The sequence below is a fragment of the Balaenoptera borealis genome (genome assembly GCF_965194805.1).
Source record: "Balaenoptera borealis genome assembly, chromosome: 20".
In the NCBI taxonomy this organism is placed as follows: Eukaryota; Metazoa; Chordata; class Mammalia; order Artiodactyla; family Balaenopteridae; genus Balaenoptera; species Balaenoptera borealis.
In genome coordinates, this window is record NC_138879.1 from 37,679,153 (window position 1) to 38,832,585 (window position 1,153,433).

The 1,153,433-nt window shown below is 40.1% G+C and overlaps 8 protein-coding genes, 2 long non-coding RNA genes and 1 pseudogene across 35 annotated transcripts in view; 5 read left to right on the forward strand and 6 right to left on the reverse strand.

The window, feature by feature from the left end:
• Positions 1-130,532: 130,532 nt before the first annotated feature.
• On the reverse strand, positions 130,533-155,713 carry TBX4 (T-box transcription factor 4). Its single transcript, XM_082371450.1, has 8 exons — positions 155,430-155,713; positions 154,559-154,653; positions 146,279-146,398; positions 144,888-145,035; positions 134,779-134,931; positions 133,741-133,829; positions 133,373-133,608; positions 130,533-131,446 (listed from the first exon to the last, which is right to left on the reverse strand). Exons 1-8 carry the CDS (start codon positions 155,622-155,624, stop codon positions 130,809-130,811), a joined length of 1,674 nt encoding a protein of 557 aa, XP_082227576.1. The 5' UTR covers positions 155,625-155,713; the 3' UTR covers positions 130,533-130,808.
• An 11,493-nt stretch (positions 155,714-167,206) lies between these two features.
• Positions 167,207-178,042, forward strand: LOC309618404 (high mobility group protein B1 pseudogene; annotated as a pseudogene). The gene has a single exon. The product of its transcript is annotated as a high mobility group protein B1 pseudogene (transcript).
• An 18,250-nt stretch (positions 178,043-196,292) lies between these two features.
• TBX2 (T-box transcription factor 2) lies at positions 196,293-205,830 on the reverse strand. Its single transcript, XM_082372881.1, has 7 exons — positions 205,090-205,830; positions 203,703-203,970; positions 202,554-202,700; positions 201,275-201,351; positions 201,002-201,165; positions 199,914-200,548; positions 196,293-197,697 (listed from the first exon to the last, which is right to left on the reverse strand). The coding sequence occupies exons 1-7, from the start codon at positions 205,482-205,484 to the stop codon at positions 197,245-197,247; spliced, it is 2,139 nt and encodes a 712-aa protein (XP_082229007.1). The 5' UTR covers positions 205,485-205,830; the 3' UTR covers positions 196,293-197,244.
• Positions 205,831-206,065: 235 nt separating this feature from the next.
• LOC309618402 (uncharacterized protein) lies at positions 206,066-258,695 on the forward strand. Of its 8 annotated transcripts, XM_082372102.1 has the most exons (6): positions 206,066-206,410; positions 239,940-240,195; positions 241,464-241,533; positions 245,436-245,542; positions 246,740-246,899; positions 256,797-258,695. In XM_082372102.1, exons 3-6 carry the CDS (start codon positions 241,507-241,509, stop codon positions 257,076-257,078), a joined length of 576 nt encoding a protein of 191 aa, XP_082228228.1. In that variant the 5' UTR covers positions 206,066-206,410; positions 239,940-240,195; positions 241,464-241,506; the 3' UTR covers positions 257,079-258,695. The 8 variants fall into 8 exon arrangements, 3 of the variants coding, with proteins under 3 accessions (XP_082228228.1, XP_082228227.1, XP_082228229.1); XM_082372101.1 differs by lacking the exon at positions 239,940-240,195; XM_082372103.1 differs by lacking the exons at positions 206,066-206,410; positions 239,940-240,195 and having other exon boundaries at positions 240,202-241,533; positions 245,335-245,542; positions 246,756-246,899.
• On the reverse strand, positions 212,886-782,226 carry BCAS3 (BCAS3 microtubule associated cell migration factor). 16 transcript variants are annotated; one of them, XM_082372012.1, is made up of 26 exons: positions 782,063-782,223; positions 780,245-780,332; positions 775,738-775,792; positions 769,973-770,048; positions 761,815-761,921; positions 735,449-735,530; positions 701,986-702,058; positions 659,977-660,084; positions 657,513-657,589; positions 642,364-642,440; positions 636,775-636,858; positions 625,875-626,045; positions 613,339-613,432; positions 592,367-592,500; positions 575,764-576,028; positions 549,199-549,349; positions 539,238-539,282; positions 531,373-531,497; positions 529,219-529,384; positions 527,164-527,264; positions 502,724-502,824; positions 499,781-499,977; positions 494,294-494,391; positions 341,640-341,696; positions 236,241-236,408; positions 212,886-213,688 (listed from the first exon to the last, which is right to left on the reverse strand). In XM_082372012.1, the coding sequence occupies exons 2-26, from the start codon at positions 780,313-780,315 to the stop codon at positions 213,540-213,542; spliced, it is 2,832 nt and encodes a 943-aa protein (XP_082228138.1). In that variant the 5' UTR covers positions 780,316-780,332; positions 782,063-782,223; the 3' UTR covers positions 212,886-213,539. The 16 variants fall into 16 exon arrangements, 15 of the variants coding, with proteins under 15 accessions (XP_082228138.1, XP_082228145.1, XP_082228146.1 ...); XM_082372019.1 differs by having other exon boundaries at positions 782,047-782,223; XM_082372023.1 differs by lacking the exon at positions 212,886-213,688 and adding an exon at positions 227,203-235,036 and having other exon boundaries at positions 782,063-782,226.
• A 10,232-nt stretch (positions 782,227-792,458) lies between these two features.
• On the reverse strand, positions 792,459-844,651 carry PPM1D (protein phosphatase, Mg2+/Mn2+ dependent 1D). The gene is made up of 6 exons (XM_082372035.1): positions 843,923-844,651; positions 829,138-829,366; positions 818,645-818,769; positions 804,567-804,757; positions 798,530-798,772; positions 792,459-793,943 (listed from the first exon to the last, which is right to left on the reverse strand). The coding sequence occupies exons 1-6, from the start codon at positions 844,392-844,394 to the stop codon at positions 793,386-793,388; spliced, it is 1,818 nt and encodes a 605-aa protein (XP_082228161.1). The 5' UTR covers positions 844,395-844,651; the 3' UTR covers positions 792,459-793,385.
• On the forward strand, positions 813,201-817,033 carry LOC309618429. The gene is made up of 2 exons (XR_014238469.1): positions 813,201-815,949; positions 815,983-817,033. It is a non-coding gene; the product is annotated as an uncharacterized lncRNA (long non-coding RNA).
• A 57,621-nt stretch (positions 844,652-902,272) lies between the features above and the next one.
• Positions 902,273-974,497, forward strand: APPBP2 (amyloid beta precursor protein binding protein 2). Of its 2 annotated transcripts, XM_082372036.1 has the most exons (13): positions 902,274-902,682; positions 930,342-930,430; positions 934,337-934,488; positions 939,246-939,369; positions 954,302-954,470; positions 958,237-958,326; positions 959,871-959,938; positions 960,019-960,124; positions 960,827-960,951; positions 963,946-964,031; positions 965,693-965,883; positions 967,164-967,329; positions 969,505-974,497. In XM_082372036.1, the coding sequence occupies exons 1-13, from the start codon at positions 902,545-902,547 to the stop codon at positions 969,756-969,758; spliced, it is 1,758 nt and encodes a 585-aa protein (XP_082228162.1). In that variant the 5' UTR covers positions 902,274-902,544; the 3' UTR covers positions 969,759-974,497. The 2 variants fall into 2 exon arrangements, with proteins under 2 accessions (XP_082228163.1, XP_082228162.1); XM_082372037.1 differs by lacking the exons at positions 960,019-960,124; positions 960,827-960,951 and having other exon boundaries at positions 902,273-902,682.
• A 1,493-nt stretch (positions 974,498-975,990) lies between these two features.
• CHCT1 (CHD1 helical C-terminal domain containing 1) lies at positions 975,991-991,097 on the reverse strand. The gene is made up of 6 exons (XM_082374556.1): positions 990,546-991,097; positions 989,292-989,393; positions 988,849-989,024; positions 988,315-988,414; positions 984,535-984,763; positions 975,991-981,391 (listed from the first exon to the last, which is right to left on the reverse strand). Exons 1-6 carry the CDS (start codon positions 990,594-990,596, stop codon positions 981,117-981,119), a joined length of 933 nt encoding a protein of 310 aa, XP_082230682.1. The 5' UTR covers positions 990,597-991,097; the 3' UTR covers positions 975,991-981,116.
• A 12,423-nt stretch (positions 991,098-1,003,520) lies between these two features.
• Positions 1,003,521-1,007,857, reverse strand: LOC309618430. The gene is made up of 2 exons (XR_014238470.1): positions 1,006,890-1,007,857; positions 1,003,521-1,006,576 (listed from the first exon to the last, which is right to left on the reverse strand). It is a non-coding gene; the product is annotated as an uncharacterized lncRNA (long non-coding RNA).
• An 11,684-nt stretch (positions 1,007,858-1,019,541) lies between these two features.
• USP32 (ubiquitin specific peptidase 32) overlaps positions 1,019,542-1,153,433 on the forward strand; it is a 196,500-nt gene continuing 62,608 nt past the window's right edge. For both annotated transcript variants that reach the window (XM_082371956.1, XM_082371957.1), the window contains exons 1-11: positions 1,019,542-1,019,765; positions 1,084,631-1,084,758; positions 1,114,318-1,114,423; positions 1,118,818-1,118,936; positions 1,125,101-1,125,260; positions 1,142,061-1,142,192; positions 1,143,831-1,143,938; positions 1,145,792-1,145,907; positions 1,146,285-1,146,347; positions 1,147,859-1,147,942; positions 1,153,389-1,153,433. The exon at positions 1,153,389-1,153,433 is cut by the window's right edge and continues 17 nt beyond it. In XM_082371956.1, the coding sequence (XP_082228082.1) occupies positions 1,019,708-1,019,765; positions 1,084,631-1,084,758; positions 1,114,318-1,114,423; positions 1,118,818-1,118,936; positions 1,125,101-1,125,260; positions 1,142,061-1,142,192; positions 1,143,831-1,143,938; positions 1,145,792-1,145,907; positions 1,146,285-1,146,347; positions 1,147,859-1,147,942; positions 1,153,389-1,153,433 (1,119 nt within the window). In that variant the 5' untranslated portion in view covers positions 1,019,542-1,019,707. The remainder of the gene's footprint in view (positions 1,019,766-1,084,630; positions 1,084,759-1,114,317; positions 1,114,424-1,118,817; positions 1,118,937-1,125,100; positions 1,125,261-1,142,060; positions 1,142,193-1,143,830; positions 1,143,939-1,145,791; positions 1,145,908-1,146,284; positions 1,146,348-1,147,858; positions 1,147,943-1,153,388) is intronic.

The following is a 1,153,433-nucleotide window of genomic DNA, read 5'->3' on the forward strand; positions in this document are numbered from 1 at the left end:
AAATCAATCAATGTGATACACCATATTAACAAATTGAAGGAGAAAAACCATATGATCATCTCAATAGATGCAGAGAAAGCTTTCGACAAAATTCAACACCCATTTATGATAAAAGCCCTGCAGAAAGTAGGCATAGAGGGAACTTTCCTCAACATAATAAAGGCCATATATGACAAACCCACAGCCAACATTGTCCTCAATGGTGAAAAACTGAAACCATTTCCACTAAGATCAGGAACAAGACAAGGTTGCCCACTCTCACCACTATTATTCAACATAGTTTTGGAAGTGTTAGCCACAGCAATCAGAGAAGACAAAGAAATAAAAGGAATCCAAATCGGAAAAGAAGAAGTAAAGCTGTCACTGTTTGCAGATGACATGATACTATACATAGAGAATCCTAAAGATGCTACCAGAAAACTCCTAGAGCTAATCAATGAATTTGGTAAAGTAGCAGGATACAAAATTAATGCACAGAAATCTCTTGCATTTCTATACACTAATGACGAAAAATCTGAAAGTGAAATTAAGAAAACACTCCCGTTTACCATTGCAACAAAAAGAATAAAATATCTAGGAATAAACCTACCTAAGGAGACAAAAGACCTGTATGCAGAAAATTATAAGACACTGATGAAAGAAATTAAAGATGATACAAATAGATGGAAAGATATACCATGTTCCTGGATTGGAAGAATCAACATTGTGAAAATGACTCTACTACCCAAAGCAATCTACAGATTCAATGCAATCCCTATCAAACTACCACTGGCATTTTTCACAGAACTAGAACAAAAAATTTCACAATTTGTATGGAAACACAAAAGACCCCGAATAGCCAAAGCAATCTTGAGAACGAAAAATGGAGCTGGGGGAATCAGGCTCCCTGACTTCAGACTATATTACAAAGCTTCAGTAATTAAGACAGTTTGGTACTGGCACAAAAACAGAAATATAGATCAATGGAACAGGATAGAAAGCCCAGAGATAAACCCACACACATATGGTCACCTTATCTTTGATAAAGGAGGCAAGCATATACAGTGGAGAAAAGACAGTCTCTTCAATAAGTGGTGCTGGGAAAATTGGACAGGTACATGTAAAAGTATGAAATTAGAACACTCCCTGACACCATGCACAAAAATAAACTCAAAATGGATTAAAGACCTAAGTGTAAGGCCAGACACTATCAAACTCTTAGAGGAAAACATAGGCAGAACGCTCTATGACATACATCACAGCAAGATTCTTTTTGACCTAGCTCCCAGAGAAATGGAAATAAGAACACAAATAAACAAATGGGACCTAATGAAACTTAAAAGCTTTTGCACAGCAAAGGAAACCATAAACAAGACCAAACGACAACCATCAGAATGGGAGAAAATATTTGCAAATGAAGCAACTGACAAAGGATTAATCTCCAAGATTTACAAGCAGCTCATGCAGCTCAATAACAAAAAAACGAACAACCCAATCCAAAACTGGGCAGAAGACCTAAATAGACATTTCTCCAAAGAAGATATACAGATGGCCTACAGACACATGAAAGAATGCTCAGCATCATTAATCATTAGAGAAATGCAAATCAAAACTACAATGAGATATCATCTCACACCGGTCAGAATGGCCATCATCAAAAAATCTAGAAACAATAAATGCTGGAGAGGGTGTGGAGGAAAGGGAACACTCTTGCACTGTTGGTGGGAATGTAAATTGATACAGCCACTATGGAGAACAGTATGGAGGTTCCTTAAAGAACTACAAATAGAACTACCATACGACCCAGCAATCCCACTACTGGGCATATACCCTGAGAAAACCATAGGTCAAAAAGAGTCATGTACCAAAATGTTCATTGCAGCTCTATTTACAATAGCCAGGACATGGAAGCAACCTAAATGTCCATCGACAGATGAATGGATAAAGAAGATGTGGCACATATATACAATGGAATATTACTCATCCATAAAAAGAAATGAAATGGAGGTATTTGTAATGAGGTGGATGGAGTTAGAGTCTGTCATACAGAGTGAAGTAAGTCAGAAACAGAAAAACAAATACAGTATGCTAACACATATATACGGAATCTAAGGAAAAAAAAAAAAAGGCCATGAAGAACCTAGTGGCAAGACGGGAATAAAGACACAGACCTACTAGAGAATGGACTTGAGGATATGGGGAGGGGGTGGGGTGAGATGTGACAGGGTAAGAGAGTGTCATGGACATATATACACTACCAAATGTAAAATAGATAGCTAGTGGGCAGCAGCCGCATAGCACAGGGAGATCAGCTCGGTGCTTTGTGACCACCTAGAGGGGTGGGATGGGGAGGGTGGGAGGGAGGGAAATGCAAGAGGGAAGAGAAATGGGAATATATTGTATATGTATAACTGATTCACTTTGTTATAAAGCAGAAGCTAACACACCATTGTAAGGCAATTATACTTCAATAAAGATGTTTAAAAAAAAAAAAATGTTTGGCAGAATTCACCTGTGAAGCCATCTGGTCCTAGACTTTTGTTTGTTGGGAGTTGTTTTTTGTTGTTTATTATTGATTCCATTTCATTACTGGTAATTGGTCGGTTTATACTTTCTATTTTTTCCTGATTTAGTCTTGGGAGTTTGTACATTTCTAGGAATTTATCCATTTCTTCTAGGTTGTCCATTTTATTGGTGTATAATTGTTTGTAGTAATCTCTTATGATCCTTTGTGTTTCTGTGGTGTCAGTTATAACTTCTTTTTCATTTCTGATTTTATTTATCTGAGCTCTCTCTCTTTTTTTCCTGATGAGTCTGGCTAAAGGTGTATCAATTTTGTTTATCTTTTCAAAGAAACAGCTCTTAGTTTCATTGATTTTTTTTGTTTGTTTCTATTTCATTAATTTCTGCTCTGATCTTTATTATTTCTTTCTTTCTACTAATGTTGAGTTTTGTTTGTACTTCTTTTTCTAGTCCCTTTAAATATAAGCTTGGGTTGTTTATTTGAGAATTTTCTTGTTTCCTGCATTAGACTTGTATCACTACAAACTTCCCTCTTAGAACTGCTTTTGCTGTGTTCCATAGATTTTGTATCATTTTGTCTCCATTTTCATTTGTCTCCAGGTATTTTTTTATTTCTTCTTTGATTTCTTCAATGACCCATTCAAAGTTTATTAGCATATTGTTTAGCCTCCATGTGTGTGTTTTTTGCAGGGTATTTTTGTTGTTGTTTTTGTTTTTCCTTTCATAATTTTCATATTTCTAGTTTGTTTTTTTCTTTTTCACTTAGAGAAGTCCCTTTAACATTTCTTGTAAAGCCAGGTTTATGGTGCTGAACTCTTTTAGCTTTTGTTTGTCTGTAAAACTCTCTCCTTCAAATCTGAATGATACCTTTCCTGGGTCAAGTCATCTTGGTTGTAGGTTTCTTCCTTTCATCACTTTGATTATGTCATGTCGCTCCCTTCTGGCCTGCAAAATTTCTTATGAAAAGTCGGCTGACAGTTGTATGGGTTTTCCCCCTGTATATAACTATAATAGTTGCTTTTTTCTTGCTGCTTTTAAGATTTTCTCTTGAATTTTTGTCATTTTAATCACAATGTGTCTTGGTGTGGATGGATCTGTTTGCATTTTTATTATTTGGGACTCTGTGTGCTTCCTGGAAATGGATGTCTGGTTTTTTCCCCAAGTTAGGGAAGTTTTCAATTATTAGCTCTTCAAATAAGATCTCTGCCCTTTTCTCTCTCTCTCCTCCTTCTGGGTCCCCTATAATGTGAATGTTAGTATGCTGGATGTTGTAGAAATCTCTTAAACTATCCTTATTTTTTTTAAATTCTTTTTCTTTCTGTTCAACTTTGGTGATTTCCAATAGTCTGTCTTCCAGATTGCTGATGCATTCCTCTGTATCATCAAATCTACTGTTGATTGCTTCTTGTGCATTTTTTATTTCAGTTATTGTGTTTCTCAGCTCTGTTGGGTTCTTCTGTATATTTTCTAGCTCTTTGTTAAACTTCTCACTATGTTCTTCCATTATTCTCCCAAGTTTCTTGAGCATCTTTATGATCATTACTGTGAACTCTATTGGGTAGACTGCTTATCTCCACTTCACTTAGTTCTTGTTCTGGAGTTTTACCTTATTCCTGCATTTGCAATATATTCTTCTGTCTCCTCATTTTGCCTAATTCTCCATTTATTTCTATGTATTAAGTTGGTTGGCTATGTTTTCCAATCTTGGAGAAGTAGCCTCATGTAGGAGACATCCAGTGGGGCCCAGCAGCACCCTCCCCTCTGGGTATCAGAGCTATGTGCTCTAGAGGTGTCCTCTATGTGGGCTGCATGTGCCCTTCTATTGTGGTGGGGCCATTTACTGTTGGCATGCTGTTAGCCAGGGCTGGCCCCTGACCCAGGTGGCTGTTAGTTCCTACCTCATGCAGAGGCTGCTAGCTCATTGGTGTGTGTGGCTGGGTTCTCGTGTGGCTTGCTGCTTGGCCTTGGGGGTCCCAGGACTGGAGTCAACCAACTGGTAGGTGGCTAAAACCCTGGAACTAATAGCCTAAAGGGAGGAGTCCAAAATGGTGTTGCCAACACTAGTGTCCTCATGATAGAACAAGCTCCCCAAAATGGCTGCTTCCACCATCTATATTGCCAGGGGGAGTCCCAGCTGCCTCGTATCTCTCTGGGAGGCTCTTCCAGATCAGCAAGTGGGTCTAACCCAGGCTCCTTTCAAATTACTGCCTCTGCACTGAGTATCGCAATATATGAGACTTTGTGTGAGCCCTTTAAGAGTGGATTCTCTGTTTCCTGCAGCCCTCCAGCTCTCCCATACTCAAGACCTGTTGGCCTTCAAAGCCAGACATTCTGGGGTCTTGTCTTCCTAGTCCAAGACCCCTGGATGGGGGAGCCAAATTAGACCCCTTGCTCATTGAGGAGAACTTCTGCAGTTGTGATTATCCTCCCATTTGTGAGTTACCTACCCAGGGATGTGGGTCTTGACTGTACCCTGTCTCCTCCCCTCCTACCCATCTTGTTGGTTCCTTCTTTATTTGTTGAAAATCTTTTCTTCTTGTCTTTGATAGTTGCTCTGTAAATAGTTGTAATTTTGGTAGGAGGTGAGCTCATGATCTTTCTATTCTTCCATCTTGGCCACACGCCACCCCCTCTCACTCACGATTAGGATTATTTTTGAAAACTTTCAGCTAACCTCATACTTAATGATGAGAAACTCAAAGCTTTCCCACTAAGATCAGGTACAAAGCAAGGTTGTCCTCTCTCATCACTCCTCTTCAACATTGTTCATTGAAATACTTAGTTATAAATCTAACAAAATATGTACAAGATCTATATGAGGAAAATTATAAAACTCTGATGAATGAAATCAGAGAACAATTAAATAATTAGAGAGATATTCCATGTTTATGGTTAGGAAGACTCAATATTGTCAAGATGTAAGTTCTTCCCAACTTGATCTATAGATTCAATACAATCTTAATCAAGTCCCAGCAAGATATTTTGTAGATATCAATAAACTGATTCTAAAGTTTATATGAAGAGACCAAAGACCCAAATAGCCAACACAACATTGAGGAACAATATGTAGGACTGAGACTACCCAACTTCAAGACTTACTAAGCTACAGTAATCAAGACAGTGTGGTACTGGCAAAATAACAGACACATAGATCAATGGAACAGAATAAAGAGCCCAGAAACAGACCTCCATAAATATAGTCAACTGATATTTGACAAAGGAGCAAAAGGAGTATAATGGAGCAAAGATAGTCTCATCAACAAATGATGCTGGAACAACTGAACATTCACACACAAAATCATCATCATGATCACCATGATCATCATCATCATCTAGATACAGACCTTACATCCTTCACAAAAGTTAACTCAAAATGGATCACAGACCTAAATGTAAAATACAAAAGTATAAAACTTCTAGAAGATAACATAAGAGAAAACCTAGATTACCTGGGGTATATTGATGATGTTTTGTATACAACACCATGAAAGAAATAATTGATAAGCTGAGCTTCATTAAAATAAAAACTTATGTTTTGTGAAAGACAATATCAAGAGAATGAGAAGACAGTTCATAGCCTCAGAGAAAATATTTGCAAAAGATGCATCTGATAAAGGACCATTATCCAAAATATACAAGGAACTCTTAAAAACTCAACAAGAAAACAACCCAATTTTAAAATGGGCCAAAGACCTTAGCCGACACCTCACCAAGGAAGATATACAGATGGCAAGTAAGCATATGAAAAGATACTCAACATCCCATATCAACAGGGAAATGAATATTTAAACAATGAGATACCACCACACACCTATTAAACTGGCCTAAATCAGGAATACCGACAACACCAAATGCTGACAAGGATGTGGAGCAACAGGAATTTATTCATTGCTGGTGGAATGAAAATTGTAAAGCCACTTTAGAAGACAGTTTGGCAGTTTTTTACAAAACTAAATATACTCTTACCATGCAATCCAGCAACTGTCCTGCTTGGTATTTACTTAAAGGAGTTGAAATTTTAGTCCACACAAATTCTGCACCAGGATGCTTATAGCAGTTTTATTCATAATTGCCGAAACTTGGAAGCAACCAAGATATAACAAAGAAAGATACATTCAGTAGGTGAATGGATGAATAAACTGTGATACATTCAGTCAATGGAATGTTATAATGGAATATTATTCAGCACCAGAGAGAAATGAGCTATTAAGCTTTGGAAGGACACGGAGGAAACTTAAATGCATATTACTAATTATAAGAAGCCAATCTGGAAAGCCTACATACTGTATGATTCTAACTTTATGACATTCTAGAAAAGGCAAAACTATGGAGACAGTAAAATGATCAGTGTGGTTGCAAGAGTTGGGATGAGGCAGATAAATAGGCAGAGCACAGAGGATTTTTAGGGCAATGAAAATACTCTTTTGATGTTATAATGAAGAATACATGTCATTATGTAATTGTCTAAATCCAAAGAATATGTAACACCAAGAGTGAACCCCAAGGTAAACTATGGATTTTGAGGGATTATGATGTGCCATTGTAGCTTCATCTATGGTAACAAATGTACCACCGTGGTGAGTGTTGTTGGTAATGGGGGAGGCTATGTATGTGTGGAGGTTGGCAGTATAATGAAAATCTCTGTACCTTCCTCTCAATTTTGCTGTGAACCTAAAACTGCTATTTAAAAAAATAGTCTTTAATAATATTAGTAATAACTTCAACCAGGAATAAACTTAATTATGGTGAAAGATTAAGCACTTTTCTCTAAGAGGAACAAAATAAGGATATCTGCTTTCACCACTTCTGTTCAACATTGTACTGGAGGGCCCAGCAGTGCAATGAGGAGAAAAAAAAGTAAAGCATACAGATTGTAAAGGAATACGTAAAACTGTTTTTATCCACAGACATCATGATCACCTGTGTAGAAAATCATAAAGAGTATATAAAAAAAAAAAAGCTACTGGAACTAATCAGTGTGCTTAATGAGGTCTTACAATACAAAATCATTACAAAAGTAAATTATATTTTTATATAGTAGTATTCCTTTTAGTATTTGTCTCCCAGTGATGAATTTTTTCAGTGTTCAGTTGTCTGAAAATTCTCTTCTTTCACATTTATTTTTGAGAGACATTGTTACTGGGTGTAGAATTCTAGGTTGTAGTTATTTTCTAGAACCATTTTGGAAATAGCAGTCTATTGTCTTCTGACTTCCATTGTTTTCATTGGAATGTCATCTGTCCTTTCTTTCCTCTGGCTACTTCTAAAATTTTTTTTTTGTCTTCGGTTTTCAACACTCTTACTGTGATATTCCTAGTACACTTTTCTTTGTATTTATTGCTCCTGGGGTATTAGCACTTCTTGAAAGTGTGGCTTGACAACTTTTGTGAGTTTTGGAAAATTCCCAGGAATTATCTCTTCAAATATTTCTTCTGTCCCATTCTGCCTTTCCTCTCCTTCTAGGACTTCAAAAAAGTCTCAGAATTTTTGTACCCAGCTTATTCCATGTTTACTGGAAAAAATTGACTAGAAGTGCCCTCATCTCTCTATGTTAATATTTTTTAGACTATCATGCTATAATTTTGTTGCATATTATAACAAAAATAATTCCTTACTTAAGATGGGTACCAAAGCTTTTGAATAACTTTCAAAAGAGTAAGTATAATCTTTCTTTATTTGATTTATATCTTCTTGTCAATTAAATGAACGTTTCAGCTTTAAAAAAAGAAGCATCAATCTCAAATACTGTTTTGGTAGTTTGTATTTTATAAGCATTAACTTCTATTCACCCACACTTATGGAAAAAGTCTGTATCCTTCATTTATTACTACCAGCCAGGGATATATGATTGTGGATGCATATTTCTGTTTTAACTTTTGTTTGAGCAGCTTCCAAAACATCATCCTATAGGTTTTTAGAATCTGTGCCAAGTTTAGCTCAGATTAAGTTTCTTTGTTAGAATTGCTTTCTAAAGCATCTGGATCAGAAATCATATACCTCTGCTGCATAGCAAAGAAACATTTGGAAATCATCACAGACATCATAATAGAGGATGATGGTACTGTATGTTTTTTCTCAGTGTAGGTAAAGGCTACAACAAAAAAATTTATTAAGAATTTAGAAAATGTTGGGTTGATATGGTTAAAACATCTTAAGCAGCTGATAGCTTGCTTTGAAAATAATAATATTGTTCCTAAAGCTATCATGGAGTATTTCTGAGTAAAAGTAGTTATTTCTGCTTTTGCCTACTTTTAGTGCTACACACACACACAAACACGCACACGCATTAAGAAGGTATGAAAGATTAAAATTTGTAGTTTAATCATAATTTTATCTCTATTTCTTGCTCAAATTTGAATCAGAGACCTAAATTATTCTCATACCATTTCAACAGATAGCATCCATTTGAGAAAAGAGGTTTTCTTGGGATGGTTTAGATTTCATTAGATGACAATAATCCATGTGCTCTCCTAAAGAGAAAGACCCATCTTCTTTATTTAAAACAAACAAACAAAAAGAGAAAAACAGAAAAACAAAACAAAACAAAATCTTCAAGGGAAGCCTTCCATTTCTAATATAGTATATTGTGTCATTTTCATAAATGGGCTAGAACTTTAAGAATAGTCTCAGAACTTTTTTACCTATGAAGCAAACTTAAATCTGTGGTTTTTAGGCTCTCCAATAGTTTCCAAAATGATTAATGGGTTTTGGAGAGATCATTTGATTATCCCATATATAGCCATAAGAAGGTACGTTTAGGTTGTGGTCTGGAAATCCAAATGATTTAGTGGATAAGCTCCTGACTGTGGAACCAGAAGAAAAGATTTCTTTTTCTGGCTGGAGTGTGACCTTCGTCATGCTTCCTTCTGTGCTTTTCTTAAATTTAGAAATAATTTCGCTTCTATATTTACTTCCAAAGGATAGTGCAAGCCTATGAAGTTATCAAGGTACATCACGACCTAAATGTACCTTCTCGTGGCTATATCTGGTATAATCAAATGACATCTCCATATCTTATCAATCATAAAATCATACTAATTATGATTAGTATGACCATTTTGGTGCCAATTAAAATGCCTGTAGTTCTAATGTTTGTCAATCAGAGCCTTCATATTGGTAGAGCTATTTTTTCAAAATCCCTGATACATGTTTTTTTTTCCTCATCTTATTAGTCAAGGAGGATATTAGAGGAAAGGTGGACAGATTCTTCAGAGAGTAAGGAAATACACTTTTGCTTCTTTATAGCTTACCTTATCTCCACCTAAAAGACATAACTAAAATGTGATGCCTGAAATATATGTAGCAATGAAGTTTTTATTGATTGATATAAATATGGATGGCTTTGTTCAGCTGAATACTGCTGGTAGGAGTTAGTGGCGTATGTAATACATTATCTTATTACACTCATTTTATGGAAGCTGATCCTGATGGGACAGTGGAAGGAGAGCTTACTCTGGCTTTCTGGAAAAGCAATTAATCCTACTGCTTATGTATCAACCATGTCTTGGATCGCATTGGTGTGTTGGCACCCTTTCTCCTTTTATTAAAACAAAAATGCAGCTGCTGACCAGAAGGGCAGCTCTACAAGTGGGGCTTTCATTGTGTTAGTAAGAGATTCATATCCAGGGTTGACATCATTTCAGTTATGGCCTTTTCATTATTAAAGTTTGGAATTTCAAGTTTGTTTATTAAAGATTTAAAGCTATAGATTAAATTACCAAATTGAAATCCACTTATTTTCCTATACTATGATAAGTGGATAGGTGTGCTGGAAAATGTATTTTTCAGATTTTACCAGCAGACGAGTTATTTTAATTGTGAAATGCATTGTATCATAAAGATACTGACATTTTTTTCCTGAATCTTTAGCATTTCTTCTTTATGAGTAACTCTCCACATCCCTCAGTTTCTAGTGAGTAAATTTAGCAAATAAATTTAGCTCTAAGAAGAGCTACTGACTATTAAATGCTGGCAAAAATAGTAGCCAGGACTTCTACTTAGCCCTTGTGGCAAATTTACTGTGTACATGATCTGTTTCTCATCAGTCTCTAAAATTGATAATTCTTTAAAACGTGTGGCATTTGCCAATGTTTACAAAGATTTTTAACTCAGTATAGTCTTGTATATAAGGACTCTTAATTTGTAATCCTATCTTTTTCATGGCAGTGCATTTTTTTTGCAAAACAAAAATTAGAATGCTTTTTATCTAAGGTTTAATGTAAATTCTATTTTAAATAGCAGAATTAACACTGTATAGTTAACAAAGACAGTTTCACAAAGATATTAATGAAACAGAAAGTTCCAACTGCAATATGTTTTATATTTTTAAATTCCTAATGTTTTGGGTTTTTGGCATTTTAGCTCTTGCTTTTCCATTAAATCAAAGGCTATTGGGCTTCAATTTTTACCTGTATAAAAAATAATTGTAATAAAGACCATTGAATATATATATACAGTGGCTTTTATTCTCATGCCCCATGCATTCTGCATATGTACTAGTAGATGATAGTTGCTTTCTTAAAAATTGTTGCTGTTATTTATTTGTTCTGTTATTTAAGATGAAAATAACATTCAGAAAAAGCAACTGGAGTAATGGCTGTGATATCACTCTGACATATTTTCTTTAAAGACTATTTAAATTGTTTGGTTACATATTGAAGGGAGCAGGGTGGAAATAAATCCAAAAGTTTATAATTCTTTTTTTTAATATAAATTTATTTATTTATTTATTTACTGGCTGCGTTGGGTCTCTGTTGCTGCACGTGGGCTTTCTCTAGTTGCGGCGAGCGGGGGCTACTCTTCGTTGCGGTGTGCAGGCTTCTCATTGTAGTGGCTTCTCTTGCTGCAGAGCACAGGCTCTAGGCGTGTGGACTTCAGTAGTTGTGGCATGCTGACTCAGTAGTTGTGATGTGCAGGCTCAGTAGTTGTGGTGCACGGGCTTAGTTGCTTCTCAGCCTGTGGGATCTTCCTGCACCAGGGCTCGAACACATGTCCCCTGCATTGGCAGGTGGATTCTTAACCGCTGTGCAACCAGGGAAATCCTTACAATTCTTGAGATAACATTGTTTGTTGCTGGGTTCCAACACCAGTTCTCTGACACCAGATTGGTGGCCTGCAATTCAATTCAATCCTGATACCAATTACCCAGAGTTAGAGTCAAACTTTACAGGTTTAGGGCAACATCCTTTACAAGACTACCCCCACTTCAGACACCAGTCACAAGTTTTGTGTTTTCACCAAAACACCCAACTTCTGCCTGGTCTATTACAAATTCAGGCAGGGCTTCCCACAGCCTCCTCAGTTTCAGTAATTCAATAGAATGACTCACAGAACTCAAGAAAGTGCTGTTCTTATGACTGTCATTTTATTATAAAGGGTACAAATGAACAGTCAGATGAAGAGATACATAGAGCAAACTCTGGAAGTGCCTGGAGTGCAGGGCTTTTGTCCCTGTGGAGTCAGGGTGTGCCACCAGTAAATCTGTATGTTCACCAACCAGGAAGCTCCCCTGGGCCTGGATGTCCAGACAGTTTAATTACATAAGCAAAATTGCTCAAATCGGAGGATACTGGTTGAATGTTCAAGCCTATCTCCTTTCCCTGAAGGTTGGCTGGCCCAAAGTCTCAACCTTCTTCTTTTTGGTGATTAACCCTATCCTGAAGCTTTCTTGGGCCTTGTCTTGAGTAACCTCCTTAGCATAACAAAGACACTCCTATCACTCAGGAAATATCCAGGGTTTTTGAAACTCTGTGCCAAGAACCAGGGACAAAGTTCAGATATAGGTTTTAATTATACTACAGTTACATATTATAATGGCCATAATTATAAATAGTTGTCATTGGGATAAAACACAAAGAGATATTTAAAAAGATAATTCTGATGGAATTTCACATGCAGAGGTAATCAGTAAATTAATGGCCGTCACACTAGGTAAGTCTCTTATGGGAGATGCAAGTTTTTAATTTCTATTTCTACATTTAAAGTAGATTTAAAGATCCATTGTAACTGGTTACTTATTTGATGCAGAATCATGAAAATAATGTTCTGATTACAATCTTACATTTAAAAGACAACTTAAACTTCATAAAGTAAACGCCAAACATCATTCAGGGTACTTGAAATATGCAGTTTCTACCCACTGAAAACTTTTTATTTATCATTAGGCAACTTGTGTTTATGATATCCATGTCATTGCAATTTGCTAACATAAAGATCAGTTTATTTCTTCAGCCACACGTTGTTAGTGCCAGAAACTCAGATCTGAAAACTGATTTTCCATAAGCCTATGCTCAAAATGCTTATCCATAGTATAATTCAAGTTATTAAACTACAATTTTCTGTAAAATAATTTGATGTTCAGATGATAACATGATATAATAATATTGCATTGTACGTATCACATTACCAAATCTTATTTTCCTTTTGTTACCCAAAAAACTGGGTTCGCCTCTTGGAAGGTGTTGTTAAGCCAAAAGATGCAACCAAGCCAAAGGGCAGGAGAAGGAAGGATTTATTACTTGCAGCAAGCAAGGGGAATGTCGGGGATCTGTCCCAAAGCAGTGTCTCCCTTAACAGCAAAACTGGGGTAGTTTCAAGCTAAGGGTACATGCATATTCATGAAGGGGCTTGAGCAGAGGAAAATTCAGCATAGAATTGGGGCAAAGGTCGACAGAATCCAAGCTTTAGTTGATTGAAGTCAAGAGGGTCAACATCATCATTTCATCCTCCACCTGGGAGGGGGCCTTAGTTTCTGCAGAACTCAAAGACATGTATCAGATTGTTATGTGCATCCCTTGAGGAGGAACCAGGACTCTGTTTTATTGCTGAACTGTTGTTTCTTGACCACTTTTCCTTTGTTCCTGATTTCCCTCACTTCCCTTAGGATCATGAATTACTGAGACCTGTTCAAGGACAAGCACTGTGACCAGGCTTAGACCACAAAATGGCTTAGGCCAAAAATGGCTTCTCTTATGTCAAGAAAGCCATGCCTGTTCTCTTCCTCCAGGGACCCCCTATGCTATCTGCTTACACTTTTGTTAATATCATTTCCAATTGACATAATAGATTTACTTATGAATAATGAATGAATGAATGTGTTCAGATCTTACACACATAGATACTGAACAACCATGCTGTTTTTATTTTAGAAGGGTAGGAGTTGAGTTGAGGTTTCCTACTAAATTCCGGGTCTGTGTATAAATTGCTATACTAAATGTACCTTCTTTCTCCTAAAACAATCATAAGTTACAGAAAGATAGGAGGATTTATAATCTAGGAATGGCTGAGCATTAAAGTTGAGATAAGACTGCTAACACCATCATGAGAAGAAATCAAGAATGATTTTTTTTTTAAATCCTCTTTTATCAGTAACAACCATTTCTTTCTTCCAATGGAATTGACAAATGTAGTAAAACACACGGTTTTCAATAAATTAATAAAATTAAATGTTTTAAGTAGTGAATTATCTGAGTGAAATTATTGCTGTATTATGGGATAATGTAGACCAACCATTAGAAGAGAGGATCAGTGATTTTAGTGGGAAAAATCAATTTCAGATAACCTAAAAAAAGTCTTTATTTAGTTTTTTAGACTTCTTGTAAGGCAATAAGATAGGAACAAAGTATACTTACTATTTATATATAAAATTCTAATCAATTATATATTATAATATATTTTATAGTATATAATTTTTGTTATTATTTTTTAAATATTTTATTATTTTAAAAATATTTTTTAAAAATATTTATTTATTTATTTATTCATTCATTCATTCATTCATTCATTCATTTGCCTGTGGTGGGTCTTAGTTGCAGCATGCAGAATCTTTAGTTGCAGCATGCGGGATCTAGTTCCCTGGCCAGGGATCAAACCCAGGCCCCCTGCATTAGGAACATGGAGTCTTAACCACTGGACCACCCAATAGTATAAAATTTTGGAGAAATGTTATATACTTTGTATTGTGTGTGTGTGTCTGTGTGTGTCTGTGTGTGTCTGTGTGTGTATCCTACCTAGGGAGTGATTGAATTAAAGTGTATAAGACAACTAGAGAAGTAAGTTATATGATATTGGTGTGGAATGAGTTAGCCTCTCCAATGAGGTAGAATTTGTAAGTTTTAAACAAAAAGCGTGCAAATTCCTTCCTGAAATTTTATACAAACATTCCTGAAATCAGATCTTCTTTGTTTTCACTAGGAAATTATAACTTCTTTCCTAAAACTATGGTTACCGCAATTCCTTTTACAGAGAAGCAGGTCTATTTTAATGCTAAAACATCACTATTTTTTGTTTTTCTAGAATGTAGCTGTTAAAGATTTAAAGCCTTGTTTTTGTAACCCTTCCTGTTCCTGCTTCAAGAACCAGATAAAGTTAAGTTGATGTTTTCATTCAATCCCTGATATTAGGCTGCAAGTTCTCCTTTCTCTTTTGCCCCTCCCCTTTATATAATAGATGAAGAAAAAAATATCAATAGAAAGTACATACAAAAACACTTAAATTATCAATGGAGATAAATTTTCAAGAAGTAATTCCTCACGTTATTCCAAAACTATTAAAATTATTTCAGAAAACATCAATTTTTAATATGAAAACTTTAAACTAAAATTAACATCCATTTGGTGAATGTTATTAACTAGAATTGTATAGATCAAGATTGTTTTACAATAGAGAAGTCATTTGTGGTCAGTGGGACATAAAATGTGGTTTTAGATGCCAAAGTGTAATGAAATTAAATTTATGTCACTCTTTTTGCTTGCTTTTCTGTGGACTAATCATGAATCTACTATGTCACTCGAGTTTGTTTAGCAGCTGGTGTTGATGAAAAGATATTGGTCTTCATATATAGTAAGGGTGGTTATAGTAAACCTAGTACAATATGCTGAAAATTTTTATGAGTCAACTCATAATGTACACGTGAACTTGTCAAAAAAGAAATCAATACCTTAGTGAAGGATAAAGTTGGGAGGGATGACTAACATCAGAGTTTTTCGATTATTCTACCATTTGTTTTTAAATTTTTTGAAAGTAGCTATTTTAAAATTATATGTGGATTACATTTGCATATTTTCAGATGGCTATGTTGTCTTATTAGATTAGTAAACAAATCAAAGATACCTTACTAGAGAACTTTTCCCAATCTGATATCTTCCAGGTGTTAAGAAAAATTAGGTATGATGATATTAATTTGTTGTTAACTAATGTCATACAACATTGCTAAATGACAGTCCATCTGTCAAATTAACGTCATGACATCCTACTTGTTATTTTAATATGTTATAAGGATGAAATGTGTTTTTTAGATATGTTTTACATTTGCACTAATGGAAAGTACAATATATTATGTACCTCTGCCCTGAGGAGGGTTCTTAACAAATATAATTGAAGGTAATAAATCTTACCCCCTTTCCCTCTGTGTTGCTCCTACCCCAATATACCTTCTACATTATTCTATTATTCTATTTCCTATACATAGCAAGCTTGCTAGATAGTAACAAAGGCTCAGCACTATTGTGTGTATTTTAGAATAAAACCCATAATACTTGCCAAAAATTTGCCTTGCCCTGAAATGTGACTTCAATAAAAGCTCTCTATGATCACTTTTATAATGATTTGATCCCAGCTTCTAAGATTGAAATGTGCTCTTGAATGATGTTGCTATTGAACATAAGACAAGTTTTTCAGATAATTAGGAACATCTACAAACTAATAAATCTCTCCTACAGTTTTGATTGTATACCTGGTAGGTGTTTTTGCTTAAGAGAGTGTGTATGAGGGTGCATGATTTATAATGTGCTTGAGTTTTTTGTTTGTTTGTTTAAATTGTCATAGGCAGCAGTGATAAAATTTGGTGCAAAGAAGTGATGCAATTCATATTTGGTATATAACATCATTATCTTTAATCATGCCTTAATCTTGCCAACATTACATAATGTGAATTTTTAAAATTTGAAGATAGCTCATTTTAAGACACATTATTCTAACAACTGGTGTTCTTCATAATGCTTTGTTTTCATGTGTAAATATATAGCACATATGATTACTTTTAAAAATGATTACAGAGTTTCATAGCTTTTGTGTAACAATATCCAGAGCATTTTCAGTGTATATTTAATTGTCACATTTAATGTGACAATATATTGTGAAAAGTGATTTTTTAAACTATTTAAATGGGATACTTTTCAACAAGAAATAATGATGTGAATGAAAACTAATCCAATATATATGAATGTAGCCCAGGCTTGCAATATTGGTTTATCCATTAATTTTCTTAGCCCAGGTGTTTGTTTAGTGGGAAGTCATCTCACAAAGTGATGGTAGATATATTTTACTCAGAACTGGTTATACAAGTCCAACATCTTGTACTTTTCATGCTCAAAACTGTTTGGTTAGGAACAATTGCCTATAAACGTTTAAAAGTCACAATTCAAGAAAATTGCTCATGATCTTTCAATAGAAGAAACACTTTCTAAAAGCTTTCAGTGAACAAAATGAGAACATTTAAAAACCTAGGTAGGAGTCAATTTTATTCATAATTTCATTATAAAATTATTATTGAATAACATTAGAACAGAAATTTTTCTAAAATGGAAACACTTTACTGATTCTTCACACTTAAAAATAATACATTTTTGTTGTAAAAATCAAGCAATACAAAAATCTCAAAACTGGAAATTTTACCTATAATCTCATCTATCAGAGAAAACTATTGTTAAAACTCTGCAGTATATCCATCCAGGATTTTTTTTTAACAAAATACTTTTAAAATATACTTATGCATACTACTTTGCAAGCTGCTTTTTTCACTTAATATATCATAGGTATCTTTCCATGTCAATACAGATAGCAATGATAATTTTTAATGATGACATAGTATTCTGGAGATAGTTAACTCCCTATAGGTAAACCACAATTTATTTAATGAATCTCTCTATTGACGGACATTTAGGTTGTGTCCAATTTTGTGCTATTATAAACAGTGTTGCATTTGTTTAATGATTTCTTTGGAATAAATTTCTAAAAATTGAAATTACTGGATTAAGTGTTTAGATATTTTAAAGTTTTATATATCTTGTCAAATTGCTCTCTGAGGGTTATGCTCAGTTATGCTCAGTTATGCTGATCGATATACAAATTTACAGTGCCATCAACAGTGTTTGAGAGTACTCCACACCCTCCCCTACCCTGAGTACAGTCCATATTTCTAATATTTGCCCATTAGATGTGATGGAGTAGCACATCTTACACAATTATTGATAATTTTAGATTTCTTTATTTGTGCAGTACCAGGAAATGCATGCCTTTTCCCTAACTTTCTAAGTATTCATCTTTTTCTTATTGATTGGTAAGAGGCTTGTAATGACAATACTAACCCTCTGTATATCATATGTTGAAGTTTATCCTTTAACTTGATTGATGTTACGTGTCAATTTGTGGTCCATTATGCAGCCAATTTTGTTAGTCTTTTTATTGATAGTTTCTAGCTTTACTGCATGCTAAGAAAGGTCTTCCTCATCCAGATTATAAAAATAATATATTTTATTTTCTTCTAGTGCTTCAATAGTTTTGTTCCATTTATGTCCTTTCTATTCATTTTTAATTGACATATAATTAACATACAATAAATTGCACATATTTAAAGTGTACAATTTGACATGTTTTGATATACTTGTAACCCATGAAACCATCAACACAAGCGAGATAATGAACATATCCGCCACCTCAAAAAGTTGTTCCATGCCTCTTTGTAGTCCCTTCGTCCCTCCTCTGATCAGCTTTCTGTCACTGTAGATTAGTTTTCATTTTCTAGAATTTTATATGAATGGAATCATAGAGTATGTATTCTTTTTTGTCTAGCTTCTTTAACTTAGCATAATTATTTTTAGATTCATCTATGTTTTTGCATATAACAATAGCTCATTCTGTTTTATTGCTGAGTGGTGTTCCATTATATGAATATACTAAACTTTATTTATTCACATGTCAATAGATGTTTGGGTTATTTCCAGTTTTTGCTATTACCAATAAAGCTGCTATGACCACTCGTGAACAAGTCTTTGTATGGACATATGCTTTCATTTCTCTTGGGTAAACATGTAAGAATGGAATGGTTGAATATTATGCTAGGTGCATATTTAACTTTTTGAGAAACTGCCAAACTTTCCCAAAGTCATTGTACCATTTTACATTCCTACCAACAAAGCATAAAAGTTTCAGTTCTTCCATGTTTTTGCCAACACTTGGTATGATTGGTTTTTAAAATTTTAGCCATTCTAGTAGGTGTGTGGTAGTATTGTGATTTTGTTTTGTATTTCTCTAATAATTAATGATATTGAGTATCTTTTCATGTGTTTTCATGCTGTCTATATATTTTATTTGGTGAAGCGTCAGGTCAAATCTTGTGCCCATTTAAGAAAATTGGGTTGTTTTCTTATTGTTAAGTTTTGAGAGTTCTCTCTGTATGACCTGGATTCGAGTCCTTTATCAGATATATGCTTTGCAAATATTTTGTTTCAGTCTGTGCCTTGTCTTTCATTCTCATAACAGTGTTTTTCTAAAAAACAGAAGCTTTAGATTTTGATGAAGTCAAATTTGTCAATTTTTCTTTTTTGGATCATACTTTGGTATCATAACTAAGAAATCTTTGCCTAACCCCAGGTTGCAGAGATTTTTCTCCTACATTTTCTAGAAGTTTTGGGTCTATGACGCACTTTAGGGTAATGTTTGTATATGGTGCAAGATATGGGTCCAAGTTTATTTTTTTATATCCAATTGTTCCAGCAACATTTGTTGAAATGAATATCTTCTCTTCACTGGATTACCTTTGCAGCTTTGTCAAAAATAAGTTGTCTGTATATTTGTGGGTCTATTTCTGAACTCTCTATTTTGTTCCATCTATTTATTTATCTCTCTTCAAAATACCACACTGTCTTGATTACTGTAGCTTTATAAATCTTGAAATCAGGTAGTGTTAATCCTCCAACTTTATTCTTCTTTATTGAAGTTGAATTTACCATTCTAGATCCTTTGCATTTCCATATGAATTTTAGAATCAGCTTGGCAATTTATACAGATAAGTTCACAGGAATTTTAAGATTGCAGTTGGAAGAATTGACATCTTAAAAATATTGCATCATCCGTGCATGAACAGGTATATCTCTCCATTATTTGGGTCTTGTTTAATTTCTCTCAGCAGTGTTTTATAGTTTTCATGTATAGGTCTTGCACATCTTTTGTCACATTTATTCTTAGATATTTCATATTTTATGCTATTGTTTTTTTATTTAAATTTCTGAGTGTATGTTGTCAGTATGTAAAAAAGACATCACTGATTTTTTTACACTTACCGTGTGTCCTGCAACCTTGCTAAACTCACTTATTAGTTCTAGTAGAGCTTTGTATGCTGCAATGGATATTCTCCATAAATGATCATGTCATCTGTGAATAAAGACTTCCTCTCAAACAAGAAGCTTTTAAATTCTTCTACTTGTTTATTACACTGGATAAAACCTCCAGTACAGTATTGAATAGGCATGGTGAGAGGAGACAAATTTGTCTTGTTATTGATTCTAGGGAGAAAGCATTCAGTCATTAACCATTAAGTATGATGTTAGATATAGATTTTTTTTGTAAATACTTTTTAACAACTTGAAGAAGTTTCCTTTATTCCCATTTGCTGAGTGTTTTTATCAGGAATGAATGTTGGATTTTGTCAAATGCTTTTTCTGTATCTATGAGATGATCATGTAGTTCTTTTTTTCATGTGTTGATAAAATGATTTACATTGATTTATTTTTGAACGTTAAACCTACCTTTCATTCCTGGGAGAAACCCAACTTTACTGTCATGTATATCCTTTTCATATGTTGATGGATTTGATTTGCTAAAATTTTATGTATAATTTTTTTACATCTATGTTTGTTAGGACTATTAGTCTGTAGTTTTTTCTTGTAATATTTTTGATGGCTCCAGTATCAAGGTGATGCTAGCCTCATAGAATGAGTTGACAAATTTTACCTACTCTTCACTTCTCTGGAAGTTTGTGTAGAATTGATGTTATTTCTTCCTTAAATGTTAGGTAGCATTCACAGTGGAGTTTTCTTTGTGGGATTGTTTTTAACAGTTTCAGTTTCTAGATATAGGGCTATTCAGGTTATCTATTTATTCTTTACTGAGTTTTAGTAGATTGAGTCAAGGGATTTTTTCCACTTAATTTAAGATATCAGATTTATGAGCATAAAATTGTTCATAGTTTTCCTTTATTATCTTTTCAATATCTGTAGGATCTATAACAATGTACTTTTATTCCAATATTAGTAATTTGTGTCTTCTCTCTTTTTTTTTCCTGATTAGTCTGGTTAGAGGTTTATCAATTATATTGATTTTCATAGAGTGCCAGCTTTTGGTTTTATTGATTTTCTCTATTGCTTCCTTTTCTTTTATTGATTTCTACTCTGTTCTTTATTATTACCTGCTTTTGCTTACTTTGGGTTTAATCTGCTCTTCCTTTTCTATACTTAAGGTATAAGTTGAGGTAAATTATTTGAGACCTTTCTTCTTTTCTAGTATAGGCTATTAGTATTAAAAATTTCTCTCTAGGGACTTCCCTGGTGGCGCAGTGGTTAAGAATCCACCTACCAGTTAGATTCTGTCATACAGAGTGAAGTAAGTCAGAAAGAGAAAAACAAATACAGTATGCTAACACATATATACGGAATCTAAGGAAAAAAAAAAAAAAAAAAAGGCCATGAAGAACCTAGTGGCAAGATGGGAATAAAGACACAGACCTACTAGAGAATGGACTTGAGGATATGGGGAGGGGGTGGGGTGAGATGAGACAGGGTAAGAGAGTGTCATGGACATATATACACTACCAAATGTAAAATAGATAGCTAGTGGGAAGCAGCCGCATAGCACAGGGAGATCAGCTCGGTGCTTTGTGACCACCTAGAGGGGTGGGATGGGGAGGGTGGGAGGGAGGGAGATGCAAGAGGGAAGAGAAATGGGAACATATTGTATATGTATAACTGATTCACTTTGTTATAAAGCAGAAGCTAACACACTATTGTAAGGCAATTATACCTCAATAAAGATGTTTAAAAAAAAAAAAAAAAAAAAAGAATCCACCTACCAGTGCAGGGGACACGAGTTCGAGCCCTGGTCCAGGGAGATCTCACATGCCACAGAGCAACTAAGCCCATGCACCACAACTACTGAGCCTGTGCTCTAGAAGCCTGCACACCACAACAAAGCATAACCCCCACTCACCACAACTAGAGAAAGCCTGCCTGGCAGCAACGAAGACCCAACATAGCCAAAAATAAATAAATAAATTTGATTAATTAATTAATTCATAAAAATAAAAATTTCTCTCTAGTCAAAATACATTCTAATTTCCCTTGTGATTTTTTTCTTTGACCCATGGGTTATTTAGAAGTATATTGTTTAGTTTCCAAATACCTGGGGTTTGTAAAGATGTCTTTCTGTTATTGATATCTAATTAAATTGCATTGTGATCACAAACCATACTTTGTATTATTTACATCATTTTAAATTTATTGAGACTTGTGTTATGGCCCAGAATGTGATCTATCTTGGTAAATGTTCTATGAGCACTTGATATGCATGTGCATCCTGCTGTTGTTGGTTGGAATGTCCAAGGTTGATAATGTATTCAAGTCTTGTGTACCTATACTGGTTTTCTGTCAACTTGTTCTATCAATTATTGAGAGGGGTTTTAAAATCTCCTATATAATTGTAGGTTTGTCTATCTTCCTGTCAGTTTTATCAGTTATTACTTCATGTATTTTGGAGCTCTGTTGATAAATTGGAAACATTTAGGATTGTCATCTTGATGAACTGAAATTATTTTTTAAAGGTTATAGTCCATTTATATTTATTATAAAATATTGGTTATTTTTTAAGATTCCACATATAAGTTATATCATACAGTATTTGTCTTTCTCTGTCTGACATTTCATTTAGCATAATACCCTCTAAGTCCATCCATGTTGTTGCAAATAGCAAAATTTCATTCTTTTCTATGACTGAGTAGTATTCCATTGTATGTATGTGTGTATATATATATATGTATATATATATACCACATCTTCTTTATCCATTCATCTGTTGATGGACACTTAAGTTGCTTCCATATCTTGGCAATTGTAAATAACTCTGCTATGAACATCAGGGTGCATGTATATTTTCAAATTAGTATTTTCGTTTTTTGTTTTTTTTGGATATATACACAGGAATGGAATTTCTGGGTCCTACAGTAGTTCTATTTTTAGTTTTCCAAGAAACCTCCATACTGTTTTCCACAGTGGCTGCACCAATTTACATTCCCACCAACAGTGTATCAGGGTTCCCTTTTCTCCACATCCTCTCCAACGTTTGTTGTGTTCTTTTTGATGATACTCATTTTGACAGGTGTGAGGTGATGTCTCATTGTGGTTTTGATTTGCGTTTCCCTGATGATTAGTGATGTTGACCATCTTTCCATGGGCCTGTTGGCCATCTGCATGTCCTATTTGGGAAAATGTCTATTCAGGTCTTCTGCCCATTTTTTTTTTTTTTTTTTTTTTTAAAGAGTTCTGTTTTTTATTGGGTTTTTAAAAAATTTTATTTATTTATTTTTGGCTGTGTTGGGTCTTTGTTTCTGTGCAAGGGCTTTCTCTAGTTGCGGCAAGCAGGGGCCACTTTTCATCGCGGTGCATGGGCCTCTCACTATCGTGGCCTCTCTTGTTGGGAGCACAGGCTCCAGACGCACAGGCTCAGTAGTTGTGGCTCACGGGCCTAGTTGCTCTGCGGCATGTGGGATCTTCCCAGACCAGGGCTTGAACCTGTGTCCCCTGCATTGGCAGGCAGATTCTCAACCACCGTGCCACCAGGGAAACCCTCTGCCCATTTTTTAATCTTTTTTTTTTTTTTGATGTTCAGTTGTATGAGCTGTTTATATATTTTGGATATTAACCCCTATTGGTCATATCATTTGCGAATATTTTCTCCCATTCAGTAGGTTGTCTTTTCATTTTATGAATGGTTTCTTTTGCTGTCCACAAGCTTTTAAGTTTAATTAGGTCCTATTTGTTTATTTTTGCTTTTATTTCCTTTACTTTAGGAGACAGATCAAAAAAATACTGCTACGATTAATGTCAAAAAGTGTGCTGCCTATGTTTTCCTCTAGGCGTTTTATGGTTTCTGGTCTTATATTTATGTCTTTAATCCAGATTGAGTTTATGTGTATATATATATGTGTGTGTGTGTGTGCGTGTGTGTGTGTATGTAATTTATTATTCTAAAAATAAAATGTTCGAATTTCATTGTTTTACATGTAGCTGTCCAGTTTTCCCAGCACTACTTATTGAAGAGACTATCTTCTCCATTGCATATTCTGGCATCCTTTGTCATAGATTAATTGACCATAGTGCGTGGGTTTGTTTCTGGAAATGAACTGAAATTATTTGGGTCTTGAAAGTAAGATGTCAGATAAGCAAGAGAAATCATGAGCTCATTGCAATTAGCTTTATTCAAACACACTTGTTTTTCGCTCTACAAAATTCCAAAAAGGATTTGAAACAGATACATTTATTTAGTACCTACTATGTTCTAAATACTAAAGCAGTGTTTTTTCAAAAAAATTAATTTTTACCACAATCTTACAGCAAAAATATATTGTACACGGAGACCCAATACACATATTCACTTATACATATTTTATATGTGTGTGCATATAAAAAGTTTTCATACACAAAAATTTAACTTACTACATGTGTTGCATTCTTATATTTTCTCTTCTATGTTATTTAAAAAATAGTATTAGTCATAACCCACTAAATTGATTAATGGCCATGTAATAGATTACAACTTGCAGGTTGAAAAGATTATACAAGGATAATAAAAATATGAATAATGCAAGGTTCATGTCCTAAAGGAGCTTCATTTGTAATGGCAGAGGCAGACACATAAATAGATAAAGTTAAATGCAACACAATAAACTGTGATAGGACACAGGGCACTGTGAGATATTAGAATTGGTGAGGTGAAGAAAAGAGCCAAAGGGAGCAGCAAGAGAAAGAAAGAGAACTGAAAGTTAGAAGTAGAGAGTATTTGGGAAATGAAGTTAGAGATAGATAGGAACCAAGGCATTTGGAGCTTTGTAGGAGGAATTTGGTCTTTATCCTGCAGGTGATGGGAAGCTCTCAAAGTACTGTAAGTGCAGAGTTAAATGTGGTAAGTTTGGTACTTTAGAGAGAGCACTCTGGCCGCAGTGTGGAAGATAGTTTAGGGAGGGACAAGCCTAGGGACAAGAGGCCTATTTAGGAAGTTATTGCAAAGACTCAGGTAAATAATGATGGTGGCCTGAACTAAACCAGTAGCAGTGATAAAAGAGGCATATTTTGGAGATTAATTGAAGGAATTAATGATTTAGTAATTGATTTAGGTTGGAAATAATGGTGAAAGTAAGAGAAGAGAATGTGATGTGATATCTCTCATCCATTCATTTAACCATTGGGTCTAAAGATAATTCTTAAAGATCTTCTGTAGGTCAGGCACCCTACTGGGTGCTGGAGATCCAGTGGTGAGCAAAACAGATGTGGTTCCTACCCTCATGAAGCTTACAGGCATTGGGGGGAGCAGACATTATGCAAATAATTGCATAAATAAATACATAAAAATTGTGGTAAATACCATGAAAGAAAGGAACAAAGTTCTCTGAAAGAGGAGAGCAAGAACTAGTTTAGATTAGGAGATAAGGAAAGACCAGCCAGGCACATAGTTGATAGGGAAAAGTAGTCTAGGTGGAGGGAGCACCATGTTTGAAGTCCCTGAGAAAATAAAGAGCTTAGTGTATTCAAAGCCAGAGTTGCTGTAGCTCAGTGAGCAATGCTATAAGACAAGATTGGCAAAGTCATCAGGGACCAGATTATGAAAGGTCATGTAAGCTCTCTTAAGGATTTTAAATTTTATCCTAAGAAAAATGGGAAACAGTTGAAGAGTGTTAGACTGAGGACTAGCATGATCACATTGGAGTTTTGTTTTTGTTTTTTCTTTTCTCTAGTAGCTTTTCTTTTTTATTATTATTTATTTATTTATTTATTTTATTATTTATTTTTGGTTGCATCATGTCTTAGTTGCAGCACGTGTGATCTTCATTGTGGCATGCAGGATCTTTCGTTGCTGCACATGGGCTTCTCTTTAGTCGTGGCGTGCGGGTTTTTTCTTCTTTAGTTGTGGTGCACAGGCTCCAGGGAGCATGGGCTCTGTAGTTTGTGGCACACAGGCTCTCTAGTTGTGGCACATGGGCTTAGTTGCCTTGCAGCATGTGGGATCTTAGTTCCCTGACCAGGGATCGAACCTGCATTGGAAGGCGGATTCTTTACCACTGGACCACCAGGGAAGTCCCCAGATTGGAGTTTTAAAAGATCTCTGTGGGGAGAATTCCCTGGTTGTCCAGTGGTTAGGGCTCCAGCACTTTCACTGCCAAGGGCACGGGTTCAATCCCTGGTCGGGGAACTAAGGTCCTGCAAGCCTCATGGTGTGGCCAAAAAAAAAAGAGATCACTGTGGTTGCAATATGAAGAAAGGATTAGATCTGAGGATGACCATAGTGGAAGCATGAAAGCTCTTGCAGTGGTCTGGGTAAGAAAAAAAAGATTGCGGGTTAGATTAGGGGTGATGTCAGAATAGCTGTATAGAAATGAATCTAGATCTATCTTGGAAATAGAATTACTAAGACTGAATGATGAACAAAACATATGGGAAAAGGGATACTGAATTAATTAGGGTTTTTTTTAAGGCAACCTTTTTCTTTATTTCATTTTCAACACAATTTTAGCTCAGACAGCAATTCAGAGAGGGTTTCCCAGTAACTGATCTAAGTGGTCTTTTTTTTTTTTTTGAAATATAGTTGATTTACAACATTGTGTTCATTTCTACTGTACAGCAAAGTGATTCAGTTTTATATATATATACACACATATGTGTATATATATATTCTTTTTAATATTCTTTTCCATTATGGTTTATCACAGGATATTGAATATAGTTCCCTATACAGTAGGGGACTGTATAGGGGACTATACAGTTGTTGTTTATCCAGTCTATATATAATAGTTTGCACCTGCTAATCCCAAACTCGCAATCCATCCCTCCAACATCCCCTTCCCCCTTGGCAACCACAGTCTTTTCTCTGTCTGTTTCGTATATAAGTTCATTTGTGTCATATTTTAGATTCCAAATATAAGTGATATCACATTGTATGTCTTTCTCTGACTTACTTTGCTTAGTGTGATAATCTCTAGATCCATCATGTTGCTGCAAATAGCATTATTTCATTCTTTTTTATGGCCGAGTAGTATTCTATTGCCTATATGTACCATATCTTCTTTATCCATTCACATATTGATGGACATTTAGGTTGTTTCCGTGTCTTGGCTATTGTAAATAGTGCTGTTATGAATATTGGGGTGCATGTATCTTTTCGAATTATAGTTTTCTCCGGATATATGCCCAAGAGTGGGATTGCTGGATCATATGGCTAGTTAGAGTTCTTGGCTGCAAGATATAAACACCAACTCTGATTAACTTAAAACAAAAAGGGAATTTTAAAAATAAGGATTATGGTCAACCCACAAAATTGATTGAAAGATTAGAAATGATGGAGCAAGGTCAGCAGGAACCAATTGAGAGTCTTATCAGGCTACCACCACCAGAATGAACGAAGTCTAACTGATTTTTCCATCTTTTTATCACTCCACCTGTGACTCAGAATCCCAGAAAAGGCACTCCAACTAGCTGAGCATGAGCTATATGCCTGGCTTTTGATATACCAAGACAATAAGAGTGGAAGAAAGCTTTGATTGAATCTGGGAACCCCTTCAGCTTTCATAGAGGGAGGGCAAGTTACCTTAACTTACAGTCCTCAAAATTGCACAAAATTTAGTGAAGGATATCCCCACCCCACCCCCACCCACAAAACTAAGGTGCTGTTAGAAAGGGAAATTGAATTTGGGTTAGCCAAAGAAATATCAGATGCACACCACAGAGAGGGAGGCGGCAAGGATGACTCCTTTTCTCAGACTTAAAAAACATAAATGTCTGGCTAATCCTGTTAAAGAGAAAAACCACGGGCCCAAAATGATGTCACTTGTGCTAAAACCTGTGATATCAAACCTAGATCTTTAATACCTAAACTAATTGCAATTTTCACCTTCCCCAGAAATGTAATCTTAATCAGGTTGAAATTTTCTGGTCAGCATCAATCAGGTTAATCTGTCATGTGGGCCTTCTCCATCACCCCCCAGAGGAAGAAGAGGCAATCTGCATGATAAAACGCTTGCCAGTTCTCTTCTCCCCTAAAGAAGATTCATAGCCCCAAATAATCCTTTCTTTTCTTTTGCTAATTACTTCCTTGCCCCACCCTCCTTTCTACAAAAGCTTTCCATTTTGTTTCATTTCTCTGAGTGCCCTTCTAGTTGCTAGATGGGATGCTGCTTGACTCATGAATTGTTGAATAAAGGCAATTAGATTTACAAATTTACTCAGCTTAATTTTGTTTTTTGACAACCCTCTTCAAGTATTAAGAGGGTCTAAATGATAGAACCATAAAAGGCCTCTTCACCCAAGAACATGAACTCTTTGCAGACTCTAGCCTAAAAAAAAAAATAATAATATATATATATATATATATATAATAAATAATGAGGGGTACCCTTCTGCAAATGGAAAAATAAGCAAATTTGGGAATAAACTGCAGTCCCCAGGGCATATTAATGATTGGAGGCCAAGTACTTCTAACCATTTGGCTCCTTATAGTCCTCTTTAGCCCTCTTAAAGACTAGAAAACATTTTATCTAGTTCTCCTATTATCAAAACAATTAACTTCAGCTTCCTAGTGACCCTTAAGTCTACACGGTTTTCCTATTCTCTTCTCTGTCCCGCCAAACTAAATATTAAATATCTTTCTGTTGCAGAAAGAGGGACCTCTTCCAGGGACCGAGAGCGGGCTCTTGTCTAACACTGAGAAATGAATTGTCCGAGGAGACACACGTGCTGACAAAGCAAGAGACTTTATTGGGCAGGAGCACCCAGGTGGAGAGCAGGAGGGTAAGGGAACCCAGGAGGACCGCTCTGTCACGTGGCTCGCAGTCTCGGGTTTTATGGTGATGGGATTAGTTTCTGGGTTGTCTCTGGCCAATCATTCTGACTCAGGGTCCTTCCTGGTGGCGTGCTCAGCCAACATGGATTCCAGTGAGGATTCTGGGAGGACATATGGACTGGCGTCTCCTGTCTCCTTTTGACCTTTCCTGAATTCTTCCGGTTGGTGGTGGCTTATTAGTTCCGTGTTCCTTACCAGGACCTGCTGTTGTTAAGATAACTCATGCAAATGTTTACTGTGGTGCCTGGCCAGGGTGGACGGTTTCAGTCAGTGTTTCCCCTAACATTTCCTCCTGTACAATGTCCTCCCTTTCTCCCTTCCTTTTCTTCCTTCACTGATTCAAGTAAGCAATGCTGTGGAATTTGAGGTTTGCACAATTCAATGTTTCTTAGGAGTACTCTATTGAGAGGGATAACTTTTAGATTTGGGGACCTGCTATCTGCAACCAAACAACCTCTAGAGATGTATGCATCTGATATTCCACTTGGTGAGTATGGTGGGGGAACAGTATTGGTACTGTGGTCAAAAGCCCAGTTATTAGGAGTTCTAGAGAATAGATTCCATATGGAAATTCCTGGAGTCTTTAGAAAATTAGAAGTGGTCTCTAAGTCATGATTATATATTTGATCCTCTTTGAAGAAATAACACTACTATCTGGACACGGCTATGAGAGGTATTGTCATGAAGATGAAACTGGGTAAATGGGAATTACTCTAATAAACTAAGATCCTTTAACAAACATATTGTGGGCAGAACTAATGATGAAAGACTTATCCTTTGTAGTTATGAGACTATAGTCTTTTTATCTCTTATCCCACAATCACCTATTGATGCAACACTTGAAAGCCATTTCGGATGCTTTCTTAAGATTGCAGCTTTTCTTTCCTATCTATAAATGGGGTCTGAACCATGCTTCAGCTTGCCCTATTCGCTTACCTAAATCTATCCTTGTCCCTAATCTTGTCTCAATCTGTCTGTTGCTTTAGTGAGTTCCAGTCTAAATTAATCCCATTGTTAATCCCGTTGTTTGTGCCTTCTGCTGTTGTTGTTTTGCAATCACCTTTTTCCAGGTCCTGCCATTTGACCATGCCACTTGCTTAATATTACTGCACCTCCAACTTGTCTTCATAAAGAAACTAATGTGGTATCTATTAGTATTTGCAGGCAGGTCTAACAGAGACGCCTACACTGGTTGATAACTTCCTACTCTTTTTGAAGGTCATCATTACAGTTAAATCAATGAACACTTCTTTAAGGATGTAATGCCTGAAAAGTAATATGCTAGTATAAAAGTTAATAAACAGAAACCTCAATTAAAATAGAATCAGGCTTTGTAAATCAACTATACTTCAATTATACGCACACACACACACACACACACATAGTGACCTCAACAACAACAAAATTGGAGTTGGGAGGCCAGAGGGGGAGCTCTCATGCCCTACAACAATAGCAGAGCCCAACAGGAAGAAGAAAGACGTCTTCTTCTTGCCTGGCAAGAGTACAACCAATGAGAGACTGTCACAACACAGCCAACGAAAAGCCACTATACTTCAAACTCTCAAATCCTCCAATGGACTCTTTACTATAGGCCTCCCAACTTCCCTTTGCACTCTTTAAAAGAATTCTCCTCTCCTTGCTGTGTGGGGGTCTTACATGTGGCTTGCCAAAGTTGCAGACCCTGAATTGTAATACTATGTTGATCCTGAATAAATCTATTTTTTTTCTGGAGAAATAGCTGGAAGTCTACTTGTTTTAGGTCAAGACTAGGCACTGGGGAGGAGAGGATTCAAAGAAAATTCATGGTTCTTGCCCTCAAATAACTTACTGTCTAGTGAGGGAGAGGGAAAAATAAACAATTAAGTTCAATAGAAATAGAAATAGGAAAACAAGCCCAAGAAACTCATGGTTGTACAGGGAGGAGTCGCCAGATGAGGATAAGGAAGACTTCGCAAAGGAGTTGGAATAAAACTATATTAAAAGTTTATATAGCTTTTCCGGGCGGCGGGGACGGAGGTGGGCCTGGCGGGTCTGCGGGACCTCGGGGCCGGAGCCTGGGTCCCCGCCCGACTCACCGCCCGCCGCCGGCCGAGCCCCGCACCCTGCGCCTCCGTCCTGGGTCGCGGTGGCCGGAGGTGCGCCCAGGTCCGCAGGACAGGCGGGCCCAGAGGTCGCTTGTGTTTGGGGGGTGGTGCAGCGAGGTTCTGGCGCCTCCGCGGAGCATGGCGGGTCCGGGGCTGCGGGCGCCCCAGCTTGCTATGTTCTCCACACTCTCCCGGCTCTGAAGCCTCGAGAACACGGCTAGGCAGCAGTAGTTTAATGGGGAGTTTGCCTGCTGGGAACTAGGGGCCTGCTGGGGTCTCAGTTCTTGGCTGGCCCCGGAACATGAGGTTGCCAAGTGTGTGACGGCAGCAGGTAGGAGTGACCCGCTGGTGCGGTGATGAGCAGGGAAGGAAGGACACTGGCTGTTGGCCTGTGAACCTCGGCAAGAATGACCAGCCAACACAATCCAGACCAAGGTCCGTGGGCCCAGCTCGGTCCTGGGCGGCTGGTCAGTGGAAGAGACCTGCAGGTGTGGCTCTTGTCACTCTAGGACTGACTTCGGGACAGATCCTGCTGATGCGCCCAGGGCACCGCCCTCAGTCCTCCAGGAGAGCGCGCCGGAGTGGAGCCAGGGGGGTGTGCCCGACTCAGCACGGCGGCCACGCACGTCCAGTGTACCGGCAAGGGCAGTGGGGAGCTGGGGAAGTCATGGCCTTGGGAATGTCCTCTGATGAAAAAGAACCTGCAGGCTTATAAAATAACTTGTGTGTGGAACGTTGGTGTGTTGAAAGCAGTTCTGTGTGCTTTTCCCCCTTGGTGTGGCTCAGCAATGCTGAGGCAGCAGGCGGGATACAGAAGTGTGAGCAGAGACCGTCTGGAATCCCCAGACTCCAGGGAAACTAAAGGTGACAGCCAGCCTAGTGAAGAGGACAGGAGTTGGGGGCGATGGCGGCAGCCCAGCAGGCGCCCCTCGTCTCAGGGCCCTAATCCTGGCTCCAGCCGGCTGGGCAGGGGAGCTGCAAGGTCTTCTGGGCGAGCAGAGCCCACAGTCCTGAGCTGTGCTTCGCTGTGTTTGGGTCATCTTCCCCCATCCAAGGGGAGAAATCTAGATGAGGTTTAAGAATCAGTGCTTTAAGAATGTGGATCTCATAGCTGAAACCTCAGAACACGTGTTTTCAGCACAAGGTGTTAAAGTGAACGGAAGGATTCAACGCCTTTTCAAGGAGGTGTCTCCATGTGGGCAGAACTAGAGAATAAATGGGTCTTGAATTAAAAAAAAAAAAGTGTATATAGTACTATGTATTGTTCTAAGTGCTTTACATGTATTTTTACTCATGTAAAATATCATTTTTAAAGATATAAGTAGGATTTTAATATATAACTGCAGAGGGAAGAGCATAAGTCAAAGCCCAAAAGCCTGATTCATAAGTTCTTTCTTAGCTGTAAAAAAGGAAGGTTGGACTAATATTATCTCATTCTCAAACTGACTATTAAATGATCTAGATTAGACTGATTGGAGAAGTAGACTATGTGGCTGAAGAGAAGTACCCAGAAATAAGATCTTTTACTAGGTTTATTCCCTGTGCTACAAAAAGCTAGATTATGGAGCTACTTTACCTACTATAATGTCAACCTATACTTATTTTTCTTTTTATAAATCTCAGTAAGTAGTAAAAAAATTTTTTTCCCATTCAAAGAAGATAAGTATTTTGAGGGTGTGTTGCTACAGACAATTTAAAACAAGGAGAAGTACAAGAGAAAAGAAGGGCTACCTTCCCAAGCTGTGAACACAGGAAGAAACCTTTACCTATTGGGGGGTGACAACAAAAGCAGGAGCTTAGTATTTCATCACAGAATGCAAGAGTGTAATCTCCATTTATATGTGTAGAGAAGACAAGACGTTTAAACAATTTGCCTGTTGCTATATAAGGAACTGCTATTGAACAATGGATTAAATCTAGTTCAGCTAGTATATGTAATCAGGTGCAGTTAAAATAACCTTTCAGGTAGCTAAATAAGCAGGAGGTAGAATATATAGCTCTGTTAATTTTGGTCAATGTCAAACTACGGTATTCTGCCTGTAACCAAGCAGGCTGTCATCTTAAGACCAGGGCCAGCCCCTCTATTTACAGTGCTGTGGGTCCCAAAGGTATACAAGTTAAAGCTGACCACTTATGGAGATGTCTTTGAGACTATGTCTATGAAATGAATAATAGGGTTAAAATTTTTAAAATTAAATCCAGAGAGGTTTCCCAGAAGTTATGTATAAACCTTCATTAGGTACAATTTCCATTTTGAATTCTGATGAATGGGAGCCAATAGTTGGTGAAGCCAGCACCACCTACTTCAGTATACTCAATACTTAAATGCTCAGTATTTTTGGCTGAGTATAAAGCAGCATCTTTCAAGCCAAGTGAGAATAATGAATGAGAAAGTTTTCATAGGTAAAAACACCAATTTTAATAAGAAGCTAGAATCCCATGATGCTTTGACACTTATCCCCAATTTTTAAGTGCACAGGAAGAAAATGTATTTATCTTTGATGGCTTTGGAGAAGAATCCTTTGAGAATCCAAATAAAATAAATAAATAAATATATATATATATATATTTTTTTATAAATGGAAATGCTTATTTCACCTTGAGGATTATGTGTGGATTTTTCTTTTTTTAAGTATTTGTTTTTATTTATTTATTTATGGCTGTGTTGGGTCTTCGTTTCTGTGCGAGGGCTTTCTCTAGTTGTGGCAAGCGGGGGCCACTCTTCATCGCGGTGCGCGGGCCTCTCACTATTGCGGCCTCTCTTGTTGTGGAGCACAGGCTCCAGACGCGCAGCCTCAGTAATTGTGGCTCACGGGTCCAGCCGCTCCGCGGCACGTGGGATCTTCCCAGACAGGGCTCAAACCCGTGTCCCCTGCATTGGCAGGCAGATTCTCAACCACTGTGCCACCAGGGAAGCCCAATAAATATATATTTTTATTTTTATTTTTAAATCTTCAGACTTAAGCAGTGAGTATATATATATACATGTATATATTTATATATACATAAGTATATATAGAACAAACATACAATTATTTATCTTTGTTTTTATTTTTTATGTATTTATTTTGTTGGCCGCACCACCCAGCACGTAGGATCCTAGTTCCCCGACCAGGGATCGAACCCGCACCCCCCGCATTGGAAGCATGGAGTTTTAACTACTGGACCGCCAGGGAAGTCCCCTCTTTGTTTTTATTTTTAAATCTTCAGACTTAAGCAATTTGCCAAGGAGAGACCATATTAATGCAAACTTACAGTAGCTAAAAAGCCACTAGATAAATTGGAAGGGACAGAAGCTTTATGTGGCATCTTTCCATGTTGCTTTGTTGTGGCTCACTCTGGGAAAGTGATGTCATTGGAAGGGTGATGAAATGAGAAAAATTGTCTTCTGGTGAGGTTCTGAATTTCACTGTAATCATTCTCAGGGATACAGGGAAGCGTCACATCAGCAGTCCCTTTACAGACCCAGCAAGTTACCAGGACAGAAACTTTGACATTTTCTCAGACAGAGATCCAGAAGGCAACAAGCAAGAGATAAAGAAAAAGGTGCAATTTCTTTGGATGCCAGTGGACTCTGTCCAGCCCTTATTTATATTCTTCCTCACTGGTTACATTAAAGGGAAAAACTTGATACTATTGGAAAACAAAATCTTCAAGACCTTCATAAATTCAGACTTTATAAACTGAGGAGGAGATTTCAGAGAAATGACAGGAGTTTTAATAAAGGAAATCAGAATTCCAAACGAGGAATTTGAAAATCGAGCAAATTCTCAGTGTTGATGAAATGTATGGATATGGAAATTTAAGGAACAAAAGGAACTGATTTCCCATGGAGAGTCTGAGAGCCTCCTGGAAGCATTTTTTCCCTGGCCTCCATGTTGAATACAATTCCTTTTTCTTTTTTTTCTGTTCTTGAAATTCCTGGCACAGTGTCTCATTTGGCAGTTGAGACTAATTTAAATTCTCTTGCTCATTGAAATTAGAAAATTTTGTCTCATTTTGAAGCACAAAATTTATGTTTGTCCAGAATTATTATATTCCCACTATGAACCAATTTACTGTCATTAGGTTTAAATCAAAGTATATCTGTGAGTCATGTAATTTTAAATCAAATAGAAATTCCATGACGAAAATTTAATTTCTCAAAAGATGATGCTGTCAATCAGTTCTCAGCTCCTAGAATACAAGAAATAGAAAATTCACTAAATCTGGCTATGGCTCAGTGGAAAATGCTTGGGGATTTAGATTCATTTTGTTTTCCTTTCTTTTGCATTTGCCTAGGTCAAATTGGGCAATATGTTGTAGGAAGAAAAAGAGAAAACAAGGAGTCAAAGAAACCTGGGTTCTCATTCAGAGTGCCACTTATTAGCCAAGTGACATTGGACAAATTATTTAACCTTACTGAGACTCAGCTTTAAAATCCATATAATGGGGATAATAACACCTATTCTGCATTCCTCATAGGCTAGTTAGTTGTGAGAATCAAAAGAAATAATGTGATTAAAAGTTCTGTGTAAAGAGTTAAGAAGTGTCCAAATATACTATGCATTGCCACATACAAAGGGGTATATAACTATTAAGTAATTACTGCCAGAATTATAAAACGTAAATCTGATTGTGCTATTTTCCCTCTAATTAAGTGCCAGTGGTTCCCTGTTGACTGTAAGATAAGTTCAGAATACTTTGTCATGGCATAAAAAAACCTTCAGCAAATTTTATAGCTTTATCTTTCACCTCTTTCACCATCCCCCACACAGACATTCATCAGCTACACCAGCCTTCTCAGTGTTCTGCAAGCAACCACACTCTTTCACATTGCCAGTTCTTTGCTCATGCCATTCCCTCTGCTTGCCAGGACTATTCTCTACTTGTCAAGACTCAGATGGAAGATCGTAGAGAGCAATGGTTAAGAGTGGTTGGACTAAATCAGATGTGTGTTCAAATTCCTGCTCCGTTTCTTGTTAGCTAATGCGGCACTGGCAAGTTAATTTACTTCTCTTTACCTCAGTTTCTTTATCTGCAAAATGGGAAGTATAATATCTACCTCATAGGATTGTTGTGAAAATTATATGAAATGATATAATTAAAGAGCATATTATAATGTCTGACACATTGTAAATGGTCAATGAATGGTAGCTAATTATTTTTATTACTATTTTTAAATGTTTCCTTTTCTGCAAAACCATTCCTGACACTGTCAGGCAGCGTTGTTCCTTTAGCTTCATAGCACTTTTATATATATACTCTGCTAGCACTATGGGAACATATCATACATAGCATTTGAAATGACACTCTTGTTCTTTTATTGCTTGATTGACTACTTGATGGTCTTTTCATTGTGAATTATAATACCTTCAGAAAGGTGTTTAACCATAAATGTATACTATAACAGGTAATTATAAAGTAAAACTCATGTAGCCACCTGGGCTGGACCATTTTATTTTCAGATTGTTAATCTGGGAACTGTATTTCCCAGAATCCCCTTCCCTGAATGGCTCTGGTATAGAGTTGGTCAAAAGAGCATCTTGTGTGAGATTTGGGAGATGGAGGTGAAGCAGCATCCATTACTCTCTGAAAGCCTTTGGTTCTAACCTGTCCTTGCTCTTCTCTGTTCTGCATGCAGCTCTTCTTCCCAACAGTGGTCCCAGGTTGATTACCAGATGTTTCGCTGCAGACCCCCAGAGGCAATAGCTTCTCATAGACTTCTCCACTAGTTATTTCTTTGCAGTCACATTTCAGCAGCTGGATGAGCTGGGCTTCATAGATAGATCGGTTGGTAACGCTTCCATCCTCCAACTCCCTCTTAAAGAACTTCACTTCCCCAGCTCCTCTTACAATTACCTATGGTCCCATTTCTGTAATAAATTCCTCTCTCTAACCCAAAGTGGTTCTGCTTCCCTGATTAAACTATGACTAAATACACCATTATCCAGGTCAAGAAACAGAATATCACTGGCACCCCGGAAGTCCCCCATATGTCCCTTCCTGATCACACTTGTTTCCTTTCTCCCAGAAGTAACCATGACCCGACCTTTACGGAAATCACTCACTTGCTTTTCCTCATATTTTATCATATATATGTGTATGCGCTCTTAAAACATATAGTTTAATCTGTTTTTGAACTTTATAGAAATGTAATTTTACTATATGTACTTTTGGTGCCATGCCTCTTGCACTCAACATTAAGTTTTTAAGATTTGTTCACAGTACTGTGTGTAGCCCTAGTTTTCACAATATGCCAAAATTTATACATTCTGTTCTTTAAAACAGCGGTCCCCAACCTTTTTGGCACCAGGGACCGGTTTCGTGGAAGACAATTTTTCCACGGACGGTACGGGGGCTGGGGAGGGGGTGGCGGAAGTGGGGAGGGGGTGGTTCAGGCGGTAATGCCAGCGATGGGGAGCGGCAGATAAAGCTTTGCTCACTCACCTGCTGCTCACCTCCTGCTGTGTGGCCTGGTTCCTAACAGGCCGCGGGCTGGGGATCCCTGCTTTAAAAGTTATTTGTTTATATGTCCCTATTCCATTTGATTAATAGGAACTATGTCTTATCTATTTTTGCATCCTCCTTCCATTCCAACTCTATTCAACCCAACATATAACACAGTGCTTATCTATCTCAACTGGGACCTCAACACTGAGTCACAATCCTACTGTGTTTCTTTAGGGATCATTTCCTCCCTCCTATGCAACAACTATTTCAAATATTTTACATGGTCCATAAACCTTTTTTTTTTTTTTTTTTCTGGTCCATAAACCTTTTTTTTTTTTTTTTTTTTTGGTCCATAAACCTTTAACTGTCTTGCCTTCCCCTTACTTTCAGCAGATGGTTCCTCTAACTTTGCAGAAAAAAATAGATGTTATCAGATATGAACTCCTTTGACTTTGTGCCTCGAAACCTAAAACCTACTTGCACCTATATCCATCTTTTCCTCCTTCTCTCTTATTACAAGGAAAAAGATGCCTTTCCTAATATTCAAGATTAATTATTCTATGTGTTCATTGGATTCCATTCCTGCCTAATTCTCAGAGCCTTTGTTGATCATCTTATACATTTTCTTTATATTTAGCTACTCCTTCTAGTATTTAAACTTGCTGAAGTCTCTTTTATCTTAAGAATAATATGTATTTATCTATCCACCAACTATAGTTATGTTTCAGTTACTGCACTCTTCTCCCTCACAAATTTCTCAAAAGAGTAGTCTAATTCAATTTTTCCGTTCCTTCAACTCCTATTTCCTCTTTAGCCCGCTGCAATCTAACTTCCTCTTGATCATCTCCTGGCTCTAAAATAGAAACTCCCATAACTAACTTCCATTCAACCAACATAATACAAATTAACTGGTACTCTCCATTACCTTTATAAAACATACCAACTGATGCCTACAGCACACTGAACGCATATGGGTAATATGCTGCTGCTTAGTATACTTATGGATTTTTGTTCTCACTAGATAGTGGTAGGCTTACCAAGAATCAGTTGTGTTTATTCGATCTGTTTATGCTAGGTAATTATGGAAGTTGATTATTATGTAAACCATTACTTATTGTTATATGAAATATAAATAGGAAAAAGAAAATGGTTATTTCTATGAAAATTGAATTGAATGTTTTGGAAAAATTCATAAAAGGAAAATGGCTTTAAAATTTTTCATTGGATTGAGGTGGGCAAAAAAAGATTGGGGAAAATCATATCTAGGGTTCTGCACTCAGATTGCTTTGCAATCACTTTTTTCCAATTTTTTGTTTACTGTGGTGAACTACACATAACATAAAATATACCATCTTAACCATTTTTAAGTGTACAGTTTAGTGGTATTAAATACATTCATGTCGTGCTAGCATCACTACCACCCATCTTCAGAACTCTTTTCATCTTGTAAAATTGAGACTCTATACCCATTAAACACTAACTCTCCAGTCCCTCCTCTCTTGCAGTCCCTAGTAACCACCGCTCTGCATTCTAACTATGAATTTGACTCTTCTAGGTATCTCATGTAAGTGGAATGATAGAGCACTTTTCTTTTTGTGACTGGCTTATTTCTCTTAACATAATGTCCTCAAGGCTCGTCCATGTTGTAGCATGTCAGAATTGTATTCCTTTTTAAGCCTGAATAATATTCCATTGTATGTATATAACACATTTACGTAGTGTTTTTATCATGAAAGGGTGCTGAATTTTATCAAATGCTTTTTCTGCATCAATTGAGATGACCCTGTGGATTTTTTCCTTCATTCAGTTAATGTGGTGTATTACACTGATAGATTTTCATATATTGAAACATCCTTGCATTCCAGGAATAAATCCCACTTGGTCAGTGTATAATCCTTTTAATATGCTGCTGAATTTGGCTTGCTAGTATCTTGTTGAGAATTTTTGCATTGATAAGTGTCGTTGGACCATAGTTTCTTTTCTTGTAGTGTCTTTGTCTGACTTTGCTATCAAAGAATAAGTTAGGGTGTTTTCTTTCTTCAATTTTTCAAGAAAAGTTTGAGAAGGATTGATGTTACTTCTTATTTAAATATTTGATAGAATTCACTAGTGAAGACATCAGGTTCATTGATTTTCTTCGTCAGACTTTTTATTACTGATTCCATATCTTTACTAGTTATAGGTCTATTCAGATTTTCTATTTCTTCATGATTTTGTGTTTCTAGGTTTTGTGTTTCTAGGAATTTGTCCATTTCGTCTAGGTTATCCAATTTGTTGGTGTACAATTGTTCATAGTACTCTCTTATAATCCTTTTTATTTCTGTAGAATCAGTAGTAACATCCCCGCTTTCATTTCTGATTTCAGTAATTTAGTCTTCTCCCTGTTTTTCTTAGTCCATCCAGCTAAAGATTTGTCAATTTTGTTCAACTTTTCAAAGAACCAACTTGTTTTATTGATTTTCTCTATTGTTTTCCTATTCTTATTTTGTTTATCTCTGCTTTCATCTTCATTATTTTCTTCCTTCTGCTAGATTCGTTTGTTTGGATTTCATTTGTTCTTCTTTTTCTAGTTCCAAGTTGTAAAGTTAGGTTGTTGATTTGAGCTTTTTCTTTTTTTTCCTTTTAGCCCTTTAAATATATCAGCCAACTGCCTTCCAGCTTCCAAAGTATCTAATGAGAAATCTGCTGATAATCCCATTGAAAAGCTCTTGTATGTGACAAGTTGCTTCCCTCTTTTGCTTTCAAGATTCTCTCTTAGTGTTTATCTATCAAAAGTTCAATTATAATGTGTCTTGGTGTGGTTCTCTTTGAATCCATCTCTTTGGAGTTCCTTGAGCTTCTTGGATATATATTTTTATGTCTTTTATCAAATTGGGGAAGTTTTCAGCCATCATTTCTTCAAATATTCTCTCTACACCTTTCTATCTCTCTCCTCTTGCAGGGAACCCCACAATGGGTGTGTTGGTCCACTTGATTGTGTCCCACAGGTCCCTTATACTCTGTTCACTTTTCTTCAATCTTTTTTCTTTCTGTTCCTCAAACTCAATCATTTACATTGTTCTATCTTCAAGTTTACTGATTCTTTTGCTGGCTCAAATCTGCCTTTGAATCATTCTAATGAATTTTTAATTTCATTCATTGTGCTTTTCAGTTCCAAAATCTCTTTTTGGTTTCTTTTTAGGTTTTCAATCTCTTAATTGATATATCTATTTTATTGATACATTGTTTTCTTGACTTTCTCCACATCTTCCTTTAGTTCTTTGAGCATCTTTAAGGGAATTGTTTTTTGTTTGTTTGTTTTTGTTTTGTTTTTTGTTTTTTTGGCTGCACTGCACAGCATGTGGGATCTTAGTTCCCTGACCAGGGATCGAACCCAGCCCCCTGCAGTGGAAGCATTGAGTCTTAACCACTGGGCCTCCAGGGAAGTTCCTTAAAGTCTTTGCCTAGTAGATCCACTATCAGGTCTTCTTCAAGGACAGTTTCTGTTGTTTTATTTTTTCTATTGAATGGGTCATACTTTCATGTTTCTTTGTATCTTGTGGGTTTTTATTCAATACTGGACATTGAATAATGTGGTAACTCTGGAAATCAGATTCTCCTCCTTCCCAAGAATTGGCTGAGTTTTGTTTTTGTTTATTATTATTATCATCATCATTATTATTATTATTAATGTCTCTGTACCAAGGATTAGTCTGAGGTGTTTAAGTTCTTCTCAGGTCTTTTCTGAGCCTGTGCCTTTCCCTGGCCATACACAATGACCTTATGTTTTCCCTCATATATGCAGTTGCTTTTGAATGTCCTAGTTTTTAATGTCTGGCTACCAAAAGGGAAAGAAAAGTGAAGGGGAGATAGAAAGGTTCCAGTCTTTTAAATCCCCTGGAAGTCACTTCAGCTAAAGGGATGGAGGTTGCAACAATTGGGGGAGGTGCAAAAACAATGGCCACAGATCCCTGATATTTTGTGGACAGAGTTCTGTTTGCTACCTTGGCTCTTGCAAGCTGCATTGCAAGCTGCTCCTGGAATACATGCACAGCTGCCTGCCAGGGGGCTGAGAGGTCGGGGAATGGGTAAATGCTACTGTGCTAAGAGCTGAAATTGATCAAGATTAACCACAATTTACCGTCCAAACCTTCCCTTGGAAGTTGCAAGTCTCCTGTAGACTCTAGAGTTCCAAAATAGTTACATCAAACAGATTCTGTCAGTGTAATTTTGTCTAGATGGGAGAGAGATTCCTTGTGCTTCCTCCTTCACCATCTTCTCAGAATCCTCTCCATGAGTATCTTTAATTTCTTGATTTACTTTAAATAATTCCCCAAAACAGAGAATCATAGACAATGCATTTATGGATATTATTTATGCAAGAAAACTGAGACTGATTTCAATACACATATACCAATAACAGATCATAAAGAAAGGTTTAGGCCCTATATCAAAAATTGGCAAATAAATGTACAGTTATATGTTTTAGATTAAAATAACATGTGAAAGAATGTAATTTTGTTTATGATTATCCAATTTAATCACTTTTTCAATGAATTATTGACCAATTCCCAGGTCCCACTCACAAAACATTAATTAAAAGTGTTTCTACTATACTCTGGATAATCTATAACTTATATTCTGTAAATCCAGTAGATACTTTTCAGTGCCAACCTTACTTGACCTCTTGGCAATATTTGACACTATTGACATCTGTATTTTTTAATGCTCTCTTTCTTTGGTCTCCATGCTACCACATTCTCCTGGTCTTCTTTCTCTCTGGCTTACTCCTCAGTTTCCTTTGTGGGCATCTCCTCTTCTGCCCAGCTCTTGAACATTGGTATATCTCAGGTGTTTTTCCTAGCTTGGTGTTCTTTTCAGTCTGTACACTTACCTTAAATGATCTGATTCATTCCTGTTGCTGATGACTCACAAATCTGTAATTCCAAGTCCAATCTTCATTCTGAGGCACACACTTATATATCCACTGCCTACTTAACATCTTCACTTGGATAACCCTCTGGTACCTTAAACATAGCATATTCAAAAATGAACTAACCACTTCTCCCCCACTGAATGATTAGAGCTCCTTCTTCAGTGTCCCCAGCACAGTGAGTGGCACCATCACACCCTTATTTTCAAACCAACAACCTAATAATTGTTCTTAACTCTTCTCTGTCCTTATCTGTGACATCCAATGAATCTTCAAGTCCTGTTGTGTTTTTTTTACCTTCTGAGTATTTCTCAAACCCATGTACTTCTCTCCATCTCTACTACCATCATTCTCTCCTAATTTTTGTAATAATAACCTGCTAAATGTTCCCCCTACCTCCAGTCTCTCTTCTTACCAATTTATTCTGCAACTAAAATTGCATAGTCAAGCTTCAGTGTGTGTACAACTGAATTAGTAAAATGACTTATTAAGCTTTGCATGGTCTGGCCTCTGCCAGTCTACTCTTGCTATTCCACCAAACACTCTAGCTGTACTGAATTTTTTTCAGTTCCTAGAACACCATCCTTCCTTGCCCTCAAGCATTCACATGCTTGCCGTCAAGCATTCCCCCTACCTGGATCACTCCTACTCATCTTTCAAATCTGAGCTTTAAAGTCATTTCCTCAGGAGAGTTAACCCTATCCCTAGACAGATCTCCCTGAAACATGTTCCCATTACACCTCTCTTTACTGTAATTACTTATTTAATATTTGTCTTCCTGACTAGAGGAAGTTTCTATAAGAGTAGTGGCCATGTTTGTCCTACTCACTGATGGATCCATAACCCAATGCCTATCACATAGTAGGTACTCAATAAATACTTGATGAGTGAATGAATGAATAGTTAGCACTCAATAAATGTTTGTTGAATGAAACAGTTAAAAAAAATACACTACAACTTTCTATTTGGAGCAGAATTGTCCTCAGCGAGCTCACTGACATGGAAGATGTTATTCAAGTATTTGTAATTCTGGAATTGTTTTTGGAATTACCTTCAGAAATGCAATATGTTCTCTTAAATACCCTAGACAGTGGTAAATATTTACCCTTTGAGGTTGGATTTTATCTTGGAAGTAGCAAAATCACTCAGAGCCAAGATGGGTAATTAATCTGGGTAATACTATCAGAGGTGAAAAATTATGTATGACTGTAAATTAATGAGTCTGACTTTTTTGTATGGCCCATAAACTGGGTCTTAAGGCAATTCCAGAAGAGAAGTTTCAAAAATGTTTTGAGCAATGGCAAGATTGTTAGAATGTTTGTATAGCTTCCCAAGGGAACTACTTTGCAGGGGGCACTGCTCATTTAGATGTATACAGTCAGGAATGTTTTGTTTTGTTTAATAATTCTTGTTTCCTTTAGATACAATTTCTACCAATGTATGAGCTTTACTCAAAGCTTCAGAAAGAGCATGATATAGTAGTACACAGAGCCCGAAAATGTTAAGTAAATGTTACTTATCATCACCATTATTGAGAACATTTAATAATGAGCAAAGCACTTACAAATTAATCATCACTATAATTTGGCCCATATCACCACCACAGAAAAGCTACTTTAGCCCACATACTTAACTACCTCCCCCAGCAAAAATGTTATGAAATATAGAGTAATCCTTTGCCAAATAAGATAGCTCTCAAGGGTACCAACCACTGTGAGATTTGGTTGGCTCAGTTTATTGAAGTTAATGAGTGAGACCAACTGCCACAGATGGTGCCTTCAGATTCTGGTCAGACATCTCAAAAATATGTATTATTGGTCACAAGGGAAATCATGGGCAAGACCAGAACTACAGAAATAAATCTATCTTCCCTATTAAAAGCAAAAATAATAGATCTCATTTAGATCCCCCACTATGTGCTAGAAATTATGCTAAATTAAGCACTTAATATACAAGTATTATTTTTTCATTTCAGAAACCAAAGCCAAGAGAGGTTAATTAATTTGTCCATTATCATACATCCAGCAGTTGGAAGAGTTAGACTGGGAACTCGTGATCTACATAATTCCAAAGCCCCAGTTCTTTCCACTTTACTCAAAGTACCTAATCAATTAAGGCCACATCATATGCAAAGACAGTACATTTTAAATCCCACCTCTATCACTCTAATTCTTTTTGTGGCCCATCTTCTCACCAGTGTCTCAGTCTTCTGGTGCCTCTACTTTCTTCAAAATGAGCGTCAAGAGTTTTCTATAAAGTATATTTTTCTCAACTTTTTACTGTAAAATTGAGTGTTTTCTGACTGCATTCTCAGTAACCGTCTTTGAAGAATTGTGCCTAACTTCTAACTTCATTGCCCCAAAAGTTGTTACTAAGGCTCAGATCCTGCTTCTATGACCTGCCCTATGGAAACTAACTTTCCATGATCTCTGCTTCCTATAGAATGGTAATGCACCAATCCTTCTTTATAGGGGATTTTTCTTGCCACCTGATATTGAGTCTTCTATGGGAAATGGGGGTGGTGGTTGATGGGACATTTCCAGTTACTAAATCTGATGTCTATACCTTGTCCAAGCAAAGACTCCAACTTGGATGTTTACCTTGCTACAGACTGTCAGTTTCCCACAGAATACATTGACAGTCATAACATTTTTGTCATATCTCCATCTCGATTGTGCCATTATGTAGATGGAACCAAATTCATTTACCACTTTTTTTTTTTAACATCTTTATTGGAGTATAATTGCTTTACAATGGTGTGTTAGTTTCTGCTTTATAACAAAGTGAATCAGCTATACATATACATATATCCCCATATCTCCTCCCTCTTGCATCTCCTTCCCACCATCTCTATCCCACCCCTCTAGGTGGTCACAAAGCACCGAGCTGATCTCCCTTTTAACTAGATACCCTTGGAGAAAAGTATTTGTCTTGGATAGGTAGCTTGACACATTATCTCTGTCTTCTAGCTTAAAACTAGCAAAAAGACTATGATGCAAGAGCCTTTAGTGCCCACTGACAAGGAAACACCCAACCAAAGGAAATTAGAAAAGAATAGTAAAGCTTTGTGTCATAAAAATCAGCAGTACATTCAAATATATACCAAACTATAATTTTTTTTTTAACCTATTTACAAGCTAGCATACTTTAACCCCACCTTTTTGTGTTTCTCCTCTTGTCTCTATTCCTGACTGATTTCATGGCATTTATTTTAAGGTCAGTAGAGTCTGTTTCCAGCACCTCATAAATTTTAACTTTTCATCTGTCCTTCATCATGATTTAATTATTTATTATAAGCATCTCTTAAGTCACACCTGTTCATAGAGCTCTTTTCTAGCCCTTAAAATGATATTGAACCTTCTGAATCATGCTCTATATTCTCAAAAAGTTTCTTGGATTGTAATAGGGAGATTACACATATAAAAAAAAAACTTACCTAAGACAAATATTTTTAAGGACTTTTTTAAGGAACAGTCAAAAAGAGAATATGCAATGAAGAAAATTAATAAGGGTCTTAAAATTGCTGTTTTAGCAGTTCTCTCCATCCATATATTTATCCTACTCTTGCTCAGAGCAGCCTACAGTATTACTAGTCTGCTAATATTAATTTTCCAAGGGTTCTGGAAAGCAATTTAGTAGCAGGAATTTTTCTCACCAAATATACTAGGGAACTAAATCATAGTAGGACTTGTACAAGGTCTCCTGACAATCATAGAAATAATATTTAGACGTCCTGACTTCTAGTTAATTATTTACTAAAAATAAGATGATTTCTAAGGAGGTTTAACTACATGTTCCTTTGTTATCTGTTAGTATACAGCATTATTACATGTTAGAATACTAATATATATGTTAGTATATGTTATCTGTTAGTACACCTATTTCTTCCTTCTGCAAAGCTTTAAGTGTGAAAAATAAATTCTAGCATATGATAATTAGTGATAAAAGAGTCAAGGGTTACTAAGAAGAAAACCAAAGAAGAGAAACATGCACAAAATGTTGAAGAAAACTAGTAATGATTTTCATAATTATTTTACTCTAAATCAGTGCCTTGCAAACTTTTAAAACCATGATTCACATTAACAGCTACATTTTATCTTAAGACGCAAAGTAGTTACCCTCATTATGTGTAATGCACCTTTGATGCTATTTCTATTTCATTTTTTAAAATTCTGATCAGGACCTAATAAATGGGTGAAAATTCATAGTTTGCAAATCACTGCTTTAAATTGTCCATATCTACCAAGGGGGAGAAGAAGAAGGAAGAGGAGGAAAAAAAAGGAATAAGTTAATGATGACATAGGTCAGTCGAAGTCAAGTTTAGTAAGAGATATTTAATATGATCATTTTTTCCCTCACTGACAACTATGTACATTTTCTTCCAAAGAAACCTAGTGTACTTGAATTCATATTTTACTATGACACTCATCTGGGAATGTAGAACACTGTGTTTACCAGCTATGAATCATACAAGAAACATTTTTTTCTGAATTTTATACCCAATTTTTAAAACAAAAGACATGATACAAATGGTATGCTAACTCCATTTTAAAAAAACTTTTCCAAAGAAGGAAGTTATGTTCCATATTTTTAAGATGCCGAAGAGTCTTTACTTAGGTTTCTTGTTCTTATTTCTAGTGATAGCCCAAAACCAAAGATGTATTTGCTTTTTTAAAAAATCAACTAGTGTGAGTTTTGAATATCAGATTTCTGCTTTCACAAATAAATCATTTGTGTCAAATTCATCTGTTCTTCTTCATATGGCATATCACAAGTGGATTGCAGCTGGCTGCTTTACAAACTGGAATTTGGATTCTATTAACAGCTCTGGTGAAAGTTTCCTCTCTAGTGTCTGGGCTTCTTCATTGCTACACACACTGAACATGGCTTTAGCGCAATTACTTAAAGCTCCTTCAATTAGAAATTGCAAGATAGTTGTCATCAAACTTATGTAACATGGATCAACCAAGCATCTGGGAGAATTCGTATGTGCAACAGATCAAAAATCTACAATGCATTCTCATCTTGGAGCATATACATTGATTTTATAGCTAATGGAAAAATCAGAAGTGTCTCTGTTTTCCTGGTTTAAAAAATACACATACAACAAACCAAATCTCAAAGTAAAATGCGTGTTTTTTAAAAATTGCAGTTAGGAAGTACATAAAATAGCTTTATTTTCATCAGAGTGAAATTTTAGCATTACTTTTAAGACATGAAATATATAAATCACAAGAAATTGATAATTTTTGAATAAGTAACATTATTACTAAGCATTATGAATTTTGCCATCTGGAGAACCCATTTAAAAATTCGTTCTACTTCTAAGCAATATTGTGTCGTATAGTACAACAGACAGTATAAAAGGCCTGGGATTTGGGCTTAGCTCATCCATTAACTGATAATGTAAATTTGGGTGATTTGCTTCACCTTTCTAGGCCTTGGTTTCCTAATTTAAAAAATGAAGATATTAAACCATATTAAATTTCAGATATTTCTAAATTCCATAATATCTTGGGAATAGTGAGGTGTGAGATAATTTAGTCTACAAGTGTTAACAAACAGAAATTATCCACTTTTTTCTTTCTGCATTAATTAGTGGGTACCCCTCATTATGTAGGTAGGAAGTAAAGCAGTACCTTTGCTTGAATGTAAGAGGATTTAATAAACCTTTTTAAAAAAATCTCTGACCCCACTTAGGAACTAAAAGAAAAGAGGTTTCTGAGAGTTTGTTCTGGTTATCTAGGCAAAGCTTGTGATCACTACAGTAAAAGAATAAATCCTGCCGAAAACACATTAGCAAAGACTGAAGTGAATAATAAGATAAAACAGCGTGCTCATCCACCCATGTCAGTGAGAAAAGGCAATGTGTTTTTATACAATTGAATTGAACAAAAATTATACTAACATATGAATCCTAGGGCTACCAGAGAGAGAGAATGGTGACCATCTGGAGCTAAGAAGTTTCTTCTTCATGGAATCACAGTGATGACATCATTCACAAGTGGCAGAACATAGTAAAGTATTTATCTTTCATTCCACAAGGTGGTGTGTTTTATGTATAAAATATTTGAGATAGTGTTTTTATTCTGAATCTAATGATGTGCTTTTTAAATGGTTTTCTTATTTTTGCCTTGTTAGTACATCACTTAATATCCTGCCTCTGGATCTAACAAATTGCCTGATGCCAATGTAGATACATGTACTTGTTCCCAAATTGATAACATATGCCAAGATTTTCTGTATTGCCCTCAATAAACACACTTCTGGGGGTTTTCTTGACCCTGATCTCAATGAGAACTTCAAATGTGTTCCCTCTCTGCAAGATCACTTTCCGTGTGCTTTTCCCCCTGTGGTTATGGCTTTAAAAATTAAATATACTTTAGAGAAATAATATGATCCTTTACTTAGAAATATTATTTGCATGTAGTATAGGACTGAATGAGATTTGTGAAATAATATTAGAAGTTATTTAAAACAAAAGTTGAAGAATTGTTGGCAATAAAGTTCACCAACTTTAACCTAAGAATCTACTTGGAGCCTTCCAAACACCTAGGATTCTGCCTTTCTTCTCTTCCATAATGACTTCGTCAACCAAACCCCCTCCCAAATACTCTCAAAAGAGTCTAAGATTAGTTTCAAGGAGTCTGGGTTAAAGGTGTTTGATTTCTGGTTCTTTATGTTTGCCTCCTAGATCTTTGTTTCAGATACATCTGTAAACTGAACATCAGTGGGTAAGGTAAGGTACAGACTTATTCATAAACTGTAGTGTATATTTAGAGTACATTTGCCATTCATTCATTCATTCATTCTCTCACTCATTTTTCAAATATTTATTAAATGCCTTCATTGTTCCAGGCATTGTGCGTTAAGACTGAGGGTACACAAATGTAAAATAGATAGCTAGTGGGAAGCAGCCGCATAGCACAGGGAGATCAGCTTGGTGCTTTGTGTCCACCTAGAGGGGTGGGATAGGGAGGGTGGGAGGGAGATGCAAGAAGGAGGAGATATGAGGATATATGTATATGTATAGCTGATTCAGTTTGTTATAGAGCAGAAACTAACACACCATTGTAAAGCAATTATACTCTAATAAAGATATTAAAAAAAAAAAAGACTGAGGGTACAAAACAGAATGAACTCTCTCTTAAGAGTAATATTATAGTAATGATAGCATTAAACTTAATATTCAGCAAGGTAAATGAGAAAATTATTTTAATAAAATCTTAAAGATTTTCTCTATTTTTTCCTTATGGATTTGAAATCATTTTTTCATTTATTTTCTGCTTTCCTGTCTTCAATGTAGTTTAAGCTAAGAATTATTTATGGTTTAAACACCACAACTTGCCAGGAAAAAAAAAATGACCAGTAAATGCATATGAGTTTTTAGTAACTCCTAATTGTTATTCCACTCTAATGTTTGCTTTAAAATAATTTTAGAATCTCATGGTATACTTGGGTCCTAAGATACTAGAAAAATGGAGGGAAATGTTCTCTGCCAGCAGGTCTATGGGGATTGGAACTTGAATATTATTTATTTAGAGAGGATTACAATAGGTATGAGCTCAGAGATCAGGAGATGGTACACACTACAAAAGCAAATATAATTACTAATAGGATACATAATAGAAGGTTTAGCTGTGTATAAAACAGAAATGAATAGTCACTTTCCACCCTGGGAGGGGCTGGTTGTCTTCTTAAACAGTGTCCTGGTTCAAAAAGTAAAACAAAGCTGGTGATCAAATGCTTTCCTAACTAAAGATTAGCTAGGTGTTTACCTCTGACAGTCGTCCTACTCAGGGCATAAAAAATGGCGTGTTAAAATGAAAAAACATTCTGTACACTGAGAGAAAATGATGCTGTTTAATGGTAAGATAATTCTTATTCAAACCAAAAATGTCCTTTTTCTTTCACTCAAATTGAATCATCAGAATGTTCGGTATTATGCTTAAGCCAATAAAACGAAGAAAGACTAAAATATTCAGAAGTTAAACATGTCCATACTTACACAGTTTTGTGTTAGAAATGGTTGGTTAATTATCTTATTAAGTTGCTATCCACTACAATATTTAGTGCTTTATATTTCTGAAGTGCTGCACAAATACTAACAAACTGATTCCGTAACACTCTGTAAAGTTTGTTAGTGTTGTCCCTGAGATTTCTAAAGCAAAGAGAAAAGAGATCATTTCAATGAGTGTACTTTGGGTTGAGGGGACTACAGCACGTTCAAGACACCCTTAAAATTAACCCTGTTTTGGAAGTAAGATATGCCCTTCTGGAACATTTAGGGAATCTTCAAGATTGGACGTGATTATGTACCAAAATAGACAATAAATGCTATAGATCAGAGTAGAGAAAACCAGATCTATAGTTTATCTTAGAGCAAAGAGCATTTTGCTTCTTAGAAACAGGAGGAATTAATATACCATGATTTTGTCTTCCACCCTAACTACTTCAGTAGTTACTTTGAGACCAGGGAAGGTAATTGCCCTCCTTCAGCTAACTCTGCACACATATGGAACATACTAGCCTTGTACTCAAAGTCAGTTACTTTAGCATCTAAGATGGGTGCAGCACTGCTTGTCAAATTTTTCCAAAGCAAGAGACAGTAAAAACTAGCCTTTCCCCAGAAGCAGATCTTCAAAATTAGAAGCGTGATCGGAAACTTGGAGGAAAAAAAAAGAGTTGAGGCAACACTGTGCCGTTTTCTACATGAGCTCCCCCCACCCCCGGCCTTTTTAAAAAATAAATTAACTCATCATGAGATTTTCAAATGCATTCTTTTAACATATGGTAAGAGTGTAAACATACTGGATTTATTTCAGGGGAAAAAGTAACCTGATTGATTCAAACAGTACCTCAGAATTTATTCAGTAATGTCAAAAGTCACAACTTCTTTTTATCACTTTGGATTCACAAAATTGCATCAGGGGAAGATATATGCTTGAGTGTGATTGCTCCCAGACATGCATTTTTTCCTCCATCAAGGATCTGAAATAATACCAAAAAGCCAACTTGTATTTGTGTGGATTTTAGCGGCACTCATCCAGAATGATTTCCCACTGAATGTTATGCCAAACCTGTAAAACAATAAGGATATATTCTGACAACAGTAATTTTCTCTCTGGCATCCAAAATTCAGATCCTTCTGTTGATAGAACTGTTCTCCGAATAAAACTATCCTGTATTGCCTCTGCTAGGTGAGGGGAGGAGTGCTGAGCAGACAAGTATGGGAATGAACATGTGAAAAATTAAAAGAACGTGAGAGATCTAATAGCAGAGATAATGGTATTCTTACACTTAGAAATGAGCAATGTGAAATTCAAAGCACAGTTTAGTTGAATGTAGAGAAAGTATACATTGGAAAGATGTCAAGTACTGCCAAGGATTAAGTCTTCATTCCTTTTCACTAGGACGAGTCCCTCCGGTGCACACGTGTCGCCACACTAATAGGCAGCAGGAGACACTGTTGCACTGTTTTCTTCCCAACATGAGAGGCCTGAGGATGAAATCAGAGATCATCTGCTTGTGAATGTGGGGAAAAGAACCCATTTTTACTGCAAGGATTTAATGTGATGTTGATGGTAAGTGACATGATCACTGAAAACAGATGCCATCTGGAGTCTCGTTGATTGATGTGCAAACCTCTGACAGCAGAAACCCATGTTGCCATTTTGCCTTCATGCTTGTCTTATTGAGATCTAGTCAGGAAAGGATCCTCTTCATTTCAAATGTTGGGACATGAATCACGCTGACAGAAAAATAAAAGGTCCTTCTATCTGGCCTTATTATTCCAAAGTGTAAGCAACAGAGGGAATTTTTCTAAAGGTGAGACTCAGAAATTTTGAAATGCCCTTTAACAAATTCTCCTCTTAAATGAAGAACATTTTCACTAGAACCTGTTTTCTTGTTTAAAACAATGTTTTATTGTCCTTTCAGACAGTTGCTATAACTTTTAAAGTGTTCGCTCTTTTTCCAGTTCTATATGTGACAACTTTGATTAACTTGCGAAATGAGGAATTATGGCCCCTCATGCTTTTGTGTGAGTTTGGATGCTGCCATAGTACAAAGAGAAAACATGACTTCACCATGTGCAGTAAAAGAGGGACTGACTTGAATTAGGAAACCTCTCAGGAAGCAGCCAGAGAGCCTCTCCACCTGAACTAAGTTTGGGAGACGTGCAGTTTGGTTTTAATTGGTGCGGTCTGACCAAGCAAATCACAAGAATGAAGTATTTATAAGATCTAGAGTGAATGGTATTTATTCTTTAGAATCTCAAAGAACGATATATTATGATAGATACTAATCGTACGTGATTCTGTAAAGAAAAGCACTTGGCAATAACATGAGAAAAGATGGCATTGGATAATATGATGTAGTGAGTGGAAAGGCATTTGAACCCAATGCCTATAAATACTTCATTCCAAAGGTAGATTCTAATTATATTTTCTGAATTGTTTTTTGATTGGTTGGCTCATTTTATGTTTGTTTTAATAATAACATCTATTAAAGATTTTCTACTATAAAAGCAATACATATTTCTCATTTAAAAATTGGATAATTATAAGCAAAACCACCCATATTTTTACTACCCAAAGGCAACCAATATACTTTTCTATGCAGAAGTTTTTATATTTTTGAATATACACCACATATAATATTTCGTATTCTGCTTTTAAAACTTACTATATCACATAATATTTTTTGTATTAAATTCTAAAATTTCTTTTATTAGCTACCATGATAATCATCAAATGAAAGTACTAGCATGTTCTTAATCTTTCCATCATGGATGTTTACCACTTCTTCTCATGATAACGAACAATTCTCTGCAAAGCTGTGTCTCTGGATCTTGGTTTATATTTATTTAACTGGTTTCCAGATATAGAATTATTAGTTTAAACTATAAAAAAATTTTAAAGGCTTTTGAGAGACACTGTGAAATTGTTTTCCAGAATGGTTGTTTCAATTTACACTCTCTCTAGCAGAGTGTGATATTATTCATTTTCATGGTTCATTCAAATGACTGATTTTTTAAACTCTCTTGGGATTCTGTGAGGCACAGTGGAATTTGGAAAGAGATGTGATTGAAGTTTGGCCCTTTCCTTAACCCCCTTAATCTCTCCATGTACAATTTTCTTCATCATGAGATGAATTACAAAATATTTCACAAAATTATTGTATGAAAAGACAGTAAAAATAAATGGAAAATAACTCATAATTTAAAAATATCCCTTAAGCACCTGCTGTGCATGAGATTATTCTACAGACAAGTATTTTTTTTTTACAAGTATTTTTTTTAACAGGGAACACCTAACAAATTTTTATTTTCTCCAGATGATAGTAGTTTAGGGAAGGAGTGGATGAAAATTTTTGGTTAGAGAATCAGGAGACCCACTTTCTATTTTACTCGTGCACTAACTTATTGTGTGACCTTTTGCACAAATTACTTAACCTCTTTGGGTCTTTATTTCTTCATCAAGGAGGGCAGTGGATTTAACCAGATTATCTCTAAAGTGCTTTCTGACTCTAAGATTCTTTGATGCTATCAAAACCATTTTTCCAGAAAAGAATGACCTTTCTAACTACTCCTCCTTCAGAAATCCAAATGGAGAGTGTCTGCAATATTTATTTCCAAAACCTTTCACTGAGTTCAAATCTATATGCCTATACTGGCGTAACTTTCATGTTCCTATCCAAATTTACTTTAAAGAAATATCATGATGAGAGCATAACCTTTGTGTGATCCTTTTGTCAGTTAAACAAAAACAGAAGAAAGTTACAACCAAGAATCCTTTAAAAAATGTAAGTATACTGCAGAATGTGCCAAATTATTTCCTAAGTTTTGTAGCATAATGGTCACTGGTTTCGGTGGGAATTTCATACAGATCTCTCAGATTAGAATTTGGGAGTCATGACTACAGCACAGTAGATATCCTATCTCAAAAGATAGTAACACCTTATCTGGGCTGCAGTGAACATTTATCTTGTTTATTTCACTTTTGTAAACACTCTTAAATATGATGCTGACAAAGAAAAAATCATATATATTTTTCCTAGCAGGATTTTCTTACAGAACACTTAGCTAGATTATTTTAAAAATAACAGCTTTATTGAGATATAATTCACATATCATAAAATTCACCCTTTAAAGTGTATAATTCAGTAGTTTTTAGTATGTTCACTGAGTTGTAAAACCATCACCATCGATGTGTTTTTAAAACAAAATGAAAGTGTGTAGACAGTACACCAACTGCTTACTTCTGTTTATTGGATTTGGTATTACGTGCAGATTTTTTTTTTTCACTCAAGACATGGTTCAGTTGTAAGAATTTAAACTCTTCAGAGTTAATGAAATAATTGCTGTGTTGTGGGCACATTTTCAATTTAATTCAAAAATCCACCATCTACCAAATCCTACTTTGAAATCTTTTGTTTACATAATATAGAAAAATTGAAAGTGTGTGTGTCTGATGGTTTTGCAATACGATGAAAGGTGAATAAGAGGCTGAGGAGGATTCATGTGTTTCTCAATTTATTTAAAATATTTAGAGTCATTTAAAAATTTTGCCTTCCTCTGTTGACTTAGAATTCTAATGGATGATTAAATATCAAGGCCAGAGATGGTGGGGACGGGGAGGGGAGGAACATCTGAAGGTGATAGAGGGATAAAATTGTCTTTTCAAGCCATGAAAAAAACCCAGAACAACAAAACCCTTCTTATATTTTGAGAAAGCATAGGTATGATTCAAAGTGATAAATAATAATAACTGAGACATTTATATTTTTATCCTAAACATTTCATAAGATCAATTATGAAAGAGTTAACTAGATTTTTCTTTTACGTAAGCCTTTGCAATAAGCTTGCTAGTAATCTTTTCTTAACTATTTTGTAAACAAGCTGAATAACTTACTACTGCATCGAATGCCTTTTAGTAACTTGTACTACTGATGCTATAAAAAACACAATACTACCTTTGGAAATGTAGATAAAACCTTTTCTCATTAACACTCCAGTATAAACTTTCCAATGTAGCATCTCATTTTTCTTTTCCAGCCCATCTCTTCAGAAATGAATGGGTTGTCATAAATTATTCTCTCACTGTTAAATTCTCTCACGCATGGAAAATTTGAAGTAAATCTCTCACTAGAGAGGTGAAAAAGAAGAGGCCTAACATTCTTTCTAGGACCTCAGGACAGACTGTGATGATAAGAGCCTCTTCTCTAAATGTTTATGCAAATTACTTGAAATGACCTTGAATAAGTCATTTAACATTCACATGCCTTATTTTCCTCATCCACCAAACAAGAGTGAAGAGTGGTCTAGTTAGGTGGTTGCTTATGATGATCAAAAATATAACGTCAACTAACTGTATATATTTTGTCCCTCAGAAAGACATTAAAAACTAATATTTTCAATATGACTATAAATTTTCTATGATACCTTTATCTGTATTTGGGGAACTAGTTGAACACAATCTAAAATACACTGAAACATTGTAAGGGTATAAATAAATTAACTCATATTATGGTATTGTAGAGACATTATAAACATTGATTTTTGTTCTTGAGTTTTTAGGTGAGCATTGAGATATATAAGAAGCAAAGTTAGCTTGAAGAAAATAAGATGACTCATAATGAGACATAAGAAATATTCAGAAAAAGTGTGGGACAGTTAGCAGAGATCAAATACCTAGCTGAGAAAAAAACAAACTTGGATACAATAGACACTGGAAATATTGGGCATGATTTTCATTTTTGTAAAATTGGTTGGTTATTTCTGGGAATGTTCTGTATTTTATAAATAGGATTGATATCTTAGTTGGATGCTACTTACTGAGGCAGCATTGTTCTCTAGAAAAAAGACTGATGCCCTCTGCTGTCATCTTATTTCCTCTGCTTGCTGTCAAAATAGGAGGGAAAGGGCAAAACCCAAGAAAAGCGGTCAGGGAGCAGTACTGGAAAATTCTGTTAGTAGCACCCCATGGGCTGAATCATCTGCCTATGTCTGACTGTTTTATAACTTCACTCTGAAGTGAGCTCACATCATCATTAGAGTAACAAACATAATTGTCTTTAAAAGATTTTTTTAGTAATACCATCTGATAGAAATATATGCTGTGGAAATTCAGGAAAACTCATATGAGGTGGAAATATCTTTTGTATGAGATTTCTCTTGAAGTGAAACTAAAATGGATTCCTTTGGTAATCAGAAGAAACCTCAGCCAAAAATTCTTTGGGAACTAATGAGTTTTGGAACTTACTCCACGAAGCGACCAAAAATATTTAAAGTGTATGCTGACCGGACAGGCCTAGAATTGTTATTTTTTATTATTTTATCAAGGCCCAGGGAAAATTCTGGCTGTAGATGGCAGCATCACACTAACACATCCATTCGAAAGCCTCCTAGGGCGAATTTGCGAGAAAGATGCTAAAAGCTCTGGTGCCTGGAGGACTACAGTTCATTCACTAGAAACCAGCCACAATTTTTCTTTGTCAAGGATGAAAACTTTCCTTGACTCTGCAAGCATCCACCTCTGAATTCACTACATTTAGATTTATCCTCAAGGCTGTGAGCGTGTTCCTTTAGTTGTGGGGTTTGGCAGACACAAAGGATATGTATTTTATTAGAGCTTCTGAAAATACCAGTTGTAGGGCCTTTGAAAACCCAGATTTGTCAGCATTTCACATTAATGGGTCTTTAATTTGTTTGTTTTTCTTCCTGATTTATAGACAGCACCCCATTATAGAGGTAATATATCTTCATTTAAATAACTTTCAAGTTATTTATGACTGGCAATGACTTTGAGGCTGGGGTGTTTTACTTTGTTTTATTTTTGTTAACAGGTTCATTCCGGTGCTAGTGATAATAGTATAGCCTAAAATAAAGGCAGTTTTACAGAGGTCTCTGGATGATTGGAATAATCTAGTTAATTGCATTAAAGACCCAAATTTTTCGTGAAAAGTCCTTTTTCATTTCCAACTATATTCGAACTTGTTTTTAACAAAAGCAAATAATAAGTAATCAACAAATGATGAAAACTCACTATGTGGCACATACTAAGTATGGCTCTTTTATATCTTATTTTCATTTAATCCTTGTTACAAACCTATGGTTATTCTTATTTTGTGCATAAGGAAGCAAGGGCAAAGAGATCAGTGACTTGCCCAAGATTTCACATCTAATCGTGGTGGAGCCAAGCTGCAATACAGGTTTTTTATTCTCAGATCAGTTTCTTCAGAGCCATTATAGCTGCTTCTCTGAGGAGATTGGTAAGACATGAGAGATTTAAAACAGGAAAATGGGTATAATTTGTAAGCACTTGGAATGGGTAGGTGGGTGATTTTTAAAATTTGCTTCTTCATTCAATAGATATTTATTAAACGTCTGGTATGTTCCAGGCCCAGGATAAGAACTGAGGAAACACTGGCAGAGTCTAACATACATAGTTCTTGCCTTTTTGTAGTCTTTTTTTGTAGGGAGAAACTAACACACACATAGATTATAACATAACACCGTGTAGTCTATCATTGCATTTAGTACGTTGTAATATGTGGTAATGTGGTAACACAGAGAAGGCAAATCTTACCTGGGATAGAGGAGAAGAGAGCCTTCTTGAAGGAAATATTTCAGTTGTGTCTTATAGGCTGGACTAGCCAATTGGAAGGGATAGAGGAAGGGCATTCCAAACAAAGGAGCAGCATAAACCAAACACAGCATGGTATGCACATTAAATAACATAATCTAGCTCTAATACTAAAGTGCAAAATTTAGAAAATAATTTTACTGAGTTCAAAGGGAAGAATCAGGATCACTATTTTCTTGTCAACCCTTACTATAACCTAAAACCTATTATAATAATGCTAAATCTCAAGGACACTTACATTACAACCTTAACCATCAAAAATATAGTTAAGTACCTGGGAAGGGAAAGAAAATAAGAACACTGACAGTTCTTGAATAGCATTCATGCTGTCTCAACACTTCACATTAACTCTGTGATATTAATATTAAGGTACCTGTTTTATGATAAGACTTAAAAACATTAAGGCACTTGCCCTTGGCAAGCTAGGAAAAGGTAGAGCCAGAGTTGGTGGTTCAGTGACTCTAAAGCCCATGCTCTTCCTATGCTTTTGTAGTAAAGGAAAAATATCTTTTCCCCCCTACCCTTCCAAGGTCTTGACTGGGATCCCTGTAACAAAAGACAGATTAACAAGAGAAAAGCATACAAATTTATTTAATATGAGTTTTATGTGACACAGGAAGCTTTGTAAGGAAATGAAGACCCTAAGAATGATTTTTTGCAAGTGTAATGAAGAGTGGAAAGTCGTGGGAGAATGTGATAGGACAAAAAGAGTATAAGGCAAATGTAGTAAACTGGGGGAGACTTAGTAGGGCCTATTCGGTCAGAGTCCTCTCAGTGTCCCTCTGTCTTCAGAGATAAGGATGCTCCTTTCCTCCAGGTATTGGAGGGGAGAACCTCTCACGTGAGGGTCTTATGACCTGCTTCAGGGAGAGGTCAGAATGTTCTTCCTGTACTTGCTGCATCTCAAATTCCTTTCGCTTAAGATATTCAGTATGCCAACAGGTAGCAGGTCCTGAACCCCATCACTTTCTGTCCTCATAGGAGCCAAAAGTTTAGCATTGCTAAGTCTAAACACTATGACTTCCTACGCACTTCACCCGTAAGAAAGTTCCTTGAACTCTGACTCTGGTGGTTTACTTTCATAAATCACAAATCCAGTCCCATTGCCTACTGCTCAACATCTCAGACACAGATTAAAAATTAACTTCCTCTCTCTGCCTCAGTCTTACCATCAGCACCACACTGCATACAACTTAAGTCATTTTCCTAAAACAGAACTAGTCACATCAATTATCCAAACAAAAACCTTTACTGCCTTCCAGTTTTCTTCATCATAAAGTTCAAACCCCTTAGCATAGTATTCAAGGCTATTCACTTAGACCTGGGTTTGTCTAGCTGTCTTTTTCTCTCCTTCCCTCCCTCTCTCCCCTTCTCCCTCTCCTTTTCCCTCTCTTTCTCTTTCTCCCTCTCCTTCTCCCTCTGTCTCTCCCACTTCTTCTGTCTTTCCCTCTCCATTTTTCTCTTCTTCTTCCTCTGTCTCCCCCCCCATCTCTGTGTCTCTATCTCATCCCCTTCCCTTTTACCATGACTCTTGTCACACCGGAGTATTTATTGTTCCCTGAACATAGTATGTTCTCTTCCCCTAAAGTGTACTTTTCTATCTGATATGATCTGACAAAATCCAATTCATCTTTCAAGGCATATTTAAATGTCAGCAACCCTGTGACATCTTCCCCTGTTTCCCTGGTTAAATTAATAGTTCTTCTTCATACTACCACAATACTATTGTCACCTTTATTAGTGCACTTAGTGTTTTGTTTTACAATTAGCTGTGTACATATATGCCTGTTAAATTGTGAGTGTGTTCATGCTCACCTTAGGGTATGAAAGTCATTAGCAGTACCTCAAAAACTAAACTGCTGGACACTCAGAATGTTTATTGAATGAATAAGGCTCAGTTATCTGAATTCACAGAGGCATTAAATATAATGAATTAGGGTAGGAGTCAAGATGGTGGAGTAGGAAGACACGGAGTTCTCTTCCCCTCACAAGTAGGGCACCTGCCAGACACTGGTGGGGGACCTCAGACACCTAAAGTGATGGGAGGAATCCCCAAGCGACCGGTGAGGAATCCCCAAGGATGTGGGGGCCAAGGAGGAGGGGAGGAAAAGAGGAGGCTGGATAGGACCGGCACCCCTGAGGGGCAGCCGGGGGAGGGGAGGGGTTCCCACACTCAGAGGGGCCCACCCATGGAGCGGGGATTAACAGGGATGGGGAGAGGCTTTTGGGGTATCAGGGGATCAGAGGGGGGGAATGAGGCTAGGGTCTCCCCCACCTGCTTGAGCCCCAGCGAGCCTGTTGGGGTCCCAGGCCTAAACCTCAGCCCTCCAAGGCCCTCTTTTTCCAGGCTGAGCCTAGGCCCCTCCCCCCACCTAAGCCCTGGCCCCCAACCAAGGCCTTTTCTGGCTTTTTTTTTTTTTTTGCTCTTGTGGCTCTGTTTAGCCTTGTTGTTGTTGTTTCATTTATACTTTTATTTTTTCTAACATTTTTTTTATTTTTCTAATTTTATTTTATTTTTTTATTCTTTGTTATTGTTTGGCTCTTTTTTTTTTTCCTGCCACACAATGCCACTTGTGGGATCTTGATTCCCACTCTGGGGTCAGGCCTGAGCTCCTGTGGTGGGAGCACCCAGTCCAAACCTCTGGATTAACAGAGAACCTCAGACCCCAGGGAATATTAAGCGGTGTGAGGTCCCCCAGAGGTCCTCATCTCGGCACCAAGACCCAGCTCTACCCAACTGCCTGCAAACTCCAGTACTGGACGCCTCAGGCCAAACAACCAGGAAGACAGGAACACAGCTCCACCCATCCAAAAAAAAAAAAAAATGAGAAGACAAAAAAATATGTTACAGTTAAAGGAGCAAGGTAAAAACCTACAAAACCAAATAAATGAAGAGGAAATAGTCAACCTATCTGAAAAAGAATTCAGAGTAATGATAGTAAAGGTGATCCAAAATCTCAGAAATAGAATGGAGGCAGAGATCGAAAAAATACAAGAAATGTTTAACAAAGACCTAGAAGAACTAAAGAACAAAGAGTGATGACAACACAGTAACTGAAATGAAAAATACACTAGAAAGAATCAATAGCAGGATAACTGAAGCAGAAGAACAAATAAGTGAGCTGGAAGAAGAATGGTGGAAATAACTGCTGAGGAGCATAATAAAGAAAAAAGAATGAAAAGAATTGAGGACAGTCTCAGAGACCTCTGGGAGAACATTAAACTCACCAACATATGAATTATAGGAGTCCCAGAAGAAAAAGAGAAAGAGAAAGGGTCTGAGAAAATATTTGAAGAGACGATAGTCGAAAAATTCCCTAACATGGGAAAGGAAATAGCCACCCAAGTTCAGGAAGCTCAGAGAGTCCCATAAAGGATAAACCCAAGGAGAAACACACCAAGACACATATTAATCAAACTAACAAAAGTTAAATTCGAAGAAAACATATTAAAAGCAGCAAGGGAAAAGCAACAGATAACATACAAGGGAATCCCCATAAGGTTATCAGCTGATTTTTTAGCAGAAACTCTGCAAGCCAGAAGGGAGTGGCAGGACATATTTAAAGTGATGAAAGGGAAAAGCCTACAACCAGTATTACTCTACCAAACGAGGATCTCATTCAGATTTGACGGAAGAATCAAAATCTTTACAGACAACCAAAATCTAAGAGAATTAATCTCCACCAAACCAGCTTTACAACAAATGCTAAAGGAACTTCTCTAGGAAGGAAACACAAGAGAAGAAAAAGACCCACAAAAACAAACCCAAAACAATTAAGAAAATGGTAATAGGAACATACATATCGATAATTACCTTGAATGTAAATGGATTAAATGCTCCAACCAAAAGACACAGACTGGTTGAATGGATACAAAAACAAGACCCATATATATGCTGTCTACAAGAGACCCACTTCAGACCTAGGGACACATACAGACTGAAAGTGAGGGGATGGAAAAAGATATACCATGCAAATGGAAATCAAAAGAAAGCTGGAGTAGCAATACTCATATCAGATAAAATAGACTTTAAAATAAAGACTGTTACAAGAGATAAGGAAGGACACTACATAATGATCAAGGGAACAATCCATGAGGAAGATATAGCAATTATAAATATTTATGCACCCAACATTGGAGCACCTCAATATATAAAGCAAATGCTAACAGCCATAAAAAGGGAAATAGTAACACAATAATAGTGGGGGACTTTAACACCCTACTTACACCAACGGACAGATCATCCAGACAGAAAATACATAAAGAAACGCAAGCGCTAAATGACACAATAGACCAGATAGATTTAATTGATATTTATAAGACATTCCCCCGAAAGCGGCAGAATACACTTTCCTCTCAAGTGCACACAGAACATTCTCCAGAACAGATCACATCTTGGGTCACAAATCAAGCCTCAGAAAATTTAAGAAAATTGAAATCATATCAGGCATCTTTTCTGACCACAATGCTATGAGATCAGAAATCAATCACAGGAAAAAACTGTAAAATACACAAACATATGGAGGCTAAATAGTGTACTGCTAAATAACAAAGAGATCACTGAAAATGAAAGAGGAAATAAAAAAATACCTAGAAACAAATGACAATGAAAACATGACAACCCTAAACCTATGGGATGCAGCAAAAGCAGTTCTAAGAGGGAAGTTTAGAGCAATTCAATCTCACCTCAGGAAACAAGAAAAATCTCAAGTAAACAATGTAACCTTACACGTAAAGCAACTAGAGAAAGAAGAACAAAAAAAACCCCAAAGTTAATAGAAGGAAGGAAATTATAAAGATCAAAGCAGAAATAAATGAAATAGAAACAAAGAAAACAATAGCAAAGATCAATAAAACTAAAAGTTGGTTCTTTGAGAAGCTAAACCAAATTGATAAACCTTTTGCCAGATGCATCAAGAAAAAAAGGGAGAAGACTCAAATCAATAGAATTAGAAATGAAAAAGGAGAAATTACAACTGACACTGCAGACGTACAAAGGATCATAAGAGACTACTACAAGCAACTATATGCCAATAAAATGGACAACCGGAAGAAATGGACAAATTCTTGGAAAGGTACAACTTTCCAAGACTGAACCAGGAAGAATTAGAAAATACAAACAGACCAATCACAAGTAATGAAATTGAAACTAATTTAAAATCTTCCAGCAAATAAAAGTCCAGGACCAGATGGCTTCACAGGTGAATTCTATCAAACATTTAGAGAAGACCTAACACCTATCCTTCTCAAACTCTTCCAAAAAATTGCAGAGGGAGGAACACTCCCAAACTCAGTCTACGAGCCACCATCACTCTGATACCGAAATCAGACAAAGATATCACAAAAAAAGAAAATTACAGACCAATACCACTGATGAACATAGATGCAAAAATCTTCAACAAAATTCTAGCAGACAGAATCCAACAACACATTAAAAGGATCATACACCATGATCAAGTAGGATTTATCCCAGGGATACAAGGATTCTTCAATATATGCAAATCAATCAATGTGTTACACCATATTAACAAACTGAAGGATAAAAACCATATGATCAACTCAACAGAGGCAGAAAAAGCTTTTGACAAAGGTCAATACCCATTTATGATAAAAACTCTCCAGAAAGTGGGCACAGAGGGAACCTACCTCAACATAATAAAGGCCATATATGACAAACCCACAGAAAACTTCATTCTCAATGGTGAAAAACTGAAAGCATTTCCTCTAAGATAGGAACAAGACAAGGATTTCCACTCTTGCCACTATTATTCAACATAGTTTTGGAAGTCCTAGTCACGGCAATCAGAGAAGAAAAAGAAATAAAAGGAATCCAAACTGGAAAAGAAGAAGTAAAACTGTCACTGTTTGCAGATGACATGATACTATACATAGAGAATCCTAAAGATGCCACCAGAAAACTACTAGAGCTAATCAATGAATTTGGTAAAGTTGCAGGATACAAAATTTATGCACAGAAATCTCTTGCATTCCTATACACTAACAACAAAAGGTCAGAAAGAGAAATTAAGGATACAATCCCGTTTACCATCTCAACAAAAATTATAAAACACCTAGGAATAAACCTACCTAAGGAAGCAGAAGACCTGTACTCAGAAAACTATAAAACACTGATGAAAGAAATCAATACAAACAGATGGAGAGAAATATGATACAAACAAATGGAGAGATATACCATGTTCTTGGATTGCAAGAATCAATATTGTGAAAATGACTATACTACCCAAAGCAATCTACAGATTCAATGCAATCTTTATCAAGTTACCAATGGCATTTTTCACAGAATTAGAACAAAAATGTTTACAATTTGTATGGAAACACAAAAGACCCCAAATAGCCAAAGTAATCTTTTTTTTAAAAATTAATCAGGTTATTGAGAATTATGCTTTCTCAAGCCTGTTCATTTTTTATTTTATTTTATTTATTATTTATTTATTTTTGGCTGTGTTGGGTCTTCATTTCTGTGCGAGGGCTTTCTCTAGTTGCGGCAAGTGGGGGCCACTCTTCATCACAGTGCGTGGGCCTCTCACTATCGCGGCCTCTCTTGTTGCGGAGCACAGGCTCCAGACGCGCAGGCTCAGTAATTGTGGCTCACGGGCCTAGTTGCTCCGCGGCATGTGGGATCCTCCCAGACCAGGGCTCGAACCCATGTCCCCTGCATTGGCAGGCAGATTGTCAACCACTGCACCACCAGGGAAGCCCCAAAGTAATCTTGAAAAGGAAAAAGGGAGCTGAAGGAATCAGGCTCCCCGACTGCAGACTATACTACAAAGCTACAGTAATCAAGACAGTATGGGGACTTCCCTGGTGGCACAGTGGTTAAGAATTTGCCTGCCAATGCAGGGGACACGGGTTCAATCCCTGGTCCAGGAAGATCCCACATGCTGTGGAGAAATAAAGCCCATGAGCCACAACTACTGAGCCCACATGCTGCAATTACTGAAGCCCGTGCACCTAGAGGTCATGCTCCACAACAAGAGAAGCCACTGCAGCGAGAAGCCTGTGCATTGCAAGGAAGATAGCCCCTGCTTACCGCAACTAGAGAAAGCCCGCGCACAGCAACGAAGACACAACGCAGCCAAAAAAAAAAACAAAACAAAAAGACAGTATGGTATTGGCTCAAAAACAGAAATATAGATCAAAGGTACAGGATACAAAGCCCAGAGATAAACCCATGCACCTATGGTCACCTAATCTATGACAAAGGAAGCAGGAATATACAAGGGAGAAAAGACAATCTCTTCAATAAGTGGTGCTGGGAAAACTGGATAGCTACATGTAAAAGAATGAAATTAGAACACTCCCTAACACCATACACAAAAATATACTCAGAATTGATTAAAGACTTAAATGTAAGATGGGGCACTCTAAAACTCTTAGAGGAAAACATAGGAAAAACAGTCTTTGACATAAGTCAGAGCAAGATCTTTTTTGACCCACCTCCTAGAGTAATGAAAATAAAAACAAACATAAACAAATGGGACCTAATGAAACTTAAAAGCTTTTGCACAGCAAAGGAAACCATAAACAAGATGAAAAGACAGCCCTCAGAATGGGAGAAAATATTTGCGAAAGAAGCAACTGACAAAGGACTAATCTCCAAAATATACAAACAGCTCATGCAACTCAATATCAAAAAACAAACACCCCAATCCAAAAATGGGCAGAAGACCTAAATAGACATTTCTCCAAAGAAGACATACAGATGGCCAAGAGGCACATGAAAAGATGCTCAACATCACTAATCATTAGAGAAATGCAAATCAAAACTACAGTGAGGTATCACCTCACACAGGTCAGAATGGCCATCATCAAAAATCTACAAACAATAAATGCTGGCGAGGGTGTGGAGAAAAGGGAACCCTCTTGCACTGTTGGTGGGAATGTAAATTGATACAGCCACTATGGAGAACAGTATGGACAATCATTAAAAAACTAAAAATAGAACTACCATATGACCCAGCAATCCCACTACTGGGCATATACCCTGAGAAAACCATAATTCGAAAAGACACACATACCACAATGTCCACTGCAGCACTGTTTACAATAGCCAGGACATGGAAACAACCTAAGTGTCCATTGACAGATGAATGGTTAAAGAAGATGTGGTACATATATACAATAGAATATTACTCAGCCATAAAAAGGGACGAAATTGGGTCATTTGTAGAGATGTGGGTGAACCTAGAGTCTGTCATACAGAGTGAAGTAAGTCAGAAGAGAAAGACAAATATTGTATATTAACGCACATATGTGGAATCTAGATAAATGGTACAGGTGAACCTATTTGCAGGGCAGGAGTAGAGATGCAAATGTAGGGAATGGACATGTGGACATGAGGGTGGGGAAGGGGAGGGTGGGACAAACTGGGAGATTAGGATTGACATTTATACACTATCATGTGTAAAACAGATAGCTAGTGGGAACCTGCTGTGTAACAGCTCAGCTCGGTGCTCTGTGATGACCTAGATGGGTGGGATGTGGTGGGGGGTGTGGGAGGGAGGTCCAAGAGGGAGGGGATATGTGTATACATACAGCTGATTCTCTTCATTGTATAGCAGAAACTAACACAACATTGTAAAGCAACTATACTGCAGTTAAAAAATAATAAAATAAAATAAAACCAGGCCACTTTCTCACTACCTTAAAAAATATATATATAATGAATTAGGAAGGGAAAAATGAGATTACAAGTTATGATAGGCATCCTGATTTTAGCAAAAATGACAGCTCTCAGCAGGGGGAAGATAGAAAACCACATAAAACATAAATAACTAAAAATACCAGTCTGGGACCATTTCCTGTGGAGCCAAACATCCAAGTTATTTCAGTGTACCTTGAGTGGCACTATTACTACATAATGCAATATAATTGTTACTAAGAGTAATGATCCTGTATCATTATGAAAGGATTTACAATTTGTTCTGTGTAGTGTGTTTAAGAAAGCATGGTAGAATAAAGATAGACATATAGATATTAGTTCTAATGGAATAGAACTAAGAGTCCAGAAATAAACCCATGTGTCCATGGTCAACTTATTTTTGACAAGAGTGCCAAGACTATTCAATGAGGAAAGAATAATCTTTTCAACAAATGGTGCTGGGACAACTGGAAAAGAATGAAGTTGCGCTCCTACCTTACACCATATATAGAAATTAACCAAAAGTGGATCAAAGACCTAAATGTAAGCACTAGAACAGCATAATTTTAGAAGAAAACTTAGGTGTCATTCTTTATGACCTTGAATTTGGGAATGGATTCTTAGATATGACACGAAAAGTACGGGTAACAAAAGAGAGAATAGATAAATTGGGCTTCATCAAAGTTTAAAACTTTGTATATCAAAGGACACTGTCAAGAAAATGAAAAGACAACCTAATGCATGGGAGACATTATTTGCATATCATGTATCTGATAAGCGTCTAGTATCTAGAATATTAAAAGAACTCTTACAGGACTTCCCTGGATGCACAGTGCTTAAGAATCCGCCTGCCAATGCAGGCGACACAGGTTCGACCCCAGGCCGGGGAAGATCCCACATGCAGTGGAGCAACTAAGCCCGTGTGCCACAACTACTGAGCCTGTGCTCTAGAGCCCGCGAGTCACAACTACTGAGCCCGCGAGCCACAACTACTGAAGCCCGTGCGCCTAGGGCCCGTGCCCCACAACAAGAGAAGCCACCACAATGAGAAGCCCGTGCACCGCAACGAAGAGTAGCCCCCGCTCGCTGCAACTAGAGAAAGCCCGTGCACAGCAGTGAAGACCCAACGCGGACAAAATAAATAAATAAATAAGTAAAATAAAATAAAAATAAAAGGTATTAAAAAAAAGAACTCTTACAACTCAACAGCAAAGGACACACAGTTCAATTTCAAAATGGGTAAAGGACTTGAATAGACAATGGTCAATAAGTACATGAAAAGATGCTCAACATCATTTGTCATTAGGACAATTCAAAGCAAAACCACAATGAAATACCACTTTACATTCATTAGGATAGCTATAATTTTTAAAAAAAGGAAAAAGAAAATAATAAGTGTTGGTAAGGATGTACAGAAATTGGAACACTGTGCTTTGTCTGTGTGAATATAAATGGATGCAGCTGCACCATTTTATATTAAAGCAGTTTGGTGGTTCCTCAGAAAGGTATAGAATTACCATATGATCCACAAATTTTAGTCCTAGAATAAAGAATTGAAAACATGTGTTCATAAACAAATCTTCAAAGCAACAAAACGTAAACAAATCTTCAAAGCAACACTACTCATAATAACTAAAATGTGAAAATAATTCAAATATCCATCAACTAATGAATGGATTCAACAAATGTTAACATTTTGCTGTGTTGGCTTTAGTTTTGTTTCTCAAGAAATAAAATATTACAGGCGAAGTCCCTTTTGTATCCCTCCTTGATCCCATTTCCCTCCCTCTTGCCCCCAGAGACAGCCACTGTCCTGAACTTGGTATGTGTGACTCAATCCCATTTATTTTTTAATATTTTTTTACATGTTGAATCCATAAACAATATATAGTATTGTTTGACGTGATTTTTAAACTTTATATGAAAAGTATCACACCTATCCAGCTGCATTTTGCTTTTATCACTCAACTTTTTAAATATATTATAAAATTTATGTAATTTTTAGACATTATAACACTGTCACAAATGTCTCCTAACTTGGTCTCCCTCCCTTTAGTGTTCCACTATCTCCAGTGCAACCCTGTTTAACTATTTCATCAGTTGAAAATTCTAATGAATCAAGGTAATATATGACATAAAAAACAATTCTGTAGTCCAAAAATAGTCTTACTATGTTATACATACTTTTCTGTTATAACTAAAATTACAGAATTTAAGCTATAAGACATAAACCATTCAAAGAAAATCATAGTTAACAGGTTCAACAAGTACCCAAGAATCTTTGTTTAATTATATTTCAACTTCTGGAGAACATTGGCCATATATGTAATCCAAGTATTTATAAAAAAATTAACACTATTGAGAAATGTAAGTATATTCAAAGTATTCAAATAATTTGGCAATAAAACCATGCAGATAACCATACAAAGTCAAAAGTATGGGCTAGATCATAACTATATTTAATATCAAACAAACACACATGGTTCTGTGTGTTTGTATCTTTAAATCAGAACTTGCAAAGGTGTATTCTCAGACCAATACTTCAGCTTCAACCATATTTGTTTTGAGAAGCTAATTTTATCAAGCGGTGAACTTTGGTGTTTGTTGGTTTTATACATCCTTCAGGTACCCCTACACCCCACTGGAGTCTGGCTATTTTTCATTACTGAGTATGTGACAAAGGCAACCTCTCTTTTGACTCAGGAAATACATTTATTCTGACCTGGAGTGTGATGTAAGGCCCTGATCTTCTCCTCCCTCTCCCATCTCATATTGTGCTCTTATTGTCAGCTACAAGAACTCAAAGATGGACCAGAGGTTTGGCTCCAATTAATATCCTCCAGTACCTGAGCATTAGGTTGGCAATTCATTTATGCATCTTTCTGGCTATGCATGATCTGCCTCAATAACAGTATTTTCCTGGGTGGTATTTTTTGTTGTTGATCATTATGCTTAAATATGGGTTCTTATTTTTCCCTGTGAATCATTATATCAACATAGGTGTGGTTAGGTAAACACAAAGGAGATAAATGAGCTAAATCTGAACCTGTAGAAACACTTTATTTTCAGTGCTTATAGTAATGACTTGCACAATTGTAATATTTCTTTCTGGCTTCTTTTCATGGGGTGGGGGAGGGCGGTATTGAGTGTGCAAGCAAAAAAAAAAAAAAAAGAAGAAGAAGATAGGTGGAGGTTGGTGGGGAATGCTTCCCACCAAGAGCTCAAGACATCTAAGGTAAAAATTGGCTTTTGAGTAACAAATATGCACGTGAAACACTTAAAAGAAAACAAAGATACCTAATAGTTCTCAGGTAGAATTAGTCACCATAACTTAGTAATACCTCCCAAAGTGTGCTTCTTTGAACTTTCAGTTGAAATGAAACCCCTGTCAATTAGCATGCAGCTTCTTGTCCTGGATATCAACACGTTTTAAAACCGGGTAGAGAAGTCAACTTCAGTGTTAATCTAGGAACACCCTAGATTAACCTTGAAACTTCTTTTAGCTTTAAAACATACAACCTCCCAACTCTACAGAAAAATAGGTGTTCGTTGAGGAACTTTTCAGCTTGTTTGTGTTTCATCTTCATTGTTGGTTTTCATAGAGATAATAGTTCCTAATAATAATTGTTTCCAGTGAAAGGAAGTTCAAGGCAAGTTGAAAATACTTTTGAATGAGCTCAAACAATTTACAATTTCTATAGAATGCAGCACTCTCCTACTCATAGGTAATATTGTTTGATCATTGTTAACATGTTAGGTACAAGATCAATGATTTCTGCTTGATAATGCCTTTCACTTTAAAGTGTATTTAGTGTTTACTTATTATCTGGTTTTAATGTGGTAGAGTCATAATACATAAAAGAGTATTTTCTCTAGGGACATCTTTTGGGTTACACCCATTAACACAAAAGTTGTAATGTTTTCCAAAATGCCTTCATTTAATTACCAGTTATGCTGAACTTTTCACAAGTTGCATCAATGATGAATCACTTAAACTAAAATCCACGAATGTGTACAATAGAACAAAAGAGAGGCGCAAAAGAAGTTTCATCCTCTAGACAAAAGTAGAGTTTTTCAAAAGGTACAAAGAAATAACCTTTTGTCAACTTCCCATCCTATAGAAGAGCTGTAAAAGACTGAAGAGTCTAGTACCATGTAAACATTAATAGAAAACTAATATTTCAGCAGGTGTGCATGTTCCTTTTCAAACTGAATACAGTTATCCTTTGATCATATCTCTGAAAAGGTTTTCTTTCCCAGATATGTTGCAGCAACTTTTCTTAAAGGTATAGCTTTCCTTTCTGGAAATTTCTTGATATCATTATTAGTTTTTGTTAAAAATAAACTCAATGAAAGTAATTTGGAAAGAAATTTTTGGCCATTCTGCTTTTAGAATTTCTCCTTTTTAGATATATTTACTAACTTCTGCTATTAGTCATGTCATTAACTGATATTAAGTTTTAATATAGTCAGAATTATACTTTTCTTCATAAGGTCACATTATATTAATATAATAATTAAGCACACTAATCAAGTATTTATAGTATTCCTATTACATATTTAGGACTGGACTATGTACTGTGTTAGATAAATATAAGAAATGGTTACTGCTTTCAAGGAGCTTACAATCTGAGGGAATGACATTAACATATATTAATATAGTATGTGCAGGATTAAAAATATACATGACACCAAAATAATAGCCAGCCAAACTGTCAACAATTAGAAAAGTCGTTTAAAAAAAAACTATAAAAATTTCTTTAAACTATAAAATATGTTAACATGTTTTGAAGGAACCACCACTGCAAAATGCTTTCACCAAGTTTTGTCAAGGCCCTATAGACATAGCCTAAGGACAAAGCTCTCCATCTCTGCTACAAATACTTTAATTCAAACCTGCATCATATCTTGCCTACAAGCTAGACTTCCTGCCTCTCTATAATCTTATCTTCTCTTAAATCTGTCATCCATATTGCACCCAGAACAATCTGCCTACAACTGCTTGCTTAAAACTTCAACAGTTTCTCATTGCCAACTGAATAAAGCCCAAGTTCTTTAATGTGCATGTAAGACCTCTGGCCCCTCATTGCCCAATCCTTTCTTCTGCATCACTCCATCTAGACTTTTATGTTCTAGTTATACTGGATTTTCTTTACTGTTGCATATACACACATACTATTTCATACCTTTGGTGCCTTTTTTTCTTATGTTCTCTCTACCTGGATTGCCCTTCCCATGAATCTTTGCTTGTCTAATTCTTACTCATCTTTTAAGACTGCAATTCAGGCCTCATTTTCTCCTGAGGTCCTAGGTTGAACTTAAAAGTCCCTTTCTCTGTGATCCCATAATGATCTCTGAAAATCTCTATCAGCATATAATGTATGTTGAAAGCATTCATATACATATAGAGAGAGGATATGTCTTCTCTTTTATGTCTTCAGTGCCTAATACTGAACTTAATGCATACATTTGTATGTTTTCTGGAGTAAACATGTAATAGTTTAGTAGGTATTTTCTTTCTTGTATATCGCTTTACTATTTTTTAGCTAATTGCCTAGGGCAAATCACTTGCCTCTTTGAAACAGTTTTTTCATCTTTAAAATGAAGATAATAATCGCTAATATTTATTAAACACCAGCTATGTTACAGGTATTCTTCTAAGTACTTTGCATGTGTGCCCATCAATGCTGTGAGGTAGATACTATTATCATCCCTATTTGACAGATAAGCAAACTGAAGCATAAGAAAAGAAATTTAACCATTTTGCATAGTTAGTAAGTGGGGAAGCTGGCCTTCCAGCCTAAGCAGTCAGATTCCAGAATTCAGACTTTTAGCAGTGCACTATGCTGCAACACAGGAGCAAGGTTATCAGAAGGACCGAGTGAGATGCCAGTAAGGACACTTGGTAAAGCACATAGTACTATGCAAATAATAATAACTATTGTTTTTGAAGCACTAGTATATGTTGTGCATAGTGCAAAGAAACTTACACATAGTATTAATTAATTTAATCCCAGGTACTGCTGTAATCTCCTCTAAAGATAGACAATCAAGGCAAAGAAAGACTGTACAGCAGTAGGTGATGCAGCGTGCATTCAAGCACAGCAATCCGAGTCTACGGCCGACCCTGCTTAACAGCGATGCTGTGCTGCCTCTCAAATATTAGTTATTTTAAATTAGTTGCTGTGTGCTCCCTACAGGGGAATTTTGTCACATAAATCTTGCCATTTATATTGCATGTATCTGAAATTATATATGCTTTAATCAAAGTGGGTTTATTCCATTTGGAACCAAAAGGAAGTGTTACAAAGCAGAATATACCTGTCATGCAAGTGAGGACTTTCAGGATTGGCACCTTTAAATAACTTGCTCACCTTCTTAAAAGGCATGTATTTAAAGATAGAATAACATTATATACTAAATGTACTTATGCATATGTTTTAATCAGTAGAGGAAATCAACAAAAAATTCAATCGTGATTTAGAAATCAAAGTCTCCAGTTCATTATTATCTAATTCGTTACTTCTTAAATAAGAAATACCAGCCTTATATCCTCTTCTGAAGAATTATAGCATATGAAATACCCAGACACATTTTTAAAAAATCCTAAATTGGGATCCCCTACTTAGTGGAAATAGAGAGATATGAGTTCCAAACACCCTGACGTCAGTGGGGTTAGGTGACAAAATAGTGATTTCATTTTATTGCTGGTTTTTAACATTTAATTTCCTTTTATAAGAGTAGTTTGACCTTTGTGGAACATGGGAAATGTAAAAGGACTGAAAGAAAGCCCCAGGGTTCTCTCCAGAACCAGCTTCTCCAAAGGATCCCTCAAGCAGGCCACCTGCTTTAGTATTACTCAGATGGATAGGCTTATATCTTCTAACAGCAAAAATGCGAACTGAATGTCCTACATGAGAGACCTGCCGGTTAATGTTGTCCCTAGCAGCTGTATACTTGGTATAATACGGCATGTTTACCTAAAGGCTTGCTACGTGCTTAACATGTGAAGTTCCTTCTCATGGCTGTTTGTTTCTGTTGGACTGTATGTGTTAAAAATAATATAAGGTCAAATTCCATAGGAAAGCATGGTTCTGATTGAATTTGCAGTCCCAAACTCTGGACCTAAGCCAGTAGGATCTGGGAATGTGTCAGGGAGAGTATGCCTTACATGGCAGCGCTCAAAATTGACTACTTAGGTTGATTAACTAGTGGTGAAGATAGGTTTGGGAAGATATTTCAACCAGACTAATTAGCAAGCAGTCAGATGTGACAGAAAAGTGAGTAAAATATACGCCACCTCTCTGGAAGGGAACTAAAAAAATTGCACTGGGAAAAGATGGAAATAAGTAAGATATGTGCTGGAGCCATGGTGAGAAAGGTTAGCTCCATTGCCTGCCTCATGCTGTTTAAAAATAGAAGTGAGAGCTCCTAAACGTGATTTGAGTTAGACTAAGAGTCCAAGCCCTAAGTATATGTATTTAGCTATATAATTTTTGGTGTAATTTATTATAGGCAATGTTGCCTTTAAGTCCATCTTAGAGTTTGAATTAAATGACGTCCCTCCAAACTGCATAAGTCTAAATTTAAGCTCGGAAAGGATCAGTTTCTTATCTTTTTAATTTCCTTTGTAAAATACCCAGCAAAACACATGTACTCATGCTGACACTTTTTGGAGTTAACAATACTTTTATATGAAACCATCTGCCCAAGAAAACCACCCTTTAAAAAATGGATTATGATTGTGAAAATGATGACTTCTCTCACATGGCGCAAACAACTAAAACTTTAACCATTGCTTGGTCACCCTCACACTCAATTTTTGTCTCTTGGATTTTGATTCTCCCTTATATTTCCACTCTGGGACACTTTCAGTTGTCTGCCTGGAATGCCTTTCTCACCTTTTTAGCTTAATAAAATCCTGTTCATCTTTTGAGTAATATTAAATATTATCTCTTACAGAAACTTTTCTCTGTTTCCCACCCTCCATTCTTCCCCCACAGAATTATTTCCCCTACTCTGTGGTTCTGTAGGATCTAGTACTGCTTCTATTACAGCACTTGTCATATTATATTACAGGTAGTATATATTCGTCATTCTCCCAAATTAATTGTAAGCTGCTTGAAGGCAGGAACTGCCTTCTTTATGGTGGAACACATACTCTCCATGTTCAAGAAATTAACAGAAAGTCTTTCACATGGTTGACAATATATTTTGAAACCAAAGGATCTTCAAAGTGGAAATTCTGATGAGGGGGGAGCATCTTTCCAAACATTCTCCTGCTTTGTAATTGAACTAGGCTTCCTATTTGTCCACATTCTCCACAATGTAGAGATGAGCTGTCCTTCTTATACCAGCAAATCTGTTTATCAATTGTTCTCACTATGAGATTGGACATGTTACTTTGAATCCGTTTATTTATTCAGAAAGTATGTTTTGACTACCTACTATGGCATATGCTGAAATTTTCACCAACGTTAACGCCTCGATTTTCTAAAATGCTGATAAATAATAATATCCACTACCACCATTGTTTGTACAGCATTTTGCAGCTTCCAAAACGCTCTCATTTCATTAAAATTTCCAAAATGGATGGAGTGGATATTATTATTATCTCAACTTTTAAGGCCTTTCTTAGATAGCTGGCTAACTTCATTGAAGAATGCTTTTGTTTAATCTAATTATAAAATTGAAGATCTGTAAGGGACCTTAAAGGGTTCTTCCCCTTCCTCTTACAGATAAGTAAAATGATATCTGGACAGATGAATTGGCTTCTCTGTCACATATTCTTAATAAATGGCAGAGTCTAAACTGCAATAAAATCTGTCTTCTGAGTCCTAGTTCTGGCCACTACCCCTACCGCCTTTAAGACAAAAAAGTTTGAATGCATCGCCCTCATTTTTGAGAAATTCTCTTTATTCATTTTTGGGAAGTGCCATTTCTGACACAGTTTTGTAAATCTCAGTGTTCACGTCATAGTCTTCTTCCTGGATTTGTATTCTTCTTTTCTTTTCTTTGTCTGCTTTCACTCTCTGAAGTGTAACTCACACGCACACCTGCACCAGGTATTGTTACAATAACTTTTTCTATGCAATTTTCTTTCTCTAGTGGGTTTTATCTAACCATCATGTTTTTCAGATCTCCTAGTTTCTTGGCCTTTAGTTCCTATTTCAATATTCAGATAGCTAGTTGGGTCATTTTATAACACTTACCCAAAGGTCTACTGACAGACCTGGGTGATGTGATATGTGGGCACCATTGTCTGGTACTCCTTCTTTGCTGAGAATTCAGAGGGTTTTAAACTGGGATGAATTATTAGAGATACTTGGTCTAATTCTGTTGTTTTCCAGATTAGGAGAATGAGCTCTGGTGAAAAAAAAACTTGCCTAAAGTTATATAGCCTGGACCCAAATCTAGGATTCTAACAATGGTCCTTCTACTATTTACATTGCTTGTGGAATGAAAATAAGATCTTTGAACAAGGACAAGGGCATTAGTTGAGTACAGAGAAGGGAAAGCAAAAAGTTTGTGCTGACAAGGCTCCCAAACTTGATAATCTACAACTGTTAAAAAATTTTAAAAATTGACCTTAATTTGCAACTAAACCTGGAGAAGTCTTCTGAAGAGCCTGACACATCTTATCTTCCTATTCCAATTAATCAAATTATTAGAAATGTAATCATTTTTTTCCTAAGGAAAATGATCTTCATGTGACAATTTTCTGGCACTTTATGTCATTTTACCTCTAAAAACAAGCCCTATTATTCTCTTCATGGCACATTATAGGGAAACACTGATAGTGTCTCAGCTGAAACTAGTTGAACTTAAACATAGTACATGAACCCTTTATAATTTATTAACAAGATTTGAGCATAGAGGCTGATTTTTGTAAAATTTAGTTCTGTGAGACAGAGTATTTTGCATTGATTTGGGATACCGACATTCAGACTGACACTTTCCAGACTTGAGTGTGTTCACATTTTTCATAGCTTAATTGTAAATCATCTTTCATTTAGAAGATTTAAAGACAGGCTAAAGGCCTAAATCTTTTCAGTCATGCTCCTAACTGAGAAAAGCCTCTAGATGAGCCTTATTATGTTTTTTTCTAATGGATTAGAACAAATGGTTTGATAATGTTCAAATAGAACAAATACCATCGCAAGAAAAACAACTCTTTCCTTCAAGAGTTAAATGTAAAATTAGGTGTCATTACAGGGCATTTGGAAGATGTTTGAAAGCCGTCTAGCCCAAGCAGGCCAAACCGCTCCACTGTAATGGGCAGCAAATCAAAACCAGAGTGGGAGGCTTGTTTTCCCCTATTTGTTTTGCTTCATTCTGCTTGATTATCTTGGCAAAGTTAAGCTGAAATGGCAATGCTCTGAAGTTCTGTAAAGTTAAGCTTTTAATTAGGTAAAAGACTCGTTTGCAGCTCTTGTTGAGTGCTCATTTTGTGCTTGGAATGCTTTATTCCATACTTTGGTATGTTTTGAAAAGAGTTCTGGTACTCTGTGCCGATTCTCTCCAGTAGCCGTGAAAACCCTCCACGGATCTTTTCCGAGTTTTATCTGCTTGGAGGTTGCTCTGTAGGTGCCTGGTGCATTTGAACATCTCTGGGATTTTCTGCACATTTGCACTGTTAAAAGAAAACTGATTTCTGCTTAAAGTTAACTCTTTAAAGATCTTCTATTTTAAATCATTTTTAAATTTTAAAACGTTTTAATTAACCCTGCCTGTAAATGGTAGATTTTTCTCAGAAGATTTTCTACTTTAAGCTTTCACTAATACTCTCTTAAAGGTTTAGCTGATATGCACATGTTTTTATACCCGTGGTTTTAACTAATAAATGGAACATAGGAGAAAAACAGTTATCAAATGATGGTACAAGACTGTGGCTCTGTGTGTGTGTGTGTGTGTGTGTGTGTGTGTGTGTGTGTGAGTTAAGAAGAAAATATGGTCTTTACATTGATATTTTTCATCTGGGTAAAAATATCTTTAAATAATACTCTCATGTACTAGGACTTTAAAACGTTCAAGTCTCCTGTATGAAGAATTCATTTAAGCAATGTAAGGTTCAAGAGGAAAATCTTGATCAGAATCAAATAAGTGTGTGTGTAGAAACATAAGTCACTTTTAGAGTTTTTTAAAGGAAATCTCAAAATCGGCTTCGTTCTGAAATAGGAAATATACTGTTTCTGAATTAGTAACCACAGTTAGAGGTTATTCTATTTTTGATTAGAATCTGGTCTGCTTTTTTCCTGGAATTTTACACTTATCTACATCATAGAAAAAGCAGCCACCATTATTAAAATAAATCCTAAAGTATGTGTGTCAATATTCAAACGTTAAGATTGTCTACAGAAAAGAAATTGCTACCAACAGACAATCTTATCACACTTACTCTTGGGAAACAGGTGTCTGAACTGATTTGGGAGCTTTGGTTTTATTTTTGTCAGTGTTTAATTTCCTGCCATGCAGATGCACTTCGTGTTAAGGGATTTATGTGATTTAGTGGCAAAATGACAAACAAGGTTGTCTGGTGCTCATCTTCTCTCTTTAGTCGACTAATCACCTTTGGATTCTGGGCTCTGTCAATGAGTCCCTTATGCAAGTAAGCCACATTTATCAATCTAGACATTTGATCTGTACGTGACCATATTGTTAGAGGCGAAGTCCAAGATAAAAGTTACAGTTTGGATTTAGGAAGACATTTTATAATCCTGGGTTGGAAATGGTTTTCTTGGTTAGTGTAAGTGTCTTTCCTCCTGGTTATGTTGACAGCAGTCTCCTGCACATGTACTTCAGCTTAAGTGGGAGTCACAACACTGTTGCCAAGATTTAAAGCCTCAAGAGAGGTAAAGTAGTCAAGATCATATCTTCTCATAGCAATTCAGAATCATTTTCTTAGAAGCGAAATGTTCACAGTGAAGGCTTGAGGCCTATACAAAAATCAGTCTGACACCAACACTATAGTTTGCATATCTCTCACTTGCCCTTGACTTGACACACAATTTGAGGGATTGAAGGTGATTAACAGCTCTCCCCCTCTCTCTCTCCAAGGTGATGATTACCTCCCTGCAGGTACTATCATCCTAGCGTATTAGTGGTAGTAATGACCTGGATTTATGTAACACTGTCTTAAGGAAGACTGCAAAGTATTTTATGCTTATTGTATCCTCCCTTTGAGGTATAAACCAGAATTGTTATTTAGAGCGTTCTGACGGGGAAACTGAAACACTGTATTTAGAGGACTTGTCTCAGGTCCCACTGACAGGCAGTGGCCTAAGCAAGGTTTAGATTTTTGATCTCCTGATTGCTAACCCTCTATTCCTCCAACAAGATTGCTGGTCCCTCTTCATTTTTCAAAGTGAATAGGAGCCATCAGCTTTCACGTTTCACCCCAAGCACTGAAAACAACAGAAATATATCTATGCACTACCTTGAATCTGTATTGTAGCACACCATTCTCTGCATATGGCTTGACATACCTTGTAACAAAGAAGTCCGTGACAGAATGACCTGACTTTGAGCAGTCAAAGGTGAGGCATGGCGCTGCTGAACTTTCTTTGTATAGGCTGCTCAAATACACATGTTGCATGTTGTGAATGTGATTGGATGACGCTAGAGGTGGTGGGAGCCTCTTTTATGTCTGGGGCTTCAGTTTCTCTTGGTTTGAACTTTCATTGGATTCTTTCCCTCATCAGCCCCTGTACCAAACCACATATTCACACGTGACTGTAGGAGCTGACTAAACTGTTTTGCAATTCTATCGAATTCCTTATACAAAATTTGGATTATGCCTTTGGTACTTGTATGTACAACCAAACCCTCTAAAACCCAGTTCCTTTGGTCAGCATCAGCCTTTGTTTAACTGCCTTTCTAGCGATAAAAACACAATCTGATGAAGAGAAGAATTTGGTTTGATTCACATTTGGCTTGAAAATATGTTGTTGATAAAGGACCCCACCTAGGCATAGTTTTAAACACAGATAACTCTAACTTATTTTTAATTTTTATTTTATATTGGAGTATCATTGACTTACAATGTTGTATTAGTTTCAGGTGTACAGCAAAGGAAATCAGTTATACATGTATCTATTCTTTTAAAAATTCTTTTCCCATTTAGGTTATTACAGAATATTGAGCAGAGTTCCCTGTGCTATACAGTAGGCCCTTGTTGGTTATCTATTTTAAATATAGCAGTGTGTACATGTCAATCCCAAATTCCCAATCTATCCCTCCCCCAACCCTTTCCCCCCATAACCATAAATTTGTTCTCTAAGTCTGTGAGTCTATTTCTGTTTTTTTTTTTTTAATATTTATTTATTTATTTGGCTACACCTAGTTCTTAGCTGGACACGCAGGATTTTTTTTTAGTTGCGGCATGCAGTCTCTTAGTTGCGACATGCAGGATCTAGTTCCCTGACCAGGGATCGAACCCAGGCCCCCTGCATTGGGAGTGCGGAGTCTTAACCGCTGGACCACCAAGGGAACTCCCCTGTTTTGTAAATAAGTTCCTTTGTATAAATTTTTTTTAGATTCCACATATGAGCAATATCATATATTTGTCTTTCTCTGTCTGATTTACTTCACTTAGTATGATAATCTCCAGGTCCATCCATGTTGCTGCAAATGGCATTATTTCATTCTTTTTAATGGCTAAGTAATATTCCAGATAGCTCTTATTTTGAAGTGATTATTTAATGTGTTCTTTGTAAAGGAAGGGAAGGGAAGAGAAGGGAGACTTAGATACATTGAGCACTGATTTTGTGCCAGTCTCTGTCATGTATGTTTTCATAAATGCTGTCTTATTCAAACCTCCTAAAACCTGCAAGATAAACATTATTTTCTCCCATTTTAACAGAGGAGAAAATTTAGAGTCAGAGAGGTTAAGTGACTTGGACAAGTTACTTAGTAATGAACTAATAAATAGCAGAGCGCAAATTCAAGCCCTAGTGTGTCTGATAGTTATTAGCTAAACTATACCGGAGAGGCCCTTGGTTAGTTTAAATGCTATAGATGAATAGCATGGAAATAATGGAACTAAGGTGCTCTTAAAAAGAAAGGCCACTATATAGAGAGCTGTACCTATGCAGATATTAAATATAAACACAAAAGAAATCTTTCCCAATCCTATAGGTTGTGGCAGCTGAGAAATCTTCTCACAAAACACAGCTTTTAAAAATAACTGTACTGTTTTAAAATCTTCTGAGGTAACTATGAGAAATCAGGGAAAATGAGTGTCAGAGGCTCAATGGCTTGGAAGAATCAAACATTTTTTGGATTCAGACTTTGTGGGGGAATAAATTGTAAGAGAATCTGGTGTTTTCAGTCACTATTTCAGCATCTGGGTAGAGTAAAGGAAAAATTATCTGAAAAAGGGACTATTTCTATTGACCATTTTGCATTTCTAAGCACTAACCATTTTAGATGGAGCACTTTTCTCAAGAGGCAGGAATGGATGTAAGAAAAAAAAAAACACCCTCTCCCCTTTCTAAAGGGATCTAAGCATAGACTGGGAGACATAAGATAATAGATTACTTCCAACTCTTCACATAAATGGATTTAAGTTGTGTAAACATTAAATTTGCTTGTAATTTTGCCTCGATAAAAGCCTCAGAAAAGATGTAAGCCTCAAAAAAAGAAAAAAAAAAAGAAAAAAATAGCAATCAGACCCAATACAGACTTGCCCAGAAGATAGCAGTAGGACAGGCACCTGGAGATGAAGAAGTAGTTCCAGGAATTGGGAGGAGACTGAGATTCTGCCTTATAAACATATCTGCAGAGACTCCAGTGACACAACTATCCGTGTGCCTCTGAAAATTATTTCCAAACTTTGGCAGGCTGTAGATTGCACATGCTTGGTTGATGTTTTTCCGAATGTTTAATCCTAGAGTTGAAGCCATTCATATTCTCAACAGTAGAGGTCCTCAGTGCCACAGTTCTTCAACTAAGATGCTGAAAAATTCTCCCACCCTTGAATTATTTGGCATTTATAGGTGCTTGTGGAATTTGTCATTTTGTGGATACTAGTGTCTATTTTTTTATGTCATTAATAAGTGAAAAAATTTCAGCTCGCATTGTCTGATCTTGGCTTAAATTTTCACAATCTTTTGTAATAGTTGAAATGATGTGTCACAATGAGTTGACTCAATGGTGGGATATTTGAAAAAATACATAAATTTATTATATATATAATATATAAAAATTTATTTATATATAAATATATAAATCATTTTCTTGAAATTTTGGAAAGACAATGAGAAACTATTTAGAGAAAACTTTAAAGTTTCTTGAGATGAAGGACAACAATGATTGGGGTGTGTGCCGGTTTAGGGGTTACCAGTTCTGGTTTTCTAAAAAATGCCAAATTATTTATTGTCCTTTGTGTTAAGAACTATGTATCTACAAGATCCTTGAGGAGGGAGGGGGTAGGTTTTTTGGTTTTTGTTTTTGTCCCAGGGGTTTTTACTTGAATTTACTGCCCATAAACACAATTCACTGAGAACAACCCCACTTATCCTCTCTTTTCACCAAAATCTGACATTATCCTTAATTCCTCCCAATTCCTTACTCTCCATAGCTAAACAATCAGTACATCTTTCAGTTCTATCTCCTGAATATTGCTTGTACCATTTCTTGCTTGCACCTTTAACTTAGCTATTGGAACTGTCTTCAGACTAATCTATTTCCAGTCTCACCTTCTAAACCATTCCCTGCATATTTACAAAACCACCTTTCTGAAATGCCATTTCCCTGCTTAACATTTTCAGTGGTTTGCCATCACTACTCAATAAAGCCCAAATTTTCTTAGCATAGCCTGCAAGTGCTTTTATAACCTTGCCCCTAACTACCTCTCCAGCTTTATTGCTTCCTTCTCCCTCCACCACAGCCTTCAAACCTATGTTCCAACCATGTACTGAATTACTTAGGGTTCTTCAAATGCATCAAATTATTTCAACCTTTCTGTCTTTACATGCTGTTGTTCTAATACTACTATTCTTTCTTCTCTCACTCCTTGTTTGCCTGACAAACACCTAGCTCTTCCTTTAAGATCCTGGCCAAGTATCTTCTGCTTTGAAAAGCCTTTCCTAAACCCCAGGCAGGGTTAGCCCTTACTCTCTTTGTGCCAATACTCTACTGTATATATTCTTCCACTAACACACTCCTCATATTATATTAGTTACTTCTCCTGCAAGACCAGTGGTTCTGGGGAGAAGCGGGGGCATTTGGCAATGTGTGGAGACATTTTTTTTATTGTCACACAGCGGAGAGGGAGTGCTACTGGCATCTAGTGGGGAAGGAGACAGAGACTCAGCTAAACATCCTATAATGCCCAAAACAATCTCCCACAATGAAGAATTACCCAGTCAAAAATGTCAATAATGCCAAGGCTGAGAAACTCTGCCAGACTATAAACTTATGTCTTTTTTCAACTTTGGATCCTCAGGATGTAGAACAATGTCAACCAGAATTATACGCTAAATAAATATGGTTCAATGAGTAAAATATTTCATAGGATTCTCTGAAGGGAATTCATCCAAAGGTGGAAAAATAAGATTCTTTGAGAAAATTGCCAGAGCCCAAATTCAATCACATTCAAAGATGTAATTTGAAATTCATTTAAAAATTCTCTTTATAATGCATAGAGAGGCTAGATTAGAATTGTGATCTGATTATGTGCCTACTTCCTCTCTTAAAAAGTCATGTAAAATGTAAGAAAACATCTGTTAAAGGAAGAAAAATTCATCAGCTTAGATATTTTGAAGAATACCTAAAAGAGAACACAGAGGATAATAGGAAGAAAATAATTAAAGAAATAATAGAAGAAAGTTTCCTAGATCTAAATGAAAACAGAAGCCTTCAGACAGAAAGGGTTTACATCAGAATACCAAGGATGAAGAGAAATCTCAGAATACCAAGGATAAGGAGAGGAAAAACAAATTATCTACAAAGGAATAGATATCAGTTGGGCATTATATGTTTCATTACTATGGCTGGATGCTAAAAGACAATGAAACAATATCTCAATATAAGATGTAAAAGTATTTTAAAGCTAAAATCTTATTCCCACCCAAGTTAACATTTAAATGGGGGTGGGGTGGAGGTGCAAAATTAAACATTTTCAGACATATTAAGACTTGAAAGTTAATCACCCACAAACTTCCTCTTTAGAGAATTACTAAACAGTGTAACTCAACCCCTCCCCCCAAAAAAGGAATTCATAGGAATATGAGATATAAAGAACAAACGATCAGCAAAGAAACAAAACCTAAGTAAGTCTAATGATGCTCATGAATAATAAGAAATAATTAACAACAACCTGGAACTAAAATGCCAGATAATTTCAGTATGGGCAATAGGAGGCGAAAGATGAGAGCAGAGGGAAGTGAATGTATGCTTGCTAAGACTCTTCTGTTGTTGGGGGCAAGAGGTGTATTGATATATAGACTAATCGTTAGGAAAAATGGTAGAAAAATTAAAATGTTTAAATCAATATTTAAAATGTTAGAGTAATCATTAGAAAAATAAAATATATAGATTTCAAGACAATAAAGGGAAAAAGGAGAACTAAATCAATCCAACAAAAGGCAATAAATAAGAAAAAAGAAGAAATCACAGTAAATAAAAAACATAAAATAAGGTAGGAAGATTAAGTCCAAATATACCAGTAATCACAATTAATGTAAATAGGTTAACTTCTCCAATCAAAGGATAAAAATCTAATTGGGCTTCTCAAATCTTGCTGTATGCTGTTTAAAAATATATATATTTATATAATATATATATATACATATATAAAATATAAAATGATAAACGTTTAAAATAAAGAAATGGAAAAATATATCTCATGTAAATGTTAACAGAAAGAAAGCAGATATAGGAATATTAATTTCAGACAAAATATTAGTTTCAGTCTAAAAAAAGTGAAAAGCAACAAAAGAGGCAAAGAGGGACTTTTCATACTGATAGAAAGTACAGTCCACCAAGAACAAATAAAATTTTTGAACTTTCATCAACTAAGAACATAGCTTTGAAATATATAATATTAAGTGAAATTTGATAGAAATGCAAGGAGAAATTGACAAATTCACAGTTAGAGTGGGAGATTCTAACAACCCTTTCTCAGAAATCAGATAATCAAGTACACACACAAAAAGTAGATAGAGAGGATTTAAAGTACACAATCAAACAACTCTGTTTTAATGATACACATAGAATATTATACCCAACAAAGATGGAATACAACTATTTTTAAACATCCATGAAAGATTCTTAGAATTTAGCCATGTATTAAACTACAAAAGAAATTTTAACAGATACTAGGATAGAAAAATCTATGTTCTACAAATCTCTGACAACAATGCAAAAAAATAATGATTTGGAATTAACAATTAAAGGATACCTCCCCGAATCTCTCTGCATGGAAAAAAATTAAATGTCCTAAATGCTATTGTATCAAATCACAGACTATTTAGAAATGGAAACCAATAAAAGCACAACATATCAAAATCTGGTGGATTAGGCAAAGTGATATTTGGAGAAAATTTTCGAGCCTTAACTGCGTTTATTAGGAAATAACAAAGATTTAAAATGAATTAATTAAGCATTCAACTCAGAAAACTAAGGGAAAAAACATAAAATAAACCCTAAAAGGAAGAAATAATTAATCAAGACCAAAGCAGAAATTAATAGGAAGATCAAACTAGAAATCAATAAACCAAAATTTGGAGGTTTTTTTTTTTTAAAGACCAATAAATAATACAAAGCTTTGGCAAATCTGATCCAGAAAAAAGAAAACACAAATTAACTCACTGGAAAAGATTTAAAGTTGTACTTACATACCCCAAATTTGAGAATCTAAATGAAATGAAAGACTTTCTAGAAAAGTATAACTTAGCAAAATCTACTCTACAAGATAAACAATTTAATATATCAAAAATAAAAATATTATAAAAGTGGGAAGAAGTCTTCCTCTAAGAAAGCATCAAGCCCAGTTTTTTATAGATGAATTCTACAAAGCCTTAAGGAATAACTGTTCCTTCTGATGGATAAAATGCTCTAAAACATAGAGAATGAGTTCAGGCTTTCTAACTCAGCCTCCTAGGCTGAACCCAAATCTAGACAAGGGCAGTATACACTTAGATATACACTAATGTCATTTATGAAAGATTTAAAACTTTAAGTAATATATTCAAAAATCAAACCTAATGATTATTAAAAGGTAAATGCATTGTGTCCAATTAATATTTATCTCAGAAATGCAAAAATAATTTAATATTCTATAAATTATCAGATTAACAGAGGAAAAAAAGGTAGTCTCCAAAGTCCCCACCTCAGAAAAGAACATTTACTATAACTGAGCACAATTCCTCATTAAACAAACAAAAACCAATAATTTTTAGTAAATTAGAAATAGAAGTAGACTTCCTTAACTTGATCAAGTTTATCAGAAATATACAGCAAAATGGTTCTGAAGAACCTAGGGGTAGGACAGGAGTAAAGACACAGACGTAGAGAATGGACTTGAGGATGGGGGAGGGGGAAGGGTAAGCTGGGACGAAGTGAGGGAGTGGCATGGACATCTATACACTACCAAATGTAAAATAGATAGCTAGTGGGAAGCAGCTGCATAGCACAGGGAGATCAGCTCGGGGCTTTGTGACCACTTAGAGGGGTGGGATAGGGAGGATGGGAGGGAGACGGAAGAGGGAGGAGATATACAGATAAATGTATATGTATAGCTGATTCACTTTGTTATAAAGCAGAAACTAACACACCATTGTAAAGCAATTATACTCCAATAAAGATGCTAAAAAAAAAAGAAATTAAAACTAAAAAAAAAAAAAAAAGAAATATACAGCAAACATATAAGCATTCCCTTCAAAATCTGGAACCAGGTAGGATGCCCACTACAACTACTGTTTAATGTTATAACTGAAAGCCAATGCAATATGAAAAGGAAAAGAAATGAGAATAATAAATATTGGAAACAGAGACAAAAGTGTCATTGTTTGCAGACCACATGAGAGTCTGCTTAGAAAAATCAACCGCTCTAAAAACTAAGAGAATATAGCAAAGTAGCTAACTAAAGATCAATATAGAAAGATCAATAGATTTCTTATATCCCAGAAATTACATGTAATAGATAAATTCCTAGGAATAAACCTAACAAGAAATGTGTATGACCTATATAAACTGCTAAACTTCAATGAAAGCCATAAGAGAAGAATCAGTGGAGACAAATACCATGTTCTTGTATTGGCAGACCCTGAATTGTAAAGACGTCAGTTCTCCTCACATTGCCTATAAGTTTAATGCAATCCCAATCAAAATCCCAGTATTTTTCATGGAACTTGACAAGCTGATTCTCATTTAGTGAAGAGAAACTGACTGAGACCATAAGAGGATGGTTTGATACAGAACAATGAGGAGGGAATTGCCTTACCAGATATGAAAATATACTGTAAACCTATGATAATTAAAACATTCTAACACTGGTGCAAGAATAGGCAATTAGGTTAATGGAACAAATGCAGAGCTCAGCAACACACACTTATTTATATACAGAAACTTAGTTTATGATAAAAATGGTATTTTAAATGAGTGAGAAAATACTGCTGAGGTAATTAACTGTCAGTTAGAGAAATAAAACAAAATCATATCACAATCTCACACCAAATATAAAACTAAATTCTAAATAAATTAGAAAGCTAAAATAATAAAAATATCAGGAAAAATGTAAATGAATATTCTAAATTTGGTCTGTAGAAGTCCTTCCTAAGCATAATGAAAAATCTAGAAGCCATAAAATAGATTGACAGTAAATGAAAAGTACTGAAACTGAAAACACACAAAGTTTTTAAAAAATGACACAAGTGTAAGCATGTATAAAAACTTTTGAACTCTATACCTACCATATGTAAATTATACCTCAATTTTTGTTAAAAGGTAAGAAAAATGACAGGAAGAAAATAATTGCAGCATATGTAATAAATTCGTTGAATGTAACATTCAAAATATAGAGTAATAAAAAGCAATTAGAGAAATTAGAAAACAAGAGTAAAAATGGCAATTGACAGAAGAAATAAAAATGACCAATTATCATCTGAAAAGATGTTCAAATGCGCTAGTAATCAGGAAAAGGCCAACATAAGCAACAATGAAATGCCACTTTCTGCCCATCTGATTGACCAAAATTTTAAAAAAGATAGGTAATATCCACTGTTGATGAGTGTAAACAGTAGGCACTCGTATGAATCACTGAGAACTAGTGGAGTTTGAAAGGTGTTTTTAAGTTCTCATCAACCATTTCATCAACCTATCTCTGCAGTTTCTTGGTTTTTAACCTAGATAAATCCTTGCACCTATAAATATTGAAATATATATGAGGATGTTTATTGAAGCTTTGTTTATAATAGCAAAAAACAAAAGAGAAATAACATAAATATTCCCAGAGCTAAGTAGACTAGGGCTCTATGGATTCATGGAATATGATCCCAGTTATAAACAAAACCAAATATAAAAATATATAAACACACATATATAAGATATAAATATGTAGAAAAATAGTCAAGAAGGATATACCAAACTGTTAAGAGTAGTTATATCTTAGGGAGGGAGTAGAATTGGAGCTAGGGATGGGAAGAGAGAACTTTCTGATATTTATGCTATCCACTTGCACATTTTAAAAAATTTCCTGAGACTATATTTCTTACATAAATAATTTTAAATTTATGTAAATGTTTGAAATGACACCATTATTATAAAAGTAATTCGTGTTTATTATAGAAAATTTGGAGAAGGAAAATAAAAATTAGCCTGTAATCCAGAAATATCCACTATTAACATTTTGATGTATAGCCTGCCAAATTATTTTATTCATATACATGCATTTTAAAATACAAATGGCATTGTATATTGTGACCATCTTCCCTAATATAAAACTACTTGTGTTCAATATCCTTTTTGAAAGGATATATTTTCCTTCATTTGTTCAATAAGTACTAGGAATACAATCGTGAGTTAAAGTATAATGTATTTAATTAATCTTCTGTTGTACTTTTAGATTTCTCCCAATTTTTTGCAGTGTTGAAATACCTCTTTAACTAAATCATTATTGTGATTTTATTTCCTCAGACTAATGCTTAAATTGCTGGAAGCGTTGCTGCTGGATCAGATGCAATGTGCCTTTTCTAGGCCTTGGATGTGTATTTATACAAGCCTTTTGGTAAATTACTGTTTAATACCCACCAGCAGTGCATAAGAGTAGCAGTTTCCCAGTTCCCTGACCAACACTGGATATTGCAATTTTAAAAAATATGAATTTAATAAGTAAAGTCTGGCATTTGTTTTTATTCATGCTAATCAATTCTTTGATTATGAATAAAGTTTAATACTAAGGATATTAACCCTTTGACAGTATATTGCAAACACACAAACTTTTTAGCCCCCAGCTGTAAACTAAGATTACGTTTGATTGCCTTTAGAAGTCTCAGTAATATTAATTGCTTAAACATGCTATTAAGCAACTATTATGTATTTGTGTGTGTGTGTGTGTGTATGAAATACATCACTCTACATACAAAAAAATAACATTACCATCTTGGCTTGTGATTGACTCATATTCCCTTATAGAAAAATTAATTTATTTTCAATCAGTTAACAATGTTTTAAAAATTAAAATGTTTTCTGGAAAACTACGTTCTTTGGGAACGCTTTCTTCATGAGAGATTAAAATCTGCCTTAGACTTTTACATGGATTAAGTTTTAAATTAGCATAGAAGAATAACAATATGAATCAATTTGATCAAAGAAAAAGTGTCACTAATTATTTAAACAAGACACTTACAACAGGGATTTAAAGGCAAAGCAGCGGATTTCCCTTGCATGTGGATCAAATCAGAAGTATCCCATAATTGACTCTTTACAAGACCCTGCTTCAGTATAATGGACTAGATATTAAAGCTCTAAGTATTTAAAGCTAGTTTCCGTCTTTCTCTAAATGGAGGCCCGCCACTAAGAGCTATTTTACAAGTCTGACACATTAGCTGCATCACGGGGAAATACACTGGCTCTGCTTCTAGGGCGCGGAATTTCAAGTGCTTTCAATAGTTAAATGGTGTGAAATGGGTAACGTTGAACCTGTGAGAAGCAATGAGCGCCTAAAAAATAAATTCCAGATGGGAAGTCTGATGGAAAGGGATATAGATACTGTAATGGTTCTTTCAATGAATTAATTCCAAAAAGAGCTTATACGTTTTGTGTATTTCTTTTTGTATTTTTAGCCAACTTATCTGTGCATGACTTTGCGGGGGAAGAAACTGTAATTTTCCCCTTCTATTATTTAACATTGTTTGGAAACAAAGCAAGTTTTGTAAACTATTACTGTCAGATCAAACACAGGAATAGAATAAGACGAGTCATATAAGGAGTATTTTATAACTTTCTTAGACCAGTAAAGTGAAAGGGTCAAGTCCAGACCACAGCTCTTCCTTACAGGGTAACATTAGACTAAATAACTAACCGCTTCGTATGTTAGGAGTCCCACTACAGAATAGAGGTTTTGGTATCTACCACTGCAGTACATTATTCATCAGAACAGGATGTGTATTAATGTTTTGATCTCATGGCATCTTTAGTAGTTCACATACAGAACAACTCTGAAGAAGAATTATAGTGTAGTGAAAAGAGTTTTAATGTTTGACTAGATGTGGGTTCAAATCCCAAATTTGCCACTTAGTAAATGATCTGGGTCATTTTATTTAATCTCTCAGGGCCTCAGTTTCCTCATTTATAAAATAGTCACATCACTAGGAATGTTGAGGGGATTATACAACGCAATGTCTGAAAAGCACTAAGCAGAGTGGCTAAGTTGTAAGTCCTCAAAAATCATAGCTCTTATTATTCACAGTAAGTGCTTATTGAATTAATTTTCTTGTAATTTTTCTTACCAATAATCAAAATAATTACTAATTGGTATTCAAAAGACGGCCCATTTTGACACTCAGATATTGGCCATTCTTTCTCCTGTACAGTATGCAGAATGTTGGAAAATATATTTGTGCTTCTACCACCCAATATAATGAATAGAATGGAGCCAATGCAACACGCTCAGAATGGGTTTTTGAAGTTCTAGCTTCACAACTTACCAACACAGCTGCAAAAACCAATAGCTCCAAGGTACTGCAGTGTTCCATTAGTGTGAGAGTCACATCGGCCAGTGAAGGGGGGTTCACTCTGCAACCCCTCCTCTCCATTTGGCAGTAACTACTCGTAAGTGAAAGGTGCTGGAGGAGTCAGGATAGGGATCTGGCTCTGACTCTAGTTAAAAGTTTTCCATGTTTTCATTACCAACTCCATTTTTATGGTTTAGATCTTGGCTGTAGTAAACTCCAGACTGAATAGACGCCTCACATATACATCTGAGACCAGCATTCAGTCTTAAATAGCAGCCAAGTTGCTTGCAGATGCATTTTTTGAAATGGGGCATAGAAAGGGTTTTTTTGTTTTTTGTTTTTAATGTCAGGCATCAAGCAGCCTCACAAATCATTTTTACGTGGCTTCCTGGACCTTTGTTTTTAGCAAATCCTTTAACGGGGGATTGACTCATTTGTGTATTTCTTCAAAGGAAGGATTTTGCAGGTAGCTCTTCATGAGGTCTGTCACCTTCTAGGATTTGGGAGAAAGAGAGTTTTAAAAGAGTAGAGATGTTTACTTCTGAGAAGTCATTGTTTGGTACCTGCAGCCATTAGCTCAGGAACTAAAGCACTGGCAATCTTGGGAGTAAAAGTAGGTGTCTACGCCACAGGTCTGAGGTCCCAGGACTGAGCTGGAGACAAAGCAGTGATGTTTCAGAAACTCATTAGCATTTTTCAATATTCCCTTTTCTCCAGCTTTATTGAAATCTCATTAGCGTTGCTAATAAATGAACATGGTTTCATGTTAACCTAAGAGCAGATGGTGGCCTATTCATTTTATAAACATGAATTCTGTTGTATGATGCCTGCTTTGAAAGCAAGATCATTTAAACATTATGAAATTATTTTTCGTCCCTTCATGTTGGGTTTTTGAAATAAAAATATATATGTAATTTACGTGGCTTGTGCCTCTAAGTTAAAACATAAGCAAATCTACTTAGCCAAAAAGCCAAATTTATTGTCATTTTATTAGGCAGGTGGTATACATATTAGATGATTTCCCTCTCGGGTTTTACATGTATTTCATGTGTTTTTCTCCAAAGAACAGGAGTTATTCTGTCAAAAGTGGGGAGGTGAAACCTCAGTTAAGGGGATACTGCAAATTCTACCCTTTCAGCAGAAGTAATTTATAGTTTCATAATATTCCAGAGTTTCTCGTCTTTTACATGACAATTTATGACCAAGGTATTTTCATGTTTCCCTTACTCCTTGCTACAAGCCTGAACAAATAAGCATACAGCGTCTTTTTCCCTGTGCTATTTTCCAGGTATTGTTATTTTTTCTTCCCCTGACCTCATATGACATAAGCTGGATTCTGCATTGCATTATTTTAATCCAGAAAGCACATAATGTGAAACTAAACTAGTGAGAATGTGGTTTTTGCGTTATTTTGTCTAAAACTATTCTTTAAAACAATCCAATTGTTAAAATCCATATCCTGAATACTAAAAAAAAAAGTTCTTGGCTGCCTGGATATATATATTTGGTATACCTAAAGAATGACTTTCTTCAGGCATCTGCCCTAGGGTTTGTTTCTTTTTTTTAAAATTGTTGTTACAGGTACAAAACCGGGGGAGGAAATAATACAACAAATACCTTTCTACTCACTGCCTAACTTAAGGAATGAAACATTAGCAATAAATAGAGGTTCTCTGTGTGCCCCCTCTCCTTAATTGCATCCTCCTTCCAATCCTCTAGATGAGGGAATCTGGAGTTTATCATTTCTAGGCACTTCTGTATATTTTTACTGCATATGTATGTATCCCTAAATGATATTTAGTATTAATATCCATTTTTTAAAACTTTATATACATGTTATCCTACTTGCTTACAAAACTTGCTTTTTTCTTTCAACATTTTGTGTCTGAGATTGGTCCACATTGATATATGTGGCTCTGACTCATTAAGTTTCACTGACGTGAGGTATTACTCTGCATGGTTATACCACAACCTATTTAGACATTTCCTGTCAATGGACATTCAGCCTATTATTGTTTGCTGTTATTAACCTTGCTGCTATGAATATTCTTGTGCATATATTTTATGCACACATGTAAGGATTTTTCTAGAATATATCCCCAAAGTAAATGCCTATTCACTTTTTCTACTTATTGCCAATTTTTTCACCAAAGTGGTTGAACGAAATTCAGCTCCCACCAGCAGGTTCTGCTTCACTATCTCACCGACACTTAATAAGACTTTAATTTTATTAATCTGATGGATGTGAAACAGCTAATTTCCCTGATCACTTAGTGAGGTTTAATATCTATTTGTTTATTGGCCACCCATGTTTTATCTTCCGTGGAATATAAGTTTATGTCTTTTGTCCTTTGCGGGGGGGGCAAGGGGATTATTTGTCTTTTTCATACAGATTTGTAATATATCCTGAGCACTTATCTTTTGTTGGTTCTAAGTATTACAAGTACGTTTTTCTAGTTTGTGTCTTCTCTTTTCACCTTTTCTGTGGTGTGTCCTTTGGTAAGCTGAAGTTTCAATATTTAAAATAGTCAAATATATCAATCTTTTCTTTATAGTTTATGCTTTTTATGTCTTGATTACTATAGCTTTATAATAAATCTTGATTTGGAGTGGGACAATTTTCTCCACCTTGTGGAGATGTCCTTGGACAAAATGAGGTCCTTGGATTTTTAAAGTGTGATTATTCCTGCTTTTCTAATGGTAGGACTTTATTTGAATATCCTTTTCTAGGCTTCTGATCATTTCCACAAACGCACTGATTATATCTTTCCTGCCTCTGCTCCTCCCCTACTCCATCTCCGTCCCAGTCTTTCTTCTGCCCGCTCTGATTTCCAGAAAAATGTAAAAAATAGGGTTATCTCTATGCAGATTGCCAAATAAATGATCAGTTACTCTATAAAGAGCCAAGATTCATACACTTTTAATGCTATTTAAAAATTTTAATGCTAAAAGGAATCAGAGATTATTGATTTAAACCTCTTCATAAATGATATGAAGACGAGAAAATTTTTAACTAAATCAAGTTTCTCTGAGTGATGGAAAACTAACTAATGATCAAATACAAAGAACATGTGCTTTGGATTCAGCTGTTCTACCTCTGACTAGCTTTGTTATTCAGCCTCTCTAAACTTTGTTTCTTCATCTATAGAATTATCTCACAAGGTTTTTGTAAGCATTAAATGTTAAGTATCCTGCACGATACCTGAAACATGGGAGGTACTTAATAATGTTATTCTCTCCCTACCCCCATGCTAACCTTTTCTCCTGGTGCTGAGCACAACGTTATGGGAATACAGTTTCAGGGGATTCAAGAAAACTTCCCAAAGAGGTGATACTCAGCTGAAATTTGAAGAATAAGTAGTAGTTAGAGGGGTAGGGAAGGACCAAGGACACTCCAGGCCCAAGGAACAACATGTGTTTGGGAACAGTTCACAGTCTAGGTTTCTCTATGTAGACCACAGCTATCTTTTGATAATTAATAGAGAAAAGGACTTCCAGAGGCTTCCCTGCAGGTTATGTACTATGGTGATGTGTTGGAAAAAAGGGTTTAACTTTCTTAGTGAGTTTTGGATTTACGTTTCTTGCTAAGCATTTTGATTGATTGTGGGTGTGTCAGCACAAAGGCTGTATAAAGCAGTGTACTTCAACTTGGACGCACCTCTGAGACTTCCCAAGATCCCTTCATGGGGTCCACAAGGGCAAAACTATTTTCTTAACAATACTAAACATCATTTGCCTTTTCCGCTATGTAGATATTTGCACTGATGTTTCAAAACAACGGTAGATAAAACTGCTGACACCAAATTGCAGTAGTAATCATTGTATTCTTCACCACCGCACACACACACACACACACACACAAAAAAGCAACAAATAAAAACAGACAGTTTTGTTTAAGAAATCCTTGATGAAGCAGTAAAAATCATTAATTTTTATTAAATCTCAACTCAAGTACAGGACTTTTTGAATAGTCTGTGTAACAAAAAAATGCATAAAGCTCTTCTGCTGCATACTAAAATGTAATGGCTAGCTCCAGGAAAATTACTGTGCACTTGTTTGAGTTTCAAGTTGAACTAGCTGCTTTTTTCACAGAACCTTATTTTTACTTGAAAAAATGACTGACAGACAAGTTGTGGTTACTCAGATTTGGCAGATATTTTCTTTTCTTTTTTATTTTTAATTTTATTTATTTTTGGCTGTGATGGGTCTTCATCGCTGTGTGTGGGCTTTCTCTAGTTGTGGTGAGCGGGGGCTATCTGCGTTGCAGTGTGCGGGCTTCTCATTACCGTGGCTTCTCTTGTTTTGGAGCATGGGCTCTAGGTGCGTGGGCTTCAGTAGTTGTGGCACACGGGCTCAGTAGTTATGGCTCTCGGGCTCTAGAGAGCAGGCTCAGTAGTTGTGGCGCATGGGCTTAGTTGCTCCACGGCACGTGGGATCTTCCCGGACCAGGGCTCGAACCTGTGTCCCCTGCATTGGCAGGCGGATTCTTAACCACTGCGCCACCAGGGAAGTCCCAGATATTTTCTTAATGATGAAAAAAGGGAGCCAGTCATTTCAACGACTAATATAGTATTTGTTGCCAATGATAAAAGCCCAGCTTCCAAGCAAGAAGAAAATTTTGTAAAATTTTAGATATTTTTAATCACATCAGTAGTGATATTAATGTGTGATTTTTTGATATTATATAATGAAATGTGTCAACCAATATTGACACATTATTGTCAATATCAGTCAATATCACATTATCAGTGAACCAATATTTTCCAAATTACCAACGAATGATGTTAAAAAATGGGTAAATGATCCATTCTAAGTGCATGAGAGACCAATGATTTTAGTGTAACAGAGTACAAAAAGTTCATTGATAAGGTTGCAGATTCCACCTGGCAACTAAACTTTAAGAAATTACCACTTGTCAATTTTTCGTGTCACATCAAAGAAAAATAGCCACAACTATCTCCAAATCCTACTTAAAACACTTTTTCAACTACAGGTCTGTATGAGGCTGTTTTTCTTTGTATACTTCAATCAAAAATTTCACAACAGATTAAATGCAGGAGCAGATATCAGAATCCCCTGTCTTCTATTAAATCAGACATTAAAGAGATTTGCAAAAATATAAAACATTACAACTCTTCCTGCTATCTTTTTGTTTTGAAAAATATAGTTTTTTAAAATAAATCTTACTTATATTAACATATAATGACATTATTTTTTAATGAATTAATAAATAGCTATATATAATTTTTCTCAATTTTAGTTTCCAGTACAGTAAATACTAATAGATATAACTTACATACATAAGAAGTCTTTGGGGTCCTGAATAATTTTTAAGAGTAAAGGGTCCTGAGACCGAAAAGTTTGGTCTGCTCATATAGACAGAGAAGAAACTTTGAGATTTAAAGAAAAAAGTAACCAGTATGTTAGTATGGTTGATGGATTGTGTTGAATTAGGGCAAAACTATGATGTATTACAAGATAGCACAATGTATTAAAAAAAAAAATCACTGGAGTCAAAACTGATTTCTCCTAATGCTACCGTTAAGCAACAGTTACTTCAAGTCAAGTAACTAGAAGTCACTTCCTTTCAGGGTTGCTAGATTTAGCAAATAAAAATACAGGACGCTCTGTTAAATTTGAATTTCAGATAAACAATGAATAATTAGTTAGTATAAGAATGTCCCAAATATTGCATGGGATTCATATTTAACCGAGTGTCCTGCATTTTTTCTGGCAGCCCTACTTCCTTTTCCAGGTCTTAGTTTTCTCGTAAGTAAAATGAAGATGCAGGTGAAACTCCTGTATGTCTACTCTTGTATTGATGCTGGCCTTTGATGGTAAAACAAGAAAATTTAGGAATATATATTGCACTTGTATGCATGTATTAATATGAAGTTGTAAACAGTCCTTTATTGAGAAGGATTATCACTTATTTTGAGGTTATTCTTCTATGATACTAATTCATAGCTTGAGTGCCTACCATCTTCAAACCCACTTCTAATTCTAATTCCATTTTTCCAAATTCTACTACTTTCTGCTCTAAAGTCCAAAATTTCTTCTCCCTCTATATCAGCAGTTATCACAATTTTTGGTCTCAGGGTGTTATAATACCCCTTTTTTCATGATATGACAGGTATTGTTTTTCTAATGTCCTTTTGGGGCAAGTATTATAGTTAATCCTTAAAATTGTTTTTGAAATTTTACTTGTATAAAATCCAAAAGATTGGAAACCACTGGACTAGACGGGATCTAAGTTTTCTCCTAGGTTTTACATCCTATGGACTTTGCTTTGGGAAGTCAGGGGAATACAAGAGGCACGCAGACTTTTCCGCCTATACTCCTAAGCGACTCCAGCATAATTTCTTTTCTAAGCCGCATTTCCTCACTATGTAATATAGAGAGAACAGCTCTCACTCCCTTCTCCTGCACTGTTCCTTACTGGGAGAGTGAATGAAGTCATGTCTGGAAAGTGCTCTGAGCTCTTCAGAGAAGTACCTAGAAAGGGAGGGAGGTGTCATTACCCTGTATTGGGAGCAAGAGTTGAGTTTTTAGGAGAAACTGAAAAGCTGAGAGTATGTTTAAAGTATTGTTTTTGATTTGCACATCTTCAGTTTGATCCCTAACAACATGTTTTCTATGATTCCAGGAATTTTGTGATCTTAGTTCAGTGTTGACATTTTACATCCTCCCTAGGACTCTAAGTACTCTTTAAGGAATGCGTGGTTAATGTAGTAGAAAGAAAAATCCAAAATCACACTGTATCTGAGAGCCAAAAAAGTCCAGCCTTTTTATTGGCTTCCAATACTGGCCTTAAACAAACATGACTCGTTTTTTCTGGAAACACCTGTCAACTTAAAACAAGCAAAAAGGACAAAGCCAGAATCCTCAAGATTCACTGAATAGCTAAAAGTCAGACATCATTTCTAATCTTCCAAAGGTTGTGATTGTTTGTTTATTTTTCCATACCATTTCTTAGACTAACTTTTCCCCCAAATAAAGGCTAAATATGATGCATCATGGGCAGAGAATCCTTGATCCAAAGCCCCAGAGATTACCTGACTTGATTATTCCACATGCTCTGTATTCTCTACCAACATAGACTTCTTTTTAACGAGAATCCAATTTCCAATGGGTTTAACCTAGAAAAACAGCAAAAAGCTAATAAAAGCTCGGAGGCTGGTCCAAGGAAAGCATTGTGGCTGCTACACGTTTGGAGGCCTGGTCCAGTGGAGAGGTTTACAATAGCTGCCAATTCCTCCAGTGAATTTGCTGTTCTCTGGGATGTGGCATGGGATACCTGGTAGACTCCTGGTAAGTTCTTGTCCAGGAATAAATTATACTTGACTGCTTTCCTGTATTGCCAAAACCTGTAATAATTGTGATACTGGAGTTGCTAACAGACTTGATCTTTGAAAAGAAAGAGAGAGTGTGGAGATAACTTCTTCTACAGGTTCTTCCTACTCACTCTTCACCCAGATTAGGATTGTGACAGATTCATCTTTTGTGGCACATCTGAGAACCATATTTCATCAGAAAAACATATTTTAAACACCTGGAGTAATACCTACCACTCTCCTATTCATTCTCTACCATAGTATCCCACACTGGGGTTTTTCAGGAATTTTACTCAAGAGGTATAACTTACAGTTACTCACTATTCAAACTTGAGTTGATTTCTCTGTTATCTGTAGCTAGGTAATCTCAGCAAGCATCAGATGGGTAATGACCTTTCTTCCCCTGCTTCCCACGTCCTCCCAGCCTCCCTGTATTTATAAGATCTCTGAATTTGGTGCTCTAAGTCCTATTGTCGGGTTTAACCTCTTGTATCTACATGTATTGTATAGTACTGAATGGTAGATTTTACATCTGCATATAGTGTAGGGTCTGATCAGGAATTTCTTCTTTCTTTCCTGCCGAGTTTCAAAGTCTACTTGTTTTCCTCGTTCTCAGCGATTGACTAAAGACAAATAGGTCCTACAAATTTGGCTGTCAAAACTATTAAAATGAGAGGGTTTTTTTGTTTTTGTTTTTGTTTTTTGCTGGATTAAGGACCTAGCATGTTTTAATATTTCTCTGAGTTCCAGGTTTCTTTGGCTGCTTCTTCTCCGTATCTTAGAAAAATTGATCGTACACCCTCTAGATGAGAGAAGTTCTACCCAGTAAGTAAAGCAAACAATTATGAAACATCATGATTGTCAAGGAGGAAAGTAGACATCAAATACAAACTAGTAAATATCGTTATGTAAAAAAGTTTCCTTGAGGGTCAGATTGATGTTACCATAAGAGGTCTCATTTCTAGTATATTATACATGTGGGATCCTAATATCAGTTAGTGGCTTGGGAGGGCAAAGGCCAAACAGAGAAGTTTTTGTGGGAGATGAACTCAGCCTGCTGGGTTATGATGGGCCTGAACCACTGAGAAAGTCAAGTGATTCCAAACCAACTCCTAAAACAGCTTCAGAGAATTTGCCTCCCTGCTGCCAGGGTGAGTTTACTAGATCTCTCTGCTGGACTGTAGGAAAAATTGATAACTATTATCATTAAAAAACAAAACTCATTTATTGAGAGCTTAACATGTGCTGTGACTATGCATATGTTACCCCATTCTTAAGACAATTCTGCAAATTAAGATGTTATTGTCCCCATTTTAGAAATAAGGAAACTTGCTTCAGAGAGATTAAAGGATTTATTCAAGTTAATGAGAGAACTGGAATTTAAAGTCAATCCTATAGACTTAGAAGTCCTTTGGTCTAAATTGGTCCTCTTTATACAAATGGGGAAACTGAATTCCAGAGAAAGAAAATGGACTTTCCAAGTCCATATTATTGGTAAGTAGAGAAGCTGGAGTTAGAACCCAGTTGGATTGTATGATTGCATTTATAGGAAGGGTCCAGAAGAGGCAAATCTGTAGAGACAGGAAGCGATTAGTGGTTGCCTAAGGTGGAGTGTGTGAGGTATAAGGGATACAGGGCTTTTTTTGAGGTGATGAAAATGTCCTAGGGTTGATTATGGTAATGGTTGACAGCTCTGTGAATATCCTAAAAATCAGTGAGTTGTACACTTTAAATAGGTGAATTATATGGTGCATGAATTATATCTCAAAAAAAGCTTTTAAAAAATGCATTAGTGGCAGCGAGTATTATAATTAGAGCACCTACTCCTGTTAGTACTAGGCCAAACAAAGAAGGAACAAATAAAAGTTTTCCAAGTGTTTAAAAAGACGAAGCTTAGGGGCTTCCCTGGCAGTTCAGCAGTTAAGACTCTGCACTTCCAATGCAGGGGCGCAGGTTTGATCCCTGGTTGGGGAACTAAGATCCCACATGCTGTGTGGCACAGCCAAAAAAAAAAAAAAAAATAATGAAGCTTAAATCTGAAAAAAAAAAAAAAAGAAAGAAAGAAAAAAGAAAAGTTAAGTGAGGTACAAATCTGAAAGCTCACAAAATCAAGGCTGGCTAAAATCAAATCACCTAACGTAGGTTCTCACCCCATGTGTTGAGATCTTTCTATATATCACAAGGGCTTCCATTGTCAGTTTCAGGTCCTGTGTTTCTTCACACTTCTTTTAAAATTTTTGACGAAGAAGTAAAGGGTTTAGTTGGTGATAACAATGAGAGAAGAGGGAGAATGCCTTCTCGGGGCATGGAGTGGGGGGTTAAAATCCGCAGAGGCGTATTGAGAGCCTGCTCTATGTTTTGTTCTAGGCTTTGAGGAAACACAAAGATGAAAAAAATATGATTTTCTTGCCCATCAGGAGCTTGCAGACTCTCGGAGAGATTCAACAGAGTAAGTGACCAAGCTCTTTGAGCTGGAGAACTGGAGGGAGGAGAGAATATCTACCCTGAAGTTTCCTGGCAAGTTTCATGTTTCACAAGGTTAAAAAATTGAAAAAATACTAACCCGACTGGTTATGTTCATGACACTGTGTGATGGATGATTCTTTTTCACTTGTCTGGTCAGGTCAATCTAAACTTTAGAGTTCAGATCCTCCAACAAATGCAACAATCTGTCTGTCTGCATTATGTGGTTTCTCGTTTCCTCCACCCTTTTTCCTTCATCATCTCGTGTTGAACTCCCCACATCTAAGCGGAGGGCTCAGAGCAGAGTTCTTCCTGACCTTAATGATAGCAATCTCTATCTCCTGTGACAATCATAGTTTACCTGTTGGAGCCCCGAACTGGCCACTTGTTTCACACAAGGTTTCTGTTGCTTTTTTTTTTTTTTTTTTTTAAATAGAGCCGGTAATGTTCTGGATGACTCTGCAGTTAACTCTGGTCTGACCCTGCACCTCAGTGGTTTTATTAGCTGTGTGTTTGGCTCTGGGATCCTCTCTCTAGCTATTGTCGTTATTGAGACTATTTGTGTCTCCAGTGAATCTCTCCTAAATCCCTGGCTGTTATCTGGCCTGGGTATGTGTGTCTAAGAAGTGAGTGCATTCTTGTCTGAAGTATGTCCTGACTGTCTCTGATAGCAGCCATTTCTGACCTAACTTTACTGGGTACTCAGATTGATATGATTAAGATTAACGAGGCTTACTCTCAGTCATGAACCTATTCAAGGATAAACTTGTAAATCCAGTGAGTTCTGAAGATGAGTTGTTACTACTTACCTTTCAACCTTTAGGGGATTTGAGGGATGATTTATAACTACTCCTTCTCCCTCCAACAATATCATTAGAAAAATGTCGTGAAAGATACTGCTCCTGCAGCCCACAGATTATTTTTCATGAAAAATATGCTTTTATTAATAATAATCCATAAATTATATTTATGTGTTTGTAATGAACAGTGGTTCAATGAAGTCATTGCCACAGAGACAGGACAACACATACACCAGCTGAAAAGTATACAGTTCTCATGATTTCTATGACAAAATCCTTCCTGGGTTGGATTTTCTTCAAAATGTCCACTGAGAGGACCATATAAGGTCATCTACTAGAAAGACAGACATGAAAATTACAAAACTGTACTAACATAAAGTTGGGAAAAGTGTAAGGAGCCTGGTTATATGGTAGCTCCTGTGTCACTATGTATGTGGTCATTCCGGAGAGCTAAGTTTTCCAGGTAGTTGGGTGCTTGCCATTTAAGTACACTTTTCCATTAGCTTAACCAATGCAATTTCCCTGGCTTTTTAAACAGTTATAAGTTAATCTTCTTTTAGTGACTCAGAGCCAGGCCTATGGATGTTGAGGCAGCATGACAGTGGAAAAAGCACAGGCTCTGAAGTCTGCAGACCTGCATTTGAATACTGGCTCCTGCTCGTCATAGCTATGTGATCTTGGGCAAATGTCTCGAAGTTTTTGAGCTCCAATTTCTCATTTATAAAATGACAATGGTAGAATGAAACTTAACAGTGATGATTTGAAGATTAAGTGATATAATGCAGTGGTTTTTAAGTATTTCTCATCCTAAAACTCTTTTTACAAATGAAATCTTACGCAGAGCCCCATTGTGAACAAATAAAAGTGGAAATGCTCTGAGTTTTAAAAGTCACTGCATCTGGTACAGAGCCTGACACGTAGTAGATACTATTGATATTTAAAAGATAGCAGTTTAGTATTGTCATCACTTCATGTGAAGCTTTTATTCATATTTGTGCTTTTATTCTCATATCTGGTTTTTTTAAATTGAAGTGTAGTTGATTTACAATGTTTTGTTAGCTTCTGGTGTACAGCAAAATGATTCAGTTATATATATATATACATATATATACATATATATATACACTTTTTCAGATTCTTTTCCACTATAGGTTATTACAAGATATTGAATATAGTTCCCTGTGATATACAGTAGATCTATTTTATATATAGTAGTGTGTATCTGTTAATCCCAAACTCCTAATTTATCCCTTCTCTCCCCTTTCTGCTTCGGTAACCATAAGTTTGTTTTCTAAGTCTGCTGTTTTGTAAGTTCATTTATATCATTTTTTTAGATTCCACATGTAAGTGATATCGTATGACATTTGTCTTTCTCTGTCTGACTTACTTCACTTAGTACAATAGTCTCTAGGTCCATCCATGTTGCTGCAAATGCCATTATTTCATTCTTTTTTATGGCTGAGTAATATTCCATTATACATATATACCACATCTTCTTTATCCATTCATCTGTCAATGGACACAGGTTGCTTCCATATCTAGTCTATTGTAAATAGTGCTGCAATGAACATGGGGGTCTCTTTTCAAATTAGAGTTTTCATCTTTTCCAGATATATGGCCAGGAGTGGGCTTGCTGGATCTTATGGCAATTCTATTTTTAGTTTTTTAAGGAACCTCCATACTGGTCTCCATAGTGGCTGCACCCATCTTATATCTGCTTTTTAATGTGGTCTTACCATCAAGCTGTCATTGGTCTCTTCTCACTGTAATCATTGTACTTGCTCACAGAAACCCTTCTCCCATCTTTTAATTCACCACTTCTTTCTAATCAGTTCTGGACTTAGACGCCAGACAACCATGACTTAGAATTACATGTAAAGTGAGAGCAACCAAGTTCTGCATGAGGGTTTCAGAATCCTAATGTGAGTAAAATATACGATCACCTATTTTGAGCTCATACTTTGTAACACAAGTCTTGGTTATTCAGAGACCTTTTCAGAAAATAGTGTGTACAGTGGAAAGAATCTGAGTCTGGGAGTAAGACCTAAATCTGAATTTTAACTCCTCTACTTGTTAGTTATATGACCTTGGGCAAGTTACTTGATCTCACTGAACCTCAGATTTATCAGCTTTAAAATAGAGAAAATAAAACCTGTATCATAGAATTACAATGATTAAATGAAGATACATATATATATATACACACACACACGATGTAGTGGAGTCCTAGACACATAGTAGGTGATATGCAAAATTTCATTCTCTTTCTTTACTTCACCCTTCATTTTTCCTTTTTTCCTGGTTTTTCATTGTGTTTCTGGATAGATTAAGTTGCTGACTGGCTCAGGTGAGATATAATGGTATAAATTTTGGAATATGTTAGGGAAGGGGTAGCTGTGAGACCAGAGAAGAGTGAAGACCATAAGAAGCTGAGAGATGGAGTGTGGCTATCATTTCTCACCCATAAAAGAAAAAAGGAAGAAAAATGCCAAGATGATAAGGCAATTTTTCAAAGACTATAGCATAAAAAGTCAGTAGCACAAACATTAGTACAATATATTCAGTTACAGGATGCTGCATCCTTAATCAGGCACTATTCTGAACTAACCTCTCTGCTAATTTTTGACATAAAATCTTGACTGGAATCCTGTTGGTTTGAGTAGCAACAATAGTTAAAGGGGGGCGTCCCTGGTGGCGCAGTGGTTAAGAATCCACCTGCCAATGCAAGGGACACGGGTTCGAGCCCTGGCCTGGGAAGATCCCACATGCCGTGGAGCAACTAAGCCCGTGCGCCACAACTACTGAGCCTGAGCTCTAGAGCCCGCAAGCCACAACTACTGAGCCCATGTGCCACAACTACTGAAGCCTGCATGCCTAGAGCCCGTGCTCCACAACAAGAGAAGCCACGACAATGAGAAGCCTGCGCACAGCAACGAAAAGTAGCCCCCGCTCACCGCAACTAAAGAAAGCCCGCACGCAGCAACAAAGACCCAACACAGCCAAAAATTAATTAATTAATTAATTAATTAATTAATTAATTTAAAACAAAAAGAGCCCTTCTCTTAAAAAAAAAAAAAATAGTTAAAGGGTTTTGTCTGTTTGAACTCAAGTCTTCATAAAGACTTTTAAAAGGATCTTTTGAGAATAACTATGTATTACAGAATGAAGTATATTTTATCAAACAGTTAATTTAAACATAAATCTATAAACACAACTATAGTAATAAATAATACATTTCTGACATTAAGCACTGGTGGAATGGCTCTCTCTTGGTCCTATTCAGACCCTCTTCTTCCATTGCCTGGCAGTACACTCTCTGCATATCTTCTGTGTCCCATGCTGTCTTGTAGTCCTCACTTTTTGACCTTGTCCAAATGCTTTTAGCTAATCGCAGAGAATTTTAGGCTTCTCTGTCTGCAATGGCTCAAAGTTTAGTCTTTAATTACAATCCTTTTGAACTGTATTTCCATAGCACTAGCAAAACTGTTTTGCATCTGCTCCTGAGCAGAACCATTTAAAGCTCTTACATATGAAGGTTCGTTTTCTTTCACTGTGCTCCTTGCAGAATGCATGCCACCACTGTCCACTCTTTATCTTGCACAGCTTTGATATCTCTTGCTCTTCCTCGCTTGTTTGCGTTTTCTCTCTCTCTCTGTGTCTCTCTGTTTCTTCTTTTAAGGATGAGACTAGTTTCCAGGTTGAAACAACTTGAAAAGTCTCCACTGTGCAGAAGAAATGATAGTCTGGCTGTAACAAACCAGAGTTTTGTTGTCTAATTATTTCAGGCCCATCTCTACAGGAGCATCAAATATCTAAGCACATTTTACTGAGTTATGCAAAATTTCCTAGTTGTTTCCTTTGTTTTATTGTTGTTTTACCTTACTGTTTTCCAATTAAATTCTAATCATGGAACAAGAGGTTTTATAAAACAACCTCTGAGGAAAAGAAAATTACTAAAACTAAAATTGGAGAAAGTGTAAAAGAAAAAGGAATTAAGTTAGACAACTTGTCTTAATTCCTTTTAAAAACTTTTACGCAGGGCTTCCCTGGTGGTGCAGTGGTTGAGAATCTGCCTGCCAATGCAGGGGACACGGGTTCGAGCCCTGGTCTGGGAAGATCCCACATGCCGCGGAGCAACTGGGCCCGTGAGCCACAATTACTGAGCCTGCACGTCTGGAGCCTGTGCTCCGCAACAAGAGAGGCCACGATAATGAGAGGCACGCGTACCGCGATGAAGAGTGGCCCCCGCTTGCCACAACTAGAGAAAGCCCTCGCACAGAAATGAAGACCCAACACAGCCATAAATAAATAAATTAAAAACAAACAAACAAACAAAAAAACTTATATGCTCATTTGAGCCTTGATTGCACCAATTCCAAGGTACTTTCTGAGATTCTCAGGAATAAAGAAATGATACATGCTTTCTTTAGATAGTGAGCCTTCTAAAAAGTATAAAATCAGTCTTTTAAACTGAGAACCCATAAGGTGATGAGGATTGTACCATCTCCACCAGCCCCTCTTTCTTGTTCCACAAAATTCATGGAATAGTGAAATGAGCACCAAACTTAGAATCAGGACATGGTTCAAGCCCCAGCTTTTCACTTACTAGCTATATGACCTTGGCTCAGTCTGTAAAATGGAGATAACCTACCTTACAGGGATGCTCTGATTAAATTATGAGACCATACACTATAAAGCACCATGCAAATAAGTCATCAGTTTTGAAGTCATCAATTTCCACTCTTCTCTCCCTTGGGTTCATTCACGTGCAGTCCTCCCAGAGCCATTCCTCGTAGGTCCTGATCCCCTCTCTTGATTCAGGAAGAAAGAGCACTGCCCTCACTCAATACTCACCTAGTGAGTGTCAAGCACTTTGCATATATTACTTCATTTAATCTTCAAAACAATCCTGTGAGGTAGGTACTGCAAGTATTTGAATCCAGGCAGCCTGACAGAATCTGCATGCTTAAAGCCATGCTGATTTGAGGTATCTTTCAGGCAGGCATCATTACCTGTCACTCTTGCTGCCATGAAGGAAAAAGCTTCTGATAGACGTTTTCTTTCAGGAGGATGTAAACTCAGCACCAGCCAAAGCCATCGGTGAATCAGGGGGAGCCCTGGATACTTCAGGAATGGTGCCCTTCTGCATCATGGGAAGGATTCACAGGAAGGTGATAGCTGGACCTAGGATGACAGCTTGATGCAGTACCACTCAGGGCCACTTGGGAGATCTGAGGCTAGGAGGCCCTGGTAGAGAGCAGTCCAGGGCGGCACCAGAGAGCTTGGAAACCAGTAAGGCTTCCACAGGCTGGGCTCTGCAGCCAGCCAGGCTTCACATTGAACATCTCCAGATGGGCCTGCATCTGAGCTGCTTTCTTAGCTGGGCCAGAGGGAGGCTTGGGAGATCTGAGAGGAGAACAAGAGGCCCCAAAGAAAGCTGGACAGGAAGTTTCCTAGCACAGCAGAGGCCAGCAGCAGCAGGAGAAGAGCACTACCCCCACCAGCACTCAACGTTCTACGAAGTGCAAAGATTGTGTCAGCGTTTCCATTTTAAACCCTTAATTTCATAGGCTTACAGCTCAAGTCATAAAAATTCACTCTGGGCTGAAGTTTGGCATCCAGTCTCTTAGCTGTTCTTGTGTGCTCAAAAACAGAGACGTTTCCAGTTTCATACATTTTGGGGACTTCTATAAACACCCCCAAAACTTCATTTGATAAAAATGGGTTTCTAAGCTGTCGGCCTATATGCAGCAAAAGCCTGCCTCTGTAAATATGCAGAAAATCTGTTTTGAAACAGTAATATTGTCCCACCAGAAATATGGATTCCCTACACACTGAACTAGGGCAGTGGAAGTAAGTGGAATCTAATGTTGTTGCATATTTAGAGTAAGATGTCACGTGACCTTCACTGCCACTCACCACCAGGGGCTGAAACTGTTCTCTCCCTAAAAGACATTTGAATTTCCAACTGGAGACAGTTTGGTAGAGGGTTGAAGTCAGCAATGGATTCCAGTTTTTACAAGTTATTGGGTCTTGACTAATACATATTTACACCTCAATGAGACTTTCCTTGCAGGTTTAGGTACAGACAGAAAAGATAATATATGTCAACACAGCCTGGTATATAATAGACTGACCTGTATCGGTAGCAACTTATTGGTAACTCAGAGACATGAGTATATGGTAGTCATGAGTGAAAAGTCCTCTAACCTCTTCATTTTAAGATTTCCACCCATTCCGCTCTTCCCCTAATACCTCTCACTGGCCCCTGAAGCTATAAAGACATTCAAAATATTAGGTAAATTGAAAAATAAATTCCCGAGAGAAAGCTCCCAAGAGTGACGTTATAAACCTCAATCTTTGAAAAATCAGACAAGTGACTAGGAGTTAATAATTCTACAGGTATGGCAGGGGTCCCCAAGACTTGTGAGAGCTTGAATCAGATAACTGAGCTCTGTAAGTAATGCTCGGGCACTTCGGCTCCTTGTAACAGTCAGCCTGATTGGAGGGAAGTTAGAAGAGGCTGGTCTTCTCAAGTGCTGGGACTTTGGCAGCTGAGGAAGAGGAGCAGTGACAGTCACTGAGGCAGATGCCTCAACTGGAGGGAGGGCAGGGCAGGAGCAGGGCAGCCACTGTATGGACCACCCATCCCTGGGCAGGACGTTACCCTGCTTCCCAAACACGCTGAGAGACTTGGGGAGTCAATGCTAACCTCAGGGGAGAGAGAGGGAATGTCTGGCTGTGGGACCTGGTCTGGGAGCCAGGAGAGGAATCCCTGGCTCTCAGCCCCAATCCCAAACTGCCAATGTGATTTCTATCTCTGGAAACAAGTTTTCTATCAACAAAGGGATTTTTCAGAAACATCTTCTTCATTAACGGAGGCACTACTGAAATGTCCATGGAACATTTAGGGGTCAGTCAAACCTGAAGTTTAACTTTTACTTTTTAAATGTCAAAAGCAAACTGCAGATCTACCAACAGTTAACAGTTTTACCTACTGCTGTCTAATCCTTTTATCCACTGCAAATTCCATTCAGAAGGGAGTCATCAAGGCAAAGTAAAAGTGTTTGGTGAATACTAACTGATTAGGGAGGGGAAGTTAGTGAGGTTCCTATTAGAACTAATGTGTTTCTAAGCCCTTCATACTCTTTCTTTCTTTATATTTTTAAATTATGCATTCAAAAGAATGCATATAAAGTATATATTAGGCAGAAGAAGAATAAGATAAATGCTGGTATACCCAAAACACAGGCTACGAAAAGAACACCATCCATACCCCCAAATACTCCTGTGTGCTCCTCCCCCATTTCAAACTCTGCTCCCTCTTCCCTGGAGGTTACCCTATCCTGGTTGTCATGTTTATTACTCCTTGACTTTTCTCTAGCATGTAGCTCAGCTATGTGAGTACATATCTCTAAACTACACTGCTCAGTTTTTTCTTTTGAGCTTCATAAAAATGGTGTCATACTGTATTCTTCCTCAATTTACTGCATTCATTCAACATGCTTGCAATATTCACCCATGTTGATCTACATGGCTAAATTCATTTTCACTGCTGTGTAATATTCCATTGTTTGACCATACTAAAATGTATCCAACCATTGTCCTCTTAGATGTTTGGGTTGATTCCAATGTTTTGCTATCACAAACAATTCTGCTTTGAAGCTTACTGTACCTGTCCCTTGGGGAACATGACGAGAGTTTCTCTGGAAATTTATTTCTGCCAGGTCATAGAGTTTGCACATCTTCAACATGCCAAAAAATTCCAAATTATTTTCCAAATGTTTACACACAACCACCTGCACTGTGTATTTGTTCCACTTGCTCCATATCCTTTTAATTCTTGGTTTTAAATTCTTGGTTTTGTTTGACATTTTAAGTATTGGCAATCTAATGTATGTGAAATGTTATCCCTTTGCAATTTTAATTTGCATTTCACTGATTTCCAATGAGGTTAAGCATCTTTTCATATATTTATCAGTCAACTGTATTTGTTCTTTTGTGAGCCAGGTTTTTATGGGATTGTTTGTCTTTTATTAATTGCTAGAAGTTCTTTCTGTGTGCTTTATCTTTGTCACTTGATGTGTTGCAAATATATTTTCACTTATTTATGCTGACATTTGATAGGCAGAAGTTTTAACACAGTTTGTTTTTACTATCTTTGTTCCTTTTTTACATGGTTGCTTCTCACAGGAGGAAAAATAAGCTGGAATTTAGTTCACCCTAGTGAATGGCTCCCCTAGTCCCTCTTGGGTAGTATTGGTTGGGATGGATCTGGAGTTGATTCAGTTTATTTTACACAGTTTTTTTTCCAAAGCAGGAGCATGTCTCTAGAGGCTCTCAGAAAGTACAGGCTTTTGTTGATAACTTTCACCTGTTTTGGGGGAATTCTGCTTAGTGTCAAACAACCATCAGAGTCTCAGAAAGATTCTTCTGTTCCTAAGAGTCAGTAAGAAATTGGAAAAAGGAATCCTTACCCTTACTTAGGGTTCGTGGTGGTGTGGCGATATGGAGCCACCAAACCTGACATCTAAACCCTGTTCCAATCCTTATCCACTGTGTAAGCTCTCAGAGCCTCAGTCTTGTCTGTACATGAAGACAATTACACTTGCCTTCCTCCCCCGTGAGACCCAATGAGATGATACAGATCAAGTGCCTACGTGACACACAGCTCTCAGAAATGTGTGTTCCCTTCACTTTAGGAAGCATAGTCCTTTGACAGCAGTGCACCTGTTCAGCACATCTGTGATCTTTGGCCAAAAACCTTTCCTCCACTAATCTCGCCAAAATTGCACCTCACATTTGGCTTACGTGAAGACGAGAGTAGACAAATAATTGTTGTCTGGGGCTTCTGATATTTTTCTCTTATTTTTTATTTTTATTTATTTAGTTTTAAAAACTTTATTTCTTTCTTTATTTTTGGCTGCGTTGGGTCTTTGTTGCTGCGGGCGGGCTTATCTCTAGCTGCGGCAAGCAGGGGCTACTCTTCGTTGCGGTGTGCGGGCTTCTCATTAAGGTGGCTTCTCTTTGTTGCAGAGCACAGGCTCTAGGTGTGCGGCCTTCAGTAGTTGTGGCACAGGGGCTCAGTAGTTGTGGCGCACGGACTTAGTTGCTCCGCGGCATGTGGGATCTTCCCGGACAAGGGCTCAAACTCATGTCCCCTGCATTGGCAGGCAGATTGTCAACCACTGCGCCACCAGGGAAGTCCCCTTCTCTTATGTTTTTAAATACTCAGAAATATCAGCACCATGTGCTTAACCATTCCAACTCAACTCTGTCACCATGTTCCATATATTTGTCAAATGAAAAGCCAGTTTTATTTTTATAAGCACATAATCTTAGGGAGAACCACTTACAACAAAGTACAATTGGACATCCTGATTTTCATTTTGTCAGTCACAAAGTCCACTCACAAATGCCACATAGACTTTCATTCATATTCTGTCTGTCTGTCTGTCTGTCTCTCTCTCTCTCTGTCTCCAGCTAGGATCAGAATGACTCAGGAGCATTTGCAGTGGTGTTCTGGTTAAAAGCTTCTAATTCCACCTTTACTACTTTTTATCACAGAATTTAAGAAGCTTTCTAAGGCCTTTCTCCTTGGTCAATCTTTTCATCAATTGACCCTGCCCTGGCTAGTACCAGCGCTTGTGATCTTGGTAATGAGATGACCTAGCATATATGCTGCTCAGTCTTTCTTTAGTCAAATTTAATTTTTAGTAAATGTACCAGTTGAGGATCTCAGATACTTTTTGTAAGCCATTCATTCCTTTATTTTATAATCTTTCCTGCTTGATCAGTTGCACTGGTTCATTTATCACTTTCCCATTTTGAATTACTTTAACAAATTCTACATTCATTCATTCTTCATTTAATCAACATGTGTTGGGTGTTACGTTTTACTTTTAAAAATGTGCTCTTAAATTTACTATTGCAGAAATCATTGCTACAGTTTAAAGTAACTCATAGCACATTTATCTGTTGTGGGTATGCACAGTGCTTTTATTACATATACATTCAGATAGTTCTATCTCATTCTACTTTCATTAATATCAAAGCCCTCCCTTGATATGGTGATTTTCAATGTTTCTGTTTTCCTATTCTGTTCTTTGTATATACCACTCTTACAGCGTGTATTTTATACCGCTTTGTATCATAGTTATGATTTTACTTGTGTTATCTCCCCTTCTAGATTGTAAGTGAAACCTAAATGTCTGCCTGGCCCCCTCTTTTTTTTTTTTTTTTTTTTTTTTGCCACACCATGCGGCTTGTGGGATCTTAGTTCCCCGACCAGGGATTGAACCTGGGCTCTCAGCAGTGAAGCGCGGAGTCCTAACCACTGGGCCACCAGGGAATTCTCTGGCTGCCCCCTTTTAAAGATCACTTTCTTCTGATATCCTGAGGAAAGAGGGTTTCGTTTCAAGGGCACAATCTTGAATTTTCCTCTACACACTGCTGCTACCAGCCACGCTGCCTCAAGGGGGGTGATGTAGAGTAGACTTCATTTCTTTTATTGCCCTCACCCTTGGTTTCCTGTGACATCACTTATGCCAGGCTGTTATGGATAGCATATCTTTATGGGGGACACAGATAGGTTAACAACGCAGTACAGCAAACAACTTAGAAGTGAACATCCCTGTCCCAAAGGCCCCAGGCCATCCCCATTACAGAGAATTTTTCCCAGAGAGAAAGGAACTTTCTTTCCTTCGGTTCCTGCTTCTTGTCATCTTCTTAGGCCCTCTTTTCTCCCTAGTCCCTCCTCATCTCTCCAGACATCTCTACCTTGTGGTCCCACCCCATCTCTTTCACAATGATGCTTTACAGAATTTCAGACCTTTTCTCTTTCCTCCACATAGAAATTCAGCTCTCTCTGTGTCTAGCACATCTAGGCTGATCCTTTCTCGGCCAAAAAGTTCCATCAAAGAGTTTTCCTAAACATTAATGTTATGTACCCTGAAAATCAGTTTGGCAACTTCCCTATAGTAGAAGTGGCTGCAATCAGGTGTTATTTTTTTAATAGCGTCATTTCACATCACTACAAACATGAGGACCATATCTTTCACACATCATAGCATCATGCATATGAGAGGCTCTGATCTTGCTGTTTCACTCTTTTGGCCTTATTTAACAAAACCAGCTGCATCTCAACTGTATGCGAAAAGGAGAGGTAAGATAAGAGAGGAGATGACTTTCACTCCAAGTTTTCCAGCTTAGGTGACCAAGTGATTGGTAAATCATCAGCCTTTGCTTAGGACACACAGGAGGAGGAACTTTTTTTGTGGGGAAAAGAGTTCAGTTTTGAGCATGTCAAGCTTCAGGTATCCATACGATCAGATATCAGATAACAATACAGATAAATATTCAGGTATCAGATAATAATGCCCAAACGGCAATAGGAATGCAGATGTTGGTCCTCAAGAGAGAAGTAACTTGTCTCTCTCTTTTTTAAAAATTTATTTATTTTATTTAATTTATTTTTGGCTGCGTTGGGTCTTCGCTGCTGTGCGCGGACTTTCTCTAGTTGCAGCGAGCAGAGGCTACACTTTGTTGCGGTGCGCAGGCTTCTCATCACAGTGGCTTCTCTTGTTGTGGAGCATGGGCTCTAGCTGCGCTCTAGGGCTTCAGTAGTTGGGGCGCACGGGCTTAGTTGCTCCGCAGCGTGTGGGATCTTCCTGGGCCAGGGTTCAAACCCGTGTCCCCTGCATTGGCAGGCAGATTCTTAACCACTGCGCCACCAGGGAAGCCCATTGTCTCTTGACTTGGGAATCACTGGTGTACAGGGCACTGGTTAAGCTATAAGAGAAGTCATGCAGAATGCCAAGAAAAAGAGAAAAACTACATTGAGAGAGACCATGACAGATATAGAACTCAATGGATAAATGTTGCTCCTGGAAAGAATAGAACAAATGGGAACAGATGCAATAATCAAATATATAATAAAAAACATAAGGATAAAACACTAGGAGGATTTCTGTAGAAGTCAGGGTCAGGACAAGAAGGTCTGCTATCCCTACGCTTATTTATCATTGTTGTTAAAGTTAATTCCATCCAACAAAAAAATAGAAAGGAAGGAAGGGGTTGGGGGGGAGAGGTGGGAAGATGATCAATATTTGCAAATGATAAGATTATCTAACTAGAAAATCCAAGAGAACCAAATAATTACTGCTAGAACCAAGAGAGTAATAGTATCTATTTACGAAATAAAAACTGTTTTCCTACTCTTTTTCAGAAACAACCACTTAGAAAATATAATGGAAAAGTAATAAATACCATATACAATGAAAATGAAAATAAGGAAAGAGCTACATTTGGAGATGCAGAAGAAGAAAGTTAAAGGAACTCCTTTCTTATGGTCCCTGTTACAGGTGGAGATTACACTGCACATTTTTGCTGTTGCTGCATGTGTGTTAGCTCTGAGTCCCCAGTTAAACCAGAAGCTTTTGGACCACAGGACCTGTCCTTCCTTCTGTTTCTCATCTGAAATCTACTAGAAAGCTAAACACAGAGGAAAAGGGCTGAAACTACCTTATTCATCCTGTTTTTGTGCATTTTTCTCAGTTTGACGTAAACTTCAAGTAGAGACTTAACAGAAGGAAATAACCACTTTGTGAACGAATGAAAAAATACCACTATATCAAAATCATTCATCTAACTCCTTTCCCCCAACTTGAAAACTAACAGTTCCACACGACAAGATTTAGTGTCCACATTCCTGTTCACTTTCTTTGCTTCAACTAAGTACGTTTTATAAAAAGACCTTTTAAAAATGAATCTGCTGGAATAACCATAAGAGAGCCTTCTCAAACAGACTAGGGTCAAGGGAAAGAGAAAGCAAACTCTTTCAAACCAGAGTCTCCTCTCTCCTGTCACTTCTCTCTTCTCACCTTCTTGCTGGCAGATAGATTACCTGGAGCAACACGGAAGGTAATTAGTACATCTAAATCAGACATAGAAAGACAAATACTGTATGATCTCACTTATACATGGAATCTAAAAAACAACAACCGCCAAAAAAACCAAACTAATAGAAAAAGAGACCACCAGACTTGTGGTTATCAGAGGCATATGTGGGGGGAGGGAGAACTAGATGAAAGTGGTCAAAAGTTACAAATTTCCAGTTATAAGTATGAGGATGTACCGTAGAACATGTTGACTAAAGCTACCACTGCTGCACAGTTGCTAAGACTTCTCATCACAGGGAGGAAAGTTTTTTCCTTTCTTCTTTTTTTCTTTCTTTTCTTTTTAATTGCATCCATATGAGAAGATGAATGTTAGCTGAACCTATTGTGGTAATTACTTCACAATGTATGTAAAGCAAACCATCATGCTGTACACCTTCAACCTACACAGTGATGTGTGTCAATTCTCTCTCAATAAAACTGGGGTGGGGGTGGGATCCAGGTGAATCCAGGGTGATATATGAAGAATCATTTAACTTAAGACTACTCTAAATCACTGGTCTTTAACCTCATGGTTGACTGAGCCTAGATCCCTGCTTCAGTTAAAACAGAGTCACTTGAGAAGTAAAAATGCTTAAGGAAATTCAAACAAATGGGGTATAATAGTATTGTATTGTGGTTATAATCTGCATTTCCCTGATGACTATTGAAGTTGAGCACCTTTTCACAGAAGACTTTTGATGTTGACAATATTGTGACTTAGATAAGCTGAAAATGCTTCAGCTCAAAAACCTCTCGAAAGATGGATAAAACGTAGCAACTTTCTGCTAAGAGAGTGGATCTTAAAAGTTCTCATCAAGGAAAAAAAATGTGTAACTACATGTGTGATGGATGTTAACTAAACTTTATTGTGATGATCATTTTGCAATCATGCACATATCAAATAATTAATTTGTACACCTAAAACTAATACAATGTCAATTATACCTCAATAGAAAAATATATAGCAATTTTCACTTAAATATATAGCTGAGCTTTTAAAAAAGTAAGAAAACCCCTCAAAAATGAAAAATGTAAGAGGAGCTAGAAACAGTCAGTTGTAAATTTAAGCTGATGCTGGGACTACCTGGGGTTAAAGAACCTATCTTGCTAACCCAGGGGCTTGAGTTTTTCTCTTTTTAATTGGTTAAGGATTGTGTTTTTTCTTTTTTTAATAAACTTTTTTAGTAAACTTTTTTGAAGTGTAACATGCATAACAGAAATTTGCACAAATCATAATTGTACAGTTTGGTGCATTGTAACAAGTGAACACACCCATGTAAACTAGTACCCACACCAAGAAACACACTTTTTTCCTGGCACTCCAGAAGCCTCCCTTGTACCCCAGCCAATCACTACCCACCTCTCCAAGGGAAACCTCTATTCTAACTTCTAACAGCATCAAATTAGTTTTGCCTGTCTGGACAATGTATAATGAAAACACATGGTATGTACTCATTTAAGTCTGGCTTTTTTGTTTAACATTATCTTTGTAAGATACATCTACAATTTTGCATTAAGTTGTCATTCCTTCATTCTCATTGCTGTGTAATAGTCCAGTGTATGAATATACCACAATTTGTTTATTCTTCCTATTGCAGATGAGATGGTGTTGTTCTCACGTTTGAGTTTAATGAATAGTGCGACTGTTAAGATTCTGTACAGACCTTTTTGTCAGCACACACATGCATTTCTTTTCTGTATGTACCTAAGAGGGGAATTGCTTAGCCATCTGGTATGTTCCCATGTTCCTACTAAAACATAATTGTAGGATACTGACAAACAGTTTAGTAGATACTGCCAAATATTTTTCCAAAGCAGTTATGCCAATTTATATTCTCACCAGCTGTATATGAAAGTTCCACCAACGCTCTGTATTGTTTTTTTTTCTTTTTTCTTTTTTTTTTTTGACCCCGCCTCGAGGCTTGCAGGATCTCAGTTCCTTGACCAGGGATTGAACTCAGGCCACTGCAGCAAAAGTGCCCAGTCCTAACCACTGGACTGCCAGGGAATTCCCTTGTCGTTTTCATTTTAGCCATTCTGATGGGAGTACAGTAGTATTGCATTATGGTCATAATCTGCATTTTCCTGATCACTATTGAAGTTGAGCACCTTTTCATACATTTCCTGGAAATTTGGATATCCTTTTTTGCAAAGAGCCTGTACAAGTCTTTTGCCCATTTATCTATTGGTATGTCTGCCTTTCTCTTATTGATTTATGGGAGTTCTTTATTCTGGAGTTGAGTCCATAAATATATACAAAAAATATCTTTAATATCTTCTATTCTGTACTTAGATTTTCATTTTCTTAGTGAAGTCTTTTGATAAAGATAAGTTTAGGGACTTCCCTGGCAGTCCAGTGATGAAGACTCTGTGCTTCTGGTGCACGGGGCTCAGGCTCCATCCCTGGTCAGGGAACTAGGATCCCATAACAAAAAAAACTGTTATCGTGGAAACTGACACTTATTAAAATTGACACTTATTACAGCTTTTTTTTTGAAAAAGATAAGTTTACAGTTCAATATAGACCAGTCTATCAGTTTCTTCCATTATGGTTAGTGCTTTTTGTGTTCTTTTTAAGAAATCTTTGCTTAGCTCGAAGTCATGGAGATATTTTTCTATGTTTTCTTTTAAACATTTTATTGTTTCATATTTCATATTTCGATCACAATCCATCTGGAATTTATTTTTCTGTATGGTGTGAGTCAGGGGTCAAATATCATTTTGTTCCACATGGATAACCAATCAACACAGCGCCATCACTTTCCACTGCAATGCCATGTTTTTCATAATTCAGGTATTATATATGTGTGGGTCTGTTTCTGGACTCTCTGCTCTGTTCCACTCGTCTATGAAATCTGTCTTTGCACCAGTATCATACTGCTTTAATTGTTCTAGTTTTATGACAGTTCTCCTTACCTTATAGTATAAGTCCTCCAGTTTTATTCTTCTTCAGTGTAAGGGACTTGAGCTTTTAACTGACATATAAGGATAGGAAAGTAGAGAAGTTGATACTGAGACTCAGGAATAGCTAAAACCCTAAAAACTTCCAGCCAGCACAAGACAAATTTTTCCCTCCTTTGGGTTTCAGGGTCTGAATTTATTCTTCCTGCATAGTCTAAGAACCCAAGCTGAAAAGTCAACATAAAAGGTAATCTTCAAAAGCAAAACCAAAACTGTTCTGAAGGGATCTGACAGGAGGCAAAGACTGGTTTAGGATGAGTTCCTACAAAATTATAAAACAATAGAAGAAAAAAGCTTGTTGTGAAACATCAGTAGACCCAATAAATAGCAGAATTAGCTCCTCCTCCCCAAGAATCTCAGATAACAGAATTATCATCTAGAGATGATTTTAAAGCATGTTTAAGATAATTAAATACATAAAAAGAAGAGAACACAAACAGAAAAAGCAATATTTTTAAAGAAAAGACTAAACTGACTTGGAGAAGAATCAAATAGAATTTCAAGGAATGAAACATATACTCCTTAAAATTGAGAGTATTCATTGATTCCATGAAAGTGGAAAGTCTTAGTTAAATAAATGACAGGTTTTAATCATAGAAGCATTAACATGACCCCTGATTATTGTCCTTTCCAACTGCAGGCATCAAGCAACCTTTCATCTTTGGTTGTGACATGATTAATACCAGAAGACATGAAATAAGCAGGAAATGTTCGGAATGGGCTGGGCATCCCAATTCATCTTCAGGGTATTTGTCTTAAATGTTAAAAGTGGCATTTGTAGTGAAACACCACCAAGAAGGTCATGCTCAAAAATGACCCAGAGAAATAGAAATTCAGAGGAAGATTTCCTGGTGACTAAGTAGTTAGCGTTGGAGGGGGTTTTTAATGCCACATAAGCAAAATAAGTCCCATCTGGCTGATTCAGGCTTGGATTGTGTTGCAGGCAGCTGACATAATTCTCCATATTTAATTTCCCCAAGCTGGACAGTGGAACCAGCCTTTGGAGTCAGATCTGGATTTAAATTCTGGTTTTTGGTCCAGAGTTGGGCATCCAATCCCTGAGGCCTCCTTTCCCCTCCCACTTCCAGAACCCTTAACAAAGCCTGAGTACTGTACACACGATGATGGTGCTTTTGCCTATCTGAGTCCTAAGGACCCTCACAAGGTAGTAGTGATGGCTATTTACAAACCCTTGAGTCTGCCATGGCCCTCGATGTTTTCTATACATCCTTTCATTTCAGTCCTCACAATAACCCTGGGATCGAAACAGAGATAGAGATATAGAAAACAAAAAATCGATAGAGATATAGAAAATTTCCCCCATTTTATTTGCCCAAGATCATATGCTAAATTGGGCCGGAGATGAGATTTGAACCCACGTCTATTCTAGGTTCTTTCCGTAACACTAAGTTGCCTGACTCGTGGCTTATTTCAATACTTTCTACATTCAACTTCCGTCTGAACAATCCATTTTCATAAAATCTTCAGCCCTGGCAAGGAAACAAAAGGGCTGGGCTGATTTCCTCCCAGGCGGCTCTGTGGTCTCCACAGCAGCCATGTTCTGTCGCAGGGCTGACTGCTCGCCTCAGCTGTGTGTCGCTGCCTGCTCTTATGTAAACCCCTCGTCCAGGACAGGCTTTACTGATGCCGCCTTCAAAGGCAAGGCGGCCATCTGAGAGGACGGAAGAAACCAGTAAAAGATGGTATTCTGGGGAACCATCCCAGGTAGAGTTGTGTTTTTATGCACCAGCACGCTTGTGAAGCAAATTTGGTGCGCTCATAACGGCAGTTAACGAAGTTCAGTTAATGAAGTTCATTAAGTTAGTTAATGAAGTTCAGTTCTTTGTGTAAACAAGGGAGAGAGCATGTGTCTGAATGTAATTCCGACTGCATCAAGGTCATTTTAGAGCTGGTGGAGCTCTATTTGTCTTAGGAAATCTCGAAAACTTTTATAGGGAATTCGGAAAATATTTTCTGCCAGCAGGAAAGATAAAATCCCTGCACACAAAGTACAGGCATGGGCCCAGAGACTGAACAGACAGACTGCTGTAAAACCCCCATTTAATAAGGCATTAAAATGCCATCGACCTGGATACATTTAAAAAAAAAAGAGAGAGAGAGAGAGAGAAAGCTATGAAAACAAATACCATTCAAATAATTAGGATCTTATGCCTGAGGCCAGCCTTGATGCCAAGCAGAAACTTCCCTGCAGGAATCGGAGCTAAGCCTGATCCCCAAAAGGACGAACTGGCCAAGACAAAGGCAGCTCTGCACCCAGGTTTTTTCTCAGTCCCCCTCTACCGCCTGCCCCTTGATGCCGCAGGCAGTGCATTTGAAATTGTTTCCCTCGCCGACATCTTGGGTGACTTTGCAGTCCAGTGACTCGTGTGGGGAGTCCGGGCCCTGGAGGACTGCTGGCCTGTCTTCAGGAAGGGTCGACAGCGTATTCCCTAAAGAGGCCGCGAAGCTGGGAGCATGGGCGCTTGTGCCACCTGCTCTGTAAAGGTCAAGGAGGCATTTGAAGGCCACTCTCTTGGATAAATATGCTCCAACTGGGGTAGGGGTTGGAGAGTGAACATTTGTTTGTGAACGTAGCTGTGAGGGGAAAAAAGATATCTTTTCACCAGCTCCTGCAAATACGGAAGCTGCCGCAGAGCTATTTCCTGCCACCCAAGCTTCTGAATAGTTGAAGGCCAGGTGCACAGCTGCATGTTTCATTACCCACCTCCGCCAAGGTAGTTCCCAAGGGCTCAGCCTCAGAAATTTGAAATAAAGGATTTGTCATTATTTCTGGAGTGATTGTTTGTTTATTGGGGAGCACCCAGTGTTGTGTACAGAACTGCCTATTATGAAATGATGCTTAGCAGGTCTAATTGAAGGAGCTTTCCTAAAATTGAATTTTAAATCAGATTATGTCTCTGATACAAGTTGAGGGGACCTTGTATTTACTCTCATATGCATTTGTGTCACTGATCAGTAACTTTCCTTAAAGAATCCTGTAGAGAAATTGTGACTATCTGAATGTTTCTCATATTTCATTTCTTCTTCCTGTTGTACGTTCCTTTTCTTCCAATAGATTGTAATCACCAGCAAAATTTGAAAATGAGAGAGTGGAGAAAGGGAGAGAAAAAGAAAGAGAGAAAGGAAAAAGAATGAAAGAAACAAAGTCTATGCATTCGCTGGGGTTGATTTGAATGGACCAGGTGGTTTCGTTTTGCAATACAAAAGAAAAATTCAGGGCTTAGGGCCTAACACTTTCATTAAATTAAGCTTTGGTGAGTTCTAATAATACAGCGGTTTATTAAAAGTGTGAAAAATGTCATTGCAGAGGCCTTCCCTAAGCAGCAGCCTCACCTCATGACTCATGCTTCCTCCATGGCTGCCTGAGCTGTAAAGTTGTGGGCAGGATATTGAAGGTCCAGTGAACCAGCTTCTTGAGTCTTTCTTGCCGTTTGGCTGGGGTCGCGTCCCGGTTAGCAATCTTGCCATCCAGACGGGTAGCTGGACAGCAAACGTGAGAGAGGGGCTGGCTGCCTAGGGCTGTTGTAAAGGATGAGTCCAAAAGAGTCGCGAAAAGCTCAGAACTTAGTCCCCAGCAGGAGTCGGCTGGAGGAAATGAAAGGATCAACAACACGAGAGGAGCGCTGTTGCCGATTGTTCCCGATCACAGCCACAGGCTTTTCCGCATCAGCCGGCAATTGACCTCGTCAAAAGCTGAGGATGCAGGCAAGGCAAGGATCGTGATAAGGCAGGTAATGATGCTAAATCATCCACGCCTCAGAGCTGATGAGATTGCTCAATACCTCGCCAACCGTTCCCCTTCCTTGGTCTATAAAAAAGCCATGTTTTTTTTTTTTTTAATGAAAATGGAAAAATGAGCATGGATCGGTACACACTAGACCAACAGGAAGCTTAATAATTGCAATCCCATCCATTTCTTACTAAGTATGTCTATGCAGAGCATCTCATTTGGCCCATGAACCGAACCTAGGAGGTTGGCAGCACAGGTATTACCCGTATCTTTTTGTAAATGAGGACCTTGAAGCCAAGAGAGATTGAGAGACTTGTCCAAGGCCTCCAAAAATAGAGTGGCAGAGTTGGGACTTTCTTTTAGGAATAGATTAGTTCCCAGTGTCACTGAGTTTGGCTATGGGTTCTGAATGAAGGGGCAGAAAACGCAACCCGTCCCTTCCTGGAGGCACTGGTAAAGATGGCCGGCTTCTCCTTTGCAGGGACACCCTTTCCTAACTGTTCTTGAATGTCGTCCTGACTGCTGCATGAGCCCCAAACCCCTGGGGTTGTGAGGTGCTCAGAGAGCTGGGAAGACGGAGCAGGATTCTTCCCAGTATCACCCTCCCACCCCACCCCCGGCATTGTATACCTAACTGCGCATAGATCTAGGCTTTGGCATCTGTTAAAGGAGGCTTAACTGTGAGACAGGAGAAGCAATAAAGTCCTGAAAAGCAATAAAAGGAATTTCCTAGAAAAAAAAAGTCTCACATCTTTTAAGCATCAAAAATAAAATCTGTGTAGACTGGCATTCCATGTCGGGGGAGGGGAGCACACTTTTATCTCTATTATCTTATTTAATCTTTTCTATAACCTTGGAAGATAGGTAGCACTTCATTGCTCCTAATTAACACATGGGGAGATGTGGCAAACATCTAATAAGTGGTGGAGCTCCAGGCTCACTCTCTCTCCACTACCTCCTGTGCCTCTCCATCCAAAGCTCTGGTAAACCATCTCTGGAAGGTCACGCAGATCAGAGCCTCATGGCAATTCCTCTATCACCCTGTAGTCGCCATACTTTTTTTTTTTTGGCTGTTTTGTGTCTTTTTTGCTGCGCGTGGGCTTTCTCTAGTTGCGGCGAGCGGGGGCTCCTCCTCGTTGCCGTGCGCAGGCTTCTAATTGTGGTGGCGTCTCTTGTTGTGGAGCACGGGCTCTAGGCGCGCTGGCTTCAGTAGTTGAGGCTCATGGGCCCTAGAGCGCAGGCTCAGTAGTTGTGGTGCACGGACTTAGTTGCTCCGCCACATGTGGGATCTTCCTGGACCAGGGCTCGAACCTGTGTCCCCTGCATTGGCAGGCAGATTCTTAACCACTGCGCCACCAGGGAAGCCCTCCATACCTTTTTGATCTCACCTCCCTTTAACAAAAAGTCTTAAAGCACATACTCCCAATATATTTATATTATTTATTATTTATAAACTTACTTATTAGATATATAGATGTACGACTTACTAACATAGACATTAGATATTTGGAAAAGGATGAGATTAAAGTAAATAGAAAAAGAAGTTCTAGTATTTCCTTCTGTTACCCTACTTTGGAGAGTCCTGCTATAGATTTAGACAGATTGTGGAATATAACTAGGGAATTCACGATTGCAGACGTTATTCACGGAATCATAGACTTTCAGTGCTGCAAAGGATATGAGGAGGCTCAGAAAGAGGGCAAGTCACACAGCCAGCATGTGACAGAACTGGCAGTGGGATTCACATCTCCTCACACCCAGTCCCAAGCCCTCTCCACTGCTCTACGCTGATGTAGATAGAAGCCAAAAGTCCATTTTCTTGGGCTAGAAAATGCACTGGGGTCTCCAGCATGACAGGCCAGAGCCTAAACACAATGCCTAACCCTTCAGCGCTGTATCTGGAGTAAATTCAGGTCCATCGACTGCCCTAAAAAGGCAGCCCCTGGCTTTTCAGTCCGGGCCGCAGAGCGCATGCGCCAAGTCATCAGCGCATGCGCTCTAAGGAGAAAGAAGACTGTGCTATGGTGTATTTGATGCTATTAGAAGCAGCTCACATAGTTTCTACCATTCCTAATGGAACCACGTCATTTTACCCCCAGCCCTTGCTTCAGGTACCCTAGCTAGGAATTCTTGGTGTAAGGAGAATTGACTCCAAATCACGTCTTTTCCAGGTCATCCCAAGGGAGCACATTGTGACCAGGAGTTGAAAAGGCAAGGAAATCACCCCGACTCTGCCACCCAATCCAAGTGGGGCTTCGGGCCATGCCCCAAACACTTTAAACAGTTGTTTTAGAGGTACCTGGATTATTGACTCTGCTAGTTTGGACCAAGCGGACCCAGCCTCATGGAGAGGATGAGGCTTAATGCAATGACAGCCCCCCTCCTTTGATCAGCTGGGAGGCAACAGATAACCCAACTTCATGGCCCAGAGTGGGGGGGTGGCTGTGGTTAGTGGAAGCAATCGTAAACCTAAGTGCCACAAGTTATTCACTGAATTATGTTTAGAGGGGCCTCCCAATTCCTCAGAGCCAAGCCTGAAGAAGTGTCACATTAGAGCACATGGAGGAGCCCATCTAGCACCACAGCTTATGTGCAGGTAAGATGGTGAGTGTCTCATCTGCTGCTGTCCCACAGCTCATACAGGCACCTGCTCAGGAGAGAGGTCAAGGTGGGAGGGGACGCAGGACTAAGGGTGCACCATCATTTCCCAAGCATGCGCCCTTCCCAGAGGCTTACACAGGGAGCCATGTTTGGGGGCTTCTTGCCTTGGTTTGGTTTGGTTCTGTCTTCTTAAGAGAGAGACAAGACCAGTCCTTTCTTGGCATAGGCTGAGTGGTCTCACAGAAGGGGGTGGGGGAGGGGATAGTTTGGAATCCCCAAAGGAGAAAGAGATGTAGGGACATCGAAGGCAGTTGCTGGAAACAGCCCCAATCTAGTACCGCTGGGGCTTATTTGCCCCTAGGAAGCAACTGGATAAGACGACAGAGAGCTGTCAGTGAGAGCATCGTGCTCTGGGTGCAGGCCTATCAGGGCAGGAGGTGCTCAGATAGCTCAGGACCCCGGGAGCTGGTCTGTGACCCTGAAGCTGAGCTGCAGGAGTGCACTGCTTCCTCATCACACCTGTGACAGCAGCCAGAGCAGAGGACTCAGGCCACACCGAGCTGCAAACTGAGTCCCTGGTGGAGGCAGCATTCCTAGCCTGTCTTCTGCTTGGGCAGTTCCCTGACTCATGTGTCTGAACAGCCGTCACCCTGTGATGGACACTTCACAACAGCCCAAAACTCTGCAGCCTCACGCGGCTGGCGCTAGAGGGCGGGCAGCCCAGACCCAAGGCTTTGCTGCTGGGCAGATATGCCGGGCCTGATGGAAGAGAGAAAAGTTGTGCGGATGTAAGCGCTCTTTACGAAGTAGAATCTGCATAATTTAGCAAGCGTTTGGGGTGGGCAGGTGGGGAGTCAGCACTGAAGCCCAGGTTTCTGAGTAGAGCAATGGGACGTTGGCTGGTGGCTCCATTTACCCAAAAGTAGAAGGCAAGGGGAGGTTTGGAGGGTGAGGATGGGTTCAAGTTTGAACAGGGGTAGTTGGAGATCCTGACCTTTCTTAAGTAGAACCGTCCAGGAGACAGACTCAGGAGAGGCAAGTGAAATTAGACTTGAGATGCATTGGCATTTGTCGGTGAAAGAAGCTGTCGGGAACAGACGGCATCACTGAGGGAGAACAGCTAGTGAGAAGAGAAGGCTAATATATAAAATTGATAAACAGTAAGGACTTACTGTATAACACAGGGAACTGTATTCAATATCTTGTAATAAACTATAATGGAAAAGAATCTGAAAAAGAATAGATATAGATATATGTATATATATACAGACAGATAGATAGGTACATATACCTATAACTGAATCATTTTGCTGTACACCTGAAACTAACACATTGTAAATCAACTGTACTTCAATAAAAGATAAATAAATAATTAAGAAGGCTAAAGCCCCAGACCTTGAACAAGAGCAGCATTAAAGGCCTAGGCAGAAGAAGGAGTGTCTAAGAGGGAGACCCCAGAGTCAGGAGGAAAACAAGCAGAGAGAGGGGGCCCAGAAGTCAGTCTCATCCACCTCCCAGAGTTACCTCCACAGCGTTTGGGCACAGTTTCTTTCACTCTTTCTTCTTTTATTTCAGGCACTTCTATAACCTTACCTTATTTTTCTTTTTTCTTTAATTAAATCTTTTCGTTTCAGAAGTAATACATGCTCATTGTAACAAGTCAAACAAAACGGAGATGTATGAGGGAACTTTCAGAAACAGTTCCTCCTAAATCCTCCGTGCCCCTACCGCGCGTGAACGCACGTGCACACACACACAGAGATACACGTCACAGGCTCACACATCACACACCTTCATACAGACTCACACATCATACATATATACTGCACACCCATATGTGCACACACAAACAGAGGTGTGTTTTTTGTTTTATATTTCACACAATTGGGAAACCATACATATTACTCAGAAACTTTTTTTCACATAATATATCACAGAAATATATATTTATATATTTCATTCTCTCATTGATTGCTATTTAATGATCTATAGTTTGGCTATGCCAGTTTTTATTTTCATTTTCCAATATTCTTGAGATCATGCTCTATATTACGATCCTCTTTTTTTCACTTAGTTTTAAATCAATTCCCCATGTCATTAAACATACTTTGTAAACACAGTGTCAATGACTACATCATATTCCAGAATATGAGTATATTATAATTTACTTAACCATAATTTACTTTCTGCCAATTTGGGGCTATTAAAAATAATATCACAATGAACATTATGGAGCATTAAGCTATGTCCACATTTCTGGATATTTTCTTTGGGATATGAACATTTTTAGAGTTTTTGTCCACACTACCAAATTGCTTTCTCCAGAAATAACAATCTGTGCTCCCACCAGCAAGGACTGAAAGAAGCTGCCCACATCTTTTCTTAAATGTTGATTAATTTGTTAGACAAAAGTGATATTTTATCACTTTCCTTTGCATTTTCGATTATTAGTGACGTTAGTCTTGTTCAGGTTAATTATCCATTTGCCATTCTTCTCTTAATAATGATCTGCGCACCCATGGCTCTCGTTTTCCACGTCAGCCCTTCCTCCTTGCTCACCGCCCTGCCCCGGCCCTGAGCCCTCCTGCCCCGGATGTTTACTCCTCGCCCTGGGCTCCGAGAGCACCTTGGCCCTCCTGGTTCTGCATCGCTTCCCATCTGCTCACAAGCCTCTCCTGTCCCCTCCACAGTCCGATAGCTGGTCTCTCTCGCGGCTTCTGTGCCTGTGGGTACCCCTTCTCTACCTTCCCCAAACCCCTGCTCCCGAGAACCAAGCACGAGCCTAGAATTCTCGAGCAGGCTGCCAGGGTTCACCATCGGCCTGGGGTCAGCGCGGACCGCGGACAGACACGGCAGGGTCCTTCCTGCCCTGCGCTGGGTCCAGGTAACTGGGGGGCCCCAGCCGGGCATTACCTGCTGGGACTTTGCATGACCCTGTCTCATCTTTCCCTTTCCCATTTTCCTCCTCTCCCCGTGATTCCAACTCAGGCTTTAATTTTCACAAACGATACAATTTGGCGGTTTGGGGTTTCTGCAGGAGAATTTCTGTGCTCCTCAGAGCACTGGGGCCTGTTTGCTCTTGTTAGAGAAGAGGGACTCCGGACGCTCTGCAGACCCCGTCAGGCTGTGGTAATAAGCAGGGGCTGTTTGAGCGGCAAAGTGTAAACCTGGTCCTTCTTAGTGAGACTTCGCAGAAATCCCACTGGAGATTTTTCTGCCCCTGCCCTGTCTACTTTCCTTCATAATGATAAATGGCTGAAAAGAAAACTATCTAATCTCCAAACTGCTGGCTTTTTTTCGACTCTTTCTTCAAGGAGAGAAGGAAGAACACCGTCACATAAAACAGAGTCCTTCATCGCCTGCTTCTCAGGAGACGGTTCTTTCCCTTTTCATCCGGGCCTGTTTCTGATCTGTGATGGGCTCGCACTGAAAGCTCCAGCAGGGCCCTCTCTAATCAGCTGCGACAGACGCGGCAGTTGCTTGGGTTGCCCATCGAAATTGAATTGATTACCCGGCCCCTTTGCCATTTTGTTCTGCACACAATTGCTTAATAGCTGTCACCTTGGCTTTCAGTCGCAGCGGGCTTCAGGCTGACTGGTTCCCATTACTCAGGATGGCCAGTGCAAGTTCATCACCTTTACAGGATGTCCCTGATTGATTCCGTATGCCTTGGAGACCTGTAATATATTTGCATAGGAGGGAGGAGGGCATCGTTGGGGGACCGAATAGAAATCTCTTGGCCTCGGGAACGGCCAGGTTTTGCTGTGGGGCTCACTGTATCTGAATCATTACCAGGCCTTCTCGTCAGGAGTCTGGCCTCTGCTGACATAGCTGCTAATGAATTTGCAGATTTTTAAAAACTACAAAACAATCCAGCCTGTCCTAACCTTTGCCGTCGCCACCTGCCGCCTGTAGGGTGCGGGCGGCCAACAGGACCCGCGCTTTTCCCGCCTAAGTTCCTGCTGGTTTTTGAAATGACGCTCTCTCTCTCTCTCCCCACCCCCTTCCCCGGGCCGCCAAGCAGGAGAACCCGGGCTTGGAGGGAGACATCTTTCAAGCGAAATCCTTTGCGCTGGGAACTACTTCAATTAGACAGCAGGGGGAATGTTAACATGCCCTCCGGCCTTTTAAGTGGGTTTTAATTTTATGTTGTAAGATAAGACACTGCAGGGCTGGGACTGCTACTCCTCCGGCAGTCTCCATTAGTCGGGAGAGGCAGGCCTCTTGACCCCCTGAGGCCCAGTGGAGGCTGGAAGTTGGTTTGGTTTTTTAACAATTTGTCAGTCTGACCCAGCTTCTCTTTTCATTCTCCCTTTGGTTATTCCAGGCTCTTCTGTCACTGGAGGGGCCGCTGGGTGTCTGAGCTGCGGCTGGGAGCCTAGTCTGGCTTCCCCCAGGGGCCTGGCCCTGGGCTGAGGGCAGAGCCCTGGGGGCGGCCTGCCTATGGCTCACAGTTGAACGTTCATCGTTTCTTATTTCCCTTCCCAGGCAGGGCACAGCAGCAGCAGACACTTTTCATGTGGCAGGTTTCTGGCCCCATGATGTATGACCTGTTGGCGCTACTGAATGGTGCCCTTTGTTCCAGGGTATCCCATGTGCCCCCTTTTTATTGACTTGTTGATTCAGAGGGGCAGGAAAGTTCCACAAATCCCACTGCAGGCCCTGTTCTAGCCAAGTCCAGGTGGGGAAGCCCACGGAACTCATGCTTCCCAGAAAGTTGGTAGGAAGCAGCGGGCTGCCTAAAGACAACATCTCTCTTAAGAAGCGGCTTTCTTTACCTCCAACTCAGGCAACTGTGTGTCTGCAGAGAGCCTGGGAACATACATCTAGCTCCCAGCCCCCTACATGTGGTTGCAGAAGGTATAGAGTATCTCAGAATGCCGTCTTCACCCAGAAAGAAAAGAGCAGTGCAGGTGTGAGTTAGGAAGAACCCCCCCCCCCCCGCTTCCCTGTCTCCTGAGCCAAGTTAAGTTTTTCTCTGTGACCAACAAGCCCAAGGTGGGAGCCGACAGCAAAGGGAAAAAAGGAGCTTGGCCTCCTTCTGCAAGGGGGGAGTCCAGCCAGAGAGCAACCCAGGGCCACAAGGGCAGGACCCTGGCGAGACAGGAGACAAGGTTGACTTCTTACCCAGCAGGAAATCTCATCTTAATCCTGGTGAGGACAAGAATTTAAAGGGCATCCCTTACCCTTGCCTTCTCTTCTCATGGCTCCCTCCTGGAGACGGTGGGTGACAGTGAGCAGCTTTGGAAAAGGAGCCGTGAGGGGAGGGGGCGAGAGGCAAGGGGTTGTGAGGAGGGAGACCCAACATGCCTTCCGACACCAGCTTCTCTTCTCATCTAGGAGGGTGAACCTGGATTGTGTCTCCTTTTATCCCATCCCCATCTTGAGGCCAACTTCAGGGATCTGGCAGAGGAGTAGACAAGCGGAGGTCTCTGCCAGGCCTTGATTCCTCCCCTGGGGGGTGCAGGTGGTTGATGGGCTCACATAGCTGCCTGCTTGCTCCAGGAAGCCCTGGGCTCTGACTCCAACCTGCCCTTCAGTTCCTTCTCTGAGGCAGCTGCACAAATCCCACCAAGAACTCCCCACCTGGGAGCCCATCTCCCCCAGACCACCAGGTTGCATGTCCACTACTAAAAGGTGACAGATTCTTGCGTACTGTCTGCCCTGCCCGTCTGGGGTCTTTGTGGGCCCTGGAATCCAGGCCCATCATCTGGCGAGTAGCATGAGATCAAAGGTACAGTCGCTCCGTTGGTCCTAAATTACTTCACTCTGAGCTCAGAGGCTCCACGGAACAAATGCGCAGAGGCACTAAGGGCTCCACCTGGCCCTTGAGAAAATATATGAGCAAAAGGGAAGCAGAGACCATTGCTGAGCCAAGAAATGACAAGTCAGGAGTAATGAGCATCCACACACTTCACAGTTGTAAAATGGCTTTATGTTCTGATATGTAAAATAAAATGTCCATGCTATATAACAAAACACTTGACGTTCCATATCCCGTTAGCTAATGTGTCTTCTAATAAAGTGTAATCTGTAGTGTGTGTGTGTTTATATATAATTGTTTGTTTTATCTAAACCGTTCTTTGTTTTTAACATCAAATGTGTAATAAAGATTTAAATAGATGTCTTTCCAAACACCCTCTCCAACGTTCGTTTTATTAAGTTTATTCATTTGTAAAAAAGCAAAGCTGAATTTGACATGTGGCCTGCATTTGTGAGATATATATATTTATATATTTTATTTTATTTATTTATTTATATAATATATAAATAGCTATTCGGCATGCAAAGAGTTTAGTGAATTCCCAAATTTGATTACAGAGTTCCCACCAGCCACACGGACGGTCTGGTGACATTCAATGCTAAAGAGCTGAGCTGAGGACGAGATCCACCTCCCTGGAGAAGAATTATCCTTGCTCCTCTGAGCTCACTGGCTGAATTCACTGGAAGAAATGAATGTTTTCTGAATTCTCGTTTTTATTTCTGTTGGGCTTTCTTGCTCCAGAGGCGAGGATTTTCTGGGAGCAGAACGGGCTCTAGAGCTGCTGGGCGGCAGCTCCAGTGCGGTCTCCTGGGGACACTGCCAGGTCAAGTGTGCTTCCTACTGGCCAGTCGTAGGACGCAGATGGGGCCTGAGAGGTGAGTCTTGCGCACCAGAGAGAGTGAGGGGCTGTATACTGGGGACGGAGGGGGAAGGGCTTCGTACGTTATAAGAAAACCTGAATGATGCCAGAGATGCTGCCGGTTGTATTTTCCCTGCTCTTGAAGGAAAAAGCAATGTTTTAATACCCATCAGGTGGCACTTAGCCTATGACTCTCTCTCTAAAAATTGTCCCTCAGACCTCAGAGCTCCGGGGATCGATTTCCGGGCCACTAACTGAGCAGTCAGCGCTCCTCTCCCAGAAGGGCTTTGTGGCTTAGCTGAGCCCACCTCTCAGGTGGTCTCACAGAATCTCCGGAAGCCAAAGGAATGGGCCTCCTGCTCCCAAAACAAGATTCTCAGCTCCCTTGCAAGGCCAGGACTCTTAAGATGTGCAGAGACCCCTCCCCCCCCACCCCCCAGCAAGGAGAACCTTCCCCCGACTTCCCCTGCAGGAGAGACCTCACCACCTGAACTCTCCACTCCCATCCCACCCATGGGCATGTCAAGAGATATCAGATAACAATGGATCCAGGTCCTGCAGCCAAAATCACTTCCGAGATAAGTGTGTTTTTTCCTTTGTCATGGCCTCAGTCGTATGTCAGAAGATAGATGCCCTCCAAAGAAACGCTCACGCGCGCTCGCACCGCACCCTTTATGACGCCTTCCTGTGTTTCTTGGTAGTGCACGCCACCCTCAGAGGTTAATACTGGGTTAGCACGGTCCTGGGGCTGTGGACGGGCCCTGGGAGTCATCCGTCAGTCCAGTTCTCCACAGTCCCCATTCCTGAATGATACTGTAAGGAGGCTTCCCGGGACAAGGAGAAGCTCTGCGAGTAGAGAAACTCATTGGCAGCATTCAGATGCGGCGAGGGCGGCTTCCGCTCGCACGCGGTGCCGGTGCCCGTGCCGGGGAGGCCGCGCTCCCTCGGGAAGGAGGCGCTGGGCCCCCGCTCTCGCTCTCGGACCTGAGACTGTGAGAGCTGATTGTAGACGCTGAAGTGGGCGCTTCCGGGCGGCTGGGAGCTCGGAGCCGAGATGGGGGGCAGCCGGGGCATCATAGTGGTGGCGGTGAAGTGCGTGGGGAAGGACTGGTAAGGCACAGTCTCCACGGTCTGAACGCTGTAGCTCGTGTACGGCGACACTGACGTCCACATGTTACAGCTCAGTGGGGGCGGGGGCAAGTCGTCCACCCCGGACACCCCGGCGATCTCGGTCCCTGAACCTGAGTACATGCAGGCTTCTCGTGGGGTCACCTCACTGCAGTAGGAGGGGCTTAGCATCTGTTGGTCGTAGGGAGGGGGAGACCGGAAATAATGATCCTCCCCCACTGCAGTGGGAGCTTCCAGATAAGATCTTTTGCAGGGTAAGTCCAGGTGGCGGGCACTGTCTGCCAGAAGACAAAGAAACCTCAGGAAGAGCCACTTCCGCCAGCCCAGGGCCCCGAATACCCCCGCTGGACGCTAGGACAGCCCATCCTTGTCATTCAGGGCCCCCACTGCCCCACACTACCACGGCACTCCCAGAACCATTTTAATCAGCTACAGCTTTTCAAAGGTGGCAGCAGCCAAGAAGCGGTCGGATCATGGACCACGCTCAAAGGCCATGGGGCACACTGCATCACTGGACACTGAGTGATGTGTTTAGCCAGGCAGCGTATAGCTTTGATCCTTTGCCACCCTGACTCTGGGGGATGGTAAGAGGCCTTAATGTGCATTGGCACTCAGGCTAGGCCCACCCTGGCCAAGGAAAGTGCAAGCAACTGCCAGCCCAAACCGGGCCCAGAGGCTACATCTGCCTGAATTAGCCAGAAAATTAAAGCCGCGATGCTTCGGCCTCAATCCTCCACTCCCAGGAAGGCCTTAGCAAGACAAAGCTACTCACAGTCACGCTCCTATTGCTTTTAGAGGAGGAAGTAAACCCTACATATGTTCAAAGAAGTCCCATCAGATTGTAATTACACAGATTCCAACATAACAGGGTTTACACAATTAAGAAATGGAGCTGTTAATAAGTAAAAGGTGACTTGCACTTTTAAGGCTAAGCTAATACTCTGTCTCGGGAAAGATGACATTAACTGCTCCAAACCATGGATGTGTGTCTTTCAACATCCTCAAGCATGAGGGCTTGACTCTCTGGACAAGCACGGGCTCCCCTGGGATGCAGGGATGACCCAGGCCTGAGGACTTGGGCGACAGCCCACTCAACGAATTAAGAACACTTGTCCGGTCGCTTGTCTTGGTCTCCCTCCTTCTGTTTTCTCTAGGGATTCTCAACAGGAAAGCGGCCACAGACAATAGGTAAATAAATGTGTTTGGCTGTGTTCCAATAAGACTTTATTTATGGATACCAAACTTTGAATTTCATATAACGTTCATATATCATGAAACAGTCTTGACGTTTTTCAACTATTTAAAATGTAAAAACCATTTTGTATGACTCACAGGCTGAACAAAAACAGACAGCAGGCCAGATTTGGTCCAAAGGCCACAGTTTGCCAGCCCCTGCTCTAGGTCACTAGTTCTACTGGACCTGGTGTGGTGGGTACTCAGGGGCCTGCCTGGCTGGTCCCTAGGAGCTGGGCTGAGAGAACATTCTGGATTGCAAGCAAAAGTCCCCAAACTCATTCCCAAGACAATTCAGTGGCCCTGTGAGGACTTCTGGTGTAATAACACTAATCATTCATATTTTATAGAGGGAAAAATCGAGACCTGGTACCAGAGCACATCTGGTTCTCGGCTCAGGGCTCCTCTTCCTCACAAAGAAGCCAGCACGGACAAGTGTGTTGCCTGTCTTCCTGGTCCCCAATCTGCATCCACAACAGCTCCCTGCCACTTTCAAGAAGCCTCTGCAGATCTGGTGTGATGAGGTGGGGAGCCTGTGCTAGGGACTCCCTGTGTTAGGATGGAGATCGCCTCCCTGAATGGAAACCTCGGGATTGTGATGCTTCCACCTCCTCCCACACCTAGAGACAGAGCCTGGCTGACTTGTGTCCTCTGCCCACCCCGCTCAAAGCAGCACCTGGGGCTCGGGAGGGGTACCGGTGTCTGGGGACACCAAGGCCGCAAGCTGCCTGTGAGGGTTCTGAGGGCTGCGTGAAAAGCAAGAAGCACATCCCTGCACTGAGCCTGGGCACAGTCCCCAACGCGTCAGGCTCCCTCTCCCAGGCCACACAATAACCAGGTGTGTGTGTGTGTGTGTGTGTGCGCGCGCGCGCGCGCGCCCATGTGTGCTCACATGTGCAGTGGGGAGTGTTTGTGGGGAGAGTGTCACCCCCCCCCGACCCTCCAGGGCTTCTAGACCAGGAGAGAGGTACCTCGTCTTTTCAGGCAGTGATAGAAGAGGCTGGAGTCCCTCTGGGCTGGGAAGGTGTTGAGGGGAAGGTCCTGGGGCTCAGCCGCAGCGAACTGCATGTGAGCCCCGTTCTCGTACTGGTAGTGCTGGAGCGCCTGGTGAGCCCCATGCAGGGGGCTGACGTCAGGCTTGGATGACAGCTGGGTGGAGACGAGCCTCTGCCTCATGATGCTTTTGGAGATCACGGGATATTCTTTGCTGGGGGCGAGGGGAGGACAGTCAGCGGGAGGCGGGAAGCGAGTGGCGATACCTTGAGGGTTACGGAGTCCCTGTGCTTGAACCCAGTCCACCCGCCCCACCCGCCCCACCCCCAGGCCGGAGCAGCCCCACCTCTGCAGCCGGGCCACACGCAGGTCACTGTCGTCACTGCCCCGGAACCCCTTGGCAAAAGGGTTGTTCTCAATTTTCAGCTGTGTGATCTGTCAGGACAGGATACACGGTAGAGTCACTGGGGGGAGAGGACTGGGCTGGCCTCTGGCCTTCCTCCCCGACCCCAGGCACATTCAGAACCCCCGCAGTGTCTGGGGAAGTTGCGTCTTGCTGAGGCCTCCTTGGCCTTGCCCTTCACGTCGCGGGCTCCTATCCCTTCCACTTGCGGCAGAGCCCCTGGTTCTGTCTCCCGCTCTCCCGCCCGCTGTGCGACCTCGATTCAGCCCCTCGGCATCCTCTCCGGGGGCCTGTGGCAGCTTGCCGTCCACATCACCCGCCTCCAGTGCAACTGCCACATCAGGTTCTGCGTGACTCTTCTAAATGCAAACCTGACTCTGTCACTCTTCTGCCTAAGATCCTTCCCCCGATCTGGCCAGTCCCACTGTGCAGATGTGAAAGCCTTCTGAGAAGGATGGCGTGGGCGAAGGCAGGGAGGCAGGGGAGAGTGGCCCGGGCGGGGATCGGGAGGCAGTTTGGGATGGTCGGGCTGGGGTGGGAGGTGGGCCAGGACATGCCAGGACCCCTGTGACCGCTGCCTGGGAAGGGCCTCCAGATGGCTCAGTCACCTGCTCCCACACAGCTGGCAGTGCCCCAGGGCTCCTCTCCCTGTTCCATCCCCTTCTCTCTGCAGGTGCAGAATCCCACCTGGGAGAAGAAGACTGTAGAACGAAAGGGCCCAGCACTGAGCCACAGGGCAAGCTCCACGCTCCCGGTCTCTACAGTTGCCAACTCTGTGCATCCCCAGCATAGAGACCACAGTTACTTTGTGCTGGGGGTTCAGGAATCTGGTCTCCTTTCCTGCACATCACCATTTCTCACTGCTCTGCAGGGCTTAGCAGGTTCCTGAGGCGCCTGCCCTGCCTGCCTCAGCCCTGCTGCATCGGGGCTTCACTTCCTACCTCTGTGATGGCACAGACATGCGGGGCGGTGGGGCTGTACCTTGTGATTCTGGTAGGAGGTCACAGAGATGAAGGAAGTTTCTGGGAACACGTGGGTGCAGAAGGCTGTGTTTTTGGAGCCAAAAGCATTGTTCTCGTCAGCCTTCACGATGTGTAGCCGCGGCTGGTACTTGTGCATGGAGTTGAGGATGATCTGGAAGAGAAGGGTCTCTTCTGAGCTCCGGGTCCCCACCCTCTTGTCTTCGGCCTCATTCAGCTGGCCTGGGGCTGGCTTTCCTTGTCCTAAAAACCCGGGCTCCAGGGGCTGAGCCCAGAAAGGTCCAAACCTCCCTTGAAGGTTGAAGAACCAGGCCCCTGGGCCCCACTTGGACTCTCTGCTCCAGCACCAACTCCTGGTCCCAGGACCTCCCGGATATTACAGACCCTTCAGTGTGGAAATGGGGACATAACCATTTAAAAGCCCCAATGAACTCAGCACAGTGTAGTTGGTGGAATTCTGAGTTGTAGGCGAAAAGTCCAGGTGCCACTGACTCACTGTGTGATCTCAGGCAAGTCCCTCGACTTCTCCGAGCCTCAGCTTGCAGCCCGGCAGGCTGACTCTTCCCCAGGCTTCCCCCTGTCCTATCCTGCTCTTCTTCCCCTGCTCACCCCTCCCCACTTATTTGGGACCTGCCTTTCGGAGAGTTGTCAGCGGTGGGCGCTCAGCCCCTCCTCTCACATTTGTCAGCAACAAAAGCAGCTTCACAGCCCAGGGTTTGCAAGATGGGGGAGGGGGGATGCTGAGGAAAATGGTGCACTCCGACCTGTTCCCTCGGGTCACTCCTTCCTTCATTCACAGAGGCCTACTGAGGGGACACTGGGGACACCCAGAGGCACTCTGCCTTCAGACCTGTCCCAGGCAGCTCACAGCCAGGAGGGGAGTGCCATCAGGGACTAGAGTTCAAGGTACCAAGGTAGGAGGAAGCCCAGAGGCCCCAGGCACCCCCAGCCCTTGAGGATGCCTGGGGCAAAAGGCGAAGAGCCCAGGAGACTTGGCCCAGAGCCCTGGGAGAAACACACGGTAGTTGTGGCCCCAAACCCACTCCATTTGGCTGTGCCCCACGGTAGCGCAGCATCATGTGCCATTAAAATGTATTTTTTATCGTTGACATTTACCAGACGCCCTTCCCATTGGAGGTAGGACCAGGCATTTGGGGCATTTTATCAGCACCGCTGCTTTTGTTAACCCTTTGGCTCCTGTCCTGACTGGGTGAGGCTGGTCCCCTCTGAGCTCCTTTCTCTCCGCAGGGAGTGCCCCTCCCTTGGGCTGGCTCTGCTGCCTCTCACCCTTCCAGGTTCCCAAGGACCAGGCCTGGGGCTGAGGCTTAGTGAAAGATTTAACCCCTGAGTGACCAGAGTGCCAAGCAAGGGGCCCGAGCCAGGCTCTTCTGTGGCAAGCCTGGGCTGAAGCCTTTGTCTGGTGAGGTTCTGCTCTCCTCACACCCTGGGGACAGAGGCAGCCCAGGGAGAGGCTCAGCCAAGGGCGCGGGCAGCCCAGGAGCCGGGCTGTAGGCTCTGACTTGCCCTGGGCTCCTCGGTTTGGCTGGGCAGCTCCGTCCAGCAGAAACTAGCTCTTCTGCACGGGCCACTCCTCACTCAGCCCTCAGTGACAAACCTCTGGACCCTCTTGGGGCAAGTACAGAGCTCCCCAAATCCCCAATCCTGCAGCTGGGGACCCACTGCCCAGCTGGGAGCCTGCCAAGCAAACCTCAGCGTGAGACTGAAGGGCACAAGTCCTGCCCGGGGAGGCCTCAACGGACTTCGTGTTCCAGGAGCCTGGGAAGGGGCCCCTCGGGAGAGGGGCTGGGGGTTGGGAAACACCTCCCAGACCCTTTAGGTTACTCTGTCACCCTGCACTGTACCCACGCTGCCGGAGCCCACAAAGGACCCCAGTGCCCAGGAGACCCGGCACCTGCCTACCCGGGAGGTAGCCTAGATGCCAGATTCCTGCCTCTGCACCTTTGCACGGGCAGTTCCCTCTGCTGCCTTGATCTTCCTTTCCCATTCTCCCTCACCTTCTAGGCCTATCATCTCAAGGCCCAACTCTTCCAGGAAGTCTTCCCACACTACTAAGGGCTGCTCTGAACTCCCAATTCTGAAACTTCCTTTCCATGCATCGTCTACTTGGCTATTGTGCTGCTTCCTAGCGGCTTCCCATTTCTTCCTGTCCCTTCAATTAAATTATAACTCCTCAAGAGAAAGGGCCATATCTCTTATTCCTTTTGTACCTCCAGGCTCCTTTACTTCAAAACAGGAACAAGTAAGTGCAAGACCAGGATATGGGCGGAGAAAGACCTGGGCCATGACCACAAACTCTCTGTCCCCTCCTCCCTTGTCTTTCTTTGCTCACTAGAGACAGGATAACCTCTAAGGCACTTTTCAGGTCAAAAGTAGTGATCAAACATGTGCACAGACAATCCTTCCATGATCACTCCCACGCTCCAGCCCCCTGACACGCAGGGCTAACCCTGCATCAGGCCAGCTCCCCTGGCGGGGGGTGGTGGGGCGCCCAAGGGGAGAACACAGACAACGGGCGGACAGAACCCAAAGCAGATGTTGCAGTCACCACGCAGTGAGGCTGTGCCGTCCCTTAAGGACACCTTGGGACAAACAGCAGCACCCACCCTGCTCCTCTGCCACCTGGGCAGTCACAGGCTGTGACAGTCCAGCCAGAGCCCTGGGCATCATCAATCCCCTCCCCCTCACTGTCACCCATCTCCAGGTCCAATCAGTGACCAAGGCCTGTGACTCCACCTGTAAAACAAAGGCTCCTCCATTCCCCCTGCGCAGCCCTGGCTCAGGCCCCGCCGCCTCTCACTGGGCTCTGCAGCAGCCCCCTCCCTGCCTCCATCTACTTCCTCTCCATTTCACCTGCTACACATCAGATCAGGTCACTCCCTTGCTTAGAACCTTCTGGCTCATCCAGGAAGACTACATTGCTTGAGAGCAGGGCCCTTTGTATTTCTTCCTCTTGCCTCCCTTGTCCGCTGGCCCCCGAACTCCTGCCAGTATTTAGGGCTCAGTAAATATCTTAAATTCATGATGCCACCTTTGATGGCTCCCTCTTGCCCCCTGGGATAAAGGCCGAATCCGTAGCCTATCAGACAAGGTCCTGGATGACAAGGGTGGAGAGATTGCCAAACACACCTTCTAGGAGAGGGAACCAGACAGGCTGGCAGGGAAATCTGGGAAGAGAGCAACTGCCAGACTTGCAAGGGCAGGTAGGGGCCACTGGGGAGTCCAATCCCAGCCACAGAGAAGCCAAGAGAGGCCCAGAAGCTTCTATGGATCTCTGCCCACCAGCTGCAAGTCCTGAGCAAGCTCTTCCCCTCCAGTCATCGGGGTCCCCATATGTAAAGTGAGGCCTTCGACTAAGTGGTCCCAAACACCCCTCCCGCCTCTGACAGTCTGGAACTTGGACAGGTGTGTGGAAGAAAGTTCCACCCATTGAACCAATGCAGACACAAAGCACAGCATCGGTCCCGACGGCCTGGGAGAATGGGAAGCCACCTCAGTGACTCGCACCTGGCTTTACTCGGAAGTTCCTCAGGCGCCGCATTAAACTGTTTAGCCAGAATCTCACATCTATGTTTCTTGCAGAGGATGTTGGGTCAAATGGGCCAGCCACGTCAACAAACCCCACTACACGGCTGGTCCCGTCGTCATCACTGTTCTACAGAAATGGGATTCATTATGTTCTGGCTACAAGTCAGAGGCCTGTTCTATTTTCGCAATTGTGATAGCGCCAAACATCCATCTCCTCAAGAGATCGCCATAGCGTGCTTGGCTAACGAGGCCCAGATTCATCTGTGCTGGAATCACAGCACACCAGGGCATGGAGGGACAGACCTTAGAGATCATTCTAGTTCACCTCCTAATTGTACAGACGAGGAACAGGAGGCTAGTAGCGGGAACGTGACTTGCCCAAGGACACACAGCTGGCTGGAGATTGAATCCGGGGAAGATTCCAGATGGCCCTTGAGACAGCACACACTGCTCTCAACAACAAGCTCGGTAATTAAGGATAAGGTTTCAACCAAACACTGCAGGGGATGAGGATTCACCAGGCCCTGTCGCCCATCGTAGAGCACAGCGTACCTGGATGCCAGCCGCACGACAAGTGGGGCTGATGTCCGCTTGTCATATATTAAGACCAAATTTTCTCCTGCATCACATTTTTACTTCCTAAGACGACCTTCTCCATCATCCTTCTTACCCTCTCCAGCCCCGCAAAGAGGTTTAGGAAAGAGACAGAATCTGCAACTTAGAGGAAAAAGAAAAAAACACAACAAAACTAAGACCGGAGAGACCCAAAGATTGGCCCGAAGAATATCCAAACTAGAACTGAGTCGGAAAACCCGTCAGCCGACTCAAGAGGCCTGGGTCAGACAGGCCTGAGGCCTCACGCCCAGGGCAGCTGCCTTCCCACCTTCCCTCCCAGGCACAGCAATGACAGCCAGTGTTGACTGAACGCAGCCTCTGTGCCAGGCCCTGCGCTGAGTATTCTACACACATCGCACAATTGATCTTTACAACATCCCTGTAAAGGAGGTATTATTATTAGCCCCATTTTAACAGGCAAGGAACTGAGGCTCAAGCGGGGGAAGGCATCTGCCCAACGTCAGACAGCGACGGGAAGCGGAGCCAGCACCAGCACTGCTCTCCGAGCCTTAGCTCGTACCTGCACCTGCACCCCTGTGGCTGGGGAGGGTGAGGCCGAGTCTGGAGCCGGATGGGTAGTCTATGTCCCAGAGCGCCCGGCAAGGCGTGGTGCATTGTCAGGGTTCAGCAAACGTGGGAGGAAAAGAGGGAGACCAATAGTTCTGGGTCCCCACTGGCTGGCATATGCTTTGGGGGGACATCGGCACCCAGCGGAGGAAGTGTCTTCTCTGTCTAAATAATCCCCCCGTCAGCAGGTTCACTCACTCACTGCTCACCACCACTCACACTGCCAGGCACCAGGACACAATGGTGATGAAAAACCTCACGGTTTACCATCCAGTGGGGAAGTCACACGGTAATCCAAAAATCAAGCAAAAATCAGTGGTGAGAAAAAGTAGTGGACCAGAGACTGCATTGATAATAGTAACAAACAAGATGACATAGCTTGCAGCAAATGTGTAGGACCTCGGGAAGAAAACTTGAATACACCTTTGAAGGACACAAATCAGACTTCAGCATCCCTATCAATCCTCCCTAAGTCAATTTATAATTTAAAATGATTCTAATAAAAATACAAGCAAGTTTCTTTCTCAACACTACAAGCTGATTCTAAAGCTCATATAAAAAAATAGACAAGACCAGCCAAGAAAACTCTGAAAAAAAAGAGCAATGCAGGGGGACCAAGCCTGCCAGACACTAAAACCTATTATGAAGTCTCAACAGTTAAGGCACTGGCACACGAACAGACACAGATTCAGAAGGGGATTTAGTGTACAGAAATAAGGCATCCTAAACCAGAGAGGGAAGGGGACCAGTCAGTTATTGGTGTTGGGAACCACTGGATAGCTCTCTAGAAAAAAAAAAAGTTGGATTCACGCCTCATGTAGAATGCCAGAATAAATTCCAAAAGGATCAATGGTTTAAGTGTAATAATAATTCCATAAAATACTAGAAGAAAACTCCCTTATAAGTAAAGAGTGGAGAGGGGCTTTCAATTACTCAAAATCCAGAACCCACAGAGAAAAGACCAACACATTCAATCAAAAACTTCTGTGTAGGAATACCACTATAGGCTAAACCAAAAGACAAGTGACAAACGGGAAAAACATATAAGCAATTCAACATCCCAGATTAGGAGCGAAATCTTCCTAATTTATAAAAGCTCCTAGAATGGATAGGTGATTGAAAAAAAAATCTAAGAGAAAAATGAGCAAAGGATAAGGACCGAAGAGGAGATACATATAAAAAAGATGCTTAATCTCACTCATAATAAAGGAAATATAAATTGAAACTAAAACTGACATCTATATTTCACCCATCAAACTGGCAAAGATGCAAACCTTTCTCTCCCACCATGTTCGTGAGCCTACAGCGATGGTGGGAATACACATCACTGGGACTCCAGTCGAGGGCAGAATTACAAATTGCAAATCCAAGCACCCCTTGAACAGGCAATTTCTCAGGAAGAATACTTGCCATAGGTATAAAACGACATATGTACAAGCTTAATCAAAAGAGCAAATATAGGAAAACATCTAATTCCTTCAATAAGGACAGGCTACATAATTAATGGAACGATCACATGATGAAATTCTATACAGCTGTAAAGAAAGGAATGAGGCAGCTCTACATGAATGGAATGATCTCCATGATACACTAAGTTTACAAAGCAAGGTGCAAAGTGTTTATAGTATGTTACCTTTTGTGTGGAAAAGAAGGGATTTGAGACTCTGTATTCCGCCTGCATATGCAAAAAGAAACACTGAGAAGAAATTAGTAACAATGGTTACCTGTGGCCAGAGCTGGAAAAAACTAGGTGGATGGGGAACCAGGGGAGGGAAATGTCTCATTGCAGACGTGTTTTATTTACTCCTTGATTGATTTTTAAACCATGTGAATGTATTTCCTATTCAAAAACAAATTTGACAAATAAGTATAAAATTATAACTGTGGTAAGTACTTGGACAGAAAGGTGCATGGTGCTCCGAGAGCATATAATGGGGACCCTGAACTGTCTCCCTGAAGATGTGGCATTTGAGCTTGGATTCCAAGGCTCAGCAGTAACGAACTAGGCTAAGAGGCCTGTGGCTGGAGAAGGAAGCACACCGAGGGGATGGCGCATGTGCCACTTTGTGGCCTGGGAGCCCACACCCCCAGTCCGGGGCTAATTTTGCCTCTGGAACAGTGAGACCTACTATGCCTGCAATCAAAAGCTAACCTTTTACCTCGGCAATCTGGGAGTGCTGAGACACAAGAGGTGGTGAAGACGGCCATTCCCCTTCACACACACACACACACACACACACACACACACACACACACACACACACACCCCTCACTGCAGCCGTCCCCTCCCTGCCTCCAGATCAGGAGAAAAGTAAGACCCACGTGCCAGCCACCTCCATGTCCCACTGCAGGACGCAGGCCCCACCCCAGTGAGGCCCTCTTCAATTTGCCGAAGCAGCTTCTCTTCCCATCACGTGGTCACCCGGCACAGGACCCTGCTAGGGGTGGGAGGGGCTGGCGAGTAGGAGGGGAGGATGGCAGGCACCCTCTGTAGCCAGCGGAGCCACAGCAGTGGAGCTGAAGTGGAGCAGCCCAGCCCGGCCCCAGCCCCCTGATCCTTTCTGCTCCTGCTGCCCGCCAGTCCTCTGCCCCTAGACTTACACCCAGAACCCAGGGGTCACACCCTGAACCTACCCCTCAAGAACAGAGGGCTTTCCTGGATTCACAGCAAAAACCCACAGGAGTTTTCTAGTCAGAAGCCAATCCTGTCTTTTCAGAACATGTGGCCCTGTGGCCTGAGGGGTTCCTGGACTCTGGACCCTTCTCCTGGGGGAAGTCTGCAAATGGGAGACAGCTGCTAAAGTCTCTGAGATACTGTGAGACCCAAGGGGAAAGTCCACAGTCCATTTGGCTGGAGAAAGTTCCTTGAGGTCTGGAAGCTTTTAGAGAAAATTGCAAGTGTGGAGGTGAGCTGTGCAGAGGGACTTGTCGGGGGCAAGTTCACAGTATGAGATGGCTCTTTCCCAGGCTCCTGCACCAAGAAGCCAGGAAGGGCGACTGGGAGAGCTCACGACTCCAGGTGGCACAGACCAAGGAGCAGAAAGCCAAGGTTCAAATGGGCCACTTTGCCTTGGTATGTCGAGGAAGTTAGCTCATCCTCCACAGCCCTGGCCTGCACGGGCAAAGGCTGCTCCTCTCCAGTGATGCTCCAAATGGCTGAAGATCTGACAGCTCAGGCCCTGGGTACAGAGAGACAGGTGGAGAAGCCAAAGGAGTGCGGGACTAGGCATCAGGAGGCAGGGGCCCACGCTCTGCTCCTTTACTCCCAGCTCCTGAGACAAGCACCTCATCTCCCTGAGCCCTGCCACCCCACAAGGGGTGTCGTAACCAATAGATTGCACACGCTGGGTAAATTCGGGGACGGGGAGAAGGAAGATGCTCTGCACCGAACCCTCCAGGGAGGAAGCTGGGTTAGTACGGGGAATCTCCCTCCTGCCGAGGAGAGGCGAGCCCCAGGCAGGCACGGCGAGTGTAGCCAGGGGCACCCCCAACGACACGAGCCCAACAAGCAGCCCCACTGGCCCAGACTCAAGACTATATGCACCGTTATTGCAAACCTCTTATGGACTCCAGTAGAGCCACCACAGAGGCAAGCCAGGCTGGGAAACCTACTGCTGGGCTATGAAGGCCAGGTCTCCCGATTCCTAAAAATCCCAGCTTTTCAACCACCTGGCTCTCTCCCCTGCCACATTCTGCAGGGGCCCAGGGAGGTGGAAGAGCCCTCAGAGCCATCCCTGCAGCTGGGAACCATGACAGCAAGCTGTGCATCCAAAATTCTCCAGAGCTTCGATTCCCTGGGTACTTCTGGTCACTCGCCCAAAGATCCAGCTTCCGCCAAGCTCTGTGTCCACCCCAGTGGTCTGTCCCCTGGGGTCTGCGTGTGTGTGCAATTGTGGGCAGAGATGTGGCTTCCCACCTCCCACCACTGAGGCCCTTGCTAACCTTTTGAGGTTGATCCCACAGCCTGGCCAAGCAGAGGAGGCCAGGTAGGAGCTGACCGGTAGCAAAGTCTTGGCCAGAATGGGAGGCCCCTCTGGCCCTTGGTTAAAAGACCCTGTGCTCTGAGAGGTGGGGGCTTGGCTGACCCTCCCCGTTGGATGGTGGCTTGTCTCCACCCCCCGGCAGAGGCTGGGGCTACATGAGTACACGTCACCACGCACACCTGCATGTCTCTGTCACACACCCAACGGCATCTGCCTGCCCCGCGCGGGAAAGCCCATGCTGCTCGCAAAACAGAGAAGTCAGGAGTTTATTATGTTAATGAAGCAGCCTCCTAATTGCTGGTTTAGAGATCACCAGTGACCCAGAAGAGAACTGAACAGACTCTGAGAAAATGAGAACTGAGAGCTGCTTGCCAGTTACACACCAATCAATCAGAAATGAAGCATCACTGGCATTTTCCATTAAGGAACTATGATTCACAGAATTCTGATTTGCACACAGCTCCCCAGAAATAGAACTGAGGCATCAAAGAGGCACATGCCTGCACAGCGCCCACCCCTGCTTCCCCCCCACCACCACCATCCACATGGACGGTATGAGTGTCATGGGTGCAGCCCGGGCAACGGCATCGAGGAGCCTCGACTGCGCCCGCTCCACCACACCCCGCCCTGCGTTTCCAGGGTAACCATGGGTAGCCTAGAGGGGCGAGGCCTGCTCCCTGGCAGATGATACCAGGTCCCTAGGCTTCTGTTTGCCACACACTTGAGCTAAAAATTTCCACATAAAAAGCTTTTGTGGGCCTGCCAGGGACAGACGGGGGAAAGAATGAGCTTCAGCAGCCTGGATGGGGCATCAGCAGCAGGATCCCTGGGGCTCCAGAATCTCTCTTGTGACAGCCAGGTCCCGGGCAAGGCCAGGAAGGCGCTGACACAGGAGCCAGAGCGAGGCCTTCCCTTCCAGGGCAGGTGGCTGCCGGGCCAGGCAGACGGTACACGCCAGAGACAGGCTTCAGAACTCATCAGTGACTCTTTCTCAAGGAGGTTCACTTGTCTTAGGCTCCAGCAAGGCCAGATTTGGGGAAACTGAAGCTGAGATTTGGTCCATCACCGTCGTCGTTGTCATAGTTGCCATTTATTTGGAGCCTCTTAGGCACAAAGTGCCTCATGCGTAATCTCTCCTTTAATTCTCACATGGTCATCTCCATGTTCTAGACAAGGAAACTAAGGCTCAAAAAGGCTAAGAAACTTGCCCAAAGTTACCCAGCCAGAAAGTGCTAGGGGAAGGATGTTCTGCTGTGGGACTCAGACCCTGTGCTCCTTCCACAAACCGGCCTGGAGCTGGATCCCGAGAATGGATTCTCCAGATCCCAGATCCCTGGACCGGCCCATCCCCAACACTGCCCCAGGACTCGCCCTCAAGGCCAGGCAGCCCCATGCTTACATGGCCGAAGGGGTCCAGGTGGTTGTTTGTCAGCTTCAGCTTCTGGAAGGAGACCAGCTGCCGCATCCAGTGCGCCCCAGTGGCAGGAGAATCCGGGTGAACGTAGAGCCTTCCCGGCATGGCCGGCTCAGCCTTCCCTGCCACCATCCTGCCAACAGAGCACGGAGAAGCCGGAGCAGTTGATTGCCCTGCCGCGTGGGGGAGCCCAGATTCCCTGTGCCCTCTGAGAGCAAATCCCCAGAGACCTGAGAACCAAATCACCTGCCGATCCTATCAGACTGTCAATTTAGGGCTTTGGGGGTAAGAGGGAGGGACAGAGGAAAGAGTGCTGGGGAGGGAGAGCGTTTCTGAACCTCCTGTATTTCACTGCAGTAAGAAAGAGAAAGTGAAATTACAGAGACATGTGATGATTTACTTGAAGGAATGGGGCTAATCACAAGTATGTTGTGGGGAGATTTAGGCACTTCCATGTATGTGTTATATTTACAATTTTTAAATGTTGTAAGTTTGGAGGTAGCTTCTCAGAGGATGTAGGCAATTTTCAAATTGCTTGCCCCCAAAACAATCATAAGAAACTAACTGGTAGCTGTCCCCTGAGCCAAAAGCTGCTCTGAGTGCTATTCCAGCCCAAAGACAGAACAGAGACAAGCCCTTGGCAGGACCTGACCACCGAATCTGGCCTCCTGGGTCCAGCCTCTGCAGCCCTATTACTCATCCACCGCTGAGCCCACGTCTCGGACTGTGGATTCATTCATCCCTCTCTCTCCCTGGGCGCTGTCCTGGGCTCTGGGGGCAGACAGGGTACTAACGGGATGGCCTCAGGAAAAGCAGCCCAGCGTTTATTCACCCGGTCCCAGCTTGGTTTCACCCTTCAACCTGACTACTCTCTCTGGATGGGGGACACAGCTTAAGAGGGAAGCCTCTGCGGCCAAAGAGCAAGTGAGTGTAGGAACAGAAGAGAGACACCACAGCCCAGGTAACTGGGCCCTAACTATGGAATACCAAAGCCCCTCAAGGAAAGTGGCTTCTATCTTCTGCCCCCCTCCCCGAGCACAGAGCCGCCAGAGCCTAAACCTGCCCAGTGCTGGGGGCTCATCTGTCATCCCAAAGCACAGGCACCCACCCTGTTCGTTCACAGCTGTGGGGAGAGCACAGACCCTTGAAATCCACCAAAAGCCCAAACACTGTGGCTCATTTTCAGCCCCAGCCCCTGCCCCACCAGCAGCAGGTGTGCGAACATTTGATGACCCTGTAGCCTCAGCAGGCCTGGTGCCCAAGGCTGCGGATCTGGCCAATCACTGGGACTAACTGGTAAGTCCCTGGACCAAACATCAGGTGGGGATGGGTGTGAGAGTGGGAAGGCGGGCGACGTGAGGGTCCCGGGTTCTTACCATTTGTTGTCACAGAACTTGTAGCGGTGGTCATCCGCGGGGACGATGTCGATCAGCAGGATGTACTTGGTCTTGGGGTTCATGCCTGTGACTTTTACCTTGTAGCTGGGGAACATCCTCCTGGGGGAAGCCGAGAGATGACGCAGAGGCGTGGACAGAGCACCAGGAGAGGTGGCACAGAGTGGGCGAGGGGACAGAAGGCCTTAAGAGGCACTGCCTCTTTAGCAAGAGATCTCGGCACTGGGCAGAGCTTTGTGACCTTGGGTAAGTTGCTTCCCTCTCTGGTCAGCCTCCCCCCTCTACAAGGAAAGGGCTGCACAAGCTGCTCCCTCTGAGCCCCTGCAGCTGTCAGTCTGTGGCTGTGAGCAGCTAAAGCACAGAGACCCCGGCCAGGATGTGAGAGAGGATCTCAACCCCAACCAGGCTGCCTTAATTTCCCTCCTGTCTGTCATCCATACACAACGAAAGTTCTGGGGTGGCGGGTGGGCATTACAGGGGCCCAGAGCAGAAGACCTGGAAGTCCCTGTCAGCTGCTTCCATGATCAATGAGATGCCTCCTCTAGGTCATGTCTCTATGGAAACCCCCAGGCCTCAAACCAACTCGCAGGAGAGCAGGAGTGCTGCTCGGTCTCTGGATGCCTTCTGTGTGTTTAGCAGAGGTGTTTATCCCTGTGAATGCCTTGCCTGGGCCTGTGCGCACTCACTGGGTATCGCGGAAAGTCAGTCTAGGAGCCTTGAGGAGCAGAGCATGGATTCTAGAACCTCCCTGCCGTGGTCCACAGCCTGGCCCCACCACTGACAAACCATGATGCCTTGGGCAGCTTGCTTGGATCTCTCTATGCCTTGGTTTCCTTATCTCTAAAATGGGACTACCAATCTCATAGGTTGCTGTGTGGATTAAATGAGTCCACTTACAGCTCTTACCACTGACCCCCACTGCACTGCTTCCTCCACAGACCCGTGGTATGACCTACCTCTATGAAAACAGAGTCAGCAAAAAAGCAGAAAGTTTTGCAGTTCCTGCAGCCCATGATGAAACTGTCCAGGACCCTGAGGCTCAGGGAACATTCTAGAGAAGAGCTTCCTCAGACCCCTCAGCACACCAAACATACAACAGCTTGTACCCATACCTGCGGGGTACCCTCCCCTGGTCACCAGGTCCCTGACACCGGACTTCCTCAGAGGGGAACTTCCTCTGTCCTCCTCAGATGCTCCCACCCCCTCCTAGCTGATCTCCCCCAAAGATGTCCCCAAGAGAGAGGCAGAAGCCAAACCTAACTGAAGACACTAAGGCCACGGGGAGCCAAATCCCCTGAGCTGGTAGAAGCCCGAGCTGTCCACTCTGAGAAAGCCATCAGGGGGCCCTCCGGCTCTCATGAAGCTGAGAGACAGCAATGGGAACCCTCAGGAGAAGCTGTCCTAAACACCTCAAACAGATGACTGGAGTCCCCCATTTTGTCGACAGGGAACCAGCTTACCTTGACAGAGCAGGGCTTCCAGAGGGATCCAGGCCCCCACAAGGTGGCAGACCCTACGGCAAGCCCAGGCCAGGACCCTGGGGTGGAGGGTGCCCCAGCGTGTGCACCCTCTCCCGCTGGAGGACAGGCCCATGAGTGCTGCGGTGGGCCAGGGGTGCGGGAGCTGTGTGACCATGTGTGTGCACAGGCACATGTGCGTGCGTACCCGGTGGAGTGCGTGCGTGTGTGCCTGGAGAGAGGAGGGCAGTTCTAGCGGCAAGTCTAGGGACTCATAAACCGTGTGGAAGAATTTGTCTCAGATGTCAATTGAAAGCGTTTTCAAATGTCCACCCCACCCCCTCCCCAGGAATCCAGTGCTGCCTCCTGCTTACCAGCCCCCTGCCCAGCCGGCCCGGGGGCACAGCTGGAGCCTGCACCACCCTCTCCCTGGCCCAGCCTCTCTCCAGGTGGGCCTCAGGCTGAAGGGGAGGGAGGCAGCAGTTCGCTCAGCTCCTGCCTCCCTGGGGGAAGGCCAAGAATCCCGTCCCCTGCAGGCTACCATTTTGTAACTGCTACAGAAACAGCCACAGAGTGGGGCAGCCCTGGCTGGGCTTCGGGCTGGCCTGGTACCAGTGCCCTGCACTCAGCCTGCTTCTCCTATAATCACTCCAGGTGGCGACAGCAGAGGGCAGGCACAGCTTCCCCCGCTCCCCCCAGCCAGCGTCCACAAAGCGGGCCAGGAGAAAACGGCTGGCTCCCACTTCAACGGTCTTCATAACCTAGGCTGAAGGGGGTGGGTATGGGGTCCTGCCCTTGCCCTTCTACGTCCTAGTGTACTTCACCTCAGCAGCTCAGGAGGCCAGGCGGACATGACTAGTGCTTTTGAGAAGGCTGGCAAGGAGCCTGTCCTCGGCCTCCCAAGGCATGGGGCTGGTGTCCTGTGATTTGGCCTCTCCTGGAAGCTGACCGTGGACCAGATTCCTGACGGATACCAGCCTCCAGGAGGTTTTAAGGAAGTTGGGGCAGGGAAGGAAGGTGTCTCCTATCCTCTGCCCTGCCTTTCCCTCTTTGTAGGGGAACTGCCCTCAGAAATCAGGAGGGACGATGAGATCTGTGGTTTGAATGGGGAGTTCAAAAGTCCTCTGTTCCAGGCTGAGCTGGCCTGAGCTGGCCAGGTGAGCACCGCTGCCTTCATGGAAACAGGCGTCTCCGCCTCTGTTAGCGTCCAGTTTGGTGGCTGCTTCTGGGCCGTGGAGAACACACCCAGCGGGGAGCCCAGGCACTATCCTTTCCCCACCTAGCGGCTCCAGGAGGATGAAGGTCCTGCCTGGAGTGCGGGACGGGCTAAGTGTGCAGCTGAAGCGCACACTCTTCCAGCCCCATGGGCCTCCTGCCCAAGCTGAGGGCATCTGCCCTTGGTTCCAGAGGGTCTAAGGTAGGAGCCGAGAGGCCTGGCACGGGAGTGTTCACCAGGAGGGCAGGACTCAGGCCACAGAGGCCAAGCTGAACTGGGACCTGTGACTTCCTCTGGGCTCACCCCGCCCTGTAAAGGTCCTCTCTATTGAAACAGATGAAACCATAGAGTGAGTTGTAAATTGCTTCTGTGATTTAGGACCAAAAGAAAATGTACCTGAAAACCATCATCTATGGGGGGGGGGCGGAAATGAACACCTCAGTGGGACAGGGAGGGAGGGAGGGAAGGAGGGAGGGCCAAGCAGGGAAGTAGTGACTCTGCGCAGCCCGTATCCCACTCAGCCCTGCCACTGGCCAGCGCTGGTGGCCGTGAAGCCCCGGCTCCCTGTCCTCAACACCCGGCAGCCACCCAGACCCCTGCTCGGTGCGCCTTCTGTCCCACCCGCTCCCTGCGCCCCTCCGCACCCCTTCCCCGTGCCCTGCGCGCCTTCTCTCTGCGGCCCTGGCGCCCTCTCCCGGCTCTGGTTCCCCGCCCGCCTCGGACTCCCGGTCCGCAGGCATTTGGGGCGCTCCCGGCCCTCGCGGAAACTGCTCCGCCAGGGAATAAACAAGCCGCCTGCCCCGCCGGCCCCGGGAGGAGATGAAAGCCGGGGGTCTCTCCTCTGATCATGAAACAGGCTCTGAAAGGGTGCGGGCGTGGAGCCTTATCTACTTCATACTCGGAAATGGTTTTAGAATGAACTGCTAAGATAAGCTTCCTTGGACGTTTCTCCGTGTTGGAGGCTTGCGGGGCGCCGGGCAAGGGTTTGGGGCATTTTGATTTTGGCAACAAACCCGTAAAGACGAACTGAGAGAGGGGCCAAGTAAGTTTCAGCTGGGCTCAGAGAGCCGCGGGGCGCCCGGTCCCGGGCCAAACGGGTGGCCAAATTCAAGGTGCTGACCTATTCGCTCCCCACCAATCCATGGGCGTGGGGGGCAGGAAAGAACGAACCGAGGGGACCCACCAGATTCTCTCCAATTAGCAGAGCCCCCCAACCCCAAATCCACCACACCCCCGGCTTCCTCAGGGGGATCCGGAACCCCAGGAGCGGCCATATGTGCCTTCCCTGAAATGTAGGTGCAAAACCAAATCGAAGGGGTGAGAAGTCTGGAGAGGGGGTTCGAGGTGGGGAGAGGCGGTGACTGGGAGGGCAGACAAGAGGGATTCTGGGGGCCAGTAACGTGCTGTTTCTTTATCTGGGTGGTGCTAACACCAGTGTGTTCATTTGGTGAAAGTCTGTGGAGCTGTACAATCAAGATTTGTTCACTTTTCTGCAGAAGTGTTCCACTTCAATAAAATTGATATTAAAAAATTATGTGTATGTATATATCATAAATATGTGTACATAAACACATACAGAGGCCCGTGGAGGCCAGAGTTTGAAAGGAAAGGGATGCAGGAAAAGGGTAGGGGTCCACAGAAAACGCCATCCGTTTTCTATCCCTAGTGTCTTGGGGTCTTAAAGAAGAATTCTGGGTGTGTTGGAAAGAGGCCAGGGCCTAGCAACTAAGGCTAAGTTTGGGGGCGGGAGGTAGGGGTGCCGTCTATACTGAGACCAAAGCTTTTGTGGCCAAATGATTTCTGAGAGCAATGACAGAGCTATGTAATTTATTTCCACTTTACACACACACAGAGTTTTCTACTTCACTCAAAGCATTTTTAAGAAATATTTTCCCTGAGGTGGGGGGCAGGAGAGAGGGTGTGTGGAATGGATGCTGTTTGGGAAGGCCAGTTGCTTCTCTCAGATTTTTTTGAAGACACTTCCTTCTGATAGACTTTTGCTTTCAGAAAATACTTTAGAAAGAGATCAAAGCACTCTCTCCCCAACCCACTTTCCCAGTGTCTTCAACCCTTACTTCTCTTATCACCCACGCCACTGGGCTCTGACGTTCTGTGTACAGAGCAAGGGCAACTGGCTTTGAAGCCCCGGATTAAGCCGGGCCAAATCCTTGCCTCAGAATAACAAACAATACAGGTTCAACAGGAGTTCTCATCAGTAGTTCATTTTTCAAACACAAATTCACTGTCACTAACACAAGCAACATTGAACTCAACAGGCTATGAAGGCTGATAGTGGAGATTTATCTGGTGGCAAAACCATGACCTAGGAGTAGAGCAGTCAGACGGTTAGGAAATTTTCATATTGGGGAGGTTTATATTTAAATTTTGTAGAGCTCACTTTTATCTGTGTTTGGGAGAAAATGCAGTTTCTCACATGTATCAAGCTTGGCAGGGATGTGAGGAAGCAGAGAAGGCTCTGTTCTCTGCAGTTAAGGGCATAAACTCTCTGGGTGCAGGGGCCTGAGAGAGACAGAGACTGGCTAGGGAAGGCTGTGGCCCCATTGTACACCTGACATCGGGGGACCCCAAGCATTCAGAAATTGATGGCTTGAACTGTGGCTGGCATGTTATTCACCAGCTCAAGTTGTCTGAGAATTCAAAATCACTATCCAATGAAGGGGACCCTTTTTTCCTTTGGCCTTCAGCTCTTCAAGGGCTTAAGGCAGAGGCTTGTGACTAAGGACTCATACTGGCTTGAGAACATTCGGGCTCCTTTCCTCCAGCCCCCGCCCCACCCCCACCCCCCCACCATGCCTCCACGGGCCAACCAGAGAGCAATCATGCCCCTAACCAGTCAGGGTCTCTAGGGCAGAGCAACAACTCCACCTTGAGCAGGCCCCCTTAAACAAGCAATGAAGGGAGTTTCTCAAAGTTAGGGGTTTATTCTGGGGGGAAGGGCATCATTGCTTGGCTTGTGTAGACCTGGCAGCTGCCTAACTCTGCTTCTATGGGCAAGAGCCAAATGCCTTCCCTTCTCAGGGGTTGGGTTTATGTTCTCTTGGTTCTCCTCCAGCTCAAGCGGTCTAGGAATCTATGATTCAAGGTTCAGGAGAAATGTCCAGGCCGTCTGCTGAGAAATAGAAGTGTCCCAGGAAGGTGATGGTAAAGACACAAAGAAGAGGAGAGGGAGAGGCGCTGGACAGGACGTTGAAGGGCCACAAGCCCGAGCAAAGCACAGTGCATTCCAAGGCTGAGGTGGGAAGGAGGCAGCGGGGAGGAGGGGGACACGGGGTCAGAGGGGTGAAAGTGGTCTCTGAAGACCGTGGGCAGCTATGCAGGAGGAAGAAGGGTCTGTGAGAACCGTGCAGGCAGGGGATAAGGCTAGTGACTTTCCTAAGGGTTAGACCTGGTGCAAGGATAACTTTCTGCCAGGGAAAGACTGCGATGAATTCCTTATTGGCCAACATCGTCATGGTCATTTAAAAATTATTATCATCATTCCCTGAGGCCTGCCTCTAAGCCTCTAGTGATGTGCCTCTTCTGCCACTAGGATCAGGCACAAATACCTGCCTGAAGCCAGTCACCTCTGGAAATGTGTGCGTGTGCGCGCGTGTGCGCGTATGTGTGTTGGGGAAGGGAGGGAGGAGGACCCATGCAGGTGCAGGAAACCCCACTGAGGAGAATCACAAATGCCTTGTTTAAAATGGCAGAGGCCACGCATGCCCAAAGAACATGCTGGCCCTTCATTTTCAAGAGACAAGGTTATTTCTGCTACCTCAAAATGGAAGTTCTGGATCCTTCTCTTCTTTTCTTCTCTACATCCCAGCAGTAACAAGAAATAAATCCCCTCTTCACACCTATAATCCACTCAACAATTTACCAAGCACTGCTCATAAGGTCCCTGGTTTGAGTCTCACAGTAACTGAAAAAGGAAGGACGGCAGGTAGGTCTAGAGTCACCATCCTGTTTTACCTGACACCTCTGAGCCACAGGAAGTCTGGGGACTAGCCCAAGTGCACACAACTAGGAAGAGGCAGGCCTTGTGACACCTGGTCCCCACCGTCCTCAACGACTGTTCCCCCACCACGTTCCCCAGTGCACCCTCCTTCCCCATCCCCAAAATGCAGCAAACTCAAGTCCTGACATTTCCTTGTTCCTTCCCCCGATAGAGGCCCTGGGTGGCCCTGCCACCTCCCTGACTTAGGCAAGAGGGCAGCCGAGTTCCCAGACCCCCTCCCCCAACAAAACAAAGGAAAATTCGCAAGGCCTGTCAGTAAGCAGACTGGAAGGACCCAGCACCCCTACTCTGCATACAGCAAACTGCCAGCTTTTTGTTTCCTCTGACCCATCATTCCCTAAGCAGTTCAGCAGAGCTTTCTAAAAAGTAGAAGAAAAACGCTGAGTAAATGCCAGACATTTCTCTAATTATGATGAACAGTATTCGCTAGCATTTATTGTGTGCTTACACGTGCCAGGAGCTGTGCTAAGGGCTTTACATGAAACTGTATAAAGAAAAACCTATTATTTTACAGATGGAGATGAGGAAAGGGCATAGACTCTAAAGTACCTGGCCTGAGGGTTGCACAGATGGAAGTAGGTGAGCGGAACGTGTAGCCCCCCACCCCCACCCCCCGCCCAGGTCTGACTCCCCATCCCCGGCCCTTGAAGCTTCACCATCTTATTCCTCAGAAAACCCAACTATGGGTCCACTGTCAGATAAAGGGACATTTTCACACCTAAACTGTACCCTGGGGACCAAAATCCAGTGTGAGTTTGTGGAGGAGGCAGAGTAGGGGGGAGGACGTTTCTGAACCTGAACCTGAACCTTCCAGTTTCTCCATCTGCAGCCATCTCCCTTCACCTGGTAACCGCTCTCCTTGCGATGCCAACCCCACCCGGGGGGCACCACCCCAGCGAATCTCTCCATCATGCCCCGTCTTCCTCCTCTTTCCCTCTCCTCTGGGCTCTCTCCCACAGACACCAGCACATTTTAAAGATGGTTCCGCTTTATAAATCATCCCTCTCTGGCAGCCACCCGAGGCTACTCCCCGAACAACACACACACAGGGCCCAACGGTGCCTTCGCCTTGGCCGAGGAGGGTGCTGGCAACTGGCAGAGCGGCGCCCGTGGGATGAGAGACTTGGGGTTCGAGCTGCCCCGGGAAAAGTAATGGAAATAGGAAAACATGGTCCCATTCCCCTTTCCTCAATCTGTTGAGGGGCATCTCCGGGTCCCCAGTCAATCCTGAGAAACCCAGCAGCTCCCCAAAAGGAGGAGGACAAAGCAGCCCCCCAGGGGCCAAAAGTGCTGGAGCGGGGACCTCCAGCAACGCGACCCTGTTTGCGTTTCATTTGCATATCACCGCCCCTCCCCTCCCTCCAGCCCGTGCCTCTCCCTTGTGGTGTAGCCCCCTGCGGGCTGCCGAGGCCAGTTCCGATGCTGTGGCCGGACTTGGAGCTAAGGCCAGAATGGCGAAGGGGACTCCCGTTGCCCCCTGGGCTGAAGACTGAGAGGACTGCTAAGGGAGCCCGTGGGGCTCCCCACTGCCCCCATCCGTCATCCCCCCCCGAAGTAAAACCAGCGCTGACCTGCCCGCCTTGGTGATGATCATCTCGGTGCCCGCCTCGTGAAACTTCTTCCAGAGCTCCTTCTCATGCAGGCCCACCTTGATGTTCTCGATAGTCTAGGGATGGGAGAGAGGGGACTTGTGTCGCCCTGCCCACGGCTCCATGCGGAGCCATCAGAAAGGGGAGCACAGACCCAAGGGACCATGAAGGACACTGCCAGCCCCAGGCGCCCGCGCCTCGAGATGTCGTTTCAAAAAATTATTCTGTACCATTGGTGAATTTTTAAAAATTTAATCAGTGGCTGAAACCCCCTTCTTCAGAGCTGCACCTACAGACGGGCCCGCAGAGGACACACTAACCGACTGTGCCAGGGTAGATGAGACACTCTTACACAAACATAAACACTCCACGTGGCCCGACATAGCCACAGGCTTGCGGGCAGACACACCAGCACAGGATGGGCACACACACCCTCGGCCAGAGGCGCGCACCCGCAGACACGTCCTGCAGACCCGCACAGGCAGAGGGCGTGCACAGGGTCACGGTGATGTCCCCTCGGCCTCGGAGCTCGGCGGCGGCTCCCGCAAGCACCCGGCCAAGGGCTACTCACCCCGCCTGGTCCCAGGCTTTTGTCCCCGCCCTCTCAGGGTCGTCGGAGCTGGACTGTTTTCCTGGGCTCGCTCCGCCGCGGGCTCCCCTCCCCGGCCTGTCCCAGAGCAGCCTCAAGGGCTCGAGGTGGAGCAAGGACGAAGGGCAGAAGGCGAGCCCTGCCCAGGGGAGCGCGAACAGGCAGACAGTCCTGCCCGCAGTGGGGCGGTTGACCGACACAGGCGGCCCTGCAGACAAACCGACGCCCGACCTCCACCCGACGGCCTGCCCGGCCCCGCCCTACCTGCTCGGCGGCGGCATTGGTGGCGACGTCGGCGCCGGGGCCCGGGGGGCTGCCGAGCGCGGCTCCGCTGAGGCCCGGCGCGGCCAGCGCGGGCTCGGGGGCGTTGGCGGCGTTGGCGGCGCTGGCCTCGCCGAGCACCGAGCCCGGGGCCCGGAAGGCCTCCTCGCTCTCCGACAGGCCCTTATCCTGCAGCATCTCCTGTGGGCACAGCACACGCGAGTCACATGCCCAGGTCCACACGCGCCTGAGACCCGGCAGCCCTGGAGCCGAGCCGCGGGTGGCGGTGGGGGGTGCTTCGGGCACTGCCGGGAGGCCGCCCTGGCGCACGTGGACCCCGCCCCCTCCTGAGCCGGAGGAGGGAGAATAGCGCGGGCAGGACCCTTGCCTCCTCCCTCTGGGTCTGGACCTGGGAGGGTTTGTGTGCGGTTCCAGGTCCGCCTGCCCTGGGTGTGGGGCTGTGTGATGAGTAGGTCTGGGGGAAGGACCGCCCTCTCGGCATTGCCCCAGCTGCACCCCCAGTGCCTCCTCCTGCTGGGCTCCCGTGGACCCTGGAGCCTGAAGCCTGGGTCTTTTTCGTCTGTTCCTAATAACTGGGGTCCAGGCTCACTCTCGGCCCAGGGCAGCCAGGACACCTTCTGGGTAGGGAGGAGAGGAGAGTCAGCCCAGGAGGGCCGGGCCTGGGCTCCCGGGGCTCCACAGCGGCGGAGAGGGCCTTCGGCTGAGCGGCCTCTCAGGCCCCTGCTCCCTCATCTGCCCAAACCCACTCCCTCAGACAGCGGTCAGGTAGAGGCTTCCTGAACCAAAGGTTTTCCTTCCTGCACGTTCCCACTCCCTCAGATACCTGTGTGGCACCCACGCAGGCACCCACATCCTCACACCCCGACACAGCACCCTCTCATAGCCTACAAGTCACCCAAGTAGCCACATTTTCCTAGGGCCACTCTGATTCAGGCCCCGAACTCAGCCAGGGGCCACCCCAGCCTTGCCCTCACATGCACACTGGCTGGCTCACTCACTCACATTTTAGATTTTAGCTCCAAAGGGCTCTGCTTTGAGGCAAAGGACTCAGACCCTTCCCAGCTAAGGACCAGGCCAGTTGAGTCCAGTTCACAGGCACTGCCTAGTCCTGCCCCAGGGCACAGCTACCCTTCCCCAAGCGACTAGGACTATTCACCCACCTGCTCATGTGCCTGCTTCCTTCTGGAAGCTGGTCCTGGGATATCAGGATGAGAGTCCAGCCTGCAAGGACCTGCCTGTCCTGCCTCATCGTGGGTGCAACCCTGCATTATCCCTGCTTCTCCTTTCCACCTCCTAGCTCTTCTCCCTTCATCTGGATCTGGGCAAGTTCTGGGGAGGCTTTCTAAATGTCTGGCTACCTCTCTTGCAGCTGAATGTTCCCTCTTTCTTCCCTTACCTTCTTTCTGTCCTCTCCTGGCTCTCCCTGGGCATTCCAAGGCCCAGGCCCCTCATCCACTGGCCTCCCATCCCAGGCCTAGACATGGGCTCCCAGGGCCTCACAAAGTAAACAAGCCAAGTGCAACCGAGGAGATAAAAAGGGGCCGGGGCCAGTTGGGGCTGGGAAAAGCCCATAAAGATAAGGCTGACAGCCGGGTCGGTCCTCCAGCCACAGGCACTGAGGAGGAAGATTCACCGGGCATGGCCAACGCCAGCAACGGCCTTGGGCCACATGCGGGTTCCGGGGCCGAGCCTGGAAACCCAGGAGACCCCAGGCAAGTGGAGACACTGCGCAACGGGGGATAGTTGCGCGCTCTGGCCCAACGCGCTGGTTCCCACTATATCTGGGGTCAGCCGGGATGGGCACCCGCGATCCGCTGGTCCAGATGCTGCGGCCCGCGGGGCCAGGAGGGGCCGCCTGGCCCGATGCTATCTTGGCCACTAGGTCCTCTGCGGGCACTTGTCACACCCGGAGCTGTGCAGCGGCTCCCCGCGACTTGCGCCGCGCGCCCTCAGTCCTGCCCGGTGCCGAGCACATCCGCGGCCCGCGTCCACTGACGCCAGTCCCGCCGCTCCCACGCGGGACAAGGGCTGCGTTGGGCCCTCATTCCCCAACTCGAGGTTCGCCTCTTCCTTTTCTCTCCGCCACGGAGCCACATCCCGACATCGCGAAGATTCGCCTTCGCTGGAGCTCCCCGCTCGTTTCTTTTCCTTCCCGCCCGGCACGGCCATCCCCGCTGTCCGGTCCCCTCGGACCCCGAGCCCCGGCGCGCTGGGACGCCAGCAGAGCGGGTCCCGCACCAGCCGGGGTGCGCGGCCCGCGCTCGCCCTTCTCCTGGAGCCTTTGGCGGACGCGGCCGGCCGGCTCCGCGCCCTGTGCGCTCGGGTCCGTCACTTTCAGTTGCCTCGTTTTTTTAAGAAGAATAGCGTTTTTCTTTTCATTTCTAGATTACTGGTGATACTTTTCTCGCACTGGGGGAATTGTTAATTTTTTATACTATTTTAATTATCTCTATTATCAGAGTAGTATTCGTCTGGTCAATTCAATAACATTAAGACTATCCTATCACACAAGTTATTAGTACATGTTATTTTTAATACTGTATGGTTAAAGTACTGGTTTGATTTGTTAATTTATCATTATCAAACATGTTGTTATTGCTTTCCTGTCACTGCTCCATCATTCTAGGGCCTCCTGGCACATTAGTAATACTATTACTAATACCTATGCAATTATTAAATATAGTCTTCCAATAGGTCATGTTAATCTATCATTATTTTTATTTTTACTCTGTATCCCTAAAATGTTTCCGTGCTGGCTCCTCGGTCTCTGTTTGTACTTTGTCACAGTTTCAATAATTTATTTACCACAACTTGTAGTATTATTGTTCTCAATATTCACATTCATTTCCTTCACATCCTTATAATACTTCTTGTTATTTTACCATTATTTGTTTTGTTGGGATTGTTCATAATACTCCAGGTATTCTTCATCACATCGTTACAATATCTTGTTACTTTGTCATTATTTGTAATGTTATGGATCTTAATTCGCTAGTTACTTTTCAATGCATCATTACTTCTTGTTACTTTGTCATAATTTGTAATATTGTTGTAGCTCTTAATACTCTGATTATTTTTTCATCACATTGGTACAATACTTCTTATTACTCTACCATTATTTATAATGTTATTGGGACTATTAAACCTTGGTCATAAATTGTCATATTACTCCAGTAATTCTTGTTGCGTCTTTATTTATATTACTATTGCTCTTAAGATTTTGGTTAACATTTATTTTAAAAATTCACTATAGTATCAATAATAAATTATATGATAGTATTCTGTCAATACTACTAATATTAGTATTTCCCTTGTTAGTATTTTCATTGTTCACCTTTTTCCTACAGTTTTATCATTTTTACACTATTACTATTTCTTATTCTATTGATTTTAATACAATAGTTCTTATCACATTGTTCCATCACTTTGTCTATGATTCTCTCAAATTCGTGATTACAATTTTCACTTGGTTTTGAGAGTGACTATTATTTTATTGTTGTTTTAAAGTCCGAGTACCGTATTAGTTATGCCGCTTAGCCCTGCTTTTTGGGTAATTGCTCATATTTTGATAATTCTTGATCATGGATCATTATTTATGTAGTATGCTCCTTGCTTTAATTTTGACGACCCTGTTGCATCAAAGGCACTGAAGTCCAGTGTTCTGATCACGAACGTTTCCACATCGATATTTGCCAAGTACCTGGGCCCTCCTCCTTGGCCTTTCTTATTTTTCAAACACCAATTTCAAGGCCACCGCTCCGCTTGTCTCGTCCTAACCTTGTTCCTTTGGCGCTGGCGCTGTCGTTTCTATGCTCTTGGGCCCTTAGACCCAAATCGTCCGGTTACTAGGAGGAGAGAAGGGCTCGAGCTCCGACCGCTGGGAGTCGGGCCGAGGCGGCAGCCGGATTAGAAACTCTTCTCGCCGCCCTCTTGCCGCCTTGACTGTCCCCGAGGTTCTTACCCAGGTCCTGTTACTCTCCCCCTTTCCAGCGCATCCTCCTCGACCTTGCAGCCTAACCCTGGTTTCGGGGTGGCCCCTCTCCCGCACTCCCGACTCACCCCGACCCACGCCGGGACCCTCACTCACCCTAACTGCGCTGCCGCATGCGTTGGCGCCTGCGGCCCGAGGTCCGCTGCAGGCTCGGGTCCGAGGAGCCCGGGTCAGCCGGGACTCCGACTTGGGGCAGCTGGGTCAGGGTCCCGCTGCCCGCCGCGCCCTCGGGGCCGGACACATCCCGGTTCTGGAGCGGGCCCTTGATCTCCGAGGCTGCACTTTGGGGCCTCAGCTCCCTCCTCCTCCCTCCCTCCCTCCGGGGCCGCCCCCCCTCCCCGCGCTGACGTCGCTGCTGTCAATCAGTCCGCGCCCGCCGCCCCCCGGGGAGGGGGCTCGAGGGTCCCCTGGCTCCGCGGTTCGGGGACCCCGAGCTCGGAGTGGGCTGCCCGCTCCACCAGCGCGCGGTCCGGTGCCCTCTCCGCGGCCCTCGGGCCCCGCCGGCCGGCCCGGGGTGGGAGCCCGCATGGTTTAGATTAGAGGGGGGGGGAAGAGAGGGCGAGCGGCCTGGCCGCGCCGCGCGGCTCCCACCCGAGGCTCGACAACCGGAACGGCCGGCCAGGGGCGGCGGCGCGGACCGCACCCAGGGGCGCCGCACGCCGCACCGGCGGGGCCGGGGCCCACTTCCAGACGGCCGCCCTCCGCCGAGCCGCAGGCCGCGGGGCCCGCCTGCCCGCACGCACCGTGGTCCGAGCCCGCTCCCGGCCGTGCCCGCTTTATTCGTGAGCCCGCTCGGCGGCCGCAGCGCACACGCGCCCCACCGCCCCGCACGGCGGCTCCCGACCTTGCCCGCCTCACATTCTCACACCTCCGCGCGCCGGCCCGCGCTCGCTCCTGCTGTCGGGTTCCGGGCCCTGTCGCGACAAGCCGGGCCGGGCCTCGTCTGGGACCGACCCCGCTGCTCACCGGCCCGCGCTCGTCCGGGCCCAGCGGGCAGCGGGCGCTGGAGTCGGCCGCGGGGGTCACGGGTGAGGGCAGGCCCTGCGTGCGCTCGGGCGGGGAGGAGGCCGGCGGTCCGGCCTGGAGCGGCGGCGGCGGCGGCGGCGGCGGCGGCGGCAGCGGCGGCAGCGGCGGCGGCGGGGAGGTGCGGCGCCGGCCTGAATCCGAGCCCAGGCCCAGGCTCCGAGGTGCCAAGGCTTGGCAGAGCCTCTTGGGGAAACTGCGGACCAGGGCCAGGACTCTGCCAGCAGCTCCCCGAGATCCCGGAGGGCTGAAGAGGAAGCCCAGTGCCTGCTCCAGTCTAGGAAGCCCAGGCGGCTTCGCACTGAGCCAGCCAGCCTCGGTGTCTCAGAAAGTGAGTGCCCCTCAGCCACCTAGACCTCCCGGTCCTGCCTCTGATCCCCTCTGTCTCACTTATCTCTATTTCTCTGTGTCTGACTGTACCTCCCCACAGGCTCCTGCAGCTGCACAGGCACACAGACCCATGTGGACCTCAGCCCATGCCCAAGCCTGACAGCCTGTAACATGCCCAGAACACTGGGGCCAGGATAGGTCTGCCTGCCCGCCCATCTGCAAAGGCCCCAGAGTCCTCTGTCAATAGGATTCCCAGATTAGCCCCTCAGTTCTCAGCGTGGGCTGCATCCCTCCCTCCACTGGTGTCCCAACCTCTCCAATCAGCCTCTGTTCCTTTCCAGATTCTGACCTCAAAATCAGATTGACGGTAACAGGACAGGGAAAATCCTGGATGGCTCTGTCCCTTTTATAATGCTAGGAAATGGAAAGCCAGAATCAGTGCTTTCCCCAGAACCCTGCACACAAAGGGGGAAGCAGAACACCAACTCAGAAAAGCCAGCTGCTGCTGTCAGGAGCCTGTAACCCAGCTCCACAACGGGCCCACTGCTCAAGAATCTTCATCTCCCCCAGCAGTACCAGATCCCACTGCCTCATCTTCCCTTCATGACTTGTCTCATGGAGTCCCAAACCAGGAAGGGGAAGTAAGGTCTAAGAGGGGTGGAGAAGCTGAATCCTCCCCCAATCCTGCCTCCTCCTGGTGTGGAGAAAGGGAAGGCCCTGGTGTTTCAGGAGACGCCTGGCGAGTCATGTTTCCTGTGTTAGGGAGAACATGCCCACTTCTGCGCCCAAGCCCCCTCCCATGCCCTCTCCAACAGCCTGGAGGGAAATCCCTTGCAAGTAAGTAGTGTACAGACCAACCAACTATTGTGTGGAATGGTGAACAGGGAGGGCAGTGAATCACCAGTTACCTTGGGAAAACTAGATTTAGGCCAGACTCTGGAAAGAGTTTGATGACAGCCATTGGAGGAAGTTCATAATAAGACCATCTAAGGTAGCTCTTTAAAAAAACTAGAGTGGAAACCTCCTATGAGTGCAAGGCTTTCTGGAGACTCATGTGAGATAATCCAAATCAAAACTGACTAGTTCATGATGATGTGGAGAAATGTGATATTGAAGAGACAGGCAAGGTTTTGGTGATGAAAAGGAAGGGGTGGGGGGGCTTCCCTGGTGGCGCAGTGGTTGAGAATCCGCCTGCCAACGCAGGGGACACGGGTTCGATCCCTGGTCCAGGAAGATCCCACATGCCGCGGAGCAACTAAGCCTGTGCGCCACAACTACTGAGCCTGTGCTCTAGAGCCTGTGAGCCACAACTACTGAGCCTGCATGCCACAACTACTGAAGCCCGCGCACCTAGAGGCTGCGCTCCACAACGAGAGAAGTCACCGCAATGAGAAGCCCGCACACTGCAACAGAGAGTAGCCCCGCTCGCTGCAACTAGAGAAAGCCCGCGCGCAGCAACGAAGACCCAACACAACCAAAAATAAGTAAATAAAATAAATAAATAAATAAGAAAAGGAAGGGGCAAAGCCAGCAATTGAGCAAGAAAAGAGGGGAGGTTATGTACACAAATTCTCCATTACTAGAATGGAATACATTATTTTGTTGATTCTAAGACACACATTTTTCACATTTTGACATCTCTGAAATTAGGATGCATCTTAACATCAATGGTGTGTCACAGTTTAAGTAGCAGGGTTTTTTTTCTTAGTGGTACATAAAATAATAGAATAGCGTACAATTGATGAAGTATAGTATTTGCTGATAAATGGCCTGTGGCGAAAGGAAAAAGACCAATTTTTTCCCCCAAGACTTATTTGAGGAGTTCAAACTACAAAAACTCTCCTCAACTAGCTAAGTAAATAGTTGACCATAACCAAGCATCTATCACACCAACTTGGGTTGCTTAGGGCAAAGGTCTCAGATTTGGTATCAGACTGGCCTTGGTTTTGAAATCTGGTTCTGAAATCTTAGCAGCTGTATGACCTTGAGCAAGTCCCTTGACACCTACATAAAATGGGGATAATCGCACCAACCTACTAGCTATTTGTGAGATTTGGCTAAGTCAATATATGTAAATGCCTGGCATGTGGTAGGTAGATAATAAAGGTTAGTTCCCAAGTATTTTTAAAATTAATTTTACCCCACTTCTTTCCCAAAAAGGCTTGAGGTGGTTTATAACCAAAATAAGCTAATAAAAATACAAGTAGAAAGACAAAGTAAGGTCAAGGAAAAAGGAGAAAGAATATATGCTATCGCTAAGTGTTGACAAAGTTGCTATAATTGAGAGAGAAATCTGGCTTACTGGCAACAGGGCAAAATGGTAGTTCTCCATTTCAGAAATGTGGAAACACTATTTCCTTGGTGAAGGATGGGGGGAAAAAACTTTACTCTGGCCCTAAATTTTAAAGTAGCTTCTCATGTAAATGTTTATTCTTATATCTTTACAGTGTTTTATCATTTACAAAGTTCATAGCTACTATCTCATTTGATGTGGTATTAACTCCGTTTTATCTCCATTTTATGGATTCATTCACCCAAAGAAATATTTATCAAGTACTTACTATGTGCCAGACACATAAACAAGAGGAAAGGCCAACTAACCATTCTATTAGTTAGCCAACTGACTAGCTAACCAGTTACTAACTGCAAATTCACTAACAAATGACCTACAAATGTACTAATTAATCACCTATATAATCAGTTCCAAAGGGAGCAGGGGCTACAGGATAAGCTAGAGAATCCCAGTCAGTACAATAAGGTGGCTTGTCCAGAGCCTAGGGTGGGTTTGGTTGAAGATGATTACTTGAGTTGGTGCCATACTGTAGTGAAATGCAATTAGAATTTTTTTTTAAATCCTAGGTTTTTGGAGAATTTAATAAATACCAATGTCAAGCCCCAACCCTGACCAACAGAGTCAGAATCTCTGAGAACAGAGCCGAGGTTGAGAACCACTGTTCTGTGCCAATCATGGAAATCCTGTTCCATGCTCTCATAGACTCCCTTCCTTGTAGCTAGGAGTGGTCATGTGACCCAATGTTGGCCAATGAGGCCTAAGCAAAAGACTAGAGAGGAGAAAGGATGTGGGGAATTTTTTTCCCCCTTTCTTGAAAAAGGGGAAGACATAGTCTTCTTTTCCCCTGTGGATGAGATCCTTGGAGTTCTCACTCTCTAGAGAAGACCTTGAGGTAAGAAAGATGAAGGCCAATATGCTAAGGATATCAGAGCAAAAAGAAAGAGTCTGGGTTCCTGATGGCGTCACTGAGCAGGTAAACCTGCTCTTGTAATGTGAGAAAAAATAAACCCTATTTCTTTACATCATTGTTAGTTTGAGTCTCTGTTACTTACAGTCTTACTCCTGAGGCATAAGCGAAGGTCCCAGCTCAGTGCTGAGTGAGTCCTTGGGCATTTCATAATGAAAGATACATATCTTAGTGTCCATATGTGTTCTTACACACGTGCACATACCTTCTCGTTCAAATTCAGGAAACAAAACCCCTCCACACTCCCTTCCCAGCCATGTTATTCTATGTGTGCTATAATCTAAGGCCTGAGATCCTTAGTAAGTCCCCCAAAGAGGAAAGATGGGTGAGGCAGCAGGGAATTTACCTGTCCCCTGTGGCTTTATTGTTACCCAGTAACCCCAAATCTTGGTTCCGGATCCCCCAGCCCACATCCCATTGAGATTATCAAACTCAGGACAGCTGGAGTGGGGGCAGGAGCCTGAGCTCACTCTTGAAATTGGAGGATTGAATAAGGAGAATGGGTAGTGGGTGACAGCTACTGCTGCAGGTGCTGCCCTTCTTACCACAGGTGCAGCTCTGCACACCTGACCTCTCACCCTGGCCTCCCAGGCCTTCTCCCACAAAGAGAATTAGGAAACTTCCAGTTATGAGGAACTGAGGACTGGGCTGGCCTGATCCTGGACCTGGGTGAGGTAAGCTGGTCTGAGCCCCCCCCTCAGGACTGAGGACAGGGGCAGTGATTCACCAATAACACAGGTGGACCCCTACTATAACTCTCACTTGAGGAACTACAGAGATAAGGAATGAATAATCAGATCTGGGTTTTGCACAGTCACAGGTAGCAATATAGACCTTCTGTTCCAGAGTCCTTATCAGTAGGTGGATTCACTGTAGATGATCACACTTTCTTCCCCATTACACTATATGCTCCTGAATTGCCACTTCCTTCCATTTCCTCCAGTAAGACTTCTCTGAAATACCCATTTATTTTACAATCTGTCCGAGGAAGGTATATCTGCTAGGGTTGTGTTAGGTTAAAAACAAAATCCTAAGTCAGAGAAATTATTTAATGTTTCAATCCCCCCTGCCCCTTCTTTCCTCCTCTTTCTCCCTTCCATTCTTCCTAAGCATAGATTATCCAAAACTGGCTTTTAATTTGGGCCTTCAAGGATTTCTCTGAACCAGGGGCTGAAAGAAATTAGAATTCAAAAATGAAAGAATATGTGGGCTATTAGAAAGCCCTTGGAATTTGAAGTTTAAAAACCTGAATTCTGGTCCTCAACAGGCTGTTTATAGAGGGACCTAGAGCAAAATCTGCTTTAAGCCTCTGTTTCCTCATCTGTAAAATGAATTTAATAATAACAGCCACCTTACAGGGTAGAAGAAAGCATGAAGTGATATCACATAGATAAAAGTGCTTCCTGGCTTCCACCCCTCTTGCTGCAGTTGGTCCATTTTCTGCTTCTAAGCAATCAGAGGCATGCCCCCGCTGTTAACTGGTCAGACCTCCATACTAACAGTTTCCATTCCCTCACCCAAAGCTGGGCGGATGGCGCTGTCCAAGGAGCCCTGTGCTCAAGCGCCATGCCAACACTGGCACTGAACAGGGCACAGACCCCAACCTGTGCGTTCCTGGGAGGTAGTGCCCCAGACTGCGGCTCTTCTAGAATTCAACAAGACCTAAAAGGGGAAGGCTGGAAGAAGTCCAGAGGCCCGACCCCCACGTGCCTGCATTTTCTGAAGTTTCTCCCTTGAACACGTTCCTTTATTTATTGGGCCTCATTTAACCTCAGCCATATCATTTATTTGGTAACTGTCACTCAGCCTGCTCTGGCATTAAGCTCATAATCCTATTGATTTCCTCCAAGGTAGTTGGGGGCTTTCTCGACTTCTCCTCGGGCCAGCCGGGGCTGATTCCCAGTTCCGGTCATTACCGAGAAAGAGGCCCCAGACGGGTAAGGGCCTGCCTGGAGGACCACCTGGGGGTTCCTTGTTCCCACCTTGGCCCTTCCCAGGTTGCGAGAGACAGATTGATGAGGCCTTGGTTGCTTAAGCGTGAGGTAAGACGGCTGAGCGCTCACCTACACCACAAGGAGTTCCCTGACTGGCTACTGAGGCCATCTTTCAGCTCAAAAGACCTGCGCTTTACCAATCGCAGTTTCGCTTGGCCAGGAACCCCGCCTCAGTCCGCCATCTTGGATTCCAGAGGGCCCAATCACTGACGGGGGGAAGCAGGGAGGGTGGGGCCGAATCTGCAGCTCGCACCCACGTGGCCGCGGGCTTGTTCCTTCTCGCCACCTGCAGCCCGAGTCCGGCCCCTGTCGAGCTGCAGCTGCAGCTCCCAGACACCACCACTGCCCGTCGCCAGAGGATTAGTGTCCGTCTGTCGTTTGGGACAGCCTCGGTGGGGGTTGTCCCAGACCAGGGCCTCCCCTTCGCCATTCCCCAGGACCACTCTCTCAAGAGTCCAGCTTGGGCAGAAGGGATTGCGTTGGGGGGTCCAACAGCCTGGGGTGCTGTCTCTCCCAGAGCTGAGTGGGGTGACGGGAGTCCCCCTCCCCGCCAGGCCTGAACCACATGTGCTGGGAAGTTCATTTCCCCTTGTTTTGCAGAACGGGCTCAGGGATTGACCCCAGGAGTGACCCCAGTGTCAGGAGGTATTAATGATCTCCATACGGGCAATAAACAGGCAGACCGGCTGGCTTGGTGTGGAGGTGCCCTGGAATGGGGCCGCCTTATTAGCCTCACATTCGCTCGAGGGTAGAGACTTAATTAGCGGGGGCTCCCTCATCTGTCTCCCCTCCCCCAAACATCCTTGAGCTCCATGGGTACATGGTTGGAGACACTGGAGACCTCTGGCTGGTTCCTCTCCTCCTTGTAGGCCTCCTCAAGAGGCAACCTCTTCAGGTGTCAGCTCAGCCATTTGTCCACTTCTAACAGGACTTCCAGCTTGCTCCTGATAAAGTCTCTCTTGTTTTTAAAAGCCTCCAAAGGCCAAATCCATGCATTCTGAGTCACCTCACTTTTTTGTCTACAAGAACCCAAGAACAAGAAGACCTTCCTCTTCTTTAACTTAAATCTCTCCAAGCCCTGTTTTCCCAAAGAGCAAAGGGAATAAATAGGTGGTTACCTGCCTTTGGGGGGGTGGGGGTGGGCAGTCTTTAGCTACTGCCTAGACTATGAAAAACACAATCCGATTTATCACATCTCCCTCCAAATTCATTTCCATCAGGTTGGTTACTTGTTCTAGGTGTGTGACTTAACCTCCCAGTCTCGTGGGAGAGACAGACTTGTAAACAAATGCAGGAATAAAACAGGCCCAGGGCTATAATCTATTTCCATATTGAGTGTGATGAGAGTACAAAAGAGGGAATAACCAATTCATCCTACCTTGTTCCACAGGGTTCCATGAGGAGATGACATCTAAGTCCATCTTTGAAAGATGAGTATGTATGGGATCCTGAGAGATAGAGGATGTGAAAAGGGACTCCCAGGAGAGGGGAAGCACAAGTACAAAGGCACAAAGGGCATGTTTGAGGAGCAGCGGGGCTGCAGTGGTGGAAATGAAACTTTGTAGAAAGGTAAAGTTTGGAAAGGGTCCTGGAAACCCTGTTAATAACTTGATCTAGACAGCCACTGCAGGACATTGAGCTCCACAGAGACAGCACCAGGGCAAGTGAGAGCCAAACAGGTACTAGGTAACTCTGAGCCTCGCTGAGGAAAAATAATTGAACACGGGCAAGGAGAGCCTAAGAAAATGAGAGGCAAAAATGTCGTCATATGCATCCTTTGTGCAAACTTGCTGGGAGGAGCATGAGAAGAAGCACCCAGATGCTTCAGTCAGCTTCTTGGGAGTTTTCTATAGACCGTATCTATAAGGAGAAAGGAAAATTTGAAGACACGGCAAAGGCGGACAAGGCCCATTGTAAAAGAGACGTGAAAACCTGTATCTCTTATAAAGGGGAAACAAAAAAGAAGTTCAAGGATCCCAGTGAACCCAAGAGGCTTCCTTTGGCCTTTTTCTTATTTTGTTCTGAGTTTCACTCAAAAGATCAAAGGAGAACATCTGGGTCTGTCCATTGGTGATGTTGCAAAGAACCTGGGAGAGAGGTGGAATAACACTGCAGCAGATGATAAGCAAGCAGCCTTCTAAAGGAAGGCTGAAGGGAACATATAGAAAGGATATTGCTGTCTACTGAGCTAAAGGAAAGCTGACGTAGCGAGAAAGAGAGTCATCAAGGCTGAAAAAAGCAAGAAAAAGAAGGAAGATGAGGAAGATGAAAAGGGGGAGGAGGACAAAGATGAAGAAGATGATGATGAATAAGTTGGTTCTCTCTAAGTTTTTTTTTCTTGTCTATAAAGCATTTAACCCCCCTGTACACAACTCACTCCTTTTTAAGAAAAAATTGAAATGTAAGGCTGTGTAAGATTTGTTTTTAAACCAGCAGTGTCTTTTTCTGTATAGTTACACTACTGCACGTGTCTCTAGCTAACCCTGTCCTGGTGGTATTTTCAATGGCTGCTAACCTTGCCTGACACAGTGTGGGGATGTAAACTGGCATGGAAATTTAAAGTAGGTTCTTGCTGGTGCACAATACAAATGAGTTATGTATGGGGATAGTAGTTTTTTCATCTTCAGTTGTCTCTGATGCAGCTTATATACGAAGTAATTGTTGTTCTGTTAACCAAATACCACTCTGTAATTGCAAAAAAAAAAGTTGCAGCAATTTTGTTGACAATCTGAATGCTTCTAAGTAAACACAGTTTTTTAAAATTAGTATTGTCCTTTTCCTAGGTCTGAAACTTTTCTTATTGAGAGGAAGCTTGTCTTTTGCCTTTGCCCATTTTGGATCACATGTACTATTACAGTGTTTATCTTTTCAATATAGTTAGCTGATAAAAAAGCTTTTGTCTACAGACCCTGCATATGATGAGGGTAATAAAAGTTGAAATGAGACCAAAAAAACTCCACAGACTACCCCCCAAAACCAAACCAAAACAAAAACAACAGCAAAACACTTTATCTAAGGGCAATGGGAAGCCATAAATGGTTTTTAGCAGGAAACGGTTCTGGACTGATCAGATTTGTGTTTTAGACAATGATTGCTGGTAGGGTGGGAAGATTTGGGAGTGAGGAAGAGTAGCAAAGAGACCAGTTGTGAAGGCAGGGAAATTATTCAAAGGATATTTAGGAGAAGTGGAGTAGGAAAGAGGCTGGAGTTTAGTATGTCTCTGGGCAGGAATATGGTAGACATTTGTGATTTTGCACGTCCTGGGTCCACTTCCCTTTTTCAGGTTCAGAACCCCAATTTAGTTTTAGGGGAAAGAATCATTGCCATTGGTAAAGTTTGGTGGGAAGAGTTTCAGTGAAGGCGCTCTGCCCATCCCCAGCCAAGAGCATATTAGATGCTTTCTTCCTAGAATTCTAATCTTGAGAGTAAGGGCAGAAAGAATGGAGGCAGAGGAGTTGAATCATCCTTTTTGGGTCTCAGCTTCCTTACGCATACAGTTGATTTAAGAGTCGACCAACACTGCGTGGTAAGCAACTTTCCTTTTTTTAAAATTTATTTTATTGAAGTACTGTTATTTTACAATGTTGTGTTAGTTTCCACTGTACAGCAAAGTGATTCAGTTATAAATATATATATTCTTTTCCATTATGGGTTATCACAGGATATTGAATATAGTTCCCTGTGCTATACAGTAGGACCTTGTTGTTTATCCATTCTATACGTAATAGTTTGTATCTGCTCATCCCAAATTCCCAGTCCATCCCTCACCCATACCCCTTCACCCTTGGCCATATGGTAGGTGACATTCTTATTCTACATTCTCCAGTCTTCATGCCCTGAAGGAGCCATTCACCTGCACCCACCACTCAGCTCCCCAGAGCTGCTCCGGCCTCCATCATTTCTGAGCCTGGATTTTGAGCCTTCGCTTCAAGTTGGTGAGTTGCTTCATCCTTCCAATAAATCCGCTCTCTGCTTAAGCCAGCCAGGTGCATTTCAACAGCTTTGACAACAGAACCCTATCTGGTCACGATGACATTAAGTGAGAGAAGAGGCAGTGGGTGTGGGCAGAAATAAGTTTAGTTTTAGTCGTGACAGGACTTTAGTTGGAAATACAGGGGCTGAAGATTTGGAACACATCAGTACATAGTAGGGTTCACACTGTAGCTGATGAGGCCACTAAGGGAGAATTTATTTTAAAAAAAGAAAAGAAGGAGTCCAAGAAGAGAATCTGGAGGGTGTACAAAAGAAGATAGGAAACCAGCAAAGTGACCCAAGAAGAATCAGTTAAAGGGCTGGCCAAGAAGGGGTGCAGTCCTGGCAGAAAAAGAACTTCTTCAGAGCAAGGGAGAGGTCAGTATAGTGTAAAATACCGGCAAGAGTGTCAAGGAGGAGAATGTAAATGATTGGCGAGGAGAGCACTAGGGACGTTAGAAAGAGCAGACTGAGGGCAGGGGAGAGAAGGGTCTACCTCCCTCCCAGACTGTTGGAGGCTCAGATGATCTGGCTGTGGTGAACTGGGAGGGGACCACCAAATAAGAAGCTTGCACTCTGATTTCCTGGGGCTTCTGGAAAGAACAGTAGTGCTTGCCTCCTGTACCATCCTCCCCTCTCACGGGCATTGACAGAAATATGCTGGCAAGTCCCTACACCCCACTGGAGCCCTCATGAACCCAGAGGGGCTGTCCTGGGGAGCTCTGTCTCAGTCACCTAGGAGCCCAGGGCCCAGCTGAGAGGCTGAAGACAACCCTGCCGTGGCCCTGGGTTCCTGCAGTGGACTCTCCTTCACAGCCCACCCTTCCACCCCGCCGTCACTGGCGTCCAAACTCATCCAACTCGTCGTCTGACATTAAAGCCCTCCGAGACCAACTCCAAACCCCCTTCCACCCCCGTCCCGCTTCTCAGAAACCAAAGTTCCCTGAACACAGCTCTCTCAAAATGGCCTACACAGTCCTGTTCCTGCACCTTTGCTCACACGGCACCCCTTCTCTCCTTTGATCTCCTACCTACACGCACACTTCACAGTTTCCGAAGCATCTTCACATACCTGAGCCCACAATAGCCCTGAGGAGTAGGAATGGAGGAAGTGGTATAGTTACGTCCCTTTTACAAATAAGGAAACTGAGGCTGGGGGAAGTAAAGGGACTTTCCCAAGGTCACACAACTAGGAAGTGACCTGTACAGACTTCTGGAGTCCAGTGGCTTCTAGAAGCCAGGCCCTGGAATCGTGAAGGTTAGTGCAATTGTCGCCTCCTTGCCAGCACAGGGCAGTCTGTTGGCTCCATGCAGTTTGGCTAGAGGTATTTGGGGGGCATCATGGGTGCAGTGGTCAAGAGCTGGCCTCTGGGTCCATAAGGCTTCGGTAACTTAGCCTCTCTGGGCCTCGGTTTCCTCATCTATAAAATGAACAAAACCCATTTACATCATCGGGTCATTAACTATTTGGGAAGCATTTAGAACACTACATAGTAAATAGATTTACTTGAAAGAAAATCAGTGAACCCAGTGATTTAGGCAAGATGGCAATTGGTTGAAAAGGACTAGACCCAATCACTCACTGTCCACAGCTTTACAGTAAAATATCCTCCTGGTAGGGAATCTGGCAGTCACAGCAGGCTGCAGAGGAAACAAAAGAGATAACCGCTGTCAACATTTTGCCGTATTCCCTTCTCTTCTTTTTTTCTTAACTTAAAAAAATTTTTTTAAATTTATTAAATTTTACTAAAACAGACCTAGAAAAGTCAGTCATTAACTTTTCAGATGAGAGTCATTCTGATGAACCATTGAGCACCTTTTGTGCATATTTAAGCACTGTTGCCCAGTTTTTATAATTTTTCAGGGCTTTTTTCCTTCCCAATTAATATTTAGTCCATTACTTGTGCTCTTGACTACTTGTAAGAGCAAAGAGGTGGAACAGCAGAAATGTTACTTACTTAAATGATGGCCACTTACCAAAGTGTATGTGTGGTGTGATCCAAGTTTTATAAAAAATTAGACTAGAGAAGTTAAACACTTTTTTCATATGTTTAATTGCCGCTCGGTTATCCTCTTTGGTGAAATTTATTACCTTTTTATCCATTTTCTTCTGTCCATTTTTCTATTTATTTCTCCGCTCTTTTCTTGCTGATTTGTAAGAATTTTCTGTATATTATTTATACCAGTCTGTTGTATTGTGTATACCAGATATCTGTGTTGCAAGTAGCTTCTTTCAACCTGGGGGTTGTTTTTTCACTCTATGAATGGATCTTTCGATGATCACATGTTCTAAATTTTAACATAAATTACTACAGCAGATATTTTTCTCTCAAAAAAAAAAAAATTAGTTATATCTCTGCAGGGATCCATGGCAAGGTGTGACCAGTAGTTGTCTCAGGGAGGGTAGGATTGTGGGTGTTGTGTTTTGTTCTTCTGTGGCTTATGTCTTCCTTTGTCTCGTCTGTAAATTTTTCTGTAATGGATATGTATAGCTGTTTTCATAAGAAAAATAGAAATAAGAACAATAATGATAAACAATAGCTAACCTTAAACCCTTACCATATGCCAGTGTATTAAATGCTTGATATGAATTCCCTTAATGGGTGCAACAACATAATGTAGACACTATTATCCACTTTCTAAAGTAAACTTTTTATTTCAGAATAGATGTATAGAAAAGTTGCAAAGATGTGCGTAGACTCCCCAGATAGCTCACACCCAGTCTCCCCTACTGTTAACATCTTACGTCACGTGAATATCGTGTATTTGTCACAACTAATGAACGAATATTGATCAATAATATTAACTAAATAAAGTCCATCCATACTTTATTCAGATTTCCTTAATTTTTACCTAATGTCCTTTTTCTGCTCCAGAATCCCATCCAGGATATCACATTACATTTAGTCACATCATTAGTCATCATCTCTCCTTAGGCTCCTCTTGGCTGTGATGGTTTCTCCAACTTTCCTTGTTTTTGAAGACCTTGACAGCTTTAAGGAGTGCTGGTCAGGTATTTGTAGACTGTCCCTTGATCAGGGTTTGTCTCATGTGTTTCTCAGAATTGAAGGAATCTCAGGATTCCTTCCTTTGGGGGAGGAAAGCCGCAGCTGTGAAGCGCCCTTCTCATCACATCCTATCAAAGGGACGTGTTATCAAGATGACTTATCACTAATGATATTGACCTCGATCACTTAGCTGAGGTAGTGTTTGCCAGGTTTCGACTAGACTAAACGTTCTCCACTCTCTTTTCACACTGCAGTTGTCGGGAAGAAGTCACTGAGCGCGGCCCTCACTTCAGGAACGGGGAGTTCTGCTCTCCTCCTGGAGGGAGGAGTATTTACGTAAATTATTTGACATTCTTCACAGTAGATTTATCTATTCTCCTCAAATTTATTTATTTTTTCAATTATTTATATTAGTATAACCTCATGGATATTCATTTTGTACTTTGGGTTATAATCTAATACTGTGTTATTTATTTTGTCACATTGTTGCAGTTTTGGCCATTGGGAGCTCTTTCAGCTGGCTCCTGTGTCCCTTTGATATCCCATCATTAACATCCACCTTTCACAGATGAAAAAAATAAAATTGAGAGAAGATGAATTACAGCGTTAAGAGTCACACTGCTGGTGAATGGGGTCTCTTTCTAACTTCTGGGCAGCAAGTATGGCCATTAGACACCATTGTCTCCTCTAAACACACACACACGCGTGCACACACACACACACACACACACACACACATGTTTTAAGAAATTTTGGAGTTTGGATCAATTTTGCCCTACTTGCAAAACTTTTCTAATTTCTCTTAATCCATAATCTTTGCTATGGTTTCCTTTTCATGCCTGTGTGTGTGTGTGTGTGTGTGTGTGTGTGTGTGTGTGTGTGAACATCTAGTTTGTTCCCACAGATCCTTGTGGTTATATATTAATTCTGTTTCAATAAATAAATACTTTATTGTTGGGCATTTCAGTTATTCCAAATTTTTGCTAACATATACAACACAGAGAAGAAATACTTAGCTATAAGAAATTAGAAATTAAAAAGTAGATTTAAAACGCCTTGAAAAGATGGACAGAAATGCTTAAAGACATCTAAAGGTTGCAAAACCACTTCGCAAGCAACTGAAAATTCGAAGACTTTCAAAACACTGGCTTTGGATATGTGTTCATCGTTTCCAAGGCCATCCTGCTGATTGGCCTGTTTTGGGCCAACTACAAGGAGCCCATCTACCAGCCCCTCTTTCCCGGATAACCTCCTACAGCACATGTGTCCTGGGCGCCCTTCCAGACTCCTATACAGCTCCTGCCCCCTCAGTCTGAGAGCTGCAAGGAAGGGCGTCCTCAGAGGAAGGCGCCACTGGCCGCCCAGCACCATGATGCCAGCCACTCCCCCTCCTTCCTCCCAGATGCCCTGTGATCGCGGCCAGGTGGGTGGTTTGCACCCTCATAGGTTACACCCTCCATCCTCTCCGCCCACAGTTACCCTCCCCGCACCTGCCGCCACCTGGGTCACCCCTATATCTGCACACACCCTCCCATAACAACCCTGTGAAGGAGACAAGCACAGGAAACTGTGCCCAGAGGAGGGCCTGAGGAAACCGAGGCACAGAGGTTAAGTGAGCAAGTCAGAAGTAGAGTCAAGCAGAGCTAGAACCCAAGCGTCTCCCTCAAAATCCAGGGCTCCTTCCTACTCCCTTGCTGCAGGGGGTCTCTGCTCTGGAAACTCTTCTGTGATGGGACATACTGACCCGAGACCTTGCCTGTCTCTCCCTGTGCTTGGCGTGGTGTCTGGGCGCCTCTTCAAGGGCAGTTGTCTCCTTGCTTCTGTCAACAGAAGAGGATGCAATGGAGAGCTGAGGGGTCCCCAGCCTCTCCCCTCTGACAACAGCATCAAGGCCAGGACCAAAGTAGGTAGGAGGAAACACAAGTGCCAGGGCTGACACCCTGGGGTGCACCTGGGTGCAGCCCTGGATAACCTAGACCAGGGTTTCTCAGCCTTGGCACTATTGACATATGGGGCCAAATAATTCTTTGTTTCAGGGGCTGCCCTGTGATTGTGGGACGTTCAGCAGCATCCTGGCCTCTACCCACTAGGTGCCTGTCACATCCCTACTCCAGGTTATGAAGACCCAAAATGTCTCCAAACATTGCCAGATGTCCCTTGGGGGGGGGTCAAAAATCACCCCCATTTAGAAACACTGGCCTAAACAGACAACCACTGGGTCTTCAGGACAGTGTGTGCCTTGATTGCATTTTTTCCAGAAGTATAATTTATTCAATATGTAACCAACTGTGACTTGATTTGTATACATTTCAAGAACTTTTTGCATCATTAAATAACAGATTTTTTATCAAGCACGATGTTCTGATTTGGGGGTTTTAAAATATGGTCTCCGTGGCATGTTCTCAAAGAGGGGACAGACCTGAACTCCTGTCCTCGGCCAAAGGTCCGGATCCTGGGGAGGAACCCGGCCAGATTTGGGAGGGGGTGGAGCTGCTGACCCAAGGTCCTGGGTCATCTCTGGCTGTGACACAAACCCTTTCTGAAGGCTGTGTCCGCACCGCCACCACACAGCCTCGTGGTGAGCGGGCTTTGCCCATGAAAGCAGGATGGCTGCCTGCAGAATAGTGAGAGCTCACGGCAATGGTGACCTCATCTCCCTGTGGCCTGAGTGAGCACAGGACGGAATTTACTCCTCCCAACCTCACATCCATCTTCCAACCACCAGCAGCGTGGGTAATGTGTTTCCTAGGTTAGCACTGAGTTCTCAGGCCACAGGAGCAGAAACACTGTCTCATCAAAGGACCAATATGTTTGGCCCACGTTGCAGACCCTTTCAATAAAACCTTTGACCTTCTGAAAGATGGTGGGATTGGGGGAGGGGGGGGTGTCTGTTTTTTGTTTTTCCCAGGATGGACCGAGTCAACTAGAGAGGGTCACTTCTGGCAGATGGGCCGAGGTCTGGGACTGGAGGGAGAGGAGACGCTGGTGAACTTGGACTCATTGGCCAGAGGCAGGGTGGGCAGGTGACCCTCCCTTCCAGTTCAAAGTCATCTCATTTGGCTTTGTACAGTATTCCCACCTATGCCTGAAATGGAGATCCAGTCAAGCACTTTCTCTAAACTTACCTGATCTGAAGATTTACCTGGGGCACTTATTAAAACTAAAGATTCATAGGCCCTTTCATCGATTCTGACTCAGTAGGTCAGGGACTGAGCCCAGATGTTTTTAGTACCTATAACAAACACCTCAGGCAAGTTGGGCAACACAGAGGAGGCAAATTCCTATACTTTGCCCTTGGCGTGTTATTTTCATCTAGCTCCTTTCTCTTTGAGAACTTGGCAAGTTCTGTTACAGCCCTGGGTCTCCTGAGGGTGGAACTTACCTTATCCATCTCCAGGGTCAATCAGATACCCGCAGTGATGGATGTTCAGTACATTTTTGTGGACTAAATAAGTTCTCAAATAGGCCTCTCCCCATGCAAGTCACATGTCCTATTTTTCTTGGAGTAGAGGATGCAGTATTTAGGATCCAAACCTTTATAGAATTTTCTTTTTAATCTACTTTAGTGAGATATAGTTTACATACAATAAAGTGTACTAAAGTATCAGTTGGATGAGTTCTGACAAGTGTGTGCTACATCGGTATAACCACAACCACAAGATACAGAATATTTCCATCAACCCCAAGAGTCCCCTCCTGTCCCTTTGCAGTCAGTCCCCCCTGGGCCCCGGCTCCAGACAACTTCTCTTCTTCCTGTCACTATAGATTAGTTTGCATTCTCTAGAATTACATGTAAACAGAATCGTACAGTATGTATTCTTTTGCATCTGGCTTCTTTCATTCAGCGTAATGATTTGAGATTCATCCATGCTGGTGGGTAAATCAGTCCTTTATATTGCTGAGTCGTATTCCATTATATGGATATGACCCCAGTTTGTTTATTCAGTCACCTGTTGATGGGCATTTAGATTGTTTCCAGATTTGGCTGTTGTAAAGAAAACCTCTATAAACATTCGTGTACAAGTCTTTGCGTGGACATATGTTTTCATTTCTCATGGAATTTTCTAGGACTGGGGTAGAGGTAGCCAGGAGTAGGGACATCAGAAAAAGCCCTCCCTCATCTATTAAGTCAATAAACATGTCTTAGGACGACGATGTGCCAAGCCTGAACTACAGGCTAAGAAAGCCAGGACAAAGAGGGCTCTCATGACCTTTCATTGTGGTCAGCATCGTGGCAGAAATGCCCTCTGCGGAAGGGCCCAGCCCAGCCAAGGAGACCCAAGAGGGCCTCAAAAATCTTCAGACCACATTCCGCTAAGAAGGCTTAATTTCGAATGCAGGTGTGTGAGGGAACATTTTTAATGGCTCAGAGGGAAAGACTCCTTAACTAAATTATCACATTTTTTTCCACTTAAAACACCAAGGTAAATTTCCCTAAATGGAAGTTTCCACTGGGAAGAGAAAGAAATGTGGACAGACCCTTCTGGGAAAAGTGAGCCTGGGTAAGTTTTCTGGACAATCGGAAAGAAAAGTATATTAGTATATCACAAACTGGGTGGCTTAAACAAAAGACATTGATTCTCTCACGGTTCTGCAGACCAGAGTTTGGAATCACGGTGCCTGTGGAGCCGCACTCCCTCTGGAGGTTCTAAGGGAGAATCCTTCCTTCCTCCTTCCAGCTTCTGGTGGCTCCATGAATTCTTTGGCTTGTGGCAACATCTAAACCCTGCCTCAGTTTTCACATGACTTTCTTCCTTGTGTCCTTTTTATTGTAAGGACATGAGTCCAGTAGATTAGTGTCCACCTTAAATCCAGGGTGATATCACCTTGAGATTCTGAACTGATTACATCTGCAGAGATCCTATCCAAGTAAGGTCACATTCACAGGTAGTGGGGGATAAGGATTAGCTATATCTCTCTCAGGGTGGGCGGGGGAGGGGACACAATTCAACCCACTGCAGAAGAAAAACTACCAAGAGTTTAAAAAACTCTGGCCCAGAAACTAAATAAAATAAAAATAATAAAAGTCAATATTATTTAGAGTTTCCTATGTGCTAAGATCTGTCCTAAACACTAGACATAAATTATCCCATTTAAACTCCTTGGCAGTTCTGAGGCAGGCGAGATCACTCGCTGCAATTTGATGAAGGAGGAAACCACAGGTGGTACCAGGTGCTTCATTAACATGTTCATGGTCGCACAGCCTACAGATAAGCGGCCCAGGCCCAGAGCCACTGCATCACTTTACCTGCAGCAGGTGTTGAGGAGAAGTGTGTCGCAGTGCAGACTCTGCCCCTAAAGTTCTTGGAGGTCTTGGACATCTTTCTCCTTTCAGGGCTTGGGGGAGTTGGGTGTAAGGGGTGGGAGCGACTTCTCAGAGCCTAGACCTTGGGAAGCAAGCAGAGGTGATGGGTGAATCTACTGCCGGCTGGCTCTGTCCACGACTTCTTTTAACCCTTGAGCCTGGGGGCCTCCATTGAGGCAGAAGGGCCAGACAGAAACCAACACAGAATCTTGGGAATAGAAGTTGAGGCAACATGTCAATTTTGAAACATGCATCTTAAGAGTAGGGCAGGGCTTCCCTGGTGGTGCAGTGGTTGAGAATCTGCCTGCTGATGCAGGGGACACGGGTTCGAGCCCTGGTCTGGGAAGATCCCACATGCCGCGGAGCAACTAGGCCCGTGAACCACAATTACTGAGCCTGCGCGTCTGGAGACTGTGCTCCGCAACAAGAGAGGCCGCGATAGTGAGAGGCCCGCGCACCGCGATGAAGAGTGGCCCCCGCTTGCCACAACTGGAGAAAGCCTTCACACAGAAACGAAGACCCAACACAGCCATAAATAAATAAATTAAAAAAAAAAACAAAAACCCAGCTTTAAAAAAAAAAAAAAAAAAAAAGTAGGGCAGGAGGCCCAGCATCCAAGAGGCGGCAAGAATGAGGGTGCTCAGGGGGAGGCCGGCTTGCAGCTGGGGGCTGCCTTGGGAGTCCCAGCCACCTGGGGAAGAGGTTTGCCCTGCCCGGGAGCCAGGATGGGCCGGGCACCCACCTTCTTGGCCTGGTATCTGGGAATGGGCTGTGGAAAGTAAAATTCTGACAGCACCGCAAATGACCAGCTAAGAGGCAAAGAGGAAGCAGTGGATAGAGGGGTCCTCTCCCGGTTTAGCCAGTCCTCCTTCCTCCCACTTGAAGGATTTATTTTCTTCTTCCCATTCTTCCTTAATCAATCTACTTTCTTCAGGTAATCAATGATCTACCCATCACCCAGATCAACCTAGGAAAAGCTGAGGCCAGTAACTGACCAACCCCAGCTCCAGTGTGGAGTTGAGCAGTTTAGAAAAGCAGTCAGGGCTTCCCTGGTGGCGCAGTGGTTGAGAATCTGCCTGCTGATGCAGGGGACACGGGTTCAAGCCCTGGTCCGGGAAGATCCCGCAGGCCGCGGAGCAACTAAGCCCGTGCGCCACAATTACTGAGCCTGCGCATCTGGAGCCTGTGCTCCGCAACAAGAGGCCGCAACAGTGAGAGGCCCGCGCACCGCGATGAAGAGTGGCCCCCGCTCGCCCCAACTGGAGAAAGCCCTCGCACAGAAACGGAGACCCAACGCAGCCAAAGGTAAATTAATTAATTAATTAATTTTAAAAAAAAGAAGAAGAATAACTTTAAAAAAAAAAAAAAGAAAAGCAGTCAGCACACATTCATGATTAGGCATATTAATATAAAAGTCAACATCCAGAATCTGAAACTCTTTGGGCATAGCCCAGCCGTCACCCTCCAGGTGATTCTGATGCAAGTTTGAGAACAACTGCCCTGCATCATCCTACCCCCTCAAAGATTCAGGCAGGCCAAAGTCATCTCATTTTCTTTTATAATAGGGTGCCCAGACTGGCAGATGAAGGAAATAGCCTCTCTCTGGAGTTTAGTAAAGCCTTTGAAAACTTTGAGGACAATGTGGGAAAATGTGGAGAAGACCAGTGAGGAAGGAGGCTGGATACAGCACGACAGTGTGTTGTCATTCCAGACGCACAAGTAGGACCAGTGGCAGTTGGACAGTCACACCCAAAGAGTGTTAGTTAACAGGTTAGTTACAAATCTGGCAGGAGGTCTCTACTGAGGAGCCACAGGATTCTGCCCAGTTTGACCTTTTTAATCAACACTGTGGAAGATGGCATAGCATCAGCTCAGTAGGTGGCACAAACTGGGGGAGATGGCAAATACACTGGATAACAGAATGAGGACCAAACATGATTTTGACCAATCAGAAAAAGATATAAATATAAAATCCAGCACAAAGTCGCCATGTATGGTTGCGTAGGCTGTTGACTACCCAAGTGCATCTTCCGAGTTGAGGAACTAAATGGGGGCTGAAATTCAGCCAGCTCTCCAATCAATTCCACCCAAAAGAAGAGGACCCTTTTAAAAATTCACATCGAAGGTATTTTATGAATTTGTAGCAATGCTGGCTTATCATTTTTTCTACTGGGGTAAATATATATATATATATATATAACATAAAATTTGCCATTTTAATCATTTAAAAATGTTAAATTGTGGTACAATATACATAAGAGTTACCATTTTAATTATTTTTAAGTGTACAGTTCAGTGGCATTAAGTATATTCACATTGTTTTGCAACCATCAGCAATATCTATTTCCAAAATATTTTCATCACCTTAAACAGAAACTCTGTACCCATTGAGCAACAACTCCTGATTCGCCCCTCCCACAGGCCCTGGTAACATCTGATCTACTTTGTCTCTTTGAATTTGCCTATTTTAGATATTCCATACAAGTGGAATCATACAATATTTGTCTCTTTGTGTCTAGCTTATTTCACTTAGTGTGATGCCTTCAAGTTTTATCCATGTTGTAGCATGTATTGGAGCTTCATTCCTTTTATGGCTGTATAATATTCTATTGTATGTATATATAGGCATACCTTGGAGATATTTTGGGTTTGGTTTCAGAGCACCACAATAAAGAAAATATCTCAATAAAGCAAGTCACACGAATTTTTTGGTTTCCCAGTGCATAGAAAAGCTATGTTTACACTATAGTGTAGTCTATTAAGTATGCAATAGCATTATATCTGAAAAAACAATGTACATAACTGAATTAAAAAATACTTTAATGCCCAGAAATTCTAGCCATTATCTGAGCCTTCAGTGAGTAATAATCTTTTTGCAAGAGTAACATCAAAAAATCACTGATCACACATCACCATACAAGTATAATAATAATGAAGTTTGGGCTTCCCTGGTGGCACAGTGGTTAAGAATCCGCTTGTCAACGCAGGGGACACAGGTTCGACCCCTGGTCTGGGAAGATCCCACATGCCGCAGAGCAACCAAACCCGGGCGCCACAACTACTGAGCCTGGGCTCTAGAGGCCGTGCACCACAACTACTGAGCCCGTGCGCCTAGATCCCATGCTCTGCAACAAGAGAAGCCACAGCAATGAGAAGCCCACGTGTTGCAACAAAGAGTAGTCCCTGCTCGCCGCAACCGGAGAAAAGCCCATGCACAGCAACAAAGACCCAATGCAGCCAAAAAAAATAATAATAAATTTATTTTTAAAAATAAATAATCAAGTTTGAAATATTGTGAGAATTACCAAAATATAAGACAGAGACAGGAAGTGAGCAAATGCTGTTGGAAAAATGGCACCAATAGACTTGCTTGTTGCAAGGTTTCCACAAACCTTCAGTCTGTAAAAAAATGCAACATCTGCAAAGTGAATAAAGTGAAGCATAATAAAACAAAGTATGCCTATACCATACTTGATCCACTCATCTGTTGATGGACATGTGGGTTGTATCTACCTTTGAACTGTTGTGAATAATGCTGTAATAAACACTGGTGTACAAGTGTTGGTTTGTGTCCCTGTTTTCAGTTCTTAAGGGTATATACATAGGAGTGGAATTGCTTGATCATACAGTAATTCTATGTTTAGATTTTTGAGGCACTGCCAAACTTGTCCACAGTGGCTGCACCATGTTAGATTCCCAACAAGATGGACAAGAGTTCCAATTTCTCCACATCCTTGCCAACACTTGTTTTTTATTTTAATTTAAAAAAAAAATTCTAGCCAGCCTTGCCGGTGTGAAGTGGTATCTAATGGTGATTTTGATTTGCCTTTCCTTAATGACTAGTAATGTTGAATATCTTTTTAATGTGCTTATTGATTATTTGTATATCTTCTTTGGAGAAATGTCTATTCAAGGTCTTTTGACCATTTTTTAATGGGGGTGTTTGTCTCTTTCTTGTTGAGTTGTAGGAGTTCTTTATATATTCTGGATATTAAATCCTCATCAGATAAATGATTTGCAAATATTTTTTCTATTCTGTTTGTTGTCTTTTCACTCTCTTGATAGTGTCTTTTGTTGTACAAAAGTATTTAATCTTGTGAAGTCCAACTTATCTATTTTTTTCTTTTGTCACTTGTGCATTTGGTATCATATTTAAGAGACCATTGCCAAACCTAACATCGTAAAAATTTTCCCTTATGATTTCTTCTACAAGTTTTATAGTTTTAGCTCTTAAACGTAGGTCTTTTTGATCCATTTTTGAGTTTATATATGATATAAAGTAGGAGTCTAACTTCATTCTTTTGCATGTGGATATCCACTTTTCCCAGCACCGTTTTTTGAAAAGATTCTCTTTTCCCCATTGAATGGTCTTGGCACCTTTGTGGAAAGTCAGTTGACCATAAATTTGAGGGTTTATTTCTCGGCTCTCAATTCTGTTCCTTTAGTCTATATATCTATCCTAATGTCAATACCACACTGTTTTGATTACTGTAGATTTGTACTATGTTTTGAAATTGGGAAATGTGAGCCCTCCAACTTTCTTCTTCTTTTTAAGGTTTTTTTTGGCTATTTAGGATTCCTTGATATAGAATTCCTTGATATTCTATATGAATTTTAGGATGGGTTTTTCCAAACACTGTTGACCCACCGTTTTTGATTAAAAAAAAAATCGGTGTCATGTGTCCACAGTGGGGAGGGGATCTGGCATAGAACCAACTTGAGCCAATACTGCTCTGTGGCTGCCAAAGAACAAGTGATGTTGGGCTATATTTAAACCCGTGCAGGAGGAGAGAGGGCCCTGTCTCCTGTGCTCTACCCACTGAGGCCCACATGTTTCTAGAGGGTTCTTGAGACCATAGATGATGTTTCCAGAGACAGGATAATATATATAGTGAATAAACTCAGTTGAGGAAACTTGGGATATGACTGGGTGGAGTTAGAGGAAGGGGGTGCATGGTAACTTTCAAATATTTGGATGGCTCCACCCTCTACCCAAACTTTCTCTCTCCTCTTCCACCTATAAAACAAAAGCTCCCCCTACAGATGAATGAAGACAAACAAATGATCAGGAGCCAGCCAAAGCTGCCCTGTTTCTAACCATTGATGTGGTTTTTAACTACTAGACCAGTTCAAATCTCTAACAAGCTGCCTACCTTGGGAGGGGGTGAGTTCCCTGGGATGAGCAGTGTCCAAACAGAGGCCAGGTGATGGGTTACTGATTCAGTGCGGCAACAGGAGTCAATGACCCCAGAGACTCTTTCAATCATGGAGCAGGGCTTGTAAAAGATCTTGTCTGAGAGTGTGGCCCCCTTCTCCTCCCAGGGCATCCTCTCTGTGACAGCTGCTGCAAAGTGTGCTGGGAATGATGTAGCTGCCAACAGGAATCTACTTCTTCAAGTGATGTTTCAATATCACTTTAAAAGGAGGCAGGGTGATGTTCTGGGAAGAGCAGACAGCCGTAGGTTTGAATCCCAGCTGGGTCTCTAGCTATATAGTCTTGACAAGTTACCTAATCTCTGCAAGCCTCAGTTTCCTAATCTGTACAATGGGAAAATTATACCAACTATAGCTGACCATATGCAATCTGTCGGCCCCCAGCCAGTTCTGGGGACACCAACCCCCACAGCTCTGTCCCATCTTCTTGCTGCAGGGGTGGGCATGTGACCTGGCCTGGCCAATTATGGTTGCCTTCCCCCTGTCCACTGAGTAGATATGGAATCCTCATAGGAGCCAGTCAGAGTCTCCCCAAGTGGTCTGCTCTACACACAGAGAGCAGGCCTCTCTCTTCCTCTGGGATTGAGTGATCTAAAGGCCATCTGGGCCTCAGCTGCCTTGGGCATCTTTCCTGCTCTGTGGGGAGAATGTGCCTGAGAGTAGAGCCAATACAGAGGGGAGTCAGATTAAGAGCTGGAGCTAATGAGAGACAGCCCAGACTAATCTGACTCCCTGGACCCAGCTATGCCTAAAGTCCACTCCTATTTTTATCAATTATGTGAGCAATAAATTCTGGTTTTGGCTTAAGCTAATTTGAGTTGGGCTTCTGTCAGTAGGAACCCAAAGAGTCCTGACCAGTATATCTTTCTTTCTGCAGGGCAGTTGTGTGGATTCAAAGAAATATTGCCAAGTACCTGGCACTTAGGCAGGCATTTTGTGAGAGCCCAGCAAGCCTGGTTTTCTGGTGTAACCATAATGGACAACAGTGGAACAGGGTGTTTGTTCAGGTGTTTGAGACAAGCGAGAATGTGATCGCCGCTGTGCCAATCAGCGTTTCCCTGGGTTGTTCTGAAGGGTGCACTGGGGCAATTTCCTCTCCCCTTGGGCCACGAAGCTGGATTTCTGTAACCACAGCTGCCCACAGCCAAGCTCCCTGTCCCCTGAAGAAGCCCACATGTGGTGGGAGAGAATGACACCAACCCCCAAAGAGAAGAAATAAGAGAGCAGGTCAAGAGTGAGAGAGCTGGGGACACGTGTGCCCAGCCGCCAGAGTTCTGAAGGCGGGCTGCCCCCTCCCCTGCCCTTCCAGGTACCACATGAGCCAACAAACTGCTTTTTTCCTTCAGCCTGAGCTGGATTTCCATCCCTTGCCAATGAAGGATTCCTGACCAACGTGCCCAGAGGCCAGCTGAGGTGAGGCCATAAAAGACCCACTGGGTCAGCTCTGCCGCTGGGACAGTCCGTCCCTGGCTCCCGGCGTGGGAAAGGCCAGCATCCTTTCCTGTCAAGCAGCTCTCACATCTCATGTCCCCCCTGGAGGGGACAGATAGGGCCGATGCAGGACACTGAGGTCACAGTTGAACGCCCTCCCCAGCTGCCACCTTTCAAACCCTTTGACTAAACTGTTGCCTTGTCTGTAAACTGTGTCCTATCCAGTAGGCAGGCCTGTCGTAATGACTGCACAACGTCCCGCCTCGTTTAGGGAGTAGGTTGGGTTCCCCTTTGCCCCTGGTGGGCGACGGTGAGAGCATGAGTGGTCTGGGCTGAGCCCCCGTGACACGTTTGACAGGTGCAGAAACGGGCAGGCGGGGGCCTGGGCAATCCTCGGAGCGCCCTCAGCCCCAGGCCTCACCGTGTTCTGCCCTGTGTGCCCAGCACAGTGCCCTCCACCTCTTCATTCATGTGACCCCAAAGTGGTGAGAACCAGGGACAGCAGATCCCTCTGGGCCTGGCTCGTTCAGGTTTCTGAACAGGTGAGGATTCTCACTCAAATCCCTCCTACTTCAGGGGACAGACGGATGAGCTCTGGGGAGGAGGGGGCACCTGATCCAAGGAGTAGACCTGTGACCTAAAAGGAAAGATCCCAAGCTCCACGTTCTGCTTCCCTGGGCTGGTCCTTCACTTTTTCCCACTTGTGGAACACGCGCTGGGCTCTCTGGACCTCAGTTTTCCTGCCCATCACTGGGGGAGAAGGGAAGTTAGCCCTCAGCCCTGGCAGGGGGCCTGATGGAGGCACAGGAGGAAGTGATGGGGGAGGGGACTTCTGAGCCTCTGAAATGATGCCCTGGGACCCAGACCAGAGTCTGCTCCCCAGGTGCTGATGGAAGCTGCCAGCATGGCACCTGGAAGAGGGAGCACTAACCCTCACCCTCACCCTCACCCTCACCCAGTCTGGCCCCGGGGGAGGGAGTCCTGGGAAGGGTAAGTTTCCACCAGTGAGCTAGGAAAGTGGGGAGGACTTGGAAAACAGGGTGCTGTCCAGAAACATGGGGGACTGGGCAGCCCTGGGCATTTAGGAGGCCAACGTGCAGGGCCGGGGAGGCATCCTGAGGACAAGCCACACCAATGCCACGCACCAGCCTGAGGCTCAGGCTCAGCCAGCAGCAGGGCCCAGCCTCGATGTGAGGAAAGGCAAGTTGTGCGTGCAGCTCAGCTGCTCTCGTGAAGATGCCCTGTGGGAGCAGAGTGGGCGGAAATAGGGACCACCGCGGGAGGCATTGAGGGGAGCACTGTCGGAGGCAGAGATGCGTCAAACATAGTCTACTCCCAGGCCCTCAGGGGAGGAGAGTTCTTGATGGTAACACACATTGTCTCCTTAAACCTCAGGAGAGGTTGGGAGATGGTGGTGGGGAGTGGGGGAGGGGGACAACTTACTCCCATTTCCCAGGTGAGGAAACCAGAGATACGGAGCCATTTGCCTAAGGTGACCCAGCTGAGAGGTAGCAGAGCCAGGCGGAAGTCAGGTCCATCTGCCAGTGCAAGCTCTTCCTACGTGGCCCTGCTGGAAACCCGAGCTGGGGGAAGAATGGAAAACCGCCCCCAGCAGGGCACCCAGCCCCATCGCGGGTTCTGGCTCCACTGATTACATCCGAGGTGGTGATGGAGGAGGAGATGGGGTGTGGTGGGGTGAGGAGGGCATGACCCTCAGAGAGGCTAGACCGGTCCCGGGCCCTGCTCCCACCATTGTGGCCAGACAAGCTGCAGGTTTTGGATTTGGGGCTCCAAGCAGGCCCTCTAAGGAGCCAGTTCCTCTCTCCCCAGGTCTCCCAGCCACCTCCACCCTCTGGGACCTGCCTTCCTCTCGGAGTGGCTTGTCCTAAGCAGAGGCCCCCTCCCGCCTCCCCCAAAACCCAGCCCCTGGGCCTTTGAAATGTTTTCCCATCTTTCAGGTCACCTCTCTACTTTATTTATTTGTTTATTTTTGGCTGTGTTGGGTCTTCGTTTCGTGCGAGGGCTTTCTCTAGTTGCGGCAAGCGGGGGACACTCTTCATCGCGGTGCTGGGGCCACTCTTCATTGCAGTGCGCAGGCCTTTCACTATCGCGGCCCCTCCCGTTGCGGGGCACAGGCTCCAGACGCGCAGGCTCAGTAGTTGTGGCTCACGGGCCCAGTTGCTCCGCGGCATGTGGGATCTTCCCAGACCAGGGCTCGAACCCGTGTCCCCTGCATTAGCAGGCAGATTCTCAACCACTGCACCACCAGGGAAGCCCCAGGTCACCTCTCTATGAAGTCCTCCTCATCTTCTGGCAACGTTCCCATATGTTCATTAAGCATCTGCCCTGCGCCAGAAGCCTGAACCCAGCCAACATGCTGACTGGATGAGCTGGTGTCAGGAGAAAGGGACATACCAGGATTGAGGGAGCTCGGACTGGAGGGAGGAGGAGACAGATAAGTCACGGCGAAGGAAAGGACTTCTGACCTGAGACTTGGAAAATAACGGTGCATTTAGAGAAGCAGGAGAGGAGGGACAGAGGGCCATTCCACGCAGACAGGAAGTGCGGTTTCCCTGTCGTGGAAGATGAACCGCCCAAAGCTCTTTCTTCCTACCTCCCTGTGGACCTGCCATCTTGTCTGTTGGCAACCTGAGAGAGGGGACCAGGCCATGCTTCCTTGGGACCCCTCAGAGCCCTGAGAGCAAGAAGGACAAACGGAGGTCACGTTCATCTCCTCCTCCTGGGTCAGCTGGTCCCACATCCTACGTGAGCATGGGCCACAGGCTTCAGAACACTTGCTGGTTCCCCCAGCTCTGTGTGACCATCAGGGTGGCCCCATTTCCTCTCGCCCTTTGCAGGAGAAATAGACGAGTCTATTTCAGAGATGAGGACACTTGGGGCTCAAGGGGTCAAAGCCACAGAGCTAGAGGTGCAGCTGGGATTTGAACTCAGGTCTCTCTGGCTACACAAGGTCTTTGCTCTTACTTCCCTCAGTGTCATTGCCTGGCAGCGGGACTAGCCAGAAATTAGGATGGAGGCACAGAGAGCAGGCCTGGATCCCCCCAGAGGCAGCAGCCAGCAGGCTGGGAACTCCTGACCTGAAACAGGCCTGCAGCCGTGGGTGCAGCGGCTCCAGGCCCCAGACTCCAAGCCTGGATGACTCCACATCCCCACCTAGTGGTAGCAGGGAGCTACTGCCACACCACCCAGGCAGCTCAATGAGACACAGATCTAGCCAGGCCACCAGTAACCCATCTTCCAGCAACAAACACCCTCTCCCTCGGTCTAGGTTCTTAGGAGAGAGAGGAGGTCCCATCAGCTGGCGCTGGGGTTCATTGCCCTCATGATTTCTCTGTAGCGACCCAGTCGCATGTCGGAGCTCTGTGCTCAGCCGCAGACATTCTATCACACAGGCCCCTCTGGCCACACCTAGCCTAAACATCCAGGTCTAGGCCAGATTCCCCAGGCTCAGGGACTTGGCAGCCTGTCACGCCAAACAGCAGGGTCTCACTGGCCTGCACTGGCCTCCAGGGTAGAAGGGGTCACCCAGCTCTGGTGGGCTCAACCCTGGCTGCTACCCAGACCAGAAGAGAATATGCCCTGTTCCCAGATGGCCCCCAGGCCCCCATCCTCAGGCTCCTCCAAAGGGGCAAGGCCTCCTCAGGAGGGGCAGGAAACCAGAGTTCACTGTGCCAGGCACTGTTCTAAACAGCACCTCAGTTAATCCTCAAACAACCCCATGAGCTCGATACTATTATCTCCATTTTGAAGAAGTGATGGGGGAGGGGTAAACTAATTTGCCCAAGTCACACATTCATTGAATACTAACTATAAAACAATGTGCGTGGGCACCACACTCAGAAGGGAGAAGGCCAAGGGGAAGCTTCCTGGAGAAGGAAGTGATTCCAGGCAGAGGGCAGAGCCATGGGTGTGAGAAGTCCCTGAGGCAAGGTCAGAAAGGTTAACCTAGACCTGGGCAGGTGGACAGCGGAGCGGGAGGTGGGCGGGGCAGGGGGGAGTAGGCAGGACTCATACAAGCCCCACTGCCAGGCTAAGCAGTCTGGACTTGACCCCAAGAACACAGGAAGCCTTGGAGGGCATTAAACAGGGCAGCGACCCCATCTCATCTGTGTTTCAGGAAGGTCCTGCTGGCAGGAAAGATCAGTGGGGAGACACGCTGGGAGGCTCCCTACCGTCCCAGGTGGGGGGGCTTGCCCTGGAGTGGGGGAATGCAGGGGCGTCTGTTGCTCAAGGCAGGGACTCAGTGACAGCAAGTGCCCAGAGGCCAGAGAGCCCCAGAGCCCCTAGGGAACAGAGAATCACCCAGCACGGCTGGAGAGCAGGGTTTGAGGGCTGGGAGGGCCCCTTGTCCATTCGGGCTGCTGTAACAAAATTCCGCAGACTGGGTACCTTCTAAACAACAGACATTTATTTCTCCCAGTCCTGGAGGCAGGAAGTGTGAAATCAGGGTGCCAGCATGGTCCAGTGAGGACCTTCATCCGTGACAGAGATGTCTCACTGTATACTCACATGGTGAAAAGGGGAAGGGGTCTCTTTTATAACAGCACGAATCCCATTCAAGAGGATTCCATCCTTATGATCTAAGCTCCTCCCAAAGATTCCAGCTCCTAATACCATCACCTTGGGAGTTAGGTTTCAACATGAATTTGGGGGGGGACACAAATATTCAGACCACTGCAGCTTTGACCCTTCTCCTGCAGAGGCAAGTCCTCAGGCAAGATATACGCCCTCCTCCCTGGGCCTCAGTGACCCAGGAGAGAGAGGAGGCCCCATTGGCCGGGACTGAGGCCCTTGGCCCTCAGGGGCTCTCTGTGCCGACTCCAAGTGAACATGGAACTTTTGGTCCAGGGCCTGGCAAACATATCCTGGAGGGACCAGGTGTGGGCCCTGCTTCTGGAGGGTACATTTCACTTATTCATTCATTCATTTATTCAGCGAATGCTTTTTGCACCCCTTCCATGTGTTAAGCAGTTTCAGGTCTGGGGACCCAGAAATAAGCAAAGCAGACACCAGCCCTTCCTTGAGGGAGCCAATGATCTCATAGGAAACAGAGACCTTAAACAAATATATCCCTTCCCAGAGGAGATGTGGCAACACAGAGGGGTGGGGTGGGAAAGGGATTGGCCCCAGAAAACTGGGGGCAGAGAGAGAGCCTCAGAGCCTCAGAAAGGCTGGGGAACTGGTTTCTCCATGGAAAACCCTCCCCACCAAGCGTCTCATGTAGGCTTGTCTCTGTGTGTTTGCATGCACGTGTGTCTGTGGGGTAGGTACAGGTATATGTCTGTGTCCATTTGTGAGTCTGAGTGTGTTTCTCTATATGTCTCTGTGTGTTTGTATGTGGTTGTTAAGGAAGTGCCTCTGTGTGTTTGGGGGGGGGGTGTCCATATATGACTACATTTGTGTGTCTGTGTGTGTGTGGGTGGGTGTTAGCATACTATGTATGGGTCTCCACATACATGCATGCATGTGTGTAGGTGTCTTTGTGTGAGTGGCAGGGTGACCTCCTGGGGGATTTGCTAAGATCTGAGGGGTTTCTCAGAACTTGATCTAGCGATACTAAAGTCAGAACTGCTATGGACACACCATGACAGTTGCGGGAGACCAAAGCTGGGAGAGTGGACAGCCCCTCCGAGAAGGAAATAAAACCCAAAGTGGGGCAGGGCTAAATAAGGACCAGTCCCACAAGAGCCCGCCGTGGGAGGCTGGGCTGAATGCCCAATGGCACTTGGAGGTCCTGGGGCTGTAGGAAAGAGGGCTCCAGGAAGGAGCTTAGGCTTAGGGTCGGCCAGACCTTGCCATGGCCCGTGACCTGCTTCTTAGCAGCTCTATAACCTTGGGCAGGCCTAAGCCTTGGTTTTCTCTTCTGTAAAATGGGCATGAGCATACCCACTACCCAGCTGAGAATGCAATGAGAAAAGGCAGGCCCAGCGTTGAGCACATGGTGGGTGTTCCACAGCTCCTCCCCTCGGGCTGAGGAGAAGGTGCGGTGGGGCAGGAGGATACCTTGTTCTCTTGGGGACTGAAATCAACAATAAGGAAATAAGGAGACCAAACATCGCTGAGCTTAGCACTTGCCACGTGACATCCCCCCTGCTATGGTTTACACAGAGAAAGCCCCTGCCCCCACCAGGGGGCCCTGGCAGGCCCTGCTGGGCTGACATGAAGCGGGGAGGCCACCCTTCCCCTGGTGTCCTGGTCTTGGGCTCCGAGTCAGGCTGCTTCTCCCATGGACACGCGGCCTGGCGGGCCACAGAGGGCACCCGGCCCCTTTGCCCTTTCCCAGCCATGAGGCTGACTCTCACCCATCGTCACTTCATCAGCTAACATTTCCAAGGACCAGGCCCGTGGGATTGTGAAAGAGCTCTTCCTTTATTTACTGGATGGCCTGGGGCACTTCACTTCACCTCCCTGAACCTCACTGCCGTCGGCTGTGAAATGGGGATTCGCTGTCAACAGCCTGCCAGTGAGGGTTCAGTGAAAGCCCATACACAGAAGTGCTTTGAATGCCCCCAAAGCCTTCCACCAGCTAAGGAATTAGCCTGCTGGTATCCCAGGTCTGGGGGGGCACCCTTAAACATGGGTGCCTGAATGCCCTCCATCAGTATCCCCTTCTCTCTTTGGGAAGAAGTCACAGTCAGTGGGCAAACTGTGGTGCTGGGTGCCAAACCCACCCTCCACCAAGCTGTGCCTCTCCTGCAGTTTGTGCCAATGTGGAAGGGGGTTGCAGGGCTGGGGGGGGCGGCGACCACATCCCACAAGGAGTGGAGGCAGCTGGAGCCAGCCGGTTCCCTGAGGGTTTCAGGACCTGGAATGTGATTTCCTAATTGTGAATTCATTCTGGCCACCAGTCTTACCCCCAACCCCAGGAATCTCAGCGACAACAGCCTGGGTCTGTGGATAACCCCGCCTATCCTCCAGGCTTAGGTTCCTCAAACATTAAATGGAAGCAGAGTCCCAGCCTCTTATCTGAAGACGTTGAGACTGGGGGTCACTGGGAATTGGAGAGCGAGGTCACCTGGTCACTCACAGACCAATGTGATTTTACTCCAAACCACTTATCTTCAGGAGGAGGATTTGGCCCAGAGAAGAAAGTCACATTGTCCAAGGTCACACAGCAAGACTCACAGCTTGACTTTATACCTGTCTCCCCAGCTTCCGCGGTAGATGGACATGTAGATAACTACTAAATTACCATGGGTTTGATTCTATCCTGTGTTATACATTGAAGGGGAAAGAGCTGGAGGCCTAGGGCAGGAAGGACACCCGGCTGGGGTCACACAACAAGCTGGTGACCGTGTCGCAGCTTTCTAGCTGTGTATCCTTAGTTAATAATAAGGGAGGTAATCTCTGAGAGTGCCAGAGCTCACCTGGGGACGTTAAGCGTCAGCTGGAATCAGCCTTCCAAACCTCGGCCCCGAATCAAACTGGCAATAGGACATTGGGCCTCACACTCCCCTGTCCCCATTCAAACCTGACCCAGAACCTTGGTGGCTTTTAAACCCGAGGGAGAGATTCTCAGGCTGACCCCTGTGCCCTCTCCAGTCCCCACCGCTTCCCACTGGAACAACGCAGACCCGAAGCCTCCCCAGGGCTTCTGGCACCGGGGCCCACGGAGGCAGGACCCTGGGGAAGCAGCTCCGCAAGTCTCGCCCCGGAGTGGCAGTGGGGGACCGGGGGCCCATCCTGCCCCTGAAGACAGGGGTGGGGGAGGAAGGCGCCTCAGTGCACCTCCCAGCGGGAGGCCCACTGGATCCCGCCCATCTCCCGGGAGCCGCCTCAACCTCCTATCCCCCCACCCCGCACCTTCGTGGGGGCCCCGCCGGGCAGAGCAGTTCGTCCGGCGCGCGACGGGTCCAAGCCCACAGCCCCGCTTCTGAGACGTCCGGAAGGCGGCCTCCTGCCCGGAGAGGGATCGCGAGGGCCCTAGCCCGCCCGGCACACAGAAGGCGGCCGGTGGGTGTTTGCAGCTGGGGCTTCGCAGGTCGGGGAACTGGCCCGGCAGGGCGGCCCCGAGGAGAAAGGCAGCCCCCATCCCGAGCCTAGGGCAATCCCATCCTTGTGTCTGCAGCCGCTGTCCAGAGCTTCCTTTGGGCTCCACGGAGCGCCTCGGTCTCTTGGCTGGCTGCCTGTGCCCATCTCTGGGCCTGGATCTACGGTAGTCTGTGGCTCTGCCTCCGCGCCGCTCTTGCTGCGGCTCTCGGTCCTCCCCAGCTCTAGCCCGGGGCGGGCTGTCCGGCTGCCGCCCGGCCCCTGTCCTAAAGCGCCATCTGGTGGGCATATGGGGAGTTGCCACGGTCCCCGGACAGGGCTCGCTCCAGGTCCGTTCCTGGCCGGGAGCTGCGGAAGGTACCAAAAGGAGGGGACTGGAGAAGAGGGGCGGCCGTCGGCTCTGGGAACCTGGTGCTTCGGGAATGAGTGAGAGGTGGGGTGAGCGGGTCCGCGCCTCCAGAGAGTCCAAAAGGAGCTCCAAGGGCAAATCAAAGTCCCCGGCGCGTTCGGACGGAGACAGGAACGTATTCAGTGAGGGTGACCAGGCTGCACTGCCAAGGGCCCTCCTGGGGGAGTGCCCAGAGAGGACCCGGAGCTCAGGCTCCTTAACCTTTGCCCCTTAACCCGGGCGCTCACAGGTCTCCCCTCTGCTGCCCGGGCCCTAGAGCACGGAGCCCTTGGCCCCTCGACGGACCTTGTATGCCGGGCTGGTGCTACGGACTTTGGGGTCCAGGACGGCGAAGGAGACGACAGAGTGGGATTGGATGTGGGGTACTTCCCAAAGCAGAGAGGAAGGCAGGCTCAGAGTTTAAACCTCGGTTTCATCGAGACTCTGTCCCTTGAACCGTCCTATACCCGGGAAACGGGGGTTGGGGGGGGTGGGCGGGGAGGGGCCTGCAGCCGGGGCTTTCACCTGTGGGTGTCATGGGGCGCACCAAGCTGAACACGCCCCTCTGTCTGCAAGGGGTTGCCTGCGTGGACGTTCGCGGTAAGCTGCGGAGGCGGGTCCCAGTTCTGCGCCCTTGGGGAGGACAGGGCGGGGCCACTGATGCTCAAGATTTTCCACGGCAGCATTTTTGGGGGGTGGGTTGGCGGGGGTGGGGGTAGGGGTAGGGGGATGACTCGAGGGCTCGGGAGACTCGGATTGGCAGAAGAGGAAACGAGGTCCCCTAGGTCTCGCACTCCTCGCTGCCCAGCCGCTAGGGGTCTCACGGAGCCCCCGACACCCAGACCCCTAGCCTCCAAACTCCCCTGTGAATCACACTCACAATCCCACGCCGACACGTACAATTCCCTCTCACACCCCGCAGTCCCAACGCACAGGGCCTCGCGGGGACACACCAGCTCAGCAAGCCCTCCACACTCGTCCGCCGGGGATTCTGCCGTCTAGGGCGCCTGGTGCCAGGCCCTGAAGGGTTAAGGAGGCCTTGGGACACCGGAGTGGCGGGACGCGGGGCGCCTGGGCTAATTGGCGACCCCGGGAACAATGAAAGCTGGGAGGCGGGTGGCTTAATTGGGCCAGGGAGCGGCCTGGCCTTTGTCTGGGACTCGACCGCGCGGTTCCCGCAGCCGAACTCAGGCTCGCAGCTGGGACCCAGCGCAGAGGCGCGAGGGAGACTCAGGGAGGGGACTGTGCGGCTGGGGGTCAGGGGGGAAGGGGGGACGACTCGCCAAGCTGCGCTCGGGGCCCGGGGCCTCTCGAGGCCTTGGAGTATCACTCCACCCCACCCGGGGCGCTGCAGCCACCACGCGGTGAGAACGCGGCCTCAAACTGGCCGCTCTGCCCGGCTTTGACAGCGACCTTCCTCCAGTTTCCCATCTGCCCGCGGGCCCGCCCGCGGCTCCGGGTCGGTGCTGCCCCCTGGTGTCAGCAGCTCGCTCCGCAGCCTCTTCCCAATTCTTCCTAGACGGGCTGACTGAGAAACCGGAAGAAACCAACGCGCCCCTCTTCGAATTTTAGAGGCGTTTTTAGCCCGAAGAGACCTCGAATAAACACACTGTCCACAGAGGATTTTATTTGAGCTGAGAAAAGGGACTTTCTGCTCCACCTTGTTCCTGAACTGCCCGCCTCACTGTCCTGCACGCCCGAAGGTCAGAGGCACGGAAGCCGGAGCCCACCCTCCGAGAGTGGGACAGTGTTCTGGCCCTCCCACTGGTTCACTGGCTGAGCCCCTCGCCGAATTCAGCGTGACCTGTGGCCAGCTCCCTCCCTGGAAGAGGCAGACATGATTCTCTTCCTTGCAAATGTGTCGGCCCAAGAAGGTGTCCTGGGAGTTTGGAGGCCAATTCCACCTCCTCCTTCACCCTTCCTCCATCTCACCATCCTTGATGGCCCTGGTGAACAGGAAGCCAGAGCCTCTCGTCCCCCAAAGTACCCAAGTTGAGCAGCCTGCTGGGCCAGGGTGTTATGGATCTCCAAGGCTTAATGAGGAAGGAACTGGGTTTGAAAGAGTGACCGCCCGTCTCCCATCCCTTCCACTGCTAGGATTTGGGGCTGGTGACACCTGTTGGCTGGGTGAAGAAGAGAGAAGATGCCGCCCTCATGGGATAGGGGCAGGAGGCAGCTGTCCTTGCAGACGTGGGCCACGGGGAAGGAGGCCTAATGGAGACTGACACAGTGGAGCTCCCTGAGAGATCACCATCTGAACCCATTACTATACAAGGGGAAAGTGAGGCAGGAAAAGAAAGAGCCTAGTGACCCTCACTCCCCACGCCCCCAAGAGGGATTTAGGTGATTTCCACCGGAGAACTTTCAGGCTAGACTTTGCCACTCTAGTCAACAACCCTGATACGGAGAGAACGTTTCTTTTTGAGGTTCAGGAGACAGAGAGATGGAAAAGGATTCTAGGGTCCGCGGTATATGGGGGACCATGGCCAAACCCCTCCTCCGAAGGGAAAGAGGGAGCAGGGAGCACCCATCTTATCAGCCCCACCTACCCAGAGGCTCTGAAAGGGGGTGCAATTCCACGGTGGTGCCCCAGACTGGGAGCGGGAGGCCCGGCGCGGAGTGGCGGGAGAGGCGGACAGAGGCTGGCGGCCAGCAGAGGGAGCCCGGCCCCCGGCCTGGGACGCGGACGCGCTGGGAGCGCGGGGGCTCGCAGCGGCTCGGCGCCTCCCGGCCCAGCCCGCAGCCCGCGCCGGCGCCGCCCGGCCTTGCAGCTCAGCTCGCCGCCCAAGCCTTGCAGCCGCCCCCGGGGAGCAGCTGCCGCCGAGCCCGGGGCGCCCAACCTTCGGTCCCCGCCTCCAGTCCCACCTGACGCGCTTGCGGCGCCCCTGCCCCGCGCGACCCACAGAGCGCACTGCGCCGTTCACTTCGCATTGTAGCGTTTTATTGTTTTCTCGAGTTTTTGTCGTTTCGTCTCGCTCCAGAGCGAAAAGTGAAAACCTGAGGTGGAGCCCGCGGGCCGGAAGAGCAAAGCCCGGGCGCAGGGGCCGAGGGGCTGGCGGGGTGGGAGCTCCTCCAGGGATCGGGGCCCTCTCCCGCAGCCAAGGACACCCCCCAGCCCTGTACAATATAGATGCTCATGTAAAATGAAAAAAAAAAATTAAATGCTATGAGTTAATCTCTAAATATTATGTACACAGCAATGTACACCTTTGAATAAATTAATACCAATTTGCATATTCTGGGAACCTTAAAGCTTATTTACACAAATTACCATTTATTTCATAAATATCTTTTTTTTTTTTCCCCTGGGGACTCAAGGCTGAAGTGCCACTCCCTCTGCTGACCCAGGGGTGGGAGGGGCGCCTGTCTGGGTGAAGAGGTGGAAGGACTAAAAGAACAGGTTCTCTCAGCTCAAGTCTACACTGACTTGAATCTTCACTGACCCCAGCACCCCTCACCCCAGATTCTCAAGCGGTCCCAGCCCGAGGCTAGGGGTTCTGGGGCTCCCCCGCCTGACCCCGGCACCTTCTGGCTCCCGAAGAGCCAGCCTCTGGCTGGGCCAGGGACGAGGCCTCCCCACAGCGCTGGAGGACCCGGAGAGGGCCCCGCCGATGACACCTTGACACGGGAGCAGGCTTGGACCAAATCCAGTGGCTCCAACGCGACTGCGTTCCTGGCAGCCGGATTCCTTCTGAAGCCCAGGGAAGTGTCCCAGGCCCTGGCTGGCTGATCGGGGCTTCATTCCAGCTGCTGCAGCCCGCTTTTTCTCCTTTATTTAAATAAATACCCATTCTGTGCTGTACATGTCTCAAGCAGCAGGGGCAGGCAGCTCAGGAGGCCTGCGCGGCAGCGGAGCAGCTGAGCGGCCCCCTCACTTGGGCGACTCCCTGCCGGGGGAGAGGGCTCGCTGGCTCTCCAGCCCACTCACCAGTCTCTGGATGCTCTGCAGTTCACTGGCTGCCTCTTTGGCTGAGCCGCTGGGCGACAGGGCCCCGCGGGGCGGGGCCCCCGCTTTGCGGAGAGCCAGCTCGGGCGGCGGGCTGGGCTCCCGGCTGTTGCCGCCTGCAGCCTTGGGGCCCTCGGCCGCCAGCCCAGTAGTGAGGAGGCTAGTGCTAGGTGGGATGGTGACTGGGATCTGGTAGGGGCTGAAGCGCAGGCGGGGCCGGGCACTGCCCAGAAAGGGACTCCGGGACAGGGAGCCTGCGGCAGCGGCGGCAGCAGCCGCGGCACTAGTGGCTGGCAAAGCGGAGGCCGCTGCGGCAGCAGCAGCCATGTAAGTGTAGGGGTAGGGGAAGAGGCCTCCGAAAGTGGGCATTGGGATTCCCTGGAAGAAACAGAACAACACAAGGGTTAGGCATCCTGCCTGAGGTGTTTCTGCAGGTGATCTGGGCTCTGGGGGTGGTGCTACAACTGGAAATCCTTGCCCTACGGTTTTTAGGAATATGAGACCAGAGCTCACATGACTGTAATCCCAAAAAAGCACAGGTAGGCATGAGCCGGTATGCCTATGGCCAAACCCAGTTAGAAGGGGAGCTCGCTTCAGGTTATGATGCACAGACCTGGCGCCATCAAGCTCTGTGCCGGGTATTACAATCCGAGTATGGGAAGGCCATTACAGGCAGCTGAACTAGCATGGGCCTTGAGGGAGGAAACAGGGCTGGCACAGGGCCAGGTGGCCAGCAGGCATCTTTGGCTGTGCTGGGAGGGAGGTTCTGCTCGCTTACAACAGTGTCCTCCCCAGCCTTTCTGTCCGCAGGTGCCCCGCAGGGCTGGGGAAGCACAGGCGAGGGGTGGGGCGGGGGCCGGGGGTCTTTGTAAATTTCTCCCTCTGCCTGCCCACCTGCTCAGGGGTCTCCTGCCTGGACCAGGAGAAGGATACAGATGCCAATCAGTATATAAACTGGCCTGAATACAAAGAACTCCTGGCGGCACCTAAGTGGCAGCTGAGGAAGGAATGTAAAGTCTTTGCCTGTGGAAAGCACAGTAGCTGGGAAACCCTGGACAAACACTGCCTGAGTCCCTGAGGCCCGGCTTTTGGATTATCTGACCTTTGAGATAATGTTCACTCCACACAGTATGTGGGTATGGGGAGGAGGGCAGGAGCTGACTGGGCTGGGCTTCCGGGGAGCCTCAGGCCTGGCTCAGGCAGGGAGAAGGAAGAGAAGTAGCTTAGTCAGGAATGAGAAAATATCCTTCCTGAGAAGGTCAAGCCCTACTGAGCATTCAGACATGGTGTCTCAGAGGAAGGAGGGAGGCTTCAGATCTCCCAGGTTTTGGCTCTTCCTGATGGCCAGAGGTGAGCTATCCTGGCTTGAGAACTTAACCACTAGCAGTACACCAAGTGATGCCTCCTGAGTGCTGAGTACTCTTGCCCTGGCCTTGCACCTGTTGACCAGGCTGTGTCTAGAAGCCCTGACTTCCCTGTGACCTCTCTGATGCCCATGCTTATCACCAGAATTTGTCTGAGGAGGAGGCATCACATACACACCGACTCAAGGGTGCAGATTCAACCTCCAGGCCCTGAACTCCATTTTCTGGAGGCTTCCTTGCCAGCTCAGATCCCCAGATATGTGATGTTAGTGCCTCAAACACTCACTCCACACACCCCTGACGCTGAGCTCTATTTAAAACTCATTTCAGAATCCCCTCCCCCACTTTAAAAATATTTGCTTCTGAACCAAAGGAGCCTTCTCAGATCTGAACTCCTATTTTCCTTCCCTTAAGATAAGATCTCACGGGTTCAATTTGCCAGAAACCTCAGAGGGAGGAAAATGAATGTAGAGATTCCAAATCTTTCCACAGGGAATATTCCACCCAAGCAACCAAAGAGGCCGCTCTCCCCATCAGATCTTCTTATTTTGCTGCTGGCCACAGTTTCATAAACTTTCCCCTGGGAGCTCAGAATTTCAACCTGGGCCTGGGGAACCGAGCCCCTCATCTCTGAGACATGTGGCTGGGAGAGTTGGGAAACCCGGTGTGGGGGAAGGGAGAGCCCAGTCCTTTGTCAGGTCAGAGGACTTCCTGGAGGGTCTGAAAGGGACCAGAGACATCTGGGAGGTGGGTCATTTGGGTCGTCAATTATCCAGAACATATTGCAAATTTTCCTACTCCTTTTGTCCAGCCACCTTAACCTTTCAGGGACTGACAGTGAGCCAGGGATCTTTGTTCCCAAGAAAAATGTCCTGAGGCAGGCCAGGCAAGTGGACTTACAGAAGCCCAGGGCAGCCAGAGCAGAAAGAGTCTAACGGGTGCCACTCTATGCTAGGGTTACAGGGAAGGAAATAGGCCCAGAGAGGGTCAGGGACTTGCCCAAGGTCACACAGGAGTCAGAAGCAGTGCCCTTGCAAACCCTGGACCTACAATCCTAGTCTCCCTGAACCTAGGTGTGTTCCAGAGGGTCCATTGGGTCTCCCCAGGAGGGAGTCCTTGCCGGCTGGAAGCACTGGAGCGCCTATGGCATCCTCAAGCCCTATGCCTGTCTCCTCTGCCCACCTCAGTCCTCCTCCCTCCATCGTGTTGCCACCAGCTCACAGGCCTTACCTGAGATGCCAGCATGTGCTGGGAGAGGTGGAACGGGAAGGGCCCGGCGGTGCTTGCCGCGCTGGCCGCGGGACCCAGCCCGCCTGCGTCCAGCCCGGTGGCTGTCCCTGGCCCGCCTCCTCCTCCACTGCCGCCGCCTGCCACCGAGGCCAGTAGGTGGCCCATGCCCATGGCGGAGAAGGCGCCGGGGCCCATGGCGAACTGTCCCGGGTGCAGAAAGAGCGGCTGGCTGGCCCCTAGGGGCCCGAAGAACTGCTGCCCGTGCAGGTGGCCGGAGAAAGCCAAGCCCGGCAGGTGTCCGGCGCCCAGGGGGGACGCACTGTCTGTCTGCACCACCAGCGGCGCCAGGCCGGGCTCCTTGCTCTCGCCGGCCTCCTTGCGCCCCTCGTCCTTCCGCCGGGCTTCGGCGCGCTCCTTCTCTAGGCTCCGCAGGCCAAACAGGCCGTCCCCGCCGCTCTCGGCCGGCTCCTTGGCCCTCTCGGGGCTGCGCCGCTCCCGGGCGCGCTCGGGTTCGGTCAAGCGAGGGGGGCTGCCGCCGTCCAGGGCCGGGCTGCGGCCTAGCGCCTGCCCCGCGCGCTCCTCGCTCAGCCTCTCGGGCTCTGGGTCACTGTCCGCGGCGCACGACTTCTCCTCGGCTGCGGGGAGAGAGGACGCGCGGGGTTACGGCCCGGGAGAGACAGGCGTGAAGCCTCTCCCGGTGTCTGCGCCGGGCCGGAGAGACGTGCGAAAGCCTGCTCTCGGGCATGCCAAGTCGGAGGAGCTTCTAGATGCTCGTCGGGCTAAGGGCAGTTGTAGGTCACCTCATCCAAGATCTCTTATGTACAGTGGGAGAAGGTGAACCCGGTAGAGAAAACCTTACTGCCATAGAGTCACCCAGCGCCAGGGCCCTAACTCGGAGCCCAGCAGGATCTGCGGGCCACCTGGGACCGCCCTCACGGAGAGTCCTGGGTTAGAGGCTCCCAGGCTCACTGCTGACGCTTCTCCCAAGCCTTAAGTTGGCCGGATGTTGAGCACCGAGCCACCTGGCGCCCGGTGGACACCCTCCCCTTCTCTTCCCGGTCCCCTTCTCTTCCCCGTCAGATCCGCACCTCTAGTCCGGTGCAGGCGCAGGGGACTAGGCGCTGTCCCCGGGGAGGGTGGCGGTTCCCGCGCGGGGGGAGGGTCGCAGGACGAGGCGTCCGACTCGGCACCGTCGCGCTCTGGCTTGCAGTGCTCCTCGTACAAGCGCAACGACGGCAGCGTTAGCTGCTTCCTGGGGATAAGTGGACGGAGCGGGTCAGAGCGCAGCGCAGTCCCCCACCGCCCCCTTCCATGTCCTGTTCCTCCAAGCACCGCCGCAGGGCGGTCCCGTGCACCCTCACCTTTTCTCCCGCCGGCCATTCCCGGTGTCCCGGAAGCCCTTGGCAAACGGGTTGTTGTCGATCTTAAGCTGCGTGATCTGCGGGGACCGAGGGGGCGGCGCCAGGTCAGGATGCGGCTCTTCCAGCCTGGCCTGGGGCACCCGGAGGTCAGCGGCTGCCCGCCCAGACGAGAGCCCGGGGAGTGCACACTTGGTACCCGCCCACCTGGGATAGGACGCTCCAAGCCACAAGGCAAGGTGAGGCCGGCGGGCGGGCCTCGAGGAAAGCGACCTCCAAAAACTTTATTCGAGGCATAATCCCTCAACTTGCACACACAAGCCCAAAGCTGTGCATCCAGAGTCGAAATCCGTCCAAGCGTGCACACAGGCCCACGAGGCCACTCAAGTTAAACTAACCCGGAACCTGAGCAGGGCGCAGACGGCAGAGCACACGCAGGTCAGCAGACACACACAAAGTCAACCACACTCACGGGCTGCACACATGCAAGTACACACAGGCAAAACAAGTGCCCAGGAAACCAAACGAATTCACACGCCTCCACACGAATCTAAGGCACTCCAAATGGTGCACGCATATCCGCGTGGGACAGACACATCGGTTCACAAGGACAGAAAAAACGACCGGCAGGACACTCAGACACTGTCGTTCACCCGAGAGTGGTGCACACGGGCACAGGCCTAGTGGGGTGGTGCTTTGCCTCTCTAGAGAGAGGGTGTAGAAAGGCAGCACGCAGAAAAGGCCCTTTCACTTGAAGGAAAAGTCTCTAAGCACCTCCCAAGGGGTCCCGGGCCTGGACTGACCCAGAGAAGGATGGCGGGGTGGGGGCTGTCACCTGTCCCGCCCTCTGGCTCCCCCAGGAGAGTGAAAACTGGGCCCCCTGTTCCTAGCGTTGGGTTCCTAGCAGCAGGAACGCCTGGGCAGATAGCCTCTGGCGCCCTCTTTTCATTTAAATTCCCATCCCTGAGCCAAGAAATAAACGAATAAAATGTAAAAATGTCAGCACGGCCCGGAGTCTCTGCTAATTGCTAAGTAAATATCCCCACCCCAACGAGCGCCCAGCTGCTCGCGTGCCCGGGAGGGCTCGTGGGTACATGTCGCGGGCTTGCGAGAGAGCCTGGGGGATTTCGGAGGCTGCTGCGCTTACAGACGTGAGGCTTGGTGCTCGGGAGTGGGCCGTGAGGGCGCGGGGGGCTGCGGGCGGGTGTGAGTGGAGGGCTGGAGCCTGCACGTGGGGGAGGGCATCGGTGCAGGGGCTGGGCCCGCCGCCGGTCCCGCGCACCTTGTCGTTCTGGTAGGCAGTGACCGCGATGAAGTCGGTCTCGGGGAACACGTAGGTACGGAAGGTGCTGTAGGGCAGCTTCAGGATGTCGTTGGCTCGCACGATGTGGAAGCGCGGTTGGTACTTGTGCATGGAGTTCAGGATGGTCTGCGGGGAGGGCGCAGGTCAGCCGACAGCCCCCCCCCACAAGCCTGTGACCTGAGCATTTCTGTTCTCTGGGGACCCGACCTCTTTCCATCTCTCTCTGTCTCTCTCAGGGTTTTGCCTTCCCCATTCCACCCCCCACCCTTCCCCGTTTTCTCCTGTCTTCTCCGCTTCTTTTCCCTCCTGTATTACTTTTTCTTTTATTTTTTCTCTCAATTTTCTTCCTCACAGTTTCTCTCTCCATTAAAAAAAAATTTACCCCAGTTGAAAACAGAAAACAAAATAAACCCCCCTACAATGCCACTCTTAACCTCTCTTCCTGGGCTCACTGCTAAGCCCCTAGTAACCCCACGGAGAGAAGATTGGGACCTTCGAGGGCTCATCGACTGCCCTACCTCCGGACAGCAAGTCCCTTTTGCCCCATGAACTCCCCCCTCCCATTCGCTGGGGCCCTGGCTCAGGCAGAAACGGTGAGAACCCCAAACTCCCTCCTCCTGGTCGGGCAATCTGCCTGTGGGAGGAGGGAAAGGAGTCTCAGAAAAGGTATGGAGGGGGCTGTTTTAACTTTTAAATCTCCTCGTTTGGGGAGAGGGATGGGAACCCGGGTCTTGTTCACGGGGAAGGGTGAGGACAAGCTGAGGTCCTGGGCAGGGCTTCCAAGTTCAGAACCTAAAGACCAGCGGCTGCACGACCCAGTTCCGGCCGCACCTGCCTCCCGCTGGACTCTAGGAGGGGCTTTGGAAGGCCTGACGAGAGTTCAGGCTGTGAGCAGCCTGGAGCTTAGCGGCCCCCAACCCCACCATTCTCCAGGCTTGCAGAGTAGAGCCCTCTGGGCCCAGGCCCAGCCGGCACAGGCCACAGGGCAGTGACCTGGGCAGGGGCACCCTGCCGGTTCGGCAAGCGCTCCCCTCTGGGGAATCCCGCGGTCTCCTCTCCTCCCCCCACTGCCTGCAGTGCCCGGTGCTCAGTCTCCGACCCCAATCTGCACATCCGCCCTGCACTCACGAAGCCGTGCTTGTCGGAGATGTTGTTGGTCAGCTTCAGCTTATGGAAGGCCACCGGCTTGGCCATCCACTGCTCTCCTGTGGCCGGGCTGTCCGGGTGGATGTACATCCGTTTGGGCATCTCGGGGTCGGCCTTGCCCGCCACCATCCAGCGCGAGTTATGGAATTTATACCGGCAATCATCAGCGGCCACGATGTCCATCAGCAGGATATATTTGGCCTTCTTGTCCAGGCCGCTGACTCGCACCTTGAAGGGAGGAAACATCCTCCTGCGAGAAAGGGAAAGATGGAGACGTCATGGGACCCGGCTCTCTGTCGGAGGACCCCTCCCCCTCCCCCCCACACACCATTGCCTGGAGCTTCCCCACCTGTGTTCCTCTGTTGTCGCTGCTCTCCCCCTTATTACTGCCTGGGAGACACCACCTGCGGTTGTTATTCCTGGGAGACCCCATTTCTGCCTGTCAAGACCCTCTCCTATTTATAAGGTTTCCCAACGGCCCTATGCTCAGATCTAGTGACCCTCTTTCTCCCTCATCTGAGATGAAAGCCGAGCTTTCATGAAAGAAATCCAGGGCCTTTATAAATACACCCGCTTCTCTTGACTCTCCCTGAAATCCGTTCAGGGGATATATCCACTTGGGACCGAAGCTCTCATAAATAAATTCGGATGTTGTTTGTTTGGGGGAAGGAACTGGGTTACAGCACCGAACAAGGACCCTGACCCTGAAGTTCGGGGGAAGAGGGTGAGCCTGAGGCCTGGATTCTCCGTATCTGAGTCAAAGGCTTGAGTGGTTGGGGACTGTAGTTTTCTTCCGGCCTTAAGGCCTAGGGCGGCGTGAGCGTCTGGAGGTCCTCGCTCCTCGGCGCGGACAAGGCTCCAGGCCGGGTCAGGCTGCAGCCGGGCCGGCTCGGGGCTCGCTGCCGAGAACGCAGCGACCGGCGGGAACCAGTGGGCCAGCCTGGGCCTAGCAGGGTGCGAGTCTCATTCTGGGCTCCAGGGTCGGAGGAGAGTGCGGGAGACGCTGCATCTGCCCGGAGCACCGAGCCAAACTCGGAGGCAGGAGAGCGAGGCCGCGGGGCTGAGGAGTTGCAGCCGAGACCGCTGGAGACCCGCCAGGGCCAAGCCGCGGGGCCTCCTCGGCTTTGGGACTTATACCGATTGGGGCTATTTTGCAGGAGCATATTTTCGTATTCATTTGGGAGATTTCGATGCTTTGGTTTAAAAAAATTCGTTCGCTGCCAAATAAGAAAAGTCAACTTGGTTGTCTAAGCGTGGTGCGGGGGCCCGAGCGAGCAGGGAGCCGAGAGCGGCGGGCTCGGCGCTGATGGGTGCTGTCGGGTGCCCCTCCCGCCCACCCGCGCGCCCTCCGGCCAGCCGGCCGCCCTACCTCCCGGACTTGGTGATGACCATCTCGGTGCCCAGCTTGTGGAACTGGTCCCACAGCTCCTTGGCCTCCAGCGTCACCTTGGGGTCGTCCTCCACCTCGTCCTCAGGCTCCAGGCTCTTAAGCGAGCGCAGATGCGCAGCGGGCGGATGCGGGCCGAGTGCCGAGACGTGCAGCCCCGCCTCGGCCGCCGCCGCTGCCGCCGCCGCCGCCGCCGCCGCCCCCGCCAAGCCGGGGTCGGGCAGAGGCTTGGCCAGCGCGCCGGGCGGCAGTGCGAGCGCCGGGAAGAAGGAGGGCTGCGCCGCCGCCAGGAAGGCGGACATGGGGAAGTCGGCCGGCCGTGGCGCGTGAAACGGGTGGTAAGCCATGGCGCTGGCCGCCAGCGCCGGCTCTCTCATCGGGACATCCGGCCCAGGCGCCCGGGGGCCGGGGCCGGGGGCGCGCGGCTCGGACCCCCGGCCCGGGCGGCGGCGCACGCGGAGGAAGGGCGACCCAGGTGGCAAGCGCGGTGGCAGCTCCTCCCGGTTCCCCGTCCGGCGCACGGCGAGGGACGCGGGGCTCTGGGCGCGGGGGCGGCGGGGGCTCTGCGCGGGGCTGGGCTGGGCTGGGCTGGCCCGCTCCGGCGCCGGGGACCACGCGCGACTGGTTAGATCTTGTCGTGATCTCTGGAAAACTGTGACTATCTCACATGTCCTGCCCTGCTCGGATCCCCTGCGCTAACGAGCCAGGCCCCCCTTGATTGCTGATTTTACGCTTTTTGGACCAATTGTGGGTCTCCGGGGGCGGGGTTTTGACAGCTCAGGCCAAGCTCCGGCCGGGAGGGGGGGCCGGGGAGAAGGTGTCGGAAGCCTCAGCAGTAAGAAAACATGTCAACAGAATAAAATATTAACCAATGACGAGCCAGCGAGCCCCGAGACCCCTCCCCCTGCCCCGGCCCCCACCCCGTCGCCCGCGCCCGCGGCTGCCTGCGCCCGAACAGGAAAGCGCGGCGGGCCGACCCGACCTGCCGAAAGGGCCTGAGGCGGGGGGCGCCCGGGTCCCAGGGCCCTGGGGAAGAACCCCCAGCCGCAGGCCGCCCCAAGTGCAAAGCATTGACACGGCCCAGAGAGGAGAGGGGGCGCCCTCCTTCTCCCGCGCCCGGCGGCCCGGCAGCTCTGGCCCGCGCCCCAGCTTGGCCTCCGACCCCGCTCCCGGCCGTGGCGCCGCCCGGGCCCCTGCACTCCGGAGGGAGGCTGCGGGTGCTGGAAAGAGAGGCCGGTGGGCGGGCGAGTCGGGAGGCGCTGGCTGCCGAGGTCCCGGAGCGGAACCCAGGTGGCGGGAGCTGGTGAGTGGAGCCGTTGCAGAGCACTGGAGGGGACGGCGTGGGCGGGAGCGGGACGCGGCCTTTCACTCGGGAAACGCGGGGACCCCTTAGCCCGCGCCTCCCCTCACAGGAAGACTCAGGAGGAACCAGGAGTTCCGGGAAAGCCCTGGACTCAGCCCAGTATCCGCCTGCGTCCCCGATCTAAGCAGAGCTCTCCCACTGCCGGGAGAGCGGGTCCTCGGGGCTGGGAAGGTGTGAGTGCACCTTCCGCCGAGCACAGGGCGGCAAGGCGCGGGCGGATCCAGCCCCCAGGTTCTTGACCCGCGACCCAACGAATTTTCGCCGCATCCGGTACCAAAGACACAAGTACCCCTCATTCTAAACACCGGCATCCTCTCTCCTCCACTTTCCTAGAATTTGTTTCCAGCTCTCGAAAGCTCACATCTCCCAGGTTCAGTAATGCCGAGTAACGAGTGTGGGGGTCTGAGCGTCTGTGCGCACCTGCGGTTGAGCCTCCACCCCCCCTCCTACCCCCGCCTGCCGCAGTTGTTCTCAGGCAGCACCAGTATTGCCTCCCGCCCTTGGTGTGTGTGTGTGTGTGTGTGTGTGTGTGTGTGTGTGTGTGTTTCGCGCCCACTGTGGTCGTGCCTTCTGTGCGCAGCGGGAGCCGAACTTAAGGCGTGCGCCCAGTGAAGCGGCTACACACCTGCCTTGAATCAGTCTCAGGCCTGACACTGATTCCTGGAGGTCGCGTTCCGAAGGCAAGACGGACCACGCACTAGACACGGGTGACACTTCTGCCCGCACAACCAATGCAAAGGCGGGTGAGTTCTGCCGGAGCGGGTTTGCGCCGGCGTTGTGGGCGCGTACAGCCCACATCCAACAGTGTCCCATCCGCTGCGCACACCAGTCGCAGGGAATCCTGTCGCTGCACACGCAGACCTGCCGTGTAAAATCTGATCACCACGGCAGTGCGGGTTGGGGACCGGCCGGAGCGGTTTGGCCTCCCCGAACTTTTTTTCTACTTTTCTGAGCCGACCCCGGAGATCTCGCTACCCCCCTACCCAGCGCGCAACAGGGCGCCGCCCCCAAAGGGTTTTTCTTCACGACCTCACTCTCTACTGGGTCGCTCCTCTCTTAGTGCCTCCTCTCTGTCCAGAACGAATCTTCGACTCCGCGCTGCGCAGTCTATGCAGCCGGGGCAGGATCCGTTGCAGCTTTGCACAGGCGAAGTCCTGCCGGCTCCGTCTTAGGCGAGATGTTGCCCCTGGGGATGGATGTGTGTGGACAGGTTTGCGCAGTTGGTGAGGTGACCAGATAATAGCCAGGGCAGCGTTCCGGAGCCAGGAATCCGGGCACAGGCCTGGGAATCCGTGCATGCACTCGCAAAGTCGTGTGTGTACACGTACTTTCGAACTTGCAAGAATGGCGTGTAGTATACCTAAGTGTGTGCAATTTGGACATTTTCCTGGAGAAGGTCTGTAGCTGGTCCGGGGTCCAAGGCCCAGGCAGTCTGAAACACGCTGGTCCGGGTTGTTCGCCCAAGAAACCCCGCGGCGACGATGCAGCGGCTGCATTTGGGGACCACAATCCCACCTGGCCACGAGCACTGGGCCACGGACCTGCCCTCCGGCGGCCACAGGCTCTTTCCCGGCCAGGACCCCATCATCTGCCCTGCCGCGTCGTCCCGCAACCAACCCGAGGTCGCTACAGCCGCTCTTAATATTCTGAATTTCCATCCCCCTTTCCCCCTACCCCCAACACCTCCAGCCAAACTCTCCAGCGAGGACTATCCTTGGCTCAACGAAAACCCGCGAAGGGGAGGCCCAGGAGGCCCCGGTGCTGCGCCGTGCGGCGCCCATCTCCCGCTCGGCCCCTCCCCCCACCGGGTCTAACCCCCCCTCCTCTTCCCGGGAACAGGCGCCTCTGGGGGGGGGGTCCCCGGGGCTGAGAGTGCGTGTCTCTTTAAGAGGCCCTGGGGGGCGCCTCGCGAGCCGCCCGGGGCTGGAGGGGGAGGGCACGGGCGGGGGCGGCTGGCGCCAGGCGGCCGAGGCTCCACAGCAAAGCTCCGGCCCCTGTCACTTCGCATCGGCCGGGCCCCGCAGACAGGCGGGGGACGCGCGCTCAGCCGCCCCTCCCTCTCCCAGGCCGTCCAGGGCCCGGGCGTCGGGCGGGCGCGGGCCTCGGGCCTCCGGCCCGTTGCACGCGCTCAATAAGCTCTGTGCTTCCCGCAACCCGGAAATCGGGCGGGGGCGGCCTGGGCCGGGTGTGGCCGTGGTCCCGAGCCTGGCCTGGCTGCTGTCCGTCCTTGGCCCCCTAACCTTTCGCGGGGTCAAGGGGCACTGCTGGGACATTCCCGGGATTGGTCCCCGCCCGGTGTCTTGGTCTGTGTGACTGGGCGTGGATCTGCGTGCTCCTACATGGAGTGATGGCTTGGGGTGTATGGTCCTGTGGCAGAGGGGACGTGCGTCCGGGTAGCGGGGCGCTGGCGTGAGACTGGTACTGAGTGCGCGGTGGCTTATGAGTGTGCCCGGGCTAAGCTCGGGTGACGTGTGTGGCCCTATGCCGGTGACCAGTAGTGGAGGTGCCACTGGGCGCGTCCATCCTCGTCTTGGCCTGTGTGTGTAGGAAGAAGGGGCGGGGAGGATAGACAGAGTTGCTCCCCATCCCCGGCTTCCCGGCCGGACCCGCGCCTCCCGGAGCCTTGGCGCCAGCCAGCCCCGTTTAGTGGCCGGCCCGGCTCCCCCGTGGTCCCGGGTCTGGCTGGGGTGGGGGCCGCGGCCTCGATGACCCCGGCCCGCAGCGGCCCGGCCTGTCCCGTCCACTTAGACAAATTGCGGCTGACAGGCTCGCAGTCTCTCTGGAGTCGCCGCCCGTCCGTCGCCTCCCTCCCGACCCAATTACCCCGCGCAGGGTCGGGCCAAGTGGCTGGGATGGGGCGGGGGGCGCGGGGAGAGCGGGAGGCGCGACCTCTTCCCGGCTGCGTTGTGGCCCAGGCCTTGCGCCGGGACAGGCGGCGGGGCCACTTCTTCCGATTACGTCCCGGGAAGTGCCTAGGCAGCACGGCCTCTGCGGCCCAGTCCCCAGTCTTCCAGGCTGACGCGAAAGCAAGGCCCAGGCTGGCAGCTCTGGCGCGGGACAGCCCTGGCCCTTGAGGGTCGTCGCTCTGCACCTGAGGGCAAGCAAGGTCACAGGGCCCGGCAACCCAAGACTCATCCCCGCCAGACTTCGGACGACTTCCCCAGAGTTTTGGGGATTCCATAACCCTGAGAGCTCCAGACTATTCTATGCTCTGGGGTCGAGGTCCTCGGTTCGCAGCAGTCCGCTTGGGACGCAGGGGTCGGTAAAAGTGAGGTGCACATCTGTGGACCTGCCAGTGCGTGGACGAGCACGGGTGTGAGATCATGGGTGTGGGTGCCTGGGATCGTGGCAGAGTGAACAGGCCACGCTGCTGTGTGGCTTGAGAGAGGGGGCAAAGCACAAAAAGGACCCCCCTAGGACCAGCCCACCTGCGAGAGAGGGGCGGGGCTGGCCTGCGCGCGCTCACCAGGCTCTTGATTAGCTTTCGCCTAGAGCGGGCCATGATTCCCTGGAGCAGCTTCGGGGGTAGTTCTCGACAATCCGGGCTCCAGCGTCGCCTCACCTGCCCTCCCTCTCCCCCCCAAAGAGCTACCTGGCCTCTGGTCAGCCTCTGGGCCTCCAACCAATCTTTTGCTTTTTTGACCTGCAGCTTCCTCTTTGCCTGCTTGGACCTTGTTGCTCTTCTTCGCTGGGTGTGCTCCCCTCCCCCCGACTTTACAGATGAGCCCAGAGGTGCAGTAATTTACCCGAGGCCACACAGCTACCGGTGGCAGAGCTGGGATGGGACCCAAGGACCTTAAAAAACAGCAAGGCCACTCCTTAGAAGCTGGTGATGTCATTGCTGTCCCACTAGCTACACCTGCTCCTGCAGCAATGCAATACTGAGACTCCAGGGCCCCACCCTCAGGCTGGGCTCTGGCTTTGAATACAAGACGGTACAAGATGCTCTTCCCTTTTGCCCCTAGAGTTTCCAGCTCTAGGTCTGCAGGAGGGGGCTGCCTTCTCAGTTTCACGGGGACAAAGGAGCAGCTTCAAAGCTAGCCAGGGGCCAGGGCTGGATGCTCTTAGGAGTAGAGAATGGGGGTGAGTGGGCTCAGAGTCTTGGACTGTGTGCGGGCCCAGGACAGGGAGGTCAGTGCAGAATGCAGTTCCTCTAAGGGAACTGGCCTGGGCATGTGAGGAGCATGGAGCAGACAGGGGTCAGCAGATTAGCTGTGTGACTTCTTAACCTTGGGCAAGGCTTCTTTCAGGCTCAGGCTTCTCATCTGCAAAATGAGAACCGAATAGTGCTCTTTTGGGTGCCTTCTAGTTTAGAGATTCCCTGATCTGTGAAAATCAGAAAACTCAGCAGTGAGAAACCATTTCCAATCTTAGACTGGCAGCTGCCTGCTCTGGCCTCTGCTTGCTTCCAGAGGAGCCGACACTAGTGTTTGACAGAGTGCTGTGCACCTGCATTTACCTTGGGACCACTGGGCCATTTCTCCAATCAATCCCAGACAGTGCCCTCCCTCCCTGAGCTGCCCCCCCAGCTCCCATCAGCCTCCTCGCAAACCATGAAGGTATTTTTTCCTCCATCAAGTTGAGAGAAAGTCCATAGTGATTTGCCTGTTGAGCAGGTAGCGCTGTAAGAATCAGGGAGGTCACATGGCTTCCTCAAGGTCACCTGGTCAGGCCACAATTAGATGCATGTTCCGACGGCCTCCTAGGGTAATGCCATCATGGGGGTCTGCTGGGGCTGCTCGGGGTCAGGTGGAGCTGGCCCTGGGTGTTATCTCTAGAGGACAGGAGGCTGGCTGCTCCCGGGCCAGTGGGCAGTAAAGCCCCCCACCCTGGGGCCCAGTCTCACTTCCAGCTGATTACAGGCTGTGGCAGGGTCTATAACCTCTCCAATTAGCCGGGGGCCAGACCCAAGGCCTCTCTGATAACCCCAGCTCCAGTGGCAGCCGCCATGGGGCCAGCTTATCTGGCCTCTCTTATCCTCCCCCTTCCCCCACATACTCAAAGAGTTGCCCTAGCTGTGAGCAGATGAATAACCAGATTGTCCTGCAAGCTCAGCCGGCAAGTCCAGCCCTACACCCACCACTTTCCCTGACTGAAGGAGGCCACAGCTGTTTTGCACCCCCTGGAGGGAAAGGGCTGAGCCAGGGAGGACTCCTGGCTCTAAGCTGCCAGCCGGTCCCCTGCGTGGTTGGAGAGCGCTCCTGGCTGTCCGTCTTTGCCCCATCCATGTGCCTAGGGTGGGTTCAGAGGGCCTGACCCTTCCTTGAGCTCTGGACCCATCCCCAAGGAGCCAGGCCATGGCCAGTGTGCATGGGCAATCTGGTGGCATGCCCCTCCCTCCCTCCCTGTCCCCTTTTGACTGAAACGCTGCTCTGGCTGGGGTGGGGGGTATGCCAGGCACATCAGTGTCTCCAGCTGGGCTGGAACGGGAAGAGCTGCTGCCGTCCCGCAGCCCCGACTGGGCCCAGGCCTCCTTCCGTTCCCAGCATGCCTCACTCTGGCATGTGATTCCTCACCCCGCAGGTTCCCAGGCAGGAGGGACTGGCTTCAGCCACCCTATGCAGGGCCATCTACTGAGCCTTCAGAGCCGAGTGTGATTCAGGTCCCCCTTGTACTAGCATGCCCAACTGGTCGGGTGGAGGGCACTGAAGATTTAATCTCTCCTCAGGCGCCAGGGTTGGATGGGGTGCGTGCAAAGAGGGCGGGGGCCCTGGAGCTCCCCCGCTCTGGCTGGATGGGAAGGCCTGCTTGTTTGTGAACTCAACTCTTCTGTGGCTGTTACATTAAACTTCACGCCAAACCACACCTGGATCAGTGGGTTTCCTTCAATCCTCCCAGGCCTCTCCGGGGTCTCAGGGAAGGCGGGACTGGGGCTAGCATTCGTCTTCTTCTTGCTCAATACCCCTTTTCACTCCTCCTGCTCCTGTCTCCTTCCTGCCACTCACTTTAGGTCTAGAATTGGGAGGTGGGAGGGGAACCACATCAGGAACTTGTCATCCAAGGTTCCAGCCAGGTTTCCTGGGACACCCACCTTCACCTGACCACCCGTCAACCTTCTGAGTTTGAGGAGAGGTAATGACAGGGAGCCTGTCCCAAAGATGAGGCCAGAGTCTTCATCAGGCTCTCCTTCCCACAGCAGCCCAGAAGCACATGCCAAGGGCCTGACCAGCCCTGACTGCCACAGCCAGGGAGGGTCCGGGCCTGGGGTGCCCCCAGAACTCAACGGCTCTGGTAACAGGCAAGAAGGTCAGAGAATGGATTTAAGTCAGACCCTACCCCAATTCAAGAGTAAAACTTCTCCTTCCTCCCGCCTCCGTCTCCCCCTCAGCTGCACGTGTGGAGCAGGGACACACGGTCAGGCCCACAGGACGCTGCTCAGCGCTTGGAGAGGACCCTGACCCCAGCAACTCAGGGATGGACACCAACTGCAGCGTGATTTATTGAACAAGACGTGCACTTTTTGACAGGGCCTCAGTAACCAGGGTTTCCTTCACTGAACAGTACAGGACCAGGGTAAAAGGGCTTACAGACAAGAAAGACAAATCCTTTCCATGAGCCAAAGGGGAAAGAAAAGAGGAAGGGGGGTTTCTTCTTCCTTCCTCCTTCCCTAATACTCTGGGCCTCAGTTCAACGCCAGAAGGAGGTTGGCCAAGGGAAGCTGGGCAGCGTGTGCCAAAGCCAGGAGTGAGCTGGGGCTGTCGCTCAGGGCCAAAGTGCCCGCCGGACCACCCACCCTCTCCCCACCCAGGCCCCCCAAGGGTTTGGTTAGAAAATACAAAAGCGGGTCCAATGCAGGACATCGTGTGCAAACGGAGGAGGGGACGGAGCTTCTGCAGAGTCTCTCTCAGCCACGGCCCCGCTGATGGGGGGCAGAGGTCATGGTGAGCCGAGGTGCTTTGGAGAAGGGTCTCTTCTCGATCCAGGGAGGGTGGGCGGCTGTTGTCACGAAGCTTGGGGAAGGTGGTTGGTAAAAGACGAGCAGAGTCCGAAGGGCAGGACCAGAGGGGGGACTTCTCTCCTCCCTCCAGCAGGTGAGTGGGCCAGCCAGTCAGAAGCAGGTTGCTGGTACCTACGGGAAGCTGGTAGGGAAGAGGCTGAGGGGCTGACTCTCGTTGGTGGGCAGTGGAGATCGGTAGCCATCGAAGTTTCTCGGGATGCTGCCGCTGGTGGAACCTGAGCTGTTACTCAGAGTCTCGATGCTTCCCTCTCGCTGTAGCTCTGCAAGACAGAAGAGCGGGCCAGGCCCGGTCAGAGTGCAGTCTTGGGGAGGCGGGGGTAGCCCCTGGGCCGGGCTGCCTGCCTTGAGACACCAATCTGGGTCCATTTACATCCTTCTGCGGGGGGAAGGACGGGCCGGGTGGCAGCTCGGGTCACAGGGAGGCTCACCCTGAGGAGGGCGAAGCCCCCTTGGCTGCCGGGCTCCAGTTACTCCCTCATTGTGGGAGCCCCTTTAGCCAGAAGTATGGCCGCCCTGATGATTTGTCTGGACCCCACTGCCATACATGGAGCATGTGCTCAGCCAGCATGCTCCCCCAGCTCCACGCAACTCCACGAGAGGCTCCTGTCCTGGAGCTACAAGTCTGGCAGGAGGGGAGAAGCCAGGACATGGGAAGGACCGACGCTTCCCTACCCGATCTGTCTCCCTCCCCTCCCCCGCCAGGGAGCTTCAACCCTGGCTTAGCCACTCACTTGCTCACTCGTTCTCACCCACACAATCTGCCGGCTGGCCAGGCCCCGGTCCATCTGTGGCACCTCCTGGAAAGTGTCCTGTTTCCCTTCAGGAGGGAATGCCAGGTTTGAGAGGGGCCTACGTGCCTGGAGTGCCTCCTTTCTCCCTTCCTCTGGGCTCCCAAGTGTCCTGGAGGCCCCCCAGAATTTGTATGCTCAGAGTCAACCTGGGAAGCAGGCAAGGAGGCTCCCATCTCCTCCTCTGCCCCTTCCCTGGCATCAACACAGCCACGCTACCATCTTGGATATGGCAACTGGCTCCATCTCATTCAACTCTGGGCAACTTACTCAACTGCCCCACCATCTCTTGATCCAAGACAAGTACTGGGGTAGGTGGGCTGGGAATAGACTTCCTGGTATGCCGAATGCAAGGAAGAGAGAATTACTTCTTGGCTTTTTGAAAGTGGCCAGTTCCTATACCCTTTTCCTCACAGTGGGCTCTGAGATGTGGGCACACACATCCCTGGGCAAACTCTGGGCCCCAAGCCAAGATGTGGTACCTGCAACCTCTCCTTCCCCAAGGTACACCTGCCCGGGACTGAGGGGGTCTTGCCTGTCCACCCCAGGAGCCCAGGACCTCAAAGCAGTCATCTGAAACAGCAAGGTGTGCTCGAATGTTACACTTGTCTGGTCTCTTTTATCTCCAGCCTGCACCTGCTCCCTGGCTCCCTGCCACCATACACACGCAGCACAGCTGGCTTTGGTTAGGGAATGGGTCATGGCCTTTACTCCTGGGCCGGCCATCACCAGTCAGCCAGGAAGTAACCACCGACCCCCCTCTCCCTGCGGGCGACCCCCAAAGCACCGTGGTGACCCAGTAGAGGCAGCCACAGGCGGGCTGGGGGAGTCTGGGCTGCCCTCCTTCAGAGCAGGCTCCTGGTCCTGTGTGAGGCGGGAGGGGCCCTCAGGCTGCACCAGGCACCACTCCGGGGCCCGGGCCCAGGCTGGAAGGGCGTGTGTGCCTGAACACCAGAACCTCTCAGCAGATGGGGGTTGTGGACACAGGCTACAGGCCTGGTGATGGCCCCTGATCTCCAAGAGACACTGGCTGCCCCGTTGGGCCCAACCCCGAGATAAGTCGAGAGTTATGTAGATGTGGATCGCCCTCCAGCCTCACCCTCATCTGGGAGTCCAGGCCATTGTGCCGAGAGAGGGACAGGACAGGAAAGCAAAGAACAGGCCCCGGGATTTCTGTATGGAAGCGTCAGGCTCCAAGAAAGCTCCCTCCGCTCCCTTCTTTCCCCGCAAGCAAGCCGAGGGGTCTGCGGGAGATCTCTGATTTCAGAGGCCCTGACCCTGGTGCAGGCCGTCCCAGCACTAGGGGGCGCTGGCAGCAGAGCCAGGAGGGCAGGAGAGAGGAGCAGTGGCCGCAGCAAGACGAGCAGGGGCTTCCTGAGCCTCTGGACACCAGGTCCAAGGAAGAAAGCCCCACATGAAGGAGCAGAAAAGGCCACCAGCATGGGGAAGGTTGGCTCCTCTCCAGACCTGGAAGACAGGCCCAACGTTCCGGAGGCCCAGCACCGGCACGTCCCCACTAACGAGGAAGCCGAGGAGCCGGGAGCCCAGGACCAAGCGTGGCACCCGCTTTGCCCCTCAGCACAGGCCCGCAGGGACCCCACCCTGCAAGTCTGGGCGGACACCCCTCATCCCATCCTGTGACAGCGCAGGGACGGTTGCCAAAGGGACCTACAAGATGAGTTTGCTGCTCTTGGGGGCCAGGTAGAGCCTGAGCTGCCCTGCTCGTGTTTTCTCTTTACCAGTGAGGCCTGGGATGTGAGGGAAGTGGCCCCATCTCCCAGGGCGACCGAGCTCTGGTGAATTTATATCCCGTACATCTCCCCGGGCCTCTTCCCTCCTCTCCATGCCCACGGCCACTGCCGGGTTAGGCCTGTGCTTCCTGCCTGGATAATTTCCAAAGCTCCCTTCTGGTCTCCCGACCTGCAGACGCCCCTCTCCAAGCCACCGCATCCCAAAGCCGGAGTGTTCTCTCTAAAGCACAAACTTCATCTTTTCCTCTGCTTAAAAATCTTCATCGAGGGGCCTCCCCGGTGGCGCAGTGGTTGAGAATCTGCCTGCCAATGCAGGGGACACGGGTTCGAGCCCTGGTCTGGGAAGATCCCACATGCCGCGGAGCAACTAGGCCCGTGAGCCACAACTACTGAGCCTGCGCGTCTGGAGCCTGTGCTCCGCAACAAGAGAGGCCGCGACAGTGAGAGGCCCACGCACCACGATGAAGAGTGGCCCCCGCTTGCCGCAACTAGAGAAAGCCCTCGCACAGAAACGAAGACCCAACACAGCCAAAAATAAATAAATAAATAAATAAAAGGAGTTCCTTTAAAAAAAAAAAAAAAATCTTCATTGCCTCCTAAGGGTCCTCAGGATAAGGTCTAAACCCCTCAGCTCTATCGAACTGCCTTCCATGACTGACCCGCCCCCACTAAGACCTCACTAACCTCACCTGTTATTGGATTTGAGGAACCAGTAATGAGCTTGGGCAGTCTGGGGGCCTCTCCAGGCTGCCTCAGGCCTCTGGGCCTGTGCTCATCCAACTCCCTCTGTCGGAAAAGCTCTTCCCAGGCTCCCTAGGCCCCTAGGACGCCTACTCGTCTTCGAAGCTAAGCACAAGCACGAGCCTGTGCTGTTGCCCTGGCAGAGCCCGCCAGGCCCCACTGCGCTGTGTACCGGCTCCTGCCCCGGGCCCTCTAGCACACCGTGCCCCGCCTGCTCACACGCGTGTCCCCATCCAGGTGGAGAGTCTCTTGGGGGCCAGTTCTGTGCTTTCTCTCTCTATTCCCTAGTGCCAACCGCAGGGCCTAGAAGACAGCTGGTGCTCAAAAAACATTTCTCGAGTGAATGAGTGAATGATGTGGTAAGGAGATGTGGCGCTTCTTCTGCAGCGTGACTACCAGTACAAGAACCAGGGGCCCGGCTGGGCCTGGGCACTTTCCTACATGCGTCTGTCAAACCCCTTTCTCTTCTTCTCACTGAGACAGGACGATGGGCGTGTGCAGAAGTGGATGTGGATGTGGAAGAGGGGTGCGCACACGGCTGCCCCTCGGCTTGCCCAGCCGCCCAGCCCTCAGAGCAAGCGGCAAACGGAAGCATAAGGCCTTACCTGCCTCCATCCTGAACACATGCTTTGTTACTGTTGGGTTGCTCACGGACGCTGGGCTGTCGGCATTTTTTTTTTTTTTTTCCTTTTTTTTTCCCTTGTGAAAATAAAAGCACTGAGGAATCTTTTGGGAAAAGACCTGGACAGCGATGGAGAAGTACACTGATCTCTGCAAGCGGGAGGAGAGGGTATCGGGAGGTGTGGGGAAGTCATACTGGGAGGAGGGTAAGCTTGCAGCAGAATGCTGCAGTGACATGCATGTGTAGGGGCCTGGGGACCAGTCTTGGGGGTCCCAGAGATGGAAGTGTCGTGACAGAGCCGAGACCCCCTTTGGTGAGGGTGATGGGTTGTGGGGGGGGGAGAGGAGCCACACATGGAGGAGGAGCAGCTGGGGGGAGGGGAGAGAAGGGGCCCCTGGCCCATGCGGTGCCGGATGGCGGCCCGTGCAGGTGGGATGCCAGGAGAGGAAGAGGAGACAGAGAAAGGCTGAGTTTTCGGGGACGCCTCCGGATGTTCTGACTCAGTGGCCCAGCTTCTGGCTGCCGCCCTCCTCTGCCAATCCCAAGACCCCTGGGTCTGAACAGCTCTCCTGCAGCTGAGGTGGACCTGTGGGGAAAGCCCACCAGAAACCTGCCAGGGCTGCAGGAGAGAGAGCTGGGGGCTCTGTGGTGGGGGACTAAGTAAGCAGCCCTGGCAGCCTCCCCACTCAGCGGAAGTATGTGGATTCTGGCCGGTGGGAAAAAGCTAGCTCTAAAGGGGGCTGCTCTCCAGGCCTCAAAGCAAGGTAGGGGATGCGGAGTAGCTCCTAGATAATGGACTGGACTCGGACAGAAAATCTTATTATGACCTCACATTCTCCAGCGCCTTTGTGCGCCTGGGAGGTGGGTGCTGGTCTCCCCATCTTGCAGGCAGCAAAACCAAGGAAGAGCAGGAAGCCACTGGCTCTGGGTACACAACCCCCCCAGAGAGAGAACTGGGGCCGCTGCAGGCCCCAGGACGGCGATGTGACAACTCCAGAAACCGCTAAGGCTGGCTCCAACAGGGGGGCAGTGGAATGAGCAGCAACCAAAAAGGAGGCGCCTCGGCTCTCATGACGTAAGCAAAGGACCGAGAAAGTTCAGCCCTCGTGTTGCCCTCACTCTCTATGGAGGCTGGCAAATTTCAAAGGTGTCAGAAGCGGGCAAAGAGGTGGCTGGCCTCGTTAGGGAGAAGCGACCCTGGTTCCCTGGGCGTGTATGCCAACGGAGACCCAGGGAGCATGTGAGGAGGCAGGAGCTTGGCTGCCCTCTCTCGGGCTGGGCCACGCAGGGTGAGGGCGCCTGTCTTCCGTCCTTCACTCCACCATCACCCCAGCCCCTCATCTCCCGGCAGGATACTGAAGGCCCCTTTGCAAAGGCAGGAACAGCAGACTGGCTCCTGGGAGCTGTGGGTGGGTGCCGATGAGCAGGGCAGGGCTCCACCCGGGGAGACGCAGAGGATGAGGCAGGAAGGGGATCATACACGGCACAGGAGACGGCAAGGGGGCAGGGCATGAGGAAGCCCCCCTCTCTGGTCCTCCCCTCTGGAGCGCTGGTCCCCAAGGCTGCTTCACCCTGGAGGTTCCTCTCCCTGGCACCGTCCTCTCCCCTGGGTACAGACCCTTCACTCCCTTGAGGCCGTCCAATGCCTGCTAAGGCAGGGACTTTTGGGGACAGACCGGGAGCAGGTCTCTCTTCACAGAACAGTCACTGTACTAAGCGCTATGGTCTTGGTTCCCTGATCCCTGGGGAGGGGGTGAAACGCTGAGGACACAGGGTCTATGTGAGCTTTGCGAGGAGCTGGGGGAGCCCAGGAGGGCAGGAGACCCCAGGGGCAAGGTCAGGAGTGAAGTCCTACTTTGGGCTTGACCTTCTCCAGGCCTCCTCCAGGCTGGATGGCAGTGAGGGTGGCTGGCCGATCAGAGACCCCGAGGGAAGCCCCTTCGGCTGCTGGTGGGTGAGGGCACTGTGGAGAGCCCGTCTCAGGACTTGGCTGAGGACGGTCTGTTTCCGGGACCTAATGGGGTCAGTGAGGGCAGTTCTGTGTGTGTGTTTGGGCGGAGGGTCCCTGGGACCCCTGGGGTTCAGTCCCCAGGCTTCCCTGGCGCTTCCCTTGCCACAAAAGGAGTAGCATTTACTGCCGGGCCCCTCTGGTGTGCTCAGAGGCTCCAGCAGGCCCAGCTCTGCACACTCAGCCTCACGATGCAGCTCATTAAAGGGATTAGCAGAGCACTTCTACTGGGCCCTGGCTGCAGCCACACCCCCGTCCCAAGCTGACCACCCAGGCGGCCTGCGGGGAGTAGGATGAGGCCTTGGGGTGGAGCCTTAGGCGGCACCCACCACCCACTTCCAGCAGAGAGGAGGGAGAATGCCCCCCACCCCTACCCCTCAGCCTCAAGGGCCTGAGGAGGGGGAGGGCAGTGTTGGCCCAGGCTGGGGAGGCAGGTGAGGGAAGTGGTTAAGAGCACAGGCTCTGGGCCCTGCTACCTGGGAGATCTGGGGCAAGTTACTCAACCTCTGTGCCTCAGTCTCCTGCGCAGGAGGGTAACAGTGTCTCTTTCGTAGTGCGGTTGTAGAATTAAATTAAACGATGCATGTAGAGCGCATCATAAAGTGCTTAAAGCTTCCCATCGGCAAATGTGAGTTACTCTTATTGCTGCAATTGTATTAGTGCTTGTGATTATCCATAGGACCTCGGGGTCCCTCTCCATCTTCCCTCCCCAGCAGGTGTCTCTGCCATCCAGGCCCCCACCGGTTCGCGCTCCCCCTTCTCCACTGGATCTTGGGAAAGAGTCTTTCTTTTTAATCAAGAAATGGCCTGAAGAGGAAGATGGCAGATATGTGTTTACAGCTTTTCATTTCCCTCCTTGCCTCTTTGAAAATACCCTCTTCCAAGCTGGAAAATAAATTTCCAACCCTGTTGACGTGCATTGATTTTTCCCTCCTGCATCCACCTCCCAGTTCTCCCCCGTCAGCAGGGCCTGTGGTTAAGCCCCTTGTCTGGGTTGGGCTCAGTGGTACCCCAGGGGAGTGGGTGGCCCCAGAGCATGGTACAGTCAGCCAAACTGCCCCATCTTGCCCAGTGCCTGGCTCAGAGGAGGTCTGCATACAGAAATGGCTTCCATCCCCTTCTGCCGTGAGGGTTCTTGGCTGGGGGGTTGAGGTCAGGGGGTGGGGTGGGGGGAAGGAGGTCCTCTGAGCAGGAGATTAGCGATTTTTAGCATCTTCCCTGAAGGGGATATACAGAGAGGAGACGAGGGGACCACAGGACTGCTTCAAGTTCAGCAAGTGGATCTCAACGGGGTCTGCCCCAAGCAATCGACTTTGTCAGCAAGGGGCCTGCCAACAAGGGCCTGGGACCAGCTATGCAAACTGGGGCTTGGAGAGAGAGGCGCTAAGGAGGTGGGGGGCTTGACTGCATCCTGCGGGTTCAGGAGGTTTGTCAGCTTCCTGGTGCTGGAACCCGAAGAGATGATCCAGAGGCCAACTAGGGGGTGGACACGGCTAGGGGCTGCTTGTCTTACACCGGCCCTGGGCCTGGAAACTACTGCTCTCTCTTCCAGAGAACAGGAGTGGCTCAGGGAGGTGGGGGTCTCTTCAGGAAGACAGAGATGGAGTTGCCTGAGATGGCTTCTGGAAACCCTGACAGCTCTGTCACAGACCACACTCTGGGTTGGAGCCAGCCTCAGCCCCAGGGCACTTTTTAGGAGGTTAAAAGGGCAGCAGTTAAAGGAGGCAGCCGGTAGGGAGGCCTCGATTTTCTTCCCACCCTGACACACCGAACTGAGGCTGCACAGCTCCCCTGCACCTTCCCTTCTCCTGTCCCCTCAGCCCTGCCGTATCCCACCCTCAGGCTCCCCCCTTCCCTTCTCCTGTCCCCTCAGCCCTGCCGTATCCCACCCTCAGGCTCCCCCCTCAGGCTCCCCCCTTCCCTTCTCCTGTCCCCTCAGCCCTGCCGTATCCCACCCTCAGGCTCCCCCCTTCCCTTCTCCTGTCCCCTCAGCCCTGCCGTATCCCACCCTCAGGCTCCCCCCTTCCCTTCTCCTGTCCCCTCAGCCCTGCCGTATCCCACCCTCAGGCACCCCCCTCAGGCTCCCACCTTCCCTTCTCCTGTCCCCTCAGCCCTGCCGTATCCCACCCTCAGGCACCCCCCTCAGGCTCCCACCTTCCCTTCTCCTGTCCCCTCAGCCCTGCCGTATCCCACCCTCAGGCTCCCCCCTCAGGCTCCCACCTTCCCTTCTCCTGTCCCCTCAGCCCTGCCGTATCCCACCCTCAGGCTCCCCCCTCAGGCTCCAGAGCCTGCAGAGAGGCCAACAGACCAGGGATCCTCTTCATCCACCAACACCGGGTCTTGGAAGGATGGGGGCTGGGGGGTAGGGCTGAGAAGGTATCACCTTTCTCCTCCAGCAGGGGTTTTTATTCCCCTCCCAAGCACACTTGTGGAAGGAAGGAGGGCAGTTTCTCGAAGCTGAGGGGCTGAGGATGAAAAGGCCCTTCCGAGTTCAGATAATGGGAATCCTGGTCTGGGTGATAGAATGAGGGAGTGGATGAGAAGATAGCTAACAATGGCCTGGGTATCTCCAGGGCTTCACACCTGTGTCTGAGCACAGAGCCCTGGCCCACTGATTCCACCTCCTTCTGGTCATCTCACTGCACACTCGGCCTGGGGTCCCTGAGAGCTTGTGCCAACGGCCCGAGTCCTGCAGCCAGTGGGCAGGTACACGCCTTCCCTCCTGGCAGGAGTCTCTTCCAACCCACAGGGCTCCCACAAACACGCTTTCTTATCTCCTTGCCCAGCTCTTGTTCCTGACCCCGCAGGTACTGAGACCCAGAACGTCACAGGATGAGGCCAAGGCTACATGGCCTGCCTCGCCCCTCACCAACCCCTCCCCCGCTGCCAGCTCCAAACATTAAGGGCAAGTATCTGCCGCTCGCGGCTCAGGTACCTGGAATTGTGTCCCTTGGCCACTGGGGCCACGCACAGCTGCCTAATAACCTCAGGGTTCTGGGGGGAGACCTGAGGCCTCAAGGAGACCTCAGACCCTTCTGGGCATCCACTGGCCCCCCCCGCTGGAAGCTGAAAGTCATGATCAATCCTAGAAAGGATGGTTGAGGAAACCGGCAAGTGGAGAGCCCTCGCTGTGCCTTAGGCTCCACCCAGAAAAACCGGGGAAAAGACACATCACCTTTCTTCCCTCCAACAGGAAAGGTCCTTAGGCCTCTGGAAACCCTATTCATGACAGCAGGCCAGTCTGGCATTAATACCATGAGACAGGGGCATAGAGGTAGGCTAGGTCCCCGAATTCCTGGTGGGTCCAGTGGGGATGACAGGAGAGGAGCATGCTGGAATGTTGGGGAAGGGAGACTCGAAGTAGAAAAAAGAGGGGGAGGGATGGAGGCTGAAGAATGAGGAAGGGCATCCTCCATCCCCACCCCTTCCCCTGGAGCCAGCTGCACGTGCGCGCGCGCGCGTGCGTGCGTGTGTGTGTGTGTGTGTGTGTGTGTGTGTGTGTGCTGGGGGAGGGGAAGGGAGCAGAGCATCTGAGTTCCAGGCAGAGCAGCTCACAACCCAGCCCCGGATCCCTTCCCAGACTTAGGTGGTATTTGCCAGAGGGTAGGCTGGCCTGTCTGGGGGCTGGAGCCTCTCCCCGGGTCCCTCCTACAACAGCCATGATAGGGCACCAACCCCAGCCAGGGAAAGACCAGAAAGGCTGCCACAACCCGCTCTCAGGCAACCCATGTGACCCAAGCCCTCTCAAGTCTTGGCTTAAGGAGAAGAGAGCAGGATCACCCACCCAGGTCACCTCGACCAGTACCCCACGCGCGGGGACCCTCTCGGTGTCACTACATCTGTCTAACTTTAAATCCTGACCCAGGCAGAGTATGTCCTGTCACAGCATATTATACTTGGGGATGGCAAAGGCTGAGCTGACCTGGCTCACGGGTCCCTGGCTTTGAGTTATGTGATAAATCTGGCTGAAACCATGCTTGAGATCAGCCAGATGTAGGAGCAGCCTTGAGCGGAACCTCCCTGTGGATGTGGAGGAGGAGGAGGAGGAGGAGAACTCGCTCTAGCCCCAGTTCTGCCGCAGACGTGCTGAATGACCTGGGCAAGTTGCTTCACTTCTCATCTGCGTCACCATCTGTCAGGCAGGAGGGGAGGGGCTGCTCTGCAGACCTCACGGGGCGTGTGAGGCTCTAAAGAGAAGAGGAGGCGAAGGCGCTGCGAGAAGCAGGATACGCCCGGAGCGCGTGCGAGAGACCACTCTCACTGCAGTGGGGTCCTGGGTAGAAAGCTGGGGTTGCCATCTCTGATGCTTCAGCAGGCCGAGGCCCTTGCAGAAGCGGTCCTCACCCAGGAGGGCCCAAAATGCCCCCTCTAGCTCCAGGCCAGCAGCACAACACGGGGGGCAGAGCTGCGGCAGATGCAATCTGAGGTAGATGCAGGGGGGCAGCGTGGCGGTAGAGGACGCCCAGCCAGGTGCTGGACGGGCCTCCTTTGTGTGCGTCTGCATATGGGGCCCCGCGAACATGCCCACTCAGCGTGGCTCTGGGGAGGACACAGAGCTTGGAAACTGTCCTAGGGAACCAGGTGTCCGGCAGCCAGCCTCGACCTTCCTGCCTCCTGAAGTCCAGCCTTGAAGCTCGGAAGACCCCACCGAGCTCCCGGGCGGGGTCTTCCCGAGCCGCCCTCCGGGGCTGTGAGACAGCGCAGGGGCCCGTGGACCACAGGAGAGATGCTGCTCCTTGAACACGGCTGGCCTGATGGGCTCGAGCCACATCTGGTTCTCATTCAAATGTCCAAATGTAATTAAATTCTCTCCGATGCAGCGGAAGAGTTTGGTAAGATGTGGCTTTCCCCCTTCCATCAAGGTTAAGAAATCACCATCATCTCTCATTCCATGGGCTGACCCAATCTCCTCCCTGCCACTGATCTGTCCCGTTCTGTACAGTTAAGGCCTGTGCTCTGATCTGTTTTCTAGAGCTGATGGGGCTGGGGCCCGTGCCGCGCCCTCTCCCCCACTGTCTCACTTACCCACCTGAGAGGACGGCCAGCTGAGGCCAAAGCAGCAGGCTCGCTTTGACTGAGCAAGTCAGTGCACTGTGGGCTGGGCAGGGGCGGGGAGGTGAGCGGCCCTGGGGACACGGCTGCCGAACCCAGGCTCGCCTCGGGGACACACCAGTGTCCTCCTTCCACTGCCTAGACGCGCGGTGTCTCGTCACACCCTGCTGAGGGATCCCCTCTCTGTAGCTTCTCACGACAGGATGCACTCGAGAGCCTCTGGCCTGGCCCTAGAGCCCTCTATGGGAAGTGGAGCCTCTCACAGTCAGGGCAGGGCGAGGCAGCTTGCCTGCCCCTACGCACGGAGAAGAGGAGGGAGGCACGAAAGAAGCAGAGGAATGGAGAAGGCCAGGGGCGGCCTGGGAGCCGTCTCCAGGAGTCCCTGGGACCGCCACGGCTCACAGGATTGCTGCTCATTTCTGGCCTGGCAGGGCTCCGAACGGGCTAACGGGCAGCACGGTCCAAGGTGCGGGCCTCGGTGAGACGCAGGGTGGCCCACTCAGTAGAAAGGAGGGCGCACTCACCCGAGGCTTCGGTGCCTCTCTCCAGCCTCCCGTTCAGGACTTCCCTGAATTCAAGCAGAACATCCCCTAGACAGGCTGCCTTTTCCAGCTTCCCTTCCCAACTGTGTATCTTCAGTTTATGGCTTATTTTTACTTAGGGATTTATGACTTTCATGGTAATGGGTTCCATTCTACTTCCTCTATGTCTATTTTTCTAATCTTTGTGGTATAGGCTTTACGAGAGTTTCTTAATAAGTCGGGGTAGTATTCTTTTTGAAACAAACTGTCCTGCAAGTTAATGACTTAGAGTGGGTGTGGATGCTCCCCAGAGACAAATGGGGGCTGGGGAGGGGATAACCAGGGTGGGGGTAGGTAAGACTCTTCTAGATTAAATCCAGGTCCCTTTAAGACTCTTGGCCAGCTCCTGGACCACAGTCCCCCAGGCTGCTCACCAACATCCCTATCTGAGATCTAGGACCACTTTTAGGCGCACGTGGCACTTCCACACCAAAGAATGCTCACCCTGGAGATGGGCACAGCACACAGCAATCCCAACATTGCTGACCTGACTCTAAATAGGAAAAATTTCGTATATTTGTTTCCAAATGGTAAACTTTAGTTTAGTAATGGATTTAATTTAATTTCTTGGCGGCATTACTGCCAAGGCCATAGGGCTGGTGCCTGCATATCAGTGAAGGTTTTAAGGAAATGAACTAGTTCTTAGTTCAGCTGTCCTAGGCCAAGCTTAGCTAAGACAGTGGTGATGGGGTCAAGGTCTCTGTTGCCTCTGTTAGGGTCCCAGCCTATGATCTTGACCCCACAGTCACGAGTCTCGATTAATTGCTGCGGTGCCGCCCGTCCAGATGAAAAAGCTGGGCGGATACTGCGTTTGCCTTTGTGCTCTGTCCGCAGACTGGCTGCTGGTGCCGGGGCTCTATTCATTATTCAATTCAGCTCGCTCAGACGAGCCTTTCCATTTGCTCCTCCAGGAGAAACAACAAATCTAGAAATGCAATTCCACTTTGCTGTATTACGATATTGATTTGCCCGTCGAGTGGGAGTGCATTTGTTCTGTCAGCCCCCCTGTGGGCAGGAAGGGGTTAACCAAATGTTTATCACAAGGCTGGCTTCAGAGTTGAAAGTAATGTGATCAGTAATGAATTTTGTGTTACATTAGGTTGTATAAATGGACAGACAAGCGCAGACAACAAGTGGCCAGGAGTCGGGGCTAATCTAATGATGTAAAAATAGAGACAGCACCAATTATACTAGGGGCCAGCTCCAGGCTCCTGCAGGGACTGCAAATGAATAGGTACAAATCAAATTACTCACTAATAGACGCACTACAAGAGGGGCAGTCAATGGTAAATGCATTAGAGCCTAGTGACCTCTCCGCTCTGCACAGCAGAATCCGAAAATTTGACTTCCATCTTAAAAGTGGGGGGCAGGGAGTGAGGTTCTCAAAGAAACTCTTGTTGGGGAAAGCACGGCAGCTACTCCCCATCCCAAACCAGTCCGTTGCCAGAAGGTACCTCCTGTCTGAGCCGACCTCTTGCCCTCACTCCAATGCCTCGTGAAGCCTGAGCACCAGGGCAGGGGCGGGGGGCCTCTTGAGGGACCAAAAGAGCAGTGGATGAAGCCCGGCACGTAGGCAAAGACAGGAAGTTACATACCAACACACTTCACAGCCATGTGCCTCTCAGGGGTGATGGTTTTTACTGCTATGTCAAGGGCTGTGTCCGTATTGAAAATAAAATATTTCTTTAAAGAGGATCACAACATGGACCTTTCAGAGAGCAGCCGGTGCCGAGATCAAAGGGAGCAGATATGAAAATCTGGTTTGACCACTGAGCGCGTTGCAGGGAGTGCTCGTGGTCTGTTCCGAGGCACAGCACATGCAGGGTTTTATCTATTTCTCGCCAGCCTGAGCTGGTCTGTCCTCCCCTCTGTTCCTCCTCCCAGTCCTGCCTACGCCCCTACAAGGGAATGCGAGCAGGGAAGGATGTGGAATTACCACCAGCACTTGCGCAGCCCCTCAGGTTTTCTTCCTCCCTCTCGGGTTCTATGAATGTGGAAACCAGGCCTTAAGTTCCAAGCTGCTTGGCAGTGCTGCTGGGCTGCTCAGAGGAGGCTCACGGAGACGTGCTCAAACGCATGAACCATATGCTTCGATTCAGCTCCCAGTGGCTTGGGGAGGAATAAAGTATGAAACCAAAGGACCCAGGCCCATGTCCGGACGGAAGCGGGGGTTGGGGGGTGGCGGCCCTGGTAGGCTCGGCCCACCTGCTCCTCCCCCCAACCCACCCCTAAGGCCAACACCAGTCACATACATCAAAGTGGAGATGGCAAGCTGGTCCTGGCCAACTGGAGATGATGGGAACCGGCCAGAAAAATGAGCCCCCTGGCCCCAACCTGGCAGGGAGGGCAGGCACAGAAGGGAAAAAATCATCCTGAACAAATGAAGCAACTGGATGTCAATTCTCCCCAAACTCAATTAAGCACACAGAGGGGTGGGACTGCAAGCTATCGGGCTACACTAAATAAAACATATGTGGGGGGAATCGGGGGAGGTCTGGGAAGCCTGGTGCCGGGGGATTCTGCCAGGACATTTTAAAATGCTTTCTGTGGTGGGCCTGCAGGTCCCTGGGGGCAGGGGTGGGGTTCAAAGAGAAGTGGGCAGGAAGCAATCACCAAATGTCAGAGGTTAGACAGCTGACTCTGGGGTGGGTACTCGGAAACGCCTCCCTCTGTAAATTCAATCTGATGGGCATGGCTTGGCTTCCTTCGTACAGGACTCTTTTGCTTCAAGAGCCCAGGCTCTGGATTCCTAAAGGGTCAGAGGGCCATTTCCAACTTTCATTTTCTGTGTGTCTGTTTGTCTTTCCTCTGTCACCAGCCATCCCACCTGGGGGGGGTGGTCGAAATACCTCAGGCCACCTTCTGAGGCAGAAGAGGGGCAGAGGCAGGGGCAGAAGGGAAAGATGGGTATTTAACCATCCATGACTGTGTTCAACTTTGTTCAGATCTCACACCTCGCAGAAAGGTCAATGGTTAAAGGTGAATTCTCTGGCAGAAGAGGAGGAACAGAGAGAAATCCTCCCGTTCGTTAACCATTTACCCATGTTCATGTCTTCAGAGAAGGGCCCTTATCTGGGGGTCCAACGGCCCTTCTCCACCCCTTGTTCAAGCCTGTCCGTTTTCCACAGGAATCCCTGCTTCCATGTGGGGCAACACGTAGAGAGGGGACTCTGAAGATTCACTGATGAGGTCACATGGGCACTTCCTCCTTGTAGACAGGAATCAGTGTGTTTTGGTTAAAGAATTCAAAGAAGACTTTGGGCCACTGAGAAATGTGCAGAGGAGCTTCTCAGCCCTAAACTTCCATTACAGCTCTGCCTTTGCCTGGGGCTTCCAGCAGCCTTAGGAGGAAAAGGAGAGAGGGATGGAGGAGGGAGGGGGGAGGGGAAGGAGGAGGAGGAGGAGGGAGAAACTAACTATCTAGAACTGGCCAGAAACTGACAAGTGTGTCTTTTAAACACAACCCTTCTTTCCATTGCTCTGACTGGCTTTCATTTACCTCTCAGGAGCCACGAAAACCCATCCAGTCATTCAGCAAACATTAACTGGGGCTCAGCTTGGCTCTTGTCCCAGTGCTAGATGCTGGGCAGGGAAAGGCTGGTGGTTAGAGGTAACAAAGAGGAATCGGACTCAGTCCGAGGAACCGGAATTGGGCTAAGACACACAGTATGGCTGAGAGAGGGGCTCAAGAGACCACCAGAGCTGAGCCTTGCCCCGGTGGGATGGAGAAGGGACTCCGCCATTGCTAGTTAGTGGAAACGGCAACATGTACTACCTGCCCAGGGCCAAGTGTCCAGTGAGTAGGCGATGCAGAAATTCAGAGAAAGCTTCAGACAACGTGAGATTGGAGCTTGGTCTAAAAAGGTGACCGGGCAGTGGGTGAGGACAGCAGGCCCCTGAACAGAGCCAGGTCAGCAGTGCATGTGCTGGGGATGATGGGTGAGGGTGTCTGCATGGAATATGAATAAGGGGCGACTGTGGAAGGGAAGTGGGGGAGCAGGCTGGAAAGGAAGGTGAGGAAGGCCTGTAAGAGACTTGAAATATCACAGCAAGGAGCCCAGGCTGTCACGTGTGGGCCCTGGGCTCTTGTGAAGAGGGAAACAGGACAGGCAGAGGAGGCCCTGACAGTAAGGATGCCTTCCTTTTCTGGGTCTCCCTTCTCGGGAATAAAATGTGGGAGTGATTGATAAACCCCTCGGACCAGGTGACAGGATCTTAAGAACTGGAAATTCTTCCTGGACATCTCCTTCTTTTGTTTTTTTATAAATTTATTTATTTTATTTTATTTTTGGCTGCGTTGGGTCTTCGTTGCTGCACATGGGCTTTCTTTAGTTGCGGCGAGCGGGGGCTACTCTTCGTTGCGGTGCGTGGGCTTCTCATTGCGGTGGCTTCTCTTGTTGTGGAGCACGGGCTCTAGGCATGCAGGCTCAGTAGTTGTGGCTCGCGGGCTCAGTAGCTGTGGCTCGCGGGCTCTAGAGTGCAGGCTCAGTAGTTGTGGCTCACGGGCTTAGTTGCTCCGCGGCCTGTGGGATCTTCCTGGACCAGGGATCGAACCCGTGTCCCCTGCATTGGCAGGAGGATTCTTAACCACTGCGCTACCAGGGAAGCCCTGGATATCTCCTTTTAATCCCACATGTTTCAGTTATGATTTCACTTGAAAGCTTTAATTTTTCCTCCTTTGTACATCGCAGAGAGGGACATCTACCTGGCGGTGGTGTGACAACTGTAGGACGCTCACATGGTTAGCATGGAGTCTGAGGCGTAGAAGCCGTTTGGGAGGTGGCGGCCGTGAGGACAAAGGAGAGGAGGAAATGAGGCAACCTAAGCGCTCGGCACAGGGAAGAGCGGCCAGGACATCATGGGAACAGGAGGCCAACATTTCCTGCACCTCCTGTCTTCCCTCTCCCTTGGCCTCAGAGAGGAAGAAAGTGAGCTGAGAGACGGAAAGCTTTATTCCCTGGAGGGCAGGCACCGTGCCCAGGGGCACCTCCAGAGAGCCCGCCTGCCTGCAGCGGCCCTGGAGAGAAGGTGAGGGCCTACTGAGGAGGTGGCTGAGAGGAGCCCCTGAAAGCATTTTGGAAAGGCACTGAAGGCGGCGAGAAAATCCAGGGCCCGACTAGGTAAAGCAGAGGAAAGTACCTAAGGGACTGGCTAAGTTGCTTCGATGATAGTGCTTGCCTGAGAGTAGGGATGTCTAAAAGATAAGAGAATTAATTCACTGCCCCATGCCTGCAATTACTGTCACGTGATCATGTGGCACCCTGAGATGGGAGGGGGCTGACACGGCTCCTACTGGAAATGCAGCCTTAGCACAAAAATGTTCCCAGCCCTCAGCAATGAGGCAAGCAGGAGTTCCAAGGCCCATTGGAAGAGCTAATCCTAGAGGTAGGATAGAGGGTCCAACATACTGGGTTATTTGTTTTGGGGTGCCCATCTGGTCAACTCCAGGAACAATAGCTAACATTTATTGAGATCTTAATTCTCACAGTTCTGAAAATGAAAGATATTAGCACGCACACACAAAAACAGTGCTTTTAGTTCATCTTTTTGCAAAACATAGGTAGTCAATGGACTTTGTTAATGGATATTTGTTAATTTACTTATTGATATTTGTTAATTCACTTATTGAATGGATATTTGTTAATTCACTTATTGAACCCTTCCTGTGACCATTTAAAAGCTGTGTATACTGTTCAAAATGTGCTTTCCATATTAAGGAGGAAAAAAGGTACAGCCCTTTCAAAAAGTAAAAGTAGTTTCTGACAGAAATCTTTGGAAGACCTTTAGCTGAAAATAATCTCACAGCCTTTTCTGCTGAGTAATTACTATACATGCAGGAAAACTCGGGATTTAGCAGAGTAAACTAGAGCACTGCTTTCCAAACTGTAGATCACAATTCATCGATGTATTGTAAAATCAGTTTAGTGAGTCATGACTGCATTAAAAAAAAATGTATACAGCTGATTCACATCATTGTACAGCAGAAACTAACACATCATTGCACAGCAACTGTACCCCAATTAAAAAAAAATGAAATAAAATAGTACTAGAGTGTACTGCCTGTACTATTGTTTTCTGAAAGTTTTATATATTTGAGCAAGGAAGTAAATGTATTTCTGATGGAAGGTAAGAGGTAAAGATTGAGCCCCCAGTGTGACCCCCAAGAGTAGCTGCTTCTGGACTAGGACAGAATCTGTTAAAGAGACTCTAGACAGAAAAGGATGAGCCTCTTTCCTACCCTTAGTGCTGTGATCATAAAGGAGAATGAAACAGCGTTCCCAGGACTGCAGGAAGCCACAGTCACGGGGAAGAGTCAGTCCCCCTTGACCTTGACTGCTGACTTAGTGAGCTCTTAAGAGTCAACAGCAGCAAAGGGAGGCTGCCTGCAACAGAGGTGAGGTGTGTCAATACTTTAAACAGCTGGTCAGGACCTGTGAATTAGGCCTAGGGCTTTTGCTATTGGATGTGGGAGAAAGCCAAAAAAAGAAAGACAAGGTTTAGCTAAATAGTGATTGAAAGAGTTAAAGTGAAAATAAAGTTAATATGTGTCCAGGTGTTTATGAAAATTTTTTTGGTATTAGGTTATACCTTTACTTAGACACAAAACAACTGGAATAAGTAAATGTTTTGCTTATCGAAAAAAATCCTATTTTTCTAGAAAAGGCAATATTGAAAGGCATGTCTGCTAAGCAGGAATTAGTCATGTTATTTTGAGGGGCTGAGAGAGGAGGGGCTGTAGGAGACAGCATTCCCGGCAGAAGGAGAAGTTTGTGCAGAGGCCCGGCAGGCAGAGGGAACACGTGTGCTTAGGGACCCTCCGGGGACTTCAGCTTGGCTGGAGCTCGCCCAGAGCAGTGAGAGAGGAGTCCGCAGACAGGGCAGCGGCTGGTCATGAAGGGCTTTGTATGCGATGAGACGGGGTGAATCCGGGAGAAGGACAGGGCTGGGGGGAGAGAAGTTCAGTTTTTGGATATGTGGAAACATCGACAGGTGACTGGAGACATGGTCTGGAGATCAGGAGAGGAAGCCAACTTGGAGAATCTTTGGAAATCATTGGTTTATGGGTAGTAATTGAGGCCACGGAAGCAGAGGGGATGGCCCTATTCGCACTGAGGGTGAGGAAAGAGGGCTAGGAAAGGGCCTGGAGAAATACACTGAAGGCCAACAGAGAAAGCAAGCCTAGGGAAAGGACGGAGAAGTAGCCGAGGCAGAAGAAAAACCATGAGAGTGTGGCGAAACAGGAACTACAGGGAGATCACTCCAAGATCACAGGGCCTGGCTCACCGGGCCAGCGCTGGGGCGAAATGGACATTCGGTGGTGACTCTGGGGAGATGCGCATTGTGGCCGGGCAGGCTGGGGGTAGGAAGTGCTCCTCCTCTCGACAGGAGGAGAGTGGAGGTTGCTGCAGGGACGTTTAGGGTCTCGGTGCAGGAGGCCAAGGGATTGCTCAAATGGTGACCACCATTTTCTGAGGGTGAGAGACAAGCTGGTGGGGTAAGAGATTTGAGGGGAACGGTTAGTTCGACATAGTGTCCATGAAGAAGGAAAGAGACTGATTTCAAGATGCTGGGTGGACAGAGCACAGGTACCATACTGAATAAAGCGCAGACTAATTCATACCAAGTAAACAGCAATAATATGGAAAAAAATAATAAAATACAAACTCTTAGAGGACCAGAGATCTGGGGAATCTCTAAGAGAATGAAAACAGGCCAGAAGCCACAGCAGTAAAGCAGGGGCTGCAGCAGAGCTGCTAACACCTAGGTTAAATGTAGAATCCATTCACCCAGTGGTTACTGCACATCCCCTATGTGTCAGACACTGTTCTAGGCACTGGGGTCTGCTACAAAAGATGAGTGCAAACTGAGAATCGGAAAAGGGGGCACTGGGAAAATGCAGAAGGACTGCCAGGGCTCACTGGAGAGTAGAGACCGTACGTTTGTAGAGGTACCGATCTGAACAACTTATGATTTTTCTTCAGCAACCTAAGTGTACGAGCAGAGATGGCTTGACCTGGATTTTGTTTTGCTGACTGGGGACAATGGAAAGGTAACAGGGGCAAGAGGTGTGAGGATATTAGAAAGAAAGCAATTCAGTCCGTTATTTTTGAGCTGGACTTACAAATCTAATTTTGATCCAATTAGACTAACTGGTCACAGCCATCCTGGAGGACAGAGCTAACACCCGTCTCACAGGTTAACTACGTTTTAAAACGGGCCTTCTCAAACTTTAATGTGCATAGAGATCTTGTCAAAACGCAGGTGCTGACTCAGTAGGGCTGGGTGGGGCCTGAGATTCTGCATTTTTAATCAGCTCCGGGATATAGACAGCGCTGCCAGTTCACAGACCACTCTGCGAATAGTAAGGTTTTGAAAGGTTTTGCTTTACTTTGGGGGAGAGTTGTTTTGCACTATGGTACAGCTTACCAGTGGGGTGCTGGAGCTGGCTGACAGCTACATTTTCAGGAATTCTGCCAGGTGACTGACATCATGTTGATAGCTTGAAATTAGCCGTAATGGGAGGTTCTGTCCTATGGCAATGCCCAACTGCTATAAATCAGGGCTTTCCTGCTTCCCTTTGGAGAGCTGGTTGTTAAACATTTATCGGCACATCACTAGGTAAACGTGTATAATAGTGAAGCATGGATACAATGGGCTTTGGTGTCAGAGGTCATGGAGCATCCGTCCCGGGTACTACACTAAACAGAGAGCCTGCTGCAGGCATTACAGAAACTGATCATCTCTGGTGCCTCGGAGGAACCAACAAGAGGCACATGCTTGGGTCACCCTATCCCATGAGCACCTAGAGGAGCGGGCTGTGGAAAGCGAGAGCGGGACTGAGAGGCTGCTCTGAGCAAAGGGTGACTTGCTGGAAATTCTCATCCACGTTGCCTGGCTATCTCTGGGCAGCAGGCTGACTCCGGTGTGGGTGTGTCAGGCTGCCCTTTCAAGGCCCTGGGCTGCACGACCAGGCTGATACTTTATCTGGAGTTGCAAAATGTGAAAACTGATTCTCAACAAAGGCAGAGGGGAACAGGTTAACTTCCATGATATCTGCTTAACTTATTGGCCTTTAAAATCGAGGCAGAGTTTAAAAGCAACAACAAAAACATATATATGTGTGCACACATATAGACTGATAGATTTAATCTGGTCAAAGAAAACCGAATGAATCCCATTTGGTGACAGTTTGGGGAGGAAAATGAAATCCCTATGCTCAAAAAGGGCATCTCCTATTTTCTGACCTGTGGGTCATGCAGTTTTAATTTCCTCTCTCTCTTCTTCTTTTTTTTTTTTTTTTTTAATTTCATGAACCTGCTTAAGGCCACAAAGACTCTCCCGAATCCTTCAGCTGTCTGGCAGATGAATGGCTGCCAGCTTCGCTCAGGTTACTAATGGTCTGTGCCAGGCTGAAGTTCCCCAACTCTGCCTGAATGCGCCTTCCAAGACTTCCAATCTGTTGCTGGATGACACGGAGGTGCTCTAAGTGGCTTCTGAGGAAGGCAGCTGGGGAGGAGAGCTGACCCAGAGCTGCTCTGGCCCCTGGAAGGGTGGCTCCTTGGGAGTGTGTCTGGTGCCACGGGCTCTGGTTTGTGTGAGCTGGGGCTGGCCAGGGCCCCAGAGACGTAGGGGAAAGCTGCGCTACAAGCAAGGTTCAGAAAGGGAGAAGCTTTTCTCCCTTCGGCCAGCTTCCAAGCAAAATGGGGTTAGAGCCCCTGTAAATGGCACAGCCACTTCTCATCTCCGGATCCAGGTGGGAGAACAATGGCATGATGACCTGCCATTCACAAGCTGGATGGCTTTACAATGGGGGTGGAGAGGTGGCATGCCCACGTCTGTGCTTGTGGGAGTCGAGGGGGTGGGACGTGGCTTGTTGCAGCTTCCATGGTGCACGTCTTCCTTTCCAGGGAAGAAGGGGGCGTGGAGGGGGCCGGTCCTCAGAGATGGCTGTCTCCTGTGGCCAGATAAAGCACCTCTCCATCTCTAGCCAACTCCCTCTCTTGCATCTATTCTGTTCATTTGCCAATTATCACACGAGAGCTATGGGCAGGCATGAAGCTAGTGCTGTGGAGAAAGAGATGAGGGCAATGTATCTCTATCCTGTTAGTGTAGGAACAGAGGAACTGAATGGGATGGGGAAGAAGAGAGGGAAAAGGTTAACTGCTAAACCCAAATATCTAAAAGACCTGGAGGATCCGCAGGAAATTGGGACTGTGTAATAATGTCAGGCATTTTGAGCCCTGCCAAAAATGCTTTGACTCTCGATCTTGCTGGTCCTGATTCCTGCCCCAGGGTTATAAGTTTCTCCTCCCTGGAATCCCCTCTTCAGGTAGGCACGTGGATCAGGGATGGAGCAGTTCATGGTGAAGAATAACAGGCTTGAGAGGACTCAGGCAAGCAAGAGTGAGAAGGCCTGCAGCCAGGATCTGCTCCATCCCCGAACAAAGTTCCTGTTGACCTCAGATCACTGGCAAGAGGCCTGTGGGGCGGTCTTCCTCAGGGATAAAAGCCGGGCTAGAGCTGGCACTAACAGCACAGATGTCTAGAAGGAAGGGGTACTTTAGAAAAAAGGAGAGGCAGGCTGTACTGTAATTCTGCGAAGATGGAAGGGTTGTGGCCTTTCCTAAGTGCATACGTGTGTGTGTGTGTGTGTGTGTGTGTGTGTGTGTGTGTACACCTGCTTGCCCAGAGCAGGGCTTATCCATCATCTAAGGATGTCTCTGCTCTATGGATGTGAGAAGCTACCCCAGGCCCCAGTTGCTGGACCGTCTCAGAGACAAGAGTGCAGAGGCAAAAGGCAGTGTAAGAAAAAGCTGTCTGGGGGATCACACCAGCCTTGCCTACTTCATCCTTGCTCCCTCCCAGGCTGGCAGGGCCCACTGATACTCTCCAATCTATAAAGCCTGCAGCAGGGCAGAAGAAGGTGTGCTGCCTCAGTGTTCAGTGCTCAAGGGCTGCTGAAACCTTAGGGACACCGAGGCTGTCCCTTCCCCTGGAGAAGGTGTCCTTCTGGGAGCCACCTATACAATACAATTGTGTAACCACAGCATGTTTGCATGCATTAGTCCATGTAGGAGGGGTCGGTTCCCTGGGAACCCCCCTCTACACTGGGTTTCCCAATATCAGAAGCTTCCAAAATGGATGGCAATCAGAGTACTAACTAAAGAAACAGATGGTTAAAACACACACCCTGTCCCACCAGAGAAGCTCCAGACCCACAGGTGCCGTTCACGACCGAGCCAGGCTAGGAGTGTGAGGCCACCTTTACCTGTTCCGGAGCCCACCACGTCCCGGCTCGGTGACTCGGCCATGGCATCGGCCAGCCGCTCCCGCAGGCCCTCCTCTGTGTGCTCCATGGAGGCCATGTGCCGCAGCCCGAAGCCCTCCGGCCAGCTCCCACACACCTCCAGCAGGGTCACGCTCCGGTCGAAGGTACCTGCAGCGCACAGGGGACATCTGACGCTGAGTCACCTTGCAGAGAGCGGGCCGTTCTCTATGTCTGCCCACCGCCAACTCCCCGCCCTGCCCAGGGTCCATCTTAGCCCTTCCACAGGACGGATGAAGGAGGGAACACCACGAAACACGGATGTGCAGGGCAGAACGAGGCAGCTCATGCCACCAGATCAGAGCGTGTAGACCTCCACGGCGTTGGGCTAGTGGATTTTGAACTGTTTTCTTTTTTTGTTATTGTTGCATGGCTGTAGGATCCTTGTTGCCCCGTCAGGGATCGAAACCGGGCCCTCAGCAGTGAAAGCACAGAGTCTTAACCACTGGGCCGCCAGGGAACTCCCCCGAACTGTTTTCGGAGGACCTACAGGGTTCTCTGAAGTCTTCAGGGACTGCTTCTAGATCTAGGTCAAGGGGCTTCCCTGGTGGCGCAGTGGTTGAGAGTCTGCCTGCCAATGCAGGGGACACGGGTTCGAGCCCTGGTCTGGGAAGATCCCACATGCTGCGGAGCAACTAGGCCCGTGAGCCACAACTACTGAGCCTGCACGTTTGGAGCCTGTGCTCTGCAACAAGAGAGGCCGTGACAGTGAGAGGCCCGCACACCGCGATGAAGAGTGGCCCCCACTTGCCGCAACTAGAGAAAGCCCTCGCACAGAAACGAAGACCCAACACAGCCAAAAATAAATAAATAAATAAATAAATAAACCCAAAGTTAAAAAAAAAAGTTGGTGTGTTAAAGTGCTCAGCTACGAATAATTATTAAAAAAAAAAAAAAAAGATCTAGGTCAAGGGTAGGAAACTTCTTTCCCGGGTTCAAGCAAACCCCCCTTCCCACTTTTCTCTGTTTGATGCAATAGGGCTTCACCTAAAGATTCATTTTTAAAAGGGGTTACATAGCTTAAATTTTTTTTTTAAAAAGCATTCTAAGTCATTATATCCTATAACCTATACCCCTCAGAAAGGTTATGTCCCAAGATCCAACGGCAAGTTTGTGGCAGGCTTGGTTCAAGAACTCAGATCTTCCGATGGCTCAGTCTAGAACTCATTCTACTCCACCACATATAGTCCCCCAGCTGCCCCAGGACATGTGCACCACTGGGGCACCATTTGCAGGATGGCAGCACAAGACTTGGGTGACAGCGTCTTCAGCAAAGACCTTTCCTTGATCTGAAGCTGCTTCCCAATTCCAAAAAGTACACGGTGCTCTGCTGAATGCCAAGATTAGATTTTACATGCAAGATCACTTCAAAGGCTAAATTTAAATTATTCTACTTTATTATACAGCAAGTCTTCTGTGAAAGCTTATTTCATCCACTCTCTCGGAAGGAGATTATAGTCATGCTCTGTTGCTTTAAGCACATACCATTTCCCCAGCGATTAGGTAACTGAATCCACTGCATTTATTGGGCTTGGTTCCTGCCAGCACCAGGAAGATGGGGAAAAAATGCAAATGCCAATGTTTCCCAAAGTTAAAAGTACACCACCACACACTCTTTTTATCAGGTCTTGCTTCTCCTCTTTGATCAGCCGTCAGAAACTATCTTCCCTCGGCAGTCAGGACTGGGCAGCGTCAGGGCACACTCTCTGCCAATGACAGGTGGTAATAGAGAGGGTGCGAGCCCCAGCCCCGGCAGGCGGCCCTGCCTCTGATAATGGCCAAAGCACTGAGGTGATAACCGTTCGTAAACACTCCGACAGCCGGTGACTCCATACATCAGCAAAGAGGGCCAGATAATCCTGAGCTCTCCTGACCAGACAAAGGCCCTTGGCCAGCCCGCTGGGATTTCTATGTGTGGCAAGGGTCACTCCTGGCTCCTGAATGTCATCAGCCAAGTTTGGCTTTGATTTATCTCTTGCCTAACTGGAGGGTAGATTCCTGGTGCCGGTGTAATGGGCAGCGTCTATAAATGCGTCTCCCCAAGAAGAGGCCCACCTTGGGAGTCGGTTGCTGGGGATCAGCTTGTCAGGTCGGACTCAGGGATGGGGAGCTGCCCTATACCGCCTTCTCTCTCCATCAGGTAGGTCAGGCGGTGGGTTTGGGGAGCCAGGCGCTGGGCAGTGGGGGAGAGGTGCTCTGAGGTCAGCCCTCTAAGGGCCTGGGCTGTGCTAGTGATGCCCTGGGGCCCACACTCAACCGGCATCAGCCACGACTCAAAGGTGCCCAGTCCCCAAGGACACACAAGGACTGAAGACACACAGTGGACTGTTGATTGCAGTGCCCACTCACTAAGCGATGTGAGGCGAGTCCCTCCACCTCCTTTTTCCATCTCTGAAGTAGTAACTCTTTGCCCCGCCTCAAAGGAGGGAAGAGATTAAGTGAGGTTCCTGCCGGGAGTCTGAGTTTTCCTCTACCGCCCCACTCTTAGTTGACAAGATCAAGAGCTACAGCACCAGTGTTCCTGGTCTGCCTGGGGTCTGCCTGGCAAGTCTATGCTTAGTAATTTCCAGAAGAGGAGAATAACAATAAAACGTGGGCACTCCTCCTCCCTGTGCGCTCAGGGCCGGGGCGGCAACTTTTTTTTTTTTTTTTTTTAATGGACAGAGATGTCCTAGAGCCTGGGAAAGGGAAGAGAATGATCATTCCTTTTCTCACTTCAAAGGAGCAGGGTGCCTGCCTCTAGAAAGGCGTTCAGTCAAGGACTGTACATACTGTGTTTAGAGGTCAGGGCAGGTAAGCTGACAGCAGGGCCAAGAGGAGTATCAGAAGCCAAAGCAGGAAGAAAACGAAACAATCCAGCAAGATGTTATAGCAAGAAGCGTGCAGGTAAGGGGTCCGGTCCATGAGAGAGGGTAAAGGCCAGAGGAGTATGCAATATTTTAAGGGACAAAGTGACAGTATACAGGAGAAAAGGATCATGAGCTAGTGTTATAGTGGAGAATGGAAACAGAAATACAGGCTCTAACACATATTACTTGTATGCATATAGCTCTGGGCAAGCCCTTTACCTTTCTGAGCCTCTGATTCCTCATCCATAAAAATGGAAAAACAATACAATCTTATAGGGGTGTTATGGGGTTTGCATTAGATAAATAGCATATAGTGAGTCCTCTGCACATAAGGGGTATGCTCGTGTATATGTTAATAATAACAAATATGTACAACTTTATACCACTTGAAGTATCATCGTAAATGTTGACTATCACAGTGATCCTGAGAGGCAAGATGGGTACCACTCCAATTTATGGGAGAGGAGCTGGAAGCTCAGAGAGATTCAGTGGCTTGCTCAAAGTCTCTAAGTGACAGATCTGGAACACAAGCTCCTAACTCTTATCTTGGAGCTCATTCTATCAGCTGCATCTGCAGTGGAGAACTGTTACAGGGAGAAATCACCTCTATCTTTCCTAACTTGTTCTGAGAACTCCTGTCACCTTCAACCACGGCCTTTTAAAAATCTTTCCCACACCCAAACAGCCCAGGTTTCTTGGAGTATCCTGGTAACGCCGATGAGTCATCCTGTCTGTTGGATGGCACACAGGAGAAAAGAAAAATTGACAGAAGATCTAATCTGTTCTCTCTTAGCAGGGGTACTGCGAGGAAGCTGTGAGTAGGAGGCTGGGGATACAAAAAGTGCTCAGCAAAGGAGCATTTGATCATTTCGACAGTCCTGAGAGGTCACAGAGAGCACGCCATCAGCGGTCCCGCTTATAGTGCTAGAGAAAGTCCCAGCAGAGACCCAGCAATGCCCCCTTGCTGTCCATCCTTCCTGCCAGTGCAGATGAGGGCAGCAAAGGAGCTCACGGGGTCTCCTCGTCTTGGAGTGAGAAAAGGGCTGCAGGTGTGTGCGTGTGCCAGCAGGGGCTGGGGTTAGAGGCCGAGCCCTTGGAGAGTGAGGTCACCTCTGGGCTCTTAGGCAACTGCACATCTTGTCAGCGTGATCGGCACCGCTATCATTCATCTGGCCAGCCTAGAGACACTCCATCAGATGGGCTGGCCCTTTGAGCCCCATTACGGGGGAAAGGGTCAGTTTCAAGGGGGAGAAGACATTTAGTGCAGGCTGCTTGCAAAGCACAAAGTATACGTACTTAGCAACAAAGATCTTTAGCTGAAGCAATGCTCTGCTGTTTACCAAGCCCTCTCACGTTTATGATTTCGGTTAACTCACACATTCATCAAATATGGATTAGTGTCCACTGTGATATGAGTCAAGCCCCGTGCGGAGGGATGGGAATACAAAGTGAGCAAGAAAAAAAAAAAAAGCTCAAGGTCCACAAAACTCTGGGAAGCAGCAACGATCACCATTTTACAGATCTGCATTTTTCTGAGACTGAGGGAGGTGAGACAACTTAAGGTCACCGGTCCTAAGTGTGACAGTCTTCCCGTGATGCTCCCTGGGGACCCCTTCCTTCAGGGCTGCCTCCCACCCCGCTATTCTCTGAATATATTTTCTAAGATTCAGTTCAGGTCTCACTGGCTCAACGAAACCTTGTTATAATGATAATCTAAGTTATCATGAGCACTCTTCTACAAAGTCTGACTGGACGCAAAATTCTTCACCTCTTGGGGTGAAGCTGGTGAAAGCTATAAACTTACCCCCAAAATGTGTATTGGCAAACATGAAATGATATAAGCAGTTTCAGGGTGTTGAGGGATGCCTCTGAAGCCCATCCTCAGATCCCAGGTTAGTGAGATCGGTCCCCTGGTGTTCTTCCCACACTGCCTTACATGATTCTCATGATCTGCTCTTCAACCTAGTTTAGAAGCTGCTTGAGGGCATGGATTCCTCCACAAGCCATAAGTCTGTAATAAGCACCGGACTTTGTGCATTGTGCTTGCTCCAAACATGTTTATTGACTGATTATGAACATCTGAGAATTTTTTTTTTTTTTTTTTAACATCTGAGAAATTTGACAGTCACTCTGGAGTCAATACCCTTTGGGTGTATTGTCCCAGAGACTAAACATCTAGGGCCAGGATTGGGAGGAGGAGATGGAGGCAAGCAGAAAAAGGAGCTAAAGTTAAATAAGAGGAAGGAGAAAAATTGTAAGTGAGCGGAAAACAGTGTTGCAGTATCATTCTACTACCCCCTGGATGCTTATTTTACAGGTGAGATTCTGGGAATTGGAAGAACCCAAACAATCTGCCTTGGATGACACAGAGAGCCAGGTTCATACAGGTGAGCTTCCCGAATCCTGCCTCCCAGCTTGGCATCCTGCGTTACACTCTCTCCCCAGAGGAGAAATGGGTCAGGTTCTCGGGTTTCACAAACGCATTAAAGGCATGCCATGACAGCTGGTGAGCCAGCAAGCTCCAGGGGGGAGGTGAGTGGCACACGTGCTCTGTCTTTTGTGCACCACTGTCAAGGGGCAGGGAAGCCCAGCGGTGGAGGCAGCATGGGGGAGGTGGGATGTGCCTCTGAGCTGATAGTGTCTCATCACACCCTCGCTATTTAGGAGACTGGGGCTCAGCCTCCGCTTTGCATCCATTAGATTCAGCCCAGGGTTTGGAGGTTGATGAGAGCCTGTTGATCAGGTTTCCAGCCACCAGGGAGGCCAGGTACCAAGAGCAAAACTTGTCATTAACCAATGCTCTTCAAGACATAAGCCTTCCTGGGTGAGAGTGTGTGATGATAATCATGTCCATGATGACTAAGAAATGATCCCAGGCGTGATGAGAGTGGCCATTGGAGAGTGTCCCCACCTGATCTCCAAACTAGGGCACCAAACTGAGCTTGAGACTGGTGCTTTCTCTGTGCTTATATGAGCAGGTTGGTTCATATAAGCACAGGCTGAGGACTTTAGCTTTGTGGTTATTAGATGTGGCCACAGGCATGTTTCACTATCTCAACATGTGCTATGTCATGGCTAACAGACATGGGAGAGGGAGGCTGAGAGCATATGAGGACCCCGTCTGTCCCTCTCAATCCTTTACGTTGGTTCCCAAGATAACCGTAACCCACATCCAAAGACGTAGTACAGAGCAAAGAGGCCTAGACCCCAGCAATCTTTTATGACTCCGACTATCTAATGCTCACCAAACTTGTGACCGTGTACCATGTTTGTCCCATAGTCATCCGTTTGGCTGCGGGGTTTAGATTTGGCGGTTAGGTCATTAAAGGATCTACTATTCCAGTTCAGAAGTAAACTTAGCAATAGAAGGGAAAGGTACCAGCAAAGTACAGAAACACCCTTAGCTAATGGTGGCAAGCCAGGAGATGCTGGCGAGCCAAATGTGGTGATGGCACATCTGTCCTCACAGGCCCTCGGGGCCACTAGCGGGAAGGAATTAGTCACTGTTCATCAGAGGTCCATGAACAGACTGCTGTGTGGGGCATGTCAAAGGTGCCTGAGACAGGGAAGAGGAATTCAACAGTAACTGAGACACTAAGAATTTCTGTGCTATTTAAAATAGTCATTTTGACAACAATTTTAACTGTAACATATGATCACAACTCATACTTTAAAGCTTAGGATATAGATTACAAATCCAGACATCCAGGCTACAATTGGAATTCTCCCATTAACTTTTCTGGTTACTCTAGGTCTTAATTTCCCCACTTACCACATGGAGAATAAATGAGCAGCTCTCATTTAAGGGGTTTGCTAATATTTTCAATGTAATGAACAGTAATACACTAACAGAGTAATGGTGACATGATGTCTGAGGTTCCTAGGGTATCCAAGGGTACCAAATTTCATTTTCTATGAACAAGTTCCATAATCAAGCAGCCACCCTGTAAAGGAGTCTTGGCTGGAAGAAGCAAGCAAGGATTCTCCCGTGGAGACTTTGGTGGAAGCGTGATGCTGCTGACACCTTGATTTTGAACTTCTGGCCCCCAGAAATATGAGAGAATACATTTCTGTTGTTTTAAGTTACCAAGTTTGTAGTAATTTGTTACGGCAGCCCCAGGAAAATGATACACCTATAAAACAGGGAAATGAATGTTTGCCTTCCAGGGCTGTCATGAGCATCTGATCAGGTAGTACATGAAAGGGTGCTTTGTAAAACTGAACGGGGCCACTCCAACATAGGGGACTACCCCAGGGCTCTGTGAGCAGCTCTTCTTAGGGGCAGTGGGATTCTGTGAAAGGCTTAGAAGGTGAGTAGGGACACCTCTAGGCCAGAAGACAAGCAGCTGGAGGAGGATACTGGGTGGGAAACAGTCACATAAGCTCCCAGTCTGGGCAACTCCATCATGAAAGCTGAGTGGTCCTGTGTCATCACATAGCCAGAGCCTTTGATAGGGAGTTACAGCATCTACGTTGGGTATGTATCCCCCTCTTCTCTGAGGATGACTGCAGAGGGCCCAGGAGAGCAGGGGAGGTGGTCTCTTAGCTCTGAGGTCAGGTCCCTCACATGCCCTGATCTGCCCACATCAGAGGGTGGGGATAGGACATTTCTGTTCCCTAAATTCTTTAATGACTAAACAGAATCGTACTCAACACAAGTAAGGATGAAATGAAATAGACTGGTGCTAATGGGAATATTATTGGTATAAACTATCTAAAGGGCAATTTGGCAATATGTATAAAAAGCCTTTTAAAAACATAAAAGGCCACTTCTAGAAACCTAACCCAACCTAACCCTAATCTAAGACGCCAACAACCTTCATGCATAAAGATGCTCACTGCCACTTGAATGCAGCCTTACAATAGGGTATTTGTTAAGTAAATTGTGCTTCATCGTGGCAGTAGAATATTAGGTAGTCTTGAAAAACATTACTTATAACAGGAGAAATTCTATAAGAGATGATGTTAAATTATTTGGGATTAACAGACATACACTATTTTATATAAAATAGATAAACAATAAGGACCTACTGTATAGCACAGGGAACTCTACTCAATATCTTGTAATAACCTACAACGGAAAAGAATCTGAAAAAGAATACATATGTATATATAAAAATATGTAAATTTATATACACCTAAATATATATATATAAAACTGAATCACTTTGCTGTATGCCTGAAACATTGTAAATCAGCTATACTTCAATTTTTTAAAAAAATAAAACAAAATTGTACAGTTAGTATTACTGAACAATGTAAAGAAAGCATAAAAAAAAAACATTTTAAAAGAGTCATGAGAAAATGTTATTAACCATGGTTGCCTCTGGGCAGTTGGGTTATATGGAACTCTTCTGTTACTTTAAACCTTTCTATATGTTTCTTATAACTTCCGTAATCAGCATAAAGCAAACCAACAAATACTAAGAAAAAATTGGAGAGAAAAAAATGCCTATGGCAGAAACACTCATGCTGGGACCTGGATCACAGGTGAGCCTGTGAAAAGCATTGGAAGGGAAGCCCTGACTCTGCTGAGTTGACTCGCTTGCCAAGCCCTGTGCTTGACTCAGCCGGGGCAGGTGAGCCCGTAGCTCCAGGGCCCACATTTGACTTTTCTCCCAGTGGCCGTGGTTGGCTGCATGCGATGTTGACCCACCCCTGTGTACATCTGGCATATTTCTTACTAATTCATATCAGGAATGTGCACCAACTTGTGTGTGAAAAATGGCAGAAACAATTCCACCTCTGTACAAATTTCATACATCAGATCAGAAAGGGCAGGTAGAGCAAGTCTGGAAGGAGTCGATTTTTACATCAAGTCCCTTTACCTGTCACCTTTGTCCCCACCCTGCCCTGCCCCCCACACTCCCACTATCCTTTGGATAAACAGGACACAGCTTCCTAGGGGACACCCTTCCATGACTGTCAAGGAAGGTCTGAGCCCCTCACACATCATTAGGAGGTCACTGAGCAGGGCCCTGCCTTTTGCCTGGGAGCCCAAGAAATCAGTCATCACTGCAGGTCCCAGGGGATTTACCACTGGCTTCACACTCAGACCAGACCTGAAGGTGCCTCAAACAGAAGAGCTTTCTGAGTCAGGTGGACACGGGCATTTCCCAGACAGGATCCCAGAGACCCTTTCCTCCTCTGCTTGAAACGTGGCACAATCAAGATCTCTCCCCCTCTAGGTGAGAAGAGAAGAATCATTTTGCAGCTAGGCTAACGCTTCAGGATGCTTGGCCTGCTTCTGAGGGTGGAGAGGAAGTTTACACACAGCCCTCTGTCATAGGATTCCTATGGTAAGGCTCAGAATACACTGCAAGACAAACAGTATCCTCGGAAACCTAACAACTCCTTGAATGGAAAAACGTCATGGAACTGTATCTCTCAAGACAGGTAAGCACACAAACTAGGTTTTCCAGGACAGTCCCGATTCCACATAATTAGTTCTGTGATCAGATCAGATATCAGGAAAGGCAAGAGAACGGACATTTCTCGAGTGTCTATTTTGCGCCAGGCATAGCCACTTCACGTGCATTACCTCATAGGAATCACCCCAACAAGTCTGATGTTGGTATCAATATTCCCATTTTACAGATCAAGAAACTGAGGCAGAGAGACATAACATTTTTGCTCAAGATGACAGTATCAAGGGTATGGTCAGGATTCTGATTCTAGGTTCATCTGCCTCCAAAGCCTGTACTTTCCCCATGAAAATCCAGGCTGAATTTTGATTTTGAAAATATGGCTGCAGGATCAGGAAGGGGGTTTTCAGCTCAGTCTTCCCAGTCTCGAATTATAAAGTGGTTCTTGCCATTCAGCTGTGGTGGGGTGGGGGCAGCAACCCAACTAAAACCCTGTGTTTGTCTAGAAAGAGATTACAGTGCTCCACAAATAAGCCAAATTTGAGGCTCTCAACTGAGGAGAACTTTGAAGTCTGAAACCTGGGGCTAAGATGTCCTCTGTTTTTATTAATTAAAGAAGATGTTTCAAAACCATCAGATTTATCACGACCGGATTTCAGATGTGAAACCCAGTATACACACAGACGAGCATAGCTTGCCCTTCTGGGTTATTTTTGCTCCTGCCTGAGGATTTGCATTTCTTCAGATGAGACCACTCTGCTTCCTGGGCTGGCTGAGGTGAATGGAGGCCCAACTTTGCAGACCTGGGCCCTGTTGGCCTCAGGAGTTTTCAAAGGCCAGAGAGGGATGTGTGGGCAAAGTGGGTCCTGCTGCCATTTGCTCCTCTAAGCAGTGGCTTTGGGGAAAGGGAGGGACCCACCCTGTGCTGAAGGAGGGTCCTGGATGTGCGTGTGGGCCCCAGAGCTGACTGGTTTGATACCCTGCCCATTTCTGGTTTTATTATTCTGGTAGTCCCCTAACTCTGTGGCCTTGAAAATGGCACCCCCAGCTTGGGCAATAGGCTTTTCCATTTGTAATGTGTGGTCAGCCTTCTACCAATCTCTGCCACCAAAACCCATCAGTACTCACTCCACGGGGTAAACCTGAACCAGATTTTCCGCCGCAGGCATCTTGGGATGAAGATCTGGGCCTGGCCTGCCACTCTGACGTGGGGTCTATTATATAACAGGATCTGTACTTTCCAGGCCCTTCCAAAGAAGTTGCTCGGCAGAGACTTGGCCTCAGGGCCCGCGAGGAGCGAGATGAAAACCAGCACAGTTTGGACAGTGCGGGACCCCCACTGGAGCTGGGGTACCTGGGGATGCTTTCCATCGGGCGTGGAGGTTGAGGTGGGTGGAGGACAGCCCACATTAGGGAAGGTGGGGGGCAGGGAGGTCTGAGCACAGAAATGAAAGCAAGGATGTTCCTCACGTGGGGCTGTGAGTCAACTCCACTGGAGCAGGAAGTCTCTCATGAAGAATAACAGCTCACATAATTTCACAGAATCACTGCATATTTTCACACAGTTATTTCACTTTGATTCTAGGATTACAGCAATTTGTACCGTAGGCAGGACAGACACTGTCGACTCCATTTTACAGATGAGGATACTGAGGGTCAGGGAGGGTCTATGACTTGCCTCAGTCACCTTAGTTTCTTGCCTCACAGGGTAGCTGTGGAACCATCTGTGGAGGTCCTCAGTGAATAGACCAACACACTTCAGAAATATCATCGTGGCTGCCTGCGGTGGGCACAGAAGTGGCATCAAAGCGTGGACTGGTGATCCACCTTGCTGAAAGCTTGGCTAGTGCTTTGCTTGGGTCCCTTGTCCTACAGGGACCTCCTTGACTTCTGGCCTCATTTCCTGGCCTGGCAGCCCACGGGGGAGGGGGTGGGGCTCAGTTTGGTATCACTTGAATTTATCACACAAGGTGTGTTTGGGGCTTGTTCTGCACCTGAAACAGTGGGGTGCCCGGGAACTGTCATTTCCTGCCTTGACATGTCCAAGTATTTGTTTAGCCCTGGCTGGTGACATTGACTAGCAGCCCAGGCATGGAAACAAAGGCGGATGTAGGGAAAAGTTGAGCCGCTGCAGGAACACACACGGGAGAGCACTGAGGCGTAGAAACCTTCACAATGAAAATAATCCCTTACACTCACACTGCCTTACCCTTTACAAGGTGCTTTCACAGGGCTTTCTCCCCTTAATCCTCACAACACCCCTAGGGAGGAAGGCAAGGCAACTATTACTAGTCCCCGTTTCACAGCTGATGAAATAAGTGCAGGGAGTTAAGTGGGGGGCAGAGCGTAGACCGGGGAACCCCATCCTGTGCTCCACACCTGTGCTACTCAAAGTGCGGGCCCCCAACCAGCAGCAGCAGGAAGCCCGTTAGAAATGGAGCCTCTCAGGCCCCACCCGAGAGATGAATGAATCAGGATCTGCGTTGAAGTCGGATCCCCAGGGGATTCGTGTGCGCAATAAAGCTGGAGACTGCTGCTGACACCGCCCGCCCCTCCCCTTGTCCTGTCCCACCAAACATTCTTAGAGTATATCTGCTTCTATCTACTCATTTCAAGACAAGGAAATTGGTCCAGGGAGGGGACGGGTCCTGGCCCCTGACGGCAGCAGGAATAGACAGAACCTTGATCTTGCAAATCAGTCCTGGGTCCCTTACATCCAGCTGACATTCAACTGGTATCTCCTTTGCCTTTCCATCCCCCTCCACACCCCACAGTTCAACCCTCAGACCACCCTCATCTGCCAGTCACTCAGCCTCCCCCCTTGGTTCCAGCCTTGTGCTAAGTGTTGACACAAGTTCTAAGGCCCGGGGTTAACCCTCTATGAAAGCAAACAGAGAAGTTCATACCTCGTGCTAAGTCTAGGAGCCGAGTAGAAGTGTGTGTGTGTGTGTGTGTGTGTGTTTTAGGTGGGGAGGGCCAATGCTTGGGTTATCTCTGCCCTTTCCCCTCCAGCCTTCTTGCCTATAGGAGAAGGCTGGGGAACTCTTGCTTGCCTGTGAAGGAGATTCTGCTTAGGCTTTGTAAAATGCCCACTTCATTAGTTAAGTGTGAAAATGTCCAAAAAACTGTGTTAATCTGCTTATGATTTCCCCTCCACTCACTGGTCACACTCTGTGCCAAGTCTGGCACCTGGGTAAAGTGATTCGTATGCCTTGGCTGGAGCTTGGGGCCAGGATTTCCCCTCCTTTTCCTCCGCTTCTACTCCACTGGGGCCAATCAGGATGTTATTCATTTCCCTAGTTGAGAAGCAAGTTCAAAAAGGCCAGCAGAGCCTCCTCTACCCCTTCCCTGTGTAAGCAATGCCAATCCCTCCCACGAGGAGGAAGCGACATATTTTGTTTCTGCTACACTCACGCAAGGAGCAGGTTTACAGAGTTAGCCCAGAATGAGTGTGCCCGTGTGTTTGCTGAAACCTATCTTTTTATCTTTGGACCTGGGGTACACAGTGAATTAGAGGAAGGGCAGAGCCATCCATAAGGGGGGAGAGAGAGAGAGAGAGAGAGAGAGAGAGAGAGAGAGAAAAGCCAAGGCGCCAAGAGGCCCTTAGGAGGGGCCTGGACACCTCCTGTTACCATGTCATACAGACACGGCCCTGTCATCTAACCTTGAGTTAGAGCTAACAGCTGAACGGAAGAATGAATTTCTCATTGTGCTTCATTTGAGTTTTAGAAATGCCTCCAGGGTAGAAAAGTTACTAGCATAGCTTTCTCATATGTCTCAGACTGTTAAAAAAAAAAAAAAAAAAAAAAAAAGGTAAATAAATAAAAACCAAGTCATCTTTCTTATACAAATACCTACCAAACAACTCAATGAACTTGCAAACCCACCAAAACCCTCCCAGGCAAGTCATTAATGAAGAGGCCTGGTTATGAGCTCTATCATCATCTTCTAATGTAGGAGGTGACTCTCTTGTTCTCAAGAGCCAAGATGGGTGGTGGTACATCACAGACTGGGTGAACCATCCCTCCTCCTCCTACCCCTGCCCGCGGTGTCTATCTTCAAGGCCCGAGTTGCTTGTACCCTTTGAATCTAGCTGCAATCTCTTCTCTTCACCTTATATCTTATTTTTAAAAGCATTGTGAGATGGGGCTGGGGGTCAGATCCTTTGGACAGACAAAGTGCTTACAAGGTCAATGAATTCTGCTGGTAGAAAGAGTACGTGGGTAAGAGTGGGAAACTAAGTATTAGCTTTGGCTCTGGTCTGTTCTGTGTGACCTTGTGCAGGTCACTCAGCCTCCAGGCACGTCAGTTTTCTCTACTGGAAAAGAGCAATAATAATGCTAGCTATTCTAGCTAGTTATTCGTAATTCTCAAAGTTATGTGAAGATTCAAATGACAAGGTACGAGATAGAACCTTCAAGATTACGATGTGTAATCTGCATGCAAAGTACTGATTTTGCCCTGAGAAGCCAGATGGCCTCAGGCTGGTGCTTTCACCACTTCCCTCCAGCTCCTCTGAGACGTAAGGAGGATGTCTAAACGGTGTGGCTTCCTGTGGCATGGGAACATCCACATAGCTTAGCTCGCTGCTCATTTCTAAACCGGGAATGTGAAAGTCACCAGTAACGTCTCTACTGTAGCCTTCATGTTGCACAAGATCCTCCACTGCTGCCCTCCAGGATCAAACGGGCTCCCCCTGAAGTTGTTCTGATGTCCCAGAGATACCTGAGAGCCAAGAGCCTGCAGCACAGATCTTGCCACATAATAGGTGCCCAGTAAATATTTATTGAATGAATGGATGAAAGAACAAGACTTGCTTTATCTTTCAGTCTGAAGTATGTACGTGTCATGGGTATGAAGGGAGCTCCTAAGGGCATTTCTCAGCCACCCTTCTACCTCCAGGCAGTATCAGTCTTTCATTTTAAACTAACTCCAAAAAGAAGAGGTCTCCACGCTCCTTAGAGGGACACCCCTGAGTTCTCTACCTCAGCAGGTACCTTCTGCCTGCAATATTAGCATAAGTCTAATGAATATCTCTATTTATCCTGGAAAGATAATGTCCCAAAGCCAATTGCTTAGGAAAAGATGATCTATCTTGACTATTCATTAAAGACAATGTTTGAATTTTATAGATGTGCAATTTCACACAAGGGGTGCAGGCCCTCTGAACAACTTCTATGCCTAATAAATACCTGTGGTAGAGTCAAAGGCCTTATTTACAAAGACGCTCCTGAGAATAGATGTTTTAAACATACTTCATGAATTTCACTGCTGGGACATTGAGCAGTCTTAGTTCCTAAATGTATAAATGAGGAGAGTCAGCTCCTGCCATGGCAGTAACTTTAAAATGTCTCCTTTGTCTACATGTGGTGTCTCTTCCAAACTACTTTAATAGTCAGCTTTTTAACATATGGTGTTTTTTTTTTTTTTAACGTTGGATTACATTCAGTTCCATTATTCCACAAAGTGGAGTAGGCAATCAGACTGTCTACACCAGAGGGCAGTGAGGGTGTTTCAGTCTAAATGCTTTTGGAGAAGGAGCGCTAGATCAATTATCTGTCTAAATGCAGGATTTCCATTGGATTCCCGAATACTCAAGACAGTTGTTCAAAAACTCTCCATTAGATCAGTGCGTTAGCATTTCCATTTCCACACATTTCAGGAGTTCCACCAGCCACAGTGGCTCATAACTAACTATAGGGGTTCTCCAGAGCCTTAGGTCAGAATTTGTGTGTAGAAATTGTGGGAGGGTGGAGGTGTGGCTGGAGGAGTCACAAAGAGCCCCCAGGTTATGATGGAAGAACCTTTGGTCTGGAGCACCATTCTCAGACTTCCCTAATAAGAAGAATCACCAGGGTGCTTATTGAAAAACAGATTCTCAGGCCTGTCTCCAAGATGTCCTAATAACAGAGTGGTTCTGGGATAGCGTCTGGGTCTCACCTGGGAATTTTGGGAACCATGGCTCTAGAGCAGCCGGTGCTCAAATCCAGTCTTAAGAATCTCTCAAGATTGAAAAAGCAGGTGACTGTCCCCCCATGACCGTGGTAGCTCAGTTACAACCATGTGGCAACTCAGATGCTATAAAGGAAAGCTGACTGCGTCGGGAAGTTGCAGACTGCTCCCATTCTTTCTCCGTTTCCTCTGATTTTCCTCCTCCCCCTCTGACCACCCCCAAAGTCTCTCCCAAGGCCTTGCTCAGCTCCGTCTGCTCCTCAAATTTTGGTGCTTCTAAGGGTTTCACCCTTAACCCTCTTCTCTTCTTTCTCTGCACACTGCGCCTGGGTAAGCTTATCAGCTCTTAGTCACAACTATCATGGACATGCGACTGACTTCCAAACGGCACTTCTAACTCGGTTCTCTTTTGGCCTCCAGGGCCATTTGTGTCAGACCAGACACGCTCCCCAGGCACCTCCAAGTCATGTCCAAAACCAGTCCATTACCTTACAGTTCCAAAATGTGTTCGTCCTTCTCTAGTCCCTAAACCAATGGCCACACTGCCTTCTTGGTGCCCTCTGCCAGACCCCTCCTTTCCCTCATCCCATTCCCAGAGCCAGCTGGTCAGGAAGTCCGGTAGATCTGACTTCTTAAACTCTTTTTTTTTAAAAAAAAATAATAAATAATAAATAAATTAATTATTTTTTTGGCTGCACCGCACGGCTTGCGGGATCTTGGTTCCCTGACCAGGGATTGAACCCGGGCCCCAACAGCGAAAGCACCGAGTCCTCACCACTGGACCGCCAGGGAATTCCCTTCTTAAACCCTCTTGAATCTGTCCCCTACTCCATAGCCACTGAGTTCAGTTCTCACAGGGTAATTCCAACAACTTGACACTGGTCTTCCTGCTCCTCAGTAGACCTTCCCTTCTTTTCATTCCTCTTAGTGCCACCAGAGTGATCTTCTCTACAATGCAAATCTGAACATCTGCCTCATCTAGCCTCAGGATAAAGCCCAATGTCCTTAGCGCCACTGTCATCACCTGGCCCTGGCCAGCTCTCCACACTCTACACACCATACCCGCCCTGGCGCTTTGCCCTCTGTGCCACTGCGGCTCCCTCTGCCTGGGATGTTCTTCTTCCCTGGCTAAGTCCTATTTATCCTTGAAGACTCAGATCAGCTGGGGAGTCTAGCACTCTCCTTCTGGGGCTGATTTAGGTTTTCCAGCAGGCACCACAGCACCCTGGGCTTCCCTTCCTGAGAGCCCCCGTGTAGTCAATTCCACAACAGACCCTTACTGGGGGTCTATTACGGTCCAGCTACTGTGCTGAGTGCTGGGAGTTTTGGTAAAGGTGACAGACTACAAAAAAGAACAATAAAGTATTTTCTGGTCTATCTTCTCACTAGACTGTACGTTCCTGGAGGGCACCATCTGCTTCTTCTTCTTTTTTTTTTGGCTGCGTTCGGTCTTCGTTGCTGCGCATGGGCTTTCTCTAGTTGCGGTGTGCGGGCTTCTTATTGCAGTGGCTTCTCTTGTTGTGGAGCACGGGCTCTAGGCGCACGGGCTTCAGTAGTTGTGGCACGCGGGCTTCAGTAGTTGTGGTTTGTGGGCTCTAGAGTGCAGGCTCAGTAGTTGTGGCGCACGGGCTTAGTTGCTCCGCGGCGTGTGGGATCTTCCCGGACCAGGGCTCGAACCCGTGTCCCCTGCGTTGGCAGGCGGATTCTTAACCATTGCGCCACCAGGGAAGCCCATTCTTTTAAAAAAAGATCTCTGGGGCTTCCCTGGTGGCGCAGTGGTTGAGAATCTGCCTGCCAATGCAGGGGATACGGGTTCGAGCCCTGGTCTGGGAAGATCCCACACGCCGCGGAGCAACTAGGCCCATGAGCCACAACTACTGAGCCTGTGCGACTGGAGCCTGTACTCCGCAACGAGAGGTCGCGATAGTGAGAGGCCCACACACTGCGATCAAGAGTGGCCCCCGCTTGCCACAACTAGAGAAAGCCCTCGCACAGAAACGAAGACCCAACACAGCCAAAAATATAAAATAAATAAATAAATAAATAAAATTAAAAAAAAAAAAAAAAGATCTCTGTATCCTAAATGCACAGCACGGTGCCTCAGTTCCTGGCACCCAGCAGGAAGGAAAGAGGGAGGGAAGAAACTGAGGTTGTTTAACCTGGAGAAGAGGTTCAGCGAGCTGCGATTCTAGAACTCAAACATTTGAAGAGCAGTTTTACAGAAAAGGGAATAGACGTGTGTGTGTGTGTGTGTGTGTGTGTGTGTGCGTGTGTGTGTGTGTGTCTCAACATGGGGCAAAACAGGACACAGAGGGAGAAGACAACATGCTGGCACATCTCAGACCAACACGAGAAGAGGTGCCAGCTGACAGCACAAGCTGCCGCCTGCAGCCGACATGACACGAGGCTCGACCCCAGCCTGAGCTCCTCCAGGAAGCCTTCCTGGAGTCATCTGGCAGGGAGTGGTCCTCCTGCTGCATCCCCACAGCACACGCACACCCTCAGTGGGGGGACTGTGGTCACGTGAGCTGTTTCCATGTCTTTCAACTTAGCACTGTGAGTGTTTTGTCTTATTTTTGTATTCAGAGCCCAACAGAGGTAGGATGGGAAATGGTGAAAGGCTCAGACTTTTAGGGCCCTTCTTCTGTCATTTATAATAGTTGTATAAGTTGGGTAACTTAGTTACCTCTCCTGGTTCAATTTATACATCTATAAAATGGGAATAATTAAAAATAGTAAGGCTTAAACAAACGTGCCTTATACACAATAAATGCTTAAAGGGACCACTATCCCACCGATTGTCACAACGACCCTGCGTTATTCTGCTCTTCTGAGAAGATCTTCTGTTTCAGAAAGAAGCTGAGGTAAAAAGACACTCTGTATTAGGCCACAGAGCTGGACCTCGGGGCCAGGATTTGAGACCTCTCATATAGTATTCCTTTCAGGCATTAAAAAAACACTTTCTCCTTGATTTTTCAATCATACTAAAATGATCTGACAATAAAAGGAAGTACTGTCTTCTCCAAGGGAATACAAATATTCTTTGTGAATGACATCACCTCTTCCAAAGGAATTATCTTACCAACCAGGGGAGAAGCTCAGAGCTCACACAGTCTCTAGAATAGCACCCCACATCCTTGTCACTGGACTCTACAGACTGAAGCAACAATCCCCCGACTTCAAAGAGGACTGTGGTGTTACACCCGTCACCTTCTCAACAATTCCTGCCAAGTGCTGAGAAAGTGTGGTGCGCTCAGGTGCCCGATCAAACCAACCCCCTTGGCCTCACGATTCACCAACCTCCACGTACCAGTGACCTTCACCTTCCTTCCAGCCATTCACTCACCTGGATCTTGCAATTGGCACTTCTAGTATTTGAAGCAAGAAAGCCCACATTTTGATCGTGAAACTTCCTATTTGTCTATCCCTCTCACTTCCTTATTTCTACCAATGATGACTTTCAACTTCACCGAGACTGCCAGCCTCTGGAGCCCTCCACAATATCCCAAGCCACCAGCTCCCTCCTGGTGGCACTTCTTCACCATCCATCCCAGCTCACAGGACCAAGAGCACTCTTACCGAGCCCCCGTCACCCCTCCTCCTGGTCTATCCGCCCCTCCCGCTTTGCCAGACGCATCCGGGATGATCCAGGCAACCATCGAATTTCTCCACTACTGCTCCTGGGCTGCAGAGCTGTGCTGGAGAAAAACCATACACTTGTGTCAACTGGCGCCATGACAAATTTATCAGCCAGGCCCTCCCTGTTCCTCAATCTTTTTTTTTTTTTTTTCCCATTTGTTCCTGGTCAGTTCCCTCCTGTATTTCCCCCTCTTCTCAAGCTCCCCAAACCTGTCACAACTCTCTCCCTCATTCTCAGCAGATGACCTGCCAACTCACTGCCTTTGGGATTTCCTTTTTAGTTCTTTCTTTTAAAGATTCAGAAGTCCGTGCATCTTAAAAGCAACCTGGTATAGGAGTGACAAGCACAAAACACAGCCCCTGAAGAATCGTCCAGCCAGCCAGTCAGGCAGAGTGGAAGCGGAGTCTCCTCTGGAACGAGAAAGCGGGAGCGGGGGTTGTCGGCTGGGAACAAGAGAACCGCTTCTCCTTTCCCACTGAATACGTTCTGGAGAGTTTTTTATTTTGCCCTTGTCACTTCTATTCTTCATCAGCAGGCTGGGGCTGTGTGAGGCTGAGTGCCATCCTAAGGTGGAAGGAAAGATGATGACAGCAGGCGGCTGAGCCCCTGCCCCAGGCGGACGGTTTATAATCCAGATTACCCTGTGCTACCTCCAAATGAGAAGGGACACAGCAGTAATCATTCCTGAGAGATTTGCGCGCACACGCGTGTGTGTGTGTGTATCTATTTCAGAGTCATCCCAGGAGTCAGAAAATACCTGTCCACAGTGGCAAACAAGGGGCTAGAATGTTGCCTCAACTGCTCGCCATGGTGGCCAAGTTGCTTGATGATCCAGCCCTCCTCACTCCTCCAGACTCACCTCTCCCCCCCACCCCTTGTCCCTTGCGTTAAGCATAATGAACTTCTTTTTCTTCCTCCAGTGGACTGCTCCCTCTCACCTCTGGGCCTTCACATCTTCCCCTTGATGACAGCTTAAACAGAACTTCTTCTGAGCCTTCCCTGACCCTCTATAGGTTAGGTCCAATGCCCCTCCTGTGTGCTCCCATAGCAGAGACCCCTGAACCTATCTTATCACACTCACTCCACGGGCACTGCTGGTTTGTCTGTTGTCCCTTCTACAGTATAAGCCCACGAGGGTGGAGAGATCATCCGTCTTGCTCTTTACCGTATCCTCAAAACTTAGGGCCCACCTTCCTAACGTCTTGATACCGATCCCTGAGAATCAAGGGTTTTAGAGGATAACAGAACACTAATATCAGTGCACAGAGGGAAGAAAGTCCCAGGGGAAATAACGCTGGGCCTAAAGGGGGAACCAGTCTCAACCAGAAGACCCAGAGTCGACTGCTGCTCGTTTCATGGTGCAATGGCTCCAACTTTCAGCTCAGGGTCTTGGATGAACAGGCCCATGTCTCTGACAAAGCAGAATAAACTGGTAAGAGGTTGGCCCTTTAAGACCCAGGGGATTTGATGTCAAAGGATGACATAGGCAGGTGAACTCAGGTTCCTCTGTGTAAAGTGGGTGCATGTGTTCCAACTCCTTCTGGGTATCAATGAGCCTCTCTCAGACTTGATCGCAGGGCCCTTTGGGATCAGAGTTGGGTGCTGGTCTGGTCTGCACCCTCAGCCTGCTCTCCAGGCCCCTGGCCCCAGTCTCCTGTTCGCTGATCTTATGACTGACACTTGCTTGTCTTAGCCCACCCAGGACCTTCTTGCCAACCAGATTTCACCAGGCCATCTACACCCAAGTCTGAATCCAGCCAGGTGCCCAGCCCTGCTAGAACGACCTGACTTCACCAACCAGGCACCAAACGAAGCACTGGACTTTGTGGCAGGAAGAGAAAGTGGGGAGGCGGTACGAACAGAGAGGGTGCCCCATGGAGGCTGCAGAGCTGAATCGAGCAAAGAACACTGCCACAGATTTGCTTCTCTCGTTCCAGGCAAAATGCCCAACTGGCACTGTTTTCAGAGAAATTAAGCTGCTTTTGACTTAGACTGAGGATAATCACAAGTTCCTGGAGGATCATGTTGAGGAGGGAACTGTCAGAAGAGACATTTGATCACACTGAGACCTGGTAGAGGAACGGCAGTGGGGTGTTTGCTATCCTGCCATCCAGCTGTCTGGCACAAACCCCTGCATACACCTCCTCCAACAGTACTTCTCACCTGGGGCGACACATCAGAATCCACTGGGGAGCTTTTCAAATACACCGAGGTGCGAGCCCCGTCCCAGATCATAATCTGAATTTCTGGGGCATAAGATTGGGGCCTGGGCATCTTTATCTTTGAAAAGCTCCCCTAACCCTGACCCTCACCTTCACCCTAACCCTAACCCAGGTGACTCTGAGGCACTCCCTGTTGCCATAAACCACGGCCAGGTCTCTACTGCCGTCTAAGTCAGTGCGTCTGCCTGAGACCATTACGACGTAGAGAGCAGGGCACACACCTGCATAATTCTCTCTACTCAGAGGCCACCCTGGTGCCATGTCCAACATGAAGCTGCACGGAAGGGCTTGAGCTACTGCTCCAGATGACAGTTTTAGAAACACTACCATCCCCACCCTGCATGGCAACAGCCTTGGCCAATGTGCCCACGAAGGCACACGTGGACTGACGGAGGGATCTGGTGCCAACCCTCCACAAACCAACCCTCCTCAACGGCCCAGCAAGTTGGGGAACTAGGGTGAGGCGGCTCAAAAGAGGTCACTTACTGGAGTATGAAGGAATATTCTCATTTTCCTTTAGAAGAAACATTTCTTCATACTGTGCATGGATAAGAGCCTCTAGCCCTCCACAGCATTTATTTCTGTAGTGTGCTGTTGACTGCGATAGAGGTGATCAACACACGCTTGCTAAGTGAGACCCCTTCATCTTGGGCTCTCTGGCCCAGTGAGGGAGGAGAGACGGGGTAACTCGGCAGTTGGGAGATGCCTCGGTGGCCACACTGCCCCACGCACTCTGCCTGAGAATCGAGAACGAAACATTTTTAAGAACCAAGCTCTGAACCACCACCCTAAGTTCATGATTTCCATCATGGCCAACTGCCTGTCTACACGTCATAATAACTTTTCTGTCCGTTGTTGCGAAGAAGGCACTTTCTAGGACACCTAAATTCCTTAAAACTAAAATATTGTGTTATTCCTATTTGGAAATTGTTTTCCAAATCATCCCTGAGAGGGAATGTCCACTTGTGTCTCACTGCTGGCTGCTAAGTTTAAGATATCTGGGGTACTAAGGAGAATGGTCCTGAATATCTAGGTGGATCTCAGAGGGCAGAGTATAGGCCAAATGATCACCACTTCCAGGAACCTGTCTTTGGGTGCTGAACCTCAGGCTATGGGGGCAGCATGGGAAGAACAGTCATGACTTTGGATCAAGTGTGATTTCGTGGGTTCAGTGATAGGACTGCTGGCCTCCTGAAGGAAGGCAGAAGCGTGTGGTAAAAAGAGCACTGGACTTGGAGTCAGGAGGCCTTGGATCCATCACCAAGTAGCTGAGTGTCACTGCACAAACATGTCACCCCTGTACGCTTCAGGGTCCTCAGGTGTAAAATACCTGCCCTCCCTACTTGAAGCGTTGTTGAAAGAATCAAATAAAATAGGAAATGTATATACACACGTTCTCTCTGTAAATTCTGAAGTGGTAATATTTTGAGAAACGCCAGGCTCTCCTCTGAGGACCCTGCCCACCCAGCAATCCTCTCCTGATTCTCTCCCACATCCCTTAGCCCCTGGGGTGGAGCTGGTGTCCTTCCGCCTTCTCACAGAGGCAGACGTCTCTTCTTTGTTTCATAAAAGCTCCAGCTTTGACTCTGGTGCCAGGAGACAATACGGCCCCTCACCCCTCCTTCTCCAATTCCTGCCCCTCCATCACACCCCTCACTCCTCCAAGATTTTAGCTCCTGGTTGGTTCACTGCCACTCTCTCCATCACGAATCCTGCCATAAGTCACACAGATGGTCCTTCCAACAACTTGGCCTCTCAGTTCCTGAACCTCCCCACTTGTAGTTTACCTCCCCCACTCAATCTCAGCCGTTTCTTTGATATAATTAACAGCAACTGCAAACACTGTCACACTCTCAAAATCAAATATCCCACTCTGACCATCACCTCCTATCTTTCTGGGTCTCTCCCCCTAGTACTCCAGCTCCAACAATCCTTCGACACCCCTCCAAGGTCTATAATCTGTTGGTTCCACTTGCTTTTCATCGCCCCTTAGTCCCCTCTGTCCTCTCCTCCCCCACGTGCACTCTTATACTCACCCCCTCTCTCCCTCTGCTATACTTGCCTGGTGAAACCACAATCGTTAAACCAACTCTCCACCTCCTCCCTGTCCCCATGCAATTACTCAGAGCTGGAAAAAAAAGCTCACTGTGCTAACCGGTCTTACTTTTAACTCGATGATCACTAACTTCAAATGGGCCTTTAACACTGCCCTCTGATCATATTTCCTCAGTCCATCTGCCCTCCACTCTCTTGGCAGAGGACTTCATATTTGCTCCTCTAGTCTCAAACCTCCAATACCTTCTCCATCCTTCTCACCTTCAGCCGAGGACGTATTATGACTTTGCCAAGAAAACGGAAGCCATGAGAAGGAAACTGAAAGTCCCTCTGCTGTATCTATCCACCTACCTCCATCTGAGTGTATGTGCTCACTCATCAAGGCCAATCCCTCCACCTGTGCGCTAGACCCCATATCCTCTTGCCATCATTCTGCTAGTTTTTCTTCCATTAAGAGAAAGGAAGAACTGGGCTTCCCTGGTGGCGCAGTGGTTAAGAATCCACCTGCCAGTGCAGGGGACATGGGTTCGAGCCCTGGTCCCGGAAGATCCAACATGCCACGGAGCAACTAAGCCCGTGCGCCACGACTACTGAGCCTGCGCTCTAGAGCCCGCGAGCCACAACTACTGAAGCCTGTGAGCCACAACTACTGAAGCCCGCGCACCTAGAGCCTGTGCTCCCTGACAAGAGAAGCCACCGCAATGAGAAGCCCGCGCACCGCAACGAAGAGTAGCCCCCGCTCGCCGCAAATACAGAAAAGCCCGCGCGCAGCAACGAAGACCCAATGCAGCCAAAAATAAATAAATAAAATAAATAAATTTAAAAAAAAAAAAGGAAGACCCTCTTGACCCTCCTCCCTCCTCTAGCTGCCTCCCCATTTCTCTCCTTCCCTTAAAACTCCTTGAAAGAGAGGTCTGGACTTGCTGTCTACAAGATCCTTCCTCCCGTTCTCTTCGAACCCACTCCAATAAGGGTGTTGCCCCCACCTCTCCACTGAAAAGGTTCTTCCACAGGCGGCGACCTGCACGCTAGCATCGCATGGCTGCTTCTCAGTTATCATCTGACCTGACCTCTCAGCAGGTCAGGTGTGCATTTGATGCAGCTGATCCTTCTCTTCCCTTGGCTTTGACAGCACACTCAGCTAGTTTTCCTCCCACCTTTCCAGCAGCTACTTTCAGTCTCTTTTGCTGACTCTTTTACTCTCCCCCTCAACCTCTAAATGTTGAAATGCCCAAGTTTACATGCAAAGCCACAGTCTGGTCAAGGAAGGATTACAGGGCAAGGGAAGCCCTCATTTGAGCTCCTTCCCCGTCTTCCCACTGTATCCTTATCACCGGGGGCTGAAGGGTGCCAGTGCCTGAGCGCTCTCCCTCACTGCACCAAAACCTCTTCTTCGTTAGCGCTGCAGGTGTGACCTGGGGATGAAGGGGAGGCAGACACTGGAGGCGAGGCAGTAAACCAGACCGAGGGCAAGGGCAGCGGCCACTGATGAATCAGTATTCAGGCTGAGCGCTGCGGCACACGTCGGTTGCCAGCCATCAGTTTCTGCAACCTCCACCGAACGACCTTCCCAGGAGGTCACGTGTTGCTTCTTGAATAGGCTGATTGAGTCACAGAGTCCAAGAGAACATGAGAAAATGGGAGAATCAGACGGGTTTTTGCAACCTTTCTTTTTTAAACCAAGATGTTAAGCTGTGGCTCCCTGAGAAACTGAATACGAAGAGGGACGTGACTGCCACGAAGGAGAGAAACAAGGGTTCATTTTATTTGTTATTTTTCCTTTTTTTTGGGGGGGGGGGTGTGGGTAAGGGCACCGGACAGGCTTCCCATTTGAGGACTGGTAAGGATTTGCTTTGGGACACTGAAAAAAAAAATAACTTTTCTCAGTGTCACAGGGGAAAAGGCATTCTTCCTGGGAAATGGAAAAGGCATTAGTCAGGGTGAGGGCAGAAGGGTCTACTCCCACACGGGCCTGATTGGTGTCGGGCTGCCTCCTACCCCTGGGAGGGGCCTTCTCCTTTCAGGCTGGGCTTAGCTTGACTCACAGCTCAAAAGCCCCTACCTCCACTCAACAACAATGCCAGAAAAACATCTGCTACCCCTAACTCTCCACTTCCCAAAAGAAATGATTAAAAAGTTAGAGAAACACTTCCATATGGAAGAATCCACTCCCAACAGGTCACCACAAAGATACTTCAAACACAATAAGACAGGAAGGGCTAAAAAAAGCAGAGAAGTTCACAGAACCCACACAATCTTTCATACAGGAAAAAAAAAAAAGCCACCCTGGTAACTTTACACAGTTCAGAACACCATTTGGCAGTTAAGTATGTCCTTAATCTGCTCAATTTGCTTATTATAGTAAAGGGTTAGAAGAATTTCAGAGTGGTGGCCAAAAAAACTGCCATAATCTCTATTCCTAAAGTAAACTCCCAAAGTGAATTAACTTCTTCAACTGAAATATTTCAAAGGTGAAAGTCTCTCCCCTCCCCCGCCCCACCTTCCGACATATTAGAGACTGGCCACAGGGAAGCCACGGTCACTTAAAATCAGAAGCACGTGAGTGGATGTATCGTTATTCATCCAACAAACATTTATTGGGCATCTAAATCAAACAAGGTCCAGGACTATTCACCGGGATACAAAATGAAGCATGACATTCAACCTACCTTTGAGATGCTTACACCACAGAAAGGATGCTGCAGTTTCCAACTCAGAACTCAGACTTTCCATAGGAGAAGGGATTGAATGGAAGCAGCCGGGGGAGAAGGCAGACAGCCCTGGCTTTGGAGTCACACTGATCTAGCTGCTTAAACCTTAGCCCCGCCGTGGCTGTGTGATACTGGACAGGCCCTCACTGAGCCTCGGCTTCCTTCACTATAAAACAGGGTTAGAACTAGCTTCCTTGCAGGGATGATATAATGATTAACAGAAATATACACAGGTACGCCACTGACTGTTGATACGAGGGAGACTTTTTCTATCTCTAAGGCCCTGTGACATGCCGAAAGCCTTCGGCTAAGAACCTTGTGGATCTTTAAGGCCAGAGGAGAAAGAGTGGACAAAAAATGACTTTTAAGGAGTGAAAGCAAAAAAGAAAAAGGAAAAAAATACCACCACAACCACCAAATGAAAAAAAAATTCCACTGATACTCAGTTTAGGTGGACTAGAAATGGGCATTTTCTTTGGAGAGAAACAAAACCAGAGGCAGTTCACGCGGAGCTTGGCAAATCCAAGGCCGAGGGAAGCCCGTCAGGAGCCTGGCAGGACGATGAGGAGGCACTCCGCTGCTCTGAAGGGAAGACCGGGACGGGAGGCGCTGGGCAGAGCCGGGCCTCCTTTCCAGGAGGCTGCGAGCTGACTTCTTTGGCCACCTCCCCTGGGCCTTAAATTGCTTCCTGAGGCGAGGACCTGGCTAATGGTTTATTTACAACAGGAAGAAGCAATTACCTTGGAGAACACGGAGTCATATACCCGCCATTAGCCAGGAACACGGGCGCTCTCCACCAATAACCCCAAAGACATACGGAGCAGCGACTGCCCCCATTTAAAGACACGGCCACCGCTCTCCTCCCCATGCCACCCTGGTGAGGTGACTGAGAATCAAGTATGAGAAGGGGAGCTCGGGCAGCAATACCAGGCTTTGAGTTGGGAAAGTATAAAGTCATTTTTGGTTCTGCCGCTGCCTTTTTGTGTGATGTTGGGCCTTTTTGGTGAGACCCCTGCCCTCTCTGGGCAAAAAGACATGACACATTCATGTCCCAAATCTAGCTTCCCCCAAAGAATGCCATTGGTAACGTTAAAACAAACAAAAAATCCTTGTGGGCGAGTGGAACAAAGCGCTAGGACGAAGTCCTCAGGACCGGGAGCGTGGGGAAGCCAGGCTTGGAGTGAACGCATTGCACCTTGAAACTAGAAGGCGAGATTACCTGCTAGGGAAAAACTGGTGAGGCTGCCACCAGGGTAGCTTACCTGCGGGGTGGGCACAGGTGAAGGTTTCTAGCAAGCCCCAGACAGAACAGGAGGAAAGCTGGAAAGCTCTCTATGGGAGGAGGCTGACAAAGACAAAGAGAAAGAAGCCTAGGGGAATGCAGGCTGTCTGTTCTGATATTTAATAACCAAGAACGTAAGGCAGAAGAGGTGCAAAAAGCTTAATAGTATTTGTAGTTCAAATTAAAGTGTTCAAAGCCCCATTATAGAGCAGGGTAACGTATGCAATGACATCTGGGACCGTAATCAGCAAAGCGCTTTCAAGAGCTGCCAAAGCAAACAGCCAAATAACAAATCCACTTTACAGATCATCAATCTGGTCCTGGACTTGCCAAGGTAAATAGTACAAGGCTGAAGTTTGCTTTGCAAACCAGGGAACTGGGAGTTTAGCGAGGCCTTGATCCAGAGCAGCACGGTTGGGGCAGGGCCTCTGGAGCTTCCCTCGCATCAGGGAAGTCCTACAAGCCCTGCATCTGAGCAGAACGCAGGCAGGAGGCTGGCAGAGCCCTCTGGGCCGGATCTGAACACCTCCTTGGTCCGCAGGCCGCTACAGCTGCCAGGCTGGGCTGTGCCCTCCCAGGTGCCCACTCGCCAGCCCAGACTCTGACCAGACTGAAGTTTGTAGATTTCTGAGAGAAAATCCAGCCTAGAGTTGCTTTTTCTCCCGTTTCCCCAGTCACTATGAAGGGCCATGAATTCCCAACATGGGAAAGGCATCTCTCAGAAGTCAGTCCGCGTTCAGAGGAGGCGCGGCCCTGGGCCAGGGATCAGGGGGGATGCTCTCCAGCTCACGGTCACCTGGACTCCTTGCTGCTTCCGAGTCTGGAGCAGCCCTGAAGGACGGCACAGGGGTCCCCTGCGGGCACTGCTCAGAGTCTTAGAACTGGAGAAAATGGGCCAGACCTTCTGGTCAGACCCAGCAGACGCCAGCCTCTCCTTCACTTCTGCACCCAGCCAACCTCAGCAGCCTAGAAATACAGCCGTTTCTCTCCTCTCTCCTCCACCCAAAACTGTCTTGATGCAATCTGCCCTAGTCCCTGAAGGGCAAGAGAAGGGAAATTTGTAATTAGGTATTTATTTATGTGATTCTTTGTTTAATGTCTCTTTCCCCTCCTAGACTGGGCTAATGACTTCCTGATTGCCTGGGTCTTCACCATGATGGTATCTCCAGGGCCCCCCTGCACAGTCTAGTCCACAGGAGGCCCTCAATAAATATTTGGCAGCTCTAAGGGCAGATGAACGAGAGCTACCATGTACTGAGCACCTAGTCTGGGCAACTCATCTAGGGACACTGTTTAATTCTTAGCAAGAGCTATATGAGGTATTATTACTACGGCCATTTTCCAGATGAGAAAACTGAGGCCCACAAAGCAAAATAATCATTTAATTAAACTTCCCTCAATGTGCCAACATTAATTACTTGGCAATAAGAACTCTGTTGGGAGGGAGACAGCAGCTTAGATGGTCCCTACACCTTGCATCTTTGCATTTCTCATAGTGTGGGGTTCAGAGAAGCAATGAAAGGAGCATCTGTTGAATGACTGGCAAAGAATAGCAGAGTCCACTCTGCTTACATCTTAACATGCTAAGGATGTAGGGCAAAGACAGCTGTTTTGAGTGAAAGGGGGTGAAGAGGTAGTCCTGAAAAATCAGGTGCCTTGACTGAGGGCACACTGTAAGTCAGCCCTGGAAAGTAGGACTCAGCGGCTAGGTCAGAGGGGAACGTCCCCGCTCCACCCCTGAGAGCAAACTGCTGCTCTGAATTTACATGGTTTTCATGGAAGCAGACTTGACTAAAACGGGGCCTCCTAAAGGGAGGTCTGCCTATGTCTACTTGAGGAGAAAAAGCAATGGGCTGACAATGATACAAGGCCACGCGGGTGGGGCAGGGATGTGCCTGAGGAAGAACTCCTCGGCCTGGTCTAGGACCTTCAGAGGTAACGAGAGTGCCGGGGCCATCAGAGCTTTACTTCTGAGTGACTGAGGCCCTGCACGGGATGCAGGCTCAGGCTCTTTCTATCCAGATGCCAACGTCTGCTCAGGAAGCCCAGATCACAGCAGACGTCTCAGCCTCAGGTACAGGCCAAGGTCCGCGAATGGGTCAGGCATTTACTGGGCACTAATGAATACTAGTTGCTGTTATAATGAGTCATCCCTGTGACCCTTATTTTTCCAAAAATTACAATTCAATCATCTCTGTGGCTCTTTTGCTTTCTATGACCTATTATGAGTAGGTATTGGCTCGATCCTTGAATACATTCTGCGTTAAAACTCTGTAACATGGGCTTTATCATTCTGCTTTATAGATAAAGAAATTGAGCCTCAGAGAAGTTACAGAACTTGCCCGGGGTCATCCAGCTCACCCCTGTCTCCCACATGCTTTTCCGTGACTTCTAAGGAATGAAGCCCACGTTCTCCTTCCCTCAACGGCTGTCGGTGGACACAGCTTTGACATGAGCTGGGAAACACTTTGTTGATGTCCCTACTGTATCATGATCATCTGTTTACACATCTGTGTCCCTTGCTAGACTATGAACATCTGGAGGGCAGTGAGACTGTGTCTGATCACCTTTCTGAATCTCTAGGGCTTGGGGCCCTAGAATCTGAATCCTGGGGACTCATCAAATTATATGTTGAATTAATATAAATGAATGAACTGATGCATGTGTGCTGACCTCATCTCTCAACCAGGGAAACAAAAGATCAGAAAGGTTCAGGAACTTGATAAAGCTGTATAGCTAGTCTAGCGGGCACAAAAGGGGCTCTTGGGCTTGGAGAGGAAGTAAGAGCTGGCATGATTGCGTGGTATGCACGGGGTTGGTGAGGGCTGGGGGCAGCAGAGTGTGGGCTGAGAGGAAGGTATGCTCTTGGTGATGGTGAAGCAGAGGCCCACCTGGCTCACAAAATGCCTCCATTCTGACCAGGGTCTGGCTTGAGGTCATGGCCAACTATGGCCTGATGAGAACTGGTACCCTCTGAAGATTACAGGTGGAGATTAGCAGTCGGGCACAAAGCCCTTTGCAGATGGAGCTTTCCTAAGATCAACAACCATAGCAGCAGTGGTTGACAGAGTCTGAGGGGCCCTGGGCAGTAACTGTACTTGTTCTTCTCACAGGGATTTCATCTTTCTGCTCACACAGGCTTCTCTCCTGGCCCACATGCCAACCAAGGTCCAGAGATAGGCTTGAGGTGGCACCAGGGAGACAGGAAGAGGCTTGAAACAGCACCTTGATGGGGTCTACACAGAAGGGATGAGGAGCCACTAGGCTGCAGCCTGTAGGTCTGGGGAGGGCAGAATTCTAGAAAAGAACTCTGAACCTGGAGTTAGGAGGCCGGGATTTGGTCCTGGCTCTGCCTCTTACCAGCAGCAAGACTTCTCTGAACCTTCGGGAGGTTAATTCCCACTTCAGAGGGTGCCTGTAGGGATTAATAAAGGTAATGACTTTGAAAGAACTTTGTAGAATTGCAACATTACCCTTCACATGAGGTTTCTTTTTCTGCTGTCAAGTTGTTCCCCTCCTTTCAATCTGCAGCCATAAATCCTATGGATCTATTTGCCCTTCACAAACATGGTGAGCAGGGGCTCCAGCCAGCTGGGGAGGGAAGCTGATTTCTAGGATGGTGAAGGGAGGCGAGAAGAGGACGTTGGTCGTCAGTGCAGGGAGTTCGAGGCCTAGAGGACTCCTCACCTGAGAGCCACACACAGTCTGGCCAACAGCTGGGCACACCTGAGGCCCACTGTCCTGGTGAGACTCTGCTCCGGCTGGGTCACCGGGCAGTAGCTGTTCAAAGGACGCCTTCTTCTCGTGCCCCACTCAATCCAAAAGAGAAGCCCATCTGGGTGCCTCTCCACAGAGCCTTTCCAGAGAGAGGAGGTCTAACGGGGGCCGCCCTCTGCCAGCCAGTGGCCCAGCTCCAGAGCCTGGCGGGCTGGGCAGCAACTCTCCGCGTTTGTCTGAGGCAGCCTCGCCGTCTCATGGGAGGTCGAGATGCACATGCCAAACCAGACACACATATGGAGAAGATTAGCCCAACACGCAAAAGAGACAGACCAGTGCAGGATGATCCATGGAAAAGGCTGGTTTGGTACAAACCCAAAGAAGTACATCACCCAAGCTCATCGTGGGCTCGGGTATGGACAGACAAAGCTCTTGTCAGCCCCGGGGACGGGCTGAGGGTTCAGAACGGTAGTCGTTTCAGGCCAATAAGCACAAGCTGTACACCTGCCGGGTGCTGAGCACACACTGACAAGCCCACACGGGAAAGAAATGACAGAAATGGCACTGAAATGTGTTCCTTGTTCATGGTTTTCTTGACAGGAATTCCCCTTTCATTTTCCCTTAGGAGTAAGAAGGGTTATATTAACTGGACCTTTTCTTTCTGCCAAGGTGGGCAGGCAGGGCATTCTAGAACAAAGGGAGAGGGGCGTCTCACTGCTTTCCAACCCTTCACCCCTAAGGAAATTTCAGAAGCTCCAGCGTGCGTTCCCTGTCACCGATTCAGAGAGTAGAATGTTCTGGAATGAAACAAGCCAGTGGGATTGCCACACAGCTTATAAAGGGGCAATTTCTCTGGAGATCAGCAAGAGCCTTTGAAAACTGACCAAAGAACCCACCCCTCACCCCCAGCCTCCGCCATTTCCACCCCTCCGCCCCTTTGTCCTGAGGGTTCTAGGGCTTGCTACTGTTCCACGGATACTTCTCTTGCCTTTCAGAGAGACTGGAAGCTCCTAGAAGGCAGGATAAAGTCTTATAGGCTTCTCTCACCTCTACCACACCCAGCACCCGTAGTAGGCTGTCAACAGCAAACACATGTGGAATACCTACTGTGTGCCTGACACTGTGGCTTCATGTGACCCATCGGGGAGATGGCAGAATTGTTTCACCATGATTGTAGGATGTCAAAGCTAGCAGGGACCACTCAGCACCAGCTGCTGATCTTGCAAATGAGGAAACCGAGGCCCGGAGAGGGAACGTCATCTGTCCCCGGTCACGCAATCAGCAGAGTGAGAGTGCTGGCCTTGCACTGTGCGTCCCCGAGGGTCCCTGTGCACATTAGGTGTCCCTGGGGTGCTCACCAGCATGTGCTGCTGATGGAAGAGCAGGCAGGCTGGGGGGACTCTCCTTGGGCCTGAGGTCTGAGAAGTTGTCAGGTCATCCACTCAGCCAACTGGCCACTGACTCGTGCGTCTGCCTCCCACACAAGGCCTTGTGCTGAGGGGAAGGGCCTGCTGCCCAGTGAATGAAGGCCCGCATATGGCGGCCCAGGACAATTCAGGGATGAACACTGCTCACAGCACATTCCTCCCAGCCTGTGAAAAGAAGCCAGAAATTTTGGGGACTTTCTTCATTGAATTGCAGGCTTTTCAACTTGGAAGAGACCCCAGGGCCTCTGGACTCAATTCTGTCCTGCAATCGTTTGTTTCCTTGGCAATCTCTGCCCCTCCAGAGAAAGTTTCTTAAAGGCAGAGACTGTATCTTATTCACTCTTCTCCATTAGGCATCTCCAGTGCCTCACGAGGGCTGATAAAAGGAAATTCTCAATAAGTGCTCATTAAACCGACACCCTGAATTTGCTTAGCAGGAACAGAATCCTGGAAGAGTTGGCATTTGAGCATGGTCTTGCAGGATCCATAAGCAAGTGCAGCGGAGTCACACAGGTAAACCTCGAGAAGGAGAAACTAAAGAGTCCTTCCCCCTCCTCATCACCATCATCCAGAAGAGCTTGTTCCCAGCCAGTAGCTACTTGTGTTCTCTTTGTAAAAGTCTTTACTGTTATTTCTGATTAGAAGAGTAATATATGTTAATTGCAAAATATATTAACTATAAAAAACGACGTAAGAGTGAGAATTCCCTTTTTTTTAACTTCCCCAGATAGCTACTATTCACTGAGTTTTGTTTTTATGCTAGCAATAGAATTATATTATACACATTGCTTTTCAACTGTTTTTTTTAATCTAAAAATGTTCTTTTTAATACCTACATGCTATTGCTATGATATGTACATACCAAAATTTACTGTTACCCGTGCCTCTATTGATTGACAGCGGTGTTACTTATTTTAGTTTTTCTTTGCTATTGCAACAGTGCTTTTCCCTATACCTTAGAAATTTTACCTATATTTTTATAGAATAAATTCTTAGAAGATAAATAACTGGATCAAAAAGAATGAATTATTAATATATAATGGTTACTACCAAACTGCCTTCTAGAAAGGGTTACCCAGTTTACACTCCACTGCCAGTGTCTGAACAAGCACTACAAGCATTAAATAAAGTCAATGCCTACCGCTGACCTGCTGTTAACTGAACTGCTGCCCTCACCTCTGCACAAGTCCTTGGTCAGTTCCCTCATTTTCTATGGGCTCCACTTCTTCATTGCTACACACTACACACTTGGCTGTCATCTAACTCTCAACATAGTCTCATCACACTTCTACAAAATCATGAACATTTACATTTATTATATTAATTTGTAAATGTCTCCTTGCCTCTCCAAATAGATCTGAGGATGCCTCAAGGGAGAGAGGTATCTATTCTACCTTTCTGTCATCTCCCTTCCCTCTCTCCCCATCCCTCTCTGAGGAAACACCTAGCCCAAACATCTCTTCTGTGCTGAAGACCCATAGATTCAACCCCACAGATGTGGAGTTTGCATCCTGACATCTCAATGGAAACTCAACGTGCCCAAGCCGCCTTGTCCACATGACTGGCAACTCTCCGTGAATGAAGTGAATAGAGAAAATTAAGTCAGAAACATGGGGACCACCCTCAACATCTCCTCCTCTCTCACTCACCCCTACTGATTCCATCACAAAGTCCTTTGATTGCACCTCCTAAATATCACTGGCATCTGTCTGCTTCTGTTGGTTATTGATACCAACCTAATCCATTCCATCACCTCCTACTGGACTTCTGTAAAAGTCTGTCTTCCAGAGTGATCTTTTCAAATCTCAAATATGATCCTATCACTCTCTGCTGGAAATAGATTTCCCACTGCTTTTAGGATGAGACTAAAATCCTTCACAGGAGCAGCAAGTCCCCACAGCCTCACCAGTGCTATTCGCCGCCCCTTCCTCCCCTTAGGCACTGAGCTCCAGCCACGCAGACCCTCTTTCACCTTGACCACTCCCTTGACGTCTTGCACCCCTGCCCCCCTGGCTGACTTAACTTACCCCCTAGGGCTTAGCTTCAATGTGACTTCTCAGGAAAACTCTCCCCAAATAGCCCTTTCAGATGCTCTCATACCACGTGGAATTCTTCCTTCATAAGACTTCACACAATTTGTAATGTTTATTTGTGAGACTATTTGATTAATGTCTTTCCCCCTCCTTAGACCATAGACTCACAAGCCCCACTGTGTTCAAGCATAGTGCATGTAAGAGTACCCACAGCAGCACTGAATAGCTATTTGATGGATGCTGAACTAACGAATGGCGGGTGCTCAGGAACGTATCTCTCAATTCTTTTCTGTCAAGGTTTCCTTGCTGGATATTTTAGCAAGATTCAATCACACACAGCGAGTCTTTTGGTGGGAGAAGCCTTCAGCACGACTGGTTCCCAGCTGACAGTCCCTAGGGACCACCCTATACTGTTTATCCTGCCACGGAGACCAGCAGAAATGGAGACACTCTTTTCAAAAACACCTCCTTGAAAGAGCCCCGGCTTTGGAGAGCTGGCCCATCTCTCTCTCGCGCCAGTCAGGCCTGTTCCTCCTGGAATCCAGCCAGTCATTTTTTGAAAAAGAACCCCTGTCACTTTAAGATTTGAGTCCCTTGCCTGGGCCATATATCAATGTTCCTCGCTGCAGTGGCTCTGCGGCCTGCTGTTCAAATTTGTCCAATTAGACACAGCCCCATGGGGTGGAATTCAGTGTGAAATCTGCCTGCCACTGACCAACAATGAATTGGTGTGTAGCTCCTCTGCTTTGCAAAGCCTTGGGGGAGCGCCAACACAGGTCTTCCCGGAGACGGATCACCACCCCCCAGGCAGTGCCCAGTGCCCTGAGGCTGAGGGTCACCCTTCCCACCCCAGCGGGGCCTGAGGACTGCACAGGGCAGGGCGGGGCGGCACGAGGCTGCCCAAGCAGGTGTGGGATGGGGTGGAGGTTGGGAGTCGGTTCCCACAGACGTGAAAGGGTCAGGGCACCGCTGGTTCGCCTCAGAGTTCCTTGTCATGGTCGCTATTCAAAGAGCACAGAAACCAGGATTCTCTCGCTCCCTAAATGCAACTAAGCTACAGCCTGTGTCCTGTGCTGTGGGCCGCGGAGACACAGACACTCAAGCTCTCTGACCAGTAACTCAGTTGGTGACGGGAAGAGGGCCGGGCGCGTCTAAAGCACAGGCAAAGTGCTCATGATGGGACCCTCGTGGAAATGGGTTTTAAGGTAAGAATTTTTAACCAAAACTCTCCTTTGTAGTAACTCTCTAACTGATTTTTTTAAATGTTTTTAAATTTCTCCTCAAGAAGCTAAAACTTTTAGAAACTCATGAAATTCTTAGAGCATTAGACTTTTGAACATGGAGAGACTTTAGAGGTCATCTAATCTACATCCTTATTTGATAAACTAGGCGACTGAGATGAGGGAGAGGAAGTGACATCATACAATGTCCAACGTCATACAACCAGTCACTGGCAGGGCGGGAAGCCAGGCTGGTGTCTCCAAGCGTGGCTCTTGCCTTCCTATTCGGTGCTGCCTTCCTTTCCGGGCTATTTCAGTTTGCTTTTTAACACATGGTCAACTCCGAGTCAGGACATACATAGATATACTAGAGTCAGGCTATGGTAGAACTGAGATTACTTACGGGTATCATACACAATATAATATATAAATATATGTATTTGTTATAAATACATATTTAATCCCAGTTCTAGTTTTCTCTGCATGATCAATTCACATAGGAGCCGTGGGCTTCGGTTTCATCAGTGTGTACAGGGAAGGAAGCTGGGGGCTGTAAGTACTCCGAAGTCTCCCTTTCATTCATTCATTCATTCATTCATTGAAACATTTACTGAGTGCTTAGCATGTGCCGGGCACTGGGAACGCAGAGGTAGAGAAAGGAGGGGTCCTGACAGGAAGAGAGAGCCACAGAAGTGCTCTAGCAGACGCGTGTGAGGAGTGCCCTGGGAACACAGAGGAAGGAGGCCTGGGCCGAAGCTGTGTGAGGGTTCCAGCTGGAAGCTAGGGTGAGCATGATGAAGGGACCCCAAACACCTCACAGACACTAGCAGCTCGAATCCTGTCTCCCACCCAAGCTCTGACAGTGAGTTATCATTCTCCTCTGGGAAGAATGCACGAATGGGAAGGGAACAGGTAGTCTGGGAAAGAGGGCAAACAAAGAGGCAGCTAACCCGCACGGCGACCAGGGGGCCCAAGGAAAAGTCGGGCTGCCTGCTTCTGCCGGATAGCTTACGAGCAGTGGAGCACAGCATATGGGCCGCCTGCTTCCTGGGGAATCTGCACCGTGGTGATGAATGGTCTCTGGGTCCTCGGAGGGAAGTGGGGGCTACTAAGGAAACAGAGACCCACCTTTTGACTGAGATGCCATATGGAGGAAGGAACTGGGGAGCGTGGTCACCACTCCCTCCCCAAGTTCACCCCCTCCACACACCTTCGAGTGTGGAATTTTAAGATTTTTTTTTTGCCACACCACGTGGCTTGTGGGATCTTAGTTCCCCAACCAGGGATTGAACCCAGACCCACAGCAGTGAAAAGCACAGAGTCTTAACCACTGGACCACCAGGGAATTCCCTAAGATATTTCTTTTTTTTTCTTCCCTAAGATATTTCTGAAAGCACTTTACATTATCAACTAATTTTCTCCTTCAAACCAATCCTCAAGGTAGGAAGGATTCGTTTTATTGCTTCATTTTACAGAACAGAAGATCCAAGGCAGCTCAGGGCCATTCCTATGTCTACACAGCTTTCTAGGGGGTGTCAGAGCTGAGAGTGGGACCCAGGGCTAGAACTCCCTGAGGCCAAATTCTCACTGCATTACTTATTTTCATGTTGTAGCATAATGCTCCACATATATTCATATTTAACCAGTGAGATTTCATAGGAAAAAATAATCAGAATGGGTTATAAATGAGTCCTTCCCCCTGGGGAAGTTTGGGCTCTAGACAAAAGTCTTCTCATCTTTAAAAGACTCCCTTTTGTGAAATGAACAATCTGGCCCGTGGTCATCAGCTGTCTAAGAGGCCGCTGGGTTACAGCGAATTTCCCCATGTGATGCTAAATCCATGTGACCATTATCCTTTTTTTCTTTCTTAATTCCTTTCTTTCTTTCCTTCCTTCCCTCTTTCTTTCTTTCTTTCTTTCCCTCTCTTTTTCCTTCCTTCCTTCTTTCTTTCTTTTTTAAACCAACTGCTTAGCAGCTCAATCAAATTAATTGTGGTGCTCTCAAAAGGCATCAAAATAGCCACAACTCTCCCTGAGAAAAAAAGGAAGGCGCCTTGTTTTCAGGAAAAGATGTAAAGTCCTCACTCTAGAGTACTCAAACAGATATTCATGCCATGACAAATCCTCCCTTTTTCCCAGAGCCTTTTTTTAAATTTTTTATTTTAAAGAGAGACTTAAAAATATCAACACCAATAATGAGACTATATTCTCAGCTTACTTCTGGCCAAATTTTATTTTCAGCTTTGAGTAACTGGGAGTTCTTTATGGTCAAGGACAAAAAAACAAGAGGCTGGAAAAACCTCATTAAAGAGCTGAGCGACACAACTCACTTGTTCAAAATGAAGTGGAGGCCAGAGAGGGGGAGGAGAAGGGGAAGAAGGGTGGGAGGCACGGGGAGGCCATGCCCTTGGCCAAGCCTCTGGCCTGAAGAAACGTCTCAGCTGAATCGTGGCTGAGATACAACCTCACTCCTAAGAGGACGGCAGAAGGCTTGCAGGGATGGGTATAACCCCAGGAGGCAGTCCTGGTCCTCACCAAGAGTGAGGAGAGGAAAGAATTCTTTCTGTTCCTATGAACTGCTCAGTTTGGCAGCTCCCCTAAAACAGAAGGTTCCAGAGACTAGCACCTTCCCTCAGAGTGAGACCCTTTCATTTGAGTGGGCTTTACAATGAGCAAGGTGCCTTTACATATGAGCTCATTCATTTTTTTTACATACTGGAGTATCGTTGATGAACAGTGTTGTGTTAGTTTCAGCAAAGTGAATCAGTCATACATATGCATGTATCTATTCTTTTTCAAATTATTTTCCCATTTAGGTTATTACAGAATATTGAGCAGAGTTTCCTGTGTTATACAGTAGGTCCTTGTTGGTTATCTATTTTAAATATAGCAGCGTGTCAATCCCAAACTCCCAGTCTAACTCTTCCCCCACCCCCTCCCCCCCAGTAACCATAAGTTTGTCCTCTAACTCTACACATGAGCTCATTTTTGCCTCATCATTGTAACCTGAGGAAATAAGCGGGAATTCATGTTATCATTCCTGTTTTACTGATGAAGAAACAAAGCTGAAACTTAGAGAGGTCAAATAACGTGCCTAAGGTCACACAGGCTGCAAAGCCTAAAATCCAGCCATCCGGGGTTCTTCATGCTACTCTCTCTTGTCTCCCAACCAAATCATAGGCCAGAGTGGAGAACACCAGGCCAGGTTGCTTCTCATAGTCTAGAGCGGCCACAAGGACAATTTGCTGGTCGTCCTTCCTAGGGCTTGCTCCAGCGTGAAGAATTTCTGATGACAAAGGCCCAAAAGCCAACCTAAGTGACAGCAGTGTGAGGTTCCCCCAAAGCACAGGGAGCCTAGTGGTCCACAGGGCTATCCAGATGCCCCTCAGGAGGAGAGGGCGTCCTGGCCAAAGCCTCACACCGCCCTGGGCCAGATGGCCTCTTCTTGGGGGTCATCAGCCATGCGCCAGCACTGCGTTTGCTCATGTGTTTCCTCCTGGCCTAGGACCACAACGAAGCTCTTTGAAAATGGAGGTCACGAGCTGCCCAAGAAGCCAAAGGATGGATGGGCGCAGGGAGAGGAGGTGGGAGAGGAGACGTGAGTCCATCTCTCAGTCAATTATAACCAGCATCTTTCTTCTTCTGCTATTGCTCTGTCCTTCCTTGGGTCAGTAAAGGGTGACCATTTAATTTCATGCCACACCTTTCCAAAGAACTGGATGCTACAAGGAACTGAGAGCCTACTTTAAACAAATAAGCAAAAAAGGGAAACCTGGGGCTTCCCTGGTGGCGCAGTGGTTGAGAATCTGCCTGCCAATGCAGGGGACACGGGTTCGAGCCCTGGTCTGGGAGGATCCCACATGCCGCGGAGCAACAAGGCCCGTGAGCCACAACTACTGAGCCTGCGCGTCTGGAGCCTGTGCTCCGCAACAGGAGAGGCCGCGATAGTGAGAGGCCCGCGCACCGCGATGAAGAGTGGCCCCCACTTGCCGCAACTAGAGAAAGCCCTCGCACAGAAACGAAGACCTAACACAGCCAAAAATAAAAATAAAATTAAAAATAAAAAAAAAGGGAAATCGGAGATACCACATTTTTAGTTATGTTTGTAAAGCTCATAAGAAAACAAAGCTAGATTAAGGATTCAGAAGACTTGAATTCTAGTCTCTGCGACGTACTAATTATATGATATGGGAAAATCTTAAATCCTTGAGGCCTCTTTTTTTAAAATCTGTAGTATGAACTGATAGCAATAATCCCTGCCTATATCACCGCATACTTTAAGGTTCATCTGGGATAACGTATACAACAGCTATTTGTAAATGTTACAGTATTATACACCTGTGATGCATTATTATTTTTATTATGACTGAACAGCTTATTACACATGTTTCAGGCAGACCGAAGAAGTCCTCTTTGCCTGTTAAGAAAACATATGAAACATCCAAAGCAAATATTAGAGAAAGTCTAATTATATCCTCTGGGTCCTGTCACTAAAGCAGGTGAATGTTTTGTGACTTAAGAAAAGTAAAAGAACTGCACTGAAAAAAGAGCTTGCAGTCAAATACTTTCTTTCACCTGTGTCGCCTGGCTGAGAGTCCAGGGACAAGTGAGGAACCCAAGTCTTTTTGGCTCGAAGCGTAGCTCTCTAGGAAGAAACTGCTTGGTGTAGAAGAAAAGACTGGGTTTTAGAGTCAAAGCGACCTGAGTTCAAATTCTAGCTCTGCCAAAGTCTAGCCATGCACCTGGAGCAATTTATTTAACCTCTTTGGGCTTCAGTTGCTAACCTGAAAAATGGGGATGAGAATCTCTATTCGTGCAGAGTTGCCATAAGGATTTGGAATTCTGTATGTAAAGTGACTGGCCTGTAGCAGATGCTCACTGTAAGTGATCTTATACCTTACATATCTCCTAAAATGTCATAAACTTCTAGTGACTCGCTGAAGTAGGTAGATATGAGAGAAACAATGTAAAGACAATAGTATGGTAGCATGGAAAACCTAGGCTTTGAAGACCTGGGTTACTAGCTGTGAGACCATGGGCAGGGAACAGCCCAAATGTCCTCATCTGTAACACAGGAAAAATACTGTACTGTCAATGTAAAGACTACAAGACACAAACTAGGAAAAACTCTAGAATGTCAAGCATATAATAAGAGATCAATAAATATCAATTATAGGGCACAATTCATTTTCTCAATTTACCCCTTTTCAGTTCACTATGTCTGAACTTTCCCTGGGCAGGCATCATAACATATTACATGGACTTCTAAATTTCATTTGCTAATTGTTTCTCTAGACCTACACGGAAAAGCATATATGTACAAAAGTGGCCAATTTTTTTTCCTGGCCCACCACGTAGAAAATGTCTTGGTTTTTCCTTCTTTTGGCAAACATCTGGGGTCTTGGACTTAAAATAATGGATAGCTTCAGGACAACGAGAGTGTAACAAGCATTTGAGGATGATTCTAGAGAGTAAACATCAGAGATACAGGTGTATCTTGTGTACCTCAGATGTTTTCCCGTCTCTCATTTCCTCTTCCTCCTGCTGCCATCCTTGGCCTCTTGTGCTCTTGGACAGCATTACATACACCTTTGCTGCCATATCTGTTCTCATAAATCTAATCCAGAGATGCCTCTTCTCTCTCAATTCCCATCTAGCCTACTTTATCATTTTATTAGAATCCATCTCCTTAGCTGGACCAGGTCTCATTTCTAGTATTCTTAGAAATATAGTAGTCGACGAATAAACGTATGTTTATTTGCTATTTCTGTATTGGAAGAATGGAACTAAAGTCTAGAGAACCAGTAAAAATACACTTTTTCCTATGGAAAATTTCTCATAATAAATGCATAGAAAAAACAGACTTGTTTTCTGAAAACTATGAGTTCACGCTGAAAAAGACATTTGAAATCCACCTTCAAAGATACACACTACTTTTCATTTTAATGGAATTATAGCTATTAATCTGATTAACGGCTAACAGAGATAACAGTACTGCACAAGAGAGGAAAAAGAAATTACTTTAGTCAATGTCAAAATGACAAGCCATCAAAAATTTGTGGTTTATTAAGAAAAAAAGAGAAGATCTCTTAAACAGACCTAGATGGCCTGGCAAACTTTTGAATTTAATCTTGTGATACACTGTAACAACAAAAGGCCTCTATAGCATATCAGGCAAATTTATAAGAATATGATCAATACATCTGACATATTATTTAATTATAATCTCTAGTGACAGAGACAATATGAAAACCTAGCATCAATATTCTGACAGTGGAATAAATAAATAGATATAACTATTCCTCATACCAATCCCAGCAGAATTGTAAATTATCAGGCCAGACTGTAGATCTGAGTTCTAAGGTTTCCTTAATATGATAGAGTTTGATGCAGGGGTGTCATATCACCAATATCATGCCTTTTTATTAGAATGTAAGGGTCTCTGAGGATTTCAAGTTCAAACGGTCAGAATGACCCCAGGTTCTCTACATATTACTAGTATTCCCAGATCATGGCTTCCTACTGGGATACGCAGATGGGGGAGAATTCTGGGGAGGGAAGAAGGCCGCAGGCAGGGGCAGAAGCAGGAGCTGAGAATCACTGCGCACCCTCTGAATCCTGGAATCTAGACTCAGAGGCAAGAGCCCTTACCCATCATTTCACAGAGCACGACAATGAGAACCAGAGAAGAGAATGGACTTGCTCAAGGTCACGAGGCTTCCTGGCAGGACGAGGTCCAAACCCAAGTTTCACGATGCACAGTACAAAGCTCTTGCTATGTCACCACGGGAGAGAAAGCAATTGCTGAGGTGGTCAGCTAGAACACGGCCAATATAGCCATGGCTATTATCATACCGACAGAAGGAATGCACTCTTCAGCGAGAGCCAAGAGAAATTACAGTTAACATTTAACATTATGGGACCAACTTCAAAGGTACTCCAGCTGGACTCTAATAATGGGAGATGAAACTGCTGACGCTAGCAGAAAGTTGCAGGTGGACAATTCGGGCTGGAAATAGCGCGCGTCCTTGGAGCACGAGTGCTCTGCAGAAACCCCACACGAGGCTGCCGCCTCACCGCAGGGCGGGGAGAAGTATGGGAATAACCTTTTCGTCTGTGTGTGGTTCAAAATGTTGTTAAGCTGTTCATTCCTTGTTGAGGCTACAGGACACTTAGAAGTGGCCACACTTGCCGTTTGGGGGAGCAGGGCATGGCTGCTGATGGCAGTGGGAAAGGGACATGGTGTTGCCTCGTGGGCGTCAAGGAAGACTATATTTTGCTACAACTAGAGGAGAGGAGACAGCTGCTGCTTGGAGGCCCCCAAGGAGTAGAGATTGGACACTGCAAATCCTGGAGCCTGAGAAGGGAGGTTCCAATGTAGAAAAAGTCAGTTAATTCTGGCATCTCTACTCCTGCCTCAAAAAAAAGGGCAGAGTTCATCTGCGGAACCCTTACTAACTTTTGGCCACAGACAGTCTCTTAAATGAAGGGTTGATTCCACCTGGCAGGGAAGCTGTCCATTCTTTTTCCAGCAGGTTCTAGCCCCTTCTAGCCAGGGGTCTGGTCCCCAGTGTGACGATGGAAGGGGAGGAGGGGAAGGGTGGGACAGAGCTCTGGCAGCAGAAGACGTCTCTGCGCCAGCGTCCTGTACATCCTGGGACGCCCAAAGCACAAACACTGCCCTTGTAGCCCCTCCACCGCTTGGTTTGACCTGTCAGGCCTGCAGAGCCGTGTCGGTCAGGGCAACCTGGCACGTTCTACCTGGTTCCTGCCACCCTCAGATCTCACCCAGGTTCTTGGTCCAAGTCTGCCCTCAGGTGGGTGGAGGGGAAGAGATCAGCGTCCAGCCCCCCATGGTAGGCTGTGCCTCTGCTCTAATAACTACGCTTCTGTTCGCTCCCTGAGGATGAGTCCCAGGGGTATCTGTGCACTGGATCCCTGCCCCGAGCAGCGTCAGCTGTCTAGGAACAAGCCCGTGCCTTACCCTGCCATCCACCCTTCTCCCGCCCCACCTAGGAGAGTCTCGCTGGAGGTTCAACCTGCTACAGGGCTCCACTGCCAGCTGCCCCTGTTGCTGCTACCAGCCCACCAGGTCAGGCCTGACTCTCCGCACAGGCCCAAAGCAAGCAGGTGTTTGAGAAAGGCTGCTTGCTGATAAGGAAAATAACATCATCTGTAGATGAATGAATGAAAGCATAAAAGCATCTGACCTATTATTTAGGCAGTGTTGCCCTTATGTTGTTTGATTACATCCTATTATATATGGCATCTCTGGGTGGGCTCTGGAGAAGAGTCCCCTCTCTCACTGGTCCATCGGCTTTGTCCTGAGCTAGCGAGGGTGGCAGGAAGATGTGGAGCAGAGGCTTCTTAAAAGCCTGGCAATGGAATGCGCATATCAATCGAATACCTGGGAGGAAACAGCTAAATATAATATAGTGGATCTAATACATACATATATTAAGTTTAGAGAGAAGAGACTACTCTTTGGAAACCTGAAATTTTTAGGAAAATAAAGCAGCGAAAGCAATTTTTATACCTGCTGTACCCAGCTCGGACTTGCATACGGAGTCTCCCTAAGTCTGATGGCACCTTCAGTGTCTGCTGTGAGGAAGGAATTTTGGTTCCCACAGTAGCAGTTCCACGGAAGGACTGGCCATGGCCGGAGTTTGCTTCTTACACCAGCCGATCGAATGCATGAGGAATTTCTTAGGGGAAAACAGCTAAACGTAATTTAAGTTGAAACTGTTAATTCAATAAACCCAAATGGCAGGAATTGGTGGCTATTACCCTGAGGAATCGAGCACAGCATGCAGAGTCTTGCTGGTGAGCGTGAGTAGGTGTCGGGCCTGAGAAGAGGGCCACGCCATTCAGAGGGCCTGGGTTTCTTTTCTGAAGAATCTGCCTCTTCTTTCTATTTATTTCCTCTCCCTCCCTCCCTCCCTCTCTCCTTCCTTTATTTCTTGGATCAAACACTAAGTATATACAGCTCCATGACCCTATCTTTGTTGCTCTAAGAATGACATCTTAGGCTCCCCTCCCAAACAGCCCCCATTCAGTACACATTTGCTGAGTTCCTGCTGTAGATCAGACACGATTCTAAGCACCAGAGAATCCCAGATGCAAAGATCAAGTCCCACCCCTGAAGAAGTGCAGTAACAGATGAGGGGGGACGATGAACCAGATGGGGGGACGATGGAGGCAGAGTTGAGGTATTGGCCATGGGAACCACTGAGCTTACTGAGGGGTGAAGGACAAGGCTGTGCGAAGGTGCTGCCACTTGAGGGGGCTCCTGAAGGAGGAGCAGGTGGCATCTGGAAGATGGGAGGGAAGAGGAGGTGAGGCGAGGGGGAGAGTGAGGGGACATCCCAGGGAATGGTAGGAGCAAAGGCAAAGGGGCATGAGACGGGGGTCAGGCAACGACAAGCCATATGGCCTGTTCAGAATCCAGGTCCCACGTTGGGGAGGAGTTAGGGGTGTGGGTGGAGAGACTCGAGGTTAGAGAGGATCGCTGGAGCTCACTGGCCTGTAATCCTGGCGCTGTTATTAACCAGCCACCCTGTGCTGCCCCTTCCATGGGCTTCTCTGCTCTGAGGTGAGAGCACAGGCACCAAGGCTGAGGGTCAGGTTCGCAGTTGTTCTTCAGGCTCTCCTGGGCCTCAGTACAGGGAGTGCGGGCTGAGTTGGGCAGGGGTGCAGGAGGGCACGCCATTGGAATGTTTGGGAGAGGATTAAAGGCATTTTCTAAGCAAACAGTTCCTCAGATGGGTGAAGGGGAGCTCCAACATCAGACAAACGCGGTGCTTGCTAAGAGCGTTCAAATCTGGAATTCCCTCTGGTGGCTGAAATCAACATCTCTGACACAGGCAACCTGGACAAGCCCGATCTGTAAAGACCATTATCCACTCCCTGGGTACGATTTATTGGCCCAGAATATCAGGTTAGCGAGCTGAAATAATTAAACATCAGGCCAGCTGTTTTAGGCAATTAGGTAACATTTTTCATTTAGGAGACCACACAACAGAGAGGAGAGAATCGAGAGATAAGACCTGCGTTTTGATTTACGGAGTCTCTGCTGCAGATAAAGCCCAGCTTTTTGGAATCCTTCAGGCAATTACTATTTCAGGCTTGGCAAGAAATGGAGGCTGAAAGTAACTATTGGGCTTGTCTTGGCAAGACTCGAAGTCACTGTAGTTGTACGGTCGTCCCGGGCAGCGGCGGAGGGGAAAGTCAGTGGCAAGAGGAAGCCAGGAACCGTAGGGCCATTAGGAGGGCTATTGCAGGCTGGGAGCTCAGGGGAGGCCAACTCTGGCCTCCCACAACACGTTCTTAGAGAGGGAATGCGGTCAGATGGAGAAGGCCCAGCCCTGCTTGTCGGGATCCTGTGGTTCCCTTTTCTGGCATCTGTTCTTGTCAGTTCTGTGGGCACTGCTTACACTCCCTGCCTTAGCATCCTTTCCTGTAAAAGAAGAGGAGGGCTGAGCACACTTGTGTGTCGGGGTGGGGGGGGGGGGCGGAGAAGGAAAGAAGTGTGACTGGCCCAGTGGTGCTGGCTTGGGACACTTGGAGGGGGAGGGGCGGGGGTGGATACAGACGTCAGAAGACCTAGACTTTAATCTCCTCCCTACCCCTCACCTCGTCGGCAAAGAGACTTTGCTCAAGTCACTTCCCCTGCCTGGGCCTCAGTTTCCACAGCATTAAGTGCAGGAGCTGGATTCAACCAGATGATCACTAACGACACTCCTCGTTCTCACAGCCTACTCTCCTAAGACGCCAAAGAAGATAAACGGCTGGGCTGAAGGCATGCAAGTTTTTCTCTGAATGGAAAAGAGAAAAGGCCTGTGTGCTCCAGCTGACGTTCTCCGAAAAATCCTGGAGCCAACGCTAAGTATGGGGCGGGGAGCGCGGGGCCGTCTGAGGAGACAGTGGGCCCGCGTGTGGTCACTGGCGACACTGGAGTGAAACGTCTCTTGCGCGAGCTCTTCCACTTAATTGGGAGCTTGCCTTTCCAGTTGTATATTTTTATCCTGCACCCTGGAACCCAAACCATGAGGTCTGCTGCCAAAGGCTGCTTCTTGTTTAATCGTTAACTGCCTCGGCCCCGCCGAGCTCTAGCCCAGCCGGAAAGGCCTCCTCCAGAGGCCGCACCTCCTCGGCCAGCGGGACTCGAGGGAGGACGCAGCGCTGGACCAGAAGCCCAGCTCCGTCCTGCAGCTCTGGAAGTAAACCCCCTACACTGGCCCACACAAATCCCAGTTCAGCCGGGCCTCTCCTGTGGGGTTATTCTGGTAACAAAACGCTGGAGATCAGCAATTCTTTTCTACTCTTACCCACTCTCAGCGAGGAGCCAACTGGGCTATTCCTTAGGCTCCACTTTCCGTGTCTGAAATGTGGTTGAAAACTAATATTCCAGATGTTTCCTCATATTTTAAGTGGAACCACAGATTACGCTTCCTGCAGGAAGGCAGTGTGGCACAGTGGAAGGAGGGCAGTCTTTGGAGTCAGACAGCCATCTGAACAGGGGCTCTGGCCTTTAGAGCTGTATGGCCCTGAGAACCTCTCGATTCTTTGAACCTCGGTTTCCTCTTATATGGAAATAACAGGATTCCTGTCTACTCGGTGGCAACCTCCACGAGCACAAAGGCTTGTCTGATTTGTTCATCGTTAACGTAGTCTACGCCTCACACAGAGTAGGTTTCTCGATTAGTACATAGCAAGTCTGTGATTTAAAACCTCACAGGATTTTGAGGAGCCCAACAGGATTAAAGATATGAAGTGCCTAACCTAGTACCTGGGCTTGGCAAGTGCTTCTTCACTAGTCTGCAGTGCCTGGAGACATATTCCTTCTCCTGAGTGGAGTGGATGCTCAAAGAAGAAGACAAGTCCTGGGTGACGCTCATCGAAGTAATGAAGAGGCCACCTTCCCTTGTGGGAGAAAAGACAGGCACTTAGAAGCCTGTTGGTTTGGGGATCTTTTGCTAAAGCTCACTCTCCGGCCATGGAAAAAGGAGCCAATCTGATGCAAAGCCACTGATGTCACGGATGGCGGTAGGAAGCCTTCGGTAATACCAATGGCTTCCTGGCCTTAGGGTCTTCCAAGGAGATTCACACAGGCATGGAAACCAGATTTTCAAGGGCCCTGGGTACACTAGACTATTGTTCCAGGACAGAAACAACTCAGAACAAAATGATGAGTGGGATTTTCCTTGCATTGGCCACAATACATATGTTTGTTCAAGAAAAAAAAGTTGGAGTGAGAAGACATGAACGTCTGCTGCTAAAGAAAAGCCTGTTTGTGCCAGCCACAGTGGTGAGATTGTTCAGGGAGTTCATCCTAAAAGTCCAATTACCCCAACAGCATGGCCAAGGTCAGTGCCATTTTGGGGTGTGGCCACACTCCAGCCTCTTCAGTACCAGATGTGAATTACACAGGGTATCTGCTTTGTGGGAGAACTGGCATCCGCTGGACGGTCCAGCCCATCTGGCTGATACTACGGTTCTCCTTGCTGCATTCCGTTTCCTTGGACAGACCTGTCTAATGGATATGCCACAGATCCTGTAACATGTAGGATCCTCAACTGGGATCTGGAGCCACTGTTTCTAGGGGGTAAATCAGGGAGAACTCTCCCAAAGGCCAGCACCTCTTAACAACGACCCAGGGCTCACATTTAAGGAGCAAGAGATCAAAAGATCCTCCTGCTTCATTTCTAACTGCCAGAAACCACATCAGTTTGGAGAAGTACAAGCCTCAGGAGGCTGAGATGTGAAATGACCTATTTGCCCTAACAGTTGACTTAAAAATGTATCTTTTCAATACAGGATGCCAAGTTCCCTTCTGCCCTATATTTCAGGGGGATTTAAAAGCAACAATTTACCTACAAATTCTTCAAGCAGCCTAGCAATTAGTATACGGTGACTCCTTCAAATAGTGGACAATGTGTCCTGATGTGGATTTAAAAAACAAATATCTAAAATTTTCACAGACCAAACAGTTTGAGTAGAGATCTCAAATTTGATTGCTGAAGAATGTAATTCCATCAACCAGAGGAAGATCTGATCTTAGAGAGGTGCCATCACATAGACTCTCCAACCTCTGAGGGGTTAGTTATAAAATTTCCCCAAAGAAAGTTAATTTTAAATCAATGTCATAAGATAAATCTGTATGTGCTGATATGGAAAGCAAGTCAGGCTCTCTGTATAGTAGGAGCTTGAAGGAAAAAAGGATAGGTATACATATATCACATTTATATACATTCACACAAAATATGTGAAAATAGTAATAACAGCTAATAATTATATACAGCATTTACTGTCAGGCAGTATTTTCTGTGTGGTGGGCAGGCAGTATTTTAAGTGTTCTACATGTATTAACTCACTGAATCCTCACAACAACCCTCGGATGTAGGTACACTATTTTATGAATGAAGAAATGAGGCACAGAGAGGTTAAGTAACTTGCCCAAGGTGACACAGCTAGTAAGAGGCAGAGCTGGGAACTGAAGTCAGAGCAGACTGCTCCAGAGCCCATGTTCTAATCCACTGAACTGCCAGTAATGTCCTGGAAGATCCTCAGAAGCCATCTGGAACACAGCCTTCCCTCTTCTGCATTCTACCTTCGTGCCAGCTGCCTCCCCAAACACACACAGGTCAACAGAATTGGGAGTCCTTTTTCTCTCACAATATTTGCCACTAGAATGATCTGTTTATACAGAACAAGACGGGGAGCTCGCGGGGAGGGCAGGGCGTGGAGGTGGGATCCTCATCATGTCTCTCACACCTCTAATTTTTTGTTCATAGCTTGGCTCAGTACCTGGGCTCAGGGGAAATACTGGTTTCTGAGAGATGGTTCACATGTGGGCCAACGAGAGAGATTTAGGAGTTCTTTCAATGGTCTCATTTCTGATTATTCAAAAGACCCATCAAAACAGGGATGGATGAGTGGGTCAAAGAGATGGGAGCCCATATACATATATATGCGTAACAGGGAAGAAGGGCTGGAAACCTGGAAGCTGGGAGAAGGAAGAAATGTGATCTCTTTTGGTCCGTCCACCCGGCAAACCTCTGGCAATCCCCACTGATAACTGAGAACCAGGACCACGTTCATTAACCCCTGAATTCTTATATTTATTGGTATGAACCATAGGGACAGCAATGACTAATTCCCACCACATGGCTGGGATTCGGCTTCCTTATTAAGGAAACAAAAAGTGGTAGCCTAAATGCTGTAGGTTTTTATAAGGAAAACTGCATTAAGCATAAGCCTTTCCTTTAATTTTATACCTTCGTCTTGAACCACCAACGTGCTCATTTGCCAGTGTTCACGGCTTCCTTTTACAAATTGCCATTTGACCTCATGAGCTGCTTCTTACCAGGGCATGTAGATTCATGGGAGCCTCCTGGCCTCCCTCTTGTCATCCTGTCCTTCCTCCTTAACCCATGAACCCATAAATAGGCCACTGCTTTCCCACAGAAGCTACTTCACAATCCAAAAGCACCTGGGTCACCTCTCCAGCTCTAGACGTTGCTCAGTGTGCCTCACATATGGGTTTTCCTTGGGAAGAAGGATGCAGCTCAGGGAGAGGAGGCGATGCCTATCTGAGATGGGACTTGTTCTTTCTCAGGGAGAACAAACACGTGAAAATGTTCTTTCATGCCACGATGAAGCTGGGATGCAGAGGGGTAACTGAGGCAGGGAAGGGTCGGGGCCACGCCGGCCACGCCACGGCCCCTCTGACACCCACTTCGGGTCCACTGATGCCCCTGTAAGTGGCTCCCTGCTATGTCTCCTACAAAAGGGCAATTTGGGGAGTAATGCTCTAGAGTGTAGTACCCCCGAGTTCTCCCCACACCAGTTCCCTTAAAAAATTTCTATTACCTCTACCTAATCCCTCATTATCAGAGAATGAATGGGGAGGAAAAAGGAGGCTCTGGATATCTCTTCCATCTTGAAAAATTTGAGATGCTTGCGAATCGGTGGAGAATTATCTAATTCCCCTATAAACATTCTCACACAGGCTAAGGTTCTTTTTTTTTTTTTTCCCCCTATTACTAAACCCAGGGCTGAAAGGAACATTACTCCTTGTGGGGGAAGAAAATTAACCCTTGTTTGGGTCAAGCATCATGGAATCCGAAAGGAAACAGGATTCCATGCTTAAAACACTCAGAGGATGGGAGAGATAGGTCCTCAGCACCTCTGCTGGCGGAGTCCATGTGGCCGGATGGAGGGGACACATACAATACTCCCCCAACCTACTCATACTTTGGTACATAAACTTTATAAGTACAATGTTGCCAGATTCCGGTGCATAAAAAAGTAGCTGAAAAAACTCAAACCATAAATAATGCCAAGTAATAAAGGAGGTGAATGTTTCTGTTATTAGATTCTTTCATTGTATAAATCTGTTTAATAAGCTGGCTAGGAATCACTGATAGAAAACAGACTTAGTATGGTGTTACAGACCAACCCGTTCCAAAAGGCCAGCATGGGAACTCGTGCCAAGTTATATTTTTCTGTTCTTAACCAATGCAACTTAAAATGTGATTGTTGTTTCCTTGTTCAAAAATGGAAAATGTCTTATGAGGCTGTGTTTGGAGGGAGCACATGGCATGCGTGCGTGGCCTCTCTCCCTCCCCGCCACCCCGAATACTCAGCATTTGAAGGCACTTTACCGTATTTATAGATCATGCTGCCTTTTGTCTTACTCACTGAGAGGGACTGGGGTCTGTGTATAACTCCTACTTTTTAGAGTCCTATTTCTCAACATTTATATGTGTGTGTTTAGAAAAATCCCTCCAAATATCCTCCTTTTGACCCAAGAACCATGGCAACCACTTTGGCTAAAGAAATTCACTGAACACTAAAGGGGGTGGGATGGGATGGGGGTGGTGGATAGAATGGAGGTCTCTGAGGTCACATTCATCTTCCAACACGATGGTCTCTAACGGCTTGATATTTTTCTGGGGTTGGTTACTATCATCGTGATGGGCTGTAAAATGAAATGTTATAAACTAGCTGAGGGCTTGAGGAGAAATATTTGCCAAATGGCACAGACGACAACACCGGGAGTCCCCACACACTCAGCCACGTTCACAGGGCTTGGCCACTTGTACCCCCTCCACCGCTGGCCTGTCTACTTTCTGACCCTCATTCCCAGGTCCCTTTTCAGGAGGCCCACACGCAGCTAACTAGATAAAACAGAAGGTAATTGGATGAAATAGGTATTTATCCGCCCCACTTAATTAGTGTTTGGAAAATTTAAGTCTCGACAGTATAAAGGTACATCATTTGAAGATGCTCATAAAACTATGTTATATTTGTAACTCTGTATTGGATGTTTTGCTGTTAATTTTGCACAGGTCATACGGAAATGCCTAAAGAAGGTGCCCCCCCCCCAGTTAGTTAAAAGTTAGAATTAAATACTTTTAATTTGGTTATTTCCCAATGAGTTGGCCATTACGTTCTTAGTCAGGAATGTAACTCCTTCTAGAACACTGTTTATGTGGGAAACAGTAATTCAATGTAGAGCACTCGGACTGGAAATTAGCTAGAGCCTTCTCTGTAGTTTCTGGGATTTATATAGTTCTTTTTGTTCTGAATACTATTTGGCGGGGGGTGGCAAATCCCATTGAGGAAGATTGGGATTATTGCTGTTTTACACAGGTAGATGCCAAACACAGAAAATAAAGTTTAAAGGGGCCACTTAGTAACGTACAACATGACAACTATAGTTAACAATGCTGTATTGTGTATTTGAAAGTTGATGGGAGAGTAGACGCTAAGAGTTCTCATATAAGAAAAAATAAATTGTAACTATGTGAGGTGATGGATATTAACTAATCTTATTGTGGTAATCATTTGGCAATGTACATGTGTATCAAATCTTTATGTTGTACACCTTAAACTTATACAATGTTATGTGTCAATTATATTGCAATAAAACTGGGGAAAAAAAAATGAAAGGGGCTGCTCACATGTTGGCTAGAGGCTAAAAGAAAGATAATTCCATGGTTATTATGCTTACAGCTGTGGGAAACGCAATGGGAAAAAGAAAGGGTGGGTTCGATGCTCCTCTGAGATTACTCTCAAAGAACTTGAGTCAAACTCTAGTAAATGCTAGTGGCAGTAAGGGAAAAATGGGGAAAATGACAGGTAGTATTCACTGCTCTCCAAAGAGCAAACTAAAAACTGACAGAAAAATTTCCTTCTGGGAATAGTCCCAGAGGAATTACATGGCCGAGGAAGACTGCAGTGTACTCTTCAGACAGATGGGAACCAACATTAGGTGCCAACCCAAGCCCAACAGTAGGCTGGACTCTTAGCTCCATCCCTCCTTTTCTAATTCTGTGGCTTATGGGGAAGAAAAACCACAAGGACTCAGCAGAAGTGACTCTCTGACGAACACTGTCAGACCTTTGAGAAAATCACAGAAGCTGAGGATATTGGCCCAGAAGCTCTGATGCCAAATTGGCCAAGAGACCCAGAGCTGTTCCTAGAAAGATCTGACGCCAGGAAATAGCAGACTTAGAAATAACCATTCTACTTAAGCCTGGGGAAAAATCCAAAGTTCCGTTACGGAATGATTAATAAAAGTGCAGATCTATGGGCTTATTTTCCAAGAAATGTTTTAAAGAAAAGAGCTTCTTGAATTATCCTTGAAAATTAATACTTGGTGATACTGATTCTGTTCTACTTCTCAAGGTGAGTTTGGTTTTCATTTGAAGACAAAGCAAAGCCTGCTCACCTCTAAGAGCTAAATATAAGGCTGAAGTCTGGCTCCTATATAGTTATAACCAAACCACTATTACAGTGCCAAAGTACTTTGATTGTGAGCAAAGTGTCCACAAGGACGTTAAAAAAGCACATCCAACAACAGAAAGTTCCATGTACACGTTAACCTCACGGGATCTTTACAACTCAGGGGCAGAGACTCTAAGGGTTCTGTCCAAGATCACACAGCTCCCAAGAAGAGAAACCAGGACCAGGACTCGAGTGTACCTCCTTTTTTATACCACACTGCTTCCCCACATATAGAATCTGGGGGTTTATAACGCTCTCACCAACTGTTTGAAAACTGGAAACACATACTAGGGTGTTTGAATCAAAAGCCAACCACTGACGTGGACTTGGAAGTTAAGCCTCAGGGCCAAGTTAAGTGAAACAAGAGAAACGCACATAGAACTCAGAGATTATGGCGTTCTCATTACACAGCAACCTCTTTCTGGCGGGAGTGAGACAGGGAAAATAACAACAAAGGCAGCCATCATTAGTGATCACCTACTATGTGCCAGTGACTCTTCGAAGCATATAACATGTATTTGCTCACTTAATCCTTATCGCAATTCAGTGTGTATGCACGTTCAACAGAGGAGTAGGGGGTTTAAGGAACTTGCTCAATTTTCCACTGTTACGCGGCAAACAATGGATTTGAACCCAGGTTTGTCAATCTTTCAGAGACCATGCCGTTTCTAGAATGCCAGGCTTTTTTTCTGGTTGGGCTCAGCACTGCTTTTGGCTCACGGCTCCCCTTCACGGGGTGTGACGGGCGCTCCGCTGCATTCGCCATTCCTCACCCTATAGTGAGTGCAAAGGCAAGTGTTAACCCAACTGAAGAGCCGAGTCAGAGTTCAACGGATTCGTCATTTTCCTGGGATCATCTGGCAACCCCAAGAGATGCCTCCTCATTCACTAAGGCCAGTGTCCCATCTGTAGAGGAGTAGGGCTCTATAAAAATGTCAGTCCTCCTAAGAAAGGTCACACATACCTGTCACTTGGAGCCTAACGTGAATAAAAACTTTAGAAAAGGATTGGGAAGGAAAATGGAGAGAACTTGAGGGTATTAAGCAATTGGAAGAGGCATGTTGGAAGTTCAATACTCTGTGGAAGTGCCTTCCCGTGCCTGGGACATTGAGGTGTATGTACAGAGTTCTGTAAAAGCCCAGAGGAGATGCCCACGCTCTCCCTCTCCCTCACTCCCTTCCTTCCACGGGGAGACAGGATCAGACGAGGAGGTGACATATGTCCTGAGTTTCACGGTACGACTGAGAATGGAAAAAGCAGAAGTGAGAGAGGCATCCTAGGCAGCAAACAGTATGACTCACATGGGGAACCGTAAGGATTCAGGTGATGCTGAAACATAAAATTCAAGGCAGGAAGTGGTCGGAGCCGTGGATGTAGAGGCAGGCGGAAGCCAGAGCAAGGAACGGCTCTGCAGACCATGCTAAGAGCCGCTGTGGGCAAACAGGGAGCCTCAGACAGCCCTCAGGCAGGACAGTGACAAGGTCAGAGCAGCAGTGTCATGGGACAGATAAATGGAAGCCAAAGTGAAGGGTACGAAGAGCAGACAATGACAATACCGAGGAAATAACCAGGCGGTGGTAATAGGAATGAAAAGGAGAAAGGACAAATTAGAGCAATTTTAGGGGAAAAAAAAAAAATCAGCAGGAATTGGTGACTTATTTGTGTGGAGAAGGAGGCAGCAGTGAGGATGACCCCATATTTCTAGTTCTGTTGACATGATGGGTGGTGGGGCTACCAGCCCAGACTGTAAAATAATGGCAATGGTACTGCTGGGAGTGGAGCAGGGGTAGGACGGGTTAGGCTAGGGCAATGACGCCCACCCTTCATCCAGCCAGCCAACAAGTATTACGGAACACCTCTTTAGTGCCAGGCACAGAACTCGGTGCTGGGATCACAGAGATGACTTTTCAACCTCGACTGTTCAGGAGCTTACAATCCAGAAGGGAGTCAGAAATGTTAGCAGAAAACTACAGCAAGTTGTGATACATGCTCAATACAGAGGGAACAAAAGAGGACAGGGAAACACGGCTTCCACCTCAATCCACGCAGAGCCAGAGACAGGCGGCAGAAAGAGGGGAGCACCGTCCCGTACCTGGGCCCTCTTCCTGCGGGCTGGTCACTCCCCATCACCCCCATACCCCTAAAAAGAAGTCAAGGACAGAAATGAGAAATGACAGCAGGAGGAGAAAGCACCGAGGTCCAATTAACAACAGGTGGTAAGGCTGTCAGTTCAAATCACTGTCCTGTAAGCCAAGCAGAGCTGGGGCTGAATCAGACCAGGGCTAGATCAGAATTCAAACTCTATAGAAACCTACGGCACTGATCACTCAGTGAAGCCCATGTGTTCCTTCTCACACACTGTATGTTTCTCTGGCAGCTCAGAAGTTCCGGGCGGCTGCTGTGTGCCCACACACAGGCGCTTGTTTACATTTTTTCCCCCACTCTCATACATGAGGGACTATTTTTTTCCTTTTTTATTTTTAGGCCTCCTGCAGCAGTGTGCGGCTCTGCATCCCCATACATTCTTTTCATTTTGTCTCAATAAGATGATATTCAAATATTATTTGAAAAATCAATAATATCCCCTGCTTTGCTGCATCAGTAGAGCTGTTCAGCACACAGGACGGTGGCTACGGTGCTTACGAATCCATCTCCGAGGTCCCACTGCTGGACCAGCCTTTGCCTTTAATGACCCACCTGAAAGGCAGGCTGGGAACTCATCACAAGCTGGGCTTCCTCAACATCCTTTGCATTGAATATCCTAGAACACGGATGGTTAGATGACACTGGAAGGGGCCTTAAAGACGGTCCCTCTCAAAGCCCTGACTGCAGATGAGAAACTTGGGAAATGATCTACAGCCTAGATCCCAAGTCTACAGTCAGAACTATTCCATTTCACTGTCTTTCTCTACAGTGTTTGAACTACTACAGGATTCCCTTAGATAAAAACACACCCAGGGGCCATAGCTGATCCTGAAAGTGAAGGGTCATATAAAGTAAGGTTGTCTTTTCTCTCCAAGTTGGAAAAAAAAATACAAGAATTCTGGAATTCTGTCACTTACCAGTGCAACCTAAACTCCCTCTATATTAGTTTTCTTCACAGTAAAATGGGAATAACAATGACATGGACTTTCTGGGTCTGTTGTGAGGATTGAACATGATAGCCTATGACTCTAGGTAAAAGGATTATTTAAAATAAGTGTAAGACTTATGTGTGGAACCTAATTTACGGCACAAATGAACCTATCTACAAAACAGAAACAGACACAGAGAACAGACTTGTGGTTGCCAAGGCGGCGGGGGTGGGTGGAGGGAGAGGGACAAACTGGGAGCTTGGGGTTAGTAGATGGAAACTATTACATGTAGAATGGGTAAACAAGAAGGTCCTACTGTACAGCACAGGGAACTACATCCAATCTCCCGGGATAAACCATAATGGAAAATAATATATTTATATAATATAAAAATATAATATAAAATAATATAATATAAAATATAATATAAAAATATAATATAATATAAAAAAAGAATGTGTACATGTGTATAACTGAGTCACTTTGCTGTACAGCAGAAATTAGCACAACATTTGTAAATCAACTATACTTCGATTTAAAAATATTAAATTAAATTAAGTGTAAGAAACTCTGTATCTTTATTTCTAGTTTTCAATTCATAATAAAGAGGATATTCCATTCCTCAAGAGTCTAAAAATGACCATACTAAAAAAAAAAAAAAAAAAACCAGAAAAATTTGCATTTCATTATTGGAATGGTGTGGTTAGCATGTTGAAGATTCTATTAGATGGTACCAATTTTCACATTAAGTGGACATGAGTTATTGCTGAACACTTGAAGCTATCTCTGGAGAATAAGACATCATAGCCACATAAATGGTAAAGTCAGATCCCATGGCGTGTCTTGATGTGACATTAAAAGACAAGATGAGAAAAGTCAAGGTATGCACCAGAGAGGACAGAAGAAGCATGGGAGTGGGGGACGGGAAGATTCTGGCTCTTTCTCCTGGCAGGGTGGGATGAGGCAGGGGTAATGAGCTGATTGTGCAGAAGATCTCTAATTTTTCTTAGCATGAGCTGACAGAAATAACCTCTCCTCAGCAAGACCCTGGGTCTTTACAGAATGGTAATAAGAGTCCAAGGTGGCGCTGAGTCACCTAATTCTAGGGATGATCTAGCTTCTTTTTCATCTATCCCTTAAAAACCCCTTATATGAAAATACGAAATTACAATACACAAATATGTGAGAGGGGGTAGAAAGGGGGCAGAGTTTTCACACTGCAAAAGAATGATTTCTTTCTGATGAAAGGTCTTTTAAATTTTAATCCCATCCAGAGGTTACCAACGTGGGGTCCACAGGTCCCCAAGGGATCCATGGATAACATTCAGGTGGTCTGTGGAGTTGGATGGACAAAAAGTTCCACCTATATTTTCAGTAACCTCTAACTGAAATTTAGCATTTACATCAATTATGAATGTAGGCAGCAAACAGTAGTTAGTAGCGCCTACGACTGTCGTCAACAGAAATCACATTTTTATTGCACATTACTGTTACTGCAATTTACACAAGGGATTGGGAAACTTTTTCTGTAAAGAACCAGATGGCCAATATTTTAGACTTTGAGGGCTATATGATCTCTCTCCAGCTGTTTGACTCCGCTATTGCAGCATGAAAGCAGGCAGAGATGACATGTAAATGAAGGAGCATAGCTGTGTTGCAATAAAACTTTATTTACAAAAACAGTCTGTGAGCTGTAGTTTGCTAATCCCTGGTGTACACACATTATGACTTTATAGTAGCGATTAGTTCTGGTTATTTAGTATGCTAAAACGTAAGTATTACTATATCATAAATGTGTAGGCATATAAAATATGTTAATAATTATGTTCCTATACATTTTATGCATTGAAAAATATCCTGCGAAGGGGTCCATAGGCTTTACTAAATTACCAATAGTCCATGGCAGAAAGATTTAGATGCCTTGTCGTAGATATATGTGCTTGTTGACAAATGACTGCTGGGCAGACTAGAGGTACTGGGGAAGAGGAAAGCTGGAGGAACAAAGTCAGGGTGGTAGAAGACACTGTCAACTTGAAGCTAATCAGATATGAAATAAAAACCTCCCTGGTCTTTCCATGGTAGGTGATGAGAAAAAAAGGAATTCTTTTCTGATTTTCAGTGACTGCATAAAGCGAGTTCCACTTTCTGTACATTTCTTCTCTCTCAGTTTAAGAAGCACTCACGGACCTCCCTGGTGGCGCAGTGGTTAAGAATCTACCTGCCAACGCAGGGGACACGGGTTCGAGCCCTGGTCCGGGAAGATCGCACATGCCGCAGAGCAACTAAGCCCGTGTGCCACAACTACTGAGCCTGCACTCTAGAGCCCGCGAGCCACAACTACTGAGGCCGCGTGCCACAACTACTGAAGCCCGCATGCCTAGAGCCCGTGCTCCACAACAAGAGAAGCCACCTCAATGAGAAGCCCGTGCACCACAACAAAGAGTAGCCCCCGCTCGCCACAACTAGAGAAAGCCCGCGCACTGCAACGAAGACCCAACACAGCCAAAAATAAAATAAATAAATTTATAAGAAAAAAAAAAAGCAGCACTCACTATTCCCATCTTGCCTCCCCACACCATCACTTCTTGCTGCCATGAATTTTTCTGAAGAGTTTACAGTGAAAGTCTGTTCCTCAAGCACAATGGGTTTATACACCTCAAACTGAAACTTGCTTTCTGATGATTTCTTTCCTCAAATGTCACCTGAACAATACCTTCTGGATATTAGGGAGCAAGTGTTCTCTTTAGCTTTTTTTTGGCCATGCAGCGTGGCTTGTGGAATTCCCGGACCAGGGATCCAACCCCGGCTCTGGCGGTGAGAGCACCGAGTCCTAACCACTGGACCACTAGGGAATTCCCTAGAATTTTCGATTTAGAAACTTGAGGTTGAAGGGACAGGGAAGATGAAGGGAAAAAGGGGACAAGAGGACAAGGCGTCTCTGTGCCTGATCAAGGTCAAAGCTCTAGGAAAATATCCTTAGAGTCTCAGAACAGTGAAACCGACTGGGAATACACATGGCAAGTTACATACTTCTCATAAAAGACAGGCTGTTTTGTCCTTCAAGTAGAAGCCATATTTACTTCTAATAATGCAACAGCAAAATATAATGTGAGTAGAAAGCACCTTCTGCTTAGTACTGCACTAAACAGCTCTGGGTTACATTTACAATTTTAATAAACTGATTTGTCAAAACTGTCAGAATCAAGGGAGATCATCTGGATACCAGATGAACAAAAATATCTGTAATTATAAGCTGTCCATTTTTCTCTTTCATCTTCTATATACGTATCTGTGAGCAGCTACATATTTTCATGCACATACATACGCATAAATTTTAAATCATTTTTAAAAACCTGTCATAATAGAATTCAGGAGAGTAGAAAATACAGTTCTCCTGGGAGAGCAATGGGACTTGAAGGCTGAGCTACACTCCCCATTTTAGGACTAACATCCTTTTGCTGAACTATTCTGTCAGAGCCCAAGCATTTCAGTTTCATTACCACCTGGATTGTTCCTCATCCTTCCTGAGCACTCACTTACTGTGTGACCACAGGCAGGTAACTAAACCTCTCTGGCTCTCTGATATCTGAATGTGAAATAAACATTCTGATAGATGTTAACTGCTCTACAAAAGTGGCACGAGTAGTAATGAGATTCTTTTGGTAAAGAAGCCCAAACCCTCTGAAGAATGCTATGAAATTGCCATGAATTTGTTATGACATAATTAATTCATACAAATACTTAACCCAAGTTTAATCAGAGTCCCATCTTTTGCCATGTGAGTGTTAAATTATATGTGACTACTGGGCTTCTCTGGTGGCACAGTGGTTAAGAATCTGCCTGCCAATGCAGGGGACACAGGTGCGAGCCCTAGTCCGGGAAGATCCCACATGCCGCGGAGCAACTAAGCCCGTGCGCCACAACTACTGAGCCTGCGCTCTAGAGCCCATGAGCCACAACTACTGAGCCCACGTGCCACAGCTACCGAAGCCCACATACCTAGAACCCATGCTCCGCAACAGGAGAAGCCACCGCAATGAGAAGCCCCCGCACCGCAACGAAGAGTAGCCCCTACTCGCCGCAACTAGAGAAAGCCCGCGCACAGCAACGAAAACCCAACGCAGCCAAAAAAAATTAAAAATAAAAATAAATAAATAAAATTATACGTGACAACTCTCAACTGGAAGGTAGCCCGTATTTGAGGGCACTGAAATCTCTATTCCCATAGGAGGGGTGAGATGGATGAGTGGAAAGATGGGGGGATGCAGCCTGAGACACAAAAATTGAAGGAGCCTGAGTGCCATCCCCTGTCGGGGCTTGGATTTGACTCCCTTTTGGAAGTAGTTTGGAAAGACAGTGGGATAGTCATCAATGACCTTTTTCATCATTATTCTCGGGGCAGAGGATTTGAGCTGGAGAATGAACTCACACGGAGAACGAAGTTGCTGAAAAGAGCCAGTGTTAGCAGGGACAGAAAGATCAGGACATTTGGGAGAGCGTCCACATATTACAGCTCAACTTCCTTTTCATTTTAGTTTGCTTTTATTTGAAGATCAATAAGGAATGCAGCCTCTAGATGAGGCCAGCTAGGAAGCTGACTTTTTTAGGGAGAGGGACACATGGATAGTGGATTTTTAAACGTGACATTCTAAATCACCCCTGCTGGGTTAAGGACTACAGTGAGTGTCTCTGTGGCAATTTTCCAGCCTTGCTACACACCAGGCACAGAATGTGCTGGGAAGTACCATTTACTGAAGTATTTTGCTGATGTCCAAGCCTGTGTCTTTGGTGAGTGAGAAGAATGTGCCATTCTAAGCAAGACGTGTGGCCTTTCCAAATCAGAAATGGACACAGATATAGAATGCTAATGTTGGAAGGGACCCTAGAAACAAGCTGGGATACGATACTTAACTTTCTGGAGGCAAAGGCTAAGGTCCAGAGAGGGTGAGTGATGGGCTCGATGCTCTACAGTGGGCCGCTGACGAAGCTGGAGACGGGGACCCGAGTCAGTCTCCAGCTGCTGGTCCAGCGCACAGGCAATGGCAAAACGTGAACCAACGGTCCTTCTCTGAGACTATTCTCTCTGGATTATGTAGAAACAGTCTTTTTGAGGGCTGAAACACTTGACTATTGAGAAAAGTGGAATGTATTACCAACAATGGATAGAATAAAACATTTTTGAAAGCCTAGCCATTGGGCAGAAGTTTCTCAGAATGAACGCAAACATCTGACCTTTTTCTAGACCGCCTATTTCACCCTCTCCATCAGGTCGCCTTGTTTTCTCTCTGTCCACCAACCCCTGGGGACCCCCATCACACCGATCTTTCTAGCAAGAACACCTGGGCTTGGCTTCCTCTGTAGCCTTGCTCCCTTGCCTATCCCTACAGGGGTCTAGGTCTCTGCCGACCGCCGCTTTAATCATTTGTTTGTTAATTTGCTTAAACATCTGGTCAAATTTTGGAAATAATCTCAACAGGAGGGTTTATGCTAACTTCTCTTGGATGCTGAGAGTTTCTACTTGCCCCCCCTCTCCCCCTCCCCCACAAGCCAATCACCAAGGGCAGTGAGACGGTCTGAGCCAAGAAAAAGTCAAGGAGTATGACTTGCCCCTATTTCTCTTGGCTGTTTCTTAAGTTCCTTAAACTCAGTGTTACAAAGTAGACGTATCTCCTCTCCTCCCTCCCCACCCTCAATCTCTATGAATGGTACTGCTTTCTACTCAGTTGCCCAACCAGACCTTGAGTATCACCCTGGACACTTCCCTCTTTATTACATCCTGGGCGCAATATGGCATTAACCCTCATAAAGCCCTCGAACTGTCTCTCATGTTTTGCATCTCCTCTCTACTCCCACTACCACTACCCTTACTTCAGGCATTCCTCTCTTATCATTTAGATTAATACAGTTATACCTGATGGTCTTCCTGGATCCAGCCTCACCCCACTTGAATCCACTTTCCACACTGTAGTCAAAGTGGTTTTTTGGAAACACATATCTGATCATACTGCCTTGCTTAAAATTCCACGGGAGCTCCCCAAAGCCTCCAGCCTCTCTACCGTGACACACCTAAACTCCTCAGGTTCAGCCTTCTTTTTCTCCCACCTCATCTCTCATTTATGCCCTACAGCCTGGCCTTCCTGAACTAAATGAAGCTTGTGCTCTGGCCTCTCTTGTCAATGGACTTTGTCCCTCTTCACTGCTGCACGGCTAATTCCAACTTGTTCTTCAAGACTTGGTTCAAGCAATCATTCCTCCAGGAAGCTTCCCCTGGCACCTGGTTGGTGCTTAATAAATTTGTTGAATAAATGAATAAACTGAACAAATGGTAGGAAGATGTTCTAGTAGACACACCTCTCTCCTATAGAAGCACAGTAATAACTGCAAAGGGAAAGGAAGGAATGTAGGCTGGGGAATAAGATCTTTGGCTAAATGTGATGTCATTATCATGGCTGGGGCAGAAGCATCCTGTTTCAGGTACCTTTCTCAGAACTGCCTTTTCAAAAGTGAGATGGAATCCTAAGGCACAGTCTCTCCTCAGAAGACCTGGAGCTTGGAACAATAACATAACTGCCTGCCTTGGAAGCATTAGGAACCATCGAATCACAGTGATCACGTTATTTGCCTTCACTGATTTTGCCAGCAATTGTCCTATTAAACTGTCATTAAATCTAACTCGAGGTAACCACAAAGAACTTGGAGTATCCAAACGACCTCTGGGTCGAGGCTATATAATCTGATTGGGGGGATGAGGGAGTGGTGGAGGCAGATACGGTGATGATACACATCTAGATTCTGTTTCCCTAGGAAATATTTTTGGGAATATTTTACTAAATAACATCAGCAAAACAAAACTCATGTTCAAAGCAGAAAGGCAAACTTTTCATGACCCCCTTGGGCCAGTGCAGGAGCTGTCTGAGCAACTGTTATGTTTAAAACTGTAATGATCTTTGGAAATTTCCAATGCAACAGCAGACATCTCAGTCAGACTAGTCTTGACCTGAGTGGCAGCAGAAACAGGCTTTACCATAAGCACGGAAAAGAACTGGACAAAGGAACCTTCACCTGGAAGCCACTGCCTTGGCTCCTGGAGGAAGCAAACCCACAGAAAAGCAGCTCCCCCATGGCCTCAGAGACAGAGAGGCAGCTACTCTTCTAAAAGATGCTCTCAGTCTGCCCTTGGGGATAATGTGCCTCGGGGATAATGCTGGGCACGGTGCGTCTCAGAGATAGAGGTTCTCTAGCCCTTCGTCCCCCCCGGGAGCCAGACTGCTCTCTGGGAGAAGTCTCCATCACCAACACCTCCTTGCCGCCATCACCTGCTCCTCGTAAACCACTTCACTTGAGAATTCAGTTTTAGGAAAGGAGAAAGGGGTTGCTGGCTAGGCTGCCTAATAATCCGGCACGACCATTCCAGATGTTGTGACTCATTTAAAGGGAGTTCCTTGTCTGCACTGCCCATCTCAGGCAGCTTATTAGGGAGCGTGCCCTCCAAAGGTTTAGAGATAAGTCTCAGGGGGAGCACATTCCCCGATCAAGACTTCATCACCCAGCAGGGGCTATTTAGAAGCTGGGCTTCTCAGCTTGTCTCCTCCATAAAGTGACACCAAGACCTTCCTGTCAGCCACGGTCTTGAGTAGTGATGTCATCAAAGGCTTTGGTCATGTGGGTGGAGGCGGTCTTGGCTTTCTAAATTAGTGAGGGGCTAAATGCTTAACTGACCTGCCCCTACTCATAGCACCACAGAAGCAGAGAGAACTGTCTTAGGGGCAAAGACCTCAAGGGTAAGAAATGAACCAGAAGTCTCAAGGGAAACTGTTTGTGAAAGACTGATCTTATCCCCAAGCCCAGCTGTATCAAATGCAGGCTAGACCCCAGTGACTGCGACTGGATGGGCCTGGCAGAAAGGAATGGAGCTGCCCGATTGTGTTTAAGTAGCAACACTGTCTTGAAAAATCTGACAAATATAGGGACAGGAGAGATGAAGCAGAAGAGTACCCAACGGGATCAGGCATTTCTGCCGCTGAGCCTAGGCCTGAAATCTCTTCTATACATTTATTTCATCACTTTGGATTTCTCTATTTCTTTGCATCTCTGGGTATCCTTCAGTCTCCATTCTAAAACTCTGGAGGGGCTTCCCTGGTGGCACAGTGGTTAAGAATCCGCCTGTCAATGCAGGGGACACGGGTGTGAGCCCTGGTCCGGGAAGATCCTATGTGCTGCGGAGCAACTAAGCCCGTGCGCCACAACTACTGAGCCTGCGCTCTAGAGCCCGCGAGCCACAACTACTGAAGCCCGTGCGCCACAACTACTGAAGCCCGCTCACCTAGAACCTGTGCTCCGCAACAAGAGAAGCCACCACAATAAGAGGCCCGCGCACCGCAACGAAGAGTAGCCCCCGCTCGCCGCAACTAAAGAAAGACCGCGCGCAGCAACGAAGACCCAATGCGGCCAAAAATAAATATAAAATAAAATAAGGGCTTCCCTGGTGGTGCAGTGGTTGAGAATCCGCCTGCCAATGCAGGGGACACGGGTTCAAGCCCTGGTCTGGGAAGATCCCACATGCCGCAGAGCAACTAGGCCCGTGAGCCACAGTTACTGAGCCTGCGCGTCTGGAGCCTGTGCTCCGCAACAAGAGAGGCTGCGATAGTGAGAGGCCCGCGCACCGCGATGAAGAGTGGCCCCCACTTGCCACAACTAGAGAAAGCCCTCGCACAGAAACGAAGACCCAACACAGCCATAAATAAATAAATAAAAAATAAACCCAAAGTTTAAAAAAAAAAAAAAAAAAAAATTTGAGCTTTAAAAAAAAAAAAAAAAAAAAAAAAAAGAATTATAAAAAAAAAAATAAAAAAAAAATAAATAAATAAAATAAAATAAAATAAAATAAAATAAAATAAAATAAAATAAAATTCTGGAAGAGGATTTCTCAGACTCAGGCATTTCTGCCCACCAGTACCTGAAGGAGTACATTAAAACAGCCCTAGACAAAAGCTCTCTATTTCTTATCCCTCCTCAGGCTTCCTGAACTCATACTACCAGTGTGGAATTTTTTAATAACAAAAGGAATTCCAAATACCATGCTGTGGGTAGCATAACTCTGCTTGCTCCTTGTATGGCTTAATCAGATACTTAAAGATACTCAGGATGGGTGATTCTTCCTGGGCTGGTGAGAAGTTCTGTGCCCCTCAAATACAGAAGCAAAGGACCAGTGAGCGTGGGGACATGACAGCGCTACTATCCAGCTGGGGGCCCGGAATAAAAACATAGGCTATTCCATTCCAGTCTCTTTGCAAACGTAATGAGTAACTCTTTTATGAGTTTAACTATAGTAGCTGGGCATCTCTTCTATACATTTATTTTCTTTTTCAATAACCACTTATGTTGGTGACTGGAAGATATAAGAATGAAATGCTGTAATCTATCACTCAACTCTGTGGACCGCAAACACAATGTACTTTCTAGCAAAATGGGTTGCTACTTCCAGTAGCTCTCTTGAATCCTGCTGCACATAACGGAATTTGAGCTTATGACCATATGTAGTTCCTCATAGCATCTCACCAGCAACATGGTCTTTTCTCTTTCCTACTTGACCACTGTGGATCCCCGCTTACCTGGTAACTGCATGAGGGTTGTGACGATGTCTTAGAAATGCCCGATTTGAGTTATGACAGAATATGAAGACCTTGTTCTGTTTTTTTCTACAGGAGTTTTCTGAGTCCTAGTCTTCTGATCTTAAAAATGAGTCAGTCTGGGACTTCCCTGGTGGCGCAGTGGTTAAGAATCCCCCTGCCAATGCAGGGGACACAGGTTTGAGCCCTGGTCCGGGAAGATCCCACATACCGCAGAGCAACTAAGCCCGCGTGCCGCAACCACTGAGCCCGCGTGCTACAGCTATTGCAGCCTGCGCGCCTAGAGCCCGTGCTCCACAACAAGAGAAGCCACTGCAGTGAGAAGCCTGCGCACCACAACGAAGACCCAACGCAGCCAAAAATAAATAAATAAATAAATAAAATTAAAACAAAATATGAGTCAGTCACAGACATAGAAAACAAACTTAAGGTTAACAGATACACACTACTTTATATAAAACAGATAAACAACAAGGTCCTACTGTATAGCACAGGGAACTATATTCAATATCTTGTAATAACCTATAACGGAAAAGAATCTGAAAAAGAATATATATAGGTATATAACTGAATCACGTTGCTGTACACCAGAAACTAACACAACATTGTAAATCAACTATACTTCAGTAAAAAAAAAAGAAGTCAGGAAGCTTCAATTAGTGGTTCTTAATCTGTTTTTCTCCATCTCAACATATCTGAGAGACATGCATATCTCAGAGGAAGAGAGGGAATGATTTTTAAATTGGGGTGAGGAAGGTAAGAAAGAAAAGTTACCAGATTGGAGGGGCAGGGGGATTTTCTCAAACCGTAAGTGAGATTTTCAGCTTAAAGGATTTCTAATATCCCTTCTCATTTTAAAACTTTGACTACCTCCACATCCCCTAATTTTCTCTCCATTGGGTCCCCAATGAGGTGAGGGTCACATCTCTTTCAAAATTGCATCAGTAATATTTTTTGCTAACATACTAGTGATCCCTGAACTTGCCCACAAACACGAGTTCAAAGAAACTCTTCTGGTTGCCAAATTTTAGCCGTAATTGGCATTTACACTTTGAGAAACCTTTATCAAAAATCTTATATATAAAAAAAATCTTATACATATATCAAAAAATGCATTTGTCAAAAATAACTCCCCATAAATGATTTTTTTCCTGGTGTATACACTCATAGGTTATTGCTAAAGTTTATATGATTTAATTGGAGATTTTTAATCACCAACGGTTCAACTTTGCAAATATTCTGTATGTACTGATGAAAAACAGACATCCTGAGGCTGATTTTTAGAAATGAAATCCACATACTTTGTTACTTGCATGACATCATGTAAGTGATAGTTTGCAAGGCTATGGTAACTCATTCATCAAGGACAAATACTGGGTGCGTGACTAAGAGACCCTCTGTCTTCTCCCACCCTGGCCTCACCTACCCAGTCCCCAAGCATGCAGGACCAGCTCCACCCCCGCACCCATCTCTTTTCAAACTAGGGAACTGTCTTTTTCTTTTAATTCTCTGCAAACCTACCTGAAAAATAAAAAAAGGGAAATACAAGAACTGCTGTTGAGAAGGTTCAGTGGCAAAGAAGGCAAGTGGGGGTAGGTGGGATTGGAACTCATCTAAAGAAAACATTGGGTGATCCTCGAATCCTTTCTCCCGGAGGGGTCAGTGGGTGCCAAGTTCTGCATTTCTCCTAAATGATCCCAGCAGCTGCAGCACATTATATGTGGCAACTCTTTTAGGATCTGAAAGGGTTTTCAAAGTCATGCTGGCAGCTGCCTCCTGTCGCCCCACTCTGTAATCATTGGACCTCTTGTTCCTTTTATAGAGTTGTTCTCTCCTAATAAAACACTAAATGCTGGTCTGAGCAACTGTTCCCGGATCACTAGCTGCACTCCTCCCTCCCTCTTCCTCCTCGCCCTACGTGCCTTTTCTTCTCTGGCCACAGTGGAGCCCTGTGTAAATTGCTCCAGCGCGGACCTGTGGCGGCACTGGCACTCGCATGGCTCACACAAGCACCACCAACCCCAACTCCACCGAGCCTGAACTCACATCCATTTCCAGCTATTTTCTGAGCTGCTACTTTAAAACTGGGCAACCATCCTAAATATATGAAGGCATACGCGAAGCACAAACTGCCGTAAGCGAAGAGCCGCAATTCATTGTGTCAGGAGCCTGGGGAGGTGATATCTCCAAGCTGTTTGTCAGAATCCAAAGCTGTGACTTGTCAGACAACAAACTGTTGTTTTGTTTTTGTTTTGTTGTTGTTGTTTTCTCCTGGCCAATATGAACCGTATTTTAAAGGTGTGAACTCCTTCCAGACTTCAAAATGCAGATGGAAACAACACCGTCCCAATCTAGGAATCAGCTCAAAGAGGGTTCTCTGCTCATCTCAAACCTCACAGTCTTCCCAGCCGTGACCTGGGAGCCTCAGAAAGCAAGCACGACTCCCTTTCCCACATCAAGTACAGCGACATTTAAAAGTGGCCTTGGTTTTCCAGGTTTCATGCCTACTTTACATTTGATCTGTGTTTTCACATTCCCATTTAAGATCGTAAGCTTCTCAAGAGTGGGAACCCAGGTTATTCAGCTTTTTATCACTGCCTGGGATGTAGCAGTTGTTCAGGAAATGTTTGCTGAATAAACAAGTGAAACCCCGAAAACAAAATTGACTTGGCTTGTGGGTGCTTGGTTAAAATAGGCAAACCGAAAAAGTCCCTTGATCACATTTGTTCCCAAGATTCTGAAGGCTTTTGGCTGAGCTTTTAAGTGAGGAAATCCCTCCTTCTTGAAATAATTCTATTTAAGTAATGGCCATTTGACTATAAATGAATATAAGAGAAAGAATCTTCGAGCCCTAATGGGTAGTAAACAAATTAGAGGCGCCCAAATTCTCTGTGCAGCTTTTCTTTATCTTAAGATCTCTCTAAAAGTATAAATAAAAATGCTGTAATTGGTGATTTAATGCTTTAGCCCATACTGGTTAGCATTTTTTTACTCTTTACATTGAGTGCTAAGCATTTTATTTAAACTGATTTATTTGTTTTCTATTATGAAAAATTTTTTAATATATAAGCAGAGAAAATGGTATAATGAACCCTACATACTCATCACCAACTTTAATGACTATTGGTTCATGGCCTCTTATTTCACATATATAAATTAGTTTTTAACATAAGTTTTGTGACAATCAGACTTTTGCCTAGAGCTCCCCAATTAGTTTATAATTACTACCAACTTTTTAGTTTTGAGAAACCTCCCACTCAGAAGGTGGAAGTTTTGAGCCAAAATATGACATTTGACTTGGGTGCAGCTGCTTAAAATATGTCTTCATTAAAGTCAGATGAAGGAGATAAGCTTAGTCTCGGCCTCCAATGGAACGTAGTCAAAGTTTGCATTTTTTCTTTTAAGTATAAAAGTAGAACTGTTTCCACCACCACACTCCCTCCCATGCTCCCTTCACACACACACACACACACACACACACACGCACACGCACACGCACACACACACACACACACACACACACACAACTAATACCCTATGTTCTGAACAATCCCATGAAGAGCGCATTCCCAGACCTTTGGGTCATGAGCACACACGTCTCCAGTTCCCAGGTTCTGTGCTCACACTTTGAAAGAACCTGAAGGCAAGGACACGGGGCAAAATAAATGCTCAAACAAATTGATTTTAAGGAGCAGACCTTTATACATCTTTTCATTTTTATGGCTTAAGATGGTGCAAAAATGTTACTTACTCCCTAAACAGTTATTAGTCTCTGTAATGTAACATAGCAGATACTTTCTAAATCCTTTTAGCCTTCTCCCCCTTACTGGAAAGATCATCATTTTTTTTTTTTTTTTATTTCAAAGTGGATTTAATAAAGAAAAGGAGTGTGCTGTTAAAGTAATACGTGAGGCTTTGACATTAAGCAGTGCAACCCCAGAGAGTCGGCAAGAACAGGGTCTCTAATCTCCAGTGATTTATAGAGGCTCTTCCTTCATCTCTGTACTTGGGGAGGGCCAAAAAGTTTAGAGACAGCCTGGCGTCCCTCTTACTCCACACCACTAACTCCTGCTGGCCAGTCGGCCTGCTAAAACTTTTAACCCTTTAGCTGCCAGTTGCCAGCGCATGTATTAAAGCCAGTTTATTTGCTTTCAGAGGATGGAGGGGTTTCATATTGCAGTAATGCACACGGAGGTAAACATCCATGTCTGATACTGAGACATTATAAGCCAAGAGCAGGAAAAGAAGCTAAAAACCAAATTTGGTTCATCTGAAGATGTTTGGAAAAGGTCAGGAGCCCCTTTTCATGGGTGAATGAGAATTTACTGGGTCACATCCACACCCCAATCCCACCACTCTGAGTGAGCCCACAGAGTCACGGCGGCTGCATCCTCTCCTATGTAATGCTTAGTACTTGGAAACATAACGCAAGGTCAAAGTTCTAGAATACGATTAGAAGGAGACAACATGAAGAGTCTGAAACAAGTTTTTCCAACAAGTGGACTAAGGGGTGGGAAGGAGGGAGACTCCTTGGCCCTTTGGGAGGCCATATTCTGTGGCTGCCTCAGGCTTGGTTCCTTGTCTCTGTCACTCAGACAAAGAAGCAATCATCCTAACCCACCAGAAGTGCAGGAGAAGTCAAGGTCTTGGACTGAACTGCATCTTTTAAAAAGATCAGAGCACTGCATTTGCCAACAAGGCCTGACAGGGATCTGTGGTAGAAAGCACATGCTGATCTAAAGCCAGGACAGTCTGCAGCAGAGATGGCCCTGGGACAAAGCCCTTGCACTCCCTAACCTTGGGATGCTGCCGCCTGGGCCACTCCTGACAAAGGAAAAGAGACAGAGTCCTACTTTAAGAGGCTTTCTGGAATCAAGTACCCAGGTCAAGAAGACTAACAGAGATCAATATCACTTACTTGAGGGCTGGCAGATGGCAAGTCAAGGCCACAAAATTCACAACTGACAGCAGCGACAGCAAGCAGCAAATGACCTTCCTCTTTCCCTAGCCACAGCCCACGTGTTTTCCGTGATTCAAGAAGCTGGTTGAGCATCTCCCTTGATGGTGAGGCTAGAGAGGGAACTGAGGCAGAGACAGGAAGCAACTCGCTCAAGAGCTGGCAGCCAGAGGGGGAGAGTCAGGACCGGAGCCCAGAGTTCCCGACTCACAGCCCATTACACCTTGATGAAGAGGAACAGGCGTCACGGGCTGTAGAGACATCACACCCGAGTTCAAGTCCTGGTTCCTATCTTTGGCATCATCTCAAGCTTCAGTTTACTCCTCTTAAAATAGGAATAATAACTGTATCTATCCAACGCTGTGAAGATTCAACTGAGAGCATGAACTAAAAGCCCTGAAATGGTACCTGGCATATGGTGCACACTGAAAACATGTTCTTAATTATTGTAGTTGTTGTTATTACTGGTTTTTTGCCTTCAGAAATTCATGTGCTGGTCCCACTCAAGTGAAAAGGATAAGAAATGCATTTCTGTGGGACAGCACGTGGCCCAAGTTGCTCTGAACCAATGCAGTATGGCCGACAATTTCCCCCGTGACAGCCGTCACCATATGCTTCCTTACTTCTGCCATGGCACACACCACATTTGGTTGTAATTTAGCTCTGTGCGGCTCTGCTCCCCAACTAGAGTTCTCCTGGGGTAGAGTCCATAGCTTATTCCTAGTCACATCTCCAGGGTCTGGCTCAGTAGGTGGCCCACAAATGTTTACCGAATGAATAAATGAATGAATGTAGTTTAAAGGGCCTAGAAACCCTTCTGTCTTTCTTCGCTCTGGCCAGAGTGTAGCCTGTCTAAATAGTCTGCCTTCTCACTCAAGTGGGCCCAGGGCAGAGCTTAGATACCACATGTCTTTGCAGTCCAAACTTCTCTGAAGGTGACACGCTCAAGGAGTCCCTCTGTGACTTTCATCAGGCCGGGAAGTGAGCGTTGAACACGTCACGCCTCTTAACAGCACCCCTCGGATGCTAGCCCACTGTCAGAGGTTAGTGTGAAAGTCCCTATCTTGTCATATTAGTTTCTGGTCCCACACCAAGTAGCAGCATGCTAATGTGAGAAAATCTGGAGAAACCCCTTCTAGGTTGAACTGTTGATGGCCTACAGGGTCATATACACCACATGACAGTCCTCTGGTGGCCCATGCACCAGGCTGGCACCAGCCAGAGGCCTTTTCTGTACTCGCCAGACACTTCGCCAGCCCAGGAGTTAGGCGCCGACATCAAGACAAACCCAGCCACGGTTGCTCCATCTCATGTGATGACTTTCAAATGCAGATTCAGAGGATTTATGAGCAAGAAGGAATTTGTCACGCTCCCCATCCAGGCTCACCAAGGGCCAATGGCAAAGACCTTCCCTTCAAATATTGCAAAGCGATCCAGGAGGAAGATGTGTGTAGAGTTAAGCTGCTTTGTAAGCAGTCTTCTGACTCACACCCACACACTGGGAACTCTTTGGAGACAACTTCCCACCAGGTGTTTCCTTTCACGAAACATTTCTGGTCAACGAGTAGCCAAGATGTCACAATATTCTGACAGCCACAGCCTGGCGCTGGTTTTAGGTCTAAGATTCCACAAGGCAAACTCCAAGAGTCACTTGCCTTTTTATTTTTTAGACAAGCTTCCCAAGTCTTGAAAATCAAAAAGTAAGTGGTGGAGCTCTAGAATTCGGAGGACTAAGCTGATTTCGTCCAAAGCAGGGCCCAGAAACGGGGAAGAAGATGGCAGAACTCGGCATGGGGGTGGGGGGAGTCTCGGCCGCAGGCTCTTTACCTTTGGAAAACTGCAGATCCCCAGCTCTGAGCACTCTGGCACCCTGAATAAACAGCCTGCTTTATCGGCCACCCACACTACTTCAGTGAGTAAAAGGGCTTAGGAATGTAAATCACACTGGAGTGAAGTGTGATCCTAATTTGCACTTAATCAAAGCCAATTAGAGGGACATTATTTACACAAAGCCCACGCATCTCAATTATGCCTAGCACTGCCCAAGACAGTTTTGAGTCCAGACCTTAATTTTGCTTAATTAGAGACGTAAACATTTTCACTGAGTCAATCCCCCAGTCTCCTCTACAGCATATGGGTAAACCGAACCAAACACGTGGAGCTCCGTACTTTAGGGCCAAGAAAGTATAATTGACACCTGCTGGAAATCAGCAGAAAACAAAGACAAGTATTCAGACCTGGGGGCTCCTCTGGGCCGGACAATAGCACTGGGTTCTCTCTTTAACATACACGTTTTAGCACCTACTCGGCCAGGCACCAAGTAGCATAATTGTGTCCCTTCGTTTCTGCATTTTAGCAAGATAAACCACAACCCAGGAGGATGGGAAAGCAAAGGACCCCAATTCAACTCTCAGCTGATACTTTTTTTCTTTCCTCTGGTTCTTGTGGTCCCTGGTCTATTGCGGTGGAGGCAGATTCAGGGTAGTTGGTTTGAGTCACCAGGGGGCAGAAGAGGCCCCGAGGTCAGAGTCAGGCAGTAGGTCAGGAGAGAGCAGCTTCGTCTGAGTAGAGACTGAAGAGAGGAAATTAGGACAACAGGGCTTCCAGAAGCCTACAGACCAGATGGCCAGGAGATGGCCTTGGTGACAACTGCTTGGGAACATCAGTCACCCATCCATTCTACAAATAGGTGCTGGGGAAGCTTCTACTGCTCTTTCTGAGCAGGCCTCTCTGTGGTCACTGTGCTATGCCCTGTCCTATGTGGGCAAATCCCCCTCACTTTTTGGTGAGCGGGGCATGGGGACTCTCCCAGCAGAGGCCCTGGCAGCTCATCTGAGGGTCCCTTCTCTCTGTGTTTACAGCCATCAGCACGGCCTTAAGGGAACAAATCAATGCCTAGGCAGGTTGAAAAGCCAGTAGAGTTGAAGTCTAAACGGCGTCCTCCGAAGCTCAGTTGGAGAAAGCAAAAAAGAAATGCAGCGAGAAAAGAAATGCAGCTGCAGACTGCACTGCTGCTTCCAAGGAGCCCAGAGGCAGCAGGGGTCAACAGATCATAATACCAAAGGTATGATTAAAGCTGCCCAGGTGAGGGAGTTCAAGTTCCAACTTGAACGACAGTTCTCAAGTTCTAACCGCTGAAAGTCAACTTACTTCTTTTAACCTCATTTTGGTACAAATCCCCTCTAAATTCACCTGGCCATCCCTTTGCCACCTCTGCCTCTTTCCAAATAGGGACAGAGAAGGAATGAAATAAATATAAAGTACCTGGCATGAAGTGGGTGCTTAATAAAGATCTGGTGGATCAACTGTAAGAGACCAAGACTAATTAGATTCATGGGTACTTTTCCAACACTAATGGTCCCATTAGTCCTAAAAAAAAAATAAAATAAAACGGTAAAATCTCTAAAGGGACTGGGCAGCATCACTGAACATCCCAGCAGCCCAACTATTTCCACCACATAAAAGAGCAAAGTGAAATAGCCATCACAACTTCTAGTGTTATAACATCACAACATTATAGTATTTTGTAGATATAAGATGTCTTGAGTTGCTTTATTTTAAATTTTAAAGAGGGAAAACTCAAAGTCAAATATACGTACATAAAATTTACCTCAATAAAAATGTTTTAAAAATTCACACTTTGGGGCTTCCCTGGTGGCGCAGTGGTTGAGAGTCTGCCTGCCGGTGCAGGGGACACGGGTTCAAGCCCTGGTCTGGGAAGATCCCACATGCTGTGGAGCAACTAGGCCCGTGAGCCACAACTACTGAGCCTGCGCGTCTGGAGCCTGTGCTCCGCAACAAGACAGGCCGTGATAGTGAGAGGCCCGCGCACCGCGATGAAGAGTGGCCCCCGCTTGCCGCAACTGGAGAAAGCCCTTGCGCAGAAACGAAGACCCAACACAGCCAAAAATAAATAAATAAATAAATAAATAAATAATTAAAAAAAAATTCACACTTTAGGCAGATAAAGGGATAACATAATTTGTCCAATTCATTAAACCAGGATAGAACCAAAAATAATAGTGTTTAATTCTTCTCAAACTGAAGTATACCAACTTTGGGAAGAGTTTGGTCCACAGCCCTCTGTGTTCACAGGCTTCCTTCTTTTTCATTCAACCCAACTCTTCTATTTTATTAACAGGGACCAATCTAAACACAACTTTCTATAACTTAGGCATTTAACATGTCCTTGGAGCCTTCATAGGTCAAGCAAGGGAATTTTCCCTTGCTGACACAGGAAGTCACATCTAAGAGTAAACCAACTTTAGTTCCCCAAAGACTTTGCCTTTGAACTCTTTGAGCACAATCCCAGTGACCTGCGTTCTCTGTCCTTGCATATTAACCAAATGCCCCACCCACTTTTTCTAATCATCCAACTCTTAGAAGTTACCAGTCTGGACACTTGGGGAGAACCTCTCACCAAGGGCTCAGTCCTCCCCTCCTTTGTCAGCTCCCAACCAGGAGGCTCAGTAAAGACTTCACATTGGTAAGATATTCCCAAAGAAGCACTAAAGGAAATTTCAGATTTATGAGGTTTGCTTTTTCCTAGAGACAAATTTTATTTCAAACCTGAGACCAATTAGGGAGAAAAATAGCAAAAGCATGTATGGACGTGTTCACTGAAATTAACCCAAATGATTACTTTACAGTTTAAAAAGTACTTTCTCACATATGATTTCATTTGATCTTATTAGATATTTACAAAAATCTGAGAGGCAGGTACACAGTAGATAACTGGTATGTATATGTTACAGTGAGTCAATGAGGTATTCTGAATCCAAATTCAGTGTTTCTTCCACTAGACACAACAGCCTAAATGGAAACAGTTGTTTAGGAAAAATGTTCCTGAGCATCTATTATGTGTGCAACCTTCTTGCAGAAAGGGAGTGACAGAGAGAAGAATGTGAAGATTTATCATGAAAACATAAGAGAATTTTGTAATCAATAGAGAAGGGGAGAAAGTTATTCTAAGTATAATGTAAACTCTCAAAACTGTTAAAAATTACTGATAAATTCAAACACATAAAAACTAAAATATTGTATGGCAAAAAGTATCAAAAACATGTTAAAAGATATTGACAGGGCTTCCTGTTGAGAATCTGCCTGCCAATGCAGGGGACATGGGTTCGAGCCCTGGTCTGGGAAGATCCCACATGCTGCGGAGCAACTAGGCCCGTGAGCCACAACTACTGAGCCTGCGTATCTGGAGCCTGTGCTCCGCAACAAGAGAGGCCGCGACAGTGAGAGGCCCGTGCACCGTGATGAAGAGTGGCCCCCGCTTGCCACAACTAGAGAAAGCCCTTGCACAGAAACGAAGACCCAACACAGCCATAAATAAATAAATAAATAAATAAATAAATAAATAAATAAATAATTTTTTAAAAAATGTATACTATTTATAAAAAAAAAAAATGTTAAAAGATATTGACAGGGCTTCCCTGGTGGTGCAGTGGTTGAGAATCTGCCTGCCAATGCAGGGAACACGGGTTCAAGCCCTGGTCTGGGAAGATACCACATGCCGCGGAGCGACTAGGCCCATGAGCCACAATTGCTGAGCCTGCGCGTCTGGAGCCTGTGCTCCGCAACAAGAGAGGCCGTGACAGTGAGAGGCCCGTGCACCGCGATGAAGAGTGGCCCCCACTTGCCGCAACTAGAGAAAGCCCTCGCACAGAAATGAAGACCCAACACAGCCATAAATAAATAAATAAATAAATAAATAAAATTTAAAAAAAAGATATTGACAAAATAAGAAAAATATTTACAATACACCCACAAAATGCTAATTTGCTTAATATGTAGAAAGCTTCACCAAATCAATATGAATAAGACCAATCCCAATAACCAAAGAAAAATGAGCAAAGAACATGAACAGAGAATGCACAAAATATAGAATGTAAATATGTGAAAAGATACTCAATGCCAGTCTAAGAGAAGTTCAAATTAAAATTACAATGAAATATCACACTGAATCTATCTGATTAGCAAAACTCAAAAAATTTAATAACATGCTGTTTTGAAAAGGTATAGAGAAGCAAGCACTCTCATATATTGTTAGTGGGAGTATAAGTTAGTATAGCAACTATGATGGAAAATTAGGCATTAGGAAATAAAATTACAAATGCTCACAACACTGAAACTAACACAATATTGTAAATCAACTATATTTCAATAGATATTTAAAAAAGAAGAAAAACAAACAAAACAACCCAAATGCACATACCCTTTAATTTGGGAATTTTATTTCTAGGAACTAACTGTGTAGTTACAATTATACAAATGCTCAAAGATGTAAAAGGATATTTACTTTAGCTTTAGTTTATAATGAAAAAAGACTGAAAACCATCTATATGTCCAACAATAGCGGTTCTAGGTAAATTATGGTACATCATTACAATGGAAAACTATGTAGTCTAAAAATAATAAGGAAATTCCATAAATACTAAAAAGAAAAAGGAAAAATATCTGAGATATATTAACATATAAAACTAATGTACAAAAAAGTGTGCATACTAGGGTATCCTTTTGATGTAAAGAAAAAAGGATGTTTGTATGTGTACAGAACATCCTTGTAATGACACACAGGAAACTGGTAACAGTGATTACCTCTGGGGAAACACTAGAAGATAGGGGTGGGAGAATTTTCACTACACACCATTTAGTGCCTAATATCACATGGTACGTAATACTGTTCAAAAAGCTGCGATTGGGCTTCCCTGGTGGCGTAGTGTTTAAGAATCTGCCTGCCAATGCAGGGGACACGGGTCCGAGCCCTGGTCCGGGAAGATCCCACATGCCGCGGAGCAACTAAGCCTGTGTGCCACAACTACTGAGCCTGCGCTCTAGAGCCCACGAGCCACAACTACTGAGCCTGTTGGCCACAACTACTGAAACCTGCGCGCCTAGAGCCCGTGCTCCGCAACAAGAGAAGCCACCATGATGAGAAGCCCGCGCACCACAATGAAGAGTAGCCCCCACTTGCCGCAACTACAGAAAGCCTGTATGCAGCAATGAAGACCCAACGCAGCCAAAAACAAAATAAATAAATGAATAAATAAATTTATTTTCAAAAAAAAAAGCTGAGGTACCACGTGAATAAAGTAGGCCAATGAGTTGAGACTTGCTGGAAAAAGGCTTTGACCTGTTAAAAGTCCAGAGATACACATGTAGCTCCATCTTTGCTGCCCAAATGAGCAGGCATGTGTGAGAATATCTGGCAGAGCCCTCGGCACTGGTACTGCCCATGTAAACACTACTCTGTCATAAGAACGTACTTGGAGGGGCCTCGTCTTAACTGGGCAGAGACTCACACACCCACACACCCCCTACACCTGCCCCCCACCCCCAAATGGTACCAGTCTTTTCATGTGAATATACTTTTCCTTTCAAGTTACAAGAAGCTTTTATACCCATCATTTCACCAAATCTTTACAAACACATTCCAAGGAAGGAACATTTTTTTTTTTTATGCGGCAGGTTCTTATTAGTTATCCATTTTATCCATTTTAGTGCCCTCCTGGTATACAGATCTGTATACTGAAGCTCAAAAAAATTAAGTCACTCACCCAAGATGCAAAATCTAAGTGGCAGACCTGTGACTCAAACCTAGATCCCCTGATCCAAATTAGATGTTCTTTCTACCTGGTCAACTACTTCACATTCCCTTCTGAAAAGAAATCAGTGACGACCCCTCCATGCTGAAGCTGTGGCAATTAAAAGCTATGAAGTAATTGTTTTGCCTATACAACTCCCCGGATCCTGAGGCATCCCATAGCCTCCTGGACTTTAACAAACTATAATTGCCTTTCTCTGGGCATCCACGGTGCTCCAGGGTAAAGTAAGGAGGTTGGACTATAAGAATTCTGAGATCCCTTACAACTCTACTCTTCAGTGAAACGGAGGATTTCTTGAGTTCTGCTGACAGTGGGGAGAGAATTATCCCAGGGGTGAGCATTTAACTAAAAAAAAAGTACTCAGAGCTCTGGAGCTAAGCTAAACAAAGAGTTAACATAGAGACTGGGAGAGGGAGAAGGAGGGAGCCATAGGTGGTTTAGCAAAACTCACACCGTCTCAGACATCCAGCCGGTCTGAAGAAGCCAAGTCCAATGTGGCTTGTGGTTACCTGGCCGGCTGTTTTTACTCAAGCAGAGGAATCAGGGCCACCTCACCATGGAAGCCCAATGGCTTGGCCCACTATTTTAAACATAGTTTGTGGTCTATACCAGGATAGACTGAACAAGTCTGTGTCCTCCAAGGGATTAAGACTGGATGTAACATGTGCTTATCCCAATGGCAGTGATGGGGACAAGTGAAGAGACATTGGGCAACATCAACATTAGACACAAATTTTTGCTAAAAATATCCTCTGCAAGGCCTCAGGGAGAAGTCTGCAACATACAAACAATGCCTAGTGAATCGTTAGCCATGACAGGCTAGCCAGAAGCTGCCATTCAAGAAGAAACCAAATGATAAGGAACAGAATGGAATTCCCCATCTGCTCACACACCTGCCCACAAAGGGAATCATTGAGAAAAAGAGAAGAAATAAGCAAGAGCTTCTGTTCTGTTAAGAGTGTCAGTCCTAGGCTGCACACATTTTAAAAATAACACAGCTTTACTGAGATATAATTCACCTACCATACATTCTATCCATTTAAAGGGTACAATTCAACAGCTGATAGTATATTCATAGAACATGTAACCATCTATTTTAGAACAGTTTAATTACTTCAAAAACAAACCCTGTACCTCTTAGCCATCACCTCCCAAACTCCCCATCCCCTAGCCCCAGGCGACAAGGAATCTACTTTCTGTCTCTCTAGATTGGCCTATTCTGGACATCTCATATAAATGGAACCATACAATCGGTGGTCCTTTGTGACTGGCTTCTTTCAGTCACAAATGTTTTCAAGGTTCATTTATGTTGTAGCATAGATAAGAACTTCATTCCTTTTTATGGCTGAATAATAACCCATTGTATGGACATACTACATTATGTTTATCCATTAATCTGTTCATGACACTTGGGTTGTTTCCTCTTTTAGCTATTGTGAATATAGTGTACAAGCATCTGTTTGAGTTCCTGCTTTCAAGTACTTTGGGTATATCCATTAATCAGTTGATAGACAGTTGTTTCTACTTCTTGGCTATTAATGATTACTAATTACTACTTGAGATTAATGTTGCCATGAACATTTGTGTACAAATTTCCATTTCTGTTGGTTTCATTCTCTTTCATTTCATTCTCTTTTACCTAGGTGTGATATTGCTGGATCATATGGCAACTCTATGCTTAAAAATCTGAGGAACTGCCAGATAGTTTGCCAAAGAAGCTGCACCATTTTACATTCCCAAGGGCAGTTCCAATTTCTCTACATCCTCATCAACACTTATTATCTTTTTGATTACAGCCATGCTAGTGGCTGCAGAGTGGTATCTCATTGTGGGTTTTTTTAAAATTATTTATTTATTTATTTATGACTGTGTTGGGTCTTCGCTGCTGCGTGTGGACTTTCTCTACAAGCAGCGAGCGGGGGCTACTCTTCGTTGTGGTGCACGGGCTTCTCATTGCGGTGGCTTCTCTTCTTGTGGAGCACGGGCTCTAGGCGCACAGGCTTCAGTAGTTGTGGCATGTGGGCTTGGTAATTGTGGCATGCAGGCTCAGTAGTTGTGGCTCAGGGGCTTAGTTGCTCCAAGGCATGTGGGCTCTTCCCAGACCAGGGATCGAACCTGGGTCCCCTGCATTGGCAGGTGGATTCTTAACCACTGTGCCACCAGGGAAGTCCTCATTGTGGTTTTGAGTTGTGCTTCCCTGATGGTTAATAATGTTGAGCATCTTTTCACATGATTATTGGCCATTTGTATATCCTCTTTGGAGACCTGTCTATTCAGATCCTTTGCCCATTGTTATATTGGGTTATCTGTCATTTTATTGTCAAGTTGTAATAGTTATTTACATTGTATAAAGAAAAGTTCCTTTTTGGATATATGATTTGCAAAAATTTTCTCGTATTCTGTGGGTTGTCTTTTCACTTTGTGATATTGTCCTTCAAAGCACAAAAGTTTTTAATTCTGATGAGGTCCAGCTTATCTATTTTTTATTATGTTTCTGCTTTTGGTATCATATCTAAGAAACCATTGCCTAATCCAAGGTCACAAAGATTTACACCAGTGTCTTCTAAGAGTTTTACGGTTTCAGCTCTTGTATTTAAGTCTTTGATCCATTTTGAGTTAAGTTTTGTATATGACATAAGGTAGGGGTACAACTTCATTCTTTTGAATGTGAACCTGTAACAGTCCCATCACCATCTGTTGAAAAGACTATTCTTTTCCCAAAGAATTGTCTTGGCACCCTTGTTGAAAATCAGTTGACCATAAATGAGGGTTTATTTCTAGGCTCTCAATTCTATTCCATTGATCTATGGGTCTATCTTTATGCCAGTACCACACTGCTTTGATTACTGTAACTTAGCAGTAAATTCTGAAATTGGGACGTTGATGCCTATAACTTTGTTCTTCTTTTTCAAAATTGTTTTGACTATTCTGCATCCTTTGAATTTATATATGAATTTTAGGACCAGCTTGTTGATTTCTGCAAAATCAGTTGGGATTTTTAAAGGGACTTAGTCGAATACATAGATCAATTTGGGGAATACTGTCATCTTAACAACATTGTCTTCCAATCAGTAACATAAGATGTCTTTCCATTTACTTAGGCCTTCTGTAATTTCTTTCAACACTTTGTAGTTTTCAGAGTATAAAGTTTATACTTCCTTTGTTAAATTTATTCCTAAATATTTTAATCTTTTCGGTGCTATTATAAGTGGGATTGTTTTCTTAGTTTCATTTTCAATTTGCTCATTACTACTGTATAGACATACAAGGTCTGGTCCCTACAATGAGACCCTTATTCTATACCAGTGGTTCTGCTTCTATGATCAAAACCTATTTATGTTATTATAAACAGTACCACTCTGTGTGGGATGTTGAACGTTTGTCGGGACTGGGGTATATGGGAGCTCTCTGTACTGTCCATTCAATTTTTCTGTGAACCTAAAACGGCTCTAAAAAATTGTCTATTAAAAAAAAATTACAATTTTTAAAGGATAAATACTGCGTGATTTTACTTACATGAGGTAGGTAAAGTAGTCAAACTCGGAAACAGAAAGTAGAATGTGGTTACCAGGGGCCGGGGATAAGGGGAAAATGGGGAGTTGTTCAATGGGTAAAGAGTTACAGTTTTGCAAGATGAAAATTTCCAGAGATCTGTTGTACAACAATATGCATAAAGTCAATACTACTGTACTATACACTTAAAAACAGTTAAATTGGGGGGGGAAATTGGATGAAGGTGGTCAAAAGGTACAAACTTCCAGTTATAAGATAAGTAAGTACTGGGGATGTAACGTATAACATGATTAGTATAATGAACACTGCTGTATGTTATATGTGAAAGTTAAGAGAGTAAATTCTGAGTTTTCATCACAAGGAAAAAAGATTTTTTTGTTTTTCTATTATTTTGTATCCATATGAGATGATGGATATTTACTAAACTTGTGGTAATAATTTCATGAGGTACGTAAATCAAATCATTATGCTGTATATCTTACACTTATACAGTGCTGTACGTCAATGATATCTCAATAAAACGAAGAAAAAAGGGGAAAAAACTTTAACGGTTAAAATGGCAAATTTTGTTATATATATATATATATTTTTTAACCACGCACAAAAAAATAATTTGAATCTGGTAAAGGGAAAGCAAAAGAAAACTTTAAAATGTGGTGGGGGGAGAGGGTTGGTGGTGGAGATACTATCATTTACTATATAATTCTGTCTTTCCATCTAGAATGAGGATATACCTTGAAGATAGAGTTCATGGCTTATTCATTTTCATGTCTGAGTAGTCAAGATTACCTTTAGTTAGGAAAAGTACTGAATGAATGAATGAATAAATAAATGCAGAACAGGCAGGGATGGAACAAGTAAAGGTGTAAACAGTGCCCAAGGTCATAAATGACTGGGGAGACTGACTCTTGAGTGAGTGACAAAAGATCTGCGGCCTGAGGGACATCTACAAGTGAGTAACGGTTTCTCTCCAGGCACAAAATGTAGGACATGATATTAAATATTCAAGAGATACATGACCTAGTTTTTTGGGGGGCTGGGGGTATTGGGTTTTCAGTGAGCTCTGAGCATACACAGACCTATGTAGGACAGGTCCGTGGACACAGAGGAGAACAAAGCAAAGGGGAGCAGTCTTTTAACCCCGTGGTCATGTTTCAGGCCAAGCAGTCCTCTCTTACATAACCCTTCCTGGCTATGCTCTGGAAAATTCCATGTTTCACCTCCTTGCCACCTCCCTCTTTGAACTCAGAATCAGACTGTAAGCCTGTGGGCATCCCATGCTTCTTGCCAAGGATAATACGTTTTGGCAGCATGGCATTCATTCATTTATTCACTCACTCACTCACCCACCTACCAACCACGGCTAAGATAATTCCTACCATTGTAGCTGTTGGTCAGGCCCCTGAATACTTTTGAGGGACTGGTCAATCTCTTGTTTAAGTTTCCAAAGAAATAAAAGCCTTGACATCACTACTTATTATCTCTGAAGCTACCAACCACCGTGGAAATTTAAAAACTAACTTTCCTATCCTAGTAGAGATGAGACAAGAAGAAAAGAACCTTACTCTTGGAATTCTGGCTTTATAAAGAAAATATGGAATGTCCCCATTTGAATGCATCCCTGGCGGGAGATAGTTAATCTCAGGCAATGGACGATATGCGTGTGTGAGGACACTGTTTATTCTAGACTTTCTGCAATTTACAAACTGAAACAAATAATGGTGGAGACATTTGCAACTATGGGAAAAAGGGTGTTTACAAAGTGGGAGGAAATAGACTAAATAGGCTTCGATTACAGAAAATTTCTAACACAGCAAGGGATGGATTCCACAACAACAGAAGGTGCAAAGGGTTAGGAGTCATACTTGTTGCAGCAAGTATGTCAGTTTCAGAAATGAGCATCTACATGCAAGGTCATGTTGGTAAACCCTGGGGACACCAGACAGGAAAATTTTCCTAGGCCTCTTGTTTTATCTCTCCAGCCTTAGATAGAGCTTCTCAAATACCAGGTCTTAGTTTAGTGTTAAATCATTCAAGCTCAAGGGGCTTCTCACACTTTCCTTTGGAAACTAATTCTCCTTTCCTAAATCTTTCCTTAAATGGCATTGCTCACAGCAAGTCTCCTTGTGAGAAGCCTGCAACAGAGAAGATCTCCTTTCAAAATTCACACACCGGTCATTTTCTTTGTCCACTTAGGCTTAGGTCTCCCTGTCTCTTTCTTTTTAAAGCCATCCGTCTCCTTTGCCTATTGCACTGCTTCTATTTTTAGCACTGAACGTCATATCTAACTCCCCAAATACTAGAGTAAAAATGAGGTCCAACTGCAAAGCACAATCCCTAATTTACTATCTTGGTTGTTACAGAAGTGTTCATATGAAAAACATCAAATTGCTTGTTAATGATCAAAAGGGGTCTGCCTAGAATAGAGAAATTTTAATGAAAGTGAGGACAAGTTTCCCCCATGTAGAAACTGATGTTGACTACATGGGCTTTCAAATGGATTTCATGTCTTTATAAAAACAATAATCAAACAGCAATTCATTAGAGATGAGGAAGGGAAACAGTTTAGTATCCATACTGGTTTTCACAAGAAAAAGACACTTATCTGTTATGGGGGGGAAAGAATAACTATTTTCCAGCTCAGTTAGCAAGAGAAGGTGTAAGTTCACAAGTGCATGTTATAAAAATATAGTCGAAGTTTTTTTAGGATAAAGGGAAGGGCCATGGTCATTTGCTCTTTTTTATATAAAGCTCAAGGCAGCAGCGCACACCCAAACACTGGGAAATATACCACTTGATGGAAAAAAAAAAAAAAGAATGATGATTTTATGCAGTGAGATTCTGAAGTTCATTTCTTTATCAAATGAGCTTGTTTCACTAAGTTTGGTTATGACTTGGCAATTCTTACTTAAAGTCAACATGAATTTGAGCCAAGAAAAGATTGTAGAAACCAGGCCCACGGAAGCAGAAATTTGGTCTAGAATATTTTCCAAGGAAAATATTGATTGGACATTTTTCTTCCTTGTACAAAAGGAAAAAGAATGGAACAATTATTGAATATTATGTATCAGGTCCTATGCTATATTATATACAGTATCTCATTTAATCCTCAAAATAGCCCAGTAAAATAACAAATGTTAAGGTGCTCTACGAAGTTACACAGCTAATTTAACAAAAAAAAAGTGGAATGGAACCCAGGGCTGTCTGCCACCAAAAACTAGATCCCTCTACAAGGTGGTTTCTTTCTATCGTATTTCTAATAGCCCTTTTATATTTTTTAAAACCTGACCATAACTCACCATGTAGCTCTCTCTCCCTCCTTTTGATTCAGATTTTTAAAAGTGTTTTAAAAGATATAAAATATTACAGATATAGCTGAAATCTCTGTGTCCCTTAACCCAGTCCCATTTCTCCTTCTATCCCAGTATCATACTATTCTTATTCCTCTGCAGTGTTTTTTTCCCCAACATGTTTTTAAGATTTATCTATGTTGCTACATATAGCTTTAGTTCATTCATTTTTACTCTATATAATGAACATATCATGATTTTTTAAAAGATCCATTCTTTTGCTCATCTGCAATGAACATTATTGTAGGAGTCTTCTTTTACATGAATCAGAACTTTCCCTGGATTACATACCTAGGGATGGAACTGTAGGATCCTAGAAATAATAATGATAATAACTGATACTTAGTGCTTATTTTGTGCCAAACATTGTTCTAAGTGGCTTATATATATTAAGTCATTTAATTTTCACAATAACCTTACGAGGATTCTGTTATTATCTCTACTTTACAGACAGGAAGTAGTTTGACTCTAGAATCTATGCAACTTTACTAGACATTGCCTAGTCTAATCATTACCTTCTAAAATGATTACATCAATTCATACTTCCACCATCAGTGTATGAGTTTCCACATCCTTGCCAACACTTCTGGTCAGTTTTTTAATTTCTGCTATCCAAATATGAAGTACTAAATGTTTCCTATATGGGTAACCATTTGTCCTGGCACAACTGACTGACTAGTGCATCTTACAGCACTGATTTGTAGTGGTATCTCTATCATATTTCAAGTTTCCACACACATGTGGATTCTGTTCTACTGTTTGCCTCTGTAACGATACCATTCTGCCTTAATTATTATAGTTTATAATACATTTTAATATCTGGTAGGACAGAAATTAATTGAGATTCTAATGAAAATCATAATAGTCTGTTGTTCTCCAAAATTGTTCTTTTATGATTTCAACCCTTTGGTCTTCGCGTGAAGTTCAACAACACCTTGAAAATTTTTATGGAAAGAAATCTGTGCTGGATGTTCTGATTGCTCCTTCAGATCCCCTTTCTACCCTTCACCTTGCTCCATCCCCATGAGGCTGTCCTCCAGATGGACAGCATCAACTGGGTCCCTTCATCCTGGATTCAGCCACTGAGAGTCAATGACAGAAGAATGAAGAGCAAGAAGGAAAACAGATCAAGGTATTTTCCCCCACTGGCTTTCCTGCCACGGGGCCCAATTAGCAGTGGCTGTTCCTCTACCCAAGGCCTGGTAGATTTCTCCTAGATCTACAGTTACAGCACTCTCTGGGGTCTGACAACTGCTCCACCTCTTGCTGTTTCAGGCACAGGGATGCTAAAGACTTCTTGCCTTTGATAGCTTAGGATGCTTCACCTTCCTCTGTTGGTTTCTTGGTTGTCCAGACCTTTGTAAATAAGCCCTTCATTGCCTCTCTTCAGTAAAGACTCTGGTGTGTGCCACAGGTTTCCTGCCAGGCCTTTGACTGATTTAAAATCTATTATGACTTTGATGAAAATTTCATTTAATTTGTCAATTAATTTGAGGATAATGGACTTTTATATACTGAGTCTTCTTATCCATGAACATGTTATACCCATTTATTTAGGTCTTCTTTCATCCCTTCAATTTCCTTTTATAAATTTTCTGGAAACATTCTGCATATCTTTTCTAAGGATTATTCCTAGCTTCTTTGTGCTTCACTGCTTTGGCAAAAAGGGTTGTTTCTTTAATTGGTTATTGCTGGCCTGTAGCAACACCATCAATTTCTGTATCCAGCAACAATTCTAATAGTTTGTTGATTCTCCTGGATTTTCTATGCAGCAAATCCTATCATCTGCAAATAAGGTCAGCTATGTCTCTTTCTTTCCAAATCTTACATTTCTTATTGCTTGTTCTTACTTCATTGCATTGGCTAGTACTTCCATACAATGCTGAATAGAAACGGTGTTAATAGGCATCCTTGTCTCATCTCTCTTAGCTCTCTCTTCACTGAGTAAAACCACCATAAATCCTAAAGCTATGCCTCCCTGCTTCCATTTGCCTTTAAATAATTATATTCAAATTAAATAAATCATATTAGCCAAAAAGTCATGTGACTACCATATGCCCTGGAGCATATGATGTAACATTCTAATATAGAAATGAGAAGCCCTGACAGTCGCAGTCTACACTGAAATAGTGTTATGTGAGTTGTGAGCCTTGGCTTGGGTATAGCTAATTTAAACAATAGGGTTCAACCAATTCCTGTATAAGCCACCATCAATTCATATACTAGAAATTGCAGAGATGATCACACCAAACATCACATGATTTACCATGTTAGCTTTTGAAACTGGGGGGAAAACATGCAGAAAAGAAATAAACAGAAACAAACAGCTCTCTCTCTCTTTTTTAATGAATGTAATAACAGAAGAGTAATGAGGTTGGAAAACAGATGTGGACAAAAGAAAAGCCCATGCTACAGTGTGGCCCACACAATCTGGAAAGGAATGATAAAAAAAAAAAACTTTACAAGCTGTTTTGAGTCTTGAATTAAAAGGAGTAATCAAGCAAGGCTGACTTATAAAGGGTCAGAGGGTAGCATCCTGCAGCAGAGAATAAGCAGAACTCCTTTTCCTGAGCCGTCCCCTGCCCAGCTGAGCCCAGGAAGGAGGATTTTCCCGTGTAGCAGCCTCTCTGAACATATTCTCGATTCCGGGTTTAATAACTGCCATCTAACCTCTTTCCTCTGCCCACCCGCTCCCCAGGGAGGTACTTCCCTAATGGGTTGGCCCTTTTCAGTCTGGTTTTAGTCTCTGGCTCTTTATATTCTGAACGGGGACACCTCAGTCTCTTTCTATGACTTCCAGGCAAATTGTGTCAAATTAGATAAATGTGTTTGATGCTGGTTTGGGAGCTCTCATTCTGATTTCTTCCCATACCCTGTTCACCACGTTTGCCTCCTAGAGTCAATTAGAATGTGTATAATCAAAGAATTCCAACTCAAATAGAGGGTTTTTTTAAAAAACAAAACAAAACTTTAACAGTATACATATAGTAAAGCAATATCAAGAGGCAGATGCAGCATATTGATAAAAGGAAGATAAAGTCTTATCCTGTTTCCAAGGAGATTAACCACACGAAGATAATTTTTTTTTCTGCTCCTATGGACACTGTTATTAACGGTGTTTTATGGCAGAATTGTCAGACGCTCATCAGTTTACCAAACTATGTTAGTCTGTACAAAGCGTCTCTCAAAATGGTCCTGTGAGAAAGCAGTCTGCTGCAGTTGTCTGACTGGGCCTCTGAAAGCTTTCAAACTCAGCTACTGAAGTCCAGCCAGCATCTAATTTTACCCGTGAGTTCCAGGAGAGAGGAAAGCTGGTGGGAAGATTACAGAGTTCCTTGAAGCTCTGACCTACAACAGGAAGAGAGTTGTCAGCCTTCATGTCTCTCACCCTAAATCCCAAGGCAAACAACAGTGGCAGGGCGTTTTATAACACGTTCCCATTGTAAAATTGCATATTTCAGAAACACGATGCTGGCTCCCTCATTTTCCATAGACCTCGTGTCAGTATAAATAGATGACCTTCAAAGGAATATTTTTACTTAAGCTTTTCAATTTGAATTTTTCTAGTGTACTTGGGCTTCTCTGGGTTTTCTTACAAAACGGTGGACATCCACTGCTTTTGAATTAGCTAATGCCCCTACACATTCAAGTCTGATCACTACATTAACGTCCCGGGAATTTCTGGTAATGTTAGTGTGAAAGGCCACAGCGATTTCAGAGTTTCAGGGGCATTTTGAGCTTTTTGTAAACAGAGTGGAAAAATGGGGCTTTGAAGTTAAGTCTCGGCTTCTGCATTTAGTAATTTGACCAAGTTACCTAACTTCCCCAATACGTATCTGTAAAATGGGTATAATGATACCTTCCTTAAAAGGTTGTTTGGGGGACTCGTGACAATCAAGGTTAAGCAACCTGCCCAGTGCTTAAGTCACACAGTTCAATAAACGGTAGCTACTGCCAATCCAAAGTGATAGACGGCAAATCCACAGTTATCTACAGTAAAGATGGCACAGAGCGACACCTCCTAAGGAAAAAGATGACCTCAGGTGCCCCTAAGAGCACGTGGGGATCAGCCAACAGGGGAGCAGAAGTGATAGCCAGTGTCTGGTGTCAGGGAGATCTCCAGTATGATTGTCCCGGGCCAGTAATGGACAGCTGCCTGCTCCAGGACTGGTGCCCTGGGAAAGAACATGAGCCTCTTCTTGCTGGTAGGCTGATGAAAGGGAACTAAACAAGAGAACCAGCTCCCATGGGTAGAAAACTTAAATGGCTTCATTAAAACTCTTACGCTGACAACTTGTCTTCTGGAGCAGCAGTTCACACACTAGCCAGTAACCTAAGGATGGACCACGACTTCGGCCACCCTCAGCGTCTCCAGAGTTAAACAGATGATCTGATGTTCTCAGCTTCTGTGGATAGGAACTGACAACGGCTATGCTATTAAAGTCAGAGCAAAGCACAGACCATACCGGAACACTGACCATAACTCTGGGTCGTTATCTGGCTGAATTTCAGTGTTCTCAAATTCTACGTGCCCTTGAGAAGAAGAGATATTAACACAGATTAGTTCTGTGAGTTCTGCTTACTGCCTCCAGCCTCTTCCAATGTAAATAAAAAGTAAAGATCGTACTACTGTTAACTAAGCAACTACAAAGTACCAAGGTACTACTGCTAATCTACCCCCATACCACTCTTCTGTCTGCTAGAAAGAAACATTTTAGAAGGGGCTCAGCTACCAGAAATCTTCTTCAGTATCTGATAGAGAATAACAGGGTTACTTCTGACATTCAAATAAGCTGTTTAGGAGAGAAGGGCAGTGTATACTTAGACCCTTGGGTTTAAGAAGGAAACATCCTTTAATCAGAAATGAAATAAGAATCCCCAAGAGCTCAAGGCTTGCTGCAACATCTGTCAGTTTAGAATGGATTAATAAAATTAAGAGGGACGGTAAAATCTTATCTAGAGGGAATTACGAATACAAATCCATATGCTGGAAGGGGACGGAAGAGTCAGTTAATATTTAGCTAGTGTTCTGTGATTCTCCCACAGAGTAACACTTGGCTTCCCAAATAAACTAAAGAGAGTGTATACCAGTCCTCGTTACATTAGATGAGCCAACTAAAATTATTATCAATAAATCCCCTGTTTAGAAAATCATGGCAGAAAGGGTGAGCAGCAGAAAAGGCTACGAGGAGGAATGGTATTTGATCTAAAATTGGAAAGATGAGTAGAACTTCTACAGGCGTGTACAAAGGGACACTGATGACAGAAGGGCTTTTCAGAGGAAGGAGACAATGTGCACAAAAATATGAAGGTGGCCAGGTGGAAGGCATGCTCAAGAGATGATAGATATTGGGTTGGCCAGAAAGTTCATATGAACTTTTTGGCCAACCCATTAATTAAATTCGGCACAAGCAAAGGGTTCATCTAAGCAAGGAGCAGGAGGTCAGATAGAAAAGATCAGTTTGAACCAAAGTGGAAATGGGAAGGGAGACTCCAGTTTATCATTGTGAATATGAGGCACTGTGCTGTCATTTCATCTAGATTCATCTAGACTCCCTTGAGGTGGTTTGCTATTCACATTTGTATAGAAGAAGAAACAGGCTAAGCGAAAGTCCCACATTTATGGCAGAACAGTCATATATTTGAATTATTTGATTGCTCCCCAATTCCATGCTCCCCCCACTACACTGTGTTACCTTAAACAAGAAATTAATGAATCTGGATTTCTATTATTTGAAGGTGACAACACTCAGTAAAGTTTTTGAGGGGAAAAATATTGTGACATGATCAAACTATTTGCTATTTGGGGATACATAAAGACTCTCCTGGGGCCACTGAAGTCTTCCATTCAAAGGAAGGTCACTTGGTAAAAAGTTTTCTTGAAGGAATGACTGAGGACACGGGTTGAAGGCCAGGGTTCTGGCCTTTATTAGCAATGTGATTTTAGATGAGTTTCTTTCTCTAAGCCTTATCGGCAAAATGGGGATGACAACATGCATCTCACAGGTTTAGATTTAAAAGGGGGAAATGCTCTATAACTAAAGCATTACGTAAAATTTTTAAAAATCCAAAATTCTTGATTTGGTAGAGAAAATACCTAAACAGAATTTGAGTTCACCCCCAGAAATGGTTCAAAGACACACATAACTCCAGTTATAAGGCCCACCCCTTACTTGTAGGCTGTTCAAAGACCACCTGCAGGGGCTTCCCTGGTGGCACAGTGGTTAAGAATCTGCCTGCCAATGCAGGGGACATGGGTTCGAGCCCTGCTCTGGGAAGATCCCACATGGCACGGAGCAACTAAGCTCGTGCGGCACAACTACTGAGCCCACGTGCCACAACTACTGAAGCCCACGCACCTAGACCCTGTGCTCTGCAACAAAAGAAGCCACTGCAATGAGAAGCCCGTGCACCACAACAAAGAGTAGCCCCCGCTTGCCGCAACTAGAGAAAGCCTGCTCGCAGCAACGAAGACCCTACACAGCCAAAAATAAGTAAAATAAATAAATTTATTAAAACAAAAACAAAGACCATCTGTAGCGGTTGGGGGTTGGGTTTAAGGCTGAGGAAATTACCTTGGGTTCCTGTGCCACAGGATACAAACAACCCTAAAACCCTTAGGTCCCTTTTTTTTCTCTTTAACATTTCTTTTTCTTTTTTTTTTTTTTAATTGGAGTATAGTTGATTTAAAATGTTGTGTTAGTTTCTACTGTACAGCAAAGTGAATCAGTTACACATATACTGTTTTTTTAGATTCTTTTCCCATATAGGTCATTACAGAGTATTGAGAAGAGTCCCTTTTGTAATGGTTATTCTTGTGTGGCTCTGTCTCTTGTTCACCTTTGTATCCTGCTCATCTCTCTCCAGGCCCCAGACTCAATGGTTTTAAAGGCAAGAAGTGGGCATCAACCTCAAATGTATAGCACTCCATGGACAAAGACATTCTATTTAAAGAAATCATGAAAAAAGAAACTACCACTTGGCTTGAAGAAGGAAGGCTTAATGACCCCATGTCGTCTGGTCCAGCTCAGGGTCACTTTGAAGACACTTTGAAACACAGCACTTCCATGTTAAAAAAGAGGCCTCAATTATATAACGAGTCATTAGCCTGTTTAGCCTATGACTATGAGTAGAGGTTGACAATGGGCGGGAAACATTTTACTAAGTGTAAAAAGTAAAGATTAATGTCAGAAAATAAATATGATATACTTGTGACTTGGAGTTTCAGAAAATAAGCTTCTGGTTTGATCAGACTCAATTTTCAGGGGAAAATGGATAATGTGGCATCTCCCATCCCTCAAGTCTAGAACCAAAGTTGCATGTAAGTAGCTTGCCAAGGAAACTAGCAAGGCCCCCAAATTCCTCAGAGTCAAATGCCATCCATTTATTATTTTATTAGGTGTTATTCACTGAACGTATAAACAAATTGCCAGGACTTTACTATAAATAGCTCAGGGAAAGAAAGCTGTGGTAAGGTCCTCCACATGAGCAGCTCAATCAGCAAATGTTTAGTCCCAAAACTCTACACACGGTGTGGTCAAGCAAAAAAGTGTTTAGAAAAGTCTTCCAAAAAATGATCATTCTGATGGAAAAGCTTCACTCAATACATGCAGTTGGCACTTAAGCCAACTACCAAGAAGCACAAAGTCAAGTCTACTCTGATTCCAGGGCCCTCACTCACACCACAGGGTGCAATGATGTGCCCACTGGGGTTCTAGAGAAGGATGGCAAGGCTTATGGGTGCTGATGATATTCAAAATCTCTGACCACTGGAAGTCACCACCAGTTTCCCACGATGCTTTCCAGACATTGCCAAACTAAGAAGAAATGTAGGAAAGTGGGATGTGGAAACTAAAGGAAGTGTATCATGGATGTCTTTTGGAGGCTATAAGGGAAAGAAACTTGGGCGCACTCATCCAAGCTCTCTTCTTACCTTGTCAGATGACCTTGAGATGAAGAGTCACCTCTTGACATTTGGTTTTGCTCTTTGGAAAACTAGGAACGTGATTAGCTGCTGGGAAGGGTATGTTCGACAAGCATCAGAGAAGGGAAAGCTTTGATATTTTCATCCAACTCTGGGGCAGAGATGGGGATGGAGAATCGGTTCCAATCTCTGGTAGCTCCAAACAGAGCAAAATCTGAAACTTCAATAAGTCTTTGTGCTCTTTCTGTGACAATTACAGCTCTTAGAAAAGCTGCTTCAGTGCCTTCAGAACAAATTTAGATTCATGAAACTAAAAAGAGTCCCAAAGAGGAAGGTACCAGGTGTTTCAATGTAGCCAGGCAATCCCAGAGCTTAAAATCTTAAAAGGGAAAAGCTAAAATATTCTTATTGAGAGTTGGGATGAATTTATGGTTGATTTTTCTAGGTAAATAATAATCAGTGTTGTTGTAGTATTGTTGTTGGTAAGTATGCAAGACCTTTCCAGCAATCAAATACTATACTTACCTGCTATTTAAAGCAGTGTAGTTAAATTTTCTAATCTTACCAACTACTTGGTCAATCATTTTAGAAAAACAGGAAAACCGATTTGACACTAGGGCTTAGGAGAGATAAAAGCTCAAGGAGGGCTTCCCTGGTGGTGCAGTGTTTAAGAATCCGCCTGCCAATGCAGGGGACAAGGGTTCGAGCCCTGGTCCGGGAAGGTCCCACATGCCGCAGAGCAACTAAGTCCACGTGCCACAGCTACTGAGCCTGCGCTCTAGAGCCTGTGCTCTGCAACAAGAGAAGCTACCACAATGAGAAGCCCGCGCACCACAAGGAAGAGTAGCCCCCGCTCGCGGCAACTAGAGAAAGCCCACGCGCGGCAACAAAGGCCCAATGCTGCCAAAAATAAATAAATAAAATTTATATTAAAAAAAAAGCTCAAGGAAAAGACAACTGATGCATAAACTAAGAAAGTAATTTTACTTTTTAAACCAGTGAGCCTATGTTAAGCAAAGAAATGTGCTTCTCACAGTTTTTAAAGCAACTGAGAAGGTAAGTCTTCTTTCAGGTAGTACCACATGAGGCCTCAAAAGACACTGCTTGGGGTGAGGCAGTAGCAGCCCAACAGGGTTAAGTCTCTTCAAGGCTTTAAATAAAAAACAAACATCCAAAAAATAAAAGCATGAAGCACAAAAAACAAAGCAAAACACCCCCCCCCCAAAAAAAAATCCACTTAATTTTTATAGGGATTGTTCTCTAATACCTAAGGAAGGGGTTGGCTCTCTTGAATTTTTCTTTAGGGTTGTCTCTGTGCTAAGGAATAAGGTCACAACTGGGGTTTTAATAGGGTCCCAGTGGGCCTAATGTAGAAGAAAAGCTAAAGGATTGAGGTCTTGTGGGTACTATCCTTAGGCTCTTTCTCCTCCAGTCCTTCTTTTATATATAAATAAGACAAGAGCTCCAGGCAATTGTGAAGTTAGGGCAGCAAAACATAAGGCAAATTTTATCTCTCTGAGCCTCAGTTTTCCCACATGTAAATTGAGGAGACTGAACTGTAATATATAATCACTCCATCATCCCCAAAGTCCCTTTCAACTGAAAGTACATAACAAAGTTAAAAATGCAAAACAAAAACAAACATCAAGAACAATCAAAGAAAAAAACAACAACCCACTTCTAAACCTCTGCTCCTCAGCTGGAATCTGATGGTAGGACTTCATGAAGCACCAGCCCAGAGGTATTCATGACCCCTCAATCCTGGGTCTGACAGCCTCCTAGTGATACAGCTCATGTCCCACCCCCCCAGGCCCAAATTCCTGAGGGTGACTGTTGATTTAGCAACTGTCGAAACAACAGTGGTAACAATGACATCACAATGATAGTATTGATAATAAGGCCAATCAATGCTATTATTAATGATAATAACAGCTAACATTATTGAGATCTTATTAAGGGCCAGGCACTAGAAACGTCACATCTATTTACTCAGTCAATCCTTGTAACAACTCTATGACGAATTAACCCTGATATTATCTCCATTTTGCAGATGAAGAAACTGAGGCTGAGGCACAGAGCAGTTAGGCAAGTAGCAGGAGCAAATGATACAGCAACAAATCATTGAATTGCCAAGATCCAAGGGGGAGGGGGTCCACAGGGCTCCTACACAGCACCGCAGAATGCTAAGGACAGGACAGAGGTCCCAAGGGAGAAGACTTAGCCCACTGAGGCGGAGCCAGTGGGTTTAGCCGACTGAGAACTGGGAGCTACGGGTTGCATGTTGACTCTGCCACTGCAGTTAAGCCAAGTCAATTTCCTTGTCTGTAAGACAAGGGCAGAGGATGAGATAACCTTTAAGGCCCTTTTCAGCTCTGACATTCTCCATGAGGGACCATGTTCCATAAGGACTCAGCATCTGTTTGATTCCCAGGCTTTTTTTTTTTTAAGTTCTTCATTTCTATTTTAAAAAATTGCATGTTCCCGTGGCCCTGGAATGCCTGCCTCTGGCCCCTCTGGAGCCCTGGGTTATGTGAAAGCAGCCGTGCCAAGCTGGCCCATGGGCGGGGCCGAGTCTTCCTGGCTGGCCTGTGACATGTTCCTGACGTACTGTGTGGTCAAGGAGCTGGAACTGGGGGGGCTGAACAAGGGCCAAGCCTTGCACTTCAGCTTCCTGACCTGGCAGCCATTCAGAGAGACCCTGCTAAGTGCTATTTCCTAAATACACTCTCTTTTCATAACAATCTTACCACATTGCTTTCCTTTACAAGCGCTCTTAAAAAAGGGAACTGGACTCCTTCTGGTTAATCTACACAGACTACATTTGGAAACCATCAGAAACTGAACTCTAAACAAAACGTTATTAATGTGTTGTAATCTGCCCTCTATGTTGCAGATGAAAAGAAAATGTTTTATAGTTTCAGAGCATACGTTTTAATTGCCTTTTAAGAGTGCATATACTTTTAGTACTTAGTGTTATAAAACTGTAGTATCTGTTTCTTGATAACTGTTGAGTGATCTCAGCTATTTTTATTAGTTTTTTTTCCTTATCCTTTTCTCCCTTTTTCTCCTAAACTGCCACCCATGCAAAGTTCCTTTAGATCAAGCTTGATAGAGGGCTCACATATTTGAGATCTTCCGTTATAAATAGCTTCTTAACAACCTCCACCTCACTATAAAACACTTGTTCTTGAAAATGAGTTCTATAAACAAAGATGGAGTGGGAGGCTTTGTCTAATAATCCAGTATAGCTGGGAACCGTGCAGTCTAGCCTTTTCCCAGTTTGCTATTGCTTTTTTATGGGGGCCAGATGACCCACGGAGATCTGATGCTCTTGCTACTTTTCTCAACTGTACAGCCCTGTCCCAAGAGACTAACATATCAGTCATCAGCCCAGAGGTTTCAAGGGCAGAGTCTTGGACATACCAAGATCCAGTTTGCTTTTCAGCAAGGAATCCCAAATTCATTAGAATTAGGCCTGAAGTTAACAGAGGATTGGGCTCTCCACCAGCTTGTCACCAGGCTGACAACTCCCTGGAAGGCTGGGTCACTTGACAGAGTCTGAGGGGCTGAGGTCTCCATTGTCCCACCCTCCAGATGGACAAATGGTGCCCAGCTCTTGGACCAGTGATATAAACCTGAATCACAGGCTCACAGGAAATGAAATGACCTTTCTGAGCTAAGGGTTTCTTGGGGCAGGGCCGGGGGATGGGGGCATTTGGCCATCTGGATTCCTGGCCAGGAGGAAACTGTCTCTTGAGTGGTCCGAGTATTAAGTACTCCCAGTGACACAAAGCACCACAGTGGTAGTCACAAATGATAAAACCTTTCCAGGAACATCTAATATAACACAATGTTCAAAAACCAGACTTATAGAGACTGCTTCGACCAGAAGGATCCATGGAGATGACGTAGTCCATCACTCATTTTCAGGTGAGGAACTGAAGCCAACACGGGCAAGTTATTTACCCAAGGTCTCATGGCCTACGGGAGCTTAGAAACCTAGTTTCTAGTTCTCTATCTGGCTCTTCACCACCTACAGGATGACCACCGGTGAGTAAAGGAAGCATCACTGGAAGGAATTTCCTTTAGTCATCTGAAAATGGGACCATGTGCCCTTTAATTTCAGTTTCTTTTCAGAGATAGTCATCTTCCTTATCCCAAACATTAACTCAAATGTTTCTTATGATGTCTCCAGTGTTTCCCTAATGTCTTCATGACTCACTGGATATTATGGCTTGATACAGTACAGAGCAGTGCTCAGTTACAACCTTAGTTTCTAAAGCAATTTTTTTTTTTATGAAAAACAAGCCTTCCTCTCAGTTCCCTTGCCATCAAAACTTGCACAATATATTGAGAATTCTTGCAATGGCTCAGCAGGCCCGATTTTCATAATGTGTCAGAATCCACAATGTGAAGGAGCAGTTGTTTATAAATGTATCAAAACTGAAATTTTTTTTTTTTTTGTCTGCGTTGGGTCTTTGTTGCCGTGTGCGGGTTTTCTCTAGTTGCAGTGAGCGAGGGCTACTCTTCATTGCAGTGCTCAGGCTTCTCATTGCGGTGGCTTCTCTTGTTGCGGAGCACGGGCTCTAGGCGCGCGGGCTCAGTAGTTGTGGCTCGCAGGCTCTAGAGCGCAGGCTCAGTAGTTGTGGCACACAGGCTTAGTTGCCCCGCGGCATGTGGGATCTTCCTGGACCAGGGCTCGGACCCATGTCCCCTGCATTGGCAGGCGGATTCTTAACCACTGTGCCACCAAGGAAGTCCCCAATTTCTGATTCTTAATCTTTGGGGCAGGTGACATTTTAATAACCTAAAAAAATCAGCTCAAAAGAAAGCTCTGAAAAATTGGGTCATCCTATTTTCATACTCTTGGGGTCTACCAGCTAGATATGGCAAGTCTTTCTCTCTTTTGACAGATCATAGATCAAGTGGTTATAATTATAAAAAGATTGGACAGAGAACAGCTACTTAAACATCCTTGGAAATAACTTCTTCTACCACCATTTTATTTTATAACCACTTCTGAAGAATTCTCTTCTGGGATGAAACAATGTGAAACCAAGAGTTTCCCTTAGACAGGTTAAGGGAAAGCCCTTCCATTCAGTCATTTTTGCATTAATTGGTGCTCCTAAAACAAACTGGTTTTTTTTTTGTTTGTTTTTTTTTCGCCGTGCCATGAGGCATGCGGGATCTTAGTTCCCCGACCAGGGATCGAACCCGTGCCCCCCGCAATGGAAGCGCTGAGTCTTAACCACTGGACCGACGGGGAAGTCTAAAACAAACTGTTTCTTCAGCCAGGGACATAATTCTATGTTGGGATACTGGAGTCCATCTCTGCTGCCGAGATCTCTCTCCTTAAGATCTCAGCAATATAGTTTTTGGGTGTGTTTCATGACCTTTTGTGCTAGCAAATAAGCCTTTGGAGGATTAAAATTAACTTTCTCATCCTAGTTTAAAGAGTGCTCTGCTCTGGGAACATGAAAAAAAAAAAAAAAGCCCGAGTCCTGTGCCAAATACCCAGTCTAGCAGTGCTGATATTGCTTTCAGGGCTCTTATTTTAAAAATAAATTTTTACAGGAGTAGCAGAGAAAGTAGCAAAAGAATATACAAAAGCTCCTCTTTTTAAGATCAAAGAAGAATCAAGTTTTGTGTTACAAGTATTTGAGAATATACTACTACTTTAAACTACTCCAAGTAGTTTAAAGCATTAAATGTGCTTCAAACTTCCTGACCTGTAGATCTAAAAGTAATCACTCACCTTGACCTATGTATCCTAATATGGACTAAATAGACTATTCAATGAAGTCCTGGTATCATATGTGTTAGGAGCCTTAAAATCAGGCTATCAGAATTGGTCATCTGCCCACAGAGCTGGCTAGATAAATTTCCACAATGACACACTCCTGGAATGAACACTGAGGGACTCAGGTCAGGGCCACTTCCTGTTAAAAAAGCACAAGGCAGGCAAATTCTCACCATATGGCCTTTACCCTCTGATCTTATATCTTACCTGTCCTCCCTAGGCCCAAGGCTCTGTGGGAATTCATGCCAAGCTGGGGCTTACAATCTCAATTGCCATTATCTTTATGAGTTGATTTCTTTAAAAGGTCCTGGGAAATAGGCTGGAATCATTACAGGGAGTGGTCCTTTAGATTTCCATTAAAAAAAAAAAAAAGTAGTATCAGCTTCAACTCAAAAATCTATTCCTTTACCTCTGGACAAGGAACACAGGGAAACTGTATTAAATCATCCAAAGCAAAATACAGGCCTTTAAAGTGCTTCAACTTTCAGACTCAAACAGGGTGCCATCCTTGATACGTACAATCAGAAGAAGTTCCCTTGGCTGCCTTCATGGGGCAAGGATTCAAGAAGTGCTCAGGAAGGTAGAAAACTCTCCAAAAGAAGCTAGCTAATTCAAAAGAGATTTCCAAGTCAACATCCAAACCGAAGAGATGTGGAAAAATTCAGAAAAGCATCCTAACAAAACATCCCAACAAAGTACCCTAACTCCTTTTTGCAAACCCACAACTGGTAGAAGCAAAGTTCTAATGTGACAGCCTTTTAAAGCAGCAAGTTGCAACCACAAGTGTGGTTGCTCTTCCAACATTATTTTCTTTGGGAAAATTACATGGGTGGGTAGGGAAGCAAACCCAAGAGGACTGCACTTTACAAGTCCCGAGGCCTGGGAAGTAGGATGCACAGAACCTAGGAGTGGGGACCTCATGGTGGAGAGGAGAAATCTGACCTTATTGTACAAGGTGGCTAAGATCTCTGGCCGCTCTTCAGGCAGAGTATACTGCTCTCTATGTGCAAAACTGCTCAATAAAATTTTACTGGCAAGGCAAAAGGAGAAACATCTGCTCTAGTCAAGAGCAGCTGTGGTCAGCAATAAGGCAGCTGGCACAGGGTCAATGCTGTTCTTGCTGGTAGGTGGTATTGTGGTCACCAGTAATTACTTTGGAGAACTTCACAGAGTCAAGGATAACTAAATGGACAAAGAACATTTTATTTTACTTTCTAACTTTAGCCCAGGAGCAAAAATCGTGACATGTTGTACAGAATTCAGAAGCCCGATGCAGTCCATATTTTTCACGGCAGAACTTTTTACCTCGAAGACTGGAAACCCCTAAATGTAAGTATTTCAAAAAATATGTTCTTGACAAGTGACCTCTCCACTCATTATTTCTGATTGAACAGTTCCTGTAGATTGCATTACTCTTTAAGTGTTTCCTTCTGAAAGATATATTATAGAATACTTTAAAGAAAATGTGAAAATTATATTTAGCAAATCAATAAATGGTACAAGTTTTTAAAAACCTCATCTTTATCAAATTTGCATGATATCTTCAAAGTTAAATAAACCCTACCGTGAATGGGAATTTGGAATGTAAATAAAAATCTGTTCAATGCATGCAGTTGATAATTTTTCATGGAATGATGAATGTCAGAAAGTAGCAGTTAAATTAATATACACTGTACTTAAAAAATTAAACACTTGGGAAATAACCTCTTGAGCTGCTGGAAAATGACAAGGTCTAAGACATTTCAATCAAGTTAATTTCAGTAGGAAAGCAATGCATTTTTCCCACCAGAAACTATATGAAAAAACAAATTAACCAAAATGGGTCTCTGAATGATGGGATAACATCAGCCTCAAGGAGAACTTCATGACTGCTTGTCAATTAAGTTATTCTACACACATATTCAAAGGCAAAACTAGCCACATTCATTTTAAATCATGTCAAGGCTGAATGGTCGATATTATATTAAAACGAAAGCATGATTTGCATTAAAAAAGAAAAGGAAATTCTCTTGCCAACCAAGAGAGCTCACCTGCAACAGCTGGTATAATTCAGGTATTCAATCTCCAATGAGGCCATGCCAGGTAGGTCATGTCCAAAATCTTACTGGATATACAATACTACCCCTAGTGTACCCTCTGACGGCTGGGCCTCCTCAAAATCCTTAGACAGTTTTGGAAGTGGAGGGAGAGACCCAGGGACCAATTTCAACCTACTTTAGACCTATTCCTAACTCAACCATCTCTAGAATGCCACCTTAGACCAGGTCTGGGGTCATGATAGGTCCAGGGTTCTCCCAGGACAGAAAACAATCCTTGATCAGTATGTAAGGAAGGCCAAATCCAGGTGCTAGAAGGCTGGGATTGTAAGTGTCAGCCCTGTCAATCGCTGTACATAGATCACTTGAACCTTCAGAGTGTCAGGTTTTTTTACATGTCAGAGGAGGAAGCCTTCCAGCTTTGACATTACATTGAGTCCACAAAGAACAGGTCTCTAGACCTAAAGAGGTGCCCCATCAGCTCCCTATCCCTCAGGACTAGGCAGTAAGAGGTACCTAACAATCTCCTGTTGTTTTTTCTTTCAATGAGACTTTCACTACCATTAAAAAGAAGTACTAAATTTAGGTGTTCCCTGAGGAACTGGTTTTTATGATAGCCCAACATCTCATAGTTGTTACGTTAAAGCCTACCATCTGAAACCACTGAATAGTAGGCAGAGGACTTCTACGACTTTTACATATAAAAGTAATTTTATGGTAGTACAGGGCCGACTTTGGCAGTCAAGGTCCAAAGCATTTATGACTTTGCCTTATTCTACGAGTTTTACATATAAAATTTCGACCAGAGAGAAAAACTGATTGACATCAGATAATATGGAAACAACTTTTTCATCTTTTAAAATAAGCAACTTTAGGACTTCCCTGGTGGTGCAGTGGTTAAGAATCCACCTGCCAATGCAGGGGACACGGGTTCGATCCCTGGTCCAGGAAGATCCCACATGCCGCGGAGCAATTAAGCCCACGCACCGCAACTACTGAGCCTGTGCTCTAGAGCCCACGAGCCACAACTACTGAAGCCCGTGCGCCTAGAGCCCGTACTCCGCATCAAGAGAAGCCACTGCAATGAGAAACCTGTGCACCGCAATGAAGAGTAAGCCCCAGCTCGCCACAACTAGAGAAAGCCCACAGCAGCAACGAAGACCCAATGCAGCCAAAAAAAATAAAATAAATATATATATATATAAAATAAGCAACTTTATTGATTTATCAGTAATATTTGCTTAAATGCTGCCTAAAATTACAGTCTATTACACTGCGTTTAGGAGGATGAATAGTGAAATCACAAATACTATGGAGTTTCAGTTAAGTCTTAAAAAACATTGCTCCTTCCCTGTATATCCCATTTTGTAAAATGTAGAATAAATGAAGTCTGTGAGCATCAGGCAATTTTAATAATAAAGTAAAAATCTGAATTTTACCTATTGTTATTCTTTTATGACACATTTTTGCTAACTTCTAGTCACGCTGTTTTCAAACTGATGCCTTTGCCGATGTTGTCTCCACAGACTGAATGGACTTTCCTTAGATTTTTTTTTTTTTTTCTTTTTTTAACGTGTTGAAAACCTACTTACTTGTCTTCTAAAGACACTATCTCCTAAAGAACTGGCAAAATAAATCCTGATATATCCAATAACGAGATAGTATGCACCCCATTATATGAGATTATAAACAAAGTTCTCAACCTGTTTGGAAGAAACTGGGATTAGGGATTAGTTCATAAAGGCAGCAAAGGGACATGATAATCTTTGCAGAACTGTGATGAACACTATTCCTTCTCCTAAACGTCGGCTCAGGAGAAGTGGGATAAACCTCTGTAAAAAAGCAGGTTGGGGCTTCCCTGGTGGCGCAGTGGTTAAGAATCCGCCTGCCAACGCAGGGGACACGGGTTCGAGCCCTGGTCTGGGAGGATCCCACATGCTGTGGAGCGACTAAGCCCGTGAGCCACAATTGCTGAGCCTGCGCGTCTGGAGCCTGTGCTCCGCAACAAGAGAGGCTGCGATAGTGAGAGGCCCGCGCACCGCGATGAAGAGTGGCCCCCACTTGCCGCAACTAGAGAAAGCCCTCGCACAGAAACGAAGACCCAACACAGCCATAAATAAATAAATAAATAAAATTTAAAAAAAAAAAAAAAAAAGCAGGTTGACTGGCAGAAGAGAGGCTCTGAAGGTGAATTTTTCCTTTAGCTTCCTGAATTCCAGGCTCTTTTCATCTCATGAGACTGTAAGTGCAGGTTCTGTACAGCAGCTCTTTGCTATAGCTCGCATTCAGTGATGTCTTTCTAATCGGAGGAAGGGTCTAAGCATCACGGGCTAGTCAGTGAAGAAGTTCTCATCATGTCTAAAGCATCAAATATAAAGGGAGGATAGCTAGAGTGTGGGTCTGGCAACATTAACCAAATATGGACTGAGTCCAAAATAGACATGAAAGTTATTAAAACACCACTCTAAACGTCTTTATGTGTTTTAGGTATAGCGACTTCTTAGGGCTCATCGGGACATATCTAAGAGTCTCTTTTGGGTTCTGATATTTATACTGTCTTCTTCATGTTCTTGGCTTCTTCATCTTGAATAACAAGAGCCATTCTGGTCCTAGATATACTTATCACCGAGAAACCATTCCGCTTTCATTAAAACATACATACACACACACACACACACACACACACACACACACACACACACACACACACACACACACATTGAAACTTATTCTATTATCCTGAAGGCTCTTAGCCTTCTTAGAAAACTTAAGCATTTACTCAGCAAACCTTGTTTCAACCCCTATGTGTCAAATGCTATGAGTAGGGGAGAAAGCACAATTTTAAACTGGTTTTATCTCAAAACTATTATTTTATTAGGCTTATTTACTTTCTCTTCTCTTCTGTTATTAGCATAAGGAGATGGCTAAGTCATTTGGGGTGTGTGTGTGTGTGTGTATGCGTGTGTGTGTGTGTATTAAATCCTGGCACAAGACAACAAGTAGAGAACAGCAGAGCCAAAGGGAGATACAGGCGCTGGGTGGTCAAACAGGCTGGTTCACTGGCTTTGCCACTCTCCTGTATACCAACCTACAAATCGGTAGAAACAGCACACTCCTTACTGACTTGCGGAATCACCTTCAAATAGTCAAACCTCTAATGTCAAATCTACCTAATTCAGTGTGTCTATCGTATTGAGGGTCCCCCAAAGTAAGCCTAATTGGATTGTAATTTCAGGTTGGCCTCTTCTGAAGGGTGAGAGACAGGGAGTGAGAGTTGTCGGGGAGGGAGCGGACAGTTTCTCATGGCAAGAATCCTCTCCTGTCCAAACAGAGGAAAGTTCCCAAGTAAGAGTGGCATATTGAAATCTAATCAAATGGCTAGCCTATTTTTACCCTTGAATTCATCAAAATCGTCTCAAGAACAACCACCCTTGGTACTTTTTAAGAATGTTTCTTTTGGGGGAAGGTTTTAGTTAAGACATACTTCAGTGTTTTTGAGTTTAATTTAAAAGAAATGAGCCCTTTATAGTCAGTCACAGGGCTCAAAGACACAGGTAAATGAATCCGGTCTACTGCATAAGATAAGATCGGTCTTGAACTTCTTAGAGTATGTGTGCTAAAATGGGTAAGTTTTAAACGAGCATCAACTACAACTCATTCTACTGTAATATCATGGTGCAGTGGAAAGAATATGGACTTTGGGGTCAGATAATCCTGGGTTCAAAGCCTGTCCTTATCCCTTATCTTAGGCTCAGTTCTCTTAAAAATATAAATACTATTCTACCTGGCAGGATAGTTGTGAGGATAAGAAAATATGCATATAAAGTGTTTATCACACACACACACAAAAAGTGTCTATCACAGAGTAGGCATTCAATAAATGGTAGTTACTGCTATTATTATTATTATTATTATATGAGGTGATATGGTTACATCCAAATCCCCACCAAAATGCAGGTCACAAGGAGAATGTAACTGCCCTCACAGAAAATCCCAATCGAAATATTTTTATCATATACATATTTAAAACTCACGTATAAGACTTTTAGGCCTGCGAACTTCCAATACAACAGTATGGCTTCACATACCTGAGTGTTCTTTTAAAAAAATATATTCACATTTAAAAGGTCAAGCTGTAAAGCCATTTGATTAAAATAGTAATAAAAGAGTAAACATTAACTCACAATTTCTCCTTTGGTCTCTACTATTCCAAGCAGTATCACCTCCCGAATAAGTTGCACCTTAAGACATTGTAAGATTATCTTGATTAAAATCTTTAAGTTCTTAATTTTAAGTAGGGAAAACCTAATCTCCAAAAGCCAAGTTTAATACTTTTAGCATGATCTAGATCTTAACAGTAGCATGTTATCCTCTGCTACTCCTGAAACATGATTGCCCAGAGTAAATGAAGTTCCCTTTTTATATTAATTTTAGAGCCACTGATAAAAATACAAATGATTAACATCAGAAAGGAAGAATTGCTCATCGTTAGGCCACCCAAATTTCCAAAAGCATCATAAGTTATAGAAAGCTTATCTCTGGAATTTCAACAGTTTTCTCAAAGGTGTCAGAGCTATCTACTAGAGGCCTTACAAATTTAATTAAATAACAAAATAAAGCAAATACCCACCCCCCTAATCTGTATTTCAAACCTAGGCTTTCCTCTTGGGTATGTAACTATCCTTGATAATTCTGTTCAAGCTAGTATTTCCTCTCCAAATTCACTTTTAACCCAAGCTAAATAAGGATGTTGGTGCCAATCAACTCCCACTATCTACAATATGGTAACCCATTTTGTTCACTCCTGCTTTTGCTTCTCAAAAATAAACTCACTAAATCAGCACCTGATCTTCCCCTAAGAACTGTAAACCCATCCTATACGTAGGAAAAATTGACACAAAGATAGGTTATATTGCTTCCGTTGTTAAAAATATCCACTAGTAAATTTAAAAATCTGAAGCATCCAAGCATTTAGATTTCTTATTTGCTTGTCTGGACTATCTGCAATATCCATTTCGATTTTTGCTATTTCTAGCCACAAAGCCATCACAGGAGTTGGCCTCAGGGCCCGGAGAGGAAATCTGGCTTCCACCTCTGGGACACACGTTTCAGCGCTTATGTCTGACTGACCCTGCCAATCACCCCTGCCAGAAGCCACAAGCCTGGCTTACAATAACAGAGTATATCAAAGAGGACAGGAAAGAAAACAAGACAGTGGCAGGGTCAGCAGAGGATAAGAACACGGTGAAGATGCCCTGTGGAAGCAGGGAACAGGGAGCCATATATTCATCGTATCGAGTGTGTTTCTCAGAAAAGGCAAAGTCATAAATGCTTTGGACCTTGACTGCCAAAGTCGGCCCTGTACTACCATAAAATTACTGTCAGACGTAACTAGGAGAGCAGATTGTCTCGTTATGATGGGATGGGTCAAGAAGAAACACTCTTGTTCACACGAACTTGTAATTACAACCCACATGCTTAAACCAACTCAGAGTGGTGATCGTGGTAACTGTATATTGACCTCTGATATAAAGATCATCCATGTAAAGTGACTCTTTTCACTAGAACCAACCAGTTCAAGAATAGTGATAATCCATGCTTGCCTCCATATAAGAATATGCCTAATCCATTGTGATCATAAACTCAGCAAATTTAAAAGGCATAGAGAGCAGAAAAGAAAAGTAGTTAAGAGCTGGGGAGGGGGTTTATAGTCAGTCTGGGTTTGACCTTGACTCTGCTACTTATGAGCTGTGTGATCTTGGGGAAGTTACTAGTTTCTCTGAATTGCAGTTTTCTCAGAGAATTATTATGAGCACTCAATGTCCAAAAAAAAACAGGTAAACTTTCAATATATGTTAACTTATTATTAAAGATAGCTATGTATTATATAAACAAAAGATAACTTTTAAAGGCCGCACTCTTAGGCCTGACATTCCCAATCTACTTTTAGTCTCAATCAACTTTTTCAGCCTTCGCTTCTACTACTTCCCTTCACATCCACTATCCAACCTTCCTGCCTCTACTCCTTTATTTGTGTCGTGCCCTCTGCATAAAATCACCCTTAGAGTCACCTTTAAAGATTCAAGCCTACTTACTGTTCAAATGATACCTTCTTCAAAAAGCCTTTTTTTTTAATCTTCCCCATCTCTCTTCACTAAATTACTCATAATGTCTTGTAACCTTCTGACAACTGACTATTTTATGCTGTCTGTTATAGGCATTTGTATATAAACAGAGTACCTAGCACAGGGCTTTGTCCACAGTAGCACTTAGTAAAGGTTGATTAGAGGAATAAACGAATAACAACAATTCTCTCTCTAATACATCTAAGAAAATGAGCAACTTGCCTTCACACTCCCACTTCCCTACAGAACCCCAAGAAAACTCCGCTGCCTCATTAACTCTGGCGGGAAGGGAGAGACAGAGGTTGCCAGGATCCCAAGCTGTGAGAGTTGGCACTTCTCTCTTTGCATCCAAGGAGTTAAACTGAGTCCTGGGGAGATAAAACTCTCCGGTTTTATTGTTTAGTGAGGCTGCCTGACAAACGAAGATCCAGCTGCAATTGTAACATTCCAAGCTCAGAAGGCGCCAAGTTTTACTAACTATAATTTAACTGGTCCGACTGCTGCAGTCCAAATTCTTGTTTGGATAATCAGTCTTTGTTTGAATATGTTCAAAAACAGCACAGGCTAGCATTAGCCTCTGGGTATGTCATGTGAGCTGATTACCCTGTGGCTCCCAGTAGCAGAAACTCATACACAAGAGGAGGATTATTTTCCTAGTATTACTGTTACGCTAACATATAATCAGTCCTTTTCTCCCAGTCTCCACATCTCGTCCACAGCCTCTCCCAACCTTTTTTTTTTCCCTTTCTTTTTTCTTCTCTTTTCTCTCTCTCTCTCTCTCTTTTTTTTTTTTATAATTCAAAAGTCTTCTTTCCAAGTTCAACCAAAGTTTAAAGGTGAAAAGGTCAAGAAAGTTTCATGGCTGTGGCTGTTTGGAAAAGGGTAGGACTAACTGGGGTCTCTTGCTCAGCCTCTACTAAAGGCTCAAGAAGCTCATATTTCACTGTACTTCTGCAGCGCCCAGTCGCCTTGACACAATCTGTTTGGAATGAAATTAAGCCCTTGTTAATCATTTTTAACATAATAGAATAATAACAACTTCACCTGCCAAACAATCATTTCATACTTAAGCAACTCAAGTGGCTCATTTGTTTGTTAAAAAAAAAATCTAAATTCTCCAAGTTGTATGTTTTAACTGGAGGACACTCGTTCGGGATCTACCCGCCCTGTCCGTCTGCAAGTCATTCGGCTCTCTCTAACAAGCCAAGAATGATTCTGGAAACTCTGCACCTATCCTGTCACTTGGGCCTTGCTCTGGCCATTCTCAAAGAGCCCAAATGAGTTGACAGTGCCTGGCTGACAGAAAATGCTAGACAGTATTTGCTATTAGTATTTTGGAGGGGAAATCCTGACTCAGAGGTACAGTTCTAGCAATCAGTGGAAAAACTGCTGGTGGGGAAAAACCATGGCTTGGAAAAGGCTGGAATGATTAGCCATTGGTACATGGGTTGGCGAAATGCTGCAAACTGGGAAACTGAAGTGGGAGCTCTCAACTGGTCTGGAATTGTAGGTGTAAATCTGGTCCCAGCAGCTCCTGCATTGCTAGAGGGAAGGCCACCAAAGGAGAAGGAAACTCTGCTCCCTGGGAGGGATATCTGTTTATTTTACAATTAACAACAGCAAAGGAATGCTTTCTGAAATTTTTCCTGGAAGGCACAGAATTTAATCCTATACAATAGTTTGGTATTGAATCTGCAAGGTCTTAGCTGAGATGACAGGTTCAAATCAGAGCACTTCAGACCTGGCTCCAGTTACAGAGAGAGACACAAGGAACCAAGAAAAGCCCCTTCTGGGGCCAAAATTCTAAACTGTGCAGTGACCTAGGATTTGAGAGAGGAGGAGAAGAAAAAAGACGGTGCCGTGCATTAGGGCGCAGTGGGAAATGGATACGAAGTGAGGTCTAATGGTTGAAGGTTTATCGTTATCTACTCCTCTGAATCCTTGCTCCATGCATTCTGGGGCAAAGGAAGAAGGTTTCTATTGTGAATTTCCACAACTTCTAATAGTCGTATGTTAGACATATACTCATCTTTAATATCAATGAATTACACCTTCTACTAACTTAAATCATGCTGAAATGTAAGACCATGTTTTTCCTCCCTGCTGTGGGTTCTGAGCGAAAAAAAAAAAAAACACAAACCCACTGATATTAATAGTGCTCAATTCACATTAATTAGAATTATAGAATGCCACAGCCCGGAAGAGCTCTTAAAGAAAGGTTAGAGTAGAAGTGTCTCAGGGGCCAGAACTGAGGCCAGACAGGGAGTTTCCCAGTACCCTCCATTAACAAAACATCTCCACCTGTATCTGTTTTATATATTGGGGTCCTGCAAAAATTTCACAAGAAAAAAAGGCTCTACTGTTGGGGAGGAACGGGTAAGAGGGAGGTTTGAAAACCAAAGAGCTGGTCCAATCTTTCATTTTAAAGTTAACGAAACACGGGCCTGCGAGGCTGTGACTTGGCCGAGGTCCCTCAGTGAGTAGAGAACAGGGTTAAGACAAGAACTCCTCTGCAGCCCCCCGTTCAGTATGTGCTCCATCTCCAAACCATGTCTGTCTGCTCCACCTTTCAGGGAAGCCCTGCCTCCATTTACTGTGTTTGCATCACAAGACTGCAAACCTAAAAAGAAACACTTTTTAGAAATATTTAACTGGCACAAGAAGTCAAATTAACAATCATTTTTTAGATCTGGACAACGAACTACGGCAAGCCTGGTTGATGGCCATCTTTAGTTGTAAAATCACTTCTGCTAAAGCCATTAGCCACGAAGTGTTCTGGGCAGCTCGGATTTTACAACAAAACCTGTAAAAGCCAGGGGTCAAAACTTTTCCCTGCGGCTCAAAGGTGTGAAGCTTCTGAAATGAAGCTTGGGCACTCAGAACCTTCCCAATCAGCTCTAATCTTCACCACCTCCTTTTGATTATCCCTTGAAGAGTGTTGCTAGATAATATGGAGGGGGAAAAAAAAAAAAAGCCCAATAAAAAAAGGAAGTATTTTTAGCCTCTTTTTAAGCGGTGACAAAGTTTATCACACTCCTACTCAAATTAGTCACACAGGTTAGTCCCAAGGGAGAGCAGTCTGGCTACAGATCATTGCAAAGGAATGACTTCTTGGAGGCCTAAAACAAACACTTAGGCACATGGTTCCATCTGGAAATATAGTCAAATAGAAGCAAATTCCACGAAATTCCCAACTGATACAAGCAACATAATTTTGTATCTTACAATACTAGCTTGGACTAGCTGCTGTGGTCTGCTAAATAGATACATGACTCTAAAATGAGGATAAAGACAATAGTTATTTTAATAATGATAATAATAATAATAATTTCCAGTATGCTTATTCACAAGGGTTGAAGATGCCAAGAGAGCAGCAATGGAGAAGAGAGAGAACAACTGAGGATAAAACAAGACTTGCAAAGAATTTCCCACCATTTTGGTTCTTTTTCCTTTTAAGAAAGAGAAAATTGGTCCTGAATCCTCACGATGAAACTCAGGGACTTGAGGTTTTTTAAAGTTTTTCTTCACAAGCAAGAGGGTTTTCAGGGAAGGACTAGCACATCGGCCATGAAATTGGTTATCTTCAAGGGTCTGTCAAAGTGCCATAAATGCAACAAAGATTCCCACATGAGTCTCTGTTTCTCTGTTCAAATATGAAAACCACCCCTTCTTACCCTGCCAGATATAGCCCCCTATTCTTTTTTGCCAAAATGCATTAGTTATGAAGCATTACTGCCAGTAGGTACAGTTAGATAAAACATGCATGCTTATCCAAAATTAATTGTTTCCAAGCTATGTGGGAAACTAAGCACCCGGTACGTGAATAACTCATAGTCACTAACTTTGTGGAATATTTTAAAACTTACCTTCTTATTTCTTTTGAAGATAGGGTTGCCTTAATACCCAGCATGGTTTTGTATTATAGATTTGGAACTCAAGAAATTTCTAACATGGGTTAGAAATGGCTTTGCCACTCATGAACTTCATGAGTTTATGACTTTGAACAAGTAGCTGAACTTTATAAAACCTGTTTCTTATCTGTAAAATGGGAACAGAAGAGAGCAATAAAAAAATATAACCTTTACCAGTGTTTGTGTTATTGTAGAATTTCTGGGGTTATCTCGTGGTGGGCCAGGGAGAGCTGCATTGCTTAAAATTTTTAGGGGAAAAAGTTAAGTAATTTGACAGACAAATAATTCATATGTTAAAACAAACATATACATTGTGGAAGAGAATACAATATCAACACTAATTTTAAGATAAAACCCTAGCTTCAAGAAAAATTTTAAGCCAGTAGCAGTCAAGGTTGTGGGTCCAGAATTGGGGAATGAGCAAGGGGGACACATAAGCATCCCTATTCTGCTATTCGAGGTACTTCAATGGAAAACTTTTAGAAGCACAAGAAGGTGGTTCCCCAACTCAGACTGGGGCTGCCGAGGAGAAAAATTATTAAATTTAGACAGAAAATTGATGTGTGACTTAAAAGGTGACAGATTTCATTCTTTAGGATAACATGCAATGATTTGGGAAAATACTGTAATTATTGGACCTATTACTTTAGTGCTTTTAAATCCTTTTAAAATACACTATAGAGGGGACTTCCCTGGCAGTCTAGTGGTTAAGACTTTGCCTTCCAAAGCACGGGGGGCAGGTTCGATCCCTCGTCAGGGAGCTAAGATCCCACATGCCTCGCGGCCAAAAAAACAAAACATAAAACAGAAGCAATATCGTAGCAAATTCAATAAAGACTTTTAAAAAAAAATACACTATAGGGCTTCCCTGGTGGCGCAGTGGTTAAGAATCCGCCTGCCAATGCGGGGGACACGGGTTCGAGCCCTGGTCCAGGAAGATCCTGCATGCCACGGAGCAACTAAGCCCGCAGGCCACAACTACTGAGCCCGCATGCCACAACTACTGAAGTTTGAGTGCCTAGAGCCCGTGCTCCGCAACAAGAGAAGCCACCGCAATGAGAAGCCCGCGCACCGCAACGAAGAGTAGCCCCCTCTCTCCGCAACTAGAGAAAGCCCGTGCAGCAACGAAGACCCAACGCAGGCAAAAATAAAATAAATAAGATAAATAAATTTTTAAAAATACACTATAAATTATGCTTTCTTGTTAAAGGCAGCTTCTCTGGTTAAAGAGTTCAACGTGTCTAGTCTCCTTCACAATTTCTCAACACTATTGGGGCTTAAAGGAATCTCAAAGCAAGATAATAAAGGGCTCCTGAAGCCATTCAAGGCTTCAGTGAAGAGCCAGGTGACTGGTCCCACACACGAGTCTCACTTGCCAAAATGAGGAACTTCCTACTGCTGTATTCTACTGGGCCTGGGGGGATGATGCAAGAATTTGTGGGAATGAGTGTAAAAGAACAGGTAGAACAAGATGCAAAAATCTTTAGGGCTAAAAATCTAAAAGGAGAGTCTCCAGGTGGGAAGGGAGTCTGTGTCTACACCTGCGGCTGAGCCTTTGCACTTTATCTCCCTGGGGTTCACTCTCAAGACAGAGGAAAAGAACTGCTAACGCCACTGCATGAGCTGTTCTTCCCTTTATAAAGGCTCAAGGATTTATTTGCAAAACTCCCTTTCTATGTTGACCTCAGTGCAAATTTTACATAAAGCCAGGGAGAGCGAGAAAAAAATCATTAGAGAAAAAATGAGCAGCATAAAAAGCTATGTTGGGACTTCCCTGGTGGTGCAGTGGTTAAATTGTGAGCTCCCAATGCAGGGGGCCTGGGTTCGTTCCCTGGTCAGGGAACTAGATCCCACATGCATGCTGCAACTAAGAGTTTGCATGCCACAACTAAGGAGCCCGCCTGCCACAAATAAGACCTGGTGCAACCAAATTAAATAAATAAATAAAATATTTTTTTAAAAAAAGCTATGTTTCCCAAGGTTTCTTTTTTTTTTTTTCTTTTTTTTAACCTCTTTATTGGAGCATAATTGCTTTACAATGGTGTGTTAGTTTCTGCTTTATAACAAAGTGAATCAGCTATACATATACATATAATCTCCATATCTCCTCCCTCTTGCGTCTCCCTCCCTCCCACCCTCCCTATCCCACCCCTCTAGGTGGTCACAAAGCACCGAGCTGATCTCCCTGTACTACGCGGCTGCTTCCCACTAGCTATCTATTTTACGCTTCCCAAGGTTTCTGATTCTGAAAATCTCTCCTCCGAGTAGCAAGAGCTTTCCTGACATGGTGCCAGGTGCTCCGCCCTGCTGGACCCGTGTATCTGTACAGGACCTTTGCCTGGTTTCTTCTCTTTTGGGTGCTGGCCCTTCTCTCAGCCAGGTGACCTCAGGCACACAAGGTCTCCCCAGCCTCCAGGACTGGCTCTACTGTCTACCTGCTCATCTCACCTTGTAATATTCAAGGGCAAACACAAATTCTCCCCTTTTCTGTTTCAAATCTCCCACAGTCCCAAGGGTTCCTCTGCCGTCATGATCGTTTCTGGCGTGAGGGACATGTTCAGGTTATAACAGCATCAATGACAACCACCCACCCGCAGAGGCCAAATCAATTATCTTAATCTGGGGTCCAGGGATGGACGTCAGAGGATCCCCAAATCCCTGAAAACATACAACATTGTGTGTCTGAGAGTGTCTGCACATTTCTTCTGGAGCAGACTCACAAATTTCACTAGCTTCTCAGTGCTATGACCCCAAAATATTAGGAACCACTGACTTAGCTTTTCCGTATTTAGGTGGTGGAACTTGTGCCCCTCTGGAACAGCCTGTGAGGACTCATTCATGTCATTCCACTACCCCTAGACAAAAGACAGTCTAGCCAAAATGTAACCACCCTGGCTAACAGTGTAACATTAGCTTAACATAGAGTAACCATAACCTATATGAAAGGGGCATTAGCACCCACCTAAAACATCTCATAAATAGCCAAGCTGGAACCCCTCTCCCAGTCTTCATCATTCTTTCCCTGAAGGAAAGCATATTCTGTTTGATGCATAATCTAGTTACCTGGATTTCTGGTCCTCAGAAGTAGAAGCAACACATTTAAAAAGGAAAGGGATGATATAAGTAGATGCACGGATAGCAACAGGAAAAAACCTGGTCTCTCTAAGACTCAGTTCCCTCACCTGTAAAATGGATACAGTGAGAGCTCTCTCAGAGGGTCACTGTGAAGATTAAATGAAGTATCCAGTGTAACACTATGTACACCTGGCATATATTAATTACATAGTCAGTAAAAGATTTCTTTCTCTAAGGTTGTCAGTCTTGATGGCAGAAAAATAAAAGTTACAGTTAATACACATGAGTACTGGAGCTATTTTGCATCTGAGCAAAGAATATGACATAAAAAGCCCTCAACCTTTAGTATGTAAGACCCAGTACAACATTGTACGCTTATAACAATGAGTCATTCAATAACATACATGCAAGTGTAGAAAAAGTATGAAATCATGAATAAATAGGATGATACCTACCAAATTGAGGCTAATGATTACCTCTCGTAGCAGTAATGAGTTAGGAGGCTCTAGTTGTTTACTTCTTTTGGGAAAAATATAAGAACAAATATTAAATTGTTATTAAGTTTTAAAATTTGCACAATGGGTCCATGAGATGGTGGATACACTGCTGTTGTTACTATTATGTTCTGTACTTTTCTATATGTTTGGAGCATTTCATAATTAAAAATTAAAAATAGATAAAAAGAAAAAATATGAGTTACTCAACAACTAAGAACTGCATGTCTAGGCCCTGTACTAGATCAAAGGGTACTCAAGAAGTAAGCAAGCATGAATCCACTTGAGAAGGAGCTCCATACAAAGGGTTAAAACACTAAAATACTTATCTGAACACTTTCTTCTCCAACTATGCACAAAATGACAGAGTGTTAATATAAATGCTTCAAATATTGCCCTTTTTTTCTGACATGCTGGAGTCACCCGAAAAGTTGATATCACAGGACAAATTTTTCCAAATTCTCTATAGAAAGGATTATGGACATAACAGCAAGAATGTTAAAACGCGTATGATTGACACTCTTGTGGTCAGCAGGCATTTTAGAAATCACGCTGTATTTTTGAATGTACAAATATTAAATCAGAATGAGCATGTGATAGAGAAAAAAGTGAACCTTAATTTGCAAAAGGACAATCGTATATTCTGTAGCTGAAAATATATGAGTAGTCTCCGTAATACCATATGTAAAGAAAACAGACCCTCTGAACAATCACTAATAATTAAGCTCTCACCCTCCTTTCTTTGGCTGTGCCCACTGGAAACAGGAATAAATATCCCCTTCACCACTATACTAGATCATGTTAAGGTCTTAGGTGGAAAAGAAGCGGGGAGAGTAAACTGATTACACTGCATCAAGTACAAGCACATATAAGTGTTTCTGGATTGTAGGGATAAGATGCTCTGGGCTTATTACTGCTCCTTGATCCAGAGAGATTTAAGGATCTGGTTTCAATTAGACGCTTTAAGCTAGTAAAACCATATCCATAAAGACACACTTATAGAAGAACTTTAAGATAATTAGGATGCTGAGGAAACTGACGAATTCCATTCCTTTTCCTTCTCCTCCTTTATTTGCCATCCAGTTGAAAGAAGAAAAAAAAAAGCCGTATGATTTTATGAATTAACCAATGGTGGTAAAATTAAAGAAACAAATCCAGAGGGATCTTAACAAACTGAGCACTGATACAGTGAATCTTTGGGGAGGAAGTGTACAAGTTCATGACCTTTGACACAGTGTCCACTGGCTAAAACCAACACAAGTGTAAAAGGTAAACTTCAGGAGCAATTGGAATTAGATCAGTGCTGGGAATTCAGACGGCCACTTATTAAGTGAAAAAGGGTAACTATTATATTTAGCAAATAATCTGTGTTCTTCTAAGGTTGTTAGACCTGAATACAAAGGCAGGCTGGGTCAAGAAAGAATAAAAGGAGAGATGAGTCTTATTTCTCTAAACAAATGCCTGAGCAAAACTCACATGTTGGGACTTCCCTGGTGGCGCAGTGGTTAAGAATATGCCTGCCAATGCAAGGACACGGGTTCAATCCCTGGTCCGGGAAGATCCCACATGCCGCGGAGCAACCAAGCCTGTGCGCCACAACTACTGAGCCTGCGCTCTAGTGCTCGCGACCCACAACTACTGAGCCTGCACACCACAACTGAAGCCCACGTGCCTAGAGCCTGTGCTCCGCCACAAGAGAAGCCCCCGCAATGAGAAGCCCGCACACCACAACGAAGAGTAGCCCCCACTCGCCACAACTAGAGAAAGCCCACGCGCAGCAACGAAGACCCAACACAGCCAAAAATAAATGAATAAATAAATTAATTTAAAAAAAAATTAAACAAACAAACAAAAAAACTCACATGTCCACCAGGATGGACCTGCTACCAGTGATTGCTTTCATTCTAATCATCATTGACAAATCTCTTGTGGCCAGCTAAGAACGAAATTTATTTAGATTAACTTCCGTCACGTCAAAAACATCTGTAAGTGGTAGCTATGGATATCAGTATGGCATGACTTCTGAGTTCAATTCAAATGTTTCACTCTTTGTGTTCATAAAACCCAAGGTGGTGGAGTAGAAGAAGGGGTTCTACATGTTGCAGATCTGTGCTGACAAGGTGTGACTGTCGAGTACGGGAAAGACGGCTAGTCCGAATCGAAATGTGCTGTAAGGATGAAATATACAGCAGATTTCCAAGACTTAGCATGGGAAAAAAGAATGTCAAATACTCCATTAATCATTTTTATATGGATTAAACCTTGAAATGGTATTTTAGATATACTGGGTTAAATAAAGCGTATTATTAAAATTCGTTTCAGCTGTTAGTTTTTGCACACCAGGAAACTGAAGTGCAGAGAGGATAAGGAATTGCCCAGGGTCACAGAGGTTAAGAAGTGGTGGAAGCAAGATTCAAATCCAACTGACCAACTGACTCCAGAGGTAACATTCAAAACCCTCTACTCTCTAGTCTAACTTACTTTTCAAATGTTCTCTCCTTCTCCTCTCCTTGTCACACCCTGTCCTACAGGCAAACCCAACCATCTACTTTCCCTGTATGTACATCATGTTTTCTGAGCATTGTTCTCCCTGCCGGGAACGACTTCCCTTTCCTATTTCCATACAACGAAACTCACCTCAAATGATACCTCTTCCAGGAAGCCTTCTCTGAACTTCCAGTAGAAACTGACTTCCCTTTCTTCTGAATGTCCCCCCCTATTTCACTTGTACTTCTGGTATTACTTGATAGTTACAGGTGTACTTATAGTTTATCTTCCTGCTAAGAAGAACTTGGCATTGTGCATCTTTAAATTGCCTATGGTTCCTAGCACAGAGATGCACATGATAGGTGCTCAAAAATTCCTTTTATAAATGAATGAGTAAATAATTAATATATAGGATGAAAATTAAAACTGCTTTCTATCCTCAATAGGTTTATGATTGAGTACAGAAGGAAAGATGGACTGCCCAAGTGATATAAAGCAAATGCTTTTTTTTGCCCCCAATTAGAGGTGGCTGAAGGGAATTGAAGAACAGCAACTTCACTGTCACCCACCTCCTTCTATTCAAATCCTAGCACGTGATGATGCTTGGCAGATATCTGTCAGACATGATCAGGCTATAACTGAGTTCTAGCTATAATGCCTGGTTGACATCTGTAGAAACAACTTTACACACCACAAAGAACCCAGGCTTAGGAAATCAGCTGTTCTGAAAATACCTGCGCTAACTCTTTCATCATCACGTGGCCACCTCACCAAAGGCTCTCAGAGATGCAAATATAAATTACTCCATATCGTGTTCTAAGAAATCAAGATATTCCTCCTTTCAAGTGTATCCTAATTGCTAGGTTTTAAAAAAATTTATGTAATTAATTAATTTTTGGCTGCGTTGGGTCTTCGTTGCTGTGTGTGGGCTTTCTCTAGTTGTGGCGAGTGGGGGCTACTCTTCGTTGGGGTGCTCAGGCTTCTCACTGAGGTGGCTTCTCTTGTTGTGGAGCACAGGTTCTAGGTGTGCGGGCTTCAGTAGTTGCAGCACGCGGGCTTCAGTAGTTGTGGCCCGTGGGCTCTAGAGCTCAGGTTCAGTAGTTGTGGAGCATGGGCTTAGTTGCTCCGCGGCATGTGGGATCTTCCTGGACCAGGGATTGAACCCGTGTCCCCTGCACTGGCAGGCGGATTCTTAACCACTGTGCTACCAGGGAAGTCCCTAATTGCTAGTTTCAAATTTTTAAAAACTTGACATCATGAAAAGATACTATGCAGCCCTTCATAATGACTCACGGTTAAAGACATCTTTTAGCTAGATGTTGGCAGGTGGTATATAAAATAAGGAAATGCATGAGCATGTAGAGAGACAGTACCCAAGGCAGCGAGGAGAATGACTAGATCAGGCAGCTTGCAAGCCATCCAGGACCTTATTATGACATTTAAAAATATCTATAAAAAACAGCTCTGAATACTGTCACATATGGAAAGCAAAGTAAATATTTCTAAGAAATCTATTCCACAATTACCATCTGCAGTTATGATTAAGGAAAGGGAGATACTGCATTGGTGTTCTTCAAGTGTGGAGGATTAAACTACTGAACTTGGGACCAACCAAACCGGGAAATGAGAAAAGCCCAAGGTGGAGTAATACTATCACTGAGGGAAACCTAAAGGGCTAGCTTTAGGTTATGCAGCCCACAAGTTACATTCCCATCTTTGAGAGAGGGCACAAACCTGAAAGTAGAGGAAGCACAGGGAGCAGCAAATGACTTTACTCAAGGCAGCTGAGTGAGGCAAAAGGGAGCTTCAAAGCAAACCTCAAAGCCAGCAGGCACAGGAATCAACCTGGACTTGTGGACTGGCCAACGGCCCACCTTGACAAAGACCACTCATCGCATGATGTAACTTACAAAATCAGCCATAAAACAATAAATTAACCACGTTGCCTACTGGTAAGCTATAGACATAAGGCAGGAGCCTGAAATTTCACAGAAAGATCTATCAGGGTGGATCCACAAAACATCTTTACCTGAGGGAAAATACAGTTGAGCAATTGTGAAAAGAGGAATGCCACTACTCCTTTTCTTTTTCAACAAACCTATAAAATTTTAGACCAGAAGATTCTCTGGAGACCATCTATTCCAATCTCCCACTTTAGAGAAAACTGAGGCCTTAAAGAAAGGAAAAACCAGCCTAAGACCACAGTAGGTAGTCAAGCCTAATCTTGATTTTAGACTATAAAAGAGAATATAGAGTCTCAAAATTGAAATCTGTAGTTTGACGAGTCGAGGGGTGCTCTTTCTTTCAAAGGTTTGTGCTGAGTCTTTATTTTTATCATTTATTTACAGCTCCCCACCATTCTTTCATATCTTGGCTAACTGATTTCATTCTGCCATTCTATGTCCTCTACCCCTGTATCTATATCTGATTGTATCTATGACTGCTAATAAATTCCCTAAATTAGGCACTTTGAACATATGCAGGGATTATTTGAGTACATTTATTGAGTACCAGGCATGTGTATCCTTAATAGAAATAGTAATATCAACCCCTGTTAACCAAGGACTTACCTATGTGCCAGGCACTGTGCATTTTCTTATTTAATCCCTAACAGTCTTATAAGTAGGTTACAATTCTCATTATAATTTTTATTTTATAAATGAGGAAGCTGAGGCAGAGGGAGGCAAATCCACTAGTTAGTTAGTGATGCGGTTAGCTTTCTCCCTGACTCTAGAATTTATACTCTTCATAATTACACTCTCCCATAGGCCATATTCTTGTGGTTTTTCCCTTTATATTATGTAGCCTCCTGCAGTTTTCTTTATTCAGGGCCTCGCAGAAGACCCCAAACACAGGCACATCTAATAAAGCCTTTTTTATGATCTTAGTTGGAGAAGCAGTCCCAATAGCAACATATCCAACAGCAGCTTTAGGAAAGGTAGCCAGCTGTAAGAAAGCAAATGGTAGACAGGCTTGGGCCTTCCCAAGAATCCATTTCTGAATGTGTCCCAGAGGTGTACTTTTTTTTCCTCTTACAACCTTGATAATCAAATTTATCCCTTAATAGCTAAAATCATGCCTCTGCTGGTGACAAGAAGAATCTTAAATCTCCGAAGGACAGATGATAACCTAGTACTATCAATTTGATTTGGGAAAAGAAGGCTGTGAAATGGCCTTAAGTGTCTGATAGGAGGTTTTTCTCAGGCAGCCTGAAAAAAATCTGTGGAGGGTGATAATGATAAAAACCAATTCTAAGCAGGTAGAGCTTGAAGTGAAGGCAGTCTCTCTGTGACATTAGAAGGAAGTATTCTTAGATCTCCTTTAAAAAGAGCCAGGCAAACTACTGTTTCTATGTCCCTGAGAAGGGAAATGATGGAGAGAAACAATCACAGCCACTGATGTCTGTACTGATACTTCCAGACACCGGGATTCTACCAGGAACCACACTTTTAAAATGAAACACAGACATATTTTCCTCAGGGGTGGGGATTGGGGGTGGAGGGAGGAGCAGGACACGTGCCCTCCTGATTAGACTGAGTTCTTGTATCCCACTAAAAACTTTATTATTTCGGCCACTCTATTTTTTCTTCCATTTTGATCACCAGTTCCCTTTTGGGTAACCTGTTGACCTTGGGCACAGATATCAAGAACTTTCTTTGGTACCACAGCTGGGAGGTCAATGTCATATCATTTTTTCACCTCACTGTCTCAGTAAAGAGAATTCTTGGAAGGGTCGATTTCCATCCCCTTTCACCCTAAGATTTGAGGTTTTAAGTTACTAGATGGGAATTCAGTCACTTTGTTGCATCTAAAGATCAAGTAATGGAACCCAAGCTGAAACGTCATTAATTCACTGTGCTTTAACTCTGGAGATGTATTTAATAAAAGCCCAGAGTATCATGAAATAGTCAAAAATTGTCTTCATGTGTGGAAAGGTGTTTTCCTCTTTCGTGTGCCTGTCAGCCATTAAATAAAACTCTAAAATGTGGGAAAGCTAAAAAACAGGGGCTCTGGGCATGGCATTCTCCAAATAGATTCTTGTGACTCCGTCAAATGAGGACACTTTAGTCTTAACGATGCACCAGGAATTTTTTCTGAAAGGTTCTGGGAATGGCAGACTCATTCCTGGTTAGACCCCCTCTCTCCCTAACTCCCACAACCCGCCTTGTTTCTCCCTGCTCCCAACAGGATGGGAAGAAAACGTCCTTAGGAGACCTTTCCTTTTTTATATTACACAATCTCATCTCTGGAATTCAAGTCCTAGTACTGCTCAGACCAAATAAGAAGTGCTTGTCACCAGGAAGGCGGCCATCTAAACAAGCAGCAGCTAGATGAGAAAAGAGGGCATGTCAGCCCAGAGCAGCAGAGAGGGTTTCTCACGGCAGCTATTTGCAACCCTCCAAGGAGCTTCAGAGGCTGCCCATTAAAACCCTGTTAAAACACTTCTGATGTTGTCAGCAGCAGAGAGCTGAAATAGCACAGCGATCACTGAGATGCTATCTGCCGAGCAATTCAATGGTACTGTCAATACTATGAGCAAGGAGGTACAACATAAGCAACAACCTAATTTCTACATCAAAATTTCATAAGCTCCCTCAGCCGGCAGCACTCGTCATGGGGGCACATAGAGACCAAGCCAGTGGACCACCCTAGGGAGAGAAAGACCTTTATGTTCGGATCTGGCCCCAAAGTCCTGAACCTGCACACTACTGAACCTGCAATACTCCCGAGGAACTTTGCCCAGAAAGGAATTACTGGAATGAATGTTCCTCTCCAGGGCACCACTGGGCACCAGTGAAGGCACGGGATTTCTGGATCAGGTTCCTTTCTTGGAGGCTGTAGGTTCAGAAGACAGTTTGTTCCACCGACATCTACCCATGTTTGTTCCTCACGAGAAGAGTCCAATTGTATTGAAAAGGCTACAGAATCTGCCTGATTTCATACTTCACTGCTCTGTTTCTGATTTCCGATGACAATATTAGTTACAGAGACCAGAACCCTAATTCTAGAGCACCTTCCCTTGTCAGCAAACATAAAGAAGAAGGTATCTTACGACTGTTTCGGATGCAAGTTGAAAACAGCATGTAATACAGGCGAATTCCCCCGTTTCAGAAGCACACACCCTGGTATCGTTCCATTTGGTGGCTCTTTCTTTTGGCTAACATAGGGTGATAAATAGGGAGGCTGTCACCCACACCAGTGCACTTTTAAGGGTGAAACGAGCACCGCTGATAATTAAACTGACACGCACAAGCAGGAGCTGGGTAGACTGGGACCTGTGATTAGCCGAGCTAAGTCCTCGCAGTAAATTGAGACTTGAAAAGTTATGTGATGGGATAGGAAATGAATAAGTGGCTATTTCCTCACAGAACGAACAGCAGGATGGAATGAAGACGCTCAGCCCACCAGCTGGATGTCTTACTTGCCTAATAACAAACGTCAGGCTGTTTGATCCACGGTGTCCATGCAGACAACTGTGCCGACTCAGCCCTGACCGCCACCGCCCCCCCCACCCCACCAGAGAGGAAGGAGGCATTACCATGTGACTACGACTCAGTTACAATTATCCACTGCAACTTCACACGCAGGGTCCTGGGACAGCTAGCGACCCGTCTCCAGGAAATTTACCTGAAGCCAAGAGCATGCTGGTCTCAGGGTCCTTTTCTCTGGTCCCAAGGACAGACCCAAGAGGACAGGCAGAATGGGGTCTGGGCATTTTCCACTGTGATAGAATTTCAGGTAATCCCAACACACTAAGGAGAATTCAGACTGTAGTCTTTCGGGTAAAGTCTTTGAGGGAAAGGAGTATTACCTAACCTTCTGGATGCTTCTAATCACTGTGCTAATGGGCTCACAGGGTAATGGGGTAGGAGGGGGGGAGACTTCAGACTGAGAAAGCCAGGGCAGCAAGCTCCACAAGGAACAAGAAGTGAGGTGCTCGATTCAATTTCTCATGACGCAACACTTCGCATTTCTTCTTTTAACCATCTCAGTTGGTGTTCTGGCTGAAGACCATGATAACATAACCAGACTATAGGCAAAGCAATATTAAGTGAAGAACTAGTTGGAAAAGATCAGATGATCCCAAGAATTCTGGCAGTAACTAGTCTACCTAAATTATCAGTGGCCAATTATAATTGTTCATTCAAAACATGAAGGCCTCTCAGAGCAATAAACTCAGTAACCAAGAGTTTTCAGAGGAAGTCTGACAGTTTTCTTGTATAGTTTACTTTGTGCCTGGCATTACTACTTTTTTAAAAAAAACATTAGGCTTTTTTTAAAAGTCATTTTGAGGAAGGGAGAAAAAAAGGCTTCGAGGAGTTTAAGCAAAGCAATATGAGTTGCTACATGATGCAGAAAAATATTTCTCAAGCAAATTGACAAGTTAGAGGAATCTGCCTAATGATATCAGATGTGTAAAAGTGAACTTGGGATAAAAAGGGGGGAATTTTGGAGGGTGCCTAGGTCCTGGGAATATGCCCTTCATTTATTTGTCCATCCTTTCAATAGCTCCAAATAACCATGACAGGGGGAAAAGCAATTCTGCTCTCAGTTCCTGTTTATCTTTTTCAGGAAAGATTTCCTATAATTTACATTACTAAGGCAAGCCAAACTAAGCCACAATGATTCCTGGGTCACAGTATCCTCACCAAACACTTCCAAACCATTGTAAGGACTGGAAATCATCCAGGTGGGAAAAGAATCCATTCTTTTCAGGAATCCAGATTTTTCACTATCACAAAAGGCAGAGGACACTTTAAAACTAGCACTAACTTTAAACTCTACATCGTAGGCAAACAACTTTGCAGACTGAGGACTTGATATTTAGATAAAGGAAAACCTGCACAAGATTGTACAGACTAGGGACTTCCCTGGTGGCACAGTGGTTAAGAATCTGCCTGCCAATGCAGGGGACACAGGTTTGAGCCCTAGTCTGGGAAGATCCCACATGCCGCGGAGCAGCTAAGCCCATGTGCACAACAACTGAGCCTGCGCTCTAGAGCCCGCGAGCCACAACTACTGAGCCCACGTGCCACAACTACTGAAGCCCGCGCGCCTAGAGCCCGTGCTCCACAATAAGAGAAGCCACCGCGATGAGAAGCCTGCGCACCGCAATGAAGAGTAGCCCCTGCTCGCTGCAACTAGCAAAAGCCGCGCGCAGCAACAAAGACCCAATACAGCCAAAAATAAAAATAAAGTAAAATAAATGAATTTTTAAAAAAAGAGTGTACAGACTCATTGTTAACAAATTCACATTTAAATTCTGTATCTTAGAAGAGTGTGTTTGAAAATTATCTTTTCAAAAAAAATTTTTATTTAAGTATAATGGATTTACAGTGTTGTGTTAATTTGTGTTGTTAAAGTTAAGCAGAAATTAACTTTGCTGTACAGCAAAGTGCCTCAGTTATACATATATATATTCTTTTTCATATTCTTTTCCATTATGTCAGAATTATCTTACTTCATACAAAATCAACAAGTATTTATTGAACTGCCTAGTTCATAGATATGATGACATATGCTAGAATCCTACATGTGTTTTAATTTGGTATCTCCTTCCTGAACTCTTTTGTTTTGTTTTGTTTTGTACTTTAAACTTCCGTTAAGTGTAGGGTCAATTCTGGAAGAAAAAAGCTTCTCCCTCAATACTTTGTAAACCTGAGTTAAGGCAAATCTGACAAAACAGTGACATAAATCCCAATAGCGGTATCTTCTGTTGTACATAAACACATATCGACACCACTCTAAATCCACTCATGTGTCCCAGACTATGCTCAATTTCTTGACATCCCATGATACACTAAGGAATCTCCCTCCCCACTTACTTAGAGTTTATTCCTAGGAAATGGGAATAGACAATTCATGCTGCCTAATCTGAAATGATGCTATACCTCCAAATGAAGGGAAATGGCTATCAGAGAGATTAGTATGGAATAAAATATACAGTCAGTAAGATATTCAGCAAAATGTTCTGAAATATAAGGGACCTACTACTGGGGGAACCAATATAAATATATATTTTAATAAATTAGAAAAGTGAACTTATATATTACACTCTGAAAAGCAAAAGAGATCCAACTAAGATAGAGGTTTTCAAATTTGGCTGTACACTGGAATCATCCAGAGAGTTTAAAAAATACTGATGTCTGTGCTTCAATCTCAACTGATCTGAGCGTGGTCTGGAGATAGGGATTTTTTTGAAAGGTCCCCAAGGAATTCTAATGTGCAGCCAAGGTTGAGAACCACTGCACAAGAGCTGTTGGTGCCCACATCTAACGGAGCCTGGATATGGTGAGCTGGGGGGGTTAGCAAATTAAGGAGGTGAATTGGAAAGAGATGGAAATTGGGAGAGGCTAATGTTAAACTTTCACTCTTCTTGTAAAAGATTACAGTTTACTTTGCAATTAAGTAGCTTTAAAAAATATGTCAAAAGATATTCCTCTGTACTCTAGAGTCTGCAGTGTAATGGACACTGGTTCCCGCTTTATGCAGGGGGAGGAATGCATACACGTTTGGAGACATATTCAAGTGTCTGCATGTCTCAGGTGATGAAGCAACAGAATCACTACAAATCTGGGGGGAGGTCAGGAATCATCTAGTTTAGACGTTTCACAAAATACCAAACTGAAGTATAGAAAGGTAAAGTGTCAGCAGAGATAAGTAAAAACCAAAGACATCCGGATTCCCCATCCAGAGAAAGAAGAATCAGCCAAGCAAGTTCTTTTCTCTGGTACTATGATGCCTGAAATATTTTCTCTAACCAATGGATTTCAAGAGACATTTGTTTCCCTCTCAAAAGATTTAACAGCATTAGACATTGGTGAAATATATCCTTGTCCATTCTTAAGAAGCTAGCTCCCTGAACTGAAAAATATTAGACCAAGCCAAGGAGTAGACTAAGAAAAATCATAATAATAGACAATATGTGAAATTAATCCTGGTTAGTTATATTTCCTGCTTATCTGCTCCAGCTATCAAAAGAGAGAGCCTGATTAGTTCCTTAAATTTTATCAGGTGGATGTAAGAGAAATGTAGGTTGTATCTACAGGGTAATCCTGTGCATTAAGTATATGCAAGTGGTTAATTTTCTGAGACGAAACCCCCAACAAACTTGTTATCACTAAATACTGCTCAGCGTCTGTATGGTACATTCATAGCAAGAGCATACCCTTTTGAATAGTTATCTTTCAGTATTTTCCAGGAAAGCCACCGTTAATTCCAAGGAGTAGTTCCATCAGTATATTCCTTTAGTTGGAATGAGCTTTGAAACCAGCCCTACAAGGAGTCCTGTGAGGTTAGTTACCATCTCCAGCCCACTTTAAATCAAGCAACCACTCTCAACAATCATTCTCTTGCCTTTCACTTTAGGAGGCATTCGGCTGCCAGAATTCCTCACTCACCCCTTTGCACTACATTACCATAGACCTTTCTCTGCCATCCTGGGACAACTGCAAAAGGGCAGAAGGCAGAGTCTAATATCTCATTCAGTTCTTCCTTGCCTGCCTCACTCGCTGGGAGCTGCCATGGTTTGGAATTCATGATGGACTAAACCACATCCAGAAGACTCAAAACCTGAGAGTTCTAAACAGCTGCCTAGGGACTTCCCTGGTGGTCCAGGGGTTAAGACTCTGCGCTCTCAGTGCAGGGGGCCCGGGTTTGATCCCTGGTCAGGGAACTAGATCCCACATGCATGCCGCAGCTAAGAGTTCTCATGCCACAACTAAGGAGCTGGGGAGCTGCAACTAAGGAGCCTGCCTGCTGCAACTAAGACCCGGTACAACCAAATAAATAAATTAATAAATTAATAATAATAAAATAAACAGCTGCCTAGCACAAATGTCTGTCTGTCCATCTGTCTATCTATTCATCCTCCATCTTTCTTTCACAACTTTCAAAACAACTGTATTTTTCAAAAAGGAAAACATGTAAATATAAGACAGTTAAAGGTCAGGAAGAGAGATGAGCTACAATGCAGGAGTGGCAAAAGAAGATCATCCTTCTTGGAACTTGAGGTAAGATGGTCATTGTACTACTTTTGCTTTAAATTCTCATCATGCCTTACTTTTCTCATATGAAAAATTTACGGATAAGAATTAAACAAGGGAAGGAAACTCACACTGACTGAGGCACTGAACAGTTGGCTAGGTTCTGAGGAACACAGAAAAAGTATGACATAGGTCCTGCCTCAAAGAAGTTAACTACCTGGTTGGGATTCAATTCTAAAACATAAAAGCACTTGCACACAGTATAATAAAAAAAAAAAGGTATTAACTAAATAAAGGAGGAACTCTCAAGAAAGACTTTTAGAAGAAAGGACCAGAAGGACATATAGATATAGGCAAAATTTGCCAAGGGAGCCCATAGAAACAATGCTAATCAAATGCCGTTGCCCAAAAATGGGACCTCCACAAAGGCCACTTCATTTTCTAGTGTGATTTCTAAGAGAGGCTGAAAAAAGGAAATTGGAAACTAGCACCAGTGAGTCTAATAATCGCCCTGGTTACAATTAAGGCTGGCATAGTCTCTGCCTAAAGCAAAGCAAATATGAAGGCATCTTGGCTAAATCCACTGACGTGCATAGACACACATACTTATATTTTATATACTTATATTTATTTATACATATATTATTATATATAATTTTTACATATTCAACTGTACATATAAAAATAAAGTGGTAATGTGTGTGTATGTATATATAAAAATTTTATTCCATGCCTTGTCTTTTGCTAACATAGCAGACTTCAGATACCTCTTTGAAGGTATAGACAAATTCTTTGCTATAAACAAAGGATTTAGGGAGTTAGTACACATATCCTCTTATTTTTAAACTTGTTGATCTTCAAAATAGGATATCCTTCCAATGGAACAGATCTTTTCGCAGGTAGGCTTTTTGTAAACAGGATATGTATACTCTTTAAGGAGCAACAAGTTGAGGATATAAATCTGTCAAGTCTAGAATATTCCTACTGAGTTTTACAAATGGCAGAAAACAATAGTGTACCAGTTCTTTCTAACATTAGCTGCTTTGTTCCTCTCACAGCCTTACAGAAAAGTTGTTTGCAACCCTTCACATCCTTACAAAATATTCAGATTCTTCAATGAAATGAGGTTCCCACATTGTGGATACACCCACACAGCAAACTGCTACAGTGAATGAAACGGATTATAGTCAGATCTTTGACGATACTAACTTTACGCTAAGGCCCTACTCTGGTGGGCAGCTTTCCCTCCACATCTATGCCTGAAAAATGTTACCCAAGAAACAGACCCTAGGCCTTCAAAAGAGCTGTTGAGTGGTTATTTGAGTTGAAACATTTCCTGTGTGGGAATAGACTGGTATAAGTACAATGATGGTTCCCTGGCTGAAATGTCAGACGCATTTTTTTTTTTTTTTTTGGTTGGAGAAACGACCTGGATGCAAAGAAAAGATCCTGAGTCTAATGATGCCTAATTCCTACTAGACCAATGCACATCTGCAAAACCAGCCTCAGGAGAGCCTGCCTGCCTTACGCAACCACCTCTGCTGCTCTAGAGAGCACTCTTTTCAGCCAACAGCTCTTCCACGGAGCAACACTCACTTTAAATCAGCTTTCAAACAGCTATTCATCCAAGGGACGACAATTCAAAAGGGATCAAATTGGGCAGCTCAGAAATCTGTGGCTAGAGACATGACAAAAGAGGTCAGAAGGGACCCAGAGGGAGGGTGGCTCTCAAAAAGGGAGGAGCGTCTGTGGATGTTTACATTCTTGTTTGAAAAGTCTTCCAGGGCACAAGTGTGGCCAGTAAGGAAGCACAACCACCTGGTGGCCAACCGGGCTGTCGTTTGAACTAACCAGGCAATGATTACCGATGACAGAGGGGAAAAGCGAAGCGGGGCTGGTTCCGGCAATTCTGAGGGGAGTGGGGAGAATGTCAATGTCATTCCATTTCTTCTGAAGAAGTGAGAATACTCTCCAGAGCAGTTCCTCCCACCCCCACCCCAGGCTTTTTCTCCTTTCCTCCACCCAGGGCAGAGATCCTGGCTCAGAGAAGCCCATGGGCAGCTAAGACTCTGGCTCACTTCCACCATCTCCGGGGGTGTGGGTCAAGCTTGGCCTGGGATAGACTGGAGAGAGAATCCTTTCAGTTCTGCTGAAGGATGCTTACACACGCCTTCATCTCCCCGTGATAACCTACACCTACCTGTGGAGAGTAGATTCCCTGTTTCTTCTGCAGGATTCCTGACTCTCTGAGATGGGAGAGTGTGTTAGCAGCTGGAGAAGTCCCTTCCCTTTCGCTCTCCGTTCATGTCTGTTATAACTCAGAGTTAGGCAACCACTCTGTGATCCTATTTAAAAGCTATCCCTGAAATTGCCTCTGCTAAGTAGTTTACTACTACTATCACCACACAGGGAGGATTCTAGGCTTAGCATCTGGTCACAGAGCAATTTTGGCAATAGGTCCTAGATTAGAACTTAGTGAACCTGAGGCTTTCACTGGTATTATTCCTAGCCACCAGGTATGAATCAGGGAAGAAATTCAGAACCTGGCCCTATCTTTCAAGACTTTACTTCAATACTCACTCCCTTAGGATTTCTGGGTATCACCTAACAGACCATAAAGGTAAATCTCTAAATGGCTCCAAAGGGAGCTTTCAGAGTTAAAAAGCCACTCCATCACAAAAGCTACAAATGTCCTTATTATACAACAGGAACAAATCCACTGGGTTACTTCACCTGCCAAGGGGTAAATTAGTCCTCTGCCTGATGGGAATGACATTAACTTCCACGGCGGTGATGTTGTAGTCACCTATCAAGTCAGTAGGTGCCAATATTCCTGATGAGATCTGGCTCAGGTTTAACCTTCCTCACATTCTATCCTTTTGTGAACCCTGACACTTCCTCTCTGCAACTGATGGCATCAACTTCCAAACCTGGTGGATTTCGTGTCTAATCAGAGCATTCTCCTGACCTTTCCTGTATAGGGGTGAAGACTGGACCACGTTCAAGTGGCTTTCTGTTCAGCCTCTTTAAGAAGCAGTGGCAGCAGCTCTCCTACAAAATGGTCTAGGGCAGCCACCTAAAAGGGTGGGTGATCTTCATAAATGGACAGGAAACAGAAAAGACGAATATTTGGGTGGATGACAGATGCCTTAACTGGCCTTCAAGATACGAGCTGTTCTATTAAACATAGGGCCATTATGCTGGCCGGCCATCCACTTTAAACCCCAGAGTGATTAAAATGCTGGCAGGAAATGAAAGCTCTCTATTGAAGGTCCTTCCCTGAGGTCCTAATTTCAAACCAAATTTTACAGCACCGCACAGGAACAAAGGAAGCCCAGTCTTCCAAGTCTTCTTTTTGTCACTTTGGACAAAGACACCCCCTCATACTCTTCAAAGAACAATGGCCTCTGCAGAGCCACAGCCATGCCAAGAATGGGCACAAACCATACAGAAACACATTTTAAAAATACATTTTACACTGCCCTTGACATTTCGGATAAATAGAAACCACTGCACTGAAATTCCAAATATTTCATCCTTTCCCTCCTCCCTTTGCCTCTATAATGAGAATTTTCCTATTCTCCCAATCTACTTGATCTTTGACATTTTGGCCTCTGTGAATGGAGGACACAGTCGAGTAGCCAAATAAATTAATTATTCAGATAATTGCGTTTTATTAAAATAATCACTGTCACTGAGGCAATCGCATGATTTTCACCATCAGAAGACAACATGGACGGCTACAAATCTTTTTTAATTGAAACATCGCCAGAGCCTTTCCTGTTCCGCAGTCCACTACAAGCAAGCCAGGGAAAATATGTTATCAGAACAGGATTTTTTTTTTCTTTACTAGCTGTTGTTTCGGGGTGGCCTTTTTTTTTTTTTTTTTCCTTCTTCTTCTTCAGCAAAAATAGCTTTTATGTTTTTACTGAACCACTTCAGATTCACTCTTCCACACAGTGGATGTTTACTTGGATTTGGCAGGCTGAGAACAGCTGGTTGTTTCCTAACGAATGGAACACGAGACCATATGTTTCAACATTTAAGCAATTTTGAACCAGAGGTATAATTCTGAGTGTCCTTTGTTGCAACTGTACATTAAATACCCAAAGGATCCAAGCTATACAAGAGATATGGCACCCCCCTCCCCTTCCCTTTTTAGCACATTTCCCTTAGCAACAAAACGACTCCACACCACTTATATCACACACGCGCACCACGAGTCGGCAGGAGCATTGGTGAGCTGACAACGGCTCTGCTTCAGGGGCAGCTGTATTTTAAACAGGGAAAGACAGCTAAGCAGACTTTTTCCTTCTAATTCTGTTCGGGAACGAAATGTGTCTGAGCCCCTCTGAGGGCACATCAACAATATGGATACCTATTTTTCTTCACAGAAGCATGGACCTAACAGATGTATAAAAGAGGAGGCTCTGATATTCGCATTTAGGATGACCAGACGCTTTGTCTCTCCCCTTTCCGTTTTAGAACACCCTCACGTTGAAGCTGGGCTAGTGAGATTCAAGTTAAACTCACACCGAGGATGAGAAATGTCCTAAACAGAAGAACTTCTCATGAAACTTACTATCTCAGCTCTCTGATGAAACTTACTATTTTTAAAAAAAAATTTGGTGCTTCAATATTAATCATTAAGAATGTTAGAAAACGAAACTATGGCTTTAAAGTCAGGCTGAGTCAGAGCATTAGCAAGGCATTAGCGGTGCACCAAAAACAAGATTCTCTTGTTCCTGGAAGATGAGAGCTCAGCTTTAGGAAAAAATGAAATACTGTGAGAAGTCAAATATATGTAAATAGGCAACACAATAAGTAAAATACCTAGTGCAGGGGAGTGGAACAGGAAGCCACCAGCCTCTAGAAAGTCTGAGAGTTCATGAAACCTCCCTATTTTGAATTTAGATTTTGAAATAATAAGTTGAAGTCAACACATTTTTAGAGACCATTTTCTAAAATACTAAATGAGTTATTTATTAAGATATAATAGGTAAGAGGTAAAACTCTTAAGTGAAAACAGGTTATTTCTACCCTAGATTCAGAGAGGCATTTCTTTAACTTCTTTCTGAGTTCCTAAATGTCCCAGTCTCTGTAAGTTTCTGTAGATGTAGTTGGATATATTTTTCGAAGGGGATTTTTAAAATAGCCCTACTTATTATCATTACTATACACTTTAAAGATAACTTAAAGAGGTGATCAATATTACCTCCTAAGATTTTTCTTCTCCATCCAGGTTCTTATATGAAAGGAAGATTAATAATACTAACGATACTTTTCTTTCTCTGATTCCACTTAAGTGCAAGAATCCTACTGAGAGTTTTACAAAGCCATGTTACTAATAAAATCTCAGCAAAACCAAAAACATCATCCCGCCCCACCACTTTCATCAAACAAGACACAAATATGTATATGCATTGTTTCTACCTTAGTTAAAATCTCACAGCTCCAAGAAAACTTGGGAAAATGGACCCTCTGACAGCTGAATTTCCTTGAGCCTTGTGACAGGGCAGATTTTCTCCTCTCCTGGGTTTTGAAGCAACACAGGGATTGCTTGGGGTAGGAGTGGTTGGAGAGGGCAGTTATATCCATGCTTTTAAGATGCTACTCAATAAACAAGGAAATAGGTACAAAGATGTTCACTGCAGCTTTGTTCATAGAAGCCAACATTTTTAAACCACTGCCGCAGGGAGGCAGTTAAATCGATTAGAATACCGCCATACAGCAGAATGCTATTGGAAAGAGCTCAATGAACAGGAGCACAGGCCAACGAGCCAGAATATCTTGGTTTGAATCCAGCCTTGGCTTTTACTGTCTCTGTAACCTTGGGCACATCCATAACCTTTTTTAAACTCAATTTCCTCATCTATCAATACTTATATCCTAAAGTTACAGTGAAGATTAAATGAATTAATACACAGCTGCCTCTAGAAATATTATCCATTATTATTAATATACAGACAGTAAAAAGAATAAGGTAGATCTATATGCACAATATATACTGACAGGGAGACGGTATCTACCACATAAATTGGTGGGAGGAAAAACACAGGTTGGAGAGCAGTAGATATAGTAGTATGAGAACAGGGAAGAAAATTGAATTTCTATGCTTTTATGCATGTACAGATAAAAGTTTAAGAAACATCCCTGCTCCATTGACAGATGAATAGATAAAGAAGATGTGGTAAATATATACAATGGAATACTAACTCAGCCATAAAGAAGAATGAAATAATGCCATTTGCACCAACATGGATGGACCCAGAGATTATCATACCAAGTGTAGAAAGTCAGACAGAGACAGACAAATATCACATGATATCATATGTGGAATCTAAAAAAATGATACAAATGAACTTATTTACAAAACAGAAACAGACTCACAGACATAGAAAACAAACTTATGGTTATCAAAGGGGAAAGTGGGGTGGGGAGAAAACAAACTTATGGTTATCAAAGGGGAAAGTGGGGTGGGGAGGGATAAATTAGGAGTTTGGGATTAACAGATACATACTGCTATGTATAAAATACATAAACAACAAGGACCTACTATATAGCACAGGGAACTATACTCAGTATCTTTTAATAACCTATAATAGAAGAGAATCTGAAAAAGAATACACACACACACACATTACTGAATCACTCTGCTGTACACCTGAAACTAACACAACACTGTAAATCGACTACCCTTCCATTAAAATTTTTTTTAATAAAATAAAATAATTAAAAAATAAGAAGAAACATCTCTGCTATCTTTGGCATACTGCAAGAGTTTATATGCAGAAAACTTGAAAAAGGTCTAAGAACAAATATTAATATTGTGTCTTCAAATAAAAAAATACTTGAAAAACATACTCCTTTGTAGCTTTCATGTCAGTTGTTCCCCTAATACCCCTGTTCTTTCAAAACAAAATTATTTTGGATCTACATTGAATTCTTCAAGTTAAAAAAAGAACTAGATAGGGACTTCCCTGGTGGTCCAGTGGCTAAGACTCCATGCTCCCAATGCAGCAGGCCCGGGTTCCATCCCTGGTCAGGGAACTAGATCCCGCCTGCCGCAACTAAGACCCGGCGCAGCCAAATAAATAAATATTAAAAAAAGAAAAGAAAAGAACTAGATAGAGTCAAAGTAAAACCTGCTACATTCATAGGGAAAAACCACCTCATGACTTTCTAACGTTAAAAAGTAGTTTTAGTTAATATTATAGTTATTCGTAGTGCCACAAAAGAACTAGCATAACGTATAGATCTATATATACAGATATATACAGATATACATACACACACAAAGCAAGATAAAATATGCCTACTTGTTGCAAAAATAAGTTGTTCTCAGAGCTCAAGAATCATCCAGACAGCTCTGACTCAGAACATGAGGAAGGCTGTGCATGCGATGCCCAAAAAATGCCCCAGGGTGCCACGAGCTTCCCAGCTATTCCGACAGGCAGTCACTCCAGTGTATGTGTCAAGGCGTACGGCACTGCAAAAGCTAATGGATCGGTCTTAAGCTAAAAATCAAAGGCGTGATTTAAGTTCCTGTTTCAAACGTGATGATTTGATGGTACTAGGTAAGGCTTTTGCCTAGATTATGACTTACCCGACACATCCTGAATTGTGCAAGACTCACTCATTCACGCAACATTTATCAAGTGCCTATAACCAGAGTGCTAGAAACAGTCCTCTAAAACTTAGGCTAAAACCTATGTTACCCCGATACATGAAAAACCTACAGAAGTAAAAGAGAAGTATAATTCAGGAATATGCCCATCTCGTCCTTCAGGTGGGAAAAGAGATATCATTGTTTTTCCTTTAAAAGCTCAGATTCTACTGATCTGATGGATACAGATAGCATAAAGGCCTTTGGGGCAAAAATTATCCTCCTAATTGATAATAAAAGCTGTCCTTCTGATTGTGCCTGCCTCAAACTCTGCTCCTGACACAGTTCACACCCTAAGAATACCAAGACTACTCGTCTGTTAAGTAAAACTAGGGTTTTACTAGTTGGGTAAAACTAGGTACACTCCTCAGGTCCTACAAAGCTTAGGCCACTTTATTTATTTATTTATTAATAAATTTATTTATTTATTATTTATTTTTGGCTGCATTGGGTCTTCATTGCTGCACGCAAGCTTTCTCTACTTGCAGCGAGCGGGGGCTACTCTTCGTTGCGGTGCGCGGGCTTCTCATTGCGGTGGCTTGTTGTGGAGCACGGGCTCTAGGCGCATGGGCTTCAGTAGTTGTGGCACGTGGGTTCAGTAGTTGTGGCTCACAGGCTCTAGAGTGCAGGCTCAGTAGTTGTGGCACATGGGCTTAGTTGCTCCGTGGCATGTGGAATCTTCGCGGACCAGGGCTCTAACCCGTGTCCCCTGCATCGGCAGGCGTATTCTTAACCACTGCGCCACCAGGGAAGTTGCTTAGGCCACTTTAAATTAGCCATTTTCAGACTAACCAGAGTGGGAAAAGCAGCTGAACAAGGGTCTAGGGAACATAAAAGAAGCACATTCTCTGATGAGCAGCTCTCTTTCCTGCCCACTTCCCTTTAGACCAATGGCGGGGTTAGAAAGCACGACAGCATGTGGTAGCAATCACAAAGACCAATTTGTTCTGAGCATGTCAAGGTCAATGACATTATGGCTGAGGAGACTGTCTTGAGCATTGGAAGTCTGCAACAGTTCCTGAATGTCACACAGGATCACCTATGGTGTTTGTTTGCCATTTCCTCCATACTAGCTCTCTTAACAGCTATCTTTCCTGTAGACTTAGAAATACACAGAAATGGAAATACCTCATTCTGGTGGTCTTCTGTTGGTCAACAGATAAATGCTATTGATGTTGACAAGGTGGGAGGCCCACCAGGAAGTCCAGCTGGATTTGTTGAAATAAAACAAATTTTCCTTCCTAAAACACATTTTATCAGGAAACTGGTCTCTGGCTGTATCCCTCTTAGGATATACTGTCTGTTCTGGCTCTAGAAGACAGAAAAGGAGGAAAGAAGTGATAGATGTTTGTTTTCTTTTCTTTCACTTTCAACGTTTTTTTTTGACAGGTAGAAAAGAGAAAAATAATACTTCTTGTATTTCCCAGACAGGTAAGTTCCAAAGAAAGTCACTTTTTTATAACAAGAGAGTCTTAAAATTCTCTCCATTTTAACAGTGGACTGAAAAAATGAGCAGAGTAGGAGAAACCCATTGCATATTTGTCAGAAATTGCTACTTACTTAATTTCTTCTTAGTATGAATCAGAAGTTAGCCTTTGATTTCAGATGGAACTGGACTTCCTAATTTTTTATCCTATTACTCTTTAATTTTTCTTCAAATTATTCTTGATGTTTAATAAGTTCCAAGGCATTTTTCCATTCTCAGCCAACGCAAAGACTGAATAATACAATGGGAATCAGATTTAAAGAAAAAAGCCCTGGTACTGTGTTTTCAAAGGTAATCGTATTCCAGAAATACTTAATGTAAGGGCTATAAACTCTGTTTTAAAGAAAGTTACAGTGACGAAGCAACAACAATTTTTGTTATTTTTAACATGGGTATTTTAGTTTAAAAAAGATTCCACTCAATGTTTCCCAAATTCAGTGTTTCACATAATGGTCAGTCCAATATGAATGTGGGAAAAAAAGACAAATCCAAACATGGAATATTATTTTCAAAAAATAGTTAACTAAATGTAAAGGTCCAGTAAAATGTGATATTTAGATTTTTCTGAGCTCGTTCACATGACCTTCATTCTATTTATAGAAATGCAGCAATTCCCATTTGAATCTAGAGCAATACCTTGTAGGAGAACTTGGTTTAGCACAAATAAACTTGGGGAAAGTGTTGACTTAAAAATAAAACACTGGAAGAGGAGGGAGGGGCTATTCCCCCCCCGCCCCTGTGAAAATTTCCGGAAAAGTTGTAAACAAAGGCAGGTTTGGCTCAGACCCTGAGTGACTCTGGTGAGCCGAGGAGGATGAAGAGTATATCAAACCTCCCAGAGTGAGGAAATGTTTGTAAAACAGTTAGTAAATCACAGGCAGCCAGGGTCACCATGCTGAACAAGCCAAGGGACACGCAGCCAAAACCCCAGCTGTGAAAGAAGGGGGCCGGCGTGGCTTCACAACTTGAACCCCATTTTGAACGATCTCTTGGTTCCATTCTCTGCCCTTTCCCCTCTGTCACTTCAGAGCTTGGAGGGCTCTGCGATTAATTAGCTCAGGGCCAAGGGCAGGGCTGACTATCCCCTACTGACTGCCAAGGTGAGGATACTAGTACACTGAAAACAGAGTGATACTGATGGAGCCTTTGGTCCTAGGGACAAAGCTGAAAGATCCAGCTGGAAAAAAAGAATCACACTCAACCTGGAAAAAAAAAAAAAGTTTACAAAGATGAACAGAAAGCAAAATATGTAGCTGGAAGTTTCCATGTATTTCGAAATATCTTTTCAAGCCCTTTTGATCACTAGTCTCCCTAACTATTCTGTGGTACATCTGTTAATTATTCTTTGCCTGATTTTACACAGATGACAATGTGGAAATTGTTAAGTTCTTCATAAACTGTCTTTTTTGTGCCCCATTGTCCCCCAGAAGTCAGGAAGACAAAAATAAAATAAAAATAGTAATGAAGGGAGAGAGAGAAAGGAAAATACACTCTGCAGGACTCTTCTCAACTACTCAGGGCAGAAGGTTCTTCCTGGCTGGACTGACGTTTAGTTCTCTTCATTAATCTTTACTCTCTAAAAATGACTTTTTAAAGACTGCCTATTCTTTCTCTACACCAAACTCAATCTGCCCACGCAGAAACTGTTACTATGCACTTAAACTATGGAATGATTGAAGGATAGTTATTAATGGTTTTTAAAAATTCTTAAAGTGAAAAGTGTGATGATAGATGAAAATGTTTATTTTTCGAATACTGAATGACAAGAAGGTGGGACAGACAAAAGCATGTACCCCCGATCACAACCAGCAGAGACCAAAGATGGACAGAGCAAGGTGCTTACATTTAAAAAATAACTCAAAAAAAAAACGAAGTCTTGAAATTGTAAGAAAAACTCTTCCCTTTTAGATTTAGCAGGCACCAAAAAAATTTTTTTTGAAAAGAGAGGTAATAAGCACAGGCATTAGCAAACTTCTCCAGCAATTATACATAATTTAATATGAGCCCTAATTCACAACAGAGGACTAAGACCACCTTCGTCATGATGCTGATACTATAAATATAAACCTGCTCAGAGAAAATTCAGTATCTTGATTACCTAAATTGAAACAAGACAGATACAAAAGAGTCAGCTTTACTGTTGAAAAGCTACTGACTTGGTATAAGTTATTCAGGCTGTTTATTTCTACTTCTGATGCATTACTTTTACTCCTTTTAAATAGTCAGACCCTGTGAGAGTAACAGGACATGTGCTTTTGAGTTGCTTTTCTGGGTTGCCATTGAGTCAGACACACTCTTAGCTCATCTCTCACACTTTTGTTAGAGAGGTGATGCTATAAAATCCTCAGCTTTGCTTTATAAAAAATTCATTTGGCCCATCCAGAGATCAAGCAAGATTTGGGGCCCGATGTATTCTTACTCTAACTAATGGAGTGATTAGCCCAGATAGCCTAGGGCAGAAAACAAGGAAAATCAGAAGGAAAGTAAACTCGCTGTTGACAGTTCTAGTGAATGCTTTGAATAATGTTTCAAGGCAGTCGAGAAAAGTATGGGTTTTGGAGCCAGATCTGGGATCAAATCCTGACCCCCAACCTTGACAGCTCTGTTGGACTGGGCAAGTCATTTCACGTATCATCAGTTTCATCTGCAAAATGGCGGTAAAGATCACTACCTACTAAGAGTGTGAATAGAACTAAATATGACACTTCTGGAATGGCACCCAACACATAAAAAGTACTCAAAAATGTGAGCTTCCTTTCCCCTACCTCTCTCCCACCTCTCCCCTCATTTCTTCGGAGTACACAGAAAAGCCTTTAAAAGCCCCTGGCTTTTTTGGATTGCACATGAACTGTACGTCATGGACGTGGAGCTGCACCATTCTCTCTCACCATCAGCCACAACCTGGGCAAACTCTTTAGGCTTCCAGTCTCTCACCTCCTCCAGCACCACATCTGTTATACTCTAAGTCTAAGGGACTCCTTTAAGCCTCAAAGAAGAGAGTGTATCCCCCAAAATAAATGGGCTTGACTCAAACTTTGGATATTTAGCTATTTAAACATGTTGCTCACAGCTCATGTTCTCAGCTTGAGGAATTCCTCTTGGATCCTTTCACAGTGGCAATGGATAGTTTCCACATTACATTCTTTGCCCCCTTATTCAGCTGGCAAGCCAGATAAAACAAAAATAAATTCAGAACACACACACACACTTCAGTGCTATTGTGAGATAGACAAGTAGGTGATTAACACAGTTTGGAGGTATGACTATCATTCACAGGCCTCCTGGTTCTGATTTTGCTACTAGTAGATATTTGCCAATGTCAGGTAGTCTGCATTTGAGAAAAAATATTGCTGTCATTGTTTGATTTTAGGTTAGAGTTACAATATATCTTAATGTTTTTTAAAAGCAAGATCTCATAATTTTAATGGGACTGAAAGACAACTGAATAATGACCTATACGTTTTTTACCATTAGTCCTCTTTTGCTCTGTCTGGTGGATGGGTGAACAATACTTCCTGAGTAAGGATCAAAGACAAACATCTGTCCTGCTAAAAATGTCTCAGAGCTTCTAACCTGGCTTCAAAATCCTTTGTGAGGGTTCCTTCCTTCCTTCCTCCCTCCCTTCCTTCTTTCCTTCCTTCCTCCCTCCCTCCTTCCCTCCCTCCCTCCCCTTCCCTCCCCTTCCCTCCACTCTCCTCTCCTTTCCATTCCTTTCCTTTCTAATGGGGATATTACTGGGCTCAGGCAGGGGTGGAGAGAGGTATCCCATCAAAAAAGTGCATTTTCCAATTCTATTTGTAGTTTCAGTACTTGATTATTAGGCTCAAAGAAGTTTCTTCATTTGGAGAATTAAAAATTCAGTCTAATCGTACCTGGCACCATGGGTGTGGCAAAGAAACAAAACCCAAATATTGGTTGGAACAAAAGCAAGATAATATAATAATAAATAAACAATAAAAACATATTAACAAAATGAGAGAGCCAGCCGGGCAGCCAAACAACTGAAGATATCTTACCACCACCCTAGTTGAGAATCAAGAGAAATTTGCTCCACTCCTAAAGCCTCTCCAATAGGAACGTTTGGTTGGCTGCAAAGGATCAGGATCCAGGAGGCTAACATTCCACACCAGCTTTGCCATTTATTTTCTATCTGGCTTCGGGCAGGTCAAGGACCTTTTCTGAAGCTCAAGTTCCTTTACTGTGAAATGAAGATAATCTCTCTCTCTCTCACTAAATTGATATGGCTATAAAATAATAAATGTGATAATGCTTTGTCAACAGTAAGTACCATATTGATGTTAGTTATTACTATTATCAAACAGCATACTGACCAGTAGGGCAAGAATATTAAGTTAACCAACCAATTTTATTAATCCACTTCTTAGTCACTCAAACCTCTTTGAATCCCTCTGATGTCTGTCTCAAGCAAGCTGTGTTGTGACCTAAATAAAAATTTTATCTAGTAAGTCAACAGTAAATTCTAAGTTGTTGTTGCTGGTTTTTTGTTGTTGTTTTGGAGGACGAGAAATGAAGGGGCCAATTCAAACTGGCTTAGACAGGATGCTGTAGTTAGTTTTGTTACGTTTTTTCCCAAGCATGTTTCTATTTAAAATCATCTTTTTGCATTATTCTGGAAGAGAGGGTAACTCTTATCTCATCCAAAATTGGTGTTTCCAATTTCCTTATATAACAAGGCTTGAATGTTGTGGAGGAAGTAGGCAAAAACTAAGGAACCAAGAAAGATCAAAAAGCAAGAGACCTCTAACCTGTAAGGTTAAGAGGTTATGACCCTAGGGCCCTGAAGTAAGGTGGAAGTCTAGAAAGATGTTTTCAGGTACTTTTAGGCAACTAACTTTACGGGGCTTTTTGAAAAGTGATAGAGATAGAATCTAATGCTTAGGACAAGATTACAGGCATGAATACACTTTACAAAGATCATAGGGATCCATTCAAAATCAACCTGTCACTGTTTGAGAAAGGAGCTTCACCTTCTGTGTCTGCTGTTTAAAAATCAACATTTGTCCACCCTGAAAGTACTTCTTTTGACTTGTTCATCATTGTCCTAATAAGGCACGGTCAGACCACAAATTACAAGGAAAAGTATATATGATTAGATAACCCCACTGAATCACATACACACCTAAACAATGGTATTAATCGCATCCTAAATTTGGTTGTGATAGCTGGTATTCACCTTTAAACTAAGACAGGAAAGTTCAGTCAGTATATTGTCATTCACGTAACACCACACACTGGTTTCCTCCCTCTGTTTTTCTAACGTTTGGTAGAGAAGTGGTGGTAGCCTCTCCACAGGCAGCTTGGAGAGGAAAGAGTAAGGCCGGCAGGTTGCACATATATTCTGTACAATAGAATAGATATAAACATATGTATTATGTGGTTGTACATGGTATACAAATGGCTAAAAGAGGGAAGGAAAATGGAAGGAAGAAATACCTTTCTTATATATCCCAGCAAGGCTGCAATGTATTATAGATTGGGAAAGTTTTAAGAAACATAAAAATAAGATGCAGAGCTGCATTAACTAAATTCAGGAAGGGCAGCCTCCACCAAATACTTTTATTCACTAAGAATTACAAGATATAGAAAATGTTTGTTTCAGTTGTATATTACTAGTAATCAGAGTATGGTAAAATATATTAAAAGTCTTTGGAGATTGTAAACATCTATTAAAGACATTAGTCATCAGGGAAGAATCAGTGATTTCTGAGTATCATTATCTTAAAAGCTTTAGAAACATGCACCTTTCAAACCTCCAATTAGGTTAAACTAATCTGCATCAATCTAAGGAAACATTTAGACTCTCAGAGTCAGGAAATTAAGCCACTAGTTCTTAAATTCTAAGCAACCTCTAAGCCTGCCTTGCTTTTGTACTTAATGTTTGTAGATAAATGCTAAGAAAATGTTCGAGACAAATTGAACAGTGTATTAAAATCAAATAGAAGATTAACCAAAAGTAAGTGCACAGAAACTAAAAAAGGGCCAGGTTAATGGAACTGAAGGTGGCAGGAACAGCAATGATAACTTGTTGAAAACACCTTTTCCATACTCTCTCTCTCTCCTGCAAAACACAACTAACTGATCTACTATATAAATTAAGGTAATAAATAGTGCCTATCCAACCCCCCAAAATTTAGCATAAAATGGATGCAGATATTATAGGAGAAAACATTTAAATGACTGAATGATTTGGAAATCAGCATTTCCTACACTTTAATTTCACAGCAGCAAACATCTATACTGGGTACTTTCATATGTGCAAGACTCAGTGGATACAAACATGAATAAGACATAGTTTTCTTGCCCTCAAAATGCTTAAAAGCTAGAACTACCCAGACAGAGAAGAGAGACTCCTAACACACGCCTAACACACCCAACTCACTCACCTTATTAGTTCTCCAAGGAAGTATCTGATTAAAACAATCTAGAAACCGTCAAAATATCTAATAAAATGTTGATGCTTCAGTGACACTTGCTTTGACACTACAGGGCTATAGTAAAGTAGGAAGTAAGTACAATTACACAGCAGATCTGGGTAAATCTGGGATCAACAGATAGAGCTGATAATTCAGGTGTTCTGCAGGTCTTTGTCCAGCTTGGCTTAGCACTATTCTTCCTCAGGACAGGGTCCTCTGTATAACTGCAGCTGGGAAATGCACACCTGATGAGGGGTCCACATCGTCCTCCAGTTGCACATTCTACCTTTGAGATCTCTACTACTCTGGCAGTAAGATGAGAGGAGGTATCTGAGATGATCACTGAAGTTCCTTCTAGTTATGACATTCTATGAGTAAAGCTAAAATGTTTATTTCAGGCCGATCATTACAAGAAGAAAAATACATTATTTAACTTCTGTGTCGGACCAGCACATTCTCTAAGACAATGCCTCAATTTTGGCAAAAGACCCTAATTTATGTCTCTTTATGGATTCCAGTAACATGAGTTCATCCTACACCTAAAAAATGTATTCATTATGTAAGCTTTCTCTTAAGCAAATAAAGGCTGGAGAAGAGGAAAGTGCTGCTTGCCATTCAATTTGGCTTCAGCAGAACTTTCCATTATCAGGAGGAAGCTGCCCATTTCTAGATAATGAGGACAAATTTTTCATCATCACTGTGGTGCCTTTTATTTCACTGTGTCACTCTGGAAGAGTTCGAAAGTCATATACTCTCCACCTTTGCCTCTTGTGGCATCAACAGGTTATAAAAATAATACTTTGTCTCATGGTATGCAACCTTAAGATGAACTCAGGAAAATGGTATTCGTTATTGTGTAGGATATATTAGATGTGCAATAACGATGTATTATAAAGTAAATCAAATTACAAAAATGAACCCCATCCCTTGGATAAAGTTCTGGGAGTGAGCCAACACCACAATTATTATCTTCTCTAGCACTGAATGTTCTACATAAGTGTTTGGAAGATGTAAACAGGACATAAATCTGAGATCGGTTCTTCAATCTGTCTACAAATAACCATGACATTATATATAAACTATGCTTTAGAGCATATATGCTTTCTGTTTAAGCAGTTAAGAAGTGTATTAGACACTATGATAAACAGAAAAAACGGAGCGTGAATACCGATAAATGCAAGCCTTCCGTCTCGGAAAGTCTTCACTTATTTGATTAAGTTAGGTGAAAAACAGAGCAGTCATGCTTGTAGCCTTTCTTCCTTTTCCCTTTCCTCTCCTCTTTTCATTTCTAATGCGAATCGGAAGTCTATGTGGATCAGTCTGGCTAGCCCCAGTCTAACCTCCCCATCTGGAAGGGGACTAACCAGCCTTGGGGCTACTTCCAACCCTTCCCAGCTGTTGGGTTGGGGTTTTTTGTTTTTGTGGGCTTGAGAAAGCATATTTATATAAATGATTGCCATATCCTTTGCCAGCTGTTGACCCTGCTCTTGTCCCGGTTGGGGCATGGTTTTCATTTTTAGCGGCCACAGACTGGAACTGACCCTGATAGAGTTAGCACGCTACACAAACAGCTTTACGCGCTATTGCTGTGACAGTTCAGACAATGGAGGCACAGTGTAATCCAAGGGACCGGTGTTTCCCTTTGGGCAAATGTCACAGAATCCAGAGCTGGAAGTATCAGTTGAAAAAATAAATTCTGAGATTCACTGTGTTATGGAATAGCTTCTCTTTAGTTATTCAGACTGCAGTGATTTCAGCTATAGTCGCAGCAAGGATGTATTAGCAGCAATAAACGAGTTTTCTCATGTGCATGTATGAATCTGAAAAGTGCCCTAGATACATCTGCAGAGGTAATTGTCCCTATAGTTATGTGAGAAGTTAAAAAAAAAAAAGCTATATTTTCAGTTTCAAAACTATGTATAAATACTTCTGATGCTAATGTTCATAAATTTTTAAAAATGAGATTCTTGTACCATAATAGGACAAAAAGATAAAAATCAGTTTGGACTTTTGATCATTATTACAGCCTGCAAATAAAATCATTCCTAAAGATCCAATCAGATCATTTCTTATGCACATTACCAACCAGAAAAAAAATCTATGTTTAATCTGTGGATAACTGTAGTCACAGCAAACTAGAAAGTTTAGAAATATTATCAGGGAGAGTACAGTTGGGGGAGGGGCCTCACAGGGATGGGAGGGAAGAATATTCCATTAAGGATAATTCATCCTGAACAACCAATTTTCATCTGCAGTTAAATGGGAATAAGAGCATAAACAGCAAATTTTTACAACTTTCATAAATTTTATTAAGTCCTTCTGTCCATAAGCACAAATGCATATGTGAAGAATAAAGAAATTTAATTAAAAAGTAATAGATTGCTAATGCTTAAAGTGATACACTTCCCAAAACTGAAGATTTCTAATATTTGATAATTTACAGGGTCATTCAGTCACTGCAACAGATTATTATTTAGAGAGTCTAATTGTAAAGGGAAAACAGCAAGATATCTAGCTTGTCAGAAAGAAGTCCTGTATTACATTCTCTCTTTCTCTCTCTGCAAGCCTGCAGGCTGACTGGCTATGGCAGATGGAGACTGCCATACATAACTGTAATTAAAATGTGAACCCCATCTTAGAGGTCAGAATAGAATAGTTGACAAACAGGGAAGCCGGGAGATGGAAAGAGAAAATATTTCCTGACATAAGCATTTTCAGTCTTTGAAAAGCAATCCAAAAGGAAATTTAGCCTATGAATTTAAGCGTCACATACTTAGTATAACTTTAAAAAAATCCTCAGAAGCTTGAGGTCTGGAATTGCTGTAAAGGCAGCTCAGAATTTCAAGCAGCTTTAGCACAATGAAAATTTCAAGTGCTGGGGGAATTAACTGATGGGCTATTTGAAGCTTCTGTGAACTCTGATTGATGACAAAATTTGTGAAAGTACAAGGCAATATTTTTTTTCTCTCACGCAAATATATTTGTAATAAAAGAATAAAATATATTTGTAATAAAAGGAAAAGAAAATAAAGCCATTTGTTGCTAACAGTAGATTCTGACTGAAAATTTCACACCATTGGTACAAGCTAACAGCACAATCTCCAGATGTACTTTTTTTGGTAAGCAGAATATGATTAGATTCTTAAGTTTAATAGTATATCCCCTGTCTTTTATATTTATTTTGATCATTGATGTAATGGGGCTTATTTCTACCATCTTATTTTGTAAGGTCTGTTCTCCCTTGCCTTCTATGGCACTGACAGTTTTCTATAATCATTTTTCTCTATATGTTTGGAAGCTATAGATTATGTTTCTGTTAATGGTTTACCCTTAATTTTTATCATACTATACACAACTATAAAAATCCCTAAGTTACTCAATATAACAATATTTGTCCTAAATATGCTTTAATTGCCACCGAACATCCTCACAGCTTCTTTGTCATTATTGTCTGGGATTTTAACATTCAAAGTTAATTGCCAAAATAATTCTGTATCTTGCATATCACTCTTTCGCTCTGCACTCACATTTTCATGGTAAAGTACATCTTTTTTTTTTTTTTTTTAAATTTATTTATTTTGGCTGTGTTGGGTCTTCGTTTCTGTGCGAGGGCTTTCTCTAGTTGCGGCGAGCGGGGGCCACTCCTCATCACGGTGCGCGGGCCTCTCACTATCGCGGCCTCTCTTGTTGTGGAGCGCAGGCTCAGTAGTTGTGGCTCACGGGCCTAGTTGCTCCGCAGTATGTGGGATCTTCCCAGACCAGGGCTCGAACCCGTGTCCCCTGCATTAGCAGGCAGATTCTCAACCACTGCGCCACCAGGGAAGCCCAGTAAAGTACATCTTTAAACGATTTTTTTTCCAGCAAGAAAAAGTCGGTAGTAAACTCTTACTACCCCATGAAAGTATTGAATGATAATTTTAGCTGGGTATAGAATGGTAATTTAAGAGTTATTTTTGCTCAGCACTTTGGTGTATTACTCCATTGTCTTCTAGCATCTAATGTGACCAAACGGAAGTCTGCTAGCTATCTAATTTTCATACCTATGTAGGTAATATAGCTTTTATCTCTGCTAACTTTAAAAAATCAGGGATCTTCAATTTTATAATAAAGTATGCAGATATGAATTTATTTATATATTCAGCTCAATACTCAAGTTATACTTTCAATCTGAGGACTAAATCTCTTCAATTCTAGAAAACTCTTAGTTATTATGTGAGCATCACTTCTTGGTCATTTTCTCTATTTTATTTTGGAACTCTTACTAGATATATATTGAAGTTTCTGAACTCCTTATTTCTTTTTTTTTTTTTTTTTGAACTCCTTATTTCTTAACTATTATTTCACTTTTTTATATCTCTGTACTGTTTTCTGAGAACTACTACCCAAAAATACAGTCTAAAATACTGAGTTTTAAGTTTTCAATGTCTTTATTATTTTATTGTTACTACTATTGTTCTTTAGCTTTGCCATGTCTCCTAAATTTTCTTTTCTTTTTTCTTCCTTTTATTTTTCCAGTAGTTTGTGATCAAAGTATAGACTTACAACATCATCTTTACTGAAAGAATTCCCCCAACCAACTTGTTAGTTGTCTCTAAGTCATTCACCTTTTGATTTTCCTTGAAGCCAAACTGGCCTTATTATTGCTATGTCACAGATACTTACATATGCAGGCCATGCTGAAAATTTCTTATACTCAAATGATTTCTTATAATTCATAATTATAATTGTAATTAATTTCTTATACGCTTAATTATTCAAGTAATGAGTGAAAGTACTCAAAAATATTCACTTAAATGATCAAAACAAATGAAAAATAATCAGCATCAAAGAAATGCAAACCTAAAGTGAAAGATACCTAACTTTTGCATATTGTATTGTCAAATTCTCTCTTTAAAAGTTGAGAGTAAGAAGAAATCATTCTCTTATATGGCAGCGCAAACCTGACAATCTGAAACGTGATTAGGCCAATATACATTAAAGCCCAAAGAGAACCCCTACTCAATAGACAGCATTTCTACTTCTAGAAATTTATTGTGAGGAAATAAACATAAATATATGAAAATGTACTAGGAATTCATTGTTTATAAAAGCAAAAAACCAAACCAACAATATCATAACAAACAAAAGCAAAGGAATAAACAAAATATTCATTAACATGAGGCTGGTTAAATAAATTATGGAATACTACATAGTCACTGTAAAAATGCACCCATATACACAAAAGAGAGGTGAAAGTTTATACCAAAATGTTACCTCTGGAAGTATATTAATGGGTAACCTATATTTTCTTTTCTTTCTTTTTTTTTTTTTTTTGGTAGTTATGGTATTATTGCTATAGGACTATGTATGTATCTCTCTGTAAAAAGTAAAAATTAAGTAGAGATGGGGGGAATAATTACTCTTAAATGCACAGAAGTCAAGAAAAGAGCGATAATATGAGCTTGAGACCAAGGAACTTAATCCCTCAGCTGATTGGCTATAAATGCAAATATATCCCCACATGTCTAGAGCTATTTCTTCTTATTACACTAATCTGAGCTCTCCTTCCTTCTTTTCAAGGCCTCCAAACCAATCTTCTCTTCCTTGTTTGGGCTCTTGCTCTGTCAGGCATCCAATCTCTCTTCCATTTCTAATTCATTCCTTATTTCTGCATTTTCCCCTTCAGACCACAAGTATGCTCAAGTTTTTTAAAGGAAAATAAAAAATCTGCTCTTTAAAATGACATCAAAACAGAGACATCCCATGTCCTGTTTTCTCACCTCCTACTAATTCCTATTCACTCCATAATTTGTGGTAGTGTGGCTCTCACGTTTACTGCTATGTTCAAATTGCTCTTGCTAACACCTCTCGTGATTTGCCAATTGCTCAAGTCAATATATATTTCTATCCTTGTCATCCAGGACGACTGCACGATCCTATATTTAATGACACTGCTGATCGAAACCCCCATGCGCACCCCCCCATGACTTCCGGTGGCACCGCACTTTGCGGATTCTAGTCTTGATTCTTTCTCAGCTCTTTCTGAACAAATCATCCTTTGTAGGCCTATAGTATTTTGCTGATTTTCGGGGTCTGCCCTTGACCCACCATTTTTCTCACTCCATACACTTCCTCTTTCGTCTGCATTGATAACTCCCAAATTTTTACTCAGGGCCAGGTGGTCTGCCTTGGTTGTCTCAAAAGTACATCAGTTTCAACATTCCTAAAATTACAAGTATTAAGTTCCCCATTAAACTGCTTTTTTCCATTCAGTTAGCACAGGTAGAAACCTGGGATTCATATTAAACTCCTCCCTCTTCCTCGTGCCTGATATCCAATCACCATGCCTGACAATTTTTACTCTTAAACACTTCTCAACTTTCTATCCTATGTCTCTCCATTCGTCTCCTTTCATTTGCATTTACCACTGCCCTAGGTCAGGTCAACACTCTAAGTAGTCTTCCTGACTCCGGTCTTAACCTTTCTTCAAATCTGCTTTCTCTGCAGCTACCAAATTGCATCTGAAATGCAAGCCTGACTATGTCACTCCTCTTCTGCTTAAAATCTGTGTCCATACCTTATAAGATAAACTCCAAAATCCTCGACTAACACACACACTGCTCTGGATTCATCTCTTACAACTCCCTGCCTAGGAATTTATATTATGGCAACCTCTGTATGAGCCCATGGAACATACCATGGGTTTTCTTGCCTCTATACCTTCACTTACGCTATATTGTCTACCTGGATTGCTACCAACTCAACTCCTCCTCATCCTGGGTGTCGTATCTTTAGAAAGCTTTCCTTAAATATTCTTTCCCTTCCTCAACTCCAAGCATAGAAAGGAACTTAGCGACAAAGACCATACCCTTTGAAGTTTGCTGTTCTTTACAGTATAATATTATTAGAAATCCAGTTGATTTTCATCTCTCCCTTATCAAAGGTTTCATATGTTTGAAATTTTATGTATATACTTTACTTTCCTCTCCTTCTTTTACCCACTAAGCTCAATACTGCACTCTGAGAAGTCTGCACTAAGGACTTTTCCCTGATTGTTTTACCTTGTACCCATAGGGTATTCATTATATACTTATTCACAGGCTAAGGCCGACTGCTAAGGTTAGAGACAAAAAGAAAGCGAATCACCGACAGCAATTGTTTGTTTGTTTTTAAATGTTTTTGTTTGTTTGTTTTTTCCGGCTCCGTTGGGTCTTCGTTGCTGAATGTGGGCTTTCTCTAACTGCGGTGAGTGGGGGCTACTCTTCGTTGAGGTGTGCGGGCTTCTCATTGCGGTGGCTTCTCTTGTTGCGGAGCACGGCCTCTAGAGCGCGCGGGCTTCAGTAGTTGTGGCGCACGGGCTTAGTCGCTCCGCAGCATGTGGGATCTTCCCGGACCAGGGTTCAAACCCGTGTCCCCTGCATTGGCAGGCGGATTCTTAACCACTGTGCCATCAGGGAAGTCCCAGCAATAGTTTTTTAAAGTTAAGTAAAATCTCCTTCTAGTAATCGAATGAGAAACAATTTTGGTATAAAAGACCTAACATCGACTTAGATTCTAGAGTGGGCTCGTGGTTCATACCAGAATAAAAACTAGGAATTGTGTGGAAATTCTCATGGAGACATTCCACAGGGAACACTTGCTATTGATACATGATGACTAATGAAACTACATTATAACAGGTGATTCTTTTTGCTGAAGAGTGGAGAGAAAAAGAAAGTTTCAGATATCATGGCACCAACTAAATAGATACCTAAAGTTAAACAGCAACAAGAAAACTTGCTAGTTTAGGAGTTGGATGTTGTTTATTAGCAAGAATAGCAAGAGAAAAATCAACCAACCAACCAACCAAACAAACAAACAAAAAAACCGGTTTAGGGAAAAATCCATCCCTGAAATCCTAAAATTCTGCTGTGTATTGCTTTGTATATTTTGGGGTTTTTGAGATGTATATATGTGGGGGAAAAAAATCTTAAGACTTCAAAAATAGAAAAAATAGCTGTATTTGTACATTGGGAAATGGATGTTAAATATCTGAAATTTTTTAAATCTTAGAGAAAGTTCACATTGCTTCATGGACAAGGAAAAGGGACTAGAAAGAGATCTGGATTGAGAAAAATACCTTTAATAAAATTTAAGAAAAAGTTCAGATCAGAAAGGAGAAATTCTAAAAGTGGGCAAGATTAATTTGGCATGTTATACAAATAGGAGGAAATCTGCTAAAAAGAAAAAAAAAAAGAAAAAAAACTTCGCTGCTAATCTTAGGTTAATAGTAAATGACCCCAGCCACTCTTAACCTCAAAGACTGACCTCTTGACCCACAGCCAGTGGCCCTGTTCAGAAACATGTTGCCGCCAGAATAAATAAAAAGAGAACATAATGTGCTGAAATTGTTACTGCTAATGACAAGTGACACACACTTTATACTGCCAATGAGCAAGCCACCAATAAATAACCCTAAACATGTTTACAAATATTCTTCTAGGTTTTAGTTTCTTGTCCTGCATTTTTACATTTTTAGTTACTTATTTATTTATTATGGAAGAAGGATGGTAAAATTATTATTCTTCTATTATTATAAAAGTAAGGGAAAAACCACATGGGTAGATGTGCCGTTGATCAGCGTTACACAGTAATTCATACCCATGCTCTTTCTAACTGGCATGGTTCATGCTAAAAGACAAATGGTAAAAGATATATTTCAGACATTCCAGAATTCTAGCCTAGAACACAGGTCATAGATATAAAGTCTAGAGATAGGAAACTCTAAAAGCCTGATATTCAGAATATTTTGAGTAAGTTCTTAAAATCTCTTAGCGAAAGGTCTGTCATGATGTCTCTGCTAACACTTAAGTCCCTGAGAGTTGGGACTTCCCTGGTGGCGCAGTGGTTAAGAATCTGCCTGCCAATGCAGGGGACACGGGTTCAAGCCCTGGTCCGGGAAGATCCCGCATGCCACGGAGCAACTAAGCCTGTGCGCCACAACTACTGAGCCTGTGCTCTAGAGCCCACAAGCCACAACTACTGAGCCCGCGTGCCACAACTACTGAAGCCCACGCGCCTAGAGCCTTTGCTCTGCAACAAGAGAAGCCACAACAATGAGAAGCCCACGCACTGCAACAAAGAGTAGCCCCCGCTCGCCGCAACTAGAGAAAGCCCGCGCACAGCAACGAAGACCCAACGCAGCCAAAATAAATTAAAAAAAAAAAAAGAAAAATCTGAAAGTTGATTGATGTTGGCAAGTTGATTCTATAAAAACCAACATGTGGAAAGTGATAGCACTTCAATAGTTTTGAAATTTTGAACCCCCCAATTTATAAATAAATTTTGCTTCAGTTTTTTTTTTTTCTCCACCCAAATAGGTATTGTATAAAACACTTCTGGAAGGATAAAGAAACTGATAATATTGTTGGCCTCCAAAGAGAGGAATTAGGTGACTGAGGGACAGGGGTAGAAGAAAGATTTCTCAATATTGTATGTTTTGAATTTTGAACCTATCAAAAATTTAGAAACATTAAAAGTAAAACAAAAGTTCAAATGGACAAATAACACAAATTATGAGCATATCTATGGCCAAATTCAGAAAGCAGGAAAGAACATATTCAAGTGTAAAAAGATATGAATTACGAATGGGAAGTAGGCTCTAAGTTAAGCAGTGTAAATTTGCATGTGTATACTAGTGAAAATAGAGGTAAGCGTAGGGACAGAAAACTAATTTTAATAAAATAAACCTTAATACACAGGTTAAAAATGATTGTATAGAATGTGTATGAATCCACACATAAGATATAGTACAAATAAATAATAATTTAAGGGAGTAGAAAGAGCAGGAAAACTACATTTTTCAAAGTAATTGGATATTAGCTGGAAAAATAAAAATTATACTTCACCCTCCATCCCACTCCTACACCTCTCCCCAAGAAATACTATTTAGTAAGTGTACAGATAAAACCAAATTGTGCACACACGATTGTGAATTGTATATTTTCTTACATTTTGTACTTTCTTGTTATTAGGAATTTTCAACTTGAAGATGAAATGAAAAATGAAGGCTTTTTAGCACAAAGTTATAATCTGTAGCCAAATAAGAGCATATAAAATAATATAATCCACAATTCTCATAAATAAAATTAAATTGTATTTAATTGCAAAAGGTAACAAGTTTCTCTCAATTTCTCACTCAAATTTTTTATTTTTATAAAATGTTTTCTGCTTTAAAGTTGTTCAAGAGTAAAAGATGCTTTGACATGCTTTTAATTGATTCGTTTTACACTCAGAGGGAGGATAACAGTGATTTGTGAAAGGATTTTTTTCTGTCTTGCACACATCTCTCATTTGTCCATCTTAATTCAATTAAAGGAAATAAGGACAGTTTGACCGATGAATGAACCATATTTTAACCGAGGACACTCCTATTTAAACTGGAGTGTATCAACCACTGTAATTGTCAGTTAGTTACATCCGATCTCTAACTTTTGTTTTGAGAGGTCACAGCATGGTCATGAAAGAAGAACATATTAGAATATGGATAAGTATTTAAACCATTAGTCCATTAGCCATTTTAAGAAAGAGCATTTTTAATTCCTACTGGCTTATATGGTGATAACTCAACCCCACTAGTAGCTTTTGTTGTGCTGAAGGCCTATGAATACATATACAATAAACTTTTATACTTGTAAGTTGAAAAAGTAGGCACAAGTTTTATTATGCTAGGCCTTATAGGTTTTGGTAAGGAGTTTTGTTGTTGCTTTAATTAGCTTTACAGGGGCATTAATTTACCTTTAATTAAGCCTACCCATTTTAAGTGTTGCCTTTGAGGAGATTTTTGTTTGTTTGTTTTTGTTTTTAATGTATATAGTATGTAATCATCACCACAATCAAGATATAGAATATTTCCATCACTCCAAAAGGTCCATTCACACCCCTTGGAAGTCAATCTCTTTCTTCCAACTCCTGGTCCCCGGCAATCACTGATCTGCATTCTAGCTCTATAGTTTTGCCTTTTCTAGAATTTCATATAAATAGAATCATGCAGTATGTGGTGTTTTATGTCTGTCCTTTTTCACTAAGCACGATGCTTTTGTAATTCATCCATGTTGCTATGTGTATCAATCAGTAGCCCCTTTCTTTTTATTGCTAAGTAGTGATATAACACAATTTTTTTTTTCTCTTCACAAACAGATGAACATTTGGTTTGTTTAAAGATTTTGGCTATTATGAATGTAGCTGCAATAAACATTTGAGTACAAGTCTTTGTATAAACATATGTTTCCATTTCTCTTGGGTAAATACGTATGAGTAGAATGATGGAACCATATGGTAGGTATATGTTTAATTTTATAAAAAACTACCAAACTATATTACAAAGTGGTTATGCCATTCTGCATTTCCAACAATAATGTTTAAGGGTTCCACAGTTTTTCCACATCCTCATCAACACTTGGTATTATTAGTCTTTTAAATTTTAGCCATTCTAGTAGTTATAGTATCATTTCCCTAAGGACAAATGTCAGAGCATCTTTTCACATACTTGTCACTTTTTTATCTTCTCTGGTGAAGTCTCTGTTCAAATGCTCATGGTTTAATTGAGTTGTTTTTCTCTTTACTGAGTTATAAGAGTTCTTTACATATTTTGCACATGATTCCTTTATTAAATAAGAGTCAATTCTTGTTATCTGCAGTACTTATGTTCTATAAAGTCACCATGGGGCTTCCCTGGTGGCGCAGTGGTTAGGAGTCTGCCTGCCGTTGTGGGGGACGCGGGTTCGAGCCCTGGCCCGGGAAGATCCCGCATGCCACGGAGCAACTGGGCCCGTGAGCTGCGACTACTGAGCCTGTGCTCTAGAGCCCACCAGCCATTAACTACTGAGCCCGCGTGCCGCAACTACTGGATCCTGCGCGCCTGGTGCCCGTGCTCCACAACAAGAAAAGCCACCGAAACAACAAAAAGTAGCCCCTGCTCGCCGCAACTAGAGAAAGCCCGTGCACAGCAATGAAGACCCAACGCAGCCAAAAATAAATGAATAAAATAAATAAATTAAAAAAAAAAAAAGGGAGGGGTCTGCCGAGAAAATTAAAAAAAAAAAAAAAGTCACCATGAACACTGAATTAATGAATACTGAAATTTCCTATGGGAGAAACAAAGTGAGGGACCTGTGAGCCTCTGGTTACAACATTTCCAACAGATAAATTAGCAGAGGCCTGTAGTGACCCTTCCCCATCTCGAACAGGCAAGGGAACTGAGACTTTTGGAACTGAGTTCCTTTTGGAGCTATGCCACTGTGGAGAGTGTCTCCTGGCCCCATATGACCAGAAGGGATAGGAGAACACCTGGAAGTTGCATAAGTCCAGCAACGCTGGAGCTGAGAAATGGCTAGGCAGAGCTGATAGTCTGCAGAGCTAACCCAGTGGCCCTGTTCAGACAGGAAACTTGGGGTGCAGGTCAGCTTGAGTTAAGACAACAAATAAAGAGATTTACTGGCTTTAGAGCTGCTTTTCCTGCCACACCTGGGCAGAGAAACTAATTCATAGCCTTGCTCGTTGCTGAAGATAGCCTTCAGCCCGCCCAACCAAGGAACCTACACGGGAAACTGCGTAGCCCATCCAAAAGCCCTGCTTACAGTGGCACTTGAAAAGAGAACATAGCCCACGGCTTTCCCCATCTGCAGGGCAAAACTGGTGGCCTCACCTGACCAGGGAATTCAGTGCACACTCTTGCCTGATTCCAGTCCCCAAACAATGAGCCATATAGGCCCTGGGTCCCATCCTGTTGTCCTGCCAGAGCAGGGAAGGTCATTCATAGCCCCATCTACTACTGAATATAGTACCCAGTCCTGACCATCTAGTAAGCCTGACCAGAGAATCCAGGCAACAATTGAGCCTCTTACAGCCTCACTTGAATAGGAAACCAAGCCAGCAGTCCTATCCAACAGTTCTCAGACAGCGGAACACCTGCCCCCCCATCCCTGACCTCAGCGCTCAAATGGCTGCTGCCCCCAAAACAGACCATAATAGCAGACCCCACCTGCCCAAGAACATTACCAGCAGACACACCCAGAAACCCAAACTGAGCTGACTAGTAAAGATCTGTCTCTGCCAAAGTTAACCTGTAAAGTCTAGAAGAGGAGCCTGATTACTCAAATGTGCAGATATCAACATAAGGAATGAAGGACAACAAAAAACCAAGTAAATATGAGACTGCCAAAGGAAACTAATAAAGTTCTGATAACTGAGCCTATAAAAACAGAAATCTACGAACTGTTAGACAAAGAATTCAGAATAATACTCTTAAGGAAGTTTAGTGAGCTTCAAGAACACACAGACAACTAAATGAAATTAGGAAAACAAAGGATGAACAAAATGAGAAGTTTGACAAAGAAACAGAAACCACCAAAAACAAACAACAAACAAACAAAAACCCAAATAAACAGAAATCAGAAATCCTAGAGTTGAAAAATACCATAAATGAACTGAAGAATTCAGTTTTTGAAACTCTCTAGAGTTTCAAAAGTGGACTCAACCACACAAAAGACAGAATCAGCAACCTGGAGGATAAGACACTGGAAATTAGCCAGTCAGAGAAGCAAAAAGAAAAGGGAATGAAAAAGAGTGAAGAAAGTCTATGGGACTTACGGGACACAATGAAAAGAAGCAATATTTGCATTATGGGAATTTTAGAAGGAAAAGAGAAAGAGAAGAGACAGAAAGTATATTTAAAGCAATAATGGCTGAAGACTTCCCAAACCTAGAAAGAGAAATGGACATCCAGAGCCATAAGGCCCAAAGGACCCCATTGTAGGTTGAACCCAAATAGGGCTAAACTGAGACATATGATAATTAAGTTCTTAAAAGTCAAAGGCAAAAAAGGAATTTTAAAAGCATCAAGAGAAAACAGAGAAGTTATATACAAGGGAACCCCACAAGACCATCAGTGGATTTCTCAACAAAAACTTCTCAGGCCAGGAGAGAATGGGATAAACATCCTCAAAATATTGGGGGAGAAAACTGCCAACCAAGAATTCTATACCTGGCAAGGCTGTCCTTCAGAAACGAAGGAGGAATAAAGGCTTTCTCAAACAAACATGGCAAATCCGTACTTCATCCTGATCTTCTTAGAATCCTTCATTTGACCACAACCAGTGGGCCTGCAATGTTTCAGGCCTTTCCATAGAAGCATGGGCTCAGGTCAGGATCAAATCATCTCTTGTCCCTCACCAGTCATGCCAATTAATTAATTAAAAATTTTATATCAAACTGCCATTTTCTGCCAGGCACTGTTGCAACTTCTGGAAATTCAATGACAGAAGATAAGGCCTGGCCTCATGGAGCTTAAATTCTACCCTTGGGCTCTACATGGCTATGTTATTTCCCCCTCATTTCAAGGGCTACAAGGCTAGGACGATTTTATCCTGTGCCTAAAGCACAAAGTCTCCTGCAGGTAATGCTGTCTGTGAGGTTGAACTGCTGCTTTCTGTTCCACTGCAGAGACACACAGCATGGGGCCAACGCCCTCTGGTAAAGGTAGCAAGTATGAGCCCCCATTTGCTATCAAGGCCCATCACTTGCTGTAACAGTCCCTCTGAGTTGTTTCCTCATAGGTGTAAGGCACACCAGTTCTCCAAGTGACCTGACAATCAACTCCTGGATACCCTGGAGGCAAGTGACAACTTTCACTAATTCTTTCACATCCTCTGACAACACGGGGTCAAACTTTAAGCCAAATTATTTCTACCCAGTGGCTCCCAGTTTAATAGTATATGGGTTCAGTATTTATCACAGGCTTATTGGCTGAATAGCTTAATCACTTATCTGTGGCCATAATCATTTTCTGTCTTGGCTTATCTGCCAAGATATTTTTAATGAAATGATACATCATCTTCTCAAACCACTCATTATAAAGAGAAAAGGGAATATGGTAAAGCTCTTGGGATTAATATAAAAACGTACAAGGGCTTCTCTGAGCTTTTAATCAGTCCTTCACAACAAGTCCCCAAAGCTAATGACTTAATGACGTTTGGCAAAACGAGGAGCTCTGAATCTGGTCTCAGACACTAGAATATCTTTAATACTGAAAATTAATTACATAGCAACTCTTTGCTAGTATCTATCTCTAAAATATCCCGGAGAGCAAGAGCTTGCAAACATATTTTTACAAAATATCATAGCAAACACAAAGGGCTCTCTGTGATATACAACTGAATATCCTGCTGAAAGTATCTAAAGGGAGTTTTTCTAGAAGATAGATGCTGCCAGGCCTAGAACAAGTTGGGCTACATGAAAAGGACAGTATCATTTCACCTGCAAATTTCTAGTAAGTACAGACATTCCCGGCTGCCCTCTGGAGCTCATAAGGTTGTTCTTGTGTTAATGACCTCACACAGCAGACAGATCCAGTCTTTCTGCTTTTCTTTCTTGTAGAATGATTTCCCTAAAGCCAGTGTTGGGCAAAATGCCACTAATACTGCCATAAAGCTCCCACAGTGCTTGAAGGGGGAGGCAAGAGATAGAGGGGTTAGGAGGTAATCAAGCTTACAGATTAAAGCTTACTAAAGCTACAAGATGAGCATAGCTCTTGGTGTTTATTAACTCTTCTAGTACTGAGGACTCCTCCCCCACCCCCATGGCACAAAACACAAAGGTCTTTTCATCAATGGACCTCAAAGGCAGGCCTGCTTTAACTTTAAGCTTCCAAGTACAGCATCTCTACTGAAGTGTTCTTTGGTATCCATCAGTCAGGCAACAGTTCCTGCTTTTTCATGTAACATTGGAGCTAGTCACACCTGAAGATGGTGAGATTTTTCTATACATACACTGACATCTGTGAGGGCTGAGTATTATAAGCAGTATATTCTAGACTTCTTTTGAAAAAGGCCTTTTTCTAGACACACAGACACACAAAAAGCCTTTTTCTGTGACAACAGGAGGCTGCAATAGGAAGATATTTTGTTAAAATAACAAAAAACAAAAATAGTTCAGAGCAAAAAAAAAAAAAAAAAGACTAAATTTGATTATAATTCAATGGTCAGGACCTGCTCTACTAATCCACTCAGGTGGAGGTGTTCTCAGGATTAATTCTTTTTTTTCATAAAACATGCTGACGTTAGGCAGATCAGCCCACTTTACCAGTGTCGCATCTCAGTCTCTGAGTGCATTAAAACAAAAGACAACTCCTTTCTCCCTCCAATTCCACAACCTAAGCCCAAGAAAAACAGTCACATAATTTTTAGAATTTAATCAACTATGGGATTTCTGTAATAAGCTAATGCTTCTTATTTTGCAAACCTCCAGCATCTTCATGTAGGGTATATAAACTTCATTTATTATTTCCACTTGTGACATCTTGAGGGCTACACCCAGGTTGTTGAATTTGGGGGTACTAATTCCTGAGGGATATTTATTTGATTTGAAGCCATGAAAAATTTCCCACCTCTATTTGATAAATTATATGCCTTCATCCTCCCAACTAACTTAAAAGTTATGTAAATTATCCAGACGAACAAAAACAATTTACGATTATAACATTGTTAAATGAATTAGATAACAATGACTACAGCTTCCCAATTATAGTTTGAGACAGATAAATTTATACTTTATTGATAGCAGGAGCAGAAAGCCCTAATCACTAAACGCCAGCACAGTCTGGTTTCTGTAGGGTAATGACCCATCTCTATATTCATAACAAGAATCTCATTCATCATAATTCACATTAAAAAAAAAAAGAAAAAGAACTCTAGTCAAGCTAATGGAGGAAACGTGTGAAAAGTGATTGGCTGGGAAAAACTCTGTATGCAGCTGGAGGGTCCTAATTGATTATATTGTGCTGCAACTAAGCCTTCTGCTAGTACAACAGATCTTTATCTAACCGCATTTCAATTGATTTTCACTGATAGCCTTCTTTCTTATGTCTAAGGCTTAAAGTACTAAACTAATAAAAGGATAAAAGACTTTGTAATACAGATTTCAAAATATAATGTCCAAGCAGGACTTCCATGGAATAAGATGGCAGACTGGGTGTGTATAACCCACCAAACATCTAAGAGCCAGAACCTGTGAATTTGGGAGGTAATTAAAAAAAGAATGTTTAGGATTTTAGTCCGTATTTCAGAGTCCAAAAGCAAAACACTAACTTAAACATTCAAAGATACAAGTGTCTAATGTTCACTTTACTTTAGGATGTAGACATGTAGGACATTTAGTAGCTGTTACACGTGTTCTCATGTAATATATCCATTCTATTGCTTTAGTACGGTATCAAGAGTTGGTTTCCTCATTAAACAGTGATCAGTTTGGAAACAAGTCAGGTACAATGACTAGGCAATGTTCCTCTTTCAGATGAAAGACCTACTGGATTAACTGGAACGCTAAACCAAAAATCTCAAAATAGCATTGCTGTACAGAATTTAGAATGAGAGTGTAAACTGTCATCCTTGAGAATTTAACAGTTTAACTGACATGCAATAAACTGTGTATGTTAAAGTGTACAGTTAGATGTTTTGACATAGGTATAAACCTATGAAACCATCACCACAATTATCAAGATAATGATCACGTCCTTCCCTGCCAAAGGTTTCCTCCTGCGGTAATCCATCTCTCACTTTGCCCGACCTCTAAATCCAGGAAACTGTTCATTGGCTTTCTGTTACACAGATCTGTTAGCATTTTCTAGCATCTTATGTAAATGAAACTATATAGTATGTATTTGTTTGGTCTGGTTCCATTGACTTATTTTGAGATCCACCCATGTTATTGCATTTATCAAAAATTCCTTCATTTTTGGGGACTTCCCTGGCAGTCCAGTGGTTAAGACTCTGCCCTTCCAATGCATGGGGCGCAGGTTCGATCCCTGGTCAGGGAACTAAAATCCCACATGTGGCACAGCCCACAAAAAAAAAAAAAAAATTCATTCATTTTAACTGCTGAGTAGTATTCAATTTTACGGATAAATACCAATTTGTCCACTTATTTGTAGATGGACATTTGAGTTGTTTCCAGGTCTTGGCTACTACAAATATGGCTTTTATTGAATTCTGATACATGAAAAAATTAAGGAACTGCCAAATTGTTTTTCAAAGTGTTTTGTAAGATTCTGTATTTCCAACAGTAGTGTATGAGAGTTCCAGTTGCTCTATGTCCTTGCCAAGACTTGGTATGGTCAGTATTTTTAATATGAGACAATCTAATAAGTATGTAGTAGTATCTCATTATGGTTTTAATTTGCAATTCCCTAATGACTAATGATGTTGAACATCTTTGCATGTCCTTATTTGCCATCTGTGTTTCTTCTTCAGTGAAATCTGTTCAAATTGCCCCAATTTTTATTTGGTTGTCTTATTACTGAGTTTGAGTTTTTATATATTCACATATTCTGGATACAAGTCTTTTATCAGTTATGTAAATTGAAAATATTTTCTCCCAATGTGTGGCATTCCAGTATCAGTATCAGTAAAAGAACATATGTTCCTGATTTTGATGAAGTAAAATTTTAATTTGTCAATTTTTTCTTTTACGGACAACACTTCCATTACCAAAACTAAGAAATTATAGTTTCATTGATTTTCTCTATTGTTTTCTGTTTTTATTTGCTTTCTACTTTGATCCTTATTCTAGTCTAAGATGGGGGCTGAAGTCATTGATCTGAGACCTTCCTTCATTTCCAGTTAGGCATTTAGTACTATAAATTTCCCTCTAAGTACCACTTTAGTGCATCCCACAAATTTGTATATGCTGTGTCTTAATTTTTATTCAGTTCAAAATAATTTCCAATAAAAAAAAATTCTTAGAACCATGAGTTTTTTTTAAATGTTAGTTTCCAAATATTTGGGGATTTTTCCAAATATCTTGTGGTAATTGATTTCTAATTTAATTGCATTGTGGTCAGAGAACAAAATTGTGTATGATTCAAATCTTTTAAATTTATTGAGGCTTGTTTTATGGTGCAGAATATGGATCATCATAATAAATATTTTCTGTGCATTTAAAAAGAAGGTGGTTCTGGGGACTTCCCTCGTGGTGCAGTGGTTAAGAATCTGCCATTCAATGCAGGGGACACAGGTTCGAGCCCTGGTCCAGGAAGATCCCACATGCCACGGAGCAACTAAGCCCGTGCACCACAACTACTGAGCCTGCGTGCCACAACTACTGAAGCCCGCGCGCCGAAACTACTGAAGCCCACGTGCCTAGAGCCCGTGATCCGCAACAAGAAAAGCCACCACAATGAGAAACCCACGCACCGCAAGGAAGAGTAGTCCCTGCTCACCACAACTAGAGAAAGCCCACGCCCAGCAACGAAGACCCAAAGTAGACAAAAATAAATAAAAATAAATAAATTAATTAATTTTAAAAAAAGTGAAGGTGGTTCTGGACTTCTCTGGTGGCTCACTGGTTAAGAATCCGCCTGCCAATGCAGGGGACACGAGTTCGAACCCTGGTCCAGGAAGATCCCACATGCCACGGAGCAACTAAGCCCGTGTGCCACAACTACCGAGCCTGTGCTCTAGAGCCCGCGAGCCACAACTACTGAGCCCACGTGCCACAACTACTGAAGCCCGTGCACCTAGAGCCCGTGCTCTGCAACAAGAGAAGCCACCACAATGAGAAGCTTGTGCACCACAACGAAGAGTAGCCCCCGCTCACCGCAAATAGAGAAAGCCTGCGTGCAGCAACGAAGACCCAACACAGCCAAAAATAAATAAATAAATAAATAAATTTATTAAAAAAAAAAGAAGGTGGTTCTGCTGTTGGTGGTGGGTTTTTTTTAAAAAAATAAATGTCTATTAGATTAAGTTGGTTATTAGTGTTATTCAAATCTTCTATATCCTTGTTGATTCTCTATTGGTTTATCAATTATTGAGAAAGGAATGTGGAAATCTCCAACTATGTGTTTGCCTAATTCTGCTTGTAGTCAGTTTTGTCTCATGTGGCTTGAAACTCCATAATCAGGAATATAAACCTTTAGAATTGATATGTACTCTTTATGAATTAACACCCTTAACATTATGAATGTCTCCTTATTCTGTAATATTTTTTCTGATATCTATTTTGTCTATTAATATAGGAGTTGCTGCTTTCTTTAGTCTTATATAGTATATTATTTCCATCCCTTAACTTTTTTTAAAATTTAATTTAATTTATTTTTTATACAGCAGGTTCTTATTAGTTATCTATTTTATACATATTAGCGTATATATGTCAATCCCAATCCATTCCTTTACTTTTATTCTATTTGTATGCTTATATTTAATTGGGTTTCTTGTAGACATCCTATGGTTGAATCTTCCCTTTTTATCCAATTAGACAACTTCTGTCTAATTTTAATTGAGTCTTTTGGCCATTTACATTTAATATGATTTTTGTTATGTTGGGTTTAAATGTACCATTTTGCTATACATTTACTATTTGCCTATATATATATTTTTTTGGGGGGGGCGGGGTTCCTTTTTTTTCTCTCCCTGACTTCTTTGTAATTGAATATTTTTAGGATTCCATTTTATCTCATTTGTTGGCTTATTAGCTATATAATTTGTTATTTTAGTAGTGGCTTTAGGGTTAACAGCATATATTTGTAACTCATCAAAGTCTACCTTTTAGGAATATCATACCACTTCATGGGTAGTATAAAAACCTTATAACTTTTAAACACTGGCTTAAAGCAATTTAATTATGATGTGGGTCATGCTTTTAAGTTCTGTTAGGCAGAACTGGAACAGTATAGTGTAAGAGAAATTTTGCCCCACTGTGGAGGAAAAAACTTTCTGCATATTATCCCCATTTGCCTGTAAATTATGAGATTTTCCAACTCTTGCTACTGGGAACAGAAACTATTCCCAGCTCTGTGTGAGCTCTAGTGAATGTTTGCTCTAACCCTTGTTGGTGGTTCTTTCCTGGGCCTTGGGTAGTTTCTCATGTGCTGATCAGTACTCAGCTGAAGGCTTACAGGATATCCTCTGCAGATCTCTAGAGCTATTTATCTGGACAGCTCTCTCCACTCTGGTACTGTGCCCTGTGACCACGAGACACCTTGGCCTCCCCAAACTCCCAGCTTCGTCTTTTCCACTCAGAGAGAGTGCTGTGCTCCATGTGGATTCCCCTTCCCTACGATATGTCCTGGTAATGAGCCAGGACAATTGTAGGACTCAGTTCATTTGTTTCCCATCTCTCAGGGATCACTGTCCTTACTGCCTGATACCCAATACCTTGAAAACCACTGTATCATACAATTGTCTTGTTTATTTTTTTCAGGTGGAAGGGTAAGTCTGATGCCTGCATTTATTGAAGGCCTTGTAAAACTCCATGGATGGAGTATCCAATTAATGCTTATAAAATGAATGTTAATTATTTCACCTTTATGAAAATCAACTTATAGAAATTGAAAGGAACAATATCTATTTTAAGTTAAGTTAGTAAAGGGACTTCCCTGGTGGTCCAGTAGCTAAGACTCCACGCTCCCAATGCACGGGGCCTGGGTTCGATCCCTGGTCAGGGAACTAGATCCCACACGCCGCAACTAAGAGTTCGCATGCAGCAACTAAAGATCCTGTATGCTGCAACTAAAGATTCTGCATGCCACAACTAAAAGATCCTACATGCCACAACTAAGAGCCGGTGCAGCCAAATAAATAAATAAATATTACCAAAAATTAAATGAGTAAACAATGATCCAATGTCCACAAATATCCTTAGCTTAAACTCTAATTCATTATCTTATCACCAACACCAATTTCTGCTTCTCAAATGGTCTTTAACGTCTATATAACAAATGAAAAAGTATATTGATTTTTCTGATTTTGTGTCTATTTATGAAGATTGGTGTTGAGAGTTTCTAAAGTATACTGAGGAATCCTTAAACAAAAGAAACCTCTTATAGCAGTTAGGGTATCCATGTGCAAAACCCCAAACCAAGTTATTTCACTTCTGTGCAAAGGACTGGGTACACAGATGTTATCTTCATTCTAGATTTCACAAAAAAATCTGCTAAGCTTACAATGATTTGCTATTCTGCTTCAAGTAAAATACTTTAAAAGTCACTTAAAAGTAGGCTTGGGCTTCCCTGGTAGCGCAGTGGTTAAGAATCCGCCTGCCAATGCAGGGGACACGGGTTCGAGTCCTGGTCCGGGAAGATCCCACATGCTGTGGGGCAACTAAGCCTGTGCTCCACAACTACTGAGCCTGCGCTCTAGAGCCCGCAAGCCACAACTACTGAGCCCGCACGCCACAACTACTGAAGCTCGCTCGCCTAGAGTTTGTGTTCCGCAACAGGAGAAGCCACCGCAATGAGAAGCCCGCGCACCGCAACGAAGAGTAGCCCCCGCTCGCTGCAACTAGAGAAAGCCCTCGTGCAGCAACGAAGACCCAAAGCAGCCAAAAATAAATAAATTTACAAAAAAAAAAAAAAAAATTAGGCTTATTAGCAATTTATGGTCAAAACAATATATGGTACTGTCTAAACACAGAAATGAAATTGGGTATTAGAATTGTTGAAAAAACACATTTCTTGATTGTGAGGTCTTAAAAATTATCATGAAATACATTCCAGGGACTTCCCTGGTGGTCCAGTGGTTAACAATCCACGTTTCCACTGCAGGGGACACAGGTTCGATCCCTTGTCGGGAAACTAAGATCTCACATGCCCTGAGGCACGGCCAAAAAAAAAAAGAAAAGAAAATACATTCCAATTTTCAATGATGTGTTAGCTGAAAGCACAATAAGAATCTCTTATATTGCTCTTTAAAATAGATGAGGGTTTTAGATGATTAGGTTAAGAACAGGCTCCTGCCTAATGTGCTCAAGGATGGGAGCATATTTATCCACACTAATATCCTGAGAGGTGAGATTTTGTTGTGGGCACTAAGAAACTAGGCAAAATGACCAGAAATCTGCTTACACTACTCTGGATCTTTCAACATTCTATATTACTCTCTAGGACATTACTGACGTGAACATAAGTCACTGCAAAACCATACTATATTGTAATTAGAATATAAGGTATAGGCAGTTATATGTATAATGACTATAAGCCCTCAAAAGAAGTTAATGAACTGAGGCTGACCTTGATCACTGACTCAGATCCTGCAGCACAGGGCAGTACCTGCTCCCTCTCCCACATTGGCCAACCTTTGCTACAACAGTAATCAATTTGCCGTCTTGATCTCTCAAGCATATCATACATTTTTTGATCCATCATTAAGCCTCAAACTTGTGGCCTAATTAAATTACTGAGGAAAGATACTTTGGAATTCTAGACTTTGGCAGGAGAAAAAGTAGAGATAAAATATTTGAATATGGTGAGAAAATTATGACCTAATCTCCATGCAGTTATTAATATTCAAAGGTGCTGTTCAAAATAAACTTTTATTCGATTGCATTTTTTAAACACAAAATGATGTCAAAGCATTTGTAGCATGGTAATTAAATGCCAAATATAAAATGTAGGAGAAGGAAGAAATAGAAAAGGCTCAAGGGACAAGGCAGCTCCACATGATAGGTGTGAACAGATATGGAGGGGCTGTCTGAGAGTCATCAAGGTGATCTTCCAGAGTGTAGAAGTTACATGGGAGAAACTGTGGAAGGATAGAAAAAAGCCTAGAGATAGAGAAATGAAAGACAGAAAGACAGAGACAGATCGGAAGAAAGAAAAGTCAAGCTTGACCCAGCGAATATAATAAGCTAATGATGAATTTTGTCAATAGGCATTAATTTCAATTGTTTCCAATGAATGATAAAAGCCAATGGGGAAGTCAAATTACTTCTAGAATCAAAAGACAGGCAGTGCCATATTACGCCAGAGAGGAGAGAAAACAAACCTATAGTTACTGCAAATATCAAAAAGTAGGTTTTAGCAGCAAGGTAAAACCCCACGTAGAAGTGGCTAAGATGGTGAAAAACAGGTATGGGGAACAGAGATGAAATTAGAAAGAGTAAAGGGGGGATTCCCTGGCAGTCTGGTGGTTAGGGCTCTGCACTTCCACTGCAGGGGGCATGGGTTCTATCCCTAGTCAGGGAACTAAGATCCTGCATGCCCCAAAAATAAATAAATAAAAGAAAGAGTAAAGGAAAATGGGAACTAATTGTGAAAGCACTAAAAAACAGAAAATAAACCATAGCATTTCCCTTTGCACCTAATGCCCTTCCAAACACTGCCGCATGTTCAAATGCATCCCCTACAAGAAGCCCTAGTCCCCATTCACCCGATTTCTCCCCCCACCACTGGGCACCCACAACATTATATTCATGTAAGGCTCTTCTGTGGCACTTAAGTTTACCTTGTAGTCCAGTTCACTGTATATATTCCTACCCCAGTAGACTGTAAACTACTTGAGTCAAGGACCATTTTTTATAGTACCAGTACCTCATGCCCAGGACACAGCAGGGTGCTGGATAAATATCCACTGTATCATGTTGGAAACTTAAAAATACTGAGGGTGAGGTTTCACTTCTATCTCAAAAATCTAAGTGATTACAGGTCAGGGAGGGAGTATACTTCCGGCAAGAGACTGGCAATGAAAAGATACGCATTTGAATTCCAGATATGACAATATCTTGCTGTATAAATTTATGCCTGTATATTAATCTTGCTGAGTTCTACCTTCTCTTAAGGTGGTAGGATTACACGTTCTAAGATTATGATTCTCTCTTCCCTGAATGCAAAGCATTTACTATCTGTACTATTAATTTTGCAATTGATCATAGAATGCCTTGGGTATTTCTTCATCTTTTAAGTAATTCAAGTGCATTTATGTCTCATCTTTCCCAACTACAGCTCCTTGAATTGAGAAAGGAACAAAAGTTTTCTCATCTCCCACACTGCTAAGAACAGAAAGACAGAGAGAGACAGAGAGCATTCAATAAATACCAACTTATTTCACAAAATGAATCGATTCTTTAAGAAAAATGCTCAGAGTGCTGTCACCTAGCATTTGGAGGCTCTACTGCAAGTTGCCTTTTAACTGGAAGGAGTTGGGAGGCAAGACTAATGAAGCCATCAGTTACAGAAGCTTCTTTATAGGACAAAAATATGCTAGGAAGGAATTCAAGGCTTTTTGCTTGTTGATAACCTGCCAAAAGGAGCTCCTGGGAAAGGTGTTTTGTTTTGCAAGGATGAAAAGGAACTGAGCAGGGACATCTCCTGAACTAGTGATAATAGGGGAAAACTTATCATGAGACTTAGTTTCCTTTGTTCATTGATAAGCCCAAGTAGCAATTACCTACTTTAGCAATGATCATTACCATCACAAAGAATTAGGCAGTGTCACATGGTGGCAGTATTTGGATTTACAGGACCTCAGTTTGACTCTCAGCTCTAACACTTGGTCACTATGCTGAAATTACTTAACATCTCTAAGCCTCAGTTTGCTCATTTATAAAATATAAAATAATAATTCCTGCCTGAGTCCATTCAAGAATCGAGGATGCAGCAACATGGATGGACCTAGAGATTATCATACTAAGTAAAGTACGTCAAACAGAGAAAGACAAATACCACACGATATTGCTTACATGGGGAATCTAAAAAAATGATGCAAATGAACTTATTTACAAAACAGAAACAGACTCACAGACATAGAAAACAAACTTATGGTTACCAAAGGGGAAAGGAGGAGAAGGATCAGTTAGGAATTTGGGATTAACAGACACACCACTATATATAAAATAAACAACAAGGACCTACTGTATAGCACAGGGAACTACTGTAATAACCTATAATGGAAAATAATCTGAAAAAGAATATAGATATATCTATAGATATATATGTATCTGTATAACTGAATCACTTTGCTGTACACGTGAAACATTGCAAATCAACTATACTTCATTTAAAAAAAAATGTAGGAAATGTAAGTGATGTTAAGTGAAGAGTTCTCTATAAATTAGAATTTTTTTAAAAAAATCACACAAATGCCCTCAGAGTGCCTGACGCTCTTGAAGTAGGTGTGGCCAAGCTAAAGAATGGTGGGCAGGAGGCTGCTATTTTCTAGAGAGCATCTGGGTGCTTAGGTGGGTTTGTTCTAATTCCTTTGGATCCCGGGGGCTCCATTTGAGACAAAAGTCTCTAAGTACTCAGGGCCCTAACAAGGCTTCCTTTGCAACAAAACAGATAACTAAAGAAGCTCTAAGAGACAAGGGCATTGAAAGGAGTTAGACTCTAACAGGTAGAAACTGTCACTGCAGGCACTCTCCTGGGAGTTCTGCTCAGCGCTCTGCTTCCTGGATGACACCTAAATGGAGACCCACCTAGGGTTCAATACCTTTCAATCTGAATGCCGCTGTGGGGTCTCTTTGGTTCAGCCTTCTCGTAACCGACAAAGAGAGTGGTCTAACCAGGAAATTCCATGTTGGGGTTAACAGAACATTCTTCTTAATGAAGAGGTATCATAGCTATCATATTCTATCAGTAAGATACTAACTTATAAGGAAGTAGAAAATTATGAAGCCTGTTTAATACAAAACTAATACTGAGCATAATTTTTCTTTGATGATTTAGAAGACAGTTCAATATCTTGCCACTGTTTCAGAATCACTATACACATGATTCCATGGTACTTTTGTTTATTTATTTATTTATTTTAAATTTTATTGATTGATTGATTGATTTTTGGCTGCATTGGGTCTTTGTTTCTGTGTGCAGGTTTTCTCTAGTTGCAGCCAGCGGGGGCTACACTTCGTTGCAGTGTTTGGGCTTCTTATTGCTGTGGCTTCTCTTGTTGTGGAGCACGGGCTCTAGCTGCGGGGGCTTCAGTGGTTGCAGCACGTGGGCTCAGTAGTTGTGGCTCACAGGCTCTAGAGCGCAGGCTCAGTAGTTGTGGCGCCCGGGCTTAGTTGCTCCGCGGCATGTGGGATCTTCCCGGACCAGGGATCGAACCCGTGTCACCTGCACTGGCAGGCAGATTCTTAACCACTGCGCCACCAGGGAAGTCCCGACTTTTATTGCTTTCTCTTAAGGGTTTTATAAATTTTCCAATATCAACATCTCCCCCACCCCCCTCCCAAAAAAGTCATGTCTTTATCACTGATTTCTGTGACTAACTGAAATATGATCACTTCAATTAAGTCTTTGGTTTATTTGAGTTTTGTTTATTTTGTTGACCCCTGGACAAATGGAATATGACCACTCCTTAAGCTATATTCCAGAAAGATTATGGAATGAAAACTTTAAACTACTGAAGAATCTGAGCAATTCTGCATTGGAAGAACATACTATAGTTATTCCTTCAAACATAAAATACCTTGGGGTCAAGTGTTAAAAGAAACTATCCCGTTTCTTGAGAGTTTAGAAATGTTGACCCCCTACATTTTAGTAAGAAATGTCTTAGTCAATAATATTTATCATGTGTGCTGCAGTGCTTTGCTCTTATAATAGAAACACCACCATCTACTCTGGCAGTAAACACATTCTAAGTATTCACTATTGTATTGCCCAATAGGTGTTCAACCAAAATTTGTTGAATGTGAATAAAATGTTGCCCTGATCTTTCACAAAGTAAGACTAAACTTACAGACCTATGACTACAACTTGAACAAGACATGTACGTATATAATTTTTTATGCCCTGTTGATCCCCTTGAATGTCTCAAATAATAAGACCTTAAGAACGTAAGCAATACCGTCTTTTCTCTCACATTCCATGAGTGGCTCCTTAGGCTCCAGCCTTGGCTCGAGAGACCGCTCCTCCCCAAGGAGGGCCCTATGACAGGGAATCAGTTTCAGAAAGAGAAATACATCCCTAAACTGGTTTACTTATTATTTTTGTTTTCAACAACAAAAAGCTGAAAACTGCAAAAAGCTATCGGAGAAGTCTGCTAAATGCAGAGTCCAAAAAAAATCAGTGAACCATACCAACAAGGTTTATTACTGGGATCATCTTGGTCTTGCTGCTGTGTAACAGGCTGTAACATGGAAAAAGGCAGTGAGGAATTCTGTCAGGACAGCTCCAAATAAAATATGGTGTGTGTATCTGTCTAGAAAAATGGTACAGATGAACCGATTTGCAAGGCAGAAATAGAGACACAGATGTAGAGAACAAACGTATGGACACCAAGGGGGGAAGCGGGGGATGGGGGGTGGGGATGAGGTGAGCTGGGAGATCAGGATTGATGCATATACACTAATATGTATAAAATAGATAACTAATTGAAAAAAAATGAAGTTGCTAAGAGAGCAGACCTTGGAAGTTCTCAACACAAGAACAAAAATTTGTAACTGTGTGGTAATGGATGTTAGCTAGACTTACTCTGGTGATCATTTTGCAACATATACAAATATCAAATCATTTTATTGAACATCTGAATCTAATATAATGTGATATGTCAATTATATCTCAATAAAAAATGGTAAATTAAAAAAACAGAAAAAAAGTATGGTGTGTGTATCTGTCCTTTCTCTATAACCATATAATAGGAGAAAATTCTCTTTCTGTGGAGGCAAATGCATTTGAAACATCTCCTTCTTGGGAATTAAAAAAAACAACAACAGGTGTCAGGAACACTTCCATGATTCCATTGCAAGCCCTCCCTCACAAAATGATTCTCACCTACCCCCATCCCACAGAGAAATCAAAATCTTCCTGAACCATACATACTCCTATAAGAACGGCAGCTCCATACACACTGCAGTCACTGTCAGTTTACTTACCCAAGATATTTTCCAATGAGAGGTCTTCAATTTTTACTTAAGAAAAAAATACTGCACGACCAGGATACATACATATCATTTGGGGGAGTAAAACCATCTACATACCGACCAAATTTCATATTCTGTGAACCAAATCTACAATCAGCCTGTAAATGTAAATCAGCTCTACATTTATCTGGCTATTAAGCACAAATTTAGGATTTCTTACTAGAAGGAATCCAATTTAGTTATGGCATTAAATGTGTGCTTTTTTCCTCTCTGAGAGACACTAATAGAATTGAATTCTGTCCATCACAGCAGATCGGGGCTGCTCATCTTTGTCCAGCAATCATGTCTGTAAAGGCCAGAGAAGGCAGTACTGATACTTTTCCAGCACAAACTACTAGTTAAATAACAGCTGAGGAGAATGAGTTCAACCAACCAAACAGCAGCTCAGGCACCATGAAACTGGACTTGCGGAGGCTGGTGTGTGTGTTGTGGGCGAAGGAGCAGATGACTGCCCTCAACCAGCAAACACCCCTGCCCTCAGCTGACATCACCTTTCCAGATGGCTGGCTCAACCAAGGCTAGATTGTTTAAAATAAAGACATCGTCTGTGTTTTCACTTAGAATTGTGTACACTGAGGTGCAGAAGGAAAGAAAAAAAAAAAAGTCACGGATGTAATCACGTGATCCATCAAATACTGCTTAAACCTATAGCCACATTTGGTAGCACTGTCTCTGTCTTTTAAAGAATGGAAAAGCACTGTGCTCTGGGATAATGATATAAGAACAACTGCTTTAAATTAAATGCAACAAGTAGACCTTGTAACATGACCAAAATCCATCCCAGGCTTTTTCTAAATTCCAAAGGCACCAAATTCCTCTTTAACAGTATTTGATAAGAAATGCTTAACACTTTTCTTTTCATATATTTCCTGTAATTACACATTTATAACAAAATGTGGATTTACTTGGCAGCCAAACCAAAGTGTTTCATATTGCTCTTAGATTGCAACCCTTGCTGCTGAAATACAGTATACTAAAAATGAAATAACTTTTCCATTTTAATGTGGTTATAAGCTTCCTGCTAGGCAGCAACCTAATTGATACTTTTGATGTTAGCTTTTTTTAAGACACGCTATCCTTCATCATCTACAGAGTATTTTAACTATAGATCTCTTGCAGTCTTCCCAAAGTTGACAGAGAGAAGGGGGAAGGGGTGGGAGGAGGAAGGCCACTTTATCAAAGTCATTGGAAATACAAGGTATTAATTATGTTAAATGAAGAAATATGGGCATTTGGTTACTTTTGTGGGTCAGAAATATTTTAATCTGACACTGCCAGCCAGCTGCCTCTCCCTGAACAGCCCCCCTGCATTTATATCAGTTGCAGGGACACATCAAAGCTCCAGAAAGTGAGGAAAGCCACCACCAGTGGGGCCTTTCCCCCTCCCCCCACCAAGGTCACAGTTTTAACTAGAGCGACCGCAGTGTTATCCACTACAATCAGTAATAAGGCCATGACCTTTTTTTACATTTTGGAAGTATGTATAGATGTTAGAAAAATTGGTAAACCCTTAGCCCAAGGGGGGGGGGGAGCCCCAGTGAATGGAAAATAAAACTTTCGTGATATTTAGAAAAGAAAACAAATGGTGTTCTCAATTGCTCCCAGTCAAAGCAGAGTTGGCTCACACAGATGCAGCTGACTTCTAAGCTTTGCTAAATCAGCCAAGCACACGGTCCAGGAGCAGAGTTACAGGGAGAGGAAACATAGCTGTCGGCCCCGATGCCCGAACGCGCTTTATTAAAGCTAGGCATGGAAACTTTGGATATGAACAATCAAAGAAGCCAATAGCAATTACGTAAATGCAACGTATCTCTTGTATGACCAGGGCAGGGACTTCTACAAGGTCACCTAGTAACATTTTAAAAATCCATTCTATTTCATAAAAGTTTTCTGATCAAGGGATCAGATAATGTGTTAAGAAGTCAGGTCACTACAATGTGTAATAATTGTGCAAAACAAAACAAACAAAAAACAACAACCCTGCTTTAGACTATAAAAAACAACCTTTTCGTGAACTATACTTTATTTCTATTTTTGATTCCAGTAGCATATAAACATTTTGGGCAAATGTATTTATAGATGATTCTACTTTCAATAAATTTTTTATTTGAATCATAGATAAGTACCACATTTTTTCTTCTTTGACTTCAACTGCAGAAAATTCTCAAAGGAATTAATTGAACTACGGGTACTAATTTTAAGAAACTAACCCTTTGCATGTAATATTCAGGCAAACAGAACTTATCTGTTCTAGGAGTGGGTTTTGAGAGTCCTTATGGTAGAATTTTAAAAAAATAGGAATTAATCAGCATAAAACAAGAATACACCATGCTTGTCTTGAACCTTACATTACATTACAGGTAGAGAGTGCGGCATCTTTTAGGTAAAAACACACAACAAACAAAACACAATAACTAAACCCCACAAGACTCAAGTGAAAAGACAAAAGCCCTCCCTTTCCCTGCCTCTGAAATGGATGAAGCCAAGGGCCTTTTCACTCTTGTTGACTCATTTCAACCTTCCCCAAATGTTTGTGTTTCACTGTAGCTCTCCCACCTCCTCAAGGATGTTAAAAATGCACAAGATCTCTGTATAAAGATATTCATTATGGAGCTGCCTGTACTTCTTCTAATCTTAATTTGATAAAAATCCACATATCATGAGTCAGGCGTCCCAACTAATTTTAAGTCAGGAATAAAAGGATTTAGAAATACATTTGCCTGCAATCACTTCCCAGTTTTCTTCCTTATTTCAGATACTACTTCTTGGAATAAAAGTGGAGTGATAAGAAATTTCACTTCTGTTGATAGTTCATTGCTATTAGAGGTAACAACTACCAGCACAAGGAATTTAAAACTAAACCGAACAGAACCTCTCTCAGCTGACGCTGGGTATACCTGCTCTGAAATTAGTACAGAGCAACATTCAATTTTGAAAATAAGCAGAAGTAAACATATTGATTTTCTGTTCCTATGTGTAATTCTTATTAAGTAATCAAAGGCAAAAAAAAAAAAAAATCCTAGCTGAGACAGTGAGGACTAAAACTCTATTCTCAGGCTTTAAAGGAGAAAATTTATGAAGACATATGGATTCATAAGTTCGTGCTTTAAATGAGAAAAATTATGCACATATATTTGATTTGTTGATGTTACATTGTGTCAAGAAAATATGCAAGCTGATACAGAAATAATTTTCCCTTATAAACATACAAGAAAATACATTTCTGACAGTGAAACCTGTGAACTTCATATCAATTTTCTGAGCTTTTAGCATTTTCATTATTCGCTAACTTCTACATTTTCTAAATATGTTAAGACCTTTATTTTAAACAAATGTAGTCAGACTAGTCTGGTTTTTCCACTGATGTCTAAATAAAATTCCTTTACTAGAGCTTCCTTACTGCCTCATGTATTATTCCTCTCTCTCTTTAAGCAAATATCAGAATCAGGCTATTAGTGCAACTTGAATTTCATTGTTAAGACATGAATGTTGAAATTATTCAAAAGTCTGGATGAAGACAGCCTGATATTTGATGGAGTATTAATGCAATCTGTCTAATCTCAGCTAAAGATTCGCTACCAAAATTACCAACAATTATAATAGCTACATGAATTCAGTAAAATACTTTTGAAAAAGTTACCAGCCTTGTCGGTCTAATCTGATTTTTCAAAATGACTCAGAGATTTAGCTTAATTACATGAAAGCAGTCGATGTTGGATTAAAACGAATACCAACCACAAAAAGTCATGCACATATTCTAGCACTCTTTCTAAAAAATGACCAAAACACTCCAAAAACTTGGCATAAAGGTGCAGGTACTAACGTTACAAGAGATTTGATGGGTCACATAAAGAATAAGAAATCATCTCCCAGAAGTTTGAAGGACAAGAAAATAAAGCTTTCCATGAATGTAGAAAAAAATATCTGAGTATAAGCAAAATATCCATGATTAAATAAAATTGTAGGTGATTGAAACTGACTAGCATTTTACAATATTAATGCTAATGGTTCATCATAGTCTTGTTTGCACGTTTAACAGCTCCCATTAAAAAGAGAAAAAAAGACTTGTATGCAGGAAGGAGAAGCGAAGGGAAAACTAAAGCCATACATGGTAAGGATGGAGATAGAAGAAATATCGAATCAGCCAGAAATATACAATAGCAGTTTCCAATGTTGGGTCAGGAAATAAGGTAGTTAGAGAAAAGTTGCAATCCAAAGAGAAAACACTTTTAGGAAATGGCAAAATTAAAACAGAAGTAGATATGTAAAATAGATGAATGAAGACAAGGTCTTCCTGCACCAAGGGAGTTGTTTAGGAGAAACAGTGTCCGTTTGTGGCCAGCGATAATACTTTCCATTCAATAGAGTTTGCAGCTTGCTGATTCATATGATTGCAGGCTGGCGCCCTGCTGGCGAGCCTCTCCACTGAAATTAAATCCACTCTCTTCAGTTATAAATTATAATGCTCTATAAACAACACTCCCATTGGGAATGGGGAGAGAGAGAAAGAGAGGACGAGAAGGAGAGGGAGGAGTAGGAAAAAAAAGAGGAAGAGAGGAAGGCAGAGAGAAAAAAAAAAAAGAGCCGGAGAGGGAGAGCGTTTCTGCACAGTCCACTCACTGTTTAATGTTCTGCTCTTCTGCAACAAACAAGGGGAGTAGCTCTTCCCCAGATATCACTCCTGCTGTAATTCCTACACTGTTTGATGTAGAGCCCAGAGAGGAACGTGGGACAGTAATGTGAGTCTATAAGGAAAAGCACTTAGGAATCAATGAGTATGCAAGAAGATAAAACCATAAAATAGATTTTATACATGGATTTTTCAAATCCATTATTGAATGTATCTTTGGAGTCCCAGGGGAGAACCAAAATAAAATAACATTCTTGATTCTATTTAGATAAATTAGATCTACACGTGGCACATCTTTTGATATCCAAATCAATCAGAGATATTCCCTCAAAATGCCCGGGCAGGCAAAGGAAACATAGGAAAGCAAAGATAAAAAAGAATCATGACCAAACGGCCACAGACAAGGAGTCCAGAACGAAAAGACAGTTCAATGATTTGATCACCCACAGCACCTAGAGATTAAACACATTTTTTTTTAATGAATATCTATCTCAGAATTCAATGTTAAATTTACAGGAAAGTGAAACCTCAATTGTTTAATGTTGAAGAGTTTCTTGGTTGGTTTTTTTTTTTTTAAAGGTGGTTTCAGAAGGAAAAAAATAGAAAATATTCAGTTTTGTCAATTTCCTAAATAACTCTTGAAAGAGTCCATCGTACAGTTGGTTTGTATGCATCAGTTTCAGGGCATTAAATTATATCTATATTCCACATTTCTTTTGTGTGTCAGTCTTTCTTAGGACTGATTTATGCCCCAAAGTGGGGTAGAAACAATTATTGTCATATGCCAATTAGTATTCCAAAGGATCACGTCCACAGGTTACTCATCAACTACAAAAGGACACAGTTCCATATGAAAAAACACCTTTGAAATTTCTTACTAAACGATGAACCTGCACATAAAAAATGTCAGGGGAGGCAGGGGTTGGAGGGGATGAGAGAGAGAGGGAGGGAAGAGGCGGGGAGAGAAGCAAACCCGGTCAACCCTAGGTTTGAAGGTGATTTAGGAAAGCAGCAAACCTGCAAACCCAAGATGCGTTTCCAGTGAGGAAACTCAAGGCAAACAGAATCCTCCACAAACCCCAGATTCCCATTTCTCTCTCTTATTTACGCAGACCCAGTATTACTCCCATTTTCCTTCCAAAGTAACAAGATGAAAGACAACTCCAGTTTCCTACTTTAGTCACAGAGAGAAGAAAGAAAGGAAAGGGGACTGAGATTTCAGTTTTAGACCTGAAGGAACTGTACCAAGCTAAATTCCAAACTGTGAAAAAAAACCAAAACCCAAAAACTTTAAAATTGAAACATCGACCCAAAGCTTAACCAGAGAATTAGGTTTAGGAACAACTCTGATTTTGCTCGCTCTCTCGCTCTCCTTTTTTTTTTTTCTTTTTTAAAAAACGTGTCTGGCTGACTGTCTCTCTCTGTCTCTCTGCTTTTGGTTGTGGTGCATACCAAGTAAATTATTTGCTGATAGGTGAATCTCAGCAAATGCTTTTCTTCCTTTGAATGCCTGGTGAGCTTGTTGGGAAAAGTCATTTAAGTCACTTAAAACAATCCCATGAAAAGTAAAACTCAATTCTGAAATAAGAGTATAACTTAGAGCTTAAAAATAAATTAAATAAAGGAAACATTAAAAGATAAATGGAGCAGGATGCTCTGTGGCTGAGGTAATGTGAGTGGAAAGGGAAGAAGGAGGGTTACGTTAATAAATGATTAAAAGGCCTTAACAAGGGCCTATCAGGTTGACCAGGAAAGCATTCTTCTCCTGGGCTCCTCCTCGAGACCACCTTTTTTACATTTGTTCTCAATGCTGATCAATATGGTTTTCATTTGCTGATTTCCATAATGCCATATGTGATCTGCCAGCCTGACATAATGAAGGTAGAAAGAGCTGAAGTCATTTGAGCATTCTCGCTTGCATGACTGTCGCCAGTTCACCAAATGCCTGTTATCTGAAAGTCAGTATTTTTCTTTTGCTTATTGACAAATACCAGCAGTGTTTGCCCCTAGACAGATGTAAAACCTCAGCATTGGGTGACAAATTTAAGTTAAGATTCAAGTTAAATAATACACTTTTTCTGGAGGGTTGCTTTTTTTCTTCTTTTTTTTTCCCACCACTCAACCTGTAATTTAAGTTGGATTAAACACAGAAAAACAAGGTTTAAGTGTGAATTATCCATTTCTGAACACAAATGCTCACTTCTGTTGATAAAGCAATAAATCACAAAGAATAAAGCACATATACTTGATGATGCCACCAAAGCCTCAGGACATATTTATTGCCCCAATTCAAGCTTTCCTATAAAGATATCAATTTAGTTGGCCCACTACTACTTGTCTCTGATAACGTTCACAGAAATTCATATCGAGCTATGTTTATTAAATGTTTACTCCCTGTTAAAGTTTCTTTAATCTATGCTCTAGGATGGAGAAACATTTTTATCACATGTAAGCCTCTCACGCCTTTTTTTTTCATTGTACAGCAAAATGAGTTTGTTGAGGTCATCTCACATGAGGGAGCTATGCAAGAACCTTCCATGATGCCTGAAATGTCTCATTACAAATTCTCTGTATTGTGCATTGGTCACTTTTCCATATTCAAAAGACAATTTCAAGGAAAAGTGCCGACAAACACATTTCTGAAATGATTTCTTTTGTCTTTTGCAAGCCAAAAAAAAAAAAAACCCCCACAAAAAACAGTTGCATTCAATCAAAAGAACACTTCAAGTTTACATTTTAAAAACAAAACTATATTTAGTGACAGTAACTTCATTCACAATAGATTTTATCCCTTTTTACGTTAAACACATTAAATAATGAATAATCTGGTGATTAACTGATAAAGTCATGTTTTAGTTCTCAAAAATGTGAAAGTCTGTGGTGGCAGTTTTGTCCCGGAACTATGAAAACAAAGTCACGGAGTTTTGCCAAAAAAATCTCCCTGAGTTTTCCCAAAAAGGTGAATGTGTCATGGCTGAGTCAGCGCCCAAAGTTTTATAAATAGTTCTATCTCCAAATATTGCATTTGCTCCAACACGCAGTTCAAAATCTCTGCTTTATTACATGGGTTTTCTTTTTCCCCTTCCTTCCTTCCTTCGTCCCTCCCTCCCTTCTGTCTGTCCTCCCTCCCTTTCCTTCCTTCCTTCCCTCCTTCCTTCCCTCCTCCCTTCCTTCCTTCCTTCTATCCTTCCTTCCATCCTTCCTCCCTCCTTCCGTCCCTTTTCTTCCTTCCTTCCTTCCTTCCTCCCTCCCTCCCTCCCTTCCTTCCTTCCTCCCTCCCTCCCTTCCCTTTTTATACATGCTTATCCAGCAAAGGACATAGCTGGCTCAAAACAAAACAAAAGAAAACAAAACAAAACTGAAGGAAGACAGTGTGACATATATCTACAGGAAAAATCCTTTAAGAGAACCAAGCAGTCCCAGGGGATGAACACCAAGCTTACTTACTCAGCCCTTGCTTCCTTTCTTTAAAATGGATTGCTGTCTGTTTATTCTCCTTTCTCATAATTCCTTTATCACCAGTAAAGGGATACTTAAATGATGAGATCTTTAAACTGGCTAGTTGCAGAACATGGACTGTTCTGAAATGTTTGTTGTTGGTGGTGGTTGTTTGTTAATTCCTTTGGAAAACACTAGCAGATTCTACCCACAAATGGGAAGATAGGAGTTCAGACATCACCATGTTACGAAAGAATCTTATAAATGTTGTTGCGTTCTGATACTAAAGTTGATAATGAAGTTAAATAGTGAAGTTTAGCCAAAAAAATCAGAAAACAACAAGCCAATACAAGGATTCTAAAGGCATACAAAGGTGGAAAGAATGCATTTCAGGGACCTTTCCCTGGGGCTCTGAGATTTGGGGCTTATGGAAAAAGCAAAGGATAAAGAACACGTGGTCTGTCTAAAAGTACCAAGCTACTTTCTCTTGTGAATTCCAAATTAATTAAATAGGAGCTGTCACATTACAATGGGGGGGTTGGTGAGGTCAGATCTTTTAAGCACACTGAGTCATCTCTTTCCTTACGATAGTCATAGTAAAAACCGTAACACAGCACGAAAACCAAGAGAAGGTAATTTTGCCTAGATGTGAACCAGGGTGAAAGGCAGGAGTGATATTCTTAAAGTCTAGTGGAACTGGTGGCAGACTACCCTATGGGGTATTTGGCCACTAACCTTTATGCTTTCCTTGAACATGGCCTCAGTTGCCTCAACTCTAAAATATCAGCCACCAAATCCAATTATTAGAAGTTATACAAGTAATTGCCACCCTGAGAGGTCAGATTAACACTCTCCTCCCTCATAACATTATGATAACAAGTTAGTTAGAATAGTTTTAAAGACTCACAAAAGATGGAATCATAATCAGAACAGACTTCTAAAGTGAGGTAATGAGGTGGAGGGCATGGCAGGAAAGGGCCACTCTTATTTGCAGAAGCAACAAGAAGACAAAGAAAGTTCTACGGACAATGGACAGACGAGAAAACTATCAAGGTTCTTTTGAGCTCTAGTGAACTCAGGAGGATTAGGAGAAAAATTGTTAGAGTAAGATGATGGAAGAAAAAAAAATTTTTTATAACTGTATATTGGTTTTAAATTAATTAATTAATTAATTATATTTTTGGCTGCATTGGGTCTTCATTGCTGCACGTGGGCTTTCTTTAGTTGTGGCGAGCGGGAGCTACTCTTTTTTTTTTTTTAATTATTATTTATTTATTTATTTATTTAATTTTTGACTGTGTTGGGTCTTCGTTTCTGTGCGAGGGCTTTCTCTAGTTGCGGCAAGTGGGGGCCACTCTTCATCGCGGTGCGCGGGCCTCTCAGTATCGCGGCCTCTCTTGTTGCAGAGCACAGGCTCCAGATGCGCAGGCTCAGTAGTTGTGGCTCACGGGCCCAGTTGCTCCGTGGCATGTGGGATCTTCCCAGACCAGGGCTCGAACCCATGTCCACCGCATTGGCAGGCAGATTCTCAACCACTGCGCCACCAGGGAAGCCCGGGAGCTACTCTTCATTGTGGTGTGCGGGCTTCTCATTGCAGTGGCTTCTCTTGTTGCGGAGCATGGGCTCTAGGCGTGCAGGCTTCAGTAGATGTGGCACACGGGCTCAGCAGTGGTGACTCGTGGGCTCTAGAGCGCAGGCTCAGTAGTTGTGGTGCACGGGCTTAGCTGCTCCGCGGCATGTGGGATCTTCCCAGACCAGGGCTCGAAACCATGTCCCCTGCATTGGTAGGCGGATTCTTAACCACTGCACCACCAGGGATGTCCCGGAAGAAAATTTTTAAAAGAAGGACCAAGGAAAGGCATTATCTTCTGCAATGTCAAGACAGCATAAATAAGAAAGTTCAATAATAAGTGGTTCACATATAGAAAAAAATCTCTGGGAGGCTGTTGGTAGTTCCTCTGCCATGTAGGGCAATCCTATCTTTCACCGCTTTGTAGAGGGAGGTGTACCCACCAAACTCGAGGGCACCTTTCTCTCCAAAAGGAATATGACCAGGAATCTGCAGTACTGGGATAGTTTTGGTCTTTTTTTTGCTTAACGTAACCTCAAGATTTTACACTCTTCATAATAAAATGAAACATGAAGTTTAGAACTGGATCACTTGATTCTCTTATCTCCTTCCAGTTCAAGGAGAGGATAACTTAGTCTGCCTACTATAGCCTCTGCTTCTTGTCATAATGCTGCTCTCTGTGGGCAGAGGATCCTTGCCCTTCTTGTACTGGGTCACATAGTGGGGTTGGTGCTTGCCACTCTTCTTACAGGAAGTTCGCTGGGTTTTAGCAACGTCGCCACACTCGGGGTAGCGTGATCAGCACGGAAAGCTGTGGTCTATTGTCATCGCCATTGTATCCACAGTACTTGCAAGAGCGCCCGAAATGGGGCAGTCATTCAAAACGTGGATGCTGAACGATGGAGATCTTTAGAAGCAACGAGAGGATCTGCAGAAGTCCTTAACGTGTTTTGTATTTTTTTAATAGCAGTAGCAAAATTAAAGAAGCAGGAGAAACAGGAGGCAGCAGTAGCAGCAGCAGTAGCTGTGGTCATCACGGCCTGAAGTGACAAGCTGGCAGTGCAGGTGAAATCTGGTCGTCTAGATGTGCCTCCCCAGAAATCTGTGGCTCAGGGCCTTATCATCAGTAGAGATTTACGCCCCTTCAACCGGGCTCCCAGGAAACTCTGAACTACAAAAGAAGGTTTGAGCAAGGGTGGAAAACCAAGATCTTGAGTAACGGAAGGATTTATAGTCAAGTTTAGCAAGTGAGAAATGAAATGATGAGGTTAAGTACCTTATTAGTAATGCTCGGGTCACGACCAGGCCAGGATGGGTTAAGACAGAAGAGCCCTGTCACAAGCTCCAGAAGCAGTCTGGATGGCGCAAGGCATTTTAAACATGGCCTCAGTTTCCTGAACTCTAAAATAGCAGCCACCAAATCCAATTATTAAAAGGTCTACAAGAGCAAATCCAAGTGTAATCCAGGAAGGCAAAGGAACGGGGAGAGTTGAGAAACCTGTCTGTGGAAGGCAGATAAAAGAGAGCACTGCATTATTTTATCTCGTCATCAATGGGGAACTCTACGCTGGGAGCAGAATTTCTATTTCTAGAGCAGGTAGGGCTCTATCACACAGCTTGTCTGACGGTTCCCACTTTTCAGTCCATGCGGGTGGTGGTGATTATTTTTAATGTATTCCTCCTTCAATAAGTCATAAATAAGCTTACCTATTCAAATGACCACAATAAATGATGAGAAATAGCACACTGACCCATAAGCAGCAAAGACCCAGAAGGCAACACTTAAAACATAAACTGCCAAGAGCAACTTGATCGGGTTTCATAAATCAGAGCGACCATGGCCCTAAAAAGTGGGAATGAGAGCTCCAGTAATTGCAGCCTTCTGTCTGGAAGCATACAGTAAAAATAGCCACAGTAAGCACTCCTTCTGACCAATCAATAGACTCCTATTAACCTCCCGGCCAATTACAGGATGATTGGCTAAGCAAACAAAGAATTATTGGCTGTTTAGCTGGGACTTCATTCAGGCCTCCCTCTTCCCCTGTTTCTCATTCTGTTCCTCTCCTCCCCACCCCCTTTCCTGTGAGGAAAAAAACTTCTGCAAACACCTGATATTCATCTAAGTCTCTGCAGTTGTACAGTCTTGTTAAATTGTTACCACCTTTTCCACAAGCAGTTTTGGCAATTAACCTCATGGCCAGGGACTTCAAAGAAAACAACTGTTGAGTTTAACCTCTCTGAGCTACCATAGATTCTTTTATGATTTTTCCTGAAACACTTTCATCCAGAGAGGAAAAAATGCAGACTGATAAAATGAATGTTTATTTTAATATTTGGTTAATTTATTAAGGAGACGAACGCCTCAGACATGCACCATAAAGTGGTATGCTCACTTCTCAAAGTCTCCACAAAGTGAGGTTTTATTTTAATTTACATTCCCAACACATGTGTGCTTCTCTGCTTGTCCACAAATCCTACATTTGCTGGAATCCAAGGATTTGATACATTTGACCCTCTCTTGCCCCTGTTCACAAATCTCTCATATGTTTCTCCAAACTGTTTATAAGTTCAGAATGAAAAAGGCATGTAAAATTAATGCTAAGAACCAAAGTTGCCATTAAAAATCTATTTTCATTTTATATTTTTACCCTCATAGATACACTTTTTACATTAAAAGCAAGGCTAATCCCCAACTCTCAGGAGAATAAACTACTAGCAATAAAGATCAAAATATATGACTGAACAAGCAATACAATTCTTCTTGAGTAATCTTGTGGCCTAAGTGTTTCAATGCAATTTATGCTATGTAACCAGCTTTTTACAGCTGTATATAATAATAATCATGGGCCTGATCTTACTAGCTGAAGGCAGGTTTGTGGAGGTGTGTTAACTCCTTCAGGCCACAAAGTTCATATTAGAATTTTAACAAAAGTGATTGAATATTTAGTAGATCCTGAGAACTACGGATTTCTCCTCTGTCTCTGGCAAGGTCAGGCCTTGTAAAATTGCCACTAATACTTTTGCCACTCTGTGAAATGAAGAACTCTACAAACAGTTTAGAGTATTTGTGTAGCTCTTCTAGAAGTACAATGAGGTTGAAATAATAAATCTGCAGCAAAGGCAACAGAGCTTTTGTTTGATATTTATAGTCACCAATACCTTCTTGTTATAATTAACTCCCCCCAAAGCCATACATAACTGTTCTCTGGAAGATGACATTCTACCGTACAGTACTACAAGATGTGATAATTTTGTTAAGGGCCTGGCTTTAACCAAATAGCACTTTTCTGCCAAAACTATCCCCAGCTCCATCTCCACAAATCTAGGGGAGAAAGGAGAGAGCCCAGTAACACCGCAGTTTTTGGAGGCAGGCCTGGGGTAAAGCTCTACTTTTGCTACTTATTGGCTATACTGAAAGTGGCCAAATACAAATAACTATCCCTATCTTGTAGGGATGTTGTGAGGATACAACGGGGTTGAGTATATAATGCAAAAGTCACAAACTTTTATTTGGCCTGTACTGGTTTAAAAATCAGGAAATATCCATAAAAATGTGAATTTCCTGTCTCTCTTGACTAAATGGAAGGTCTGGCAACACTAAGCCCACATTTCTGCAACAGCAACATGGAACGGAGTAGCGACAGAACCTTAAGTGCAGGTAATTTGCTATATATAGTTCCCCGGCTTAAACCTCGCCATCGGAGCATCTGAGATTTTGAACCCTCCATGGATAGCTTAAAACAGAGTTTGGAACTGTGTTTGGCGCACAGTGTTTGCTACATAGTAAGTACTCAATAAAAGAACTACTACACCAAATAAAATCCGTTGACTCCAAAATGGAGAGAGGTTTCACAGATATCAGCTAAACATTTTATGCGGCACAGAATACATCAAGTTCTGGAAATAATTTTTTAAAACGTCCATGTATTTTGTTTTTATATATATATTTGGAAAGTTTTTTGAAAACAGCATATATATGTATATGTGCTGTCTTCAGAACCTTCCAAATATCTCTACGATCTAAAGTTCCTATAGCACTTACTTTCTTCTGGAATTTAGCACATACGATTTTGTATTGGTATTTGCATCCCTAACCAACTTGTAAGCTCAAGTGTGTATTCCCAAAGCATTGTTGAGAACATAAAAACACCTCTAATTCAGGCAACTCAGGAAACCGCTAGTCTCAAACAAGGAAACAGGTGAGTGCTACTTAAGAGGAATACTTGCTGAGAGGTAGAAGTCTGTTAGATCTAGGTTGATAAAAGAAACACCTGTAATTAGGAATGCTGTACACAGCTAACTGTATCAGCAGAAGTGTTTGAAAAGTTTTCGTTTCTTCAGTAAAATAATATTTAAGATACCAATTTGCATAACAAACTTTACTTCCAGATAGTTCAATTCCGCATCAGCATACATTTTGAATTAGCGGGATCCAAATTAGGGACTTGATGGTGTTATCACCCTTTCACTGGGATCACGAGGATTACAAGGAAAAAAATTGAAGAACGTAGTAGAAGAGCGAAGCCTAGAATTCAAATCTGCCTCTCTAGCGGCAGGATTCTCTCATTTTTACTTTAATTACAGTCCCATACTCAAAGCCAGGCAAACAATCTACCATTTTGATTAGGTTGTCTCAGACAGCTGGGGAGGGAGTGGGTAGAAATAGGCCTATGAGGTCAGTCATTATAAACAATCTGTGTTCAAAAGCAATTTTCAGACCGACCCAAACTGGTTCACAAGTACATAAGTGATCCTGTGCTACAAACAGTAACGTACCAGCTGTCTGTCTCGGGTAGACTGTGTAGAGAGGGATGAGTCCTCTCTAGAAGAGTTGAGGGGCTGCAGGGAAAAAGACAAAAATATGTCTCTACCAAGAAGAAGATAAAAGGCAACCTCAAATTTCAGGAGTATCTTAGCAGCAGCCAGGGAAGGTTTGGCAGTTTCTGCAAACAAGTGGCCTGGGTTGAAATTTGTGAAGGAAGAAAAAAATGAAATCTGTCATGAACATGAAGTTCAGATCAAACCTAAAACTTCCTCTGTCCACTCTTGTTAAGAGGACTTTCCTATTCAGCAGAACTCTCCAGAGAGCCAAGTGATTTCTGGTCATTCTCACAGCGATAGTTTGCCTTTTCTTCCTTTTTAATTTTTATATTCTTTGTCAACTTAAGTCAAAGGGGGAGGGATATTTGTGCTGAACATTTAAGAACGATTTTCAGAAGGAACATTAAATGACACGAGGCTCTGGTGCTATGCTGTACAGTTCAATGAACTCCCGCGCAGATCAGCAAGATGGTTGGAAATGCCTCTCTCCGTCTGTTTTTCATCTCCAAAGTCTGTGTACTCAGTAGAGTGTGAAGAGAGCCTCTCTTTTCTTCAGAACATTCTCCCAACGGTCCTGCCCCCACCCCCACTCCCTCTCCGAAGCCCCTGCAGCAGAGAACAGGAACTAGAGCAAATGCTTTTGTGAATTAAGAGATCTTGTGAGCGTAAATTTGGTCAGGCTGCTCCTTTCTGCAGGCCAGACCCCGCTGCTGCCCCAGGATGTGAACTGTCAGTTTGCATAGCTGGTGATGAGTTGCAGAACCATCAGCAAAGGTGAAGACGGCAGAAACAAGAAAGATTCAAGACTGGTGGAAATCATTTCACAAGGAAAATTTCAGCCATCAGTGGGAGGAAGCTTTGAAAAATGCTGCCATTTCCGAGTCAGAATGAAGGAAAAATTAAATTACTGCCGGTGAGGCGAGCCAAAGTTGCATCTCCCTCCAGGGAGAGTTTTGATAATGGTAAACATTTGACAGCTGGCCTGGAGTTGTTATCTTGTTCTAACAGTTGTTATGGTCTAAATGAATATTTCTGATAAGGAAAGAGAAAGAAAAATTTAAACACTTTTATATTTTTTCTGTTTTAAACCTTAGGGGGTAAGCCAAACAAGTTTAGAGCCACCGAGAACGTACTCCAAATGCTGGAATGATCCTGGTCTGGAAATCTCACCAGTATCATTATTTCCATTAATCTAGATGATGTAATTCTTTGATGTAAATCAACTTACTAAGAAATTATCTTTAACCTTTAGCTTCCTCCGCCACTCAAAAACCATTCCAATCGTTGACTTGAAGTCAAGAAAATAAAGCGTTAATAAAAGCAAATGTAAAAGTCCAAGATCGGAAGCTCAAGAACATGCAGAGAAATGCCGTATTGTTACAGAATCTATTTTTTAGCTACTGAGGATCAACCATCAGAAAATTTTACTCTCTCACAGATTTTATTATTTTATGAAAACGATTGGGCCAAATATTTCAGAAAGGTAACAGAAATAAAGCGGCCAAAAGAAAGAATTTTAAACTTAAAAAGGACTGTTGACTGGGTGTCTGAGGGTTTTGCATCACCAGGAGATGCAGAGTGCCTGAAGGGATATTTCATTATAAAACACTTGCTCAATTCCTATATATAGCATAAGAAAACAAGTCTGAGTTATTGTCTGAAACGTTCCAGGTCTTCACAGGCACTGGATCTATCACGGTATCTAGACATGAACGCAGAAGGCTCGGAGGAGATGGGAAGCAGTCCGGCTACCTTATATGGATCTGCTGATAGTTGTGTCCTCAGAGAAAGCACTGAAGTCCTGAGAATACTATAACCCTCTCCATCTACGTTAAAAAAGAATATCTACACTCCTAAATTTATTCTGCCTCTGACATGCTACCAGATGGGAGTTTACCAGGGGTCAAGAAAAGAGGGACCATGGCAAAAAGCAAAGAGAAGGAAGGAATCACAACACCATCCTCCTCTGGAATGAACAGAAACGTAGAAGTTATTTTCAGCAAATTTTATAAAATTTGTACTTTACTTGCCTAAAGTATAACTGGCGTAAAGTCTGGGAAATTTAGTATAATATTTAGCATTCAGAAACAAATTCTTTGAGCATCTGCTCGGCGCTACAAATTGAGCATTTGGTCTCCATCCTCATAGGCCAAGGGAATCAGCCCACCTAATCTGTAGGTATCCTATCTTTCTGTCGCTCGTATACTCAGAATGCATTTTTGCAAACATTATGCCCTAACCAAAGGAAACCTTTACCCAAAGTCTTTTCCTATTTTTCTTTAAAAAACAAAACCAGAAAAATCTACCTTGATTCTTGTATTTGTGGGAAGTAAGAGTTTCATTATTTTTTTCCCCAGGGACCCTGCCCTGCCTTAGTAGGAAAGTATATAAATCGATATTAAAGTATGGTATTTTGAGAATGTTTCAAAGTAAGGTCAAACTGGTGTTAAAAACCTTACTAGTGAAGGCTAAAATAACAGTCTGGCTGAACAGTCTTAAGTGCAGCTGACTCCAATTACTAAGTACATCCTAGCGATTTTTTTTTTTTTACTAACAAGAACAATGCAAGCAAGTCTTTGAGTTCAAAAATAACGTCAAAGAGAAGTTACTCATAAGAGAAATTAGATAAATTATCCCAACACTGCAGCCATATAGGCAGCTGACAGTTAACTTCACCTTCAGCACTGGAAAAGTTGAGTCCTTTCTCTTTAACAAATATTCAGAAAAAGAGAGGAAGGAGATTCTAAGAGGGAACAAATGCGAGGAAAAAATGCTTCTCTTGACTAAAACATCCAAGAGACTTTTGGATAAGAAAACATATACATAATCTAAACACTACAAAATCATGAAAACAGGGCTTTCAAATAAAATTTCTAAAACATTTTATTATGAAGGATTTTGAACATACACCAAAATAGACAGAAAAATATAATAAAACCCAAGCAACCTTCACACAACCCAACAACCATCAAGCCATGGCCAATCCTGCCCCATCCACATCCACCTCTCTCCTCCTGTATTATTTTGAGGCAAATTCCAGATGTCATCAAATCAGACACAGTACATGAAAAAGCAGAGATCCTTCAAGCACACTAACGGCCTCTTTCTGCCTTCACGTCCACCCCAAAATCATTTTTTTCTGATGATAAACTTCTCCCCTTCCCCATAGGTCGTTGTTACTAGTACTAACTACCCAGGGCACTACATGAATCTAGTTTGTTTTTTGTTTTTGCCACGTGGCATGCGGGATCTTAGTTCCCTGACCAGGGATTGAACCCCTGCCCCCTTCAATGGAAGCACAGAGTCCTAACCACTGGACCACCAGGGATTTCCCTACATGAATCTAGATAAACCTAGCATGTCTCAGATACACAGGACTTTTGTTTTACATGAGGGCTGATGACCTCCATATACCCTTCCATTCTTAAAAGTCTATGACTCCTCTATGCAAACAGACATTTTGGACCAGTGTTCCTCCATTACCAAAACTGGGGTCACATCATCTGGCACCAAGGAAGACACTATACAGTGGTCAAGGAAGTACAGTGGTTAAGACATCAGCTTCAGTCATACAGACCTGGTTTTAAATTTGGCTCTGCCAATTACTAACTTTGTATCCTTGGGCAAGTTCCCTGTCTCCTCATCTCTAAAACTGGAATAATAACTCCCTCATAGAACTGTTGAGAAGATTAAATGAAATAATATGTGTAGAGTGCTTAGCCAAGAATAATAAATAATAAATGGTAGCTCATTTTTAAGAATTAAGCAAGAGAATCTTACATGTGATAAATATCAATCAAGAGAGGAGGTATGTGTAAGGTGGAAAGGAGGAAGTGAAGGAAGGAATGGGGGTAAAAATATTCCACTTTTATAAATCATAACCCTCAACAAACTTCTTAAGTTTTTCAGTATAATTGTTTAATGGGAACTTTCAATAAGCTCATAATCTAAAACAAAGGTGCTTCAACCTGTTTATAACTGTCGATCCTTAAAAAATCGAATGTCCCATACACAAATGTAAAGAATTTGTGAAGAATGTAATTGAAGAATGTAATATTAATATATTACATTATATATTAATATTACATATAATATAATTATATATTACATATAATATAATTATATAATTAATTATATTAATATTAATATAGCGGGGCAAGGACTCAGAGGATGAATGCTTGCTGCCTTGTCTAAATGAACCAGCCCAGTGCATCTGTACACAGCAAAGCCAAGAAGTGACAGTACTGATAACGGAAAGTAGCAGTGGCGGCAATAGTCTCTCACTTGGCTTCAGCCTGCACCATTTCAGTATTATACTTTTGAAAAAAATCACTCAGATGAACAAAGGGCATGGGGAGGTATGCTTTTTGCTTACTTAACATTTGTCAGGACACTTGCAGATTGGGACAAAATGTATCTTAAATCATGCACTACCAAATTACTACATTACAATCTGTAATGTGCCCAATGTCATACAGTCATTTAATAAGGAAAAGAACGGACATCCACATTTTATGTAAGAACAGTCTACCTACTTACTAATTAAAAAATCACAAACTAGAAGCTTTTTGCTGACTTTTTAATGAGAGTATTCTTTTCTTTCTCTCTCTCTCTATTTTGCATTCCAAAGTTATACAAAGATTATCCTAAGATGGCCAAATGCCAGAGCACTATTTCTTGGGGTCGAGGGGCGGGGGTGAAGAGGAAAGATTAGCAACCTTTTTTTTCCGAATTTTGAATTTTATTTTACTTATTTTCATACAGCAGGTTCTTATTATCTATTTTTTTAAATTTTATTTATTTATTTTTGGCTGCATGGGGTCTTTGTTGCTGCACGTGGGCTTTCTCTAGTTGCAGCGAGTGGGGGCTACTCTTCCTTGTGGTGCTCGGGCTTCTCATTGCAGTGGCTTCTCCTGTTGTGGAGCATGGGCTCTAGGCATGCGGGCTTCAGTAGTTGTGGCACGTGGGCTCAGTAGTTGTGTCTCGTGGGCTCTAGAGCGCAGGCTCAGTAGTTGTGCCGCACGGGCTTAGTTGCTCTGCGGCATGTGGGGTCTTCCCGGACCAGGGCTCGAACCCGTGTCCCCTGCATTGGCAGGTGGATTCTTAACCACTGTGCCACCAGGGAAGTCCTAATTACTTATTTTATACATATTAGTGTATATATGTCAATCCCTATCTCCCAATTCATCCCACCACCACCACTACCACCCCCCACTGCCCCACTTTCCCTACTTGGTGTCCATACGTTTGTTCTCTACATCTGTGTCTCTATTTCTGCCTTGCAAACCGGTTCATCTGTACCATTTTTCTAGATTCCACATATATGCGTAATGTGGCTTTACAAATCAAGCCTCTCTTGGTGTGATTACCAGGTAAATGGCTGACTGTGATAACCACTTAAATAGGTTACTTTTCTTTAGTCTTTACCACACCTATTCAATCCTGCTGCTAGAATAATCTTCCTAAACAGATCACTCATCCCCTCAAGCACTTTTCATTCCTTGTCCTCTATTCCAACTCTTCTACCAGCACTTTCCTTTCACTGTCTGGTCATAATCTCCCTAGACAGCTGAAGCTCCCAAACTTCCCCGCACATACCCCCTCCTATATACTCAAACCAGATTCCAGGTTGTCCTCAAGTTATTCAGTATGTGTCTGCCTTGGTGCCTTTGCTTCTTGCCAATAGGAGTCCATTTCCTGAATCTTCACCTATCAAAAGTCTACCTATTCCTCGAATTTTAGCTCAAATGGCTTTTTTTTTTTTTTTTTTCACACAACTGTCTCTCATCGCCCCAGTTAGAACTCATCTTTCCCTTATTTGTACTCTAAGAGGACTTGATCAGTCTTGTACTATGGTCACTAGAGTTTGATTTTTATCCCCTGAATTCCAAGTTTCTAAGGGTCAGGGAGCATACCCTTTTCATTTTTTGTACCCCTTAGAGCATGGAGCACAGTGACTTAATCACACTGAACTGTGCTGCATATTTGATATCTAGGAAACCATCAGTAATAACATTTACATCTTTTCTGATAAGCAGTCCACACAAGGAATTCTTTGAGGGAAATTTCTTAACTGGCTCACCAACTCCTGGACTTTATGGTTTCTGCTACAAAGCCCCCACTGAGCCCATCTGATATACGCACAGTACACAGAAAGAGCAGCCAATTCTCTCCTGACAGAGTGAGTAAGAAACTGAAGAAGGAAGACACATGTGTAGGAGGAAATACCAAAACCACAAATATGGAAACAGTGTTTGTGAACCTCTTTCAGCCAGATCACAGACATCTTTAATTTCATCACACTTCCTTAAAAGGAGCAAGTCGGGAAATGGGAAAGGGAAAAAAATATCTTTATGCTTTTTTTTTCTTTTAAAGTCTTCCAAATTTTTAGATTAGGTCATCTGTAACTCTAAGGAGAATAATGTGTAATCTTTGAGAATGCACCTTACGTTTCTTGGCCTTTTGGCTAAGATCAAGTGAGGAATGCATCCAGACTTCAGAATTTCAATCACTAGCAATTAATACAAGGTACATGCTAGGGCAAAATAAACATAAATAAAAAATTAACAGCAACTCTTGTTGGTTATCCATTTTAAATGTAGCAGGAAATGCATATTCTATTACTTTTAAAATATAACCACAGGACTTCCCTGGTGGCGCAGTGGTTAAGAATCCACCTGCCAATGCAGGGGACACGGGTTCGAGTCTGGGAAGATCCCACATGCCGCAGAGCAATTAAACCCGTGTGCCACAACTACTGAACCTGCGCTCTAGAGCCCGTGAGCCACAACTACTGAGCCTGTGTGCCACAACTACTGAGCCTGCACACCACAACTACTGAAGCCCTCATGCCTAGAGCCTGTGCTCCGCAACAGGAGAAGCCACCGCAATGAGAAGCCCGCGCACCGCAACGAAGAGTAGCCCCCACTCGCCGCAACTAGGGAGAGCCCGCGCACAGCAACGAAGACCCAACGCAGCCAAAAATAAATAAATAAATAAATAAAATAAAATATGACTACCCTCGGGGGAAATCTAAGAGTTAGTACTACAAACAGATATATGCCAAAGCACATGTGCAGGTCCCAGTCCTTCCAACACCACGGACCCCTTTCTGTCCCCACCTCCCAGTTATATTTCTAAAATGGCACTTGGGATTGACATATACACAGTGCTATATTTAAAATAGACAAGTATGGGACTTCCCTGGTGGTCCAGTGGTTAAGACTTCACCTTCCAATGCAGGGGGTGCGGGTTTGATCCCTGGTTGGGGAGCTAAGATCCCACATGCCTCGTAGCCAAAAAACCAAAACATAAAACAGAAGCAATATTGTAACAAATTCAATAAAGACTTAAAAAATGGTCCACATCAAAAAAAAAAAATCGTAATACAAACAAAAATAAAAATAACATAGATAACCATCAGGACCTACTGTATAGCACAGGGCACTCTGCTCAGTATTATGTAACGATCTAAATGGGAAAAGAATTTGAAAAAGAATAGATACAAGTATATGTATAACTGAATCACTTTGCTGTACACCTGAAACTAACACAACGTTGTTAATCAACTATACTCCAATATAAAATAAAAAGTCAAAAAGAAAACAATAACTCTTGAAAATCCAAAAATAAAACTCATCTGTCTCCTTACAATTGAGTTGCTTTTTTCCTAGATCTAATAGATGTAATGAACACACAAGCAAAGGCAAAAAATGAGTTTAAATATAACTTGCCAAAGATAACAGCTAATTTAGGGTGGTGTTTGAAATAAAGTGTTTCTCTCCTTTTTATGAATGTATTGCTGATGAAAATTTTACAACTTAATATATATTTTTTTAATAAATTTATTTATTTATTTATTTTTGGCTGTGTTGGGTCTTCGTTTCTGTGCGAGGGCTTTCTCTAGTTGCGGTGAGCGGGGGGGGCCACTCTTCATCGCGGTGCGTGGGCCTCTCACTATGGCGGCCTCTCCTGTGGCGGAGCACAGGCTCCAGATGCGCAGGCTCAGTAGTTGTGGCTCACGGGCCCAGTTGCTCTGCGGCATGTGGGATCTTCCCAGACCAGGGCTCGAACCCGTGTCCCCTGCATTGGCAGGCAGATTCTCAACCACTGCACCACCAGGGAAGCCCACAACTTAATATTTTTATACTCATCATCATAATTAAAATATTATGAGTATGAAAAATATTCCAAAACACTACATCTTCTTTTCTTTTTTTTTTTTAAATTTTTGGCTGCGTTGGGTCTGTTGCTGCGCGTGGGCTTTCTCTAGTTGCGGCGAGCAGGGGCTACTCTTTGTTGCGGTGCACAGGCTTCTCATTGTGGTGGCTTCTCCTGTTGCGGAGCACAGGCTCTAGGTGCGTGGGCTTCAGTAGTTGTGGCACGCGGGCTCAGTAGTTGTGGCGCACGGGCTTAGTTGCTCCGTGGCATGTGGGACCTTCCCGGACCAGGGCTCGAACCCATGTCCCCTGCACTGGCAGGTGGATTCTTAACCACTGTGTCACCAGGGAAGTCCCCTAAAACACTACATCTTCTGAAAGCAATATCCCCAAAGAAGAAAAATTTTGTTAGTTTTCTGCTGAATTCCTAAATATAGCTGTCATTTGGACCAAGAACCAAAAATCAAATGTTATGGTAAAAAATCCTAGCATTTCAACAAAGCAAGACTCTTATTCCAACAACAATTCTTAAACACCTAAAACAATCAAATACACTACATTATCCATTTTATATCTCAATGTCTCAACATTGCCCCTAGATGGATAATTTATTTTATCATTATAATAATCAAGTCAACAGAAAAATGCAAAATTGCTTACTAGAAAATGTTTATAATTGTTGAAGTATATCCCAAGTATATCCCCTACAGAGTAAGTTTGTCCTTCTACAAGTCACATAGCTGTAGTATAACAATAACCTATTCAATTGTACTGTGAAAGTAGATATTCCTACACTCTCCATATGTATTCAACACTGGTCATTTATTCAATCTAAGACTGGGCTCCCTTTACTCAATCTGAAACTGGGGCCTCCGACCGCGAAGATATTTGCTGGGGTTAAGCTTAGATTTGTGGTTTTATCAAAGTGAAGACTTCTAAAGCTGTGCTGTCCAATCTGATTGTCACTAGACACAAATGGCTATTTAAATTTCAATGAAACATAATTAAATTTGAAATTCAGTTCCTTAGTTACATTCATCACCCCTCCAGTCCTCAAAGGCTACACGTGGCTCTCATATTGGACAGCAAAGATCTAGCACTTTTCCATCATCACAGCAAGTTCTATTGTACAGTTCCATTCTAAGGATGACCAGTCTTATAGGTCATATTTGCTTTAGTGCCATGGCTTCAAGGCAAAGTGAAAGCTAGAACTGATAATGCCACCTATCAAGTTTGTTCTTTTATTTCTAGGCTGAGAATCAAATCGTTATGATGTTTCAGACTAGAGTCCCCACCACCTCAGGATCTAAAAACATGAAAGAAAAAACGTGGTCCCTTGGCAGATTCAAAGAAAACAAACCAACCAAAACAACTACAACTACAACAAAACAAAAACTCCACCATGGTCCATAGAGCATATGGGCTGTTCTACCGATGAGAAACTCAGTGCTAAGCATTCTGGACAAAAATAGTGCTCCCATTATTTAAAAAATGCTCACATCTGCTATATACACATATTGTCTTTAGTAGGTACGTGCATTTTCGCCTAACCAAGAAGATAGGCTTCCTCTGGCTAATAACTTGCTTGCGGAAGCAACATGGTCAAATGATAGAAACAAAGGTTTTGAAACCAGATAGGAGCTAAGTCCTGTATCCCTTCATACATGCTCACTAGTTACATGACTTTTGAGCAAATTACTGAATCTCTCTGCATCTGAATTTGCCAAAAAAGAAAGAAGCAAAAAATCAGGTCAACTTCCCAGGCTTGTTCAGTATTAAGAAGATAATGTATATTTGGCATCAACTAGCACAGTATGTGATACAGTCGGTTGCACCAGCAACTATTCTAGAAGACAAAAAAAAAAAAAACCCACTCATTCACAGTACACAATAACAATGCCACTGGTAACAGCTATTAGTAAACCAAATCTTTTTATTTAAAAACAGCGTTATTCAGTAATATCTGACTCATCATACAAATCACCCTTTTGAAGTAGAAAACTTCCCTAATGGGAAAGGAAATAGTCACCCAAGTCCAGGAAGCACAGAGAGTCCCATACAGGATAAACCCTAGGAAAAACACACCAAGACACATGCTAATCAAACTAACAAAAATTAAATTCAAAGAAAAATTATTAAAAGCAGCAAGGGAAAAACAAAAAATAACATACAAGGAATCCCCATAAAGTTATCAGCTGATTTTTCAGTGGAAACTCTGCAGGCCGGAAGGGAGTGGCAGGATATACTTAAAGTGATGAAGGAGAAAAACCTACAACCAAGATTACTCTACACAGCAAGGATCACATTCAAATTCGATGGAGAAGTCAAAAGCTTTTCAGACAAACAAAAGCTAAGAGAATTCAGAACCACCAAACCAGCTTTACAACACATGCTAAAGAAACTTCTCTAAGCAGAAAACACAAGAGAAGAAAAAGACACATAAAAACAAACCCAAAACAATTAAGAAAATGGTAATAGGAACATACATATCAATAATAACCTTGAATGTAAATGGATTAAATGCCCCAACCAAAAGTCACAGACTGGCTGAATGGATACAAAAACAAGACCCATATATATGCTGTCTACAAGAGATCCACTTCAGACCTAGGGACACGTACAGACTGAAAGTGAAGGGATGAAAAAAGATATTCCATGCAAATGGAAATCAAAAGAAAGCTGGAGTAGCAATACTTGTATCAGATAAAACAGACTTTAAAATAAAGACTGTTACAAGAGATAAGGAGCGACACTACATAATGACCAAAGGATCAATCCTTTGGTTATGTAAGATCAATCAAAGAAGAAGATATAGCAATTATAAATGTTTATGCACCCAACACAGGAGTGCCTCAACACATAAGGCAAATGCTAACAACCATGAAAGGAGAAATCGACAGTAACACAATAATACTAGGGGACCTTAACACACCACTTACACCAATGGACAGATCATCCAAACAGAAAATAAATAAGGAAACACAAGCTTTAAATGACACAATAGACCACATAGATCTAATTGGTATTTAAAGAACATTCCACCCAAAAGTGGGAAAATACACTTTCTTCTCAAGTGCACATGGAACATTCTCCAGGATAGATCACATCTTGGGTCACAAATCAAGCCTCAGAAAATTTAAGAAAATTGAAATCATATCAAGCATCCTTTCTGACCACAACACTATGAGATTGGAAATCAATTACAGGAAAAAAACTGTAAAAAAACCCCCCAAATACATGGAGGCTAAACAGTGTGCTACTAAATAAATAACCAAGATATCACTGAAGAAATCAAAGAAGAAATAAAAAAATACATAGAACAAATGACAATGAAAACACAATGACCCAAAACCCATGCGATGCAGCAAAAGCAGTTCTAAGAGGGAATTTTATAGCAATTCAATCGCATCTCAAGAAACAAGAAAAATCTCAAATACACAATCTAACCTGACACTTAAAACAACTAGAGAAAGAAGAACAAAGAAAACCCAAAGTCAGTGGAAGGAAAGAAATCATAAAGATCAGAGCAGAAATAAACGAAATAGAAACAAAGAAAATAACAGCAAAGATCAATAAAACTAAAAGCTGGCTCTTTGAGAAGATAAACAAAATTGATAAACCCTTAGCCAGACCCCTCAAGAAAAAAAGGGACAGGACGCAAATCAATAAAATTAGAAATGAAAAAGGAGAAATCACAACCAACACTGCAGAAATACAAAGGATTATAAGAGACTACTACAAACAACTATATGCCAATAAAATGGACAACCACGAAGAAATGGACAAATTCTTGGAAAGGTACAATTTTCCAAGACTGAACCAGGAAGAATTAGAAAATATAAACAGACCTATCACAAGTAATGAAATTGAAACCGTAATTAAAAATCTTCCAACAAACAAAAGTCCAGGACCAGATGGCTTCACAGGCGAGTTCTATCAAACATTTAGAGAAGAGTTAACACTGATCTTTCTCAAACTCTTCCAAAAAATGGCAGAGGGAGAAACACTCCCAAATTCATTCTACGAAGCCACCATCACCCTGATACCAAAACCAGAAAAAGATATCACAAAAAAAGATTATAAACCAATATCACTGATGAATATAGATGCAAAAATCCTGAACAAAACACTAGCAAACAGAATCCAACAGCACATTAAAACGATCATACACCATGATCAAGTGGGATTTATCCCAGGGATGCAAGGATTCTTCAATACACGCAAATCAATCAATATGATATACCACATTAACAAATTAAGAAATAAAAACCATATGATCATCTCAGTAGATGCAGAAAAAGCTTTTGATAAAATCCCAACACCCATTTATGATAAAAACTCGCCACAAAATGGGCATACAGGGAACCTACCTCAACATATTAAAGGCCATATATGAGAAACCCACAGCAAGCATCATACTTAATGGTGAAAAACTGAAAGCATTTCCACTAGGATCAGGAACAAGACACGGATGTCCACTCTCGCCATTCTTATTCACCATAGTTTTGGAAGTCCTAGCCACAGCAATCAGAGAAGAAAAAGAAATAAAAGGAATACAAATTGGAAAAGAAGAAGTAAAACTGTCACTATTTGCCAATGACATGATACTATACATAGAAAATCCTAAACATGCCACCAGAAAACTACTAGAACTAATCAGTGAATTTGGTAAGGTTGTAGGATACAACAATAATGCACAGAAATCTCTGGCATTCCTATACACCAACAACGAAAAATCAGAAAGAGAAATTAAGGAAACACTCCCATTTACTGCTGCAACAAAAAGAATAAAATACCTAGGAATAAACCTGCCTAAGGAGGCAAAAGACTTGTACTCAGAAAACTATAGAACACTGATGATAGAAATTAAAGATGACATAAACAGATGGAGAAATATACTATGTTCTTGGATTGGAAGAATCAATATTGTGAAAATGACTATACTGCCCAAAGCAATCTACAGATTCAATGCAATCCCTATCAAACTACCAATGTCATTCTTCATAGAGTTAGAAGAAAAAATCTTACTATTCGTATGGAAACACAAAAGACCCCGAATAGCCAAAGCAATCCTGAGAAAGAAAAATGGAGTTGGAGGAATCAGGCTCCCCAACTTCAAACTATACCACAAAGCTACAGTAATCAAGACAGTATGGTACTGGCACAAAAACATAAATAGAGATCAATGGTACAGGATAGAATGCTCAGAGATAAACCCACGCACATATGGGCACCTAATTTACGACAAAAGAGGCAAGAACGTATAATGGAGAAAAGACAGCCTCTTCAGTAAGTGGTGTGGGGAAAACTGGACAGCTACATGTAAAAGAATGAAATTAGAACTTAACACCATACACAAAAATAAACTCCAAATGGATTAAAGACTTAAATGTAAGGCCAGACACTATAAAACTTTTAGAGGAAAACATAGGAAAAACACACTTTGACATAAACCACAGCAAGATCTTTTTTGACCCACCTCCTAGAGTAACAGAAATAAAAGCAAAAATAAACAAATGGGACTTAATTAAATTTAAAAGCTTTTGCACAGCAAAGGAAACCATAAACAGGACAAAAAGACAATTCTCAGAATGGGAGAAAATATTTGCAAGTGAAACAACAGACAAAGGATTAATCTCCAAAATATACAAACAGTTCATGGGGCTTAATATCAAAAAAACAAACAATCCAGTTAAAAAATGGGCAGAAGATGTAAATAGACATTTCACCAGTGAAGACATACAGATGGCCAAGAGGCACATGAAAAGATGCTCAACATCACTAATTATTAGAGAAATACAAATCAAAACTACAATGAGATATCATCTCACACCGGTCAGAATGGCCATCATCAAAAAATCTAGAAACAATAAATGCTGGAGAGGGTGTGGAGGAAAGGGAACACTCTTGCACTGTTGGTAGGAATGTAAATTGATACAGCCACTATGAAGAACAGTATGGAGGTTCCTTAAAAAACTAAAAATAGAACTACCATATGACCCAGCAATCCCACTACTGGGCATATACCCTGAAAAAACCATAATTCAAAAAGAGTCATGTACCACAATGTTCATTGCAGCTCTATCTACAATAGCCAGGACATGGAAGCAACCTAAGTGTCCATCATCAGGTAAATGGATAAAGAAGATGTGGCACATATATACAATGGAATATTACTCAGCCATAAAAAGAAATGAAATGGAGGTATTTGTAATGAGGTGGATGGAGTTAGAGTCTGTCATACAGAGTGCAGTAAGTCAGAAAGAGAAAAACAAATACAGTATGCTAACACATATATATGGAATCTAAGGAAAAAAAAAAAAAGCCATGAAGAACCTAGTGGCAAGACGGGAATAAAGACACAGACCTACTAGAGAATGGACTTGAGGATATGGGGAGGGGGAGGGGTGAGATGTGACAGGGTGAGAGAGTGTCATGGACATCTATACACTACCAAATGTAAAATAGATAGCTAGTGGGAAGCAGCCACATAGCACAGGGAGATCAGCTCGGTGCTTTGTGACCACCTAGAGGAGTGGGATGGGGAGGGTGGGAGGGAGGGAGATGCAAGAGGGAAGAGATATGGGAACATATGTATATGTATAACTGATTCACTTTGTTATAAAGCAGAAAGTAACACACCATGGTAAAGCAATTATAGTTCAATAAAGATGTTTAAAAAAAAAAAAAACCTAGAAACAATAAATGCTGGAAAGGGTGTGGTGAAAAGGCAACCCTCCTACACTGTTGGTGGGAATGTAAATTGATACAACCACTATGGAAAACAGTATGGAGGTTCCTTAAAAAACTAAAAATAGAACTACCATATGGGGACTTCCCTGGTGGAGCAGTGGTTAAGAATCCGCCTGCCGATGCAGGGGACACAGGTTTGAGCCCTGGTCCGGGAAGATCTCAAATGCCGCAGAGCAACTAAGCCCATGTGTCACAACTACTGAGCCTGTGCTCTAGAGCCCGTGAGCCACAACTACTGAGCCTGAATGCCATAAACGCTGAAGCCCGTGTACCACAACTACTGAAGCCCGCATGCCTAGAGCCCGTGCTCCATAACGAAGAGCAGCCTCCACTCGCTGCAACCAGAGGAAGCCGGTGCGTGGCAACGAAGACCCAACACAGCCAAAAATTAATTAATTAATTAATTAAAAATTATATTAAAAAAAAAAAAGAACTACCATATGACCCAGCAATCCCACTACTGGGCATATACCCTGAGAAGACCATAATTCAAAAAGAGACATGCACCACAACGTTCACTGCAGCACTATTTACCATAGCCAGGACATGGAACCAACCTAAATGTCCATCAACAGATGAATGGATAAAGAAAATGTGGCACATATATACAATGGAATATTACTCAGCCATAAAAAGAAACAAAATTGAGTTATTTGTAGTGAGGTGGATGGACCTAGAGTCTGTCATACAGAGTGAAGTAAGTCAGAAAGAGAAAAACAAATACCGTATGCTAACGTGTTTATATGGAATCTAAAAATATATATATAGGTTATATTCTGTTGGACAATATATGCTTATAGCTCATTTTTTTTGAATTTTAGAATTTTATTTATTTTTTTATACAGCAGGTTCCTACTAGTTATCCATTTTATACCTATTAGTGTACATATGTCAATATAGCCAATATTTTATAAAAACTATAAACGGAGCATAACCTTTAAAAATTGTGAATCACTATACTGTATACCTGTAACTTATATAATATTGCACAGCAACTATACTAATAAAAACTTTTATTCCAAAAAAAAAAAATGGTACTGATGAACGTAGTTGCAGGGCAGTAATAAACAGGTAGGCATAGAGAATGGACTTGATGACATGGGGTGGGAGGGCAAAGCTGGGGCGAAGTGAGAGTAACATCGACATATATACACTACCGGATGTAAAATAGTTGGCTGGTGGGAAGCAGCAGCATAGCACAGGGAGATCGGCTCGGTGCTTTGCGATGACCTGGAGGGGTGGGATAGGGAGGATGGGAGGTAGGCTCAAGAGGGAGGGGATATGGGGACACATGTATGCATATGGCCAATTTGCTTTGTTGTGCAACAGAAACTAACATGGTATTGTGAAGCAATTATACTCCAATAAAGATCTATTAAGGAAAAAAAACAGCTTTATTGAGCAATATCTGACACATCATACAAATCATCCTTTTGAAGTGTACAATTAATTCAATGTGAATCAAGCCTTTTTAAAAAATTGATTAATTTTTGGCTGCGTTGGGTCTTCGTTGCTGCACATGGCCTTTCTCTAGTTGCGGTGAGCGGGGACTCCTGTTCTTTGCAGTGCGCGGGCTTCTTATTGTGGTGGCTTCTCTTGCTGTGGAGCACAGGCTCTAGGCACGCGGGCTTCAGTAGTTGTGGCATGCGGGCTCAGTAGTTGTGGCTCGTGGGCTCTAGAGCGCAGGCTCAGTAGTTGTGGCGCATGGGCTTAGTTGCTCCGCGGCACGTGGGATCTTCCCGGACCACGGCTCGAACCCGTGTCCCCAGCATTGGCAGGTGGTTTCTTAACCACTGCGCCAGCAGAGAAGCCCCTGAATCAAGTCTTTTTTTTTTTTTTTTTTGAATCAAGTCTTTTAATACATAATTCAACATTACCCAGTACCCAGTATGGGCTACTGACTATGTAAGGTTCTAGAGCAGTGGCTCTCAAATGGGGACAATTTTGCCCACCAGGGCACATATGGCAATGTTTGGAGACATTTTTGATTATCGTGATGGGTGGAAGCTATTAGTATTTAATGGATAGAGGCCGGGGATGCTGCTAGACATCCTACAATGCACAGGACAGCCCCACAACAAAGAATTATCCAGTCCAAAATGCCAGTAGTGCTTATGTTAAGAAACCTGTTCTTGGCATACAAAGATGAACAAGAGACAATATCTATCTGCCCAAAGCTTACTGTCTGGTGAAAGAGTGCAAGGTGGAAACAGCACAGGATGCTAGGGTTGCAGAGAGAAGAGGATGCTTAAGCCAAAAAATATTGGAAGATAGACAGGAATTTGCCAGGGGTACTCAGGATGGAAAGGAGTGATTTCATGTAGAGGGACTAACGTGGAGAAATACTGATATGCAGAAAGCACGTTGGAGTCTAAGAAGTTCCAGGAGTTCAGAATAGTTACAGCTCAGGAGAGAACAAGAGAATAGAAGATTACACAGGAGCCCGATCATCATGGTTTTGTATGTCATGCTAGGAAAGAACTTGGACTTGATCTTGTAATCAGTGGTCAACAAACATTTTCTGTAATGAGCCAGATAGGAATATCTTTAGGCCATATGGTCTCTGTTACAACTACTCAACTCTGTGATCATAGTGAGGAGAAAGCAGCCATCGACAATCCGTAAGTGCATAATGAATGTGGCTATGTTCCATTAAAACTTTACTTATGGGGCTTCCCTGGTGGCGCAGTGGTTGAGAATCTGCCTGCTAATGCAGGGAACACGGGTTCGAGCCCTGGTCTGGGAAGATCCCGCAGGCTGCGGAGCAACTAGGCCCGTGAGCCACAACTACTGAGCCTGCGCGTCTGGAGCCTGTGCTCCGCAACAAGAGAGGCCGCGATAGTGAGAGGCCCGCGCACCGCGATGAAGAGTGGCCCCCGCTCGCCACAACTAGAGAAAGCCCTCGCACAGAAACGAAGACCCAACACAGCCAAAAATAAATAAATAAAAATTAAAAAAAAAAAACTTTACTTAATGGGCACTAAAATTTGAATTGCATGTAATTTTCAGGGTTAATAAAATATTCGTTTCCTTTTGATTTTTTTCTACCGTATAAAACTGTGAAAACCATTCTTTACCTGTGGGCTGTACATAAGTAGATGGTGACAGTAGTTTGCCAAGCCCTGCTATAGTGAATACACAGGACTTCAAGGTGACAAGTCAGCTGATCAGATAAAAAAATGAAGCGGGGCATTTTTCTTGAGATCTCTGGAAGGACTGACCGTCTTCTAGCCATTCCTGCTAAAGAACAAATGGACTTGGGCCTAAATTTTGTCAGTAGCTTGCCTGTAATACTTACAATGAGGTGGTATGCTAACTAAAGGAAAGGGAAGCTCATTTTAGGCTACTGTGGTGAAATGACATTTACCTAATGCAGATACAAATTTCTTCATAATTAGTGGGCACTTGACACTAATGTAATCTGATTACTGCAGCAAAGTCATCTTTAAACTCACTCCCCAGTACTGACAGAGTATGTCCTTGAATTAAGCAAATTAGGGCTAAGTGACAAAAAGTACCAGCTATTAAGAAACAACTCCATATTTATAATCATCTGTTATAATGAAGAGAAGACCAAATACCTCATAGTATCAATATGAGAAGTATGACACAGGCCGCTTGACACACAGGTAAGGTGTTCTCACTATCTTAGTCCTGATATTATCCCAATTCAAATTCTAGAAACTTCAAGCTACTGGAAACCTCTTACTTTTAATTTGGAACTATTTTCAAGAGAGAGGTCTGGTAACATGGATTCAAATTGTGAAGACAGTATGTCACTTTTACTCAATTAAAAAATGTTTTATTAAAAAATAAACTGTGTAAGAGAAAAGTACAAGAGTACTGATCTAGAGAAACATTTCTTTAAAAAACTTGTTTCTTCCTGATTCCAATTCTGTATGATTTATAATAGCCACAATGGTGTACTATTATAACTAAAGCCATTTCAAATCTAAACCACTGTCTTTTACATCTTTGACGTGGCTCTTTTATGAATAATTATGATCTTTCTTAGGGACAATAAACATATGTCAAAAGGATTGTTTTGAGGTTTAATTGATCTGTTTGTAATTTAATTACATAGTGTCTGGTATACAGTATATGCTCCATCGAGGTTAGGTATCATTAACACGAAATGTGTTACAATCACTACTTCAGCTTCTCTCTAAATGTTTCACCATGACAGAGTTCTCCCGACTTTAAAATACTTTTCAAAGAATTCAAGAATCGAAAGAACCTAGAAATTTCACGGTCCACCTCTCATATTATATAAATGGATTGACTGACCAAAGTCACACAGGGAGATGGTATAGCTTGGTGGTATAAAGAGCAAGGGCTCTGTAGTTGAACATGCCCAATTCTGAGTCCTGGCTCCACCACCTGAGTTAATTCGGCCAAAACCTCAATTTCCTAATTTATAAAAATGTGGATTAAATGAGATGATGCTCACAAAGTACTGAAGACAGTGACTAACATATTTTTTTAAAATCAATAAATGTTCACTATTATTATTGATCTTAATCTTCCTACCATGAAATTATATTTCCTCTGTCCATCTTTTGAAGAATGTGTGTAAATTGCTCCTGTATTTGTTCTGTACTTGACTCCTAGCTAACTATACTGACAGGCCACACCAGACTGAGGCAAACTATTTAAAATATTTATTTTCCAAATCTGGCAAACTCTACCTCTCCCTTTCTTTGTACGATTCCTTCGTTAGTATACACCTCAACTTCAAATTATTTTAGTAAGTCTTCCAATGCTTCAGTTTCTCCAACTCTGCTCCATGGGTCCTGGGAACACATATGTAAAAACTGTGCTAAATATATCTGTGAAATGCTTTGTTAAAGATCACACAGTAAGGAATAAAAGATGGTGTTTCTGGAGATTCCAAGCAGTTGTGGACCAATGAACATCACAGAAAGCATCCTTCCAATTCATTTGCTTAAAAGGCTAAGGAAATAATCTATTTCCTTTTCCCTGTTTTCTATCTGGTTTCTCTGATGTGTTCCCAGATACTCAAAGAAAGATTCAGATATCCATGAAATCTTAATATGCCTGTTTGAAGCCAGGAAAAATAAAGAACAGTACGCCAATATTGAAGACCAGGAAAAGTCCATCAGTACTTGAGGGGGAATTTTGTTCGGTCTTGGAAATTACTGAAAGAGTCTACTTCCACGATAACTGGGGAAGAAAATGTCAAACGGTTTAAATTTACATGGCATTCCACTACCCTGAAGCATGCTCCTGAAGTGATCCTACAAACTTGGCAATTACTCTAACAGCCTAAGTCTTCATCTGTTGCCAGATGAGCTGCAGCAATTTTTGGCCTTGCCTTACAGCCCTTGCACTTGACATCATTTAGCCTAGACTCAGCCCTTGACCTTGCCTTTATAGTTGGGGAAGAGTTCAGAGGGACCAAACCTCGATAGAAACAACCTAAGTGTGAAAGGTTTTACCCCAAGGCTTCTCTCAATGAGTGCTCTTTAATATTTAAATATTTTAATATTTAAATATTTGATCTTTAATCTCATATGTTCATCAGAATGGGATAACTGCAAACTCTCCCTTCTATCTAAGAAACATTAAGCTCATAATTTGTTGTTCTTATTTGTTTCTTTGTTTTTGTTTTGCCTTAAGGCAGAAGTAGAAGGCCATAAGGGTAACTTGAAAGGCTCCTCTCACACTAAGGATTGTATCTTTTTATCAGCTTTGTTCATCTGATTGGATTCTATTTAAATTTTCCTTTAACCTTGGATGTTTGACAGGTTCTTGAGCACACTGAGACTTTCTCCACAAAAAGGAAACCCCCTGATTGGATTAGAAACCACTACCTGACTCTGGAAATCAAACCTTTCAGTAGGGTCAGATCAATCTGAACTTAAATTCTTTGATGTTTTCCTGTTAACCCAAGTAGATCTGCTCAGGAGCTTCTTATTGAACAAAACATTGAACAAAGTATTGCGGATGCCATGAAGTATTCTGGTGAACGAGAGCAAACTGTTGCGCGTGTACCTGGTGAATGTGCTGCGTACTTTGCTCAATGGTGAGAAGGCAAGATGGAGAGAAGGAAAGACAAAAAGTAGGAGATATAGCCCCAGCCCTGCCCTTCTTAATAACACTAGATTTGGAACTTTCGACCTAGTTGTGATGAAAACTACCAAGGGAGTAGGAATTTGTTCTTTCTACTGGCATTCTGTCTTGTAAAAACAAGAAGAAGGGAAGGTGATTATAGGTACCTAACATCAAATTTAGTAAAAATCACTGGATAGAAAACCAGAAGTGTGATTTAATGATCTAAGAAATTAGGCAAAAGTGTCAAGTCTGAAGAATTTTTAAATGGTTATAGGTCAAAGCATTAAAAACTTCTTTGGGGATGGAGTGGCTATAAGGCCAACCCGGGTAGGAATCTGCCAGGGGTTAATTGCAACCCTGCATGAAAAGCAGTTAACAAGTGAGAATTAGAACACCCAGGAGGAAAAGAAAAATGTTTCCAGTGCCATAAGAAATAAACAACAAAGGAGAAATATTTCCTTTGGCTACCACTGCCTCCTTTTCAAAAGCTCAGAGGAGCTACGGGGAATGCCAAGGTCTGGTTTTCTCTCAACTCCCTCTGAAACATTTGTCTTCATTACCACTCTTTTTAATCAGGGCTCCTTCATGAGTGTTTCTGCTCAGCCCCTAAGGGGCAGCTCTGGTCTGCGATAAATCAGAGTCCGCACCGCAAGTCACTAATCAGCACTCCCAGGGAAAGAAAAACAGAGAAGTGCAGACCGCTACACTGAAAAAGACTGGCGGCTCACAGGCCTCAAGGAAGAAAGGCCTTTATGTAGAAATAATAAATTAGTGGAGGTGGAATAGCACTCCAATGTCTAGGACTTATTTTAAAATCTCAAACGCAAATTGTTCACATTTAATCTTAAGTGTTTAGAAGATAATTTCGTTTTAGCAATGTAAGGCAGATTATGAGTTTGCTGAATGAATCGAATTTGTACCCCCAGCTCAATGATTTCAATACCTAACTCAAAACTTAGTAAGACTCAAAGATGTCATTGAGAAATAACACAAAAAATTCCAGGTGAGAACTCTAATGTCTATAATATGACTGTTACTTTGCTTAAATGGAATTAGGATCATAAAATTACGAACATATTGTATTTTTTCTCTGGAAAGGATCTTAGAAATAAGCTAAGAAAAAGACTAAATGGAGTGGCTAAAGGTCAGCAGAGCTTGTTAGTAGCAGAGTTTACTCTAGAAACTAGGATTCCAAACATCTTACACAACTATAGATCTCATGCATGAGTCAATACTGAAAAATCACCACTTAACAGAGAAAAGTGAAGAGTAGACTATGAATCAGGAAATGTGGGCTACAGTCCTATGTCCACCACTTACTCGCTTACCTTGGCTAAATCACTGAACACTCTGAGTCTCAATTTCTTCACCTGTAAAATGGGGTTTACATATTTCCTGCATATATTATAGGGCTGCTGCAATATATATACAAGGTATTATTAAATTATTATAAACAACTTTTCTGAGAGCTGGAATGGGCTGAAGAGCTAACGGGATTCAGGTAAAGCAGAGAAAATTCACTTTTCAGAGGAAGACAGATACAGATTGTAGCAAATACTACCAGAATCCTAGGATACAAGCTTAGATATGAAATCACCCCTGAGACACAAAATCAGACCATAGTGTGGCACGCAAATTAGCAATCCAAGAGTTGAGTCCATGGCTTCCAAAATAGATGCTAACTTTTCTAATGGCAAACCTAAGACCTACTTTATATCTATCTGCCTATGACAAAGTGAGGATGGCATGGACTCCAGAAAGAAATCATAGGAGACACTTAGCCAAATACGTGACGCTGTGTGGCAGTAAAGGCAACACGCCTGCCTAGGAGCCAAGACCTACTGCTGTTCCAGCTTTGTTGGTATGTTATTGCTTGTTGTCTGTGAAAGCTGAAGCATGATAATGTCATCTCACCATGGCCTGACAGATATGGATATTGTCCTTACACAGAGCACAGAGGAGCCCCCCCCTCTGAGGCAGAGTCATAGCTATGCAAAAATGCTAGTTTTCCTCCACTCCAGTATTATTAAAATATAACTAAGGAACTAGCATCCATCAAAGTGATGAACACTTCTCCTGAATCTAACTGCATAAAACAGCCTCCTGTTTTTCCTACTGTAACCAGAACCTTTGTCTGTCATTGATTTTATGAAGAAAAACTCTCATAAGACCTCAGGAGAAACACTGTTTGATACTGATCTTAGGAGCCAGGATCTGAACTGCTTGGAGCCCAACTGAACTAAAAAGAAGGACAATTTGATTAGACCGCAGGTGCTTATAGAAGGGATATACAAGAAGCATGGCTAGAATTTTGAATCTTCATTCAAAATACCAGACTTCATATTGTAAAATGGGAGCAATGAAATGATAAAAGCAGTATTTGAGGAAGAAGTTTCTATCAGCATTATGTAGGATAAACTGGGGGAAGTGGCAGGTTCAGAGAGGCTGACATTTGTGGGACCAAGGTTGACACTGCTGCAGTGCTCCAGGCAAGAGGTAATTAAGAATCAGTTTTGTGGTTATTCTGATGAATGTGGGGCAAGGGGGTTCCTTGGCTTGTACTGACTATTCTCTTGGATATAAGAGAATTAATCACACTGTAATAGGGAAGAACAAATCTCACTCCACATTAGATCTGTTTCTTTTACTTCAACCTCCGTATTCTATTGCTTTAAGAATGTTGCCTATAGCCTGAAATATACAGGATAGCCCATTCTCAAGGCTCTGATCTTTAAGGGTATAACACTTTTTCATTCACATAGAGATTAAAAAGTTGCAGAACAGAGAATAACATTTGTCTTGTTGGAGTTTTACAGGAACATTGAGACCTGACCTACGTAGACAGCTGCAAGAACAAAGGATTCCAACACCAAGAAGTGTGCAACCCAACCATGCCATGCCCCTTCCCTCATCTTGCCTTTAAAAATACTTTGCTGAAACCCTTTAGGGAGTTCAGGGATTTTTAGGGCATGAGCCACCCATTCTCCTTGCATGGCCCTGAAATAAACCTTTTTCTGCTCCAAACGCCGACGTTGTTTCGGTGTTGTTTTGTACAGACTAATTGCTCATAGTTAACTGGGAAGATATTTTGTTTGTTGGTTTTTAAGGAGCTCTGAAAGTTAGAACTAAGAGGGATACTTACGCAATTATTATTAAATACTATTAAGAATTTGAAAGAGCTTTAGATAAAAAAGCATTGACAGTAAATTTAGAGTTAGTCATATAAGCTCAGTGAAGTTGAATGTAGGTGTTTCAGCTATCTACCAAATATGTGATTAGAACAACTGGGCAGATGCTATTAGGGAATCATCCACATGCTCTCGGGGACCTGCCAGCTGTCTGAGCCACAGAAGTAGAGTGTGGGTGATAATGCTGAGAGTCCAACATGGCCTTTACAAACAACAACAGACCAAGAATCACTCATGGTCTAAAGAAAAGCACCAGCAGATTTTTCAAGTACAGATATGGATTTTATTTTTCTTTTAAATGTTGCAGTTAAACCAGATACAATTTCATGATGTGTTATGAGAGATGAATAAGTCTGCCTTATACACAAAACTGGCTTCCGTAGACCCTGAAGAACATCTCAGCAGAAGAAATAAATCAAGGTGTAGTTCCTAAATATGGGCAGAGAAGAACAGAGAGAAGTTCCTGGGACAACGAAAGGTGTCCAACAAAGGCGCTAAAACTGAGGATCTGCACCTCCCTGTACAGGACCTCGGGGTCTCCTCAACCTCACACATGAGAGCAAAGCTCCTCCTCTCTGTTTTCCTGAGTACTGTAAGGAAAGGAGGCTCAAAGTCTTGGAAGTTGAAAATCAAGTCTGGCTGCTATAAAGCAACCCCTCTCAGATATATTCTCATTCCTGACAAATACCCACCCACCGGCAGGCCTGGGAGACACATGGCGACCAGAGCAAGTTGTCAAAACTTATCATTATAAGACGTCCGTCTTCCCAAAGTACAACCTTTGCTCAACTCAGTGTTTTCCTTGGAAGACAGCTCTTCTGAGAGCTATAAAAAGGTGGTTAGAATTGATGAGGTAAGCTCTTGCAGTCAAGCTAACCATAATGTTAAAAATGTAAAGGTGAATAATGATGGTGGAATGCTTAACCAAAACCAAAAAATAATAACAACAACAAAATTCATTAATTATGTCCCTCTACTTCAAAGAATTTCATAATTCTTAGCATTCCTCTTTTGAGAAAGGAAAACTGCGTGCAAATTTTATGGCCCTCCTACTTTAATTTCCTTTCTTACGCCATACCCTCAGGTGGCTAGCCTGGTGCTCCACGGCCTAGGCTACATGCAGAGTTCACAGCTCTTCGCCTGATCTCATGATCCTCTATCAAAACAGCACTTTCAAAAGTGTTTCCTGTCTAGTTCTGCCATTGCGTGAGTATTTCCTTGGCTGGATCCGCTGCCAAATTAAGTCCCTTTGGTAAAAAAAAAACTGCAGGGAACTCAATACAGCCCTGTCCCCCCTCTACCTTAGGTTTGACATCCGGAAGTGACTTAGGAAGTACTCTAATGGTTACCAAATTTTTGGAAACTGATTTAACTTTCCTGAGCTAAACATGTGTTTAGGAGAGACTACATCACTAATCATCACTTGACCTTGTGACAGACCAAAAGTTGCTGATTTTTTTTTTTCCCTTAAAAGAAAAAAACAACTTTTATCAGCTAGCACAATGATGTAAATGCAAAATCATGTTGTGAGATGACTGCAAACATGCTGATTTCCAGATGTTGGACAAGATAGTGCAGAAACACCGAAAAGGACGGTTAACAGTTTCTGTCACAAACTCTGCTGGGTTACTTGCTTTCTGGGGACTTTACACAGCTGTCAAACCATTTAGGATAGAGAAGAACTGAAGGTTTCTTGTCAGCTGGCAAATTCTAATCCATCGACTCTGGGTAAAAAGAACTTTGTCTCTGAAAACACAGAAAATTTTCCAAATCTATTTTTATTACTGTGATCAGAAATAACTACAGTGTGATTTACTCAAATATATATTTATTGTTGCCATACGTTTTATTTAAATAAGCTTGTACACCAATCATAGAAGATACAAATCTAGAGCAAAGCTCTGCACATTCCACTAAATATCCCCTCCATATATCAGCCATAGATAAAATCATGTCAAAACAGAATATTGCTCAGGCTGTCCCTGCTGAATGGGCTTCTTTTTTATGGACTCATCCCTGACTCACACTATTCCTGGTGGGAGTCTTCCCCCAAAAATCCAGATTTAGTTGTCAGATTTACACTATCAAAATATCTCTAAAATGAATGGGTTCCTTAAAAGAAAAGCCAAACTCTGGGTAATTACATTCAAATTCCTTAATCACATTTTCTGAGCTCAATGGGAATTGTGGTGTTTCTTTCCTGAATATCTTCTCCAAAGCCACATAAATGCAATACAGATTCTTCCTCCAAAGGGATATGGAACATAAGGACTCCCCCTTGGCAAAATGTTAGATTCAAGTGTATGCTTCTCATCTTTTTCATGCAGCTAGAAACAGTATATGTGTATGTATATATGCATGTAGGTGTGCATTTTTATCACCCTCCTCACATTTCACCACCACCCCCCCCCCAAAAGAAACAAGGGGGAAAAAAAGGATACAGAGCATCTCAGGAATATTTGCAAGCATATCGTTTACCAACAGTGTTAGACATTATTGCAAGTCGGTAATATTTGCTTCTTTCCCACCTCTGGGCTAATAAGAGGATTGTACTTCCCCGTCCCCTTAAAGCTCTAGTTCATTAGTCTCAAACACAACTTTCTGTGATAATGGAAATGTTCTGTATTTTGTGTTGTCCAGGGTGGTAGATTTATAATGCAGCTAGTGCCACTGAGGAACCAAAGGACAAATTTTGTTTAATTTTCATTAGTTTGAATTTAGATAAGCAAATGCAGCTAGTGGCTATTGCATTGGACAGCACAGTTCTAACCCATGAATTGTGAGCAGAAGTGACCAGTGTGAGACCTCCAGTGTCCCCTTCCCCTTGCCATGGTCACCTGTAATAATTTGATGATGAAGCTTTAGTTAATCGAGGTCCAAGAGTGGAGACAGCATGGAGCAGAGACTCCTGCAACCTCTGATGGACAATAATTTAGCTAGAAAAGTCACAAAATATACAAGAAAAAAAGTAGAGCAAGTACTGATCTTTGTTAAAACCCTATGGGTCAAATATTACCCATGAAAAGGTCAAGAAGCTCCTACTTCGCATGTGCAGGTGGTGGTGGAATGAGGAGGAAATGTAGCTGCTCAGGCAAACTAAAACTGTTCCTTAAGATGTAACATAATATAAAACCTGTGATATAAAGGTACAGATGATCTTTTGTACCTTATCTGTACCTTATATATATATATATTTTTTTTTTAATTAATTAATTTATTTATTTTTGGCTGTGTGGGTCTTCGTTTCTGTGCGAGGGCTTTCTCTAGTTGTGGCAAGCGGGGGCCACTCTTCATCGCGATGCGCGGGCCTCTCACTATCGTGGCCTCTGTTGTTGCAGAGCACAGGCTCTAGATGCGCAGGCTCAGTAGTTGTGGCTCACGGGCCTAGTTGCTCCGCGGCATGTGGGATCTTCCCAGACCAGGGCTTGAACCCGTGTCCCCTGCATTGGCAGGCAGACTCTCAACCACTGCGCCACCAGGGAAGCCCTGTACCTTATATATTTTCATAATATAATGCCTGTGATAAAGGGTGGATGATTTAGGACACCATACTAACTGCTCAGAAAAACAACCCAAGAAGAAATCTTAACACATTTTATGTTATTGTTGCCATGGAAGGCATTTTTGTATTCCAAGTAGTAAAAATATGTTTGTGAGTAATATTTTTCCCACAAAGAGAAAAATCCCCTAGTCATGGAAGAGTTAAAAGAGACCAAAATTAGACACAGTTCATGTTAAAGGTTAGAAGAATAATCAGTCATTTGAAAAACACTACATAAACATTTTTCCGGATGCAATTTTCAGTCCAAGGATACATTTCCCAGTAGAAATCAGCAGCTAAAAAGGAAATCATTTCGTCTCCATAAGTGCCAAATTGTATCCTGATTTTTCCTGGTCTGGCTCAACTTTCAAAACTAGTGGTTCAACTTCTGCAATCTTTCACCCAATGACTATGTAAACACATCTTTATAAGACAGACATAATCCTTGGGTGGGCCAATTTATGTTGGATTATGAAAATACTTAAAATACAAAATCATATAATGACTGTTGTCCTTTGGTTTTTCACGAAAAGGAAAGGAAAATCCAGTTAACATAGGCAGTGGTTCCTGTGAAGATAATATGACACATATACATTGCTTTCTCTTTTTCCAATATCTTTGAAAATAAATATTACTGACAAATCAGTAAAGGATTGCATCATATTTTGGCAAGGTGGTATGTAAATTAAGAATTTGCAAATATACCTCTGATGTGCTCCATCACATGCCACACTGTACCACACAATTGGAATGAATTAAACTACTCACACGAGGCCAGGAAAAATTCTCACCCTTGGAAGTACTTTGGATCTTCTGTATTTGGTCAGAGGTTATAGAAACATTAGTTTTAAGGATAAAGTAATCTTAAGTAAAAACCAAAGATTCATTCAGAATTTATTACTGCCTCTGATTCATATATATCTCAGATTATTCAGAACTCTCCATAACACAATTCAAGCAGACTATCAAGCCTATAGCTAGGAAAAATCATAAATTTTATATCTGCATAGAAAGATAAACTCTGCTTTTTCACTTCTCCCTTGAAATTCTAGAGCTTTTATAGTCAACTACAAAATGCATCATGAAAAGCCTATCTTCAATATTTAGCATGTGGTGGGGAAGAATTTTAACTTTTCCTCCAATGAATAAAGTTATGTAAAAGAAGACATTTGGGGAGTCTTTGGAGAGTGCAGAATAAATTATTGCTGTAAGATCTGGAAAAGTTTGGTAGAATGTTAAGAGATTTCCACATCTGTGTCTATACATTCATGTCTTGGGAATAATGTATCTTCAAAACCATTCACAGAAAAATGTTGTAAAGTACTCCTCCCTTCAGTAAGCAAAGCTTATGAGTTGCAATCACAAAGATTTCATTTCACCATACATTATTGAGAATTAATCAAATATCCATGATTATATTCACAAAAATGATTTCTGTAAATATTGTTAAAAGTCATAACAAAGCAAAGAATTTTAAGTAGCTTAATTCTACAAATTTTTGACAATTTATAGTATAACTCTATGAATAATCTTCTAATGGCTATATTAGCCCTTCATCTTTGCTCCTGAGAAAACAAATAAATATGTCACTGAAGCAGCATGAACAGACTATAGAAATGAACACAGCACAATGCACATTTTCTTTCCTGTGGTAGGAGAGGCTGAAGAATGATATAATTTTTTAATTCACAAAATTTTAACTGAATGTAAGAACATATTAGAGTTGCATTTTCCTGTTCAAATGACTCATTCTGTCCAAACCAGCATGAAGCACTTAATTAAATATTTTCATTTGACTCTAATTTGAAAGACACAAAATTTTTAACTTGTTTGCCAAAATTAGAAAATCCTTAGTTCTTCTGAAAAGAATATACATATATAAACGTTCAAAACTAAAAATTAAAGGTTGATTATTTAAATCTTGCTTTTAAATTAAAATATTTTGCATTCCTTTCTGATTTAAAACACTCTCCAATGAAAGCCACCATTATTTATAAGTGAAGAAAGAAAAGGGAATTTGTCTTACTTCTCCCCACTCCTCACTTTGCCATTGTCACCTGTATCTATTTCCAGGAAGCCAATATTCATTAGGGTTAATCTGACTACTAAATGAATAAACAAAGGATTTCTCTGTCACTAAGAGGCCAGGTGAGCCGATAGCATCTTCTAACACAGAAAATCATCTGTACCATACAGCTCAGGAAATTACCTGCTGCAATCCCACACCTGGGATCATTTGGCAGGTAGATCTCTAATGTTGAGTAATACATGGAAAATTGACTATAACGATTTTTTCAAAGGACTGAAAATCTTACATATTTTAGAACAGAAGAACATTTTTATGAAATTAACTTTATAAGTCACCAAGGAAAACTAGTAAAAAAAAAAAAGAAAGTTTTCCATGATTTTCTCCTAAATACCAACAGTGGATGTAAGAACTAATGCCAAAGTGCCAACATGCAATGAAATAAGAACTGATAGAACACCAATATTTTCATGAATCACATGATCTTGAAAATATATATACATAACAATTCTAGAATAGAATGCAGTCAACAAACTAAATTAAAAAAATACATTATCATAATCCCTACCTGTACAGACTGATAAATTCAGACCAAATAAAGCTACATGAACGCAGTGGTTCATCAAGATGCCAGGAAAAGAACCCAAGGCCAATTATTTGTTAATACATTAAATTGATAACATAGCCTCTCCATGTTTCCCTTTATGGAGTAGAATCCCAGGTCTTACTTCCGAAAAGAAATCATTTTTCCAGCTAAATAATCCAACAGGAAACCATTGGTAATAAATAAGCAAAACAAAAGTAAAATAAATGAGGTCAAAGATATGTGACCTCTCTCCAAATGTTGGGGGTGGGAGAAGAAATATATCCTAGATATTACTTTTAAATAATATTTGATAGCTTAAAAACCATGTGGTGTAAGCAGATAGAAGAACCAGAGGACTGATTTGATTAGGTACAAGACACTGCAGCAACAAAACTCATTTACAAACATGAAAACAAATAGTGGTTAGGGATTATTACCTTCTCACATAGGTTCAATCCTACAAGCGGGCCTAGTTGTGATACAGAATGAAATAAGACTTAATCTATCAGCTTTTGTGCCAGTGAGAATCAACCAATGTGCGACCCTTGGCACAAGAGGCCATTACGTAGCTGAAACTGGTGCTATATTTATTCAAGTTTTAATAATACATTCTCTGAGAAAAGGAGCCAAAATACTAGGCAGATAATATATCATTCTCTAGAGGGAGTAGAGACTGAAGAATGAAAAGACTTAGGAAAAGGGTTAGTCAACATTTAATGAGTACTTACTATTTGTCAAACCCCATAGGAAACAGGAGTGGGTTTGCTCAAGGGTGATAAAAAACAGATACAGTCTCTGTACACAGTATGTGTTATCAATATTATTATCAATACATTTGAATTTCTTAGCTTCACAAGGGTTCCCTGGTTGTTTTTTATACTGTGTATGTCGGGAGAGGTGTCCATATAGGGCAGCAGAGCTATCAGTGGGGAAATAGTGACAAATGAGGACTCGAGCCCCATGTACACTGCACCTGAGGAAGTGCAGAGTAGAAAAAAATAAAAAGGACTTACTCAAAATGTGGGATCTTTCATAGTTTTTTATCTGTTGGGCCAGGTTTTCTGAAATCAGCCATTTAAACATAAGTCAGAGTAAATGCAAACTGTCTGTGACTCCCAATAGCCATCAGCTTATATTGTTGTATTGACAACAGCTGCGAAATATATGAATGTCATATATACATATTCCTGAATTTATTTTTGCTGAGAGGGTTTTTTGGTGTATGTGGGAAAATTCAGCATGTCAGTTTAAGGAAATGTATATGATTTCCCTTTCAAGATCCTACAAAAACATATGGGAGCAAGATAATGTTTGTCCTGACCTGCCAAAATCCTGGGGAGATCATCTCAAATCCACATCACATTCCTGAGTACTAATGCTCACACTGGGGCTTTTGCATTAGCAGATGTGTGAAAATGCATGTACTCAGAGAACTCCCTCATGGCTTCACATCTAAAGAAGCTCTTCTACAACAGCTATTCCAGCCAAAAGCTGAAATGATATTTCCAAGTTAAGTATACCTTCATTTAAGCCAGTGTCTGGACAGAAAAATTCAACTGAAGGGTTTGTTATTTGGCTCAGAACCAAGAGGAGCCTGAGCGAATGTTAGACAGATTTTCAGGAGGCCTCCCCTGCTCCACTCCCAGTCCTTGAGTTGCATCAAAGACTCTGGGAATTTTCCTTCACTCATGTAACAATTTCCCATTTCAAACCCATGCCTGGAAGAGGCATGAGCTCGATTTTAGTTGTGATTAAAATAGGGGGCAGGGTCTGTTCAATACTGTCACTAGTTCATTATTTAGGCTGTGGCCAAAAACATGCTGAGAACATTAACAAAACCAAACTACCTTTGCATACTTTCTTTAAAATTTTCTCTTGTAAAAAAATAACAGATTTTTAAGCCTTATATAAGTAACACAAGCTCACTGTAGAAAACTTTGGAAAAACTTTAAAGAATAAAGTTAATAATGCCCCACATTCCACCACTCAGAGGTTAAAAACTATTTATATTTTTGCTCCGTTTCCTTCTAGTTTCTCGAATGTATAAAATACAGTTCTGTATCCTTCTACACATTAATAATGGCAAAATGAAAAGCAGTCGTCACAATCTGAGTTAGACAAAAAGCATTAAACAACAAAAAAAGCATTAAATCTAGAAATGTTAAAAAGGACACCTAGTACCTTACATTCTACAATGAAGCCTTAGCAGTTATGGATATTTGTATATCACATAACATGGACATTATATGGCAAAACTACAGAAGTATAAGGAGAAATAAAGAGAAAAGTATTAGTAGCATGAGAGTTTAATTCACCTTTCTAAGACCAGGATAGGATACATACGGCATCAGCAGACACAAAAACATAATTAATGAGGTAAATCTAACTGATATAAACACAACTTTATATCTTGAAAACAGAGAATATATCCTTTTTCAAGTGCGCATAATAATATAAATTCACAGAAAGTAAGTATTTTCGCCACAAAATAAAATCTGATCTAAACAATCTTCCAGATCTAATTAACAATTTATAGGAAATTTCAGGGACAAAAGAACACCATGGGGATACAATCAGCAAAATCCTATTTGTGGGAAGGGAAACACTACAGGATACATGTTTCTTTAAAAACTGATGGAAGAGAACCCTATATTTTAAGATAGTCTTATGAGAGATATCAACCAATTGGAATGTATGGGTTTTATTTGGAACATGATTTTTAAAAATGAGATAATCAGGGAATTTAACATGAATTGGAAATTTGATATTAAAGCATTATTGTTAATTTTTTTCAGGAGTGATAGTATTTTGCTTTAAAAAAAGTTTATTTTTTGGAGATATGTGTGGATATATTTACAGATGAAATAATGTCTGAAGTTTGCTTCAAAATAATCTGGTGGGGTAGTGGGGTAAGATATGAAACTAGTCTGGCCATGAGTTCTTACTTGCTGAAGCTACCTGATTGTTAGGGGGTTCGTAATGCTATTCCTTCTATGTTTGCATACATTTGAAATTTTGTATAATAAGGTGTTAAAGGAAGAGAGAGCGTGTATGTGTGCATGAACGCACGCATGCGCACACACATGCGCAGACTCACAGAAACTGATGACAGCAAGTGTAGATAATTCTTTTGAGGAGTTATACTTTAAAGGAAAGAAATGGGTCTGTAGCTGATATTGCTTTTAAAATGGACCTCATGGTTCATTCATTTTTATTTAAAGTACTTTGTGTAGAGAGATATCACAAAATATTATCAATTGTTGAAATCTAGCGACAGTGTTTAGATATTTGCTATATTATATATTTATTTAAATTTTTTCTATAAGTTAGAAAATTTTCACAATAAAAAGTTGTGAATTAAACTTCCTACTCATTGCCAAGACAAAAAATTATCTTAGCAATTCCTGCCTGTTGATACTTCCAAATGCAGTGTTAAGAGTCAAATAAAATCCACTGCTATTTTGACTGGGATTGTAAGAAAGTTCAGAACTAATTTTGGAATAACTGCAATTTTTACAATACTCAGTTTCCTTCTTCAGAAACCTGATATATTGTTAGTTTATGTAAATTATATTACTCTGAAGAGTTTCACCCTTTTTTTTTTTTCTTTTGGTACACTTTCTATATTTCTTCTTAGGGAAGTACTTATTCTTAAGTACTTTATGTTTTCTGGTATTATTATGAGTAAATTTTTTAAAGAATTAGATTACCTAATTAGTTTTTACTGTTTTACAGAAAGAGTATGGATGTTTTACATATGAACCAAGTATCTGATCAGTGTAATAAGTTCATTAAAACTTGATGCTCTTGAATTCTCGGTCAAACAAAATTATACTGTCTGAAAAAAATAATTCAAAATCAATCTGTAAATGATTTTGTAACTATATCTCTTCCTTATGTTTTATATATTACTGCATTGTCTGGAATTTTCAGAGTAATTATATAAAAATGGTCACGGCATGATTGCCTTTTTCATGATTTTAGAAGGAATGCCAATAATATTCCACATTAAATATGATGCTGCTGTTTGGTTTAAAATTTGGTTTAAGATTCCTTATTATTTACAGAATTTACCTCTCTATTCCTAGTTATCTCAAGAGTAAATCTCATAAATAAATGCTGAATTTTATCAAATGCTCTTTCAGCAACTAGTGAGATTATCATGTTCTCTTATTGGACCAATTAATAGTATATATTACAACAATAGATTTTTTAATATGGGAATAAATCATATTTGGTCATTGTAGATGATTCTTTAATCGTAATGTTCAATTTGGTTGGTTGGTATTTTACTTGATATTTATGAACTAAATTCAAATGTAAGAATGATGCTTAGTTCTCTTTTTTTTAATGCTATGTTTGTTAGGTTTTACTCATTCATTTTTAAAATGCTCTCTTATAGGGGATTAGAAAACTCCTGTCCTCAATAGGTGTTAAAAAGTTCCTGAATGCTAATGCTACTTATTATGAAATAGGAAAAGGCAAGAGGCCACAGCCTGCAAGCACAAAGGTGAGATAATGGCTTCCACATCACTTAACTGTCAGCCTTCCTTAGTGTGAAGTGTTGTATCTAGAGACTCCCAACCAAGCAACCGTTTAAAAATATTAAAGTAATTGACAAACATAAGAGCTGTCAACTTTTTGGAAGATAATTTAAAAACTTTTTCTGGCAAGGTCACTATGGAATAAGAAATGAGAAAGCCAGATTAGAAACAAACAATATTCATTTCAAATTGTAGCACCAAAATCTTGAGAAGTTAGTGCTGATTTTGGTAAATGTTACTGAACATTTCTATAACTCACTGGAATCCTTAGTACTAGTTTGCTACAGTTTATGACAGAATCTACATAGTGACCTGGAGAAAGGATAGGTTCTTTATTTTATAAGGTGTATTACATCCCTGAGTAATGACATTTCAATTGCAAGATACTCAGAACACAAAGGAACTAAATGGAGGCAGTAACTCAAGTCACCTACTATATGAGAGACAACAGCAGCTTATTGAGCTACGTGCTCATCTCTCCCTCTTTCTGTAGAGAAGCCTAAGTTTGAGGTCTCTGCAGATTTACTAGTAAGGTCTTTAGCAGAGAAGAGATTGGTCTACAAATTCTATTTGTAAATGAATGAAGCCAGGTAAAAGAGATGGAGGGGAAGCAAAGCTGTGCTCATACTTAGCAAGACTCAAGATTCCAAAGCCCATTTCATATTCAGTCAAGGCATATTCTATGTCCATCAATGTTTCAGTGTTTTTCCCTCCCAGTTTTTTGCAACATGTTTCAAAAAGAGAAACAACGTTGACAAATTTTAGTTTACTTTAATGTACACGAAATGTCTAGCTTGGCTTTAAACTTGTGTCATACTGAACATGATGCTCTAAAAATACTGGTAAAGTAAAAGGAAGCAAGGAAGAAATGAAAAATTCAAAGGTACCTACCATTACAGTCTGGTCTTCAAAGTCTAAAATATTTACTGCGGAGGAAACGCTTATTGACTCCTGATACTGACCAAATCAGGGACAAATTGTTCACATAAGATATATTTTCATATACATACAGACAGAAAAATGCATATATATTTTTGCTGAAAGGTTTAAGTAAATTGCACAAACTGATTCCACTTAGTGGAAAATAGAGTAGATGTACGTTTCTCTACCTAAGTACAACTAAAAACCCTGGACATTAATTACAGCTGACCCTTGAATAACAGGAGTTTGAACTGGGTGGGTCCACTTACAGAGGAATTTTTTTTTTCAACAATAAATACTATAATACTACGCAATCTGCTACGCAAAACCATGGGCATTAATTGCAGCTGACCCTTGAATAACATGGGTTTCAATTAGGTGGGTCCACTTATACAGGGATTTTTTTTTTCATCAGTAACTACTACAACACTATGCAATTTGCAGATGCGGAACTGGAACCGGGGGTGTGGAGGGCCAATTGTAAGTCATACATGGATTTCTGACTCCGCAGAGAGTAAGCACCCCTAATGCCCACGATGTTCAAGGGTCAGTTCTATGTACAAAATAAACATAAAACTCTGGAGGGTGGAGAAGAGGCGGCAGGATAGCTAGGACCTTCAGGACACAAAGAATAACACAAGGAACGTGAGGTCCTTGGGGTTTGTTTTTGCCTCAAATATCCCAGCCTTGGTGGTGAAGAAGCCAGCAACCTGAAAATGCCAATGGAAAAGGACAAAAAGAAGTCTGAACAAAAGCCTGATCTCTCTAGCCAAAGGAATAGGAAAGGGGCAGCCTTGCAAGGCAGAGACTTTTAGAAAATAACTGCTTTACTCTAGACAAACACCAAAGGAAAAAACTGTGGCTCTACCACCACCCATGCCAGCAAAAGCCAAGTGGGGAGCCTGGACTTCCGCCCTCCTGAGACTATAACAAGATGCCCAACACCCAACTGAGGCGGTGCCAGAAAAGGCTAAGTAGGTTGTCAGGACTTGAATTCCTTCCAGCCATTAACAAGAACTAGCCCCCAATCCACGCAGTGGTGGTACAGAACAAACAAGGAACTTGGACTGCCCTCACTCGCTGCTCCCAGCAGTAGAGAGGCGCCCCAGCTCCTTCCCACTCGTGAGCTGTGAGTACAGGCCTAGAAGAGGGTCAGGAGGACTTCTGTCATCATTCAGCAGTAATGAACCCACATGGTGAGCTGAACCACCATTTCTGCCCAATAGTCCCCTGACCTTGAAGAGTAATGTTGGCCAAGCAAGACTTCTACCTCCGCTTGGCAGAGCGAGGCACAGTGCTCCACTTCCCCTGCCACGGTGGTGGCAAGAAAGCCAGTTAAAACAAAAGCTTTAAATAAGATCCAAATCTTAGGAAAATGCCTAGGTTCAAACTGAAAATCACCAGACATACCAAGAACCTGGAAGATGTCAAACTGAATGAAAAAAGGACAATCAATAGACACTAACACCAAGATGACAAAGATGTTTAAATTATCTGTGAAAGATTTTTCAAATGCCGTGATAAAAATGTTTCAAAGAGCACTTATGAACATGCTAGAAACAAATGTAAAAACAGAAAGCTTCAGCAAAGAAAAAGAAACTCTCGGCAAAGAATTAGAAGATGTAAAGAAAAATCAAATGGAAATTCTGTAACTTCAACATGCAATAAAATCAAAAGTTCAGTGGATAGATTCAATAGCAGAATGGAGGGACAGTAAAAAAGAATCAGTAAAGTGTAAAAGAGCAGTAGAAATTACCCAATCTGACAAAGACAGGAAAAACAGACTGAAAAATTAACAGAATCCCAGGGATTTGTGGGATTATTTTAAAAGATCTAACACGTGGGTCATAACGGGCCCAGAAGGGAAAGGGAAAGGAGATGGGGCTGGAAAAGTATTTGAAAAAACAATGGCTGAAAACTAACTAAATTTTGCAAGAGACATAAATCTACACAATAAAGAAGCTGAGTGAACCCATAACAGGACACTCTCAAAGACACCCATGAAAAGACATATCATAATGCAACTTCTGAAAACTAAAGGCAGAAAAAAACCTGAAGGCAGCCAGAGAAAAAAATGACAGTTTACCTATAGGGGAAACACACCTCAAATGATAGCAGATTCCTCATCAAAAACACATGGAGGCTGGAAGAAACTGACATGGTATTTTTTTGAGTATTGAAAGAAAAGAACTGTCAACCCTGAATCCTGTACCCAGAGAAAATATATTTCATGAATGAAGGGGAAATCAAGACTTTCTCAGATGAACAAAAACAAAGAGAATTTGTTGTCAGCAGACTTACTCTAAAAGAATGGCTAAAGGAAGTTCTCCTAACAGAAAGAAAACAATAAAAGAAGGAACTTTGGAACACTGGAAGGAAGAAAAAACATAGTAAACAAAAATATGAGTAAATATAATAGGTTGCACTTCTTCTCTTGAGTTTTCTATATTATGTTTAAGAGTTGAAGCAAAAAGTAACAATCATGGATGTGGCTCTAAATGTATAAGATAATTATATTACAAATAGGGAATGTAAAGGGACATAAAGGGAGGAAAGGCTTCACTCAAACTGGTAAAATGACACCAGTAGACTGTGATAAGTTATGCATAGTTAAGGTAATACACCTACAGCAACCACTAATAAAGCTATATAAAGTGGTATAATAAAAACAGGAAGGCAAGGGAAAGAAAACAAAAAAAACAAACAAAAACAGAATAGAGAATAAAAAATAAAAGAGCAGACTTATGCCCTAACATATAAATAATTACATTCAATGTAAATTGTCCACAAACATGAAATAAAAGACAGAGGTTGGCAGAGAGAATTAAAAACATAAACTGTATGCTGTCTATAAGAAACTCATTGTAAGGCATAATGATATACACAGACTGAAAGTAAAATTTGGAAAAAGGTATATGATCTTAAAATCAATGAGAGTAGGAAAACTCCAGAAGGTAACAGTGAATGGCTAATTAACATTTTCTCAAAGTCCAACATCAAAAGTAATCAAATGAGTATAAGTTAAACTTACTTTCCCCCCCAAAAATAAAATGTGTTTATTTTTGATCTTTTAAGCATTAAATCATTTTTAAAAACTGAGGTGGTCAAAGGTACAAACCTCCAGTTATAAGATAAATACGTACTACAGATGTAATGCACAACATAATTAATATAAGTAACAGTGCTGTATGTTATGTATGAAAGTTGTCAAGAGAGTAAATCCTAAGAGTTCTCATCACAAGGAAAAAATTTTTTTTTCATTTTCTTCTATTTTGTATCTATATGAGATGATGGACGTTCACTAAACATATTATGATAATCATTTCATGTAAGTCAATTATGCTGTACACCTTAAGCCTATACAGTGCTGCATGTCAATGATATCTCAATAAAAATAAGAAAAAATATTTTAATTGAAATATAATTGACATATATTAGTTTCAGATGTACAACATAATGTTTTGATATATGTATACATTGGGAAATGATCACAATAGTCTAGTTAACATCCATCACCAACTCATACAGGTTTTTTCTTATGATGAGAACTTGTAAGATCTATTCTCTCAGCAACTTTCAAATACACAATGTAGTATTTTAACTATAGCCACCATGTTTTAACATTCCCAAGCCTCACTTATTTTTAAACTAGAATTTTGTACCTTTTGACCACCTTCACCCACTTCATCCATTTCCCTCCATCTATCAATACATCCCCCCACCAGCAACCACCAGCCTGTTACCTGCATGTATGAGTTTTTGTTTTTGTTTTTACTTAGATTCCACTTATAAAGTAAGATCATATGGTATTTGTCTTTCTCTGTCTGACTGGCATAACACCCTCAAGGTCTATCCATGTTGTCACGAGGGGCAGCATTTTCTTCTTTTTATGTCTGAATATTACATTGTGTGTGTGTGTGTGTGTGTGTGTGTGTGTGTGTGTGTGTGTATCACATTTTCTTTATCCATTTATCCATCGATAGACACTTAGGTTGTTTCCATGTCTTGCCTACTGTAAATAATTCTGCAATGAACATGGGGATGCAGATATCTCTGTAAGTTAATGTGTTCCCCAGAGTGGACATTGCTGGATCATATGGTAGTTCTATTTTTAATTTTTTGAGGAACCTCCATACTGTTTTCCATAGTAGCTGCACCAGCTTACATTCCGTAATCCTAGTTTACAGTACACAAGGATTCCCTTTTCTCCACATTCTTGCCAACACTTGTTATCTCGTCTTTTTCATGACAGCCATTCTAACAGACGTGAGATGATATTTCATTGTGCTTTTGATTTGTATTTCCCTGATAATTAGTGTGCTGAGCATATTTTCATGTACCTATTGGCCATTTGTATGTATTCTATGGGATTTCTCTTCAGATCCTCTGCCCATTTTTTAATCAGACTTTTTTTTCTGTTGAGTTGTGTAAGTTCTTTATGTATTTTGGATGTTATTCCTTATCAGATACATGATTTGCAAATACTTTCTCTCATTCTGCAGGATACCTGTCTTTTGCGGGGGGGCTGGGGGGTGGGGGGGAGGGTTCTTTTGCTGTACAGAAACTTTTTAGTTTGATGTAGTCCCACTTGTTTGTTTTGCTTTTGTTGCCTTTGCTTTTGGTATCAAATAAAAAACCCAGTGTCAAGGAGCTTACCACCTACGTATTCTATGTATTTATTATTTCAGATCTCATTTTGAGGTCTTTAAACCATTCTGAGTTGATTTTTGTGCATAGGATAAGATAGTGATCCATATTCTTGGCTTCTTTGTTGTAAATTAATTGACCATATATGCGAGGGTTTATTTCTAGGCTATCTATTCTGTTCCATTGATCTATTTTTTATGTCAGTACTATATTGTTTTGATTACTATAGCTCTGTAATATAGTTTGAAATCAGGAAGAATGATGCCTCCAACTTTGTTCTCCTTTCTCAAGATTGCTTTTGCTATTTGGGGCCTCTTGCAGCTCCATACAGATTTTAAGATTGTTTGTTCTCTTTCTGTGAAAAATGCCATTGGAATTTTGATAGGGATTGCATTAAATCTGTAGATTGCTTTGGGTAGTATGGACATTTTAACAATATTAAATCTTCCAATCCATGATCATGGTATATCTTTCTATTTATAGGCACACCTCGTTTTATTGTACTTCACTTTATTGCACTTTGAAGATACTGCATTTTTTACAAATTGAAGGTTTCTGGCAAACCTGTGTCAAGCAAGTTTACCAGCACCATTTTTCCAATAGCATTTGCTCCCTTCATATCTCTGTGTCACATTTTTTTTTAAATTTTATTTATTTATTTATTTATGGCTGTGTTGGGTCTTCATTTCTGTGCGAGGGCTTTCTCTAGTTGTGGCAAGTGGGGGCCACTCTTCATCGCGGTGCGCGGGCCTCTCACTATCGCGGCCTCTCTTGTTGCGGAGCACAGGCTCCAGACGCGCAGGCTCAGCAATTGTGGCTCACGGGCCTAGTCGCTCCACGGCATGTGGGATCTTGCCAGACCAGGGCTCGAACCCGTGTCGCCCGCATTGGCAGGCAGACTCTCAACCACTGCGCCACCAGGGAAGCCCCCTCTGTGTCACATTTTAATAATTCTCGCATTATTTCAAACTCTTCACCAGCAAAAAGATTACTATTCCTTGAAGGCTCAGGTGAGGGTTAGCATTTTTTACTAATATTTTAAAATTAAGGTACATACATTGTTTTTTTGGACATAATGTTAGTGCACACTTAAGAGACTACAGTATATTGTAAACATAACTTTTATATGTACTGGGAAACCAAAAAGTTCATGTGAAACACTTTATTTTGGTATTCACTTACTTTATTGCAGTGGTCTGGAACTGAAGAAGGTATGCCTGTATTTATGTCTTCTTCAGTTTCTTTCATCAATGTCTTAAGGTTTTCAGTGTACAGGTCTTTCACCTCCCTGACTAAATTTATACACAGGCATTTCATTCTTTTTCATTTAATTGTAAGTGGGATTGTTTTATTAATTTCTCTTCTGATAGTTCAGTATAGTGTATGTAGTATATAGAAATGCAACTGATTTTTGTATGCTGCAACTTCACTGAATTTGTTTATTAGTTCTCACAGTGTTTTGGTGGAGTTTTTAGAGTTTTCTATATATAACGTCATATCATCTGTAAATAGTGACAGTTTTACTTCTTCATTTCCAAATTGAATGCTTTTTATTTCTTTGCCTTGCCTAATAGATGGCAAGGATGGGCATCCTTGTCTTATTCCTGACCTTGGAAGAAAATCTTTCAGCTTTTCACCATGTTGTTAGCTGTGGGCTTGTCATATATGGGCTTTATTAGGTTGAGGTATGTTCCCTGTATACCTCCTTTGTTGAGAGTTTGTATCATAAATGAATGCTGAATTTTGTCAAATGCTTTTTCTGCATCTATTGAGATGATCATATGATTTTTATCCTTCATTTTGTTAATGTGGTGTACCATACTGATTGATTTGTAGATGTTGACTCATCCTAGCATCCCTGGAATAAATCCCACTTAGTCATGGTGGGTGCTCCTTTTTGTGTAATATTGAATTTGGTTTGCTAAATTTTGCCAAGGATCTCTACCTCTTGTTCATTAGGGATACTGGCCTGATTTTCTTTTCCTGTTGTGTCCTTGACTGGTTTTGATATAAGGATAATGCTGACATCATGAAATGAGTTTAGAAGGGTTCCCTCCGCTTCTGTTTTTTGGAATAGTTGAGAAGTATTGATATTAATTCTTCTTTAAGTGTTTGGAAACATATAAACCAAAGATCTCTATGTAGGAATTTTATTTAATCTTAATTAGTAGGTAAAAAAAAATTAGAAATCGAAAAGTTTAAGGATAGAAGACTAGACAAATGATTCAGAGAATATAACCATTAAAATATCTATGCCTTGAAAAATATTTAATGATTTGAAGGAAATCTGATGATAATAAATGAGGTAAGTTACAAAATATTGTTTAATATTTTGTCAATTTAAAAAATATTATAGTTTTAAAATTTTATTCTTAATACTTTTCTGTATTTTCAAAAATGTCTAGGACTAGGACAAAATAAAACACCAAATAAGTGACAAATGAACTCAACCAAACTTCCCTCATCTCCTTTCTTTCCCAAAGTGGACCACTGCGAAAGCTCTTCCATCTTCCTTGTTTTTTCTTTTCTCCCCAACACTGAAAGCAGGAAGTATAAGAATTCTGTAAGTTTTTCCTCTAGTGTCAGCATAAGCATGGCTTTTCATGGGTCTGGTTTTCTAGCCACACTCAACTTTTATTGAAAACCTCACAAATGAAACTAGGTTCCTCCTAAGTTTTTGTGTGATCATTTGGTTTAAAGAAATTAAAGGTCTGAGGAAAGGAAAGTCCAGGTTTTTGGGTAAACCACGTGGGTGGAAAACTGGGCTGGTGCAAGGCAGTTTTCAAAATGCCATGCCCTGTGGCAGCATAGTTTTCAATAAACATTAAGTAGGAAATATTTAAATAGCACCCAATTTACATTTCAGTCTCATAAAAACAGAGGGTTGAAAGAGTAGAGGTGCAGATATGGCTCCAATAAAAGCCCTAGCTGAGCCAACAGCAGGGAGGAAACCCATGGAGGCTGCCTGAAGTTTGTGTTATTCAACTTGTGATGATAAATGATTCACAACTTTTCATCTTCTCAGCTATGCCTAGATTTATGATAAACTGGTACCCTACTGAAGGACACTGCTTGCTTTGGACAGGAAATCCTTATGTTTCTTCAGTGGTTCCTTGTAGAACCATCAGAAGCTAAGATTCACTGGCTCACATTTAAGAATGCTCAGGTCCAGGTCTGGGCAAAGCTACTCTGATAAGTAAAACTTAAGATAAAAGTTTTAAGTATTGGGCTTCCCTGGTGGCGCAGTGGTTAAGAATCCTCCTGCCAATGCAGGGGACACGGATTTGAGCCTGGGTCCAGGAAGATCCCACATGCCGTGGAACAACTAAGCCTGTGCGCCACAACTACTGAGCCTGCGTGCCACAACTACTGAAGCCCGTGTGCCTAGAGCCCGTGCTCCTCGAAAAGAGAAGCCACTGCAGTGAGAAGCCCGTGCACAGCAATGATGAGTAGCCCCTGCTCGCTGCAACTAGAGAAAGCCCGTATGCAGCAACGAAGACCCCAAGCAGCCAAAAAATTTAAAAATAAATAAATAAATAAGTAAATTTATAAAATAAAAAAAAGACCCAACACAGCCAAAAATAAATAAATAAACTTATTTAAAAAAAAAAAACAACAAGTTGCAAGCCTCAGAAGAGGCACACATTAAAAAAAAAAAAGTTAAGTATTATTTTTATGAAGAGGGCAAACATTTTTCATTACACTGAAACCCTCAGATACCCAGAGAACATGAAGATGCTTAAATAAAGTCTTTTAAGGAAGGAGGGCTGGACAGGGACAATGCAGAGAATCTCTTACAAGGTGACATGTAACAGATAATTTGGATTTCAAGGTGCTGACATGGATCCTAAGTAAATGAGACTGTTATTTGATCCAATAAATGATGAAATACAAGATTAAAATAACAGCAGGAAAGCGTGTCTTGCTTGCTCCTTGGTAAATGATTTGCCTCCTAGAAGCCTGGAATTATGCTTTAAGCTCTTGGCATCTCTACCAACATGAGTGTGTGGGTGGGGAGGTGGAGTGGGAGAGAGGACATCAAGCCCACCCAACTCCTGGAAATTTCAAAGAAAAGACAAAACTTTCCAAGAGTAATAGTCATTTTGGTAAGTGAAACCATTTGTAACTTTAGAGGAGTTTTTTCTTTCCCTCCAACATACCATAAAAAAAAAATCCACACTGTGCTGTAATAGGCTATAAAGCTTTGGTTTAAAGAAGGGTCAACAAGAGCTAAAACCACTAATGTCATACTTGAAGAAGGAAGAGTGGAGGGCAGTGATGCCCCAACACTTTCATGATCCCAATGAAAAGTCTCACCGAGGTTAAAAACTATCTGCCAAATTTATGCCAAGGACAAATTTTACAGCCAAGCTAAATTCTGCTGTGCATATAAGGAGTGTTATAAAAAGAATGAACTATTCAGCATCCCTGGGAGATACTTTCATTTAGAGGAAAAAAAAGGGGGGTGGGATTATCAAAACAAGAAGATAGAACCTAGGAGGGAGAAACTGAAACACAAGACAAACTGAAACAGAGACATAGGGAAAAAAGAGTGAAAGGGAGACAATGACAGATCAGGACAGAGCCAAAAATGTTTAGGAGAGTGACTGCTCCTCTGGCAAACAGAACGGCTCTGTTTCTTCATCTTCTGTAGGCAGAACAAAATGTATTCACATGCAAAAACTAATATGACTAAAGTCAAATCCAACTGGGCAGAATTATTTTAAGGAGATGAAGAGGCTTGAGGAGGTAACTTGCGTTCTGTTGTTCCCACCAAAAACCCCCATGAAATGGTTAATTTCAGTTCAGTATTGAAGTCAACATCTTCCCTATTTGGCCACGGTGATGAATACCTTTCCCTTAAAGGACTGTCAGAGCTGCCTCAGAATACTGCAAATGTATCCAAACAGTATAGGATCACAGATTTTAGAATCAGAAGGGTCTTTGTGAACATCTAATCGAACAAACTTATGGTAGGAATCAACTGAGGATCAGGAAAAGAATTGTCACACTGTCACAATCTAAACCTGGAAGAAATGGATGAGGGAGAAGGAGGGGGTGGGAGAATAACTTCTAGGATTAAAACCTAAAATATCAGACTCTCATCTATTGTTATTGGAACATATCCTCCAAGAAACTCACATATTAGTTAAGAAGGCAAGCTCTTTTGTAAATTAACTATACTTCAATTAAAAAAAAATAGGGGAGTAGTCAAGATGGCAGTGTGGGAAGACACAGAGTTAGCGTCTCCCCACAACTAGGGTGCCTGCTGGCCACTGGTGGGGGACTCTGACCACAAAGGAGACGGGAGGAACCCTAGAGTGAACCGGTAGGATGAAGGGGGACCGAGGGGGGAGGAGAAGTGGAGGCCAGACAAGATTGGCACCCTGCTGAGCTCACAGGCCGGTCTCCTGCCCTCCAAGGCACCCCATTCCCCACCATCAGCCGCACTGGTCCTGGGGTCATCGGACAGAGACCCGGGAGATCAGGAGAGGCAGGTGGGAGGGGCCCTCCCAGACTGCAGACTGGAGGAGCAGGAGAGGAGAAGAGGGCATATGCCCCGCCCACTCAATCCCAGGAAGCCTGCTGGGCTCCCAGGTGAGGTCCTCTGCCCTCTGAGACCAGGGATGGGGGGCACGCCTGGGCCCCTTCTGTTCCTTGAGCCTAAGCCCCACCCCCCACAGATCCTAGGGCCTTTTCCAGCCCTGTGGGTCCTGAGCATTGGCCCCGCCCACCACCCAAACCTCACCCTTGCTTAGACCCCGCCCTCCACAGCCAAGGCCTTCTCCCCCCCACCCTCCCGCTTTTATTTTTTTCCCTCCTCCTCTTTTTCACTACTGTGGTACTGATGCATCTTCCGGTTGTTGATTCATCTATATTTTTATTTTTTACATTCTTTCTAACGTATCTGTTAGTTTCCTAGTCTAATTTTATTTTTTACTTTGTTATTGTTCTCTCTCTCTTTTTTTTTTGCTGCCCCACGCAGCTTGCGGGATCTTGATTCGCGAGCCTGGGGTCAGGGGGAAGCTCCTGCAGTGGCAGCTCCAAGTCCAAACCACTGGAATAACAGAGAAGCTCAGACCCCAGGGAATATTCATCAGAGTGAGGTCTCACAGAGTTCCTCATCTCAGCACCAAGACCCAGCTCCACCCAACGGTCTACAGACTCCAGTGTTGGAAGCCTCAGGCCAAACAACCAGTAACGCCAGAACACAATCCCACTCATAAAAAAACAAAAACGAGACAGCAAAAAAATATGTCACAAATGAAGGAGCAAGGTAAAAACCTACAAGACCAAATAAATGAAGAGGAAATAGGTAATCTACCTGAAAAAGAATTCAGAGTAATGATAGAAAAGATGCTCCAGAATCTCGGAAATAGAACAGAAGCAAGGATTGAGAAAATACAAGAAATGTTTAACAAAGATCTAGAAGAACTAAAAAACAAACAAACACAGATGAACAACACAACTGAAATGAAAAATACACTAGAAGGAAACAATAACAGAATAATGGAGGCAGAAGAATGAATAAGTGAGCTGGAAGACAAAATGGTGGAAATAACTGCCAAGGAGCAGAATAAAGAAAGAAGAATGAAAAGAACTGAAGACAATCTCAGAGACTTCTGGGACAACACTAAATGCACAAACATTCGAATTATAGGGGTCCCAGAAGAAGAGAAAAAGAAAGGGTCTGAGAAAATATTTGAAGAGATTATAGTGGAAAACTTCCCTAACATGGGAAAAGAAATAGTCACCCAAGTCCGGGAAGCACAGAGAGTTCCATACAGGATAAACCCCAAGAAAAACACAACAAGGCACATGTTAATCAAACTAACAAAAATTAAATTCAAAGAAAAATTATTAAAAGCAGCAAGGGAAAAACAAAAAATAACATACAAGGAATCACCATAAGGTTATCAGCTGATTTTTCAGTGGAAACTCTGCAGGCCAGAAGGGAGTGGCAGGATACACTTAAAGTGATGAAAGAGAAAAACCTACAGCCAAGATTACTCTACACAGCAAGGATCACATTCAAATTCGATGGAGAAGTCAAAAGCTTTTCAGACAAACAAAAGCTAAGAGAATTCAGAACCACCAAACCAGCTTTACAACACATGCTAAAGAAACTTCTCTAAGCGGGAAACACAAGAGAAGAAAAAGACACACAAAAACAAACCCAAAACAATTAAGAAAATGGTAATAGGAAATACATATCAATAATAACCTTGAATGTAAATGGATTAAATGCCCCAACCAAAAGACACAGACTGGCTGAATGGATACAAAAACAAGACCCATATATGTGCTGTCTACAAGAGACCCACTTCAGACCTAGGGACACATACAGACTGAAAGTGAAGGGATGAAAAAAGATATTCCATGCAAATGGAAATTAAAAGAAAACTGCAGTAGCGATACTTGTATCAAATAAAACAGACTTTAAAATAAAGACTGTTACAAGAGATAAGGAGGGACACTACATAATGACCAAAGGATCAATCCAAGAAGAAGATATAACAATTATAAATGTTTACGCACCCAACACAGGAGCACCTCAACACATAAGGCAAATGTTAACAACCATGAAAGGACAGTAACACAGTAATACTAGGCGACTTTAACACACCACTTACACCAATGGACAGATCATCCAAACAGAAAATAAATAAGGGAACACAAGCTTTAAATGACACCACAGACCAGATAGATCTAATTGGTATTTATAGAACATTCCACCCAAAAGTGGCAGAATACACTTTCTTCTCAAGTGCACATGGAACATTCTCCAGGATAGATCACATCTTGGGTCACAAATCAAGCCTCGGAAAATTTAAGAAAATTGAAATCATATCAAGCATCCTTTCTGACCACAACGCTATGAGATTGGAAATCAATTACAGGAAAAAAACTGTAAAAAAAACCCCCAAATACATGGAGGCTAAACAGTGTGCTATTAAATAACCAAGAGATCACTGAAGAAATCAAAGAAGAAATAAAAAAATACATAGAAACAAATGACAACAAAAACATGATGACCCAAAACCTACGGGATGCAGCAAAAGCAGTTCTAAGAGGGAATTTTATAGCAATTCAATCGCATCTCAAGAAACAAGAAAAATCTCAAATAAACTATCTAACCCGACACTTAAAATAACTAGAGAAAGAAGAACAAAGAAAACCCAAAGCCAGTGGAAGGAAAGAAATCATAAAGATCAGAGCAGAAATACATGAAATAGAAATGAAGAAAATAATAGCAAAGATCAATAAAACTAAAATCTGGCTCTTTGAGAAGATAAACAAAATTGATAAACCCTTAGCCAGACCCCTCAAGAAAAAAAGGGACAGGGACGCAAATCAATAAAATTAGAAATGAAAAAGGAGAAATCACAACCAACACTGCAGAAATACAAAGGATTATAAGAGACTACTACAAACAACTATATGCCAATAAAATGGACAACCACGAAGAAATGGACAAATTCTTGGAAAGGTACAATTTTCCAAGACTGAACCAGGAAGAATTAGAAAATATAAACAGACCTATCACAAGTAATGAAATTGAAACCGTAATTAAAAATCTTCCAACAAACAAAAGTCCAGGACCAGATGGCTTCACAGGCGAGTTCTATCAAACATTTAGAGAAGAGTTAACACTGATCTTTCTCAAACTCTTCCAAAAAATGGCAGAGGGAGAAACACTCCCAAATTCATTCTACGAAGCCACCATCACCCTGATACCAAAACCAGAAAAAGATATCACAAAAAAAGATTATAAACCAATATCACTGATGAACATAGATGCAAAAATCCTGAACAAAACACTAGCAAACAGAATCCAACAGCACATTAAAACGATCATACACCATGATCAAGTGGGATTTATCCCAGGGATGCAAGGATTCTTCAATACACGCAAATCAATCAATATGATATACCACATTAACAAATTAAGAAATAAAAACCATATGATCATCTCAGTAGATGCAGAAAAAGCTTTTGACAAAATTCAACACCCATTTATGATAAAAACTCGCCACAAAATGGGCATAGAGGGAACCTACCTCAACATAATAAAGGCCATATATGACAAACCCACAGCAAGCATCATACTCAATGGTGAAAAACTGAAAGCATTTCCACTAGGATCAGGAACAAGACAAGGATGTCCACTCTCGTCACTCTTATTCACCATAATTTTGGAAGTCCTAGCCACAACAATCAGAGAAGAAAAAGAAATAAAAGGGATACAAATTGGAAAAGAAGAAGTAAAACTGTCACTATTTGCCAATGACATGATACTATACATAGAAAATCCTAAATATGCCACCAGAAAACTACTAGAACTAATCAGTGAATTTGGTAAGGTTGTAGGATACAACATTAATGCACAGAAATCTCTGGCATTCCTATACACCAACAACGAAAAATCAGAAAGAGAAATTAAGGAAACACTCCTATTTACCCCTGCAACAAAAAGAATAAAATACCTAGGAATAAACCTGCCTAAGGAGGCAAAAGACTTATACTCAGAAAAGTATAAAACACTGATAATAGAAATTAAAGATGACATAAACAGATGGAGAAATATACTATGTTCTTGGATTGGAAGAATCAATATTGTGAAAATGACTATACTGCCCAAAGCAATCTACAGATTCAATGCAATCCCTATCAAACTACCAATGGCATTCTTCACAGAATTAGAAGAAAAAATCTTACTATTCGTATGGAAACACAAAAGACCCCGAATAGCCAAAGCAATCTTGAGAAAGAAAAATGGAGTTGGAGGAATGAGGCTTCCCAACTTCAAACTATACCACAAAGCTACAGTAATCAAGACAGTATGGTACTGGCATAAAAACATAAATAGAGATCAACGGTACAGGATAGAATGCTCAGAGATAAACCCACGCACATATGGGCACCTAATTTATGACAAAGGAGGCAAGAACATACAATGGAGAAAAGATAGCCTTTTCAATAAGTGGTGTGGGGAAAACTGGACAGCTACATGTAAAAGAATGAAATTAGAACACTACTTAACACCATACACAAAAATAAACTCCAAATGGATTAAAGACTTAAATGTAAGACCAGACACTATAAAACTTTTAGAGGAAAACATAGGAAAAACACTCTTTGACATAAACCACAGCAAGATCTTTTTTGACCCACCTCCTAGAGTAACAGAAATAAAAGCAAAAATAAACAAATGGGACTTAATTAAATTTAAAAGCTTTTGCACAGCAAAGGAAACCATAAACAAGACAAAAAGACAACCCTCAGAATGGGAGAAAATATTTGCAAATGAAACAATAGACAAATGATTAATCTCAAAAATATACAAACAGTTCATGGGGCTCAATATCAAAAAAACAAACAATCCAGTTAAAAAATGGGCAGAAGACCTAAACAGACATTTCACCAAGGAAGACACACAGTTGGCCAAGAGGCACATGCAAAGATGTTCAACATCACTAATTATTAGAGAAATGCAAATCAAAACTACAATGAGGCATCACCTCACACTGGTCAGAATGGCCATTATCAAAAAACCTAGAAACAATAAATGCTGGAAAGGTTGTGGTGAAAAGGCAACCCTCCTACACTGTTGGTGTGAATGTAAATTGATACAACCACTATGGAAAACAGTATGGAGTTTCCTTAAAAAATGAAAAATAGAACTACCATACGACCAAGCAATCCCACTACTTGCATATACCCTGAGAAAACCATAATTCAAAAAGAGACATGCACCACACTGTTCATTGCAGCGCTATGTATAATAGCCAGGACACAGAACCAACCTAAATGTCCATCGACAGATGAACGGATAAAGAAAATGTGGCACATATATACAATGGAATATTACTCAGCCATAAAAAGAAACAAAATTGAGTTATTTGTAGTGAGGTGGATGGACCTAGAGTCTGTCATACAGAGTGAAGTAAGTGAGAAAGAGAAAAACAAATACCGTATGCTAATGCATATATATGGAATCAAAAAAAAAATGGTACTGATGAACCTAGTTGCAGGGCAGTAATAAACAGGTAGGCGTAGAGAATCGACCTGATGACATGGGGTGGGAGGGCGAAGCTGGGGCGAAGTGAGAGTAACATCGACATATATACACTACTGAATGTAAAATAGTTGGCTGGTGGGAAGCAGCAGCATAGCACAGGGAGATGGGCTCGGTGCTTTGCGATGACCTAGAGGGGTGGGATAGGGAGGTTGGGAGGGAGGCTCAAGAGGGAGGGGATATGGGGACAAGTGTATGCAGATGGCCGATTTGCTTTGTTGTGCAACAGAAACTAACAGAGTATTGTGAAGCAATTATAGTCCAATGTATTAAAAAAAAAAGAAAAAGAAAAAAAACAAGCTCCGGAATTAGACTACCTGGCCTCCAACCTGGGATCTACCACTTCTCTGTTTCCTCAGTTATAAAATAAGGACAATAGTAAAATCATTCTCCATAGGGAGACTGAGGAATAAACATAATATACTAAAGAGCAAAACAAAAACATTGGGACGTAGTAAAAATTACCCCCCCTCCTCCTCCTCCCCCCCTCCTCCTCCTCTTACTGAAATAAAGTAACAAGGAGAGAACTAACATTTAATGAGTCCTTGTTATGTATCCAAACAGTGGCCAGAAGATATACAAATGTTACCTCTATTAATTCTCACAACACAGTAGACAGGTATTTTCATACTATTCTTAAGGACAAAGAGATTGGAGGTAATATAGCTGGCTGGCTACAGAAATGGAAGTCAAACCTACATTTGATCACAAAGTTCATACACTATACACCTGTCTATCCCCAAAATGCATTTATCAAAAATATATTTTAATAAATATCTGTGTAAAACATGTTCACGATAAAGAAATTCAGATGGCACTGTCAAAATGGGAAGTAGTATAGTGTCCACAATTTCTCTTGAGCCATAGCTCCTTATTCTGTAAAAAGGAAATTATAACAATACTTTTATCTCACAGGATTTCTGTGAAGAATAAAGAAGGTAATGCATGTGAAATGCTTAGCACAGTATATTAAGCAACCAACTGTTACCAAAAACCACTATTATTCATTATATATGGAATTTAATATGCAGCACAGAAACTATATGGGCTGCATGTAACTCAAGATTTAAGTAGAGATGTCAAATATCCTATTTATTTCCCCTTACTTCTATAACTTTCCTAGAATAATGTAGTTTGGTTTTCTTCATAAGTAAGGAAGTGCGTAATTCAAAATTATATTAATTTACATTAATTTTGATGATCACAACCTCAAAATAATTTTGTCTCAGCTAAGTACATCTACTAATTTACATAGAGCTATTTTTGTGAATGTAAATGGTACTATATTCATTGAGATTTTTTAGTAATTTTTTATTCTTAAAACCATACTATTAAAATTAAACCATAATGAACCATTGTTTATTCTTGACACCATAGTATTAAAGCAAACTACAGTGAAAATTCCACCATCAATAGCAGGAACTGATAGAAGTATCATCTTAGCACCTTTCAATTTATTAGTATTTCGATCATATTAATGAAACAGAAGGCAAAATTTAGTTACCATTTTGCACATGAAAATACAGAGGGATAAAATTGGTCAGTTTAAGACCCCGTAGTCCCTGAACATTAATGTACAAGAAAAGCAAAGCAAAACATTTTTCTCTCAGGTATACTTTCATATCTGAGCTCTACTTTTTAAGTTTATTGAAAAGCCTAATATTATTATTCAGAATTTGAGCAGTGTGGTACTTCTGAATGAACTATACTAAACAAACCAGAGTAACTTTAACACGTAAAAACACAAGTCCAGTGAATGGGATCTGAACAGCTCTTAGCAAGTTTCAAAGCGACTAAAAACTCTTAGATCTTTATAGGAATAAATATTGTAGTGTAGAAAGGTCCATTGGGAACCTCCACTCATATGTTATGCCATGATAGAAGATCAAGGTGTCAGGTCCATTTAGAATCAGAGTGTTTTTTGGCTTCTTTTATGCTTTCACCCATATTTTGAAAATGTAATTCACAATATTTCCAAGAGAAATACAATCACTCTGCCTCTCCCACCCCTCCCCAGCAAATACAGAATAAATTGTGAGTTTCAAACACTAGTATTCCTTTAGTTTGCGTTTTCCCACAAGTAGATGGGTAAAGAAATGTGACCTTGGGCAATCACCATTCTTTAGTAAAAGCCTTTTTCAGCTTGAGAAAACATTACCTGATTGATGGTGGCTTTCCTAGCTGAAAATAAATGTTCACTGCTTAAAGGGTAAGAGTCTGTGAGCTGCAGGGATATCTAGGTAAGCCATGAGCACAACAGTCTTCAATCATCAAAACCTCATCAAAGAGGTTGGGCCAATGGCCTCTTAAAATAGAGGTGCCACTCAAAGAGTGGAGGTGCTGTATTTTGTGGTTTCTGTGATGTACACAATACATGTATAAGAAGTAAGTAAGGATAGTTCCTAGGTCAGACACCTACCCTGCTCCCTGCTGATTGTATGAACAAAATCAAGGTAGGCTATTGTGGCCGAGAATGGTATTCAATACCCTGGAGAAAGTAAAGGTTGTACTGATTCATAGTTTGCTCTATCACCTACTAACTATGTAACCATACACAGGTTATTGAACACCCTTTAATCTCAGTTTCTTTATTTGTATAAATAAATAAACAAACAATAATATCTTGTTGTTGATGGTAACCTGTCAAATTCTGGAAAATATGTCAGGTGTTAAGAAGAGCTTCATTTATGTTTTGCAAAGATAATGCAGCTTCATGTTCTAAAAGGCTACAATGAAAAGAAAATCTTCTTTTCACTTCTGTTCCCTAGCCACTCAGTTCCCCTCCTAGGAGGCAACTACTGTGCCTACTGAAATTCAGAAGTTTGGTTTCAATATTCCATGCTAAAACGCTGAATTCATTAAAATCTACTGAGTGCCTATTATGTGTCTGAACCATTCAGGGTGCTGCGGGGAGTTCAAAGATGAGCTCACAGTTTTGAAAGGGAAATGGTTCCCAACGAACTTTAATATGAGGTGATAAACACAACAGTAAAAGTTTAAGAACAGAGGAGAAAGTAATTAATCAACGAGGTCGACTGGAAGAAAAAGTAAAATTAAGAACATGTTTCAAGGCAAATGAAAAGTTTCAGACACCACACCAACATTTTTCTAAGGTCTCTCTGGCGTAGGCCCTCTGATTCAGGAACTGGGACCCTACCACAGAGATAAAAACTCTGATTAGAGGTATTCACTTATGGCTCAAAATCTCTGACATAGGAAAAGTCAGCCTGACAGGAGAATTTCAAAGGGATTATTGTGGATGCTCTAAGTGTCCTCTTTAGGTAGAGAGAAGCAGAAGGGTGAAGGAGTCTTTTCCCAATCATACAAACATTCTTTACTTGAAAACTATATAAATTCCTCTAAAAAATGGATGACTAAGTGGAGAGTTCAAGTTTCAAGTGCATCTTTTGGTATTCTCTACAATCATAACACTGAGCATTTATAGCATAAATACGGTCTCTCCAGTATTCTTAGAAACCAAAGTAAAACAGGTTTAAGACTCAAGATGGCATGTTGCACAGGACTGCCTAGAGCATAATAAGTACAAGCCACTGGACTGTAATGGCATTACCAAAATGGTAGCAATTCAAAGCAAAACTTTTTGCTTTAATGGAATTTAGGTCAGATCCCTATATGCCAATATCCTGGGCCCATGTATAAGATGGGCTAGCTTAAAAGATAGTCCCAAATATCCACAAAACCATGTCTGGAAGCTAGCCTAGTATAACCAGAAGACAAAAGCAAGTCCATTTCTTTCAGTGGATGTTTGTCAGGCTTGACAACAGATCCCAGGAAGCAGGAATTTGCCAATTATTGCTTTATAAAGATAACCTTCAAACACAAATTTCCATGCCAGCCTAATAAGACTAAAGCATGACTGAGTTGAGGGCCATAATTTCTTTATTTTTATTGTCCAGTTATGTAAAAGTATCAAAGGCGAGAAACATACCACTCAAACATAATGCTGCTTTTAAAAAAAATGACACGAAAGATCATTTGAAACGCTCTATAAAATATTTCAACTGATTACACAGTTTACCAAGGACCCAAACAAAGGAATAGTGACCATAAGCATAACAGCAACCTAATAACAACCTTAATAATGGACTCTAGGTCAAGATTACATTTTCTAGGTTTAAGTGAGGTACTGTATACAAAAAGATGCAACATTATTAAATTTAAAACATTTTGTGATATATTTAAAGACTTAGGGACTTCCCTAGTGGTGCAGTGGTTAAGAATCTGCCTGCCAATGCAGGGGACACGGGTTCAATCCCTGGTCCGGGAAGATTCCACATGCCACAGAGCAACTAAGCTTGTGCACCATGACTACTGAGCCTGCACTCTAGAGCCTGCGAGCCACAGCTACTGAGCCCGTGTGCCACAACTACTGAAGCCCGTGTGCCTAGAGCCCGTGCTCTGCAAAAAGAGAAGCCACCGCAATGAGAAGCCCCCGCTCGCTGCAACTAGAGAAAGCCCGCGCACAGCAACAAAGACCCAACGCAGCCAAAAATAAATAAATTAATTAATTAAAAAAAGAAAAAGACTTAACGTTTTATCAGAAATCAACAATGTGACAGATACTGATTATCTGCTCTGTGGCAGGCACCAATACCAGGCATGTGGAAATACAAAGACAGCCCTTGTTTTCAAATAGCCCTCTATTACAAGGCATTACTTTTCCCCTCTTTTTCAAGGCATCCTACGCATAAGGCAATCTAATAATAATGCCAGCCAGAGGTATCTTAAGCCAAGCAGTGACAGAGCAATCAGGATCCACATTGACTGTTAAGTGCTTTTATAACTCCACTTCTACTATTTTCTCATGGCAAGTTAATCTCGATCACAATATACTTAAACACATTGGAACATATAGTAACGTAAAATTTGCTACCAGTGTCACATCCTTCTACTCACTCCCACCCATGGATCATGGATGCCATAACGTCTGCTTACCCAATTTCTTTTTTCAGCATACACTTAGCTGCAGGAAAAGGTCAAACTCAAATGTGTTATTATTTAAGCTGCACTTCAAATCCAAGTATTTGTTTTGTTTTTTAATAAATTTATTTATTTATTTACTTATTTTTGGCTGTGCTGGGTCTTCGTTGCTGCGCGCGGGCTTTCTTTAGTTGCGGCGAGCAGGGGCTACTCTTCGTTGCGGTGCGCAGACTTCTCATTGTGGTGGCTTCTCTTGTTGCGGAGCGCGGGCTCTAGGCACGCGGGCTTCAGTAGTTGTGGCACGCGGCTCAGTAGTTGTGGCACACGGGCTTAGTTGCTCCGCAGCATGTGGGATCTTCCCGGACCAGGGCTCGAACCGGTGTCCCCTGCATTAGCAGGCGGATTCTCAACCACTGCGCCACCAGGGAAGTCCCTCAAATCCAAGTATTTAAATCAATGAAAAGAAATTCTACTTTGGAATCTGAAAAATCACAATCACAAGCTGCAAACACTGAAGACACGACTTTTGCATCAGAGGTAAAATTTAAACTTCAGCACCCAAAATCCTAAAGATACAATGTTCTAATCCTTTAAGAATACCCTGATCTGTGATTATTATGATAGCCTCTTAAATACTAGGAAGTAGAAAGAGAGAGACAAAGCCTCTATTTTTCTTCACTTCATTCACAACTTAGCCCCAAAGTTCTGAATATAAGCATTTTCTTTAACAATAAGCCACCTTTACAACATACAGATAATTACAGGTTCAGGTCAAGAACTCTAGACCATATTGATTACATCTCTATGCAATAAGGACCCTCCAGCATTGTTTGTATCCACTCTAACAGGGACAGCTTTTAAGTATCTGTGACACTAAGAATTTTCAGTCCTATCAATGCCAGAAATGGAAAGCCAATGACCAGTCAGGCCTGTCAGTCGTTGCCTGAAGCAATAAGGACAAGCTGGGAATTCATCACGCTGGAACTTCATCTGCCAGCTGCATTCACACATTTTCACCACCTGAATGGTTGATTCTCTTCAACTCCCACGTGGCTCATTTCAGCATACAGTGTTTTGAAATGAATATTTGATCAGGCAGGGTAAAAAGAGGTCTGGACTTATCTGAGGTGTCACCATAATGCACTTTAAGTATTTCTGAGTATCAGGAACTAGGTGTCTTAAAGCCCACTCTTTGCATATTTCTGAAATGGACCTGTGATCCTAATTAAATATGATTAAATGAGATAAGCCATGTGAAAACACCTACCACAATGTTGGGCACATAGCTGTTTATAAGTAAATACTGGTTCCCCATTTCTTTTACTTCTGTCTAATGGCAAATATCCTGAAGATTCCTCACAGAGCACTGGGAGACAGGGATCTCATACTGTCAAAGAAACTTAAAATCACCCTAATTTTGTCAAAACTTTAGATCCTCACCCAAATATGAACCTAAGAAATAAAGAAACATGGTAGGCTTATTAAAATTGCTTCATGATTTTTGAACTTCAAGATTTTGGTTCTGATAAGCTAAGGTATGGTTTTCTTTATATTTATCCTACTTGGGGCATGCTAAGCTTCTTGAAATTTGAGTTGATGTCTTTAATTTTTAGAAAATTCTCAGCCCTTCATTTATTTCTTTTGTCTTATCCTCTCCTTCTTTCCATCCATGTGTAACAACTGCACGTATGTTAGACAGTTAAATATTACCCCCCACACTTCTCACACTGAGTTCTGTTGCATTTCATTATTTTCTTCTTTCTCTACTTCAGTTTTGATAAGTTCTGACTTGTTTTTGGGTTTCTAATTCTTTCTTCCTATGCATCCAGTCAGCTGTTAAGCCCATTCAATAAATTATTTATTTAATATATTATATTTTTCAGTTTTAGAATGTCAGATTGGTTCTTTTATGGATTTTGTCCATCTTTTTGCCATTCCAATGAAGGAATGATATAAGAATGTAGGAGTTCCAATATAGGAATAATACAGTAGAGGAATGTAGGTTTTCGTTTGTAAAAGAACACCCAAAACAACTACATCTAACATTATATTTAATAGTGAAATATTAAACACTTCTCTCTAGGATTAAGAAGACAAGAATGTTCAATATCATCACTTCTACTCAACATTGTACTAGAGATCTAAGCAAGTACAATAAGGGAGGAAAAGAAATAAAAGGTATAAAGATTGGAAAGAAATAAAACCATCTTTATTTGCAGATGACATGACTGCATAGCAGAAAATCCAAACGAATCAATTAGAATTAATACATGAGCGTATAACGGATTCTGGATACAATTTAAATGTACCAAAAAAAAAAAATCATTGTATTCTATATACTATGGAAAAATCCTGAAAAATAAAACAAGCTATTTACAATAGCATCAAAACATCAAATAATTGAAATAAATTTTACAAAATATGTATGACTTTTACATTAAAAGTTAACAAATATTAGGAGAAATTAAAGAAGGCCTAAATAAGTGGATAGCTAAAGAAGATTCATGTAGTCAAAGATTCGATATTGTTACGATGTCAAATCTCCCAAATTTGATCCACAGATTCAATGAAATGTGAATCAAATCTCATCTAAATTTCTGTAGAGATGAATATATACTTAATATGTGTGTGGGGGGCATATATATACATATATATATATGTATATATATATCTCTCTCTCTCTCTCTGTCTCTCAGTAGTTTTCAAACATTTTTGGGAATCAAGACCCCTTTGTGCTCTTAAAGATTGAGGACTCCAAAGAGCTTTGGTTTATGTGATTATATCTATCAATATTGAAAATATTTATGTATTAATTCATTAAAAAACAACAAGAATCACTTTATGTATTAAACTAAGTGACATTTTAATTTTGAGCCATTACAAATAATGACATTCTTTCTTTCTTTGATGGTATATTACATAAATTTGTATCAAAGTATAGATGATTTACAGTATTATACTAGTTTCTGGTATACAACATACTGATTCAATATTTTTATACTCCATTTAAATTTATTACAAAATAATGACTATATACTTGTTGCTTATTTTATACATAGTGGTTTGTGCCTCTTAATCCCCTACCTACCTCTATCTTGCCCCTTCCTCTTTCCCTCTCCCCACTGGTAACAAGTAGTTTGATCTCTATATCTGTTAGTCTGTTTTTGTTTTGTTATATACATTCATTTGCCTTATTTTTTTGACTCCACATGTAAGTGATAACATGGAGTATTTGTCTTTCTCTGTCTGACTTACTTCACTAAGCATAATACTCTCCAAGTTCATCTACATTGTTGCAAATGGCAGAATTTCATTCTTTATTATGGCTGAGTCATATTCCATTGTACATATATACCACATCTTCTTTATCCATTCATCTGTTGATGGGCACTTAGGTTGCTTCTATTTCTTGACTATTGTGCATAATGCTACTATGAACATTGGGGTTCATATATCTTTTTGAATTAGTGCTTTTATTTCTTCAGATATATACCCAGGAGTGAAATTGCTGGATCATATGGAAGTTCTATTTTTAGTTTTCTGAGGAATATCAATACTGTTTCCCATAGTAGCTGCACCAAATTACAATCCCACCAACAGTGTACTAGGGTGCCCTTTTCTCCAACATTTGTTATTTGTAGACTTTTCGATGATAGCCTTTCTGACAGGTGTGAGGTGATACCTCATCATGGTTTTGATTTGCATTTCTCCTTTGATTAGCAATGCTGAGCTTCTTTTCATGTGGTTTTTGGCCATCTGTATGTCTTCTTTGGAAAAATGTCTATTCAGGTCTTCTACCCATGTTTTAATTGGTTTTGTTTTGTTTTTTTTTTTTGAATGAGCTACATATATATTTTGGATATTAACCCCTATGGTCATATCATTGGTTAAGTTTATTCCTAGGTATTTTATTCTTTTTAATCCAATTCTAAATTAACTGTTTCCTTAATTTCTCTTTCTGATAGTTCATTATTAGTGTATAGCTAAGCAACATATTTCTGTATATTAATCTTGTATCCTGCAACCTTGCTGAATTCATTTATTAGCTCTAATAGTTTTTTGGTGGAGACTTTAGTATTTTCCATACATAATATCATGTAATCTGCAAATAGTGACAGTTTTATTTCTTCCCTTCCAATTTGAATGCCATTTATTTCTTTTTCTTGTCTAATTTCTGTATCTAGGACTTCCAATACTATGTTAAATAGAAGTGATGAGAGTGGGGATCCTTGTCGTGTTCCTGATGTTAGAGGGAAAGCTTTCAGCTTTTCACAGTTGAGTATAATGTTAGCTGTGGGTCTGTCATAAATGGTCTTTATTATGTTGAGATATGCTCCGCTGTACCCACTTTGATGACAGTTTTTATCATGAATGGACATTGGATTTTGTCAAGTGCTTTTTCTGCATCTATTGAGATGATCATATGATTTTCATCCTTCCTTTTGTTAATACAGTGTATCACATTGATTGATTTGCAGATACTGAGCCATTCTTGCATCCTTGGAATAAATGTCAGTTGATCATGGTGTATGATCCTTTTTATATACTGCTGAATTTAATTTGTTAATAGTTTGTTGAGAATTTTTTGCATCTATATTCATCAGAGATATTGGCCTATATTTTTCTTTTTTTGTAGTGCCTTTGTCTGGTTTTGGTATCACGGTAATGATGGCCGTATAGAATGAGTTTGGGGATGTTCCATCCTCTTCAGTTTTTTAGACTAGCTTGAGGATATGTTATAGCTCTTATATGTTTGGGAGAATTTCCCTGGGAAGCTGTCCATTCCTGGACTTCTGTTTGCTAGGATTTTTTAAAAATACAAATTCAATTTCACTACTAGTGATTGGTCTGATTCAGTTTATTTCTTCCTGATTCAGTTTTGGAAGGTTATATGTTTCTAGAAATTTTTCCATTTCTCCTAGGTTGTCCAATTCACTGGAATAGAACTGTTCATAGTATTCTCTTATGATTTTTTGTATCTCTGTGGCATTGGCTGTTTAAATAGTACTTTTATTAAAAATAATTTCCAAACCTATAGTGAGAAAGAGTGACATTTTTACTTTTTTGGAGAGAAATCTTTATAATAGATAACAGGTGGATTCTCCTATCAGCTTATGTATTTGATCTGTTGTGATATGTTGTTTTGGTTGAAGTATGTGAAGACAAGTTGGCCTCACTGAGAAATGTGATTGGAAAAGGATGCAGCATATTCATATTCTGAGCCTTTTCAGATTCTGGGGATATTCTTCTTTGATATTACACTTAACAAATTAGTTACAATGATATCTGAAACCATACCAATTAACTTTTGGACTCTGTCATATTAAAATCCTTTGTCCTATCTTGCACTTGGAATGAGTCCATTACCCAGACATAATTTTATCATATCATAAGGTTGGTCATTTGGAAAATATTTCAGATCTTCCAAATGTTGATTTACTTTATGATATAAAATATCACACTAGTCAATATCACCACCTATCTCATCAGAAATGTGTTTAAGTATTGGGAACCTGTTAAGCAGACTGGTAGATACATGGTTTCCAAATTTCCAATCTTCAGTTGAAGACTAGAATTTCTATCATTGGTAGTAAATACTGTAAGTTGTCTTCTTTGAAATGACAGGCTTACTTTGTTTATTTTTGAGAAAATTTCTGCCAAATACCAATGTCTGAATAAACATAGTTTGTCAGCTGTTCTTTCAAGTAAAATTGCATTCCATGAAAACAGTTGCTAGTTCAGTGCACAACAAACACACAAGTGCATTTCCTCAAGACAACCACTGTGCATTAATTTGACTGTGATATATAGAACATTAAAAAGAAGTACACAAGCATGAAAATTTAATAAAATGTATTAGATTTAAAAATTTAGTAAAATTAATAATGTTGACTATATCAAAGACAGCCTGAAGTAATTATATCTTTTTTTTTTTTTTCTTAACTGTGAGCAGGTTGCATTGGCTACAAGCATAGTTTGGTGCCACTGCTTTTTACTATGCTAAGATGCCATCAGTTTTATCTACCATTGCTTCAGCACAATCTATACTAAATGTCAAGACAGTATAAAAAAGACAAATGATGACTTCATATTTATAAAAATAGTTTTCACGCACTGACCCCTTGGAAGTGTACTGGGGACTTCCAGATGTCTGTGGACCATACCATCCACTGGTATGTGTGTACATATGCATGTGTGTGGAAATGCAAAGATATATTGATACATGAATTTATATTCTATATTCTAGAATAGCCAAGATATACTTGAAAAAAAAAGTAGAGACATTAATCTGCTACATTTCAAAACTTACTAAACAGCTACAGTTTTTAAGATAGTACGATAGTGGTATAAAGACATATATATATACACATACACACACACACACACACACACACACACACACACATAAGTGGAAGAAAATAGAGAATCCAGGTAAAATATGATTTTTTTAAAAGGCATCATCGGGACTTCCCTGGTGGTGCAATGGTTAAGAATCCGCTTGCCAATTAAGGGGACACGGGTTCGAGCCCTGGTCCAGGAAGATCCCACATGCCGCTGAGCAACTAAGCCCGTGCGCCACAACTACTAAGCCTGTGCTCTAGAGCCTGTGAACCACAACTACTGAGCCCATGTGCCACAACTACTGAAGCCCGCACGCCCTAGAGCCTATGCTCTGCAACAGGAGAGGCCACTGCAACGAGAAGCCCACGCACCACAGCGAAGAGTAGCACCCGCTCGCCGCAACTAGAGAAAGCGGACACAGCAACGAAGACCCAGCAGAGCCAAAAATAAATTAAAAAAAAAGAAAAGGTGTCATCGAAAGGCATATCTTTTCAATGAACAGTGCAGGAACAACAAGACATTTGTACGGAAGAAACTGAACCTTGATCCTTGCCTCATATCGTAATAAAAAATAATTTGAAAAGGATAATAGACCTAAATGCAAAGGCCAAAACCATACAATTACTAGTGAAAAGCATCAGAAAACAGAAAAGGAAAAACAATGGAAAGTTTGGGTTTCCGCTTGTCAAAAAACACCAACAAGAAAGTGAAAAGGCAATGAACTGAAAGAACATATTGGCAAAATATCCAATGAAAGACCTTACCCAGAATAGTTAAAGAACCCCTGAAATTCAATAAAGACAGTAGACCCAACAAAAATTGGTGAAAGACTTCGCAAATACATTGCAAAAGAAGATATCCAAATCGCCAGTAAGTATATTCAAGGTGCACAATATCAGTATTCATCAGAGAAAAGCAAATTAAAACCCCAGTTTACATTCACTAGAACGGCTCCTACATTGCTGTTCAGAATGAAAAAATGGTATAGTCATTTAGGGATACTTTCTTGGCAGATCCTAATAAAGCTAAACACATGCCTACCTTGTGAGCCAGCACTTCCAATCCTAGGTATAGGCCCCAAAGATATGAACGCATATGTCCAAAAAAAAAAAAAAAGAGACTTATACAGAAAAGTTTATAGAAGCTTTATTAATAATATGCCAAAAGCTAAAAACAATGAGGTAATGGATATATAAACTGTGTTACATTCAAACTACACTGCAATGTAGAAAAAAATGAACTAGTGACACATGTAATACCTGGATGAATCTCGAAAACATTAAGTTGAGTAAAAGAAGCCACACACAAAAGACTATGTACAGAATGATTCCATTTACACGAAGTTCAATATAGACAAAGCTAACTTATGATGATAAAAGTCATAGTCTAGGCCAAAGGTAGTCTTGACTGGAAGAGAAATAAAGGAACTTTCTGGCGTGATGGAAATATTCTAACTTGATCTGCCTGGTGATTACATGGGTATAAAAATTGATCAAGCTGTATGATTAAGATATGCGCATTTTTGCTATATGTAAACTGTACCCTAATTTAAAAAAATTCTTCAAAGGTGATCTGAAGTACGGATGTATCAATTTTTCAAGATGGAAGGGACTTTGCAAATAACCTACTTCAATTCTTTTCTTCATTTTATAGAAGCAAGCCTTGGGTTTTGAAGCAAGTTCTTAACGAGGTAGTTCCAAGCAGAGCTGAGACTAGAACCAAAGATTCATAAGTGACTAGTCACTATTCCTTCCACTGCACCAAGCTTCGAAAACAAAACTGTTCCGGGGAACAATTATTTCCACTTTGATTATTTGCTTTAGTTTTTCTCTGACAGTTTTCAACAATATCCAGGGGAATATCAAGAGCTCTGGTTCCGACTAGTTGCCCGGGTGAGGTCCCAGGCTGCTTTTTAATTGCTCACTGGGCTTTCATATTCAATGGAGAGAGGCTCTTTTGTTTGTTTCTAAGTTTATAGATGGCACCTATAAGCATAAGCCTCAGGCTCTTGGACACAATTTAAAATAGTGTGGCACTAACAGTTTGACACTAATGTCACTAAGACAGATGGAATTCCCGGTTCAGACTTAAACAAATTCTAATACTGCCCCCAATATTGTCCCTCTGCCACCACAGTCTCAGGCAACAGACTACATAAACAGTCCAGCCTTGTATTAAAGATGTAGTAATAAAGGTACAAAAAAGAAATGTTGGGTTTTTTGGCCCAGAAGTCCCATGTAAATATGTGGTAACCTGGTATATCAACAGTAGGGAGAATTCCATCAATTCCTTCTCAAAATGCTTAGGAAAGACTTAAAGTCATGTCAAGGACTTGGTGCTTGCAACAGAGAAAGCAAAGGCGAGGTTTCAGTTGACACAAAGATTTATTCAAAGAAGTAATGTGTCATCAGAAAAAACTTTCCCAGCAGCTTCTTCTACTTCTGTTTACAGTTTCTTCATTTTCAAGTGGGGCAATGATTTTTTCCTTAATTGTGCTGAGCTAAAACTTTCCACATTGTTAACTTGAATTTCATCTTCTAACATCCTATAAATATTAGAAAGAAGAATGAGAGGAGTATTTAAATCAGAAGGAGAGAGATGTGACTGAGCACTTTTCTGATGAGAAATCTAGGTCTTTTCCCTATATTCTTAATCTCTAAAATTTATTTAAAATTTATTTTTGATTCTCTACAGGCAGTAGGTGTTCATTAGATCAGAGGTGAAATAATGCATAGACTTCCTCATTTCTAATTAAAAAGCCAATCTTAATATCTTAGTTTGAATATTTACTGTTTAAAGTATAAGTAGTGTCAAAGTAAAAGTACTGACCTCTTTCTTCCCCTCTGAGGGACTCTGTTCACAGGTCAGGACTAAGCCTTCTTTTAATTTCACCCTCATCCATAATCCTCTTACTGATCCCACATAGGCTTTGAATACCCAAGGTACAAGTATGCCTGGAGTTTTCGTCACCTTATAATCACAAAGAATATCTGGAACTCTATTAAATGAAAACCATATTGTTTATTCAAAGAGGTATCTCAACATTTCAAAAGAACTTTATATCCTTTATATCCGGGAATTATTTTAGGAAATAATTTGAACACATTCCTGCCAAAAGAGGTGAAACAAATTTTTACATAGGGAAACTTAAATTCTTTTTACAGATGCAGAGAAGAATGGATAGGTAGGAAACATGACTTGTTGAAGGTTTCAGCAAAAGTTCAAGACCATGATTATAACATCATGGCTTCTGTCACTCAGTTCTAGTTTTAAAATCATGGTGCTGGATTAATCTCCCAAATATATAAGCAGCTCATGCAGCTCAATATCAAAAAAAAACAAACAACCCAATCCAAAAATGGGCAAAAGACCTAAATAGACATTTCTCCAAAGAAGATACAGATTGCCAACAGACACATGAAAAGATGCTCAACATCACTAGTCATTAGAGAAACTCAAATCAAAACTACAATGAGGTATCATCTCACACTGGTCATAATGGCCATCATCAAAAAGTCTACAAACAATAAATGCTGGAGAGGGTGTGGAGACAAGGGAACACTCTTGCACTGTTGGTGGGAATGTAAATTGATACAGCCACTATGGAGAACAGTATGGAGGTTCCTTAAAAAACTAAAAATAGAATTACCGTATGACCCAGCAATCCCACTACTGGGCATATACCCTGAGAAAACCATAATTCAAAAAGAGTCATGTACCACAATGTTCACTGCAGCGCTATTTACAATAGCCAGGACATGGAAGCAACCTAAGTGTCCATTGACAGATGAATGGATAAAGAAGATGTGGCACATATATACAATGGAATATTGCTCAGCCATAAAAAGAAACGAAATTGAATTACTTGTAGTGAGGTGGATGGACCTAGAGTCTGTCATACAGAGTGAAGTAAGTCAGAAAGAGAAAAACAAATACCGTATGCTAATGCATATATATGGAATCTAAAAAAAAAAAAAAATGGTTCTGAAGAACCTAGGGGCAGGACAGGAATAAAGATGCAGACATAGAGAATGGACTTGAGGACACGGGGAAGGGGCAGGGTAAGCTGGGACGAAGTGAGAGAGTGGCATGGACATATGTACACTACCAAATGTAAAACAGATAGCTAGTGGGAAGCAGCCGCAGAGCACAGGGCGATCAGCTCGGTGCTTTGTGACCACCTAGAGGGGTGGGATAGGGAGGGTGGGAGGGAAACGCAAGAGAGAGGGGATATGGGGATATATGTATACATATAGCTGATTCACTTTGTTACACAGCAGAAACTAACACACCATTGTAAAGCAGTTATACTCCAATAATGATGTTTAAAAAAAAAAAAAAATCATGGAGCTAAGTGGCCTCACCACGGTAGACCAAATGGTGTTTCTTATAAATCTCTTGCTTCTTACCACCAGCAGCTCTTGTGCCTCTGATGGCTTTAAGATGCAATAACTAAGTTTGTCTGCCTCAGATTGAAATGGCAACTGTAGATACAGTGAAATACAGTCCTTAGGAATATGCTTCCCCCAGCGCATCAGAAAAATCTCTGTAAGATAAAAGCATGCCTCTATCAGAATGTCCCTCCAGCAGAGATTTGACTCCTCAAGTAATATCCTTGTTGCCTACCCAACCATACTCTTCTAATGAGTATTATTTATTCTTTTAAGGGTCTGATGCACCAAATGCCAAATACACAAATAGGCACAGTTGATCATTATAAAATCAATCAAATCAAACCAGTTTGCATTTTCTTCAAGCGAACAAATTATTTCGCTTTCCAGAAGAATTGGGTGCTGGAAGCCTGAATTAATTAATTCCTTAGAAATCATTTAGATGACTGCAATTGTACAACAAAAATAACATTTCTCTTGAGTCAAGAACAACAACAAATACCAGGTCTGCAACTTTGTCCCTATTTAGTGGAATGTTTGACGTAGCACCAATACGTTATGTACCAAAAAGCCTGCTCTAAAGAATAAGACTCATTTTACTTATCTGTCACAATTTTTCCTCTCCTACTGTCATCTGCCTCAGGAATGTACATCAATGCTGCTCTTACCACTTCTAATAACATTTTCTCTATAAAATGTTTACTTCAGTAGAGCTTGACAAAGATGTCTGCTCTTCATACAAGTCAGGCATAAGTTTGTCTTTAAGTCTCAGTTGCTTTGAGTTCTTTCTTGGTAAACACCAATTTCCATAGTAAAACTACAAACGAGGACAAACAAACTTAGGATGAACCAGATCTTTCTAGGCTCTTTGTATGGATGACTCAAAAGCAATTAGAGTTGTTATTAAGTTATCCAACAAGTACAGCCTGCAAGGCCTGGAACAAGTACTTCAGTCACCAATGTGGGAAACAAGTTTGAACAGGACATTGACAGTATTTTTTTTTCTCTTCAGGTCCTACACTTTTATCAAAAGAAGGACACATGTTATAAAGGACAAACAACGGGAAGAAATTCTTAGATACCTAACCAGGAATGTTAGGAAAAAAAGGAACGTACAGAGGAAAAAAAAGTAAGTAATCCATGCAGTGGTTTGTCTAGACGTACTGTCTATGATTCCGAAACTGATGTCAGTCAGTTGGACCGGAAAAATGGAGCAGTTCATTCAAATCCCATTTCTTCTGGGTAGCCTGTGTGTATGGATAAATCCTATAAAGTCCATTTCCAGAATGGTCTTCTCCTCAGTCAAGAAGGGAACCTCATACAATTATCTAAACTCAAAATCTGAGGTAGGATAGTATCTTTTGAAACTCCAGAGATCAGATGAAACATGTCATGGGAGGTAACATCTACATATAAAGCAGTATAGATCTGCTGAGTCTAAAATACACATATATAGAGAGAGACAGCAAGAAGCTGGTTCATAGGTATCTAAAGGCATGGAATTTACACTGTGCCTAAATTATCAAAGTTAATAAGTGAAAAACATGTAGTTTAGGTGGTATATTTCCATGTGAAGGAGTGAAGCACAAACATACTATATGATCAAGAAATCAAAAAAAAAAAAAATTTGCTAGCAAGAGTGGCATAATGCCCTGCTGATCTTTTAGTTTCAGTAGAATAACACTGCAAGATACACACATACCTAAAACAGAACATACAGACCCAAGGTTTAAATAATATTTTCACTTTGAAAATTGTCACGGCCACCAAAAGATGTGATAGTGTCACATTAAACTTTTCAATACTATGCCTCTGAAAAGTAATTAGATGAAAAATAATTATACTACCACTGGTTTAGACAGACAGAGCAAGAGCTGCCACTAAAATAAAGGTCACCAGAATAAGGGTTACCTTTCACAATTGAAAGGGATTATAAACACATGAAAGTCTTTTCCCAGAAAGGTGATGTTGTTAAAAGAGAGATTCAAGAATAGTTCAGATAACTTAATTGATGGCGGATGCATGTCAGGCTGTCAAAGGAAGATCTTCAGTGTAACATTTTGAGACAACACTTACTGGAATGCTTAAATGATTGAGCTGCTCCAAGGTGACATTTTTCTCATATTTTTTACACTTTTACCGGTAATGGAGAAAAAAAAATATGCCACAGGAACAATTAAAAAGACAATACACTTAGTCGTATAAATTGCTTGACGGTAAGACAAAGCAATGAACCCTGATAAGAGGAGGTGCCACACTGGTCATATCCCTCTAAGCAAAGGCAATCAAAACTCCAGATTAGCATCTTCATAATATGCGGCTGCCTCCAATGCATGGGTCATAATCGGAGACGCACTTCCTGGTTCAGGAGCAATTATAAAAATATGTTATACTCTTTTTAGTAGAAGAATCTAAAACGGAATTTCCCCATAAACTTCCTTTCATAAAGAACCCAAATCAGAGTTTGAGATTAGCAGATGCAAACTATTATATACAGAATGGATAAACAACAAAGTCCTACTGTATACCACAGGGAACTATATTCAGTATCCTGTGATAAACCACAATGGAAAAGAATATGAAAAAGAATGTATATATGTATAACTGAATCACTTTGCTGTACAGCAGAAATTAACACAACATTGTAGATCAACTATACTTCAATAAAATAAATTTCAAAAAAAGAACCCAAATCATCTAACCTCTATCTTGTTATCTCTATCTTTTCTCAATAGAAAGTAAGACTGTTAAAAAAGTGGTCCTACTAGATAGAAGTAGATGAAGTTTCCCCAACAAAACATTATTCACCCACTTAAAAAACATGTTCACCAAAAGGGATGCAAACCATTTGAGAGGTAGAGGATAATTCATAGAATCTAATTCCTCATCTATGGGGTTTCTTTAGCTCAGCTAGAGAACGTAGCACACACATTTCATTGCTCTGGCTGTCATTCTGAAAGGAGCTATAGCTTTTTGGAGTGAAAAGAGGCTGAGAAAAATAATACAGCTTGGTCACCAAGAAGTCCTTCTCTACTCCAAAGATTAGTACTGTCAGGCAGAGGCTCAGAGTTGGAGAACAATATCCTAGAACCTCCTACATGTTTTTCTGATGGAAATCTAAGTAAATCAAAGGCAAAGACTGAATCCCCTGCTCAAACATCAGCTTAAAAACTCTTCTTGCAACAGAGTAAAACAAAACTATGGTTGCAATAGTTCACTGAAGTTCCTTTCTGTGGCATGAGAGAACTTTACAAAGAGCTAAAATTGAGATAGTGATACGTGATAAATACAAGTCTTAACCCAGAATTGTGCACTGAATATGGCACATTTAATAACACACATGGGAACTGCTTTAGCGACATGTGTTTCACTTGACCAATAGCTAGTAACCTGATGCTAAAGCATTAATAATATGGCAGTTTAATAACGTAAAAAAACAAAAAAACAATACCCCCAAACCAACAAAACCTACTACTGAAATCTTGAATAAAATACTTCAAGTTAAAATACATCATTTCCAGGATTCACAATTGTAAATGATAATTCCATACGAGCAGGATCTGTTAGCACTGACAGACTGAAACTAGCAAAAAGATTTATTGTTTAAATCACCTATCTCAATATCTCATTCAGTGCAAGGCTAGGGACCTTAGACATTTCTGTGCTTGTTTCCAGGGGACTACCCTGGTTGCCAAGTTAAAGCAGAGGAACAAGTATGAGTTCTCCAAAGTAAGAGTTTACATTAAGAATGAAAGCACAGCCCTGGAAGTGGATAGCTCAATCAGACACAAGGTACAATCCACTGACAAATAGTTCAGAACGCCAAGAAAACATACAAAACCCATGAGCTTTCAAACTTCGAAACACATCCAGAGACAGAATCAGAAATAGAAGCTTTGGTCTTTTAAAAGAGACCTTCACAAATCAGGTTTGTGTTTGTTTCCTTTTTCTTTCACATTTTAAACGTCAATCAAGTCAGCTGTCTCTAGGGATTTTGAAATTGCTATAGATTAAAATCTTCTCTGACTCAACTGTTTGACTAATACCGAGTGTTTAATAATTCTACTTGTAAGAGACTTTTTTTGATGAAACCCTGCCGTATGATGTCTTCAGCTGCACCGCAGCTGCACCATATATAAAGCATCACTGTCCTTATTTTCTTTATGACTGCATTTAGAGATGAGAAAATGTATTATTACAGACAGTTCTATTATTTGGCACACCTGGCAGAAAACAGTTTTACAATACTAATGTAGCAACTATCACCTGTAGAGACAAAGACTTACTTCCAGGTACTGACGACACATATTCATGGCTTGCTTCCAAGGATAGGAAGTTAATCATTGTGATAGATAGAGTTAAGTTAATGAATTTCTAAACTTTATGCTTTCAATAATAAAACCATTTAAGCTATAGCATTTGGACTCTCTACTTCCACAGATCAGGCACTTTGATACTCAACAGGTTGAGTAAATTGAATCCATATATTGCATTTACGTTCTCTGTCAAGGTTGCTTCTCCACATTTGAGAGATCAAAGGCAAAACAGTCATCAACCCTGTAGCCTTCAATACTGTGTTCATTACATTTAATCGAGTGCCAACTCCACCGCATCATTCACCAACCTTAACAATATTTAAATGCATGGCGTCGTTTAGCAGCAAATGTAGGCACAGTACTGTTTTAATACACACACACCCCCCACACGCACACGTGCACACACAACTGCATGTGCACACGCAGCCATCCCTCCCCACCACCCCCCGAAAAAAGAAGAGGAAGATGGCAAAAAATATATACTCTCTACATGGTGCAAGAAAAGAAACTAAAAATGCACAGAAATACCCAGTAAACATTTTGGAGGTAGTTTTCTACCTGAGGCAGCATCAATCACGGTGGAAATTCCCCTTCGATCAGACGCTGGACGGGATGACCCTGGCATGCTGACTGGGTCAGAGCGGACTGGCTGGATCCTGCAATGCAATTTAATTTAATTCACATATGTTACTGGCATCAAAACTGTCGCTGGCGACAACAGATCTTAAATCAGGAATGCTGGAATAGCCCAATCCATTAAAGAACCATTCCTTCTAAAACAAGGCAAACAGGGGAGCTGCAGTCCCTTATTCTCGCAGAAGGCTAAAGCACAGCATTCTCTACGCTCTAGACCTCTTCTTCTCTTTGTATGTTTTCAATAGATTTTAAGCAAGGGACTGAAAAACTGAAATTAATTTAAAGGGATAAATTAAGCAGCATGGGAGAGGACACAAAACACATCATACTGAAAACTTTGGCATTTGCAAAGGAGATGAAGAGTTTTGAGAATCTTCAAATTCATGAATAGAACCATGCCTTCCTTAAAAGACAGCATTAATAGATACAAATTTTGAGTCACTCCCTTAAAATCCTTAATGAAAGTTACTTTATATATGACAACAAGCATAGGATAACAAAGCTGTGTTGGGATGTGGCTGCCAGGGGGTTAGCTAGGATTACTACCATCTAACTGAGTTACCTCCATAAAATTATCAATTAGCATTGAAGAATCAATTAGAGTCTCAGCAAACTTGCAATTTACTACATACAATTTCAAGTTGCTTGGGAATGGCAAATCTATAAATGCCAAGAGTCTATTTTCAGTTGTATTAGATTAATACTATTCACACAAAAATTTCTGTATGGCTAAAAGATCCGAGAGGCCCAGGCAACTTAAAGGAATAAAGACTTGTTATAACAATATAAGCATGCATTTTTGGTGATTCGTTCATTCAGTAAGTATTTGCTGAATATTAATCATGTGTCAGTATTATTCTAGGAACAAGCAGAAACAAAACACAAAATACAAAGTCTGTGTGCAGATATACAGTATAGCATGTGGACATTCAGGACTGATGCAAAAGAAAACTGGAGTGTGAAAATGAATGAAATAGGTAATTAAAGCTCAGAATGAAGAAATGGGGGGAGGAATGTATGGTCCACAGCAGATCGGGATGATCTTATGGAGCTATAACAGAAACTGGACCTGTATACAGTATTAGGATGTGTATATATGCAAAGGGGCAAGAAGTGCCCTTTAAACATAGAACTAGAACAAGTGAACCCTTGGAATTGTGACCAAGCATGATAAATGCAGGGCATCTTGAAGAGCATGATTTGGCTTAAGCATAGGGTTTATAGTGGATACTGGTGGAAGATAAGAATCGATTAGCACCATGGGACAGATTATAGAAGGCTGACATACCAATTATGGACTACAGAAAAAGAGTCCTTTTTTTAAAAATAATTTTGCTTTTTACATCTAGGTCCGTGATCCATTGAGTTAATCTTTGTGAAGAGGTATTTTTGTTTGTTTTTTTAATAAATTTATTTATTTATTTTTGGCTGCACTGGGTCTTCGTTGCTGTGCGGGGGCTTTCTCTAGTTGCAGAGAGTGGGGGCTCCTCTTCGTTGCGGTGTGCAGGCTTCTCATTGCGGTGGCTTCTCTTGTTGCGGAGCATGGGCTCTAGGCGCGCGGGCTTCAGTAGTTGTGGCTCGCGGGCTCTAGAGCACAGGCTCAGTAGTTGTGGCACATGGGCTTGGTTGCTCCGCAGCATGTGGGAATTGACAGGCGGATTCTTAACCACTGCGCCACCAGGGAAGTCCCAAAAGAGTCCTTACTGAAAGCACAGCTCGAATGTATATGCATTTGTTGTATGAAAGAAAGAAATGGAGCAGGGCGGGGGGATGAAAAATGATGCATTTGATCTAGTACTGGAAGTTGGAAATGTTGATGATCACTGCTGTAGTGGGCAATAATGGTGCCCTAACCAGTATGCCTTCTGCCCCAGCTCATTTTCCCAAGCCAGTCATGATAATCCCATCATCTCATGGTGAGATTATTTAGCTCAGGGATGGGCAGGCCGAAGCAAATGTGGGCCAGTGAGAAAAGAGGAAGAGTTTATTTGACGTTTCTAGAAGAGATGTTTTCTGGGTCTTATAAGAAACAAGAAGCTAGCCTGTTAGACATGCTCAGTGCATGCAAATCAAAGCTCCTTCCCGGTCTAAATAATTTATATGGCCTAATAATTTTCCTATTATTAATTCACTTTATAGCATTGGAGTTTCTGAATCATCCAGAGTTGTGGGTGGGGTGTGGACTGGGCTATAGGTGAAAGAAGATTGGCCAAGAATTGATGTGTTGAAGCTGGGCAATGGATACACAAGGGTTAATTCTATTATTCTCTTTAACTTTACATATTTTTATATATGCTTGAAATTTTTCCATAATAATAATTAAAAAAAGACCAAAAAAAAACTGGTGGGGGTGATGGAAATGTCCTAGAATTAGACTGGGGGATATAGCACAACATAGTGAATGTAATAAAGCCACTGAATTGTACAGTGAATTTTATGTTATGTGAATTATATATCAATTAAAATAATATGGTTAAGGTGTGAAGATCTAATGTATCACATGGTGACTATGGTTGATAAAACTATATTATATAACTGAAGTTTGCTAAAAGAGTAGAAGTTAAATGTTCTCACACACAGAAAATTCACAACATACATATATAAAATAGATCAGTTGATGGATGTATTAATTAACTAGATGAAAAAATAAAATGATAAAATGAAATTGATTTCTTAGGAGCTAATCTTGAATGGAAAACTAGGTTTTATATTTCACTTTCTTTTACATTATCTATTTCTCAGGTCTATTAATAAATATTTCATTGACCTTTTTTACGAGTTAAATCCCTATTCCAAATAAGGAGCTGGTATGAGGTTAGCCATGCCTAACAGCCATGCCTGCTATAGATATGACAGCCACCAATACACCTGACTGTTGCCATTTTGGTTAGGATACAGGGAGGCAGACTACCACAGCATCAAGTAGTTCTTAGCAATATGACGTATAGGACAAGGTACCAGGTGTAAAGGGTCAGTTGAGCCAAAAAATCTAAACAAGTCTTCACAATTTAAAGGAGAAGGTAGGGGGCGGCTTCCCTGGTGGCTCAATGGTTAAGAATCCGCCTGCCAATGCAGGGGACACGGGTTCAAGCCCTGGTCAGGGAAGATCCCACATGCCGCGGAGCAACTAAGCCCGTGCGCCACACCTACTGAGCCCGTGCACCACAACTACAGAGGCTGCGCTCTAGAGCCCACGAGCCACAACTACTGAGCCCAGGTGCCACAACTACTGAAGCCCACGTACTGAGAGCCTGTGCTCCGCAACAAGAGAAGCCACCACAACGAAGAGTAGCCCCCGCTCACCGCAACTAGAGAAAGCCCGTGCGCAGCAAGGAAGACCCAACGCAGCCAAAAATAAATTAATAAAAATAAATAAATTAATTTTAAAAATAAATAAATAAATAAAGAAGAAGGTAAAGTCAACAGCCATACTGCCATTGTGCATAAGCCTAAAGAAATGTAGAACCAGAGGTGAGGAGCTGGGATAAAGTGATAGTGGACAGGAGTGAGGAGAATATAAAAAGTGGGATTTCTAATTGGATGCTGGGCAGGAAATGGTACTAAACAGGACACATAATTGAAATGATGTGAGGTAAATCTGAATTTTCCATCAAAACTGTGTTCTAATGGGGTTAGGTCATAACCAAGGGCCTATATGCTCAAATGTTTAAATATAAACTACAAGTGAAATAAAAATAAAATTATAAACCTGGGACTAACATAAAGGTTTCTAATATTTATATGTTCCCAACAAAAAGGACACAAACAATTTAAATACCGGGAGCTCTTTAGTATAAGAAAAAGAAAAGTCCCTGAGGAAAATTCTGGAAGGATTTCAGGAATAAAGCTCTGTCTGAAGAAGCAAGTTAGAGAGCTTTTAGATGAAGAACTGTATCTGAAGTAAGGGGTAACTAAGAAAGCTAGAGGAGGTCAAAAACAAAGGAACAGGGGACTTCCCTGGCGGTTCAGTGGTTAGGACTTCACCTTCCAGTGCAGGGGGTGCGGGTTCGATTCCTGGTCGGGGAGCTAAGATCCCACATGCCTCGTGGCCAAAAAAACCAAAACATAAAACAGAAGCAATATTGTAATAAATTCAATAAAGACTTTAAAAATGGTCCACATCAAAAAAAAAAAAAAACTTTAAAAACAAAAAAACAAACAAAAAACCCAAAGGAACAGAGCTGTGTATACAGGAGCTGGGGATGTCCTCCAAAGAAAAGGGACAGGGTCTTATCAGAGTAGCGGGTGACAATCATCAGAAAGAAAAAAAGGTGGGGGGAGAATCTCGAGAATACTTTAGTAAAGAGAATAAACATAGTTTCATGGGTCTATTTTATTAACATTTAAGTAACAAAATAACCTATAAAAACATTTGAATACGCACTGAATCACTAAGCTGAGGACTGACTCTACTTGACTTTCTGAAATTGGATCATATTTTATAATTAGTACCTATGAAAAATGGTCTAGCACCCACTGTATTGTCACTATTGCCTCACATCTTAGGGAGAAGTGCCACTTCTAGAAAGCTAAAGAAAATATACTGAACGAAAAAAAGCAAAAATGTATGGAAGAAATAAAATACAAAGAAAACTAAAATAACAAACTAAAATACTTAGAAAGGTATTACAGGAGACATGTTTCATTATATGAGTTATTCTTAAAGAAGAAATATCTAGGCCTAATCCACCTCTGCAACAGCTTTTGCATTGTTATAAAGATCTGTTATTAATGTTGACAAAGAAGTAGAATAAAAACATATTTCCAACATAGGATTGGGACACATTTTTCCACAATTTTTAAAAAAGAGATGCAAGAAAAAGGTCAGAGGGCTATTTTAGATTCAAATAAAAATACACTGTAGAACTTTTTTTAAAAAGAACACAAGGAAAGGGAGACTATATTGCATTAGACTGAGCCCTTCACTGTCTGTTGTATCCTAATGTGTCAAGTCCTGGTGTAACAAATTAAACTGCTAAGCAAACAGAAGAGCACAAAAGTCAAAAAGTTCTCAATTACATTAAAAAAAAATGCTAATAATAAAAAGCATACTCTGTAAACTACTGTGATTCTTACAAGTGAGGATCGAGAATATATATGATGAAAATATAGCGAGACAGATAAAGAGATAGATATTAGAAATATGAGAGAGGCATCATAAAATAAGATGGCTTTAAAAAGTGCAATGAATATTAGATTTAGGGAAGTACCATCCAGAACACAAATATTTATTGGATGTGATGAGATCTCACATAAGATCCCCAGTGATAATAATGAACCACAAGTTACACTGTATGTATTCTGCAACGTGATAAGCGTCAAAAGGGGAAATGCAAATATTATCTAAGATGTTAACTACAAATGAACATATTAATGTGTTCAAATCACTCTCTAGTTCTTATTTCTTACCTGAGACTGTTGAGATCAAGATCATCTGTATCAAAATCCGAAAGGGGCTGTGGAGTATCACTTGGACCATGAGACTGCAACACAGATGAACTGGATGATATGACTGTGGTTTGGCCTGAGGGATGGATGGTTTTGAACTGGAACTGTGGACCCATCCACAGACGTCTGTGGGGTCCGGTGTGCGTTACAATTTCTACCTGGAACAGATTAGGAATCATGATTGAAATGTATTAGGCTCTCCCTTTGAGAGCCTTTCATGATCCACCCCCCGACCCCAATCTCATCTCTGAACACTCACATTCTCCAAGAAGCCCATCTTAACCAAGTGGAAGAGGGACAGGGCATCTACAATCAAAAGGTGATGACAGGGACTTCCCTGGTGGTCCAGTGGTTAAGAATCCGTCTTGCAATACAGGGGACACTGGTTCAATCCCTGGTCGGAGAACTAAGATCCCACATGCCGCAGGGCAACTAAGCCCGCGTGCCACAACTGGAGAGCCTGTGTGCCGCAACTACAGAGCCCACGCGTTCTGGAGCCTGCACACCGTAACAAAAGATCCCATGTGCTGCAACTAAGACCAGGCGCAGCCAAAAAATAATAATAATAAATAAATAAATATTTAAAAAAAAAAAAAAAGGTGATGACAATAGCAACCTATAGAGACATTCACTACATCCCTCTACGGGTTCTCACCAAAATATATCAATACCAGAAACTCATTTTGTGTATGTGTAAATATATGTGCGTATATGTAAACACAAATATACATACACACACACATGCACCCCACAAATATAACACAAAAATCACATGAGAATAAAAGGATCAGTTGCCTGCCTCATATACCGAGCACTGGCTCCCTAGGGACTAGGTTTTTCACTCATTCTAGACAGTACTTACCACTCTGTGGGCATGCAGTGAATACTACACCTATCAATCCACAGATTAAAAGTAATTCCTTCATTGAGGACCAAGCTCATGACAAATGTGTAGTTGTTCTTGAACTATCCAAGGAAAAGAAAAGGTCTGAAATAATTTAATACCCAAAGCCAGTTTCTTTCTACAATTAAACACTATAATATTTACTTTACTGCCCTCAAAATCCTCCAAAATTCACTTTTAATGGAAGAGAGGACTATATATTTTCCCTCAAACTAGATTTGTCTTCAAAATACCATTTCTTAATTAGATTGTTTTTCTCAACTACCATGAACATTCACATAGGTATTTTAAATGCTGCAAAACAGTAATACCAAAATGCTTTATGAATTTCATGCTCTATGGAGGGGGTACGGAATGTTGCCAATATTAGACAATGCAGAGAGTAGGACACAGGGTAAAACCTAAAAATAAACATGTGATTTTACAAATGAGCAACTTCAATAAGAGATTAAATAGGCAAACCTTTGGTAAAACACTATTTCTCAATGTCTTGTAATTGCTACATCCACATCTGTATACATACTTTATGGAATTGACTAGCCATGTGCCTTAGTTTTGCCCTGAGTTCTTTTATATTTAATCACATTTCTCTGATTGCAGTGATTAATTCTTAACAAAATGTAACTGAAAAGGTTCACGGAGTGCAGCTCTGTGTGTGTAAGTCCTAAAGGGCAAAAGCATCACGGTCTTGGAACAATATTCACATTCCCACTAATCACAGGGAGAAAACTACTCAGATTTAGGACAGTGATTTCTCATTCAAGGAGTTGTATTCAGCAATGTAAATGAGGCCACAGATAAAGCATTCTGTGTATTTTAAGCTCAAAACCATCAGTGTCACAGAGCCGAGAGGTAAACAGATGCCTGTGCAATTTCACTGAGGCAACGGCCAGATGTTCCTGCTCACTCCTCTGTTGTATGCGGTACAAATATATTGTAGATACTTTCACACTGACAGCACACATTACCCCTTTTTCTAATTGAAAAGTTGAAGTGAAGGACAGTGGTTTCTTTGCCAGCATTCTTTTTTTTTTTTTTTTTTTACTTTATCGTGGTATCCTCAAGAAAGGATGTATGTCCATATGCATCAAGCTCCTTCAAGGAGCTTCCTGGGAGTATTTTTGGTGTGATGAAATGTATGTCACCTAGAAACAATTTGATTCTCCAGTTCCCAGATTCCCTTTAGTTTTTCGGGCTCCCTTCCCTGAGAAAGCAATGAAACTGCACCCGGCCTCCACTGAGGCACCTGTCTGATGAAAAGCCGCTGGATTGGTAATCTGAGACCAGTCATTAACTTCACCAAATGATGTCAGACTTGAGACAGACATAACAGCATTTGTAATGAAGTCACTTGTAATCTCATCATTTTGAAATCTGCCTGAGCATCTTTTATTTCAAAGCCCTTGAGATGAAGACAGCTTCACCTAGCAGGGAGAGGAAGGGTCAGTCGAAGCTGTTACAGGACTGGTTTCGAGACCGCTAGAAGCGGCATTACAGGAGCTTAGGAAAGGAAAGCCAGGCGGGCACTTGTGTAGATTAGAATGCTTAACTTTCCTAATCAAAGTATGGGCCCAATCTTCAGAAACTGTTGCCTCCACAAAAGAAAAGCCCAAAGATTGCTGAATGGCTTCACTGTTTTAACAAGGCCAATTCTTATTTTAATCCAAACAGTCCATCTGAAATCCAAGGTCCTGGGGGATACGAATGGATTGTTTGAAAGGTAGCATATTTTATGCTCTCTGTGTGAAAGCTAATGTACACACACACATATATATATGCATATGTGTGTGTATAAAATATACGTATATGTATCCCTGCAGCAGTATTTATGAGAAATTCTTAATATGGAAAGACAATTGATTAATTCTTGGGGATCCTTAAAAAATCCCAATTCTGCCCATTTTCCTCTTAGGAAAATAATTTTTAAAATTCAAGAAAAAAAGAGCTAATGGATCTCTGTTTTCTGTCACTTTAATAGACCCGGTGTTTCAGAGTCTTACCTGAGACAGCCACTCTTCATCTTCCTGCCCACTATGGTCAGAAGCTAAACTGTCATAGGACCCATGCCGAGTAATGGGCCCAGGACTTCCAGGGGGAACCACTGCAGGAGAAAGAAAACGTATTTAAACAACTTTAATCCATGCAGTGAAAAAAATGAATGTAGGCATAACCATCCTGAATACTGTGGTAATTTATAAGCTAAAATAAGACATTCAATGCACAATTCAAATAATTAACGAACAAGAAAGACTGAATTTCTGAGGAGTAAGAAAAATCTCCAAATAAGAGTACACTTTAAAAAACATCTGCAGGAATTTAGTCATTACGTATATCACTGTTAAAGAAATACACAACTAATTGCATCTTAACAGCACAAGTACATTAAGGAACAGTGACAACTCCATTGCCCACGCACCAATGTAACTCCTAGCCTTTAGGACACTTCAGTCCTCTCCATCTAACAATGAAATTAATTTAATGCAGTTCCTATAGTTCAGGAAGGGGTTTTTAAAACAAATCTCAAATAAGATTCTTTAAGAGTCTATTTAATAGTTCATATAAAGGGAAGGCATTAAAATATTTTTAATTTTAAAACACTTTTAGTTCCTAAAACATTTCATTTATCCAAAGAAATGTTTCATTTTTTCTGGATACTTCAGTAGTTTCTCTGATTCTTAGGTGGTAGGATATAGGCTTTAAAACACAAAGAGGCTGCTTTCTCATACAAAGAAGAACGTTTGCTCAGTCAAAGCAATAAAATGACTCGGCAAACATTTATTGAGTTCCTAATGAACCAAATACCATCCCAACAGAAACTTATTTAAAGTCCCATACTATTTTTTTTAAAATTTAATTTAATTTATTTATTTTTGGCTGCGTTGGGGTCTTTGTTGCTGACCACGGGCTCTCTCTAGCTGTGGCGTTCAGGGACCACTCCTCGCCACGGTGTGTGGGCTTCTCATTGCGGTGGCCTCTCTTGTTGCGGAGCATGGGCTCTAGGGCACGCAGGCTTCAGTAGCTGCGGCGCTAGGGCTCAGTAGTTGTGGCTCACGGGCTCCAGAGCGCAGGCTCAGTACCTGTGGCACACTGGCCCAGCAGCTCCGCGGCATGTGGGATCTTCCCAGACCGGGGCTCGAACCCATGTCCCCTGCACTGGCAGGCGGACTCCCAACCACTGTGCCACCCAGGAAAGTCCCTAAAGTCCCATACTATTTATTTGCTTATTTTTATTATAAAACAGACTTCATTTTTAAGAACAATTTTAGGTTCAAAACAAAATGGATGAGAAGATAGAGATTTCCCATATATTCTCTCCCTCTGTATACATTTTAATACTAAGTAAAGCAATAAAGTACCGAGGGGAAATAGAGAAAAGAAAAGGAAGAGAACAGAAGAGGACGGAAAGTTGGTGAGTATTAAAGAAACCTAGAAGAAACAGAAAAGAATGAGAAAAAGAAAATAATCTCATTATTTCTACCACCCAGAGATAGGTATATACACTTCAGTATGTGCATCTGCCTTAGGCTACATTCCTAAAAATGAAATAAAAGGATATGAACATGTCTAAATTTCTTAATGCATATTCCCAGAAAGAGTTACACTTCCATGAGCAGTGACTGAGAATGCTAATCTCACAGCACTCTTGCCAGAACAAGGTATTTTGAAGAACTAAATCTCAGTGAAACAGATATTAGTGAAGTAGACAGAGCAGAACATAGGACAAGATTTTAAAGAAGACGTACTCACAAAAACCTTATCTTAACTATCTGGGAGAGGAGAAATGATACCAGTCAATTACTCACCAGAGGGAGATAAATAGTATTAAAATACAAGATTTGCAGTGGTTAAAACTATTAGCTATTAGTTCTTCAGATTCATAGTTCTACAGCTGAGAGGCATGCTGGCATCTGGCACAAAACACAAGTGATCACCAAAGCATAACACCTAATTTCTTAGGATTTTGAATATCATGAAGAAAAGAATACCATAATAATCAACTAATATTTAAGCATGCTTTTAAATAATTTTGGTGTATATTGCAAAGATGATAAGTAAATTTATGTTTACAAAGGCTGAGTTGTTCCCCAACCATTGGTATTCTTTTTAATAAATAAATTTGATCTGAAATTCTTAATACAGAACAGAGCAAGAGTATTCTTAATACAGAACAGAGCAACAGAGCCTCAAAACCCCACTCCCTAAATACTAGTCAAGAAGGCAACTACGGACAAATATCTAGAGGTCAGGACACACTTTGGAACGCAGTTGAGGTGAGAGAAGATTTTAAAGAGGTGAGGGAATAGGCCATGCAGATATCTGAGGGGAAAGTGTTACAGAGAGACTATCAATTACAAACATTTTGAAGTGGGAACATGAAGGAAATGTTTCAGTAATGTCAGGAGGCCAGTGTGGCTGCGAGTGATGAGGCAAGTTGGGAGTGTTAGATGAGTCGGGAAGGCAAAGCGGGCAGGGATCACCAGATGGTTTAGGGCTTTTTTTCTTCTTTTTTTAAAAAAATAAAGCTAGGGTAGACAGAAAGATACAGGAAAAACTTAAGAAGAAGTGAGAAATTATACCCTTGTGTTACTAACTAGTACCTAATGTGAATTTTTTCCAAGAGTTTATAAGGTACTCTACATATGCTGAGCCTAGGCCACTACCTGTTGCAGAATAAGCATTCCGTAAGTATTAGGTGAATAAATGGAGTTTTGCATTCTGGAATAAGTAATGATACCAGAATGGTAGGACACTTATTCATCCATCATCAAAATGGGATAAACTTGGGAATTCCCTGGCGGTCCAGTGGTTAGGACTCCACGCTTTCACTGCCGAGGGCCTGGGTTCAATCCCTGGTGGGGTAGCTAAGACCCTGCAAGCTCCAAGGCACAGTCAAAAAAAAGAAAAAGGCAAGGGGTGGGGTGGGAGGGGGGATAAACTTAAAAATAATCCAATGGGGCTTCCCTGGTGGCGCAGTGGTTAAGAATCCGCCTGCCAATGCAGGGGACACGGGTTCAAGCCCTGGTCCAGGAAGATCTCACATGCCGTGGAGCAACTAAGCCCGTGTGCCACAACTACTGAGCCTGCACTCTAGAGCCTGTGAGCCACAACTACTGAAGCCCGTGCGCCTAGAGCCCGTGCTCCGCAACAAGAGAAGCCACCGCAATGAGAAACCCGCGCACTGCAACAAAGAGTAGCCCCAGCTCGCCACAACTAGAGAAAGCCCGCGTGCAGCAACGAAGACCCAGCACAGCCAAAAATAAATTAATTAATTAATAAATTAAAAAAAAATATCCAATGGCAGAGAATGGTGAGGAGTAGGATTATAGGTGAAAAAAGGTTAGTTATGAGTTGATTATTGTTGAAGGTGAAGGACAGGTACATGGAGAGTCATTATACTATTGTTTTTTGATTGTGTGTATGTTTCAAATTTTCCCACAGTGAAAAGTTTCTTAAGAAAAAGAAAAAGAAGAAATCTCTTCCTCCTCCTCCTCTTCTTCCCAGCCATTCTGTTTCCCAAAGGAAGTGGTAAAAATACCAAATGTATATCTATGAAAAATTAAGTCTGAATCCTGCATTTCTAAATTGAGATTGTAAGAAGAGTTTCCATACCTTATGTTCACTAAAAAACAGTATTCTAATTAAGAATGCTTTGAAGCATTCAGAAGATTCACAATATAAAAATACAAGTGTGGTGGAATAATATTTTTCAACATAAAATAAATGTCCTTCCCTCTCTCTCATATTTCTTTACATTTAAAAAATTTCTCCAATCCAGGTAGGAAGAACATTCCATGTTTACTATCTCGGGGAAGCAATGATACACCTGGTCACAGAGAAAAAAAGAATTCAAAAACTTGACCCTGGGATAAGAAAAAGAGATTGAAAGAATGATAGTTAAGAGCAAAGTTTCCATGCTCTCCAAGCAGCTAATTATTAGGAAAGATATTTTGAGATTGGAGTGAGAGTACCATAAGCAGAAAGGGGGAAAAAGAGGGTTCCCAAGGAAGGGTATGAAATGACAGAATTCAGAAGGAGTTTTTGGGATGAACAGCTGTGAAAAATCCTATTTTCATTCTAGGGTAGAGTTCAAGGAAGTAGCAGGAGATTCCACACGTGCAACAGTAAAGAAGCTGTGCACATAGTGGGTCTGCACAGCTGAGCCTGTGACAACCTCTCTAAGTCCCCTATGATGGGATGATGACTATTTACTATGTGTCCAAGAGTAATATGGACAAGGTCCAGGGAACTCTCAGACTTTGAAAGGGCTTTGAAACAAGGACGGATGTTGCAGAGATCTATATGAACCAATAGCCAATGATTGGGCAGGGAACTGGGACATCTCAGTGGTGAAAATAAAGATAAAATGATCCCTGGTCAGGGAACTAAGATCCCACATATCATGTGGCCAAATAAATAAATAAATACCAGCTATTATTTAAAAAAAGGTTATAGTTGATGAGACTAATTTTTCTGTACTTGTTAGGATGGAGGCACAAAAGAGGACTTAAGAGAGTTTATTTATAAAAAAATAAGTTACTTATATTGCAAGCCTGAGTTTAATGGACCAATATACCTACCTTCTATCTAAAGAAACATGGTTAGTATCTTTTACTTTTACCAACTGTTCTTAGATAGTTAATAATCTTGGGTTAGGAAAAGGATATGGAATTTTGAAATAAAAATCTCTGCCATGTTCTATCCCTACCTCTAGTACAGTAATTTAGAACAAGCCTATCCATCTAACTAAAAAGGATACACTGTCAATTTTCTTTAGAGAATACAACTTCAAAAGTACTGCCTGTACACACAGGCATTTGATAAGTATAGATCAACAACCAAGGGCAGGATGAGCAGATCGTTATGAGGTAACTGTGAGCTAGACTTTGTTTATATCGTGTTCTCAGGAAAGCAGATCATGCTTCTAGTGAGTAAATAAAAGCTTAAAAAAAATCACTAAGTGTATTTTGCTGTCTTACAGTGATATATGAGTGTGTGTGTATGTATGTGTGTATTCCTATGAATATATTTATATATTTTATATGTGTTTATATGCAAAGCAAACAAAAACAAATCTGCTTCAGCACTGACCTTTGCAAATTAGTCCTGTTAATCAAAACTCCCAAAAAACTTCCAAGTCAGTAGAACAACCTAAGTAAAATTATGAACAGAAAGATTAAATGGTCCTCTGATAATACCCCTACGTCTGAATCCCATGTAACAAAATTCTCAATTTGAAAATGGAAAATGTCAATTCATAATATAACATCTCAAATCCCTAAGTAGTCAGGAAGAGGATCAATGAGTATAGAATTTTTACAAATTACCCACATAAAATATAGTAATTAAATAGAGTTATAAACATTGTACTAACAGATATCTAAAGTGACATGCTGAAATCTCCTTTTTATCACTAGTTAATGGAATATTTGAAGGTTAGGATATGTAGGTTTGAATCAAGGTTCCAAGAATGAGTTATTACTAGTCCTGGAGAAATGTAAAACTCTTGACATTTCAGGGTGTTTTACCCGAAGTAATAACAGTGTACCCTCAATTCCAAGGAATCAAATTCTTTCGAAAATCCCCAAAAAGTAACAGCTAGATCTCAATAGCCTAAGTTCATCCACAACAAATCTAGTCTTCCAGTTGAAAGACAGAGATACATTTTTACCATTAATATATTGAATACACTTTATATTAGAGCAGGTAATTACTTTTCTCAGTGTATTGGGCATGGTTTAGATACTCCAGAAAAAATCACATCTCCTAACTACGGAGTTTATAACAGGGCACACAGGATCTAGATATTCCATTAAGATGAAAGAATAAAAGGAATAATTATTTGCTCCCAGCACCATTTGTCCTTAAAACAATGAAAGAAAAAAGAGTTGACAAATGCATATGAAAGTTAAAAGACTAACCACATACACGTTATAAGCATCCTTTTTATATAAACTGACAACAAAGCATAATGTTGAACAATGAGCAGTGCTTATTTATGAACCCAATGAAGGGAAAATCTATTTGGTTCTGTTATGTTCTTGTTCTAGTCTTCCCAGCATCTCCTGAACTCCCAGTAATAAATTCTCTTAGCTTCAGAGGACACAGCTGCTAATCAAGCACAGGCTCTCCTGGAGCGAACTCCATGCTCCCAACTTCAGGACATGCTAAAAAGCTGCTCTACTCCCTGAAATGAATCTTGGTAGTACTGGAATCAGGGAAATCTACTTCTCAAATAAGGGGGGAAATGTTGATAAAAATGGTATCTCATTTTTTATGTGAGATGTAGCTCTCTGCTTCAGCTTCTATTGCAAAGCCTAAAATATGTTCATATGCTGAATAAACAGCTCTAGAAAGAAACTTAGAGAGTCTTTTAATATGAAGAAACAAAAATGGATCCAAAGGTTTTTATTTGGAGAAGTGAGTGAGAGCTGGGTCATACTGACAGCAGAGTGGGCGGTAGAATAAAATATTCTTCAGATTCAGGACCAGACACAGCTTTTGTTTTCCCCTACTCCATACCATATCCCCACCAATCCTCTGTGAACAATAAAACCCTTACCATGCTGAAGTCTTTAGTGGAGACCTGAGAGGTGAATAATGTTGTGCCAGCATTATTCAGTCCTTTAGGTTATTTAGGGGAACAACATTCCTTTTTCTAGCAACAGAGAAATCTGTGAGTTAAATGACATCATGCTGCCTTGAATGAAACAGCTCAGGCTCAAAGTTCACCCAAAGGCCAACAGTGATAAACTCTCATCCAAGGACAAACTTCAATATATTTTTGGTACTTATTAAAAACAGCATTTATATAGCAGCCATACAGTAAGAGAGGGTTCTTTACCAAACTCTGTTTCTGATCAGAAAGCACTCAGGATCTTAGGAAGAAATTCTGCTTGGGAATGTAGTTCTTAGTATAGAAAATAAAATTTGCCTTTTAAGAAGAAAGGCTCAAAGAGAAATAATCCGAAAGCAAAATAGTCTAAGGCATTTCCTAATGAACAAGCAATTCACAAAAGAGGAAATACAACGGCCAACAAACACACATAAATAGTAGTAATCAGAGATTTGCAAAATTTAAGAAGTTATGGTTTCATACTATCAAACTGACAAATATTAAACCCTGGTCTTTTTAAAAATAATTTTTTAAAAAGGGAGAACGCTCTCAGGTCAAAAATACCACACCTAACTACCTTAAGATAAAGGTACCTACTTATTCTTATTGAGGGAGTGACTCTTAACCTCTACTGAAGTCTGTAAGTTTTCTCTGTAATTTATAAATGTTTCCATTTAAATGTAAAGGAATTCATTGAATTTCACACACAGAGTAATCAAGCAATAGCACGATATATTACTGGCTATTCTGTTTATTAGGAGCCATCTCCTGTATCAGTGCAACAACAACTGAAGTGTTACAATACATAAAAGGGAACAGGCTTTACCTACGTTATATATTAAACGGATCAATGATCTTCCTTGCACCCTGACCCTGCGGTACCATAGATGTTCTCTAATTAATTATTAAAGTTTTCTAACAGTCAGTCATTGTACATCTCTGGTTTCACTTTCCTTTTATTCCACATTCCCAGAAGAACAGTCACAGGCAATATATAATTAGAAAAATGACATACCCTCATTGTTTATGAGATAATAGATTTCACTGGATAACTGACAACCCTAGGTGCATCTCCTCCCCACCGTGCTCTGTCTCCCTTGCCCTACCCCCAAAGCATCATATAATATTCCCACAGAAGGCATAAACTAAGGAGCTTTCATTTGTTATTCTTGCTACCATAACCGTCACTTGCTGTTTCGCATCTGGACAAGTTGTACCTGGGGATAGACTGGAAGGGTTCACAATTTAGTTTTGCTCCTCAGTGTAACTCTAAATATCATAAAATGAACAGAAAGAATAAAACACAATGGCTTCAGGCTGTCAGCAAGATCAGCTACTTCCCTGAAAATTTCGAACTGTCCCAACTTAATAGGCTGCAACAATTTCTTCAAAACATTTGCAATTAAGGTCACCTGGAAAGATGTACACAATTTAATGTGGATTATGGCAACTCAATTCATAGTACAACTATATTATATATACATTAAACCAGTAGCAGGATAACTAGAAAAGTGAATCCACCCTGACTATTTTAAAGGATCATACTATGTCTGTATAATACCTTGCTTGCAGCTTAGAGATAACCACTTTGTCTTACCAAGGGTTAGATAATCCATCCAGAAAAATAAGTCTAAATAACAACAAAACCATTCTTATCAAAGCTCACCTTTACATAACTGTTACCTCACGGGAGGAAATGAGCATGGCTGGGGACAGGGGTGACTCATTTTCCACTAAATATTTCTTGGTACCTTTTAAATTGTGTATACCATGTACCTATTTAAAAATTTATAATTATAAAGTTGTGGAATAAGCACACTACAGTTAATATGGTTAGAGAAGTCAATCCAAGAAGTTAAGAAAGGAAAACAAAGAAATAAAATGTGTATCAATAAATGATGGAAACCAGTGCATGAAACAAAAGTTGAGCTTATAGCATATCGAGTCATACATTTCCCCCTGTTTTCTTAGGTTTTGTGGCGTTTTCTCTTAAAAGGGAAGTAGAAGTGCTTATATACACTCTTTCTCACACTCACTCTACATGTATTTGTTTATCATTATCTCTGTATTTACACACACATATCAAATATAGGACCAGCTTTTAGCAACTGCTCAAGTACACATGGTAGTGTATGTTTCTGTTGAGGGAAATGACTATTTGCTGGAAGCTAGAAGGTCTTTGGTGCTAATTCTCTGTAGAATTATGAGCTATAATATTTCGATAGTGGCAACTGTATTCTCACAGCTAACCCTGTATGTTAGAGGCAGTTCTTTCAGGAATAATCCATTCTCTAAATTCAAGGAACACTCTAAAATATAATATCCTCTATGAGATCGAGATGAGTAGAGGTTAGGCAGAAAGTATTGCAAATTTATGTCTTGAAGGTAAAAGATCACTGTTTTGGATCATTAAACCACATTCAGTCATCAATGTACCAATCTGTACAAGTAGGCAATAGGCCAGTTATTGGAAACGTATTGTTCCCGATCTAACCTACAATGGCACAGTTGAAGAGCAAAGAGTCTAATGTACTCAGTCCAGCCTCCGCAACAAGGTCTTACAAAACGAATATAAAGGGGAGGGAGTCGTTTGGAAATGTAAAAACGGCAAAGATCATTTTTTTGCAAAGAATTAATGCAGCTTCTTCCATGCTTCCCTTATTTATTATCTAGTTACATACCAGATAAGGCCAGATCATTATACAGCAGGAAGAATCAAGTACAGATTTTCTCTTGCCTAAGCAAAAGAGGCAAAGTTCTCTTGGCATGGAGAGTTAAAAGCTTTTAGTTGTGGAAGACATCAACATTTTCAACCTATACTTAAGAACATAATTTAAAATCTTTCCAAACAATCATTAAGGATCCTTGATATGTTCCATAAAATAGAGAAATTAAATGTTTAAGATTTTTACCTCTAAATAAATCAGAAACATCATAGAGCCAAGAGGACTGGGGAAAGAATGAGATGGAGAATACTGCCTTACAACCACCATATACTTTTCTCTCTTTCCAAATGCAGGAGAACGTTTTCCAAGGCTTGCTCTTCCCTCTACCACTGCACAACATACAACTACTAGAAAGACCTATCTCCTTATTATTAAGTCCTTGTCATTAGATACATACTAAAGTATTCATAGGTAAAAAGATACAAGAGTGGGTGGCTTTCTCAAAATACTTTTATCCACCATACGTTAAAAAAAAAAAAAAGATTTTAAGAGAACATAAGAAACAAGAGTGGCAGAATGTTGTTAATTCTTCAAGCTGAGTAACAGGCAGACTCATTATACTATTCACTGTACTCCTGTGAATGTTTGAACATTTCCATAATAAAAAAAAATTTTTTAAGTCTGTTGCATGAATGAAAAAAACAGCAAACATTTCTTGACCCGCAGTTGGACACAGAGCCATCTTGATTCTTTTCTTGGCGAGACTAGGAGATCTATGAAGTATTCAGGACTATGTTGTTTTCCCACAGCACCGTACGTGTGAGAATCATCCGTATTAATACCTTTAGCCTTAGTATAATATAACATTTAATTTCTATGCTCTATAACAAATTGCCATAGTCCGTCCTTCCGTCTCCCCTTCCTTCCCTCTTTCTTTGTTTTTAAAGATTTTTTTTTTTTTTTGGTTGCGTTGGGTCTTCGTTGCTGTGCGCGGGCTTTCCCTAGTTGCGGTGAGCGGGGGCTACTCTTCGTTGTGGTGCGCGGGCTTCTCATTGCAGTGGCTTCTCTTGTTGTGGAACACGGGCTCTAGGCATGCAGGGTTCAGTAGTTGTGGCACGTGGGCTCAGTAGCTGTGGCTCACAGGCTCAGTAGTTGTGGCTCGCGGGCTCTAGAGTGCAGGCTTAGTAGTTGTGGCGCATGGGCTTATTTGCTCCACTGCATGTGGGATCTTCCCGGACCAGGGCTCGAACCCATGTCTCCTGCATTGGCAAGCAGATTCTTAACCACTGCGCCACCAGGGAAGTCCCCTCTTCTTTCATTCTTTTCCTTTCTTCCTTTTCCCCTCCCTCCCTCTCTTTCTTCCTCTCTCATTGCCTTTTTTTTTTAAAAAAAAAATCACCTAAATAATATTATATGAACACATATTCACTATAAACTTCAAAAAATATGGAGTAAAAACAAAAGGCTCACTGGAATAGTGAACAATGATTCCAATGATAAACTCAGAAAATCAAATGTCCTTCTGGCATTTCAGAAGTCTGGGGGTTGAGAATCTTACCTTTTATGTAAGAGTTTCAGAGTTTTAAGGCAATTATCCAGAGTAAAGCCTTTCAGAATGCAGTGGACACCAAGAAAAATCCCAATTCCTATAAATTACTAAGGTATTGAAGATGCTCCAAACAAATAGGTCTAAGAGAAATTTTCATTTGCATCAATAAATTAGAATTGCTAAGAAAAATTTCTTTCTGTAGGTTTGAAAATGCTCATGTTAGAGCCATACTTGCCCAGATGACCACTTAAAAACAGAAGAGATAGGATTTACCACAAATGTTTTCTCTTCACTCTTGTTTGTTAACAACAAAGCTGTGCTGACTGATAGTATCTCAGCCATAAAGCTCTTGGAATGGATAGAGGCAAGAAGGACCTCAAAGGAGAACAAGAATACTATTTCTGTTAACACCACCTACAAACAAAAGCTAATCTTTGGTAAGTTTTTATTCTATCCAAGATAATGTGTAAAGCTTTTTGGATGAATTACCTCATTTAATCAAACACAATCTTGTAAGGTAGGTATTATTCCCATTTTAATGGCAGGTAAACTAAAGCCCAGAGAGGTTAAGTTATCTGCCCAATGTCACCCAGCCAGCAAACAGCAGAAATGGAATTTAGAACTGCAAACTCCAAAGACAATGTTCTTAACCTGAAGTATAAACTGTTTCAATTCATGATGTCTTTACCTGGTAAGTTCATTATTTTAAATTAAAATTTTCATGTGAAACATCTGAGAGTTGTTTATCCCCAAATATACACTATATCACCGATTTAGTCTCCATGATTCCTTTATTTCATGTCTTAATATAATCATTTTTCTCATCTTAATAAACATCTATGTATACTGATCAGAGATACCATATAAAGCTATCAAATAATGGGAAAAAATGACTTTGAACAGAAGGACCAACACAAGGAAGTTACAGATATTCAAGGAAGCCTTACATGTAGTAACAGAAAAGAAAGTACTCTGGACCACACTTTACATTCTCTAATACCCCTGAGGAATTAGAAGATTTCATTTTAGAAAATATTGGTTTGGTTTTATACTTAAAGTATAAGTGACATAACCATGGGAGGACCACTGGTACCTAGGAAACAGCCTTGGAAGGCAGCAGAGTGCCCAAGAGAAGAAAAAAACAGTAAACCCAAAATATTCTTATAAATCTCAGCTCTGACCCAGACTTGACATCATGTAAGGGAGGTTCTGATGTTGTTCATGTGGTCATAAAATACAAAGAAAGCATAGTAGAAAAGGCAAGAAACTAATGGTATAAAGGCACTCCAGTGTTTCTCGTCTCTCCACCAACTTCCACAAAATCACATGGCAGAAAGCCTCCTGTCATATGACAACAATAAGGAGAACAGATTCAAACTGGAGAGAGACAATCCACGGCATTCACCCACCTCCCTTATGCCTTGGTCATTCGGTTGGTTACCTTCAGAAAGAAAGACCATGAGAAAAAGAAGAAATTGAGTGATGATAAAAGCTTACACACCATCAAAGCAAAAAGTAAAGCTTTTGACTTAAATAAGATGAGAGTCCAAGGGCAAGATGGACAGACAGGGGTGCAGCTGAGAACTGAGCAGAAAGGCTGAGTTTCCCTGGTATTTTCTACTTTTCTGGAATAAGAACTAAAAACTATTATGCAGTCAGGAGGGCCTGAAACATACAACAGAGCAGAAATTATTATTTTTTTATGATTATGTAAAGGGCAGTGGCCAAGAGCAGCCCTTCTGTTAACAACAAAGAGGTGTAGGTAAACACATAAGCAATGCTACCATAAAGTGGAGATTTTTGTTTTAACAAAATCTATATTTATATGATTATATTTCCCATGGTTGAGAGTGGCTATAATTAATGGATTTCCCTCGTTCTCCTAATGCAGCCATTTGTCAACTCAAATACAGAATGTCCAATCAATTTTGATGTATTTAGTAAGCAATTTGTCAAATGGTGCTATAATCCAGTTAATATATTAATTTTTGTCATGGAGAGAGTTCTGACAACTACATGGTTTTCCATAACTGGTTTGGAGAGAAAAATCTGCGCTGGAACTCAATGGTCATTCTTTGGAGGTGACACTTCTGTGTCCCGGGATCTGAGAGCATGCCACAGTACATCACTTAATAGGAAAACTGCTTTGCTGAACTAGACACCTGGGGTCTACTGGACGGTGTGGCCGCCAGTTCATTGTAATACTGGTTTTCTTTGAATGCCTGTGTGTTTCATACATTTTTAATAAATTGATCAAGCCAATATACGTGACACTAAAAATGCCAAGCTTCCGAGAGAGGAACAAGGCTTTACCAATGAAATGTATGCATCTTAAACTTAAAAAGTACTTTTATAAACACTTTCCCCTATTCTTAATGTTTCTTCATATGAACTGCTGAAGAAGTGGCTCTCAATCTTTTATTTTCCTATCCCAACATCCTTCAGGTAAATGACTGACTCCTATCAGTACTTAACAGGGCACTGTACTGTTAAGGTCACATAGTAACCATTAGTCAAGACTCTTAGAAGGCCACCTTCAGCTTACACAGTGTGAAGCTCTGAACATGACAGTTTTCTTACTTTATATTTCATCCAATAATCACTATATTATCTCCATCTTTTCCCCAAGTCTATCTATGCACTGGGGGCTGGAGAAAGAACCACGGAGATTTCAAGTAGGTGGCCCAAATTTATATCACAGAAGAAATCTGGACTATAGTGATCAAGGAAGTATCAAGTTCTTTCTCAAACTTTTCAGTGGGATATTTAATCACTACCAGTTTGGGCATGGCAGGAAATAGAAGATAGGTTTTTAATGTACCACAGATAACCTCCATGGGTGTATTTCGCAAATACTTTCCAAAGATGATGGCTCTATCCATTCACTATGTCCAAACCTTGCCATATTTCTCTATCAGGAAATGCAAAAGCAGACATGAAGGCAAATCCTTTCTAGAAAACAATACTGAAAAACATGGCAAAAAAAATTTGTTTTAAACAGAAGAAAAAGAAAGAAAGAAAAGAGGAGAGGAACATTACATTCATCTTCCAGATGCTAGGCTCCCCTTAGCACATTTATGAACCATGCAAGAGCAAATTGTCAGAGTGATTTGGCACAAGCCTGTGTATTTAAAAACCTGCCATGTGCACTAGTCCTCCAGACTACCAGACGTCCCATTGTTTGATGTGTCTGCTGAGAAAGGTGCCCTATGTGTCAGAAAAGCACACTGAATATTTTTCAATGACCCAGGGGGCAGAGGTCGCTTATTATAAATGGATAATGAGACCTAATGCAGTGCTCTGAGTATGGACAATGAAAGGGTCTATCCATAGCCCCTGGTGGATTGGTCATTCAGGCTTTTATTTCCTCTGCACACTTAATGGAGTCAAACAATTGACAGAAATTCTATAGAGAAGGCTGAAACTGAGAGAAACAACTGTATTCTAACTCTGATAGACAGATACAAATAGTGACCCTGAAATGGCGCCAGAACTCCCATCACCACTAACGTAGCAGACAGCTGTAGCATTCCCCCTAGATTCCCATTTAGTCATTTGGTAGCAATTAACCTTACTGATGGAAGTGATGGCACATCAAACCACAAGCTCCTGCCAATATCAACCCATTACATTATTGCAGGTAAGCAGACACAGACCATTCTCTTTAGTTCCTTATTTTTGGAGAAAAAGGCAAACAGATATCCCTGTACCCTCCATCCTATATCCCCACTACCCAACTAACAAAATGCATATTCAGGGGTATCCGTATCTGAATATAAGAACCTTAAACTCTGGTGGGATAGAGTAAAGGACAGCAGAAGCAGAGGTACTCACGGACTAGAGGCTTTATGACCAATAGATTATTTTTCTTTAACCTATCAGAATCAATGTTCTATCCCAGCCAAATCTGCCAATCCGATGGCAATGAATATTAATAGCATAAATGGAAAAGAATATACTGTCAACTGTACCTGAAAAAAAAGCAGGTCATAAAGCAACCTACAGGGCTTCCCTGGTGGCACAATGGTTAAGAATCCGCCTGCCAATGCAGGGGACGTGGGTTTGAGCCCTGGTCCTGGAAGATCCCACATGCTGCAGAGCAACTAAGCCCGTGCGCCACAACTACTGAGCCTGCTCTCTAGAGCCCGCGAGCCACAACTACTGAAGTCCACATGCCTAGAGCCCGTGCTCCGCAACAAGAGAAGCCACTGCAATGAGAAGCCCGCTCACGGCAATGAAGAGTAGCCCCCGCTCACCACAACTAGAGAAAGCCCGCATGCAGCAACGGAGACCCAACGCAGCCAAAAATAAATAAATAAAATAAATAAATTTATTAAAAATAAAAATAAAGCAACCTACAGGAACAGTAAGTTGTGATGTCACACAGTTGTGTAAAATAAAGTAGGCAAGATATTTAAAAGTACCAAAAAACCCTCTATAAAAACTTTTTTGTTTCATTTCAATTTTAAGAACAATTATGACAGGAAGGTGGTTTGACATGTAATTATGACAGGAAGGTGGTTTGACATCATTTCTCCAAATGATAAATACTACAGCAAATGACAGAAATGCCAAGACTTACTTCAGAATGGAGTATAGGTCATTATGTTGTAAAATAGAGGACTTTTGATGGTGAAACATCTCAACAATAAATCAACGATGACAGAGAAACCCAATGAACTATTCCATAGGTGTGAAGATCTATGTAAAGATATGGGTATCAATAAAAAGCATGTATCCCATAAACACAAAGGGAAAGAAGGAAAAGGGGGTACTCTAATCTAAACTTTTTGATTAACTATATGATATTTTTTCATTGAGGAAGAAAATGTATTCAATTTCATAATGTTCCCTAAATTATACAACATATATATGGCTAAATTCAGGGTCAGTATGTCTCAAACTTCTAGTCTCCTGAAGAAAAACACCATTCATTTCACTAAAATCATTTCTCTATGGAAGGACATGTCAGTGGATAAAATTAGCTATAAATAAGAGAACCCATCAAATACAACTCAATATGAAGTGGTTTCTTAAGTACCTCAGATATTCAGACCTAGATAGAGCAGTATGACACACCCAATGACCAACAATGGACTATAAATACTCTATAAATAAGTCCTACATTACAAGTTTCCTCTACAGGAGAAAAACATTTCTTTCTTTCCCCTTCCACCCTACCCAATCTTGGGCAAATATTTATTATGGACAATGCAAGGAAATAGTGTTGAGTACCTCCACCATACTTGGTACATACCACAACAACGATGCAATCCAGGATGTTAGGTTAAATCTAATGTGACACTCCAAAGAGAGCAGCTCAGAAAACTGCTGCACATTTAACTGCTTTGCCAGGGCACTGATAATGACCATGGTGGAGGAGAGCAATACTTTTTTCTTCCTTTTTGTATCAGTATGTTCAAAATAGATCACCACTGTATTGTAAAACCAATGAAACAAGACAGTAAAATAGGCTAAAAATGTCTTCAACTCTAAACCCAAAAGTGTGACTTTATATTACAAGGAAAAATATTTCCTATTTTTACTCTCACAGTTGTAGCCGGTAGGCCAGCAGCACAAAATGTAGTTGGGAATTAAGATCTCTAGAATCTAACCTTAAATATGCTGCCTACTTGTGTTTTTCATACTTCTATGGGTAAGACAAATTTCAATACTAGCTTTAGGTATTATCTACTTCATTATATATACCGATTTAAATAAAAGTGCTAGTAAAGTCCAAGTGATCAGTAAAGCAAAAACATTTTTAAAAAGCCGATATATCAATAGATAGCCCAGCTATTGAAAAATAAGGTTTCAGGTGGAGCTTTCAGAATGATTAACACCGCCTTCTTACATGTTATGCTGTCTGCACCATAATGGAACCTCATCTCTTCTCTCTAAATTCTCTCTAGGATAAAATTATTTCAGAGAAAGCTTACATCAATTACTAATTATATATCCAAACAATCTCAGAAAGGAGCTCAAATCTATAAATACACACATGGAAGGTTCTGAGTTATTTCCAAGAACCTACTGAATATTACCACTAGGATACATACTGCATGCACCAAAACAGATGCAACACTGCAATCAGCAATTCTCTCTCCTACTCTAGGCAACATATTTCTCTTTAATATTTCAATGAATGGCATAACCTACTGTTAAGCTAGTCATCCATTCCTCCTCACTTTTCTTCAGTAACCTCATATAGTCCCAAATCCTACAGAGGCAACTTGCTCAATTTCTCTGAAATTCAGCCACTTCTCTCCATCCCCACTAACAATTAACTTCTTCCTTCTTTGAATTTCTTTTTTTTTAACTTTGTATTTTATATTGGAATGTAGCCAATTAAAAATGTTGTGATAGTTTCAGGTGCACAGCAAAGCGACTCAGCCATACATATACATGTACCCAGTCTCCCCAAGACTCCCCTCCCATCCAGGCTGCCACATAACACTGAGTGTACATGTCAATCTCAAACTCCCTAACTATCCCTTCCCTCTACCCTCCCACCCCTGGTAACCATAAGTTCATTCCCTAAGTCTGTGAGTCCGTTTCTGCTTTATAAATACGTTCATTTGTGTCACTTCTTTTTAGATTCCACATATAAGCGATATACGATATTTCTCTTTCTCTGTCTGACTTACTTCACTCAGTATGACAATCTCTAGATCCATCCATGTTGCTGCAAATGGCATTATTTCATTCTTTTTTATGGTTGAGTAATATTCCATTGTATATATGTACCACATCTTCTTTATCCATTCCTCTTTCGATGGACATTTAGGTTGCTTCCATGCCTTGGCTATTGTAAATAGTGCTGCAATGAACACTGGGGTGCGTGTATCTTTTCGAATTATGGTTTCCTAAGTCATTTCTGTGCCAGCAGCTATGGCTTGAATTCTCTGTACCTCCTTCATCCTTCACCATCCTTTCTATACCAATTAATTCATGCTATTAACAAGCAGTTATCACAATGTGTTATAGATACTCATATACATGTTTTTTATTTGTATTTATGTTAGGGAAGGTAATGGGTCAAAAGTAAAGGCAAAAAAAAAGGCAAAAAAAAAAAAAAAAAAGTAAAGGCAGCAGAACTGGTATAATGTAATATCAAGATAATACATAGGATTTAAGGACCAGAAATGTAAAAAATAATTAGGGTCACACATATCTACTACTGGCCACATAAAAGAGACTAGATTTACATTATCTCCTAAAATAATTAAATTAGCCCTAAGCAAAAGGTTATTTTGAACCCTCCATAACAAAGCTTAAAAATAAACAAAGAAAGAATCAAATTTATTCCAAGTAACTTGACTACATCCTAGGAAAACACAATAATCCACCACTCAACAACATGAAACCAAAAATGCCCAGCATCCTATCAAAAATCATTAGGCACATAAAGAAGCAGGAAAGCACACCAAGAAGAAAAATCAATCAATAGAAAAACCCTAAGCAATACCAGGGTGAAAAGAATTAGCACACAAGGACTCTAAAACAACAATTACAAAATATATGTCTCGTATGTTCAAACAGGTACACGATGAGGAAAGAAATGAAAGATATAAAAGAACATCCAAATGGAACTTATAGATGAAAAATATGGTATCTGGAATGAAGAATGTGTTGAATAAAACAGATTAGACAGCAGAACAGAAGACAATATATATAAATACATAGAAATACAAACTATACAAAATCAAACAGAGTGAAGAAAAGAGAATTTTTCAACTCAACAAAGAATCAGTGAGCTGCGAAAATATCAAGTTGTCAACAGACATATAATTGGAGTCACAAAAGGAGAGAAGCAGAGTGACAGAAAAAAACTGTGAAGATGTAACTGCATTAAAATTTTCAAATCTGATGAAAATTAAAAATTCACAGATTGAAGAATCTCACAGACTCCAAGCAGAAGAAAACCACACCACAACGTTATGGTTTAAATACTTTTTCCTATTTTTCTATATTATTTCTATTGTTTTTATGTTTTCTATTTCCTTGATTTCACTCTGATCTTTATTATTTCCTTTTTTGTGCTTTAATTCGCTCTACTTTACTAGTTTCTGAATGTGAAAGCTGAGTCATTGATTTCATTTTTGATTTCATTTTATAACATGGGCATTTAGTCCTATAAATTTCACCTTGAGTAGTGATTTAGTGCCATCCCACAAATATTTCATTTTTCTCTGAAGTTTTTATTTTGAAAGAATTACAGATTCATAAGAAGTTGCTAAAATAGTAATCAAGATACAGAACGATCCCATCACCATAAAGATCTACCGAACCCTTTATGGTAATATTCAACACCCTCCCTCGTACTCTGTCTCTCTGCATGATGTTCTTAAGAATCATCCAACTTGTTGCATGTATTTATACTTCAATCTACTATTTTTTTCCCTGAATAGTAGTCTAAGATAGGGATGTGTTCTGTTTTCATTTTCATTCAGCTAAAAATAATCCTAATTTCCCTTTTGACTTTTCCTGTGAACCATGTATCATGTAGAAGTGTATTGTTTAGTTTCCAAATATTTGTAGATTTCCCAGAGACTTGTTAATCATTTCTTATTTAATTCCATTGTGGTCAGAGAATATACATACTTTGTATAACTTGAAAGCTTTTAAACTTATTGAGACTTGTTTTATGGCCCAGAAGAAGGTCTCTATTTGTCAATGTTCCCTGTGCACTTGAAAAGAAAGTACGTTCTACTGTTGTCGGGTGGAGTGTTCTACTTAGTCTTATATTAATGTAGCAAGCGAGGGTTTAAAGTGGGTTTCTCCAGTCTGGTGGTTGCCAAGGGGGAGGAGGTTGGGGTTAGCAGATATAAGCTTTTATATATAGAACGGATAAACAACAAGGTCCTACTGTAGAGCACAGAGAACTATATTCCATATCCTACGATGAACCATAATGGAAAAGAATATTTAAAAAAAGAATATATAACTTAATCACTTTGCTGTACAGCAGAAATTAACACAACATTTTAAGTCAACTATACTTCAATAAAAAAATGCTGATTAAAAAAAAGTGGGTTTCTCCTAAGCAGCATATAGCCGGGGTTTATTTTTTGATCCATGACTTGTTTAGATGTTTAGACCATTTATAACTAATGTGAGCATCGACATGCTTAGGGTTACATCAACTTGCTTATTTGTTAACATTTTATTTCCTTTTTGAGCACTTCGATTGTTTTTTTATTTCATTACATACATCTTTAACAACCTTCAAATGATGTTGAAGTCACATATACTATAAAAACTTACAATAGTATAGTTCCATTTCCCACACTCCTGGCCTTTATGCTACTGTTGTCACACACACACACACGCACACACACACGTATGTGTTTTAAAGACCACAATACATTGATACTATTTTTGTGTTAACAGTGAATTATATTTGAAAGAGAGTTAAATAATTAACAAAAAACCCACATATATGCTTTAACCATTTTCAGTGTTCTTCATTCCCTTCCATCTAGTGTCGAAGGCTCTCCCCACCTTTCCTATAATGCCTTTATAAGCAGAGAAAAACAATTATATCCCCAATAAAACATTGGGGGGGGGGTTCTATGGATGCCAGTCACCTTTCTATTGTGTATCAAAGCTATATTTCTGTTGAGCGATCCTTTGTTACCATTTAACAAAGAAAACTCAGTAAGCTTAGGGAGGAACTTCTCACATACCCATGGATTATCTTGGGAGTTCAAAGTCTGACCTACCCCCAACAAAGCTAGTTAATGTCAGCAACTTAAAAAATACTGCTGCTGCCAAATTACCTGAAAGAAAAGGAGGAAACATTATTTTTGCGCTAAATAAAACTTTCCCAAGTAAGCCCTGTTTCTAATTTACAATTTGGGAAGCTCCGAAGCAGACTAAAGAAAAAGCATTGTCTACTCTGGGATCACATTCAAAGGTGGTTGATATTTGTTAGTCTCGTCTAATGTTTATCTTTGTTTATGGCAAAGAAATACACTGAAATAAAAAGCCTATTTTAGAAAAGGTAACTATAGCATGTGTTTTTTGTTTTTGTTTTTTTTGGAAGGAAGAAAATATACCGTTAGCACAAAAATCACTAATCACCACTAGTATAATCTTTTTATAAACGATTCTCAAGATTTCTTATGACCCAGGCAAAACATTTTTTTTATATTAGATTCTTGACTTTTACCTTTACTGAGCTATATAGCAAGATTAGATTACCATCTGCATATCCACTTTGCACACATAAACTAGTCAATCTACTCAAACCATATGACTTTTTTCGCTTATTCTAAACAGCAATTTCTTATGGCTTATCCTCCTAATGACAAAGGAGTGATTTCTACCTCCATAGTGAGGAGCTCTTGTAAGGAGCAGGCTTCTATGAGTCAATTTATGATACACCCAGATTGCTCAATTTTGTGTCATTCCATTCAATTAATATGGGTAGGAAGTGTGACTACAGTTAATACAAAATTTGGAGTTTTAACTTACTTCACTAAATTTAGGTAAGAAGTCTTTAGTGTTCAGGCAGGTTTCCCTTTCCCTTACCACCAGTCACCCTTTTACCACATATGCAGAACTTTGTTTACAACTAGTGGTGTATTTATTATGATTACAGGGCTGAAAGGGGAGTGGGGATTCCTTGCTAAACATCCTGCTCTCCTACTCTCCTCTCCCTGAGACAAAGTCTCTTTCGCATTTCCATTTACATCATTCTTTGTCCACTATTATTATAATTTCCGGAGTTTGTACAAGTCTGCTTCACTTGATCCACAGATCCAGATACAATCAAAGAAAATACTGACAACATCTGTGAAGTTTGCATTATAGTTTTACTCCAAATGGTTATATTTGAAAATACCTTTAGTAATATATTTATCAACAGTTTGCAGGTTGGGAAGTAAGAAGTGATTTTCAATATGGTTAAATAAAACAAAAAACTTCCTGCCGCCAGGTACAGTATACACATCATCTTTTCAAATGGCTTCAGTAAGGGAAACCGGAGAGAAAGCAAGAAGGTAAGAAAGTCTTCTTAATGAGGCTCTAACTTACAGAGAGGGCTTAACAGATGGGTAGGCAAAGGCATTCTCTCTAAACTGGCTCCAGCACTGCTTTTACCAATTATATTTCAGCTCTTACTCCTCTGATGCAGATGTCCATGTTTTGCATATTTAATTGCTTCAGTCATGAAATATACTATCTTGTCGAGGACTCTCGATCAAATAGCCTTTCTTTATGTCGAAAACATGACTCTAAAAATCCAGGCTAAATCTGTGTCTCTACTGTCAATGTAAAGAAGCAATATAATGATTATTACAGAATTACCTGCCTCTTAGGTATTTTTTAACTTATTAAGTTATATCTATGGTAACATTTCACCAGATAAGGGGAAACATAATTATGTCACTTAGATATATGACAGACATATTAAGTCTATCACTTAGATGACAGATCTGGCAACATCGTCAAAATCACATATTCAGAATGGGGATTCCATTGTTAAGTCCCTGAAGTCTAATATTTGAAAATACGCACTTCTGAGATAAGAAACAGAGGTTCAGAATGATGCTTAAATGCATAGATTATTTTATAGTTTTTAAAGGACTTTAGCATCACTTCACTGACCACAGTAACACCTTCATAAGAGCAAGTATCGTTACTGATACTTTATATTTTCCAAGTTATTGAGAGGTGGTCTAGAACTGGAAACTAGGCCTTTTCACCCTTATCCCAATGCTAGTCCATCTGGAATTCAAAAGGTCTCACGTTAAATGCATTATATTATGTATTTTATTTAGAAACCATAGAGTCATCAGTGACTACTTTCTTTCAAATTGTCTAATTCTGTTCTAGTCCAACTGCGCAACATCTCACGGGTTTGTCCTGTCTTCTCTGTAAACAGCCTTAACTAAAGCCCTCTCATCTTGCTCCAGGATCACTGTGCCTCCACTCCCCCCCACCCCAAACCTCTTATTACAACACTGCCAGGGTGATCTTTCTAAGATGCAGTTCTGATGGTGTCGTTCCAATGCTTGAAAACAACTGATGGCTTGCTACTGCCTACAGTGGCGGTTCTTCAACCGTGCAAGTAGAGCTGCTAAAATAAAGTCATATCCATCAGCTTAATTCACTGGAACAAAAAAATTAAGGAATAGAGATAGTTGCTTTTTTTTTTTTTTTTTTTTTTGCCCATATCTTTTTCTCACATATTTGGGACTTGCTACTGTTTGTCTACTGAGCAGACCTATCAAAATAACTAAACAAAGAAAACCAATATTAATTCTGAAAAAGTTACCTACACTTAATCCAACAATTAGTTATTTTCACCCCTATTGAGAAGTAGGGGGAAATGTTCTTGTGAACACTGATATTACATAAATTTCATGTATTTTCCAAGTCATATGATAGAGTTAAATATATGCTTAGATAACCTAGACCCTAACAACTTTTATGTATTCTGCTTCTTGGAACCAGAAAACCACTTACCTATTATCCCTCTGTGAAAGCTTTGGCAACTTAAGTCACTGCCCTCATAATTCAATGTATAACCCTTCACTGATGCACCTGCCTCATTTCCTTTTATCTTTTAACACCTGTCTCCTGAATTAGATACTGAATTCATTGAGGACAGATGCAACATACTATTCTCATTTAAACCACAAGTTCCTGACACATAGAAGTCACTCAATAAATACATGAAGAAGAAGAATCAGCGAGTTCTATTATACAAGAGAATGAGACTGTCAACTATTTGTTACAATTATAGAGTTTCTTAACTTTAGAGCAAAGTCAATATACTTTCTCTGTTTCCAGTATAACATATAACACATTATAAACATAAAATAAAATTGTTTTACAAATATTTTACTTCATGCTGCATAATATAGCTAGGCAAGAAATTAAGTCTGATTCAACAAAACTCCATTAAAAACATGTCAGTGTTGATTTTTAGAAAGTTTCTTAAAAACATGCAGTACACAGAGCCATCAAGTAAAATTAAGGATCCAGTGAATTCTACAAAACTGAATTATAATTGTAAAGAATTTTTAATTCTATGACCATAAACTGGATAATAAATATTAAATTATCTTTTCAGGCCTCACCTAAAAAGAAGGCTGTTTCTAGTTCAATCTACATTTTTTCTCCTTCAGTAAAAAAAGAATCCAGTCAATCTATACAAATGTTAGGGCTTAGGTATAAAAGTAAACAAACAAAATCCTGATGGAGCTGGAATCACTACTTCATTATTGCAAGTAAAATTCTACAAAGTGAAAAGCCTGCTGATACAATTTTCACAGTGAAAAGTGTGTAACTTTTTTCATGTCAGAAATAAATTCCAATTTCATGAAACTTTATTATATCCTAGTATCCACATTTTTTAAAAAAAATTTTGAGCCCACCAGATATCTCATGGCCAGGGAATGTGAACAGCTAGAGGCATACTTAATGTGTGCTAAAGCTTATGGTATACATTTGTATTAAATATCTTACTTGCCTCAGTCTGATTACTTACGGCCTCTGGCCTATGGACCAGTGGTAATATGTATGGTTGCATTAAAAGTCAGCATTTTAAAATGAAAGCTCAAAATACTCTATGCAAGGAAAAAAATGAGAACTACTCACGGCCAGCAAGCAGGAACTGATAATACTGTACTGCATCTGCAGCAAGGAGCAGAGGGTGGTTTGCGTTAAATGGTGGTTGCAATTCATTCCATTGAGGAGTTCTAAGGAAACAGCAGAAGAATATTAATATTCAGGCTTAATAGATGGGATGTAAATCACCATCACTGTCACCACTTACAGACATTGATATAAACTCACACTATCTTTGTAATCATTAAAATGAACTTGTTGGAGTGCTGAAACCTGAAACACAAGGCCATCTGCTTAGAAAGAATAAAAAGGTGGCAGTGAGTCATACAAATTACATACAGCCAATATTAGTTTAAAGCAGACGACCCTTCAATACAAGACATACAAAACATTGAACAGAGAGGAAGTGTGGAATTCAAATGTCACAACTAATTTTTACCTAATTTCTGACACTTGTTAGAGCTCTCTATTCTTAGAATATGTATACATTTTAAAATAAAATAAAAGCAGATAAAAATGGCTGAAAAAAACACAGTTAATGGTTGACTTATTAAAGACCTAATTAGCATCTGAATGCCAAAATAAGCCACTTATTTCAATGATGGTGCAGTAATTTTAATTAGATCTGCCCATTCCTAAATAGCTTGATAAATAAGATATTGATCAGATCAATCCAGTGCAGTAAAGTACTAATAAAGAATGGTAGAGCCTCCAAAAATCAATATAAGAATATTTTAAAATGTCATAAGGAGAGACATCATTTTCATATCCATTTTTGTCTGTTTCCTTCCATACACATCAGGACCAATTTTTTCTGTCTCTCCTATACTATTGTACACTATATTGAATGGATTTTATCCTAGATCTTATTTTTCCGTCTTTATACTAGATTATAAAGGTTCTAATGATTACGTACTTTTGAGAAGGACTCTGATTGTTAATAAACATTTTTACAGTGATAAACCATTATATCTTGGGGAATCACTTTAAAGGAAACCTTCCAATCTATTTATATTAGTTTCCATTCCCCATAATGGCTATCTCAATGTACTTTCTCTTTGCAGTGAGCATGAGACTGGAAATAGGGGAAGCACTAAAGCTCTTTATGTGGGATAGGGAAAAAAAACAAGTCCTAGAAAAGGTAACTCAAAGATACGAGGAGAAAGAAGTTCAAAGGGAGGTATTCTCCAAGGCAAACACCAAAGACAACTGAATACATAGGACCACACAAAAATTTGTACATGAATATTCTCAGGAGCATAATTCATGACAACTAAACTGTGGAAATGCCCATCAACTGATGAATGGATAAACAAAATGTGGTATATCCATGCAATGGAATATTATTTGGCCATAAAAAGGAATGAAGTTCTGCTACATGCTGCAACATGGATGGACCTTAAAAACATTACACTAAGTAAAGGAAATCAGATGCAACAGGTCACATTTTGCATGATTCCGTTTACATGAGATGTCCAGAGTAGGCAAATGCAGAGACAGGAGATAAACTGGTGGTTGCCTAGGGCTGAAGGGTTGAAGGAAAATGGGGGGGGGAGGGGATGACTGCTAATGGGTACAGGATTTCTTTGGGGGGGTGATGAAAATTGATTGTGGTGATGGATGCACGACCTAGTGAAAATTCACTTTAAGTGGGTGAATTGTATTATATGTATTACATGTAAATTGTATCTCAATTAAAAAAGGAATGAATTATCAAAAAACACAACAGGGACAAATCAAAATAATTTTGCTGGGAGAAATAAGACAAAAAGACTATGCACTCTGATTCCATTTATATAAAATTCTAGAAATTATAAACTGATCTATAGTGACAGAGAACAGACCAGTGGTTGCCTGGGGCTCAGTAGGTGAAGTAGGGATAAAGGGGGGGCAGGTGAGAGATTAGAAAGAGGCATAAGAAAACATTTGAGGTGATGGATATATTTATAATGTTAATTATGGGGATGATTTCACAGCTGTATACATACGTCAAACCTTATCAAATTGTACACTTTTAATATTTTGTATCTCAACAAAGCTGTTAAAAAAAAAACCCAAAACCAAAAAAACAAAAAGAGATACTACCTAACCAGAGTCCAGCTGGCTCGGGGAGATGTCATCATTTCCAGCGGGGTGTCATCGCTGATCTTGGGGGCAGCGCTAAGCGGTCGTGGCTCCATCATGTGCTCCACTAAGGTCCCGTAGCAGCTAATAATGTAGAGGGATTCAACTACAACTTGTTTGGACTGATCTACAAAACAGGAAAACAGATCCTGGGTATGTGATATTGGCATAAAAGGAGCACAGCATCATTTTGACAAGTTATTGACCCTTCAGTCCGTTCCTGAGGTTGCTGAGAGAAAATAAGAAGGCAGCAACTTTTTCACGTGGTGCCTGCTCCTTGCCTCAAAATTGTCTCTTATAAGTAGATGCTAACGAATATGAAAAGTTCTATGCTATCAAAATATTTTTAAATTTAAGCAGTTTATTTCAAGAATGACATAAATATACTCAAAATTCTAGTATGCTCAAACAATATTATACAGTCTTCTGTATTTGCCTGCAGCGTAGTAATTTGTCCCACATTACGAAAAATGAATGGTATCAGGTGGGACAGGGAAGGACTGACAGAAAAGGAACCCTGTATGGACTAAGAATTAGTTACACTGGATGCACCAACTCAACTGCATGAGAGACCCTTTGCCTAAATCAGCCTAACTTCTCATCTACTCTCTCTCAGGAAACTTCCTCCTTTAAATTTCTGGATTAAAACGAACAGACAAATGAAAAACACACACATGTCCTCCTCCCCCAAATCCTCATCCTTCTTTCCTCTCAACCCTCTTCCTTCTTTCCTCCCATGGCAAATGAAGACCAGTCATACTTTGAGGTCAGGTGCTGAATATGGATCTAATCAAATGACTTTATAAGGAGTACACATGTCCTCACTACCAAACCAGGTTTAATCCTCTATCTTGGGTTTTACAGTAAACCTAGGAGCATATAAAATCCCTCATGAATGCTGGGTGGGTTACCTTATCTCTACGCCAGAGGACTCAATTACAGCTGCTTTGAGAAAATGGCTAATGACCAGTAGTGGGACATAAAGGAGTAGCAAGTTAAAAGGGTAATTAGAACAGAAGCGAGAAGCATTTGAAATCGAGCTTCACAGAGGGTTTTAACTAGTAACAAAAAGTCATTTCGATAGCATCATTAAAGCTGAGGAGGTAACAAAAAAATAAAGATGGGATAAGAAAATGGAAGGCTTGCATACTTTACTGTATCCTCTCCCACTTAGGTAAAGAGCCTGCTGTGCCTGGGATCCTATTTCCAAGGAAAGGGCCACTGAAAGGCGATAACAAGGGAAAAGGCTGATGTCTGACTGCCAGTATTAAGCGTAAAGGAGAGCCATTTTGCCAAGAACAATACAGCCTGTGGAACCTGTCAGAAAAGTGCCTCGCTAACAACTCAGTTTCTGACCTACTTTAATAGTATCACAATAATAAGAGGAAATTTTTAACACTCAAAATTAAACACTTGGTCCACGAATGCAGGCACTCTTTTCTAAACAGAAACAATGAGGAATCACATACTAAAAGAGTAATTATATAAGTTGACTCTGGTGGTCAAAGGAGGGATTTTAAAAAAACAACAACACTATATAAGTTCAAAGGGACAATGGTTACCATAAAAGATGATTCTTATTTCTGAGTGGGAGTCTGTTTTTATCTTTTAATTTATAACATGGCAGAGTTGTTGTAGATTATTTTTTAAGGACAGATTTAGCATTAGAAAACCTGGGTTCAAACTCTGATACCATAACCTACTAACTAGTGATTTTAGCTAAATTATTTAAACTCACTGATCTCAAATTCTTCATCTCTAAAATAGGGAATAACAACGTTTTTCCTCTCCACACTTTACAGACAATAGCATGAAATTAGTTTGAGAAAAATGTAAAAGCTACATATAATGGTATGGAATTGACAGCACTGAGAAATCCTGTATATTGTCACCAGCAAAACAAAATAAAAACACTCAGTGGGCAATTTATTCCATATTTATAGTGAGAGGATAGCCTGTCTTCTTGAGACTTGAGTAGTTGAGGAGAGATGCTAACTGAGTGGGAACATTTTTTTCTATTGTTGGGCTCAAGATTATTCAAAGAGAACTGCTCTGAATTTTCCTCAAGAAACAAAAATTACAAATGGCAAGTTTAACTTCAGTAAAAATACGTACCTTTTTCTCTTTTCAGACCTGCATTATTTGCAAACCACGATCGGGATGTCCCAAACGTCGCAGCCACGCAAAATTCTCCGCCCACTGATTTGCTGGGTGAAATTTGTGGAGGTGGTTTAACTTTGCTTAAAAAATAAAATGATAGTAAAAAAAGAAAAATTACTATGATAAAATCATGGTCCTTGAGAAAATGACATATTTCCCTTAAAATTTGCCCCTAAGTATTCAAACGCTCCCATGTGGACATGCATTTTGCCGTAAGTATAACTTAACTGGCGGTTAAGACTGGTGGTGAGACTGTGATCTGCAGTAAAAGTAAAACTAGTTCAAAGCTCCAGAGTATTATCGGAATAGCAACTTATACCAATAAAAATTAGCTTCTTTTTGAAGAATGTGCTGGCAAAATCCATGTCGACCCATTTGAGAAAGATAACATTTCCCTGGATATTTCAAAGTGGAACAATAGAACCAGCAAAAAACATCTCATAATAATAGAATAGTTTATCAGTTCACTTCAATATATAAAATGTGGGACTGACAATACAGTTGAATGGAGACAGCATGTATGAAAACACGAGATGATACAGAATGGGATCCTGACAATGCTCTCAGACATGTATGTATGGTTAGACAATGTCTGGTGAGTAGACCTAAAGATCTAATGCGATTACAGTCACTGATCTTCCTATTTCTTGTTTATTTTTTCTTTGTGGATTTGTGAAGATGATAGGTCTATTTTTATTCTGCTTCTCCTATGTTTGAGGACACATGAAGTAACTTCTGCTACTTCACATAACTACCATAAAAAAGTACTTGCTGTCCTCTTTGTTTTCCCCAAATCAGCTTTCAGCTTCTAATACCATTGACTTCTGATATCAGCCTTTCATTTTCTTGCAAATCCTATATTTCTCTTCTCTCCCAATTTGTCAAAGGCTGCCCCAAAGTTCCTTAGCAATTTTGTCAGGCACCTTAGAGAAATGGTGTATTATGGTCTCTGACTCGTAGACCAGGAAATAGCCCCACTGTACACTGGTCAAGATCACAGCCCAGTCGGGGCACAAGAATAATGTTCCGCCGCTGCTACTCAGTCTCCAATGTCAAATAACATTATTTCTACCTTCGTTTGCTCACTATCCTTTATCTCTTTATCTTTTAATGAAGTACGGTTAGACAGAGAAAGACTGGGTTTTGGAGTCAGGTGGAAACACGAATCTGAATCGCACTGCTGCCACTTTTTTACCTGTGTGAATTTTGATTAGGTTATTTAACCTCTCAGTGCTCAGACAACTAATATATAAAATATATAAAATAGAAAGACAGCAATGCCTACCTCTTAGGGTTATTTTAAGGTTTACAGCATTTTATTTGTTCTCAAAGTGTGGTCCCTGGCCAGTAGCACTGAGAACCTCTTAGACATGCAAATATTCATCAGGCCACACCCCGCTCTGGAGGTGGGGCATGACAATCTGTGTTTTTAATAGCCCTCCAGGAGATTCTGGCACACGTTCAGGTTTAAGAACCACTGTATTAGGTAACGTGTAGAAAGCGCTGTGAATTCCCATATCATAGAACTCAACGCTATCTCCTGTATAGCACACAGCCTTCAACTAATTTTCAAAAAATCAGACTTCACTTTGGTAATCTCATTTTCCAGGTGTTATGACACCTGAAATAGTCTCTCACATATTTTATTTCCTGAGCCTTCTGTTTTGATGTCTTCCTCGTAGGGAAAGCAAAAAGTCTGGATCAGAAGCCACTCTGCTTGGTCTCTGCCTTTGACCAAATTCATGTAATGCACATTGCCATATATGCAAAGGCCTTTTCTTTCCATCATTAACATTTCTTAAACACAACAAGTTATTACCCATAAAAATCACATCCATGCCTAAATCACCAACATTAGTCACAGTCAGACTTCCACTGATAGGGAATAAAATGACAGTTTTTTAATTTTTAAGTTTCTGTAAGAAAATGCATCTGTTTCTGCCAACAATTTCACATCTTCTTGCTGCATTTGCCACACCTGCAATAATAACCTTTGCAAAACCAACAGAAGAGAAGACTCCCCTCCACCTACAACTGAACAAACAAGCACCTTCCCTTGGTTTCTGGGTAACCGGCACCAGAATTGTTCTTTCTGGTTATGATGCTCTCTGTTGTACTACCTTAGAATGTAAATTTTCCTTCAAAGCCTTTATTTCCATCACTGAACTGCTGTAAGTTCCTGTAACTAGCATCTTTTAACTTCCATTGGTCAGTTTTTGGAGGCTGGAAGGCAGAGGAGAGAGGAAAAAAAACATTCCAGAATTTTTGGAAAGGTGTTTCAACTGCGTGACTATGTTTTAACTAGAATCACCATCAAGGAACAATGGTCCTACAAAATGTACAAGTTCAAAGTTCTTTGCAAATTAATGAATGCTATTTTTGTTCTTGCTTTTAAATCATGTGGTAAGCAACAAGATAGAAAACAAGTAGCATGCCACTTCTTAAGAGAGTCTATGGTGCATCTAAGGTATGCATCCTAAATAGATTTTAAAAGTTGCTACTGGGCCACTTAGCTACCTTTGTAATATAATAATCAATTTAGTCTTTAGCCAAGCAAATATATATATTTTGTATGTTTATTAGCTTACAGTCTAATCAGTTAATGTCAAAAGCTAAAGTCTTTTAGACTTCTTTAATGTTATACATAACTCAGCTTCTGAACACATAACTAAAAAGCACCAACACAGTATCAATTTACATAAACTCATTATCTCCTGCAGAGAATAAGTATCTTAGGTTAAAAGTATTCTTAAAATTATGAAAAAATGTTCAATTTTATTCTTATACTTCATTATTTCTTCTTGTTCTTCTGATAGGGCCTTCATAAATCACATTAGTAAAAGTTTGTGTTTAATAAGTAATTAAAAGGGTTCTTATCCCTGAAAATAACTTGCTACCTCCTGCATGACACAGTGCTGTGTATTGGGTATTTAGCATATTTGGTGAACATATTCATAACAAGTTATTTCTATCATCAACCTACCTTTGGAATGACTGTGGTATTTAAGCAAAATAGAAATTTAAAATATGTGCGTATATGTACAAGATTTTCAGAAAAATAAAAAGGAGAAATAATCTAAAGAAAAGATTATTATTAATAAAGTATTTTCTATACAAAATACTCAAAGGGAGAAAATTTAACATTGATTCAATTTGCCCTTTATCCTAAAATTTTAAAAGACCAAGACCAGGAATGTTGGGTGGAAGCAGAATTGAACTTTTCCACAATGACCCAGAATACTTCTATTGCAAAATCACCTTTTGTTGGCAGAAAGATAAAACGTTGAAAAATGATACATACGTGAAAGGAACAAAAGAGAAAAGTGCTAGCCTTGCAAATCATGCTCACTTATAGACTGGTGACCCAACCATTTTAGGAAAGCATTCCAGTACTAGCCTTTTTTTCTTTCTTCCTCTCAATATCTCCCTTTATCCTCTGAAAGAGACAATAAATCCTATTACAAGACATTTGCAAGTATAAACGAATACCTCTGGGTGTTTATTAATTTATTAAATTAATAATTGATATAAAAAATAAAAATTTTCAGTGTATATGGGGGTCCAGAAATTCAATTGTGTTGTGGTTATAAATGAGTACAAAACATACTGATAGGGCTGGTGGACTCCTTTCCACTGAGAACCCCTGCTCTCTACCCTCTTTGTTAGCAAAACATAAAGAACTATGGAATGAATTCAACCTTCACCACATCAGAAAACATCACATTTACTAAACTTGATACAAGAGACAACATAATCAAAAGTAAAATTAATGTACGATGAAAAAAACAACAACAAATAAGGTGCTGAATTAAAACTCAGGAGTTTTAACATTTTGTCATTTCTTCTGGGAGACCTAACCATCTAACCATAGAATGAGAATCATTTTTAATACCATCAGATGTTCTACGGACATGATGACATCTTTAAAAATATTTACAAAGACTATTGAAGTTACCCATTGGCTTTTTCTGTATTATATAATTCAGTCAGAGAAACATATTAAATTTCTTTTGCCTGTTTTTCTTTCCCTCCACACTCTACTGCAAACAGGAAAAAAAAAAAAAAAGCAAAACTCTAATGATATTGGCTTTAAAATTATAGAAAAATTATGTCTATCTGGATAATTTTACTATGTTCTATAAAATAGGATACAAGTGGTGAATCTGTGGATGGCATGAAAAGCAACAATGAGGTCCAGTGCCTTGGTTTAGGACACAAGCATGGAAAAGAGCTAAACTGAGATAGAAGCACCGTTTTCTTTCCTTCTCTAAAACATAAGGGTACAGTCAATATTTCAGTTTAAACCTTAGACACAATATTGATGTAAGAATTACAAGTGGTATTATGTCTTTGTGTTAAGGAAGAAAAACTTTTCTTTATGCTCCTCACTGTGATTGGGCTTTCAAAAGGAATTCAGAAGTTTTCTCTCACTCTCAACTGTGTATTCTAAAATAAAAACTAAGAGGGAAAATGAAAGTATTTATTTTAAAAAAAGATACTGATAATATATCTAAAATTATTCTACCACAAATTATTCTTAAAGATATGAGATTTCTGTAAACCTGCCAGATAAGATTCTCCTCTCCATATAAGTCTTTGCTTCTAAAAATGAAATTATATTATTATAATATTTTTTTCAATATTCTCAGAATAACAAGATTAATTTAAATCAGCTATTTATAAACAGATTGAAGACTCGGTGCTAATTAAAACTTTAAACATAATTTGACATGTAAGTTCTAACTCTTCTTTAAAATTAACCTTATACACTACAAAGGTATATTCAAATGGACTACCTCTTGTCTACACTGTTGTGCATATATTTTTTCTTTTGCTAAGAAAGTCAAAAATAGCAATAGTTTAAACATGATACTACATGCCGACTAGGAGCTTGATAAAAACTTGTTACTTATTTGTAATGTAGAAAGCAAAATTCATTTTTAAAATTTCACAATGGCTATGTCTCTTAAAATTTCTGCATTAAAAAGTATATCATGTGTGTGATTCTTACATCATTTTATGCCATTATTTAAATTCATAAATCCTAGAGAATACATAATCTCCAGAATGTAGAAAATGGCTAAAGTGTCAAAGATGGTCTGCATAGTTAACTTTCCAACAAGTTTATTTGGTTGTCAAAGGAAAAGATATTATTACAAACTGACTCATCTGAAACTGCCTGAATTTAAACAATTAAAACAGTTTATCAAAGAATGAAGAATTAGTAGAAACTGTGATCAATCAAAAGCAAAATCTTAGCTAAATATAAATGTTTCAACTGAAAATTAATTTAAAAAAATTTGTATGAAACTTACATAACATTTTAAGAGGAACTATAAAATTTTCATATTCTTCCAAAATACAAATATTATCCTATACTGGAAGTCCTATAAACCTGATGAAATAAGTAACTTTATTTAGCATAATGTTTTATTTCAAAACAGTCAATAAAAACATTCTCAGGTTGAATGCTAAATAGCATGGAAAAATAGTAAAAACTCTTAAAACAAAGAAGCTCTTATAAACAACATGGAAGAAGTTGTCAAATTTATATTCATTTTGCTGCCTTAATTTGAGGTTTCATTAAGATCTTAATGGGAAAAACATGCACCACCAGTAAAGGAACGTATTTTAAAGGAGGCTCTTTTAGGCTAGTATAAGTGACTAAAAACGAGTTTCTTGTGAGCTAACGATGGCATCAAACAAACCACAAAGCAGTCTTCTAAAAGACAAGCAATGATTTAAAAGTCTACTACATTTCATATATCCCTTTCTTTAATCTGGCTCTTTTAATCTTGTTTCAACCTCAAATCATTTCTGGCTGACAAGTACTTTTGCTTAAATTTGAGGAGCACATAAGCTGTTGAAGGCATGGGCTTTTCTTATTTCACATACAATGTTTGTCATTCCGTCTTTACTTCTATGCTAAAACTTCAATCTTTATTAACATACTAAAACTTTTTTCTTTGTACTTAGAATGAGAAATTTATCCCAAGATGGAATTTAATTCTAAATTGAGTCTACAAAGAAATGTTGGCATATGTTGAATCTGACATTTAAAAATCAACTGTTCACTACAAGCTCCTGAGTAAGATCCATGTATCTTATTTGTTTTTGGAAGAAATCTGGTTAACACAAAGAATGAAGGTTGACTTTCAGGGAATTTTTATTCCTGTATACCATGATTTTGTTAACGATAGTTTCACAGTCTATATCCTAATTTTGATGCTGCATTTCAAAGAGGAGATTTTTATGATGATTTATCACCCTATTCTAATATGACAATGAAATTTTCAGATGTTCCTGTGGCATATGAACACTGAAATTAGTTTGTGTCAAACTTTTAAGTTTCTTTTTGTCCAAGAGAAAAATGATTGGAAGGTTTTCTCCTAGTATAATGGGACAGTATGAACAAGTCCCAGGAGCAGTTAGGAGAACTGCACGTACATGTATTCTGACTAAATTTATAAAATTGATATAACTTACATTAACCAAAACTTCTTTTTGGGCTCACTCACTCTTAAAAGCAAAAAAGACAAAAACAAAAAAGAAAAACAAAACCATGATCTAACTTAAAGAAACTACTTTTCAAAAATGGAATTTTCCCCTTAAAGCAGAAAAGAAATCATAGCAATAGCAGCGAACATTTACTGAGCTCTTATTATGTGCCAGGCACTGTTCTAAGCAATTTATATTGTCGGTTCATTTACTCCTCATAATAAACCTATGAGGTAGGTGCTACTGGTAACTCCATTTAATGGAGATAAGGAAACTAAGATAAAGAGAGGTTTTAGAAAATTGCCCAAGATCATATAGGTAGTAACTGTGTAAGCTGGGATTTAAGACCTAGGCAGTCTGATTCTGGAGCCCTGATTCTTTTTTTTTTTTTTTTTAAGATTTTTTTGATGTGGACCATTTTTAAAGTCTTTATTGAATTCGTTACAATATTCTGTTTTATGTTTTGGTTTTTTGGCCACGAGGCATGTGGGATCTTAGCTTCCCGACCAGGGATCGAACCTGCACCCCTTGCACTGGAAAGGTGAAGTCTCAACCACTGGACCACCAGGGAAGTCCCCTGACTCTTAACTATTGTGCTAAAATTATTATACCAGGTTCTAAATATATTCTATTTCATACCTTTACATAAAAGTATTAAACATACTGTTCCTTTTCTATGATCACCATGTCTAAGACTGACAAAAGTTGTATTTTATGCAGTCTTACATAAGAGTTTACTAAATAAGTTATGGTGGGGAGGTGCTAATAACTCGAAATAATAAGTTACTTAGGAGGTTTTATGTGAAATACAAATTTCCTTATGTAGCTCCGTAACTACCTAAACTATTCAAAACAGAACTGACTCTTGTTCCTTTGGTACCAAATAAAATGCAGTAAAAATTTATAGGGTATTTTTAGTATACCTTAAATACATTTACATTTCAAAATAAATCTTGTCTTCAAATGTTCAGCATGTCATGTAGGGAATTTCTATCACTAAAATACTCAAAGCTTTAAACTTGGGTGTTAGCATTTGTCTTATGATATATACTAGCGTTATTATGAGAATTCTTCTAATTTCTTTTTTTTTTTAATATTAATCTATGATTTTTTATGTGACTTTTCAAGAAATGAAGTGAAACCAAGAAAACTAATCTTTTAAAGCTTAAATACCAACATTCATGTCCCATCTACAAATTACTCAGTAATTCGGTGCATCTATCTGTGATCAGGCCATGCAACTGAAAACAAAGTACAAAACAGAGTTACTTTCTGAGAGTACAGCAAATGAATTAGGCATGCTGGACTGAACTGGGACTCACCATGGAGCTTTTATGGAAAAACACCCCGCTCCAAACAGATAAGGCCTTCATGGAAAAGGGGGGAAAATGCACAAAAAATTAGAGGAAAACTCATGTAACATTAACAAATACATGTTTATTATACTGTTAAAGAGTATGGATAAAATCAATTAAAAAATTAGTAATCGTTTGCAATCCTGCCATAGATACTAACAAGTCTGATATAACCAATCAACAGAATGATGTGCAGTAACAAGGCCCTTAATTTTCATAGGGTTAGAGATTTCAAAATGCTCTATTTCTCCCCCTTTTCTGGAGCACCCCTGTAGGGTTCCTAAGGTAAAATAAAATAAAATCCACTTCAGAGGCCCTTTAAAACAAAGTACAAGTTAAATGGAATAATCGGATGGAGAAAAGAGTGGGACCAGTAGCAACAGATGTGTGGTTGTGTGACACGAAATGTTTAAAACTAGCGAAAGGGGACTCAATAAAAATTTGATAAGCATTGTTTGCTGTTCACCAGTTGTAGTCTCAGAGCCACAGAAAGAAAGTACATATTTTCTAAGCTGCTTAATTACAGTAAGTTGAACTGCATATTGCTGGTCAAAGGAACTAACACTAAAACCAAGTCTGTGGTATGATTTACTTCCATTTTAGGGTCACATTCCAGGAAATTAGCATTACTCTTAATAATGATAGACGAGGTTAGCTTCCTCTATCTGGCCTACACTGGGCTAGGCTGGAATAAAGGAAACTAAAGCCACAACTGCTTGCTTTAAATACAGCTGGGGATACAAAGGCAGACTTCAATGTTACACATACTTCTTAATATTCTGTTCATAGCATTTAAGACATGCTATGCACATTTGCACACAGAACAAAATATTGCTGTTGCATCTGACATTTGGAAGGAAGACATAATAAACTGAGAAGGAAAGAGCACTGCATAACTTGGTAATTTTCTTCTTCAACTTTGGTGCTAGGAACATTAAAAAAGAAAAATCATGCTAATTAGCATCAATCTCCCAGTGAACTGAGTATATTCACAAAACAGTACAATTCTGAGGACTGAAGAACAGAAGATATGAAAAAGGGAACAGAAAAGCAAGATACTATTAGAAGAAAGAGTGAGTTGGAAGACAGAAATACTGGAAAAGAAAACTTTAGAGATGATGTCAATACAAAGCAAGGAAATCTCTCCCACAGTTAATGACAAGACCACAATCAGAGAAATGTCATCATTCAGATGTCATCATCCACATCTAAAACAATGTATTTCAAAAATTTTTTAACTATGACCCATAGAAATATACAGTTGGCCCTCCATATCCATAGGGCCCACATCCACAAACAACTATAGATCAAAAAAAAAAAAAAAAAAAAGTTCCAAAAGGCAAAACTTGCTGTGCACCAGCAACTATTTACAATTTAGAAATGATTTAAAGTATATGGGTAGATGTGTGTAGGTTATATGCAAATACTAGGCCATTTCATATAAGGGACTTGAGCATCTATGATTTTGGCATGGGGTGGGAACCAACCCCCCTTGGATACTGAGAGACAAATGTATTAACGTGTAAGCTGGTATGTACATGAACACACACAAATTGAAACAATTTAATGAATGTGGGGTTTTTTGGTGTGTAATCAACTTTATTATTCTCTGTTTCAACATTTTGTAAACATTAATGTTGGGATTTAGTTACAGTGAAGATTGTTGCATATAATGACAGGGTAGGTAGGTCTGAGTGGGGCCTTAGATTCTATATTTCTAACAAGCTCCTAGATAATGCCAAGGCTGTTAGCTTGCAGAACCAGTAGCAAAATTACATTCTATTATATTCTATTTCATTAATGAAAAAAAAGTTAGCCATGATCCCCTTGTCTTGATTTCATGATTCACTAATTACATCAGAAACAAAATGTTACTGGAGCTCACCCTGAACTTTGAGAAACACCATTTTAAATAAGTGTGACCACATGAAGACTCCAATGTCTCAACAGCACCGTGACGCCATAAAAAAAGGATCAGAAAATGGAAAGTTCAACACATTTCCGTATGCCCACAAATACCACCAAAATGAAGAAGTTATTGTTGGCACATACTACCCAACTCCCTTTCATTTTCTTCCTTAGGCAGACACCTGAATTAATCAAACAGTTCAAACGATTCTGACAGAAGCACTTGTGATCTGGAACGTCTGGGCATGAGTTGCTCTTTAGCATATATTGTATAGAAGCTAGACAGTCTCCCACCTCATTCCAAATATCAGAATACAACTGATTCACTGTAAAGAATTTGAAAGTTTTACCTTAGTCCTTTATGACTTAAAAGGCTTCTGACTGACCCCCAAAATCAAACAAAAACGAAACAAAACTTTAAGTTTCTACATTTCAAAAGACCAGCTGATGTTCCCACCTACAGAGCCAGTAAATACCTTTTTCCAAGTTTAAATTTCCTTATGTATAAAAAAAAACATATTAGCCAAACAAATTAAACACAAGTTTTTGGTGTTTTTGTTTGTTTGTTTGTTTTTTTAATATCCTAGATTTTCCTTCCCGGACAGTAGCAGCATGTTACCAACAAGATTTCTACAACCCCACAATCCCAAAATGCACTGTTAACCCTCCAGACACTGTAGCAAACAGGCCTGCACTAAACAGCAGTTGGTCAAGTTTAAAGACAACACAATCCTCACTGTTCACAACATAACTCGGTTGTGTGAGTTACAAGCCATCCTTCTTTAGCCAAATAAGGATCTACAGGCTGACGCAGCTCAAGGAGAAAACAGGGGTTGGGGAAACAGGGTGAAGACCCGCTTCAGTACGTACATTTGGCACAGTCCCAATCTGTACTCACCCACTTCTTACTCGCTCCGACAAACTGGACCTCTGCCACATACATGTAAAAGAAGAGCCACAAACTCCAATGAATTAGAGTGACTGACATAACTACTGACTTTGCATGGGTGGTGTCAGCTGTTCTTTTGAAATGTGCCCGCTTCATCTTCGCTCAGTAGGGAAAGAATGAAAATATAAAGTCACAAAGGCCAAGTCCATGATCCAGCTGTCTTCACCTATGACTTTCCCCTCCTCTCCAAAATCCCGCAGCTGTAGTTTTACAGGGGGTGACTCGAAGAAGGAAGAGAGCATGTGAGTAAGAGTGTATGGGGAATTAAAATGGTCTGTCTGTATTAACAAATGCAACTCAAATTACCATATTCAGGTATTAAGAATTTGTGTGTTTTCCAAACACTATTAAGTTTCAGCAGGTTGAACAATCCTGCCATGTAAAACCTATCCACTTAAGTCATGATTATGTCCTTTTTAAGCTGAATTCTGATTGAAAAATCAAGAGACTAAAAATCCAGAAATGCTAGTCCAGCATAAAGTGACTCTGCCTTTGGTTCTCAAACAGTTTCTTCTGGAGATTGTCAGAAGACAGTTAGGAATTGTGCTTTATATCAAATCATTAATGCTATGTAACTCTTTAAACTCTGATTCATTTTTTCAAAGGCCACAGAGTACCAGAAAAGCTTTGGTGTTACTAGCTGAAAAGAAGACAAATGTGAAGATTTTTTTTTTATATGTAAGGGAAAAGTAAAACTAGATTTGATTTGAACATGGTAAAATCTTTTATAACCTGACTCGAGTGCTGAAAGGCATTAATAATGATTAGATTTCATCATCTTCAGAGTTATAGAAACTAAAAAAATCTCTGAAAGTCCTATTTTCCAATTGATCATGTCCTATGAGAATTCAAGCACTATCACTTAACAGACATCAGAAAGAGCCCATATAAATATTAAACATACTGAACAGAGAAAGGGCTATACAACATTATGTGTAAAATTGTAAAGTAAAGCCGTATTCTCTAACAAAATATTCCAGGAACCCTAATGACTCTGCTACACTCTCTATGCGCCCTGTTAAGCAGCACCTTTGATGGGCACACATTTCCTACGTGCATGCAAGCAAATCAGTCCTCACATCATTTTCAAGTATTACTTTAAATTTTTCATTAATTTAATTTTAACCACTCACTACTACAGAGACCTGTGGCATTACTGGCTCTCAAATTATTGATCTGAAGGCAAATTCAAGCTGAAATATACAGATAAATTGTCTAATCTGAGGTACGTTCAACATGCAAATTTAAATTACAAGCTCAAGATTTTCATTAGAAAAACACTAATGTTCAAATTCTGCCAGATGTGGCAGAAGAGAGACTAGAATAGTACACACAGATTGTCAAATTTCTACAGAAAGTAGTGCTTGCTGACTTGTAATACAGTATATAGGAGACTTAATCCCCTCACTGCTCCCACCCCCCCCAAATCCACAGATTTATGGTAAAAGGGAACAAACTATGGAGTGGTTTAAGTACTCTACTGATTTAGTACAAAAACTGGAAACTCAAACTATATATGTATATTGCACATGTAGACATATCCATCCTAATGAAAATACATTATCAATTACTTTATATCTGGAACCAAACATACATAGCTTAGCTATCAAGAAATAACACATAGATAAGACAGGGCTGGAAGGTGGAGAATTACCATTTGCTACTGTATCTGGGGAATCTTTCTCCAAATCTTTCCCATTTAACTCTTAGAACTTCACCTATAACATTTGGGGCTCAGGTCAAAGTGTCTAAATAAGCCAAGGCAGACCTAACTGAATTAGAAGGAGGAATAGACCTTCCTCAAGGACTATATGTCAATGTCATTTATTCACTTAGCAAGCTCTGACGGCAGATTTAGTCTACAAATTTCAATTACAGATAATCAAATAAATGCTATTAAATGCTTCCATTTCTAAATAAGAATAATCATCTATGTCTTCTAAATGGAGCTCTTGTGAAGCACTGGCCTAGGGCACAGCAATGAATGAGGCTTAGAAAGTAGGTAACAGGATCGAACACCTGGTGGGAATTCATACACTGTAAGTATGACAGATAATAATCCATACATACAAACTTTCATTTTTCAGATGAAGAAATTTACCTAGGACACACTGGTAACAGCAGAACCAAGATGTGAAACCAGAGCTTCAGACTCCTAAGTCAGTATTCTTTTACTACATTACCTACTTCTACAGGGTCAGGCCCAAAGTCCCTAATACCTAGCTCGAATTGCTCACAAAGAAATGAATAAATACAAACATGGGGGGAGGGAAGAAGGAGCAAAAAGCTGCTCGATTTAAGAAAAAGGAAACCTATGAAAGACAACAAGTCATACCAGGTTTACTTCACCAAAAACCTCAGCTAGTTAAGGGCAAGGAAGTAACTTCATTCCCAATTTCTATATTTTTATTCCCATGAAATTACTCTGACCACTTTTTTTATTTTGCATATTCCACATATACTGTTCTTTTTATTATTTATTTATTTATATTTATGTATGTATGGCTGTGTTGGCTCTCGAACCTATGTCCCCTGCATTGGCAGGCGGATTCCTAACCACTGCACCACCAGGGAAGTCCCCTGACCACTTTTTGAAATGTACTGTTCCTTGCTTGTGCCCACAAAATGATGTGTATATGTTAATAATTTTAGATTTGATGTACATAAAATTAAGCATATTGATGAAAATTACCTATTTAGTAAGTTTTTACATAGGAAGCATTAAAAATTAATTCAACCAAACATCTATGGACTATTGCTTAAGTAAATCCCTACTACAAAAACTTTACACTCCAAAACAATGAGCAATCCCTTAGCACCCAGTTTCACTTTTAATAGATGAAAAAAAACTACACTTATTCACACATGATAAAAACATGATGGAGGTCTTTCCAATCCTCCAGTCTTAGACTGGAAGAAATGGGTTTTGTCTGAATGAGTGACTGTTAAACCAAAAGATTCTTAGCGCGTCTTTTGCCTTCACCAGCGTGTACCACAATCGGGTTAAGCAACAGCTGTTGCCAAAACAGGCCTTATTTCCTCCCAGTGCTGCTTCAAGGTACAGAACATGAAGGTGCAAATACATCTGTCTTTTGCCATTTGTAGTTCTACTGGCCTTGCAAATGTCTTCGAATAAGACAGATGGTCCCTGACACTGCACAGGCTTTCAGGGATCTATATTTCCAAAAATAAGAGGGCAGACATGAAACACGGTAAGTACATGTCTATCCCCTGAAGGTTTGAGTTAAGGCTTCCATCTAAATTTGGTTATTTAAATATAGGATCCTAAGCAATCCTTAGAAATCTCTATGCTAGAAATATGATTTTTAATGTTTATTTCATGCCGTTATGCCAAATATCTAGGACATGGGACAAATATATATATTTTACTAGATATATTATCAGGTATACTTGAACTTACATGTCTATAAATGAGTCAGCTCTGTGCTCTCTTTCTACATAATTCATGTCAAATACTTCTGTTAATTTTATCTTTAAAATGCTAGGAAAGGCATTTCACTAGAGCACAGAGTAAATCAGGATTTCCACAATGACCTGGAAAATTAAAAGCCTGTTTGCTCATCACTCTGGTGACCTTAATGTGGCAATCAAAATTCTCAGTAAATATAATAAAATTTGATGGAAATAACGCAAGTGAGCTAAGGGCAGCTTGCGAACTGGTCACAGTAAAAAAAAAAAAAAAATTTTTTTTAATAAAACTGAAATAAGGGCTTCCCTGGTGGCGCAGTGGTTAAGAATCTGCCTGCCAATGCAGGGGACACGGGTTCGAGCCCTGGTCTGGGAAGATCCCACATGCCGCGGAGCAACTAGGCCCGTGAGCCACAATTACTGAGCCTGCGCGTCTGGAGCCTGTGCTCCGCAACAAGAGAGGCCGCGACAGTGAGAGGCCCGCGCACCGCGATGAAGAGTGGCCCCCGCTCGCTGCAACTAGAGAAAGCCCTCGCACAGAAACGAAGACCCAACACAGCCAAAAATAAATAAATAAATAAATTAATTAATTAATTAATTAATTATTTAAAAAATGAAATAAATATAACCTTACTATCTAATGGGTGAAATCTAATGATATAAAAATGTCTGGGATGTGCTTCAAATCTCAGCATATGTCAAAAATGGAAATCTAGGGGACATATCTTACTCTCCCAAAACAAATATTACTTTTGGTTAGGCAAAATACATGTATTTCAATGAAAATGCTAAATGTTAAGATAATAAAACCACAAACTATATTCTAAAAATTCTATGACCAAATGTTTGGGTGACTTACAGTAGTACTATAAGAATTATAAGTCACAATAGCAATTTCTAAATATAATCAACAAACCCTTCAGAAAATGGCTTGAGGGTATTAAGTCTTGTAACCCAGCCATAGCCAAGCATAAGTTATGAATACTATCATCAAAGTGTTTTTGGTCACTGTAATCTCTGTTAATAGGAAGGGAAAAAAAGAATAGTAGGAGGGGAGGGAAAAAAAGAAGAGTGGGTGGGGTAATTTATGGAGCACTAAAGCTCTGCCATAAGTAGAGAAACAACCATATGGAAGAAAAAAATACTAATAAAATGAGTTTTTGGTGGATGTGTGTGTGCACGTGTGTATGTGTGTGCAGAGTGAGAAAAGATAAATGATAAGGCAAATATGTTAAACTGCTAACATTTGGGAAATGTGGATATGCTGGAATTCCTTTTACTGGTCTTGTAACTTTTTTTGGTAAGTCTGAATGAATCTCTATCAAAATGTTTAAAATTAAAAGCCAAGGACTCATTGTGGGACAAATAGTAATTATTCTTTCTAAACACTCCAAGACAGGGGACATGCCAAAAAGAATTCAAAAATTTGGGAAAAAAAAAATGGTTTGAGATCTGAGATAAAAAGCCCAGTAAAGAGGGAGGAGATATGGGGATATATGTATATGTATAGCTGATTCACTTTGTTATAAAGCAGAAACTAACAGACCATTGTAAAGCAATTATACTCCGATAAAGATGTTAAAAAAAAAAAAGCTCAGTAACTAATAAGATACATGTATCTTGAACTAATATTAATTTCAAAGCACACAATTCAAATTCCTATCACTTAATTCATTAATAAATAATTATTAAACTGTCTAGAATATAAGGGAACATAATACACGTGCTCTGAAAATCTAGGAATTGTGACCAAGTTTTTAACAAGAACAGGAAACACAGAAGTTATCTAAGTTCATAAAGTATGGTAGTACAGGAAGACACCAGATGATTAATAGTTTCTACCCATCTAAAGACAGAGAGAAAGAGTAGCAAGAGAGACAGTGAAAGAGTGTGTGATACAGTTTATCTTTTTATTATGGAAAGTTTCAAATATATACAGAAGTAAACTCACTTTTCAACCCTCCCCACAAATATTTTGAATTAAACTCAAAGATGACGTGATTTCAGGCATAGAACTTCATTTAGGTTCTTAGAGGTAAAATTAAAATCAAGAGGAACAATTTTGAGATTAGATTCTTAGATTCAGGAAAGACTGACAGACACTTTGTAGAATTCTACAATGCTGGGTTGGATCAAGAAGGTATAATTATGTACTGACTGACTTCTGTGAGTGAAAAAATAACTTTTAAGATTATGATTCAAGATTTAGTCCCATTTTTATTTGATTCTACGTCCCAGAAATGTATCATTACACAAAGAAAAGAATGAGCCACCTGTAAATATAAGTTCATAACCCCTTTACTATCCATAGCCACTCTTATTTAACTTATTTTAAAATAAAGAAACTAAATAAGAGGAAACGGAGGTAAAAATTCTATTTAAATTACACTACTAATGAAGAGTTAAAAAGCTGATATCAATTTTTAAAAATACAGGCAAATGATTTGTATCATAAGATGTCTGATTTGGGAGCTAGGTTTGCTGTATTTTTCCCTTAATACACCACAAACTCAATTTCTGCATTCAGCAACAGGAATTTATAGGCAAACACAACTCCACTAGGTAGAGGGTCAATTTCAGCGTTATGGTGAAATCTGGAGCTAAAAGGCCTCGTCCTGGAGAATGAGTATTTCTTCTTACAGAAGTAGCTTCTGTAAACACTTTACCACCTAGCACAACAATATTAAAACATAATGATACAGCAGCCACATAATTAAGTCTATTCCTCTTGTTGGAAAGACCTTGAAGACTATTTGAAGCCAAGATGGAGTTTTCTCTTGACTACCAAATACAGAATTTTAAGAGTTGTTCCATTTCAAATTATGCTAAACCTCAGGATTGCTTATTGATGAAAATAGGTAATTTGGCTATAGACATATATATTTTGGGGAACATAATGGAGTTTCACAGTTGTTATACAATTGAATATCTAATGATCTTATATCTTAGACACAGCACTTTATTTTCAGGAACCCAAAGAAGTGATAATTTTATATTCCTAACAGGTAGGAATTTGAAAATTTTTTAAATAGCTAAAATAAGCACGAAGATATCAAGTGAGTCATCAGGAGCCTCTGAGGATGTTAATGACCAATCTCAGTAAAGCCTAAACCCTAGGACTCTGGATTTTGAAAACTATCCATAATATCACATTGTCCTGATACTAATGATAGATTATTATATGTAAATTGTACCTCAATATAGATGTTTTTTTTTTAAGTATTAGAAACATGGTTGTCATATTAAGTTCTCTCCTTAGTATTTGGGTCAGTCAAAATTTGGTGGTCATTATAAATCCAGATCATGTCCACAAAAGCAAGAAAATGCAACGGTACTACTTTCAGACAAAGCCACAAGGCAGCAACTATAAGCCTGAGTAAATGGATCTGGTTTTTATTAGCCAATACTAGTTTTCACAACTTGTCACTGCTTTGTTATTTCTGTGAATGTGCATGTATATGGCTGTGTATGAATGTGTTCGTGTATGTTCTATACTTTGTATTTAATCTGCTGCCATTAAGTCTCATGTGGGCTGGAAATGAAGAACATAATCAAAACCACCCAAAGAAAAAATATGCTTTATTTTTGTGTATTTAATCCTCTAAAACAGCTACTAAAAAAGTATCAAGCCTGAGGCCTTACCCTGTTCGTTTGGTGATGGTCCCCAATGTCATTGGCTGCTTGATTTGTGCAAGAGGCATCAATACCATCAGGCTGGGGAGAGGAGAAAGCCGGGGGTTGCCAGGGTTGTTGTTGGCAAAATTATTGTAGGAGTCTTGGCTGTTGAGTTTCCCTACAAAGAGAAAAAAGAAAAGAAAAGCATCACCGAGCGAAGTTTCCTTCTCTGATAGGATTTGCACTGACTCCACTAATCTTTTAAGAAAGTTACCAAAGGCAGAAGGGATTCTAAAAGAATCATGGCTATATGGATGGAAGAAAAACAAAGGACTCTGGTAATACCAAATGTGCATTGATTATAAACAGAGACTGTAGTGTTTGAGGATGGAGGATTGGAGGATACAGAATTGGATAGATGTTACATGGTTATACAAATAATTGGTATAAAACTTAATTATAATTTTATGGTGCTATAAAGAAATATAGGATAGTAAAAGAAAATAAAATGGCAAGATCTAAATTAGCCTAGAGGAAGCATGGAACATTTCCCTAAACAAGCTTGAGAGTAAGTGGGGAGAATATTCCAGCCATGGCGACCTGCAAAGGCTCAGAGAGCAGAAGAAACATGAGTCATAAGGATGTGTATCCATAGAATGTACCACAGTAGACATAGAGTGAGACTGACAAAAGTCAATAGGCAAAAACACTGCCTTACTCCCAAAATGTACCACTCCCCACCATAAAATTAAAAAACATAAATCAACCCTTTATTTTATGATGGTATTAATACCAAAAAAAAAAAAAAAAGAATAGGCATTATGGCTCATTAACAACCAGGAAAAACAAGCTCTGTGAAATAAAATCTGATCTGCAGTGAGAGTAATTACTCTGCTCTCACCAGTAAGCCAAATTCCTCTCATGCACTTATCTTTTCTCCCTCTCCATGGCTTTGCATTTTTCGGAACATCCTATAAATGAAATTACAAAGTATGTACGGTATTGTCTTGCTTCTTTCACTTGCCAATAAGCATCTGAGATTCATCCACTCTACATTTTCCTACATGTATCAATTCTTTTTATTCCTGAGTATGATCCCATTGTACGGAAGTACTTCAGTTTGTTTACCCAGTCATCGGCGAAAGGACATTTGACTTGTTTCCAACTTTTGGTTATTACAAATAAAGCTGCTATAAACATTTTTGAACAGGTTTTTGTATGAATGCAAGTTTTCTAAAAACATATAAATAATCTAGGAATGGAGTTGCTGATCATAGTAAATGAATGTTTGCATGGACATAATAATTGTATGTTTAAGGTTATGAGAAAATGCCAAACAGTTTGACAAAGTAGCTGATCTTCACACTCCCACTGGCAAAGTATGACAGTTCCAGTTCTTCTGCATCCACACCAGAATTTGGTATTGTTACTCTTTCTGATTTTAGCTATTCTGGCTTTTATTTGGATTTCTCTAATGGTCAAAAATGTTTAGCTTGTTGTTGTTGTTGTTGTTCGTGTACTTATTTGTCATCCATATATTTTCTTTGGTAAAGTACCTATGTAAAGCTTTTGCCAATTTTAAAAACTGGGTTAATATTTTTGCTGAGATATAATTCATATACCATAAAATCCACCCTTTTAAAATGTACAGTTCCATGGTGTTTAGTGTATTCTACAGAGTAGAATCATATACTATGATCACTGTCTAATTTCAGAACATTTTCATCACCCAAAAAGAAAGCCCATGCCCATTAGTAGTCACTCTTCCTTTGCCCCACCCATCGGCTTTTGATACAGGAATCTTTTCTGTTTCTATAGATTTGCCTATTCTGGATATTTCATATAAATGAAATCATACAATGTAGCCTTTTGTGAGTGTTTCTTTCACTTATTATGTTTTCAAGGTTCATCCATGTTACCAAGTATCAATAGTTCAGTCCTTTTACTGGTTGAATAATATTCCAATGTATGGATATACCACATTTATACCAGTTGATGAATATTTGGGTTGTTTTAACAGGCTACTATGAATAATGCTTCTATGGACATTAGTGCACAGGTTTTTATGTGGACTTGTGCTTTCAATTTTCTTGGGTATATACACCAAGGAGTGGAACTGTTGGGTCTATATTTAACCTTTTGAGGAACTGCTAAACTGTGGCTGCACCAGTGTATGAGGACTCCAAATTCTCCACATCCTCAACAATATTTGTTATGGTCTATCTTTTTTATTTTATCCATCCTAGTGGGTGTGAAGTGGTATCTCGCTGTAGTTTTGATTTGCATTTTACTAATGACTAATGATGTTAAACATCTTTTTCATGTGCATTTTGGTAATTTGTATACCTTCTTTGGAGAAATGTCTATCCAAAATGTTTACCCAAAATTGAGTTATCTTTTTATTGTTCAGTTGTAAGAGCTAATTATATTCTCAGAATGTAAGTCCCTTATCAAATACACGATTTATAAATATTTTCTCCCATTCCATGTGTCATCTTTCACTTTCTTCATGGCATGCTTTGAAACATAAAAGTTTTTAATTTTGATGAACTCTTTATATTTTCTTTAATTGCTTATTCTTTTGTTATCATATCTAAGAAACCACTGCCCAGGTCCAAGGACACAAAGATTTAGAGCTATGTTTTCTTCTAAGAGTTTTATATATTTTTAGCTCTAATATTTAGGTCTCTGACCAATTTTGAATTAATTTTTATAAATGGTGTGAGGTAGGGGTTCAACTTCATTCTTTTGAATGTTGAATATCCACTTGTTCCAGCATCATTTGTTGAAAAGATATTCTTTCCCACACCAATGGATTGTCTTGGTACCCTTGCTGAAAATCAAACGACTATAAATGTAAGAAATTATTTATGGATCTTACTCTCAAATTTCAAAAGTTCTTTATATATTCTGGATATAAACCTTTTATAAGATACATGATTCTTAAATATTTTCTACCCTGCTGCAACTTGTCTTTTTCTTCTCTTATAGGATCTTTTAACAAGCAAAATATTTTTTTCATATACTCCACTTTATGAATGTTTCTTTTGTACTTCTGTTTCAAAAATTCAATCTAAAAACTTTTTAACTTTTATATTTTATACTTATTTACCACAACCTTACAAATAAGCATTTCGAATTTTTTTGTTTTTTAACCAGTGTCCTCAAAATAGTGCCTATAATGTCTATTACTTCAATACTGTGACACTTGAAATCTGAGGCAAGTCAGGATCCATGATCGCTTTTGTTTTTTCCATTTAATGATATCTTGGCCTAATGACAAACTTAGAGCTAAATTTTGTTAAGCAGACATGTTATGTCAATTTGTACTGCTATCTGAAAATAAACAGAAAACACATATAGTCACTGAAAAGAAAGAAACGAGAATAGCAGAAGGGAACATACTATACTGTAGAGCAGAAGCACCCATTTGGACATTTACTATTTCTATATTATTTGGTGTCACCACCTTGTAAGCCTACCACTACAAAATTCAAGTAAGTTACAAATCTCCCAGAGAGAAGGTTATGAAATATAAAGACAGAAGTTGGGATTACATTATCAATGTCCTCTTCAGATACAAGCCACAAGGAATTAGAAAATTTAGATCAGTGTGTTTATTTGTTTTTCATTTCGAAGTTGTTTTGAAATTCTGCCATATCGGGATGACTTCTAAAATAGCCATTACATAAACCCTTACCCAAATACACACATACAGAACTCACTGAAGACAATACTTTAACTTTCAAAACTCCTATAACCCTTGTTCACTTTTTTCCAGGAAGAATAAGGACTGTGAAGCATCTCTGTCACTGCAAATAATGGTTTTTCAGAGGAACTTAAGATAGAAAAAAAACAGACAGGGGCTTCCCTGGTGGCGCAGTGGTTGAGAGTCTACCTGCCAATGCAGGCGACACGGGTTCGAGCCCTGGTCTGGGAAGATCCCACATGCCGCGGAGCAGCTGGGCCCGTGAGCCACAACTACTGAGCCTGCGCGTCTGGAGCCTGTGCTCCACAACAAGAGAGGCCGCGAGAGTGGGAGGCCCGCGCACCATGATGAGGAGTGGCCCCCGCTCGCCGCAACTAAAGAAGGCCCTCGCACAGAAACGGGGACCCAACACAGCCAAAAATAAATAAGTAAATAAATTAAAAAAAAAAAACAAAACCTAAATAATAGTGAAAAGAGGATGGGAGTCTCCACAGTTGAATTTCCAGGATAGGACTTTTCACTTTAAAAAAAAAAAAAACAGAAAAATCATGCTGAATTCCTTTTCTTTCTAAGACAGTCAGTGGTCTGTTATGCTTCTTTGATGGATCATTATATCCAACAAAACTTGCTGCTTCCACCTATATTTTGTCATTATCTGCAAAAATGCCAGCTGGGATTTTGATACGGATTGCACTGAATCTGTTCATCAGTACAGGGAGCGCTGCCATCTTAAGAATATTAATTCTTCCAAGCCAAGAACATTGGATGTCTTTCCACTTATGCAGGTATCCTTTAATTTCATTGAATACTGTTTGAATCTGAATCTAATTGGATCTGAAATCAGACCACAACCAAGCCAAGAACATGGGATGTCTTTCCACTTATGAAGGTATCCTTTAATTTCTTTGAATATTGTTTGGATCTGAATCTAATTTGGATCTGAAATCAGACCGCAACACGAAATATGTCACAAGCTAATGAAATTCAAGGACTATGTTTAACACACACATCTCACAACGAGCAGTCAAATATTTGTTGAGTGCCTTACCCTAAGATCACACACTGTGAGGACTGCATTCTTCGTTGTCACAAAGCTTACAGTCTAATATGCATGAAACAGGAATAATTAAGTGCTAATTGCCTAGCACTAAAGATAAGTACACATGGGATCAATTATTTGGAGATCATAGAGCAGATGAGACATAACCTAGGCTTTGAAAGATGGGTAAAATATGGATAAGAGCAGAAGAGTAGAAATATTCTGAGGATAAGGATAACATGAAGAGAAGAGCATGTAAAGTGATGCCACAGATGTGAGCAATAGTAAGAAATCTCTAACTAGGAGAGAATTATAATGGAAAGCAATGGGAAGATAATATATTTCAGTTTTAGAAGAATATTTCAATTGAGGCAGAGGAGTAGGAACTTAGGTACCTAAATTCTTCAGCAAGGGAACAGCACAGATTTTGAGATCATTGAACTTTACAGATAGGATGCATAGTCTAGAAAAAGGAAGTGATTTCACTGAGAAGTTCCAAATCTTGTGGTTACGTTAGCCATAACTTAAAACCCTTCGTTGGCTCACCAAGATAAAACAACCTAAAGGGAGCATACAAGGTACATCACATCTATCCCTCGCAGCCTTCTATCTATTGTCAAGCAACACCCAAGTATTTATGAGCTTTTATTCTTGGTGTCTGTGTTCATGATGTAGCCTGTGAAACCCAGTGTATCTGAAAGAGTAAAATAAGTTGGGTATGTTTCATAAGAATTCATAAGTGTCTGACATATTTTACTATGTGGTAAGCAATTTATAAAAATAGCTTTAATGAAAGAATAAGTAAAATGGTCAACAATGACAAGGTTCAGAAAGGCAAACATAGAGAGACAGCTACTAACTCTACCCTATTGAAATAGGGTAGCTTCACTAAAGAGGTGACAAATCATATGGAAAGGGATAAGTAAAGGAAGCGTTGATAGGAAATGTTTCCGGTAATGGATACAGAACACAAATTTAAGGACTTTGGAGCTGAAAAGAAGCCGTTAACAAAATGAGATACTGTACCAGGCAAAGGTTTCATTCAACATTCATTCTTTCAACTCACACTTTTTGAGCCTTATTGGTATGAGGCCCTGTTCTAGTCCTGGATAAATAAGTCCAAGGGACTCCTGAAGAGGTCATAACATAATGAGACAGAAAGACTATAGGTCTTTAAAGGATTTAATGGGAGAAAAAGTGCTAATAAAGATATCTGCAAAAGTGGTTGAGAGTCTGCCTGCCAATGCAGGGGACACGGGTTCGAGCCCTGGTCTGGGAAGATCCCATATGCCGCGGAGGGGCTAGGCCCGTGCGCCACAACTACTGAACCTGCACGTCTGGAGCCTGTGCTCCGCAACAAGAGAGGCCACGCTAGTGAGAGGCCCGCGCACCGCGATGAAGAGTGGCCCCCGCTTGCCACAACTGGAGAAAGCCCTCGCACAGAAACGAAGACCCAACACAGCCATAAATAAATAAATAAATAAATTAAAAAAAAAAAAGATATCTGCAAAATGTCTCAGGAACAAAAAGGAAGGAGATGTTTTTCATTGTTGTTTTAAAGGGACGATATGCAAATTTTGAGTATAGAGGAAGGAACTTGGATCTTCTCATCTTCACTTTTCTAGTAGAAAATAAAGGATGAGAGCTGTGTGAACAATTAATTCAGGAATTAGTAAAATGAGGGAACTAGCTTAGACAAGAAATCTCATTAACTCACACGTAATGATCTACATATAAAAATATATGTTAAAAGCACAAAATTTAAAAACGAAAGTTCATACTGAATCAATCAAATACACAAAAATAGTATAATGATCCTTTCTTCCCTTTTCAATTGTTCAAAGTCTTTGTTTAAAGACGATTTTCACTATCTCTTTCTTGGGTCATGGATTTTCTTTGAAAATGAAGCTAGAATCTAACAAACCCCCAGATTTATCCTCCACAAAAACTGTTAAGACTCCTCCAGAGTAGGAGCAGTATCTTACTAGTTGTTGACAGCTCAGTAAATGCTGAATGAAGGGAAGAAATATATTTCTTCTCATATCCAGGAAATATAGGAAAATATAGCCCTATGATCTATAGAAAAAAAATTAATTTTGGAGGGGACACCCAAAGTCCTTCAGAAAATATAGCCCTATGATCTATAGAAAAAAAATTAATTTTGGAGGGGACACCCAAAGTCCTGCAGAAGATAGCCAGGTGCTGGAATCCATGGCTTTCACCAGTCTCCTTAGTCTCAGGTTGACTCGGCCAGGAGCCTGGACTTGGTAACTTTAAGAATAGATCTTCAGACACTTCCTTATCATTATATCAAACCTAAATTTCCGAGCCAGGATTATTCTTGAAGCCTGAAGCTTCTTAATACAATGAGCTTCAGCAGAAGAAACTCATAGTATCCTAAGCCTTGGATGTGGATTAAGCCTGTCCCTCCATCTTATGCTTCAATTTCCCTTTGGACAGACAGGGAGAGCAGCACTTTCTTTGCTCCACCTTCTAGGCATATATATGATTGTAACAGTAAAATTAAAAATTTCTGAGATCAGTGAAGAGTCACTACATCAATTCTAAATGTCACCTTCAGCAACCATTCTTTACTATGCTTTTCTCTTTATTGTATGAGTACAGCGAAAATAGTGGAGGCTGTTTAATTGCAATTTTAGTAGTGGGCTTCATAAAACCTTAAAATACATATAATATTTCACACAGCATTATACTTACAAATTCCAGCTGGGAAAAGACCTGTAAGTGACAAATGCCATGAGAATGGATATTCTCACAGTATTTCTGGCACATCCAAACAGAGGAAGTCTCAAAAATCTCATGAGAAAATAAGCTCTTCTAAAACTCTCATCCCAGTTTTTTGGGCTTACTCTATATAGATAAACTTCCATAAGCCTTCAGGCTTTTGGGTCTTTAACCAAATCCACTAGAGCTTTGATCCTTTAGAGGTTTACCAGTCCCCAAGATAGACGGAGTTCTCTTGGGGTGGGGGAAAAATCCCAAGTTCCAATAAAATGCTTTCTCAATAAATTAAAGCAGGAATTCTATTTGGGAATAGAAAATCATTTAAAAATCAGAATTTTCAAAACATCCTTTGATGTTTAAAGCGATATTTTGTTTTCAGTTGTTTATTTGTTTATGGATATTATTGTTTTGAATGTTATAATACAAAGCCCGAAGCCAGAACAGTTCACATCGGGGTTTAACCATTGACTTTTTGCATTTACTTGTACAAGTTTGCATTTTTGAAAAAGGAATTATGAAAACAACCTCATGTGCTCTGTTTTTCTCCCCCATTCTGCCTTTTGGATGAAGAATACCTGCAGGTACAATGGGGAAAGAAACTTTCAATCTCCACATTAACACACAGCACCTCTGTCTGTGTGTGAGGCTGATGTGGTGTAATCTCTATTTACTAAAAATGTTTCTAACTTCAAAATGCCACCTTATCATGTATGCACTGTCCCAAAGTATGTTTTCCCAGACTTTCTATACTATAAACACACAGGGGGAAAATGGATGAAGTTGAGGATAAAAGAGAGAAAATAACAATGGGCTTTGTTGCTGTGCTGGAGGAACAGCCTGTCAGGTCAGCTTTGCAGAGGCATATTCCCAAACCAGTCATCATTAACGGACTCACTTCCACAGGAAAAAAAAAAAAAAAAAAGACAGAGTCTGAAAACTCCGGACAAAAGAAATCCCTGCAGACAAAGTAAAAACAAATTAAAAGACCCATTATAAAACACAGATGCTACAAGGAAAATAAACTTTCCAAGATTTACTGGGCTTTGACAAACTTGAACATTTGTGGAAAAGACATCAGCAACAACTCCCAGGTAATGTGGCTGCAAAGCTAGACTCCTTTCTGTTTTATCTTTACCCTCCCTGCAGAAGCTGCCAGGTTGGTATTCTTAGCTTCTGAATGCATGATGTGAGAACATGTGAATGTGGCAAAGTGCCAGCCACAAGAAATCTCTAAAAGCCAGCAAGATCCTGAGATTACTGCCCATTTCAGATTATGCTAAATATTAAAGTTAATACCGGTGTCTCTGTGTGTACACCTTCATTTCGTCTTAAATGCAAACCAGAAGAGGAAAAATAAGACGTAAATGCAATTATAGGCCTCCTCCCTCCCCTCTAAAAAATTTCCCTATCTTACCATACTGCGAACTAAGACGAATGAGATCAGTTAAAATAACATTAAGCAATCAAGGGATCAGAGCTGTAGGTGAGAAAGGACCTTAAAACGGTATCACATCAGTGAAAAAGAGAAAACTTTTTGTTATAGGATTCTAGAGGCACAAGCTACAAATTACTGCTAATGAGGGTCTGAGGAAGAGTCTAGGAACAGAAGGTGTAAGAAACTAAGAGCTACAATGGAATCAAGGGGACCAAATGGAGAGTGTGGAGGATAAAGAAGCATTGTCTTTTGTTGTCATTAGGGATGCAGGGATAAACATAAAAATGGCAAAGATTCATGTGGAGAAAAGCAAAATGACACTAGGCAGTGTTGATGGTGCCCTAAGGGAGAGCACAGCTTTTAGGAGGTCTGCATTATCTTCTCACTTTTTGACCCTTAACTTTATTCCTTTAGGCACTCCATTTTTTCTGAAGGTTTACTAAAGAAACATAGAAATGAGACTCCTACAATAGTTTCAAATTCTGTTCTCATCACCCTTCCACACACCTGTCCACAAGATCCACTCTTGTTCTAGGATATAAGCCTCTCAGTCAGTCAGTGTCCTTGGTCTGCTAATATTCTGAATCCTTACATTTTGAAATTGGAGTAACGAGGCACACTAAGAGGCAATGTGGATGTGACAACCTGGCACTCCTGAGAAGATAAATATATAGGGAGAACCCTATTCCCAAATATCCCATTATTATCCTACTTCAACCAACTTCTTTACTCTAAGACCTCATGTAGATGGCCTACTCCCAACATCACGTCTTTCCAAAATAAAAATCGGGTAACAAGTTCATATGGGGCTTTTGGGGTGCTTTTTGCTTTCCACAGAAGACCAAAATGTTCCGTCTGCTTTTAGTATCCTGCTGTGGAATTGACAGGGATAAAAATCCAAAATATACCAATGAGTTTAACTAAGTTAACTCTGTAGCTGAAAAGCTCCCGACTTCTTGACTCTGTCAAAAAGAGTACAATGGTAGCTTGTTTTGTAACAATCACTGGAAATGTAGGCTCTGAAAAGCTAAAAACACTGCTTAGCTCTTGCTTGCCATCTAATTTAACATTAAAGCTTTCTCAGCCAAACACTCGATAATTATTTAATCAAAACCAAATAGAGTCCTTTTGGAATATTATAAAAAGTATCCTGTGCAAACGGGAATTTCCTGAATGTGGGTTGTTTGGGGTTGACATTGGAGTCTCTGTTTCTCTTTTTCTTTCTTTCTCTCTCTTTTTTTCCCCTTTCCTAGATGAGAATGACAAGCTTCCCAGCTGCAGTTCCAGGACTTTCACCCTCCTTTTTGACCTTTTCTCAGGCGTATTCCAGTATAATCTGTAATCTACTCAAGTAGGAAGAGGAAACAGCAGCGCCCTGGTGAGAAACAGTGCCTTCTGACCCACATACCAAACTGGGCGGAAGCAATGCTTGTTCACAGGAGCCAAGGAGAGCAGAACACACACAATTAAAAGAAAATGAATAATACATCCATATTTTTTTAAAGACTGTTAACAGAACAACCAAATAGTTTTGGTGACAAAGTGCAAGATAGGAAGCGTTCAAGGACAATTCTGACTAGGCACTGACTTGCTTCTCCCTGTAAAATTTTTGGAGAGTAATAGGTGGTGAAGCAAAGATACTGCAAAAACATATATGCATTTCAAGCAAAACACTTGTTGCTTTTTCAAGTAAACAGTTCACAACACGACAGGTACTTTGGGGGAGGGGTGGGAAGGTAGAAAGGTAAAAAATATCCCCCAGAAAATTGACTTGAAAACAAGAACCCAATTTTTTTTTTTTTTCTTTGCAAGATGGGGTTGAGGTTTTTAATGATACTGTCATCACTCTTCCCACTACATACAAAGTAGCTGCACGGAACTTTGCACTAGTGCTTACTAAATGTCAGTAGAATTAAAACTTCACACTCTGGAGACTTGTAACTGCACTATTTATCAAATATTAATCACTATATAAATTTATAGGGATTCCCTGGTGGCACAGTGGTTAAGAATCCGCCTGCCCATGCAGGGGACACGGGTTCGAGCCCTGGTCCGGGAAGATCCCACATGCCGCAGAGCAACTAAGCCCGGGCGCCACAACTACTGAGCCTGTGCTCTAGAGCCCACAAGCCACAACTACTGAGCCCGCGTGCCACAACTACTGAAGCCCGCGCGCCTGGAGCCCGTGCTCTGCAACAAGAGAAGCCACCGCAATGAGAAGCCCGCGAACCGCAACAAAGAGTAGCCCCCGCTCGCTGCAACTAGAGGAAGCCAGTGCGCAGCAACGAAGACCCAACGCAGCCATAAATAAATAAATAAATAAATTAATTAAAAGTATATATATAAATTTATAAATATTCAAATACACAACGTGCTAAGTAGTTTCCTTTTCTAGTCCGAATACTTTTTTACCAGTTAATTATTATTTTAATGTGTTCACGACTGTTACATGTAAATGTGTTTTTCTTTCCTTAAATCCAAAACTCAATAAATTTAGAAAATTTACACATAAAAATAAAAAGTCAAAAGGAACTAACTGTTACTAAAACTATATGCAAAACAAGATCAGTCTACACTACTCCAAAAAGATACTAAAGCTGTCTGAGAACAAGGATCCTTGCGATGCAAAAATAAGCCCAGAAAGGGAGGTAAGTCAGAAACAACATTCAAAAAAATACAAATAAGGGGAAATAAGAAATATTTCCAAAAAGTTCCAGAGATAAAAGTGTATGGGGACAAGCATTGAAATAAACTGTATGAAAATCTTCTGTCTGCATCTCCTCTCCACTATACTTTTGGCACAATTTGTTCACACAGCCAACCCAAATTTACAAAATGACTTTTTAAAATCTCCTCCCATAAGTGGGAAGTTCATTACCTTAGTTTATTATTCTTGCAGCATTCCAAGATTTGGGATGAAGACAATTTGTAAGAGCTGGTGCTCTTAATATTTAAGAAGTTTCAGCAATTTTTAATTCATTTTAAACATTAGGATTGTAGTTTACCACTCTTTCCACAATGAAAAATCAAGCAAGACAGTAAATGCACTATACTTAACAGTAGAGGGAACAATGCAAACTGTTTGTATAAAGAAGGAGAATAAAAGAAAAAGATCTTGGGATTTTACTTTAAGAATCAAGTTATTCCTAAAGACGTAAGCAACCTCAAAATTCCCCACTCTTCTGAATCGAAGAGTGGAGTTTTGGGACTAAGTGCTCAGAAGTGAAGACATTTAATAACCCTAGTGCAAAATCCCCAGAATTAAAAATGCCATAATCTAGCAGCACTTAGACCAAATCTGTGATTAAATGAGTTCCCCGAAGTATAAATAAATCCTCATTAAAATTCTTTTTTGAAAATATTCCACACCCATATCTCCCATGCTTATCTTGCAATGAATTCTGTATCATGTCAACAGATCAAACAGAAGCACTTCACTGTTCAAGGGAAAAAAAAAAAAAGAAACTTATCTGCATCATTCAATAAATATAATGTTATTACTTAAACTGTTGAACCTATAAGATATGGAAAAATGGGAGCTGGTACTGAAATAAAAAGAAACACTGTAACAAGATAAAATACTGAATAAATTGCAAGATTTAAGGTGTAATGTTTTTAGACTTGGAGGACTCAAAATAATTTAACATTTGCAGAACTGGTCTTTTTCCAGTACATTAAACACTGTATACTAAGGAAAAATTAAATATTAAAATCAAAGTATTTTCTGTTGAATAACAACGATCGTAGTAAAATGTAAGCAACTTTCATAATAATCAAAAAGATATAATTTAAAATAGCAATAGCAAAGATGCTCCCCACAACCTCCTTCCCGTTCCCTTACCCCCACCCCACGGAAGTCTTCCTTCTTTTTACTTATGACTGTTAAGGATATTTTCTGGCTCTATTTCAGCATCATGACTCAGGTCATGAGAAGTGTCAAAGATGTATTTCCTTCAGATGGGAAAGAGCAACAGATTTTAACAACCATACAAAGATGGGAGTACTGTGCAAAAGAGCCAAATCAGCATTTTTGACAGCAGGGAAGATAAAACCTTTTATACTCACATATATTTTATTTCCAGCTTAAAAACATTTAAATATCATTCTATCAAAATATGCTTACATGTTCTGCTCAAGAAGAAAACAGGAAACCCATTCTCAATTTAGCTGCCTAAATTATCAACAATTTGTGAGAGAGTATCGTTCACCGACAAAAAAAGAAAAAGAAAGAAATCAAAGTACACATATGAACGTTAATAAATAGTTCGAGTCCTTGTCTTCCAAACTTATTTTTCCAAAAGCAAAACCATGAATTTACCTGTTTGCATAAAAACTCCTTTGACAGAAAGTCCTCGAGAATGAAAATCACAAAGAGGAGTGATACCATGACCATATCTGGGCACTGGAGAATGATGACTCTACTTCTTTCCCTGTAATTCTTCTGCCTTAGCAGAAACACTTTTTCTTAATCAGCTGGATTACTGCCAGAAAACCATAATCATTTATCAGTACTGTTGTTTTATATTTTCTTTCATCCATGATTTTATCAAAAGTGTACACATTTCAATCCATTCCAAATTGGACAGGAGTGAAATATTATTGAACATTTGTTAAGAATTCCCTACTAGTGATGATTCTCAACACTGAAAAGGGAATGGCCTGTCTCTTCTGAAGCCGCCAACAACAACAATGCCCACATAATTCCACTCTATCCATTCTGAAATAGTTTCACTCTTGTGCCTCATTCTAGCTTCAATATTCTCACCTGCAAAAACACATCATCCAATGTTAATACCTCGTTCAATGAACCTTAAATCCCTTTCCTTTTCTCATCCTCCTCCAAATTCTAAATGTCATTTTATGCTAAGAACCTATTATGCTAAGAATCATAACAGTTTCTATTTCTCAGTATGTGTAACGCTGGCACAGCAGCGACCTCACTCTCCGTACTCTTTTGTAGTTTACAAACTATAAGCCAGCAGTCATATTTTTACTTCCTGCTCAGATTTTTAAGTTCAAGACTGCTCACGGCTGCTACTCCCAAGTCTCATAATTTCTAAATCTGTTTATTTGGGTCGCTCATGCAGACACTGGTCACTGTGTATCCTAAGAAGCCCAATTTCTTCTCTCTTCTCCCCCTCCAATTTTTCTAAAACCAAATTTTGAAAAAATATTTCAATGGAACCTGACCAGAATTTTCTTACTTAATTGTCTTCCTCACTGGAAAAGTAAGGCTAACTTAACGTGCAAATAGAGAAGCCAAATCCTCTTGTAGTTAGTTATTCTAATCACTAGACTAAAACAATGTTGAAGGATCAACTCCTTGAAAACTAACTTGTAAGTCTATTGCCAGAACGTTTCTAGAGGATTCCTTCGTGGGGAAACTGACCAGTCAAAGTGAAAAGATCTACAAATACTATTGATCGGGGGGTACCCCAATAAAACTGATAGACCAGTTGGACCTATAAACTGGTATGAGCTACTCGTGCTCAAAGAGCTTCCAATCAGTTCTTTAGTAGGGATGTGTTGATTAGCTGAATAAATATGAAATAACAAAATAAATCAAATAATAATAAAACTTTTTAATAAAATAAAAAAAAAGAATGATCAGCCAAGGATTCCTAGACATTCCAGCCAGTATTTTAGTTTAACCAGTCTGAGATTGGGCCTAGGCATCAGTACTTTTTTAATCTATCCAGGTAAATTATAATGTACAATCAGGGTTGAGAGTACAAGATGAAAGATAATGATGACCACAAAAAAAACTTAAAAAGGAACTCAGAGGAAATAGAGATACTACCAGGAGCAAAGAGGTGCATCAAAAATTATAACTATCTTTTAAAGAGATAAACAATTTTACATCTGTGAAATAAGAAAAGGATGTGATAATAAGAGAAACATTCACAGAAAAGGTTATTAAAAACATGTTGCACAAATAAAAATCTAATAAGAAGGTTAGGAGATAAAGTTGGGGATATTCTCTTAAAGTAAAACAAAAAGACAAAGAGATAGGAAATAGAAAAGAAAGTTAGGGGTTCAGTGTAGGAGATCCATTATCCAACCAAAATGATTTCCAGAAAGGGGCAAAAAAAAGAAAACAGCAAGAAATAAATTATGAAGAACTGAAAGAAGCAGCCTCTGAGTGGGAGAAGTGGGTGCAGGAGAGTGCAATTTTTCTTTATAAAATTGTGGCATTATTTGACTTTTATAATAAATATATGCATTGCTTTGATACAAAAATTATATTGAATAGGTAAACAAAAACAATAAAACTACAATGAATGTTAACAGAAAAGAGAAGCAGAGATTAAGTGTAAGGCCTAATGATGCCTCAGTAGTGGAGTGTAATCACTCTGGTCCCATAAAATACAGAGATAGGTCCTGGAATAGCAATGTATAGAGAAACAAAGAAAGGAACTTTTAGAACATATAGAAACCACTTACTCAGATGATTAACTAAAAGAGTTCCCTCCGTTCATTCATAGGAGCTAGGTACCTGGACGGGGTACTAAAACTAGATACTAATTGATAGTAATATATTTCAAAAGTCCAATTCTCTAATAAGACTTTGAGGAATACATCATAGAAAACATCATGAAAAGGAAGCTAGGTTATTATAAACTCTTAGACGACATCAACATCCATAGTACACCAGGTTCATGCCAGGGTTGCCATGATTACCATCACAGGAAAGTTTAGAAAAGATCGCCCTCTAGAGGCATGTCTCATTAACCATTTAAAAACAAAACAAGAAACCTGGAGTCTATGATGTGCCAGTGTTAAAAATATAGAGAAAATACAAAATATGTCATTTACAGTAAAGAGGAAAACAAAAAATGACAGTATAGCTCCAACTGCTAACTACCTGAGCCAGCATTTATTTTAAGGAATAAAAAAAAGAGAGAGAGAAAAAACTGTAGCATATTCCAAATAATACAGACAAGAGATAAAGTATTCAAATAGACTTTAATCCGTTTTTATAGTATTGAATTTTATATAAAGTATAATTTAGAGACAATATAAGAGTGTTAGAAGATACTCCACAGGTAATTTTATTTTCCTCAAAAACTATGTTATCTGAAACTTCCTCTCAATTTTGCTGTGAACCTATAACCTATAACCTATAAAACAGTCTATTAAAAAATGATGCTATCTTTATTTAGTACATGGTTTCTCCAATTAGGGCTTCTGAAATAAAAGAACTTTTCAGGATGGTATTAATTATAAGGCCTCTCTTTTCAATCCACTTTCCCTAAAGAACTCATCTGTTCTGAGAAACAATAGGAAGTGACATGAAAATATTTTAAATACGCGTGATTTTGGTGTATAGATGTAAAGACACAAATTCACTAGGAAAACTTTAATAGACTTGAAAACAATAGATTAAAAACTTCATCTGAACTACAAGAAAGTACATGCAACCAGTAAAAAACCCAGGTACTAAACTAAGAGAGCCTAAAAGAAGATTTTTATCCATTTACATGTATATACTGTATATATATATATACTCTGTGTCATATGAGGCATAAAATTTAAAGCAGAGCTACAGTGCACATGATTGATTTTTCTTGGCAAAAATTAAAACATACAAATGGAAACTTCAATCCACAAGTAAACGGTGATGTGGAAAGAGAAGTCAAGAAACATCACGTTATTATTGACTGTCTTAAGTAGGTGAAACTATATAAGGCTGAAATGGGTGGTTGCTTTGTATTTACAATTGTGATGTGGTCTGTATCAAGAAAACTACTGATCAACAAAAGTAAGTAATTACAATAAACCAGCAAATGAAAGCTATAAACACAGTTTCTGAGTGGTAAAAAAAAAAAAAAAAAAAAAGAATGCCTCATACAGATGCTAGGAAGAAAAGTTGATGCTACCAGTTACTTAGAAGCAGTTTATTAAAATAGCGAGGCTTCAAGCCCAAGAAATCAGAGGCCCCCTCTACAGGGCCCAGAGTCTCATCCATCACTTCCATTTAGAAGAAGCAGAATCTGGAATTCAGATGCCTGAAGTTGTGACTCAACAATGACTCCTCCCCTGGGGACCAATGCGTTAATGGGAAGGCGACACTTCCGAGAACTGTAGAAGTAAACCCAGAACCCCTCTGTTAACGCAATGGAAATAGTAGGAAAAAAACCCAAATTCCTTAAAAGCCCTATCACATAGTGACTGTCATATTCTTGAAGCTAAACTGGAAAACTCATTTGCAAAATAAAGAAATGCAAAGGCTAGAGAATGGGTAGATTCATTTATCCAACTATATTTCCTGATGTATGGTATTACGATGAGCAAAAACAGATGAAAAAGAAAAAATACTACTACCTTCACTTTCTATTTTGCGTTGGGTATACCTTCATTTCAGAAACAACGTCAGAAGTCAACTCATCAATATTGAGTCTAATTATGCTACAAAAGCCTATGCACAATAAGGTCACGATTATATTTCAGTCACTTATTATTTGGTGAATTCTTCATTTATTCTCTTTTCTGCATAAGAGCCACTATACAAAACTATGAATAATGAATCAGTCCTATATACCTCCTTAGTAATAAACAGTATCAATAATGAAACTAGTCATAGCAGCTAGTCTTTTCCTGAGTTATTTCATGTGTGCCAGACACTATTCAAAGTGCTTTGATCCTCACAGTAACTCTCTAAGGTAGGTAATTTTATTATCCCCATTTTACTGATAGAAAATTAAGGCACAGGTAGATTAAGTAATTTGTCTAAATTTACAGAGCCAGAAAGTCACAGAGGTTCTACCACAGGAAGTCAGACTCCAGGTCCTCCAACTCCAACTGCCTCCCCAAGGAAGTTACACTTAAAAATGGAGATCATCGAAAATAATAGGTAGAAAGCAGTAGTGATGAGTATGGATAAATAGCTTACAGAAGAAACAAATACCAAAGTTAGACACTTTACGGTAAGAGGGAAAAAGCACACTGTGAGCTGAGCTGAGCTGAGCTTCAAAGATGCATTCCACGTTTACCTGAAGAAATAAGCGGAAAACAATTCAGATGCAGGAACAAGGTGTTGATTGAAGCTGAAAAGCAAAAGCAAGTAATTAAATTTGCTTGGAGCATAAACAATAGTGGCAGAAATGGTTTCTTCATTCAGCAAAAATTTACTAACTGGTAAAGGGAATGCCTCATCTCTTAGAGGACCATTCGCCTGCCAACATGCCCACCTCCTATTTCTATGAGAAAACAGAGGCAACCTCCTCCTTGACCTCTAACTTTTCCCCATTTTCCTGTTCCCCTTTACATCAATGCTCATTGAAAGGCCTGTCAATACTGGCCTCCAATTTTCTCTTCCCGTCCTTAATAAAATCCTCTCTTATCAGGCCCCTACCGCTTCACCAAAACTTGCTCTTATCAAAGCCACATGTCCTCTACATGACTAAATTTGATGGTATTCTATCTTTTTCTCAGTCCTTATCTTAATTGACCTATCAGCAGAATTTAACACATTAATCATTCCCTTTTCTCAGAAAAAAAAAATGTCTTCATTTGGCTTATAGGATTTCTCATGTGTTGGTTTTCCTTCTATGTCACAGGCTCAGTCCCGGGACGTCTTCATCTTCTTTTCATACTCATTCACTTACTAGGTGATCTCATCCTGCTTTGGCTTTTTTTATCTATGCCTCCCCAACATTTATTCTCAGCCTATTCCTTCCCACTGAACTCCAGATTCATAAAACCAACTACCTGCCTAACATCACTAGGAGGTCAAGACACATCTTAAACTAAACATGTCCAAAAGTCCTGATCTGTCTCTATCCCCAGAGCTGCTTTATCCTCATGGTCCTCATTTCATGTGATGGCAGTCGCACCCTCCCAGCTGTTCGGGCCGAAAGCCTTACTGGTCACCCTGACTCCTCTCTTTTCTCTCCTGGATTTCTGCAATGCTCTCCTAACTGGTCTCACTAGACTTCTACTCTTGTCAGACTGCAGATGGTGTGTTCTCAGTACAGATCACCATTCTGCTCCTGTCAAACCGCAATCTGACCCCGTCACCCAAAACCCTCCACAGCTTTTCCACTTTACTCTCAGTAAAAGTCAAAGGCTGACATGATCTGGCCGCATTCCCTCTCTGACCTCATCTTCTACTCTGCACCTTGCACACTGTTCCTTGGCCACATGGGCCTCCTTGCCTCTCCATGAACACTCCAGACACATTCCCAGCTCAGGGATTTTACACTGACTATTTCTTCTGCCTGGAACACGTTCCGCAGACATCTGCATGACTTTCTCCCACACTTCCATCAGATCTTTATTCAAATGTCATCAACTCAGTAAGGCCTGCCAGGAGCATCCTAATTTCAAACTGCAATCTTCTCCAGGCATGCCCTACTCCCCTTCCTTTACTTTTCTCCATAGCATATAAAACTACCTGTTTATCCATCCATTTGTCCATCCATCCATCCATGAATCCATCCATCCATCCATCCATCCATCCATCTATCATCTATCCTATGCATCATACATATCCCTCCACTGGAAAGTCAGCTCTATGGGAACAGGGATGTTTTCTTCTTTTATTCACTGCTGTATCCCTAGAGCTCAGGAACGGTGCTTGGACATAGTAACACTAATTAATAGTTCTTGAATAAAATGAAAGAATCTTACAGATGTTAAAAAGAAAAGCAATGTTACCATGAATGAAAATCTCTTCATTCTGACAAGTAATAAATTGTTTTTATTAGAACTTCTAAGTTCTAATAACTTTGAAAACTTTGGTTTGAAGCCTTAGAATCTACATTTTACCAAATACTACATGAGGTGCCAAGATACAAATATAAACAAGAAAAAGACCCTCTCTTCATGGAGGTAAATCTACTGGGAGACACAGGCATGTCAATGAACATATTAACATATGTTAATATGAACAACTAACATTAAAATATAATAAAATCACATTCATAGTGCCAATACCAAGACTGATACAGAACATACAACATCAAGAGGTGTTTAAAAGAGGCTGAAGAGGGACTTCCCTGTAGCACAATTAAGAATCCACCTGCCAATGCAGGGGACACGGGTTCGATCCCTGGTCTGGAAAGATCCCACATGCTTCAGAGCAACTAAGCCCACGCACCACAACCACTGAGCCCACGCTCTAGAGTCCACGAGCCACAACTACTGAGCTCGCGTGCCATAACTACTGAAGCCCACGCACCTAGAACCCATGCTCTGCAACAAGAGAAGCCACCGCAATGAGAAGCCTGCGCACCGCGACGAAGAGTAGCCCCTGCTCACCGCAACTAGAGAAAGCCCGCATGCAGCAACGAAGACCCAACGCGGCCAAAAATAAATAAATAAAAAGCAAACAAAAAAAGAGGCTGAAGAGATGAAGTGATACTTTTAGCTAGATCATAATGAAGTAGGGTTTCAGCAGGCATCCAAGGGAATAAAAATTATTTCGAGAGGAGTATGCAAACTTAAAAGGTGCCAGGAAATGAATACAGGTGGCATTTTCAGGGAAGGGTACAGAAATGTAGGTGTGGTGGGACAAGAAACTGAGAGTGAGACGGAACCTTCCCTAACATCCGAAAAGCATGGTGAGACGCTGAAAGACTGAAAGCAGAAAAGCGGAATATTATCCTAGTTACGGTTAACAAAGAAAATGCTTGCGATAGTTAAAAGAAAAAAAGAAGGCTGGAGGCTACAGAAACAGATGAGGTAAGAAATGATGATAAGAGGTTCTTAATCATTTTTGTCATGGACTACTTAGACAACATGGAAAAGCCTGTGGACTCTTTCTCAGAATAATACTTATAAATGCATGGGATACTATACACAGAATTACAAAGAAAACCGTACTATTATACTGAAGTATAGCTATCAGTTTATTTAAAAAATTAAGTTCTGCTATAGTAATATATGTAATATTAAAATCAGTAATATTATTACATTTTATATATATATATATATATATATATATATATATATATATAATTTCCAAGCAATGGTGAGCATAAACAATATTTCAAAATACATCTCGACAAAACACTTCAAGATTTTTTTGTATATAATGTGATACAAAAACATCTGTGTTTTTATTGGTGACAACGTCACAAGTACTGCTGTTATTACTGTCATGTGTTGTCTATATTCATAATGAAAGAAAACATTTACTTTTGGGTAGAGGATAGTAATCCTAAAGATGAAATATTTTCCTATCCATGTTCACAGATCTTAAGAACCCCTTAAGACTAAGGTCCAGGCAACAAGACCAGAAATGAAAGAGATATTTAGAGAAAGTATATTTCAAATAAATAAACATCCTCTGTTAAGTAAAAATGGCAAATAGATAAAATAATCCTAACCTAAACTGGATTGCATCCAGAAAGTAAAAAGGAAATATCCTTATATCAACTGTTATTTAACAGTTTCCTTTACTTTGCTAAAAAGAGCACAGACAAACAACAGCAATAACCGCCAAAGCATGATTCATTTTCAAGATGAATCCCTCCCTGTTCAAAAGTTTACATTGTTTTTGACTAGCATCAGATTGTTTATCCACACAAACTGTAAATACATCATTTTTAGAACTAACCAACAACAATGCCCATTTTGTTTTGACATGTAAGGTACAAAAAGAACATAAAGAAAAATGACCATCACTCTAATGTCTGCACTTTAAAAATGAAAAAACTACAGAAAAAGGGGGTGAAATTCCAACATAATAAAAATTTAGCATGTGTTATCAGGAGGAAAACGTCTCCTGAAATTCCTTGCTTTCAAAAGGGAATTTAAGAACTGCAGTACTGCTAAACTGTCTATAATCTCCTCTCTGAGATGCCTTCTCTTAGTTTTATGGAAAAATATGAAGAAAGCTGTGAAAACAATAATGCTGAGAGAAAATACTATATTTTGACAATATGACTCTTCAACTGTTTGATCTTTTACAAATGACAAATCCTTAATTGACTGGCGCTTTGCACCCTTCAGCAAAAATATATTGAAAGGTATTCATTCAGTCATTCAATATCTGTTTTGTTCCCTTAGACAAGGGCAGAGATTACCTTAATTTCTGGGCACAGTATGCCCAAAGCCTAGCACAGAACCTGGTATGTGGTATGCTTATTAGAGAAGGAAGAAGAGGAAGAAAAAAGGAGCTCAAAAGAATGCTCTCTGAAGATGTATAAATATAAAGACTATAAATTCTTCCAAATTTTTCTATTAAAACAGCTGGTTCTCTGGCCAACCTAGCTGCCCAATGTGCACACTAAATCTTGCCCCATAAAGTGTATGGTGAAATTCAAGTTAAGAAAAATATTTAACACAAAAAGCAAGGCCCTCAAAGAACCTATACTACCATTTAATTATATGACAAAATAGTCACACCTAAGAATGTAAGTAATTATTTCTGAAGTAAAATTTCTTGCAAATGGCTGAAAATATGCATATCTCATAGCTTTCTAAACTTTTTTTAAAATTTTAAATACTTTTTTATTATTTTTATTTTTAAAAATATTTATTTATTTATTTATTTTGGCTGCACCGGGTCTCAGTTGTGGCACACGGCATCTTTGTTACGGCCGTGGTATCTTTGTTGCGGCATGCAGACTCTTAGCTGCATCATGCAAACTCTTAGTTACAGCGTTTATGCGGTAGATGATCTAGTTCCCTGATCAGGGATTGAACCCAGGCCCCCTGCATTGGGAGCGTGGAGTCTTACCCACTGGACCACCAGGGAAGTCCCAATACTTTTTTAAATGAGTTTTCACCCAGGACTTATTTCAACCTCAAAGATCATGGATCACTAGCTAAATATACATGAATAATAACTGTTCTTATGAAAATAATAGGGCCAGGGACTTCCCTGGTGGTGCAGTGGTTAAGTATCCGCCTACCAATGCAGGGGACACGGGTTTGATCCCTGGTCCGGGAAGATTCCACATGCCACGGAGCAACTAAGCCCGTGCACCACAACTACTGAGCCTGCGCTCTAGAGCCCGCGAGCCACAACTACTGAGCCCACGTGCCACAACTACTGAAGCCCCTGTGCCTAGAACCCATGCTCCGCAACAAGAGAAGCCACTGCAATGAGAAGCCTGTGCACTGCAATGAGGAGTAGACCCCGCTTGCCACAACTAGAGAAAGCCCATGAGCAGCAACGAAGACCCAACGCAGCCAAAAACAAATTAATTAATTAATTAATTTTAAAAAATACTTCTAAAAAAAAAATAATAATAGGGCCAGGGACTTCCCTGGTGGTCCAATAGTTAAGAATCTGCCTTCCAATGCAGGGGATGTGGGTTTGATCCCTGGTTGGGGAACTAAGATCCCACATGCTGGAGGGCAACTAAGCCCATGTGACACAACTAGAGAGCCCGTGCGCCACAACTAGACAGCCCACGTGCCGCAACTAGAGAGCCTGCACACAGCAACTACAGAGCCAACGTGCTTTGGAGCCTGTGCACCACAACGAAAGATCCTGTGTGCTGCAACTAAGACTCAGTGCAGCCAAAAATAAATAAAAATAAATATTAAAAAAATTATAATAGGGCCAAAGGACAAAACATCATCTAAGGAGAAAACAAAGGTCCCAAACTGTTTTGAGTTGCAGAATTTCTCCCCAGGATTCTATTTACCAATATATTTTTTCAGTCTATCTTAGAACTTCCTCCAGAAAAAATATATATGTTGAATTGATTAGGTATTACAAAAGGATGTGTGTTCAAGCAGAAGCATTTTAGCTTCTTTAACTTCTTAGGGATATAGCCAGAAGAATTGCAAAGATGTATTCAAACAAGTACTTGTACACACATGTTCATAACAGCACTATCCACAAAATCAAAAGGTAGAAACAACTCAAGTATCCATCAATGGATGAATAGATAAAAAACTGTGGTACACACATATAATGGAATATTATTCAACCATAAAAAGGAATGAAGCACTGATACATACTACAACGTGGCTATACTTTTAAAACATTACGCTACGCGAAAGAAACCAGAAACAAAAGGTCACATATTTTATGACTGCAGTTATATGAAATATCCATAACAGGTATAGATTGAGATGGAAAGCAGACTGGTGGTTGCTAGGGGCTTGGGGACAGAGGGGTGGGGAGGAACTGCTTAAAGAATATACAGTTTGGGGGATTTCCCTGGCGGTCCAGCAGTTAAGACTCCGCCCTTCCAATGCAGGGGGCACGGACTAGATCCCTGGTTGGGGAACTAAGAGCCCACAGGCCATGCGGTGCAGCCCCCAAAAAAGAAAAAGAATATGCAGTTTTCGTCTGGGGTGAAGACAATATATTTGGAACTAGACAGAAGCGGTAGTTGCAAAATATTGTGATGTAATAAATCCCACTGAATTGTTAACATCTAAATGGTTAATTTTATGTTGTATGAATGTCAAATCAATTAAATAAGGGTTGTTTTCTGTAGGAACCATAATCTCGCTCTATAAAATTCCCTATACTTAAAAATCTAAATTGGTCATCTGTCAAGGAGAAACTGCAATGCTCCAAAAAACAAAGTGTCATCTAATGTCAATGAATATCTTCTCTCATTCTGGTGGGTACAACCATTCTGATATTATCTACCAAGGCCAAGATTCGCATACATTGTAGTCCAGCACTTCAATTCAAAAATAAAACAAAGTGAGAGAGTGGCATGGGCATGTATACACTACCAAATATAAAACCGATAGCTAGTGGGAAGCAGCCACGTAGCACAGGGAGATCAGCTCAGTGCTTTGTGACCACCTAGAGGGGTGGGATAGGGAGGGTGGGAGGGAGACGCAAGAGGGAGGAGATATGGGGATGTATGTATATGTATAGCTGATTCACTTTGTTATACAGCAGAAACTAACACACCATTGTAAAGCAATTATACTCCAATAAAGATGTTAAAAAACAAAAACAAAAAAAGAAAAATAAGCACACATTTGCACCAAGAAACAAGGACAAAAATTTTCATCTTTTCATTATACATAATAGCTCCACATCAGAAACCACCCAAATATACATCAACAGTAGGAGAAAGGATAAATAAGTAAAAATATATTTGTACAATGGAATATGCAAGAGCAATGGAAATAAATGAATTAAACCTACATATAAATACATGAATTAATCTCACAAACATGTTAAAGAAGTTGAATATATGAATATATACACACTCTGTTTTAAAAAAAAAAGTGAACAGTTCACTTTTTTAAAAAGTAAGGAAGTGATTACCCTAAAAGTCAGAATCACAGCTTGCTTTTATGGAAAAGGGGCACAAAAATGGAGTTCTAGTAATGTTTCCTTTATTGGTTGGAGTGATGGTTACACAACTATTTGCTCTAGATAAAATACTGACTAATACGTGGGTTTTTTAGAAATCCCACAAAGATGTATTGGTTTGGCCAAAAAGTTCATTCGGGTTTTCCTGTACCATCTTACGAAAACCCAAATGAACTTTTTGGTCAACCCAATATGTTAAAATAAAATGCAAATGCTGCTCTAAAATACATACGACTCAAGATTATTCCTCTCTAACAATAAATATTTCTTAATGAACTACAGCACTGATTCTGGTTAAAGTCAGAGTTTTCTGGAAAAGATCTATAGATATGAGATTCGATCTCTAAATTTATGAAAGTGGTCTTGAACATCATATTCCATACATATGACATCAAGTAACTCTTATAAAGTGAAAAACTTAGGGAGTTAGCTGAGCGTGGCAAGTGAGCTGAAGAGATCTGGTTCTTCCCCTGGGGCCAAGGAGAGTGCTGTGGGCTCTGCTAGGGTGGGGGAAGGGGGCAGTCATTGGGGAAGAAGGAGAGAACTTATCAAAAACTAAAAGGCAGAATTCACAGCACAACAGGGAATGCTGAAGCTTGGGGACTGCTGTTTCCATATTCGCTCACTCACACACTCCTCCATCCATCCATCCATCCATCCATTCATTCATTCAACAGATCTCCATTTACTCTGTGCCTGGCAGGGACCGTAATAAGTTCTGTTCATACAGAATGGGCATTTAATAGAACTAATAGCCTGGTGGCAGAGGCATATGTAAAACATAATCACACAAATAAATATTTAATTTAAAGTTGAAAAAAACAAGTTAGGGAGTTAATGTAGCATGGTAATGGTCGCCATTACTATATTAACTTCAATTTATTAAATGTTTTAATAAATTAAGAATGTCCCCGGGCTTCCCTGGTGGCGCAGTGGCTAAGAATCTGCCTGCCAGTGCACGGGACATGGGTTCGATCCCTGGTCCGGGAAGATCCCACATGCCGCGGAGCAACTATGCCCGTGCGCCAGAACTACTGAGCCTGTGATCTAGAGCCCGTGAGCCACAACTACTGAGCCTGCACACCACAACTACTGAAGCTCGCACACGTAGAGCCTGTGCTCTGCAACAAGAGAGGCCACCACAATGAGAAGCCTGTGCACCGCAACAAAGAGTAGCCCCCACTCGCCGCAACTAGAGAAAGCTCGGGCGCAGCAACGAAGACCCAACGCAACCAAAAATAAATAAACAAAATAAATAAATTTAAAAAAAAAGAAGGTCCCCAAATGAGCCCAAGATCTTATCTTTGTATGAATGAATTAGAAAAATGGGTTAATTTTATTCCAGATCTCCAAAATGAAAGATAAAGAGAAGAAGGATTGTTGGGAATAGTGGAGAGAGAGAAAACTGGGTTTACCGTGCAGAGGTGATCCAGAAGGGCTGCTGGATAGACCTGGAACAGGGCTACAGCGACCTCCTTGCTTAGACGTCAGTTCCTGTTCAATCTCTTCCAGCCCAGCACTCTTCTGGAAACGGCTCATACGATTTACGACTCGTGGTGACATATGTGTTCGAACACAAGGCTGGCCACCATAAGGGTTGATTGGGAAAACGTGGGAAGTCCCCCGGAGTGTACTGACCACAACCCAGCGACAGTCATGGCTGAAGCATATGTCTTGTACCTAGAAATGAAACAAGGAAAAACAAAAAATGATTGAAACTATTTGGATTTACCTAAGAATATCACAAACATATTACTAAATATGAACAGAAATGTCTGCCTGGGGACTTCCCTGGTGGTGCAGTGGTTAAGAATCTGCCAAAAAAGACCCAACACAGCCAAATAATAATAATAATAATAATATAATAAAATATAATTAATTAATTATTTTTAAAAATGAAATGCCTGCCTGGTTACCAAATTTACCTAACATCAGATTATATTTTCAAAATGTTTCTTCTAAAGATTAGATTCATGGTGAATACTGATCAAAACTCCACATAAGGGATTTGATAAGATTTACAATAGGGAATTCTGTCCCTTGCTGTATAGAGTGCCAAGTCAGAAAATAGGACCTAGGTGGTTTCACCCTATAGAGCTATACTTAAAAAAAAAAAAAAGGATATATGGATAATGTTCATTTATTTAAAGGAATTTACCTTCCATAAAAGCATAGAAGAGTAAAAATTAAAACATACATTATACAATGCAGGTGAAGTTATTAATCCAATCATTCACTCAACGAATACTCACTGGGTACCATGCTAATAAACACTAGGAACAAAGAGGTGGATAAGAAATCATCCTTGGGCTCACAGCCTACCAGGAAGAAAAGACACAAGAAATTTGCAAAAATATAACATATGAAAATGAAATAACTATCTTACATTTGAGGCACAGTGGTAACAAAAAGGAAGGAAAATATGAAATCTGCTTCTGAGAGGTGAAAAGGAGATGTTCAACAGGGTAGAGGGTTAGGAGTGGCACCAAAAACACATGATCTGAATAGCTCTGGGTTCTGGAATTGAGTTTTGAAGTAGGATATACTTACAAAGAAAGGAGCGATGGACTTTCTAATTTAGATATATGCAGATATTCTACTTTTGACATAGATGCATAGATATAAGATGGAAATGATGAGCAAGTAGTTCAGTATGTCAGAAACAACATGAGAGTGAGCAAAAGCCAGCGCAAGAGGTGTCTGGATTTTATTTAAGAAATAGGGAGTCAAGATTTCAATTCTGGAAGGATGATTGTGGGAGTGAATGCAGGGGAATGGATTTGCAGTGGAGATGAGGGTAGTTGAAGGAAAGTTAAGTAGAAGTTTCTTCAACAGACACAGATATAGGACCCTGAAGAGAGGTGGGAAGAGAAAATGTCTCAAAACACCCAAATGACAATCCAAATGTCCATCATCGGACGAATGGAGAAAAAAGATGTGGCATGTATATATACACAATGGAATATTTCAGCCATGAGAAAAATGGATATCCTCCTAACTGTGACAGCATGGATGGACCTTGAACACATAATGCTAAACGTGGTAAGTCAGACAGAGAAAGAACTTTACAGTATCACTTATATGTGAAATCTAAGAAAAGCAAACCTGTAAAAAACAGAGTAAAATGGTGGTTACCAGGGGATGCGAGGCGGGGATAAGACTGACAGTGTTTAAGGGTACAAGCTTGTAACGAGTAGTAAATAAGCCACAGAGATCTAATGCACAGTATACTGATATAGACAATAATATTGTACAGTTATATAATGTGATAAATATGGGTACAATGGCAATCACATTGCAATGTATAAATGTATCAAAGTAACAAGCTGTACACCTTAAATTTACACAATGTTACATGTCATACTTATTCAATTAAAAAAATCACTCTGATAACAATGAAAAAAAAGAGAAAAAACTTATGTATTTGCAGTGGTTGGCAAACACTACAGGCCATACGGTCTCTCTCAGCTATTTCCCTGCCCTTCCAGTGACAAAGTAGCCATAGAAAACATATGTAAATCAATGAATGCAGCTATGTTTGTAAAAAAAAATTTTACAGAAAAACTGACTGGCCACAAACTTGATCTAGGTAAAGTTAGTCACTAAATTGTATGACATTTATCAGGTACTGAAATACAGAAGTCCCAGTATTTTCAAATTAGCAAACTGAATTTATTACTTTTATCTTGATATCAGTCTAATGATGACAACTTGAACAAAAATGTCTCTATTTTCTTTTATACTTAAAAAAGACAGCTAAGTAAAATTCCATATTGTTCTAACCACAGCCTTTTTAAAAAAAGGCAAATCACAGATACTTAAGAAAGATTTCTATGTTGACTAAATGATAAACTAAAATAATTTTTCATCACGTAAAACAAATGTCAAACCGTGCTTTAAAAAAAATAATCCAGACAAAAAAGTATGGTAAAATAAAGATAAGATGTTTGTGAGTAGGATTTAAAACTTGTGAGTAAAACTCCTCAAGCAGTCAAAGAAGCCAATTTTCAGTGTATTAAATCTTCAAATAAGCCTAAATTCAGCTTAAAATCTTGACTAATACTTCAGAAATATTCTACAAGCAAAAGCTATAAGTAGTCATCAAAGTACAAGAGCCTGGAATCTTTGAAATAAAAAAGAAATTTTAGTCTTACATCAAAACAGGATATTTCATTGCTGGACAACTGACAGACCAAAATTATCAATACATGGATAAACCCCAAACTGAGCCACATGCCTGCCCATTTCAATTTCTGTGACACATCCAAATGACACATTAATGTTATAATTAAAGAATCTCCTGATTCTTTACACTGAGAAATTTAACTCCCAGCAATTCTAGAATTACGAATAAAAAGTCATTCCTCAAGTGCTTTACCTCTCTACTTCACTTACACTAACTTTCAGCTGAATGACTTATAGAAAAGCAGGAGAAAAGGAAGGGGTAGGACAAAGAAAACTGTAAACAGCAGAAGCAAGAGAAAAGAAACACAGTACCAGACAAATTTAATATTATAGTATCAAATGCATTAACACAAGCCAGAATCAAATATATAAAGAAAACTATCTTTAGGCTTACTGAGTAACTTATGTTCCATCCACAGCGGAACTAAACCATGTCATCTAAAACCTTTTTCCAAAACACTTATAATCAAGATGACTTCCTGGTCTGTCAATGAAAAGAAGTTTCCTTCTTTCATTTTAAGAATACTTCTGATATGAGGTGGTGCTAACAAACAGTATCAAGGCAAGAAGACAGAATTCCACCTAAAAGCTTACTTAGAAAACTGCTATTAGAGAAGTGATTCTGCTCTGTGACCTTAAAGACACATCAGGATACATAAACGAGCAGAGAAGAGTTGCTAAAGACATCAGCTGTCAAGAAACTAGAGAAAGTTTAATCCTTTAAATAACATTACAGAGGATAACAAGTCGCCTATCCACAAAATGCAAAATGATACAACTGTTCATGTTATCAAACAAGTTGGGTGGTTTTTCATACTTTATTAAAAATAAGAAAGACTGGGAACCCTCATTAGGACACTCATTATTATCAATTGGAGCTTTTAAATAAGCAAATGTCAGAATTCTTAACTAATGAGATACAAATAAGAAATACAGGGTGCTTAATTAAATGTTTTGCAAATTTCTATTAGGTTATATAATTTATTGCTCTTTAAATGTATTATTTGGCATATTTATAACATCTCACACTTGCTTCTTATTGTAATGATGTAAAATTTGGCTATGAGCAACCAATTAGGCGTGTAGAAAGCTGAAGTATTTGTTCCTTAAAACATACTGCAGCTATATGCCAGTAATTCTAATTTATACAAGTATTTTTTTCAGCAATCTAAATCAATTTCATTGATTTACTAATCCAAACAATATTTGGGGCAACCAAAATCTAATATAGCAGACATATATGGAATCATTACATCCAACATTTTATCAAAACAAACAACCAAAAGAAAAAAAAACCTCGAGTGTATATTCCATTCACAGAACAGGCTGAATTCAAATTACATATAAAACAAGAGTATTTCAGCACTAGAATTAAGTGTTACTACATTTAAGCATCTAAGATACAGAAATGAGCATCGCACAACGCTCCCAATTTATGCCGCAAATTTACCCCCCAACCCCAATTAACTAATAATAGCAATTTTAAAATTCAGCATTATTTTAACAGCCTAAAATCTAAAGCAGAGATTCTCTAACTTTTAGTAGACTAAGAAGCACCTAGATTATTTGTAAGAAATATAGATCCGTTGGTCCCACCTTCAGAATTACGATTCAGGAGGTGCTGGGAGGTCTTAGGGGAGACATGACCGAGAATTCTGCAGTTTTAGAACTCAGATAATGACTCTGATACTGGCCTGAAGTCTATAATATGGAGCCAGAAAAAAAAAATAAACTTACCCGAAATAGCAGTCCCCCAGCCCCACACCAAACCTTAGAAATTACATAAAAGACACTCTTTTCTAAAAATGAAGTAATGGCAATGATTTCCTAAAGTGTGAGTGGGGCAGAAGATTGACTGAAAAGGGCAGGAGGAAACTTTCTGAGATGATGAAAATGTTCTATACCTTGATTTATGGTTGTATAGATGTAACTAGTGGATGGCAAATAGAACACCCAACCTCCAACCTTCACTCCCTCACCTGCCACCACTACAGATACTTCCTATGTGCTTCCCAAAGCCTCTCTTACAGCAGGTGTTGAAAAGTATCCACTTTCTTGACAAAAGGAATTAACATCACTGAAGCTGTCCTTACTCCTTGAATTCACCTTACTGCTTTGAATTCACCTTACTGCTTTGAATTCAGAAATGATGCCCACTGGAGTGGCAATTATAAAGCGATCACAAGAAAAAGAACAAAAAAAGTCACTGAGACATTGTACCAAAACTGGCAGCAGCCTTCTTGTAAAGTAAGAAAAATAAACCCTGGGTTTGTTTTTTTTTTTAAACCATTGTTTTTGTTTCTGTAGGCAAATATATGCCTAATGATTCAATTACTAATTCCCTTTCCAACTCTCTTTTAAAAAGAAAGAAAACCCGAAAGCAGAGAGTACTTGGATAAAAAGTCTCAAATTCCAGAGTACTATTCTTTCACAAGCCTGTAAGAATGGCAATCAAAACCGTAAAGACAAGTCCCATATCACAAAAACTAACTAGCCAAGGTCCAAGCCTTCAGATGAGGTTATGTTAATGGCAATAAGTTTGCTTGAGAATAAGATGCTTAGAATGGAGATGTGGTAAAGACAGATAATCCACACACACCCTCTATCTCCTCTGCCTACTCCCTCCCCATATCAATTCCTCAGATTCATTTATTTATCCAATAATGCATTCATGGGAACCCTATTACACGTTTTGCACTCTTCTAGGTGCTAGAAATTCGAAAATGAGCTATCAAATAAGCAGCATGCTGAACTCTTGGGCATCTATGCCAGAGAAATGAAAACTACGTTCACGTAACATACTCATAATATCCCCAAACTGTAAATAGTCCGGGTGGATGTTTAAACGAACTGTAAAAGTTAGGTTACTTATAATAGGGTAACATGAGGGAAATGTTCAGTATCTTGACAGCAGTGGTGGATACACAAACCAACATGTGATTAAATTATATACACCTAAACACACACACATACACAAACACACACACACAAGCACAAGCACATCTGGTAAAATCTGAAAAAGATCAGTGCATTGTGCCCATGTCAATATGCTGGTTGTCATATAGTTTTGCAAAATGTTACCATTGGGATAAACTGGGTAAAGTGTACATGGGATCTCTTAGTACAATTTCTTACAAGTGCCTATGAACCTATGATTATTTCAATAAAAATCTAAACAAACAAAAAAAGCGAATGTGACACCTTGTAAACACCACAAAGCCAGCAGTGCTAGTGCAGCCGGCTCCTGCTGTAGCCTGAACTTGAGTGGAGACAAGGATGAGGGGTGGCCCACATTCCAAGGAGTGCAGTGTGAACCGCAGCAGCGATGGGAGTGGGGGCAGAAAGAAAGGGGCTGTGGTGCCTGGACACTCACTGGAAGCTGGTGAGCACACCACTGCTTATCAGGAAATAACTGGCACCAACACTTGGCCAAGTGAGGAAAAAAGGCCAACGCTCCTGGCTGCCCCTATAGTATCTACAGACTAGCCTCCCCTGCCACCAAGACAGGGGATAATGAGATCCCCTGGCAGCCGTCAATGGAAAAACTGGCATGTGCCCCTTAAACACATTCGTCCATGTTCTCGTGTAGAGGGAAACAGCCCATGCCCTCGTAGGAGGAAAAATACCCTGGAACGAAGTGTAAGCACAGTTCACAGTAGGGAAGAGGAGCTAAGATGACCTTGCGGGTGTACTATTGTTGTCGTTTATGTTGATAAATGTATAACTAGTATTAATGGCTTAACTGATTGTACTTACATGCTTTTAAGTGTCAGGGGGTATCCTCTGCCATGTAGATCGAGGTGACAATGCGACAAGCCCACAACAGCTCACCTACTAGGCTTCCAGTGCCTTCCCATGTTATGTAATAGAAACAACAGAATCCCAGTAGGAAAAAGTTGAGGTAGAGACTTAATGGCTGCTGAAGTACACAGCGGTGTTATCCCAGTACAACATCGCCACCTGCCTGATCCAGCAACCAAGTACGCTCCCTTTTTTTAGATGGCAGCTACTAACCTGCTACCAGGTTCTTGTAACTGAACAACTGACCCATGGAGGCTTTGTGATTTTCCAGACCCACACTGGGATGAGTCAACTCAAATCTGATGATGAGCACGGTGGGAAGGGCCCGACAGGGCTTGCTAGTCAAATGGTATATTCCAGAATATGTTCCAGAATGGCCCTAGGAGCACCTGGTTTTTACCACTACTTTACCACCCACTCTACTGCCTGAAGCAATGCCACTGGTTCTATAAGCCCCTGAATCACAGAGTTTCCTTTAAATGCCTGATTGATGGTTTGGCTAAAATGAGAAGTGATGGTGTCTGCCGGCCCAGGGCAGCTGCACAGCACCAACAAAAACTGTGGAGGGACAAATCTAAGGACCAGTCAACACAGCAGGATAATGGAAAGCTGTCACCTCTACTTTGAGGGGTCACTATAACTGTGGACCAATCATGCCCATTCATTTATGTATTATCTATGGATGTTTTTGCACTACAATGACAGAGGCAATACATGTAGAATGCAGAGTTATTTTACAATCTGGCCTTTTAAAGAAAACTCCTGCTTTAGACAAATACTCCAAAGGACTAGAACTGTTATATTTATACCGAAACTTGTCATCTGCCGATGGCCTTGTCAATGGTCTGTTTGCCATGAAATAGACTACATACCGGCAGATTGCAGATGTCCCTCTTTTAGGGCCATGAGCTGTGCAAGCAAATCATGGCTGGTAACTGAAGAATCTGGGTCACTAATGCCCAAGGTAAGAATCCACCCACTGATGAGAATGACTGGAATCAAGCCACTGATCAGGCCTGCTTTTTGCCCTGCCTTGTACAGTGATTTCCATCTAAATCCATCAATTATAAATCTTTGCCCCATCTATTATCCATTGTTTCATATCACTCAAAGTATACATGATGTCGTAATTTAAAAGCATAAATATACTACAGGTGCTGGGGTTAGTTGTTGAACTATTAGGACAACATAGTTGACAGGATTGGTCAGATATTTGCCCTTTTTGCCTTATTTGTTCTATCAAATGTTGAGAAAGTGTTATTAAACTCAGTTTTAGGTGCACAGACATTTAAATCCTCCTGATGATTTGACTCGAACTTTATGAAATATCTCTGGTAATAGTCTTTGTCTTAACCTCTATTTTACTTGATATTAATATAGTCAAATTTTTAATATTCTTACATTTATTATTTGCATGACATACCTTTTAACGTGCTTTTACTATCATCATATTAAAGATTCAAAGAAAATCTTTAATAGATAACTTGTTCCTTTAGTTTGAAGTTCTTTAGATTGGAATATATTAAAATTTAATATAATTATTTATATGATTGAATTTTGATGTACCATTTAATGTTGTTTTCTGTTTATCCCCTCTGTTTCTTGTGCCTCTGCTCCTCCTTTTCTGCCTACTTTTGAATTAACTGAACATTTTTTAGAATTCCATTTTATATGAAGTTTTGTCTTTTTAGGTGTAGCACATTGAACCTTGAAATAGTATAGTTCCTTGCTCCCACCAAAGGACCAATGGTCCATTATGCTATAGTTATATGCATTACATGTATACAATATAAACCTGAGAAAATGTTAAAATTTCTTACATATAAAAATTATTTTAACATTAAATTTAAATTTTTAACATTCCTACATATTTTAAATGAATTAAAAGAAAGAGAGAAAAAATCCTCTCTAATAAGAAATTGATCATTTCTCACATACTTCATTACTTCCAAGATATCCAAGTTTGCTCTGGTATCATTTCCCTGTGCATGATTTCTAGTGTGGATGTGCAAGGTTTATTGCTCACTCCTTCATTCTTAAATGATACTTTTGCTGGATGGAGAATTTTTGATTACCAGTACTTTTTTCTTTCAGTCCTGTAAACATGTTATTCCACTGCCTTCTGACTTCCATAGTTTCTGATGAGAAGTCAACAGTTTGTTCAAATGCTATTTCTCTGTATGTAACGTGTTATTTTCCTCTGGCTACTTTCAAGATTTGCTTTGGTTTTCAGAAAGTTTACTATGATGTTCTTGTTAAACTTGTGTTTTGTCATATTCAATATTTTTTTTTCAATAAATTTGGAAAGTTTTCCATCTTTATTTCTTCATTTTTATTTCTGCCTCATTCTCTCTGTATCCTCTCCTTCTACACAGATTGAGAGGAATTTTGCTCCAGGATGGATCATACGCAGAGTCTCTACCATACCTGATTTGTATGATTTTGATGAGGAGATCTGAACTTTGGAGCTGATGATATTTTTAAGAAATTTTAGAGTTAGAGGAGATGTTGTAATGTGTTGAGATCTTCAGGGATGTTTGTATGGAGTAAATACATTTTACACATGACATAATCCTGAATTTGAAGGGTCAGAGGGTGGACTGTAGTGAGGTAAATAGTGGCTCTAAAAAAGACACATCCAGATCCTAATCCCTGGAACCTACATACAGTACATTATAGACCCAAAGAGTGACTATTACCTTATATGACAGAATAATGTGATTAATTTCTAGATCTGGAGAAGTTATCCTGGATTATCAGTGTTGACATTAAATGGAATCACAGGTACCCTTATAAGATACAAAGAGGAAAAGACACAGAGAAGGGGAGGAGGAAATGAGATCATAGAGGCAGATACTGGAGTGACGTGGCCATTAAGCAAGAAATGCTGAGGGTCACCAGAAGCTGGAAAAGGCAAAGAACAGATTCTTTGTTAGAACTCTAGAGGGAGTGCAGCCTCACCAGCACCTTGATTTTGGACCTTTGCCTTCCAGGACTGTGAAAAAATAAATTTCTGTTATTTTAAGGCAATTTGGTTTTGTCCTGTTATTTTAAGGTAATTTGTTATGACAACCACAGGAAAGAAATGTGGAGTAAATTTGTATATCGTCCAGAACAATGTGAATTTAATGTTGCAGACTGCCTGTAACTGAGGTTGCTGGGTGGAATGGCAAGCTTATGTTAAGATTTTCATAAACTGCCAAACTATTTTCCAGAGTGGCAGTACCATTTTGTACATTCCCAACAGCACTGTACAGAAGATAGAGTTCCTCCACTCATTGACTTTTTGAGAGTTCCTTAAAATGTGTTGTAGATACCAGACAACTTGTATCTAATCCAAAGGGTTCCTCCTATGTTTTCTTCTAAAAGCTTTATAATCGTAGATTTTATATTTAAATCTGTGATCCAATTTCAGTTAATTTTTTTATATGGGATGAGATATGGATTAACACTTTTTTTTTTTTTTTTTTTGCACATCAATACCCAGACAGACAGTCTATTACCATTGTGGAAAATACTAACTTGTCTCCACTTTGCACCTTTGTCAAAAATCAATTGTACATATGTATGGAAACATTCCTGAATGTTATTTAGCTTTAATAAGTCTTATTATCAGGTAGTGGTAACCCTCCAACCTTGTTTTTCTTTTTCAATATTATTTTGCCCAGTATAAGTCCTATGTACTTCCATATGAATTTGAGAATTAGCTTGTCAATTTCTATCCAAAAAAATTTTTTTTAAATCCTGGTGGGATTTTGATGGAGATTGCAATGAATATATAGATCAGTTCGGACAGAAATGATAGTCTAACAATATTAAGTATTCCAGCCCAAGAATATGGTTTAACTCTTTTATTTATTCAGGTCTTTATTCTCAGCAATGTTTTATAGTTTTAGAATATAGTCTTGTACATGGTATATAGTCACTATTTTAAAATTTTAACTAATTTTTTTTAAATCACCAATTATTTTTTCCTAGTATGTAGTACCCTGAAGCCTTGTTAAAATCACTTATTAGTTCTAACTTTTTTTGTAGTATCCATTAGATTTTCTACATGTCATCTTTAAATAAACATAATTTTACTTCTTCCTTACTAGTATGATGTCATTCTTCCTGTGGCTGCAGATTTCTCTGCAGATCTCAGCGGTTCTTTCTTTGCAGCTTTCATCTCTCTGGTGCTCTGTCCTGAGAACTCAATGATCTTTGTCTCCCTGGACTCTCATCCACAAAGGGAGTCTACTAGGCTCCATCTGGGTTACCCCTTCCTGCACCATGGACTCTTTTTTCCTGAACTGATCATCAGCTACTATCAATTAATAATATTAAATAGCTAGATACTTTTCCCCTTGAGTATTAAACATACTAATCATACCATTTTGTAGGACTGCTCTGATAAAGTAAAAGTAACACGTAAGCAGAGGTTTCAAAAGCAAGTTTACCATTTATCAAAATTAGTATGTTAAGTACAAAAACTACTTGTGTCTGCTTCAGTAAGACTTTACAGAAGTATATTTTTAAAATATTGTAAGGTCTTACTATATACAACTTCACTGATGAAAACTAAGAATATTTTTCTAACTGCATATGTACTTTATGAGGAAATTACTGTCAGATGCAGAGGATATCCCAAGTCACAGATCACAAAACAAGTTAATTCAACATAATTAGATCCACATATTTGATTTCTTTTCTTGCCTGATGAAAGTACCCTCAGAATCCTTGGAAGATTCCAGAAGGACATGATTTTAAAATACTCAAAGACAGATAGATCACTTGCCATACAGATTTCATCATCGGTGCTAAATTTTATATATCATTTCAAAATTACTTTCAGTAGAAGTTTATAAAAATTAATTTTATGGTCATTAATTGAGTTTCCTTAGATCTTGATGTTTGATGTTTAAAATTTCCAATCTCCTAAATTACAGGGTGTGACACAGAACAACATAATTTTAATAATGTCTATTTGGTTTTCCTACCTGTTAAATAGGAATAGCATTGTCACTAGCAAACATTAGTACCTACAAACATTTGTCCATGTGCAGGGCACTGTTCTACGGATGAGAGACACCAAGAAGCTTAAGCAAGATCTCTATTTCCGGTTGGATATAAAGGTAAATTAAGTGACAAATAATTCTAATGCAAAAGAGGTATCAAAAATAGGTATAAATTTTTTTTAAAAGGTGTGGGTGCTTAAAATAATTCTAGTAGATTGTAGCTGAGGTACAGCATATCAGTAAGTAGGGAGGGCAGGACAGGGATTAAAAAACCAGAGTTAAGAAATAAAATGTGCCCTGTATTGTACAACACAGGGAATACAGTCAGTATTTTTAGTAACTATAAATGGAACATAACCTTCAAAAACTGTGAATCACTGTGTTGTAACATATAATATTGTACATCAACCATACTTCAACGAAAAAAAATTTTTTTAAAAGAAATAAAATGTGCCCAGCAGCATGTTGAAATAGTAGATCTTTACCTAAAATGCTCACCTAATTAAAAACTTCCATGCAAAAGAAACAAAAACAAATGGTTACTAAATAAGAGTAAGCAAGTTCATTGTACCAGAAAGTTAAGGACACTGTCAAAGAATAATGGAGATAGGTCAAAAGTACATAGATGTCAAGCTAATAGGCTCCAACTGGCCAAATCTGGGATAATTTGAGTATTAAAATAATTATTGAATGACTATAACCCATCTAATAAAGAATCTATTCAATCAAATGATATATGTAAATAAAAGAAGTACTACAAAGCTTGATGAGGAATGGGATATTTACATAGTTTTAACTGACTTCTCTTAACCCGCTCTCCGCCCAGGGCACAGCATAGAGGCAGCAGACTAAAATGTCCTTCTCCCAATCTTCCCCTGAAAGAAGTACATTTGTGTACTTTAAAGACCACTGCCAGCTTCCTATCAGTCTGCATCTAGGTGCTGAGATACACACCACATTAACAAAATGAAATATGATCATCCCAATAGATGCAGAAAAAACATTTGACACAATTCAACATCCATTCATAATAAAAATTCAATAACGTGGGTATAGAGAAAATGTACCTCAACATAATAAAGGCCATATATGACAAGCCCACACCTAACATCATACTCAATGGTGAAAAGCTGAAAGCTTTTGCTTTAAGATGTGGAGCAAGACAAGGGTGCCCATTTGTGATTCTTTTATTAAACACAGTACTGGAAGTACTAGCCAGAGTGCTTAGGCAAGAAAAAAATAAACAAGTAAAAGTCTTTCAAACTGGAATGGAAGAAATAAAACTGTCTCTATTTGAAGATGACATGATCTTATATATACAAAAACCCTAAACACTACACCAAAAAACTGATAAAACTAATAAACAAATTCAGTAAAACTACAGGATACAAAATCAGTTCTGTTTCTTCACACTAATAACAAACTAACAGAAAGAGAAATTAAGAAAATAATCCCATTTACAGTTGCATCAAAAAGAATAAAATATGTAGGAAAATTTAACCAATGAGGTGAAAGACCTGCACACTGCAAACCATAAGACACTGATGAAACAAACTGAAGAAGACACAAATAAATGAAAAAATAATCCATGCTCATGAATTAGAAGAATTAATACTGTTAAAATGTCCATACTACCCAAAGCAATCTACAGATTCAATGCAATCTCTATCAAAATTCAAATGGCATTTTTCACAGAACTAGAACAAAAAATCCTAAAATTTGTAGGAACTACCAAAGACCCCAAATAACAAAAGTGGTCATGACAAAGAAGAACAAAGTTGGAAGCATCAAGTTCCTTGATTTCAAACTATATTACAAAGCTAAGGTAATAAAAACAGCACGGTATTGGGGTAAAAACAGATGCTAGCAGTAGAGCAAAATAAGAAAGTAAAAAAAAGGGGGTATTATTAACAAAGAAAAGACTGCAACTATCACTTGTATAGGTATGCATTGTTTTAGATTTCCGACCTAATGTAACAAGAAAAATAAAATTGAAAACAGTCAAAAATTATCATAATTGTCAGAAAGTATGTTCTACTTATAAAATCCAAGAAAATGTTACTGAAAAAGTATTGGATCTTACAGTAGAGTCTAGCAAAGCAGGAAGATACAAATCTAATACAAAACAATCTATAGTTTATGATACCTCAGCAATAAATAACATTGGATGCAAAAATTCTACATTTAATGATGTGAATTCTAACTGTATTAAAATGTAATTTCAATGCAATCCAAATAAAAAACTTCAAAATATTCTTTATATAACTCAATAGGGTTACTCTAAAATGCATTTCAATGAGAAAATGCCAAAGAATAGCTGGAAAAGTTTTTGAAAATGAACAATAAATCTGCTAAAGTAAAACAGCATAATGTTGGTAAAAGGTACTGCTTTATTTTTACTTTCTATTAGAGGAATTTTTTTTTTTTTGGCCACGCTGCACAACTTATGGGATCTTAGTTCCCCAACCAGGGATCGAACCCAGTCCCCCTGTGGTGAAAGTGCTGAGTCCTAACTACTGGACCGCCAGGGAATTCCCTGGAAGAATTTCCTGATATACACTAAGTGCAGAGATTGCTATAATGAACCACCAATATCAGCATCACCCAGCTTTGCATACTGTGTTCAATCTATCTCTTAGTTTGTTTTGTTTTGCCAGAATATTTAAAAGCAAACTAGAGATATCATATCATATTGTTTCACCAATAACTACTTCAGCATGACTTCAGGTTATATGCCTAATAGATTAGGGCTTTAAAAAAAAAAGTAACACAATTACAGACCCAGCAAAATAAACTGGTTAAAATCATGTAACTCCCAGTTCAAGGTCAATTTTCTCTGTCTCAAAAATGTCTTTTTTATACCTTGTTTAAATCAGGCTCCAAACAAAGTTCACATATTGAATTTAGTTGGTAAATTGATATGTCTTTTAAGACTCTTGTAATCAACATAACCATATCCCTACTTGTCATGTATTTGTTCTTTTATCTAACCAACACTCCCCTATGGCTAGATTATTTTAAAGCAAACTCCACACTCTTGTATGAATCACAAAAAAATAAGGATATTAAATTCCTTAATAGTATCTACTAAGCCAAATGTTCAAATCTCACCATTTGTATGAAAAATGTATTTTCATACTTGATTTGTATGAAACAGGAGTCAAACAAGGTCCACACCTTCTACTTAGATATTATTCTCTAAAATTACTTCTAAGCCCTGCCACACAGCCTGGTTTTTGTAATGAACTTCCCACATTTTAGATTTCACTAGTTGCACTCTCATGGTATTTAACTTGTCCCTCTATCTATGTATTTTGTTTAATGTACTAATTAACAAAATTAATTAGCCGGTTTGCAAGGCAGAAATAGAGACACAGATGTAGAGAACTAACGTATGGACACCAAGGGGAGAAAGCGGGATGGGGTGGTGGTGGGATGAACTGGGAAATTGGGATTGACATATATACACTAATATGTATAAAATAGATAACTAATAAGAACATGCTGTATAAATAAATAAATAAATAAATTTTTTTTTTTTAAGAAGTGCTCATTGTATCTAGTGGCTGAATTAAATTCAGGTTTAATTTCATAGACGATGTTGTATACATCCTAATTACATCATATTCGGAAGCACATGATATAGGTAGGACTGTTCCACATTGCTAACATTAAGACTCATTAGCCAAAACCACACACAGATGTTTGTTGCCTAGGTATATTGTTTCATTAGAAATAGCAACACAGTAATTCTTATATTTCTACATTTTTTAAAAACTGAGGTACAACTGACATGTGACATTAGTTTCAGGTGCATACCATAATGTATATATTATAAAATGATCAACAAAATAAGTCTAATTTCCAACATCTTTTATTCTGAAATTCCTCAATAAGGAAAAACTTTCCCTCATCAACTACTTGGTCATCTTATTAAATTGATACAAGAAAGGCAGGGTACTTTCTCTTTAATTATCAATTTTTAGAATAATGAGTTTGCAAACAAGCAACATACAGTAATGTCCAATACCTTGTTTTTAAGTATCATTATAAATCATGGGTTTATATATATTAAAGATGTTTCATTCTATTATAGAAAATTTAATGCAAAGTCATGACAAACAACATTTTAGACTATTGGGAAAGAATGGACTAGTCAATAAATGTTGTTGGGTCAATGAGCTATCTTTCAGAATAAACTATATACAGAAGTGTACTGGTATATGCATACCCACAGGCTCTGTGAAAGAATATTTGGGATTTAAGGCTATTAAAAACCATCTCAGTATCTACCAAGTGATACTAAGAGTATTAATACACTCAGCATGGTGCTTAATTCAAATGCTCATTAAATTATATATATGGATGTGTGTGTGCGCATGCACGCGCACGCATATGTGAGCAGTGATGTGCTGGTAAATGTTAAAAACTGGCTCCCTAAAGAAGAAATAGCCCTGATTTTTGTGTTGCTGATTTCCACTGTGTAACCACTCCTAACATGGATGATTTCAATCTACCAATATAATGTCACTACATCCAGAATTGGGGCTAGATGTGCATAACTGATTCTCACTAGCAACTGTGAGCTGGCTCCAGCATACCACTGAATATTATGCATATAAGTTATATACATTATAAAACTCGATTATTTTCTGGTATATGTGAATATGTATATATTTACATGTATGTGTGTGTGTATGTATGCATGTATAGAATCAAAATGCCTAGGAGAAGGTCTGGAGAGATGGTTATCATATGGATGACAGCGTTTTCTCTGAGGCTAGAAATGGTATTATGGTAGGGGGAGAAGGATAAATGGAACTTCTGTCTTATCAACATTCATTGAATTGTTTACCTACTGCTTATATATTTACTGGATCAAAACAGGATAAAAACTCTTAATTATCTGACCCAGTCTAAAGAACAATATGAACTCACTAACATTAACGTTAAGCTCCAATACGATACAAATAACCAGCTGGATTAGACATCATATTACACAAAGAAAACATCTTCTGAAAAATATACAACTTACTTTGGCTTCAGTTTCTCCCCTGTGAAGAGTATACAGATGATGGACAGCACTTTGTGATGAGGACCAAGGATGAGTCAAAATTTGGAAGACATGGAAGTCATGGCCAAGGGTATCTGTTGTGACTAGAAGCATTCCTAAAGGACACACCAAAACAGGGTAAAAATATAAACCATTATGTATGTGGATGAAATATTTTCACAAAGCATTCATCATGATTTAAAATATTACCAAAGGGAAAAAATGACCAAATATATAAGAAACTTCCCAAAATAAAAAAATTAAAACACAGGATCTTTTTCCTATGGGAATACAAAACCTAACACCACATCAGTATACAAGCATAGTGACATACTACATATCCAGGTTTTGTGATGTTCTCATACAACTAGTAGAGAAAAGTTTAAATGCCTGAATTTACAGAGTTCACAAGCATTTTCAGATAGCAAATCTGATAACAAAGAATGCAAAAGACTTTCCTCCATGGAATTAAAGCCACTTCCACTTTTTCCATTTCTCAAAACCTGAATTATAAGTTCCAATTTATCTACTACTACAACTAGTAATATCTTACTCAATTCACCAGTTTAAAACTTGTCTCTACTCTAGCATAATATTTACTTAAATTCCCAACAGTGTCTTTCACAAAGCAAATTTTTTTAAATTAATTAATTAATTAAATTTTTTTTTTTTTGGCTGTATTGGGTCTTCGTTTCTGCGCGAGGGCTTTCTCTAGTCGCGGCGAGTGGGGGCCACTCTTCATCACGGTGCGCAGACCTCTCACTGTCGCGGCCTCTCTTGTTGCGGAGCACAGGCTCCAGACGCGCAGGCTCAGTAGTTGTGACTCACGGGCCCAGCTGCTCTGCGGCATGTGGGATCCTCCCAGACCAGGGCTCGAACCCATGTCCCCTGCATTGGCAGGCAGATTCTCAACCACTGCACCACCAGGGAAGCCCCACAAAGCAAATTTTGATGAGATGTCATAGCTAAGAATCTGTGCCCAACACAAGTCACAAAAATTTTGTTTTCCTGTCCAATTTCTCAGTTTTGTATTTAACCTTTAGGTCTATCATCCATTTTGCATTAATTTTTGTATAAAGTGTGAGGTATAAGACAAATTAAATTTTTTGCAAATAATGTCCAATTGTTTCAGCAGGATTACTTGAACAGACTATTCTTTATCCATTAAATGTTTAATCTACTCTAAATCCATTGTCAACATGCCAAAGATCAACTGACTATATTTGTGTAGTTCTTTTTCCAGAAGTTCTATTCTGTTCCATTGATTTCTATGTTTATACTTTCATTAATACCACATTTTCTTAATTTAAGGTAACTTTGAAGGAAACTTTGAAATCAAGTAAAGCAGGTCCTCGTTTTCTAACCTTTTTCAAGATTGTTTTAGCTATTCCAATTCCTTTGCCTTTCCAAACATAGATTCAGCTTTTTGATATCTACAAACAATGGCGATAATGGACATCTTAACAATATTGATTCTTCTGATCTATGAACACCTCATATTTCTTTAATTTTTTAAAAATTTATTTTATTTATTTATTTTTGGCTGTGTTGGGTCTTCGTTGCTGTGCACGGGCTTTCTCTAGTTGTGGCCAGCAGGAGCTACTCTTCGTTGAGGTGTGCAGGCTTCTCATTGCAGTGGCTTCTCTTGTTACAGAGCACGGGCTCTAGGCATGTGAGCTTCAGTAGTTGTGGCATGTGGGTTCAGTAGTTGTGGCTCATGGGCTCTAGAGCGCAGGCTCAGTAGTTGTGGCACACGGGCTTCATTGCTCCATGGCATGTGGGATCTTCCCAGACCAGGGCTCGAACCCATGTCCCCTGCATTGACAGGCGGATTCTTAACCACTGCGCCACCAGGGAAGCGCCAACACCTCATTTTCTTGATATGTGTGTTCTTTGACATTTTTTTTTCTTGTTCAGCACACTGATTATAAATATATTTTCTTAGAGCTACTATAAATGGTACTCTATTTCAATTATCAATTTTTCCTTGTTAGTATATAGAGATATAATTGACATTCATATATACTTGTGTGCATACCTATATAGTCTGCCAATTCTAGGAGTTTTTATGTAGATTACATGGAATTTTCTTTCCAAACATATAGTATGTGAAAAGACATAGTTTGATTTTTTTCCTTTCCAAACTGCATGCCTTTTTTTCTTTTTCTTGACTTACTACATTTGCTGAGGTAAACAGGAATGGTGAGAAGCAATATTCATGCCTCGTTCTATATTTTAGGAGAAAGTATTCAATCTTTAAGTATGATACCAGCTGTAGATTTTTTGTAAATGCCCTGTATCAAGTTAAGGACATTCCTTTCTACTTGTAATTTGTTGAGAGTTTTAATAATGAACAGATGTCAAATTTTTCTAGTGCTTTTCTGCACCTATGAGATGATTACCTGGTTTTTCTTCTTTGGTCAATTAATATGGTAAATTTTAACAATGAAAAGTTATCAAAAGTGGAACAATCTTGCATTCCTGGGATAAACTCCACTTGGTCAAAATCCTTTATTACATGCAGTTGCATTGAATTAGCTAAAATTTTGTTGAAGATTTTCGTGACTGTGTTCCTGAGGGATACTGATTTGTAGTTTTCTTTTCTAATAATGTGTTCGTCTATTTCTGGTATCAGGGTAAAGCTGGTCTTGTTGCAGAATGTTCCTTTTATTTTCTAGAAGAAATACTTAAATAAATTTCCAGTAGAATTTGCCAGTAAAACTATGTGGGCCTTTTTGTGTGTGTGTGAAGATTTTTAGATATTAATAGTAATTTAATTTCTCTTTAATTTAAATTTTGTTAATTTAAAATGTAAAATGTAATTTTTCTTCTTGGAGGAATTACTCTCTATAACTCAAGGATACCGTCTGTAGGGTCTTTAGTACACTTTTTCATTCACGATACCGAAAATTTGTGTCCTTTCTCTTCATTTCTTGGCAGTCTAGCTAGATCTTTTCAAGGAAACCATTTTGGTGTCATTGGTTTTCTCTTTTCCATTTCACTGATTTCTCTTATCTTCCTCCTTTTGCTATAACGACCTTCTACTACTATATCCTTCATTTTACTTGCTTTAGTTATATTTCCTCTTTCTTTTTTCAAGTTTCTTAAGGTTGAAGCTTAGATTACTATGTCAGGAAGATATGTTTTTTAGTTTCCAAATGTTTGGGTATCTTCCAGGTATCATTCATATATTGATTTCTAGTTTAATTCCATTACAACAAGAAATTAGTTTTATGTCTCAGAATGATATATCTTGGTAACTGTTCAATGTACACTTGAACACCTGGTATGTCTTATCAGTGTCAATTTAATTTAACTGATAGTGTTATTTGGATCTTCAACATCCTTACTTACTGATTACCTGCTTTTGTGTTCTATTACTGCATAGAAGTTAACATCTCCAAGCATAATCATAAATATGCTTTTTTTCCCAGTTATATAAGCTCCCTAAATTTCAGACCTTTTTTTTTAATATAAATTTACTTACTTACTTACTTATTTATTTATGGCTGTGTTGGGTCTTTGTTGCTGAGCGCAGGCTTTCTCTAGTTGCGGTGAGCGGGAGCTACTCTTCGTTGCGGTGCACGGGCTTCTCATTGCGGTGGCTTCTCTTGTTGCGGAGCACGGGCTCTAGGCATGCAGGCTTCAGTAGTTGTGGCTCGCGGGCTCTAGAGCGCAGGCTCAGTAGTTGTGGTGCACGGGCTTAGTTGCTCCGTGGCATGTGGGATCTTCCCGGACCAGGGCTCAAACCTGTGTCCCCTGCATTGGCAGGCAGATTCTTAACCACTGTGCCACCAGGGAAGCCCCAGACCTACATTTTTTTAAGTTCATACACACTTAGGATTATTATGAGTTTTTGGTGAATTACCTCTTTTATCATAATGTCCCATTTTAACCCTAATATTTCCCTTGTCCTGAAGTAAACTTTTTCTGATATTCATATCACCACTTCTGTTTTGCATTGATTGGTATATGCATGGTATACACTTTTTTATTATTTTGCTTTCACAATCAATATATTATAAAATGACTGTGTTTTGGACAATAATCGGGATCTAGTTCTGGGGTTTTTTATTCCAATCTCAGACTTTTAATTGCTGTTTGTACATCATTCACATTTAGTGTGACTTATGGGTAGGGTTGAATTTACGTCTACCATTTTGTTATTTTTTCATTGTACCCTTTTTTCTGATTATATCCTTGGTTTTTTTTCCTTTTTTTAAAATTTTTGTTTTATATTGGAGTATTGTTGATTAACAATGTTGTGTTAGTTTCAGGTGTACAGCAAAGTCATTCAGTTATACCTATATATGTATCTATTCTTTTTCAAGTTATTTTCCCATTTAAGTTATTACTGAATATCGAGCAGAGTTCCCTGTGCAATACATAGGTCCTTGTTGGTTATATATTTTAAGTTGTACCCTTGCTTTTGATTTTTGTTTATTTATCTGCTCTTGCTTCCTTCCCATTCTTTGGATAATTTCACTATTTTTAATATCCAATTTTAATTTGTCTATTGGTTTTTACTAGTTGTTCCAGAGATTATAATACACATATTTAAATTTGTGTGTGTTTGTTAATATTTTGTCCAGAATTTTTATTTGTTTTCTGTGGGAAACAGAAGCAGAATCATATTTTTTAATTCCTAAAACTTTTCTTTGCTGAAAGAAAAGATTATGAAAGAATATTAAGCATCTGTGGAAAGATAAAATAGGCATTTATATGGGAAGATGAAGTATATTTGAGTTTGCTATTTATTGGCTAATATAAGGTATAGCTCTAGTCATTACATTAGATTAAAACATAGCAATATTAGATGACAGTGTCTTGGCTATTTCCAAGAGAATATATTTTAGATGATGAAAAGTGTCATTTATTGAGATCTACTTCAAATCTCTAACATTTTATATAACACTGCCACCCACTCTATGCCTAGCTATCATCATGAGGTCACTGACATACTTAATAATCTTTCCATATTGTTGTTGTTATTCAAACAATAAATTTCTAAGATGGGACATGTTCTTTTTTGTGGACAGTATTTCTTGACTCCTACTTTTTGCTTAGTTGTGGTAAGTTTGAATTATCACAATTCTACTACTATGTTCCGATTCCACATTCCCACAAAATTATTTTCTGCATATGACAAACAATTCAGTGGAAATATTCTAACAGCAAATGTGATGAACTCATATTTATATATTACTCATCTACTGAACATAAACTTCACTTGGTTTCTTTTATTAGCATATCAATATTTTACTCATAATTAGCATTCAAATAATAGTCCCTATTATGCAAATCAAAACTATTATTGTTTTGCATATGAATGATAATCACAGACGAAAACTTTTCAACGTGCTCCTAGTTTTTCAAACTGACATCAATATCTGTTTGGTTTCTAATATGCAAAACAAATTGAAATTTTTAGAGAATTAGTCCTTTGAAAATTTATCCTTATTATCGTCTGTGTATCCTGTCTCAAAAGCTTTCTTTTTCCACTTCTCCATGCAAATGTGGCTTCTATAATCCAGCAATGAGCTCACTTTTTTGACAAAACTTTAAAATAATTTTTTTTTTAATTCTTAAAAAGTAGAGAGGAAAGGAAGAAATAGCTAGTACAGTACTATACCAATAACATGCTTTCTTTTAATTTGTAATTTCCTCTTTTGCACATCTGCTGGGAGAAATGACAAGCTTCTTTTTTCTAGAAAACAAGTTAAAAAGCAGATATACATAAAAGGAAAGACTTGTACAGAGTAGACTGTGGCTTGAGAACTATTTATGCAGCATCAGAAGACTAAACCAGACTCTAGCCTGGCCATAAACTAAACCCACGCCCCAAATGAGGTGCCAAGCCACAAAAAGCATTTGCGTCATCTGGGAATACAAGGAAAAGAAGGACTTCTAATTATAGGGCCTGGAAGCGGAAGCCTAGAGTGATTAGCTGTTTAGGCGCTCCTGTATGTTTATCTGGAAGCTTCCTCTCCTTCACTCTCAACCTTAAATTTGATAGATGAGCGTTAGCATTAGAGGGTGGGGACTAAAGCTGCTGATGGTACACGGTGTTCTCCAAAATCTGAGGTAGCTGGAGACTGAACATTAAGGCTTTTGCGGCCTCATAAGAACATAAGTCTTTTCAACTGGGCGTCAGCTGGTTAACCCGAAAGGCAAAATTAAAGAGTAGCAAACCTTGACTGGGCATATGCTATAAAATCTTGGAAACATGAGTAGGGAAGCCTTTTTTGCTATATACTATTTATAACACCTACCTAATTATATGGTTCTTTATCACATACACACATATGAACTGGAAGACAAATTACCAGCTATTCACACTCTCTCCAAAAAGAGACATATACTGGGTCATATAGAAATCTTTACAGGAACTCAGATTATTATCACTCATAAAATAACTGTATGTTTTAGTATTAACTCTTGTGAATTTAATACTTCCCCATCAATACTTATACAGATGGAAACTTAAAAATTATTAAAGTTTGTAATCTTTAAATGTCCTAACATCTTCATTTAAATAATTATTTTCTTCCTTTCATTTTGCATCATGAAATTGTTAAGCTTCTAAAGACATCTTTGGCCATATCCAATAGGTAAATATTCTAGTATTCATTACTTTCAACAGTTTATTCATCCAACAGACATAGAGGAAAAGTGGTAAATGTCTATGTATACCCTTATTGTTCCAAGTGGCTGGATATATTTCTTGTCACAAGCCAGAATAATTTTTAAACTGTATTAACCTTTACTAATGTGTAATTTATATAAAACACACTCATTTAAAGTGTACAGTTTGATGACTATGACAAGTATGTATACCTATGCAGCTACTACCATAATCAAGATAGAGAACATGTGAAAAAACTCCCTTGTGTCCACTTGCAGTCCATCCCCGCCCCATCGCCTGGCCCCAGGCAACCACTGATTGGCTTTCTGTCATTATGAATTAATATTGCCTACTTGGGCATTTCATGTAATGGAATCATGTAATATTTTGCTAAACCTATTCACTACAGGTAAGAGTAGTCCGTGCACTTATTTATATTATTGAGTAGTGTTCCATTATATGGATATATGACAATTATATATCCATTAAGCAGTTGATTCTTGTTTTTGGCTGTTGTGGAGATTCAACTACAAGTCTCTCTGTGGACATACGTTTTCATTTCTCTTAGGTGAATATTTAGGAGGGGAATTGCTGGGTCATACGTACACTTAACTGTATATGAAACTGGGAAAATGTTTTTCCAAAGCGGCTGTATCATTTTACCTTCCCGTGAACTCCATAATTTTGCAACATTTGGTATTGCCGCTCTTTTTAAATTTAATCACTTCAGTGAGCACTTGGTTTCTTGTGGTTTAAATATGCTATGTTCCTTGGTGATCAGTGATGTTGGGGTGCTAAGTGGCTATTTACATATTTTCTTTTGTGACATGATTGCTCAAATCTTTTGCCCATTTTAAATTGTTTGGTCTTTATTTTATATACATTAAAAGTATATTTATATTACATTATAAAATACATATAAACTTATATATGTATATATTTATCTCAAATATTTTCTCCCAGTTTATGGCATCCCACTTCATTTGCTTAACCGTATGTTTCCCAAAAGGTTTAATGAAGACCAATCTGACGGTTTGTTTTTTTGGTGTCCTATCTAAGAAATCTTCCCCTATCCCTCCTGGGTCACAATAATATAATCCTTCTGTTTTCTTTTTAAAGGTTTATAGTTTCAGGTTTTAAGTTAAGTCTATGATTGATTTTGAGTTAAATTTTTGTGTATGGTGTTAAAGAAAAATTTATTTTTCCCAAACGGATATGCCAGGTGTTCTAGCACCATTTGTTGAGAAAACTATGCTATCCCTAACGAATTACTTGACACTTCGGTTGAAAATCAAAAGACCATAAGTGTTTGATCAATTCCTGGATTCTATTCCATCCATCTATGACTATATTTACCCAAAACCATCTTTTCTACATTACTGTAGATTTATCAAGTAAGTCAGAAATTTAGGTAGTTTCAGTTTTTAAAATTTACTCATCTTTTTCAAGATTGATTTAACTATTTTAGATCCTTTGAATCTCCATATAATTTTAGAATAAGCTTCTGTTGATTATTTTTGGTTTAAACACTCACTTTTAATAAAGCTAACTATTAGTGAACAATATTAACACAAAACACTCATAGGATATCAAAGCACAACAGTGATAAAACATTTTTATGAAAACATGGTTTTCTACCATAATTGAATTAATGAGTTTTCTCACCATATAATTAATTGTAACAGCACAACACAGAAGGTCACTAGGATGGCAAAAATGTAAAATTTTTAGATAAAGCAGTTACCTTGGGAACATTCTTATGTACCAACACAATGCTACCATCCTCAAAGAAAAATTATATACACAGATACAGATAAACACACACGCACACACACACACAGCAATACTAAATTAATGTCACAGACAATCATTGCTACAAGTTCATAATAAAATACATTTCAAGGGCTTCCCTGGTGGCACAGTGGTTGAGAATCTGCCTGCCAATGCAGGGGACACGGGTTCGAGCCCTGGTCTGGGAAGATCCCACATGCCACGGAGCAACTAAGCCCGTGTGCCACAACTACTGAGACTGTGCGTCTGGAGCCTGTGCTCCACAACAAGAGAGGCCGTGATAGTGAGAGGCCCACGCACAGCGATGAAGAGTGGTCCCCGCTTGCCGCAACTAGAGAAAGCCCTCGCACAGAAACGAAGACCCAACACAGCCAAAAATAAATAAATAAATAAATAAAAGTGAAATTCTTTAAAAAAAAAAAATACATTTCGAATTGAGGTTAATAGGATTTTGGTAGACAGATCAGTCTGCTTAGAAGAGATATTTTATGTATTAAGACTGTAAGATATAAATTGAAAGGTAAATTTGGAAATTTAGGAATTTCCAAAGGAATGCCATTTGATGTACTTCACAGATGTATGAAAGAGAACTTTAAAATTTTCTGGTTGGAGTTTATACGTGTGTGTGTGTGTGTGTGTGTGTGTGTGTGTGTGTGTGTGTGTGTAGATATATATATAGTTAGAAATTCACCAAGCTATACACTTAAGATTTGTACAATCTGTACCATATAACTACAGTTCAATAAAAATGAAGACGAACCAAAACAATAACAAGGGTGAGGGAACAAAATAACATTGGTGGTTTTATCTACAGTGAAAGAAGAGAGGGAAAAGATAAAGATGCTAAAGAGAGAAGTTAGAGAGTTAAAACACTACCCCTATGGGGGAAAGAAACACACTAAAAAATAAAGAAAGAACATAGCAGTCATAGAGGGATGTATAAGAAATACAGATACATAGTGAGGAGGCAAGAAAGAGGTCTACAAGTCTCAGATGTGCAGCGTGGCCAAATGAGTGGTCAAAGCACCATTATTCATGAATTCCACTGTGTATATATGAAAATATAACAGATTTAATTCAGGGTTCTAACAGGGGAGATCAGAAACCATGTAACACATAATGATTAGATGGAAGATAAAATTTGGTCATCACTTAACACTTTTATTTTGGGTATATTTGCAAACATAGCAAATATTAGAAAATAGATCTATATCTATATAGACAAATACAATAGCTTCTTAGCCCATCAAAAAGATATGATTTGAAAAAAGAGAGACCAACAACAATAACAAGAACAATCAAAAACTTCCCATGAAATAATGGCGGTATGGGGTTGGGGGGAGTGAACTTAGTTCATTTTTAATTAAATAATAATTTTATTTTTTCTATGCTATTGGTAAGACTTTGCTAAGACTTTAAGATTATATTTATTAATTTTGAATAGACTGCTGCTTTCACATTTTCCTTCTCATCCTCCATTCCTGCAACCACTCCCATCCTTTCTCACAATAGGTACCCACCATACTGAATTTAATATATGTCCTTTGAAATATGCTTATCCTTGAAAGAAATACTTAAACTGTTTTCAGAGCACTGTTCAAAATATTGAATAAAAAAATATTTAATATATGGCAAGAATATAGACCAATCTGAAAGAGGAAACTGAAACAAGCCTGAAGCTAGGGGAGGGCCAGAGCATTCTAGAAGAGTGGAAAGGAGAAGGGACAACAATATTCAAGTACTTAACTGTTTTAAAGTTGTCCTTTAAAAAGTTTAATTCAACCTTGGCTACTTTGCCTGTATGTACTTGGTTATAGATATCCTTCTTTACCTTCTTCAAAATTTAATACTGGGTCTATATTGTTGTTGTAGCTCTAGTGTTACAGGCATATATATTTACTTCACGTTTTTACACAGTATGCCACTGTATGCATTCACATCTTTCATTAGTTCATTCAGTATTAATTGAGCATCTTTGCTGTGGCAGTGGTGGCAGTGAGGGAGCAGGGCCCCTCCTTACTAATGGACATCCAGGATTCCAGGACTGGATTAGTACTTTTGTGGGCTCTGGACATTTTTGCCTTCATGGACACCCCCCCACCCCTCCAGGAAAAAAATATTTTATGACTACTGTTGTTGGTTTTAAATGTGTATTAAGGCATTCTGTCAACCTAAAAGTTTATATATATATATATATATATATTTGCATTTAAAAGGAATGAAACGTTTTGGTGGGACCCTAAAATTATTGTGGGCCCTAGGCATGGTGCCTACTGTACTTTATGGCACATCAAACCTGAAAAGTTTGACTCTCATACAAGCCCAGTGCCACAATGAACAGAGCGAAGACAACAAATTCTCCAAGGAGCAATCCATTACATGAGTAAAAGACATCACTTCACAAGATGAAAAAACAGGAGAGTAACTACAGACCTCTAAGGGAAACATCCCCTTGTTGGTGGGGTGGGGGGGGCAGGGGGTGGCAATAAACTCTTCAAGCTGCTTTTGCATTGTTAATGATATAGCATGACTGACTTACAGTAATAAACCAAAGCTGTCAGATGAGAGGAAAAATCTAAAGCCACATAATTCTATAAATCTACGAGGCATAGACGTTAACAAAAAATCAAGACAAGGTACTTTTCTGACAACTTGCTATGATCAATGGGGAAAACTGTGCAAAAAAGAAAAATCCAACTTTTTAAATGATTAACCTGAGACCACCATCACCTTTTGATATATAGCATTTAAGTAACCAGAAAAATTTCAAGTCTGTTAAAGATGCAGTCAAGCATCCAAAGGGGTACATGTTTAATCTACTTTACTAGAGACCCAATGTTCATTTTCTTCTTATTAATGGATGGAAAAGCAATTTCCCTGCCAAGGAAGGGTAATTATTTAAAATGTAGATGTGTTGCCCTTCACAGCTCTAGGCTACTCAGTTGGCAGAAGTAACGCCTCTGGAAAGCAGATCAATTATTTACCGAATTAAAGACAACAGGTCTGTTTGAGAAACGTCAGGCTGATTGCAAGGAGTTGAGAATTTCTTCCTTACATTTTTAATTTCCAATTTAATTAATAAAGAAATACATATCTTCTTTGGTGTCAAATGCATACAATTAATAATATGCCAATCTAGTGTACCAAGTCACACAAATATGATATAGTTTCCACAAGATATTTTAAATTTAATTTCAATATTAATTACATGTGATATGCATCTGCATTTAATACAACTGGCATCATGGAATAATCCCACAATTGAGGGAGGGAGACAATTCTTGTTGAAATCACAAATTGGAAGTAAGTTGGTTTTATTCAACAAATGACTAATTACATTAAATTAATGCCTTATCTCTGCCCTGCCAGAGTTTTCCCATAATTATAATGATAGAAAATGACAATTAATTAATGTAATTATTCAATGTGTACTTACTCACTATCAACTATGTGAAAATTACCAGGCTAATAATACCTGAGGACGAAATAAAAGCTTACCTCTAACAGAAAACATGCTGAAAGGATACTCTTGATGGATATAAATAAAAACTAGGATGAGGGAGGTTAATAATAATGAAAACAACAACAACTGATACTTCAATAAATGTCTCAGTATATTTTACGTATTGTTTTAGATGCCAGTATAGCCCTCATTTTGTTGATGAGGAAACGGAAGTACTGTGAATGATCCAAGCAGATTAAGTAGCTTGCCTTATTAAGTAGCAGGATGAAGGGGTGACATGATATTTTACATAGGATCAGGTAAGTCTTCCCAAAATGATACTTAAGATGGGATTCAACAGATAAATAAGAGCCAGGGAAAAGAAGGTTCCAGGCAGAGGTAAAATGATGTAACATGTTTAAGGAGCTGAAAAATAACTAGAATGGCCAAATATGGGAAGAAAAATGTTGATCAGGTTGAAGCAGTAAACTTGTACCAGGCTGTAATACTTTTTGACAATACACTCAATAATAAGGAAGTTGTTGAAAGACGGAAGTATCATTAACATTTAACATTTCTTACAAAATATGTGAATATCTTAAAATGGAAGTAAACATGGAGTATGATACAACAATAACAGTTGAACAGAATAACCTAGAATTGGGCTGTGATCAAACAAGACTTTCTAAAAACAAGAATAACTGAACGATTCTCATACATACTGTTATAGAGTAAATGTTTGTATAGCCCCAAAATTCCTATATTGAAATGCTAAAAACCCAGTGTGGCTATATGTGGAATGGGGGGTGAGGGGGGTGGTCTCTGTGGAAGTAACTAAGTTGAAATGAGGTCATAAGGGTGAGGCCCTGATCTGATAGTATTAGTATCCTGGTAAGAAGAGACACCACAGAGACAGCTCCCTCTCTCTCTCTCTCTCTGTGGCTCTCTCTCTCTCCCTGCTCCCTTGTACCAAGGAAAGGCCATGTGATGACACATCGAGAAGGTGGCTATTTCTTAGCCAGGAAGAAACACCTCAGTAGAAACCATCAGCTAGAAACCTGATCTTGGACTTCCAGCCTCAATCACTGTGGGAAAAGAAATTTCTGTTGTTTAAGCCACCGAGCCTATGGTATTGCATTCTGGCAGCCCGAGATGACTAATACATGTACACAGGTTATTGTCTAAACCTAGTATCATAGAGAACATTTTACATGTCAAATGACCAGTGAGCAGGATTTTGGGATGGATTTATAAAATCAAAAGAGGCTATTGTTCTTGCTCTATAACAAACTGATGAAGAACATAATAAAGTTGTAAAAAATACTATTTGAAAGTTCAATAAGTAAAAGTAGCTGCTCTCACCTTGAGCAGAACAGCAGGAGGAAGAGGGGTCCAAGATAGGTGAGGATAAGGAGAACTCAGCAACCTTTTGAAAAATTTTCAATGGCTCAATTTGAGCTGACGTGACAGATTAGAATACCACCCCCACAAAAGTACAACTCTGTACCCAACTAATCAAGAGGATTAAGATTAATAATGCCAAAAGCTGTGAATAAAGAAAGAGAGCTGACAGTTGCTGAAAGAAAAAATAACCACTGAACTAAACTATCATATCTAGTTGACATATTCCTCAAAATTATGAGCAAAATACAGATACTGTCAATCAAAAAAATGCTTTAAAAAAGTAATCTTGGGCTTCCCTGGTGGTGCAGTGGTTGAGAATCTGCCTGCTAATGCAGGGAACACGAGTTCGAGCCCTGGTCTGGGAAGATCCCACGTGCCACGGAGCAGCTGGGCCCGTGAGCCACAACTGCTGAGCCTGCGCGTCTGGAGCCTGTGCCCCGCAACGGGAGGGGCCGCGATAGTGAAAGGCCCGCGCACCGCGATGAAGAGCGGTCCCCGCTTGCCGCAACTAGAGAAAGCCCTCGCACAAACCGAAGACCCAACACAGCCAAAAATAAATAAATAAATAAATAAAGTAGCTATTAAAAAAAAAAAAAAAAGTAATCTTTATCAGAGAAACCAGAAATAGCCAACAGAAGTATGTTATTGAGGAAAGTACAAAAGCAATTCCATGGAGGAAGCATAATATCTTGAAAAAATTATGAAGTAGATGGGGCTTCCCTGGTGGCGCAGTGGTTGAGAATCTGCCTGCTAATGCAGGGGACACGGGTTCGAGCCCTGGTCTGGGAAGATCCCACATGCCGCAGAGCAACTAGGCCCGTGAGCCACAACTAATGAGCCTGCGCGTCTGGAGCCTGTGCTCCGCAACAAGAGAGGCCGCGATAGTGAGAGGCCTGCGCACCGCGATGAAGAGCGGCCCCTGCTTGCCACAACTAGAGAAAGCCCTCGCACAGAAACGAAGACCCAACAGAGCCAAATAAATAAATTTAAAAAAAAAAATTATGAAGTAGCAAAGAATAGGGGAAAACCATGACCTAAACCTGGTCATAAACCTAAAATAACACAAAGGGGATCATAAATTTAAATATAAATGTAGGGACTTCCCTGGTGGTCCAGTGGTTAAGAATCCGCCTTCCAATGCAGGAGACACGGGTTCGATCCCTGGTCAGGGAACTAAGATCCCACATGCCACAGGGCAACTAAGCCCACGTGCCACAACTACTGAGCCCATGTGCCACAACTAGAGAGGCTGCATGCCCCAACTAATGAGCACGCACGCTCTGGAGCCCACACACCACAATTAGAGAGAGCCCTCACCACAACAAAGCCCTCATCCCACATGCTGCAACAAAGATCCTGAGTGCTGCAACTAAGACCCGACACAGCCAAGAAAATAAAATTAAAAAAAAAAAGTTCACAAATGTACAGCATAATCCCAAATTTACGAATAAAAAATTATTTAAAAAATTGGGCTTCCCTGATGGTGCAATGGTTAAGAATCCGCCTGGCAATGCAAGGGACACGGGTTCAAGCCCTGGTCCAGGAAGATCCCACATGCCGCGGAGCAACTAGGCCCGTGCGCCACAACTACTGAGCCTGCGCTCTAGAGCCCGCGAGACACAACTACTGAGCCCGTGTGCCACAACTACTGAAGCCCGCGCGCCCTAGAGCCCATGCTCCACAACAAGAGAAGCCACCGCAATGAGAGGCCCACACACCACAATGAAGAGTAGCCCCCACTCGCCACAAATAGAGAAAGCCCATGCTCCGCAATGAAGACCCAACACAGTCAAAAATAAATAAATAAATAAATAAATAAATAGAAAAAAATGGATTTCACAAAAAGTAAAAAATTTTGCTCTGCAAAGGACCCTATTAAAAATACAAAAGGAAAAACTTCTTACTGGGAAAAAAGATTTCCACATCACATATCTTACAGAGGACCTATATCTAGTGTATATATATATATATACAAAATAGAAAATGATGAGACTACCAAATGCTAGCAAGGATACAGAGAAACCATGTCTAGAGGATTAAAGGAAAGTATGAGAATAAGGTCTCACCAAGTAGGGAAAATCAATAAAGAGATAACATTATAAAAAGAAACAAATAGAAATCTGGAGTAGAAAAGTATTTACAATAACTGAAATGAAAAATTCAATAGAGGGGCTGGCTCGAAAAGCAGATTTAAACAGCAGAAAAAATCAATTGAGAGTATCCAGCTTGACAAAAAAAGAACGTAGAAAAATGAACAGAGCCTCTGAGATCTGTGGGATACTATCGAGGAGGTGAATCTACAGGAGTCCCAGAAGGAAAGAAGAGGGGAAAAGAGGCAGAAATAATGACTGAGAAGTCCCAAATATCATGAAAAACATTTAGGACAGTGAAGCTACTTTGTATGATACTATAATGGTGAGTACATGTCCATATTAATTTGTTAAAACCCATAGAAATTACACCACCAAGAGTGAACCCTAATGTAAACTGTGGACTTTGGTTGATAATAATGTGTCAACATGGGTTCATCAACTGTAAGAAAATGATCAATGTGGTGTGGAATGCTGTTAGCGTGGGAGGTTGTGGGTGTGGGCCTGGGGGGTGGGGGGGATGGGAGAAAGGTGGAATACGAGAGCTCTCTGCACTTTCCAGTCACTTTTGCTGTGGACCTAAAACTGCTCTAAAAAATAGTTTATTAATTTTAAAAGAAGTTCCCTAGAAAAGGTTGAAAATACAATAGAAAATATACGCATTGTGTATCTAAATAATTGAAAGCAACAAACTTCCACCACCCATATTGAATCTGCCTAGATCTAAGCATGATGCCTCTCCCGTTCTTCTAACCAAAACATAAATGTTGCCATTAAAATATTTGTTTTAATTCAGGACTCAGTCACAGCTAATAAACAAGAATGGGAAGGAGAAATTGAAAAACAAACTGAATGCAGCTGCTGAACTGAAAGTTCCACAGCCCTATTTAATGGTATCCCTTCATTTCTTTTCTGACTAGGTCCCATACAAGGCTAAACTGCATGCCACCCAGTCAAACAATCTACATTTTCTCCTTAATTCACTTTGCAGTGTTATTCCATCATGCACATTGTTTTTAAAATTTCTCAGGAGGTGGACAACATTCCTGGTTTGTTCTTGAATTTTGATACACAGGACATGGTAGTAATTCTGGCAGCTAAAAATATGCCTCTCTAAATAAAAGTATAACAGTGATACATATATACAGGGAAACCAGTTAGAGAAAATCAGGTTTAAAAACAAAAAACAGGCAATCAACTTTTCTTATATGTTTTGTTTCACTTATTTTTTTAAGTGAACTTCCCTATGCCCATTAAAAGTACTTCAACAAGCACTATTGTTATTATTGGTCACATTACATACCAAATGAAAATGCCTTTAACCAAATAGAGAATTATTAGAGGGTTAGTTAAAACTTGAATATAAATAAATTTTGAAATATATATTGGATACACGTAAGGAAAAACTGGGGTATTACTAGGGGATTTACAAAGTTACATTTTGAAAAGGTACTATTTAAACAACAACAAAACAAGTGTTATGGCAAGGGCCATTTAAATTAGATGCCTTTGTACAAAATAGCAATTAATGAAAGTTCAGAAGCTAACAGAAATAACTCAGCCAGAGAACAGAAAAGTGCCTCATCTTATAAGTAAAGTCATAGAGAACTTAAATTTTGATAGAAAATACATTTGATCTCCCCAAAATATTTTAAGTATTACATAAAAAATTACAAGGAAAAAAAATAACTACTAAGATATTCATGCATTTACAAATGGCAAAGAAGCCTCTTGCCTCAAATATTTCATATGTCTGTGTGTATGTCTGAATCCAAGAGTGTTAGGATAAAACGAGGAACGTGATACAGAAACTAGACAAGCAAAATAAAATGTCACCTAGTGATAGGAGCTGGATAATAGTCAGCAGCCATAGCTGAGTGCAATGCCTTTCTCTAAGATGTTGTTCAGCTACTGAATAGCTAAAATAAAATCAAGGTTTTCAAATCATTGAGAATTGAATATTTTATGTACACACTTGTTCATACTCAAACAATAAAAGCCATATTCTGAATGGCAAAAATACTCAGAGATGAACAGTAAATAACGAAGATGAATTGTAAGCAACTGCACGAAATCTGTGTCTACCAGCTTCTATAAAAGATTTTGCAAACCAATGTTGTGAGTGCTTGCTGAATTATGAACCCTCCATTTAATTCAAATTTTTACACAGATACAAAGCATTTTATAAAATTTTGCAGAAATGATGACACATTGAAAAATAAATCTGCCACATAACAAACTGATGAGTCCACTGTATAGCCTCTGCTTCAAAATCTATGTCAAATGTGCCATATTTTTTTTGCCTCATTCATTCAACTAACATTAATTTATATACCAGGCACTGAATCATTATTTCCTAATCATCTTTTGCTTCCAATTTAGAACTGACTTCCTTTTTAAGAACTTTCTCCAAAAGCAAAAGACCAAGTTAATATTCACCTCCTAGCACTCCGTCCTTACTCCCCAAAGGATTTATCTTCCTTTTTTAAAAAAAGTCCCTATGCCACCAGCAGACTCCATGGGTAGGGACTGAACCAGGCACTGTGAATGAAGTCTAGCTTCCAATGTGTTTAGTTTAAACAGGTGAAATCACACCAAGCATGAATGGGCTCATAAACATTTTAGTGCCATGAACCTTTTCAGCAATATGGTGAAGCCTACGAACCTCTCTCTTAGAATAATATTTTTTTAAAGACAAAGTCAAATACTTAGGGTTATAAAAATTGACATGTGGTAGAATATGTTTTTATTAATATATTAAAATAAAGGCTCTACCATGATTTTGAACCATAAGTATTATTTAGAGAATTATATAAATAACATCAAAATGATATGAAAATATCCATTATTTCTATTACAAACTCAAAAGCAAGCTAGTATTTCAGTGGTTTATTGTACATATTCATAAGTGAAAGAAATTTTCATTACAGGTTAAAGAAAATAAGGATGTAATTTTTTTTTTTTCTTTCTAGGTTCACATACTGTCTAAATATTACCCATGGACCTCTCAGACCCAGGTTAAGAAGCTCTAGTTTAGATTCAAGAAGAACTGTAAGAGATCCTAAAACTCATAAAATAGTTCTCATAAAATTCTCTTCCCTCCAAGAAATTACAAGATTTGGTGTGAGACCAAATTAAGAATACAACAGTACAAGAATGTCAATTTATATGTACTGAAGTGTTACATAACACACCAAAGGAAAGATCCATCAAAGAAATAATTGATAAGCTGGCTTTCATTAAAATTAAATACTTTGATTTTCAGAAACCATTTCAAGAGAATGAGAAGACAAATCACAGACTGGGAGAAAATACGTACAAAACACATATTTGATACAGGAGTGTTATCCAAAATATACAAAGAAACCTTAAAACTCAACAATCAAAAAATGAACAAACCAATTAAAAAATGGATGAAAGATACAGACAGCTCAATAAATAATATATACAGATGGCAAATAATGTATGATACATCCATACAATAGAATATTATTCAGTGCTAAAAAGAAATGAGCAATCAAGGCATGAAAAAACACAGAGGAGACTTAAATATCTGCATATTAGTAAGTGAAAGAAGCCAATCTGAAATGGCTACATACTGTAATATTCCAACTATATGACATTCTGAAACTATGAAAACCGGTACACAATGACACAATGATAGAGGTAACTACAACATTCTTTAAGTTATATAAGATGTTCTGGTAACAATGGAAATTCATAGACAGGAAAAAATACAGCTTCAGACTTCTGAAGCACCCTAACTATGGCAATATGAAATATATATTAATACAAAGGAGATCTGACATAACAGATGGACTATCAAAATGAGCCATACTGGTTACTCCAAGTAGAGTGCTATAAGTGACATAACTTCCAGACTGTTTCTTCAAATTTAACTTAATTCCCACAACATTCAGAACATTTCAATAAATCTTTGTCTTCATTACTTAAATCAATCCTAATGATCAACAATTACTACAAAATCTTCCTCTCTATTGAAAATACCGAAGATAATTGGAGGAAAATCATTCAAAATACTTTATATTATCCTCTTACCATCATTCTTTATCTGAAAAGATGAAAAGAAGGGGGAAAAGATGGGCCTTTCCATCAATTTTACCTAATATCCTGCAGAATAAGATAAAAATGGCAGTCTCTTCAGACCCACCAAGCAAGGAAAAGATTGCAAACTTACAAAGACTGTTTCAGCTCTGAAAGCATAAGAGCAATTTTATCTTTTATTCATAATCAAAGTATTTTAAAAATAAGTCTACTGAAGTGGAATTCCACCACTGGACGTATTAAACCAATTCCTAACTATGAAAATTGGTAAAGAGAAAGTATTACATTTTTGCCCTGTTTTTTGCATACAGGAGAACTATGGTTCATTTATGGTTGATGAGAGAAAAATCTTATTTTAAATAGAATAACAGCAGTTAATCAATGCTGAAAATATGATAGAATTAGAAAAACCACCATTCTATAGCCTTCAATGTAACAAAACTATTTAGTAAAAAGTTGTTTCAGAAATGAGGCCAAAATAACACCCTGCACTTGCTAATCTCCACAAGACAACCTATTTGCAAAATGTAGATGTTTGATGGGTCACTAACTTATTCTTGTGATCAAACATAGTATCATAAATTGCAAGAGAGCCTGATATAATGTGTCTCCTGCTGGGATGAAATGATGTAGACAGGAATACTTAGGAAGTTTAAAAAAAAATCTTTAGGCCTGAATGTATTTAAAAAGCCTTTTAGGGAATAAGGAAAACATTATTATAATGAAAAAAATACGTGACAAACGCAGAATTTGGATAAGATAACTGCTCTGGACACTGAAATTTAGGGGGAAAAAGGTGAAAGTAATAAATTGGATTAAAAGGAGCTAAAGAGACATAAAATGTAAGAAGTAAACTTTAATTAGACCTTGATTTGAAGCAGTTAGAGAACCCATTTTTGAGACAATTGAGAAATTTTAAATTATGACTTGGATATTAGATAATATAATGTGTTACTTTTCTGAATATAATATAATATTTGGCTATAAAGTACAAGAAGGGCCTTATTCTTAGAAAATGTATGCTTAATTTGTAGTGGGTGAAATGCCATCACGTATGTAACTTACATTCAAACAGTTCAGCAAAATACAAACACACACACACACACACACACACACACACACACACACTATATTAAAATGTGAAGCCCTGTTTAATCAGGGTTACAGTACATCTGTCACTGTATTGTTAAAAAGAAACTTGAAGTTACAGAGAAAATGCCATTCACATACATATGTAGTTTCGAATATTGAAGTCCTTGCCTTACTAATAATACAGAAATCAATGCAATTCAACAGCACAGTTTATCTACTATTATTTATCTACTGCTACTACTCAATCACAACTTTGCTCAGCGTAAAACTAATCTTTAGAGGGTTTCTAAATTTTTATTATAAATTCATTCATTCAATAATCACTTACTGAAAACTATTTACTTATCTCATATACACTAACACATATATTTCATATTTTCTATTTTCAAAAAATTGGTTGGAAAACCCATAACATAAATGGGGGGTTGTGGGGGGAAGGACATACCGCTTGTATTAAAAGCCATACAGCACACTGGTTTTTCATGAGCAGGGAAATGGGCCACGATGCCATCACTGTCAGAATCCTCACTCACAAGCACCTTTACAAAAAGGAAGAAGGCAAATGGAAGTTAACCAACTACTGAGCCTGAAGATATACACAGCTACACCACTGCATCCCTGACCAAATAACATGTTTCCGCTACATTTGAAGATTATTCTTGGCAATATAAGGTGAGAATGTCACTTCAGAAATAAGGAAAAGATGTAACATGTCCCCAGCAGATCAGTCATATAACCTCTAAAAACAGTTGGTTAACTTGACTGTACATGACAGAGACAATAATTTCTTGAAGCGTAGGTTCAGAAAAAAACGAAAAGCATAAAGTCAGCTATGCAGAGCTTCATCTACGAACAGGAACAAGAGTTCTTATTGTGTTACGGCCTGCTGAAAAACTCTTGGCCGTGACTGGAACAGAACAGTGAAAAACAACATAAGTTAAATACAAACAAACAGCCATATATTAGAGGAATTATCGAAATATTTTTTACTTAAAATACAAAAGTTATGGGTTTTTGTACTTTAATCTAACTCCTAGATTTTAGATGGACACATCACTTCTTTGAAAATATTACCAAGCAAAAGTATATTGGAACGGGCAGTTTTGTATCTCAAATTTATTCCCCTTAATTTTCTTACTAAGCATACTGAAATACAATTTACATTCCATACAATTTGCCCATTGTGAGTACACTGTTCAATGATCCCTAAGGAAAAAAGTTTTAAAATAACATGTATTCATTTTACAAAGCAAGTAATTAACTCAAGAAACAAAAAAGTTTCACATATCTAATGTTGCAAAGGAAAAACCTACTGTACCAATATTGGATCATGATAGACATAAAGAATTTAATCTGAAGTAATCCAGGAAGTAGTCCTACACTGGCAAAGTTAGTTTTTCTTTTAGAGTAAAAAGCTTTACAGAGGTATAATTTACATTCCATAAAAGTCACTTATTTTATGTTTACAATTCAATGATTTTATACAGTACTACAACCATTACAACAATCCATTATATAGAAACATCTGATTTGTCACCCTTTCCTATCTTAATGCTTTAATCTTCTTGCCTTGTTGTTCTGGCTAGAACCTGCAATTCAGTTAAGCTGCAGACTGATCATTTTTCTGTCTGTAGATTTTTTTCATTACCACTTAAACCATTTTGAAGTATTCACTTCAGTTCTGTTAAGTATACTCATATTGTTATCTAACAGATTTCTAGAACTTTTTCATCTTGCAAAACTTAAATTCTATACCCACTAAACACTAATTCTTCTTCTTCCCTCCTCCCATCCTTAGTAACCACCTTTTAATTTTGTTTCCATGATTTTGACTACTTTAGATATTCAAAATAAAAGGAAGAATTTAGTATTTGTACTTTTGTGACTAGCTATTTCCCTTAGCACAATGTCCTCAAGGTTCATCCACATTGTAACATGTAAAAAGATTTCCTTCTTTCCTAAGGCTGTGCAATATTATTACATTGTATGTATATACCACATTTCTCTTTATCCATTTATCTGACAAAGGACATTTGGATTGCTTCCACCTCCCGGGTACCGTGAATAACACTGCAAAGAACAGGGGTGTGTAAATATCTCTTCAAGATCCTGATTTGAATTATTCTGCATATAAATGCCGAAGTGGGATTACTGGATCACATGGTAATTCTATTTTTAATTTTTTGAGAAACTTTCATACTGATTTCCATAATGGCTACATCATTTTACATTCCCACCAAAAGTTCACAAGGTTTCCAACTTCTCCCCATCTTCTGACAACACTGTTAAATTCTGTTCTGTTGATAGTGGTCATCCTGATAGGTAGGAGGTGATATTTCACCGTGTTTTTGATTTGCTAATGATTAGTGATGTTGAGCATCTTTTCATATGCTTATTGGACATCCCTACATCTTCTTTGGAGAAGTTTCTATTCAAGTCCTATGTCCATTTGTTAATCGGGTTATTTTTTTATTATTATTATTGTTGAGTTGTAGAAACTCCTTATTCATACTATATATTAATTCCTTATCAGTCATATGATTTACAATGCTTTTCTCCCACTCCATAGGGTGCATTTTCACTTGGTTGATTTTTTCCATTTAGACACAGAAGTTTTAAAGTTTGATGTAGCTCCATTTGTCTATTTTTTATTTTGTTACCTGTGCTTTTGGTTTAATATCTAAGAAATCATTGCCTGATCCAATGTCCTAAAGATTTTCTCCTATGTTTTCTTGTAGGAGTTTAATAGTTTCCAGTCTAATGGTTGGGTCTATAATCTATAACCATTTTTGTATATGGAATAAGGTAAGGGTCCAACTTCATTCTTTTGCATGTAGCTATCCAGTTTTCCGAACTCACTTGTTGAAGAGACTGCCATTTCCCCACTGTGAGCTTTTTCCAACCTTGTCAAAAATCTTTCGGATGCATACGCATGGTCTTATTTCTGCACTCTCTATTCTGTTCCATTGGTCTACATATCTATCTTTACGCCAGTATCACATCATCTTAATTACCATTGCTTTGCAATAGGATTTGAAATGAGGCAGAGTTGTGTTGTTTTTCTTTTTCCAAGATTGTGTCAGCTTTTCAGGGTCCCTTCAGATTCCATAAGAATATTAGGATTGTTTTTTCTATTACTGCCACAAAATGCCATAGAGATTTTGATAGGTATTGCATTTAATATCACATTAGGTGCTATGGATATTTTAACAACATTGTCTTCAAATCCACAAGCACGAGATGTTTTTCCCACTTTTTGTATCTTCTTTCACTTCTTTTAACAATGTATTATAGTTTTCAGTGTACAAGTCTTTCACCTCCTTGTTTTCGTTTATCCCTAAGAGTTTGTTTTCTTAAAAAAAAAATCAACAAAATTGACAGCCCTTAATTAGACTAACAAAAAAAGAGAGAAAATTCAAATAGCTAAAATTAGAAATGATTAGTAACGTATTGTTTAGCCTCCATGTGTTTGTATTTTTTACATTTTTTTCCCCGTAATTGATTTCTAATCTCATAGCGTTGTGGTCAGAAAAGATGCTTGATATGACTTCAGTTTTCTTAAATTTACTGAGGCTTGATTTGTGACCCAAGAAGTGATCTATCCTGGAGAATGTTTCATGCGTACTTGAGAAGAAAGTATAATCTGCTGTTTTTTGGACTGAATGTCCTATAAATATCAATTAAATCTATCTGGTCTATTGTGTCATTTAAAGCTTGTGTATCCTTATTAATTTTCTGTTTGGATGATCTGTCCATTGGTGTAAGTGAGGTTTTAAAGTCCCCCACTATTATTGTGTTACTATAGATTTCCTCTTTTAGAGCTGTTAGCAGTTGCCTATGTATTGAGGCGCTCCTATGTTGGGTACATATATATTTATAATTGTTATATCTTCTTCTTGGATTGATCCCTTGATCATTATGTAGTGTCCTTCCTTGTCTCTTGTAACATTCTTTATTTTAAAGTCTATTTTACCTGATATGAGTATTGCTACTCCAGCTTTCTTTTGATTTCCGTTTGCATGGAATATCTTTTTCCATCCCCTCCCTTTCAGAATGGCCATCATCAAAAAATCTACAAGCAATAAATGCTGGAGAAGGTGTGGAGAAAAGGGAACCCTCTTGCACTGTTGGTGGGAATGTAAATTGATACAGCCACTATGGAGAACAGTATGGAGGTTCCTTAAAAAACTAAAAATCGAATTACCATATGACCCAGCAATCCCACTAATGGGCATATACCCAGAGAAAACCATAATTCAAAAAGACACATGCACCCCAATGTTCATTGCAGCACTATTTACAATAGCCAGGTCATGGGAGCAACCTAAATGCCCATCGACAGACGAATGGATAAAGAAGATGTGGTACATATATACAATGGAATATTACTCAGCCATAAAAAGGAACAAAATTGGGTCATTTGTAGAGACATGGATAGATCTAGAGACTGTCATACAGAGTGAAGTAAGTCAGAAAGAGAAAAACAAATATCGTATATTAAAGCATATATGTGGAACTTAGAAAAATGGTACAGATGAACCGGTTTGCAGGGCAGAAATAGAGACACAGATGTAGAGAACGTATGGACACCAAGGGGGGAAAGTGGCAGGGGTTTGTGTGTGTGTGTGTGTGACGAATTGGGAGATTGGGATTGACATATATACACTAATATATATAAAATGGATAACTAATAAGAACCTGCTGTATAAAAAAATAAATAAAACTCAAAAATTCAAAAAAATAAAAATAAAAATAAAATTAGAAATGAAACAAGAGCCATTAAAACTGATGTCACAGAAATAAAAAGGATTATAAGATATATCTATGAGGCCCTCATTGTCCTGAGACCAAGAGAAAGACAGAAAGAAAACTACAAATCAATATCCCTGATGAATAATGATGCAAAAATCTAAAAGAAAACAGGATCAAACCAAATTCAACACATTAAAAGGATCAAACACCAAGAAAAGTGAGACTTATACTTGGAATGTAAGGATGGTTCAACATACAAAAATCAATTAATGTAATATACCACATTAACAAACTGAAGAACAAAAGATGATTGATTGATCATCTCAATCAATGCAGAAAAAGAATTTGACAAAATTCAACCACTTTCATGATAAAAACACTCAACAAACTAGGAATACATGGAAACTACCTCAATACAATAAAAGTTACATATGCAGAGTCCAAAGCTAATATTACACACAATGGGCAAGACTGAAAGCTTTTCCTCTAAGATCAGTAAAAAGGCAAGGATGCCAACACTCAGTACTACTATTCAACACAGTACTATAAGGTCTAGCCATAGCAACCAGACCAAAAGGAGGGGGAAAAAAGAAGAAGAAAAGAAATACAAGGCATACAAATTGGAAAAGAAAGAAAATTATCTCTGTAATAGATTTTACAGATTACACACACACATACACACAAAAAAAAATTCAACAAAGTTGCAGGATATAAAATTAACACTCACCATCAGTTTCGTTTCTATACACTAACAAAGACCAAATTAAAAAGGAAATTAAGAAAACAATCCCATTTGCTATATCATCAGATTTATCAACTTTGTTAATCTTTTCAAAGAACCAGTTGTGGATTCTCCCCATCATTTCACTGTTTGTTATTTTGTTGACTCCTGGTAATATTTCATTATTTACTTCATTTGTCTTGCTTTGGTTATAATTTGCTGTTTTTGAAATCTCTTAATGGAGAGCTAAGATTATTAATTTAGGACCACTTTTCTTTTCTACTATAACCATTTAAAGCTGTAATTTTCCCATTATTCAATAATATAGCTGCAATTATAATTTCTGATATGTTCTATTTCTATGTTCATTGCATTCAAAATATTTTTTAATTTCCTTGAGACTCCTTCATTTCATAATTTCATTCTATTACTGATTTCCATTCTTTAGATTTGCTTTATGGTCAATCACATGGTCTATCTTGGAAAGTGTTCCAGATGTTCTTGAAAACAAACTTACGTTTGTAGGTTTTGGGGGAAGATTTAGGTCATGTTGGTTGACAGTCTTAATCAAGTCTTCTAAATCTTTAAAAATTTTCTGTATAGCTTTTCCATCAATTATTGAAAGCACAGTATTTAAATCTCAAACTGTAAATGTTAGCTAGAATTTCTTCTTTCCATCTGTCAGATTTTGTTTAATGCTTGCTGCACTATGTTATTAGGTGTTTACACATTATTAATTGTTTTATCTACCTATTACATTGACCCTCTTATCATTATGAAACATCCCTCCTTTTCTCTGGCAATATTTCTTGACTTAAAGTCTTTTATCGGATATTAATATAGCCATTCCAATTCTATTATGGTTATTGTTTGCATGGTACATTTCTTCCATCCTTTTACTTCAACCAATTATGTCTTTGAATCTAAAGTGATTCTGGTCTGACAATCACTGTCTTTTAACTTGAGTCCATTTATAGTTAATATAATTACACACATAATTGGATTTAGGTCTGCCATTTTCCATTTATTTTTATGTCTCAGGTGTTTGTTGTTGCTCTGATCCTCTTCCTTTGTGTTAAACAATTATTTTTAATGTTTACTATTTTTATCTTCTGTTAATTCTTTGGATTAATTTCTTAAGTGGTTACTGTACAGGCTATAAGGTGCTGTATAGACAACAAAATTACATGTTAATTCCACACTTAACTGCAATAAATTATAGCTCCTTGCTCCAATATAGCTCCATTTCCTCCCCATTCTGTTGTGCTATTATTATCATGGGAACTATCAACTGAGAAACATCATTATTCCCTAAAACAATCTTCCAATTACATATATGTTGATATGTTTAATGTTGCCCCAAAGGTCTCTGAGACTCTTTTTTTTTTTTAACTTTTTATTTTCTATTGGCTATAGCAGATTAACAATGTTTATTAGTTTCAGGTGTACAGCAAAGTGATTCAGTTATACATATACATGTATCTATTACTTTTCAAATTCTTCTCCCATTTAGGTTGTTACATAATATTAAACAGAGCTCCCTGTGCTATACAGTAGGTCCTTGTTGGTTATCCATATTAAATATAGCAGTGTGTACAGGTCAATCCCAAACTCTCTAACTATCCCTCCCCCCGACACTTCCCCCGTGGTAACCATAAGTTCACCATAAGTTCATTCTCTAAGTCTGCAAGTCTGTGTCTGTTTTGTAAATAAATTCATCTGTATCATTTTTTTTTTAGCTTCCACATATAAGCTATATCATATGATGTTTCTCCTTCTTGACTTACTTCACTCAGTATGACAATTCTGTCCAGTAATGTACTTATTTTCTGGGAAAAAGATTTGCTTATCTCTTCACTTCATCATAGCTGGGAGTCATTCCCCAATTACCACAAAATTCATACACACAAATCACCCCATATAAGTGGATAATGCTTAGTAAATTTATACAGTTGTATAACCATTACCACATTCTAGATTTAGAATACTTCCAACACCCCCAAAATTTCTTCATGATGACTTTAGAACACCAACCACAAGTCCCAGACAATCCCTAGTGTATATTTCATCTCATTTGCCTTTTCTAAAATTTTTCAAAATATTTCAAATAAGTAGAATCATGCGATTTATCTTCCATTTCTTTCTAAATATATAATTTTTTTGTTCAACCATATTGTTTCAGGTATCATTCATTTCTTCGTATTGCTTACGTGTATTCCACTGTATGGAGGGACCACAACATGTGGGTTCACCAAACAATTCTTGGCAATTTGGATTATTTCCAATTGATTGCTATTATGCATAATGCTGTTATGAATATCTGCACACACATCTCTTTTGTGAAACATGTTTTTATTTCTCTTTGGGAGATACCTAGAAGTGGATTTGCTCAGTCATATGGTAAATATATACTGAACTTTTTAAGAAACAGGAAAAACTGTTTTCCAAAGTATAGATACTTTCATATGTCCACCAGTAAAGTATAAGGTTTCATCTCTCCACATCATTTTCAACAGTTTGTACTGTATGTCTTTTTAATGAAGGGCAATCTATTGGAGACAGAAATTAGAATGGTGGTCAACAGGGAGTGTGAGAACAGGGGGATGGGGAGTTACTGTTTAATGGGTACAGATGATGAAAAGTTCTGGACATGGATAATGGCAATGGTTGTACAACACTGTGAATGTACTTAATATCACTGAATTGTAAACTTAAAAATGGCTGAATGGCAAATTTTATGTTATATATATTTTACCACAAGTGGGGGGAAACATGGGTTATAAATTATTTCTCTCATCTCTCTTTTCCATTCTTCCATTTGACTTTCAAAAATGTTAGGTAAGGAAAACAAGAAAAAGAAAAGAAGTCTTATAGGAGCAGTCTCCAGGTAAGTGTGTTAACCCAAGTCTGCTAAATAACTGATAGATTGCTTTAGGAAATATGGTATATACACAGAGTTGTGCAACCATTATGACAATCAAATTTAGAACACTTTCATCACCCAAAAGAAACTTCATAACCATTAACAGTCACTCCCCACCTGATTCCCTCCAAACTCCAAGCCCTAGGCAACCAATCTATTTTCTCTCTATGTAGATTTCCCTATTCTGGACATTTCATATAAATAGATTCATACAATATGTGTTCTTTTGCAACTGGCTTCTTCCACTAAGCATAAGATTTTCAAGGTTCATTCATTTTGTAGCATGAATCACTACTTCACTTCTTCTTATTGCTAAATAATATTACACTGTATGTATATACTACATTTTATTTAACCATCCATCAATCAGTTGATGTACATTTGGGCTGCTCCTATTTTTTGGCTATTACGAATAATGCTGCTACGAACATTCATGTACAAGTTTTTACATGAAAATATATTTTCATTTCTTTTGGTTATATATCTCCTAAGAGCAAATCTCTTCAGAGATAAATTGCTGAGTCAAATGGTAACTCTTTTCCAAAGCAGCTGTACAATTTTACATTCCCCACCAGTAGTGTACCAGGGCTCTCATTTCTGCTTACTGGCCACTGGCATATCATATTTGGAAAGATGTCTATTCAAATCCTTTGCTCATTTTAAAATAAGGCTATTTATCTTTTTATTATCCAGTTATAGGAGTTCTTTCAATATTCTGGATACACACACAAATGAATGCAAGTAAAACAAATGGTGAGAGCTGAATATGGTCTGTAGCCTAGTTAAAAGTAAAGTGCCATCGTCAATATCCTGGTTTTGATATTTTACAACAGTTACATAAGATGTCACAGTTTAGGGAAAGTATCTGCAACTTACTGTGACTCTACAATTATTTCAAAATTAAAAGTTAAAAATGTAGAGCAGGGACTTCCCCGGTGGTTCAGTGGCTAAGACTCCGCGCTCCCAATGCAGGGGGCCTGGGTTTGATGCCTGGTCAGGGAACTAGATCCCACATGCTGCAACTAAAGATCCTGTGTGCCACAACTAAAACAAGATCCCACATGCCGCAACTAATAAAAGATCCCACATGCCACAACTAAAAAGATCCTGCAATGCCAGGCACAGCCAAATAAATAATAAATAAATAAATATATTCTTTTAAAAGAGTATTAAAAAAATGTAGAGTATACTGCAAGCTTTTTGATTTCTTTCATGCTGATAGGTGACAAGTGGTATCTTAGGGTAGTTTTGTCTTTCTCTTATAACAAGTCAAGTCTAAAGATTTTACACCATTTGTAAGTATTTTATTTTTTCATTGAAATATTTTGTCCTTTGCCCATTTTTCTATTTTAACTCAATCTTATGATTCCCTTTCCTTTCATATATTATAACCCTATACCTCTCTTTCCAATACAATTAGCATTGAGTACTCTACTTGATGGTACTAATACAGAAGCCATCCAGCAAAAAGGCTCATTAATCTTGGTGAATACCAAAACCTCATGCCACTATATAGGATTCTTTGAACCTTCTCTTTATGAACTTCACAAATATAACAACCAGATACTTTTGTACAGATTCTCTCCACTGCATCATCATCTTGCCTAAAATATCAATACCAAATCAATACCAGCGATATCCCAATACAGTTGTCCTGAGACATGTAATTTTTACTCACTACTTAACTAAACAGGCTAAACCCCCAAGTATATGTAGCAACAACTTGAGTTTATTAAAACAAAGCAAAGCAAGGTGGATACAAGGTGGATAAGGCTTTATCATATGAACAAAAAGATAGACAAACACCACAGGAACCAACAAATTACTATGAATAACATTTGTATTTGCACTCAGGGCAAGAAATAGCTCTAGTTTATGCTATCATTCTGGAACGTTTTTCTTTGATTAGAGACTTTGCCACCTTGTTAACTGAAATTATATAAATTTATAAAGGCAAATTATACCGCTTAACTTATCCTAGCCACGAAATGCTTTTAAATAAAACATGAAAGTAACACAGACAAAAATGGACAAAGTCAAGCAAATACATTCCCCTTTGATGCAGGTACCATACAGTGATCCTGTCACCATCAAATCAAACTAATCAACTCAGCATCAGAAAAATGGTGAATCAAATTTTATACACCATCCCTGTAAACATGAAAATGTCTTTATTAAAGGCTCAATGGATTTAAACAGCAAAACTGCACATAATGTCAACTTTAGTTCCTGATATGTAAAGGGACAAGAAGAAACACTACAGCTAAGGTCAAACATCAGTGGGAAAGGGCTAAAAGTGATAAATCCATGACATTAACCACTGCAGTCTTTCTAATACAATCCAGCATAACCTAAAAACAGCTTTGTACTTCAACTGAACTATTTATCAGAGAGAAAAATGTCTTCCTGACAAAAAACAGATTCAATTAATAAAAGAAAAGAAGACAGTATTATATTGAGGAAATCTTATTGATTAAAAAAATATAATTCCTTAAAAATGCACATAGCAACTTATTAATTTCCTGTCTTTTAATAAAATTTTTAAATCAATCAAAATTGCAGAATATGTTATAAGTAGGAATGAAAAGAGATTATGCTCCCAACAAATAATAGAAAAGATAAAACTTTTCAGGTTGAGCAACACTTTCACTTTTTTAACTTTTAAAAGCTAACATTTCTATGATTCTTATTTCCTAATGAACAACTTTACTTGTTTCCAGGGTTAACAATGCACTTATCACAGAAAAATGAACTTTTGTACAATCTACTGTTCACTTCCATATTCCAAATGTGAGAATTCCAATTTAAAGTTATAAAAAGTTAACAAAGAACTAGGGGAAAAAAAACCCCAAACAAACCACATGTGAAAACACAAGACCTAATGCTATGCTTTTCGTATAAATTACTTTAAATTTTTCTTTTTACTCATTACATAAATTAATGAGTTATAGCTCTATTTCATCAAAAATAATGAGATAACATTTTCAACTTTTAAATTACCACAAATCAGTCTGTCAACAAATGCTAGATGCTTAACAGATTTAAAGCCACTCACCAAACTAGACAGTGTTGAGGAGGGTTGTTACTACTTAGTAAATGTGGGTGGCCTTGGAGGTGAATTAATTAAGAATCAAAGGACAAAAGAAAATATTTTTTACTTTAACACTCATAAAACACTAAGGGTTTATATATTTAATTCCAATTTAAAAAGAGAACATCTGTATGTGTCTATCAACTTGAGCTAATTAACACAACTTAAAAAAAAAAAGTTATTACAGTCAACTGAGAAGTTTCCTAGCACTTCATTAAAACGAGTTTTAAACAGGAATACAAGTCTGTAACATATCTGGTTAACCACAAAGTTAAGATGGGAAAGGCAGAAAATTATATTATTCGGATTTTAAATAAAATATAATAGCCAGATTCAATAACCCAGAAATTCAAAGATTTTTTGGGGTGTTTTAATTGCAGCACAGTCCATATTTTTTTGAAATGCCACTTGATCTTACTATAGGAATTAGTATATGAGTACCAGCCAAATGTAATCTTTCATCAAGATGTAGAACCACATATACTGGAAGCAGATTTTCTCAAAAGAACATGCAATATTTAGGGTTAATATTTTAATGGCTCACATAATTGTGTTCTGAAAATGGAATTAAATATAAATTCTATATAAAATTAAAATAATTTCTATTTCCAAATCTTGCTCTACTCCTATCTCATTCTAGTAATCAGGTTTACATTGTGTATTTATAGCAAGGATCACAAACCATGAAAATTACCTTCCTTTCAGAAATGTATTTTAAAATTCATGACTATGATTCAAAAGAAAATACTGTCTATGAATGCATGAGGGAGAAAAACAAAACCCAACTGGTTTCTTTCTAGCAAGACTTACATAAGCATAACGTATTTCTCCATGTTTATAATCACTCCTAAATGTTTCTGAACATAGGCTGTAAAAATCTGTTTTATGTGAAGATATAAGATCTTATAATAAGTTATTACCATTTATATATTCTAATATACTCTGAGATTTTTTGTATTTTTTCATATTTATAAGGAAGTATCTGTAATAAAATGTGTAATAAAATTTATTAATATTATTGTCATTTATTACTATCATAATTAGTCATAATTAGTCTAAGTTATAACAAGTGTCATTAAAAAAAAAGAAACAGTACTAAACAGTATAAAAGAGATATATAATTATTTATTTATGGAACAAATGTCCTGATGAAGAGATAGCAAGAGAATTCTATAGAACCTCAATTTTACCTTCCGGTTTGATACATTAATGATGTCTGAAATAATAGGTTTTAACATGTTACTCATCATTTTTTAAATGGGTCTACACCATTTATAGTTTTTATAAAACATTGGCTATATTCCCTGTGTTGTACAATAATTACTCATCATTTTTTGAAAAAAACAAAATTCTAACCTGAGATAACCTTAATTTTCTACAATTCCAAATTAACACATCTCCAAATATATTTTGTATGGTCTTGATCCCAAATGATATTCTTAGTCACTCCATCCTCTGCACAAAAGGAACATTACATGCATCACATGTTCTTACCTGGCCCTCTCCAACTGTCTCAGTGTCGATTACTGTGATGATGCCTGGGACCAGAGGACTCCGCCTTGAATTACTGTGGATGGCAACATCATCTTCTGTCACACCTGAAGGCAGCGTGCCTGTCAGCTGAGTTACCACCTTCCCAACCATTGTCAGGCCAGTTTTCAACGTCTATACAATGAAAGGTAAAATGTATGACTTCACATCAGTATTTGGATTCTAAATAGAAATACATGTTTTGTTAATTCACATTAAATTCTTTATTCTCTAACAAGCTTATATGCAGCAGTGCACTGTCACAGAAATTCAGTCTGATTTTTATACGATCTTAAATTTTAGTTAGAAAATTGGTATTAGCTTGAGTGAATGGTATCAGTAGATTCCCCAAAGCCAGCATGGTGAGAATAAAGCTATAGGTAAACAATTAAAGAGTTTGTTTCACATGAGGATACAATTATACTTTTATTAACAATATTTATTTTTCCCCTCTCCTCAATGCGTATAACTTAAAATATGTGAAATATTAAGAAGTAGCAACTATGTGATATTCAATTTTTTAAACAGTATAAATCTAATATTGAGTCAACTTTTTAGCAGGAAAAAGACTGAGATACTGGTAGAATCCATATGTGAAAACAACTTTGATTCCAAATTAAATCTATAATATGATGTTATATAATATTGTACATCAAGATTTGGCATGTAGAAAATACAGTCTCCATCTAAGATACTTTTACTTGATGAATGGAATGTCATATAAAATTAACCAAGAAGGTTCTTTTCTCTCTGATAACAGAAAACAATTTAATGTAATGCTCCTAATATATTATTTCAATTAAAGACAACTTAAGACGTTTCAGAATTACATTTTAGTTCCATTTCATTCAAAACAAAGAGATGAAACTAACTCATGGGCATGTTTTCTTTTATGTGAATCTCATCTGATTATTCTCATAACCATTAACAAACAATCACGTTAAGTAACGGGGTTTTTTCTTTTTGTCCGAAAGGGAAGAAAGTGAAAACAAAGAGAAAATTATGTGATTCATAAACACATTAACATATCTAATCATTAGAGCCAAAATAAGTTGTCTAGATTACATGGACATGTCAAAAATTATGTATGATACAATAGACACATATCTTCATACCGTGAAGAAAAGTTTTTATTAAAATACTTCAAATTAGTCTTCAATACCGTGACTTGCTCTTTTTAAAATAATTATGGACCTATATTCTGGCATATGCTATAGCTAAATTTTAAAATGTGTATTATATATACAGCATTTCAAATATTAATTTATAAATTGTAGGCAAAAAAGGTTGTTTATAAAGGCTTAAATGTAATTTAAACAACAACCAGATGGAACTAAAAAAAAGGAAACATACATAATATATGTATTATTTTACTGTAGCTATGTTCCATGGAAACTTGATTATGAACTCAGAAATGGTTAAGGCTCTTTAACAAAAATGATCTGGATAGATCTCCTCAAACACCTCTACTCTTTATAGAAGAGAAAACTGAGGCTACGGGGGTTAAAGAAAACGGCAGCTCAAACAGCCAGCCAATGACAAAGCCAGAACTCAAAACTAGGACTATCTCCAAACCACTATCCAGTATTGCCTTGTAATCTATTCCTGTTACTACCTGTGATCTCACACACTTCATGAATTCAGAACACAAATGCATACTGGGAAGGAAAAATGAAAATCGTGATAGTGTATCCTAATAAATACTTAAATAAAATAACCAGCAAAGCCATTTGCTGAATTCAAGCAAAATGATATAACTTACAGCTGACTGAAACCAAGAAAAAGCCACAAATCAATTGTAACTGTTTTGTTTAGTGCTAAAAACTCAAACTGCAGTGATTATAAAACACATTAGTGCTCCTCAATTAGCAGCCAAACATTTGTTTCAATAATTCACAAGAAATGACTTACACAAAGTCTGTTAGAGTGTTGTCAAGAAAGCCTCTGAAGGACCAACAAAACCAGGCGCCACAGTATATTGATGTCAAAAGTGGGCCAGGAAGCCTGATTAACCTCTGAGATGCTTCAGCTGATGTACTTACTCCATTAATGCTAATGGAGATGCTCCCACTTAAACGGCGCTATCCCTTTATCAAAGGAATGCCTTTCAGGTTTAAAGTCTTTAATTGTTTATCCTCCCTGTTTGCCCTTGAGCTTATTATTTCATGCTCTTATACCAATGAAAAGGAATAAAATTAAAATAACTGGAGCACACAGAAAGTGGAAGTAATGTACCAAAGCAAACCACAAGATAAAGGGAAAAGTTAATAGAAGAGAACTAGGAAAAAAACTCCAGAAAGAGGGGAAAAACAGAGTAGTATATTTCAGAGTTAAAGGCTAATATTACAGAAAGAGTTAATGATGCTTCTCACCAAAAACAAAAACAAAAACAAAAACTTAGGACTATTGGTTGGGTCTTCTTATCAGTGGACAAAAAATTAAACCCAAAATTTAACAGTCATCAAATCTGTACTTTGTATAGTAAGTAACATGACAGTACTATCTATTATAGCTCATTAACTTTCAAAATAAGGTCTAAGGCAGGGTGTGAGAGAGGGGTGATGGAAGCTTTCTACATTAGTAAAGACCTTTGCCTTTAGAAGAAATTTGTTTCCATGTTAGAGTCATATCAGCGACCACTAGTGTCCTCACAATCTGAAGAATATTACAAGAATATTCACATAACTAATCTGTACTGTAAAGTGCTGAACATAAGACTATAACGAATGTGTCAGATAATCTACTGTGACCAAAAATTCAAATGAGCATGGTTCTTATTCTGTTCTGTTGCAGACAGATTTGCCAAAGGGTCACTAGTCATCTTTAACCTTTCTCAGGCCATATCATTGTCCTCCCTATCCATTAGGACTAATGGTGCTGCTTTCACAAAAGCTGTTAGTTGTCATTAAGAAGTTATCAGATAACAGGAGAAAACAGAGGCATTTTTATTAAATCAATTTACAACGCTGGGGTTAAAACACATTAAAAGGAAAAATCAAATAGAGCAGTTATAAGGTAACTAGAATATATGGACCAAGATATAATAAATATTTCAAAATAATCCAATTTGAACAATTTCAATATTAAACTTCTTCCTTTAACACGAACTCAGAGAATTTTTCACTATTATATTCTTTATAAGGAAAGCCAAATTATTTGGAAAGATGAATTTTAAGTGCTATTTGAAAATCCAGGAAAAAAAAAGATTATTTCCTCTAAGGAGATACAAACACATATACAATTAATGTAATTTATACTTACAATTGTAATGTAAGACATAAAAGAGAATTAAAAATTTAATAATTAATCCTTCTATATAACAAAGTGGTTAACCTATATGAAGCCACATGAGCTGTCGTCAGAGAGAGAACAATATTAATGATTACTCTGTCAAAGGAAGTGTAGCATTCTTTTTTTCTTTCCAAATTCATTATTTCATTTATTCCATTATTGAATTCATTTATTGACTGCTACATATTGGGTTTACAGAAATGAACAAAATATAGTCCCCGACCTCAAGGAATTCACAATCTAGTGGGAGAGACTAATAAATTGACAATCATAAACAGTTATACACACACACATATGTTACCAAACCAAGTTCATCTTGCCCAACACACAGCAAGCCAAAAAGCTGAGACATCGAGGTGTGTAGCAAAGAGAAGTTTTCTTCACAATATAGCCAAGCAAGAAGACAGGAGAACAAATCTCAAATGCACCTCCCTGAAGGCAAGGGGCTCAGGGTATTTATGTGATTAAGAATAAAGAAGCAGGGTGGTCTGAGGTGTGGGGAGTGTGGGAAGCGTGGGGGGAAATGATTGGGAAAAAATGTACAGGCATAACGAAGCTAAAGGTCTCTGCACGTTCAAAAGGTCATGGAGCAGTCCCTTGCACAGGCCCAGGTGAAGGGTAGGTGGCCCCATCCAGACTTTTTTTCTTTTTCAATAAAAGTGTTTCTTTCATTTTTTTTAACTTTATTTTTTTTATACAGCTGGTTCTTATTAGTTATCTATTTTATACATATTAGTGTATACATGTCAATCCCAATCTCCCAATTCACATCACCACCTCCCCACCCCCACTATCCCCGCTTGGTGTCCATACGTTTTTTCTCTACATCTGTGTCTCTATTTCTGCCTTGCAAACTGGTTCATTTGTACCATTTTTCTAGATTCCACATATATGCATTAATATACGATATTTGTTTTTCTCTTTCTGACTTACTTCACTCTGTATGAGAGTCTCTAGATCCATCCACGTCTCTACAAATGACCCAATTTCGTTCCTTTTTATGGCTGAGTAATATTCCATTGTATATATGTACCACATCTTCTTTATCCATTTGTCTGTCGATGGGCATTTAGGTTGCTTCCATGACCTGGCTATTGTAAATAGTGCTGCAGTGAACATTGGGGTGCATATGTCTTTTTGAATTATGGTTTTCTCTGGGTATATGCCCAGTAGTGGGATTGCGGGGTCATATGGTAATTCTATTTTTAGTTTTTGAAGGAACCTCCATACTGTTCTCCATAGTGGCTGTATCAATGTACATTCCCACCAACAGTGCAAGAGGGTTCCCTTTTCTCCACACCCTCTCCAGCATTTGTTGTTTGTAGATTTTCTGATGATGCCCATTCTAACCGGTGAGAGGTAATACCTCATTGTAGTTCTGATTTGCATTTCTCTAATAATTAGTGATGTTGAGCAGCTTTTCAAGTGCCTCTTGGCCGTCTGTATGTATTCTTTGGAGAAATGTCTATTTAGGTCTTCTGCCCATTTTTTGATTGGGTTGTTTGTTTTTTTATTATTGAGCTGCATGAGCTGTTTACATATTTTAGAGATTAATCCTTTGTCTACTGATTCATTTGCAAATATTTTCTCACATTCTGAGGGTTGTTTTTTCATATTGTTTATAGTTTCCTTTGCTGTGCAAAAACTTTTAAGTTTCATTAGGTCCGTTTGTCCATTTCCATTGTTTATTTTTGTTTTTATTTCCATTACTCGAGGCAGTGGGTCAAAAAAGATCTTCCTGTGATTTATGTCAGAGTGTTCTTCCTATGTTTTCCTCTAAGAGTTTTATAGTGTCCGGTCTTACATTTAGGTCTTTAATCCATTTGGAGTTTATTTTTGTGTATGGTGTTAGGTTAGTGTTCCAATTTCATTCTTTTACATGTAGCTGTCCAGTTTTCCCAGCACCACTTATTGAAGAGACTGTCTTTTCTCTATTGTATATCCTTGCCTCCTTTACTGAAGATAAGGTGACCATACGTGCGTGGGTTTATCTCTGGGCTTTCTATCCTGTTCCATCGATCTGTATTTATGTTTTTATGCCAGTAACATATTGTCTTGCTTACTGTGGCTTTGTAGTATAGTCTGAAGTCAGGGAGTCTGATTTCTCCAGCTCCACTTTTTTCCCTCAAAATTGCTTTGGCTATTCGGGGTCTTTTGTGTCTCCATACAAATTTTAAGATTTTTTGTTCTAGTTCTGTAAAAAATGCCATTGGTAATTTGATAGGGATTGCACTGACTCCGTAGATTGCTTTGGGTAGAACAGTCATTTTCACAATATTGATTCTTCCAATCCAAGAACATGGTATATCTCTCCATCTGTTTGTATCATCTTTGATTTCTTTCACCAGTGCCTTATAGTTCTCTGAGTACAGGTCTTTTACCTCCTTAGGTAGGTTTATTCCTAGGTATTTTATTCTTTTTGTTGCAATGGTGAATGGGATTGTTTCCTTAATTTCTCTTTGTGAATGGGATTGTTTCCTTAATTTCTCTTTCTGATCTTTCGTTGTCAGTGTATAGGAATGCAAGAGGTCTCTGTGCATTAATTCTGTATCCTGCAACTTTACCAAATTCATTGATTAGCTCTAGTAGTTTTCTGCTGGCATCTTTAGGATTTTCTATGTATAGTATCATGTCATCTGCAAACAGTGACAGTTTTACTTCTTCTTTTCCAATTTGTAGTCCTTTTATTTCTTTTTCTTCTCTAATTGCCATGGCTAGGACTTCCAAAACTATGTTGAATAACAGTGGCAAGAGTGGACATCCTTGTCTTGTTCCTGATCTTAGAGGAAATGCTTTCAGTTTTTCACCATTGAGAATAATGTCTGCTGTGGGTTTGTCGTACATGGCCTTTATTATGTTGAGGTAGGTTCCCTCTGTGCCCACTTTCTGGAGAGTTTTTATCATAAATAGGTGTTGAACTTTGTCAAAAGCTTTTTCTGCATCTATTGAGATGATCGTATGGCTTTCATTCTTCAATTTGTTAATATGGTGTATCACACTGATTGATCTGAATATATTGAAGAATCCTTGCATCCCTGGGATAAATCCCACTTGACCATGGTGTATGATCCTTTTAATGTGCTGTTGGATTCTGTTTGCTAGTATTTTGTTGAGGATTTTTGCATCTATATTCATCAGTGATATTGGTCTGTAATTTTTTTTGTAGTATCTTTTTCTGGTTTTGGTATCAGGGTGATGGTGGCCTAGTAGAATGAGTTTGGGAGTGTTTTAATAAATGTTTCAAAATAATCCAATTGAACAATTTCAGTATTAAACTTCTTCCTTCAACACGACCTCAGAGAGTTTTTCATTTTTATATTCTTTATAAGGAAAGCCAAATTATTTGGAAAGATGAATTTTAAGTGCTATTTGAAAATCCGGGGGGTGGGGCAAAAAAGATTATTTCCTTGAAGGAGATCCAAGCACATATACAATTAATATAATTTATACTTACAATTGTAATGTGAGACATAAAAAAGAATTAAAAATTTAATAATTAATCCTTCTATATAACAAAGTGGTTTACCTATATGAAGCCACATGAGAAGCAGTTGTCAGAGAGAGAAAAATATTAATGATTACTCTGTCAAAGAAAGTGTAGTATTCTCTTAAGGAGCACATACTACATGGCTTTTTAAATATTCTCCATGTTATATATCTCATGGTAATATATCATATTACCTAGAAATTATTAAAATGGTAAGAAATAATAGGAAGAAATTTTATTTTCTATTTTCAATAATGACAGGCTAGGTAAATCAGATCAATGCTACCAATGAAAACAAGTAGGAAAACCGGGGAGTTTATTTTTCTTTAATTCTGCTTGAAGTTACTGAATATTTAACAAAATAGTGATGAGTTACTAGGTCCAAATCCAAGAGGACAAGGAAATCCAGACATGTGAGCTGGTATTTAGGCCTAGATGCACTGGATGATTCTAGAGGGGGCTTCTAAGAGACTGAGTAGTGCTTTTGATAGACTTGTGGAACTAGGTAGTCATGTTCAAGGGGGTCTACTTTCCCTGCATGCTTTGGGTTGAAACATAAAGGGACATACAATAGAAATAAGAGTGAACCTGTAGTAATCAGGATTTTACAGCTATTTCAGGTGACCTTTATTTAAATAATTTAAGTAATCTCAATCTGTGAAATTGGATTAAGATGATCCAAGCCTAGAGTGTCACAGAACTCTGGTATCATCTCAAACTCAAATCTGTTTCTACAAATCTTTTTTAAAAATTCTAGCAAACAAGGAGTCAAGACATCATAAATGAGAACTAACAGTAAACAACAAAAACACAACTAAAAGGGAGCCAGATATTGAAATGATCAGAAACAGACCATGTTTACTATGTTTAAATAGTTTGGCAATTTGAGAAAAACTGAATTCTAGAGAACCAGAAGCTATCACTATTTACTAAAATGTTTTATCAATGCATATATGTTCAATTTTATCAAACGCTTTTGGTGCATATATTGAGATAATTTGTATCATTGTCTCCTTTATTCTGCTAATGTGGCAAATTACACTCACTGATTTATTTATTTATTTATTTATTTATTTTTGGCTATGTTGGGTCTTCGTTTCTGTGCGAGGGCTTTCTCTAGTTGCGGCAAGTGGGGGCCACTCTTCATCACGGTGCGCGGGCCTCTCACTATCGTGGCCTCTCTTGTTGTAGAGCACAGGCTCCAGCCACGCAGGCTCAGTAGTTGTGGCTCACAGGCCTAGCTGCTCCGCGGCATGTGGGATCTTCCCAGACCAGGGCTCGAACCCGTGTCCCCTGCATTAGCAGGCAGATTCTCAACCACTGCGCCACCAGGGAAGCCCTACACTCACTGATTTTGAGTAGTAAACCAGCCTTAATTGTGGAATTATCCCAAATGGATTATGACACATTACCCCTCTGTGTATTTTTTTTTTCTGCTAGTATTTTGTTTAGGATTTTTCGTATCTATGTTAATGAGTAAGACAGGACTCTAGCTTTCCTTTTTCATAATGCTCTTGTTAAGTTTCAATATCAAGGTGGTCTTAAATCATGAAACAAGATGAGGCATAACCTGACCTTTTTATTCTATAGAAGAGACTTCTTAATATTGCCATTGTTTATTCTATTTTTTAACTGAATCATAGTTGATTTACAAGATTGTGTTAGTTTCAGGTGTACGGCAAAGTGATTCAGCTACATATTTTTTTCAGACTGTTTTCCATTATAGGTTATTACAAGATATTGAATATAGTTCCCTGTGCTATACAGTAAATCCTTATTGTTTATCTATGCCATTGTTTATTCGTAAACATTAGATAGAATTCTCTGGAGAAGGTATCTAGATCTGAAGCTATCTTTGTGAGATTTTTCTTTCCTTAGCAAAGTTTTATATCCACTTAGACAACAAAGTACAGGAATTATAAGTGTACACCATGATAAATTTTCACAAGTGAACATACTAATATAATAGGAGTGTAATCTATAATATAACAGTAAAAATTATAAAATAATATATTTATAACTACACTACTTAATTATGGAAGTCATTTTTATGTTCTTATCATGGAAAACTGGAGCTACTTATATCTCAGAAGGTTAATTTACCCACAAAGTTTCTAATGTCAAATAACTTACTAGGAGAAATTATATTTGGGGGGGAAATCATGCCAACTTTCCAATCTTTCCCATATAAAACAGCCACACCTTGAATGTGAAATGAAGGATTATTCTAGATCTGATAAGATTTTAGGAAAACTATTTGACAGCATTTGCAAAGAAATTTAAAAATATTCATGCTCTCTAACTCAGGAATCCATAGGCACACAGAAGAAGATTATATAAATATAAGAAAAATGTTTTCAAAAGTATTTTGTGACATTTAAGTTAAATATAAGTTAAAAGAGCAGAGTATAATACAGGATTGGACGTGTTAAGACTAGCCAGAAACGGGTGACTTCGACATTCATGGCTATATTTTTCCTTCATTTTATAAATTTATAAGCAAGAACATGAATAAGCACTAAAATCAGGCTAAAGTCGTTAAACAAAAATTAAACATTAATCACTTTATTCAGGAGTTACTGGCAGAATCTTATCTATTGCCAGAGTAATAATGAATTGCAATCAACACCAATTCCACTGGTGACCAATGGCCTATTAAGGTGTCATCAGCATAATTTCTTAGAGCTTAAATGCGGAAGACGAGTATGTCCCTCACAGTTCACAGTATTGTGGTGCAGAAACGTGGCAAGTCTGGACTTGCTTTTTTGAAAGCATATTAAGTCTAGCCTCATTCCAGCAAGTCTACTTTCATCTAACAGTTAAACAGCTAAACAGTTACTGAATGATGCAGGTCACTTTCCTTTTATGTAGGCACACAAACACACAATTATAGCAAAGAAGAGCTGAAAAGTTATTCTCTGTCACATAACTGAAAATTATTCAGAACGACAATACAATGAGCTATCCTGACGAAAGTGTGTGACACAGATAAGTTGGACAGGAATCTAATACTTGAGAACTAGATCTCATGGGTAGATTTTGTAGATCTATTATAAATTAGCTAAATAACACTGATGCTGCCTAATTACTCTGCTTCAGATTTCTCTTCACTGAAATAACCATAATTTTTTCATACAGAGGAGAATAGTAAGCCATTCTTATAAAGATTCTGAAATCTAAAATATATGGGGCTGTAAGCAAAAAGCCATTCAATAATTCCCTTTGAGTGAAAAATATGTAATGCTTCTCTCATCAAACCACATCATGTAAGCATTTGTGATCAGTCTTGAAGTATTTTTGTATTTGTTTTACATAAAACAGTGTGACCTTTGATTCCCTCCCTGTGGTTTGTTTTAAACTGTTGTTCTTTTCTGAATAGTTGTGCTTTCTATTACATGCTGTCATTTAGTTTCACTATGTCATCCCTATTATTAGAATTGTTTTGTTGTATACTTGACAATTCAAAAGAATGGTGATTATAAGGATACCTTATAATCAGCATAAAGTTTACAAGCCATCATCATAATTAACCCTCGCACATACACAAAAAGAACTCACTTGACAAACATGCAGGGGGCAGCTCTGTGACATTAAAGAATCTTTGAATGTGCCAGGGATTTCACTCAAGTTTTGTTAAGGAATAATATTTTTTTTAATGTCAAGAAGATTCATAAATGTTCAAAAATGCAAAGGGATGTCAGTATAGGTAGAATGATGCAAATCACACTCACACTCACACACACAAAAAAATCCAGAAGTTACTACTTAAAACATGTAAAGCTTCTTTCCAAAGTAATTAGATTACAGACTTTGACCTAGCTAACAGACTTAAATACTTTAAATTGGATAAATACAAACCTTATAATCATTACAATAAAATATAAAGTATGATTTAGGAACCTTAAGAGATTAAATACCTAATCATTTAGTCACCAGTTCTCTTGAGTGACAAAATAATTCTGACTTACTTAAGTTTGTTCGACCTTTGCAAATGAAAAGGCAAGGGACAATCTCAATGCAATTCAAGAGAGAAACGTGATAATTACTCTGCAAAATCGCACCTCCTAGAGACTACTGGATACTCACTTTAGCAGCACTAATGACTGTGGCAGTATAAGACTGAATGTTGTCCCCACAGGCTCCACCACGGGACTGATGACATCGAATCAACTGGAAAGAGAGAGAATGACCAGAAAGTTATTTCTATTAAACTGTTTAACTCTACAGGCTCTTAAGATAGAGCTTATTTACCATGCAGAATGATGGTGGTGGGTGGGAATGTTTGCATGAGTGTTTTCCAGACAAACAGCTAAAAGCCCTGCTGAGACACTTTTACCCCTTTTTATAATCTACTGGTGCCACTCAAGCAGTTTCATGCTCAAATACGATTTTTAATTACAAGATGAATAGCCTTTAAGAATTCATAAACTCTGAAATGGTAGGATTTGAGATCTGGCAGGCTTTCCACAAATAAATTTTAGAAACATAATCAAAGGACTTAGCCATGACTTCCTAACATTAAATATTTAACATGCTAACAAATTGGAGGTTTTGTCCTCTTAATTCCTACATAAAGATTGTAAAAGGAAACTTTAAAAAATAGACAAAAGAATGTGCAGTATTTCCATTTTCAATTGTGTTTGTCAGAAAGTGGCACAAATTATGCATAAATCAACTATGACACATAATAGCTGTCCACTTCAGAGGGCTCACCAGTTTTAACATTAGAATGAAAAAGACATGCCCTTATTCATAAATAAATAAATCAAACTGCCAATTTCCAAAGTGAATCACTAGTTTGACATGCATGATTCTCTCATGTGCTGAGCAATTAACCAAGACTAAATTCTCCACTGCTCCTACACTTCCTAATTTAGTTTAAAGAAAAAATAGAAAGAAAAAGAAAGAAGAAAGAAAGAGAAAGAACGAAAGGGAAATATAAAAATCATTAGCCAGATTTTTACACTTAAAAGGCAATAGTAGGGCTTCCCTGGTGGCGCAGTGGTTGAGAATCTGCCTGCTAATGCAGGGCACACGGGTTCGAGCCCTGGTCTGGGAGGATCCCACATGCCGCGGAGCAACTAGGCCCGTGAGCCACAATTACTGAGCCTGTGCGTCTGGAGCCTGTGCTCCACAACAAGAGAGGCCCCGATAGTGAGAGGCCCACGCACCGCGATGAAGAGTGTCTCCTGCTTGCCGCAACTAGAGAAAGCCTTCGCACAGAAACGAAGACCCAACACAGCCAAAAATAAATAAATTAAAAAAAAAAAAAAAAAGGCAATAGTAGACTATTAGAACAGCTCCACATTGTGATATGAATTATTAAAAGCGTTCAGAATTCAGAACAAATCTTCCTCTCCCGAAATATAAAAACAAAAAAAAAATGCTCTATATAATTTAAAACCAGGTCACTTGATAAAGATTAATATGTGAACCTTTTATTCTTTTATTTTAAAATCAAACTTTTCTTCATCACTGATTTGTATTTTTTTTTTTAAATCCCTTAAGACAACAGTGCTGTGGAATTTTCCAAATCGCAGGTGCCTGGCAAATGTAGTTTCACACAAGGGAAAAGAGGGAGCTTGAAAAGTGATCATTTTAGCTAATGAAAAGAATCTCTCTCACTTATTCACCCAGTCACTCATACATTCATTCACAAATACACATTTGAAGAATTATGAAAATTATCCCCTCTGCTGCCTCCTGCAGCATGTGCAAGGAAAGACATATCTTAGAAACACTACCATCTTTTCCCTGCTTCAGGTAATTAAAATAATCAAGGAAAACAAGCAATACTATCACCTTTTCAATTCATCTAAATCTGAGTCAGCATTTCTACATAAACATAACTAAGCCAGAAATTTGTTTAAAACTTAGACTCATTACAAAAGTTATATTTGCATCTCAGTACATCAAAACAAAAGATAAACCAGAAATTTCCGTAGTGCAAAAATCTATCATGCCCAAATCCCAGGAAATATTGGTAAGTGAAAAAAAGCAATGTATAAAAGACCATGTATATAATGTTATCTTTGGGGAAATAAAGGGAAATATAAATATATATATAACATATGAGAAAATATATAAGCATATAAATAAATATAAAGACAAATGTATACAATTATGTATCAAATGAAAACTGTAACGATGAAGGAAGGCAGAAAAAGAGGGATACAGGACAAACTAACTAAAATAACCTATGAACACAGTATTTGATTGCATACCTTCAGTTTTGGGCAGTAATGAAAGTAGAGAAAATTGCAAGAAAATCCTGAACTCTTTGTAGTTGGTTTGATTTTTGCAGAGGTATGAGCAAGCAACTCTGTAATTACTTTTTGGCATTATAGGATTGAAGAAATGAAGAAAACGTGCTGATGTCATGGTCTCCTATCCAAAACAAAGGACATACAAATAGGAAATGGGGGACAAAAAGAGAGAATCCTGTGGAAATACCAATGTGAACTCTTCATTTCCAAAATGTACATGTGTATATGGGTATACATGGGTGCACAAATATGCATATATGTATATTTGCTTCTTTATGTGTATAATAAGAAGTGTGTGTGGATATATAACATGCATATTTCTGAAGTTTGTCCACTGAAAGAGTCTAGAAGCAAAAATACGCCAGTAACAATGAACACATCTACTGGACAAAAGCTTAGTAACTAATACCATTGCCCATTAAAAAGAAACAGTAAAATCAGAAGAAGATGATTCCAGGGCTGAGACAAGGCAAGTACAAGATGGACCTGGACATATTCTTATGATAGCAAGTAAGGAAATTGTTTTTTTTTAAATTTTGATGAAGCCACAACATAATGTCACAAGAAGCAGACTAAAGGGGCTCTCATCGGTCAACTCTGGCATAATTTGAAAACCAAAATAGTTAAAGACAGAAAAAAATTAAAAACTACTTAAAAAATAGGAATCGTTAACACCTATCAAAACTATAGATACAGGAAGATTTAAAAAGAAGGAAAAGTTCTTGATTATGATAGAAAGCCAAATGCCTACAGGTAAATGTGTAGTGTGAAGTGGAAAACCATTAATATGCAATCCTCATAGTAAAGACTGGTTCAGGCAGGAATCATCAATGGATGCTAAAATTAGGTAGGCTAAGATTTCGATGAAACGCAGGATATAAGCATGCTCTTTCCAAATTATTAGTTACAAGAGGAAAAAATAGTGCTTATTCAGTACAGAAACTGGACAAGACCTTGACAAAATTAGCATCACCAACAAAGGACAGACATATACCATGTGCCTCCAGATGTGACACTGTGGGAAGTCCAGAACAGCACTCATACAATACTGCAGTATTCCAGACAGAAATACGTAACCCGAATATAATCAAGAGAAAACATCAAAACACTGAAAATAAAAAGCATTCTATTAAAAAGAAAAAGGGGTAGATGTAGGGGGCTATAGTCTTCAAAATTACCAACCCTGTAAAAGATAAAGAAAGAAAGGGACACTCCTACAAGATATAATACCTGATCCTAGACTGGATCTGCACTATAGGAAAAAAATTTCTACAAATGATATGATAGGATTAATTGACAAAGTTGGAACATGGATGCTATAATAGATAAAAGTAGCTTATCGATATTAAATTGGCAGACTTCCCTGGTGGCGCAGTGGTTAAGAATCTGCCTGCCAATGCAGGGGACATGGGTTTGAGCCCTGGTCCGGGAAGATCTCACATGCCGCGGAGCAACTAAGCCCATGCGCCACAACTACTGAGCCTGCACTCTAGAGCTCACGAGCCACAACTACTGAGCCCACATGCCACAACTACTGAAGCCCACGTGCCTAGAGCCTGTGCTCTGCAACAAGAGAAGCCACTGCAATGAGAAGCCCGCGCACTGCAATGAAGAGTAGTCCCCGCTCACAACTAGAGAAAGCCCGCGCGCAGCAACGAAGACCCAACACAGTCAAAAATAAAATAAATAAAATAAATAAATTTTTTAAAAATTAAATTGGCTGATAACTTAAGTATTCTGGGGTAATGTGATATACGCAACTTACTCTGAGATTGTTCAGAGGTCAAACTGAGTAAAGAGTACATGGGTGTACTTTATAACATTTGTACTCTATTCTTGCAGGTTTTCTGCAAGTCTTCCAAATTAAAAGTACACTTAAAAATAGGCACTGAAAAACAAACCCAATCAAGATAATATGGCCTCTTGGTTAAAACTGTAGTCAAAGAGCATTTTCACTGAAAGAGATTGTTGCTCCAAAATTTAATTTCTACAGTTCCACACTCAGCCCAAATGCTACTACAATCAGAAACTGTTAATAAATACTAGCTCTTACGTAAATACCATGGAAACAAATTTATCTGGAAATATTTCTTCCAAAGGATGGTACAACCATCTGATTAGTAAACTCCTTGTGAATGCCACTACACGTCCTGGTCTCTGTATATAACACTAGATATTACTGACACGTATCTCTACAAAGGCAAAGGCAAGACAAAGGCAAGACAACTGGCACACTTTGATGCTATGCATCTATGAAGGAAGTTTTTTCCATAAGAAAATAATATGTAACTATTTGCATAATACCTACAATTCTAAATAAGTAGTTTCCCACACTTGACAATAAATCTGCAAGGGCCAAGGGACAATGTATATATCTTCCTCTTGGAAGTCTTGGATGTCTCTGGCACTCAAAGAAATTTCCTACAGACGTAATCATTAGAAGATACCATGATGTCAGCACACTGAATTGTATGCCTCTTGTCTTATTTGAAAAGAATGAATTTGAAAAGTGATATACTGGATAATCAAGAGAAAGAAGAGGGTAGAGTATAAATACAGCATTCACTAAAATGCAAAATACCTATATGTAGCGGACAGAATTTTGGAAAAAGCATCAAGGGATTCATCCAGAAAAATAAATTTCTCCAGTAGTTTCTTGATTTTGTGAATTCCAGAGGCTAGAGATATACTGTGGTTTCACCAAATAATTGTTGTACTTACCATATCCAGACTTGTGTCAAGAACTCTTCAATATATATTATTTCATATTATTCTCAATATACAGTAACCATAGAAACAAGCAAAACTGGAACAAAAAAATGATCATCTTCTTTGAAGTCTGTAATTTTTTTTTAGATTTCGTTCTATATTCATATGCAGGTCACTAAATGGCATAAAAAGGGATTTGCCCTTTGCTTTCAACTAGACATAAAAAAAGTTTCAATGTATAAATATAATATCTTCATTTACTATGATGACCTTAAGAGATAAGTGAGATTGATAAATAACAACAAATGGCAGTACCCTTGTTTAGATTTAAATGTACACATATAGTTGAAGTCCATTCAATTATTCTATGCCTCAGGTTCCCAACCTACTACTAAAGACAGAAGTCATTCCTGCCTCCTGATTTCTAGCTCCACAGAAACTCCTGTGATGATATCAATGCTGTGATTTAAAGTTAATGGAGTAAAGTTCTCTATATAAAACTAAGCCTAGAAAAGTAAGGCTGAGTCCAAATACTGATCCTGAGCAATAAGATCAGACAACTGGGTGCCCAATTAAAACAAAAACCAAACCAGAGAAAACAAACTAGTAAGTTAAACATTCATTATTGGTTGTTAATTACCTTTGGAAAACTCTTCAACACTTGCTCCATTACAAATATTCCAACACAGGCCCCACTTACCTTGTTTTCTGCATAAGCAAGCCAGCGGCTCCCAAGAGCAATAGGATTCATGTTGGGCCCGGGACAAGGGTAGCAGCCTGAAAATTTTCAAATGGCAATGTAAGAAATTTAATAATTTCTGTTGGTGCATCATACTTTGATGCCATAAAAACAGAATAATCAAATGCTTTTATTTTTTCAAGTCTCACATAAAATTCCCATAACCTAGTCATTATTTTAATAGCTAAAAGAGGTTCATTTTTTTCTCCTCTACAGTTTCCTTTGGGTTTTGACTCTGTTCCAATAAGAAATAAATCTGGGAAGAACTGGTATTCATTTTTTGCAAAAATTGGGCATTTTATACAGTTATTCCTGGAACAAGAGAGAGAAGCCAAGAAGAATCATTTAAAGATCATAAGCCTACAATTTCATAAGTCTAGCAAAAATGTTTAGAGAAGAAAGAGAAAGGATACAATTGGCTCAGGAATTTAAGGGCAAAGATAAGAAAGACATAACCCTAAAATAAAATGACAATAATAGGGGCGGGGTAGAACAAGTAACTTAGGTGTGGAGCTAATGGGGAGAAGTAATCCACAAAGGGTGCATCACGAGATGTTGGGGAACTAATTTACATAATCCTATGCATTTACATTAAGCATTCAATTTCATTCTTCTTACTTTCAGCCCAGCCAAAAACAAACTAGTAGGTAGGATTATTTTGTGGTTCTCCGATTTCAAAAAAAAAATCACACATTCCTGAAAGTGGTCACCAACACCATGGAAACACCAATGCCATCTTCCTGAACTACACTAAACAAGACACAACACAATTCAGTCAAGTAAGTGATATCTGTCATCTGTGAGGGTCTCATCTCCCCTTCTGACTATACCAATAAGGTCTCTGAGTATAATGTCCTCATCTGTCAGCTACACAAAATAATATTCCAGTGTTTCACAAAACTGCTTTTAAGGGACTCCTCAAAGGAGACTGCAGAATCAAAGAACACAAAAAGCCTAGCCTAAAGAATTCCTTGTTTATCATTCCACAAGTATCTGGTTAATATTTTCACAAATGTTTTTCCCTAAAATGTACACTGGAGGGTCAAACTGAAGTTATCTATTTCATAGTTTAGGTCTCAATTTGGAATCTAAACTTATACAAGACAGGTTTTTATAAAAATAACCTTTTCTTCCCATGACAAAAAACAAAACAAAACAACAACAAAAAAAACAGCCAAATTGCATGAAACACATGAGCGTAACAGGAAAAAATAGCATAATCAGAATAGCATGAACAGCACACCTGAAAATACCTTACCCAGCAGAAAGTCTCAGTCTAGTACTGATCCTAACAGGAATAGAGTTATCAATGCATGAATAATTAACTACTTTGACAAGTACTGCCAACAATAAAAATAATTTATATGTTCTGTAATATATTTATTTATCTTTTTGCTTCTTTATTTTCTGTCTTCCTTCCACTTGATTAAGGTCAAGTGTTTGTGTCTTTTGTTCACAGCTGAATCTATACTGCTTAGAATAATACCTGAAAAATAGCTTAATAAATGTTTGAATAAATTAAACAATGCACCTAAATTAATCAAAGCATATGTATAAGACACACTTGCAAAAAAAAAAAAGTCATCTACAGAAGAAAAATTTTCAAATATTTTTCAAATATTGTGCTTGCATATTCTTTAGGTTAGGCTTTTTGTGTTCATTTTAAAGCCATTTTTTAACAGAAATCTTCCTTAATTGTACATACATGCTTGCCTGAATTCAGAAAGCCTTTTGAGTAGCAATCGTGGTGATTCTGAAATGGTAATGCCGTTGTGTTCACAGCCACTAGAGAAGCGCAAGTCGCTGTTGCTTTTGTTACTGCTAGTTTTCATTTCAGCTCCTTCAACTCCATCTATTTTGAGTTTTCTTTTTTCTTTTTTTTTGGCCACACTGAGCAACCTGTGGGATCTTGGTTCCCTGACCAGGAACTGAACCCGGGCCCTCAGCACGGAGTCCTAACCACTAGACCGCCAGGGAATTCCCTGAGTGTTCATTTTTAAAGAAGATGAAGAAGATAATAATCCGAAGAGAAAATCCATATGTCATACAAAATATAAGATATAAGTTTTCTAATGTTTCGCTCATTGTTTAAAAACTTTTTTTGTATTTCAGGGTTTAAAGTGGTGTGTTTGGAATGTTTGGATTTCTGGAAAATCAGCTTCTGGGTAACTGTGATGTTACTATAATCACTGAAGGCATATTATGGACACATATTATGGACATATATGTAGAAAAAAAGGTCCACTAATATAATACAAAGACAACACACTCTAATATATATATCACACAATATTTACATAATAGATTTCATTATTACACCCACATCTAATTCACACCAAAATGTACTTTTATATAAGTGTATATACATAGTCCATATATACTTTCAGACTGGAGAAATGAGCATAAACACTGTCTATAAGAAAATTTCCCCTTTTAAAATGTCATGAAAAAAAGAACCAAATAAAAAACAGAAATAAATACCTGTGAATTGTGGCATTACATTAGAGGCAGCTAATCTCCTGAACTTTAAAGTCAACATAATCTAACTCAACCAATTCCGATAACCATTTTGCCTCAACAGATCCTAATAAGTATACTTGCCTTCCAAATACTAAAGGATACTAAGAAAAAATGTGGTTTACAATTCTTCATTTCACTTTTTGAGTCAATGTTTTTAGAAAGCCAGTGGACCTCAAGAATTATAGTGTATTGGAATGAAAGCAAATTGTTTTTCTGCTCTCCAAAAAACATTTTACAGCTGGAATCAGCAGACCATCAGCCTCTCAGCACTATCCCAACTTTATAAGCATGACTCCTTTAAAGATTAACCATTGCCTCCAGCTAAACTCTGAAAACAAGTGAAGAAAAAAGAAACAAAAAACAACAAAAAAAACACAACCCAAACCTCTATAATACTGGGACTAATTCTAACAAGTTTACAATGTTTGTGAACAAAGTAAAAGAGAACTGGATATTTAAAAATATCAGGTTTCCAAATTTAAATAAAGGTAAAATCCACGAATGCTACATGAAGATGATTCCATAACTAAAGGTTCATGAGACTGATGCAATTTTACATGGCATCCTCCCAGAATGTTGGTCCTAGTGGGGAGAAGACCTGAACTTGTTTGGAAAAACAAAGGATTTAACTACTCTCTGTAATACCCTGCCTTATTTTTCTTGGAAAAGACAACTCAAAAGATTTCAGACCTTTTTCGAAAAAACAGATGTCTGCATTTATGGTCAATTGACTTTCAACAATGCTACCAAGACAAGTCAATGGGGAAAGAATAATCCTTTCAACGAATGATGATAGGTCAACTGATATCCGCATGCAAACGAATGAAACTGAACCCTGGCCTCACACTACATACAAAGTCAAAATGAATCAAAGACTAAAGCTAATGTATTAACCTCTTGGAACAAACCGTGGTAAATCTTCATAACCAGAGGCAATGCTTTCTTAGCTATGACACCAAAAGTACAAGTGATAAAAGAAAAAAATAGATAAACTTCATCAAAACTAAAATCTTTGTGCTTCAAAGGACACCACCAAGAAAGAGAAAAGACAACTCAGAGAATGGGAATTGGGCAAAACATATATCTGATAACTGACTTGTATCTAAAATATAAACAGAACTAGTATAACTCAATAAAGACAAATAAATCAATGTAAAATTTGACAAAGAAGATAGAAGATGAGCACATGAAAAGATACTCAGCATCATTAGCCATAAGGAAATGCAAATCAAAAAAAAATGGTACTGATGAACCTAGTTGCAGGGCAGGAATAAAGAGGTAGATGTAGAGAATGGACTTGAGGACATGGGGTGGGAGGGCTAAGCTGGGGCGAAGTGAGAGTAGCATTGACATATATACACTACCGAATGTAGAATAGTTGGCTGGTGGGAAGCAGCAGCATAGCACAGGAAGATCAGCTAGGTGCTGTGCGATGACCTAGAGGGGTGGGATAGGGAGGATGAGAGGGAGGCTCAAGAGGGAGGGGATATGGGGACATGTGTATGCATATGGCTGACTCGCTTTGCTGTGCAACAGAAGCTAACACAGTATTGTGAAGCAACTATACTCCAATAAAGATCTATTAAAAAAAAGTATAATCAGATACTACTTTGTGAGATAGCAACAGGATGGCTATATAATCTTTTTTTTTTTTTAATAATTTATTTATTTATTTATTTTTGGCTGTGTTGGGTCTTCGTTGCTGTGCGAGGGCTTTCTCCAGTTGCGGCGAGCGGGGGCCACTCTTCATCGCGGTGCGCGGGCCTCTCACTATCGTGGCCTCTCTTGTTGCGGAGCACAGGCTCCAGACGCGCAGGCTCAGTAGTTGTGGCTCACGGGCCCGGTTGCTCTGCGGCATGTGGGATCTTCCCAGACCAGGGCTCGAACCCGTATCCCCTGCATTGGCAGGCAGATTCTCAACCACTGCACCACCAGGGAAGCCCTATATAATCTTATTAACAATCATTGGTGAGAAACTGGAACCCTTGTACACTGCTGGTAGGAATGTAAAATGTGCAGTCACTGCGCCCAACAGCTCTTCAAATAGTTAAGGATAGAATTACCATATGACCCAGTAATTCAACTCCTGGGTACATACCCAAGAGAAACGAAAACATCCACACAAATACTTACATCCAAGAGAATCAAAAATAGATGTCCCCATAAAAACCTTTCATTTATGAAAGCATTATTCATAAAAGCCCCCAAAATGGAAACAAACTAAATGGCAAGCAATAAAAAGAAATGACGTATAATATTCCACTGTCAGGATACACCACAGTTTATCCATTCACACACTGAAGGACACTTTGGTTGCTTCCACTTTTGGCAATGTGAATAAAGCTGCTATAAATATCTGTGTAAAGGCTGTGTGGACATAGTTTTCAACTCCTTTGGTTAAATAACAAGAAGTGAGATTGCTGGATTGTATACTAAGAGTAGGTCTAGTTTTGTAAGAAACTGTCAAATTGTATTCCAAAAGTGGCAGCACCATTTTGCCTTCCCACCAGCAATGAGAGTTCCTGTTGTTCCACAACTCTGACAGCACTGGTGTTCTCAGTGTTCTGGATTTTAGACGTGTGATGGTTATCTCATTGTTTTAACTTGCATTTCTCTGATGACATATAATGTGGAGTATCATATCATATGCTTATTATTCTTTGTTGAGGTGCCTGTCAGAGTCACTGGCCCATTTTTTCATCAGGTTGTTTATTTTGTTCTTGTTGAATTTTAAGAGTTCTTTGTATATTTTGGATAACAGCCCATTATTAGATTTGTCCTTTCTTTTTTTTTTTTTTTGGAGTATAGTTGACTTACAATGTTGTGTTAGTTTCAGGTGTACAGCAAAGTGAATCAGTTATACATACATATAGCCACTCTTTTTTTAGATTCTTTTCCCATATAGGCCATTACAGAGTATTGAGTAGAGTTCCCTGTTCTACTGCGTTGTACAGTAGGTTCTTATTAGTTATCTATTTTATTTTATTTTATTTTTTGCTGCATTGGGTCTTGGTTGCTGTGCATGGGCTTCCTCTAGTTGAGGCAAGAGGGGGCTACTCTTCGTTGTGGTGCACGGGCTTCTCATCGCGGTGGCTTCTCTTGTTACGGAACACGGGCTCTAGATGTGCGGGCTTCAGTAGTTGTGGCTCGCAGGCTCTAGAGCGCAAGCTCAGTAGTTGTGGCACATGGGCCCAGCTGCTCCATGGCATGTGGGATCTTCCCGGACCAGGGCTCAAACCCGTGTCCCCTACATTGGCAGGAGGATCCTTAACCACTGCACCACCAGGGAAGTCCTAGTTATCTATTTTATATATAGTAGTGTATATATGTCAATCCCAATCTCCCAATTTATCCCTCCCCACCTTATCCCCTGTTAACCATAAGTCTGTCTTCTACATCTGTGACTCTACTTCTGTTTTGTAGAGAAGGTAAGTTCATCTGTACCCCTTTTTTTAGATTCCACACATAAGCAATATCATATGATATTTGTCTTTCTGTGTGTGACTTACCTCACTCAGTATGATAATCTCCAGGTCCATCCATGTTGCTGCAAATGGTATTATTTTGTTCTTTTTTTATGGCTGAGTGATACTCCATTGTATATATGTATCACATCTTCTTTATCCATTCCTCCGTTGATGGGCATTTAGGTTGCTTCCATGTCCTGCCTATTGTAAATACTGCCGCAGTGAACACTGGGGTGCATGTATCTTTTCGAATTATGGTTTTCTCCAGGTATATGCTAGGAGTGGGATTGCTGGGTCATATGGTAGTTCTATTTTTAGTTTTTTAAGGAACCTCCATACTGTTCTCCATAGTGGCTGTACCAGTTTACATTCCCACCAACAGTGTAGGAGGGTTCCCTTTTCTCCACATCCTCTCCAGCATTTATTGTTTGTAGATTTTTTTGATGATGGCCATCGTGACTGGTGTGAGGTGACACCTCATTGTAGTTTTGATTTGCATTTCTCTAATAATTAGCAATGTTGAGCATCTTTTCAAGTGTTTTTTGGCCTTCTGTATGTCTTCTTTGGAGAAATGTCTATTTAGATCTTCCACCCATTTTTTGATTGGTTTGTTTGTTTTTTTGATATTGAGCTGCATGAGCTGTTTGTATATTTTGGAGATTAATCCCTTGTCGGTTGCTTTGTTGGCAAATATTAGGTTTGTCTATTACAAATATTTTCTCTCAGTCTGTGGCCTTTCTTCTCATTTTCTTGACATTGTCTTTTGCAGAGCATAAGTTTTTAATTTTAGTGAAGCCCACTTTATCAGTTATTTCTTTCGTGCCTTTGGTGATGTTATCTAAAAAGGCATCACCATACCCAAGGTCATCTAGGTTTACACTTATGTTATCTTCTATAAATCTTATACTTTATGTATTACATTTAGGCCTGTGATACTTTTTGAGTTAATTTTTGTGAAGCATGTATAGTCTGTGTCTAAATTCAGTTTTATGCCTGTGAACGTCCAGTTGTTCAGTACCATTTGTTAAAGAGACTATCTCTGCTCCATTGTGCTACCTCTGCTTCTTCATCAAAGATTTATTTCTGGGATCTCTATTCTGTTCCGTTGATCTATTTGTCTATTCTTTTGCCAATGCCACACTGTCTTGATTACTGTAGCTTTACAGTAAATCTTGAAGTTGGGTAACAACATGGAGGAAACATGATATTATTCACTGAAAGAAGCCAATCAGAGAAGGCTACATACTATGATTCCAACTATATGACATTCTAGGAAATGCCATGGTTGCTGGGGGGAACGGGAGGGCAGAGATGAACAGGCAGAGCACAGGGGATTTTTAGGGCAGTGAAAATACTCTATATGATATTACAATGATGGATATATGTCATTATACATTTACCCAAGCCCACTGATGTACAACACCAAGAGGGAATCCTAAGATAAACAATGGACTCTGAGTGATAATTATGTGTCAGTGTAGGTTCATCAAGTGTAACAAATGTACTACTCTGGTGAGGGATGCTGATAATTGGGGAGACTATGTATGTGTGGGGCTGGGGGTATATGGGAAATTTCTGTGCCTTCTGATTAATTTTGCTGTGAACCTAAAACCGCACTAAAAAATACAATCTTCTACTATGTTCAGTGAAAGACACAAGTCACCAAAGACCACACACTGAATGAAGTTCAGAAAGGACTATGAAACCCTCTCCAGAAAGAATAAGCACATAAAATATTAAATATCATTTCAGAGATTTATTTGACCATCTTACTCCTGATTAATGACCCTCTTAAGGTTCCATGAGCTTTGAATTTAAAACTTGATTTTATTTTTGCTTTTTTTTTATATGAAACAGAGTAATGCCATTCGAAGGCTCAACGCATTCAATGGGTGGGAATTACGTGCAGAAAATATGAAAATCACGTTAGTTCATGGCATACATGTTATTTAGAGTCCACTTTATATTGAACACCTGCCTGGGCTATGAAAACATCACGGCCGCCTAGTCTGTTGTATATAGATGGGAAACCAAAAGAACAGGGTTTTAACTTGAACTGGTCTTAGATGCCACATTAACCTGCCAATCTCTTCTTATCAATGTTACAAGCTTGCTTACAAACATAAAAAGAAAGGTTCCTCTTCCCAAAATTAAAAATAATTTTGCATTTTAAAGATCCATTGAATACATGCCTTATTTGTAATTCACCATTAACATAAATGAAAAATACACATTCTAACCCTGAGAAATAACATTAGGATTGTAAGGAATACATTTTCCTCCTCAAAGTAAAAACAGAAGCCAGTGGAAAGAGTTACTTCCTATACGGTCCTTTGGTCTCTCTGGAGACTTCATATCTGCATTTAAACTTAAGCACACTGGAAATGACTGCTAATGACATCTATCAGTCTTGGTCTTTTGTTTTCTTAATCATACATGGGTTTTGGATTTCCACATCAGACAGCTGCTCAAGGCCACCTTTTCTGTACAGCCAAATACGAAGGTGTCTCCTTTCTCATCATATTGGCTGTGTTCCCTTTCCAGTTCTCTATCAGCTCTCTTTACCTGACCCATCCACCCTTTGGCACAAATTCCCATGGTGCTTTCTCTGATGGACACAGCTGTCTCTACTTATTTTACAGTCTCATCATTGTATTCATACACAACTTAGGCAATCATGATTGTATTACACAAGAGCTTTTCAAACTCTTTTAGAAATTAAATGCTTGCATGAACAAAACAATATCCTCATTAAGAATCTGTCATTCTACATGGGCTTTAGTACTAATTCTTTAAGAACTAGAAACCAATCAATGGGGGAAAAAAACTACATGGGCTGCCACGAATGCTATTCTCAGTATGCCTATCAGCTCCCCTGTCCTCCAATCCCTATATCCTGTACTTCTCACTGTCCCAGGCAAAACTGGCTTACAAGCATGGAATAACCCAAATTCAGAGAAACACACATAACCTATACCATGCTTCTTTCCACTTGCCAAAAGTTTCAGTCTGTTTAAAGGAATGGGGGTGGGGGGAGGTTGCAAAAATTAGGGAAAAATAAGCTTATTTAAAGTTAGGAAATGGCTCCATGTGTTCCTTGATTTTAAATATTAAGTCTTGCTCAATTTTGTTCAAAATGTTGATAAAAATCCCTTAAGGTGAAGTTGTATTTCAAAGAAAAGAAGCTAAATTTCTTCATACAAATATGTGTTAAATATCATCAATATCAAGAACCTAACAGCCCTTGAATAAATCTGGTCTATAGGGTTTTCAAGTAAAGTAAAATAATATGTAACTAAGAATGGTGAGAAAATGGAAGTATGAAATGAGATATAACTACTATTGGCCAGAGTATTATAGATGAAGGGTTTGGGGAGATCTGCTGTGAAATGCTACAATGAACGGCATTCAGAGTGTGAGGAGAGAAATCACAAACTTTTGTTGTTCTTGATGCTTTCTGGACTCTTTTTTTAATGTAAACTATGTATTTAAATATAATATAGATAAAGAAGTACCCAAGTCAACAAAGTAAACATATGCGTGCATAAAAGCAGCACCCAAAACAAAAAACAGGACATTATAGAATCCCAAAAGCCCCTTCTCATACCCCCTTCCAGGTTACGCAGGTGTGTTCTGACAACGATACTGGACATCTATCTTCAAAAGATATCACTGGATTTTAATACATAGTTTATTACACTTATTTCCATCATTTATCATCAAGAAATGACAGTTGTACTTTTATACTACCCCATTTTTCAACATTTAACATACATTTCAGATTTAAAGAAATCCATACTAAATAGACTTCATGGCATCCTTAAGCCACGAGAGCCATTTTACAAGCAGTACGGTCACAGAATAAGTGATAATCCTAATGAATCAGAAATTACTGGAAATTCACTACTGTGGACTCCACCCCACTTGACCAGGACTTGCTGCATGCCACTTATAAAGCACCTGACTGCAACACTAGACACACTAGTGATCCTTCCAGATCTCTTCTTCCTATCATGAACGATTCACAGAATATGAGACTAATATTTTAATAATACTTGTTTCAACTGTTCAGTAGTCCAGCAATACAGAGGGAAGCATTTGGGACTATATGGCAAAGATCCTAAAACAATATTAACTTAAAAAAAAAAAAAAGACACTCATTTTTATCAAACTCAACTGATATTTTGTGCTTCCTAAAGGCTTGTAAAACAGAAGCTCCTACTCCTGAAAGGGGAAACAATACTCCAGATACTGGAGAGATACTCAAGAGCTGATCACTACAAAGGTGTAATTTTCAAATAAACTCATACTTCAGAAAAGCTGTGTACTTAACTCCAACATGAGAAAGAAACTTTGTTCCTATATGCATTCATATATTCATTCCTTTAAATACCCACCAAACTTATAATTCCCAGTTCAAGCCTATATCACTCTCTAGAGATGACTACTGATCCTATATGAATAACTTTCTTCCTTATCTGATAACTTTTGATAGAGTTGTACTACATTCTCAACCCTTTTGGCTAGCTAAACATCTTGGAAAAGAACCACTGATGCTTTGAAAGTAGAAATAGTTGTGATAAATGTTTTCATCTTTAGCGAATTGAGTTTTATTATTCTAAGAACCAAAAATAAGCATCAGAAATATTTTTAAGTTAGCTAGAACAAATGGATATATTATACCTTGCATGATGGACCTACTTCCTTAATCCAAATCAAGATGAATAACTTCGCTCTCAAGGAAATTACTCTATAGCGGCAAAGATAGAACAAGTAGACAGAAGACACATACAATAACATAGAAACTAAGTGTCTTAACAGAGGGAAAAATTACACTATAGAAGCATTCCCAAAGGGTACTGGGTAAAAAAAGAGGCCTGTAATCAAATAAACCTAGGAAATATTGAAATGGTAGTAAATAAATTTAAACAGATTAAAATGCTAATCACCACTGGCATCCTCCAATAGAAGGCAGCATTTCCTAAGTTTATTTGACCAGGGCATCCTGCTTTACACAGCATGCTGAAGGTCTACTGTTCTGTGGATAGATTTTGGGGATTTAGAAGAAGGAGAGGCTTCCTTAAACTAAGGGGATCAGGAAATACTTCATATAAGAACTAACATCTACACTGGGGCTAGAAAGACATGTAGGATTAAGTCACTGTGGAAAGAGAGACTGCTAGTGAAAAGGCCATTTCAGGCAGGAAAACAGAGCACTTGCAAAGAACTGAGAGTTACGAGTGGCTCAAAGAAAATGTAGCATAAGCAGCATGAAAATGGGTTGTAGAAATAAAGATTTAGCAAGGACACTGGATTTTGATAAAGAAGGTTTTGTATGCCAAAAACCTTGACAGTTCAGTTGGAAGGAATGTACAAGTTTACACTTGTTGACCACAGTTAAATCAAGTAAGGCCTTTGTTCCAATCAAAAGACCTCAGAGTTTAGACGATAAATTATTTGATCAATTGGTAATACAGAAATAATGATTTTGTAAGTTTTTATCATTTAAATATAGATAATAGATTAAATTATATATCAGGGATATGCTTCAAAATAATTTGGGAAGGGTATAAATGAAAAAGATTGTCCACGAGTTGGAACATATTGAAACTAGATGATAAATACATGGTGGTTCATTACACTACCATCTTTAAATAATTGTATATATTTCCCCAAATAAATTTTTTTTAAAAAATAACATTCAGGGACTTCCCTGGTGGCACAGTGGTTAAGAATCCGCCTGTCAATGTGGGAGACACGGGTTCGAGCCCTGGTCCAGGAAGATCCCACATGCCGCGGAGCAACTAAGCCTGTGAGCCAAAACTACTGAGCACGCGTGCCACAACTACTGAAGCCTGTGTGCCTAGAGTCCATGCTCCACAACAAGAGTAGACCCCGCCTGCCGTAAACAGAGAAAGCCCATGCGCAGCAACGAAGACCCAACACAGCCAATAAATAAATAATTTTTCTTAAAAAAAGAAAAAAAGGCATCAAAAAAAAATAACATTCATAGGAAATGAAATGGTATATCTATGGCCTTAGTAATTTAATAAAATGCAATATTTTTGCCATATCACTAAATGACTATATGTTCATCAAATAAGCAAAATGATTGAAAATCAAAGGTACATTTCACCATTTTAACATGACTAAAAATTCACCTTTCTGCAAGAACTTCATGATTTCAAGTAAGACTGAAAAGTAAGAATACATACTATAGTCTCTCTTCTTCTGCTTAAAGGTATTTTCATTCTTATTTCCACTATAAATGGTTTAATTGAGAAAGTACAGTAAAATCCCATGAAAATATGAAATTTCTGTAATGTGCCAGTTTCTATATTGATCCTGCCAATTGACTCAAGGGCTTTACGTATTTTCTATAAGTTAACCCAAGTCAGGACATTCCAAAAACAAATTCTTCTATTGCAAAATCTCAGACTGCAAAATACTCTCCCAGAAAAGCTGCAAATATCATCAATGTGCAAAAACAAAACTTTCTTTAAAAATAAATTGTAATTATAGCCTACAGTGCGTAGGGTTTTGCTTAAATCTTCTTATTTGTAGGTCCTTATTTGAAACAAATACATTTCTATCACCCATTAGTTAAATAACAGACACTCATGCTGGTTGAGACAAATTTCACTCATACGTAGATATAAACAATTGAAGATACAGGTTATATCTACATGATTTTATGCAAAATATAATTAGGTCATCTAAGCTTAAAAATTACTATTATAATATAAATATAATATTTACTATTATAATATAAATAATACATTGCCCATTTTCTCCAACAAAACAGGAGTATTGTGAAAAGCCTATTCTGATTCCAATGTATCAAAATTATTACAAAGCCTATGTCCTTTGACTCAAACTATGAAATACACAAATCTAATTATCTTAATTCTTTCTTTATAATAAAGTTTAATTTTTTCTTTTAAAATTCTATAGTGGGTATTAATCAATGAAAAATCTATAATGTTTATTTATCCACTAAAAAAAAACTAGCATTATTATTTATGCTAGTTTTTTTTAGTGGATAAAGAATAATAATAATATTATTAACTCTCCATTAGTAACTTACTTACATATATTAACTTCTCTTTAGCAACTGTGACAACTGACTTTATACCCTAGCATTTATTACAGAGAAGAAAACTGCAATCTATTGGCAAGTGTAATATTACTTTCAACATGCACAGCGCAGTAGAGCCCAGTGTTTAAATAAGGTTTAAATTTCAAAACATATATTGTCATTTAAATAAACTATCTTAACAAATAATGATTTGAGAGTTCTCCCCAATTTAACACTCAGCTGAGGCAGCAAGAGCTATCTATGAGTATAAAATTAAAATGGACCTGCAACAGAGATGTCTAACTTTGCAGAAGCCAATACACACATATCTTTGATTAACGAAAAACAACAGAAGACTACTGATAAGATGTAAAGACAAATACTCAGGAAAAACTGGCATCTAAATCTGGCTGAAATATTCATACTCTGTTCTAATTCACTCCTCTGTAGCCCACACACTTGGAAGAAATGGAAAGACTCATACATGATTCCTCTATTTTTCTACTTGTTTCAATTTTAATAATGAGTGATATAATTATAAGGTAATATATTAATGCATAAGGTCTGTAAGAATTAATATGCTAAAACAGGCTATGTAATATTCAAAGCTTACTATATTATATATATATATACTACATTTTTGAATGAAGATGTTATTAACAGATCTATGCTCCCCCAAAACTTTTAATTTATAGATAAAACAATAAAAGATCCTTCCTGGTAATCTATATTTAATCATTATTAAAATATCAGTAAATTTCTGATCAGTATGAAATAACTGACTGATAAGCGGGTTAATGTACTCAGTCATTCAAGAAATAGTTAATGAGAGCCTACATTGTGCCAGCCAATGTCCTAGGTGCTAGAGATACTAATGTAAATTTGTAAATGGTGTAAATTAGAACTTGTGATAAAACAAAAATATCTCAATGAACATGATCTCCATTATTATCTCTGTAGATCACTGAGAGAAAAGATTACAAGATCAAGGAGGTGAGTTGTATGTTGTATTCTTCTTCATAGGCTACAAAATGATAAACTATATATTACAATGAATTATTCATGTGTTATATATAGTATAGTATATATTATATAATGTATGCAATAACATATAGACTGTAAGATATTAACAAGAACATGAGCTCTTACCAGAAAGGAATAATGTCTACTACTCAGAGCTTAATACATGGATAAACATCTGATGAGTAAGTGTGTAAATAGTTGTGATATTTCAGGAGATGCAACAATATGATTGGAATTCCCTACACATAACAAAAATGAGCTCTGTTCCAACAGAACTATTTCTGCAGCACACACATAACAGATTCTCTGAAAAAACAGCTATAGCTTTGATGGTGAGTGTTAGAGTTAAAATACAAAAGAGTGAAAACTATTGCTTTACTAGGCTGTAGTAAAAAAAAAAAAAAAAAAATCTAACTCCAGACAAGGCCCCTGTTGGAATTTCCAGCTTGCTGGCCTGCCTTGCAAATCTTGGACTGGCCAGCTCCCACAAGTGCATGGGCCAATTTTTTAAAAAATAGATCAACTGATCAAACAATCACTCTCTCTGTATGACTGTGTCTGTGTCTGTGTGTGTGTGTGTGTGTGTGGATCCAGAATCCAGGCTTATTTCTGCAAATCCAGGCAGAGTTGTGACAGGTGGGGGAAAGAAGGAGTGAAAGACTGACACATTTCCCTCATGAATGATAATCCAGTTATGTCCACAAGTATGTTATGTTAATTAAGTAATTTAACAACATAGCTACACAAATCTAAATTAATCACAACGACTCAAGGAAAATATATAAGGAAAAGCAGAGGTATACAACAAGGCTTCCACAGTAACATGAAGAAAATGCGCTGTGGGTTGAACACATATACCATAAAATTATATTACTAAATAAGACATCACAGAAACATAGAAATACAGTAATTGAATAAGCATGAAATACTGATGTTATGATTCCAATTAGTCTGCTGATTCTATCAAGTAAGTAGTATAAACTCAATGCATATGATAGGAAATAAATCAAGTTGATACGTACTTGTGACAAAAAATTTTTTTGTGAAAGTACAGCTATCAAAGGCAGCAATTTTCTCCTGCAATACTACGACAAGGATCCTAAAATTAGAGGGAAAAAACCACAAAAGAAAATGTTAATGTGAAATTCTATAAACTGAACTATAAATAAATCATCTAGATTTAAGTAAATATGTACCAAAGGAATTTTTAAAAATCAAACGCTTCTTAAAGCATATAGGCTAGAAACATCTGCTTCTTAAATGTCAAAATACAGTCACAAAATCCTTAACATGATCAAGATAGACAAGATTAAAGGAAGAAAAGTCACAGGAGAACTACACCTCAAAATAAAATTTCATTTTCATTCATTATAAATCAAATGAATCTATCTTCATTAAGAATGTATGAGATCAATAAACTGCTGGCTATTTACTAAAAGTGTTTTTCCAGTGCTGGCTCAAAGTCATGGAATTAAACATAAAATGGATTTATACAACCTGGCACTTAAAATGATTGCTGAATTTCCCAACACAAGAGCCAAAATGAGAGAGAGGGAGGGAGGGAGGGAGGGAGGGAGAAAGGAAGGGAGGAAGGAAGCTCAGATAACTATTATTCAATGTAAATGAGACATTTCTGATTATTGAAATATTAAAATTAATCAGAATCTGTATTTCTCCCAAAGTTCAAGATTTATAAATAATTAGGGGAAAGTTATAAATTTTCAAAATTAAAATGTATCTGAAATGAAGTTGTTTTATAAACTACATTTTAGAGTATTGCTCCTTATAACAGTTGTTAAATATTTAACTACTAGATCCACCCTTTTTTTTTTGTTTTTAAATTTATTTATTTATTTATTTTTTTAAGCTGTGTTGGGTCTTCGTTTCTGTGCGAGGGCTTTCTCTAGTTGCAGAGAGCGGGGACCACTCTTCATTGCGGTGCACGGGCCTCTCACTATTGCGGCCTCTCTTGTTGTGCAGCACAGGCTCCAGAAGTGCAGGCTCAGCAGTTGTGGCTCACGGGCCCAGTTGCTCCGCGGCATGTGGGATCCTCCCAGACCAGGGCTCAAACCCATGTCCCCTGCATTGGCAGGCAGATTCTCAACCACTGCACCACCAGGGAAGCCCTAGATCCACCCATTTAAAAATGTTGATTTTTAAAATTTTATTTATTTATTTATTTATTTATTTATTTATTTATTTATTTATTTATTTATTTATTTATTTATTTATTTATTTATTTTTGGCTGCATTGGGTCTTCATTGCTACACATGGCTTCCTCTAGTTGCGGCGAGCCGGGGCTACTCTTCATTGCGGTGCGCGGGCTTCTCATTGCGGTGGCTTCTATTCTTGCGGAGCAAGGGCTCTAGGCACACGGGCTTAAGTAGTTGTGGCACATGGGCTCAATAGTTGTGGCTCGTGGGCTCTAGAGCGCAGGCTCAGTAGTTGTGGCGCATGGGCTTAGTTGCTCCGCGGCATGTGGATCTTCCTGGACCAGGGCTCGAACCCATGTCCGCTGCACTGGCAGGCGGATTCTTAACCACTGTGCCACCAGGGAAGCCCAAAAATGTTGATTTTTAATAATTTAATATATCACTGGATAATTACATTATCCCGGAAATAACAAGTATACCTCCTATGTCATATATAATTTTGTTTGATGTTATTTGAAGTTTAAATATACATAATAACTAGATCTTCATTATGAATTACACACTATCACTGAACAACTCTTCTTTGTCCTATTTCATATTTTTGTATTGAATTCAAATATTTTTATCATTAATATCAAAGTCTTGGGCTTTTAGTTTGTATTTGTCAGGTATGTGTTTACCATTCCTTTTACATTCAAACTTTCTGAGTCACTTTTTGAAATATCTCTTTAAAATCTAACCTGAGAGTCTTTTACTATAAAATTTAATTTTTGTTTTCCATGTTCCATGTGTTTGCTCTTTAATGAGATTAATAATTTGCAGCCATGACCTTGATAAGACATTTAGCATCATGGGGCTAGGAAAAATCTATCTGGTCCCTCGTTTAGCTCCATTGTGAAGTGCAAAAAAATAAGAATGTTTAAAAGTCTTTTTTACATTTCAGAAATAAGCTTTGTTTTGATGAATGCTAACAGGAAAATTACATTTCCCATCATAAACCAGTAAACATATAGAAGTACATATATTAAACAAAAAGTTATATATAAAATGTTATGTTATACATATAAAAAGGTTCCTCAAAGCAATATTTAAACTTCATATGTTTGCTCAGGCACTTTTTATTCTTTTCCATTTCATTATTTCACTAATGGGTCAAGACAAAAAGTTTGAAAACATTAAGAAATCTTAAGAGCTACTTATATTTGGCAGAATTCCGAAGACATATTTGTGACTTTTTTATTATTATTATATCAAAGTCAATGATAATGGAAATGTGGTACATGCACAGGAGGTATGTTATCTTGCACAAGAAACACATGAAAAATTGCTTACCTTTTGTTGCAATGGAGATCATAGATAGGTGTTTTAAACTGAATGGACTTGACCATCTCCCCAGTACGAAGTGAATATAAATCCACACAACAGTAAGGTGGACTTGTGCTAAAAAATAAATAAATAAATACATACATACATACACACATAAATAAATAAATAAATAAAGACACAAGCTATTATGTTTTAACAGGTGGGAGGGCCAATACATTTTCTTACTAACATAATACAAGCAAATTGATTTTGACTTTAATCAACAAAATTAGCAACTGCATAATGGTGAAATACTGAAAGCTTTCACCCTAAAATCAGGGATTAGAGAAGAACACTTGAAGAATATGGCCACTCTACTCAACACAGTATAGAAGGTATGTGCGTAAGAAATTACTACAAGAAAGAAATAAAGCTGCAGTTATTTGTGAGAATTTGACTGTATAAGTATAAAACCTAGTAACACAAAGTTGCAATATATACACAAACCCATAATAAAAGACAAGCCATTAATATAAGGGTTAATATGTAGATTGACACAGTTCAACCCTAATCAAGAATCTATCAGAAGCGAGACCTCTTTCTAAAATGTACATAAATACGCATTCTAAATGATAAAATTTAAATTATAAAGACAATGTGTTCCTTCATACTAGAACAGATGAAGAGATCAATGTTTTCACCTTAAGAAAGTAGGAAAGGAAGAGCAAGTTAAACCAAATGAAAGTGGAATGAGGGAATTAATAAAATACAACAAATCAATGAAACAAAACTTGAGTAAGCAAAAGAAAAAATTAAACAAAACTAAACCCAATTCCTTGAAATAGATAATTTGAATATTCCAGTATCTATAAAACAAACCAAACTCATAATTTAAAACTTCTTACAAAGAAATCCTTAAAAATGGCTTCATTTGTAAATTCTACTAATCATTTAAACAAAAGTTTAGATATTCTACACAAACTCTTTTATAAGATAGGAGTCACCAACTTATTTTATGAGGCCAGTAACACATGATCCCAAAAATAAATACTTCACAAGAAGCTACCGATATATTTATATATCTCATGAATATACATAAAAAATCCTCAACAAAAACATTAACAAGTTGGGACTGCCCTGGTAGCGCAGTGGTTAAGAATCCACCTGCCGATGCAAGGGACACGTGTTTGAGCCCTGGTCCAGGAAGATCCCACGTGCCGCGGAGCAACTAAGCCCGTGCACCACAGCTACTGAGCCTGCGTTCTAGAGCCCGCGAGCCACAACTACTGAAGCCTGCGCACCAAGAGCGTGTGCTCCGCAACAAGAGAAGCCACCGCAATGAGAAGCCCATGCACCGCAATGAAGAATATAGCTCCCGCTCGCCGCAACTAGAGAAGGCCCGCGCACAGCAATGAAGACCCAACGCAGCCAAAAAAATAAATAGGAAGCAGATCAGTGGTTGCCAGGGACCAGAAAAGGAGGGAAGCTACAGAGTACAAAGTGGCATGATGGGTGCCACTTTTAGGGCAATAGAAATGTTGCTGTGTCTTGATTGTGCTAGGGACTTAACACAAGTGCATACAATTGGTGAAAGTGGAGATGGGAGAGAATCTAGTAAAACTTGAACTTCAACCTCTAAAATTGACACAAGGCAAAAATTCTTTTCTTAATGTTCCCAACTAATTAATCCAGTCCTCTGCTGAGAAGCAATGAGTTAATAATGAACGAAATCTAACATTTTGCCAGACCAACTGGGAAGGAAAAAACAGCTTGTCACCTTCAATTAGCAGCTCATTATAGCCACGGTACACTAGAAACTTGAATTCTGATCATTTCACTGGCATCCATACAATGTCACAACTGAGATTCTTCCTGCAGAAAGCCTTCAATAGAAGTAGACAAAACAAATGCTATGAAGGCTGTTTAGAGTTGAATGAACAAGATTTGGTAGATCTAAAAATTCTATTTATATATGGAAAAAACCTCTTATTCAATGCCTAATAGAAAAAGATAATTCTTTTAAAATCAGAGTTTTCAGAAAGTCACACATTCATAAAGGAGTCATGCTATCTGCCAATAACACAGTTGTGTACACGCCTGACATGTCCTTTTGTTCTCTATTTTCTCTCTTTTTAAAAGCCTTGACTATTTCCCTGGGACACAGCAAGACAATCTTAATTTTCCTCATGGGTAGGCTGATGAGAAAGCTTTCTATAACATCAGCAGAATGCATGCCCCATAACAGAAAGGACATGTGTTATTCTAAAATATACAGACAAGAAACAAGCTTTTACTTTGTACTCTAGTATACACCAAGCAGTGTCAAAAGCTGTATACAGAAGTCTTCATTAGATTTCTAGAGCTCAAATGGGTTAACATGTTTACAGGTTTGCGCCTGACATTTAAACCTAAAATTGTGACTTCACTTTAAGATAAAACCTAATTAATACTTTAAGGAAAAAAAGTTCACATAGAAATGTAGAGAATCTAATTTAGAATGTAACTGAATCTATTGCAAGCAAAACCAGAGTTGGAAAGAAAAGCAGAAATGACGTAATTTGTATTAGTAAATGGTTGGTTAAAGGACTCTAAACTGTGCCCAGGCACCACTGCCTTTCCAACACATAAATATCAACAGGGGTAATGTAAAGTTATTTAGTACTTTTAATGATAAATATATAATAGAAATGAATGCAAATTCTCCTTAACTGACCTTCCCTTTACCTACGTAACCTGTTTTATAGTGAGGAACCAGGACATATATTGAAAATTTTTGCATTGGAGCAATCTGTTACCTGCTGTATTCATAACCTATACACATAAAGGAAGTTATAAAGCTTTTATTAGCAAAGGACTAGTCCTCCCAGAGCCAAAGGTATGGAATTTACAGTTCATTTCAGTGAAGAGAGTTGACTACAATTATTTAAAGAGTAAAATGTTTTAAAACTTCCATTACGGAAAATGAAAAGGTTAAATTAAATATAAAACAAAATAGTTAAACTGGATTTCCTAAAAGCAAATCCTGAAACTATAGTATAGAAGATAAACACCAAGAAGAAAACACTAAACGTTTTCATCTAAATACGTTGCCTATTTCATTATTTCTTACTTTCTCTGTAATCCTTCCCATCACATTTTAAAAAATGTTTTAATATGCTTCATTTTTTAGAGCAGTTTTTGGTTCACAACAAAATTGAGAGGAAGGTACAAAGATTTTCCGTATAGCCTCTGCCCCCATTCATGCATAGCCTACCCCGTTATCAACGTCCCCTACCAAAGTGGAACATTTGCTACAACCTATAATGACACAATATAATCACCCAAATCCCACAGTTTTCATTATGGCTCACTCTTGGTGTTGTACATTGTATGGGTTTTGGACAAATTTATAACGACATATATCCAACATTACAGTAGCATACAGAATAGTCTCACTGCCCTAAAAATCCTTTGTTCTCTGCCTATGCATCCCTCCTGGTAAACTCTGATCTTCTTACTGTCTTACTGTATTGCCTTTTCCAGAATGTTGTTTAGTTGCAATCATACAGTATGTATCCTTTTCAGATTGGCTTCTTTCCCGTAGTAATACACTTTTAAAGTTTCCCCCCTTTCTTTTCATGGCTTGATAGCTTTTAGTCCTGAATAGTATTCCATTATCTGGATGTACCACGTTTTATTTATCCATTCACCTACTGAAGGACATCTTGGTTACTTCTAAATTCTGGCAATTATGGATAAAGCTGATATAAACACCTGTGTGCAGTTTTTTGGGCAGACGTAACTCCTTTGGGTAAATACTATGCAGGACAATTGTTTGATTGTATGGTAAAAGTATGTTTAGTTTTGTACAAAACTGCCAAACTGTCTTCCAAAGTGGTTTTACCATTTTGCATTCCTACCAGAAATTAATGAGAGTTCCTATTGCTCCACTTTACCAGCATTTGATATATTCAGTGTACTGAATTTTGGCCAGGTGTGTAGTAGTATGTCCTTGTTGTTTCCCTGATGACATGTGATATGGAGCACCTTTTCATATGTTTACTTGACATCTGTATATTGTCTTTGAGGTGAGGTCTTTTGCCCAATTTTTAATCAGGTTGTTCATTTTCTTATTTTCGATTTTTAAGAGCTTTGTGTATTTTGGGTAACAGTCCTTTATCAGATATGTGTTTTGCAAGTGCTTTCTCCCAGTCTGTGTTTTTGAAGAGTGGGAGTATGTAATTTTAATGAAGTCCAAGTTTTATTCAGAAAATTGAATCTGTATAGGACAAACCTCAGAAAAATTTCCAGAATGAAGAAGAAATAAGAGATGAAATGAAAGACAGCAGATTAAAAGAACTGAATATAGAGATTCAATTTATAAAAATTCATAATCCTGAAGAAATTCTACCTCAAGACTGCAGTATCAGTCTCTACCTGATAGTTTCCAGCCTGCTAGCCGACTCTACTTCTCACCTGCCAGCCCAGTCACATAAGCCAATTCCTTGAAATGAAAATCACATGTGTGTTTCTGTATATGCATATGTGTACACTGAATGATATACCAGGGAATCTAGAATACAGCACACATGCCCAGAGCCAATGCCGGCTCAACAAAGAACTGTGAGGACACTAGTCTTGCATCTCTGGCTGAGCTTTTGACTGCACAAGCCAGAGGTAAAGGCTACGGCAGAGCTGTAGATGGTATCACTACACACTCAAAGAACTGTCCCAAACATAGTCTTTACAAAAAAGAGTTTGAAAAAGTCAATAAACAGTGTGTGGCTGCAGACCTCAACAAGCAAAACAGCAAACCCTGGGGAGGGGAGGACAATATGATGTTCAGAGTTGCCACATTATGATATTCAAAATGTCCACCATTCAACAAAAAATCACAAGGCACACAAAGACACAGGAAGGTAGAGCCCATACAAAGAACAAAAATAAACTGAGAGAAACTGACACTGAAGAACCTATACAAAGAATTTAAATCAACTTGTCTTATATATGCTCAAAGAGCTAAAAGAAATTATAGACAAAGAAATAAGGGAGAAAGATGAATTCACAAATTGAAAATATCAATAAAGATACTGGTTCCTTATGAAAAAGGAACCACATAGAAATAACTAAATAATAACTAAATAAATAACTAAATAACCACATACAATAACTAAAATGAAAAAGGCACTAAAGGTTTCAAAAGCATATCTGAATATCAGAATAGACCAAAGAAAGAAATCACAAACTTGAAAATAAGATGAGTGAAATTACACATTAGAGTAGCAGAATGAAAAAAAATGAAAGAAAAAAAATGAACACAGCTTAAGATTAACAATATAAATCAACTAAACTCAACAAACCTATATAAGACTCTACCCAATAATGGCAGAATACACATTCTTCTTCTATGTTAGCCACAAAACAAGTCTCACTAAATTTAAAAACAATGAAGACAATCTCTCTAACCAAGATGGAATGACATTACAAATCAAAAGCAGAAGGAAAACTGGAAATTCATGAATATGTGATATTAAACATAGCATATCAAATAATCACCATGTCACAAATATGTGGAATTAAATAATAAACTCTTAACAGTCAACATCACATTAACAGAATGAAAGGGGGAAAAACAACATGATCATCTCAATGGATACACAAAAAGCATCTGCCAAAATTCAACACCCTTTCATGATTAAAAAAAAAACAAAAAAACACAGCAACAACAAAAAAAACATACAGGAAACTAGGAACAGAAGGGAATTTCCAAATATGATAAAGGGCATTTGCAAAACACTATACTAATTGACAAAAGACTGAATGTTTTTCCATTAATATCTGAAACAAGACAAGGATGCCTACAGTCAACACTGTATTGAAAGATCTAACCAAAGCAATTAGGCAAGAAAAAGAAACCGAAAACTTCTAAATTGGAAAAGAAATAAAACTATCTCTATTCACAGACAACATGATGCTATATATAGAAAATTACAAAGAATTCATAAAATAGTACTAGAACTGATAAATTCAGGAAAATTTCAGGGTACAAGATCAACATACATAAACCAGCAATTATCAATCCAAAATAAAAAGTTAAGAAAGCAGTTCTAGTTACAATAGCAATGCAATCTCTATCAACATTCCAATGGCTTTTGCATAAGTGAAAAGCCAACCTAAAAACAAATGAAGTTGCAAGAGGTCCCAAATAAAAAAGAACAAATTGGAGGACGCACACTACCTGATTTCAAAAATTACAACAAAGCTACATTAATCAAAACTCTGTGTTACTGACATCAGACATGTAAACCAATGGAATAAAATTCAGAGTCCAGACATAAACCCATACATCTGTGATCAATTAATTTTTGAAAAAAGTACCAAGTATCTTCAACAAATGGTGCTGGGAAGACTGAAGTCCACATGCAAAAAAGTTGGACTACTATCTTAAATCATATATAAAAATTAACTCAAAATGTATTAAAGACCTAAATATAAGAGCTAAAACTATACAAGAAGAAAATATAGGGGTAAATCTTCATGATCTTGGATTTGACAATATTTTCAGATGTGACACCAAAAGCACAAGCAACAAAAGAAAAAAAATTATATTACATCAATATTTAAAACTGTTGTGTATCAAAGGGCATTATTTTAAAAAGTTAAAAGACAATCAAAAAATAGAAAATATTTGTAAATCATATATCAGATAAGGGTCTAGTATCCAGAGTATATTGAGAACTCTTATTATTCAACATCTAGAAGATAAACAACCCAATTACAAAATAAGCACAGGATGTGAATAGACATTTCTCCAAAGAAGATATACAGATGGCCAACAAGTATATGAAAAGATTATCAAAATCATTAATCAGTGGTGAAATGCAAATCAAAACCACAGTGAGATACTACTTCACACCCACTAGGTTGGTTATAACAAAACAATTGAAAAGGAGCAGGTATTTGCAAGGATACAGAAAAAGTAAAACCCTGATCCATTACTGGTGGGAATGTAAAATGGTGCAGCTGCTATGAAAAACAGTCTGGCGGTTTCTCAAAAAGCTAAAGACAGAATTACCATATGATCCAGCAATTCCACTCCTAGATGTACACCAAGAAATGAAAGCATATGTCGACAGAAAAACATGTACATGAACATTCATATCAGCATTATTCATAATAACCACAAAGTGGAAACAACCATATGTCCTTTTAAATGATGAATGCATAAACGAACTGTAGTATACACATACAATGTAATATTATTTTGCCTTATAAAGAATGAAGTTCCAACGATATGACATTCTGGAAAGGCAAATCTATGGAGACAGTAAAAAGATCTACTACTACTTCAATAACATTCAGTTGCCTTTTCACTTACTTATTTGATTATTAAATTTCAGTAATGTATCTAGACTCATGATTTACTGTTTACTCTTTCAATCTATCAAATTAATTTCTTTCCTTTAAGTACTATATAGACAATTATGTTAAACTAATACACTTTTAAATAAATTTTTACTATTATAAACTATTCTGAAACAAATCTGAGTGGGCTTCCATTTCTCAGGTTCTTCTGTAACACACTAAAATTGCTGATATCCTTTTACTAAGCCAACATAGTTTTATTAGGACAACAGAGAGCCTCCAAATAATAAAACTTTTAAAATGCTAAGCATTAAGTACTTTTAATCAAAAAGTTATTTTAATTTTCATTAGTTATACCAGTAATTTGTTCTTAATTGGGGTTACACAGTGAAAAGATTTGACCAAAAATACATAACCACATAATCTGGTTGAGTGACTGTCAGAACTCTCAATCCATGACTTCAGTTAGTTTTATATACAGATAATACTATACATGTTGTAAACATTGGGAAATATTCCGACAGTGTGTTTCAGATCCAACAATTACTAATTAATGGAAAAGTCAGCAGTACAGTGAGACCTAATCAAATGAACCACTAAATGGAGCAAGGAGCATGAAATGGTCAAAGAATAGGAATTAAATAAGATCTTCAGGTATGTGCAGTTAAGTATTGCTATTGAAGTACATCTTTCCATAGAAGATTCAATAATCCCTTTTCTATGTCAAACGCTAGGTTATTACCATGTAGAAAATGAGGAATGACCTAGGTATCTTGGGCTTTTTGTGAAGACTTAGAATAATGGAAGAATGATGATGGTGACCTTACACTTTATCTTTGAAATTTAAACACTGATTGAAAATGTTGTATTAGATAGGTGCAAACTATCTTTTATGCCTGATAGAAAACAAGAATCACAAATAATATATATTAATCCCCTAAACTTATAACTTTCTATCACAGAGTCACAGAGTCTACTTTTAATTTTTATACTAATTTTTTTTCTTAATATTCATATGTTTTATTAGAATCATAGCTATTTCTTACCCTGAACAATGTTTTCAAAATAGTTTTTTGGGGGACTTTCCTGGTGGCACAGTGGTTAAGAATCCACCTGCCAATGCAGGGGACACGGGTTTCATCCCTGGTCCGGAAGATCCCATATGCCACGGAGCAACTAAGCCCGTGTGCCACAACTACTGAGCCTGTGCTCTAAAGCCCGCGTGCCACAACTACTGAGCCGGTGCACTAAAGCCCGCGTGCCACAACTACTGAGCCTGTGCACCACAACTACTGAAGCCCATGAGCCTAGAGTCCGTGCTCCGCAACAAGAGAAGCCACCGCAGTGAGAAGCCCATGCACCACAGCGAAGAGCAGCCCCCGATCACCACAACTAGAAAGAGCCTGCACACAGCAACGAAGACCCAACACAGCCATAAATAAATAAATAAATTGAAAAAAAAAGTTTTTTTGTAATGCAATACAATAAGCATCACATTAAAGCAATGTGAGATACGGCTTTTATGACTTGAAAATTCTAAACATTAATAACATTTTCCTTTACAAAGACTTTTATTATTTTTATTCATGATATTTAACAGATTGAACCGAAATTAGGAAAAGCGGAACAAAGTATTTGAGAAAGTGACATTTTCCAAGAATGTGCATGTATAAGTGAAACACAAAATAGCAAAGACATCTTAAATCTACCACAAATTGCAAGAAGCATGGAAACACTTATTTTTAAATGGGAAAAAGCTGCACAACCTTCAACATGTGTTACTGAAGCTAATCCTTTAAATATAAGAGGAAAAATTTTGATAGTATTACATTATTTGTATTCTTATCCAGCTGCTAAAGAACAAAAGTCAGTTGGTGGCGTTTTTTTATTAAGTAATTAAAAAGAAAAAGCCAAGAAAATGGAAACTTAACCATATTGAAGACTAAATTTGTGATTAGCCTAGTTAATAATAACATTTTTCTTTTGCAAAGTTCAGGATAAACACTGGGTATTTAAACCTTCCAACACCACTACAAGTTGAGAGAGTGGTACTAACAATGCTTTTACATGGGGAGGTAACCAGGCAAGAAGAAGTAAAGTCTCCACATGAAAACAGGAGGCAATGTAAAATTGAGGTTGGAATCAGGTGTTCTTCAATAGGGTCATATACTACATAAGAAGCAAAGAGGTATAATACACTGTATTTTTTTAATGTAAGATTCTATAATTTGCAATTAAATATGAAGATGAGTTAGAAATATTCTACCTTCAAGGAAATTTAAAAAAATATTAGATTTTTTTTTAAGGATAGAGAATAAAGTTATAATACAAGTATGTTTAATATACCACAGTGAAAAACAAATGCAATGGAAATTCAAATTATGGAAGAGATGTTACAGGGAACAAAAAAAGCCTGCAGGTTAGTTCATATATCCATATATAAACAATATAAACATTACATAGTTTTGTTTTTTTTTAAATTTTATTTATTTATTTATTTATTTTTGGCTGTGTTGGGTCTTCCTTTCTGTGCGAGGGCTTTCTCTAATTGTGGCGAGCAGGGGCCACTCTTCATCGCGGTGCGCGGGCCTCTCACTATCGCGGCCTCTCTCGGAGCACAGGCTCCAGACGCACAGGCTCAGTAGTTGTGGCTCACGGGCCTAGTTGCTCTGCGGCATGTGGGATCTTCCCAGACCAGGGCTCAAACCCGTGTCCCCTGCATTGGCAGGCAGACTCTCAACCACTGCGCCACCAGGGAAGCCCCATTACATAGTTTATACATTTATGATACTGTTTTTCATTTATGCCTAAATAATCTTTGTCCACTACAAACTATTCCTAAATACAATACTTAAAATTTTGTTTAAGGGGCTTCCCTGGTGGCGCAGTGGTTAAGAATCTGCCTGCCAATGCAGGGGACACGGGTTCGAGCCCTGATCCAGGAAGATCCCACATGCCGCGGAGCAACTAAGCCCGTGCACCACAACTACTGAGCCTGCGCTGTAGAGCCCACGAGCCACAACTACTGAGCCCGTGTGTCACAACTACTGAAGCCTGCACACCTAGAGCCCATGTTCCCAACAAGAGAAGCCACTACAATGAGAAGCCTGCCCACCACAACAAAGAGTAGCCCCCGCTCGCCACAACCAGAGAAAAGCCCGCATGCAGCAACGAAGACCCAACACAGCCAAAAATAAAATAAAATAAAATAAACTTATTAAAAAAAATTTTTGTTTAAGAAAAATTTTCAAAAACTTTAGGGTATGGTAGAGATCAGCAAACTATGTCCCAAATCCAACACCAACTGCCAGTTTCACTGGAATATAGCCACACCCACTTATTTATTTTCTATGGTTGAGTTGAGTAGTTGCCACAGAGACCATATAGTCCGCTGAGCATTTCATACATGGCAAAAACAAAACAAAACAAAAAAACACCTTTACATGTTGAGGAAAGTACAAAAGTAATTCAACGGAGGAAGGACAATATCTTGAAGAAATGATGAAGTAGCAAAGAATAGGGAAAAACCATGACCTAAACCTGATACATTATACAAAAAAATAACACAAAGGGGATCATAAATTTAAATATAAATGTAGGGACGTCCCTGCTGGCCCAGTGGTTAAGAATCCGCCTTCCAACACAGGGGACATGGGTACGATCCCTGGTCGGGGAACTAAGATCCCACATGCTGTGGGGCAACTAAGCCCATGCGCCACAACTAGAGAGCCCACATGCCGCAACTACTGAGACCGTGTGCCACAACTAGAGAGAAGCCTGCACGCTGCAACAAAGAGCCCACATGCCACAACTAAGACCCAACACAGCCAAATTAAATAATTAATTTAAAAGGGGGGGGACACCTTTACTGACCCCTGAAATACAGTTCTCCATTTCTAGTGTAACTGGGTTGCTTTGCACTGTCTTTCTCACGGGTCTTTTAAGTATGTGCTTCGGCTGAGGGGGAATATGAGGTGAGCCTGAGTTCCTGAAATATAGGAACTCTACAATAATATATCTTGGGATTAACCATTCTGATGTTTGACATTTCTTCTATTGCATTATTTTGCTTCTCTTATTTGGGAAATATGCAAATGTTCTAATTTTCTTCCCATTTTGCTCAAGCTCTCATTTTATTCAGTTTTCTGTCTAGTCTTCCTTCTCCACCTTCTAATTTCTTTGTCAGTTCTACAATGAATTTGTGGAGCTATTTCCTTCTGTTTCTTCCCATAGGTCATGTCTCTCTTATTATCTCACCCTGTCTTCCTTAAGTTCTTGTATGTCTGTTTTGTACTTTCTTTATAGAAATAATTGTGAAATATCTATTTACAATTATGAACTACTCCATGGCAATATTATGCTACTGACTGGTCTTTACTTACCAATAACTTTTCACTAAGTTATTTTCCATTTGTCCATTTCATGTAAGCTTTCAAAGATAAAGGTGATCCTGATATTGCTTACTATTTTTAATGACCATAAGATCTGTAGTAATGCCCTTTCATTCACTCTTAACATTGGTGATTTGTGTGGTTTTCAATCAGTCCTACTAATGATGTTTTCAAAGAACTAGGTGTTTTTTTGTTGTTGTTTTTTTAACATCTTTATTGGAGTATAATTGCTTTACAATGGTGTGTTAGTTTCTGCTTTATAACAAAGTGAATCAGTTATACATACACATATGTCCCCATATCTCTTCCCTCTTGCATCTCCCTCCCTCCCACCCTCCCTATCCCACCCCTATAGGTGGTCACAAACCACCAAGCTGATCTCCCTGTGCTATGCGGCTGCTTCCCACTAGCTATCTATTTTACGTTTGGTAGTGTATATATGTCCATGCCACTCTCACTTTGTCACAGCTTACCCTTCCCCCTCCCCATATCCTCAAGTCCATTCTCTAGTAGGTCTGTGTCTTTATTCCCGTCTTACCCCTAGGTTCTTCATGGCCTTTTTTTTTTCTCCTTAGATTCCATATATATGTGTTAGCATACTGTATTTGTTTTTCTCTTTCTGACTTACCTCACTCTGTATGACAGACTCTAACTCCATCCACCTCACTACAAATACCTCCATTTCATTTCTTTTAATGGCTGAGTAATATTCCATTGTATATATGTGCCACATCTTCTTTATCCATTTACCTGATGATGGACACTTAGGTTGCTTCCATGTCCTGGCTATTGTAAATAGAGCTGCAATGAACATTTTGGTACATGACTCATTTTTTTTTTTTAATTTATTTATTTATGGCTGTGTTGGGTCTTCGTTTCTGTGCGAGGGCTTTCTCTAGTTGTGGCAAGCAGGGGCCACTCTTCATTGCAGCGCGCAGGCCTCTCACTATCGCGGCCTCTCTTGTTGCGGAGCATAGGCTCCAGACGCGCAGGCTCAGTAATTGTGGCTCACGGGCCCAGTTGCTCCGCGGCATGTGGGATCTTCCCAGACCAGGGCTCAAACCCGTGTCCCCTGCATTGGCAGGCAGATTCTCAGCCACTGCGCCACCAGGGAAGCCCACATGACTCTTTTTGAATTATGGTTTTCTCAGGGTATATGCCCAGTAGTGGGACTGCTGGGTTGTATGGTAGTTCTATTTTTAGTTTTTTAAGGAACCTCCATACTGTTCTCCATAGTGGCTGTATCAATTTACATTCCCACCAACAGTGCAAGAAGGTTCCCTTTTCTCCACACCCTCTCCAGCATTTATTGCTTGTATATTTTTCGATGATGGCCATTCTGACTGGTGTGAGGTGATACCTCAATGTAGTTTTGATTTGCATTTCTCTAATGATTAGTGATGTTGAGCATTCTTTCATGTGTTTGTTGGCAATCTGTAAATCTTCTTTGGAGAAATGTCTATTTAGGTCTTCTGCCCATTTTTGGAGTGGGTTGTTTGTTTTTTTGTTATTGAGCTGCATGAGCTGCTTGTAAATCTTGGAGATTAATCCTTTGTCAGTTGCTTCATTTGCAAATACTTTCTCCCATTCTGAGGGTTGTCTTTTGGTCTTGTTTATGGTTTCCTTTGCTGTGCAAAAGCTTTTAAGTTTCATTAGGTCCCATTTGTTTATTTTTGTTTTTATTTCCATTTCTCTAGGAGCTGGGTCAAAAAGGATCTTGCTGTGATTTATGTCATAGAGTGTTCTGCCTATGTTTTCCTCTAAGAGTTTGATAGTGTCTGGCCTTACATTTAGGTCTTTAATCCATTTTGAGTTTATTTTTGTGTATGGTGTTAGGGAGTGTTCTAATTTCATACTTTTACATGTAGTTGTCCAGTTTTCCCAGCACCACTTATTGAAGAGGCTGTCTTTTCTCCACTGTATATGCTTGCCTCCTTTATCAAAGATAAGGTGACCATATGTGCATGGGTATATCTCTGGGCTTTCTATCCTGTTCCATTGATCTATATTTCTGTTTATGTGCCAGTACCATACTGTCTTGATTACTGTAGCTTTGTAGTATAGTCTGAAGTCAGGGAGCCTGATTCCTCCAGCTCCATTTTTCGTTCTCAAGATTGCTTTGGCTATTCGGGGTCTTTTGTGCAAAGAACTAGTTTTTGACTTAACGGATTTTCTCTGTTGTTTGTCCATTTCCTTTCATTAATTTCCATTTATTATTTTCTTCCTTTTACTTATTTTAGGTAAACTTGCTCCTCTTTTTTAGATGCTTAAGGTGAAAGGGTTTAGACCTTTCTTCTTCCAAACATGAGCATTTAGCGCTATAAATATCCCCCGTCTCTGCTTTAGTTACATTCCATTTTTCATATGCTGTGTTTTTTCAGTCTTTCAATTCAAAATCTGCTCTTTTTTCTCTTGATCTCTGCTTGACCCATTGTTTAATTTCCAAACATTGTACAGGTTTTACAGAGAGATGTTTATTACTGAATTCTAACTTAACTGCACTGTGGTTATAAAACATACTCTGTTTTTGAGACTTGCTTTATCACCCAGCATATGGTCAGTCTTGGTCAATGCTGTATGTACAGTATGTGGATATAGTATTCTATAAATATCAGGTGAGTCAAAATGATGTTGTAGTTGATGTCTTCTATATCCTGACTCATTTCCTATCTCCTAGTTGCATCATTTACTAAAAGAGGATTGCTCATCTCTAACTTTAATTGTTGATTTCTCTATTTTCCTTTCAGCTGTAACAGTGCTTCATGTATTTTTAAAATTCATATTTTTTCAACGTATTTGAATAGTCATTTTTTAAAAGATTGAACATATTCAAGGAAGAACAAATGTCTTCCAGTCATCTCCCCTAAAGAAATAAATATTAAATAATAAAATACTCATTACACATGAGTAGGTATTTTTATAATATATAAGTATGGTTATCTAAGGCAATTCCAAATAAATTGGATTAAAGTTCCAGTGAAGTAGGAGGTATGGTACTCTGCTGGAAATAAAAGAGCTTTAAACAAAGTTATGAATGTTTGGAATAGCTAACCTGTCATCTTCTACTCCATCTATTTATTAAATATATATGCCTTCTAATATGAGTTTTACCATCCAAATGTAAATAGTTCAACTATTCTGACTTCTGCTAAGAAAAGTAAAATTTTCACTAGATAGAAGGTCAAAGTGCAATTGTTCAAGAATAGAGCAAAATCTTCTGAATCTCCAAGAGATGAGATGATCAAGCCTCATTTCCCAATAACACAAAGGACAAGTTTGTCAATCTGTCAAATATCTCTTCAAAATTCAAAATCTAAGGATCTACCTCCCCAAAAAATAAATATCAATAAGAATTAGAACATTTTAAAACCTCTCAACTGGTTTTAACTAGACTAATGAGGTACAAGTGAAATATATTCTAATTACCATTCTACATAACATGATCTAACACGAAGTAGCATATAACTATGCTGAGGTTACAAAAACCTAAAACCCTAACATATAGGCAACATTTTATTTCAAACTCTAAAAATAATATAACACAATTCATAATTATATACATGTGAGATATTTATAAGTAACCATGAACCATATTAATAAATTCCAACTAGTCCAAGGACAATGACAAGAACATTAAAAAACATATAATGAGTTTATTCTAACAAATAAGGAAAAGAACTGCCCACTTATCCTTCCAGAATATTTCCCGTGATTTTTTAAAATCATTTGGAGATATTAAAACATTCTTAATGAAGGAATGCAAACAAAGGTACTAAACAAATCTAGTAATGTCATCTACACATTTCACGAACTTACACGCCCTTTCAATCAAAAGAACTAGAAGCTTCCAGAGGGCAGCGACTACATCGTGTTTATTGTTGTAATACGTTGAACATAACATTATTTGTTAAAAGAATCTATTAAAAATTAAGAAAAGAATTGATGTTAACTACTTGTTATCAATTAACAACTCTCTATGATATTATAATGGTGTATACATGTTTGTCTAAAACCACAGAATGTTTGTCCAAATATGTATAGATATATAAATAAATATATGTTTGTCCAAAACCATAGAACGTACAATACAAGACTGAATGAACTGAAGAGAGAAATACTTGGCAAAATTCCATTATGAAGTAAAGATATGAAAATGTTTGACATTCTACCTTTTGAATCTCACTTATCTAATAATAAGTACCATGACTGTGGCTGCTCTATAATTTTGATTATTGTGCATATGATAAATACCAGCCATTGTTATAAAGACACTACATGTATTATTTCATTTAACCCTTAGTGATCTATTTACAGAGGAAAGCTTTTCATTAAGCATTTTCAGCAATGGAATATCATAGGAAAATGTTTCTATCAACAGCAAGGGCTTCAAATATTGAATATTTAATATTTTAAATTGCTGATATTCATTTACTAATTGATTAGGAAAATGATTTATAGACATAGAAGACAGAGACAGAAAACACAGAAAACGAAGATTGAAAGCTGTAAACTTGCCTTCACTAGCATCATGTTTCCAAAAAATCAAAAAGAAAATAAATCTGCCTCTGGTATTCACAAAGTAAATATTATAATTAGCCATAATTACAGTACAACTCTTATACTGTATTCTTTGAAATTAATAATTCAGGATACTAAAATGTTGCTTTGGGATTGGGGGAGGGAAGGATTGGGAGTTTGGGATTAGCAGATGCAAACTGTTATATCTGGATGGATAAACAAGGTCCTACTATACAGCACAGGGAACTAGATTCAATATCCTGTGATAAATCATGATGAAAAAGAAATATGTATAACTGAATAACTTTGCTGTACAGCAGAAATTAACACAACATTGTAAATCACTACACTTCAATAAAATTTTTTAAAAATAAATAAAATCTTACTTTGTAATTCCCAATGTAAAAGAAAATCAGTTTTTCTTGATAATAGCAGAAAATTAATAAATTGTTCACTATTTTATAATTTTTGAAGATCTATGAATTTAGGGAGTCTAAATTCTACTACAACCTGTTTTTTCCTTTTTGTGGATAACATATTCCTCCATAAGGGAAACCACTGGCAGAGGGATACCAAAAAACAGAGGCAAAAAAGTTAAGTTAAAAATTAAAATTTTACTTAATGGTTAAGAAATGGATCATAAATACAGTTCCCTAAAAAAAAAAGGAAGTTAATTTTGAGTCATGATACTATAAAGAAACTTTGAAAACTAAAATAATATACTAAGAAAAATTTGTGTATTCTTTAAGGCAGAAGCAATAACACTCCAAACAAAACAAAGCAAAATCTTGCTTGAAGTTATTTCCCTAGAAAGCAAGTTAATTTGTGAAATGCTTATCTGTCATGATAAACAAAGTATATACAGAATCATTTGCATATTAACAGATAAATATAACCACAGTTTAACTAAAAAACATGGGATACTGGAAATGAGAGCACTAAGTCTGGTTCAATTCACGAAAAAGATGTTAATTATACCAACTTCTGCCAAGCAAGCATAGACACCAAATATGCTCTACTGCGTAAAAGCATACTTGGTTTTATTATTCCAGTGTTACCCTAAAACTTTACCAACGTGCATGAAGTTTGCGTATGAAATCAATACAAACCAACATATTAAACATGTCAAAGAAGCCAACAGATCATTACAGCATTTGAGACACACTGAGAAATGTAAACAAGCTAAAGCTAATAGATTATATGCAATCTATTTCTCAAAATCAAGGAATACCAAAACTTACCAAAAGATATTTTAGAAAAGGATATGTGTAAAAACTTATTACTTCTGATATTTCCCTTCTTCATACTTAAAATGACAACAGAAAATCTGAGCCCTTGCTTTTATATATTTTTTAGAAGGTGCCTATATTGTTCTAAATCAGTTCTTCTAATCTGACTTACTAAAGCACAAGAAAATCATTATTTGTACACTGTAGAGTATGTTTGTTTGAAACTTGTGAGGAATATTTACATTCCATAATACCTGATAAAGCCACATGATTGTCCTTTCTTTTTCCTGTGGTATGAGGTTTAGAAAAAAAAGCAGATGACACTTAAAATACTTATAATAATATGCAAGGTTATTTTATAGTGAAGTATAAACTGAACTGCAACAACTCCAAATGCCATATAGATATGGTTAAAACTTAAAAGTCATTTTCCAGTTTGAACAGTATCATTACTATGAAAGATTACTTTTCTTAGTAGTTAAAACAAAAACGTTTTTCTAATTTGACTGCTCTTATAAAGGTAGGTAGAATGGGGCAGGGGGGATCCAGAGGAATCAAACAACAAACAAAAGTTGTGAAATACACATATTACATCCAAAGTGGCTAATTATAATTTTGAAACAATATGTTAGAAGTGAAATGTATAACTGCCTTCCACTAATTAAAAAGTTTTTATAAAAATATATAGGGGAAGAAAGTGAAAATAAATTATTTGTAACATAATTTTGAAACGTTGGTAATTCAAAGAAATAATCCTCATTCACAATTCACAAACAAAACTACTATATGAATGGTCACAGATGCAGATATACAAAATGCAAAATACTAAGATTATATTGGAGCAATTTGTAACCACAGCTTAACCACAGCAAGATGTGAATTTTTGATCCAACCTTGTAAGAAATTTTAGATTTCATTATGAGGAATAAGAATTCTCTTTCTTGCCCAGGATCAAGAAAACTAACAACATACTAATTAAAGCTATCTATTCAATACCTAAATAAAAGACTGCCTAAATAAATTTCTTCCCAAGTGAAACCATGAGTATATTTGCCTTACAAAACAATAGTGCAATTAGTGTTTTTCAAGAATTATATAAAAGGTATTTAAGAAGATTAGTAAAGGGCTGGAACTGGAGATACAAGTTAGTACAGACGTTCATATGACACAAGGGCAGACAAATTGAAATTTAGATTGTTTTAGAATACATAAAATGCAAGGTCAAAGTATTTATCCTATACATAGTATAGAAACACTAACTTTAAAAGAAAAGGATGAAAAGCAGGTGGTGACAGATGAATGGAACGAAGTTTCAGAGAAATTAAAGGGAAATGTCTCGAAGGTTCTGGTCCCTGTGGGATGGAGAGCTAAAAATGGAAACTGGAAATTCCCATTTCAACTTCCAGGATTAAGCAGTTTAATAGTTATCAGTCTGATGCTCCTAAAGTGGTTAGGCTTTATTTTGAAAAGCATACTTTAAGATCTAAATTCTCCTCAGAAATGAGCAAAATGTTTCTTCTCCCTCATCAAAAATAACTTCTTTACATTTTGAACCTAGATTTTTAAATAAAGGAGAGACTTAAAAAAAAAAAAAAGCATATCTCAGGCAAGGCTCAGTTCACTGGATCTATGTCACATTGATTTATAACAGTTATTTCTTAGGGGGAAAAAAGCACACACAGATGCAAACAATTACTCTATTTTTGTAGGCAACAAGTGAGGTGGGTGGTAACTGAGAAATTTTTTTAAAATCCTGTCACAACATTCTGCTTTTTCTTAAGAAACCCTCCTCACACAACAAACGTTTGCCACATCAGAGAATTTCCAGGGCCCGAAGCACCACTTTGATTCCAGACCGCTGCAGGCATTAGCAGGAGGTAATTAGGGTAAAAAGTTCAGCCACAGTTCCATGTCTAGAGTCCTGCCAGAAATAAATTTCCTCTCTGTTCACTGGTTTCTACTGTACCCTCCCTAAGAATCATATTGAAAACACATTTATCTTTGTGGAGTTTGTTCCTCTTCTAATTAACGTTATGGCGTTTACAGTGTTTAATAATTTAAAACGTCCCCCATCGCGGCAGTTTTGTCTTTAACAGTGGAGGGGTGCATTATCATTTTTCCTATACTGCTGCTTCATTTGACAAGTGACTCACAGAAGTATGCAGTACAGCTGTTTTCATCAAGCTCTCTGGTCATCAGAAACTTTACTTTTATTTCCTTGTTTGAAAAAGGTGCATGGATGAAACTGACAAACAGATGCATTCAGTATGTGTTTGCTGAAATTTTTCAGGGAAATGAAGACTAATAAGTAAACAGAGTTAGAATAAAATAGGAAATGTTACTTTAACACATACAAATTTATTATATTTCATTATTTCCACAGAGCTAAATACAAACTGTGTATTTAAATAAGTGGTAAAACCTAAATATACCACATGTTTAAGCACTTAAAAGTTTTTAAAAAAAACTCCAAAGGGACACTCAAAATACTGTCTCTTGTTCATTCCTCTCCACAAGCACATTTACCCACCCCATATCAGGAGGCTCTAATTAATATGCCAGTTACTGTATAATAACTGTTTTAACCTTCCTTGGATATTGTGTTTGAAAAACAAGATGTTAGTAAAATTACTTGAATGCCAAGAAAAAAAGACTCGTTATACCAAAAGTTACTGACAAAGAACAAAATCAGTTAACATTAAGATATAACACACTCAAAAGACTAAAAAACAAAAACAAAAACAAAAACAAAATCTTGCTTCTAGGATATTACATTGGTTGTGACAACCACCTTGAGGCCAGGAAATTTAGTTTTAAAATAACAATCTGTTTCTAAACATAAAACAATAATTCAAGTCATTTGTAATTTTTTTGAAGTTTTTCAGCAGAGTATAAGTCCAAAGGAGTTTTTGTGTATTGCACCTCTGTATCCTAAGGTATATTCAGCTTTACAAACTGAAATAAACAAGAAAATTGTGGCCCTCTGTAACATCCTGCACAGAATAAAAAACCAGGATCTTATCGCCTTAAAAAAAAAAAAAAAAAATCAACCAATCTCCTCTACCATTGCACTTTCCCACCAAGTAATTATTCAGGACTTCCTATTTGTCCTTTTTCCCCCCTCATGATCTGGATGGCTTCAAGAATTTCTGCCATCTTTGAGGGGAATTTTCCAACTAGACTTATACAACAATATCATGTTTTGTACCATTATAGTTGGATTTATATTTCTCAAACATTAAAAAAAAAGGAAGCTATTTAAAGGTATTCTATCACTGGAATTAAACTAGGAAGAGAGACTGGGATTGACATATATACACTTATATGTATAAAATGGATAACTAATAAGAACCTGCTGTATAGAAAAATAAACAAAATTAAATTAAAAAAAAAACTAGGAAAATAAATTTAAAAAAGAAATAATATTTAAATGACTACAAAAGGAGAAAAAGCAAACCTAAGATTTCAAATCCTAATTTTTTAAGGCAGCCTTATAGAACCCACGGTATCATCAACAAAGGAAATGATACACAGTTACTATATTGTTCCAATTATATGATAATTCCATATACTGACATTAAAGGTTCACAAAACAGTAAAATCCTGGTTTTCATTACATGTACATAACAGAATATCATATATAAGTCATACACCACCAAATCAAGCAATTTTCTACATAATACTGAAGCCAAAAGAAGACAAATGTTTTTCTTTACAGTGAGTACATATTATGTTTTGTTTAGGGAACACCTGTCTACCTTAAAGTCATGAGGGGGACCTCCCTGGTGGTCCAGTGGTTAAGAATGTGCCTTCCAATGCAGGCAATGTGGGTTTGATCCCTGGTCAGGGAACTAAGATCCCACATGTCACAGGGCAACTAAGCCCACAAACTGCAACTACTGAGCCTGCACGCCACAACTAGAGAGAAGCCTGCGTGCCGCAATGAAAGATCCCTGGCTCCACAACTAAGACTCAAAGCAGCCAAATAAATAAATAAACAAAATTTTTTAAGTCATGAGGATATTTTCTTCATCTTCAAAATATTTTGCTTCTTCTCTCACCTTTAGGTCTACAATACATCTTAAGTTGATTTTTGCATGATATGTGATAGGAAACAAGTTTCTTCATTTTCCATATGAATACCCAAATGACCCAGAACCACACATGAATTGCCTTTGTACTGCAGTGCCATTTTTACCATAAAAATATGTGAATCTGTTTCTGGACGCCCTACGTATTCCACTAATCTAATGGTCTCTCCTTATGCCAATGCAACTTTGACTATTGCTTTATAAATATCAAGTAGTGTAACCCTACCAATTTTGTTCTTCAAAACTGTCTTGGATATTCTTGGGCCTATGTATTGATAACCATATACATTTTGGAGTCAGCTTCATGACCTTGAGGTAAACAGGATATAAAAAGCGCTGATCAGGGACTTCCCTGGTGGTACAGTGGTTAAGAATCTGCCTGCCAATGCAGGGGACACGGGTACAGTCCCTGGTCCGGGAAGATCCCACATGCCATGGGATCTTCAACAAAGCCTGAGTGCCACAACTACTGAGTCTGTGCTCTAGAGCCCGTGTGCCCCAGCTACTGAGCCCACGTGCCACAACTACTGAAGCCCGTGCACCTAGAGCCCGTGCTCCGCAAGAAGAGAAGGCACCACAATGAGAAGCCCGAGCATCACAACGAAGAGTAGCCCCCGCTCGCCGCAGCTAGAGAAAGCCCGCGTGCAGCAACAGAGACCCAACGTAGCCATAAATAAATAAATAAATAAATATTAAAAAAAAAAAAAAGCACTAATCATAAAAGCATTGATAGGGGGCTCATGTTAAAACTACTCCAACAAATGAATAAGAAAAGGACATTTAAAACAAGAAAAATGGGCTTAAGACTTGTTCATGCACTTCAGAGGAAGTTGAAATAGATTAAAATATATATAAAAGTATTCAAATTCATTAGCTGTCAGTAAAATGAAAACAAAAACCACATGAGATACCAATGCATATTCACCAGAATGGCTAAAATGAAGGCTATCAATGCCAAATTTTCACACAAAGTACTGCAACTGGAAGCCTTATGAACTGCTGGTAGGAAGGCAACTGGTATAACCACTTTAGAGAACTGCTTGGTAATATCAAGCAAAGCATAACTTATGACCTTGCAATTCCACTACTAGGTACATATACCAAACAGAAATGCACACCAAAAAATGTACTCCTATGTATACAAATGTTCATATCAGCACTGTTCACTATAGTCCAAAACAGCAAATTATCCAAATGTCCATCAACACCACATAGCATTGCCTTGTCCAACATTCTCTAACCACCTTCCCTAGTATTTCTTACATCACCTGTTAACATACTATATATTTTACTTATTTGTTTCTCTCTCCCTGCTAGAAAGTCAGCTCAATCAATGCATAGATCTTTGTTTCCTTAGATCCGAGCGTCTCAACCTTGGCCCTATGGGCATTATAGGCTGGAAAATTCTTTGTTGTCAGGAGCTGATCTGCACATTATAGGATGTTTAGCATCATCCTTGACTCTGCCGTAACACTAGCACCTCCCAGTCCCCAGATGTGACATCCAAAAATGTCACCAGGCACTGCCAAGTGTCTCCTGGGGGTCAAAACCACCTGTCTCATCTCCCTCTCAGCTAAAAGCCACTGCCTTGGATTACTACTGAATTCCCACATTCTATGAGAGCAGCTGAAATATAGCAGGTACACATAAATAATACAGGTAGCTATAAACATTTCTTGAAAGAAGATAAAATTCTTTCTTACAACAAAAGGGGGAAAAACATTAAAATAAAGCATTTTTTGAGACAGTAGCACAGGTAACCTATAGCAAACATTTTAAAATCATACACACAGGTATGATTTACCCAGTAGCAAACAAGGATTCCTTACATCTCACAGAGGTGTATAGTAATTAATTTCCTATCAATTAATTAACATACTCCTTGACTATAACATATTTAAGTCTTAGTTAAAGCAAATTACCTTTCTCAATTCCCAATACTTCTGATTCAAGAAAATCATCAAGTAACACAACTAGTGAGATTTAGCAAGATTTTTACTCTGGCTAAATACCCTACAGCTACAGCACGAAAATATTTCCCCCAAAAAATTGTGGAATAATACTTGATTTGGAAACTGACGTGGTTCTTCGTAATGAATTCCCTAACTCTCATCATCAATTTTGTCTCTGGGATAGGCACAACATAACAGTGATCTCTTCTCGAGGCTTATTCACTGTGTACATGCCCTGTTGCACCAGCAGTAGAATAAGCATGCCTGTACGGAATTCCACAAAGTCAGAATCTATACAGATGTTCTTTCCCTTTTGGTTTTCCTTTAATTTGCAAATCTTGTAATCTAAGCCTGAAGCTGACTGAACCAACATTTAAACCAGTATAGCAGTATCAGCCAAAAGCTCAATCTGTTTTCTATTTATATGTCAAGACTGCATCCTTTTGGTGGCTGAAAAAAACTTGTTTTGAAATGATTACACAGAAAACTGCAACCCTTTTAGCTGTTTTCTGAACTAGAGGGAAAACGTTTCTTTTAAAGGGCCTTTAGTTTAAGATACAGAGCAGAAGAAAAAAACTTTGAATTCAAGACTCCCACCTTTTGTTTCTGTTTTTTAAATTAATTAATTAATTTATTTATTTACTGGCTGTGTTGGGTCTTTGTTGCTGCTCGCGGGCTTTCTCTACTTGCGGCAAGTGGGGAATACTCTCCGTTGCGGTGCACGGGCTTCTCATTGCGGTGGCTTCTCTTATTGTGGAGCACGGGCTCTAGGTGGGCGGGCTTCAGTAGTTGTGGCTCGCAGACTCTATAGAGCGCAGGCTCAGTAGTTGTGGCGCGCGGGCTTAGTTGCTCCGCGGCATGTGGGATCTTCCCGGACCAGGGCTCGAACCTGTGTCCCCTACATTGGCAGGCGGATTCTTAACCACTGCGCCACCAGGGAAGCCCCCACCTTTAGTTTTTAGCTATATAATATAAAGTCATATTAAACTACATGACAGCAAAGTATCTCCCCTCAAAAAAGATCTCAATGATACTCAAAGAGACTTATTACGTAGAAATGTGCTTCTTTTATGGAGCACTGGGAGGGGCAGCAGGGGTGCATTATAAAGGGGCATGAGAAAACTATTGTGGGTAGTGGACATGCTCATTATCTTGACTGGAACGATGGTCTCATGGGTGTGCACATACGTCAAAATTCATCATACTGTACACTTGAAATATGTGCCATTTGTCATGTTTCAATTATACCTCAATAAAGATATAAATAAATATAACATGGGCTTTCTTGGGGAATATAAACAAATTACCATTTTCCAATGAAAGTAAAGGGCTCCAATTCATCAGAGACACTATAAATACAGCACTGGGCTAGGGCATGAAGCCAGACAAACCTGTAGCGCAGATACTGGATAAACTGGGCATAATCACACTCTTCCAAGAGTCATACAGGCAACACTTCAATTTACCTATACATTTATAAATATATATTATATATATATATATAGTTCTTCATATATATATACACGAAAAGAAATTCCTAGTAAAGAGTGTTCCCTGGATACCCTTCATATCTTTCTGACCAAAGAATATGAGGTGCACCTAATATGGGCTTGACATTGTACTAAATATCTGAAAATATTGTCATATTTAATCCTCACAAGGACCTAGCACGAAGTTGTGTAAGAGCACCACATTACAGATAAGGAAACTGAGCCTGAGAATTGTTGAATAATAATTCACTCTAGTAATTCATATCTAGGTCTGTGTGACCCCTAAATCTCTGTTCTTTCCAGTGTTCTATACTTCTATCCATGGATTCAGGAGTGTCAATGAACATTACAGAGTACCCACCTTAGGCTAAATGCATACAGAAAGGAAATTAGAGAACCCAAAATGAAAACCAGATCCATTAAACATAAATATCACTATAGGTAGAGTTTCTTTTAGATTAACACAACAAAAGGTGCCACTGAAGGCCCACCATCATCCAGAATATCATAATGTCAAAATTTGTTTTTAATAAAGGCTTCTTTCTTCAACTATACATTACAGACTACTGTTCTCTGGCAATCTTTGCTTTGTCAGATTTTTAGAAGTTCCTGTAAAATTCCCTGGCTAATAGCAAAGGATTGATGAATCTATAGATCTGTACATGTAATAACAAACCATGATAGTGTTCCACACAGAGGTAATCAGAAAGAGTCCAAATGTATACCTCTAGCCCAAAGCAAGGTGAGAGCAACATAGTCCAAAAGAAAGACAAAATGAGCTTCACGTGTAATTTTTAATTTTCTAGTAGCCACGTTAAAAAGAAACAAGTGAAATTAATTTTAATATATTTAACTTAATATATCCACAATATCAGCATTCCATTGGCACCAACCACGTTTCAATTGTTTAATAGACAAATCTGCTTAAACAGTACATGAGGAGAATTTCTAGCCAGCTAATAACTTAGGTGTACAGATCCTAAGGAAAAGTGGTAACACATATAACACATCCCAAGAAAAGAGATATCATCATTCTCCCAAGTCACTGTAATGATGGGATTTCAATACTTACTTTCTGAATACAGGTTCAAAAATTGATGTGGATTAATTCTCTAAGAACCTCTATTAAAATCAGATAGAACCATACAACAAGAATTAGATGTACCTCTTGGAAAACACACCTCTTTGCAATGTGGCCACAGGAAACACATGCAGTAGTTAAATGGTGGGAGAGATGGTCCCATTTAAATAAAATCTGTGGCTAATTTCTGTTCTCAACAAGTTTTGAATCAGACAGTATAGGAAACAAACCTTTCACAAGTGCTTTTTTCTTCTTTGCTTACCAGCATTCTCTGACACAAAATCTTAAAAAGCTGAACAAGAAATTCTTAGATATGGTGGCAGCACATGATGGCCTATTTTAAGCTTTAAGTTCTTTCCATTTATAACTAATATTTTAAAATATGTGTATTAATGGAATATGTATTAAATGGGATAGTATACATAATAAAGTAGCACCAATATTCACCATTAAATAAAAATATGCCATAATATATTAATAAGAGGTAAAAACAAGCAAGGTGCAGATAAGAACAATGCAACTCAAGTATCTTTACAAATGTGTTTGTGCATGTATATAAGGCCACCTAACTCTGAATCTCCAAATGTCTTTGAAAAACACCACCTATCAACAAGGAAAGCAAATGAAATCACCCTGAAATCACACTATATCATAACTACGAGAGGGATGAGAGAGAAAAGCCAAGAACTTTAAATAACATTTATGGGGGGGTGGGGCGCCACGGGGGCCGCAGGGATCATGATTCAAAACTGGCAGAGCCTTCTCTGCTGGCTGGCAGCAAAGCGGAGATTACTTGGAAAACAAGGAGAGAATGCAATAGTCCTACTAGTGGTGGGGCATAGATAAAATCACCTAAGATTTACTCCCAGAAGCAAGTGGGTCTCACCCTGAGTAGGGAAATGCTACAAACAGGTCTAAGATCAGTTGGCTCAAAGCCTTGGCTACTAATGAATCAAAAGTAGGGGGATGAGGGTGTGTGCAGGACCAGAGATGTCAGAGGGAAAGCATCTGAGAGGAATCACATCAGACATGGGATGTATCCGTGGGAACTTAGCAGTGAAGAAAAAATAGAAGAAATGAGCTGAAAGTAAGGGTATTACAAGAAAACCACAGGAAGAACTGAAGCCATTGTGCCAAGGTGCCACTTATTAAAGAAACCCTGTACTTCCCTATATCTACAGAAAAAGACGCACTCCCACTAGGAAACCAGGTAAAAACCCAAATCCCTCCAACCACAACCCTTAACCTCTATAAAAATGATTATTAATACTGCCCCAGAAAAGTCATACTGAGTGTATCATGAAGGAAAAAAAAAGTAATAGCAACATTCACACAAAACTACCAGAAGAAAAACCAGAATTTCATCTTAATGAAAATATTCCCCCCAAGTCCCACAAAATAGAAAACTATAACCCAACTATGCAAGCCTCACTTAGTGACTTTAATTTGTTCCTGAAAGCTCTGCCACTGAATGAAAAGGCATTAAGTGGAAAATCATTTCCATTACTTTTAATGGGAAAAACTGGAATGAGTTCTATCTCAATCTGTATCTTTACAGAGAGATAAAAATATATTAATTGAATATGAAAGTGTGTTTACATGAGAAACATTAATTTGAAAATATAGATTTTCAAATCTATATTTAATTAAAATTTATATTTTAATTAAAAAATAATGAAAGTTTATCACACTAGTCAAAGTAGAAAGACTTTATTGTAAGTGGCTGTTGATAAAGAAGGGTGTCAGAGGGTCTTTTCTTTCTTTCTCTCTTTTTTAACATCTTTATTGGAGTATAATTGCTTTACAATGGTGTGTTAGTTTCTGCGGTATAACAAAGTGAATCAGCTATACGTGTACATATATCCCCATATCCCCTCCCTCTTGCGTCTCCCTCCCACCCTCCCTATCCCACCCCTCCAGGTGGTCACAAAGCACCAAGCTGATCTCCCTGTGTGATGCAGCTGTTTCCCACTAGCTATCTATTTTACATTTGGTAGTGTATATATGTCCATGCTACTCTCTCACTTCCCCCTCCCCGTGTCCTCAAGTCCATTCTCTAGTAGGTCTGTGTCTTTATTCCCATCTTCTTGCCCCTAGGTTCTTCATGACCTTTTTTTTTTCCTTCTTAGATTCCATATATATATGTGTTAGCATATGGTATTTGTTTTTCTCTTTCTGACTTACTTCACTCTGTATGACAGACTCTAGGTCCATCCACCTCACTACAAATAACTCAATTTCGTTTCGTTTTATGGCTGAGTAATATTCCATTGTGTATATGTGCCACATCTTCTTTATCCATTCATCTGTCGATGGGCACTTAGGTTGCTTCCATGTCCTGGCTACTGTAAATAGAGCTGCAATGAACATTGTGGTACATGACCCTTTTTGAATTATGGCTTTCTCAGCGTATATGCCCAGTAGTGGGATTGCTGGGTCGTATGGTAGTTCTATTTTTAGTTATTTAACGAACCTCCATACTGTTCTCCACGGTGAGAAGGTCTTTTCTTGAAAGGCAAAACTACTTTCAGGTGATCTACTTTCAGATGGATATGCAATATCAGAATCTGACACGTTTGACAGAAAGTATCTTTTCCTTGACACTACGACTCTCAAGTTTTTAACAGACAATCTGATCTAGCCATAAAAGAAGGATCTTTTAAAGGAGGCAAGAATATACAATGGAGAAAAGACAGCCTCTTCGATAAGTGGTGCTGGGAAAACTGGATAGCTACATGTAAATGAATGAAATTAGAAGACTCCCTAAACACCATACACAAAAATAAACTCAAAATGGATTAAAGACCTAAATGCAACGCCAGACACTATAAAACTCTTAGAGGAAAACATAGGCAGAACACCCTATGACATAAATCACATCAAGATCCTTTTCGACCCACCTCCTAGAGAAATGGAAATAAAAACAAAAATAAACAAATGGGACCTAATGAAACCTAGAAGCTTTTGCACAGCAAAGGAAACCACAAACAAGATGAAAAGACAACCCTCAGAATGAGAGAAAATATTTGCCAACGAAGCAACTGACAAAGGATTAATCTCCAAAATTTACTAGTAGCTTATGCAGCTCAATATCAAAAAAACAAACAGCCCAATCCAAAAATAGGCAGAAGACCTAAATAGACATTTCTCCAAAGAAGATAAACAGATTGCCAACAAACACATGAAAAGATGCTCAACATCACTAATCATTAGAGAAATGCAGATCAAAACTACAATAAGGTATCACCTCACACCTGTCAGAATGGCTATTATCAAATAATCTAGAAACAATAAATGCTGGAAAGGGTGTGGTGAAAAGGGAACCCTCCTGCACTGCTGGTGGGAATGTAAACTGATACAACCACTATGGAAAACAGTACGGAGGTTCCTTAAAAAACTAAAAGTAGAACTACCATATGACCCAGCAATCCCACTACTGGGCATATACCCTGAGAAAACCATAATTCAAAAAGAGTCATGCACCACAATGTCCCTTGCAGCACTATTTACAATAGAAGGACATGGAAGCAACCTAAGTGTCCATTGACAGATGAATGGATAAAGAAGATGTGGCACATATATACAATGGAATATTACTCAGCCATAAAAAGAAATGAAACTGAGTTATTTGTAGTGAGGTGGATGGACCTAGAGTCTGTCATGTCATACAGAGCATATAAGTCAGAAAGAGAAAAACAAATACCATATGCTAACACATATATATGGAATCTAAAAAAAAAAAAATGGTTCTGATGAACCTAGGGGCAGGACAGGAATAAAGACACAGATGTAGAGAATGGACTTGAGGACACGGGGATAGGGAAGGGTAAGCTGGGACGAAGTGAGAGAGTAGCATGGACATATATACACTATCAAATGTAAAACAGATAGCTAGTGGGATGCAGCTGCATAGCACAGGGAGATGAGCTCCGTGCTTCGCGACCACCTAGAGGGGTGGGATAGGGAGGGTGGGAGGGGGGGAGTCGCAAGAGGGAGGGGATATGGGGACATATGTATACGTATGGCTGATTCACTTTGTTTTACAACAGAAACTAACACACCACTGTAAAGCAATTATACTCCAATAAAGATGTTAAAAAAAAATTCTTTGTGGCTCCGTACACAAAATCTGTATATGCAAAAATAAATGGAGGGTTTCCCTGGTGGCGCAGTGGTTGAGAATCTGCCTGCTAATGCAGGGGACACGGGTTCGAGCCCTGGTCTGGGAAGATCCCACATGCCGCGGAGCAACTGGGCCCGTGAGCCACAACTACTGAGCCTGCGTGTCTGGAGCCTGTGCTCCGCAACAAGAGAGGCCACGATAGTGAGAGGCCCGCGCACCGCGATGACGAGTGGCCCCCGCTCGCCGCAACTAGAGAAAGCCCTAGCACAGAAACGAAGACCCAACATAGCAATCAATCAATCAATCAATCTTTGAAAAAAAAATAAAAATAAAAATAAATGGAGCACCTTGTCCACAAACAAAAGAAAAAAAAAAAAAAGAAGGACCTTTGAAAAAAAGTCCAAGGTGGAAGACTGACAGCTGCCTCATAGTTTGATAATGTTAATCCACCAGTGGTTTCATTCTCCATTTAATGTATTACATACATTTATTTTTAAGTTTCTCAAAAACCATGACTCCTTCTCATAACACAGTGCAATTTCCTAGAACATACAACCAGTTCAGTAGAGTGAGCTAACTCTAAAGAAAATATACTTTTTAAATTCTATGTCCATTTTCAGTCCTCTTTATAAGACCGTCTTTTGCTTAATTATTAAAGCTTTTTTCCTTTGCTTCCCCTGTACCTGCACCATCTCCTCAACAATTTTTCAACCTTTTGGGGACTCATAAAGCTCTTGCTCTCAAAACACACATTAAAAGTTGTAGCAGAAGGCTTCCCTGGTGGCGCAGTGGTTAAGAATCCGCCTGCCAATGCAGGGGACATGGGTTCAAGACCCGGTCCGGGAAGATCCCACATGCCACGGAGCAAGTAAGCCCATGCGCCACTACTACTGAGCCTGTGCTCTAGAGCCCGCGAGCCGCAACTACTGAGCCCATGTGCCACAACTACTGAAGCCCACACGCCTAGAGCCCATGCTCCACAACGAGAAGCCACAGCAATGAGAAGCCCACGCACTGCAACAAAGAGTAGCCCCCGCTCGCCGCAACCAGAGAAAGCCCGCATGCAGCAACGAAGACCCAAGGCAGCCAAAAATTTTTTTAAAAGTTGTAGCAGAGAAAAACTGATTGGGACAAAATAAAAACTAAAATCAAGAATTCTCTAAAAGGGACTTCCCTGGCAGTCCAGTGGTTAAGACTCCATGCTTCCACTGTGGGGGCATGGGTTCGATCCCAGGTTGGGGAACTAGGATCCTGAATGCCGCGCAGCGTGGTACGGCCAAAAATAAATAAATAAAATAAAAAAGAACGCTCCAAAACACATGGAAGTAGTGACCATAAACAACAGACTACAGTCATTAGGTGCTACTACATCATCCTTCTCACTAGGTATACAAAGGAAGAGATAATACGGTTCATGCATCTAATGCTGTATGCCAAACCACTAGAAATCATACTGGCTTAGGACAATAACCTATTTCTCATGAAAGAAGAGTTAACTGAATTGAGGTTGAGAATAACAAAAAATGGGGGACGTACAAATAGAAACCATAATGAGAATCCATTACATATTTATTAGAATGGTTAAAATTTTAAAGGCTGATAAAGTCAAGGGCTGGTGAGGAAGTAGAGGAATTAGAAACCTCCTACACTGATGGTAGGAATGTAAAATGGGACAACCACTTTGAAAAACATACATCTATCATGTGATTCAGTCATTCTACTTGTAGATGTTTGACCAAGAGAAAAGAAAGCATATGTCTATACAAAGACTTGAACATTAGGTTCAAAGCAGCATTACCTGTAAAAGCCAAAACCTAGAAACAACCAAAATACCCATCAGCAGGTGAATAGATAACCAAATTATGGTACACTCATGTAGTATGATACTACTCAGCAATAAAGGTGAATGAGCTAATGATAAATGCAACAACATGAATGAATCTCAAAATAAATATGCTTCGTAAGAGAAGCCAGACCAAAAAAAGTACATACTATATGATTCCACTTACATAAAACTCTAGAAAATGAAAATTAATCCACAGTGACCGAAACCAGATCAGTAGTTATTTGAAGAAAAGGAGTTGGGAGGGAAAAATTATAAGGGGACATGAGGAATCTTTGGGGGTGATAGTTATATTCATTATCTTGTTTGTGGCGATGGCTTCGTAGGTGTATACATATGCCAAACATATAAAATTGTACACTTTAAGGGGCTTCCCTGGTGGCGCAGTGGTTAAGAATCCACCTGCCAATGCAGGGGACACAGGTTCGAGCCCTAGTCTGGGAAGATCCCACGTGCCGCGGAGCAACTAAGCCCCTGCACCACAACTGCTGAGCCTGTGCTCTAGAGCCCATGAGCCACAACTACTGAGCCTGCATGCCACAACTACTGAAGCCTGCATGCCTAGATCCCGTGCTCCGCAGCGAGAGAAGCCACCGCAATGAGAAGCCCACGCACAGCAACAAAGCGTAGCCCCTGCTCGCCGCAACTAAAGAAAGCCTGCGCACAGCAACGAAGACCCAATGCAGCCAAAAATAAATAAATAAATAAATTTATTTTTAAAAAAAGAATATATAGTTTATTGCATGTCAATTACACCTCGTAAAGCTGTTAAAAGTGTATACACACACAAACACATCAGAGTCTGCTAAAATTTATGATTCTGAATGAGGAGTGACATCAGTAGTATTAATAAAGGAAGTGGTATTAATAAATTGACAGCACTTAGTCGTTCGTGTTACAATACAACATATAAAGTATATTTTGAACACAGAGTTCACTAGCTCAGTTGAATACAGAAAACCAGGAGGGACCAGGTTTGTCATGGCTCAGTTTGACCATGTGCTTAGGCAACAAGAAATGTTATAGCTTATTTCCACCTGGTCTTTGTCCATTTTGTTCTTACCGCTCTAACTTAACAGTCTCAACTCTTTCTTATACCCCCATTCCATCAAGGCTCCTTGACCTTCTTTTTAAGGTAAAATTCCATATTTACTAGTCATTTTTAAATTAACATTCCTTTTTAAATTTTAATCAGGACTACTGCTCTGATTACAACATTGTATAAACTTTCTCCGTATCTGTTTTCCCCATAACCTCAGTTTTAGGGTGAAATTTTGCAGAATATAAGCATGCTGCCCCTGTAAATACACTCTGCTTTCAAGGCACCCAGCTCCCTGCCTTGGGAGGCTGGCACATATCAAATGGATTGCATCCATGGGCTCCCTGAACCTTCAGAACCTCCAGCTTCTATCTGGGTTCAGCCTGAGAGAGCCATCTGGAGAAATGACAGTAAGGTGGGGACACCCCTGGCTGCTCCGCTGTCAGGTTATTGCAGATGGACCGAATCTCTCCACCAGAGGCCACAGCTCCTGTCAGGTAACCATCTTGATAGGGCTCTCATTGGAGGTTCTGCTAATGGCTCTCACCCCTTGCTTAGAAATGGTAAAGGGTCTCAGCTCCTATTCACTTTATTTAAACTCTCCTCAAATTACCCAATTTGAGTATATCTTCTATTTCTAGCTAGGACCCTAACAGTACAGGTTTTCAGGAATACAAATATCACGTAATAGCAAGAAACGCAGTTCTTCAAAAAATTAAACCAGGATTCCTTTGGTTTAGTCACCTACATATAACCATTTTGGTGGGCCATTTGAAATTTGTACCAATTTCAGGCTTACAAGGAAATATACAACAATGTCTATAAAAACAATCTTACAACACACCACTAAGTGATGTCCATAGTTTAGATACTATATTTTTAAATAAATACATAAAAAAACAACTTTTACCTGTTACAGTAATGTCATCTTATTTCCTTAAGGTTTTATTACATCCATAATCAGATCAACAGGGTGTGCTCTATCATGCTCTGAGGGCTCTGGTGGTTCTAAGACAATACTAAAGTCAAGAGGTCCATGAACAATCCATGATATTGGATACCCCAGTATCCTGATACATCTCATTAAAAACCTCTGTGCCAAGGTGGCAGCTTTCAGCATAAATGGTATATCAAAGATGTAAAAGCCCAGTCTTTGAAAGCAGTAAAGAGAGTCACAAGGCCATGCAGAGAGCTAGAAGAAAACGCAGAACACCCACAGAAATGTAAAAGACCAGTGAAATGAACAAGTGAAAGACTGGGTACTTGAAGGAAGGCCAAGGAATTGCTCAAAAAGCTCATGTGTTAGAGCACCAAAGACCGGAGGAAGGGCATAAATCTCTTTTTTGTATCTGCACAAGTAATGCCAGCCCAAACTGTGATTCCATCAGACCTCACAACACAACAGGATGAAAATCAGTTAAAACAAGGGCATCGTATGTAACAGCTCTGTGACATTTCATGACAAGAAGAAATGTCAGATACTTAGTATCCCAAGCAACCTCCCTTCTAGTTCTATTTAACATAACCCTTATTTATTTTAGACACAAGGTGAAATAAACTCTCTTCAGCAACACTTCAGGACAGTGAAACTGTGCTTAACCTCCACCTAAATAACTGCTGCTTTAGATCAGTGGCTACCAAACACCAGCCCTAAGAATGTCTATATGTGTATAACTGAGTCACTGTGCTGTACAGCAGAGAATGGCACAACATTGTACATAACTAGACTTCAAGAAAATAAATAAATAAATACAAATAAATACAAATAAATAAATAAATAAAACACCAGTCCCACAGAACTCTGTCAATCCAAAATGACCTTTTTTAGCAATTGGTAACAAACTGCAAAACTATTAATACTGTGAACTAACTGTATCATATTTAATGAACAGTCCTTAATTTTGAAATTAAGTCTTCATTCCTATGCAGCTATTAAAATTAATTAGCTTTTTTCAAGGTAAATTTAAGATGTCTTTGATTGCCAAAATTTTAATCTCTCTTATTATTAAAATTCAATCTTGGAAATATGGCCAGAGTGCTTATTTAATAAGAGATAAGGGATTCCTAACAAACTGAAATAAAGAAATTTTCTCACACTTTCATTTTATTTTATTTTAATATTTATTTATTTATTTGGCTGCGTCAGGTCGTAGCTGTGGCACGCGGGATCTTCATTGCCACGTGTGAGATCTTCGTTGCCATGTGTGGGATCTTCGTTGCGGCACGCAGGATCTTCTCCGTTGCAGTGTGCAGAATCTTTAGTTGAGGCATGCAAACTCTTAGTTGCGGTATGTGGGATCTAGTTCCCTGACCAGGGATTGAACCTGGGCCCCCTGCATTGGGAGCGTAGAGTCTTAGCCACTGGACCACCAGGCAAGTCCCTCTCACTCTTTTAATTGAAGCACAGTTGACTTTCAATATTAGTTTCAGGTGTACAACACAGTGGTTCAATACTTTTACAGATTATACACCATACAAAGTTATTATAAAATCTGGACTATATTCTGTGTTGTATATTACATCCCTGGATCTTATTTATTTTACAACTGGTAGTTTGTACCTCTTAATCCCCTTCACCTATTTCACCGCTTCTCCCGCCCTGCTCCCCTCTGGTAATCACTGGTTTGTTCTCTGTATCTGTTAAGTCTGTTTCTGAGGGAAATTTTCTCACTCTTACAAGAATTTCCCACCACCAAATGGATATATGATGTGAGTCTCTGGATAAGACTTCCTTTATCTGTAGCATATATCTTACATGATTTCAAGGTTCTTTCCACTGCCAGTATTCTATGATTCTCTCTATGTAAAGATCACATCTCACTCCAATAACATGTATAACGTGATGATATTATATTGGATTAAACATTCTTCAAGGTCTGCAGTCAGCTGTTGAATAACGTTACTCTCTTGCAATTATTCATAATACCCAACAAAATCCTAACCACAAAAAACTGCATTACTGGAACAGTTTAGCATGTAATACACAATGAGCTTTCATTTCCTAAGAAAGTGTATATTCCTTAGTATACTGTCCATACTTCTCCTCCCTCCCTCAAATTATTACACAAGGCACTGACTTAATCCCTGGATCAGTAGCACAATAAACATTATCTCCCACCAAGCACTGAAATGGCTTGTCTGGAATGATCATGGAACAGTGGATCTGTCTCTCTCTCTCCCCTTCTCCCTCTCCCTCTCTCTTTCTCTCTACATAGACACATACACACAAAGAAAGAAAGAAAACATCACTAGAATATAAAAATAAATGGGGCTTCCCTGGTGGCGCGGTGGTTTAGAATCTGCCTGCTAATGCAGGGGACACGGGTTCGAGCCCTGGTCTGGGAAGATCCCACATGCCGCGGAGCAACTGGGCCCGTGAGCCACAACTGCTGAGCCTGTGAGTCTGGAGCCTGTGCCCCGCAACGGGAGGGGCCGCAATAGTGAGAGGCCCGCGCACCGCGATGAAGAGTGGCCCCCACTTGCCACAACTAGAGAAAGCCCTCGCACGAAACGAAGACCCAACACAGCTAAAACAAACAAACAAATAGACTAGCTATTAATTAAAAAAAAAAAAAAAACACAAATGTCTGTCTGCCTTTATGTCCAAATTAAAAAAAAAAAAGTGGCATTTTAATGACTGTCATGAATGCAGTAAGAGCCAGTATTAAAAACTGTGGGCTAAGTGTAACGTGTGTATACCTAAAGGATAAAAAACGAGGAAGGACTGGGATTATTTCCATAGCAATTCCCCCCCCTTTCTTTGAAAAGTTATTATAAATTTAAATATAAATTTAATATAAATATGAAAATTTATACATCAAAAGGAAATTTTACTGAACTTTCTTAAGAAGAACTAAGTGGTATTCATCGTGAATATAAGCAACTGACAGTGTCCAAAGCACCTTGTGCTCAATAAAGCATTTGCCACGGAAATGAACGGCAACAGACATGTCTCTTATGTCTCCAAAGGGTGAAGGGGGTCGTAAAATTTTGTGCACCACAGGCTCTGAAGAAGATATCAACACCCAGGTTCAGGACATGTGGGTTCCTCAGATTAAGACATTTTCTCAACCATAAAAAAGTGTTACTAATATTCAAATAAAGGACTAGTATGACTGCATAGCAAGCTTACTAAAATTCATTTAGCAAAAAATAAATATTTTTGAGAGCCTGCTAGTTAGAAGGCACTGTGCTTAAAACCAAGGAGGACTTCCCTGGTGGCACAGTGGTTAAGAATTAGCCTGCCAATGCAGAGGACACAGGTTCTAGCCCAGAAGATCCCACATGCCGTGAAGCAACCACGCCCGTGTGCCGTAACTACTGAGCCTGTGCTCTAGAGCCCACGAGCCACAACTACTGAGCCTGCACACCACAACTGAAGCCCATGCGACCTAGAGCCGTGAGCCACAACTACTCAAGCCCGCACACCATAGGGCCCACGTGCGGCAACTACTGAAGCTTGCGCTCCTAGAGCCTGTGTTCCGCAACAAGAGAGGCCACTGCAATGAGAAGTCTGCGCACCACAACGAAGAGCAGCCCCCGCTCACCACAGCTAGAGAAAGCCCACGCAGCAACGAAGACCCAGTGCAGCCAAAAGAAAAAAGCAAACAAAACAAAAAAACAAAAAAAAAACAAGAAGGAAATATCTTTGCATTTATTTATCAATAACCATTCTTAAAACAACCCAGCAAATGATACAGACATATAGCAGTCTCTTTCCAGAATGATTCTCCTACTATGAAATAAATTAATTTAAGGAGCAGAAATGGGACAGGAGAAATGAGTGCCTACAATAGACTTTTCTGAAATAGGTAAATGCTATATTTTTTTTTATAAATTTATTTATTTATTTTTGGCTGCGTTGGGTCTTCGTTGCTGTGCACGGGCTTTCTTTAGTTGCGGCAAGCTGGGGCCACTCTTCGTTGCAGTGCATGGGCTTCAGTAGTTGTGGCACATGGGCCCAGCAGTTGTGGCTCGTGGGCTCTAGAGCACAGGCTCAGCAGTTGTGGCACATGGGCTTAGTTGCTCCACGGCATGTGGGATCTTCCCAGACCAGGGCTCGAACCCGTGTCCCCTGCCTTGGCAGGCGGATTCCCAACCACTACACTACCAAGGAAGCCCAGCAAATGCTATTTTTTGGGGGGGGGCGGGGGGTGCTCCATTGGGTCTTCGTTGCTGCCCATGGGCTTTCTCTAGTCATGGCGAGCGGGGGCTACTCTTCATTGCGGTGTGCGGGCTTCTCATTGCGGTGGCTTCTCTTGTTGTGGAGCAGGGGCTCTAGGCACGCAGGCTCAGCAGTTGTGGTTCACGGGCTCTAGACTGCAGGTTCAGCAGTTTCAGCACACGGGCCTAATTGTTCCGCAGCATGTGGGATCTTCCCAGACCAGGGCTCAAACCTGTGTCCCCTGCATTGGCAGGCGGATTCTTAACCACTGCGCCACCAGGGAAGTTCCGCAAATGCTATTTTAATCAGAACTATATTCATCGCCCCTGTGGTGATTAATGTGTCAACTTGGCTAGGCCACAATAACCAGATTTGGTCAAATATTATTCTAGATGTTTCTCTGAAAGTATTTTTTATATAAGACTACCATTTCAATCAGCAGTTTGAGTAAAGCAGATTATGCTTCATAATGTGAGTGGGACTCATCCAATCAGTTCAAAGTTCTAATAAAATTTTAAAACACTGACTTCCTTGGAGGAAGAGGGAATTCTGTCTTTGGATTGAAATTGTAACTCTTCCCTCAGTCTCCAGATTTTGGATCTGCAGCCCTCACAATCATGTGAGACAATTTCTTAAAATCAATCCCCCACTCCCTCCCTCCCCACACACATACATCCCACATCCCACTGGTTCTGATTCTCCGGAGAACCCTGACTAATATAACCTGCATACCATCATGGTCATCCCTCAATAAATGATCTCATCACCTACTATATGTTATCACCTTACCCTTCCTTTTGTGTCTTATTTTTTGATAAAGTGATACCTCAATAAATGAATCCTGTAAAAATAAAAACAATCTCCTTAATCATACAGTTAAGCAGGGTTGCTAAGGAATGGGAAATCTTTCAAAACCTGCAAACCAAACCCAGTAGGTAGCTGAGCACCTTCCGTAAACACATCTTTTTGTGGGGCTTCAACAGGACTGGGTGCGCCTGAATTACAGGGACCTAAACACCAGGAAGAGTGAAATCAACAAGGTTTTCTTTCACCACAGGTGTTTCCCGTCTTCTGCGTGGTTCCCATTCCCTTTCAGCTCGCTTGTCAACACACCCGTTCCCTGATACTTGTGCTGACTTGAATATGGTGTTGTGTTCTTCCAGAGAGTTTATTTCACCTTTTTTCTCTTCAACTCCAGAATTTCCATTTGGTTTTTCTACAATTTCTAATTTCTTATTGAGATTCTCTATTTGTTCAGTCACTGTTATCATACTTTCCTATCATTCCAGAAACGGTTCATTTAGTTCTTAGAACATACGTAGAATAACGGCTTTAAAAGCCCTGTCTACAAATTTTAACATTGGAAACAATCAGGAACACTTTCTATCGCCTACTTTTCTCAATATATCACACTTTCCTATTTCTTGGTATGTATCATAATTTTATGTTGAAAACTAGACATGTTATATAAAATAGTATAAGAATTCTGGAAATCTCTCTTCCTCCACAATGTGCAGTTACTAATGCCTCTGCTGAGTTTTGCTTTTCTTTAATTCTTGTTTTCATTTTAAAGCCTGCTTGCCTGGGGGTTGCCCCTGTGTCTAAGTAGCTTAGTGACTTAGCCAAACATTCGACAGAGAATTTGCTCAAATACCCTAAGTCAATAAAGGTTGTCATCCTTTCCAAAAGGATCTATGTGTGGGTAGAGGAACATGTTCAACAGGCAGACATTTTCAAGTCTTCCAGATTTTAGCTTTCCCTGGATGCTTTCACGGCTCCTCTGCACCTACATGAAGCCTCAGCTAACCATGACTTTAGGCTAAAAGAGCCATGGGCCTGCACAACTCTCATGACCCCAAGACCATAACTTCCAGGGACAATGCTGCTGGGCATGGTCATGACATTGCACACCCTGGAAAATCAACCAAGTTGGAAGGGGAAAGGGTGGAGTGTGATGGGAGCAGCTTCCGGGCATGAATGCGACAGATTCCCACTGTTATGGCTTAATATTTACCAGTTTCTCAAACATAAACACTTTCCACATTGTTGGAAGCCTTTGGTTGAGTTCTAGAGCACGGAAATGGTTGTTATTACTTGTTTTGCAGATGGACTTCATTCTAAGTCACAAACCTCCATCTTTCCTAAGTATATTTATACCAGTTTCTGTCCCCCTTCTATAGCTTTATAACCTACTTTGGAAGTCCTTAGTCTTCTACATGTACTGCCAAACTTTCTTATTCCTTTAGATCCAGCATATGCTGTGCCTTCCTCATGAGGCCATCTCCCATTAATCCATGCACACTGATCTCTACCTTCTTTGAATTCCTATTACACATCATTATATCACAATCATTTTCTGTGTGCTATGTTTTTGTTTTCAGCAGCATCCTTAAGTCTTTGGGACAAGGAATTAGGTTTTCATGCTTTGTATCCTCATCCCATACCCGGCAGAGTGATGAGTACAAAGTAAATTTTTGCCCACTTCAACCCAAAAATTTACACTGGAAGAAAACTGCCTTGTAATGCATGTAGTCAAACCATTTCCCCAGAAAGCAACGATTAAGATTCCAAGACCTAATCATGTAACACCACTAGCACATTCTTCCCTTCTGCACTGCAACCATGACCTAGAGTGTACACTATCAGCTGAAAGCACAAGGCAGGGACTACTGGTTGCCAAGCCTAATACTCATTTTGATCCTCTACCTTCCTAACAAACCCATAATCATATCCCTGCTTACCTTGTAGCTAGGAGTTCAAGTGGAGGAGAGGCACTAACTGAAAAGACAGTAGCCTTCTTGAGATCATTAGGGGAAGGGGTCATATTCTAAAAGATCTCAAAACTAGAAATGGAAAGAACCTAGGTCATTAATGACACATCACAGAAACACTTCACTAGCCCTGGACTGCCTACCCAGTAACTTTCAATTACATGGTTTGTAGAGGCCATTGCAATTTTACCAGCGGTTGAATTGGAATTACATAGTGAAAAGGTCACGACAAACCTGATAACTAAATCACTATAAGCCATTAAGAAGCATATATTCTCATTTACTATACAGAGAAAGTGGGGAAAACCTGACTTCCTGAGTAATAACTATTAATCATCTTTGTCCATAGTCCTCTCATGGTCACAAATGTAACCAGCACGGAATTAAGAGAATGCTTGCTTGGGTTTGAATCCACAGCTCCACTGTGTGAATTCAGCGCCTGAGTTTTTCTAAACTGCAAAATGGGACTAAGAACAGTATCTATTTCATAGTATTGCTGAAAGAAATGAAAGAGAAAATTCATGGAATGCCTTTAGAACCATGTCAGGCACATGCTACAACAACAGTAAATGTTAATGATGGTGGTGGTGATGATGATGATGATGATGATGGTGATGATGATGATGATGATGACGACGACCACGACGACCTAACAGTAAGTCCTAATCCACTGTAGGAGGCCATTATAAATACTAAATAAACACATAAACTGAAACACATTTTTCTTAATGATGCTAATCTTTTATTTCAAGACTGAATTCTGATGTACTGCTGGCTTGCTTTCATGTTTTGCTATCACCCTACATTTGAGAAAACAGTGAGCAGAAAAATCACAAGGACTGAGTGACAAAAACCCAAAATATGTTTTTATTTCCTTTCCCATCTGTCTTGTAAGAGCATACTCTTATGGTAAACAAAGATTTGAAGACATCAAAGTTCCCCCTCTGAAATAATACAAAATTTTAACAGTGGCTCAAAGAAATTTTTTTAAATTCCTTACCCAGAAGATCCAGTGCTCTTACAAACACCAAGGAGGGGCCTTTTTTCAGCAAAGTTGTCACACTTTGGAGCACCTGATAAGGAACATGAAATAAAATGTAAAATAAAACTTTGAGAAGTATTCTTGTATATTTCCCATTATTTTCATTCTCTCAAAACATTTACAGCTAAAGAGATAGCAAAACATTCATTTAAATTGATATATTTATACAGTTGACTGAACAAAAACTAGAAGAGCTATAAATAAACTTATAACTATTTTTAAAATTGAACCAACATTTAAAAATCTATTTTTAAAATTAGCAAAGTCAATCTTATACACATTCACCATGAAATCAGAAAACCACCCCCAATTCCACCAACTAATTACCTAAGAGTTGTATAACCTTGATTTCAAAACTAAATAAAGGAAGGTCACAATAGAAACTTTAAAAACTTCAAAATTTCAGGCCATTCTCAATACACAACAATGCCATATCCTGAAAAAAGACTAGTAAAATGAATAGCAATGTATTAGGAAAAAATAAAATCAGTCAGTCCATGGAGAAAGACTGAAAGACACTGTCAACCAGAGAGCTCCAAGAAACAGCACAACCACAGCACCCTCAATAAAGTTAGAGGTTGGCAAACACATACACATTGCTTGCAATCAGCCTTTTAGTTTGCTGCTTACGAACAGGTACAAGCACCTGGAAAAGTGGTTAACTCTCTACAGGAAGAAAGTTTCAAAAATTTTGAAACCATCATTAATAATTTTAAAAATATGAGAAGATATTTTGGGCATGAAACAATATAAGAATGCAATGAAAAACTGACGCTTAGAAAATAAAAGAGCTCTGAGAAGTTAAAAACAAGGTAGATATTATTTAAAAACTCAACACAAGCATCAGAGAAAATTTCCTAGAGAACACAGCAAAAACACCAAAAACAAAAAAGAAAAACAGCATTAATTTATACACACACACAAACACATACACAAGAGAAATGTTAAAGGACAGTCTCAAAGTTCCAGTACGTAGGTAGGAATTCCAAAAAGAGAGAAAAGAGAAAAACAGAGGAGGAAAGAATCCATGAAATGTTTCAAAACTTTTCACAGAACAAACAAGGACAAACAAAAATTTTGCAAGAACAAGGCAAGGACTCCACTCTCACCACTGCTATTCAGCATAGTACTGGAAGTTCTAGACAAGGCAACGAAGCAGAAAAGAAAGGGGGGAAAAGTCATACAGATAAGAAAGGAAGAAATAAAACTCCCTATTTGCAGATAACATGATTGATACATTGAAAATCCCAAGGAATCAACAACAACAAAAACTTCTAGAGCTAGTGAGTTAGCTCAGCAAGGTCACCAGAGTCAAGATCAACATACAAAATATCAACCGTATTTCTATATACTAGCAACAAGCATACAGAATTACAGAATTATAGATTAAAAATATAATACCATTTATAACTGCTCAAAAGAACATTAAATACTCAGGTATAAATCTAAAAAATATATACAGGACTTAGATACTGAAAACTACAAAATGCTGAGGCAGGAAATGAAAGACAATCTAAGTAAACGGATATATAAAGTTGACAGAAGATGCACAGATTAATGGAACAGAAGACAATCCAGAAATAGACCCAAACAAATATGGTCAACTGATTTTTGAAAGAGGTGTAAAGGCAATTAAGCGGAGTAACACGATTTGACCATTTCAACAAATGGTCCTGAAGCAACTGCATACCCATAGGAAAAGAATAAAACTGGAAATAGAACACCTTACCTAAAATTAACTCAACATGGATCAGAGATTAAAATGTAAAACTATATAACTTTTAGAAGAAAACAAAAGAAAATCGCAGGACCTAGGGTTTGGTGAAGAGGTCTCAGACATGACACCAGAAAATATGATCCATGAGACCGAAAAAAGCAATAACTTGGCTATAATTAAAATTAAAAACAAGCTACACATTGGAAAAAATACTTGTAAAACACATATTTGACAAAGGACCCATCTAGAATATATGAAATAATCTCAACATACTCAAAACTAAAAAACAAAAATCCAACTTTAAATGGGCAAAAGACATGAGATATTTCACTGAAAATAAGATATGGAAAGCAGATATGCAAATGAAAAGATTTTCAACAACATTCGTTACCAGCGAAATGTAAAAAGCAAATGCTGACAAAAATGCAGAGAACTTAGATCTTTCACACATTCCTGGTGGAAATATAAAATAGTACAGCCCCTTTAGAGAAAAGTGTGGCAGTTTCTTTAAAAGAGCAGAAACAAAAAACCTAAACATACACTTACCATATATCCCAGCAATCATACTACTGGGCATTTATCCCAGAAAAATAAAAACTACACCCGCACAAACTTGTACACAAATTTCATAGTAGATTTATTTTAAACAGCAAAATAAGTGAAATCATCCCTGATGTCCTTCAGCAGATGAATTTTACCTTCACACCATGAAATATTAATCAGTAGTAAGAAGGAACTAACTACTGATACACTAAACAACTTGGATACACCTCAACAAACTTGTGCTAAGTGAAAAAGCAATACTGTGTAAGTCCATTTACGTAATACTCTTGAAATGACAAAATTAGTAGAGATGGAAAACAGACTGATAAATTCCCAAAGGTTAGGGATGGTGGACAGAGATGGTGTGAGGGAGATTACTGTAGTGATGAAATAGATCTGTATCTTCATTATGGTAGTGGTCACATGAATCTACACATGTGATAAAATGACATGGAACTATGTGCATACATTCCACCAATGTCAGTTTCCTGGTTTTTATATTGTATATAAGATGTAACCAGCTGGGCAGAGGGTGCACAAGACCTGTCTGTAGTATTTTTGCAACTTTCTGGTAAATATGTAATATTTCAGAAGGCAGGTTTTTTTTTTAATGGAAGATAGAATAAAGAGGATAAATATTTTCTTTTAATATTATGTAATTTCGTTTATGCTCTTTAAAAAGGTACATATGTCGGGGCTTCCCTGGTGGCGCAGTGGTTGAGAATCTGCCTGCCAATACAGGGGACACGGGTTCGAACCCTGGTCTGGGAAGATCCCACATGCCGCAGAGCAACTGGGCCCGTGAGCCACAACTACTGAGCCTGTGCGTCTGGAGCCTGTGCTCCACAACAAGAGAGGCCGCGACAGTGAGATGCCCGCGCACCGCGATGAAGAGTGGCCCCCGCTCACTGCAACTAGAGAAAGCCCTCGCACAGAAATGAAGACCCAACACAGCCATAAATAAAATAAAAATAAAATAAATAAATAAATAAAAATTAAAAAAAAAAAAAGATGCTCCACATCACAGGTCATCAGGGAAATTCAAATCAAAACAACAATAAGATACCACTCCACACATACTAGACCAGCCAAAATGTAAAACAACTACAATACCAGATGCTGACAAGGATTCAGACCAACAAGAACTCTCAACCGTCACTACAGGGAATGCAAAACGGTACAGCCACATTGTAAGACAGTGTGGCAGATTCTTACTAAACTAAACATACTCTTACTACAAGATCCAGCAATCATGCTCCTTGGTATTTACCCAAAGGAGTTGAAGACTTTGTTTACACAAAAACCTGCACATGGACATTTATATCAGCTTTGTTTCCAGTTGCCAAAACTTGGAAGCAATCAAGATGCCCTTCAGTAGATGAGTGGATAAATAAACTGTGGTACCTCCAGACAACGGAATATGACTCAGGACTAAAATGAAATGAGCTATCAAGCCATGAAAAAACATGGGGGAAACAAATACATACTGAATGGCTCTGGAAAAGGCAAAAGACAGTTTTTAATACTGAGACAGTAAAAAGATGAGGGGTCTTCAGGGGTTAAGAAGGAGGGAGGCATGAGTAAGTAGAGCACAGAGGATGCTTAGGGCAGGAAAACTATTCTGTTCGGACACTACAATGGTAGATACATGTCCTTATGCATTTGTCAAAACCAGCTGAATGTACAACACCAATAGGGAAGCCTAATGAGAATTGTGGACTTTGGGTGATAATGATGTCAGTGTGGGTACCTCTGTGGTGCAGGGTATGAATAGTGGGGGAAGTTGTGAGATGTGAGGGGTCAGGAGATACACAGCAACTCTCTGTACTTTCTGCTCAATTTTGGTAACTAAAAAATGCTCTTAAAATATTAATTTTAAAAAGAGGTAGCAAGCTCTTGAACACCCATGTTCACTAAAGAATCATTCACAATAGCAAAAGGTGGCAGCAATACAAATGTCCATCAAATGATGACTGGATAAAGAAAATGTATATATTAAAAAGGAAATCCTGTCACATGCTACACACAGATGAATCTTGAGGACATTATGCTAAATGAAATACACTATTCACAAAAAGACAAATACTATTCCACTTGTGTGGGGAATCTAAAGTAGTCAAATTCCTAGAAACAGAAAGAAAAAGGTGATTACCAGGGACTAGTGACGGAGAGAGAAATGGAGAGCTGGTGTTCAATGGGTACAGAGTTCTTTGAATGCACTTAACACTGCCAAGCGGTACAATTAAAAGTTTGTCGGGAATTCCCTGGCAGTCCAATGGTTAGGGCTCTGTGCTTCCACTTCATGGGACCACGGGACACAGGTTCAATCCCTGGTCAGGGAACTAAGATCCTGCATGCTGCACAGCACGGCTGGGCAGGAAAAAAAAAGTTTGTAAAGATTTAAAGATGGTAATTTTTTTTTTTCTTTATGTTTGGCTGCCTTGGGTCTTTGCTGCTGCATGTGGGCTTTCTTTAGTTGCAGTGAGCGGGGGCGGGGGGGGCCTACTCTTCGTTGTGGTGCGCGGGCTTCTTACTGTGGTGGCTTCTCTTGTTGCAGAGCACAGGCTCCAAGCGCACAGGCTTCAAGCGCACAGGCTTCAGTAATTGTGGCTCGCGGGCTCTAGAGCGCAGGCTCAGTAGTTGTGGCACACGGGCTTAGTTGCTCCACGACACGTGGAATCTTCCCGGACCAGGGCTCGAACCCGTGTCCCCTGCATTGGCAAGCGGACTCTTAACCACTGCGTCACCAGGGAAGCCCTAAAGACGTTAAATTTTATGTTATGTGATTTTTACCACAATTTGAAAAAGGTACAAGTTGTGTGCTTCAACAAGTGTGTGCCCACGTGAGTGTGTGTAGTTAGATGTATAGACAGATATTTAGTTATCTTAAGTGCTAAAGACATAAACACACAAACACCAATTTCAGGATAGGAATAGTCCTCTTAGGGGTTTAGGATGAAGACAATATTTGGGAGAGGTAGCCAGGGGACTTCAGCTCTCTTTTAATAATGTTTCATTTCTTTGCTAGATGGTAAAGAGCAACAGTAATGTTAATGTTAATAATCCTCGTTAATGGATCCCTCCAAAAATAATGAGGTTTAATCCAGAGGAGGACAGGTTAATGGTTACACATTTAGATTGTGATCTGACATAATATACTTTTAAATTGTGATAATAATTATACTAAATAGGTTAAGACAAGTTCTATGATCCACTAACAGACTGTATTATCACACCTTAAAAAGATCAAAACTATAAAAAAAAGGATCCAAAACTATAAACACAGTGCTGCTGAATAAAGTTCTCCATAACTAATTTAAATTTTGAGAAGCTTATAAAGATCAGTGTCTACATCTTCACCAAACATTAATTTACTACGGATTGTGTGCTCTTACCCCTGCTAAACAAATAAATCAGATTTCACAATTAACAATATGACTTTCGAGCGAAGCACAAGTTAAAAATTAACTGGTCCAAAGCCCATAACATTTATGTTCCAAATTAATTATAATTGAACTTCAGCTATACAAGGCCAATTCTTCACTCCTCCATATTTTACCTTCACCTTTAACAATACCTATTTTCCCTCTGCATCCTGGTGTTTTGACAAGGTCTTTATGGTTTGTACCTGTATTATACATACCAATTTGATATTTTGATGAATGATACATCATGTCTTTAAAACGCAAATAATACTGGCAAGAATGGTTTGATTGTTTTTGTGTTTCTCAAACCTGAATTGAAGAATTCCATTGGTTTCTGCTGATCTACTGGGTTACAACAGTCCTACCGAATCTGTTCTCTAGGTCAGTCACCTGACGCTTACTAAAGATAAGCGTCATGGATATTCAGAAAAGGTAACCAAGCAAAAAATTTAAACTACAAAATAATGCCCTCACTTAAGAACAGCATAAAACCAAAAGCCCCCACTGTACTACCAAAACCTTGTAAATAGAAAAGATGAATCTACAGTAAGCAAACAAATCATAACAAATCCTTCAAATATCTTTGAGGCACTCTACATTAAATTTTTTCAAAGTTGGAAAACCATGTAACAAAACCTTAACTCTGCCTTAAATAATTTCTTTGTGGATGGTTTGAATAAATACAATTTTTTAAAGTGTTGGTATAAAAATTCTATAATCTCATGAACACCGTAGCTATTAACCTGATTTTTCTTGCAATATAAATAGCATGTACTCTCCAAGATGTCTAACGGAGTCATCACCCTCCCATAATGTAATCCTCCAAATTGTAGAGGATTAACTTTTTATACATAAAATTGTGTTTATTTGCATGTACAATAGAGAGAATGACGTTACACACACCTGTTCTACAGCATTTAACAGAATGTAGCACGATGATTGAAATGAAAAGCCGTTAGCTAAATCCATCAAATATAAAAACTATTGCAATCCTGTTGCAAAGTCCTTTTGTTAAACTCCTTTTATTCTAAATCCTTTTAATTCTGTCCTGTAACACTAAAACATTTATAAAAAGCTTAAAATCCTAATAAATCGCACAATTAAAGTAATGAAAATGGGCTTGCCCACCAAGTCACCAACTCCTCTCCCCCTCAACAAAATTCAAGACAGTTTGCATGTCAGAAAATGTTGAATAAAACCCCCCATCATACACACTATTGTAAACTCATTAACTGAAGAGTTTAAGTTCATGGATCAGCCTTAAGGATTTCAAGATATCAAATAGAAACCACTTCTGTATGGATCCAAAATCATATCCAGAGGCAAATAAACATCCAACTGATAGTAAGATATTCCAGCTCTACTCTTTTGATGTTGAGGATGACTGGAAAACAGACATTTTACACAGAAGTGTATTAAATAGGCACTAATTTTAACTGAGAGTGCCTTCTGCAGAAAGATTCCATTGAACAATTTAATTCATTTTATCAGTTAAACTGTTTCCAAGTCTTCCATTCCATTTGTTATTTTATTGAAATAATTCTTTTAGAAAATACTTAATTCAATGAGGTTGTCCAAACCTATTTTCATCATAGATTCTCTCAATGTGAGCTTCAAGTTGTAGTCATATTTGCAGATCTAAATTTTAGCTAGAAAGTATGATTTCATCGTCAGTTTGTAGTCAATACATTTTATTGTGTGTAATTTTAGATTCTGTGTAGATATTTTCCCACTAAAAAGTTCTATTTTATTACGCAATGTTCTATTTTGTGCTACAAAACAATCACCATTATGAACTGAATACTCTTCATGTTTATTTCTCACCTAAACAGAGAAAAATGTGAGGAATTTTTTTTGGACAAAGAAGACAGAGATAAAGTGGAAGATGAGATGAAGAGAGAGAAATGGGAAAACAGACACATAGGCTGCAGGTACCATCAACCAACCACAAAAAAAACAGGACAGAAATCTTATTGCCTTGAAGTTTTATCAAAACATGATCACCAGGTGGCGCACTGGTTAAGAATCCGCCTGCCAATGCAAGAAACACGGGTTCGAGCCCTGCTCCGGGAAAATCCCACATGCCATGGAACAACTAAGCCCACGCGCCACAACTACTGAGTCTGCACTCTAGAGCCCGCGTGCCACAACTACTGAAGCCCGCACGCCTAGAGCCCATGCTCTGCAACAAGAGAAGCCACTGCAATGAGAAGCCAGAGCACCGCAACGAAGAGTAGCCCCAGCTTGCCGCAACCAGAGAAAAGCCTGCGCATAGCAACAAAGACCCAACGCAGCCAAAAAAAAAAAAAACCATGAACACCAAGTAAATCTTTGCATCTGCCTCAAGTATCCAAAACATGCGTATACATTTTAGACTCCACGGTGACTTCAGAAAGTTTAAAATGTTAAACACAACATTTTTAAGTTATTGCTGGCTTTATTATCTTCCTCCATAAGTTAAAATGTTCAGCATGTGAGGTATCCCTTAATATTTAGTGGCATCGCATTATTTCTCTTCAAGGATCAGGCCCCTTGTGCTCTTGCACAGATTTGACTCACCAGACCTTAATAAACACAAAGTACAAATCATACATTGACAAAGGAGTAAAATGAGATTTTGAGAGGCTAAATAATTCTCCCAAGTTATTGTGGTACTAAACCACGTGCGAACCAGAAAGACAGCCCAGGATTTGTTCCTCTGCTACCCTGGCTCACTGAAAAATCTACTGTCAGAAAGTTATGACCAAGAAGAACTCTGCTGGAAAATAAATAAATGTACTGATAAAGGCTAATGTATCTAATCCCTTAGTGCTTTAATTCTCTCATCCGTAAAGTGGAGATAAGTGCCAATACCTCACATAGGATTGTTGTGAGGTCTAAAAAAGATAAGATATGGAATGGACTAAACAAGGTGCTGCAACATGTAAGAACTCAATAAACTTTATGCAGTTATTATTGTTGCTGGCAACCGTCGTATTGTGAATCCATTCATTTACTTTCCTCGTAAGAAAAAAAACACTGTTCATGTCCTTAACTCCTTTCTTGCTCTTCTACCATGGTATCAATATCTCTCTGACCTAGCCCTCTACCCTGCTCACCCACATTGGAATATGCCAAGCACACTCCTGCCTCAGGAACGCTCCATTTTCTGCTATCTCCTTGGAATTATCAAGTTATACCCCAGTCATCTCCATAGTTCTCTTACATACTTTTTTTAGGTCATTGCTAAAGTATTTTCCAATCAGAAAGATCACCCTCTATCATGCTTCCGCTCCTTTGTTTTTCTTTAAAGCACTTAACAGAGCCTCATATTATACACATTCGATTATCTGTCTCAGCTCACACAAATGGTAACTCAAACTCCATGACACATAAAGACTTGTATGACAAAGTTCACAACAGCTTTATTCATAATAGCTCAAAAATTCAACCCAACAGGAAAATGAATAATTAAATATATTCATAAAATGGAACACTACTCAGCAATAAAAAGGAAAGATATACTGATAACATGTAACATCATCAAGAAAAGGGAAGACTACTCCTCTGAAGTGAAAGAAGTTGGAACAGTATATGCTTCCGAGGGGGTAAGGATGACTGGGAAAGGGCATGTGAGAACGTTCTGGGGTAACAGAAAAAATCTTTAAAGAGGTATGGTTTACATAAGTGTATGTATTTGTCAAAACCCAAAACTGTAACAGATAAATCTCTGCATTTCTCCACTGTAAATTACACCTGCATTAAAAAACTGAAGCAAATAAGAAAGTTGTTCAGTGGCAAAGGAAATAAACTGTGTGCATGACATTAATAGTGGTTGATTAGAGTGATAAGAATAGAGGTGGGCTAAAATGTGACCAAAATATTAGTAATTAGTCTAGGGCAAAGGTATACAGGAGTTTATTGTCCTACTCATTTCATCATTCTGGGGGTTTTATGTTTTTGGCAAAAACAAGTTGGAATATGCATTCTAATATGCATTAGAATAAAAAGGATAATGGGATAAACATGAAGATGTAAAATACGATATCAAAAACACAAAATGTGGGGGAGAGGAGTTAAAATGTAGATCTTTTAGAATGTGTTAGAACTTAAATGATTACCAGTTTAAAACAGGAGATACAATTAAAGATTAACATATATGAACCCAATGGTATTAACAAATCAAAAACGTACAATAAATACACAAAAAACTAGAGAGAAAGGAACACAAGCATACCACTAAAAAAATAAAATCATCAAACCATAAGGGAAGAAACTAAAAGAAGAGGAAAAGTACAGAGAAGAACTACAGAAACAACCAGAATACAGGGAACAAAATGGCAATGAGTACACACAAATCAAAAATCACTGGGGCTTCCCTGGTGGCACAATGGTTACACATCTGCCTGCCAATGCAGGGGATACAGGTTCGAGCCCTGATCCAGGAAGATCCAACATGCTGCAGAGCAACTAAGCCTGTGTGCCACAACTACTGAGCCTGTGCTCTAGAGCCTGTGAGCCACAACTACTGAGCCCGCGAGCCACAACTACTGAGCCCACGTGCCACAACTACTGAAGCCCGCACACCTAGAGCCCATGCTCCGCAACAAGAGAAGCCACCGCAATGAGAAGCCTGCGCACCGCAATGAAGAGTAGCCCCCACTCACTGCAGCTAGAGAAAGCCCGTGTGCAGCAACGAAGACCCAATGCAGCCAAAAATAAAATAAATTTTTTTAAACATCACTTTAAATGTAAATGGAATAAATGCTTCTATATTCTGCTTAAAAGAGCTAAAGACACACACACAAACTGAAAGCAAAGAGACGTAAAAAGAAATTTTTACGGGGGGGGGCGGGTACCAATACTCATATCAGACCAAATAGACTTAATAACAAAGTCTATAACAAACGACAAAGAAGGGCATTATTTAATGATAAAGTGATCGATACAAGAAGAGGATGTAATACTCATTAACATATATGCACCTAATACAGGAGCACCTAAATATATAAAGCAAATATTAACAGACATAAAGGGAGAAACTGGCAATAATACATTAATAGTAAGGGACTTTAACGCCTCACTTACATCAATGGACGAAACATCCATACAGAAAATCAAGAATGAAACAATGGTCTTAAATGACGCATTAGACAGGTTAATCTTAATAGATATCTACAGGACATTCCATCCCAAAAGATCAGAATACACATTTTTATCAAGTACACATGGTATGTTCTCCAGAATAGATCATATGTTAGACCAAAAATAACTCTCAACAAATTCAGAGAATAGGAGTTGTATCAAGCATTTTTTCCAACCACAATGGTATAAAACTAGAAAGCAATTACAGGAAGAAAAATGGGAAAAATGAAACAATATGCTACTAAAAAACCAATGGGTCAATGAAGAAATCGAAGAGATCAGAAAATACCTCGAGACAAATGAACATGGAAACATAGCTTTCTATGGGATGCAGCATTTGACAAAATTCAACATTCGTTCATGGTAAAAACTTTCATCAAAGTGGGTATAGAGGGAACATATCTGAACATAATAAAGCCCATTTATGACAAACCCACAGCTAACATCACGCTCAATGGTGAAAAGCTGAAAGTTTTCCCTATAACATCAGGAACAAGACAATGATGCCCATTCTCGCCGCTTCGGTCTAATGTAGCATTGGAAGTCCTAGCCACAGCAATCAGACAAAGAAAAAAAATAAATGGCATCCAAATTTGGAAGGGAAGGAGTAAAACTGTCACTATTTGAAATGACATGATACCATATATAGAAAACCCTGAAGTCTCCACTATTAGAACTAATAAATGACTTAGGTAAAGTTGCAGGATACAAGATTAATACATTTTAAAAACCTATTGGGACTTCCCTGGTGGTCCAGTGGGTAAGACTCTTCGCTCCCAATGCAGGGGGCCCAGGTTCCATCCCTGGTTGGGGAACTAAATCCTGAATGCATGCCACAACTAAGAGTCCGCATGCCGCAACTAAGAGGTCCGCGTGCCACAACTAAGAAGTCCGCATGCCGCAACAAAGATCCAGCATGTCGCAACTAAGACCCAGCACAGCCAAAATAAATAAATAAATAAATTTTTTTAGATCTACTGCTTTTCATACACTAATTATAAACTATCAAAAAGAGAAAGCAAGAAGACAATCCCGTTTAAAATCGCATCAAGGGCTTCCCTGGTGGTGCAGTGGTTAAGAACCCTTCTGCCAATGCAGGGGACACGGGTTTGAGCCCTGGTCTGGGAAGATCCCACATGCCGCGGAGCAACTAAGCTCGTGTGCCACAACTACTGAGCCTGAGCTCTAGAGCCTGCGAGCCACACCTACTGAGCCTGCGCACCACAACTACTGAGCCTGTGCACCACAACTACTGAAGTCCGCATTCCTAGAGCCCCTGCTCCGCAACAAGAGAAACCACTGCAACGAGAAGCTTGCACACCACAACAAAGAGTAGCCCCTGCTCACCACAACTAGAGAAAGCCCGCGCGCAGCAACAATAAATAAAATACAAATTAAAAATAAGTAAAAATAAAAGCAACTGCTGGAGGGGCAGGGCACAGCAGAATCTCCCCTTGGAGAGAGAGGCACTGGTGGATGCCATTACTGCACTCGCCTGGTACCCTGCTAGCATAGCTGGGCTAGATCAGCGGCAGCACCCTCCCTCCAATCTTGCTAAGACAATCAGGGGAAAGTGGTGGCAACCACTGCCTTGATGAAGCAGGAAAGCTCAGGGGGCTGCAGCACTTCCTCATTACTGGCTGGAGTGGATAAGCAGGAACAGACACGGCATTCCATTGCTCCCTAGCTAAATTCCGGGGCTACACTCAGCCACTCCCTGGCTGAGGCGGACAAGCATGAGCAGTGTAGCATTCTCCCACTCCGAGACCAAAGCTGGTAGGGGTACAAAGGCAAGGCACTGTCCTGCTGCATTGCTGAAACCATGGGCATGTGTGGTCAAGACATTTTCCCACTGCGTTTGGAAAGCCGGGGGGCCAGCCTCACCGCTTACACTCTCCAGCTGACCTGCTAAAGCCAGCAGGCATGTGCAATCCACACAAGGGCCACCCCTTGATTGCCCTCTCTGTTGGACAAGGAGGCTGACATTACGGAGCGCTAGGGGACTGTAACAGTTGAAAAGACAGTTCTTGGCAGGCCACCATCCCCAGGGCATTGCACAGAACACCAAAAGAAATTCAACCCCAGTCTTCCTGTGAAAGGGGCCTATTTACTTAGCCTGGAGCTTCAGCCTGAGGGACAGGTTTCAGGTTTCCCACACACCCAGGAGCTAAGGAGGTGCTCCCAGGGAGACACCCATCCCTCTTTTTCTTTGACCTTGCTACAGCTCTAAAAGACCTTCCAGAAAGGAGCTTGTACAACTGTCTAGAGCCCCAATTTTTGTAACTGTCACCCAGGGAACACCTACAGATCTCCTGGACTGGAGGCCAGTAGGAATTACAAATGTGACCCACAGGACTGTATATATTTCTATACAGATCCTGCCTGGGGGTCTGGCTTCCAATCAGCCTGAAACTAGGTGCTAAATGAGATTCCTCCTATTAACACACTGATAGGTCTTGGCACACCCTCAGCAAGCCTACAAGAATAAATCAAGAATAAATCAAGCAGTTTAGGGACTTCCCTGGTGGTCCAGTGGTTAAGAATCCGCCTTCCAATGCAGGGGATGTGGGTTCAATCTCTGGTCAAGGAACTAAGATCCCACATGCCGCGGGGCAACTAAGCCCATGCGCCGCAACTACTGAGCCCGTGTGCCACAACTACAGAGCCCACGCACCACAACTAGAGAGAAGCCCGCGCACCGCAAAGAGCCCGCACACCACAATGAAAGATCCCGTGTGCCTCAACTAAGACCCGGCGCAGCCAAAAATAAATAAATAAAATTTTTTTTTTTAAAAAAAGGAAGCATTAAAAACACTAATAATGTAGTAACCAAAAGGTATACTACAAAAATTATATTTAGATGTTTATTCAATATCTGCCTAGAAAAAACTACTTCGGACACAACGCAGTTTTACAATAAATAAGTGTTAACATGTACATAACCTATAGTTTATCTGCCCACACAACTGTATGCTACTTACAGCATACACCCAACAGGCATGCATAAACCACTCAATTCCATCCAAAAGAATCCTACTGCCTGGTAAAATGCTAGGGTTACTGTTTTTACATGCTAGGTAATTATATCCTCTTATAAAGAGATGTAAAACCTTTATGCCACCCAGGGATCAACTATATCAACTAGTAAACTTTGGGGATTTGTCCAGTTCCTCAAAAGATTTACAGACCGCAGGGAAATAAATCTTGCTGAAGAACACAAAGTTCTTGCTGAGTAAGCACCAACTTCCCCACATAACAATATCCGAAAAATGAGAACCAAAAACACAGAGTATGAAAGTTAATAATGTGTAGATGGATCCATATTAATTTGTGGCAAAATATTCCTGAGGAAATAATCCTCTCATTTGAAAATAAAGTGATTGATTGGAATTCATTTAAATTGAGGTGATGAAGAGATAAGCCACGGACAGAAAAAAAAATTTTTCAAATCATATATCCAACAAACGACTTGAAGCCAGAATATGTAAAAAACTCTCCAAATTCAACAGTAATTGGCAAAAGACATGAATAGATATATCACCAAAGAGGATATAGGGATTTCAAATAAGAACATGAAAGAAGTTCAACATCATTAACTATTAGGAATTGTGAAAGCAGTGGTACTACAGAAAACCATGAAATAAAAAAATATAACCTTCAAAAACTGAAAGGCAATAACTAATGAAAACTGCAACAAGAGGAAAAGAAAAGAACATTCCAAAAGAGGTTGAGGATATAGGGAATTTTGCAGATGACAGTGACTTCCAGAGGGCCCAGTCAAAAGGCTTCAGGAGTTGGGGTGAGTAGTGGAGGGAGTAGGGGAATCCACAGAGAGATTTCAAAAGTTTGACAACTGAATGCTATTTGGAGGAGAGTGTGAGGATGAGAGATGGTCTCTGGCTTCCTATGGTGACTGAGGTCAACAAGGATAAAAGTCCCCATGGTCTTAGACGGTGATGGAAACACTGTGAGTGTACCATGAGAGGGGGAAAGGGAGATGGTGATGGGGTAGACACCCAGAATTCTAGAGCCACTTACTCCCTCCTGCCAGTGGTGGAGTGGAGGCCATGGGGCGCCCTCTTGACATCTGGTCATTTTAGTCACTTTTGCAGGGAAATTTTCCAAAAAAAAATTATAGTTTACTTCATTTGTCCTCATGATAGCTCTGTGAAGTAGGATACAGAGGGATATTATTACACACCTACAATCAATTAATCTTTGACAAAGGAGGCAAGAATATACGATGGAGAAAAGACAGTCTCTTCAGCAAGTGGTACTGGGAAAGTTGTATAGCCATGGGTAAATCAATGAAGTTAGAACACTCCCTCACACCATACACCAGATTTGGCATGTACACTATGGAAAACAGTATGGAGGTTCCTCAAAAGACTAAAAATAGAGTTGCTGTATGATCCAGCAATCCCACTCCTGGGCATATATCCAGACAAAATTAAAATTCAAAAAGAAACATGCACCCCCATGTTCATAGCAGCACTATTTTACAATAGCCAAGACATGGAAGCAACCTAACTGTCCATCAACAGATGAATAGACAAAGAAGATGTGGCATATATATATGTATGTACATGTGTGTGTGTATATATACAATGAAATGTTATTCGGCCATAAAAAAGAATGAAACAATGCCATTTGCAGCAACATGGATGGACCTAGAGATTATCATACTAAGTGAAGTCAGACGGAGAAAGACAAATATTATATGATATCACCTATATGTGGAATCTCAGAAACAGAAACAGACTCACAGACACAGAAAACAAACTTTGGTTACCAAAGGGGAAAGAGTGGGGGGACAGTTAGGACTTTCAGATTAGCAGATACAAACTACTATATATAAAATAGATAAGCAACAAGATCCTACTGTACAGCACAGGGAACTATATTCAATATCTTGTAATAAACTATAATGGAAAAGAATCTGAAAAAAAAATATGTATATATACAAATATATATAACTGAATCACTTTGCTGTATACCAGAAACTAACACAACATTGTAAATCAACTATGCCTCAATTTTAAAAAAATTTTAGGGGACTTCCCTGGGGGCACAGTGGTTAAGAATCCGCCTGCCAATGCAGGGGACACAAGTTCGAGCCCTCGTCCGGGAAGATCCCACATGCCGTGGAGCAACTAAACCCGTGCACCACAACTACTAAGCCTGCGCTCTAGAGCCCACAGGCCACAACTACTGAGCCTGCATGCCACAACTACTGAAGCCTGCACGCCTAGAGCCCACGCTCTGCAACAAGAGAAGCCACTGCAATGAGAAGCCTGCGCACCACAACAAAGAGTAGCCCCCGCTCGTCGCAACTAGAAAAAGCCCGCGCCCAGCAACGAAAACCCAATGCAGCCAAAAAATAAAGAAAGAAATTTAATAAATAAATAAATAATTTAAAAAATTTTAAAAGAAGGATATTATTTACATTCGAAAGACTATAAAACTATAGTAGATTAGATGATTAACTTGAGATCATACTACAGTAGCCTGTTCAATATATGAATAAAAATACCAAGAGCACATGTTAGCTGCAGTCATGTTCTGGTTAGAGAAAATATATAAGTACAGTACTTTGAAAATGCAGAACTGATTTAATACTGTTAAATTTAAAATATTAGCATCTTTAAGTAACACATCTTTATATAAGAAAATCTCCCAAGGTAAAATACATACAAAGAGAAATATCCCTCTCTTTTACTCCTTCACTCTAAACTTTTAATTCTCATTTCTGATTTCCACTTCTGACCCAGTAAAGACTGCTGAATATGGTTTCTCTTGCTTGCATCTTTCTCCTCTCCACCTAAGGCCCCAAATACAAAGAATCAGACCATTAATATAATTCACTTTAACGTTGAATGCTTGGACCTCTTCTTTATATTTTAATAATATAATAAATACCTATGAACCCATCACCCAAGATGAGAAGTATAACATTACCAATAATTTCCATTTACTAACATACACTCATACATCCTAAACCCTGTCAGCCACCCACTGCTGGGGAACCATTCTCCTAAATTTTGTGCTTCTCACTCCTTTGCAGACACACACACACACAGTTGTAGTTTTTATTTTCATATTATACAATTTGAGAGTTTTGATTAGTTCATGCGTCTGGCTGTTGCTGTAAACTATGAAGCTAGATAAATTCACCTGGCCTCAGATTCTTTCCATGTTCCACAGGTGAAAGAATAGAAATTCCAAAATACTTCCAAAGTGAACACATACATACAGAAAAACTGGAAGACACAATAAAAGCAACAAGAGGTAAAATTTCAGTGACAACTAGGTTAAACAGTAGGTGCCAAGAAGATATTCAAATGATAACAACTGAGGCCCAGTCCTCTTGTTTTTTAAGACTAAAAGCATCACAGGCAAAGAAAAAAGAAAAAAAAAAAAGCCATTCTCTATAAGGCAAGAATCATAGTAGTCCCTTGATAATAGTAAGAGGAGAGAGAAAGTTCAAGCCTCCTTTAACTATTCACAAAATCAAAAGAAAAAAAGAATCCCTTGGTGTTTTTATCATTTTCTTTTTCTACTACATCTAGCACCAGAGAGAAGAAAGCACAATTAAAACTACAATAACTCTAAAAATGCTTGCACCTTTTAAAGGATCTAAGATTCAGCTTCTCCAAAGACACATTAAAATTTAAACTATCCTGCAAACAAAATCCAAACCCAATTTATTTTTCTTTATCTACAAATAAAAACCCCACAAGCCTAAAATATTTCCTAGCTGACCCTTTAAGAAAATGTTAGCACACTCCTGCCCTAGACTAAAGACTGTCCCAGACGTACAAAACAAAAACTGAGTAATTTGACTATATCCCAGAACCAAGTCTAAAAATATTTAAAGTAATACAAAATACCAGCCCTGAGCAACATAAAATTCACAAAGTGTGACATCCAAAGAAATGTTTCAAAGCATGCAAATAAGCAAGAAATTCTGACCCATAATTAGAAGATCAATCAATTGATAGAACAGATTGACTTTTTTTTTGAGATAATCTTGATTTACAACATTATATAAGTTTCTGGGGTACAACACAGTGATTCAAAATATAGTGATTCACAATATAATTATAAAATATTGGCTATATTCCCCATGCTGTACAATATATCCTTGTAGCTTAATTTTTTTAAATTGAAGTATAGTTGATTTACAATGTTGTGTTAGTTTCTGGTGTGCAGCAAAGTGATTCAGTTATATATACATATATATACATATTCTTTTTCAGATTCTTTTCCCTTATAGTTTACTAAAAGATACTGAATATAGTTCCCTGTGCTATACAGTAGGACCTTGTTGTTTACCTATTTTATATACAGTACTTTGTATCTCCTTGCAGCTCATTTTATACCTAATAGTTTGTAACTCTTAATCCCCTAACCCTATCTTGCCCCTCCCCACTGGTAACCACTAATTTGTTCTCTATATCTGTAAGTCCGCTTCTTTTTTGTTATATTCACTATTGTATTTTTTAGATTCCAGATAGAAGTGGTATTGTATATAGCATTTGTCTTTCTCTGTCTGACTTATTTCACTAAGCATAATACCCTCTAAGTCCAATCATGTTGCTGCAAATGGCAAAATTTCATTGTGTGTGTGTGTGTGCGTGTGTGTGCGTGTGTGTGTGTACATGTATATCCACATCTTCCATAACCATTCATCTGTTGATGGACACTTAGGTTGTTTCTATATCTTGGCTACTATAAATAGTGCTGCTGTGAACACTGCACTGGGGTGCATGAATCTTTTTGAATTAGTGTTTTTGTTTTATTTTGTTTTTCTGGATATATACCTAGGAGTGGAATTGCTGGATCATATGGTAGTTCTATTTTTAGTTTTTTGAGGAACCTCCATACTGTTCTCCATAGTGGCTGCACCAACTTACATTCCCACCAACAGTGTACAAGGGTTCCCTTTTCTCACCAACATTTGTTATTTGTGGCATTTTTGATGGCAGCCATTCTGAGAGGCATGAGGTTTTGTGGTTTTGATTTGCATTTCTCTGATGATTAATGATGTTGAGTATCTTTTCATGTGCCTGTTGGCCATCTGTACATCTTCTTTGAGAAAATGTCTATTCAGGTCTTCTGTCCATTTTTTAATGGGGCTGTTTGTTTTTCTGATGTTGAGTTGTATGAGCTGTTTATATATTTTAGATATTAACCCCTTATCAGTCATATCATTGCATTTTCTCCCATTCAGTAGGTTTTCTTTCATTTCGTCAATGGTTTCCTTTGCTGTGCAAAAGCCTTTAAGTTTAATTAGGTCCCATTTGTTTATTTTTGCTTCTATTTCCTTTACTTTAGGAGACAGATACAAAAAATATTGCTACAATTTATGTCAAGGAATGTTTATGATTTCGAGTCTTACATTTAGGTCTTTAATCCATTTTGAGCTTACTTTTGTATATGGTGCGAGAAAATGTTCTAATTTCATTCTGTTACATGTAGCTGTCCAGTTTTCCCAGCGCCACTTATTGAAGAGACTATCTTTACTCCACTGTATGTACTTGCCTCCTTTGTCACAGATCAATTGACCAAAAATGCATGGGTTTATTTCTGGGCTCTTTATTCTGTTCCACTGATCTATGTCTGTTTTTGTGCCAGTACCATACTGTTTGTATTACTGAAGCTTTGTAGTATAGTCTGAAGTCAGCAAGTGTGATACCTCCAGCTCTGTTCTTCTTTCTCAAGATTGTTTTAGCTATTCAAGGTCGTTTGTGTTTCTATACATATTTTAAAATTATTTGTCCTAGTTCTGTGAAAAATGTCATTGGTATTGTGACAGGTATTGCACTGAATCTATAGATTGCTTTGGGTAGCATGGTCACTTTACCAATTTTAATTCTTCCAATCCACAAACACAGTATATCTTTCCATAGAACAGGCTGACATTTAAACTCTCTGATAAACATACTCCATTTACTCAAGAAGGTAGAAGAGAATGTGAACATGTTCAAAAGACATGGGAGGGACTTCCCTGGTGGTCCAGTTGTTAAGACTCCATGCTCCCAATGCAGGGGCCCTGAGTTCGATCCCTGGTCAGGGAACTAGATCCTGCATGCATGCTGCAACTAAGAGTCTGCATGCCGCAACTAAAGATCCCGCATGCCACAACTAAGGCCTGGCGCAGCCTAAATAAATATATATAAAAAAAAAATACATGGGAGATCTCTCCATACAGAAACACACACACACACAACTTCTAAAAATGAAAAATGCAGTGTCTGAAATGAAAAATACACTCGATAGGTTAATGATAGATTAGATACTGCACAAAAACTGGAAACACAAAAGGGGAAAAAAAGACAGGAAAATAATGAACACAGCATCAGTGAGTTGTGAGACAGCATCAAGTAAGCTAAAATACATGTAGGGAAGAGGAAAAAAACATTTGAATATGCTCTACAAGAGACACTGTGAGGAGAATAAGACAAGCCATGGACTGGGAAAAAATATTATACACATGCACAGTTATCTGAAATATACAAAGAGCTCTTAAAACTCAACAACAAGAAAAGAAACAACCTGGGCTAAAGATCTGACAGATACCTCACCAAAGAAGACATACAGATGGCAAATAAGCATATGAAAAGATGTGTCCCATTAACCTCCAAAATATGTAAACAGCTCATGCAGCTCAATATTAAAAAAACAAACAACCCAATCCAAAAATGGGCAGAAGACCTAAATAGACATTTCTCCAAAGAAGATATACAGATTGCCAACAAACACACGAAAGAATGCTCAACATCATTAATCATTAGAGAAATGCAAATCGAAACTACAATGAGATATCATCTCACACCGGTCAGAATGGCCATCATCAAAAAATCTACAAACAATAAATGCTGGAGAGGGTGTGGAGAAAAGGGAACCCTCTTGCACTGTTGGTGGGAATGTAAATTGGTACAGCCACTATGGAGAACAGTATGGAGGTTCCTTAAAAAACTAAAAACAGAACTACCATATGACCCAGCAATCCCACTACTGGGCATATACCCTGAGAAGACCATAATTCAAAAAGAGTCTTGTACCAAAATGTTCATTGCAGCTCTATTTACAATAGCCAGGACATGGAAGCAACCTAAGTGTCCATCAACAGATGAATGGATAAAGAAGATGTGGCACATAAATACAATGGAATATTACTCAGCCATAAAAAGAAACGAAATGGAGTTATTTGTAGTGAGGTGGATGGACCTAGAGTCTGTCATACAGAGTGAAGTAAGTCAGAAAGAGAAAAACAAATACCGTATGCTAACACATATATATGGAATCTAAGAAGAAAAAAAAAAAGGTCATGAAGAACCTAGGGGCAAGACGGGAATAAAGACACAGACCTAGGAGAGAATGGACTTGAGGATATGGGGAGGGGGAAGGGTAAGCTGTGACACAGTGAGAGAGTGGCATGGACATATATACACTACCAAACGTAAAATAGATAGCTAGTGGGAAGCAGCCGCATAGCACAGGGAGATCAGCTCGGTGCTTTGTGACCACCTAGAGGGGTGGGATAGGGAGGGTGGGAGGGAGGGAGACGCAAGAGGGAAGAGATATGGGAACATATGTATATGTATAACTGATTCACTTTGTTATAAAGCAGAAACTAACACACCATTGTAAAGCAATTATACTCCAATAAAGATGTTTAAAAAAAAAAGCTTTCATATATATTATTTATTTAGCTGTGTTGGGTTTTAATTGCAGCACGCAGGATGTTTAGCTGCGGCATACAAACTCCTGGTTGCAGCATGTGGGATCTAGTTCCTTGACCAAGGATGGAACCCAGGCCCCCTGCATTGGGAGTGTGGAGTCTTAGCCACTGGACCACCAGGGAAGTCCCTAAAAGACTTACTTTAAAATAACTATTAATTAGGAAACTATGAGTTTTCATTTTCACACCTAGGAATGGTTGTGATAAATAAACACAGATTTCCAAGACCATAATTTGTCCAATTCACTAAGACACCTACAATCTTCTTTACAGTTCTAAAGTAAAAAAGCATTTAAGCTGTACTGATAATAATCAGCATCTCCATTACAAGTCTGTTTATTTGGGTCAGAATCATTAAGCTCACATGTAATTTAGTTGCTTCATGTTACACCTTTGTTTTTATCTGATTCGAGATATCCGTCACTAATCCTTTTGATGTACTTTTAATAGTTTATACCAAGTCCTGTAAAGGGAACCAACGTTTCTTTTAAAGGGCTGATTTAATTTAGGGTGAATGTAACTTAAATAGATTACAGCTGTCTCTGTGACATACTTTATCCCAACAGCTTAAAATTTTAAATACACTAATGTAGGATAATAGCTTTCCTATATATTGGTCCCGATATTGACTATTTTCAATGCTCTTCACCACTAGACTAAACAACCAAGGGCTCCAAATATAATAAAGACACAACTGAAGATACTTTAGACCTTCAAAAGTGGATGAAAACACAGAGAAACAGAGATACTTTTTACACATTTCAACTGATACACAACTGTTTGATTCACGCTGTCAGAGACACAGCCTAGAAACACCTGGATTTGGTAAAAGTGCTTCCCTGTAATAATGGAAAAATCATATAATGGGAGACAGTGAGGCCTAAATGATTTAGGAGCGAGCTTTAAAGTTCAATTTCCAGCTGGATCACTTATCAGCTATGTGTCATGGCATTCACCTTGCAGGACAGCGGTAAAATGGTGATAATGTTTATTATCAACCTAGAATTTCATGTGAAAAATACTAAGCAACATTATACACTTGATTTATCGATTTACTTCCTCTCTTTTCTGTTCAGTATACTTCCCATTCACGATAGCCCTCATATGAAAAGTCCCTAACTACAGGGATCAAATATTTAGGTATAAACTGAGAATACCCTTAAATCAATTTCTCTAATACCATGACATCTCCAAAAACTAAAAAAAAAATTTTTAACTAAAAAAGCAGCACTTCTAAAGCAAACATTCTCTATTAGAAACACTGTTCTCTGACCAAAAGTATTAAAGAAATTGATAGTGAAGAGAACAAATGTTCCCAAGTTATAATTTATCTGAATAATGGGCTTAGCAAAATTTTGTAAAAATCTAAATGATCCCAAGTAATAAAGGCTCCACTGATGAGGACTAGGTGTTACGAAAAACATACACAAAGCAAACTGAGAAGTAATTAGAGCAGAAAACATTAGGGAAGCCCTAAATCTCATAGTTTGGCCATTTAAAATGTCGATAAGCCTGTTTCCTCTTTGCAAAATACTGGTGATGACTGTAAGCAAATGTCAGTTGGCCTACTTTTGGAAGGTTGCTAGTGTTTTGGATGAACAGACTGTGAGTGTGTGTAAAGATTTACTTGTTTAACCATAGTTATTAAATTTTTACAGTAAAAAAAAATTATGGCAAACCGTTCTGGAAAAGTTAAGCAGAATTTCTGAATTTATATGACTGAACAAATCAAAGAGCTCTTCCTTGAATGTGACAAAAGCCACATTTAACTTGTTTGAAGAGGATGAAAGAGGTAACTTGTACACTGAGAAAAGTAATGAAAATTCAACACACAGAAAGTGCACCCTATATGAAAATATACCCCCCCAAAAAAAAAGAAAATGAGAAAAAGTTTAACAATTCTAAAGGTGTTCTACTCATATTTGCTTCTAGAAAATAACTTAAGCCATTCATATCATAAAAAGGCAGCAACAATTAGTATTATTGGCTGCATGGGTGGGCTGTTTACAGTATCACAAGCTTCAGAAAATACACGGCATTTACGCTCCAGTAAGGGAAAAATGGGTTGGATCTTGGGGTTATTTTAAAACCTTTCAATATTTTAAGGTGTGAAACTGTGAATTCCGAGCACAGCAGAACAAAAAACAATAGTACCTTTCCAGTAGTATGTAATAACAAAATAATCTAAAAGGAATAAGCCAAGTTGGCTACCCAGTGTTTTGGATGAGTACTAGGATTTCGGTTCACAGGCACTTGAGGAAACTGTATCTCCAGAGTCCGTCTCTTCCCAGAGTAAAGGCGCTAGTTTATAAGAATTTGCTCTAAAACAAGGAAGTTCAGATACTCAGTATATTGGACTCCTAAGGATAACGAGTAAGGTTCAATCTGCATTTCTAAGAAATCTGGTTCAGGTGAGAGGCCAAAATGATCGTCTACTCCATAATCAATAAGCAAACAGCATAAGCACAAGGCTAAGATAATTCCTAATAGAGTTATAAACTCAGAGTCAAAAGCGGCGCTCTCCATTTGGTCACTGATAAATGACTAAAAAAAAAAAAGAAAAAAAAACTTTATACAAAAGTGGAGCTCTAGTTTCTCTTTTATAAAATACTGGATAAATTCATTTCGGGGCACCACCCATATATATTCCACATATTATGCAAGGCACTGCAGAGAATGCAATGATTAATAAACCACTGTTTCTGTGATTCCAAAGGAACATATTACAGTAAGGGAAAGACCATAATAAAGGAGAAATTTCCCCCAGAAGCTATGAAAATCAGAGGTTGGCAAGAAACAATCAGGAAGATATAATAGAAAAAGAAAACAAATTACAAAAAGACAAAAAATACAACATTCAAAGAGAGTCATGATTTGAAATAAGACATGGTAAAATATACAAAGTTTTTTTTTGTGAAACTAAATATATATAACATAAAAAACTGATAGATTTCACCAAATAACAAGATAGGTTGCAAACTACACAGGAAGTCTACAGGACACATATCCATGATAATATTTCACTAATAATAATCTAGTAGAGAGCTGAAATCAATAAGAGAAGAGCAAAGAGTACAAACAAGCATGGTACTATGAGACTGAACAGTAAAAATACGAAGATTTTTCTAATCTCCCTAGCACTCAAAGACAGAAAAATTGCAAGAATAGGATTTTCCTCCATCACATAGGCCAAGACTGAAAAGATTCATAATAGCCAGTAGAGGACAGAATTGGGGAAAAAAAGGAATTCTCATATAAATGACAACATACTCTCTCTGAGAAGCAATTTTACAACGTGTATCAACATTTTACATGTATACATTCTTTTACCCAGTAATTCCCCTTCTAGGAATTATCCTAAAAATATTTATAATTCCTTGTGTATTTTTTAAATGTACATATACAGAAGCATATAACAACATAACCTGTTATAGGGAAAAGGTTAAAATTAATATAAATGTTTATACAATGGAATGACATAATTTTTAGCAATGTTGAAAGAAGTTTTGAAATAGAAAGACATTCATAATATAAACTGTTATGAAAAAACCTACATATACACATCAATAGCAAATACATATAATACATGTAAAGAACTTGAATCAGGTCCTGGACATACTACTACAAGTTACTTTCACGCATGTATGAATAGTTTAGGGGGAAAAAAACAGGAAATGCATACTCTAAGCTATCAATACATGCTCAGTATCTGAGTAAAGAGAGAAAAGAAGGAAAGTAAAGAGGTAACCTGGGTTTATCTCTAATAACAGAATCAAGTGAATTTTCATTTTCTACATTTCAGTATTCCTTGAATTTTTATAATGAATACTTTAACTGGTTAGAATTAATTGTATGGTCTTTATATTAAGAAATTTAAAACATATTAAAATGTATGTGTCCTCTGATCCCATTCCTTGGAAATAAGCATTATTAGCACAAAATCTATAGTCATATAAAATTTTTAACTTATATTAAATTTAACTTATATATTAAATCACACATATTGCTATATTCTATTTCACAAGCGAGGTACTGAGTTACTAAAAACCACTATGGCTCCTGAGAGTAACAAGTAAGAAAAATTTACTTGGAATTAAGTTCTAAAAAGACAGATTTGAAAGACAACAAATAACAGCTTTTATCTGACATGAGAATACCAATTGATTGGTCATAGCTTCCTGGAAGACTGCACTGAAAACAATTCTAAAGCAAGTGTAGGTTCATTAAAAACGTAATCAATTATTGTTAGTAACCATGAAAATATAGGGAAGTACAAACTGTGTCGTTAGGAGTAAATGCCCATTAAATACAATAATGACCTTCTACAGTGTAAAAGAACATCCAAATCCTTCAGTTTTTCCGCTTTTAGTTAAGAGACAGACTTTGCACAGAATCACCTACAGAAAGGGAACTTGCTTTTCTTCTAGATCATAACCTTCAAAACATTATACCATGCAGCAACATTCAAATATTTATTAACACCTTGTATCAAGTACTCTGTTAGGTACTGAAGATATGAAAACAGCCTACAAACCTAGCAATTAAGAGGCAACTGAGCAACTAAAATAAAAAACCAGTAAATCCTATGGGAGCACATACTACTGACATTGGATAACAAGAAAGAAGGGTTAGGACATGAGTATTCTAGAAGAGGAAATAGCAAATGAAAAGGTCTGAAAGAAAGAAGATGGATCATTTGAGGAAACGAAAGTTCAATAAAACTATCACAAAGGAGTGAGTGTTGTTGGGGAGAGGAAGGCTTAGAGAGGGGTTACTGGTGACGGCTGAAAATAATGCTGGAAAAATACACTGTAAGGGCATCAGTTCACCAAAGATCTAATGAATCTGGTATGCAACAGCTCTATTTTTTTTTAACATCTTTATTGGAGTATAATTGTTTCACAGTGGTGTGTTAGTTTCTGCTGTATAACAAAGTGAATCAGCTATATGCATACGTATATCCCTATACACCCTCCCTCTTGCGTCTCCCTCCCACCCTCCCTATCCCACCCCTCTAGGTGGTCACAAAGCACCAAGCTGATCTGCCTGTGCAATGCAGCTGCTTCCCACTAGCTATCTATTTTACATTTGGTGGTGTATATATGTTCATGCCACTCTCTCACTTTGTCACAGCTTACCTTTCCCCCTCTCCGTGTCCTCAAGTCCATTCTCTACGTCTGTGTCTTTATTCCTGTCCTGCCCCTAGGTTCATCAGAACCTTTTTTTTTTTTTTTTAGATTCCATATATATGTGTTAGCATACGGTATTTGTTTTTCTCTTTCTGACTTATACGCTCTGTATGACATGACAGACTCTAGGTCCATCCACCTCACTACAAATAACTCAATTTCGTTTCTTTTTATGGCTGAGTAATATTCCATTGTATATATGTGCCACATCTTCTTTATCCATTCATCTGTCAGTGGACACTTAGGTTGCTTCCATGTCCTGGCTACTGTAAATAGTGCTGCTAGGAACATTGTGGTGCATGACTCTTTTTGAATTATGGTTTTCTCAGGGTATATGCCCAGTAGTGGGATTGCTGGGTCATATGGTAGTTCTATTTTTAGTTTTTTAAGGAACCTCCATACTGTTCTCCATAGTGGCTGTACCAATTTACATTCCCACCAACAGTGCAAGAGGTTACCCTTTTCTCCACACTCTCTCCAGCATTTATTGTTTGTAAATTTTTTGATGATGGCCATTCTGACCAGTGTGAGGTGATACCTCACTGTAGTTTGCAAATGTAGATGTGCATTTCTCTAATGATTAGTGACGTTGAGCATCTTTTCATGTGTTTGTTGGCAATCTGTTTATCTTCTTTGGAGAAATGTCTATTTAGGTCTTCTGCCTATTTTTGGATTGGGCTGTTTGTTTTTTTGATATTGAGCTGCATGAGCTACTTGTAAATTTTGGAGATTAATCCTTTGTCAGTTGCTTCATTGGCAAATATTTTCTCTCGTTCTGAGGGTTGTCTTTTCGTCTTGTTTGTGGTTTCCTTTACTGTGCAAAAGCTTCTAGGTTTCATTAGGTCCCATTTATTTATTTTTGTTTTTATTTCCATTTCTCTAGGAGGTGGGTCGAAAAGGATCTTGATGTGATTTATATCATAGAGTGTTCTGCCTGTTTTCCTCTAAGAGTTTGATAGTGTCTGGCCTTACATTTAGGTCTTTAATCCATTTTTAGTTTATTTTTATGTATGGTGTTAGGGAGTGTTCTAATTTCATTCTTTTACATGTAGCTGTCCAGTTTTCCTAGCACCACTTATTGAAGAGGCTGTCTTTTCTCCACTGTATAGTCTTGCCTCCTTTATCAAAGATAAGGTGACCATATGTGCATGGGTTTATCTCTGGGCTTTCTATCCTGTTCCACTGATCTATATTTCTGTTTTTGTGCCAGTACCATACTGTCTTGATTACTGTAGCTTTGTAGTACAGTCTGAAGTCCAGAAGCCTGATTCCTCCAGCTCCTTTTTTCTTTCTCAAGATTGCTTTGGCTATTCAGGGTCTTTTGCGTTTCCATACAAATTGTGAAATTTTTTGTTCTAGTTCTGTGAAAAATGCCAGTGGTAGTTTGATAGGGATTGCACTGAATCTGTATATTGCTTTGGGTGGTATAGTCATTTTCACAATGTTGATTCTTCCAATCCAAGAACATGGTGTATCTCTCCATCCGTTTGTATCATCTTTAATTTCTTTCATCAGTGTCTTATACTTTTCTGCATACAGATCTTTTTGTCTCCTTAGGTAGGCTTATTCCTAGGTATTTTATTCTTTTTGTTGCAGTTGTAAATGGGAGTGTTTCCTTAATTTCCCGTTCAGATTTTTCCTCATTAGTGTATAGGAATGTAAGAGATTTCTGTGCATTAATTTTGTATCCTGCTACTCTACCAAATTCATTGATTAGCTCTAGTAGTTTTCTGGTAGCATCTTTAGGATTCTCTATGCATAGTATCATGTCATCTGCAAACAGTGACGGTTTTACTTCTTCTTTTCCGATTTGGATTCCTTTTATTTCTTTTTCTTCTCTGATTGCTGTGGCTAACACTTCCAAAACTATGTTGAATGACAGTGGTGAGAATGCGCAACCTTGTCTTGTTCCTGATCTTAGAGGAAATGGTTTCAGTGTTTCACCCTTGAGAACAATGTTGGCTGTGTGTTTGTCATATATGGCCTTTATTATGTTGAGGTAGGTTCCCTCTATGCCTACTTTCTAGAGAGTTCTTATCATAAATGGATGTTGAATTTTGTCAAAAGCTTTTTCTGCATCTACTGAGATTATCATATGGTTTTTATCCTCCAATTTGTTAGTATGGTGTATCACATTGATTGATCTGCGTATACTGAAGAATCCTTGCATTCCTGGGATAAATCCCACTTGATCATGGTGCATGATCCTTTTAATGTGCTATTGGATTCTGTTTGCTAGTATTTTCCTGATGATTTTTGCAACAGCTCTTATTAATGACTTATTAATTGGGGCTTCCCTGGTGGGGCAGTGGTTAAGAATCCGCCTGCCAATGCAGGGGACATGGGTTCAAGCCCTGGTCCAGGAAGATCTCACATGCTGCAGAGCAACTAAGCCTGTGAGCCACAACTACTCAGCCTGCACTCTAGAGCCCACAAGCCACAACTACTGAAGCCCGCATGCCTAGAGCCTGTGCTCCACAACAAGAGAAGCCACTGCAATGAGAAGCCCACACACCACAACAAAGAGTAGCCCCCGCTCGCCGCAACTAGAGAAAGGCCGCACACAGCAACGAAGATCCAACACAGCCAAAAATAAATTAATTAAATAATTAATTTTTTTAAAAAAATCACTTCTTAATTCTAATGGTTTGTAGATTGTTTTGTATTTTCTACATATACAATCAAATTATCTATGAATAAGATGATTTTACACCTTTCCTTCTAATATTTACATCTTATTCATTTTTCTTGCCTTATTGTAATGGCTAGGACTTGAATTCAATGGTGAATAGAAGTAGTGACAGGATCCATCCCAAACTCAGTAAGAAAGTATAATATTTAATATATCATTACAGATTATAATGTTGGCTATAGGTTGTTTTATAGATTATCTTTAGCATACTGAGGATGTTTCTTTCTACTCCTAATTTGCTAAAAGCTTTTTTTTAATCCCAAATGGCTATTAAATTTTGCCAAAGTTTTTTTCCACTTCTATTGAGGTGATCAACTGTGTTTTCTTCTTCATTCTACTAATATGGTGAACTACACTGATTTATTTTCAAAATGTTAACCGACCTTGTATTCCTGGAATATCTTTTACTTGGTCCTGATGTATAAATTTTTTATGGATCACTGGATTCTATTTGGTAATATTTACATGTAAATTACACCAAGAAAGAAAAACAGGGAGGGAGGGAAAGAGGGAGGAAGGGAGGGAGAGAGGTGTTGGGCATGAGGAGAGGTTAAGAAAAAAAGACAGCAGAAAAGAATCATTTTGTGAGGGGGTGGGGCACACCACAAGGCATGTGGGATCTTAGTTCCCCGACCAGGGATTGAACCCGCACCCCCTGCATTGAAAGCACAGAGTTTTAACCACTGGAAAACCAGGGACGTCCCAGAAAAGAATTATTCAAGAAGAGTTAGTAATCCATATTGAGACAATCTCCCAAAAGGAACAGGGATGAAATTATTTTTTAATTAATCATTCTAGGGGATATAACAGCCAAATAATACAAGTACCAGAAAGAGAGAACATGGAAAATTTAAGAGAAGAAACCATCAAAAAAGTAGTTTAAAGAATTTTCTCGCTCGATGCTTTGTGACAACCTAGAGGGGTGGGATAGGGAGGGTGGGAGGGAGGCTCAAGAGGGAGGGCATATGGGGATCTATGTATACATATAGCTGATTCACTTTGTTGTACAGCAGAAACTAACACAACATTGTAAAGCAATTATACTCCAATAAAGATATTAAAAAAAAAGAAAAAGAATTTTCTCATAACTATACTACTTGCATTTCTACATCAAAGAGGCCCAGAATAACATATGAACCAAGAAACAACACTGCAAAGTTTTGGAACACTGGGAAAAAAGCCAACATTCTATTAGCTCCTGAGCAAAAAACAAGCCATATACAAAGAAAAAGGTATCAAAATGGCTTGAGATTCTTCAACCATAACACTAGATCAATACCTTCAAATTTCTGAAGTAACATTACTTACAAACAAGTATTTCTTACCCAAATTAACAATCAAGAATTAAAGAAAAATAAAGACATCTTCAGACAAACAAGATCTACCACACATCCCTTTTCAGGAAGCTACCAAAGGACTTATTCCACCAAAGTGAGTGCAAAAGCAAAACGGGCAGAAGAGAGGAAAGGCGTATTCTATTTTCCGTTACAAATTTTATCTGATCAGTTGCACGTTTGATGAAAACAAATCTAAAAAATTAAATACAATAAAAGTAACATAATTTCTGCAAGTCATACAACATTTAGTTTTGTGAAATTACATCTTAAATCTAAAAAAAAAGTATATTTAAAGTATCTTATAGTGCATGTAAAAGTATATTATAGTTGGATTTCCCTGGTGGCGCAGTGGTTAAGTATATGCCTGCCAACGCAGGGGACATGGGTTCGATCCCTGGTCCGTGAAGATCCCACACGCCACAGAGCAACTAAGCCCATGTGCCACAACTACTGAGCCCGTGCTCTAGAGCCCACAAGCCACAGCTACAGAGCCCGTGTGCCACAAGTACTGGAGTCCGCATGCTGCAACTACTGAAGCCCACACACCTAGAGCCCATGCTCCGCAACAAAAGAAGCCACCACGATGAAGAGTAGCACCCGCTCGCTGCAACTAGAGAAAGCCCACGTGCAGCAACGAAGACCCAATGCGGCCAAAAATTTTTTTTAATTAAATAAATAAATAAATGTATATTATAGTGGATAGAGAAATCTTTCTTTTAATTAGACAAAGTAAATTAAACAAACTCAAATTCTACTAGCAATATTAGCTTTTAAAGCTTTATACTCTCTCATATAGTTCTGCCCAAAGTAAAAAATTTGAGAAAAGCTGAACATTAATAATTGGCATAAAGAGGGGAATTCCTTGGCAGTCCAGTGGGTAGGACTCCATGCTTCCACCACATGGGGCCAAGGTCCCATCTCTGGTCAGGGAACTAAGATCCCACAAGCCATGCAGTGTGGCCAAAAAAAATTAAAATATAAAAAATAAATAGGGTTTCTCTGGTGGAGCAGTGGTTGAGAATCCGCCTGCCAATGCAGGGGACACGGGTTTGAGCCCTGGTCCGGGAAGATCCCACATGTCGCAGAGCAACTAAGTCCGTGCACCACAGCTACTGAGCCTGAGCTCTAGAGCCCACGATTCACAACTACTGAAGCCCACGTGCCTAGAGCCCGTGCTCCGCAACAACAGAAGCCCCCGCAATGAGCAGCCCGCGCACTTCAACGAAGAGTAGCCCCTGCCCGCTACTAGAGAAGGCCCTCTTGCAGCAACAAAGACCCAACACAGCCAAAAATAAATAAATAAATAAATAAATTTTTTTTTTAAAAAATAAATAAATAATACATATTTGACATAAAGAAAAGAACTTCATAACTGAAATGAAAGGAGAAAAATCTGCCTCTGTGAATTACATACAAAATAAACAAAGACATGGCAGAGTCCTTTAGCAATAAAGTTCTTCTTGATTCCAACCATCCAGTGAGGCTGGTTATTCCAAAACAATCTTCTTTGTCAAAAATTTCACCAAAACACAAATGCAACAGAAAACAGAAAGAGAGTGTAAAGCAGAGACGAAGCTGATAACTGTAGATGCCATACAGTTCAATAACAAGGAAAAATCTCCACGTGACAGCAGGATATTGTTGCCTTATTACCTCCACCCTTACCATTTCAATTAAGTAGATTTAATAATTAAATTAATCCCTAACATTAGCTATGCAAATAGTAGTACATTTTAATAAACATCATTCTCACCAATTTACAGAAATAACTGCAGAAGGAAGTATTAACAGGAAGATTTCCCAACTTCTGAACAAACTTTAAAACTATAATAGCATTAAAATATTTTAATATCCTCTTTTTAAATTATGCAAATGATATTAATATGATTGTTTTTAGTGCACATACAAAAGCATTACTGAGTGAACATAGGCAAATTAAAGAGAAAATACAACCCTTAGAAAGCTCAGATCATTAAAGAGTTGGGAATTATTTACGCTTCCAAATAACAGATGTAATTTAACCATATATCTGGTTTTTTAACTTTAAAAATACATAATAGTTACATACAATATTAAGAAGTTTTCATTATTAAAGCGGAGATCCAAGGTCAAAAGCCCGAAACTGTACTTCTGCCATAGCTGTAAATACAGACAGCAGACTCATCTACAATCGAGATAATGGTGAAAACCAAGCTCTTCAAGGCAGTAAGTATAACTGAGAGGAGCAAAGACACTGAAGACAACAGAGACTTGGGGAATACCCACAGAAGTAAGCTGAACCAGAAACAGAACAAAAGCAGCACAGTCAGCAAGGAAGGGATCTGGGAAGAGCACCGCCATGAAAACCAAGAGAGAAGAGGGCTTCAAGAAAGAGCCAGCAAAGTCAGAAACTAAATGGAGATCAAAGAGGACGAAGATAAATCAAAACCGCAGCAGAAAGTGAATGGCCATACTGAATTGGTTAAGATTACCTATTTCCATCTCAACTGACAGAACTAAGAGTTTATCTTGGAGGGAGGAGGGGAAGGAGTATGGACACGTGGAGGAAAACAGACTTTAGTTATCATTCTTGCTGTCTGATGTCCAAGACCAGTAGAAGAGAAACCTCTTTCTGAATGATTTGTTTCTTCTTAAGGGCTACACTCACCAAACTGTGGAGCAGGCAAGATCCTAGCTGCTCGAATTGGGCCATGTCGAACAGAAAAAAGCTCCTGTGCTTCCCCACTGATCTGCAGAAGACAGAAAAAAAAAATTCAGTAAATGAAAAGACAGGTCAGAACATTATTATACAAAAACAAGATCTCCTAAATTTTTATCACAATTTTTGGTCTGAAATGTAGTATATGTACGTTCACACACCCATTTATGGCTGACCATACACATTAAGTATATTAATACCTTAAATTATCACAAATATTTTTAGAAAATTATAAGAGCATGCACTTAATATGAATAGGAAAATAAAAGGTCTGTTCTGAAAACCTATAATTTTTATCTTTAATAAACTACCAGTTTATTAAAGTCTGCTCGGTTCCTGTATGACTGCCTTCCATTTTAGAGTAAAGCAACTCTGATTTTTTTTCATTAGTATTCAGTTTACCATGTAAGAAAAACATAAATATTCTTAGCATTCTGAAAAGCAGAACTTAAATGTTGTAGTAACTTTCGCAAATTGTTATAGATGAAAAAGAGCAAAACATGTTGCAAAGAACACTGAGGTGGAGGGTAAATGACCTAGGTGCCAGCTATGGTTCTGCAACCCTAGCTACCCTTAACTACGTTGAGTAAATCATTTAACCTCTATAAACTTTTATTACTTATTTTCTTTTCTAAATATATTTTAGTAAATATTGTATACATTTAGGTATACAACATGAAGATTTGATATACATATATATGGTGAAATGATTACCAGAGTCACCTCCTCAGAGTTACCTTCTGTGTGTGATAAGAGTATCTGAAATCTATTTTTCCAGTCTTCAATACAGTATTATTAACTGCAGTCATCATGCCTGAACATTACGTCCCCTGACTTGTACATCTTACAAAACTGCAACTTTGCACCGTCTGACCAACATCTCCACATTTCCCCTACCTCCTCTAAGCCTATATTCCTTTGCATTTATAAGCTGAGACAATAAAGGTGCTAAAGGACCTCAAGATGCTTTAAATTTCAGTATTCTATGCATAAAAAAATATGTACGCATCTTTATATGTCATTATTCTTATTACACACATAGATCAAACACGTATGAATGTCTGTTCATTTTCAGTCATATCAGATCTGTTCCTCAGATATAAACAGTACAGCAGTCTATTAATCCCAAAGTAAAAGAGGTAGACTAATATTTGTGTCAAGTGTGAAAACAATTGCTTTTCAGAATTAGTGGTTCAAAAGAACAATTTGCTAATTGAAATACTGAACGTATTAAATCATAATGTTAAGAAAGGCTTTCCAGACTACTATAAGTGGTACTGTAGTTTCCAATACATTTTCTTAATTCTCAAGTGTTTGATGGAATATGTAATATCAGATAGGGAAAATGGCAAATATTATAAAACTCGTTCTAAATACCCAAAAACTTACAAGAGATATAGAAATAACTTGTTCTAAATACCTAAGAACTTACAACAGATATAAAAATGATAAACATTCCATAAACACGCTGATGGTATTTTTTTAAAAATAGGCCTGCCAAACAAGGAGTTCAAAATATCAACATTGTATACATTATAAAAGGCTTATCAATCTTCCAATATTAAACTATAAATCTGCAGAGCTGTCTTTTAGATTAACTACTTTTTTAGATCTTCAGCTTCTCTTCTACCTGAATTTAAGAGCTGCAAACTGTCAATATTTTTGTCTCTTATAAATGTTAAATTATGGTAATACCCAAATAGCCATCATATTCATTTAGCTTATAAAAATAATTATTAAAATGTATTTATTGGCCACAATGGCAAATCCCTCTATAGCACTTGGGAAGCAGAAGATATGAGGAATGCTAGGCTCTTCCCACTAACTATGCAACAATAGCACCACCTATCACCAATTAAACACACAAAAGCTACAAACTCAGTATAGCAAACTTAAATTTACTTCTTAAATTTACCTCTCTACAAATTCCTCTGTAAACATTAATTTTCTAAATGAAATACCATTGACATTATATACTGCAGCTCTTAAGTCCACATTTTATTCTTATAGAACAGAATTTTCAGTTTATAAAAATCCTTAAAGGGTCACTTTGTTCAATCTCCCACCCAATGTAGTAATCACACATTCTCTGAAATCTAAAAATTACCATCACCTCGTTGATTTTAAGAACACTTCCAACGAAAGGTAAATCACTAATACAGTCCAACTACATTATAGATGCATTACTGGCTATCTCCAAAGCTGCCAAGTCATTTACTTTTTGAAAAGAGATTGTTTGTTGGGCAATGGATAAATAGTATTCTTCAATATACATACTATTTCTACTAAGAATGCAATGAAAAATAAATTATAAAACAATACTGTAGAAATTGCACTGAAATTATAATTCAGAGTAATGAAAACCACCTCTCACAAATAAGGTTTATACCTATAGCAAATCATAGTATTCTAACACAAAATTCACTGCTCTGTACTATTATTTCCATATGCCACAAGTCTAGCATTTAGCTTTTGGTCCTATCAAATAAAGCCTTAAAGTTAAAAAGTCTAATCACATTTAACTGAGCTGCTATACTAAATTATACTAAACAATAAAGAATAAAACAAACCTGTCTTGGCATATTCACAATATGATAAACGTTTGTTATCACTGGATTTAATACCCAAGAGCTTACTTTGATATACAAAAACATTCTGAAATCTGAACACACCATGCTTTTGAGCATAACGGCTTTTAAAACAAACCTAAATGCCCTATTCTATTCTAAGCTTCTACTCTAAATCCCTCTTTAAATGTACAGCAACAGGTAAGAAAAAAACATTAGGAGTGATCACAAAATGCATCTCCACATTCATTACCGATCCTTCATTACCTCTAAGTTAAGGTCCTAGAATCTTTAATTATCACATCAGGGAAGGGAGGTGGGGGGAAGCACTATTACTATGAATAGAAATTTGTGAATATGTTAAAATCAAAATTGTTAGAAGCATAATTCTAAAGTATCCTAAGTGAGTCACAAATGTCAAACTTCCCAGAGGAGAGAACTCTCCCAATAATATAGGCAAACTCTATACTGGAATACAATTTCAGAACAGAGACAGTGCTAATAACGTGTATATAGATAAGACGTGCACATTATAGGTAGGACACAGAGAGAATGGATATGTCCTTACAGGCTCCGCTTTAGCTGCCGTTTTCAATTGCCTCTAATCATTCTATACAGTATGTTCACTGGTAATTTTGCTCTCAAATAAATGAGTGGCAAAACTGATGAAGTTTTTTTAAGGCTTTCAAAGTGATTTTTAGGTTTCTTAGAAAGAGCTCATTGAAAAGAGCAAAGAATCTCTGAGATGAGGATTTTACTGATCCTGAGAAGAATTACCAGGAGCTCTAAGTTCACTTTTAAACCAACAATAATAAATACAAGGGTAGAACTACAAGGAAGGCGTGTATCAAGCAATGTTCCAACTTCCTGGCAACTGCAGTAACTTGGGGAGAGGAGCAAACAGGGAGGAAACCTCTCCAATAGTTCCTCATGGGTCTCTGCCTTTGTTCTTACTGGCATTTTAATTTCTGATGACAGGCTTTTGTTGTTTGGAGCATAAACCGGACGTACCAGTTTGGAGGCACAATAAGGAGAACAAAGAATGATTTGTTCACACTGTTGGAAAAAAATCTTTTCCAACCATAGAAAATAGCTTTCACATGGTGAAAATATGCAAATTACATACCAAACCAAAAAGGGGTGGGGGGGAGTACAAGTTTAGAATCTCACAGCTCAACCTAAGGCAAAAGGAAATTGTAACAGCCGAGACAATCATACACACAGAGAAAAGGCTATAAAAGCTTGGGCGGGGTGGGGGGGGAAGGGGGGCTTTATAAGTGCTTTTAGAGAATTCTGAAAGCACATGAAGGTCATCTAGCCCTCAGAACCAAACTTGTTTCTGAAATCCTGATGACTTTTCAAAGGCATCTGACTACAAAATAGAAAATTCAACCAAACACAAAGGACAATAATAATAATGCTCTACAACGACACAGAATGAGGACAATAGTACATATTTACACCCCCAACTTCCCTTTTAGACACTGGTCAAATGGAGAATTGTGGTCTCCAATTGATTCTTTTTAGTAAACTTTACTCAAAGATAACAGACTTAGAAGTAATACATAAATCTTAGGTATATGTACAGCTTAATGAATTTTCAATGTTAATACACCTCTGTTACCAGCAGAGACATCAAGAAACAGAACATTACGGATACTCAGAAGGTCCCTCCACACCGCTTCGCAGTCACAAGCCCAAGGCAAGAATAACCATAACCACTATCTTGACTTCTAACACTTCTCACACATAAGTTTTACTTCTTCAAATTTATTTAAATGGAATCACGTAGTATGTACTCTCTTGTGAATGGCTTCTTTCACACATTACATGCCTGCGCAATTCATTTGTATTGTTGCATATGATTGTAGTTTTTTATTTCTGTTGCTATATAGATTCCCATTGCATGAAAAATACAATTTATCCATTCTACTGTTGGTTGCTGGACTTCTAGGTTGTTTCTAGTTTTGGGCTCATAAGATGTGAGGAAAAATTGCAACAAACTTTCGAATGGGAAAAAGATTACTGTGTGTTCTTCCAGTGGATTACCAAGAGTTCTATAGTGGATCCTTTGGGATTATTTGATTCTATAAGAATCTGCACCTTTGTCTTGACTGGGCTATTTTACAATACTGTAAGTTGTAGAAAACTGATAGTAAGGCAATTGACTCTTGCCCACAGAAATGCAAATGAATCTTGTTTAGTAGAGATACAATTGAATTCCGCTCATAAAAAAGATTCCAAGCAGTACACTTTCCCAACAGGCTATTAGCTAGGTTTGCATCTCTTAACAGGGTCATTTCAGCATTCCTTATTCCCTATATCTGTTCTTCAGATTCTCCTTTGAACCGGCGTTAACTTGTCTAACACCTCATTAATAAGTTAAATAAAATCTATGACACATGTCCATTTTACAGTTGTATGAGTGTCATGATTTTACCATTTTTAAACTGGTAACATCATAAGGAATATTACTATGAATATTCTTGCACATGGCATTTAGTGACCATATTTAAGTATTTCTTTTGGGTATATACTACTGAAGTTGCTTCTATATTAGGAATATGTGCATATTTTGTAGATTTTAACAAAACAGTAACTGAACAATTTACCAGTGTAAAAGAGTTCTCTACCTGCTCCACATCCAACGGTTGGTGTCATTCTGGTGGATGTTCAGTGGGATTCTCACTGTCATTTTAATTTGCATTTTCTTCAAAGGAGGTTTCACCCTTTCATATTATTATTGGAATTTAGTTATACTATCTCATGAGCAATCTGATAAAGTCTCTTGCCCAATATATTTGCCTGATTCTAAGAAATTATGGATTTAGATCTATTATGCACAGTGAGTAAAATGCATAAATCAGTCTCCTTTGGAAAAGCAACGCTGCCTCAAACTAAATAAACAAACAGGCTTTATTATAGTGGCCCTCCATCAGGGCTCATGATTTAAGAGTTTTGTCCTGAAGGACCCTTGATTTCCAGCATTATGAATGAGATTCAAGAACTCATTTCAGCAGCTCTGGAAAAACTAGAGCTTTTTATACCTAACTGAATTCATATCTTAATTCCAAATCCAGTAATAAGCAATCTCTCCCCCCATATAAGGTACAATGATTGGGTTATAACAAAATGATAGCCCTTGAAGTGGAAAAATGTTGATTTGTAAAACTTCACACAAACATTCAAAGCAAATTCAGTCCCTATTAAAGATAGGAAACATACAAAAATTACTATATCTTTCCCCTATAACTCAAGCAGTTCGAATACAAAAGGTAATGATTAGCAGGTTTTTTCCCTTGATAAATACTTCAGCAAGCTTTAATCTCTAAAATAAAAAACTTAAAAAGAGGTATTAATTTACCTATTTTTCAAAATGGCTACATCATATACAGTAGGGCATTTTTAGACTGGAAATATAAATTAAAAGACCAAGCCATCAGACATAAAAGACATCAGAAAAAGAATTCTTTGTGTTTATCTCAAGCACAACCTGACTTTCAGTCAAAAATATCTTTCACACCTGAGTTTTCCAAACAAGTAATGCCTCTGATTCCACTTGGAAAATCAAAGAGAGTAAAAGCAGCCCACAGGTAAGACCCTGGAAGTTTTATTCCTTTCCCGAGATCATGGCCTATAGCAACAATGCCAAGTGCGTACAGTATGACAGATCATCTGTTACAAATATCACATTAGCAACATCAACGATTCCAACAGTTTATTACGGTAGAAAATAAACCGGACTTCTGTTTATAAACTATACAAATTTGCTAAATCTGAGTTTGGCTTTATAATAAGGGTAACGACATATCTATCTAACAAAGCAAAGGTGTTAAACTGTGTATTTAAAGTATGAAACAAAAGGGCTTCCTTGGTGGCGCAGTGGTTGAGAATCTGCCTGCCAATGCAGGGGACACGGGTTCGAGCCCTGGTCTGGGAAGATCCCACATGCCGCGGAGCAGCTAGGCCCGTGAGCCACAACTACTGAGCCTGCGCGTCTGGAGCCTGTGCTCCGCAGCAAGAAAGGCCGCGACAGTGAGAGGCCCGCGCACCGCGATGAAGAGTGGCCCCCACTTGCCGCAACTAGAGAAAGCCCTCGCACAGCAACGAAGACCCAACACAGCCAAAAATAAATAAATAAATAAATAAAAATTAAAAAATAAAATAAAATAAAATATGAAACAAGAGAGTTAAATCAAGAAGATGCTGGTTAAATGAATGAACTGATAAATAAACGACTAAGTCTATGTTGGCATCATTATTCAATCTTCATGGTACTTAATTTGCCTTTGCCTCCCTGTTTTCAAAACACGTTGTTAACATTTAATACCTGGAAATTTGTTATAACACCACATCATAAAACACATTTTGGTACAACTCATTCTTGAACCCACTGGTATATTACTTCCTAAGCTTTTCAGCTCTCAAGAAAAGGACTACTATCAGAGTGGCAAGCAGCACCTCATCTGGGCAGCAGGTTTTATCACACTGGTCTTCACACTCCCGCTCAAGATCAAGGCAGTCGCCACTCTCGCCGGCAAATATCCCACACTCAATCCAACCTTTCTGGGTTAATGTAATGTTTTTACCTGCAACAGGTTTTCTTACCAAGAGTGATGTAAAAACTGTCCATTTAAATAAATGTAGAATTATCAATCTTTTCTAATTGTCTCACATGTACCAGCCACATAGACACAATTGAAATGAAGTCCTTAATAAGAACAGTGCTTCATTAGTTTTAAAGTTAAAAAGTAATAACAAATAAAACTTTTTCATTAAGGAGAAAAATGTAAACTATGGACTTTAGTTAATAATGTGTCAATACTGGTTCACCAAGTTTAACAAATGTACCTTGGGAATTCCCTGGTGGTCCAGTGGTTAAGACTCAGCACTTTCACTGCCGTGGGCTCAGGTTCGATCCCTGGTCCAGGAACTAAGATCTTGTAAGCCACGTGGCGCATCACTAATGCAAGATGTTAATAGGGGAAAATGCAGGGGATGAGGGATACATGGGAATTCTCTGTACTTTCTGCTCAACTTTCATGTAAACCTAAAACTGCTTTAAAAATAGTATATTAGTGTTTATTTTCATATACATGAAAAATGTGAAAATTCCACAAATAAATTTTAACCTTCCTTGATACCCACCCCACCCAAAATAGGGATAAAAGGTAAAAATATAGAGAGATGGGAGGAATGAAGAGCCGATAACATTTTACACTAAATGATTCAGTTTCTAAAGTAACAAGAGGACCTTACTTGGTCTATTTAAATAAACAAGTATATAAGTTATCACTTTGCTAATTGTTTCACATGTAGTAATCATACATACAACACAACTGAACTGATGAAGTTCTTTAAAACGAAGATTGGTTCATGACAGTTTTTGGTGTTTTTTTTTTTTTAATAAATTTACTTATTTTATTTATCTTATTTTTGGCTGCATTGGGTCTTCATTGCTGCGTGTGGGCTTTCCCTAGTTGAGGCGAGCAGGGGCTACTCTTAGTTGCGGTGCGCAGGCTTCTCATTGCAGTGGCTTCTCTTGTTGTGGAGCACGGGCTCTAGGCGCGTGGGCTTCAGTAGCTGTGGCACACAGGCTCAGTAGCTGTGGCTTGCGAGTTCTACAGTGCAGGCTCAGTAGTTGTGGCGCACAGGCTTAGTTGCTCCGTGGCATGTGGGATCTTCCCAGACCAGGGCTCGAACCCGTGTCCCCTGCATTGGCACGTGGATTCTTAACCACTGCACCACCAGGAAAGCCCTGGTGTTCTTTTCTCTTTCTTTTTTTTTCTGGGCACACTGTGCCAACCAGGGATAGAACCCGGGCCCCCTGCAGTGGAAGCCTGCGGAGTGCTAATCACTGGACTGCCAGGGAATTCCTGCCAGTTTTGTTAACTTACAAAGTAACAACAATAATTTTTTTAAATAAGGAGAAAAGGTAAATACATACATATATATATATGTATGTATGTATGTATTTTTTTTAGTTAGAGAGAAAGGGTAAAAATTTAAAAACATAAAACAAGAGACAGGGGAAGGAGAGGGAAGTATCATCTTATACTAAGGTATTTGGTTCCTAAGCAACAGAAGGACAGCACGTAGCTACATGAGTAATGATCACAACTACAAAGCAAGCTCTCTCTCTCTAGCTCTCTCTCACCCTGTGAGCCAATCTGATGATATATTTTCATTTTAGACATAAGGAAACAGAGAAAAATATTCCCCCCAAATGACCAGATCAAAGAGGCATCAGAATCTCCCATCAATACTGTATTCAAAAACAGTTTTTAAACTCAGGGTTTTTTTCTTGAACAAGTCAATGCCAGGTGGTCATTTTACGTGCTACAGTTCTGCTCCAACAATATCAAAAACTTAAGATAGCACACATTGAGGAAAGTATTCCTAACGGTAAAAAAGTAATTCTTTTGAAAGCTCCTAAAAGTAGGAGGAAGGAGGGGACAAGCTTTTTGTTTTATTTTTGCCTAGCTAACCACAAATGATTCAGTTAATGTCAGAGTGTCAGTATCTCCATAACCTACTCTGTATGCCATCAAGAAAAAAATGCAAACCACAAAAACCACCTAAAATGCATATTTGTGAGGACTAACAACTTATAGAACAGATATTTGCTAACCACATAAAGCAGACAGCAACCGAGTCTGTATTTTGGTCTTGACACTAAATTCAAAATACAAAACTTGAGGCAAGAAGGAAGTAAGTTTCAAAAACAATATGAAAACCGCAGAACATAAATAATGAATGGAATTTGTAATCATATTTTCATACTTCCAAATTTTTACACACATAGAGAGGAATATTTTAAGGCAACTTTAACCTTTCCCCTTCAGCCTGGTTTTTGAAAGGAAGATCAAAGAAAAGCAGTTTAAACTCACACGTTCCTCCGGTTATGCAACGCAGATTTAGACATTACACTTCAAAACTCGAGCCATTACTTCAGCATCACCAATCCAAATACCATTCCAGAGCTTTGAAGCAGCCCTAATGGTATCTTCCATTTGCAAGTAACACTTCTGTAGTCAAAAGATCTTACTCAGGGTGGATGTTAATGTAAAACCACTCAGACTACACAGACACACACGCCTGGAGGCAGACTGGAAGGTGTTCAGAAGCCAATGTAACACCATTACAGAGAGTGTCAGCCTAGCAGCTGTCATAAACACTTCATAATCACTCAGACACGAAAACTGGATTCCCTTTAACTCGTTATTTTATTTCATGCTGAATACATGTCCAATTGAAAAGGGAAAGAGAGAAAACAGTGCTGCAGATAAGCCAATTTTGGCTTATAGACTTTTTCCACTTTTAAAAGAGTTTGTCATATTGTAAACCTACCCTGATATAATCTGTTGATTGAAGATAGCTTTGCAGTAGATATCTAACCAAAGAGAAACGGATTATATCAAAAAGACGCCTAAGGTTTTTTTCTTCTGTAAAACAGGTATCACACAAACTTGTAATATTGACAAGATGATTAAAAAAATGACTGACAGGGGCTTCCCTGGTGGCGCAGTGGTTAAGAATCCGCCTGCCAATGGAGGGGACACGGGTTTGAGCCCTGGTCCGGGAAGATCCCACATGCTGTGAAGCAACTAAGCCCGTGCACCACAACTACTGAGCTTGCGCTCTAGAGCCCGCGAGCCACAACTGAGGCTGCGAGCCACAACTACTGAAGCCCGTGCACCTAGAGCCCGTGCTCTGCAACAAGAGAAGCCACCACAATGAGAAGCCTCGCACTGCAACAAAGAGTAGTCCCCGCTCGCCACAACTAGACAAAGCCCGCGCACAGCAATGAAGACCCAATGCAGCCAAAAATAAATAAATAAAATAAATAAATTTATTTTAAAAAAAAAATGACTGACAGCACCAATGGTCGCAGGAAATGGAGCAACTAGAACTCTCAGATATTGCAGATATAAGTGTGTAATGGTACAACCCCTTTGGAAAACTCCAGGTAATTTCTAATAAAGTTAAATACATGCCTAACCTATGACCCAGAAATTCTACTCCTAGAGTACATAAATCTACAATTATGTTCATAGGAGCTTTATTCACTATAGCCAAAAGCCAGAAACACAAATGCTCATCAAAAGAAGAGCTAAACAAACTGTGGTACATTCAATCCATGGAATAAAACCCAGTAATGAAAAAAAATTGAAAATACAAACTACTGGGACTTCCCTGGTGGTCCAGTGGAAGAGAATCCACCTTCCAATTCAGGGGACGCAGGTTCAATCCCTGGTCCAGGAACTAAGATCCCACATGCCGTGGGGCAACTAAGCCCGCATGCCACAACTACTGGGTGCACCCGCGTGCCACAAACCACAGCGCCTACACGCCCTAGAGCCTGCGTGCCACAACTAGAGAGAGAAAACACACACGCCACAACAAGAGAGAAGCGCGCACACCGCAATGAAGAGACTGCGCGCCGCAACGAAAGATCTCACATGCCTCAACGAAGATCCCGCGTGCCACAACTAAGACCCGACGCAGCTAAAAAAAAAAGGAAAATAAATAAAAATTTAAAAACAACTACTGCAACATGCAACAACATGGGTGAATTTTAAAAAGACATAGTGCAAAAGACAGACACAAAGTAGCACATACTGTGTACCTCTACTTATGTGAAGTTCAATGAGGCAAAGCTAATCTATGGTCAGAATAGTGATTACCTTGGGGCTAATAGTGACTGGGGAACTTTCTGAGTAAGAAAAATGTTCTACATTTTGTTCTCAATGGTAGTTTGACTTATTTGCGTATAAACATATATAAAACACACACACACAGTCATCAAACTACAGACTTGAGATTTGTACATTTTATAGTATGTATATCTTAATTTTTTAAAAGTGTCTGTCATAAATAAACTGTGGTACCTCCAGACAGTGGAATATTACCTAGCACTAGAAACAAATGCGCTATCAAGCCATGAAAAGACATGGGGGAAACTTAAATGCATATTACTAGGTGAAAGAAGCCAATCTGAAATGGCTACATACTGTATGATTCCAGCTATATGACATTCTGGAAAAGGCAAAACTACATGGACAGTAAAAAGACCAGTGGTTGCCAGAGAAGGGTGCTCACAAGACTTTTACAGTAGTGCATACATAGGCAGAACACAGAGGATATTTAGGGCAGTGAGACTATTCTGTATAACACTCTAATGGTGGGTACACGTCATTATACATCTGTCAAAACCCATAGCATGTACAACACTGGAAGTAAACCCTAATGTAAACCATGGACTCTTAGTGATAATGATGTGTCAGTGTAGGTTCATCGATTCTAACAATGCACCACTCCTGATGTGGAATGCTGGTAGCAGGGAGGCTGTGTGTTTGGGGGGGCAGGAGGTATATGGGAACTCTTTGTACTTTTAGCTCAATTTTACTATGAACCTAAAATTGCTCTAAAAAATAGTCTTTTTTGGGACTTCCCTGGTGGTGCAGTGGTCAAGAATCCGCCTGCCAATGCAGGGAACACGGGTTCGAGCCCTGGTCCAGGAAGATTCCACATGCCACAGAGCAACTAAGCCCGTGCGCCACAACTACTGAGCCCGCACTCTAGAGCCCGCGAGCCACAACTACTGAAGGCCACACGCCTAGAGCCCGTGCTCCACAACAAGAGAAGCCACCACAATGAGAAGCCCGCGCACCACAACGAAGAGTAGCCCCAGCTCACCACAACTAGAGAAAGCCCGCGCGCAGCAACGAAGACCCAACGCAGCCAAAAATAAATAAATAAATTTATTTTTTAAAATAAATAAAAAATAGTCTCTTTTTTAAGGCATCTATTAAAGAAGCTGAGCTGGTTAAATATGAGCTTCAATTTTTTTCATCTGTAAAACAGGAATAACACTAACTAGTTAAACTGACAGGATAATGAGACAATAATGGGCAATGTGCCTAAAATAATGTGTGTGGTACACTCCGATTTTTTTAAATAGTTGCCATTATTTATATTAATATTATGAAACTTTACTATGCAACACAAGTGTCAAAATTCCCCAAAGTATCCCAACACTGCTCAGTGTTCTACAGCACTCTACTGAATCCTCCAACATAGCACAAATCTCATAGACCAGGGCTTCTCAGCATTACTGACATTTTGGACTGAACAATTTTTGTTGTGGGAGGTTGTCCTGTACATTGTAGGATGTTTAACAGCATCTCTGGCTTTTATCCACTAGATGCCAGTAGCAGCTCCTAATAGTGACAATAAAAAATGTCTGCAGACATAGACAAATGTTTCCTTGAGGGCAAAATCACTCCCATTTGGGAAGCACTGACATAGACTGCAATTATGTCGTGACCGCGCACAAGTAAAATATGATCTCCTCAAGGCAGGGCTCAGCCCTTAGTTACATTTACACCTCCTAATACATGGCATAGACCCTAAAGTTTCAGTATGGCTGAACGGAAAAATGAGACTTCTGTTAATTAATTTACAAAAGGAGATTTTAGGAAGAAGGGATAAATTGGGAATGGAATGGAATGAGAGCAAACAACAAAAGATTATGAAATTTAGTTTGGATCTTTCTGATATTGAGTCTCTAGCATACTTTGATGAAAATATCCAGCAAAAGGCTGAAATCTTGAAACACATTTATTAAACGTGTATACACATATATACATGTGCATATATATATATACACGTACATGTGTAAATATATATGTAAATACACACACACACACAAACACACACACCCTACTAACTGCCAGACAATGTACTTGGCACCAGAGATACAAAGACCATTAGACATGATCACAGTTCTAGAGAGCCTTATGAAGAATTCTCCCAACTGCTAATGTAAAATCAAGATTCCCAGAAAATACTGAAACTCACAGGTAAGTCGAATCAAAAATTAGGAAATCAGAAATTCTCCATTTCATTCCTTTGGTCCTATGTCCAAAATTCAAACATTACATTGAATATGAGCAAAATTTAGAAAATAGAAATCCTAGTTCCATTTCTTTTTAAGGTCCCCAGAAAACTAATACTTTCTATTATCTCACTCTTCCCACCTGAAAAAAATGAGACAATTGATTATTGCCAATTAACTTGAATGAATATTAAGGGAAAGAACAGGTTTATAATGGATAGCACTTTAATAATTTTAATATTTAATAATACGGATATTTCAGTTCCATTTTTAAACAATTCTTACTAAAGCGGGTGTGTGGTGTGTGTGTGTACATATATATGCACAGTAACTCTTTGGTATTCTTAACTACACGCAACAACTTTTCCCATCAAATTATATGTACCTAAGCCAGTAGTTTCAACCAAAATTTTCTCTGGAGTCGTGGTTCTTAACCAGAGGATGTTTGGCAATGTCTGGAGACGTTCTTAATTGTCACAATTCAGGGAGTTGCTTTGGGCATCTAGTAGATGGAGGCCACAGATGTGGCAACTACAATGTATAGAATAGCCCCCCATAACAAAGAATCACCTGGTCCAAAACGCCAATAATGGCAAGAATGAGTCACAAACATACGTAATTTGTATTTGCATACTTTCATGCATTATAATTTTAGTTAATTTCTTATTTAAAATAGTATTTGCCTTTTAAAACAATTATTTATTGATTTTGTTATCACTTCTGATAGTTCACATCAAGCTGACCAACACTCTTTAAACCAGAAACGTACACATAAAGAAAGAAGATAAAAAGCAAGGCATAAATGAGAACCATGTGATCAATGCACACTCTGTCTAGCTGCAAATAACCCCTAGGCCAGAGTTGAAGAATATTTATATGTGGTCAATCGAAAAAAAAAAATGGACTTAAGTCTCAAGATTAATCATTGTGTCTGCAGATGAAAATCTGAGTTCATGGGCTTCCCTGGTGGCACAGTGGTTAAGAATCTGCCTGCCAATGCAGGGGACACGGGTTCAAGCCCTGGTCCGGGAAGATCCCACATGCCACAGAGCAACTAAGCCCGTGTGCCACAACTACTGAGCCTGCGCTCTAGAGCCTGCAAGCCACAACTACTGAGCCCACGTGCCACAACTACTGAAGCTCGCGTGACTAGAGCCCGTGCTCCACAACAAGAGAAGCCACTGCAATGAGAAGCCCACTCACCGCAACGAAGAGTAGCCCCCCGCTCACTGCAACTAGAGAAAGCCCGAGCGCCGCAACGAAGACCCAACAGCCAAAAATAAATAAATAAATATATATATTAAAAGAAACTGAGTTCATATCATATGACTCCATCTAGATACAGTTCAAAATGGGCAAAATGACCATAATTTATGGTGTTAAAAGTCAATGTGGGGAAAAAAAAAAAAAAAATCAATGTGGGGGCGGGGGATGAATTGGGAGATTGGGATTGACATGTACACACTAATATGAATAAAATAGATAACTAGTAAGAACCTGCTGTATAAAAAATAAATAAAATTTTAAAAAAAATCAACATAGGGACTTCCCTGATGGTCCAGTGGTTAAGACTCTGTGCTTCCAATGCAGGGGACACCGGTTCGATCCCTGGTCAGGGAACTAAGATCCCACATGCTGCTCAGCACAGCGAAAAAAAAAAAAAACAATGTAGTAGGTCAATTATATCGAAATAAAACTGGAAAAGACAAACTACAAAATTTTTTGAAAAATCACTGTAAATGTCTATTTCCTGGTTTTGATACTGTACTACAGTTCACATAAGATGTCACCTCTGGGGGACACAGGGGGAACTGTACCCTGAACTCTAATATTCTGCAACTTCCCATGAGTCTATAATTATTTCAAAATAAAAAGGTTTTAAAAATCAATTTGAAAAGAGACCAAAAAAACAAACAAACAAAAAGAGCAAAAACACAGAGCTGGCAAGAATTACATGCTCATACTTGGTGGGGAAAGAATGGTCCTTTCAGGAAATGGTGCTGAATGAGTTAGTTGTTTTTTTTTCTTTTTTTAATTCAAAAAAGCCTTGACCCCTATGTCATACCATACACCAAAAATTTCAAAAGGATTATAAACCTAAAGATAATAACAACAACCTTCTAACAGAAAACACAGGAGAATATCTTCATGGCCTTAGAGTAAACAAGGATACAAAAAGCATTAAGAATAGAGTAAACCAGGCTTCCATGGTGGTGCAGCGGTTAAGAATCCGCCTGCCAATGCAGGGGACACGGGTTTGAGCCCTGGTCGAGGAAGATCCCACGTGCCACAGAGCAAATAAGCCCGTGCGCCGCAACTACTGAGCCCGCACACCACAACTACTGAAGCTTGCGCGTCTAAAGCCCGTGCTCCACAACAAGAGAAGCCACTGCAATGAGAAGCCCACGCACCACAACAAAGAGTATCCCCTGCTCGCCGCAGCCGCAACCAGAGAAAGTCCACGCACAGCAACGAAGACCCAAGGCAGCCAAAAAAAAAAAAAAAAAAAAGAATAGAGTAAACCACTTAAAATCTGATCTGGATTTCTTTCATCAAAAGACAATATTAATAAAGTGAAAATGTAAGAAAACCTATAAAGAAGACTATTAGGACAAATGATGAGACCAGAAAATGGACTGTGGATTACAAAATAGTATTGTATCAAATTTAAATGTCCTGGTTTTGATAAGAGTGCTATGGTTGTAAAATATAATGTGCTTATTCCCAGGAAATATATACTGAATTATTTATGGAAAAGGGGGGCATAAATTCTCCTACTTATAAATGGTTCAGAAAAAAATCTTCACAGAAAAAAAAAAATGAGAGAATGATAAAGCAAAAGGGGCAAAATGTCCTTCATTGGTAAATCTGGGTAATGAGTAACAGGGGTTCCTTGTACTAGTTATAAAATTTTCTGCAAGTTTAAAATTACTGCAAAACAAAAGCATCTTTAAACCCCCACAATGAGATACCAACACATACACAAAAAAATGATTAAAATTAGTAAGACTGACAATACTAAGAGCTAATGAAAATGTGGAGCAAATGAAACTTTCATACGTTGCTGGTAGGAGTACATATTGGTAAAACCACTTTGGAAAACTGGTTGGCAATATCTACTAAAGTTAAACATACACCTACACTATGACACGCAAATCCAAGAGAAATGGGTGCAGCATATACCCACCAAGGAACACTTACAAGAACGTCAGAGCAGCTTTATCCATAATGCTCAAAAAGTAGAACCAACAAAAATGTCTATCAGGTGTATAACAAACTTTTAAAAATGCACTGTGGGACTTCCCTGGTGGTCCAGTGGTTGGGAGTCCGCCTTCCAATGCAGGGGACCCGGGTTCAATCCCTGGTCAAGGAACTAGGATCCCACATGCCGGGGACAGCTGGGCCTGCGTGCCTCAACTACTGAGCCCGCGTGCTCTGGAGCCCGAGCGCCACAACTAGAGAGAAGCCTGAGTGCCATAACGAAGAGCCTGCATGCCGCAACCAAGACCCGACACAGCCAAATATATAAATAAATAAAATTTTTAAAAATAAATAAAATAAAATGCGTTGTATTCATGATAAAATAGTATATAGCAAAAATGAGAACAAATTACTTCTACGCACGATAACATGAAAGAATCTCATAGTCACACTGTTGAGAGAAAGAAGCCAGACACAAAAGAATAGATTGGGTTATCTGCGTCCCCCCATCCCCCCCTTTTTTTAAGTTCAAGAATAGAAAAAGCTAATCTCTGGTGATAGAAGTCAGAATAGTGGTTACGTGGAGGTATGAGGACAGTATTGACAGGAAAGTGGCATGAGAGACTCCTGAGTTGCTGGAAACGTTCTGTCTTAAGCTGAGTGGTGCCCAGAAGGTTACATACACATATAAAAATTCAGTCTGCACACTTACGATCTGTGCACTTTATGATATTTAACATACGCAGTAACATTTATAAGAAAAGAAAAAGCTGTCTTCCACACACTCGTAGGTCAGCTTGTGTCCAAAGAATATCTTCCATTTTAGAGTGGAAAAACATCAAAAATACTTCAAACAAGAAAAATACCAATTTATAATAATAAATTTCAAACTCACTTTTCAAATCAACAAAAGTCACATAAAGCCACTATTTAAACATTGGAAAGACTAAACTTCAGATACAAGACTTCTCTAAAGTGACACCTTAAGAAACATACACTACAAAAAAAATTTTCCTCTACTAATATGAATGGATTCCACAATTTACTTCAATATTATTCTTCATTTCTGCTTCTATTCACTCCATGACACCCAAAGATTTTTCATTGCCAGGTGACTAAAGAGCCATCCATTACTTCTCTTTCCAGTAATAAGACACTGGACCAAAAAAAATAAGACTACTCTCAACAAAGGCAATTTTTTGATTTGGGTCCATATTCAAACCTTCTCTGCTTGCCAGTTACCCAAATCACTGACTTTATATTGTTCCCAAATGAAACCCATAAAAATTGTTTCCTGGCTAGCAATCTTGACATGGCAAGGTCTGTTGGCACCCAACTTCTAACAAATAATAAACTAATTGGAATTCACCTCAAATATGTCCTTGCATGTTTTCTCTAAAGTTTTTTGTGTAAAGGCAACACAAAAAGTGTAAAAGCTACACTAAAAGCTTTAGGGCAAATCTTTCAAGGGAACAGCTATACTTTTCTTAGCTCAATGTGTTAGCGACACCTTGTGTTATTTCTTTGCAGTACATGCAAAAGCTCCAAGAAAACACTTCAAATCTTAACTTATTGAACCTAAAAATATACTGTTTCATACAATGCAACTCTCATCTTCTAGGTGCTGTAATGAATACATTTTCAAGATTTGTTTAAGATATTAAGCATTTCAAAAGAGGATGAGAAAGCTAAGTAACCATTTAACAGCAAAAAAGTATGGAAAAATTTCAGAACTTTTTACAAAGGTACTATCTTGAAAATTTTTAATGACAACACTTTATTATTTAAACTATACAGTGCAATTTTGCCTTATAAAATTTTCAACATAATGTAAGTCTAATTCTAATAATCAAATTCTATTTCTTCTAAAACTATGCCATCTTACATACCAGGCAGCACCAGCCCCAAATCAAGATCTTGGAAACATCTTTGATTCTTCTCTTCTAAATGTTTTATCAGTTACCAATACAACTAACTCAGTTCAGGCTCTCAACATCTCCCAAGTAGACAATGTGAAACTGACGGGCCTCAGCTGACAAGAGGAGCTCAGACAGCTGGGACTTGTGGGGCTCAGGCTCCGTGCCCGCATCCAACAACAGGAACAGCGACAACCACCAACGGCCTTAGTTGCACAGCATGTGGGATCTTCCTGGACCAGGGTTCAAACCCGTATCCCCTGAGGTGGCAGGCGAATTCTTAACCACTGCGCCACCAGGGAAGTGAAACTGACTCCTAACTGGAGTCATATCCTTCTCATATCCTTTTCTTTTCTCCTTTACTCTCTATTCATTCCAAAGCCACTGCAAAACCAACCTTTATTGAATATGGATTTTGGAATGTATCTCTGTTACTCAAAGATTCTTAATGAATTCATAGTGGGGGAAAAATTAATAAATCCAAATCCTCATCCTGCAATTCAAATCTCCTCCCTGAAACTTCTATATCTCATTGCATGTCCCCGGAGAGCTTACAACCACTAAAATGAATATTAATGATCACAGAGATGTTACTTGTGCTAAATGAAATAACAGATGACGGCACAATGTCTAAAACACACCCACTGTCATGAACAACTCCTCTTCCAACTGGTTGCCCGCTGATACTGCTTGTCAAACCATGTTATGAAGGCTCAATTACTTTTTTTTTTTTTTTTTTTTGATTTCCATTCTGGCACAAACAGATACGTCTGTAAATGACAAACACAGGTTTGGATGATGCGCAACTGGCAAACAGCTATAGGTTTCCAAAAGCTTACTCTCAACTTCTGTACTTATCTTGTTGCAAACAGTAACAAACATTTCACTGACTGTCAACAGTTCACGGACCAGCAACAGTCCATAGTCCACAAACTCACCGTCTTTCCACCCAAATCTGCTCCTTATCACTCCCTATTTTTTTTAATAAATTTATTTATTTTATTTATTTATTTTTGGCTGCGTTGGGTCTTTGCTGCTTCCTCTAGTTGCGGCGAGCGGGGGCTACTCTTTGTTGTGGTGCGCAGTCTCCTCACTGCGGTGGCTTTTCTTGTTGCAGAGTAGGGGTTCTAGGTGCACGGGCTTCAGTAGTTGTGGCGCATGGGCTCGGTAGCTGTCACACCCTATTTTTATAAGAGGCATCACTGTCTACCTCTGTTCAAAGCTCTCCATTGGCTTCTACAACTCAATTTTTTTAACAGGCAAAAAAACTGTACAGATAATCCCTAAAAGATATTCAAATGGCCAACAAATATATGAAAAAGCATTCAACATTATTAGTCATCAGGGAAATGCTAACTAAAACCACAAGGTATCACCCACCAGAATGGCTAAAATTAAAAAGATGGGACTTCCCTGGTGGTCCAGTGGCTAAGACTCCACGCTCCCAATGCAGGGGGCTCAGGTTCAATCCTTGGTCAGGGAACTAGATCCCACATGCCACAACTAAGAGTTCGCATGCCGTAACTAAAAAAAAAAAAAATTAAAATGATGGACACAACACCAAATGTTGGCAAGGATATAGTACAACTCATACATTGTTGGGGGAAATGTAAAACGATACAACTACTTTGGAAAAAATGTTTGGAAGTTTGTTATAAAACTAACTATATTCCTACCCTATGAAGCAATGAATTCCACTTGTAGATATTTACCTAAGAAAAATAAATGCATACGTTTACAAAAAGACTTACAGAAGAATCTTCACGGCAGCTTCATTCATAACAGGCAAAAGCTATTAATAGGCCAGCTATCCTTCATTAAGAGAAGGGATAAACTATGGTATATTCATATATTGGAATACTATTCGGCAATTAAAAGGGACAATCAACAAGAGCGAATCTCACAAACATTATGCTGAGTGAAAGGAGCCTTACACAAAAAGAGTCCATACTGTATAATAGTACAGAAAGTTCTAAAACAGGCAAAACTAATCTACAATGGAAAAAAAAATAACAGTGGTTGTTTCAGGGATGGGATGGAGGAAAAATTGAGAATAGGCATGAAGGAAATGTCTTGAGTGATAATCAAGATCTACTGTATATCTTGACAGAGATTTGGGTTGCCATGCACTTGTCAAAGTTCAGGAAATTTACATATTAAGATTTGTATATTTAATTGTGTGTAAATTTTACATTAAAAAACTAATCAAATATTGAACATTAGTTAATGAAAAAGTAGTTAGGGGAAAGTATGCTGATGTTTGCAATTCACTTTGAAATGAATCCAATAAGATCTACAGGTGGAGACAAAGTAAGTACAGTAAAAATTTTCATGGTATAATCTAGGTGGTGGGTATACGTGTTTTCCCTGCGAAACTTTTGAAGTTCTTCCAATGGTACAAAGCTCATCTTGTAAGCTTTACCTTACAAAACTCTAGCCCACCCACCTCTGAGACACCATTTAGCATTCTTCACCTGCCCACTGAGCTCCACCAAATTGCCTCTTTGCTATTCTTAAATATAGGAAATATAATCCGGACTTCCCTGGTGGCTCAGTGGTTAAGAATCCACCTGCCAATGCAGGGAACACGGGTTCGAGCCCTGGTCCAGGAAGATCCCACAGGCTGTGGAGCAACTAAGCCCGTGTGCCATAACTACTGAGCCTGCGCTCTAGAGCCCGTGAGCCACAACTACTGAAGCCCGTGTGCCACAACTACTGAACCCGCGCACCCTAGAGCCCGTACTCCGCAACAAAAGAAACAACCGCAATGAGAAGCCCATACACCGCAACCAAGAGTAGCCCCCGCTCGCCGCAACTAGAGGAAGCCCGCACACAGCAACGAAGACCCAAAAATAAACAAAATTTTAAAAATAACAACAACATAATCCTATGAGAGAGTACTGCCTTTGAATGCCCCTCCCTCAAATACCCATAAGTATCACTCCTCCACACTTCTGCTCAGAGGGTCTTTGAGAGAGGCTTTCCAAGACCCCCTCATATAATATAGCAACCCACAACAATATCAACCACCCCACCTTAACACTTGGTAACTTGTTTATTATCAAAGCATGGTACATGTTTATTATCATCTTCCCCACCCTCCAACCCACCTACCTAGAATGGAAATTCCATAAGAATAATGGTTTTGTTTTGCTCATTGTTGTTTTCCCAGCACCTTGAACAGGGTCTGGCATATAAAAGGCAATCAATAAATCTTTGCTGAGTGAATGAATTAATAAATGAATGAGGCAAGTATAAATGGCATGGCTTTACAAGAATGCAATTTGGTAAATCTATCAAGAGTTTTAGTATATTTACTTTTATTGATCTCTCCAAATTACATGATCATAAAGATATTTATCTCAATATTCTTTAAGAAGAAAAAAACTTAAGAAATCTAAATCAATGTCCCACTATAGAGAAAAGAACATTTCCACCTCAGAGCCTCTGACTTCACTACTTGCTGTTCCAGTCTTACTGTGGCTAAATCTTAATTAACTTTTATGCCGCTTCCTTATTATAATCTCTTACTATTTTCTTCATATTACAATTTGTCTATTAATTTATTTTTATTTAAATCCATTTCTCCTTCTAGCTCCATTCAGCAAAGGTCATGTCTATTTTGCTCAAAATACATACTTTATCCAAGAATTGTAATGAATAAATGAACAATTTTTACGTTCTCACAGTTCATGGTACCAAGTCAATCTATGTGTAAAACTGGCCAGAAAAAAAAAATCAAGAATGTAAGCAAGAGAGGATGGGAGGAGGACGCAAGAAGGAGGAGATATGGGGATATACATTTATGTATAGCTGATTCACTTTGTTATACAGCAGAAACTAACACACCGTTGTAAAGGAATTATACTCCAATAAAGATGTTTAAAAAAAAAAAAAAAGAATGTAAGCAAGATATTTTAAAATAACTGAAGTCCCTACCAGGGACTTCCCTGGTGGTCCAGTGGTTAAAATTCCTCGCTCCCAATGCAGGGGGCCTGGGTTCGATCCCTGGTCTGGGAACTAGATCCCGCACGCCGCAACTAAGAGCCCACATGCCGCAACTAAAGATCCTGCATGTGGCAGCGAAGATCCCGTGTGCTGCAACTAAGACCTGGCACAGCCAAATAAATAAATAAATATTTTTTAAAATAAATAAAATAAAATAACTGAAATCAATGCAAAGATAACAAGAGCTAAAAGAACTATGGGAGTTAAGAAAGGAAGAATACACAACTACTGTTTTTTTCTTATGACTCCCATAAAATTATTCGGTCTTTAGTCCATGTACATGTATAACTTTGATTTTTTTTTTTTAATTAAGAATTTTAAGCAAGAGAGTCTATATTTACATTACCAAAAAGAGGCAATGTCACTGTTAGGCACAGGTGGGAAAAGGGCCTATTTATCCAGAATATCAACATCACAAATAATCATTCCTTCTTATGTTGCATCAGATGTGTTGAAAGAAGGGGCCTGACAGCTTGGGAAAGCTATGAAAGCTGGTGTTTTCCTGCAGCCATCTCATACACAAAGTGGTAGTGATGGGGCAGCAGAGAAATTACTTCTGCACAGTTCTGCTTCTGAGCTAACTCCACTTAACTATATTCCTAGATATCATCTAAGCCTTGTTCATATTTGTGCACTTACATAAATAGACAATTTTTTTACATGTTTAGCCAGGATGTTTATTTTCTTAATCTGAGACTCACAGGTGGGACAGTTACATAAAATCAACAGAAGGGAACCCTGTGCACAAACTTGAAGAAAAAACTGAGTTGTAGTTTGGACAGGGTTTGATTTCTGCCCACCCGCACTTACTGAAAAGCAAGTACAATTTATGGTCTGCGAAGATCCCTAAGAGCCAGGATTATTTCTAGGTTGACCAACATAAGCTCCCCAGTGTCTAGCACATGGTAACACTTAAGTGATTACTGAATAACTGACTAGTGATAAACAAGTTTCAGAAGGGTTTAGTTAGAGTAATGGGTAACAGTCACACTAGTCTATAGAAGATGAATATATGAAGGTACTTCGTAACCTATTACAATGAAAACTAAAACTAAGGTGCCATACTACTTGCATGGCGTATCTTCTGCTATCACATAGGGGAAATAGAGCTCTTAGATCATGGGCTGTGAATCTGAAGTCAGAACTGGATTTGAATTCCAATTCCACCTCTTATAAGTAGTGTGACCTTACCAGCTGTAAAACAGGATAACTTCTCCCTCACAGCATACAACAGATGAGATAATGTGTATATAAAGTTCTCTGAACATAGTAAGAGCTCAATCAGTGCAACAGAAGGAGCTTATTTTTCCAAACTGCCTTCTAATTCTTGAACCAGTCCTCACGGGGCTATACTACTACAACAGTAAATAACTGTCAGGGACTTCCCTGGGGGTCCAGTGGTTAAGAATCCACCTTCCAATGCAGGGGACTCAGGTTCGATCCTTAGTCGGGGAACTAAGATCCCACATGCTGTGGGGCAACTAAGCCTGAATGCTCTGGAGCCCACGCGACACAACTAGAGAGAAGCCCGCGAGCCGCAATGAAAGATCCCGCATGCCACAACCAAGACCCAATGCAGCCAAATAAATAAATAAACAAATAAATAAAAACAACTGTTAGTCAATGAAAATTCCATGAAGAAAAGATTATTTAAATCTCTCAAAATACAATCTGGGCATAAGAATTACTTTAAAGAAGTAATTTCCTCTTAAGACCTTTAAGTTACTCAGAGCCAGACACAAATTAACTATTAAAGGTGATACCTCTAATTATAACCAAAGCAAGTGGGTAGCCTGAGTACCACCAAAGAAATGTCCTCAATCCAGTCAACATCCCTAATCCCACAAGGCCCAACCTTGTTAAAGCTCTAGCTTCCTCGTTGCCTTCAAGTCTGTCAACAGTGTAAAGAATCAAAATGTAGTCTCTATTAATAAGAAAAAGTTACATTTACATAATCCTCTCCTCTTGAACACAACCTAGAAATATTTCTCTTGGTAGGAAAAAGCAAGCAAGCAAAGAATGCCATGTTTTAAGTCCTCTGTCTATGCCTTTGGCCATGATACTTAAATTACAAACAACATTGCAGGGCCTTGAAAAAACGTCAACTACACATCCCCAAAGGCAAAAAAACGAGGACACTCATTCCATGACATACCAACAGGATTCTTCTATCTCTGCAAAATAAAGCCAATCTTTAAAAGTAAGAAATATAAAACCTAAAATCCTAAATACCTAATGATATATAATTATTATAAGATTAGACGGAAGACCAAAGTTCATTATAAGTGATTTATCAAAGAATAAACAATATTTTTACTTAGAATATTAAAGAATTATGCAGTTCAATGTATTCATTACTTAATAATCCTTTAGCCAAATTCTGCACTCAGGAACATCCTGAATTTCATTAAATTTGAGGTAATATATGTTTGCTTATATATGGTTACTTTAAGAAGTAACCATAATATGCAAAAGAATCAAAAAGAAAGGGAAAAAAATTCTAGCTGAACCACCCACTAACAAGAGGCTTCAAACAATGTGGTAAATGCATCTATTAATGGCACAAATTAAAATTCTATTGGCTCCAGGCCTCCAACTGCAAAAAAAAAAAACACACACAATAAAGGGTCCACCCGCCAACTCCCCCCCCACCCCAAAATCTGCAGGAGAGACATGATATCTAGGCCATGCCAAACAGCAGAATATAACTAAGTACACGCCAAAGTATGCAGTCCCTACTACACTTCACTGAGCTGTGATCCTACCAAGCCTCTTCCTCTTTTAGTACACTTTATTTTTGGTCATCCCAAAGAGGAACATGTAGGATTGAAGAGGGAAACTGGGAATAGTATTTGGCAATTTAAAACATTTATTAAAATTATGACTTATCCTATATAGATACAAAGACACAAAATAACCTTTGTTCAAATTCATGTATTACATCATTGTTTCTAATACCAGAAAGGGGGTGGGGGGGTGGAAATTTAAGTTTTTCCGATAATAGGAAACAAGTTACGTAAATTAAGGAAAATCCAAAAAACATAATTATAAGCAGTTATAAATTCCATAGAGAAGGTCTCTGAATACTGATTTATAAGTAAAAAACAGCAATGTACAGACTGAGTTGTATAATATGTTCCCTTCTGTTAAGGAAGGGCAGGATGGGAGAATTATATGTATATATGTTTTTATTAGCATAAAATATAGCTATAAGGAAAAGAAACATAACTAGAAATCCTAGAAAACTAGAAACTGCTCAAGATAAGGGAAATTGGGGACAGCAGTGGTAGGGAGTTTTGTTACCCACTTATACCTCCTGAATTTTGTACCATGTGAATGTTTTAACTAATTCAAAACATTTTTTTTAAATGATCACTGTTTTTTTTAAAAGCCTTCTGTAAGCCTCTTTACTCTTCTGTAAAAATGCAGTTAAAGATAATAATAATACCAACTAGGTAGAGTTACTATGATAAGAAATTAGATCTTCCATGTAAAGTGATTCCCACAATTGCTGGCCCACTTTACAAATCATTTACAACATCTTTAATTTCCCATTTTCCACTTATCCCTTGGGCCTAGTATGGGGTTCCACACACAGCAGTCCCTTAGCAATTGCTTGCAAAATAAATGGATGAGACCTTAGAGAAAATATCGCCAGGTTTCACACCAGCTAGCATGCTGAAAAGTATTGTATTTCAGGGATTCAACCATCTTCATACTTACAGGGATGCTCCAGACCTGCATTCCATCACTGTAGCCAATCATAATCAGCAAAGGTGGCTCATTCCCTGTGCTATGTATTTCATGAAATTCCAGATTTCTTGATGTATCTGCATTAGAATTAAGTAACAAAGGAGCAAATTAAAAAGACAACCCTCAGAATGGGAGAAAATATTTGCAAATGAAACAACAGACAAAGGATTAATCTCCAAAATATACAAACAGCTCATGGAGCTCAATATCAAAAAAACAAACAATCCAATTAAAAAATCAGCAGAAGACCTAAATAGACATTTCACCAAGGAAGACATATAGATGGCCAACAGGCACATGAAAAGATGCTCAACATCACTAATTATTAGAGAAATGCAAATCAAAACTACAATGAGGTATCACCTCACGCCGGTCAGAATGGCTATTATCAAAAAATCTAGAAACAATAAATGCTGGAAAGGGTGTGGTGAAAAGGGAACCCTCCTGCACTGCTGGTGGGAATGTAAACTGATACAACCACTATGGAAAACAGTATGGAGGTTCCTTAAAAAACTAAAAATAGAACTACCATATGACCCAGCAATCTCACTACTGGGCATATACCCTGAGAAAGCCATAATTCAAAAAGAGACATGCACCACAATGTTCACTGCAGCACTATTTACAATAGCCGGGACATGGAACCAACCTAAATGTCCATCGACAGATGAATGGATATAGAAGATGTGGCACATATATACAATGGAATATTACTCAGCCATAAAAAGAAACAAAACTGAGTTACTTGTAGTGAGCTGGATGGACCTAGAGTCTGTCATACAGAGTGAAGTAGGTCAGAAAGAGAAAAACAAATACCGTATGCTAACGCATATATATGGAATCTTAAAAAAATAAAAAATGGTACTGATGAGCCTAGTTGCAGGGCAGGAATAAAGATGCAGACATAGAGAATGGACTTGAGGACATGGGGTGGGAGGGCGAAGCTGGGATAAAGTAAGAGTAGCACTGACATATATACACTACCAAATGTAAAATAGATAGCTAGTGGGAAGCAGCCGCATAGCACAGGGAGATCAGCTCGGTGCTTTGTGACCACCTAGAGGGGTGGGATAGGGAGGGTGGGAGGGAGGTTCAAAAGGGAGGGGATATGGGGACATATGTATGCATATGGCTGATTCACTTTGGTGTACAACAGAAACTAACACAGTATTGTGAAGCAATTATACTCCAATAAAGATCTATTAAAAAAAAAAAAAAGACAATGCCAATCAGCAAAAACAAGTACACTTCTTTAATGTTACTGGCGTAACAACTGTTTAAATTGTTTTTCAATAAGAAGTTCTGAAGTATTTGGAAGACATTTAAAGGAAAGAAAACAGTAAGCTGAAATCACAAAACTAGTATTTTTTTTTAACAGTACCTATAATTATCAGCACAGGTAAGGTTTTAAAAATCAAACTCTCTCAGTAGAGTACAAGTACCAAGTACCACCCCACTACACACAGAGAGTAGAACCTAACACAGTGACAGCAGTACCCAGTAGGAAACTAGTGCCAGGTAAAAAAAAAAGCACATAAGGAGAAGTGCCCAGCGGAAGCACACAACATAAACTGTGTGGGTTCACAAGTTGCATCTGGACACTCTGAGAAATAATAGGCAGAGGACAGGGAAGAGCAAGATGCGGAGAGGGTTTTGCAAACAGCCAGAGGTCTTCTGTAAGTAGGTAGACACAAGAGTCTGTGAAATTTAGTACTGTTAATGTTCCTCAGTTTCCTCACCTGTAAAATGAAGGTAATCATACTCATATGTCAAAGAACTGTTGTAAGAGTTAAATGGGATAATATAAGAAGCATTTAGAATAGTAACAGGTATAAGAAACACTATGTTGATGTTATTACTGTTGTTATAAAATCATGCTGCAGTAAAAATAAATAAAAATAAATAAAAATAAAACTCTCACTAGATACCTAGGAAATACTAATATCAGGAACAAAACCACCTGTAAATGATAAATGAAAATAAAATATTTTACCAAAGTTAACTAAATATAAATATGACATATAATCATCTAGAATTTCTAATACATGCAAATTTAGCAATGGAAGAAAAATTATATTCCTTTACATACAGGAATTAAATCCTGCTATATCTGAACACACTGGGCATATAGTCCACTACAGGAGAACTGTGTGGTTTTTGTTTTTTGAATTTATTTTTGGCTGCGTTGGGTCTTCCTTGCTGCACGTGGGCTTTCTCTAGTTGCGGCGAGCGGGCCTATTCTTCATTGCGGTGCACAGGCTTCTCATTGCAGTGGCTTCTCTTGTTGCAGAGCATGGGCTCTAGGCACACGGGCTCAGTAATTGTGGCTTGCAGGCTCTAGAGCGCAGGCTCAGTAGTTGTGGCACACGGGCTTAGTTGCCCCGCGGCATGTGGGATCTTCCCAGACCAGGGATCGAACCCGTGTCCCCTGCATTGGCAGGTGGATTCTTAACCACTGAGCCACCAGGGAAGTCCGGATTATGTTTCCTATATTTAAGAATAGCAAGGAGGCAATTTGGTGGCACTCTGTTAGGTTCTGTAGTCTACTCTTTGTGTGTAGTGGGGTGGTACTTGGTACTTGTACTCTACTGAGAGAGTTTGATTTTTAAAACCTTACTTGTGCTGATAATTATAACTACTGTTAAAAAAAAAATACTACTTTTGTGATTTCAGCTTCCTGTTCGCTTTCCTTTAAATGTCTTCCAAATACTTCAGAACTTCTTATAGAAAAACAATTTTAAAAATTTCAAATAAATCAATACCAGGGAATTTTAGATGTAAATGACAAAGGTGAAGTTAATAAAATACTAGAGGAACACTGTAGAAACGTATTTTCATGATCACGGTACAGGGAACAACTTTACAACAGAACACAAAAAAACTCTTAGCATAAAAGATCGGCAAATTCTACTACATTACATTTATTACATTAAAATGAAGAACGTCTGTTACTCATGAGCCACCCTTACCAGAAGAGTGAAAAGCCAAGCCACAGCATGGGAGAAGAGACAACTATAACCTCACAAGGATTCATCTAATACATATAACAATTAAACATCAATATGAAAAAGATAAGTCATTAGAAAAATAGGCAGGAGACATGGAAAAACACTTCAAAAATAGTATAGTCAAATCATCAGTGAACATGAAAAGTGGCTCAACCTCATCTGTAATCAAGGAAGTGCTAATTAAAACCACAATGACAAAACCAAGTGGTGGCAGGATATGGAGTGAAGAGGCTGCTTATTTATTGCTAGTAACTGTAAATCAGTACAATCACTTTGGAAAACAGTTTGACAATATATACTCAAGTTAAAGATACCATGCCCTTGACCAAGTAGTTCCACTCTAGGCATATACTCATTAGAAGCCTCAGCACATATACACCAAGAGATAAGAATACTCACAGCAGCATTACTATAAAGACCCAAAAGCTGGAATCTATCCAAATGTCCATCAAGAGGAGAATGGACAAGCACAGTGGTACACGGATACAATGGAAGACTATTCAGCACAGAAAAAAATGACCCACTACCATATACTATAACATGGATGAACCTCACAGACATAATATGCAAAAAGCATAATATGTCAGACACAAAAGCCTATATACCGAACAATTCTATTTATATGAAATTCAAAATCACTAGGCAATTAGGTAGCAACATTCTATTTCTTACCCTAGGCAATGGCTACACAGGTGTTGGATTTGTAAAAATTCATTCATTGATCCATATTTTTGTGTTATTTACCATGATATATTTGCACAATAAATAAGGTTTTTTAAAAATCATAAAGCAGTAATATCCCTCCCCCTTTATTTGACTTCATTTCCTCTCCTTCTAGAAGCTAAATTCCTCGTCTATTTATAACTGTCATCTGTTTTTCATCTCTCATTCACCCCAAATCCATTTCAGAATGTGTTTCTGCCCCTAACACTCCTCCCAAGTGACTTTTGCTATGGTCACCAATAACCTCCAAGTTGTTGAATCCAATATATGTTTTTCAGGCACATCTTGTTAAGATTGTTCAGCAGCTATAACCGATGCTCACCATTTTCTCTGCTGGCTCATCTTTTTCTAACCACTCTTTAAATATTGGAGTTACTCAATATTTAAAGCAAATTCCTAAACTCTGTTTTCTTCTCACAGTATACGCTCCCCAAGTGATCTCATTCCAACCACTGCTTCAGTCAGTATCTGCTAGTGACTTCCTCAGTGTGGGTTTTTGCATGTCTCAGTAGAAGATCAAATTCCACTCAAAGATCAGGATTTCCTCCCCAAACCTGATCTTCCAGAGCTCCCTATTTTGGTGAATAGCATGTTTATCTATGCAGATAGCAAAATCAGGAACCGCCTTCTTCCTTCCCTCTAGCAATAAATCTGTGACCAAGCTCCTAAACAGCTCTCTTCTTACATCACCACCACCCCTGTCTACAACATCTACTGCAAAAGCCTGAGTGGCTTCCTGCCTCCACCACTGCCTACCAAACTCCATATTTCAGTCAGACTGCTCTTTTTAAAATACAAATAATGGGGAATTCCCTGGTGGTCCAGTGGTTAGGACTCCGTGCTCCGTGCTCTCACTGCCAAGGGCCTGGGGTTTGATCCCTGGTCAGGGAACTAAAATCCCAAAACAAACAAACAGAAAAACAAAAATAGGGACTTCTCTGGTGGCGCAGTGGTTAAGAATCCGCCTGCCAACGAAGGGGACATGGGTTCAAGCCCTGGTCCAGGAAGATCCCACATGCCGTGGAGCAACTAAGCCCGTGCATCACAACTACTGAGCCTGAGCTCTACAGCCCGCGAGCCACAACTACTGAGCCCGCATGCCACAACTGCTGAAGCCCGTGCGCCTAGAGCCCGTGCTCCGCAACAAGACAAGCCAGCGCACCTCAACAAAGAGTAGCCCCCGCTCATGGGAACTAGAGAAAGCCCAACGCAGCCAAAAATAAATTAATAATTAATTAATTAAAAATAAATAAATACATAAATAACCTGCTTTGGCTACTTCTTACACCTTTTTCAGTACAGTGCCTTAAGAAAAACAATCTTAGGTATAAATAAGGCTGCCTGACAGCAAAAACAGAACAATGACCATGATACAAAGGGCCTTAATCTCACTTTCTAATAAACTCCAAAAGTAGTAGTCTCTACCTAACACCAAACCAAAGTCAGTACATTGATTAGGAATGCAGATACCTAGAAGGATCCAGGACTGGAGAATCTCAATAAGCCAGGTTCCTTAGAAGTACTCCTGTAAAAGTTGTTACCTACTCCACCCCCAAGCATGACAAGCCCATAATCAAATGGGCTGCAGCCTGGAGGTAAGGGGCCAACTGGCACCACTTTATAATTTCAAGCAGAAAAGCAGAGCTCTCAGGCCTGTTGGAATAAACAGAAAGCAATCACCAGAGCAGAGTTCAATTCGAACACTGCAAGTTTTAAGTTAATAGCCAATAGAGTTTCATTAATACGATAAAGTAACTTAAATCTACAGACAGGTAAAAGACTTCTAAATTGTTTTGCCAGAAAAACTCCCAGTCTAGCAAAGAGAAGCCTAAATACCTAATACAATCTCTGGGTACTTATAACTGCTCTACAAAGAAGCAGCCTGCTAAGCTAATATGGCTGCAATCAGAAGAATTCCCTCCACTGTCTGCCTTAGGATATCATGAAAGACAAAGGCAATGAACAAGGAATTGCATCCCAGCTGCAGCAGGCACAACCAGGGAAGGGCAGACTGGCTGATCAAGAATCTCTAATGCAATGGAAAAGTTAGTCCTTGTTAGCTTTCTTCAGGGAGATGTTGGACTTGCAGCCAATGAACCCTACTTTTTCTTTCCCACAGCCAAATTTTCTTTCAATTATATCTCAGAAGGTCTGCCACACAAACACCTAAATAAAACATTCCTGAAGAAAGAACACAAATAAGAGACAAATTCAAGAAATGTTCTAAGAGGGACTTCCCTGAAGGTCCAATGGTTAAGACTCGATGCTCCCAACGCAGGGGGCACAGGTTCGATCCCTGGTCGGGGAACTAAGATCCTGCATGCCGCACCGCATGACCAAAAAAAAAAGAAATGTTATGAGAGATTGGGGAAGTTAAGGAGGATCAAATAGCTTGGTAATATTTACTATTGCCTTAAAACAAACACAACTATACACATACACGTGCACACATGCACACACACCCCCTAGGGCTAGAGATAATAAAAAGTATATCCTTGAAAAACCAGGACAAAATTTCATACACTATCAATATGATATAGAAAGGAGAGACCAAAGGACACGTGAGCGTGCTTAAGTATTTAACAGGAAGATGTATAAACTTAAACGTTTAATAAGTCAACGGGGATATGGGATACTAAATTAAGGACAATCATTATAAGTTCAACAGAACACAAAGTACCAAATAAGCAGTTTCCATCTACATTTCCAGATGTAGATGCATTTTACTTCAATAAAGCAAATGCTTTATAGAGCTTTATCACACCAGCAAGTCTTATTTGTTGTTTAAAAACAAAACAAAACAATAAAACCTTGCCTAAAGATTATTTTGATGACATTTTTTTAAAGATAACTTTGTGGTTTGTTTTTTTTTTTGGCCACGCTGCATGGCTTATGGGATTTTAGTTCCCTAACCAGGGATTGAACCCAGGCCCTCAGCAGTGAGAGCATGGAGTCCTAACCACTGGACAGCCAGGAAATTCCCCAATTTTGTGATTTTTAAATTATTTTTAACATTTTGCATATGCTGTACAAGTTTTTGCTATTATCTGGCTAATATTTTCAAGACCATGACCACATTTTCTTTGTTATTAAATCAAGAAAGTCCTCTAATACATTCTGACATCTACAAAGCAAATATACTTCCAGGAGGGAAAAGAGTATGAATTCATGAGGAATTGGTGATAGAAAACAAAAGATGACCGACACTTAAATAGTTATTAATAAAGAAGGAAAAGGAAGAAAGAAAAGAAGAATATACTAGTAAACAAGGAAATTCGAGTCATAAAAAGAAAGGAAATTAAAAAGAAATAGTGTAGGAAAAGTTTATATATCATAAATAATCACCTATACAAATGAATGTGTTATTCTCCACAGAGGGCACAAGTTGTCATTTGAACAAACCAGCTGACAGAGAATCCAAAATTCAAAAGAAACCTATTTGCAGAAGTGACACTTAGCCTCTCGCATCCTGGACCGTAGCTTTTAAAGGAAAATACGGTATTTTAAAAGTCTCAGAGGAGACTAAGACTCAAGAGTATGGTATCCATCAAGGTCCAAGTGAAAACAACTCAGTGTATTCATAATTGGGAATTTAATACAGACAACTCGTTACACAGATGACAGAATAGCTAAGAAGCCAAAAAAGGAACTGTGAGGCAACCTACTGGATTAGCAATGGCGGGCAGCCATCACCACCCCTACACTAGGGAGACAGGGAGGAGGGCAGGGCGCTGGAGTCACCTGGCAGAAACTGGAACCCCAGTGGAGCTGCCGAGGTGAAGTGAAAACCAGGGAGGAAATGCAGCTGCTGACAGAGAGGGAGAGGGAATAATACTCTTCCCTTTCTCCCATCCTCCCTTTCAATTACTCACCAGTGCCTCCCAAACTCAGTCAGAGGAAAACAGACATGGCAGCCTGGGAAACAGACAAGCAGCAGCCCCCTTGCAAGAGGGAGCAGGAAGGAGCAATGAAATGGAAGGTATCTGAGAACAAACAGGCCTTGAACTGGCACACATTCTGCTCAGAAAAATAATTTTAAAGTCTAAAAAGTTCAACACTAATGATTATTTTGCAGTTATAAATCCTATACAAGTAACCAAACTGGAATTCCAAAAACTTATTTTCTAAGAAATTGTTATCTCACTTGGACTTGAAGTTTAAGGCTAGGCACTACATGTTACAGTGACTCTAAGACTTGTACAATACAATATTAGTTCTAATCAAGTTTCTGTAGTTGAATATGTTACTTTTTAAATTAAAAATAAATTTATTTTGAAAACTTAAAAAGTCACTTAAAGAAAAAGTTATCTGACAAAAAGTAAGGGTTCTCTTTTTGGAATCAGGTCAACCTCAAACAAACATTGAATTCATATGCCCCCCAAAAGTTAAAACCATACCATTTAAATCTGCATTTTCAAATCTGACCCAGACTATTTTCTCCTTTTCTTCTGTTAGAGGTGTTCCACTGTAAGCCTGCATAGTAAACAGAAACACTTGAATGAAAATGTTTTACAGCTCAAATATTACTGATGTTCAAAACAAAAAGTAACTTAAATAAGGCCAACCCTATCCCCCTCCAACCTCACCAATCCTACATCTTAAGAACTAGCACATTTTGTAATATTTTTATTTTTAAAGAAAGTTACCCAGGAGTCTGATAACCTTGGTCAGAAAAGGGTTTTTAGCCTAAGAATTACAGAAACCTAAAATACAATGATCACAGTCTATTAGGAAGCATCACTCTAATTCAAAGGTACTCAAAAAACTAATCTCCTATACTGGTCCACAAATAAAGCTGAAGAAATACACCAAACTACCACACATACCTATTTAGTTCCCAGGTGTTTATGATCAGGCAATTACACTCTACCTAGAATTGTCAAGAGCATTACTTTCTGCTAATCACCAGTTCCAGGTGGAGGGCATGGCCAGGGTTGGGGGTAGAAAAAAACGTATTACTTTTTCAGTCTCTTATCTGGCCTCTGAACCCAAACTATTAGCTTTCTTGCAAGCCTGCAAGGGTCACAAAGATAAGCCTGAACTGCTGTGAAGTCACAGGAAAAGTATCAACGGTACCCATCAATATTCAAAGGGAGTCATCTCTCCTCAAATCAAATGTTTTTATTTAAAACTGTCTAGATTTTCTAGATTGTATACACTTGCAAGCACTTAGAATGTCAACAGAAAGCTGCAACGTTTTCAGTTATAAAGTGGTCTTCAGTTCACAGAACAGTTATTTAATATAAGCTGGATCAAAAGCATTCAAAAACCACTATCCCATGTATAATCTGTGTTATACACAACTTGCTTTAAATTTCCATGCAGTTTTACAGCCCTTTTCCTTTACTGCACAAGGTTAACGGCCACTGAAAATATTACTAAAAGACAGGGTTACTCTAATAGTAGGTTTACTATGCAAAAAGAAAAAAAAAGTTATCTTACACATCCTTATGATTTCAATTGTTTAAAAAAACAAGTTGTGTACAGGGTAGTTAATTCCTTTGGAGAAAAGGAAAACCTGCACTAGAACCAACTAATTCATCTACTTTATCTTCATCTCATCCTCATCTTCTTCCTCTTCTTCCTTGGTCTTGCTCTCTTCATTCTTGAAAATTCTCCTTTGCAATATAAACTTCTTATTTGGGAATAATTTTAGATTACTAAACAGTACAGAGTTCTCATATACTCCTCAGCCAGTTTCCCCTACTGTTAACAATCTAACCTAACAAAATCTTACCTTACCATGGTACATTTGCCAAAGCTATGAGACTAACGCCAGTGCATTACCACTAATTAAAGCCCCAGACTTTATTTGGATTTCAGCAGTTTTTCCACTAATGTCCTTTCTCTGCTACAGGACCCAATCCAGGATACCACATTGCATTTAGGACCACCTCTTTTTTCCTATGTCAGGCTCTCCCTTAATCTGGTAAAGCTATAACATATACAATATCTTCTTCCATTTAGCAGATTTATTATAAGGCTGATAATCACCTGCATTACTCAACATTCTCCCAATTCCTCTGCAACATTTGCACGGTGTTCTCCTTTGATTTCTGGCCGATATGCAGCACGAAACAAGGTTAAAAGAGGCCTTTCAGTGAATAGAGATTCTTAAACTTTTTTCTTTCCCCTTCAGGGGGAAACAAGACTTTCATAAGGAGGCCTGCATACTTTTGCTATGTCTTCAAGTTTTCCTCTCTCCTTAGCAGACACAGTGTTCTTTACTAAGCATTTTTGAAAAAATTCTGTGAAGTTGACTGAAGAGGGTTGCTTCTTGTGTGCCTTCCTGCAGATTGGCATCAAGAAGGCATATGACATCATGTCATTTTGCCTCTCAGCTTTCTATGATATCCTTTGCTCATGTTTAGGTATTTTACTGTCAGTGAAGCACAGACTCACCCAGTGCCCATCCAGGTTTATTTGCTATCTTACTGGAGGTCAGTGCGCTGCCACACAAAAGTTTGTTATTTCTCCCCCCAGCACTGATTTTTAGCCCTCCTTCTCCAACCAAGATCCAACTGCTCTAGCTCTCTTATTTACAGTTGAAACTTCCACCCCATTACTGAGTACAAGATTTATCTCTCCTTTTATTTCTTATCTAGTTTCTAACGCATATACACGTTCATAAGCGCAAAGTTATTGTTCAATTTTAAAAAACACAGCAACAATCACTATAATATGTTGTGTTTTATTTTTTCACTGGAGAGAAAGTAACTTCCATTGTGTGCTATTTGTCAAAAGTATAATTTTTTTTTTTTTAAGAAATTATTTTTCAGACACTTTCAACTCTAATTTTTTTTTTTTTTTTAAATTTTATAGCTACTTTTTAATTTTTATTTATTTATTTATTTTTGGCTGTGCTGGGTCTTCGGTTCGTGCGAGGGCTTTCTCTAGTTGCGGCAAGTGGGGGCCACTCTTCATCGCGGTGCGGGGACCGCTCTTCATCGCGGTGCGCGGGCCTTTCACTATCGCGGCCCCTCCCGTTGCAGGGCACAGGCTCCAGACGCGCAGGCTCAGTAGTTGTGGCTCACGGGCCCAGCTGCTCCGTGGCATGTGGGATCTTCCCAGACCAGGGCTCGAACCCGTGTCCCCTGCATTAGCAGGCAGATTCTCAACCACTGCGCCACCAGGGAAGCCCCAAAAGTATAATTTTTAATCACAGCAAATTATTCTATAGGGACCACATATCACAATTTGCTTGACTGCTACTGACATTTGGGCAGGCTACAATTTTTCACACTGAAAAATGTCAAAATTTCTCACTGAAATGAAAAGTTCTGAGCTTTAACTTTTTTCTTTGCTGAATTTTTTTAAAATAAATTTTCAGAAGTACAATTATTATATCAAACGGCACAGTTAGGGCTTCTACCAGCTGTCAGTGACATCTGCGTCAGTGACACAGTAGGAACTCACTCTATTTATGACAGCTGAAGAAGCTGATACCAGTCTAACAACACATTTTCTCCCTTTTAGGCATATCTGGAGACCCAGAGAATAATTTCTAAGCTCCATGAATTTGATAATTCCCAGAATAGGGCAGGAGTTGGAACATAACATCAGCAAAAATATATCATTTTCCAAATGTCTGACCACAAATTGCCAATGGGGGATTACGGATTAAATGTGGAAAAAAGGAGACCATGGGTCACCAAATCTGGCCCACGACCTGTGTTCATAAATAAAGTTTTATTTTAACACAGCCACACCCTTTCTTTTACATAAAAAGCAGGGCTGCGTAGTTACAACAAACATTGTATGAGGGACTTCCCTGGTGGCGCCGTGGTTAAGAATCCGCCTGCCAATGCAGGGGACACAGGTTCAAGTCCTGGTCCAGGAAGATCCCACATGCCGCGGAACAACTAAGCCCGTGAGCCACAACTACTGAGCCTGCACTCCGGAGCCCACGAGCCACAACTACTGAGCCCGAGTGCCACAACTACTGAAGCCTGCGTGCCTAGAGCCCGTGCTCCACAACAAGAGAAGCCACCGCAATAAGAAGCCCGCACACTGCAACAAAGAGTAGCCCCTGTTTGCTGCAAATAGAGAAAGCCCACGCACGGCAACAAAGATCCCACGCAGCCAAAAATAAAAATTAAAAAGCAAAAATTAACATTGTATGAATTGCAAAGCTTCTCTGGCCCTTTACAGAAAGAGTGTGCCTGACTGCTACACTAGACCATGAAGCCTTAAGGACAGGCACTGAGTATCCCCCAACTTAACACAGCACCTGACCGGTAGTGCCTGAATTTTTGCTTTCTTTCCACAGTCACTAGAATAATGACTTACCTAACATAAATTTCTTAAATGAGTATTCTAATTCTTAGATCCGGGACTACAACTTCACTTCTGAAGTGACTTAACTCTGATCCCAGTCTTCACAGTCAATTGCATGGATTATCCCCTTTCTAATGTATAATCCTCATGAAAACTAAGTTAATCTTCCACCTTCCGGCGTTTTTACCCTATCAGTTTCAGCAGTCCCCTATTTTCAATCTATTGCTCAACCTAGTATTCTTGTTTCTCTAGCAAACTCTCCAACTATTCCCTCAAAGCCTCTGGCTGCGGCCTCTCTCCTCCAGCCAACAAAAACTGCTTGCTACGCAGGGTTTCCATTAGCACAAAAGGTGCCTTTGTAAAAATCTGATAAAGGGGCACTCTACAGCAGGCAAATTACCAATATTTTTAAATGCCCCTTCCTTGGAACTAGCCTCACGTCAGGGCTCAGGGCTTAAGAGAAAGGTGCAGTTTGTAGAAGACCAAGTTGGATTTCGGCCCCTGATTGTTCTCTAAGCCTGTACTGTACAGAGTACAAGATTCTCCACAGCCACGGCAACGCTGCTGCCTACCATATCCAGTTGGGCCGTTTCCTTTACCATCAGATTCCCAACCTTGCCATTCATTTCCACTAACGCTACTTCCAATGTCCTTTGGAACTTGACTCTTTCACGCTTTCTTTGCTGTGCATTCCCTTAGCAATTACATATTCAGTCTGTACTATCAAGTGCAACACTTAGTGATATGTTGCTATTACCCCTGACTGCTTCAAGCCATTTGACTTCCCTTCTTAACCAAGTTCCTCAAGAAAAGAAAGCATTTGCTTTTCCTTACATGCCCCACAGACCTTGTCATTGTGGCCTATTTTCATTAAAGCTGACCGAACATAATAATGGAATACCAAACATGCCTTGATACTTTCCCTTATTTGATGAATACAATTTATTAATACAACTGAAATCTGGATTTTAGACTTTTCTAGGTAGGACCTTCTCATAAAGCTGGGACACTGGATCCATGAGTGTTCTTTCTGAACAGTGCAATTACAGATACCACAGCAGTCAGAACAGTCAGAACACAGCAGTCAGACATCATCACAGGAGAAAACACAGAAACCTTTCCCTTCAGTAGTTCCGCTAAACAGTGTTTCCCAAAGATATTGTTTCACAAGAATCACCTGAGATTCTTCCTAGCGACACAAGTTACTGGATGCCACCTTAATTCCCCTGAGTCAAACTCACTGGGAGACGGGCCTGGAAATTATTATTTTTAACAAGTGTGCCAAGCGACACCTATGTTAATTTAAGTCTGGGAGACGGTGCACTAGAGGTGATCCCAGGAGGGTTCCTCTCACTCTTTATTCTCACATTTACATAGAGGGAACAGTAAAGGGCTTACTCTCTTATAAGTTAGAGTAACAAGGCAAGCTATAATTGGCATAAAACTACTGCTCAATAGGAAAGTGATACAGATTTGACCTCAGTGTAGTATTTAGTTAATATAGTATCTAGTTAACCAAATGCAAAGCATATATTGCTTATTTCACTTCCAACAGGCAACATTTAACTAGGACAAGAGAAAGATTTTGGAAAGAGAACCCAAATAGACAGTTCCAAGCCCCATCTCTCAGCTAATATCGCACCTTGATTCCTCTTAGTAAAGCAAGGGCTGAGGAATAATAATTATGCCACCGTCAGCACAAAACTAAGGCACATCTAACAATAACAGCAAGTATGGTTCTACCCTACCAATGCTCGGGATGCTAAAACATCAAAAGTCTTTCTAAAGTTGACGATACTGGTGTCAAGTTCAGGGAACAGAATATTTCAGAGATTCCCTGGCCAAGAGTAAAGCCTACTATTTCTGAAACCACACAGACACTTACCTGGGGCACAACATCCTGCAGAAAAGTCACGACACTTTCCATGTAGGACTGCTCCCTGAAAAAGGGTGAAATGGATAAAATTTTTCATGACAGCTTAATATGAAACATGGAAAAGCTCTTTCTACAAGCCCTAATAAAGTTATTCATAATTCCAAAAAAATAGAAAAAACAACTCTCATCGTCTGATAATTCTGCTAACCTGCTTTCTTAATTTCTTTGAATATGTTATTAAATGCAAATGAGATTTTAAAATTTTTAAACATTATCTTTTCTTTTCTGTTTTTTTTTTTTTTTTTTGGCCGCGCCATGGGGCTTGTGGGATCTTAGTTCCCCAACCAGGGATTGAACCCCCGCCCCCTGCAGTGGAAGCGTGGAGTCCTAACCACGGGACCACCAAGGAATTCCCAAACATTATCTCTTCTTAAAAGTCATGCTCCATTTTTTTTTTTAGGGACTTCCCTGGTGGCGCAGTGGTTAAGAATCCGCCTGCCAGTGCAGGGAACACGGGTTCGAGCCCTTGTCCGGGAAGCTCCCACATGCTGCGGAGCAACTAAGCCCATGCACCACAACTACTGAGCCTCCGCTCTACAGCCCACGAGCCACAACTACTGAAGCCCGCGCACCTAGAATCCATGCTCCGCAACTAGAGAAGCCACTGCAATGAGAAGCACGTGCACCACAACGAAGAGTATTCCCCACTCGCTACAACTAGAGAAAAGCCCGCGCGCGGCAATTAAGACCCAACGCAGCCAAAAATAAATTAAAATTTTTAAAAGTAAAATAAAAATTTAAAAAGTCATGCTCCAATTTTTTTTAATTGAAGTACAGTTGATTTCCATTATTGTGTTAGTTTCAGGTGTACAGCAAAGTAATTCAGTTATATATTTTTTTCTGATTCTTTTCCATTATAGGTTATTACCAGATATTAAATATAGTTCGCTGTGCTATACAGTAAATCCATGTTGTTTACGTATTTTATATATAGTAGTATCTGTTAATACCATACTCCTAATTTATCCCTCCCTCTCTCTTTCCCCTTTGGTAACCATAAGTTTGTTTTCCATGTCTGTAACTCTGTTTCTGTTTTGAAATATAAACGTTCATTTGTATTATTCTTTAGATTCCACATGTAAGTGATATCATATAACATTTGTCTTTCTCTGCCTGGCTTACTTCACTCTAGGTCCATCCATGTTGCTGCATATAGCAATATTTGCTTCTTTTTTATGGCTGCACGCTCTCTTACTTTGATACAGATAGAACTTTTAACTCGTATTTGAAGGAGTGCTGACAGAAGACTTGGCTAAAGCAGGACCGTCCTCTTGAGTCAGGGCAGAAGAATGCCCTAGTTAGAGCAAGAAAAACTGTTGCTGAGGACTCAGTATTTAGTGACCTTCTCTTTAACCTGGTTAAGAACCTAGTCCCTTACTTGTATCTAGCAAAATGAATCTATATTTTGCTGCAGGTGCAGGCATTAGGAGGAGTTATTAAACAGCCCTCACAGAACTTTTGGTGTGGATAAGGTATGGGAAAATATCAAAATGCGTGAAAGTGAAGAACTATTAAGGACACTAAGATATTTTAAATGGGAAATATATGGAGATCAGCAAATGGAGGGAAAAAATTTTTCTTCAAAATATATACCAAATCAAATTCATTCCAGAGAAATGTGAAAAATTACATTTGAAGAAAATAATGTGTTACCCTAAATCCTATTTTTTTAAAAGGCAATATGCCTTAATACCGACAAAAACTGAGTAGGCCTTAAAAAAAAAATTTGATTAGGCCTGCCCCTCCAACCTCATTTTTCTCCCACTCTCGTAACTTACTCTGCTTCAGTCACATGCAACGTCAATTCTTAGACTACACCAAGCTCTTCTTTGAATCAAGACCTTTACACCAGCTTTTTTTCTGTATGGATCCCTTCGCAAATTCTTCCCTGCCTTTTAGATCTCCAGCCTAAGTGTTACCTCCTCAGAGAGGCCTTCCCTGACGGCCTTAGATCATACTCCCCAATGCTGTTCTCTATCATAGCACACCAGGCACTGATCAGAGCCTGTAATTACTTATTTACTGTGTCCCCCACTAGAATGCAAACTCTATTACAGAAAGGAATCCATCTTTCATATTTACCTTATATCTCCAGAATCTATAAGCCAGTACTTAGGCACAGAGTAGATGCTCAAGCATTACTTGTTAAAAGAATACTGAATAAATTAAAGAACTTCAAAAAACACTAAAATTATGTATTGCATAACAAAAAGCAATATATGTGGAATACCATATGGTGAGGCAGCATAGAATAGTGCATAAGCACACAGACTCTGGAGACAAACTGCCTGGGTTTGATCCAGGTTTCCCTTCTTGGATGTTACCAAGGAAAATTTTTCCCTCTCTGCTTTGGTTTCCTCATCTGTAAAATGAAGATTGCAACAGTACCTAACTCATAGCTAATAATATGCTTAGCCTGTTGCCATGGTCCACAGTTAGCAAAGAAATATATAGCCCTGGGAAATGCAGGAGGGAAAAAAAAGCAAGTATAACGGTGAAATATCATACTATACATATATTTTTTGTTAGTCTGAGAAGGCAATTTTATGTAACATGCTAAACTGCTCAAGGGAAATAATCCAAAATTCTACAATTCCCTTATGAACACTTTGAAAGACAGAAAACAAACTTTATCTCCTTAGCCAGGTATTCAAGGGTCTTAATTGTCCACCCCAACCTCCTTTAAACAGGTCAACTTCCCTAGATTTCATTTATGAAAATAGCTTGCCTTTCCCACCTCTGCTTACTCCACTGCCTTTGCCGAAAATGTGCCCTTGATTCTAATTGCCCAAATTGTATTCAGCCCTTAAAGTACACTATAAATGTTAGCTTTTTCAAATTTTATTTATTTATTTTTGGCTTCATTGGGTCTTTGTTGCTGTGTGCGGGCTTTCTCTAGTTGTGGCGAGCAGGGGCTACTCTTCGTTGTGGTGCGTGGGCTTCTCGTTGCCGTAGCTTCTCTTGTTGCGGAGCACGGGCTCTAGGCACGTGGACTTCACTATATGTGGCTCACAGGCTCTAGAGCGCAGGCTCTAGAGCGCAGGCTCAGTAGCTGTGGCAAACGGGCTTAGTTGCTCTGTGGCATGTGGGACCTTCCCAGACCAGGGCTCGAACCCATGTCCCCCGCGTTGGCAGGCGGATTCTTAACCACTGCGCCACCAGGGAAGTCCAAATGTTAGCTTCTTAATGAAACCTTTTCAGATCTAAAATACTAAAATACTCCCACTAAAATATTCCCTCCAATCAAAATTTTAAAAAAATAATAGGGACTTCCCTGGTGGCGCAGTGGTTAAGAATCCGCCTGCCAATGCAGGGGACATGGGTTCAAGCCCTGGTCCGGGAAGGTCCCACATGCCGCGGAGCAACTAAGCCCGTCTGCCACAGCTACTGAGCCCGCGTGCCACAACTGCTGAAGCCCATGCGCCTAGAGCGCATGCTCCGCAACACAGAAGCCACCGCAATGAGAAGCCCGCGCACCGCAACGAAGAGTAGCCCCCACTCACCACAACTAGAGAAAGCCTGCACACAGCAAAGAAGACCCAATGCAGCCATAAATAAATAAATAAATAAATAAAATAATTAATTTAAAAAACAAAATATTCCCTCTAAATTCCCATGCTGTTTTGCTGGCATCTTTTTTATTCATTAGAGTGCTTGCAAGTATACACATCTTAAAACTACATTAGGGACTTCCCTGGTGGTCCAGTGGTTAAGAATCCGCCTTCCAATGCAAGAGACGCCAGTTCGATCCCTGGTCAGGGAACTGAGATCCCACATGCCGTGGGGCAACTAAGCCTGTGTGCACTCTAGAGCCCACACGCCACAACTAGGGAGAAGCCCCCACGCCGCAACAAAAGATCCCATGTGCCGCAACTAAGACCCGATGCAGCCAAAGAAAAAAAGAAAAAAAAAAACATTAGATTATAAGCTCCTGCAAAGCATAGCCATGCTTTGTCAAAAAAATGCTTAAAATATAGAAATGTACTCTTTATGACATTCACTTTGAAACTTTCTGACTGAGACCTAGAGTGATACATCACAATCTAGTAAACATATACATAGATATGAATGAATATTATCTATGTGCGTGTCAGAACACAATACTAACTCCCAACTATATTTTCTACTATATTCTATTTCATTTTTTGAATAATGGTCCTGGTCCACTAAACCGATTTAATGACCCACTAATTGTTAAACCTGAGGTTTGAAAAAGCAGTACTCAAGGATAAAATAACAGTGCTTTTCAAGTACTCTATAAATGTGCTAAATACATCAAACTGACCCTCCAATTATTGCTTTTATTTGGCCTTGGCAACGATGTTTATCATCCTGTAAAGCCAAAATTAAACAGATGTTACAAAAGTAAGCACTGCTTAGAAAGGAAACCTAAATGTTAGTTACTATTCTGAGTAATCTTTCCTTTACCTATCAGGTTTAACTGAAATTTGCTTACGTGACAGCCTGAGGGCGAACCACGACTCCACCAGTACAACGACTGGGTCTTCTGGGGGAATCTGTAGCCATTGCTTCATTCACAAAACCTGTTTCCAGAACGAAAAGACAGAAAATAATGGATCATTATTGTTGGGGGTCGGGAGAAAGATACATGGTTGCTCACTAGAGATCCCTTGTCACAAATACCTAAATGTTAGGTCCTAAAATGCAGGAAAATTTCCCAGCAATTCCTATTACACCTAAAAGAGGGGAGTGCAGAAGAGGAAGAAGTAGATAAAAGATTTTTCAAACTACTGTGAGGTTTTCTTATTTGGACCAAGCCACAGAACCACAAAACTAGTTAAGACCCGTGCAGGACCCTTTGATCTACTGCTTTTTTATTGTTTTTGTTTGTTTGTTTTATTTATTTTTGGCTGCATCGGGTCTTCGTTGCTGCACTCGGGCTTTCTCTAGTTGCGGCAAGCAGGGGCTACTCTTCACTAGAAGCGTGCAGGCCTCTCATTGCGGTGGCTTCTCTTCTCCGTGTCGCAGAGCACGGGCTCTAGGTGCGCGGGCTTCAGTATTTGTGGCACGCAGGCTCAGTAGTTGTGCCTTGCGGGATCTAGAACATAGGCTCAGTAGTTGTGCAGCACGGGCTTAGTTGCTCCGCGGCATGTGGGATCTTCCCGGACCAGGGCTTGAACCTGTGTCCCCTGCATTGGCAGGTGGATTCTTAACCACTGCACCACCAGGGAAGTCCCTGATCTACTATTAACATAAACTAGGAAGGGATGGAAAGTCTAGCACAGGATCACTTTATAAAAACAAATATCCTAACTTTGTGAGCCAAATTAAAGAAATTAAAGAATTTACTGAAATCTTATATTGAGATAATAAAAATATACATGGTATAATATTTTAAGACCAAATGGAACAGTGAGGTACTACCTTCCAACTAAGAGTGTTGGGAAAATAGGAGTAAAATGGCCTACGTATCCTGATGGATGTTAACTAGTCTTATTGTGGTGATATTTCGCAGTATATACAAATGTCGAATCATTATGTTGTACACCTGAAACTCATGTAATTTATATGTCAAATATATATATATATTTTTTAAAAAAGACTGCACAGTCACAATTTAACAAGACTATCAAAATCATATTTGTAACCTAATTTGTAACCATATTTGTAACCTCTGCTACTGTAACCTAATCACCAGAGTCTAAATAAGTAATAAAAACGTATATGACATTAGAAGCCCTTCCAGTCTCATCACTGAATCCTGATCCTTGAATGTCTAATAAGCACCTGAATCACTGGGGAGGTTTTAAAAGCATGGACTGTATGTGGTTAAGGTTAAAAGAGACAGCAATATTAAAGATCTCTTACACGGCTCAGGAAAGCCCACAGCCTGGAACTAATCTTGAAAGCCCCTAAAACCATCTCTTCTAAGCAGGGAGCATTCTATCACCTTATTTGAAAACTCGCAAACTGATTAGTCCCATCTGCTACAACCAAACCACGCTGTGCCCCAACTAGCCCAGATACCCCTTCCTCAGTGGGTATCTTCACCTCCAGCCCCTGAGCCCTCTCATTTCCATTCCACCCTTTATTCCTCGAAATACAGGCTCCCAAGAACGGTCTTTAAGGGCCCTGTCTCCTGAGGACGACCCTCGCCAGCCCCTCAGGCCCCACTCTCCTGAAAGACATCAGCACGGCGTTACCCATTTCACCTCCAACGCTGAGCCACCGCTGTCCCCGGCCGCCCTCTGGCCCCTTGCCCTCCCTCCCCTCCCCCTCCGATCTCCACAGCTCTACCTCGTCGAATTCCTACCAGCCAAGCCCTCTCCCCTCACGCTGCTCGTCCCACGTCCTCGCCAAGCCTCCTCAAAGCCGCAGCACCACCAGCCCTCTCACCGGCCGCCCCGCCGGTAAACGCTGCTCTCCAGCTCAAGACTCACTGTTTGGAGTCTCCCCTCGTGATTGACGGTTACCACTTCCTACCACGCCTCAGCGGAACTACCTTTCTAGCCAATCCTAGAAGCAAACTGGCCGCGGCTGGGCACCGCCCTTAGAGGTCAGCTTTGCCAACCAGCAAGTAGCAAAGAGGCGGACCCGCCTCCCGAAGTGATCCAATCCGCTGGGGCTCGAGGGAAAACACAACAGTATGTAAGTTCGGGTGAAGCCGAGGTGTCAGGTTCGGTTGCGAAGGTAGGCCAGGTAGGGAGGAGTTACAAACATGTCTGTTTTCCTTTGCACACAGCCCCTTCGTGGCCTTGTCAAAAAGCATCATGCCGCAGAAGCCTGTGCACGTCACTTGGGTGTCTCAGGCTGGGAGTCGTACCACACGGGGACCGGTCTGTTTACATCGAATTCTCGCGACAGCTGGTTCGAAGCTCAAAGCACGTGGACATGGCAGCTGCCAATCACTTTTGGCTGGCCAGTCAGCCATCCCGAACGCGCCTTCTGCCCCGCCCTTTTCAATGTGTTTACCTTCCGGGAGCCTAGGCTGGCTAGCGCTGGTGGGCTACCCTGGAGCCCGGTTGGTGATCTGAATGAGGGGTGCGGCTGGTATTGTTGTCAGTTTGACCTAGGTTTGTGGACCACACCTGACTCCTTCCTACCTGTTTACACTTCCCGTAAGGAACATATTGAGATCGCTCTGGTGTCATTCCGTCGGTTACATTTCTTATATGATAATATTTATTGTTCTATTGAAGGAACGCTCAACACAGACTTAAGCACTTCATAAGTACTATCAAATTTAATACTCTTGACAATCCCATGAAAATATGGCTTATTAATAGGCATGGGGTTTGTAACAAAGTGGCTGATACAGCAGTAAAAACTTTTAAAAGGTTTTAGCACTGTGAAGGAGGGAAAAATTTAGTAGAGAAACTACCTCACCAGAAATATGCAGTTAATCAGGTGCTGGACAGATAGATGATGATATAGGTATAGATATAGCCAAGAAACCACCCATTTGCTTGTACGCTCAATTAGTGCCCATAAAAAGGACACCCAAAGTGATATTTATCAGGCTAATGTTTGGACATTCATGTTCTTCCACTACACAAATTCCCAGCACTGTCGGTCTTTTAAGATTTGCTTCCTACATTAAACCCAGTAATGGAAAAATCTTTCCAGTATTTTGAATTCCCTTTGTTCTTATTGCTATCACTGGCTTACTTCCTTGTTGTCTTTGAAATGTTTTTTGGTTATTTCCCTAATGCATGTCTCATTTTCTCCCACTAGAAAGTTAAACTCCTCCTAGGCATTAATAGACTAAGGCTTTCATGTTGTTGAATCCCCCTTTATACCTAACTACCCTGAACACAACAGATATTTCAAAATTCAGACTTACTTGAATTAAATAATTATTACTCTCATGTTGTCCCTGACCCAGAGCAGGAATAAAGAGAAAATCCAGAGGAGACCAATAGGTAATACTCACAAGTGGGATAACCAGCATTTGTATAAGGTTTTTCAGTTTAAATAGCTGTTTTACATGCATTGTTAAATTCCATAACTCTTTCACTATTCCTCTACAAAGTTATGGAAGAAGCAAGGAAACAAAAATCATAAACACAAATTCATTCATTCAATAAATATTTGAATGCCTACTAAGTGTCAGGCATGATCTAGGCTCTGGAGATACAGCAATAAACAAATCAACCAATGTGCTTGTCCTCAGCCAGAGAATTTGCATTCTGGTGGGAAGACAGAAATAAACACACAAACAGAGAAATTCAAGTAGTGTAAAATGGTATGGAAAAAAAAATAAGCCAAATAAATAGAGGTCAGAGCTGGCTTATTTTAGGTAATGTGGTCAGGGAAGGCCTCTCAGGAGATGGCATTTGAACAAAGACTTCAATGAAGTAGTAAGAAAGCTGCTCTGAGGGAAAAGCAGTCAGGATAAAAGAAACAACAGGTACAATGGCCTTAAGAAAGGAATGAATTTTGAAGAAGAATGAGAAAAACAGTGTTGTTAAATAAAGTAGATTCAATTGAAAATGATAGCAAACTAGTTAGGAGAGGTAGGCAGTGGCCAAATGAAGTATAGTGTATAGAATTATAAGGACTTTTAGTTTTATTCTAGGGTGGGACTCTATTGGAGGACTTTCAGCTAGGAAGTGTCATGATCATACTTATATTTCTAAAAGATCGTTCTATCTACTAAACAGAATAAACTGTCATTAGGGAGGGGACAAGAGTGGAAACAGTGGGTCAAGTAGGGAGGCTATTTCACTAGACCAGATGGGAGAGCTGTCTAGAACTGGGCCTAGAAGTAAAGCAGCAGAGGTGAAAAGTAATCAATTTCAGAATATTTTGGAAGACAGAACTAAAAGAACTTGATAATGGGTTGCATGTGGGATAGAAGGAAATGAGAGAATCAGGGATGATGCCTATGCTTTGGGCTTGAGCAACTGAGTGATGACGTTTACAGATAGGATGAACCCTGTTGGAAGTTATACATTTTTTAGTGGAGGTGAATTTCTGTGCCCTGGTTTCATCCTTTGTAAATTGTAAAAAAAAAAAAAATTATTAGCCTCATAGAATTTTTTTTTATTAATGTGATGTTTTGATAGGAGGTTGTGTTTTATGTTGTTTATTTTATTTATTTATTTATTTATTTATTTGGCCACGTTATGGCATGCAGGATCTTAGTTCCAGACCAGCCATCAAACCTGTGCCCCCTGCAGTGGAAGCACAGAGTCCCAACAACTGGACCTGCCAGGGAATTCCCAGGATTTTTAAAAATTAATTTATTTATTTATTTATTTATTTATTTATGGCTGCATTGTGTCTCCGTTGCTGCGCGAGAGCTTTCTCTAGTTGTGGTGAGCGGGGACTACTCTTCGTTGCAGTGCGCGGGCTTCTTATTGCAGTGGCTTCTCTTGTTGCAGAGCACAGGCTCTAGGCGCACGGGCTTCAGTAGTTGCGGCATGTGGGCTCAGTAGTTGCGCCTCACGGGCTCTAGAGCGCAGGCTCAGGAGTTGTGTTGCACAGGCTTAGTTGCTCCGCAGCATGTGCGATCTTTCCGGACCAGGGCTCGAACCCATGTCCCCTGCATTGGCAGGTGGACTCTTAACCACTGCACTACCAGGGAAGTCCCAGCAGGGTTTTTTTTTTAAGTTTTAAAATTTTGCAAAGTTTAATGTTGGTACTATTTACATCATATTTTATATTATTTAATCTTTGCAAAGACATTGTATACACAAAGATACAAATTCGATAACTGAAAAATATGGAATGTTTCCTGAATTTGCATGTAATCCAGTGCAAGGGCCATGCTAATCTTCTCTGTGTCATTCCAATTTTAGTATATGTGCTGCCAAACCGAGCACAAGCCTCACAATTCCACAAGTGGGATTCTTATGAGGTGTAAATAAATTTAAAATTCTCAGAACCAGTTAGAAATTTGTACAAATTAACTCGTTCTAATTACTAACTTGCCAGTCTTACCGGGTTGAGAAGGTCTGAACCTTAGGACCTGCTTTCCTTTCTTATCGAAGTTTTCCTGCCAGAACACCATATGTTATTACTTGCCTTGAGTTGGAAAACAGTTTGCATTCACACCTGTAAATTTATTCATCCTTTTAACTTATGTAAGGTTTTTGCACGCAATTCTCAATTCTTGAAGAGATGACAACAGATTTTGGTTTTCTACTGTCATGTGAGAATATTAGGCCCCAGCAGTGTGCCATTGTGAGGAAGTAAAAGTGCTGCAGTAAACCGAAAAACAAAACAAAACAAAACAAAAAAACCCCAGCTATACTCCGTTTTTTCTCCACAAAGATGGTGTTCGATTCTCTCATCAGCCTTCAAATAGGGAGAAAATAGAATTTGTGGTGATCATGTTTTGAATGGACGTGAATTGTGGGTGCTTAGTACATATTGGCAGCTGATGAGTCACTTCAGATTGTTGGGACGTGGGGAACCTTTTCACAATCTGTTCTTGGGATTGAGCAATCCCAGCTAGGAAACTCATTTTCAGTGTGAGAGTAACTTCAAGCTAGAGTCCTTGTTCTTCCAGCTGCTATAATGGCCTATTGTAATAAATCACTGATTACTAAAGCTGCCTCTCCGGTGGCCATGCAAATCAAAAACAAAAGTTCCCAGTTCCCAGAGATTTGTCAGAGAACTATCCATATGCAAACCAAATGTCAAGGTCAGTTTATACTTTCTCTCCTCTTTTTGTTTGGTAGGATTAGGATTCTTTTTTTAGCCTCAAACAAGCCATTGCCTCACTTGTTTTGGCCACCAAAAACACTTGGACAGTAATCACATGATTTAAGCAGTGGTGAAATCATCTGATTTCACACAGAGCTGTGGTGAACATTAATATTTTAATTGTCAGTCAAGCATAAGGAAAAACAAAGCGGGAATTCCCTGGCGGTCCAATGGTTAGGACTCCACACTTTCACTGCTGAGGGCAGGGGTTCAATCACTGGTGGGGGAACTAAGATCCTGCAGGCCGTGCCAAAAAAAGAAAAGAAAAGAAAAGAAAAAAGGAAAACAAAGAGGTAAAAAAATCATCATCGGGCTTCCCTGGTGGCGCAGTGGTTGAGAATCTGCCTGCTAATGCAGGGGACACGGGTTCGAGCCCTAGTCTGGGAAGATCCCACATGCCGCAGAGCAACTAGGCCCGTGAGCCACAACTACTGAGCCTGTGCGTCTGGAGCCTGTGCTCCGCAAGAAGAGAATCCACGATAGTGAGAGGCCCGCGCACCGCAATGAAGAGTGGCCTCCACTTGCCGCAGCTAGAGAAAGCCCTCGCACAGAAACGAAGACCCAACACAGCCAAAAATAAATAAATAAAAAATAAATTAAAAAAAGAAAAAACACAGTTCGAGTACTTTAAAAAAAAAAAAATCATCATCAAGTGTAAGTTCATCAGTTGTTCAATTGTATCACTCTGGTTGGGGATGTTGATAGCAAGGGTGATTGTATATGTGTTAAGGCAGGCCGTATATGGGAAATCTGTACCTTCTGCTCTAGTTTTGCTGTGAACCTGAAACTGCTCTAGAAAATGTCTATTAAAAAATTACATTTCTCTAAAATCCTCTAATTGTGAGGTAAAAATACATTAATTACTCACTCCATGGACATTCTCTTGTGCATTCATCAGGCTGAAACTTTTGAACACTACCATTTGTGGTAATAGCCTAAAAATTATAATTCTAAACTTCAGAATTGCAAAACCAACATAATCCAAGGTTATATCACCTCACATCTATTTAATTACAACGCCTGGCCTGCCATTTGTCTGCCCTGCATATTACTAGATAACTGTGGTTTCTAAAACACCATTTCCCACATTTCTATTTGAAATTCTATGTATTTGTTTACTATCTTGGGTCCCTTCACCCTAACCCACAGATCTCTTTAGCCCACTCTGCTCATTCTCAGGCCCAGCAAACTTTCTGAAAATACAGTGATAATTTTTTTGCTTTTTCATTCTCCTGAAACTAGTATTTATAAAGTGGCCATGTAATTTGTCATCCTACCTAGGAAACCTTCATGAAATGAGGCTCTATTAATAATTAAACCAAAAAAATAAGGTAAAGTAGGACTGTCCCCGGCAAACCATGAAGTATGGTTACCCTTTATCTTTGACACATTAGTACTACTTTGTAACTGTTTTGTGCATGATTATATATTTCTGCATGATTATAATTCCATTGTCTATTTAGCTAAAATGTAAACTCTTTAACAGAAGGGATTATTTGTTTCATTTCTATTCTCCATAAGACTCTGCTCACTAACAGGAAAAATTACATGTCAGAACCCCAGTAATTTATCCTACAATTTGGAGCTGGTATTTGTAATTAAAGATACCAGAAAGTAAAACTATTAACAAAGACCAAAAATTAGTTTCATGAGCTGTTTTAATGATGGCCACGGCATAATTTATCTTCCCCTCATATACATAAACCTGGATAAAGATTGCTTTAAATCAGTGAAAACTGAATATGTAGTAACAGTTTTGAGAAGCTAAAATTTTAATATTAGGAAACATTTACAAACATTTATTTAGCACTATATACCTGCCATTGTAGTAGTATTATCTGCATTTTACAGGTGGGGACCAAAACTCAAAGATGTTAAGCCGTTTAGTCCCAAATTCAGGCAAAGTGATAGAAGTGCATGGTTCCTGAAGCCTCAGCTTTCTGCCTGAAAAAGAACCCCAAAGAAAGGGAAAGTACCATGGAGACTGTAGAGAGGGAGGAGCTCAGGAAAGCGACCCCACTGAGTACATTAGGCATGAATCTGATCCTAATCAGCATATTAAAGACTTTGAGAACTTAACTGGCAGATAGATAACTGCCCAGGTCCCCAACTAGCTACTGGGTGATGAACACAAGGGACAGATCAAATTACACAATGGCAAAGGATTTGGAAAATGAACTGATATTGAAACCACAGACCACAGAAGGTGCGTTGGAATATGTGGCATTGAGACAGGAAGGGGGCAGGGCACAACCTTTTAAAGAATGACAGCCATTGAGGATGTGACATAAACTGGTTAGCACAAACTAGGTCCAAGATGGCAGATGATTGACTTCCGCTAAACCTTGAGCCTCAGTATATGCTCATTGTAATACATCAGCAAGCTAAATGACACACCCACAGGCGCCATGACAGTTCCAAGGCCCACCATAAAAGGCCAAACAATGGGCAGTGGCCCAATCCCTGGAAATCCCCGCCCCTTCCCCAAAATAGTTGGAATAATCCTCCCACTCATTCACCTATGAAATTACCCACCACTATAAAAACTGACAACCCCACACCCTTAAGCCTCTGGCCTTCTGAGATGACCCACATTCAGTGTGTATCTCCCTGCATAGGCCTTCTTTCACTTTACTATGCCTCGCTCTTGAATTATTTCCTGCACGAAGCCAAGAACCCACACTCAGCAGCCATCCCAGGGACTTGCCTGAGACCTGGGACGGGACGGGACCATCCTCTTGTGCCCCACTTTCTTTCCTGCAACAGCATGAATTAACCAGATTGACTACCTATTAAAACAATGATCTCCATAAGAGCTAAATAAGATTGTCATAATATTCAGATATCTAGGATAGAATCCAAAATTACATGGTATACAAAGAACCAGGAAAACCTCAATTTGCATGAAAAAAACAATTAACAGATGCCAATACCTAAATGACAAAGAATAATATCTGACACTTTAAAGCTATATTATACAAATGCTCTTGCAAGCAACTGTGAACACTCGACATGAATGGAAAAACAGAAAATCTCAAAAAAGAGAAGACATAAAGAAGAACTGTAAGCAGATAGGGTAGGGGGTCCTTGGAGAAAGAGAACCAGGCCTGGCTTTCTTGACATAAGAGAAGCTATTTTGGCCTAAGCCATTTTGTGATCTAAGCCTGGTCACGAAGCTTGCCCTTGAACAGGTCTCAGTAATTAATGATATTAAGGGAAGTGAGGGAATTCAGGAACAGTGGAAAAGCAGTCAAGAAACAATAGTTCAGTGAAAGAAGTCCTAGTTCCTCCCCAAGGGGTGTACATAACAATCTGATACATGTCCTCTGATACATATCTGGTACAAATCCTTTCCGTGTCCCCCATTTCTTGTTTGTAGGAAATAGGCTTCATTCAGCCTCCTGACCTTCCCTGAGTTCCAAAGGGCAGTTTCAAACTGCTGCTTATCAGGGAAGGGGAGGGAAAGCAGAAACAAAGGGGGAGCAGTCAAGAAACGATAGTGCAGCTGTGGGGCAGGGTCCTGGTTCCTCCTCAAGGAATATAACAATATCTTTGAGTTCTCTAGGAACTATGGCCCCCACTCGGGTGGAGAATGGATACTTAAGGCTGAGCACAAGATTCCTTGAACACGGCTCTGTTACCTCACCATCGACCAATCAGAAGAAAGTCTGCACATGGAAAGTCTGATCCCTCTTCCCTAAATGATTCTCCCTTTAAAAACTTTCATGGTCAAGCAGAATCTTCAAAGTTGATTTTTGGACACCAGTCCGTCTTCTCCCTAGATTGCTGACTTCCTGAATAAAGCAACTCTTCCTTTCCAACCAACACTCTCACCTCTTGAATATTGGCTTTCCGGCGGCGAGCAGCAGAACCTGAGTTCGGTAACACCACCACCTTCCTCCTGGGAGAAGAAGCTGGAGATTAAGTTAATAATTGATCATGCCTATATAATGAAGCCTCCATGAAAATCCCTGAACTGTGGGCTTTGGAGAGCTGCCAGACTGGTGAACAGACTCATGTGCTGGGAGGGTGGTACAACCCAAATCCATGGGGACAGAACCTCCTACACTTGGAACCCTTCTGGACTTTCCTGATGTCTCTTCATCCAGCTGTTCATCTATATCTTTATTATATGATAAACCAGTAAACACATTTCCCTGAGTTCTGTGAGCTGTTCTAGCAAAGTATCAAACCTGAGGTGGTGATTGTGGGAATGCTGATTTATAGTCAGCCAGTCCAAAAAGTAGGTGACAACCTGGGAGATGCAATTGGCATCTGAAGTGGGGGCAGCACCATGAGACTGAGCCCTTAACTTGTGGGATCAGATGGATAGTGTCAGACTGAACTGAACTGTAGGACACACAGTTGGTGTCTGCAGAATATTGCAGCATTGCTTGGTGTAGGAAAACCCACACATCTGGCATCTTAAGTATTATGAGTGTGAGTAAAGGAAGAAATAGTGTTTGTTTTCCATTCAGTGGACACGGTTAAGTAGTGGCATAGGTGAATAACATATCCAGAGTAGAATACGAAAGAATGAGGAGGCGCTGTGATGTACTGATGTGGAAAAATCTTTAAGAGAGAAACAGATGTATAGTTGCATGTCTATGTACAGATTTGTTGGCTACCCTGGGGACTAAGGTGAGGGTAGTTTCATTATGTACCATTTTATAAATCATGAATTTTCCATCATGCATTATACTACTGATGTATACATTATAGGCAAATAAAATTTAATAAAAATAATATAAACATTAAAACATTATTTGTTAATTGCATAACATCTTTAACTCGTTAAAGAAAAGGCCTAAAAACAGCCCTAGGTACACATACAAAAGAGCTAATTTTACCTTTTAGTTATATATCTCAAACCAAAAATGTTTCCAGTATTAGACAGCTATTAGTATGGTATGGAACTGGACTCTATGGCACTATAAATGTGACCTAGGAAAGAATGCTATGACATTTACATTAAAAAATTGATCTGAAAAATAAAGATGGAAAAATTCTTCACAAAAAATTGACTCCAAAAGTGTACGCTACTTGCTATATGTCATTATCTTGGAAAGATCTGAAAAACAAACTCTTTAGTTTTGAAAAACTAGCCAAAATTAATGTTTCACCTGAACCACTGGTTCTCAATTAATCCTTTTTTTTTTAAGGGAAATTTTTATTTATTTATTTGGCTGCATTGGGTCTTCGTTGCTGCACGTGGGCTTTCTCTCGTTGCGGCGAGTTGGGGCTACTCTTCATTGCGGTGTGTGGGCTTCTCATTGCAGTGGCTTCTCTTGTTGTGGAGCATGGGCTCTAGGCACGCAGGCTTCAGTAGTTGTGGCACATGGGCTCAGTAGTTGTGGCTCGCAGGCTCTAGAGCACAGGCTCAGTAGTTGTGGCGCACAGGCTTAGTTGCTCCGTGGCATGTGGGATCTTCCCAGACCAAGGCTCGAACCCATGTCCCCTGCACCGGCAGGCGGATTCTTAACCACTGTGCCACCAGGGAAGCCCTCAATTAATCCTCTTATGGAAAACTGGTGAGCTTCCAATTGCACAGTTCCTAGCATACTGTAGGTGCATGGTCAATGTTGAATGCATGGATTAACTCTTCAATGTCTCATTTAGAGTCCTGTTCTAAATTAATAAATTTAAAAAATTTCTCTTTGTAGAACAATTTATCACACCAAAACAACATACTCTTAGTATTTTGGTATTAGTTCCTTTTAGTTTTTTCTTATATTACCAAATAATAGTTTTATTCATTTTTAATTGCTATGTAATATTTCATCAAACTCTTATAAGCCATAACTGATCTAACCATATACTTATTATTGTATATTTAGCCTGACTTGATGTACTCTAAGTTAAAATTAAAAAGTCAAGAGTGCAAAGATGAACATTACATGTATTTTAAGTTGTTACTCTAAAGCTTGATCATGGCCTAACAAAAAGTTAATATATACCATTAAAACAAACCAATAACAAAAATCCAGCAACATCAGTAACAGTTCACTGATTTTATTAGATGAACAAACATGTCCATATAATCAATGAAAACCATCGGATATATAAAATAATTTAAGAAATGTTGGTAATTAGCAGCACCATCCGTTATTGACATAGCAAGAAAAACTTCACATATTTTATGCAAACACTAGAAGAGGATATAACTACTTTTAAGACCTACTAATGCCACTGAATGTCTGGGATGATTGAGAAGGACATCTTTTTAGGCAAACCTACCTCCTTCTACTTCAAAGATTTGGTGAGCAAATCTGATGATTAATGTTTAGAAAAAATGCTACTGAATGAAATAGATACTGCATAGTATTTTAATTAGGACAAGGAGACTAAAACCCAGCTACTTTTGCATGGCTCAACACTTCTGCTTCTATGAAAAATTTAGTTCTGAATTATGAAATCAGAAATAAAGAATAATTTTTAAAACACTAGTTGTCTCTAAGAAACATTAAGTGGAACACAGGTCACTATGAAAATACATCACTTTTCCAGTTTGCTTCATAATTTACTTTAAAAAGTTGTGTAGTTTTCATCACAAGTGACTTATACAAATTTCTTAATAAGCATTTTTAAAAGTTTAAATGTATTTCTAAAATCTAATAGATTCTTTTGATTTTTTTTTTTAAACCTTTAGCCCTGTTGTTACATTTACTGTGTATCAGAGTAAGAGACTGAGTTTGTGTGAAGGATACAAATTTACACACATTTTATAGCAACTTATAACCCTAACATCTACAAAATTCACATTTGTAATACAAGCAAGTACAAGGCCAGGTTAAAACGGTTGAATTCCAAAAAGTCAAACTGTATACTATTTTTATTTTGTCCCCTTAAAAAAAGTTCAACTTCGGCACCAAATTCAAAAAGCCCTCTTAGAAGTTTGGAAAAAAAAAAATTCCAGATATATTTCAGCAAACACAAACAGTTTTCCTGTGCTGGTGAAGTAAAGGATTTCCAATTTTCTTCTGGCCCCTAAGTCTGCGTCGCATGGTAAGTTTAACAGAGTTCTTTCGCTGTGAGTTTGTGGGGAGGCTTGCAGGCTGAGCACCGCTACTTCGACTTAAACCATTTCGTCTATGCTTCTTCACAAGAGGGCCAGAGTTGGATTCTTCTAATGTCCTTTTGAAGTTTGTTGGAGGGGTTCTTTCAACTTCTTGAGCTTTCATTTGACCTGGGATCGACATCTTTAAATTTTTTTGGTCCACGATGGTGTTTGTTGAATTGGTAGGCACAAGGCCAACTGACAGGCTATTATTCAAAGAATCATGTATCCTTAAAGTCAGGGCTTTAGTGCAATTTTCTTCAAGTGGCTCTGGATCTTTTGAGGATATGACTGCAGCCTGGACATTCCCTCGAGCTATCTCAGCTGGGACTTCTAAATAATTCTCTGAGAAGGCATTACTACGAACAAGGGCAGGTATGTGGTCCTTAGAGTTCAGCCTTGGCCATGGGTCCTCCTCCAGTGACTGAAAAACAAGAAGGTAAACCAAGTAAGAACTAATTTATCCTAGAATTCAGCTTAACCATTGGGGAAATGGAAAGATTTCATTAGAATAAGTGACAAATTTGTTTATTTGGGGGGTTTATTTCCTACTTTCTATATTTTAATTTCTGAATATTCAGTAGTGTGGAAAATGTGAAGTGCAACATTAAAGCAACTCTGTCATAATGGAAATTCAGATTGTTGCTTTGCACCCATCTCCCAAACACTAGATGCTGTTCCATTATTTGAGAAAACAGGACATATGGGAATGTACTGAGTATGGCAGGGGCAACTTTCAAAGATATAAGTGAGGGCTTCCCTGGTGGCACAGTGGTTAAGAATCCGCCTGCCAATGAAGGGGACACAGGTTCGAGCCCTGGTCCGGGAAGATCCCACATCTTAGTTGCCACGGAGCAACTAAGCCCATGAGCCACAACTACTGAGCCTGTGCTCTAGAGCCCGCAAGCCACAACCACTGAGCCCACGCACCACAACTACTGAAGCCTGCACGCCTAGAGCCCGTGCTCTGCAACAAGAGAAGCCACCACAAATCAGAAGCCCGCGCACCACAACAAAGAGTAGCCCCTGCTCGCCACAACTAGAGAAAGCCTGTGCACAGCAACGAAGACCCAACACAGCCAAAAGTAAATAAATAAAATAAATTTATTTTTAAAAAAAGATATAAGTGAAAATCATATGGAAACTTTCAGGTATTGTTTTTTAAAAAGCTTCACAGGAGGTTCAGCTATGCACCACTCCTTTAGGTGTAGTGCCTCAGATCTATATGTATTCAGAATATCCTCCCATCTCCAGACAGATAAGAACATTCTTCCTATCAAATACAAATCTTCCAGTATAATATTTTAGAAAATCATTGTTTTAATACTTTCTCAAGTATAAATTTTTTTTTTAATAAATTTCATTCTTTCTGTTTTTTTTTTTTTTAAACCCCACATTTGTTTATTTATTTATTTTTGGCTGTGTTGGGTCTTCGTTTCTGTGCGAGGGCTTTCTCTAGTTGCGGCAAGCGGGGGCCACCCTTCATCGCGGTGCGCGGGCCTCTCACCGTCGCGGCCTCTCTTGTTGCGGAGCACAGGCTCCAGACGCGCACGCTCAGTAGTTGTGGCTCACGGGCCCAGTTGCTATGCGGCATGTGGGATCTTCCTGGACCAGGGCTCGAACCCGTGTCCCCTGCATTGGCAGGCAGATTCTCAACCACTGCGCCACCAGGGAAGCCCTCAAGTATAAATTTTAAGCATAAATACTATCTCTTGCCCAAGTGTGTAACATTTCCCTCAATCATTTCCTCTCTCAATCAAATCAAATTTATTAAAATAGTAATATATTCTGAAGAGCCCAAGTAAACCATTTTGTAGAATGGTAAACAAAGACATATTATCTGGTCGCCCTCTGATATAAAATCCCCTAGGAATAAACGCCTTTCGAGAAAGTGCTCTATAAAAAAGCATATTTATAAAACTAATGTTCCCTTCAACGTTTCTAGAATTAAAAAGAAAAAGGGAAATTGAAGCAATCAAAAGCATTTCAATTTAACCATGTAACATGAACATGCTTTACTGAAAAAAAAAATTAACTTTAGGTCCAATGGAGGCTAGAGATGAGAAACCCTAAAGTTCCTAATTTGGTACTGCCCCAAATAGAATGCTGCTACCTTTTTTTTTTTTTTTTTTTTTTTAAACTAAGAATATATTCTTCCTTTCTGGGGTCATTGGCTCATTTATTTATTTTACACTACATGGTTTACTGAAAGCCCAATTCTTATCTGTTTTAACACTGACTAGATGTTGGGCAGCAACCTTATTTCAAAATACCAGTGTTGAGAACGGATAACAGGACAGTCTCTGTTCTAGAATATTTACATCTGGCTTTCAATAATAACAACAACTTGTCTGTGAATTTATCCCCTCTACATTAGGTTGATTCCAATGCCTACTACCCTGATCACAAGCATGTTCTGACTGACCACAGAAAACTATATCTAGTCATTAGTAATTTTTGACTAAAAGTTCATCTTGGTTTAATATAGAAAAAGGATTTGCAACAAGACCAGGCAGCAGATAAATTCTGTAGAGAGAAGGCTTCCTACTACCAAACAAGCACATCACTAATTTAGGCACAAGAAGAAAGGTACTAATCAAGCCACTTACAGAAATAGAACATATTGCTCTAGTTTATGCAACAATGCTAGACATTAGATGGAATTCCTTTACAAAAGAAAAACAATGGGATGATGTCAGAGTTAACGCAATTTATTGTAATTTCTGTTGTGCTGTGTCTTTTTAAATTCACAAATTATTATTCTGATACCACAGGTGCACGGCTTTTCTTCCCCCACTTTCTCCTTGAGCTTTTCCTTCTCTTTTTATTGGCATTCTGTGGGAATACATTGCATCTGTTAGCTCAGGCAACTGCCTAGACTTCTTAGACTCATCCCAGATTAATTACTACTGTATTGCTAAGCCTTCTTACCTGCTCATAAAACACTTGTGATATTGACAGGTTACGTCCTAAAAACTCACACTTTAAAAGTTTCACTACTTCAGAGATCGGCTTTCTTGAGAGCTCCATATATTTTACAATCCAACAGTAAACAACTAATTACAAATTGTGCCTAGAACACAACTGAAACTAAGTGTTAACGCTCTGGAAGAACTCTTTTCCTCATTCCTCCTTCCTATAGCTCTTGGCTTATTTAAAAAACAGCTAAATTTAGTTTTGCCCTAAAGAAAGGATAAAGAAATCTGTGCCATAGTAATATATCACAAACAGAAGTATTTCTACTATATCTGTCCGAAAACAAAGATTTGACTACCGATTTAGCTTACGATTCAAACAGAAGTTCACATGTCTATAGATAGATAACCTAGTCTCAAGTGCCTAGTCTAAATGTGGGTAGGTCTTAAAAACCATTCAAAATCAACCAAAATGTCATTTATATCTAGATGTTACTAAACATAGGATTATTGTAACAATGAAATACATCAGAGATACTTGTGAGTAGCCATGGTTAAGATAAACAAAACAAAACACAATCTTTGGGGCAGAGATTTGTCTTTATTTACTTGTTAGGGCAGAGCCAACAATACTGATTGTCTTGAATGGCTCTAAATATTCTTTCATATTTAGGTGGGGCCAGATGGTTAACAAACAACCACGCCTACATATAAGTCAGTGTATACATAAATCTCCTAAGCTTTACTTTAGTAAAATTGTTAGATCATTATTTTTCAGAATTTTGAAATATGTTTTAAAAATTATTTCTAGGTGCAATTTATGTACAATTTTACTAATGCCAATCCACAGACGGCAATAAGTTTTGAGATCAATATTAAGAGTATTTATTCCTATCACAGTATCTTCTATCCCCTCATCCTTACCTCCACCTTAAGGCCTCCTTCTCTGTACTGCCTAAAGTTCAGTTATTCAAATACAAACACATTAGGAAGCACGAAAGTAATGAATACATTCAAATACAGAAACCAGCGAATTCTCAAATGAACATAAGCTCCTTCATAACACTCAAAAGAGAATGAAGAGACTTTCAAAGATTTCAATCTGCATTATTATTCAAGAGTTTTCAAAGCAAAGAAAGCTTTGACAAGAAATTCTTTTAAGAAAATAAGCATAAAATATTAATTTGTCAATTTCTAAATGAAGAGTCCATGTAAGGAAAATTAAGTTGCCATATATATAGTGAAGTAAAAGATAGGAAAGCGGTAATAGTAAACTTCCACGTACTCCATATAGGATCACAATACCCAAAATTAAATAAATTCTTTGTACTGTGTAGCTTTGAACATCTTAAAAAACTGCCTGAATACACAACATAAAATTCCACTGTGTTTCCCATTTTAATGGTCATTCTTCTGAAAACACATTCTCAGAAGGCCAGGTATATCAAAAGTTATCGATATTACTAATTATTAGCAGGAAAAAATTGGGACGAAATCAGAAAAAGGGAAATACAGTAGCATTTAAACTTGTTTATTTCACAGCACATCTTAAATTCATTCAATATTAATATGGATAAGAAATAGGAATGATGTTTCTTATCCATGTTACTAGATAACCAGTTCTAAAGTCTGATATCCTAAGGTCCAGTTCAGTCTTGATTCTGTATGATCTTATTCAAACTGCTCAATATCTCAGTCATATTATCTATAAAATGGAATAACATCTGCACTATTTAGCTTTCAGGGTTATGAGGTTCAAATGAAATACCACATATGGAAGTGCATCACAAAAAATGCTTAAAAACTTTCATACTATCAGAAGGGAATCAGTAAGTTCCAAATATTAATATGGTTAATATTCTTCAGGGGGCATATCTAATCACTTTTCTATTAGGTGCTCTACATACAGCTGGCATTCAGTATAGTACCTATGTGCAGATGGCCTACTGACAGTAAGTTACATGACAAAGATCTATCACTTTCTTGACTGTAGCTCAAATCCAAAATTCTATTATATAAAGAATCTGAAAACTGTTTTCAGGTAATACTAACCAGAGAAATTCTATTACAACTTAAATACTAGAGAACTGTGTACCTTGACTGGTGGTGTAGAACACGGAGAAGGAGTCATCACGCAGGTTTCTTGACTATTATAGGAAGGGCTATCAGTCAGGTTCAGATAGAGCTCGTCTTCATTGGTGAAATCTCCCTGAGTGCCCACTCCTGGAGAGATGCAGATTACTATGGCACTAGTATTATCTGCTCGAAGCATACGCTGCCTCCAGCGGCCTAGAGCTCGATTCACAAGCATTTTGGCACAAGACTGTCCATGCTCACCCTGTATTTAAAAGAATAAGAAGGAAGATAACAACTCAGACCTTGTTGCCACGACACCTGTAGCAAATGAAAACTCACGTGTTCAACATGGCCTACATAATAATTAAAATTTCAAACTTTATCCACAAACCCATAACTATGCTAAAACAGTATTGCTCTAAATTTAAAAAAATACTAAGACAAGGTCTTATCCTGTGGTTAAATTTCACCTGTATTTTTATCTTTTTGGTAGCAAGAAACTTGGTCTTCATTGTAAACTTACTTAGGAAAAGTTATACAGAAGTTATCTAAAAAGGGGAAGTAAACATCAAGTTATTATAGATAAACAATTCACAAATGAAATAATCACACATGGCAAAAAAAACTCATTGCAAAGGGCCAATTTCCTCCTAAAATAAGAGCTTCTGCAAATCAAAGACAATCCCAACATAAAAACTGTCAAAGGATATGAACAAAATTCAGAGACAAGGAAATAAAAATGGTCATTAAATATATGTATACATATTGACATATATATATATATATACATACATAGATATATGTATATATTGACATATATATACATACATAGATACATACACACATAGCCATTTATAGATATATAAATGGCTAATGTCACTCATATGAAGAAAAAAGCAATACAATAAGTGGTTATAGTATAGAGATCAAATACATACAAACAGAAAGAGTAAAAAACAAAACAAAAAAAAATTAAATGAACTTGTGTTATACAAATAAATGTGGCTTGGAATAAAACTTACAGCATCATACATGGATTTAATAACTGCTAAGTTTCAAAGAACAGAAAAGAAAATGATGTGCTCCAGAAAAGAACTACTTATCTTAAAAAATACCTCTAGAAATAACTGAATAATGAAAATGAGTGGAAATGTTTGAAAAAGAAATGTGTCATGAACTATAAGGGGAAAAAATTTTTAATTAATATGTTACTTTATGTAATGTAATAAAATATATTAATGTCACAGGGAGCTCAGCTCGGTGCTCTGTAGTGACCTAGATGGATAGGATTGTGGGGTGGGGGGAAGGTCCAAGAGGGAGGGGATATATGTATACATATAGCTGACTCACTTCATTGTACAGCAGAAACTAACACAACATTGTAAAGCAACTATACCCTAATTTTAAAAATACATATATTAATGTATTATAAGTACAAAATATTAATGTACTATAATGTATATATAATGTACTACCATACTATAAGCACTTTATTAAAAAATATATAACATATATGTCGTTTAACTGTCAGCTATATGCCTCAAGTTTATATATTGAAACCGGATAAAGAACTGGGCTTTTTTCATTCTTTCCTTGGGAAACAGGGAATCATTTTTATTTGGGATTGCCTGATCTTGGTCATATTACAGTATTCCAACACATTAATGATGGCAAACTGCAAAAAACTCCTCTCAGCTGCTTTAAAATCTTAATATTAAGCCATCCTTTCATTCGCAAGAAAAGTACCACTTTGTAAAGATGTTTTTAAACATTGCTTTCCCCCCCCTTTCTAATATGAAAAAATATGCACTTCACAATTGATGAAAGGCAGCATTAAGTTGTAATTCATGAATCTATTACGTTCCCCAGTGTACATGTTGCACCACTCTCCAAATACTAGCTCACTGAGAACTCACTGAAGGACTCCTTTACCTTTCACTTTTTCAGTGTGCCTGTTTCCCTCCCAGCAAAGCTCCATAAAAAAGAAATCTACATAAGCCATTTCTACTACCTTACTTGCATTTTCCCTCAGCTCACGGATTCTGTTGACTTGGGCCGCCCTTAATACTGTGTCCTTTTCTTCCACCCTACTGTCTCATGAGGTGATGTCATAAATTGTCACAGCTTTAACTCCCGTTAACACTGAAGTTAGCATTTCCAGGCATTGCCTTTCAGTAACTGCCTACTGAAAATATCTATCTAGATGAACCAAAGGCACGTCCTATTCAACACGCCTATATGAATTATCCCTCCCTCCCCCCAAAATAATGTGTTTCTTCTTGATAACAGCTTCCAGCCACCACTAAGAAATTTGGGTGTCATAATATTCTCCCTCCTTAAAACCCAAGTTCTGTCAGTTCTACCACTTATGTATTTTTTTTAACGTCTACATTTCTATTTACTTATTTATTTATGGCTGTGTTGGGTCTTCATTGCTGTGTGCGGGCTTTCTCTAGTTGCAGCGAGCGGGGGCTACTCTTCATTGCGGTGCGTGGGCTGCTCATTGTGGTGGCTTCTTTTGTTGTGGAGCACGGGTTATAGGTGCATGGGCTTCAGTAGTTGTGGCACATGGGCTCAGTAGTTGTGGCTTGCGGGCTCTAGAGCTCAGGCTCAGTAGTTGTGGTGCATGGGCTTAGTTGCTCCGTGGCATGTGGGATCTTCCAGGACCAGGGCTCGAACCCGTGTCCCCTGCATTGACAGACAGACTCTTAACCACTGCGCCACCAGGGGAGTCCCATATTTCTTTTTTGCTTGTATGTGCATATGTTTTTTTTTTTTCTTTAATCCATTGCTGCTTTAGATCAAACTTGCAAAAATTTTCATTTGGAACATAACAGGAGCTTCCAAAGAGGAAGCCTAATAGATCCATTAATAAAAATCAAATCAGGGACTTCCCTGGCGGTCCAGTGGTTAAGACTCTGCACTCCCAATGCAGGGGGCCGGGGTTCTATCCCTGGTCAGGGAACTAGATCCCACAAGCTGCAACTAAAGATCCTGAGTGCCACAACTAAGAGCGGGTGCAGCCAAATAAATAAATAAATAAATAAATATTTTTTTAAAAATTAAAATCAGGACTTCCCTGGTGGTGCAGTGGTTAAGAATCCGCCTGCCAATGCAGGGGACATGGGTTTGAGCCCTGGTCCGGGAAGATCCCACATGCCATGGAGCAACTAAGCCCATGCGCCAACAACTACTGAGCTTGCGCTCTAGAGCCCACAAGACACAACTACTGAGCCCACATGCCACAACTACTGAAGCCCTCATGCCTAGAGCCCGTGCTCTGCAACAAGAGAAGCCACCGCAATGAGAAGCCCGTGGACCACAACGAAGAGTAGCCGCCGCTCACCGCAACTAGAGAAAGCCCGCGCGCAGCAACAAAGACCCAAGGGAGCCATTAATTAATTAATTAATTAATAAAACTAAAATCAAATCAGATACTGTCAATAGGAATCAACATGTGAACAGAGGCAGAGACAGACCTTATAAATATGATTCCATTCATCAAAATTCACCTTCTCTCAGGGATTCTTCACCAATCACTCACTGCTGACACCCATTCTCTTTCATTGCCAACTTTGCAATGAAATTCAGTTTAATTTAGTAAGGGGCGAGATGTTTTTCCTACACCTCCTAATAAATAGAATTCTCACATCCATTATCATCTGCCCTCTATTCCACCCTGCCATGAGTATGCTTTCTAAAATGCGTATCTAAAATGCAGCTTTTCAATACTCTCCACTACCTGACTATTAAGACTTAACTTCATAACAGACCATTCAAAACCTTTTTGCCTCCTGTCTTCCAATCACATCAAGTTACTTGTGAAACCTGAATGTGCTGTACTTGTCTCTTCTCTCTGACTTTACACATTCTATTCCTTTGCCTGGAAAGCTTCACTCTCCTCCCTTCATCTCTTTACCTGGTAAATTCAACTCCACCTATAAGACCTGCTCAAATACCACTCTCATCCATGAAACTTCCTTATGCAGTCCTCACAAGTTTCCTATCTTCTCCCTCTCAGTTCTCAACACTTGTTCTAAATATTGTTAGATGAATGCTTCCTTCAATACTCATTCTAAAACACTTAGGTGTTTATGAATAGGTTCTCCCAACCCAATAAAACTGGCTTTTGGCCTCATCATGCCACTGAAATCTTTCTCTCTTTCTCTTTCATCATTAAAGAATTCTAAATCCAATAGACATGGGAATTCCCTGGCAGTCCAGTAGTTAGGACTCTGCTCTTTCACAGCCGAGGGCCCAGGTTCGATCCCTGGTAGGGAAGCTAAGATCCTGCAAGCCGGTGTGGCAAACAAACAAACAAACAAACAAAATCCAATAGACAAAATAGTCTTTATTTTATTTAATCTTTCTTTTACATCTGACATCACTGACCAAATGCATCATGCTAGCCCCAAGTTTGTAAAATTGAATAGATACATGACTCTTATCTTTAAACAACTCACAATCAAATGGTACTGATAGCTATCTATATATCCTATTGGTAATAATATGGTAAATGCTGAGCAAGGACCATATTCTATTTATCTTTGCTTCCTTTGTACCTAGTGCCTAACATGTTAGTTGAGGGAATGAATGGAGACAATTTAATACAAGTTCTTTCATGTTGCCTCCTTATCGCCCCAAAATATAGCTTTACCATTCCTCCCATCTTAGAAAAAGATCATCTTTTCCAAGGAGCCATTGATTCCAGTTACTTCGATGTGCTCTGGACCTTCATTCCATCAATATCCCTTATTTCTCTTGTTCTGTCAATCTTTCTTGTAAGACTATAAAACTGCTTTCAAGACCCTCACTATCTTTTCAAGCTAACAATGGCACATTCCCTTCCTGAACACTCTCTACATCTATTTCCTAGGCTCACAAAGTACTGTTTCATCATCACTCCAATCTGCTAGCTAATGCCCTCATCATTTCAACCGAAACTCTTCATCCTTGACGGTCACTAATAATAAAAGGTCCTAAATATAAAACCTAATACCCTGTTTTCATCCATCTGCCTCTACTTCTTTGTAGAATTTGACATTGCTGGCTACTACTCCAAAACACTCTCTTTCCTTGCCTTCAATAACACTGCACTTTCCCAAATCTCCTTACTTTGTCATTGCTCAGAATGAAGATCAATTTTTAAGCAAGCCAGGAAGGAAAGAAAAGAATTCTCTCATTGATGGTTGTTTCTAGGTTTGCAATTGACTAAAACAATATAGGTGACATAGAGTTACCACATGACCCAGGAGTTCCACTCCTACGTAGATACCTGAGAGATCTGAAAACATGTCCACACAAAAACTTGTACATGAATGTTAAGAGCAGCGTCATTCAAAATAGCCAAAAAGTGGAAACAACTCAAGTACCCATTGACTGATGAGTGGATGGATAAATAAAATGTTATATATCCATCAATGGAAAATTATTCAGCCATAAAGAGGAATAAAGTACTGATACAAGCAACATGAATGAACCTTGAAGACATTATGCTTAAGTGAAAGAAGTCAGACACAAAAGGCCACATATTGTATGATCTCATTTATATGAAATATGCAAAACAGGCAAATACATAGAGACAAAAAAAAATTAGTGGTTGCCAGGGAACAGGGGTGATAGTGAATGACTGCTAATGGTTATGGGGTTTGTTGGGGGCAGTGATGAAATGTTCTGGAATTAGTGTTGAGAGTTACGTAACTTTGAGAACATCCTAAGAACCACTGACCTGAATACTTTAAAAAGGTAAATTTTATGGAATGTGAATTATATCTCAATTTATAAAAAGAAGGATTGGTGAGGGTTCCATAGGCCAGGAAGTCAAGGGCTGCTCATAATGAAGTCAGTGGTTGTATGTTTTGTTATCTAGTTTCATTCATCTATTTCCTGTCTTGTTCCCCTAATAAGCTGCAGAAATCTATATTTTACTTTCTTCTACAGCCAGGGCAAATGCAAAAATCTGCTCAAGGTGAACATCCTTAGTTCATATTCAAGACCCCTGACAAAAGTACCAGAACAATGTGTAGATAATAATATCGAATTGAGTTACTTCTCACCGTCAAGTATTTTTTCTCCTCTTGGTCCTGGCACATTGAGATGGCATCTTGAGGTGGAATCATATTCCAAAGTCCATCACTCCCCAAGATAATATACTTGTGCTTCTGAGGATCAAGAGTATGGACACTTGTGTCTGGTTCAGGTGACACCACAAACTCACCACTGAAGAAATCATAGCTCCACAAATCACCTGGGGAGCAGGAGGCAGAAAAAGCAAGAAGTATTATTTGCAAGCTAGTAGTATCACATCAACAGATTAAAGAAGAAAATCTACATGTTCATCTCAACAGATGCAGAAAAGCATTTGATAACATTCAAAATCCATTCATGATTTAAAAAAAAAAAAACTTCTTAGCAAACTAGAAATTTGAAAAGGTAACTCCCTTATAAACCTGATCAAGGTATGCCTTCTATCACCACTTCTCTTCCAATTCTATACAAGGGATCCTTCTCAACACAGTAAGATAATAAAAATAAATGATATGTGTGAATTGGAATGGAGAAAATAAAACTATCATTACTTGAAGATAATTTTATTTCTACATGGGAAACCAAAAAGAAATTAGATAAATTATCAGAACAGGAACACTTAGCAAGGTTGTTAAATACAAACCCAATATATAAAAGTCAGCTGCATCTCTATATAATAGCAAGAAATAGAAAATGTAAAATTTTAAACAATTCCATTTACAACAGTGAACCAAACATCAGGTACTGAGAAATTTAACAAAAGGTGTGCAAATCTTTTATGGACAAGATTATACAATTAGATTCCAAAGACTATCTAAATAAATGGGGAAATAAACTATAATCAAAGATAGGAGGAGTCAACATTATGAAGATGTTAATTCTTCCAAAAATAACCTATAATGTCAATGTAATTCCATCCAAAATCCCAAAAGGACTTTTGCAGAATTTGACAAGCTGATTCTAAAACGTATAAGAAGGACCTACTCTATAGCACAGGGAACTCTACTCAATACTCTGTAATGACCTATGTGAGAAAAGAACCTAAAAAAGAGTGGATATATGTATAACTGATTCACTTTGCTGTACAGCAGAAACTAACACAACATTGTAAATCAACTACACTCCAATAAAAATTTTAAAAAATATATTTAAAAGTAGAAAAAAATAAAATGTATGGGGAAGAGCGAAGGGCCAAGATTAACTAAGATAACTGTAAAAAAAGATAAAATGTGGAGACCTTGCTCTACAAATAATAAGAGTCCTAGTGGCTAACTGAAAACCTCCTGTTAGCCCCCTAGGTCAAGAAAATACCTACATCAAAACTGAAAGGATGGGGCTTCCCTGGTGGCGCAGCGGTTAAGAATCTGCCTGCCAATGCAGGGGACACGGGTTCGAGCCCTGGTCCAGGAAGATCCCACATGCTGCAGAGCAGCTAGGCCCAGGCGCTACAACTACTGAGCCTGCGCTCTAGGGCCCGCAAGCCACAGCTACTGAGCCCATGCACCACAACTACTGAAGCCTGAACGCCTGGAGCCCGTGCTCCACAACAAGAGAAGCCACTGCAATGAGAAGCCTGTCGACACAACTAGAGAAAGCCCACACGCAGCAATGAAGACCCAAGGCAACCAAAAATAAATAAATAAACAAACAAACAAACAAAAAACTGAAAGGATGGGTGCCAGTCACTTGGAAGAAAATTCCAGAAATAAAAATGAGCATTTTTATGCTTTTAGCCTACCATATGACTAGCCTTTGGAGATCAATAGTTCACCCTTTCAGTGAGCCAGTAAAAGAAGATTCTTACATAATTATCTTCCTTCTTGATTAGTTCCACATAAAACAATGCCTAACACTTCCGCTTTTTAGACGCATTAGATGTACACCTCAAAATGTTCAACATAAAAGAAGCTTTAGTCGACTGGGGTCAACTAAAAGATCAATAAAACTGAAATAGAAAAAAAAATTTATAGAAACCATCTACTCTTTTGTGATACATAAGATAAATAAGTAGGACAATATAAACTCTTTTGCTCCCAAAAACAGGAAGGAGGAGACAAGAAGGAGAAAACATTAATTTCTGCCTCTTTTGTTTGTTGTGAAATACTTCGGGAAAAGACCTAATTAAGAGCAAAAGGTTTTCAGACAAGAGGATAAATTGTTTTTGCCGCTGTTAAGCAGGTCTGACTTTTGCTAAACAAGAGGAAGCTCTTTGTCCTCTCCTTTCCTTATTTAAATGTCACCATACCTCTCATCAGAAATACTGGCCAATTCAAATATGCTCAGAATCCAAGGAAAGAATACTTCAAATCAATTACTCCACTCTGAAATAGCAAAATTCACTGCTAAATCAGCCTCCTGAAAGGGGCAATTCATCCTTCAGAGTAACAAAAGAGAAAACATATGACCATTAAAAGCTAATTATAATCCAGGTCAGCTCACAAAGACACATTTATTTCTTTATACCAGTAAAACAAAACTCCCTGGTTGATCAAACTATAAAAATGAACATGGATGGAAACAGTTAAGATAAATGGTAAGATAGCAATTACAGGGTTCATATGTGATGCTAAAAGCTTTCAAAAGCAATTTCCCCCCCAATATTTGAAATTAATATTGCCACTCCAAGTAAAAACATAAATTTATATAAAGCAGAATCCCTAATATGTCTAAACTTAAAATCTAGGTTAAAAAAAGAAATTCCAATTTTCAATCTAATGCAAACTATATGACCTCAAAGAAGGGTCACAATTTCTCATATATAAACTAACATTAATACAGTTAAAAATTTGAAAATATTTTAAAATAAGTTACTTGTTTATTTCACATGGCACGAAAACCAAAAGATACAAAAATCTCCTTTCCCATTCATGTCCTTTCTGGTTCTCCACTTAGGGAACAACTATTGTCCTTATGTATCCTTCTAGAGATTTCTATGGATATATACCCAGTATATATGTATACTCCTTCCATAAAATTGTCCTCTCAAGCTTGCAACTCCCAAATCACTAGCCCCCAATATGTTGCCAATCTCTTTTTTCTTTCTCACTAAACCTCAATACATTTCCAGAAGAAAGGCGCATTTCTCCTAACTTAAATTTCTGAAACTTTTTAAATTAATTAGTTTATTTATTTGTTTGTTTATTTTTAGTTTTTGGCCAGGCCATGTGGCATGGAGGATCTTAATTCCCCGACCAGGGATTGAACCTGTGCCCCCTGCAGTGGAAGCGTGGAGTCCTAACCCCTGGACCGCCAGGGAATTCCCAAACTCTATTTTGTTTTTTTTGTTTGTTTGTTTTTTTCATAATATTTACTGGAACTTCCCTGGTGTTCCAGCGGTTAAGAATCGCCTTCCAATGCAGGGGACACAGGTTTGATCCCTGGTCAGGGGACTAACATCCCACATGCTGTGGGGCAACTAAGCCCATGCACCGCAACTACTGAGCACGTGAGCCACAACTAGAGAGAAGCCTGTGCGCCGCAACAAGGAGCCTGTGTGCCCCAACGAAAGATCCCACATGCTGCAACAAAAATCCCATGACTAAGACCTGACACAGCCAAAAATAAAAAATAAATAAATATTTTTAAAAATAATAATATTTATTATTATCTTATTTATTTATTTATTTAGGCTGCACTGGGTCTTAGTTGCAACATGAGGGATCTTCAGTTGTGGCATGCGGACTTCTTAGTTGCGGCACGTGGACTCTTAGTCGCGACATGCAAACGCTTAGTTGCGGCATGCATGCAGTATCTAGTTCCCAGACCAGGGATCAAACCTCGGCCCCCTCTCTGGGAGCATGGAGTCTTACCCACTGAACCAGGAGGGAAGTCCCCCCAAACTCTGGGTTTTGAATGCGATTGCACTGAACCTATAGATCACTTCAGAGAGAAATGCCATCATAACAATATTATATCTCCCAACCCAATAACATGGTGTATCTCCTATTTAATCTCCTGAGCATAAGGATATTCTCCTATGTAGCCACAGGCAGAAAATTTCATGTTGATCCAGTATTGTATAATATAAAATCTATGTTCAAATTTCCCCAGTTATCCCAATAATGCCTTTTTTTTTTGGCCGCCCCACATGGCTTTCAGGATCTTAATTCCCCCAACAGGGATCGAACCCAGGCCCCCTCAGTGAAAGTGTCAAGTCCTAACCCCTGGATCACCAGGGAATTCCCGCAATAATGCTTTTTTAATATCCACTCTTAGGATCCACTCAAGGATCATTCATTACATTTAGTTGTCATATTTTTTAGTCATTTTTAACCCAGAACAATTCTCTAGGTTTTGTGATTTGTTTTTGTCATTCATGACACGGACAGACAATTGTCAAGAGAGTCCAGGCCAGTTGTTTTGCAGAGTGACCCTCAATTTGGATTTGTCTTGACTGCTTCCTCGTGTCCGCAGGCTAGACATAAGGGTTTGTGTTCAGGTTAAACTTTTTTTTTGGCCAGAATACTACATTGCTGAAGTCATAGCCTTCTTAGTATGTCACATTAGGAGGCACAAAATGTCAGTCTGTCCTATTATTGGCAATGCCAAGCCTGATCATTCAGTTAAAGTGCTGCCTACCAGCACTGTAAAGATGCCCTAAGTAATCTGTACAGTGATAGTTTGAGATTGTGTGAAATATCCTATTCCTCACCAAAATATGCCACATTTTAGCATTCATTAATGATTCTTGCACGAATCAAGTGTTATTGTGATGGTTGTAAACTGATGATAGAATTAGAACTAACTACATTTATTAGTTGTCTTCTCTGAAGAAGAACTATCCATTTTTCTCTCTACCTCTTCATAATCTTTTTGTATCAGTATGGACTTAGGGATTCTTTTTTCCTCATTATGTTATAACTTATTCCTGTTATTGTTTTGATGCTCAAGTTGCTTTAAATTTGCTGGTAAAAGTCCCTAGAATTTGAAGTTTTTTTTTTTTTTTTTTTTTTTTTTTAGAATTTGAATTTTTAACAAACTCACCATATGATCTGTATTCATAGCTAGATTTAGGAACATAAGATAGAGCCAGTTCCCTTATTTTGCCAGTTCAGGTAATCTACATGGCTTTACCTGAGATCAAATGAGTAAGAATCAGAATTGAACTAAGTATTTTATTATTGGCCTAGTGTTTGTACACCATTGTAGGATCACAGGAATGTCATTCCTCTATATATTGAAGGGAGGGGCCTTGAACATTGTGGCAGAGGTTGGTTGCCTGCTCAATGGCTATTTCCCTTTTGTTTTCAGTAGGGGCACTGGAGTGATACCAGATGAGAAAGAGGCCTTTCTTCTGGTGTCAGTATGTTCTCTGCTTGCTGCTGGGGCATACTGCAGCCAGCAATGTGCAGGACACCTAGTGGTCCTTATCCCTAGGGAATTTCAACATGTCTCACCACCCCACCCCGCCTCCAGCTCTGTGAGTGGCTTCCTGTGGACAGCTTCCCAGCAACTTTTGCCTCACCTAATCCATCCTCAAAACTGCAACCAAAATCATCTCTTTAAAACACAAATTTAAGATTGACGGTGGTGATGGCTGCACAACAATGTAAATGTACTTAATACCACTGAACTGTATACTTAAAATGGTTAAGATGGTAAATGTTGTTATATGTATTTTGCCATAATTAAAACACACACACACACCCCGACCTAGTTATATGTTTCCCACCCCAACTCTGCAATAGTTTACTCTTGCATAACTCTTAACCACAGCCTATAAAAATGCAGTATTTTCTGACTTTATCTATGCCTCTTGTTCCCATATCTTTGTTCCACCTACCCTTCATCAGAGTCCCTTATATTCACCATGCCTCCTCCTATCACAGAGCTGTTCACAAATGCAGTTCCTATGCCTAGAACACATTTTCTTCCTCTATTAACTTTTAGTAATTCTTAAGACCTCAGCTCAAACATCACTTCTCTGACCTCTCCGGTTAGGTAAAATACTCCCATTTTAAGTTCCCATTAACAGATACACAAATAGTTAAGAGTTGTAATGTTTCTGTTCTTTTTGTGATCATTTGATGAATGCCTCTCCCCTCTCTAAACTGTAAGCTTCCATGAGGGCAAAGACCCTGTGCTTGGCACATACTGCACTCAAATATCTGTTCAATGAATAAATGAATTGCAAGACTCACATGCAATTCCATCGGGCAGCCACTAGGAGGCACCTTTGCTACATTTGCACTCAGGCAATTTTGATCTTCATCAGTACAAATTTTGATAAGCAAACTTCTCTCTTTCCCAAAAAACTGGAAGAAAAATGACTATAAACCATAAGAGTGGTGCTAAATTCTATAATTTAATTTACTATGGGCCAATAAGAATTACCATGCAACAAGTTAAACTTAAAAAGAAAGCTAGAACTTAAATAGTTACTTTTTTTCCCCCAAGTGCCAAAATAAAGACAGGAAAAGTAATATGACAAAGCATTTCTTTCAGCTTAAACGTTCAAATCTAAAGGATATTCTCTTTTAAATGCTGCACGCCTTAAACTTATATACAGTGCTGTATGTCAGTTATATCTCAATAAGGTTTAAAAAATAAAAAGATATTTGAGAAAATATGTGATAGAAAAATAAAATCAAGAGAAAAAGCAGATGCAATTTTTTTCCATTACTAAAACAATACCATCTCTCCCATGTCTTTTTATATGAAAATATTCATTTATTTCCATACATTTGTTTACAAAATTATGTTAAAATAATGTAATTGTCATAGGAAATTACTACAGCAATTGTATTTTATCTCCTACATGGAGTTTTCCCTGGTCTAGAGGATCTTTCCCATCAACTGTTATTATTTCTTCCCTTTTTAAAGTAACAGTAGCAAACCCTCTCTTGACGCTATTCTTTCTATTCCAGCTAAAGCCCCATCTCTTCCTTCCCAACCAAGGAAGAGTGTCTAAAACTTGCTATATCATAATTTCCCCTTCTCACTCTTTCTTGAACCAACTCCAGTCATGGCTGTGGTCTCAATATCCACCAAAAGCTACTTTGTCAAGGTCACCAATGACTTTCACATTGTTAAACCCAAAGGTCACTTCTCAGTCTTTCCTTTACCTGAACTATCAACAGTATTTGAAATATTTTTTTTTTTAATTGAGGTATAACTGACATATAACGAAATACCTTCTTGAAACAGTTTCTTCTCTTAGCTTTCAGGACACTCTGCTGAACTTTCTTGTATTTTACCTGTGGCTCTTTCTCAGTCTTGTTTTACCTGTTCTTCCATTCATGCCCCCACCTCCTAACAGTGACAGTATCTCAGGGATCAGTCACTGGACCCTTCCTTTTTTCTTTTCTTTTTTCCCCCTTTTTCTACCTACACCCAATCCCTTGATTCAGCCACAGACTGATATCTCTAGCCTAGCCCTCACCTAGTCAATTTTCATAACCAGAAGCCCAAGGGATATCACCACTTTAATGTCTGATTAGCACCTTGAAGGTAAGTTGTCCAAAACTGAACTGACCTCCCCCTGCTACATATACTCTGGTCTTTGCTACGTCAGTTAATGGCAACTCCACCTTTCAAGCTGCTAGTTAAAAAAAAAAAAATCTTAAAAAGGACACTTTGTATTTGTTGTTCCTTCTGCCTAATATCTTGCCCCAGACACCCACAGGCCTTGATGCCTCATCTCTTCACTCAAATGTCATCTTTTCAGACCTCCTCTGACCATCCCATTTATTTATTTATTTGTTTGTTTGTTTTATTTTTGGCTGCGTTGGGTCTTCATTGCTGCTTGTGGGCTTTCTCTAATTGCAGAGAGCGGGGTCTTCTCTCCGTTGCAGTGCACACGCTTCTCATTGTGGTGGCTTCTCTTGTTGTGGAGCATGGGCTCTAGGCCAACGGGCTTCAGTAGTTGTGGCTTGTGGGCTCTAGAGCGCAGGCTCAGTAGTTGTAGCGCACGGGCTTAGTTGCTCCGCGGCATGTGGGATCTTCCCGGACCAGGGCTCGAACCCGTGTCCCCTGCATTGGCAGGCGGCTTCTTAACCACTGCGCCACCAGGGAAGCCCCCTGACAATCCCATTTAAAATTACACTCCCACCCCCACAACGTTCCCTGGTTTATTTTTCACGTTAGCACTTTTTACTATATACCACAGTATATATTCTACTTATTTATTTTAGTTTATCATCTGTTTCCCCTCACTAGAAAGTAAGTTCCATGGGTCCAGGAATTTTCACCTGTTTTGTTCATTGCAGAATCCTCAGAACCTAGAGCAATACCTGGCACACAGCAGGCATTTAATAAATATTTGGTGAATGAATAAACAATCACAAAGAAGTGGGGACTCTGTATGTGGTTTTATCCTTTTTTTTTTTTTTAAGTTTTTTTTTTTTTTTTGGCTGCGTTGGGTCTTTGTTGCTGCACACGGGCTTTCTCTAGTTGTGGCGAGTGGGGGCTACTCTTTGTTGTGGTGCGCGGGCTTCTCTTTGCAGTGGCTTCTCTTGTTGCTGAGCACAGGCTCTAGGCACGTGGGCTTCAGTAGTTGTGGCACGCGGGCTCAGTAGTTGTGGCTCGCGGGCTTAGTTGCTCCGTGGCATGTGGGATCTTCCCGGACCAGGGATCGAACCCCTGTCCCCTGCATTGGCAGGCGGATTCTTAACCACTGTGCCACCAGGGAAGTCTCTGCCAGCCTATTTTTTCTTTTTTCCTGCCAGCCTATTTTTAAAAACATTTCATCTGGAGATCATTTCAAATGTATAAAGCTATAAAAATAAAACTATGACAAAGAACACCCATCTTTACTCAGATTCATCTATTGTTGACATTTTGCCCCATTCGCTTGTTTTCAATCTACATATATATAAAGATTCTGTGTGTATATATAAAAAATATTTTAAATAATGGTCCTTTACCCTTAAATACTTCAAAGTGTTATTTTCTAAGAATAAGGACACTGTAGTTATAAGCTTCATAAATTTATATTAATATATTTACCTAATATACCATCTACCATCCATATTCTGAATTATCAGATGGCCTAATAATATCCTTTATAGGATCCAGCCTAGGATCAGGAATAGCATGTACTTGTAACATTTCTTTTCTTTTCTTTTTCTTTTTTTTCTTTACTTGTAACATTTCTTTAACCTCCTTTATCTAGATTGAGGCTATGCATTTTTGACCAGGGTACTACATAGGGGATATGTGTACCACACATCTGGAGGCATACAATGTCCAACTATTCCTCATTAGTGATGGTAACTGTCATCACCTAGTCAAAGTGTTGTCTGATTTCTCTACTCTCGAATTACTATTTTTTCTCTCTGGCAACTAAAAGTAGTTAAACAATGCTAATATCTTGCTGCCTAAGTACTTTTGAATACTTGTATAATATACAAAATGGAGGACCACGCACATTATTTCTTTCTCTAGGTAGTTAACAAATGTTGAAACTAAGCTAAGAAAAAAAAAAAACAGCATCACATCAATCAAGATCTCTCTCTCTAAGTGGCATGGACATATATACACTGCCAAACGTAAAATAGATAGCTAGTGGGAAGCAGCCGCATAGCACAGGGAGATCAGCTCGGTGCTTTGTGACCACCTAGAGGGGTGGGATAGGGAGGGTGGGAGGGAGGGAGAGGCAAGAGGGAAGAGATATGGGAACATACGTATATGTATAACTGATTCACTTTGTTATAAAGCAGAAACTAACACACCATTGTAAACCAATTATACTCCAATAAAGATGTTAAAAAAAAAAAAGATCTCTCTAAATACACACCAATCTATTAATCAATACCTTTTGTATTGATAAATACATTCCACCAACAACTCATCTAATGCTATTATTCAGTCTCCATTTCCCCACTCTTACACCATCCCAATAAAAACCAACAGAGTACATAAAAGAGAAACTTGACCTGGTAGCAGTTCGTAAGAGAAATATCTAGAGATCTGAGCTTAATAAGCCAACTAATGAGGTAAGATTACAAAAAGCTAATGACAGGATTCTAGGACTCCATTATTAGAAGTACAATGTTCAGGTAGCAGGAACTAAATATTTCCATTGTACTTCAAACTGGTCAGACCACATCTTGCAGTGTCCTCAATTCCCAAATCACGTTTATTGAAGGAAACATCTAGAGGAATACAGCAAGAATAATGAAGGGTCTGAAATTAGCCTAGAGAAACATGCTAGCCAATTCTGAATAGGTAAATGACTGTCATTATGCAAAAAGAAAAGGAAGTACACTGCGCTGTCTGAAAGCTTCATGGAGGCAGATTTTAACTCACAGAATTGTCTACTAATACAAGAGTTTCTACTTTGAAACATTAAGTAAAGATTACTGAAGATATTCAAGCGGGTTGAATTACTTCTTGTCTGAATTACTCCAGAGCTATATCTGAACTAAGCAGGAATGTCTGAAACAGGAAAACCAGTTGGTTTTTCTGCTCTTTTTGCCACTCCATCACCTGTTCCTTCTCTTCCTCTCCACAATCACTTAAGGGTTTCAAGGCTTACTTGAAATGCTTGGTGCACACACACTTCACATATACAAAATAAATTGGCATCTACTTTCTAAACTGAAGGTTCACCTTACTTGTGAACCTGGAGTAAGACCTTGCCCTCAGTCCGTGTTGAGTTCCCCACAAAAATCCCCTCTATTTCTTTACTAATATTAATTCCTTGCCTCCCATGCCTTCCCCCTAAGCTCACTAATGTTACAAATGGCAACAGTTCACTGGAAATTTACCGTCTACCTGAAGTGTCAATAGCAGCTGACTGTCATCTACCTTGCCCCCTCTTTCTCCTTGCTAACAATTGGAGGATCAACTATATCACATGTATACTATGAATGAATGGCCTGGGAAACTCAGACAAAAATCTGTAAAATATGTAAAGTGCTTAGAATACTGCTACAGGTCCCTAAATGGGACCCTGGCCTCCAATTTTATTACCCTATAATTTTAGCCATTATGATCTTGTAAAAACAAACTGGATCAGCCAAAATGATCCTTTAAAAACATACTGGATCATGTCACTGCCCTACTTCAGTAAACAACAATAATAACAACTAACATTTACAGAGCACTTACTATGTGCCAGGCACTATTTTAAGCACTTTACACGTGCTAAGTTACCCAATACTCACGACAGTACGAAGCAGGCCCCACTTTACAGCAGAAAAAACTGCGCCACAATATATTAAGTAATTTGCCCAAGTTTGTACAGTAAATAACAGCACTGGGATTGGAAACTAGGAATTTTGGGTCCAAAGTCTACCTCTTAACCACTATGGTTTACTTCCTCTCCTACTCTTCAATCCCTTCCTAAAAGCATTTAAAATAAAATTCCTTATCATGGTCTAGAAAGCCTTGCAGGATTTAGTTCTTGCCTACCACCGGTAATGTCTTCACCAAACTCCTTACCTTAGCCTGCGCCACCCTCTTAATCAGGCAAGTGTCCTCATCTCCCACCCTCTTAATCAGGCAAGTGTCCTCATCTCCGCCTTCATCTTATATCTCTACCTCCTCTCTCTCAGACTGGCTTCATTCTTGGTCCTTAAAGACAGCAAGTCCTTTCCTTTCTGCATTAGGATTCGTTGCTAACAAACAACAATTTCCAGCTCAGGTTAACCTAGGCCAAAAAGGCAACTCAGAAGAAAATCAAGTAGCTCACACGGTAGACAAGAAGCTGGAGAACCAGGCATGGAGACAGGGCAATTCCAAACAACTAGGCAGGAAAACCCAACCACATGAATGAGCACTGCCAAAGGAGGTCAGTATAACTAGGATGAATTCATTCCAACCACGTTTTTGGTTTGTAATGTTTATCCTTTCTAGATTCACAACTCAAAATCATGGAACAAGGAATCTAACTGATCTAGCTGGGGTCATATGCCCGACCTTTTATGTTTTATAAAAGGACCCTGAATAGGAATGTCTAAACTAAGACTGCACATAGTAGGGGAGATAGTTTCCCCAAAGGAAGTCAGGGCATTATTCAGTAGGAAAAAAGAATATATGCTACACAACCCGCACCACCATCTCTCCCAAATCAAATGTCCACTAATTGCCTAACGGCCTTTGCAAGTGCTATGGCTTTGCTTTGACTTGGCCCCTTCGCCTCCTTTTAGGTCTTACTCACTCAAAATATCACTTTTTAAAAGAATGTTCCTTGGGCTTCCCTGGTGGCGCAGTGGTTAAGAATCCGCCTGCCAATGCAGGGACACAGGTTCGAGCCCTGGTCCGGGAAGATCCCACACGCCACGGAGCAACTAAGCCCGTGCGCCACAACTACTGAGCCTGCGCTCCAGAGCCTGTGAGCCACAACTACTGAGCCTGCGTGCCACAACTACTGAAGCCCGTGCACCTAGAGCCCGTGCTCCGCAACAAGAGAAGCCACCGCAATGAGAAGCCCGTGCACTGCAACGAAGAGTAGCCCCCGCTCGCCGCAACTAGAGAAAGCCCACGCGCAGCAACGAAGACCCAACACAGTCAAAAATAAATTAATTGATTAAAAAATAAATAAATAAAAGAATGTTCCTTAATCATCCTCTCCAAAGTAGCCCTCCTCTGCTACCCACTATCCCTCCCACCAATTAGTGGCATATCATACTGTTTAATTCCTTTATAATGCTTTTTAAAATAATTTTCTCATTTGTTTATTATCTATTCTCCCCATTAGATTATAGGCTCCATGAATATTGGGACTATATGTATATGATCACCAAAGATGAACAAAGATAGTGACATGATAGGTAGCATGGTCTTTTTTTTTTTTTTTTTTTTTTATGGCTGTGTTGGGTCTTCGTTTCTCTGTGAGGGCTTTCTCTAGTTGTGGCAAGCGGGGGCCACTCTTCATCGCAGTGTGCGGGCCTCTCACTATCGCGGCCTCTCTTGTTGCGGAGCACAGGCTCCAGACGCGCAGGCTCAGTAATTGTGGCTCACGGGCCCAGTTGCTCCGCGGCATGTGGGATCTTCCCGGACCAGGGCTCGAACCCGTGTCCCCTGCATTGGCAGGCAGGTTCTCAACCACTGGGCCACCAGGGAAGCCCCGGTAGCATGATCTTTTAAAAATGCAAATCAGATAATGTTACTCCTTAACTTAATACCCTTCAGTGTTTCCCAGTACCCTTAGACTAGAATGTAAACATCTGTGGCTCATGTTTGCCTCTTTAACTCCTGCCTTCTGATAATTCCTACAACAGGCCACGCTCTTTCCCAATTCAGGAACCATGCCTAGAATATTCTTCAACAGGCTCTTCACAAGAATAACTCCTTCTCAGCCATCAAATCTCAGCTAAAATAACACTTCCTAAAAGGAGCATTTCCATCACACTATCTAAAATAGTTTTTCCCTTCTAAATTATTCTTTATCACAGGACTTTCATATTTCCTAATCTGTAATTATTTCATTTACAAGTTTACTTTTTAAAAAACTGAAGTATAATTGACTTGCTATATTATATTACTTTCAGGACAAGCTTCCTTCTTTATTGCCTATCTCCCCAACTACTCAGTCTTGCTCCCTGAGGGCAGAGTATATCTGTATTATCTCTCCAAAGCCTAAGGCAGTGCCTGGCACCAAGTCAGTTCTCAAGTATCTGTTAGAGGAAGAAGGAGAGAAGGAAAAAAGTGGTGTTTTCCAAAAGAAATTTTCTTCAGAAGAAAATTTAATTAGTACATCCAAGGTAAGATATTTCTATAGCTATAATCCTCTAGCCTTCCTTTCAAAACCAGGTAGAACAGAAAATAATCAGGTTTATTTTGTCATGTACAATTTACTTTGCTAGCTAATGAAAAAAAAGAGCTTTGAAGGCTCTTGAGAGAAATATGAAGGGCTGAAGTAGGGAAGGACATTTAGAAATAGTTTTAAGGCTAACATCAAGCCTAGGCATATATTTACTTCCCTAGGAATAAATGGGAACTAGCAAAACATTGAACATAACTCATGATCAAAGAGCAATTGGCACTGAAATCCATACTTTAACCTTCCCCTCAATGAGGTTTTCAATCATTTACTATAATATCATGTTTATACCTTCATTACGTGCCAAATGAGGGTTTAATTCTCAGTCTTCTCTTTTATTTTACCACTATATAATATAGAAAATCCAAGATGATTTCACCAAATGTAAGTCCTACTTACCAAGTGCTCTTGCTACTGCCAGAAACGGAATCTGGTCAATGACTGTGCTCCTTCTCACAGGTCCGTTGTGAGTGAGCCGAGGTCGTTTCCAAACTACACGATTCACCCCAGACTTGTTCATCACGCTAAAAAATAGAGTTCACATAAATACTCTAAATGATTAAAATATAACAACTAAAGTAGTTTAACGTGTTAAATAGCTAATAAAATCAGATTACTGCAAAATAATGACTTATCTCTTTCAGATACAAAGATGCATAAACCAAAGTTCCTGTTCAGAAGGCAAAGACAAAATAGGGTAGATTAAGATGAGAATTTGGAGATTATTAAGGTAGGCTAGACAGAATAGAAAGGAAGCAATGGGAATAGAAATGAATAGATATCATGTATATAAAAAAGCAAGATAACTTTTTTTTAAGATCCAATGACAGGCACACACATACACACACACAAATGGAAATACACAGAAATAGACTACTGCAATAGGACATAATACATTTTTCCCTTTTCAAATCCATTTCAGTGGGATTCAGTGGTCTTAGTAATTTCTGCCACGATATTCATTTTGTGTGTTTCTCTTGGATTTTTTTAACATCTTTATTGGAGTATAATTGCTTTACAATGTTGTGTTAGTTTCTGCTGTATAACAAAGTGAATCAGCTATATGTATACATATACCCCCATATCCTCTCCCTCTTGCATCTCCCTCCCACCCTCCCTATCCCACCCCTCTAGGTGGTCACAAAGCACCAAGCTGATCTCCCTGTGCGATGCAGTTGCTTCCCACTAGCTATCTATTTTACATTTGGTAGTGTATATATGTCCATGCCACTCTCTCACTTCATCCCAGCTTACCCTTGCCCCTCCCCGTGTCCTCAAGCCCATTTGCTACGACTGCATCTTTTCTTTTTTTTTTAAATAAATTTATTTATTTATTTATTTATTTTTGGCTGTGTTGGGTTTTTGTTGCTGTGCATGGGCTTTCTCTAGTTGCAGCGAGAGGGGGCTACCCTTAATTGTGGTGAGTGGGCTTTTCATTGCGGTGGCTTCTCTTGTTGCAGAGCATGGGCTCTAGGTGCGCGGGCTTCAGCAGTTGTGGCACGTGGGCTCAGCAGTTGTGGCTCACGGGCTCTAGAGCACAGCCTCAGTAGTTGTGGCGCATGGGCTTAGCTGCACCACAGCATGTGGGATCTTCCCAGACCAGGGATCGAAGCTGTGTCCCCTGCATTGGCAGGCGGATTCTTAACCACTGTGCTACCAGGGAAGTCCTATGTCTGCGTCTTTACTCCTGTCCTACCCCTAGGTTCTTCAGAACCTTTTTTTTTTTTTTTTAGATTCCATATATATGTGTTAGCATACTGTATTTGTTTTTCTCTTTCTGACTTACTCCACTCTGTATGACAGACTCTAGGTCCATCCACCTCACTACAAATAACTCAATTTCGTTCCTTTTTATGGCTCAGTAATATTCCATTGTATACATGTGCCACATCTTCTTTACCCATTCATCTGTCGATGGACACTTAGGTTGCTTCCATGTCCTGGCTATTGTAAATAGTGCTGCAAAGAACATTGTGGTACATGACTCTAAAAAAGCAAGATAATTTGATAACTAAAAAAACTGAGGAGAGGAAGAAGTGGTTAAAATTGAAGAGGGATTACATAATGATAAAAGAAGTTGAAAAGGCTGTATACTTTTTGAAGGATTTAGGGGTATTGAAAATAGAACTTCAATTTTAATATTTTTGATCTGAGGAGTTAATAAGAAATGCCTTAACAGAAGTATCTATGTATTTAGATATTTCTGTATTTAGAAGTGAGACTAGACTTTGGAAACAGATCAGCTGCAGAAATATAGATTTGGGAGTTACACAACAAGAAAACCCGCCTAGAAATTTGGTGTTGGAGCAACAGAAATCTGTAATTAATACACAGAGAAGTTAGTACACTCCAGGGTGCCTAAAACATTGAGATATGGTCAAATATTGGAGCAAAAAAGTAATAAAACTTAACAGAGATGGTCTCTCAACCTATGCCTGAACGACTGAAATGGGAAACTGGCCCTTAAATCAATTTAATCATAATCTGCCTGGAATTTTAAAAAAATAATAAATAGAAGAAAAATCTTCCCCTGGAAGGCTTTAAAAAGTTGAGGGGAAGAGTGGCAAAGAGCATTCCCAAGAAACAATATCAGCCTGCCTGATATTAGGTTCACCTGACAGATACATGCATAAGACACAAGTTGATTCTGAACTCTTAAAGACAGATGACATTAAGATAACCGAATTAAGTCTTCACACTAAAGTCCCACGTGCACACTGAAACCCTCTGATTATAATCTGAAATTTCATTTCACCTACGGCAGGCCAGATGACAATAATATGTGGTCTTCTTGTCAGTTACTGTTCTCATTATTAATGAGTACTACAACATCCTGATGTATACATGAGTCTCTTAATAGCTTACTATGTTGACTGTGAGTAGTATGACTCTGTCCCCCTAAACTTGATGAACACTGAAACTAAACTGGCTTCAAGATATGGAAAGCTGAAGGCAGGACAGATAATGGTGACCGTCTCCACAGGAATGTCAGTATGAAATGCTGCAGACCTCAGCAGCAGCCTCCAAGTTAACCTCCATCTATGGCTTTTCTATTTCTGCTCTAACTTCAAAGGAATGAAGATACTGGGGAGAAGAGATAACAAATGGAATACAAGTTCTAAGAGACCCAAAATAAAAGCATAAACCTTCATAAATGAGAAAAAAAAATCTTCCTCTGAGCCCAGAAAAACATAAATATGACAGAAGGAGAACAGCCTCAATCATCTTTCTTAAGTAGAAAACAAGCTCATGAGACAAGGGCAGGCCAGGAGATTTGAGCAGCTCTGTCTCATGAAACTTCCTGCAATGATGGAAGTGTTCACTGGGCACAGTCTGATACAGCAGGCACTAGCCATGTCCGCCAACTGAGCACTGTCAATGTGACTAGTGCAAATGAGGAACTGAATTTTTAATTTAACTTTAATTAATTTATACTTAAATTCAAACACTCATATGTGGTTAGTGGCTACTATACTGGACAGAACAGGGGGGAATGAAGCAAGTACAGAATGAGCAGAAAACTTTGTCAATGTTAACCTAGAAGAGAAATTCAAGTGAGTTGTTCATTTACTATCCCTTTTGAGAATTAGTTTAATTTGTAATACTGAAAGCAACATTGTTCTCGGTCATAGTAAGAGTATCAAAGGCCATCACTTTGTTATTTTATGCTTTCTTCAATGCTGATCCTCAAAAAGGAAACAGGAGAGTAAAGACTAAATCTACAATTCACAAGAATCTGTGAAACATACCAGTTCCAGGAGAAGAGACACCAACATTCTGCCTTCCTAACACCTTATGCCCTATTGTTCTTTCCTAAACCAGTTCCCTAAAAAGTAAGACTTAATACTTAAGTATTTACAGTACCTACCCAAATTGCTTCCAACATAACACTCCTAGGAGCTCTCTGGATACTTAATATTCAAAGTTATTATGGTCTCTGTGTTTCTGAGAAACAAATGACAAAATAAGGGCACTGGCTAAAACAAAGTTTTAAATCCAGTATCAAAAAACCAAAGAAATGTTGTAAAAGATGCTGCTTTTATTGCACTTCCTGCTGTTGTCCTGCATCACTAATGGCATACACAAAGGATCAGCCTGATATGCAAAGGGCTGACTGAGCAGCAACAGAAGGCCAGAAAAACAGAGCACTGGCCAGTTGCCTAGAGTGAGGACAGAGGGAAAGGAGGAAATAACTTACAATAAAACAGTTCAGGGACTTCCCTGGTGGCACAGTGATTAAGAATCCGCCTGCCAATGCAGGGGACATGGGTTCAAGCCCTGGTCCAGGAAGATCCCACATGCCGCGGAGCAACTAGGCCCGTGTGCCAAGCTACTGAGCTCTGTGCTCTAGAGCCCTCGAGCCACAACTACTGAGCCCACGTGCCACAACTACTGAAGCCTGCGCGCCCAGAGCCCGTGCTCCGCAACAAGAGAAGCCACCACAATGAGAAGTCCGCGCGCAGCAGTGAAGAGTAGCCCCCGCTTGCCACAACTAGAAAAAGCCCACACGCAGCAACGAAGACCCAACACAGCCAACAATAAATAAATAAATAAAAATTTATTTAAAATAAATAAATAAATAAAACAGTTCAATTTGTGCAAAAAGACACCTGCTCTCAAATGGCAAACAGCATCTGTCCAACTATCCAGATGCTATTTTAAGTAACAGGACAAAAAAATAAACTCTAAAAAAAGTTATTAAAATAAAAATAACTTTAATATTCATAGCAAAAAATAAAGAACAGTCAAGAAAAATATTTTTTTAAAGACTAATGAGAGGAATCAGGCCTACCAATACTAAAAATTAAAATAAAGCCTCAATTTAAAATAAGTATGGGCTTCCCCGGTGGCACAGTGGTTAAGAATCCGCCTGCCAATGCAGTGGACACGGGTTCGAGCCCGGTCCGGGAAGATCCCACATGCCACGAAGCAACTAAGCCCATGCGCCACAACTACTGAGCCTGCACTCTAGAGCCCGTGAGCCACAACCACGGAGCCCGCAATGAATCCCGCGTGCCTAGAGCCCAGGCTCCGCAACAAGAGAAGCCACCACAATGAGAATCCCGCACACCGCAATGAAGAGTAGCCCCCGCTCGCAGCAACCAGAGAAAGCCTGCACACAGCAATGAAGACCCAACTCGGCCAAAAATAAATAAATAAATAAATTTATAAAAATAAAAATAAATAAATAAAATAAGTATGGCACTGGTACACGAATATACAGTATTAAAAAAAGAAAGCCCAGAAAAAGACCCAAATATATATAATTGCAAAGCTCATTTTGCATAACTACCAGTAGTGGTCTCAGATACATACTGACCTTCACACTCATAGGATCAAATAAACTATAGCATGAAACCAGGCTCATTTAACTTTGTAGCATACAGGACAGGAAACACAGTATGCCAGCACTGCAGCTTCAGTTGTGCTGTCTTCAGCAGTGATCCTTACAGAAATCCAGGAGCCAATTTCTAGGCACCACAAGTGAGCTTCATATGCCATAAGAATCAGTATCTTAACAGCCCATGACTTCCTCGTCCCTGCACAAGTCAAACTGCATGTACAAAGGGCAGCTGAGGTCTCTGCTTCCCAAGAGAAATTTGTGGTCCATTCAAAATCTTTCCTATCCAGATGCAGTTCCATTCAAGGGTCATTCTACAATAAGCAATGTTGCCTTATAACAGAGCTGACATTCCATATTTATCTTAACCAGAGAAAGAGTGCTAGAAGAGGATAAACTCAAGGTTATCTTCCCATCGAAGAAGGGTTTTATGCCTGGTAAGCCTTCTAATCAGTAAGGAATGGTTGTTCAAGTGGCTACCAATGGCCAATGAGAAAAAAATATTAACTCATATCCCTATTACTCAGCTTTAATTTTAAAATTCCAGAGCTATAGATTAAAATGTAAATGATGGGACTTCCCTGGTGGCACAGTGGTTAAGAATCCACCTACCAATGCAGGGGACATGGGTTCGATCCCTGGTCCGGGAAGATCCCATGTGCCACGGAGCAACTAAGTCCGTGCACCACAACTACTGAGCCTGCGCTCTAGAGCTCACGTGCCACAACTACTGAGCCCACATGCCACAACTACTGAAGCCCCCGTGCCTAGAGCCCACTATCCACAACAAGAGAAGCCAGCAATGAGAAGCCCATGCACCGCAACGAAGAGTAGCCCTCGATTGCTGCAACTAGAGAAAGCCCACGGGCGGCAACAAAGACCCAACACGGACCAAAAAATAATAATTAATTAATTAATTAAAGAAAAATTTTAAAAAGGGACTGTTTAAAATGTAAATGATGAAACCACACAAGTACTAGAAAAGTGGTTCTCAAAATATGGTTCAGGGACCCCGGGAGTCCCCCAGACCGTTTCAGGGGATATGCAAGGTCAAAATTATTTTCTTTTTCTTAATTTTATTTACTTATTTATTTATTTTTGGCTGTGCTGGGTCTTCGTTGCTGTGCTCGAGCAGGGGCTACTCTTCGTTGCGGTGTGCGGGTTTCTCACTGCGGTGGCTTCTCTTGCTGCAGAGCCCGGGCTCTAGGCACGAGGGCTTCAGTAGTTGCGGCACACAGGCTCTAGAGCGCAGGCCCAGTAGTTGTGGCGCACGGGCTTAGTAGCTCCGCAGCATGTGGGATCTTCCCGGACCAGGGCTCGAACCCGTGTCCCCTGCATTGGCAGGAGGATTCTTAACCACTGCGCCACCAGGGAAGCCCTCAAAATTATTTTCATAATAGTACTACGACCATGTGTATACAGTGGACTTTTTGAGCAGCTACAGGATTTGCTATATTGTATAATAAAATGTGTCAATATTTGGATGATCTGCATAACTCAGCTAACCAATACTTTACAAATGACCAATACCTAGGTTTCAAAATCATGCACTGGGGCTATATACTATATGATTCCAACTATATGACACTCTGGAAAAGGCAAAACTATGGAGACAATAAAAAGACCGGTGGTTGCCAGGTGTAGGAAGGGAGGAAGGGATAAATAGGCAGAGCACAGAAGATTTTTAGGACAGTGAAACTATTCTGTATGAAACTATGTTAAATACATGTCATTACACATTTGTCAAGCCCTAGAATGCACAACACCAAAAGTAACCCTAATGTAAACTATGGACTTTGGGGATAATGATGTGTCAATGTAGGGTCATCAACTGTAACAAATGTACCATTCTGGGGAAGGATGCTGATAGTGGAAGAGACTATGCGTGTAGAAGGAGGCAGGGAGTATACAGGAACTCTATACTTTCTGCTCAATTTTGCTATGAATCTAAAACTGCTTTAAACAATAAAAATCTACTAATTAAAAAAACATGCATGGATAAAGATATTATTTAACCAATGGCTCTTAACTGATACACCTATGGCTCTCAGTGAAAGAGTATGAAAAAAGTCATTGATATGATTTCAGATACCACATTATTATTAACCTTTAAAAAACTCCCTCTTCGTGAATTTTAGAATAGTATCAAAGAAGAATACCCCCAAAACATGGAAAAGCTTTTAAAATAGTCTCCCTTTCCCACCTATAAATCTGTGTAAAACCAGACTTTGCTTCAGATACTACAACCAAAATACCTTATCACAACAGATTGAATGCAGAAGCAAATACAAGAATCTAGCAGTCACCTATTAAGCCAGACAATGAAGAGACTTTTTAAAAATGTAAAACAACGCCAATCCTCTCAAATGTTTGTTTTGGGAAAACAGTTATTTTTTCACAAAAAATTTTCTTTATATTAACACATAATAAGCCTAACATTGTTATTTTTCAATAAATTAACAAATATTTGAAAATGTCTCCATTTTAATTCCTAATATGGTAGAATCAATACGTAACCCATATAAACAAAAAGCTCTTTGAGGGCCTCAATTTTTAAGAGTGTAAAGGGTTCCTAAGACCAAAGTATTCATAACTGCTGTACAAGAAGAAAATATAGAAGACTTTTTAATAACCTCAGAGTGAAGGAACTGTATGTATGGCACAAAACCCAAAAGTCATAACGGTAGAGATTGATCAATTTAACTACATTAAAATAAACTCCCACATGGAAAAAAGATTCCAGGAGCAGAATCAAAACACAAACTGTGAAAACAACATCTGAAACTCATCACTTATATTAGTCTAATTTCTCTAATGTCTAAGTGGCTCCTACACATTAATACAAAAAAGGCTAACTACTCTCCCCCAAAATGAACAAAGAATATAAACAAAAAAACACAGAAAAGGAAGTATAAATGGCTCTTAAATAAAAAGATATTCAACCTTTCTCAAGATGCAAATGCAAATGAAAACATCACCAAGATGCGTTCTTTTTAACCTACAACTGGATAAGATCAAAAAGTTCTATAAGTCTGTTGTCAGGGTCATCCACATATCCTGATGATATAAGTATAAATTTGTACAATCTCCATGGAGACAAAGAGTTAGCAATGTAATTTTATATCCTGCTTATTGTGACCAATAAGCATTCTCCTATATTATTAAAAATTCCTGGTAGGGGAAAGGGGGAATTGGAGGAATGTGGTCAAAAGGTACAAATTTCCAGTTATAAAATAAATAAGTACTATGGATGTAATGTACAACATGATGACTACAGTTAATACTGCTACATTATACACAGGAAAGTTTTTAAGACAATAAATCCTAAGTGTTCTCATCACAAGGAGAAATTTTTTTTTCCTTTATTCTCTCTTTTCTATTTATTGTATCTATATGAGAAGATGGATGTTAGCTGAACCTATTGTGGTAATCATTTCACAGTATAAGTAAACCAAACAAACCATCATGTAGCACGTCTTAAATTTATACAGTGATATATGTCAATTATTTCTCAGTGAAACAGGGAAAAAAATCGTATATTAAAGAAAAATTCCCCATATGTATTCCCCATATGTTCATTACACTATTCCACCTTTACTTTTTTTTTTTTTTTGACTACGCTACGCGGCTTGCAGGATCTTAGTTCCCCGACCAGGGATTGAACCCGGGCCCTCAGCAGTGAAAGTGCAGAGTCCTAACCACTGGACTGCCAGGGAATTCCCCTACCTTTACTTTTATGTTTGAAATTTTTCATAACACCATGATTTTTAAAAATTTACATATAAACATTATTTAATGTTCATATCATATCCAATGTTATGAATATATATTAAATGTACTTAACCATTTTCCAGCTGTTGGGCCTTCAAGTTATTTTCAGCTAAATTAACAGTAAATAAACACAGCTGCAATCAATAGCTCCATTCAGATATTTTGGTCCACATTTCATATTTCTTCTTTAGAGTAGATTCCTGAAATTACTGAGTCTATATACATTTAAAGTTAGTGGTATGTGTTATATTTTGTATAGGTCATACCAATATATAATCTTATCAACAGGATACCCATTACAACAAAAATATTGCTAACCCAACAGCAAAAAATAGAATTTCATTTCAATAATGTTAAACATTTTTTCGAATGTTTATACTATTCTTTTGAGAATCTGTTTTTGTTCAAACTTCCTCTCCATTATCCATCTATCTGAAGGCAGCAGAGTTTTAGTGTTTTTCTTACTTATCTTTTGAACTCTTGGTAGCTTAAGGATGTTAATTCTTTCCTTCAGTTTATTATTTCTCTGAAAAAGACCATTTTGATTTAATAAAAGCAAGAAAGAGGAGGGACTTCCCTGGTGATCCAGTGGTAAAGAATCCGCCTTCCAATGCAGGGGACGTAGGTTCAATCCCTGGTCAGGGAACTAAGATCCCACACGCTGCGGGGCAACTAAGCCCGCGCGCCACAACTACTGAGCTCGAGCATCTCAACGAGCGAGCCCATGTGCCACAAACTAAAGAGCCCACCGCTCTGGAGCCCGCGCCATAACTAGAGAGAAGCCTGTATGCCGTAATGAAAGATCCTGCGTGCCGCAACTAAGACCCGATGCAGCCGAAAAGAAAAAAACAAACAAACAAAAAAAAACCTGGGGCTTCTTAAAAAAAAGAAAGAGGAGGCAAGTAATAATATCATGGTAAGACTTGAGTTAGAATGATTATTTAGAAAACACTGGATTCTGTTTAACTTGCCTTAATCCTTGATTTTTAAAAATTAGTATTAGAATAATTTTAAAAATTTCTTATGTTACTCATTCCTCTGATTTTTAGAATAATCTTACATTTTAGTTTGTAGCATAAAAATATTACGCTGAAGTCAAATTCAGTTCATAGTTTACAAACTATCTCGATACATATTGAGACAATAAGTTGAAACGGGTTTGCAGCATATATGACTTAGAAATCAAAGGGAAAAACTAAAGGCTAATTCTAACAGAATTCTATTCCCAAAGACAGATTCAAATTGTTCTACTCTGGGGGACTTCCCTGGTGGTCCAGTGGGTAGGACTTGAAGCTCCCAGTGCAAGGGGCCCGGGTTCGATCCCTGGTCGGGGAACTAGATCCTGCATGCATGCCGCAACAAAGACCACCTAAGACCCAGCACAGCCTAAAGAAATAAACATCAAGTTGTCCTACTCTGGAACTCTAAGGGCTGCTCTGTCCAGATTCTGAAGGGCATGCTGATCAGTATTTATGTAAAAGGTTTTAAATAAATCCTTGTATGTTTTGTTACTTGAGTAACAAAATATTATTATTATTATTTATATTATTATTATTATTTAATAATAATATTAAAATATTATTTCCCTTTGGAGCCATTATCAGAAATAAAACAGTCAATTCAAAATAATAAGATAAATATGAACATACATGAGTACTTCATCAGGCAAACTAAAAATCTGTAACTTCATTAAAAGGGAGAAGTAGGTAAATCTGGTAAGTAAAGCAGAAAAGGACTAAATAGAACCAAGAGAAGAAAGACAAAATAGGACAATAATTACCTCCCACCAAGTCCTTCAATTCGTTCTCTTTCCTTGGGAAGTTCTGGCTTATGGTCCTGTGTCACCTCCACAGCTCTGATAAAATCATCCTTTGGGTCATCCTGAATTCCAAGAACCACCCCTGAGTCACCCACATGAGCTACATACATCTTCAGGCCCCGTATGATGACCACACTGGCAGTTGTCCCTGACGTGCTGGGAAGACCTGTCATAGTCTTTGGCCATTCTGCTGTAATAAAAAATAAAACATTTTACTCTTTCAGGTGTATACATTAATCCTGTGGCAGAATAAAAATGCCAACATATTTTGAATTAGCCTGTTAAAATTTGAATTAGCATAGGAAAATATTTAAGAAAAATATTTTGAAAGGTATTAAAGAAGGACTTGTATTAATCCCTTCATTCACATATTAATAAATTAATTTTATAAATAATGCAATTATATTATGACCATCAAGCCGATCCTAAGAGAAAAATGTTACAGCATAGATTTACTAATTCCACATAAGTCTTAGTCTTAATTACATTTAGTGGCAAGGATATGTTAAAAGTTTTGATACCATACTGCTAGCAGCTTATCATCTGTTTATTAATTTCACTTCAAGAAGATTTTCAGAAAAAGCTACTGGATTTGTTTTTGAAACAACTGTTGAATATTCATAACCTAATAAATAACATTTATTGAGCGCTTACTGGATATCACTTTCTGTGCTAAGAGCTTTACATGTATTGTATTATCTCATATAATACTAATAAACCTAAGTGATAGGTAAGATTAGTTTCATTATTTTCATTTCGCAGATGAGGAAACCAAAACTTTGAATGATTACAAAATTTGCTCAAAATAACTCAAGTATTTTAAGTGGCAAAGATCCCATATACCTAATTCCAAAACCTATACTGACTGATTATTATATTCACTATCATTTAAAATTCTGAAATATTCTGTAATATTAAACTACAAGTTACAGTTCAAGACAGCAAACTAAGTCCAAAAACACTGACATATTCTCCCCATCAAAATCCTACTGAAAGGACAGAATATAAATATTAGAAAAAGTCCAGAGCAGTCATGAAACACAGAGAAGGGTCATAAGAAAATCTGAGGAATTCCTGGAATTTTAAACAAATGGAATTATACTGAGGGAAAAATCAGAATGCAAAATTTGTAATCCAACATAAGGAAAAAGCACAGTCAGTACAGGAGGCAGGACATCAGTATTCCCCATTAACAGAGTTCCAGAAAAGTTCAAACTCAGAGGCAGTGGCAAAGGCTGAAGTCAGGAATGGATGGTAAAAGCTTGGCAGATTCATTTAAAACTGCAGGAGCTAGGTCAGTGCCTAAACTCCCTGCATGGTAAAAGGTGAAACATTTAAGTTCCTAAGATGCCAGTAACTATAATACCTCTCTTTTAAGAAAAGTGGTGCATCGGCTGATAGGGACAACAGGGTCTCAAAGGGGATGTGGGAGAAGAAATAAGCACCCCCCCCAAATGGACGGGTGCCACACAACTTTTATAGCCACAAGGCTTCTCTAATATATTTGGGCTAACTAGTTCTTTTCTTTTCCAATATTATATATGCTGAAAAGCCATCTCTTGAACACTACAGTGCATCTCCCCATCCCATCCCATCCCACAGATGGAACTCACCCTCCAGAGTGACCTGTCACTCACAACAGAGGGCTGCTTGCAGTATACGAAATAATGACCTTCACAAATGCTAAGGGAAACCAGAACAGCTACCAATATTGATGAAGCTAGAAATTCACACACACAGGCATATACACGTAAAACTATCAGCAACAGTACCAGACACATAGTTAGTGCTCAATAAACATTAGTTTTTGTTGTTATCACCATTATGTATTTAAGAAAAGCAACCAGCCTGAGAGGTACCAAGTGGAGTTGCCAAAAAAAAAAAAAAGGCCCTAAAGAAAACATTTGTGGATAGATTACTGGTATTGATAAAGTTCAATAAGGTTACTGGATATAAATAGTTATATAAAATATGAATTCTATTTTTGTAAAACAGCAACAAAAAATTACAAAATGTAACTTAAAAAAAAAAAGATCCCATTCACAATAACAGCGAAAGGTGTGCTATATCTGCCAACAGTGCTAACAAATCTCTAATAAGACCTGTTTGGAAAAGTTGTAAAAGCCAGTGAACAAATACAACAGTGAGCAGAGAGACAGATCCATGCATATTCAGACACTTGACATATGAACAGTGGAGAAAGGACAGACATTCAATAAATGGAACTGGGATAAAATTAAAAAAACAAACAAACAACTTTGTGTCCCTGATGCCAAACACACACACACACACACACACAAAATCAATTCCAGGTACATTAAAGACCTATCGTGAAAAGCAAAGCTAAAATGCTTAGAAAATGCACAAGAAAGTACATTTATGATCTCAAGGTGGGGAAGGATTTCCTAAAGACAAAGAATGGACTAGCCATATAAGAAAATGATTGTGAAGTTGCACTACCATCAAAATTAAGAATTTCTGTTCATCAAAAGATATGATTACTAGAGTGAAAAGACAACTCACAGAATGGAAGAGGATATATTTGTAATATATACACACCAAAGGAATGGTATCCAGAATACATAAAATGCTAAAACAAATCAAATCAAGAAGACTACTCAATAGAAAAACGGATAAAGGACCTGAACAGGCTTTTACAAATGAGGAAATCCAAAGAGCCAAAAAGCATGCAGAGGTGTTTGCCTTCTTTAATCATCACGGAAATACAAACTAAAAGCCATAATGAGGACTTCCCTGGTGGCACAGTGGTTAAGAATCCGCCTGTCAATGCAGGGGACACGGGTTCGAGCCCTGGTCCGGGAAGATCCCACATGCCGCAGAGCAACTAAACCCGTGTGCCACAACTACTGAGCCTGCGCTCTAAAGCCCGTGAGCCACAACTACTGAAGCCCGCGCCTAGAGCCCATGCTCTGCAACAAGGGAAGCCACCTCAATGAGAAGCCTGCGCACCGCAACGAAGAGTAGCCCCCACTCTCCACAACTAGAGAAAAGCCCGTGCTCAGCAATGAAGACCCAACACAGCCATAAATAAATAAATAACTCAATAAATAAATTAATTAAAAAATAAAAGCCATAATGAGATACCACAACATAATTATCAGATTGCTGCATAAATTAAAGTTTGACAAGAGTAAGTTAAGAATGTGGAGTAACATGTTCTATCATCAACTACTGGTAGGAGTATAAACTGGTACAACTACTTTAGAAAACATCTAGGCATTATATGGTAAAGGTGAAGATACGTATACTCTTGACTACTCACTACCCACTGGTATACAGCATAAATTCATGACACACAATACGTATGAATGTTCATAGCAGCACTGTTCATATGGGCTAAAAATGGGCAACAGCTCAAATGTCCTTCAACATAACAACAGACTATATACTACATATAATGGGTGAGAATCTCACAAGAAGGATGAGATAAAAGAATACATTCATCATGATTTTCTTCAGAAAAAAAAAACACTATCATATTTACAGACAAGAGGTAAAACTATTAAGAAAAATAAGTAAATCACTACAGACCTATAATCACAAAGTCAAGATCGTGGTTGCCTCTTGGGGGAAGACAGAAATATGAGATCAGAAAGGGCATACAGGGGCTTCTGGTGTACAGGCAATGTTCTCTTTTGTAACTGGATGGTGTTCATTTTATGATTATTTATTAAAGTGTACATTTATGTTTTATGGCCTTTTATGTATGCATGCTATGTTATATTTCACACCTTTTTTAAGTTAAAAGAAAAACAAGCAGCAGGAAGAAGGCATCAATTTTGCAAACAGATCACAGCAGACAGCTCCCTAGCCCATGCAGTTTTGCAGTCTGGTTACAGACGTCATTTCCAGAAGCCCAGCGTAGAGTATGGTGTATGTTTCTTTAGCCCTTTCAATTATTTTATGGGTTAACTATAGCTCTTGCTAAAGCATTTTCTTTTTTCCTTTTTTTAAAAAAATAAAACTAGAAAACATTGTCTTCTGCAGCTAAGAACCTGAAAAAAAAAATCTATTATCATAATAAATGCGAACGAAGTGAACTCCCAGAAACAAGGGTTCTTAACCACATTCAGAAAACAAAATTTACCTACAGCATACAAGTAATTTAGCTGTTTGCAAAAAGCACCTAAAACGAGATGAAAAAGGAGAAAAAAAGCTAAAAATAAAAAGGATATTCAAAGCAATGTTAATATTTAAATCACATTTTTTGTCAAAAGCACTAACATACGAAAGATATTCCACAATGATCTAAAAATACTGAATAATCCATGCTTTCCCTATTCATTTGAAATGTCACCTTTTATCATATGTTACATTTTGCCTCAGATCTATTTCTGGACTCATCCTACTAATCTATTTATGGTGCTTTTTAATAATAGGGAGTTTAAGTATCCACCAATTATTCTTCTTTTTCAATATTCTCAAGTATTTTTCCATATGAACTTCAGAAGCAACTTGCAAAATTAAAAAACAAACCCTGTGGAGGTTCTGATTGAAACTGCAATAAATTTATATATTAAGGAAGCTACCTCTTTAATTTGTCTTCCTTAGTTAGCCTTTCTTGTTTTCTACTTTACATTTTAATCTTTTAATTTAAAAAAAATGACTTAAAACTAGGAGCATATTAAAAAGACAGTATCAGATAGTATATGAACTCCGACTTAAGTATCCCTTAGAAAATGTGCATTAAGTCATTAAAACAAAGACTAAGGACTTCCTTGGTGGCGCAGTGGTTAAGGATCTGCCTGCCAATGCACGGGACACAGGTTCGTGCCCTGGTCCGGGAAGATCCCACATGCCTCGGAGCAACTAAGCCCATGCGCCACAACTACTGAGCCTGCACTCTAGGGCCCACGAACCACAACTACTGAAGCCTGCCTAGATCCCGTGCTCCACAACAAGAGAAGCCACGGCAATGAGAAGCCTGCGCACCACAACAAAGAGTAGCCCCCTCTCGCCACAACTAGAAAAATCCTGTGTGCAGCAATGAAGACCCAGTGCAGCCAAAAATAAATAAATAAAATAAATAAATTGAAAAAAAACATTGTTATAAAAAAAGTGATTTGGTTATAATTATATATATATGTGTATATATATATATATATATATACATACATACATACATATATATATATATATATATATTTTTTTTTTTTTGGCCACGCCATGTGGCATGTGGCATCTTAGTTCCCCCACCAGGGATTGAACCGGTGCCCCCTGCAGTGGAAGCGAAGTCCTTTTTTTCCCTTAATTTATTATTATTATTATTTTTTTTTTTTGGCTGCGTTGGGTCTTCGTTGCTGTGTGCAGGCTTTCTCTAGTTGCGGCGAGCGAGGGGCTACTCTAAGTTGCGGTGCGCAGCCTCCTCATTGCGGTGGCTTCTCTTGTTGCGGAGCACAGGCTCTAGGTGCACGGGCTTCAGTAGTTGTGGTACATGGGCTCATGAGTTGTGGCTCGCAGGCTCTAGAGCGCAGGCTCAGTAGTTGTGGCACACGGGCTTAGTTGCTCCGTGGCATGTGAGATCTTCCCGGACCAGGGCTTGAACCTGTGTCTCCAGCATTGGCAGGCAGATTTTTTTTTTAAATATTTATTATTTATTTATTTATTGCTTGCTTGCTTGCTTGCTTGCTTGCCTGCATTGGGTCTTCGTTGCTCTGCGTGGGCTTTCTTTAGTAGCAGCGAGCCGGGGCTTCTCACTGTGGGGGCTTCTCATTGCGAGGGCTTCTCTTGTTGCAGAGCACAGGCTCTAGGTGCACAGGCTTCAGTAGTTATGGCATGTGGGCTTCAGTAGTTGTGGCTCGCGGGCTCTAGAGCGCAGGCTCAGTAGTTGTGACGCACCGGCTTAGTTGCTCCACGGCATGTGGGATCTTCCCAGACCAGGTCTTGAACCCGTGTCCCCTGCATTGGCAGGCGGATTCTTAACCACTGCGCCACCAGGGAAGCCCGGAAGCACGGAGCCTTAACCACTGGACCACCAGGGAAGTCCCTATATGTTCTTTATTATTATTATTTTCCATTATAGGTTATTACAAGATATTGAATATATTCCCTGTGCTATACAGTAAATCCTTATTGTTTGTCTATTTTATATATGGTACACTAAAATCTTTTAAACACATTTTACTGACTCTTCTGTCTAGGCAAGAAATACTAAGGGAAGAGGCTGCAATGAAAATGGGTTCCCTGATCTCTGTGGATGGGAGAACCCTGAGGTGACAGAGATCAGATAGGAGCAGTTAATTACCCAAAGAAAATCTGGTACGGTTACCTCGCTGACAACAGGGCAGAAGAAAAATTGGATCTGCAGAATGGTCTTTCACAAAAAAACAGGGAACAAAACAAAAAACAAAAAGAAAATCTTCCAAGTTTAGTTAAAGAATTGTTAACCTTCTTCAAAGTGATATGTGGCCATTTTCACATGTAGCTATACACCAAGGAAAAAGAAATAACCACAACATTGAGTAACTACTGAACGATGGCTCTAAGATAATAATTCTGGGGCTACAGAACACAGCCACAGTCCACTGATAAGAGCTAAGCCTCATGGAGGTCAGGTACTAAATAGGACTTTCAATACAGTCCACCTCAGAACCAATGGAATCCCAAACCTATGCCACAGCTAGTTTGGTCCCCAAATAACCTCAGCAACTAATAGCTTCCCGTCATAGCTCTTCATTGATTGCTCAAAAGCCTATTAGGGTAGAAAAGGCCAAGTGCAAGACCACCAATGATACTCTCTTCCAAAATAGAAAATTAAAAGCGTTATCACATCTCTCAAAGAATAACAAAGATTGGTGTCACCATTAAAACATGAGCTGAGGTGGTGATGAGATATATTCCATTCTATAATTTGACCACTGCAAAAGTCTGATAGCTCTTGGAAAATGACACGGAATTATAATCAAATGGTGATTCCAAATGCTGCTGCAAGTTTCTGACTTATTCTCTGTACTGAAACAAATAAATATAGCCTGGTATGCATCCAGAAGCAGGGCTCGATGAAACTGCTACCTAGGTTCCTGGAGGTATCCAAGGTTTCTGATCTGAGACCTGCTTCTTCAGGTTTACTTTTTTTTTTTTCCCCCAAGAATAATCCAAAGAATTTTTTTCTTGAACCAACAGAAAGCAAACTGCCAACAAAATATACCGTCACTCCCAAATACTATTATAGTATCTAATTCCTATAATACACCATCCAAATCAGGAAATTAACATTGATACCATACAACCATCTAATCCATATATCTCATGCAAATTTCATCAACTATCCTAACAATATGCTTTATAGTAAAAGGATAAAATTCAGGATCCCTTGTTATATTTACTTATTATGTATCTTTATTCTCTTCCAATCTGGAACAATTCCTCAGTGTTTCCTTGATGCTTTTTAGGAGTACTTGGCCAGTCATTTCAAGAATGTCTCACAGTTTGGGTTTGTTTCATGTTTCCTCATGTTTGTAATCAGATTACACATTTTTGGCAGGAATATCACAGAAGTATTAAATATGATCTTCTCCCTGCAGGCAGTATACAATTTCAATTTGTCCCATTAAAAGTGATGATACTCTTGATCACTCAATTAAGGTGCTGTCTACCAGGTTTCCCCCTATAATCCTTTTCCTTTTGTAATTAAAAAGTGTTCATAGGGAGATTATCTGAGACGATATAAATATCCTTGGAGTGGGTTGAGTGGTGCCCCCCCGCAACTTCAATAAAAGATATGCTCACCCAGAACCTGTGAATGTGACCTTATTTGGGAAAAGGATCTTTGCAGATGTAATTAGGTTAAAGATCTTAAGAAGAGATCACCCTGGATTACAGTGGGCCCTAAGTCCAAAGACAAGTGTCCTTAAAAGAGAAGAGAAGAGGAGAAGACACAGAGGAGGCCAATATAAAGATAGTGAAGACTGGGTGATGCATCTACAAGCCAAGAAATGACAAGGATTGCTGCCAGCCACCAGAAGCTAGGGGAGAGCATGGAACAGATTCTCCCTCAGACCTCCAAAAAGGAATCAACCCTGCTCACACCTGGATTTCAGACTTCTGGCCTCCAGAACCATGAGAGAATAAATTTCTGTGGTTTTAAGCCACCCAATTTGTGCTAATTTGTTACAGCACCTCTAGGAAAGTAATATAGCAATTCTGTTCCTCAAAGTTTTACCTACTAGTTGTAGCATTTATTGATGTTTCTTGGCTGAATCAATTATTATGATGGTTACCAAATGAGATTTTCGGGTTCTATCATTCCTTTTACATTTAAAAAAAAATATGGGGCTTCCCTGGTGGCGCAGTGGTTGAGAATCTGCCTGCCAATGCAGGGGACACGGGTTCAAGCCCTGGTCCGGGAAGATCCCACATGCCGCGGAGCGCTAAGCCCGTGCACCACAGCTACTGAGCCTGTGCTCTAGAGCCTGCGAGCCACAAATACTGAGCCCGTGTGCCACAACTACTGAAGCCCGTGCACCTAGAGCCCGTGCTCCACAACAAGAGAAGCCACCACAGTTAGAAGCCCGCTCACCACAACTAGAGTAAGCCCACGTGCAGCAACAAAGACCCAACGCAGCCTAAATATATATATATAAAATAGGTGAATGGATAAACAAATTGTGGTATATCTAGACAACAGCATACTACTCGGTAATAAAAAAAGGAATGAACTATAGATATATGCAACAACATGTAGCAGAGATTTGCTAATACTGATTGAAAGTAATGACTGATTAACAAAAATGGAAAAAACTGGTACTTGATAAATATGGCAAACTCATTCAGACCATGTGATGTGTGAGAGGGTGAAGGTCCTTGATGGTAAAAACTGAGAAATATCAAACTAAAATAAAGATACAGGTTTAAAATTCTATGATTTAATAAAGGTTTTCTTCCAGTTTAGTTCTATCTGGCTTTCCCTGTCTTTCCCTTTACCCCTTCCACCCCTCTTCTGCATTTGTCCGTCTCTGTCTCTGTCTTTAAACTTAAGATAATGAAAACTATGTGCCAAAACCAGAACCAACAATTTAGGTTAGGACCAGCTTCTTCATAATTCATTCATTTGGCCATATTCTTTTAAGTAAATGCTCTGATTTTCATTTGAACAAATTAAAAAAACAAAATGTCCCATATTTCATCTTCCTTTACAAATACTGTGGCAAATTTCCTGTAATCACATCAGAGATCACACTACATTTATTTCAAGAGTATGTCATTATCTTTCTAATGGCTCTCTTGATAACATAAGTCAATGAACTATGGCTCAAAGGAATAAAAGCTGCATGTTGTTCACTATCTTCTCTGAACTATCAAAAGAAAAGGATAATAAGAACATTATTTCAAACGAATAAACCTAAAGAAGCACACACAAACTTTGAAACATTATTTCTTAGAAGGCAAGCATAACACAAGAACAGTAAATCCAGACATAGGAAAATACATAAATCAGGCACATACTGTAACTTAAGATCAAGAAGTAATAAAAATATGAAAAAAATTACTTTTAAAAAAGGATATGTTGGAGAAAAAAAAAAAAAAAAAAGGATATGTTGGGAATTCCCTGGCAGTCCAGTTGGTTAGGACTCCCCGCTTCCACTGCCAGGGGTCCAGGTTCTATCCCTGGTCAGGGAACTAAGATCCCACAAGCCGCATGGCATGGCCAAAAAAAAAAAAAAAAAACGATATATTCACATACTCTCTCACTCCATGCTATATTTATCAAATCCCCCAGCCTCAAGATAAAAATAAGTCATATAAAAATTTTTGGATAAATTATGTTTTCCTTTTTTATTTGGCAAGAGTACACAAGCACTAGAACAATGCTAGAGAGGTCAAGCTCAATAAGGGCTTAGGGGACTTCCCTGGTGGTCCAGTGGTTAAGACTCTGTGCTCCCAATGCAGGGGGCGCGGGTTCTATACCTGGTTGGGGAAATCCCGCATGCCACGCGGGCCAAAAAAAAGGCTTAGGAAGACAAAGAAGGTATTCTTTAAAAATATAAGAAAGCCCTTCACACCCATTAATATGGCTATTATTTTTTAAGAAAAGAAAAATATCGAGTGTTGGCAAGAATGTGGAGAAATCAGGACCCTTGTAGTACTGCTTGTGGCAATGTAAAACAGTGAACCTGCTGTGAAGACAGTTTGGTGATTCCTCAGAAAGTTAAATACAGAATTACCAAATGTCCAAGCCATTCCAATTCCAGGTTTAGACCCAAAAGAAATGAAAAGAGAGAATCAAACAGATACTTGTATACCTATGTTCACAGTAGCATTATTCATAACAGCCAAAAGGTGGAAACAACCCAAATGTCTATCAATAGACGAATGGATAAACATAATGTGGTGTATATATACAGTGGAATATTATTCAGCCTTAAAAAGGAAGAAAATTCTGATACATGGTACAATGTGGACGAACCTTAAAGACATTAAGCTAAATGAAATAAGACACAAAAAGGACAAATACTGTATGATTCCGCTTACATGAGGTACCTAGAATAGGTGAATTAATAGCAATGGAAAGTAAAATAGAGGTTTACTAGGGACTGGGTAAGAGGATAATGGAGAATTACTGTTGAATGGGTACAGAATTTCCATTTGGGTAATGGACAAGTTCTGAAAATGGACAGTGGTGACTATTGCAAAATATTGAGAATGTACTTGATGCCACTAAACTGTACACATAAAATTGGCTAAAATGGTAAATCTGTGTATTTTACAATTTTTAAAGCGGGAAGTTTTTTTAATTAAAGAAAAAGTAAGAAAGCCAATTTAACCATTACACCCACAGAAATTCAACTAAACTAGCAGCTACTTTGGGCAAGGAATTGCACGGTTAGCCCTAAGAGATTATAAGATATGTAAGGCGGTATCTTTGCCCCCAAAGACGTCAAGATTTAGCTGAGAGGCAGATAAAACACAGCAGTTACCTCACAACGGTATGAGTGATATTTACAGGGATTCCACAAGGCCAAAACTATTTTCTTAATAATTCTGAGTTTACTTGCCCTTTGCACTGTGTTGATACCTGCACTGATGGTTCAAAAGCAGTGGTTAGGGGATTTCCCTGGTGGTCCAGTGGTAAAGAATCCGCCTTGCAATGCAGGGGACATGGGTTTGATCCCTGGTCAGGCAGCTAAGATCCCACATGCCACGGGACAACTATTAAGCCCGCGTGCCACAACTACTGAGCTCGCGCGCCTCAACTAGAGCCCGCGTGCCACAAACTAAAGAGCCCACGCGCCCTCGAGCCTGCTCGCCACAATTAGAGAAGAGAAAACCCGCCGCCACAACTAGAGAGAAGCCAGCGCACCACAACAAAGAGCCCGCACGCCACAACGAAAGATCCCGCGAGCTGCAACTAATATCCAACTCAGCCAAAAATAAATAAATTTAAAAATAAATCTTAAAAAAAAAAAAAAAGCAGTGCTTAGTAAAACTGCTGGTGCCTTAGCAGGAGTCGTCAAGACAGTGGTACCAACGTGAACTAGTAATCACTGTACTCACCATAGCCACTCACAACTTAAAAAAAAAAAAAAGGCAAACCAGTTTAACTTAAGAATGTCCTTGATGACGCAATAAAAATTAATTTTATTAAACTTCCACCCATGAATACACATCTTTTTAACATTCTGTAAGACAAGAAGAGAAGCTGCATAATAGACTTCTGTTGCATACTATGGCTGTATAGAGGAAAAGCACTTGTGATTGTGTGAGTTATGAAATGAAGTAGCCACAATTTTAACAGACCATCATTTTTACTTGAAAGACTGATAAAATGGGTTAATAAGACTTGGGCAGGGAGTTCCTGATGGCCTAGTGGTTAGGATTCTGGCCTTTCACTGCCGTGTCCCTTGGTCGGGAAACTGAGATCCTGCAAGCAACATGGCGCGGCCAAAAAAAAAAAAAAAAAGATGGCGACTTGGCCATTTAGCGTACATTTTCTTCAAAATGAACAAAGTGAGTTTTTCATTTCAAGAGAAACAACTGACAGTATTTGTTGCCAGTGATAAATTTCTAACTGCTGCTTAAAACCTCTTATTTTATTTATTTATTTATTTAGGCCGTACCATGTGGCATATGGGATCTTAGTTCCCCCACCAGGGATCAAACTCACACCCCCTGCATTGGAAGCGCAGAGTCTTAACCACTGGACTGCCAGGGAAATCCCAAAACCTCGTATTTTAGAATATGTGTGTCCACTACAATGAACTTGATAACTTCCCAATCTTAAGACTTTTCTGAAGAGATCAGTGATATTAACAAATGTGGATACTTTAGTATTGTATAATGAAATGCATCAATACTTGGAAGAGCCGCATAATTCAGTGAACCATTATTTTCCAAAAGACTAATGCACCATGTCACAAAATCACACGTGGGTAAAAAAATTGATTCAAAGTGCAAGACAGACCAATGGCTCTTAATGTAAAAATAGAAAAGTTCATTGATGAGGTTTCAGATTCTATTTTGACTAGTCTTAAGAAACTACCACTTTGGTATAGAATATCCACAACTATCTGAAAAGACAAACTATTCCTCCCTTTTCCTACTATATATGTGTGTGAGACTGCCTTTCCTTTACATACTTCACCAGAAAACATAGCATAATAGACTGAATGCAGAGGCAGAGATGAGAATATTTCTTATTTCAATATTTTTTATTTGGGGGAAAAATTGATTTTTCACTTAAAAATGTCAACATACAATAAGTTTATTTTTAATAGATTAATAAATATTTTTAAAATTTCTGTTTTAACTTCTCAAACAGTAAAGATGATAGATGTAGCCCACATCAACAAAAGCTGTTTAGGACCCTAAATCATTTTTGAGTACAAAGGGTTCTGAGAGCAAAAAGTTTGAGAACCACTACAATAACCAATTGAGAACTACAAAAGTGGAAACTCGACACAGGGAGTTTCCTGTGTCAAGACTTCCATATGCTCAGCATACTTTTTTTTTTTTTTTTAATTCAAGTTTTGATGATGCAGTACGATGTTAACTGTGGAACAAAGCAAACTTTAACATTTGGTGTATAAATCTTGGTTCAAAAAGTACATATATATCAAAAAACATACACATTCCACATTTAACAGCATGGTTTCTGCTTTATTAAAAAATATGTTCAAGTAACAGGGTTTATACTTTATCCTTTTAGTGAAAACATATGGCAAATTCACGTTGCCCCAAGTGTGCTGCAAAATAAACAGGACTCTAAATCGTTCTTTGTGTCTAATCCTCCTCTATCTTGTCTTGCTGTCCACTCCTACTTGCCCTGCAAGCAATGAAATGACAAATTTCTGGAATATACTGCTGGTGCTTTCAGCTGTGCTCTGCCTACACAGAAACAAAACAAATCCACAATAGGGACCTCTGGGATTGGATGGAAAACGCCTCCCACCGGCGGACTGGTTGTTCTATGAGTCAATCAAATAATTCCTGGCAGAAAGCCAGGCAAATAGAAAAGAGACTTTGAAAGAAGCTACTCTACAACTCTATGACAATACCTTTTTAAAATGTTCTGTATTTGACCAACCTTTACACTCTTCTCTATGTCTCTGTCCCTCTGCTGAAAATAAAGCAACACTATTCTACCATAAACCACAGGACTTTTTAAAATGACAGAAGTAGTATTACCTTTTCTCTTAAAAAAAGATTCAGACCATTCATTCACAGCAATGGGTAAGCAATTATAACTCTGTATGATAACATATGTTGGGTACAGGAACACAGACTGCTTTAGAGAACACTTAAAGCTTAGATGAAACTACAACTACACCAAATTTTTAGAAATGAAGGTCTCTCCTTTTGGCACATCAGTAATTCCTTATCTCTTGCTACTTTGACGGGCAGCTAAAATTTGCAAGTACTTTTAACTAGGAACTGTGGAGAACGATCTGACAGCAATTAGCTAAGGCAACTACCAAAGGGTGGGGGGGGGGGGAGTGCATTCTTAAAAAGCCCTAGGTGAATTTAACACATCGCCTTAACCCGGCCGGTTTAAGCAGTAGGAACGCATTCCGCGCTTTTGTTTTTCATAAGCCGGACAAGCATAAAGATCTTAGAAACATTTCATGACCACCACAGCGAATTCCTTCCAAGACTTTAAGTCGCTAGATGATAACTTTTTAGCCTTTCTGAATTATCCAACAGTTTACTCCAACTACCAGCCACCCAGGATCAATTCTGGAAGACTGACACCACCAGTAGGAGGCAACCGACAGGGGCAAGTCCTTCAACAGCAAAATTATGACAGATCGGAAGGAAACACTCTAATTTTTGCCGTCTTGTCTACAGCCATACCACCCTGAACGCACCCGATCTCGTCTAATTTTTGCCACCTCCCGCTTCCTTCGCCTGTCCCAGATAGCAACGTGTCTTCAGTGCATCTTTTGGCCAAAATCTGGCGCCAGGTTTCAAACACGTTTCCGCTGGCGGCCACCAAAGTGAAGTCGCGAAGGGAGAGGATTGCTCCCCATTGATCCTTGGCGGGGGCGGGGGGGGGTGTTGGAAATAAAGCGATGAGCGTTTGAAGGGAGACAACAATCCTATCCTTCCCAAAGCCACTTTGTTTGCCCGCACCTCCACCCTGGAAAGAGCGCTGAGACCCAGAAAAGTCTTCTCTCCCATCGATGGACACTGAGAGCGCTCTCCGTGCCGGGGGACCGCGGGACTGGCGCTAAAAAGGCCCCAAACTGCCTGAAAAAGAGGCGGGCGCCAAACAAGCTGGGGAACTTACCCAATTTCTTCCACATGGCGAGATGACAAGCGAGGAAGCCTTTGCGGATGGCAGCGCACACCTTCGCCGGCTCGGAAGAGGTGAAGCCCTTCTGCTTCTTGATGAAACCCCACAAGTGCTCCCGGGCAAACTGTGCCGCCTCCCGCCCGCCGTGCCCGTCGCACACGGCGAAAAAGGCCACCGAGGAACGGCGGCGGCAGCAGCAGCCGGGAGCCGGCGAGGCCCCGGCGTCCGGCGGCGCGTCGCGAGCCTCTCGGGCTGCCACCGCCGGGCCTTTCCCCGAGATTTCGCCGCCAGGAAGAGCCAGCGGTGACCGCTGCGGAGGCAACGGCTGAGAGAGAGACCGCCGCGGCGAGGGCTCTTCTTCAGCCGTGGGCTCGGGCTCCACCACGATCTGAGTAACGTCCTCCATGTACTTCCTCCCGCCCTGGTCTGAGAAGACGCTCACTCCCAGAGAGTACAGCCCCGCCATGGCCGGCTGGCCGAGATCCCGCCGGTCCCACGCAGCCCGCCGAATCCGGCGGCGGGATACACACTCGGCGCTCGCCGGCCAACTATTGTTTATCTTCGACTACGCCGAGAAGGGGGAGGGAGCGGTCCCGGAGTCGGGGGGGGGGGGGGGCGCACGATGTCGAGACTTGTCCGCCAGAGCTTGGCAGAAGCGCCAGGGGGAAATGAGCCGACCAGCTGCGCCTGCGTAATACGCCTCCGCCGGCTGCCCGCGCCCACCACACAAATCAGACGTTCTCGCCGGCTGACGTCACTCGGCTCTCTGGGCCCGACCAATCCGGAGTCGAGTTGGAGCGAACCCGCCCTCCGCCCTCAACCCTCGCTCCTCCCCTCAACGGCCGCCCTCCCTCCTCCCACCGTGGGCGCTGGGCCCGCGCGCGACCTGGCTGGTTTTCGCTTTGCAGTGGGCGTTTTCGCCCTCCCGCCTTTCGGCTGGTGCTAAACGCTTATCTACCAATTTGATGTCACCTTTTTGCTCAGTCCTGGGGATCATGATGCAGTCTGCTGCCCTGGGCGTTCCGCTGCTCGCCTCGTGTGGGCTTGGGCCTCCCACGAGTGTAGAGAATCTGGGAGGAAAGACCTTCACTTCTTTAAGTTAAATGGCGGGAAACCTCACTTCGGAAGGTGGTTTGCGAACAGGCTGGAAAAAGCATGCCACAGCTGAATTGGATTTCGGTGGGATGGATCCGACTGGGAGTTGAGAGAGCAAATCCAGTTTGTGTTAAGAAAACTCGGGAAATTTCCACCATCGGCTGCACAGTCTCGTTTCATATACCTGGGTATGTCGGAGACTTAAAAGGCTTAACTGTCTTTTTAAACATCTTTTCAGCTTTTGTTAAAAGTAGTACTTTTTCCGACGAGCTCTGGGTGCAGCATTTTCCTCCTTAGGCGGGATCAGAAAATAGCTTACAAAAACTACCCAGCGCTCCAGTGCTCCAACAGTTCGGTTATCTTCTCCCGTCTTCCTCCGGTAAGTTACAGTCTAAGCGCTAAAACCTTTGCACGGACTTCAACGGCATTAAAATAAGCCTCAGAGTGGGCAGGTTGGTATGTTCTCAACAGCACACGTTCTTGTCGTGAATCAAAGTTCTCTTTTCCAGTTTTTGGCCACATCACCATCAGCTCTCCTGGGTGCCCTTTCCTCTACAGCCTTGGAGTTTTTTCAAATGGAATGATACTAGTTCTGAACTGGGAATGGGGAAAATGTTCATTTTTTCACATGTGACAAGAAATACAAATAGAAAAAATCCTTATGCCAATAAACATATAAATAAAATCACCTGGGGACTTCCCTGGTGGTGCAGTGGTTAAGAATCTGCCTGCCAATGCAGGGGACACGGGTTCCAGCCCTGGTCCGGGAAGACCCCACATGGCGCGGAGCAACTAAGCCCATGCACCACAACTACTGAGCCTGCGCTCTAGAGCCCGCGAGCCACAACTCCGGAGCCCGCGTGCCAAAACTACTGACCCGTGCGCCTAGAGCCCATACTCCGCAACAAGAGACGCCACCGCAATGAGTAGCCCCCGCACCGCAACGAAGAGTAGCCCCCGCTCGCCGCAACTAGAGAAAGCCCGCGCACAGCAACAAAGACCCAACGCAGGCAAAAACAAATAAAAATAAAAATACAACAGGTAGGGCTTCCCTGGTGGCACAGTGGTTAAGAATCCGCCTGCCAATACAGGGGACACGGGTTCAAGCCCTGCTTCGGGAAGATCCCACATGCCACGGAGCAACTAAGCCTGTGTGCCACAACTACTGAGCCTGCACTGTAGAGCCTGCGAGCCACAGCTACTGAGCCTGCGCACCACAACTACTGTAGCCCCCGTGCCTAGAGCCCGTACTCCGCAACAAGAGAAGCCACCTCAATGAGAAGCCCGCGCACCAAAACGAGTGGGCCCTGCTCGCCGCAACTAGAGAAAGCCCACGCACAGCAACAAAGACCCAACGCAGCCGAAAGTAAATAAATAAATAAATAAAATTTAAAAAATAAATTAAATCACCTCAAAATGTAGCAAATCTGACTGGATCAATTAAATTGAAAATGTAATCAAAGATATACCCTACGTCAAAATGCACTACACCAGATGGTTCCAGAGTGTAAAAACACTTGGAAAAAAATCCCAGCTTGTTTTGAAAGATAATCATAATCCTGTTATTAAAACCTAATAATTGTAATGCTGGAAGGATATCTATAGACCATATTTTATAACTAAATGCAAAAAACCTAAGTGAAATATTAGCAATTCTAGTTCAGTACCCTCCATAACACAAGACTTGCAAGAGACAACAGTTTGTGTAGCTCTCTATATTACTCATCTTAAACAGCTTACTCACCTTCCCTTCCACTCCTAGAGATTACAAAAAGATAATTCCATCATGCTCTATAATCCTTTTCACTCAGTCACAACCGGTAGCCTCCAGGTCATCCGTCATTACCCTGATTAGCATCTCCATGGTACTCTCTACTTCTATTAATCTGATTCAGTACTCTGCTCTTTACCAATCATCCTAACCATTTCACTCCACCCTTCAGATTTCAACATCTTTATCAGCCATTTCCTCTTTATTCTTAACCTCTTCTCTAAATGTTCCATCAACTTCCTCTTCCAACTGAAAACTGGTTTGTCGCCTAGCAAAACTACCTCCCTTACAACTTTTCAAGTACAGGAGATTATTTTTCCTCTCACAGGTATTCTTATCTTCGAACTAACTTCTCATGTTGCCCCCAAATCATTTCTCTTCCTTCCTCCTTCAAAAACCCAAGCTTGGGACTTCTGTGGTGGTCCAGTGGTTAAGACTCCACGCTCCCAATGCAGGGGGCCCGGGGTTTGATTCCGGGATAGGTAACTAGATCCCACATGCTGCAGCTAAGACCCAGCACAGCCAAATAAATAAATAAATATTTAAAAAAAAACAAAAAACACAAAACCCAAGCTCTTTTAATGTTAATGCCAGCTGCCACCACACCAAGATGCTGTCACCTACTGATCCCTGTTAACTCCCCCTTCATTTGTTCATGGCTCACTGTCATCCTTTCTTTCCTCCACTATTCTTATCACTTCTCAGCCACTTTATTCTTCAAAATGTTATCTACATTTTCCATCCAATATCCTGGCTTCTCAGTTCCTCATCCTCCCCTTCATGATGCCAAGGCCTTGCTACCATTAAAGGCAACCCCTCCGTTTGTATTCTAGATCCCATCTCCTCTCTCCTTCTCAAGAGCTTTGCTCCACCAGTTATCCATTCTTGCTCCTACCTCATCAATTTCTCTTTTTCTACGGGGTCATTTCCATCTTTGTACAAATATGTTCTGGTTTCTATTTTAACAAAAAACAAAATAACTACCTTGACTCCTGATTCTACCCAATTTCTCTGCTCCCTGTCCCCCCAAAAAATTTTAAGGAGTTGTCTCAGGGACTTCCCTGGTGGCGCAGTGGTTAAGAAGTCTCCTGCCAGTGCAGTGGACACGGGTTTGAGCCCTGGTCCGCGAAGATCCCACATGCCGCGGAGCAACGAAGCCCGTGTGCCACAGCTACTGAGCCTGCACTCTAGAGCCCACAAGCCACAATTACTGAGCCTGCGTGCCACAACTACTGAAGCCCGCGCACCTAGAGCTCGTGCTCCACAACAGGAGAAGCCACCGCAATGAGAAGCCCGCACACCGCATCGAAGAGTAGCCCCCGCTCGCTGCAACTAGAGAAAGCCCACGAGCAGCAACGAAGACCCAACGCAGCCAAAAATAAATTAATTAATTAAAAAAAAAAAGAGTTGTCTCTATCTAGAGTCTACTTCCAATTCCAACTGCATAATTTCTCCTTAACCCATTCCAGTCAAGCAACCATCCCCGTGATGCTGCTGAGACTGTTTTTAATGACATAACCAGACCTCTCTGTTTCCGAAGCTAAATGATGACTTTTCTGATCTTACTGACTCTGTTCCAACTGAAGCAGCAAGGGAACCACTGTTTCCTTCTTGAAACTTAGTAACAAGTCAAACCATTGCTTCTTTCTGGAACCTTTGTTCTCTTGGCTTGTAAGAGACCACACTATTCTTGGTTTCTTCCTACCACATAGACTGACCACCCGTTTTCATTTTCCTTTGCCTATTTATCCGCAGCTAGACCTCAGGTTGTTGGGAGTACTCCAGGCTTTGTCATGGGATCTTTTCTTTTCCTATACACTCTTCCCAGGTAACACCATCCAGGACTGTAGCTCTAAAAACTATTCACTGATGACTCCCAAAATTTTTTTTAAATGCATAGTTTAAAATTTTTTTTATTACTGATATTTTTAAGTAATTTTATTTATTTGTTTACCTATTTATTTATTTATTGGCTGCATTGGGTCTTCATTACTGCACATGGGTTTTCTCTCTAGTTGCGGTGAGCGCGGGCTACTCTTCATTGCCGTGTGGGGGCTTCTCATTGTGGTGGCTTTTCTTGTTGTGGACACGGGCTCTAGGTGTGTGGGCTTCAGTAGTTGTGGCACGCGGGCTTAGTTGCTCCACGGCATGTGGGATCTTCCCGGACCAGGGCTCAAACCCGTGTCCCCTACCTTGGCAGGTGGATTCTTAACCACTGCGCTAACAGGGAAGTCCTGGCAGGCGGATTCTTAAACACTGCGCCACCAGGGAAGTCTGATGACTCCCAAATTTATATCTGCAGTCTGAACTTTACACTGCATCCCAGACTCTGTGTGCAACTGCACACTTGACTGTTCCACACAGGTGTCTAATGCTAACATGGTCATAACGAACTCTTAATTTCTTCTCCATATCTCCTCCTCCCTTTCTTACCAATATCAATAAGCATCGTTATCCACCAGGCTGTTCAAGCCAAAAAGCATCGGAGTTTTTTTATTCCTCTCTTTCCTCCATTCTCTTTCCCCCTAGGTCCCCCACCAATTTTCAATCCTTCTAATTCATCATCAAATCCTTTTCACTAAATCTTCGAAATCAATACTGAACCCACCACTTTTCACTACATCCACCGCTACCATTCCATTCTAAGCCACTATTACCTCTCAACTGGACCATTATGTTAGTCTCCTCACAAGTCTCCTTTCTTTCACTCTTGGACCTCTGCAGTCTTTTTCCCACTAACTACTATCATGATCTTTCAAAACCATGAATCAGATCAAGTCATTCCCCTATTCAATGCACTCCATGACTTCCCATCACATTTAAAATAATATACAAACTCCTTATGAAGGCCTACATGATTTATTTGGTCCCTAAATGTTTGAGACATTTTTAAAAATTAATTAATTAATTATTTTTGGCTGCGTTGGGTCTTTGTTGCTGCGCACGGGCTTTCTCTAGTTGTGGCGAGTGGGAGCTACTCTTCGTTCCGGTGCGTGGGCTTCTAGGGCCTGTGTTTCACAACAAAAGAAGCCACCGCAATGAGAAGCACGCACACCGCAGTGAAGAGTAGCCCCCGCTCGCCACGACTAGAGAAAGCCCGCATGCAGCAACGAAGACCCAATGCAACCAAAAATAAATAAATAAAATTAATAAATCTATTTTAAAAAATAAAATAAAATGCATCCAGAAGAGAAAATGGATGAGAATAGCCAAGATGTTATTGAAAAAGAAGAATATTAAGATGACTAGTTGCCCCGCCGATATCAGAATATTTTATAAAGTTGGGAGCGGCAGAGAAATGGCAAACGGACCGGTAGATAATAGAACAGAACAGAGAGAGTGCAGAAAAGGGTCAATATATACATGTGAAAAGAGAATATGATGGATGTAGCATTTCAAACAGTTGAGGAAAGGGCTGATTTTTTGTTTGTTTGTTTTGGTTTGGTTTTTGCGTTTGTTTTGTTTTGCTTTGTTTGGCCGCACCGTTGCCACGCAGCTCGCAGGATCTTAGTTCCCTGGGATGGAACCCGGCCCCTGGCAGTGAAAGCTCCGAGTCCTAACCATTGGATGGCCAGGGAATTCCCAGGGCTGATTATTTATTAACTGACATTAGGACTCATGGCCATCCCTTTGTTGGGACAACTTGCCATCCCTGAAGGGGAAAAAAGGTGAAGTCCTTAACTCGGACCAGCTGTAAAATAAAATGACAGGTAGATTAAAGAGCTAAACTAAGAAAAATATGTAAAAGTGCAAGAAGAAACAATGAGATATTTTTTACCTGTTAGACTGGCAAAAGCCTTTTAAGTTTGATAATATGTAGGGCTGGGAAAGGTGTGCAGACACGCACTTTCATGAGCCATTAGCTTATTTCTAGTTTCAGTCCCTATCAACTGAAATTTAAACTATGTATATCCTCTGACCTAGAAGTTCCACTGCCAGTAATTCATTATATGGGTATCTTTGCAAAAGTACACATATAAGGATTTTCCCAGCAGCATTTTTCATGACAGTAAATGAATACATATTTTTTAAATGCTAGAAGAAAATACAGGATAGAATATACTAAAATACCTCTTGAACTTTTCTTTCTTATATTTCCAATGGTTTTATGTTTAAAAATGTCCTTTTCATTTCTGAGATCAGTTAAATGCGACTAAAATTTCATGTTTTCTTCTAGTGTTTTTGTGGTTAAAATGTTGAAATACCATTCAAGTTTAGTTGAAATTATTTTGACATGAAGTGGATTTGAATCTTTCAAGCAGGTATATTTCCCAATGTCTTCTGTGAAATGACCCATTTTTTGATCTATTGGTTAGTGACACTCCCATTATTAAGTATTAAGTTTTTATATACCCTTGGATCTATTTCAGTGTTAACTATTCTTTTTCACTAATTTGTTCATTTGGGAGTCATATCTTGCTTTTAATTATTGAGTTCAAAATTTTCAAACATATACTGTAAGAATTAGTCTTATGGGGACTTCCCTGGTGGCACAGTGGTTAAGAATCACGTGCCAGTTCAGGGGACATGGGTTCTATCCCTGGTCCGGGAAGATCCCACATGCCACGGAGCAACTAAGCCCGTGAGCCACAACTACTGAGCCGTGTGCTGCAACTACTGAAGCCCATGCGCCTAGAGCCCGTGCTCCGCAACAAGAGAAGCCACCATAATGAGAAACCCGAGCACTGCAATGAAGAGTAACCCCTGCCCATCACAACTAGAGAAAGCCCGCACACGGCAACAAAGACCCAATGCAGCCAAAAATAAGTAAAAATTAAAAAAAAAAAAAGAATTAACCTTAGAAGAAATATGACACTAATTAATTTGCTATTTTTTCTTCCTATGGCTAGTAAATATCAGTAATATCTACTAAGTAATAGTCCATTCCTCATCTATTAGAGCCACCCTGTGTATTTGGAATTATGAGACAATGTGTCTCAAGAGGTTAAATTCTATAACCTTGCCTTTACTCTGACCCTGTTGTTTTTGCAACTCAGTATTTAACAAAATAGTCAGTCTAATCTGGCTACCACTGTCACATTCATCGTGTGCAAAGGCAAATTGGTAGGAGACACAAAATTAGAATCACTGCTGCCAGAGTCCCAGAGGTGTCAAACCTGTATGTGTTCTTAATTAGCCATGGAAATTCAATCTGTCGTGGTTTCTGCAGATAAGTGGTTTTGCTGTCATTAGTTGTGGATAGAGCATTCATACCTTTTCTCTTTAGGTAGCTCTACTTACACACTTGACCGTTTTTTTCTAAAGAGATCTAACCTACTCTTGAATTTATTATTGCTTTTCCTTGATGAAAAGTTCCATTTTCCTCATTTTTTGAAAAGTTTAACAAAAGTTATTTCTTTATATAATTTGGAAAAAGCAGTTTTTTTTCCCTTGAAGTACTGTGTACTATCAGTTTTACTCAGCAGTACGGCTTGCTATGCTTCTGGGGAGGTTTCAAGCTCCAAGTTGTGCACCCTTCAGAATTAGAGACAAAATCAGAGAAGACCACCTTTAAGACAGAAACTAGTAAAATTTAAGCATTGCATTTATTTTTGGGTGCTAATATGATTTTCGTTTCTAAGCTAGGGTAGGAGCAAATTATTTTATTTTATTTTATTATTATTTTTATTTATTTATTTTTGGCTGCGTTGGGTCTTCTGCGGGTTTTCTCTGGCTGTGTCGAGTGGGGGCTACTCTTCATTGCGGTGCACGGGCTTCTCACTGCGGTGGCTTCTCTTGTTGTGGAGCACGGGCTCTAGGCACTTGGGCTCAGTAGTTGTGGCATGCGGGCTCAGTAGCTGTGGCTAGCAGGCTCTAGAGCGCAGGCTCAGTAGTTGTGGTGCATGGGCTTAGTTGCTCTGCAGCATGTGGGATCTTCCTGGACCAGGGAGCAAACCCTGTCCCCTGCATTGGCAGGAGGATTCTTAACCACTGAGCCACCAGGGAAGTCCCAGGAGCAAATTATTTTAGAATACTCTCTGCCTCCTCTGTGCTGAGCAGAACTGTAAGGCATAGCATTTTTTTTTTCACATTTTCTTCTTCCATCCAGTCTGTGGGACTTGAGTGAACTTAGAAGGGACTTTAGAACTGATTTTTAAAGGTAAACTATTTTTTAAAATTTATTTTATTGAAATATAGTTGATTTACCGTGTTGTATTAATTTCTACTGCACAGCAAAGTGATTCATTTATGCATATATATACATTCTTTCTCATATTCTTTTCCATTATGGTTTATCATGGGATATTGAATATAGTTCTCTGGGCTATACAGTAGAATGTTTATCCATTCTATATATAACAGTTAGCATCTGCTAATCCCCAACTCCCAATCCATCCCTCCCCTACTTCCTCCCCTTTGGCAACCACAAGTCTGCTCTCTATGCCTGTGAGTCTGTTTCTGTTTTGTAGATAAGTTCATCTGTGTCATTTTAAAAAATATTTATTTATTTATTTGGCTGAGTTGGGTCTTAGTTGTGGCACGTGGGATCTTCGTTGTGGTGCATGGGCTTAGTTGCCTGCAGCATGTGGGATCTTAGTTCCCTGACCAGGGATTGAACTCGTGTCCCCTGCATTGCAAGGGAGGCACCAGGGAAGTCCCTTGTGGCATGTTTTAGATTCCACATGTAAGTGATATCATATGGTATTTGTCTTTCTCCGTCTGGCTTACTTCACTTAGTATGATAATCTCTAGGTCCATCCATGTTGCTACAAATGGCATTATTTCATTATTTTTTATGGCTGAGTAGTATGCCATTGTATGTATGTACCACATCTTCTTTATCCATTCATCTGTCAGTGGACATTTAGGTTGCTTCCATGTCTTGGCTACTGTAAATAGTGCTGCAATGAACATGGGGATGCATGTATCTTTTCAAATTATTGTTTTCTCCAGATATGTGCTCAGGAGTGAGATTGCACGAGAATATGGCAACTCTATTTTTAGTTTTTTTAGGAACCTCCATAGTGGCTGTGCCAATTTACATTCCCACTGACAGTGTAGGAGGGTTCCCTTTTTTCCACACCCTCTCCAGCATTTGTTATTTGTACACTTTTTAATGATGGCCATTCTGACCTGTGAGAGGTGGTATAAAGGTAAACTATTAAATTACCTATTTTTGAGAAAGGAAGCTTGTATTTTTAAATGAATATTGGCCAAGTAGCAAGAACACTTAATACAGTAAGTCCCCTACATACGAACATTCAAGTTGCAAACTTTCAAATATGTGAACATGCATTGTCATGTCCAGTCACGTAAGTTAGTTCACATGTCTGGCATACATTGTCACGTGCATGTATCCTCTACAAGAGGTTGTGCTTTTGTGTACTTTACTGTACAGTACTGAATAGAGTACAGTAGTACAGTATCTTTATTTCAAGCTAGATCTACAAAAGGATGACTTCATTGAACTCCTTGCTGTGCAACACAAGGAGCTTACCAACGAAGACCTGATGGAATTGGAGGCCTAGAGAAAGGATGAAGAGAGACAAGAGGAAGAAGTAACTGAAGAACTGAAGAGATTCACGATGCAGGAAATGGCAAGGGATTTTCTTTATTTGAGGAGGCACTGTTAGTTTTTGAGGCACAGGACCCGAACGTAGAACGGTACATGAGGGCTGCAGCCGCCGTTCAGAATGCAATCCAGTGCTACCATGTCCTATGACGAGAAAAAAAGAGCTACTACCTAGATATCACTGGATGGTTTTTTCAAGAGGGTAGATAGAATTGAATACAGCAAGGAACCAGAACCTGTGCCATCACCGTCAGGCGTGAGTGAAATTGCAGCTTGCCCTCCGTCTCCTATTGCTGACGATCCTTTAGCTCTACCATCTCCCACTTCCTTTCCCTCCTCCAGTCAGTAACTCTTCTTGCCTGTTCACTTGATGACAGCCCCTGTATGCCAGCTGTTATACTGTACTACTGTACTTTTCAAGGTACGGTACTATAAGGTTTAAAATGTTTTCTTTATTTTTTGTGTTTGTTTGTTTTTTATGTATTATTTGTGTGAAAAGTATTATATACCTATTACAGTACAGTTCTATATAACTAGTTGTGTTAGTTGGGTACCTAGTCTAGCTTTGTTGGAATTACGAACAAATTGGACTTACGAACATGCTGTCAGAACAGAATTCGTTCGTATGAAGGGGACTTTACTTATAATTTGCTTTTGATTTAATCCTTTTATTTTTTTTTCCTGGGATATTCTCTCATCAGAAAAATCCTGAGTTTTTTCCCTTCAGCGTGTGCTTTACCAGAAAAATTGATTTCACTTTTTTGCTGTTTAAGTGGGCGCAAGTTACTTACTACTATCTCCTAAACTGTTGTAAAAAAAATTGATAGTGCATGGAAAATGTCTAGGATAGTACCTGCATACAATAAGCACTCAATAAATGTTAGCTCTTACCATTGTTATTAATGATTTATTTCTATTAAGCTTCTTGATTAAAATTTCTCAGTAGTTTTATTTTTCACCTTACTCTCCTATAATCTGCCCTCCATCCTCTTTACCTTCATGAACCATCTACTTCTTACCTACTAATTACCAAATTCAATTCCAATTCTCTTGCTCATTGACCTCTCTGCTTAATTTATAGCTTTCACCACACATATACATGCGTACTTTAAACATTTTAACTTACATTCATGTATATTCATTTGCCAATCTTTTGATGTAGGGCCAAGACCTTTACTTTGAATTTGAGTCCACTGTTTGGAGTTCAGCATCCCTTCTTCTCCCATAAACCACATGAATAGTGTATCACCTATGACTTTCAGTTTTGATTTCTTTAAAGTGGAACAAGAACTTAAAAAGTGATCAGAGTGCTCTCAGTACAGAATCCTGCTGGGTTTTATGACTTACCCAACTCACCATCCACCGTTTACAGTAGCCTCTCTCACCCATACCTGATTCACAGCAGTTTTTTTTTAATTGATTTGCCTTTATTAAATCTTTCTAAAGCATTCCATTTAATTTTCATAGAGAGAACTTTATTTTTCTTCCACTCATATTTCATCATGTTATGTAACATTTAATTAAATATGTAATTAAACAAGAACAACTGGAACAAACAGGTTTGTGAACCAATATTGACTCAACATGTGAGAGCAATAGTGTCTGGATGTATCAGCGAATCAAAGTCTAGCCCCAAAGTTCAGTGCAGTGGGCATCTGGACATGTGTCTTTTTTAGAGGCAAAAGCGAGCACTGATTAATCAGGTAAATCATTTAAGTGGTGATTGGTGGAAAGAGCTTCTATTGTGTAATTATTCTTGGAAGGACTTTCATGAAAAATGAGGTGAAAAGGTCAAAGAATTCATAGAAAATGACTGAGGCTAGCTTTGTAATGAGAATAATATAGCTTACTCTGCTTACTTACATGTAATAAACTAAAAATGAAATAAAATATGTTCTAATACTCTTATAGTAGACATTTTGTTTTTTCCCGTTCAGCACCCATCCGCCTCTCCTTTGGTAAAATGGTGCAGTGATTTTCTTCTCCCTCCCCCACTCTCAAGCTATGTCATTGGGTAGCACTGGTCCCAAACCCAGCTCTAAGAGAGAGCCCAGATTGGGTTAGGCCAGTCAACATATTCCATCTCTATGGCTAAGTATCTCACTTACCTTACCCGAGTACCACGAGCCCACGAGCCAAGAGCCCACGAGCCACAACTACTGAGCCCGCGTGCCACAACGACTGAAGGCCATGCACCTAGAGCCCATGCGCCACAACAAGAGAAGCCACTGCAATCAGAAGCCCGCGCACCGCAACGAAGAGTAGCCCCCACTCACTGCAACTAGAGAAAGCCAGCACAGAGCAACGACGACCAAACGCAGCCAAAAACAAAAATAAATAAATAAATAAATTTATTTTTTTAAAAAAGCCAAAGGAGAAGAATGTTAAGAAGGCAAACATGGTCAGTAGTGTCAAATGCTGTAGAGAGGTTAAGTAAGTTTATGACTAAAAACCATTCACTGGATTTATCCCTAAAGGGGTTACTCGTTACTTTTGCCCCAAAAGTTCCAGTAGGGTGGTAAAGGCCGAAGTTTGGCTGATATGGATTGAGTGAGTGAGAGGTGATGACCAAGAGACCCTGATTACAGTGTAGGCAAGTCATTCAAGAAGCTTGTCTGTGAATGGAAGGGGAGAGAGAAGGAGCTGAAGGGTCAAGGGAATAATTTGTTAGTTGTTTTTTTTTTTTTCTGCCGAGCCACTTGGCTTCCAGGATCTCAGTTCCCCTACCAGGGATTGAACCTGGGCCACGGCAGTGAAAGCGGGGGAATCCTAACTACTAGGCCACCAGGGAACTCCCCAATAATTTGTTTTTAAATAATGAAGAGGGGCTTCCTTGGTGGCACAGGGGTTGAGAATCTGCCTGCTAATGCAGGGGATACGGGTTCGAGCCCTGATCTGGGAAGATCCCACATGCCGCGGAGCAACTAGGCCCGTGAGCCACAACTACTGAGCCTGCGCGTCTGGAGCCTGTGCTCCGCAACAAGAGAGGCCGCGATAGTGAGAGGCCCGCGCACCGCAATGAAGAGTGGCCCCCACTTGCCGCAACTAGAGAAAGCCCTCGCACAGAAACGAAGACCCAACACAGCCATAAATAAATAAATAAATTAATAAATTAATTAATAAAAAAAAAATAATGAAGAGACAGGGAACTTCCCTGGCGGTCCAGTGGTGAGGACTCCGTGCTTTCACTGCTGTGGACCCAGGTTTGATCCGTGGTCAGGGAACTAAAATCCCATAAGTCACATGGCACGGCCCGGAAAAAAAAAAGAAGAGAAAGGTAATTTTAAATTTATTTATTTATTTATTTACTTTTGGCTGTGTTGGATCTTCGTTTCTGTGCGAGGGCTTTCTCTAGTTGCGGCGAGCGGGGGCCACTCTCCATCGCGGTGCGCGGGCCTCTCACTATCGCGGCCTCTCTTGTTGCGGAGCACAGGCTCCAGGCGCGCAGGCTCAGTAGTTGTGGCTCACGGGCCCAGTTGCTTTGCGGCATTGTGGGATCTTCCCAGACCAGGGCTCGAACCCGTATCCCCTGTATTGGCAGGCGGATTCTCAACCACTGCGCCACCAGGGAAGCCCGAGAAAGGTAATTTTAAAATGCCGACCGGAAAGATCCAAAAGAGAGTAAAAAGTGAAAGGGAGAGGGGGAATGTGGATGGTCCCTGAGAAGAGGATGCTATCTAGAGCAGTTTCTCAAACTTTAATATCCTGGGGATATTGCAGTCACCTGTGGGATTAAGCCTACAGGTCTAACAAGCTCCCAGGTGATGCCAGTGCTGCCGGTCATGGGCTCCACTTTGAATAGTAGGAATTTAGAGCAGTGGTTCTCAAACTTCAGTGTGCATCAGAATCACCTTGTGGGCTTGTTAAAACAGGTTCCTGAGACCTACTCCCAGAGTTTCTGCTTCAGTACTTCTGGAATGGGGCACAAGAATTTGCATTTCTTTCTTTTTTTTTTTTTTATAAATTTATTTATTTATTTATTTATGGCTGTGTTGGGTCTTTGCTTCTGTGCGAGGGTTTTCTCTACTTGTGGCAAGCGGGGGCCATTCTTCATCACTGTGCGTGGGCCTCTCACTGTCACGGCCTCTCTTGTTGCGGAGCACAGGCTCCAGACACGCAGGCTCAGTAGTTGTGGCTCACGGGCCTAGTTGCTCCGCGGCATGTGGGATCTTCCCAGACCAGGGCTCGAACCCGTGTCCCCCGCATTGGCAGGCGGATTCTCAACCACTGCGCCACCAGGGAAGCCCGAGAAAGGTAATTTTAAAATGCCGACAGGAAAGGTCCAAAAGAGAGTAAAAAGTGAAAGGGAGAGGGGGAATATGGATGGTCCCTGAGAAGAGGATGCTATCTAGAGCAGTTTCTCAAACTTTAATATCCTGGGGATATTGGAGTCACCTGTGGGATTAAGCCTACAGGTCTAACAAGCTCCCAGGTGATGCCAATGCTGCCGGTCACGGGCTCCACTTTGAATAGTAAGAATTTAGAGCAGTGGTTCTCAAACTTCAGTGTGCATCAGAATCACCTTGTGGGCTTGTTAAAACAGGTTCCTGAGACCTACTCCCAGAGTTTCTGCTTCAGTACTTCTGGAATGGGGCACAAGAATTTACATTTTTTTTTTTATAAATTAATTAATTTATTTTTGGCTGTGTTGGGTCTTCGTTTCTGTGTGAGGGCTTTCTCTAGTTGTGGCGAGCGGGGGCCACTCTTCATTGCGGTGCGCGGGCCTCTCACTATCGTGGCCTCTCTTGTTGCGGAGCACAGGCTCCAGACGCGCAGGCTCAGTAGCAGTGGCTCGCGGGCCTAGTTGCTCTGCGGCATGTGGGATCTTCCCGGACCAGGGCTCGAACCCGTGTCCCCTGCATTGGCAGGCAGATTCTCAACCACTGCGCCACCAGGGAAGCCCAAGAATTTACGTTTCTGGTAAGTTCCCAGGTGCTGCTGATGCTGCCAGTCCCAGGATCACATCTGAGAACCACTGATTTAGTAGATAAATGGAGAAAATCACCTTAGAACAGAGATAGCTTCGCCACTGAGGAGATGAGGAAAAGGCAGAGATCGACAGGGTTGCAGGTAAGTTTGTAGATTTGTGGAGAGGTAGGATGCTGAGGAATTTACTGCCCATTGGCCTATATCTTCTCAGTGAGGTAGGAGTGAAATCAGCTGGGAGCAAGGGAGAGACTGATGGGATAAGGAACTATAAATATTAGGTGAAGGCTATTGCTTTGTAATTGGCTATTCTCATAACACTGCACAAAAGGTCAATTTGTTTTGTTACTTATTAAAGGAATGTTTTTCAATTAATTCATCCAGACAAGTTGACAAGGAAGTTATGTGGTGCAGTGGAAGAATTATTAAGATTTTCCTGTGGCAGGTAACTAGAAACACCTGCTTTGGAAATTGCCAAGCCCGAATCTTGTTGCTATCTGCTTTGATGAAGAAATTTAGGAATTCAGTTTATTTTTGAAATTTTATTTATTTATTTTTATTTTTGGCTGCATTGGGTCTTCGTTGCTGCATGTGGGCTTTCCCTAGTTTGAGTTATACTAAAAAAAAATAGCCATTTTTTTGTGCGCTAGGCATTATTTTAAGCACTTTACACATATGAATTCGGTTGATTCTCACAATAGCTCCATAAGATGGGTTCTATTATTCTCCCCATTTTGCAAATGAGGAAGCTGGCACTTGAAGAAAATGATTTGCTTAAGGTCACACAAAAAATAAGTGGTAGAGTTTGATCCCACACAGTCTAACTCCAGGACTATATACTCAGCCATCTCAGAATATAGCCTCTTTAGGGCTCTGTAATGTGAATTCACTTCAGATTATGTGTCAAAGAAGTGGATCAGATGAGGTAGCTGTCATTTGGTATTAAAGAACTTAGGATTTCAGAATCTAGGATATGGTTTCAGGAACAAGCTCTTTCTTTTTAAAAATAATTAATTAATTAATTAATTAATTTTTGGCTGCATTGGGTCTTTGCTGCTGAGCGCAGGCTTTCTCTAGCTGCCGTGAGCGGGGGGCTACTCTTCATTGCCATGCACAGCCTTCTCTTTGTTGCGGTGGCTTCTCTTGCTGTGGAGCACGGGCTCTAGGTGCGTGGGCTTCAGTAGTTGTGGCACGCGGGCTCAGTAGTTGTGGCTCAGGGGCTCTAGAGCGCAGGCTCAGTAGTTGTGGCGCCTGGGCTCAGTTGCCCTGCAGCATGTGGGGTCTTCCCGGACCAGGGCTCGAACATGTGTCCCCTGCATTGGCAGGCGGATTCTTAACCACTGTACCGCCAGGGAAGTCCAGGAACAAGCTGTTTCTGTTTTCGCTCAGATCCCAAGAAGATGACCTTGGAGTGACCACTAGGGCGTGGTACCAGTTAACCAGTTATTAGCTTTAAGCATATTATTTTACACAAAATCTCGATAGTCTACTATTGAGGTAGCCAAATAATTATCCTTATTTAACTGGACTGTTATGATACTTAAGTAATATAGTTTATGTGGATTGAAAATTATAATAATGATTACTATTTGTTGAATGCCTATTTCATGCTAGATCCTTAATATACCATAGGCTTAATACAATTGTTCTGCAAAGGTAAATATTAATACATCATTTAACAGATAAAAACCTGAAGTTAAGAATTTGTTTGAGGTAGGGAATTCCCTAGTGGTTCAGTGGTTAAGACTCGGTGCTTTCACTGCCGGGGCCCTGTTCGATCCGTGGTTGGGGAGCTAAGATCCTGCGAGGTGCGTGACACAGCCAAAAAACAAAAAAAAATTTTTTTTTTTTGCTTGAGGTCAACAAACTTTTCCTATTTCCCAAATTTTAGACTGAAAATAATTATTTCAAGACAAAGGAGTGTACATTGAACTTTCAGGACTTTGGGGTCTGTCAATCTCCCTAACAGAGCTTTACCTTCAATTTTTGAGGTGTTATTTCCGTCTGGTTCTGAGTAATTAATGGTAATCCTATTCAGCACCTTCTCTACTGCAGCAAAGAGAGGAGGAAACAAATCAATCAACAAATATAGTACAAAAATAGTAAAATCCCCAAAGGACAAGTGACAATGTCACTGAGATTAGATCTGTGAGAAAAGATTCAGAAGATGAAGTGAGATGAGGATATGTCAGAATTGTTGGGTAATTTGATGGAGCTGATGGTAGGGAGTGAGGGGGGGCAGGGAGAGTCTCTGTTTAAAAGAAAGACTTTTTCCTCCACCTCATCTGGCAATGGATTGATTTCCCTACATTCATTTCAGAAGCTTGAATCTCATGTAGACCGTTCATAGACTGACTTTTTTAGACATGTTCCAGGGGACAGAGTACAATGAATTCTTCCTCCTCCACTGCCCTTTCAACAAACACACCTTCCTATTCAAGATTAAGTTCATCTGGTCGATACCCTTGCCTTCGGGCAGGACAGTCTCCCAGCCACTCTAGTTCTCTGAGGCGGCCAACTCTCAGCCCCACCCCATTCCCCAGTTTTATGACTGTCGAAATGGGAAAGGAAGGGAAAATAGCTGAGATCTTCTAGGCTTTTCAGTCCTTTGGAGACTTCACCTATTTTCTTTGGTTACACCGAGTCCCTCTTTCATCGGACAAATAATGAATATACATTGAACACGTACTGTACACAATGGCTTGGAAATTTTTGAATGATAGAACCAAACTAGACCTGCTCCGACATGCTCACCCCAGCTCCCTAGCCTGCATATCATGATACAGAATCCACTGAGACTTTATCTGAATATAGCTATATCAGAATATCAGACATACCTGAACAGGTCACCGGAGTTTTGTATAGAGGCCAGCTAAACTCACCTATCATTCTTGGATTTTACCCGAAATACGGGCAGCTCAGCACTTAGCTTCTGTATCTCCCACTCTTTTCCTCTCCCAGACTTCCAGACCAATGTTACTTTCTTCTTTTTCCTGACTCATCCTCCCATTGCTGTCTTCCCTAAAATATTTTTCCACTGTGCCTTCTGGATATTTACTTCCATTATAAACAAACTCCTCCACATTTTCTTCTCCTCTATAATCTTCCCTCCCTCCCTTCTTGTTTTATCTCGGAAATTCTGCTCCTGGGACTACTCTTTTCAAGTTAGGGGGCTCATGGTCTCCCGTAATCCACACATTATAGGGGCTGGAGGGAATTTTGCATTTTTTTCATTCCCATTATTACTAAGCCAGTACTCCTCTCAGATGGGTAAAAATTCCTCCACCACTTTTCTTTCTCATCTACCAGTTTATGGTTCTATTCTACATTTATAAGCGCTTGTAGCACCTGGCTCCTATCTACCGCTAAACCCCGCAGTGTGCCAGCACCCTGATAACTTCATTTTCCCTTGAAAGAACCATTAAACCTCATAACCTCACACTTCAGTGACTTATGCAACTCAAGTGACATATAGTTTCACTCCAGGTCAACCAGACTGATACATGACCATGCTAAAAACTACTCCAGGGGCTTCCCTGGTGGCGCAGTGGTTGAGAATCTGCCTGCCAATGCAGGGGACACGGGTTCGAGCCCTGGTCTGGGAGGATCCCACATGCCGCGGAGCAACTGGGCCCGTGAGCCACAACTACTGAGCCTGCGCGTCTGGAGCCTGTGCTCCGCAACAAGAGAGGCCGCGATGGTGAGAGGCCCGCGCACCGCGATGAAGAGTGGTCCCCACTTGCCGCAACTAGAGAAAGCCCTCACACAGAAATGAAGACTCAACACAGTCATAAATAAATAAAATAAAAAGAACGTGAATTTCTTTAAAAAAAAAAAAAAACTACTCCCTATTAGAAATCTTTGGGGAATTCCCTGGCGGTCCAGTGGTTAGGACTCCGTGCTTCCAGGAACCCGGGTTCAATCCCTGGTCAGGGCACTAAGATCCCTCAAGCCGCGCGGCACAGCCAAAAATAAATATAATAATAATAATAATAATAATAGAATTAAAAAAATAGAAACCTTTGACTTCAGTGTACCTACCATTCTCTATTTCCACCTCGTCCAAGCCCTAATTTTTATTACCACTGTTCTTAGATCATACAGAGTCCTATAGGTTCTTTTCTTCCCAGCTTTATTGAGGTTTGACTGACAAAAAAGAGACATATAGGTTTTTTTTTAATTGAAGTATAGTTAATTTACAATGTTGTGTAAATTTCTGGAGACAGATAGGTTCTTGATCTTTCTTTTCTCAACCTATCACTGCCTCACTTCCTTCACTCTTTAGTCTGACCTCCCTGGTTTATCACCTCAACTACTCTTTCAGGAGCACTTGCACCTCCCTCACATCACTTCCTTCTTCTATCAACCTGGACATCAAACACCTTCTTGAGAACAAATCCTATGCCGGCTTCTCTGCCCCTATACCAAGAATGATGAGGAATGCTACAAGGATAAGTGTTGCCTCAAATTTCTGGATCTGTACGCCCAGGGCATTACTCAAGAACCTCATTCCTTGCCCTTGATCGATTCTCTTCCTCTTCCATTCTTCTCTCCCACCTTTCCGAGGCTTCCCCCACTCCCCTCAAGCCCTCTTAAATCCAAAGCTACTCACTCTGCAGCTTACTCTTTTTTTTTTTTCAACCTTTTATTTTGGCTGTGTTGGGTCTTCGTTGCTGCGCGCGGGCTTTCTCTCATGGCGGTGCACGGGCTTCACATTGCGGTGGCTTCTCTTGTTGCAGAGCACAGGCTCTAGGCATGAGGGCTTCAGTAGTTGTGGCATGCGGGCTCAGCAGTTGTGGCTCGTGGGATCCAGAAGGCAGGCTCAGTAGTTGTGGCGCACGGGCTTAGTTGCTCCACAGCATGTGGGATCTTCCCCGACCAGGTATTGAACCAGTGTCCCCTGCATTGGCAGGAGGATTCTTAACCACTGCGCCACCAGGGAAGTCCTGCAGCTTACTCTTTAAGTAGTTTTTTTAAACTAGTTTTTAACTAGTTTTTTTTGTTTGTTTTTTTTTTTGGCTGCGCCTGCGACTTACAAGATCTTAGTTCCCCAACCAGGGATTGAACTCGGGCCCCCGGCAGTGTAAGTGCCAAGTCCTAACCACTGGACCACCAGGGAATTCCCTCTTAACTAGTTTTTAAGTCACTTTCATTTTATGTATTTGTACAGATCTTCTTTATTGGTCAGTTTTACTTTATTTTTCCCAAATATTTTGCTTAATCCAGCTTTCCAATATAATACATTTCTTTTAATTTGCATCTGTGGACTGAAAGTGACTGAATCATAGAGAAGAGCTGAGAAAAGAGATGGAAGAAAAAGACCACATTGCTTCCCCTTTTGATTCACCAGTCCTCAGTTATTTGAGCTAATAATCCTTTTTCACTTAAGATAGTTTAAATTGGATTTCTGTCACGACCGAAAGTATCTTAGCTAATATATCTATCTCTTGTGTATGCCATGTTTATCTTTTTCTCCTGTGTTTCATAACAGTCACAGATCCAGTGTTTTTCCTCATTATTTATACATATATTTTTAAATTGAAGTATAATTGATTACAATGTTGTGTTTCTCCTTACTCATATTTGAGTGAGGATAAGTCTAGATCAGCAAACTACAGCCTATGAGCCGTATCTGGCCAGCCACCTGTTTTGTTTTTACAGCCCACAAGCTAAAAATGGTTTTTACTTTTTCTTTTTTTGGCTGCGTTGGGTCTTCGTTGCTGCACGCGGGCTTTCTCTAGTTGTGACGAGCAGGGGCTACTCTTCGTTGCGGTGCACGGGCTTCTCACTGTGGTGGCTTCTCTTGTTGCGGAGCACAGGCTCTAGGTGTGCGGGCTTCAATAGTTGTGGCATGCGGGCTCAGTAGTTGTGGTGCATGGGTTCTAGAGCACAGGCTCAGTAGTTGTGGCTCACGGTCTTAGTTGCTCCGCGGCATGTGGGATCTTCCCGGACCAGGGCTCGAACCTGTGTCCCCTGCACTGGCAGGCAGATTCTTAACCACTGTGCCACCAGGGAAGTCCCTGGTTTTTACATTTTAAAAAAATGATTACAGTTTAAAATAGTTATATAAGTACCTGCATAATAGCCTTTATTGTGTCTCTTGGCCCACAAAACCTAAAATGTTTACGTATCCGGCCCTATAAGAAAAACCTTGCCAACCTCTGATTTAGAAAGACTTCATAACTGACTAAAAATATTATGCACTTATTTTCCTTGGGTCTCTCTATTTACCCAGCTGCTCTTGGAGTCCTTCATTATGTGGGTTTAAATAATAAGTTCAGAGTGTCAGCTTCCTGCACAGGGTTGAGAGGAAGTTAGAGTCATGGTCATCTTACCTAGAAGTTTGTCTTGGTAGATCTTTACCTATTGTTTGTTCAAATTGCTGTTCCTGGTAATAGTTTTTTGGTATCTGATTCTTTGGTCTGGCTTCTGCTTTAGGTACAGGTGTATGGCTGCCTCCCTGGCTGTGTTGTAAGTTGAGTTGCCTCATGGGGTCAGTTGCCCCTAAAAATAAGAAAACTTCTCCCAGCATTGAGATGAGCTACCTGCTTTAATGAGATGTACAGTCAGGGAAAGACCTCTCCACAGGTTCTTCTGTTTTCATGGCCTCCTTTTCTTTCCTAAACTATGTGCAACTGCCTTCAGGTGCTATTGATCTGTAGTGTCAAAAGAAATTCCAAGTATTCAATAGAAATGGCCCCATCCTTCCAAAAAACAGCTTTTTCTAGGAGATCTTATTTCTCTGATTAGTGGGGATCTGCTAGGATTTCCTCTACTCAGTTTTCGTGATACTGCACTTGTCTCTTGGAAATGATACATATGGGTTTTAGCCTTACCTTGAGTCCCAGGTGACCATTATCCAGCAGAAATGATTGTGGTGTCTCCCCTCCATTGTCTCCCCTCCATTGTTTCAACAATGATATATATTTTCATCATTGATATTAATTTTCCTTTGACTATTTAAATCAATTGCATGGAGATAGAGGAGTTGGTGTCTATTTCTTTCACTCACATTCAATCATTGGAGGATAACAAAAACTCACTAAAGACAGAAAGCTTTGGCAGATTACCAGCTGGGACCCCAAAAAGGCACAGTTCATGTCCCAGCAGTAAAGGCATGAATGACATGGAAACAATATGAACTGATTCTTAGGAGAATGAATGAGAAATCTGGAGAAAAGGCATTATTGATTGGCTCCACTAATGCCAGGTGAGAGGTCCAGAGCTAAGTAGGAAGGATTAGCACCTCATCCTAAATAGCCCATGATGCTTTCCCTTCCCTACAGGTAGCAACGATGGATCAAGGACACATCCTGGATGACAAGACAGATGAAAAATAGAAGTAAAAGACTCTACTGGCATTTGTTCCAGCCAGGGCACTTGTACAGAGAACTTGACAGTACTCAAGTTATCACCTTCTGTCCAGGGTGCTGCTGTTAGTAACTTGTCTTGTACTACACAGCAGGCTAGGGGGATGCTCCTGATGAAATATGTTCCAATGACCTCTGGAATTCCATTTAAGAGAACCATACACCTTAAGGATAACTGGGATATTCCACGTCAGAATAAGCTTGTATCACGCTGACCTTGAAGCAGGACAAACTTTAAATAAAGACTCTACTGAGAGATGTAGGATATGTGAGAAGAACCATGTTTAGGAATGAGCTTGCCTGGAGGTCACCTTCCATAATAGCAGATTGAGGAGTTCAGTGAACTCACTTTCCCACAAAAACAATAAAAATACGGGCAAAACAATTAAAATCAACCATTTTAGAACTTTGGAAACCAATCAAAGCCACAGAAAAAGTGAAAATCATCTATCCAAGAGAAACAACTGAACTTTGGTTAGAAAATGGGATCTGTGATATTTTAACTTATGAATGGAATACTATTCCCATTCACCCTCCCTCCCCAGCTCAGTTTCACGGTAGCCACAAAAAGCCAGCAGTCTCACAGCCAATGGAGAGGACTGACCTCTTGCGGAGCTCAGTTAAAAGCAACATCCCCAGAGCACAGTCAATATTTTGTCTGAACTTGCAGCTCCCTGGAAAATCTCTATTCTTAGGTAGTTTTGACTATTTGATTTGACTCAGAGTTCAGCTCAACAGAAAAAAAATACCCTGCTCCCAGGGCATTATCAAAACAATAGCCATCTGCTGGCAATGTAGGAGTTGCCTAAGGCTATGCTTTCAGTTAGGGTTAGCAAGAGACAGGCTGGGAATCTGAGTACATCTTGGAGAACTAGATAACCATAGGGAGCTCTGAAAAGCTCTAGCATATTCCAGCAGTTCTAAAAGGCTGTTTGAATGCACAACGCTTTGCACATGCATAGGAGAGACAAGGGAATGGAGAAGGTCCTAGTTACTAATTTCTGGCTGACTTTAAGGCTCTTTGCAAACGGAAAGTGAAAGCTAAGGCTGTCTGGTAAACTGCCTAAAGTTTGAAGGCACACCTTCTCACACAGATTCCCTTGGCAAAGGTGGAAGCCATAAAGATATCCACGGTGGGACTTCCCTGGTGGCGCAGTGGTTAAGAACCCACCTGCCAATGCAGGGGACTCGGGTTCGGACCCTGGTCCAGGAAGATCCCACATGCCATGGAGCAACTAAGCCCATGAACCACAACTACTGAGCCCACGTGCCACAACTACTGAAGCCTGGGCGCCCTAGAGCCTTAGAGCCTGTGCTGTGTAGCAAGAGAAGCCACCGCAATGAGAAGCCCGTGCACCACAACTAGAGAAAACCCGCGCGCAGCAACGAACATCAATGCAGCCAAAAATAAATAAATAAATAAATTTATTTTAAAAAAAAAAGATATCCACGGTAAAGGATACCTCCTGCTCCTAATGAACTTTAATTTTTCTTCATAAGTTTAAGGAATGGGTAAGAGGATCTAGAACCCCATTCCCAAGAAGCGTGAGAAGAGGGAACTTATTCCTCTGGACAAATTAGAGAGTGAAATGGGGAAAGTGATATAATAGTGTGATCCTATGAGGGTTCCCAAGTGACCCTGGCACTGAGGCTGGGCCACTGCTCCTGAACCTGAGAATCAAATATACAGGAGGAAAGTGAAGATCTCATTGACCTTTGACATCCTCTAATCTACCATGAAAATATACCCTATAGTCAGCTGGGTGTATCAAGAAAAGCAGGGAGACAAGGGGCTAAGGAAGGGTAGGAATGAACTAGGGATCCTTGGGGATAGGGCCTGGACCATGCACTCCCTTCTCTCCTTAGAATTTTCTTATTTGTCATATATCATCTCTGGAATGGAGACAATAGCCATGACTGCATGCTCCTGCTTATGTTGGGGCTCACAGGATCATTGGAGCTATCAGAATAAGAATTAGGAGGACAATAGGAAGGTGGGTAATATGTCAACATAGCCTCAGCACAGTCTTGAGCTAGCCTCCTCCCTGGAATGAAGGTCGATGTTCCCTTTTGGATGGTCCAGGATCCCCACCCTCTTCCCCATTCCATCAGAGCCTTTCCTCTTCTGCCTTTTCTAGTTCTGGATTCTTTTCTCTCCTCCTTTATCTGTCTCTGTTCTCTGCAGAATTCTCCCCTACTCACAGCCATCAGTTTGTTCCCACATGTCCCCAGCCATAGTTCCTTAGGGGGACCAGGTGCCAAGATATCTAAGTCCCTGTACAGAGAATACCAATGATGACTACTGAGTTCACCTGAAAGCAGAGCCTAAGACAAAGAACTGAGTGAAGGTAGTTTATTTGGAAGGTGATCACAGGAGGGACTGAGGAGAATGAAATAGAGAAGGAAAAGATCATATAAGGGTCATTATCTAGATTGTTGCTGTGGGCAATAGGGTCTCCAGTTAGCCAGAGCCTCCTGAGAAACTACAGAATGCCTTCCAGAATGGTCCATCTAGATGACGGGAGGCTGGATCATCATCCACTCCCATTCCCCTTTGGATGAATTTGCCCTGGCCTATACTTGTCTATGGGTCTAGCTGATTCCTGCGGCATTGGAGAATGTCCTGGGGCAGAATATGCAAGGTGCACCGTAGATAGTCATGGGCTATCTAGTTAGTTAGTGCTAGGTGCATCTGAGCTCACATGGAACTATCCACCACAGCTGTTTCTGAAAGCAGAAATGGGTCACGGGGACCTCATGTGAGAGCCCAGCGTGTCTGCCGTAGGCCCTCTTCTGATTTTTAAAACTTTCTCATCAGAAACCATTATTGATGACATAACTTGTAATGGGTGTTTATTTGTGCCACTTCCTCTAGCTGAAATTCAAATATGAAGTCCCTGGTTGGCAGAGAGGGAGAAAATATACTACTCCACTAAACCTAGCATAGAGCAACAGGAGGGAAGAAACAGAAAAGAGCTGTAATGGGCTGCCATGTGACTCATGAAGGCCAAGTCACAAATAACTTGGAGTTTCAAGTACTTGCATAAGTTTCAGATAATTTCTCTGCCTAAACCCAGAAATTGGATTTCAGTTTTACTCTGATATTTCTCAAGACAAGATTTCAAGGATCTTATCTATAAATGTTCTATGTCTGAGGTCATGGAATGCTTCTTACATTTGTTTAAAAGATTCCCAGAGCTCTTCGTTGCTACTATTATGGATGGAGAGAAAAAGTCATGATTTATATTTTTTGCAAACAATAAGGCACCTATTGATTTCTCACATGATATATGGACTTTTTGGTTTAGAGATTTTCCTGTTGGGTATGAGTATTCTATGCTTTTGGAGAGTGAATATATTAATTACTAACTTCCCGTCATTGCCTAGCACCTGAACCTTTACTCCATATACTTTCCCCAAATATCTTGCTTACCATAATAGCCAACAGCTTGGACAGCATGATAACATGAATTGCAACAACAAATATTTTCCTTTTAATGATTATATCATGATTAATTTGGAGGGAAGCAGAAAAGACAAGAGAAAAGGTGGTGGAGTCATCTGAGGCCCTTTAAGGCTGATTTGTGTTGTGAGTAGACCCAAGTGGAGGGTTTGTTCACCCCGTGGACCCACTCTATTATCCCCAGTGACATTTTGTAGCTGGTTGTTATACTAGTTCTGTCTACCAGGGGGCATTTGCAAAATACAATATATATCATAAAATTATGTTGCAAGATTCACTCTTGCCTAATTGGGGAATGATCCAAAGTTATAAAGTTGACATCTAGTTTCAGAGAGGGTGTGCCCCTTTTGAAGAAACCGGGCCCTTTGTTGATACTTGTAGGTAGACAAGAAAGATATTACATACGGTCAGGATATAAGAGAGATTTCTGTTGTCTACTGTGAACTACAGAGACACAGATGTCATCTGAGTTCCAGGTCTCAGTACAGGAAGGACTTGATGACCCTGATTTTTCTTAGGATCATAAGTATGTTCTGTTTGGTTAGGAGTACCTGAGCTCCCCCTTCTCTCTTGGACATTACGTATAATGCTTTGATCCCAAACAGAAAATTTGCTTATTGCCTTACAGAAATCCTTATCCACGTTGAGTGGACAGGAAAGTACCAGCATTGAACTTTTTACTTAGCTCCAGCAAATCAGTAAGAAAACAGACACCTAGATCAACCTTTGCAGACCAGATTGTTGGTTTGTTTGTACGTACTGCTTTTATCCTCTTGGCATTTCTGCCATCGCTTTCTTCTTGTAGCCGACTTGCTCTCTAGGCAGAGAGAAGGTCTATGGCCCAAGCTAGGCTAATCTTACAACACCTCACCCACAAGGATTAGGCCCCCAGAAGTCATGGGCATATGCAGATTCTATCTCACAGGAATTGCAGACTTGAATGGAGACACATAGAAATAGTTTAGAATGGAGATATCTTATGGCAACATCCTAAAGAGAAGTTCTGTGAGGTGATTGGGGTGCTCTAATTCCAATTCTTTCCAATCTAGGGAGAGCAAACAGGCAAGAGAAAGAAACAAAATGTATCCAAATTGGAAAGAAAGAAGTAAAACTATCTCTGCTTGCAAATGATATGATCTTATATGTAGAACACCCTAAAGAATCCACACACACAAAAAAAACTGTTAGAGCTAATAAATAATTTTAGTAAAATAACCGGATACAAAATAAAGACACAAAAATCAGTTGTATTTCTATACACCAGTTACAAAAAATATAAAAAGCAAATTAAGAAAACAATTCCAAATAAGTCATGGGGATGTAATGTAGAGCATGGTAACTATAGTTAGTAATACTGTATTGCATATTGGCAAGTTGCTGAGAGAATAAATCTTAAAAGTCCAAATCACAATAGCATCAAAACAGATAAAATACTTCAGAATAAATTTAACCAAGGAGGTGTAAGACTTGTATACTGAAAACTATAAGACATGGCTGTATGAAATTAAAGACCTAAATAAATGGAAAGATATGCTGTGTAATGGACCAGCAGACAATACTGTTAAGATGTCAATACTACTCAAAATGATCTACAGATTCAATGCAATCTCTAGCAAATTCTCAGGTTTTTTTTTTGCAGAAATAGGAAAAGGCAAGATTATTTTATCCGTTCTAAGCTTCCTGATACGATCACACTTAAGAACTACTTTCTAAATCACATAAAGAATCAGTAAAAAACAAATGTTACTTAAAAATGAATTTATGGGAAACAGTATGGTGGTTTCTCAAAAAATTAAACACAGAATTAGCATATGATTAGCAAGTCCTGGGTATATACCACAAGAACTGAAAACAAGGACTCAAACAGATATTTGTACACCCATGTTCACAGCAGCATTATTCTCCACCGCCAAAAATTGAAGCAGCCCAAGTGTCCACCCAAAGATAAATGGATAAACAAATGTGGTGTATATAAACAGTGGAATATTACTCAGCTAAAAAGGAATGAAGTTCTGATACATACTACAACGTGGATGAACCTTGAAAGCTATGTGAAATAAGCCAGACACAAAAGGAAAAATATTGTATGATTCCACTTATATGAGTTACCTAGAGTAGTTAAATTCGTAGAAACAGAAAGTAGAATAGAGTTTACTAGGGGCTGGGAGAATGGGAGAATGTGGAGCTCTTGCTTAATGATTGCAAAGTTTCTGTGTGGGGTGATGAAAAAGTTTTGGAAATAAATAGTGGTAACAGTTGCACAATATTGTGATTGTAATTAGTGCCACTGAGTGGTACACTGAAAAATGGTCCAACAGCAACAACAAAAAAAGACTACTATTTTTTCCAAGATTTGTGAGCTACTTCAACATCAAATTCCATTTCTTTTTTTTTTTTTCTCCCCTTAGCATGTAGCAGTCATTTTCTGTATTTAAATTCAAAGGAATTTAACTGATACACCGCCACCACTTTCCCATTCTTTGCTGATTAGGAATCCTGAGTGGTCATTATGTCAGTTCAACCACAGTGGATGGGAAGAATCCATGAGAACTCTGTGTGGCTTCTTGAAAAAAGGTGGGAGAAAAATGCATGACACTTTTGGCCTTTAGCTTTATGAAATTTCATTTAAAAAGAATCTGCATTTGGAATCCTCAGCTTTATGAATTAGGTTGAAAGAGATGCAAGAAGGACCTCTGGCAGAAAGAAGAGCACCTTACAGGAAACTTTAAACAAAGAAACAAACAGCACTTTTTATACAGAGTTGGCAGAGGGTAGACTAGAGGTTGTCAGGATGTGAGGGAGGAGAAGGGCCTATCAGAGACAAAGGCTGTGCTCTTTCAGTGAAAGGGAAATATGAAAAAACTTTTACTCAGATATAACAGTCTTGGAAAACAGGTGTTCTATCACATGTTACTATTTCAGGGACACCAGGGATGTTTGGGACCCCAAAAGATTTAACAAATGAGTGGTCAAGTAGTAATCCCAGAAGTAGCTGAATCTTCCCCAGAAAAACCCGAAGTTCAGGAAATCATTGAAAAGTATCCTCCGAAAGCAACAATCAAAGAACAGGGCTGGTACTCGGGTAAGGTAAGTGAGATACTTAGCATGCACAATTAAAAAGTTGCTCGCTCTTAGGGTCTTACAAGTGTAGGGTGTGTATAAAATAGAACTATTTTCTATGATTCAATCGTAATTTCTGACCTCAAGTCCCCATCCTTGCCAATTTAAGGCAAACAATTAAATTCAATTATACCTCAATTCATGTTTAAAATACAGTGTGTTCAGTTTTGTTCCTACTTGGTCCTTCTTCCCTTTGGAGTTTAAACTCCTGTGAGAGGGAGTGGGAGTGAGGAGAGATTGTCAATTTCTCAATCTCTACCTGTCTAGTCCTCTGCTAGCTGTTTTTATCTACTTTTTTTTTTTTTTACTGTTTTTTGCTTTATGATATAGAAATAGATTTTGAGCTTACAAAGAAAAATTTATTGGAATTTCTTGATGGTCCAGTGGTTAGGGCTCTGCACTTCCACTGCCGGGGCACAGGTTTGATCCCTGGTCGGGGAACTAAGATCCTGCATGCTGGGCCACGCAGCCAAAAACAAAACAAAACAAACAAAAATTTATTGACTCTTGTTCCTGACATTGCACAGTGATGTCTCCACCCTCCACCCACGTTTCCCCAAAGCTGTGGGAAATTCAGAACTAATTGTAGGTTGTGGAAAAATCTCTTCTGGAAGAAGAAAAAAAAAAAAAAGATCTGGAGGATAAGGAAATACACAGTAACATCTGAAATTTTATAGCCCATCACTCACACAATGACATATGTCACAAGTAGCATGCTTAGATGTGTACGAAGCTGGGCTTAGGATGTATATGAAGCTAAGGGAAACCACAAGTGTTGAGATCCATGAAACAGTAGCCAGACAGCACCACAGCACCACAAATGGTCATGCGTGAGACTGGGCTGGATGCTGGGCTGACGGTGGAAGGCTAGTTCCTTGACAACTCTACCAAGGAGGTGCTGGGTTAAGAGGAATTTTTCAGACCTCAAGCTCAAGGAATCATATCTCCCTCTTAGAAGATCCCCACAAGGCAGGAGTTAGAATAATATATTATGAAAATAATTCTATGTTCCTGTAATAGTTTCCTAGGTCTACTGTAGCAAATTACCACAAACTGGATATCTTTAAATGAGAGAAATTTATGCTCTCAAAGTTCTGGAGGCAAGAAGTCCAAAGTCAAGGTGTCAACAGGGCCATGATCTCTGTGAAGGCTCTAGGAGGATCCTTCCCTGCCTCTTCCTAGCTTATGGTGGTGGCTGGCAATCCTTGGTGTTCCTTGGTTTGTAGACGCACGACTTCAAGGTCAACCTCCGTTGTTATACGGTGTTCTCCTGTCTGTGTCTCTGTCCAAATTTCCTCTCCTTATTATGATAACAGTCATGGATTAGAGCCCACCCTAATCCAGTATGATCTCATTTTGACTTGATTACATCTACAAAGACCTTGGTTCCAAATAAGGTCACATTCTGAAGTACTGGGGGATAGAACTTCAACATATCTTTTGGAGAGACACAATTCAACCTTAATAGTGCCTGAAAGTAGAGAAAAAATATAGGTGGTTCAGTGCTAACATTTTTTAAAAAATAGCTTTATTAAGGTATAAGTTATATACTATAAAATGCACCCATTTTAAATATACAGTTCTGTGTGTTTAAACAAATGTATACACCCATGTAACCACTACCACAACCACCCCAAAAAAGTTCCCTTATCTTCTCGTGCAATAAATCCCCCCTATCCACAGCTCCAGGAACCCACTGATCTGTTTTCTGTCACTATACCTTTTTTTTTTTTTTTGGCTGCATCGGGTCTTAGTTCTGGCGTGAGGGATCTTTTGTTGTGGTGCGCGGGCATCTCTCTATTTGTGGTATGCGGGTTTTCTTTTCTCTAGTTGTGGTGCGCAGGCTCTGTAGTTTGCAGCATGTGGGCTCTCTAGTTGAGACGCGGGCTCTCTAGTTGAGGCGCGTGAGCTCAGTAGTTGTGGCACATGGGCTTAGTTGCCCTGTGGCATGTGGGATCTTAGTTCCCTGACCAGGGATCGAATCCCCATCCCCTGCATTGGATCTTTACCACTGGATCACCAGGGAAGTCCCTGTCACTATATTTTATATTTGCCTTTCCTACAGTTATATATAAATGCAAACATACAGTATGTAGCTTTTTGTAAGTGCTTTTTTTTTGGGGCGGGGGGCTGTGTTGAGTTTTCATTGCTGCGCGCGGGCTTTCTCTAGTTGCGGCGAGCGGGGGCTACTCTTCGTTGCGGTGTGCGGGCTTCTAATTGCGGTGACTTCTCTTGTTGCGGAGCACGGGCTCTAGGCGTGCGGGCTTCAGTAGTTGTGGCTCGCGGGCTCTAGAGTGCAGGCTCAGTTGTAGCACACGGGGTTAGTTGCTCCACGGCATGTGGAATCTTCCCGGACCAGGGCTTGAACCCATGTGCCCTGCATTGGCAGGCGGATTCTTAACCACTGCGCCACCAGGGAAGCCCTGTAACTGTCTTGTAATAATAGCATAATAATCTTGAGATTCATTCATGTGGTCGCTTGTATCAATAGTTTGTTGCATTTAATTTCTGAATTTAATTTCATTGTAGGCATGTACCACAATTTGTTTATTCATTTGGACATCTGGGTTATTTCCAGCCAGTCCAGGAACGCACACAATGGAGGACTTTACCCAGAACCAGGAACCACAGCTGTAAGGAGCTGTGGAGCTGAAGCAGCAGCAGCATCCACTGTAGCGTACACAGTAGCAAACGGCCGCAGAGGCCGCGGAGGAAATGTGGGGAGTACAAAACTGTAAACTTTGACACTTCCCTGGTGGTTCAGTGGTTAAAACTCCGAGCTCCCAATGCAGGGGGCCCAGGTTTGAACCCTGGTCAGGGAACTAGATCCCGCATGCCACAACTTAGACCTGGCGCAGCCAAACAAACAAACAAATAAATAAATACTAAACAAAACAAAGCTGTAAACTTTGCTTGGAGATATGCCTTTTTTTTTATTAGTTAATTAATTTATTTTTATTTTTGGCTGTGTTGGGTCTTCGTTTCTGTGCGAGGGCTTTCTCTAGTTGCGGCAAGCGGGGGACACTCTTCATCGCGGGATATGCCTTTTATAAACACATGGAATCATATCCCTAAAGGAGAATGGAGGCCACATCCTAAGACTCTCTTTGGCATTGTGCCAGGAATACAGGAACCAAAGATGAAATGGAAACTCGTAGGTTTTAAATATGAGGTAAACACAAAGGAAGCAGAAAGAAGATGTAGTAAACCGTCTGTTGCTATTTTTGGCTAACGTTAATCCTCCTTTTTTAGGGGTATCCCTCACTTTGTATAGTCTTGTGATTGGCTCACAGAATCAAAGCTATACTGGAGAATCAGGCTCAGAAAACCAACAGAGGCCAAGACAACTCAGGCCTAAGAAGCAGGAGTCACCACAGCTGTCTTTTATCAAGAAGTGTTTACTGACCCTGACATGGTAAGACACTGCCACTGTAGCCCCTCTTGTGAGTGAATTCTGACCATCGTTTTTTCGTCACTCACTCAAGACTCAAATTCCTGGGTAGGAACATTTGTTTGGTCTTGTGTTCTGACTGCTGGGAAGGGGAAGAGGGTAGGGAGAATTTGCCTCTTTGGTTTCTGTAGTGGGAGGTGAGCTACTTTCTTTCACTATGGAAGAGGTTGGATGATGGATAGAAAAAAAAAAAAAAGCCCACTAGTCTGGGTTTTTGGAATAACCATTACAAGTTTCCTTCTTTCTTTCTTTTTTTTTTTTTGCAGGGAGACAAAAGTAATTCAGATGCTGTTGTCTGGGAAGTGGAAGTTATATGCGAGGTATTTATATGTATATATAAATATAAATATATATATATATATATATATATATACACACACACACACACACCTATATATGTTTTTTGGTCACACCACGTGGCATGTGGGATCTTAGTTCCCCGACCAGGGATGAACCCTTGCCCCCTGCAGTGGAAGCGTGTAGTGTTAACGACACTGGACTGCCAGGGAAATCCCAGTGTCATGACTTCTTATTGTGGATCTTCTCCCAAATGAGTTTTAATTCCACAGGTGATGTGCTCTGAATATCTGGAATGGACTGATAAGATTCATGGCAAATCTAAAACAGGGAAGCCCTTTCTCATTGTCTCCACTCTCTTACCCCAACACAGAATATTCTGCTATGGCCAATGGTTGGCACCCAGCCTATAGATTTAGATTGCTATTAGATTATGGAAAATCACTATTGCATAGGAAATGAAGTTTTGTGGACAAGGTGATTATGTTGAAATATTTTCATGTGTTCTTCTAGAACTCAGGAAAAGTACAGAATTGGGTTGGAACATTCTGCGAGGGGCTGGAAGAACTGCAGTGGGTCTAGTGAAAGATGGATAGAGTTGCAGTTGTCAAAGAAAGAACGCTGACAATAAGCTGGCACCTGAATGAGACTTCTCCAGCTAGAGCCTTGAATAAGGAGAAGTGGTAAAGGGGAAATTTGGGGATTTTAATGCTTCTTTGGGTGGAAAAAAGGAGAGATTCATTGGGGGAACATGAATTTCTCTTAAATATAAGGGCAAAGCATCATTCTGTTACAGTCCAAATGTTACCATTTTTAAAAATAGCTGGCCTGGTATTATTTGGGTGGTGTCATCCAATAAACTAAATTTGAAAATATAACTGAGCAGGAAATAAGGTGTGACATCTCATGTAGTATATAATGTGGCTTTTGGACTAAAAAGTGAATGTTCTGCCTTGATCCATTTCAAAGGCTTCAGAAGCCAGGATCAAAGAAGCATTCATAAAGGCCTTGAGGAGTTAGACTGCTTGTCTTATTTGCTCCAGACCAGTGTCTGGGAGGCTGGCCCAGGATGTGTGGGCAGAATTTGTCTAATACCTTGATCTCTTCCCCTAGAACATCCCAAAGGGTACACTGTGTTCCAGGAAAAACTGGTACAAAATAGTCAACACAAGACAAATTCTGAAAAACTTGCCGACTGGACTTCAAGTCTGACAAGATACTAGAAAACATTAAAAACAAAACAGAACACATAAAAATTTAAACTGCTTCTTCTAAGGCCAAAAATCTCCATAAATGAAAGCAAACTCCAAATGACAAACCAGGAAGAATATTTTCCACCACTTGATAAAGGGTTAGTATTCTTAACACATATATTAGTAAGTAAACCACTCTCTACGGGAAAAAGGAGGAGAAAAACATAAATAAGTTGCTCATAAAAAATAATAAACAGGGACTTCCCTAGCAGTCCAGTGGTTAGGACTCCAGCTTCCACGGTAGGGGACACAGATTCCATCCCTGGTCCGGGAACTAAGATCCCGCATGCTGTGCGGTGTGGGCAAAAAAAAAAACCCACCAAAACACAAGAACAAAACAAAACAAAATCATTAATAACATGAAAAAGTTTTCAACTTCACCAATAATTTTAAAGGAGTAAAAGTGGCTTTTCAGCGACTGTGAAGCTGAGGAGATCACGGCCTGGAGAAGGATGTTGGATCTCATTGTCCTCCCAGCCCTTCGATCCTCCCTGGAAGCCCCTCAATAAAATGGCTTGGTCTACCCCCATCCCCCACATAAATAAATAAATAAATAAATAAACTAATAAATAAAGAAGTAAGCAAGTAAATAAATAAATAAATAAATAAGTGTACAAATGAATGCAGTAATGAAGAAATGTTTTTACCTACTAGAGAGGCAACAATTAAAAGACCAATACTACCCAGTGAATTTCCAGGTTATAGAAATTAAGCAATCATGTCCTGTTGGTGCAAAAGCAAATTGGTACAGCTTTTTTGCAGGGTTATAAAACAATGCCCATCAACCTTTACAATGTCTATTCCTTTTTTTTTGGCTGTGCCTTGGAGCCCCCCGAGCAGGAAAAGCGTGGAGTCCTAACCACTGGACCACCAGGGAATTCCCGTGCCATTCCTTTTAAAGCATCATTCTTCTACTAGGAATGTATCTTACAGATAAATTTATACAAATGGAAAATGATATATTACAAGGTTGTTCATTGCAACATTATAATAGGAATAAAAACCTAAGTTCAATGTAAATGTCCAATTAATAGAAAAAAAATCAGTGAATTAGTTAACATTTATCCAGTGGAAGATGCTGGAGCCATTAAAAATAATACGATCAATATATTTTCACTGCATCAGTGTTCAGCTCAATAAATTATTAGAAAGCAATTATACCCATTAACAGCTCAGATGCCCCCTCATGCACCCTCCTAGTCACAAGCAACCTCTCTTGAGGTAACTACATCCTGATTTCTATCACTATACATTAGTTTTGCCTGTTTTGAACTTTATATGCATGTAACCATAGAGTATATTTTCTTTTGTGTCTGGCTTCTTTGGTTATTATTGTGAGATAGATTCATATTGAATGCTGCTATAGTTTGTTAACTTCTGTTGCTATCTGGTATTTTTATTAAATATACCAAAATTTATCTGTTCTACAGCTTAGTTGTCTCTAGTTTTGAGTTAATATGAATAGTGTTCTATGAATGTTTCTTTTATATATTTTCTACATATGCCTACACTTCTGTTGGATATACACCTAGGAGTAAAACTACTGTGTGTCTTTGTGTATATTGTTTTAGTAGATGCTGCCAAATAGTTTTCCAAAATGGTTGTGCCACTTTATGTTCCCACCATCAATGTATGAGAGTTTCAGTTGCTTATATAAAAAATTCAGAAGTATATTTATTAAGCTTAACAACAGCTACATCTGGGGAGTGGGATTAGGGAAGAATGGAGGGTTGTATAGTTTATACATTTAAGTATTCGTGGGTTTTTTTAAATAACAGCGTTATTTCTTTTTAACAAACTAATAATATTTTTCTTCTTTTCCATATTCCATTGATTTTGTAATTTAAAAAAGTCAAGTCAAATATAAGGACAGAGATCTGGTCCAAAGAAATGGAAAAGACAGTTAGGCTAGTAAGAGTTCAGTGAGTAGCCATCAAATTTAACTTTGCGCTACCTGACAGTCCAGGCGGGATATATTCTGAGTAATTCAAGGTAAATAGGTGTTCTCAATATTGATAAGATGTGACAAGAACATGGGGAGCATGATTCATCATGTGTTGCCCGATTAGGCAGTGGCCAGTTTTTTGGCATAGTTGAAGACCAGATTTCAAGAAATAGGGGAGTCGGGTAGGAGGTAGGTTAGGAATAGTGAAAGGTGGAAATGTAGGTTTGGGTTAGATTGTGAAGGGCTTTAAAAGCCAAATCAGGAAGTGTAGACTTTATGATTTGGGCAACAATGAATCATCAGAGGTCTTTAATCAGGGAAGTAAAACCATATATAGACATTTAAAAAAAATATTTATTTACTTATTTTTGGCTGCCTCGGGTCTTAGTTGCAGCACGCGGGATCTTTCGTTGTGGCCCGTGGGCTCTCTAGTTGTGGCGCGCGGGCTTAGTTGCCACGCAGCATGTGGGATCTTAGTTCTCCAACCAGGGATCGAACCCGTGTCCCCTGCACTGGAAGGCAGATTCTTAACCGCTGGACCACCAGGGAAGTACCCTAAAACCATGTATTTATACTTTAGAAATGTAGCCTGGTATCAGTAACCACGTTAACAGTTAGTCAACACCTCACCTTTCTGGTTACTTTCCTGAAGAAATACAGCTTAATACAACCAATGGCACAGGGATCAGGTCCCTGTGGCTGGGCAACATCCATGCAGTGGACCAACAGACCAACAGTAAAGCAGAGATGAGCCCTTCCAATCTTCAGCCAAGTATCTTTCAAACCAAGAGAAAAAGAGCTCAGTTCTCTTCCTCAACAAAAGAATCCTTCAGGATCGCCTCTCAGTAAGCCCTTCTTCGTAATGAATCAAATAGACTATCTCCTTCATCTGTTACAGGGAGGAGTAATTCTACTTTGGAGGTATTTCAAAGGGGCTTCACTTTTTGGCTGGGATAGGGATTTGAGATTTAGCTCCTGCTGTTGGAAACCAGACTCATCACGACCAGTGGAAATTGGGGAGGATAGATTTTTGGAACTTTCATTTATAAGAGGAAGGGAATTTCATTTTTCAACTTTGATTTCTCTGCAAGAAAGCCTGAGTGTGTGGGTCACAAGGTCTGGATTCAGGCCGGGAATAAAAGTCTTTATTTCAGCCTCAGACCTAAGCTAAATGACAGCTTAGCATTGGCGCGCTGGGCTCTAGTCCATATTCATGGAATTGTACTTCAATTCCCATTTGACCAATTTTTTTTTGGGGGGGGGGTGTATGTTCTTCATTAATCAGAATTGGAGTTGTAGCTGGGGAAAGGAGCATCCAAAGTCTCCAACAACACTATTCAGTGTACATTGAAGGTGTACGTTGGCATGACGTTTATTGAAGGAAATTTGGCAGTATTTATCAAGCGTTTATATGCACATACCCTTGGACTCAGCAATTTCGTTTCTAGGAATTTATCCTGTTTTTTTGTTTTATTTTAATTTTATTTATTTATTTTATTTATTTATTTTTGGCTGTGTTGGGTCTTCGTTTCTGTGCGAGGGCTTTCTCTAGTTGCGGCAAGTGGGGGCCACTCTTCATCGCGGTGCGCGGGCCTCTCACTATCGCGGCCTCTCTTGTTGCGGAGCACAGGGTCCAGACGCGCAGGCTCAGTAGTTGTGGCTCATGGGCCTAGCCGCTCCGCGGCATGTGGGATCTTCCCAGACCAGGGCTTGAACCCGTGTCCCCTGCATTAGCAGGCAGATTCTCAACCACTGCGCCACCAGGGAAGCCCCTAGGAATTTATCTTAAAGATAACACACAGGTAGGCAGAGATGTAAGGAATGTTTGTTGTAATATTATTAATAATATTAAAAACTGGAAATAATTTAAATGTCCAAGGAAAAGACAGGTTAAATTATGGTATATCCATTTTACACTATTACAATTCTTCTGATTGCAAGCAAAAGAAACAGGTTCTGGGTGGTTTTGGGGGGAAATGAGAATATACTAAAAACATACTATATTTCATGAAAAAGAAGGAAAAGTTGAAGCATAAATACTCAGGAATGAATGTAATCAGGGCAGTTTCAGAAATGGGGGAGCTGTCCTATTTACTTCATATAATTCTGTACTGTCTGTGTGTATGTGTGTGTGTGCGTATGTGTAATGAGAAGGACTCATAATGTTTATAATTTTAAAATCTTTAAGAAAGACTTGGTTTTAGGTTTTGTTTATACAAAAGCTAGCATAAATAATGTATTCTTAGGGCAGCAGTTTAGATTCATTAGGCCCAGTTTTACTGTTTGGCTGAGTTGGGTCTTCGTTGCTGTGCGTGGGCTTTCTCTAGTTACGGTGAGTGGGGGCTACTCTTGGTTGCGGTGCACGGGCTTCTCATTGTGGTGGCTTCTCTTGTTGCGGAGCATGGGCTCTAGGCACGCGGGCTTCAGTAGTTGCGGCATGGGGGCTCAGTAGCTGTGGCTCACCGGCTCTAGAGCACAGGCTCAGTAGTTGTGGCGCATGGGCTTAGTTGCTCTGCGCCATGTGGGATCTTCCTGGACCAGAGCTCGAACCCATGTCCCCTGCATTGGCAGGTGGATTCTTAACCACAGCGCCACCAGGGAAGTCCACCCTGTATATGCTTTTGTATATATTTTTTTGGCTGTGCTGAGTCTTCATTGTGGCACACGGGCTTCTCTAGTTGAGGCGCAAAGGATCTACAGCGGGCAGGGCTCAGCAGTTGTGGTGCACGTGCTTAGCTGCGATATGTGGGATCTTAGTTCCCTGACCAGGGATCGAACGCGGGCCCCCTGCATTGGGAGTGCAGAGTCTTAACCTCTGGACCACCAGGGAAGTCCCCATATGCTTTTGTATTTTAAAAATTTTGACCCATGTTGAATGTAATACCTATTTAATAGAGTAAAGGAAAAAAATTCTCCCACCAGTTCCCTGTTATTTAGACTGGTCGTTCTCAAATTTAGCATGTATCAGAATCACCTGAAAGGCTTGTTAAAACACAGATTGCAGGACTGCACCATCAGAGTTTCTGATTCAGTAGGTCTGGTGCAGGGATTGAGAATTTTTATTTCTAACAAGTTTTAGGGTGATGGTGATATTGCTGGTCCAGGGACCACACTTTGAAAACCATTGATTTAGATCCTCTTGGTCCAATATGATAGCCACTAGCCACATGTGATTATTAAGCACTTCAAATGTGTCTAGTCCAAATTGAGATGTGCTGTGTAACATACACACTGGATTTTAAAGACTTAGTAAAATAAAGAATGTAAATTATCTCCTTAGTAATTTTAAAAATTGATTCTATGTTGAAATGATAATATTTATATAAATATATGGGGTTAAAGAAAATATATTAAAAATAATTTCACCTGTTTCTTTTTACTTTAAAAAAATTTTTATTGAAATATAGTTGATTTACAATGTGTTAGTTCCAGGTATACAGCAAAGTGATATATCTATATCTATACACACATATACATATATGAATATAAATACTCTTTTATATATATATTCTTTTTTAGATTCTTTTCCATTATAAGTTATTACAAGATATTGAGTATAGTTCCCTGTGCTATATAGTAGGTCCTTCCTTGTTGGTTTGTTTCTTTTTACTTGTTGGTTTGTTCTGTTTTACTTGTTGGTTTGTTCCTTTTTACTTGTTGGTTACTGGAAAATTTCACATTAACATATATGGCTGGTACTATGTTTCTATTGGACATTGCTGATTAGATCATTCTTCTCTCCTGTTCAATGCTTACTATTTCTGTGTCCTTCAACACCAGGAGTATGCTAAGAGATAAACTGGTAAACTAAATTGTTAATAAGTGATGATGACTTAGTAAATTCACTCCCAGTTAAACTATTTTTATTTTAACAGGAGGCTCTAATGTCCACATAAAAAAGAGTAACTAATAGGAGGATTTTTCTGACATCTTGACAGCCAGGTGGAAAAGGTACCTTTGGTCAGGCAGACCTTTTCAACCCTTCCCAGCTCCCACTAAACTCCAACCACTTATATGGCCTCAGTATATTGCAGGAGAGGGCCTGAAGGGCAAAGAAGAATTCACTCCTTTTTCTCAGGCTTGAAAGAAGTTTTTTCTTGTAATGCAGGCATATTAAAAAAGAAAAGCTAAATTAATGTGAACTACACAACAGTTCTTTTAAAGGCTTTTCAGTTATTACTTCATGAATGTCATGTTCTTTTCTTTAAGTGGGTCAAAAGAATGCTCTGAATTCATTCAATAGTAAACATTTTCACATTTTAACTTAATCATTTTTTAGTTACTGTATCAAGGAGAAAACTTAGCTTTTAATTTCCATATAAGAATTCCAACAAATTTAGTCATATGAGTTAATTATTAATATAGTACCCTTAATAGAATTATGTAAAATATTTTGTAATTAGCTTTCTCAAAGTTATACATTCATTTAATTTAAGTCAAGCTGTTCTATTATAGTTTTATTATGTCAAACAGCAGTCCTCCTTTCTATTTTCTGTTCTCAGATTGATTTAGATTGGAAATAGATTTTTCCCTCAAGGTCATTCACCAAGTCTATGCACTAATTAAAAGGTTTCCAACAACAGTGTTCCTATTGGGAAGTTTGATGCCTTTGTTATCTGTCCACCCTTTAATGAAATATTTTCCCAAGTGGCAACCAAATTTCACTTTCTCAAGTGATTTTTTTGGGAATTTACTTCCCTATCTCTAAAATAACATGCATTGCTGCTTCTTATTTTTCAAATTCAGGCATTATCTATTGTCTTCCTTTCATGAAAGATGAGGATTTAACTCTTTTGCCATCCCCTACCATGTCACATATGCACCCTTCCCATTTCCTTATCCTTCTTGTACATTTAGTTTATAATTTCAATAGATCAACATATAGCATTTATTTTATTATGGCTATGTAAATGCTAGTCTTACCAAATTTAGTATTATACTATGAATCCTTTTCATTTCTTTCACATTTTGTGTTTTGTAGGGTTATCTTGTTTTTTAGATTATTTAGCTTTCTACTTATTTATTATTAATTTAACCCCAAACTTCCTCTGGCTATATAAATCTCCCGAAACATTTAAAAACAGTAGTATTCTAGCAGTAATATTCTTTCGATTTAATCTTATTTTAGATATCTTTTCCAGAGTCTTCTGATTGGCTCTAGTCTATACTGGTTTCTCTTCACGCCTGTGCCACTGTCTTGTTGGAGCTACTTTGCTATCATCCTAGAGTTTTACTTTTTAGCTCTGTTTTGGTTGGACCCTCAATATTGTGTCATATTTTTTCCTCCTTCTTGGTTTATTCCTTCATTTTGCGGAGTCCATTCCTTAGTTGTTTTTGAGAATAGGTAAATGAGGAGCAATTGTTTTTTGAGATGTTATATGTCTGAAAATATTTTTACCTTACTTTCACACTTAATTGATAATTTGGCTGAGTAGGGAATTCTAGGTTGGAAATAATTTTCTGTCAAAGGCATTTCCTGAGACCATACAATAATACGTATTTTCACAGTAGTGTTGCTGTTGAGAAGTTTGATGTCACTTTGATTGTTTTTTGTTGTTGTTGTTGTTGTTGGTTTTTGTTTTGGTTTTTTTTAACATCTTTATTGGAGTATAATTGCTTCTTTGATTGTTTTTTAAAATCTTGCTGGAAGGATTTATTCTTTGTCCTTGGTGTTCTGAAATTTCATAGTGATGAACCTTGGTGGATGTTCATTTTTCATCCATTTTGCTAGGCACTTGGTAGGCCCTTTCTGTCTGGAAACTCATGTCCTGTGGTTTGGGAAAATAATTCTAAATTATGTCTGGATTATTTTCTCCCCTCTATTTTTCTCTATTCTTTTTTCTTTCCTTTTTTTTCACCTCCTAATATTTGAAAATGTCATCCATTTCAGCCTGATCTCCTATATTTTTCTCTTCTATTCCCTATCGGGTTTTTTTTTCAACTTTCTGGGAGCTTTCCTCAAATTTAACTTCCAAAACTACTATTGAGATTTTAACTTCTGTGATCATGTGTTTAATTTCCAAGAGCTCTTATTGCTCTCTAAAATTTAGAATTTAAGTCCCTTTTAAAATTGTATCTTATTCTTGTTTAACAGATAAAATATCTCTGAAGATATGAGACATAGTTTTTGTGTTTTCTTCTCCCTCAACATATAGGTTTCCTCCAAGTGGCTTTTTCTGTTTGCTTTGGTTACTGTGTTTTATATTAGATGCATGGCTGTATGCTCATATTTAATTGGGCTGCCTCTAGGCTCTGTCTGCAGGTGGGACTTAGTCACTGTGGGCCTTTACTATTGGGTTGGCCAAAAACTTCCTTCAGTTTTTAAGTAAAAATAAAAGACACATTCTTCATTTTCACCAAGAACTTTATTGAACAACATATTCACCATTTTGTGGACTTCCCCAGTGGTCCAGTGGTTAAGACTTTGCCCTTCCACTGCAGGGGGCACGGGTTCGATCCCTGGTCGGGGAAGTTCCACATGCATGCTGCGTGGTGTGGTCAAAAAAACCAAAACAAACAAACAAACAAAAACATATTCACTGTTTTGTTCTACTACCTTCTGCCATTTTTCAGGCAACTTCATAATTCCATCTTCCCAAAACATTTTATCTTTTTGGGCAAAGAACTGTACCAGGTGCATTTTACGGTCTTCCAGAGAATTGAAATTTTTTCCATTAAGAGAATTTTGTAAAGACAAAAATAAATGGAAAGCTGAAGGTGCAATGTCTGGTGAATAAGGCGGATGAATCCCAGCCAAGCTGTAACTGTTTTTGCCTGGTCATCAAAGAAACATGCGGTCTTCCATTATCCTGATGGAAGATTATGCGTTTTCTGTTGACTATTTCTGGATGCTTCTCGTTGAGCGCTGCTTTCAGTTGGTCTAACTGGGAGCAGTACTTGTTGGAATTAATTGTTTAGTTTTCCAGAAGGAGCTCATAATAGAGGACTCGCTTCCAATCCCACCATATACACAACATCACCTTCTTTGGATGAAGACCGGACTTTGGTGTGGTTGGTGGTGGTTCATTTCGCTCGCCCCACGATCTCTTCCGTTCCACGTTATTGTACAGTATCCACTTTTCATCACCCGTCACAATTTGTTTTAAATGCGGAACATTTTCATTACGTTTACGTAGAGAATTGCATGCAGAAATGTGGTCAAGAAGCTTTTTTTCTTAACTTATGTGAAACCCAAACATCAAAGCGATTAACATAAGCAAGCTGGTGCAAATTATTTTCAACACTTGATTTGGATATTTTGAGTATGTCGGCTATCTCCTAAGTGGTATACGTTGATTGTGCTCAATTAATGTCCCAATGTGATCGCTTTCAACTTCAACCGGTCTACCTGACCATGGAGCATCATCCAGCGAGACTTCACAAACCACTTTTGACATGTTTGATCAGTCACAGCACCTTCCTCATACACTGCACAAATCTTTTTTTGTGTTGCAGTTGCGTTTTTACCTTTCTTGAAATAATAAAGCGTAATATGCCAAAAATGTTGTTTTTTTCTTCCGTCTTCAATATTAAAATGGCTACACAAAAATTCACCAGTTTTGATAAGTTTTTTTAAAAAATTTATTTATTTGTTTGTTTGTTTATTTATTTATTTATTTATGGCTGTGTTGGGTCTTCGTTTCTGTGCGAGGGCTTTCTCTACTTGCGGCAAGCGGGGGCCACTCTTCATCGCGGTGCGCGGGCCTCTCACTGTCGCGGCCTCTCTTGTTGCGGAGCACAGGCTCCAGACGCGCAGGCTCAGCAATTGTGGCTCACGGGCCTAGTCGCTCCGCGGCATGTGGGATCTTCCCAGACCAGGGCTCGAACCCGTGTCCCCTGCATTGGCAGGCAGATTCTCAACCACTGCACCACCAGGGAAGCCCTGATAAGTTTTTTTTTTTTTTAATGCATGCTGATATGACAGCTGTCACAACACAATCTAACAGAATTGTTTCGAATGAAGTTAAACAGAACTAATCGTTTACTAGATCTAGCTTATGGAGAAAACCGAACGAATATTTTGGCCAAGCCAATACATGGTAATCTGAATTAACTGTTTTGTTGAGGAACCTTGATGTCACTTTCTTTAGCTCTTTTGGTCTGATCAAACTCTCTAGAGAAAACTCGTCTCCTGCATGGAGGGTGTAGACCCGGCTATCAGCATTCTGGAAGCTGAGGCAGGAAGAAAGCTAGGAAGTAGGGGAAGCATCTTAACATTTATTATAAAAAATTTTCACTTACTAAACCTGTTTTTAGCATGAAACTCCTACCTTCAACTGAACCTGGTATCCCCCAGACCAGAGACCCTATGTTTTACCCTCTCGAAAGAATAAGCTTCCATTCTCCTGCCAGGATGGAACAAGCAGAGTTGTTTGTCAGCATGTGTGAAGGTTAGCATCTAGGAGCCTAACATTTCCTAATCATATTTTCAGTCAGTCTTCCTGTTTTTAGCCACTCCTTTCTCCCCAATTCCAGAGGTACCTGAGTTTTATGAGTCTTTTATGAGTTATCTGACATAAATCAGATTGATGCTCTACTTTCTCCATTGCTGGTTGGAGGTCTCACTAAGGTCTTACTAAGTCAGGTAATACCCATCCATTTCCTCTACATTCCAGCAGCCAAAGTATTGTTGCTGTTGCCTCCCTTCTTGTTTTCTGTATTCCTGCTGGTTTATGCCTCTTTAAAAAAAAAAAAAAAATTACTGTCGCTATAATGGAGTTTTGGCAAGAGGGAACTTTATGGCAAAAAAAAAAAAATCACAGCTGTTCAAAGTACCTTTTTAATAGAAGTCAGGAATATTTTAAATACTGTTTAGAAAAAAATTAGTATAAAACAGATGTTGAGAGACTTCCCTGGTTGTCCAATGGTAAAGAATCCACCTTCTAATGCAGGGGACATGGGTTCGATCCCTGGTGGGGGAACTAAGATCCCACATGCCACAGGGCAACTAAGCCCGTGCACCACAACTACTGAGCTCGCGTGCCTCAACGAGACAGCCAGCTTGCCGCAGACTATAGCGCCCACGTTCTCTGGAGCCCGTGCACACAACAAAAGAAGAGAAAACCCGCATGCCACAACTAGAGAGAAACCCGCGTGCCCTAACGAAAAATCCCGCATGCTTCAACAAGGATCCTGCGTGCTGCAACTAAGACACGACGGAGCCAAAAAAACAGATAAATAATAAATAAATAAATAAAATATTTAAAAAATAGAGGGCATGCACACATTAAAAAGAAAACAAACAGATGTTGAATTGGCCAAGGTGGTGAACAAATCACACACATTCTACTTCCTATCTCTCCAATTCCCTGATGAAATGATTCAAGAGTTGTAAACAGGAAAAATTTTATCATGCTTCCAGAAACTAAAGAGGAACCCCTTTCACACCTTAGCCTTCAAGTAATTCTCGTGGAGCTGAGTCACATGATAGGTTTGGAGGAGAGTAGCACCTATACAGGCAATTTTTAAAAGTCTGGGATTAACTCATTTAAGGATGAAAAAGAGGGCTTTCCCACAGATTACCTTTATTTGGGAAAAAATATAAGCTGCTATCATAAACAGTTCACACTGTTTGTAGTGAACAAAACAGACAAAATCGCTACCCTTGTAGAACTTATGTTCCAGCAGGGGGAGAGGTAATAAATGATAAACATAATAATTACTAGTATATGTGGTATGTTGGAAGATGGTAAGTGCTATGGGAAAAAATAAAGCAGAGGATGGAGAGGATCAGGAGCAAATTGGTTGGAGGGCTAGTTACAACATTATTTAGGGTGATCAGGGAAGGCCTCATTTGAAAGGCATCATTTGAGTGAAGACTTGGAGAGGTGAGAAAGTTAATAGTGAAGTTATTTGTGGGAAGAGTGTTCCAGGCAGAGAGAACATTAGAGCAAGGTGAGCACTCTGTCTGGAATAGAGTGAGGAGGAAAGCAGTAGGGGATTAGGTCAGGGAGGTGAGGCGGGGTGGAGGGACCTTCAAATCATATGGAGGCTTGTTGGCCATTGTAAGGACTTTTGTTTTTACTTTGAGTGAATGCAGTGAGATCATTTTAGGAGACTATCTCAGTCATCCAGATGAGAAATGATAGTGGCTTAGACTGGGGTGGTCACAATAGACATGGTGAAAGGTATTTCACATCAGTGAAATTCCTTAAGCCTCCACCACCTCCCTTGCTTTCTTGCTCTGGGAGGGTCTTCACTTGCAGGCCTGTTCCGTGCCCATGGCTTTACCCTGGGGGTAAAGCCAGCAGGATGCTGTAGGCTTGGAGTGGGAGGCCTTCCTCAGGGGAAACTGAACAGGTCAGTGACTGATACAAGTTCTGAGGGAGTGCAAACCATCTATCAACAGAGATTTTTTTCCTTAAGGAAGTACTGCAGCAAAATAAACAATGAATCACAATAAAGAGGACAAAAAGGGGAAGCATGATTTATTAGAAACTGTGATAAGCAAAGAAATGAACAAAGCTTACAGTTAAGTATAAATAGTTTTTGATAAAGTGATTTTGAAGTTTAATGCAATTCTTTGGAAGAGATCTTAAAATAAAAGAGAACAAATAAGAAAAATTAATAACAATCTTGAACTGAATCACGATAAAAGTGGAAGTGAGGTATAAAGTAGGGGAGAATGAAATCTTGTTAAAAGTATCCTGTGTAGGGTAGCAAAATTATAGATAGACTATCTTGATGCTCATAAACGTATTGGTTCATATCATAATTCTTAACAAATTATGGGCAACCACAAGTAAAAAAAGATTTAAACAGAAATTGCAAACCCAAATGTCCACAGGGGCCAGAGAGGTAATGTATATTTTTTTTCTTGAAAAAAATAGTATATTATAGTTAGCTTGGGCTACCATAACAAAGTACCATAAACTGGTTGGCTTAAACAACAGAAATTAATTTTCTCACAGTACTAGAGGCTGGAAGTCTGAGATCAGGGCGGCATGTGGGATCTTAGTTCCCCGACCAGGGATCCAACCCATGTCCCCTGCATTGGAAGGCGGATTCTTAACCATTGGACCACCAGGAAAGTCCCCAACTTCCAGACTTTTAAATGTTGACTCAAAATTTTTAAATACCCTATAAGACAAACACCCCAACCATATTTGTGGGTTGAATATAAAGCTATCAATTTGCAACCTCTGAGGTAAGACTTCAAAATTACTAAAGAATAAAGCAAAATACATAGACTGCATGAGCCAAAATAGTGAGAATAAAAACAAATATATGATTAATCACTATAAAAGCAAATATAGTAAATTCTTCCAATCAGAGGCATAGGTGTGTTGAGAGAAGAAAAAACAACAACAACGAAACCCCAGCTAAAGAGGCAGCTAAAATGACATGACTAAGAAAGTTTGAAAATAATGGGAGATGTTCATTTCAAAGCATATGCTAACAAAAGGAAGGCTTTTGTGGCTAAAATGATAAGGAAATGTGTTGGCTCATATAACTGGAAGGCTAAAGTTAAGGTGGGGTTTATGGTTATTTGTTTCTGTAGCTCAATAATTTTATCAAGGACCCAATTTATTTGGTCTCTCTGATTTGCCACCTGCAAGATTATATTCATCCTAAAGTTGGCCTCTTTTATGACAACAGGATGGCTGCCAATTACAAACTGAATATAGATTTTCATGTTTATGGGTAGTGGAAGACAGTTGCTTACCCAACTGTTTTAAAAAAAAAAGGAAGCCCATCCCTTTTGTCCAGTTGGGACAGTTTAGTAAATTGCCTATTCCTAAATGGATAAAGTTTACCTGGGAATGCCACATTCTGATTGGCTTAGGTCTAGATTCCTAAACCAACCTTGTTTTAGTTATCTATTACTACATAACAAATTACCCTAAAACTTCATGGCTTAAAAGAACAATAAGCATTTAGTATCTCTCAAGGTTTCCATGGGTCAGGAGAAGCTTAGCTGAGCTGTGCTGGCTCAGGATCTCACATGAAGATTCAGCCAAGAAGTCAGGTAGAGCTGCAGTCCTCTGAAAGCTCAACTGAGGCTGGAGGATTTCTTTTCTAGGTGGCTCACTCACATGGCTGACGCCTCAGTTCCTCTCTTCAGGGTCCTTTCCATGAGGCTGCTTGAGTATCCTCACAACATGGTGGCTGGCTTCCCGATTCATTCTATGAATGACTCAAGAAGGAAAGTGCAGAATAGAAGTTATGTTCTTGGAAGTCACATAGCACCATTTTCATCATATTCTATTTGTTAGATGTGGGTCATAGTAGAAATGAACTTCTTTTTCCCAATATGTAATTTCAACCAAAGTTGCAGAATTGTTTCCTGTTAGCCTTTCCCGGGCCATCATTACTCTGGCCAAAACTGAGTCTTGTGCTAGCCCTTAGAGCTGAGGGGTTGGATCAGTCTCATCTGAAACACATGGACTGAAAGTGGGGGAGAGATAGTTCCCCAAAGCAAAATCAGGGTATCATTTCCAGAAGAAGAAGGACTAGATACTGGACAAGCAAAAATAAAAGATGCCCACTATAGTGTCTTTGTATTATTTGAAATTGTTACAGGAAGCATGCTTTACTTTTAGGAAAAAAAAATTAATTTCAATACACAAAAAGTTTAAGGATATTAACGGTGGTTATCTCTGCATAGTGGGATTACAGTAAAATTTTTCCTAGTTTTCTGTTTATTCCAAATATTCTTTCATGGGCATGTCTTACTTTTACAATCAGAAAATAGTAATAACTATTATTTTATAAAAGATAAAATTCACCACTATAAGAATGGAAATAGAATGCAGTACTGCAAAAATGGAATGCAATACTACATTTTTTAAAAATAAATTTATTTATTTATTTTTGGCTGCGTTGGGTCTTTGCTACCGTGCGTGGGCTTTCTCTAGTTGTGGCGAACAGGGGGTACTCTTCGTTGCAGTGCGTGGACTTCTCATTGCGGTGTCTTCTCTTGTTGAGGAGCACGGGCTCTAGGTGCACGGGCTTCAGTTGTTGTGGCTCGCAGGCTCAGTAGTTGTGGTGCATGGGCTTAGCTGCTCCGTGGCAAGTGGGATCTTCCCAGACCAGGGCTCAAACCCGTGTCCCCTTCATTGGCAGGCGGATTCTTAACCACTGCGCCACCAGGGAAGTCCTGTACTACATTTTTTTTTTAAAAAAACCTATATAGCCAAAGTCACAGACAGAGAAAAGAAAGAAGGTAAGACTATACAATGGGTGGAAAATGTAAACCATGATTGCTGGAGCAAAATCAGATATACCAGTAGTTAATATATGAATTTTTTTAAAGGTAAATTCTAGCTATATGTTATATTGACCACAAAAATGACACGGAATTGTTGAGAATTAAGTAGAAATTAAGTATAATTAACTAGAAATCACATAATTACAAAATTGTCTTTCTGGGAACAAAGCATGTCCCTCCTTTCATTAAAAGCCTCTTTTGTATCCCTTTATTTTGTGGCTAATCTCACATAGGTCTTTCACATTTCTTATTGACTTTATCACTTATTCTTTATTCTATATTCTTAATCTTTATTCAGTTTTTATTGCTTTTTTTTAAAATTATTAGCACCTTTAATTATTATTTATTTATTTTTTTGGCTGTGTTGGGTCTTCGTTTCTGTGCGAGGGCTTCCTCTAGTTGCGGCGAGCGGGGGCCACTCTTCATCGCGGTGCGCGGGCCTCTCACTATCGAGGCCTCTCTTGTTGCGGAGCACAGGCTCCAGACGCGCAGGCTCAGTAGTTGTGGCTCACGGGCCTAGTTGCTCTGCGGCATGTGGGATCTTCCCAGACCAGGGCTCAAACCCGTGTCCCCTGCATTGACAGGCAGACTCTCAACCACTGCACCACCAGGGAAGCCCTTTTATTGCTTTTATAATCTTTCTTTCCATTACGTTTCCTAACTTGCTATGATTTGTATATAGGAAAATCACTGCCACTACCGTCAGGAATGTAAATTAATAGAGTATTAAATACTTTCCAAATAGTCAAATCTGCAGAAAGGAAGGTAAGAGCATCAGGAGTTGTAAATAAGCAGGAAAATATAAAAGACTGCTTTCTTTCTTGTAATTCACTTAAAAGACAGTAACTGTTAAAACAAAACAAATGTAAGGAGGGGCTTATAATGGAGAAGGAAAGGATATGACGATATTCATATAAAGTATAAGAGGGTAGGTGAATTTATTTGTAAATTTTTATTTGTTATAAAGTTATTTCATTGTGAGGCAGGAAGTGTCAGATAAGTAGGATAAGGCTTAAGTAGAAAGTGGGAAATGGGAAGAGATATATTTAGTATTGACTCTAAGTAGACTCTGATAAGTTAAGAATACATTTTATGAGCCTTAGAGGAATCACTGAAAAAGTAATAAAAAGAGCTATAGCTAAGCAGCTAATAGGAAATAAAATGAAATGTTTAAAATATTAGATTATTATTCCATTTATAAGAAATTCTCAAACAGAACTAATCAACAGTACTAGAAAATCACACTGGTGGTTGCCAGGAGTGGGGCAGCTGGGGAGATTGACTGCAAATGGGGCACCAGGGAACTTCTGGGGAGATGGAGATATACACCTTGATTGGGGTGGTGGTTACATACATGTGTACATTTGTCAAAAGTCATCAACCTGTACACTTAAGATACATAACTTTTATTGTATATAAATTATGCCTTAATGAAGTTGCTATTTTCCAAAAATTATTATATCTTTGAAGAGTAAATCCACTTGGTGACTTCAGCTGTGGTATACATCTGTAGTTTTTGTTTGCCAGCTATCTCTGACCTCATCTTTTGGTAATATCATCTGATGTTATTTTCTTAGGTAACTACCACTTTTGTACTTGAGATAGTCTTTTTTTTTAACCTGTTGTATTTATTTTTGGATCCCCATATCCAGAATATGGTCTGGAATACAATGTATGTTCATTGAACACATTTTTAAAAAATAAATTTATTTTATTTATTTGTTTTCTTTTTTTGTTTGTTTTTTGGCTGTGTTGGGTCTTCGTTGCTGTGTGCGGGCCTTCCCTAGTTGCGGCGAGAGGGGGCTGCTCTTCGTTGTGGCGCGCAGGCTTCTCATTGTTGTGGCTTCTCCTGTTGCAGAGCACGGGCTCTAGGCACATGGGATTCAGTAGCTGTGGCACGCGGGCTCAGCTGTTGTGACTCACGGGCTCTAGAGCGCAGGCTCAGTAGTTGTGGCGCACGGGCTTAGTTGCTCCGCGGCATGTGGGATCTTCCCGGGCCAGGGATCGAACCCGTGTCCCCTGCATTGCAGGCAGATTCTTAACCACTGTGCCACCAGGGAAGCCCCACATTTTTTTTTTAAATTGGGGTATAGTTGCTTTACAATGTTGTGTTAGTTTCTGCTGTACAGCAAAGTGAATCAGCTATATGTATACATATATCCCCTCCTTTTTGGACTTCCTTCCCATTTAGGTCACCATCTACTTGATATAATCTTGGTGAATAGTCATATATATTGCCTTGTCCTCCTCTGGCCAAAGTTGGACATGTGACCCAAGCTAGCCAGTATGACCTTCTATCCTTGGAATTTGAATCTTGAGTCGTGTGATCCAAGGACCAAAAATGGTTGGAGCTGTTTTATCTTGCTAGTGATCAGCTTTTCCGAGATGGTCCATGCCCATCACTGCTTTTGGATCTCAGAGCTTCTTGAGAGACAGATTTCTCTCTCTCCTCCGTTAAGGGCACTCTCTGTTACATTGGAATTGTCAGCCCCTGTGACAGGCTGCCAGTGGCCAGCTCTGGGAGGCTGTCTCAGGATCTTGGGTACACAGAAATCATTCTGCTGTTCTGAGCAACTCTTGGGTTGCTCAAAGCCCTTCACAAATGCCGGTTATCCCCAGGTAGTCATTATACCACTCCCATATCATGCTGGGGTGCCCTGTGATGTTGTCTAAGGCCCATCTGCCTGGGCCTATTAAGCCGCATTTCCTACTATGTGTTCTTACTCCCTTTATGGATTCTAATACTTATGAAAGTAGACCTTCTGCATTCAGTGCTCCCCCGCCCCAAATCTTTTTTTCGTTCCTACTCTAGGACCCATGCAGGGCTGTGGGGGTGAGGGGTGGAGGCGGTGAAGGCACAGGGTACAGGGCACTTCTGCATAATCGGTTTCCTATACTTTCCACTTTGGGCTTTCCCCCTTCTTCCTTTCTCCTTTCCAGCAAAAACGGGCTTGTGTAAGGGATGGGGAAACTGTTTTCATCAAATCTACTGTGTTGTCTATGTATATAAGTTCTTTCTATTCCCCTGCAGGGCCTAGACTTTTGAAATGCACAAGCAAAGAAAAGGATCCTTGTTTCCCTCTTCTGTGTCCTCTCATTTAAAACAAATGAGCATAGAACCATTCTATCCACTGCCTCAGTGGGGGGAAGGGTTGTTGTTCGTATTTTAAAATGAATATCTTACCACGTAAACAAACTGTATGAACATCTTTATACATATGTCAGTTTAAACATGTGAGGAAGCATCTATAAATTAAGTTGGAATTTGCACGTTTTTTAAGGCTCTTGATATGTATTGCCTAAATGTTTTTTCCAACATATCTTTAGTGTCTTCAGCTATGTATTTAATGCACTTTGTCTTCTTATTGGGCTAGCTGATCACTCTAATGTGAATTTTTGTGGAATACAAAGATATTTTAATACCGCTTCATGTTCATTAGGATGGCTAATTATCCAAAAAATGGAAAATAACAAGTGTGAGGATGTGGAGAAATTGGAACGTGTGTGCATTGCTGGTGGGAATATAAAATGGTACAGCTGTTGTGGAAAACAGTTTGGCAGTTCCTCAAAAAGTTAGAAGTAGAATTACCATATGATCCAGCAATTCTACTTCAAGGTATACACCCAAAAGAATTGAAAACGACTCAAACAGATGTTTGTATACTTTGTTCATAGCGTTATTCACAATTGCCAAAATGTGGAAACAACCCAAATGTCTATGAACAGATGAATGGATAAACAAATGTGGTATATACATACAACTGAGTATTATTTAGCCTTAAAAAGGAATGAAATTCTGATACAAGGTACGACATGGATGAACCTTGAAAACATGCTAAATGAAATAAGCCAGACACAAAAGAAAAAATATTGTATGATTCTACTTATTTGAGGCACCTAGAATAGGTGAACCCACAGAGACAGAAAGCAGATTAGAAGTTACCAGGGGCTGGGAAGAGGGGGAAATGTGGAATTACTGTTTATTTATTTTTATTTTTGGCTGCTTTGGGTCTTTCGTTGCTGCGCACGGGCTTTCTCTAGTTGCAGTGAGCAGGGGCTACTCTTCATTGCGGTGCGTGAACTTCTCATTGCGGTGGCTTCTCTTGTTGCAGAGCACAGGCTCTAGACACGCAGGCTCAGTAGTTGTGGCATGTGGGCTCAGTAGTTGTGGCTCGTGGGCTCTAGAGCACAGGCTCAGTAGTTGTGGTGCACGGGCTTAGTTGCTCAGCGGCCTGTGGGATCTTCGCGGACCAGGGCTCGAACCCGTGTCCCCTGCATTGGCAGGTGGATTCTTAACCACTGCGCCACCAGGGAAGTCCCCACAACATTTACTGTCTTGTCCTCAAGATGCTTAGAGGCCTGTTGGGGAGATAAGGCATCCACACATGATGTAATTAAATTATAAGATAAGATATCATTATAAGAGATGTTACATGGAAGATTATAATGTGATCTTTTAACTTTTTCTTTTCTCTTGAATTATACATTCTCCCTCTCTTTTGATATACTCTTTTTACTCTCTTATCTTTAACTATCCTCAAAAATTATCAAGTTTCCCCCCCCCCCAGTCTTGAAACCTTTCCCAAGTCTGCCTGTGTATCTCATAGAAACCTCATCCTTAAAAAATCCAAAACTGGACCCAAACTCCTCAGTATGTTGTTAAGTTCAGTAAATGACCTCACCACATATTTTGTCTTCTAGGTTAAAAATCTGTATCATTTGTATATTTTGACTAAAAAGTTTGGTGGGGAGTTGGATGTGATTGGAATGCCCTTAGGTAGGATAATATCTATACAAGATGGCTCAAGAGTTATATGACTATATCACTTTGTGTATAGTTTACTTTGTTCCCATTTTCCATCTCATTGAAAAATTAAAACTTTTCACTGTCACAAATAAAGAACCACAACTTTGTTTCACAATTTTGCATGTATTTTTTTACATTCTGAAAATTAGAAAATTTCCTAGAACTTGGAGGTATAGTGTCAAGGTGAAATGAACTCACTTATACTGTATTGCTCAAGTAAATCTATTCGTGTTATTTTCCTATGAACTTTTTTAAAGGATTTTATTTATTTATTTAATTATTTATTTGGCTGCGTTGGGTCTTTGTTGCTGCGCGTGGGCTTTCTCTAGTTGCGGTGAGCAAGGACTACACTTCATTGCGGAGCGCGGGCTTCTCATTGTGGTGGTTTCTCTTGTTACGGAGCACAGGCTCTAGGCGCAAGGGCTTCCGTAGTTGTGGCACGTGGGCTCAGTAGTTGTGCCTTGCGTGCTCTAGAGCACAGACTCAGTAGTTGTGGCTCACAGGTTTAGTTGCTCCGCGGCATGTGGGATCTTCCCCAACCAGGGCTCGAACCCATGTCCCCTGCATTGGCCGGCAGATCCCCAACCACTGTGCCACCAGGGAAGTCCTGAACTTCTTTTTAACTCTTATTGCCTTTATTTAAAAAAAAAATTTTATTGGAGTATAGTTGATTTACAATGTTGTGTTAGTTTCAGGTGTATATTTTCCTATGAACTTCATTGCAACTGAAAATACTTTGAGAATTGACCTATTTTGGAACTTTTATATGACTATTATATCCAAAACCAATTCATTATCTCCTCACTACTCTCATGATATCCTGTGCAAACGCTATCACGGTATTTCTCACATTATAATGTGATTATTGATTACATGTTTGTCTTTCCAAGAATGACCCTTAAGCCTTTATTCCATGCACTGGACCAGCACCAGCAGCACAAATACAAAACCACTCAGACCTTCTATGCTAATTCTCTACTTCTGATTGTCAGGGTGAGTAGACGGACTGCATACAGGGCAGGTTCCAAGTGGATTTCCTCAAAATAAGGACTGGCAAATGATAGGTTTTATTTTCTATTGCTCTTAGGGCCAAATGGGGGTGTTATGTATGTTAATGAAGACAGTAGAGATCAAGAATTGGGGGAGCATCCTAGTAGGTAGCTGTTTGGATTAACTTTGGAGACAGGAAGCCACATGTAGCAAGCAGGGTGAATTTAAAGGGGTCAAGACAAGATGCATAGTAACTATGAACATGTCCAAAAAACTCCTGAGTTTTCTGCAGATGTGGGTAATGGTACTGAGGGATGAGAACTGGGCAGGATTTCCTATCTTCATTGTTTCCCTAAGTGACAAGAACTGTTTGGCAAAGCCTTGCTCTGTTCTTTGATGGTTGCAAGTATCAGGACCCAGTCATTCTGCCTATGTGATGTGTGCTGCCACACGTGTGCCTTGATGACTCTATTTATGAGGTCCATGTGATGGTTGGCCTGTGGTTGATGGGTGTTGATTATGTGGATTTAGACTTGGAGGGCTCTGAAAAAGGCTCTTCAAATTTGGGACAAGAATCATTGTTTCCATTCTGATTCTCTTTGGTTACGCAGTTCACTCTTATAAGTAGTATAGCAGAGCCATTGTCAGAAAGTTAAGCAAACTGTCCAACACAGGTTATGAATTGTCTCATTCTCATGAATGAATTCATATGTTTAGTAATGTATAGCCCTGAGAGGGAATAGGTTGACTATGGAGTCTAAAGGGATGGGTTCCTGGGAACTTTAGGGGATTGGAATGGGGTGTTCCAGTGACCTGCTGTGGCATAACCACTACAACCTTAGTGATATAAATGAAGAACCATTTTATTATGCTCCTGTAGGTCAGGAATTCAGACCAGAGCAGGGATACTTGTCTCAATCAGTTCCTTGATGCTTGGATCCTCATCTGGAAAGAATGGAGTGGCTGAAGGTAACTCAAATGTCTTAGAGATGAGGAATCATCTGGAGGTTTCTTCACTGAAACAACTGGTACCCGAGCTGGGATGACTCAAAGGCTGCATTCAGCTGGGACTGTTGACCGGGAGTGCTTACGTGTAGCCTCTCCGTGTGACTTGGGCTTACTCAGAGCATGGTGGCCTCAGGGTAGTTCATCTTTTTACATGGTGGCTCAGGAATCCAAGAGTGAGTATTCCAGAGAACAAGATAGACTCCATATGGCCTTTTCTGGCCTAGCATCACTTCTGCTGTACTCCATTTGTTGAAACAGACACAGTCCAACCAGAGTCAAGAGCAAGGTATTGCTCAATACTTAGACCCCCACAGCTCAATGAAGGGAGAACCTGCAATTTAAAAATGGTCAAAATGTGTATTGCCTCTTAGGATTTTCAGGATTCTTTCTGGACCAAGTTCATGTCTCCTATAGCTCTGTATAGTGGAAGGCTTTCTGCCAAATTTGAGGCCACCAGTAGTCAAGGGTTAGAGATTTGGTGGACTGTAGCGATAACATTGTGACACAAAGGACCTCTGTCCGCCAAAATGTATAGATGGCCATGACAGTTTAGCAGGCCTCTTCTGTATTCTATCCTCCTGTAGCTGGGAGTGCATGATTCGAGATCTTCCTCCGGCTCTGCTGGTCATAGATGATTACTGTCTTCTTGCTGACACACAAATCTTTTGCTTCCTTACAATCCTTTAAGGATCCCCTATCATCTCCAAGATGAAGTCCAAGGTCATTAGCATCACATTAGCCCCTTCATGATCTGACCCTGACCACTGAAAACTCAGATGTTATGCTATCATCCAGAATATGAAAGGCAGTATTTATATAATTATTGAGTTCAAATACCAGCTCTGCTGGGACTCGTTAATTTTCTAGAGTACAAGGGAGAAGCTTTCTTCCCTCAATTGAGGACAGTCCGCAACAAAAATGGCCTAGTTTCCACTAGTTTCTCTGTTCATCTGGTTAACAAGGGCCTGGCCTGCAGATGGATTCTAATTCTGGATTTAGTGCCTTAAGGTAGGGATTCGTTGTTTATGTGAAATTAAAATGTAACTGGGCATTTGTATTTTTTTACTTGCCAATTCTGGCAACCCTACCTTAAGGCCAACCACAGCTTTCCCAGGTTCATGCACTACAGAGTAAGAACCGTATAGACTGAGAAGAGGACTAAGTGTGTTTCCTTCTTTCTTTCTTACCAAACTATTTAACCATTTAACATTGAAATAGCAGGGTGAACTGGGAGAGCCACTTCCAATTCCTTTAGCTCTAAATGTCAGCACATTATCATCATTGTTTTCAGGTTTTACATTGCTACAGCGTGACTACGAGATTGACAGTGTCACCAATTATGGCCAGTAATTTCCTTGTTAAATTCCTAGAGCAGAAAGATGTTGCATAAAGTTCTTGAAATCGCAGACTTAGAAAATCAAGTTACATAAGTAGCAGATATTCAGGCTGAGGACGGAAGGAAAGAGATATCTTCATTTCTGTTTTACCACAGTCATATCACAGTTACCATTTAGCCCTTTTTCTCTCACCACTATTTGTAATTCCATAATAAGGCTAACCTTCCCACCAAATTCTTCTAAAGCAGTTCTTCCCCCCCCCCCCTTTTTTTTTGGTAAGTTTCATTTAGAAAAAGAAACATAGTAAAGTTCAAACAGGGCAAATGGTTACACAGTGCAAGTCTCCCTTCCATCCTGATCCCTAGTTCCTAGGCCGAAGGTTCCTAACTTGGCTTAGGGACCGGAGTCTAAGGGAGGGTTCCCAGAGTAATGTTACTTCTCTGAATGCATGATTTTTAATGGACTGATAACTGCATCCAAACTTCTACCTGAGCCTGGAAAGGGTCCGTGCCTAAGAACCCCCGAAGTAGGACTGGCTGAAAGGACTGATGCGGCCGGTGACTCGGAAGGAGCTGCTTAAAAACCTGTCATAACTTGTCGCAGTGAAAAAAGTTCACCCCCATCCACTGAACTCCAGCGCCCTCGGAAAGTATGTTCCCCGAGGGCGGGATCACGGATCTTTTCTTCCCAAGTTTTTCGCCTGCCGCATTCCTTCCCTCCAGCGCGTCGGCGTACGCTGACGTCATGACGCCGCACACGTAGTCCCGCCCCTGCAGAGAGAGGCACTGGGACGGATCCCAGGGTGCTCGCAAACACGGAATGTGAGGCCTCGGCCCGGCTGCCCCCGGATCCCTGGCCCGCTCTCCACACGGGCCTGCGCCCGCGCCCGCCGCCCCCAGCTTGCCCGGAGGAGCCAGGGCAGCCGCGCCCTTCTGCTGTGTGCCCGCGTGGCCGCCGCCACCCCTCGGAATCCTCCGGGGCCGCCGAGGAGTTCGCTACGGAGGGAGGCGGGGGCCTTCGGGAGGAGGAGGCGGAGGAGGCGGAGGAGGAGGGAAGGAAGATGGCGGCCGTGGAACTAGAGTGGATCCCAGAGACCCTCTATAACACCGCCATCTCCGCTGTCGTGGACAACTACATCCGCTCACGCCGAGACATCCGCTCCTTACCCGAGAACATTCAGTTCGATGTTTACTATAAGGTACGGACCGTGGGCCAGCGCTCTGCTCTCCTGCAGCAACCCCTGGGGCCGCACCCCCTTCCACGTCCGCGAACCCCCGCGTTTAACCCCTTACCCCTTGTAGCAGGGTCGTCTTCCGAGACATATGGGGCGGTGTCGGGGTGACCAATATAGAAACACCCCATCTGGTAGCCTCTGTCTCGCAAGCTCTTGGGCCTTGATGGATACGTCTTCCTAATGAGTCTTTTCCCCCTTTTGGTGTTCCCTCCTACATTGGGGCCCCTTTGGGTAGGCCTTTTGCGTGGACTTCCTTTATTGCGCCCTTGTCCCACTCAGTCCTTCCCTTCTAGCCTGTGTCTTCGGGATATTTTCTGCCCTCCCTTCCCAATTAAGTGTCACCATCAGCTGGACTTTTCTTTGCTCTTTTCCCCTCCTTTCTAGTTTCTTTTCTCGCCGCCCTCCTTCCCAAGTTTTTTGTTTTTTGTTTTTTTTTTCCCCCCTGCTTCTTGTTCCTTAGCTTTACCTTTTTCTTCCTAATTGGGAGGGAGTTGAGCAATTATTGGAAGTAGTCGTGTGCCTTATTCGCATATCCTTTAAAGCTTTGGTTTTTGTTTATACTAGGGGTTGAATAGGGGGTTTTATTAACATGGGAGTGTTGATAAACTACTTGAAAGGGGGAAAATCCTTTAAAAAAAAAACTTTAGAATTTAAAGTATGTTCATGTATTTGCAAGTTGTAATCTTGCAGCATTCCTAAATCGCTCCCCCTCAGAAATCTGAACAAAAAGTTTCCAAGTCAGTCTCCAAGTAGTTTCAGGGGTAAGTGTCTTTAGACGTGGACAGTTTTGCAGTGTTTAGAGAGGGAGGAGAACTTCATGGACTCGGAGCCTCCCTTTTCCTCTCCCCCCACATTTGAATGTGAACAGTGGACTTATTATTCAGTCCTCTTTGCCTTGAATCGGCGTGGATAACGCCTCTTCTGTAGCCACCCACGCAAAATTTGACTAGAAGTAAAGTGTGACTTATTTTTTAGATCTAAACACTTCCTCTTGATTTGTAAGTTGGCTGGAACATTGTAAACTGATATTTAACAGATGTGTATGTTCTTATATATGTATGATGTTTTATGGCAGTTGTTTCATCGGGAAGGTTGCCCGCTTTCTCCACCCCGAATATTTTTTTAGAAAGCAGCTGACTTGCTGCATTCTACTAAATCCAGCTGCTTTACACCAGTTCTAACAATTAAATTTTTTCCCCCCTAGATATTTGGGGAATATTCATTTTGGTCATTTATGTTATTATTTGGGGGGAGGGGAAGTTAGAGAAAAATCTCCCTTTATTCCAGATCCCTTTGATACATTGATTTACTTTTGTGCATATCTAAGGAAGTTTTGTATATTTAAGATTCATCCCTCCCAGGAAGGATGAGTTGGATCTCTTTCTCTACCCGGGAAACTGCAGCTTTTTGTGTATGCTAACTCTATCTATTTTAATAAATCGCGTGTAATCTTTTACACTTTTTAGAGAAAATCATTGGAAGTTTAATCAAAGTATATTTAGTGGTTGAATTCCCTCAAAGTACTTGGATATCTTGTGTAACTTTCATTTCTAATTGAAGCTTTTCATTTGTGTATTATTAATAGTGAGTATGAACAGATGGTGCTTTTGCCACATTTTCTGTTTCACGTAGTCCACAAAGTTTTAATATGGTGTCTTTTTTGGTACACTTGTACTCCTTAACAGTTGTGTGCCTGTAGGGAATATGGCACTGTGCTAAGGTGAAGGAGGGTGTTTAACATGTGCCTGGAACTGTAAGTGCTTTTACACAGTTATTTTGTTTAAGCCTCACAATTAAACTGTAAAGTGGGGTATAACCCTGTTTTATAGGTGAGAAAGTTAAGTAATTTAGTCTAGGTCTAGTATTTAGTTCCTGTGTACCTTGCTTTCTTGCTTAATGTTTACAGTTTCCACTTTTCTCCAATTTAGAGCCAAGGAGAAACTCACAGTCAGATCCCTCCCTCCAGCTGTCCCAACTTCCATCAATAGGCATAGTCATAGACAAAATAATAGTATTTGTGCAATCAAAAATTTCCCCATCCTGATTCACCATAGTCCAGTGTCACTGTGTTAGTTTTTGTCAGTAGCTTCAGGTGAAGGCACAGTCATAAAGCTTTAGGAAATGGGGTTATGGTATGAATGGGAGGTGAAGAAGTAGACATGCTGACTGCACCCTAAAAAGGGAAGGGAGAGAGGTATTGATATGTAGAAAGGGTAAAATGTGAAAGTTGTTGTTTTTAAAGAATGGAAGATGTTAGAATGTATTTATTGGCTGAATGGCAGAAACCAAAACGGAATGAGAGGTTGAATATACAGGTAAGGCGGGAAATAAATTATGGAGCAGAGTCCTTGTGTAGGAGCCTTAAATTAATGAGCCTTGCCCCTTCCTTCACCCTGCATAAATTAAGGTATTAGTCTTTTTTTTTAAAATTTATTTATTTTAATTTATTTATTTTTGGCTGCATTGGGTCTTGGTTGCTGCACATGGGCTTTCTCTAGTTGCTGCGAGCGGGGGCTACTCTTCGTTGCAGTGCGCGGGCTTCTCATTGCAGTGGCTTCTCTTGTTGCGGAACATGGGCTCTAGGTGCGCGGGCTTCAGTAGTTGCGGCTCGCGGGCTCAATAGCTGTGGCTCGTGGGCTCTAGAGCACAGGCTTAGTAGTTGTGGTGCGTGGGCTTAGTTGCTCCGTGGCATGTGGGATCTTCCTGGACCAGGGGTCGAACCCGTGTCCCCTGCATTGGTAGGCGGATTCTTAACCACTGCGCTACCAGGGAAGTCCAAGGTATTAGTCTTACATTGGAGTTGAGGAAGGAATACTTCTTCCTCTAAGATCAGACGCAAAGAGTTAAAGACATAAAGTGTCTACGTAACTAAGTTTGCAAAGAATGGTAGTTATGAATTAGGAGGTAAGATCATCTGCTGAGAATAAGGGATAGGAGTGGTGGCTTTTCTGTAGAAAGGCTAAACAGAAGTTGGAAATGGCTGCTAAGTTATATAGAAAGGGAGGCTCAGTAAAAATATGTTTAAAAAAAATGATAGGAGGTATAGATGTTTCCATAAAACAGTATCCTACAGGATAATGTCTTTGAATCAGAATGGGTTTTCTCTAAGGGTACTCAACAATTTGGGTATAGAAGTAGATAAAGTGAATAGAAAGAATTGTAAAATTGTAGACCAACTGAAGGCAAATAGAGTGAAGGGCTGGGTTCTTCAAAGAGTGAAGTTTATGAACTTTTCTTTTTATTGTAACTGCTGAATGGTCTATTTTATCCTGTTCCAATTACAGAATTTTCCATAGAGTTAAGTTTTGACCCAGTGAAGTGTTGCCATAATGTGTTCTATTTATTGTTTTTAGTCTTAAACTTAATAATTTGGGATTTTTAAAAATTATTATTATAAGTCTCAGGCTGAAAACCGTACGGATTAATGCCTGATTTAGTATTAGAGTTGAATTAATTTTTTCTTTTTCTGTGTTTATTTTTATTCTTAGTTATATACAGCCTCAACTAATATTTTTTTAAATTGGCTGGTAACAAATTGAAAAAAAATTCTTGGAACATATTTGACAGCCAAAGAGTTAATATTCTTTTCACATAAAAAACTCTTAGGATTAATAAATTGAGAGCAAAAACTTTAGGGGAGGCAGGGCATAAAAAAACATAAATAGCCAGCCATACCATGTATCTGGATGGGAAGGTAATATGTTATAAATATGTCCACTCATGTCAGTTTAAGCTGTGAATTTATTACAACTTGAATCAGAATCTCAGAATTTTATTGGGTATAGGAAATTGATTAAATATGTTTATATGGAGGAACTAATTAAATGAGAATAAATGAGCCAAGGAAATTTTTAAGATGTACAGTATTTAGGATAGTCAAGTGTATCAGAAGGCTGTATATTTTAAAACAACATGGTATTGGCACAAGAACAGCAAAGAGGGAAATTGATTTATAGAACATAGTAGACAGACTAGATAGAAACCAAAGCATATTTAAGAATATATTACATAATAAAGTTATAGGACAGTGCTGTATTTTAAATAAATGGGGGAAAATTGGTTATTTAGGGGGAATGTTAGACTTCTACTTCACACCTTATACCAAAATGAATTCCAGGTGAATTAAAGATTTAAATATGGCAAATGAAATCATAAAAGTATCAGAATAAATTATTGGGTCAATATCTTACAGTGGGAAATGACTGAAATTCTTTTTTAAAGAAATTATTGAGGTAATTTACAAATTAAAAAAATGTCAAACATTATAAAAATGAGTAACGTAAAACGTGAAGTCCTCTTGTTACTCATCTTGCCAACACTAATGCTGTCTTGGCATAGAGAAGGCTTTTCTAAGCCTGAAACCAAAACCCAGGAGGAAAAAAAGAAATTGATACTTTTGAGTACATTAAAAAATAGGGGGAGGGCTTCCCTGGTGGCGCAGTGGTTAAGAATCTGCCTGCCAATGCAGGGGACACGGGTTCGAGCCCTGGTCTGGGAAGATCCCACATGCCACGGAGCAACTAAGCCTGTGAGCCACAACTACTGAGCCTGCGCGTCTGGAGCCTGTGCTCTGCAACGGGAGAGGCCGCGACAGTGAGAGGCCTGTGCACCATGGTGAAGAGTGGCCCCCGCTCGCCGCAACTGGAGAAAGCCCTCGCACAGAAACGAAGACCCAACAGTCAAAAATAAATAAATTTATTAAAATAAATAAATAAATAAAAAATAGGGGGAAAATTGTAAGCACATTTTTTAAAAAGACTATGCAAATGGCAACATTTGTCACATGAGGGGTGAATTTCCTAAATACAGAAAGATCTAATACTAATTAGTATGTAAAGGACAACCAACTTGTTTTCAGAAGACCTGAACAGCTAGCTCATACAAGAAGAAAACATCTAATACTAATCATAATAAATATCAAAAGATGTTCAGATGAAATGCAAATTAAAATGCAGTGTCAAGCCAAGTCAACCATGAAGAAGAAAGAAAATCTGGAGGACTTACACCATCAAATATCAAGCTGTAACAAGATAAGATGGTTTTGGCACATGGGTAGACAAATAGACCAATGGAGCAATACAGTCCAGAAACAGACTGACACATGTATACTGTCACCTGGTTTATAATAAAAGTGACACAGCAGTACAATGGAGAAAGGAGAATCAAATAATGGTGTTGGTCAGTTAGATATCCATGTAGGGGGAGAAGGATCACGATCTTACCTTATATCATACACAGTTACCATTTTTGGGTGGATTGCTGATATAAGTGTGAAAAAACAGTTTTTTAGGAAAAAAAGTTTTCAGTGTGTCAGCAAAGATTTATTAAATAGGATACAAATGAGCTAAATATAAAGATAACTTGAAAAATTGGACTACATTAAGATCAAGAACATCTCTTCATAAAAAATACCATTAAAAGGGAAAAGCTGGGGCTTTCCTGGTGACGCAGTGGTTAAGAATCTGCCTGCCAGTGCAGGGGACACGGTTCGAGCCCTGGTCCAGGAAGATCCCACATACTGCAGAGCAACTAAGCCCGTGCGCCACATCTACTGAGCCTGCGCACCACACTGCTGAAGCCCGTGCACCTAGAGCCCGTGCTCCGCAACGAGAGAAGCCACCACAATGAGAAGCCCGCGCACCACAATGAAGAGTAGCCCCCGCTCACTGCAACTAGAGAAAGCCCACGCGCAGCAACAAAGACCCAATTCAGCCATAAATAGATAGATAGATACCATTAAAAGGGAAAAGCCAGGGCTTCCCTGGTGGTGCAGTAGCTAAGAATCTGCCTGCCAATGCAGGGGACATGGGTTCAAGCCCTGGTCCAGGAAGATCCCACATGCTGCGGAGCAACTAAGCCCGTGCGCCACATCTACTGAGCCTGTGCTCTGGAGCCTGTGCGCCACAACTACTGAAGCCTGCGCACCTAGAGCCCACGCTCCACAACAAGAGAAACCTTTGCAGTGAGAAGCCCGCGCACAGCAGCAACGAAGAGTAGACCCCGCTCACCGCAACTAAAGAAAGCGCACATGCAGCAACGAAGACCCGACACAGCCAAAGATAAAAGTAAATAAATAAATTTATTTTAAAAAAAGGGAAAAGCCATGCCACAGAGTAGAAGATATTTGAAGCACATATATCTGACAAAGGAATCATCCTGCATCTAAAGAACTAGAAATTAAGAAAATAACCCATTTTTTTAAATGGAGAAATAACTTCAATAGACATCCAAAAGGGGACATTCCAAGGACCTGTCAAACATTTGGAAAAATGCTCAACCTCATTTTGTCTTCAGGGAAATCACTGTCCTCCTGTACTTTCCTCAGAATGACTAAATGAAAAAGAAAAAAGTGTTGGTAAGGATATGGAGCAATCAGAACTCTCATGTACTGTTAGTGGGAATGTAAATTGATATACCATTTTGGAAAACTAGCATCATCTACTAAAACTGAACATATATATACCCCATAATTCCATCTCAAGATATATACACTTAAGAACATTCAGGGAGTCCCCTGGTGATTTAGTGATTAGGATTTGGTGCTTTCACTGCCATGGCCCAGGTTCAATCCCTGGTTGGGGAACTGAGATTCCACAAGCTGTGCAGTGCGACCAAAAAAAAAAAAAAAAAGTTCATAGCAATACTATTCATGATAACCAAAAAGTGGAAACTATCCCAATGTCCATCAGTAGGAGAATTAATAAATAAATTATGGAGTAGCTATATAGTGGAATATTTTGCAATGAAAATGAATGAATTGCAACTGTTATAAACCATATGGATGAATCTCACAAATGATATTGAGTGAAAGAAATCAGTCATAGGAGTATGTATCAGAGGCTCCCAAACTCTCTCCCCTCATAGCACCCTTAGGCCAAAAGAAATACCTAACAGTTCTGTTCATTAAGTAGATATAAACAGTTAGTAATACTTATGTCCTAACAACTTAAGAGCCATTAAAAGAATAGTGCACAAAAATTGAAAGAACAAAGAGTAGTGTACTTCGTTCTTAAATAACCACAATTACTTATTACTGGGTTGTGTGTTTGTTGGGCACTGTACAACTTCTCACATCTTGGAATCGGATTGGTCACCACCATTCCATTTTCTGTTTCATAATGATTTTTGCACATTACTTTTATTATAGCAACCACTGAAAATGCTGCTTCACAAAGATAAGATGTTGTTGAAAGGAATATAGCAATCTAGTATTTGGCATGGTTTAATACAGATGTGGAATATTGTTTCTTTCAAACTTAAAATATCTTGCAGTGCCCCAGGAAGCCTTGGTGCAGTTTGGAAAATGTGGATATGTAGTGTGATTTCATTTGTTTAAAGTTCAAAAACAGGCAAAATTAATCACAAGTATTGTAAGTCAGGAGCAGTTATCCTTGGAGGATAGTGACTATGCAGGGGCACAGAGAGAGATGTCTGGGATTCTGATAATACTCTATTTTATGATCTGCATGTTGGTTATGGGTGTGTTCACTTTGTGAAAATTTATTGAGCTTTACATTTTATTCTTTCATTTTCTTTTTTAAATTATATACATATATTTTTAAATTAATTAATTAATTAATTATTTTTAGCTGCATTGGGTCTTCGTTGCTGCACGTGGGCTTTCTCTAGTTGCTGCGAGCGGGAGCTACTCTTTGTTGCGGTACGTGGGCTTCTCATTGTGGTGGCTTCTCTTGTTGTGGAGCATGGGCTCTAGGCGTGTGGGCTTCATTAGTTGTGGCACGTGGGCTCAGTAGTTGTGGCTCACGGGCTCTAGAGCACAGGCTCTGTAGTTGTGGCGCACGGGCTTAGTTGCTCCGTGGCATGTGGGATCTTCCCGGACCAGGGCTCGAACCTGTGTCCCCTGCATTGGCAGGCGGATTCTAAACCACTGCTCCACCAGGGAAGTCCTAAATTATATATATTTTTTATTGAAGTATAGTTGCTGTATAATATTATACAAGTTACAGGTGTACAGTATAGTGATTCACAATTTTTAAAGGTTATACTCCATTTATAATTCATATAAAATATTGGTGATATTCCCTGTGTTGTACAATATATCCTTGTAGCTTATTTTGTACATAATAGTTTGTACCTCTTAGAGCTTTATATTTTAAATATGAATTGTGCACTCATCTGTGTGTATGTTATACTTCAGTAAAAAGGTTTAAAAATTAACATTCATTTTCACTTACTAGATTGTCATGGTTTAATGATTCAAATAACTCATACCCTTTAATCCACAATACCATTAAATTTTTTTTTTTCCTACAGCAATGCTTGTTGACTGTGCAGAAAATTCTATTTGGGGATATTAAGTACAGTATGGTTTATGATGGCAAAAATTGTAAACAACTATATGCAAATCAATCAGGAATGGAATATCATAGTGCAGTTAGAAAGAATGAGGATGCTGGGACTTCCCTGGTGGTCCAGTGGTTAAGACTCCGTGCTTCCACTGCAGGGGGCACGGGTTTGATTCCTGGTTGGGGAACTAAGATCCCACATGCCGCGTAGCGTGGCCAGAAAAAAAAAAAAAAGGAAAGAATGAGGATGCTGTGTATACTGAGGTAGAGAGCACATGGGGAGGATAAAAAGCTTGTTACAAAGTAGTATGAATAATATAATCCTGTTGTTTTTAAATGGAGGAATATATGTGTACATTGGTATATGTGTACATTTGTTTATGTGTTGAAAAAATTAGAGGAACACAAAATTTCATAGTGTTTATTCAAGGGATAGGATTATAGTCATTTTTAACTTTGTACATATATTCTCTCTTTTCTTAAATAAATGATATCATTTATTGATGTTATTATTGGCTTATTGTAATATTCTAAGTAGAATAAATTCCTCAAATTATCAATTTTAGCATGCTCGCTATATTACCTTTAAAAAGTTTTAAAATTAAAATAATTTAAAATGTTTCCTTAGCTTCCAAGACATTTGAGAGTAGGAAAAAAGAATCCACTCAAACATCATTTGACAGATTTTTTTAAAGAAACTTGGATCAACAAAATTATTTCCTAAAGTATCTTCCAAATATCCTAAAATCCAGGAACATTATTAATATTTTAATTTAGTAGGTTGTGTTTTACACTTAACATTAATAAAGATCTCTATTTAAAAAAAAAGGTAACAAGTAAAGTACTTATTATGTTATGTTGTTTTTGTTTATTCTCTCTTTTTTTTATACTGCTTGGATTTTTATGACTATATTATTTTGACATATAAAAGAAGTAAAATTGAATTTTTAAGAATAAGATATCTGGGACATGAAGTTGTACTAAGAGGGGAATAGCCTAAAAATTGATATTCTAAAATATTAGCGTGACCAAGAAATAAGTTGAGGGACTTCCCTGGTGGCTCAGTGGTTAAGAATCCTCCTGCCAATGCAGGGGGCACGGGTTTGAGCCCTGGTCCAGGAAGATCCCACATGCCACGGAGCAACTAAGCCCTTGCACCACAGCTACTGAGCCTGCACTCTAGAGCCCGCTAGCCACAACTATTGAAGCCCGCGCGCCTAGAGCCTGTGCTCCGCGACAAGAGAAGCCACCGCAATGAGAAGCCTGCACATCACAACGAAGAGTCGTCCCCGCTTGCTGCAACTAGAGAAAGCCCACGTGCAGCAATGAAGACCCAATGCAGCCAAAAATAAATAAATAAAATAAATAAATTTATTTTTAAAAAAGTCTTAAAAAAAAGAAGATAAGTTGAGGTGATTGGTTTAAAAGAAAAGTAAATAATTCAACTAAGTAGTTAATTCACTAGCTGCCAGATCAACAAGTGTGAGAGAAAGCTCACATTCTCAAAATTAGGAATGAGAAAGTAAAAACAACCATAGATACAGTGGAAAGGGGAAAAATGGCTTTTTAAGTTATAGAATAGCTTCTTTAGATGTACAATAGCTTATGTAATTCTGTGCTAATCAGTCTGAAAACCTTACTGAAATTGTGTTTCTAGGAAGATACAAATGATCCAAGAGAGAAGTTGATAGACTAAAAACCGTAAAAGAACTGAGAAATTATACTTTTCTCTTTGTTCATATGCCTCCTCCCTCAGCAGACAAAACTCCCGCCAATTTTAGATACTTTCTTGGGTATATTCAAGTAACATTTGATATTATTGGTATTTAAGTGATTTTCAGACTTATTTCTGAAGCTGTGTACTACATATTCAACATTCTTGAAGGGCTAACCAATGCAGTTCGAATAAGAAAAGTCCAAAATCAAGTGAAATACTACAATAAGATAATTCAGTAGGAGGATGATTACACATTTACAATTAAAAGTATGATAATTTTTCTATATACAATATAGGAAAGTATGTTTTACTCATCAAAAGAAAACATGCCGTGGAGTAAATCCAAGAAGAAGTGTACAGAAATCTGAAAGTCTTCAGTAAGTGTAGAAGAAACATATTTTCTTCTTAGATTGGAAGATTCAGAGTTTTAAAGATATGATTTCTCTCTAACTCTTGTGTCTTGGAACCAAGTTTAATAACTTAAAAATGTGGGGCTTCCCTGGTGGTGCAGTGGTTGAGAATCCGTCTGCCAATGCAGGGGACACGGGTTCGAGCCCTGGTCTGGGAAGATCCCACATGCCGCGGAGCAACTGGGCCCGTGAGCCACAATTACTGAGCCTGCGCGTCTGGAGCCTGTGCTCCGCAACAAGAGAGGCCGCGATAGTGAGAGGCCCGCGCACCGCGATGAAGAGTGGCCCCCGCTCACCACAACTAGAGAAAGCCCTCGCACAGAAATGAAGACCCAACACAGCCATAAATAAATAAATAAATAAATAAACCCAAAAGTTAAAAAAAAAAAAAGACAGAACTTTAAAAAAAAAAAATGTGTAATGAAAAAAAAAGTTTTTAACATCCATAGTGGAGAATTCAAATTTATGAAATATGCTGAAAACTCCTGCAAATCAGTAAGAAAAAGAGGACCAAAAAGAAATATGTCGTCATGTTGACAGTGATTTTCTCTAGATGGTAAAATTGAATGAATGTTATTCTTTTTTATAAATTCTTTTCTATATTTTCTAATTAAAAAATGTATATGCAATTCTGGAATCAGAGGGGAAAATGTTTTAAAGTTGGCTATCTAGAATACAGAATGAGTTTTCTGGGTTTTTTTGGTTTTTACATTTTTTAAAAAATTGCAGTATAGTTGATTTACAATGTTTCAGTTGTAGAGAATGAGTTTTCCTATAGAGACAGAATGTTTTGTTATAACCATACTATCTTCTTTCTAGTGCTTCATGGCTACACTCCTAATTTTCACCAAGATTGGTAGTGAAGCTTTAAGAGAAGTTGAGAAACTTCTTACCCAAATGTAGAGATCACTGAATCGTATTGAGTTTTATGTGGCTGGTTATCATTGTTGGTTAGATTTTACATCCAGCTAGTTTTTTGTTTTGACCTTCCATTTGTACCATGATAGCATCTTCCACCATTAACACAATCATGCTATCTTGAAAATTATGCCATTGACCCATCACATGAGAGGCAGAGTTAGAGAATCTGTGTATTAGACATAAGTTCATTCTTGTAATGATTGGGGAAAAAACTCAATTTCTCATTTAATGGATGGCAAATCTAGTATCATCTTTATATGTGGACAGCGTATTTAAACGTTAGGAAAGGGTTGCCTTCCCATTTGAGAGTTAACTGTTTCTTGTGCTTTAAATAATGTGAACATGTTCACTTAACCTTTTGCTTACTTAACCAATAAGCAAAGCACTTTGCCCTGCAAGATACAAAAATCATGTTGGTCAGTTGTATTTTTTTTTAAAGTATGACATAGAACCAATGAGTGGAACAGCTGAGCAATTAAAATGTTATAAGAAGCAAGAAATTAAAATATTTGGTTTACCTCCAGAAGAAAGCATTTATTGGGTTGGCCTAAAGGTTCCTTTGGTTTTTAGGTAAAAATAAAAGGCACATTTTTCGTTTTCATCAAAAACTTTATTAAACAACATATTCACCATTTTGTTCCACTACCTTCTGCCATTTTTCAGGCAGCTTCATAATTCCTTCTTCCCAAAACATTTTATCTTTTTGCACAAAGAACTGTTCCAGGTGCTTTTTACAGTCTTCCAGGGAATTGAAATTTTTTCCATTAAGAGAATTTTGTAAAGACCAAAATAAATGGAAATCTGGAGGTGCAATGTCTGGTGAATACAGCGCATGAATCAGAACTTCCCAGCCAAGCTGTTAACAGTTTCTACCTGGTCATCAAAAAGACATGCAGTCTGGCGTTATCCTGATGGAAGATTACGTGTTTTCTGTTGACTAATTCTGAACGCTTTTCATTGAGTGCTGCTTTCAGTTGGTCTAACTGGGAGCAGTACTTGTTGGAATTAATTGTTTGGTTTTCTGGAAGGAGCTCATAATAGAGGACTCGCTTCCAATCCCACCATATGCACAACATCACCTTCTTTGGATGGAGACTGGGCATTGGTGTGGTTGGTGGTGGTTCATTTTGCTTGCCTGACGATCTCTTCCATTCCACGTTATTGTACAGTATCCACTTTTCGTCACCCGTCACAATTTGTTTTAAAAACTGAACATTTTCATTACGTCTAAATAGAGAATTGCATGTGGAAATATGGTCAAGAAGCTTTTCTCGCTTAACTTATGTGAAACTCAAACATCAAAGCGATTAACATAACCAAGCTGGTGCAAATGATTTTCAACGCTTGATTTGGATATTTTGAGTATGTCGGCTATCTCCTGCGTGGTATAATGTTGATTGTTCTCAATTAATGTCTCGATTTGATTGCTTTCAACTTCAACTGGTCTACCCCACCGTTGAGCATCATCCAGCGAGAAATCTCCAGTACAGAACTTCGCGAACCACTTTTTTTTTTTTTTTTTTTTATAAATTTATTTATTTATTCATTTTATTTTTGGTTGTGTTGGGTCTTCGTTTCTGTGCGAGGGCTTTCTCTAGTTGCGGCGAGCGGGGACCACTCTTCATCGCGGTGCGCGGGCCTCTCACCATCGCGGCCTCTCTTGTTGCGGAGCACAGGCTCCAGACACGCAGGCTCAGTAGTTGTGGCTCACGGGCCCAGTTGCTCCGCGGCATGTGGGATCTTCCCAGACCAGGGCTTGTACCCGTGTCCCCTGCATTGTCAGGCGGATTCTCAACCACTGCACCACCAGGGAAGCCCCGCGAACCACTTTTGACACGTTCCATCAGTCACAGCACCTTCTTCATACACTGCATAAATCTTTTTTTGTGTTTCAGTTGCGTTTTTACCTTTCTTGAAATGATAAAGCATAATATGCTGAAAATGTTGCTTTTTTTCTTCCATCTTCAATATTAAAATGGCAAAAATTCCCCAATTTTTTTAAAATTAATTAATTAATTAATTTTTGTCTGTGTTGGGTCTTTGTTTCTGTGCGAGGGCTTTCTCTAGTTGTGGCGAGCGGGGGCCACTCTTCATTGTGGTGCGCGGGCCTCTCACTGTCGTGGCCTCTCTCGTTGTGAGCACAGGCTCCAGACGCGCAGGCTCAGTAGTTGTGGCTCACGGGCCTAGTTGCTCCGTGGCATGTGGGATCCTCCCAGACCAGGGCTCGAACCCGTGTCCCCTGCATTGGCAGGCAGATTCTCAACCACTGCGCCACCAGGGAAGCCCCTTCCCCAGTTTTGATAAGTTTTTTTAATGCACGCTGATATGACAGCTGTCACAATACAATCTAACAAAATTGTTTTGAATGAAGTTAAAGAAAACTTAAAAAAAAAAAAAAAAGAAAACTAAGTGCTATTAGAGCCATCTTACGGGAAAAAACGAATGAACTTTTTTGCCAACCCAATACTTTTTAATTAAGTGTGCGTTACATTAAAATACTTCCGTGGTACTTGCTTTAATCCAAGAATGTGTAATCTGACAACACGTTCAGATTGTAATCAAACAACAGATAAAGGACATTACATGTAATATACAATGTAATATGAGAGCAAAGTAAAGGAATATCAAGTTATATGCCAAAGTTAATTTTTTCAGAGCTACATTTCAAGTGAATTTTGAGATTAGAAAACAAGAATAGATGTATCTTATGTGTGTTAAACAAAACAAAATATTACTTTATTTTTATTATTTTCTTTTGGCTGCATTGGGTCTTCATTGCTGAGCACAAGCTTCCTCTCGTTACAGCGGGTGGGGGCTACTCTTTGTTGTGGTGCATGCTCTCGTTGCAGTGGCTTCTTCTGTTGCGGAGCACGGGCTCTAAAGCACAGGCTCAGTAGTTGTGGCACACGGGTTTAATTGCTCTGTGGCATGTGGGATCTTCCCAGACCAGGGCTCGAACCCATGTCCCCTGCATTGGCAAGCAGATTCTTAACCACTGCGCCACCAGGGAAGTCCCTAGACCATAGTTTTGAACTTGATTTCTTTTATATCTTTTTCTAAACCTTTCTGAGTTTTTGTTTTGGGGAATTAGCCTAGATTATTTTGGGTTGGTTTTGTTTTGTTTTTGTTTTTTTTCTTTTCCATTATTATTTATCATGGGATATTGAATATAGTTCCCTGTGCTATACAGTAGGACCTTGTTGTTTATCCATCCTATATATAATAGTTTACATCTGCTAATCCCAAACTCCCAATCCTTCCCTCCGCCCTCCCCCTCCCCCTCGGCAACCACAAATCTGTTCTCTGTGTCTGAGAGTCTGTTTCTGTTTTGTAGATAGGTTCATTTGTGCCATATTTTATATTCAACATATAAGTGATATCATATGGTATTTTTTTTTGTCTTTCTGACTGACTTCACTTAGTATGATAATCTCTAGTTCCATCCATGTTGCTGCAGATGGCCTTATTTCATGCTTTTTATGGCTGAGTAGTATTCCATTGTGTATATATACCTCATCTTCTTTATCCATTCATCTTTTGATGGACATTTAGGTTGTTTCCATGTTTTTAGCCTAGATTATTTTGTATGCTAATTTGATATTAACACTAAACTGTTCACTCAGCCTGGTAATTTTGGATTGGCTGCGAAAGCAGCCACGTCAATTCAAAATCCCTTGGGGTAAGGAAGGCTTTCATCCCTATCTTTATCTCCCAAAGAGTTCTCTGGGTTTGGGGCTGTCTTGTATTGCCCTTGCAATAGCTGCCTTCAGTTTTCTGTAAAAATTTTACTTTAGGGGACTTCCCTGGTGGCGCAGTGGTTAAGAATCCACCTGCCAATGCAGGAGACATGGGTTTGAGCCCTGGTCCGGGAAGATCCCACGTGCCGTGGAGCAACTAAGCCCGTGCACCACAACTACTGAGCCTGCACTCTAGAGCCCGCGAGCCACAACTACTGAAGCCTGCACGCCTAGAGCCCGTGCTCTGCAACAAAGAGAAGCCACCGTAATGAGAAGTCTGCGCACCGCAACGAAGAGTAGCCCCTACTCGCTGCAACTAGAGAAAGCCCACGCGCAGCAACGAAGACCCAACGCAGCCAACAACAAATAAATAAATAAATATTTTTTAAAGAAAGAAAATTTTACTTTAGTCTCTGAAAGCCCTTGCTTCTAAAATACCACCAGGAGTTTCACCCCTTTATGTATTAAAGATATTAAATCCTACACAAGTGTGTTACTAATATTTTACTTACTTTTATTGTATGTTTAATTTTTATTTACAGTATTTTATTTTATTATTTATTTTTAAAATTTATTTATTTGTTTCTTTTATTTTGGGTTGTGTTGGGTCTTCGCTGCTGCGCGCAGGCGCTCTCTAGTTGTGGTGAGCAGGGTCTACTCTTCATTGCGGTGCACGGGCTTCTCATTGCAATGGCTTCTCGTTGCAGAGCACAGGCTCTAGGCACACAGGCTTCAGTAGTTGTGGCACGTGGGCTCAGTAGTTGTGGCTTGCCGGTTCTAGAGCACAGGCTCAGTAGTTGTGGCACACGGGCTTACTTGCTCCGTGGCATGTGGGATCTTCCCAGACCAGGGCTCGAACCCGCGTCCCTTGCATTGGCAGGCAGATTCTTAACCACTGCGCCACCAGGGAAGCCCTATTTACAGTATTTTACAGTCATGGACATTTTTGGTGTTTATCAAATCACATATCTCTTCCTTTATGATTTTTGCCTGTGGTATATAATGCTTAGAAAGGCAGTGTTACCAGGTAGCTTTTAACACTGCTATGATTTAATTGTTTAATATTTAAAACTTTGATAAATCTGGAATTTATTTTTGTTCTGTTTTATCAGGAGGTACCTTACTTTGTTTCCCCATTTTTATGCACTCTTTATTAACTAATTTTTTTGTTTCTTTCAGTGATTTTTAAAATGCTCCCTTTATCATATGTTAATTTTTTTTATGTATACCAAGATCTGCTTTTGAACTTTGCGTTTTGTTCCATTGATTGGTCAATCTTCATACCTGTACAATATTGTTTATGTTTTTACATAATATTTTTATTGTCTGTTTCATATCTTTTGGAAGATAATTTACCTACTTATAAAAATAAACTTGTTTTTTCTTATTTTTCTTAAGGTACCAGTAGGTAAAAGAAGTTGCTAGTCCTTTAATAGCCTCATTACCCAGTGGGTGCAGAATTTATTTATTAAAAAAATTTTTTGTATTGGAGCATAATTGCTTTACAGTTTTTGCTGTACAACAAAGTGAATCAACTATATGTATACATATATACCCTCCCTCTTGAACCTCCCTCCCACCCCAACGCCCCCCATCCTGTCCCACCCCTCTAGGTCATCACAGAGCACCGAGCTGAGCTCTCTGTGCTGTACAGCAGCTTCCCACTAGGTATCTGTTTTATACATGGTAGTGAATATATGTCAGTGCTACTCTCTCAGTTTGTCCCACCCTCCCCTCCCCTTCCCACCCCCCTCCCGGGTCCACAAGCCCATTCTCTACGTCTGCATCTCTTTTCCTGCCCAGAATTTAATATTAAAACACATGTAATAATGAACTAAAATAAGTCAAATTTTAAAAAATTTAATATAAGTATCATTACCAAAGAACCTAGAGCCTCAGTTTTCTTTCTTCTAAGCTCTACTCCATAAGATGTGTGACTCTATGAAGGGATTAATCTTCTATTATTTCTTCTTTTTTTTTTTTTTGGCCGTGCTGTGTGGCATGAGGGATCTTAGTTCCCTGACCAGGGATCCAACCCATGCCCCCTGCATTGGGAGCACGGAGTCTTAACCACTGGACTGCCAGGGAAGTCCCTCTTCTATTATTTCTATAAAAATGTTTTAAATTGCCCATTTTATGCTCTTTCTTACTTCCTGATATAATACCGTCTAAAAGCATTGTACTGTAAGTTATTAGGAACATGGATATAAGGATAGACTGCTTGGAGCCAGATTGTTGCCTTGCCACTTCTTTTTTTTTTTTTTTTTTAATTGAAGTATAGTTGATATACAATGTTGTGCCAGTCTCTGCTGTACAGTAAAGTAACTCAGTTATACACATAGAGACATTCTTTTTTTATATTTTTTCCATTATGATTTATTACAGGATATTGAATATCATTGTGCTGTACAGTAGAACCTTGTGGTTTATCCATTCTCTATGTAATAGTTTGCATCTACCAACCACAAACTCCCAGTCCATCCCTCTCCTTCCCCCTGTCCTCCTTGGCAACCACAAGTCTGTTCTCTATATCTGTGAGTCTGTTTCTGTTTTGTAGATAGGTTCATTTGTGCCATACTTTAGATTCCACCTGTAAATGATACCATATGGTATTTGTCTTTCTCTTTCTGACTTCCTTCACTTAGTATGATAATCTCTAGTTGCATCCATGTTGCTGCAAATGCCTTGCCACTTCTTAATTGTGTGATTTAGACCAGGTAATTTAACTTTATATGCCTTAGTTTCCTCATCCGTGGAAGGACAGAGTGAGTTGCTTATGAAAAGCACTTAGAACAGTGCCTGGCACATGCATATAAGATCTCTGTAAGGATTAAATGCTCTCTTTATTCTGGATTGGTATTCAAAAATCCCATTCATAAAATGTAGAAATTTTCATTTTTGGTGATAAGCCTAGTAAGGATTTTCTTTTTTTTGAATTATAGTTGCTGTACAGGAAAGGATGATTTGAAACAGTTAAATCACTACTCTCTCCCCAGAATTTAAAGGCGGACCCCTTTTTAGCTAGAAAAATTAAACAGCTGAGAGAAAAAAAAAAAAGCTTGTTTTTGTTAATAGGCATACTTACATTTAAAATTGTAACTAAGGTTACTGCTTTCCTAAGTTTTAGTTTCAAATCCATTTGTTAGGAAATTTTCAGTATTAAAGGGATACTATGAGTTGTAGAACATATAAAGTTTAGTTTAATTGTCTTTATTTGACTAGTAAGTGTAGGCAAAAAAAGTTGTACAACTTTCCATTTCTTCTATCTTACAAAAGAAATTCTAAGCCTTAAGTTTGCTAATGATGAGTTACTTTGGTAAGAAACTAAGGTTTTTTGGTCCTGTACTGTTTTTGGAGTATGTGTATCTATATATTTTGATAAGTGCATTTGTTTTTCTGCCCCAAATCAGAAATGTATCACATTGTTAAGCCCCCAAATAGGATGTGATTATTAATTCTCAGCTTTATTTTCCCTGAGTTATTCGTCATTGGTTAACTGTGAAGGTATATGTGATGGAAGGGAATTTTATCATATACATTCCCAGAAGCTTTTTTTTTTTTGGCCACACTGTGTGGCTTCCGGGATCCTAGTTCCCTGACCAGGGATTGAACCTTTGCCCACTGCAGTGGGAGCGCGGAGTCCCAGCTACTGGACTGCCAGGGAAGTCCCACTCTTCCTGTTTTTCTAACCTCAGAAAACATAATCATCTCCAAAAATAGCAAATCTTTCCTTATGAAAGTTTATGGTTAAGATGAATATCCAGTCATTGTTTGAAGATAACATTTCTGCCTCCCCTTCCTGAGCACATGGCAGTCCCTGTCCCCTCTCCCTTCCAGCAGTCACCATTGATTTGTATTCCTATATCTACCTAATCTGACCTGGCCTCCATTATGACTAGTGATTTATGCCCAAGGGTTTGCTAAATGAGTTTGTAGTATGTTTTCCCTGTGCAAAGTTAACTGGCCCATTTGGCAGATGAATTCAGGATCATGTCCTCTTTCTGAAACCCATGTTTTTGTCAAATGAGCTAAATGTTAAGTGCTTACTAATGTAAAGTGAGTTGATATAATAAAATTCTTGCTTTCTAAGGCACTGTATTTATATAGCATATATAAATTCAGTAACATTTGGTGAAGTTGAGGCAGGGGAAAGAGGGGCAGTGGTATTTATTTTTAACTGTGCACATGTATTATTTGGGATAAACGTTTAACACATTTATTAAAATACTATTTTAAATGGAAGTTTAAAAAAATCAGGCAGATCTTGAGTTGCAGTGTCAGGGGCAGTGCTTCTGCACACGGCCCGGCCCGCTGAGCTGAGGTGTCAGCACAGCCATTTCTCACTAGGCACTCTGATCTGAATTGCTGGGTGTGAGGCCTCTGCATGAAGCACCCTGTGAACAAGTGAAACTAGACAAAGCACAAAGGAAAAGAAAAAAAAAAAAGCAAGCTCTGCAAATCCTCTGAAAAAAATGCCTCTGCACCTCTAGCTCTTGCGGAGGTTGGTGTCTTCAGTGGAGTCTCCTATTGCAGGGGGAACTTCAAGGTGGCAGAGGAGTGGGACGTAGAGATCACCTTCCTCCCCACAAATACATCAAAAATACATCTACGTGTGGACCAACTACAGAACACATACTGAACGCTGGCAGAAGACTTCAGACTTCCCCAAAGGCAAGAATATCCCCACGTACCTTGCAGTGTGGCTGACAGGGTCTTGGTGCTCCGGCCTGGTGTCAGGCCTGCGCCTCCAGGGTGAGAGAGCCGAGTTCAGGACATTGGACCACCAGAGACCTCCCTGCCCCACGTAATATCAATCGACGAGAGCTCTTCCAGAGATCTCCATCTCAACACGAAGACCCAGCTCCACCCAACAGCCAGCAAGCTCCAGTGCTGGACACCCCATGCCAAACAAACAGGAACACAACCCCACCCATTAGCAGAGAGGCTGCCTAAAATCATACTAAGTTCACAGACACCCCAAAACACACGGCCAGATGCGTCCCTGCCCACCAGAACACAGGCACCAGTCCCCTCCACCAGAAAGCCTACACAAGCCACTGAACCAACCTCACCCACTGGGGGCAGACACCAAAAACAACAGGAACTACGAACCTGCAGCCCATGAAAAGGAGACCCCAAACAAAGTAAGTTAAACAAAATGAGAACACAGAGAAATATGCAGCAGATGAAGGAGCAAGGTAAAAAAACCCCCGAGACCAAATGAAAAGGAAATAGGCAGTCTACCTGAAAAAGAATTCAGAGTAATGGAGTAAAGATGATCTAAAATCTTGGAAATAGAATATAGAAAATACAAGAAACGTTTAACAAGGACTTAGAAGAACTAAAGAGCAAACGAACAGTGATGAACAACACAATAAATGAAATTAAAAATACTCTAGAAGCAGTCAATAGCAGAATAACTGAGGCAGAAGAACGGATGAGTGACCTGGAAGATAAAATAGTGGAAATAACTACTGCAGAGCAGAATAAAGAAAAAAGAATGAAAAGAATTGAGGACAGTCTTAGAGACCTCTGGGACAATATTAAATGCACCAACATTTAAATTATAGGTGTCTCAGAAGAAGAGAAAAAGAAAGGGTCTGAGAAAATATTTGAAGAGATTATAGTCGAAAACTTCCCTAACAAGGGAAAGGAAATAATCAAGTCCAGGAAGTGCAGAGAGTGCCGTACAGGATAAATCCAAGGAGAAACACGCCAAGACACATATTAATCAAACTATCAAAAATTAAATACAAAGAAAAAAATATTAAAAGCAGCAAGGGAAAAGCAACAAATAACATACAAGGGAGTCCCATAAGGTTAACAGCTGATCTTTCAGCAGAAACTCTGCAAGCCAGAAGGGAGTGGCAGGACATATTTAAAGTGATGAAAGGGGGGGTTTCCCTGGTGGTGCAGTGGTAATGAATCTGCCTACCAGTGCAGTGGACACAGATTCAATCCCTGGTCCAGGAAGATCCCACATGCCACAGAGCAGGTAAGCCTTGCACCAAAACTACTCAGCCTGTGCTCTAGAGCCCGCGAGCCACAACTACTGAGCCTGCGTGCCACAACTACTGAGCCTGCATGCCACAACTACTGAAGCCCACACGCCTAGAGCCTGTGCTCCGCAACAAGAGAAGCCACCGCAATGAGAAGCCTGTGCACTGCAATGAAGAGTAGCCGCTGCTCACCGCAACTAAAGAAAGCCTGTGCACAACAGTGAAGACCCAGGGGCTTCCCTGGTGGCGCAGTGGTTGAGAATCCGCCTGCTAATGCAGGGGACACGTGTTCGAGCCCTGGTCCAGGAAGATCCCACGTCGTGGAGCAGCTAAGCCCATGTACCACAACTACTGAGCCTGCGCTCTAGAGCCCGTGAGCCACAACTACTGAGCCCACATGCCACAACTACTGTAGCCCGTGCACCTAGAGCCTGTGCTCCGCAACAAGAGAAGCCACTGCAATGAAAAGCCCATGCACTGCAAAGAAGAGTAGACCCCTTGCGCAACAATGAAGACCCAACACATCCAAAAATAAATAAGCAAACATATAAATTTATTAAAAAAAAAAGTGAAGACCCAAACACAGCCAAAAATAAATAAGTAAATATCAAAAAAACCCTACAACCAAGATTACTCTACCCAGCAAGGATCTCGTTCAGATTCGACAGAGAAATTAAAACCTTTACAGACAAGCAAAAGTTAAGAGAATTCAGCACCACCAGACAAGCTTTACAATAAATGCTAAAGGAACTTCTCTAGGCAGGAAACACAAGAGAAGGAAAAGACCTACAATAACAAACCTAAAACAATTAAGAAAATGGTGATAGGAGCATACATATTGATAATTACCTTAAATGTAAATGGATTAAATGCTCCAACTGAACGACATAGACTGGCTGAATGGATACAAAAATAAGACCCGTACATATGCTGTCTACAAGAGACCCACTTCAGACCTTGGGACACATACAGACTGAAAGTGAGGGGATGGAAAAAGATATTCTATGCAAATGGAAATCAAAAGAAAGCTGGAGTAGCAATTCTCATATCAGACAAGTAGACTTTAAAATAAAGACTATTACAAGAGACAAAGAAGGACACTACATAATGATCAAGGGATCGATCCAAGAAGAAGATAGAACAATTGTAAATATTATGCACCCAACATAGGAAGACCTCAGTACATAAGGCAAATGCTAACAGCCATAAAAAGGGAAATCGGGGCTTCCCTGGTGGCGCAGTGGTTGAGAATCTGCCTGCTAATGCAGGGGACACGGGTTCGAGCCCTGGTCTGGGAAGATCCCACATGCCACAGAGCAACTAGGCCCGTGAGCCACAATTACTGAGCCTGCGCGTCTGGAACCGGTGCTCTGCAACAAGAGAGGCCACGGTAGTGAGGGGCCCGCACACCGCGATGAAGAGTGGCCCCTGCTTGCAACAACTGGAGAAAGCCCTCGCACAGAGACGAAGACCCAACACAGCCAAAAATAAATAAATAAATTTTAAAAAAAGGGAAATCGACAGTAACACAATGATAATAGGGGACTTTCACACTCCACTTTCACCAATGGACAGATCATCCAAAATGAAAATAAATAAGGAGACACAAGCTTTAAATGACACATTAGACAAGATGGACTTAATTGATATTTAGAGGACATACCATCCAAAAACAACAGGATACACTTTCTTCTCAAGTGCTCATGGAACATTCTCCAGGATAGATCATATCTTGGGTCACAAATCAAGCCTTGGTAAATTTAAGGAAATTGAAATCGTATCAAGTATCTTTTCCGACCACAACGCTGTGAGACTAGATATCAATTACAGGAAAAAAAAACTGTAAAAAATACAAACACATGGAGGCTAAACAATATACTACTAAATAACCAAGAGATCACTGAGGAAATCAAAAAATACCTAGAAACAGATGACAATGAAAACACGACAACCCAAAACCTATGTGATGCAGCAAAAGCAGTTCTAAGAGGGAAGTTTATAGCAATACAATCCTACCTCAAGAAACAAGAAACATCTCAAATAAACAACTAACCTTGCACCTAAAGCAATTAGAGAAAGAAGAACAAAAAAACCCTAAAGTTAGCAGAAGGGAAGAAATCATAAAGATCAGATCAGAAATAAATGAAAAAGAAATGAAGGAAACAATAGCAAAGATCAGTAAAACTAAAAGCTGGTTCTTTGAGAAGATAAACAAAATTGATAAACCATTAGCCAGACTCATCAAGAAAAAAAGAAGACTCAAATCAATAGAATTAGAAATGAAAAAGGAGAAGTAACAACTGACACTGCAGAAATACAAAGGATCATGAGAGATTACTACAAGCAACTATATGCCAATAAAATGGACAACCTGGAAGACATAGACAAATTCTTAGAAAAGCACAACCTTCCGAAACTGAACCAGGAAGAAACAGAGAATAAAAACAGACCAATCACAAGCACTGAAATTGAGACTGTGCTTAAAATTCTTCCAACAAACAAAAGCCCAGGACCAGATGGCTTCACAGGTGAATTCTGTCAGACACTTAGAGAAGAGCTAACACCTATCCTTCTCAAACACTTCCAAAATATAGCAGAGGAAGGAACACTCCCAAACTCATTCTATGAGGCCACCATCACCCTGATACCAAAACCAGACAAAGATGTCACAAAAAAAGAAAACTACAGGCCAATATCACTGATGAACACAGATGCAAAAATCCTCAACAAAATACTAGCCAAGAGAATCCAACCGCACATTAAAAGGATCATACATCATGATCAATTGGGGTTTATCCCAGGAATGCAAGGATTCTTCAATATACCAGATCAATCAATGTGATACACCATATTAACAAACTGAAGGATAAAAACCATACGATAATCTCAATAGAAGCAGAAAAAGCTTTTGACAGAATTCAGCACCTATTTATGATAAAAACTCTCCAGAAAGTAGGCAGAGAGGGAACCTACCTCAACATAATAAAGGCCATATATGACAAACCCACAGCCAACATCGTTCTCAGTGGTGAAAAACTGAAACCATTTCCTCTAAGATCAGGAACAAGACAAGGTTGCCCACTCTCATCACTATTATTCAACATAGTTTTGGAAGTTTTAGCCACAGCAATCAGAGAAGAAAAAGAAATAAAAGGAATCCAAATTGGAAAAGAAGAAGTAAAACTGTCACTGTTTGCAGATGACGATACTATACATAGAGAATCCTAAAGATGCTATCAGAAAACTACTAGAGCTGATCAACAAATTTGGTAAAGTAGCAAGATACAAAATTAATGCACACATCTCTTGCATTCCTATACACTAACAATGAAAAATCTGAAAGAAATTAGGGGAACACTCCCATTTACCATTGCAACAAAAAGAATAAAATACCTAGGAATAAACCTACCTAAGGAGACAAAAGACCTGTATGCAGAAAACTACAAGACACTGATGAAAGAAATTAAAGATGATACAAACAGATGGAGAGATATACCATGTTCTTGGATTGGAAGAACCAACATTGTGAAAATGACTCTACTACCCAAAGCAATCTACAGATTGAGCGCAATCCCTATCAAACTACCAATGGCGTTTTTTACAGAACTAGAACAAAAAACTTCACAATTTGTATGGAAACACAAAAGACCCCGAATAGCCAAAGCAATCTTGAGAAGAAAAAACGGAGCTGGAGGAATCAGGCTTCTGGACTTCAGACTATACTACAAAGCTACAGTAGTCAAGACAGTATGGTACTGGCACAAAACAGAAATACAGATCAATGAACAGGATAGAAGGCCCAGAGATAAACCCACGCACATATGGTCACCTTATTTTTGATAAAGGAGGCAAGAATATACAATGGAGAAAAGACAGTCTCTTCAATAAGTGATGCTGGGAAAACTGGACAGGTACATGTAAAAGAATGAAATTAGAACACTTCCTAACACCATACACAAAAATAAACTCAAAATGGGTTAAAGACCTAAATGTAAGGCCAGACACTATAAAACTCTTAGAGGAAAACATAGGTAGAACACTCTATGACATAAGTCACAGCAAGATCCTTTTTGACCCACCTCTTAGAGAAATGGAAATAAAAACAAAAATAAACAAATGGAGGCTTCCCTGGTGGCACAGTGGTTGAGAATCTGCCTGCCAATGCAGGGGACACGGGTTCGAGCCCTGGTCTGGGAAGATCCCACATGCCACGGAGCAACTGGGCCCGTGAGCCACAACTACTGAGCCTGCGCGTCTGGAGCCTGTGCTCCGCAACAAGAGAGGCCGCGACAGTGAGAGGCCCACGCACCGCGATGAAGAGTGGCCCCCGCTCGCCGCAGCTGGAGAGGGCCCTCGCACAGAAATGAAGACCCAACACACCCAAAAATAAATAACTAAATTAATTTTTTAAAAAAATCCATTAGGTAAATGATTTAAAGATGTCCAGGGTAGCTTAAAAAAATAAAAAATAAAAAATAAACAAATGGGACCTAATGAAACTTAAAAGCTTTTGCACAGCAAAGGAAACCATAAACAAGACAAAAATATAACCCTCAGAATGGGAGAAAATATTTGCAAACGAAGCAACTGACAAAGGATTAATCTCCAAAATATACAAGCAGCTCATGCAGCTCAATATCAAAAAAACAAACAATCCAATCCAGAAATGGGTAGAAGACCTAAGTAGACATTTCTGCATAGAAGATATAGAGATTGCCAACAAGCAGATGAAAGGATGCTCAACATCACTAATCATTAGAGAAATGCAAATCAAAACTACAGTGAGTTATCACCTCACAGGGGTCAGAATGGCCATCATCAAAAGATCTACAAACAGTAAATGCTCGCGAGGGTGTGGAGAAAAGGGAGCCCTCCTGTACTGTTGGTAGGAATGTAAATTGATACAGTCACTATGGAGAACAGTATGGAGGTTCTTCAAAAAACTAAAAATAGAACTACTATATGACCCAGCAATCCCACTACTGGGCATATACCCTGAGAAAACCATAATTCAAAAAGAGACATGTACCACAGTGTTCATTGCAGCACTATTTACAATAGCCGGGACATGGAAGCAACCTAAGTGTCCATCAAAGATGAATGGATAAAGAAGATGTGGCACATATATACAATGGAATATTACTCAGCCATAAAAAGAAACAAAATTGAACTAGTTGTAGTGAGGTGGAAGGACTTAGAGTCTGTCATACAGAGTGAAGTAAGTCAGAAAGAGAAAAACAAATACCGTATGCTAACACATATATATGGAATCTAAAAAAAAAAAAAAGGTTCTGATGAACCTAGGGACAGGACAGGAATAAAGATGCAGACATAGCGAATGGAGTTGAGGACATGGAGAGGGGGAAGGGTAACCTGGGACGAAGTGAGAGTACCATTGACATATATACACTACCAAATGTGAAATAGATAACTAGTGGGAAGCAGCTGCATTGCACAGGGAGATCAGCTCAGTGCTTCATGACCACCTAGAGGGGTGAGACAGGGAGGGTTGGAGGGAGATGCAAGAGGGAGGGGATATGGTGATATATGTATTCATATAGCCGATTCACTTTTGTTATACAGCAGAAACTAACAGGACATTGTAAAGCAATTACACTCCAATGAAGATGTTAAAAAAAAAAAAAGTCAGGCAAAAGGAGTATATGATTGTGACATGATTAGAAATCTTGCCATGCTGGATTACTTTAGATATAATCTACTATTAGTCTGCTTGTAATGTTTCATGCCTGGAACTGAACTGAGGTTTTTGTGGTCTGAAGAGCCCTTAGTGGGGCATAGTGACCAGTTCTGGCTTCTGGACATTATCTTGCTATCATTTTTATAATTTACTTTACCCAGTTTTGTTTAAGAAAAAAAGAAGTTAAAAAAAATTTAGTTTCTTGAATATAATTGTTCTTTTTTAATCAATTTATCTGTTTATTTTTTGGCTGCATTGGGTCTTCGTTGCTGTGCGTGGGTTTTTTCTAGTTGTGGCGAGCAGCGGCTATTCTTCGTTGCGGTGCGTGGGCTTCTCATTGCAGTGGCTTCTCTTTGTTGTGGAGCATGGGCTCTAGTAGTTGTGGCACACGGGCTTAGTTGTTCCGCGGCATGTGAGATCTTCCCAGACCAGGGATCGAACCGTGTCCCTTGCATTGGCAGGCGGATTCTTAACCCCTGGGCCACCAGGGAAGTCCTGAATATAACTGTTTTTAGTGTTTAATAAATAAAGTAATTATATAGCACTTTTTAGTACTTAGCATGTACCATATACTGTTATACAAATATTAATTTTTAAATATTATATACAACTATTAAAGTGTTCTATATGAATTATAGAGATTTGTTAAGTTAATGTTACATTTGTCTTAGCATAAGCATCTTCCCTGATATTACTGTGTAATCTTAACTTTGAGTAATAGTCATAAATTCATCAAATATTAACTCCATCAAATTATATTCATAAGTAAAGTAGAAATTGAAATTAAATTAAAAATTTTAAACATTATCCTTTTTTGTTTTTTTTTTAATTTCAGCTGTACCAACAGGGACGCTTATGTCAACTGGGCAGTGAATTTTGTGAATTGGAAGTTTTTGCTAAAGTATTGAGAGCTTTGGATAAAAGGTAAACTCATTTTTTAAGAATTGTGGTAAACTGTACATATCTAAATTCTACGATTGTGACCATATTTTAAGTGTACAGTTCAGTAGCAGTAAGTACATTCATATTGTTTTGAAACCATCAGTACCACCCTTGCTTTTTGTGTTCAAGAAGGACTGAATTCATCTTCCCCGTTCTGGCTATTATGTAGTAGGAGTTATATGTGGATGTAGGTGACATGGCCTTTGATTGTCCTTGCTGTTCTCTTTATCATTCTTCCCTAAATTTGCTTGAAATGCCATTTCTTTTTCCTAACCTACATTTCTGGGGAAATAAGAATATAGTTTTATAAAATATTGTTAATCTGTAATATGAATGTTGCCAAGTTAAGTAAATACTTGTTAGAATGCGTAGTATATGTCAAGTACTATTCTAGATGCTGGGGTTACAGCAGTGAATAAGTTTTACAAGGTCTCTTCCTCATGGAGTTTGTGTTTTAGAAAGAGATGATAAAATAATCAAGTAACATGTTAACAAATTAACATGATTTCATTGTTTAGGGATACCTTTGGATGTGACCTGTGTACTAAGCCTAAGAGAAATTTCTTGGTTAGTTAAGTAATTAAAATTAATCTGTTAAAAAATAATAGATGAGAGTTTCATTTTGGGACAAGAAGGCCATAGAAAAACTTTAAAAAAAAATTCTTTACTCTTCGAAAAGGTTAGCTTTCTAGGATTTGAATTTCTCTATGCAGTTCTAAAGATGCCCATTATAAAGATTTAGTGGACTACCTCTCTTTCATCTCTCAGGTTATCTTTTTACCAAGTCCAAATCCCTTGGTAAGTGTTTAATATATTTGTGAAACTAAACGCATGTAGTTTGACTTTTTTCCCCCCTTTATGCAAAGCAGTGACTTGGTTATTTACAATTTTGTTTAAAGCAGTTTTTTTATTGAGATAATTCATAATACCATAAATTTATCATTTTAAACTGTATAATTCATTAGTTTTTAGTATATTCACAAATTTTTGCAACTATCACCACTATCTAATTCTAGAATACTTTCATCATCCCCAAAAGAAACCCTGTACCCATTAACAGTCACTTCCTATTTCCCCTTACCCCTGGTCTCTAGCCTACCATTAATCTACTTTCTGTTTCTGGGTTTATCTGCTCTAGACATTTCATATAAATGCGACTGTACAGTATGTGGTCTTTTGTGACTGGATTTTACCTATAATGTTTTCAAGGTTCATTCATGGCTGTTGTTTGTATCAGTTTTCCATTGTGTGGATATACTATGTTGCTATGTTTTGGTTATCTAGCCATCTGTTGATGAACATTTGGGTTGTTTCTACCTTTTGGCCATTATGAATAATGCTACTATGAATGCTCATGAACAAGATTTTGTGTGGATGTATGTTTTCAGTTCTCTTGTATGTATATACAACTAGGGTAAACCTAGGTTTAACTTTTTGAGTAACTCCTAAATTGTTTCCCACAGCAGCTCCACCATTTTATTGGGCTGGCCAAAAAAATGCCTTTGGTTTTTAAGTAAAAGTAAAAAACACATTTTTCATTTTCACCGAAAACTTTATTAAACAACATATTCACCATTTTGTTCCACTATCTTCTGCCATTTTTCAGGCAACTTCATAATTCCATCTTCTCAAAACTTTTTATCTTTTTGAGCAAAGAACTGTCCAGGTGCCTTTTACTGTCTTCCAGGGAATTGAGTTTTTCCATTAAGAGAATTTTGTAAAGACCGAAATAAATGGAAATCTGAAGGTGCAATGTCTGGTGAATACAGTGGATGAATCAGAACTTCCCAGCCAAGCTGTAACAGTTTTTACCTGGTCATCAAAGAGACATGCGGTCTTGCATTATGCTGATGGAAGATTATGTGTTTTCTGTTGACTAATTCTGGACTCTTTTCATTGAGTGCTGCTTTCAGTTGGTCTAATTGGGAGCAGTACTTGTTGGAATTAATTGTTTGGTTTTCCGGAAGGAGCTCATAATAGAGGACTCGCTTCCAATCCCACCATATACACAACATCACCTTCTTTGGGTGAAGACCGGGCTTTGGTGTGGTTGGTGGTGGTTCATTTCGCTTGCCCGACGATCTCTTCCGTTCCACGTTATTGTACAGTATCCACTTTTCCTCACCCGTCACAATTTGTTTTAAAAACAGAACGTTTTCATTACATTTAAGTAGAGAATCCATGCAGAAATACAGTCAAGAAGGTTTTTTTTCTTAACTTATGTGGAACCCAAACATCAAAGCAATTAATATAACCAAGCTGGTACAAATGATTTTCAGCGCTTGATTTGGATGTTTTGCGTATGTTAGCTATCTCCCGCACCGTATAACGTTGATTGTTCTCAATCTATGTCTCGATCTGATTGCTTTCAACTTCAGCTGGTCTACCCAACCGTGGAACATCGTCCAGTGAGAAATCTCCAGCACGAAACTTCGCAAACCACTTTTGACATGTTCAATCAGTCACAGCACCTTTTCCATATACTGCACAAATATTTTTTTGTGTTTCAGTTGCGTTTTTACTTTTCTTGAAATAATAAAGCATAATATGCTGAAAATGTTGCTTTTTTTCTTCCATCTTCAGTATTAAAATGGCTACACAAAAATTCACCAATTTTGATAAGTGTTTTTTTAAATGCACGCTGATACGACAGCTGTCCCATACAATCTAACAAAATTGTTTTGAATGAAGCTAAAGACACCTAAGTGCTGCTAGAGCCATCTTATGGGAAAAACCAAATGAACCTTTTGGCTAACCCAATATGTCCCTATTACCAACGTATGAGGGTTCTAATTTTTCCATATCCTTGCCATCACTGTTTTTAAAAAAGTAGTATTATAGCCATCCTAGATAGTGTGAAGTCGTATCTCATTGTGAGTTTGATTTGCATTTCCCTAATCACTAATGATATGGAGCATCTTTTCTTGTGCTTATTGGCCATTTGTATATTTTCTTTGGAGGAATCTCTATTCAAATCTATTGCCCATTTTTTAATTGGGTCATTGTTGAATTACAAGACAGTTTGGTTTTTTAAGATTGATGTTAGAAGTTGTTTTCATCCTTCATTGTCATCAATTTACATATACAGAATCACTCAGTGATCCACTGAATAAAAGGTATTAGGCTAAATTGTGAATTATTATGACCTCATAATTCATAAGGCAAACAGTTGCTTTTTATCTTATTCCATCTTTGAAAATAATGGTACTGTTATTTCAAAAAAGCAAGTTAGCACTTTTTGTTTTAGATTGCAAGTTTTATTTTTGAATCCCCATTGAAATAAATATGTTAATCTTTGAAAAATATTTGGTTATATGCCACTAAAATTATGCCTAGAGCCCCCAGTGATAGTCATGCCCCATTCTGGAAAACACTACCATAGGGAATTACTGGAGGTACCCTGGGGAGGTAGGATGAGGCCACTGTTTGTTGAGCAAGGGTCATCTGTGTCCCAGGTAAGCTGCTTGCTGCTGTTCATAATTCTCTGAGCCCCAGACCTACCAGCATATTGGATCTTATCTTTCCTAGCTGGCAACACTTTGGTGGCTCCCTTTTCTCTTCTAGATAGAAGAGTAAATGCCTTAACATAACCTACAAGGTCCTTGGGGATTCTGGGATAGGCCTACCATGGCCCCTTCAGGCTGGTGAAGAGAGGGAGACAGGAGACAGGGAGGATCTCCTGGAGGAAGTGACATTTGAGCTGAAGTCTAACCGATTTATGGGAGAGAACTAGGTGATGGTGGTGAAGAGCTTTTTTAGGTAGAAGGAACAGCATGTGCAAATTTCCTGAGGCAGGAAGGAACAATGTGCATGAAAGTTAGCACTTTCTAAAAGGACAAAATATGTTACCTTTATAAAAACAAAAACGACCTTTTCCTTCTCTTTCAGACATTTGCTTCATCATTGTTTCCAGGCTTTGATGGATCATGGTGTGAAAGTTGCTTCAGTCTTAGCCTACTCATTTAGTAGACGGTGCTCTTACATAGCGGAATCAGATGCTGCAGTAAAGGAAAAAGCCATTCAGGTTGGCTTTGTTTTAGGTAAGTAATGGTAAAACAGAGGGGTGTTTTGTCCTGTAACATGACTCAGAATTAAGCCTGCTGGCATTAAAGGATTCTCACAGGACATTCCCAAAGTCAACGTGGGAGGTTATGAGAAAAACATCAGAAGAACTAGATGTGATATATTGAACATTAACTTTGTGCTAAGTACTATACTATGTATCTAAATGCTGTCTTTCAAGAAAATCCTCATGACATTCCAGTGATGTGAAGGTATTAATAGAGTTTTAGAAATGAGGAAACGGACTCAGAAAAGTTGAGTAACTTGCTCAAGTCACATAGTAATGGAGCTAAATTTAGAATCCTGTGGCACTGTGATTCCAAACCACTTACCTTTCTACCATGTCAAGCTGCTACCAACCTCTTTCACCAGCTTACTGTGTATTGTGACGTGGGACTTAATCCTTTTGGGACCTCAGTTTTCCCATCTCTAAAATGAGGGTAAATCTCCATTTTCTCATGGGTATGAGAATACTAAAGACATAAATGGAAAAGGATTCTGAAAAGGTTTTGTATGCTACACACATAGAAAAATATCGTTTAACGTTTGCATAACATTTTAGTATAGCTTTTACAAATCTACATAGATAAGTATGTCTCAGGCAATTATTTATTCAAGTTATTGCTACCTTTTTACTTTGTTTTTGGAAAAATTTTTATTTTGAAATGATTGTAGATTTACAGACAATATCAAAACCAGGAAATTGATACTGGTTTATACTGTTACCTAGACTATAGACCTTATTTAACTTTCATTGGTTTTTTTTAAAAATAAATAAATTTATTTATTTATTTATTTATTTATTATTTTTAGCTGTGTTGGGTCTTCGTTTCTGTGCGAGGGCTTTCTCCAGTTGCGGCAAGCGGGGGCCATTCTTCATCGCGGTGCACGGGCCTCTCTTGTTGCGGAGCATGGGCTCCAGACGCGCAGGCTCAGTAGTTGTGGCTCACGGGCCTAGTTGCTCCGTGGCATGTGGGATCTTCCCAGACCAGGGCTTGAACCTGTGTCCCCTGTATTGGCAGGCAGATTCTCAACCACTGCGCCACCAGGGAAGCCCGCTTTCATTGGTTTTTACATATACTCATTTGTGTGTGTGTGTTTTATTTAAATGTAGTTGACATACAGTATTATGTTGGTTTCAGATGTACCACATAGTGATTTGGAATTTGCATACTTTATGAAATGATTGCCACGACAAGTATAGTCCCTGTACAAAGTTATTACAGTATTATTGACCATGTTCCTTAGGCTGTATATTACATTCCCATGGCTTATTTATTTTCTAACTGGAGGCTCAGACCTCTTAATCCCCTTCACCTATTTCACCCCACACCCCACCTCCTTTCTCTGGCAACCAGCTGTTTGGTCTCTGTATCTACGAGTCTATTTTCATTTTGTTTTGTTTGTTTTGATTTTTAGATTCTACCTATAAGTGAGATCATATGGTATTTGTCTTTCTCTGTCTGACTTATTTCACTTAGCATGATACCCTCTAGATCCATCTGTGTTGTCACAAGATTTCTTTTCTTTTCTTTTTTTTTTATGTTTAATTTTTGTGGTTGGGTAATGTTCCACTGTTGTGTGTATAAATATATCTCACACCTTCTTTATCCGTTCATTCATCTGTTGATGGACATTTAGGTTGCTTACATATCTTGGCTATTATAAATAATGCTTCACTGAACATTGAGGTGCATATATCTTTTTTGAGTTAGTGCTTTTGCCTTTTTTGGATAAATACCCAGAAGTGAAATTGCTAGATCATGTGGCAGTTCTATATTAAATTTTTTGAGCAACCTCCACACGGTTCTCCATAGTGGCTGTGCCAATTTACAGTCCCACCAGCAGTGCAGGAGGGTTCCCTTGTCTCCACACCCTCGGGAACACTCATTAATTGTTTTCTGGTGATGACAGCCATCCTGACAGGTGTGAGGTGGTACCTCATTGTGGATTTGATTTGTATTTCCCTGATGATTAGTGATGTGGAGCATCTTTTCATGTATCTGTTGGCCATCTGTATGTCTTTTTTGGAAAAATGTCTATTCAGATCCTCTGCCCATTTTTTTATTTTATAAATTTATTATTTATTTTTGGCTGCGTTGGGTCTTGGTTGCTGCACGCAGGCTTTCTCTAGTTGCGGGGAGTGGGGGCTACTCTTTGTTGCGGTGCGCAGGCTGAAGGTGCGCGGACTTCAGTAGTTATGATACACAGGCTCAGTAGTTGTGGCTCACGGGCTTAGTTACTCCGCAACATGTGGGATCTTCCCGGACCAGGGCTCGAACCTGTGTGCCCTGCATTGGCAAACAGATTGTTAACCACTGCGCCACCAGGGAAGCCCTACCTTTCATTTTTAACTTCTCACGTTAATGTGTGTGTGTGTGCATGTTTTCTCTCTCTCTCTCTTTGGCACGTGCACATTTACTTTCTTTGCCAAGTTTTCATGATCATTTCCTTCAGTATTAGGAAAAACGTTTTTTTTTGTAGTGGTCGTAGAGGATTTGCTTGGAGGAACTTAACATTCTTTTCCGAAAAGAACCCTCAGCATTTATCCTTTGGTAGTCCTGTGGAATATAAATTGCAACAAAGAATTGTGACTAAAGAATGTCTCTTAATAGAGTGTTTGTGACCTAGATGAATGTTAATATTCACATCCATTTAGTCCTAGGTGGTCATGTAAAAATCTATGTGGGAGATGTTTAGTGTCAAGGAAGATGAAAGGCAGGAAAGCTAATGTTCATTGAGATCCTCTGTTGTCTCTTCACTTGTACCAGTCTGGCCACTGTAAGGAGCCAGATCGAACAAGTATCTTGGAGTTAGAACCAAGTCCTAACAGATTCAGTTATATTATTAGTCTTGATCCTAAAATTACCAAAACAGTGAAAAAACTTCATACCAGAAGTATACATGATGGAAACTGTTAAAAAATAACAGCTTTATTGAGATATAATTCACATACCATACAGTGCACCCATTTAAAGTATATAATTTAAAGGTCTTTAGTATATTCACAGCGTTCAGTCCCTGGTCAGGTAACTAAGATCCCACAAGCCGCATGGCGTGGCCAAAAGGAAAAAAAAAAAGAAGCTTGAGGAGGTGCCTCGCAGAGCTGAGATGCTGCTTGCCTGGTACAGGTGCCTCAGAGTTCTAAGAAGGGAGCTCGTGGGTCTAGAATCTCGACCTCTAGGAGGGACACCTGACTGGCTGGTACTAGTGTCTCTCTGATGGGGTGCTGTGAATCAGGTTCTGTAAGTGTTGGAAAACTGCAGCTGGAATTGGCTTACTGAGATGAATTGCCACTGCCAGAGTAAAGAAACATTACCCTGGGACACTGCTGTGAGCAGGGGCGTTGCTGGCAGAAACTGGAAGCTATCGGGGAGTGTCTCTTACTTTTCCAGTCTTACAGCCTTTCTCTCTAGTGCCTTCTTTGGTAGAGACTACTAGGGAGCCAGCTGGCAGAGGAGAAATGTGGTTATAGAGTCCTAGCCCAGCATCATAAAACAGTCTAGAAGGGTTGGTTTGAAGCTGAGAGATAATAGCCTAATAACCCAGCACAGTGCACAATATGTTGAGATAATGAGTAGGAGGTTGCTTCATATGAATATTATAATCTCATTATTCCAGTCATTCAGTGAGGACCCTAAAATGTCATATTTGGGGGGATAAAAAAGTGTTCTAAAGCACACTTCTCTCCAGTTAAAATATTTGTTTCATTTCATATAGCTTTAATTAAACATGAAACACCAGTCTGAGCAAAATATATTTTTTCTTGACCCAGATACTATTGACACGATTAAGATTAGTTGACACTATCAAAAAGTGATTAAACTATTAGGAGGGGGTCAAGAGGCTCTAAAAAGATGGACAGTATCCTAAGGAAATGATGCCCAGATGCCCCATGCATTACAACTGTTGGAGGACAGCAGTTTAATTTTTTGCTAAAAAAAAGTTAAGATGAGCAAGCACTACTGTCTCTTTTATCTGTGTATCCTCTAAGATGTGCTGTTATGCTAAGAAGATTAAGTTTATTCAGATGTCTTTATCCTCTTTGGGATTGGGTATGAAAAGATTGGAAAGTTATGTTTACCCTGCGTGATGAAAATGTTAGACAAATCACTAAATATAGTGGCTAATTAGCTGGAAAATGTCAACTCTTAGGCGATGAAGTACTTTTAGAGGGCTAAAACTCTTGACTCCTGGGACTTCCCTGTGGCACAGCGGTTAAGAATCTGACTGCCAATGCAGGGGACATGGGTTTGATCCCTGGTCGGGGAAGATCCCACATGCCGCTGAGCAACTCATCCCGTGCGCCACAGCTACTGAACCCGCATGCCACAACTACTGAAGCCCGCGCACCTAGAGCCTGTGCTCCACAGCAAGAGAAGCCACCGCAACAAGAAGCCCGCACACCGCAACAAGAAGCCCGCGCACCGCAACGAAGAGTAGCGCCCGCTCGCCGCAACTAGAGAAAGCCCGCGCGCAGCAATGAAGACCCAATGCAGCCAAAAGTAAAAAACAAAACAAAAACTCTTGACTCCTTATTCAGGGTCTCAACTTCGATCTAATTTCCCTAGTTTGAAAGTTCCTTTTTTTTTTTTAAATTTCACAATTAGTATCTTTGTTTCAGACTAAACAGAGGTTTTTTTCATCTTAGGTAATAATCATTGTAAGCATGTCATTTTAGCTTTCAAGTGATTTATTAAATTATCTAAAGTTTTTGGTTTTTCTTGTCCCTTAGGTGGCTTTCTTTCAGATGCAGGCTGGTACAGTGATGCTGAGAAAGTTTTCCTGTCTTGCCTTCAGTTGTGTACTCTACATGATGAGATGCTTCATTGGTTTCGTGCAGTAGAATGTTGTGTGAGGTAAGTTGGAACAGTCCTTTAATTACATGCTGTAATGGTATTAGTGACTTTTTTTTTTTTTAATTTTAGGCTGTGCTGGGTCTTTGTTGCTGCACGCAGGCTTTCTCTAGTGCAGTGAGTGGGGGCTACTCTTCGTTGCGGAGTGTGGGCTTCTCCTTGCGGCGGCTTCTCTTGTTGTGGAGCACAGGCTTCAGTAGTTGTGGCATGCGAGCTCAGTTGTGGCACACGGGTTTAGTTGCTCCGTGGCATGTGGGATCTTCCTGGACCAGGGATCGAACCCGTGTCCCCTGCATTGGCAGGCAGATTCTTGACCACTGTGCCCGGAGGGAGGTCCCTTCTTGGGTTTTTTTTTTGTGTGTGTGTGTGTTTTGTTTTGTTTTTACTGTGCTCCGTTTACATTTCTGGAATTGTACGTAACCTGATTAATATTTTACTTCTAAATAACCTTTTTTTTTTTTTTTTTAAATCTTTATTATTTATTTGGCTGCATGGGGTCTTAGTTGCGGCACGCAGGAATCTTCGTTGCTGCTTCCGGGATCTTCGTTGAGGTGTGTGGTATCTTTAGTTGTGGCATGTGGGATCTTTTGTTTTTAGTTGCGGCATGTGGGATCTAGTTCCCTGACCAGGGATCGAACCTGGGCCCCCTGCATTGGGAGCGTGGAGTCTTAACCACTGGGCCACCAGCGAAGTCCCTAACCTTTCTTTTTTTTTGATGTGGACTATTTTTAAAGTCTTTATTGAATTTGTTACAGTATTGCTTCTGTTTTATGTTTTGGATTTTTGGCTGCGAGGCACCTGGGATCTTAGCTCCCTGACCAGGGATTGAACCCACACCCCTGCATTGGAAGGCGAAATCTTAACCACTGGACAGCCAGGGAAGTCCCCCTAACCTTTCTTTAAAATACATTTTTTAACAGATGTACTTAAATGAAAGGCAAACAAATCCAGAAGTAACTCTTTGATTTTACTGTCTTTATTTTTTTAATATATGTAACGTTTAGTTTTAGCTATTTTCATGTAGGTTTTCTCTCTGTCCCCCCCATTTGATTTGACATTTCTTAAAAAGAATTTTTTTATGAAACTAAAGGGAAATCGAAATAAAGTTTAAAAAATAACAGAATAATTCTTTGTCTTAAGTTAACTAGAATCTGGTCAGTTTACTGAATTTATAGTCTTCTATTTTTATTGAATAAGGGGTCATATTTTTTTTGTACCTTAGAGATAAGTTAATTAAATCTGCACCTCTTCAGAGCTAGAATACAGGTTCTCCTATATAAAACCATTGTTGATTTATGCTACCATTGACTAAAGCTCTCTCTGCTCAATCTTTTGAGGTTATTACCCCGTTTTATACAGGACTTACCTGTGTTAGACAAACATTCAAATCCTGAAGTTAATTTTATAATGTGCAAACTTAATTATAAATAATATTTTAGAAGCTTAGGATAATTTCCCACAGATATTTATGATAAATTATAGTAACACTTGTGTGCAGAAACTATAAAAGGATTGGTATTGGGCCTGTAATTTGTAGTACTGATAATCTGTGTCATCTTTCCTCCCCACTTCTGCCTATCCTAGGAATAGAAAACTAGACTATCTTATAGGGATTTTAGGGGCTAGCTAAATGTTTCTTTGTGTATGAACTAGTTAATTTAGAACAGAAAACCCATTTTGTATGATTTCATTGTAGATTGCTCTTTCATTGCAAGCAGTCTTTTGACCAAAAGGTAAAACATTTTCTTCTTGTAAGTGCTTGCTTTTTATGCACAAAGTCAGAAGATTTATTCCATCCAGATAACTAACATTTCTCCTGTCTGATTTTAAGGCTCTTATATAAATTTTGCATTAATATAACCAAAAGATTTAGTTTTCTCACAGGACCAGGGCTCCTCTTCTTTTTCCTATTTTGTCATCTTTAGCATGTAGCTCACGTCATTATGTTTGCAAATGCTACGGGCAAGGAGAAGGGCAAAGGGCTCATGCCTGCTGAGTCTGCTTCCTTTTCCTTTCTTTTTTTTTTTTTGCAGTCAGAAAATATAGCTTTCCCAGAGGCCTAGCCTTATCTTCTTTACTTATTACCTCTCTTTGAAACTGGGAAACTGGGACACATTCTGCACATCCTCCAACCAGTATAAGGTGATCTGGAGAGCAAAACATTTTTAACTGTGCATTTTGCTGCCCCAAATGAACTCATGGGTCTACATTAAGGAAGGAGGAGAGGGGAATATTGGACAGGTAACTGTCAATACTGTGAGTGTTCGGGCTGTTTTCAGAACAAGCACATGTGAATAGGAAAATACCTGTGCCAAGAAACAAAACTATTTATACCAGCCTTCTGCCTGTATACCTAGACATCTTGTTCTTAAGAATTTTAAATTTCTTTTTTTTTTTTTAAAGCAGGAGCTTGTTTTTATTTATTTATGTATTTATTTATTTATTTATTTTTGGCTGTGTTGGGTCTTTCGTTTCTGTGCGAGGGCTTCCTCTAGCTGCGGCAAGCGGGGGCCACTCTTCATTGCGGTGCGCGGGCCTCTCACTATCGCGGCCTCTCTTGTTGCGGAGCACAGGCTCTAGACGCGCAGGCTCAGTAGTTGTGGCTCACGGGCGTAGTTGCTCCGTGGCATGTGGAATCTTCCCAGACCAGGGCTCGAACCCGTGTCCCCTGCATTGGCAGGCAGATTCTCAACCACTGCACCACCAGGGAAAACAAGAATTTTAAATTTCAAATTAAAATTTGCTTCTACACAGCTTTGCTTGCTAAATTCTTGGCCATTACAGACGTAAAGATAATTTTTATTATTATAGTAGTATTTTTTGAAAAAATATTAAATTATTCTTACTTAGCTTTTAATTGATTTGGGAGAGGATTATTTTGGAGAACAAATATTAATGAAATCCTTTAGCCAATCCCAGGAGCTTTGTGCCTAATGTAACAGTGTGTTTTTAACTTTAATAGCACAAAACCAGTTTCTAATCTGGGGCTGGCATGGAAGCAGTATAGAGCAAATGTCAGAGACTCTTCTTCTTAAACCTGGTACCATTTCTCAGTCTTTGTTTTATTCCTTGAAGACTGCCTAGTTTCGTTTACTTTACTTGCTTTCTATTTAATAGCTTTGTTTGTTCTGCTCATGTGCGTGTCTATTAGCAAACAAATTGAAAACATACAGAAAACTATGAAGAAGAAGATAAATATTATCTGTAACTCTGCTGCCTAGATATAACCACAATTATTATTTTGGTGTATTTTGGGGATTTTAAGTGAAAAATGGAACTTCCTGAACTGGAGGGAAAAGACTTGAATCTAGATTGAAAAAGAACCTTGAACCCGAAGCAGGTGAATTTCTTGAAATCCAAGGATAAATAGGAGTTAGAAGCTAAGAGACAAGAGCAGTATCTCAATTACTGAGAAAATACTACACTTCACAAACTTTTAGGATAAAATTCAAATTTTTCAAATATGTAGATACCAAATATACCTCCAGGTACTTTATCTGAGGAAAATAGTCAAGGAATATCTCTAACCAAATAAAAGTTCAATAGTAACAAATCTCAAGACAGGGGAAGATGGTGTAGAAACAGTGGTAAGCAGTGAATATTGTAATATGTAGTTAGACATAATGGAGTGGAAAGAATGAAGAACAAATTGTGAATTTGTAATATGTCTTATGTAAGGATTTTTTTTCAAACTGGAAATGAAAGGGAAATTTTAGAAATAACAAGACAAATTCTCAGTTACCGCATACTATTAAATGTAAGATAAGTTTGTTTGTGTTTTTTCCACCTGAAAATTGAAAAAAGAGTTGCCTTACAAAGTCCCTCATGTTATGTGATGTTCTTTCAAGTCTCTTGTTTTGGAAAACAAAGTACTGTTTGGGAAAGAAATGTTAGCCTGAAACTCAGCCAGTGCCAATACCAGGAAGCTCATAGAGGTCACCTGGCAGAATTTTCTTTTTACAGAAGTAATGGAATTTAACATAATTTAACACAAAATTTAGAATTATTCTAGGGGTCATAACCTTATAGTTGTATTAGATGTCTTTATTAACTGGCTTCTTGAATATTACTTTGAAATGTGATGCATTAAGTGGTTTGGTTGTGGAGATTATGGGTGTCTACTTGTCTTAGGTGGAATGGGAAAGCCCAACTGTCTTAGTGCTTTGCAAATGGTTGCTGGTACCTTTGGATAACATTTCTAGGGACATGAAAGCAGACTCAAAAGTGCTGATTTTCAAGCAAGTGAAAATGTTTTACTCTGAAAAACTGTTAGATGACTAAGAAGTAGTTTGGTGATGATGAAGATAAATGTTTTAAGATGCGTGTGAATAGTTTGGGTAACATTTCATAAATTATAAGAAGGAGAATTAATTTTTGAAAATTTAGTTTAGATTTTAAATATGTATTTATAACATAACATAAAGATGATTTAAATATTATAAATTTCAAAATGTTATCATATATATCCCTAAAACTTGATGTATTCAAGTTGGCAAAAAACCTTTTTGGATGGAAAATTGAGGCTCATGTTATTATGTTCAGGTTGCTTGCTGTTGGGCATATATTACATAATAGCCTATTTTAAAAATATACATTTAGGAAAATGTAGTAGTATAAGAAAGTATTATAAAGGTCTCATCTTGGTAAGGGGAGTATGAATGCCTATCATTTAATGTTCAAACATTGTCAGTGCTAGGGAGCGGTATATAATAAATTGACTAATGGAAAAATACGATAGACATTCCAAATTAGAATAGTGGGAGTAGGGGTAAGGATGATTGGAAACTTGTCCAAGGTAGATAGATAAGCAAAGAGAATAGAAGAAATAACTAAGTATGATAACTGAAAAATGTGAAACAATTAAAACCAAATATAACTATGACCATGTAAATGCACTCAATTCCCCTATCTAGAGACAGCGACTGCCAAGAAGGTTAAAAAATGAAACCCAGGGACTTCCCTGGTGGTCCAGTGGTTAAGAATCTGCCTTCCAATGCAGGGGACGCGGGTTCCATCCCTGATCGGGGAACTAAGATCCCACATGCCGCGGGGCAGCTAAGCCCGCGTTCCTCAACTAGAGAGCCCATGTGCTGCAAACTACAGAGCCCACACGCTCTGGAGCCCACGCACTGCAAACGAAAGATCCCACATGCTGCAAGGCAGATCCCACAACTAAGACCCGACACAGCCAAAAATAAAAAAATAAAGCAATTCTTTAAAAAAAAAAAATAAATAAAATAAATAAAAAATGAAACCCAGCTATATATTGTTAAAAGAAAATACCCCTAGACAATAATATTAACAATAAAAGCAGAATTCAGGATGAAAACCATTAGTTGATACAGAAGGGATATTGACAATAAAATGTACAATCCACAAAAAGGTCATAAACCCATGTATAGCAAATAAGATAGTAGCCCTCTACATAAACACAGCACCCTAAAAATACAAAGAATTTGATTAAAAAGATAATCAGTACAAAGTCAAGTACCTCCAGGATGGGTTAATTCAGAATTCATAGAGGTTATCAGGGAACTAGGTTTTTTTCCATCTTCTGGCTCCTCTGTCCCCAGTGGTTGTAAGACTGCTGCTGTGGTTTGAGGTATCACGTGAAGATTCCACATTGTCCAGCAGAAGAAAGACCATATTTTATCTCTAATGACAAAGGAGCCTTTCTCAGAAACCACCTAGCTGACGTACCCTTGAGTCTCATTAACCAGAGCTAAGGTCATTTGTTGACCTCTGAATCAATCAGTGGCAATCTGAATGGGATCACCATGTTAGGATTGGCTTAAACTAATCATGATTTACTTATGAGTCCTATGAGAAAGGGGTCAGTGCCTAACAAAATCAGGGTTCTGCCAACAAGCATGAGATGGGAAAAATGACTTGGTTAGGGAGCCAGCAGTATCTGCTACATCTCGCAGTGCTTTGCTTCCCCACTTAAAATTAAAACCACACCAGACAGGTATTTCTTAGAAATACACAAGTTACCTAAACTGACCCAAGAAAAAAATTAAAATTCTGAACAAACCTATAACAAAGAGATTGAATCAGTAATCAAAAACCTTCCAAAAAAGAAAAGTCCAAGAGCAGAAGACTTCAGTAGTGAATTGTACCAAACATTAAAAGAAGTTAGGGACTTCCCTGGTGGTCCAGTGGTTAAGAATCTGCCTTCCAATGCAGGGGACACGGGTTCGATCCCTGGTCAAGGAACTAAGATCCCACGTGCTGTGGGGCAACTAAGCCTGAGCACAGCTAGAGAGAAGCCCATGTGCTGCAACAAAGAGCCCTTTTGCGGCAACAAAAGATCCCACCTCCACAATGAAGATTGTGCGTGCTGCAACTAAGACCCGATGCAGCCAAATAAATACATATTTTTTAAAAAAATAAAAAGAATTAATACCAATTCTTCTCAAAGTCTTCAAAAAAATCAAGAGGAAGGAACACTTCCTAACTTACTCTATGAGGCCAGCATTAACCTATATCAAAACCAGAAAAAAGACATGAGAAGAAAAAAGAAAAGAAAATTACAGACTAATGTCTCCTATCAATATAAATGCAGAAAGTCTCAACAAAATACTAGCAAATCGGATGCAATAGAATATAGAAGGATTATGCACCATTACTAAGTGGGATTTATCCCAGGAACGCAGAGGTGATTCAACGTAAGAAAATTAATGCAGTACACCACATTAGTAGAATGAAGGGTGAAAACCACGATCATCTCAATTGACACAAAAGACATTTGACAAAATCCAGCACCTTTTCATGATAGAAACATTCAGAAAACTAGGAATAGAGGAACCTTCCTTAATATGATAAAAGGCATTTATGAAAAACCCACAGCTAACATTATATTCAAATCTTCCTCCCTGAGATCAAGAACATGACAAGGATGCCTGCTTTCACTACTACTATTCATCTTTGTCCTGAAAGTTCTAGCCAAAGCAATTAGACAAAAATAAAATAAAATAAAATGCATCCATGTTGGAAAGAAAGAAGTAAAACTATCTCTGTTCACAGGTGAATTGGAATTCACCAATATTAAAAACTTTTGTACATCAGAGGACATTATCAGGAAAGTGAAAAGACAGCCTATGGAATAGGAGAAATATCTGTAAATCATATATCAAGTAAGGGTCTACTATCCAGAATATTTCAAGTACTACAATTCAACAACAACAATCAACACAATTAAAAAATGGGTAAGGGATTTGAATAGACATTTCTCCAAAGAAGATATATAAATGGCCAATAAGCAGCATTTGTCATTAGGGAAATGCAAATCAAAAACAATGAAATACCACTTCACATCTGCCAGTTTGACTGTAATGTAAGAAAGAAAAGAAAAGAAAACTAAAGGGGGGGGGGGAAGGAAGGAAGGAAGGAGGAAAAAGAGAGAGGGAGGGAAGGGAGAGCAAAGAAGGAAGGGAGAGAAGGAAGAAACAAAATAAGTGTTAATAAGAATGTGGAGAAATTGGAATCCTCATGCATTGCTAATGGGAATGTAAAATGGAGCAGCTGCTATAGAATAGTTTGGTGGTTCCTTAAAAAGCTGAGCAAAAAAAATTACCATATGACCCAGCCGTTTCAGTCCTAGGTATATATATCACAAAGAATTGAAAACTGGGACACAAACAGATACCTGTGTGTTAGTGTTCATTGCAGAATATTTCACATTAGCCAAAAGGTGGAAATGACCCAAGTATCCATCGACAAAAGAACCCTTAAGCAACGTGGGTTTGAACAGCGAGCGTCCACTTAATACACGGATTTTTTTTTTTTTTCCAGTACATACATACTACAGTACTACATGGTCTACTCTTGGTTGAATCCACAGATACAAAGGGCTGACTGTAAAGTTATATGTGGATTTTTTTTTACTGCCCTGGAGGGTCAGTGTCCCTAACCCCCTCGCCACGTTGTTCAAGGGTCAACTGTATATACAGTGGAATATTACTCAGCCAGTTTTGATGTATGCTACAACATAGGTGAATTTTGAAAGTAATATTCTAGGTGAAATAAGACAGATATATAAAGACAAATACTGTATGATTTTACTTAAATACCTAGAATAGACAAATTGATAGAAACGAGAAATTAAAGGTTACCCGGAGCTGGGGGGTATAAGGAGATAATGGGAAGCTATTGTATATTATAGTGTCTGTTTGGGGTGATGAAAAGTTATGGAAATGCATGGTGGTGATGATTGTAAACATGGTAAATATAATGAATACCACCAAGCTGTACATTTAAAAATGGTTAATATGACAAATTTCATGTTATACATTTTACCACAATTTTTTAAAAAGCCCACCAGTCTTTTTTTTTTAATTACCCAACCCTCCCCTTTCAGTTTATCATTTATTTGTAAAATTCGTAAGTAGTTCATAGGAAAATATGCTTGCATAAGCAGGAGAGAGATTTTTTCCTTTGGGTTTACTTTTAAGATTTTATTTTTGTCATGTCTATCTAATGAGGATCTAACTAGTCATCTTGCTCAATCTTATAGTAAATATATTTATAAACTAGTGACCTCTAGATTTGTATATTTTCCGCTTCAAACAATGAATAACTTAACTAATTAAATAGTAATTGCTTTTTTAAATTTATTTTTAAAATTTATTTATTTATTTTTGGCTGTATTGGGTTTTCGTTGCTGCGCGCAGGTTTTCTCTAGTTGTGGCGAGCATGGGCTACTCTTCGTTGCAGTGTGCAGGCATCTCATTCAGGTGGCTTTTGTTTCAGAGCACGGGCTCTAGGCGTGCAGGCTTCAATAGTTGTGGCTCGTGGACTCTAGATTGCAGGTTCAGTAGCTTTGGCACACGGGCTTAGTTGCCCCATGGCATGTGGGATCTTCCCAGACCAGGGATTGAACCCATGTCCCCTGCATTGGCAGGTGAATTCTTAACCACTGCACCACCAGGGAAGTCCCATAGTAATTGCTTTTGATAATAGCTATTGATCAAGTAGCTATGATTTTACATTGTCATAAAAATAAAATACTGTGGGGTTAGAGGTATATGGGAAATCTCTATCTTCTCAGTTTTGCTGTGAATCTAAAACTGCTCTAGAAAATAAAATCTATCTTTAAATCTATTAAAATAAAATACTGTGCTTACATGGTAGTGCCACATTTGGAGAGCCTTGAGAACCTGCCTTTTTGTTAGGCTGACCGTTGAGGCAAAATTAGATCCTCAGTTGGACCAAAAGTTTTTTGGATCCTGCATCCTGCTCATTGTCAGCCCAGATGGACACACAGACCCTGAAGAGTCTCCATATGTTGAATTTGCCCTTTTGTTTCAATAGATCATCAACGGAGACTGGAGAAAATATCAAGCTGTGCTTTTCTGGCATAAAACATGTAGTTTGCTACCCCCACCAATTAGTAAATAATTTCCAGAAACTAATTTTTAGGCAGAATACCTATAGTGAAGTTTGCTGGAAATGCAGTTCTTAGTATTGTAGAAATGATTGGTGACCACTGTTCTTTTCATTCTCTAAATTTAACTTTTTTCTCATTCAGCCATTTGGATAACTATCAAATCTGTATTTCTTATACCAATCCTTTTTTTCTCAAGGGTTTTTTTTCTGGACTTTTGTAATATCTTCTGTCCTGGTTGCCTTGCTTCCACTCTTGGCTTTACTGTAATCCATTCTCCACACTGCAACCAGAGCAATCTTTCTAGAGTTGCACTGTTCAGTATGGTAGCCATTAACCATATGTGACTATTTAAATTAACATTATGGGACTTCCCTGCTGGCGCAGTGGTTAACAATATGTTGCCAGTGCAGGGGGCACCGGTTTGAGCCCCGGTCCAGGAAGATCCCACATGCCACGGAGCAACTAAGCCCATGCGCCACAACTGCTGAGCCCATGTGCCACAGCTACTGAAGCCCACGTACCTAGAGCCCGTGCTCCACAACAAGAGAAGCCACTGCAATGAGAAGCCCGTGCACCGCAACAAAGAGTAGACCCCGCTTGCCACAATTAAAGAAAGCCCGCACACAGCAACGAAGACACAATGCAACCAAAAATAAATAAATAAATAAATTTTAAAAATTAAAAAAAAATTAATTAACATTAAAAATTTAAAGTCAGTCCTCAGTCACACTAGGCAGATTTCAGATACTCAGTAGCCGCTTGTGGCTACCAAATTGAGCAGAGCAGGTATAGAACATTTCAGAAAGTTCTATTAGATAGTGTTGTTCTACAGCATAAATCAAGTAATCTCACTTTTGCAACCCAAATGACTTACCATGGCCAGTAAGACCCTATAAAAATCTTTCTTTTCTCTACTTTCTCATCTCTCTTTATATAATCTGTTATTCAAAATACTCCAGACGGGCTTCCCTGGTGGCGTAGTGGTTGTGAGTCCGCCTGCCAATGCAGGGGACACGGGTTCCATCCCTGACCGGGGGGGATCCCACATGCCGCGGAGCAGCTAAGCCCATGAGCCACAGCTACTAAGGCCCATGTGCCTGGATCCCGTGCTCTGCAGCGGGAGAGGCCACCGCGGTGAGAGGCCTGTGTACCGCAACGGAGAGTGGCCCCCGCTTGCTGCAACTGGAGAAAGCCCGTGCACAGCAACGAAGACCCAACACAGCCAAAAATTTAAATAAATAAATAAATAAATTTATTTTAAAAGAAATACTGCAGACACATTGGCCTTATTACTGTTCTTTGATTATGCCAGATTTTTTTTCCCTTTCTCAGGGCTTTTGCACTCATTATTCCTTCTTTTTGGAACATGCTTCCCCCAGATCTGCACATGATTGCTTCTTCATCATTAAGTGTCAACTCAAATGTTAACCTCCGCAAGAGAATTCTTCCCTGTCTACCCTAAGCCCTTCCTTTAAGAAGGCTTTGATCATATCACCCTATTTTTATCATCTTCATAGCATTTATCTTTGTCTTAATTGGTGTGTGTCTGCCTAATAAACTTTTCCCCACTAGAATGAAGCTTTTTTTTTCTTCCAGCTTTACTGAGATATAATTGACATATAGCACTGTGTAAGTTTAAGGTGTACAACAAAATGATTTGACTTAGATACATTGTGAAATGATTATCACAAGTTTAGTGAGCATCTATCATTTCATACAGATACAAAATTAAAGAAATAGAAAAAAATTTTTTCCTTGTGATGAAAATTCTTAAGATTTACTCTTAACAACTTTCATATATAACATACAGTAGTGTTAATTTATCATGTTATAAATTATATCCCTAGTACTTATTTATCTTATAACTGGAAGTTTGTACTTTTTGTCTGCCTTCGTCCAATTCCCCCTCCCCCCACCTCTTACCTTTGTTAATCACAAATCTGATCTCTTTTTCCATGAGTTTGTTTTTGATGTATAATTGACCTACAACACTATGTTAGTTCCTGTTACACAACATAGTGATTCGATATTTCTATACAACCTAAATTATCACCAGATAAGTCTAGTTAATGCTGTGTCACCATACAAAGATATTACAGTTATTGACTGTATTCCCTGTACTGCACATTTCATACCTGTGACTCATTTATTTTGCAGCTGGAAGTTTGTACCTCTTAATCTCCCTCACCTATTTCTTTCCCTACCCCCTTCCCCTCTGGTAACCACCTGTTCATTCTCTTTGTCTGTAACTCTGTTTCTGTTTTGTTATGTTCATTTGTTTTGTTTTTTAGATTCCACCTATAAGTGAAGTCATACAGTGTTTGTCTTTCTCTGTCTGACTTATTTCACTTAGCATAATACCCTCTGGTTCCATCCATGTTGTCATAGATGGCAAGGTTTCATTCTTTTTTATGGCCAATATTCCACTGTGTGTATATACCACATCTTCTTTATCCATTATCTATTGATGGGCACTTAGGTAGCTTCCATGTTTTGGCTGTCGTAAATAATGCCACAATGAGCATAGGGGTGCATATATCTTTTCTAATTAGTGTTTTTGTTTTCTTTGGGTAAATACCCAGGATCTTTGCCCATTTTTTAATCGGGTTGTTTGTTTTGTTGATGTTGAGTTGTATGGGTTCTTTGTATATTTTGGATATTAACCCCTTACCAGATATATTGTTTGCAAGTATCCTCTCCCATTCAGTAGGTGGCCTTTTTGGGTTTTTGATAGTTTTCCTTGCTGTGCAAAAGCTTTGTAGTTTGATGTGGTCCCATTTGTCTACTCTTGATTTTGTTTCCCTTGCCTGAGGAGATATATCCAAAAAAAAAAAATTACTAAGACTGATGTCAGAGAGCTTACTACCTATGTTTTCTTCTAGAAGTTTTATGGTTTCAGGACTTAACACTTAAGCCTTTAATCCATTTTGAATTTATTTTTTATGGTATAAGCAAGTAGTCCAGTTTGATTCTTTTGCATGTAGCTGTCCAGTTTTCTCAACACCATTTATTGAAGAGGCTGTCTTTCCCCCATTGTATAGTGCCTCCGTTATTAGAATGAAGCTTCTTATGGTCATGGATTCTTTCTCTCCTGTTTGCCACTATATCCCTTGCACCTAGAGAAATAGAAATGACTGGCACATATAGGTGTTCAGTCAATACTTGACTATGAGAGTCTCTGAAAACTTTATCATCTGAAGTACATATTTCTTTTTACTATAATCTTTTACTAGATTTCACTTTTTTTTTCATAGTGACAGGAATCATTGCAGACTGCTTGGTCATTAGATCAGCAATTTGACTGTCAAGTGATATTGTCTCTTTATTCTGTATGAGTGTACTTACTTTAGCATGAAAAGTTGCCTGTATACAAAACATTTTTTCTACTTTTATATTTCTGCTTTAAAATATAAATCTAATCAACTCACCATTCTAGAGTTGCCTGATAATTATATATATTTCTTCTTTAAGTTGAAATTTTGTAATATGAAAGATACTCCATTCAGATTTTTTTGGGCCACACTGGGTCTTCGTTGTGGTGTGTAGATTCTTCTTCATTGCGGCGTGCGGGCTTCTCTGGTTGTGGCGCGTGGGCTCAGTAGTTGTGCGCAGGCTCTCTGGTTGTGGCGCTCGGGGTCCAGAGTGCTCGGGCTCAGTAGTTGTGGCGTGCGGGCTTAGTTACCCTGTGGCATGTGGGATCTTAGTTCCCCGACCAGGGATCGAACCCAGGTCCCCTGCATTGGAAGTCTGATTCTTAATCACTGGGCCACCAGGGAAGTCCCCAGAACTTTTTATTAACTTCAATACTGTATTGTTTTATGTGAGGGTTTTAGTCTTTTCTAAAAGCAGATAACTGTATTGTGAGTGTTGGGAGGATACACAGTGGCATTGTGTAATATCTGCCACCTTATTGAATAGTACTGATAATTTAAAATTACTCTCTTTTAGAATAGACTGGTGGCTGCCAAGGGGGGAGGGGAGTGGGAGAGGAATGGATTGGGAGTTTGGGATTAGCAGATGCAAACTGGTATATATAGAATGGATAAACAACAGGTCTTACTGTCTAGCACAGGGAACTATATTCAGTATCCTGTGATTAAACCATAATGGAAAAGAATATGAAAAAGAATGTATATATATATATATATATGTATAACAGAGTCACTTTGCTGTACAGCAGTAATTAACACAACATTGTAAATCAGCTGGACTTCAATTTTTAAAAAAGTAAATTAAAAGTACTCTCTTTTTTCTCACTGTACAACGGAATGATAGACATCAGAAGACTGTTAGAGTGTTTCTCATCTTGGGTCATTGATCTGTTAATATTTTTGGAATAGATATAAAAATTAGATTTTAAGTATCTGGGTTTTATTTAATACTCCTGAAGAATGCTTCCTAACCTCTTCATACTTGGTTTTCTTTTTTTAATACTTGGTTTTCTTTTAAATTACGTTTATATTTTGTTCCCTCTCAGGGCTGAGCATTTTCAGAAAATTGCCATGATATATGGACATAATGTTCAGCATAATATATGGCCATTATGTTTTAGCCAACATTATAATAGATACATAAATATATGTCCAGTCCTCACTGTGTTCTCCTGTCTTGTATGGTCTATACAGAGGTATAGTCTGTTGCTATCTTGACCTCATTCTGACCTAAAGCATTTTACTACTCTTACATATCACTAGATAGCATGGTTTTGGGGCTTCCCTGGTGGTCCAGTGGGTAAGATTCCACGCTCCCAGTTCGGGGGGTCTGGGTTCGATCCCTAGTTGGGGAACTAGATCCCACATGCATGCTGTAACTATGAGTTCGCATGGCACAACTAAGAGTCCACATGCCGCAACTAAAGATCCCACGTGCCACAACTAAGACCCAGTGCAGCCTAAATAAATAAATATTATAAAAAACAACAACAACAAACTAGATAGCATGGTTTTACAGATACTTTGTGTAAAGAATTCTGTATTTTTCCACCATAGAGGATAAAGGTTATAAAAGAAAGAACTGGCAGTACCACTATTTTCAGTGAACTTATCTTACTGGAAAGATAAGTAAAAACAACTTTTATGAAGCAACATAAAATGAGTGGTAACTGATCAAGGGTTGCACGAATATCCTAAAAAAAAGAATGGAAAGTAATGGTAGGTAATAGAATTTCATGTTGATTTTTATTGTCTTCATTGTTTTCCAAATTTTTTATAATGAAACTGCATTACTTTGGGATTTGGAACAAAAAGAATTAAGTGATAGATGTAGCACATGGTAAGTGCACAAATACACAAAATATTTAGAGAAGATAAGGAATCAAAGTTGGATGAGATAACCATAGGTAGCTTTCTGCAACGAGCATATACTTTCTTCTGTGCATTAGTCGGTCCCAGCTTCAGCCGGACGATTGTTTTCCAGTGCTGCCTCATTTCTTCTGTCTCGCGACCTTAACTCATTTGGGTGCTACATAGTGATCAGTAAGAGGTTATCAGTTCTACCATGCTGGAAATAGCTATCAGAAATAGAGTAATGTTATTTGTGCTTCTGCAGATTGCTTCATGTGCGAAATGGAAACTGCAAATATCATTTGGGTGAAGAAACATTTAAGTTAGCTCAGACATACATGGATAAACTCTCAAAACATGGCCAGCAAGCAAACAGAGCTGCGCTCTATGGAGAACTGTGTGCACTCCTGTTTGCAAAAAGTCACTATGATGAGGTGAGTGTTTTGAAGAACATTTCACTGTGACCAGTAAGTATCTATAAAACAAAAGATAAATCATATAATGTCACATTTGTTTTAATAGATCTCATTTTGACATATCAGGTTTACTTAAAGCAATATACATTTGTAATGGAATATTTTAAATTAGGCAAAAGGATTATTCTGTGAGATGAATTTTAAACATACATATACAGTTTAGAGCCTGTTTTTGTGTTTGTTTTTAATTTGACCAAATGTATCTCTGCCTAAATTATTTTGAGGGCATGCTCTGTTAAATGAACCTTTAATAGGTGCTTTTTTATTGGATGTGTAGCTCTGGGTGAACTCTCATAACTTGAAGGCATTCGTTTCAGTGGGAACCTAGATTTTATTTATACTTTATTGCATTGTTTTGCTTCTGTTTCTGCATTATGAGAAAGATAGCCTCATTCTTGGCTTTATACTGTTAAATTAAGGCTTTGGTGCTGATGAATACATAGTTGAGAAGTGAGCTGTGTAAGCGTAACTCCTTTATTTATGGAAGAATATCATAGTTACTTTATGCTCTCAGATAGCTGTCATCTAGCTTTCATATTTTAAAATTATCCCTATCTCAATTTTTACCCTGTAATATAAATACATGTATGTTCCATATTTAAAGGAACGTCACCATTAGAAGTGAAACTGGAGAATTCTAGAATAATTGTGAAGTGATGTTTATAATCCCAGTGCTAGGATCATCCTGCTTTTAATATCTAAGAGGTATCATCAAGGAATGCATTTGTTGAATCGTATGGTGAGAGTATAAGTTTTTTAAGGAACTGCCAAACTGTCTGTACCAGTATACATTCCCACCAGCAATGAATGCGAGCTCCTGTTGCTCCATATCCTTGCTAGCATTTGGTGTTGTCAGTGTTTTAGATTTTCGCCATTCTAATAGGCATGCCTCATTGTTTGCATTAACTATTTTTGAAAGCTTAACAATTCATTATAAGATGAGTAAGTTCTGAGGATCTAACGTACAGTGTGGTGACTGTAGTTAATACTGTATTGTGTATTTGAAACTTGCTAAGAGTAGGTCTTAAGTGTGCTCATCACACACAAAAAAGGCAACAGTGTGAGGTGATGGCTGTGTTAATTAGATTGTGACAGTCATTTCACAGTGTATATGTATATCAAGTCATCATGAACACCTTAAATATATATAGTTTTTATTTGTCAGTTATATGTCAATAAAGTTGGGGGGAAATTTTTTTAAGTCATTAAGTGTACGTGTTAAAATCTAAAATCCTTATCAGCATGCCTGCATTTTCTCAGGAGGTTTATGTAAGTTCTTCCGGTTATTTTTAATGCTGAATTCCTATGTCTGCTGAACTCGTTCTGTCGATGGATTATTTTGCCGCCCCTTTTATGCAGACTATTCCATAGCTTATTGACCCAGATATAGAATTTGGCCCCTTTCTATGATTTTCACATACCAAAAACAAAGAACCCCATTCACAGAGGGCCTTTGTGTGGATAGCCTTTACTAGAAATGAGAATGAAGTAAACAGCAACAGTTCAAGTATTAGAAATGCCTACCTTAAAAGTTCTTCTGGGAATTCCCTGGTGGTCCAGTGGTTAGGACTCAGTGCTTTCATTGCCGGGGCCCCAGGTTCAGTCCCTGATTGGGGAGCTAAGATCCCGCAAGCCGCATGGTATGCCCAAAAGAAAAAGAAAAATTCTTCAGGTGCCCCACCATCTGTTTATCTCTCTGCATATGTCCTCCTCATCTCGGCCATCTCTGTTTCCTCTCTCGTTGTTTCTTGTCATCCTCGTTTTTCACACTGCCCTGCATCCTTCTTTCTGTTCTATAAAGTGAGTCATATCTTGCCATTTTCTACTCGTGTACCCAGCTCCAGACCCACCTTAATATGTCCAGACTCACCGATGTATTCAGTGGAAGAAAAGTACCTTTTATTCACCAGTTTCCACTTTCTTTCTTTTTTTTTTTTAATATTTATTTTTATTTATTTACTTATTTTGGCTGCACTGCGTCTTCATTGCGGCACTCAGGATCCTTGTTGCGGCATGTTTAGTTGCGGCATGCGGGCTCATAGTTGCGGCATGCGGACTCTTAGTTGCCTCATGTGGGATCTAGTTCCCCATCCAGGGATTGAACCCAGGGCCCCTGCATTGGGAGGGCAGAGTCTTACCCACTGGACCACCAGGGAAGTCCCACCAGTTTCTACTTTCTTTACTAGGCAGTTACTATTTAATTGACAGTTATTTTCTTTCTGAACATTTGAACTGGGGTGTCATACTGTGTCTTATTCATGATCTTTGCAACTCGCACATTCATGAGGAATATTTAAGTCTATAGATGTTTCTTGGATAATCTTGATAGTTTATAAATTTGTCATTGTATCTACAGAAAAGTACACAAATCGTGAGGATATATCAATAGTTTGATGAAGTATCACCATATTCTGTTATTAGTCCATGTAGGCTAGGTTATGCTAAGGTAATATCAACCTCCAAACAGCACTGACTTGGAATAATAAAAGTTTATTTCTTGCTCATGCTACATCCCGTCTTGGGATCTCTGTGGCTCTGCTTAACATCACATCTGTACTTTGTTCAAAACCCTGTGTTGTGGAGCAGCTTCTATCTAGAACATTATCAGCCTTGAGCAGAGGCAGAAACATTATGGGGAAGGGATTACTGGTTCTTAGAGCTTTCTCCCAGAAATGCCACGTTTCACCTCTGCTTATATTTTAATTAATATTTTGGCTAAAGGAACTCACATAACCATTCTCATCTTTAATGTGGAAGGGAAGTTTATCTTTCCCCGAGGAGGGGCAGTAAATATTTTAAAAGCAGTATTAAAACTTACCACAGATTTTATATTCTTATTCTGGAACAAAATCAGCTTATTTAGTATCTTACAAACAAACCAGGTTTTTTGGCCTAAATCGCATATATTTCCTTTTTGCATCAAAATTGCTTCTGAATAGCTACATCTTTTAGGTGGAATGGAAGAGATGGAAGCTTACAGAGGAAAACAAATGTTTACTTTCTAATATTTTCAATTTGTTTTCCCCACATTTTTTGTGACCCCTTCATAATATTATTTTGTTTCTTTGAAGCAGTTCTTACTATCTAAAGTAATTTATTTTGCTTTTTTTCCCCACTAAGCACTAGGAGACGAAGGACATTTTCTGTTGTGCTCCCCAATAGATACCTATGTGCCAGCACATTGCCTAGTACTTAATCTCTCTGCACCTCGTTTTCCTATAATAATAGTACATATCTCAAAGGGGTGTTGTGTCAATTACATGTGTTAGTGCACATAAAGTGCTTAGAACAATAATTGGCACAAAGTAAGCACTCAACTAAACAAGCAATTAAGATACAAAATAATAAGTGTTACAGTAGGGGAAGGAAAGTACAGGAAACCTAGTCTAGGGCTGAAACCTGAAGGACAACTTAGGTGGTTTAAGGGGTTGGAGGGAGGAGGGGAATGTATTTTAAGGCAGAGGGGACGGTATGTGCAAAGGCTTCTGGGCCACAAAGAACATGCCTCTGATTTCCTGAATATGTGTCACATATCCAAAGAAAAATGTAACAAACTTACACTTTCAAGAAGACTCAGCCTCTGAGAGAAAATTTTAAGTGTAAATATTTTGTATGTGTTCTTATTCAAGTACTTGCAAGCTTGCAGGAAAAATTCATAATCATTTCATTAAATATTGTCAATTTGATATATCACAGGTTTTGCTCTTCTGTAAATATTTTTTAGGCATACAAATGGTGCATTGAGGCAATGAAGGAAATCACAACAGGCTTACCAGTCAAAGTCGTGGTGGATGTTTTAAGACAAGCTTCTAAGGTGAATATAATGTTGAAATTATTAAATGGATTATAGGATTTAGTAAACTTTAAATTTGTGTAAATTAACCTACTATTTAACAAATTAGGTATTGCATACTCATGGATAACAAAGTCTATTTTCTAAGTTTCTCTGCTCAGTTTTAGAAATCTGGCTTCTTTCTTAAACCTTTACAGCAACCTGAATTCCTTATGTCATGGTTGTTTGGGCTTTCGTCACTTTTCTCCTAAAAGATAGACTGGTAATAAATCTTTTAGTCACAGTATTGGCAGTGTCACAGTGTGATAGCTTTTTTTTTCTTGACTGGGTAGGCAATACTTACTTGATTTTTCCTCTAGTTTCTTCTTACTCTGTAAAAAAAAATGCATTAAGTCTTTGAAGCCATTTAGTAATATTTAAAAATTGCTGCTTTGGTACACTGAGGCTTTGAAGCATTGATGTACTTTTCAGATATACTCTTTCTACCCAGAGGTTTTTTAGTTTTGAATATTCCATTTTGGTTGGTTTTACTTACGGAAATTTCAATTAGAAGAATTACTCTAAAATTATAGATTTAGAAGAGTTGAAGATTTCTGCTAAATTTATGAAATAAGTCATTTTAGAGCAAGTAAACAGCATAAATATTCAGGTTATTATTAGAGCTAGAAGAGACATTAATATGTTTTTAATTAATTTAAAACATTGAATATACATTTAATATAAAGACAGCTTAATATATATGCAAGATTTACATTTCTGTATGCAAATAATATTTACAGTTAAAGACTACTGGCTTTCTCATGAATCAAAATATTTTAAGAAGCAATAGAAATACTTGGAATTCTGTGCATTTAAAAGTTATTAGGGCTTCCCTGGTGGCGCAGTGGTTGTGAGTCTGCCTGCCAATGCAGGGCACACGGGTTCGAGCCCTGGTCTGGGAAGATCCCACATGCCGCGGAGCGGCTGGGCCCGTGAGCCACAATTACTGAGCCTGCGCGTCTGGAGCCTGTGCTCCACAGCAAGAGAGGCCGCGGTAATGAGAGGCCCGCGCACCGCGATGAAGAGTGGTCCCCACTTGCCGCAACTGGAGAAAGCCCTCGCACAGAAACGAAGACCCAACACAGCCATAAATAAAATAAATAAATAAATAACTATTTTTTTTAAAAAAAGTTATTAGATGGAAAACTACAAAATAGTTGTAAGCCACTGTAGAACGGGGATATAAATAAGTACCTTAGACGGTGAACCCTCCCTGCCTCTGTTTTAATAATATGTAAGGATGGGAGTATACCAGCTCTTTAAGGTGACTTTGTTATAACAGGTTTGTTCTGGGTATGACTATCAAAATTTTAAGTTTTGTAATTTCCCAGGATATGTACAGATCTGTTTATAATGGAATTTTCAAATACTTGGAAGGAAAGAAATTACGAATAGAACCATTCTATTTATGTTTGAAGATGCTTTTTTCAACCATTATAGTTTGACTATATCAATATATAAGCCATACGTGTTTCAACACACTAACTGTTTCAGAGTTATTTAACAATTTTTCACTTTATCTTTAGGCTTGTGTTGTAAAACGTGAATTTAAGAAGGCAGAACAGTTAATTAAGCATGCAGTGTATTTGGCACGGTAGGTGATTGTTATTAAAAATACCATTTCAAATTGTTTATTTCTACTTTATATCCTAATAGTTTTGTATCTTTTTATAGGGATCATTTTGGATCCAAACACCCAAAATATTCTGATACACTGCTAGATTATGGGTTCTACTTACTCAATGTAGATAATATCTGTCAGTCTGTTGCAATTTATCAGGTATGTTAATAGTTACACTTTTTTTCTTTCAACCTAAATTGACTTGCTGACCTGTAATTTGTGATGTATAAACCACTATCTAAAAATAACTCTTTCTGAGCCCTTCCTCATATATGGTACTCCATTATTTTACTAAATAATACCTAGAAGGCTTAAAACTTTATGTTTTAGGAATTAAAGAGAATCATCCAGGAAAAAAGTTCGGGGGTTGTGGGTCAGTATTTAAGAGTAGTTTTCCATTTTTCATTTACCGAGATGATGGCTTGTCTTTGTTGTTGATTTAGCACAAATCATTATAGCTGCCTTTGCAGTAGCAAGGAGGCTTGATAGCAATTATTTTAGGCCTTATCTCAGTCAGTCTCAGGAAAGTGATGTGTTATGCCATCGCTCTGGACAAGGTATCCTTGATTTTATAGTTTACTTCTGAAGAGGACATAGAGAAAAACACTAATATAATTCCTAAGACTTGTGAATGATTTTTATTATTAAGCCATTGCCTTTTAAGTCAGACTTACTCTTTAGAAAATCAGGCTGCAGGTGAATTTTATGTTCTGTTGTGATTTAAATACAGCAGGACCTTTTTCAAAACTGATGGGATTGAATATATAGAATATATATTTAAATTACTAGGATGCTTAATTTAACTGGGTAGTGTCTTTTAAGGATTCACAGTATTACCAGTTATTCTCATGACTCTTTCAGGCAGCCCTTGACATTCGGCAGTCAGTGTTTGGTGGCAAAAATATCCATGTAGCAACAGCTCATGAAGACTTGGCTTATTCTTCTTATGTTCACCAGTATAGCTCTGGGAAATTTGACAATGCACTGTAAGTTCCTCTTTCCTTTTCAGTGAGGGATGGGTTGCTATATTTTGTTTTGTTTTTTCCTAATACAATACTTTTCAGTGTATCTTATGGATTAAATTTGTCCTCCTGGAACTTTAACAGGATACCTGAAATGTTCTTGAAGTCATTTAAAATCATATCAATTTATAAGCCATTTGTTTAGATCTTATGTGGTTTAATGTTGAGACATATATCTCCATATAGAATATGACTTATTTTTTAAGTTGTCTCCTTCAGTAATTTTTCTTTGACTAATACAGTAGTATCTGGTTAAATGACAGACTTAACATAAAAACTTGCTCATAACATGCAGAAGTACTGAATAATGTAACAATCATCTTTTTAAATGCATAACTGAGCTTGTAAGAGAGAAATGAAATCCCCAAGGGCCAGTAATGGACTAAAATCCAAAAAGGGTAGGCATGAACTACAGTATGAGTGTTCTGGGGTGGAAAGGCTTAGAAGGCTTAGAAGTTTCTGTAACCTTGGTTGAACAGCAATCCTGGGTTTAAGAGACAAGGCATTTAGCCCATAGGAAGCTGTGGCTTAGAAGTGAAACCCTCACATGAAGCCAAGATCAAGGCTACACCCTTGGAGAAAGAGTAGACTAGGGAAAAAAACTGCCCACTGGCAAGAGAGGTGACATGGAAATTTCTCCAACTTAAGTTGGGCCCTCAGTTGAAAAAAAAAGGAGCCTCATAGGGGAATTTATAATTTATAGATGTCTACGTTGTGTTTGGGCATCATGCATGCAGGAACCCCCAAACTGAGGAAAACATTAAGAAGCACTTTGGGACTGCTAGTTCTCCTGGGATACTTTTCAGGAGAAAATGCAAAACTCTTGGAAATAATTAACCTTCCGTCCAAGCCATACAGACTTCCCATAGATCTAGCTGTACCTGAGATGAACTCATCATAAAAAATATTTAAATAAGGGAACATTTCCCCCATGGGTTAGTCAGCAGACATAATTATCAAGATTAGAACACTAGGGGCTTCCCTGGTGGCGCAGTGGTTGAGAATCTGCCTGCCAATGCAGGGGACATGGGTTCGAGCCCTGGTCTGGGAAGATCCCACATGCCGCGGAGCAACTAGGCCCGTGAGCCACAACTACTGAGCCTGCGCGTCTGGAGCTTGTGCTCTGCAACAAGAGAGGCCATGACAGTGAGAGGCCCGCGCACCGAGATGAATTGAAGAGTGGCTCCCGCTTGCCGCAACTGGAGAAAGCCCTCGCACAGAAACGAAGACCCAACACAGCCATAAATAAATAAATAAATAAATAAAAAAAAAAAAAAAAAAAGATTAGAACACTAAAAGTATCAGTTAACAGAACTTTATGGCTGATACTATAAAGTAAGGTTTCTTAAATGTTTAAAGATATAAAATGGGATGACAAACTATGGCCTGAAGGCAAAATAAAGGTTTATTGGAACATAGCAATGCTCATGCACTCATGTATTGTCTATGGTTCCTTTTATGCTATAACAGCAGAGTTGAGTAGTTGGGACAGAGTGTAGCCACATAATCTGAGATATTTACTATATGGCCCTTTACAGAAAAAAATGTGCTGATGCTGATATAAAAGAAGGAATCAATAATATTTTGGAGGGAAAATGAAGAAAAAAAGGCAGATTTAAAAATAAAACAACTGAGGGAACTATACTCAGTATTTTGTAATAACCTATAAGGGAAAAAGAATCTGAAAAAAAATAGATATATATGTATGTATAACTGAATCACTTGGCCATACACCTGAAACTAACACAACATTGTAAATCAACTATACTTCAATTAAAAAAATAAAAATAAAACAACTGATACATGCTACAGCATGAATGAACCTTTAAAACGTTGTGCTAAGTGAAAGCAGCCAGTTAGAAAGGACCACATATTGTATAATTTCATTTATATGAAATATCTAGATTTCATTTATATGAAATATCTAGAACATGTAGAAACAGAAAGTAAGTTGGTGGTTGCCTAGGGCTGGTGGAGTTGGAGGAAAACGAATTGACTCCTAAAGGGCACAAGGTTTCTTTCTGAGGTCATGAAAATATTCTGAAATTAATTGTGATGGGTACATAACTCTGTAATATACTAAAAACCTTCAATTGTACACTTTAAATGGGTGAATTGTGTTGGTATGAATTATCTTAATAAGCACTTTTATTATAAAAATACATTATAATAGCTGGAATTGGAAAATAGTCATTGACATTAAAACTCAGTAGACAAGTTAAACAGCAGATTAGACACAACTAAAGAGACAGTGAATTGGAAGATAGATCTGAGAAAATTAATGATTACCTGGAAGATGGGAATAGAAGGCGTGGAGTTGTTTGAGAGGAACTGACAGATAAAATAGACAAACAGCTTGCCTTCTGTTTGACGAGATGGGCCATGAACAAATAACCAAACATGTCAGGTGAGAATACATGCTATGAAGAAGAATAAAGTAAGCTAAGAGTTTAAAGAATGATGGTAGATTTTTTAGGGTCTTTTGTATAGGCTGGTCTGGAAAGAGTTCAGTGAGGGTAAGCCATGTGGATATTCAGGGGACAGCCATTACAGAGAGACAGTAAAGCGAGTGCAGGAGTCATAGGTGAGCACGTGCTTTACATGTTCAGAAAACTGCAATTCCTGTGTGCCTGGAAGGAAAAGAGGGGATTGTTTCTGAGAATGGTAGGAGATGAGGTCAGAGAGGTAGCCCAGTGAAAGATCATATTATATTGAGCCTTATAGGCTGTGATAGCAACTTCACAGTTGATTCTGAGGGAGATGGGAATCCACTGGATGTTTAAAAGTTCAGTCTACAAAAGATTGGAACTTTAAAACAAACAAAAAACTGGTCCTTTTCCACAGATAGTTTTAGAAATTCTCTCAGTATTATATTATAAATTGTGATTTTTTAAAATGCTTAAATTATTTGTAACTTAAAAGAAAAGAAATGCCAGAGTATATCTATCTGTATTGCAGATTTCATGCAGAAAGAGCTATTGGTATCATTACCCACATCCTACCTGAAGATCATCTTCTTTTGGCTTCTTCAAAGAGGGTGAAAGGTACCCTTTGTAGTCTAGTCTCCTATATATATATATATATATATATATTTTTTTTTTTTTTTAAGATTTCTTTTGCTGTCAATTATAATAGATGTCTACTCTCTGATACTTTAAAATCGATGGTATATGGTATAAAATACGGGTATTTGTTTATTTCCTCAGGATTAGACTGCATATTACTAAAATAGCCAATTCACTGATTTAAAGTATTTGCCTAGAACTCTAAGAATTTACAGTGGTTCATAATGAAAGGTTGTTCACTCCTCTCATATAACATTGTTAATAGGCCAGAATACATTTCTTTTGCCTCTCTCTTTACCTTTTCCTACCTTCTTTCCTCTCTTTCCTTTCACTCATTCATTCATTCATTCATTCCTTTGTTTTGTGGAGAGGATGGAAGAATGACAAATTATTACTGTGCAGTGACATGGGTAGGAAACTGAAGATGGGTTTTTCTCATACCTTCAGTTTTATCATGCAAGCTTCTGAAACTCAGTTTCATATCAGGTTACCCTTAATGTTGTAAGGCTCTTACCACATACCACTTTCTTCTTTTCTCATTAACTCTTCTGCAAACCACTACCAAGGCTTTCATTTTGCCAACATGATTGGGTCACCCATGTGGTAATTCCATGCATATTGGATAACTTTTACCTTAATTCTGGAACTGGGTTTTACCTCCCCTCTAGGTTTGCATTTTTAAAGTCATGCATGTAATACATGATTAATGTCAAAAATTAAAAGTTAGAAAAGAGAAAAAATTAAGTTACCTGAAATCTCATCAATCCAGAATCAACATTTTGGTGAATATTTTTTTAGACTTTTCTTTCTTCAAATGCTGAAATGAGTGAATAGGTTTTTTTTGTTCTATAATCTGCTTTGTTCAATTAATATATTATCAACATTTTCCCATTTCAGTACATGTAGGTATATATCTTTTTTTCTAATGTTCTTAACCTCACCTGTCTTATTGGACCTTTAAATTGTTTTTTAACCTTTTGTTCTTTAAAAATGCTACAGTGAACTAAATCTCTTTTTACTTTTGTGCACATGGACAATTTTCCTAGAAATAAAATTGCCTGGTAAAAGAATATGTGTTTTTAAGACTTTAAATGGACTTTGAGGGTCTTGAATGGGACTTTAAAGTTATCTTCTTGCCTGGTTTGATTGGTCAAGTGAGTTAGGAGGAAACCAGTTCTTTTAGTTGTATTTGGTTAAAGGTTATATAATTTACAAAGTGTGGTTTCAAAATTTTCAACAGTGCTTAGGTACTCCTTGACAACTTTAAAAAATTTGCCTCTTTGTTCTTATCTTCCTTGTATTTGCTTAAACAACAAATTCACATCAGCAAAGCGTAACAGGTCTGGTAAAATAGAGAGTAATTCTGCAAAATAATTTGTTGTATACCATTGTTTTTCTTAAATTTGAAATTCATTATACTGTGCATAATAGAATGACCCCAAAAGTGTATTTTTTCATTAAAATGGAATACTTTCATCTTCACCAGTTCTGTGGTATGGGATATGGTTTATGGTTCTAAACCATAAGCATATATAAGTATATACAACTAACATTTGTAAAATTTAGTTTTAAATTTTATGTTCTGATTAGCTTTGATACATGGTTTGGAAATGCACTAATTTTATTGCCTTCTTATTCAGCACTTATTTTAGAGGAGATTGCAATTGACTGTCATAATAAAGAAACTGAACAGAGGTTGCTTCAAGAAGCTCATGATTTGCACCTGTCTTCACTCCAGCTAGCTAAAAAAGCTTTTGGGGAATTTAATGTACAGACTGCAAAACACTATGGAAACCTTGGAAGACTTTATCAGTCAATGAGAAAATTTAAGGTTAGAAGCACGTTTTACTATATTTTTCTCTCTCTAAATAATCTTAGGTAATAAAGTATAATCTTAATAAATAAATCTTAAATAATGCTTCTTTAGTAATCTTAAATAATAAGGTATACATTTATTATCTCCTACATTATTTCACATAAGAATTGAGAAAATGGCTGGTATAAAACGACAGGGGCTTCCCTGGTGGCGCAGTGGTTAAGAATCCACCTGCCAATGCAGGGGACACGGGTTCAAGCCCTGGTCCAGGAAGATCCCACATGCTGCGGAGCAACTAAGCCCGTGAGCCACAACTACTGAGGCCTGCACGCCTAGAGCCCGTGCTCCGCAACAAGAGCAGCCACTGCAATGAGAAGCCCGCGCACTGCAACAAAGTAGCCCCTGCTCGCTGCAACTAGAGAAAGCCCACGCGCAGCAACGAAGACCCACTGCAGCCAAAAATCATAAATAAATAAATAAAAATTTTTAAAAAGACAGTCAAAATATAAATAAAATTCAAAAATACAGACCCTAGAAAAATAAATATATCAAACCATAAAGACTAAAACAGTTATTATAGTTAGACTTAAAACATAGCTCTTAGCTAGTAATTTAAGTACAGCACTTAGCAGAATTCCTGACACATAGTAGGTATGCAAGAAATATAAGATATTGCAAGTGTTATTAATTGTAGTGATAAAAATTTACTGAATTTAGTTCCCTTTTAGAATTTTGGGTTATAGATTCTTATTATTGTCCATTACAGGGTCACAATAAGGAAGGGATGAGAGTTGCTGCTTAAGACATTGATTTTTATCTAAAAATCAGTTTACACATTCCTCAATTAACCTGAGTTTGGTTTGTTGGAATAAAAATTGTCAAAACTCCAAAAAATAAAATAAAGTGTACTTCTATGTAAAATAACATGCTATAGTATAGAGTTTCTTAAGGTTCAATTAAATTTTGGAGTGTATTAACTGAAAGAAGAAATTTTCATTTTAGAATATTTTGATGTTAATTTCTTCTAACAATTTTTTATTACAAGGACAGGTTTTCTTTTGTCATTTTGGTATAGGACACTATTACTTTCATCAGCTTATGTGCATAGCTTCCCCAAACCAGTAAGGCTTCCTGTAGGCAACTTTTGGAAGAATATAGCATGTTCTCTGATCAGATTACCTTATGCCATCCATAAGACGTCTTTGGCGTTTAGAAGAATCTTACTCATGGGGTAAGAATTGTTGACATAAGAAAAAGTATAATCTAATGGTTAATACAGCTTAATTATTTTTCAGGAAGCAGAAGAAATGCACATCAAAGCAATTCAGATTAAAGAGCAACTTCTTGGTCAAGAAGATTATGAAGTAGCCCTTTCAGTGGGACATCTGGCTTCTTTATATAATTATGACATGAATCAGTATGAAAATGCTGAGAAACTTTATTTGCGATCTATAGCAATTGGTATGTTACTTTAAAATTTTCTTAGTTGATTAGAGATCAACATGTCTTATATGTTGTATAGGGAAGTGTTATTATTAAGACTTAAATGAGTTTAGAGCTGCTAAGGATATCCAGGGACCACTCAAAAATCATCTGAAACATTTTGCTAAAGATTATTTATTGATGTTGAAGCCACTAGTAAGAAATATGACAGTAGAGCGTCAAGTAAAGGCAAAAGTAGTTATTTTTAAATATTTGTGTAAACACTACCCCCAGCCCATCCTCTCCCTTCTTCTGATTTTAACATAGACCCAGTGTACCTGTTTTTTAACTTGATATAAATGAAATCATACAATGTATATTTTTATATGCCTGGTTTCTTTTGGTGACCATCAATTGTGAGATACATCTGTGTTGTTCATATCACTGTTCCTTGTTAATTTCCAGTGCCGTGTAATATTGTATTGGATTAATATATCATTATTTAATCCATTCTACTATTAATGGATATTTGGAACATTTGAATTGTTTTCAGTTCAGCCCTATTACAAAATAAGATACTGTGGTCATCATCTGAATGTTGTGCCTGTTAAAACTCTTCCCCATTTTTATATTGACTTGTCTGTCATTTTCCTATTGGTTTATAGAAGTTCTTTATATACTTTGGATGTATCTGTTGGTTAAATGTGTTGCAGATAACTCTCACTGTACTGCTTCTTCCTCCCTCCCTCCCTTTCTTTTTTGATTGGTTGTACTGGGTCTTAGTTGTGGTGTGCAAACTCTGTCTTTTAAAATTTTTTTTAAAATTTTATTTATTTATTTATTTTTGGCTGCGTTGGGTCTTTGTTGCTGCGTGCGGGCTTTCTCTAGTTGTGGCAAGTGGGGGCTACTCTTCGTTGCGGTGCACGGGCTTCTCATCGAGGTGGCTTCTCTCGTTGCAGAGCATGGGCTGTAGGCGCATGGGCTTCAGTAGTTGTGGCTCGCGGGCTCTAGAGCGCAGGCTCAGTAGTTCTGCATGGGCTAAGTTGCTCCGCGGCATGTGGGATCTTCCCGGACCAGGGCTTGAACCTGTGTCCCCTGCATTGGCAGGCGGATTCTTAACCACTGCACCACCAGGGAAGTCCGTGTGCGAACTCTTGGTTGCAGCATGCATGTGGTATATAATTCCCTAACCAGGGATCAAACCCGGGCCCCTTGCTTTGGGAGCGTGGAGTCTTACCCACTGCGCCATCAGGAAGGTCCCTACTTCTTATTTCTTAATGGTGCCTTTCAAAGAACAGAAGTTCTTAGATTTTAATGTAATCAAATATTGCTCTTTTCTTTTATGGTTAACACTTTTTATATTCTGTTTAGGAAATCTTTTCCTACCCCAAAGTCATGAAGATATTCTTTTGGAAGATTATCTTCTGGAAACTTTATTTTACCATTCACATTTAGATCCACAGTCCTGAAATTGATTTTTGTTTATAGTGTAAGGTAGTGATCAAATCCCCCCACCCCCCGCCTTTTTTTTCCTCTGTATGGATATACAGTTGACCAGGACCATTTTTTCAAAAGACTGTCCTTTCCCCTCTGCTGTGCTACCTTTGCCAATAAATCATATATCCATGTATGTGAGATTGCTCATTATCCGTAATGTATTACCTTGCTCAATCCTGGAAGTCCCATATTTTCTGTGTGTCTTTTTGCACAAATGTTCAGATACATAAATATTTTATTTTCCCTTTTATACATAAAAGGTGACAAACTCTTGGTACTTTTTTGTACTTTGCTTTTTTTTTTAACTTAACAGTATACCCTATAAATGACTCCGTGTCAGTTCATAAAGAGCTGGGAGCTCCCTCCTCTGTTTATAGCTGCATAGTATGCCTTGAATGGATGTTCCATAGTTGATTGAAACAAATCTTCATTTGTTTCTAATATTTCACACTTATAAACAATGCTGTAATAAATAGCCTTGTGCATATGTATTTTTCTACTGTTGAAGGTGCTGCCATTCTTTAGATCTCTTTTAAGTCTTAGAGGTAGATTATGGGTAGGACTATGTTGGTGAATGCTGATAAAAGAATTGAATCTATTCCTTTTAAGGGAATAAAACGAAACCACCTTATTTTAAAGAACTGAGCTTGTGTTGTGGAAACTACTTGTTATTTCATTATTTATTTGAGTTTTCTTTCTTTTTCTGTTTACTTTCAGGGAAGAAACTTTTTGGTGAAGGCTACAGTGGACTAGAATATGATTACCGAGGTCTCATTAAACTTTACAACTCCGTTGGAAATTACGAGAAAGTGTTTGAATATCACAATGTTCTGTCTAACTGGAACCGGTTGCGAGATCGGCAGTATTCAGTGACCGATGCTCTTGAAGATGTCAACACCAGCCCCCAGTCCACTGAAGAAGTGGTGCAGTCCTTCCTGATTTCTCAGAATGTTGAGGGACCGAGCTGCTGAGGGAGGACCTCAGTTAACTAATTTACCTTTTCCCAGATTCCAGGGAATTCATACTGTGAAATCAAAACCATGTTGTTTTTTGGGGCTGGAATTTGCATTGAAACACTGGTCCAGTCCATTGACCCTATTTGGGTGATCCCTATCTTGCAGAGTGTCCGTAGGAATAAGCATATATTCAGTTATATTCAGCATGTACCGCATGTATAAGTAATCTGGCCCATATTTTCAACCTAGTAGAACAAACAACAGGAATTTTTTTTTCTTTTTAAAAAATAATTCATTTTGCAGAAAGCCTGAAAGAAAAAAAGAACCCCTAAATAAAACTATTTAAGAGTTTAAAAGAGTTGCATTCTTATTATGTAAGGATGATTTTAACAACTTTTTAACATATAATTCTTCCTTGAGGAGGTATTCAATACTGTATTGTAAAGAAATTTTATGGGGAAAATCTTTATATGCAGTATAGAAAAGTTAACACAAATACTAATAGAAGAGGGACATCCAGACTTAGGTTTGGCTACCTTACCCAGAGAAGTGGATACAACCACTCCAGAGCTCTACTACAAGGGAAGGACTGTCAGATTCATCTGAACTGGACCAGTGTTGATCTGTAAGTAACAGGAAAGCTGATAAACCAGCAGTTTTAACTCTTTGGTTGTTTTGGTTTTGTTGTGTTTTTTTGGGGTACAAAAATGCAAGATGCTCTCATAGCGTTTGCTAACAGGACCAGGAGGATCTGAAAAGGACCAGCCTAATGTAGAAAGGGGTTATTTGGACCAGAGGCTTTAGATTATTATTTTAGCCCCTGCCTATACTTTTATCAGTAGAATGATTTCATTTAGATGTATAATGAAAAGTGATCATGCAAAAATTATATTCATGTAATAGACACCAAACTAGGGAAATTTGGCAATTTCAGTGGCATATTTTAGTCAAGGTACACAGATGGCAATGCCATAAGCAAGTCTATAAATATCTGCTGCAGCCATCTCCCTCATTTTAAATGTTACCCTAATAAGCAACACAGTTAGCAAGTATATTGGCTAAGAGTCATGAAATAGCTCATGTCCAGATGGGAATTATAGGTTACTGTGTGGTTTATGGGGATTAATGGAAAAATGAATTCCGAAAAACAGCAAGTCTTCTTAGAAATCCTTCATGTTTATGGTAAATAATAGTGCAACTAGGTCATTTTATTTGAAATTCAAGAGTCAAGTGGAAAGATTCCCCTAATGATATATCTATTTCACTAACTTGTCTTTCTGTTTATTGGGTTTTGATTTTTTTTTTAAGCCAGTCAGTTTACTTAATGTTGAGGTAATATTCAAATTTGAGAAGTTGTGACATGTAGCAATCCAAGAAACAAAAAAGGTCTTTTGCTGTTACCTCAGTTCTTATTATAGTGGCCTATTTGGTGCCTCTATAGTTAAGAATCAGGGTTTTCCCCCCTATTTTCAGGGGTTCATGACTTGGCTGTTAGAGATGTTGCTCCTGGCTAATGCTGGGAGTGGTCTGTGGGTGAGTGGATGTGTGCTGAATTTTGGTTTTCTTTTAACAGGCACGTTGGGGTGGGAGGGAGAAAAAATCTAAACTGTCCACCACATTGACTACAGAAAAAGTAATTGGAGATTTCAGATAAATTTGATTTTAAACACTTTTTTGGACTTCCTAAATACAACCTTGTTTAAAACTTTTATTTGCCGTCTTGTTAGTTATGAGCCAGTGTTTTTAAGTCCCCAAGTGGGCGATGACTAGGGGAGGTACCTAAAGATGAAGCAAGCCCAGACCTTAAGATTATAGCTATGTGATTTTGAAACCTGGGTTTAATCCTCAAATTGAATTACTTTTAATTTTGAAAAGAGTACATTGGCACACCTGCACCTCCCCCTTCCAGTTTATTACAATCTAATGCCAAGAGGCACCTCTTTATTAATTACCAAATAGTCTGTGTGACCAAGGACTAACATTTTTAAGTTACTCAGCTCTATCCTCATGGGCCTATATATTTAATACCTCCAAAGATACTTTAAGGATAGGCTTTGTATACTTTTGTTGGTTATTTAGAGTCCTGTGGTATGTTTGTGGTATAGGAATGTCATGGTAAATTGTTTTTCAATAAATATTTTGAAACTTATGTTTTCATATGAAGTTTTTTTTTTTAATCTATATTTTTGGTTTTGTGCACATATAGCATTTCCTAGGATAAAATCAAGCAAATGACTTAAGGCCTCATCTTCTCTAATTCAGTTTGAACTCAGCTTAGCTCACACTCAGTGATAAAACAACATGATATTTAGAAGCCTAGGTTCACAGGGTGATAATATTAAATGGCAGCCAGTTTTTCTTAAAAAAAAAAAAGTCATTATTGGTAGTTCCCCCTTATTGCCACTGCTTTAATGTAGTTTTCTGTAAATCCATATACTTTGACTTAATGCAGACACTCTAGGTTGAGAAGAGAGATTGCCAGTTTCTGTTAGTGATGTAACTTAATGTGCTGTTGTTTCTGGTTTTAATGAAGAATAATACCCTAATTTTTAAGTGTGGGATTTATCCTTTCAGTAGGGATGTTTAGGATAAGTTAGGGAGGTAAATATCATCATGATTTTTGGGGTTAGAAAAAATCTCAAAAGAATAAAATTACCTCACAATAGCCAATTGCTTGAACAAACTTTTTATATATGGTGGGGTTGTGTGTAAGAAATCCTAGACCAACTTAAAAGATTTTTCTGGAAGTTCAGCAAAGTAATATTAAATAAGGGGCCTTTGGTCTCATCCTTTCCTGGCTTTCAATGTTTCTCTCTTACCCAGTTTTTTTCCTAAAGTTTGGTGCTACTCAAGTTGGGTGCATCAGGGAGCCCTGTAACATTCGTGAGCCACACAGGTGGTCGGTCACTCCAGCGTTCAGTTTAGGAGAGCGGGTTGGGTTTTTTAGACCATAATTTTTATGGGTCCCCAAAGCTGACTTTGCCCAACGCATTAGGACCCTTATTATCATCAAATTTCTGTCTCTGTTCAGCAAAAAATGAACTCATTATTGCTTTGGGGTAATCCCCACACGGGTGTTGCTTTCACTTGTGAAAATGAAAGATTTGACAAAGACCTTTGTTCTTAGCCTGTTAGAGAAGGGTTCATAGTATTGTGGAAACTAGGTCCAGTGGCTGCAATCATAAATAACGAGAGTGCCATTTGGCGGCTTATAGTGCAGACAGAATGCTGAACAGTAAACACATGCCTAGAACATGATTGAAGCTTTTGGCCATACTCTACAGATTGAAAGAATGGTTTGCTGAGTAGCAGGTAGAGGCTTTCACCGCTATCCAAAACTAGAGCGTTCCCATGAAACCTCTTTAAGCCAAAAACAGGTGAACAGCAGAGAGGCAGTTACCTTAGGACATGTCTTGCTAATGGATGCACAAAATAAATTGAGATAAAGCACAGAAACTCGCACAGTTGTGGCTTGAAGCTGAGATACTGAGCGTAGTTCTAGGGGAGGAGCTTGGCAGTGCCACTCTTGGTCAGGGTGCCACTGCCTCTGTAACAGCTGTCTGCAAAACAAGCACTGAATGCTATTTTTGCTTTTCACCTTTTTTCGTAAAAGTGAAGATCCTTTTGGATTTTTTTCGGTTAGCGAAAACAGGTGCTAATGTAGGTCTTTCATAAAAGCAAAGTAGCATAAAGTGAACTTTCAGAACGCAGAGGATACCTGTATTAACTGCTACTCAGTTTTGTTGTTTTTTTTCCCCTGAATTTGTAGCCTTGCTGCTTCCAAACTGTTCTTTTTCTGGATGGCAAAGTTACTACTGGAAAAATACTTATTTATAAGTAAAAACGTCTTTAAGAGTTTTATTTTTGCTTTAAGAATTAACATGTATATTTCACCTCTTGGCTTTGGAGGACCTCAGTTCTTGCTAGAAAATTCCTTTTTTTATCTGACATTTGAATTAATCTCCAGCTTGAACACTAGTAGTTGTATTGTCCACAAATCTCAGGAATGTTTTAGGCAGAAAACTGGTTTTACCCTGTTGGTGATCTGAAGGAGTGTGCTTTGGCATTTTTAAAAATAATGCTATTCTTTAATTACAGTCCTAGGCATCTATAGCATGAGTGGCCTTAGTGAGTTTTTTGAAGTGCACATTTTTTTTCAAAAGTAAAATTTAAGATTAAAAATATATGCTATATATAGGTATCTAGAAACCTTGGTTTGTGGTGCACAAGTGTTGGATCACTAAATAACTTTGCAGGTACCATTTGTGTAACATTACTCATTTCTGTAGATTTCTTTTATGGGAAGATATGTTGCCATGGTAACTAAAACTTTTCAATTTAGTTCCACTTTTATGATGTGAATGAATGCTATGTTTTATTAAATATTACCAGGTCAGTACTATTTTTATACTTTACTAAGCAACAGGGGATTTTAGTTTAATAGACTCAAAAATCTCTTAATGAAACAATTAAAAGCAAATCATTATCAATTCTTTACATGAAAATCCCCACTAATAGTGCCACAGTAATTTCTATAGAAATATCTAAGGTCATTGATAGATTTTTTAAAGGCAATTAATTCTTCATTGTGTCAGAATGACCTTTCGTGTCATCCTTATCACAAACTTGTAGTGCCCACCATTATTTGTAACCATTAAACCATACTAAGTATGTTTGTAACCAGCATTGTGATATATTCTGTACTTGTATTGCTAAAAATGAATTATTGACTTAATAAATATAGTGTTCCTGCATTCATAGTGTATCTGTTTCCAATTTAGTTGTGCTCACTTTTGGTTGGGACTTGGGATTGTTGAAACATCACAGACTTTTTATTAGAGAACAGTGTGAGAGAAACTGTCGGAACTAGAACAACAGTGTTCTTGTTCAACAAAAGTGAGATGTGTGGCAGAGAAGACACATGGTAACAGCATCTGGAGATGGTGCTCGTGAAAGTACTTTGGAAAAGATAAGCACTGCATTAATGCAGGGGACTTTCTGGTCTTTACAGAATTAATTACACCACTCTTTTCCCTAGTCTTCGAACTCTAAAAGGCTGAGAATGGGTGATGAGACCTGGTGAAGTTCTGCTGGTGACAATGGAGAAAACCCTGGGTGTGGGTTAGGGTTCAAGCCCTGCCTCTCAACAGTAGGAATTTGAGATACGTCATTATAAGCCTCTTTGTGTTTTATTTCCTCATATGAATGGCAGGGTCACATTAGGTCTTTTTAAAAATCCACCATGAAGCAGCATGAATCTGAAGCACTCAAAACAGTTAGTTACAGGAAATGAAACGAGATTTTAAAAGATTACAAAGAAAATTGATCAACATTTAGACAAAATCCCACCTGCAGTTGGAATAGTCAGCACTGACTTCATCACCTGCCACCTTTGGTGATAATGAATTTTTTTTTTTTTTTTGTCTGCACTGTGCGGCTTGCGGGATCTTAGTTCCCCAACCAGGGATTGAACCCAGGCCCTCCACAGTGAAAGCATGGAGTCCTAACCGCTGGACCACCAGGGAATTCCCTGGTGATACTGAATTTAAATTGTTTTTCCTTTTACATCTCCATGACTTTGAACATGCTATTTCCTCTGTTGTATGGAATGCCATTTCTTGCATAAAATCTCCTTCATCAAGCTGAAAGGACAAGGGAAGCTTTCCCTTAAAGCTTGAGTTGCCACTTCTTGTTACTTATGCAGCATTTTATTTAAAGCTTTGTTAAAGCCATTGTCATGATCATATGTACACCCACGTTCATAGCAGCATTATTCGCAATAGCCAAAAGGTGGAAGTAACCCAAATGTCCATCAATGGATGAACGGATAAAAAATGGATAAAAATGTGGTACATACATACAATGGAATATTCTTCAGCCTTAAACAGGAAGGAAATTCTGATGCATGCTACAACATGGATGAACTTTGAGGGCGTTATGCTGACTGATATAAGCCAGTCACAAAAGGGAGAGGAGAGGAAGTAAATACTGGATGGTTCAACTTACATGAGCTATCTAGGGGAATCAGAAAGTAGAAGAGTGGTTGTCAAGGCTGTGGGGGAGGAAAATGGGGAGAGGCTGCTTAATGGGTGTAGAGTTTCAGTTTTGCAAGATGACAGTTCTAGAGATCAGTTGCACAACAATGAATATAATTAACACTACTGTGCACTTAAAAATAGTTAAGATGGTAAGTTTTATGAGTTACCACAATTTTTAAAAATTTCTGGACAACTGCATAAAACAGTTAAGCCAGACATGATACATAAAGTGTGAAAAGAATGTGATCACTTCCAGACAGTACCTTATTTTTTTTTAAAGGAGGGTTTTTTAATATATAAATTTATTTATTTATGGCTGCATTGGGTCTTCGTTGCGGTGCGCGGGCTTCTCATTGTGGTGGCTTCTCTTGTTACAGAGCACGGGCTCTAGGCGCACGGGCTTCAGTAGCTGTGGCTCGCGGGCTCTGGAGCGCAGGCTCAGTAGTTGTGGCGCACGGGCTTAGTTGCTCCGCGGCATGTGGGATCTTCCTGGACGAGGGCTCCAACTCGTGTCCCCTGCATTGGCAGGCGGAGTCTTAACCACTGCACCACAGGGAAGTCCTGGATTATTTTAAATCAAATCCAAGAATCATATTGTTTTGTCTACAAATATTTTACTGTTTATCTTTAAAATATAAAGACTTTAAAAATATATAACTCCAGGGACTTCCCTGGTGGTCCAGTGGTTAAGACTCCGTGCTTCCACTGTAGTGGGCAGAGGTTCAAACTGTGGTCGGGGAACGAAGATCCCTCATGCCACACAGCGTGACCAAAAAAAATTAAAAACCTTAAAAAAAAATATATATATATATATATATAAAACTCCAAAATACTATTACCGCATTTAAGAAATATTAACTTATCCTTTTATATCATCAAATTTGTCAGCCCATGTTCTATTTCCCTGAATGTTTCAGAAACGTTTTTGTAGAACTGGTTTGTTCTAATCAGGGTGCAAACATGGTCCTCTTATGTCCTTTGGTCGTAGTTCTTCAATCTCTTTTAATTTTTAGATTTCCTCTTCCTCTTTTTTTCCCCCCTTTGAAGTTTATATATTAAAGTAACTGGTTTGTTTGTCCTTTGAATTTTCACATAGTCAAGAGTTTGCTGATTCTGTCCCCATGGTATCACTTAATGTGCTCCTCAGTCCCTTGTATTTCCTATGAGCTGGTAATAGAGCTAGAAATCTGATCAGATTCAGTTTCAAATTTTTTGCAAACATACTGCTTAGCTGGAGGCCCATAATGTCTGGTTACAGTATTTTGCTTTATGATGTCAAGATTAATTTGGGAATTCAGATGTTGTCTTCTGTTTAACTTGACTATTAAGTTTTTAATATCAATAATTATTTTTCATTTTAAAAATTTCATTTGGTTCTTTTTAGAATCTGTATACTCTTTTCCTATCATATCCTGTTTTGTTACTGTATATCTTTTTCTCCTTTTTCATTAAAACCCAACTCTACATGAACAGACAGATCAATAGACCAGAACAGAAAGTTCAGAAATAGACCCAAATAAGTCAGGAACTTAATATATGATAAGGGTGACATTTCAAAACAGTGTAGAAAAGGTGGATTTTTCCCTTACATCCTATAAATACATTCCCACATGTGCAAGGATAACCATTTAGCCACCTGAAAAATATATATATTGGAATCCTATTACACAACTTAAATCAAAATAAATTTCAGATAGACCAAAGATTAAATGTAAAAACTGAAACCCTAGTGCTAGAAGAAGGAAAGATAGAATTTTAAGTATTCTCTGAGTGAGGAAGACCTTTCGAAGTCGTAAAGAAGCCATAAAAGAAAAGACTGATAATTTAACTATATAAAAATAGGAAATGTCTGCCTGCACAAAGGAAAAAAATCGTAAAGTCAAAACCCAGGAGCACTGGATGTGGAGTCAGGAGACCTGGAAAGCCCATCTCTCAGTTCAGCTGTGGCAGCCCCTAAGCCCCTCTTTTCTTCTCTGTAATGGGGTGGAATCTCCCTCACAAGTTTGACATGAAGGTCCGAGGAGAATGGATGCAAAGCACTTTGCCATCTCTCCTGAGTCATAGCATTTGCCGCAGTGTTATTACGAAGAGGAGACGGCCAGGAGACTCTGGTAGCCTGGGGTGGGCGTGGGTCGGGTAGCGGTCAATCATTACATCTGTGGTCAGGAGACTCTTCTGTTTGAGACTTTAGGGAAAGTATCCATTATTCACTAGGAGAGGAGCCATCATGTTCCTCAGGGTGAGCCTATCCACAGGCAGCTTAGGTCAAGGTGTGGTTTGGGGTTTCCACCAAGGCTCCCCACCCCCAAATAACCTCCCCCACCCCCTATTTCTGGTGTCCCCAAGTCCACCTTAGAGATACTGTTACTAAGAAAATACAGCCGATCCTAGGAGGTCATACATTGGGTCTTGTGTGTTACTGACATTTTGTGGGAAGTGAGCGTGTTGGCTGAGGGCAGGTGGAGCATGTGCCCTTGGTGTGTGGGATGTGTGCTGGCCTGGGGTCATCAGGTCTGAATTCTAGTCCCACTTCTGGCATTGACTTCCTTCTCAACCTTGGAGAAGTAACCTTTCCTCTTGGGCCTCTTTTAACCGCTCTGAACCAGGTGGTGTTTGGGCGAAAGGTTTATTTTGGTTCATTTTTTCATTAAATCATTCATTCATCAAATGTGTTAAGTGCCTGCTACATGCTGGGTACTATTGTAATTGCTTGGGAAAGAACATCCCAGACAGCGGAAACGGCCAGTGAAAAAGCCCTCAGGCAGGAGTATGCTTGACAGGTATGAGAAAAGCAAGGATGAGGGCAGAGAGGCAACAGAATGGACAGGGACAGATCATCGAGGGCCTTGCAGGCCCTCGCAAAGACTGGCTTTTAACCTGTATGAGGGAAAAAGCTTTTGGAAGGTTTTGCTTGTTTGTTTGTTTTAATACATTATTTTCAGAGAAGTTTTAGGTTCACAGAAAAATTGAGCAGGAGGTACAGAGATTTCCTGTATACTGCCATCCCCACACGTGCACAGCCTTTCCCGTTACCCACATCCCCCATCAGGGGGTAGGTTGATTACAACTGATGAACCTGCATTGCTACAACATAATCATCCAGCATCCATAGTTTACATTAGGGTTCACTCTTGGTGTTGCACATTCTATAGGTCTGGACAAATGTATAATGGCATGTATCCACTATTCTAGAATCATATAGGGTATTTTCACTGCCCTAAAAAGCCTCTGTGCTGTTGGAGGATTTTGAGCAGAGCGATGTCATGTGATCTGCCTTTTTAGAATTCTGAGATCCTACTGAATTTGAGGAAGGAGTTAAGAGGCCGCCAAAACCAAGCCTCACCTGTTGCCCATTTTGCTTTCAGGCCTCCTGATTGTCCTCAAGTCTGGTAGGAAGCTCCCCCATTTCCTCCTGGTCTCCATCTCTTTCCACGGGAAGAAAAAGGCTGTAGAGTTCCATAGTTCCTCTAGGTGGCGGTGCTGCCTCGCACACAGGGTTCACCTTCTTATTCAGATCCGTTCCCCAAACAGCTAGCCCTTTTCCTGGGACTTGTCCGTGAAATCTCTTAGGAGTAGAGAAAATTGGAGAGCCCCCAGTCGTCAGGGTTACCCTCCAGCCTGCTTGCCCTTCTCTCACAAATCCTCCCTGCTTTTTTTTTTTTAACTTAATTCTTATTTTATATTGGAGTATAGTTGATTTACAATGTTGTGTTTGTTTCAGGTGTACAGCAAAGTGATTCAGTTATACATATGCATATACCCATTCTTTTTCAGATTCTTTTCCCATATAAAATCCTCCCTGCTTCGTCAGGACTGTCAGGAACACCCAGTAAGGCCGATCCCAGGCCCCTGCCTTAGCCTCTCATTTTGCTTCTGGGAGGCAATGGGTACCAGGAACAAAGAAGCAGATGGGGCTGCCACCTCCTTCCCTATTTATGCTTCCCTGTACTTGGTCTTCAAGTCTAGACTGATATTCATTTTAATATTTTAAATCTTTGATGATATTCACTCCTGAGTACAAATGGAGGAAAGGAAAAAGGGTCACACACATTTGTTCTGGTCCCATCCATTCCAGCCCATACTGGGCACTGTATGTTGCTGCTGCTAGCAGAGTCCTGAGTCTCCTGTGTTCTTGGAATACAATTGGACCGGCTTCTCCTCCTGGAATTGACCTCCATCCACCTGGCCTTTCTAGCTAGAAACAATGTACCACCTTCACTTCCTCCCCTTCCCTTCCTTCCTCATCTCCCACTTCTGTCACCAAAAACTGTCAACTTTACCTTAGTCTCACAAATTCACTCCTCCCCCATCATGCACAGCTTCATTGCATTTGTATATACCCTAAGGGTAACAAATACTAAAGGCCAAAAGGATCAAAAGGTGATAGGAAGTGAAGAAGGCCAGTGTGTCAGGCAACAGGGAGGGTGGGGACTGTGGTGAACTGGAAAGAGTTATCAGTGAAACCTAAGCCCCATGTGTGTCTCAGCCCCAGCCAGGTGTGGTCATTTGAGAAGACAGGTCCAAGTGTGGACAGTTTTTTAAACTGCTGTTGTTTCTAATGTGAAATGTACCAAGTTAATATTGGCAACTGACTTTTTTTAATAAAAATATTTTAAACAAGTAGACCACAAAGGGCAAACAAAACACATCAGTGGTCTGAATTCAGCACATGGGCTGCCAATTTTGGACCACGGGTTTGAACCAACATCCTAGCTAAGACTTTTTAAAAATATTTTTAACAATTGAAATATAGTTGATTTACAATATCATGTTAGTTTCAGGTGTACAGCACAGTGGTTCAGTTATACATATGTATGCTATTCTTCTTCAGATTCTCTTCCCTTATAGCTTATTACATAATATTGAGTATAGTTCCTAGCTAAGACTATTAATATGGTTACTTCTTTGGTCTCCTGCCTCTACTCTCTCTCACTTCCATGCACTTTGCCTGATAACTGAGTCACACCAGCTCATTCCTGGCAACTCCCTTCTCACTGTCCCCCCCGCTAACTTTCCCATGAGATCAAGGGCAGATGATTTAGGCAGGCGCCAGACTTATCACTCTCTGACCCCAGGCCCATTCCACTCCCACCTGTGCTCTCCCCTGGCAAACACACATCAGCGCCTGTGTTACCTCCCCTGAGGTCTTCCCCAGGCACCTGTGTCACCCCGTTGTATTGTCTATTTACATGTATCGCCACCCAGACTGATGGTCCTTGACACAGTGACCACCTTAGCCAAGTCAAACTGTATTAAGGATGTTTATTTCCTTGCCCCATTTATACATAATTAAGACCTGAGCATCCTTTTGATAAAGACAATTTCTTCTTTCCCCTCATTGGTCCCCCACGCCGTCAGGTACAAGTGTGCTGGGATCCAGGGCGAGCTGGCCCTCTGCCCCAGCTGGGTATTCTTTTGGGCAGGTCTCTGGAGTTTCTGGGGCTTCCTTAATCCTCTTTCTCTTGAGTTGTGGTTTTTGAGGAAGTTTCCTTAAAGAACCTGAAAAAGGGCAAGTCAGAGACAGTGCTGATGACATGACGAATAGTAAGAGAATCTCAGTCTGTAACATGTGGGGGGCATGGTAGGGACTCAAAGGAAGAACAACAAAATCTTATCTTGCTTCCAACCTATGTCCCTTACTCTTTTCTCACAGAAATGTGGGGTAGGGAGATGGTATCCCTCCAATTTACAGTTGAGGGATCTCACACAGGCACAGAGTAAGGAAATGGGCTGCTGCTCAAAGCCTAAGCCAAGCTAGGGGTACAGTTGGGACTAGACCTCTGGCTTCCGACTCTGATTCCTTCCCACTCCTCTCTCTAGTTTCACAACCCAATTCCCAGTACTTTGTTGCTGGGTTGTTTGCAAACACCGTTGCCATCTTTTTCCTTAAGAACTGACTCATGGACATGGTGCCCAAGAAACACCATGCAGGTCACTTTTAATTGCACGATAGACTTGGTGATTCACTCAGTCATGGTGGCTCTACCAGGTAGTATGTGTTATCTCATGTAACACAATGTGAAAAACACAACCTCGTCTGTAACATATCCCAGCCAAAAACATGTTTAACATGAATTCATCGAGACTCTTGACCTGCAATCCTGCTCCTGGATAGAGGAACAAGCTTCAAAGATACCAAAAGGAAGCAATAAGAAAAAAGCAGAAATTGGAACATTCTGCAGAATAGCCTGATCTCTTCAACAGGCCAGGGTGTAAAAAAGGGGACTCGGTTAGGTTAAAAGAGGCTTAAGAGACACAACCAGGTGAAACACATGGTTTGGGAAACCAGAGCAAAAGATATCTTTGCTGGGAAAATTTGAAAGTGGAGTATTTAATCCAACAATAAGATGAAATGAAGATGTTAACATGGAAGGTTTCTATAATTAACTGAAAAAAGCAAGTTCAAATCAAAATCCTATATACGGCATGGTCTCATTTTGGTTTAATACAGGTATTTATATGCATAAAAAACATCTGGAAAGTGCTAACTGTGGATGACAATGTTTATATTTTCTTATTTTTTGCTGATCTGTATTATCTAATTTTCTAGGATATGCTTATGTTTGTCATAAAATGTTATTTTAAGAATTACAATTTCAAGCCCAATTTCTTAACCCACCATCCAAGCCTTTTTCCTGTTACCCGCCAGCCTGCACCTCTGCAGTGTGCTTGGTCATTCACCCCTGAGCCCAGCCTGTCTACTCACTGCCCCCTCACCTCCACGCACACGTCCCTCCCACCTCTTTCCCCTTCCCCCTCCCTCTCCTTATTTCTTTCTTTAAATCCTGTCCCAAACCTACCTCCTCCAGACCTACCCTGTACCCTGTATCCTGAGATTGCCCATTTGTAGGAGGGGGATAATAATGCCCATCTCATCAGGATGCTGCAGGGTTTGGGTGAAATTGAGAGATACAAAGCTCTTGGTACAGGGAGACGCTGGCCCAAAAGCCTGCACCTCACTACCCTCATCTGATTCATGGACAGCTTGGCCTAGATCATTTTTTAAAATCAATTAATTAATTTTATTTATTTGGTGTACCGGGTCTTAGTTGTGGCAGGCAGTCTCCTTAGTTGTGGCTCTCCGGCTCCTTAGTTGTGGCATGTGAACTCTTAGTTGTGGCACGCATGTGGGATCTAGTTCCCTGACCAGGGATCGAACCTGGGCCCCCTGCATTGGGAGTGCAGAGTCTTAACCACTGCGCCACCAGGGAAGTCCCTGGCCTAGATCATCTTAATGATGGACTGGCCTTCATTCCACTGTATGTTTTACTTCCTCAATTTAAACAATAGGCACTGGGGCCACGGGCCCCCAGAGAGCCCAGGCAGAGAGAGTTCTGGGTCTCAGTAGCTGCCTGACCTGGGCCCTCTGTACCTGACCCATCCTCAATCCTGCCCTCCCACTGGGTCCAGCTGTGACTGGTGAAGACGCCCTGAGGGCTGCCCCAGCCAGCCCGGCCTTCAGAGGAACACCTGTGTCCAGTTTCGGACCATGCTCTGCGGTCCTAGGCTACCATTTGCCTTCATTTTCTCCCCCAGGAGCTAAGCAAGAAGCCAGTTCCAGAAAGGTGAGAGGTAGGTGGTCCAACACCTCTCCGCACCTCAGTGCACAGGAGGGGCCTTCATAGGTTCCAACGTTGGCTGGGGTCCCTCTCACTGAAGAGTCTCTGTCCCCTAATCCCACACCCTCTGTCCAGAGAGCCAGGCCGCGCAGTCACTGCAGAGGCAAAGGCTGCTGGGAAGGCGGTTCCCAGGCCACCTGGCTGGATGGCCTCCTCCCTGGTGGAATGAACCCCTCCCTCCGCCCATACGCTGCCCAACGCTAAGAAGGGGCATTCTGCTGCTGCTTGGACACTTCCTGGGAGTTCCTGCTCTTAGCCTCTAGAAACATCTCTGCTCTGCTTCTGGTTGTATGGGAAAGTGCTTTGTTTACATGTTAACTGAAAAAAGCATGTCTCCTGAGACCTCTGGGTTGGGGGGTTGGGATGAAACAGAACAGTGAAGGAAACACACCTAAATGTTAATAGTCATGCCTCTGGGTGATGGGTAATTTTCCTCTCTTCTATTTTATACTATCTGTACATTTCAAACTTTCTATAATGAGCATACCTGTGGGGAAAGGGCGAAAAAGAGAAAAGAAAAAGTGGAGAGGGGGAAGAAAAATGGACAGAAAGAGAAATGCAGGGATGGGACTTCCCTGGTGGCGCAGTGGTTAAGAATCCGCCTGCCAGTGCAGGGGACACAGGTTCAATCCCTAGTCCGGGAAGATCCCACATGCTGCGGAGCAACTAAGCCTGTGTGCCACAGCTACTGAGCCTGCGCCCTAGAGCCCGCGAGCCACAACTACTGAGCCCGTGTGCCACAACTACTGAAGCCCGCATGCCTAGAGCCCGTGCTCCGCAGCAAGAGAAGCCATCTCAATGAGAAGTCCACGCGCGGCAACGAAGACCCAACACAGCCAACAATAAATAAATAAATAAGTGTAAATAAATAAATTTATAAAAAAAAAAAGAAAGAAGAAATGCAGGGATGGGGACTTCCCTGGTGGTCTAGTGGTTAAGACTCCGTGCTGCGAATGCAGGGGGCGCGGTTCGACCCCTGGTCTGGGAACTAGATCTCACATGCCGCGTGGTGTGGCCAATACATAAATAAATAAATAAATAAATAAATAAATAAATAAATAAATAAATAAATAAATGAAATGCAGGGATGAAGAGAAGATGGGGAGGAGGGATGAAGACTATGTCAGGTGTTCCACGGGACACACAGGCCCCTTCTCCAGGCATTACCTCTCATGCTGTGGCCCCTAGGTCTCAGCTCCCCGAGCAGGGAGACCTGGTGGCCCGGGGCGTGCACCTTGGACAGCCTCTCCTTCATGCCACTGAGGTGACTGTGCAGCCCCCAGGCAGTGCAGAGCTTGGGCAGACTGTCGTCCTTGTTGGCCAGCAAGGAGCTCTCTGGGATGTCCAAGGGGTAGAAGGCTACCTGCAAGGGGGCCACAGTGTTGAGGAGAAGAGAGGGGCCCATGTGCCAGAGCCCCAGCCCTGCCCTTGTTAGGCAACTGCTTTGACTGCACCTCACACCTGCGTAGCCAGAAGGATGGAGGGCCACAGATGGGGACCATGGGGACATTGAGACCAGGCTGCCAACTGTCCCTTCTTGGGTGTCTCTTTCTGTTGGGATATGTCCTTCATCTCTTTTTTGAGTATAGTGTCTTATGTGTTTGTAATGAAACAGTGGTACTTGTTTTAAAGTCCTTTGCAAAATTAAAATTGAGAGCCTGAAAACATGTTTTGAAATTTTCCTGGCTGCTGAAATCCAAGAATCACCAAAATGGCAGCTCCTTATATTCAGAAGGGGAATCACTGAAACGATCCACTCATTCATGTTCAGAGGTAGAAATAAAGACCCAGAGAAAGAGAGGATTTGGTTAAGGCTGCACAGCTAGAGCAGTGGGTGGGGTGAGGGCAGGGCAGGGCTTTCCTTTGAGCTAGATTATGTTTGAATCCAATTCTTCCCTTCCACTTGCCATGTGGTTTGGGTCAAGTTACTTTACCTCACCACTTTCATTTACACACTGTGGACAATAATTCTAATTACCACTTAGGGTTACTTCTGAAGATGACATGAGGGAACATAATGTGCCTGGTACATAAAAACTGTTATCTGTGATTATTCTTTTTTTTTTTTTTTGAATCTTTTTTTTTTTAATTTATTTATATATATTTTTTATTTTTGGCTGTGTTGGGTCTTCGTTTCTGTGCGAGGGCTTTCTCCAGTGGCGGTGAGCGGGGGCCACTCTTCATCGCGGTGCGCGGGCCTCTCACGGTCGCGGCCTCTCCCGTTGCGGAGCACAAGCTCCAGACGCCCAGACGCGCAGGCTCAGTAGTTGTGGCTCACGGGCTTAGTCGCTCCGCGGCATGTGGGATCTTCCCAGACCAGGGCTCGAACCCGTGTCCCCTGCATTGGCAGGCAGATTCCCAACCACTGCACCACCAGGGAAGCCCAATCTGTGATTATTCTTTCGGATCAGTGGTTCTCAAAGTGTGCTCTGTGAAATACTCTAACCTCACAGATCCCCTGAAAAGTGGGGTCCACTCAAAGTGCAAGAGAGAAACCAATGGATTCTAATGTAACCTAGTGTGAAAAGTTCATTGATACAAATCTGAAAAGGCTACATACTGTATGATGCCAACTACATGGATATTCCAGAAAAGGAAAAACTATGGAGACAATAAAAAGATGAGTGATTGCCAGGCGTCTGGGAGAAGGAGGGAGGAATGAATAGGTGGAGCACAGGGGATTTTTAGGGCAATGAAATTATTCTGTTTGCTACTGTAATGGTGGATACATGTTATTGTACATTTGTCAAAACCTATAGAATGTACAAAACAAAGAGTGCACCCTAATGTAAACTATGGACATTATTTTTTTAGCTAATAGTGTATCAATATTGGCTCATCAAAGATACAAATGTACCTCTCTAATGCAAGGTGCTAATAATAAGGAAGACAGAAAAGAGTGGGATATGGGAACTCTGTATTGGGTTGGCCAAAATGTTGGTTTGGGTTTTTCCATAACATTATATGGAAAAAGCCGAACTAACTTTTTGGCTAACCCTATACTTTATACTCAATTTTTCTGTAAACCTAAAACTGGTTTAAAAAAAAAACTCTGGGGCTTCCCTGGTGGCGCAGTGGCTGAGAGTCTGCCTGCCAATGCAGGGGACACGGGTTCGAGCCCTGGTCTGGGAAGATCCCACATGCCGCGGAGCAGCTAGGCCCGTGAGCCACAACTACTGAGCCTGCGCGTCTGGAGCCTGTGCTCTGCAACAAGAGAGGCCACGACAGTGAGAGGCCCGCGCACCGCGATGAAGAGTGGCCCCCGCTTGCCACAACTGGAGAAAGCCCTCGCACAGAAACGAAGACCCAACACAGCCAAAAATAAATAAATAATAAATTAATAAAAAAAAAAAAACTCTGGGACTTCCCTGGTGGCTCAGTGGTTAAGAATCCGCCTGCCAATGCAGGGGACACGGGTTCGATCCCTGGTCCGGGAAGATTCCACATGCCGCAGAGCAACTAAGCCTGTGTGCCACAACTACTGAGCCTGTGCGCTAGAGCCCGTGAGCCACAACTACTGAGCCCACGTGCCACAAGTGCTGAAGCCCGCGCGCCTAGAGCCTGAGCTCTGAAACAAGAGAAGCCACTGCAATGAGAAGCCCTCGCACCACAACGAAGAGTAGCCCCCGCTCGCGGCAGCTAGAGAAAGCCCGTGCATAGCAGCGAACACCCAACAATGACGACCCGACGCAGCCAAAAAAAAAAAAAAAAAAAAATTAAATAAATTTTTTTAAATTCTATTTTAAAACATTCATCAATATGGTTTCAGATTCCACACTGCAATTAAGCAACTGCCACTTTCTGAGTTTTGGTGTGGTATCAAAGAAAAATATCCACAATTATCTGAAAACACTAATAAAATACTCCTCTCTTTTAACTATATATCTGTGTGAGGCTGGGTTTTCTTCATGCACTTTAACCAAATCATTATACCATAAGAGATTGAGCAGAAGCAGATATGAGAATCCAACTGTCTTCTATTAAGCCAGACACTAAAGAGATTTGCAAAAATGTCAAACAATGCCACTCTTCTCTCTAAATTTTTTTGTTTTGGAAAATATAGTTAACTCTCATAAAAATTATGTTAATATATAATGGACTCCTTGTTTTTATTTTTAAATGAATTAGTAAATACATATTTTGAATTATTTCTTTAGCTTTAATTTCTAGTAGGGCAAATAAATATCAATAGATGTAACCTACAGGAATACATGTTTTGGGGGGTTCCCAATGATTTTTAAGAGGGTAGAAGTGACCCGAGACCAAAATGTTTGAGAAGCACTGTTTTTGGACAAAGCCTGCCCTGGGACTTTTTTTTTTTTTTAATTTTTTGGCCATGCCTCGTGGCATGTGGGATCTTAGTTCCCCGACCAAGGATCGAACCACGCCCCCCTGCATTGGAAAGCTCGGAGTCTTAACAACTGGACCACCAGGGAAGTCCCTGCCCAGGAATTTGTCCTCTGTCCTCTGTCCTTTGCAACAATCTCCAGAGTCTTCCCCAAGCTGGCTGTGCCTTTCTGCCTGGCCTCAATCGTCCCTGCCCATGGCTCCCCAGGGATGTGCTTGCCCCTGTTCACATCAGGGTGTGGGTGTGGAGGATGAATAAATACCTAGAACTTGAAGCTGAGTCTCTGCCCTCTTCAGCCCCACTCTGTGCCCACCGCAGGGGCAGTGGCGTCTTCCTTAGGCAGTGAGTGTGGAAGGGACTGAGGGGTGCTGGCTGTATCCGAGGGCCCTTCAGGGACTTCCCTGGTGGTCCCGTGGTTAGGATTCGGGGCTTTCACTGCAGGGGGCGCCGGTTTGAGCCCTGGTTGGGGAATTAAGATTCCACATGCCGCCCTTCCGTTGCAGGCCTCCCCTCACAAGTTAAGAACACACCAACCAACCCTCAGCTGGACCCTGGAGGAACCTCACCGGGAACTTGTCCGTCTGGGTGTTCTTGGTATACTTGTAGAACCTGCGAAGCTGCTTCGCCTCCAGTTCTGAGAAGAGGGAGACAAATCGCCAGAGCATCCTGCAGGGGAGAAGTCCAAGTCCAAGGCTGAGGGGGGCGGAGCACAGCCCCTCTCCCTCCAGCATTTGTCCTGTGGCCAGGACCACCCAGGGGGAAATGCTGCCTCCTTAGTTTTCGGTTGGGGACATGGAGTTACGGGGATTTGCCAGACCTTGGATACCCTGTATCGGTGAGGAGCCCCCCACACCACACAGCAGTTATTCGATCAGAGGCCATTCTCCCCGGGGTCAGGAGAGTTCTTTGTCTACTCAGTGCTGCCCTGAGTCACTAGCGGACCCTGTTCTCCCCATCCCCCTTCACCATGCTCACTCCAGGATCCTGACTCTTTCACACTAAGATGAAGGACTAGGAGATTTTCACTAAGGTGTGACCTTGATTCTAGAGGGGTCGGCCCAGGAGTGAGTGTAGCGGTAAGGGTAAGGAGGCTGCCCTACTTCCTCCAGTGCTTGATTTCCCAGGCTCGGCAGTAGTGCTGCAGAAAGGTGTTGATGTGGTCCCCTAGGACCACCAGGCTCTGCTTCATGTACTTTAGCTTCTTCTTCTGGGGAAGGTCCCTGGGCAGGTGCAACTTTCGCAGGAACTTCTTCAGCGGCCTTAGATATTCTTTACACTTAGGAGGCAACAGGTGAAGTGAGGGGCCACAGGAAAAAGGAGGGGCAGCTGGGCAGCCCCACATAGCCAGCAGGTTGGCCCAGCTGCAACCCTTATGGCCCAGGAAGTGTTGAGGAGGTTCCCGTCAACCTCTTACCCCACTTCCTTCCCAAGAGTGTGTCAAGTGGGGCCGTGAACTATGAGTCTGAGGCTTGCCAGTTTCTGACCCAGGTCTCCTGACCTGTGGGGAACAGGGGGCAGGGTCCTGGGCTGGCCCCTTACTCACAATTTTGAAGGTGTCCTGGCCCAGGCCCTGGGCCTGGCACACCAGTGAGTCTCTGGCAGGGATGGTGCTGGAGCTCCCCTCTGAGCAGGGTGCATCCGTCCCCTGGGAGGAGGCAGGGGCAGGAGTGAGCTGGGGGGCTTGGGCTACTGCTCCTGAGGGGCAGTGCTGGGCAACCACTGGTCCAGATGCCAGCCAAAGCCCTTCTCTGTTTTCCCAGTGACCTCGTCCTTGAGCCAGCACTCAGGCGAGTGAGCCCCGGGCAAAGAATACCATCTCTGAGAATCCCTGTTTAGAAAACCTAGAACGCCCGACCCATTTCTTTTATAATAATCATAGCACAGTATACTAGCTAACTTTGCAAAGCACTTGATACACATTAACTCATTTTATTCTCCCACAGATTCTGTGAGGCTAGAAATCATTAATCCTGGTTACAGATGAGAACACTAACGGCACCAAGAAGTTTAAGTAACTCCTTGGGGGAATGATTAGGGATTCATTTACTCATTCATTCAGCACTTATTGAGTGCCTAAATCCCAGGTCCATGGGCTAATGGGCACTCAGAAAGTGTATGACGGTGATGGTGATGACAAGAAGGAACTTTCTGACAGCAAGCTGGGGCAAAAAAAGCTGAAAATTAATAACGACGAAGTGACTGTGGAATAATACTTGAAGTCAGAGCACAGGATTAGACTGGCATGGGATTTACACCTGACCTTTCAAAAGCCTCTCAGAAAAGTGAGCATTAATTCCTGCCTGTGTTCAGGGGGCACAAGGAAGATCCAGGCCCAGACCACTCTGAAGGGAGAGACCAGGGAAAGGGAGGGAGAAAGTTGGGGAGGGAACGGGACACAGGCTCCTCCAGACCCGAGAGAGAGGGGACTCTGGCTGATCAATTCCATAAACATGCCACACAAATCAGGCAACCACCCTCATAGACCATAACGCATGTGTGCACACACATATACACACACACACACACACACACACACACACACACGAGCCTGTGTATCTTCATAAACAACAATCATCTTGCCGAGAACCTTCCCATCACCTAGCCAGGTATATATGTCCTTGATAAACATCTGTCTGAATGAATTAACCTCTTGTTCTTTCAGTCTCTTGCCAACTCGTGTACCTCACCCTTTTTCTTTCTTCTCTCCTTCCTTGAATTTCATACTCTCTGCCTTCCCAAACCAGCCCCTCCAGGGCCCTCCTTTCCTCCCTCCCTCACATCCCCAACCCCACTTCACCTTCTCTAGTGGCTGGTCCCCTTCACCCCCCTGCCCCTCTGAGGCTTCCATCTCAACAGGTGTGCTGATGGGCTCCAGAGGTAGCACTCCTCAGCCCCCTCAGGCTTCTGACCTACTGCTTCTGGGACCTGAGTGTCTCAGGGAGTGGGCAGGTTGGCACTCAGAACTCGGAGCAAAACCATGGCAACTGCCAACACAGAGCGTGCCCCTCCCCTCCCCTGCCCTCGTTCCCCAGGTGACCAGCCTCTCCTTCAACTGGGACTGGCTTAGGGAAGTGAGCAGGTTGTGCCAGGTAGACCCCGGACTTTGTCAGAGCGCACAGCTGGGCAGGAGGGGCTGGCACCCCTTCTCCCAAGAGAACTGTCAGATGCTGTCCATTTTGAACCCGGGTAAGGCTTTTGAAGTCATTTTCCGGCGTGTGTACCATTCATGCGCCTTCAGTTACAGCGTGGGCTTCCCGAGAGTGAGGACCAGGTCTTGTAACATCGCTTTCCCGATTGGGGACGATGGGCTAGAGGGTGTAGGGAGAAAGGAACGCTGTAAATCTGTCCTGGGATAGATCTTCTCTTCCATCCCCCGTAATCTCCAGGAAGGGAAGCAGCCCGTTGTGTTGGGTGGTGGCGGTGTTTCTAGAGAGGTGTACAAAAATACTAGCCACAGTGTATTATCTCAATTAACGCTCACAGCAGTCTTCCCCGGGGTAGGTCCCAGCAGTGATCCGCATTCACAGAAGGCTAGCTGAGCTGAGACGCACAGAGGTCCCGTAAATTGCCTTGGGTCCGCCGCCACTAGGTGGGGCGCGAGGGTCTGGGTCGGTTTCCGACCGCCCTGGCTTATCCCTCCTGCGTCGCCCTCGGGGGGATCAGAGGTCGCGGGGAGGTCCTCGGAGGCGCTCGGGGGCGCGGGTCCAAGCCGCCCCCTCACCCCTACCGCGGCCCGGTTGGCCGCTCAGGGCGCACAGCGGGTCGGGGCGCTGGTAAGACCGTGCGGCCTCAGTTCCCTCACCTGACCCTCATCTTCTTCCTTGGATCGCGGAACTCCCTCTTCTGGCCCTTGCCTTTCTGTCCTCTGGGCCCGGGTCCCGTTTTCCCCACTCCGTTTGGCCCTCTACCTCCCCTGCCTTCGCGGGCACTCGGTCGGACGGCCGTCGGCCAACCCAGCCCGGGCTGAGGCTGCGGCACGGTCCTCCCAGCTCTCCCTCTCGCCATCTGGCAGCAGAGGCCGCGTTTGACAGGGGCATTTAGCTCCTGACGTTCCTAGGGGACAAGGTGGCTTTGCCTCCAAACTGGAGCAGCAATTCAAGATTATTTTGCGGCTATTAAGAAGGATAATTACACTGGCAAGAGTGAGGGGAAAGGAGCTCTTTTACAAACTACTGGGAGTGATAATTAGTAAAAAAAATGTAATTTAAAATGTTAAATATGCATTCTCTTTGACCCACAAATTCTACTGCTAGAATTAGCCCTACGGAGAGGTATATGTATGAGGACTGTTACAGTGGTGACAATTTGTAAACAACTGAAGTGTAATCCATAGGAAAGGGTAAATACACTGTGGCACACGCATACTTAAAAATACTACTCTAATATTAAGGTTAAGATTAATTTAGAAAATATTGGGCTTCCCTGGTGGCGCAGTGGTTAAGAATCCGCCTGCCAATGCAGGGGACACGGGGAGATCCCACATGCCACAGAGCGACTAAGCCCGTGCGCCACAATTACTGAGCCTGTGCTCTAGAGCCCGAGAGCCACAACTATGGAGCTTGCGAGCCACAACTACTGAAACCCGTGCGTGCCTAGAGCCCTTGCTCCATAAGGAGAGAAGCCACCGCAATGAGAAGCCCGTGCACCGCAATGAAGAGTAGCCCCTGTTCACAGCAACTAGAGAAAGCCTGTGCGCAGCAACAAAGACCCAACACAGCCAAAAAAAAAAAAAAACTTTACTACTAAAATACTACTAATTATTAAAATACTACCCTACCAAAGTAAATTTATAAGAATAAATTTAAATTAAATATGAATTAAAATTTTTAAATTTTAAATTGCTAATCTGTATCTGTATTTTATTTATTTATTTATTTATTTATTTATTTATTTATTTATTTTTGGCTGTGTTGGGTCTTTGTTTCTGTGCGAGGGCTTTCTCCAGTTGTGGCGAGCGGGGGCCACGCTTCATCGCGGTGCGCGGGCCTCTCGCTGTCGCGGCCTCTCCCGTTGCGGAACACAGGCTCAGTAGTTGTGGCTCACAGGCTTAGTTGTTCCGTAGCATGTGGGATCTCCCCAGGCCAGAGCTCGAACCCGTGTGCCCTGCATTGGCAGGCAGATTCTTAACCACTGCGCCACCAGGGAAGCCCCTATATCTGTATTTAATGACATGGAAAACAGGAACTGGAACAGCATGTATGGTATGATTCCATTTATTTTAAATTTTATTTTATTGAAGTATAGTTGAGTTACAATGTTTTGTTAATTTCTACTGTACAGCAAAGTGATTCAGTTATACATATATTTACATTCTATTTCATATTCTTTTCCATTATGGTTTATCATGGGATATTGAATATTGTATTGTGCACCTTGTTGTTTATCCATTCTCTATGTAATAGTTTGCATCTACTAATCCCATACCCCCAATCCATCCCTCTCCCACAACCCCTCCCCCTTGGCAACCACAAGTCTGTTCTCTATGTCTGTGAGTCTGTTTCTGTTTCATAGATAAGTTCATTTGTGTCATACTTTATTTATTTATTTATTTTAAATTTATTTATTATTTATTTTTGGCTGCGTTGGGTCTTCACTGCTGCACGCGGGCTTTCTCTAGTTGCGGTGAGCGAGGGCTACTCTTCGTAGCGATGCGTGGGCTTCTCATTGCAGTGGCTTCTCTTGTTGCGGAGCATGGGCTCTAGGCGCGCAGGCTTCAGTAGTTGTGGCTCATGGGCTCTAGAGCGCAGGCTCAGTAGTTGTGGCGCAGGGGCTTAGTTGCTCCGAGGCATGTGAGATCTTCCCGAACTAGGGCTCAAACCCATGTCTCCTGCATCGGCAGGCAGATTCTTAACCACTCCACCACCAGGGAAGTCCCTGTGTCATATTTTAGATTCCACATATAAGTGATATCATATGGTATTTGCCTTTCTCTTTCTGACTTACTTCACTTAGTATGATAATCTCTAGGTCCATCTGTGTTGCTTCAAATAGCATTATTATTATTTTTTATGGCTGAGTAATATTCCATCATATATCCATTGTATACCACATCTTCTTTATCCATTCATCTGTCGATGGACATTTAGGTTGTTTCCATGTTTTGGCTATTGTGAGTAGTGCTGCTATGAACATAGGGGTGCATGTATCTTTTTGGATTATAGTTTTATCCGGATATATGCCCAGGAGTGGGATTGCTGGATCATATGGCAACTCTATTTTTAGTTTTTTGAGGAACATCCATGCCATTTTCCATTTATACCAATTTACATTCCCACCAACAGTGTAGGAATGTTCCCTTTTCTCCACACCATCTCCAGCATTTGTTATTTGTAGATTTTTTTGTAATGGCCATTTTGACCGGTGTGAAGTGGTACCTCATTGTGGTTTTGATTTGGATTTCTCTGTTGATTAGTGATGTTGAGCATCTTTTCATGTGCCTGTTGGCCATCTGTATGTCTTCTTTGGAGAAATGTCTATTTAGGCCTTCTGCCCATTTTTCGATTGGGTTGTTTGTTATTTTGTTGTTGAGTTGTACGAGCTGTTTGTATATTTTGGAAATTAAGCCCTTGTTGGTCGCATCATTTGCAAATGTTTTCTCCCAGTCCATAGGTTGTCTTTTTGTTTTGTTTATGGTTTCCTTTGCTGTGCAAAAGTTTGTAAGTTTGATTAGTTCCCATTTGTTTATTTTTGCTTTTATTTCTATTGCCTTGGGAGACTGACATAAGAAAATATTAGTACGATTTATGTCAGAGAATGTTTTGCCTATGTTCTCTTCTAGGAGTTTTATGGTGTCATGTCTTATATTTAAGTCTTTAAGTCATTTTGAGTTTATTTTTGTGTATGGTGTGAGGGTGTGTTCTAACTTCATTGATTTACATGCAGTTGTCCAACTTTCCCAACACCACTTGCTGAAGAGACTGTCTTTTTTCCATTGTATGTTCTTGCCTCCTTTGTCGAAGGTTAATTGACCATAGGTGTGTGGGTTTATTTCTGAGCTCTCTATTCTGTTCCATTGATCCATATGTCTCTTTTTGTGCCCATACCATGCTCTTTTGATTACTGTAGCTTTGTAGTATTGTCTGAAGTCTGGGAGGGTTATGCCTCCTGCTTTGTTCTTTTTACTCAGGATTGCTTTGGCAATTCTGGGTCTTTTATGGTTCTGTATACATTTTAGGATTATTTGTTCTAGTTCTGTGAAAACTTTCATGGGTAATTTGATAGGGTGGTATGATCCCATTTTTGTAGGTATTTATATGCACATAGAAAAAAGTTTTGAGGGCTACACTTCAAAATATTGAGGGTGATTTTTCACTTTCTTTTCATGTTATCTGCATTTTTAAAAATAATGAATATGGGGCTTCCCTGGTGGCACAGTGGTTAAGAATCCGCCTGCCAATGCAGGAGACATGGGTTCAAGCCCTGGTCCAGGAAGATCCCACATGCCGTGGAGCAACAATGCCCATGTACCACAGATACCGAGCCTGCACTCTAGAGCCCATGAACCACAACTACTGAGCCCACGTGCCACAACTACTGAAGTCCACGCACCTAGAGCCCGTGCTCTGCAAAAAGAGAAGCCACCTCAATGAGAAGCCTGCGCACCGCAATGAACAGTAGCCCCCACTCGCCACAACTAGAGAAAGCCTGCGCGCAGCAATGAAGACCCAACACAGCCAAAAATAAAATAAATAAAAATAAATTAATTAAAAAAAAAACATAGTGCTAAAAATAATAACTATGCTTTAGATTTACAATCAGAAAGAAAGGAGAGCTCTGTTTTTAAAAGCTATTTAAGGAATAAATAACATCATTAAAAATGTAATATAATGCTAAGTTTAAAAGCATAATGCAGAAGAGTATTACATTATAACTCATACTTAGGTAAGTGGATGTGAATATGGACCAAGACTGGATGAAAACAGAGAAAAAAAAAGAGGAAGGAACAAAGAATATATGTACATTTATTCTTCCACCAGCCCCAAACAATATCTAAAATTCAGAAGGGGGAATTAAGTATCAGAACCCCAAAGCTTCTCTGTCTCTGCCTGCTCCCTCACCGCACTCCACCCCTCCTTTTCTCTCCCAGAGCCTCCAGCAAATCCTAGAATCTGGATGTCTGCCCTATTCCCATAATGGTTTTATTATAAACCATAGGAAGTAGCCTGAAGAGACAATTAAATCTGACAGCAGTCACAAATAATGGCTCAAAGCTCAACTTTAACTAAGACAAAATGAAAATCCATTGCCTTTGGGAAACACTCTTCAAAATCCAATTGGTCAGGGTTCCCTGGTGGTGCAGTGGTTAAGAATCCGCCTGCCAATGCAGGAGACACGGGTTCGAGCCCTGGCAGGAAGATCCCACATGCCACCGAGCAGTTAAGCCCGTGCACCACAACTACTGAGCCTGCACTCTAGAGCCCGCGTGCCACAACTACTGAAGCCTGCGCACCTAGAGCCCGTGCTCCGCAACAAGGGAAGCCACCGCAATGAGAAGCCCGCACACCACAACTAGAGAAAGCCCGTACGCAACAATGAAGACCCAACACAGCCAAAAATAAATTAATTAACTACTTAAAAAAGAATCCAAATGGTCAGCATAAAATGACTCTATAGGGCAAGGCAACTCTTTCAACAGTCATTCCTCCAATATTTAATTTAAAAAATAATCCTGTATGCCACATACTTTAGGCAGGAGGAGATGGGGGTAGAAAGGTGTGTGAATTTGTCCACCCTCCACTTTCTGCAGGCTGGCATGTTCCTTGATGGTATGGACCAATTGCATAATCATCACATCCCCCCCGCCGTAACCTGAAAACTGGGTTCACCTCTTGGTGGGTGTCAAGCCAAAGGACACAACCAAGCCAAAGATTGGGAGAAGGAAGGATTTATTACTTGCAGCAAGGAAGGAGAACACCGGGGATCTTTCCCAAAACTGTCTCCCAATGGCATAAGTGGGGAAGTTTTAAGCTAAGGGTGCATGCATCTTCGTGAAGGGGCTTGGGCAAAGAATTCAGCATAAAATTGGGGCAAAGACTGAGAGTCCAAGCTTCAGTTGATTGACATCATAGGGTCAGAAACATCATCAACATCATCATTCCAACCCCTTAGATCCTGCAGAACTCAAAGATAAGTATCAGATTTTTATGTGTATCCCTTGAGGAGGAACTAGGACTCTGTTTTATCACTGAACTATTGTTTCTTTTTCTTTTTTTTTTATACTTTTTTAAAAAATAATTTTTATAGATTTATTTATTTTTATTTATTTATTTTTGGCTGCATTGGGTCTTCGTTGCTGCTCGCAGGCTTTCTCTAGTTGTGGCGAATGGGGGCTACTCTTCCTTGCGGTGCATGTGCTTCTCATTGCGGTGGATTCTCCTGTTGCAGAGCAGGGACTCTAGGCGCGCGGGCTTCAGTAATTGTGGCTCACAGGCTTAGTAGCTTCACAGCATGTGGGGTCTTCCCGGACCAGGGGTCGAACCCATGTCCCCTGCATTGGCAGGCGGATTTTTAACCACTGCGCCACCAGGGAAGTCCCTGAACTATTGTTTCTTGACTGTTTTCCCTTTGTTCCTGCTTTCCCTCACTTTCCTTAAGATCATTAATTACTGAGACCTGTTCAAGGGCAAGCATTGCAGCCAGGCTTAGATGACAAAATGGCTTAGGCTAAACTGGCTTCTTTTATGTCAAGAAAGCCATGACTGGTTCTTTTTGTCCGGGGATCTCCTACTCTATCTGCTTATACCACCCCCCAGTGCACATGGTAGAGCTCACAAAATTCTATGCTCTGAATTCAGTGGACATGGAAAATGACTTGAGCATCTACTGCCTGCGCTTCCTCTCATAGACCTGAAGATTTTCCCATCTCTCTCTCTCTGGGTTAAACAGTGACTCAGAGACTTTTTATTCCCCAAAAGAACTCTGCTCTATTCCTCTTGATGATAAGAAACCCCAGGGTATTTTAGCATTGCCAGAAGAAGCCTCTTGATCTTACTTTGAATTATCCAATTATCCAAATAGAATTATATCAAGACTTCAAGAAAAAGAGGGTCATTCAATTTCCTGTCATAGCTGGAGTGCTGGATCTTCAGGGCTTGAGACAGTTCCCAGTGGAGGGCCAAGGCATCCCTACTCCAAAGCTACCAGGGTCTGAATCACTACCTAAGGCACAGTCTCTTTCTCTCTCTCTCTCTTTTTTTTTTTTTAATTTTTATTGAAGTATAGTTGATTTACAATGTTGTGTTAGTTTCAGTTGTACGCAAAGTGATTCAGTTATGCATATGTATATAAATATATATATTCGTTTTTTACATTCTCTTCCATTATAGGTTATTACAAGATATTGAGTATAGTTCCCTGTGCTATATAGTAGGTCCTTGTTGGTTATCTAATTTATATATAGTAGTGTGTATATTTTAATCCCCAAAAGAGTCTCTTAATATGGATCCACTGACGGGCTTGAGGAAGTCAACAAGCCCTTTGGAACTCTAACTAGCATATTGTATGCGGGGACCCACAGCCTTCATCAGGCAATCAGAGAAGTCTATAGCCCCCAGAAGGTTAGGAACCAGTGATCTAAGAGGTCGCACCTAAGAGTGTGAACCTTCTCAGCCGTAGTTTTCCAGATGGGTCTTTAAACCTGAGCTGGTGGAAGCAAATAGAGACACTGAGAAATGCCAGAAACACAGCTAGTCTGGAGAGAAACAGGATGGGGGAAGGAGGCAAGAGGTTTTTAGGCCTAACTAACCATATTCCAGACCCAACCGAAGAAACCAGGGACTAAGCAGAAGACCAGTGAGGTCCTTGACCATGTCCAGTAAAGCTAAAGCACTGTGTCCCCTGCCAGGGACCTACAGCCAGCCCTTACCGGTGGGAAGGAAGTATCTCTTGCTCTAATACAAGGGTGAGAGCCTGTCAGGACAGGGCTGCCTGCGTGAGGCTTTGCCCTCCATCGCTGGCAGGACCCAGGCACGTCTGTGCCTGCTGATCAGCCACCTCAGTGAGAAGCCCGCGCACCGCAACGAAGAGTAGCCCCCGCTCGCCGCAACTAGAGAAAGCCCACACAGCAACAAAGACACAATGCAGCCAAAAATAATTAATTTAAAAAAAGTCCTCTCTCCCTCAAAAAATAAATAAATAAATAAATAAATAAATAATTAAAAAAAATCAAAATTTATGTATCAGAATTTAGGCATTAAAATGAGTACTGATATTCAAAGTATTCTCTGATAAAAAAAAAAAAAAAGTCCCAAGGGACTTATGCTCACCTCCCCTCTTCCAGGGCACCATATTTGTACCCCCTACCTTCAGGCCTAGATTTGTGGATACTGGAGGCTCGTATCAGGTTTTCCAGACTGAGACAAATTCTGATGAGTAAAATCACTTCACCTCAGAGCTTCGGAATTAGAATCTCCCACGAGGGCCTGGGAATCACTATTTTAATGGATGTCCCAGGCAATTCTTATCATCAGGCACATTTGAAAGATGCTGGAGTTGAATCCCAAATTGGCCCTTGTTAGGTCTAATTTACTGAATAATGGACTCTCCAGCGTTGTGCTAGAGCTAGCTCTGACAGGCTCTAAGAGGCTCACCAGAGCTGATCGGTAAATTTTCAGGAATTTTGTCAGCTGTTTGTTAAACACAGACATTAAATGATATTGAAACTCCTCATACTTGTACACTAATGTTCATAGCAACATTATTATCAATAGGTAAAAGGTGGAAATAACCCAAGTGTCCATCAACAGATGAATGGATAAACAAAATGTTGTATATACATACAATAGAATTTTATTCAGCCATAAAAAGGAATGAAAAAAAAAATTAATTTTATTGAAGTATAGTTGATTTACAATGTTGTGTTGATTTCTGCCGTACAGCAAAGTGATTCAGTTATACACATATATTTTAATTTATTTTTTTATTGAAGTATAGTTGATTTATAATATCATGCCAACCTCTCTGTACAGCAAAGTGACTCAGTTATACACATGTACACATTTTTTTTTATATTCTTTTCCATTATGGTTTATCCCGGGAGACTGGATATAGTTCCCTGTGCTATACAGTAGGACCTTGTTGTTTATCCATCCTATATATAATAGTTTGCATCTGCTAATCCCAAACTCCCAATCCTTTCTTCCCCCTTGGCAACTACAAGTCTGTTCTCCATATCTGTGAGTTTGCTTGTTTTGTAGCTATGTTCATTTGTGTCATATTTTAGATTCCACATATAAGTGATATCATATGGTATTTGTCTTTCTGACTTTCTTTGCTTAGTATGATAATCTCTAGGTCCATCCATGTTGCTGCAAATGGCATTATTTTATAAGGAATGAAATTTTTATATATGGATTTTACAGTATGGATGAACCTTGAAAACATTATGCTAAGTGAAATAAGCCAGATACAAAAGAACAAATATTGTATGATTCCACTTATATTAAAAAGACAGAAAGGAAAATAAAAGTTACCAGCATCTGGGAGAAAGAAGGAATAGTTACAGTTTCTGCTGGGGATGATGGAAAAGTTTATTGTTGGAAATAGATAATGGTGATAGCTATACAACATTGTGAATATACTTAATGCCACTGAATTGTACACTTAAAAATGGTTAAGGGCTTCCCTGGTTGCGCAGTGGTTGAGAATCCGCCTGCCAATGCAGGGGACATGGGTTCGATCCCTGGTCCGGGAAGATCCCTCATGCCACGGAGCAACTGGGCCCGTGCGCCACAGCTACTAAGCCTGCGCTCTAGAGCCCGCGAGCCACAGCTACTGAGCCCATGTGCCACAGCTGCTGAGGCCCGCGTGCCCAGAGCCCATGCTCCACAACAAGAGAAGCCACCACAATGAGAAGCCCGCTCACCTCAACAAGGAGTGGCCCCTGCTCGCCGCAACTAGGGAGAGCCCACACACAGCAACGAAGACCCAGTGCAGCCAAAAAAATAATTAAAATTTTTTTTAAATGGTTAAAATGGTAAATTTTGTATAATGTATATTTTACCACAATAAAGAAGTTAATTCTGGGACTTCCCTAGCGGTCCAGTGGTTAGGACTGCCCTTCCAATGCAGGGGGCATGGGTTTGATCCCTGGTTGGGGAACTAAGATCCCATATGCCATGCAGTGCAGCCAAAAAAAAAAAGGTTAATTCTGTAAAAATAAAATTATAAACTTAGTTAAATAAATTATATCGGAAAGAAAATAATACTCAAAACTCAGCACTTCTTGATTATTTTTCTACATTTTACAATGATCTTTGCCTGGGAGATTTTTATGTCTATTGTATCTGTTTGGTGGAGATACTATATCACGGTATCCTGTTAAGCATCTCTTCCCATCTCCAAATTCAGTAATGTCATATTGGTAGCTGGATGTTGGCTGCAGTAGGAGTATTTACACAGCAGAAACCAAAAACACTACAAATTAGGGTCTTCTCCCCACCAAACTGTTGGTTAAGCATTTACCAGCACCCCACTGTCTCTAAGCCATAATTTCCTCAATGGTCAAAAGGAGGTCAAAACCTACCTTACAGAGTTTCTCTGAGGATTAAATAAAGATAGTTCTCTATGTGAGGTGAGGGATGTTAATTAAACTTACTGTGGTGATCGTTTCGCAGTATATACATATGTCAAATCATTATGTTGTACACATTAAACTAATACAGTGTTAGAGAGCAATAAAAAAATAGAACGAACAAAAAAAGTTTGTTCAGGTAAAGGGGCCCATTCACATGCCTGCTGCACGGGAAGTGCTGAGTTGGCATCCCTTTCTCTAGAGACCACGAGCTCCTCCAGCAACTTTATAACTCCGGGGGCAGAAGGTGATACCTGCAGGCAAGGAGGCTTATCATCAAAAAGAGATAGCTAAGATGATGTGAAAGAGAAAATGAGAAGAATTTGGCCTTTGTTTTTACTTTCAATCTAGAATGCCAGGGGAGTTCCCTGGCAGTCCAGAGGTTAAGACTCCGCACTTCCACTACCGTGGCCTGGGTTTGACCCCTGGTCGGGGAGCTAAGATCCTGCAAGCTGCGGTGCAGCAATCCATCAATGCATGCCAGAAGGGAGAGGAAGAAAGAGGGGACACTGCAGAGCGAGAAGCCAGCAAAACAGATAATGATAAGCTGGCTCACTGTGGGGTGAGTTGGAAGTTGGGTCAGACGGAGACTACACTTCCAATAAGACATTCCTGGGAAAGGGTGGCCAAAAGGATTAATATGGATTGTATTCACTGGCTGTAAGGTACAAGATGCAACCCTTCACTAAAACCCTTCATGTCTACCCTACTCAACAGCCTCGGATTCGTGTTTCTTTGGGAATGAAATGAATCAAAAAGAATCTAGACTATCGTATTTTGGGCCCTGGTTGCCAGTGAGAGATAAAGGGACAGCTAAAAGATAAGGTACAGAGGGAAAAATTCAATCAGAAGGTACCACCATGGTGACATAAATTCCTGGGAATTTGGAGAAACCTTGAAAAACACTTTGGATTTCTATCCTCTACAGATTGGAGATCTGCATAAATTTTCTCTAGATTTTAAGAAGCTGGGAGATCTCGGCTGTCAATAGATTGCATTCAATTTTGTTAAAAAATTTAGAGCTATGTAATGTTGCATTGCTTGACAAGTGGGCATTAATATATTTTGGTTTATTTCTATAGTTCAGAAGGTCAGACTTCGAGAAGATTCTTTGTCTTTTAGGACTCCTTCTGGAATTAGGAATATTTTGAGTAAATCCATAAAACCTAAGGCCATTATAGTGTCCAATTACCCTGCTCTCTTTACAAAATGGTTTTTGATGCCCATCAAGATCCGAGCCATCCAAAGAATAGAGTAGGAACAGGGAATGTTAGTAACTTTACAGTGGAGAAGACTGGTAACACTAAATCAACCTAATGATGAAGGTTAATATTACCAATGATGTCATGTGGTTTTCATGTATGCACTCCCAAGTATGATGTGTGATGAGAAGGACAGTTCAGCTTCACAGTATTTTTCAAAAAACCCATAACCCCAGTCTAATCATGAGAAAAACATCAGACAAAACAAGATTGGGAGACATTCTACAAGATATCTGGCCAGTCTTCCTCAAGACTGTTAAGACCATGAAAAACAAGGAAAGACCAAGAAACTGTCACGGACTAGAGAGGAGAAGGGAGACATGACAACTAAATGCAAAATGGTACTCTGCGTTGGATCCTGGAACAGAAAGTGAACGTTAATGGAAAAACTGGTGAAATCCAAATAAAGCCTGGAGGTTAGATAATAATAATATACCAATGTCTATTTCTTGGCTTTGACAAATATATCATGATAATATAAGATGTTAACAGTGGTGGAAGTTGAGTAAGGAGTATATAGAAACTCTCTATAAAACCTTTGGGGGCTTCCCTGGCGGCGCAGTGGTTGAGAATCTGCCTGCCAATGCAGGGGACACGGGTTCGAGCCCTGGTCTGGGAAGATCCCACATGCCATGGAGCAACTAGGCCCGTGAGCCAAAACTATTGAGCCTGCGCGTCTGGAGCCTGTGCTCCGCAACAAGAGAGGCCGCGACAGTGAGAGGCCCGCGCACCGCGATGAAGAGTGGCCCCCGCTCGCCGCAACTAGAGAAAGCCCTCACACAGAAACGAAGACCCAACACAGCCATAAATAAATAAATAAAATTAAAAAAAAAAAACCTTTGCAACTTTTCTGTAAATTAAAAAGATTTATTTTATTGAAGTTTAGCTGATTTACAGTGTTGTGTTAATTTCTGCTGTACAGCAAATTGATTCAGTTATACACATATATACATTCTTTTCGTATTCTGCTCCATTATGGTTTATCACAGGATATTGAATATAGTTCCCTGTGCTATACAGTAGGACCTTGTTGTTAAAAAGTTTATTTTTAAAAAATCTGGGATTTCCCTGGCGGTCCAGTGGTTAAGGCTCTGTGCTTGCAATGCAGGGGGTGCGGGTTTGATCCCTGGTTGGGGAACTAAGATCCCACGTGCTGTGTGGCGTGGCCAAAAATAAATAAATAAATAAATAAAGTAGGGGTGGAAGCCACCAGCTCTCCATTTAAAAATTAAATAAATAAATAAATAAATAAATAATCTGAATTAAATGGCCTTTGGTCTAACCCAGGGAACCCACATATCCTTGTGTTCTGGGCTTTTCTGTTTAAGGAAATATAATTATATGCTTTATTTGTGCCACCTGGCAGAGTATGTTTCAAGGAATCTTCATTTATCCCCACTGGCAAAAAAATGGGAGTCTCCTAGCCCACAAAAAAGAGATGCATTTGGGAACCTGGTCTCAGAAAAGACATTCTCCCTTAAGCTGTTTCAGTAGGATCAAACCTGGCTTCCTTTCCAGGCCCGCACTTGGGATGAATTACCCATTGATGTTTCACTTGTACAACTGTAATATATTGAGATTGAGTGCAACTCTGTGCAGAATTCTGTCCTGAGTAGTTGCATGAGATACAACTACAAGGGATCAACTTGTAGTTGATCAACTACAACTACAACTACAAGATACAACAGATACAAGGGAAAGAAGCAAGCAGGTACCATTTGGAAGGAGTTCATAGTTAGTGGAAAGTACATAACTTCATACAAATCCATCATGATGATACAAGTGGGTGACGTCTCCATAAGTGCAAAGTCCCCATGTTTCAGGTTGAATCCAAAGGGCTGGTGAGAAGCAGAGCATAGAAATTGAGAAATGTTAGGTAAGAATGATTTCCTAAAATAAATAATTTATAGGCCAAATCTTATGGATTGGCAAGAAGGGATTAGGATTTCTCTGTGGAAGGAATAGCATAGGCAAAGTCATGGAGATGGTAAAAAAGGAAGAATTGTGTGCAGGAAAGGGATCACATTAGCTAGACTGGAGTGGAGAAGCCAGATTAGAGTGAAGAGATGAGAATGTCAAGGAGGATAGCCACCCAAACCAAGGGCAGCATCTCTGATGTCATCTACAGGTAGAGAAGTGAGCCAGTTAAAGAAGAGAGATGGGCTAGGGATGGGGAGTGGGAAGAGAAAGGGAAGGGCGAGAGAACACTCACAAAGGGCATGGTGGAGTGAGGTATTTGAGGCCATAGTTCCTCTACCTGTTGGACAGAAGGGACTCAATTTCTTTCTTTCTTTTTTTTTTAATTGGAGTATAGTTGATTTACAATGTTGTGTTAGTTTCTGTTGTACAGCAAAGTGAATCAGTTATACATACACATATATCCACTTTTTTTTAGATTCTTTTCCCACATAGGTCATTACAGAGTTCCCTGTGTTATACAGTAGTGGGACTCAATTTCTTATCTGTGAAGGATTTTGTATTTATAGGACTAGCTTGTGTACGTTGAATGAAGTAGAGAATTAATTTACCAATACGTATATTTACACTGTGCCAACCACTATGCTAGACTCTGGGGATATAGAAGTGAGTGAAACAAGCCCAGTCTCTGCCCTTGGGGAGCTTTATTGTCAACTGGAAGAGAAAGATGTCAGTCAAGTACTCCCAGAAATTTGTAATTAGAGTGACAAGTATGACATCAGGTATCATGAGAGCTATAACAAAAGGACCTGCTGACCAAAAAAATCTTCAGATTATTAATTTAGTTTCCCAGGTTCCCTGATGCTGGAAGGGGGAAATTCTTTGTTTATTTATTTATTTTTTGCTGTGCTGCATGGCTCGTGGGATCTTAGTTCCCTGACCAGGGATTGAATCCAGGCCATCAGGAGTGAGAACACGGAATCTTAACCACTGGACAGACAGGGAAGTCCTGGGAAATTCTTTTTTTTTTTTTTTTTTTAATTTATTTTTTTGGCTGTGTTGGGTCTTCCATTGCTGTGCGCGGGTTTTCTCTAGTTGCAGCGAGCTGGGGCTACTCTTCATTGTGGTGCACGGGCTTCTCATTGTGGTGGCTTCTCTTGTTGTGGAGCACAGGCTCTAGGCGCCCGGGGTTTGGTAGCTGTGGCACGTGGGCTTAGTTGCTCCGCGGCATGAGGGATCTTCTCGGACCAGGGGTTGATCCTGTGTCCCCTGCACTGGCAGGTGGATTCTTAACCACTGCACCACCAGGGAAGTCCCTGGGAAATTCTTAATAGAGACTAATATATCATATATCCCGGAAGAAATTTCTCCTATATTAAAGGCACTAACCATTTAGGTATGTATATTTGTTTCATGGGATTTTATTTTCAGTTTAAAATTCAACTTTACTGAGGTAAAGTGAACCCATTTCAAGCATAGAGTTCAGTGAGTATTAACAAATACGCCCTTATAACCTATAGAGCTACAATCAAGATATAGAACATTCCCATCACACCAAAATTTCCTTTCTCCTTTCCCAGCCAACCTTCACTCCTCCCTCCTCCTTCCGCCCTCACCCCCAGGCCCAGGCAACTATTGGTCTGCTTTCCATCATCATCAATTGTCTTTTCTACAGTTTCATATGAATAAATCATACAGGGTGTACTTTTCACACCTGATTTCTTTTGCTCAGCAGAGTGTTTTTGAGATTCTCCCATGTTGTCACATGGATGTATAGTCTGTTCCTTTTTATTGCTGAGTTGTATTCTATTGTATGAATATGTCAGTTTGGGGGGAGTTTTGTTTGTTTATTTGTTTTCTAAATGGCTATCCAGTTGTTCCAGTACTATTTGTTGAAGAGGTTCTTGCATGAGTTATCTGCTGCTGCTGGAAAATACATTGTTTTAAATTTTAATGGCTTAAGACAATCAATACTTATTATCTGACACAATTTCTGTGAGTCAAGAATCTAGCAGTGGCTTAGTTTGGTGAGTCTGACAATGTTTCTCATGAAGTTGCAGTCAAGATGTCAGCCAGGGCCTTCCCTGGTGGCGCAGTGGTTGAGAGTCTGCCTGCCAATGCAGGGGACACAGGTTCGAGCCCTGGTCTGGGAAGATCCCACATGCCGCGGAGCAAATAGGCCCGTGAGCCACAATTGCTGAGCCTGCGCGTCTGGAGCCTGTGCTCCACAACAAGAGAGGCCGCGATAGTGAGAGGCCCGCGCACCGTGATGAAGAGTGGCCCCCGCTCGCCGCAACTGGAGAAGGCCCTTGCACAGAAACGAAGACCCAACACAGCCATAAGTAAATAAATAAATTTAATTAAAAAAAAAAAAAAAGATGTCAGCCAGGGCTGCGTCATCTGAAGACTTGACAGGGGCTGGAGCATCCACTTCCAAGGTGACTTGCTTGCATGCCTGGCAACTGAGTGCTGGTTGTTGGTGGGAGGCCTCAGTTCCTCATTAGCTGGACCTCTCCATAAGGCTTTTTGAGTCTCCTCAAGATGACAGTCACGTCAGACTTCTAGCCTACAGAACTGTGAGAGAATAAATTTTGTGTTGTTTTAAGGCACCAAGTTTGTGTTAAATTATTACTGCAATAGAAAAGGAATATACTAGGTCATAAAAGGCATGTGCCTTCTTCCTTGCAGCCTCTTTTTTTTCTTCTGAACACTTGCTTTGGGAGAAGCTAGCTGCCATGTTGAATTTTTCGTTTCAGGTATTATATTTCTCACCTTTAGAAGTTTTATGTGGTTATTATATCTTCCATTTCTTTCCTCATTATGTTTGTGTTTTCTTTTAAATACCCCATTGTAGTTATAATAGCTGTTTTATCATTCTTGTCTGCTCATTCCATCATCTCTGTCATTTCTGGGTCTGTTTCTGTTGACTGGTTTTTCTCCTGGTTAGGCTATTCTTTTTTTTTTTTTTTTAATCAGTCATCAATTTTGGTTAGGCTATTCTTTTTCCTGCTTCTTGGCATATACGGTAATTTTTAATCAGATGCTAGGATGTTAACATTGTTGAGTGCCTGAATTTTGTAGTCTTCCCTTAAACACCATAGGCTTTTGTTTTACCAGACATTTAGGTTACTTTCAGATTAATATGATGTTTTTGAGGCTTGTTTTAAAGTTTTGTTAGAGCAGGTCTAGAGTATAATTTACTCTAGAGGTAGTTTAGACCAACTGGTAATGTTTGACACTTCTGAGGTTTCTCTTGAACGTCTTGGGTAGTCAGTGAAGTCTTTCTACTCAGACTGGTCAGAATGTTTCTTAACCCTGTATGAGCTCTGGGAATTGTTCAGTTATATCTCTTTGATTATTCCATGCTCATTCTCTACGTATGGCCACATTAGTATCCGGCAAAGACTCAAGGCCCTCAGCAAATTTTAAATCCGTGCGCCACAACTACTGAGCCTGTGCTCTAGAGCCTGTGTGCCCTAGAGCCCGTGCTCCATAACAAGAGAAGCCACCGCAATTAGAAGCCCATGCACCAGCGTACTACACTGAAGAGTAGCCCCTGCTCGCTGCAACTAGAGAAGGCCGGCGCGTAGCAACAAAGACTCAACGCAACCAAAAAAAAAAAAGATTAAATGATTTAACAATATGTATAAAAGACCTTAATCCAGTGTCTGACACATATAAGAGCTCAATAAGTGGTAGCAATTATTATTAAATTGTTTAAGAGGATGATCCTTGATTACATATCTCACAAATGAACTCTTTATACATCTTTGGTATAGCTAATACTAATTTTTAGGTGATAACACATCTGGTGTTGATGCAAGGATTTCAGAATAATCAGCTTTGAATGAATAAAATTGTATACATGATGGCCATGAATAAATTTATTAAATGGCCAGCATGTGCTTGTAGAGGTACTAACAGTTCCTGAACTGGGGCTTTTACTAGTGATTATTCTTTGCTTGTTTGGGGATTGTGACACTGACTGAAAAGACCCGCCTTCTCTTTAAGTGTCCTTTTCAAACTAGAAACATGAGAAAGTTGTTTCTGGGCAGCCACTATTTTTAGAGTTTGTGCTCTGGGAGCACAATGATGGTTCTTCAAGAGAGTTAATCCCAGTCTCTTTTTGTTACAAGGAGGCTGATGTGCAACCCTCTGTAATTTCTCCAAAAGCCGAGCCACTCTTACAGATGCCTTTAGTGTGTAGGTAACGCAAAGACCATGGAAAAGCTGAGTTTCAGCGAGGCCAAATCTCCCCTCTCAGAGAGGGATCTTTCCAAGACTAGCTCTTTAAGGAAATGGGATGTGGAGGAATGTAGGCTAAAGTATGGGAGGTGATGGTGTCTTTTTGTAGACATCTGGGAAAAGGGAGAATTAAAGGGTCTTAATGTCCAAAAGTTAATAGAAAGGTCAAGTCAGGACTTGCCCCTGGAATGAAATATATCAAAATATTAATGCTCAGAACCTATTTCATTTTTTTTGAATTTTGACTATTTCACTTTTTTATTTGGAATTAATTTCAAGCTTACAGGAAAGTTGCAAAAATAAGAATAGTACAAATAATACTTGTATGCCCTTTACTCAGATTCATATATCGTTAACATTTTACTGAATTTGCTTTATCATTTGCATTCTCCCTCTCTCCCATTCTCTTTACATAGACACACACACTACATATATATGTGCCTACAATGCATATATACATATATATATATATATATATATATATATATATATATATATATATATATATATATATATTCTATCCTCAGATGTAGCACAGTGCCATTTCTGCTGCATTCTATTCATTGAAGCAATCACGCAATCACGAATTTCTGCTCAGGCTCAAGGAGTGGGGAAACTGTTTCCAGAAATTGTGTGTGTATAAAAATAGTCTTTTCCTGAACCATTTAAAAGTAAGTTTCATACATCATGGTCCCTTTTCCCTGAATAACCTCAGTGTATATTTACAAAGAACAGGTGATCACGTCAAGAGATACTGTATTCAAAACACAACCGAGGAGCCTCACTCACAGCTGGACCTGATCTAGATGATGAGATCCCAGACTCCATGCCTGATCCTGATGTCATAACGGGAATTTTGGAGAAAAGGATGAAGGTATATTGCATATGGGAAGAATGTAAATTGTTGTGACCAGAGGGCAGATTGTGGCACAGCAATATTTCTGGAGACTATTTCCCCTCCCTTTGAACCTGGGCAGAACTCTGTGACTGTTTCAATGATTAGAATGCAGCAGAAGTGACACTGCATTATATATAAGGCTACGTCATAAAAGGCAATATGGCTTAGGCTAATCCCCCCCCCACCCCGCCCCGCTCATCTTTGGAAGCTAGCCACAACATTGTGAGGAAAGAAGAAACACATTACACGTGTAATCATTCCACTTGACAGTTCCAGCTACAGCCTCAGCCAACAACCAGGATCAACTGCCAGGCATGTGAGTGATCAAACCCTCAGAGGATTCCTACTTCCTAGCTTTCAAGCTGTTGCAGCTGACACTAAATGGAGCAGAGGTTAGTTATCCCCACTGAACCTTGCCCAAATTGCAGCTTCATGAGCAAAATAAATGTTGTCATTGTTTTAAGCCACTAAGTTTTGGGGGATAATTTCTTGTGCAGCAGTAATAACCAGAATCACATACAGTAGCATAGGCATACTCACTCATGTAAGCAAAGACATATGTACTAGAATGTAATTACAATGAGTGCTCTAGCACTTCAGAAGAGTGAAAAAGTAAGTTGGAGATCAATGAGGGATGGAGTATTGAGGATAGAGAAAATCCTTATACTAGTATTTGTATAATGCTAAGTTGGGTGCCGTTAAATAAATGCACACAGGGGCCTATTAACTAGAATTTAACTCTGCCCATCTTTGTTTTTGTTCCATAGCCACAGAAACTAGAAGATTTGGGTTAATTTAACACCCTTTTTTCAGAAGGTTGCCCATGAGTCCAGGACGTGGTCTGAGCTACTAATTAAAAGATAGTTTGACTGAGTGGAGGAAATTTGAACCATTTCCCTATGGATTTTCTGGGAACAATCTTTGTATTTATTGACTACTCTCTTAGATTTTTGTATGAATTAATTGGGATGTCAGTATTATTTACTAATGTACACAAAAGTATGGGCCTCAACAATCTCTTCTGAGTGACATCCGGGCTAAAGTTCATGCATTTGTAGAGATCTACTTTCAACCATTAATTTTTTTTTTTGGCTGTGCTGCTCGCGGGATCTTAGTTCCTCGACCAGGGATTGAACCCTCGGCAGTGAAAGCACAGAGTCCTAACCACTGGACCACAGGGGAATTCCGTCAACCATTAATTATTATACTTTAGCCTAATTCATTCTTTTAGATCAAATTTTAATGGTGCCTCTTGTGCCGAGAACCTCTTGTCCAGTATTGCCCATTGACAAGCTCAAAGAGATCACAGCAAAATAGAAATCTCACAAAAACAAACTACGTTCTAAAAAATCTGTCTGAAAGCATTCCTCAAATGCTTATAATTCTTACCAAGTGGTAAAAGTGAGAACTGTTGCCTTGCTAGTTAATAATGGATTTTGATTTTTCAGTTGTCTTAGCAGCTAGCTTTGATTTTGGTGGTACAAAAGGCATTTCTTTTTTTTTTTAATTTATTTAATTAATTTATTTATTTTTGGCTGTGTTGGGTCTTCATTGCTGCGCTCAGGCTTTCTCTAATTGAAGTGAGCTGGGCTACTCTTCGTTGTGGCGCGTGGACTTCTCATTGCGGTGGCTTCTCTTGCGGTGAATCACAGGCTCTAGGCGCACGGGCTTCAGTAGTTGCAGCACACGGGCTCAGTAGTTGTGTTGCATGGGCTTAGTTGCTTCGTGGCGTGTGGGATCTTCCTGGCCTAGGGATAGAACCCATGTCCCTTGCATTGGCAGGTGGATTCTCAACCACTGCGCCACCAGGGAAGCCGTGGTACAAAAGGCATTTCTGATGAAGCAGAGCTTCTTTGGAGTTCTACTTTATATCTCTGTGCCTTTATTCACACTCTTCTTTTTTCTTGGCATGCCCCCTCCCCTTATTTGCTTTCCTACCTCCCTGGCTTCACCTTCTCACTAAGTCTTCTTGTTTGTTCCCCATCTCTGAACTTCTAATGTTGGAAGCCCTTTGGGAGTGGAACATGTCCTTGGAGATCTTATCCAGTCTTGTGACTTTAAATGCCATCAATCTCTAATGACTCCTCAATTTATATCTCCAGCCTGGACTCTTTCTAACGTCAGACAAGTATTTAACTCTATTCACTTGGGGGTCTAACAGGCATCTCAAACATAACAGGTCCAAAGCTGAGCTCCTGATCTTTCCCCACAAACCTGCTCCTCCAATTGCCTTTCTCATCTCAGTGAATTGCATTTCTATCCTCCTAGTTACTTGGGCCACCGACTTGGGAGTCACCCTTGAATGTTCTCTCAGACATCCCAATCCAATTTGTCAATAAGTCCTGTCGGTTGTTCCTTCAAATTATTATCTTGGACGCAGCCTCTCACCCCTCAACCTCACTGCCTGGATATCTGTAATTGCCTCTTAACTGGTCTCCCTGTGTTTACCCTGTGTTTATCTCTTCTCTCACCCGCCCATTTTCAACACAGCAATTAAGAAATCTTTTAAAAATAGGGAGTTCCCTAGTGGTCCAGTGGTTAGGACTTGGTGTTTTCACAGCTGTGGCCCAGGTTCAATCCCTGGTTGGGGAACTAAGATGCCACATGCTGTGCGGCACGGCCAAAAAGTTTAAAAAAAAAAAAAGAGTGAATGAATGGCTGATTTCTTATTCATCCTTCAAGACTCCCGTCGCCCAAGACTTCCCTCCCTCCCTACTTCTTCAGTTTGGACTAACGCCTCTCCCTACTTTCGGTTCCCATAACATACTGTGTTTATCCTGATCATAGTACTTCCCACAGGCTTTAAAAAGTTCATCTTTGATTCAGCACAGTCCTTTGCACACAGAAAAATGCTTAATGTTAAAATGAACTATTTGCAACATTCATACCAAATGTTGGGGCGGTGGGAAGATGTTAAATAGGAAGGAGTGAGGGACTTGTCAACTTCCCGTTTTATTATGAGAATTTCCTTCCTCTTTCAAAGAAATCCAGATTTGATTCTAACCCCCAACCCCTGGGGGGCCAGTAATTGAACATAACTGCCAGAAAAATTTTGACCAAATGCTACTGTATAGCTTTCCAATCCTTTTAGAAGAAAATACTGGGATTTTAAAAAAAATTGATTTATTTTATTCATTTATTTATTTTTGGCTGCATTGGGTCTTCGTTGCTGTACGCGGGCTCTCTCTAGTTGTGGGGAGCGGGGGCTACTCTTCGAGGCGGTGCGCAGGCCTCTCATCGCCGTGGCTTCTCTTGTTGTGGAGCACGGGCTCTAGGCGCACGGGCTTCAGTAGTGTGGCTCGATTCTTAATCACTGCGCCACCAGGGAAGCCCAATACTGGGACTTTAAACGATGTTAGTTGTTGGATCAGTAACATCAAACAAACGTTTCACCTAAACCTACAATCACAACTTACACATACTGTATAGCTAGCTTCACCTCCTAACTCCTTTTAAGACTCCAACGATTTACTCCATCCTCACTTCCACTGTAAACCCGTGAGTTTTCAAAGTATACCACAATTACTAGCTATTAAAAACTGATATGTAGGCAGGCACATCTCTGTATCAGAATTTTTGAGTATCAGACTTTATTTTTTTGAGCAGTTTTAGGTTCACAGCAGAATTAAGCAGAAGGTACAGAGATTTCCCACTTACCCCCTGCCGCCACACATGCATAGCCTCTTCCATCAAAATAATAGTTATTGATCAAAAGGAAGCCTCAAGAGATGGAGGACAGTTAGACAAACAGCAGACTGGGAGTTCAGTAAAAGGTGGGAAACAGAATAGAAACATTGCATTAATAAGCCATGTGAGAAAAAAAACTCAGCCTGAACTAAAAATAAAAACAGATTTGAGGACTTCCCTGATGGCGCACAGGTTCGAGCCCTGGTCCGGGAAGATCCCACATGCAGCGGAGCAACTAAGCCTATGCACCACAACTACTGAGCCTGTGTGCCACAACTACTGAAGCCCGCGTGCCTAGAGCCTGTGCTCTGCAACAAGAGAAGCCACCGCAATGAGAAGCCCGTACACCGCAACGAAGAGTAGCTGCAACTAGAGAGAGCCCGCACGCAGCAACGAAGCCCCAGCGCAGCCAAAAACAAGTAAATAAATTAATTAAACAAACAAACAAACAACCCCCCAAAAGACCAGATCTGAGCTGGCAAGAGAATGTACATTTCAAGAGCTAGTAAGATCATAGAATTTTTTTTTAAATTTTATTTATTTATTTATTTATTTATGGCTGTGTTGGGTCTTCGTTCCTGTGTGAGGGCTTTCTCTAGTTGCGGCAAGTGGGGGCCACTCTTCATTGTGGTGCACGGGCCTCTCACTATTGCGGCCTCTCCTGTTGCGGAGCACAGGCTCCAGACGCGCAGGCTCAGCAATTGTGGCTCACGGGCCTAGTCGCTCTGCGGCATGTAGGATTTTCCCAGACCAGGGCTCAAACCCGTGTCCCCTGCATTGGCAGGCAGATTCTCAACCACTGCGCCACCAGGGAAGCCCAATCATAGAATTTAAGACCTGAGAAAAGCCTGACTGAGTTTAAATCGCTCATCTACTAGTTGAAGAAATCAAAGTCAAAGGTACATTTGGCATTTCTCAGATATCTAAGAAAGCGTATTAGACTGATAAGCTGGACTTTGGATGACTTGACAAAGCTATTTAGAACCTAGAAACTGAAGTAAGGTATATCTTATCTGTTCAGAGCTGGATTCTGTATTATTCTATGTTTTAATTGCTGAGTGGAATTCAATTAATGGACTTATTCTCAAACTTGTAGTTCCTATTTTGCTGGAAAAGACTGGCCTAAGAGTACAATGAAATTGCCATATCGGAAGGAATAAGGAGATCAGAGGAGGACTAAAAGGAAGCTGCTTGATTTTTCAGTAGCTGACAAGAAAAAGCAGACACTGGTGGTCCTGTCCTTAAGACCCATTTCCTAACATTTGTAAACAATTTAAAAAAGACACAAATACAAGTTAATTGCAGGTGGGGTGGAGGAGGGCAACAGAGGAGCATTATAAAGGCAAAACATCTACTCACAGGTTCAGTGGGTAGTGTAAAATGTTTGCCAAGCATGGACTGTGGCTAAGACAGAAGAAAACTTCTAAAGTAGGTCTAAGTTAAAGGCCCTCACTCTGAATATTGTACTTCTTTCCCATTCTTAGTTTTAGCTTAGGTATCTTGTGAGTTGGAAGCTCTTAGGGGATGGGCCCTGTTGAAATCTTGCCAATTTTAGGCACCTTTTTTAAAAAAAATTTATTTATTTATTCATTTATTTAATTTTTGGCTGCATTGGGTCTTCACTGCTGCACGCTGGTTTTTCTCTAGTTGCTGAGAGCGGGGGCTACTCTTTGTTGCGGTGCGCGGGCTTCTCATTGTGGTGGCTTCTCTTGTTGCGGAGCACGGGTTCTAGGCTCGCGGGCTTCAGTAGTTGTGACTCGCAGGCTCAGTAGTTGTGGCGCACCGGCTTAGTTGCTCTGCGGCATGTGAGATCTTCCCAGCCCAGGGCTCGAACCCGTGTCTCCTGCATTGGCAGGTGGATTCTTAACCACTGCGCCACCAGGGCAGCCCTTAGGCACCTTTTTAAGAACGATAAATGGGAAAGAGAAACATCTCTAATTGCTGATTAGAGAATGACATCTCTTTAGTCATTCTTCAAATATTTTGTCCAGGTTTAAAATGAAAATGAATTTCATGTCTAGAAAAGCAGGGGTTCAATTCTTTGTTCATAGGATTTGTAATAGTTAAATGGTAATAACAAAGATCAGCTTAACTTGATATTAATGTTAGCAAGGGTGAGGGGAAATTGGTTTTCTCAGATACTCTTGATTAGAATGTAAATTTTATTTTTATTTTATTTTATTTTTTTAGATTAGAATGTAAATTGATCCAACTTTTTAGGCAGGCAATTTGGCAACATCTATTGAAACTTAAAAGGTGCATACTCTTAGACTCTGCCATTCCACTTCTGGAAATTCCATCTACAGATACAGTCACATATGTAAAGAAGGATATATGTACTAGGATGTTTATTGCAACAGTATTTGTAATATTGAAATACTTGAAACAATCTAGTGTTCATCAATAGGTAATTGGTTAATTATACATTAAATACAGCTACTATGCTTCTGTTAAAAAGAATAAGATAGATCTGTATGCTGAGATGAAAAGCAGTCTGGGATATTCTATTAAGTGAAGAAAGAAACTGCAGATCAGTAGGTAGACTGAAAAATATGTGTAAAAATAAAGGGAGTATAGATGCATATCTTATATTCATGAAAAATATGGTGGGTATAGTCACAGAAAAGAGGAAGGATACACACTCCTAAGGAATGAGACTGGGTGAAGCAGGGAGTGTGATCTTTTGTTTTAGATACACTTTTGTACTGATGGAAAAATTTTTTTACAATGAGTGGTATTATTTTCATTAAAAAATAGCTTAAGGGACTTCCCTGGTGGCGCAGTGGTTAGGAATCTCCCTGCCAATGCAGGAGACACGGGTTCGATCCCTGGTCAGGGAAGATTCCACATGCCGCGGAGCAACTAAGCCCGTGTGCCACAACTGCTGAGCCTGCGCTCTAGAGCTTGTGAGCCACAACTACTGAGTGCGTGTGCCACAACTGCTGAGGCCCACGCGCCTGGAGTCCATGCTCCATAACAAGAGAAGCCACAGCAATGAGAAGCCCACACACACCGCAACGGAGAGTGGCCCCTGCTCGCCGCAACTAGAGAGAGCCCGCGCACAGAAACGAAGACCCAATGCAGCCAAAAATAAATTAATAAATTTATTTTTAAAAAAACCCAAAAAACTTAAAATGTTTTAAATAAAAATATAATACAAGTAGGGAATTCCCTGGCAGTCCAGTGGTTAGGATTTGGTGCTTTCACTGCCGTGGCTCTGGGGAACTAAGAGCCCACAAGTCATGAAGCACGGCCAAAATATATATATATATATGGTGACCACAACTTCACATTGTGTCACCATAAGGTAACAAGTCCCTAATTCTGGAAAATCAGTTCTCTTATTGTAGAGTCATACTTCCTACAGTGTTGGCCTCACTTTGTGGCAATCCGATTATACAAAAGTCAGGTGCTGTTCCACCCCTTCTTTATTGTAGTGACCTCCCTGTCTGTGACTTAAGCTTCTTTGGTAAGTACTAAAATGACTCTATCCTATTCCTATGTCAATTCTCTGGGAATATAAACTGAGGAACACTGTCATTTAGCTTGCCCAACTGGAAGTAGAAATTACATACCAATCTCCCATGGTTTACATCTTCGTACGGATAACTCTTTCACAGACATGTAATCATAGTTAAAGCAATGGTTGCCCAAGTGCGACCTAATGCTTAAAGTCAGGGGGCTGGTCAACTCTTCAATGGATGAAGTAAAAGATGATGAAACTGAACAAACTAAATGATTAATAGAATTCCTTTCAGCATGACAGGTAGACTTTAGATTTTCTACATCATCAAACTTAAGTGCTGTATCAATTTTAAGTTATAGAGGGATGTTTAACATTTGACTGCCTGATACCGTGTAATACAAACGGAAAGGCAGGTTTTAATCCCAGCTTTTAGGCAGGTTTTAATTCCCATCAGACATAACTATCTGCTTCACTGCCTTCAATAATATGCTTAATTTAACTTAGACAAGGGAGAAATAGTATTTCCTAGTTTTCTACCTCAACCCATAATTTTGAGTTGTGCTTAATCCATGGTAAACTCCATGATGGGGTGAAATTTTTTATGGCTCCAGGGGAAGCTGGGCCTAAAACCAAGGAGGAAATCTTAAAAGTTCCTGTGTATTAGTACTGCTCTTAAATGTTTCATTATATAGTTTATCTTCTATTCTTTCCTGAGTATTTTGTAATAATTTACTATTTCATGAGATAGATTAATTCCAACCCAATCCCACCTTTCAAGCGGGGCAAGTACTACAAAGAGATAAAACAATTTGCTTCCAATTCTACTGTAAATCAAGAGGGTAGATAATCACCCAGGTCTGTCCTTTGTACAGCAAGGTCGCCTTTAGGTACTGATTATTTAGGACAGTAATAATGCCAAGGCATGCTGCAATTAAACTCTTGAGGGTCCTTTCTCCACAGCTGAGCCCTTTCTTAAGATTCACTTCCCATTAATTACTATAATCTAACTGCAGGCTGAAGATGACTGATTTGTTTTGTCTGGAGACTTATGTCTATGCCGAACTAATCACGCAGAAATTAAAGGCTTTGAAGTACATTCCCAACCCCCTTATTCATGGCTTTTTAGTAGTGAAACTAATCTGAGGCCTTAAAATTAACTACCTCACAGTGAACTGGAAAGGGCAGCACTGTGACTAATGCCACACCGCTGATCTAGTCTGCCAGGAAAGATGAGTAGAGAGTTAATTACCTTCTCTCTCTAGCAGGACATATTATAATATGTTGGCTTTAGGAACTAAAAATCCTTTTGCTGCCCCTCAATTACCTAAGTAGCACCTTGAGTCTAATCTAATCCAAATGCTTATTTTTCAAATAAATGGTTGTGTTTCCTTATCCAGAAGTTTGATGCTGTGGTTTTCAGGGTGAAGACTAACGAAAGCAAACTGGATTTAAAAAAGCAAGGAACTGAATGTATTCCATTGTACGCATATACTGTATTTATTTATTCATCTGTCGATGGACACTTGAACTGCTTCTACCTTTTGGTTACTGTGAATCATATTCTATCAACACAGGTGTATAAATATCTGTTCCTGTCCCTGTTTTTAATTCTTTTGGGTATAATTTCACAAGTGGAATTGCTGGGTCATATGGTAAACCTGGGAAATTCTGATACTGTGCTGCAACATGGACAAACCTTAAGGACATTATGCTAAGTGAAATAAGCCAGTCACAAAAAGGGAAGTACTGTATAATTCTGCTCTTGAGATATTTAAAAATGGTTAGCATGGCCAATTCTCTTATACCTTACCACAATTTAAAAAAATAATAATTAAAAAAAAGCGTAAGAAACGCTGTTATCAGTCTTGTAACTCCCACATTTCTGGCAGGGAGCAACTCTTGCAGATCAGCAAGCTAAGCCTTTGCATTAACAGCTTCCAAAGACTGTGTACACGAAGCAGGCTCAGAGCAGGAGGTGCGCCCAGGGCCGGCAGGACATGCGCCCAGGGCCGGCGGGCTGAGCGTATGTGAAAGGAAATCTAGCGTCAACTGGGATGGGGGATGGGGTAACGCGAAAAGGAAGATCTTCTCAACTCTGTCAGAACATTCGCTTTCCTTAAGGATCGCCCCACTAGGATAAAGAATTCTCTGGTGACATGAAATTCCTGAGAGTCTCCTTTCCTTTCATAGCTCCCTCCCAATCAAAAATGTCCTTAACGTTAGGAATGCACCTTCTGCCCGCTCCTTTCTCTCACGAACCGCACCGCTAGGACCCCCGCACCCTAAGATTCCATTTCTCTTTCAAGATGCGTCTGGGCCCAGGCCAGACCAACAGTCAAGGGCTCCGACCCCGCCCAGCGAGCGCCAGAACATGTGGGCGGGAGGACGGCCTCGAGCGCCCCGGAAGTCACTGCCCCCCAGGCGGGCGGAGGCTCCTGGGCCTCGCGGCTTCGGATTGGCCGGAAGGTGGCGATGATGCGTTACGCGCGAGGTCTGGCTCCGCCCCTACGCCCCTGCGCGCGGCGAGCGTGGGGCGGGGCGGAGTGGGTGGCCCCAGGCGGCCATTACCCGGAACAATCCCTGGCCTCGGGTCAGGTGACCCTCGGCGGGGCAGGCGGGAGGCGGGGGAGGGAAGAGGGCGTGAGGAGGGAAGGGAAGGGAGGGGAGGAGAGAGGAGAAGGGCGGAGTAAGAGGGAGGGGAAGGGGGCGGGGTGGGAGCGGGTCACGTGATTCGGCATGGAGGCGGTGGCGGCGGCCGGGAGGAGCCGCCGGGGCAGAAGCCGCACTTGTTAGTGTGGGGGGAGGAGGAGGCCGGGGGACGCCAACACCGTCTGCCAGGGACGCCGAGGAGAAGGCGGGAGGGGGGTGGGGGCGAGATCGGGCTCCGACCCCCGGCCGAGGGGATGAGGGGAGCATGGGCGCCAAGGAGTCACGGATCGGATTCCTCAGCTACGAGGAGGCGCTGAGGAGAGGTGAGGGGGGGAGGGGTCTGGGCGAGCTGCCGGGGAGGCCGGCGACGGGCTGCCCTGAGGGTGGGTGACCGGGGAAGGGGAGGGGAGCTTGAGGGCGTGGGGCCTGAGGCGGAAGGGAAAGGAGGCCACGATGGGGATACCGTGGGGGAGAAGGGTCGGGTGGGAGCAGTGTTTGGGGATTGGGATCGTGTGGACGGGGGCGAAGCTTTCCCAGAGAGAGGGGTGTCAGGCGCTAGCAGGGCACTGCCCTTGCTCTGTGGTGGCGTTGTTATCCTGGATGTGTCCAGGGAAGTCCCTCCTCCCTCTTTTTCTTGGGTGGCACCAGCCCTTCCAGCCCCCCTCATCCTTTACTGCCATTTTCTCCTATCACTCCTTCATAAACCCTCCAGCAACATCCTAACCTCCTACCTAACAACCCCGGCTGGAAAGGGAGACGGGAGGCGGCTGCAAAGCCCTCCTTTTGCGAAGTAGAAGCCCCTTCAAGCCCCTTCCAATTGTAGTGTCTCTGCCTTTTCCAAGGGCTTTTGGCAGTCTCTTGGGGGTTGTCACCATCCCCTGCCTGCCACCCCCTCACCCTTTGAGCAGCTGACTTTGATAAGAACGACCTGAAATTGAGTTGTGTTTGAGGTGAGATGAGACTGGACAGCTGGTGTTGCCAGAAGACCTTGTCTTCGGTTTCATCGCCTCAGACGTTGGTCAAAGCCTTTCATTGCACTTGATCCCCAGTTCTCATCCCCTCCTTCCCCATAAAATGGCATTCGGAAATCCAGCATTCTGATATTGTGTTATAGCTCCCTTTAGAGACCGGCCTTGCTGTCAGTCCTAGCCTGCTGCTTATTGGCTCTGATGCACTGTATGTTGTCAACCACCTCCAACCCCCTATCACTTACTCTGATACCGCTGTCCATGATCACTAAGGCACACGCTAACTCGAAGTGTCTATTGCACGGTTTATGGCCGGAATGTGACTTAATTTTTAATGACTGGGATTTGAATGTGTGTGTGTGTGTGTGCGTGCGTGCGCGCGCGCTTGTATTTATTTCTTTTCGACGTTTAATGGATTTTCTTGGTAAGAAGTGAAAACCATTAAGCAGCTTAGGTGCTAGGCATTATTGGTAACAGGTTTCTGAGTCAAGAAACCAGCCGTGCTCCAGGTGATGGTTTTAGTAGCTAAAGATATAAAATAAAAAATCTAGATTACAAGACAGGCATTCAAAATGAGAATTTAATAGTGAACTCTTGTTCATGTGTAGGAAGGAAAGGGGTAAGTTCAGTGGGCCATCACCTGAAAATAGATACAGAATTTTGATATATTCTTGTGGACTGACCAGAATAACAAAAATATGCTTTTTAGGTCTTTTTTTTTTTTTTTTCCCCCCCCCGTGGAACAGTATACTGATTGTTCTTAGGGACAATCTCACTTGAACTTTTTTCCTTTCTTCAATATGAGAAATATTCCAAATTCTTGATGTGTTTCCAGCTCTAGAAGGCTAGTCATTTCTGGGATGCTGTTGAGCCTGACAGGTCTGGCCTCAATTAGGCAATGGCTTACATGGCATGAAAGAGGACATCAGTCAAACTGATTTCAGCTTCAAGGTTTAGAAGTGTTTAGTTTCTTAAGTTTGAGGGTGTTTTAGCTGACATTAAGGAATTCTGAAATTAAACTTTTATCCAACTCTAGCCTGCCTACTTTCATATAAAACTAAGATTCTACCTTTGTAAATATAAAGGAAATTAATAGTTGGTGTATTTTAAAGTGATTTGACCGAAGGTATTTGTTCAATTTGTTAGGAAGTGTCTGCTTGTTGAATTTTAAAGCATATATTTGAAGAGGTAGCAAAATATTTGTTAAAACCTTATTTAACTGTTGTTTGAATGAATTTATGTTTTATCATTTTTGCAGCAGAGGAAAATTAAGGCAAGAAAGAGAAGCAAGTTGATAACATAGCATTTCTAAATGTAACCAGCAGCTTTTTCTTTTATAAAGTGGGTAGTTCTTTTGAATATGATACTGTTTACGCTAGTAAATGTCAGATTTTGATATAGAATTTTTTTTAGTAAGGTTATAGAAGAAATTTATAAAGCTTTTGATAGAGCTAGAAAATAGTTTGAGAACTTTTTTGGGGCATGTGAATAATGTAAATAGGTACTGAAACTTCCATCCTTAGTCTTAGCTGCTTGCTTATATTGTATAAGGTGAATGGGAAGGGGGAAAGGATTGGACAAATACACATTGTGTGTTATATGAATCATTGTACAAGTAAAAAGCAAGCTTGATAAACTACTGAAATACCTACTTGCTTGGCTTTACTTAAAAGTACTGAGCACTAAATAATGCCTAACCACAATTAGATAGTATTAAAAAAATATCAAGTACATATTGCCACCTACAAATATGGAGTTACAAGCAGTTTATCTTGCAAAATGGGGCCTTGGAAATGGAGTGTTATGTGACAGATAACTCCTACTGAAAGGGCAGGCTAGTGACTTCTCATTTACATTTCAGAAGCTCTAGAAATTAGAAAGATTGGTTTTGCATATTATTTTAGCTACACTATATCAGTTTAATAAAAATTAATTTCCTTAAAATATACCTTAACTTTTTTTTTTTTTCTTTAAGGGAGATGTATTAGTGGTAGCTTTTATTTTTGGCTTGTATCTATCTTTCTTAAATAGAACACAAGCTTTCCGTTGAAGGCTTGACTCTGGTTCAATTGCATGTATTTTCTAAAGTACAGTATTACTGTACTTTATGGATAGTGAGAATTTTAGCATCTAAGTTCTTTATCTCTTTACTTCATTTCCTTATTGCATCTTAAGTTTGTGGCTGTGTATTCCTAAAAATGTATCCTAAGTGCTTGGAACATAGCAATAAAAAAAACGTTGAATGAAAGGAATTGCAGTTTAGAGCATTTCAGAACTCTCAAGAAACCTTAAAATATCTTCTCCAGTTCTTTAATTCTTTCTTCCTGCTCCTCTCTTCTTTCCTTGCATCATTCTGGAAACAGAATTATAAGGCTTTTTTTAATTAAGAACTGGCCGAATTAAAATTGTCCGTAGCTTTTAAATTGTAGTAATAAAATACAGTAGGTAAATTTCTTCTAATCCCTTTCTTTAAGTAGAATTTGGCACTTATATTAGACTAAGCAGCTGGCTGATGTCAAAAAGTTATGTTGTGGATTCACGTTTCAAGTGTCTCTTTGCTCATACATTCAGCAAATTTTTACTGAGCGCTGTCTATGACTTAGACACTGAAGAAACAGAGATGACTAAGACCCCTCTCCTATAGCCTGGGTTGATGATCTCCACTGAAGTGTACAGTATATATTGTAAGGTGTGTGTAGGACTGTCCATGGCAAGTGGGAATAAAATATTAGAACTTCTATGTTAAGATTCTTTTTTTGTGTTTTTTTGATAATGGGCATAATACTTTCAAAATGTAGTATATATGTATTTAATTTATAAATGATTAACATGCAGTATATTAAGTGCTCCAGTGCTATAGAAGGGAGTGCTGTAGGAATGCGGAGTGTGTGTGGGAGTATTTGGTGATCTGGAAGTGCCCTATCACCGTACTCATTTCATAGTATGTGCTCAATTAATTGTTTACTAAAGAATTTAATTTCCTAGTCACTTAAAGGTTGTTGTGTTTGCTAGTGGAATAATTAGGCATGTAATAGTTGAGGATTTCAGAACTTTTCATTTTGCTTATCCACCAACCCTAACATGCTCTAAAACATTGACTCCCCAACCAAGATTTTATTCTCCATGTTTTGTAGTATTAATATTACAATTTCATTAGTATTCTACTACCTATGATGTGATGTTAGCTGGTTTAGTATAAAATATCATTGTATAAATGGAAATTGAATTTCACAGTTGGTACCTTCTGGGATGCACTATTCTCTTTTATTAAAGCACTAATTTGCCTTCATCTAAATTTGCTAAATTTACCAGTGAACACTCTAGCATTAGTGTGGAATGGTAGGTTTGGGTCAAGCCTTTTGCAAGTATGCCTCGCCAGCTGTTATTATATGTAAAGGAGAAAAATGGGGCAATTTTAAGTTAGTCTGCTTATATGTAGTCACCTAAGTAGTTACAAAGGTTCTATTCTTCATAATTTCCAGTTTGACACTCCATATGAAGTGTCAGTGACAAAGAGGAGATAAATACACCAATGAACCCTGGATATGGGGGGAATGAGCAGAATGAGGTGACATCACTTGATGGTTAATGGCCTCCCCATTTACCCAACTGGACAGCTGTTGTTTGTTTTTTGTTGTTCATTGTTTGTCTTTGTGCTTGGTTAGTGAGACTTCACAGTGACAGCATTCAGGGTTGCCTTCCAGAAAGATGTGTAGGTCACTTAGACTTGGGAATGTGGTGACCAACCAATAGCCAGGTGTTTTCTCAGGAGACAGGGAAGAATTTTGGCACTTGATTTTATGATAGGTCCCAGGAAAAGTTAGGGAAGTGATTATTATTGTTGCTGTGGCTATAGAAAATCTGATTTTGGAGCACTAGAGATTAATGCTGAGAGTTTAGAAGCTCCAATGTTAAACAGCTGCAGAGGTGAAGAGGTTTTTATTTATAAATTAAAAGTTGGTGGTTTGATAGTAGTACTGAGAAGGCTGGGACTGAGAGTTGTTTTTTTTAATATATCTTTAAACTTTAAAAAAATTATTAAAACATTTTTATTTTATATTGGAGTATAGTTGATTTACAATGTGTTAGTTTCAGGTGTACAGCAAAGTGATTCAGTTATACATATACATATATCTGTTCTTTTTCAGATTCTTTTCCCATTAAGGCTTATTACAGAATATTGAGTAGAGTTCCCTGTGCTATACAGTAGGTCCTTGTTGATGACAGTTCTTTCCATACTGTTTCCAGAAAGCATGGCTTCTCTCTTCAGGGCGTGTTTATGCTTCTGCTTTTACCTTTTGGGCTTCATGATATTTGTGTTTAAATTGAGCCATCCACTCAGCCTCTTTCCTTTCTTTTAATAATAAAGAGCTCTTGGAGGTCAGAGATGGATAGTTAATTACTGACCCAAAAGCCTGATAAAACTAGCTTTATGGTATTTACTGTTATAGTCAGAGACCTGTCTGTTAGAAGACCCATCTATTCAAAGATGAAGGCTTTCCCTTGTCACCCTTTTTCATTAGGGATTTAATATTAACATAAGGCTCTTTTTACTTTAGAGGAATCCCAAGTTCATCACTATCTTGTGAACAAGGTTCAGGAAAATTGATGGTTGTTGGAGTCCTTGATACTGGACTGAATTAAGAGCAAATCTATGCTAAAATGAGGTTTTACAGAGGAAGTTCTCCTCTTTCATTTCTGTAAAGTTAGAATGTCTTAGCATCTTACCCCTTGCAGAAAAATCTTTCAAGGTTTGCTGTGGTGTCTTGCCTTTTCCTAATGACTTGTAAAAGAGTCTAGAGAGGTTGCGTTGTGAAAAGGCCCTTCTATCAAGGTAGGCCTCTCCTAGTCTTTCCCGTGACAGTAAATAGCACCACTATTCCAACACAGTGGGTAAAGCCAAAAATCTATAGACATCCTTAGTTCCTCTCTTTCACCATCTGACCTGACCTCTTATCCCCAGTTTGAGTCTGTTGCCTAGTCATGTAGTTTGGTATCCAGTCCAGTCTGTTGACTTCTCATCTTCACTGCCACTACTCTGTCCCAGCTGCCAGCATCTCTTGCTAAGATACCATGCAGTGGTTTCCCAGTTTCACACAGCAGCCAGTGTAATCTTAAAATTCAAATCAGATCCTGTCATTCCTTTCTTCTCAGGCTGTTTTCCTCTCAGTCTGGAAAGGCTCTTTACAAATTTTCACATGTCTGGCTCATTCTTCATACCTGAAGTCCTGACTCTGGTTGCCTCGGCTTGACCTTTTCTTATCATCTTATATGAAGTGGTCTTCTGTCAGTATTGCACTATTCTGTATAGTTCATAATTTGTGATTATCATGTTTATCGTCAGTCATGATGATGAATCCCCAGTGCCAAGATAGGTTCAGTGCCTGGTGTATTTTGTGCTCAGCAAATATTGCATGACTGGGTGAATATACAATTGATGGAGAGAAGATTTGGAGAACTGCATAATGTTTGTGAGGTTGGGGGGTAAAGAGTGGAGTATTGACAGGGATTGAGTATTCTGAGCAATCCATCTCAGAATTTCTTTTCCTTTCATCAGCTTTGAAAATCTTTGAAAAAAATTGCTAAAGGTTTTGAATCATAGTTAAAAACATGGGAGCCTTAAAAGTAATATGTAATTTTGTCTGTTTAGTTCAGATATTTAAGTTCATACCTAATAATGTAAAGTCCTGAGTAGTCATTGAGAGACTAGTATGGCAGTAAGTATTATGTTTATGAACACTTAAGAATGTCTTTTAGTAATATATAATATTTAATAATTTTGCTCATGAAGTGATTTTTTTTGAAGGGATTTATTTTTTTATTTTAAAAAAAATTTAAAAATTTATTTATTTTATTTATTTTTGGCTGCATTGGGTCTTCGTTGCTGCACGTGGGCTTTCTCTAGGTGCAGCGAGTGGGGGCTCCTCTTCGTTGCTGTGCGTGGGCTTCTCATTGTCGTGGCTTCTCTTGTTGAGCACGGGCTCTAGACACGCAGGCTTCAGTAGTTATGGCACGCGAGCTCAGTAGTTGTGGCTCGTGGGCTCTAGGTTGCGGGCTCAGCAGTTGTGGTGCAGGGGCTTAGTTGCTCAGGGACTTAGTTGCTCCACGGCATGTGGGATCTTCCCGGCCCAGGGCTCGAACCCATGTCTCCTGCATTGGCAGACAGATTCTTAAACACTGCACCACCAGGGAAGTCCCTAAATTTATTAATTTGGTCTTTATGTCTTGAAATTATATGCTTGTATTGCTACTTTTTTCTTCCATTTAAGGAGTATTTATTGTGTTCCTACTATTAAAGATGAGGACTTGGCTCTTTTTCTATACTGCTACCAGTCCTCAAAGGACACACGGGCTCCTATCCTCCCATTTCCTTATCTTAGTATATGCATATTTTAATTTTGGTTAGGGATCATTGTTTGCTATTTACATAATTAGGCCTTTGTAAATGCTGTCCACCGCTAAGCTATTTAATATACTAGGATTACTTTTCCTTTTCTGTACACTTGATTTCCTCTTAAATAGTTCCTTTAATAATTGCTTTTTATATTATTTGCTTAGGTTTCTATTTACTATAATTCAACCGCCAAAGTTACCACCAAATGTTAAATCTACTCCATATGTTTTGTTTTTTTAAAAAATAATTTATTTATTTATTTTTGGCTGTGTTGGGTCTTCGTTGCTGCACGTGGGCTTTCTCTAGTGCCGTGTGCGGCCTTCTCACTGCAGTGGCTTCTCTTGTGGAGCACAGGCTCTAGGAGCGTGGGCTTCAGTAGTTGTGGCGCATGGGCTTAGTTGCTCTGCGGCATGTGGGATCTTCCCAGACCAGGGATCGAAACTGTGTCGCCTGCATTGGCAGGTGGATTCTCAACCACTGTGCCACCAGGGAAGTCCCTATTCCATATGTTAATATACATCAGGTGTTCACTCAGTTCACCATATTAGAAAAAACTTTTCCTGGAACTTTCTGGCCTGCTCCAATCTGTACCTTTTGCCTTTGTGCTTAAAGCATAGCTGCCATCCTGGGATCTTCCTCACCATTATTCTGGGGATATCCTTTGTTGTCCTGTGTTGGATCCTGTTGTCTGTATTCTTCGTTTCCTCTTTCTTGATTTACTCTTCCATTTTGGTGGGACACCACTGCACAGCTTGCGGGATTGAACCCGCCCGCCGGGCAGTGGACAGGGATTGAACCTGTGCCCCCTGCAGTGGAAGCACAGAGTCTTAACCACTGGACCACCAGGGAAGTCCCCAGTCTGGTGCTTTTTTAAAAATAATTCTTATATCTCTACTTTTTAATTTCCGAGAGGCCTTCTATGTTTTTACCAACTAATTATTTTGAAGTTCCTTTTTAATAATCCTTATACTTAATCTTCAGTCATGTGGACCTTAATTTAAGACTCAGGGCAGATTCACTGCAGTGTTCACTTAGAGACTGGGGTAGGAGGAAGACATTGCCCCAGAATACAGTTTTCATGATCATATGCCACTAGGGTATAAAACTCCATGAGTGTGGGGACGTGTCTTACTCACTGCTGTATCCCTAGCACTTGCACAGTGCCTGTCATACATTAGCTAATCAATACATATTTGTTGAATGAGTGAATTGCATATCAAAGCAATCTTTTCTAAAAACCAGATTGAATTTTTAGAGGAAAATTGGTTCGGATATGTGTGTGTGCCCAGAGGCTTAAAACTCATGTTTTCTTATCTATAGTATATATGTATTCAAATGCATCTTTTGCTTTTAAAAAATGGTTAGTTGTATTAGGCATGTTATTATGTCATTTTTGGTTCTGCTTTAAAGTTGGTTTTGGAATCTATTGGTGAGTAGCTGTGGTAGGAAGCTGTGGTGAGTTTGGAACAGTTGTTTGATTAATAAATTTGGTTTAGAGATTCTTTAGTTTATGTAAGCATCTATAAATGAAATCTTTCACTGTATAGAATTTTATAGATCAGAAGTTATTCATTTTGTCAGAGATGCTGACTTGAGAATACTTCTTTACAGCTGATTATGGAGGGACAAATTGCTTATTCTTTGTAGGCTTAGAGGTGTAGTAAGGAGCGATTACCTAATGGTGGAAACATTTTATATTGTCACATCGCTGGTACCATAGAGATTCAAATTGAAGTTGACAGATGACTGCCAAGCAAATATATTTATTTAAAAAAATTTTTATTTATGGCTGTGTTGGGTCTTCGTTGCTGTGCGTGGGCCCTCTCTAGTTGTGGCGAGTGGGGGCTAGTGCGTGGGCTTCTCATTCCGCTGGCCTATCCCTTTGCGGAGCACGGGCTCTAGGTGCATGGACCTCAGTAGTTGTGGCTCGTGGGCTCCAGAGCGCAGTCTCAGTAGTTGTGGTGCACGGGCTTAGTTGCTCTGCGGAATGTGGGATCTTCCAGGACCAGTGCTCGAACCTGCGTCCCCTGCATTGGCAGGCAGATTTCTAACCACTGCGCCACCAGGGAAGTCCCAAGCAAATGTATTTAAATAATAAAGGAAAATAAGACATCAACTGAATGAACACTTGGCAATGAATAACATCTCATAGAAAAATGTTCCATTTTGAGTGGAGCATGTTTCTTATATTATTTCAGTAGAGTCCAAAACTAAATGCAACTTCGGGCCCAAGCCAGAAACCTAGTCATCAGTTGAGACTCTTTCTTTCCTCTGTTCACATTTAATCAGTCACAGTGTCCTTTTGGTGCTACCTTCTTATTATCTTCTGTTTCTTCTCCACCTTTAAAGTCATTGCCTTAGAAAAGGGCTTCATCTGTCCCCTGGGCTATTAGTCTCGTACCCCTCCAATCCATTATACATCTGGAATAGTCTTTCTGAAATGGACATCTGGTCATTTTACTCAAGTGCCTTTCAGTGGAAGGTACACATGGTTTGAAGTCAGTCTTTTTAGCATGGCAAGCCCTGGTAGTTTCTGTGATTTGGTCCTTGTCTGAATACTCTGTGCCTTTGAAAATGCTGCTTCCTAGATCTGGGAATGCCCCCCTTCATTACTTACATACAACAGAATCTCACTGTACAGCTTGATGAAATTTTAGGTATGTACCCAAGTAACCACCATGCAAAACCAAGATAAAGAACATTCCCACTGCCCCAGTAGGTTCCCTCCTGCCCTCTCCCAGTTGATACTGCCCGTCAGAGGTAACCATTGTTTTGACTTCTATCACTATAGATTAGTTTTGCTTATTTTTGAGTCTCATATGAATAGAATCATGCAATATTTACTTTTTTGTGCACAGTGAACTCATTAAAAAAAAATTGAGTGTGAACTCATTTTTAAGACCAAATTTTAAGCCTTTTCTCTATGAAGTAAATTCTTGAGAAGATTATTAGTGTCTTGAATTAGCGTCAATGTATTATTTTTATTTCTAGAAGCTGACATAGAGGCTGGCATGAAGTACATGCTCATCAATGAATTTACATGCATCTTTCTCCCTGAGCTATCTGCCTTACTAGATCCTCATCCATCAAAACTAAACCCAGGCATCAAGTCCTTTTAGAAACCTTCCCTGATATTGCTCCTACTTTCTCTCCTGCTGTAATATACTTTTATTGTAGTAGTTATCCCGCTGCATTATAGCTGCTGGTTTAATTGGCTGTCTCCTCTACTTTATGTTGAGTTCTGAAATCCTTCAGAATGAGAACTTTGGGGTCTAGAAGGTGCCTGGTAGGGCTTATTAAAATGTTGACTGAAAAAAAAAAAAAAATGTTGACTGAATGAATGGGACAACTTAGTGCCTTTTGAATAAAGGAGAAAGCTCACAGAATAAAGCTAATAGTAATAATCTGGTAAATTGTATTTTTACAGGATAAGTTATGGTTGTTTCATGATATTTATGCAAATATTTAAATGTTCCAGGAATATAAACATTTAAAATTGGGTTAAAAACTGACTCTAAACTAAAATTACATGAATCTACAGAGCACTCAGTAGAAAATACGAGGAAAACAGAAACATGACCTTATATGCAAGGACTAGTAGATTTCTTTTAAAAATATTTATTTATTTATTTGTTTGTTTGTTTAATTTATTCAGTTGCACCAGGTCTTAGTTGTGGCAGGCGGCTCCTTAGTTGTGGCTTGTGGGCTCCTTGGTTGAGGTTCACTGGTTCCTTAGTGGGGGCTCGTGGGCACCTTAGTTGTGGCTTGCCAGCTCCTTAGTTGTGGTGTGCGAACTCTTTTTTTTTTTTTTTTTTAATTTTTAACTTTTAAAAAAATCTTTATTGGAGTATAATTGCTTTACAATGGTGTGTTACTTTCTGCTTTATAACAAAGTGAATCAGCTATACATATATATATATCCCCGTATCTCCTCCCTTTTGCGTCTCTCTCCCACCCTCCCTATCCCACCCCTCTAGGTGGTAACAAACCACCGAGCTGATCTCCCTGTGCTATGTGGCTGCTTCCCACTAGCTACCTATTTTACGTTTGGTAGTGTATATACGTCCATGCCACTCTCTCACTTCGTCCCAGCTTACCCTTCCCCATCCCTGTGTCCTCAAGTCCATTCTCTACGTCTGTCTCTTTATTCCTGTCCTGACCCTAGGTTCATGAGAACTTTTTTTTTTTTTTTAAACATCTTTATTGGAGTATAATTGCTTTACAATGGTGTGTTAGTTTCTGCTTTACAACAAAGTGAATCAATTATACATGTACATATGTTCCCATATCTCTTCCCTCTTGCGTCTCCCTCCCTCCCACTCTCCCTATCCCACCCCTCTAGGTGGTCACAAACCACTGAGCTGATCTCCCTGTGCTATGCGGCTGCTTCCCACTAGCTATCTATTTTACGTTTGGTAGTGTATATATGTCCATGCCACTCTCTCACTTTGTCACAGCTTACTCTTCCCCCTCCCCGTATCCTCAAGTCCATTCTCTAGTAGGTCTGTGTCTTTATTCCCGTCTTACCCCTAGGTTCTTCATGACCTTTTTTTTTTTTTTTTTTCTTAGATTCCATATATATGTGTTAGCATATGGTATTTGTTTTTCTCTTTCTGACTTACTTCACTCTGTATGACAGTCTCTAGGTCCATCCACCTCATTACAAATAACTCAATTTCGTTTCTTTTTATGGTTGAGTAATATTCCATTGTGTATATGTGCCACATCTTCTTTATCCATTCATCTGTCAGTGGACATTTAGGTTGCTTCCATGTCCTGGCTGTTGTAAATAGAACTGCAATGAACATTGTGGTCCATGTCTCTTTTTGAATTATGGTTTTCTCAGGGTATATGCCCAGTAGTGGGATTGCTGGGTCATATGGTAGTTCTATTTTTAGTTTTTTAAGGAACCTCCATACTGTTCTCCATAGTGGCTGTATCAATCTACATTCCCACCAACAGTGCAAGAGGGTTCCCTTTTCTCCACACCCTCTCCAGCGTTTATTGTTTGTAGATTTTTTGATGATGGCCATTCTGACCGGTGGGAGATGATATATCATTGTAGTTTTGATTTGCATTTCTCTAATGATTAATGATGTTGAGCATTCTTTCATGTGTTTGTTGGCAATCTGTATATCTTCTTTGGAGTAATGTCTATTTAGGTCTTCTGCCCATTTTTGGATTGGGTTGTTTGCTTTTTTGATGTTGAGCTGCCTGAGTTGCTTGTATGTTTTGGAGATCAATCCGTTGTCAGTTGCTTCATTTGCAAATATTTTCTCCCATTCTGAGGGTTGTCTTTCGTCTTGTTTATGGTTTCCTTGTTTATTTTTGTTTTTATTTCCATTTCTCTAAGAGGTGGGTCAAAAAGGATCTTGCTGTGATTTATGTCATAGAGTGTTCTGCCTATGTTTTCCTCTAAGAGTTTTATAGTGTCTGGCCTAACATTTAGGTTTTTAATCCATTTTGAGTTTATTTTTGTGTATGGTGTTAGGGAGTGTTCTAATTTCATACTTTTACATGTAGCTGTCCAGTTTTCCCAGCACTACTTATTGAAGAGGCTCTCTTTTCTCCATTGTATATTCTTGCTTCCTTTATAAAAAATAAGGTGACCATATGTGCGTGGGTTCATCTCTGGGCTTTCTATCCTGTTCCATTGATCTATATGTCTGATTTTGTTCCAGTACCATACTGTCTTGATTACTGTAGCTTTGTAGTATAGTCTGAAGTCTGGGAGCCTGATTCCTCCAGCTCCGTTTTTCTTCCTCAAGATTGCTTTGGCTATTCGGGGTCTTTTGTGTTTCCATATAGATTGTGAAATTTTTTGTTGTAGTTCTGTAATAAATGCCATTGGTAGTTTGATAGGGATTGCATTGAATCTGTAGGTTGCTTTGGGTGGTATAGTCATTCTCACAATGTTGATTCTTCCAGTCCAAGAACATGGTATATCTCTCCATCTGTTTGTATTATCTTTAATTTCTTTCATCAGTGTCTTATAGTTTTCCGCATACAGGTCTTTTGTCTCCTTAGGGAGGTTTATTCCTAGGTATTTTATTCTTTTTGTTGCAATCGTAAATGGGAGGGTTTCCTTAATTTCTCTTTCAGATTTTATATCATTAGTGTATAGGAATGCAAGAGATTTCTGTGCATTAATTTTGTATCCTGCTACTTTACCAAATTCGTTGATTAGCTCTAGTAGTTTTCTGGTGGCATCTTTAGGATTCTCTATGTATAGTATCATGTCATCTGCAAACAGTGACAGCTTTACTTCTTCTTTTCCGATTTGGATTCCTTTTATTTCTTTTTCTTCTCTGATTGCTGTGGCTATAACTTCCAACTATGTTGAATAATAGTGGTGAGAGTGGACAACCTTGTCTTATTCCTGATCTTAGTGGAAATGCTTTCAGTTTTTCACCATTGAGGATGATGTTGGCTGTGAGTTTGTCATATATGGCCTTTATTATGTTGAGGTAAGTTCCCTCTATGCCTACTTTCTGGAGGGATTTTATCATAAATGGGTGTTGAATTTTGTCAAAAGCTTTTTCTGCATCTATTGAGATGATTGTATGGTTTTTCTCCTTCAGTGTGTTAATATGGTTTATCACATTGATTGATTTGTGTATACTGAAGAATCCTTGCATTCCTGGGATAAACCCCACTTGATCATGGTGTATGATCCTTTTAATGTGCTGTTGGATTCTGTTTGGTAGTATTTTGTTGAGGATTTTTGCATCTAAGTTCATCAGTTATATTGGCCTGTAGTTTTCTTTCTTTGTGACATCTTTGTCTGGTTTTGGTATCAGGGTGATGGTGGCCTCGTAGAATGAGTTTAGGAGTGTTCCTCCCTCTGCTATATTTGGAAGAGTTTGAGAAGGATAGGTGTTAGCTCTTCTCTACATATTTGATAGAAATCACCTGTGAAGCCATCTGGTCCTGGACTTTTGTTTGTTGGAAGATTTTAAATCACAGTTTCTATTTCATTACTTGTGATTGGTCTGTTCATATTTTCTGTTTCTTCCTGGTTCAGTCTCGGAAGGTTGTGCTTTTCTAAGAATTTGTCCATGTCTTCCAGGTTGTCCATTTTATTGGCATGTAGTTGCTTGTAGTAATCTCTCATGATCCTTTGTATTTCTGCATTGTCAGTTGTTACTTCTCCTTTTTCATTTCTAATTCTATTGATTTGAGTCTTCTCCCTTTTTTTCTTGATGAGTCTGGCTAATGGTTTATCAAATTTTGTTTATCTTCTCAAAGAACCAGCTTTTAGTTTTATTGATCTTTGCTATTGTTTCCTTCATTTCTTTTTCATTTATTTCTGATCTGATCTTTATGATTTCTTTCCTTCTGCTAACTTTGGGGGGTTTTTGTTCTTCGTTCTCTAATTGCTTTAGATGTAAAGTTAGGTGTTTTATTTGAGATGTTTCTTGTTTCTTGAGGTAGGATTGTATTGCTATAAACTTCCCTCTTAGAACTGCTTTTGCTGCATCCCATAGGTTTTGGGTCATCGTGTTTCATTGTCATTTGTCTCTAGGTATATTTTGATTTCCTCTTTGATTTCTTCAGTGATGTCTTGGTTATTTAGTAATGTATTGTTTAGCCTCCATGTGTTTGTATTTTTTACAGATTTTTTCCTGTAATTTATATCTAGTCTTATACCGTTGTGGTTGGAAAAGATACTTGATACAATTTTAATTTTCTTAAATTTACCAAGGCTTGATTTGTGACCCCAGGTATGATCTGTCCTGGAGAATGTTCCATGAGCACTTCAGAAGAAAGTGTGTTCTGTTTTTTTTGGATGGAATGTCCTATAAATATCAATTAAGTCCATCTTGTTTAATGTATCATTTAAAGCTTGTGTTTGCTTATTTATTTTCATTTTGGATGATCTGTCCATTGGTGAAAGTGGGGTGTTAAAGTCCCCTATTGTGATTGTGTTACTGTCGATTTCCCCTTTTATGGCTGTTAGCACTTGCCTTATGTATTGATGTGCTCCTATGTTGGGTGCATAAATATTTACAATTGTTGCATCTTCTTGGATTGATCCCTTGATCATTATGTAGCGTCCTTCTTTGTCTCTTTTAATAGTCTTTATTTTAAAGTCTATTTTGTCTGATATGAGAAGTGCTGCTCCAGCTTTCTTTTGATTTCCATTTGCATGGAATATCTCTTTCCATCCCCTCACTTTCAGTCTGTATGTGTCCCTAGGTTGAAGTGGGTCTCTTGTAGACAGCATATATATGGGTCTTGTTTGTTTGTTTGTTTATTTATTTATTTATTTATTTAATTTTTGGCTGTGTTGGGTCTTCGTTTCTGTGCGAGGGCTTTCTCCAGTTGGCGGCAAGCGGGGGCCGCTCACTATCGCGGCCTCTCTTGTTGCGGAGCACAAGCTCCAGATGCGCAGGCTCAGTAGTTGTGGCGCACGGGGCTTAGTTGCTCCGCGGCATGTGGGATCTTCCCAGACCAGTGCACGAACCTGTGTCCCCTGCATCGGCAGGCAGATTCTCAACCACTGCGCCACCAGGGAAGCCCTGGGTCTTGTTTTTGTATCCATTCAGCCAGTCTGTGTCTTTTGGTTGGAGCATTTAATCCATTTATATTTAAGGTAATTATCGATACGTATGTTCCTGTTACCATTTTCTTAATTGTTTTGGGTTTGTTATTGCAGATCTTTTCCATCTCTTGTGTTTCCTCCCTAGAGAAATTCCTTTAGCATTTGTTGTAAAGCTGCTTTGGTGGTGCTGAATTCTCTTAGCTTTTGCTTGTCTGTAAAGGTTTTAATTTCTCCAACGAATTTGAATGAGATCCTTGCTGGGTAGAGTAATCTTGGTTGTAGGTTTTTCCCTTTCATCACTTTAAATATGTCCTGCCACTCCCTTCTGGTTTGCAGAGTTTCTGCTGAAAGATCAGCTGTTAACCTTATGGGGATTCCCTTGTATGTTATTTGTTGTTTTTCCCTTGCTGCTTTTAATATGTTTTCTTTGTATTTAATTTTTGATAGTTTGATTAATATTTGTCTTGGCGTGTTTCTCCTTGGATTTATCCTGTATGGGACTTTCTGTGCTTCCTGGACTTGATTGACTATTTCCTTTCCCATATTAGGGAAGTTTTCAATTATAATCTCTTCAAATATTTTCTCAATCCCTTTCTTTTTCTCTTCTTCTTCTGTGACCCATATAATTCGAATGTTGGTGCATTTAATGTTGTCCCAGAGGTCTCTGAGACTGTCCTCAATTCTTTTCATTCTTTTTTCTTTATTCTGTTCTGCTGTAGTTATATCCAGTATTTTATCTTCCAGGTCACTTATCCGTTCTTTTGCCTCAGTTATTCTGCTATTGATTCCTTCTAGAGATTTTTAATTTCATTTATTGTGTTGTTGATCATTGTTTGTTTTTTCTTTAGTTCTTCTGGGTCCTTGTTAAACATTTCTTGTGTTTTCTCCTTTCTATTTCCAAGATTTTGGATCATCTTTACTATCATTATTCTGAATTCTTTTTCAGGTAGACTGCCTATTTCCTCATCATTTGTTTGATCTGGTGGGTTTTTACCTTGCTCCTTCATCTGCTCTGTGTTTCTCTGTCTTCTCATTTTGCTTCACTCACTGTGTTTGGGGTCTCCTTTTCGCAGGCTGCAGGTTCGTAGTTCCCGTTGTTTTTGGTGTCTGACCCCAGTGGCTAAGGCTGGTTCAGTGGGTTGTGGAGGTTTCCTGGTGGAGAGGACTAGTGCCTGTGTTCTGGTGGATGAGGCTGGATCTTGTCTTTCTGGTGGGCAGGACTGTGTCCAGTAGTGTGTTTTGGGGTGTCTGTGACCTTATTATGATTTTAGGCAGCCTCTCTGCTAATGGGTGGGGTTGTGTTCCTGTCTTGCTAGTTGTTTGGCATAGGGTGTCCAGCACTGTAGCTTGCTGGTTGTTGAGTGGAGCTGGGTCTTAGCATTGAGATGGAGATCTCTAGGAGAGCTTTCGCCATTTGATATTTCGTGGAGCCAGGAGGTCTCTGGTGGACCGATGTCCTGGACTCAGCTCTCCCACCTCAGAGGCACAGGCCTGACACCCGGGCAGAGCAACAGGAGCCTATCATCCACATGGCTCAGAAGAAAAGGGAGAAAAAAAGAAAGAAAGAAAAAATAAATAAAATAAAGTTATTAAAATAAAAAATAAAAAATAGGGCTTCCCTGGTGGCGCAGTGGTTGAGAATCTGCCTGCCAATGCAGGGAACACGGGTTCGAGCCCTGGTCTGGGAAGATCCCACATGCCGCGGAGCAACTAGGCCCGTGAGCCACAGTTACTTAGCCTGTGTGTCTGGAGCCTGTGCTCCGCAACAAGAGAGGCCGCGATAATGAGAGGCCCGTGCACCACGATGAAGAGTGGCCCCCGCTTGCCGCAACTAGAGAAAGCCCTCACACAGAAACGAAGACCCAACACAGCCATAAATAAATAAATAATTTTAAAAAATTATTAAAAATAAAAAAAATGAAAAAGTAAGAAACAAAAAGAAAAAAAGAAAGAAAGAAAGATAGAAGAGAGCAACCGAACCAAAAAACAAATCCACCTGTGGTAACAAGCGCTAAAACTATACTAAAAAAAAAAACAACTGAAAACGGACAGACAAAACCCTAGAACAAATGGTAAAAGCAAAGCTATACAGACAGAATCACACAAAGAAGCATACACATACACACTCACAAAAGAGAAAAAGGGAAAATATATATATATCTGTATATAAAAAAAAAAAGGAGGAAGAGAGCAACCAAATCAATAAAGAAATCTACCAATGATAATAAACTCTAAATACTAAACTAAGATAAACCTAAAGCCAGGAACAAATTAGATGCAGAAAGCAAACCCCAAGTCTACAGTTGCTCCCAAAGTCCACCGCCTCAATTTTGGATTGATTCATTGTCTATTCAGGTATTCCACAGATGCAGGGTACATCAAGTTGATTGTGGAGATTTAATCCACTGCTCTTGAGGCTGCTGGGAGACATTTCCCTTTCTCTTCTTTGTTCGCACAGCTCCTGGGGTTCAGCTTTGGATTTGACCCCGCCTCTGCGTGTAGGTTGCCTGAGGGCAACTGTTCTTTGCTGAGACAGGACGGGGTTAAAGGATCAGCTGATTCGGGGGCTCTGGCTCACTCAGGCTGGGGGGAGGGAGGGGTACAGAATGCGGGGCGAGCCTGCGGTGGCAGAGGCAGACATGACGTTGCAACAGCCTGAGGCGTGCTGTGTGTTCTCCCAGGGAAGTTGTCCCTGGATCACGGGACCCTGGCAGTGGCGGGCTGCACAGGCTCCCGGGAGGGGAGGTGTGGATAGTGACCTGTGGTCGCACACAGGCTTCTTGGTGGCTGCAGGAGCAGCCTTAGCATTTCATGCCCGTCTCTGGGGTCCGCGCTGATAGCCGCGGTTTGCGCCCATCTCTGGAACTCATTTAGGTGTTGCTCTGAATTCCCTCTCTTCACGCTCCCCAAAACAATGATCTCTTGCCCCTTAGGCAGGTCCAGACTTTTTCCTGGACTCCCACTCGGCTAGCTGTGGCGCACTAGCCCCCTTCAGGCTGTGTTCACGCAGCCAACCCCAGTCCTCTCCCTGGGATCTGACCTCGGAAGGCGAAGCCTCAGCTCCCAGCTCCCACCCGCCCTGAGGGTCAGCAGACAAGCCTCTCAGGCTGGTGAGTGCTAGTCGGCACCGATCCTTTGTGCGGGAATCTCTCCGCTTTGACCTCTGCACCCCTGTTGCTGCACTCTCCTTCGTGGCTCCGAAGCTTGCCCCTCCCCTCCTGCCACGCCCCCCCCCCCCCCGCCCCGTCTCCGCCAGTGAAGGGGCTTCCTAGTGTGTGGAAACTTTTCCTCCTTCACAGCTACCTCCCAGAGGTGCAGGACCCGTCTCTATTCTTTTGTCTCTGGTTTTTCTTTTTTCTTTTGCCCTACCCAGGTACGTGGGGAGTTTCTTGCCTTTTGGGAAGTCTGAGGTCTTCTGCCAGCGTTCAGTAGGTGTTCTGTAGGAGTTGTTCCACATGTAGATGTATTTCTGATGTATTTTTGGGGGGGAAGGTGATCTCCAGGTCTTACTCCTCTGCCATCTTGAAGGTCTTGGCATGCGAACTCTTAGTTGCGGCATGCCTGTGGGATCTAGTTCCCTGACCAGGGATTGAATCCCCACCCCCTGCATTGGGAGCTCGGAGTCTTTTTGTTTGTTTGTTTGTTTTTTTAATTTATTTTTTGGCTTCGTTGCTCTTCACGGGCTTTCTCTAGTTGCGGCGAGTGGGGGCTACCCTTTGTTGCAGTGCGTGGGCTTCTCATTGCGGTGGCTTCTCTTGTTGTGGAGCATGGGCTCTAGGTGTGTGGGCTTCAGTAGTTGCAGCATGTGGGCTCAGTAGTTGTGGCACATGGGCCCTAGAGCACGCGGGCATCAGCAGTTGCGGCACGTGGGCTCAGTAGTTGAGGCTCACGGGCCCTAGGGCACACAAGCTTCAGTAGTTGGGCCGCGTGGGCTCAGTATGTGGCGCACAGGCTCAGTAGTTGTGGTGCATGGACTTAGTTGCTCCGCGGCTTGTGGGATCTTCCCAGACCAGGGCTCGAACCCGTGTCCCCTGCATTGGCAGGCGGATTCTTAACCACTGCACCACCAGGGAAGTCCCAGGACTAGTAGATTTCTAATTTGTGTTATAATTAACACCTTTGATTAAGTTTGAGTGCCCACTTTTTGCAGATGAGCATTGGTTTGCTTGGTTCTGAGACACATTTCTCATAAACAGTAAATACTTACTGATATGAATAGAAAATAAGGGAAAGTCATGTCAAAAGTCCATGCAATTTTTGGAAACTTCTTTTCATATAATTTACACACTTGGATATATACTCCTACTTAAAAAATTTTAACTTCTCTACAGTAAGCATTATGTGGGCTAGTTGGTTGGTTCTCCTCATTTCATATTTCTGTCATTTGTCTGGGTGACTTTTTCTCTGCTTTCATTTATTCTAATAATTTTATATTGTACAGAGTGTTGGACAGGCAAGATGAGGCTAGAATATAAAGGGATTGTTCTCATTTGATTCTACCCATCTTTCTGGACTTCTAGACTTTGTCTAAATCGTGCCTTCTTCTCTGGAATGTTCCTGGACTATCCAGCACTTACCAGTTTTGAATTCCTGTGACTCTTAATTTGTATCCTTGTTATTTTAATATTTTTATATACATATGGTATTGTTTTATGTTTACTAATTTAATCTTCCTGCTAGATTGCAAATTTCTTGAGGAGGAATCTTTAAAAAAAAAACACTTTGAGGGGGTGGGATGAATTGGGAGATCGGGATTGATATATATACACTGATATGTATAAAATAGATAATTAATGAGAACCTGCTGTATAGCACAGGGAACTCTATTTCACTTCACTATACAGTAGAAACTAACACAACATTGTGAAACAACTGTACCCCAATAAAAAACAACAACAACAACAAAAACCCACTTTGTACTGTTTTAAGAACAGATAGATGTTCAGCATTTGTTTGGTGATCAAGAGAAGCAGATGGTTACAGTCATTGGTGTCTTTATATGATGATGTGTTGCATTTTAAAATCAGTAGTTATTTCTTATTTAGTTTTATTTTAAGATATACAGTTGGCCCTCTGTCCTCCTTGGGTTTTGCATCTGCGGATAAGGAGGGCTGACTGTATTCATTGTACTGCACCATTTAATGTAAAGGACTTGAGCATCTGTGGATTTTGGTATCCACAGGGGCTCCTGGAACTAGTCCCCCACAGATACCAAGGGACAACTGCACCTTTTAAATTTCATTTCCATGTCTTCATCTGAATGTTTAAATAACATGTGGCTCATACCTCAAACTCCCAATTTGCAAGTTTATAGAAATGTGACTGAAGGTTACAATTATAGGTCCAAGAGAACTGTACTGCATGGCAGTTCTGTATGTGTTAGAAGAATTTATTAGAAGATAGACAATTGTAGGTTGCACTGCTATTTAGAAGACTTTTCTCATCTTATCTATTTGTGTCAGTTTGAGGATTTGAAAATACACCCAAGATGTCTACTTCTCACCGGTGCCTTTGTGATCCTGGCAGGGGTAAGCTAAGCTGAAAGGGTAGACTTTTATGTTTATCTTAGTATCCTGAGTCCTTATACCTGGAATGATAGATGTTTACGTATTTCCCTATGTAAGTGGAAACACTGCAAGTGGATTTTTCAGCCTTTTAAAGTTTTCACATTTATTAAGTCCTTCACAATTATTTCCACTAGTTAAAAAAAAATCTAATTTGACATTTGCACTTCTGTAAAACCCTTTCTAAAAGCTGTGTGTGTGTGTGTGTGTGTGTGTATTCCTAACATTAACAAGTAAAATAATATACTTTTCTCATACATATGAGATAGAAAGCAAAAATTATACTCAGTTATGATTTCTAATTGCAGTAGGAACATAGCCTTTTGACCAGTATTGTATTTTCAACTGTCTTAGCATTGTTGAAAGGGACTTCTGAAATGTTTCATGTGAATTTTTGTCTCATTTTCACAGACTCAGGTATGTACATAATTTTGTTTTTTTTCTGACTTCAGTCATTTATTACTACTATGGTAAACTCTACATAATATTAACTTTACTCTTTGAACCATTTAAAAATGCATAATTCACTGGCATTAAGTACATTCATAATGTTGTGCAACCATCACTAGTATCTATTTCTAGAACTTATTCATCATCCCAAACAGAAACTCTGTAATTGTTAAATAATAACCCCTCCTCCGCCACCCCCTAGCCCCTGGTAACCTCTGTTCTACTTTCTGTCTCTGAATTTGCGTATTCTAGGTACCTCTATAAGTGGAATCATGCAGTGTTTATCCTTTCATGTCTTATTTCACTTAACATAATATTTTCAGGGTTCATCCATGTTTAGCATGTAGCAGATTTCATTCCTTTTTATGGCTGAATAATATGTATATTATTAATAATAATGAATATACTACATTTTGTTTATCCATTCATCTGGACATTTGAATTGTTTCTACCTTTTTGTTATTGTGAATAATGCTGCTATGAACATTGGTGTACAAACATCTGTTTGAGTCCCTGCTTTCAGTTCTTTTGAGTATACACCTAGGAGTGGAATTTCTGGGTCATATGGTACCTCGATATTTAACAGTTTGAGGAACTGCCCATCTGTTTTCCAAAGTGGCTGCACTATTTTACACTCCCACCAGCAATGTATGAGGGTTACGGTTTTTCCACATTCTTGTCTACACTTGTTATCTGTCTTATTTTAGTCATCCTAGTGGATATGAAGTAGTATCTCCTTGTAGTTTTTTTTTTTTTTAAGATTTAATTTTATTTATTTTTGGCTGCGTTGGGTCTTCATTGCTGCACGCGGGCTTTCTCTAGTTGTGGCGAACAGGGGCTACTCTTTGATGTGGTGCATGGGCTTCTCGTTGCAGTGGCTTCTCTTGTTGTGGAGCACGGGCTCTAGGCCGTGGGCTTCAGTAGTTGTAGAACGCAGGCTCAGTAATTGTGGCACGTGGGCTCTAGAGCGCAGGCTCAGTAGTCATGGCGCACGGGCTTAGTTGCTCCATGGCATGTGGGATCTTCCTGGACCAGGGCTCGAACCCATGTCCCCTGCCTTGGCAGGCAGATTCTTAACCACTGTGCCACGAGGGAAGTCCCAAATTTTCTTCATTTTAAAAAAGTTGTTCCTTTTCATAAAATTAAAAATCAGAGTATAATTGGCAAAAAAATTGAGTGATAACGAAAATGCAGTGCATATTCTGAGTTACTGCTTTTTGATTATGTATGTTGGAAGATATGAATTATCCTTTCTTTCCAGATTAGTTTAGAAGTTAAAGATTTGTTGGGAAAATTAAAAATGACAGGTCAAAATTATTATTTACTTTTTTCACTTTCCTCCTACTGTCATTTTTGTGCTTAGAATTCACATCTCAATTCTGATTGTCATGTTAGACTTACTTTTTTTTTTTTTTTTAATTTTTTTTAATTTTAATTTTTTTAATGCTATTCTTGTCTGCTTACATTCTTTTTATGTATGTATGTATGTATGTATGGCTGTGTTGGGTCTTCGTTTCTGTGCGAGGGCTTTCTCTAGTTGTGGCAAGCGGGGGCCACTCTTCATCGCGGTGCGCGGGCCTCTCACTATCGCGGCCTCTCGTTGCCAAGCACAGGCTCCAGACGCGCAGGCTCAGTAATTGTGGCTCACGGGCCGAGTTGCTCCGCAGCATGTGGGATCTTCCCAGACCAGGGCTCGAACCTGCGTCCCCTGCATTGGCAGGCAGATTCTCAACCACTGCGCCACCAGGGAAGCCCATGTTAGACTTACTTCTGCAGCTTTCTGTCGGATTGTCTCTACCAGTGTTGATGGGATAAGGGTAATCATAACTCTGGCCTTATCCATGGAATGTACTCAGCTCTACTGCATTTTAAATAGGAAAGGGAGAAACAGTATTAACCAAAGACATAATTTAATATGTGTTATTTATACACTTTATGGGTGTGTATATATGTGTTTGGTCCTAGAATGCAAATTCTGGCATTGGGCTGTATAATTTATGGTGCATTATAGATATTTCTGTAAATGCTCAATAATACTGTTTATTTAGTACACTATAACTTAAATGATCAGAACTTTTAAAAATTTCTTTGTAAAAAACCTATCGGGAGTAGTTTCAAGCTTCCTTCTTGTTGTATAACTTAAAATATGGAGTGGGCATCTTTTCTTTGGTGAATTGTCATAGTCCTTTCTAAGTATGGGTTACTTCCAACACTTTTTCTCCTTTCAATGTTGTGAAAGTACCTCTGAGGGTTCCTTAAAAGTTTTTTTGCCAGTGCTGCTTCCTCTGGGACATCTTCATCTTTTTCAACACAACTACTTTCCTTATTTACCTTTCACTAAGTTCCTCTAAATGCATATCTAGTGTCTCTTGAAAGGTAGCAATGTCAATATTTCCATGGTCAGCTGTTTCTTCTAAATCTCCATTTATGTTCAATTTGAATTTAGCATTATCAGTTCATTTATTTGCTACATTTTTATCTTTGTTGGCGAGTTCCCTCTTTTGATTCTCCATTTTCATAAAATATCATGTGGATTTATTACGTAACTACCTTTGCTCTCCACATGAGAACTAAATAACAGATGCTGAGTGACCAGTTATGGACAGACATTTAAAGAAGTGACACTGTTGGTCACTGATCATGATGTGCATCTTTTGTTTACATAGGGATTTGTGCACTGAGGAGATAGCAGTGAAATTTGTACTTTATGCAATTATTTATAGTTAATATAATGTGATGACTGAAATTTGAGCTGTGTTTTGGGGAGACTTGGGTTATTCAGCTAAGCTGTAGTAACTGAAATTCATGAGTATGGGATTTCTTCGATTTCTCAGGAAAGGAATAAATGTGTATGCGGTTTGTAGAGAAAAGGACGTGAGGCTTACCTATATAACCTCAGTCTTTTCTTACACTTAAAAATTCTACGAGCTTACTGCCTTTTTAAAAAATTAATGAATTTATTTTTGGCTGTGCTGGGTCTTTGTAGATGCGCACCGGCTTTCTCTAGTTGCGGCCAGCAGGGGCTGTTAGTCGCAGTGCGCGGGCTTCTCATTGCTGTGGCTTTTCTTGTTGCAGAGCATGGGCTCTAGGCGTGCGGGCTTCAGTAGTTGCAGCATGCAGGCTTTAGAGCGTGCAGGCTTCAGTAGTTGTGGTGTGCAGGCTCAGTAGTTGTGGCGTGTGGGCTTTAGAGCACAGGCTCAGTAGTTGTGGCACATGGGCTTAGTTGCACCATGGCATGTGGGATCTTCCCAGACCAGGGATCAAACCCGTGTCCCCTGCATTGGCAGGCGGATTCTTAACCACTGGACTACCAGGGAAGTCCTGAGCTTACTGCTTTTAATGTAGACAATGTATGATGTGCTTACGTTCTGTGGGTAGTTTTTAAGATGCTTTTCGTTTCTTACCTACCTTGTGGACCTGATTAACAAAGATATTCTTTTTTCACCAAAAAGATTTAGTAACAATTATTTGTTTTAGATTGTTTACAATTAAAAAAAATTATGAATAGCTTAAGTATCCACCAGTAGATTAGTAAAATGAATTATGTTATATCCACACAATGAATATCATATGCCCATTAAAACTGATACTGTAGAAGAATACTTAATAACATGGAATGCTGTTCACAGTATGGTATAGTGAGGAAAACATGAAGTAATATAATGTGTGATCTCATTTTTGTAAAAATTATATACATGTAAAGGAAAAATTTGAAGAATATATTGCAAAACATTAACAGATTGACAGGTTATCACTGTGTTGTGAGGTTGAAGGTGATTTTTATTGTCTCCTTGTATATCTGTTTTTCAAAAAAGTTTAAGTTGTATTTTTAAAATTATTTTTTTTATTACCAAAAAAAAAAGAAAAAAAAAGGCAGCATCACGTTTTAGGCCACTTCATGAGTGACCTGTGTTTGTTTCATATTTAGCTGTAATAAGGAGTTCCATTTCTTTTGGTATTCCAGTGGGATTAAAGTCCCATTGTAAAGTTTTTTGTGACTTTTTTTAAGGTTAAATTTTCAGGTTAATATGTAAATGCTTTTTGTGTGTTTTCTAGCCAGTTGTTTCATAAAAATAGATTTGTGTTTTATGAAGCTTTCAACAGCTCTTATTAATTTATTCCCTTTGCCATTAATAGCTTTTTAAAGTTTTTTGTGTAGCAGAAAAATTGAGGTTATTTGTTGGCATCACCATTAAAAGTGTTTGTGTTGACAGAATCTGATCAGGTTAAGAGCTTGTTGTTGATCAATGTAATTGAAAAAAATTTTCTAAAAAATATAATACATTCTCTTCAACATCAAAGTTTAGAGAATCATCTGATATCTGCCTCTTTCATTAGCTTATGAAGAATTTAAGACGCTTTGAGTTTATCCTTAAGGTAATCTAGGTAAGTTCCTATTAAAGATTTGGATAATACTTTGTCAACCTGAGTTATATAGAGAAGTAAAAGGTAGATTATTTTAAAAATGTTAAAGTAGAAAAAATGAAATTTAATAGTAAGAAATTACATTTCCCTTTTAAAAGTCTCTTCTGTGTGTAATTTATTAGCTCCTTTTGCCTTTTTTCCCTCTTTTTAAAAATTTTATGGTCTGTTTGATTTGACAAAAGCACTTAGATTTCTTATTGAAATAAATAAATAATTGAATGATTAATTATTTATTAAATGCCTACATACTGTTCTAGGCTCTGTGCTGAGTGCTAGGTGTATCAAGACAAATAAGACATGATACGACCTTCAGGAGCTTATTATTCATACAAGATAAAGCAGGGTCATGAAGGAGACAGTAGTTTGGGGATGAAAGGAAAGAGGAGGTGATGTTTTAACCAAGTCACAAAAGATGATTAGATGTTCAGGTGGCATTGTAAAAAGTAGGGTGGTATCTATAGAGAAGGACAGAGCATTGTAAATAAAGGCAAACAGGGATGTCACCTAACAGCCAATAGCACTTTTGTAAAATTTGCGTAAAAATTATAAAAGCAATACAATAGTATTATGAAAGACTGGAAAAGGGAGAACATTTCACTAATGATCCTGTCACCTAACACAGCTAATTATTTGCTTTTACCCTTTTTTCAAATAAATGTTTTATATTATTTTAATCATAACACATGCAGTTTTGTTTTTTTTTTTTTTATGGCTGTGTTGGGTCTTCGTTTCTGTGCGAGGGCTTTCTCTAGTTGTGGCAAGCGGGGGCCACTCTTCATCGCAGTGCGCGGGCCTCTCACTATCGCGGCCTCTGTTATTGCGGAGCACAGGCTCCAGACGCGCAGGCTCAGTAATTGTGGCTCACGGGCCCAGTTGCTCCGCGGCATGTGGGATCTTCCCAGACCAGGGCTCGAACCCGTGTCCCCTGCATTGGCAGGCAGATTCTCAACCACTGCACCACCAGGGAAGCCCAACACATGCAGTTTTATATCTTTTAGTTTTTTCGGAGATGTCTATTTTTATTGGTGCTATACATGCATATAGCTTAAAGCATTAAGTAGTTTGTATAAGATTTGTTGAATAATAAGACGTTGCCTAATCTTCCTTGGTATTTTCTCCTTCTCAGAAGAGACTACTTTATATTCTAGGCATTATCTATTGACTTCCCACTTCTGAGCGTGTGAATTTAGCTTTCTTCCCCCCCTTCCCCCTTAGCCACTTCCTCTTCACCTCTCCCTATTACTTCATCCTACACTACAGCTATATGGTAATCTTGGTTAGATAAATATTCAGTGTTTACCTTATGACCATGTACATATGATTCACAGCTGAAGTTATGTAGTGAGCTATGATTACTTTTCTAGCACAATTTTTTGTTTTCCCTAGCGCTAATAATTGTGGTTTTATTTGTGTTTGTTTAGTATTCTAAGTATCACTAATTCAACCCTACACTCGCCTCTCAAGATTATCAGATGTTGTCAGTTGCATCTAATGTTTTTGTGTAGCCTTTGGACTGGCTTCAAACTAGATGGGCTACTCTTTGAACCTGGTCCATGGTTATGATCCTGGCAACTCCCTTCACCCTTATCCTGGGGTTTCTCCTGTACTAGATCTTTGTTACTTCTATCCCATATCTTCTGCTTTCTGGATTTTTTCTTGTTTTGGTTTTCTCCAGGAACTTTTTGAGCAAGAGTTTATTAGAGGTAAATTATTGAAATTTGTAAATCTGAAAATATCTTAAATCTGTCCTCATACTTAAAGTTTGTCTGAGTTAGAATTCTAAGTTAGAAATCATTTTTCTTTCTTTTTTAAAAATATTTATTTATTTGCCTGCGCTGGGTCTTAGTTGTGGCATGAGGGATCTTCGTTGCAGTGTGTGGGATCTTTTAGTTGCGGCACTTGGGATCTTTAGTTGCGGCATGCGGGCTCTTAGTTGCAGCATGCAGGATCTAGTTCCCTGACCAGGGATCGAACCCTGGCCCCCTGCATTGGGAGTGCAGAGTCCCAACCGCTGGACCACCAGGGAAGTCCCTAGAAATCATTTTTCTTCAGAATTTTGAAAAAGTATTGCTTCATTTTTAGCCGGGCTTCCCATTTGCTGTTGAGATATCCAGTGCCATTCTAATTCTTGGACTGTTGTATTTGTTTCTGTTTCTGGAAGCTTATAGGATTTTAATCTAAAATGTTCTGAATTTTCACAGTGATGTCCTTTAATATGGCTCTGTTTTCACCTATTTATTGCTAAAAATGGGCTCCTTTAATCTGAAGGCTAATCTCTTTCAGTTCTGGGAAATGAAAAAAATTATCTCATAGATGATTTCCTCTCTTAGATTTTCTTTCTTCTTGCAACTCTTATTTGAATATTGGACCTCCTGGACTGATCCTCTAATTTTCTTAGCTTTTTCCATCTTTGTCTTTTTACTGCTTTGGGGGAGATTTCTTTAAACTTACCTTACAGTTTTTCAATTGATCTTTGTCTTTCTGCTCTCATTTTAAAATTTTTTGAAAATTTTTATTTATGTTGTTTATTTCATTTTTGGCTGCGTTGGGTCTTTGTTGCGTGCGGGCTTTCTCTAGTTGTGGCAGGCGGGGGCTACTCTTCGTTGCGGTGTGTGGGCTTCTCATTGCGGTGGCTTCTCTTGTTGCAGAGCACGGGCTCTAGGTGCGTGGGCTTCAGTAGTTGTGGCACGTGGGCTCAGTAGTTGTGGCTCGCGGGCTCTAGAGCGCAAGCTTAGTAGTTGTGACGCATGGGCTTAGTTGCTCCATGGCATGTGGAATCTTCCCGGACCAGAGCTCGAACCTGTGTCCCCTTCATTGGCAGGCACCACCAGGAAAGCCCTCATTTTTTAATTTTTAAGAGCTCTCAAATTTTTTCTTTACTGAAAATTTTCATTTGATAAAATTATATGTGGTAAAATGCACAAATCTTAAGTGTACACTTCAATGAGATTAAAAAACATGCACTCATGTAATCTACACTCCTAGCAAGATATAGATCTTAAATGTTTAGTTCAGTGATTTCTGACAAATGCTTTATAATTATGTTATTACCCAATTCAAGATATGGAATATTTCCATCACCCCAGAAAGGCTCTTCATGCCTCTTTCCAATCAGTCATTCTCCACCCACCAGAGGCATCCACTTTTCTGATTTCTATCATGATATATTAGTTTTGTTTTGTTTTTACACTTAATATAAATGGCATCGTATAGTATCCTTTTGCATCTGGCTTTTTTTTTTTTGCTCAAAAAATATCTGAGAGATGTGATATTCATCCAAGTTGTTGCTGAGTAGTATTCTACTGTATGAATTGAACACAATCATTTATTCTTCAGTTAGAAATTTGAGTTTCCTAGTTTTGGCTATTATGAATAAAACTGCTATAAACGTTTCTGTGCAAGTCTTTCTGGACATAAGCTTTCATATATCTTATATACCTAGGAGCATAGTGGAATGGTTGAGACATAGAGTAGGTATATGTTTAGCTTTATTAGAAACCATCAAATAGTTTTTCAAAGTGGTTATACAATATTTTTACTTTCACCAGTTTTAGTTGCTCTGCCTCCTTACCAATGCTTGGTATTGTGAGTCTTTTTAATTTTCACACATTCAGATTAGTGGAAAGTAGTATCTCAGTGTGGTTTTAATTTGTATTTCCTTCAAGTCTAATAATGTTGAACATTTTTAATTGTGCATGTTGGCCCTTTGTATGTCCTTAAGAGCCCTTTTTTGTTCTACAAATTTTGTTTAAATAGTATCTTGTTCTTTTTTTTCATCTTTTATCTCTTTGAAGATATTAATGGTACTTTTTTTTAGTAGGTCTTTATTGGAGTATAATTGCTTCACAATACTGTGTTAGTTTCTGTTGCACAACAAAGCAAATCAGCCATATGCATACACATGTCCCCATATCCCCCTCCCTTCTGAGCCTCCCTCCCATCCTCCCTATCCCACCCTTCTAGGTCATCGCAAAGCACCGAGCTGATCTCCCTGTGCTATGCTGCTGCTTCCCACCAGCCAACTATTTTACATGCGGTAGTGTATATATGTTGATGTTACTCTCACTTCGCCCTCCCACCCCATGTCCTCAAGTCCATTATCTGTGTCTACCTCTTTATTCCTGCCCTGCAATGAGGTTCATCAGTACCATTTTTTCTTTTTAGATTCCATATGTATGTGTTAGCATATGGTATTTGTTTTTCTCTTTCTGACTTACTTCACTCTGTATGACAGACTCTAGGTCCATCCACCTCACTACAAATAACTGAATTTCGTTTCTTTTTATGGCTGAGTAATATTCCATTGTATATATGTGCCACATATTCTTTATCCATTCATCTGTCGATGGACATTTAGGTTGGTTCCATGTCCTGGCTATTGTAAATAGTGCTGCAGTGAACATTGGGGTACATGTCTCTTTTTGAATTATGGTTTTCTCAGGGTATATGCCCAGCAGTGGGATTGCTAGGTCATATGGTAGTTCTATTTTTAGTTTTTTAAGGAACCTCCATACTGTTTTCCATAGTGGTTGTATCAATTTACATTCCCACCAGCAGTGTAGGAGGGTTCCCTTTTCACCACACCCTTTCCAGCATTTATTGCTTCTAGATTTTTTTTTTTTTTCTGTTGGTGGTTGTTATTGTTGTTTTATACTGTAATGCCCAAAGACTATTTCCTACCAGGCCCTCCCTGCACACACTGGTCACTCAATAAATACTGTGGACAGATTGACAAAACCTGAACTGTATATCCACAATGATTTACTTTTTTTTTTTTTTCACACACACACACTGTATTTTATTTTTACAAGAGATAGACTGACACCAAGCATTGTACATGGATGACCACAACAAAAGCAACAATGATTGCAATTACCAAACATGAAACACACTCATACTATGGCATAATATTGACATTCAGTCCAGTAATCCTCCACTGTAACAGCTCCTTTACTTTGCAGTGAAAATTGATTTGTATATTCTTTGCCTCTGAGTCCTTGTGGGATTTTTTTTTTTTAATTCAGACAGAAAGTCACAAAAATTATACTCATCCTCATCAGTTCACTCAGTCCCATGTAATTAATTTTTTTTTTCATCTTGATCTTTTGTTAGCACTTTTATGAGTTCATCAGTTTTTCATTAGAGTTCTGAAAATGCTTATTCATTCAGTTCAGCAGTACAGTCAGTTACCAGAAACCTGTACTTGTCAGAGTCTTTTCCATGAATTTCTTGAAGATGAAACCCTTTTATAGGAACATATTTGCAAAAGCATCAGAGTACACCCAGAACTGTCTGTAAATGACAAAAGACTTAAAAATGACCACAGTTAAAGATTTGATGAAAGTTCATAATAATGCAGTTGACAAGAAAATTAGTTATTTCTGAGATATACATTTTAAAGTAATAACTAGGATTATTACTTATAACATTATACCAGAACATATAAGATTTTTAGAAATTTCATGTAATGTCTGAAACATTTATATTAACATATTTCCATACAAATAACCCAATGAAAGTTTAGTATTAGTTGTTTTCTTTGTTTGTTTTTTTATACTGCAGGTTCTTATTAGGCATCAATTTTATACACATCAGTGTATACATGTCAATCCCAATCACCCAATTCAGCACACCACCATCCCCACCCCACCGCAGTTTTCCCCCCTTGGTGTCCATATGTCCATTCTCTACATCTGTGTCTCAACTTCTGCCCTGCAAACCGGCTCACCTGTACCATTTTTCTAGGTTCCACATACATGCATTAATATACAATATTTGTTTTTCTCTTTCTGACTTACTTCACTCTGTATGACAGTCTCTAGATCCATCCACTTCTCAACAAATGACTCAATTTCGTTCCTTTTTATGGCTGAGTAATATTCCATTGTATATATGTACCACAACTTCTTTATCCATTCGTCTGTTGATGGGCGTTTAGGTTGCTTCCATGACCTGGCTATTGTAAATAGTGCTGCAATGAACATTCGGGTGCATGTGTCTTTTTGAATTACGGTTTTCTCTGGGTATATGCCCAGTAGTGGGATTGCTGGGTCATATGGTAACTCTATTTTTAGTTTTTTAAGGAACCTCCATATTGTTCTCCATAGTGGCTGTATCAATTTACATTCCCACCAACAGCGCAAGAGGGTTCCCTTTTCTCCACACCCTCTCCAGCATTTATTGTTTGTAGATTTTTTGATAATGGCCATTCCGACTGGTGTGAGGTGATAACCTCATTGTAGTTTTGATTTGCATTTCTCTAATAATTAGTGATGTTGAGCATCTTTTCATGTGCTTCTTGGCCATCTGTATGTCTTCCTTGGTGAAATGTCTGTTTAGGTCTTCTGCCCATTTTTTAACTAGATAATTTGTTTTTTTGATATTGAGCTCCATGAGCTGTTTGTATATTTTGGAGATTAATCCTTTGTCTGTTGTTTCATTTGCAAATATTTTCTCCCATTCTGAGGGTTGTCTTTTTGTCTTGTTTATGGTTTCCTTTGCTGTGCAAAAGCTTTTAAGTTTAATTAAGTCCCATTTGTTAATTTTTTTTTTTATTTCTGTTGCTTTAGGAGGTGGGTCAAGAAAGATCTTGCTGTGGTTTATGTCAAAGAGTGTTTTTCCTATGTTTTCCTCTAAGAGTTTTATAGTGTCTGGTCTTCCATTTAAGTCTTTAATCCATTTGGAGTTTATTTTTATGTATGGTGTTAGGTAGTGTTCTAATTTCATTCTTTTACATGTAGCTGTCCAGTTTTCCCAGCACCACTTATTGAAGAGGCTGTCTTTTCTCCATTGTATGTTCTTGCCTCCTGTGTCGTAAATTAGGTGCCCATATGTGCGTGGGTTCATCTCTGGGCATTCTATGTTGTACCACTGATCTATATTTGTGTTTTTGTGCCAGTCTCATACTGTCTTGATTACTGTAGCTTTGTGGTATTGTTTGAAGTCAGGGAGCCTGATTCCTCCAGCTCTGTTTTTCTTTCTCAAGATTGCTTTGGCTATTCGGGGTCTTTTGTGCTTCCATACAATTTGTAAAATTTTTTCTTCTAATTCTGTGAAGAATGCCATTGGTAGTTTGATAGGGATTGCACTGAATCTGTAGATTGCTTTGGGTAGTATAGTCATTTTCACAATATTGATTCTTTCAATCCAAGAACATGGTATATCTCTCCATCTGTTGATATCACCTTTAATTTCTTTCATCAGTGTCTTTTTTTTTTTTTTTAACAACACAGATTTATTTATTTTTTTTTATAAATTTATTTTATTTATTTATTTTTGGCTGCATTGGATCTTCATTGCTGCGCGTGGGCTTTCTCTAGTTGTGGCGAGCGGGGGCTACTCTTCGTTGCAGTGCGCGGGCTTCTCACTGCAGTGGCTTCTCTTGTTGCGGAGCACGGGCTCTAGGCGCGTGGGCTTCAGTAGTTGTAGCACGTGGGCTCAGTAGTTGTGGCTCACGGGCTCTAGAGTGCAGGCTCGGCAGTTGTGGCGCACGGGCTTAGCTGCCCTGCAGCATGTGGGATCTTCCCGGACCAAGGCTCGAACCTGTTTCCCCTGCTTTGGCAGGCAGATTCTTAACCACTGCACCACCAGGGAAGCCCTCATCAGTGTCTTATAGTTTTCTGCATACAGGTCTTTTGTCTCCCTAGGTAGGTTTATTCCTAGGTATTTTATTCTTTTTGTTGCAATGGTAAATGGGAGTGTTTCCTTAATTTCTCTTTCAGATTTTTCATCATTAGTATATAGGAATGCAAGAGATTTCTGTGCATTAATTTTGTATCCTGCAACTTTACCAAATTCATTGATTAGCTCTAGTAGTTTTCTGGTGGCATCTTTAGGATTCTCTATGTATAGTATCATGTCATCTGCAAACAGTGACAGTTTTATTTCTTCTTTTCTGATTTGTATTCCTTTTATTTCTTTTACTTCTCTGATTGCCGTGGCTAGGACTTCCAAAACTGTGTTGAATAATATAGTGGTGAGAGTGGACATCCTTGTCTTGTTCCTGATCCTAGTGGAAGTGCTTTCAGTTTTTCACCATTGAGTATGATGCTTGCTGTGGATTTGTCATATATGGCCTTTATTATGTTGAGGTAGGTTCCCTCTATGCCCATTTAATGTAGAGTTTTCACCATAATTGTGTGTTGAATTTTGTCAAAAGCTTTTTCTGCATCTATTGAGATGATCATATGGTTTTTATTCCTTAATTTGTTAATGTGGTGTATCACATTGATTGATTTGCGTATATTGAAGAATCCTTGCATCCCTGGGATAAATCCCACGTGATCATGGTGTATGATCCTTTTAATGTGCTGTTGGATTCTGTTTACTAGTATTTTGTTCAGGATTTTTGCATCTATGTTCATCAGTGATATTGGTGTGTAATTTTCTTTTTTTGTGATATCTTTTTATGGTTTTGGTGTCAGGGTGATGGTGGCTTCGTAGAATGAATTTGGGAGTGTTTCTCCCTCTACAGGTTTTTGGAAGAGTTTGAGAAGGATAGGTGTTAGCTCTTCTCTTAATGTTTGATAGAAGTCACCTGTGAAGCCATCTGGTCCTGGACTTTTGTTTGTTGGAAGATTTTTAATTACAGTTTCAATTTCATTACTTGTGATAGGTCTGTTTATATTTTCTAATTCTTCTGGTTCAATCTTAGAAATTTGTACCTTTCTAAGAATTTGTCCATTTCTTCCAGGTTGTCCATTTTATTGGCATATAGTTGTTTGTAGTAGTCTCTTATAGTCCTTTGTGTTTCTGCAGTGTCAGTTGTGATTTCTCCTTTTTCATTTCTAATTTTATTGATTTGCATCCTCTCCCTTTTTTTCTTGATGAGTCTGGTTAAGGGTTTATCAATTTTCTTTATCTTCTCCAAGAACCAGCTTTTAGTTTTATTGATCTTTGCTATTGTTTTCTTTGTTTCTATTTCATTTACTTCTGCTCTGATCTTTATGATTTCTTTCCTTCTACTGACTTTGGGTTTTCTTTGTTCTTCTTTCTCTAGTTTTTTTTTTTTTTTAATTTTATTATTATTATTTTTAACATCTTTATTGGAGTATAATTTCTTTACAATGGTGTGTTAGTTTCTCTCTAGATGTTTTAAGTGTAGGGGTTAGATTGTTTATTTGAGATTCTTTTTGTTTCTTGAGGTGAGACTGTATAAGTCAGTATATTTAGGTCTTTACTCAGAGAAGTCCTCTCAGGTCTTCTGTCTGGAGGGTGAATGTCTGACTGCCAGACTCCGGAAGCTCAGAAGAGGAAGAGGGGTGATATCTCTACATTCCCATTCATGTGTTTATTTAATACCCGTGTTTTTAGAATGGCTTATCTAACTTCATTTATGTCTGATGTCCAAATTGTCTGATGTTTCATATCTTCTAGACAATAAACTTCTAGTCTTTTGCCATAGTTGGGGAAGCTTAGTGGCTAGGCTTGTGAAATGGAGTTGGGTATCTCTGGAATGTCACTGTTTCTTAGTTAACTTTGAGCCAATAGCACAACTACCTTCTTTACTCCCACCTTCTAGAGGTACCTTGGTCCCACTAATCCTGAGCCTTTATAGGATTCTGCATATAAAAAGCTCATCTTCTCCTATTGTCAGCTTAGGGATTCAGCTTTATTATATCTACTAAGTACTGTATTTAATATTGAATATACATCCATCTGCTTTACAGCTTCCAAAATTTTCTTAGTTTTATCTCCTATCCTGATTTCTTTGTCTTTGGGTTTATGCATTTAAAGAAGCAAACAGTCCCTTTATTGAGTTTTAGTGGGCTTTAAGAAGGGAGTGGAATTAAATGTATTTCAATCCAGTGTTCTTTTATTAGAATTCTGTATTTTTTGTTACATAGTGTATCATATCTTATTTTTTTCAAATTGTTATATTTTCATAATTATAATGATTCTTGGTTGCTTGATATTGCATTGCCTGGATTGCCCATAATTTACTGTTGCCTTATTACTAGATATTTAAGTTTCTTCCAGTTTTTCACTTATTACATTATGCTGAAGTGAACATCTTCATTAATTTAAGATTCCCCCAAATTTAGGATTATTCCCTTAGAATAGAATTCGAGAAATAACATCTTTTTGAATTTTATTTCTTTTTTTAAATTAATTTTATTGAAGTATAATTGATTTACAATGTTGTGTTTTTCTGCTGTATAGAAAAGTGATTCATCTATACATATATATATTCTTTTTCATTACATTTATTACAGGATATTGAATATAGTTCCCTGTGCTATATAGTAAGACCTTGTTATTTTGTAATCATTTTCTGAAAGTGATATATGAGTGTTGATTTTACTAAACATTTATCAGAATTTGGTATTATAATTTGCCAAAAAAATTATTTGCTAATTGAATAGTCTAAAATGGCAGCTTGTTTTAATTTGTATTTTTTTGTATTAGTTGTCAAGGTAGAAACTTTCCCCACGTTTTTGATAGTTGTATTTACTCACTGTCTTTTTCTCCTTTGTTCTTATCAACATTTTTCGTTCCTAAAACATAAAATAAATCAATTTGTAGACCCTCTTTATAATAAATGCCTTAAACGTAAACTGTCAGACAGATATGCTATAAATATTTTCTCCAGTTGGTTTACCATTTTTTGATTTTTTTTGCTATTTTTTAATGTGCGTGAGTTTAAAATTTGTATATAGTCAAACCTGTGAACTGTTGTATTTTGTATCACTTTTGAAGTTTCACATTTTTACTCTAAAGATCTCTGAAAGATAATCGATTCTAATTTATGACTTTATATTTTTAGTATTGAACTTAAAAAGAAATTACCTGAAATTTATTTTCGAGTGTAGTAAAAGTTAGTATCTAAATTTATGTTTTGTTTTTGTTTTTCAAGCTGCTAAGCAGCTAATCCAATATGAGCCAGGGGATCATTTCCATTCTTGGTTTTTAAAAAATCTTAAAAAAAAGAATTTGAATATGTGTAATAACTCCTATTTTACCTCATAAATTCTGTTCTAATTATTCCTCCATATAGTTTTGCATCAGAAACTTGTGTATTCCCTCACAGAAACTTGCATTGCATCATATGTAATCTAGACTTCCTTATTTTAAATTAAGTTGTTCTGCTTTGGTTGTTTGGGAAGTGTTTGTACACTTTTGCTTTTATGTAATAAAACTTCAGAATGTTGCCATCTTGAGGTTGTTTATAAAGCCGTGTATGGTTATCAGGAAATTGCTGACAATTATGAAGTGCTTATTGTGTGCAATAGGGAAAAGAAACTCCTAGACATATTTTATGTTTATTTTTTGATGGCCAGATTCAATTCTTGGTTTTAATAGATTGTTTTGTTTTATTTTTGTTTTTTAACTAGGACCTTAGTTTAGAATATATTTTCCCTATAGCGTTTTTCCCCCCACTACAGCTAGTAGTTGGCCCTACAACTAGCAGCCTTGTTTCTTTTGAACCAGGGCCGTTTGGTGAAAAGATTTTCTTCTAGTAGCAAAGATCCTTTAGATCTTTATATCAGGATTTCTTATTAACAATAGAACTTCTCTTTTCCTTGATTACTAGAAAGTAAAAAAATGGCAAAAAAACCACTACATATTGAAATGAAATTTAGTGTTTATATAACTTTGTCAAATTTTAAAAAATTTTACATTAAAATAAATAAACAGCGAGTGGAACACTACCCAGTATTGTAGTACAGCATGAAATGCTTCATTATCTCTAAAAACTTTATTTTTCTTGCAGCAGGAAGGATGAAATTGTGTTATATGAAATAGGGTGAACTTTGTTATATGGAATGTTTACTTCCTGTCAGCATTTTCTTTTTATTTATTTGTTGGTTTGTTTGTTTATTGCCTGGTAGCTTATATGGCTCTTTGAGTTATATGGGTTTCTTTTAAAAAGTGGGCTTAACAGGGAGATCAGCTCGGTGCTTTGTGACCACCTAGAGGGGTGGGATAGGGTGAGTGGGAGGGAGACGAGACACAAGAGGGAGGAGATATGGGGATATAGGTATATGTATAGCTGATTCACTTTGTTATAAAGCAGAAACTAGCACACCATTGTAAAGCAATTATACTCCAATAAAGATGTTAAAAAAATAAAAATAAAAATAAAAATAAAAATTGGGCTTAAGATTCTTATCCACTTTAATAATAGCAGTGTGTTTCTGTTTCTGGGAGAAAAACAACAGCACCACAATTTTCAAAAATAGACTTAAATTAGAATATTTTTAGAATTATAAAAATCAAGAATCAATAGCAGACTCTTACCAAATCTAATTATATTCATTTTTCCTAAAAGTGCAGTGAAATATTCATTTCAGTTTTAAATGTCAGAGTACTAAAACTATTACTATAAAAATATGAGTTAATTTCTTCAAAAGGCAGAAGTTTGGATTCAAGGCCAAACTCTTTTTGGTACTTTTGTTTTAATTTTTCCTCTTATATATTTATTCTGTGGCATTATTTTTGATATTTTAATAAAATTATGTATAAAATTTTATTTGTAAAAATGCCTTCTCTGAATGAATCCTTTTAGTAATTACTTTGTTTCCTGACGACTTAATAACCACTGCCATGAAGTCACAGTGTAGAGTAATGAAAAAAGTAATAAAATTTTTGTACATAACTAGGGCAGGAATTCCTTGGGGAAATATTGAGTGAATGATTACAGGAAAGGTAATTCTTTAGTTACAGATTGTCTTGAAAGTTAAATTCAACTTTAAAACAGAGTCATTTTTAAAGCAATAAACTTATTTATGAAACTAGATTAACTGAATAATTAGAGCTTGGTTGACAAGAAAAACTGGAAAACAATGACCATTTTCTTCATTTAAACAAAATTAACTTTTCACTTGTTGAAATAACTTTCTTTTTATTTTTCTTCAAACCATAAACTGGTAATGCTGTTGTCTATTACTCTACCTGAATGTTTAATAGAACAGTAATGATTTTTCCCTCCAATGCTTGTTGGTAATCATTGCTGTAGAAAATCTGAGATAAGAGAACTGGTAACGGACAGTATCTAAAATACTCATGAAAATTAAGTATCTATGGTACATGAATTCTTTCTATAAAAATTTGAAGCTGTTAGATTTTCTTATAATTTTAATTAAAATTTTTCAGATTAAAACATTTGTCATTACCAGGTTGGTATGCACCTTCTTATTATAAAGTATGGGTAAACACTGTTGAGAAAATAGAAAGTAAGAACTCAGTTTGACAATGTAAGTATGTGAATTTCTTTAAAGAATTCAGAATTGTCCACATCTGGCTCTTATCCATTTAAATAATTTTGTTCTGAGTTGCTTTTGGTATCAGAAGGAATAACATATGAAGGTTTTCAGATGTTATATGTTGTTATCATCAGTAGTACTGAAAATGACATTTTTTCCTGTCACTTATTAGGTGTAGCGGCTGCCAAGGCATCAGTTGATTTTCAACAGTTCTTCCTAAATGGCAGCAGTGTTGAGAATAGAGGCACTATATGTGTTCTCTTTCACCAGTTTGTCAGGAAAGATGTTAAAAAATTAGTTATTTCCACTCTGTATGGAAAGTAGAAGAACAGTTCCAAATTTCATTAATATGTTTTCTTCTGACTAATACATTGGTTTTTTTTGTTTCCAAATTTCATTAATTTGTTCTCTTCTAAGGTGTTTCTTTTTTATAGTACCTTTCAGCAAGGATCTTAATGACACATAAGGTTGAGTGAATTCTCATAGAATTGTGGGAAATTTTTCATGGTTTCTTAATTGAAAGGTACAAGAAAATGACTTTCAACTCAAATATTATGGATTTAGCTAGTACTAGTAGTAGAATGTAGAATATCTGACTTTTAATTCTGTACTCATTTGATAAAGATGTACACCTGTGTTGTTATTTGTGGCTTTCTTTACAAATGGGAACCTAAAATATAAAATTTGACTGTTACTTGGAAGGTGACTCTCACTGGAGGATTGAGCTTTCTTTTCTTTGCAGACATCATAGTGAATAATAAAGTTTCTGGAAAGGGGAGATTTAGGATATATTATGTTATAAAAGACTGCTCTTAAAGGGAAAGAGAATGGAAGTAATAACTAATTTTAAATTCATGGATACTAAATGTGATTGGCTTAGCAGATTTTGGGGGATGGTGGTGAATGAAACGTCATTGGTTTCCTTAGGGAACCTGAAAACTTACATATATGTGTGGGCTGGCCTTCTCTTCCTCCCATCCCCCCATCCTTCCTCCTTGCCCTCCTCCCTTCTTCCCTCCCTCCCTTCCTTTTTTCTTGCCTTTCTGCCTCCCTCCCTCCCCTCCCTCCTTGCCTTCAGTCTTTTTCTCTTTCTCTTTCTCTTTCCCAGTACAGAGAAATATGTTATCCTTATCTTATGAGCCTATTGCAAAAATCTTTTTTTTTTTTTTTTTTGGCCACGATGTGTGGCTTGCGGGATCTTAGTTCCCGGACCAGGGACTGAACCCAGGCCCTTGGCAGTGGAAGTTCAGAGTCCTAAACACTGGACCACCAGGGAATTCCCCCTTTTTTTCTTTTTTTTAAGAATCTTATGAGATAGTGTCTTTGAGTGTGCTTTTTAAAGAGTAAAATGCTAGGTTAGAAACAATACTTACTATTAATCTTTTTTTTTTTTTTTAAGGTTAAATGCACTAATGACAACTTGTCATTCCACTTTTGTTAGACTTGCAGAGGGATTTGGGCTACTAGATGTCTTTTGACTAAGTGTTTTTCCTCTCTGGGGGAAAGGAGGGTACTTGGAAACATACATTTTAATGTAGTTGAACTGATGAGTGCCATGTTGCTGATAGCTCAGAAGTTTATGAACCAGGAGAATGATAAATTGTGTGTTTGACTTGAGAAACTGCTGGAAGCAAGTGAATGAACTAGAAAACTTGTCATCAACATATGTTAAGTAGTCATTTTGTTTTATTATGGAGAATTAAAAAAGCTAAGGAATACTTAAAGGCATTCTTTCCATGATGTTTTTAAGACTCTCCTGCAGCGTTTAAGTATACAACAGATTTCCTGTGACCATAAACTAAGTGGTGTCTTTTTTGATTTATGTTCTTATGGGCAGTTTCCAAAGACATATTCGTCCCCAGAAATTATTTGAATTTGTTGACTGTAAAGTGGCATATTTGGCATGTTTCAGAATGTGAGCTGCTATTCTTAGTAGAAGAAAGCTTGTACAACTTGCCTATTTCTACATTTGTGCTCTAGGTTGATAAGTTGTTACTGGTTCATTCATTAATAAACTAGCTTAGCTGTCCAGCACACATATTCCATTCTATATTATTTTTCCTTCATATTTTTATGCTTGTTAATAGAAACTAAAAGAAAGGAAGAAGCAGAATTTTCTCTTAGACTACTGCAATTTTTTATGCAGTGCAGCAAAGCTCAGGGATGCTGGGGAACAGAAGTAGTAGCAGATGGTCCAACTTGATGCTCTGCAAAGATAGGGTGGTTCCTTTTGATTACAGACACTGGCAGTCTGTGAAGTGAAGATATGGAGCCACAGTCTATTTTATAGCATGCACTAACCATGTGTGTTGTGGTAAAGCCAAGAACAACTTTGTATGGGCATAGTAGAAGAGATGACTGCATTCACTTCTAGTTTCCACACACCCACACATAACAATACTGTCAACCTTGTATCTTTGAGCGCTAAGGCTAAATGGTATATACATTGCCACACTGTTTTCTGCTTTGAATTACAGATGATGTGCTCAGGGATAAAACTAGGACATAATAGCAGGGAGCTAGATTTATACCTTCTCAATAACAAGAGAAGTGGAGATTTATTTTCTTCATCATTTAAACAGCTACCCATACAAGGCCATACAGGATAGATTCTTTTAGAAATTTTTGTTTGTTTGAATTAAAGAGACTATATAAACAACAGTGAATAAAAGGCTAGGAAAAGCCCAATTGTAGGAATGTAAATTGGTAGAGCCACTTGGAAGTTTGGTGGTATTTATTAAATGAAAAAAATGTGAATGGCCTAGTGCTTACTAGAGAAGCATATATATATTTTTTTCTAAGGAGACATGTACATGATTTTTCATGGCAATTGTTGTATGAAAGAAAAAATGAGAAACAGGCTAAATGTCTACAATAAGTGACATCTAGATGATCTATAGGATTGTTACGTGATGGAATACTAATACTATGCAACACATAAAGGAATGAGCTACATTTCTATGGGTACTTCTTATGAAAGCATGCAAAAAGATATGAAAGGAGGTAGACCAAACATGATTATCTCTTGGGGAAGGGTGAGGAATCAAGACTACTGGGAGTCAGTGACTAAGGTTTAGTAGTGGTGATGCCTTTAGCCTTATCTGTATGCACTGTTTGAATTTAAAAGAAGAATACTTTTACTTATTACTTGTGTAATAAAAAATTAATCAAAAAATGATCCCAAAGTACCACCCAATACAACAACCACTTTGTTTTTTGCATAATGTCATTCATTTTTGTGTATATTCTGAACACTTTTAATAACCTTTGGTTAATTTATCATATTACAAACATGTTTTCATGTTTCTATAAAATCTTTTTTTTACCGTATTTACTGATACTCTTAAATTATTTCTTTAAATGAAATTCCCAGGAATGAACCACATGATCGAAGGATATGAACATTTCCTGCTCTTCTTAAGTATTGCCGTATTACTTTACAAAAGGATTTTGCCAGTGTATAATGCTACCAGCAATGGTGAAGTGCACTAACTTCACAACCTCAGTGTTCAAATTTCTTTTCTTTTTAAAAATTAATTAATTAATTAATTAATTTTTGGCTTGTTGGGTCTTCGTTGCTGCACACAGGCTTTCTCTAGTTGTGGCGAGTGGGGGCTACTCTTCGTTGCGGTGCGTGGGCTTCTCATTGTGGTGGCTTCTCTTGTTGCGGAGCACGGCTTCTAGGCACGCAAGCTTCAGTAGTTGTGGCATGTGGGCTCAGTAGCTGTGGCTCACAGGCTCTAGAGCACAGGCTCAGTAGTTGTGGCACATGGGCTTAGTTGCTCTGCAGCATGTGAGATCTTCCTGGACCAGGGCTCGAACCCGTGTCCTCTGCACTGGCAGGCGGATTCTTAACCACTGCGCCTCCAGGGAAGCCCTCAAGTTTCTTCTTAAAAGCATGATGTAGAGATTAAGAGTATGGACCCTGGAAACTGAGTCCTTGGGTGCAAATCATGCTTCTGCCACTCAAATGTGTGACCTTGGGCAAGTGACTTTCGTGCTTCAACTTCCTCATCTATAAAATGGGAATAATAACAGTGTCTACTCTGTAGGGAAATTACAAGGATTATATGAAATAATATTTGTAAACACCTGGAATACCTGACATAGGGCAAATGTTAGATAAAAAATTTTTTAAAAAAAGGATAGTTTGGAGGCGCTTTGGAGCAAGACTGGGTCATATCCAGTTTGTATCTTATCTGCCTTATTTGATATTGTGTGATTATTTTTCTTCTAAAATTTGTCACTTTTTATCTTTTGAAGCAAAAACATACCACAAAAATGTATAAATAGTAATTTTTCAGTACATGTTATCTGTTTTAATGATAAGGAAAAAGATGCATTTATCAGAGTTAAGAGATTTTGAGTCATTATTTGATTTTCTGCCTTTGCGCAGGTAAATGTCTAAATTATACCTATTTCACAGCACTTTTAGAATTAACGTACTATATTTCCCACCTGGGTTTCATTCAGTAGGTTACTAAATGAACTCGATTGAAAATTGGTTTTGGGCTGAGGAAAGATGTGAGCAGGAGATACATTTAGTGATGACAAACATCAGGTACAAGATAATGAAAAAACATTTTTATTGAGCCCTTACTGTGAGTCAGTACAGTTTTAGATGCTGTGGTTCAGTAATAAGTGAAAGGCTGTGAATAGAAGAATAGGTAGGACATTCATTTGATCATCAAAAAATTTATCCAAAAATTTATTGAACATCAGTAGTATTTAAGGTTCTTTGATAGGTGTTGGGATACAGATTAATAAGACCATTTCTTTGCTCTCAAGAGCAGAGGGGAGATACACAATTAAATTAACAAATACAGTATAAGTTGTGTTATTTAAAGGTTAAAACATCTAAAGTTTGATACTGAGTAAATGGTGGAAGGAAGGTCATTCTATGGGAGGGACACCTACCTTTACTTAGTGGGGCATGGAAGCCTTTAGAATATGCTTCAAAAAAAAAGTAAAAGAGAGACATTAAGCCAAGTCTTGAAGGATATTGGGCCAATTAGAGTAATTGGGGATAATAGGCAGAGGACAGTGCAAGGATGATGGCAGTGAGTATTAATATCATTAGGGAAAGGTAAGTACAGTTGACTCTTAACTCAGGTTTGAACTGTGCAGGTCCACTTGTACTCAGATTTTTTTCAATAGTAAATACATATAGTATTGTATGATCATGGTTGGATAAGTCTGAGGATGTGGACCTGAGGATACAGAGGAACCATGGATACGGAAGAACTGCAGATATGGAGGACCAACTATAAGTTATATGTGGATTTTTCGACTGCATGGAGGGTTGACACTCCTAGCCCCCTGCATTATTTAAGGGTCAACTATAGTTTGGGATAGTTGGAGCCTTTGTATCGCTACTTCTCATTCTAAGGTTTACAATTAAATTTTTCAAAAAAAAAGATTAAAAAAAGAAAGTGGACTTCCCTGGTGGTCCAGTGGTTGGGACTCTATGCTTCCACTTCAGGGGGCAGAGTTTCAGTCCCTGGTCTGGGAACTAGGATCCCACATGCTGTGCAGCCAAAAAAAAAAAAGAAAAGAAAAAAAGAGATAAAATTTTTCATCTATTTATTGCATGCTAGAACATTTTAGATCTTTTTGTTCTAAGACAAGGATCCTCATCATCAATATTCTGGTCTTGGCTAGTTTCTGCAAATTTGATCTATAATAAACTCCGTCTGTAAAAATTACTTTCATTTTAAATCTAATTTTTAGATGTAAAAACTCTTGCTTGGGGCTCCTGTTTTCAAAGTGGTCTTTTATATTCTTGATGTACAGAGTAACATTATCTTTATTAAACCTTGCCTTTACTGGTTTTCTGATCCTTTGAATTTTGTATTATCTACATTTTTCTAGTACTATTTCTCAGTTGTGAGGTTCTGACCTATAGTAGATTTGTTTCTGATTGCCCCCTTATACATTTTATATATTCAAGTAGCCATTAATTGTATTTTATATGCTCTCCTTGTTGTATTAGATATCAAGGTCTACTTCAGAATTTGTTCTTTTCTACTAGGTTAATGTATGTCGTAGTTACCTTTGCAATCTATTCGTGCCAGGCATAATTTATTCATCACTAGTTTGCTTTTTGCAATTTTTCCCGTGTCATATTTGTAGAAATTTCTTTGTTTCTATTGTGGGATTTCTTCTATATTACTTCTGCTTTTATGTTTAGTTAACCATTTATATATTGTCATTCTTTTCCTCTCTAATAGATACTTTGAAAACGTTGAAGGAATGGTTATTTTGGCTTTTCCTTCAAAATGCTATATTTCTGTTTTAGTTTAGAGTCAAAAACCAAAGTATTGTGAATGCTTAAAGGGATTTGTGAAAATTTATTTTGGTAGGCATGTTTACTATCAAAAATTAGATTTGTACTATTGTGTGATTTAATGATGTTAGAGAAACATATTGAATTAACTGAGCTATTGAAACGTGTTTTTTTAATCTAAGAGAGAGTAAGCTAGTTTTAAAGTACTCTATACATTGACTTCCAAAAGTTTATTTGGAATTTAAAATTTATTTCTCCATAGAAACAGTGTTATAAATGATGATTAGATTCATAGGGTGGTGACTTACAGAAATTTAAGTCACTATGTAGCTGAAATACTGTACATTTGCAATAAAAAAAATAACAGAAACAATTCTGTGGGAATACTAGATGAAGCACAATAACAGTAAAATTGAAAAAGTCATTTAAAAATGTATCTAAATGCTAATATTTGAAGATGTGGAATACTATTCCCTTCTAGGTCAGTGAGTCCTTTTCAGATGCAGCTTCAGAGTGTTTATCAACTACTGTTAGTCACATAGAGGGATAAGAGTATTCTTAGGGAATTTTTGTCCATTCGTAAGTAGCTGGGGAGTTGTCAGTACATCAGGTATTTGTATTTGTAGGACTGTTCCTATGCATTTGGGGTAGGTTTATTAGTTTTTCACGTAAGTAGAATCTACTCTTTTTATCAACTTTCTTTTGTTCAGTATAATAACTGTGAGCTTCATCCATGTTACGTGGTTGAGTAGCTTTTGCCTCTTCAGTGCTGAATAGTATTCTATAATATTAATATATCATAATTTTTTGTTAACTTGTTCATGAACATTTGGGTCATTTCCAGTTTTTTGCTATTATCACTGAAGTTACTGTGAACATTTTGTACAAGTCTTCTGGGATCATCATATGTTTTTATTTCTCTTAGGTAAATACTTGGTGAAATTGCTAGGTCATAGGATAGGTATGTGTTAACTTAATAAGAAACTGCTAAACCTTTTCACAAAGTAGATATACCATTTTATTATATTCCCACTAGCAGTGAGTAAGAGTTTCAGTTCCTCTATATCCTTGCCAACATTTGGTGTTCTCAGCCTTTTAAATTTTAGCCATTTTAATGGTTGTGTAGTAGTATCTTATCATGGTTTTAATTTGCATTTCCTTGATTGCTAATGAAATTGAACACCTTTTCTAATGTTCTAATGAATACCTTAGCTATCCTCTTTTATGAAATGCTCATTTAAGTCTTTTTTTCCAACTTTCAGTTGGGCTCTCTGTCCTTCTAATGTTTGTTTTAAAGGAAGATAATAAAAGGAGTCTGATAGTTAAAGATCATTCCCTGTGACATGAAGTTGTAGATATTCAGAAGCAGTGTAGTTAATACTCTTAAATCTGGCAATGACTGTTTTCTGGGTTGATGAGGGGTCTTGGCATTGGAATTTTAATGATCTCATTTGCTTTTTGTATTTTGATAGATGGAATTCAGAATAAGTAGAAAGCTTATTAATTTAGACTGTAATAATAGAGTTTATACTTTGGGTTCACAGATACAGCCATAACTGCCATGATCTGCCACAGAAACAGTTTGTATAAGCATTGTTGTAACTCCTATGAGCCATTACTTTTTTTGAGGGCAATATTGCTTAGAGATCAAAATCAGTATTTATAGTTTTAGCATTGTCCTTGATTAGCCAAATCAATCTTTTTTTTGCCTCACTTATAAAAATTGGGAACTTTTATCCTGTCTTATGGTGGTATTGTGGAAAATTGTGATGCTCAGAAGTCCTCTAATCTTTTTAGAAGAATAAATACATAATCATTAAAACTAGTTTTTGATATTATCTTATTTAGAGCTGATTTCCTCTATCAAAACGAATTGATCATTTATATTAGAAACTCTAGTTTACAGAACAAATGTTAGGCCAGTTTCAGAATTTCTAATTTTGTTCCACTTGATTAAAGATTATGAATATGTGTGTGAGTTTAATCATTCAGCCTTGCTTTGCCCCTTTTTAATTTTATTTTATTTTTATTTGTTTATTTTTTAAAAAAGTATTTATTTATTTGGTTGCATTGGGTCTTAGTTGCAGCAGGCGGGCTCCTTAGTTGTGGCATGCAAACTCTTAGCTGTGGCATGCATGTGGGATCTAGTTCCCTGACGAGGGATCGAACCCGGGCCTCCTGCATTGGGAGCATGGAGTCTTAACAACTGCACCACCAGGGAAGTCCCTGCCCCTTCTTATGAGGGAAAAAACTCTTATGACACCATTTGGCCCTAGATATATTCTGAAGCTCTTGTTTTCTGAAGTCACTAGTGGCAAAAAACGTGCTGGTTGTGGGCTGCCTCTTACCTGAGATGTTCCATTTAGGTTGGCCTTTTTTTGCAATAGTTTTTGCTATAGGTAGTCTGCTAGAGAGACTTTTGGTAGGTAAATTCATTTTAGATCAGCTGCACCAAGCACATTTATAATTTAATATTGGTTGTGATTTCTTTGCTACACTGGGCATTTTCCTTCGTCTGTATTTGGAAATTCTTACTCTAGTTTGGCAGTGAAAGGCATATTTCCCAGTGTTTGTTTACTTCTGTGGTTATCTTCTGATTCAGATGTTGTTAAATTTTCATACATGCCTTTGGAACTAAACTGTTAAAACAGCAATTCCTATCTTTTAGCAAAAATCTGAATGCATGACAAGCTTTGGCTCTATGAGAAAGATGAAGAAATAGATTACTTGGTCCCTGCTTTCGAGAGACTTAAAATCTACTTGGAGAGATAAGACTTAACCATTACCTTTGAAAAAAAGTTGTGATATAAGGCAGTATATAATAGGAGTATAGAACACCAATATTGTGGTCTAATGTGAAATATTTTATAACCATGTAATGAGTAATAGTGAAGTACTGAACTTTGTTTAAAAAATAAGCTTACCTTTACAAAAGTGGATTAAAGTTCATATACTTCACATATGTATATGGTTTATTTATTTTTTAAAAATTTATTTATTTATTTATTTGGCTGCACCAGGTCTTACTTGCAGCATGCGGGATCTTTAGCTGCGGCATGTGAACTCTTAGTTTTGGCATGTGGGATCTAGTTCCCTGACCAGGGCCCGGGCCCCCCACATTGGGAGTGCAGAGTCTTAGCCACTGATCCACCAGGGAAGTCCCCTATATGATTTAAATGGAAGTAAAAAGACTGTAGTTACAGCTAGAGTTCAGGGAATGCACATGGAAATGAAAACATCCATCCTGTGTCATTGCAGAAAAAGTTTGATAACTACTGGTATAGATAAAAAAAATTTTTTTAAGAGTTTAGAGATGAGCGTTGTGCTGTTCTTTCTTTCACACTGAGTTTTTTTTGGTGAGATCACTAAAGTATAGACTTATTTTCCTTTCAAAGACGGTGAGTTCTAATCCCTTCCTCTGATCCTGCAAAAGCCATTTAAATAGCTTTTCTATCTAAATTAGAAAGGAGGAGTTGGCCTATTTATTATTGGTACTGTAAATATTGTATTGGTCTGCTGTAACAAAATACCATAGACTGGGTGGCTTAAAAAACATAAACTAATTTTCTCACATTTGTGGAAGCTGAAAAGTCCAAGATCAAGGTTCTGGCAGGGTTTGGTTTCTGGTGATGGCTCTTTTCCTGGCTTGCAGATGGCTGCCTTATCTCTATGCCTTCAAGTGGCTTTTCTCCTGTGTGCTTGAAGGGAGAGAAAGAGAGTTCTCAAGCTCTCTGGTGCTAATCTTATTTTTAAACAATCAGGACCCCACCCTTCTGACCTCATTTAACCTTAATTACTTTCCAGTCTAAATATAGCTACACTGGGGTTTAGGGTTTCAACATATGAATTTTGGGGGACATATCAGTTTATAACATGCTGCCTGCTGGCCCCCCCCAAATTAATGTCCTCCTTGCATTGAAAATACATTCATTCCATCCCAGCAGCCTCCAAAGTCTTAACTCATTCCAGCACTGTAAAGTCTGAAGTCTATAGTCTCATCTAAATATCATCTAAATCCAGGTGTGGATGAGACTGGAGATAAGCTTGCAAAAATACAATGCTGGGACAGAATAGGATACACATTCTCATTCCAAAAGGGAAAAGTCGAAAGAAGAAAGGAGTGACAGTTCTCAAGCAAGTCTGAAATTTACAAAGGCAAATTCCATTAGATTTTTTTTTTTTAATATTTATTTATTTGGTTGCACTGGGTCTTAGCTGTGGCAGGTGGGCCTCTTGGTTGCGGCTTGCCGGCTCCTTAGTTGCGGCGCGTGGGCTTCTTAGTTGTGGCATGCGAACTCTTAGTTGCGGCATGCATGTGGGATCTAGTTCCCTGACCAGGGATTGAACTCGGGCCCCCTGAATTGGGAGCACAGAGTCTTAACCACTGTGCTACCAGGGAAGTCTCCCCGTTAGATGTTAAGAGTTGAATAATCCTCTTTGGTTTCATGCACTGCCCTCCAGGTGCATTGGGGAAGCAGCGTCACCCCCCAAGGCTCTGTGGGGAAGCCTTGCCCCCAGCCCCTGGGCCATGGCCTTGCTCTTGAGGCACTGGGTGGTGGCATCTTGGTCCCCCACCCTCAAACCAAGGAGGCCGCACCTTTTGAAGATGAGGAGGAGCCAGCACTACCCCCTGGACCGGTGGTGGGAGTGGCAGCCCTGCCCTCTCAGAATCGCCTTTGGGGTCAGTCTTCCCTTTTCTTGAAGGATGATGCATGTTTGTAGCTGGTAACTATTGTTCCATCCTTTAGAATCCCAGACAGCCTTCTTTCATTCTGTCCCATTTGTTTTCTATTCCTTTTAGTCCCAGCTAGCAGTGTTTCTGCTCCTATAATCCCATCTTTATTCCTGGCTTCTGCTGAAGTGGCTGATTAAGTTTGTGGTTCAACTCCTTATCAAATAGATGTTAGCCACATCTATTGTTAGTGTTCTCTTCAGATCAAGCCTTTATCATTTTTTGCAGGAGTATGGATAGGCTGAGAATTTTCCAAACCTTCAAGTTCTGGGTCCTTTTTGTTTAACAATTCCTTCAATTTATCTCTTTCCTCACATTTTACTAAAAACAAGTAAGAGAAAAACAAGTCTTCAACACTTTTCTTAGAAATCTCTTCATCCAAATATCCAATTTCATCACTTGAAAGTTCTGTATTCTACAGAACACTAGAACATGACACCAGTTCAGCCAAGTTCTTTGTCACTTTTTAGCAAGGATCACCTCTCCTCCAGTTTTTTGTTCCTCATTTCTGTCTGTGATCTTTTTTTTTAATTTTTATTTTTTATTTATTTTTGGCTGTGTTGGGTCTTTGTTGTGGCGAGTGGGTGCTACTCTTCGTTGCGGTGCGCAGGCTTCTCACTGCGGTGGCTTCTCTTGTTGCAGAGTACAGGCTCTAGGTGCGCAGGCTTCAGTAATTGTGGCATACAGACTCAATAGTTGTGGCTCACGGGCTCTAGAGCACAGGCTCAGTAGTTGTGGTGCACGGGCTTAGTTGCTCTGGGGCATGTGGGATCTTCCCAGACCAGGGCTCAAACCTGTGTCCCCTGCGTTGGCAGGCGGATTCTTAACCACTGTGCCACCAGCGAAGTCCCTAAGATATTTTTACCTAACCGAACTTGGGTTCACTTGCCCACCACGCAGTAAAGCCAATCTACTGACACCAGGTTGTGGTGAAAGAAAGTATGGCCTTTATTTGTAGGTCACCAAGCAAGGAGAGTGGGCAGCTAATGATCAAAAAACCTGAACTCCCCCGTGGCTTTCAGGCGAGGGTTTTAAAAGGCAGCATTAGGGATGAGGGTCACAGAGTACATGATCAGCTAGTGGACATTTTTCTGATTGGTTGGTGGTAATGTTCAGGAATCTTAATCATCAACTTTCTGGTTCCAACCAGTTTAGGGTCTATGTGCTTGTGGTCATGCTTGTGGTCAGCTTGTAGTTACCATCCTCCACTGGGTTGGGGGTCTTAGTTTCGGCAGAACAACTCAAAGATACACGTCAGACTGTTATCTGTATCCCTTCAGTGACTTAGTCCTGTGACTCCATTGTTCAAGCTATTATTACTTCTCTTGCTTGACTGCTTTCCTTTGTTTCTGCATTTTCCACTTCTCTAATCATTAACTGCTTGAGTCTGCTCTTTGGCCAAACGAGCAGGGGACACAGAGGGGCTAGTACCCAGGAAGGCTCTGCATGGTCCCACTTGGTTTCAGTCCCCCCTTTTCTTTCATATTCCTCAATCCTGAGGGGAAAGGGGTGGGACAAGAAAGGGAATAAAGTTTTGGATAGAGAGGTTAATCATAAACTCTGCAGGGGAACTTGGTTTTAGGGGGCTTGGTTTCAGTCTCACCAGAATGGCCTTAAGCATGCATATTCCTAACCTACATTCTGTTCATGATGTATTCTTTAAGATGACAGAGACTTTCTCTGTAGCCCTCCTCTTTCTAAACTCTCCCTAGAATTGCCTTTGATGTCCATATTTTTGCCAACAGTTCCTTAACAGCAGTCTAAGCCTTTTCTATCAAGTACCTCAAAACTCCCCCCGCCTCTATCCATTACCCAGTTCCAAAGCTGCGTCCACATTTTTAGGCATTTGTTATAGCAGCAGCTCACTTCTCAATACCAAATTCTGTATTAATCAGCTTGGGCTACCATAACAAATATCACAGACTGGGTGGCTTAAACAACAGAAATTTATTTTTTCACAGTTCTGGAGGCTGGAAAGTCTAAGATCAGGGTTCTGGCAGGGTTTGGTTTCTGATGGGGACTCTCTTGGCTTGCAGATGGCTGCCTTCTCTCTGGCTCCTCACATGGCCTTCTGTGTGTATGTGGGGAGCTGGGGGAGAGGTGGCGAGTGCAAGCTCTCTGGTGTTTCTTCTTAGGTGGACACTAATCCAATGGCCCCACCCTTATAATCTCATTTAACAGTAGTTACTTCTTAACTCCAAATGCAGCCACACTGGGGGTCAGGGCTTCAGCATATGAATTTTGTTAGTGACATTCATTTAGTCCATAACAGAAATGTAAATACAGTTGACCTTTGAATAACTTAGGAGTTCTGGGTGCTGACCCATAGTTGAAAATCTGTGTATGACTTACAGTCGGCCTTCTGTATACAAGGTTCCTCCATATCTGTGGTTCCGCATCTGAGGATTCAACCAACCTCGGATGGCAGATGGCGTAGTCCTCTGTGTTTACTATTGGAAAAAAATCTGCGTATAAGTGTACCTGAGTAGTTTAAACCCACGTTGTTCAAAGGTCAGCTGTACAATGTGAAATATTCAAGTTTTCCTATAGACTTGGTCTTCATCAAGTCTGAGTATAACTTAGAACCAAGCAGACATCTAGAAATCACCATAGATCCTTTTTTCTTTCTTGTTTTTTTCACAGCTAATTATTCATTGAACTCTGTTCAGTCAACACTTATATCTCTTGAATCTGTCTTACCTTACCTCCTTTTTATAGTTTAAGTCCTCAACTCTTGTCTGAACTAACACAATAGCCTCTCAGCTGCTCTTTATGCTGCTTATCTGGTCTTTTCCCGGTCTTTTAAACACATTAATACGAGTGTGAACATAAATCTGATTGTTATTTCTTTGTTTAAAACTCAGGAATAGCTTAGAGTGTCCTTCCATGCAGTTGCATCTGATATCTCTATCTATCTAGGATTAAGTTTGGATGAATATTAAACAGAAAATATGTAAGATATAGTTCTTTATTTTTCTCATACATAAATCTGGAGATAGAATATCCAGAGGTTGTATGGCAATTCCATGGTCATTAAGTTTTTTCTGTCTCTTTGACTTCACCATCTTTAGTGTATGGTTTTTAACTTCAAGTTCACTTGTAGTGTAAAACGGCTTCTGGAGAGGCAGCCATCCCATCTTGAGATCCAGGTGGGAAGAAGAGATAATAGCAAAAGGACATTGCTAGCTATCTGGAGCTTTTAAGGTGTCTTCTTGCAGCAATTTCTATTACATTTCATTGGCTATTTCTAGTTCCATAGCAAGGGAAGCTGGAAAGTATAGTCTTTTACCTGGGAACATTATCACCTCGAAAAAAGGATTCTGTTTATCTGCCAGTTATCGTTCCAACCTCATTTCCTGCGACTCTGTTTCTTGTACCCTGTACTTCATTTATATCAAACTACCTGCAATCCCCTGATTATCCATGCTACTTTATTCTTTTATATATGTTTCCCTTACATGGATTACACTTTTGCCCTTTTTGGCCAGGTGAACTCCTATCCTTCAAGGGTCAACATCTCTTGGAAGCCTTTCTTAATTACCAACTGGGACAGAATTAATCACTCGCTATTTGGGGACTCCATTTTAATACCTCCTCTTTAACATTTCCTGTCTGGCATTGCAGTTATTTTGGTTTTGTGCCTTTTTTCCCTACTAAATTTTGAAGTATTAGAATGCAGGGACTATGTCTTATTCATTTTGACTGTGCCTGACACATAGGAGACATTTAATAAGTGATTGTTGAAAAAAATCAGCTAAAAGTACAATTTAATAACAGCTAGGTGGAATGTTATTCTTGTAGGCCACATGCAATTAGGAACTGCCTCTAAGAACTACAGATAATGAATATATAGGGTATGTGGACTATAACATTAAAATGATGGAATTAGAGAAAGTTCTGAAATCCCTGGTTGAATGATTTGAACATACTTATTGCTTAAAACAAGGTGAAACAGAATTAGTGTTGATAGCTCTGCTTTGTAAATGAATTTTTGTAAATGAATTTTTTTTTTTTTTGGCAGATTATGCTTCCCCCTCCTCTTTTAAAACAGTTACAACAAACTAACAGTTATAACAAACTAGGTCTGTTTCATCTTTGATTTTCTTTCCCAAGGACAGTGTGTCCATTGCCTTGCTAAGTTGTATTTCATTATACAAGTCAAGCTGACTATGAGAAAAGAGAAAATATTCATTTAAACTTTCAGGAAGGAAGGCTCTCAATGGTCTTAGAACCTCATATCAGGAAGTAAAGCTAACCTAATTTTTTTTATCCTTTTGCCTTGGAATATATTTGCCCTCCCTCCCTTCCTTCCTTCCCCCCGCCACCCTTCTTTCTACAGATTTTAGATACCGAAGTTCTTTGTGAAGAAATAGATCACAGTCTTCTCTCCCCGCCTCCCCTTTTTTTCTCTAAGGCTAGGTTACTCCTAATTTCTGAAATGGTGCCCTTAGATGTAGTAAAGATGGGATTTTGATCTCTCCCAATGGGGTTGAAAGTTTAAATCTTCACTTTAGCTCTCTTTGGCTAGAGGTAATGGTTTAGTATTCCTGAAGGAGAGTTGTATGGTTGACTATTTTAGGGCCAACTTCTTTGGTAACACTTTTGACGGAAGTACCATTTTCTTTAGTACTTACGTATCTAACTTGTGTTACAGAGATTTGTAAATATTTAGAAGAGTAGTATAAGATGTGAAATTCTTCAGATGCCTATGGAGAAAAGAAAACCCAGTACAGATGTAATACTTAGTATTCGTGTTTATGGCAGATTATATTTTCAAAAGATAGCTATGACAAATATCTCCCATCCCACAAGCTGGTTACAATGTGACTTTGACACACTGGAATCTGTGGTTGCTCCTCTTGAACCTGGGCAGGTTTATGACTGCAGCAGAAGTGACAGTCTTGTTATTTCAGCTTTTAAAATTTGGGATACCAGTGGAATGTATGTTGATTTCCTGTGCCTCTTTGTATAATATTTTCTCTCTAATCTTTCTGTTTTCACTTTGTTAACTTTCTTGTTCTATTTGCCTTCTTTTCCTCAATCTTGTTCTCTTTCTGTTTCCTGCATCGTTTCTTTCTTTGGCCAGGGAGCGAATGATGGGCATTTTGGTAGACATTTTTCCATAATACTGGGGATCTCAAACCGAGGCCGAGTGGCCCTTCTTCCTTCTTCTCTGTTATCAGACAATGAAATAAAATGAGGAGGGATGGATTTGTATGAGGGCTGATGTATGTCTCTCTGGCTTTCTTTTTCAAATTGTAAACTTTTTCAGTGTGGAATATGTTGTGTCTATATGAACACTGAGCACTTAATAGAAGTCTTAGATTTAGTTTTTCATTAGCTTCTAGATTTGCATTCCTAATTTAAAAAATTTACACCTTATTATATACTTCTTTCACACTCTCACCAGAATAACTCCTGAAAAAGTAAAAACTCATTAGCATATTTATCACCCTAGATATTCCTTCCACTTCTCTTCCCATACTTTTCTGTTTTGCAGTCCCCACACTTTACATTCCAGCCTCAAAAACTGTCCTCTAAACATTCCTAACATCTTCTGACTTCTGTGTCATTGCTCACTCCCTTCCTGATACTTGACATGTTCTTCCTGTCTCCCTGTCTTGTACTCATTCTTAACTTTCTAGTATGGGAACTGCCCCCCTTTTATGAAACTTTCCTAGATTCCTCCCTTGTAATCTTTTCTTCTGTACTTCCATATCACTTGTTTATACCCTTTAGGCTATTTATTACAGTCTACTTTGTGTTATTGGTATGTTACTTATGTATTCATTTATTTAGCAAACATTTGAATCCCTGGGTCCTACTTCCAGAGATTTCAATTTATTGGTTTGGGATGGAGCCTGGGCATCAGAATTCTTTAAATGCTCCTCAGTTGATTCCAGGATTAAGAACTAATAGAATAAAGATATAACACAGTGCCCATCTGGCCTGTGATAAGCACTCAAATATTTGTTGACAGATTTTAAGCTTTTAAATCCAAGGACCATAGTTTATTTTTGTATCCCCCATAGCACCCAACACACTATTGCCTACTATTGTATACAGGTTTTCCCTATTATCCGAAAGTAGAGCATTCCTGTGAAACCTTTTCTAAGCTGAAATGGCATAAAGCAGAGAGGCAGTCACCTTAGGACACATCTTGCTAACAATGTACAAAATAAACTGAGATAAAACATAAATGCTCACAGACATAGTTCAGAGCTATGGCAGCTTGATGCTGAGATGCTAGTGTAGTTCCCAGGGAAGGAGCTTGGCAATGCCACTCTTGCTGCTTGGGGTGCGTGATGCCTCTATAATAGCTCTCTGCAAAACAAATGCTAAAAGCTATTTTCGCCTTTTTTTGTAAAAGCAGAAATCCTCTTTAGATTTCTTTTGATTAGCGAAAACAGGTGCTAACGTAGGTTTCTCATGAAAGTGAAGAGGCATAAAGTGAACTTTTGAAAAGCGGGGGATACCTGTATATAATTAGGTGAAATACATAGTTCTTTTCAGTTTTCATGATATTTCATGTAGTTGCAGGGGCCATTCAGAATATGCTTGGATTACTATGTAACTAGAAACTGCTAGACAACCGTAAAATGTTTTTTCTGCTTTTTTTCTTTTTTCTTTTTTTGGCTGTGCCTGTGGGGCAAGTGAGATCCTAGTTCCCCAACCAGGGATTGAACCTGTGCCCCCTGCATTGGAAGCGCGGAGTCTTAACCACTGGCTCTACAGGGAAGTCCCTGTTTTTTCTGCTCTTGTTTGTATTTTTAAAATAAATTTTAAAATACCCTCTAGAGAAGTCTTGGATTTACTGAACTCTAAACTAGTCTTGTGTTTGATCTGTGGGTTAAATATAGAATATGAGCTCCATTCTTTAATCTGATACAACATAGTCTTCATAAAATGTGACTTTAGTTCAAGTATGATTAGGAGCCTTTATAGATAAATATAATAAATATAGCAATGAATGTACCCATGCTTCAAGTAAATATAGTATTTAGCCCAACCTATAGCCAGTGCATGCAGCAGAATTATCAGATTGAACCTTTGACCTATTCAGACCATATGGCTCCTGACTTGCTTCTTTTATGTGATGTTGATAGCAAAATTTGTTTTACAAAGGGAGGTTTTATTTTGTTCATAATTTTTTGGAATGTTAATAACCTTTTAATTAAAAGTGCTTATGAATACTCATACTTATGTGACTAACCTGGCTTTGAGTAAGACAGCACTCATGGTCAAATCTAATACAGTTGGCCCTCTGTATCCACAGGTTCCTCATCTGTGGATTCAACCAAGTGTGGATCGAAAATATTTGGGGGAAAAAATTCCAGAAAGTTCCAAAAAACAAAACTTCAATTTGCCACTCCTGCTACACACAGACAACTATTTATATAGCATTTACATTGTATTTACAACAATTTATTGATACTTAGCATTTACACTGTATTAGGTATTATAAGGAATATAGAGATGATTTAAAGTACAGAGGAGGACTTTTGTAGGTTACATGCAAATACTACACCATTTTATATAAGGGACTTTGATCGTCTGTGGATTTTGGTATCGGGGTTGGGGTGGGGTGGGTTTGCTGGTCCTGGAACCAATGCCCCGAAGGTACTAAGCGTTGACTTGGGTAGTTCTCTACAATTAATGACAATACTTTCTGTATGCTTGTCTGTCAAACCTACAGAAATTGCCTTCCTCTTCTTGATATTTCCCTTCCTCTTCTGCTTGCTCTCTTTTCCTTCCCTCCCCTTTGTTCCATTGTTAGGCAGCAGCTGGATCTGCTGGGATGGTAACATTAGTCTATAGGTAAGGAGGAAAAAGGATAGGGGAAGAAAAATTTGTTGTTGTTTGTTGGACTTTTACCTCCTTTCTCCAGTCCTCATTTTCACAACTTTCCTCCAGAGTTAGGAGTAGAAAGTAAACAGGGGCTGCTCTCATTACTGCTAGAAATCTCCTCCTCCCCACAGACTGTCATTATTGGGCATCCATTATTTTTCTGTCTTTGTTTTATACATATATATATATATATATATATATATATATATATATATGTAAGTGACCGTGTTGGATTCGAACATATATATATTTTGTTTGTGCCCTTAACCATTTGGCCAGAGGTTGCCAGACTTGGCAGCTGGTGGGTCATATTTAGACTGCATGTTGATTAATTTTTTTTTAAATATTAGCTGCTAACACTTTTAATGTGGAGAGATTTCACAAAAAATTTATATTACTGGTTTCCTCATTGCCACATTGCAGCATAGGCCTGGAACTTAGTAGCAGCTTCATGCTGTAGGAGGAATATGTGCTCTCTGGGGTTCCACAGACCCCACCTGGCCCTCTTCATCATTTATATTACCCTCCTGCTCCCTGTAGGTATTTCCGTTTTTGAGGTTTGCATCATCAGTCTGTACTACCACCAGTAATTCCTTTTATGCTTGAACTTGTGTTCCAGAGCAGAGGAGCTACAGAATATTTTTATTCATACAGCTTTTCTTCCCCATGTGAGGTCTGACAATAGTCAAGTGTAAGGGAGATGCCTTATGTTTCTGGCCTTTTGAGTTGGAATTACACATATATTTTCATTTATTTGGACAATATCTATTGATAGTGATGGTAAAGGATCAGATGAAATGTGGTTCAGGAATAGAGAGTATTAAAGAAGCACAGGTTTCTTGTCAGCGCCCACGGCCCTGAATATGTAGTCCTTCAGCGAGACATAGATTGCCTGGAGTGAATTCAGTGTCCTCGCCTTAGCTCACCACAGTACACTGTTGCCTTTCACCCTGCTCCGAAAGCCAAGTGATGAGAAAGGGTGGGAAAGTCTTGGATGAGAAGGTGTCCAGGAGGCACAAATTCATGGCTACAATTAACTCAAATCAGCCATGTTAGTCACAGTTATATCAACTGATATAACCTGTAAATCTTACTTAGCTCGGAAGACTACCATTTTCTCTTAAAAACTGGTGATTAGGTTGTTTATGCTGGTAAGTTGCTATATTAGGTTTATTATAGATCAAATAGGTCTTGAGAATGTCATGCTATAGATGATCAAATGTAAAAAGAATTCACAAGGAGATCTTTATAGAAAGTATATATGCAAATAATCACTAGATGCACCTAGCTATCTGTTTTGCTCTAACTTGTGCTTAGTAATGTAGTTTTAGAGCACTCTTCCCCCTTTTTAGATGTTCTTCCTCTGTGCACAACTATGTCTTTTATGTTTACTATATTGTCATTGTTTATTCATGAGTCTGTCTCTTAGCTGTGAGTTCCTTGAAAGCAGAGTTGGAGGTCTTAATAGTTTTGTGTTCCTCATGGCGTAGCAGTGTTTGGGCATATGATCAGTAAGGGCACAGTAGCCTTTAATTAATTAATGATTTGTTGATTGATTGCATTTCAGGAGCGTCTTACTGGAAGGATTCTGTTTCTGTGGTGAGGACCATAATCTTTGTTTCAGTATTTGCCCTTTCTGTGTAATTGCTTTTACTTTTGTGCTATAATCATTACGTGATTATCAAGTACTTTCTTTTTCTTACCATATCTTGGTATTTGATTGTGAGTTGCTAATTCTCACTAATGGAATATTTTGAAAACTGAGATGTCTTGAAATCACCAAGGCTTTTTGTTGGATGAGATTTGTGTTAAATTCTCTTGAAAATCTGTTTTGATATGAGAAAAGAAAACTTTCTCCCTTGGTTCTTTGCCTTGGGTGTTCCCTTGTCTTTCATCATGCTTACTTCCTGTTTGAGGAAGGATTTGAGTTCTGTTTCTGTAGTTTTCAATAAGATTCTGGTTAGTTTCTTGACTCTTATGACAGTGTTATAGGTGGACTTGAAGTATTTCTACAGTTCCTTAGATTAAGAAAAACCTAAAGTAAAACCAGCCCTTGAGATTTATTTTTTGAAGGTGAAATACCTCTTTAAGCTATTCCCATTGTGGTCAAATATATTAGTTTACTGTCCAAATGTATTAGTTTACTGTCATGCTTTCCTTTTTTATTCTGGAGTCCTTCATTTCTAATCTAGTCTTGTTCTCTAGGATTATGCATAGCTGTCCTGCTGGGCTATCATATCATAATCATCCTGGAAATTCCCTTTACCTCTCTCATGCTACAGTCAGTGTTTCCTGGATCCCTTTTCTTTCCTTTGTTTACCCCCTCATTTTGTTGTAGGACATTCTCCTGTAGCTTTCTGGAAAAGGTACAGGAGAGATTGTTTGTACTTTTTCCTTGTTATATTTTTATAGTACCCTATTCCTATTTGGATGTAATTTTCTTTTTCTCCTTTTCTGAGAATATTTGGAGGTTTTCATATTTTTTTCTTCTTTCTTCATTATTTCTGTTCACCCCTCCCCCTTCCCCCATTTGTTTGTTTTGGTACCTTTCTTTTTGGAATCTTCCTTAATTTTTGGTGTTCCTTGGCAGTTCATTCATTTTTTCAGTCTACTCTATTGATATATAATTTACATACAATAAAATGCACAGATTTTAAGTATTCAGTTTAGTAAGTTTTGACAATCATATTCGCTTTTGTAGCCACCACCCCGATCAAATATATAAGACATTTCCATCACCTCAGAAGAGTTCCCTTCTATCTCTTTGCAGTGTCTGTTCCCTACAGTTCCAGCCACTTCACCACCTGTCAACCACTGTCTTTGACATCACAGCTAGTTTTGCCTCTTTAAGTCTTTTATATAATGCAGTCGTATGGTATATGTTCTTTTGTGTCTGGCTTATTTTGCTCAGCATAGTTTTTGAGATCCACTTATGTTGGTGCATGAATCAGTGGTTTCTTCATTTTTATTGCAGAATACTATTCCATTGTATGGATATACCACATTTATTTATTCATCTGTTCAAGGATCAAGGGGTTGTTGTTTCTAGTGTTTTTGCTATTGTTAATAAAGCTCCTTTGTATGTTTCTGTACAGTATTTTCTTGGGTAAATAGCAAGGATTGGAATTATTGGGTCATAAGGTAAGTATATGCTTAACTTTATAATAACTGCCAAACTGCCTTTTTATTTTAAAGAGTGATGCATTAAAAGATTGACTGGAAGACTTACATGTTTGAGTATATCACTTGTTGACTTGTGGATTTTCCTTTTGGGAACCCAGCCATTTCTAAAGGGGGAATGGAGACATTCCCCTCACCCCATGTCAGTAACAGTAGGTCTTTGTTCTAGAATCATTTACTTTCTTCAGAGAAGAATCCTCATTGATTCTGCCCAGGTGATATATATGTGAGAATAGGGCAAGGGAGGGCAGCTGGATGCAAATGCTCACTTAATCTTCACCTTTTTTCATACCTCATTGTCCTTCCTATAGCTCTCAGCTAAATTAGGTGTTTCCATGTATGGAGCCTTTCTGTGTCAGTGTCTCCAGAGAATGTATCTCTGGTTTTTGATATATATCTACATCTAAAAGTGATGTGTGGGGGATGGGGGGTAGATGGTAGATTGGTGCGTGACTGTGTTGTGCTGCAAGGGACCTGAGAGTCTAAGCACTCCTCATATAACTTTCAACCAATTTCTCTTCAATCCCACCTTTTACCCTCACCCCTTTTTTTTTGTGGTAATTGGTACAATGAATTCGAGTCTTTTTTGTGTGCTCTAGACAGAGTAAGTTAGTTCACTTTCTTGTTCACATTTCTCAACTGCTGGTGCTTAGGTTTCAATTTTATTTTATTTGCTCAGGTCAGTCACTCCTCCAGACACTAATGTTCCCCAGAAAAAATTGACTGCCTCTTAGATCCTCAGTTCTTTTTTCTCCTATTCTCTTTGTCCTTGTGAGTTTATGTCCTTTTTTATTCTTGCTGTAATTTTAGTGAAGTCTTTGGAGAGAGAGGAGATAGAAAAACCACACGTGTTCACTTTTCTATTTTTTCCAGAAATTGCTTTTTCTTTCTAAAACTAAAATAACTGCATTAATATTATGTTTTCCTACCCTAAAATTTTACTAGGCTTGATTCTCTTTTGTTTTCCATCTTGCCTGAATCTTTATTTTTAAAGTTTTCAAAGTTTCACTTGTACAATGAACGCTTTTATGTATTCCTTATCTACAGACGAACTAATTGTTAGATTGTTTATTTTGAATAAAAATACTATTTATTTTCAGTAAATATGGATCTCTGGCAGTATTTTAGTGTCTGATAGTTTCTTTTGTGCATATACAATAACTTATTCAATCTGTCTTCTGCTGATGGACATTGTTTGCTTTTACAAATGCTTTAAAAAGCTTATATGTACATTTTCTCCTGTTATAAGGGAATAAATTCATTCGTCATCTGGTTGCTATTTTTTTAACATATTACCAAACAGTCCTTCAAATATCTGTAACCAACAGTGTATGAGATTATCATTTTATATCACAATGATTGATTTTTCTTGTCTCCTCCACTAGACTATGAGCATCCTAATTTGTTAGTAAAACCATTAATGAAAATTAGGCATATTGAAGAAATAGGTATTCTGGTAGCTGAAGTAATTTCTTCTTTTTTATTGTAATTTATAAAATGAGCTTTGTTCTGTTTCTCACTTTTGCATTCTAAAAAGGAAAAAAATTAGTAACTTGGGGCTATTAATATTATGAATTCATTTTTTAATGAATTAAGCATCTAGTATCCATACTTTTCTCTAGCTACTTATTCAAGTATTAGTTCTTATTGTTTTATCATTGCCCTACAGGTTGTTGAACTCATGAACTTTCCCTCCCTACCACAGACTTTCATTGAATGATAATCTGTGTGCCAGGGCAGTCTTTAGTCTTTATCTTGCTGGCCCTTTCTGCCTTACTTGAGACTGTAGACCAGCCCTTTTTCTTGTCCTTTGGAGACTACACTCTTGTTTTTCCTGTTCTAACTATTCCTTGTTGATCTTGTTTGAGTATTTTTTCTTTCTCCACAGGTACTGTAAGCTTTGGTTTCTCCCAGTTTTGTCTCTGTCTCATTTGTGCTCTTCATTCATGGCTTTAATTGCCACCTATAGGTTGATGACTCTCATCAAACCTCTCCTAAGGTTTACACTCATAATTGTAAAAACCCAATGGATCTCCCCAAGGTTCCTCATTTTCAGTATGTCCTTATCAGAATTTATCAATTTTTTCTTCCTCACTATTTTTTTAAAAATATTTTTAAAATTTATTTATTTGGCTCTGCTGGGTGTTAGTTGCAGCATGCAGGATCTTTGTTGCTGCATGCGGGATCTTCATTGCGGCATGCAGAATCTTTAGTTGTGGCATGCAAACCCTTAGTTGCGGCATGTGGGCTCTAATCTAGTTCCCTGACTAGGGATTGAACCTGGGCCCCCTGCATTGGGAGTGCGGAGTCTGAGCCACTGGATCACCAGGGAAGTCCCCACTTCCTCACTTACTCTTTTTCGTACATTTCCTTTCTACATGCTAATACCATCCTTCAAGTTTCCCAGGATAGAATCCTGAGTGTTATTCTAGATTGCTTCTACTTTTAGTCAAGCTTCAGATTCTACTGACTTTTCCTTCTAAATATTTCCCAGATTTAGCTCCTCCTTTTCTTCTCTTAGTAGCAGTCTATCTTTTGCTTCCACATTTGTTCCATTCTCTATAGAACTGGTAAACTATCTGAATTTTATCTGACTGTGTCCTGTTTCCTGTCTGCCTGGAGTTTGTATCTGAATTGTGTCTGACAGAGTCCCTTCCTTATTATGACAGAACCGAATTTCTCTGAATTGGTCAATGACTGCTTTAGGTTTATCACTTACTACTCCCTGCCTTATTCATTTTGTTCTAGTAACATACAATTCTCCATACTCTCTATACATCATGCTCTATGCATTATACTTTGAAACAAACTATTATGTCTGCCTGGCATGCCCTTGTCCATTTTGCCTGGGTTAGCCTTTAAAAGTTTAAGTAATCATCCTCTCTGTCCAGAAGTCTTGTCTTTCTTCTCTAGCATGGGATAAAGGTACCAATTCTGTTACCTCCATAGTGACGATTGTACTGACAACATAATACTAAAGAGTATTTATTTTTCTGTCCTTGTAGACAGAGATTGTTCTATTCAGTGGAAAAAAGCTTCAATGCCTAAAATAAAGTAATGACTCAGTAATTTTTTTTTGAGAGTGGGTGTCTAAAAATTATAGTTTATTAGAATCATCTATTTATAGGTTACTTTCTTTGTAGATGATGACATGGTCTAAGGTAAACTTAGGGGGTGTCTTCTGCATGGTTAGATACATGCTCAAAGAGTAGAAATAATATAATTTTTATCCCAGAGGCAATGAGTGCATTGCTGCTAAAAACATATTAATGCCAGCGTCTAAGGCCATTTAGCTTACTTGCTAATTCGAAGTACTTGTTACCTCTTCCTTACCCCTGCCTAAAATTTGTATGCATAATTTAATTTTCTGTCATTTGAAAATAGTGGGTCAGGAATTTGCATATTTATTTTCTAGATTAGATTTGAAAATATTAGAATTGTGAAAAATATCTTTGGGTTTATTTGACTTATTTGGAAAGAGAAATAATATTTGCCAATTTTTATTAGGAATTGGGTTGAAAAAATGTAAAGATTTTGAGAGATGACTTTTCTCCTCTAGTTTCTTACCCATCTTCTCTTTCTGAATTGCAGTTACAGATGTAGAGCTGAAACGACTGAAAGATGCCTTCAAGAGGACCTGTGGACTCTCATATTACATGGGCCAGCACTGCTTCATCAGAGAAGTGCTTGGGGATGGAGTGCCTCCAAAAGTTGCTGAGGTAATCTTTATGTTCTAGGTTTTCCTTTGAGATAGTTACCACCAGCCTGAATTCTTGAGGGTTCTCCTGGTCTTGACAGATTTAATCTTCCCTATAGTTATTTTTCTTGCTGAGTAGGTTAACAGATCTTGTTTTAGATGTCAATATGGCTGTGTTCTTAGAGGCCAAATGGGAGTACTGCAGAGCTGCAATTCTGCTTCTGTGTACTTCTGAGCTTTAATAGCCACTGATTATTATCATGGGACCATTTATATCACTAGCTTCTTATTCTTATAAACTTCATCACTCTGACATATAATTTTTATGTTGGGAGTATTTTTATAAATTTTGAATTTAAAACCTTTCCATATAGTAAAACCTAATTAAATTAATTCTGTAAAATTAAATGTTGTACATGAAATACTAGCTTATTGGAATTTGTAAAGGCTTATTTAAATTCTACTAAAAATTTTAGGTAGAGATAAAATGAGCTAAGTTGATATAAATATCCCCTTTCTAACATTAAGTTCACTATTTTATAGGTATATACACAGATATGTCATTCGAAAGGTGAAATGAGAATAAAATTAATAAAACAGTGAAAATTGTAATAAGAATTTTAAGCTTGGTGTATTTCATAAAACCTTAATTCACCATTCCTAATTAGTGACAGTTGATATTTCTAACCTGTGCTGTGTGCTTTTGAATCTTATGGTTTACATAATATAGAAATTACATTTATTGCTTTTTTGTGTGTTTTAATCTTTTTTTTTTTTTTTTTTGGTGGGGATATATGTTGCATTAATTCTGTTTCATGTATTCTTGTGTAAAATTATGTACTTTCTTGCTCTGTCATTATTTTGGATTTATGACAGGATTAGTTTTTTTCCTGATACTATTTATTGGGTTCTCTTTTTCAGTATGAATTCATCTTCCTATTTTCTTTTAATTTATTTGTCTTAAGTGCTAGTATAATATAAAAATTTGGAATTCAGAATTTTTCATTTTAGGATATAACTAGCAATTTAATGAGATAATATAAGTTGCCCATTAGAGGAAGGGATTTAAACTGAATCCATAGTATTTAAAACAAGATGCTTCCAAATTCAAATGTATGCTAACTTGAGCCTTTCTTTCCCTCAGCTTCTTCCTTAAAGTCAAAACTGTCAGTCTCTGTAACTTCATGGTGCTGGGAAAACTTAGGTCAGAATATCTGATTTATCTCTTTGGCTCATGTATAAAGATTTACATGTGTACATCTACATACCTATAAACAGATGTCCATTCAGGTCCTTGTCCATTTTTTAATTGGGTTGTCTTTTTATGCTTGAGATGTAAGAGTTCTTTATATATTCTAGGTCCCAGTCCCTTATAAGATACATGATTTGCAAATATATTGTCCCATCACTCTCTTGATGGTGTTCTTTGAAACACAAAACTTTAAAATTTGATAAAGTCCAGTTTACCTGTTTTTCCTTTTATCACTTGTGTTTCTGGTGTTATGTCTAGGAAACCATTGCCTAACCCAAGGTCACAAAGATTTACTCTTCTGTTTCCCTCTAAGGATTTTAGCCCTTACCTTTAGGTCTCATCCATCTTGTGCTAATTTTTGTGTATGGTGTGACGAGTCCAACTTCATTCTTTTGGAAATAGTTCTTTAGTCGTCCTGTTACCGAGTCCAAGCTCCTGCTGCTCGCCACATGACAGGTCAATAAATTGAGAGACGCGTTGTGGGGGCAAGGAATAACGACTTTATTCCGAAAGCCAGCAGACCAAGAAGATGGTGGACTAGTGTCCCAAAGAACCATCTTCCCTGAGTTAGAATTCAGGCTTCTTTTATACTAAAAGGGGAGAGGGTGTGGCTGGTTGTTGCAGACTTCTTGGTGCCTTTGTTCTTGCAGCTGTCCATGGAGGTCTGATCACAATGTTCCTAGACCTCCTGCAAGACAAATGTTATTCTCTGTTCTGTAACTTTTTATCTTATATGAATGAAAAAGTGTTATACCTTTAAAAAGTCAGAGCCTTGAGAATGGGCTATCTTGTATATTTCAGGCTATAGGCAACATTCTTTTACAAAAGGTGCAAAGCCTGCATGACTAAGCACAGGCAACAGAGCGCAAAGGTTAGAGCTAAAGGAATAGATTCAATATGGAGTCAGGTTTATTCTTCTCTGTTATAGTCCGAGCAACTGTTTGTTGAAAAGATTATTCTTTCCCATTGAGTCGTCTTATCACTGTTGTTGAAAATCAACTGATCATAAGCATAACGTTTTACTTCTGGATTCTCAATTCTATTCCATTGCTTTCTGTGTCTATCCTTGTATCAGTATCATATTGTCTTGATTACTCTAGGTTTATAGTAAGTGTTGAAATAAGCAAGTGTCATTTCCCCATCTTTCTAATTTTTCAAGTTGTTGCCTCTATTCTGGGTCCCTTGCATTTACATATGAATTTTTGTATCAGTTTTTCAATTTCTGCAAAAGAAGTAGCTGAGATTTTGATAGGGGTTGCATTGAATCAGTAGATTGATTTGGGGAGTATTGCCATTTTAACAATATTTAAGTCTTCTGACTCACAAAATTAGAATGCCTTTCCATTGATTTAGATTTTTAATTTCTTTCAGCAATGTTTTATAGTTTTCAGTGTACAAGTCAAATGTCCATCAATAGAACAAAATGTGGTATATCTAATCTATAGAATGGAATATTGTTAATAAAAAAGGAATGAAGTTTTCTGATACATGCATGGATGAACCTTCAAAACATTCTAAGTCAAATACAAAACACCATGTATTTTTTATTCTATTTGTGTGAAATGGCCAGAATAGCCAAATCTATGGAGACAGGAAATAGATTAGTGGCACTTTGTTAAAATTTTAGCTGATTTTTTTCTTACTCGCTTGCATGGTAGCTGCCTCTTCCTGCTGTTGTTTTGGAGGAATCTATCTTTCTTGAAATGTCAGATACAGGTTACCCTGTTATAACTCAGCTCTCCGATATGCTCGAGAAATGTAATATGATAGTTAAATGACTTTTTCTTGTTTTTAGGTTAGGAGTGACACTCAGGCTTTCTACATCTAAGGTGGAAGTGGAACTCCCTGGAGCGTCATTTTTATGTGAATATTTCGTAAATTTCATTTCACCCAAAATTATTTCAAGAGTCTCTGTCCTTTGGACTATCTTTTAAGAATCATCACTGGCTAGAATAATTAAAGTATTGAATAATTGTTTTACAAGAATGATCTTAATTTTAAATTGTAAAATCCATAATGATAGTTTCAAATTTCAGTTTCATTGTAGTTAACACTTTTTTGTGTGTAAACTCTAGCACAGTATTAAACACAAATAGAAATTTTATAAATGCTTTTAGTGATGATGGTGAACTTCATTTATCCTATGGACCTAGGTTTATTTTAAGTGAGGAGGAGTACTATTAGCATGTGAATATTCATTAGTACATATAACACTGTGTAAGTTTTAAAGTACTATAAGGAACTAAGTACTTCTGTCTTTAATCTCTGGTATTTTCTCATGAAAGTATGTCTTTATAGTGTCTCATACAATAATCTCAAAGGATGAGTGAACCCCATTAAGCTCAGTTCTGGAACAGTTGCAGCATTTATATAAAATGAGCTTGTAGCTTATTTCAGGCACCTCTCCAAGACAGGCAGGTTAGTAGATAGACTTCAACTTTTGTGTGTATTTGGGAAAGGGAGAGAATTTATGAGTATGTTTCATCTTGCAGAGTACAAAGTTATTTGCTAAAGAGGAAATAGTACATTTTAAGTAAAATGGAAGTATAGATCTGGGCAGATAGTTTTGAAGTTTGAATTTAGATATAGTGGGTAGGCAGACTCATAGAATGAAGGATCTGTATTCTGTAGTTGCAGCAAAATCTTGTTAAATGATGGGATTTCTAAACAAAGTGATTAGTAGCAAAACTAAGGAAGTAATCATTCCACTGTATATGGCTCTTCTGCGATCTTTCTTAAAATCCTTCTAAGAGTTTCCTATGATAAATTCCAAGACAGGCTATTTTGGATAAGGAAAAATAACTCAAAGCAGTTTAAAATTTTTAGAATCAAAGCATTGATTTCATTTGACTCATTATTTTCTAGGATAGATTAGTGTACTTAATATTTTGATGTAATTCTGATCTTGCTTATAATAATAGCTATGTGTTATTTGAACAAAATATTAAATGAATGGAATTTGAGGGAATTAAGAAAACAAGGTCAAAACAAGGTGAATGGAAAACTGTGTTCTACTTGAAATTGGACTTCTCTGAACCAAGGCCACTAACTCTTAATTATTCAGTGTTTTTTCTTTAGTGTGTCACCCATCTCCCAACCCCTATTCCCCCAAAGAAATCTAATGACAAAACATTTCCATGTAGTATTAATTTGTAATCATTTCCTCTTGTTTTCACATTCACTTAAAACTGGTTTTCACCATTTACAAAATATGCGATGCAAGTGAATTGATAGTTGCTACTCCTTAACTATTTCTTTTAACTGGAAACTCTTAAATCTCTATCCCAGGATTGATTTCAATTCTGGATGGCTGTCTAGGATAAAAATTCCACCCCACCTTCCTCCATAAAGCTGTCTCTGACAATTTTAGCCCACACTGTTTTTCTCCCATCCTTAAACTCTTAACAGGCATTAAAGCCTGCCTCTGTACTATGTAGTACAATGTTTTTATTAGATAATGACTAATTGTTCATTTAAATCTTGTCTCAACTAAGTTATGATTCTTGACAGGCAGACTTTATGACTTTTAAAAAAATTGGCCCCAGAGTGTTGTGCATATAATATAAGCTCAGTGAGTATTTTGATTTTTTTGTTTTGTTTTGTTTGTAAGTAATTGTATATTCTTCAAAACCCTATTGTAAGAATGACCAGGACAATGACCAGGAAACCATACTCCTAAAGTCATTTAGCTTTGCTAGCTTTGCAGTCTTTGAACATTTAACCTTTTCCAAATTAGAGGAAAATGCACATTTTAAGCAAAAGCAATTATAGAGCCTGGAGTGTTTTTAGACATAGTGGTCAACATGTGAAAACAAGCAGCTGATTAGTAGGATATTTTTCCATTAGTGTTGGTAAATTTATGCTGAGGTATTCATAATGCATTTAGATGCCCCTTGGGACTAGGGACATGCATTTATTGAGTTGGCCAAAAAGTTTGTTGCGGTTTTTCAGTAAGATGTTATGGAAAAACCCGAATGAACTTTTTGGCCAATCCAATACTAGACAGTCTAGGTTTAGGGGGCCTATCTGACCATAGAATAATGATTTGTGATTGTTTTTTTGTTTTGATGTTAGTTGATCAGTATTACTGATTACACCCCTTTATGTTGGATTTACTAGCATCATGGATAACAACTTTCTTGACAACTCTAGCCATTGTCAGCTCCTGATGCTGTTGATCATTGACTATTATAGTATACTAAAATAATATGTTCATATCAACCAGAGAAAAGCAGCTAATGTTTTCATGTTACATTAAATCCTAGTCTTGACATTATGGCTAACAGTAGAATGCTAAGCAGGATACTAGTGTAAAATCTTTCTCTGCAACTAGAATCTGTAAAATATCCACTAGTCTTTATCTTAACTGCATCACTTTCATTCAGTGTAATATTCATGCTAGTTCTTAAATTGCATTGTTGTTGTTGTTTTTTTTGTATTTCTCTTTGTAAGACCAGACAAAAAAGATTCCAAGGGCTCTCTTAGATGAAGATAATAACAGAATATATCACTCCTTTCTTGTAAAATTACATATGGACTTTTAAAAAAAATATGCATTATTGTCTTGATGGTTCTTAACTGCCAAGTTTTATCCTAGAGCAATATTTAAACAGTTTCATAAGCTATTGAAAAACAAAGTTTATAGCAGAAGAGCTGACATGTCATTAAGCATAATGGGACTAGGGAATTACTTGTATAAAACATTACATCAAATACATTACATAAATTATAAGTGTTCTAAGTGGTATGCCAGATGTCAAAGAAGTTACTCACTTATATTGGTACTAAAAAATACTCTTATAGAAAATAACTTATGCATAATCACTTATTTTGAATTCTTGGTGTATTAAGTGAGCCACTGACGTGACTAGTGTAGTAGATGATAAAAATAATTGACATCCTTTTCAAATCAGTCTTGATAAGACACTTCTATCCAATAGCATATTCCTTAATTGGTATTATAAGGTAAAATAAGGTTGATTTAATTTATAATCGAGAGTGTTAAAAACCTCTGCCTAAATTTAGCTGATAAAATTCAGCTGAGTTTGACTACAGAAGTTGGAAATTTTATATAAAAAGAATTGTAAATGGTGGGAAAAGCAACTAACATTTTCTAAACTTGGGTGAATGTAAAAGGAAGGCATATTCATTCTTATCCTTTTCTCCCTTTCTGCATGCCCATGGAATAAATATAGCTGTATTTTATTGAGCACCTACCTAATAAATTTCTTTTCTTTTTTAAATTTATTTATTTTTGGCTGCGTTGGGTCTCTGTTGCTGTGCGTGGGCTTTCTCTAGTTGCGGAGAGCGGGGGCTACTCTTCCTTGCGGTGCATGGACTTCTTATTGCGGTGGCTTCTCTTGTTGCGGAGCACAGGCTCTAGGCACGCGGGCTTAAGTAGTTGTGGTGCATGGGCTCAGTAGTTGTGGCTCGTGGGCTCTAGAGTGTAGGCTCAGTAGTTGTGGTGCACGGGCTTTGTTGCTCGGCGGCATTTGGGATCTTACTGGACCAGGAATCGAACCCGTGACTCCTGCATTGGCAGGCGGATTCTTAACCACTGTGCCACCAGGGAAGTCCCTAATAAATTTCTATTTGTAGCAGAAATGGAATGATTTTTATGTTTGCCTTGCATATGGTAGTTATTATCTTTTAAGACTATCATCTTTGAGTAATATGAGTTATTATATTCAATACTTAGATTAAAATATAGGGAGAAGAGTTGTAAAATACAGTTGAACTTTCTGTATTTCCATAATTTTGTCATTAAGTGATAAATATGAGAATCCTTCCTTAATGTACTTCTAAATGTAATTTCTTTTTTTAAAAATAATTTTATTTATTTATTTTTGGCTGTGTTGGGTCTTCGTTGCTGCACACGGGCTTTCTCTAGTTGCGGCGAGTGGAGGCTACTCTTCGTTGCAGTGCACAGGCTTCTCATTGTGGTGGCTTCTCTTGTTGCAGAGCAAGGGCTCTAGGTGTGCGGGCTTCAGTAGTTGCGGCATGCGGGCTCTAGGGCGTGCAGGCTTCAGTAGTTGTGGCTCACGGGCTCTATAGCGCAGGCTCAGTAGTTGTGGCGCACAGGCTTAGTTGCCCCGCGGCATGTGGGATCTTAGTTCCCCCGCGGCATGTGGGATCTTAGTTCCCCAACCAGGAATCAAATCCATGTCCCCTGCGTTGAGGGCGGATTCTTAACCACTGAACCACCAGGGAAGTCCCCATCCTAAATTTTTTAAACTGAAATTTTTATTAAGATAAATACAGATTCACATGCAGTTAATAAGGAAGAAAACAGAGATCCTTTTTATATTTTGCCAGTTTCTCCTTGAAGATAACATTTTACAAATGCATAAAATCACAATCAGGATATTGTCACTGATGTTATCCACTGATCTTATTTCGCTTTCCCCAGTTTTACTGTGTGTGTGTGTGTGTGTGTGTGTGTAAAATTCTGTACAATTTTATAACTGTGTGGGTGTATGTATCTACCACCACAATCAAGATACTAAATAGTTGGTAAAGTCACCAAAGCTTGATAGTTTGATGAGCTTTGAGTTTTCTGGCGTTATAGGTCTTCTGTTGGTAGAAGTCCCAGAATGGAACCCAGGTGCAATACGGTTTGCCACTGTCCATTTATCAGTCTTCTTCCAGCAAAGTTCCTTTGGTTTCTGGTTCCGATTGAGTCGATTGAGTTTGCTTTGGGGCACTTCTCATGATATCCTTTAGTTCCTGAGAATTGGAGTCCCTCATTCAAGAATGTTTGAGGATCCTTTTGTTTGTCCAAGAGAGCCCTGAAAAAGGATCAGCAGCTTAATTTTACTGGTATTTTGAAAGCTATGTATTGAAGTTTTTTGGACTGAAAAATAGTCCCCATTACTGATTTTCATTTTTTTTTTTTTCCCTCATTAGGGTCAGGAATATTTTTTCAGTAACCCCTGGGAACCACATTAAGCCCTCACCAGCCTATTTATTTGAAGGATAATAGTATGTTTATTTCATATCCTTGAACTCCAAAGAGATACTACCTGAACTTATCATTAGTCTGTTTCTCTGTTAGGTCATTTGAGAGCATCATGCTATAATGGCCAAGGTTGTTAGTTTTATCCTTCTGTGGGTAATTTCAGCTGAACCCAAAATTGGCAATATCGTAGTTATATATAATAACATGGTTTGCAAATGTTACAGGAGGTATAAATAAAAGTAATTTGTTTATTTGAAACCAAACCTTTCCCTCAGAGATACTGTATGACTGTGAGAGACTTTGGTTGTTGTTTATTAATATTATATGCTAGCTACTTTATTAGCTGCTTTGCAAATATGTTGTTTAGTACTTTGAACAACCACATTATGCTGTTAATGGGCATGGTGACTTTGAATACTTGGTAAAGATTGTGTTTTCCTAGTGAATTCACAAATTTTTATCTATTTATTTAAGTTATATGACATTTGTCATGATGCAGGTACTAATGTTACTACCATTTTTTTAAATAAAAATAAGTACTTTTTAAAAAAGTTAATTAATTTTTAGCTGTGTTGGGTCTTTGTTGCTACACGCAGGCTTCCTCTAGCTGCGGCGAGCGGGGGCTACTCTTCATTGAGGTGCGCAGACTTCTCGTTGCGGTGGCTTCTTTCGTTGCAGAGCACGGGCTCTAAGTGCACAGGCTTCAGTAGTTGTGGCTTGCGGGCTCTAGGGCGCAGCAGGCTCAGTAGTTGTGGTGCGCGGGTTTAGTTGTTCTGCGGCGTGTGGGATCTTCCTAGACCAGGGCTCGAACCCGTGTCCCCTGCATTGGCAGGTGGCTTCTTTTTTGTTTTTTTAACATCTTTATTAGAGTATAATTGCTTTACAATAGTGTGCCAGTTTCTGCTTTATAACAAAGTGAATCAGTTATACATATACATATGTGCCCATATCTCTTCCCTCTTGCATCTCCCTCCCTCCCACCCTCCCTATGCCACCCCTCTAGGCGGTCACAAAGCATCGAGCTGATCTCCCTGTGCTATGCAGCTGCTTCCCACTAGCTATCTATTTTACGTTCAGTAGTATATATATATCCATGCCACTCTCTCACTTTGTCCCAGCTTACCCTTCCCCCTCCCCATATCCTCAAGTCCATTCTCTAGTAGGTCTGCATCTTTATTCCCATCTTGCCCCTAGGTTCTTCTGACCATTTCCTTTTTTTTTTTTTTTTAGATTCCATATATATGTGTTAGCATATGGTATTTGTTTTTCTCTTTCTGACTTACTTCACTCTGTATGACAGTCTCTAGGTCCATCGACCTCACTACAAATAACTCAGTTTCGTTCCTTTTTATGGCTGAGTAATATTCCATTGTATATATGTGCCACATCTTCTTTATCCATTCGTCTGTCGATGGACACTTAGGTTGCTTCCATGTCCTGGCTATTGTAAATAGAGCTGCAATGAACATTTTGGTACATGACTCTTTTTGAATTATGGTTTTCTCAGGGTATATGCCCAGTAGTGGGATTGCTGGGTCATATGGTAGTTCTATTTTTAGTTTTTTAAGGAACCTCCATACTGTTCTCCATAGTGGCTGTATCAATTTACATTCCCACCAACAGTGCAAGAGGGTTCCCTTTTCTCCACACCCTCTCCAGCATTTATTGTTTGTAGATTTTTTGATGATGGCCATTCTGACCGGTGTGAGATGATATCTCATTGTAGTTTTGATTTGCATTTCTCTAATGATTAATGATGTTGAGCATGCTTTCATGTGTTTGTTGGCAATCTGTATATCTTCTTTGGAGAAATGTCTATTTAGGTCTTCTGCCCATTTTGGGATTGGGTTGTTTGTTTTTTTGATATTGAGCTGCCTGAGTTGCTTGTATGTTTTGGAGATTAATCCTTTGTCAGTTGCTTCATTTGCAAATATTTTCTCCCATTCTGAGGGTTGTCTTTTCGTCTTGTTTATGGTTTCCTTTGCTGTGCAAAAGCTTTTAAGTTTCATTAGGTCCCATTTGTTTATTTTTGTTTTCATTTCCATTTCTCTAGGAGGTGGGTCAAAAAGGATCTTGCTGTGATTTATGTCATAGAGTGTTCTGCCTGTGTTTTCCTCTAAGAGTTTGATGGTGTCTGGCCTTACATTTAGGTCTTTAATCCATTTTGAGTTTATTTTTGTGTATGGTGTTAGGGAGTGTTCTAATTTCATTCTTTTACATGTAGCTATCCAGTTTTCCCAGCACCACTTATTGAAGAGGCTGTCTTTTCTCCACTATATAGTCTTGCCTCCTCTATCAAAGATAAGGTGACCATAGGTGCATGGGTTTATCTCTGGGCTTTCTATCCTGTTCCATTGATCTATATTTCTGTTTTAGTGCCAGTACCATACTGTCTTGATTACTGTAGCTTTGTAGTATAGTCTGAAGTCCGGGAGCCTGATTCCTCTAGCTCCGTTTTTCTTTCTCAAGATTGCTTTGGCTATTGGGGGTCTTTTGTGTTTCCATACAAATTGTGAAATTTTTTGTTCTAGTTCTGAGAAAAATGCCAGTGGTAGTTTGATAGGGATTGCTTTGAATCTGTAGATTGCTTTGGGTAGTAGAGTCATTTTCACAATGTTGATTCTTCCAATCCAAGAACATGGTATATCTCTCCATCTATTTGTATCACCTTTAATTTCTTTCATCAGTGTCTTATAATTTTCTGCATACAGGTCTTTTGTCTCCTTAGGTAGGTTTATTCCTAGATATTTTATTCTTTTTGTTGCAATGGTAAATGGAAGTGTTTCCTTAATTTCACTTTCAGATTTTTCATCATTAGTGTATAGGAATGCAAGAGATTTCTGTGCATTAATTTTGTATCCTGCTACTTTACCAAATTCGTTGATTAGCTCTAGTAGTTTTCTGGTAGCATCTTTAGGGTTCTGTATGTATAGTATCATGTCATCTGCAAACAGTGACAGCTTTACTTCTTCTTTTCCAATTTGGATTCCTTTTATTTTTTTTTCTTCTCTGATTGCTGTGGCTAAAACTTCCAAAACTATGTTGAAGAATAGTGGTGAGAGTGGACAGGCTTGTCTTGTTCCTGATCTTAGTGGAAATGGTTTCAGTTTTTCACCATTGAGGACGATGTTGGCTGTGGGTTTGTCATATATGGCCTTTATTATGTTGAGGAAAGTTCCCTCTATGCCTACTTTCTGGAGGGTTTTTATCATAAATGGGTGTTGAATTTTGTCGAAAGCTTTTTCTGCATCTATTGAGATGATCATATGTTTTTTCTCCTTAAGTTTGTTAATATGGTGTATCACATTGATTGATTTGCGTATATTGAACAATCCCTGCATTCCTGAGATAAACCCCACTTGATCATAGTGTATGATCCTTTTAAATGTGCTGTTGGATTCTGTTTGGTAGTATTTTGTTGAGGATTTTTGCATCTATGTTCATCAGTGATATTGGCCTGTAGTTTTCTTTCTTTGTGACATCTTTGTCTGGTTTTGGTATCAGAGTGAGTGATGGTGGCCTCATAGAATGAGTTTGGGTGTGTTCCTCCCTCTGTTATATTTTGGAAGAGTTTGAGAAGGATAGGTGTTAGGTCTTCTCTAAATGTTTGATAGAATTCGTGGCAGGCGGATTCTTAACCACTGCGCCACCAGGGAAGCCCCCTGTTCCTACCATTTTATGAATGAGAAAAAGATACTGAATCTTAAGGATGTTAGGTTACTTGCTCAAGTATTAAAGCTAATGAGCAGATCCAGGATTCAAGTCCAGGTATCCAAATCCTTGTTAGCTACTGTTCTGTGTTTCCCCCCGTGGATGATGATAATAACTAAAATTTATGGAGTTATTTACCATGCACCTGGCTTAGGGTAAATATTTTATGTAAATTATCTCATTTAATTTTCACCGCACCATGTGAATGTTGCTATTATTAATAGCACCATGGAGGTGCTATTATTATTAATCCCATTTTCTAGACTAGCAAATTGAAGTTATATAATTTATTCAAGACCATACAGCTCCTAATTAGAAGAGCTAGGATTTGACCCCGGGTCTTTTTGGTTCCAGAGTTGTTAACAGTTATGTTTCACTGAAAACTCAGGTGCAGTTGCAAGCTCATACATTTATTTGTCATGTTGATTCTTTTACTTTTATATAAGATGTACAGCACTGTGTTATTTGGTCTACTGAAAATCTGTCTTGTCTGGTGACTATGGCTTCATTTTTTACCTGATTTAGATCTCTGTCAGTATGATATGGCTTTTGAGGACAACTAGGAAATACATGTCTTTTTTTCTTTCTTATTCTCTTTCTGTACTTTTAAACAAATGATACATTCTCATGGTTCAAAATTTTAAAAAGAACAGACCGTGAAAAAATCTCCTTTCCACCCAGTCCACTAGGCATCTAATTTCCCTCCCAGAAGGAAGGACCTTTCTTACCATTTTTTTTCTTTTTTAGATTTTTTTTTTTTTTTTTTTTTTTTCTGGCTGTGCCGCTTGACTTGTGAGATCTTAGCTCCCCAACCAGGGATCAAACCCAGGCCGCTGGCAGTGGAAGCACAGAGTCCTAACCACTGGACCTCCAGGGAATTCCCTCTTACCAGTTTTTGATGTATCCTATTAAAGATGTATCTTAAAGGTATGAATTGGGATATTTACTCTATTTTTTAAAAATTGCCGTCACAGCAGTTTCTTTAGATTTCTAAAACACTTTGTTATCTTGGAGTTTACAGAATGTAACTCCTGGGCTTTTTTTTTTTTTTTTTTTTTTTGGTAAGAACATTTAAGTTCTCTTAACAAATTTGAATTAGTGGCATATAATATAGTGTTATCAACTATAGTCACCATGTTGTGCATTAGATCCTCAGATCTCCTTATTCATCTTACAGCTGAGAAGTTTGTGCCTTTTTACCAACCTGTCCCTGTTTCCCCCAGGCCTTGGCAGCTACTGTTCTACTCAGTTTCTAAGAGTTTGACCTTTTTTTTTTTTTTTTTAAAGAGATTCCACATATAAGTGATACGATGCATAATTTTTATTTCTCTTTCTGGCTTATTTCTTATAGCATAATGCCCTCAAGGTTTATCCATGTTGTTGCAAATGGCAGGATTTTCTTTTTTCTCATGGCTAAATAATACTCCATTGTATATGTATACCACATCTTTACTCATTCATCCGTTGATGAATACTTAAGTTGTTTCCATATCTTGGCTATTGTGAATAATATATGTTGCATTGAAAATGGGAGTACATGTATGTCTTCAACATCCTGTTTTCATTTCCTTTGGATATATTCCCAGAAGTGGAGTTGCTGGATCATATGGTAATTCTATTTTTAGTGTTTTGGGGAACCTCCATACTGTTTTCCATAATGGCTGCACCAATGTACATTCCTACCAACAGTGCACCAGTGTTCCCTTTTCTCCATATCCTCACCAACACTTTATTTTTTTCTTCCAATTTTATTGAGATATAAGTTGACATACAGCATTGAAGTTTAAGATGTACAGCATAATGATTTGATTTACATATTTCTTGAAATGTTATCACAGTAAGTTTCATTAACATCTGTCATCATATATAGATATAAAAAAGAAAAAAAATTTTTTTACTTGTGATAAGAACTCTTTCGATTTACTCTCTTAACAACTTTCATATATGCCATACAACAGTGTCTCTTGTCTTTTTGATGATAGCCATTCTAACAGGTGTGAGGTAATACCTCCTTGTGATTTTGATTTTGATTTTCCTGATGATTAGTGATGTTGAGCACCTTTTCATGTACCTGTTGATCATTTGTATGTCTTTGGGAAAATGTCTATATTCAGTTCCTCTGTCCTTTTAAAAACCAGGTTGTTTGATTTTTTTTTTCTTTGCTATTGAGTTGTATGAGTTCTTTATATATTTTGGATATTAACCCCTTATATGTAATCTACAAATATTTTTTTCCCATTATATAGGTTGCCTTTTCATTTTGTTCTTGATTTCCTTTGCTGTGCAGAAGCTTTGTAGCTCGATGTAGTCCTACTTTTTTGTCTTTGTTGCCTAGAATGAATGTGTGTTTGGGTTTGTGTGGTGTTTCTCAAATTTGCCTGATGATAAGATATCCCAGAATGCTATTTATTTGTTAACTGTGTATTTTTGGTTACTGAGAGAAATAGGAAGGTAAAAATATCTTGGCACAAAGATCTCCATTCTTTAAAATGGCATTTTAGAGCCCACATACTCTTTTTTTCTTAAACATGTTACATTTTATTTTATTTTATTATTTTATTTATTTAGTTTTTTGGCTGTGTCAAGTCTTAGTTGTGGCACTCTGGATCTTCGTTGCAGCACGTGGGATCTTTTGTTGCGGCATGTGGGCTTCTCTCTAGTTTTGGCACATGGGCTCCAGAGCACGTGGGCTCAGTAGTTGTGGCACGTGGGCTCTGTAGTTTGGGGCACACAGACTCTCCATTTGAGGTGCACAGGCTCAGTAGTTGTGGCATGCAGGCCTAGCAGCCCCGTGGCATATGGGATCCTAGTTCCCTGACCAGGGATTGAACCGCGTTCTGCGCTTGGAAGGCAGACTCTCAACCATTGGAGCGCCAGGGAAGTCCCCAGAACCAACATATTCTTAAATGTAACTACAAGACAGCATCTGCATATGACAGCACCTTGCTGGTATTCTCTTAGTTTCACTGTTGACTTCCCTACAGGTTTATTATTACCAGTAGCCAATGTATATATGTGCAGAAAGAGTGCTCTATGCTCATTACTTCTTTTTTTTAAAATTTATTTTATTGACATTTAGTTGCTTTACTATGTTGTGTTAGTTTCTGGTGTGCAGCAAAGTGATTCAGTTATGCATATAGATAATAGTTTCATGCTTATTACTTCTTGACTTGAACTGGATTCATGAGAATAAGGCATGAGCAAAGGATAGCCAAACATGTTATTACCCTGCTTGATCGATCCATCTTTAGAGGAATGGTGGTCTCGGTTCTGGGAATGTGATTTTGGGTAGATGTATTATCAAGGACATTTCTGGCATGTAGGGACTTGATAATGTGCACTGCCCCTACTCCAGTTGCTCATTCTTTCTTTAGTTTACTTTTGTCTGCTTAAAAATATCAGCAATGGGGACTGCGTGGGACCAGGAAAGAGAGGAGAGATGGACTGAGACATTCATATTGTCTTTTTATTTCCTTTTTATCACATAGTGTACACGTTTCCCTGGAAATAATATTTGTAAATAATGACTGCATTCCTGTGCTAGCCCCTAAGCTTATTTAGTTCATAATACAGATGAATACATTTACAGTTGTATACTTTTTAAGTCTTCTTTAAATTATTGTTAATTACTCAGTATTTTAACCACATTATAATTTAGGTAGAATTCATGGGGTTAGCCAGGGAAATCTGATCATTGATTATGAGAGAAAATGCATTCTGTATTCAAACAGTTCTTTCCACAAGGTATAGTTTGTGAGTGGGGAATGATTTCCTTGTTTCTTAATAACTAAACTGCTTGTGAGTTATTTTAAGGGCTGCTTTTGGGTTAGGGTTTTGTTTGATTTTGCTAGTCAATCTTTGAATTTTCTAGGTAATTCCATGACATCAGAGATTTGGACTGGATGAGTGAGATAGGTCAGGCCTCAAATAAGTCACTTTCTTTGCTGGATCCTACTGAGCTGAGAGAGAGCAAATAGTGTTTGTGTTAAAATATATATAACAAAATTTGCTGTTTTAACTATTTTCAAGTATACATTTAAGTGGCATTAATTACATTCACAATGTTATGGAACTATCACTACTATCTTTATCTAAAATGTCTTCATCACCCCAAACAGAAATTCTGTGCTTATTAAGTGATAATAACGCCACCTACCCCCCCCCCACTTCAGCCACTTTCTGTCTCTGAATTTGCCTATTCTAAATATTTCATATATGTGAAATCATACAATATTTGTCTTTTTGTGTGTGGCTTATTTCCTTTGCATAATGTTTTCAAGATTCATGCATGTTGTAGTATGTGTTACAACTTCATTTCTTTTTATGGCTGAATAATATCCCATTGTAACTAATAACTTAAAAGTGGTCAGTTTTATCTCAAACATCCTTCTCTGTAACATTTCTCTTACATTGTTGAAGTTTCTGTGTCTTGCTAAGTGTTGGATGTTGTAAATCTATGTGGCAAATCACCTTGAAAATGTAAGATATCATGAATTCAGTGAAATTTTTGTTTTTCATTCTACCCCCTTTAAATTTGGGGGCATTGAAACAGTTCTATATATTCACCTGACCTAGTACCAGCCTCATTTTCTGGTTTTAGAGATAAGGGTGGAGCGAGAAGCCACTGGGGATTTTGGCATGGTATCATGGTCCCAGAGTTTTTGCTGCCACTACTAGAACTCCCATTGGAAATCTGCTACCCCTCAGAGATGGAATTAAGCTATTTGAATTGGGAAATGGGAACCTTCCCTTCTAGGCACATGAACAAGTCCTTTTCCCCTGCTGCTCCTTAACCATAGTTAATATGCATACTGGTTAATCCCATGCTGCTCTCTAGATGAAATTAGATTAGTGAACAGTAGGAGAATATTTAATTCTTTAATCACTACCATGCAGCATAAAATTGTATTAGCTTAAGCAGAAAGGTCATAGCTTTGTTAGCTAAAATTTCCAAGCTTGATCTTGTTCTTCTATCCTTATGTATAATACTGAGTTTTTAAAAAATTCTGAATATATTACATTTAATCTTGTTGCATTTAGCCTAGTGTCCCTGCCTAAGATGAATTTGATTCTATATTCTGCTACCTATTTTATTAGCCATTCCTTCCATCTTTGTCATTTACACAATTAACACACACGGCTTCTATGTCATAATCCAAATCACTGGTAAAAAGTGTTTAATAGTTATGATAAAATATAAAGTCCAGGTTGGCAATTCTTTTTTTTTTTTTTTTTTTAATTTATTTATTTATTTATTTACTTTTGGCTGTGTTGGGTCTTCGCTTCTGTGCGAGAGCTTTCTCCAGTTGCGGCGAGCGGGGGCCACTCTTCATTGCGGTGCGCGGGCCTCTTACTGTCGGGGCCTCTCCCGTTGCGGAGCACAAGCTCCAGACGCGCAGGCTCAGTAGTTGTGGCTCATGGGCTTAGTTGCTCCGTGGCATGTGGGATCTTCCCAGACCAGGGCTCGAACCCGTGTCCCCTGCATTGGCAGGCAGATTCTTAACCACTGTGCCACCAGGGAAGCCCTTGGCACTTCTTTATAGCCTTTTTTTCCAAAGAAGGTATAGAATTTTTAATCAACACTCTTTGTGTTTATAATTTTCAATCAGATTTGCATGACCCTAACTATAATTATTCAGTCCACAATTTACTATATTATCTAAAATGTGTTATTATGAGACCTTGTCAAATACTTTCCTAAATAAAGTCAGCATGTTTATCTTAATTCTTATTAGTTAATTTGATCACTTTACCATTTTAAATTTCTGGAACATGATCTTTGTCGTAACATGGAAGCTAATTAACTTTTTGTAACTTCTAGGCTAGCTTTATAGTTAGGCATATGAGGAAATTGGTCTGCTTCTTATGTGATCTCTTAAAGGGAAAGGTATATTTTTTAAAAATTCCCTTTCAGCATTTATTTTATTTTATTTTCATTTTTGGCCACAACGTGCTGCTTGCAGGATCTTAGTTCCCCACCAGGGTCTTAGTTCCCCATCAAACCCGGGCCCCCTGCAGTGGAATCTCGGAGTCCTAACCACTGGACCGCCAGGAAATACCCATAAAAATTTACTTTTCTAGAGATTTGAATTGAGTCCTTTTTGAAAATAGTAGTAGAAAAATGTGAGAATTGATATATTCAATGATTAAAGGATTGTTTCATTCACTTGAAAATAGTTATTTACTATATTATGGTAAAACAAAAGGTATGTCAAGTTGACCTTTTGCCAGTTCCTATAGACTGTTTATTTTTCCAAAACTAAACATTCATCACATCATTGTAGGAGAATCTGAGGCATAAGATTAATCCAAGTCTAAAATTAATTTTGCTAAGATTTCTATACAAGATTCAAAACCATTTAAGTAAAAACAAGCGATATCTGTATAAATTTGATCTAAAATGCCCTACTTAAGGAGTAAACAAATGACTTATCTATTATAATTATCTTTAAAAATGTATTTTTCTAATATCATTTATATAGAAAGGAATAGTGAGTGCTGAAAAGCAGTAAACAATCAGATAAAATCCCTTACATTTTTGTCAGGAGAGACAGATAATAAGCAAAACATACAAAATGAAAAAATTGCCCGTCTTTTAAAATTCTCAAATGACTGTACTTTGTATAATTTATTCTCTTCAGCTTTCCTTTAAGATAACATTAACAGAAGGGTATATGTTATTAGTTCTTTTGATCCTAAGGAGCAGAGAATCACTTAAGTTTCCTTAAATAAATGGTTGGTTATAAGGAATACAAGAAAATAGGAATCTTAGACTACTACTGTGTCTGGTTTTAACACTGAAATGGGCTCACATTCAGAAGAATGAAATGGAGTTCAGGAACTTCAAAATTGTCTAGGATCCTGTGTATTTTAATCATTAATGTGTCCCATGAATCTACTCTGAATTTCTTTCCATTTTAATGGAAAGTGAAAAGATGCAATGGGGAAGATTGCTGGTAGGTTGGTCAGAATGGGATTCTAGCTGCCAACAAACCTGGATGGTGGAGTGAAATGTCTATTTTCTTTTTTATTATTTTAATTAATTAATTAATTTGGCTGCATCGGGTCTTAGTTGTGGCACACGGGGTCTTTCATTGTGGTGCTTGGGCTCTTTGTTGCGGCGCATGGGCTTCTCTCTAGTTGTGGCACAGGCTCCAGAGCGCGCTGGCTCAGTAGTTGCAGCACGTGGGCTCTCTAGTTGTGGCGTACGGGCTCTAGAGCGCGCCCCCTGCATTGGAAGGCAGATTCTTAACCACTGGACCACCAGGGAGGTCCCTGAAATGTCTATTTTCTTAAGTGCACTCAATAATTCAAAAAATATTTGCTGTCTGTAATGTATGAGGCACTAAAGGATTTATTGCAGTATTTAAGATCTACCAAAAATGTAAAGAAATAAAGCAGAATAAAAGCATTTTCTATACAGATGAAATCCTCTGTACCTTTCTCCCCACAATGTTCATTTCCCCACAGAAATCATAATTGTTTTCCTAAAATTGATGTTTCAGAAAAGTGGTGTTTCCAAAAATTGGTGTTTTAAGCTTTTGGGTTGGAACAAGGCAGATTTTTTAAAGTGGGAAACAAAATTCAAAGCTGCTTTCTAACAGTAACTTAATAGGTTAAGGCACTAATTGTGTATTTTAAAAATCTTTTCTAAACAAACGAGAACATTTGTGCTGAACAATCAGGTATAATCAGGTGTTTATTATTAGTTGATAGTGATAAACAGGTTCTAAGTTAGTAGAAGTTCTCCCACATTTGTTTGTTTATTTTTAGTATGTTTTAATTGTGGTAAAATATTTATAACATAAAATTTACTATTTTAACTATTTTTAAGTACACGTTTCAGTGGCAATAATTTCATTCACCACGTTATGTTGTGTCCAGTCATCACCACTGTCTATTTCCAAAGTTTTTCATCACTCCAAATAACATAAGGTTATTTTTCAGTCATAAAAATCCTGTTGATGGAGTTAGGTGACTCTCCATGACAGCTCTTTTTGTTGGTTCAGCTTTACAGGCCGTGTCAATTTTCCCCCCTTTTTTCTTTTTTTCCTGCACTGAAGCCAAAATGTTTATTTTCAATTTGGTATTCATTCATAAGACAATAGTGCACATTTTAGTGGGTCTTTTTCTTTTAATGAATTTTTTGTGTGTGTGGTATAGTTGATGTACATATATATATGTTTCAGGTGTACAAAATAGTGATTCACAATTTTTAAAGGTTTTATTCCATTTATAGTTATTATAAAATATTGGCTGTATTCCCTGTATTGTACAATATATCCTTGTAGCTTATTTATTTTATACATAGTAGTTTTCATCTCTTAATCCTTTACCCCTTTCTTGCCCCTCCCCTCTTCCTCCTCCCTGCTGGTAACCACTAGTTTGTTCTCTATATCTGTGAGTCTGTTTCTTTTTTGTTGTATTCACTACGTATTTGTTTGTTTGTTTGTTTTAGATTCCACATATGATATCATACCATATTTGTCTTTCTCTGACTTATTTCACTTAGCATAATACCCTCCAAGTCCATCCATGTTGTTGCAGATGGCAAAACTTCATTCTTTTTTATGACTGAGTAGTATTCCGTTGTGTATATGTATGTGTACACACACACACCCCACATCTTTATGCATTCATCTGTTAATGGATACTTAGGTTGCTTCCATATCTTGGCTATTGTAAACAATGCTATGAACATTGGGGTACATGTATCTTTTTGAATTAGTGTTTTTGTTTGGCAGTGTCAAATCTTTGGCACTTACATATCAGAAAGAGCTTCTATAAATCAGTAGTGGAGTAATGGAAGTCATGCTAGGGAGAGGTCTTGTGCAATTAGGTGCATGGCCCAGAAGTTGTGTCTGTCATTTCTGTTCATAACCTTTTGGCCAGAAGTAGTCATACAGCCCTATTCAGTTGCAAGAAGCATGAGAAAATGTCTCCATGCCTTATGTCCCCAAAGAAAGGAGAACTACCTTTGTGAGAACATCAGAAGTCTTTTCTACAAATATCTAGGCCCAGTATTCTCATGCTTTATGGTCTCAGATTCCCTTTTGAAGTTACCGCTTAGAATTATCTTCTCGTTATCCTACTTCCATGTTACCTTAGTTCAGTGATGTCCTCTAGAAAGGAACATAGAAACATTATTAATATTGAAACATTCAATCGATATCAAAATGTAATGATGAGTTGGAGATGAAATGGAAAAGATTGCATGTATATGGGAGTATTAGTATAAATTCATGATGTGTTTTACTTTCCTAGATCTGTCCACTGAAAAGTTTGAGAAACAGTCACTAATACCCAAGCAATAAGCACCACTAGTATCCTGATTGTGATCTCTAAATACAACTTCCCATTTCAAAGAACAAGGCTGTTTGGAAAAATGTCTGATTCTAGGTCTGGGTCAGGGAATTTATAAAATGAGCTTAGAACATCTTGTCATACCAGAAAGTAAGGAAGGTGTAAGACACTACTTAGAGTCATATAGAAGGGATTCAGGAGCCAATTCGAAGAGTCTCCCTCTACAAAGGGATGGGCAAAAATGGGGAAATTGATCATCACTAAGGATAATTGTAAGGAGATTGAAACATATCAAATATATTTTAAAAAATACTCCTTTTGGGACTTCCCTGGTGGCGCAGTGGTTAAGAATCCGCCTGCCCATGCAGGGGACACGGGTTCGATCCCTGGTCTAGGAAGGTCCCACATGCCGCGGAGCAACTAAGCCCGTGCTCTACAACTACTGAGCTTGCGCTCTAGAGCCAGCGAGCCACAACTAATGAAGCCCGCGCGCCTAGAGCCCCTGCTCCTCAGCAAGAGAAGCCACCGCAATGAGAAGCCTGTGCGCCACAACTAGAGAAAGCCCGTGTGCGCAGCAATGAAGACCCAACACAGCCAAAATAAAAAAATAAAAATACTCCTTTTGGACACAGGTTTCCAAGACCACCCCCAGATTCATGATTAACAGGACTCCCAGGACTGAGCATATATCATACTCACTATTGTGATTTATTATAGCAAAAGGATACAAAGTAAAATCAGCAAAGAGGAAAGGAATATGGGGCAAAGTCTGGAGGAGACCAGGTACAAGCTTGTAAGAGTCCTCTTCCAGTGGAGTCGCACAGGATGTACTTAGTTTCTCTAGCAATAAGTTGTGACAGCAGGTGTGAAATGTTGTCTACTAGAGAAGCTCTTTAGAGAGACTCAGTGCTCAAGGCTTTTATTGGAGCTGGTCACCTGGGTACCTTCTACCTATCACATACCAAAATTCCAAACTTCCAAAAGAAAGCAGGTGTTGAGTATAAGCCACATTGTTTTTTTTTTTTTTTTTTATAAATTTATTTTATTTACTTATTTTTGGCTGCGTTGGGTCTTCGTTGCTGCACGCGGGCTTTCTCTAGTTGTGGCGAGCGGGGGCTACTCTTCGTTGTGGTGTGTGGCCTTCTCATTGCGGTGGCTTCTCTTGTTGCAGAGCATGGGCTCTAGGTCGCATGGGCTTCAGCAGTTGCAGCGCGCGGGCTCAGTAGTTGTGGCACACGAGCTTAGTTGCTCTGTGGTATGTGGGATCTTCCGGGACCAGGGCTCAAACCCGTGTCCCCTGCATTGGCAGGCGGATTCTTAACCACTGTGCCACCAGGGAAGCCCTGCCACATTGTTTTTATAAACAGTTTAGGTAGTTAACCACATTTAACATTTAAGGAATGGTGGAAATCTTCCCGAAATCCAAGTTCACAGATATCAGTCCAGGGCCAAACTGGCAAGCAGACCTAAGGATAGCAGTCTTAGGTCTTCTATAGTTTCTTTTTTCTGGACAGGTACCTTTGAAAGATGCTGGGAAACCAACTCATATTTTAAAAACTGATTAATGAAGGAAAAGAATCAAACATTTATTCTGGCTCTTCTATACAAAGTACATCTCAGGGTAACCAAATAGTAGATTAGGAGAATTTTCTCTTTATCGAAATATTTCAGCCAATAAACAAAAGAATTACCAGCCTTTTTTAACCTTTAATGAATTTGTGAATCTAGGCAGTGATCATTAATGGCTATTAATATCACAAAAAGAGAGATAAGCAGTCATTATGTGCCTCCTGATGGAGATACAGTAGCACCAACTGGGAGATGGTTCTTGCCAAAAAATATAATTTAAACGTGATCAATTCTTTGGATCTAACTCCCAATTTACAGGGAATACAGAGGATAGACAATACAATCATCAAAATGCAGACTTTGGAAAACTCCACAGGACAAACATCTTGCTTTCTTCAGCAAATAAATTGTGATGAAAAAGAGAGGGAGTGAGAAGAAGAGGGAGAGAGAAAGAAAACCTACAGCTCAAGAGAGTTAAGAGACTAGCAACCAATTATATATTTTAGCTCCCAAGTTGAGCAAACAAGTTGAAAAAAAAAATAAGACAGTTGGGGAAATTTGAATACTGACTAGATACTTGATGATACTAAGGAATTTTTGTTAGTGTTTGTCTTAGTCCACTTGGGCTGCTGTAGCAGAATACCATATTCTGGATGGCTTATAAACAGAATTGTATTTCCCACAGTTCTGGAGGCTGAGAAGTCCAAGATTAAGGTGCCCGCAGATTCAGTGTCTGGTGAGGGCCCACTTCCTGGTCATAGATGGCCATCTTTTTGCTGTGTCCGCCCATGGCAGAAGGAGCAAAGGAGCTTCTTAGGCCTCTTTTATAAGAGCACTGATCCCATTCATGAGGGCTTTGCCCTTGTGACCTAATCACCTCCCAAAAGTCCATCTCACACTGGGTTTCAACATATGAATTTTGGGAAGACAGGTTTTTCTTAGTTGTGATAATGATATTATGGTTATATTTTAAAAGTATCTTGTAGAGATAGACAATAAAATATTTACATATCAAATTAAGAATAAACTGTATATCAGGTTTTTAAACTTTATTTACTTATTAAAAAAATTTTTTTATGGAAATAGAGTTGATTTACAATGTTGTGTTAGTTTCTGGTATACAGCAACGTGATTCAATACACACACACACACACACACACACACACACACACACACACACACACACAGTATTTTATATTCTTTTACAGGACGTTGAATATAGTTCCCTGTGCTATACAGTAGGACCTTGTTGTTTATCCATTCTATATATAATAGTTTGCATCTGCTAATCCCAAAATCCCAATCCATCCCTTCTCCACCTCATCCACCCTCCTGGCAACCACAAGTCTGTTCTCCATGCCTGTGGATATGTTTCTGTTTCATAAATAAGTTCATTTGTGTCATGTTTATTTTTAAAATTTATTTTTTGGCCACACCATGAGGCTTGTGGGAGATTGAACCTGGGCCCTCAGCAGTGAAAGCACGGAGTCCTAACCACTAGACTGCCAGGGAATTCCCTGTGTCCTATTTTAGATTCCACGTATAAGTGATATCATGGTACGGAACGCTTCACGAATTTGCGTGTCATCCTTGCACAGGGGCCATGGTAATCTTCTCTGTATCATTTCAGTTTTAGTGTATGCGCTACTGAAGTGAGCACTAACAGGTCTTTTTTTTTTAAAGCACAAAGAGTTTGTCGTTGTTTAGACATTTCTAGAAAAATCAATTCTATTTATTTATTTATTTGGCTGCGTCGGGTCTTAGTTGCGGCACTCGGGATCTTTGTTGTGGCAAAGCGGGCTTCTCTCTAGTTGTGGTGTGCAGGTTTTCTCTTCTCTAGTCGTGGGCACAGGCTTCAAGGCGTGTGGGCTCTGTAGTTTGCGGCACACGGGCTCTAGTTGAGGCGCTTGAGCTCAGTAGTTGTGGCACGCAGGCTTAGTTGTCCCACGGCATGTGGGATCTTAGTTCCCCGACCAGGGATTGAACCCACGTCCCCTGCATTGGAGGCGGATTCTTTACCACTGGACCACCAGAGAAGTCCCTATTCTTCTTTCTTTTTAATAGCTAAAGAAGATTATTAGAGGGATTTTAAAATAAAGATCTTATAACAAGTTATAGTAATAAGTTAACACTTATGTGCCTTTTAAAAAGTAGCATCAAAATATCCTTGCCTATCCTGTGCACAACGCCTCTCTTCAATCCTAAAAACAGTGTGAATAGTAATGAGCGTGGCACTTAATATTTCATTAATGTTAAATCATTGTCAGTTATAAGGTGACTGTTGATTTTAAAATAACTTTTTGAGGATGAAAAAAGATATTACACATTTGATGTTAGATGCATGATTTCTGACACATTAATAAAAGGTGGAAAATGCATACATCTTAGAATTCAGGAGATGTGGTGATTTTCCCGGGCCTCCTTTCATCATCTGTTAAATGAACTTTTGAACTTGGTGGTTTTAGAAAGTTATTGCCGTTCTTATATTTTGGGAGTGAGGGACCAGTATATTCCAGCATTCCAACCAGGTGAATTCAAAACAAAATCTTCTACATTTTGCAAATACTTGCAAAATTGAAAATCATATCTTACCCAAAATTTCTTTCTCAAGTTTACTGTTACTACTTTGCTCTCTTTGTACTAAAGTCAGTGATCAAAAGTGAAAAGACCACATTATCAAGTTAAACTGGGGAGAAAGGGATGCCAAAAACATAGTGTCTGTAGATTGGGTTTGTGATAGTTTGAAATTTCTTAATCTTCAATATATTTCACCAAAATGGTATACATCTTGCTGGTGATGTCTTTCATTTCATATAATACTAGAGAATGTGTATAATTGTACTATAGAACTGTGAAGTGGTTAAGAGTTCAGTTTCAGGAACCTAGGTTTGAATCTTGACCCTGCAGCTTCATTGATGTATGACTTTGGACAAGTTACTTAGATCTCCTTGGGCTCTAGTTTTCCTCAGCCATAAAATGGGGACACCAGTAATGTCTTCCTCATGGAATCATCTTGAGGCTTAATACTGGTAAGCACTTACAACAATAGTTATATGCCATGTAATAACCATTTAAGTGTGTTAGCTATTGTTTTTATAATAATAATAATATCAATGGAGTTGATGTTGGGTTAAACACTATAGTGCTATGATTAACTAATTTCTTGCTGATTGGCAATGTACAGACTGAGATACATGGTATAATATCTTAGTATACAACAGTATACTTCCAATTTCTCTGTCCCATCTTTTGTGCTGTTGTCATGTGTTTTACATATGCTATAAGCACATTAAAATTTTACTATTATTCCGTTAGCCAGCCAGTTGTCTTTTAGAGCAATTAAAAATTAGGAAACAAATAAATTTTATATTTACCTTCATTTATGCTATTTCCTACTCATTTCTTTGTGTAGATACATTTATCTATTTGATATCATATTTCCTTCAGCCTGAGGTACTACTTTCTTTTGCCCTTTTATGTAGTACACATTCGTTGGTAATGACTTCTCTGGTTTTGTTTTTTTTTTTTTTAATATTTATTTATTTATTTATTTGGCTGCACTGGGTCTTAGTTGTGGCATGTGGGATCTTTGTTGCGGTGTGCGGGATCTTCAGTTGTGGCATGCGGGTGGCATGCAGGATCTTTTAGTTGCACATGCAAACTCTTAGTTACAGCATGTGGGATCTAGTTCCCTGACCAGGGATGGAACCCGGGCCCCCTGCATTAGGAGCGTAGAGTCTTAGCCACTGGACCACCAGGGAAGTCCCATGACTTCTCTGTTTTCATTTTCCTGAAAAATTCTGTTTTTCTTTCTTTTTCAAAGATATTTTCATTGGGTATAGGATTCTCAGTTGTTGTTTTTTTTTTCCTTTAGTGCTTTAAACATGTCATTGCACTGTTTTCTGGCTTATGTGGTTTTTGATGAGAAATGTTTCTCTCAGTGTAATGCGTCTTTTTTCCTCTGGCAGCCTTAAAGATTTTCTTTTTATCTTTTGTTTTGAATAGTTTGGGTATGGTTTGTCTAGTTGGTTTTGGGGGATTAAAAGTATGATTTACCCTACCTGTTCTCTGAACAACTTATATCTGTGGTTTTGTGTCTTTATTAATTTTGGAAGATCCTCAGCCTTTATCTCTTCAAATATTTCTTCTGACCCATTCTCTTTTACTTCTTGGATTTCAATTACATGTATGTTAAATCATTTGATATTTTCTCACAGCTCTTGGATTTTCTGTTTTGTTCCCTCCCATCCCCACATTTTTTTTCCTTCTGTGTTTCATTTGGATAATCTCTAACTTGAGTCTGTTTAGTTTACTATTGAGCCATTCCAAAGCTTTATTGAACTCTATTCCCATGTTTTTCCTTTGTCAGTGTGTGAGGTTTTGGGTGTTTTTCTCTGCTTCCTTGTGTGACTTATAATTTGTGGTGGAATGATAGATGTTTTATATAGGACAGTAGAGACTGAGCTAAATAGTATTTATGCCTGGCTAGGTCTTTAGCACAAGTAGTTGTCAGTCTAGTCTGTAGTTGAGCTGGTTTTTTGTGTTGCTATGGCTACTCACAGTGCACTACAGGCTTCAAATTCCAGACTAGGGTTACCTTTTTTAGGGTAGAGTCCTGTTTGCCAGAGAACATTTCTAATGTCTGCTCTATCTTTAACTTTTGATTTTATTTTCTCTCTGTTACTGTACCACAGAGAAGATCTCTCTCCATACTCTTCCCTCTCCTTCGGCAGTAGACTGCTGTTATTTATTCCTCAGTGTTTGCTAGCACAGTGGCGGAGGTGGGTGAGGGGTACTGGGGGGGGGGGACGTTCTCTGTTGTCCTATTTCTGTCTCAGTTCTAGGGGGTCATTATGTCTCTGGATCTTGGAGGGCAAGACTTTCTCAGTGATTCTGCCTTTCCCCCAATGGTAGGGGAGTTTTAAAGGTCTGGGGCTTTATAAATCAGGGATAGAGGGGGTTTTCTGTTACCTTCCTCTGGTTATGCAGGGACTAACTAAAAATAGTTATTCTATGAAGTATACTTCTTATGTTCTTTTTATGTTTTATATTTTCTGATTTGGGGCCATCTCCCTATGCTAGTTTTTGCTCTCAGTGGCACTAAACACACAGTTTTTGGCATCAGCTGTCAGAGTATTATTAAATATATTTATAAGTATCATTTAATGAATATGTATTTTCATATGTTGACCATTTAAGTTTTATTCCTTGAATTATCTTTAATCACGTATTTCAATGACAAATTCTGCATGGCAGTTACTAGGTCGGGTTTTTTTCTTTTTTCTTTTTTAAACAACACAGCACTTCCGATGCCAAATGTGTGGAGTTTTTTCCCCACATCAATCAGTTCTCCAACTCTCTGAACACCAACTGGGTGTCCTACAATTCAATTAAGTTCTGATACTAACTATCCAGAGTTAGTGCAGACCCCACAGGTCTGCCCCCCACTTCAGAAGTTGCCATTCGCAGGTCCCCGACCTCCTGTACTTCTGACCAATCAGCTATAAGTCGAGGGTTCCCATGTCCCCCTTCTGGGATTCAGTAATTTGCTAGAATGGCCCACAGAACTCAGGAAGACACTTTATTTAATATCACCAGTTTATTATAAAGGATATAACTCAGGAACAGCCAAATGCAAAAAGATGCATGGGATGGCGGGGGGGCAGTTAGGAAGGCGATGGTGCACAGTACTTTCTTGTCCTTTCTGGATGTTCCAACCTTCTTGCACCTTGATGTGTTCACCAACAAACCTGTAGTTTAGGGGTTCTTATAGAAGTTCCATTACATAGGCATGAATGATTAAGTCACTTGCCATTGGTGATTAGCTCAATCTTCAGCTCCTCTCCCTTTCCCTGACTTTGGGAAGTGGGGCTGAAAGTTCTAACCCTCTAATCACATCATTAGTACCTCTGAATACCAGCTCCCATTCTGAAGCTTCGTAAGGACTCACCAAGAGTCACCTTATTAGCATAAATTCAGGTATGGTTTAAAGGGGTATTATCAATAACAAAAGATGCTCCTTTCACCTGTATCACTCTGGGAATGCCAAAGATTTTAGAAGCTCTTGTGTCAGGAACCTGGAGGAAGACCAAATATATGTTTGTTGTATCACACTATCACGCTAGGCACTCAACACAGAATTGTTGAATAAATGAATTTATGTGATTGCTGTTACTGTCCCTTTCTTATGAATAGCTTTTCTTTTTTATTTCTGATTACTATAATACTCAATTCTAAGAGTATAAAAATGTCTTTCTGTATTTTCCTCGTTTTTTTACTTAAAATTTGAATATATTTGACATATAACATTGTATAAATTTAAGGTGTACAACATGTTAATTAGGTACATTTATATATTGCAGTGTAATTGCCACTGTATTTCTGAACATTCACTTAGAGAATGTTGATCTTTCAAATCAAAATTATGTGTATATGTTTAACAGAGGTTGAAGGAAGCTGTCTAATTGCATGAAATCCTTATCACATTATTGGGACTATTGAAGGGGAGGAACTTATCTTTTTGGACCTTGATGAGGACTCCCAAGAGAAAGAAAATTCAGTGTGTGAGCCAGTGATATATGTACTTTAGGATAAGTACAGTATATTCTTGGCTGAGTGCCATAACAAGTTATAAGGGAGGAAGAAGAGGGAGAAACAACATCATTGCACTAAAATTTACCAGGACCTTGTTTGGAGATGGAGATAAGATTTGTTAAAGGTGATATCAGCCTCACATTCCTCGACAACTGAAATGTCTATAGTTGACTGTATCATTCATTTTCTCCTAGGTGATTTATTGTTCTTTTGGTGGAACATCCAAAGGACTGCACTTCAATAACTTAATAGTTGGACTTGTCCTTCTTACAAGAGGCAGAGATGAAGAGAAAGCAAAATGTGAGTACTTTTATTATCTCAAAATGTTAAAATACTACATCTGTGTACAGAATAATCTACCTCAAAATTTTGATGACAGTCAAAGGATTTGAAGTGATGTTTCTCCAAAGAAGATATACAAGTAGCCAGTAAGCACTTGAAAAAATGTTAAACATAAGTAGTTACTTGGGAAGTGTAAATTCAAATTACAATTAGATACCACGTAAGTGTAAGATAGATAATGAAGCCACTTTGGAAAACTGGCAGTTTCTCAAACTGTTAATCACTGAGTTTTCATATGATCCCACAATTTCATTCCTAGGTATATACCCAAGAAAACGGAAAACATATATTCATTAAAAAAAAAAATGTTCCTAACAGCACCGTTCATAATGGTTACAAAATGGTAACAACCCTAATGCCCATCAACTGATGCATTCAGCATAAACAAAACGTGATATAACCAACAATAGAATATTACTCAACAATAAGAAGGAATAAAGTACTGTGTAAGAGTGGAAAAAATTTCCCTTCTAGGTCTTTTGGCTGATCTAATAATTAAGTTGATATAAGACAGATTAACAGGAGAAAACCAAACAAATTTTGTATATACGTACAGGAGCCCCATAAAAATATGAGACCCAAAGGGCAGCCAGGTAATTGAGGCTTATATAACATTCTGAGCTAAGGAAAGGGTTAGGGATCTGAGGATACAAGAGGAAGGGAGTCCATTCACAGGAAGGCAGAGGAGATGTTTGGAGAACAAAGGTTTCCCTGTTATACTAATTTCTTAGGTAAAAAAGTATCTCTGATAATAACTCTCTTTCTGGTATAGGCCTTTTTTCCAATGTAAGTTTAGGCTGTTGATGGGAAGGTAATGAGCTTTTCTGAATCTGCTGGGTTTTGATTGCGTTTAAGCTCAAAATAATTGTCAAGCCAAAGTGACGTATTTGGGGGCAACAAATTCTGCTCTCCTCCAAGAGATACATGCTACAACATAGATGAACCTGAAAATGTTATGCTAAGTGATAAATGCCAGTCAAAATAGGCCACACATTATGTGGTTCCAATCATATGAAATGTCCAGATTAGGCAAATTTATAGAGACAGGATATAGATTAGTGGTTGCCAGAGGCTAGGGGGAGAGGGAAATGGAGAGCTTACTGCCAATGAGTATGGGGTTTCTTTTGTGTGAAAATGTTCTGTAATTAGATAGTGGTGATGATTGCACAGCCGTGTAAATATATTAAAAAACACTGAATTGTACACTTTAAAAGAGTGAATTTTATGGAACATGCCTTATATCTCAGTAAAGCTGTTATTTAAAATATAATTCTGAAGACATAGATTTAGCAATCTATTCTTGCCTTACTTCACAAATACAACCAGAAGTTCACTTGATAATACTTTATACAAATTCTTGGTAAAAGGTTTAATTATTTTTAATGGTCTTACTTTTAACTTCAGAGATGAATTGTATCAGGTGAATTATATAAGCCCAGAAGAGGATGGCACCTTTAAGTTCTACTAAGCAGGGAAATTTTATATTACAATGAGAGGGCATCATTTACCCTCTAAATGTGAAAGGGAAGACAACCTTAGTTGATCATTCATCATTCATCTGTGTTTCCTAGGATATGCATTTATTTACTTAATTTTTAATTCATTCATTTAATTACTTATAATGTCTTATGTTTCCTCATTCTTTTCTTTGAGCTCCCCCAAGGCAAATCTGCTCTTAACAAGAATATTAGTAAACAATGTAAATTTTATTGAAAATTTTCCAGGGGAGATGAGAGGGAAATGTCAGATGACAGTTAAAATTTAAGTGACAACATGGGAGGACTCAGCTAGAATTGCTCTATCCCTGACACTCTGACCCCAATGTCTGGCACATAGTAGGAATTCAGTAGTATAATTTGACTGTTATCAAATAGGGTAGTATAATTTGACTATTATCAAATTTAGTAGTATAATTTGACTATTATCATAATTAATGATTCTCAGAGCAAAACATGGGAGAAAGACCAAGACCAAAAGCTAGCTTGACCGATTACTATCTGTATGACTCTGGGTCTCTTCCTTGATCTTCTGAGCCCCTGTTTTTCATCACTACAAGGATGAAAGTAACATCCACCAAAAACTTTCATTGTAAAACTCAGAAGAAAAAATTTATGTAAAGCACCTGGCAAGTATCAAGAACTAGCGGGCAATCAATAAATTGTTAACTTTTACTGTTTTCTCAAAGTGATTGTTTATATACACACATATGTACCTACAATTAAACGTGTGAAAAACATTGAGGCCAAAATAAACTTTCAAAGAAGAAAAAAAAGAAGAAAATTTTCCAGGGGAAGTTTAGGAAGGTGTTTATATTAAAGAGTGTGACATTTTGCTCTAAAAATCCCTAGAATTTTACCCTTGCCCACTGGATGCTGGTCTTTCTTCTTTCTTCCTTTTCTAAGCTGCCCTTTTACTGCTTCTAAATCTCTCAGAATCTTCTTTCTCACTTCTGAATTTAGACTGTTGTTCTTCAGCTGTTTCCTTTTTTACAGTTTTGTTGAGGTATAATTGATATACAATAAAATGTACATATTTAAAGAGTGTACATTTTGATGTTTTCAGACATGTATATATCCACATTATCACAATCAAGATAATGAACATATCCCTAAACCCAATTTTATGTATTGGAATTTAACTGAGATCCTGATTTTTTAAAATTTAACATCCCTCTACCAACAAACACATACTCTGGCTCCAGGTAGCCAATAAATAAAAATAACCAATTTGAGGGTCATAAACACATATATTTAAAATTTTAAATCATTTTTATTATACAATTGTATTAGTTTCCTAGGGCAGCTGTAGCAAAGTACCACAAACTGGGTGGCTCAAAACAACAGAAATTTATTATCTCACAGTCTAGAGGCTAGAAGTCCAAAATTAAGATGTTAGCAGGGCCTTACTCCCTCTGAAATCTACAGGGAAGAATCCTTCTTTTTACCTAACTTCTGGTGGTAGCCCTCAATCCTTGGTATTCCTTGGCTTGCAGTTGCATCACTCCAGTCTCTTTCCATCTCATCTCATCATATGGCTTTCTTCCCACTGTTTCTGTCCTGTCTTCTTATAATTAATCATATTGGGTTAAGACCCACCCTCATGACCTCATCTTAACTTGATTATATCTGCAGAGACCCTGTTTCAAATAAGGTCACAATCATGGGTACTGAGGTTAAGACTTCAACATCTTTTGGAGCGGGGGAATATAATTTAACCCATAACAGATGGTCAGAGGCTTCTAGCAAATATTCCCCTTAAGGGCATCAGCCATGGCATGTGGGAGGGCAGGCAATGGAACCCACTGGGCCTTCAGAGGGATGGAATGTCTCTTCTATCTTTCTGTCTCCTATCTTTCCAAATAAGGTCATATTCTCAGGTACTTGGAGGTTAGGATTTCAGCATGTCTTTTGGGGGGGATGCAGTTCAACTCATAACAGTAATATTTCAAACATACATGTAGTATGTACTTCCACCCAGCTTTATTATTTCTTACCATTGTGTCATATTTGTCCCAGATCTTGTTTTTTAAGAAATAAAAGATTATAGCCAAGGTGAGGCTCTTTCTCAGTATCCCTCCATGTTCCCATCCACATTCTTCCCTTGACAGAAGTAAGCACTCTCATGAAATTGGTGATCTTTCGTTTCTCATGCAGGTCTTTATACATTTATGACATTTGTATGTATCCTTAAACATATCTTCAACTGTTTTACAGATTTAAAACTTTTAAAATAAATTGTATACTATACAGGTTTTGCAATTTGCTTTTTCCCCTGAATATTATTGATATTTACCCATGTTGAAACACTTAGTTTCTTTATTTTAACTGCTTTATAGTATTTCATTGTGTGTGTGTGTCTCAGGTTACCTATATTTTTTGTTGATAGACATTTATCTTTTCTTTCCTAAATTTTGCTATTACAAAGTATACTTCAGTGTATGTTGTACCTCACGCACGTATGTATGAGAGTTTCTCACAAGTGAAGGTGGAGTTGCCTAGAAATTGAATTTCTAGCATAAATATTCGTCTTTACTAGATTTTGGCAAGGTGCTCTCCAAAGTGTTACAGTAATCTATACTCATTAACAGTATATAAGAGTTCCTGTTTATCCCAGTTTATTGCTAACACTTGGTATTGTCACACCTAAACATTTTTGCAAATTTGGTATTTGAAAAGGTACCACATTCCTGTTTTAATTAGCATTGTTTTTTTTAATGAATAAATTAAATTGTATATTTATAAAGTGCTTGGCGCTAGTAATCACTCAATAATTGTTACCTATCTCTTCCCTCCCTACTTCCACCAGAGTACATTAATCTATGATAAAATTACTTTATTCTTTCTTTCTCCTAGACATTTTTAGTCTTTTTGCAAGTGAATCCGGGAGCTATGTTATACGGGAAGAAATGGAAAGAATGCTCCATGTGGTGGATGGTAAAGTCCCAGATACACTCAGGAAGTGTTTCTCAGAGGTATATTTAAAGATTTACATTTCATCCCTCCCTGTGGGCAAAGTATTAACTCTTAGTTGTATAATGAATTTAGGTGTGATGAATAGACGTTTATGTGTAGCATATTCTTGACATTTTTCTATTTAATGGTTGATGCTTTAACGATTTGTGTGCTATGCTCAAAGGGCCATGACGCTTATTACTGCTGTGTTTGTGAATCTGAAAATTCCCAATTCCCAATAAAGGCAACTGTCTATACTTAACGGTATAATGAAACATACTCCCCCACTGTCACACCAGCACACATACAGACACACACACAGGTGATCCTGCAGAAACAGCATTGCTTAGGTTGTGGTGCTCATTGCTTTTCATCATGAGCATGTAGATATATCACTCATTGGCCTTGAGCCATAGGTGACCTCTGTGATCCATCAATGCCTATTTTATCATTTATTTTACTTAGTTGATTTGCATAGTGAAATATTTGGGTTTTAAAAATTTGTCATTTTCCTGTTTTCATAAATAATATATTTTCATTGTAAAAAACTTTAACAACAGAAAATGTGTATCTTTAACAGAGAAAATTCTTTTATTTCTTTTCAGAGGTCTGCTAATATGGGAAAAGTCCCAAGAGATGGCAGAGTAAAGTCCTTTTACAAGTTTCTGATTCTTTCCTGCAGCACTCAGTGCTGTATGATTTCTTATGGGTGGCTATTTGACCCACTTCCATTTCACTTTCACTGCTCTTGGTTTTATTCAGAGAGTTTTAATTCAATTTAGTTTAGTCACCTTCCTAACTATATAAGCATTGATTGTTAATACCCCAGCCATATGTGGTTCTTTTTTTTTTTTAATATAAATTTATTTTATTTATTTATTTATTTTGGCTGTGTTGGGTCTTTGTTGCTGCACGCGGGCTTTCTCTAGTTGCGGCGAGCGGGGGCTACTCTTCCTTGCAGTGCGTAGGCTTCTCATTGTGGTGGCTTCTCTCATTGTGGAGCACAGGCTCTAGGCACGCGGGCTTCAGTAGTTGCGGCATGCAGGCTCAGTAGTTGTGGCTCACGGGCTTAGTTGCTCCGCAGCATGTGGGATCTTCCCAGACCAGGGATCGAACCCATGTCCCCTGCATTGGCAGATGGATTCTCAACCACTGCGCCACCAGGGAAGCCCATGTGTGTGGTTCTTATATCTCTTTGGACTCTCTGGCTTTACCTTTAGCTTTTTATCACTCTGGCTTTAAGTTTCCTCTGTGTTGATAGCATCTGGAGATTTCCCTTTCTTGCTTTTGAGCTTGGCTAAGCAGTTTTTGGTAGTAGTTATGGTGTTACATTTTACTCAGCATTTCTGTGTGTTTGGTGCAGAAGGATTGTCCTCCTGCATTTCTGGTTCTGACTTATTGACTGGAAGTTGCTGTGATGATATTTCAGTACCTCAAGACAAACTAGATCATTTTTTTTCCCCCTAATAAAATTTGCTGACCAGAAAAAAAAAACTGATCTAATCTTTACAGGCCTGATTACTTGAATTTTTCACAGAGATGTCAAGTGCTTTGGTCATTTCCGGGGAGAATGTATATATATACATATATGTGTATATTTTAAAATATTTTATTTATTTATTTATTTGTTTGTTTATTTTGCCATGTTGGGTCTTAGTTGTGGCATACGGGATCTTTTGTTGAGGCATGCGGGCTTCTCTCTAGTTGTGGTGTGAGGGTTTTCTCTCTCTAGTTGTGGCACACAGGCTCCAGGGCACGTGGGCTCTGTAGTTTGTGGCACGCGGGCTCTAGATGAGACGCGCAGCCTTAGTTGCCCCGCGGCACGTGGGGTCTTAGTTCCCTGACCAAGGATTGAACGGGCATCCCCTGCATTGGAAGGCGGATTCTTTACCACTGGATACCAGGGAAGTTCCTTTTTTTTTTTTTCATTTTAATAAGGCTTATGCAGACATTACCATTTTATAGATGGGGATTAAATGTGGTTAGCCACCCAGTTCTCTTATAATTTAGTTTAGGCACAATAGCAGGTACATATATTAGATAATAATTAGTGCTATAGGGAAAAATAAAGTAGAATACAGGGCATAGGTGGTGATGGGGAGGAGGTAGCCAAGTGTAGGTATTTTGTATAGTATAGTTAGGAGAGGCTTATCAGAGAAAGTGACATTTGAACAAAGAATTTTAAGGAAGTGAGAGAGAAAACCCACGCGGATATCTAGGGAAAGCATTTTTCATGAAGAGAATATAGCAAAAGCCCTGAGGGGAAGTGTGCTTGACTTGTTCAAGGAACAAGAAGAGGTCAATTTAGCTGGAATGGAATGAGCAAGGGAATAGTAGGAAATGAAGTTACAGAGGTTGGGGGAGGGGGTGGGATGGGGTAGGGAGATTACACATGGCCCTGTAGGACAGTGTGAGTTCTTCAGCTTTCACCCTGAGTGAGATAGAAGTCTTTAGAGGTATTTGAGCAGGAAAATATATGAGTTTTTGTTGCTGTTGTTTAATTACTTTTTTTTTTTTTTTTTTTGGCTGCGTTGGGTCTTCGTTGCTGTGTGCGGGCTTTCTCTAGTTGCAGCGAGCAGAGGCTACTCTTCGTTGCGATGCGTGGGCTTCTGATTGTGGTGGCTTCTCTTGTTGCGGAGCACAGGCTCTAGGGCGCACAGGCTTCAGTAGTTGTGGCTTGCGGGCTCTAGAACACAGGCTCAGTAGTTGTGAAACATGCACTTAGTTGCTCCGCAGCATGTGGGATCTTCCCAGACCAGGGCTCGAACCCATGTCCCCTGCATTGGCAGGTGGATTCTTAACCACTGCGCCACCAAGGGAAGTCCTAATTACATTTTAAACGTCATCATTTTGGCTCTTATGTAGAAAGTACACTTAACAGAGTCTGATTAAGGTATCTGAATAATCCAGGGAAGAGGTCATGGTGTAACAGTGAGGTTATGAGACTTTTCAGATTCTGCATTTATTTTGAAGGTGGAGTTGACAGGACCATTTCTTGTATTGATGATGGGCTGTGAGTGAAAGAGAAAAGGAAGATTAAGGTGTTTCGCTTGATTTAGTAAATGAATGGAGTTGCCATTAACTGAGATGACTAATGCTATAGGAGAGGGAAGTTGGAGGTTTCAAAAGCAAGAGAAGTTTAAGACATAATTAGAGAATCATATTAGACATTCAGGTGGAGTTGTAACCGTGTTTTTGACATATAAGTTGGAGTTCAGAGGAAAGGATTTCTTGGTTTATAGATGTGGATGAGGTCATCTAGGAGTGAATTAAGATAGAAAACGGATTGGAAGACGGAGTCCTGTACTCTGACGTATGGCGAGATGATGAAGAATCAAAACAGGAACCTAAGGAATAGCTTGTGAGGAGGAACAAATGAGAATGGTGTCCTAGAAGCCAAGTGATAAAAATGCTTCAAGAGGGCTTCCCTGGTGGCGCAGTGGTTGAGAATCTGCCTGCCAATGCAGGGGACACGGGTTCGAGCCCTGGTCTGGGAAGATCCCACATGCCGCGGAGGAACTGGGCCCGTGAGCCACAACTACTGAGCCTGCACGTCTGGAGCCTGTGCTCCGCAACAAGAGAGGCCGCGATAGTGAGAGGCCCGCGCACCGCGATGAGGAGTGGCCCCCGCTCGCCGCAACTAGAGAAAGCCCTCGTACAGAAACGAAGACCCAACACAGCCATAAATAAATAAATTAATTTAAAAAATAAATGTTTCAAGAGGAAGGAGTATTTAACTACATCAAATAAACCGAAAGATCAAGTGAGTTGTCCTTTGATCATTGAGAAGTGATCATTAGATTTGACAACGTGAAGGGTAGGTGATTGGTGTAGGTCCTGTGGAGTTAAAAAATCACTGGAGTCAGGATACTAGAAGGAGTGTGCTCATAAGAGGAAATTGTGACAGGGAGAGTGGAATGCTTAAAACTGCATTTATTGGAAAGGGAATGATTATTATAATAAAAATATCAATATAAGACTATGGTAATAAATGGTTGGGTTAGTCTTGTATAAAGGACAAAATCTATGGAAGAGGGAGGATCAAAGAAATGAGAGGTCTAGGTTTTGGGATACTCATGTGTATAGCTGTTTAAATGATTAGGTACTTAAGGTTGGTTAAAAAAACCCAAAAAAACAAGACTGTAAATGGGCTAATTTTACCTAATTCAACTATTTGATGTATTTATCTGCTGTAATTTCTGAGTAATGTGTGTGATGTGATCCAGACCCTTGCTTTTCAAGTTACCATGTTTCCGTAACTTGAAATGAAGGAAATCCACATAGGAGTTATATTGTTTTTTTCTTACTGAATTTTTTTGGGTGTTGATTCTCAAGGTGGAAATTCATATTTTACATTGTTCTTCAAAGATGTATCAGTTTCAGAAATCTGTTTATTTTTAATTGCCTTTTATAGTACTGGAAATTTTTTTTCTAGACTGCTATTATGACAGTTTATAAAAGGAGACTTTCCCTTTACTTCCCTTATTTAGAGCCATGATTCAAAACATAAAAAGTCAGGTTTGGCAGATGGAATTTTGGTGCTACCAGTTATATGGAGTGATCCCAATGGGCAAGTGGGTTTCAGAGATTGCTTTATATTTCACTAAGTCGGCCAGGCAGTGAAGTGTATAGTTTAGGCACAGAGACTTTGGAGCCTTGACTACCTGGGTTCAATCCTATCTCTGCCACGGTATAACCTTGAACGCATAACTTTTTGGAGCCTCAGTTTTCTCATGTGTAAAATGGAGATAATAGTATCTCCTATAGAGGGTTGCTTGAGGATTAAATGAATATAAAAATACTTAGAATGGTGCTTAGGGCATTGTAAATACTCAATAAGTATTACCTATATGTGAAGGTGGTAGAATAATCGGCAGCTTCTTTCTTTCTTAGAGGTATATGAAGGTGCATCTTATAACAACATCTTAGCTTCACTGAAACCATTGAAACTACCACGTTCAACTGAATCTAAGATGCCATCAATTAATAAGATGCGCTTTTATGTATTATAAAGAACAAAAAACCTGCGAGTTACAATTGAAGGGTATTATTGATTTTAAGACTTTTCCCAATGTCAGAGATGTTAACTTGTAAAAATGTGCATCAGCTTGTAGGGTTTATACTGCAAACCCTCTTTCTAGACTAAATGTGGGGTAGAGAAAGAATATGGCTATGATTCTCTAAACATGTTGGCAATGTCCTCACATCCCTGCAGCAAGTCTGAATGCCATATTCTTCCATTTAGAAAAACAAGACTTCCAATGTTGTCTTGGTTGCTTGGATTGCACTGTTAAATGTTCTGAAACCATGAGGCTTAAGCATGTTGCTATATAGTTAATAGGATGCTACTAACAATATAGAAATTATTTCTACCATAACTCTTTTAGGTTCTAAGTTATTTGTATCCCTTAATATCTGCATCAAGATTAGAGCTGCTAGGTCATTCTTCATTGTATTTCTATGTGGGTTGCTTCTGCCTTTTTCTTCATAGAAACATCTGGCCCTCACTCTACCTGGGTCCTCTTGTCTTCCAGTCAAAGAGATTGACTTACACAGCCATATGATGTTCTTTCTCAGCCTGGATACTTTTTTTCCTCCAGAGATTTAGCAAGACAAATACTTGGAAAGAAAGCAAAGAAATAGAAATCTCCTTGCTTCGTTTTGTATTCTAGTTGACTTGTGAATACATGTTTTCAGTGATGTCTTTTGGAGGAGGACTCCTGGATAGTTTTTAATTCGCCAATGAAATTTAAAAGAGTATTTAAATTCCATACATATTTAATTAAAATATGCTAATTCTGACCAATTGAAGTGCTGAAGAAGAGGGATGAAGCAAGTGAAAAGTTGGTTTTATTAAATATTGAAAGAAATTCAGTTTACTGATTTCAGGATATACCTTAGCAAATAAAATGTGACTTATTAGTAGAAATGCACTGCTTTAATGAATTGATGAAATAATTTGCAATTAGCATATAGATTTTATGCAAATGGAAGTTCTGAAGTACAATTATATTTGAAAACAGTTTTATTTCCAGGTATATAGCCTATAATGATATTTAGATAATTCTTCCTTTATAGATAGTAGAAGGGTAAATGTCAATTAAATGCAAATTTCAAGTTGTATAAGTTCCAAGTAGGTACCTTAAAATTTGACTAAACCTATGTTTTCTTGTTTTAATTTTAGGGTGAAAAGGTAAACTATGAAAAGTTTAGAAATTGGCTTCTTCTAAACAAAGATGCTTTTACCTTCTCTCGTTGGCTGCTGTCTGGAGGTGTATATGTGACCCTCACTGATGATAGTGATACTCCCACTTTCTACCAAACTCTGGCTGGAGTCACACATTGTAAGTAATGGCATTTCATTGTGTTCTGTTCACTTTTTAATACAATTGCCTGGTAATATGAGAATATGCCTATTATCAGTGGGGTTTTTTCTTCCAAAGTATAGTAAAATGGAATACTGGAGGCTTGAGTACATAGCTGAAAAGGAAAACTCTCTTTTTTGTCTACTCACTGAATACTTTTGTACTCCAAATGTGTGGGGTGTTTTTTTTTTTCCCACACCAAGCAATTCTCCAGTGCTCTATGGATACCAACTGGGTGTCCTGCATCTCAGTTCAGTCTGACACTGTCTACCTGGGGTTAGCACAGACCCCACAGGTTTAGGGCTCAGTCTCGAAAGACTGCCCCTCTGCTCCCCACTTCAGACGCCAAGTCCAGATTGTGACCTGTGCTTCTGACCAACCACCTATAAATGAGACTTCCCATGACCCCCTCCTTGGGTTTAGTAATTTACTAGAACAGTTCACAGAACTTCAGGAAACAGTTACATTTACTGATGCATTATATAATAAAGGATATGTTGAAGGATACAGATGAACAGCTGGATGAACAGATACATAGGGCAGGATCTGGAAGGGCCCCAAACACAGGAACTTCTGTCCCTGTGGAGCTGTGATGCCCCAATTCTTCTGGCATGTAGATGTGTTTACCAGTCTAGAAGCTCTCCAGACCCTGTGCTTTGGGGATTTTTGTGCAGGCTTATTACATAAGCATGATTGATTATTAACTACATTTCTGGTTCATCTTCCATCTCCAGAGAATGGGGAATGGGGCTGAAAGTTCCGAGTTTCTAATTATGACTTGGTCTTTCTAGTGACCAGCCCCTTTCTAAGAGCTTACCAAAAGTCATCTCAGACATTAAAACAAAAGATTCCTATCACCCAGAAAATTGCGAAGAATTTAGGAGCTCTGTGTCAGAGATTCCTATCACTCAGGAAATTACAGGAATTTGGTCAAAGAGCAAATATTAGCAGGAACGAGGGTCAATATTACTATTTCACAATAGCCCTCTACTAATTGTCCTTAACCAAGCTGTATTAGTTTCCTAGGGCTGCTGTAACAAATTACCACAATCTGTAAACTGAAAAAACAGAGATGTATTCTCTCACAGTTCTGGAAGCTGAAATCAAAGTGTTAACAGAGCCTTGTTCCCTCTGAAGGCCCTAGGGAAGAATCTTTCCTTGTCTCTCCCAGCTTCTGGTGACCCCAGGCTTTGCTTGGCCTGTAGCAGCGTAACTCCAATCTCTGCGTCTGTCTTCCCATGGCCTTCTCTCTGTGTGTGTCTATGTCCTCTCTTCTTTTAAGGACACCAGTCATTGGATTTAGGGCCCAGTCTAAATTCAGGATGGTTTTAACTCAAGGGCCTTTAATTCATTACATCTGCAAAGACCCTATTTCCAATAAGGTCACATTCTGTGATTGCAGGTGATAATGAATTTTTGAGGGACAGTATTTAGTCCTCCACAACACAGACCTACGTGTTAACTTCTACTGTTCTTCTTTCCTGTGGTTACAGAATTGTACCTACACTGGGCTTTTGCTTATGCTACTTCTTAACACTAGAATGAATGCCTTTCCCTTTTATTCTCCCTATAAACCTTAGTCATCTTTGAAGACTTAAATCACATGCTGCTTGGTTTTCATAAAACATTTTCTTGCCTTCCTGTGAGAAATCATCTCTCCTTCCTCTGAACTCTCATAACACCTTTTTTGTACCCTTCTTGAATGAACTTACCACTTTTGCCCTTGTATTATAATTATTTATAGCATTCCATTTATTTGTACATGTCATCTCTCTTAAATCATAGAGAGTCTGTATTATTTTTTTATTCACCCTGTGTCAAGCCTTAAATAAGTATTTGTTGACTGAGTAGAGGACCTTGGGTATCAAGTGCTATTTGTATCTATTTGTTCATGTAATTTATGAGTTGGCTACTAGTTAGTTATACACCAGCTACTTTCCCTCTCATTTTCATTCCATTGTCACCAGAAGTTCTGACAGATAAATTCTGGCCTGAATAGGCAATGAATTTGATGTTCCTACTTTTCAGTGCCCCCGCCTTTATTTTTGATAGGAAAGCCTTTAAAAAAAAAAATTGTTTTGTATAAAAAATTAGGGAATCTTTTTATACTTACTTTAAGCTCTATCTAACTTACATTAATATTTAAGTTGTCAGTCATGTAGATATTCTGGTGAACTCTTGCTTTCGTTTGTGATTGTATGGTAAATTATTTTTCTATTATTATTGGCTAAAGGTGTGATTACTTTCCTTGAATGACTTATGTTACAGAAAAAATTATTCTGACATTTGTTAAAATGGTAAACAAGACTTTATTCAAGACTTTTGCAGTAGCATATTGCAATAGGGGATAGATATTGGTCTTACCTCCAAGTATTACAAGGACAAGTAATTTATGTCCAAGGAGCAAGGTGAGGGGGTCAGTGGAGGGAAAATTACTAACAGGAATCAATCATCAAGGGTAGGGGAATTCTTGCTAAAAGTAGGCTGAAGACTTATTCACTAAATATGGAGTATGAGGAACTTGATCAGATATCAAGAATAGGGGGATGATTTAGCAGGATTCTTTGCTAAGATTCAGCTGGGCAGGGCTTCCTTGGTGGTGCAGTGGTTAAGAGTCTGCCTGACAATGCAGGGGACACGGGTTCGAGCCCTGGTCCAGGAGGATCCCACGTGCCATGGGGCAACTAAGCCCATGCGCCGCAACTACTGAGCCTGCGTTCTAGAGCCCAGGAGCTATAACTACTGAGTCTGTGTGCCACAACTACTGAAGCCCACGTGCCCTAGAGCCTGTGCTCTGCAACAGGAGAAGCCACTACAATGAGAAACCTGCGCACCTCAGCGAAGAGTGGCCCCTGCTCGCTGCAACTAGAGAAAGCTCGTGCGCAGCAACAAAGACCCAACGCAGCCAAAAATAAATAAACAAATAAAATAAATTTATGGGAAAAAGAAAAAGATTCAGCTGGGCAGGCCAAAGACAGGATATGGGGGCCAACTTCGAGGCCTAGTAGAAAAGAGGGCTCAAAGGAGTAGGGCTAAAGTTTGGTCAAGGAGAGAGTCTTTGTCAGTTGCTTAAAGTTAAATGAGTTCTGACATACTTTGCAAATGCAAATGCAAATGCTACTTATTGCTTGTTTTTGAAAGCACTGTATTAAAGATTACAGATTTATTTAAATTTAATGAGTCAAAATAATTATCAAAATGTTAAAAATATTATCCCATTATATGGCTCCATTTCAATTTGAAAATGATCTTTTCTATTTATTTTTTTATCAAGTGGGAAGATTTTTGGATTTTTAATGGTATCTAAAAGTACAATGCCTTTGCCTTGTTAAAAAATATTTTATCTTGAATTATTTAAAATATTAATGCAGATGCATTGTTTCAGCTGAAATGATGACCTAATTTCTAAACTGAGAGGTTTCTTCATAGGGTCATTCATTGTACCTGCTAATATCTCTGCAGCATTTTAGCACTATTGACCATTCAGTTTTCTTGAAATTCTCTTCTCCTTTGGTTTTGAAACATTGTAGTTTTCTAGCTTTTTATTATTTCTTTTGACTTTTCTTCACTGCTATCCTTTTTCTGTTTACTTTTCGAGTGTAAGTTATTTCTCATGGATCAGCCTTTAGCTCTATTCTATTCTTAAATGGCATATGTGCTTTGCTTCATCACAGCCTTTTTTTTTTTTTTTCTTTTGCATATCTTTGCAGGTGATACCTAGATGAAGTTTTCTGATCTTGAGGTATCTCTCAGACTGCATATTCATTTTAATAAATGCCTCTTGGATATATATTCTAACATCTTACTCTCATGTCTAAAACCAAATTTATCTTTCCTCACTTCAGTCCATCTATAGGTAAAAAAAGCAAACAGTATATTCTTCCTCCTCTCTTTTCTTTTTTTTCTTTTTTTTTTTTAATTGAAGTATAGTTGGTGTACAATATAATGTAAATTATGGGTGTATAATATAGTGATTCACAATTTTTAAAGGTTATGCTCCATTTCTAGTTATTTAAAATGTTGGCTATATTCCCTGTGTTGTACAATATACCCTTGTAGCTTATTTTATACTTAATAGTTTGTACCTCTTTATTCCCCTGCCTCTATATTGCCCCTCCCCCCTTCCCTCTTCTCACTGGTAACCACTAGTTTGTTCTCTGTGTCATCTGTGAGTCTGCTTTTTTTGTTGTTGTTATATTCACTAGTTTGTTGTATTTTTTAGATTCCATACCTCCTGTCTTTTCCATCTTGGTTACTAGTATCTGTAATTCTAGTAATCCAATTTGAGGCTACCTTTGACTTCTTTATCAAGCTTCATATTAGATCCTATCAATCTTTTTTTTATATATAAAAATTTATTTATTTATTTATTTATTTATTTATGGCTGTGTTGGGTCTTTGCTGCTGTGTGCAGGCTTTCTCTAGTTGCAGCAAGTGGGGGCTACTCTTTGTTGCAGTGCACGGGCTTCTTATTGTGGTGGCTTCTCTTATTGCAGAGCATGGGCTCTAGGCGTGCAGGCTTCAGTAGTTGTGGCACGTGGGCTCAGTAGTTGTGGCTTGCAGGCTCTAGAGCTCAGGCTCAGTAGTTGTGGCGCACAGGCTTAGTTGCTCTGTGGCATGTGGGATCTTCCTGGGCCAGGGCTCGAACCCATGTGTCTTGCATTGGCAGGCAGATTCTTAACCACTGTGCCACCAGGGAAGCCCTAGATCCTAACAATCTTAATTCAGCTATATTTCTTACATCTTTCTTTGCTACTATCATCATTGTAATAGCTTTCCTTATTTATCTGACTACATGTTAATGATAGGAAAGAATGAAAGACAAGTTTTCTGGTTTTGCTTTTTTAGTTTGTGTTTTAAAAAAACCAAAAACCATTCTTAATTTCCCTGCTTAGAAACCTTTGAAAATTCTTCATATTCTGTAGAATAAAGTTTTAAAATCCTTAGTATAACTCTAAAGTCTCTTAGTTTATTATTCTTAATTTTCCATACCTGTTTCTCCTCACATATGTTCTCTGCTTCAACTGCAGAGCCCTGGTCAATATTCCGTGACTATACCATGAAATTTTATAGCTACCCTATCTACCATCACTCCTAATATTCCTTCATTTAAGAACACATTCCATCTTTCAGTTCTTGACAATTGAAATACTTTGTCACCAAACCCAACTCAGATGCTGTCATGCCTTCTCCATTTTTCTGCAGTTTGAATTAATCACTTTTCTCTTTGCATTCCTGCACACTTAACATTTCAATTAAAGCAATGAAGATGCTTTTTGCCTTACCTTAGAGTCAATTGGAAATGCCTTTGTTTTTCATCAGAAGTTACAAGTCCCTTGAGGACAAGGCTTATATCCTATTCATCTACATTCTAAGTACTGATTTAAACATTTGACTTCCCCAGGAGTGAGCAGGAAGAATATGTTGTTTTAGGATTGTAGGACTAAACCCATACGAGGGAGAAGGACCAAGATAAATCATCATGTTTGAATAAGGTTTAACAGCTTCATAGTATGTGAGTGTTCATATAAAGACATACATTTTTAGGGTGAAAATGAATTATATTTGTAAATTTAAGGAACTGCTTAAGGTTGCAAAGTTACTTGTTCTTAGATCTTACCTTTAAAACTTTTGGTTAGATAAATTATGTGAGCTACAGAAAATTAACTTACTTCAAATACTAAAGAGAATAAGCTATCTGAACTAATTATTTTCTCTCCTCCTGTAATGCACCCATTGGTTTCCTTGGTGGCCATAGAAGTAAATTGGTAGTGTGTGGTAAAAACTTGAAGAAATAAACTGTGCTTTCAGTTTTCTCCGTTATCTATAACATTTTTAATTGCCGATCTCTTGGCTGAATTTTGTTGTATACTTTTTTCTTGTAAGAGGAATACACCAAAATAAAAAGTTAATCAACTATTAAACCACTATTGTATATTGGTAGTTACTAGCCTTTATTGAGCTTCAGAATTATTTGAAGAGGGTATTAAAAGTGCAGGTTACTGGTTCTGTCTTCAAAGATTTTTATCAGTGGTCCCTAGGACTCTGTACTTTTAATAGATATCCAGGGTAATTCTGATATAGATGGACCATGAACTATATTTTGAGAAATAATACTCATGTGGTATTTAGGAGTTCTTCGGACTCTGAGTCAGACACTCTGGCCCTGCTACTTATTATTCATGTAGCTGTGGGAAATTTAATCTCTATGAACTTCTTTTTTCATCTGGAAAACAGGGATAATGATATAACTGTACCTCATAGATGTGTTGTAAGGAGTGTGGGGAAGGAAAAGTATTTTCCTCTACTTATCTTGGTTTCATTGGGTGGGGCCCTTTAAATTAGACTAACAAAAGACAGATAACAAGAGAAAAACATAAGCTTACTTTCTTACTATTGATACTTAACTAACTTACTTATGTACCAGAACTTTCAGTGATGAGTAACTCAAAGGGGTGGTTAGAGCTTGAGCTTATATAGCATCTTAGCAAAGAGCAATAATTTTATGGAGATGTGACAAGACAAAAGAAAAGGACTTTGAGCTGCTAGGGATGGCACATTGTGGGAAGGCAAATACATGGAGAAACTGTTGATTGATATGGCTGGTTAATGAGGTTTGTTATGTAGATTCTTTCCTTTGGTGCTATCTCCAGGTTGATAAGTATCTAGAGTGGTCTCTGGTGATTAACTTCTATCCTTCCTGGTAGAAGGGCAGGTAAGACATCTTTATAAATTAGGCTAATAGGGGGAGCTGGAGAGCTTTTTTTTGTATCAGCTTCTTCTCAATTGCCTTCAACTCAAAATAACCCTTATGCTAAAGTGGCATGTTTGGGGTGGTATATGGTGCTACCCTTCAGGAATACATGAGATAGTACCTTTTTTAAGGGACTCAGCATTATGCCTGGTATAGAATAGGTAGGTGCTTTACAATGAGTATGCATCCTCTTTTTTTTATTTTTGGCCGGGCCGTGTATGCGCTGCATGAGGGATCTTAGTTCCCTGACCAGGGATCAAACCCGTGCCCCCTGCAGTGGAAGCATGGAGTGCTAACCACTGGATCATCAAGGAACTCCCTGCATCCTTTTGTATTAGTGAACACTTGGCTTGGGAATGTCAGTGAGCTTCATCCCACTTTCTCCAGAGAGTAATTGTTTTGGGAGCAAGCAGTTTTCTAAGAGAGGACTGTAGATCAGTACAAAAATTAACTCATCCATGTCTGTGGGAAGAAAGTGTTTTTCTTACCAGTTTGCTTTCTTTTATTTTAGAATTTATAAAAATAAAGAACAAAAATAAACTAGTACAACAGACAACTCATTTGCTGCTGGCTTCAGCAAATGGCTCCTTTCTTAGTGGGCTTTCCTGTGAAAGCATTATGACAGAATTACTGCTATATTTCTTACAGAAATGCTGACATGGGTAGGTTTATATTCTGATATCTGTGATTTATCATATTATTTATAAACTCTCAGCTTCTGTGGATGTCTTTGCAGGCTCTTTCACTCAAAGAATATTTGGTACATTAAACTTTTCAAATAATGTGTCAGGAATGTGGAAACGTGGGATAAAAATAGAGAATGTTATTAACTGATTTATAAGTAAACAGAAAATATTTATTTTAAAGCATCACTGACTCCATTTAAATTTGTGTAATGACCCAAGGTATCTAGGAAACAAAAAGGAGTTATAATTTTTCACTTGTAAATAACATTTATGTTAGAGTGCAGATGTCTTTAATTACTTTTTCACATACGATTATAAAGTAAAATTTGAAGTCACAGTAAGTTGAACATACAGCCATTTTTAATCAAATTTTTTCTCTTTCGTGTAAATCACAAATGAAACTGGGGTGCTATTTGTATTCAATACAGAGTTAGAATAACTAACTGATTTGATTTACACAAGATTTTAGATTTTGTCATGGCCAGTACAGTTTTTAGAACTTCAGATTCCAAACTATTGTTACCTTACCTTTTATTTAAGAAATTGAATTAGAACTTTTTTTTGGCTGCACCACCTTGCAGGATCTTAGTTCTCCAACCAGGGATTGAACCTGGGCCCTCAGTAGTGAAAGCACTGAGTTCTAACCACTGGACCGCCAGGGAATTCCCTGAATTAGAACTTTAGCCAAAAGTCCAAGTTTTTATGCTTGAGTAGATCTTAACCAGATTTTTATCAAGACTGATATATTTTTCTTTTTTTTTAATTTTTATAAATTTATTTATTTATTTATTTATTTATTTATTTATTTATTTATTTTTGGCTGTGTTGGGTCTTCGTTTCTGTGCAAGGTCTTTCTCTAGTTGCGGTGAGCGGGGGCCACTCTTCATCGCGGTGCACGAGCCTCTCACTATCGCGGGCTCTCTTGTTGCGGAGCACAAGCTCCAGACGTGCAGGCTCAGTAGTTGTGGCTCACGGGCCTAGTTGCTCCACGGCATGTGGGATCTTCCCAGACCAGGGCTCGAACCCCTGTCCCCTGCATTGGCAGGCGGATTCTCAACCACTGCACCACCAGGGAAGCCCCCTATTTTTCTTTTATAATTTGCTGTTTAAATACCTAAGATTAGATTTCCTAAAAAGATTTTTTTTGTCAAATATACAGTGTTTTTAATGACAAGTTAATTTTTAAACATTTTGATATTCAGAATCAGAGAACATATATAGAGAACAGAAACATGTTCTATATAGTTAAATGTTTGAAATAGTTTGGTACAAGTTTATTTTTATTATTATTGATATCTGAAAGAAGATTCTACTTTCTAAGACTAACTAGTCATTTGGCTTTTTCTTGTAATAGCCTTTCCCCACCCATTTTGTTCGTGGTTATTTAGCACCACATAGTGTTGGAATTTGGAGCCACAGACTATAAACTCAAAATAATTTGTTTTAATCAGCTTTTTACAAATTTAGTTCAGTGTATCAAATCCCCTACTATTGTACATGCATAGTCCTATCCAATCACAGTCTGGCATCTCTCTGCTTGAGTTTGAAGGCTCATCCTTTAGATGCTAACCTTTGAAATGTCTACATTCTAACCGAACTGTCTACTAATTCTAGGTTGAACTGCCATCTTTAACACTCTTTTTTTGTCACTCACTGGAAAGTAAAGTTCTCTCTTGTTTTTTGTCTTTTATCTTGTGTCCATAGCATAAATCCTTCTATAGGTTATCCTCTTCCTTTTTTTTGAATTATAGCAGAATACAATGGTTATTCTTTTTGTTTTCCTGTCCTATCACTACCTGTTTTTCCTAGAGACTTTTACACATGCTTTTTTACTTCTGCTTGTAATATCCTTCTTCTGCCACACTAGTTTTCCTTTCCCTGGTCAACCCTTAGATGTTCTGTGTGTACCTCTTTAAATATCAAGACTTCTAGGGCCTCACTGCTTATGTGCTCCCTGAAAACCCTGTATCTCTGTTCCTTCATTGTACTTTCCACACTGGATTAAAATGACCCATTTTCTCTTCTATTAGAATCTAAAAATAATTATTTTGTTCACAATCATGTCTATAATTTTTAGCACAATGTCAGGCACATAAAATGTTTTTATTGAATGTTTGTAGAATATTAAATGATCTTGACTATATAGCTCCTGTACTTTTTTTTTTTTTTTCCCCAAAAATGCTTTGGAAGGTTCCAACTTACCACATACAGATTGAGCCTTTACTAAAGGAGGCACTATACTCCTTGTACATTATCTCATTTAATCCTTGTGCCACCTCTGAAGTTCATTTTATCTCAGTTCTAAAAATGAGGAAACCACAGCTACAAGAAGGTAAAGAAACTTTCTCAAGATCAAATGGCTAATAGGTGCCAAAATTGGGATGTTTGAAGCCCAGAGTGCATGATTAGTATCATTTTAGGATTTGAAGACAGTTTATTGACACACAGTCATTTTTTCTTTAATCTTTCATGAGCAGCTTGTAATTGCAGATAAAAGGAGGTGGTCATGTGATAGTTGTGGTTGTGGTGAGCCATCTTCCTCAGACTCACTTCAGACAATCTTGCAGCTTCACTTTTCCAATTTCCTTTTTTTCCCCCTTGGGATACCTTCAAATGATTATTATTTTAAATTTCTCTTTAATAATTAACTTCATTTGATCCAGGCAAGGTCACTGAATGATTCCCCATTTACCAACAGTGAAATAGGTAATTGGAAGAACTAAGATTTTAAGAACTATGTTTTAAGAACTAATTGAGAGGTTTTTTTCCTTAATGATGACCATCTTTTCATAGAGTTTAGCTATATTATTTGGAAGAAAATATGTGTGCTACCTCTCTCTTGTAAATATGTTTTTTAGAGTTTCCCTAAAATGTATCATAAGCGTGATTTCTTTTAAGTAGTAGAATCTGGTTCCTGAGGTAATTAATGTAGTATTTTGGGCTAATTTTAGGGCCATTGAACTCATTTTGATTGGTTTTCTTTTCTTATCTAACTCAAATTTATATAACTCAAATGCTTTATTTTAGCATTTATTATCTCAACTAAAAATATGCATATTATTATATTCCCTTGCCACATTTTAGTTTGCAATGTTAAAACCTCCTTTCAGTAAGAGAAAAGTACTTCAGTGATTCTTAGGCCATAAACTGCCTAGTAAATCTGCATGTCCCTCCTTCATTATCCTCTTATCTTGTTGTAAATAATGTAAGACTTAAATAGATCGCAGAAGGTCATTGCTTTTGAGAACAGGTTGCTTCCTCAGAAATGTTAAAGAACTGTGTTACTGTTTGAAAATACTTGGATATTTTGCTTGGCTTTGTTTTTGTTTTTGTTTTTAAATAAGAATCCAATTATGGCATTAAAGAACAATTTCTGCAGCTGGAGCCTCCGGTAAGGTGGGACTTGATTAGGATGGCCCAAAGGGCAGGCGGAGGAACTATTTAGAATGTTGGGAATATAGTATGCTGCTGTTGTGAACCAGAAAAAATTATACCAATAGGTGGGTGATAAATTCATTCCCATTTAGCTAGTAAAGTATAAGTTTTGATATTTATTTATGAATTGCAAATAGAGTAACTACTGCAGTTGTTAGCCTCTAACTTCTTTAAGTGAAAATAAGGTTAGTTATCTTTCCTCTTCTCAGCAATTCAGCTGCCAACTCATGTAAAATGTTTGGGTAATGATAATATATATAACTTACTTTAGCATGCTTTTGCAAATATTTGATTAACAAATTACAGTCTGTAACTATAAATGAACAGATCACATAAACTTAAAAGGGAGCTGTAGCATAACCAATCTGATCATTTTTGTCTTCTAAATATGTTCTACTTACTTGTCTTTCCACATTTCTACTTCAACAAAAAAAAAATGTGTTTTTTAAGGAGATTAATGAACTTAGTTTTCAAAGGTAAAAACATTTGGGAGGAAGTTGATTTGAATTTTCTGTGTTCTAATTTAGTGTATTAACTGAACACCAACTGATCAGAAGTACTCATTGAATACCCATTATATGCTCAGTACCTAGATGTATAAAAATGAGAACATAGTTTCTGTCTTCCACCTTTGGTTTCAGTGTCAGATTTTTTTAATCAGCAGATCTACTACTTGGAAGAAAATTTAGAATTTGAGAAAACTGTTTCTCTGGAGGAACAGAAGAAATTTCTCTTTCTTTCTTCCTTTCACATCATAAATGGAGTAAACAGACATCTTATTTAGGAAAATGAGGCAGTAATGCTCAATTTATATATCAAACTCCTGTGATTACTCTCCCTATTGCTAAAATTTTAAATTATTCCTCTTAAATAAATTCAGTCATCTGGGTATTTGAAGTAGATACTTCTGTTAAAAAAAAAAAAAAAGAAAACTATGGGAATTCCCTGGTGGTCCAGTGGTTAAGACTCAGCACTTTCACTGCAGTGGCCCGGGTTCAAACCCTGGTCGGGGAACTAAAATCCCGCAAGCTGCGCAGCACAGCCAAAAAAACTTAAAAAAAAAAAAAAAGACAGACAGAAAAACCAAAACTGCTAAGGAATAGAGTAAGAATGAATGCTTTGAAATCACTAGAAATTTAAAATACATTGTTCTTGTCTTGCCAGGTAACTTGTAAGCTACTTGTCCGTTAAAAAAATATTTCTGGAGTGCTCAAAATGTACCAGATATTATTCTAAGTTTTAGAATATAGCAATGAATAAAATAGACCAAAAAGCCTGCCTACAAGGAGCATATGTTCTAGTTGGAGGAAACAACAAACAAAACAAATAAGTCTTAGAGAGCAAAGTAAAGCAGGGAAGAGGGATGGAGGAACATCATTGGATGGGGTGCAGTTTAGAAGATCCCGAGAATGTGACATCGAGTAAAGATCTGAAAGAGTTGTAATAGCCATGCGGGTATCTTGCGAGAAGAGTGTTAAAAAAGTTTTGAAGCAGAGAAGTAGCATGATTCTGCTTAAATTTTTCTTCTGAAATGATGTTTTTATTCTTAGTGAAATTAACTCCCCCCCTTTTTATGAATTGTCTGTCTTGTACTTGTTAATTTATTGTAGTCTTAATGCTTTTTAATTCCGTATATTGATGATTTAAACTCACTTCTGTTCTTAGCTGCCCACTAGGCTATTCTTAACTCAGCAGTCAAGAGTGATCCTGTAGGTTGGATCATGTCACTCCTCTGCTTTAGATCCTCCAATGGTTCACAATTTCACTTAAAATCAAAGTCCTTACAGTGGCCTGTATAATCTGACCCCCATTTTCTTACTGACTTTTATTTTTGGATATTTGTTTCTTGTGGGGAAATTGCTATTATTGTTATGCTTTTTCTCTTTTATGTTTTCTTACACGTTATTAATGTTATATAGGAAAAGCATTGATTTTTATATATTTATTTTATATCCCTACAGGTTTTTAAACTCAATTATAATTTTTAAATGTTTTCTCTTTGAGTTTTTTGGAATGCATTCTACTTATATGCAAATAATAACCTTGCTTATTTTCTAACATTATACCTCATATTCATATCTTATTGCACTGGTGAGAATTTTCAGAATCATGTTAAATAACGGGAAAGGTTCTACTTTAGGTTGGGAAGTAGAAGGACATGAAGGATCTTCATTCCCATTTTTTTTTTTTTTTTTTTTTTTTAAAGCTTTATTTATTGATCGATTGATTACTATGTTGGGTCTTCGTTTCTGTGCTAGGGCTTCCTGTAGTTGCGGCAAGCGGGGGCCACTCTTCATCGCGGTGCGCGGGCCTCTCACTATCGCGGCCTCTCTTGTTGCGGAGCACAGGCTCCAGACGCGCAGGCTCAGCAGTTGTGGCTCACGGGCCCAGCCGCTCCGCGGCATGCGGGATCCTCCCAGGCCAGGGCGCGAACCCGTGTCCCCTGCATTAGCAGGCAGACTCTCAACCACTGCGCCACCAGGGAAGCCCCATTCCCATTTTAATAACATGAAATCACTACATAAACCAAACAATCATAATCTTTAAAGCCACTGAAGACATATCAATACAAAGAAATCTTAAAAAACAAAGCAAAACTGAACTCCAGAGGGACAAGTGCTTCCTAGGTAATCAAAGAATATAAAGGTGCTTTCATTTCTGAGGCCAGAGGCTGAGATTGGGGCTAAGGCTGCCAGAAGAGTGAGCCTGCCTGAGGACAGTCTTTGCTGGGATGAGGAGAGTCCAGCCAAACTTTGAAAAACCCGTTTCAGATTTAAATCTGAAGGAACCGCAAGTGCAAAGATAATCATCTCCACCCCGTAATTCTGTCCTGTGGAAATTTTGCTGAGACTGGGGTTAGGCAGTTTCATGAGCTCATAATTTTGAAGTCTCAAAATCTTGAAGGTTTCAGTCTCAAGGCTCTGTGGTCCTGAGCTGCTGTCATTTTATGGAGTTGCAGTCTTGAAGTCCTGTGGTTATGCAGTTTCAACACAGGTATTGACAAACATTTTCTTTAAAAGGCAAATAGTTAATATTTCAGACTTGTAGGCCATATGGCTCTTTGTTACAATTACTCAACTCTGCCATTGTAACACATTAGCAACCATAAACTATATGTAAGTAAATGGCATTGTTGTGTTCTAATAAAACATTATTTATACAAACATGCATGCAGCCTTCAGGCTGGAGTTTATAGATCTCCAGTTTCAAAAACTAGCAGTTTCTGAGCTCTCCTGAATAGAAATCTGAGCTCACCTTCAGAGCATTTGAACTAGAGGTAAACTTAGTCTAACCAAAGCTGCAACTAAACTCCTATCCAAAATCTGTCATGATTAATGATATCAGATGGACATTATGGACTGGGTGTTTCCTGTTTTCATCATTGCTCTGTGTAGATACTGATTTCCATCTGGTATCATTTAATTTAGTCTGAAGAACATCCTTTAACATTCCTTTTGGTACTGTTCTGCTATTGATGAATTCTCTCAGCTTTTGTTTGTCCAAAAAATACTTTATTTTGCCTGTGTTTTTGAAGGATATTTTCATAGGATATAGAATTTGAGATTAACAGTTGTTTTTTTTTTTTCTCCTTTCAAACCCTTTTTTACCCCCATTAATCTTCTGGCTCCCTTGTTTTCGAAAAGAAATCATTGCTTATCTTAGTTCCTGTGTTTGTAATGTATTTTTTCTCCCCTCTCATGCTGCTTTTAAGATTTTTACTTTATCAGCAATTGGATCGTGTCTTGCCTTGGTTTGGTTTTCCTTGAATTTTTCTTGCACAAGTTTCATTGAACTTCTGTCTATGGGATTATGGTTTTAATCAAATTTGAAATTTTTTCAGCTGTTATTTGTTTTAAATATTTTCTGCCCAGTCTTTTCTGGGACCCCAGTAACATGTATGCTATACTTTTGATATTGTCTTACAGGTCACTGAGTCTACTAATCTTTTCAGTCTTTTTTTTCTCCTTATGTTTCCATTTGGATAGTTTCTATTGCTCAGTCTTCAGGTTCACTGACCTTTCCTCTGTATTTTTTAATCTGCAGTTAATCTCCCATGAATTTTTAGAATTTCAAGTACAGTTAACCCTCCATATCCACAGATTTCGCATCCACAGATTCAACCAATTGGGGATTGAAAATATATGAAAAAAATTTTTTTCCAGAAAGTTCCAAAAAGCAAAACTTGAATTTGCCACGTACCAGCAACTGTTTATATAGCATCTACATTTTATTAGGTATTATAAGTAATCTAGAGATGATTTAAAGTATACAGGAGGATGTGCATTGGTTATATGCAAATACTACACCATTTTATATAAGGGCCTTGAGCGTCCTTGGATTTTGGTATCCACAGGGGTCCTGGAACCAATCTCCTATGGATACCAAGGGATGATTGTATTGTACTCTTCATCTCTAGTAGTTTCATTTGGTACTTTTTTTTTAAATAGTTTCTGTTTCTCCTTTCAATATAGTCATGGTTTTCCTTAAATTCTGGAGATATTTATAATGGATGTTTTAAAGCCTTGTCTGCTAATTCCATCATCTCTGTTATTTCTATGGCTTTTTCTATTGACTGGTTTTTATCCTGGTTTTGGATCGCTTTTTCCTGCTGTTTTATGTACATATATATATTTGGATGCTAGACATTATGAATGTTATATGGCTAATGGATTCTATTGTCATCCTTTAAAATAGGAAGTTTGTTTTGTTTTGATAGGGAGTTATTTGTGGATCAGGTTGATATTTTCTAGAATTTTTTTTTTAAGTTTTTTGGGGGCAAGTCTGGAGTAGCCTTTACTCTAAGAGTTAGTTTTTCCCCTACTGATTAAGTGTGACCCTCTGAGTCTGTGAATGCTCCCAGTGTTCAACAAGGTATCTCCGCTCTAGCTGGTCAGAACTTAGGCATCTCCTAGCCCAGCCTCAATGAATTTCACTCTATGCGTACATAGCTTAGTACTCTGCCAAAACTCAGCAAGACTCCTGTTCATTTTTCTGGAGCTCTTTCTCTACATAACTCTTTCCTCTCCAGTATTCTGCCCTGTAAACTTGAGCTACCTCAACCTCCCTGAACTACAAGTTCTATTCTTAACTCAGTGAAATTTCACTGCTTAGGTTCCTCATACCTTGCCAAGGTCTGGGAAGAGGCTGCAGGCAGAAAGCCAGGGTAATGGAAGTACTCACCTTGTTTGTTTTCCAAATCTTACTTTAGTTCCTTGGAGGAACTAAAAAAAAAAAACAACAATGCACATATAGAATGTAACCATAGTTGGAGTTTACCTGTGATTTTTTAAAAATACATCTTCTGATAAATGAGGAGAAAAAGATGTTCATGTTTTCATGATGCCCCTATTACCTATCACATTATAAATCCTGTTCTACTCTCTGTCTTATTTATTGACTTTATTACTTATAACATCTTTTGTCATGTTCATTTTCATTTATTTAATAAGTATTGAATGTGTGTAGTTACCATATCAACAGGATGGATTAGACGTGGGATCCTGCTATTAGGATGTTTATAGTGTAGCCAGGAGAGAATATGTATATAGAATCACTAAATCCAAGATACAGATTGAAAATTACCAAAAATGAGTACAGATAAAAATGGTGTGGGAAGCCAAAAAAAAAGGTCTCAGTTGTTTCCTGTTTTGCATATTGGATTTAAATGGGGAACTGCAAAAAAAAATTTTTTTCCATTTTAAAGCTTCTTATATGTTAATTTGAATTTAATTTTCATTCCATTTTAAATATAATGTATTTGTCTTTCAGAGTTTTGTTTTAGGTAATTTTTAGCAATTTCACTGGGAAATTAAAATATATCCTTAGAAGTTACATTATCAGGATGAACTAAGTGCCCAGAAGAGAAGACTGAGGTTTTATAATCTTGTTTGATTTGACTCTCAGTGGAGGAATCAGACATCATTGATCTGGAGAAACGCTATTGGTTGCTGAAGGCTCAATCCCGAACTGGACGATTTGATTTAGAGACATTTGGCCCATTGGTTTCACCACCAATTCGTCCATCTCTAAGTGAAGGTAGGAATCATTCTATTTCTAGTGTTCCTTGCTAAACACACATAAGACCATCTTTTATTTCTAACCAATACATCTTAACTCTAAAAGGCTATAATGTTACAAGTTTGCAAGTTTCTTGCAAATAGTGTAGTTCAGTGGGAAAAAAAACTAAATTGGGATTTATAGTCTTGAGCTTCCTATTCTACCTATGTAGCCTTGCATAAGTCAGTTTTGCTCTCTCACCTGTATATTCTCATATATAAAACATTTTGACCGAGACAGTGGTTACAAAACTGTACTCCACTGAGGTGCCTCAGCATCTGGTGCAGGGATTAGGGAGGTGGCCACTGAGCAGGCAAAGCTCTAGGCTTCCACGCATAACCCCACCTCTTCCCTCACCTCAAGAGCCTCCACTATTTTTCTTTTACGTAAGAAGGTTCCACTGGGGAATTCCCTGGTGGTCCAGTGGTTAGGACTCTGCACTTTCACTGCTGAGGGCCCGGGTTCAGTCCCTGGTTGGGGAACTAAGATCCTGCAAGCCGCGTGGCGTGGCACCAAAAAAAAAAAAAGGAAGAAGTTTCCACTGTTGTATCCCTCCCTCCCTCCCCTGCCCAAAAAAGATTAAGAAACCACTGGACTGGACCATCCCTATGCTCCCCACTTAGCCCTAAACTTTTCATGGCTATAACTTTAAAAAAAAGTTAGGAATGCAAAGGGTAGTTGTTGGTGATATCACAAAAACCATATTTGGAATCTGAATACTTGGGTTCTGCTTCTGGTTCAGACCTTTTTAAACTTTTCTAACTTTTGGCAAGTCATGTAACTACTTCTACCTTTGATTTTCTACTCTTTAAACGGAGGGCACAGAAGTAGAGTCTTACAGACAATCTGTATTCTTCACATTCCCAGTGTATTTCAGAAATACCTGTTAGGGGAGCCAGAACAGATAGGGCTTGTACCTACTTCAAAGGTGCAGTTGTGTTTTTACCTTTCTAGAATTGGAGAGTGATAAGTCATTTTATTTGAAAACAAAATTATTCCATTTGTATTTTTTACAAAAAGTTTGAAAACCACAGGATTATATTATAAATTCCCTTTTATTTCTGAATTTTAAAATATTTATAAATATTAAGTAATACAAAGAAGACTGCAGTACAGAATTTCTTTCTTTGGTAATATAGTGTGTTATTTTTCTTTGCTTCATGAAAGAGCTTAATGGAGCTTATTAATAACAACACAGTATATCTTTGATATGCAGTTCAACTTTTCTTCTTTTTTCCTTTTTCTTCTTAGTCTTTCCAAATAAGGATAATTGTGGTCTCTGACATTTTTTTTCAGTTCTTGATTTTTTAAACTGATTTTTATTTTTTACATGCTATAGTCATTTTTAGCTATAGGAATTGATATAAGATAGAGACAGGCAGGCAAACAAAACCAAACACTAAATGATAGTAATGTATTTTCTGCTAGAAAGTTAAGCTTTATAATTATACCAGGAAAAAGAGAAATACTTCCTAGGACAATGGGAACTACTGATAAACTTTTTTTTTTTAATTCAGTCAGTTTATGGGAAAGAGTCATGCCTCCTTTCATAAACATGTCATTATTAACACTAGGAAGTTTGTTTGTTGTGATTTACGTTGTCTTCCTATTTTACAGGTTTGTTTAATGCTTTTGATGAAAATCGTGACAATCACATAGATTTTAAGGAGATATCCTGTGGGTTATCAGCCTGTTGCAGAGGACCCCTGGCCGAAAGACAAAAATGTAAGTGTGTTAAACATTGTCACAAAATTTGCAAACTATACAGCGAAAAAAATCAGCATTCATTCATATAAAAATCATCTGTGGATTTAGGCTTGAATTTTCATTACTTTGGCAAATAGCAGTCTCATGTTGAGGTTTTACTGAGGTCGCTGTAAGGATTCAGTCACCTATTTTCTGTGGAGTGATTTGGGATTTGTCATTAGTAACGGGGTTGATTTTTCCAGATGAATGTGCAGTTCATGATAAATGAACTACATCAGTCATGATGTATTTGAAAATGTTAAGCATTTAGAAAATATTTCCTGGTAGTCTATAGAGAATTTTGTGTCTTGCATGACTTGAAGTATAACTTATTTTCTGTCACTTGAATACATTAATATTTTATCAGCAAAGTGAAATTTATGATCAAAACACAGTTTTATTAAATACTAAAATGGTCTTTTAAGCCTAACTAAAATGTTATAGTGTAATTTATAAGCATAAGTATATTAAATTAATAAATCTTAACTATATTTGAGAAAATGCAACAGTTTACGTTTAATTGGAACCTGATTCTAATATATTTACAAGTGTCATTATCTCTGTGTCTTTCTAAAATACAGCTTCACAAATGTTGCCTATTTGGGGTATGCTACTTGTTATTTGATATTCTTCAGTAATGTGCTGTGATGCACTCCATTGATTTAATAGCATAATTATTATGGGAGTATATGAAATAGATAAGTGTGTAATCTAAAAAATTTATATTTCTTTTTTCTTCCCTGATATGGTATACCATTATTCTAACCTGGCTTTATGATAGATTATTTGTTCCCATTAAAGTTCAAATATTAAATAAAGAGGCCGAAATCTTTGCTTTTCAATTGAGGTTTATTATTGCCTTAAAAATTTTTTTAATTTCTTTTTTGCTAGTGGAAGTTAATAAACTAGAGTGATTCATTTGATGTTAATTAGCAAAGTGCTGCTATTTCTAATTCTTAGTCTGTTGTATATAAACAAAGAATTGAAGAGTTGAAATTGTTCTTTGGCAAAAAATGAGTGTGCCTTAATTACATTGGAGAGGCAAAATCTTTATACAGTTATCCCACAGTATCTGCTGGGGATTGGTTCTGGGACCTTCTCGGATACCAAAATCCATGGATACTCAAGTCCTTGTATAAAATGGCATAGTATTTGCATATAACCTATGCACATCTTCTTGTGTACTTTACATCATCTCTAGGTTATTTATAATACCTAATACAATGTAAATAGTTGTAAATACAATGTAGATGCTATTAAATAGTTGCCAGTGTGGCAAATTCAAGTTTTGCTCTTGGGGACTTTATGGAAAATTTTTTTCTTAATTTTTATATATTTTCGATCTGTGGTTGTTTGAATCTACAAATGTGGAACCTGTGGATACAGAGGGCCAACTGTACCACCTTGTTATTGTTGATTCTTAATGTAGATGGAACATTTTCAGCATTGTGAGAATCAACTCTGAAGTGATAAGTTTTAAATATTAGAAATTAATTTAAAGGCTTGAACTACCTCCTCAAAATCTGTGAGGTATTATATAGTAATTTGGCTCTTATTTTTCAGTTTGCAGGGAATTTAACTCTAGATTTGGGGGAAGGATAGGATTCTCCAACCTGGCTAATGATTTAGATAGAGAGACTTAGCAAGTACGTGTAGGAAGTCCTACAAGTTCAGAGGACTTTAATGACATAGTCTGCTCCAGATGAGCAGACTTAATCCAGAATATACTTGCTTAAGAAACTAAGTAATTTTACTAAGGCAGCTTCCAGTAAAACGTATTGTACTTCAGAATATAAAAGTAATTTCCCTCCATAAGAGTTTCTTTTCTTTAGTTTGCTTCAAGGTGTTTGATGTTGACCGTGATGGAGTTCTCTCCAGGGTTGAACTGAGAGACATGGTGGTTGCACTCTTAGAGGTCTGGAAGGACAACCGCACTGATGACATCCCGGTAAATTCTGGTTGTATACATCTTGTTGCATGTAAATTTCCAACAGGAAAATTGAGTGAAAAATTTTAAAAAGAGATCAAGAGAAAGGGATTTGTTATTACCTCTAGTTGCTATATTATGCTACTCAAAATATCCATAGCTGAAGGTACAAAATTGGGAAAAGAATTTGCCTTAGAAAATTTCATAAACTGAATGTATTGTGTAAAGTAAAAATGAAACCAGAGGGAAATTGGCTTAATTTTTTAAAGCAAGTGTAACAATCTATTAATGGTAATTTTAAAAAATACTTGACCAAAATATCGTATACCTTAGTCACTGACTAATAAAGATGATATCTACTCTTTTCTAATTATGTCTTTGGGTTTCTGTTTTTAAAGGAATTACACATGGATCTATCTGACATTGTAGAAGGCATATTGAATGCACATGACACCACAAAGGTGAGTCTCGCTGGGACTAATCCTTTTCTAAAAATATCTTGTACTCTGAATTGATATATATAGTTTATATACATATTTAAATCTCTTCTACCTCATCCCCACCAAGTGCTTATTTGGATCTGTGGTTACAACACCTCCAAGTTGTCTCTAAAGATAGCCCATTCCGTCTTTAAACAACTCCATTAAGTGTTACATACATAAAAACATTTATTATATTTTATAAGCTAGGCATTTTATAAAAATTAAGTAGACACAGACCTTGCCATCGTTTATAATCTTTATTTCTCCCATTTTAATAAGTTATGGTAGGGCTAACCTTATATTGAGCGAAAGAATGCACAGAAAAAAGGAACACATATTGTATGATTCCATTTATATGAAGTTCGAAAACAGAGGCAAAACTTAAAAATGGTAATAGGTGTTACAACAGTGATTTCGGGGATGAGTGATTTAACTGGGGAGGACCATAAGGATATTTGGGATGATGGAAATGACCTTTTATCTCAACCTGGGTAGTACATATATTCTTTTTTTTTTTTTAATTTATTTATTTAATTTATTTATTTTTGTCTGCACTGGGTGTTTGTTGCTGTGTGCATGGGCTTTCTCTAGTTGCGGTGAGGGGGGGCTACTCTTTGCTGCGGTGCGTGGGCTTCTCATTGCAGTGGCTTCTCTTGTTGCAGAGCATGGGCTCTAGGCGCAGGCTCAGGAGTTGTGGCTCATGGGCTTAGTTGCTCTGCGGCATGTGGGATCTTCCCGGACCAGGGCTCGAACCTGTGTCCCCTGCATTGGCAGGCGGATTCTTAACCACTGTGCCACCAAGGAAGCCCCACATATATTCTTTTAAAAAATTTAAAAAGTAATATTGGTAAAGGTCTCTTCTGAGTTCTTTAATGGCAGCCAGAATAAGCATGTAATAGCTTACATATATTTTGCCTTCTGTATGAAAATGTAATTTTTGGTACACTTCGACACCAAGAAAATATTGCTTTACTCAACTTATAAGAGTAATGTTAAATTGTATTTTGGGGAAATGTAATGTAGATACTCATTTTTTATATTTATTAAATTCTGTTAAATCTCTAAGAATTCTGATAAAATTGCCAGATATTTCTAAGAAGGTCTTAGAAAATTGTTAGGATCAAAGGGCACAATCCAAAGAGTCTGCAAAAATGCTTTCAAAATTAGTAAATGCTTCATTTTCCCTACTCAGGGCATTTTGTGGGTTCCATAAGTAACCTTTGAACCAGAAGATACTGTGAGTTATTTCCCAGGTCTTATTGGAAGAAGAAGATTGTTGGTGATAAATTGTCCTCATTGCCATTGACTATTTCAACAAAGTTTGGTTACTTTTAAACTTATCCTAGCTGGCCTACTTCTCAGATGAACACAGCATCTCCCTTAAATTATTGGTTTTCTTTCAGACATATGACAATTAGAAGTTTAATAAACCAGATTTTATTCAAATACTATAAAAAATGAGATCTTTTAAAATACTGTTTCTCTTTCAGATGGGCCATCTTACTCTAGAAGACTATCAAATCTGGAGTGTGAAAAATGTTCTTGCCAATGAATTTTTGAATCTACTTTTCCAGGTATGTTTAAGGTAAATGACAGATACAGAGGACAGTGGTACCAGTAGTTCTGCATCTTTTCCATTATGTAATAGTTATTACAACTGGGCTACAAAACCATATATTATAAAAAGAACTACATTATCCCGTACACGACCTGAAGGATGGTGAGAGAGCATGAGTGCCTACTGAAGCGTCTCAAAGTCATGAGACGATAGGAAAGTAGAATAGAGCTGATTATGTTTATCTTACAACTAATGACAGAGGAGAATGTAGACACATAGAGAATAATTTAAATTGTAAAAGCCATTATAATTTGCTATTTTTCTTCGTTGTTGTCTTGTTTAAAGGCCCCTCCTAACAAGTAAGGCTGTGTGAACAGAGAGATGGATCATAAGTAGGCAGCTGTAAATTTTTCACAAAATATACAATCTTCCCAGTTAGGAGATTATCTTAGATGCAAGACTGTTTCTCAGTTTTGGTTTTTTTTCTAATTCTTTAGAAGGTCCAGAAAAGATTGAAGGAGAAGGAGGAAAGAATAGCTGCTAGCAGTGAGCAGCCATATTTTAACTGTTTTCCCAGTTAAAATACTTCTCTTGTTCCAATTTAAAAAAATAACTTATGGTTTCCCATTTTTCATGGTTCTTTATAAATATTTGTTGATTTAATAGTGATATTTTAGATTCTCCTTATTATATTTTCCTTTCCTTGTAAAAGCACCCCTGTGAAAGTCAGGTTTAGTATCTTTGTATGTGTCATGGTCTTCCATTGCAAATAAAGAGTAACTTGTCTGCGACACAACGATGTTAGAATAAATGGAAATTGAACTCTTCATGATAGCTAATGACTAATTAATGTATATTTAAAGCATATGCAATCTGATAAGCCTATAATATCCATATAAATCACTCAGCTGCTCCACTATCAGTTTTCAGCAAGGATTTAAGTTGATGGCTTTGTAAAATAAAAAATGTACAAAAATAATATAAATCACTACTATAAGCAGAAATGACTTGCTTGGTAATATGAAAATTGATCACCTATTTTTTTATCTCATTTAAAATAATATTCTCAACTACATTAAGTCATAATTAGTTATATAAACATTTTGACCACTTAAGTAAGCTTTATGTTCACTTAATATGTGAGTAAGCAGACTGTTATGCTAATTTGTTTTATTTTCTATCTGTGTCTTAAAATAGGTAGAGTTAGCTGGTAAGTTCAGTGATAAAAGCTTGAATTATGCTCTTATTTTATTTGCCAAGATCCCACACTTGCCTGAGTATTTAAGTGTAACATAAGTATCAGTAGAATTAGTAAACCATTCCTGTGGTAATACTTTATTTTCAATCCTTTTTAATAAACTCAGTGCCCAATATTTTGCAGAGGAAGCATGCTAAACATGAGCAGGATCTTCTATCTTATACATTTGTCAGAAAGTATCAAATGTTAAATAATGTGGTAAGCAGAATAATGCACCCTACCCCCACCCCCACCAATATCCATGCCCTAATCCTTGGAACCTGTGAATATGTTATTTTGCATGGCAAAGGGGATTTTGCAGATGTATCAGTTTAAGGACTCTGAGATGGGGAGATTGTCCTGTATTATCCAGATGGGTCCAGTCTAATCACATGAGTCCTTAAAAGTGGAAAATCTTTCTCAGCTGTGGTCAGAGAGAAAGAAATGACGTTGGAAGAAGAGTGAGAGAGGTGCAAGTGGCTAGCTTTGAAGAAAGAGGAAGGGGCCACGAGCAAAGGAATGTGGGTGAACTCTAGAAGCTGGAAAAGGCAAGGAAGCATATTCTTCCTTTGACCTCCGGAAAGGAATACAGCCCTGTTGCCATCTTGATTTTTAGCCTAGTGAGATCCATGCCTTACTTTTGACCTACATAACGGTAAGATAATGAATTTGTGTTGTTTTAAGCTGCAAATTTTGTGATAATTTGTTACAGCAGTAATAAAAAAACCAATACAGAGAGAGATAATCCGTATTTATAGATTGGAAGGCTCAATACTTTAAAGACGTCACTTCCCCTTCAGTTGATTGAAAGATTTGTGCACTCACAGTCAGAATCCCAAAAAGTTCATTGTTGTCATTGTGTTTTTGTAGAACTTGACAAGCTGATTCTAAATACACAGAGAAGTATGAAGGGCCAAAAATAAAAATAGCAAAGGTGATATTAAAGAACAGTGGACTTGTATTACCAGATATTAGAACTTGTTATAAAATAACAGTATTAAGACAATGTGATATCTGCATAAAGTCAGACAAACCAGTGGAACAGTATTGAGAGTTCTTAAACAGACCTACATAGGTGTGATCACTTGATTTATAACAAAGAAGACATTGCATTGCAGATGCAAAGAGGTGGTCTTTTCAGTAAGTGGTACTGAATTAATTAGTATTCATATGGTGAAAACATGCATCATTATTCCCACCCCATTATAATACATGGAAAGTAATTTAGGTAGATTATAAATCTAATAAATTTGAACGGTAAACAATAAAATGTCTAGAAAATAATATAGGAGATATTTTAATGACTTTGAGGTGGCAAAGAGTTCTTAAACAGGACACAGAGAGCACTAAGCATAAAGAAAAGTTTTAAGTTGGACTTCAGTAAAATTAAGAATTCTTTTTATCAAGAGATACCATTAAGAAAGTGAAAAGAGGGACTTCCCTGACTGTCCAGTGGTTAAGACGCCACGCTTCTGATGCAGGGGGCACGGGTTTGCTCTCTGGTTGGGGAACTAGGTAGGATTCCCCATGCCACACGGCATGGCCAAAAAAAAAAAAAAAAAGTGAAAATATAAGAATATATTTGCTATACCTGTATCCAACAAAAGACTTGTATATAGGGCATACAAAGAGCAAAAATCAATGAAAAAAAGGCAGAAGCTCAATATCAAAGTGTACAGAAAACTTGAACAGGTGCTTCACAAACAAGAATATCCAAATAGCTAATAATTATGAAAGGGGACTAACTTCTTTAGTCATAATGGAAATACATTTTAAAATCACACTTGGAGTACCATTAGACATCCACTAGAATGGTTAGCTTTGAAGTGATATGAAACATTGTTGAGGATAACAAGCAACTGGAACTCTTACACATTGCCAGTAGGAATAGAAATTCTTACAAGTATTTTGGAAATTGTTTAGCTGTTTTTATGTATACTCTATGACTCAGCAAATCTACCCCATGTATGTACCCTACAGAAACTTGTATATCTGAGCGCCAAAAAACATAGAATAAGCTCTTTTATTTATTTGTTTGTTTGTTTATTTGTTTATTTATTTATTTATTTATTTATGGCTGCATTGGATCTTAGTTTCTGTGCGAGGACTTTCTCTAGTTGCGGCGAGCGGGGGCCACTCTTCATCACGGTGCGCGGGCCCCTCACTGTCGTGGCCTCTCTTGTTGCGGAGCACAAGCTCCAGACGCGCAGGCTCAGTAGTTGTGGCTCACGGGCCCAGCTGCTCCGCGGCATGTGGGATCCTCCCAGACCAGGGCTCGAACCCGTGTCCCCTGCACTGGCAGGCGGATTCTCAACCACTGCACCACCAGGGAAGCCCAGAATAAGTTCTTATAATCACTTTTTGTTACAGCCCCAAACAGAAAATGACCCAAGTACCTATCAACAATAAATACATAAACAGAAATGGTGGCACATGCATACATATGGTTTACTTTAAAGCAATAAAAATAAATATACTAGTGCTACACACAACCACATGGATGAATCTTACATAATTTTGAGTGGAAAATACTGGGCCAGAAAATTCAAAAGCAGACAAAACCAATCCATGGTGGTAGAATTTAGTATAGTGAACACATCAAAGGGGTACAGTGGTGTCTGGGAAAGAACTCAAAGTGGAACTTTGGGGGAGGTAGCAATGTTCTGTTTCTTGACTAGATGAAGGTTACATAGGTGTGTTTACTTTGTGAAAAGTCACTAAACTGTACACTTAAGATTTGTTCACTTTTATCACTTTGCTGTACATGTGAAACTAACACAATATTGTAAATCAACTATACTTCAATTAAAAAATCTTTTAAAAATATTGTTCACTTTTAAGCATGTATATTATATTTCCTTTTTATTAAGTTTGCTTACAAAAAACCAGATACCTGTGCTTCCCTCATGGCGCAGTGGTTAAGAATCCACCTGCCAATGTAGGAGACACGGGTTTGAGCCCTGGTCCAGGAAGATCCCACATGCCGCGGAGCCACTAAGCCCGTGCGCCACAACTACTGAGCCTGTGCTCTAGAGCCCGCGAGTGACAACTACTGAGCCCATGTGCCACAACTACTGAAACCTGCATGCCCTAGAGCCCGTGCTCTGCAACAAGAGAAGCCACCACAATGAGAAGCCTGTGCACCGCAACCAAGAGTAGACCCCGCTCACCACAACTAGAGAAAGCCCGCGCGCAGCAACGAAGACCCAACACAGCCAAAAATAAATTAAAATAAAAAAAAACAAAACCCAAAGCCCAAGTATTCATCAGTAGGAGAAAGGATAAAATGGTATTTTCAAACCGTGGACTATTACTCAGCAATAAAAAAGAATGAACTACTGATACGTGGATGAATCTTATAAACCTAATTTGTGTACTGTTAAGTAAATTGTAGCTCAAAATGTAAACAAAACTATACACAGGCATGCTGATGTATTTACAGGGAGCTGTACTAATAGCTATAATTTACTTTGAAATGCATGCAAAAATTAAGATGATGAATTGAGGGATGAATAGATTAAGTATAATAAAAATGTAAATGTTAGACTTAGGTAATGGGTATGAGGTGTTCAGTGTAAAATTCTTTCAACTTTTCTGTAGTTTTGAAAGTTTTCATGTTAAATGTTGGGGGAAAACTCATATCTTTTGTGATGATATTTAGAGAAGGCAAATAAATTGAGGAGAAAATGAGCCTTAAAAAAACATATTTAGCACTAGTGGCAATAATGTTTTTCTTAGTGTTGTTCAAATTGAAATGCCACCATTATCCTTCATTTTCTATATCCTTTTCATCTCCCCTTCACCTCTCTGCCCAGGTGCCATGGTATGCTCTTCAGATTTCAGGAAAGGAAGTAATATTCTCTATGTGAGATAATTAAGATATATAGTGTTAATGAAATATTCTGAAAAGTAGTTTCTTTCTTCCTTTCTTTCTCCTTTTCTTCCTTTCTTCCTTTCTCTGTCTCTCTCTCTGTCTCTTTCTTATCACACAGAGATTTGGAAATTGCTTTCCATTGCAATGGTTTGTTTAAAAAGAAACAACAACACAAAAAACTTAAGTTTAAAGTTCAGATTTGCTTAAGTGGATCATTGATAATTCATCAGTTGAAAGCTATTGCTGATTAAGATTCCCATCTAGAATATGGATCTCATACAGAGAATGTGAAATAGTCTATAGTCCAGTCATTGGCACCAAAGAAGTTTAATTTACCGCTTTTATCTCTAGGTATGTCACATAGTTCTGGGGTTAAGACCAGCTACTCCAGAAGAG

Excerpts from the sequence above, each read along its gene's own strand:
- CHCT1 (XM_082374556.1), bottom strand. The coding sequence starts at position 990,596 with ATGGAAGCCTCAGAGGGGCAGGGGGGTGAAGGGGACCAGCCACTAGAG. Across the intron at positions 989,025-989,291 it reads GCCAGGACACCTTCAAAATT|TGTAAAGAATATCTAAGGCC; the intron begins GTGAGTAAGGGG and ends TTGCCTCCTAAG. Across the intron at positions 981,392-984,534 it reads AAGGGGCCTGTGTGTCCCGT|ATTTTGTTGTTCTTCCTTTG; the intron begins GGAACACCTGAC and ends AAGCAAGATAAG.
- PPM1D (XM_082372035.1), bottom strand. The coding sequence starts at position 844,394 with ATGGCGGGGCTGTACTCTCTGGGAGTGAGCGTCTTCTCAGACCAGGGC. Across the intron at positions 798,773-804,566 it reads AGGAGAAAAAATACTTGACG|GGTGAGCATGGACAGTCTTG; the intron begins GTGAGAAGTAAC and ends TTTTAAATACAG. Across the intron at positions 793,944-798,529 it reads GTTCTACACCACCAGTCAAG|TCACTGGAGGAGGACCCATG; the intron begins GTACACAGTTCT and ends CTTGTTTTTCAG.
- LOC309618402 (XM_082372102.1), top strand. The coding sequence starts at position 241,507 with ATGACACAGAGAGCCAGGTTCATACAG. Across the intron at positions 241,534-245,435 it reads AGAGAGCCAGGTTCATACAG|GATTCCTATGGTAAGGCTCA; the intron begins GTGAGCTTCCCG and ends CCTCTGTCATAG. Across the intron at positions 245,543-246,739 it reads AACTGTATCTCTCAAGACAG|GATCTGTACTTTCCAGGCCC; the intron begins GTAAGCACACAA and ends ATTATATAACAG.
- TBX4 (XM_082371450.1), bottom strand. The coding sequence starts at position 155,624 with ATGCTGCAGGATAAGGGCCTGTCGGAGAGCGAGGAGGCCTTCCGGGCC. Across the intron at positions 154,654-155,429 it reads CCAATGCCGCCGCCGAGCAG|ACTATCGAGAACATCAAGGT; the intron begins GTAGGGCGGGGC and ends TCCCATCCCTAG. Across the intron at positions 133,830-134,778 it reads CCTCCTACCAGAATCACAAG|ATCACACAGCTGAAAATTGA; the intron begins GTACAGCCCCAC and ends CTGTCCTGACAG.
- APPBP2 (XM_082372036.1), top strand. The coding sequence starts at position 902,545 with ATGGCGGCCGTGGAACTAGAGTGGATCCCAGAGACCCTCTATAACACC. Across the intron at positions 939,370-954,301 it reads GCAGTAGAATGTTGTGTGAG|ATTGCTTCATGTGCGAAATG; the intron begins GTAAGTTGGAAC and ends GTGCTTCTGCAG. Across the intron at positions 967,330-969,504 it reads TTTGCGATCTATAGCAATTG|GGAAGAAACTTTTTGGTGAA; the intron begins GTATGTTACTTT and ends GTTTACTTTCAG.
- BCAS3 (XM_082372012.1), bottom strand. The coding sequence starts at position 780,315 with ATGGCTACAGATTCCCCCAGAAGACCCAGTCGTTGTACTGGTGGAGTC. Across the intron at positions 626,046-636,774 it reads CAGTCATTAGTGCTGCTAAA|ACGTTGAAAACTGGCCTGAC; the intron begins GTGAGTATCCAG and ends TTCATTGTATAG. Across the intron at positions 613,433-625,874 it reads AGACAGTTGGAGAGGGCCAG|GTGCTTGTGAGTGAGGATTC; the intron begins GTAAGAACATGT and ends CTTTTTGTAAAG.
- TBX2 (XM_082372881.1), bottom strand. The coding sequence starts at position 205,484 with ATGAGAGAGCCGGCGCTGGCGGCCAGCGCCATGGCTTACCACCCGTTT. Across the intron at positions 202,701-203,702 it reads TCTCCGACAAGCACGGCTTC|ACCATCCTGAACTCCATGCA; the intron begins GTGAGTGCAGGG and ends CCCTCCCCGCAG. Across the intron at positions 201,352-202,553 it reads CTGCCTACCAGAACGACAAG|ATCACGCAGCTTAAGATCGA; the intron begins GTGCGCGGGACC and ends CGGTCCCCGCAG.